This window comes from Diceros bicornis, chromosome 26 (assembly GCF_020826845.1).
Source record: "Diceros bicornis minor isolate mBicDic1 chromosome 26, mDicBic1.mat.cur, whole genome shotgun sequence".
Lineage (NCBI taxonomy): Eukaryota > Metazoa > Chordata > Mammalia > Perissodactyla > Rhinocerotidae > Diceros > Diceros bicornis.
Genome location: NC_080765.1, coordinates 10,445,513 through 11,547,695, shown reverse-complemented (window position 1 = coordinate 11,547,695; position 1,102,183 = coordinate 10,445,513). Strand labels below are relative to the sequence as shown.

The 1,102,183-nt window shown below is 41.5% G+C and overlaps 1 protein-coding gene across 3 annotated transcripts; it reads left to right on the top strand.

Annotated features, from left to right (window-relative positions):
* The first annotated feature begins 179,609 nt into the window (after positions 1 to 179,609).
* SDK1 (sidekick cell adhesion molecule 1) lies at positions 179,610 to 1,099,162 on the top strand. 3 transcript variants are annotated; one of them, XM_058569382.1, is made up of 45 exons: positions 179,610 to 180,087; positions 520,344 to 520,503; positions 533,627 to 533,733; positions 536,256 to 536,403; positions 716,364 to 716,497; positions 836,561 to 836,672; positions 837,395 to 837,585; positions 846,365 to 846,448; positions 850,160 to 850,354; positions 853,286 to 853,402; positions 854,584 to 854,751; positions 856,963 to 857,065; positions 859,261 to 859,437; positions 873,489 to 873,625; positions 886,952 to 887,099; positions 888,089 to 888,229; positions 893,326 to 893,507; positions 924,199 to 924,314; positions 925,944 to 926,136; positions 934,544 to 934,642; positions 941,398 to 941,589; positions 944,767 to 944,888; positions 971,398 to 971,507; positions 973,198 to 973,348; positions 973,945 to 974,182; positions 985,596 to 985,711; positions 987,240 to 987,429; positions 989,550 to 989,648; positions 1,002,707 to 1,002,901; positions 1,005,776 to 1,005,977; positions 1,014,177 to 1,014,280; positions 1,016,973 to 1,017,043; positions 1,024,431 to 1,024,566; positions 1,026,097 to 1,026,156; positions 1,028,375 to 1,028,476; positions 1,052,985 to 1,053,100; positions 1,055,263 to 1,055,449; positions 1,058,044 to 1,058,181; positions 1,065,013 to 1,065,174; positions 1,065,870 to 1,065,995; positions 1,076,727 to 1,076,891; positions 1,080,105 to 1,080,242; positions 1,083,197 to 1,083,317; positions 1,083,793 to 1,083,922; positions 1,096,676 to 1,099,162. In XM_058569382.1, exons 1-45 carry the CDS (start codon positions 179,844 to 179,846, stop codon positions 1,096,928 to 1,096,930), a joined length of 6,582 nt encoding a protein of 2,193 aa, XP_058425365.1. In that variant the 5' UTR covers positions 179,610 to 179,843; the 3' UTR covers positions 1,096,931 to 1,099,162. The 3 variants fall into 3 exon arrangements, with proteins under 3 accessions (XP_058425365.1, XP_058425366.1, XP_058425367.1); XM_058569383.1 differs by lacking the exon at positions 1,058,044 to 1,058,181; XM_058569384.1 differs by lacking the exons at positions 179,610 to 180,087; positions 520,344 to 520,503; positions 533,627 to 533,733; positions 536,256 to 536,403 and adding an exon at positions 669,807 to 669,952.
* The last annotated feature ends 3,021 nt before the right edge of the window (positions 1,099,163 to 1,102,183 follow it).

Genomic DNA, 1,102,183 nt, shown 5'->3' with positions numbered 1-1,102,183 from the left:
CCCCCCCGACACTTGCCTTTGAGAGGAGGGTGGAGCCAAGCAGAGCTTTGTGTGGCTTCTTTATTTATTTATTTTTTTATAATTTTATTTATTTATTTTTTCCCCCAAAGCCCCAGTAGATAGTTGTATGTCATAGTTGCATATCCTTCTAGTTGCTGTATGTGGGGCTCGGCCTCAGCATGGCCGGAGAAGTGGTGCGTTGGTGCACGCCCGGGATCTGAACCCGGGCTGCCAGCAGCGGAGCACGCACACTTAACCACTAATCCATGGGGCCGGCCCAAGTGTGTGGCTTCTTTACAGTTTCCAGAGTCTCCGATGAGTGTCAGACAAAAGGCGGTTTATAGATATAAAATACTGCTCTGATTTCAGTAAAGCTTGATGCCCAAAGTGATATAAATGACAGGAATCACAACAAAGAAAGAAAAATAGCATTGGAGCCTAGGTGACGGAGTCTACCCTTTCCACCTGAACTGCAGGCTCAGGGACAATGACAGACCCACCCTTCCACCAGGAGGACAGAGCTACGCAGAGCTGGGGACCAGGGGCACAGACTGGAAGAAATTAAGCCCATTCCCGTTAGGAATGAGGAGTTGAGGAGCATAAAGATCTCTGTGCTCCCCCGACGTGGGCCAACCTTTCTAACGCTCTTCCGGCTCCTCTTCCTCCCACCTCCAGGGGGCGCTCTTTCCTCCTGCCTTTGGAAGGGAGACCACTTCCCTTCAAGATGGACCCCTCCCAGCGCTGTCCAAAGCCAATCTCCCCTCCAAATCCCGCCCACCCGAAGGTTAGGGTTGCACCTGGTATTTAATGCACCTTCCTAGGTGCCAGCGCTGTGCGAGCCCTTTACATGGAATCTCAATTAGTCCTCACAATAACTTCGTGTCCTGGTTTCCGCCTCCCCAGAAGCTGATGCTGAGACAAGGATTTCTGTGCAAGTGGTTTATTCGGGAGGTGATCTCAGCAAACACTGGCTTTTTTCAGGGGCGAGGGGAAACGAGGCCAGGAAGGGAAGGCAGTGAACACAGGGTGCTTGGTGAGCAAGTCACCACCGGGGACAAGAGGAGCTCTGCCCCCTGGGGGCCCTGGGGACGACTTAGGATACATCAGGATGACCTCGCCTGGGGAGTGCGGGAGCTGCTCTTTATGTAACAGCTCTTTGAGCATCTGGAAAACGTCCCTTAGGCACAGAAATGCAGATACTGCTAAGAGAGCCAGTAGGTGCTCACTAAAATAGTCAGGTCCCAAGGGAGGATGCCGGCTGTTCTATCTCACGCTCCAAGCGAGTCGGTGCCCGTTTTGCAGGTCAGGAAACTGACGCTGACTGAAAGGTCAGTCATTAGCCCACAGCCACTGACTTGTAGTGGATCTGGAGACTCCCCCTGTCCCGTTGAGGCAGTCTCTCCCTCCCACTCCGTGCCCCGTGCCCAGCACCAAGAGGAACTCAGCACCTTATCCAGGAAAGAGCACAGATAACATCCATGATCAAACCGCCAGCACCAGGGCCCCAGGGCCTTTCCTCTTCCATCCTTGGCCTCCCACCAGGCCTAGCACATGCCTTTCCTGCCTGTCCTTGGAGGTCGAAGTGTGTGCTGAATTTGAACTGGCCCCCACTTGTAAGGTGACGATGGTGTGTGAAAGAGGAGAAGTCCACTACTGGAAAAGGAGATGGATATGTGGATAATGTCATGATACCTCCCAGGGGAATGAGCCTCGAAGCTCACTCTCCGCAGAGAGATTTTTAAAAGCACAGGTCCACAGTCAAAAGAAATTTAAATGAATTTTGTTCCTAAGTTGTGTTTCTCCAAACATGTTTTGTGGAGTCCAACTTAAAACCCTCCCACACACTTCCTAAAGCCCCTCCCTCCTCTCCCCAATCCCCAGCTGCTCCCAAGGCCCCTTGTGCCAAACTGACCCCCACTCCGCTCCCCCCCCCCCCCGACTCTTTCCTGGAGATTCAGTTCAATCACGAGATCAATGAGTCAATCAATTCATTCCCACATAAGGAAACCCCAGTAAAAGCTCTGGATACTGAAGCTCAGCTGAGCTTTTGGTTGGTAATCAGACATGTGTGTGGGGAGCAGGAAGCATCTGAGGACACGAAGCTTGCCTTTGGGGCCCTCCCAGTGCTCGCCCTGTGGATCTCTTCTTTTGGGCGGTCCTATTTGTATCCTTTGCAATAAAACAGTAATAGTAAGCATAGTGCTCTCCTGAGTTCTAGGAGTCATTCTAGTGAATTATCGAGGCTGAGGGAGGAGTGGGGGCCCTGAATCTGTAGCCAGATTGTCAGAAGTGCAGGTTGGCCTGGGGACTTCCGAGCTTGCGGCTGGTGTCTGAAGTGAGGACAATCTTAACCTGTGCAATGTGACCTAACTCTGGGTAGTTAGTGTCAGAACTGCATTGCAACATGTTCCTCCCTGTACAGTGGCTAAAATGATACAACATAGATGAGAACCCGTCATTTCTTTCTGGAGAAATCTCTATGGGGTGTGACTAATTCGTTACTCTGAGACCCATGTTTTCCCCTTAGAGTTTAGAGTTCTGCCCCTGTGTTTTGTTTTCTGTTTTTGACTAAAGGTGAGGATAAAGGTGGAAAATTATCATCTGGGGATTGAAAACCAGGCCACAATGAACTGGCAGCCCCACAGCCTAAGTCCTCTCTGTGTTTCCCTCTTAGGAGGAGATGGGATGTCAGGGTCAGAGGCCATCTTTGTGAAGAATCCCAGCCTCCCTCCACAGTTTGTGCTACTTAATGGCTCTGCATAAATATTTCCACAAGAGCCAGCAAATTAATGACTCATAAGACCTTTTAAAGTCTTGTAAGCAGCAAAGAAACTAAAAAGAAGACCCAATTTGTTTGGTTCGGAGTTATTGGTATCAAGCTGGGTTTGGTTTCTTTTGTTTACTCATTTGTTTCCAAAAATAGATTTTGGTAGGACAGACCATTAAGAACAAAAGATGCTCCAGTGTACTTGAAGCTGTTTGAGAAGCAGGTAAAAAGGCAATAAAATATAAAATTGTGGCTGAAGGTTTTTCTAATGTCAAGGACAACAGCAGTAGACAGAAGCACAAACTGTGGACTGCTGATCTTGGCCAGATCATGCCTCTCCATCCCAGTTTTCCAGGGCAAAATGTCGCCATCAGATAGATGTGAAAGAGAAATGCACTATTTGTGTTCGAGCCTGGAATTTGGAGTCCTTTGGGAATATTCATTTCAGTTATGCAACAAATATTTATTGAGTCTGAATTGTGCCTGATCCACCTGGAGCCACTTTTGCTAGGCGGTCTCTCTCAGAGGCTTCACATAGCTCCACAGCCCCCATACAGCAGGTCTGGGGACAGCTTGAGCACTTTGATGTCCCATAAACCTGGGCCGAAATCATCCATCTTCCACCCACCAGCTCTGTGATCTTGGGCAAACTCAGTTCTCTCATTTGTAAAAATGGGGATACTAGTAACTATTTGTAGGGGGTTAAATAGTATTGCCCCTCCCACATTCATGTCTACTGGAACCTCAGAATGTGGCCTTATTTGGAAGCAGGGTCTCTGCAGATGTAGTTAATTAAGGGTCTTGAGATGAGATCATCCTGGATTTAGGGGGGACCCATATCCCATGATGGGTGTCCTTATAAGAAGAGGAGAGGACACAGAGAGACACATCCTGGGGAGGGCTACGTGAAGATGGAGGCAGAGATTGGAGTGATGTATCTACAAACCAAGGAACACCAAGCATTGCAGGCAACTCCCGGGATCTAGGGGAGAGGGGCATGGAGCAGATTCTTCCTCAGAGCCTCCAGAAGGAACCATTCCTGCCAACACCTTGGTCTCGGACTTCTAAGCTCCAGAACCGTGAAAGAATATATTTCCGTTGTTTTAAGCCACCCAATTTGTGGTAATTTGTTATGGCAGCCCTAGGAAACCAAGACAGTACTCTAAAGAGAATTACGGCATAATGAATGAAAAGATGGATGCAAGTCTTTGATCGATGTAAACACACAACTAGTCCTAGTTCTTCCTTCCATTCTTGGCTGTTTTCATAGGGATCCTTGGAGCTATGGGTTAGTATTCAGCTACATCTATCAGCTTCCTGATTTATTCACCAAAAAGGTCTTAGGGTCGCTTCACCCTTTGCCCTAGTTTGGGTATTCACCGCTGAGTTTTTCACTTATTTTCATACGTGTAGCAGCCACTGCTGGTGCCCTGCCCACACGCCCTTTGCGTTCCTCATTTCTGTGCACAATGACTCACCGCCGGCTTGTAACTGCAGCAGCTACAGTTCTTTCTGAGAACGCCCTCTGGCTGCTGGCCCCTGCTTGGTTCTCACATGGGACAGAGTGGAGCCCCTAGGAATACCTTCCAACCAATGACTGATGAGAGTCAGCGAATACATTCTCCAGCTCCTCATCCCCTGGCTGGGACGGCTCTGAGGTGTGATCCACGGTCTCCCACCCTCCCCCAGCAGGACTGAGCCCCAGTTGTCCACAGGGGTGAGCTGCTTGGTGACACGCACAGTATTGGCTTTCTTCCTCTGTTGGTTTCCTGTGGCTTCCACAACAAATGACCACAAACTTGGTGGCTTGAAACAACAGACACTAGTCTCTCATAGTTCTGGAGGCTGGAAGTCGGAAATCAGCATCCCTGGGCTGAAATCAAATGTCAGTGGGGCCACGCTCCTCCCGGAGGCTCGAGGGGAGAATCTGTCCCTCGCCTCTTCCAGTTTCTGGTGGCTGTCGGCAATCCCGGCGTTCCTTTCCTTGGCTTATGGACAGACACATCATTCCCATCTCTGCCTCTGTCTCCACACGGCCTTCTCTTCTGTAGTCAGATCTCTCTCTGCCTCCCTCTCATAAGGATACCTGTGATCGTATTAAGGGCCCACCCAAATAATCCAGGACAATCCCCCTACCTCAAGATCCTTAACTCAACCACACCTGTAAAGTCCTTTTTTGCCGTGTAAGGTAACAGTCTTCAGGGATTAGGTTTCAGGGATTAGGACTCGGATATCTTTTCAGGGGGGCGGCATTGTTTGGCCAACCGCACTTCCCTTCCTCCATGCTTCCTGGCATCAGTTTCCCAGCAAACTAGTGACACTCACCTCCTTGTCTCAGGGTCTGCTTCTGGAGGGACCTCACTTCTGACAGTGTCATTTCATAGGGAATGAGATTCATTCTTTCAAGGAATCATTTACTAATTTTATTGTACTCACATTTCACTAGCAATTATACTTACATGAGTCTGAATAAGACTCTAAATTCTTTGAGGGTTGTTTATTAACTTGCTGCCGTAATTCCAAGGTGGAGGGAGTGATTGGCTTGAATAGGCTTTTGGATAACAATAATCCAAGAAAAAGCAATCAAGGAGAAGGCTAGTGGCGACTCTCACTGCCACTGGAAACATTTCTCAGCTTCCGTCTCTGTGGTTTATAATTTGACGTGTCTAGTGGGCCAGAGAGAGCCTCAAAGCTGTGGATCGTCACCTGCAGTGGGTTGTGGAGGGTGAGAAGGGAGAGAGGTGAGCTCTTCCCGGCAGGCCCTCTTGGGTAGGTAAGGGTGAGAACACCCCCAGTCCCCACGGCTCTGTGTCCTCTGCACCAACATGGAGATCACGACTCCGTGGTTGACGCTGTCAACTTTCGCTGGAGGGGTGGAAAGTGACTGTACTGTGTTTGGAGAGATTTGTGTTTGTTCAATCGATTTTTATTCATTCATTCGTTTATTCATTTTCTCTTCTGTTGAGCCAGTATCTATTGAGTGTCTGCTACATGCCAGGCAGTGGAAGCGCTCCTTTTGATCAGGAGGAGAGAGAGTCAGGAAAAGCTTTCCTGCAGGAGTGATATTTAAAGGGAGACTCCAAGAATGAGTAGGAGTGAGCTGGCTAGACAATAAGCAGGGACAAGTGTCTCCTGGCACAAGGAACAGTACATGAAATCCCCTGAAGCAGAGAAGAAAAGACCCAGGACCTCAAAGGGAAGACACACGTTAAGTTTTGAACACAATGACTGGAGATCTGAGTTGGAGAGTTAGGCAGGGGCCACTCTGGTGCCCTGTTGGGAAGTTTGCATTTATTCAAAACACAATGGAAAGATTAGCTGTCCACAGACGTGTGGTTTTATTTTTGGGCTCTCAATTCTGTTCCATTGATCTGTGTGTCTGTTTTTGTGCCAGTACCGTGCTGTTGTGATTATTATAGCTTTGTACTATAATTTGGATTCGGGAAGTGTGATACCTTTAACTTTGTTCTTTTTTCTCAGGATTGTTTTGGCTATTTGGGGTCTTTTGTTGTTCCATATACATTCTCGGATTCTTTGTTCTATTTCCGTGAAGAATGTCTTTGGGATTCTGATTGGGATTGCATTGAATCTGTAGATTGCTTAGGTAATATGGGCATTTTAACTATGTTTATTCTTCCAATCAACCCAAGTGCCCATCAGTGGATGAATGGATAAAGAAGATGTGGTATATATATATATGTACAATGGAATACTACTCAGCCATAAAACAAGACAAAATACTGCCATTTGTGACAACATGGATGGACCTTGAGGGTGTTAGGTTAAGCAAAATAAGTCAGACAGAGCAAGACAAATACCGTATGATTTCACTCATATGTGGAAGATAAACACATAGATAAGGAGAACCAATTAGTGGTTGCCAGAGGAGGAGGGAGTAGGGGTAGGGTGGAAGGGATAAGGAGGCACACATGTATGGTGACGGATAAAAACTAGACTATTGGTGGTGAACACAATGCAGTCTATACAGAAACTGAAATATAATAATGTACACCTGAAATTTGCACGATGTTATAAGCCAATATGACCTCAATACAAAAAAAACCCCACAATGGAAAGCAACCAAAGGGCTGGGGGAATGTCATGACTGGATAGATGTTTAAGAACATCGCTCATCCTGGCTACTGTGTGCAGAAAGCACCAGAAAAGGGTGTGTAAGGGAGCAGGGAGGCCAGGTTAGGCTGCTTGGACATCCAGGGGAGACAAAACGGTGGCTGGATACATGGCATTTTGGCTCTACACTCTGTTATGGGCTGAACTGTGTCCCCTGCAAATTCCAATGTTGAAGTTCCAACCCCCAGGACCTCAGAACGTGATTGTATTTGGAGATGGCATCTGTAAAGGGGTAATTAGGGTAAAATGAAGTCATATGGGTAGGCCTTGATCCAGTGTGACTGGTATCCTTACAAGAAGAGGAGATTAGGACACAGACATACGCAGAGGGAAGACCACGTGAAGACACAGGAAGAAGATGGCCATCTACAAGCCTGGGAGAGAGGCCTCAGACGAAACCAACCCTGCCGACACTTTGATCTCAGACTTCTTGCCTCCAGAATTGTGAGAAAATAAATTTCTGTTGTTTAAGCCACTAGATCTGTGGTACTTTGTTATGGCAGCCCCCACAAACTGATATACACTGTGAAAGCTAAAATTGGGCCAGCCCAAGTCCAGGCTCTCTCCCTTCCCCTTCTGCTTTCTGCAAACGCTTTGCCTTCTCTCTGTGGACAGTTGTCTCTCAGGTATAAGGCTATATTTCCCATGGACTTGCCTGCTCACCAGCAGACAAATGCCGTCCTCTGGAAAGCCTTTTGGCCTTCTCTCCTCTGCAGCCTGAACCCAGAATTCTCATGCACAGGCTATTTCTAGATAACTCACTCCAAAAATTCTGAACTGCCCTGTCTGCTACCCCAAGTCTCCTACACACTTACAGCAATTCCCCAACCAAATGAATGTCACTTCTGCATTATAGAGACAGACCAAATTAGCATTTAGCAGAGAAAGGGGCTTCTTTTTTTCTTTTGCAAATCATATAACTCTAAATTACCTTCAATTTCCTAAATGGAATTTGGCTTGAGATTCACTCTGGTATGGAGTAGTCTGTAATGAGATTATATTCTGTTTGGGGGAAAACATTCAAATGACCAAGATAATTAATTTTGCATAACAACCAACATATAGCAAGATCCAGAGCCCTAATTCAAAGCCTGCAACCTGCTGGGACCCCTGGGGGTGATCATGTTTCCTTTAAAATACAGCAACAAAGACAGTTCCAGGGGCCCGTGAAATGCAGAGGTTTTAAAGCTGGAAATGTCGGGTTCTTTCAGTTCCGGCCAGAATGCTCATATTTTCTCACGAGTTGTCATTTACTGTAGGAACTCTCCTGGCTTGGAGAAGATGAAAGAAATCCTCAGGCCCGAAGGAGCGTCCTGGAGGGGATTGCTGGGAGGAATCTTTTGAGAACTGTTCCCAAGTATTCAAAATGTTTGTTGCTGTCTCAAGTCTCAGCTTCTGGTAGGATGGAGTGTGTGTGTGTGTGTGTGTGTGTGTGTATGTACACCCGCACTCATCTTTTAAAGGAAAGAATAAGATCAAACTCTCTTTGGTTCTTTGAATCCTCATCGCCAGGTAGCTTTATTTGTATGATATTAGACTTGTCTGAACATCTGGGAAGGATCCCACTCAGCAGCAATTTTCTGGTTCTGATTCATTGTTAAAATCACCTCAGAAATACCCAGGACCTGGCAGGCTGCCCACGTCCATCCTTGTATCTCTTGGCTGCATCCAATTCTAACACCGTCTAGGAATATGTATTAGATTGGGAGCCAGAGAAACTACATTTTTGTTTGGGATCTGCTTCTAACTGCCTGCATGGTCTCAAAAATAAATTCCTCCTCAAATACATGTATGTGAATCTTCACTGCAGCACTATTCCCATAGCCAAGAGATAGGAACAACCAAATGTCCATCAATGGATGAGCAGATAAATTATGGTAAATCCGTACAATACAATACTGCTCAGCCATGAAAAGGAAGGAAGTACAGGAAACATGATGCTAAATGAAGGAAGCCAGACGCAAAAGTCTGATATTGTCTGATTCCTCTTATATAAAATCTTCAGAATAGGGAAATCCACAGAGGGTGGGTGCCAGGGGCTGGGGAGAGGAAGGAATGAGGAGGGATAGCTTAATGGGTACAGGGTTTCTTTTGGGGTGATAGAAATGTTTTGGAACTAGACAGAGGTGATGGTTGCACAACATTGTGAATGTACTAAATGTCAATGAATTGTTCACTTTAAAATGATTAATTTTATATTACGTGAATTTCAATTCTATTTAAAAAAGAAAAGTCCCTCCCATTCCTATCACCCACCAGATCTTAGGGTCTTCCTCTGGGAAAATTAGGGTGTTGGACCAGAAACAGAGATTTCAGACTTGCAGGCTGGAGACCAGATTTGGCCAGCTGATGATTAATTGGGCCTAAACAATGGCTTTTAACATTCTAAATCTGGAGCCAGCCCTGATGGCCTAGTGGTTAAATTTCGGTGCTCTCCACTTCGGCGGCCCAGGTTTGGTTCCCAGGCGCCGAACCATGCCACCCATCTGTCAAGTAGCCATGCTGTGGTGGTGGCTCACACAGAAGAACTAGAAGAACTTACAGCTAGAATATAACTATGTACTAGGGCTTTGGGGATGGGGAAAAAAGAGGATGATTGGCAACAGATGTTAGCTCAGGGCAAATCTTTCCCAGCAAAACAAAACAAAACAAAAATTCTAAATTTAATTTTCCTTTGTGGTAGTTAGTTTCCAAAGATGAGCCTCCTCCCCCAGGCAATGAACCATGCCTCCTGGTCTTCACGCCCTGTGTAGCCCCTCACACTCAATCTGGCCTGGCCCTGTGAGTGGCTCTGACCGATACATGCAGAAGTGACATTATGTAACTTCCAGTGCTGGATCTTAAGACGTCTGCAGCTTCTATGGAATGTTCCTCTTGGAACCCAGACGCCATGCCGTTAGAAAGCCCAAGCTACATGAGGGGCCACACAGAGCAGCCCCAGGCAGCAGGCAGCACCGACTGCCAGTTGTGCCAGTGAGCAGTCTTGACGGTCCAGCCCAGTCAGGCGTTCAGATGATACAGCCCTAGCTGACCCCACTTGGAGGTTTTGTATAAATATAGCTATAGCTATATAGATTATATACATATCTATATGTAACTGTATCTAAATCTGTATCTATCTAGATATAGATACATATGGATATAATTATATGCAGATCTCTATCATCTCTCTCTCTCTCTCTCTCTCTCTATCATCTGTCTGTCTGTCTGTCTATCTATCTACTGATTTATGAATTGACTCACACAATTGTGGAGGCTGGCAAGTCCAAAATCTGCAGGGCAGGCCAGCAGGCTTGAGTCCCAGGGAAGAGTTGATGTTGCAGCTCGAGTCCTAAGGCAGTCAACTGGCAGAATTCCTTCTTCCTTGGAGGATGGTCGGTCTTTTTTCTCTTATAGCCTTCAACTGATTGGATGTGGCCCACTCACATTATGGAGGATAATCTGCTTTATTTAAAGTCTACTGATTTAAATGTTAATCTCATTTAAAAATACCTTCACAGCAACATCTAGACTGATGTGTGACCACATATCTGGGTACCAGGACTAGCCAAGTTGACACATAAAATTAACCCCTGCGTGGGGTGATGACCCGACTGTGAGGGACTCCCATTTGCATGCAGGCTCCTGAACTACACTTCCATCCATGCTCCGCCCGGATCCCCTCGGATGCCTTATCTGTGTCTGGTCAGGTCTCTCTCAGCTCCAGGCTGCTGCTGCCTCCTACCGCCGCACCACCTCTTCATCAGAGGGCTGCCCTCAGGTGCTGGAGCTGCTGGGCCTGAGGCACAGAGAGCTGGAGCACCTGGTGGCCCCTGTTCCCCAGAGAGCACTTAGCCCATGGCTGAAGAGGACAGCAGTGGAAGCCCAGCCTCACCCTGGGTGAGGCAACCTGGGGGCCTGATTTACTCTCCAGCGCTCCCTACGGGGTCCGGCAGATGCCACCCTCCGTGGTGCTTCCCGCAACACCTCAGCCTTGCTGGGTTCCTTCACTTTCCCCTGCCTGCTCCCCACTCCTCCCTCACCAGTTTCTCCTGCGAGCTCTCGAACCCTCATCTTAGGATCTGCTTCTGGGAAACCCAACCTAACACAGATCCCCTGTGAAGAGAGGAGCAGGGCATGATGCAGACACATGCATTCATGGAAACAAGTATTTTCTGAGCGCCTACCCTGTGCCAAGCACTATTTCTAGGCACTGGAGACAGAGTAGAGAAACAAACAGGTGAACACCCCTCCACTCGTGGGGCTGACACCTTTGCATTTGGCCAGAACCAGGAGGTTTTTCTAGGCTAGAAGTAGAATGTCTGCGTCTGTTCTGATAGCGCTGGTCCCTACTTTGTTATGGCCAGTCCGGCCTTATCCCTAAGAGGCCTTGGTAGATACTGGAGAAGGCGATCCTCAGTTTCAGTGTGATTTGTGCATAGTATATCTCCCTGTTGCCGCTGGTTTCTTGCTTACAATCAGAAATGAAGTGCTCGTTACATGCAGCCGCCAGCGTGAGGGGAGTCTCATCCTTTACCAGCCGCAAACGCTGTGCTCCTCGTTCCACTCCGGAGGGCCGAATCTTGACCTCCCCGCTTGCCCATGACTCTCCTCTCCTCGTCACACCTTCTTCCTGTGGCCCTCACCCCAGTCCTGCCGTAAAGGATCAAACCACAAATAAATTCCCCGGGGTGAGCCATACCTTCCTCCCCACGATCAGAGGTCCTGCATGCCCCAGAGCACCATGCAGTGTGATCGCCGACTTTACAGACACACGTAAAGGTGCGTTGTTGTTTGGTGACCGATATGGAAATTCAATAAAAGGCAAGTTAATTAAAACAGAACAAGCTGTTGCCTGGGGCAGGAAAATGTAACTGCTTATTATGTGACTGAATGTTATGATACACAGGGAGTATAATGTTTTCTCTCTCTCCCTGTGTTCTTGGAGTCTGTTTGGCAAAGACAGAGTGTGAGTCTGCCGGCCGGGGATGGAGGGTTCCAGACTGGGATGTGCGTATGCACATGTATGTGGTTGGCCCCCGGGTATGGGGTTATGTTGGAAGGAAGCCCCACACACTGTGAGCTCCCTCCCGGGCAGGGTACGAATCCTGTCCTGTGCTTGCTTGTAACTCCAGAGCAAACGCAGTGCCTGGCACTTGCTAAGGATATCTGTTACTAATTGCCACAATAATGCAGTGAAACAGAACATCCCATTATGGGCTGATTTATGTCATCAATGTCCCCCCAAGTCACACCCAAATTCATATGTTGAAGTCGTAACCCTGGGACCTCAGAACATGACTGTGTTGGGAGATAGGGTCTTTAGAGAGGTAATTCAGGCAAAATGAGGTCACGTGGGTGGTCCCTGATCCAATATGACTGGTGTCCTTATAGGAGGAGATGAGGACACAGACACACACAGAGGAAAGACCATGGGAGGACACAGGGAGAAATCGGCAGTCTACAATCCAAGGAAAGAGGCCCCGAGAGAAACCAACCGTGCTGACAACTTGATCTTGGACTTCCGCCTCCAGGACTGTGAGAGAATAAATGTCTGTTGTCTAAACTGCCCTGTCTGTGGTACTTCGTGACGGTGGCCCCAGCAAACTGATACACACCTGACCTCTTGTTATTGCTCAGGGTCTGCAGGTGGGCCGGGTGGTTCTGCTGCTCCCAGCTGAGCTCACCTGCCTCAGGGGTTGGCTGTCAGCGGGTCCTCAGTGGCGTCAGCGGGTCCTCAGTGGCGTCAGCTGGGACCAGCGGCAACATGGCTGTGCTCCATGTGGTCCCTCATGCTCTAGCAGGGAGCCTGGGCTTGTTGTCATGGTGACGGGAGGGTTCAGAGACAGAGAGAGAAAGAACTAGAAACAAAGCACTAGTGCACGGCTCTCTTGAGGCCTAGGCCTCTTAACAGGCGCACCATCACTTCTGCTGCATCCCATTGGCCAAAGCGAATCACGTGACCAGCTTGGCTTCAAGGGGTGGGAAAATACACCCCACTTCTTGATGGGAGATGCTGCAGAGCGGAGAGGCAAAGGGCGTGGATTTCGGGAGGGGTGGAGAAATGGGGTCATTTTTGCCATCAACCTAGAGGATTACTAAACACTGTATTCTGAATGTAAAAATATGAACTTCAAGTCTGAGTAATTTGGAGGTGGTTAAGAGAGACGTTTAGGGGTCCCTGCCAAGTAGCGATCAATCAGAGATGAAGATGAGGTTCCCTGGCGTGAAATCCGAGGGAAAAATCGGAATCAATCACAAAATTTCTAGTGACATGGTGTTTAAGTTTTGTGATGTACCCTCGGAAGTCTACACATGTTAAGTGATAAAGCTGGTGGGAATCCCAAACCAGGATTCCTGGCCCCTGCTGAAATGTCTCTTCCTCATAAAGCCCTTGTCTGGGTCCCCAGCCTAAAGGGGGTCCCTGCTATGGTTTCTCAGGGACTCCTGGCTTCTTCTTGTAGCATCTCCTGCTCTCCTCACCATCACTGTGTGTAGCTCTGTGGGCCTCCCTGTTTGCTAGGCTGCAAACCGCCTGTGGGCAGGGACGTTGTCTGACCCGCTTTCCCAGCACGTGGCAAGCCCGCCCTAAAGATTTGCTGATCAACTGCTGCCCCCCACCCCCGGGCACAGGGTTCTCTTGCTTCCTGGGAAGAAACTGAGAATAACCTTGTTGAGAAAGCACAAAGTCCTTCCTTGGCAGCCCCATTGCTTTCAGGCAGCCTTGGAAATAAGCGGAGATTTATTTACAAGGAAATAAAAAGGTTTGCATTTCTAATAGGCTAGGAACCATTAAGTTGATGCCATCCCCAGCCTGCCTGCCAGGGATGTGAGAGAGACAGATGGTAAAACTGTGACCAGCTTTTGCAACTAAAACAAACTCCCCCCCCACACTAGGCCTGTCGTGGCACCAAGGAACTCACTCTCTGGGGGGTCCTAAAGCTAACAATGGTTTGGTTTATAGCTTTGTTCGAAACTGGCTTTGTCCAGCAAGATGTTTCTCAACAGCTCGGAAATATGTGAGTACATTCCTGGAACACTTGTAATTTAGTTCCAATTGCTACTTGCTGGTGGAACACTGCAAATGAAAATAAACAAGATTCATACTTATTTTCAAGCACGTTGCAATATGAGCAAAATTAACTTTGGTAAATAAGACCCTTCTGAAAAAGGATGGAGTTGGTAGAAACTGCTATGTACCCTGAAAACTAATTCTGAGGCTGAAAAGACCCAGTAATCGAGACAAGAATAGCAATTTTCGGGATGGTAATGTGGCAGGCAAATAGGGGCCGGGGCCGGGAGTGTGGGACTCGCTCAGGAGAAAGATACAATACAATGCAATTTATTTTTCTCTAGCATCTTTCACACGGAAGTTTAACAAAACGCTCCACAGCTAATTACTGACTCTGTATGCAAATATAGGTATATAGTGCACAATTCATCAAATGGATGGGATCAGAAGACATTGTAGGACCTTCACAGAGATGGGGAGCCCGTCAAAGCTCCATTCCGGCCAAGGAGAAGGTTGACGGCACCATTAACTGGGAGCTGAACAGCCACTGGAAGGAGGATGTCAGGGCCAGAAGGGTCTGGGTATTACTGGGAGGTTGACCGCAGACACGCCAAGATGCCTGGAGAGGACCAGGTATCAGGCCTCTAACGGACACAGGGGATTCATCAGAAGACAGGAAGAGATTCGAGTCCTTTGGGAATGTGTGGGACACTAGGGGAATTCCTCAAGTGGGAAGCGTTTCTATCGAAATTCTGATGTGGACAAGGTTTGTGGTGACAGTAGATGGAACACACACGTGTGTCCGGCTGAAGACGGAGAGGTGGATGGGTGTGGGTGTCTTGGGATGGGGGGGACCAGCAGTGGTGGCTCCACAGGGAGAGATGACCAAGGCAGGCCAGAGGGATGCAGCAGAGAGGCCCTCTGGAGGTGTCGAATGTCGGGGTTAGGAGACCCAGCTTCGTGGGAGGCAAGTCAAACCCAAACCCAAGTGAAACCCAAACCTGCTCCTCATGTTTTGGCCATCAGAAGAGGAGGAAGGTCGAAGGCTGACGATATGTGAAGGACCCATCTGGGGTGACATTGGTTGGATCCTGAAGTTACCAAGTTCTCAGCGAGGACAGCAAATGGAGTTTCACCGTTGATGAAGGACTTTGAGTCCTTGGGAGGCAGACAAATTGGGGTTCACAATGCGGGGACTTGTTGGAAAAGAGAATTACAAAGCTGTCCCAGGAACCCAGGTCCCTGATTCTACACCCAGCGTTCTCAGGATGGGAACACTTCCAGCTGTAGCCTGATACATGGATCTGAAATGAACTCACTGAAAACAAAAACAAAAATTAATGTCTAAAACCCCAATGTGTCCAGAGCATTCTGGAAATAATAGAGGAAATCAGTTAAATCAGTTGTTGGCATCTTATAGATCAAAAATTTAAAAAAACAAGAAAGGAAACAAACCAAAACAGAAACCCGATGAATTGACTGATATTTTCCCTTTGCGTCTTCTGTTTGGTGTTACTTTTTTAGACTCTGTCGTAGGCCCACGTAGTTCCAACTACTATTAAGTGTAGCGTTTTCATTTTAGAAAATGTCAAGTGGCTCAGAGATTCACAGACTCAGCCTACACGTCCCGTCTTCTCACCCGCAGACCAGCAGAGGGAGGATGCAGCTTCCTTCTCGGATGCTTCAAAGGCCCCCTTCTTTGAAATGGCTGAAAGATCGACACCCGAGAGAGTCAAGGTCAGACTTAGATACTATCCTTGGGGTAATGCTTTTCACCTTCGTAAGGAGAAGAATTATGACGCTCTTTCCCTTGTGTCCTCAGCAGATGGCCGGAGAAGAGAGAGAGAATATTTACTATTTTGTCCTTACAAAACACAGACAGAGCTGCTGACCATCTATTTGAAAAGCAGGGGCTTCTTATTTTGAGATGAGGTGTCCGGCCAGGAAAAGTGGACGATTTTATCTTACTTATTTAATTGTGACAGTGGAAACTTCTCCCAAGGAACTCAATGTCACGCCTGCAAAATGCCCAGGCAGGAAACAAGCCATTGTTACCTCGGGGGAGAATTGCTTTGGATGTGTTAACAAGGCAAAATAGTCAGGGGATTGGAAGTTAACTAGGAGCCATCAGCGTTAGTTCTTCCTTGGCTGAGCTTAGTCAGAAATGACAGCTTTGCTGGAGGCTACAAAGCGAGCATTCAGAGAGCTCCAGGAGTGGTCTTTCTTTTATATTTTGCTGAGCTGAAGAGTGTCATTTTTCATTTGGTGTTTTAGAAGCTCACGTCCTCTCGTTCTCATTAGCTGTGGCTGCCTCTCTCCCGAGAGAAGACGAGGCATCTTACGTTGCAACCATGGTGGGGCTCTTCCTACCTGGGGGGGAAGACCTGCATTCCACACCCAGGGAGAGGCAGCATTTGGCTGTTGGGGTGTTACCTAACGGGGCTGCAGGAGATACGGGTTCTACTCGGTGACCTGAGCATGCCCTAGTAGGCTGCTTTTCCTTCTCTGGAAGCGGAACTGGACCCTCAACCCTAATGAGATGGCCTTAAAGTCCACGAAGCCCCAAAGAAGAACCAGGAGCCATGTCCAGCTCTCGCCACCCCAGGTCGCCCCTGGGGTCATGAAGTCCTTTCTCTTTTCATCTTGAGGCATTGCTGCTCAGACCAGACCGTCTCTCCTCTGTGGAATTCTCTCGGCAGTTGCTGCCACTTCTCCTGCCCTGGCAGAACCACCCTGAAACAGGTATATACTTTTAGCTGCAGCGTTTTTCCAGAAAAAACTGGAAACCAGTTTCTACTCGGGAAACCAGCATCCCACCTACTGGCATTGATGGATGATCCTATCGGTAGGGGAAAGTGCTCTGGTCATGCACTGCTGATGTGTTAGGAAAGAATTTACTGCATAACATTTACTTTCCAGTGCAGGGCTGGGAACAGAAGGCCACGGGAGGCGAGGGGCGTTTCTTCTCCTTGGCAGGTGGCTCCTAGCTTGATCTGCCATTTAGGGCTCGGATGCCAAGAAAACACTTGGGGGCTCCAGAGGCATTTTTCCGGGTCCACAGCTATGGCTGGGGGCAGAGATAGCAGTGAAGTGGTCTGTCTGGGGCTGGCTTCCTCGTCACCCAGGCCCAGGAGTGGGGCCACTTCTTCCAAAGGGCTGGAGTTTTTGTCTTGGTGTGGCAACAACAAAGAAGGAAAGAAGCAGGGGAATTAGTGGATGCTGTCGGTGCAATTGAACTGCCAGAGGTTTCTGGCAGAGGCAGTGAGCCTCAGGGCCTGATTTGCCAAGGACCCCGTATCTCACCTGTTAGCCCTTTTAGTCCTCCAGCTCTGCAGAAAGAAGGGCGTAACTTCACCCCAGTTGGAGGCCCGGGAAAGCTCAATGGTTGCTGAGGGCGGATGTTAACCACCAACGACCCACTTCTCTGTTGCTCTTCAGACCCCCTCCCTGAACGCTCTCACTTCCACCTCTCACTTCCACGTGGGCGGCCCAGTATCCGAGGGAGACTTGCCAGAAGACCACAGGCTGGGTGGAATTCAAACTCCGGCAAGTTGCTTAGCCTCAGCTTCCCCCTCTGTACGATGGGAACCACAGCCTACCTCGCTGGATTGCTGCCAACACTAAAACAAGACAATGCACTGGGAGCTCAGGGCTGGCACACAGGAACCGTCAGCAGGGGCTGTCTGTGTTAGCGAAAGGTTTGGGGACCTGGAGGAAGCAGGAAGGATGTGAGTCGATGGAATGGGAAGGATTCCGAGGAAAGGAGGAGAAACCAGAGGGCACCTCCTTGGCAACTTGACCAGTTCAGGGCCATCTCCAGTCACTATACATGATCGGGACTCCATGTTGGTCACTCACCATGCAAATATTCTAAGGTCAATGTGTCACCCCCAATTCCTGTCCTCTTTCCTTCTGGCTCTTGATATGTTAGCCCAGGACGTATGTGGCTAGGAATGGAAACCTGTTGGAAAATGAATTCTGGGAGGCAGTCCAGGCAGACAGCCATGTTAGGGCCTTGCCGCCTCCATCAGGAGACCCGCCGGAGGTGGCCAGGTCAGGCCCAACTTGGGAAAGCGCATTCTTTTTCAGTCCGCCAGGGGGCCATTTACTAACTCCCTGAAACTGGTGAATTCTGTCCTCGCTTGGAAAAACGGCTCCCTTGTGTCTTCCAGGGCTCACCGCTGTTTATTAACCTGTTGAAGGGCCAATCTTTCACAGCTTTCAGAGACCAAAGCACAGCCACTCCTTGCTTTTCCTTTTTGTTTTTTTTAGACGATGAATGTGAATGCATCTCAGGTTTCCTGTGAAATCCTCCATTGTGGGGAGTTACTGATCAGTGGGCATATATAGTCATTAACTGATTCATTAATGTTATTATAATATTAATAGTATATATTAATAACATATTATTGATGAATTGATCTATACATTCAGTGAGGATTTATTGAGTACCTACTGTGTGCCAGGCCTGTGCTAGGCTCTGGGAAAACAACGCTGAAGAAAATCCAGACTTGGTCCCTATCCTCAAGGCACTTACAATCCAGTGGGAAGCTAGACAATAATCAAATAGTCACATAAATGAATGTGGACTTGCAAATTGTGTTCTTGGGAAGCCGCCCATTGCCCTGACAGCCTGTAGTAAGAGGATTTGACTCATCAAGGAGCTGGGGGTGCTTTTTGAGGCAGTGACCTTTGAAAGATGAGATGGAGTCAACACGTAGGTGAAAAAGGAGAAGAACGATCCGGGCCCAGGGGACAGCATTTGCAAAGGCCCTGTGGCTGGAGGGCATATTGCAGCATGAGGTCAGAGTAGAGAGGGATGTAGACACAACACACTGTGGGGCGGTGCAGGCAGGCAAGGGCCAAGCTGAGGAGTTTTACTCTTTATCCCAAAAGCGGTGGCAACCACTGAAGGATGTTAAGGGGTAATGTGGTCAGATTTGCCTTTTAGAACCATCACTCTGGCTACCTGGGGTGAGTTCAACAGTGCACAGTCCAGATCACCCTGCAGAAATAAAGGCTGTTCCTCCGGAAGCTGGGAGGGCTGCTGGCAGAAAGCCCTCAGCATCTAGCCCGTTCCCAGGAGAGCCAGCATCTGGTGCCTGATCAACTCCAGGACAACTCTGAGGGGTCATCCCAACTCCAGAATTCCCAGCGTAGTTGTCCCGGGCCATCCTTGAGGCCGATGGAAGCTCGATAGTGCCCCTGCCTAACCCCGCACTCCCTCCACCTTCCACAGAGGACATTCCTCACACTACCCCCAGATGGAGCTCCTGCATGGTCATCCTCCTCTCTGAGTCTGCTTTCTGGGGCACCCAACCTGCAACCTTACAGTGGGAGAAGACACCAGAGAGGGTGCAGGGTAGAGGAGGAGAACCAGTGAGGGGATAGGTTCCCTAAGTCAGGCCAGGGGATCTGGTGGTCTACACTGGGGTAAGGAGGGAAGAGAGGAAGGGACCTGTTATAGGTTGAATCGTGTCCCCCAAAAGATGTTGAGGTCCTAACCCCCAGTAGCTGTGGATGTGACCTTATTTGGAAATAGGGTCTTTGCAGATCATCAAGTTAAGATGAGGTCATTAGGATGGGCCCTAATCCGGTATGACTGTGTCCTTGTAAAAAGGGGAAATTTGGACACAGAGACTCACACGCAGGGAGAATACCATGTGAAGATGAAGGCAGAGAAGAGGGTGACTCATCTACAAGCCTGGGAACCCCAAAGATTGCCAGCAAACCTCAGAAGCTAGGGGAGGCCTGGAGCAGATCCTCCCTCACAGCCCCCGGCAAGAACCAACCCTGCTGCCACCTTAATCTCGGACCTGTAGCCTCCAGAACTGTGAGACAATAAACGTCTGTTTCTTAAGCCCCCAGTGAGCGGTCCTTTGTCACGGCAAGCCTAGCAAAGCAGAGATAGTCGATGAAAGACAGGGTGAGCTGTGTTCATCTCATCATTACTCAGCTCAAATGATGATCTCAAATGTTCAAAAAGAGGCCCAAACTTAAAATATTGGTAAGCGTGAAAAAAAAAAGTGATGCTTAAAAAAAATCTGTTGCTGCGAAAGGAAGCAGGGTAGGGTTCCCCGCCTCCACCAGGCTGAAGAAGCGAGGCCCCGTTACGTGGCTGCAGGTCTCGTTTCCTGCACCGCCTGTTGGGTTTCGTGCGTAGTTCTGTGCGCACGGCTCAGGAGTCTGCTGACCCTGGGCGTCAGGCCTCCTGCAGGAAGCCGGCGGGGGGAGCCCTGACTGAAACCTGCCAGGCTGCAGCAATGCCTGCCCGTATTTGCTCCCCGATTCCTGCCATAGACCCATAACCCAGAAGGCGGACGCCCCACCGTCCAGATCCCCCAGAGCAGGGAGGTAGGAGGCGGCCAGAATGTGCATTTGTTGATCTATTTCGGTAATCCTAATGTCGTGCGCCAAAGAGGGAGATTGTTGCAAATGAAACACGAGAAAATGAAAGCTTTATCAAGCCTAATGTCTAAGTAGATTTTTCAGACCCACCAACTCCATGACAGACCCTTGTGTGCGTGGGTGTAACTGTTATTAAAGGTACAATATCTCCTGTTGGAAGAATTCAGATTGCCACTAGAACATTCTGAAAAGGACTGAAAAAAAAGAAAAAAAAAAACCCCACAACCAGCTCTTATCTTTGGAACAGAATAAGATTAAGAAAAGATTAAAATAATCACCCAAATAATCGTAAAATAATCACAAATCCATACAACGTTATAAATATTAATATGAAAAAGACTTTATATTGGGAAATGCTATTATACAGTATAATGTTGATTTTATGAAAATCAATTCATTTAGCACTCATACATTTTTTACTTCTCTCTTTGGCTTTCACTGATGATTTAAGTGTTACAGTCCGGGTGGACATCTCCTACTTTGACCACTACTGCCTGGCACTGAGGCGTAGTGTGGGATTTTACCACCACAGTGATTTCTCCGATGAGGCCCTGTGATTTCCCACAGGTGAGAATCGGCTGTAGCTGAGGCAGGAGGAGCAGCTGAGCTGCAAGCTGGATGTTTTTAATTATAGCCGTGATTTGATTTACGTCACGCCCTTTAGAAAAGCAAAGGCATCAGACCCCAGACCAAAGGGGAAATCCCTAGTGTGCGGGGCTGGGAGCATAGAGCGGACCCCAACTTGCTGGTGCTCCTTCTGGGCAGGTAGAGTGTTGGTTCTGCTGTGTTTCTTATCTCCTTGAATCCTCCCAGCAACCCTGGCAGGGAGGTTTGTGATTATCTCCACTTTACAGATGAGGAGGCTGAGGCTCCAGCGAGTTAATAACTCGCCTGTGGGCTGGCAGGAGTTGGAAACCTGGGTCCACCTAGCTCCACGGCCCGGCTCCACGTGGACCAAGATGTCAGTTGCTACCCAGGACTGCTGCCCGAAGTTTCAGGGTATCATGGATCCCACGGACCCCCCTCAGCAAAGATGCACCAATCCTGACCAAAGTGCATTCAATGCATCATTTCGGGGACCAGAGATGGAGTCACAGGAGCACTTTTTGGAAAGCTTCATTCACTCTACAACTCAACCCGCTATTCCAATTTCCACGAGACGGGCAACGAGGTGAAGTTCTTTTTAAAAAATGTAGCAGCGAGACAGCACTGAGGGAGGAGGGGAAATCAAACACAAAGTTACATTTGGAACCAATTTCAGCTCACAGAGAAAGATCCGGAAGCCTTGCGGTGAGACCGTTACAGCAATCCAGTGTGAGTGCCAGGATGTAGCCGCAGGAACCATCACCCGTTTTTCTAATTTTCGAACTAAGAGCTGATCGGGCAACCTTGTTAGGGAACTAATATGGGATGAAAACGGGAGAAGTCGGTGTCAGGAGTAACACATGGGCTCCTTAGCGAGGGTCTACAGACAATCAAGCTGAATTAATTTCTAAGAGACCCCGTGACAGATTCTTGATTATGATCCCCAATTAGGGAAACCCCGGTTTCGTTTTTGTTTAATGTCAGGAAGTTAAGAGACTGCTGGACAGAACGCTTCAAAAGATGCGGAGGAGGAAGCCTTGCCTCGTTTGAAATATACCGGGACGGCTGCTGCAGACCCTCTCCTGCTTTCTCCAAAGAGGAAGCCGTGAAATCTGCGCCTCAGTCGATGCCCAAAGAGGGAAACTTGGCAATGACAAGACAGAGGGGTTCTACTCATCCCTGGAGCCCACAGAGGCGAAAACATAGAACAAACTTGTCCTGTGAAAAGGGGAAATGAAAGATTCAGTCTTGGACTAGATAAACGTGCCCGGGTGAAATGGGCCAGCAGAACCAGAAAGTGCAGGGAGAAATCTCCCGTTGGGCTTTTTCCAAATTGACAAACGTCTCCGGTTGATGGGACCCGGATGGCACTGTACATGGAGGGACGGGGAGGTGGCGTTCTCGAGGCCTGTTTAGTTCTCCTCTAGGTTGAAGGAAGGGGATGAGGTGGAAAAGCAGGGCTGGCCTGGAGGGATGCCCATGCGGTGGGGAAGGGGGAGAAATCCAGGTGCAGATGCAGGTGCTGGGAGACAGTCCACGTGCAGAACCCAGATTCCAAAAGGGAGAGGGACAAGGACAGGACTGGGTCGGGGAGACTGGCACAGGGCAAGGAGGCCAGGAGACACAGGTCAGGAAACCCGACTCAGGAGTACAGGCCATCACGCCAGGGAGTCTCACGGGAAGGGGCAACGTGCCAGCCAGCATACCAAGGCTCGGGGGCCCAAAGGCCTGGGAAGGGACAAGTGGGGTTCCTAACCCTGGAACTTGGGGGTCTGTGAAGTTAGGGGGCAGTCAACAAGACTCATTTCTGACATCAAGACCACCCTCAGGTTTGATAAGTCATCAGAAGGATTCGCAGAGCTCACTGAGCTGTGATACTCATGGTTATGGTTTATTACAGCAAAGGAGTCAGATTCAAGTCAGCCAAGTGAAGAGACGCAGGGGCAGAGTCCAGGAGGGTTCCCCACACAGAGCTTCCGGTTGTCGCCTCCCAGCAGAGGCGTGGACAGCACTGACACCTCCCGGCATCAATGTGTGACAACATGCGTGGAGTATTGCCAACCAGGGAAGCCCTGGAGCCTTGGTGTCCAGAGTTTTCATTGGGGCTCCATCATGTAGACGTGGTTGACTGCCTATGTGGCTGACCTTGGTCTCCAGCCCCTGTGGAGGCTGAGCTGATATCTTGTGACCCACAGCCTCCCCCCATGAAATCACATGTTTAGTCTATCTAGCATGGCCCAAAGTCCCCAGGTAAACAAAGACACTCCTATCAGGCAGGACCTTCCAAGGGCCCAGAGATCCCCTCTCAGGAGTTACCAGGATAGAGACGCAGGCTCAGGGCAAAGGACGGAGACTCAGAGCTTAGACATGGGGTACAGCGAGGGAACCAAGTCCCCCAGTAAGACTGCAGCTGGGGATCGGAGGTGAGGTGTCGGGTTCGACCTAGAACTGGCTCCAGGGTACCAGGCAAAGGCACCTGAATCCTTTCTCTTTCAGGTGAGGATGGATGTGCAGGAGCAAGTGGGCGGAAGGGAGAAGGGGTCCCAAAGCAGATACCTGGGAGGGAGGCAGATTGACCTGGGCCACAGTGCGGGCTGGGGATGCAGAGCAGGGCCCCACAGGCCCCCACGGAATGAGGAAATCCTTCCTCAAAGAGAAAGGACCATTTCCCAGAGAAGGGATACAATGTGCACAGGGGAGACCTACGTGGCCCCTTTGCTATCAGAGATATTTGGGGCAAGTATTGAAAATTCAGATTGCTTATAGCGCACCCCCCACCCAGGCCCAGGGAATTAGAACTTTGGGGCTGGACCCAAGAATCTGCATTTAAGAATCATGTAGTGTTAGCCTTAGCAGCAGGGTTTCAGGAATGTTGGCTACAGGCAATCTTGGCCACCGGGATGGGGGACTCAGCCTCCGTGTCAGCTGTGGTGGCTTCCGTCTCAGCTTCCTCGGCTGTGAGGGGGATTTTAATATATGCTCTGTAGGGCTGTTGTGGGGATTAAGTGAGACATCCAGTGGGCACTTAACACAATGCTTAACAATCCAGGGCGAAGATAAAAAGTTTTGAAACTAGAGAGAGGTGGTGGTTGCACAGCATTGGGATTGCACTAAACGCCACTGAACTGTACACTTGAAAAGGGATAATTGTATGTTATGTGAACTTCACCTTAATGGTAATAATAATAAATCATCCAGGGTGCAGAAGGCTCCTCCCTGGAGCTACCTTTCCAGATAAAGATCCGGGATCTTTTGGGTGCTTTGTGTCAAGAAAGCCTGGCTTCCCTGCCTCCCCCTTGCTCTGCACTCCTCCCCTTCCCTAATGTCTGGAGTTTGTAGGACTGACCTGAACTCTGAAGTCTGGCACCTCCCTTTAGGAAGAAAGAATGTTTATAAATTTATGAAATCGTTCCTAAGCAAGATATGCTAAAAGGTCACCTCATTCTCTTCTGTAAAGTTTGCAAGGTAAACAGAGCCCAAGCCTCTATATTGACAGCAGTCCTGGATCCCCCCGCCCACCCCCAACTTAGCACTTTCAGAGGACTTTTGTGAGGCCTATTAAGGCTGCCTGGGCAAACAGCTATGCCCAGCAAGGTCCAGTGGTATTACACCCCAAAAACGCGGAGAGGAACTCTCATGGGGAAGGCAGAACCTCTGCCCACGCGAGTTATAAAACGGGGTCAGAGTACCCCCTTCAGTTACTGGATCCGAAAAGCCTGAACGTCTCCACAGAGGCTGGACTGCAGGCTCAGTGTGGGGACCCCAGACCGGGCCTGGGACCCTCGAACACCGGAAGCTCCCCACCCAACCTCCAAGCAGGGGCAGAGGGAGGGGCAGCAAAAACCACGCTTGCTCTGGGCATTGCATTCAGCAGGGATGGAAAAATAGTGGGGAAGGTGGGGCCAGCCTCTTGGCCTTGTGGTTAATTTCCCATGCTCTGCTTTGGCCACCCGGGGTTCGTGGGTTCAACTCCCCGGCACAGACCAACGCACCACTCATCAAGCCATGCTGTGGAGGTGTCCCACGTATAAAACAGAGGAAGATGGGCAAGGATGTTAGCTCAGGGCCAATCTCCCTCACCAAAAAAAAAAAAAAAAAAAATGGGGAGAAGGGATTTTTAACCACTTTCAGTCTCTTGGAGTCTGTTTGCAGTGAAATAGTCAATGTGCAGCCTGGTCTAGACAGGGGATCACCTCCATTTGGGCAGATCACAGAATAAAGTCCAAATGTGGGGGTCCCCGAGAAAGACCTGATCAGGTCAGCAGATCCCCGTGTCAGAGGATGACCCCTCGGTGTACAAAGCCACTCCCACTCCACCTCAAAATGCCAGTCCCTTGAAAGATCAACCCTCCCTACTCCCCCAAAAGAGAAGCTGCCTGGAAAATAGTCTTCAAGTGTGTGGTGAAAAAAGAGAAAAAAAATGTATTTTTAGCCAAGGTGTTAAAGTTCTACAGAAGAGAAAAATGAACTTCTCTCTCTCCGGAAGAGATTCTTCTCCTCACAGGGCAGGCATTAATGACACATCTGAATGTGACAAGGTGGGTCTTTGGTTTCCCGAATCCAAAACCATCTCCTTACCAGAAGTGGTTTCTCCTGACTATTTTCAGGTTTCCCACCTGAAGCCCACCCCCTGCTCCACACCCAGCTCAGGGGGCACTCCAGGGTGGGGTCCCAGGCTGGAAAGAACTGGAAAACCGCCCAAGTCCCCCACAAGAGTGGAGGGGCCCAGGCAGATGGTGGGCTGATTACCCCGGGGGTCTTGGTTGCTGAGAACATCAGTCAGTATCCTTGCCTTTCAAAAGATCTCAGTAAGGAAGTAGGAGGAATGTTATTATTTCTGTTTAGCAGCGGGACGAATGAGGCACTTCGAAAAGCTCATGGATGGTTTAAACCCAGGATTCTCAGGCCCGGGGGGCCTTATAATCCGCAAACGCCTTCCAGCAGTCTTTGTGACAATCATAATTCGAAAATGCTTCATTTGTTTTTCATGTGAAATGATTTGCTTATACAATTAATACACATCTGAACATTGCTCTTTTGTGTCATTAAAACCAAAACATTCTTCTAGAAGAACATGGAAACGGCAGAGGATGAAGTGGGTGGGCTGTCAATTCCTTCGATGATGAAAAAGTCCCCTAAAAAAAGTTTGAGAACCACTGCCCTGGACCAGTGTTTCTCAAAGTAAGTGCTGTGTCTGTGTCCGCGGGGCAGCCTGTAGGCGAGTTAGCTTCTTATAGCCGTGCTCAGGACCCTGGAATTTTCTGTTGTAGCTCAGATCACAACTGTAATTGAATACATAGGTTGTAAGCATGCGTTTGATGTCTGGCTTCCCTGATAAATGCAAGATCTCTGAGGATAGGGGCTGTGTCCATTTCATTCATTGTCATCATCCTGGGATCCATCGTGGGGCCTGGCACAAAGTAGGTATAACATAAATATTTATGGGCTGGAAGATGTAGGTCAGTTTGGGACTGGATAATAAGCTTTCCTTTTTGAGATTCACAAGACAGCACTGGATCAGACACAGATAAAGAAGCATGGTGTGTATTTCCCCTTTTTGTTATTTTCGCTGCAGGAGTTCTCAGAACCTTAACGATGCTGATGCACTTTGTGACTCTCCCAGACGGGGCTATATTGTGCAGTGCTTCCCAATGTGCAGTGTTCCTCAGAGTCACTCGATTGTGTAACCCCCGTCTGTGATGCTTCTTAACATTAGGATGGACCAACATTCTAGGGGATGCACTTTGCACAAGACAATAGTCTGTAATGAGAAGGATGACAACTCAGTTCTGAGAAGGGGAACATGGATGAGCTGGTAGGAACGCCTGCAGAAAGCTGCCTAAATGACCCCTGAATCAAGTGAAGTCCAAGTCGGCCCCACGTTGGGCTGGCTGCCTGGAGGGGCGCCAGACCCATGGAACGTGTAGAAGACGCATTCAGATGTACCCTATTCGGAGGGCTCAGGAGTTGGGCTGTCTATCCACCAACTCCTGCTCTTCTTTGTTAAGGGTATGGTTGGGGACGATGCCTTAAGTCCTGGCACTCTGGCCTTCTGCATTGGCAACAAATGGTGACCAGAGCCAGTCCTTGGGATCAATGTGGTCCTGGCAGCTGGAAGTTGGAAGCCTGTGTGTACTGACGGGGAAGAACAAGGGGATATGAGTAGGGAAGCGATAGCATCTGCTGTGAGGGGCAAGAGTGCCCAACGCTCAGGGTCTGAAGGTGCAAAAGCCCTGAAGGAAAGAGCTCCATGTGTCCGAGAAGGTTAGCGTGGCGGGAACACTGAGAGGGGTGCAGAGAATGGCAGAGAGAAGGCAGTGGTATGCTGGTAAATATTTTCAGCCACTCAAAACAAAAACAAAAACCAACAACAAAGCCCCAGTTTGTAGTGTTTGCCAATTTCCATGGTGCAAATGTTCACATCGTGGCTGATTTCACGCTACCAAGGTGAACCCTGAATGCGCGTTGGAAAGAGGTGAGCGTGTTTGGCCCTCACAAGCTGGGACAAGCCGGCTCTAGTGCACGTTTAAGGAGTCAAGGTGTTTGGGAAGGAAGATGGAAAGCCATTAGAGGGGTTTTAGGCAGAAGACAGAAAATATGATCCAATTCATGTTTGTCAGTGAGCCGTGAGGCTAGAAAAATGAGAGGAGCTGGAGCATTTAGGAGTAGACCTAAGACCTCTCCACTTTAGAACTGTGGCAGTGGGCGCCCCACACACACCCCGGTTCTGCGAAGCACAGTTTCAGAGAGAAGAGATAGAAAGTCCATCGACAGATGTTCTCGTGCTGAGCCGAGACCCATTCTTCCATTTAGATAGCATTAAATGTCTTCTATAAATTAACAAAGCACGAGGGGCCACAAATGACAATTAACGCACCACATCACCACGGGGAACGTGCACTTTTCCCAGTGGTTCCCATTCGCCTGAGTAAGTTAGATCCTTAACACAGGCTTTCGTGACTTTTGTCAGGTTAAGTTAGACCTTTAATACTCCTTAAACATATTTTTCTGCAAGTAATAGAATCATGGCAGAGGAATGAAGCTATCTGTCACTAAACCCCAGCGTAGAAGGAGCAAGAGAGCAATAATGGGGGGTGCCTGGCTACCAGAATACCTGTGCAAATGAAAATTGATTTTCTTGAGAATTCCTCGCCTGGTGAAATAAATTAAATCTACACTTACTTCTATTTGTTTAAAAACCTCTTTGTTAAAATAAGTGCAGCAGTATATAGACATAATCTAATAAATGTGAGGAGGATAAATTATACCTAATAACATTCTGCACAGAGAATATACACAGAAGGAACCCACAGGAGGAAGCCTGGTGGAAGCTACTTAAGTGTTTGGGCTAATTCTTTTCGTAACAGTAAAACTGACAAACAGATATGTTTAGGCCTCTTCAAGCTTGTTTTATTTTTTCCAAATCAGTTTTATTATTATTTTAATTGGGAAAAAATAATCTACCAAGTTTCCACTTAGCATGAAGAAAAAAGTCTAACTAGGTCTTAAAATTTAATGCAGCTTGAATGGCACACCACTAGGAACAAACAATCTTTAACAAGAGGAAACTGTATTACCAGCCGTACATGAAAACACGTTAAATGAAACCCCATCTTCCACCCTGAGCACACCATCCTGCCTCTCAGATTTTCACTTTCCCTCCCAATAAGAAGGAAATTTAAAAAGCAACTAGTGTTTATTGAGTGTCTAGTAAGCACATAGCACTTGCTATTGAGTGCATCCTGGGGTGGTGCTGGGGTGGGTGCAGTGGATGGGTTTTGCTTTCTGGCTGCATTTATTGATACACTAGTGTCCTGTGACAGGGTATTGGTTGGTACACAGAAAAATGAAGTCATTGTCACTGTAGCTGTTCTAAGCCATTGGGAAATAAAGAACAACACATGAAGGGCAGCTAATTCCATGTTCAAATTTTTTTTCCTAGTGTAGGTGTTTATCACTATGAAGTTCCCTCTTATAACTGCTTTTGCTGAGTCCTATACCTTTTGATATGTTGTATTTCCATTTTCATTTGTCTCAAGATATTTTTTGATTTCTCTTTTGATTTCTTCTTTGATCCATTGGTTGTTCAGTAGCATGTTGTTTAATCTCTACATATTCATGAATTTTCCAGATTTCTTCTTGTAATTGATTTCTTTTGTGGTTGGAAAAGATGCTTGATATGATTTCAATCTTCTTTTTTTTTTTTTTTAATTGATGTTTTAATGGTTTCTAACACTGTGAAATTTTGGGTTGTACATTTTTGTTTGTCCATCACCATGTATATGACTCCCTTCACCCCTTGTGCCCACCCCCCACCCGCACTGCCCCTGGTAACCACAGTCCAGTTTTCTCTGTCCATGTGTTGGTTTATATTCCACATATGAGTGAGATCATACAGTGTTTGTCTTTCTCTTTCTGGCTTATTTCACTTAACATAATACGCTCCAGGCCCATTCATGTTGTTGCAAATGGGACGATTTTTGTCTTTTTTTAAGGCTGAGTAGTATTCCATTGTATATATATACCACATTTTCTTAATCCAATCGTCAGTCGAGGGACACTTAGGTTGCTTCCACTTCTTGGCTATGGTGAATAATGCTGCAATGAACATAGGGGTGCATAAGCCTCTTTGGATTGTTGATTTCAGGTTCGTTGGATAGATTCCCAGTAGTGGGATGGCTGGATCATAGGGCATCTCTATTTTTAATTCTTTGAGGAATCTCCATACCATTTCCCATAGAGGCTGCACCAATTTGCATTCCCACCAGCTGTGTATGAGGGTTCCTGTTTCTCCACATCCTCTCCAACATTTGTTGTTTTTTGTCTTGGTGATTATAGCCATTCTAACGGGCGTGAGGTGGTATCTTAGTGTTGTTTTGATTTGCATTTCCCTGATGATTAGTGATGTTGAGCATCTTTTCATGTGCCTATTGGCCATCTGTATATCTTCCTTGGAGAAGTGTCTCTTCATTTCCTCTGCCCATTTTTTGATAGGGTTGTTTGTTTTTTTATTGTTCAGTTGTGTGAGTTCTTTATATATTATGGAGATCAACCCCTTGTCAGATGTATGTTTTGCAAATATTCTCTCCCAGCTGGTTGGTTGTCTGTTCATCTTGATTCTGGTTTCATTTGTCTTATAAAAGCTCTTTAATCTGATAAAGTCCCACTTGTTTATTTTTTCTTTAGTTTCCCTAGTCTGGGTAGGCATGTCATCCGAAAAGATTCCTTTAAAACCAATGTCAAATAGTGTGTTGCCTATATTTTCTTCTATGAGTTTTATAGTTTCAGGTCTCACCTTCAGGTCTTTGATCCATTTTGAGTTAATTTTTGTGAATGGCGATAGCACATGGTCCACTTCCAATCTTTTGCATGTGGCTGTCCAGTTTTCCCAACACCATTTATTGAAGGGACTTTCCTTTCTCCATTGCATGTTCTTAGCACCTTTGTCGAAAATTAGTTGTCCGTATATGTGTGGTTTTATTTCTGGGCTTTCAATTCTGTTCCATTGATCTGTGTGTCTGTTTTTGTACCAGTACCATGCTGTTTTGATTACTATTGCTTTGTAGTATGTTTTGAAGTCAGGGATTGTGATGCCTCCTGCTTTGTTCTTTTTTCTTAGGATCTCTTTAGCTATTCGGGGTCTTTTGTTGCCCCATATAAATTTTAGTATTCTTTTTTCTATTTCTGTGAAGAATGTCATTGGGATTCTGATTGGGATTGCATTGAATCTGTAGATTGCTTTAGGTAATATAGACATTTTAACTATGTTTATTCTTCCAATCCACGTGCATGGGATATCTTTCCATTTCTTTATGTCATCATGGATTTCTTTCAATAATGTCTTGTAGTTCTCATTGTATAGGTCCTTCACCTCCTTGGTAAGATTTATTCCTAGGTATTTTATTCTTTTTGATGCAATTGTAAATGGTATTATCTTTTTGAGCTCTCTTTCTGTTAGTTCATTATTAGCATACAGAAATGCAACTGATTTTTGTAGATTGATTTTGTACCCTGCAACTTTGCTGTAGTTGTTGATTGTTTCTAATAGTTTTCCAACAGATTCTTTAGGGTTTTCTATGTATACCATCATGTCATCTGCAAATAGTGAGAGTTTCACTTCTTCATTACCTATTTGGATTCCTTTTATTCCTTTTTCTTGCCTAATTGCTCTGGCTAAAACCTCCAGTACTATGTTGAACAGGAGTGGTGAGAGTGGGCAGCCCTGCCTCGTTCCTGTTCTCAGAGGAATGGCTTTCAGTCTTTCCCTGTTGAGTATGATGTTGGCTGTGGGTTTGTCATATATGGCCTTTATTGTGTTGAGGTACTTTCCGTCTATTCCCATTTTATTGAGAGTTTTTATCATAAATTGATGTTGTATCTTGTCAAATGCCTTCTCTGCGTCTATTGAGATGATCATGTGGTTTTTATTCTTTGTTTTGTTGATGTGATGTATCACGTTGATTGATTTGCGGATGTTGAACCATCCCTGCGTCCCTGGTATAAATCCCACTTGATCATGGTGTATGATCTTTTTAATGTATTGTTGTATTTTGTGGTCGGAAAAGATGCTTGATATGATTTCAATCTTCTTAAATGTATTAAGAGTTGTTTTGGGGCCTAACATATGATCTATCCTAGAGAATGTTCCACATGTACTTGAGGAGAATGTGTATTCTGCTGCTGTTGGATGGAATGTTCTGTAATGTCTGTTAAGTCCATCTAGTCTAACATGTCATTTAAGTCCAATGCTTTCTTATTGATTTTCTGTTTGGATGACCTATCTATTGTTGAAAGTAGGATATTGAAGTCCCCCACTATTGTTGTATTGCTGTCTATTTCTCCCTTCAGATCTGTTAATATTTGCTTTATGTATTTAGGCGTTCTGATGTTAGGTGCATATGTGTTCAAATTTTTGACCAAATGCACCAAAGAGGGGGAGTTACGCTTGTTGGGTAGCCCTGTAATGCCAGGTGCTGAGCATATACCTCATTGAATCTTAAAATAACGCTGCTTCCATTTTAAAAATGAAGAAATTGAGGCTTAAAGCAGAAAATCGTGACCAGCAAGCATGATCCCAAAGACCGTGTTCCGTGTGACGTCCTCAGCTTGTTGTTGGAAAAGTCAGCGGGAGAAAGCCATGTGTGTTTCCTTTCTTCGGGTTTTCACGTTTTTTTTAAGAGATGATGAAACTGAACGGCTCAAATTCTGTTTTCAACTATGGGTGCTCACTTCCCAATCCCAATTTTTGACTGCTACTTTTCTAGATTCCTTCTGAGCTGTTAATACAAATGGGAAGTTTATGCACTATTGACTTGCAAGTCAAGCCACAGTCAGGCTGGTCAGCGGTAAATGTACTGCTGCATAGTAGCATCTGAGCAACTTGCAATTCTTGACTTTTTGGATCTGGAAGCTGACCAGGTGCCGTGTATAGCTAATGGCCTCCTGTAGGAGCCATGTGGCATTGATGCATCAGGTATCTTCCACCCTCTGAACCACTCCCCCACATGTCTCCTCTGGTTTCCTGTGTCTTCCCTGCTCCCAGGACTGACTGTGTTGATTCGGCTTTCCAAACCCTCACTGAGTGTCTACCACAGCCCAGGACTCAGCCACACAGCAGTGAAGGAGAGACAAGAAACTCACCACTGAGAGCTCACAGTTCAGAGGGGCTGGCTGATAAATACCATAGTGTGTGATGAGATGAGATGAATACTTCAGGACTGGAGGAAGTGACTTCTGCGCTGAGTCCTGAAAAGTGGCAGGGAGGTGACCTTGAGTTGTGAGGGAGTGTAAGGTGAGTAGCTGGGCAGAGGCACAGATTTGAGAAAGGGAGACATTTCTGGGTGTGCTGGAGTTGTTCTGTCATTCTGTGGAGCTGGAGGTGGAGGAGGAAGGGCATCAGAGCAACTGGGGAGACGTGTTGATAGGCCAGTCTCAGGGGCTTGGTTAGCCTTTAGCTGGGGGTGAAGTAGACTCCCTGAGAGTTTTGGGCAGTGGAGGGCCTTGGTTGGGTTTGCATTTTAGAAAGACATTAGAAAGGTGCCCTTTCAAAACAGGTGTCACCTATTAAGAAGCCACCCTGTGCCAGCACCTTGCAGGGGTGGGGCCCGGAGTGCTCAAGTTCAAAACCTGGGACTCATCATTCCTTCCTCTCTTTCTCTCAGCGCTGCAACCACAATTCAGTGAATTAGGAGTTCTGAGAGCTCCCCTCCAAAACACACCCCAATCCAAGTCTGCTTCTCTCCATCCCGTCCTTCCGCCCTTGTCCAAACCACAGGTCATCTCTCCCCTAAATTCCTGCAGCAGCCTCCTCCTGCCTACCTGCCTTCCGACTCCCCCATCATTTCCTCCACTGCAGCCTATGGACTTCCTAACATGCAAATCTGTCACATTGCTCCCTGTGCAAAACCCCACAATGACCTCCCGCTGCTCTCAGGACAAACCCCAAGCCCCTCTCCCGTCCCATGGGTCCCCTGTGCTCTGGCTTCTGCCCACCTCGCCATCCATGATTTCTTTCCCACTCCACCTGGCCCCTCCCATTCTGGCCATCCTGGATGCTTCCATTTCTCCAGTGGCCATGCTCTCCATGGCCTTCCTGTCTTTGCACATTCTTTCCTCTGCCTGGAACTCTCTGTCCCCCAGTCACCCTCCACATCACCCTCTTTCATCTGGCTAACTTCCATTTGTCCTCCGGTTTTCAGTGTAGATGAAGCTTCCTCTCTCAAGGCTTTCCTGAGCCCCACGTCCTGTCCAGGTGCCTGTGGCTGACACTGCTGCATCCTATTTTCCAAAGATGACCTCAACAGTAGCTCTTATTCCACCTGTGCCTCTGTGATCTTGCTACTCCGCCATCAAGATGAGGAGTCTAACTCCTTTCCACTTGAATTTGGGCAGGACTTAGTGACTGGCTCATAACCAATAGAATATGGCGGAAGTGATGCTGCATGACTCCAAGGCTAGGTCAGATGCTGCCATGTAGCTCCCACCTGGTTCTCTTAGAAAGCTCACTCTTTGGACGCTCATCTCAGTAGCTATCTCTTGGAACTCAGCTGCCATGTTGTGAGGAAGCCCAAGCCACATGGAGAGGCCAGCCTGCAAGACGTTCTAGCCCAGGGGCCAGACATGATGGAAGAAGCCTCCAGATGATTCTGACCTTCAGTCATTTGAGTCACCCCCAGTTGTCTTCCCAGTGGAGGCCCCAGACATCAGGGAGCAGAGACAGACCGTCTCTGCTGTGCCCTGTCCAAATTTCTGACCCAAGAATCTCTGAGCATGCAAAATGGTGGTGGTTTTATGTCTTTATGTTTGGGGTGGTTTGTTAACATAGCAATAGATAACTGGAACAATGGGCTACCAAATACCACTTCTCCATCCCCTCTTTCTTGCTAAAGAATTCTGGTTTTCTTTGGTGTGGCTATGTGCCCACCTAAATATTGGCTCTTACACCTGTCTTGCGGCTGGGGTGGCCAAGAGACACAGTCGAGGGTTCTGAGAAAGCTTTTTCTTTCCTGTTAAGAGAGCATAGAGAAGCTTGCACTCCTAGTCCCTCCCTTTTCTGCCTCAGATGAGAACATGATGGCTGGAGCTGCAGCAGTCATCTTGTGATCCTGAAGGAAAGGCCAAGAGATTTGCCAAGCTGTGGATTTTGACGTTGTTGAGCGCCTGAACCAGCAACTGCAGCCACCTACCTGGACATTCTTGTTAGGTGGGAAAAATAACTCCCTGTTGGTTTGAGTCTCTCTGGCCAGGATTTTGCTCCTTGCAGTGGATGCGTTCCTGACTGGTTCTGTGCTCCTCCTCTGTGTTTAGACTTGTCTGCCCTCAGAGCTCATGTCCCCATAAATGTAAGTTCTGTGAGGGTAGGGACCATGTCTGTCTCATTCACCATCAGATCACCAAGCCCTGAGTCTGGCATGTTGGAGGTGTTCAAATATTTGTTGAACGATGTCGAATAAATGAAGGACGTTGACGGATTTCCAGATGGTTAGAAGCAGAGTCTCAGAGACATTTCCAGCCTGACAGTTTTGTGGGGGAGGAAGGGCTGGGGCAGGGTCTCTGGCTGCCATCCCAGCATCTCTTGTTCCCAAGGTCGCGTGAAGCCTCACTTCTCTGCGTGGTTGGACTGGGGTAAGATGGAGGAAGCAGCCCTCACCAGACCTGTGTCGGAAGCTTCCTCACTGCGTTGCTTGCCTCTGGTGTTAACAAATGCTAATTTGCCATGAGGATCATTGGCCTTTCCGGCGCCCTTTACACTACTGTAATTTTGTGACTTCACTGAAAAAACCAACCTTGTAATTTTATTTCGCCTTACAGAAAAATCCTTGGAGGATATGTTCTAAGGCAGGGGGAAGTCCTGACAATTTTTTTGCTTGTGAGGCTTATCCTGATTCGCATACAGATTTAGGCCATGCATGTGAAAACATGTACTTATTTTAAAGCGGAATAAACAAGCTGTGGGTTTTTAGGGCTCTCTCGTCCCCACTGTATTTCTTTCTGAAACTCTTTGGTCACAAATGGTCAGCTACATAGCTGGCCACACACTCGCTTTTAGGCTGAGTGTCCTTTAGTGTAGTTTTGATTTCAAAACATCCAGCAAAAATCTGCTCTTTAATTTTCCTTTCACATGTGGAGAAATCCTTTGAAAATTCGGTCAAGCTGGTGGGAACCGTGTATCCCTCATGTCCAGGCTTCGCCAGCCCTGGGCTCTGATGCGCGCTGTGTAGGTGTTGCCTGTCCCTATTATCCAGGGGGACGAGCCATGACTGGACAGTGTCAACCATCGTGTGGGATGTCGCAGACCCCAGTGTGGTTTTCGGAGCTCATCTGCCTGGGTTTGGATTCCTTCTCTGCTCCTCACCAGCTTTGAGACCCTGGGCAATTTTCTTAACCTCTCTGTGCCTCGTTTTCCCCATCTGAAACATGGGATATGAATTGCGTCGAGGATGAGTTTTGCTAGTATATGAAAGGCACTGAGAGCAGAGCCTGACACACACGATGTGACAACAGTAAGTGGTGGATGTCATCACAACCCATCTGAACCGAGGGCTGTGTTTGGAGCAAGCCCAGCGAGGCAGGAGGTAGTCAGCGACATGAAATGTCACAAGTGTCTCGGGGCCTCAGTTTCTCCACTTGTAAAAGGAAGGAAACGATGGAGTAGTTTGTGAAATCCTTTGCAACCGTAGGTGAAACATGTAATGCAGAGTGTTATTCTAATTATAAGATGGCAATCTTCACAGAGTGAGGAGGCAGAGGCTGGCAGGGTACCCGCTGCCTAGATGCACCTAAGGAGTTTTTGTGGGTGTGTGAGGTTTCTAATGAAAATAGGATTCTCAAAGGCAAAATAAGCACCAGCCCTGGCCTCGCAAAAAAGATAACAACAAGATAGAGCATGGAATACAAGAGAGGAAACTCAAATAAAGTCGGCTAATAAATCCATCTAAAGCCCTTCCCCAAACGCTGAAGTTAAATTTCATCTCAGAATGGCTTGCAAAACAAGCATTTTAAGGTAAGGTGGCCCCCGAGAGCTACAGAATTTTTAAACGACAGGCAAATATTTCTGCTTGGTTGTTAGGAGGAATGACTTTTTGAACTCCATTCTTAGAACCAAACAACTTTGACCGGCTGTAAACAGATTCAAACTAATTATTTGCTTTTGCAAGGCCTCCATTTCATTTTCACGTGGTTCCAGAGTGGCAGGAGATGGCTCTGTGTGATAAAGGGCTATAAAAGAGGAAGCTGGTAGCTACGGAATTGAGCTGACGCATGAATGCACCAGGCCCCGAGCTGGTGTTGAACCTGTTCTGTCTGATGAGAGAGCCCTGGTAACAGGAGTGCTGGCTGATCCCCATCTGGAGAGGAACATTGGCTCCGGGAATGAACAGTGGGCGATTGTGAATAGAGGGCTGCAATTTTAATATAAAAACCCAAACTTGAAGTGGTTTGTGTAATCTGGGGATATCCACAAGAGTTGAAAACCACGCCATTTCTAAGTCAGCTCCTTTGGCCCTCAAGAGGCTGAGACGAGACCCTCTCCTCCAGTCCTCAGCCCAGATGGCAAACCCTGGGAGTGGGGGCCGCATGGTCTCCTTCCAGAGGGGAGGAAAGAGGTGCTTTTTGCCACACTCCAGAAACATAGGCTTCATCCTGGTGTCTCCCAATCAGCCATGTAATTCACACAATCATTTAAAGAAATCTGTTTGAATCAAACTTGACCTCTATCTCGCTTCAAACACAAAACTTAATTCAAGATGAATCATAGACCCAAACACAAAATCCAGAACCATAGAAGTTTCTAGAACAGGGATCAGCAGACTTTTCCTGTAAAGAGCCAGATATTATATATTTTAGGCTTTGTGGACCATCTAGTCTCTGACGCAACTACTCAACTCTGACTCTGGGGTGTGAAAACAGCCATAGACAGCACATGAATGAATGGATGTGGCTGTGTTCCAAAAAAACTTTACTAATGGATGAAATTTGAATCTCATGTATTTTTTGCATGTAACATATTATTATTCTGCTTTTGATTTTTTTCCACAGCCATTAAAAAATGTAAAATCATTCTTAGCTCATAAGCCGTACAAACACAGATGGCAGGCTGGATCTGGCCTGAGAGCTATAGTTTGCCAATTTCTGTTCTAAAAGGAAAGATAGGAGAAAATATTGTGACCTTGACCAAGATTTTCTGGTCAGAACACAAAGAGCACTAACCACAAAATTAAAAATTGGATAAATTGGACTTCATCAAAGGTTTCTACTCATCACAAGATGGTGTTAAGAGAATGCTCATCAAAATATATCATTAAGATAAGACACAGACTGGAAAAAATATGGGCAGGACATATATCTGACAAAGGATTTGTATCCAGAACATGTATAGAATGTCTACAAATTAACAATAAAGAGACAACAAACCAATTTAAAAACTGAACAAAAGACTTGATTAGGCCCCTCACAGAAGAAGATCTAAGAATGGCCAATGAATACATCAAAAGTTTTCAACATCTTTAGTCATCAAGGAAGTGCAAATTATAACCACAGTAGACAGAATGGCTGAAATAAAAAAGATTAACAGTACCAAATGTTGGCAAAGATGTGGGGAAAATGGAACTCTCAAATGTTGCTGATGATTCAGAATGTGAGGGGGAGAACAGCTTATTATAAAGTTAAACATGTACGTACCATATGACTCTGCAATTCTTCTTTGGTGTTTACCCGAGACAAATGAAAACATATGTTCATAAAATGATTTGTACAAGAATGTGTATGGCAGCCTTATTTGTAATAGCCCCAAACTGAAAACAGCCAGCTGTGCATCAGTAGGAGAATGGATAAATAGTGCGATATTTATGCAATGGAATACTACTCAGCAATAAAAAGGAACAAACTACTGATTCATGCAGCAACATGGATGATTCTTTTTTTTTTTTAACCAAAGACTATTCTTTTTTATTGAGGTCATAATAGTTTATAACATTGTGAAATTTCAGTTGTACATTATTATTTGTCAGTCACCATATATATGTGCCCCTTTACCCCTTATGCCCACCCCCAACCCCCTTCGCCTCTGGAATCTGTTCTCTTTGTCCATGTATTTGTTTATCTTCCACATATGAGTGAAATCAGATGGTATTTGTCTTTGTCTGGCTTATCTCGCTTAACATAATACCCTCCAGTTCCATCCATGTTGTTGCAAATGGGATGATTTTGTCCAAAGACTATTTTTTAGAGCTGTTTTAGGTTGACAATAAAATTGAAAGAAGGTACAGAGATTTCCCATATACCCTCCCCCCACACACATGCATAGCCTCCCCCACTATCAACGTCACTCACCAGAATTATACATTTTTTAACAAGGATGAACCTACAATGACACATCAAAATCACTTAAATTCCCTAGTTTAAATTAGGGTTTACTCTTGGTGGTGTGTATTCTGTTTGTTTGGACAAATGTATAATGACATGCATCCATCATTATGACGTCATACAGAGTACAGTCAGGTGCTGCGTATCGACGTTTTGGTCAACAATAGACCGCATACAGAATGGTGGTCCCATAAGATTAGTACCATATAGCCTAGGTGTGTAGTGGGCTCTACCATCTAAGTTTGCGTAAGTACACTCTATGATGTATGCACAATGACAAAATTGCCTAATGATGCATTTCTCAGAACATATCTCTGTCATTAAGTGACACATAACTGTATTTTCATTACCCTAAGAATCCTCTGTACTGTGCCTATTCATCTCTTGCCTCTTCCCTCCCACCCCGACCCCTGGCAACCACTCATCTTTTTATTGTCTCCATAGTTTTATCTTTTCCAAAATGTCAAATAACTGGAATCATATAGTGCATAGCCTTTTCAGATTGGCTTCTTTCATTGAGTAATATGCATTTAGGGTTCCTCCACGTCTTTTCATGGCTTGATAACTCGTTTCTTTTTTGGCGCTGAATAATATTCCACAGTCCGGATGGACCACAGTTTATTTATCCATTTACTTACTGAAGGACAACTTGGTTTGCTTCCAAGTTTTGGCAATAACGAGTAAAGCTGCTATAAACATCTATGTGCAGGTTGTTGTGAGGACATAAGTTTTCAACTATTTTGGGTAAATGCCAAGGAGCATGATTACTGGCTCATATGGTAAGAGTACGTTTAGTTTTTTAAGAAACCGCCAAACTGCCTTCCAAAGTGGCTGCACCATTTTGCATTCCCAGCAAGAACGTATGAGAGTTCCTGTTGCTCCACATCCTTGCCAGCATTTGATGTTGTCAGTGTTCTGGATTTGGGCCATTTTAATAGGTGTGTAGTGGTATTGGATGATTCTTAAAAACAATTATACTGAACAAAATAAGCAAGATGCAAAACAGTACATAATGTATAATCCCATTTACATGAAACCCAAGAACAAATGAAATAATCTATGATGTTGGAAATCAGAAAGTGGTTGCCTGGGTGTAGAGGAAGAGAATTGAACAGAAAGGAGAAAGAGGGAACTTTCTGGGCTAATGGTAATGTTCTAATCTTCACTGTCCAATATGGTGGCCACTAGCCCAATGAAATGTGACTCGAATTGTGGCTAGTCCAACCGAGGGAACGAATTTTTAATTTCATTTAATTTTAATTTAAAAACTGAAGCAGTACAAAATATTTTTCCCTTAAACACAACTTTATTGTTTTGGTAGGACATTATTTCTCATTAACTGTTAAAAAGTTGGCATTCGAATTGAGAGTTGCTATGAGTATGAAATATCCACCAAGTTTCAAAGACTTGTTACCAAAAAAAAGTTAAATTTCTTATTATAATTTTAATGTTAATTGTGTGTTGAAATGATAATGTTTTAAATGCCCTGGGCTAAAAATATGGTATTAAAATTAATTTCATTTGTTTCTTTTTACTTTTCCTAAGGTGGCTACTAGAAAACTTAAAATGACATGTGTGCTCTCACTGTATTGCTACTGGGCAGAGCTGGTCTATATCTTATTTTGGGTGGTGGTTACCTTAGCGTATGCAATTGTCAAAACTCATTGAACTGAATGCCTATGATCTGTGCATTTTATTGTGTGCTAATTATAGTTCAATTGAAGAATGACACCCACATGACCCCTGATTGACTAATTTATAGTATTAGAAATCAGGCAAATGGAGGGCCAGTGACTGGGAGGGAAAATGAGATTTCTGGGGAGCTGGAATGTTCTTTTTCTTGGTGTTGATGCTGATTATGTGGATGAGCTCAGTTTGTGAAAATTCATTGAACTTCAGATTTGAAGTTCAATATATAGTGAAGATATATTGATGACATATAGAGAATACATATATATATTTAATACAAAGCTAAAAAAAAACTTATTTGGCATTTTCTTGAGTCTTTCTTTAAAATTGAACTTGGCTTTATGGTATGTCCAAGGAGTTTGATCTTTTGAATTTAAAATGTAAATTTATGCAGAACAACGGGCTAATTAGTAAGGTGCTGCCCTGGGAGACTTGTGTTTTACAAGCAAGAAGGTTCCACAGCCCAGGACTGGTTTCCCTAAACTCCAACCTCTCCCAGGTGGAGGACTTGCCCTCTTTGAAAGAGCTGTGATTGTGGACCTGCGACCTGCTCAGCTTACTTCCCCCGAAGGCAGCCCACTGCACTGCCCTGCACCCAGCCTTCCATCAGAACTTGTCCTCGAAGAAAACTGGGCACCAATGGCTTAGGCTCAAGCAGAATTTTCAGGGGAAGCAAAACCTTTTGACCAAGAAGAGGCCATTCCGTCTGCTGCAGCCAGGCCAGGCGCCTAGTGACATGAGGGACATGGAGTCCCTGAATTGAAGATGATGGGGCTGAGTGACAATGTGGCAGAGGGTAGAAGTTAATCACCTAGATCTATGTGTCCTGACCAGAGTGACCACAACTCTGGGTTGGTTCAGGCAGGAAGGCCAGACACGTGCTGGGGCTTTCCACTGTGAGTGTGGAGGGACAGGAAGTCAGCAGCAAGCCAGCAGGGCAAGTGGACCTGGACCACAGGATGAGAGAGTGGCCAGCAGCACAAGGAGATGTGGTCAACCTCAGGTCCACTCCCGTCTTTGGGAGGGTCAGACCTGTGGATACGGTGTGGCAGCGGGTGGAGAGAATGATGGAGGAACAACTGACGAAATGATGGAGGTCAACATGAGCTTTGAACCTTGCAGACATGGGCCTGAGTACTGGCTCTGATGCTAGAAATGCAAACTTGTGCAATTTCTCTAAATCTCATTTTCCTCTCCTGGAAAAGGAGATAATAATAGTTGCTTTACAGGACTATTTGGAAGTTAAGTTAAATGGGGTAAGGTATGTGAAGTGCTCGGTAAAGGATACACTTGGTTCTGGGGGGTGATTCTAACCAGCGAGACCCCAGCTAGTGAGACATTGCATTTCTCCCTTGCTGTCTGTCTTGACATGAGTACAGCCATGTTTGGCCGCTCCATTGACCTACAGCCACCAGCACAAAAAGAAATACAAAGCTGCTTTCTGTGTGGTGGGAACTGGCCTTTTCCCGGGAACTCGCCTTTCTCCCATGGAGAAAGTTGCAAGTTGTAACATTTCAAGGCTCTTGGAGCGTCGTAGCCCGGAATGGACTGGCCATCTGTGCCGGGCTGAGACGATAACCAAAGAGAACAATGCACGTACACAACTACTGGGCTGGGACGTTAGCCAGGGGGCTCAGTGCACGTACGCCACTGATAACCATTTGTGCATGGAAACACTAAATGCTTGCTCTGCAAACTCTGTAATTGCTTACTCTGAAAATTACTGACGGTATAAAAACTGCTGGAAACTGAGCCCCGGAGAGAGTTCCACCCGTGGAAGGGACACCTTGCCCAGGACGTATGATCCTTGCCCAGCCGCGTCGATTGACAGGGCTCTCCCGGCAGTGGGGCGTGGATGTTGTGAGTAACTGATTTGATGTGAAGTAATTGATTTGATATGAAGTAATTGATTTGATGTGTTCTCTTTTCAGTTAACCTGGTGTTTCTCTTTCTGGTTGATTTGTGTCATTTCTCTTCAGCCGATGTGGGTGTTTTCCCTTTCCAGTCGGGCTGATGTTTTTTTTCCCTCTTAATATTTGACCTATTTGGATCTGTTTGCAGACTGTCACCTTTACTATCCTCTATATAATAAAATATACCTCTGGTCCATTTGTTTGGAGTGGAAAGTGTCTTTTACGTCTCCGATCGAATCCCCGAACCTCTCATAACACTGTCTTGGATCACTGGCTCTGGGGGAGGCCAGCCACATGTTGTGAGGATGCGTAAGCAGTCTGTGGAGAGGCCCACGTGGGAGGAACTGAGGCCTCCAGCCAACAGCCAGCACAAGCTTCCCAGCCACATGAGGGAGCCATCTTTAGAAGCAGAGTGTCCAGCCGCATTTGAGCCTTCAGATGAAGCAGCCCTGGCTGGTGTCTTGACTGCAACCTCAGGAGAGACCCTGAGCCAGGAGCACCCAGCTAAGCCACATCCAAATTCCTGACTCACAGAAACTGTGAGACAATAAATGTCTGTTATTTTAAGCCACAAATTCAGAGTTAATTTGTTTACACAGCAACAGGGAACTGATGAAGTCATTTTCCCTCAGTTGCACAGGGGATCTCTGGAGACAGTGTAGGTCACACCTCAGAGTGTCCCAACCTGTGAGAGCTGGAGAATGTATGTCCCCAAACCCATCAGTCATTGGCTAAGAGCTGCTGGGGTGGGGTGGGGACAAAAGTCCCCAGGCGCTGCCAGCTCTCCACGCAGGCAGAGAAGTGGGCTCCAGTGGCTGGAAGACAGTCTCCCACAGAGACCGAGGTGCTGGCTGTTGGGATCAAAAGTGTGATGAGGGCTCGTGTACACATCACGGTAAAGGGTTCTGAGGGAACATGAGTAGAGTCCCAACAACCTTGGCCCCAGAGGCAAATATGGCAGCTTTGTGGGTGTGGGGGTGGTGGTGGGAGGGTGCCCAGGGTTAGGACCTGGCTCTCACTAACTTGTGGGGATGTGGCAGCCAAGTATAGTGGGTAACAGCATGGATGTGGCTCAGGTAGGCTGGGTTTGAATCTGGGCGTGTAGAGCTCTCTAAGCCTAAAGTGCCTCATCTATAAAATGGGGCAACAGGGTTGTCCTGGTTCACAGCGTTGTTGTGAAAATTCAGTGCGATCTCTTGGGCTTATTAGCCCACAGTAAGCAATCGGGATGTTAGCTATTATTTGGTATTATTACTACTACTGCTACAAATAGGAACGGGAGGAGCCGGCATGAAGGTGTTGGTGCCATTGCTGGGCCAACAATCCGGAGCAGTGCCAGGGACACCTGTACCTTTAGAAAACAACACCTTCATCCAGTTCTTGGGGAGCTCACTGAAGTACAGGGACAAGACACAGCTTTGAGAGGCTCTCCTGTCCATCAGCCACACTGAAAGACTCCCACCCACCTCTCCTGGGGACAAGGCAGGGCCGGGGCTAGCAAATGAGGAATGGGAAAATGAAGGACAGCCTCCCCAGCCGGGGTTTCGTTACCACCCCGGCTACCATGGAAGCCTGCTTCGAAAGCCCTCTGGCCTTCAGGCCTCAGACGCGCCTCTGTATCTGATTATTCTTGCACTTCTTGGCTTAAATAGTCACTCCTCCGCCTGCTGATTTAGACGGGGTATGCAGGACTGTCTGCTGGGCACTGCTTCATAGCTTGGAGTGTGGCTTCACACTGAAATCTGCACCGTCGGGGAACCTAGAGCCAAGGCTGCCCATTTGCTCAGCTCCAGGGGGCACCACTGCCATTGCATCCTTCCCCGGTGGCCCTCCTAGCAGCATTAATTTCCAGAGTAGATGCATACGTTTCCAGGGCCCAGAGTCCCAGTCTGGCCTCGTAGAACTCTGGTGCTTGGGAACCGGAATGGACTTCGGAGCTCAGAAGTATCACGTTGCCTCGTATCATAGATTTGCGGCTTCCTTCATGTAACATCCTCTATTGATTTCTATTTAATCATCACTGCTGCCGCTCTTGGGCCCTCTCTCTGATGAATCCGAGCTGTCTGTCAAATGAGAGAGACAGGGCAGGAGAGAAGCATTATTATTCCAAAGCACAATCATTAGATTAATAGTAAGCTCCTGCAACACAATTAACATGGGGAGAATCAATGAATAACAGACATAAGGCTGTCTCCAGGTAAGATCAGCTGCTTCCGGGCCTGCGTCCTATTTATAGATCACACGTGTTCATTCTGCCCTCATATCCTTCTTCCCTGAGCTCTCCCAGGCGAGCTGATTATCATCTCTAAGGCTATGTGTCAGCAACACAAACCACCATCACCATCACTCTTTATCTTTGCCCCATCTTCTTCAACGTGCCCACCAGGAAAATTAGACAAAATTCTGTTGCTTCATGTCGGAGCAAAGACATTTTTCACAACTTCTCCAGAAGAAATTTTTATCTCACTACGATTGATCTTTTCCTGTAATTTGAGAAAATAGAAACTTTAAGTCTGTAAGTAGACAGCAAACTTGAGAAATAATTTCCCCAAATGGATTTCTCCTGTGCCCTTCTATCCACAAACATTTAGTTTTCCAAGCCATAGCTTGTCAGCGAGTGACTTTATTTTGATGGTTTTAATTTTTATCTTCTAGATTTATTAATCGGAATGAGTGGAGGAGGAGGGGAGAGGAGCCTTTCTCTGGAGGGTATTCCTTTCTCAATGTAAGGAGGTGACTCTTCAGTTCTATATTATAGACCGCGGAGCGAGGCTAAAGGTGGTGGTGGCAGGAATGTGGGCAGGGCAGTAGCTGACAGCTCTTTGAGAATCTAAGTGTGGTATGAAATGGAGAATGGACAAAGAAAGGAGATCAAAGGATAAAACATCCAGAGTCTAAGTGCAATATGACAGGTGGCCAACCTGGCAAGATTCCTTTTAGCATCACTTCTACCCCTGCATCCTGGATGACACCCTCTCCATTTAAAAGGAACTCTGTAATTCTCTCCCTGTTCACTGACTTCTCGTTCTGAACCACATACTTCACCCAGCAGCTCATCCTGCCCGCCATCTTGTTTTGAATTCTCTCAGCATCTCAGCTCATTGATCGTCCATGGATTATTTTTCTGTTTCTAGCCTCACCTTGCCCTTTAGATTTGATGCTTTGATAGGACTCTAGCTTTTGTATTGAGCTGTTATCGACTCAGATCAACTTTCCCCCTGGTTCAACCAAGCCACAGCACTCTCTTTCTCCTCAGTGCCACCCACCCATGCAACCAGGTGGGATTCTCTTGCCTTCCCGGACACCGTGAAGGGGACTTAGATGGAGAAACCCCAGGTAGACAGAGAAACCCCGGAATAGATTACTAACTCTGGGCCACCTTTGGCCCAGGCAGGCATCCTTTTTTCTAGGATATTATCTCTCTATTCTCATCCCTTGATAACTTCAAGTTTGCAAAGGTAGCACTTAGGAATCTCTACTGGCACTGTTTCTATTCAGATGGTTTGTGATCTGCCCTCCTTTCACATTTTTTTTAAGTTCCAGACCAGAACTATGGACTTTCCATTAATAGCCTATTAAAATGTATCTTTTGACGAAAACTGTACAGCTCATCACCAAACATGCCAAGTCAAGAAGACGCATAAAACTTGGGCACAAATCTCATAAATCTGTAGCTATTATAACTCCATTCTTCTTTCCCTTTAAGACTTTAAGATCAAAGCCCTTATAAAATTGGACACAATCTAAATGCTCAACAATAGGGGATGGGTAAAGGCATGCCCAATCCTACTAAACAATAACGGTGTTTGCAAAGACTATTTAGTGACTCGAGGAAGCGATGCTGAGTGAAAAAGGCGGGGTGAAGACATCTTCTGTGTAAACCCAATTCCACTCTGACCTGCAGCCTCGGCTGGGACACTGGCTTACAGGCCTGGGGCCACCTCTATCTTCATTCAAGTCCTGCTGGGCAGAGTGTCAGAAGTCAGGTGTGGGAGCGCAGCCTCAGGTGGATGGGCGCGGGGGCAGGGCCATTAGCAGGAAGTCAGCAGAGAGGGAGGCATCACCTGAGGAAGAGCTGCCGCTTCAGGCCAGGGCTTAAGGTGGAGAAAAGCCTGTCTGTGTGTGGGGGGTGGGGGGTGGGAGAGGGATCAGGAGCTGGGGTGGGGGAGGGGTGGGAGTCTACAGTCGCTGCACTGAGATCTAGCAATGGTAAATCTCTTTGGGTGATGGTGTTCCAGGCTTACCGTTATTCTTTAGTGCCTATCTTGATTTCTTAAAATGTGATTTATACTGAGCCACAGAAGAAATAGAATCATGCCATGCTTACAATTTATAAGGCTGATTTCATGTACAATTCAGTTTCACATTCTATCACGTCCCAAGCACGCGTGCATGCATGTGCACGTGCACACACACACACACACACTTACTCCCACAGAGATTTGGGGAGCCACCATTGGAACCTGAGGTGGGGTGTTGGTGCTGTCGTGAAGAAGACAGGGGCAGGCCATAGTCCCCTGGACCGAGGGTTATCAGGTTAAATTTGGATTTCAGATGAACAACAAAATTTTTTAGTATAAGTATTTTTATTTGCTCTATCTGGCAACTCTTCCTGGTCCCCTGATTTATGAGAAGAAAAGCTTAGATTAGGATTTACTACTTCTCTAGAGAGAGAGAGAGGAAGAGAGAGACAGGGAGAGAGTATGGCTCCCTCACCCATCTCTCCCCTGAGCTCAAAGACTGTCAGGACTGCCTTTCTCCAATCACAAAGTTTCTCCGCCAATTTGCTTTCCCATCTCTCCTGGATTTTTCCCTTTTTGAGAGAACTCACTCTCCCTGTCTTCCATTTTCCTGGAATTTACATATAATGAACCGCCTCACGGTCACCCTAGCAACGGGGTCGCTCACAGCAACTTTCTCAGACAGGCACACAGAGACCTTGCAGAACACTCCATTTTAGAAGCCGCTGGCATCGCTTCCTGCCCAACAGTTTTTAAACAACATTTAAACAAGATTTTGGAAACTAGTTTATCACACGTTAACTTCTCCTTTTTCATTGTGGGGGAAAAAGCCCACACACATTTTCCTTGTAAGAATAGGAGCTGCTATTCACTCTGCTCTGGGTCTTGGGTGACCTGGCATGGTGAGAAGTTTCCGGATCTTGTTGAACAGTCACACAAGCCTGGAGCTAAGGAGGACTGAGGGATTCTGGGAGTGATGATGTCCACACTTAGGAACGGAGAAGGCAAAGGCCCCCTTTGTTGTGTTCCTCTTACGTCTTGTACTTTGAAAGATTTTGTTTACTAAGTTGCATTTATTAAGAAATAATGAATTCATTTAAAAAATTATTATTATTAGTCAAAGACGTACAGCAGGGCGATGAGCACTTCCACTGATTCAGGGCTAGCCAATGCCTCCCGTGGAGTGGATACGGTTCCAGTGACGGCAAAGACGCTCTGTATTTGAATTAGCCTGAAAGCTGTCACCGTCTGTAAATGTACAGGTTCGTTCCATTAAGCTTTTGGAAATACAGAAGCGAGACACCAGTCTCCCTTACTGCCTGCATGAACACTGAGGGGAGCCAAACTTGGGATGGAAGATGTCAGCGATCCTAGAGCAGAGGGGCTCAGGAAGAAAGATGGAAATGCCAGGGTTATTTGGTGGGGGAGTGGGGACCTGAAACTTCCACCAATAAGCTTACTATTTCCGTAAAACAGAGTGATTATGTTCTAACAGTTGATGTCCAGCTGCCTGAGTTCCAATCTCAGCTCTGTCAACAATCTTATTAGTTGTGTGGCCCTGACCTCGCTGGGCCTCAGTTTTCTCATCTGTAAAATGGGACTTATAATAGTAACAACTTGCACCATTTAGGATGCAAGGAATGTCAAGTTCATCTCAAACTGACATGGTTCCTTGTTGGTTTCCATTTCTGGGCAGTGTCAGCTTCATCATGACATAATAATATGGCTACCACCCAGTCCTGGAGCTAGAAACGTCCTCATGGAGAGAAAGCAAGTGTCCCTTCTGGATCCCGTCACAGAAGAGTGAGGAGCCCTCATTAAAACTCCCCCCTGGGTTCATGGACTGATTTGGATGATGTGACCACACCTGGACCAATCCACGTCCAGGGGATGAGACTACATTGGTCAGACTGGGCTGAGGTACCTTTCCCTTCTCTGGAACAGAAGTGGAGTTAGCCCCAAAGAACACGCCTGAAGGAAGATCAGGGTACTCATGGGAGAGTCACGAGGGTTCAGGAAGATAATGCCTGCAAAGTGCCAGGTACACAGTGAGTGCTCAATAAATGTTAGCTATTTATTGGCTGCTATTGTTTTCCAATGAAATCTGGTTAACCAACAGTCTTACGAAAAAATTTATTCTACTGAGAATGTTTTTGTCCATTTCCCTTTATCATCATCATCATCATCATTGACGTCTCCTTGGCTGAGTGCCTCCTGCGTGCTGGCACTATCTCAGATGCTTTACACACTTGTATATCATCCCTGGAGCAGCTTGTGAGGTGGTATATCACTAGTGACTGACCTCAAATGCATTCTCCTCCTTGTTCCTTACTACGCAGAACCCTGATTTTATTTAGCATGTCAAGGCACTAAAATTTTTAAAACCTGCATTAATACAAACAAGCAACAAAGGGGAATAGGTGGTCTTTATATCAAGACAAAATTTGCCCAGAAGCCTCAGACAGACTTCCTCTCACATCTCATTGGCCAAAATGTGTCACGTGACCACTCCTAGCTGTAAGGGAGGCTGGTAACGTAAAGGGGCATTACCTATTTTGTTGTTTGTCTCTCTCATTTCACAGGACATATTACTTCTTATTCCAACTGTTTCACAGTTTTAGATGATCACACCTAAGAGGTGTGTGTGTTTGTTTTTTATTAATGCAGGTTGCTTCTTTCCCCTTCTTCCTGCCCATAACATGGACAGGAAGCTGTGGAAGAGTGACTGTCTTGCGATCATGTCATGAAGATGAAAGTCACCCACTAAGAATGATGGAGCACAAAGAAGGAGTTTAGGACATTGAGGATATCCTGGAACAATATACTAGCTCTGGGCTGCCTCCTTCAGCTATCTTGTTATATGTTGCGGTGGAGAGAAGAGCACCCTTTTTGCTGAAGCCACAGAAGTTGGATTTCTGCTACATACAAGTGAACACAACCCCTGATAGGCTATTGCTAGACATTATGACCCACTTTACAGATGAGGAAACCGAGGCCTAGAGAGGTGAAGCATTTGTCGCAAGTCTGGAATCCAAACAGGCTCCAAAACCAATGCTCCCAGCTTAGAAGGAAAGGAAATGCTGACACGTGTAATAATACGGTTGAACCTTGAGGACATTATGCTTAGTGAAATAAGCCAGTTACAAAAGGACGAATTCTGTATGATTCCATTCATATGAGGTCCTAGAGGAGTCAGATTCATAGAGATAGAAAGTAGATGGTCGGTGCCAGGGGCTGGGGGAGGAGGATGGGGAGTCAGTGTTTAATGGGGACAGAGTTTCAGTTTGGGAAGATGAAAAGAGGTCTGGAGATGGATGGTGGCGATGGTTGCATAACAATGTGAATGTGCTTAATGCCCCTAAACTGAATACTTAAAAAAGGTTAAAATGGCAAAGTTTATGCTATGTATATTTTATCACAATAGAAAAAATGCAATGTGGGAAATTTTACTGAAAAAAACAAAAACAAAAGTATGAGCATTTTGAGCCAGCCCTGATGGCCTAGTGGTTAAAGTTCCCTGCTGGGCTGCTTCGGCGGCCCAGGTTCAGTTCCCGGGCACAGAGCCACACCACTCGTCTGTCAGTAGCCATGCTGTGGTGGCGGCTCACATAGAAGAACCAGAAGAACTTACAACTATACACAACTAGGTACTGGGGCTTTGGCAGTGAAAAAGAAAGAAAAAAAGACAAAGATTGGCAACAGATATTAGCTTAGGGTGAATCTTCCCCTGCAAAAAAAAAAAAGTGTGTGCATCTTATGCTTCTTCCTGTAAGGGATTCCAAGCTCTCATTTCCATCTCTGGCCTCTCACCCTAGATTCTCTGGGTTCCAGTTGACATACAGGGTGATGGCTGAGTGTGGTTGAAGTGGCTTCTGCTCTCGGGGCTGACACTACGCTGCCTACAGCTAGGACTAGGGCCAGGCGTGACCCTCTCTGCTCGCAGCTCTCAAGATCAAGGCTGAATTTCTAGTGTCTCGGGAGGAAGAGCCACAGGCCTGAGTAGAGCCTCAGCAGTGGAGACAAGTGACAAGCTGAGAGGACCAGGGATAACATTTCTCCAGGAACGAAACATGTCCTGAGTGCATGCATTAACACTCAAGACTCCCCCAAAATAGTCAAAGTGTCACCAAGGTCCTGATTTGGGGAGAGGCTCTCCCTTTCCCGAAGTGAAAATGTCACTGCTCTGCTTCCTGAACAAAGCTCACAGCTCACAGCTCCCCTCCTGCAGGATCACTGAGGCATCTTAATTAGGTTAAAGGGTTTACACATCTTTCCTTTTCGACCTTCATTTGTCCTCTCTGTTGATATTTCAATGTGTGAGGGTTCAAGCTGTGAGTCACTCATTTCCTTTTGGGGGGGAGGTACTTACTGAAGGGTAAAAAAAGTCAACTTCACTCTCTGGTGTTTAAAGCAAATCCTTCAGCCTGAGGACAATAGGGAAAGAGACCAAGATTCATTTAGGAAAATGGTTCTCAGCCCCAGCTGCCCCTCAGGATACCTTGGGGAGCTTTGATGAATGCAAACGCCCCAGCCACAACCCAGACCAATTAAATGAGAACCTCTTGGGGTGGAACCCAGGCATCAGTATTTTTTAAAATTCCCCAGGTGATTCCAATGTGCAGGCAAATATGAAAACCTGGGCTTTGGAATCCTTGCTACTCAATGTGTGGTCTGTGGACCAGCAGCGATCACCTGGGACTAGCTAGAAAAACTATTCATGCCCCACACCAGACCTCCTGAATCGCCTGGATCACCCAATGCACAGCTGGTTCTCAGTTGGTGTGTGTGCACTTTAGAGTTTGGGAAGCATTAGACAGATCGTCGTTGGGAGGAATCTTGATGATTGCTGACAATTCCAAGCCTCCTGCCCTCAACTCTAGTTAATTGCTCTCCAAGGTCTCCCACCTTTAGGGAGACATGGACCAGTGATACTGGCCGTCCCAGGGGTGGTGTGGTGCCCGAGAGTCTACTCTAACTTCTTCACCATGACGTGACACAGAAGGGCTGATTGTATACAGAGCTTTGCAACCATCCTAGTCCCGAATGCTGTCTCTTGGGCCAGCTGATGCCAAGATAGTAAGGATTAGTAATAATAGTTACGTTTGTTGATAACCTACTACGTGACAGGCACTTGGCATATAGGGCCTCATTTAATCCTGCTGGCAAACATGTTAAGTCAATATTATTGTCCCTGATTTATAGATGAGGTAACAGAGGCTCAGAGAAGGAAGTCACCTGTTCAACAGGTTCAAGCAGCTGGTAAGCAGTGGGGGGTAAGTGGTTGGTTCCCCTTCACTCACTGTACTTAGAAGTCTTATGGTAGGAGGTGAGAATGAACAGGGAAGGGAAAATGGCAGAGGAAGCGAGGGGAAGATGAAGGAGGAGGAGAGTGCAGAGCAGTGGGCTTAGAGGAAGCAGAAAAGTGTGGGAGTTAGGACTTTTGGTTATTAGTGACAGAAACCTAACATACACCGATGTCATCACAAGAGGATTTTGTTGACTCATCTGAAAGGACCAGGAGTAGCTGGGCCTCAAGACAGTGTCTTTCTCTCCTTTTCCCCATCTCTCATCTCTACATTCCTCTGTGATGACTTCTTTCCCAGGCAGGCTTTCCCCCAGGGTGGGAAAAGGGTTCTCCAGCAGTGTCAGTCTTACACTTGATCTGCTTAGCGACCTACAGCAATATCTTCCCAGTAATTCTACTCAAACCCTAAGGATTGACAGTGGTTGGCCAGGCCCTGGTCAGCTGCTGTTCCCTGCAGGCAGGAGTGAGCAGTCCCATGGCCTGAGAGAGCTGGAGGAGCAGTTCTCCCAAGGAAAAGTGGAGTGCTGTGCCAAAAGTGGGGAGAAGCTTCAGGGCACACAGGAGTCATGCGTTGGACTGGATTTTCTGTGTCTGCCCCTCCAGATGGACTCTCCGCCCTTCTCTACCCTCCTCTCTGCCCCGAGACTGATTTGTAGGGGCAACATCACCAGGCCTCCCTTCTCTGGCTTTTCTTTTCTCTTCTTTTGTACAGCTTTATTAAGGTATAATTTGCATACCATAGAGTTCATCCATTGCAAGTGTACAATTCAACGATTCTCAGTAATTTTATCGCATTATGCAACCATCACCACAATCCCGTTTCAGAACATTTCCATGACCCGCTAAGATTCACTCTAGCCTATTTGCAGCAGCTCCTGGCAATATCTAGAATTTGCCTTTTCCGGACGTTTCATACAAATGGAATCATACACATACAAAAGACAGTCTTCTATCTCTGGCTTCTTTCCCTTAACATCATGTTTTTGATGTTCATCCATGTTGTAGCACGTGTCAGTATTTTGTTGCTTTTTATTCTGCATAGTATTCCTTTGTATAGATACACCACATTTGGTTTATCTCTTCACCAGTTGACGGACATTTAGGTTGTCTGTGGGTTTTGGCTATTATTAATAAAGCTGTTATGAACCTCTGTGTACAAGTCGGTGTGGACATGTGTTTTCAGTTCTCTTGGGTAGATTCCAAGGAGGGGAATTACTGGGTCATATGGGAAGTTTATGTTGAACTTTTTATGAAACTGTCCAACTGTTTTCCGAAGCTACTGTGTCATTCTACATGTCCACCAGCAATGAATGAGAATTCCAATTTCTCCACATCCTCACCTCTACTTGGTATTGTCTGATTTTTTAAAACTATAGCCATTTATTAGGTGTGTAGTGGTATCTCATTATGGTTTTAATTTGCATTTCCCTAACGACTAGTAATGCTGAGTGCCTTTTCATGTGCTTATTCGTATGTCATCTTTAGTGAAATGTCCATCAAGTCTTTTGCTTATTTTTAATTTGGTTAAATTGTCTTCTTATTGAGTTGCAAGAGTGTTTTGTATTTTCTGGATGCAAGTTCTTCATCAGATATGTGATTGGCAAATATTTTCTCCCAGACTGTGGCTTGTCTTTTCATTTTCTTAGTAGTGTCTTTTGAAGTGCAAAAGTTTTTAATTTTAATGATGTCCAATTTATGAGTTGTCTCATGCTTTTAGTGTCATGTCTAAGAATTCTTTGCCTAACCCGAAGTCTTGAAGATTTTCTCCTAGAAGGTTTATAATTGTAGTTCTTACATTTAGGTCTATGATTCATTTGAGTTCATTTTTATACATGGTATGAGCTAAGGGCCTAAGTTCATTTTTTTGTATACAAATATCCAGTTGTTACAACACCGTTTTTGAAAAGACTTTCCTTTCCCCTATTGAATTGTCTTGGCATCTTGGTCAAGAATCAACTGACCATAAATATAAGGGTTTATTTCAGGAGTCTCATTTCTGTTCCATTGGTCAATGTGCTGATCCTTACTCCAATATCACACCATCTTGACTATAATAGCTGTATAGTCAGTTTTGCAATTGGGTAGGATAAGTCCTCCAACTTTGTTTTTCCTTTCCAAAAATTGTTTTGTCAATTCTAGGTCTTTTGCATTTCCATATACATTTTAGGACCAGCTTGTCAGTTTCTTCAAAAAATCCTGCTGGGATTTTAATTGACATTGCCTTGAATCTATAGATCAATTTGGGGAGATTGACATCTTAACAATATTAAATCTTCCACTTCATGAACACGAAATATGTCTCCATTTATTTACATCTTCCTTAACTCTCCTCAGTAATGTTTGATAGTTTTCAGTGTACAAATCATACACATTTTTTGTTAAATTCATTCCAAACAGTTTTATTCTTTTTGATGTTATTGCAAAAGAACTTTACAAGAATTTTATTCTTAAATTGTCCATTACTAATATAGAAAAATACAATTTATTTTTGTATATTGATCTTTTATCCTGCAAACTTGCTAAATTTATTAGTTCTAGGAGGATTTTTTTTGTGAATTCCTTGCAATTTTCTACATATATGATGATGCTATCTGTGAATAAAAAGTTTGATTTCTTTCTTTCCAATTTGGGTGCCTTTAATTTTTTTTTTTTTTTTTTTTTGGCCTTATTTCACTGGCTAGAATCTTCAGTACAATGTCAACTAGAAGCGGTGAGAATGGATGTCTTGCCTCGTTTCCAGTCTTTGGGGAAAGCATTCAGTCTTTCGCCGTTAAGTATGATGTTAGCTGTGGATTTTTGTAAATGCCTTTCACCAGGTTGAGGAAATTCCCTTATATTCATAGTTTGTTGATGTTTTTTTCATGAACGGGTGCTGGATTTTGTCAATGGCTTTTTCTGTGTCTGTTAAGATGATTTGCCATCTGAGTGTGCCATCTGTTTCCTGCTAGGACCCTAACTGATAAAAAATGCTCACTGCACGGGCTGGCCAGGTGGTGCAGTGGTTAGGTTTGTTCGTTCCACTTTGGCAGCCTGGGGTTCGCTGGTTCGGATGCTGGGCTCAGACTTACTCACTGCCCATCAGGCCATGCTTAGGCGGCGTCCCACATAGAGGAACCAGGAGGATCTACAACTAGGATACACAACTATGTACTGGGGGCTTTGGAGAGAAAAAAGAAAAAAAACAGGAAGATTGGCAACAGATATTAGCTCAGGGTCAATCTTCCTAAAAAAAAAAAAAAAGCAAATTTACCTGTTACAGAAAAAAAGAAATGCTCAATGCAAAATAACGTGTGCAATAGAGTCGGGTTCCCTAGTCTCTGCTCAGTGAACTGTTGCACTGATTTTGTACCTCTTCTCCCAGCTTTTTGGCTTCAAGAGACTGGTTTTAAAATATGTCCACAAATTATTTGATACTCCTCCCTTCAAAGGTGAAGCCTAATTCCCCTCCCTTTGAGTGTGGACTGGACTTTGTGACTCATTCTGATGAACAGAATATGGCAGAAATGATGATGTGTGGTGTCTGAGACTAGGTCATAAAAGGGGTTGTGACTTCTGCTGCGTGCTCTCTCGGACCAGTAACTCTGGAGGGAGCCAGCCGCCATGTTGTGAGATCACTCAAGCAGCCCTACAGAGTGAGCTATTTTGGAAGGGGAGCCTCAAGCCTTCAGATGACCGAAGCCCCAGACAACACCTGACTGCAAACTCATGAGACACCCTGAGCCAGAACCGCCCAGCCAAGCTGCTCCCAAATTCATGACCCTTAGAAACTGCAAGATAATAAATGATTAATGTTTTAAGCCATGATGTGTTGGAGTGATTTGCTATACAGCAATTGAAAATACAAGAGACATTGCCACTTTCTCTCAGGATATGTTAAACTCTAAAAATGATGAAGATGGATCTGAAGGAACAAGGATTTCTGGACCTGGGGCTCATTTAGAAGTTAGGTCCCGTAAAGATTGGGAATTGCTCTAAGAAGGGCTTGGTGAGCAACATATGCGAAAACGTTTTGTAGGTGATAAATACTGCATAGATCTTTGTTCCTAGGGGCATCATTGTGGTATCCAAAACTATAATCAGTGTCATATTGTCTAACAGCCTTCTTTCCATTCCGATATATCAGGTCTCTGATAATTTGTGTTCTTCTAAGAAAGGAACGCAGGGTCATGACCTCCCAGGACTGACATGCTGACCAGGTCCCTGATGTTGACACATGAGGCCGCTCACATTTGGCTTCCATCCGTTGCTCTTTCTAGAATGCCAGCCAGGAGGGACCCTCGCACTCTGAACTCTGATCACCTGTGGGTGGGTGATTGGCTTTCTAATTAGACTTCTCTGCCCACCCCTTCTGTGGAAAGTTTCACCCAGGAGGAAAGATCTGAAGCAGTTGTGTCAAAGGTTATAGAAGCATTTATACAGTAAGCGAGGTCTTGCTTAACAATCAGCAAAAAAAAAGAAGAAGAAGGAAATATTTGCCTGAGGCTGCCATCCTGCACTGTACCGTTTGTATGAAGTGGAATATAAGTTTCTGTTTTCTGCAAAGAGGACAAGTTGCTGCTGATAAGCAGGAGGTCACCATCCATCTTCATTTGCATACAAATTAAATACTTTCTCATCTTTTTTCCAAGTGGGAGGAAAGATTGGTTTCTTGTTCTAAGAAGCAGAAAACCCTTTGCAAGTAGTCATGTCTATTTGTCAGAATGTTTTGGATGCAAGTGACAGAAACCCGACCCAACTCTAAGTAGCTTAAGCAAAACAAGTAACTTTCTTGTCTATCTAATCAAACCATAAAAGCAGGCAAGAATTTAGCTGAGGAAACGGGACTCAGATGCCATCTTCTATCTTATGTCCTCTTTTCTCTAAAGTAATTGCCTTCATTCTCTCCCTACAAGGCTAAACCCATGGCCAAATGGATATTCCCAAACCTGAACTCCCGCCTTGTATAGCCAGGTCTCTGCTTGATGGCATCGTTTGAATATCTGGCAGGGCTTTCAAACTAGGTAGGTTAAAACTCAGTTCACGATCTTGCTCCTGAAACTTGGTCCTCCTCCCCCAGTGTTTCTCTATCAGAGTAGATGGCACCACCCACTGTGCAGCCAGCTGCACAGGCCAGAACCTCAGTCAGCATCATCTCTGACCTCTCCCTCTCTCATACCCTCAGAGACAATCAGTAAACACCTTTCCAGCCCAGTCAGCTCTTTCTATCCCCCTTGCCACTCCCTAGGCAAACCCTTATTCCTTCAGTGTGGGTTCTGGTAACTGCCTTCTAATGGATCCATCTCCCATCTATTCCTGACTTCCTCTGACTTATTCTCCATATGGTTACCATAGAGATTCTTATGAAATACAGATCAAAACCTGTCAATCCTCTGCTGCACACCCTTAGCTCACTATTAGGATAAAACCCCAAATCCTTACCAGAGCATGATCCTACCCCTGCCTGTCTCCCCTTCCTCATCTGGAGCCATTTTCCTCTTTGCTCTCCAGACACTCTGCTCCTTCCCACCCCATGGCCTCTGCACACATTGTTTCCTCTGCCCAGGATGTTCCTTCCTCTTTCTTTACCTACTTAGTTCCCATTCACACTTCAGAGTTGGTGTGGGGGATTTAAAATGAGTCCACAAGTTCTTTGATGTTCCTCCTTCCAAAATGGAGCCTAATTCCCCTCCCTTTGAGAGTAGACTGGATTTAGTGAGTCACTTCTAATGAATAGAATATGACAGAAGTGGTGATGTGTGACTCCCGAGACTAGGTCATAAAGGGCAATGTGGCTTCCTCCTTGTTTTCTCTCTTGGATCGCCTGCTCTGGGAGAAGCTAACCACCATGTTGTGAGGACACTCAAGCAGCCCTCTGCTTGAGTCTAATTGGTGAGGAACTGAGGCCTCTGGCCAACAGCTGGTGAGTGAGTTTGGATATGGACTCTGATGCCCCAGTTGGGCCTTCAGATGATGCAGCCCCAGCCAACTCCTTGTCTGCAACCTCATGAGGGACTCAACCAGAACCACCCAGCTAAGCAATGCATGAATTCCTGACCCACAGAAACAAAGATACTAAATGTTTATTGTTTTGAGGCACTAAGCTTTGTGGTAATTTGTTATTCAGCAATAGACAACTAATATGATCATTTCCTACATTATTCTCTTTTATAGCACTGATGACATTTATACTTAAATAATTAACTATGGAATTCACTGTTTAGAAATGTCTATTGTGGTCTCTGCTGAGGCCTCAGAGTCCTGACCCAGGTAAGTGCTTATAGGACTGAACTTCACAGCACACACCCAGCTAGTGGTAGTTCAAGTCTGCTTGGAGGTAGAGGTATGCCAAGCAAAACAGATACTTGAAGCCCATCATTTTTAATACCCCTCTCCTTTATAAGACAAAATTATTTTTTATAATAGTCATGCAACAATCATTATTTTCTTGAATTATCCTTTAATTTAAAAACAAACAGCAACAGTTAAAAAATAAACTTTTATTTTAAAGATATTATTTGAATTCAATGAAGTATCTCTTGTACTAAAATTTACACATACGAAACAAAAATGTGGCACCTCTCGGTTCTCTTTCTGTTTCACTGTTTTAAATATTGAAAACTCCAAGTGGTCACAATAAATGGCACAATTGAAGTAACTCAAATTCTGATTCTTTTTTTTTCTCAAAGATGGGCTTTTTTTTTTCTTTTTGAGGCAGACTGGCCCTGAGCTAACATCTGTTGCCAGTCTTCCTCTTTTCCTCCCCAAAGCCCCAGTACATAGTTGTATATCCTAGTTGTAGGTTCTTCTAGTTCTTTTATGTGGGACACCACCTCAGCATGGCTTGATGAGCAGTGAGTAGGTCCACGCCCAGGAACCAAACCAGCAAACCCCAGGCTGCCAAAGCAGAATGCAGGAACTTCACCCCTACGCGACTTGGCTGGCCCCCAAATTCTGCTTCTTTGTCTTCACAACAACTGTACTCTCGTTTATTTTGAATCTGCTGCTCAAACATAGGAATATGTAATGCCACAGGGGTTGGAGACCTGAACTGCACCCCAAGTGAGCTCCAACAATTCCAATCCTTGGTGTACTTCCTCGTAAAACGAGCCCGTGCAGTGGAGTTCCTGAGGGTCAGGGACCAGCTGTATAACTGGGACTTCTCCATGTCACCCGTTACGTGGAATACAGTGGTCATTAGAGGACAAGTCAGATAAATGTGCCCGTCTGAAGCTACACCACTAAAGGAACCGCAGCAATTGTCTAGGTCTTAGACCAACGAAAGGATCTGGGGAGGAGACATGTTATCACTGGCATTGTGTAGAACTGCTGGTGTATGGTGTTAATAAAATGCAGATCAACTTTCAGTTGGTTTTATTATTGTTTTAAAATTCTCTACAGGTGATGCACTCCTTATTGTGGCCCATGGTTCCCACTCTTGGTATGCCACTCCTGGGAGGACCAAGGAATGAGTCATCCAGTTATGAGCTATGAGCAAGACACTGTGCTAGGCACATTTTTTGAATGAATAGGGCTGGCGTCAGCTGTCTAGTGATTTTGTGGCATTCTTGCAGACAGATTCTTTGAGGATCTTTGCTGTCCATGCTCCAAGAACAGGGCTCTGGGTGGTTGTCCCCCAAGATAACTCTGGGTCCTCCAGTTGTGGGTATTAGTCCATCCCTGTCTTCAGCTGCGGCTCTTTATGCAGCTCACACATGGCACCGATGGGCCTCGGGCACCACTCAGCAAAGACCCACCCTGAGTGAGCACAGGCTTGTGAAAGACACTTTGGATGTTGTCAAGTTATAGCTCTATTTCCTACAGAGTGTTTAAAACGCATTTAAATATTTCAAATCGTCTCTAAATTTTTTAGAATTCATAAATTTGGAACAGTAACAAGATCATAAAAGAGAAAGCCTGCTCCCGACCAATAGGAAACAGAACTGACTTATTTATATGTTTATCATTTATTTCCATTTCCCACCTGGATCATCCCTGGAGAGTTGATTTCTCATTTCCTGGAGAATCTAAAGACAGAAAGCAGAAGTTGGTGTTAAATAATCTTTACTCTACACCTGTTCCAACTATCTGCAAGACACTAGTCATTTGTCCTTATGCACAAACATCAATCCAGGGAACATGAAATCTTAACAATCAATAAATATTCCAACATCCACGCACACGGAGCATCTAATTCCAGCATCAACATACAGATAGGCATGAATAGACATCTGGATTTATGACAAAAGGCATCTCGTCTGGAAGCCCCTCCCAGGAAGGCCTGGGGGCTGGGCGTAAAATATTTGGGCTGATGCCTGCTTTCCTCTGCCCGTTTCTGCCAAGTTGGTCCTGTAATCCTGTTTAATTAATAATAAACATCGTAGGTTTTCTTTTTTTTCCCATTTAAATTATGTTTGAAATGAGATGGCTGGATGCTTCTTGTAAAAATGCCTTGAAAAATAAACCATGTCAGAAATGAGTGATTTGTTATCACTCAGGACGCTGGCAGGCAAAATCGCAGAAGAGGAGGGAATTGATGTTGCTTCCTGCAGGCATTTCTGCTGCGGGGCCAGTCCAGAATGCTTTCCTCCTGGGCCCCCGGCGTGAGGCAGCTTTTGTATGCGGTGGTCCCTTCTGTTGGTTCAGGCTTCCTCTCTCTCCTCTGCCCCAAACCCACCCAGGCCTTTGGAAGCCAGGTCTGCCATTATGCCACAGACCCAGGCAGGAGGTGGCAGGACCACTGGATCCTCCCCAACTTGCACGCCTGCCATTATCCGGTTGCCAAAGTCAACAGTCAGGAGAACAGAGCTTTCCTCGTCCAGAAGACTTTAAATGAGTTGCGTGACACTGCGAAATATTTGCAGTGTGGTGACCTTCCAGGTCAAGTTTCCTGAACAGATTCTGCGCAAATCACAGGGCAGCTCTGCTCTCAGTAACTTGCTCTGTTAGGAATATGAGCGATCATTTATTGAGCACTTACTGTGTGCTGTGCACTAATGAACGACCTCACTTAACCTTCACAATTGACGTGAACAGCATCCCCATTTTACAGGTGATTCAGCGCAGACACACAGCAAGCGGTAGGCCAAGGCAGGAAAGGAACCCACACAGTGTCTCCAGAGCCAGATTCCACCCTTTCAATGTACTATTGAGTATTAATAATAATAACTAACTTTTTCTGAGTACTATATGCCAAGCGATGTGCTAAGCCCTCTGCAAATCTTGCTTCCTTTGGTCTTCGCAGGACCTATAGAGTGAGAATTGTTGTCCACCTGTGACAGTTGGGGAAACTGAGGTTCAGAGAGTGAAGTTAGTTTTCTAAAGAAAGCCTTAGAGCCAACACGTGGACCTGGACCTTCCCTACTCCACAGCGCATTCTCAAAATACTAAAATGGTTCCTCTGCTTTATTGAAACGGCAGGTGGCATGGTGGGCACGGCAGTCCTGCTGGTCAGGTCTTTGGGGAGCCACCCTTTGGAACTGGTAGACTCTCCAGTTTCAGACTTCCTAAATCTGCTTCCTGCTCTGGTTTCTATTCTCTTGGCTGCGTTTTAGTGTGTCCAACACAGAGAGCCGAAGAACAGCCATATGAAAACAGTTGTGAGGTACTGTTCCCCACCCCCATCCATCAGATTGTTTAAAATAAGGAAGAAAAATCTGGCAATATCAAAGTCGGGGAGAATGTGGCGGAAAGTAACTCTCACGAACTGTTGCTCAAGTGCAAATTGATCCAGCCTTTCTGGGGAGCAACTGGCAGTATCCAGTAAGGTTGAAAATGCACGTACTCACAAGCCAGAAACTGCACATGTACATGTGGACCTGGAGGCATGAAAAGGATGCTCATTGCTTGTAAAAGAGAAATAGCCTAAATGTCCATCAACAGGGGAAGATGAATAAGGCAGGGTGTATTCATATGACAGACTTCCATAAGCAAGTGCAATCAACAATCTAACTGTATGTAGATCAACGTAGGTAATTATCAAAAATGTAATGTCGAGTGACAGAAAGCAAGTTATAGGAACCTTAAAGCAGCGCCAACAACAGTATTATAGATTGTTCATGGATTCGTGTATAGAAAGGCAACAGCACTTATGATGATGGCCTGAAGACCCGTGTTCAAGAGAGAGGAGGGAGGGAAGGCCCTGCCAGTGGGGCTGAGAGGGACTGAACTTGATCTGTGATGTTTTGTTCATTTTATATTTAAAAAAAAAAAAACCCAAGGGGCTGGCCCAGTGGCATAGTGGTTAAGTTGGCACGCTCTGCTTCGGTGGCCCAGGGTTCACAGATTCGGACCCTGGGCACAGACCCACGCACAGTTTATCAAGCTGTGCTGTGGCAGCATCCCACGTATAAAGTAGAGGAAGATGGGCACGGATGTTAGCCCAGGGCCAATCTTCCTCAGCAAAAAGAGGAGGATTAGCAATGGATGTTAGCTCAGGGCTAATCTTCCTCACCAGAAAAAAAAAAACCCAAAAGGCAGAAAACGTTGGCACTTGCCAATTTGGGGCACTGGGCACCCGGGAATTTGTTCTATTGCTCTCTGTGGTTTTCTATGTTTCAAATATTTCGAAAAAATAAAAACTGATGCAAAACTGCCTACTGAATTCATATGGCCCTCCTCTTCAATTAGTAGTGAATTATTTTGTAGTAGGTCTGGTGGCAGAAGGAGATTGAGTGCTCTCCCCAAATAAGCGAATTTCTTGCCGACACGCTTTCCCCGGCAGCAGTGGGCCCAGGAAGCAGAGAGCTGGCTGTCTTTGTGGTTGCACTTAGGAGACCTTTAAAAAAAATCTGGACATTGTAGACAATATTGATTCCCATATACGCAGAGGCACAAATAGGGATGAGAGGGTAAAATGCAAATCAATAAATAAATGCATTGCTTGTGTTCCTGACCTTAGATAATGTGTGCTGATTGAGGGCTTTGCCACTTGTTCTTAAAACCAGTGTTAAATATTAATTATTAGTCATATGGCTTGGTCCCAGGAGGGGCCACCATGCCCCTCTCTCAGGGCTTTCCAGGGGCTCCGGAAGCGTCCCCACCCCCGCTGCCACCTGGAAACGCAGGCAGATTTAGATTAGAAATCACCCCAATTCTTGCTCTCTCCACCAGCCTAACTGTGGACAGGACAATTATGGAAACAGAATTCATTGTTGCTGAGCTCATAATATTAGTGTGGATTTTAAAAAATCATTTCTTGGCTAGGAATTAAAAATAGCTCCTTCCCCCCCACCCCCCACCCATCTCTCTCTCTCTTGCCAGATTTAGAATCCGAGGAGCCTTGCTAGGTCACCTCCTAGTTAGTATTCCTGCAGCACCTCCTATTTGCAACAAGCTTGAGACTCATTTTCTTTTAAATACCAGTTCTTTGCAATATTCCTGTGAGGACATTCCGAGTTATTAGCTCAGTTTTAAATGCAAGGGGATGGAAGCAGAGAGGCAGGGACCTACCCAAGGGGCCTAAGGGACTGATTCAGAGATTCCACTGAAACTCTGGACCTTGCCCCAAAGTTTGAGCATTCAAGGAGACAGGAGTGTCAGCTCCTTCTCCTCATCAGCCCCCTTCCATGTATCCTCAGTGGGTTTTCTGCCACCTTAGAATTAAAGAAAAAAATTCAATAATGGCTTTGATGGCACCTTCTTTTATAAACATAAGAACTGAGGCCCCTGGAGGGTGCTCAGCCAGGAGCAGAACTCATGTGTCCCAATGCCCTGCCTGGGGTTCTTGCCACTCTGTCACCTGCCTTCCCCTCTGTACGGGTTGAATAGTGTCCCTCCAAAATTCACGTCCACCCAGAACCTCAGAATGTGATCTTATTTGGAAACAAGATCTTTGCAGATATAACCACTTGAGTTAAGATGAGGTCATACTGGATTAGGGTGGGCCCTAAACGTAATGACGAGCGTCCTTATAGAAAGGTCACGTGAACAAAGAAGGACGGCCACGTGAAGACAGAGGCAGAGACTGGAGTGATGCAGCCACAAGCCAAGGAATGCCAAGGGACACCAGGAGCCACCAGAAGCTGGGAGACGGAGGAAGGATCCTCCGCTGGAGCCTTCAGAGGGAGCACGGCCAGATTTCTGACTTCTAGCCTCCCGAACTGTGTGAGAATACATTTCTGTTGGTTTGTGGTATTGTGTCACAGCAGCCACAGGAAACTAACACACCCTCGGATCCAAATTACATCTCCTTCCATAAGCACCTGTGGTCTCTCAAGTGACACTTCTGTCCTTGGCTCTGGTTATGGCACAAGCCAGCAGTAATGATGTGGAGCAAGCCAGCATCATTCTTCCCAGTTAGAAAAGCATTTTTATAAAGCCCAGCACTTGGGGGCTTCCTGGCACCGAATCACTATTTTGAAAAATACAAATTCTAGTAAACAAATGATTCTCTCCAACCAGGGACCAGGGTTGGAATGCTTCCCAAAAATAAAGAGCAGTTTCTACTTTGGCTTTTTTCTTCCTTCCTTCCTTTCTTTCCTTCCGTTTTCATTTTCTGCTCCTCCTCCTCCACCTTCTCCTCTCACTTATATCAGAATACCAGCCCGCGTGAGTGGGAGTTATGTGATTCTGGAATCCAAGCTGGCCGGATTGGATACAGAGGAAGCCACCTAAGCACTTCTTTCAACTTCATACATATCCCCTAAAAAAAAATTGCTGAAATCCTACTGGTTTGAAATCATTAAGTAACAAAATCATCCTTAGTTGAAACTTCCTAAATGCTCAGTGAGAGCCTCCAGCTCCTCCCCGGGGCCCTGTTGCTTCGATGCTCTGAAAACTGGGCACGACCTGACGTCCCAGGGTCGCCTTTTGCACGAGAGCGCCTCCACCTCCCTGGGTTTTACTTTCAAGAAGTTCTTTCTAAACAAGTGCTTCTCGAACTTGAGCATCACACGGGTCACCTGTGAATCTTGAGAAATCGCAGTTTCTGATGCCACGGGTGTGGGACGCATTTCTAACAAGCTCCCAGGTCATGCCCGCGCTGCTGGTCTCCGGGCCACACTTTCTGTGGTCAGGGTTTCACTGTCACCTGTCGTCTCCGGCCCACAAATGACTTCCCGCCTCCCTGGCTCACCGCTATAAAGCCGACAGGTTGCTAACACCACCTTATGGCCTCAGAGCAAAGTACATATTGATGGCACGTGATGAAGTAAACATCAGCTTTGGGCACAGGGAGGTCAGGATCTTTTATTATTAAGGCTTTTTATTTCCCCTGCATCTAGGAGCTTCAGAACTGCATTAGTGGTGCAGAGGAACGTGTGTGTCAAAAGATTTCTTTGGTGCCCGCTCAGACCTTTTGATAAACAAGCATTTTCAATGTAAAAGGTCACCACCATAAAGAATTATATTATAATTCGAGATGATTTGAGCTGCCCCAAACCTTGAGGATCACACTGCCTTTGTTTGGAACGGCTGCTAAATGAATAGGTTGGTATTTTTCTTACAAGGAATGCTCATCCTGCTTAGCCAATCAGTGCTATTTGCTTTATTCCTATAAGAGCTTTACTTACACCTGTGATCTCACTGATGTTATTCTTTTTGCTTGCAGCATTACTACTAGGGTATGGTGGAAATCTTTATGTCCAAGGGTTGGGAGAATGCCATTAGAAGCAATCATACAACTCAGAAATTATAAGAGGAAATAACAATTACAATAGGGAAGAAATATCACACTAGTCTACACTAACGCACTTAACTGTCAAGCAGACATCTTTAAGATGATGAAGCACGCACCACGTGGGGGAAAAATATCTCTGCAATTGATTCTAAGCACTACCTCTCATGGAAAGGATCACATCCCGCTTTGTACTCATTTACTAAGAAAGTCGTTGTAAACTGGGGAGGAAGGATTCAGGCTATGGAAACCAGCGTGAGGTCAGTGGCCCCGGGTGCCAGTGTGTGGGTTCTAAAACAGGAGTCCCAGTTCATGTCCACAGTGGAGCAGAGAGTTGGGGAGCAATGGAGAGAGAAGGTGACAAAGAGATGCCCATTCGGCAAGGGCTGAGTATGGAATACCTCCAAGGTCAGAAATAAGAGCTAGCTCAAGAAGGAAAGAATGATAACGCTCATAGAGTGATTCCACTGGGTCCGGCCCTACATCCTGTGGGATAGCTTACATTGTACTTTAGAGCTGAGCAAACAGACTTAGACGATAAGGCATCTTCATGAGGTCATTCAGGCAGACTTCTTCTCTATGCACCTCTATTCACCATCTCACCCAGTTTTGGATTAAATGGATACTGCATTCTGAATAATTAAGGCAAAACTAGGTATCTCTAATGAATTTTATGTCACATAGAATTATTGTCAAGTTTTCCTTAATGCCATGTGTAGGTTGTCCAATAACCCTGATGCTAAAAATGTATTTTAAGGAGGAGGGAAGGGAGAAAGACAAGAAGGAAGGGCGGCATAGAAAGCTGGAGAGGAGGAGGGAGGGAGTTGGTGGCTGAGGTTGGCCTACATTGACGAGCATCCAGAGCAACACTTTTAAGCAAACTTCCATTCCAGACGCCTTTTTCTTACATGAAGGTCTTTACTCTCTGAACCCAAAATGTCCTTGAGGTTCTGTTCCAGGTAAATACCCCAACACCCACCCAACCTGCAAGTTAAACGGTGCTGGCCTCCTTCCGCCCACGGCCCACCCAACACAGGTGCATTTCTATCAGTCAACAAGTACTTGTGTAGCATCTCAAGTATCTCCAAACTTGGTCTCCCTCATTTTATCCCTGACTGCAATGGCTCCAAACTTGTTCATTGATTCAGTCGACAAAAACCCAGCCAGGCATTGATTCCCCTGCAATTCGCCCTCAGCAACACCGCAGATTCGGCTGAAACCAGCGCCAGCCCTGTTTCACCCTCCTTACCACTCCCTTTGCCTGCGGGGCACAGTCCAGACTGCCTAGCAGGTCCAGTTGGGATCTCCACACAAGGCCCTGCTTGTTCCAACAGGCTTTTCTCTTCTTTTTTTTTTGGTGAGGAAGATGGGCCCTGAGCTAACATCTGCCAATCCTCCTCTTTTTGCTGAGGAAGACTGGCCCTGGGCTAACATCCATGCCCATCTTCCTCCACTTTATATGGGATGCCGCCACAGCATGGCCTGCCAAGTGGTGCGTCGGTGCGCGCCCGGGATCCGAACCAGTGAACCCCGGGCCGCCGAAGCGGAGCACGCGCACTTAACCGCTTGTGCCACCAGGCCAGCCCCAAGCCTTTTCTCTTCTAACTCGCTGGACCCTGGACACACCCCAGCCTCAGCCTTGGTGCCTTCCTCTGCATCATGCTCTTCCTCTGCATATGCACCTGTCAGGCCTCTGCTCATCCCTCAAGATGTGCTTCCTACCTTCCTCCCCTGCCAGGCCTTCCACCTCTCTCTGATCTGCAGCTGTGGGGAGGCCGTGCCTCCTCCAGGCTCCCAGGGCTCCCAACATAGCTGCAATGACCCCGCTAGTGTAGCAGCACCAGGCCCCTCTGAGGGGCCATTCTAGCTCCAGAGGCCCCGCTGGGCCGGTTGAGGCTGCGGCTGAGGCTGAGGCTGTGTCACAGCTCGATTTCTCCCTCTGCCCACTCCTGCTTCCTCCCCTCCCCTGCACAGTGTTAGCCCCAAGAGCACTCCTCAGTAAATATCCTGCATGCTGAAGCCCAGTCTGCTGTCTCAGGGAACCTGACCTGGCCAGAGGCTGAGGTCACTGTCGCAGTTGTGGGGGGAGGAGCAGCAGGTGTGAGCTGGTGAAGGACGAGCGAACCATCCGAGAGCAGACTCCACATCAAACCTGAGGCACCCGTGCACAGTCTTCTCTGCCCCCAGGGAGACAGTGAGCCATCCTTTGAGGCTGTAGCTGGAGGGATGGGACGGGAAATGAGGAGGCGAGACTGTCTTTCCTGTGCTGGCAATTATGCAGCTCCTGCGAGCATGATTCTCTATCCTCTCGCCTTACTGATGTCAGGTGTGTCAGCCGTGTCCTCTATTGTCTGTGTTCTGACGCTTTCATGTCTGGGGACCTGTTGACCCTGCAGGGAGTGCCCCTCCCAGGGTTAGCTAATTCCTAGAGATAGCGAACAACTCCCCAGGAGCACTCCTTCCAAACGCAAACCAACCAACCCAGAGCCCACACCCCAGCCCCTCCTCCATGGGGCTGTCACACTCTGGGCCACTATCCCCCTGTCCTCATCACCCAGGGCTGGGCACCAGAAAACTGGGGACAGCCCCTCTGCCCCAGAGCCTGCTGGAATTATTCAAACTAGCCAATCTTAGGGCTGCTCTCCCTGCTCATCCTTGAGGGGTGAACAGATGTCTGACTGTGTCCATTAGACTAGGAAGCCAATGACACACATGGATCAGCTGTCCCAGGAAGGGACATGGCCTTGGGGGACGTATGTCCACAGAAGCAGTTCCTGAAGGGCTCACGGTTGAAGGCTGTGTGCCTGCAGCACCGCCAGCAGCTGGAGTGACAAGTTCCTCACTACAGGGGCATCCTGCTGGCACACGGTGCCCATCACAACCCCCGTCCCCCTCCTCACTCAAGTGACTCTTCAATCAGTAAATCACCATTATGAAAATGTTCCCTTGTTTATTTTATTTTGCTGTCTTATTTGCACTCCTCGTGTATCTTTAACATATTATTTTACCATTTGCTCTCCCTTAATTGCAGTAGAGAAGGAAAACCTTCCTGTTGGGTATGCACACACACACATACCCTAGAGTGAGAGCGTCAAGTGTTAAATAATTAGGTTATTGTGTTTTAAATGCCTGGGATGCAAAAATAACTTGGTGTATTGTTGTATGGGTATTGCAGAGAGTTCTAGTAATTTTCAGGGCTTGCTTGGGGTTTTTGACTTTGTGGGAATGGATTATGATACTTTTCCACTTAAAATAATGGAATACAGTCTTCCATTATCCAAAATGTTGCCCTATGACACATTTTAAGGAGTGGCTTAGATTGGTTTTCCACTTGGCAATCCAGCATGTAGAGCTTTAATTCATTCTTTTAAACTGCTGCATAATATTCTGTAATGTGGACATACCAAATTTAGTCAGCGACTCTCTATTGAAACCTAGTTTGTTTCCATTTCCCCCCAATAAAAACAATCGTATAACATCCTTGAGTTGCTTCCATTTTTTCCTCCACTACAAACCACGCTGTAGGAGTCATTCATTTTCCCTACCTCTAACACTGCTGCTATAAACATCCTTGTACACGTCTTTCACTCATTGTTGATCTTCCTCGTGTAGGATAGATTCCCAAAAGTGAGGTTGCTTACTCAAAGGACATACATTTTAAATTTTAATAGATATTGTAAGGTTAATTGCCGTAAAGTTTGCAGGAATTTGTGCTCCTTCAGAAGGCGAGTGAGGACCTGGTTGTTCATATTCTTGCCGGAACTGGAAGTTATTGCCCTTTTAATCAACTGCCCATCAAATGGATGAAAAATGGTATCTCATGATCAATTTAACTTGCGTTTCCTTGATGGTTTGTGAGGTTGGGCAACTTGGCCTAAGCTTGATAGGTAATTTTGATTTCCTTTGCCGTGAATTGGCTGGTTATATGTTTTTGGACTACTTTTCTCTAAAGTCTTGGTTTCCTTATCCTTAAAATGGGGGAACAGTGGTGTCTCTCTTGGAAGTCGTGAAGATTTATGGAGTCAATGCACATAAGGAGCTTTGCAAGGGACCACTAAATAGCGGACACCAAGCCCCGGGGGCTGTTTTGCTGTCCACACAGTGAGTTGGCCCTGGGAAGGAAAAAGGCCAGGTTAAGAGGTGCATATGACCATGTCATGGACCAGTTGAAGACAGGAGCCTGCAGCAGTGGGGCCTAGACTAGGAGTGGAAATTGTCAGGAGCTAAGCCTGGAGAACTAAAATGGGGAGCAACATTGGCAGAGGAGTTTTGGGGGTCAAGAAAAACGGGGCTGATCCTGAGCAGTAGCCAGGGGAATAATGTGCATGGAGCACCCACCATGTTCCAACTACTTTCCTCCACAACATCCCAAGGAGATGGAACCAATTGTTTACCCCCAGCCTGAGACCCAGAGGGGCTAAGTGATTTGCCCAAGGTCACACAGCATGTGAATGGCAGGGCAGAAACATGAACCCAAGACTGTCTGACCCCCAGCTCCTGAACTCTCCACTGTCCCATCTTAAGAGACCAAACTGACTGGTTTCCAAGCGACCCTGCCCTTAGGTGGAGGGACCCCCGACCACCTAGGTCACACGGTGAAGCCCAAACTGTTACCTTTTCTTGATATTTTTGCTAGAATTTTGGGAAGAAAATTGAAAGCTCCCAAAGTCATTGTGCAGCTTCTGCATTTCTATATCAAGCAGGAGATGCATTTGTTACCACACCAATTAGAGCAGAAATTAACTGAAATGCTGAGTTTTAGTAAAGAGCGATTCCGCTGCAGGTGTCAGTAATTAGCGAAGAATGAGTCACTTGATGTTTGTAGACACAGCCTTCTCAACTTTCTGTTCAAAAATAAACTGCGTGGGCATATTGTTCTGAATGGGTCCTGCTAATGCATGTGTCTATCTTGATGTTGTAATTCAGTATAAATATTTTAAATAAATCAATAACGTTGTCCTCCAGTGGCGGTACACAAATGAAATTTTCAAAAATGTAGGGAGAATAAAATATTTTTTCATGAGATAGGCAGAAACCTGCAAGACAGCCATACAGAAATTGCTGTTTTCTTGCTCTTTCTCTCCTTCTTTTTCTCCCTCTTTTTTTTTTTTTTTGGTTTCTTGGGGAATAAATAATTCACTTCTAATATCCTGTCCTGAGCAGGGACGGAGCAAACAAAATAAACAGAATGCCAGTGGCTATCTGCAGGCTTTGGAAACGGCATTAGAAATCCCACTTAAACTAGACACTCACTGGTTAGTCCAGAGTGCCGCTGCGCATCGGCAGCCTGCGTTCTGAGACGGGAGGAGTAGACATAGACACAGAGGCAGCTGTGCCTTAAACAGCAGAATCTCTTCCTTTATCAAGTCAGATTAGTTGGCCAACTACGAGATACGAGAGCATCTGTGTTTTCAGCAGGTGGGAACAGGATCCTGGAAATTATTTTCCCTCACGAATAGTAGTTGTGTGTATGTATTAGTGTGATGTGTGTACATGTGTGTGTACACGTGGTGTGCAATGTGCGTATATATTTGTAATGTGTGCATTTTAAGGCTTGGAATCAGTGTCCGCATCCATAGCCCAACAAGGCACCTCCCCTCACCGTGGGAAACTGAGTCCAGGTTTCTCACGATTGACTGGGAATGGTGCCTGGCCGTTCCTACCACCTGCCTGGGTTCTAGAACATTCTCTTCTTGTGGCTGCTCTGTCTGTGAATCATGCATCTGCACGTGGGCAGATCTTGGGTTGACCAGGTGGGATGCTGCAGCCTGTGGCAAGATGAGGGGACCCTTTCTTTCCCCAACCAGCCTGATGGCTCTTGTGCCAGAAGCTGTCTGTTCCAGGATTCAGGGGGAGTTGGTCCAAAGATCCCCTCTGACAATTCAGCATCCTTAAGGATAACTAGTACAATGGATTGAAACACATCAAACATGCTGAAATCCATGAAATCATGATACTTAAAAAAGAAAAAAAATGCCTCATTGACCACCTTTGGAGGATGCTAGGGTACCAACTCATTATTTTGAAAATTGATCAACAAAGGGGAAAAAATCAAGCACTTACCCTGGCTTTCCTCTAGCAACTATACCTCAGGCCAGGTGACCAAATGGTGGATGAGAGGAGGGTCCTCACTCCAGAAGTATTCCAGCTAATTAATGAAGAGGAATGTAGAATTCAAATATGACCACTTTGCAGCCTCAGATGAATTAATGGATCTAAGCAATGACCATCAAAGGCCAAAACATCCCTCCCAAAAGGGAACACAAACCAAGCGTTCTGTGCCCCAATGGAAGGACACACCACTAGGTCATAAAATATTCTTGCCTGAACCAAAACCTGAATCTCATCAAGCCTTTAGACCCAACTACCAATTTACAGAAAATGTGAAGGACAGAGGAACGTGTCACATGACACCATGGAGACACCGTCATCAAAATCTAGACTGTGGCAATCTCCTTGGGACCCAATTGCTTCATTAAATAACTCAACTAAATAATTATTTAACTAGATAATTGCAAAGAAAAGGATGGGTATAGATTAAAGGAGACATAAGAGACAGATCAACCAATCACACTGTATGGACCTTATCTAGGTCCCAATTCACATTTAAAAATAATAAAAGCAGAAACATCTATGAGACAATTAGAGAACTTGGATCATTGGCTGGATATTTGATGATATTAAGGAATTACTGTGAATATTTTTAGCTGTGATAATTTTTGTGCTTATGTTTTCCAAAGATGCATACTGAAACATTTACAGGTTAAATGACAGAATGCCTGGGATTTGCCTCAAAAGAATCTAGAGTTTGCTGGGAATGGGTAGAGGAAAAGTCGAAGCAGGATCTGCCTTGAGTTGAAACTCACTCAGCTCTCTGCGATGACGGAAGTGTTAGTTCTGTGCTGCCCAATAGGGCGACCACCAGCCATATGAGGTCACTGAGCACTTTAAATGGGGCTGCGACTGATTGGGTTTCAATTTTATAATTTTATTTATTTTTTTTTTACCCCCAAAGCCCCAGTAGATAGCCGTATGTCATAGCCACACATTCGTCTAGTTGCTGTATGTGGGACGCGGCCTCAGCATGGCCGGAGAAGCAGTCTGTCGGTGCGCGCCCGGGATCGGAACCCGGGCCGCCAGCAGCAGAGCGCGCGCACTTAACCGCTAAGCCACGGGGCCGGCCCTGGGTTTCAATTTTAAATGTCCATGCCTGTCCCAACACCTTAGTGTGAAGCTGACTGAACCTGAGGACCAGGAAATAATGAGGCTGGAGACCCGGGCTCTGGTCCTTACCACACTTCCCAGGCTGTGGGGCCTTTACCCCAAGCTCCTGTCACTACGCCTCGCCCATTCACCCGGGGAGTTGCCAGAGGGTCACAGGAGACAAGGTCAGTAAAGGCCCTTTGACAACTCCTATTTGGTGCCCAGGAGTCTCAGGATGTATGCATTCATTCATCTAACCCACAGTTGGAAAAGCAAAATGTTGGGTATGAAAGACCGGAGGGGAGCTGGGTGATTCATCTCCTTGTTGAAACCCTCCCAGGTTAAATCTCTTTTTCAGTGAATTTCCTGGGGAGAATTCAGGGCTGTATTCCAGCTAACAAATTCATTCCTTTGCTTTGACTCTGAACCAAATTCTAGGACTACATCAAAGCCAGCCTCCCAGGAGCTGCCTGGGAGCCGTCTGGGCCCCTTGCCCTCCAAGCCCTCCCCTGCTTCAGCTCTGCAGATGGTGCTGCTCCCCCACCTCCCCCAGGCAGACCCCCATGGTACCCCGCCCTGCCCATACTGTGCTCCCTGCAGCTGAGCCCAGCTGGGGTGGAAGTCACGCTCATTAAATCCATGCCTACTCAGTCCTGTGAAACGGTGGAAGTCCCCTGCCTCATTCTGTTGTCCAGAGGAGGGTGTGGGGGATTGAGATGGACAAGGCAGAGAGGCTGTGTCTCATGTCCTGAATTGATTCCCCTTTGGAAAGAAGAGAGTCAGAAGGAGGAGGAGATGAACTGGTGAGGGGTAAAAACGCCCCTAAACTAAACAGGACATCAAAACCTCAGCAAGCCCCTCTGGCTCACTCCCCCCAGTCAACAGTCAGGTCTGAGGAGCGTTCTTAATTCCCAGACTGCAGGAATTAAGAATTCTCATCTCCTTCCAAAATGAGGATGGTTCTCAGGGGGAAGGGCAGGGGAAGTAGCTAACCCTGTGGGGGCGAACCTGTGCCACTTATACTCGGTCAAGTTCTGTGCTGGAATTCTTTCATTTTTAAAAGAGAGAAAGCTCTGCATCCCATCATTCTGCTCTACCCTACAATGTTGTTAAATGAGAAAGAACTGGAACTCTGAAAGGAGCCGAATGTGCGTGGTGGTCACAGAACTTGGTCTGGAATGTTTGGGCCATGACCTGAGAACTAGTTCAGGTCTAGACAGGCTTCTAGAGAGGATTTAATTTCTAACTGGTCAACAGAGGTGAGGAAACTCACCCTGGGGTCAAAGGAATTCTGTGGGATCCCCTGAGGCAGAGAACTTATAAACATGTTGGAGGGATGGGGGGCCTCCCCCAAGAGTTTGGGGCATCTGGGTGAGGGCCTTTCCAGATTTTTCCTTCCCTCGCCCACAGGAAGCTGAGGTCATCCAAGGCATGGGTCCAGCTCTGACCGTCCTCTTGGGAGCTGCCAGTTGCGAGGGGCACTGTTGGGCATCCATATAGACATGATCGGGCAGGTCTCCGTGGCCGGCTGCCTGCTGGCTCTGCCCAGTGGCTGTGACAACAGCTCAGACAGGAGAGCCGCTCGGCTTAGAAACGCACCGTGAGCAGGCCACAGGGCCCGGAGAAGCAGATGATGGACACAGGGCTTCCCAGGACAGGTGCCAGAGGAAGTGGCTCCACCTCCCACTTGTAGAACTTTCCTGAAGCAGCTGGGGCTGCTGCTATTGCTGCTCCCCTCCCCATTTTTTAAATTTGTTTTGAGGTCCATTTCCAGAAAAATAAGACTGTTTGTGGCAACATTTCTCATTTCACAAAGTCTATTTTTTGAAGTTATCATTTTAAGCCACTGAACTGGACACTTAAAAATAACTAAAATGGTAAAGTTTATGCCACATGTATTGAGTTTTACTGCAATGAAATAGCCGTGGTGAAGTACAATTGCAGGTATTGCAAACTCTAATAATAAGAGAAAAGTCTCCAGGGGGCTGTGAGAATCAAATGGGTTCATCTATAAAGCCCCTAGAATAGTTCCTGGGACAGAGCGCTCCTCAGCGCGTGTTGGCTATTATTATCATCCTCATCATTATTGAAAGTATCGCGGGATCTGATTTGACTTCAGGCATCACAGTGCAGCCCCCCAGATGTATTTCTCATGGAGCCCAGCAGAGGGCGACAGCCCAAGCTCCTCACAGATTGGGGGAGGGGGGTGGTTCAGGGTGAAGGGAACGTCTCAACTTGTCTTGTGTTCTCAGCACTCTTGCTTGCTCTTCTGGGGGTCACCACCTCCTACCAGAGCTGTGGGGTACAGCCTTCATTTCACCCTGCAAGAAGCCCAGCTCAAAAAGCAGGTCTTTCTTTTCCACGTGCAAGGGAGGCTGTCTTAGTCCATTCGGGCTGCTATAATAAAACACCACAGACTGGGCGCCTTGTAAACAACAGATGCTTATTTCTCACGTTTCTGGAGGCTGGGAAGTCCAAGAACAAGGTGCCAACAGGTTTGGTGTCTGGTGAGGACTTGCTTGCTGGTTTGTAGACGGCGTCTTCCACTGTGTCCTTACACAGTGTAAGGGGCGAGGGAGCTCTCTGTGGTCCCTTTTATAAGGGCACTAATTCCATCATGAGGGCTCCACTCCATGACCCAGTCATCTCCCAAAGGTCCCACTTCCTAATACCATCACCTCAGGGATTAGGATCTTAACATATGAATTTTGAGGGTACAGAAACCTTCAGTCCATAACAGAGGCCGTCTCCATGATGGGGGTCTTCCTTCAGACTGGGTAGATCTGGAGATTTCTTCCCTTCCACTGTCCTTCAGGGTAGCCATTAGTGCAGCCCAGATTAGCACCTCAGAGAAGTGCTTCTCAAGCCATGATGTGCCTGCAGATCACCTTGGTAAAATGACTGGCTCAGTAGGTGTGGGTTTCTAGCAAGTTCCAGTTGATGCCAATACTGCTGGCTCTTGGATCACTTCTCAGGTAGCAAGTCCAAGACTCTTCGAATGCTGTTGGCAATGGCCCCAGGGAATGTTGTGTGGTGGGGAAGAGACCAAAAAAAGTGGGCTCTCACCCCAGACACTATCCACAGGGCCTGGTGTGGAACATTTCCAGCCTTGTCACAGCTACTGGTCAGTGGAGAAACTTCATTGGCCATGGGAGCTACAGAGCTCATTTTATGGTGAGAGGGGAGCTGTAACCAAGGAGGATGGTGTTTTGCTGTTGTGTGGTTCAGGAGCAGGCAGGACCAATTAGGAGCTCTCCTCAGATCCCCCTCAGCTTGAATTGCCTGGGGCATCAATAAAGCCCAAGGGAGTGCCTGGGGCCATAGAAATTTCCGGATACACCTCACAAAGACCTGTCTGCTTTCTCTTCTGCAGAATATTCTCTCCTAACAAGGAAGAAAAAAATGACTTGTCCTCCCTCCACCCAGCCCAAGAATCTAACTAGAACTTTCTTGGGCACACACACACACCCTGCTCCCAGGGGGCATACGGTGAGTTCTTATTTGCTGTGGGTAAAGGGAGAGGCCTGGAAGCATGAGTTTTCATGCCCAGGTCTGCGTGGGCCCCCAGTCATGTCTCTCTCAGCCTGCCATCCCTCCCTGGCCAGGAATAAATGGCAGATTACCGGGCAGGTGGTCACAATGGATGGGTGGTTTGACTCCCTGCTGTCTCCTGCGGGCTGACACTTCCTGCTCCTCTCAGCACACTCACTCCTCCAGCTCTTTTAAGAATTCTTGGAAATTCACTGAGACCAGAGTCCAGTCATGAGAGCATCAGGCCGCTGGCTCCTTCTGTCCCTGGCACAGGACTCCTGCTTCCCTAACACATGGGGGAGCTTGCCAGGAAAGCGGCCGTGGTACAGATATCCCACTCCAGCCCAGAGCCTGTTCCAGAACGAGGGGCTCAACTCCCCAGGGAGTTAGCGGAAATCAAAGGATTGCACACTCTCGTTATCTCATAACAAACAGATCAGGTTCATACTGTCACTGCTGCTTTATGTGCAGTCGTGTGTCATTATGTTTCGTGAACGCTGACATCCGTGGGTTTTTTTCTTCCACCGTATCTGTAACTTGACAGTATAATAGCAGTTCGGTACCAGAAGTCTCCTTAAATGTTTTGCATACTCTCTCCTTAGTATTGCCTCAAAGGATTTTAATAATTACTGTTTAACGGGAAATCCTTCCCTCTTCTAATCTCCTCCTGCAGAAAACTTGGCTGATGCGCCAGCATGCCTGGGGGTTGTCTGCTTCTCTGCAAGGCAGCCATCGACTGGTTCATTTATGACAGGAATGAACAGGGAGCCATCCGAAGAGACGGTCCACCTGATCTGAGTGGGCGGGAAGCGAGGGTGGGTGCCCGGCCATCAGAGGCCACCCCTCCTCCTGCCCTCCTCCAGCATCCTCTCTCTGGCTGGTGTCTGGAGCTCTGGCCCGAGCAGGATGGAGCTGGAGGTGACAGAGATAGCCCTGTGAGGTAGGAACTGACCATGGGGACCCCAAGAAGGCGAGTCAGGCCCCTCCCTTCTGGACCACCCTGAGCAATGCCAGGGCACCTGGGCTGGCATTCCCGGGCTCAGGACGCAAAAGAGAGTCCGAGAGGCCCCTCTGATCCTAACATCCTGAGGCCACAGCCAGAGGACCATCACTTTGGCCCCCCACTTTGTCCTGTCAGGATCCCACTGGCCACGGGGCCAGGAATGAGCAAGACAGCCAGGAGAATTGGAGAGAGGGGTTGGCCCCACCAGAAAGAACCCCCCGGAAACCTCGCTCATGGAGATTTATTCACACCACAGTGAGCACTGAAAACCCGCAAAACAACAGAGACAGACGAGGATGGTGGCACCTGCTCTAAGCTCTGGCCACGCCTAGTCTGCCTGGGACACTCCCGGGGGGTGGGGGTGGGGGCAGGAGCCCCCGCATGTAAGGCCTAGGATGCCCCTGGAGCAGCACAGCAGTTAGGAGACGGGCAATGATGTCAGATCTGGGTTGTAAATCCGGCTCCCACACTTGACAGCTGTGTGACCTTGCACGGACTTCAAAATCTCTCACAGCCACTGTTATGGGTTAACGTGTGTCCCCAACAAGACATGTTGAAGTCCTGACCCCAGTCCCTGTGGATGTGACATTATTTGGTGATAGGGTCTTCACAGAGGTAATCAAGTTAGGATGAGGTCATTAGGTGGGCCCTAATCCAGTATGCGTGTGTCCTCAGAAAAGAGGAAATTTGGACACGGAGACGTACATAGAGGGAAGATGATGTGAAGAGGCAGGAAGAGCCAGGTAAAGACTGGACTGATGCCGTGGAAAACTAAAGAACGTCTGGGGCTCCCAGAAGCTGGAAGAGGCAAGCGCGGGCTTCCCGACGGGTTTCAGAGGGAGCGCCGCCCTGCCCACGCCTTGATTGCAGACTTCTGGTCTCCAGAGCTGTGAGATAATAAACGTCTGCTGTTCTAAGCCACTTAGTTTGTGGGACTTGGTTACGGCGGCCACAGGAAATGCGTACCATGGATTCGTCACGGCGAAGGAGACGATAATACCAACACCGGGGTTGTTGCGGGGTTATGTGAAATCATCAAGAATGCTTAGCAAGCTGCTGGGCACTGGGGACAGGCTCAAACTGGCAGCTTCTATTCCCCAGAGGCCCAGGGGCCCTTTGCCCAACCTGCTGAATCTCAGCTTGAGCTTGGAGTTGCACTACTTCGGCTTAATTTCGTGGTATTTTGTTTTGCCGGGTGGGAGCGGGAGAAGGGCAGGGAACGGAGAGACTCTGAATGTAACTGTATGTAAAATTTAAAATGCACTTTAGACTGTTCAGCCAAGAGGCCTGGAAACTCAATCATACCGAGTCTCTGTCTCACACGCACACGCACACACACGTATGCATGCACACAGGATTGCCACGCTGGATAAGAACCTGGCTGTGGCTGCCAGCCGAAGCTCATGAGGAAAGGCAGAGGCAGGACAGGCGAGGGGCTCTGATTCCCCTCCCAGCTCTTATCAAAGACAAGAGAGTGGAGACAGAGTCCTCTGTAAAGGCACCATCCGCCCTTTTTTCTATCTCCTTTCTTGGGTCTCTCCTCTCCCTCACTTCCTCCACCTCCCCTTCCTAACAGAACCAACTCACAGAGATTCCTGGCTCCCGTGTACCTCCTGCAGCATACTAATTAAATGTTTCAAATGGTTCTTATCCATGGTTAAGTGAAGATAAAATTTTAATGATTTAATTAGCAAGCTCAAAGAAAAAAAATCATAATGAAGAAAGGCGTTTGCAACTGTCCTGGGCTGTCAGCGTTCCTTGTAACGCGGCATTCGAGTTGCAGGAGGCTGGGCCCTGGGCCCACGTTCTTGGCGGCACTGCCCCGAAGCACCACTTGTGCCCCAGAGAGGGAGGGCTGTCACCAGCCGAGCCAGCTCTCGTCTCTCGTCTGTGTCACAGGGGCCACTCCCCAGGGGTGCCGGGGAGCCGGTGCCCTGGAAAGGAGAGCCAATCGGTCTCATTGGGCCCATTACCTTGGAAATCAAGTGGAAGCACCTGATGCTATTTTCCAAGGGATACTCCAGAAACTGCTCCATTTTTCGCATGTCCTCACAACTCTTTTTTCCATTTTCCTTTTGTATGGCTCTCTTATTTTCAACGTGGGTGACTGATTTACTTCCAGCCACGTTAACGTTCAGAGTTTGTGAAAAGAAACTTCTCCTTGCGTTGGAGGAAATGGGGTTTGAATGGAAAAATTAATTGCCTTGTTGGAAGACTTTTGGTGTTTCTGTTCAGGAGGGTCCTGTCTTCCAAAGTGGAATTTTTTTTTTATGCAAAGAAGCTGGCAGCAAGAGCTTTCCTTGTGGAAGGATCGTTCTCCAGGAGACGCTACCCTGCCCTGCCCTGCCCACCCCAACTTCCACCAGCAGCATCCTTTATGCTCCCTTCCCACCTCCCATGCAGATTCCACAGATTCCCCAAAGGGCCTTGTAGTGTTCATTCAGCAGAAAACATCGTGTCCTGAAAAGCCAGTGGACAGCATCTCCCTGGCCGGCCCCTCCAGAGACAGCAGTGATATGCGTGCCCAGCTGCTTCCAGAATTGGCTCTGAAAGTGGAACCCCCGGTGCCCACTCCTGGCACCGACTAGACGTGGGGCCAGAGTGCGCTCCCGTCCTCGATCGAGTGGACAATGCCTACACACGTGGGGACTCCTGTCCCTCCCGCCCTAAGCTGCAGTCCCTGTGTCCCTATCATTTGTGTGATGGGAGCAGGGACCCCAGTGCTTACTGGAATTCCACTCATTTGGCACAGGTCTTCATACATAGGAGATTCTACTAAAAAGTGGAATGAATGTGTAACAGATACTTTCAGTGCATCCTCCTCTTTCCAACCCTCTCTCTTTCCCCTCTGGCCTCACGGTTTGTATTGATCGTATCTTTTATTGTCTGTGTTTCTGATGCTTTGATATGGGGCCTTGCTGACCCCGCAGGGACTGCCCCTCCAGAACTAGCCAATTCCTAGAGGTAGTAAACAACTCGCCTGTGAGCACTCCTTCCAAACGCAAACCACCCAACCCGGAGCCCACACCCCAACCCCCTCCTCCACGGGGCTCTCACACTCTGGACCAATATCTCCCTGCCCTGATCTCCCCAGGGCTGGGCACCAGAAAACTGGGGACAGCCCCTCTGCCCCAGAGCCCACTGGAATTATTCAAACAAGCAGATCCTAAGCCTGCTCACCCTACCTCACCCGTTCCTTCCTGCAGAAACCACAATGAAGGCTCCCGCCCACAGTACCCACCTCCCTCTGCCTCCCGACTGACCCTAGTGCTTCCCCACGTGGCCCTGTGTGGCCTGCAGCCTCCTGTTTCCACGATCTGTGAGTATAAAAACTTCTTCCTTCATAACAGTCATTTCCACGTCTGCGTGTCTTACCATACCTGATTCAAACAAATCCCAAGCACCCTTCAGGCACCACTGTGGTGCGCTGTACCTGACTTCCCGTGGCATGAGGACCCTCTCTGGTCCTGGAGCCCAAAATGCCTGAGAATTAATGGCCTCCTGGCCCCAATGGCCCTCAACCATTGACTCGCATATATACATACTTGTATGTTTGATATAATTTAGCTGGTATAGTGTATGTAATATAAATACAATATGTATATAAAAATATAATATAAATATATGTACAAATATTCCACCCACCTCCACCCCCAGCTGAGATTACTCTGAGGCACATGTTTTTCACTGACTCACCAAGTGCCCCAGCAGGATTCAGCCTCAGTTGCCCACAGTGGCAGCCAGCTTGTTAATGCATCTTTTTCTGGATGCTTTTCCTCTCCTGCCTCACTTCTCCACTCCCCAACTGGTGCTTCCTGGGACTATCTCCCAAATAAACTACCTGCCTAGTTTATTTGCATCCTAGTCTCAGGGTCTACTTGTAGGAAAACCCAAACTAAGACAGAACAATTGAATGAACGTGCATCATCCCATCGCCTTCCAATGGAAGCATGCCGCCCTGCTAGACTGGACCAGTCTGGTGCCTGAGTGATCCAGAGGCTCGCCAGTGTCCTCTTGTATCTTGTAATCTGATTCCAGAACCTAAAACCGAGTCATTCAGATTCTCTCTTTCTTTGAAATTCAAATGAAGATACAGGGAATTGATTTGCCATTTGGTGATGAGACCAGAAGGAACATGGAGAGGAGCTGAGTTGTGTTTGTGGTGGAGCTTTTACTGAGGCCTCTGGAGCTGTCGTGAATCCAGACCCCTTCTTAGCATCAGAGTCTGTGAAGCCCAGCCCTGAATAGCTGTCTTGGCATTTGCCTGAGAGCTACAAATATTCAGATCCGCTCTTCACCCTTCTTCCCTCTACTCTCAGCCCAGGAGGCTGATCAGTAGGGACAACATCAATGGACTACCCTGTCTCTGGCTTCCCATTGGGCTCAACCACTAAGGAGCCCCAGAAGGAGTTCAGAGGGACAGAAGAGGTCAAGGCCAGTGTGTAGATTTCCCCAGCTCCCTCCTTGTGGGGTCGGCTTGGGCCAGTGGTGTCCCTCAACTGAAGGTGGCTCTCTCTATATGTCTCTCTCCTCCCTGGTTCTTGTAATCAGCTCCTCCCTGCCCCTTTGGGCCTGGATGTGGGGGTGGTTCCAGTGTTACTAGCTCCAAGATACCTCATCTCCCCTGTGGTTTCCCAGCCTACTTTTCATCCTTTTGTCAACGGTCTTTCTTAAGTCCGTCTTGAATCATCTTAATTTGAGCGTGCCATCTTTGCTGTGAGGGTCCTGACAGAGACATCCCTTTTACTTGAGTTAGCCTGGGTGGGTTCCTTGCAACCAACTGTGTGAATTTGGGGTTCAACAGACAGACAACAAGAGTGTCTGAGTCTGCAAGCCCACACTTGAAAACAGCATTGGTGAAACTGGGGATCATCACCGGGGGTGTTGGTTCATTTGTGTATACTTTCCATCCCCACACAGTCCCATTCCTTTCCTTCAGAGAGGAGGACTGAGGGATGAGATATTCCTACCAAAAAGCCTTTTCCTCTCATTAATACGTTAATAAACGCTGTCAAATAGCAGCTGCGGTCCACGGAATTTGCTGTTGGCAGAGACTGCCTGCTGCCAGACAAGGTTGTGTCTGTTCCACAAAAGCCTGGCTGCCCCTGCCAGGAGATCTTGGCATCGGAGGTCGCCAAGGCCTGCTGTGGGACCTACCTACCCTGTCAACTGTGACAATGTCTCCTGTATGAATAATGTCTTCACAGAGCGTTTCTAAGTTCCTTCCTGCAAAGAAGGCAGCAGAGATTCTAGAGGGGAAGGTAAGCACCTGCCCAGTGCTACAAGGCAAGGAGAGATGGCGAGAGGAGGAAGGAAGGGCAGGAATGAAAGCCAAGTGCAGGATGAGGGCAGGACGAGTGGGATCCATGTGCAAGAGGTGCTGCGGACCTGAGAAAGATTCAAAGGAGATGGAAACATCGATACAAAGAAAATAGGTGGACTGAAGAATCAATGGTGGTGCTGAGGGGTCTTAGAGAATCAATATTAGCATACAGCACACAGAGAAGCGACTGGCGTGGGTGTTGTGGAAGGTGCAGATGAGCCAAAACATGTGGAAGGGGGAGGGCTGAGCAAGTCGTGGGAGGGGAATGTTTCAGTTAGCTATTGATATAGAATTGTTGCATAACAAAACCACCCCAGACTCAATGGCTTCAAACAGCAATTATTTATGTTCGTGGGTCTGAGGGTCAGCAGAGGGTTGGATGACCTAGTGTTGGCTCTTCCCCCTGAGACAATGGGCTAGCCAGGTATGTCCTGCTCATGACGATGGCAGAAGGATGAAAGGACAAATGCAGACGTGCAAGCGCTCTTGAAGCCCAGGCTGGAAACTGGCGCACCATCACGCCGTCCTCATTCTATGGGGCAAAGCAAGTCCATGGGGGAACCCACAGTCAGGGTGTAGGGAAACATTCCCCTCCCCTTAAGGGGAAGAACTGCAGAGACACGTGGCAAGGAACATGGACACAGTGAGGGGGAGGAACCGGACCAGTGATGGGCAAATGGCAGAGAGGTGGGCGTAAAATCAGACTTAGAGGTTCCTTACCAGAGCGTGGGTTTACCTGGTCAGCCCTGTCTCTCTGCTCCTTTCCTTCCTTGCTGGCTCTTTCTTTTTGTAGTCTCTGGATTGAAAATTCTTTGAGAGCAGGACTTCGTAATCTCTCCCTCCTGGCTGGTCTTCTGCACCGGCACCCCATGGCCAGTGGTTCAGGCTGTCTACAGATGGTTATTGTGAGTCTTCTAGTGCTGGGTCCTGTGGAATGAAAGGGCCATTCCTCATTCCTTCATTCATTCAATTCTTTAGACTTCTGTAAGTTTGTAAGTGATCAAAGGAAGGGATGAATGGAAGACAACTTTTAAATTATTTTACAATCTGAGCGGCCACTTTGAACTAATCTGATGGTAAACTTCTCTGTGTCTGAAGAAAATTCTGATTTCTAAACAAAATCTTGTTGCCTGTGGAAGTTAGGAAGCAAGGGAAATGAATCTAATTTCAAATTTAAACCTTTAGACTTTTCCAGAAGAGGATTTTAAAACTTCCTCAATTTGAGTGAACTCACATACTACTCTGAGACCCTCCACCTAAAATCTCCTGCCCCTAATGTGCATTGTTCCAGAAAGTGTAGTTTTTTCTTTAGCGCCCTCTCTGTAATGTCTCTGTGGCTTTGCAGCCGCATTCCAAGAATCAGAACGGCTCAAATCGGATGGCCCTCTAATCCCAGATGTCGCATGTCCAGAAGTCAGGGATTCATGGCAAAAACACTCTGTGCCCAGATCCACACTGCTACAGCACATTTGTACCAGAATCCTGATGTGCCCCCCAAAATGCACCCAAGTAACCCCCCACTGGCCACATGGCTCTGTTCAGTATAGGCTCACATTGACAGAGACAAACCATCAAATAACACTAATTTAAAATAATTCCAATATTGGGTCTTTTTTCTCTTAAAATATGAAAAGAAGTAAAATTATAGCCAATAACAGCCTTCTTTTTTAGAAACCCTAAAAAAAAATCAATAAACAAGAACTTTCATTTTCCTCTCTGGTCTGAAAAGGAGTCTCCTCTTTTCTCAAGTGTCAGGGGTCCTCCTGGAAGGGTGGTCCTCTGTCACTCTGCCTGCCTCACCCTCCCCATCTGCCCCTTCGAAATCCTGATGGGAAACTTCTGGCAAATAAAATTCCTCGCCTTGGTACCGTTATCTAGCACTGATTGTGGGCCCCGATTGTGTTTAGCGCTTGGGATTAACAGAGTGAACACCCAGCGGTCAATTCTGCTCAGGGATTTCCCTCTGGCCGTCTCAGGGAGGACGCAGTGTATTCAGGGGATGATACCCTGTTTTCTGAGCCGCATTTGGAAGATTTTCACGTGGCTTCTAGCCTCATGCCGCTCCCCAGTGGGAAATTGACTGGAAGAAGTCAGTCAATAAGTCAAGAATTGCGTACAACAGTTTGGTTTGCTCCACTTAAACTGACGTGTGCTGGGGAGCACACCCACCTCCTCCGACACAAAGGCAAGTCTTTAACTATCACTTAAACGGGGCAAAACACTTAGGATCCTCATCATGAGCGAAGATAATTGGATGGAGCAGATGGGGACATTTCCCAAAGCAGACGTCCTCAGTCCATTACACATTTCACCAATCGGACCCAGGGGTTCTCTATATCTCTGTCAGAGACCTAAGGAGGCCCTCGTTTATCCTGCTTTTCTCCTTTCAGAGTCACAGCCATCGGCTTTCTGGAGTAGCAAGCAGGGAACGGGTGAGGATTCCCAAGGATCCTGCTCCCTCCTTTTCCCTCGATGGGAAGGTACTGGCTGAGTGACACAGGCTCATCACCAGGACTACTGGCCCCAGAGAAACTCTGCCCCATTGACAGAAAATGGGAAGGGGCTAGCTGAGCTGCCGAGAGAGTCAGAGGCATCCTCTGTGTCCCCGGGGTCACCTGTCGCCTCCGGACCATGCATCTTGCTGACAGATCACAGTTAGGGATTCCACATAGGCTGAGTCTGCACTCTGGGCACTTCACCATTTCAGATTTGCTCACTTTAAGGCTCTGCTGAAGGGAAGAGGGAGGCTGAATATCGTCCTTCCTCTTGAGAGGCAGCGTTCAGATGCTGCAAGCTCTCCTTGGACAGGAGCACCCTTGCCTGAGTACGGGTGAGATGTATTCCACGGCCGCATCATGCAGACGGAGGTGACAAAGAAAGAGCCCCAGCTGGACCTTGGCCTCCAAACACTGGAGCTAAAATGCAAAGACAAAAGAAATTGAGTATTGACTTTTGAATGTGTAAAGGGCCTTTTCAAGTGTAATAACTGACTGTGATTTTTACTTTGCAGAACTTTAGCATTTAAGCTCAATTAAATGTGAGCCTACTGGGCCAGGCACTGGTGTTGGCAAAGTCTGCTCAAGCGGTACCCAAGTTTGGGAAATATGCAAGAACATCTTATAATAACACTCCCCATACTCCCCACTCCTCCCACCTCCCCAACCCCCTCCCCTGCCAATAAGCCAGCTTTGGAAGGCCTCTGATGAGGGACAGAGGACTTCAGGTGGCAGCAGTGGCTGATGAGGCGGTCAGTAGGGTTTGACGGGAGTCATCGACTTGCTGGGATTTCCACCATTGACTTGACTTGACTCTGCCAAAAAAAGTGCTTGGGGTCTCTCAGAGTGGCAAAGATGAAAACATGTGATAATACCTCTGTTGTGGGTTGAATTGTGTCCCCCTAAAAGGTAAGTTGAAGTTCTCATCCCTAATACGGGTGAATGTGACCTTATTGGAAATAGGGTCTTTGCAGACGTAATCAGGATACCATGAGGTCATACTGGATTCAAGTGGGCCCTAACCTGATGACTGGTGTCCTGATAGGACAAATGAAATTTGGACACACGACACAAAGGGTGAACTCCATGTGAAGACAGGGGCAGAGACTGAAGTGATGCGTCTACAAGCCAAGGGATACCAAGGATTGCCAGCAACCACCAGAAGCTAGAAAAGAGACATAGAAGAGATTCTCCCTCACAGCCTCCAGAAGGAATCAACCCTGCTGACACCTTGATTCTGGACTGTGGTCTCCAGAATTGTGAGAGAGTAAATTTCAGTTGTTTTAAGCCACAGCTTGTGGTCATTTGTTACGGCTGCCCCAGGAAACTGATACAACTTCTGTTTGGGGGATCATGGCTCTCACAAGCTGGGGGTCATGGCATAGATACAAGCTTTTTGGAAGGCGATTGTGTGAAACCTAACCAAACGCCAAATGCCCTGACCTTCTGACCCAGCTGTTCCTCTCCTAGGAATTTATCCTACAGATGTATTCACACAGGTGCCCGGAAGCATTTGTACAGCATACTCTTTCCAACATTGTAGAAATTAGCCAAAAATGTAAAACAATCTAAACCAATACGCATCTGCTGGAATAAATTATAGTACTCTCACTCTATGAAAAAGAATGTGCAAAAAGAAATGAAAAAAAATAAGTTCTCTCTGTGCTGATATGGAACAGTATCCAAGACACATTGTCAAGTGAACAAATCAAGATGCCAAAGAGAGTACGGTTCATTTTGAAATTAAAGGAATTATATATGCATGTGTCTAAAAAGTATACGAAAGCATAGTTACAGGTGTAGCTATCTCTTCTGGAAGGACATGCAAGCATTGGTAACAGTGTCTGCCTTTGGGCAGGAGGGATGGGCATTAGGACGGGGGGTGACTCACCTCTCCTGTACGCCCCTTTGCCCTGATGAAATCTTTACTCTCTGCAAGTGGTAGCTAGTTTTTAAAAACCTTTTCTTTTTTTAAATTCTTGTGCTCTCTAGTTGGTAATGTTATTCTCGGTTCATGAGCTGATTTTCAGTTTGCACAATTTGAAGATAAATTTGGTGATTGTTAAATGAAAAGGGAAAACCATTTCTTGCGAGTTGCTGGCTGCAGGAAGTAGGGGGTTTAGGGTGCTTTAGGGGGACATTCTGTGGTAAGGACACCACACAAGTCATCCACCTCACAAGACTGTCACTGTTTAGCTTGACAACTGCCCTCACAGCTCAACACACGCTCCAGACATGGCCTTGTGTTGGGTTACTCTGGATGCTATGACACCTCGCCTCACCTCACCCCAGCTTGGACACAGGGCGAGAAGTATTGGCTTCACCCTCGGAACCCCTCAGGACCCCACGGTGAGAAGGTGGCCATCTGCAAGCCAGGAAGAGAGGTCTCACCAGAAACCAGCCTGATAGCACCTTGATCTTGGACTTCCCGCCTCCAGAACTGTGAGAAATAAATGTCTGCTGTTTAAGCCGCCCCATCTGTGGTGTCTTGTTCTGGCGGCCCGACCTGACTAAGACATCCCCATCACCCTGACTGGAATGTCAGTTCCGTGAAGACAGGCATTGGATCTCCTGTTCTCTTCTGTATAACTAACTCGTACAAGGGTGCTCCATACATATTTGCTGAGTGCATGAGTGAATTTGGATCTGGCCCTCACAGAGAATGTAGAGAAGAGTCTTGGGGCTTCTTAATATGTCTGAGCACCACGGGGACAAGGAGTCAATATATCGGTTAGTGACAATTGTTGCTTTTGCCGCTCCTTCCTGAACAGTATTTGGGGTCTGGCCTGCAACCCCGCATCTGTCACAACGATTCTGTCTCCCTGCTTCCAACCTTTGGGCAGTCGCTGAGTCTCTGGCTAACAGATTTTCTAGCTCTGTGTCACCAGATGTAACCAGTTACTACCTTTTTAGCGCCTCAAAGGTGAAAACTGCCGAGAGCTGCCAGTTACAGAAGAGATGGGTGCCCATTCCCGTGTTCTCTTCCAACAGTCCCACCGCAGGCTCCAGTACTTCCAGATGCAAGCCCTGGGGACGCCGAGCTGCCCCTCTGAGCTGGGAACCCGCCACATGGTGTGAAGCCGAGATAGCAAAGACAGCGCAGATAACCCCCTGCCCGACTCCAATTGCACACCACCGTTTATTTTCTGTACCCGGTGCCAAAGCACGAGACACGTGCCATATGCCCGCTTATTTCCAAAGACTCTAGGATTCTAGACGCATCGGCGGTGTTCGCACACATAGGGAGGTGTGATCATCGCCGACACACGGAGTGCGCCTGTGTCTGTGTGCCAGGAGGCTGTGCGATCCTTCCTGGCCACCTCAAACACGCACATATGGTGTTGGAGGTGTCATAATTCTAGACACATAGCATATGTCCTTGGAGCAGACACAGCGCTAAATTAATTCTAAACGCTGGTAGTAAGTTTCTCGCCGAAATGCTCCCTCACTGTATAAATAGCCTCCGCGTTCTACATTTCCTGCAGCGGGCTCTGCAGAAGCCCAGATATGGGATTCTGCCTTTATTTTTATAGCGCTGAGCATTCTTCAAAATAGCTTCGTCTCCATAAAGGGAAATTGGCAAAAAATGATTAACTGCTCAGCAAAGGGATATTTGCTGTGTGTAACTTGGAGTCCTCTCCTCTTGTTTCAGCAGGAGGCACCTCAGCCCTCTGAAGGATGCTCTTCCAGATCTTCTAAGGAGGGACATCTTTCCTTCCTGGTTCTTTCCTTCTCTTCTCCAAGAGAGGCTGTGTCCCCACTGAAACCTGGAGTCTGGGATTCTTGGCCCAAGACCTACCTCCTGCTTCCTGCTGAGTTGAGGGTTTGCTCTGTATTTATACTGACCCTATAGGTAACATTGGGACCTCCTCTATGAACTTGAGGTGCACCAGATTTGGGACTAGAACAAACTAGAATCCTGGTCAGAGGATGCCAAAATGAGATAGAAAACAACTTTCTGGGTGTGTGGGTTTGGGGAGTGGGGAGGTGACGACAGAGAAGCAGGGCCTCCGAGTCTCAGCCTGAGTCCTGAACTGTGGCCCCTCCTCTCCCATGCCCTCCCCTCTCCTCCTCTCTCCTCTTCCCTCCCCTCTCCTCCTCTCTCCTCTTCCCTCCCCTCTCCTCCTCTCTCCTCTTCCCTCCCCTCTCCTCCTCTCTCCTCTTCTCTCCTCTCTCCTCTTCCCTCCCCTTTCCTCTTCTCCTCTCCTCTCCTCTCTTCCTCTCCCCTCCTCTCCTCTCCTCTTCTCCCCTCTCCCCACCTCCTGTTCCAGCCTCTGGGTTTCCTGCTCACCTTCCCCACAACAGGATCACCCAGGACCATGGCTGGTCTACGTGGTTACTTGATGGGTATTAGAAAAGTGTACCCCTCGGGGTGCACACAACTCTGTGGTGTGCAACCCTCACCTTAGCAAGTGGACCATGCCCTTTGCAAAGGAAAAGTCTCTCCTTCCTCTGAGCAGATGCAGCTTCCTGCATGAGCACGGAGCTCAGTGAATGGAGGACAGAATGGATTTCAGTTCCTGCTGCCTCTCTCAGCTGGGTGTTTTTGTACAGTGTGGGTTTCCAGCCACGTGGCAGCAAACCAGGAACACGGCTCTGACACATGGCTGAGGTGGCTGCAACCTTCGGATCTCTCGGGACAGCTGGCTCCAGGCTGAGGCTAGAGCTCCACTGGTGACACCAGGTAGGAAGAAATGGGGGGGTATGTGACTGACATTTGCACAGGGGGAGGCCTGGGGCTGCCCAGCTGAGGAGGCCTGCAGGTCTCCGAGAGAGAGTTTTGTTTTCAGGCTCCTCCAGGCCCCAGGCTGAGAAATTGGGGGCACTGGCCTCGCGTTGGTGGCTTCGGAGCTGCTGCAGTTTCCTCCGTGGCCGGGAAATGCACGCATCTGTGAAATGGGGTTGGACCTCTGAGGAGTAGGGGGGTGAGCAGAACCACCCCTCATACAATGAAACCCTTTTTTTCTGTAACACATCTCTTTTATGTATTGACTTTGAACCTCATGAGTGGCTTGCTTTTCTAAGAAATCACACAATACAGTAATACACTGTAAAATTTTTTTCAAACAGAACATAGAATAAAAAGTTCATGTTTCCTCTTATTCCTGTCTCTCCACTTTCTCTTTAAAGAGGAACCATTGTTGCTACATTTCTCTGTTCCTTTATAGTCTTTATCCTCTGCATTCGCATATGTATACACAAGCATGTGTAAGTTCAGATACAAGGTTTTACGTAAGTGCAATTAAACTATTTGCATTATTCTGTGACTTGTTTTTCACTGAACTTTTGTTTATTGTCTTGGAGGTTTTTCCATGTTTGCACACTTAGCTACAAAGCTCATTCTTTTTACAGCTGCATAGTTTTCCACAGTGTGACTGCATCATGATTTATTTAACCAAGTCCATTTGGAGGCAATTGGACTGTTTCCTGTTTTTGCTATTGCCATCACTGCAAATCAACATTTTTCTACTTACTCCTTTGTACGTTTGTGCAAGTGTTCCTATAAAACAGGGTGAATTGGCATCGTTAGGTTAAAGGGTATGTGCATTTAAATTCTTAGAGGCACTGTCCAATTGCCCTCCCTAAATGCTGTATGAATGGAGGCTTCCTCTGCTTGTGTACAAGAGCTCCTACACCACGGGCTCTCCGACATTACAATTAACAACCTTTTTACTCTTCATCAGTCTGATAGGCACAAATTATATCATTGCTATTACAGTTTGCATTTCCCTATTTAACTACTTAGGCTGAGCATATTTTCATATGTTTATTGGCCAACCAGATCTCGTCTATAAACATACCTTTTCATATCTGTATGAATTAGGGTGCTTTAGGGGGCAAGGAACAGAAAACCATGACTCAACTGGTTTTGGCAATAAGGGATTTATCTCCTTATAAAAAGAACGGCAGATGGAAGGGATGGAAGATGGCGCAGCTGCTGTGGAAAACAGTCTGGCGGTTCCTCAAAAAAATAAACATAGAATGACCATAAGATCCAACAATTCCACTTCTGGGTCTCTTGAGAGCAAGGACTCAAAGAGATATTTGCACACCCATGTTCACAGCAGCATTATTCACAATAGCCAAAAGGTGGAAACAAGCCAAATGTCCACTGATGGATGAATGGATAAACAAAATGTGGTCCATCCATACAATGGAATATTATTCAGCCTTAAAAAGGAAGGAGATTCTGGCACATGCTACAGCATGGATGAATAATTGAAGACATTATGTTAAAATGAAATGTCAGTCGCAAAAGGACAAATACTGGATGATTCCACTTATATGAGGTCCCTGGAATAGTCAAATTCACAGAGACAGAAAGTAGATTGTGGGTACAAAGGGCTGGGGGAGGGGGATGGGGAGTTAGTGTTTCATGGGGACAGAGTTTCAGTTTGGGAAGATGAAAAAGTTCTGGAGATGGATGGTGGGGATGGTTGCACAATGATGTGAAAGTACTTAAAAATGTTTACTATGGTAGATTTTATGTTACATGCATTTTACCACAATTAAAAATAATTTTTTTAAGTAAAAAAAAAGTGCAGACTAAAAGTAGCTCCAAGGTTGGTGAACTCAGGAGCCCTGGGATGTCAGGGAGGCCCTGGTTCTTTCATTTTGTTTTTCTGCTCTGCCATCCTTGGAAAACTCCTCATCTTTCGCCAGCCCCCCTCCAGATCTAAGGGGCTTCAGGCCTCACGTCTCGGCCACAACGACTGGAAGCAGGAAGGCGGCCTTTCCTTTCAGTGTCTCTTTCTAAGGTGGAGGAAAACCTTTCCTGGAAGCCCCCCTCCCTCCAGCTCCCACCCCATCCGGCAGATGAGACAAATGACATTATCTGCCCGTCACCCATCCTATCTGTGGGTCACGGGCGAGGACAATGGTCCCCTGTGACTGGCCATGATGCATCCAGACTCCAGGGCACTGGAGCGGGGCCCTGCCCCAAGCACGTGTCCTCGTGAACGTGGAGACCTGAGCAGACTGGGCTCCCTAGGACGGGGAAGCAGGAATGGCTGCCGCAGCAGGCAACCAATATCGCTCGCGACAACATTCGTCGTCCATTTTTCCACTGGGTTATTTGTCTTTTTCTTTTTGATTTGTAGGAGCTTTTTATATATTATCAAAAGTAACCGTTTTTCTGTGACAGGTGTTAACAATATTTTTTCTAATCTGTTGCTTTTCTTTGAGGGGAGTGTGTTTATGTAAGGCCAGAACTCAGCTGGAAGTATGACTTCTCTCTCCAAATCTTGACTTCTTTAATAATACAGATGCTTTTCTCTTGCTGAGAAACAAAATTGGAGGTAGCTGAGGGTGAGTGAGGTCATCGTTGTTGCCTCACAGCTTTAAAGGCAAAGATGTCTCCAATTAGAGGCAGCTGCTAAGCAGGGTCATTTGGGAGGCTGCAGGTAGCATGACACTCCCACGTCACCTGCTGACATAGGAGAAGAGGGAAGTGGCTGAGCCATTGCAGCCACACAAGGAGGGGCCGCACAGGAGAAGAAACTGCCCTGCCTGACACCCAAGTGCAGCTGAGATTGTGTTTCCACACGGAAGGCTTCCAACTAGAAGGTTCTGCTGATGGAGTTCACTAGAGGGTGAAGCTGACTCCTGGGGTGGTGGTCACAAAGATGCAGACACATCTCAAACCACAAGTGATTCCAGGAGCCACACAGGACTGGGGTTGGCATGATGGGCACAGAAAACGCCTTTGCAATGTGGGCAACACTGACTGTCCCCGCTCCTGGGGCTCCCAGCCTCTGCACACCCCAGGAGGTGGAGAGACGTACTTGATCAGTGCCTGGATAATGAAGGGGATGCTTTGACCTCTCACTGGTCTCACTCAGCTTGTTTAGGGAACAGGGGGGTGTTCTTTAATGGAGGTTCCCTCTGCAACCTCAGAACCCTCTCACCTGATCCATGTGGATGCAGAGGCTGGAGGGAACAACAGCTCCTGTGTATGCTGAGATTCCCAGTCTTCAGGTACTGTTCTCTGTGCTTTGCAGGTGTAACAATCCTATGAGGTTAGAACTACCATTGCCCCCATTGTACAGATGGGCAAACTGAGGCACGGTGAAGCCAAGTAACCACCAAGCAATGCCGCTGCTTTCTCCCCAAGCCCCAGCTCTCTCTTCCTATTTGTGGAAGGCAGAAGCCCCTTTGCCAAAACCTGAGTAGGGTCTTCAGCATCCTGGGCCCCTCTGCAGCTGGTGGCTTATCTTCCTTGCCAGTTCTGAAGCGAGGACTATCACCACTAAATTCTAAAATGGGCAGGTCACGAGAGAGGGTCTGCAGAAAGAAAAAGGAAGGGGTAGTGCTGTACCAAGGAGGACAGGTCCCCTCCAGAGGCCCAGGGGTGACACACGGACCTCCCCCCATAGATGCTCACAGGGCAAAGGTGATGCTGGGTTCTAGTGGGGAGTGGGGAGGGGGCAAGCCTGGAGGTGAGGGAACAAGCACATTAAACAAAGATGTGAGTCTTTGATTCCTTGTCCAGGGGTCACCTGTCCTGCTGTCACACTACCTCCTCTCACATTTGTCTATCAGCTCTCTAACCACAGACGTGTCGACGTATTACCTCAAAATTGTTCAATATACGAGGCTGGGGAGAAAGTGCTTCACCTGCACCCCACCAGCTACGCTTCTTTTCAGGCCATCCACAGATGCCCTGACGTTGTAGGCAGAACCACGGTGCGTGTGCGTACATGCAGAGATGTGCACTTTCTGCAGAAAGAATGCCCAGCTTTCACCAGCCTCTCACCAGCCCAGCTTTCTTATCCTCCAAGAGGTTAAGAACCACTGTTCTAGGCTAACGGCCATGTCTCAGATGGGCGATGGGTCAGGTGTGAGATGCCTTAATCTCAAGATCACAGGAGCCACAGGCTGGACCTGTGTAGGGTACCAGCAAGAGAATGAGCATTGGGTCAAAGTCACTCACTGAAATCCTGTGTGATTCCAGGCTAGTTTCCTACCCCCTCTGAATACTGCATCCCCATTTGTAAAAATGAGGCCCTCCTTGCAGATAGGGCGTGAGGAGTAAATGAAATTATGCACTTAAAGCCCCTGCCCAGGTCTCAACCACATATCCGTTCCCTCTCCTGCCACCAGGAAAGGCTCTCTTCTTTTCCAAGTCTCCTCCTGCAGCCTGTGCATCATCTCGTGTCTTTAGTTTTCTTCTTCCTTCCCAGGGCACCCCACCCACTGGTCAATATCACTGCTATTGACACTTGCAGCAGCAACAGAGAAGGAAGGGGTGAAGCCTTCACTAATTTTACAGTCTTTGAGCAGCCACAGTTAACATTTGGGGAGAAAGAATCTGGAATTATCAGCTCCTTCAGGTCTGTGCTTTCAAATATTCCTGACGCGTCTCTCCTCTGCTGACCACATCCTGGTCATGAATAGCTGAGAGCCTGGTGATGGACAAGTTGCTTAATGCAACCACTAAAAGCAAACATCTGGAGGAAACTATCTCACAGGCCCCAGACACACCCCACCCAAGGAGGATATTAACAAGAGAGGGTGGTAACAGACATGCATTTCCTCTTCAGCCACATCCCAGCCTAAACCAGCCATCCCCACATGGCTCCCATCTGCTTCTGGCCCATGGAAGTGAGAGCGAGTGAGCTCGAGGGGCCTCAGCCCATTAATCTCACTCATGGCCCTAATGCCGGAGCACATTTATGGCCCAATCAGTCCTTGTGCCTCGTCTCCTTGGAGTCTCTGCTTTGATAACATTCAGCTTCCATATTTTCTGGTGACAAACTAGGTCATATCTATGGCAAAGGGTACTCTGAAATTATAATGTGTCATAGTTATTAAACTAAACACATACTGACCTTAGATTGGTGATTTGTTCTTAATTCAGATGGGAGGATCAAGACCAGAAGTGAAGATAGTAAAATCCATCCTCAGGTTTCCCCGCCATACCCGCTATGCGTAAGTGGTGCTCTGTAACCAGTTCTGGCCAATGGGTAGTGAGCAGAGGTGGTACGTGCCACTTTCTGGGCAAGAGTAATTAAGAGCTGGCACGAGATGTTCCCGCTCTCTCTTACCTGTCACAGAATTGTGGAGGCCATGTGTTGAGGTGGTGTAGCCACATGGGAAAGCAGCCTGGATGACTGAGTCACTGAATAGAAGTGTTTTAAAATATAGTGTTTTAACAGAAAATTTGAAGTATGGTAAGGCCAGCATATGGGGAGACGACTGCCATTGAAAAGATAGTTTGTTCGTCACCAATCCCAAGAGAAGGGGCACGTGATGCCATGCAGGGCCACGTGGGAAGCACCAGGGTTGGTTGGGGGGCTGAGGGAGGGGGGAATTGTGGACAGGAGCCTTTATTGTGGTTTCCGTGGGAAGGCAGGCTTAAGGTTGGCTGGTTTGGATAATTCCAGGAGGTTCTGGGGCAGAGGGGCTGTCCCCAGTTTTCTGGAACCCAGCCCAGGGTGATGAGGGCCTGAGCATGATAGCCCCAGGGAGAAGGGGGTCAGGGTGTGGGCTCCGGGTTGGTTGGTTTGTGTTTGAAAAGTGTGTTCATGGACCAGTGGTTTGCCACCTCTAGGACTTGGCTAACCCTGGCAAGCACAGTCCCTGCAGGGTCAGCAGGGCCTCAGATGTAAAGCATCAGAACACAGACAATAGGGGACAGGGCTGATATAAAGACAACCACTCAGGAGGGCTGTGCAACTCACAGTGGACTTTGCGGGAGGGAAATTAACCTTTGTTATGTTAAGCCATGGAGATTTGGGGTTGGTTTCCCATGGCAGGGCACTACTGCGGGAACACAATAAGCGTGGCCACGTGGATGTAGAGCTGAGTCTCAGCACCAGTATGGCATCTGTGAAGTTCATTCACTTATTCATTCATTCGTGTATCAACCAATGGTTGTTGCACACCAGCTGTGTGTCAGGCCCAGTGCTGGGTGTGGACTCACAGAGGTCAAACACTAGCCCTGCCCTCAGGGAGCACTCAGTCATCTGAGAAAGTGAGACATGCCAGAGAATAGGCTGATAGAGGGTGAAGACTGCCATGCAGAGGTTGGGTCAACAGAGGAAGGGGTGATGACTCTGGTGGAGGAATCAGGGAGGGCTTCTCAGAGGAGGTGACATTTGAGTCGGGTCTTGATGGAGTTATGGAAGAGTTCCCCTGCAGAGATAGTGGGCATGGATGTTTTAGGTGGTCTAGGAAGAGCAGAGATAAAGGCATATCTGGGCTTTGCAAAGAGTTCAGTCAGGCAAAAAACCAAATACCCATTAAATAAATGGGCATAGGACCTGAATAGACATTTTTCCAAAGAAGACCTACAAGTGGCCAAGAGGTACATGAAAAGATGCTCAACATCACTAATCATCAGGGAAATGCAAATCAAAACCACAGTAAGATATCACTTCACACCTGTTAGAATGGCTATCATCAAAAAGACAAGAAATAACAAGCGTTGGCAAGGACATGGAGACAAGGGAACCCGTGTACTCTGCTGATGAGAATGTAAATTGGTGCCGCTACTATGGAGTATGGAGGTTACTCAAAAATTCAGAATAGAACTACCAAATAATCCAGCAATCCCACTTCTGGGTGCATATTCAAAAGGAAATGAAATCAGTATTGTGAGGACATACCTGCACAGCTCCCACGTTCACTGCAGCATTACTCACAATAGCCAAGAGGTGGAAACAACCTAAGTCTCCAGACAGATAAGCAGATGAAGAAAATGTGGACTATTATTCAGCCTTGAAAAAGAAGGAAATCCTGCCATTTGTGACAACATGGATAAACCTGGAGGACATTAAGCTAAGTGAAATGAGTCAGACACAGAAAGACAAATACTGTAGGATCTCACATATATGGAGAATCTAAAAAAGTTAAACTCATAGAACCAGAGAGCAGAACAGTGGTTACCACGGGAAATGGGGAGATGTTGGTCATAGGGCACAATCTTCCAGTTATAAGAAGAGTAAGTTCTGGGGATGTAATGTACAGCACAGTGACTACAGTTAACAATACTGTATCGTATACTTGAAAGTTGCTGAGAGAGCAGATCTTAAATGTTCTCACCACACATGCAAAACATGGTAACTATGTGAGGTGATGGATGTGTTAACCTGATTGTGGTAATCATTTCACAGTGTATACATATATTAAATCATTGTGTTGTACACCTTAATAAAATGCACTCTGTAGAACCTAAATATATGCAGGCTTTTCTTGTCATCATAAAATCTGGGGGAAAAAAGCGTTCAGTGGGGCTGGAAGAGAAACGCATGGGGAGTATGGTCAAAGACATGGCTGGAGGCCAGGGGGCTTGACATCTGAGAAAGCTCTGAGTGCAGTGACAGGGCCCTGGGCTTCCTGCTGCAGGCTACTGAGAGCCTGACAGCGGACAGATCAGGAGGTGACATGATGACATTGGCGCTCACAGCCCTTTCTTCTTGTGTCCCTCTTTCAGCGACCCCTCTATTAGATTTGCAGTGTTCATCCAGCCCCTCTTGTTACAGCAGGGGAAAAAATCCCTTAAGCTCCTCTGTTCTAAGGCAGGGATGATGAATACTCCCCTCCCTTCTAGCACCCATGGCAGACATCACTAATCAATCAACGATCTTTGCATCAGAGGCCATATTGAACCTCAAAGGCCTTCTCAACACAGTGCTTCAGGCAGCTACTCCTCATGGGTCCAGATTGGCATGCATGTCAAATTATGTGTCATTTCTATTTTAAGGGGTTAAGGACATAGTGTTCTCTTTCTAGAAGTATTTTTATTAACAAAAAAGACGAAGAGGAGAACCCGCAAGGGGAGGGCAAAGTTTAATCAAAGGAATGAATAGCTAATGGTGGAATTTTAGTCAGCAGAAGTTTTTGGGAAGAGAATGGAGATCTATGTGATCTCCTCAAATCAGACTTGCCTCACCCACTCAGAAGTTTATGCTGTGTGGGAAACCAAGGACGCTCTTTTCATTTTCTCATTTTCCCATTTTCCTGCCTCTGTTGTCACCAAAAATGTCTCTGTTGTTTATTTTCCAGGCCAAGGTAAACAGCACAGAGCAGACAGGAGATGTCTCCATGGTAAGCTCCTCCCACGTTGTCTCCCTTTGTGTCCCTCACAATGCCCACGACCATGCAGGCAAAGAATAGACGCCCAATAAATGTTTATTGATTGAATCTAAATGGCAATTTTATCCACCACCCTCAGGGAAGCCAAGTGGAAACGATATTCACCCCCATGTATTGCCGAAACGCATTAATTACCAAAAAACCAATGTTGTAGGACAGCCCAGATTGGCAAGATACGTGTTTTTCAAAAGCCACAAGAATCACAATTCACGCAGCCCCTTGGTCGCTCGGGGACTCGCACACTCGTTCATCGGCTTTCCCATGTTATCTCCGAGGGGACAGTAACACAGTCCTTTCCACTGCTCCGTGTCCTACTACTGGGCCCAGTGTGCAGAAAGTGCTCAATCAATGCTGGTGAATGAATGAAGGGACTCTTGCTAGCACAGCAAGATGCACAAGGTGGGATCTCTACCCTGCTCCCCAATCAGGCGGCAAGGCGTAGACACGTGCGGCTACAACGCATGGGAGAGGCCAAGCGCTGGGAGGGTTTTTCGTCCCCTGTCCGAGGTCACAGAGTGTCTGAGAGGCTGGCATGTAGGTGGGGGCGCTTGCAGAGGCAGAGGGGCCTCCCTGGAAGAGCAGGTGGGAGGAGTGGTAGGGGCATGAGGGGTTCACTTCCCAGCTCGGTGAACCTGATGCGCTGGTGGCACCTGCCTGGGGAGCTCAGGGTTTGTGGGGACAGAAACCACACCACTCCTCAGATTCTTGGGGCAGAGGGAGGAAGGGAAGCTGGAGGAAGAGGCAGAGAAGGGACAGTTGGACGAGGAGGAGGAGAATCAGAGACGAAGAGACTGCCAAGAATGAGAAGCTGGCACCTTCATCAGGGAGATGGAAACGAGACTTCAGGAATAAGAAGCTGGCACCTTCATGAGAAGCGCAGCAAGGAGGAGAGGTGGCCGCGGGATGTGGATGCCCAATGTGGACGTCACGGGCCTCTTCACCTGGAGGCCCCAACGCCACTTCCAGTCCCCGAGGCCAGAGCAGGGCCTTCCAGCACTGTCCAGTCTGCTCTCCCAGGCCTGCCTTTGCAGAGTTGTGTTTTGCACAGAAAAATTGCTAAATTTCCCCAGAAAGCAACCGACTGAAGAACCAAAGACTGGCTCCTGTTGACAACCTCTTTCTTGGGTTGCCAGGACCAGACCCCAGTCCCAGGGTCAAATATTCATGGTGTAATTAAATTAGAGGCTTCTGGCACCATCGCAAACCTATGCGAGCATGTGTGACCTCCACTCACCCTTTCTCTTGGCCCTGCGGAGATCAGGTCAGAGGCTCTGAATGTTTTCATTGACCCGGGGCGGGGAGCTGGATCGTGGAAACATTAACTCACAGAGACCGGCCCAGCTGCAGCTGACCTGACAGGCTGGGTGGCGGTGCTTCCTGGAGAATGGGGCTGTGGGGCAGAGAATGAGCGCAGGAACCCGCAGCGTGGAGACAAAGGGGCTGAGAAAGCGGGAAGCCTTGACACTGTGCATCTTGGATCCAAAGTCGCTGAATGCTTCCATCCTTTGTGCCGAGAGCAGGCAAGCAGCCTTTGCTGAGGGCCTGCTTCTCATTCTAACAACGTGGACAAGGAACTTGCTGGGGAGTGAGTCTGTCCTCCCAGCCACCCAACAGTGTCACAGGAAAGGTGACAGAGTCCCTGGAGGGGAGGACAACAGGCTCTCCTCCTGCTCTCCCTCCTCCACACACATGCACACCCCTCACCTACCTGATCCAGATGAGTCAAGGCTGAGGGGCTGCAGGGTGACCGGGGAGAGACTTGCAGGGGACACCTGGAGTTGAGTTTGGAGAACAAATCAGAAGGGAACTCATGTGCCAAGGCCTCGAGGTAAGAGAGAGCGGTGGGGCACTGTCTCATCTGAGTTCCCCAAAAGCAAACGCTGCACCAAAGATCCCAGCAGGAACGGTTTATTGGGAGGTGCAGGTAAGGGCGGGAAAGGGTGCAGGAATGGGAGGCAGCCCACAAAGGGTGCACTGTTAAGCCAGCTACCACGTGGGCAGCGGGAGAGGAACCTGCAGGAAAATTATGGGAATTGGTGCGAAGCACCTGCCTCAGATGATCCTGGGCACGGATGAGGGGCTGGGTGTTTGCCCCCTGGCGTGGGTGAAAAGGCTGCATTTGGGGGAGAGTGATTCCCAGGTAATTCTGGTCTGCCACTCTCCAGCAGCCCCAGGGCAGCTTTCTGGCAATGATGAGGCCTTCGGAAATCAGGCTGGTGCGCGTGAGACAGATGAGGGAGGTCCCAGAGAGCAACCCCGAAGGATTGCAAATGGCCCAGGGCAGGTGGGGAGTTGAGAGTGGGAAGATTTTGGTAGGAGGCTGGAGAGGCCAGCAGGGGCCAGACCATGGAGGCGTTGATGGCAGGTGAGGCTGCAGGGCTTTATCCCGTCCACCTGGGGAGCGGTGGAGGGAGGTAAATTTGCCTTTTACAAAGCTCATTTCAGGCTACAGTATAGAGAAGAGACTGGAGGGGGTGGGGAGGGCTTGCAGCTGCCTGGGAGATATTTGTAGCCAGTTCTCACCCCCAACCTCCACCCCACGTGCTGAGTTCTAAGTCTCCAGTTGTGAGCCTGGTGTGACCTCTGACCCCTCCCCTTGGGTGTCTCACAACAGCTCTGACATCCAGCTTCTGCCCCAAGGGAAGGTGAGAAGCATTTCTGAAAGCATGACCCTTATAGGTCATCCTTATAGGTTGTAAAATTGCATCCACGCTTCTTTGCAACATGATTTCGAGGCCTTTCCCATCAACAGGTAGAGTCCATTTCCCCACCCCCCGAACCTGGGACCTGCGTTGGCCCATAGAACGTGGTGGAAGTGACACTGCGCCATTTGTGAGCCTAGGCCCCCAGAAGTTTGGCACACTTCCACTGTCTCTTTTGGAACTCCATGGCCACCACATGAACAAGCCTGGGCTAACCTGCTGGATAACAAGAGCCACCACCACTTGTATTAGTTATCTCTTGCTGCATAACAAATTACCCCAAAACTAAGCAGCATAAAACAACACACGTTTATTATCTCAGTTTCTGTGGACCAGGAATCAAGGCTTGGCTTAGCTGGGTCCTCTGGCATGGAGTCTCCTCCAAGGCTGCACTCAAGGGGTCAACTGGGCCCGAGTCACCAAAGTTTACCTGCCGCCAAATCCATTTCCAGGCTCAATCAATAGTTATTGGTAGGATTCAGTTCTTGGGCTGTTGGCCAGAGGCAGGCCCCAGTTTCTGGCCATATAACTTTTGCATGGGGCACTTTGCAGCATGGCAGCTGGCTTTGTCAAACTGAGAAAGTGAGAGAGAGAGACAGAGAGAAGGAACTGTCCAGATGGAAGTCAGTCTTTTGTAACCTCGTCTCAGAAGTGACATCCCATCACTTTTGTGTGTTCTTTTTATTAGAAGTGAGTCATTAGGTCAAGCCCACACTCAACACTTGTTGAGAACTGCCTCCTCCGTGAAGCTCCCTTGGACCCTCCTGTCTTGGGGACCTCCCTTTGTCTGACTCCATAGCATTTGGTGCCTGTGCCACCACTTGGTGTTTATCATTTCCCTTCAGGAACATCTTATCGTGTGTTGGCATGGCTGGGCATCAACGCTGGTCTTGGTGGCTCCCTCTACTTCCTGCAAGATCTTCCTTAACAACCAATCCAGCTTCTCATTCCTTGTGGGAAACCTAGACCACAGTTCTGTGCATTGTTTCCAACTCTGTGTGCCCTGGCTCACCCAGAATCATGCCTTCCATTTTGCAGGAACTTCAGGAGTGACCTAACTTTGAGTCCACTCTACATATTACACAGGCGTGACTCTTAAAAGACTTTTTATTTTGAGATAATAGTAAATACACATATAGTTGTAAGAAGCAATTCAGAGGGATCTTGTTTACCCTTACCTACTTTCCCACCAATTTGCATAATTATATTACAGTATCACAACAGGAAATTAACATTGATAAGATCCACCAACGCTATTCAGATTTCACCAGTTTCACATGCACTCATTTGCATGCTTGTATATGTGTGTATTTCGTTCTATGCAATTTTACAACGTGTGGATTGTGTGGCCACTACCACCCACAGTCAACACACAATAGTTCCATCTAAAGGATCCCTCGTGCTGCCTTTTTATAGCCAGAACCATCTCTCTTCCCCCCCTTATCCCCCGGAAGCCCCTGGCAACTCTTAATCTGTTCTCCATCTCTAATTTTATCATTTCAAGAGAGTTATATAAATGGAATCATATGCTGTGTAATCTCTTGAAATCTGGCTTTTATCACTCAGTGTAATTCCCTTGAGATCCATCCAAGTTATTGTATGTATCAATAGTTGGTTCTTTTTTTTATTGCTGAGTAGTATTCCATGCTATGGACGGACTGCCATTTGTTTAATCATTCACCCTTTGAAGGACATTTGGGTTGTTTCCAATTTGGGGCTATTATGAATAAAGTTGCTGTGAACATTCATGGATAGATTTTAGCGTGAACATAAGTTTTAATTTCTCTGGGATAAATGCCCAGGAGCGCAATTGCCGGGTGGAATGATAAGCACTTGTTGAGTTTTATAAGAAACCGCCACCTCTTTTCCAGAGTGGTTATGCTACATTACGTCCCCACCAGCACTGTGTGAGTGACTCAGTTTCTCCACATCCTCACCAGCATTTGATGTTGTCACTATTGTTTATTGGAGCCATCTGATGGGCATGTAGTGATAGATCATTGTGGCTTTAATTTGCATTTCCCTACTGGCTGATGATGTGGAGCATCTTCTCGTGTTCTTATTTGCCTTCCGTGCATCCTCTTGGTGAAATGTTTGTTCATGCCTTCTGCCAATTTTCTAATTGTATTGTTTGTTTATTTACTGTGAATTTTGAGAGACCTTTATATATTATAGATATGAATCCTTTGTCAGATATGTGGTTTGCAATTATTTTCTCCCAGTCCGCAGCTTGTCTTTATCCTCTTAACAGGGTTTTTCACAGAGCAAAGTTTTTAATTTTGATGAGGTCCAATTAACCAATTTTTCCTTCTATAAAATGTGCTTTCAATAAACTCTGTCTAGCCCTAGGTACCAAAGATTTTCTCCTATGTTTTTTTCTCAAAGTTGTATAATTGTATTTTTACATTTAAGTTTATAATCCATTTAGAGGTAATTTTTGTATAAAGTGTGAGCTTAGATAGAGGTTCATTTTTTTTTTTTTGTGAGGAAGATCAGCCCTGAGCTAACATCCATGCCAATCCTCCTCTTTTTTTGCTGAGGAAGACTGGCCCTGAGCTAACATCAGTGCCCATCTTCCTCCACTTTATGTGGGACACGGCCTCAGCATGGCCTGACAACCAGTGCATCGGTGCGCGCCCGGGATCCGAACCTGGCCGCCAGCAGCAGAGCATACGCACTTAACTGCTACGCCGTGGGGGCGGCCCCTAGAGGTTCATTTTGTTGTGGTTTATGGGTGTCCAGCCGCTCCAGCACCATTTGTTCAGTAGGCTCTCTCCCCTCTGTTGAATTGCTTTTCCTCTTTTTTCAAAAATCACTTGGGCATTTGTGTAAGTCTATTTCTGAGTTCTCCATTCTGTCCCACTGATCTATGTGTCTATTCCCTCTTTCAAAACTATACTGGTTTGATTACTGTAACTATATAGTAAGCCTTAATATTGGATAGAGTAATTTCTTCCAATTTAATCTTTTTCAAGAACATTTTTAGCTGTTCTAGGTCCTGTGCTTTTCCATAAAAACTTTAGAATAAGCTTATCTATGAAAAATCTTGCTGGGATTTTTATCCCAGCTCTAAAAATCTTGCTGGGATTTTTATCCCAGTAATTGCTCTAAGCCCATAGACCAATTTGGGGAGAATTGGCATCTTTTACCATGTTGAATCTTCCCATCCAGATACATGGTATTTCTCTCCATTTATTTATGTCTTCTTCTATTTATTTTATCAGTATTTTGTAACTTTCAGGATACAGATCCTGTATGTGTTTTCTTAGATTTATACCCAAGTATTTTATTTTCTTTGGAGCAATTGTAAATACTTTTAATTTCACTTTCCGCATGTTCATTGTTAGTACGTTGAAACGTGACTGATTTTTGTGAGTTGATCTTATATCACGTGACCTTGCTGAACTCACTTATTAGTTCTAGGAGTTTTTTGTAGACACCTTCGTGTTTCCTACATAAATGATCATGCCATCTGAAAATAGTGACAGTTATATTTCTTCTCTTCCAAGCTGTACGTCTTTTATTTCCTTTTCTTGACTTATTGTGTTGGCTAGAACTTCCAGTACTGTGTTGAATACAGTGGGGAGAAAAGAAGACATCTCTTCCTTTGTTTCCAATTTTAGGAAGAAAGCATTTAGTATTTCACCATTAAATATGATGTTAGCTGAAGGTTTTTGGTAGATGTTTTTTATCAAGTTGAGGAAATCCCCCTCTATTCCTAGTTTTTGGAGAGTTTTTATAATGACTGGATATTGGATTTTTCCAAATGCTTTTTTTTGCATAAATTGATAAAATCATATTTTCTTCCTCAGCCTGTTAATATGGTAGATGACATTGATTTTTAAATATTGAACCAGCCTTGTATCCCTCGAATAAATCCCATTTGATCATGGTGTATAATTCTTTTTTATATATTACTGGACTCAATTAGATAAAATTTTTGTTGAGGATTTTTGCATCTAATTCATGAGAGATATTGGCTTGTATTTTTCTTTCTTTTCACTATCTTTTCCTGGTTTTGGTGTCAGGGTAATATTAGTCTCATAAAATGAGCTGGAAGTGTTGCTTTCTCTTCTGTTTTCTGGGAGAGGTTGTGTAAAATTATTGTTTGCTGTAGGGATTCTAATATACCTACACAATTTGTTACAGTCTACTGTTATTGATACTTTACCAATTGAATAAAGTGTAAAAACCTTACTACCACGTTAACCTTCTCATTTAAAAAATATATATATATAATTTTCTTAAGTGTATTGTCTACACATACTGAGCACCACATCAGTTGCTGCAATTTTTGCTTCAATTACCAAATATGATTTAAGATACTCATGAGAAGTATAGTCCATTATATTTGCCCCTATTTCTACACATTCCAAAGATTTTTTTTTCCTTCCTGAAGTTTCAAGCTTTCTTGAAACAAATGAAAAAGTAGAAATTCTCAGTAAAGAAATGTTATAAAAAAAACCTTCTGTTCAGATAACTTCTTTTACCCAATCTTTAAGGATATAGTTACCAATAATAAATTCTCTTAGTTGGTCTTCATCTGAGAATGTCTCTCTTTCCCCTTCATTTCTGAAGGATGTTTTCTCCAAATATAGAATACACAGTTGACAGTTCTTTTTACAGTACTTGAAAAATGCTGAGCTACTTCCTTCTGGCCGCCATAGTTTCAGATGAGAAATCTGCTATTATTCAAATTCATATTGCCATATAAGTAATGTGTTGTTTCTGAATGCTTTCAATAATTTTTTGTCTTATTTTGCAGAAGTGTAATTATTATGTGGATTTCTTTACATTTATCCTGGATTCACTCAGCTTTTTGAATCTATAGTTTATGTCTCTTCAAATTTGGGGAGTTTTCAGCCATTATTTCTTTGAATATTTTTTTAAGTCCCACTCTTTATTCTCTTTTTGGGACTCAGAATATACGAATGTTAGTTCTTGTCTCAAGGTCCCTGAGAATCTGGGTTTTTTTCCAGGTTATTTTCTCTCTATTATTCAGATTAAGAAAATTCTATTGATCTGTCCTGCAGTTTGCTTATTCTCTCCACTGTCTGTTGAGCCCATTCGGTGAGGTTTTTTCTTTTTCTCGACTTATTATGTTTTTAAGTTTTTAAATTTCTGGTTACTTTTTATAACTTCTATTTCTTTACTGAGAGTTTCTATTTTTAATTTGTTTCAAGAGACTTCATAATTGCTTGTTGAAGCATTTTTATGATGGCAGCTTTTAAATTCTCAATAATTCCAACCTTTGATTGATCTCTGTATTGGTTGATTGCCAATCGGCCAGTTGTTTGATTGCCTGTTGATTGTCTTTTTTCACCCCAGTTGAGATTTTCCTGGTTCTTGATATGAGGAGTGATTTTCTATCCTATCCTGGGCACTTTGGGTATTATACTAGGAGACTCTGGATCCTATTCAATTTTTCTTTTTGAGCAGGTGGTCTCCCTGTTGCCATGCAGCATGAAGGCTGGATGGGTTATATGTTCAGCTTCCCGCTGGGCCCCGCTGACACCATCCTGGCAGAAGTGGAGTGCTGACTCACGCTACCGCATTGCAGCTGGCTGGGTGACAGATAGCTCTCCCCTTGTCTCTGCTGACACCTTCCCAGTGAACTCAGAGAACCAACTCGCACCATCTCATTGTCTCTGAGCTCCCCTGCTCGGCTCCACTGACACAGGGACGGGAGAAGTGGAGAGCTGACTCCCACTGCTTTGTTGTTCCAGGGTGGGGGGCAGAAGCCTCACTGACACCAGGGGAGAGGACAGGGGAGCTCTTCTTAGGCTTCTTTGTTGTGTCGTGTCCAGGAATTTTTAGCCGTAAGAAGGAGGATCTTGGGGTGGATGGGGATATTCTCTCTTGTCCAGAGCTGTAAGTTCAGATATGGCATGACCTTTCTACTCTCTCTCTATCTGTAAAATGGGTATAATAACACCTACTCCACCTGCACTACAGAACTGTTTTGAGAGTTAACTATGGTGTTCGTGTATATGAAAGTACATTGGGAAATGTTATACTAGTAGAGACTTTTATTATAATGATTATTATTTCTGAAACTCGGGTCTGGCAAGATGTAGCTTGAGAAGAGACAAGATAAGTGATAGGGCCCCTCCATCTCCATCTATCAATTTAATGGTGGTGAAGATAAACTTGACAGCCAGATTCAGCCTCCTGTTGCCAATTCCCTGTTTCTTTTGAGTCTATGGCGACCATTCTCTTAACGAGCAATAACCCTGGAGAAAGCTAGAGGAAAAACGGAGATTAAGGTCATGGCAAGGAGCGAGCAGTAAAGTAGCTTTAAAGAGCCTAATAAACCAGGATAATTGAATGTAATAAGGATCGTGGCTGGGACAAGGAGGGTGCCTGCAGCACCATTTCCAGGAAAACAATCACAAAAGGGAAATAACACTGAACCTGGGAGAGGAGGAACAAGTCGTAAAGGGGACCCAGGGCAGATAGGGATAGCTGTTCGGAATGGTCAGTAGTGGCCCTGCCCTACTTAGGGGCACGGGACAGGACTACCAATTGGAGTGGCCCTAATATTACCAATTGGGGTGACTTGGGTTTCGTGTGTCATTCGCCCCCATTCCAGACAGGTAAAGAGTTCTGGACTTCCTGTGTTTGAATCTCAGCTCTGCCACCTTGTGTCTATGCGATCTTGGGTAAGCTCCTTAACCCCTCTGAACCTCAGTTTCACCTTCCATAAGATGAAGTTGGTAAATGTTCCAACACCACAGGGTTTTTTGAGGGTCGAAGGTAAGACAGAGTGTGGATCATCCAACTTGCCCATGGTAGGTGACTGATGGTAGTTCCCTTTCTGATTCCGGGCCCAGGAGTTTGACCTCAGTCTAGGCTGGGCTCCAGCTGTTAGAGGCACATCTTCAAGAGCTTATGCGTTCTGCCATTGTTTCGTCCATTTAGTGGTCTAGAGTTGGGAAGGGCAAACCAAGGTGACTGTGCTCTAGTCGCCTCTCCAAAATACTCTCCATTCTAGTCTCCTGCTTCCTCTTCCTGCCCTATCCCAGTGGATCTCCACTGAGCTCACAGTGTGTGGGGCTCTGAAGGCCCAGTCCTTGGGGCTGCCCCTGTGGAAGGGCATTCCTAGACCAGAGAGGGGATCTGGGGCAAACCAAGGCCAGTTCCATCTCCCACCCCCTGACATTTATCTAGTTGGCTCCTGTTAAATTTTCAGGAATTTTGTAAGCTGGTTGTTAAACACAGACATTATTAAAAATTAGATTATAAAAACTTAAAATTAAATAAATTATATTGAAAACAAGATAACAAATACTCAAAACTCAACACTTCCTAATTATTGTACCATTATCCCTATCTCTTGAGGTTATTGACGTCTGTTGTATCTGTAGGGTGGGCACACTGTATAGGGATGTGGTACTGTGATGTCATGTTGGTAGCTTGACCTTGGACATGGTGGGAGAATATACACCACAGGAATCAACAAACACTACAAATCAGAGTTTGATTTATTGTTTGGTTAACTGTCTAGATTTAAGACAGTCATAGAGAAAAGGTTAATAATGTAAATGAAACTTAAAAGTGTGTCATGTTGGAGCCGGCCCAGCGGCATAGTGGTTGGGTTCGTGCACCCCGCTTCAGCGGCACAGGGTTTGCAGGTTTGGATCACAGGTTCGGACCTACATGCCACTCATCGAGCCATGCTGTGGCAGCATCCCATATACGAAGTAGAGGAAGATTGGCACGGATGTTAGCTCAGGGACAATCTTCCTCACCAAAAAAAAAAAAGTGTGTCATGTTAAATTATAAATAGCACAAAGAATTAAAGAGATGTTTTTCCAGTATTTGGTAACTATGATCGAATTCACAAAGAAGTCACTCATCTCATTGACGAAAGAGGGAAGTTTGTCACACACCTTTATTGTGTTACTTTTGTCTTAACATAAATGAAAATATTAACCGCCATTCATGATGGAATTCCTCTCATAGAGCCAGTCATTAGACATTAACCAGCACAGCACCATTCCAAGTCTAGAATAGTACCTCACTGAGAGCGTGTTCAAGAAATACTTTCTGGGTGACTGAAATCAACGAAAACAAGCCACAAAGGACATGTGGGCCATCTCACCCATTTTGTCTTGGCTCAGTGGCCTTGCATGTGTTGGGTGCTGTCTCCCTACCCATCCCTGCTCTGTGCCCCTTTGCCCTCGTTCAGCTGTGCTCTGTCCCCGGGCTTCCCAAGTTGTAATGTGCACGTGAATGCCCTGGGGGTCTTGTTAACATGCAGATTATGACCCAACAGGTTTATGGTGGGACTGAGATTTGCATTTCTAACAAGCTCCCAGGCAACGTTGGTGCTGGTCGTGGACCATGCTTTGAGCAGCAGGGTTCTAACCACACCGACCTCCTTCTAACATGCCAGGGTCAGGGCAACCATGTGACCTTTGAACTTGCTGCATCTTTACCTGCAGTGCTAGTCCCCTGGTCTTCATGTGACTGGCTTCCATGTATCTTTCAGGTCTCTGCTCAAATGGGCCCCCCTCAAAAAGAAAGTCCTTCCCTGATTCCTCACTCTAACATAGCATCTCATCTCGGTTTTCTGCATAACATTAGCTGATACTCAATGCATTGTCAGCTCCCCTCACTAGGATGTAAGCTCACGGGAGCTCTCCTGCCCCCTGGTGACTTTATAATAGTAGGCGCTCAATTACTATCTGTTGAACGATAGTGGTGATGTCACTGATATCTAAGGTGGTCTGAGTCGGAGTGCGGGAAGTGAGGCTAGGGAAGGGGGTGGTGATGGGATGGGAATATTGACTGCTCAAGTGCGTGTAAATGAGCACTTTTTTTACATAATAGGCAGTAGAGCCCTCTATTGAATCATTTTGGTTCTTCCACAGTTGTGACCCACTACCCAGAGGGCAAGCCCCCACCCCCAACAGTTGCCCCCACTACTCCCCCCCCCACCCCCGGCAGGCTTTCCTGGGGTGTGTGGATGGAAGCATAATGGGACCCAGCTGAGGCTCTGAGTAACGGCTGGCAGGGTGCCAGCTGTCTTAATGGTTTCTTTAGAGTTTTGCATGGAGGCGGGGCATGGGGCTCAGAGTGTAAAACTCAGAGGCACATTCCGGCCAGCCTTGTGTTTCTCGATTGTGTTTTCTCTCTGGAACTAAGTTGGGCTGTGGATTGTGCTGCTCTCCACCGCTGACTCAGCCCAGAGATGCCTGGAGCTCTTTGGTTTTGGGGGGAAGATGAAGTCTCTGGAACGTCCTGAAGTTCCCATGTGACCTCTCCTAACATTAAGTCAACAGGTGGAGTGCCTTTTGTTGTTTTTATCCTTATGGAACCAATGTTTCAACTAGTATCAGCAGATACCATATGTTGAATAGCCCTACTGTGTGCAGGTATATGTTTCATTTCATTTAATCCCCTCAACAATCCTAGGGAACAGAATCTCATATGATCCCATTTTAGAGAAGAGACACTTGAAGCTCAGAGAAGGTAAGTCATTTGCCCAAGGTTAAACAGCAAGTGGGGTGAGTCATTACTCCAGGGGTCACAAACTCAGCTGCCTAGAGCAGAGGTCAGCAAACTTTGTCTGTTATGGGCCAAATCATGGATATTTTAGGTTTTGTGGGCCAGACAGTCTCTCTGCAGCTACTCAGCTCTGCCACTGAAGCGTGAAAGCAGCTATGGGCAATCTGTAAACAGATGAGCATGGCTGCATGCTAATAAAACTTTACTTAGGAAAACAGGTGTTGGGCCAGACTGGGCCCATGGGCGTAGTTTGCAGACCCCTCACGTTAAGAGGCCATTAGATAAAGTCAATGAATAAAACAGGCCATAAGCAAAAAAAAAAACCCCTGATATGCTCCCTTGTTCTAGCGTCTCTTCCTCCCGGTGTAGACAGAGGCATGAGGACACAGTGCAAGTGCATGATGTATGGCCACCAGCACTGCGCCCACGTCAGATAGTTGGGAGGAGGTGGGGCCCACGTGTCCCGTTGGTGAGCAGCAGCCAGTACTGAGCCACAGCCACCTGCTGCCCCACAAGCATGCAGCCAGTGTGGCTAGTTTTCAAGAGAAGCCACAGGTCTGGATTCGGGATGTGTGTATGTGTGTAATAACTCCTTTCTTTAATGTTGGCTCAAACTAGTAAAACAAAACCAAAAATCCTGTGCTGACCAAGTAGAAGATATCCAATGACTGGCCCTGGCCTACAGGCTGCCAGCTTACAACCTCTGCACTCTGAAAACCTCCCAAACAATGCTGCATTTATTAAGTAATAATTCATCTGTTTTCCCATATTTTATTTATCAAAGACCTCAGTAACTGTCAAGCAGAACTTCTTATCAGCAGAAGCTGACCAGCAGACAAGTGTTACCTCCCAGGCCAATTGTAAATCCTGGCGAACCAGGAAACCCTGACATTTTAATTAGCTGGAACATTCTTATCAGCAGTCAATCCTGAACATGCCATTTCACATTGTTTGTGAGCCCTTAATTGGGAATCTCTGATTTGGTCCCTCCAGAGCCACCTCATTCACACTGGCTCATCTTCGTTATTTTACTGTGGCGGTTGCCTTTATGTTCAACATACCACCAAAAGGAACAGAATAAGTGCTACCTCCTCAAAGTGCACGGACAGTGTAGCATCCTGAGTTGCTGAAACTGAAAAAAGAAAAACGGGGTTCTGTTTGCTGCAGCACCAGCAAAAAAAATACAGAAAAACTTTTTTTTTTTTTACACAGAACAAATAATTACTCCAGACCAAGCAAGGAGGTAGATGGAAGATTTCCTTTTCTTTGGGCTCGTGGTGAAACTGCAGAATTCAATGGTGGGGACTGGACTGTGCAAAGTCACTGTCAGCTATTCTAATGCACCAGGTAACCACAGAAAAGGATGAACCAACAAGTAACATCCTAGGAAAGTGGAGAAATGAACAAATTAGGCAATTGGGGTTGAGTTACATTCACTTCTGAAGAAGAGTCCATTTTTAGTTGATACGAGGCTTGTGGGTTTTCTTGAAGCCTGCTAGAGTGAAAATATCCATCATGGCGTGCCCCACCTACACCCCCTTTGAAGAGAAACTACTTCCCACCATCCTGTTGTCTAAGCAGCCGTGTTTTTCATCACGTGACTTCACCTGGCCCAGCAGAAGGGACCAGAGATGAAGACTTGACTGAGGCAGCCAATCCAGAGGGTGACCAGCAGCCTGCCATGTCGCATAAGGAGGTGACAGACCCAGTCAGGTTTCCTGTAACAGGAAACGCAGAGGGAAGTTGTCAGCTGCCGTGGGCTCCGCGCTGCAAGGCCACGGCAAGTGTGGGCTGTTGGCCGCCACGTTCAAGCTGAAGTTACGGAGCAGCTAAAACAGGAGGAGCCCGAGTCAGTGTGAAGCAGAAGGAGGGGACAAAGGAGCCATGCAGAAAAGGTGGAGATGCTCAAGGAGAGAAGGGAGGAGTAGCTGTTCATCTCCCAGAAGGCCCAGTGCTAACACGGCTCCTCCGTGGAGATTGGCGGGGGCGGGAGGGGTCCTCTGTTTCTTATGGATTGAGAAAGCCACCAGGAGCAGAGAAATATCCAAGCCTTCTAGAGAACCATAACTTTGGGGAGATCCCTGTCAAATAAAAAACAAATCCAGATTCAGTGAGGAAAGTCTTTATTCCAAGGGACTGTTGCAAACAGGAAGATGGGGCGGGGTACTATTGCAATGGGGGAACACGCTGACCATAGATCTGCAAGTGTGGCAAGGCTAGGCAAAGGGGTTTTTCTTTGATGGAGAGGAGTTTGAATGGGAGTGGGATGGAGATGATGGGACAGCAGATCAGAGAACGTCTTCCCCTGACGCCAACCTGTTCTCAGGAGGAGCTGTCTCCTGCTCCCCTAAAGGTGGGCCAAAGTTCAGCGATCTGCGGGAAGGAGAGAAGCGGAACCCAAGTTTGGTTAACAAGGATTTGTTCCAGTTGACCAGTGGGGACAAGCTGTCCCGCTACTCATTTATGAAGCAAAGGATGGGAATTTGGAGGGCCTGTGTCTGGCCTTGTCTCTGGTAAATAAGGCAGCAACACCCTTGAGTCTTATCTGAGTCACACAGGGACGGGTGTTTCTTTGCAGTAAGCCATTTCCAGAACACAAAAGGGTGAGGATTTCTTTTTTTTTTTTCAGTTTTATTGAGGTATAATTGACATATAGTACTGTATCAGTTTAAGTTGTACAGCATAATGACTTGACTTACATATATTGTGAAATGATTACCACAATAAGTTTAGTTAACATCCATCATCTCATATAGATACAAAAAAAAAAATTTTTTTTTCCTTGTGATGAGAACTCCTGTGAGTTCTGCTCTTAACAACTTGCACATATATCATACAGCTGTGTTAACTGTAGTCCTGCTGTTGTACATTACATCCCTAGTACTTATTTATGTTATAACTGGGCGTTTGTACATTTTGACCACCACCTTCATTCAATTTCCTCCCACCCCTGCCTCTGGTAATCACAAACCTGATCTCCTTTTCCATGAGTTTGGTTTTAAGGCTGGGGGGATTTCTTAACCATGCTGTTTTCCAGGAACACAGGGCTTAGGTGAAATTCAACATTTTCACCCCCAGGGGTCACCTAAAATACTCCCTGGCTTACGGATATTTTTAGGATACTACGACATTTGCCTGGAGCCATCTGATGAATCCTCTGGGCCTATCCCTTCTAGAACCTTCCCGTATACCTCCTCTCCCCAAACAAGCTGGTACCTCAAATTCTGAAAGGGTTTGGCAGCAGGAAGCAACGGCTGAGCAAAAAGGCTCCTCTCCGGCTCCCCTGGAGTTTGAGGGAGACCCCTCAGAAATCACTCATCTCTGACCCCATCTCAGGCCCTGTTGTAAGAAGGTTCCAGTGATACCCCAGACCTGCAGCCTCTACCCCTTTTCTAACCTCTCTCATCCCTAACCCCCAACCAGCTCTTTCCCAAACTGTAGACTCTGACCCCACCTAACCAGTTTCCGTTGCAAACCCCAAAAAGCTTCTTGATTGTCCAAATCTGCCTGTAAAAATATTGCCAGGAGCTGGGTTGCCACAGATGTGGAGAGTTCAAACCTATTTCCATATGACAATAAAAATAATATTTATTGTTATCATTATTATTATGAATACTATAACTACTAAAAGTCCCATAGACGTGATGATGTGCCAGGCACTGCTCGAAGCACATTACACATGTGAATTGATTCATCGGATCCCTGCAACAACCCTATGGAGGTAGGTAGTCTTACTATTTCCATTTTACAGATGAGGAAACTGAGGCTCAGAGAGGTTTCTTAGTGGCCCAAGGTTACAGAGCTGGGATTTTAACTCAGGCAGCCTGACTCTGGGCTGGGACTTTAGCCACCACACCCATAAATTGTTTCCCATAAATGATTATTTTCCACTTCTTGGCAGTTGGAGTGGGAGCGGGACACCTGTTGTGAAGTTAGTAACTGTTTTTGCTACAGCGGCAAGTGGGTAGGTCTGTTCCCTTAAACCAGCTGCTGCCAAAAGTGTCTGGTGACCCCAGTGCTCTGTTTCTAGAACAGAACTGGGAACAAAGGTGCTTTTCCTTTTAAGAGGTTCTCGGAGTTAAATGAGCTTCAGATTTCATTAAGATAGCTATTGTGTAAGAAAACTGGGTAGTCTGGCTGAACAGGTTTTGGTTTTGTTTTCTCGTTTTTGTTTTTTTGTTTTTTTTTTAAGAAGTACCTATTTTCAAATAAGATTAATATCAGTTTGGTTACCTGTTCTTTGCAGGCAATTCACCTCTCCCCTCAGCCTGGCTAGGAGGGGGTGTTACTGTGGCTTATGCCTGCAGCGCCCGTGATGTGGGGTTCACCCTGGAGATGAGCAGGGCCAGCATGAGAACAGTAATCATAACAGCAATGTCTACCCATTGATAACTGAGTCCTACTATGTGCTGGGCACTGGGTTAAGCCCTTGACATACATCACTTCTAATTCTTACTATAACCCTGGAGGTGTATTATGGTTAAAAGCCTGGGCATTGGAGTCACCCCGAAATTGGTTTAAATCTCCCCTCTCCCATTTAATAAGCTGTGTGACCTTCAGTAGGTTGCAGCCCCCTCTGTACGGTTTGGTTTCCTCATCTAAAAGTGGGTGTCCTAATAGTATCTGCCTAATAGGGCTCTTATGAGAATTAAGGAAATCATGCATATAAACAAATCACACATATAAAGTAATGACTAAATAAATATTATTTTTAAAACAGGCATAATTTTCTTCATTGTACCGAGAGGAAACTGAAGTTCAGAGAGGTGAAGAGCCCTGCCCCCAAATGGTAAGTGGTGGAGATGGAATTCGCAGATCTGGATCCAAGTTCTGGCGTAGAGTAAGCACTGAATACGTGGGAGATAGTATTAACGGTGATGGTAAGTATTATTATAAGTCGGTGGGTTGGGGTTGGGGAACCTGAGCTGACACCCCGTTGTGACTGACACCCAAGGGGGCCTCTGTGCGGGTCAGGCTCGTGGCTGACTGTGATAAGGACTGCTACTGAGGATAGGGCTCGTGAGATGATTATCAAAAACAATTTCCTCTCACACCTTGGCTTTGCTCTCTGTGTGCCAGTGAAGCAGAAGACAGGCTAACAGCTCACCTGAGCCCTCAGAATTCTTCTCAGTTCAGAGGTGACACTGCCACCACAGCCTGAGACTTACACACCCAGCCCACATACGCAGGGTTAGACATCAGGAATTTAAAAGATCTTGCAGAGATGTGGGACCACTTGTCTCGATGATAAGAATGATTACAGAGAGGCAGTGTGGTGCACTGGGTACAAGTATAGACTGGGAGAGTGAGTCCCTGTCCTGGGTTCAAAACCTACCTCCATCATTGCTAGCTATGCCACTTTGAGCAAGTTCCTTAACGTGTCTGAGCTTCGCTTTCCCCCTCCATAAATGGGGACAATAAAAGTATCTACCACACAGAGTTGGGGTGAGGATGGAATGAGACAACGTGTGTAAGGTGCCTGGCATGTCACAAAGCCCATGATAAAGTTTAGCCGTTATTCAGAAAGATGAGTCCCTCTTGGCTCCCAGGGAGGCTGGGGTCACGTTGTTCGGAGTGGAAAAGCTGATTCTAAGGCACTACATTCGTGCCGTCTTGTCTTCAAGCACCGTGTGGTGGCAACCTCCGCCCCACTCCTAAAAGAAGACCTGGCAGGTCCCACAGAAAACCAGTCACCTCAGCCACCACTGCCCTCGCCCTCCTCCCCTCTACCTGCTTCCGGGGCACACTTGACCCCTCTGTTCAGTGTGTCCAAGTTCTACTCTGTCCTGGGGAGAAAGCTGAGTTCTTAGTTCTGACATTGGCCTTTTCTCCCTTTTGTTTAAAAAAAAAAAAATGGTGAGAAATTTTCCCATCCTGCATTCCTGCACCGTCTCCTTTTTCTTTTCCTCAATTTCTTAGGAATGAAATCACCCAAGATATAAATAAAATGTTCTAAATAAAGCTCTGCTCGACTGCAGCACAAGACATATCCGCGTATGTATGTGACTGTCAGCCAAAATAAATTAACCTCCAATGGAAGTCATTTTCATGTAATTAATTATTCTTGTATCTGCTGAAAGAGACAGGTGCGCCACTGGCAGGCTCCGCCTGGACTGCTCAATGAACTTCTTAAGAAAGCTACACTTAAAACAGGCCAAACCACTGGTGCGCAGCTAGAGCTTTTGCTCTGATACTGTTCCTCGCCTCAGAATCTTTATTTCTCAATTACTGCAAACTGAAAACAAAAGACCTGACATCAAAGGCGTTTTGAAGCGCAGGAAGCTCATGATGTGCTAATTAAGCAGTGGGAATGCGGCCTCGTGTGTCAGCTGATGTTTTCCTCCTCCTGCTTAAGGAAGGGGTTTAGGTTGTCTGGGGTTTTACAACAAAATAACTTGTGATGTGGTAGGTCTGTTATTAGCAGGATTTCTCTCTGTGTCTGGAGGTCAAAGCCCTGGCAAGTTAAAATATCTGGACACGACGGGAAAACAGCAGGATGAATGAGAAGATGGCCAAGTGAATCTGCAACTTGTTGAATGAAATTGTCCAAATAAAGATTAGGGAGTTGGAGTCTCTAGTGGAGTGCCTTAGGGCTCTTTCCTTAGCTTTCCTCTGCAACCATGTGAGGCTGATCAAAGGGGACAAGCCATGAAGCTTGAGGAATAGCGACTATACTGAGCGACAGAATCAGACCAACCAACCCCAACAGACTGGAAATGATGGGCTGATCGAACAAGCTATTTTCCAAAATAAATGTAAATTCTTGCACTGGGGTTAAGAAAAACAAAAAACCTACACGGTACAAAGAATTAACTTAAAAGCAGCCTTATAATTTTAACTTTTCTGAGTTATTTGGTTTTAAATGTACCTCTTATTTATAAGTAACATATAACTGTATTTTAAATCCAACTTGATATTGAATAGGTGAGTTTAACCCAATCACGTTTATTGTGATTGCTGATATATTGGGATTTAATTCTGTCGTCTTATTTTGTATTTTTCTATTTGCCCTGTTTTCCCCCTTCCTTTCCTTTCTTCTGTGGATTGATAACCTTTCTTTACTGTCTTCTTTCTCTACTGTGTTGGAAATGATGGCTTATATTTCTGTTCTTCCTTTGTTACCTATAAATTTTTTTGATGCATATACTTTATATTTTTCTCAAAAACCTAAAGTTACACAGTGTCTCTATTTTTCCCTCAAACAAGAAACGGGCCTTGGCAAATTCAACCTCTTCCCTCCCATTTTCCGTGTTACCACTCTGTAGAAGTTCACATTTGTCTTTTGTAAACATAAAAATAGCTTTTCTTAAAGTCGATAGTTAATAAGATCTATCAACATATTTAATGATGTTTTTGCTTCCTGCTTTCCACTCCCTTCATCACAAGAGCGTACTTTTCTTTTTGATGAAGTACATCCTTGCGTAGCTTTCTTATGGGAGGTTGGGGGCCATCTGTGGAAATAAACTCCCTTCCTTTTTTTATGTGTGAAAATATCTTTATTTTGCCCTCACTCTTGAGTGATACCTTATCTGGGTAAATAATTCTAGATTGATGATTGTTCTTCTTCAGCAATTTTGTGTTTCCTGGCATCTGATATTGCTGATGAGATGCTAATTGTCTTTGCTTTGTGGGTAATCCACGTCTTCTCCCTGGCAGCTATGAATCTTTTTCTGTTTATCTTTAATACTTTGTAGTTTCACAAAATTAGTCTATGTGTGAATTTATTCGTGTTTATCATACTTAGCACAAGATGTGAAATTTCTTTTTTTTAAGATTTAAAATTACTTTTATTTTACATGCTTTTTATAAGAAACATTTTTATAAATAAGTTTTCAATGAATATTATAACATAGAAATATGTTACTAACTCTGTTACCTATAGCCGGTCATCATCATATATCTGAGAATTTCTTTTTTTTTTACATTTTATTTATTTTTTAGTGAGGTCACATTGGTTTATAACGTTATATAAATTTCTGGTGTACATAATTATATTTCAGTTTCTCTGTAGACCACATCATGTTCACCACCCAAAGACTAATTACCATCCCTCACCGTATACATGTGACCTATGACCCCATTTGCCCTCCTTCCTCCCACCTTACCTTGTAACCACCAATCTAATCTCTGTATCTGTGTATTTGTTTGTTGTTGTTATTGTTGTTTTTATCTTCCACATATGAGTAAAATCATATGGTATTTGACTTTCTCCATCTGACTTATTTTGCTTAGTGTAATACCCTCAAGGTCCATCCATGTTGTCGCAAATAGCAAGATTTCATCTTTTTTATGGCTTAGTAGTATTCCATTGTGAATATATACCACATTTTGTTTATTCATTCATCCACTGATGTGCACTTAGGTTGTTTCCAAGTCTTGGCTATTGTGAATAATGCTGCAATGAACATAGGGGTGCAAACACCTTTTTGCATTAGTGTTTTCACATTCTTAGAATAAATACCCAGAAGTGGAATAGCTGGATCATATGGTAGTTCTATTCTCAATTTTTTGAGGAATCTCCATAATGTTTTCCATAGTGTCTGTCACTAAAATTGTCTATGTGTGAATTTATTTGTATTTATCCTACCAGCACAAAATGTGAAATTTCTAATAAAGGATCCAACATCTTTCCACAAAAATAAACTTGAGCAAATAGAAAGACATTCCTTGTTCTTGCACAAGATGGCTGAACATCATGAAGATGTCAAATTATCCATAAAAATACCAAGTGTTTTTTTTCTGGAGCTACACAAGCTGATTTAAATGTTCAAATAGAAAGATAAACACGTAAAAATAGGGAAACCAGAAAAAGGGCAATAAAGGCTAACTACTCTTCCAGATATTAAAACATTATACAGCCTCTATAATTAAGAGTGTAGTACTAGCGCATAAGTAGAAAGAGCCGTAGAAAATCCAGAAATAGACCCAAGGACATAAGAAAATTTAGTATGTGATAAATGTGACATCTCAAATCACTAGGGGAAAACATAGACTTTTTAATAAATGGTTTTGTGATAGGTATTTGAATATAGATAACAATCAAATCCATTCCTCACACCATAAACTAGAATAAATTCAAAATGGATTAGAAATCTAATACAGAAAATGAAACCACACAAATGCGTTTAAAATTATGGATGAATTCCTTTACAGCCTGAGTGTGAAGAAATCCTTTCTAACTATGATGAAAAATCGAGATGCAATAAACAAAAAGACCAATAAATTTGATTGTATGAAAAATACACCTTTTTATCATTAAAAAAATCAACATAAGCAAAGTAAAACACAAATAACAAATGAAAAGTATAACCTATATTACAGATAAATATCCCTAATATATAAAAAGCTTTTTAAAAGGGACGGATGAGAGACCACAAACTTGACTGAAAAATAAGCAAAAGACGTAACCATATAGTTCACAAAAATCAATACACAAACAGCCCTTTTATACATGTGAAAAAATATTCAACTTTACCCTTAATAAGAGAAATAGAAGTTAAAACTACACTGAGGTACCACTCTTACCTTTCATTTTGGCAAAAATTCAAGACCTGAACAACACTCTCTTGGGGAAGATGCAGTGAGGTGCAGAGTGGCTAACCCCTCCAGAAGGGAATCTGGCAATATCCAGCCAAGTACGCAACATTTACCCTTTGACCCACCAATCTCGCTTCTAGGAATTCACCCTGAAGATACACCTCCACAGATATGAAACAACATATGAACAAGCCAATTATTGCAGCCTTGTTTCTAATAGCAAAATATTGGAAACATCCTAAATACCCATTCACAGGAGACTGATTGAATAAATGATACATCCGTGCAATAGATTACTATGTAGCTGAAAAAACAATGAAGAAGATCTTTAAGAACTGATAGAGTGATTTCCAGGATATATAGTTAAGTGAAAAAAGCAAATCGCAAAAGAGTATTATAATATGCTAAGTTTTGTATGTATGTGTGTGTATTTGATTTTTTTTTTGAAAAGGAACATAGGAAAGATAAACAGGAAATTAATGTAAGCAATTATCTGTGGGGTTTAGGAGACTGAAGTGGAAGTGATAGGAAAGGAGACTTCCCTGAGTACAACTTTTTATTGTTGAGTCAATATCTACCATATTTATAATTGTTTTCTATTTGTAGCCCTTGTTCTTTTTTTGTTTTGTTTGTTTCTTTCTTTGGTCTTTCTCTCTTTTTCTGCCTTCTCTGGTTTGAATTTTATATGGTTTAATTTTTTCCCTTTTGTTAGCATGTCAATTCTATTTCTTTTAAGAAAGTTTTTAGGGCCAGCCCCGGTGGCCTAGTGGTTAAGTTCGGCACACTCCACTACGGCAGCCTGGGTTCAGTTCCCAGGTATGGACCTACGCCACTCATCTGTCAGTGGCCATGCTGTGGCAGTGGCTCACATATACAAAGAGGAATATGGGCACAGGTGTTAGCTCAGGGCGAATCTTCCTCAGCAAAAATAACAATAATTTTTTAGTATTTTCAATATACATTTACAACTATTCCAAGTCCATTTTCAAATAACACTATACATGAGTAGTACAGATACCTTATAACAGAATATTCTTGATTTCTCCATCACATCCTTTATAACGTTGCTGTCATGCATTTCGTTTATCCGTTGGCTGCAATAACCCAATACATTGTTGCTATTATTATTTTGAACAGTTATTTATCTTATCAATTAAGAATAAGAAAAATAAAATATTATTTTATCTTCCTTTATTCTTTCTCTAATTCTGTTCTTTTCTTTATGTGGGTCTGAATTTCCGATCTACATCATTTTCCTTCTCTTTGAAGAACTTCTTTTAACATTTCTTTACAAGGCAGGTCTACTGGCAACAAATTCCTGAGTCTTTGTTTGCCTGAGAAAGTATTTCTTCTTAACTTTTGAAGGATAACTTTGCTGGACACAGATTTTTAGGTTGGAAGTCTTTTTAATCTTTCAATTAATATTTCATTAAATGTTCCATTCCACTCTCGCTTGCATGGTTTGTGAAGAGAACTCTGTAAGTAAGGTATTTTCTTCCTCTGATGTCTTTCAAGATTTTCTCTTTGTCTTTGGTTTTCTGCAGTTTGAATATGATATGCCCAGGTGTAGACTTTTTGGTATTTATCCTCCTTGATGTTCTCTGTGCTTCCTGTAACTGTAGTTTGGTGTCTCATTAATTTTGAAAAATTCGAGGTCATTATTATTTCAAATATTTCTTCTGTTCCTTTCTCTGTTTCTTCTCCTTCTGGAATTCTCATTACACATATGTTATACCTTTTGTATTGTTCTGCAGTTCTTGGGTATTCTGTTCCTTTTTTCCTCATTCTTCTTTCTGTTTGCATTTCAGTTTGAGAAGTTTCTACTGACATTTTTCAAGCTCACTGGTTCTTTCCTTGACCGTGTCCAGCAGTCTTGATTTCTGTCACACTGTTTTTGATTTCTAGCATTTCCTTTCAATTCATTATCAGCATTTCCATCTCTCTGCTTACATCACCTGTCTGTTAGTGCATGTTGTCCGCTTTTTCCATTAGATCCCTTAGCATAGTAATCATGGTTACTTTAAATCCCCAGCCTGATAATTTTAAATCTGTGTCATATCTGAGGCTGGTTCTGAAGCTTGTCTGTCTCTTCAGACTGTGTTTTTCCTTGCCTTTTAACATGCCTGTAACTGTTGAAAGTCAGACATGGCATGTCAGGTAATAGGAATTGATGCAAGCAGGCCTTTAGTATGGGGTTTTATGTGTGTCTGGCTAGGGGTTAGGCTGTGTTATTGTTTGCTGAAGCTTCAGGTGTCAGCAACTTCAATGTCCTCTGGTGTCCTTGTTTTTTTCTCCCTGTTGTCATTGAGTTTCCCTAGAAACTTCTTTTTAAATAGAGTCTGTGTCTTGCAGCTGTCTCAGTTGTAGTCCATTGTTACTGTGCTGGAGCCATGTTGACGTGGTGGTGAGGTACTGGGGAGGCGAGACATTCTATCATCTTATGATTAAATCTCAGGTGTTTTGTTTTTTGTTTGTTTGTTGTTTTTTTTTTTAACTGGATCTGAGTCCCTGGGCTGTGACCTTCAGAAGAATTTCTTAGCCTATTTTCCCTCCCTACATGAGATAGGGAGGCTAGAATGGGCTCCCTTTTACCCTACTTACCCTTCTCCTGGATTAGAGAAGGTTCTGGAAGTTTCTCTTGAGAGCAGTCCTTTGTTGCTGAGAACAGAATGTTCTGGGTGTATTTCAAAATGGTTACTTTTTGCTTCCTCCTGCCTGAAGTACGAGGGGATTTCTCTCCAATCTTCACTGGGAGAACCTGGTGAGTCCATTGGAGATACAACTTGTGAAAGTGTGGGGCTCCCCCATGACTGGGCCCCCAGGAGTTTTCACTCTCCAGCAGCTTCTGCTCCCCATAAGCTGTGATTCTCTGTATTCACTTATCTCCCCCGTTTCAAGGCAGCGGTTTTCCCCATGACCTCAGTTCTATGAAGGATCTAAGAAGAGTTGTTGATTTTCAGTTTGTTCAGCATTTTTCTTGGTGGGAGGATGGGAGCAGTGACTTCCAAGCTCTTTATGTGTTGGAGCTGAAACTGGACGCCTGTTTCCTGTTTTTAATTCCTGTTTTCTTTTTCCGGCTTCCTTGTGTTTTACTTCACCATTTTTTCCCTAATTCCATTTTGATTTATTTATACTGCTTTTGAATGAGTGCATCTCTTTCATAGATTTGTAAGTTGTTTCTTTAGGTATTATATATACAGAACATTTAACAGTCTGCTGGTGTCCATACTTTAGCAGATTGAGCAAAATGTACAAATTGAGCAAGTTCAACTATGATATGGATTTCTTTCAGTGTATCCTGTTTGGTTACTCAGCTTCTTGAACCTATAAATTTATGTCTTTTGCCAAAATTGGGAACTTTTCAGTGACTATTCCTTTGAAGACTTTTTCAGCCCCACCCACTTTCTCCTCTCCTTCTGGGACTCAGACAACATGAACGTTAGGTCTTTTGTCACAGATTCCTAAGGGTCTGTTCTTTTCTTTCTTGGTTTTTTGGTGAGGAAGATCAGCCCTGAGCTAACATCTGTTGCCAATCCTCCTCTTTTTGCTGAGGAAGATTGGCCCTGAGCTAACATCTCTTCCCACCTTCCTCTACTTTATATATGGGATGCTGCCACAGCATGGCTTGATGAGTGGTGAGTAGGTCTGCACCTGGGACCGGAACCTGTGAACCCTGGGCCGCCAAAGCAGAGCATGCAAACTTAACCACTACATCACCGGGCTGGCCTCAGCTCTGTTCATTTTCATTTATTCAATGTATTTTCTCTCTCTTCTTTAGATTGGGTAATTTCTATTGTTAAAACTTCTATTCAAGTTTGCTAATTCTTTCCTCTGCCCTCTCCATTCTGATGTTAAGCCCATCCATTGAGATTTTTATTTTGGTTGTTGTATTTTTCAGTTTTACAATTTTTATTTGATTTTTTTGTTTTCTATTTGTATGCTGAGACTTTCTATATTTTCATTCATTTCAAGTGTGTTCCTAGTGGCTCACTGAAGCATTTTATAATGAGTGCTTTAAAATCTTTGTCAGATAATTCTAACATCTGTGTCATCTCCATGTTGGCATCTGTCTTAGTTTGCTAGGGCTGCCATAACAAATTACCATGAACTGGGTGACTTAAAACAACAAAAATTTGTTCTCTTGTAGTTCTGGAAGCTAGAAGTCTGAAATTGAGGTGTCAGCAGGTGTGGTTCCTTCCAGAAACTCTGAGGGAGAAACTGTCCCATGCTTCTCACCTAACTTCTTGTGGCTGCCAGAAATCTTTGGCATTCCTTGGCTTGTAGATGCATCACTGTTGTAAGAGGTTCGATGGATTCGATTGGAGATGTAAAAAGGAACTTTCCAACCCAAATGAATGGGCTGAGCGCACACTTTATTATATAGGGTAGGGTAAAGGTGAAAGTTAGCAAATAGATATGGAGAATACAGGAAGTATCTATATCTAAGGAAACATCAGCCTGGGTACTTATAACATCCAAGTAAGTCAATAAAAGAGAAAACAACATCAGATCCATTGAAAAAGAGAAACATCAGACCAATCCAGAGAGAAACATCAGACCAGGTACTTAGAACATCCACGCCCTTACACCGGAGAGAGTCCCTTTAACTGACATGGCTAGGTGGGAGTGCCGATTGAAAGAGGTCCTGGGCAAGGGGCCCTCCCCACAGGGGGGACTCTCACCAGGCCCCAGTTTCCAGCAGCTTATATAGTATGAGTAATTTCCAGAGTAAACATTTGGTGATCTCATGTACAAATGGTTATCAGTTGTGTACATGCATTGAGCTCCTTGGTTATCACCCTAGCCCGGCACGGATGGCCAGTCCGTCCTGGGCTATGACGCCCAAAGAGTCATGTAATCTTACAAATTGCAACTATCTCTGTGGGAGAAGGGCCGGTTCCCACCACACAGAAAGCCGCTTTATATTTTCTTTGTGTGCTGGTGACTGTAGCTTCATGGACTGGCCAAACATGGCTGTACTTATGTCAAGACAATCACTCCAATCTCTGTCTCTGTCTTCACATTACCTTCTTCTCTGTCTATCTCTCTGTGTTCTCTCCTCTTCTTAAAAAGACACTTGTCATTGGATTTAGGGCCCACCCTAAATCCAGGATGATTTTTCATCTTGAGATCCTTAACTAATTACATCCACAAAGACCCTATTTCTAGATAAGATCACATTCTGAGGTTCCAGGTGAACATAATTTTGGGGGGATGCTATTCAACTCGCTACAGTGTCTGTTGATTCTCTTATTCAAGTTGAGATTTTTCTGGTTCTTGATATGACGAGTAGTATTTGATTGAAACTGGACATTTTGAGTATTACGTTATGAGATTCTGGATCTTATTTAAATCTTCTGTATTAGTAGGCCTTTTCTACACTTCTTCAGCTTATGAAGGGGATACTCCCTTGTTACTTCCAGGTATGGGGGGAAATGCAGGTTCCCCACTTGGCCTCCAACAACATCAGAGGGAGAGGTGTTCCTTATTACTGCTGGGTGGAGGGGTGGCTTCATTATCCTACCAGGCTGCCATTGATACCACCCTGGCTGGTAGGTGCATGAGTCTTTCTTACTCCTTTCCATATGGTATCCACTGTCACCACATGGAAGTAGCCTTGTTACCACTGAACCATGGTGAGCGTTCTGATTCTCCCCTTGGCTCTTCTGACACCACTCCAGCAGGGAGGTGGATGGACATGTCATCCTGCCAGGCATGGGTGGAAGTCCAGTCTCCCCACATGGTCTCCACTGACACTGTTGGATGGGGCCTCATTACCACTCAGCGAGGATGAAAGTTCTGGCTTTCACTTGGCCTTTGCTGGTGGGAGTGTGGGTGGGACACAGTGTTTTCTGTGGTGTTTGCCTGCAATATAGTGGTTATTGTCTAAATGTTTTCTGTCTTGCTAGGCTGCCCTTTCCTGGTCCTTTAGCTAGAGAGAGCAGGCCTTCCTTGGGGATTTTTCTTTTTAGTCTGTCTTTTTGGTGTTTCTAAGTCACTAGCTTTTCTAGTGTCCAATCTGAAATATAAGAGGTGAAAAGAAGACTCAGAGAACTCACTACTGTGTCATTTCTTGATTCTGAGGTCCCTAAGAGGTCTGCCTTCTTCTCTCTACCTCTCAGCATCTTGTTGCGTTTCTGTTATATATCATGTACAGGGTTTTTAGGGAAAAGTACATGAACTACATCCCTCTATATGTGGAAGTTCCTATTTCTAGGATTTTTAATTTTTAAAAATCTCACTTTTTTCTTTACTCTTGTCTGCTTCATTTTTGTTCATTATCTTGGTTGTGTTCTGTGGGTGGTGCACCCTCCTTTATCTTTGAGGATTACAATTATACTTATTTAAAGTCCTTTTCAGATTGCTCTAATATTTTCATTTCCTTGGGAATGATGAACTTGTTGATCGTTTCCTACAATATATGCTTTGGAATTTTAGTTTGAAAGCTCATCTCGAATAGAAGTTCTGTGTGAGTGTGTGAGTGTGTGTGTGTGTGTGAGTGTGTGTGTGTGTGAGTGTGTGTGTTTCCCAACCCTGGGATCACCCCTCTTACCAGATTTGCAGTGACCTCCATGTAGCCCACTGGGTTCCTCAGTAACAAGGACTTATATAGGTGGCTTGACTTCATGTCCCACAAGGACATTGACAAGGTGTGATTTGACACCAGGCCAGTTCTGTAGGTGCCTTTGCTCATTCCTGCCACCTCAGGCAATTGCTCTGGGCCACTCCTGCAATGTTTTAGCCTCCATTCTTGAATGGAAAAATCTGCCCCAGATGCTGCAGTCCTGGGATGTGTGGAGACTATCCTCTGTTCTCTCTACCTTGCAGGATTTAGCTCCCAAAGAATCTGCATGTTTTTCAAGGGCAATTAAGTCTTAAAACATATTTTTATACTTTATTCATTAATTCTATGATTTTGGAGATGGAAGGGGGTAGCATTGTGGGAACTCATGTTGCCATTTTTATGGGAAGTAACCTCCTCTTCCCGCCCATAGCTTTGAAAAAGGAGCTCAGTTTCAAGAGCGTGGATTGCCTTGGTGTTTCAGTTGCTATCTTAGTTAGCTTGTAGTCGGGTGTTTGCTTGATAACTGTGTTAAGTCTGGACAATGATAACAATTCTTTTGGAAGATTATTGACTGATACTTTAGATTGTTCAATCAAAAACCCTACATTGCAAAATTACATATTTCGGGCATGCGTTAACTTGGGTAACAAAAGGAGAGAGGCCACAGAGAATCTTTGAACATCGTTGAACTTCCTGCTCTGATGCACAACTATAGTATTTGTGTAAAATTACAAAGAAAGTAAGAGGATGTGATATTTTCTCTCTTAAGGGTGATTTTTTTTTTTTTAGCACAAACTCAGGCTGTAATCCCCGGAGCTGAGCAGGGTTTCTGTTACCTGCTCTTCCTCATTGCTGTTCACATTCAGGCCAGGGGATCCGCCAAAATACGTTTGGACAAAAAGCGCGATTTTGCCCACTCCCAATCCACTTTCTTTTCTGTCCCCCATCACCACTCCAATTTGGCCATAATTGTACCGTTCCCATAACAACAGCCAAATAACTGAATCTCTGTGGAGGGCTTATAGCAGGGTTGTCCACCAAGACGCTGGCAATGCTGTACAGACCCTGCATATCAGCATGTCACAAAAGAGACAGCTATCGGGGTGAACATTCTTGGCAGCTCTGAATCTAACTTGCAGCTGATTATCGCCACTGTGTTCTTGAACCGAGGCAGGGCACCCTGTATTTCTCCTACATTCCTCACATGCAACGCAGTCTTTGGATTGTCATTCCATCGGGGCCTGCCTGGGACAGTTAGAAATGCATGCGCAGTGAGAAACACACAACAAAAACTCCTTCTCTGCATATATTTCACCAAATTGCAGCAAAAGTCAAAGAGGAGCATTCCTGAGGTCTCAAGGCTGAGCTTCAGATTACATGGTAGCACACTGCCAAGATCAAAACACTTTTATGGGTATTTCTCTCTCTATGTATGTTTTTTCATTCTTGCTGAGCGACTGTGTGATTTCAGGGAGCAAACTGTTGATCAGGATACAAGCGCTGGCTGGAAGGGAAGCTTCGTTTGTTACGGCCTGCAAGGTATGCCAGGCTAAGTTAGCTGTGTCCCTGCCAACAGCTATTTTGATCTCTCAGTAATAAAGGAGACAGCCTCTGCAGGTAAACCTGGAGCTGAGTCCCATGCTCTATCTGAACGTAGGACTGGGACTTTGCAAAGTGACAGCCCCCATAGCCTCGCTGGTGTGCTGCCAACATGCCAATTGGCTTTGGTGAAAATCTAGGGGGTAGGGAGGGCGAGATAAGAGAACAGCAGGAGCCGGAAGTTGTGAATCCTGTTCGTCTACAAACACAGACTCTCAGGGTTTGGTTACAACCGCGATGTCCCATCTGGAGCTGCAGGTGTAAAAGCCACTGGAAGAAACTGCAAACAGAGCCCAGGGTCTCCCTCCTACAGAAAGAAATGGTGGGTAACTGCCTCTGGTGTCCCTGGGAGCCAGGGTGGGGTGGGGTGTGGGGGCACCTGACACCTGGCGCCAAGGTGGGCTCTGAGAGCTGCAGGCCTCAGGTTGGATCCCTCAGAAATGGGCTTTGAATGAGTCCCTTTGAATGAAAATTAAGTTTTTAACCTGTCCAGGAACAATGCCAACATTTTGCATTTGCAGGAACTACTGTCTAATTTTCTAAGCAATTTCTTGTGTTTTACTAATGACTCAATCGATCACACGTGCATCAAAATATGCTCTGAAGTTTGGCTATGTAAAGTGTGGATCACAGACCAGCAGCGTCGAGGTCACCTGGAGCTTATGAGAAATGCAGACCCAGTTGCAGACCCTCTGATCCTACCCCAGACGTCCTGAATCAGAATCCGCACTTTAGCAAGATGCCCAGGCGGTTCAGTGCCCATCAGTGGTTGGGAAGTGCTGTTCTGGGCTCATCCTTGGCAAGTCCTTTTTGGATTGCTCTTGTGTTTGCATTTCCATGGGAGGGATGAATTTATTCATCGTCTTTTATAAGATGTACTTTGGAATTTTAGTTTGAAAGCTCATTTTGAATAAATGTGTATGTGTGTGCATGTGTGTGCATGCATATGTGCATGCATGTGGGTGTGTATCTTTTTCCCTTGAGGCCCCAGTGAGCTCAATTGAGAACATGAGCTTCACAGTTGAATCTGCCTGAGTGTGGCCCCGACTCCAGAGCTGACCAGGTATGTGACCTCATCTCTTTGAACCTCAGTTTGCTCATCTCTTCAATGGCAATGATGATACCAACCTCACCCAGTTATGTTATGAGGATAAAAATAATGTACATAGAGCCCCTAGCCAGTGCCTGGCACATAGTGAGTGTTTAATAAGTTACCATATCATTATTATTGTCTTCACTTTGTACTGAGGTGGAGCAGGGTACAGCGAAGGGCACAAAGCTTAGGTGTAGAGCTTGGTGAATGTTTGCACATGTTTACACCTAGGTAACCACTGCCCTGATCAAGCTATAGAAGATTTCCAGCCCACCAGAAAGCTCTCTTACGTTATTGTTATTTATGAGAAATAAAAGATGCAATCTTCGCCCTCAGGAAGCTTTATAACCAATCTGGGACAAGAAATCTAAAGTATCTGAAATTATTAGTGAGCAATCATTAGCAAATATATGCTCAATACTATGTTTTGGGCCATTCAGGCAGCTATAACAAAACTATCTAGACTGGGCAGCTTAAACAACAAACATTTATTTCTCATATTTCTTGAGGCTGAGAAGTCCAAGATCAAGGTGCTGGCAGATTCCATGCCCAGTGAGGGCCTCTTCCTGTTTCATAGATGGCCATCTTCTTGCTGTGTCCTCACATGGTGGAAGGGGGAAGGGAGCTCTGTGGGGTCTCTTTTACAAGGGCACTAATCCCATTCATGAGGGCTCCACCCTCACGACCTAATCACCCCCCAAAGGCTTCTCCTCCTAACACCATGATATTGGAGGTTAGCGTTTCAATATATGAATTTTGTGGGGACATAAACATTCAGTTCATTGCAGCTGGGGTCTTATAATGCGGGAAATGGAGTTATGAGAAGATAGAACTCAGGAAGCTTTGAGGAAAGCTGTGTGGGGTGAGAAACTCTGAATTACTTACCTGTTGAGGTGAGGCAGAAATTCTTCCCCTTCTCAGATGAAGACCCCGAGTGTTAAGTTAGTAAAAAAGCTGAGATTAGATTTTTCATCTTCCAGAGTCCTTGTTCTCCACTTTTATTTGCTATCTGATTTAGGATTAGATGGTCATTAGGCATGGAGGATGGCTCGGAATTTCATGACTGCTATTCAAAAGTCCTTTTGGATCATCATGAATTTGAAAAGGAGTTTCACAAATGAGTTCAGGGAAGGCTTCCTGGAGGAGGTGACAGTGGACACACTTCTTAAAGGATGAGGAAGCAAAGGAGACATGGGAATAGAAAACAGTCCTGGTTCCTACAGAGCAGATCCATCATGCCCAATTCTGGTGGAAACCTTGATTTAGATCTCGATGTATTTATAAGCTATGGAATGCAATACATTTTGACAATTTGAAACCCTGGGTCACCCTTAGATGGGACTCGAGTATTGTGGGTTTAAGCCAAGAGCAATGTGTGCTGATGAGGTAACATGCTGAACTCTTTCAGCACGGCCAACTCCTGACAAAGAGATGACGGCTCAGCTGGTGGAACAGTTAGTCCAATTCACTCATACCCTTCTGGTACAACGTCGCTGTTCCTGAGTTGGGCCAGTCAAAGACATGCAAACTGTGAGAATAGGAACAACTGTCTGAAGTCAAGAGAGGAACTGCCCCTTCCTTCAAGCTTCTCAAAGCCAACCAAGACTGCTGGTCTATTGTCAAGATGCAGCCGGAGGAAATGGCAGCCAGTGTTTGATAAATAAACTGCCATGAATGCACACCTGTTCAGTTCAAGTCAACAAATACTTGATGAGGCTCTGCCATGTGGTGGGCAGTGTGTCAGGCGAGAATGTCACAGAGCCTGTCTCTGCTCTCACAGAGCCTACAAACTTTTTCAAAGTCCTTGCTGTAAGATGCTACCTTGCCAGTCATTCAATCACCCTCTGTTTCATTAACTCAAGTAGTTATTGAGCCCACCAGCTGTGTTCAGACACTGCACTGAGTTCTGAAACTAGAGTGTGCTGCCAAAGCACAGAGAAGCGGCGTGACTTGCTCAAGGGAAGAGTGAGATGTGAAGCCCAAAACTTCCAGAACTTTTTTTAAAGGGCCAAGATAGTAAATATTGTAGATTTTGTGACTACACAACTTGGTCATTGCAACATGAAAGCCACCATACACAATATATAAATGAATGAGCATGGCTGTGTTCCAATAAAACTTAATTGACAAAAATAGGCATCAGGCTGAATTTTGCCTCTGGCTATAGTTTGTGAACCTCTGTTCCAAAAATATCACACCCCAATACCTAGAATACACAGGTCAGAATCAGAGGGAACCATATAAGTCATCCAGTCTCGGTGGGAATTGTTTCTAAGACCTCTCTTATAAGTAGTTGGACCGCTTCTGCTCAGGCGTGGGGAGCATGTCCCTTATGAAGCATCCCATCTCATGTTTGGATTGTTATAGTAACTGGAAAGTCTTTACTGGGTACAAATTGGCTGGCTTACAACTTTCACCCACATGTCCTAATTCTACCCTTTGGAGCAACCTGGAAAAAAATTACCCCCTCTTGGAAATGAAAGAATGTCATCCTTTCTTCTGACAATCATTCTCCACACAATATGTCTTCCACCCAACAACCTCCAGGTGGCTGTCCCATAACTGTGCCACATTATTGGAGCCAACATAGATCCCACAATATATTTTTTCCAATGTTTTATTCTGAAAAATTTTAAACATACACTAACGTTGAAAGAACTTTACAATGAACATCAATATACCCACCACCTAGATTCTACCATTATCAGTCTACTACCCTTGCTTTATCATGTACCTATCCATGCTTCTATTCATCCACTAACTACCTTATATCTGACACACTTCAAAATAAATTGCAGCCATCAGTACACTTTCCATTTCTGCAATAAGCATAGCATTATCAAGAGTTCGGTATATGTTTACAGCTTTTTTTCTTTTGAGGTAAAATTTACGTACAATGAAATGCACAAATCTTAAATGCACATTGCCTGAGTTTTGAGAAATGCATACATCTGTGTAACCCAAACACCCATCAAAGTATAGAAAAATACCGTAAACCCAAAAAGTTCTCTTATGCCCTTCTCATCTAATCTTCACCCTATCCCTTCAGAGGCAACAACGGTACTTATTTTTTTCTGCCTGCTTCATAATTTCGTATAAATGGAATCATACAGTGTAAACTCTCAAGGCATCTTTCACTTAGCATAATACATTGACATTAATCCATGCTGTGACATATATCAGCATGGCATACATCAGTAATTCATTCCAGTTGATTGTTGAATAATATTCCAGTTGGAAATATTTTGATCACCATATCACACTGATAATTCATATGCACCTAGAAGCAAACTAAAAACAAGTAATGAAATAGTTGTCCTAATTCCAAACATATCACTGATTACATTTAATATATATAGTCTAGGGCCGGCCCCGTGGCTTAGCAGTTAAGTGTGTGCACTCCGCTGCTGGCGGCCCGGGTTCGGATCCCGGGCGCGCACCGACGCACCGCTTCTCCAGCCATGCTGAGGCCGTGTCCCACATACAACAACTAGAAGGATGTGCAGCTATGACATACAACTATCTACTGGGGCTTTGGGGGGGAAAATAAATAAATAAATAAAATCTTTAAAAATATATATATATATATATATATACAGTCTAATCACACTCTTTGAAAGACAGCAATTGTCAGAGCAGATTAACAACAACAAGAAAAACTGTAAAAACAAACAAAAAACATGTCTCAATTATATGCTTTCTACAAAATCTCACATCAAATACAATGATAAAAGTAAGTTGAAAGTAAAAGGATTTAAAAATATATACCATGTAAACAGGAAGCATAAGAAATCTGGGTGTTGGTGGGCTGGCCCGGTGGCATAGCAGTTAATTTCGCTGGCTCCACTTTGGTGGCCCAGGGTTCACCGGTTCGGATCCTGGGCGCAGACCTACTCACTGCTCATCAACACATGCTGAGGTTGGGCCGGTCCCGTGGCTTGGCGGTTAAGTGCGCGCGCTCTGCTGCTGGCAGCCTGGGTTCGGGTCCCGGGCGCGCACCGATGCACTGCTTCTCCAGCCATGCTGAGGCCGCGTCCCACATACAGCAACTAGAAGGATGTGCAGCTATGACATACAACTACCTGCTGGGGCTTTGGGGGAAAAATAAAAATAAATAAATAAAATTAAAATGGATGTATTTCTAAAAAAAAAAAAAAAAAGACATGCTGAGGTGGCGTCCCACATAGAAGAGCTACAACTCTACAGCTATGACACACAACTATGTACTGGGGCTTTGGGGAGAAAAAAGAAAAAGAGGAAGATCAGCAACAGATGTTAGTGCAGGGCCAATCTTCCTCAACAAAAAGAAAAGAAAAAAAAAAGAAATCTGGGTATTTGTATATGAATAAGAAATAAAATAGACTTCAGAGTAAAGAAAATTATCAAGGATCAATAGGGATATTATATAGGTAAAAAACTGAAATAAATACATATAAGTATAATGAAACAAAAAGTGTTCAGGATCTATATGTTGAAAACTACAAAAAAACTGATGAAAGAAAATAAAGAATCTCTAAATAAATGGAGAGTCATACCATGTTAACACTGAAGTAAAAATTACAATGCCATTTCCAATTGCTCAAAAAAATGAAATACTTAGGTTTAGATGTAACAAAAAGTTCAGGACTTGCATACTGCAAAATATGAAACATTAATGAAATATGTGAAAGAAGATGCAAACATATGGAGAGACATACTGTGTTCATGGATTGGAAGATTCACATAGTAAAGATGTTATTCTCCTCAAATGATGTATAAGTTTAATGCAATTCCTATCAAAATCTCAGCAAGTTGTGTGTGTGTGTGTGTGTGTGTGTGTGTGTGTATTTATAGCTAGAACTTCCCATAGTCTGTTTAGTAGCAGCGGTGAGAGTGAATATCCTTGCTTTGTTCTCTATCTTAGGGGAAAGGTATTCAGTCTTGCTCCAATAAGTATTATGCTAGCTCTGGGGGTTTTCTGCATATTTTCTTTATCAAGTTGACGTCATTACCCTCTATCCATCATTTTCTGATAGTTTTTAAAATCATGAATGGGTGTTGATTTTGTCACATACTTTTCCCACATCAGTTGATATGATCATGTGATTTTTCTTCTTTAGCCTGTTAATACAGTGGATTATAATGATTGGTTTTTGAATATTGAACCATCTTTGCATCCCTAGAATAAAACCATTTGGTCATGCTGTATAATTCTTTTTTATATATTGCTGAATTCTATTTTCTGATAGTTTCTTAAGGCTTTTGCATCTATATTTATGAGAGATATTGCTCTGTAGTTTTCTTTCTCTCTTTGTCTGATTTTGGTGCCAGGGTAATACTGGCTTCATAAAATGAATTGAGATGTTTTCCTTCCTCGTCTATTTTTTAGAAGAGATTTTGTAGAATTTGTGTTAAATCCTCTTTAAAGGTTTTGTACAACTCTCCAGTGAAATTCTCTGGACCTGGTGGTTTTGTTTTTGTGTTTTGTTTTTGAGAGCTTTTAAATTATAAATTCAATGTCCTTAATAGTTTTATGGCTATTCAAATTATTTATTTCACATTGGGTGAGTAGTGGTAATGTCTTCTTTTCAAGATATTGGTCCATTTCATCTAAGTGAACAAACTTATGTGTTTAGAGTCATGTGTATTATTTCTTTATTATCCTTTTGATGTCTGCAGAGTCTGCAGTGATATCTCATGTTTCATTCCTGATATTGAGGATTCATGTCTTCTCTCTTTTTCTTTGTCATTCTTTTTTTTTTCTTTTTCATGTTGTTTTTTTTTTAATGTCCTTGGTTTTATTTATTTATTTTTTTTTGTGAGGAAGATTAGCCCTGAGCTAACATCTGTTGCCAATCCTCCTCTTTTTGCTGAGGAAGCTGGCCTTGGGCTAACATCCATGCCCATCTTCCTCTACTTTATATGGGACGCTGCCAACAGCGTGGCTTGACAAGTGGTGTGTCAGTGCCCACCCAGGATCTGAACCCCAGGCCACCACAGTGGAGTGTGCACACTTAGCCACTACACCACTGGGCCAGCCCCTTCTTTGTCATTCTTGCTACAGGTGTGTCCATTTAATCAATCTCTTCCAATCTTTTCAAAGAAGTAGATTTCCGTTTCATTGATTTTTTTCTCTTGTTTTTATATTTTCAATTTCATTGACTTCTGCTCTTATCTTTATTATTTCCTTCCTTTTGCTTGCTTTGTGTTTATTTTGCTCTTCTTTTCCCAGGTTCTTGAGGTAGGATCTTAGATTATTGCCATTAGAATTTCCTCTTTCCTACAGTAAGCATTTAGTGCTATAAATTTCCCTCTCAGCACTGCTTTAGCTGTGCCCATCATTTTTTATTAATTACTAAATTTTGATATACTGTATTTTCATTTTCATCCAGGTCAATGTATTTTTTTTAATTTTCCTTGACACTTCCTCATTAAGCTATGAATTATTTAGAAGTGTGTTGTTCAGTTTCCAAATGTTTGGAGATTTTCCTATCTTTCTGTTATTGATTCTAATTTGATGCCATTGTGGTAAGAGGCACACTCTTCATAACTTCAATTTTTTAAACTGGTTGAGGTTTGTTTTATGACCCAGAATATTTTCTATTTTGGTGTATGTTCTGTCAGTTCTTGAAAAGAATATGTATTCTGCTGTTGTTGAGTGGAGTTTTCTATAATTGTTTATTAGAATGTGTTGGTTGATGGTGTTGTTGAGTTCTTCCATATCCTTGCTGATTTTTTGGCTAGTTATTCTACCAATTATTGAGAAAGGAGTGTTAAAGCCCCGACTATACTTGTGATTTGTGTATTTCTCCTTGTAGTTCTGTTACAGAAACTGTTCTGTTTCATGACTGTGGTGGTGGTTGCATAAATGTATACTTGTATTAAAATTCACACAGTTTTACATGGAAAAAATATTTACTGTATGTTAATTAAAACAGATTCAGTGGAGAAAGAATGACGTCTTGAATAAATAATGTGAGAGTACAAGGACCCCTGGATTTCCATACAGAAAAAGTAAAATTAAATTCACTTTTCATACCATACCGTAATACAAGTATTAGAGGAATTTAAAAACTAAATATGAAAAGTAGAACTTTAAAACATACAAAAGAAAGTATAGGAGGATATCCATACGGCCTCAAGATATGGAAGAATTTTTAGGGAAAAGACCACAAAAATCACATTTCATAGAAGAAAAGAATGATGAATTTGACTACTTTAAAATATAATCTTTCTATATGACAAAACACTGCAAATAAAATTATAGAAATAAACCATGGACAGTGAGGAGATATTTGTAACATGTTTAATAGACAAAACACCAATCTGAGAAGAGATGTTTGCAACATATATAACATAGAAAAAATTCGTTCTCAGTGTATATAAAGATATTCTATAAACTAGCGGAAAAAAGACAAATAATCCCATAGAAAAATGGATAAATAATTTCAGAAATTTAAGGAAGAAAACTACATCACCAATTAACACTTGAAAAGATGATCAATCTCACTAATAATCCAGGAAATGAAAATTCTAATATGATTAGATATTTCAGACCTTTCAGGTTGGTAAAAAAAAAAAATTTGAAAGAAGCCTAACAATATCAATCTTCGATGAAGGTGTAGAGAAACCAGGACTATCACACACAGCTGGTAGAAGTATAGATTGGTGCAATACAAAATAAAATTGAAAATAAATATAGTCAACAATTCTATATCCAGGTACATGCTCTAGAGAAACTCTAGTACCTGTGTCCGTGTTTATCCCAAAAGAGTTTGCTTAATGAAAACTTGGAAGTAACCAACATGACCATTAGTGCAAGAATAGATAAATAAATTGTAGTATATGCATATGGTGGAATATCAGATGCCGTTAAAAAAATAGATCCATGTGTATCAGAATGAATAGATCTCATAAAACAAATATTTCAGAATAATATAAAAAATACAATGCCATTTGTACAAAAATTTTAAAGTACACAAAACAATACCATACATTGTTTATAATTGCACATATATGTAGAAAAATATAAAATCAAGAATTTAATGGGGCTGGCCCCATGGCTTAGCGGTTAAGTGCGCGTGCTCCGCTGCTGGCGGCCCGGGTTCGGATCCTGGGCGCGCACCAACGCACCACTTCTCCGGCCATGCTGAGGCCGTGTCCCACGTACAGCAACTAGAAGAATGTGCAGCTATGACATACAACTATCTATGGGGGCTTTGGGGGAAAAAAAATAAATAAAATTATAAAAAAAAAAGAATTTAATGAATTTACACCAAATTTATGATGCTGGCTGCCTCCAGAGAGAGCAAGGAAATAATGGAACCAGTACAGGAGGTAAAGCTAACTTCATTTTCACTCATAATGCTTGATTTCTTTATTAAAAATTTGGAGAAAATGATAAAAATACAGCTAAGAATGGATTGCTGCTTAATCTTTGTAATCAACATGTGCACAAGAATTATAAAAACATTCAATCAGATTCTCTTATTTACTTGATAAAAATATTCTTTTTTCAAGAGTTGTTTTTCAGGGGCCGGCCCGGTGGTGCAACCGTTAACTGTGCGCGCTCTGCTTCGGAGGCCCAGGGTTCGCAGGTTCGGATCCCGGGCGCGCACCGCCACACCGCTTGTCAGGCCATGCTGTGGCGGCATCCCATATAAAGTGGAGGAACTTGGGCACCCATGTTAGCCAGGGCCAATCTTCCTCAGCAAAAAAGAGGATGGGCATCAGATGTTAGCTCAGGGCTAGTCCTCCTCACACACACAAAGAAAGAGTTGTTTTTCATAGTGCGTCACAATTTTAAATAAAATGTTTTGTGGTTAAATTAGTTGAGTATTAACATACAACCAGTCTTTCAATGGAGCTATTCATAGAGCAAGGAGACTGAGATAGGAGTCTATGATTGTTTCGAGCCTGAAATGCAGTTTATAACAGCCATTATTTTGTTCCAAGTTTAAACCCTCAAACCAATCTCACAACTTTAAAGAGGTAAGTGGGACACTTCATGGTGAGCATAATGCTTATTCCTTCCTTCATTCAAGAAATGTTTATTGAGCAGCTCCTCTGGGCCGCCACTCCCCAGGCTCTGGGGCCAGTGTTGGTGACATCCCTGCCCCTACGGAGTGCACTGTTTAGACTAGAGGATGCACACTGACCAAATAATCACACAAGCAACTGTGAAAGTGCATGCATGGCAAACAAAATAAAGAAGCTGCTCTGAGAGCCTAAAATGGGAGTGTTTGTCTTTCCTGAAGGGACACGAACTGAGAAGAGGAGTTACCTGTTCAAAGAGAGGAGGAAAGAACATTTTGGCTGGAGGGCCAGCATGTGGGTCAAGGAAATATTGCAAAAACAAAAAGCTAAAAGGGTTGGATTGGAACAACAGAAACAAAGGAGAACCTGATGTGAGATGAACTAGAGAGGTAGGCTGGGCCTTGGGCATCAGCATAAATAATTTGGTTTTCATCTTAAGAGTGCTGGGAAGCCATTGGCGAGTTATAAACAGGCTCTGTGACATGATTGGACTTTGAAATGATCACTCTGCAGTGAAACACATGGGCTGGAAGGAGTCAGGGTGGGTGTAGCTAGTATGGTCAGGAGGCTACTGAAGGTGAAACGGGGGTAGCTTGAACACATGTGGAGGTAGTGGTGGTGGTGATAGTGGTGATGGGATGATGGTGGTGATGGTAGGAGTGGTAATGGTGATGGTGGTGGTGGTGGTGGTGATGGTGATGACGGTAGAGATGGAGAGAAGTGGAAATCTGCACAGTATTTAGAAAATAAAATGGACAAGATTTAGCGATTCTTGGAAATCACTTAGAAATGGAGGATGAGAAACAAGGATAAATCAAATTTATTTTGTAAAAAGTCTAGTAATTACTTTAAGTTGCTCTTAGTTTAGTTGAACATGCATATTTGTTAACCTTCTTTCTACAGCACAGTTGAACAATATCCCTCAAACAGTAACACACAGTCTCCAAAGCAGCAACCACTTTGCATGTATTCTTGATTGCTGTGGTGGATTAACGATGGCTGCACATTCTTTGACAATCCTTTCATCAAGAGTGGGATCTATTTCCCTTGCCCTTTTTTTTCTGGGCTGGCCTATGACTGTTTTGATAAACAACTTATGGGAGAAGTGATGTGCATAACCTCCCTCCATAGCATCTTGACCCTGAACCCAAGGAGTCAAGACTCTGGTAATGGATGCTCCATCCGATGGCCTGGTCCCTGAGGGGTGCCATGATGCATTTTCTAGTCACTGAGGGTATTTAAATTACTCAATTTGAACCATCCTCCTCATGGAAGAGATTAAATCCCAACTAGCAGAAAGATGCATGAGAAGCAAGGGAGCAAAAATCTGTCAACAGGGCTGTTCCTCATAAAACCTCAGCTCACTGGAATGATGGTTCCTGAGTGACTGTTCAGACTGTGAAAGCATATGAAATTTTAGGAGTGTGCAAAATGAGGAAAATAAATTGATGGTTTCACGTGGTAACTCTTAAAAAATCTGTATGGTCCAATTATGTGATTTTTGTTAACATTTTCATTGTAAAAAGGTATTTCTTCCCAGGATAAAAGCTCATGGAAATGATGCCTTCCTAGGAGCATATGTGTAAACTTTACACACTGTGAAGTTTATATCCGATTAAAGCTTAAATGCATCACAACATCCTTTGGAATATTTTAAGACACTTCACCAATAGAGGCGGGAAGCTAAATGTGTCCAAACACATCCAAAATCAGCAGAGAAGGAGATAGGGGAAATTAATATGGCATTATGTCATTTTACAATAATTTCAAACAAAGCAGAATTTGGCTTTCAAAGGACATACTTTTTCATTTGGGGTAAAATAAGGTGCACTGTCCATTCAAAATACGTGCCCTGTTCGTATAAATTTAATGTATGAAGTACGATTTATCTCCAGGTTGTTGAAGGGAAAGCCATCATTTAAGGGGCACTGCTGTTCCCTGGGAAGGGAGCCTCCAAGACAGTTTTGATCCATTGATGAGCACTGTCTAATATGCTCCCCGAGGTACAGTTTCCCTAAATCTATTAGACTTTTACAGTCTTCCAGGATGTGCAGTCTGGAGATGCTCCATCACACGGTATTAACTTGACAACATAATGTACTGCTATCTTTTATTTTCATAGGAAGTACTAGGTTTGACCTTGAAACTCTTACCCACACTTTATAATCCTCAGCCCATCCTGGCAAAGAGGGGCCCCTAAGAAAAATACCCTGGCAAGATGTGAGTCCATAAAACCTTGGCTTGGAATGACTGAAATAGGAGAGATATTGGAGAGTGGAGGTCCTGGCAGCTCTGTCTGGATCCACAGGGGCAGAGGAAGTGGGGAATGGAGCAGTTATGAATAATATGAGCAGCTACAGTTTACTGAGCTCTCACCTTGTGCCAGGCACTGTGATTCACAGGATTATCCTATTGACTCCTCACGAGGCTGACATTATCCTTGTTTCATAGGTGAGGAAACTGAGGCTCAGAGAGGTTAAGTAACTTACTCAAAGTGACTCAGCGAGTAAGTGGCAGACCCTGGATTTAAACTCAGGTCTTTTTGACTCAAAAGCCAGAGGTCTTAAGCATAATGCTATAATGGTTCACGCTGAAATGAAAATCTCTGTTTTTGAGGAAAGTAAGTTGGCTTGGGCTGTGCTTGTCCGTTTGGTGCCTTTGGGTATCATCATTTGGCTCTTCCCTTCACTTGCCATAAGCCAATGGCTGAGCATTTCCTTCTTAGCTCCTTCTCTGGGGGCCGAGGTCAGTGTCCAGGTTTGATTTCCTGAAGACACCTACGTGTCTCCAGAGCAGGAAAGGAAAAGGGGCTGAAACAGTACTTCCATGCAAACCTGCTGGATGCTGAGCCCATTCAGGGGCCATCCTTTCTCTTTCCTGGACCAATGGGTCCATACTCAAACCCCAGTGGACACCTGAAAGTGCCTGACCTCTGCAGAGAATAGTGCCTTTGGATGGCTGTAGTGAGATCCCAGGGGCCAAATTAAAGGTGAACAGTCACCCAGCCAATGGTGGACGTGGACATTGGCTGGGAGGAGCTTTGCTCAGATCCATGGTGGGTGCTCCTAAATTTGCTTGTTTCTACAAGGCGTAAAAGCTTTTAATTATTGAAGAATGATTCTTGCATCTGGCCAATTTATCAGCCTCTGGCAAGAATAAAGAGTCAACCAGCTATGAATCCTACCTGATTACTAATAAGAACGACATAAAATGACACCAGTGCTGAGGAATGTTCTTGACTGGGCTCCAGCCAAGGCAGTCCTGGATTGGATGACCCCAGGTTAATATAGCTACTACTTTGCCCAGTAGCTCTAAGTGGATGCAGAAGGCAGATGCTCCCAAAAGACAGATGCTCACAGGGCATGGCAGGATTGGGAAGTAGGCAAAGATGGTTTCTGAAGGGTCCCCAAGTGGCCCCTCCCCATCCCAGGAGCATGCTCTCTCCCTCCAGGCAACCAGGGCACCCCTGAAGCCTTCTCTGTGGTTCACATGGGGGACCTGGAGCCCTAACGCTTGGGCTAAAATCACGTGATAAACAGCCCAATGTCCATCAAGGAATGAATGGACAAACTAATTGTGGTATATCCATACGATGGAAAATTATTCATCCATAAAATGAAGGGAGTTCTGATACACAATACAAGGTGGATGAACCTCAAAAACATTGTACTCAGTGAAAGATGCCAGACACAGAAGGCCACATATTGTATAATTCCATTTATAAGAGATGTGCAGAATAGGTAAATCCATAGAGACAGAAAGCAGATTGGTGGTTACCAGGGGCAGGGGTAAGGGCAATGAGGAGTGACTGCTTAATGGATATGGGGTTTCCTTTTGGGGTGATGAAAATGCTTCAGAACTTGATCAAGGTAGGAGATGCACAACGCTGGTAATGTAGTAAATGCCACTGAATTTTTCACTTTAAAATGGTTATTTTATGTTATGTGAGTTTCACTCCAATAAAAAAACAAAAGCAAAAACAAATCGATCATAACACCACATTAACAAGGACCTACTGGGGAATGACTTGCGACCCAGCAATGGCCAACGAGACACTTTGATTCAGGTCCAATGCTGGGCTGGGTTCTAGGAGAGCCGTTGCATTCCTGGTAGAAGTTCAGACAGCTGGCTCCATCTCAGCTCCCTATTTCTTCCTCCCTTGAACACTGATGCACTGTCTAGAGTCGCAAGAGCCATCTTGCAGTGATGGGGCTTCCAGCGTGACAGAAAGGCCAAGAGGACCACGGAGAGGCGGGCTTCGCCTCCGTGCAGCAGCTGCTGAATCAGTGCCAGTAACAACCTACCTCTTGTCTTTTTGTTATTGAGAAGAATCAATTCTTATTCATTTAAGCCACTCTAAAAAAATTAACAGAAGGAGTCATCTGTGGAGAGCTTCCTGTGGGGCCCTCAAGAAACTCACAATATGGTGGGAGATGGATCTATAAATGAATAATGGCCATATTGCATGGTAACCACAACGTATGAGCTATGATCAGGGACTCATGGTAGCCTAGAGAAGGGGTACCTGAACCTCTCACCCAGGTGAAGGGGTTGTTCAGTCAGGGAAGGCCTCCTCCCTGGGCCTGAGTGGGCCTTAGCGTTTGAGGAGGAGGAGTTACGGAAGAAGAAGTCTGCTTGGAGCGGGGAGGACTGCATGAGAAAAGACCTTATGTGGCCTATGAGGGAAACTTATCACCAGTTCAGTTTTGCTAGAGGGCAATGAGAATCCATTAAAGAAAAATAAAGTTAACATACATATTTGCAGTCTTCAGATCACCACCTCTTCAGACTGTCCTTTACCATGTTAACCTGTGCGAGGAGTGAGGAGGACCAGGATAGAAGGCCAGAGCTGACCACACTTCCCCACTTGAGGAAGGAGAGGAGGTGGATTGCAGAAGAGGAGAACAAGGGAGTGGCATTTAGGAATTAATGAAGGGAGGAAGGGAAATGAGATGAGCAGCTCCCGCAAGGACTGGGGCTTTGAGGTAAGAAATGTGGAAAGTGGGTTTTCAGCACATCTGTCTGCTTGTTAAGGCCTTCCATAAGAAATTGCGCGTAACGACTGATCAGAGTTCAGCGCTTTTCCGGGTTGGATTCTCTGTTAGTGGTACTGCTGTTGGAGTCTCAGCCCCCTTTAAGGTAGGAAAAAGAAGGCTGGTTTCCTGTGGGTTACACTGAGGTACAAGGTAGGAGATGGAGGAGACGAGGCAGATGGAAAGACGGAGGGTCTCACCATGCAGAGTCTCTGGGGTCTGGAAATTTACCTTGTAGGCAGAGGGGAACTTTTGGATCTCAGACAAATCATTTAGCCTCTCTAAAGCTCAGTTACTTCTTCTATAAAATGGAGATCCTAATGATATCTGCCCCATAGTTTGTTGTGGGTATTATGTAAATCCACACATGAGAACAGACCTAACAAATTTAATTAATTAAAGGGCAGAGAGTTGGCCCTTAATTAATGCTCATTGAATCTGGACCTTCCTTTACTGACCTGCCCCATGTCCTATTCATCCTGGGCCAACCATCTCTCTAGAGCTGATCCAAAATTTGCACCACAGCATCACAGTGACATGAGCAATATGATAACATCATGTTTCATAGCAGCCTTTACCCCTCGATGCAAAGGAAGGAGCAAGGTGGACATTTTCGTGGGGGGAGGAGAAATACACACATGGTTTTATTACAAGGCTCTGAGCCTTGAGCTGGCTCTTTATGTAGATCAAGACGAAGGGCCTGAAATGAGAAACAAAAGGCCCAAGGGAGGGGCCGGCTCTGTGGCTTAGTGGTTAAGTGCGCACGCTCCACTACTGGCGGCCCGGGTTCAGATCCCGGGCACGCACCGCTTCTCCGGCCATGCTGAGGCCACATCCCACATACAGCAACTAGAAGGATGTGCAACTATGACACGCAACTATCTACTGGGGCTTTGGGGGAAAAGAAAAGGAGGAGAATTGGCAATAGATGTTAGCTCAGAGCCGGTCTTCCTCAGCAAAAAGAGGAGGATTAGCATGGATGTTAGCTCAGGGCTGATCTTCCTCACACACAAAAAAAATAATAATAGTAATAATAAAAAAGGCCCAAGGGACATAGATTAAATAAGAGAAGAATGAACATGTATTGCATATTTAGTCTATGTGCCTCTGTGCAGTATCTCCCTTAAACTTCACAACAGTCCTATGATGTAGGTGCTTGTATTAGCTCCTCTTTATGGATAAAGAAGCAGCCCAGAGAGGTAAAGTGACTTGCCCAAGGTCACACAGCTAGGAAGCCACAGGACCAAGGCTTGAACCCAGACTGATTGCTGTCAATCTGAGCTCTTGAATAGAAAAACATGCCACCTCTCTCAGGACAGCCAGGAAGGCTCTTTGCAAATCCTGGTGGAGGAGTGAATATCCAAAAGTACAGTAAGCATGGTCATAAACTTACCTTGAAGGGCTAGATGATTAGATTCTATAGAGTTAGCATTAAAATAAAAGAAGTATTTATACGTTCATCCTCACCCTTATAACCCATTCTGGTCAAATAAATGAACTGTGCTCAGCTATGCAGAGAGGCAGGGAGCTGCCCCAAATCAGATGGCTCCATGCACATGCTGTTCCTCTTGGAGGATCCTTCCTGGAGGGGTTTCCTGTAGCCGAATGACCACTGCAAAGTACAAACAGGATTAAATGGAAAACATCTGTGTTTTGCAAGGCTGCACTAACTAAAGACAAACAAGCTGTGTAGATACCCAAATGCTCAGTGACTTGTGCTGTGGAGAGAGTTGGTGATTGTCTGGGCTGGGGGTTGATTAGAAGAGATGCAGATAATGCGCTGGCAGCCCTGCGCCTGAGTCCTCTGGGTGGCCCGGGGCACGAAGACATATGTATGATTCCACAACGTCAGAGCGCCTTGGAGACCATCCTATTTTTTTTTTTTTTTCGGTTAAAGTCAGTGAGTCGTTATTATACTTCCATGCTGGGATGGTCTTTGGAGTTGTAGAATAACTCTTAAATGTGTGCTACTGTTTTATTAATGCATCTCGGATCCCACACAGGGCTCTGAACTTCAAACAGAGCGAGCCAGGATTTGACCCTCAAAAGAGAAGAGGAGGCTCCATCAACATGCCCACATGCCTAAAGCAATTTGTTTGGTCCAAAAAAGTCTCATTTTGTGGGGGAAAGAAAACTCAATTACCAGCAAATGAAGCAACTCTCAGAACATATGGTTTTAGGTTTTGCCAAGATCCAACGCCAATTTATTGCTTTATTATTATTGTTGTTGTTAATCTTTACTTGAAAGATATGCAAAGCCACTCAGTAAGTCCCTTTCTTGAGGACACTGAAGCTGGAGAGTCTCTGAGAGGCAAAGCTGAATGGCAGACCACAGATCAGAGCAAAAACATTTTTGTCATATATCAACATTAAAGGGTGGACTGTAAAGGATGCTCCATAATGGCTTTCTTCCCCTCTAACAAAGAAATAGCACTCTCCTTTGTTTGGAAATGTACTTTGATGCCTCAAAAAATAATTTGCTCTTCTGAGTTTGATTTTGTTCTTTTCTGTTGGCAACTGTGTTCTGCCTGCATCTGAACCAATATTTGGAAGGGATGTTTTTCTGTGTTTATACTTCCATGTTTCAGAGAGGACGTCATGGCTGAAAGAGACACAGTTTGCAAAAAGTCCCATTCTCTGCAAGCCAAGGAAAACATGTTTTAAAAATCTTGCTAACACATTAGCTTTGGCATCTTTAAAACTCATTCTTCTCTTCTTTTTGTCCCTTTCCAACGTGGCTGTCAGTGAACTACGTGGTCTTGTGAGTGACCGGGGCAGAGATGTGCATTGTAGCCCCATCACCAACTGGCAGAGGCTGTCTGTTACAAGATTATCGCCCTCATCCAATCTAAAGGGGGTGGTGTGAGTGGGACAGAGTGCCATCTGTGTCTATAGAAACTGCCTGGCGTTGGGACTCGACATGCATGAGACCAGATATTCAATCAAGAATTGTTAGAATTGACCAGAAAGTGGAGAGACACAGCAGCCTCCCCGGGCATGGGGAGCTGGGTTTTAGGGCTGACGAACAGACTAAAGGATTTATGAATGACACTCTTACTTTGTTGACACACAGGTAACCCCATGTCCTCTAAATGGTGCAGGCCAGGCATCTTTTCCGAATGCTAATAGCGCCTTCTATTTTATAGATGGCCAAATCGAAGCACATTAGTGCTCTCAGGGGGGCAACTCTTTAAATGCCTCCTGTACAATGGGCCTCAAAGGCCCCTGCCTCCTTCCTAAATGGGCCTTATTGCAGATCCTACTACACTTCCTCACACTCAGGCATCAGCTGGCTCTGCTGCACTGTCCTCGCTGAGACCACAGAAGTAACTGCTGAATATTTTATTAGTCACTGTGCCTGTCCATGCGGTCTGCATCTGGATGTCATCTTTCTTGTTGTGATATCCTTTTCCTTTAAAGGAGCCACCGGTGATGATGAATCATAGTCCATTTAGAAACGAGGGCTCAACCAGGCTGCCATTTAAGCTGGAGAACATTCTCCTTTCTTGTGAACAGATCTTTGAAAGTTTGTGCAGCTTTGGTAAAAGGGAACACTTCAAGGATGGCTTTGCTTTCATGAAAGCTCCCTGTCTGCCCCCAACCCCCTTGCAGCTAACCCCAAGGAAGAAATTTCAAAAAGAAAATGTGAACCTAGAGGACTCTAAAGATCGCCTTTGCAAAAGGCACTAGCTTCTAAGAATACTACTTGTATCCTTTTCTTTTAGAACTTGGGTGAATTCATTTTATTCCTTCCACAAATATTTATTTAGTTCCTACTATGTCAGGCACTAGGCCAGGCACTGGGACTGAGCCCTGAATGAGAAGACACCTACCTTGCCTCAGAAAACAGAGAGCGCAGTGAGGGACACTACTTCACATGCTCAACACTGTTTATTGAGTGAATATTATGTGCCTGGCATTGTTCCAGAGACTGGGATACAAGGTGGTGAACAAAAGAAGCAAAAATCATTCTGGTGAGAGATGGATATTTTCCAAATAATCACACAATGTGTATAATGATTAAATGTTATAAGAATGATAAAGAAAAGTTTCTTCAAAAGGCCTTCCCTGGGATTTCTATACCCAGCTAAACTATCACTCAGCAATCAAGACAAAACAGATATTTTCAGATGCACAACAAATTCGAGAGTTTATTATCAGCAGATACTCAGTATCAGAGGGAAGTGAAAAAGAAGAAAGGCGTGAAAAATGAGAAACAGCACAAAAATTCGTGGAATACGTTGACAAATGCAATGAATTACTCTTTATTTTAAAATGCTATTTTAACAGAGAAAAAATTACAATTAATGAAAATAAGTGAGATAGAAAACCAAAATAAAGGAGAAAGGATTAAAAAAACCAAAAGCTGATTTTTTAATCAAACAGATAAAATAGACAAGCCTCTAGCAAAATTTAAAAGGGGATGGAAAAAGTGTAAAAACCAATGATAGGAATAGAAAGGGATAAAGAAACACAGATACAGTTGAGAAATTTTTTTAAAAATTAGGAGGATATAATGAATAACTTTATGCCTACAAATTTAAAAACTTAGATGAAATGAATCATTTGCTAGAAAAATACAGACTACCAAAATTGACTCAAGAAGGTTTAAAAAACATTAAATACACCAACAGCTATTAAAGAAATTGAATCAGCAATTAAAAGTACTCCCACAACCCACACCCCAAACCCTGTCCACCTAGACAAAAGGCCTGAATTTTGTTGTACTGGTGAGTTCTAACAAAACTTCAAAGAATAGAGAGCCCTCATCTTATAAAACTTATTACAGAGACTAGAAAAAGAAGGGAAGCCACTGAAATAATTTTATAAACTTAGTATAATCACAATGGCCAAACCAGATCCTCATGATGCCACAAAGGAGGTTCAAGCACCTTTGTTCTACCAGCCAGTGCCTGCTTACATCCTATAAACAGAGGTGTCACGTACCTTGTGCATAGAAAGAGTCAGGAAAAGAAAGGTGGGTTATCATTGGTTGTCTTTCACCTTAAAGCATGCGTCAGAAGACATTGTTTACTGCACAAAGACCTAGCTGTCTCACGCGAGATCATTTCAGAAGCTGGAATTACAAAGATGAAGTCTGCTAAACCCATTCTGGTCCATTTAAATGCAACTGCTAATAATATCACTTCATTAAAAACCAGAAACCTGGGACAAATGCTAAACCAAATGGGATGCCAGGACAACAGGTGAAAACCAGGACTGTCCTGAGCAAACCAGGAAATTTAGATCCCATACCAATAAGAGAGATCAGCAGTATTCTGGATATAAAATCAAAATGCAAACTCAATAGCATGCCTATAACAATAGAAACCAGTTAGAAAACATAGAAGAAAAATATAGTCACGTGTGGCAAAATGACGTTTCCGTCAACAATGGACCACATATACAACAGTTCTCCCATAAGATTAGTACCATAGCGCCCAGGTGTGTAGTAGGTTATACCATCTAGGTGTGTGTAAGTGCACTTTATGATGTTCGCACAATGACAAAATTGCCTAACAACGCATTTTTCAGAACGTATCCCCGTGGTTAAGCGATGCACTAGTGCACACGCAACGGCAACCAAAAATATTTACACCAACTGCAAATATATCAATTTTACAAAACTTTATGAAAAAAAGTTCAAAACATAACCAGAGAAAAATTTTTTAAAGCACAGATAAATCATATACAAGCTTGGGAATCCTCAATTATTAATTCTCCTCCAATTAATTTATGAATTGAATTCAGTCCCAACAGGAATTCTCAAGGAATTTCCCAAGCTTATTCAAAGTGTCATATGAAGGACAAAAGGCTAAGAATAGTCTATGACTTGTTGATGAAAGGAAACAGCTAGGAGGGGACTTGCCCTACTAGATATCAGAAGTTTTACAGAGCTTTGGGCTTTAAAATAGTGCAGTAATAGCACAGGGATAGACTGATAGGTCAACGGAACAGAACATGAAGAATAGGGACAAACCAACATAAATGGAAATGAATATACAAATTAGTGGATAAAGGATGTTGGACAATTAATAATCCATATAAAACATTAGTTTCCTGCCAATAATGAACACAAAAATAAAATTCTGATGGACTAAAGACTTTAAATATAAAAAAAATTAGAAAACTCTTAATAGAAAATATAGAAAAATATATTTACGGCCTTTGTGTAGGGAAGTATTTCTTAAACAAGAAGCAAAAAAGTACAGACTATAAAGGAAAACACGGACGGATAAATTTGACTACAATAAAATAAGGCTTATGTAAAACAAAAGACAAAGTAAAAATATAAGGCATAGGCAAGGAGAAGTAATAACTGATTAAGATATGGTTTCCAGAATATATGAAGAATTTCTCAAAGTTGGTAAGAAGAAAACCAAAAACTCAATAGAAAAATGGGCAAAGAAAACAATAAAGGAATTCATTAACAAGAATTCATTGACAAGGAAACCTGCATAGCAAATAAATATATGAAAAAGAAAAAAAAGTCAGGGGCCAGCCCAGTGGCATAGTGGTTAAATTTGTGCACTTCGCTTCCGTGGCCGGGGATTCGCAGGTTCGGATCCCAGACGCGGACATACGCATCGCTTATCAAGCCGTGCTGTGGCAGGCATCCCACGTATAAAGTAGAGGAAGATGGGCACGGATGTTAGCCCAGGGCCAATCTTCCTCAGCAAAAAGAGGAGGATTGGCAACAGATGTTGCCAGGGCTAGTCTTCCTCACCAAAAAAATAAAATAAAATACAAGGTCAATCTCACCAGGAATCAGGCAAATGCAAATTAAAACAACAATAAGATATTGTTTCACACCCATCAGGCAGGTAAAAATTTTAAAGTCTGACAATACTAACAACGGCAAGAATGAGGAGAAATACAAACTCATATATTCTGTGCAAGTATAAATTGTCACAAACTTTTGAAGAACAATTGGCAGTATCTTGTAAAAACAGAGATGTGCATACTCTACCTCCCTCCAGTTGTATTTCCCGATGTATGTCCGAAATGTTTTCACCAAATGTGTGGGTTTTTTCCTCATACCAACCAATTCTCCAACTCTCTGATACCAACTGGGTGTCCCACAATTCAATGCAATTCTGACACTACCTGGAGTTAGTGCAGACCCCAGGGTTAAGGGCTCAGTCCCACAAGACTGCCCCCACCCACTTCAGCTGGCAGTCACAAGTCCCAGGGGCCGCCTGTACTTCTGACCCACTGGTGAAACCCGAACTGATAACTTGGGGGTTCCCGTGACCATCTCCTCAGGTTCGATAATTCACCGGCATGACTCACAGAACTTAGGAAAGCACTTTACTTACAATTACCATTTATCATAAAGAATACAAGTCAGAAACAGCCAGATGCGAGATCCCTAGGGCAAGGTATGGGGGTGGTGGTGTGCAGAGCTTCCATGCCCTCTCTAGGTGTGCCACCCTTCTCAATGTGTGCCATCCACCTCAGTGTGTTCACCATCCTGGAAGCTCTGCAAATCCCGTTGTTTAGGATTTTTACAGAGGTTTCATTACATCAGCATGATTGATTAAATCATTGGCCACTGGTGATGGAACTCAATCTCCATCCCCTCTCCCCTCCCCAGAGGTCCGTATGCAGGACTGAAAGTTCCAACCCTCTAATCACATGGTTGGTTCCTCTGGCAACCAGCCCCCATCCTGAAGCTATTTAGGGGACCACCGTGAGTTATCTTATTAGCATAAACTCAGGGATGGTTGAAAAGGGCTTGTTAGGAATACCAAAAAATGCTCCTATCATCCATATCACTCAGGAAATTCCAAGGGTTTCAGAAGCTGTTTGTCAGGAACTGGGGACAAAGACCAAATAGATATTTCTTACTGTATCACAATGCCCTATCGAAACATCCACACAAGTGCACATTAAGAGAGGTCCAAGAGCATTCATTGCATTATTGCATATAATAACCCCCTAATTCTATCAGTTAGTAACGATAATATGATGTTCAGTTGCTAGTAATAGAGACATATCTATACAAGGGTTTATTCTCTCGCATTAAAAGAAAAGTTCAGCGCTGGGATAAAGGGTACATAAAGTCACCAGGGACCCAGTTCTCTTGTGTCTGCCTGCTCTGTCTGGCTTAGCAGGCAGCCTTCACCCTCAGCATCACCACATGGTTTATGATGGCTGCTGGAGCTCTGGCTATCAAATCCACATTCCAAGCAACAAGAAGAGGGAAAACGAGGAAGAGCAAAAGGGCATACCCCAGCTGTCCCTCTTTAAAGGATCCTTCTCTTAAGTCTTGTCCAGGAACCCCTGCTTATATTGTTGTGACCACAGTACAGACATGGCCACATCTGGGAGCAAGAAAGATGGGAAAAGATATCCTTTCAACTGGGCACGTTTTTGCTCTCAATAAATGTGGGATCTGTTACTAAGGAAGGGAGAAAGGGATTTGGGAAGCAACCAGCAGTCTTTGCCACTCAACTTAAACGTCTATCTTTAGGTGAATGGATAAATAAATTGCAGTATATTTTCTCAATGGAGTACTACACAGTGGTTAAAATGAAGGAAATGGAGCTACATGGATCCATATGGATAATCCTCAAAACAGAATATCTTGCCTGAAGAAGAATGTTGCAAAATGATTCAAAATATATGATACCATTTATATAATGTTTAAAAGCCTGCAAAACAATACAATGTATCTTTTATAGCTATAAAAATACTATGCTGGGAAGATACAAAAACATGAAGGAGAATGAAAAACACTAAATGCAGGATGGTGGTTACTTCTGGAGAGGGAGGGTGGGCAATGGGATCAGAAAGAGATACATCAAGGATTTCAATTCTACCTGTAATGCTTTATTTCTTTAAAAAGAAAAGATTTCAAGGACACAGCAAAATACTGTCTTGTTAAATTCTAAGTACGCAGCATTTAACCTAACCTACCATTCCCTATACATTTCTGTAAGTTTGACATTTTTCATAGTATATAAACTAGAAGCAGGGAGAGAGACAGAGAGAGGGAGAAAATATATAAAGGTGTAACTAATGAGGTGTAACTTACATATATGTAGTGAATTCACACATCTCAAGGGTACAGCTTGATAAATCTTTACAAAGTAAATACATCCGGAGCATGCTATAAGCCAGCGCTGAAGAAGCTTCTCTCTAGCCCCGTCTCAATGACAGCCCTCACAAAGAATAACCACCATTGTGACTTCTATCACCATAGATGAATTGTGTTTGTTTTTGACTTTTGTATGAAGGAATCATGCAGAAGCCTACAGTATATTCTCTTTAATGGCTGACTTCACTTTCTCAGCATTACTTCTACGAGGTTCATCCTAAGGGGCTGTTCTCTAAAATTCCTCGGTGCTGATCCAATCAGGAGGCAGGGGCTCTGCATTCAACGTAAGGAAGAACTTCATCCTTCAAGTCCTGAGCCCTGCAAAGCAGCGAGGAGGGAGATCTAAGTTTTGGGTGGTTTTCAAAATCCTTCTGTCCCTGTGTCTGTTTAAGGAGCTGGTATCTTGCTGACAGCTGTAGGTGGATTTGAAAATGTTCCCAAACTCCTTCTGCCCCTCAGTTTCCCGTTTCTCTCTTCTGATGTCTGCTTTAAATAAAGTAACAACCAAGAGTCAGGGACGGCGGGAGAGACTTGAGAGAGCCCTCCCGTCTCAACTCTCAGACAGCTTACCAGGAGTGTAAAAATGATTAAAGCTGCAAAGGGAGGTGTAGGTAGTGTTATTTTTAGACATATGTCCAAAGTTTGCCTCTCTTTGGCGTCCTATTCCAATCCTTCACTTGCTGCCAGCACTTTAAAATGTTAACTCCTTCAGGTCGTTTTCATCAAAAATGTTAACTTACAAAGCAAAAAGCCAAGGTTTGTTATTGTTAAGAGGCAGAGGCTACAGACGCATGCTGGTAGGTCTCGCAGCTGGGCTGGAAGGAGGCAGTGCTTCGAAGTTTCCTGATGTGGAATCTGTCTCCTGGGTGTTGAGTGTTGATGGGCTGTGTTCCATCTACCTGCTCCCTGGTGTGTGGGGGCTGCAAGGTGGGCCACTGTCCCCAGGCAGCCATCATGCCAGTCAAATGCTCCCACTGGCTGCTCATAGTTCACTGGAATCAAGCATTGAAATTAACGGACTGATGGAAGTCTCTGCTCAAAATTACAAAAATGACAGGGGTGTTGGTGTAAAACACACACACACACACGCACACAACGTGGAGCCTAGCCATATTCTACTCCTACTTTGAATGAACCATTTTTCACTTCCATATTATCACTTTGTTTTGTCTGCAGCAGTGAGGTTAATCAGAATTATATATCCTCTCAGTGGTTTTCCTGGAAAGATGGATTGCCAAAGATGACAGTCTGAATTTGACCACAGACCCATTGCCTACACGTTTATACTCCATTCCTAACATACCTAAAGAACCTATACCATAATGGTTTTGTTTTTGCATCAAACAAGAGTGTAAAACAAATTTTTCACTAATTATCCAGGTAAAACAGAATGTCTTGAAGCTCAGAAAACACTCCTGGTGAGAATGCAATTAATAGTCATGTCTGTGAATGGGAAATGCAGAATCATGATGTTGACTAGGAGAAAAAGGGCCATGTTTGTTGCCTTAGTGAAGCTGATTCACTATCCATACAAGGGAGATATTGAGCTTATTTCAACAAAGAAGCAAAAATGTGGTCAAGTTCATTCTCTGTTCAGTTTAACCCGAACTGGATGGTGTCTATTTGCTTGTGATTTCCCTTTGACTCAAGAAGAAAGAAAGAATCACGACTCTGGAGAAAGGAAGGATGGAAGATCAGCAAGGTGCTGATGAGATGCCAGCTGAATTATGGAGAGTCTGTCCAGAAAAGGGGGAGTTGGTGTACTTGAAGATTCAGCCAAGGAGAACAGTGGAAACCAATAAATTATTTTGGCTGCTGAGAATAAAAACCTGTTGGTGGAAAAGGCACAGAACAGAGTGACTGGGAAGGAAAGGAAGGGAGTGTTGAGTCAGATTTCGATTTGGTGCCAGCTCCTCGAAAGTTGTAAGAGACAGCTGGCATGGTGGCTGCTGCCCTAATCCTCCGTCTGCAGCTCCCTGGGGCCACACGACGCAGCCCAGCTTTTGTCTTCGCCAACTGGAGTTTGGAGAGAAAAGCTCCTTGTTAAAACTTGAGCCACTTGTACATGTATCAAATCTTGAATCTTCTACTATGTGCCCACACCTACCAGCGATTAGCAAACAACAAAATGCCATTAAAAGAAGAAAAAATACCCTTTAAGGATGCAGGTACCTTTGCATCTCTCTGAGCCAAAACCCACGGACTTCCAGTCTGGTCGAAATTGCTACTAATTAATACCTTTTCACTTCCCACTGAAAGAAAAACAATTTACAATTAAGTCAGGCAGCCTACGAATAATCACTCTAACACCTTCTATGTATGTTTTGAAACGTGCTCTCACATTTCATGATCCGTTTATTTTACAAGATGGGTAAACAGCAGACAATTATGGCAATAATATGGCTGAGGTGTTTGGTTTTTATCTCTTCGCGGTAAATTGTGGTTGTTCAAGCCTTCACAGTAATGGTTTCCATCCCTCTCTCAATTTCTTCCTATCACTTGACAATAAATATGAGTTTTTAAAAAAGAATGTTAGTTTATTATAATCATATCACCTATTCAAATAGCAGTATAATTAAAAAATTTCTTGGTAGGCATGACTCAGATTAATTACACTAACAAAGATATTCTATGGTACGTGCCTCTGAAAATATAATATTAAGTATATTAGCTCTGTTGTGTGTCATTTCTTCCTGCATAGGCAAAAAGTGCTATCTGGATAATTGAGCAAGCAATTTTGCTTTTGAAAGATGCTATCAAAGGACACGAGGATTTAATTTCAGATTTTTTATTAGAAGACAGTGCATTCCACGTGTAATTCTCAGCACGAGATCAGGGCTGGCGTGCTTCAGAGATTCATAAGCAGCTGGCACAAATATCAAAAATCAAAGGCAGGGCAATGAGAGAGTTGGACCACGGAGGGCTTCTTAGCATCTTAGACCTGTTCTTTTTATTGCCAGTTCCCTCGGAAATGTCCTTAGTCTACCTTTGCCAGAGACGTTCTCAGACTTAAAAAAGGGGAGCCTGGTAGGCTGTTTGTAGAGGTCCAAAAGGATTAAGATTTGAAGGTGACAGCCCTGTTGGGATAATCTCCCTCAAAACTTCCCAAACAGTTGAGGGTAATATCCTTATACCTTTTGCATATTGGCTTTCTCCTGGGGGTGGTCTCAAAGTGTTTTTGAAAAAAGTGTTTCAAGAAAATAGGCAATCTGTTAGTGTGATTTAAAGATTACTTCCCAAACTCTCACTTCTGTAGAGTGCAGCAGGAAACTGTGATAATGTCACAGTGAGCCTTCCTCCACAGTGACATGGGTGGCCTCCCATTAATTAGGTTAGGGAAACGCAGAACTACATTGCTATTTGGGAAGAGTAGAATGAAATACTCTTTTTTTTTTTTTCCTGCCTCCTGAATTTTGAATGCATTGAACATGGCCATCCTCTAAGACCCTCTGACATTTGAAAGTAAGAAATCTGGGGTTTAATTTTATTGTAAAGCCCTTCTCCCCAGTCCCCACACTGTCATGGCAGGTCCACAGAGAGAGCCACAACTCTAAATGGTCATTTTTATGACAATAATGAAAACCACGAAGCTCCGCCCATAGCACTCTAAATTTACAAAGTGGCTTTGCAAATATTAGCTCATTTTTTTGTGAACCCAAGATCCCTAGCACTTGGCAATGGTGGTGGGTGGGTGGGAGGCATGTTGAGTTTGCTTTATTTTTTTATTTAGTAATAGGAATTAAAGCAAAGGGAGAGCTAATCATTCCACTTTGTAGAACTCTCTCTGCCCATCTCTCCCTCTCCATGAACTCCGAATCTGTATTGAGCTCCACAGACCCTCATCACATTTTATTTGGGTGCTATTCTTTATGGCTAAATGTGCTTCCCATAGCAGTTCTGAAGGGTCCCTCAGAATGCCAGGAGGTGACACTTCCTGCTTCTCCGGGGGTCGCCCATTCTGAAATGTGATCTCGCTCCATCATTCTCCAATCGTTAGTGTTGATGGGGGAGCAGGTTTACACTGTGAAGCCAGCACAGCTGTTTTGTGACTCATGGGAATATCATATTTAGCATGTTTTCCCCAGTGAAATGTATTTATTTAGATGACACATAATACTGTTTAAAAGCCAAGACTGCTTTGCTCCTACATTCAGCCTTATGGAAGAAAATGGAGGAATAAAAAGGCAGAATGAGGTCATTTGGGAGAGCCAGCTGGTCAGAAAGTCCTCTCGGGCCATTCATGCAATGAGCTCACACTGGAAATCTAAACAACAGGGAAATCGACACTGGGTCCTGAACTGTGGGGCACAAGAAATAGGATGTGGCTTTGTAGCCAGCTCATCCTAAGCATTTGTGGTTCACAAATATTGCCACTGGGCCTGGGAGATCACTGATCACACACAACCATTCTGGAGAGAAAAACACAGTCATCTACCACTTGAGTTGATAGGGCATCTCGGGAAGTGATAGCAGCATTGTGGCTTTTATCCTCTCTGTGGGTTAGCCTCTGGAAGGTAACAAGCCCATTAGCACTTGAACAAGCCAGATGGCCCACTCAGCAGACAGCAGGCTTCCCCCTTAACAGGGTCCCCCAATTCAGCTGTTCCCAGGCTTGGCATTACTCTGCCTTACAGAGCTAGAGTTCAGAACATCCCCCAAATATAGAGAATTAGGGGGGAAATGTGCAAAATGAAGTTAACCTGTAAGTGATGGGCAAACATCCCATTTTTTTTAACGTTCTTCTCGGTGATGTCTGGAGCACAGTGACTTTGCGAAAGCACCATGCTGGAGGCAATCTCCAAGAGCTCCCATTTTATTAAGTGTATCACCTTGAACTTGTTCACATTCAATCTCTTCTCCCTCCTTCTTGCCCACCTGCGCAGTCTTAAGAGCTTCCTATTTCTCTGTCATCAATTTCCCATCCCTTGTCCTTTTATCTGCCAACGCTGAGCTTTCACTGCACTCCCCCCGCCTCTTCTAGCTCTTGTAAAAGAACGTTAAACAGAACTGGGGCTGGCACTGATCTTTCAGGAAGCTTGCTCTTTACACCTCCCTATGGAGAAAAGGCTCTTTGTCATTGGCATTTGTTCCTTGCTCTCTGTCACTCTCTGACTGTGTCCACACAGCCTCCATCCCAACTGGTCAGTGGCTCAATTATTTCAAAAGGCCTCTAGTGAATACAATTTCTTGAAGTCTGGAAAGTCTAAGTAGGTGTTTTTCAAACCATTTTGGGCCACCACTGGACACCAAGAAGGGTGTGAATGTATAGATCAAGACCAGAAAAGTTATTCAATCAACTGGTAGCTGACAATGAATAGCAGCAGGGAGCCCAGGGAATGGTGAAACATAGGAAACGGCCCTTTCCTGCCTGGGTCACCTTTCAGTCTTTACAGAATCGGCCTCAGGTACAGGCTATCAGGGAGCCCATCTTTCAGAGGTCACCTTCCACCTTCCCTTTTCAACCCACTCCCCATTCAGGGTCTTGATCTCCAGCTTCTGATTCCCTGCATAGTCAAAGCCAGGGAAACTTGTTCTTTGTTCTATCCTGGATGGCAAAGGAGATGGTCAAATTTTTCTGTGGGTGTAGTGATGATGATGGTCATGATGATGATGATGAAGAAGAAGAAGATGATAAGTGGTGATGAAGATGATAGTGGTGATGATGATGTTGGTAGTGGTGGTGATAATGATGATGAAGATCATGATGAAGAAGATGATGATTGTGATGATGGTGGTGGTGATAGTGATGATGATAATGAAGATGATGATGATGGTGATAATGAAGAAGATATGGTAGTGATGATAATGGTGATGGTGATAATGAAGATGATGATGTTAGTGGTGATGGTGGTGATGGTGGTGATGGTGATAATGATGATGAAGATGATAATGGTGATGATGATGGTGCTGGTGATGCTAGTGATGGTGATGACGATGATGATGCTGGTTATGACAGCAGCAGTTAAAAGTGCAAGGCACCATTCTTAGCATGTATTAGCTCATTCAATCTTCAGGACATCCTTATGAGCCAAGATTTACTATTATGATAAACTTCATTTTACAGATGAGGAAACTGAGGCACAGAGCCATTAAGTAACTTGCTTGAGGTGACATAGCCAGTAAAGGCAGAGCTGGACTTAGATGCAGATGATCTGGCTCCAGAGCTCATGCTCTCAGTCACTGTACTGAAGGTGAAGATGCTTCAGAATCTTTGGTGTGGTAAATCTAGAAGAAAATGAACTTGTATTACATTACACAGAACTACCATTAATTATGTTAAATGACCCCTCAGCAGTGAGGATGGGATGGGAGCTGAGAGGACAGAGAATCCCACCATGCCACACCATTTCTCAAAAGGAATCTTATGTAGAAAATAATTACAAGCAGAGCTGTTTGGGAAAAGCAGGTAAGGGGGCCTGGAGTCTTGTTTCCTGACCTCCTCAAAGACCCTCCAAAGTGGCCCTGAAGGTTCTGCCCCCAGAGACCCTAGGGTGCTGTAGAACTCAGCTGGAAAATCCTTTGGTTCCAGGTGTAGTGGATAATACTAGCCACCTTTTATTGCCTACCTGCTACCTGCCAGGTGATTTCTTTATGAGTTTTAGCCCTAAATACTGCCTTTGGAGTGAGGTGTGGTTATTCTCACTTTACAGGTGGGGAAACTGAGGCTCAGGCAAGCTTTGCAACCAGTCCAGGTTCTCCTAGTCTAAGTTGGTGGCAGAGCCGGGGTTGAGGTCAGGACCGCGCGATTCAGAAAACCTACTCTCTCCCGGATATATTGGCTGCTACTGTACATTACCTCATTGAATGAGAGCCATCAGTTTCCCTTTGTGCACACACCACTCACTCTCTTGGGCCTTGGAGGACTCCAGTACAGCCATCAGGTGTGATTTCTCTGGGAAACACCTGTGTGGCTGCTCTCACTCCTACACCCCACTCATTCCTTGCCCTGTAGGTTATTTTTAAGTCCACAGGCTTCTCTTCTTTATTCCAGTTGCCACCAGCTTGGTCCAGATGGAGGGTGAGAGCTGACTCATCTGTGCTGTCATTCTCCAGGCCCCACCGAGACTCTCTAATGGCCGGGGTCACATCTGTGAGCTGACATCCTCTCCAGCACAGGGGCCATTTGAGCTGACAAGTCCCACACTCCTGCCAACCAACCATCCCAATTTCATCCATGAGCTCCTGCAGTTTTCTCAGGTGGATGTCATCTGCTTGCAGTGATTTATCTGCACTTACTTCTTTCCAATCTGGCTTAGAACATCCTGGTATTGACCATGGTTTGATCTAGTACCTGTCTGCTGCAGAAGCCATTCTAATAGCCTCTGTAGACCAAGGCTAGAAGTCCATTCAATCTGTTAGTTGTTTTCTTTTTATCCTTTCTCCTGTAGAGAACATCTATTAGTCATACCATCCTTTTCAAGAGCGGAGTGAGCGATGGGGTTGGTGGTTTGCGCTCTCCTAGCAGGATGCTGACCTTGTCTGTGATCAGGGAGTTGTGTTGCTTAGTGACTGACAGTATCAGCCTCAGAGTCAGACCGATCCAGAGGCTGAAGCCTGGTTCCACTGCTTCCCATCTGGGGAACTTGTCTGGCCAGTAACGCTTTCTCCCCCTTTAGGGAACTGCTCACCCCACACTCCATCATGAAGATTGTGCTGGGGTCGCCAACACAATACACAGTCCCCTCGGACACAGTGATTGGTCCAGGGATGGATCAAGCAGAATCCTTCCCTGAAATTTTTCTAAATAGAGCCTGTGGGGGAGGCTGTTTTTACTTATGTAGACAATCCAGAGCTGCAAAGTTCCTTTCTCACATCTCCAATGGAGAAGATCTATTTCGAATAGGTACGAGTGATGCCAACAAGCACAGAGAATGAGAATCAAAAGACAGGGAGGAATTGGGAAATGGGGAGTGAGTAGGAGAGCTGTCCCCTACAGCTCAGTTTCTGTGGTCTCCAGAGCCAGCGACATCGCTTGCCTTTCCAGTTACATGAATCAATGAGTCCTTCTTTTCCCCTTGAGCTAGTATGTGTTGGGGTCTTGTGATTACAACCAACATGTCCAGATTAATCTATCCCCCAACTGAGTTTCCTACTGTGTCTTTAGAAGTCTTTCCTCTTTAGCGTCATTAAAAGGCCTCTTTTCATGTGATTGGTTTGGGAATCTATTGCAAAATACACAACAAAATCTTGGAGGCCCAACTGTGTCTGGCTATGCCTCAGAGGATTCTCTACTTCCACCTAGACAAGCTTTTTCTTTTTTCTTTTTCTTTCAGTGATCCAAACTATTTACAAAGTACTTTGTACCTTGTGCCTCATTAAGTGCTGTCAGCCACCTTTTGAGATAGGAATCTATTCATTCTGTCAACAGACCTACTATGTGCCAGGCACTGTTCTTGGCACTGGGAATACACTAGTGAATAAGACCAAGCTCCCATCTTCACGAACTTATATTCCAGTGGGAGAGATAAACTAGTGAGTGAATAAATACACAATATAATTTCAGGTGGCAATAAGTCCTATGACGAACAAATAGATCAAGTCAGACAGTCACTGGGGGAGTTGGGTGTTCCTAGGTGATCTAGGCAAGGTGTTCGTAGGTGAGCATAGAAGGCCCTTCTGAAGAGTTGACATTAAACCAGAGACCTGAATAACTCATGGAGTAAGCCAGTGGGAAGAGCATTCCAGGACTATGCTACAGCAAGTCCAAAGACCCTGAAGCAGTAATGAGATTGGCATAATCTAAGAAAGCAAGGCCGACTGGATGGTATGAAAGTGAGGGGTAAGTCTAGGCATCCAATAGCCCACACAGTACCTCTGTGTTACTTAGAAAAAGGCACCCTTTCTTGGTAGACTAATTACCACCAGGCATCATTGTGCAGGACACAACCTGGACAACTGTACCTGGCATTCATGAAGGAAATCTTAGGAGGAGATAAGGTCAGAGAGAGACAGGAATCAGACCATGTAGGACGGACATTGGATTTTACTCCCAAATTAGCACTGCCCAAGAGAAATATAACATGAGCCACATATGTAACTTAAAATTTTTTCAATAGCCAAATTTAAAAAGAAACAAGTGAAATTATTTTAATAATATACTTTATTTAACCAATCTATATAGAATGTAACATTTCAACATTCAATCAATATAAAAAATTAATGAGATATTTGTCACTTTTTATACTATTTTTCAAAATCTGTTATATATTTTATACTTATAGCACATCTCAACTCAGCTGAATTTTCATTGGGAACACTTAATCGGTATTTAGATTTCATAAGTTTACAGTGAAGTAGATTCACATACCCAGCTTGTCCCAGATATATTTAAAAGTTTTCTAATAACTGAATTGGGCATCAGTTTTTAAATTAAATTAAATTAAAAATTGATTTCCTCAGTTGCATGAGCCATATTTCAAGTGCTCAACAGCCACATGTCCAGGGCAGGTCTAAGTGTTCCGGGAACCGCTGTAGGGTTGAGAACAGGGAGTGACATGACTTTATTGGCCTTTAAGAAGGAAATTCCTGGAAGCTGTGTGGAGAGTGGACTTGTAAAGGGGCCAGACGGGAAGCTGGGAGACCAGTGCTAATAGTCCAGATAAGAGACAATGGTGCATTGCACGAGGGTGGTAAGGCTGGTGGTGAGAGGGGTCAGATTTAGGATATATTCCGAAGGTTAGGCTCACAGACGTTGCAGGGAGAAATGGAGAGTGACGCCAGCGCACAGGCAGACTTTCTGGGACACTAAGGAAGCTGAAGCCTCAAGACCCCTCACTTGTGTGGCTTCTCTCCAAGGCTTGGATTTTGTCAACGCCAAGGTGTGACATTTTGTCGACTTTTTTCAAATGTGTTAAGTTGCGGTGATTTTTCACTCATTCCAAATAAATATTCACTTTGTTCCTGATTTTATGAATAATCTTTTTTTTTAAGAGGGCTTTTTTGAAAAAGCTTCAAATTCCATAAAAACCTGGATCAGCCTCTGACCTAGGGTATTACTAGCCCATCTTGAAAATGTGAAAAATGAGACTTGAAGGGAAGGGGTAAAATGACTTGAGTAAAGCAAATCAATAAACTTTGTGTGTTTTTCTGTAATGAGGCACTTTTCATCTGCTAAGTTGTCTTAAGACCATGCTCTGGCTTTTATAGAGTTATTCATCCTTTTTAATGCCCCCTTCATGTTTTCCTAAAGCCCACTTTTGACCATACTATCCCTTGAAAGGGACAGGTAAGTAGGTAAGATAATTCTTGGGTGTGTGCTCTCCCCAATCTCCCCCAGACAATGAATTTGTTCTGTGACTAGGAAGTAGTGTAACCTGAGGGCTAAACCGTGGATTTGCCGTCAGATGCCTGGTGTTTGAGTCCTGACCATGGTGCTAACTCACTGAGTGACCCTGGGCAAATCACTGAGCCCCATCAGTAGAACATGGACAGTAGCACCTATTGCGCAGGTTGGTTATGAGGATTCAATGAGTACTGATTAATTGCTATTATTATTATTATTTTGTCTATTTTTGGGTACCTGTCCTCCATGACTTCCTGGTCCAGTCATTGCTCGTTAGTCAAGGCCAGTGTCCTAACCCACCTATAACAGAAAACAGTCAGTCAGCCCATCACTCCTTATAAAAACTTGATCTTTGCACCATCTTAACCAAGCAGTCAAACTTGGCATCACCAGCAGTGGGACAACTTGGCATTGTGTGCCCCCGATGTGATGCATTGAGAAGGCCACAGCACTCATGTCCTTGTCAAAGTGTTTAACCTGAACGAAATCATGAGAATCAATCCCAAATCCAGACGGTGGGGCATTCTAAAGGACAACTGGTCTGGACTCTTCCAAAAGTTTAATGTCATGAGAAATGAACAAGCAAAAAGAAGTGAGGGACGAGTCTAGACTCAAGGAGTCTGAAGAGACAGAACCACCATGTTCTGTAAGCTAACCCTGCTTGGGTCCTAGTGAAACCAAACGAAACAAAACGGCTACAAAGGCATTCGGGGAACAAATGAGGAAATGTATTAGATGACTGAATTAATGTTTATTCTTATAGGCGTGATGTTGGCGTCATAGCTATTATCAGTAAAACACAGACAGTAATACCTCCTGTACAGGGTGGTTGTGAGGATTAAATGAGAACTCCATGTGAAAAAAAAAAAAAAAAGGAGAATGTCCTTATTTTTAGGAGATATAGGGTGAAGTATTTAGGGGTGAAGTGATATGAATGGTTCAGCAAGGAGAGAGACAGAGAGAGACAGTGGGGTGAGAGAGAGAAGGAGGGAGGCAGAGGGAAAGAGAGAGAGAAGGGCAAACTGCTAACACTGGTAAATCTACAGAAAGGGGTATGTGTGTTCATTATACTATTCTTTCAACTTTTCTGTGTTTAAAATTAAAAAAAAAAAAGCCACTGACCTTCAAAGCCACTTGACCTTTACTTTCTGTTCAATAACATATTGGGCCTACCTGTGCAGCGTAATGAAAGGTTTCCATCAGCACCAGGACTAATCAGGCCACTCTGCTAACACCAGTTAACGCTTTTCTCTAATCTCCGTTGTCCCCACCCAGGGCCTGGCAGTGTGGTGGGGGGCAGAGTGTGGGAGTGACTGTAGCAAAGCCTTTTTATTACACGAGATGGAATTTCCACTCGCTGGGATTCCCTAGCATATCCTCTGTCAGGTAAGTCCAGGTGCCTTGTTGCTATTTACGTCATCTCTCTTCAAGCAGCTTTTCTCTGTCCGCCCACATGCCCCTCTCCTTCTTGCATAGTTTCTGGCCTAGAAGCCTATCCCATCAATTGTTCGCCTGCCACCAGGTCTCCAAGTTGCCAGCTATGTCAAGATCTCCGTTTGCTGCCAAGGATCCATATGAGCCATCTTATGATTTAGGCTCCTGGCATTGAGATATATAATTTGGCTTTGTTTATTTGACTCCTCTCTGCCTACCTAATGTCTCATTCAATGGGTCATCTTCTGTCTATTCCGTTTATTTTTTTAAGAAGGTTACAAGGCTTTCCTCCTGGCCTCTATAACCGAAGCGTCATCAATCTTTATCACTTGCTGGCTTACCCCATTTCATTTTAAGTTTGGAAAATCTAGTGAAATAAATGGTGGACCTTTTTAAACTCCTGTAATAGAACCTGTATTAGTTGAGCTGTGACAGCAGAAGATTCATTTGTATTACAGTTAATTGTTCCTCTGTGTGTCCTACTCCAAGCTATAAGTTCCTTGAGGACAGGGACTGTGTCTTGTTCTCTGGCCCTCAAATTGTGTCTGGTACATAGTAGGAATTCAACAAATGACTCTTGAATAAAAAAAAAATCCTTTTTGCTATAATCATAACCTCTCGTTAATTGGACAGGCATTCATAAGGAACAAACCATTTCCCCTTAGACATCAGAAGGTTAACAATTTGTAAAGATCTCCCTGGCCTTTTAAGTCTTCAAGGCCATTGTTATACACAAGAAGTGTTTGCAGGGGACTTTTCTGGGTTCAAGGCACAGGGAAGAAAGAGGAAGGATTCAGTGCAACATGTATTTTTTGACCTACTACTGGTCAAGTCCTCTTGCTTTCATTCAACAAACTTTATTATTTACTAGGAGCCAGCATTCCAGGAAAGATGTTGAGTACCAAGGATAAAAGGTGAAGGACAACTGATTGCTCTTAAGAAACTCCCAGATACACAACTGATAAACAGACAAAGTGGAGAAAAATAAGTGCCACGAGAAGAAAGGTGGAACATTACCCAGAGTCCCGTTTCTAGAATGATCTCAAAAGCTCTTGAGATAAGAAATCAGCAAAATGATAAAGACAACAGTATTCGTAGAGTTTGTTATAATCACAGAGCATTTTGACGAGATGTAGATCCTCATCACCGTTGAAACATGAAACATACTCCTCACTTCATAGAGGAGAAAACAAAGGCTCATGGAGGGAAAGTGACCTGGTCTGGATCTCAGAGCCAGGCAGCAGCCAAGCAAGGACCTCACCCACTGCTTTGCCCCATTGTATGGTCCTACCTCGGATGAATTGGTGTGAGCTGCTAGTTGCACAGTAGGCTCATCAATTGCTCTAAAATTCTGATTCAATTGGCCTGGGGTCACTCTGTTTCTGAAACTCCCTGGGTGGTATTAATGAGGACTGTTGTGTAGTAACCATATCTTTTTATTTTGTATTTTTGATATCTTGGGAGCTTGCTCATCCTGGAGGGACTGCCTTCCCAAGGTTAACCAATGCCTAGAGATAGTAAATAACTCCTCTGTGAGAGTGGCTTTGTGCAAACCAACCAACCAACCCAGAAGCCACACCCCAAAGCCCTCCTCCATGGGGATCTCACACTCTAGGCCAATATCCCTGTGCCCTGGTCTCCCCAGGGACAGCCATTATGCCCCAGGGCACATTGAAAGTATTCAAACTAGCCAATCCTAAGCCTGCTTCCCCTGCCTCACACATTCCTTTCGGAGAAAACCACAATGAAGGCCTTTGCCCACATTTCCCCTCACTCCCGCTGCCTGACTGACCCTGGTGCTTCCCCCACATGCCCCTCCCCCTGGGAAGTGTCCCCTCCTCTTGGGAACTGTAAGTAACAAACAATCTATCTTTTCAATGACAGGGGTCTCCTGATCTGTTAGCCTTGCCATACCTAAATAATAATAAAACCTATACCCTAAAACACAGTGATATGAGGAATGGAACCAATAAGGATTTGCAGCTCTGTAGAAAATTGGGATCACCCCCCTGAGAGGTCTCTTCTTCCTCTTCCCTTCAAACAGAGTGGCTTCCCTATTATGTAGTTTACATATGATCTTTTAAAACATCATTTTTTTGTGTGTGTGTGAGAAGATCAGCCCTGTGCTAACATCTGCCAATCCTCCTCTTTTTTTGCTGAGGAAGACTGGCCCTAGGCTAACATCCATGCCCATCTTCCTCCACTATACATGGGACGCCGCCACAGCATGGCCTGCCAAGCAATGCATCGGTGCACGCCCAGGATCCAAACCGGTGAACCCTGGAGCGCTGCAGCAGTGCGCACACCTAACTGCTTGTGCCACTGGGCTGGCCCCTAAAACATCATTTTGATCACGGCATTCTCTTGCTCAAAACACCATAACAACCCCCACAAAGCCCAAGTTCTTATCATGTCCTCTAAGGTCTGCTCCCCACGGACCTGCTGACCTCACCCCCCAGCTCACTCTCCTCCACCACACTGGCCTCTTTGCTGCTCCTGGAACCCTCTAGGCAGCCTCCCTCTTTAGACTGATTCCCTCTGGCCAGAATACTATCCCCCAGATAATCCCCAGGCTCAACTCCTCCCTCCCTCAGGTCTTTGCTGAAAGGTCACCTCCTCAGTGGGGATACTCTGCCTTCTGTGTTCTACCTTTTCTTTTTTCCAATCACCCTATTACCCTCAAATATTTGATATCATTTATTTATTGTGCTTATTGCTTTATCTCTCCTCTCCTCCCCTCTCGAACCTACTATGTGTCAGCTCCACAGACCAGGAACTTTGTTGGGTTCCTTGATATATTCCAAGGACACAGAAAAGTGCTTGGCACAGAGTAGGCATTAGAATTAACACTTGTTGAATGAACAAATTTCCACTTAAGATTTTGTTGAACAAAGGCTCCTCAATAAAGAAAAAAAAAAAAGAGTTTGCAAACAACTTGCCTGATCTCTTTGACCATCTTCATGTTGAGAATGCCCTGGACCTGCAGGGTGTCCATTGTGAGGGTAAAGGATGTTTGTAAAAATGTCAAGGGAGGGTCTTCTAGCAGGGACCCTGAGAACAGCCAACTGAATGTCACTTCTGCTCTGGGCATGATGGTGACTCACTTATAAATAGTATGATCATCGAACACCAAAGGAAATGAGCGTCTGGGAGAAAAGCATCATTATTTTGGAAAAGGAAATCATGCCCAATGACATCTCTATTAGGGAGTAAGACAGTACAAGAGGACACACATGGAAATACTATTTTATACTTTCAAAGAGTGCTTGACAAGCTTCTGCACCAAAATCTGTTTTTAAACCTTTAGTTAGCATTGTATAGGATGGGCAGTGTGTTTTTTTTTAATGGATAAGAAAATGGCTTGGGGATGGAGAGAAAAGAACTGTAATGAAGCAGCAACTATGGAAGGAACCGTATCAACTGCAGGGTCTTCGGCGAGGAGCGCTGGAAACCTCTCTTGTGATGTTTTTGCAAATGACCTGGAAGAAAACATACCCAGTGAAGCCAGTGACTCAGCACATGACCTTGGACCTTCCTGCGTGGTGGAATGTCATGCCAATGGAGACAAATGGCCGGAGGTCTTCAGGGCTGAGTGCGTGGGCAGGGAAGTGGCAAATGGGCTCCTCTGGGGCAAAACTCGGTAATGCATTCAGGGAAAAAAAACATGCAGCTGTCAGCCACGACCCAAGGAATGGGCCTAGGAGGCATCATACACTATTTCTGAAACACATCAGCCAAGATGCGAACAGAATACTGGATCTTACGAGGAAGGGCTTCAGGTCATTAAAGGGCAGTTCGTTATCCCACTGCTTTATGAAATGCCTTGTCTTCCACCAGTCTCTCCCCATGCCCTCCAACCCTATGCTGGAGTTTCCCTGCTCCCCTTTTGTAACTCCACACTTTTGAACGTTGTGTTGCCCTCTGCAGAGAGTACCACCATCCTGTGAGTTCCTAGTACCCTTTCAATCCCAACTCGAATGCTTTCTTCTCTGTGAGACCTCCCCCGACCACGGGCCCAGCCGTCACTGCTCAGAGTTATCTCGCCTCCTCTGTATTCATACAACTCTTTGCTCAGACCTTTGTTGAAAGCATGTTAAAATGGTCTGCTTAATATTTGTCTCTTGCACATCGAGCTCCTCAGAAGTGAGAAATGTGTCTTATACAGTTGGCGCTCAATAACTATTTATGGGATGCACAAATGGAGAGCAGACCTACTCTGTGTATCTCAAGACAGACACATGGAGATGCGAAAGGGCCCAAGTCAGCGATGGTGACCCTGGGGAGGGAGGAGCCAAAGTAGGGAGGCAGGTCTTTTTGGTGTGGAAAGATGATGGCTAAAGCAGACACAAGTCACATGTTGAGATCCTTGAAAGTATAGGGAAGGTGAACAGGGCCCTACTCCCCAAGTCAAAGAGTACTGGAAAGAAGAGGCAACCCTTGACATTTAAGAAAAACTCTAAAATATTTTTCTCAAAAAGAAAGCTGCCTTAAATCTTTCTGGGTATGAATCGTCATAGTTTTTTTTTTTTTTTTTTTTGGTAAGGAAGATTAGCCGAGCTAACATCTGTTCCCAATCCTCCTTTTTGCTGAGGAAGATTGACCCTGGGCTAACATCCATGCCCATCTTCCTCTACTTTATATGTGGGACGCCTGCCACAGCTGGCTTGATAAGTGGTGCGTAGGTCTGCGCCCAGGATCCAAACCTGTGAACCCCAGGCCACTGAAGTAGAGCCCAAAAACTTAACCACTATGCCACCAGGCTAGCCCCCGAAGCATGTTATTTTTTTTTAATCAACATTGTTTTGGCAAAATTTACATACAATTAAATACACCTATTGTGATGGCATCGTTCAATGAGTTTTGACAAATGTTTATACCCATGTAACCAATTTGATTTCTATCACTATAGATTAGTTTGCCTGTTCTAGAGCCTAGTACATACATTTGGTGTCCAGCTTCTTTCCCTCAGCATTGTGTTTCTGAGGTTCATCCCTGTTGTTGTGTGTATCAGTAGTTGCATCTTTTTCATTGCTGTATAGTATTTCATTGTGGGACCACAGTATATTTTATCCATTTATGTATTGAGGATTTTTGAGTTGCTTTCAGTTTGGATCTATTTTGAATAAAATTGCCATAAACATTCATGTACAAGTCTTTTCGTGGATAAGACACAGTGTTAATGAGAAAATAAAAGAGACAGAATCTCAGAGTTGGAAAGGAAAGTTGATAGGAATCCTAGCTCTTGCTGAATCCACCCCTCTACTTGCTGCTTTCCCTCCTCTACCACATCCCTGAAACCTGGCTGTTTGGTCTTCACTTGCCCCACCGACAGGGAACTCACTATCTCTCAAGGTTCCTATTCAGTGTGGAGAAAGCTCCAGTTGCTAGAAAGTTCTCCCTTAACTGAATTTCGACTGACCACTGGATAGGGCCCACCCACTGGTGCTGAAATGAAGTCAAATAACTTGTCCACACAGATATTTAAAAACAGCTACCAGAGTCACTTCAAGTCTTTCCCATCTTAGTCTACACATCCTTTGTTCTGTCAATCATTTCACTCGAGACTTGCCCTAGCTTATGGCTGTCCCTCTTAAGCTGTACCACCAAGAACCAAACACATTACTCCAGCTGTGGCCAGGCTGGCCCAGCATCGGCCAGCTCGTTCCTCTCACTGCACACGATGTTGACCCTGCTTTAGCCCGGGACCGCGTCCATGCATTGCTGACTCCCACAGAGCTCACAGGCAGCAAGGGAGCAGCCTCAAGACTTTTCTCACATGTGCTGCTATTAAACCATGTCCCCCCAACCCCATCCTGTGCTTCCCACAGTGGGTAGCAGATTTATGGCAATGGTACAGGCTTGAAAATACAAATAGCTTCGAAAATGATTCAGACAACTTCATGGCTGAGAATGGCTTGTTATGGCAAACTGGGATGTTCTGTTGCACATTTCTTGCTTTTCCAGCTGACATCAGGATAAATAACTATGTTGGATTAGATGGTTTTTGAGGCCCCTTCCAGCTCTCAAATTCTGTGATTCCTTGTCCTTCCTTCTAATGTTCTTTGGTGCCACTGTTGGCCCCCAAATGAAGCCAATGGGGCCAGGAGGCTGACTCAGTTGTAATGTTTTCTGAGAGGGGAAGAAGGTAGAGGAAAGAGAAAGCAGGGAGAGGTAGGCAGAAGCAGCATTACTAAAAATTCCAAACATCACTCAGTATGAGTTGGACAAAGGCTGTTCCCTCCTCATGTGGGAGGAGAGAGATGCTAGCACCACTTCCACATTAAAACATAACTTACTTTAGTTTACTCATTATTTATTATAAAGTGAAAATATTCATCTTAGAATTCTTAGAAGCTAAGAAAAATCTAACAAAAAAACCCCACCTATAATCCTATATAGGAATGACCACCATTAACATTTTGGTGCATTTTCTTCCAGTCCTTTTTAATGTTTGTTTATCTATCTTTAGATCCATCCATCCATCCCTCCATCCATCCATCCATCCAATATATATCCATGTCTTCCAAATTTTGTAAAAGAAAAATGGCATAAATTATTTTCCCCACTTAACACTACCTTGACCACTTTCCCATGTCATTAAATATTCTTTGAAAAGATAGATTTAATAATTTCATAGTATTCCATGACGTAGACAAATCATAATGTACAATAATTCCTGCTCTTAGATATTTGGGTTGCTTCTAATGTTTTCCTATTACAAACAATGCCAAGATAAGCATTCTTGTAGATGAATTTGCATTTTTGGTTAAAGATATACTTATTGGAATGTAATTTTGGGCCAAAGAATATGAACTTTCTTAAGACTTTTCATATATATGTATTCCCAAGTTACTTCGATAATCCCTATGTGACTCTGAAGTCATGCATCTCTTTCATCTAATAACTCTTCAGAATGATGGAGTAGATCAACTCTCAGTTTCACTTCCTAACTGAATATAGCACAAGAGTGAAAGGTGAAAGCTACACACAAAACCCCAAACTTCCCTCCAAGGATCCTAAGCCCCATAAGGGAGGGAAAAAAACCATGAGCAGTGAGAAAGAAAATTGGAGGTAACCTGCCACAACTGAAAAAAACCACATTGCAGAAGCAGAAATGCCAAGGAGCACAGGTGTACAAAGATGTCCCTTAAGCAAGTATGGCAGGTCCTGTACTATTAATGCACGGTAATTCTTGGGGATTGTGCCCACGCGGCTAAAGGTACCCAGTCACTCATTGTGTTGGTTTGCTAGGCTGCCATAACAAAGTACCACAGACTGGGCGGCTTAAACAACAGAACTTTATTTTCTCACAGTTCTGGAGGCTGGAATGCCAAGATCAAGGTGTTGGTAGGTTCCTTCTGATGCCTCTCTCCTTGGCTTCTAGATTGCTGTCCCTTTGCTGCCTCTTCACATGGTGGTCCCTCTGTGTGCCCACATCCCTGGTGTCTCTTTGTGAGTTCAAATTTCCACTTCTCATACAGACGCCAGTCAGATTGGATTAGGGCCCACCCTAATGACCTCATTGTAACTTGATTCCCTCTTTAAAAGGCTTATTTACAAATACAGTCATATTCTGAGGTAGCGGGTGTTAGGGCTTCAACTTATAAATTTTGGGGGCACACAATTTGGTCCATGCTACTACTAGAAGGAATGGTTTATGTGGCAGGCTTTGTATTTGTAATCTGATTTCATGGGCTTCTAAAGGCAGGACTCCTGGCCCCGCAAAGTACACTTCCTCCAAGTAGTTCCCTGAATCCTCAGGGAGTATCTGTGGTAGACTGTATTTTCCAAAATGGCTACAATATCTCCTATCTTGCTGCTCTCCTGCAATGTGAACTTGCCTCCCCCCAGTCAAGAGGTGGAGTCTAATTCCCCCTCCTTTTGAATCTGGGCGGGGCTTAGTGACTTGCTTTCAACTGATAGTGGAAGTTTGCTGCATGCCTTCCAAGGCTAGGTCAGAAAAGGTCATGCAGCTTCCAGACACTTGCTCTCAGATGCTCCCTCTCAGAACCCAGCCACCATGTTGTGAGGAAGCCCAAGCTACATGGTGAAGCCACATGTATGCAGTCTGGTTAAGAGTCCCAATCAAGCCCAGCCTGCAAGGAATCCCAACTCTGGTACCAAACGCTCAGTGAAGAAATTCCAGATGATTCCAGTCCCCAACCATTTCCCCACTGTACCCCAATTAAATTCCTGACCCTCAGAACCTGTGAGCAGAGTAAAGTGATTGTTTTACCCCACATTTTGGGGGGATGAAACAGAAGCCAAAAGAGGGTCTATGACTTATTCAAAGTGCTGGTGAATGATGGAGCTAGATTAAAATCCAGCCTTCCCCATTTTCAATCTAGAGCTCCTTCCACCGTTTATTCTTTCAACAAATGGTTATTGCCTATAGTGTACCATACACTATTCTGGGCACTGGGGAGACAGCGGTGACACTTGCATATAGCTTCAGAGTGCAGAATGAGGACCAGTGGATGGACATTGCAGAAAGGTTGATTACAATTCAGTGTAAGTGAGACATTGGTAGTAACCAGAGCTTTCTCCAAATGGAATGATCTTGAGAAATGACATAGAGGAGCTGAAAGCCTCAGGCAGATGATTGCACTTAATAAGTATTAAGATCAGTCCCAACTCTCTCTTCCAAATCTGACATTCCATCACTTCCATGCCTTTCTCCCAAAGGGATTTAAGAGCTTTCTTTTATTTAACTTAAAACTTCCTCTTTTAAACAAAATGCTCATCAAGACCCTTTCTAATAAGTTTTCCTGGTGCTGTCTGCACAATATTTATCCTGCCTACCCCAAAAGCAGGAGACAGCATTGGAAGACACAGGTTCAAATCCCGGCTCTAATCTCACTGGCTGGGTAGCCCTGGGCAAATGATTTAAATTTACGGAGCCTCAGTAAAGTAGAAAAACATACTTCTTATCACACAGGGATTGTTGAGGATTAAATAAAGTGCTTATGTGAAAACCAGGTGGAGAGATATCTACTGATTCTGTTCTACTGAATCTGCTAGTCTCTCCCTTTCTCCACAGCAAATATCTTAACACTTCTAAATTCTACTCTTAAAGGGTGCCAATTCCCCTCCTCTCTCCATCCCTAAAATAGCCAGGTCCCCTGTTGAAGACAGTGATAAAAGGAGAGAGAAGCAAAGATCAGCTGCACCTTCCTCGACTTTCCCTGACCACTCACAGCTGAGCTGTGCCCTCCACCCCTTCCCCATCCTCCCTTTACAATGGACTAGATAGCCCTCCACTGCGTGAGGCCAAACCTTCACTCACAATACGTTCCCAAGGGTCTTCAGGACCCTGAGCTATTGATTACCAATAATCAGTTGGTAATCTTGAGTCTCCCTTTCTACAGAGAAGAAAAGAAACTTCCCTCGAGCCCAAATCTTCTTCTTGCCACCTTCTGCCCTCACCCAAACCTCTTGAAAGTGTCACCTTCACCTCCCACTCAGTCCTCTACCACTTGGGGCTGGCTCAGGCTCCCACTGAAACGACTGTCACAGCTCTGGGAGGACATCCTTGTCACTAAATCCAGGGGTCACTTTTCAATCCTTAGCTTCACATCACTCTGTCATCTTTGCCATCGTAGATTCCTTGAAGTCATCTCTCCTCATCACTGGGACACCATCCTCTCCTCTTGCCTCTGCTCCCTCCTTCTCAGCTCTGCTCCCAAACACCTACATGTCTAATGATCGTATCCTGTGAGGACATCCCACAGACATCTCAAAGCTAACGGATTCAAAATTGAATCGGGTATCTCTCCCACCCCCATCCCTCCAATTCTATTCCTCCATCTGTGTTTGCTCTCTTAAGAAACAAAATGGCCATTCTTCCAGCTGCTCAAGCTGGAAACAGGTGTCATCCTCAACACCTCCTTTTCTTAACTATGGCTCCTACCTCCTAAATAGTTCCTCATCTGCCTCTTCTCTCCCACCCCAACTGTCTCTGTCATTTCCTATTGAAATTGCTGCAAGGGTCTCCTCGCAGATCTCCTGGCTTTCAATCCTGCCCAACTCTGATCCAGTCCAGGGCCTGAATACTGTTTCTAAAACCATATCTGATTATGTAACTCCCTGTTTAAAAACCTTCAGTAGGTCTCCATTGTTCTCATGCTCAAGTTCATACTCTGGGCTTCTGCATGTGGTGTTCCCTCTGCCTGGAACACACTTTCTTCTTCTCCCAGCTGTTGATTTGACTCCTGTTTATCCTTCAGGTCTCCATTTAGATGTTACTTCCCCTGGAAAACTTTCTCTGATTCCCCAAGGCTGGGAGATCCCTTCTCAGACGTTCCCTTAGGTGCTTTTTTCTAGCATACAATTACTGTAATTGTTTATTTACCTCTTGCCCAGCACCGGGACTGGCACAAATCAGGAATTTAATAAATACTTGTTGAAAAGTAAGAATGGAAGAAATTACTTTCCAATGGTTCTCAAATTTGAGCAAGCATCAGAGATTCTGATTGGAGTTTCTGATTCTGTAGTTTGGGGTGATGCCCCAGAATTTGCATTTCTAATCAGGTGATGCTGATGATGCTGGTCTGGGACCACGTTAAGAACTCCTACTTTATACAGTTTAAAGCAGTCTGAAAGGTGAGGGATAGTTGCTTTTAAAGAAGGCTCTTAGAGGTTTTTGGAAGGTTGGTAAATTTCTAGTACCTCTCTTCTTCATAGCTTCCCTAATAAGAGCATTTCATGCGAGTTTAGCTTCTGAAAAACTCAGGAAACTAGGTGAGCTCTAAGGTAACCAAAGCACACGCCCCATTAGGGATCAAAGGCAGCACCTGGCGGCTCGTTAATGGGTTGCCAGGCAACGGAACAAAGGTGAGGCTGAGGCCCAGATTAGCAGCTGGCAGGAATCTTAGAGCTACTGAGGCATCCAGAGGGTAGACTTCTCATCAGGAGAAGACCACAGAAACCAGGTGTATGGAATTCCCATGATCTTTGCCTTGATTTGTACGTGGACGGGCACAACATCCCCGTGCAGAGAAGTTCATGTTGTAACTGGGCCTCTAATAGGATTGGGGAATATTTTTCTCAGAAGAACCACTGAGAACCCACGAGGGACATTTCTTAATGAGTTATAGGTACAAAATGACTTAGGCTCATCACCACCAGTTTTTTAAAAATGAGCTCCATTGGTTTATCTTTTATTATAAAATACATATTCACATTTGAAAATTTAAAAGGTACAAAAAAGCATACTAATCCATGTCCCCTGAAGGAAATCTTATTCAAGTTTGCATCCATCCTTTCAGAAAAAAATCAGGTTAACATAAAAGGGATTATTCTATATATACTTGCTCAATTACTTTATAAGAACACAACTGAATATAGTGGACATTTTTTGCATCAATACTTCTCTACATTCTTTTAACAGTCATGTGGGATTTTATTGTGTAGATACAGCATATTGTACTTAACCTTTCTGGATGGGTATTTAGGTTACTTTCCATTTTTTGCTATTATTAGGAATGCTGTGGTGGACAACCTTACACAGACATCTTTGTGCATTTGTCAGGTGGAATGCCTAGATCAAAGACAATTTGTATTTAAAGTTTAGCTGCAGATTGCAAGTTTCTCTCTAGAAAGGCTGTTTAATTTATATTTCCACCAATAATATGTGTGCTCGTTACCAGATACCCACACCAACACTTGCCATTATCATTCCTTTAACATTTTTTTTTGTTTGTATGTGTGTGAGGAAGTTAGCCCTGAGCTAACATCCACTGCCAATCCTCCTCTTTTTCCTGAGGAAGATTGGCCCTGGGATAACATCCGTGCCCATCTTCCTCTACTTTATACGTGGGACGCTGCCACAGCATGGCTTGACAAGTGGTGCATAGGTCCACGACCAGGATCCAAACCTGCGAACCCTGGGCCACCAAAGTGGAGCGCGCAAACTTAACTGCTACACCACCGGGCCAGCCCCTAACATCTTTTTATAAGCCCTATTACTTTAATTTTTCCATTCTTGGATCAATTTCTTTGACTGGGGATTCTTCAAACTTTTATTTTCTCTTTATGTTTCTCCCAGACTTGCCTGTTCATGTTCATTGCCCAGCTTTCTGTAGGAATTGTTCATCTATTTTTCTTACTGACTTATAAAAGTTATTTATATAGAGAGAGATTAATATTTGCTCCAGTTCGTTGCTTGTTTCTCTTGACACTTTTTTTTCACAGTGACATAAGGAGGTTTTTGGTTCTTAATTCGTATACAGTTGAGTCTACTGATGTTCTAGGAACTTGCATATTTTCCTTTGAAAATAGAAAAAATAAAATTATAATTCTATCATTTTAAAAATCTTCCCTTTTATCTCATGGCCCATTAAGGGTAAAAGAAGAGAGAAGAGAAAAGAGAGAATGAAACAAAAGAGGAATGAAGACAGAGGAAGATAGAGAACACAAGAGAGAGCTGTATTCACTAGGTTTATTAAATCCCTAAAAGATATGGAGTGATTCTCAAATGTTAATTTATATATGAATCACTTGGAGATCTTGTTAAAATGTAGATTCTGATTCAGTAGGTCCGGGAGGGGCCTGAGATTCTGCATTTCTAACTAGTTCCCAGGGGAGACTGAGGGCCCCTGGACCACACCTGGAGTAAAGCTAGGCTTTACATTATGACAAGGGGACAACATTGGTGGTCTCGGTGATAGTATTAACGCCACTTAAATTATCATTTGTTTTGAAAACTCTTTTCTCTCTCTTTTTAATTAAGCAGGGAAAATCCTAACTTCTTGTTCTGGAAAGGAGGAGATAGCCACAGCTCATTTTTTAAAGAAAAATAAGCTACCTTTCATGGAGTAACATCCCTCTCCTCATGGCATTTTAGAATATGTGGCTAAAGATTTTTAAAAGCGAGTGTACTGGTACAAAATGTTCACTTCTTAAGACCTTCTCATTGGGCTGGATAAAATGAAATTGAGAGATTAATTGGCCCTTTTGGGCAGAATTATTCCAGCTCTGTACTGGCTATCTCCCCACCCCAGCATTATAAAGGAGTTTCTCTGTATTATTTTTGAGAAATAATAACTACAGTCTAAACACACCCACTAAGACAGTAACCTAATGGGTCATGTAAAAAGCAACACAGTCTGGTGGGGGGGAAAGAAGTCTTCAGCTAGGACTCAGGAGAGCTGGATTTCTGCTCTGGCTTTAACACGGCTACTTTGCATATATTAACTTCCCTGGCTTGGTTCCTTCAACTGTAAAATGAGACGATATTAGAGCCTCACTTACCCAGCATGATTCTGGAATAAAAAAATCCCCAGAGGGGTCTCCGGACCTTCTGGAGCAGCACGATGTCAATGCTCCTCGTACAACCTACAGAACGCTGGCTTGGCTTTCCAACTTCCAAGTGAGTTTCCACAAAGCTTTCTCTGAACTGCAAAATAAGTCACAATAAAAGAGGTTCTGGGCATTTTTTGAGTGTCCCAAAGTCAAGAAGTTGCTTGAGCCATATTCATACCCATGCTGTGAGGGCGTATGGGCATGGCTTGCTAATTGCAAGGAAAGTAATGGGCATATGTTTCTATTTGAAAGGAAACGGTTAAATGTGGACGGGACTCAACTGGTGGACAGCGCAAGGGTAGTTGGGGACAGTACTGCCAAGTTGGTATGGGGAAACGGAAACCAGCATTTGAGTGTGAATTATCTCACTCCCGGGAGACAACTCTGTGAGATGGGAATTATTCCTAACTTTTTACAGGAATTTACAGTCAGCAATTTACCCAGATTTCACAACCAGAAAGAGCAGAGCAGAGACCTCAAAACCCTCATCTGCTTCACTCGTAGCCCACCCCACCCATCTCTGAGCAAAGCAGAGGTGCTCAGAGATGAAGCCTCAGTTTCCCCATCTGTACTAGTGACAGCACATCTCACCCAGGTGAGGTGGGGGGGATTAGTGTGACCATGCCACTGCACAGGGCTGGCGCAGGGTAAGCGCTCAGTGCACAGCAGCTATTGCTTACTTTTTCCCCCAAGGCCCTGCTATAACCCTGCAAGGTAGAAGAGGCCCAGAGCAGCTGCAACAGAAAATATCAGAAGATAACCCCCACTCCCAGTCTCACCCACACGGCCTCAGGACTGCACGCCCCAAAGGGCTCTGCTGTGCTGTTCAGTCAGTGCACACTAGTGCTGGAGCCTTCTACATGTTCTTGGAGACCATGCCTCCTCTAGGTTGCATCTCTGGCCCTCCTGGCATGGTCTGGGAATTGGGTAGAGGGCAGGCCCTGAGGGCAGATCTAGTTCAGAATTCACCTCCTCCAATTGGCTGCTGTCCTTGGGTCTCAGCTTCCCTGTCTTTCCTTCACAGGGTCATTGTTAAGACTTAATAGAGGTGGGGCAGTGTACAGTAGGTGCTCTGGCAGCGGGAGCTGGCTCGCACTCTGGAACCTCAGCCACAGTGACCTGCTCTCCACTCTCCCGCCTGGATCATTCTTGGCTGGGGCAACAAACAGAACGATAACAGCAAACCTGCGCCCAGTGCTTCCCGGGGAGCCAGCACCGAGCGAGGCGCACGCCCTGTCCTGCTGCCATCACCACTTACATGATCTCACTCAATCTTACATGCCCCCAGGCTCTCCCGGACAACTGCCAACAGCATCAGACTGTGTGTCACCTTCCAGGCCTCCTCCCACAAAAATGCTGGCCTCCCAGACTCCAGAGCGTTTAGTTCACCCCATAAACTCTGCTAATGCTTACCACATGCTGCCTAGCTCGAGCATCCGCGCCCCACCCCCAGTCGCGAGCTCCCAGGACCTGCCTAGGAGACCCTCCCTCCTAGGGGACACTCCCCACTAGGACACCCTTCCCGCTAGGGGACCCTCACCCAGGGGACCCTTCCCCGAGACCCGCCCACCCCCCCGCGGGAAGCAGCCGGCGCTGTGGTCCCCTCAGGCCACACATGACCTTGGACGCCCTGCAAAGCCGGCGTGCACTCCTCTCTACAGGCAGCAGGTCTGCGTCCAGTAGAGCCTTTTGTTGCTAGGAAGTGAAAACCCGATGGAGAGTGTTTCTCGTTGGCAATAACGGTAACTTGGCGCATAACCACCCGAGCACGGAGCCTACGGGTGGCAGCAGGGCGGGCTGGGGGCACCAGGAAGGACAAGCCCACCTGCCCAGGCCCGCGTCCCGCCCGCCCGCCGGGCCGAGCCCGCCCCTCAGCCGCACGTGCGCCAGCCCACCTGCGCGCCCGCACCGACCGGGCCCGGGGAAGCCGGCGCCACCCCCGCCCGAGCCGCCCCGGGAGCGCGTGCCGAGACGGCGCCGGCCTGCAGTGCCCACCGCGCGTCCCTAGGGGGCGCAGCTGGCGCGGAAAGCCGCCGGAGCTGAGCGCGGGGCCCGGCGCGAATTTCCAGGCGGGCGGGCGCGGCGAGTTTGAAAACAGGCGAGGCGTAGAGGCGGGACGCGGGGGCCCGCGAGCCGCCTCCCCTCGACCAATCAGCGGCGGCGGCGGGCGCGGGCGGGCGGCGCGTGCGGCCGGGCTGTGAATGGGGCGCGGCGGCGGCGGAGGGCGAGCGCCGGCGCGCGGGCGGGCGCACTTTCTCCTCAGCGCTGGGCGGGGGCGGCGGCGGCGGCATCTCCTCAGCGCCCGCCGGACCCTTCGGAAGACGCGGCGCGCCCGGGCGCTCCGGCCGCGGGGGCGCTGGGGGCGGCGTGACGGGCATCTCCCCCGCTGACAACTTCTCTTCCACCCGCGCCCCTCGGCGCCAGCTGCCCGGGCCCCACACCTGGCCGCCCCGCGGGCGCTCGGCTGAGAGGCCACCGCCCGCCTGTCCCGCCCGCGGGGCCCGAGGCCGGGGGCGGCGGCTCCTTGGCATGGCCCTGGGCGCCCGGCTGGCGGCCGGCGGCGGCGCAGCGGGCCCGGGGCGGCCGCGGGGGTCTCTGCCCGGCCCCGAGCGGCGGCGGCGGCCCCGCGGAGCCCGCGCGGCGCCCGAGAGCCCCGGCGAGGACGCGGGCCGGCGCGGCGGGCGGCCGCCGACAAAGTTGAGCGCGGGCCGGCAGCGCGGATGGTGGGCGCTGCTGGCGCTCCAGCTGCACTTGCTCCGGGCGCTGGCACAAGGTAGGAGCGGGCGCGGGGCGGCCGGCCGGCGGGGACGCCGCCGACCTTCTTCCTCCCTCCGCGGGCCGGGCGGTGGGGCCCCCGGGCGGGACTGCGGCCGCGGGTCGGAGGGGGCGAGGGGTTGCCGCGCTGCGCCTTCTCGTTCCTGCGCGCGCGGGGCCGCTCCGGATGCACCCCGCTTGCTTTTCATTCTGTGAAGCGAAGCCGTGCAACCCCAAACCTGCTAAGTTGGGCGCCGGCGCTCCTTGGAGCGTTGCAGTGATCGAGATGGGTGGGTGTGTAGCTGACTCCCGTTCACATCAGCGCCAGGCTTCCCAGTACCAGGTGTCGGGCACCCGGCGCCGCCTGTTCCAGCCCTGTCCCCGGGGCCCGTCCTCCCCAGGCCCCGGAATCCCTCCGGCCCGCCGCCCGACCCCAGGTGGGTGCCAGACAGTGGAGAGACCAAAACTTTCGGCGCCCACAGCTTTTCCGCTCGGCTTTGTTTCCTGCCTCTTGAGAATACAGTGGAGGGTCTCTAAGTAGGTGCAGCCCATCTGGTGATTCCGAATGACCGCTTGAAAAGGGAGAGGGAAAATCGCATGAACCGAGCTTTCCCTCCTAAATCTGGATCCTTTAAAAAATCCTGGCGTGTACTCCAGGCTAGTTAGCATCCTTTTTCAGTGAAGTTTGCTTGTCTGAAAAGAAGAAAGATATGAGCAAACAACAACAACAACAAAATGCAGAAATAACTGTTAATATGTCCTTTTGGTGAGGTCTTGTGAGATGAGAGTAGCTGTGTTGCTGTTGGCAGTTGAGGCAGTTGGCGTTTGGGTTCCTTAGCTGTCTGGTGGAATACTACTAGCACGGTAAGGAGCTGAGATGGACGCAGTGTGGGAGCACTAAATTTAAATTAGCAGTGCTCAGTGTCCAGGGAAGATGATTTATGTGTAGCAACATAGTATTTAAATGTAATAACGTTTTAAAGGTATGAACTCAAAACTCGTATCTGATAGTGTGGCAGCTAACTCAATTCTTTTGTTAATGCTAACCTAAGGTTATCTGATTGTGGTCCTCCCCGCCCCCTCCCCCAGGCTTTCATAAATGCCTGCTTTCATGTTTTGCTACAGGAAAACAAATTGCCGTATTTCTGCTTAATTTAACTCCTCCATTACTTGGAAAATTTTCATTTCACTTATTTTGCTTCTTTTTGCTTAATGACTGGCTTTGGTAGGAAAGCATTTATTAAGTCATTTTGTAAAAAGGCATCTGTAGATTGCCAGAGAAGCCAGGTTCAAATGAAGAAATCTAAATCACTTAGGGATGACCTTTAAAATAGAAATGGTGTTTATTATTAAGTTTTCCTTTTTTTTTTAAACAGTGACTTGCACTTTGCAGTAAGCTGTGTACATTTATACCTTTGAAGATTTGTGCACAGGTTCAAATGGTGGGAAAAAATCTGCTGGCTTTGTTTTGAAGTATATTACACGGATTTCAAGTTTTTATCAGTTGCACTTTGAAGGCTGTATAACGTGTCACTTTAACATAAAGTTGATGAAAATACATTAATTTTTTGAAAAAACGTACTGAGACAGCAGTCAAACTTTGTTAGGGAGGAATATTTTATTCCTTCTCACCAGTAAAAACATTGGTACCTGTTTTACATTTATATGGTTTATGAAGTGTAAGGATCTTTTAGTGTAAAATTTCAAACAGGTTGTCACAAATTTTGAGTTCGTTGACAGGTTTCTGTTCTCTGTGAAATGTATAATATATCCATCATTTTTTATATCATATTGAAAATTCATACTACAGGGGAGATGTCACCATTTGACAAAAGCTCATGTATCTTGAAAATGAAAATTTTGGTGCTGCTATAGAGATTTCTGATGGGATGATGAGTTGGTCTTTTGAAGGGGGAATGTATTTTCTTGAATCTTATCAGATAAAATGTAAGTTCTAAATGGAATACTTACCACTAAGTTGGAACTAGTCATAAGTACTGTATTACTATGTAGCTAGGTGAAGCAATTCCTAATTTCTCTTTAAGTGTTTTCTTCTAGTGATGTTTCATGTGATTAGGCTTGGTCATGATATCTTGGGAGAAAATAAGTATAATATTGACCAGTAAAAGTTACATGTAGTTGCATAGTCTAAGAGCAGAGTACATAATTGAGCATTATGTGAAACACCAGGTTTAGTTCTTCCAAATGTAACTTTAATAGTCCTGGGGTTTCTTCTTTCTACATGGTAATGAGAATTTCTGAGGTATATACTCTGCTTATTGGTGTGTATTTGTTTGTGACTTTTCTAGATTCCTAAAGAGCCAAGTTTTTAATTCTGAAAGGCAGGTGGCAATGCATGCTTTCTTTATGTTGTCCACCAACGAGCCGGACCTGAGTGTTTTAGAAGGATACCTTCTGAGGCAAAGGATGTCAGGGTCACAAGTATCGTGTGTGTGAAGTCTGTGGTGCCCTAGCTTTACTGCTGGACCTTTGACAGGCTTATTGATTCTCATCACGTTCAGTACAGCCTCTTGTTAGGCGGAGAGGGGTACGAATGCTCTTCTCAGTTACTGCTTTGGGGTTTTTCATGGTTCTCAGTTTCTCCTTTGGAGTTATTTCCAGTCACTTAGAACGATGGTTCTCGAACTTTGTGTATCAGCATCACCTGGGGAATTTGGTAAACCTGTAGAGGGCCAGCTCCTTTTGTTCAGTGAGCCACGGCTTGCTTTCCAGGTGATCCTGATACACACCAGAGTTTGAGAATCACTAACTTAGAGTGCCTTATGTTTTTCCTCATTCTCCCCCCTGCTGACTTCCTGGAACCGTGTCTCTCGAACTTATTAGAGTCACTGGGGAGCATTAAACAATACTAAGGCCTGGATCTCATTCCCGGAATTTGTTTTAATTGACTTGAGGTTTGACCTGGTCAAAGGGAGATTTAGAAACTCCCCAAGTTTTCAGTCAGTTGTTCTGTTTATTCCTACTGACACTGTCGAGCTCCTACTTTGTGCTAGTCTGGGGTATGCATCAGCATCACCAGTGACATTTTATTTATTTTATTTTATTTTTTTGTGAGGAAGATCAGCCCTGAGCTAACATCCATGCCAATCCTCCTCTTTTTGCTGAGGAAGACTGGCCCTGGGCTAACATCTGTGCCTATCTTCCTCCACTTTATATGGGACGCCGCCACAGCATGGCCTGACAAGCAGTGCCTCGGTGCGCGCTCAGGATCCGAACCCGGGCCGCCAGCAGCGGAGCACGCGCACTTAACCGCTACACCACGGGGCCGGCCCCACCAGTGACATTTTAAAACACAGTCATCTGGGCTCCACCTCCCACCTGGAGGGTCTCTGGAGTGTGAATTTGTGCATTTAAGAAAAGTGATTCTTGTATCTTTGTGTTAATGGTTTTATCCTTGTGTTGGTCAATCCTGTAGTCTCGCCCATCTCTATCATCTTTAGCCTGACTCCCTGTGGTCTGGATTCCTACCTAGACCTCTGCCTGGATTATTTTTATCAGGCAAATTCCCTGATAAGGGATAGTCTACTAATTAGGCTTCTCTGCCAGTGGTTTGCTGGAGAAATCACAACACTGTTAATTGGGTTCACTACAAATTGAGCTTCCTTTTGGGCCCTTGTGGCTTCCCATTACCCCAGAAGTGCTTTGTTTCCCGCTTTCCTCTTACCGCTGGACCCCCTTCCCCTCAACTTTGTAATTTGAGTTTCAACTGGAACTTAACTTTCAGACTCCCTGCCCCCTTAAAGTCTTCATAGACAGTGCTACACTTAGTAAGTGTTCAGATAGTTACTGATTAAATTGGATTAGACCACAGCCTGTTTAGCAGATGGCAACTGGCCACTTGGTTGGTAACTGTCTTGTAAATCCAATAATAAGCAGTAATCACCATCTATGCAGTCTAATATCTAGCCACCTGGAGCTAACCTTTGTTGATCCCTTTTGTGTGCCAAGCACTAGGTGCTTTACAGGTGGGCTCATGTACTCTTCACAACAACCCCTGAGAGGTGGGTAGCATTTTTTACTCATTTTACCTGTGAGGAAACTGAGGCACTGAGATGTGAACTGATTTGCCTAAGGCCCCAGGACTGATAGTGATAGAGCCAGAATGGAAAGCAGGCTGCCTGATCCACGGTCTACGTTCGTAACCAGTGGCTAGAGGGTCTCCCATGTGGTCTGTAGCTTTGTGTGGGGAGGGAGAGCAATCTGATCAACACCAAAGGGAAGATGGCGGTGGATGTTTTCTAAATGCTGTATTGAGTTACGTGACCTCAAGTTTCAAGTTACCTTATTTACTGTTATGATTGTAAAACAAAATTACATTAAACAATTTGGAAAATAGAGAAAAGGAGTGCACACAATCCCCCTGCATATACCTAACCCTCTCCCATGATAAAATGACTGTTTCCATTTTGGTGTTTTTCTTTCCAAAGAAATTTTTTTTCGTAATGTAACTCTCAAATTCCAACTGAGAATGGGTGTGGCAGTCTGTTGGCAGATTCAAATACCCCAGAATTGACCCCTGGGAGTGTACCAACCATTTCTTTGAGAAACACTTGGAAAATTCTTTTATCTGCACTCAAATACATGCATTTAAGTCCTTTGAATGAAAATGAAGTGATAGGATTTGTAAGGGACAGATCTTTTATTTGTTAGTTTGCTTTAGCATATGTTTTATCTAACCACAGTTAAGTTTATCTACATACTGGGATTGTACCTAGCCAGGAAGTTTCCTGTGTTGCCCTTAAATATTGGAGTAAAATAAGGACACTGACAGGAGGGTAATTAAGTGGAATCAAATAAGATGATGTAGTTAAGTTCTACTTACCAGTTGCCTGTATGTTATTTCCATCCTAACAGTCCTTGCATTGTTTTTGTTGTGATTTGGGACCTTCCTTGAGGTGTCCCTGAGATCAGATACTGGTAATGTTGGTTGACATTAATGGTGTTCCATTAGAGAATGGAACACACACCCTGAGTGAAAAGGCAGAAATTAGATTTTGACTAGGTCATGGCTTAAATTTTTTTTAAGAAGTAAGAAAAGCAGTAGTTGTAAGAGTAGATCCGTTAAGTCCAAATCCCTGAAAGTTGAGTAAAGCTGAGGGTGGGGAATGAAAATCAGATTAGAAGACATACTATAAAGAGGAGTTAAAGTAGAATTATCTTTAAAAAAATAATAAACTTACATCAACACTTTTACTTTTTTATCTGGTTAAACACTTCTAGTAAGTGATGATATGTTTCTGCCTAATGTAACTGAGCATTTTAATTCGTATAGTCTCTTTTATTCTGATTAATTTGACTTCACCATTTCTATGAGACATTTGCTTAAACAAATTTCCCCCTAAATTTGTAAATGTCTTGTAATAAAAAGGAAATTATAAACATTTTTACCTATGATCCTGAGGGAGAATATATTTTGTCAACTGGGACTGCGAATATGGCACCTCCCATCATCCTTTTGTAATAGCAGATAGAAATTAGTCTTAAGTTTTTCAATGAAACCCTGAAAAGCGCAAGTTGGTCGTAGTTTGATAGATACCTATCTGCCAGTTATGGATCCCATACCTGAGACCTATTCTGGAGAAATATATTGTTATTAGTCTTACAGCTTCATTATATTGACACTATTTTTACTGTACTTGAATACAAAAATTAAAAATGATGTTATGGGAGCACTGCTTTAGGAAACACTTCTTATTTATATATTTGCTATTCTAGTATTTAGGTGGTCTGAACTCCTGACAGGCAGCTCGAAAGCCAGAGACTCATTGCCGTAGCCTGAGCTCAGTCCCCCTGCCCTCAGGGTCTCCTGTGGATATTATGGGAAAGAGAGAATATTTTTATAAAGCTTTCCTAGAAACAGGGATGTGGTGAATGGAAAAGGCTTGGACTAAGGGTCAGTAGACCTTGTTTTTATTTCATTCTGTAACTAACTTGCAATATGAGCAAGTCGGTTAGCTTCTCTGAATCTATTTTCTCACCTGTAAAAATTGAGGGTTAGACTAGATCTTCAAAATTATTCTGCTCTGATTCTCTGATCATCTGTGTGTTGTCATATTCTTTCTGCCCTTCACCAGACTCTGTAAGTATGTCTCCTGTCTGGGGATTCTATAACTCCATATGTCTTAGCTCTTAGAACCTAATTCTCTTCATTTTACTTTTGCCAGTGTATTTACAATGTTGAAGACAACTAAGATGCAATATAATATTCCTCCTTAGGTGCTGCCGTCTAACACATGATGTATTTACTCTAACCTGAACATGGTTCACGCTCAAAATTTTAGGTTCTGTAAAATGAATTAGTGCCATAATTTATCAGTGTAAGCCTGAAGTTTGGAAAAATAAATTTCCTTACAATGTGAGATATTCTTATTTATTTAAATGGCTAGAAGAAGAAAGGGCAAGACTAATTGACATCTACTGGAGATAATTAATGCAGTGAGAAATCAAAAAAGATGAAATAGTGGTGGATATGAGAATGTTTATATTTGCTGGACAGTGACCATCAGTAATTAAAGAGATTAGTAGATGTGTCTATTATGTTTCTGTGCTCAACCTAATGTTATGTTGGTTAATTGTCTTCATTAGGGACATCTGGTAAATCAGAAGGCCCTCAAAATTAACACAAGAATTATTTTTCACTTTAACAGGCTTATCTGGTACTCTGACATACAGACAATGTCTAGTGAAGATAACAGCTGTCAATTAAATAATCCAATTTTTTTGACAGCAGATATATCAGTCAAATCTATTAAGGTACTGATCTTTGGAGATTAGCTTGTTGAACATGGGCTAAGACAATAGTTTCTGCAGTGTTTTTGGCTTTGCTATTTTCATGTTTTTTTTAAACTGACGAGGCCAGCCTTTGGAGATATAGACTTAGGAGAATAGGCTAGACTCCTGGGCCCATATTATTACATAGACAAAATTAGCCTTTGGTGAATGTTTTGTTGCCTTTTCTCACTTTCAGAACTCGCCTCTCTGTTCTAAACATGATTCCTTATCATGACAGGTTTAGAAGCTCTTAAATATGTAAGCTTGATTTTACAAAGGTGAATGATCTTTCCAAGAAAAAAAATACAGGAAGGTAACCAAAGACTGACTATGGTGACTCAAAGAGGAGTATGGCTACTTGGGGAGTGCCAGTAGTTGCCTTTGTTAAGAATAGTTGGTGGTGGGAATTGTAGCAACCTAAGCAGGCTAGTTAGGAGAAATTTAGATTTGGGGTAAGGAGGGATTTTATAACTTATATCACATAGGTATAACCTGTTATCCTTGGTTAAAGATGATCATCTCCAGAGATGGTAGTGTCTGTGGGTTCTTCTCTTTGGTGTGATCCCTAATTTATTTTGTGTTCATGGTTTTCTCATGAAAGAAGGCCTATTTTCAAAGTGAAGGTCAGTTCTATCTTGAGTTCTCCCTAGGTGTTAAATGTGATACAAAAAGAATGGGAGATTGGTTTTTGTGGACCGAGCCTGTCTGTACAATGGGTGTTAGTGTTGATTTAATACATGAACCACCAGATGGCAACATAAAAAGTGTTTATATATGATATAATCTGTAGTTTCCACAGCTAATTATTTTTTTCCTTTCATGGTGCACTACTTTCAGTATACTTATGTAATATATAAAGTTCTTGGCTATAAGTGAGTTTATAGTACCTGACAATGCAAATCACAACCAGAAAATAGAATAGTGGTAAAGTGTTACTAGAAAAAGACATTTTATATGAACGCATGTCTAAGCTGTTCCCAGAGGGAGTGGGTTTCCAAGGATGCAACTTTATGATTTATATTATTGTATAGTCATGATTTTACTTCTAATTTTTTAATTCAGCATTTAGCTCTACAGTAAGCTGTGATGATTTGCAGAACATAAAAGAAAACATGGCTTTTACCCTACAACATTTTATGTAACACCTTAAAACGAGAGGAGATACATGAGTTTACAAACATTGAACATATATATATATATATATATATATATTTTTTTTTTTTTTTTTTTTCTGGCCAAGGGTATTTTTACTTTGTGTAGAATTTGTTTTATTTTTGCCCTGTAGGCATGCCCCCTTTTTCTAAGTGTTTTCTTGGCTCTTCTGAGGTTTTTTTTTTTCCTTAGCTAAGACTCTTGATTGCAAGCTAGAAACTCAATCTGAACTACTTTTAAGAAAAAAAGGATTTTATTGGAGGCATCCTGGGGTATCACAGTGTAACAAGAAGAATACCTTGAAACTTGGCAAATTTAGGATTCACCTCCACCACAGGAATAACTAGAGCCAAGTGTTCGAAACCTCTCAGGTACTGCCCTCATCTCAGTTTGCTTCTGTCCTGTGCTGGTGTCATTCTTGACTCACTGAAAATTGGCGTTCTCTTTGTGGCTGAAATCCAGCTGTCACCAGTCTTTACATTCCTATTGCTTCATGCCCTGAAATAAAGATCAACTTAAAGCTTTGGTCCTGAGTCTAAAATCTGTGAAATGATCAGATTTGTATTTTAAAAGCATGGTCTTGAGGAAAAAACATCGTGCTTGCAAAATTGAGAATGGGTTGTGAGAAACCAGAATGAATGACGGTGGACAAGTTAGGCTGTATCAGCAGTTGAGGTGAGATAATGTAGTAGCTTAGGTCAGAGTGATAGTGTTGGAGATGGACTGTGCATGGATGGGGTGGATGGAGTAGAGAGATTTAGGAGGCAAAAAAGTGGACAGGCTTTGGTAATAGGTTGGGTATGGAGGGTGAGAATATGTCAAGGGTGTTGTCCAGGTTTTTGGCTAACATGACTAGTTGATGAGGGCAGTCATTCCTTGATGTTAGGCTACCTCAGTTTGGGCAGTACGATCATGATTTTGGTTTTGAATGTATTAATGTGAGGTACCTTTGAGGCATCCAAGCAGAGCTGTTAAGAAGATGTTAGGATAGATGAGTTTTGCAATGAGAGGAGAAGTCTGGGATTTTGGTATAAATATTTGTGGAGACAGTATAGCCATATTGTTTAAGAGGATGGGCTTGGCATAAAATAAAACTGACTCAGCAACTTGCTAGCTGTGCTTTCGTGGGTTGGCTATTTAATCTTTAAGCATTATTTCTCATCCCTGAAGTATAATAATTGCACCTACTTCATATAGTTATTGTAGGGATTAATTGATATGATCATAGGTAAGATGTTTAGCACCTTATCAAGTCAATAGCATGCATCCAGTAAGTGTTAGGTGGTGGTATTTACACTTTCATGGACAGGAATCATGCCTTATTTATCTTTTCTCAAAGTAATTGGTATTAATGAGCCCCTGTAGGACAGAGTGGGGAGTGTGAACAGTTGACATGACTAGAGTATAGTAATGTTAATCTGGCTCTGACTTACTGGATAAATTGAAGGAGGAAGAAATTGGAGCGAATTAGAGAATGGTTGTGATAATATAGGAATAAGTATTTAAACTGGGGTGATACTCAGGTGGAAAAAATTGGAGTGGTCAGTGTTGCTGCAGAAAGGTGAATAAGATGAGGACCAAGAAAAGGCTACTGGATTTGTTGGTTAGGTGGGAAATGTTGATCTTTTTGAGTACAATTTCACTAGTGTTGTAGGAGTATAAAGCAGATTGATGTTGATTACTGAATGGGTAGTTAGAAAATGGAGCCACCAGGTATGTTCTCATACTGTTGAAATTCTCAGGAAGAGAACCGTGAAGGCATTTGAAGTGTGTAGTGACAAAGTGATCTTAAAATGCCTTGGGAATATTTATTTTTTCCAATTTGAAAACTGTTCTTTAGGCTGAAAAAAAATGGGGGCTGTTGTCATCTGGCAAAACGGTAAGTAATCATCACAATTCTCTGAAGTGATCATTTCACAGTTTCATATTTTGTGACTAATGGAGGCTTCTAGCAACATTGCAGCTGGGCGGGGGTGGAAGTCCTCTCTATCAGCTCTGGCAGCAAACACACAGAAAGGGTGGACAAAATTTAACAGGGACAAACAGAAGCATTCCTAGCTTGATAGACCAGGAAATCCCAGGAGCCAGAGTTGAAAAGAGATCTCAAAGCCAGGGCATAATCGGGATCTCAAAGCCTGAGGTGCCTTCAGATCTGCATGTAGCCCTCAAGGGTTTGGTCCTGAGGGTCTCATAAAGGAACAGGAGACATGGCCGTAGGTCTGCATAAAGAAGGAAGGTGGGTTCAGGTCTCCTGCATAAAACCTTGAGGAGTGTCCCATCTGTGAAAAGACTAGAAAAACCTTCCCCATTAGTGTGAGGAAGTGCAGAGAAATGTGCTGTCTTTCTGGGGTTTTGCGTAATTAGAAATAAAAAATAAATAGAAAGAATCATCTAAACCTGAAGGCTGTACTTCACATTGGGGATGGGTTAAAATTTAACATTTCTTACAGTGCAACTAACCCTCAAGCTGAGAAATTTGCACAAAATCTGGGCCAGAACTATAGAAACCAGTGGAGCTCTCAGAAGTAAATGTGAAACTGTCCTGCAGAGCAAATGAAAAACTTAAGATTCTTGTAGAAGAAATAACTCATGCTAAAGATGAACTTGCAATAAAAAATTGCCACCCAAGGAAATGAATCACTATGAAGAAGAGTCAGCAGATGTTGTAAATAGGAGAATTGGTAGTCCAGGAGGTGCTCCTGGGACATAGGACAGAGATAACTTGGTTAAAATTATTAGAGATAAAGGAGTAAGACTAGAATGAAAGAACATCACAGATTAGAAAAAGAACACACAGATTTGGAAAAGAACCAAATAGAACTTATAGAAATAAAATTATGGTCATTAAATAAAGGTAACCTCAATGGACAGGTTAAACAGGTGAGTAGATACAATTGAAGAGAAAACTTGATCTTTAAGGAGATCTGAGAAAATTGCTTGGAATATAGTATTGTGATATAAAGAGGTGTAAAATATGAGTGGTTAAAACTCATGAGCTTTAGTATGAGAAAGTCCAATATTACCTTCTGTGAGCTTCCAGAAAGAGAAATAGAGTGGGAGAGGCACTATCCAAAGATAGAATGGCTGAGAATTTTCCGTAGTAAATGCAAGGCCTGAGTTCTTAGGTCCAAGAAGCACAGTGAACCCTAAGCAGGGTAAATAAAAATAAATTCATACCTAGACACATTGTAGTGAAACACTAGAAAGAAGACAAAAGCAACTTAAGGAAAGTCACTGTCTAGACTGGCAGGCAAAATTTATTCACAGCAGATGACTGAATAACATCTTCCAAGTGCTGGGGAGATTGGTGGGAATCAACCACCAACCTGGAATTCTGTATCCATAAGAAGTAATATTCAAGAGTAAGAGTGAAATAAAGGCTTTGCAGATAAAGACCAAGTTGATCACTAATAGACGTTTGCTGAAGGAGCTACTAAAAGGTGTACCTCAAGAAGAAAGAAATTGAAACCAGAAGGAAGGAGTGAAATGCAAATAGCAAAGTGCTAAGTGATAGGAAGCAATGTGTCCCTCTAATTCTTTCTCCCCCCGCCCCCTTCTCTCTCTCCATATATATATGCCTTGTGGTTTGAGAAGAGTGAGCATTAGCAGTTTCTATTAATATTGTAGAGTGGACAGATTAAGAGTGAGGGAGCAGAGTTCATTCATTTTTTCAGTGCTCACTGAAAGCTTTCAGTGAGCATGGCACTGTATAAGGCAATAAAGGTACAGTAATAAATAAAACACAGTTCCTTCCCTTATGGAGCTTATTGGGACAGACACAGTGACAAATATAATGCAGTATAATTGGTCCTTAAGGGCCCTTGAAACCATACAGATGGTTCAGAACCTAGGAGATCAGCTTAAACAGGATCATAGCAGGGATACAAGTAGGCAGGCCATGTTCGAGTCTGGGGATTCAGATTAGCCCTTGGGAACACAAAGATGAAGGATTCAGATAGAAAGAAACTGAGCAACAGAAGTGAGGAATTCAATGTCTAGAGGATAACAGGATTCTTGTCAGATAGAAGGACCACAACATCAAGACCTTTGTGTTTAGCCAACACGTTCCAAATGACCTCCTTTACATTCCAAGTTGGGGTCTTAGCTGTGGAAAAATAGGACTTGGATCTTAGCTATCAGAGAGCTAGATTAAATGCACAAGGATAAACTACTTTTAACAACATTGAAGGAAAACGTACATATGGAGGAACATGGTTAAGATATGAAGAAGCTCAATGGATGAGAATTAATGGCAGATGAGAATGTAGACATTTGCAGTTTTGTGGCAACTTGATATGGTTGGCCTGTTGTTTTTAACCAACAACTCCTAGACTTTGAAAATTACTTAAATCTAGTATCATGGAGTATTATAGTTAGAAAGACAAAGGTCGTCAGCATACTTTGCTGTTCTCTGTGGAATCAAAGGTATGAAACGTAAGTTGTGGTATGCTTCTGTGTAGATGGATACTTGTAGCAATTTAAAATTTATAATTTAGCATTTTATTAGCTGCAAATACATCTTAAGAGGTTTTTTTTTTAAACCACAATTTCTTCAAAAGTTGCTCTTTCTTCTATAAACTGAATTTCATCATAGATACTATTGACAATAAAAATGTATATTTTTTTGTGAGGAAGATCAGCCGTGAGCTAACATCCATGCCAATCCTGCTCTTTTTGCTGAGGAAGACCGGCTCTGGGCTAACATCTGTGCCCATCTTCCCCCACTTTATATGGGACACCACCACTGCATGGCCTGACAAGTGGTGCATTGGTGCGCACCCGGGATCCGAACCCAGGCTGCCAGCAGTGGAGTGTGTGCACTTAACTGCTACGCGACACGGTGGCCCCCCTAAAAATATTTTTTAAAAACAAACAGCCAAACCTCATTTGCCCTGTGACTTCTCCCTAATCAACTGGTGAGAAACACTGATTCCTAACCTGCTCTGACTCCTATTTTAGGGAACAAGTTGGGTTGGTTGAAGTCCTCTGTCCCTATGTGTATTAGTCAACAGCAGACAACCCTGACCAAAATGATGAGAATCTGAATTTTTCTGGCATCATTTCTAGTGGCTGATGTAGCACATGAGAAAACTACTGTACTACGTTGGTATTAAAAAGGATGTAAAAGTTAATCTAATTGACAGGGAAGGATGTTCAGAATATATTAGGTAAAAAATGAGGTTGTAGCATGCTTTGTACAGTGTAATAGCTTGTCTTTATTGCGTGCTTCTCATACATTGGGCGCTGTGCTAAGGCCTTTCTATGCAGTATCTTATATCCTCGTGACAGCCCTATCTCATAGATGAGGAAATTGAGATACAGAGAGGTTAAGGTCACCCACTTAAGTGGTGGAACTGGGCTTTGAATGCAGTGCTGGCCGACTCCAGGGCACCTGTTCTTAGTCCTTGCTCTGTGCTGCCCTCTGTATTAGACATGAGCACATGTCTAATAGTTTTGCTGACATAGGGTCATTCATACGTATAGATAAATAGAAAAGAGTCTGGAAGGCAACACACCAACATATTGATAGCAGCTGTCTCTTGGTGAGTAGAAATATGGATGTTTTATTTTCTTTTACTTTTCTCTATTTTCAGATTTTCTAGAATGGGCTTATTGCTTTTGAAATAAGAAATAATATAAAATCTTATAGAAAAGTATATATTAAAATAATGGGGATATAATATTGTCAGAAATGGATAATATATTACTCAATTTTATAATATATGCAGCAAGTATGATTGAAGGAATAGACCAGCCTGCTAAAGTGCTTATCTCTGTGTTATGGGAAAATTTTCCTTTTATGGGAAATTTTTCTTTTTTTTCTGAATGTTCTAAGTTTAAAATAATAAGCATTTATAACTTTTTAAAAATTATGAAAGCAATTATTATTTACCATAATGTGGTATTAGTGGATTTTAGGAGGAATATGGTATTGAAGTAGTTCAGTGGTTCAGACTGAGGTTGCATTAATAGGGACCTGCGAGTTTGGCGTTTTTTCTATTTGAGGGAACTTAAATTATTGTTTTGGGCCTTATTTTGTTCATCTGTTTGAAAAAGGCATGCAGTATCTTAAATTACAGGCTCATTGTAAGAACAAAAACTCCTTTGAAAGATGGATTGATAAACATTTGTACCATCGATTTCTGGTTAATGCTGTTTAATCTTTGGTTTATGTTTCTGGTGTCAAATTCCCCCACTACTAACTCTGATATCAAATCAATTCAATGAATTCAAGTTTTTTATGGTATTACCTACAAAAAATTTGAAGCATGTAGTTGTAAATGAAAATTAGGAGTGATTTTAATTTTAAATATGTTTTACATTGAAGGTGGGAAGGGCTATCCTCTCTGGGTCCTTTCTGACTGGGCTACAAATTAAATTGACATGAGAGCGAATAGCAGGAGAAAATCAAAGTTTAATAACATGTATACGTGGGAGAAACCAGGGAAACAGAGTTTCTTGACAAATGGCAGAGGTTTTCACCTTAAATAGCATATTCAGATAGACAAAGGAGGATGTTGGGGGTGGGGGAGTCAGCTATGGGAGATGACCGGAAAGCACAGCAATCAAGAGTATGCAGATTTAAGTCTTCTCCTTCAGTACTCATAAGAGTTTCTAGAGATAAGGTCATCTCCCCCCCTTCCCAGTACAGAGAGGGAGATACCTTTACAAATGGAGATTTCCCTTACAAATGTAAATGTTTGACAAACAGAACTTTGATAAGAATGGGTGTAGCATGGATAGACCCTCCCAGTCTATCCATACCTAGAGTTAAATTCATTTAGGCATTTAGTGGGGGAGGTCAAATGTCCATCAGAGAAAGTAAGGTAAAGAGACATATTTTGAGGTGGCCAATTTTGATCTCCCATAACGTAAATTGTGTGAATTTATCAATAAATTTATATTAACTATAATATAAATGTAAATTAGAGAGTTATGTACAAATACCGTAGTGTAGTAGGCAGTAATTGGGGTGACACCTGGCTTACAAAAATGTACCATTTTTCTGAGTATGGCCCTGGTACATAGCAGGGGCCCCCAGTGGCCATTTCTCTGCTGTGTCATCTATTGACTTGTTTTCATACCTCTACAAATCCCTGCAGCCTCAGAGCTTCTCTGGTTCTTGCTCATCCTGAAGTTCAGACATTCAGCTTTTCTTCAAGTCTGTTTGTTTTTAGTACAGTCATGCACCACATAATGACATTTTTTCAGTCAGAAGTGGACTGCATATGTGACGGTAGTCCTGTAAGATTAATACCATATAGCCTAGCCATGTAGGAGGCTATACCATCTAGGTTTGTGTGAGTGTTGTAGAGGAGGAAGAAGTTTCCCTCTACCCTTCTAAGTTTTTCTCACTGGTTTAAGAATTAAATTGATGTGAGACAGATTAACAGAAAAACAAAAGTTTAACAACGTGTATACATGGGAGAAACCCGGGAAAACCAAGTAACTTGGTAAAATTGCCAAAAACCTCACCTTAAATACCATCCTCAGCTAAAGACAAAAGAAGATGTTGGGTGTGGGGAGAGTTGGGGACTTCAAAGGGAAGGACGGCAATTCACAGGTAGGTGAAAAGGAGCAAACATTTGCGAAACAAGTGTTTGGCCGCACAGAAACAGAAGAACACAGAGGGGAGCCCAACCATCAGGCTTTTCTAGGTTCCTTCCTATCTACCACCTAGTTCATGTTATGCTAAGGTGATAGCTCACTCCCTGAGACAGGTTTTTTAATCTGAATTCTTTTAGGCAGTTAAGGGGGGGTAATAAAAACTTTCTGAGTGTTCTAATCAACCTAAAATAATCCTCATGTTAAAGAGACACATTTTGGGGTGGCAGATTTTGTTCCCCTTCAGTATGTTCTATGATGTTCTCAGAATGAAATTGCCTAATGGTGTATTTCTTAGAGCATACCCCTGTCAAGTGACACATGACTGTATATCCCCCTTTTTGCTTAAGCTAGCCAGAGTTGCTTTTCTTTGAGCAAACGATAGTCAAATCTTTTAAAATGGAGGGACTTAATAAGCATAATCAATAATTTTGGATCATATTATAAATTTAAAATTATAGAAATTCTAAAAGTAAGTATTTTAAGGCAAGCAAGGGAACATATATTGGTTCTGAATGGGCATATTATTCATTGACTTACAGCAAATGAAATTGGTCCTCGTGTTTTGATTTGTTTTCATCTTTCCACTTGCCAGACTCATTGGGGAGTGAATTCCTTTTCCTAACTTGCTTTAGATGCTTCTGTGCCTTCATCTTCCTTCCCCATTTCTGCAGCTTGGGTTTGTTTGTAGCTGTGTTCCCCTGGGGCCTGCCAGGAGTGGGCTCGCCTCTTTCCATTCCTCTCGCTCTTGGTTTACTAATTTTGAGTGGCCTTTTTTCTTCCCTACCTTCACTAAGGATTCCTACTTGCAGTCTCTCCTCCCATGTGTGCAGGAATTGGTTTCTCCTTTCCGTATGTGGCTGCACGTTTGATCCATGTTTAGGATGTGGGCAGTGTTAATAGGTACTCTTTACAGGTGAAAACATCTAGAAAGGATGCTTGCTTAAAATAGATATGCCTCTGTTGTTCCTAAGCCTCTTTATTTTATTTAGCTTTGGTAACCAAGGAGGCTTAAGGCTTCATTATAAGATTTTAGTTTTTGCAATTATATTGTATTTTATTTATTATGTAGTGCTTATTTCTTATGAAAAATTAGTGGGTTAAAAAGTCATACCACACCAAAGTATATGTAGTGAAAAGTTTGGACTTTTCTGATCCTCAGTCCCTTGTTGCCCTCTGCTTGAGGCCATTACTGTTCCCAGTTTCTTAAGTATTCTTTCAGTGATATTTTATGCATATACAACCATATATATCTTTTCCCCCAGCCCTGGGGGTTTATACAAATCGTAGCATACTATAATTTGGAGACCGGCCTCAGCACATTTGTCTTTTTTCATCGTTTTGTATTAACACATATAGATATGTCATTTTTAAATACATGCATAGAAAATGTGTTTTTAAGCCATCAGCTATAATGTATTGGCTTATAACACGATAGTTTTATGAGTCTTAGAGGTGGGTTCAAATCCCGGCTCTGCCATTTATGAGTTGTGTGACCTTGGGCAAGTTACATAACCTGTCTGTGTTTCAGTTGCTCATTTATAAAATGAAGAGTTAATCTCTTCACAAGGTTTTTGTGAGGATTAGAAGAAATAATGTCTCTAAAGCATTTAGCACAGTGTCTTGCTTAGTAAATCATAGCTATTATTGTGCTCATTAATTTATCTGATCAAATGAATCCCTAATGTATTTCTCCTTCCTCAACTAGAAGAAAAGACGCAGAAGGCGTTACATGTTTCTTGACCTTTTAACTTACCTTGGTTGTCCTTTTCTTCCAAACCATTGTTTATATTCTCTCCCTCTTCCCTCCCAACCTTCTCCCCAACAAATAATATTATGTATTTCTTTTACTTTTTGAGGTGTCTTGTCTTGTTGATATGATAGGTCTGATAGGTCACTGACCTATCATATCATCCCTGGCATTGTATTATGTACCATTGTGTTTTAGTATAAAAACTCAACAGAGAAGGAATATTTCTGTTGATGATACTCGAGTCAATTTAATATCGGCAATCAGATTTATTCAAGTCACTAGACAGGATGATTCTTTTTGCGATTGGGATTTCAGCTGGGATGGAACTGAGATTTGGATACAGGTGGCAACTGGCAGAGAGTAATAAATGTGGGGCTGAGATGCCACAGAAGTGCTTCAGCAGTGTGGGCCTCTCTGGGGGGCAGTCCTAGGAGGCCAGTCCGTAGGGACTGGTCGTGAGGGGGAGTGACTGTGCAGGGAGTGGGGTACAACAACCTGTTATTCACTAAAAAGTGAACTATGGTAAGTCAGAAGCAGTGAGGCTTCACAGGGAATGGTATACAGGTTGTGGTGTGTTTTTTAAAAAATACAGCAGACCGTGGTGTGTATCAACTGGATGAGGTCCCTTACTGAGTTATTTTAATGTTCTGCTTCAGGGTACAAGTGCTCTAGCTGTAGGAACCCCTCATCCTTTCTCATGGAGGAGGCACAGGTCTCACTTGACAGGGCTCTGGCAGGCTGTCATGCGTGGAGGAGTCAGGGTTGGTGTGCCTAGAAATACTTGGGTGTAGGGCCTTCTAAGGTGGTTGAGTGCCTGTAAGTACATCTGAGGGCTTAGAGCTGGTGAGTTTAAGGTATTAATTCACATAAGTGTGATTCCATCTATACCCACGGGCTGGAGTGGCCTAAGCAAGCTGGCTTATGTTATATAGGTTTCTTTTATCACTCTTCAAGGGTATGTTTTCTGGCTTCTTGGCCTGATAGATTTTCACTACTTGGATGATACATATATGTAATGTTTGATAATCTTACTGTTTTTGTCCCTTTTGAGTTCCTATCATTGTATACGTGGTGATGAGGAAGGATCTGTTATCTACTCCCAAGGTGTCTAGTGATGGCCTGCATGTCTGTGGTCTGTTTATTGCCAACTCAAATAGTCTTTCTGCCAAAGGACTATAATCACTGAAAGAAATACACAGAAATGTAGCACTTGAAATACATTTGAAATGTTCTGTTCAACGATTGCACTTTTGTTGTCACTGTTTCTTTATATTAAAAATCTGATTTCCTCTTCCATTTGCCTAAATCTAACCCATTCTTAACAATCCCTTTTTTCATTTACTTTTCTGAAAATTTGAACATTTAAGGAGATTGATGGCTCGACTATGTACCAAGGCTTTCTGAGAAAGAGAGAGGATGAATTTCACTTTGCCTAATAGAATTGCCCAGAAGTGTTGGAGGGTATGGTGTAGCAGAATCATAATTCTTCTGCCCTTTTGAAACAGTCCTTCCAGATTCATTTCCTCTTCCCCCCATCCGAGTCTGATATGTGGGTTTAAGAAGCTCCAGATCATTCTGCTTCAAACACAATTTTCCCTCTCTTCCTCTGCTAACCCCATACATGCATATACACACTGAAAGACTTAGACATTTTAGAGACTTGATTCTGATTTCCAGACATGTTTACCCTCCTTTGCAGTTAAAGCTTTCTTCTATGTTTTACCTATCCCTTGTTCTTATTTTACACATAATACCTTGAATTCTACAAGTAGAATAAAAGTATATATTTTTATTAGACAGAATAAGAACTCATGTTCCTGTAAATTGCTGCTTGGCATTCAGAATTGTGTATTTCAGCGTCAGAGTTCCTTCTTTAAAAAACCGGCCTTGTTTAATATTGATTTTTTTTTCTCTTGGTTGATGTATGAAAACCCTAAAGATAGAGGTGTATTTTGACTAATTTTTGTTCTTTACAAATAAGTCATCAGAAGTCAAACTAAATCTCTGTCTTGTGCCAGGTTATGGTCTTTATAGGTTTTAGTCAAATATCTTATATATTTTAAGGAATTGGTCTATTTAAATAATAATAATTACACCCATTCCAGAATAGGTCCTCCTTGAAGTACAAAATTTGTTCAACTACACTTCTTTGTTAAGAAAGGAAATAAGACCTTTCATATATCTTTTGCTGCTTGTAGAATAAGATCTGACTTTATATAGTGTTAAGCTTTACGAAAGTTTAAAACAATTTTGATAGATTGCAGGAATTAGAGAAATTAGTACATTGGTACTGTCAGGAAAAGTGTGGCTTAAAAACATCAGCTAAGACTAAGCAGTCTTATTTTAAACCTTGTACTTGATAAAAATTGAATGTAGCCTGTAGACTCTGACAGAGGGGATCACAAAGCTCTTGAAGTTTCTGTATGTTTCTTTTGAGATTTACCTTTTGCTAACATAACATAGGATTTAGGGATACCTTTGCTATCCTAAAATTATAAGATATTTCAGGGCATGTCAACTGAAGGTTCTTGAACACTATTGTGTATTTATCATATGTGAAAAGAAAATTTCTTTTTTGAAACTCAAAAATCTGGAAAACATATCTGGAAGCAAGATGATACTATGGAATTTTTTGGTAGATTGCTTAGAAGCCTCAAAATAAAAAAGAATTAGAAAGTCATCTTTGATTTTCCTAGATCATTTAATCTGAGTTGATTTCTTCAGAGCAGTAAGGTTTCAGTACTAATGACGGGGTCCTGGGTGGTCAGCCTGTGAGCAGTGAGCTTTGGCCTGTTCTGCTGCCCCGGCCCTGGAGGCTCAGCCCAGAAGTGTGAATCTGAGTGTATCAGAACCTGTCATGCTAGTCTAAGAACTCAAAGTACTTACTTGGTTGATACTAAATCAGTATAATGATCAATTTACATGAATGACAAGCCATGCTTTTTCTATTAAAAAAAAAAAAAAGATACGATAAAGATCGTATGGTATCTGAAGAAGTTACTTTCCAAAGAAACACACTTCATATTTTCTCTTTTCATATTGTGACAAAAGAAAAGTTATTTTTTTATTGATGTTTTAATAGTTTTATAACATTGTGAAATTTTGGGTTGTACATTTTTGTTTGTCCATCACCATATATATGTCTCCCTTCACCCCTTGTGCCCACCCCCTACCTCCATTGCCCCTGGTAACCACAATACAGTTTTCTACGTCCATGTGTTGGTTTATAGTCCACATATGCGTGAGATCATACGGTGTTTGTCTTTCTCTTTCTGGCTTATTTCACTTAACATAATACCCTCCAGGCCCATCCATGTTGTTGCAAATGGGACGATTTTGTCTTTTTTTATGGCATATATATATATATATACCACATCTTCTTGATCCAGTCATCAGTCGAGGGACACTTAGGTTGCTTCCACTTCTTGGCTATAGTGAATAATGCTGCAATGAACATAGGGGTGCATAAGTCTCTTTGGATTGTTGATTTCAGGTTCATTGGATAGATTCCCAGTAGTGGGATAGCTGGATTATAGGGTATTTCTGTTTTTAATTGTTTGAGGAATCTCCATACCGTTTTCCATAGAAGCTGCACCAGTTTGCATTCCCACCAGCTGTGTATGAGGGTTCCTGTTTCTCCACATCCTCTCCAACATTTGTTGTTTTTTGTCTTGGTGACTATAGCCATTCTAACGGGCGTGAGGTGATATTTTAGTGTTGTTTTGATTTGCATTTCCCTGATGATTAGTGATGTTGAACATCTTTTTCATGTGCCTTTTGGCCATCTGTATATCTTCTTTGGAGAAGTGTCTGTTCATTTCCTTTGCCCATTTTTTGATCGGGTTGTTTGTTTTTTTGTTGTTCAGTTGTGTGAGTTCTTTATATATTATGGAGATTAACCCCTTGTCAGATATATGTTTTGCAAATATTTTCTCCCAGCTGGTGGGTTGTCTGTTCATCTTGATTCTGGTTTCATTTGTCTTATAAAAGCTCTTTAATCTGATAAAGTCCCACTTGCTTATTTTTTTCTTTAGTTTCCCTACCCTAGTCTGGGTAGGCATGTCATCTGAAAAGATTCCTTTATGACCAATGTCAAATAGTGTGTTGCCTATATTTTCTTGTATGAGTTTTATAGTTTCAGGTCTCACCTTCAGGTCTTTGATCCATTTTGAGTTAATTGTTGTGAATGGCGATAGCAGATGGTCCACTTCCATTCTTTTGCATGTGGCTGTCCAGTTTTCCCAACACCATTTATTGAAGAGACTTTCCTTTCTCCATTGTATGTTCTTAGCTCCTTTGTCGAAAATTAGCTGTCCGTATATGTGTGGTTTTATTTCTGGGCTTTCAATTCTGTTCCATTGATCTGTGTGTCTGTTTTTGTACCAGTACCATGCTGTTTTGATTACTATTGCTTTGTAGTATGTTTTGAAGTCAGGGATTGTGATGCCTCCAGCTTTGTTTTTTTATCTTAGGATTGCTTTAGCTATTCGGGGTCTTTTGTTGCCCCATATGAATTTTAGTATTTTTTTTTCTATTTCCATGAAGAATGTCATTGGGATTCTGATTGGGATTGCATTGAATCTGTAGATTGCTTTAGGTAATATAGACATTTTAACTATGTTTATTCTTCCAATCCATGTGCATGGGATGTCTTTCCATTTATTTATGTCATCATCGATTTCTTTCAATAATGTCTTGTAGTTTTCGTTGTATAGATCTTTCACCTCCTTGGTAAGATTTATTCCTAGATATTTTATTCTTTTTGATGCAATTGTAAATGGTATTATCTGTCTGCGCTCTCTTTCTGTTAGTTCATTATTAGCATACAGAAATGCAACTGATTTTTGTAGACTGATTTTGTACCCTGCAACTTTGCTGTAGTTGTTGATTGTTTCTAATAGGTTTCCAACGGATTCTTTAGGGTTTTCTATATATAATATCATGTCATCTGCAAATAGTGAGAGTTTCACTTCTTCGTTGCCTATTTGGATTCCTTTTATTCCTTTTTCTTGCCTAATTGCTCTGGCCAAAACCTCCAGTACTATGTTGAATAAGAGTGGTGAGAGTGGGCAGCCCTGCCTCGTTCCTATTCTCAGAGGAATGGCTTTCATTCTTTCCCTGTTGAGTATGATGTTGGCTGTGGGTTTGTCATAAATAGCCTTTATTTTGTTGAGGTACTTTCCTTCTATACCTGTTTTGTTGAGAGTTTTTATCATAAATGGATGTTGTATCTTGTCAAATGCCTTCTCTGCATCTATTGAGATGACCATGTGGTTTTTATTCTTTGTTTTGTTGATGTGGTATATCACATTGATTGATTTGCGGATGTTGAACCATCCCTGCGTCCCTGGTATAAATCCCACTTGATCAAGGTGTATGATCTTTTTAATGTATTGCTGTATTCGGTTTGCCAATATTTTGTTGAGGAATTTCCATCTGTGTTCATCAGCGATATTGGCCTGTAAATTTCATTCTTTATATTGTCTTTGTCTGGCTTTGGTATCAGGGTGATGTTGGTCTCGTAGAATGAGTTAGGAAGTGTTCCATCTTCCTCTATTTTTTGGAATAGCTTGAGAAGGATGGGTATTAAATCTTCTTTGAATGTTTGGTAAAATTCACTGGAGAAGCCATCTGGTCCTGGACTTTTATTTTTTGGGAGGTTTTTGATTATTATTTCAATCTCTTTACTTGTGATTGGTCTATTCAGATTCTCCATTTCTTCTTGGTTCAGCTTTGGGATGTTGTATGAGTCTAAGAATTTATCCATTTCTTTTAGATTGTCCAATTTGTTGGCCTATAAATTCTCATAGTATTCTCTTATCTTTTGTATTTCTGTGGTATCTGTTGTAATTTCTCCTCTTTCATTTCTAATTTTATTTACTTGAGCCTTTCTCTTTTTTTCTTAGTAAGTCTGGCGAAGGGTTTGTCAATTTTGTTTATCATCTCAAAGAACCAACTCTTTGTTTCATTAATCCTTTCTACTGTTTTTTTGGTCTTAATTTCATTTGTTTCTGCTCTGATTTTTATTATTTCTGTCCCTCTGCTGACTTTGGGGTTTGTTCTTCTTTTTCTAAGTGCAATTTAAGGTTGCTTATTGGCTTTTTCTTGCTTGTTAAGGTGGGCTTGTATTGCTATGAGTTCCCCTCTCAGGACCGCTTTTGCTACATCCCATATGATTTGGCATATTTTCATTTTCATTTGTTTCCAGATAGTTTTTGATTTCTCCTTTAATTTCATCAATGATCCATTGGTTGTTCAGTAGCATGTTGTTTAATCTCCACATTTTTGTCACTTTCCCAGTTTTTTTTCATGGTTGATTGCCAGTTTCATAGCATTATGGTCTGAAAAGATGCTTGTTATGATTTCAATCTTCTTAAATTTATTGAGGCTTGCTTTGTTTCCCAACATATGGTCTATCCTTGAGAATGTTCCATGTGCACTTGAGAAGAATGTGTAGTCAGCTGTTTTTGGATGGAGTGCTCTGTATATGTCTACTAGGTCCATCTTGTCCAGTTTTTTATTTAAGTCCACTATTTCTTTATTGACTTTTTTTCTGGATGATCTATCCATTGATGTAAGTGGGGTATTAAGATCCCCTACTATTATTGTGTTGTTGTTAATGTCTCCTTTTAGGTTTGTTAATAACTGCTTTATATACTTTGGTGCTCCTATGTTGGGTGCATATATATTTATAAGTGATATATCTTCTTGGTGGAGTGTCCCTTTTATCATTATATATTTCCCTTCTTTGTCTCTCTTAACCTGTTTTATCTTGAAGTCTACTTTGTCTGATATGAGTATGGCAACACCTGCTTTCTTTTGTTTGCCGTTAGCTTGGAGTATTGTCTTCCACCCTTTCACTCTGAGCCTGTGCTTGTCTTTAGAGCTGAGATGTGTTTCCTGGAGGCAGCATATTGTTGGGTCTTGCTTTTTAATCCATCCTGCCACTCTGTATCTTTTGATTGGAGAGTTCAATCCATTTACATTTAGGGTAATTATTGATATATGAGGGCTTAATGTTGCTGTTTTGTCACTTATTTTCTGGTTCTTTTGCATTTCCTTTGTTTCTTGTCCCATTTGTTTCGGGCTGCTAATTCATTTGGTTGTTCTGTCTTATGACTCTTCTAGTTTTCTCTTTGTTTATCATATGTGATTTTGTTTTGATTATTTGTTTAGTGGTTACCTTGAGGTTTGTATAAAAAATCTTGTGTATGAGATAGTCCATTATCTGATGGCCTCTTATTTCCTTATGCTAAGTCAATTCAATCACTTTCCTCTTCCTCTTCTAAGTCATTCTTGTTATACTGTATTCTATCTTGTGTTGTGGGTGTGTGTTTACAGTGATGAGGTTATATTTATTTTTGATGAATTCCTTCCTTTGATCTTTGATTTTGGTATTTAAGTGGTTGCTAACCTATTCCGGTAAAGATCTGCTTTTATCTGATTTTGTCTACCTGTTTTTCTTCTTGCTCCACGCTTTGTATTCCCTTTCTTTTCTTTTTTTCAGGCCTTAGGGCCTTCTTGAGTATTTCTTCTAGTGGGGGTCTCATGGCCATGAACTCCCTTAGCTTTTCTTTATCTGGGAAAGTTAATATTTCTCCATCATATTTGAAGGATATTTTTGCTGGATAGAGTATTCTTGGCTGAAAGTTTTTGTCTTTCAGTATTGTGAATATATCATTCCAGTCTCTCCTAGCCTGTAAAGTTTCTGTTGAGAAATCTGCTGAGAGCCTGATGGGAGTTCTTTTGTACGTTATTTTTTGTTTTTGTCTAGCTGCCCTTAATATTGTTTCTTTGTCATTGACTTTAGCCAGCTTTCCCACTACATGTTGTGGAGTGGGCCTTTGCCTGTTGACGTATTTAGGCGACCTATTGGCTTCACTTACTGGTATTTCCTGCTCCTTCCCCAGATTTGGGAAGTTCTCAGCTATTATTTCCTTGAATAGGCTCTCTGTTCCTCTTTCCCTCTCTTCTCCCTCAGGAATACCTGTAATTCTTATGTTACATTTCCTAATCGAGTCAGATATTTCTCAGAGACTTTCTTCATTTCTTTTTAGTCTTAGTTCTCTCTCCTTTTCCATCTGGAGCATATCTGTATTCCTATCCTCTATAATGCTAATTCTTTCCTCCATATTGTCAGCTCTGTTCTTTACAGATTCCAGATTCTCCTTTATCTCCTCCATTGTGTTCTTCATCTCCATCAGCACTGATTGGTTTTTCTTTATGATTTCAATGTCTTTTGTGAAGAAACTCCTAATCTCATTGAATTGTTTGTGTTATCTTGTATTTCATTGAGTTTTTTTATGATAGCTGTTTTGAAATCTCTGTTGTTTAGGTTATGGATTTCTGTGTCTTCATGGTTGGTTTCTGGGTGCTTGTCATTTTCCTTCTGGTCTGGTGATTTCATGTACCTTTGCATTGTGGTTCCTGTATTGGCTTTGTTTTTCCTCATCCTGGAAACATCTGGTTGCAGTTTCCACCCGCTGCCACCATGTGGGGGTTAAGGGCTGTGTAATCTGAGCCCCCTGCGCTCTGCCCCGGCTGCTTGCTGTAATCAGCTGGCCGCTTGGTCTGGTCTGGTCAGCTGAGCTGCAGTGTCTGGCATGCGGGGAGGGGGAGTGGGCTCTCTCTTTTGCCCGCTGGGTCCCTGGCTTGGGGGGCTTCTCGCTCGCCCTTCATTATCTGCTCTCAGGGGTGCTCAGATGTTGATGCTACCCCTGTAGCAGTTCTGAGTCCTCTGTGTGGGAGTTTCTCACTGGCTGAGAGAGCCGGAAGAGCTACGGTTTCCCCACAGAGGGCTGCCCCTCCCCCCTCTCTGGGAGCTGTGCGGACCGGGATCGCTGATCTGATGGGGAGGGAGAAGAGTTCTCCTTACCTCTCCTCACTTCCTCTGGGGGCCCAGCACGTTCCACTCTCAGATGTGCGGCAGTGTGGATCTTTCCGATCTTCCTTTTTCGCTGTCTAGGAGTCTGTTGTTGGTCTGTGACTGTTCCTTTTGTTGTATCTTATCAGGGGAAGAGTTTACAGGAAAGCTCACTCCACCATGATGCTGACATCACTCCAAGAAAAGTTATTTTTTTAAACCAAAGATTTAATAAAATGAATGTGGAGTTGTTATTTAAGACTACTTTGCAAACATATTTACAGGATTCAAAGGTCAAACTGTATAGAATGTATACAGAGAGGTCTTGCCCCTCAGCCTATTTGCCCCCTCCCCCATCACAGGGAACCATTTTTATTAGCTTCTTTCTTTTTAAATTTTTTTTTTTTCTGAGGAAGGTTTGCCCTGAGCTAACATCTGTGCCAATCTTCCTCTATTTTGTATGTGGGTCGCCACCACAGCGTGGCTGCTAATGAGTGGTGTAGGTCTGTCTGCACCTGGGAACTGAACCTGGGCCGCCTAAGTGGAGTGTGATGAGCTTAACCACTAGGCAACTGGGCAGGCCTCTAAAATGTTTTTAAAAATTGAGGTGAAATTCACAAAATGTAAAATAACCATTTTAAAGTGAACAATTCAGGCGCATTTAGTACATTCACAGTGTTGTGCAAACCTTATGTTTATCTATTTCTAAAACATTTTCGTCACTCCCGAAGGAAACCCTGTACCCATTCAGCAGTCACTCTCTATTTTCCCCTTCCCTCAGCCCCTGGCAACCAATAGTCTGCATTCTCTTTCTATGGATTTTCCTATTCTGGATATTTCATGTAAATGGAATCATACGATATGAGACCTTTTGTCTGGCTTATTACTCTTAATGTTTTCAAGGTTCATCCATATTGTCGCATGTATCAGTACTTCACTTCTTATTATGGCTAAATAATATTCCATTGTGTGTATGTGCCACAATTTGTTGATCCATTCTTCTGTTGGTGGACATTTGTGTTGTTTCCATCTTTTGGCTATTGTGAATAATGCAGCTATGAAGATGCGTGTACCTGTATTTGTGTACCTGCTTTCATTTCTTTTAGGTATTATATCTAGGAATGAAATTGTTGGGTCATATGATAATTCTGTGTTTAACTTTTTGAGTAACTGCCAAACTGTTTTCCACAGTGCCTGAACCATCTTACATTTCCACCAGCAATGTGTGAGAATTCCAATTTTTCCACATCCTTGCCAACTCTTGTTATTTTTCTTTTATTATCATCATCCTAGTCTTTGTGAAGTGGTATCTTATTGTGGTTTTGATTTGCATTTCCCTAATGATTGATGATGTTGAGCATCTTTTAATATGATTGTTGGGCATTTGTATATCTTTGAAGAAATGTCTCTTCAAGTCCTTTGTCCATCTTTAAATTACATTGTCTTTTTGTTGTTGAGTTGTGAGAATTCTTTATATATCCTGGATATTAAACCCTTATCAGTATACGATTTGTATGTTTTCTCCCATTCTGTTATTAGTTTCTTGCTTATTTCTCCCATGTTCTTTTTTGCCAATACAAGCAAATATACACACATGTTCTTATTTCCCCCAGTCATATATAAAAGGTAGCATATTACACAGAGTTTTCTGTAACTTGACTTTTTTTTTCAACTTAACAGTATAGTCTGGAAATCTCTCTGTATTAGTACATAGGGATTCCCCCCTCCCATGCATAGTACCTCACTGTATGGATATGGTACCATACCACCGTATATTAAGCCATATATCAAGTGTCCTCAGGTTACTAGGGTTCTTTCCAGTCTTTTACTATTCCAAGCAGTCCATACTGAATAATCTTACATGTGGGTAGTTGCACACTCGTGCTGTCACTGTGCAGTAGATTTCTAGAAGTGGGATTGTTGCAGCAAAGGCTCATAGTCTTAACTATGATATCTTTGAAAGCAGAAACTCACTTATTCTTACCTGAGTTTTTTCTTTAGTGCTCCCATTACATTTTATCCTTGCTTTATTCCTGTAAGTATTGCTATATAGTGTCAGAGTTGTGGCTCACCTGTAACAGTGGCTGCCCCTATTACGGGTACTCATGAGTGTTTTACAGGAGAGTGCTGTTATACCTCATATAAAGGGATCTGTTATCTTCAACTAAAAATCTAAACATTTAAGCAAATATCCACTTTGGATTTTGATTCTTTATCATAGAAAACATTGAGAAGGATTTGCGCTAAGCTGAGGAAAAGTGTCCCCCTTTCCTGCTACAAGCCACTCTCTTACCTACATTTGACTTTTTGATTATTATTTTCCTTTCTTTTATATAATGAGAGTAGTTGAAAAGATTGAGTAAAATATATGTAAAAGTCCACCCTTGTTGTTATCATTTCCCTTTATTCTCTTACCTTCTTATCTGTGCTTACATTCCTTTACCTCTTTGAGGGGTCAGCTCAGATGCATTCTCCTTCACACAATCTTTCTTAATTCACCTAAGCTTGAATAGTACCCCATCTCCAATAGCATTTCTTACGACTTCACTATAGTACTCAGAAGTTTCATCTAGTATAGTTATGTGCACGCAAACTCTCCTGTTGTACTAAATAGATTCCTTGAGACCAGAGATTGTCTTTCTCAGAGCCTTGAACTTCATGCTTAGAGAATTATAGCTGAGTATTTTGAGTGAATTAATGTGTAAAGTTTTATGTTGATTCCTCCTTTTCTTTCTTACCCCATCAATGTAAATGTTTCCCCAGGGTTTCATTTTTGGCCTTTTCTTCCTTGTAATCTCATCTACTCTTTGTCAGTAGTCATTCCTAAACAAATGACTTCATCTGTATCTCCTCGTTCCAGCCCCTGCTCTGAGCTTTGGGTCTGATTCATCCTACCAGAACCCCAAATACAGTATCCCCCAAGCCAAAGTTGTCATTGCATCATGTAGTGCCGTTATCTGGCCTATAGTAAGCATTTGCATTTTTGGAATAAGTGCATAAATGATTGAGTACATTTTTTCAATCCTTTTTCTGATTTACTTTTTTAAAGTAATGTTTTCTGATTTCCTTTTTTAAAGTAATGTTTTCTGATTTCCTTTTTTAAAGTAATGTTACTCAGACTCTGCTTCTAAAATTCTAACTGAATTTTCTGCCCATATTCTTGGTCAAGTCCATCCCCCACATAGCTTTCAAAACATAAACCTCACCACAGATCTCTGCTTACTTATAATGGCTCTTACTGCGGCATTCAGGGATCTTCATAATCTGAGCCTTGTTTTCCTCTGCAATGTAATCTCTTCTTGGTTTCACTTGGCACTCTCAGAATACTGAATTGCCAGTAGTTCCACTCAGTTGCTCCCTTCTCCCCAGCACACTGTGTTGTTTTTGCCTCCTTGCTTTTGTTTTGTAGGTCCCTTGAGCTCTGAATGCTGCCTCCTAATACCCCTCTCTCACCCTGCCTTTGGCCAAACTTCAGCTCGTTCGTTGAGTCTTAGCTCAGGCATCACTACCTCCTTGTAGCCTTTTCTGATTTCTGTGTCCTCCACACCAAAAATCATCTTGGTTCCCACAGTACAGTGCATCTCCCTGTCTTTGTACCTTCCTCGTGATAGTTTATTATATCAGTCTCTTTCACCAGTCTGAGAACTTCAAAAGATAGGATATTATTCATTGTTATATTCCTTGCACCTGGCACAGTGCCTGATATGTAATAGGAACCCAGTAAATGCTTGTTGATGAATGAATGAATACACTGTGTAATTATTTTTCCTTTATCACCATTTATGCCTGTGCTTATTGAATTTCCAGAGCTTGGTGTAAAAGATAGGAAGAAAATATATGTTTAACATTGGCCAGCATTTGGGTGGGCCAAGATATATCTGGAGATTGTAGAGAAAAATCCACTTCCAAGCTCATTCAGGCCATCGATCATGTTCAATTCCTTGCAGTTGTATGATCAAGGTCCCTGTTCCCTTGTTGGCTGTCAGCTAGGGCCACTCACTGCTTCTAGAGGCCACTTGCCTACCTTCTCTTGTGGCCCCTTCATCTTCACACCACCAATGACACATCAGATCCTTTTCATGGTTTGAAAATCTCTGACTACTTCTGCTTTTAAGGACTCCTGTGCCCAGGTCAGGCCCACTGGGATAATCGCCCTATCTGAAGGTCAAATGTGCCATATAACATAACATCACCGCAGGAGTGATCATCATAGTCACAGGTTCCAGAGACTGGGGCAGGATCTTTTTGAAGTTCTGCCTACTGCAGTGCTCATAGTTTAGTGACGTGTAGACTCCATTTCTTCAAGCCCTTTGGTCTCAAATTCCTGCCTATGTGACAAGGATTTTAATCAAGTGATGTATCTCATAATGTAGAAATAATCTTGAGAGAAATGAATTTAAATGGACTCTTGGTCCCCATAATGAGATCTAGTATGTATTGTTATAGAGAAACGTGATTAATGTTTCTCTCCTTTCTCACATTGCAGTTGTAGGTTCATATTGTCTTTCTTGTCATCTCCTGCTCCTCTTTTATCTTAACATTTGAAGTCACTGAGTAGATTGTTTTGATTGTAAGCAGAATGTTTTTTTAAAGTAAACTTTTAATTGAAACATACATAAAGGTACGCAAGTAAATATAGCACTTGATAAATTTTCACAAACAGAACATACACGTGTAGTTAATACCCAAATCAAAACCTTAGATTTACCAGTACCCCCAAAGCTTACCTATCCTGTAGCCCCTTTGAAAGCAGTGTTTTGTTTGCTTATTAACTTGATGAAGCTTTAGCCTATTTAATTCTTTTTTTTCCCTATTGCTTTTATCCTTTTAATTTAAGAAGCAGGTATAAAAAGATAATCCTTAAACTGTTTGGAGCATGCAATAAGAGTAGTTAGGAGATAGCTCTTGGAGATTTGTTTGCTGCAGAGGATGTAACCTAGTGATCAAAGGTGATGTGGGGCCTGATTCCTTATCTTCTCACTAATAGGAGATAAACTCCTGTTGTATAACTTTTAGTTATAAAAATGGGTTTTGCACTCAAAGCAATAGTAGACTCTTACTTTTGCTGTTAAAATAGAAACTTGAAACCTGTTCCTTAGGAAAGTCATCCTAATGAGGTCAATTTGAGGTGGTTGCTGGTTTTTATATTTTATTTTTAAGACCAGAGTATCTAATTTTTATCTTCTATAATTTTATTAAACCTGTGCCCAGAAAAAAGTAAAGGACAAGATTTCAGAATCTATATGTTTGAAAGTTCTTATGGTTGAACATTTGAAAGGAAGTCTTTTTTCTATGCTTAATTTTTCTGTTTTAACAGACAGCAAACTTTCCATGTTGAACTTTTCTTTTTTGACAGAACAAGCTTTAGGAAACTATATTCAAGCCCCATGTGTTGTGGTAGACTGTGCTAATGGAATACCTATTAGTTATCTGTCTCTAGAACTGCAATTATCATCACCATTATCAAAAGAATCCTAGACTCTCTGGGAGGGACAGCTTCTTAAATTTCTCTACTCAACCACTTTTTGGTGATGCTTGAGTCTCACAGGTCCATCTTAAAACAGATTCTGATGTGGTACTCTAATGTGGAAATTTGAGATCTTACAGCAATGGATCACATCATAAACATTGATATGCAAGGATTCATGATCTGAGCATTAATAGCCTGGTTTTTCTAATTACATATGTTATAGTAATCCAGCCTTTTATGTGTAACATCTTAACCTTTTTATGTAGCATCTTAACCTATTGCTCTGTATTTTTCTAACCTCATGGATTATTGCATACATTTATACGTGATATAAGTAATTTTACTTTTTGTTTTCGTTAATACTCAAAGAATACTAACTTTAAAAGGAGAAAAATATGGATATATTTTAAAATGAGAATTTAGGCATTGCAGTTAAAATTCTTTTTATTATAATCATGCGAAGAAGTTATTTTTATGTAGTCTTGATTCCCAGGGACCAAAATGATTTTAATTCTAGATGATAGAATATAAAAGTAACTATTTCTATCATGGAACTGTCTTAAGGGATTAAAGTGCCTATCAACAAAATAAACCAGCTTCTTGTGTAAAATTATTAATATTTCTAAATAATATACTTTATATATCTCTATAAAAGAGTACTAGAACAATTACTGAATAATGTCTTATATATTTTTTTAAACTACATAAATAGTCCTTTGACTCTTTGAATTTCTCTGACATTTTGCTCATCTAATTTTTCATGAGCAGGAAAATGTTATAGGTTGTTGTTATAATAAACGTGGTAGGCTTTTAGAAGCCATGGCTAGGTTGCATGAATCAAATATACTCCCTTTGAGAGACCTAGGAAAGACCATCTCACTTGGTTGTATCCATATGCACTCTCATGGGGAGAAAGAGCCAACCAAAGAAAAAGGTAGAATTGTACTTAGACATTTATATATGTGTGTGTGTGTGTGTATATATATATATATATATATATATATATATATAAAACTTGTAAAATATCTCTTAATGTAACTTTAATAAGGTGGTTAGTTTTTTCCCCCCAGTGGCTTAGGTTTTGTAAAAATGGTACTTGTTCATTAAAAATTGTAGAGTATAGGGGCCGGCCTGGTGGTGCAAGCAGTTAAGTGCACACGCTCCGCTGCAGCAGCCCAGGGTTCGCCGGTTTGGATCCCGGCACGCACCCACGCACCACTTGGCAAGCCATGCTGTGGCGGCATCCCATATAAAGTAGAGGAAGATGGGCATGGATGTTAGCCCAGGGCCAGTCTTCCTCAGCAAAAAAAGAGGAGGATTGGCAGATGTTAGCTCAGGGTCGATCTTCCTCACAAAAAATAAAAATAAAAATTAAGAAAAAAAATTGTAGAGTATAGGGGTTGGCCCAGTGGTGTAGTGGTTAAGTTCGTCCACTCCACTTTGGCGGTCCGGGATTTGTGGGTTCGGATCCTGGGCACCAACCTACACACTGCTCATCAAGCCATGCTGTGGCGGCACTGGAGCGGTGTCCCACATACAAAATAGAGGAAGATGGGCATAGATGTTAGGTCAGGACCAATCTTCCTCAGCAAAAAGAGGAAGATTGGCAACAGATGTTAGCTCATGGCCAATCTTCTTCACCAAAAAATAAAAAAATTGTAGAGTATAGAAAAGTATAAGGAAAGTAAAAATCAACAGAAATCTTCCTCCCCAGAGATAACTGCTGTTAACATCTGGACTGGTTTCCAGAGATCTCTCTGTGCCTATGTATGTATGTAAAAGTATACATAGCCAATGAAGTGGGATCAAATTTATGCTGTTTTGTAATCTTTCACTCAACAGTCTGTGTTAGTTTTCAAACCTAACATAGACATGCACCATTATTTTCAATGGATGTATACACTTCCACTGTGAGTCAGCTTTTCCTTAGCTCTCCTATTATTTGACATTGGAGTTGTTTTAGTTTTCCACTTTAAATCATGATGTGATGAATATGGTTAGGTGTGTACTTCTTTTTCTACTTGTCTGATAATCACCTAGTTAGGGTAATCTCCTTGGAGTAGGATTGCTGGGTCACTGAGTACATCCATTTGGTTCCCTATCACCAAGCTGCCCTTCAAAAGGTAGTATTAATTTACACTTCTGCTTTGTCAGTTTTTTAAAATTATTACAATGGAGTCGGCCCAGTGGCGCAGTGGTTAAGTTTGTGTGTGCGTTCCACGTCGGTGGCCCGGGGTTGGCTGGTTTGGATCCTGGGCGCGGACTGATGCACTGCTCATCAAGCCATGCTGAGGCAGCGTCCCACATAGAAGAGCTACAACTCTACAGCTATGATATACAACTATGTACTAGGGCTTTGGGGAGAAAAAAGAAAAAGAGGAAGATTGGCAACAGATGTTAGTACAGGGCCAAACTTCCTCAAAAAAACAATTGCTGCAAGAATATAAAGAAAATAAAATTATTACAAATCAGAAATTTGCAAACTGATAGCTTCTTTTTTCCTACTTTATTTTTCCTTCATTTATTTTTTATTGCTTTAACTTTTTATCATGAAAAATGTAAACATTGCAACGTTAGAGTATGCACCCATCACCCAGTTTCAGTAATTTCAATTCATGGCTAATTGTGTTTCTGCTACATCCCACCTGTTTCCCTTCCTCCCATTTATTATGAAGCAAGTTCCAGACGTTATTTAATCTGTATTAAATTATTACTTAATACCTCATTTTTATTTACATCTCTTCATTTATTACTGAGAATGAATATCCTTTTATATACATATTGGGTACAAAGTGGTTATACATTTTGTTACTGAATTAGTTGATTTTCTTTCTCTGGTTTTATACCAATTGCATTAAGATGATTTAACACTTAGGTTTAATAATATTGAGATGTTAGATATAAAGATAATGTTCAGTTCCAGGAAAGTAACCAGACTTTGTGCTGGTCAGATAACATCTGCGGCATTTGGTCCTGGGTGTGTGACATTTTGAGAAGGACATTGACAAATGAGCATGTCCGGAAGAGAATGACCCATTGTGGTGAAATTAGGGAATAGTGTCATACAGAGAATGGTTGAAGGAGTCAGATCTTTAGTTTGGAGAGGACAGAACTGAGGGACGAGAGTGATGAATGGTGACAACTATCTGAAGATGTGTCATGTGGAAGGGCTTCAGGGATAACAACAAGCTGCTAATTAAGCAGCAATCAATTATATCTCTGGCTCCTTATACTTAGCTTTTACTGATTTTGTTTATATATAGCTGATGAAAGCAAGTGATTAGTTATGTGATGGAAATGATGCTTTTGGATTTCCAGGAAAACCTGAGATGATCTTTGTCAGGTTTTACTCCACACACTCGTCTCTCCAAAAAAGGATTTAACTTTGAGATATAAAGTGATACAAGAAAATACTCTTCAGTAGAAAAAAATAATTTTCCAGCTAGAAGGCTGCCCAGTATAGGCCCAGAATCCCATATCTTTAGTTTCAAAATAAAGTTCTGAAAAGGTTTTACATAACTCATTTGGAGGCAAAACTTGACCTGAACAGATATGTCTTTATTTATCCCACTTGGTGTGACTATTCATACATTTCTTTGCAGAAATAGTAATGTTTGATTACGGTGTACTTTCCCATACCCCAGGGAGTGTTCTGTAACCTGTATTATTACCTGTCTAAAACCTAAAGAAGTCTGAATTCTGAAACACTTCTGGCCCAAAGGGTTTTTGTACCCTTGTACGAAATAATTGTTGTTTTTTCATACGTCAAATGATATAGTGTGTATTTTGATACCTGATCACTATGCATATGTAAAAAGAGGGTAATAGTTTCTCCCTGATTGTCCCTTTGAGGCAGTGAAAATTAGATTAATATGTAGAAAATATTCAGAATAGGACTGCCTAAAAATAACGTGTTACTAGTATGGTATTATTATTATGAACATGTTTAACTTTCCTTCTGAAAATGGGAAGAATATTGTTGAAATATATAGTTGAAATATTATAACTGTGCAACAGAGACGTCTTATAGAGGCAAATGACAGATGATATTTTAAAACGTTTCACTTCATCCAGTCTGATTAGTGCAGTATAGTGTTATTTTGAATTACTTGAAATGAAGTAATGTATCATAAAACAGAATCATGCCTATTTTAAGGTCTACGTTTATGAGCTCTTTGAATTTGCTTTTAGGCATATATATTGAAGTTGCTTGTAAACGATGATGATTTCATTTTAGATCATGCTAACATACTTCAAGTGATCTAGGTTGCTTGTATTGTATATTCTCTATTGTCAGAGAATAGAGAATATGTTCTCTATTGTCCACTGCTTTTTCACATACGTGTCTTGGAGATCGTTCTATAAGTGCATGTATAGATCTGCTTTCTTTTTAGTCATTGTGTAGTATTCTGTGTATACCATAACTCATAACCAGTCCTTGATGGACCTTTGGGTTGTTTCTTTTTTGTTTTGCTATTAAAAATGATCATGCAGTGAACATCTTTGTATGTGTAGTTTGACATATTTTTGCAAGAAAATCCAAAACGTGGATTCCTAGCATGGAAATGCTGGGTATGGACATCTAAACATATTGATAGTGCTGAATTACCCAAACAAGGTCTCATCAATGTATCTTTTTACTCACTGTGTTCATGAATGCCATTTATCCCTTTCCTTGCTGCTGCTAGGCGTTATTTAAATAGGTATGTTTTTAAATATAATGAAACCTTTTTCATTTAAATTCATATTTTGTTAAAGACAATTTAAATTAGAAAGAATAATTTATATATGTGTGAGCCATATCATTTTTCATTTTGCAGGCGGGTTGGTACTCATGTAGGCTCTCAGCTCCCATGCCTTTGAATGACCTTCATGAGGTACTCTTATGACTTTGGGGAGAAACAGATTCTTTCCCCTCGCCTAATTTTGATCTCTTTGGGAGGAAGCAAGCTCTTTGTCTATATACTTTCCAAATTAAACAGTTTTATTCAGATACAATTCACATACCATACAATTCACTCACTCAAAGTGCACCATTCAATAGCTTTTAGTATATTCAGAGTTGTACAACCAATTTTAGAACATTTTCATCACCCCTAAAAGAAGCCTCACATTCCTTAGCTATAATCCCTCTATGCCCTCTAGTTGTAGGGGGCTAATTAGCTTAACCCTAATCTAATTAATGTAATTACATTAGCCAGTAATCTACTTTCTGTTTCTCTAGGTTTGCCTATTCTGGACATTTCATGTAAATGAGTCATACAATGTGTGCTCCTTTTGCATCTGGCTTCTTTCTCTATAGCATCATGTTTTCAAGGTTCATGCACCTTGTAGCATGTATCGGTACTTCTATCATTTTTATGGCTGAGTAGTATTCCGTTGTATGACTATGCCTCATTTTATTTGTCCATTCATCAGTTGATGGACAAATATTTGAGTTGTTTTCACTTTTTGGTTATGAATAATGCTGCCATATACAACTTTTTGTGTGGACTTGTTTTCATTTCTCTTGGGTATATACCTAGAAGTGGAATTGCTGGGTGATATGGCAATTCCATGTTTAAGCATTTGAGGAACTGCCAGACTGTTTCCAAAGTGGCTGCTTCATTTTATATTCCTGTCAACGGTATATGAGGGTCCCAGTTTCTCCATGATTTGCCAGCACTTATTATTTTCCATTTCTAAGAAGAATTTATTATTGCCATCCTACTAGGTATAAAGTGGTATCTTGTGGTTTGACTTGCATTTCCTTGGTCACCAATAATTTTGAGCATCTTTTTCACACACACCCCCCCCCCCAGTGAGGAGGATTAGCCCTGAGCTAACATCCATTGCCAATCCTCCTCTTTTTGCTGTGGAAGATTGGCCCTGGGCTAACATCTATGCCCGTCTTGCTCTACTTTATATGTGGGACGTCTGCCACAGCATGGCTTGATGAGCAGTGTGTAGGTCTGGACCGAGGATCTGAACCTGTGAACCCTGGGCTGCCGAAGCAGAGCCTCACACTTAACCACTGTGCCACTGGGCTGGTCCCTGGAGCATCTTTTCATGTGCTTATTGGCCATTTGCGTATCTCTGGAGAAATATGTGTTCAGATCTTTTTCTCATTTTTAAATTAGTTGTGGTTTTATTTTTGAGTTATAATAGTTCTTTATGTATTATAGATACAAATGTCTTATCAGGTATATGATTTCCAAATATTTTCTCCTGTTCTAAGTTGTCTTTTCACTTTCTTGATGGTGTTTTTTGAAACACAAAATTTTTAGTTTTGATGATGCTTTATCTATTTATTTTTGTTGCTTGTGCTTTTGGTGTCATGTCTGAACATAAATTTTTAAATGATGAACTTGCTTGATGAAACACTTTTCCTTTGGATACTGGATCCATCAGATTGGGTATGGGCAACATGCTTTTTGTCTCAACCACTCATTTCTTGAAGATGATCTCAGGTGCAGCTTATTTTAGGGCAGCCCCCAACTAGTTGACTTTAGATATTTTACTTGGAAGTAAGTTTAAAGGTATTTTTGTAAAATTAATCTAGCTTTTATAATAAAATGTGACCTTGTAATGTAGTCTTGTATATTGTAAAAATTTGTTATTGCTAACTTTATAGGTACTAGAAAATTTAGTTTTGCAATTTAAGAATGTAGCTTTTGCATGCCTTATTTTTTTTTTTTTAGCATTAAGCTTCTTCTTTATGCTAAGACGGTGGTGATTAATTTATTGCAGGTTAAAAAACACTTTATCTAAACTATTACTATCTTAAAAGTTAATGTCTCTAAAATTTTTGAATGCCACTAATTGATAACTGAAATTTTCAGAGATTTAAACTGATTTATTTCTGGTTATCCACAGAAAGTTAAATTTTTTCTTTATTATTGTAGTTTTAAATATCCTCTTTTTTTTTCTGGATAATTAATGTACAGGGCATGGCTTGCTGATAAGTATGACTAGAGTTTTACAAATTAATCCTAGCAGGGTTCCTTCCATCCTTTAATGTCAGTGCTGTAAATTGTTCTCACATAATTACTGTTATTCTGGCATTATATCTTATTTAGATATAAATTCGTATTTTGTGGGTGAAAAGGGATATGGTTCAATAGGATTCAAGAACTTAAAAATTGTGCTCTTTCACATTTATAATAAGCAATAACTCTTAAAGTGAAGTCAGAGTAATTATAAAGGAATTATAATGGAATCTTGTTATCTATTTGGAAAAACAAATCTTATTGCCATTTATAATAAGTGAATGGCTTGCTATTTATTTTGGAAAGAATTATTATATTTTTAGGCCCTAGAAAGACTCTGCATTTCATAATTAAGGTTAGTAGAAGCTGGAACAGTTTCTAGGAATGTCATGATATGCTGTAGGGGACAGTAATACTATTAAAGGTTCTGACATTCATTTGGTAAGGTGTTTCTATTTCCAAATAACTTTTTCCCCCCCAGAAATAGATACAAGAAGTATTTTTGGTAAATCTGCCAAGTTTTTTGTGTGATTCTCATTGTATCATTGAAGATGCCTAAATAATAATAATATTTTAATTGGTAGTTACTCAGCTTACCACTTTGACGTTACCACTGATTAGAATTGAAGGCTAAGTTGAGCCTGAGGAATGGTTTCATTGTCCAGAAGAGGCTCTTACATTTCTCCTTGCCAGTATATCATAACCTTTTTTAAGGGCATTGCCAAGAAAGGAAGAGACTGCTACTTAAGGCAGTGTATTGGACTTGGGTATTCTCACAGGTACACTGTCTGTGAATGAGTTCAGATTTCTTGCTTAAGAAATTGGGAGCTAGGCTGCTTCCTATGGTTCTGTTGCTCTGGGAGTGCCTGATTCCTAATGAAGGGCAAAAGGCACAGAGCTGATGGGGCCAGTTATTGACAAGATTATGATGTTCAGAAACTGTGGAATATCTGGAATTTCTTATTTTTGGGGAGTCCACTGGCTTCTGGAGAGTACATATGCATGGTATATGAAGGAGCATTCTGCTTTCTGGTAAGATGTTCATTACATTTCATAATCATATGTTACCCTTTAATGAGGTCAGAGAAGTGTCTTTACTGCAAATATGGAATGCTTAGTTTTTCGTTCTGCTTTCCTTTAGTTGGCCTCCTCCAGGTCTGTGTCTTGCATTATCTTTGACTTCTGGTTAGTTGATGGTGACTTTCTTTCTTTCCGTACTCAGCCTGGGTTCCAGGGTCATCTCTGACTCTTATATCAGTACCCTGGACTTGCTGTGTCTGTGTTTTAACCTGTCCTGTTATGCATATTCCTAACCCAGCGTGAACTCTTCACCTCATCTGCTCTTGAGGCCACATTGCTCAGCACCTCGAGGTGAGTTAGAACAACTTTGAAGACTTGTGTTTGTATTGGTCAGGGTTCAGTTGTAGAGAACAGAATCTAATTCTTCCTACTTTAAACAGAAAGGAATTTATTACAGGGAATTAAATGTCTTGCTGAATTGTTAAGAGGGCTTAAAAACGTATTCTAGCCTAACCTGCCAGGAGCAACTCCCAAATCCACCCTGCAGAACTGGGCTGCCAAGGGAGCCAATGTTCCAACCCGATCAAGAAGCCGATGCTTAAGTGGATGCTGCTGCTCAGCTCCTGGCCCTAGAACGATGCTGCCTCGGCTGCCATCCACAAGAGTGTGATGGCTGTGTCACGTTGTTTCTCTCACCACTTAAGTCAGTTTCAGTCTTAACTCAGTTGGGTCATACAAATTCATGTTGTGTATGCTGTGTGTTTGTCATGTTCTGATTGGCAGAACTGAAGTCCAGTCCAGAACCCCAGTAGCAGGAGAACTGGGAAATGTGGTGTTGAGCTTTCCAGCCCCTGCATTTTGCTAGTAGAAGGCCGGAGTAGATTTGAGTGAGTCAGTCTACAGTATTCTCCACAAATGTATGGTTTCCAACTAGAGCTGTTTCTTAAAAATTGCCCTACTGTCCTTTCACTTGTCCTTGATAGGGTGATTCTTCTGTTCCTTAAAGAGGCAATTTCTACTCTGCTTCACTCTGACCTCTTTTACTCTTAGCAGATGACTGGAGCCTAAGCTTGAAAGAAAAAGAAGCTGTGATGTGAACTCGACTTAATTGTTCGTCTGTCCCTTTTAAATTACTGTAAGTAGCTGCAACACCACTGTATGGCATGTAGGAAAAAGGCAGGAGTCACCAAAGTCCCTAGGGACATAGAGATTTTTGGAATTGGGGTCCAGGAGGGGAGAAGGACAAGTATGAGGAGGGAAATAAAAACATTCTAGAGGCTCCAAAACAACGTCTCATGAGCATTTGACGCTGTCAGATTACTCTTCTCAAACCTTTCTTCCCCTAGAGTCCAGGACTCTTCTGTCTCACTGACTGAAATTTCATTTCCTTTGTGGAATCCTCTCCTGGCCTCAGGGCTCAGTCCTTTCTTCTCTCTTGACGGGTAATCTCCCTAATTTATCTCTAACCTCAACCTTCCCCAGAGGTCTAGCCTTATATTTTCAATGGCATACATTGATCTTCTCTTAGATATCCAATAGGCTTCTCAGATCTGTCTAAAACCAACTGTTTTTTTTTTTTCCTCCTCCAAATCTACCCTTCACCCAGTGTCCCCCATCTTCTTAAATGGAATTATAATTTACCTGGTAACTCAGGCCCAAAGCCTTGGAGTTATCCTTGATCTTTTCTCTTTCTCATTCCTTATGTTCAACCCATTAACAAATTCTGTTGGCTCTGCCTTCAACCTAAAATCTTGAAACTGACCGCTTGTGATCAACCTTATTGTTGCCATCCCAGGCCACCGATAGCACTAATAAGCCTTATAAATGGTTACCTTTACTTCACTCTTAACTTCTGTACCCAACTGCCAGAGTTAGTCTGATCATGCCTTTCCGCTGCTCACTTAGCATATAAATCCCATTGCACTTAGAATACAATTTAAAGTCCTTACTGTGGCCTAGAAGGCCTCCAGGTGTATGGTCCTGGCTATCTTTCTGACCTTACCTTCTGACCCCATCTGGCTCACTAAACTTCTTCCACACTGGCCTCCTAGTTCCCTATGTAATTTATTGGGATAGATACATAATGGTATGTCTCATTTTTTTCCTGTTCCCCACTGAAATATAAGCTTCATAAAGGCAGGAACTTTGATTTGCTCGCTGTTTTATGCTTTCTTTGCCTGACACATAGTAGGTGCTCAAATATTTGCTGAATGAAAGGTGGGGACAATGAAATTATTCTAAAGGTCTTGTCTTAGTGGAAGATTGAAGAATAAAGTGTCTTTGGGGGGGGTCAGTTTGTAAGAAATAGTAGTAAGAGAAAGTAAGCATTAAGGAAGGATACAAATATAGAACTTTTAAATTAATAAGACAAAAAATGGAGTAAATAGCAGCCTGACCAGGAGGAGTTAGGAAAGAGAAAGTGGAAACAGTATAGAATAGCAAAGTAAGATGAAAGGAATAAATGGGAGTGGGCCAGAGACTTGTTCTGCCAAGATGAAGCAATCCCATTCCTCCAAGCTCAAAACCCTGGAGAAAAGGCAACAAACAAGCTTAGGAAGACTCTGAAAGGTGCAAAGAAGGTGGCAAACAATCTAGGAACCTGTGGACTGAGAAATGACAAGGGGGTGAGTCCTTGGGTTTCCTTATTTTCTCCCATATGTCCCGGACAGGGTGCTGCAGAAGCCTTCAACCCTGAAGAGCCAACAGTGCAAGGAAAAAAAGCTCCAAGGAGAGTCTGTTCCCCCTAGCCAAACGACAGGGAAAGAGGATGGTCTAAGGAAAAACTTTGTGTCTGTACTTGCTGTGCTCCAGCCAAACACCAAGGAAACCCCTCCCCGACATACATTTTCAGCAGGGCTGAGCAGAGTGGACTTTCTACTCCCCTTACTCCCTACCCCCTTGAAAGCAGGCAGCATGCTCCAGTCCTCTGCGTGGAGGTTGGAGGGGGCAAATATTCCATTCCCTGCCTGGCAGAAGCAGGTGGCGCTTCAATTTTCCTACCAGGTGGTGTCCACAGAGCCAGCCAGCTGCAATGAGATTTAACCAGGTGGTGCAAGTAGGGGCTAATTACTGCTAGGCTTGATGTGCCCTTCTGCCCACGGCCCCCAGTAGTCTCCCAGGGAGGCACTGAGCCTTTACACCCACTGGCATCAAGAGGGTAGAATGGATGGAGGGAGGCAGGGCTTGTTGGCACTCTACTTTCTCCATTCCCTCTTCTGGTATAGTGGGGCTCATTAGGGTGTGGCAGCTTTGCAGCAATGAAGTAGTGTGATTTAGCCTTTGGGTTTTTTTTATCCCTGGTGGCAGCTTGGCCCAAAGGGAAGCTGATCTTATCACATGGAGGCAGCAGAAGTGGTGAGTTGGAGCCACACTTTTCCAAGAAAGGTGTCATTGAGCTGAACTTCCACTCCACCTGTCTGCAGCAAGACAGTGTGAGTCACGTCTCGCTTTTATCTGGGTGTTGGGTTGGGAGAGAGCCTAGTGGGTAGCTGAATATGTATACCCACCCATCCCTGGACTTATACCTTAACAGAAGATTAAATAGGATCCAGGGTTTCTTTCTTTCTTTTTTTTTTTGGTGAGGGAGATTATTGGCCCTGAGCTAATATCTGCTGCCATTCTTCCTCTATTTTTTTAATATATGGGATGCCTCCACAGCGTGGGTTGATGAGTGGTGTGTAGGTCCACGCCTGGAATCTGAACCCACAAACCTCAGGCCGCTGAAGTGGAGTGCACAAACTTAACCACTACGCCATTGGGCCAGCCCCAGGATCCAGGGCTTCTTAACAAAAATGTACCTGGATACAATTAAACAATCACTCATCATACCAAGAACCAGAAAAATCACAAATGAGAAAGAACAATCAACACACTGAGATTTACCTGACAAAGATTTGAAAGCAGCTATGATAAAAATGTTTTAAGAAGCGATTATAAATTCTCTTGCAACAAATAAAGTAGAAAATCCCAGCAAAGAAATAGAATTCATTAAAAAGAGAACCAAAAAGAAATCACAGAGCTGAACAAAAAAAAAGCTGAATGGATTCAGTAATAGAGTGGAGATGACAGAGGATAGAATCAGTGAACTTGAAGATAAATCAATAGAATTTACCCAATGTGAACAACAGAGAAAATAGACTGAAAAAATTATGGGTCTCACAGACCTGTGGGATGATGAGAAAAGAGTTAATATTCATGTCAACACAGTCCCAGAAGGAAAGGAGAAAGACCAAAAAAATATTCAAAGAAACAATATCTGAAAACTTTCTGAATTTGGTGAAAGACATAAACTTAGAGATTCAAGAAGTTAGTGAACCTCAAACAGGATCAACCTGAATAAGTCTATGCCAAGACACATCATAATTGAACTTCTGCAAACTAAAGACAGAGGAAAACTATTGAAAGTAGTCAGAGATAAATGATGAAATCTTCTATGATTACTCATAGAAGAAAGCTCCTCTCATTGGGATTGTTTGTCTCATCTAAAACCATGGAGGCCAGAAAGGAGTGACATAATATGTTTCAAGTACTGAAACAGAAGAACTATCAACCACAAATTCTATACGTAACCAAAAAAAAAAAAAAAAAAAAAAACCTTTCAGGAATGAAGGGGAAAAGAAACCTTTCTTAGATAAAACAAAAACTAAGAGAATATATTGCTAGCAAACATACCCTTAAAGATTAGGTGAAGGAGGGGCTGGCCCAGTGGTGTAGTGGTTAAGTTCATGCACTCCGCTTTGGTAGCTCGGGGTTCGCAGGTTTGGGTCCCGGGTGTAGACCTACACACCACTCATCAAGCTGTGCTGTGGCAGTATCAGACATACAAGATAGAGGAGGATGGGCACAGATGTTAGCTCAGGGCCAATCTTCCTCAGCAAAAAAAAAAAAACGGTACAGGAAATTCTCTAAATGGAAAATAAATAACAGAAGTAGTCTTGGAACTTAGAAAGGAAAGAACAACACTGGAATGGGTAAATATAATAGATAATCCTCCTGAGCTTCTTAAATCATATTTGATGGTTGAAGCAAAAATTATAATACGATGTGCTAAATGTACATAGAGGAAATATTTAAGACAATTATACTTAAAACGTGGGGAAGATAAAGAGACCTAGGTGAAAGTAAGTTTTCTATACTTGAAGTGATAAAATATTGATACCAATAGAGTATGATAAGTTAATATGTATATTGTAATCTGTAGAGCAACTACTAAAAAACTATATAAAGTGATATACTCAAAACACTGAATAAATCAAGATGGAATTCTAAAAATGTTTACATAGCCCACAGGAAGGTAAGAAAGGAGAAACAGAGAAAGAAGAAATAGGAAACAAACAGAAATAATTAAATGGCAGACTTAAGGCCTATCATATTTATGATTATCTTAAATGTAGGTAGTCTGAATATTATTAAAAGACAGAGATAGAGTGGATAAGAAAACACAATCCAAAATTCTACTGTTTACAAGAAACTCACTTCAGTACAGTGACATAGGTAGATTGAAAGTAAAAGATGGAAAAAGATATACCATAACATTAATTAAAAAAATAGGAGTGATCATATTAATATCAGAGTAAAGAAAATTACTACAGATGGAGACACATAATGATAAAAGGGTTGATCCATTAGGAAGACATGATGCTAAATGGGTACATACCAAGGAACAGAGCCTCAAAATACATGAAGCAAAAACTGATAGAGCTGAAAAGAGAAATCAAATTTAATAGATAGATACATTTATATATAGATTTATATATGTATAAATGAAAGTTGGAGTCTTTAACATCCCATTCTCGCTAGTTGATAGAACCACTAGAAAGGAAATCAGCAAGACAACGAGAAAATCTCCCGACACTCGAGATTAAACAATGCATTTGTAAATAATCCATGGATCAAAGAAAAATCTCAAAGGAAATTTTAAAAACAAGACTGAATGATAATACGGTATATTAAATTTGTGGGATGTAGCTTAAAGCAGTGCTGAGAGGGAAATTTACAGCAACTTGAAAAAAAGAAAGGTCTAAAAATCAATAAACTAAGCTCCTACTTCAAGAAGCTAGAAAAAGAGCAAAATAAACCAAAAGCAGGGAGAAGGATGGAAATAATAAAGAGCAGAAATAAGTGAAATTGAAAATAGGAAAACGAAAAAAAAAAATCAGTGAAAAAAGCTTGTTCTTTGAAAAGATCAATAAAATTGATAAACTTCTAGCAAGACTAACCAAGATAAAGAGGGAGAAGACAAATCATAATATATCAGGAATGAAACAGGATATCATTACAGATCTTATGGCTGTTAGAAAAAAAAAAAAAGATACTGCTACAAACAACTTTGCGCTCATAAATTCTGCAATGTAAAGGAGATGAATTACTTCTCCTTTAGACTAAAACTTACCAAAACTCAACCAAGATGAAGTAGACAACTTGAATAGTGGTATAGCTATTAAAGAAATTTAATTCTTCATTAAAAAGATGCTGAAAAAGAAATCTCCAGGCCCAGATGGATTCACTGGAGGAATCAAGCAACATCTAAAGAAGAATTAATACCAATTCTATGCACTCTCTTCCAGAAGATAGGAGAGAAGACTTACAAACTCATTTTATGATGCTAGTATTACCCTGACAGCAAAATCAAAGACATCACAAAAAAACTCTACAGCCCAACATCTCGCATGAATTTAGAGGCAATAATCTTCAACAAAGTATTAGCAAATTGAGTCCAATAATATATAAAAAAAAATATTTAACATGACCAAGTGGGATTTATTCCAGGCGTCTAAGGCCAGTTCAACATTTGAAAATCTATTGATGTAATCTACTATATCAATAGGCTAAAGAGGAAAAATCATATAATCTATCAATTGACCCAGAAAAAGCATTTGAAAAAACCCAACATTCATTTGTGATTAAAAACTCAGAAAAGTAAGAATAGAGAACTTCAACTAGATAAAAAGCATCTACCAAAAATCTCCAGTAAGACCATACTTAATAGTCAAAGATGGGAAATGCTTTCCCTCTAAGATTAGGAAGAAGGCCAGGATATGTGCTTCTACTATCACTGTTCAAAATAGTCCTGGAAGTTCTAGCTACTGCAATAAAGCAAGAAAAAGAATTAAAACTGTCCCTATTTGCAGATTACATCATCATTTACATAGAAAATCCTAAGGAATCTAGGAAAAAAAGATGCCTTGAATTAATAAGTGAACTCAACACAATTGCTGCTTACAAGATCAACACACACAAATCAATCCCATTTCTATTTAATAATGAGAAATATGTGAAACAAACTAAAAACAATACTATTTACAGTTTCTCCAAAAAACATGCAACATTTAGGTATAAACTTCAATATGTATAGGATCTGTGTACTGAAAATTACAAAATGCTGATGAAACAAAGAGGAGCTACATAAATGTTGACACATACTGTGTTCATATATTAGAAGTTTCAATATAGTAAATGTGTCACTTATCAAATTGACACATAGGTCTTATTCAATTCCTATAAAAATTTCAGCAAGGCTTTTTGTAGACATAGAGTTATTCAAAAATTTGTAGGCACAGGCCCCAGAATAGTTAAAACAATCTTGAAAAAAAAATAAAGTGTTTGGAATCACTCTATAGATATTTACACCTTCTCTGTACCTGTAGTAATCAGGATGATGTGGTATTGGCTGAGGGATAGACACATAGATCAATGGAATGGAATAGAGGACCAAGAAATTCACTCTCCCAATATGCCCAACTAATTTTTGGCAAAGGTGCAAAAGCAACTCAGTGTTGGGAAGATAGTCTTACCAGCAAATGGTGCTGGAGCAATTTGACATCCATAGATAAAACAATGAACCTTCATGTTAGCTTTATAACACACAAAATTAACTTAAAATAGATCACAGATTTAAATGCAAAACATAAATTCACAAAACTTTTAGGGGAAAAAATACGAGAAAAGTCATCAGGATCCAGGTCTAGGCAACAAGTTTTTAGCCTTGCCACCAAAAGCACAATCCACAAAAGAAAAAAATTAATGAATTGGAACCTATTAAATATAAAAACTTGTGCACTTGGGAAGACCATGTTAAGAGAATGAAAAGACAAGCTACAGACTGGTAGAAAGTATTTCTGACCAGTGTATCTGCCAAAAGACTAGTATCTGGTATATATAAAAAATTCTCAAATTTCAGTAGTTAAAGAAAAATCCAGTTAGAAAATGGGCAGAAGACATCAACAGATATTTCACTGAAGAGGATGTATAAATGGCAAATAAGCACAGAAAAAAACATTCGTTAGCCACTAGGGAAATGAAAATGAAAACCACAAGGAGAAACTACTGCTAAAGGCTAGAATAAAAAATAGTGACAACAGCAAATGCTGGTGAGGATGCAGAGAAATAGTATCATTTGTACATTGCTGGTGGGAATGTAAGATGGTATAGTTGCTCTAGAAAACAGTTTGGCAGTTTCTTATAAAACTAAATGTGCAACTACCATAGGACATGGAAGTTGCATTTCTGGATATTTATCCCAGAGAAACGAAAACAGTCATGTAAAATTCTGTATACTGATGTTCATAGAAGCTTTATTTGTAATATCCCCAAACTGGAAACAACCCACATGTCTTTAAGTGGGTGAATGATTAAACTATAGTGCATCTATGTCAGGACTACTTCTCACAATAAAAAGGAACAAAGTATTGATATGCACAATGTAGATGAGTCTCCACATTGATTAAAAAAGCTTGTTCCAAAAGGTTATATACTGTATGATTCTGTTTATATAATATTTGTAAAATGACAAAATTCTGGAAATGGAGAACTGGTTAGTGGTTTCTAGTGGTTAGAGCATGAGTGTGTGAATGATGTGGGTGTGGCTACAAAAAGGAACATGAGGGATCCTTGTGGTGATGGAAATGTTCTGTATCTTGACTGTATAATATCCTGGATGTGATATTGTACCTCAGTTACTCAAGGTGTTGCTATTGTAGGAAACTTGATCAAGAGTGAATGGGATCTCTTTGTATTATTTCTTACGACTGAACGCAAATCTACAATTATCTCATAGTAAAAAGTTTGAAAGGAGTCGCATCAGCATCATAGCAGAGTGTTATTCCCTTTCTCTCTCCCCTTCAAGTTACAATAAGTTGGACATCCATTGACCAACAGAAGATTCCCTATACAGTGCAACAGGGTGCCTAAGAGATCCATGCATCTACACATGTGAAGGTGGATGGACTGGACCCCTGGGAGGCAGTGGAACTAGGGGAGCAACCCCTTTTCTCTCGCCTGGCAGCAGTGATCCAGGGTGTGGATCCTCACGCCAGCACGCACCCCTGGGAGTGGATGCTGCAGGAGCAGAAACAACAGATGTGGCTTGATCCCTGCCCATCCCTTGGTGGACCCAGCATGCGTACCTATGAATAGAAACTGTGGGAGCCAAAACAGCAGGTGCCACTTGGTCCCTGTCCCTCCCCCAGTGGATCTGGTTCATGTGCCCCCCCCCCCCCCCAGCAGTGGCCAGGTCTTTCCAACAGTGGGGACAGTATACAAAACTCAGATTTTCCTTGCTGCGGTGGGGCACCCTGCCTTGAGTTTTCAAAACACACTGGCTAGTGCCAGAGACCAGAGGCTGCATGAGTGAGCAGCAAGAACAATCTCTCCCTGCTTAGCATCTGCTCCCCCCTGGTGGTGGCAGGAGGAACCTGTGACCAGAGGCTTCAGGAACCACAGCAGAACTGGTGACTCAGCCCCTAGTAGCAGCACCTCGGACGCTGATTCCACCAGCAGGAAGGGCTGCATACAAGTCCCTGGGCCCCTGGCAGCTACACCTGTAAACCCAGCACCCCTGGAAGTGGTGCATTCAGCACTGCCAGACAACCCAGGAGCAGCAGTGCAGGTGGTGCACAGGACAGCAGCATCTGAGCCCACAGAGAGCCAGTGGAGGAACATGAGGCCCAGGTGACTCTGGAAGCAGCAGAAGTTCTTGCAGCCTCATGACCATGGTGGTAACACCTGAGACTGTAGTAACATCGTAAGCAGCAAGGCACTGGCAACCTCAGAGGCACAGGCGGCACAGGAGGACACTGACAATGCCTCTAGTTGAGGCAGCGGAGGGAAGAAAGTGCAAGCTCTCAAATACAACCAGAAGCAGCTCAGAACCAAAGTAACCAAAGCTGTACCCAAATAAGAAAGGTGGTTACTACCACCAATGTGCTGGCAGTGGATCAGTTCATCAAGGTCTATGAAGAACTGCAGTAACACAACAGAACACAGAATGACAACACTCGAGAAACCGAACTGGAAGTAACAGAATATTACAATCTGACAGAGAATTCAAAATAGCTGTCATGAAGAAACTTAACGAGTTACAAGAAAACTCAAAATTCAATGAGCTCAGGAATAAAAATTAACGAACAGAAAGAGTACTTCACCAAAGAGATTGAAACTCTAAAAAAAACTAAAGAAATTCTGGAGATGAATAACATAAAAAAAAATGAAGTAGAAAGCATTAAAAATAGAGCAGAGCATATGGAAGAGAGAATTAGTGAGCTTGAAGATAGAAATTGAGAAATGATTCAGGTGTAGGAGGAGAGAGAACTAAGATTTTAAAAAAAGTGAAGAAATTCTAAGAGAAATATCTGACTCAATTAGGGAAAGTTATATAAGGATTATAGGTATCCCAGAAGAAGAGAAGGAGAAAGGAGCAGAGAGCTTCTTCAAAGAAGTAATAGCTAAGAACTTCCCAAACTTGGGGAAGGAACTGGAAATACAAGTACATGAAGCTAATAGAACTCCTGATTACCTCAATGCAAAAAGACCTCTCCAAGACCTATAATATTAAAACTGTCAAAAGTCAATGACAATGAAAGAATATTAAGGGCAGCCAGAGAGAAGAAAATAACCTACAAAGGAATCCCCATCATTCAGCAGATTTCTCAGCAGAAACTCTACAGGCTAGGAGAGCATGTGGAATGACACATTCAAAATACTGAAAGACAAAAACTATCAGCCATATCCTTCAGATATGACAGAGAAATAAAAGCTTTCTCAGACAGACAAAAGCTGAGGTAGTTCATTGACATTAGACCTGCTTTACAAGAAATGTTGAAAGGAGCCCTCCTACCTGAAACAAAAGGTAAAGGTTTACAAAGCTTTGAGCAAGGAGATAGAATCAGAAAACGGCAGCTCTATATCAGAATAGGTTAGTAAACACTTAACTATAACATAAAGGCTAAAGGGAAAGAAAGCATCAAAAATAACTATAGCCACTTCAATTTGGTCACAATGTAAAAAAGAATAATTTGTGACAATCGAAACTTAGAAGGGGAAGAGGAAAGGGACAGAACCTGCATAGGATAATGGAGATAAGAGGCTATCAGAAAAAGGACTATCTCATCTATGAAATCTTTTATGCAAACCTCATGATAACCACAAAACAAAAAACGCAGAGTCACAAATTATAAATGAAGAGAACTGAGAAAACAATCAGAAAAACACCAAACTGAAATGGCAGTCAGAAATACAAGGGAAAAGAAACTATGGAAATATAGGACAACCAGAAAACAAAAGAAAAAATGGCAGTATTTAAGCCCTCATATATCAACAATTGCTCTAAATGCAAATAGATTTAATTCACTGATCAAAAGACATGGGGCTGGATGGATTAAAAACCAACACCCAATGATATGCTACCTCCAGGAGACCAATCTCAGCTGTAAAGACAAACGTAGGCTCAGAGTGAAGGAATGGAAGATGATACTCCAAGCAAATGGCAACCAAAAGAAAGCAAGTACAGTAATACTTATATCAGACAAAACAGACTTCAAGACAAAAACGATAACAAGAGACAAAAACAGGCATTATATAATGATAAAAGGGACATTCCACCAAGAAGACATAACACTTACTAATATATACGCATCTAACATAGAAGCACCAAAGTATATAGAGCAACTATTAACAGACCTGAAGGGAGAACTTGACAGCAACACAATAATAGGACATGGCACCCCACTTATGTTAATGGATAGATCATCCAGACAGAAAATCAACAAGGAAACAGTGGCTTAAATGAAACATTAGACCAGATGGACTTAAATGTATAGAACATTCCATCTAAAAACAGCAGAATACACATTCTTCTCAAGAGCACGTGGAACATTCTCAAAGATAGACTATATATTGGGAAACAAAGCAAACCTCAATAAATTTAAGAAGATTGAAATCATATCAAGCATCTTTCCCGACCACAATGTTATGAAACTAGAAATCAGCTACAAGAAAAAAGCTGGAAAAGTCACAAATGTGAGGAGACTAAACAACATGCTATGGAGCAACTGTTGGATCAATGAAGAAATCGAAGGAGAAATAAAAAAAATACCAGGAGACTAATGAAAATGATGCAACATACCAAAACTTATGGGATGCAGCAAAAGTAGTACTGAGAGGGAAGTTACAGCAATACAGGTGTACTTGAAGAAACAAGAAGAGTCTCAATACCTAAAAGATTCAGACAGAGAAGAACAAACAAAGCCCAAAGTCAGTAGAAGGAATGACATAATAAAAGAGCAGAAATAAATGAAATACAGAGTGAAAAAACAATAGAAAGGATCAGTGAAACTAATAGCTTGTTCTTTGAGAAGATAAACAAAATTGACAAACCCTTCCCCAGACTCACTAAGGAAAGAAACACCAAATCAGAAACGAAAGAGGAGAAATTACAACAGATACCATAGAAATACAAAGAATTATAAGAGAATACTATGAAAAGCTATATGCCAACAAATTGGATAACCTACAAGAAATGCATAAATTCTTAGAGTCATACAACCTCCCAAAATTGAATCAAGAAGAAATAGAGAATCTGAATAAACCAATCAGAAGTAAAGAGATTGAAGGAGTAATCAAAAACTTCCCAAAAAACAAAAGTTGAGGACTAGACGGCTTCTCTGGTGAATTCTACCAAAGATTCAAAGAAGCTTTTAATACCTATCGTCCTCAAACTCTTCCAAAAAGTTGAAGAGGATGGGACACATCCTAACTCATTTTACGAGGCCAACGTTACCCTGATACCAAAACCAGACAAGGACAACACAAAAAAGAAAAATTACAGGCCAGTATTGCTGATGGACCTAGGTGCAAAAATCTTCAACAAAATATTAGCAAATCAAATACAACCATACGTTAAAAGGATCATAGACCAAGTGGGATTTATTCCAGGGATGCAGGGGTGGTTCAACATCTGCAAATCAATCATTGCGATACACCACATTAACAAAATGAAGACTTAAAAAAATCACATGATCATCTCAATAGATGCAAAGAAAGTATTTGACAAGATTCAACATCCATTTATGATAAAAACTCTCAATAAAATGGGTATAGAAGGAAAGTACTTCAACATAATAAAGGCTATATATGACAGACCTACAGCCAACATCATACTTAACAGGGAAAAACTGAAAGCCATCCCTCTGAGAACAGGAACAAGACAAGGATGCCCACTCTCACTACTCCTATTCAACATAGTACTGGAAGTTTTAGCCAGAGAAATTAGGCAAGAAAAAGAAATACAAATGATCCAAATTGGAAAGGAAAAAGTAAAACTGTCACTATTTGCAGATGACATGAATCTATATATAGAAAACCCTAAGGAATCCACCAGAAAACCAGTAGAAGTAATTAACAAATACAGGAAAGTTGCAGGGTACAAAATCGACATGCAAAAATCAGTTGCATTTCTATACACTAACAACGGACTAGCAGAAAGAGAAATCAAGAATACAATCCTATTTATAATTGCAACAAAAAGAATAATATACCTAGGAATAAATTTAACCAAGGAGATCATAGACCTATATACTAAAAACTATAAGACATTGAAAGAAACCAAAGACATAAAGAAATGGAAAGATATTCCATGTTCATGGATTGGAAGAATAAACATAGTTAAAATGTCCATATTTCCTAAAGCAATTTACAGATTCAGTGCAATCCCAATCAGAATCCCAATGATGTTCTTCATGGAAATAGAACAAAGAATCCTAAATTTTTTTTTTTTTTTTTTGGTGAGGAAGATCAGCCCTGAGCTAACATCTGTGCTAATCCTCCTCTTTTTTTTTTTTTTTTGCTGAGGAAGACCAGCTCTGAGCTAACATCTATTGCCAATCCTCCTCCTTTTTTTTCCCCCCCCAAAGCCTCAGTAGATAATTGTATGTCATAGTTGCACATCCTTCTAGTTGCTGTATGTGGGACACGGCCTCAGCATGGCCGGAGAAGCGGTGCTTTGGTGCATGCCCGGGATCCGAACCCGGGCCACCAGTAGTGGAGCGCGTGCACTTAACCGCTAAGCCACAGGGCTGGCCCTAGAATCCTAAAATTTTTTTTTTTTTTTTTATTGATATTTTAATGGTTTCTAACATTGTGAAATTTTGGGTTGTACATTTTTGTTTGTCCATCACCCCATATATGACTCCCTTCACCCCTTGTGCCCACCCCCCACCCCCACTTCCCGGGTAACCACAGTCCAGTTTTCTCTGTCCATGTGTTGGTTTATATTCCACATATGAGTGAGATCATACAGTGTTTGTCTTTCTCTTTCTGGCTTATTTCACTTAACATAATACGCTCCAGGCCCATCCATGTTGTTGCAAATGGGACGATTTTGTCTTTTTTTATGGCTGAGTAGTATTCCATTGTATATATATACCACATTTTCTTAATCCAATCGTCAGTCGAGGGACACTTAGGTTGCTTCCACTTCTTGGCTATGGTGAATAATGCTGCAATGAACATAGGGGTGCATAAGCCTCTTTGGATTGTTGATTTCAGGTTCGTTGGATAGATTCCCAGTAGTGGGATGGCTGGATCATAGGGCATCTCTATTTTTAATTCTTTGAGGAATCTCCATACCGTTTTCCATAGAGGCTGCACCAATTTGCATTCCCACCAGCTGTGTATGAGGGTTCGTGTTTCTCCACATCCTCTCCAACATTTGTTGTTTTTTGTCTTGGTGATTATAGCCATTCTAACGGGCGTGAGGTGGTATCTTAGTGTTGTTTTGATTTGCATTTCCCTGATGATTAGTGATGTTGAGCATCTTTTCATGTGCCTATTGGCCATCTGTATATCTTCCTTGGAGAAGTGTCTGTTCATTTCCTCTGCCCATTTTTTGATCGGGTTGTTTGTTTTTTTGTTGTTCAGTTGTGTGAGTTCTTTATATATTATGGAGATCAACCCCTTGTCAGATGTATGTTTTGCAAATATTCTCTCCCAGCTGGTTGGTTGTCTGTTCATCTTGATTCTGGTTTCATTTGTCTTATAAAAGCTCTTTAATCTGATAAAGTCCCACTTGTTTATTTTTTCTTTAGTTTCCCTAGTCTGGGTAGGTATGTCATCCGAAAAGATTCCTTTAAACCCAATGTCAAATAGTGTGTTGCCTATATTTTCTTGTATGAGTTTTATAGTTTCAGGTCTCACCTTCAGGTCTTTGATCCATTTTGAGTTAATTTTTGTGAATGGCGATAGCACATGGTCCACTTTCATTCTTTTGCATGTGGCTGTCCAGTTTTCCCAACACCATTTATTGAAGAGACTTTCCTTTCTCCATTGCATGTCCTTAGCACCTTTGTCGAAAATTAGCTGTCCGTATATGTGTGGTTTTATTTCTGGGCTTTCAATTCTGTTCCATTGATCTGTGTGTCTGTTTTTGTACCAGTACCATGCTGTTTTGATTACTATTGCTTTGTAGTATGTTTTGAAGTCAGGAATTGTGATGCCTCCTGCTTTGTTCTTTTTCTTTAGGTAGAATCCTAAAATTTTTATGGAACAACAAAAGACCCCGAGTAGCCAAAGCAATCCTGAGAAAAAACAAAGTTGGACGTATCACACTTCCTGAATTCAAAATACACTTCAAAGCTATAGTAATCAAAACAGTGCGGTACTGGCACAAAAAGAGATGCACAGACCAATGAAATAGAATTGAGAGCCCAGAAATAAAATCACACACATCTATGGATAGCTAATCTTTGACAAAGAAGCCAAGAACATACAATGGAGAAAGGAAAGTCTCTTCAATAAATGGTATTGGGAAAACTGGATAGCAACATGCAAAAGAATGAAGGTAGACCCTTATCTTACACCATACACAAAAATTAACTCAAAATGGATTAAAGACTTGAATGTAATACCTGAAACCGTAAAACTCCTAGAAGGAAACATAGGCAGTACACTCTTTGACGTTGGTCTTAGCAGTATCTTTTTCAATACCATGTGTACTCAGACGAGGGAAACAAAAGAAAAAAGCAAATGAGACTACATCAGAATAAAAAGCTTCTGCAGAGCAAAGGAAGCTATCAACAAAATGAAAAGATAACCTGCCAACTGGGAGAAAATATTTGCAAATCATATGTCTGACAAGGGGTTAATTTCCAAAATATAGAAAGAACTCATACACTCAACAACAACAAAAATGAACAACCTGATCAAAAAATGGGTAGGGGATATGAACAGTTTTCTGAAGAAGATATACAGATGGCCACCAGGCACATGAAAAGATGTTGAACATCACTAATTTTGAGGGAGGTGCAAATCAAAACTACAATGAGATATCACCTCACATCTGTCAGAATGGCTATAATTAACAAGATAAGAAATAATAAGTGTTAGGATGCGGAGAAGAGGGAACTGCTGATGGGAGTGCAAACTGGTGCAGCCACTATGGAAAACAATATGGAGATTTCTCAAAAAATAAAAAATAGAAATACCATATGATCCTGCTATTCTGCTACTGGATGTTTATCCAAAGACTATGAAATCAATGATTCAGAAAGTTATATGCACCCCTATGTTCATCACAGCATTATTCACAGTAGCCAAGGTGTGGAAACAGCCCAAGTGCCCATCAAGGGATGGATGGATCAAGAAGGTGGTGTATACATATAACAGTGGGATATTACTTAGCTATAAAAAAGACAAAATTGTGCCATTTGCAACAACATGAATGGACCTTGAGGGCATTACGCTAAGTGAAATAAGTCAGAGAAAGACAAACACCGTATGATTTCACTCATAAGTGGAAGATAAATACACAGGTAACGAGAAATAGATTGGTGGTTACTAGAGGGGAATAGGGTGGGGGATGGTGAAAGGGGTTAAGGGGCACATATGTATAGTGATGGATAAGAACTAGACTATTGATGGTAAACACAATGCAGTTTATACAGAAACTTAAATATAATAATGTACACCTGAAGTTTACACAATGTTGTAAGCCAGTATAACCTCAGTAAAATTTTAAAAGTTTTAAAAATGTGAATGGACTGAATTCTGTCAGAAGACAAGATTAGAAGTTGATTTAAAACATAGAATTGATTATAAGTAACATTTTAATCCAACTGTTAAAGAGAAGGCGAAAATAGGTGAGCAAAAAGATACCATACAAAGATAAAATGAAAACAGGAATGGCAATATTGATATCAGGTCAGTTGAAACCCACAGTTGAAAGCAGTAAACATTGTTACAGGAAACGTTATGTATTGGTAAAAGGCAGCATTTACGAAGAGGATATGATAGTCAAGATGTGTAGGCACCAAATGACATAGTCTCTAAACACATGAAAGAAGTAGAAATGCATGTAAATTTTAATTAAAAATTCAGGTTAAACAAAGCAATCGAATACAAAGCCTACAGAGCACTGTGAAAGCCATGTGCATGAGAAAATGTAGAATTAAATGTCTTCAGTATTAAAGAATACAAAGTGAAAAGTAAAAATCCAAAAACCTGCATATCCAACTTTAAAAAAAATTTTAAATTGTGGTAAAATACACATATCAAATGTACCATCTTAATTTTTCAGTGTATGGTTCAGTAGTGTTAAATACATTCACAATGTTGTACAACCAATTTCCAGAACTACTTTTATCTTGTAAAACAAACTCTATATCCATTAAATAACTCCCCGTTTCTCCCCTTCCCAGCCCCTGGCAACCAACCAAGTCTCTGTGAACTTGACTAGCTACCTCATTTAAATGGAATCATACATTATTTGTATGATATAATTATTGTATTTTTGTGACTGGCTTATTTCATTTAGCATAATGTCCTCAAGGTTCTTCCATGTGGTATCATGTGTCAGAATTTCCTTTTTAAGGGTGAATAATATTCTGTTGTATGGAATATATACATGGAATGTATATATCACATTTATCTATTCATCCATTGACAGACACTTGAGTTGTGGCTATTGTGAATAATGCTGCTAAGAACATGAGTGTACAAATATCTCTTCAAAATCCTGCTTTCAATTCTTTTCTAGGAAGAATTCCGGAAGTGGAATTGTTGAATCTTAAAAATCCTATTTTTAATTTTTTGAGGAATTACCATACTGTTTTCTATAGCGGCTGCACCATTTTATATTCCCACTGACAGTGCACAAGGGTTCCAATTTCTCCATGTGCTCACCAACACATATTTTCTGGGTTTTTTTTTTTTTGGATAGTAGCCATCTTCAAGAGTGTGAGGTGGTATCTCTCATTGTAATTTTGATTTGCCTTTCACTAATGGTTAATGATGTTGAACATCTTTCCTTGTGCTTATTGGCTCTTTGTATATCTTCTTTGAAGAAATGTCTGTTCAAGTCCTTTGCTACATATCCAATTTTAAGCAATTAGAACAACATGTTAACGTATAAACCAAAAGAAACATGAAAGAAGGAATTAATAAATTTAAAAGGTTAAATTGATGAAATAGAAAAGACAAAGTAGAAAAGATGGATAAATCTAAAACCCAGTTCTTTGGAAAGACTAACAATGGATATCTCCCTCATGACACAGATGAGGAGAAAAGAGTAAAGGTAGTCAGTGGAAACAGAAAAAAGATGCAACCACAGAAAAAGAAGCGAGTAAAACATTTAAAACACTACAACAAGTCTATGGTAACAAAATCATACATTAAGAATGATTTGAAAATTAAGAGGAATCATTTTCTGGCTAATTATAAATTATCATAATCACCCTAAAGGAAGTGGAAAACTTGAATACACCTGTTACTACAGACTTGATAAAAATGATTTTAAAGTGTATGTGGAAGAATAAATGCCTGAACGTGGCCAAGAACAGTGGTAAGAGAAGGGTGAAGGAAATTTGCCTTGTCGTATATAAAGCCATGTGCTTTAATCAGTATGGTATTAGTACTGGAATAGTACACAGGTCAGCAGAACAGAAGAGAAATTGAGATTCTAGCATCAATGAGAATTTAATATATCTCAAAGGTGGTAGTTAAGTCAGTGGGAAAGGGATGTTGATAAGTGACGTTACAACTGGCTATCCATCTGGAAGAAAATAAAATTAGACTTTAAAAAAAATATATATGTAAAATTATGTCTATAAAATAATAAAGCATATAAACAAATTTCAAATTGATTAAATACTTAAATGTAGAAGAGAAAACAGTTATATAAGATGATCTCGGAGACAAATGTATAAAATAGGAGCCAGAGATCTTTTTAAACCAGGATTGGAAACTCAGAACTTACAAAATAAAAGGGAGCACATTGGTGATATAAAGCCTAAACGTTTTCATTATAAAATATAAAAGAAACAAATGATAGGTTTGGAAAATTATTTTCAATTCAAACGATAAAGGAATAATATAAAACAACTCTTACAAATGTACATTAAGAAAACTGATAAAAAACGGGCACATATGATTAATCAAATAATAGAGGAGCAATTATAAATGGTCACAAGCATGGAAAATTGGTAAAATTCGCTAGTAGTCACTAGTAAGCAGAAAAATGCAAAATAAAGCGACAGTGAGGCCAGACAAAATTAAAAAGCTATCACATCGGTTGCTGGTGGGGATGTGGAGAAAAGGTAGCAACGTGCTTTGATAGAGCTTTTTGGGAAGGCAATGTAGGAAGAATTATTAAAATGTTCACACACACGTATCAATTAAACATCACATACATACACGCCCTTCGACTTCAGTTCCACTCTTGTGATTCTATCCCATGGGATGAACTGCCAACATATAACGCGATGAGAAGAGAATGTTTTACTGTGGCAGTGCTTGCAGAGACCATAGAAAACAAAGGTGATGACCATTAATAGAGGTATGGCTGCAGAAACTGATATGTCAAGACCACATATAGCCATGGAATAGAAGAAATAGAGCCATATCAGATGTCTTAGAGGAAATTTCTTGAAGTGTTGCATGTGAAAATCAAATTGCAAAAAGGTATGTGTACTCTGATTCTATTTTTGTAATACAAATAATTACAAAGCCTCTTCTATATGTGTATGTATATGATTATATGATGGAGAAAAATACAGAGAGATATGTATTAAGTTAGCAAGGGAGGGGAGAGAAGGAAGGAAAAGGGGAGACCACTAAAATCTCACAAAATGTTATGTGTGATATTACTGCATTTATAGACAATGTATAGAGTTCCTGTATATGATATATAAAATGTCTATAAAGTATATATGCATAATAATTTTTAAAAAGAGAGCCTGAAAACAGACCTACATGTGGATCCTTTTTTAGACCATAGCTGTTCTCTGGGGTATGGTAACCCCACACCTGCAGTGTTGGGCTCAGTCATGTTGCTCACACCCTTTCCTCTGACCAAACACAGTCTTTCATCTGCCAGGCGCCCAGCAGTTCATGTTAGCAACTTTTCTTTGTGATGCTTTCTGCGACGCCCCACGCAAGGTTATTCAGGCCCCTGTGCTCTTTTAACACTGTTGCTGTGACTCAGATACAGCTCTCTGTATTCTACTTTACGTGTTTGTCATTAGACCATTAGCACCCTGAGGGTATCTTATAAGCTCATGTTTATAATATTTACTTACACTAAAGCCTATCAACGAGAACTGGACGGTTGCAAACAAAAAAGGAATTGAAGATTTATGAGTAATAGATGCAATTATATTGGCTTCAGGATCCAATTTATTCTCTTTTATTGTATGATATCTGAGAATATTCTGATTTAAGTCGTGGCAGTTGTTAATAGCTTTTAAAAATAGTTTCTCTTGCTATTTCAACATGTGCTTTAGTTATACTGATACTTAAAAGAATTGTAGGAAGTTTATTTCCAAGCTGAATAAAGATGTGACAGCTGCTCTTGTTATTATCATAAATAGAAAAGAAAAAGACCCCCAAATTTGCAACAAACATTAAAACTACATTATGATCTCAGAATAGATGGATGTTGTGTCTTCATTTGTTGTTGCTGGGCTGAATATAATGGCATACTGAAAACACGTTTCAGTCAGATGTGCCTGAGCCCTATCTGGTGTGTAATTTAACTTGGCACCTGTGTGTTGCAGAAATATACTTAGTAGTATGGTTCTGTGAGAGTGAACATAAAAATTCAGTCAGATTCAGAAAATGATGAGTGGTGAGCCTTTGTAGTTAATGACATGATTACTGCAAGTCATACACACCCTTGTACAATAATATCAAGAGAAGCTTTGTTTCAAGGTCTACACAAGCACAAATTGACTACACAGGGTAGTGCTTGGGGGGAACTTCTATATGTAAAAATTTGGATAGTACCCTTGTGATTATGACTGTGCTTTATTACAGATTTTAAAATAAATATATTGCAAAAAGTTAAGTGTTTATGGAAGCCATAAAGTTTTGCTGCCGAACATTGGGGCTCCACGAAACACAGTGTGATCACTGCTACACTGTAGGACGTGGAAGGAATGTCACTGGGAACTGCATTTTGGGTTTTGAGGAGTTTATTTTTCAGATGATTTACTGGTTCTATAGGATATAATCTATTTCCTGGTTTCTTTAGGACCAGACTTGTTCCAGGTTAACAATATTTCCATAGTTTAAGTGTATTAACTTCAAAAGAACACATTGATCGAAAAAAGAGTTTGAAACAGAACATGTTAAGAAACAAATAAGAATAAAAAAAAGACTGAGTTAACCTTTTAATTCAACGTAAATGTATCATGTAAACAAACTGAAGTAGCTGTCATTTTTTAGGAGATCAGGTTTTCCTGAAAAGATGACATAAAACCCTACTTAGTGATATAAACACATTAGGTATATTTTACTTACTCCTACAACAAGAAGTATGATTTGCAGTGCATTTTTGTTAATTGCAAAAAACTAACACTGTTGGATAACATGAGCTTTCGTTTTTCCAGAAAATTCTTCTTGATCTGAAGATAGGAGTATGGTAACCTCACTTATCAGGACCTGTAACATGTTTGTAGAAACCCAGATTCCAGGATGAGTTTTTAAAAAGATCATTCAGCATCATCTGTTGACTCTGGCTATGCCTTTCCTTTCACTTTCTTATTTCAGTGTCTCCCCGGAGTATCTCCTCAGTAGTAAATGACCTTGTGCTATGAAATTTGAGATTTTTTTCACATTAAATAGCTTCTGGTAGTAATTTCTTTTTTTTGGCAGGGAATATTCGCCCTGAGCTAACATCTGTTGCCAGTCTTCCTCTTTTTTTGCCCCTCCCCAAAGCCCCAGTGCATGGTTATATATCCTAGTTGTAAGTCCTTCTAGTTCTATGTGAGCCACCACCACAGCATGGCAACTGACAGACAGGTGGTGTGGTTCCATGACCAGGACATGAACCTGGGCTGCTGGAGCGGTAAGAGTGCCAAACTTGAACACTAGGCCATCAGGGCTGGCTTAGTAATTTCTGATCTCTCTGTTGGGATGCACATCACCCTGTCTAGATGACGCAGCTTGGGCTGCTGTGATATCAGTGTTCAACCATTCTCAGCCTTTTGGAATTACACTGTCATCACATGCTATAGTTATTCGATTCTTGTTTTTTCTCTCTCTCTTAAGCATAACTAAAACAATTCTTTTAAGACAATCCCATTGTTAGATGTTTCTAGTGTTTGTACTCCTGGATAAACTCTATTTAGTTTGGGTCTAATTTTTAACATTTAGAGTCTCAATTTTTCTAAACTGCTACTTTGAATACCTCATGTTCTTCTGCTTAAAATCTTTCAGGGGATTCTTATTGTCTTCAGAATAAAATTCAAACTCTTAACTATACAGGACTGCTGCTCACCAAGTTGGTTGTGCCCCACATGTGCCTACCAGTAAGGAGGTGAATCCCACCAGTTTGTCTACTATCCAAGCTCTGGGGCTGCTGGTGGTGGTGGGGCACTTTTCCAGTTCACTCAGGTGTCACATGGGCTAGTGGAGCTCCAGTGAGCCTTTATAATGAGGCTGTTCACCTGGCTGTTGCTTTCTTAGCATCCATCTTATTCTCTCCACTTCTGCAAGCACCACAGACATACGATCCTGTCGTATGAAACTGCTTGAAGTTCTCCAAATGTACTGGGCTTTCTGATGCCTTTGTAGTAGTAATAATTAGAGCCAACATTTATTAAACATTTATGCCAGACACTTAAACATGCATTATCTTATTTAATCCTTACAGCAGGACCTGAAGTAGGTGCTGTTATTGCCTTCATTAAATACAACTAAAGAAGTGTTAAGTGATTTGTCTGGTATCACACAGCTATAAAGTGGTAGCCAGGATTTGAACCCAGGCTATGATGATTGGAACAATTAGTTTTTTCTTTATAATTGACATACAACAGCATTTGTTTCAGGTGTACAACATAATGATTTGACATGTATATATTGCAAAATGATCACAATAAGTCTAGTTAATATCCATCGCCACACAGTTATAATTTTTTTTCTTGTGATGAGAACTTTTAAGATCTACTTTCTTAGCGACTTTCAAATATACAGTGCAGTATTAACTGTAGTCACCATGGTGTATATTACATCCCCAGGACTTTATTTTATATATGGAAGACTTTGCCTTTTGATCACCTTTACCCGTTTCCCCACCCCCACTTCTGACAACCACCTGTCTGTTTTCATAGATGTTCTCATAGATGAGTGTGTGTTTTTTTTTTTTTTTTTTTTTGGTGTAGATTCCACATGTAAGTGAGATCATATGGTATTTGTCTTTGGCTTATTTCACTTAGCATAATGCCCTCAGTGTCTATCCATGTTGTCACAAATGGCAGAATTTCATTCTTGTTTATGGTTAAATAATATTCCAAAGTGTATATATATACCGTGGTTTCTTTATCCATTCATCTCCATGGACCCTTAGGTTCTTTTCATGTCTTGACTATTGTAAGTAATGCTGCAGTGAACATGGGGGTGCATATATCTTTTTGAGTTAGTGTTTTTGTTTTCTTTGGATAAATACCCAGAAGTGGAATTGCTGGATCACGTGGTAGCTCTATTTTAATTTTTGAGGAACATCCATACTGTTCTCCATAGTTATTGCACGAATTTACTTTCCACTGACAGGGCACAAGGGTTCCTTTTTCTCTGCATACTCACCAGCAGATTTCTTGTCTTCTTCATAATAGCCGTTCTAACAGGATGTGAGGTGATATCTCGTGTTTTGATTTGTGTTTCCCTGATTAGTGATGTTGAGCACCTTTTAATGTACCTGTTGGCCATATGTATGTTGTCCTTGGAAAAATGTGTTTGGGTCTTCTGCCCTTTCTTTAATTGGATTGTTTTTTTGCTACTGAGTTGCATGAGGTCTTTATATATTTTGGATATTAATCTTTTATCAGATACATGATTTACAGATATTTTCTCCCATTCTATAGTTTGCCTTTTCATTTATTTGATGGTCTCCTTTGCTGTGCAGAGGCTTTTTAGTTCGATATTGTCCCATTTGTTTATTTTTGCTTTTGTTGCCTTTACTTTTGGTGTCAAATCCAAAAAGTCATCGGCAAGACTGATGTCAAGGAGCTTACCACCTATGTTTTCTTCTAGGAGTTGTATGTTTCAGGTCTTATCTTCAAGTCTTTAATGTATTTTGAGTTGTTTTTTGTGTATGGCGTAAGATAGTGGTCCAGTTTCATTCTTTTGTGTGTGTCTGTCCGGTTTTCTCAACACTATATTTATTGAAGAGACTGTCTTTTCCCTATTGTATATTCTTGGCTCCTTGGTCGTAAATTAACTGACCATATAAGTGTGGGTTTATTTCTGGGCTCTCTGTTCTGTTGCATTGACTTATGTGTCTGTTTTTATGCCAGTGCCTTGCTATTTTGATTACTACTGCTTTGTAATATGGTTTGAAATCAGGAAGCGTGATGCTTCCAGCTTTGTTCCTCTTTTTCAAGATTGCTTTGGCTTTTTGGGGTCTTTTGTGGTTCTGTACAAATTTTAGGATTGTTTGTTCTATTTCTGTGAAAAATACCATTGAAATTTTGATAGGGATTGTATCAAATCTGTAGATTGCTTTGGGTAGTATGGACATTTTAACAATATTCTTTTAATCTATGAGCACGGAATATCTTTCCATTTATTTGTGTCTTAATTTCTTTCATCAATGTCTTATAGTTTTCAGTGTACAGGTTTTTCACCTCCTTGGTTAAATTTATTCCTAGGTATTTTATTCTTTTTGATACAGTTGTAAATGGAGTTGTTTTCTTAAGTTTTCTTCCTGATAGTTCGTTATTAGTGTATAGAAATGCAATAGATTTTTGTATATTGATTTTTGTATCCTGCAACTTGACTGAATTTGTTCATTAGTTCTAACAGTTTTTGGTGGATTCTTTAGAGTTTTCTATATATAACATCATGTCATCTGTAGGTAGAGGCAGTTTTACTTCTTCTTTTCTGATTTGGATGCCTGTTATTATTTTTTTTCTTGACTAATTGCTCTGGCTAAAATTTTCAATACCATGTTGAATAGAAGTGGTGAGAGTGGGCGTCCTTGTCTTATTCCTGATCTTAGAGGAAAAGCTTTCAGCTTTCACTACTGAGTATGATGTTAACTGTGGGCTTGTCATATATGCCTTTATTATGTTGTATATTTCCTTTATACCCACTTTGTTGAGGGGTTTTTATCATAAATGGATGTTGAATTTTGTCAGATGCTTTTTCTGCATCTATTGAGATATGATTTTTATACCACATTAACAAAATGAAAGATATCACATTGATTTGTAGATGTTGAACCATCCTTGCATCTCTGGAATAAATCCCACTTGATCATGGTGTATGATTCTTTTCATGTATTGTTAAATTTGGTTTATTATTATTTTGAACAGGATTTTTGCATCTATGTTTGTCAGGGATATTGGCCTGTAATTTTCTTTTCTTGTAGTGTCCTTGTCTGGTTTTGGTATCAGGGTAATGCTGGCCTTGTAAAATGTTTGAGAGTGGTCCCTCTTCTATTTGTTGGCGGAGTTTGAGAAGGATTGGCTTTAGTAAGTAGAATTCATCAGTGGAGCCATCTGGTCCTGGATTTTTGTTTGCGGGGAGATTTTGATTACTGAGCCAATTAGCTTTTAAAACCTTAATTGTTAGAATTTTTAAAATCACTATCTTTAAAATTTGTAAGTTTTTCTGCATTTCTAGAGGTAGGGCCTGAGGTCACCTTTGAGGATAAAAGGCTGTTTTGGGAAAATCACTTAAGTAAGCATTTCAGTTCCATAGAAGAATGCAAGATCTTATTCTGGAATGTAGAGCCAGACTGTTCTGCTGGGAAAATTTAAGGATTCTCCCCTTCCTGCCATTGGAAGAAGTGTTGTATTTCTAAATTGGTTTCTTTTAGAATGAAAAAAACCCCAGAAGTCTCTGTAGGTCTTGAGGGATGTCAGAGGCCTGGATTTCTAGAAGGTAAACCTGCTTAGAGGTGTGGTAAAAAGACTGGGCTTTCACGACTGGGTGGAATGTGGACCCTGAGCAATTGAGTATCCATGGCAGTACTCATGTCTTTCAATAGGGGTGGAAGAATTAAAAGCATGTGTAGTGTAAGGACAGCAACGTTATTGAATTAAGAGACTTTTATGAAAAAGGAACCTAGAAAAAGTGAACATTGGAAAAGAATAATTAAGCCCTACTAAGTGTGGCTAGTTATATCTTTATTGGAAATTAGATGCAGTACAAATTGTTAAAGGAGAGCATTGATAAAAACATCAGAATCAGTAAGAAAAGGAAAGCCAATGAGACCATATATGAAAAGAAGTTAGCAGTGAATCTGAGAGGAATCTTTGTCCTTTTTTACTAAAGAAATTGGAGAAAGTTTTACTTTGGACACCCAAGTCTGCAGTTAAATTCTTTACTTGCTGCTCCCTGAAAGACTGTGTGCTCTCACTTCTGTTCGTTTGCTCATGCTGTTGCCTCTTTCCTTGTGATCCTCCTACATCTAGATGTTAGCCTGTTATTTAAAGTTGTGCTTGTCCTTATAGACCCTGCTTAGATGGCACTTCCTCCAAGAGTTCCTCTCCAACTGCACAAACCAGAAATGATGTTTTTTGTTCTTGCTTTACTTATAGCAATTTTGTACTACTCTAACACTTGATAAAAATCTTCTAATATTCTGTAGTATATGGAGCAATAGCTTTATAGGTTAAAGAGCATTTTCAATTTGGCATTGCTCATGTTTATATTGCCTTGAGTATACAATATATACAGTGAGATTTAGATTTCTGGAGACTTGTAAGTTCTGATGTGCTTTCACCATGAGATAGTGAGGAGGAGGAATGTTCCTGGAAGACAGACTGATAGGTTAGAACTCTTGAGCGAGGAGGCTGCAAGCGAGAGTGGGAAGATAGTACCACTTGGAGACCTGGTGACTCTTTCTGAAACCACTGCTCTCACTCTTGTCTCTGCTAAAGGTACCTGATGAAGCAGGAGCAAAATAACTTTTTCTCTCATCTGCTCTCTGATAACTGCACTCAAGTATACACCATAGCCATTGGACCCAAATACTCTGTACAAGGTGGTTTTCTGTCCAGAAGACCTAGGTATTTCCAACCTCCTTAGTTTCATTTCTGACAAATTCTTGAGGGCCAGAGGCTAATCCACTGGAACACTATTTCCCTGTAGCTTACTTTTTAATTGTCTTCTGAATTTAGTTTATATTCCTAAATGGTTTTACAAGTTTTTTCTCCCCATGCCCTCAGAGGAAGTTATGTGTTTCTGAACCTCTTGGGTTCCTTTTTTAGTAAATTAAGAATTTAGTTCACTGAATGATACCCTTGTGGCCTGAAAGAGTTAATACAAGTTTTTTAAGTACCTTATTAATTTCCATGGAATAATTTATGAGTAGCTTAGTATCTAGCCAGTTATATACACACTATGGAATTTTTTTTTCCCTTTGGAAATTCGACTTGAGCCCCAGAAAACCAAATCTCAAATGGAGATTGAGCTTAAATCTAGGAATCCTGCTTCATAAATACTTAAACATGTATAATGTTTCCGTGAGAGATGTGGTATTATTGTAATAATAAAGATGAAGCAGGTTCAAATCTCAGCTCAGCCCTGTACCTCTGTGAGACCTTGGTAGATTAACCTCTACAGATTCTCATCTCTGAAGTGGGGATGATGCTTACATCAGAGACAGCATAGAACAGTGGTTAAACACTTAGGTTTTAGTCCATAACCCAGGTGCACTGACTGATTTCAATTCCTGGCTTCACTACTTGATAACTGTGTGACCTTATGCAAACTATTTAACCTCTCTGACTCAGCTTTTTTCACTTGTCAACTGAAATAATACTAGTACCTAATTCATAAAGTTGTTATGAAAAGTAATAACTCAGTAAATATGAGCTGCTATTTTTATTGTTATTCATTGTTATGACTTTTGTTGCAGACGGAATGAAGTGATACAAAGTGCCCAGTATTGTGTCTGGGACATAGTAGCAAACACTGAATTAGAGGGTAGCTTTTGCTGTTAGTATTATTAATTATAGAAGGTTCACCTGCAGAGTGTTCCAGTTTTAAGGTGCAGATGTAATAAGCTACTCATAAAACATTTTGACACTCTGCCCCTTGTTTCTCATGTTGTTAGGCTCTGTCCTCTCTCTGGAATGCACTCCCCATGGTTTTGTACATGTCACCATAGAGTTGATGTGGCTGGCTTGCTCTTCCTCCTCCTTTTTGACCCCTAGGCAGCAGTAACTTGAAGGTGAACTGTAGTTTTGGCATTTTCTTTGTTTCCGTTCTATAGCCTTGTGCCTCCGCTATGTTTGTTGCTTCCTTTCTCAGATTTACATTTCCTTCGGCTGCCCTGTGTTTGCAGTTTTAAAAAAATCATTGTGTTTGTAGGTGTATGACTTTGACGTTATGAGGACTGTGATAAAAGCAGGGTCTCACCCTTATTAGACTATGGCTCATTATCATTTAAGTGGAAAGTCATTTTTGGAGTCACTTATCTGAAAAAGGCTACCTTCTTGGACTGGAGAGTGGAACTCCTTACCCCCCACCCCCACCCTACCACTGGGGCATGAGGGGTGGTAGGAAGAACTCTGGGTTGTTATAGGATGAGACTGCTTGACTCTTGTACCTGAGTGTGACTGACCAAGATGTCCAGGAAGGAGCTGCCTCCGTGTTTGTCTAGGAGGGACCAGCTATGTGGAGGCAGATAGAGGCCTAAGAAGTGGGGAATATGGGCAAATAGCCTGTGAAGTTGTCCCTGCCTTTTGGGGCCAGAGTAGTACATGTATCTTAAGACAGCACCCTGTGTTGGTAGGTTTAAGGAGTTTACTCCTTTGGCATTGTTGGACTGTTGATAAAGTAGCAGCAGGAGGATGAAGTTCGACTTGGGGATTTTATATATCTCCCGTTTATGCTGTCTTTTTATGTAGCACAATGACGGAAGTTCATGCTGTTGATGGTATATGGGTGAGGTGCCCCAGTAACAGTGAGTTTGGCTTGGGAAGGGTAAACCATTTTGAGTCAATCAGTCTATAATGGATCAAAGGAGAAAGAGAGTGAGAGACCCCCAGCCCAGCAAATAACATCTAAAAGTATTAACAAGATGAATATACCAAAAAGGAAAAAGTGATCATTCAGCAATGGGCTCAAAAAAACCAAGAATTAGACAAAGAGTTTGTTAGTGCCTATGTGAACATTACCTATTGAAGAGGGTGGTCTCTTGGAGAGAGCATCCTAGGGCAAGCATATTCTCATGGTGGAAATGGATACAATGTGAAGCTCAAATCTCTGAAACTAGTAAATAAGTCCCTTTGTGTGATTCCAAATCTACTGAGCGCTCCTATGATATTACTTGTTCTCCAGTGTAGCTTACCTATGGGGACAGATTCTGGTGACCAGAAGAGTTCAATATTCAGTCATGGTGGCAGTTATCTATTTTCTTGTAAATTACTAATAATGATAATAGGTCATTTTGCTTTATGGAATTGGTTGCTTTTAAGTTTCTTTGGCCTGAGCTATTTTTCCTGAGTTCAGTCAGCTCTAGGACTGTAATAAGGTCCCTGGGCTACAAGACTGAGGATCTTATCCTGGAGCACTGGTCTGTGAGGCATTTGGCCACGGCCAGGTAGTGTTTTCCTAGTGATGTCCCAGCTTTTACTTCTATAGTCACCAAACATATTATGTCAATTTTGCTCCACTTTATAACGCTCAAGTTTATACCTGTTTGTTGTTCACTTCTCACAATTGATCTTGCGTATGGTAGTTTGCTCAAAACCTTAAAAAATTAGTGAGATAATTATAATAATCAGTTTTTCTTCCCATTAAAAGTGAAATAACACTGTTTTTGTTTCTAAGGAATTTGGCTTCAGGTAATTTTTATTTTGGGCTTGGTGTTAAAAGAGAATTATGATAGAGTAAATGTAATTAGTGACATCTGGTTGCTGCAAGGATCAATAATATTTGATATGTAGATATCTATTTTGTGATGATATACCTTAGTTTCATTGGATAAAACTAGAAGAATAAAAACAAATTTGAAAGCAGCTTGGTTACTGCCTAAACAGCAGTTATTTTGAGAGTCTATTGCCATCATTTTTAATGGGTAGCCTTGTACTTCCAAGGATTGGTTAATCTTAAAGACCAGATGGTGGTTGTATCAAAATTTCATAAAGATTTTATGTCCTGTGTTTTGCTATCAGCTAAAGGCATAAGAGTTTATTAACTAGGAAAGTTAAATATCACCCCATCCCAATGAGAAAACAAGCATATAAATAAAAATAAAAATTGATGAATCATTTTATTTACCTAATAATTTACTGTCATTATGCAAAAGGAACACAAGGGAGAAAATTAGAAAAAAGCAGATCTTAATACCACTGTCTTCTGTGAAGAGAAAAAACAGAAGAGGCAGGAAAAAGTGCAAAATAAAATAATTATAAATCCAAGTGTCAGTAATTACAATAAATGTAAATAGACTAGATAGAGTTAAAAGACAAAGATTGTCAGATTGGGTTTTTTTTTTTTTTTTTTTAACAAATCTAATGAGATGCTAGATTTACAAGAAGCATATCTAAAACATAAGAATACAGAAAGCAAAAGAATGGAAAGCTTTATTTCAGGCTCATTCTAATCAAAATAAAGCTGGTATAACTATATTGATATCAGAGAAAATAGACATTAAAGCAAAAGGCATTAGCAGAGATGAAGAGAATCACTACACAATAGTAAAAGTTTCAATTCACCAGATATAAGAACTTAGGTACCCAGTAGCATAGGTGCAAATTATATAACAAAAATATATAGAAACAAGGAAAATAGCCAAATTTACGATCCTGTGGGAAGTTAGCACACCTTTCTGAATAATTGATAGAACTAGCCGACAGAAAATTCAGAAGGAGATAGAATGATTTAAAGAACACAAATAATCGGGGCTGGCCCCATGGCGCAAGCGGTTAAGTGCGCACACTCCGCTGCGGCAGCCTGGGGTTTGCCGGTTCAGATCCCGGGTGTGCACCGATGCACTGCTTGGCAAGCCATGCTGTGGTGATGTCCCATATAAAGTGGAGGAAGATGGGCATGGATGTTAGCCCAGGGCCAGTCTTCCTCAGCAAAAAAAAAGGATTGGCAGACGTTAGCACAGGGCTGATCTCCTCACAAAAAAAAACACGAATAACAAATTTGACCTAATGGACATACATGGAACATTACATACATTTTCTGTATAACTCATTCTTTTGAAGCACATATAGAAAACTTGGCATTGATTCTAGGGCTGTAAAGCAAGTCTGAACACATTTCAAGTGATTGAAATCATGTCTAGTATGTTCCCTAATTGTGTTGGAATTATGCAAAGAATCAATAATCAAAAGATAACAGGAAAATCCCCATACATCTAAAAATTAAGAAATATACTTCCAAATATATTTTGTAGATTAATGAAGTTGCATAAAAGTACTGGAATGTAGAAAAATTGTCATTTCAACAACAATGATGACGATGACAAATCACTGTGTTGCTGAACCTAGTAACTAAACATTGTCAGCATTTGGGTGTATTTTTCTTAATGTCCAAATATTGGATACTTCTATATTCCAGACATCTCCAGTATTTTTGAAAATTCTCCTTTCCCTGTAGGCTAGGTGATCATCTAAGTTGGATTAAGAAAGTAAGTCGCTAGCTAAATGGGGAAAAGATCGTTCCTGCTGGGGGCTAGAGGGTGTGCAGTAACGAGGAAGTCTGTGGATTTACTGGAAACAGGAGATTTACATGCAGGGTTTAGTTCACTGGCTGTGGCTTCTGTTTTCCTTTACCTAGAGCTGGGAGGCCAGCTGAGTCCATAGTGTGACCTTGGGCCAGACACTTAAGGAACTTTGAGGCTCAGACAGGGTAAAGTAGATTATTTCTACTTCTGTATTTAAATGATGATAACAGAGGCACCTTTAGGCCCTCACAGATGCACAGGTTTGGGATCTAACTACCCCTTCCATTTCTGTGGAAAAGGAAGAAGAGACTTTTTAGATTACTACTAATCGTTGGTGATCTAAAGAAGCCTTTTTTTCTTTTTTCCTTTTCTCTCTTCTTTTTCCTTTTCAAAGGTCTGAGTAGCATGAAAAAATTCAGGCATTTACAGCTTCTTGTAAGGAAATGAGTTCTGGCCTATGTTGAAAGAGTAAGAATCTAAAGCAGAACAGACACCAGGTTGAAGAAATAATTTGTCATGTCATGGATGCAGGAACAAGCTATATATGGGAATAGCTTGTTGGAGTAGAGAAGGTCTGTCTTGAGGAAAAACAAGGCATAAAGGGTATGTTAAGTGTCAGGTAGGTATTGTGTTTTTCTGGTGCTCATGTCCCATTGGCTCGTTAATTTTCTGTTTTTTAAAAATTTTCCACAATATCCTAATTTACAGTTTCTTTTTCTGAGGGAGTTTCTCTGTTTTGTTTCCTGTTATTGTTAGCTTTTTTTTGAGTAGAGGCTGGATATGTAAGTGTTGTAAATGATGGCCTGGAAAAATTAAAGAAACACCAAGTAGATTGTATCCTTTTTTACTTTTCTTAAAGTGCCTGACTTAATCCTAGATAGCATCTTACAATTTTAATGAATATCTTTCGTTTTGGGGTTACTTTGAAAATTGGTGGCATTTAGAATAAAAGTTATATAGACTTAGCCCACATTTGGATTTATACTGAACATGACTTCCAATTTTTGAAATAACTAATGAAAAACTAATGAAAAAAATTAAAACACAAATGAACTGAGAGACAGTTGCATTTATACTATGTCTTGGAATTAATAAAAGAACCCATATTCTTGTTTCTACTCTTTGTAAAATTCAAAAAATAATGTGTGGCTCTTATTAGTAGTGCCCTGTCTATAGTTTCCTTAATGGTTTACCTAAGAATTGGCTGGAGTCCATTTCTGAATGCCCAGTGGGGCTGCCCACCACTCTAGACCTATTACAAATGATAACTTCCACTGTCATGAACAGAAACCATAACTAGATTAAGATACACAGACCATGCTATTCATAGTTGTAGGAACCATGTTTGTCATTGTTGGGTGAAGACCATTCACTGTGGATTCCATACAAAAAATCAATGGAAGAAGCATGTCCTGTGTGTCAGCCTCCATGCGGAATGCTTTCCATACATTACCTCGTGTGGTCGTTGTAATGATCCCATGAGGTTGGGGTTGGGAAACCAGATCACAGCAGGGTTGACCCACTTGCCCAAGTAACACATTTTGTGGTAGAACTGGGTTCTAAATCAACATTTTAGACCACTTTGCACTTCACCAAGATTCAGATTATTTAAGACAAAGAAACAAAAAAGAAAACTAGGGCTGTGGACAAGTCAGGACAATATGACTTCATTTTAGGCCTTACGTTTATGTCTGGAAAGTTCATTATAAGGAAAAGGTTTTTGAAATACTGTTTTTCATCGGTACTTATGATCATTTTAGAAGTTGCTTTTTTGGAGAAAATGTTTGTAAAAGCAAACATAAAAGTTACAGTCTTGGCAAATGAAATTTTCTTTTCTCATTTAGTGCTTTAACAGCTGAAGAAAATTAAGTCAAATTATCAATTTATATTAATGTATATCAGTCATATATTTATTAAATCACATACAGTTAATGACATTTCATTGGGAATTCATATTGACTTTATAAGTCTAGAGTAGGCTGTTTAAATGGCCCTGCTAGCTAAGGCATTAACCCTTGCCCTTATTAAAAATATATCCTGAAGGATAAGGACAAAATATTATTGACTATGCTATGCTTAAATATCTTAAACTGAAATAGAATGAAATAAAGGTAAACAAGGAAACTGTTGGGCTTTATAAGAAGCCTCACTGCTGTGTAACTATAGGTGCTTAAAATAATCCACCAGGCAACAATGTATGTGAAAGTGATTTACTTTCTTGTATCGATTGGGAGGCTCTAATTATATGATTATAAGTTTTAGTTACTCATTTTCTTTGATTAAATTGGGATGGGACCTTTCTGGCCAAATCTAGTCCTTTTTCAGTCATATTAAGTGATAATTCCATTGATGTGTTTTAAGATATGCAGCAAAGTGGCAAAAAAGTAAAGTAACTGAAGATTTCAGAATATTTCATATCTAAAAGTTGATTGTGAATATTCTTTGAAATTAGGGCCAAAAGTCTTTGTTAAACTTTGAGGAGTCATTCAATGTAGATAGTGGAGTTATCTTTTAAAATATAGACATGCGTTGGTGAAAATGTACTGTTGGCCACTTGTAAATTTAAATCCCAACACTTCCACTGTATTTCCAGTTAGGACAATTGTCTGCATCAGCTCTTAGATCTTCGCCATTCTGCTCAGTCCCCTGGTCCCTCTCTCCTCACAGGTGCCTTTCACAGAGGTAGTAGAAGCCATTAGTGGGAACACCTTCAGCTTCCTAGCCACCTGTCCACAAGTTTATTCATTTTAGGCACCCATCCTTACCATCTATATTTTAGGGACTTCTGGTCTTAATTTCAGAAAATATCCCCTAAATGTCCATCATCCACAAATTCATTATTCATTAAATCTGCCGTTTTATGCCTTCTGTATTTTTACCTTCACATGTTGGGAGGGCAGGGCATAGACCTTTGCAGCACATCCCCAGAGTCATCCTTCTAGAGTGAATTTGATCCAGTACTTGATTCCCTTTATGTCTGGTTCTGTAAAGTTAAAAAATCATACAACGCCAGCATTCCTGGCATTTCTCCATCTTGTCTGCCGCCTACCTCCTTATCGTGAGGACTGACTGTACGAGTAGGCCACCTCATAGCTCTTACAAGCTGTATTTCCTGACAGGTAACACTGTTGAAAAAGGGAGTTTCACAGCCTTATAGTGTATGAATTCCCATGTCAGCTTCATTAGCTTTCTCAAACTATTCTTAGTTTGTAAGAATCTTGCTAGGGATTCACATGAAATATATTTATAGTTCGTGAAAGTTGGGACAGCATTTGCCCTTCTTCAGTCATCCTATACCTCTTAAATTTTTTAGCCTATTTTTTTTGTGAAATATGGCACATATAAAAATACATAAAGCAGATGTACAGTTCAACCAACGTAAAATAAACACCTGTGTAATAACCCCCTAGATCAAGAAGTAGGACATTGCCAGCTCCCAGAAGCCCTTGCATTTGTTACCTCTCTTTAGAGATGGGAAAGTATTCCGTGAGCTTATCCACAAGTACCTACATTATAATTCATACAAGTTAGGAGGCTGCAGTTTGCTTAGAGTTTAAGATTCACTCCTTAATTATCTTTACCAATCTTTGGATTTAAGTTTTGTTTTTCCAATGTTTAGTTTTCTGTTTGTATTCTGAAGATTATTTTCTTTGACCAACAAAGTAGGTGTAGAGTTGTGCACTGTTTCTATAATTGTTACAATGTAGTGTAACTAAATGAAACTTTTCATTTTTTACAAACCTCATTTCATTCTGAGATTGTTTCCTGTTATTAATTTTAGAGATCCATGCCATTGTTTTATACACATGATGTCTTTCTGTCTTTGAACATTCCCTGTGAAAATCTGAGCTCGTCAGAAAAATACCTGCTGACCTTGTTAATCTCTTAAGTATCTCTTCCATTTCTTTCTTCTTGAAATCATGTGTTTGTAGTCAGAATTTAATCCTTTAGAGACTCTGGACACTCCTGTTGGAGTACATATTCATACTCACGGTCTTAGAGAATGTGACACATATTCATGGTCTTAGAGAATGTGACGTTTTATGTTTGTATCTTTTTCTGTTGCTTCACCTCTTTATCAGACTTTTTCCTCTTGTCCTGTTTTTTCCCTTGCCTCCATCTCTGTCCACCTCTCTCTCTCTCCTGCCTCTCTCTTTCTTCCTCCTATTTGAACATGATACAGAAACCAAAAAAAGCACAGAACCAAGTTTTTTTTTTTTTTTACTTTGTGAGGAAGATTAGCCCTGAGCTAACATCTATTTCCAATCCTCCTCTTTTTGCTGAGGAAGATTGGCCCTGGGCTAACTAACACCCATGCCCATCTTCCTCTACTTTATATGTGGGACACCTGCCACAGCATGGCTTGATAAGCAGTGTGTAGGTCCATGGCTGGGATCTGAACCTGCGAACCCTTCGCCACTGAAGCGGAGCGTTTGAACTTAACCACTATGCCACCAGGCCGGCCCCTGGAACCAAGTTTTTAAACTAATGGCACAGGTGCTCAGATTATCTAGATATCATATAGCTGTGATCTGAGGGACTGAAGAGAAAGGCAGATTTTACTGAGTAAAGAGTTAGGAACATATTTTAGGATGGTCTGATAGGTGCACATACTATTATGTGACTGCCGAGCCTATCTTCTGTGATGACAGTACCTTCTTGAAAACAAAAGATAAACTATGGACTTTCTCTGCTATTGGATTTGTTATTTGTGATTAAGCCTATCTTTTGTTCCTCACTCATGCTCTCTTAGTTATGCGCAGATGTATTTCTCAATTATATTTGCTTAAAAAACCTATATATTTAGTAACACTAAGAATGTAGCATAATAAAACTTGAAATCGTTAATGAAATCCACAGATTGATGTGTACGCTGTTTCCATTCATTTCTTTTTTTTTTTTTTTTAATTTTATTTATTTTTTCCCCCAAAGCCCCAGTAGATAGTTGTATGTCATAGTTGCACATCCTTCTAGTTGCTGTATGTGGGACACGGCCTCAGCATGGCCAGAGAAGCGGTGCGTTGGTGCGCGCCCAGGATCTGAACCCCGGGCCGCGAGCAGCGGAACGGGCGCACTTAACCGCTAAGCCACGGGGCCGGCCCTCCATTCCTTTCTTATGTTAGATAGAAGTGGTGATCTTTGACAATTTATTTCAATAGTAAGTTATTTTAATGAGGGAGGATATTTGGAACAATTAGCTAATCTAATCATTAAAATGTACTCTCAAGCTTACAGTATAAGTTAAGGTAGGACTCATAAAAAAGTTTTTCTATAAAAGCAATCCCAAAATAGAATTAAGTATTATCTGGAATTACTATGCAGCTCTGAGGATTGAAGGTTGTAGCAACTCTGAACATTAATATTGATTTTGAAAATTAAACGTATTTGCAGTCATTTTCTGGAGGACTTGATTTCTGAGACCTTTATATGTACTTGCACTACAGTAAATAAGAATGCATCCTAGATGGAACCAAAATGTGATGGGATTTAAGCATTTAATAAAAGCATTAAACATTTTAACTATTAAATTTCTCTTTTCAGTTACAAATAAGGATTAAGTAATGATTGTTATAGATAGGAGTATGGTACACTCATTTCTAAGGCGTGGTTTGGAACATTAGTGCAGCTTTTCCCCCAAAACATCTAAATTAGAGCCCTGGTTTTCAGACTGTTCCTCAGAATTCCAGGGGTTACAGGAATTTCCTCAGGCATCACTTTGCGGGTAAGGAGTGTATGTAGGGGTGTGTGGGTGGTAGACATGATTCCTCCCCACTTTCCATCCGGCTCTGCTTTTCTCTTTTATTTATTTGCCTTCGTTCAGTACAAAAATAAAATGTAAGATTTAATTTAAAGGTTGACTTTGGTGAAAATGAAAAGTTGAAAAATTAGTACAGCGAGCTGTGGCAACTATAGTTTTCTGTCTAGAATAGTTTTCCTCCTCCTTCCAGTTGCTTTCACAATCCCATCTTCATTCCACACTGTGTGCAGGCACGGGAGTGCAGCTCTCTGGTGGAAGCTGTCGTTTATGTGCCCTCCATGTTTCCCCATCATAGAACTTTATAGCATCACCTTGGAGAGACAGTGTTAGTTCAGGGGATGGGCATGTGATCAACCAGGTCAAGTGGAGGCCCATTGGTTACTTTTCTGCAGGAGTAGCAAGGAAAGACCGCCTTTTCTTTTTGGATTGCTATTTGTGTGTGGGCTGCCAGGAGGCCTTCTTCCTGGCTCTCTGGGAGAGCTCCTCTGAAGAATGCAGCACGTGGAGGGAGCAGAGCCAGGGGACGCCAGCCCTCATAGCACTCTAGGAATCTGGGTCCTGCAAAGGTAGAAGTCTTTCACTCCTGGGCTACTCACTTGTGTGGTATATTCTTTTTTTTGGTTAAGCTATGTGTTTTTTTTTTTTTTTTTCTGTTTAGAATTGAGAAATATGAACAATACCTTAGGGAAGATGGCAAATTAGGAACTATACTTCAGGCTGCTGTTATTAAAGGAATCACAGAGTCTAGGCTTTTAGTTTTTAATTTTTAAATTTATTATTATATTTTTGCTTGCTTGTGATGAGTGATTCTATAGCTGGCCAGGAATACATTCAAAGAAGACATTCTGGATACCTCCTCTAAAATGTCTATTCCCAGAACAGGATTACTCTGTGGTCCCTTATGGTGACATTCTACTCCATTCTACTCCAGAGGATTTTGGGTCTCCCTGTTTGGAATACTGTGAGAATACTAGAGCAGACACGCCAATTCCAGGGCAGTCCTTGCCCTCACTCTCAAGTTTTTGAACCTCACTTCAAGAGTTTAGCAATTTCGAGATAGTATCTTTAGGCTTCATGGGACTCTTTGGGGGATGCTACTATTTAGGGCATTCTGGAGGTCACTCTAGAAAGGAATAATGTTCAGTAATGAAGCCCAGGAGGTAGGAATTTGTACCGTAGCCATGACCCCTGGGGTCTTAGGGTGAATCAAGCAAGGCTCTTTGTTTGGCTGAATGAATCTTGAGGCATCTGCCTTGCCCCTAGAGTTTATTGTCTTCATTTATAGCAACAAACACTTTCACAAAGAAATTTTATAAGCAAAATATTACAGTGTTTTCTCCATTTTACTTCTGGTTCTATCATTCTGTTGTCATCTTTGCAAGCCACATAACATCAGGGGCAGGAGGGGGGATGTTCCTTCCCCTTTCATGGCCTTCAGCATTCATAGAATGGAGCACCCTTTAACATTTCAACTACTTGTGTGAGTTTGCTTCTTTTGTGTTAGAATGTAAACTTCAGGATGACAGGGGTCAAGTTTTGTTCACTGTGACATTCTTCACTAGTCGCGGTGAGTACCTGGCACAACAGGTGCTCAGTATACAATCTGTTGAATGAGTGAACGAAGCTTCTAAGGAATCTAAATTTCAGTGACTGATTTCCCTGGTTCTCTTCAGACTAGTGCAGAAAACAATGCGTACTGTAAAGCAATTAAACTTTATAGGAACACTATTATACAAGTGTGTAGCTCTGGGGTAGCCTACTCAAATGCCAGGCCTATAATGTTAGTGAATAAAGTGTGTGTGTGTGTGTGTGTGTGTGTGTGTGTGTGGTGGCGGGAGGGGGGCAATTAGGGTATGTCTAAAGACATTCAAATTGATGGAAACAGATTTTACTTTCAATTCTCTTTCAATATTAGGCCTCCTTAGGTTTACTGACATTCTTCATTCTTCTGCTGCTGAAGATTGCTGTTGAAACATATAAGCTTTTCTTTTCTATATGTTTTAAAACACGTCAAGAATATGTAACCAAGCTAGTGTTGGGTTGATTGTTTCAAGTTTTGTAACCCTGGCCCAATGCTGCATCCGTGGTCCCAACCACCTGGCCTGCCTGATCCTGGAGCAGTGGGAGAGAAGCTGTTTATTCTGTCGGAGCTTGGCTGCATTAGCAGCCCCCCTGTGCCAAAGGAAGGCAAGGCTGTACTCTGTTATGAAATTGTGAGCCCTCTGGGGCAGTGGGGGAGGAGTTCTAATTTGGGGAATTTCTCTATTGGAAATCATTCTGCCTATGTATCATAGGATATATTTAACAAGGAGTAACAGTTCAACACATTTGCATAGTAAGGCCTCCAGTTGCCGTTTATAGCATATGTGCTGAAACAAAATGGTGAGTTGACAATCATATCTGTCATCTTTCCACTTTGGTTGAATTTTAAAGTTACAGACTTATACTTTAAGAAATTTAATGATCAAAAGATAATCTTAAACATATACCAAATTCTTAAAAAATATATGATCAGTTGTCTCTGATACTGTAGTTGTTTCTATAATAAAATAATTTAAAAACCTTAATTAGTACTAATTTTCTAAACATTTGTGGTAAGAATATTTGTATTTCCCTTTAGTACTTCTGTGTTACTTTTTCTTTGATTCTGCTTTATGTCTCACCTATTGGTAAGTTCTCTTCTCGTTTTTTCGATTTCAGTTTTCTAGCCTTGTCTTTTCTCCATCTGCATGTGTCTCTTCCTTAGGTTATTTTCTTCTCTCCCATCTCCATTTCCTCATCTTTTCCTTTATCTCCTCTAATCCTTTGTCTGCCTTTGATTTACTCCATTTAAATCTACAATTTGACTCTCTCTCTTTTTATTATTTATAAGTGTCAGTAAGCAGTTTCACATAGGATAAGAGCAAGCTATGCTTCCTGATGAGCTACCCTGTGGCTGCCTCCTTTTTGGAACTGTTGGCTAGAATTCTCCTTTGGTCATGCAAGCTGCATAAGGCCTTTACTGCATATTTATTAGAGGAAAAAAAGTATAACATTATAATTGTTTCATGACCAGTATGGCTGGACAGCTTCCTAATCTCAAACACTTAAAAATAACTAGTGAATTTTTCGTGGTGATTATTTAAAATGCTATACTGATAATAGATACTGAAAGTAAGCCTTATGTACAACCTGGCATTTAAAAAAATCTAGTTTAAGTATTCTAGATCTATACCTTGGAGCAGATTAATTTTTCAATGGCAGTCCTCATTTTCTCTACATTGAGTTATGTCTTGGTACCACACTTTATTGAAAACCTCTCAGACCTAAAGGATTTCAAGTTTATTATTGTGAATTTAGAGCAGGATGGAAAGAAAAATAATTTTCCTGAGTGAAGGGACCTAGTTCTTATAATAGCATTTTGATCTGAGGACTATACTGTGATAAATAACACTTAGTGTAGAATCTGGATGAAATTAACTCTGAGAGAACCCTATATATCCCTGAGGCATTAAGTGGCCAATTATGGCTTTGTGTAATCTGTTTTCACACAGTGTAGTACACAAATGTGTGTGTGAGCTGAGTGTAATGCAACCTTCCTTTACCTTTTTTTGACTATCTTTCTGAAGACTCCCTCTGGAGAGGATTTATTGAACATGCGCTTGAATCTTCTCTCTTTGTCATCTTGGTAATCTTATTATTTTAGTAGCATTTTGATGATTGTGTTTGAACATAAATATTCAAAAAATTTATACAATACCAAATTCATAATTATTCTTGAAGTCACTATATCTAAAGAAATGCTATTTTTTCATATTTTTCTGACATGTTTGCAAGATCCGAGAATTATAAGAATATTAAGGTTTAAAAATGTTTTTTTTAAAGTATAGCGTAATTTTTTTCTTCTCAGACTTCTAAAGAAATACACGAGATTTAAAATTCATTAGTTTTTAGAAAATAAAAAATTTGCATTTGTGAGCTAACACTCTGCAGCATGAAATACTTTTGAAACATATAATTAAGGAACACAATATTTATTAAGAATTATATGAATATACAACTAGTTTTCTTCCTGGAAGACATTTTCATGTACCATCTGAAAAGTACTTTTGGGGATTATTTATAGTTCATACTTTTCTTTTACCGTGTTCCATGCTGGTTTTACTAGACTTCTAAGGAAAACTTGGATAATTTTGGGACATAAACAATCTCATTTCAGCATAGTTTAATCATTTAATACATTTTTATTTATTCATTTAAATTATTTTTATTTTGAGGTAAGTGTAAATTCACATGTCATTGTAAGAAATAGTACAAAGAGATCATCTGCCCCTTTTACTAAGTTTCCCCAATGGTAACATCTTACAAGTATAGAACAGTATCATATCCAGGATATTGACATTGATACAGTCAAGATACAGAACACTTCCATCACAAGGATCCCTCTTGTTACCCTTTTCTAGCCACACCCATTTTTCTCCTGCTGTCCTTAATCTGTTCTTCATGTCTATAGTTTTATCATTTCAAGAATTATATAAATTGGCTCATTCACTATGTAACCTTTGGAATTGTCGTTTTCACTCAGTGTAATTCTCTGGAGATTCATCCAGATTGCTATGTATATCAGTAGTTCATTTCTTTTTACTGGTGGATAGTAGTTCATGCTATCTATGTACCACAGTTTAACCATTCACCCATCAAGGATATCTGGGTTGTTTCCATGTTTTGGCTATTACAAATAAAGCTGCTATGAACATTTTGTTACCAATTTTTCTTCCCCTGATGAAAAGGGGACTAGAACCCACAATCAGCCCTTTCTGTTCGGTGTTGTGGATTTAAAATGAAGCTGAAGCTGAGCGTCCAACAGTACAGGCTTTTATTCAGTGGCCAAAGAATGGAGAATTGGGAACTATGTTCACAAATCACTTCTCAGCTCTTGGGGTGATTTGGCAGCTATTATAAGAGGTCAAGGTAAGGGGGGCAGGAATAGTCATAGTTATTCTAGGAACTGGGCAGGCTTTTCAAGAGAACAAGGGTGCCACCTCTTTTCTTTCCTTATTTGGTTATATCCTGCCGTTGCTATGGCAGTTGTAAACTGTCATGGTGCCAGTGGGTGTGTTATGTAGCATGGTAATATATTACAGTGAGCATATAAGGAGCTGTGGTGTCTATGTCAGGTCAAGTCAGACTGCCATGTTGCCTTCAACCAGTTTTGACTGGTTTTGACTACATGTCTTAGCCATTTCCTCCTTCCTCTCTTGTGGTTGGTTTCCTATAAGCCAAAGAGAACATGTTAGGCTTGTTTTGAGCAAGGCTGTGGTTAGTGTCTTCTGGGGTGGGTGGGCCAGGTTAAAATTTGTGTATAGGGTTTTTTTTGCAAATACAGATTTTCATTTTTCTGTGATAAATATCCAGGAGTGTAATTGCTGAGTTGTATGTAAGTTCGATATTTAATGTTTAAGAAACTTTCTGAAGTGGCTCTGCTGTTTTACATTGTCACCAGCAGTGTATGAATGATCCAGTTTCTCTATATCCTCATCAGTATTGGGTGTTGTCATTTACTTTTATTTTAGCCATTCTGATAGATGTGTAGTGATGTGATACTTCATTTTGATTTTAATTTAGATTTCCCTGATGTTGAACATCTTTTCATTTGCTTTTTTGTCATCTGTATATCCTCTTTGGGGAAATGTCTCTTGAAGTCTTTTGCCATTTTCTAATTGGATTATTTTGCAGTGTTGAGTTTTGAGAGTTCTTAATATATTTTAGATACTAGCCCTTTGTTGGGCATGTGGTTTACAAATATTTTCTCTCTGTAGACTCTTTTTATCCTCTTAACAGGATCTTTTGCAGAGCAAAAGCTTAATTTTGATCAAGTTGAATTAATCACTTTTCCTCTATGGATCATGCATCTGGTGTCAAGTCTAAGAACTTACTGCCTAGCTGCAGATTCTGAAGATTTTCTCTTATATTTCTTCCCTATAGAAGTTTTATAGTTTTATGTTTCATATTAAAGTTCATGATCCATTTAGAGTTAATTTTTGTACATGGTTAAGTTTCGTTTTTTTAACCTGTGGATTCCAGTTGTTTAAGCACCATTTGTTGAAAAGGCTATTTTTCCTCCATTGAATTGCTTTTGCGTCTTTGTCAAAAATCAGTTGGGCATATTTGTGAGCCTGTTTTTTGGGTTTTCTGTTCTGTTTCATTGATCTATGCATCTGTGTCTCAGACAATATCATATAGTCTTTGATTACTGTAGCAATATAATGTTTTAAACTCAGACTGATTATTCCCTTTTCTTTTTCAAAATTGTCATAGCTGTTCTAGTTTCTTTGCATTTCCATATAAACTTTAGCTTACTCTTATCTATATTTTCAAAAAACCTTGCTGGGATTTTGATAGGAATTGCATTAAATCTTTATATTAATTTTGGGAGAATTGACATCTTTAGTGTGTTGAGTCTTCCAATCCATGAACATGGTATGTCTCTCCATTTGTTTATATCTTTGATTTCTTTCATCACATTTTTTAGTTTTTGGTATACAAGGTCTGTACATGCTTTGTTAGCTTTATACCTGAGTATTTAATTTTCCTTGGAGCAATTGTAAATAGTATTGTACTTTTAATTTTAGTGTCCATGTATTCATTGGTAGCATATACAAGTTTTGTATATTTATGTTATATCCTGTGACCTTGCTGATAGAAGGCCACATCTGCTGCGTTGTAAATCTGATGCCAGTGGGCATAAAGAAGGCAGAAATGAACTGGAGTAATTCATGTATGAGTAGATTGTTTGCTAGAGAATGGTGGTAGTTGAAATGCCTCTTGATTTTAAGGACCTTGAGGACTTGAAATATATCATTCATCTTCAGTTTGGATATGTCACTTCACTTTTCATTTTGTACTCTTTCAAGACCTGGAGCCAGCCTTCTCTCCAAGAAGCCCTGATATTTTTTAGGGGAGAATGATATTTAGAAACCAGGATCTGGGTACTATTGCAACAGGAGGCCATTGCTTCAAAACTTGCTCAGTGGTCCAGGCTAGGAAATAAGAATACTTATGAGTTCACATTGACATTTTGAAGTCCAATTTAACAGCAGACATTTTTTCCCCCTTCTTTCACTTTATATTTCTTTTTTTGTATGTGTGTGAGGAAGATCAGCCCTGAGCTAACATCCGTGCCAGTCCTCCTCTTTTTGCTGAGGAAGACTGGCCCTGGGCTAACATCTGTGCGTATCTTCCTCCACTTTATCTGGGACGCTGCCACAGCATGGCCTGACAAGCGGTGCCTCGGTGCGTGCTCGAGATCTGAACCCAGGCCGCCAACAGCGGAGCGCATGCACTTAACCACTATTCCACGGGGCCGGCCCCTCACTTTCTATTTCTGTCCTTTTTCTCTTACACTGAAAATATTTGTTCCTTAATAACATTAACTTAGTTACTTATTTGCTTTAACCTACTCTATAAAATGTTTTAAAATTACAGTGTTAGTATTATTAAAAAGAAAACTACTGAATAAAGTTCAAGTTTTTTTGCAGGTGTTTTTTCAAGGGAGGAGTCTTGTCAATATATACTACCAAGGATGTACAGACAGAGAACTGAGTTTAAAAGTCTATTCAATTTTTTTGTGTAGGTATTTTACCAATTTGATATAAATATTAGTTTATTTCCATTTCTTTACATTCTGAGTTTTTATTTTTGATTTACTTCTCTCTCTCTCTCTATGTGTATATATCTATGTGTATGTATACATATGTACACAGATGTGTATGTATACATACATATGTACACAGATGTGTATGTATACATATGTACACAGATGTGTATGTATACATATATACATATGTACACAGATGTGTGTATATATACATGTAGATGTGTATATATAGATATATACACACATGCATATACATTTTTTGGTTCAAAAGTCAAAATTAAATAAAAAGTTATCTTTGGAGAAGTCTTACTTCCATCTCTAACCTCTTTACTCCTTCCTAGCATCTACGTATTTTATTTTTTGTTTTAAAAATAAGCAAATACATATTTATTGTTTTTCCTTTTTCTCATACAAAAAGTAGTATTCTGTATTCTGTTCTCCACGTTGCTTTTTTAATTTCACAATATATTCTGGAGATTACTCCATAATAGTACATAGAGATCTTCCTCACTCCTTTTTACAGCTGCATAAGTACTGGGTAATTTTGCATGTGTAATTTTATTAGATGTTGCAAAACTTCCCTTTATGGAGGTTTTATTTTGTATTTTTATCAACAGTGTTTGCGATTTTCAGTTTCTTCTTAACCTCGCCTAGAGAGTAGATTTTTGCCAGATAGGTAAGAAGTGATGTCTAAGTGTAGTTTTAATTTACATTTCTCTTATGGGTATAGTTGAGTATCTTTTAAACTGTTTAAGGGCTTTCTTTTCTGTCAGCTATTGGTTCATGTCTTTTTGCCTATTTGTCTGTCAGGTTTTTTGTACTTATTGTCTCAATTTTTAAAGAAAAAGGAAGATTATCTCTTTGGGAAATGAGTTGTGAATAATATATCCTAGTTTGCCATTTGTCTTATGATTTATTTTGCATGCACAAGTTTTAAAAAATGCATCTTTTTTTTAGTTGTAATTTCATGTGATCTAGATCTTTAATGCAGATGTTCTACATAGGGTAGAGAAGTTAGGAATTACTTTTCATGTCTGCGTTTTCCAGCTGCTCATCTTTTTGGGCTATATTTGAAAACAACTGTCACTAACAGTGCATTATTCCAGGTCCTACGTTGGTTAATTTTCTCACCATACACCAGAAAACCACAGAATGCCACTACTGGCTTTTTGTCTATCCTAAACTTGTCATTTGTAAAACAGTTGCCTAGTGATGTTAATTCTTTTTGTAGAACTGCATTCATGCCCTTTTTTCCCCTTTGTGTTTGTAATTAATTCCTATAGTTTGTGTTCCTTGGATCTCTGTCCTAGAAGGTCTACAGTCTTTTTATGTAAAAGGCCAGAAGTAAATATTTTAGGCTTTGCAGGCCGTATAATCTTTGTCACAATTACTCAGATTTGTTGTTGTGATATAAAAGCAGCCTTAGACAAAATGTAAATGAATGCACATGGCTGTCTTCCAGTAAAATTTTATTTGCAAAAACAGGCGAGAGGGGGAAGAGGGAGAAGAGTGGGCAGATTTGGCCCATGGGCCATAATCTGTTGACCTCTGGTCTCGACCATGATAATTTAACTCCCTTTAGACCTGTTTAACTGCCCATTTCCTTGCTGTCATTTTGACTAAGTTTAATATCAGTTCCCTTAACTGTAAAATCTGATTCTAGAGTCATGTACCTCTAAGGAATTCAGTATATTGTTTGGATGGCGTTGATTAGATTTTATTTACTTTATTTTTGGTAGAAACTATTATTACAGCACAAAATGAATATATAGGAAAATGTTTTCCTTAGAAAGTTAAAATAACTAGAACATGCTTAAATTCCTATTTATTGGATGCTGATGCTCCCGACAGTATTCCCTTTGAGGATAAACACTGCAGAAAGACCATTAAACGGTGATACCATCACATTGTCAGATCTCTCATCACTGTAGAAGTGATAATTCTAAGAGAAAATGATCTGCACCAGGAAGGCGTCCTATCACATTTTTGCAAGTATATCATTGACCTCAACTAAAAGTAAGCTTAATAGTAATGGCATCTGTGAGTGAAAAAATCTGGAACAAGTGAAATATGTAAAATCTAGTTAAATATTGTTGAGTCAGTTATATAAGGCCTGATCATTTCTAGATAGTACAGAGAGAAGCAAGTGTTCTCAAGCTTCTCCTTTCCTGAAAGTCGGAACCTTCTGTGTACCCGCTACTGACATCAAACATATTTGTCCTCCTGTTAGACTACTGTTTAAGTGAACATATAAAAATCGATTTTCCAGCTCACTTTTGTGGGAAACATTTATTCAGTTCCAAATTTTATCAGAGGGATTGCAAATCCACTGTCTCCTTACTGCTGTATTTCCATTCAGTTTTCATGGAATTGAAGAAGAGCAGTCAGTAAAGGGTAGAGGGGGTCAAGTGAAGTGGATAATTGGAGAATTAAAATCAGCGTGGAAGGGTTTGGATCATGGGATGGTAGAGTTGAAGGGGTGACCAGTGAGGACAGTAGCAGAGGTGACCGACTGGAAACTCCTAGGACTTATTCGAACCCAAATCGTGTGCCGTTTGGACCTTTCCATACCCATCTTTCCTTGTATTCATCATTTCCACTTCTAGAAGTGAAAAGCAGCCTGAATGATCTGGCATCTCCTCTATGTCTTCACACACTATTTTAAACCTCTTCTAGGTTGTTATGAGAACTGAATGAGACAATTAATGTAAAGCACTCAGAACAGTGCTTTACACATAGTAAGAGCTGAATAAAAGTTAGCTATTACACATAAAATTTGATTGCTATTAAATAATATAAATAATAAATTGCTATTAAATATAAAAAAATAAATATAAAATAATAAATTGCTATTAATCTTGTTTTCTCTTTTATATATAAGAGTCAAGAAGTCTGTGTAATTCTGTGAAATTGTGTTGTCCCAAACTTTTATACCTCATTGCATTGTGCTGCTTCTTGCTGCCTCATTTAATAATGTAAATAAAGTTTGATTGAAACACAGTGATGCTTATTTGTTTATGTATTGTCTGTTGCTGCTTTCACTTTACAATGGCAGAGTTGAATAGATGTGACAGAGATTGTGGCTTGCTAAAACCAAAAATATTTACTGAGTGTTATAGGAAAAGCTTGCCAACCCCTGATATACAGGGTCTTCTGATCCGGAGTGAAAGTAAATAAAAAGTACTCAATTATAGAACCGCTTTCTGAAACCAACATTTAGTCTTCATTTCTTTTACATCTCGTGTTGAAGCAAATGATGTTGTATAAAAGAGGATACCACAAAATAAGATGTTTCTTCAGGTTTTCATTTGTGTTGCTACCAAAGAGCTGATATTGAAGAACTGTAAATTAATAAAACATTACCCGTTGCAATAAACTATGTGAATTAATTTAAAGGTTTGGAGTTGTTCCTTTTCTTTCATAATAAAGGAAAAACTAAACCCATAAAACTTGTGGCACATTTCTTTTCACTTATTAAGAATAAAGGCTTATTCACATTTATGACATGTAGTAGTTTACTTTCATAAGAATGTGAGTATTTCAGGGTGGCACTGAGCCTCATTGGCTCACGGTCCCAACCTCAGAGCACATCACTCTAGGTGTGGTGTCAACGGTATCACCTTCACCCATGGGAGACAGCATGTTACTACCCAATGCAAAGAACTTTTAAAACCAATCTTCGTTCTAGAATATATCATTACCATTATCTAAATCATTTAGATTCAGAGCCAGAATAAATAGTATGAACATAGGCCTAAGATAAAATTTGAATTTAGACCTGATTTTAAATTGAAATATGTATATGACTTTAGAGAGTATGGTTTTGATAGTGTGATTGTTAATGTCTCAAAAGGGAATCTGCTTCATGAGTATGTGGGTTTTTGGAGCAGTCTCCTTACTGGCAGGGGAGCATCAGACAAGTGTTTTTCAGACAGCAAGGCAGATGGCTCTTTTTCTTCAGTACATGGTGTGCCAACCAAAAGAGACAGCTACACAAATGTTAACCCCTGAGGGAGTGAGAAAACAATTGCTGTCAGTTGTTCTTTATGAGGCTGTAGCTTGACTTCAGAATGATGTGGAAAAGTAATCTTGTCTTTTAAGAAAAGTATGCCTTAAATGCAATAATCTCAGTTCTCTCTAGAATAGTGGAAGATGATGTAATTACTTAAAGGAGACAAACTCTTAGGTCTGACATTTCTGGGATAATGGGGAAGCAGACTACTTGGTCCTGATAGACCGCTTCCGAATTCCCGTTAAAACATCCCTGAAGATGAGAAACACAGTCAATTGCACTATAAAGCAAATGCCGTGTGCCAAGATCTGGGTAGAAGCTTCCTAAATATGGTTGGTGGAATGGATTGAGACTAGTTTTGGGCTATATAGCACACGTTCTACTTCTAAACTAGAACAGGGCAAATGGCCCCACACAAAGTAGGACACAGTTTAAAAATTGATTTGCACAGCATGCCTAACTTCAGGAAGCACGTGGGTTATGCTGAGTGGCAAAAATTTGCCGTTTGCCAACTTGAGCCAGTCAAACCAGTGTCCTTAACCTGCCCCTTTCCCTCATCTCCACTCGTTCCTTTCTATTCACTTGCGTCTAAAAACCTTAGCTCCCGACATGCAACCCAGCAGCAGGAGATAGGGGGAGATGGGTGAGGGTGCGCTACACCCCGAATGCGTGTCACTTGAAGCTTTTTAAATAGGAAGAGCTGTGGGTGCCCGTGTTTTTCATGTATTATGTGTGGTGCATATGACAGCTGACAGGAGTACCTGACTATCAGAGCAGGTAGAGTTATACTCTGTCCACATGCTCACATTACAGGAATGTCGGTCACACATTACCAGTCGAGTTGAGAGTAGAACACACCTCTTATTTCCAAGTTGCAATCCAAGAGGGAGAACCTGCCAGCATTTAGTGGACATTGAGGAGACTAAGAACGTGTTACCCTGTCTGCACAAGAACATTAGATCTAAACAGAACTCTGCTTCTCAAAGGTAAGTACATAGAAGATGCTAAGCATGAGGCTTTTGAAAATGTTCTAGAATATAAGGGAAAAGAATGAGTTTGAAGATCTAGTGCTTCTCTCTGAAAATGATTACATGTAAGAAATTTAGTATAAATTTATAACAGGTTTAGTATAAATCTCCTGGTGTCTAAAAATTATGGCCTTGAGTAAAAAGGAAAACAGCCCTAAGGAGGAACAGGATGAAAGCAGAAATGTCAAAAAAGCTGGTTGAAATAAAACAATGCAAGAAATTGCAGTAAAACTTAAAATTTATATTAAGGCAATAAAAAGACTTGAAACTCCAAAAAATGGAAAAGTAGTATGGACAACAAACTTGAGAACGCTTCCATAATGCAGAGAAAAGGACAAAGGTATGTAAATATGAAAAGTAGATGGGAAGGACAGATGACAGGTCTTCAACCCAAGAGGTGTTCCAGAGCAGGAGACCAGAGTAGTAGTAAGGGAAATCGTGATGGAACTTTCCTGTGCCAGAGAAGAGTGTGAGTAAATATCAAAAGGGACCTCTGAGAACCAGCCAAAAGTAATGAGAAAAGGTTCCTACTTAGACCTATCCTGCCCATATGTTTGAATTTTAAAGACAAAACTAAGCCCAGGAGATAAAGCAGGTTTCCTACTAAGGAGCACAAATTAGGTTTGTCTCAGGTGCTTTATTAAATGTCAGAAGTCTGTGGGCCAGTAACTATATTCAGCTAAGTTGTTAATATACAATTTAATGATTGTTTTCGGATGTGAAACAACAGCGTTCATGTTCCATCCCTTAAAAAACTACTTAGGGCCGGCCCCGTGGCTTAGCGGTTAAGTGCGCCTGCTCTGCTACTGGCGGCCCAGGTTCCGACCCCAGGCGCGCACCCACGCACGGCTTCTCCGGCCATGCTGAGGCCGTGTCCCGCATACAGCAACTAGAAGGATGTGCAACTATGACATACAACTATCTACTGGAGCTTTGGGGGGGAGAAAAAGGAAGATTGGCAATAGGTGTTAGCTCAGGGCTGATCTTCCTCACACACACACACACAAAAAGCTACTTAGACATATATTTCATCCATGGAGGAGAACACTCTTGGATTTTAGCTTATTTCTCTGAAGGGAGAGCACAAGGTCATATGGCCTCCTGACCTTTTGGGAAGTTGGAATATGTTGGTGTGTCATGTCCTGTGATTGGTGGTTAATGGTACAGGCTCTCAGGCTAGTCCAGCTCAACTGACCAGGAAGTTGGGTAGTCCAGAGGAAAATGTAGCGCAAGTTACAGTTAGAGAATTCAAAATCCACCAGCCAAACAAAACCAAAAACAATCTGTATTTTCTTTGTAAAAGCTACATTTCAAATAAAATACACTTAGGGAAATTGGTAAATACAAACAAAGAGAATATAGGAGTTCTGCTGTTACTACAAGACAAAACATTAAAATGGGACAAAAGCAATGAAGATCAAAAGTATAAGCCATAATAAAATTAGTTTTTATGGGATAAATTACATCATAGTAAACATGTTAATTACTGGGAATGTGAAGAAAAGTGAAGAATAATGAGACGCTAATATGTTTCTTTTTGACAGATTGTTAACAGACAATAAGTAAGGGTGATGGTATGAATAATAATGAAGGGTGATCCAAGAGATACACACTGAGAGCTTTACCCTACAAATAGAGATGCCTTCTTTTCAGGGCCCCAAGGAATTTTTTTCTAGATCATGCTCTAGGGCCGGCCCGTGGCTTGGCGGTTGAGTGCGCGTGCTCTGCTGCTGGCGGCCCGGGCTCGGGTTCTGGGCGAGCTCCGATGCACTGCTTCTCCAGCCATGCTGAGGCCGCGTCCCACGTACAGCAGCTAGAAGAATGTGCAGCTATGATATACAACTATCTACTGGGGCTTTGGGGGGAAAAAAAAACATGATCTAAACCTACAACAAAGGATAATGTGAAATACTTTCTCTAACCACAGTGGAATTTCAAAAATATCATATGTGAAAGTTTAAAAACCAAAAGCCCCAGATTCACTTGCGTCTCCTCCCCCAGCCATCTCCTAAGTAACTCTCGATTGGTGAAAGAAAAAAGCAAAATTAAAATTGCAAAATTTCTAGAAAAAACTATGATGGAAAGTGCATATTAACACTGAATTGTGATCAAAGCGGTATGTAGAGGAAAATTTACTTAAAATACATTACTTAGCAAAAGGAAATAATCCAGCATTTCAGCTCAGATGTAAAAAAATGAAATGAAAAAAGTTATTAAAGATAAAAATATGCATTAGAAAACAGAACAATTGATAAGTTTATTTCTTTAGAGAAAAAGCTCCAATGTAGTATGTAAGGCTTTAGGTAGCCTAATTGAGAGACAGAAAACAGAATGTGAAAAATAAGAATGAAAAATGGAAGTTAAAATATTTTGTATAACTATATATTCATAAATTTGAAATCCAAATTAAATGGATACTTTTCTAGGAAAATATAAATTGCCCAAATTGACTTAAGTAAAGAGAGACAATAAGTATAAGCAATATTAATAGCAGAAACTGAGGGTTGTTAAAGAGCTAGCAACGTCCTCCCAACACACGCACGTCTGTACCCAGATAGTTTCATTGGTAAATTCTTTCGCTGATAATGCCTACACTACTTACATTGTTCCTAAACGTAGATGAGAAACTTTTTTTTTCACCTTTTACTATCCTGTTGGTTGTCTTTCTAGCATCCATTTTTCTTTGCCTTCTTCCTAAAAAGGTTCCTGATTTTTTCAGGAATCCATTCCATCCTTAGCTCCATGAGGTGGGCTGTGGTTAGTTTAAGAGCCAATTACCGGGAAGAAATCATCCCAGCACCATTTGTTGAAAAGACTATTCAATGGGAAAGAAATAGGCTTTTCATCATGTGGGATAATTGGATATCCACATGCAGAAAGATGACTCTGGAGCCCATACACAAAAATTAAAATGTATCACGGACCTAAACATAAGAGCTCAAAGGACAAAAGTCTTAGAGACCTAGGGTTAGGCAAATGCTTTCTTAGATAAAACATGAAAAGCACAAGAAATAAAAAAAAAAATGGTAAATTGAACCCATCGAAATTGAAAACTTTTGTGCTTCAAAACACACCCAGTTGCCTCCTACCACCATTTTGCAACTAGGAGGGGAGCCAATCTGAGGACAAATCTAATACCCTGAGGATGATGGAGCAGAGAGAGGGCAAGACTTTCTTGAGAACATCATTGGGCCCCCAAACTGAAGAACCCCAAAATTAGCTCTACCTCTGATTTGATCATTATTTGAGATGGTCAGTTTCCTTATTGTGAAAGATTCAGTTGGAGTTTTTGTTACTTGCAGCTGACTACATCCTTAGTGATACATTGGCAGAATTGCAAATGAATGGAGTTGATAGATTTTATTTCAAAATATGGAATTATCTAAATGCTAACATTCTAGAAATTTCCTTTTATCTTTTGGTTATATTCTCAATTTAAAAATATGATAACAAAACATAGGAAAAAGTAAACTGCAGGATTTTGATGATGAAATTTAAGTTTTAGAAACTGGAATCCCACAGTTAATTTAAAAAATAGCAAGTGGAATTTATTCTATTGCTCAGGATTAGGAATAATATAATTGAAATTATGAACAAAGCAATGGAGGAGAACCATATGGTTTCAATAGGTGTTAGGAAGTTAGTTGATAAAATTTCACATCTGTTTCCTGTTTCAAAAGGAAAACCCTTAGTAATAGGAATCAAAGGACTGAAGGGTGCTATCCATTTTAACATGGTCGAAGATGTGTTTCAAATTAATAATCATTTATTATAGTGAAACCCTACAAACATTTAAAAATAAAGTTATCAATGCCGTTAAAAGTATTTCTTTTTGAAAGGGTGACAATGTTGTTTGACACTGAAAAATAGTAAATGACAGAAAGGAGGAAGCCAAATTATTGTAATTTGAAGATATGGTTAGGAAAACAAAAAAAGTCAAATGACAGACTATTAGAAGCAATTTACTATGGTGCTCATTTCAAATGAAGTGTGCAAAATTCAGTAACTTTCTATTATACCAACAATAAACATTTAGAATCAACAAAGAAAACCCCATTCGTAATCGCAAACCCAAAAGTTTGAAATAAACTTGGTAAGTGTATATGATTAATGTGAATAAAATCATAAAACTTTTAAAAGGGACATAAAAAAGACTTGAAAAAAAGAAGTCGTACTTGGTTTTCCCATGAGAATAACCAACTTTCACATGAGAATAACCACTTTTCCCTTGGTCTATAAATTCAGTGTAATCCCACTCCAAATTGTAGTGGAATTTTTTTAACTTGATGTTCTGATACCCACAGTAAGTGGAATGATGGGAGTTTTTAGATTCATTGCTGTGTATTATTCATAGCTAGAGGCTGGATGATTGGGGGAGATGATCTGTCTGGTATCAGGACCCCGTGTTGCCTCAACTGGTTCACTCTTTAGGAGCAAGGTCACCTACTTAACTGGTCTTAAGTTCTCTACGTGGGATATGTTAACTCTCTGCAAGGTGTGGGGCTGTTTTTCTCCCAGTTGTGCCTAGAGGGACAGATTGTCATCAGCTACTGTGGTTACCCAAAAGATTTTTTTCTGCAATTGACATTCTTCTTTCATACTGCTTTGTCTTTCGAAGAGTTTGGCTCCCTTAGTTTAGCATCTTAGCTGATCACAGCGCTAGCAGCAGTGCTATCTAACTCTTCCTCTGAAAGCTGTCCAGGGGCCACCTGAGGCACTGTATGATCTTGCTCAGCCACCACCTTCTCAGGTCACCGCACTTTCCCTACGCTATAGCTTTACTGGCCTTTTTTCAGTGCTTTGAACAAGGCAAATTCTTCCCCACCACAGGCCCTTTACATGTGGTGTTCCCTCTGCCTAGACCAATTCCTAACCATCCTCCTCTCCCCCACTCCTCCCACACACCTAGTCAACTCAAATTCAGCCTTCAAGTCTCAGGTTAGGTAACACCTCTTCAGGGAGACTTCTCCTGACCTTTCAAAACTGGTTAGGCCCCTTGTTATGCTCACCACTTCAGATGGTGCTTTTCTTTCATAGTGCTTACCTGTAATCATAAGTTGATTTGATTTGATTTTATTATGGCCTGTTATTTCCATTAGATGACAGAGACTGTGACTGTTCATTATTGTATATCCAGCACCTAGATGGTAGTTGCCACATAGTGGACATTCAATACGTATTTGTTGGTGAATTAATAAATGTACAATAACTTAAAACAAGTGTTATCAGTAGCATAATGTAGCATGTTTAATGAAGCTACATAGGCATTTTCCTTACACAGCTTCTATCAGCAACCCTTAACACTTTATCACAGAGGCTAATCTGGTCTCTCATGTCTAATAAAGTTAATTTGAAGTTCATTTGCAAGAATAAATATTTGTGAGTTGTGAAGAAAATTTCAGAAAACAATGAGGGTGGACTTGCCTTTGCACATAATAAACTTAAGATAAAGCTATAATTATTAAATCATTGCAATACTGGCTCAAGACTATGAAAAAAGAAATAGTCTAGAAGTAAACTCAAGCATATATGAGGGTTCAGTATATGTCCAAGATATTTCATTTTAAATTAGTGGAAAAAAGATAGGTGGTAACCAGCCTCTAAGATGGTCCTCAATGGTCCTTGCCTCCTGGTATTGTCACCCGTTTGTAGACCCTTCTCACGTTGGATAGGGCACAGAACCTAAAGGATATTATGAAAATGATAGTATGTGACTTCTAAGATTAGGTTGTAAGAGATATTGTGACCTTAATCTTGTGCTCCCTTGGATCATTTGCTCTGGGGAAGCCAGCTACCATGTCTTGAGGACAGTCAAGCAATGCTATGGAGAGGTTCATGTGGAGAGGAACTAAGGCCTTAGTCAAAAGCCAGCATCAGTGTGCTAGCCATGTGATTGTGCCATCTTGGAAGTGGATCCTCCAGTTTCAGTCAAGCCTTCAGATCTCTGCAGCTCTGGGTGTCATCTTGCCTGCAACCTCACGAAGATCACCAAACCAGAACCACAGAGCTAAGCTGCTCCCAAATTCCTGATCTACAGAAACTATTGAGATAATGTTTATTGTTATTTTAAGCCATCAAGTATTGGGGTAATTTTTTATACAGCAGTAGGTAACTGATCAGGTGGATTGTTCAATAAATGGTTTTGGGACAACCAGCCAGTATTTTGGAAAAAATAAGTTGGATTCTTACTACTTGTATCAACAAAATTCCAGATGGATCAAAGATTTAAATGTAAAAATGGAACCATTAATGTATTTAGAAGAAAATAAAGCTGAATATTTTCATACTTTTGGAGTGGAAAAGGACTTCCTATTATGAATATGCAATCTTCAAACCATAAAGTAAAATTCAGAACTTCTTTATGACACCGAAGCCTTATAAGCAAGGGTGAAAGAGAAACCATGATTTAGGAAAACATGTTAGCAACCTGTATTACAAAAGGCAGCAGTGCTTAAAGAGAACTGTTGAAAATCAATAATAAAAAGACTCTTTCCATAGATGGGATCGCCAAGGACGTGAACAGGAAATTCACAAAGCATAAATATGGTTTAACGCATGAGCAGTAGTTATCCAAAAAATGTAATTAAGAACAATGATTGCATTTTACCTATCAGATTGGCAGAGGTTAAAAAGACTGATGAGGTTAAAAAGATTCCTGGATCTGCAGGAAGGTTAGATGTGGGTGGGAATGAAGATGTGTCTCACTTTTCTGGAGGGCAGTTTGGCGTGTCTCAAAATGTAAATACAAATGAGTACACACTGTGACTCAGCTGTTCTCCTTGTATAAATTTATCCTAAGGAACACACGCAAAGATGTATATTATTATGAAATCCAAAAACCGGATTCATTCTTTGGCCTAGTCACATTTCCGTCTGCCTTTTTCTCTATTTTCCACTTCTATTGCCTCTGTTTCCTTATTCAGAAATTCCTGTTGGACCCTCCTAGATCTATTCTCTGCTTCTCAACATTGTGCTCTTATTTTTCAAATTTTTGTTTCTTCTCTATGTTAGTAATTTCCTCAATTTTAACTTCTGTGTTGCCAACTCTCTCTTTTGCCATGTATATTCTAACATTCAATCCTGCTTCGAAAATTTTGTTTTTCCAATTACTTTTAACTTCCCCAAATACCTTATTGTTCCTGGTAAGTTCTTTCTTCCAGGAGTCAGTTCTGTAATGGGTATAATAGCTCTTGAATCACTATGAGGATACTGATTAGAATTTTTTTTTTTAACTTTTCTTCAGATTCCTTGATTATAGCTATTGCTTCCAGAGTTAGTTTTTGTGTGTATTCATCTTGCTTCTTCCTTCTCATGCTATTAGATTGTCTCCAAGGGCTGATGTTCCTTGGCGAACTGTTCATAGTTATGAATGAAGGACTAGGTTAATTAGTACTGGTAGCTGCCACAGGTTTCCTTTTCAGGTATATAGGTCCGTTTTCCCAGCTGTCTTTTCCTTGAATGAGAAAGGAATGAGAAAGGTTTACTGCAGCCTCCATATAGAGTGTGGAGCATGTTGCTTGGCAAGCTTCCCTGTTGGGTGCTGCCTGGGTGGGAAATGAGCAAGCAAAGAGGGTTAAGAAGGACTTTACTTTGTCATGGGGTGCTTCAGTGCCTTCTGTTCCGGAGGCAGAGCTATAACTTTTCTTTCTCCCCTTTTCCTCACCCCTCATCCCTGTCTTTTGCGGAGGTTCAGAGTTCCCTTTCTCCATTCTTCTCTCTGAAGCTGTAACATCCACACTCAGAGCTCTCCCCAGATAAACCATCTCCTTCGGGTTTCATTTTCATTGCCGCGCTGAGGGCAGGGGATTGTGTGGTGCTTACTAGTCCAGCTGTTCCAAACTCTACTTTTTAATCAACTTGTGCCAAGCCACTCTTGCTTGTCTGTATTTGTTGACTCTGAGCTGGAAACTTCTCTTGGATACTTTGAGAACTGCTCTCAGTCTTCTGTTTGGGGCCACAATTAACATTGCCCTGTCTTCCAGGAGTCCTTCATATTTTTGGTCCCATGTTTTTTCTGATTTCCAGGCATCCAATAAAATATTTGGTCTGCTGATGGCACCATTTTTTGTGTCCCAGGATTCTTTAATTTTACGTAAAAACAGTAGTCCTTTCTGTCAGTTCGTCAGACCTGGGGTGGGAGAGGAAGTAGACACTTGTGCTCAGATGGCCTGTTCCTTTTTTGTGAGTGTGTTATCTCCATGAATTTCTCTGAGTATATTCATTTTAAAGTTTTCTTCTGCTGACTGTATTAACTGTTTACTCGGGCTAGGAGTATGGTCATAACCCTGTCTTACACATGAGGAAACGCCGAAGGCACAGCTAGGATTCAGATCCAGGCTCTGACTGCAAAGCCCATCCTGATAACCCTTTCACAGTCTTTTCTGGGTGCTAGTTTGGTGCCTCCTTTTCATGCTATTTGTTTACCTCGGATGTTTGGTGTTTCTTGTATTTCTGTTCACATCTGTAGGTAAGGATCTGTGACTGAGTAAGTATTTCCTCAGCTCAAGTGAGAATCCCTCCTCACCTAGTGGTGAATGCAGGTTCAAATACAGGAGCTCGACTTCAGATGACTTTTCAGGGGAAGGGGCAGGGGCATGTTGTAGGGCAGGGTATTCACTTAGCTGGCCTGCTAAGGGAGGCAGCTCTGCTTAGCTTAGTTTGTCCCTTTGTGGGCTCAGCTATCTTCTCTGTTAGAAAGCTGCATTCATGCCTGCCCACCCCTTCCTGGGAGCAAACACCAGAGTCAAACAGTTGAAGAAGGGGGACTAACTCAGCTCTTCTACCCTCCAATTAATTACTTGGCCAATTGTCTGTGGCCAGCTCCCTCTCCTAGCCTGTGCTCCACTGATAATGGGATTATTCTGATCTTCTGCTGGGGAAACTTTTCAGCTGTCACAGATTCCTTGTATTTCTTTAAATTTGCCATCATTGTGTTCTCATCAGATTTAGATTTTTCCAGAAATTCACTCATCTGTTTCACAAATGTTTATTGTGGAGGACAGTGTGCTGGGTATTAGGAAATAATGGTAAAAAGAGAAACAGAGCCTATCATGATGGAGTTGACATATGGTGTTGTGGAGGAGACGGGCATTTAAACAAATAATTGACTCACAGACAGTACACGTTATGTGAGGAAAAGTTGCATTGTGCTGTGGGGGCATATGAAGGGGCTCACTTATTGGGGGAGAAATTGTCATGGAATTCTACTTGGAGTAAGTGACAATTGACCTGAGACATGAAGGAAGAGAAAGAACGACTAGGTGATGAAGAGTGAGGACAAGAGTGTTCCAGGCAGAGGGAACAGGACATGAAATGACCTTGTAGATGAAGGGGAACATGGTCTGCTGGTATCACTCCCCATGGATATTTACTATTGCTGTGGATTTATTTTCATTATACATTTCTTCTCCCATTTCATGGGGTTTGGGAGGGAGAAAAATTTAGATGAACTCTCTTGAACCAAACAGCCTCAAAGAATAATGACCTGGGAAAATTTTATGATATAATCAATAAATTAAAAAGCATAAAAAAACTTACATATCATATGTGCCATATATATATGTGTGTGTGTGTATTTATATATGTATGTGTATATATGAAGGCAATGTATCAATACCAAAAATGTTCTCCTTGGGAGGTGGGATGACATGATTTTTATCATCTTTTTTTATACTTATATTTGATTTTCAACTTTTTGGATTGCTTTTGTAATCAGAAAAAAATGTTCTTAAACTGATGTTTGTCTTATGGTTTGGCTGATAATGATATATTAAAAAATGCAGAGTTTGTTTATAGGTCAAGGGAGTATCAAATGCAATATTATAAAGACGTTAATATGTTCTTAATGGAAATAGCACACAGTCAGTAGCAAAACTGACCCAAGTGACAGAAGAAAATTACTTTATACTTAAGAATTCTTCTTAGTGTCTCATGACATAATTGTTTTAAAGCTGTTAAATGGTTCATAATAACCAGAGACTTTAAATCTTTGCATCCTACAAATAATGTTATGAGAGTTACAGAAAAACTGTGAGTTTTAGATACCTCGACATTGAAGTGTCTGCAGAATAGCATTTAGATATTCAGGCCTAGACTATGTTTTTGAGGAGTTGGCAATTTAATTTGGCCAACTTTGGTGTTGTATCAGTTGGGATTGTATTCAGCCAGAAGTAACATAAACCCAGACAAACAATTGCTTAAACAAGTAATTTAAAGAGAGCAAGGTTTAAATTTAATTTTAATTTTTTAATTTTAACTTTTTGAAGCTCAGGACATGTATGGTAGTTTTTTTTTTTTTATGAGGAAGATTGGCCCTGAGCTAACATCCGTTGCCAGTCTTCCTCTTTTTGCTTGAAGAAGATTGTCCCTGAGCTAACATCTGTGCCAGTCTTTCTCTATTTTGTATGTGGGATGCCGCCACGGCGTGGTTTGACGAGCAGCGTGTAGGTCACACTACGGATCTGAACCTGCGAACTCCGGGCCACCGAAGTGGAGCATGCAAACTTATCCACTACGCCACCGGGCTCGCCCCATGGTAGTTTTTTTTATATGCCATAAAGGAGCCAGCCTTTCTCTTCCTGATTACCATCCTTTTAGTATGGCTTTTGACTTTATGATAACAAGGTGGCTGCTGCACCGTTAGGAATTACATCTGTGATCCAGACAGGCAAAAGGAGGAAGGGTTTTCCAGTTAGATTTGTCCTTTTTTATCAGAAAAAATAGTATTATTCACAGAAATCTCACTCATTAGACTTCCATTTGCATGTCACTGGCCAGAACTGTGTCACAGAGCCGTCTTTAACTACAAGGAAACCTGAGAAATCAAGCTTTTGTTCTTTTTCTTTTAAACCAGAGCAGATTGCTCTTCAAAACAAAATCAGAGTTCTGTCAATAAAAGACAGGGTGGATATTATTAGTTAGGCGACTTGCTATGTCAGCTATAGGAGCTATTTGCTTAGAGATGGTAATTAAGTCAGGAATGTGATTAAGATTACTCAGAGGAAGTATACAGAGTAAGAAGAGAAGCAATGAAAGAACCCTAAGGAGATTTAGTGTTGAAGGGACACAGGAATAGTGTTCTCAAAGGGCACAGAGAAGGAGTGACCACGAGCGAGTGGTAGGAGATTGACCACCTGGCGGGTGTGGTGGTCTGCAAGCTGGGGGAGAGGGAGGAAGGTAGAGTTTACGTTGCCCTATGGGCAGGTGAGTCAAGTGCGCCAGCTACTGAGGCATGAACTTGAAATTTAGCAAAAACAAGCCATTGGTGATCTTGGAGACAGCATTTTCAATGGTGGCCGTGGGCTACAAAGTGAAGAGGGAGTAAAGTAGTAATAGAGTAAATGACTCTCAAAGATTAACTGATTCTAAGCAAAACGGAGAAGTAGGGGAAGGGAGAGGAGTGATTGGAGGGAGATGAGAGTTCAAGAGAAGTGATACATGGTTCAATGTCGAAGGTGTTTGAGAAGGGAGATTATAGAAGGATTGTATTCCCCAAGGGAGGTGGAAGTGTTGAGATCCAGAGCCCAGGGGGAAGGATAAGCTTTGAAGGAAGGAAAGACATGTGGACACGGAGGGACTGCTGTAGCTTGGTGGCAGGGATATGAGAGGTAACCTTCTGCTGGCTTCTGTCTTTGGGAAATGAGAAAAGACATCGTCTTCTGTGTTAGGAGAGAGATGGAAGACCTGGAGTCTGAAGAGGATGAGCAAGACCACTGATAAATGTAGGGAGTTTGGGAGAGAGTGAAATGTGGGTTATTGGGCTGCATTAGGAGCCCACTCAAAGCTAGAGAACCTGAATTGAATTAAGGTCAGCAGCACCAAAATGCGCAGTGCATTTTCTTGCATAGAAAGTATTTTAAAAAATTTTAGTTGACATTTTTGAATGATACCTACAAGTACTTTAGAGGTATAGAACCAGAAATTTGTACAAAAAGCAGTTAAAACATGTTTAAATTTTTTTGTCTCTAAAACAAGTAATTTATAATAATAATAACTAGCATTTATTGAGGACCTACTCTGTCCCAGACAAAAAGCTAAGCACCTTACTTGCATTATTTATGCGGTCTTCACAAGAAGAACCTATGAGGAAGGTATTATTATTGTCCCCATTTTAAAGATGACAAAACCTAGGCTCAGATCATTTAAATACCGTGTCCTAGATCACACGTCTAGTTAGTGGTAACACCAGGATTTGAACTGCATCTCTTTGACTTCAGAGTGGTGTTAGTAACTACTGTTGTGTGGATTGAACCATATAAAATTGCCCATTTTGTAGGTAGAAGAGATAAAAGATTGACAATTTTATGGTTCAACCTAATATAGTTAACAAATAATTGCCAAGATCGATGGACTGCTTTGTGCCAGGCGTTGCCCTAAGTGTTTTAATGCCATATTCTGTTGTAACATTTTGAAATATTTACAATCTTAATTATCCTGATTTTTAAAATCATCACATTACTGCTAATTTTTGAATAATGTACTTAGTTTATTTTACTTTAAATCAGGGCATTTTGGTAGTGATGTTGCCTTTTCCTGACTATACTGACAAATCATATCTTGGAGGGAGAACTGCTGGGAATATTGGCAAAAATATGGAAGAAAACAAACATTATAAATCTGGTTTCTCACGACATGAATAAAACATAAAAATGGGCTAAATTGGAATCATTGTAAGCCTGCTTATTTAACATTCATTTTTATTATCTTTCTCTCTATATATCTGTTATATATGTATAATCATTATAAGCCAAACTATACGATAAACATAAGTGTCTTTTAAGAACATTTTTTCTGATTATAAAAGGAATCCATTCTCGTAGAAAAGTTGAAAATCAAATATAGATAAATGATATATATGACTAAATATATTTATAAAATGAGATATATATATATATATTTGTATTCTCCACAACATCTGATTCAGTGAGTGGTAGTCACTCAAGAAATGTGGATTAGTTTTTAATTTAGTAAGTTTCTGTCTTATTATGTATTTGTTTACTCATGATCAATCTGATTTTCTTTCATGTATGAAGCTTGTTTTGGGTAAAGGGGAGGAATTTCTTCCCATCTTCTTACTTCATCTCCAACTTGTGAACACCTGCAGGTATCAGTCAATGATATTAATTAAAAGTAAATCACCCACTCTCTTATTTTACTGATAAAATATTAGTTCTTAAATTATATTCTTATATTTCAGTTAAAAACTCCCATTTAAAATTATGAACTTAGAAGTCAGATGATTTTTTTTTCCAGTTAAAAAGTCTTAATTAAAAGGATAAAAAGTTATGCCTGTGATAGTGTTTGGTTAATTAAAAGCTTATGGAGGATATTTGGCCATCTTTTTTTTTGGCCTCTGTATAATCAGACTGCATACATATTTGAAACACTTGAAAAGTGTCTAGCTAATTGTACTGTCTGTGTTGAGGATCTGATCTTAAACTGCATAGTCTTCATATTTTTGTGTAACTTAGTTCAGGTACAAAAATTCTTTAAAAAAGGTATAGACACTGATTTTTATTATTTCCCTTCTTCTACTGATTTTGGGCTTTGTTCGTTCTTCTTTTTCCTGTTCCTTTAGGTGCATTGTTAGATGGTTTATTTGAGATTTTTCTTGTTTGTTGAGATAGGCCTGTATCGCTATAAACTTCCCTCTTAGAACCGCTTTTGCTGTATCCCATAAATTCTGGCCTGTCGTATTTTCATTGGTCATTACCAGAGGGGAAGGGGGGAGGGAGGAGGGTGAAAGGGATAATTCGGTACATGTGTGTGGTGATGGGTTGTAATTAGTATTTTGGTGGTGAACCTGATGTAATCTATGCAGAAATAGAAGTACAATGATGTACACCTGAAATTTTTACAATGTTATAAACCAATGTTACTGCAATAAACAAAAAATTTAAAAAAAAAAACAAGGAAAAAAAAAAAGGTATAGACAATTAATTATGTGACTGAGAAAAATAATTTCCCCTAAGTTAATTGCACAAATTACTGTAGCCGTAAGAGGTTAATGGTTGTCAAACATCTTTGATGCATACAGCCTATTAAATGCCAGTATCATTTGAATAATTTAAATGACTAGTCCTTTCTGGACAAATGGTCTCATTCAAAGGACAAACAGTACACAGTGCCCTTTTTTATGTTTTAGAGAAACATTTTTTAAACTCTTAAGTTAGAGAACTTAAATAAGTCAATCTTAAGAGCCACAATAGATTCTTGTATTTCAAACTATAAGGTGTTAAAACAAGTTATATTTCAAAAGCTGTGATCATTTATAGAACTACTGAGTTATTACTTGAAGTTTATTAATAAATTAAATTTTTATATTTTATACAGACTTAGCTTAGCCCTTAAAGCATTAGATAGAATTAATGCACAATTATCACACATATACCTACACATACATGTTGTATAAACACACCTATATAAACAAATATACACATTTATAAGGATATATACACACATACAGTCATGTGTTGCTTAAGGACGGGGATATGTTCTGAAAAATGCATCATTAGACGATTTCGTCGTTGTGGAAACATCGTAAAGTGTACTTAAACACACCTAGATGGTATAGCCTACTACACACCTACGCTATGTGGTACTAATCTTATGGAACCACAATCCTGTATGTGGTCTGTCGTTGACCGAAACATTATGCAGCACATATAGATATATGCACACATATGGGGGGTGCACACATATTTAATTTATTCGCTACAATACCTGCAGTGCATAGCAGATAGTAGAATCAGAAAATATTTGTTGAATAAGTAGATGAGAAAATCTTACCAGTCCATGACATATTCCCAACTGCCTTCTTCAAGATGCAGAAAACCGCATCACCAGGCTTAACGAGGTGTGACATTCACAAATATGCAGGTGGATGTGACCATTCTAGGGACCCTTGAAACATTAAAGACAGACTAAACTATTTTCTGTACCATTTCAGTACTGTGTCAAAAGAAATGGTCTTGGATTTTGGGTCAGGACACCCAGGTTCAGGCCTAAATTCTACCATTTTCCACTCATGTGATCTTAGGAAAGTTGCGGATTTTCTCTGAGCCTCAGTTTTTCTCATCTATGAATGAAGATAATGCTTCCCTTGTAGGATTATTGGAATATAATGTAATATATGGAATGTATCAAAACTTAATTAGTTGGAAATAATGCTTTCCAATGATAAAAATTATAAAAAATAATGTTTATCAATCCAAATATGGGGTGAATCTCTATTAAAAAACAAATGTGATTAACCTAAATTTTCCATTCCATATATATGTTGGATAAGAAAATTCCTATTTTTTTTTTTCAGGGAAAAATTCACTCTGAGCTAACATCTATTGCCAGTCTTCCTCTTTTTTTTTTCCTCACCGAAGCCCCAGTGCATGGTTGTAAATCCTAGTTGTAAGTTGTTCCTATTTGTTATATTTTTGATGAAGACACTCATTCTTTTAAACTATGAACATAAAAATATGTATATTTTTCTTATTAATGGAAAATAATGAATGGACTTTTTCCATTCTTGTTTAAAAACTTTCAACCTTCCCCTAAAACTCCTGAAAACTAAAAATTCCTGAAGAGAATTTTCATGCTTTAGCCTCAGGCCCTTTGCACTTGTTGATCTCTCTGCCTGGAATGTTCTTCCAGATGTGGTGACTTTGCACCACTCTTTACTTCCCTGACCACATGAAAACTGTACGCATTTGTCTATCCCTTTACCCTGCCTTACTTTTTCTTCATAGTTCTTATTACTACCAGACATTTTATTACATATATTGTTTGTAAGGTGAAATGAAGATCACACGCCATGGGTATTAGTAAGGTATCACAATATTTTGTAATCCTAAATTTGAAGAAAATTTCTTTGGAGCAAATTTGTATTTGCTTGTATAGTTTTTCATACCCATTATTTCAGCACCTTAGAACTAATGAATCTGTTACTTAGTAGTGATACTTCCATAAAATTCTGTAGTAGAATTTTTATCAAAATACATGTGCTCTCTCTTCCTTCTCTGCAGGGATATCTCTTGCCCGACGTGAAGGAAGCTGTTGTAAAATGTTACAGATTTTTAGTGGCCAGTAATATTAATCAAATAAACAATGGGAAAATATTTCTCTTGACAGATTGAATAGGTAACAATAGGAAATAATGGAAACTTGTTTTAAAATTATACTGATAACTTTTAAAAAATATTTGAGGATAGAAACAAGACTCCTTTTCTGCATTAGTGTTTAGCCAAATTATAACATTGTGTAATGTAAGGTTAATGATATTTGAAGATGTGAAACGTTTGGTTTTGCATCCTATTTATTAGAAATGTGTTTTTTTGTTTGTTTTTTGTTTTTTTTCTTTTGTGATGCTTTTAATACCAGCAGACTGTAATTTTAGCTATCAGGAATTTCTTAACACTTTAGGTGAAAAAATTCTCTTTTTAAAAGAGTTAGTGTTAAGGTTAAGGTTTTGTCAGATGGAATATGATTTAGCTTTATATAGCTTTATGACATAGACTTTTGCAATAATTTTAGAACATACATTTCTTTATATATTTTGTTCAGGGTTAAAAGAGCCTTCTAGAAGGAGCATCTAGTTTTTCTTCCCATCCTTCATAGTGTTCAAATTCTTTTGTGTGTTCTGTGTTGACATGTATCTTCCTCCAGAAATGAACTCTCTTGACCGTCTATAAACATGTTTCTTCAGAAACTATGTCCAGTCCACCCAGTCACCATTTGCAAGGAAATGCTCCTTTACTAATGAAATTCAAGCTCAGACTTTCCAGTTTGATTTTTGTAGGCAGGGAGTGCGACAGGGCTGGCTGGCTTAGAGTCAGTCCCAGGGACTCAATTTCTTGTGGGCTTTCTGCTAATTACAGCTCTACCACCATGTTTATCTTTTGGGAGAGTGGGTACTGGTGCCTTTAACACTTTGACCCAAGAATAGATATCATGTGTCATAACTGAGACCGGGCTGTCATGTTTAAAGATATCTTTACTGAATACTACCAAGTAATGAAGGGAGAAAAACCCAGAGAGTACTATGAATCATGAATTTAGGCAATCTGACTTCAGGGCCATGGCATATTCATCTTCAGTTAGTTGGGACTGCTGCTTGCACATAAATGCCTTTTTGAATTTAAGAAGAGTTTCCCCAGTTGAGCATATGTTCCCTCTGGGCTGACAGATTATAAAGAGGTGTCCCCTCTAAGGCGCATGCCTCCTTTTCCAGGTGAACCGGCCACAGCCAACGTGCATAGTGCTAGGGCATGATTTCAGGCCCTCTCTCACGCTCCCAATCTGGGCGTCTTTGTGTAGGGTACATACATATGTTGTAGCCTTGCTTTGGGGTCACCTACCTAGGTTTTTCTAGCTATCCTTTTGCCTTCACAAGATATAGACCACCTTTATACACCGCACCTCCCCCATTGAGATTGCTCTTAGAAGTCCCTCTTCTCCTCAATGCAGATGTGGCTTGATTGTGTCCTCCCATCTCCCCTCAGGCGTTCACCGCCATGGTGCTTGTTTCACATCTGAAGCCCTGTCTCCTTTCTGGCAGTTCGCACCAGGAATGAGCTCATCCTTTTGCTAAGACGGTCTCTTATCCACATTAGAATAGAATCTGTCAACTTCCAATATCATGCAAGAGCTGCATATTGCCAGTTTTTATCCTATACCAGGTCTCCATATTTTGAAGATAGATGTTGGTTTTCATTTCATTTTTGTGTTTGCAAAAGTATCTTAGCTTGGGCTGCTGCAACAAAATACCGTAGACTGGGTGTCATAAACAACAAACATTTATTTCTCATAGTTCTGGAGGCTGGGAAGTCCAAGATCAAGGAGCTGTAAGATTCAATGTCTGATTAAGGCCATCGTCCTGGTTTGTGGACTGCCACCTTCTTGCTGTATCCTCACATGGTGGAGAGAGAGATCATCTCTTTTGTGTCTCTTCTTATAATGGCACTAATCCTGTTCATGAGGGTGCCACGGTCATATCCAGTTACGTCCCAAAGGCCTCACCTCCAAATACCACCATACTGGGGATTAGGGCTTCAACATATGAATTTTGGGGGGACGTAAACATTCAGTCCATAGCAAAAAGTATATTGCTTAATAAAATAATACTTGATGAAGTTTACACATTTTTACTACATGCCAGATGCCAGTCTGAGCATTTTGCATGTTATAATTCACTGAATCCTTACAATAACTGTGTGAAATAGCTAGTACTATAATTCCTTATTTTACAGATGAGAAGACTGTGCTGCATGGAAGATAGATAACTTGCCCAGGGTTGCCTGGCTATTAGAGGGGAGAACTGGATCCAAACCCAGGCTGTTGGGCTCCATAGCTCATGCTATAAACCACTACATTCATACAAATAAACATTGTCCTAATTTGATTCTATCTGTTTAGAAAGAAGGAACTCTGGGCTGGGAATCTGAAGACTGGAGTTGTCAGTTCTGGCTTTGTGACTAGACCACATTTGTGACTAGACCACGTTTGTGATCAGCTTGTCTGATCCTCAGTTATTTCAGCTATAAGACAAGGAGACCATACAATGTTCATTGTTAAATTCTCTTTTAATTCTGCATGATCTGGATGTGTGTATGTTCTTACACAGGCTCTGAGGTTCGGTGGTCTATTCTAAACCTATGGAGTCTCTCAAATGCTGTGTGATTGAAGTAAGAAGAAAGTCATTATTAAACTTCATTTAGAAAAGTTGTTGGAGTTTCTCAACTATTAAATATGAACTTTCTTTTTATAATACCCACCACACAGTCAGGTAATTGTTGAATGGTAGGGTATAGTTTGAAACATATAAGTTTTTTTAGACTCTAGTGGAAATGTTATTGAAAATTGTTCCTTGAAATTTTTAAAAATTAATGAAGAGAGAATTTTTTATAGTGTGCATGCTATACATATGTATGTATATATATCATAAATATTTGTAATATTTTATGGAATATAGTTTGAAATGAGATTTCATGTTAAAGGAATTTCTATCATATATTCATTTAACAAATATTTATTGAATACCTACTATGTGTCAGGCCCCATGCTTGATGCTGGAGTGGAGAGGTGATAAAGAGAAGGTAACTTGCCCAATGGAGTTTACATTCCAGTGGAGAGAGCAATTAACAAGCAAAGAAATGAGTGAATAAAACCCATAGAAAGTGTGATACCTCCTGGGGAAGAAATAGCAGCATGCTGTGACAGAGAATCACCACTGTGATAGAGATGGGGTCAACTCTTAGATAGGGCAGTTTGGGAGGGCCTCTCAGAGGAAGTGGCATTTCAACTAAAAGCCGACAGAAGGACAAGAGGGAGCCAACTCTGAGAGGAATGAGGGCAGAAGTAAGGGATGGGGGGAGAATAGCAGTCTAGGTGAGTGTGGAAGGTTGAATATTGGCCCCCAAAGATGTCCAAGTCCTAATCTCTGGAACCTGTGAATGCTGCCTTCAATAGCAAAAGAACCTGTGCCTGTGTGACTAAGTTGATCTTGAAATGAGGAGATTGTCCTGGATTATCTGGGTGGGCCCTAAATACACGTGTTGTTATAAGAGGGAGGCAGAAGGAGATTTGACTTCAGAAGAGAAGAAGGCAGAGTCAGAGAGAGAAGATGCTGCACCCCTAGTTTTGAAGATGGGTAAAGGGGCCATGAGCCAAGGAATGCAAAGAATGCAGATCTAGAAGCTGGAAAAGGTGAGGAAATGGATTCTCCCCTAGAGCCTCCAGAGGGAGTGCAGCTCTGCCGATACCTTGACTTGAGCCCCTTTACTTTGGACTTCTGGCCTCGGGGACTATGAGAGAATAAATTTCTGTTGTTTTAAGCCATAAGTTTGTGGTAATATGTTATAGCAGTAATAAAAAACGAGTACGGATTTTGGTACCTGGAAGTGGGGTGCTGCTGTAACATATACATAAAAATGTGGAAGTGACTTTGGAAATTGTCAGTAGAGAGAGGATTGAATTTTGAGGTGCATGATTGAAAAAACCTGGGTTGCCTTCAACAGACTGTTGGTAGAAATATGGATGTTCAAGGCTCTGCTGCTGAGGGCTCAGAAGGAAACGAGGACTTGTTACTGGAAATTGGGGAAAGGCAGATTCTTGTTAGATAGAGGCAGAAAGCTTAGCCAAATCATTTCTTGCAGTTTTATGGAAAGCAGAACATGTAAGCAATGAGCTTGAATATCTGGCTGAGGACATTTCCAAGCAAAGTGTTGAAGGTGCTGTGTGGTTTCTTCTTGCTGCTAATGGTAAAATATGAGATGAAATTTTACCGTGGAGTGTAGCTTCAGTGCATGCTTGAGAGTCCCTGCGTGCCCTTTCTTACAGCCTACACTACAGACCACACTTTGGATAGCAAGGTTGTATAGAACCATGTTTATTTATTTAGAATGTCAAACATATGTCATATGTACAAGAGTTTGAACTTGCTCAGCAGCCTTCAAAATGTTTACCACTGACAATGACTTTACTGATCTAATTACAATTATCTAAGCCAGTATATAAGGACTGTGCATTCTCTTATTATTTTAGGAACTTTATTTGGCATCTCTCCTGTACTGGGTTGAATATTATTCTCCCCAAATTCATGTTCACCTGGAACCTGTGAATGTGACCTTATTTGGAAATAGAGTCTTTGCAGATGTCATCAAGTTGAGATGAGGTCACGCAGGATTAGATGGGCCCTGATCCAATGACTGGTATCCTTATATGATGAGGGGAATTTGGACACCAGGGACACGCAGCGAGAATACCATGTGAAGACAGAAGCAGAGATAGAAGTTATGCTGCCACAAGCTAGGAATGCCAAGGATTGTCAGCAACCACCAGAAGCTAGGAGAGAGGCATGGAACAGATTCTCCTTTTGAGTCCCCCAAAAGGAACCAACCTGGGGCCGGCCCTGTGGCGTAGTGGTTAAGTGCGCGTGCTCCGCTGCTGGCGGCCCAGGTTCGGATCCTGGGCGCTCACTGAGGCACCGCTTGTCAGACCATGCTGTAGCGGCGTCCCTCATAATGTGGGGGAAGGTCGGCACGCATGTTAGCTCAGGGCCAGTCTTCCTCAGCAAAAAGAGGAGGATTGGCATAGATGTTAGCTCAGGGCTGATCTTCCTCACACACACAAAAAAAGGTACCAACCCTGCTTACATCTTGGTCTTGGAGTTCTGGTCTCCAGAACTGTGAGAGAATAAATTTTTGTCGTTTTAAGCCACCTACTTCATGGTATTTTGTTATGGAAACCCCAGGAAATGAATACATCTTCTAACAAGTAAAAAATTAGATAATGAACTCTGGAAAATTTATTTTTGAAAACCCAATAGAAAATGTCACTCTTCCACAGAGCCAATGTCTACTATGACTGTTTTCCAGATTTGGAGTTCTGGAAGGTTAAGTTAGCTACCGTAGCTCCTTGGTAATTCTTAAACTTTTTGCACCAGGCGAGATTTAGAATGAACCTTGAACATAGACTCAAACTTAATATCAAACTGAAAAGGGACAGGTAAGAACTAGATGGAAGGTTGCATAAAGTGGCGCCATGTCTTCTGCAATTTGATTCTTGTTTTGTAATTTTTGCCCTGGGCTGACCAGGGAAATAATAGATAGACTCTACAGAAGTCAACTCTTAAAAACGACTTTTCTATCATTCTTTTCCTCCTTCCTGTCAACCCCAAATGACCTTTGTTCCTTTGTACATGACTTAGAAATGTACTTTGAATGTAAGCAGTTGCTTATAACAATGCTAGAAATATAAGGATGCCTCATTTTGTGGAATAGGGTTGTCCCTGGAAATTTTGCTTTAAAGTACATTCAGAAGTGAAGTTATATTTTTTCCTTTTAGTTTTTCTATTGTAGAATAGAAGATTTCTTCCCACAAAGAAATAATTGTACCCAAAATGTGTTTAAAATATTTAAAAGTATGGGGCCGGCCCGGTGGCGCAAGCAGTTAAGTGTGCGCGCTCCACTGTGGGGGCCCGGGGTTCGCCGATTCAGATCCCGGGTGCGCACTGACGCACTGCTTGTTAAGCCATGTTGTGGCGGCATCCCATATAAAGCAGAGGAAGATGGGCACGGATGTTAGCCCAGGGCCAATCTTTCTCAGCAAAAAAGAGGAGGATTGGCATTGGATGTTAGCTCAGGGCTGGTCTTCCTCACACACACAAAAAAAATTTTAAAGTAGATATATGTATCTTACTAACAAACAATAGAAAAAAATTTTTAAAGAATATTTATCATGTATTCAGGATAGCAAAATATATATACTACCTAAGGTTAAATTAAAAAAAAAAACATGCAAAGCATTTGCAGAGACAGAAATAAATGCAATGATTTACCACATTCACAATGGAAGGTATCAATATTATAAAGATGCCAGTTGTTCCCACATTAATCCATAAATTCAGTTTCAATCAATAACTGAACACTTAACATTTTTCATCACAGACATTTTCAAACTTCACAAAAGTAAAGAAGATAGTATAATGAACCCCATGCTCCCATCATCCAACTTTGACAGTTATCAAAATTTTGGCAATCTTGTTATAGTTCCAAGGATTTGAGAGTAAGAGTGTTGTTTTATTTTCCTAGAGAATTTTTTTTTTTTTTTTGAGGAAGATCAGCCCTGAGCTAACATCCATGCCAATCCTCCTCTCTTTGCTGAGGAAGACCGGACCTGAGCTAACATCTGTTGCCAATCCTCCTCCTTTTTTTCTTCCTTTTTCTCCCCAAAGCCCCAGTAGATAGTTGTATGTCATAGTTGCACATCCTTCTAGTTGCTGTATGTGGGACGCCGCCTCAGCATGGCGGGACAAGTGGTGTGTCGGTGCGCGCCCGGGATCCGAACCCAGGCTGCCAGTAGTGGAGCGCAAGCATTTAACTGCTAAGCCAGGGGGCCGGCCCCCTTTCCTATGAATTTTAAAGCCAGACCAGAGGTCATCATGTCGTTTTACCTGTAATTACTTCAGCTTGCATCTCTAACTGATAAGTACTTATTTTTTTAAAAACATAATTGCTATTCCATTATCATACCTAAAGAAATGAATAGTAATTCCTTAATATCATCTGATTTTCCATTCATATTCAGATTTCTCAGATTGTCTCCAAAAATGGCTTTTTAGAGTTGGCTTATTTGAATCAGGCTACATATAAGGTCCTTACATTGTATTTGCTTGTTATGTCCCTTCAGGGCCTTCAGGCCTCTTTTATTGTATAATGGCCTTTCCTCTTTTTATTTCCTGCAGTTGATTTGTTGAGTGAGTGTGTGTGTGGTGTGTGTGTATGTGGTGTGTGGGTGCGCTCGCGCTTGCGCTGTAATGGTATGAAACTGATCTCTCTCGTAAACAGATATAAAAATTTATATCTGTTGGTAATTATTGCCCAGAACCATGATTTCCTCATGAAAAACAGTGCGTTTTTAATTTTATCATTCCTTATGCTTTTATTAGCTGGAATTCTTTGTAGAACTTACCCCTCATCAGCTATATAGTTACCTTGAAATAGTTTATACTAGAAGGGCAGGATAAATGCTTGATCTTTCCTTTGTCAATTTCAGAGTAATGAGCTGATGCCTACTTGGTTATCTACTGCTGCGTTAACAAGTTACCCCAAAACTCAAGGGGCGTAAGACAACAACTATTTTATTATACATCATGATTTGATAGGTCAGGAATTTTGGGGGGCTAGGCTGGCAATTCTGCTTTATATGGAAGAAGGTGTTTAACTGGGGGATGCACTGGTCCAGAGGGTCCAAGATGGCTTCACTCACATGCCTGGCACCTTGGAGGGGATAGTTAGAAGGGTGGGCTTGCCTGGGACCGTTCATTAGAGAGCCTGTACATATCCCCTCAGGCCTGGTAGTCCCAGGGCAGTTGGACTTTTTCCATAGCAGTTCAGAATTCCTGGAGAGAATGTTCCAAGATCCCAAGTGTAAGCTGCAAATCATTTTATGTCCTAGCCTTGAAGTCTCAGAATAACACTTCTATTGCATTCTATTGGTCAAGTCACTCACAAAGGCCAGTCTGTATTTAAGGAGAGGAGGAGGAAAGAATTTGCCACTATCTTTAATCTACCTTAATATCCTAGCAAATTCTACTGGTGACCAGTGATTTTTAAAAATTTAATATCATTATTGATTTACAAATTTTGACGTGTAGTCATGCACTGTATAACGATGTTTTGGCATATATGCCAGTGGTGTCATGAGATTAGTACCATATAATCTAGGTGTGTAATAGGCTATACCATCTAGATTTGTGTGAGTATACTCAATGATGTTTGCACAATGAGGAAATTGCCTAGTGATGCATTTCTCAGAGTGTACCCCTGTCATTAAGCAATGCATGACTGTATTTGAGGTGCTCAATCTATATCAGTCATTAGTTTTTGTTGATACACAAATTGTCACATCTTTGGCCAGTTGGAGCCCCTTTAAGTTGGATCTTGTGACCTTTTGACATAACTCCATTAGTTTTTTAAAAAAATTTTTTATTGTGATTAAAAAAATATATATATAACATAAAATTTGACATCTTAACCATTTTTAAGTGTACAATTCAGTGGCATTAATTCCATTCAAAATGTTGTGCAACTGTCACCATTATCTATTTCCAAAACATTTTTATCACTCCAAACAGAAACTCTGTAGCCATTAAGCAATAACTCCCCATTTCCTCCTCTTCTAGCCCTGGTAACCTCTAATCTACTTTCTGTCTCTATGAATTTGCTTATTCTAGATATTTTGTATAAGTGGAATCATACATTATTTGACCTTTTGTGACTGGCTTATTTCAGTTAGCATAAAGTTTTCAAGGTTCATCCACATTGTAGCATGTATCAGAATTTCATTCCTTTTTTGTTGAATAATACTCCATTGTATGTCTATACCACATTTTGTGTATCCATCCATCTGTTGATGTATGTTTGGGTTGTTTCCACCTTTCAACTATTGTGAATAATGCTGTGATGAATATTGGAGTATAAATATCTGAGTCCCTGTTTTTAATTCTTTTGAGTACACACCTAGGTGTGAAATTGCTCAGTCATATGGTAATTTTATTTTTAGCTTTATGAAGAACTGCTAAACTGTTGTCCACAGTGGATGCACCATTATACATTCCTTCTAGCAATGTATGAGGGTTCCAGTTTCTCCAAATCCTTGTCAGCACTTGTTCTTTTCTTTTCTTTCTTTTATTTTTTTAAACTGTAGACATTCTAGTATGTGTGAAATGGTATCTTATTGTGGTTTTGATTTGCAGTTCTCTGATGACTAATGATATTGAGTATCTTTTCATGTGCTTATCATCCATTTGCATATCTTTGGAGAAATGTCCTTTACCCATTTTTAAATTGGGTTGTTTGTCTTTTTGTTGTTGAGTTTAGGAGTTCTTTAGATATTCTGAATATTAAACCCTAATCAGATATATTATTTGCAAATATTTTCTTCCATTCTGTAGGTTTTTTCACTTTCTTGATAATATCCTTTGATGCACAAAAGTTTTTAATTTTGATTGTCTAATTTCTTTTTACTTTTGTTGTCATAGCTAAGAATCCATTGCCAAATCCAAGATCATGAGGATTTACCTCTATGTTTTTTATTAAGAGTTTTATGGTTTTAGCTCTTATATTTAGGCTGTTGATTCATTTAGAGTTAATTTTTGTATATTATGTGAGAGAGAGGTCTAACTTTATTCTTGTGCGTATGGAAATCCAGTTGTCCCAGCACCATTTGTTGAAGAGACATTTCTTTCCCCATTTAATGGACATGGCACCCTTGTCAAAACTCAATTGCCATAGATATATGGGTTTATTGCTAGACTCTCAATTCTATTTCATTGGTCTGTCTGTCTGTCCTCATGCCAGTACCATACTGCTTTGCTTGCTGTGGCTTTGTAGTAAGTTTTAAAATCAGGAGTGTGAGTCCTCCAACATTGTTCCTTTTCAAGATTGTTTTGGCTGTTTGGGGCCCCTTGCAATTCCTTATGAATTTGAGGATTGACTTTTCCATTTCTACAAAAAAAGCTCTTGACATTTCATAGTGGTTGCATTGAATTTGCAGATCACTTTGGGTAGTATTGACATTTGAACAATATTAAGTTTTTCTTCCATGAACACGAGGTGTCTTTCCTATTATTTAGGTCTCCTTTAATTTCCTTCAGCACTATTTTGTAGTTTTCAGTGTACAATTCTTTCACCTCATTGGTTAAACTTATTCCGAGGTATTTTATTCTTTTAGATGCTACTGTAAATGGAATTGCTTTCTTAATTTTATTTTCAGATTGTTTATTGCAGGTCTATAGAAATGCAACTGATTTTTGTGTGTTTATTTTGTACTCTGCAACTTTGCTGAATTTATTTATTAAGCCCTAGTACCCTTTTTATGGATTCTTTGGGATTTTCTAAATAGAGGATCATGTCATCTTTGAATAGAGATAGTTTTACTTCTTCCTTTCCAATTTGAATACCTTTTATTTCTTTTTCTTGTCTAAGTGCTCTGGCTTGAACTTCCAGTACAATGTTGAATAACTGTGATGAAGGTGGGCATCCTTGTCTTATTCCTGATCTTAAGGGGAAAGCTTTTAGTCTTTGACCATTGAGAATGATGTTAGCTGTGGGTTTTTTGTAAATGTCTTTTGTCGTTTTGAGGAAGTGCCCTTCTTTTCCTCATTTTTTTTAGTGTTTTTATCATGAAAGGATATTGGATTTTGTCAAATGCTTTTTCTTGTCAATTGTGATGATCATGTGGTGTTACATTGATCGATTTTCTCATGTTGAAGTACCCTTGCATTCCTGGGTAAATCCAGCTTGGTCGTGGTGTATAATTCTTAATATGCTGTTGGGTTCAGTTTGCTAATGTTTTTTGAGACCCCTGTAAGTTTTTGATAGTTTTGTTGTTTTCTAGAACAACAAGCTGTCTTAGTCTCACCTTGCACATTTCATAACCTAGCTCTGGAATCAGTCATTTCTGAAAATAGCCCTTGTTCCTTTTAGTGGAAACAGTATTTAGAAACCACAGTTTGGGTTATTGCTTTTTGGTGTTTACAGTGGTCAGAGCTAGGAAATACACACAAATACACACATACCTATCTCCGAAGTCATATACACACACACATATATATATTTGTAGTAATGTAATAATGAACATAGTATATATTTATTTTAAAGTGAAAAATTGATATGTTCAATTCAAATGAAAGATTACTAGGTCTTCTTTGATTTTATATGGGTATCCCTTTTCTCTAGCTGAAAGCCCAGCTTCCTTATGATGCAACTCATTTGATTTATCCTCTGATATATCTATAATAGTTTTAAAATAATAATACCAATATTTCACTTTACAAAAAGACTATAGAATGCTATTTAATATTTCTTTTCAGCTCTTCCCCTCCCACCCACCTTAGGCTGTATCCCTCTGGAGAGATGTGCAGTCAAAATTCAGTATTTTAAAGAAACGAAGGAATTATTTTTTTCTATGTGCTTATGCCACCAACCTGATATGCAGTTTAGTTCATTTTCTGTTTCAAAGTTTGCCTTTTCCTTCTGTTTATTTGTTTTTTTTACATCATGTAATATGATTACATGGTTTCAGTACCAACATTGTAAAACAAGATCTATCCAAAGAGATCAATCCATGTCCCCTTCCTACTTATATTAATTTTAGTTTCTCACCCTCTCCTTCTTTATTCCACCAAAGATACCTACTATACACAGCATACTGCCGTTTGCATTTTCACTTAACTGTAAGCGAAACAATATGTGAACAATATGGAAATCTCTCCATAGTAGTTTATAGAGATCATCCTTATTCCTTTTCTAACTGTACAGTACTAATCCAAGAGGTCTTCTTTACATATGATTTGGCAAACTCTTCCTAAAATTCACATAGTAAAAAGCCAGAAATAGCCAAGGCAACATAGAAAAAGAAGAGTGGTGGTGTACCTTACTAGTTATCAACATGTGTTATAAAGTTTTATTAATTGAAAGCATGTTTTTGGTATAGGGAGGGAAATAGATCAATGGAACAGGACAGAGAGCCAGAAAAACATCCATATACCTATGGGAACTGGATATGTGACAGGGATGGCATCACAATTCAGTGGGAGAAAGGGTGTACCATTTAATAAATGATGGTGAGATACTTGGCCATAGATATGAAAAAAGATAAAATTAGATCCCTACCTTACATCAGAGTCAAAAATATGTATCACATGGTAAAGACCTGAATATGAAAAGCACACTTCTGAGATTTCTAGAAGAAAATACAAAAGGATACTTTTTGACATCAGGGTAGAGAAAGATTTCTCAAGAAGCACAACTCATAAAGGAAAAGATAAATTTGTGTACACTGAAACGAAAACCTTGTATATGACCACAATGTAGGGTGAGTATTTTAAAGGCACACCACATACTAGACTTGCAACAAATGTAACTGATAGAAGATTTGTGTTTAAAATGGATGATAGAACCCTCATAAGTCTGTAAGCAAAAGACAAATGATTCAGAATCAAAATAGGCGGAGTATGACTAGATTATTTATGTAAGAAGAAACCCAAATGTCCAACATATGTGTAAAAAGTTCAGTCTTACTATAAAGGGTGCTATGCAGTTTGAAACAATATCCATCAGATAGCTTGAAGTGAAACGTCTGTCAAGACCAGATGTTGGTGTAGAAGATGTGGGCAAACAAGAACTTTGATAAATTACTGTGGCAAGTGTCTGCCGTAGAGGAACTGTTCGCTCGATTCATAGCAGTTTATACAGAAACGTTCATTGCAGCACAGTTTTAAGAGTGAAAAATGGGTAAACAATGAAATTATGCATCAGAAAAGAGTAGATAGATAAACTGCGGTTTATTCATACAACAGAATACTATACAGCAGTTAAAATGAATGGACTAGGTTTGCATCTAGCATCATGGTTTAAGTCTCAAACCAAGAGTTGAGAAGATGGGGATCCACAGAATCTTTGATACATTGCTGATAGAAGTGTAACTTGTTCTGTCAGTTTGGAAAACAGTTTGTTGTTATATCATGAAGTTGAAAATCCATATACTTTACAATTCAGCCCTTCTACTACTAGGTAGATATCTAAGAGAAACTCTTGCCATGTGTATCAGGCACATGTATGTGATGTTCATAACAGCATTGTTTATAATAGAAAATACCTTAGAAACAACCCAAATGCCCACTGAAAGGAAAGCAGATGAATAAACTGTATATTCATATAGCAGAATACTATACAGCAGTCATGCAACATGCAATGATATGGATTTATTTTAATTTTAAAATCTCCTTATTTATTTTTTTCCAAACACCTTTATTGAAGTATATTTTACATATCATAAAATGCACCCATTTCAAGTGTACAATTCAGTGATTTTTAGTAACTTTATTGAATGGTATAACCATCACCATAAATCTGCTTTAGAACATTTTCATCCATGCTCCTCTCTCCCAGTAAGATCCTTCCTGCCCATTTATAGTTAATTCCTGTCTCCGCACCCCACCATCTCCAAGCAACCACTAATCTACTTTCTGTCCATAAATTCAACATTTTATGTAAATGGAATCATACAATATATGGTTTCTTGTGTCTAACTTATTTCACCTTGAATAATGTTTTTGAGGTTCGTGCATGAGATAGCACATATCAGTAGTCTTTTCCTGTTTATTGCTAAATAGTCTGTTGTATGGATAAAACACATTGTCTCTCTATTCACCAGTTGATGCATATTTAGGTTGTTTCTAGTGTTGGGCTATTATGAATAGTGCTGCTTTAAATATTTTTGTGTGTGTGTGTGAGGAAGATCAGCCCTGAGCTAACATGCATGCCAATCCTCCTCTTTTTGCTGAGGAAGACTGGCTCTGCTTAACACCTGTGCCTATCTTCCTCCACTTTATATGGGACACAGCCACAGCATGGCCTGACAAGTGGTGCGTTGGTGCGCGCCTGTGATCCGAACTTGGGCCACCAGCAGTGCAGCGCGCGCACTTAACCGCTACGCCATGAAGCCGGCCCTGCTTTAAACATTTTTATGTGTTTGTATGGACATGTTTTCGTTTCCTTCTCTAGGAGTAGACTTGCTGGATCGTGTGGTAGTTTTATTTTTAAGTTTTTGAAAAACTTACAAATTATGTTCCAAATATTTTACATTTCCACTAGCAATTTATGAGGGTTCTGTTTTTCCTCATCCTTACCAACATTTGTTATTGTCTGCCTTATTTATTATAGTCATTCTAAAGAGTGTGAAGTGATATCTCATTGTGGTTTTAATTTGCGTTTTCCTAATTGTTAATGATGCTGAGCATCTTTTCATGCACTTATTAGCTATTCCTATATCTTATTTCGTGTAATGTCTGTTCGTATCTTTTGTCCATCTTTTGATTTGGTCATTTTTCTTATTATGATTGAGTTATAAGAGTTGTCTGTAAATTCTCCATGCAAGTTCTTTATCCACTATGTGCTTTGCAAGCATTGTCTTCCTACCTGTTGCTTGTCTTTTCATTTGCTTAATGGTGTCTTTGAAATGGAAATTTGAAAATTTTTAATGAGCTTCAGTTTATTACTTTTTTCTTTTATGAACCATGCTTTTGGTTTAAGAAATATTTGCCTAAACAAATTCTTGAAGATTTTTCTCCTATGTTTTCTTCTAAAAGTTTTAGAAGCTTACGTTAAAGTCTATGATATATTTTGAGTTAATTTTTATGTGTCGTGTGAGGAGAAGGTCTAAGATCATCTTTTTGTGTGTGGATATCCACTTGTCCCAGTTTCATTTGTTAACAGACTATACTTTCCCCAGTGAATTGCCTTGCCATATTTTAAAAAAATCAATGGACTATAAATATAAGGATTTATTTTTGGAGTTTCAATTTTGTTCTGTTGATCAGAGCCTATCCTTTATGCCAACATCATGCTACCTTGATCACTGTAGCTTTATAGTAAGTTTTACAATTGAGACTTGAAAGTCCTCCAAATTTGTTCTTTTTCCAAATTGTTTTGGCTATTCTAAATGTTTTGCATTTTCATTTAAATTTTAGGATCTGTTTGTCAATTTCTGTGAAAAAGCCAGCTGGAGTTTTGATAGGGATATTTGAATCCATAGATTAATTAGGGGAGAATTGCCATCTTAACAATATTGAGTCTTCCAATCCATGAACATTGAATGTTTTGCCATTTTTAAAAGATCTTCTTTAATTTACTTCAAAAAAGTTTTATAATTTTCAGAGTGCAAGTCTTGCAATTCTCATGTTAAATTTATTCCTGAGTACTTTATTCTTTTAATGTTATTTTGAATGGAATTATGCTCTTAAATTCATTTTCAGATTGTTTATTGCTCATATATAGAAATACAATTGATTTTTGTGTATTGATCTTGTATCTTCTATCCTGCAACACTGATGTACTTGTTTATTAGTTCTATGGTTTTTTGTGGATTCCTGAGGATTTTCTATATACAGGGTCATGCCATCTGCAAATAAAGACAGTTTTACTACTTCCTTTACAAACTGGATGCCTTTTATTTATTTTTCTTGCATGGATAGGACTTCTAGTACTCTGTTGAATAGAAGAGGTGAGAGAAGACATCCTTACCTTGTTCCTTACCTTAGGGGAGAAGAATTCAGTCTTTCATTATTATGTATGACACACACTATAGGTTTTTTGCAGATACTCTTTATCAGGTTGAGGAAATTACCATTTACTCCAAGTTTGTTAAGGATTTTTACCATGAATGGGTATTGGGTTTTTGTCAAATGCTTTTTCTGCACCTACTGAGATATTCATGTAGTTTTTGTTCTTTATTAATATGGTGTATTACATTAATTGATTTTCAGCTGTTAAACCAACCTTGCATTCTTGGGCTATTTCCCATGTGATCATGGTTTGTAATCATTTTTATAGGTTGTTGGATTTGGCTCACCAATATTTTGTTGAGGATTTTTGCATCTATATTTGTGAGGGATATTAGTTTGTAGTTTTCCTCTCTTGTGATGGTTTGTCTGGCTTTTGTGTCAGGGTGATAGTGGTCTCATAGAATGAGTTGTGAAGTGTTCTGTCTTCTATTTTCTGGAAGAATTTGTGGAGTATTGGTATTATTTTTTCTTTAAATATTTGATTAAATTCACCAGTGAAGCCTCTGGACCTTAGCTTTTTCTTTTTGGGAAGATTTTTAATTGTTCATTCAATATCTGTGCTTGTTACAGATCTATGCAGATTTTCTGTTTCTTCTTTGATCAGTTTTGGTAATTCATGACTTTTTAGGAATTTGTCCATTTCATCTCAGTTGTTGAATTTGTTGGTGTAAAATTGATTCCTTATAATCCTTTTAATTTCTGAGAGGGTCAGAGGTAGTCTCTCTTTCATTTTTCTCTTTTTTTCTTGCTAAGGGTTTGTCTACTTAAGAATTCATACTTTATGAATTTTGTTAATATTTTTAAAGAACATTCTTTTGGTTCTTTAAATTTGTTTTTAAAAATTCATTTTCTCTACTTTTTATGCTTTATATTACTTTAATTTATACTCTCACCTTTATTGTTTCCTTCCTTATAATTTCCTTCAATGTGTTTTCTATTTAACATTTTAAAGGTGAATGGTTAGCTTATTGATTTGAGATCTTTCTTCTTTACTAATATAGGCATTTAATGCTATAAAATTTCTCCTAAGTCTTGCCTTATTTGAATCACGTACATTTTGATTGTTGTCTTTTTATTTTTGTTGAGATCAGAATCCTTGCTAATTACCCTTGTAATATTTTTCTTTGACTTATAGGTTATTTAGAAATGTGTTGTTTAATTTCCAAATACTTGTGGATTTTCCAAATTTCCTTTTGTTGTTTATTTCTAATTTAACTCAAATGTGGTTGGTGAGCATACTTTGTGTAATTTCAGTCCTTTTAAATTTATTAATACTTTTTTTATGTCGTAGCATGTGGCTTATCTTGGAGAATGAAAGAGTGTCTTCTTCTGTTGTCGAGTGGAGTGTGCTATAGATGTTTATTAAGGTAAACTGGTTGGTAGTGTTATTCAAGTCTTTCATTTCCTTGTTGATCTGTCTACTTGCCCTATCCATTATTGAAAGTGAGTATTGCAGCATTCAACTATTATTATTGAATTGTCTATTTCTCTCTTCAATTTTGTCAGTTTTAGTTTCATGTGTTTGGGGGCTCTATTATTAGGTGCATAAATATTTATAATTGTTATCATTTCCTACTGAATTGACCATTTTATCATAAAATTTTCCTTTTTTTTCTAGTAATAATTTTTGTCTTAAAATCTATTTTGTCTGATATTACTATAGCTCTCTTTTGATTACTGTTTGCATGATTCATCTTTATCCATCCTTTTGTTTTCAACTTATTTGTGTCTTTGAATCTGTGAGTTTCTTTTAGAAAGCATATAGTTCAGTCATGTTTATTTTTTAAATCCATACTGTCCATCCCCGTCTTTTGATTTGAGTGTTTAACCCATTCACCTTTGATGTAATTACTGGTAAGGTAAGATATAAGTCTACCATTTTCTTATTTGTTTTCTACATGTCTTATGTCTTTTTGGTTTTCTCCATTGTTCCATTACTACCTTCTTTTGTGTAAGTGGATTTTTTTTCTAGTGTACCATTCTGTTTGTTTCTTTTACTATGTATATTTTTGAGTTATTTCTTTAGTTGTTACCCCAGGGATTACAATTAGCATCTTAATTTAAAACAGTCCATTTTGGATTAATCCTGACATAATTTCAATAGTACACAGAAATTTGCTCCAATGTAGCTCTAGTCCCTTCCCCTACCTTTATGCTATTTTTGTCTTACAAATTATCTTTATACATTATAAGCCCATTAACATAGTTTTATAATTGTTGCTTTATACAATTGCCTTTTAAGTCAAGGAGAAGAAAAGCATTACACCTCCTCATCCCCCAAAAATACAATTATATTCTCTTTTATATTTCCCTATGTAACTTTTTTTCCCTAGTGTTCTTTACTTCTTCATGTGCATTTAAGTTATCATTTAGTTTCAGATTGAAGGAATCCTTTAATATTTGTTGTAGAGCAGGTCTTCTAGTGATGAATTCTCTCAGTTTTTCTTTATCTGTGAAATTATTAATTTTAATTTTTGAAGGATAATTTTGCTGGATATATAATTCTTCGTTGATAGTCTTTTTCTTTTAGCACTTGGAATATATCATCTCACTGCCTTCTGGCCTCCATGGTTTTTAATGAGAAGTAGACTGTGAAATCTTATTGAGGATCTTTTGTAATAGATGAGTCTTTTTTTCTGTTGCTTTCAAGGTTCTCTCTCTCTCAGCAGTTTGACTGTAATGTAACAGTTTCTTGAGATGTAGATCTCTTTGAGTTATCTTCTTTGGAGTTCATTGAACTTCTGGATGTGTAATTTAATGTTTTTCATCAAACATGAGTTTTCGACCATCATATCTTTTCTGTTACAGTGTTTTTGAGTTCTTACATTTTCTTTTGATTCTTTCTTAGTTTCCATCTCTCTGCTTACATTTCCCATCTGTTCCTGCATGTTGTACACTTTTTCCATTAGAGCCCTTGATATATTAATCACAGTTATTTTAAATTTCTGGTCTGATAATTCCAAAATCGCTGCCATATATGAGTCTGGTTCTGATGCTTGCTTTGTCCCTTCAGACTATGTTTTCTTGCCTTTTAGTATGCCTTGTAATTTTTGTTGAAAGCTGGACCTGTGATACTGGGCAATAGGATCTGAGGTAAATAGGTCTTTAGTGTGAGGTTTTATGTTTATTGGCTTGGAGTTTGTTTTAATATTTGCTGTAACTGTAGGTATTAGAGCTTTAGTTTCCTCTAGTATCCTTGTTTCTTAGCAATATTTTCTCTCCTCATGTGAGACAGGGATGCTAGAGGGGCCTGAGTTGTGTAATTGCTCTTCTCATAGGTCAAATATAGTTTGAGTATAATAGTTTCCATTGAGGGCAGGGCTTTGTTATGGGAAACAGAATGCTCTGGGAATATTTCAAATTTAACTCAAATGTATGGTGTCATTTACAGAAAATAATATGCAGAAAATAAATGCAAAAAGCCATTAAAGAAGGGAAAGCTCCATGTGGCTTAGTGTCTTGCACTCAGTAGGATATGCAGGAGATTTGTGTGAGATCTAATTGAGATTCTTAGGAAAGGCTTTAATGAGGAATGAAGAATTGAACGATCAGACATAAAAGATGGTGAAGTTTGGTGATTCGGAGAGTAATGGGGAAGGTACTTCAATAGTTTTTATTGTGTCTTCCCAAGAAATTCACTTGGAAGCACAATATTCATTTCTGAAGAGGCAAAGACGAAGTTTTAGAAAAGAAATTTCTCCTAGATACTATTATAAAGTTTGAGTATTTCTATTATGATTTTATTACTTCCCATCTGTGGTAGATGTTTTATTGAAATTATTTGGATGTTATCATCAAGCTGTGACAATGATGCTTTAAAGGTCATACGCACAACAATTAAATTTTCCAAGTGAAATAAGAATATGCATTGTGAAAGGCAAATAATTTGAAGTAGTTCCCTCTTTTTTCTTATGGGCCAGTTTATGATGACATTTTGAGGTGTTTAAATAAATCACTGTTGTTTTTCTTCTTGATTGCAATTTTGTGTGGCTTAAAAATAGAAACCAATGTGTTTAAGTTTTAACATGATTGAGTCTATTAGTTAATATAAACTTTATTCTAAACTCAACAGTAGATTCTATTATAACTCTGTGGAAACCTATTATTAAAATTATTTTGCTCTTATGTTAATGTGATGGCTTCTGATTGATAGAGGTTTAATTATGCACACTTTGGTTTGTTATAAATTACACACACCAACATTTCTGTACCTCTGTTTGTCATTAACTTACTCATTAGGAGATCTCTATGATTCCTTTAGTCGAAAATTTTGTGATTTTATTTTATTTTACTTTTTTTCCCCATAAAAGTAATGAATGATTGTTCCTTTCAAATGTTTGGAAATTACTACTGGAAAAGTTTTAGTTATTATTACCCATCTCAGGTTATTTTAATATTGTGACTATTTGACAGCCTTTTCTGTGTGATTTGTGGTGCTGACTCACAAATGCCACTGAAAAACAGATGTTTTGGTTCTAATTTAAGGAGCAATTGTTTAGGTAGCAACATAATGACTTAGGCAAACAAAAATGTCTTTGCACCTATGAGGGAAATGAGAGATGATACCTAGCCATCTGGGTAAAGACTCTTTAAGAAGGATACAAGTATAGTAGGAAAGGGAGGCTCAACATCATTATCAGTTTTTTGATGTAAAAAAAACCAGAAAAAGCCCAATGGTTACTATCTATTAAAATAGTCTGTTATTGTTGTCTGTTTCCATACTGATGGCTCACTGTGTGCTCTTTCTGAGAGGGCGGGAGTACTATACATCTGTCTGGGTTCTAGAGTCGTATATTCCAAGTTGCATTCAAGTGATATGATATATACGTGTGTGTTTGTGTATATGTGTATATATCTATATTTACCCATCTGTCTATCTTAGGTAATAGAGAATTGATAGCATTATTATTAATGGAGTCTGTTGACTTTTCTTTGTTTAGCTAGACAATTTATTAGTTTGCCCTTAGGCTTGACATTATCTTGGAGAGCAAGAATACTCATTGGAAAAGGAGTTTGAAATGTTTAAAATTATTAAATATTTCTGAACTGGTTTTGAAACTTCTCTGGGCGGAAAGCCAGTTGATTCTTGTCAGTGTTTTTACATGACTGAGGTCAGTTATTGCAGAGCTTGAGCAACTTGCCGTCCTGGTAAAAGGTTCAATTCTGTCCAGTTGTACAATATAGAACCCTTTTAAATGCTCCTGTAATTGGCATTTTAATAAATGTGTTTTGATTGGACAAGAACGTAAAAGCTATTTTGGAGTATTTTCAAAGTCATGACGTTTAAAATAATTCAACTTGTTAATTTTGTGTTCTGTAATATATACAAGATTTAAGTTTCAATGTTTGTTTTAAGTCATTGAAAATATTCAAATGAGCCTTTTATATAAGGGAAATTTTCTATATATAGAAAGATTCTGGGCAAAAACAGTTGGGTTTAAAAATTGAACTAGTTACCAGAGGGCTTCGATTCTGATCATGGCCTGCCCACAAGCAACCTTTGTGACTTTGGCAAGTCTCAATTTTCTCATTGTGTGAGGATCTATTCCAAGACTGGTCTAGTCCAGCTTCCTCATTTGTAAAACTTTCCTTAGTCCTGGAATACTTTTCGAAAGAAATAAGCATGGCATGTTTGTAGCTCTACGAGTATTCTGCCATTACAGGAGTCTGAAGTGGCGGGTAATCAGTAGTAGAACTTAGACATGCCATGTCCAGAAAACCCAGAGCCTTATCTCTAGGCAAAAGCAGTGCAGATTTTACACTGTAAATGCACAAGTTGGAAACAAGTAGCCACTGGGCTGACCACTGGTTTTAATGTTTTTTCTGAAAATGTTATGTTGAAACACTTTTACAGGTGTATGCTCTCTCCGTTTTCCACAATCTATCCCCCTCCGCTCCCCTCCTCTCATCTCATACTGGACTGTTTTACCTGCCTTTTGCCTTTGAAAGCTTTTGAGTTTAGTGCATGCTGGGGTAATATGTAGACAGAGAAGGATTTTGAGAGGGGAGTGACATCACCAGATATGCTTATAAGAAAGCTCACTTTAGCAATACAGTGCAGGGTTGATAGAGCAGAGTCAAGAGTAGTGCTGGGTAATTAACCCAGTAAGGAAGTTAATACTAGTAATCTTGATTTTATTTCATTACTTTCTTCCTCAATATATTTTTGTGGTGTTTAATTTTCTAGACAAATTTGAGAACAAGTTAGTCAAGTGGTTAATCCAAGTGATTCTTTTTTGCACTCATTTAAAAACTGATGCATTGAAATATGAACTCAGTCAATTACCATCTCACTGAGCTTCTCTTGGCATAGAACTTGGAAGTGTGTATTACAGCAGACTCTTGGTTTAAAAAAAAAACATATAAACTTATCTATCTCTACATCTATATCTGTGGGAAAGCTTTTCAGATAGCCCAGACAATATAAATAAGCATAGATTTGTACTTAAGTAGCAAATGTGTTTCTCTCTCTCTCTCTGTGGAATTACTGCCTGTGTCTGAGGGAAACTTGCAGGATTATTTTTTCTTCCCCTACTGCACGGCCTTGGTATGTTATTGTCAAGATCAGATACTCTGGAGTCAGACAGACCTTGTTCAAATCTTGCCTCTCTTTCTTCAACTTTGGGCCGGTTCATTAATCTACCTGAGTTTTAGTTTCTTATTTTATAAATCATTTTGTAGATCAAATGAAACATCATACTAAAAGCATTTAGCTTTACCGTGCTGACTAGGGTACTAAACAAGGATAAAGCAATCTCCTAGTTTTTGGATGTGTTTCAGAAGAAAGGATATTTAAGGGAAAGTATTAATCTATGATCATTCATCAAAGACTTTTTGAGTGAGAAACCACACACAACATCTACATATAAACACACGCATATACATAGGGAGATTTATATGTGTGCATGTATACAAACATTGATATACACACAAAATGAATTTAGAAAGTTAATTGACAAAGGGAGGAAGAGTTTCCATTTTGTAAAATAAGCACAAACAGTACATTTGTAATTAAGAGTCCACTTTTATACTAAAACAGAAGAGCAAATTGATTTGAGTAAACTACAGAGTGGGTGAGGCACAGCGAATTGGTTGCGAACGTGATCAAGAATCCTGGAGGAAAGGGCAGACATTATCCTTTCACCCAAAATTACTCTGTCCATCCATAATGGGCGGGAAAAACAAAACAAAAAAACACACAATGAGCAGAGACAAGGAATACTGGTCTCACTAAGATGCTTGGGGTGAAAGAAGTCCTTACAAGGTGGCTTGTTTCCCCCTTAGTTCACAACCTACTCAGAACTTACTAGGTTTCCTGGAACTTCACATTAAAAACTTCGTACGTCACAGCAGGAATTTTCAAACAACATAATCTTTGCTGATAACCATTACCAAACGTTTGTTCTTTTAATGACTGATTGAAAACAAAGCTTCCGTGAGCCATCTTGCACAGTGCCAGGCTTCACAGATTTTGCATTCTGCTAAGTGGTGTTTTTTGTGACCAGTGCCATGAGTGACTGGTCTCAGCAACCTGCTTAAATATCTGCGATTAAAAGATATGAATGAAAGAACAAATAAGTGAAGGAAAAAATAAACACAGTGACACTATGCTTACATCCAGAAATATGCTTATCTCAGTGAGTGACATTGGGCAGCCAGCTCTCATTTAATAAGTTAGATTTATTTTCAGGAAACCAGCTTTATATGAGTGACATACATTATAATATGTTATTTACTGGGGCCTGCCTAGTGGTATAGTGGTTAAGTTGGCACCTTCTGCTTTGGTCGTCTGGGGTTCGACGGTTTGGATCTTGGGCGTGGACCTACTCACCGCTCATCAAGCCATGCAGAGGTGGCGTCCTACATAGAAGAGCTGCAACTCTACAACTATGTACTGGGGCTTTGGGGGGAAAAAAGAAAAAGAGGAAGATTGGTAACAGATGTTAGCACAGGGCCAATCTTCCTCAAAAAAAAAAAATTAAAAAAATATATGTTATTTACCTATATTATAAAATCCAAAACTGGGTACTATAAATTGAAGATTCTTCATTTAGCAAACATTTCTTGGGTACATATTATATGTCAGGCACTGCTCTAGGCGTTGGGTATATAAGGATAAATAAGAATTGGTCCTTCCCTTTAAGGAGTCTCCACTTTTGTGGCAGAGACAGACTTGTAAACAAATCCTTTAACTACTACTTATTGAGGGTCTGCCATGCTCCAGGCATGGTGCTAGGCTCTGGAGAAAGAGGCAGACAGTCCTGCTCTCAGCAGGCTACGAGACAGGTATAGGCAGGGGCCTGGGAAGCACTGACAGAACCTACAAAGAATCAGATGAAGGCCAGTGTCCTGTGATGACCTGGAGAATGCCATAGTTCACTCTCTTCTTTTGGCTCAAATAAATTCGCTTTATGACTAAAATGTTGCTTTTCTTCTATTTTATATTATTACTTAATAATTCTCAGTCTTTAATTATAGGCATTGGCTTTATTGGTGTTTTAAAAAAATTACACTCTGGTTATTATTTCTAAAGGAAGTTAAGAACAAATTCCATACAGCATGCCATTTGACAAATTACTGAAAAAATAATATTTAAATAATATATTTGAGTATCTCATTTATCTTGTTATTCAACGAGGTTTTAGCCAATTACTCTTTGCTTCCTGTATGTTGAATTGATCGTTCTTTTTAAGCACCTGTTTATATAAACTTATTGATTTGACCTGTACTTGAATTAAGTGTTTACATTTGATATGTTGGACAGTGTCATATAGATTGCTCTATTTATGAATTGTAAGTTGTTTTATTTTAATATACATTTTTAAATTCTGCTTTTAAAACTTTGCTTTTGCACACTCAACTATATTCACTAACGTTTGGTAATAATCATTATAGAATGGCAATGCCATTTATTTATCAAAGGCTTTGTAATATTTAGCATTTTCCAGTTTTGAAATAATTAAGAAATGTGGATGTACAGTTCCCATTGCATTTTAAAGACCTAGCTAGTTAATTAGCCTAAGTGGTTCTGTCAGCCCTATTGACAGTTGGAGGCACGTGGTGCTGGCTTGTCAGGCTGCTAAAATGAAACATATAAGAATGGCATTACCATGGTTAGCTTCTTTCCGTCCCCACCCTTGAGATGCGAGTTGGTTTTCTTTTCTGTGACATAAAAACAAAACCAGATAATATAAACTGACACTTCTGCTTCTGATTAACATGGGCTTTTTTGTTCAATTTGGGCTGATCTTCTTCCACTCCTTTGCTTCCTGAGATCTCACCAATCTTCATAGACTTTATCCCACCTTTTTCTTATGATGGCCTCTTGTAAGATTTTTTTGTGTTTTTGTTTTGGATGCCTTTGAGGCCATTTGAATCATGCTTCTGTTTACTCTGAGCACAGATTCTAATCTGATCACATATTTGCTCCTGCGTCTGTTGTCTGGTTGCCTGGAGTCAGGTGGTTTTGTTCTGCCTCTTCTCCCTCCATTGCCTTTCAGACATCCTTTATGGATGGGCCTTGAGGTGTTGTCGCTTCCTGTTTTCATTAAGCTTTATATAATTTACGGAATTATTCCACAAGCATACGTTTAGTATAGTTTGTTTGGCTCTAGAATCCAGCCCTCTGGCAGGAAAGGGGTGAAGGAAGTGGAAGTAGCAAAAGAAGAAGGACTACGGGTGGGAAGAAATCCGGACTGGAGCTGGACTGAAGACAGCAGCAGGAGAGGAGGACGTCGGGGATGACTGGAAGTTAAACCCTGGGTGGCTGGTACCGAGTGAAAGAAGTCGAGAGGAGAATCATGCTTTGTGTATAGGTGGGGTGGCGTGGAGGGGAATGGAATGTGGAGTTTGGTTTTTGACATTCTTCCGTTTATGTTGGTGAGACAGGATGTGGAAATCCCCTGAGTTTAAGTGGGTGAAGATGTATATGTTTTTTGGGGTATATGTTTGAGAGTCATAGCATAGAGGTATTCATAATAGCAGCCACTACTTATTGAATGCCTATTAGCTACTGTGAGGAGGGCTTTACGAACAAATGTGCTCTCTGTGCTTTAGTTTCCTCATCTTTAAAAAGGGTATGATAGTAGGATTCTTGTGAAGATTAAATGAGTTAATACGTATAAAGTGCTTAAAAGAATCTGGCACATAATAACTAATATTTAAGTGTTAGTTTCATCATCATCACAACTTAATCCAACATCCCTTTGGAAAGAGATTTTATTATGCACATTTTTTAGAAGGGGAAGCTGTGGCTCAAGGAACTCAACTATTCTGCCAGAGGTCACATAACTAGTAAGTGGCAGAGTCAGAATTTGAACCAGGTCAAACCATAATCCTAACTATACTTGTCTCTCTCCTTCCTTTGTGAAAATAAGCTCTTCAACAGTGGCTGCATGGTATAGAGGAAAGATGGAGGATGAAATACCTAATGCATGGAAAGTTGTTTTGCATATTAAATGGACAATGCCCTTTCAAAATACTGTAAGGAGAGCTTTTTAATAACAATTATCATTATAGGAGAGAAAATCTTACAGACAGGCAAGGATGAGGCTCAGCGTTTGAGAGCTGCTGGGGAAGTACAAAAGAGGAAAAGGGAGAAGATGAGCACAGGACAAGGCAAAGTTAGAGAGAGAACGAGAAAACAAGGGAAGATCATGTAGTTTTGCATTTAGGACAAGAGAACTTCGGAAAGTACCTGTGGTCGATGCCATCAAGTGCTGCATGGAGGTGAAGGAGGATGAGACCTGAGAAGAGGTGGTCCAAGTCACTCTTTGGTGTTAAAAGATTAAATTTATTTCCCTTTGGAGCTAAAAACGTTTGACAGTACATACAATTATAAGAAACAGAAACATATGATCCAATGATATAGATGAATCAGGAGATAAAATTTGGAGCTTAGATTTATGCTTTTGATTTCCCCCATTTTCCAATCGATGGAATCTTCTGGTAGCAAGCAGTGTCTGACACTTGTCAGCTTAATTAGAGATCCAGTTGCAAAACTCAGCTATCTCATGCAGCTGTGATGCTTCTCAGCCAATCTGAAATGCAGTAGATACACTGCCATGAAATGATGAACAATGTGCTAATGTTAACCTGGAAAAGCTCCCCTTTAATGCAGTGGTTTCTCTCATTCATACTAATTCTTCTCATTTTTCCTCTTTGTGTCTACTTTCTCCACAACTAAAAAATTGTGAGCTGACTTGGCTATAACTTGAGAGCAACAGACTCTCAACTCTGGAGTTGAACTTGTCTGATGTCTATAAAGGCTGAACAGGGGCTGGAACTTTGTTCACCGGGTATGAACCCATTGTCTAGGATAGGAGGGCCTTAATAAATGTACTTTAAATAGGGAATGAATGAACTCTCCATGGAGCTTCATATTGATAAAATTTATACATAATTTATCTGACATAATGTAATGAGGTACATAATTAGTATATTGTTTAAAAGTAGAAAACAGACCAAGTAAATTGCCATTAAGTATAATTTCTTTTCTATAATAAAATCAGACTTCTCTGCAGTTCGCATTGTCTGTGTGCATGTGTGGGTGGTGGGTGGGTGGATTATGGAGCCAAGCTCAGGACCTGGACAGGGCAGGAATTGTAGACCCCCAGACCTGTGACCCAGCCTGATTGAGCTGCCAGGGATTCCTTATTTGCAGATTTTCAGACACTCTTCATACAGTAAGACGACACACTATGAAAATCCATAATCTAGAAACTCACTTAACTTGTGATAGGATGACTTCTACCCCCGTTAGTAAGAGTTACATTTCATCTTACTAAAAGGTGAAGAATAGACATGAATTAGGATAGTCTAGGGGTGAAGTCTCCAATGAATCTGGAGTGGTGAGATTCCTGGTGTCCATAATATTGATGTAGCAAATATAATTTGAGAACTTACTGTATACAAGATATCTTGAGAATACGAAGATGTGTAAGGTTCAGTTTATATCCTGGGGAAGTTTATAGCTTAGAACTTTTTTTTTGAGATATGCTTTATATAATGTAAAATTCACCATTTTAAAGTGCACAGTTTAGTGATTTTTAGCATATTCACAAGGTTATGTAAACATTACTACTGCCTAATTGAGAATGCTTTCATTGCTTCAGAAAGAAATCCCATACTGATTAAAAATTACTGCCCATTTCCCCCTCCCCCAGCCCCTGGCAAGCACTAATCTACTTTCTGTCTTTATGAATTTGCCTATTCTGGATATTTCATATAAATGGAATCATACAATATGTGATATTTTGTGACTGGCTTTTTTCCGTTAGCATAGTATTTTCAAGGTTCATCAATGTAGTGGGTGTCAGTACTTTTTCCCTTTTTGCTGCTGAATAATATTCCACTGTATGCATATACCACATTTTATTTATTTACTCATCAGTTGATGGACATTTCTGTTGTTTATACTTTTTGGCTGTTATAAATAATACTGTGTGGACATTCGTGTACAAATTTTTATGTGAACATATGTTTTCATTTCTCTTGGTTATATATCTCTGAGTAGAATTGTTAGTTATATAGTAATCTATGTTTAACTTTTTTGAGGTTATGTAGAACTTTACTATTTAGGAAGTGCTTTATATTCTTTATATTATTTACTCATCCCAGTAACTGACAGAAAGGAAGCTGAAGATCTGAAAGATAAGACGGGCTAGAGAAAAACTTGCATGTGTTACAAAAATATATTTAAAATGAGGTTCATTGCATTGGTTAATATAGGGCAGAACTGAAACCTAAATATAGGTCAGTAAAGGTAAATAAAATGTGTGATATTCATACAGTAGAAGATTATATTGCAAGTGTGTGTGTGTGTATGTATAGCAGTTGTATATCTAGCATATATATATATATTAACAGGGATAGATTTAAAACCATAAAACAAATGGTGAGTGAAAAAATGAGTTGCAGAATGATACATACAGTATAATATCATTTATGTAAGTTAGGAAAACCATAAAGTAATACTATATATTGCAACCCATATGCAAAAGTATAAAAATGGATGTCAAGGACATTTGCCAGTCTATGTAGTGGTTGCTCTGCATCCCTACTCCTGAGCTTTAAAATCCCTGCCATTTCTCCTTACTATATATTTAATAAATTATTTCTATTACCAGACTGTCAATTTCTTTAGAACAGGGACCATTTTTCCTCACTGTTTTATGTCCATTGCCTAGCACAATGTGCCTAGCACATAAGTGTGAAAACATATTTTTGAATGGCTAAGCAAATGAATACTAGGACACTTAAATTATTTTGGGAACAAGATAGGGCAAGACTAAATAAATTAGCCACTCTCCCTTTCTGCTCGTTGTCTCCTCCATACCTTCACATTCTGCTACTGTTATATTATGAGGCTTGCAATTACAAGAGCAGTTCTGTGTGACATGACATGCTAATAAAGCAGATGGTGTGTGCAAATAAGCAGGATAAAAGATATCTTTGCTGCAAAAGTCATTGCTGTCTCCTTTAAAGTATGGAGTATTTTATGATATCTCAGTAGATTTTTATCTTCATTCTCAAGGTAATGATTATGGATCCTATAAATCTGTATGGCTTGGTTGTATCAAGTGTCAAATTACACAGCTTAGTCAGGTAGTTGTAGAAAGAAAGATATCTATGATCAGGTTTGGAAGTTAGTATTACTAAAATTTTTGCCTTTCAGGAAGATGTCGGTCTCACTTCTTTGTGTTTATATAGAGGAGGAAAACTCTGTTTTCACTTTGGGTCTCTCCTTTCTTTCTCTTTATTAACTTCTTCCCATGGGAAAAAGACTGGCAAATTGTAAAGTTCAAGCCTGACAATAATGTGAGTGAAGGTACTGTGTCTCCATGGAGCCTCTGTTGTGTCTCTCACTGTGTGCTTCATGGGTACTAAGGCTCTCTTCTGCCTGCCTGCTGCCTTCGGGCAATAAGTAGAATAGGAGAGGTCAGGTCCTGGCAGCCCCAGCCTGATATATACTGTTTCTGGTCCAACGTGTCGGTCTTCTCCTGGGTGGGAAGTCTTGCTCTGTGAACCTGGCCATCCTCAGGTCAGGAGGAGGGACATAGGAACCCTATTTTGACCTTAGGCCTAAACTACATCCTCCAACACAGTTTACCAGAAGCTATCTGGGGTGTTGTATGCTACCAGACCTCCACTAACGCTCATGTTTTAATCTCCATCTATCTGTCAGTTATTTGTGGTTCTGCTCAGTTGGTTAGAACCAAGAAAGGTGGTAGAAGTGAGCCATACCTTTCCTATGCTCTCCTTTTTACCTCCTGCTAATGATGATATTGCTGATTTTCACCATTCTTTACAATTGTTGAAACTTTTTTCTTTGTAATTATGTCTCACAGAAACTTCAGCCAGCATCTTGGCATTATAGGAATTTACTGAGCTTTTTAGAAGAAATTTGACCTATCTGAACCTATAAAGATAGTTAAAATCCTATGGGATTCTGACAGAGCACATTGTTGATAGTTGCTTTTATAGGTGTTGAAGCCTTTTGTCTTTACTCATGAAAGTACCCAAACGGTCTGTTTTCCTTTAAACAAATACCTACTCAGCATAGGAACATTTTACTTAAAAAAATATAGATATTATATTTAATTGAATCTAAGATGCCACAGATTAAAAAGATGCACTGTTATTTTGTCTCACTAAAAAACAATGCTGCCAATTAATTGTTAGATGCCATTGGTTATAAGATGCAGCCCCATTTCATAGATGTTAAAATATGAAGGAAAAAAGAAATATGGAATAAATGAGTTATAAATGAGTGACTGTCATTTGTATAATAATTCAGTAGAGGCAGGTTGGTGTAGTAAAAGAAACACTGAGTGGTGAGCTAGACATCTGAAGACTGAGGTTCTAGTTCTGGCTAAAGGATAAAATGTATATCATTTTCTTTAAAAATTATAGAACTAATAGTTTGGAACACCGTCTGGTCCCCGCCCACCCTTCCGGCATCTTCTCATGACACACTTTATCTTCTTTCTGCTCCAAGTAGTTGGACCTTCTTTTAGTTTCTCAAGCTCAACAAGCTTCTTTCAGCCCTGGGTCCTCTGCATATGCTGTTTTCTCTGCCTAAATCCCTTCTCGCTCCTTTCTGTGGCCAAGTCCTACTAACTCTTCAAGCTTACAGTTATATATATTCTTCTCTGACCCTCCAGGCAGGGTTTGATTGCGTTAGTTTGCTGAGGCAAATAAACCATGTATACGTATTCACTGCCTCTTGTATTGCTCTTTGGTAACATTTATCACAATAGTAATCAAATATTTACTTATGCAGTTATTTATTTGTTGCTTTTCTGCCTTTCATGACGATCTTGTTCATGCTGTATCCACAATGTCTAGTACAGTGGATGGCACATATTCATGCCTAATAGAGATTCGTTGAGTGACTAAAATAGCAGTGTCCAACAGTGACATATACTGCTGAGATTTGGCAAGTCAAAGTCTGAAAGTTGTCCGTTGGATTTGTCAAAGGAAGTCATTGGGTATTTTAGAAGGAATGGTTTTAGTAGAATGGTGGGGACAGAAGCGAGACTGCAAAATATGTTAAAATGAAAAGCAAGACTCAACTACTCACTGTAAGACATTGGAAAACTTGCAAATGATTTCTCTACTGATAGCACCTTTTCCTGAGTTTTACTAATTCAATAGAAACTGTCAGAATCCTCCAAATTACAAAGGATAAAAAATAAATCCCAAGGCATGATACTATGATTTCTTTTCTCAGTGGATGGTGAATAGAATGTAATACTCACTTTAGTGCAAATAATCACAGGCAGGCAGTTCAGAGCATTCTGCTCCAGAAAGAGCAAAGAGTAACCCAGATGTTTCTGATCCCTTCTGCTTATCACTGAGCCAAAAGTACAATCATTTTTTTTAATACCAGTGGCATCAAAAAATATGTACTGTTTCATCTCTGTGCTCAACGGGACTTGAAACAGAACCTTAAAAGACCAACTCTTCACATAAGCATGAAATAATTTGAAAATCCATATATAATGGAAGTGGCCTTGTGAAAACATTTCTTGTGAAGACCTTCCAGAGTGTGTTGTGGGAGGTTCTATGGGCAGATCCAAGGGCGGTGCTGTGCATGGTCTTGGTGTGTTCTACTTACGAAAAGTAGTAATAGTAATAAATACACATGACACTTTGGGCAAGTTACTTGTTCTAAGCCCTTTACATATATTAACTCATTTAATCCCCATGAAGATCCCGGGAGGAAGCTGCCCTTATTCTTTTTATACCAATCAGGAAACTGAAGCTTAGAGAGCTTGAATAACTTGCCCAGGGTGGCAGAAATGGCATTTGAACCCAGACTTTCTGCCTTCAAAATCCACGTTCTTACCTACTATAGTGTACCGCATCTCTGGGAGCACTTGATTATCAAGTCAGTACTTAGGAGTGGCTGCCATTCCCTCTTCTGCCTCCATCCTCCTGCCCATTTTCTCACCCGTGACACTGGAGCACCTGTTCCCTCTTCCCCTCTAGAATGAATGTCTAGAGAAATGTCAACCCAGAGGCTTCCACTCTCTCCCCATAAGGCAGCTCTGCAGGGAAGCTGCTGTTTTGGAACCCATAAGGCTCTCTGGACACCACCAATGGCTCTGTAGGGTTCTTTGGTAATAGGAGCTTCATGTGGATTCAGCAAATTTTGAATGCTGGTTAGGAATCCTAGTCATCCAACCCTTCCCAGTGTTGATCATATGGGAAAATATGTTCCTAGTTCTGACAACTGATTTACACATACACTTTTGGAACATAATTTGTTTTCAAGTTGATAACTACCTGTGTATGTATTAAGTACTGAAGTTCCCAGTGTTCAAGAAATGCACTACGCTATTAAAAGAGAATTAACAGCCTTCTCTAAAGAAGAAAAACTAAGCACACTGTGGCCTGATATTAATCCCTGCTTAGAAGTTCCACAATCAAAAGGGCAAAATGTGGAAAAGCAAAGATAAATAAATAAAATTAGAAAATATGCAGAGCCGTTAGAGATATACCAACGACTCAGAAGTAGGTAATAATGAGAAGTACATCCAGCTCCTGTGGTTGTAAGTGTGCCATCAAAGCATTGGGTTTTTGAAGTATTTCTGTGGCACTCAAACCTCTTTGTCAGTGGTGAGCTGGAGAGCCTTCGATAGTTATTGCAAATAAAAGAATGACCTAGAGTGAAAACAAAATAAAATGCTATTTTATATTCAATTTGATATCCTTTAAATTTAAAAGTGTTAGTAATAATATTATAGGAGGATTAACAGTATTGTCATATTAGCGTTAAAGTTTTCCCATTATTTTTTTGGCTTGGTGAATTTGAAAGTATTGTTTAACCTAAAAAATTTTAAAAGGTTAGATGAAATGGCATTTATTTTGCACAGTTTGATGGATTGCCAGCAGCAGGGAAGACTTTGCAGCTCAGATGGTTTCAACACCCTTCTGGTCTTCTTTTTGCATTTTTGCTTTCTCATTAATTTTTCTTGTAGAGTAGTAATCATTTTACTGTATGTAGAAAAGATGCTTAAGTAGTTAGGTATTGATGAACTTCTCCTGTGCATTTTATATATCTGCGTATCTGCTTTATCATAGCTCTTAATAGCCTTGCTAATCTTTTGGGGAAGGGTAAGGGGAGGTTTTACTTGATTTGGGGGTATACTTTGTCTTTTACAGAGCTTAGTATGTGGCTCAATAGTGAGTAGGATTATAATAAGTCATTTAAGAGAAACTGAATATTATCTCGTTATATTCGTTTTAACATAAAGAGAATCTTTATGGTAGAATTTGCCACATCTCAACAATTATTTTTTAAGCATAATACTTGGATTGTTTTATTGCATTGTTGCTTAAGTGGTAGTCCAAAGGAGAAAGAGGAAATTAAAGCCTTTTATCAATGATTTTTTTACAAGTTTCCTTCTCTGCACTCCCACCTCTAGTTATTTCAATGTTAAATTTCCTTTGTCACGAAATAATTATGTTCACAATTACCAGAGATTTTAAAACTGCATTTTCATATTTTTTGCTACTTTCTGATAGAAAACCTTTTGACTTAAATATTTAATGAATACTTTTAAAATTTCATATTATTGATATTAGTTTAGATGTGTAAAGTTTAATTAATTTTCAGTACTGAGCTATCATATGTAAACTGATTATATTGTGAAATGAAATCAATAGAGGATGGGTATTTTCTACATTGCATGAGTGTCCAAAACTAAAGAACACATCTAGGCAATGAAGTAGCTTTGTTAGTTCTTGGTTGGGACTATGTTCTTGTGGACTTGACAATGAGTGTTATACCAGAAGACATAACTCCCCTCCTCTAATTTAAAGATGACCTTTAGAGAACAGCAGGTTTATGAGAACCTGCTCTCAATCTCAAATAACAGAGCTGCTGCAGGGGCTGGGTCTTTCTTTCCTGATTTCTGGGTACTTGAGACTCTTGGAAAATGGGCAAAGTTCTTCTTAAGAGAAGCAATCAATTCAGTCAACTTAAGATCCCTGGAATGGTTGAGCCTCTCCTGTGGAATCTAAGTACTACTTCCTTACTTCCACAGAGCACCCGTAGTTTTTTAGGACTAGCCTGAATAAAAACTAGATAGCCTAGGCTTTTGTTTTGGTCCACATTGGATACTATAGGAATGACATTTAAGCTGAGACCTGATAATTAAGTTTTTAATGAAATTTGCAATATGCTAAATCTCTAAAATAACAAGAGACTGATATCAAAAAGGAATAATCTGAGTGTGGGAAAGAATTCTTGGAGATGTAAAGCGTAGTTGCCAAATGGGAGAATTAAAAGCAGACTGGATGGTGCTCAAAATCAAATAGTAAATCAGAAGACATAAGGCCTGATTACAACAACAGGCATTATTATATATATCTGTAATGAGATTTCTGAATTTCAAAATACAGAGAAACTTCTGCGTGTCTAATCAGAATAAAACATGTTACCTGCAAGTGGAAGAAAATCAGACAGACTTGAGAATTCTATACCCAGCCAAACTGCTGTTCCTTAGGTGGTTAAAGGATCAGTATTTGCAGACATGCTGTTGTTCTAACTATGAATCCTTTCAGAAAAAATTAAGAAAATATTCCAGGCAGTGGCAAAATCAAGGGTGAGAAATCCACACACTATAATAGAAAAGACCTGATGGCTTGCATGCAACCAATGGAATTTGAATTGAATCTAAGTAATTGTTAATAGGTTGTAAAGTGTTTTCACTGCACGAAAAATACTATAGAACATAACTAATTTTTATTTTCCTAATAACGCTGGAGTTCCTTTACACAAATCAAGTAAATTATTTTTTCCTGCAGCTCTGAGTTCACGTGCATTTCCAATTAATTGATTGGAAAATCTACTCTGGCAAAACCTGGGGGCCAGGGGATGAAAGGTGGGGGTAAAGTGGGATGTTTCGAGTGTGGGAGAGGAAATGATACAAATGTGATAGACTGCTGGTTCCAGGGAAAAATACCAGAAACAATTGATCTGAGTTTCAAACGTAATCATAAAAATAGGTAGTGTTTATTAAATATTGCAAGATCCTGTGCTAAGTGCTTTATTTATTTATTTATTTTGTGAGGAATATTAACCATGAGCTAACATCTGTTGCCAATCCTCCTCTTTTTGCTGAGGAAGATTGGCCCTGGGCTAACATCCATGCCCAGCTTCCTCTACTTTATATGGGACTCCACCACAGCATGGCTTGACAGGTGGTGTGTTGGTACGCGCCCGGGATCCAAACCCGCGAACCACGGGCCGACGAAGCAGAGCGCACAAGCTTAACCTCTGCGCCAGCGGGCTGGCCTCCTAAGTGCTTTATTTTTGTTACCTCATTTTACCTTGCGTATTACCAGGGATATTAATGGGCATGCCAATTTTATATACCTGCAAAAGTATAATAAGCATTTATTATTAATATTATAGGTACATTAATTTTAAAGTCATTTTTTTTTTACTATTTCTCTTTTACTTTTAAATTGAAAAGTCTAGGGAGTAATCCTAATCAATACAGAGTTGAAAGAAACTACTGTAGACCCAGCATGTAAAGAGAAAGGAATAAATTGGTTGATAAGAGCTATCATTCTTTCCCTAAGAAAATGTAAGGACAAACGATTCCAATAATTTACACTTTTTTTTATGGCCAATATAGTTGGCTTGGTTTATATCAGACAGTAGAGAAGAGTAAAATTTTTATCGAGGAACCAGGACCTGAGTTTTCTGTCCTTGGATGAGGAAAATATGTAGTTAATTTTCATGATTCCTGTCAAAAGAACAATGAACTTTTGAGCAGATTGGCTGAGCAAAGAGAGTACAGAGCAGGGCTAATTGAATCTTCAACAGGGAGAATTTCTTGAGATAAGCAGGTTTCTATGATTTCATAAGATGGATTTTTTGGGGGCAATGAGAGCATAAAAACAATAAATTCAAGAATGAGAAGTCAATCGATAAAAGACCTTAAATTGTGTTTTAATCATGAGTCAATTGCTTTTTATGCTTTTTTGCTTTTATTTCCCATACAGAGAATCCTAAATATAAAAGAAGTATATTTCTAGGTAGTATAGTATAGTAGGACTCAGTAATTTAAATTGAATTTAGTTTGGTTTTGATATCTCAATTGATTAGGAAAATTCCTTTTGGGCAACCAGAGACCAGAAGGTCAGACAGACACCATAACAATTCCTTTGCTATGAAAATTATAATTTAACCTTGTAAAATATTTCTAATGTTATATTCTTTGTAAATAACATGGAGAGTAAAAATAAATAAAACTATCAGTCTGGTTTTCTCCCTACACATTCTGAACAATAAATGAATGGTTCTTGGCAAATACGTATAAATTTAATTTTAGGAATGTTATAGTTCATTTTGAACAAAACTCTAAAAAGATGCATTATTTTATGCTCAAATGTGTGCTAACCAAGGTAGCTTGCTGTAGATTTATGGTATCTTTTTAGAATACCTATGTTTAGATAAATCTTTTCTCTGGAATCATGTCCTTAAACATTTAAGCCTAGTTATTTCTCAAGTATAAGGTGTTTATGAACTATATGTGGTATTTCAGGAAATCTTTTCATGCTGATGAAAACAGGAGACTTTAGCATTATTGTGAAAAGAGAGAAATGGGAAATCTGTGAGGATATGTCTCATTATGAATCTTACTTACTGCATCACATTTTAGTCCTTTTCTTTTTTGCTGACATTTGTTGAATGCCATGTGCTAGGTACAATCCTGAGCTGATATGCAGTTTAGTTTAGTTTTCTAAGAATTTTCCTTCAAAAACAAAATACATTTATATGTAGCACATTTTATTCTTAGACAAATAAAGCCTAAAATATTTAAGATGGACAGCAAAATATTTTTCATTTTTTGAAGTGGCCATGGCTAATTAAAGCCATTTCCAACTAAATCAAGTATTTATTAATTAATGTAGGCATGGCATCCCTATATGGAAAAAGTATTCAAACCGTGAGGTCTTTGTCTTTCTATTCTTGACAGCCGTAAAATTGTCAGCTTTTTTGCAAGTGATAGAAGAGTTGTAGGAACTACTAAACTAAAAAATTACCTTCTCTTTTTTCCCCAGAAGCTGCTGCTCAACAGCTGAGTGATCTCGGGGAGGCAGGCCTGTGTTATCCTCCTGTGGCAATGATTTACACTTTTACAGAGAGCAAATTTATGGCCTTTATCTCTTGAAGACTTTTATGAATGACTGGTATAAATCAAGAATTGAATGACTGTTTTTCCCTTTGAGCATAAATCTATGATTGGGAGATTGATTTCTGAGTAACTCTTTGGTAACCCATTTAAATTATCATCTTCTACCAATTTTCTGTATTTCGGCATAAACTGAATAACTCAAATATATCTTAATACCAGCGTGATAGATTTGTTTTTCTTCTGTTAGGTAGTTCTGGAATTCACCTAGACCCCTGATATAACTATTAACTCAGTTAACAGAGTTGAAAACAAATTTATATAAAACATTGACCAAAGCAACTATATCTACCTTTCAGGCGGGAGAGGGAAAATGAAATATATTATATGTTTAATTTTAAACTTATGATAGAATGTACCATTAGTTAGGGAAAATAAGTAGATAGAAAAAGTCATTTCTAGGACATTTGCAGACTAAAAACCTTTTATTGGAAGTCCTGGAAAAGTATAAAAACATGTGAGTCCAGGATCTTTTGAACGCAATTTCCTAAGAGGCTTTCCTTCAGGTAGACGTGACTTTCTAAAAACAAGGTGGGAGGAGACCTGTGGGCCCGTGTAAAATGGAAAGCTAGATGTCAGGTGGTTAAAAAATAATTTCATGAACACTGTTTTTCCCCTCACAAAAAATTTTAATCTATAAATGGCAACTTATAGGTGGAGGGGTTACAGAATGCATGAAATTATATTATTCTTCTCAGATAAATGGTTCTTTCTTTATTTTCCTCTTGTTCCATGCAATTTTGTGACTTAAGCAGTTAACAGTATGAAAGAAATGACTGGTTAGGAGATAAGCAGTTGATCCCTGATTTTTTTTTTTTTTTGATACTGAAATAGAGCCTTTATTTCCCAAAGCTCATGGAATAAGCTCTAGGGCAGAGTAGGTCCTCCTTGCCTAGGAGGGCACTGGGCCCTGCTTGGTGGGCAGCTCCAGGTCTTTCTCCTCACTGACTCTGAGGGGCTGAGGACTGGCAGATTCTCCAGGGCCAACTTCTTCCTCTTGCTTTCTCTTGGCTAGAGCAGAAACCTGCACCCCGAGCTTTGCCAGCTCGTCCTTCAGCCTCTGCCTCTTCTGCTGCAGCTGCTCATGTCGCTGGGCAGTGGCCTCCAGGAGCTGCTGGGCCTTCCTGTTCTCCTCCTCAAACAGATGTACTGCAGCTGCTTTTACTTTTACTTTTACAGAGAACTTTTACTACAGAGAAGGACAGTGCTGGTCACATAGTGGGTACTCAATAAGTATTTGCTGAAGGGCAGAAAGAAGGAAAGCAGCCTGTCAGGAAGGGACTACAGCATGAGAGGTGCAAAGCGATGGGGCCAGGGATGAAAAGAGGATGGCCCACTTGATGGGTGGGATGAGAATGGGTTCAGATTGTGACTCTGGAGTTGGGCAGCCTGGCCTCAGTGCCAGCAGCATCACTTATTAGCTGTGTGATCTTAGGCAAGTTACTCACCTTCTCTGTGCCTCTAAGTGACAGTAATAAGAGACCCTACCTCCTAAACTTGTTAGGAGGATTAATATGTAGATGTAAAGCCCTCAGGATCGTGCCTGGTACATGGCATTCCATGAACGTCAGCAAGCATTACCCTGGCTAGACATCAGCGCCATTTGCAACACCTGTCTCTAGTTAGTCACCACCTTTGGTCAATTCTACATTTAAGTATTTCTTAAAGATGGTTTCTCCATCCTGAGGGCCACAGCCTTAGTTTAGAGACTCCTAATCTCTCATATTAATTAACTCAACGGCTTCTTTTAGTAAAACTTTCCTAAAAGCCAAGCTGCGCAGATGACCAGTTGATTTTCTAAAATGCAAGTCATGTCCTGCCACTCTTCTTAAATCCCTTCACTGGTTCCCTGTCATCCTTAAGGAATTTGTAATTAATCTTCAGCATTAAAGGCATGTAAGGTTCTTCAAAATTTAGCCTTTGCTTGCCTTTCCAACCTCATCTCCCAAGAGGTACTTTATAAATATCATCTCATTTAATTCTTACTACAGACTTCCGAAGGATGTGCAGGCCGTCCTCACTCAGGACTGTAATGATGGTGCAAGCTGGACTGTGCAAGGTGATCTTAATAACTAATGGGAAAAATTACAGTAGTTCCAGGGTCTTTAAAATGTTTGGTAAAACATTAAAAACTCTCTTACTGTTGTTGCAAATGTGTAGGGGAATGAAAAATAGTAAAAGTAATATTGATTTAGTATACTGTAATGTAAAACATGGGAAACGTTGAGAATTAAAAACTTATCAAGAGCAATGTAAACAGTTTCTCCCTTCTTCATCTTGTTGTGTAACATATAATATGAAGTACCTTTTCTGTGCCTTAGTGAATTTTCATACTCCTTTCTGAGTTTGGATCAGCTTCCAACATTTTATCTTTTGTGCTTTCAATGTTATGAAATCTCTCCTGTAGTTCCTTTAATGTGAAGTTTTTTTCTGGCATCACTTCCTCTGGACATCTTCATCCTTTTGCTTGATAAATGAGTTGCCTTCCCTAAGTCCCTGTGGCTGCACACCCAGAGTCTGTCAAATAGTGGTGGTGTCAACATTCCCATGGTCAGCTGTTTCTTCTATAAAGCCCCTGTATGCTTGATTCAAATTCCACTTCCAGTTTTACCACTATTTGCTTCTTTGCTACACTTTCATCTTTGTTTTGGCCAGTATCCTCTTTAGATTACCTATTTTTGTAAGATGCCAAGTGGGTTTATCACTGGGAGACAAGGAGGCAACACAGCTACAGACTTTGCTGTCTGGTCATGAACTAACAGATGCACAGTGACCAATCACTGACAGGCTTTGAAAGAAGTAGTGTGATTGGTCATGGATCATGATACACATCTGTTTCTTGTGTAGTGATTTGAAGACTGAAGAGCTAGTGGTGAAGTTTGTCTTCTATGTAATCATTCATAGTTATATACCATAATAACTAACATCTGAACCTTGTTATTAGAGGAATGGTATTTAACTAAAATGTGGTAACTGAAATGTATGCATCTCAGAACTGTGCAAAGCAAGGACTGCCTGTTATAACCATTTCACAGACAAAAAAGCTGAGTCTTGGAAGGATTCAATAGTTGCCTAAGGTCACATAGTTAAAAAGTGTCAGAAACCCATTAACATAACTTTTTAAATGCCTCTGGCCTTTGATGTTACAAGGATGCACAACCTGTCTCTTGATGCTTCTGTCAAAGAAAATACTGATGGAGCCTGAATTACTAATAGATTATCTTCAAAAAAGTTGTTGGCACTTCTAATCAGGTCTAACTCTGTAGGGATTCTGTCTCTGCTTAACTGGGCTAACCATGTAATATTGCCAGGGCTTGCGTGAAAAATGAACTATTTTACAAAACTTCTGGAAGCTGGTGACATGCCTGACCTTATATGAATTTGTTTCTTGGAATGAATCAAGAGTCCTCAGCCTTCGAATGAAAGAGGGACCAACCCAGAAAAATCAAAAATCCCTGAGAAGGAAGGGAACATCCCAGCAGTCAAGTGAAGAAAAATGGGCTAGTTAGCAGTGAAGATACCTGGTTAGGATGGGAGATAAGCAGAGTGGGTAGGTATGTTAAGTGACCTGACCTTCAGCTTCTGGGATTCAGGGATAGCTTCAACATAGTCTCCACTCCATTCATCAGCCAGCTGGTAGTAGGAGTCCACATTAAGCAGTTAAATCGGAGTGAGTCTGATTCTGAGAGGAATCCAAAACTGAGGAGGTCCCATTTGGAGCATCTAAAATTGTTCGGGGTAAAAGAGAGCTGTGATGTGGAGATGGACTAAAAGGATTAATACTAAGCCCTGGTAGGATGAAAGTTGAGAAAAAATATGATTACAGGAAAAAAAAGATTGTATTATTTAGTGTCTCTAAAATGCCAAGCCTTATGCATGACTTTTACTTATTAATTGTGTAATTCTCATAAAAATCTTGTTAGCAGGTGCTACAGTTGTTATTTTAGAGATAAGGAAATTGAGACTTAGAAAAGTTAAGTAATTTTTCTAAGATCACAGATCTAGTAAGTGGTGAAGCTGAGATTTTCTTTTTATCCCGGACCCCTTTTAATATATCACATAGCCCTTAAATGAAAGATACCAGACTAAAACATTATTAAAAGAAAGTAAGATATTTAGGAAGTGTATCTCTCATCTTTGATCTTGACCTAAGCCTGTTGTACGGACCTCAGAGTGCAATTTTCTGTAGAAATAATGTTTGAAAACGTGATTTGGAACCCAGGCCATACTGCAAGAGCCTATTTTGTATGCTCATCTATATGTCTCTGTGTCTCTATATCTGTATCTATCTCTTTAGATATATCTTTCAGTACTATTTAAAGTGTGTGTAATTATTATATAAAATTGTACATTTTGAGTCCCAACTTGGGAATCCTGGAAATTTTGCTCCTTACCTGGAGGGCAGCCCTTCCTATCAGCTGCATTATTGATGAATAGGAGCACTGGTAGTTTGTTAAATGTTTACATCTGTACAGGAATGGCATCTGTCCTCATCTCTATGTGTTAATAAGAGAAACAGCCCTTTCAGTGAATCACTTCTCAGGTATTCTAAATTTGAGAATAAAAGGAAGTTACTTGATATACTCTGTGTTCCGTTTCTCTTAATAAATTGTTTTATTTATTTTTGGGGGGACTGTGTCTTAATCAGTAATTAAAGTTCTTTTGATAGCAAGTAACAGAAACAGACCCTAGCCTACTGAAAAGACACCAATTCTAAGACTACAGAGGTATTTCACATTCAGAATTGCCAGATCTCTCGAGGGACCAGGGACTGGAACTCTGTTAGATACTCAGAAACTTCTCTCTTTGCCTCTTCTCTGCCTCATCTCTGTCTCTATCTTTGCCTCTCTGGCTTTGAGGTCACTTGAAGCAAGCTTTTCTTTGCTTGTTGGCTTCATTCTTCTCTCTGCATTGACTGGCTTCCTCCGGACCTCTGAGCACATGATCCCACATGGTTGCCTCCCAGCTCATGGTTTTATATCTCCTCAACCTCAGTGATGAGCAGATTCTAACAAGAGTCTCTAAGACCTGATTCCAGAATCCCAAAAGACAGAATGACTTTGATTGGCCTACTCTGAGTTAGGTAGGTATCCATCACTAGTTAGTTACTTGTCACTAGTTAGGTATCCATCACTAGTTTGTTATCCATCACAGTTAGGTGTCAATCACTAGTGCAGTTGTCTGTGGCCTGGGGGTCCTGAGTCCTGCCCTCCCCACATGCTGCTGGGGTTCAGTCCTCTGTTGGAACTGGAACAGAGGGAGAATGGGAACTGCCTGCTGAGGTCCGTTACTCACTAGTTGCATTTAGCTTTTTTGCTTCTGGCTTTCTATCTTTTACTACTTTTAAACTAAGGAAACAATTATCACCACACATTCTGTGTTTTCAAATTAAAATTTCACATCCAGAATATTCCCAATAATAAAGGGCTCTCAAAGAACTGTGATACAGACAAGGACCAGGAGTAGGTTTACTCTGAAAACTATGGAAGGTATTTTAAAGCAAATTTATACATTTGACTTAACCAGAATCCTAATAGCCTGCTGATTCTTTAGATGAGTAATTGAAGACACAGACATTGGTATGGTCTATGAGTAAGACTATGCCTTTTAGTCACATTCTATGTTGCTTCATTGCAATGAAAAATATCAAACGTGAATGCCAAATCAATTTTTCAGTATTGTACTTGAAAAGGCAGTCCATGAAGTGGTGAATGGAAGAATCAAACTTTTATGGTAATCTTTTATTGTAATCTATTTTCAGTTCAGTCAGAGAAGCAGCATGGCCCAGTGGACTAAGGGGAGGATGGGGAATTTGGAGCTCTGAGATATAATCTATTTTGCAACTGACTAGCTTTGTGACCTTGAGAAAGCACATTAACCTCGTCTACTTCCTCATATGTCAAATGGGATCTACCTGATAGAAATATAGGTACCTTCTGATTTGAGCAAACTGAATAATAAGAAAGATTTTATACAAATCAAGGGCGATTCTTTTTTATATCAGCAGCCTGTGGTTTGTAAAAAGATTCTCCCTAGAATTCCTTTAAGACTCAACCTCTTCTCAGTCTTTTAAATTGTGATTAATTGAACAAAGTGAAGTTTCACCATACCAGTTTAAAAAAATTCACCCATTGGATAGAGTGATAAAAAAATTATTAGAATTGTGACAAGAACTCAGCAAATCCATGTGAAATACTTCAAAAACAGTGTTTTGCAGGCTGCAGTAAACAGTGTCCCCATACCTTAGATTTCAGGGTGAATTTCATCTAATATGAGAATGACATTAGTGCCAATTTTGCCATATTTTGCTATCTTGTTGACGTTGGCGTCATCATATTGATCTTGGCATTATGACACTGGTGCTGAGTAGACATTAACACTGGCACCTGGTCATCTTGCTCGGTCAGGAAAGACTGTAGGCAGTTTCAGTTTATCTGCTGCTATGAGAATTTTGATGTAGCGGTGTTGAAGGTTTGGTTTGTTCTATGGGAATCTTATGCCTACTTGTGAATTAATTCTCCAGAGGGCAAAATATCCTAAAAGCTAATATGTAAACAAGCTCAAAAGATTAAAGTAGTAGGAGGAAATAGTAGTTTGTCATATATTTATGTTGAATTTCCATAACAGTCTTAGTTATTTAAAAGTATATTACTGTAGGAAAGAAATATGTTTTGCTGAGTTTCACGTAGAGAAACTCTTGAAGCACAACGAGTGCTTAGAAACACAGACAGTACCCGAATCTTAATAAGAACCCAGATTTGTTGCCTTCCCAGTGTAGACTGCACCCTGAACTGTCATAGAAGGGTATTGGTTAATTGGGTTGTGAAACAGACTGATATCTACATTTGAGTTGCTTTTGAAGGAGTCTGTTTTCCTTCACAAATATGGTAACAAAATTTGCTAACCCCCCCAAAAAATTGTTTTTCTCCATCCAAAAGAGACTCTCCCAAACCAGTCTGAAGATGAATACTGGTGTGCCACCTTTTCCAGAAAGAATTTCATGGCTGAGCCTTACCGTTGTACGGATTCATAGCATGTTATTATTACTAACTAGTAAATATTCATTTACAGAAAATAGCGGCTAGAATCTTTAAGAGTTGTTTTATATTGGTGTTGAGATTTTTATCTGAGTTAAGCTAATTTTCCATTCATTTTAGAGGAGGGTTTTTCCAAAGTTTCATCTTGATTGCAAAAGATATCCCTAGAGATTCTAGTCAACATAACTCATGCTGACCAGTTGGTTCCAAATGTGACAGCACAGTATTCAGCAAGTCCAAGTGAAACCAGGTGGAGGGCAGAGAATATGCCTGCTTTTGCCTAAATTATCTGGTTAACTGCTTCAATCCTCAATTTCAACTGGCCTCAAATGAATGTTAAACCAGAGATAAATTTTGTAGCCTTTTGTAATACTACACAAGTTTTGCATTGCCATTACTGGTTTATAGTCACTTCAAAAGGTGTGTGCAAGTTGACGTTTGGTTTAGTCATTTCAATACTTGGGAGGAAGGGTAGATTGGATTACATTTCTGTTATTTCTTTGAGAAAGGAAAGGCAAATTCTCAGATTATTGTATGCAGTTAATAAGCTCCTCTCTCCCTCTTCCTCTCTATCCCATCTCATCTCCATCTGGATCTCCATCTGTTCTTTTTCTCTCTCCTTCCCTTATTTCCTCTCCCTCTTCTTTAGGTTTATATTAAATAGAAAAAAAAATTCCAGCACAATGACTGAGCGAATTGCAACATTAAAGACTGCTCGGCCAAGAAACTATTAATCTTTGTATGGCAGCCTTTAAGGACCAACCTCAAATACAAACATGTTAGAAATCTTTTTGCTGTTCTGGCTCAACTGACTCAGAAAATTTTTAAGAGCAATAGTCAGTGCTTAGTAGAAAAAAAAGATACTATTGTAAATCTGAGAAACTCTCATCTCTGACATGGCTCTTAAGTATCAAAAGCTTGACAGCCTTACAGATTACATGCATGCTGCAGTTGACTGCAAGAATTTGTGTTTTAAACACAATTTTACATTCAAGTTTTCTGTGAACTTAATGATTTATTAATAAGTTTAACTTTTGTTAAATAGGTTACTTTGCATATAACAATGCATTAAGGAAGTGTTAAGAATTGTTATCCACATATCTGATGATTTAAAGCAGTGTTCCTTTTAAACAATCAATTGAAGGTAGTTAATAAAGAAATAATAATAGAAAAGAAGCAAAAACCATACAGATCCATCTTATAATCTGTTTTTTGCTGGTAATTTTGGCTTATTTTGTGATGGTTTTTTTTCTTTCTCTTTGAAGACCTAGAGTTAGAAAATATGCATGCTGTGCTACTCACCTTACCAGGTCAAAGAGGCAGCATGATGGAGAGAAAATTAGGAAATCATCTTTTCAAAGACTCATTTAATGCAGATGAATATGTTAATTTGATTTTTCTTTCATCAGGGTTCTGTAAGAGAATTTCCACTTTGTTTTCCTTGATTTTGGTGTATGAGGTGGAATTTTTATTCAGGTCCTCTCTTTGTTAATTTTGTTGAGGTTGAGTGTCCTCGCTTTGCCACCTTGCATTTACCCTGAGGAAGTTTGCTTAGCCATGGTGCCACCCACTTCTCCTGAAGAAGATGGGGTGCCGTAACTACAGCTAATATTTATTGAAGATGACCTATGTTTCTTCATTTTAATCCTCACAACTCCATAAATACCATCTCCATTTCATAGATGGGGACAGCTCTGGCTCAAAGATGTTGAGTAGCTCATCCAAGGTCATTTTTCCAGTTAAGTGACCAGGCTGGGACTCCAGCCCAAGTCAACTGGACCCAACACGGATGGTCCTAACTACTTCTCTAGATTGCTTCCCCATAAGGTGTGAGATGTTGCCATTACCAACCAAACTTATCTGCTTTTGGAGTTCTGAGTTGCAACCCCTGCTGAGTAGTAGTGCTCGCAGCAGAGTAGATCAGAATCTTGGAGAGAACAGAGCACATCCTGGTGGAGCCTCTTATTGTGTCTATGTTGACTCCCAGCAAACTCAGACACAGGTTAGAATTGACCCATTTCATAGCAATGTTTATTTTATGTTCGCTTGTTTCACAGACAATTTTTCTGGAGGCAAGATGATAAGCTAAAATTCTAGATCAATTTTTGAAGACTTTTCCTAATTGTCAAGTCTCCATCTGGATCCCGCTAATAAGATACAAAGCTATATCCCAAAGAGTACAGTACCAAATTACGTAATTCTTATTCTGATCAGTTAATTGCAATCTATTCAACTTCAAATGAATTAAAGATTTCTGACTTATAGTCAGTTTATTTTTGCGATTCTTAATACTTGTACAAAAGTCTCTTTATGTAATTATTGACATAAATCCTTTCTTTTCCTCACTGTTTTTGTTATGGAAGATGAGAGAAAAGCAAACTATTATTAAGCAGGAAAACAGATTACATTAGAGATCTTTTCCAGTGTGATTTCCAAACCCATGTTTGATACATGACTTATTAAGAGGGCTACTATTTAAAGAGGAACTAAAAGGATAACTAATCTCTATATATTTTAAATGTCTCTCCCATCCACCCCCACCTTTGCCTGTCTTGTGTGGGTATCTTCTGACTTGTTCCCTGTTTGTTCTCCTCCCTCCCTGCCCTCCTCTCTGTCTGTGTTCACTCTCTGGGGACCTGATCCTTTTCATGGATTTATGGTGATTACTCCCAAATTTACATTTCCAGCCCTACTCCCTTCCCTACAATCACGTGTTAACCACAGGATTATATCATGGAACCAACAAAAGATTTTCTCTCCACTAAAAATATTTTAAAAGGCAGGACTGTTGCTCTTGACTAAATGTTAGTTTTGGAAATTAGGTCTAAATTACGTTTAAGGTTGTAAATGAGCTTAGTATCATATGGCTTGCATGATAAGTTATTTTAAAGGGTTTAGATCCATAATGGTTCCAAATAATTGTCATTTTATTTTTCATATAATATGGATTTTAATTGTAACACTAATGAGTACTGAGGGCACTTTTTACATTCACTTGTGTAAAGTGGTTTGATGAGTTGAGGTAAAATGACATTTGATGGATTTGATGGAAGTTTAGATCCAATTTGCATTTCAGTGGTATTTTATGGCTAACTTAAGAAAACATTTTAGGTAGGATTTCTTGGTAAATTAAAGGATTTAGGGAGATGATTATGAAATAATTGATTAAAAAGTGTGCAATATTAGTTTTCATTGAACTTAAGCTTGTATGGGTTCGATTTAAAACCTAATTCAATACATTTTAGATTTTACATTTCCCTGAACTTCCTTTGGAGTATTAATTTTGTCATACTTGTCATTCTAATCTAATGATGATTTAATGTTTGCAAACCTGAGTAAATTTGTATGCAAGGAGTTCTGCCGTGTTTTTAATCAATGAAGATTGAAATTTGGCAACCGAGATGATAAAAAATGAAAAATTTTAAATAGAAAATGAAAATAATGATTATACTTTAGAAAGTACTTTTACTAATGTTCTTGGCTATGAACCACGTAATATTTTCCCCTTTTTATCATGTAACACTTAGAAAGGTGATTGAACCTTAAAAAGAAGTAATTACTACTAAATTGTGAAGAATATTTAAATTAGAACAGAATCTTTGTGCTCACTTTCTTCTCTCTTTCCCTGAGACCTATGATCTAGAGCTGTAAATAAAAGCCAGAAAGATGCTAGACTACTTTTTAAAAACTCCTCTACCTTCCCCAGGAACCTGCGTAGACAATAGAATGTTCTCCAATGAAAGTATATCTTTACTTCATTATTTTTTATTGATACAAAATGTAGTACCTAGAATGTCTAATTGATTAGTCACACTAAAAAAAAATTCCTGGGTTACATATCTAAGGGGCAGCTGTCCTTCCTCCATCAATCCAGGAGAGCCCAGTCTGGTCTAACATTGCTTTTCTTTCCTAAAGATCTCATGACATTAAAAGATGATTAATAGAATCCTTAAAATCGGTACAGGACATTTAGTCCTTTACCTTTATTGCTCAGTGCCCTTCAGGGCTGAAAGGAGATATGTTAAGGCAAAAAATATGTCTGAGAACCTAACTGAGTGATAAGTAATAAATAACTCTTTTAAAAAAAATTTTCTACCATTGTTATTTCCCTAAATTGAGAGGTGGGTTTTGAGGTGGAATAAAAGATGAATGTGATTATTTTTAAGGCTGAAATTTGACTTTAAAAAAAAATGATTTAGCATAATATCACAAATGTTTTATAGTATATGAAAAGCAAAACTTTTTTTAATGATATGGAAATTTATGAAACCTATAATCCCCTATTAGATGTCAGCATTAGAAGTAGGTATGATTAAGGAGAACAAAAAATTATTCACACAGCTTTGTAGAAGCTTTGGCTGAATAGAAGCTTCATCTTTTGTAGTAGTGGAAATTATTAGTGAAGAAACTACATAGTTGACATCCCTTAAAGAGATAATTGGATGACAATGAGAATACCCTTTACACATGTGTGAGAGACTCGACGGCTTCTTTTACGTTATCTCGTTTGATCCTCAATCCTGAGACATTGTTTGGGCAGGTGGATTTATTCTACATTTTACAGATGAAGAAATGGACTTGGAATAATTAAGTTATCCAAGGTTACATGGTTAATATTTGCAACTAACTTTTCCTCTAGATCTTTTGAAACCCTCCTTTCCCCCGCAGTGCATTTAAGGTGCTGCATTGTCTCGTCTTTTGATTCTTTTGATTTTATGCATCATAGTTAACACTAAGCCAAAAATTTGCTACTAAGACCTATATGGCATTATTATTTCATATTCCCAATGAACATGACTTCTGCATAAAAGCATGTAACTAGGGTTATCATTTTATAGTTATGTCGTCTGTGTTCCAGCTTAATTTGACACCTTCATTTAAAGACACAGAAGATAGAATGTACCATGTATTCAAAATAATTTCTCTTTTTTCAGCCATAGCATCTTCTAGATCCTAAGGTTTCTGTGTGAGAGAGGCCTCCTAAATGTTCATGTTGCCTGTTGTTGCTAAGTGTTTCCATGCTGTCTATGCCGTCTGTACAATGTGGACAGCTGCAGAGACAATATCAGCCTCATGAAATGTCTATTGGGAAGGCCTCTAGCCTAAGTGTCAGTGCCACTGATGGCATGAAAGAGAGTTGGTTTAGTGTGGTGGTCAGGAGTCTGGCTCTGGAGCAGGCTATGTCTGGGTTCCACTCCTGGCCTGTCGCTTAGTTGGTGTGGGATCTCTCATCTTCATTGCCAGCCCTGATCTTTGATTCTTTATTTCCCTACTTAAATTCTTAAAGTTTCTCTCCATAGAATCTTCTTCTCTCACTTCAAACAACCCACGTATCCCCATCCTGAAAGGTTTATTCTTCACTAATTCCCTTATTGGCAGCAATCCTGTTTCTTCTTTCCATTAATTGTTGAGTGTTTTGGATGTGTAGTTCATGGCAGTTTTCAGTTGAGACTCCACTGGTTAGACACACCATAGTTAACCCATTTTTAAAAGATAAATAACCTTATATTTCCCTTGAGTGAATGTTCCATCCAAAATGTATGCCACTTTCTTGCTTAAAAGCTGATAAAGCTAATGTTTCTCAAGCATAATTATACACGAGGAGCATACGAGCTGTGGATCCAGCTATCCCGCTAGAGACCACTATTGTACTCCTTAGAAACCTGTGGAGACATAGTCAAGAGTAATATTAGATTGTTTTTAGATGTGGTCAACCTTTCCTAAGACTGACTCAGTGGACAGCAATTAGTTATATGCCAAGATAAATAAGCTAAATCCAAAATTCCATGTGTTAATACTCATACTGAATCTGTAAGGGAATGCTGCTGTGAGTCAGTGTTGTCAGGGATGTCCTGTGTTGGCTTAGTTAATACTTTTCAGTGGGGTAAAAAAATATATTTCTCCTTCTTTTCAATTTGTTTCTTAATGATCTGATACATTTTTGGACGAAATATCATAGTTTGCTTTATAGAACAGAAAAGATATTTTCGTTCATACTATTTAGTTTTATCATGATTTAAAGCCATTATCTTTGTGAGAGGAAGACAGTCAGAATGGCTAACAAAGCTCTAACTACACACTTGAAGACCTCCTTCCTTACCAGAGGGCCCTTCTGCTGTGCCATAAGCTTCTGAGGTGGATCAGAATGGGACATTAATTCAGTTAACTCCAAAACTAACCTGTACTGGACTATTTTTTTTAAAGTTACAGCTCTGTTGAGGTGTAATTGACATACAGTAAACTGAAAATCTTTAAAGTATACAATTTGATAAGTTTTGATATGTATGCCTCATGAAATCCTTACCCCAATCAAGATAGTGAACATAAATCCCTCTCCCCAAATTTCATTGAGAAGAGTTGTAATCCCTCTATCAGGATCTTTTGCACATGACCCCGTCATCAAAAAATCACTGATCTGCTTTTTGTCACTATAGATTAGTTTCCATTTTCTAGAGTTTTATATGAAATGAAGGCATGCAGTATGTCTTCTTTTTGTCTGGTCTGATTGTTTTGAGATTCATCCACGTTGGGTGTATCAATTGTTTATTGTTTATTTTTATTGCTGAGTAAGTTTTCCATTGTATTGACATACCACAATTTGTTTATCCATTCATCTATTGATGGAAATCTGGATTATTTCCAGGTTTGTGCTGTTACAAATAAAGCTGGTATGAACATTTGTGTATAAGCCTTTATCTGGACATATGTTTACTTTTCTCTTGGATAAAATAAGAATGGAGTGGTGAGGTCATATGGTAGGTATACTTTTTTAAGAAACTGTTTCCAAAGTGGTTATACCATGTTCTAGGACAGTTCTAGTTTCCTCAAATCCATGACAACACTCGGTACAGTTAGTCATTTTAATTTTAGCCATTCTATTAAGCATATAGAGGTATCTCATTATGGTTTTAATTTGCATTTCCCTAATGACTAAAGATGTTGAGCATGTTTTCGTGTGTTATTTGCCATCCATATATCTTCTTTGGTGACATATCTGTTCAAATCTTTTGTCCATTTTAAATTGGGTTGTTTTCTTTGTTGAATTTTGAGAGTGCTTTATGTATTTTTAAATCAAGTTTATCAGGTATATACTTTGCAGAGATTTTCTTCCAGTCTGTGACTTGCCTTTTCATTCTCTTAACAGTGTCTTTTGAGGAGCAGAAGTTTTTAGTTTTGATGAAGTCCAATTTTCCAATTTGTCTTTTATAGATTGTGCTTTTGCTATCATGTCTAAGAAATCTTTTTCTAACCCAAGATCACGAATATTTTTTCCTAAGTTTTTTCTAGAAGTTCTATAGTTTTAGGTTTTACATTTAGGCCTATGATCCATTTTGAATTAATTTTTGTATATGGTGTGAGGTATGGATCCAATTTTTTTTTTTTAATGGATATCTAGTTGTTCCAGCACCATTTGTTGAAAAGGCTCTCTTTTCTCCACTGAATTGCCTTTGCACTTCCTTGGAAATAGTTCATCCGTGTATGTGTGGATCTATTTTTGGACTCTCTATTTTGTTCCATTGATCTATTTTTCTCTCTTTGCACCAATACTACACTGTTTTGATTACAGTAGCTTTATAATAATTCATGAAGTCAGGTAGCATTAGCCCTCCAACTTTGTTCTTCTTTTTCAAAATTGTTTTGGCTTTATGAATTTTAGAACCAGCTTGCCAATTTCTACTAACAAGTCTGCTAGGATTTTGATTGGGATTACATTGAATTTATAGATCAGTTTGGGGAGAATTGACATCTTAACAATATTGAGTCTTGCAAACCATAAACAGGGTCTCTGGGTCTCTGAAATTTAAAACCATTATCTAGGTTTAAAATGTAAGCCACTTAGGATCTCTGATCAGGAAAGAAAGCAAAAGGGATATTTAGGGTGCCTCACCAATTAAGCAGGACACTAGGAATTGGTCTTTTTGCTTGATTTGCCTGACTGATTCTCCACAAAATTCTCATTTAATATGTGATGATGAAATATTAGGTACTTTACCCAAAATAGGAACCTTGAGCCCTCCACAACATGCTTGTCCCACAGATGCCAGTCAACCATAAATATGTATCCTTACCTAGTCTGCTGACACCACAGTAGATGGTGGGCACTTTGAGTGAGATTAGGATGGATTTAAGCCAGAAATCCAAGAATATTCAAATCCTCCTCTGATCAACTACTACTTCTTGGGAATTTTCTGCAGGAAAGGCAAAGGAACACATGTAATAAAGATTAAGCCATTATTAATAGGAGCAATGTAATTCTAGTTGTGAAGGACTGAGGTGAGGGTACCACAAGTATTTAGGCAGCCAGTCTTTTACAGAATATAGCCTTTCATGTTGGGGCTTCACATGTTTCTGAAAGAGTGTCAATTATAGTAATAAGGCTAAGCTTTGACTCAGGTAATGGGATTGTTTGTCATCACCATAGCTGATAGCCACAATCTTTAGTCATCATATGATGACAACAAATGATAATGTGACTGGGTCATTGCAGATTAACCGCCAATCCTTGAAGGACAAGTCAGAACATATTTGTCATTGAGAGTGGGCCTATACTGTCCTCTTACGTGGAGAATACATCTTTTCGAACGAGGGTAGTGTTGTGGTTGAGAGTGTCAAGTTAGCGTGCCTGGGTTCAAATTACCACTCTGCCTTTGCAAATTTGGGGACTCAATTTCTCTAAGTCTCTTTTCTTTAAGGATGTACAAAATCGTAATAGCAGCATGGAGAGAGTAAAATGTATACTTGGGTTTAGTGTACTTGGTACGTTTTGTATTTTTAGCATAATATATTTTTTTCTACTTTTTATCTTTTGTATGTTCTCGTTGCCACTGAATACCTGTGAAAATGTGAACTGTGTTCAGTGAACTGCTTTGGCTTTACTTTCTGTAAATTATTTGTTCTACTCACCCTGTCTAACCTCTTGTGTTCCCTCTTACTTTTTTGATCTTTTCTTTTCACCCCAGTCAGCCTTCTTTTTCACTTCAAAATTAATTTCTTCCAAGAAACCTGCCCTCACATACCACAGACTACTTATAGATTAGAGAGGGGGATGGGAAACATGATGACTTACAAAACAACACAAACAACCTATCCATATCCAACCTATAAAAATAAAAAGCCAAATGCTTTTTTCTACTCTGAAGTAAAGAGAAAAGTTTTAGGGTTATATCCTTAACATGTAATTTAGAGATTTCAAAATATTTTATGTCATATATAGCAATACTGAGAGTATTTAATAAGCATTGACAAAAAAATTTAACCATGTGGTAGATAGTATTCTGCCAATTAACTATATTATTTAGCTGTAGAATGAACTATGTCAGTCTGAGAGCTAACGGTACTTATTTGTGACAATTTTAGAATAGGAATAAGACAAAAATACTCAACAGAGATAATGGTAGCTTGAAAACTGTTTATGCCAAATATATTAAATTTTGAAATAGTTGAAGGCTAGAATCCAAATTCAGGAGTAATTAACTAAAATAGTTGACAGATGTCAGCCATGCTAATAAAATTTGTATACCCTGAATATTTTCCAGCTTGTAATTAACTGCACAGATGATGTGATCTGATTTTGTCACTAACTGCTTATTAATGAAGGAGATGATGACTAGTTGCAAAATCCATAGTGCTAGCAGAATACCAAGTTTAAATATTTCTCATACAGCTGGCATAAATAGGAGTCACACAAGCCTTGATACTGGTTTGATTTGTGCTTACTTTCTTCATCTGTGGTTGCCAAGGGGAAACTGAATTTGTTAAATTCAGCTGAGTGACCTTGAAGATAGTAAATCTGTTTTTATTTCGTGGTCAGCAAGCATAATGGCTTTTAGTTTTAGATTCTTTGTTATAAATTTATTGTCATCAGGCTAGTGATATCACCATTGGAAATTCAATAATAAAGTGCAAACAGACAGTTTCAGGTTCACTTAAAGCTAAGCAGAACACAATCTGCCAATATGACTTGAAGACTTGAATGAAGAATACTATTATCAGAAATGGTTTAATAACAAAAGAGCATTATTCATTATCATCATATAATGTGGCATTTATTTTAATGTAAAAAAGAAACACTATTCAGATGGCTGAGGAACTTCTAAGCATAAACAAGAGGTTATATCAGGCGTTTCTGACGTCAGAGTGTGTACTCACTAGTGATCATGAGCCGTCGCTCCTGGGTGCCATTCTTCTCTTCTATCAACCAGTGCTTATTGAGAGCTCACGATATGCTAGGCACTAAACTAAGTGCCGAGGATATAGTGGTGAGCCAAATCCTTCAGCATCTCTAAGGAGGGTGGTAGGCCAATAGTCATACTGACAATTCTAACTGTGGTGGGTGTTTTCAAGGGCAGGAACATTTTATTGTCATCGCTGCTGGAGGTCGGTAAAGCCTTCCTTGGGAATGTGCTGCTTAACCTGTGACCTGAAGTTGACTAAGTGAAAAGGAAGGGAAGAGTACAGGTAGAGGAACTGCTAGTGCAGAGTCCCTGTAGGGGAGAATACTCGCCACACTTGGTATTTGAGGCACTTAGAGAAGGTCGGTGAGGCTCGAGGCTGCTCTTAGAGAGAGCAGCAGGTCAGGTTACAGATGGTTCTGAGGAGTTAGGTCAGAGCCAGAGCATGCAGGGTCCAGAAAGCCAATTTCAGGAGATGTGTCTCTAAGCTGTAAGAGCAAAGAGAATCCACTGGAGGGCTTAAGGAAGGGAGGTAACATGATCAGATTTCAGTTTGGATGAAAATCTCTATGGCTGCAATTGGAAAATGGATTGAAATGAGCCAACATGGATGACAACTATAGAGCAGTTAGGAAGCAATTACAGTTGTTTTGGCAATAAGCATAGAAGCTTGACAAGAAGCAAAAAGATTCAAGAGATGCCATGTACAGCCTATCTACCCAAGCCAACTCTCTCTCTAATAGACTGCTATAGCTCTCTTAGCTCTTCAGACGTCTTTACCCTGCATTGCTATTGTCCTGTTTGCTTTTCCCCTGGAAAGGACAAGTTAGTTTAGTTCTGTCCTTATATATAAAATGGAGATGATTGATACTCCTGGGCCCAGGCCTCAGCTCTTTGCTTTCTTTCTTGGGGGGTCTGTCCAGTAGAGTGGTCTTACAGTATTTATGCTTGCCTGCCAGCTAGTTTTGCCTGTTTGACATCTCCGCTTGGTTATCTCCCAGACGTCTCTAACTTCACATGTCCTTAGTGTCATTTTGATTTTCCATTCTCCAAACTGATTGCTCTACCTCCTCCTCCCCTTATCTCTCTTATTCATTTTTGTATCCCTATGTTTAGGATAATACATATTTGTTGAAAGAGTGGGTTAATTCAAGATATAATTACAGTAGTGGGTAGTTCTAAGAAGAGGGGAGACTATTTCCTTACTCCATCCAAGAACAAGAAAACTCCATTTCTTTTGCAAGAAAACTGTAGTTTTTCAAAGTTATTTTGAAAGTGGGCCACCCAGAACTGGACACGCTCTTTTATTGTCCGCTGCTAGTTCTCCTTAGATGGTCTCACTTCTATGCTCCCCTCCCTAGCTAGCTATGCATGTTTCTACTCCACAGTCAATTGTTAGATTGCTATCCTTGATTAATATTTCATTTTTGTTAGGCCAATATCCAGCTTGATTGGAGGGAAATACCTTTATCTAAAGCAATAATCCCCATTTGCTCAGATGATTCATGCAGGGGAGGCTGGAACTTGGTAGTGCTGAGTGGTGATGGAAGTCCTTTGTCTTTTCTGATATCACCCCAGTGGGATAAGGGGAGTGGTACCTTGATAACAGCTGGACAAGAGTGGCAGTCTAGGCTGCCCACTTGGCTTTTGCTTATAGGGATGTGGTTTTGTTTTTTTCTGTGATGTTTGGCTGGAGTAGAGTGGTTGTTGTCTAAAAGTTATCTGTCTTAGGTTGTGCCCTTCCTAGTCCTTTGGTTAGAGAAAGTTTTTCGTGGATTTTTTGTCTGCTCCCATTGGTTTTCCTAGGTTGCCATCTTCTGCAGCACCTGATCTGGGATAAGACAAAAAGAGAACCCAGGGAACATACTGCTGTGTCATTCCTTGGGTCCTGAGGTCACTAGCCGCTCTGACTTCTCTCCACCTTTCAGAGTCTTTTAATGATTGTTTTATATAATGTCCAGAATTTTTAGCTGCCTGTAGCAGGAGGAATAGGGAGAAGTGTGTCTACTCCATCTTCGTTTGGAGCCAGAAATCAGAAAGCTCTCCTTAATGATTATATTTCTTTTAATAAAGTTAGCCCATTAAATTAAATCAGAATATACTCTTTTACTAGGAGAAAGTAATGTTCAGCCTGTTTAACTTATACTTGTTTTATGTATATTTGTATTTTGTTCTGTTTTTGGGATTTTTAAAAACTTTGGTATAAATCTTAAATTTTGCTAATAAACACAATATTAATTACTGTAATTCATTGTACACCTGTGATGTGCTTGACACATTATGTGCCATCTCTAAATCTCTCCCAGACCCCCATGTGTTAGGTTATATTACCTCCATTCTGTAGGTGAAGACTCTAAGACTCATGGAAGTAAATTATCTTAGCCAAGGTCACAAAATTAAGAAATGTTTGAGTTAGGGTATGAACCAAGGTTTGTCTAATTTTAAGAAATTTGCCCTTTATCTTTATGATACAATTGCAGAAAATTGGATGAAATCTTACAGTTGGCAAAATTTCCAGCATCTCTTCATGCACAACACAATTAAAATTACTCTATCAGTGCTTTATTTGACTTATATTTAAAGTAGGATCTAACAAGAGATAATGAGTAACAACAACTAACTTACTTTCAGGAATTTTTTCAAGTTAAATATTTTGGATCCATTCAGCTCTATTTATCAAGCCTCTGCTTTAAATTTCCTCTAGTAGACTCCTCACAATGTATTGTAAAATAGCATTTGTAGAACAAGTTAACAGTGATTTTAAGCAATACCTGTTTTCAAACAAGATTAAATTGTATTTGAATTCATTCCCTGAGAAACAACTAACATCAAATCAGTGGCATTGCATAGAGTCAAGTTAATATCCCAGGGTATTGTTTTAGCTACAAGTGTTTGTGGATGTTAAACTCTACCGTCAAGTGGGTTTGCTTATGAGATTATTGCTTTACCGTGAATTTATTCCCTTCAAACATTTTTCAGACTTGGCAGTTACATGGCTCATCTTTTTAGGCACCATGTAATCAATAGAACAGCTTTCAAGACAAAAGTTGGAAAAAAGAGAGAAGAATTCCATGAAGGGAAAGTTAATGAAGCAATGTGATATATGAATGAATCCGAATGTGCAGTGGGTTTTAGGTCCCTTTTTTGTGCAAGTGACAGGTTACAGAACTCTGAACTTGAAATCTTGTTAAAATTTTTGAGGTTGCAGGTAGAGTAAATCTCATTTAAAAAGTGTTCTCTACTCAACAGGTTTATAATTCAGTATTATTTGTGTCTGTTTTAATATATTAAATATTATACATTAAACTACATTAGAGGAGACAATTTTTTGTGTTTAATATTTTCTTTAATTACAAAAGTAAAATAACAATTGTAACAATTGAAGCAATTAATATAATATGAAGGAAAAGTTAATTATTTTTCCCCAGCCTCCTCCTTTGCATCCTCTCTCCTTCTCCCCAACCAATGTTAACATTGTAGGGTTTATCTTTCCATACCTTTCTCCATGCTCAAACAAGTTCAAACACACACATTCTTATATATACACATATACATTTCACGTATATTGGACTTTGTTAATAATATATGCTTCATAAATTGGATCATTCTCTATACATGTAAGTCTTCAAATTGCCTTTTTCCTCGCACTCTTCCAGGACAGTAAATATAAAAGTTATTTGTAATTAACTATAGTATATAGTATTGTTATTGTACCTGGTCCGTTTTTGTCCACCACCCAGAAAGCCAATCACTGAGACAATGAGATTGCAGAGAGAGGGTTTAATCACAAGGCAGCCAAGTGAGGAAGATGGGAGAACAAGTCTCTAATCTGCCTTCCTGAAAATAGGGAATTAGGGGTATTTATGGAGAAGGGGGCCAGGTGGTCTGAAATGATTGGAGCTGAGGGAGATGAGGTAATTGATGATCTGTGCAAGCGTAGTCGGGCTTCATGTCTCTTTGTAGGACACATGTTCACAGAATGGCATTGGGGTTCCAACCTCTTGCCGTCAAAAGGGCCCAGTTGATGGGTTGGTGGTCTCAATCCGGCCTGAAGTGGACAAGGGGTTCAGTTGCTGAAAAAAAATAGCTCAAACACCTATTACCATGGTAACCCAGCCTCCAGGGAGATGTCATCTATGGGAACCTAATGGGAGTCAGATAGCATATTGCCCAAACAGCACGGTTAACAATGAATAAGTTTATCATGCAGATTTAAATCCTTGCCTTCCATTTTGATAAGTTTCTAGGTAAGGCCATCCCCCCTTCTTCCTGGTGCAGGGAAGAAGATACCTTTACAAATGGAGATTTTCTTTACAAATGTAAATGTCTCCTATAAACCATAGCCAGAACTAAGAATGGGCTTAGCATGACCCACCCAGGTACCCGGAGGTGTCTATGGTAGTGGCCTTTTCTGGGGGCAGGCCTCCCATCCCAACTCCTTTGGTCAGTTAGTGGGGGTGGGGGTCAAAATGTCATTCAGGGAGAGACATATTCTGAGTTGGCAAATTCCAATCCCCCGTAGTTACTAGCTGCTTAATCATCAACGGCTGTTTGCTGGTTTCAGTATCTGAGTATGGATGTGTCAGTTTATTCAATCATTTCCTATTTGCGTAGTTTCTTGTGAGATTTTCTATTGCTTGTTGCTATACAAACAGTTGTTTGCTGTTATGAACAGTGAGGCGATAAACTCTTTGCTTATATATCTTTATTCTTATATAGTTTTGTTTCCAAAGGGTAGATTTCTGATAATGAGAATGTAAGGTCAAAGGGTATGTATACTTAATTTTGTGTAGATATTGCTAGATTTCTTTCCCAAATAGTTACTACAATTCATAGTCCTAAAAGTATCATATGAGATTGCTCATTTTCTCACATCCTTAACAGCACTAGGTGTTATTATTCTCTTTTTAATTTTTGCTAATTTGATGGGTGAAAAATGGTGTCTCCTTTTTTGCTTTAAGTGGCATTTCCTGATTATTGGTGAAGTTGAACATCTTTTCGTGTTTATTGGCCACTTCAATTTGGTCTTCTGTAAATTTCTTCTTTTTGTTATTTGCCTATTTTTCTGCTGAGTTGTCTTTTTTTTTTCAAGTGCTTTCTGTATCAGCGATATTAACTCTTTGATGATCATTTATTTTAGAAGTATTTTTTACCAATCTGTAAATTTTTGAAGTGGTTTGTGGTATTTTTTGCTGTAGAATAAATAAAAATGTTATCACAATTATCTATATGTATATTGTTGTGGGTTTCCTATCTTCTTTAGTTCTGCAAATACTCTCCTAAATTCTCTATTTTGAGTGTTACTGTCTTATTTTTTATATGGAAATCTTTAATTCTTCTGGAGTTTGCTTTTATGTATAGTGAGATAAAGGAGCCAAGCTTTGCCTTTTTCTTGATAGCTAGTCATTTATTATGCTAATGCCGTTTAGTAAATAAACCATTCTTTCCCCTCTGAATTTAAATGCCATCAGTGTTCTTTTAAAATATTTAAATGATTACATTTCTTCTCCAGCTTAACCCATTTTCAGTAAGGTAATGACTTTTTAAAAGCAGGATTTAGTAAATTGGAAAGGTTATTTCTCTGTGCTCAAATGTCAAATGCTACCTGATACTCTTTATTGTTGCTGACTAAAATTGCAAGCAGAAGAAGGATTATTGCTGTGAACAAATCCACTAATCAGGATGTAACTTAACAATTTTAAAAGCCTGGGTAAAAAATATTCAATGCTTCTACAGAAGCAGTAACATGTAAGCACTGTGAAGAAAATCATTTATTTAATATAAGAAAGAAATCTCACTTTTCTTTTCCCACATATACAGAGAAATCAGGTTCACAGAGGTCTTCCTCCTCCTTCATGGCGTAAGCTACAGGGGGTTGGCTCTCCAAGAAAGGCCATGTTACAGTCTGGGCTAGGGGCACCTCAAAGCTGTGCCTACAGAGGCAAACTACCTTTATTTTGGATTCATCCTTTAAGCATACCCTGCACAGAGAGATCAACTCCAGACATATCTTACTTTCATTCACTGTGGAAGTAAGTCCTTGGGCTTGGTGATACAGCATTATGCTTTCCAAAATCTTTTTGCTAAGGAATGTTGATTGGAATTATTCACCATCATACAAGTGATGAAGGAGTGGCAAAGGTAACTTCAGTATCTCTAACCAGGAGGTAGCTGGAAGAATTGTTTCAATTACAGATTTGAGAAGATTTTGTTATATATTGCATTATAGTAATGATACATCATCTTTGTAATTAGAACTAGGATCTTGGAGTACAAAGAACCCTTTACTGAACAGCTTAAATATCTAACTGTAAGGACATAAGTAAATAGAATATGCTGTATTCCTAGCGTGGAATAGTACGTAGCTATTAAATATTACTTTCTGATGAGTATTTATAGTAGGTAAAAGTTCTCACAATATTATGTTTCATGATAAAGCAGTATCTACAGTGGATATCCAGCATTTAAACTCAAAAGATACCAAGCAACAAAGAGACTTCTGTGACTAGTTTGTTCATTCATTCATCATTTGCCAGATGTGACTAGTTTGTTCATTCATTCATCCTTTACCAGACGTCTACTGAGTATCAGCTATGCTGTAGGCATTCTGTGGGGCTTTGGGGAAGAAAGATGAAGGGCATAGTCTTTTTTCTCCAATAGCTTACAAGCTAGTGGACAAGTAAGTTATATCATTGCAATACTGTGCTTTAACAATTACGTGAATGCTCAGGACGCTATGGAATGTAGAGGAAGCACACACAAATCAGACTGGGTGTGTGAGGTCGATAGGACTTCCTGGAGGTGGTGACATTAGAGTCAAGCTCAAAAGGAAGAAAAGAATTAGCCACGCAAAAAGAATGAGGATGATTGGAGGGAGGGAAGCTTTCAAATAGGAGTGGTTAGTAAATACAGACACTGAAGAATTAACTGAGTGTAACATTTGTGATAAAGTCCAAGTTATTGTTCTGTATAATGGATCATTAGTATGAGCATGTATGTGCATATGTGCATGTTTATCAATGTGAGGGGACAATTTGTAGAGTTAGGTCATGGCAAGCTCTTGAAAGGCCTCTTATCCAAAACTAAGGAGAGTGAGTTTTATCTTGGTGGAACATATTAAGCAGGAGGGTGATCTCTTCAGATCTGCGGTTTAGAAAGCTTTCTTTGGAGATATTGTGAAAGATGGATGAGGTGTTCTAAGTCCAGAGTCACGCAGACTGGTAGATGGTAGCATAATAGTCCAGGTGAGAAATGCAAAGTAGTGTAGTTAGAGATTTCAGGAAGTAACATTGCTAGCACTTGGAATATGAAGGAAGGAAAGAGTCTGGGATGACCCTAGATTTCTGGTTTGGAGCAGGTGGATATATGGGGGTTTGATCTGTGAAAACTAGGGGAGGAATGAGTTTGGCAATGGGAAGATATTGAATTCGGTTTTGGGCTTAAACATTTTGAGGCCTTTGGGGAGAAATGAAAATATTTATTGGGTAGCTGAATAGATGTGATCTTGGCACATGAGAGAGTTGAAGATTTAGATGTTATCAGCATATGAGTGGTTATTTTAATTACAGAAGCATATGAAATTGCATAGATGGAATAACACCATGAAAAGAGGAGAGGGCTGAAGATGGAGACCTGGGGGCCACAGCATTTTAGATGTAGGCAGAGGATCCTGAGAAGGTGACAGAGATGAAACAGCCAGAAAAGTGGGAAGAAAATAGGAAGAGAGCAGCTTTGTGGAAGCCAAAGGAGAAGAAAGTCTCCAAAGGAATCTGTAGTCACTGTGGTCAGATGGCACAGAGATTTCACATCAGCTCAGTCCTTAAAAGGCTTATGTTGGATTTGGCAACAAAGGGGTTATCAGTGGTGCAGACCTCAGCAAGTTTCTGAAGTGGCGCTGATAGATGGTACTTTACAGGGACGGAATAGAGAATGGGAGGCGAAGTGGAGACAAGTGTACTATTATTCTATTTCAGGGAGTTGGCTATTAAGAAAAATAGACAATACAGTAGCTAGACGGAGATGATGTAGGGCTGAGGGAGAGAGTGTGTGTGTGTGTGTGTGTAAGACGAACAAGACTTAAGCAATGTTCTAAGTTTACAGAATAGAAAGATAGTAACAATATAGGAGATGAGGGAGATAATTGATACAAGGTCCCTAAGGAGATGAGGGAGCATGGAGCTCTATAGAAAAATAGGGACCCAGAGTCTGGAGAGAGGGAGGAAAAGATTAGGATGTAAGGTGCTGGCAAGTTTGGGTCAGCAGCAGAATAGGTGGAGGGAATAAGGAGAAAAGCTGCATTTTCCTTTGTGAATTAAGGGATGCCTTCTCAGGAAAGAGGGAGAAGGGATGGAGAGTTAGGGGACTTTGGGGACACAGGGAAGGGAGCTGCCTAGCAAACACGCCTCTGCACATGATCACTGTCCTGGCCATGTATCAACATGGGATCGGAATAAAGTAGATTGAATTTAATTTCTGTTATCCTTCACTGCATAAGATGTTTTGAAACTGAGGATTTATGTTTAACGTAGGACTGAGTAATTTACCGAAATTTAAGCTAAAGTAAATACTTGATGAACAATGCACGTATAAAATTAAATAGTTTCGTCAGCCTCCAGGAGTCCTGCTCTACCTGGTCGCTTTTCATCTTGCTCTGCTTCAAAATATTAATGTTTTTTCTCTCAACTAACTACGAACATTTGAAAACTGACTGTGTACGGCCAATCAAACCAGTGCAGTAAGGGAGAGACTTGGAGAAGTACGTAAAGGTGTTGCTTTGGGCATTTGCCAAGAAAATGGGCTCCAAATGGGGGTGTTAACATAATCTGTCTCTGCTTCTGAGCTCTGACTATAACATTGATTTTTTTGTATGTAGAAAAAAAATTTGTTCTAAACTCATTAAAGTGAATAAACTTGCGTCTTAGAACCAGGAACAGAGACTAGATTTTTATTGAGTTAAATTATGTAAATTTGTCAAGGGTTATTAAAACTGACTCACATGAGTAAAAATAATTGTTATGGACAATTTGTGTCTTAACTGTTCAACATATTTGGGGCTTTTGTCATGTCAGCTTTCTTTAGAACAGGTAGAATTTCATCTGCACTCTTCAGAACAAGTGGTTACTTTCTTCAAGATTCTAGGGTGATGCTGATATCTCAAATTCTTAGATGCTGGCGATATATTGCCTTTGCTAAGCATCTGGTTTCTTTCTGCCACTGTCTGAAAGCAGATGATTGGTATTAGAAACCGACAGATTGGGAGTGATGTACCTACACATTAATAACATGGATTTATTAATTCATTTTGAATTATAGGGAAATTCTTACCATAAACATCCCTGGAATAAAGTTAACCTTGAGATTGTTGTATCAAAAATAAAAGGCCAGGAAGTTATTTTTAAAATGCATTGGTAACAAACCAAAACCTTTACTACTAAAATGTCATGTTAAAAAAACTCTTAATTTTGTGTACACTTGCTTCAGTACTAACAGATCATAATGCAGGCTTGCAAATATTTAAAAAAATGAAAATATTTGCCAACCTGCTATGTTATATTATATAAAACCTTCCCACAATATTGTCCTGTATATGATGACATTTGGAATTTACAGAGATATATGTAGCTTTGTGACTTCCCGTGAGACTTTCCCTTCCTTCGTTCACTACCCTCTTAGAAATTCCCATTTACTTTTTCCAAAAGTCCTGTAAGGTTTCTTGATGAATCAAAATCCTGTCGCTGCTCCTGCTGAAATATCCCTTTCTTCCCTCCTTCTTTTTGTTTTCTGGCTCTTTCTGTTTTTGTTTTTTCCCACCACAGAGCATATTCCATTGTGAAGCCCGTATCGATGTCAGTTACCTGATTCCACCTTATTCAACCATGAGAAAATTACACGTGACTATTGTTCTTGTTAATGCTACCACTCTGCCGTGCCAACATTGCTTCCTCAGCTCCATCCTGCCACCATGATAGAACTGACCCTGCATTCACATCCTGCCACTGGTGTCTGGAACGGTAGCAGAGATTAGACCCCCGTGTCTCCTATCCACTTCTTCTCAACTTGCTGAAGCCCCATACCAGTGCCTGCGTAGGACGAGTCCCTTGGCACTGGAGGAGTCCCCTTTCCTAATACTTAGAACAGTGGCTCTGAAACTTGACTGTGCGTGAGGGGCATCACTGGCGTATAAGGAATGCAGACCTCTGGTCCTCACAACCAGAGATCCTAATTCGGCTGCTGTAGTAGGTGGAAAAATGTCTCCTCCAAAAGATATCCAACATCAAATCCCCAGAACTTGTGATTGTTACCTAATTTGGAAAAAGGGCCTTTGCACATGTGATTAAATTCGGGATCTAGAGATGTGGAGATCATCCTTGATTAACTGAGTGGGTCCTAAATGCCATCACAAGTGTCCTTATAAGAAAGACACACAGAGGAGAAGACAGACAGAAGAGGAGGAGGCAGTGTGACCACGGAGGCAGAGATAGAGTGATGGAGCTACGTGTAAAGGAATGCTGACGGCTGCCAGAAGCTGGAAGAGGCAAGGCACAAATTATCCCTTAGAGCCTCCAGAGGGAGGGTAGCCCTGCCGACAGCTTGATTTCAGACTTCTGGCCTCTAGAAATCTAAAAGGATAAATTTCTGTTGTCTTAAGCACTCAGTTTTTGATGTTTTGTTATGGCAGCCACAGGCAACTGATATGGTAGCTTTGGGTGGAGCCCGGGAGTATGCATTTTTTGACAAGCACCTGGGTAATTCTGATGCAGGTGCTCACCTCACTACACTTGATAGGTGTTGGCTTAGAAGGAGGGGCTATTTGTGCTCTTTGCCCTGCAGCCAGTGTGAGATGACACCTAGCATCTCAGGTTGACATTTGGACAGTATTTTTTTTTTTTTTGTGAGGAAGATTAGCCCTGAGCTAACATTTGTTGCCAATCTTCCTCTTTTTGCTAAGGAGGATTGGCCCTGGGCTAACATCCGTGCCCATCTTTCTCTACTTTATATGAGATGCCGCCACAGCATGGCTTGTCAAGCGGTGCATCAGTCCGCACCCAGGATCGGAACCTGTGAACTTCGGGCCACTGAAGCGGAGCGGGCGAACTTAAGGGCTACACCACCAGGCTGGCCCCATGGATAGTATTTATTAATGGAGCTGAGAGACCCTGGTGTATTCTACAGTTCTCCTAGAACTGTAGTTCAGGTACATTTGGATTAACTGTGAGTCTGGATTAGTCTAGGTCTGTGAAGTAATCTTATTCACTACTCAGTTTTTCTACAAAGCATGGCCGTGAGATAGGAGGGGGAAGAAGTAGGGAAATTTTAGGAATTATAGGTTATATGGTTTTTTAATGTTGAGAACTTTGTCATTTTCATTAAAATGCTAACTTTTCATCATAATTTATTTCCTATTCATAGTAATTAACAACTGCTTTCTTATTTCTTATATAAACCTGAACCCAAGGTTGATTGGTTGTCCATGTATTTATACATGTCTTATTCTACAAAATTTTTGAGGCACTATGCAATAAGAATGAATAAATACAATATACATAGAAGAAAACCAAGTCCCAGGACAAAATTGATAAAGCCAGATCATAAAAATCAACTCAGTTTCTAGAATTTCATCTTTATCTTTCATTTTAATTTTACATTTTGTTTTTTTTTTCTGAATTTTCCCTTGTAAAAATAAACTTTATTTTTTAAATTTTTTATTGATGTCGTAATAGTTTATAACATTGTGAGATTCCAGTTGTACATTATTATTTGTCAGTCACCATATAAATGCACCCCTTCACACCTTGTGCCCACCCCCCAACTCCCTTCCCCCTGGTAACCACCAAACTGTTCTCTCTGTCTGTGTGTTAGTTTATATTCCACATACGAGAGAGGTCATATGGTGTTTGTCTTTCTTTGTCTGGCTTATTTCACTTATTATGCTACCCTCCAGGTCCATCCATCCAAGTTGTTGAAAACGGGACGATTTTGTCTTCTTTTATGGCTGAGTAGTATTCCATTGTGTGATACCACGTCGTCTTTATCCAGTCATCTGTTGATGGATACATGGGTTGCTTCCATGTCTTGGCTATAGTGAATAATGCTGCAATGAACATAGGGGTGCATAAGCCTCTTTGGATTGTTGATTTCAAGTTCTTTGGATAAATACCTAGAAGTGGGTTAGCTGGATCATAAGGTATTTCTATTTTTAATTTTTTTTGTGAGGAAGATCAGCCCTGTGCTAACATCTGCCAATCCTCCTCTTTTTTTTGCTGAGGAAAACTGGCCCTGGGCTAACATCCATGCTCATCTTCCTCCACTTTATATGAGATGCCGCCACAGCTTGGCCCGCCAAGTGGTGCGTCAGTGTGCACCTGGGATCTGAACCAGTGAACCCCGGGCCGCCGCAGTGGAGCGCGCTCACTCAACCGCTTGCGCCACCAGGCCGTCCCCTCTATTTTTAATTTTTTGAGGAATCTCCCTACTGGTTTCTATAGAGGGTGCTCCAGTTTGCATTCCCACTAGCAGTGAATGAGAGTTCCCTTTTCTCCACATCCTCTCCAACATTTGTTATTTTTTGTCTTGGTGATTATAGTCATTCTCACAGGTGTAAGGTGATATCTTAGTGTAGTTCTGATTTGCATTTCCCTGATGATTAGTGATGTTGAACATCTTTTCGTATGCCTATTGGCCATCTGTATATATTCCTTGGGAAAATGCCTGTTCATATCCTCTGCCCGTTTTTTGATTGGGTTATTTTGTTGTTGTTCAGATGCGTGACTTCTTTATATATTATGGAGATTAACCTCTTGTTGGATATATGGTTTGCAAATATTCTCTCCCAGCTGGTGGGTTGTCTATTCAAAATGACCTTTGTTTTTGTTAATAAATGTATTTAGATTTTTCCAAGTTTCTCTAGATTCATTTGTACTCATTTTTGTGAATGTGTATGTGTGCATTTAATTCTGTGCAGTTTTATCACAGATGTAGGTTTCTGTTTCCACAGTCAGCATACAGAATAGTTCTATTACTACAACGGTCTCTCATGTTGTGCTTTCATAACTGCACCTTCCTCAGTCCCTAATCCGTGGCAATGACAAATTTGTTTTCCATTCCTACAATTTGTCATTTCAAAAATTTAACAGTATGTAACCTTTTAGGATTTTTTTTTTCACTCAACATAATTCCCTTGGAAATCATCTAAGTTGTGTTTTTCAATAGTTCATTCCTTTTTATTGCTGAGGAGGGTTCCAAGACATCACTCTCCCATGGTTTGTTTAGCCATTTGCCCATTGGAGGACATCTGGGTTATTTCCAGTTTTTGGCTATTGCCAATAAGGCTACTGTTAACATTTATGTGCAGGTTTCTGTGTGAACATAACTTTTCGTTTCTCTGGGATAAATGCCCAAGTGTGCAATTGCTGGGTTGTATAGTAATTGCATATTTAATTTTATAAGAAACTGTCAAACTATTTTCCAGAATGGGTGTACCATTTTAGGATCCCACTGCAATTTATGAATGGCACAGTTTCTTTGCATCCTTGCCAGTGTTTGGTATGGTCATTATTTTTTAATTTAAACATTCTGATAGGTGATATCTCCTTGTGGTTTCACATTGCTCTAATGGCTATTGATATTGAATGTCTTTTGATGTCTCTTCATGTTGTTTGCTCATTTTATAATTCAATTTTTTGTAATTGAGTTTTGAGAGTTCTTTATATATTCTGATACTTGTTATTTGTTGGGTGACATGTGGGTTGCAAATATTTTCTCCCAGTTTGTAGCTTGTCTTTTCATCCTCTTAAAAGAGCAAAAGTTTTTAATTTTGATGAAGGCCAACTTATCAATTTTTGCTTTCTGGATTGTGCTTTTAGAGTCAGTTTAAGAACTGTTTACCGGCGCCAGCCCAGTGGGGTAGTAGTTGAGTTTGCGCACTCCGCTTCAGTGGCCTGGGGTTCCCAGGTTCTGATCCTTGGCATGGACCTTCACACTGCTCATCAAGCCGTGCTGTGGCGGCGTCCCATATACAAAATAGAGGAATTGGGCACAGATGTTAGCTCAGGGCTAATCTTCTTCAGCAAAAAGAGGAAGATTGGCAGTGGATGTTAGCTCAGGGCTGATATTCCTCACCAAAAATAAATAAATAAATAAAATTTAGAAAAATAAATAAAAGCATATGAGAGGTTTTTCAAAAAAAGAACTGTTTACCTACTATCAGTTTCCAAAGATTTTCTCCTATTTTTTTTCCTAAAAGTTTTAGAGTTTTAAGCTTTACACTTAAGGCTGTGATCTATTTTGAGTTAATTTTTTATATAAGATGTGAGACAGGTTGAGGTTCATTTTTTTTTAATCCATGGATGTCCCAGTGCTCTTGCTCTTTGTGTTGAAAAGGCTATTCTTTCATTAAATTGTTTTTGAACTTTTGTCAAAAATAAGTTGGGCATATTTGTGTGTTCTGGGTTCTGTATTCTGTTTCATTGATCTGTGTATCTGTTTCTCTGACAATACTGCACAGTCTTGATTAATGTAGTTATAGAGTAGACCTTAATATTGGATAGAGTGATTCCTTTTACTTTGTTCTCCTCTATCAAGAATTTTGGGGGCTGGCCCGGTGGTGCAAGTGGTTAAGTGTGCATGCTCCACTTCGGTGGCTCGGGGTTCGCCGGTTCGGATCCTGGGTGTGCACCGACGCACCACTTGTCGTCGCCATGGCACCAAAGCCATGCTGTGGCAGCATCCCATATAAAGTGGAGGAAGAAGGGCATGGATGTTAGCTCAGGGCCAACCTTCCTCAGCAAAAAAATAAAAGAGGAGGATTAGCACTGGATGTTAGCTCAGGGCTGATCTTCCTCATACACTAAAAAAGAATTTTGTAGTTATTCTAGGTTCTTTGCCTTTCCAAAACTTTTGAATAATCTTGTCTATGTCTACAATATTTATGTTTGTGCTGGGATTTTGATAGAAATCAAGTTAAAGTAATAGATCAGTTTGGGGGAAGGGCTGACATTCTTTAAGAAAATATTTGCTAGTCATGAATTCTTTTACTTTTCCTTTGTCTCGGAATGTTTTTATTTCCTCTTTGTTCCTCAAGGAAAATTTTGTTGATGTAGAAATTATAGTTGACAGTTCTTTTCTTTCAGTACTTCAGTACATCCTTCTGGCCTCCACAGTTTCTGCTGAGACGTCTGCTGTCATTTGAATTGTTATTCCTCTATAAGTAAGGTGTTGTTTCTATCTCATGAATTTCGAAATTTTTTTTTTCTTTGGTTTTCATTAACTTGTCTTGGTGTGGATTTTTTTAGGTTTATCTTTTTTGGGATTCAGTTACCTTCTTGAATCTGTAGGTTTATGTCTTTTGCTAAACTTGGGAAATATTTAGCCATTATTTCTTTAGGTATTCTTCCAGCCCCACTAGCTTTCTCTTCTTCTAGGACTCCAATGATACAAATTTTGGATCTTTTGTTATAGTACTCCAGGACCTGAGTCTCTGTCATTTTCTAAGTGTATTTTCTCTCTTTTGTTCTGATCAGTAAATTCTATTGTTCTATCTTCAAGTTCACCGATTCTATTCTGTTATCTACACTCTCCTATTGAGTGCTTCCAGCCAAGTTTCTTTTTTTATTTCTGTTATTGTATTTTTCAATTCTATAATTTTCGTTTGGTTTCTTTTTTTATAACTTCTACTTTATATTTTTGCTGACATTTTCTTTACGTTTTTCTTTCATTTGTTCCAAGAGAATTTGTAATTGTTTGTTGATGCATTTTTATGATGGCTACTTTAAAATTCTTTTCAGATAGGGCCGGCCCCGTGGCTTGGTGGTTAAGTGCACGCGCTCCGATGCTGGTGGCCCGGGTTCGGATCCCGGGTGCGCACCGAGGCACCACTTCTCCGTCCATCCTGAGGCCGAGTCCCACATACAGCAACTAGAAGGATGTGCAGCTATGACATACAACTATCTACTGGGGCTTTGGGGGGAAAAATAAATAAATAAAATCTTTAAAAAAAAAAAATTCTTGTCAGATAATTCTAACATATGTGTCATCTTAGTATTGGCATCAGTTGATAATCGTTTCTCATTCAAGTTGTGTTTTTCCTGGTTTTTGGTATGATGTGTGATTTTTAAATTGTGTCTTGGACATTTTGGCTATCATGTTAGGAGACTCTTGGTCTTAATTAAACCTTTTATTTTAGCCAACAGTCACCCTGTTTAGGTTCAGCCACTGAAATCCTAATCTACTTTCGTTAGTGGTTCCAATGACACCTTAGTTTTTAGAGCTTTTGTCTTCTGTTTTGGTCTCTTTTGTTCATCCGGTGCCTACAGGACTCATACTGATTCCTGCTGGTATCCTGAGGGTGCAGAAGGTGCTTCCCCAGTTTGGGCTGACTGGTGACTTTGGGGGAAGGAGTTTCAGACCAGGCAGGGAAGAGGAGCACTGCTTTTGGCTATTGTCAGTGAGATTCTCAGCTGAACCCTCTTTCTGATGCTGCCGTGCTCTCCTGGTGGCATCGCTGGGATTTCTGTTGATCAAGGGGAGGAATGAGCCTACCTTAGCTGCCTCCTTTGCTAGTTTAGAGGTTGGGAAACACCAGGCTTGGTTTGCTTTCATCTGTTAGGTGGGGATTCATGAGATGCCCTGCCATTTGTTGTTCCTCCAATCCTGGCATCCCTAACCAATTCACTTTCCTCTTTCCACCTTTCAGAGTTCTTGTGGGACAAGGATTTAACTCTTTTGACTGATTCTTGTGCCTTTCTCCAACCTATTCCCGCACGTACTATACACATTGTCTACCATCCCTTCATACTCCCAGTTTCACAACTTTTGGTTGAATCTGAAACATGGTGCTTACATTTCTGACTATTAATTATTGTTCATAGTTGGCCCACACAGTGTACTATGAGGATATTTCTTTTCTCCACAGAGTTCTGTTTTGCTTGGTTTTCTATATACCTATTACTAGTTTATCTCTAAACGCTATTAAAGTCAGCTTAATATGGCCAAACATATCAGCTGGCTTAGCATTTCCTTTTTTTTTTGTTTTTTTCTTTTTTTCCTGGAGATGTTCTTCTGAGAGCCAGGCTTCAATCGGAGCCGGTTGTTCTCTGGACCTTCTACATAGCTCCCACCTTGGAACTTCACGTCACCACCACTCTACCTGCTTCCTTCACTGATCTCCTTTATTGTCTCTTATTCCTTGGATTCCATGTCTCCTTTCTTATTTTACTTCTTGTTTGTTGGAACACACCCTCTGGGAGTTTCCTGAGAATGCATGTGTGAGAAGTACATTTTTAGACACTTTTGATCTTTGAAAATATCTTTGTTTTACTTTCACACTTGTCTTGGTGTGAAATTCTTGGTTGAAAGTCATTTTGCTTCAGAATTTTCAGTGTTGCCCATTGCCTTACAGCCTACAGTGATTGCCTGGGAAATCAAATGCATTCTGATTCTTGTATTTGACATATAAGAATATGAATACTTTTAGATACTTCTCTTTATCTTTGATATTTTGAAATTTTGCATTGATATGCCTTGGCCTGGATCTTGGTGGGCTCCTTTATTCTAGAAACTGATTTTCTTTCCCTGGGAAAATACCTAATATTATTTCTTTGGTAATGTCTTTCCTCTTGTGTCTCTCTTCTTACTTTATTACTCTGCTAGAAGATAAGCTCCAAAACTAGAGATATTCTTGTCTCTTTTGCTCATTGTTTTATCCCAGGTGCCTAGAACACTATCTTTACAGAGTAAGTACTCTATACAATAAATATTTGTTGAATGAATGACTAAATGAACTTCCTCTATTTGGCAATCTCCTGGATTTATCTTCTAATTATCTTTTCTCTTCTGTTGTACAACTGTCTTTCTTTTTTTTGAGGAAGATTGGCCCTGGGCTAACATCTGTGCTCATCTTCCTCTACTTTATGTGGGACGCCGCCACAGCATGGCCTGATAAGCGGTGCATAGATCTGTGCCTTGGATCCAAACCTGTGAACCCCAGGCCACTGAGGAGGAGCACATGAACTTAACCGTTATGCCACTGGGCGGGCCCCTACAACTCTCTTTCTTTTTGTTCTATACACAGAAGATTTCCTCACTTGCTCTTCCCAACTTTCCTATTATTTTGTCTGCTAATATATTATTATTTCCAAGAGCCCTCCCACCTTTTGTTTCTTGTAATATTTTTGGAAAGCACCTTTCTAGTCAGTGTCCTGACAGGAAACAGAAAAATCTACAGGTGAGCATTCTATCTGGAATTGGTTTTTATGGTATATGGTATGAGATAGAGGTCAAGATTTATTTTTTCCATATGTGTTTGTATTTGACATATCATTATTAATATGATCATCATGTCTCAAATGCCATGTCACATTTGTCATAAATCAAGTGACTATGTACTGTATATGTATATCTGTTTTGTTGTTCTCTTTTGTCTCTCCTTGCACTCTTTGCATACTATTTTAATTACTGTAGTTTTATAAATAGACTTTATATTTGGTAATAAAAGTTTCTAAATTTTGTTCTTCTTCAAGATTGTCTTGATTATTATTGACCTTTTTATCTTTCCATTTAAGTTTGTAGAACCAATGTGTCAAATCACCTGTGCACGCACACACACACACACGTGTAAAAAATACTCTGCTAAGATTTTGAATGGGATTGCATTAAATCTATAGATCAACTTCAGGACAAATGACATGTTTACAGTACTATATCTTTTAATCCATGAATTTTGTTTATTATTCCTTCTATTATAGTTTTTGTACTTTTTAGAACAATTTGCATGAGAATTTTGTCTATTTCCTGCAGTATCTTGTTCATTTAGTAGGAATTTTGTATTATATTTATAGTAAATTCTTACACCCATGTTTGCGTAAGTTGTGTTTTCAGTTACCATGCTTTTTTTATGCTTTATTCATGTTGAAATGTTTTGGTTCCAAATGATTTGAAACTCACAAATCTTTAATGTGTTTTGTTTTGTTTTGTTTTTTTAAACTTTATCTAAAGTTCACAGATAATCAGTACAGAGCTGGAGGTCGCCACTCCCCAGTGCCATCAAGAACCCAGGCTCTTCCTGTCTTTCTACTTCTCCTTCCTTAACGTGTTGATTTTTGTCCTATGCTTATCGCCTCATAGTTGAGGCATCATTTCTCTATTCCAGGCAGGAAGTAGGGAAAACAGCCAAGAGATGAAGGGAGATGCCTGCAGAATATATTTGTTCTCTCTTTTTAAAATCAGGAAAGCAAATGCTTCCCCAGGTCCCCACCCTGCAGACTGCTGCTTCCAGAACTGAGAACTGTTGTTAGCCAGAAGTCAGTTGCACAGACCCTCCAGACCACTCACTAATCAAGGGCAGTGGGCTCACTACAGATGGTTTAGCCCATTCATAACTCATATCCCTGGCCTGGGGTAAGGGCCTTCCCTCCTCTCTGCTGCTGTTTGAACTGTTGGGGTTCTTTTAGCAGAAAAAGAGGAGAGAGAAATATTTTTAGGTAAGAGAAGGTGTCTGTCACATTTATTGAGGTTTCTCGATACATAATTTGTTGTTGTTAATTTTCAGAAACTTGCCTGCTTCTTGGATAGCAAAGTGGTTTTAATTTTTAGTATTTTTGTTTTTTGTCCAACATTTTTAAAATTAAGTGATTTGGGGGTGTGTTTATTTTGAAGTCTGTTTTGTGTCTATTAATATATGGTGATATTTTAAGATGGTAAATGGCATTCCTATTTCCATAAACCATTGTTTCCTAAAGTGTTTCAGGCATAATGGCATTTATCTTTTTAATGGGAAAATGCTTTCTAAATTTTCCATTGCCAAATAATAGGATGGGGACAACTTCAGTGCACGTGGGTCCCGTATTATCACCTGCTTGCCACAGTTATATTTTGGGATGATTAAGTTATGACTTTCATAAGAATAGTCTGAGAACGAAGGAAATTGGTGAATTAAATCACTGTATTTGAGAATATTTAGCTAGTGATTATTAGTTTTTAGGAACTGTGCTTTAGATCTGAGTCAGTAAATATCTTTATTATAGGCTCTAGGTGTTTATGTCACTGAATAACTATGAAATTGTTTTATGTGTATCTTTTGTTATTTGATCACAATTCAGATTGTATAACTGATTTTTTTTCAGGGCTCAGAAAGAAGGAATTTGGAAATGTGCTTTTTAGGGAAGAACAGGAGCTCTGATAGTTAATAATATGTCAGCATATCCTAACAATTGATTTATACAAAATCTCATTCACACAATTTCCAGATTTAATGACCCGAATCTTGCCATGTTTTCCCCTTTGGGCCTATCTTTATTTTATAGGTTATATTATCTTGCCTAATGTCCCAATTTGAAAAGAATTAGAAATAGTTTCATATGTGTGGTGTCAAGTGGCTTTGTTTTAGTCATTGTGAGTCAGTCAGTTAAAAAGAACTTATTCAAGGGCCAAAAACAGCTCAATTGTTATAAATTGGAGAATGAATGAATCTGAAAGTTATTTAACTCACTTATAGAAACCAGTCCTGGTTGTCCATATTTCCTCATAGCTCTGTTCCTTATCATTTGGTATTTTTGAAATAAGAAGTCTTAGACTGGATTCTTGACTAAAGAGCAACCCTTTTATCTTTGACAGAGAAATGATTCTTTTTACATTCTAAATAATACATCAACATGCAAGAACAAGTCACAGCCAATTTGAGAAACATACAGGGCTAGCCCAGTGGCATAGTGGTTAAGATCGCGCGTTCCACCTGGGCGGCCCGGGGTTCACCGGTTCGGATCCTGGGTGCAGACCTGCTCACCACTCATCAAGTCATGCTGAGGTGGCATCCCACATAGAAGAACTAGAAAGACCTACAACTAGGATATACAACTATGTACTGGGGCTTTGGAGAGGAAAAAAAAGAAAAAGAAAAAGAGGAGGATTGGCAACAGATATTAGCTCAGGGCCAATCTTCGAAAAAAAAAAAAAGAAACATACATATCTGAAGGGGAAATTTCATAGGATATTATATACGTACAAAAGATTTAACTGGATTTTACACATTTTACATAGGATTTAACTGGCTTTTACACATTTTAATGTTTTTGATGTCGTGTAAAGTTTTCAATTTAAGGCTCACGCGTGGTGGTTGGTGTGTTGTACAACCAATTTGGAGAGCAGTCTAGTTAAGAAATGTGCAAACTCTATGACCCAGGGGTTGCCCTAAGCAGCCTTCCTGTTGTTGGATCTTGGCTTTTTCTAGCTTCTCTTGATTCTTGCCCATTTGAGGGCCCTTGTTTTCCTGTCATTGTGATAGTTCTGTGAGCAACATGATCTCCTTCCTATAAATTCCTTGTCTACTTGACATAGCTAAAGTAGATGCTGTTATTTAAAACCATCACCACGAGTGGTATAACAAGCATCAAGTTTTAGACATCATCCCTCTCTCCCTGAGAAGTCCTGTGATTCACTACCCAGAATGTCTTGTGCAAGAGTCAGAGTAGGGGAAAATGATGTGAAGAAAAAAACCAGAAGCGCCAGAGTACAGAGCAACAGCTGCTGTGGAGTGGCATGAGGGCTGAAGTTAAGTTTGAAAACCTGGGTTTGGATCTTCCTGGCACTTAGCAATTGTGTGACTTTGGTTGTCATTGAACTGTTCTGAGGTTTTCTTTTTGCCTCAAAACTCTTCCCCATCTTTCTTCCATTCCCATCTTTTCAACAGATGACTCACCTTATACTTGACAGAGAAACAAGCCATTAGATAGAAACTCCCTCAATACCCTACTTCCAAAAATGACTGAGCTACGTACATCTTCAGCATTTCCTCCTTTTGTTAAATATTTAAGGTCAATTATCTCCACTTGGGTTTTGAATTCCATCCTCTTCTGTCTCCCTAAGAAATGTGTACTGTCAGTTTATCTTTTTTCTTTCCTAAAAATTCAACTTGTTGCTCTTAACTAAATCAGTTCCATCAGTATTTAAACATGCTCAAGACTCTTCCATATTAAAAAAGAACCATGCCCTCCCCCAACACTACATCTACCTACTTATTGCCCTCTTTCTCTTCTCTTTCCATTTATAGCAAAACTTCTGGAATGAATTGTCTGTACTTGCTGCCTCAGCTCAGATCTTTCTAACTTGGTTTCTTTTTCCATCATTCTATCAAAATTGCTCTGGAAAAGGTGATCAGTGACCTCAGTGAAACCAGACCTAAAGGATATTCTTCAGTTCACTTGACTTCTCAGTAGCATTCTTCACTAATGATCTTTCAGTCCTACTCATAACAAGCCCACTCTCTTGGTTTTCCTCCTAAATGACCTCTGCTTTCTCTCTCAATCTCTTTTTTTTTTCAGGCTATCATTATCTCCTAGTCATCAAATGTTGGAATTCCCTAAAACTAGTCCTAGTTCTGTTCTGTTCTATTCTCAATCTATACTCTTTTCCTAAGCTATTTCATTCATGAATGTGGTTTGAATTGTCCTCTACATATGTTGTATATTAATGATTCAACAATTTATCTGAGGGGCCGGCCCCGTGGTGTAGCGGTCAAGTGCATGTGCTCCGCTGCTGGCGGCCTGGGTTCGGATCCCGGGCGTGCACCGATGCACAGCTTGTCAGGCCATGCTGTGGCGTCCCATATAAAGTGGAGGAAGATGGGCACAGATGTTAGCCCAGGGCCAGTCTTCCTCAGCAAAAAGAGGAGGATTGGCATGGATGTTAGCTCAGGGCTGATCTTCCTCTCACACACACACAAAAAATTATCTGATCTTTCATCCTCTCCATCCAACCGTTAACTTGACATTTACACTTGGATATTTCCAAGGCACCCCAGACTCAACAGGTACTAGACCTAACTCATGTACCCAGTCAAACACTCCATAATGTGAGTCATCCTTGATGCCTCATCCATATTATCCCCACATATCACTATTTTTCCTCCCAAACGTCTCTCTAATCTGTCCCTTTCTCTTTATTTCTACTGCCATTCTAATCCAAACTATCATCGTCTCTTTCTTAGATAACTGCAGTTTTCTAACTGATCTAGTCTCATCCATTCTAGTCTCCTTCCAGTCTGGTTGCTACTCAATTGCCAAAGGGATTTTTGAAAAACAAAAGTAATATCATGTTACCCCGCCTGCTTATCCTTCAGTGCCTTCCCATTGCTGTTAGAAGTAAGACCAAAATCCCTAATACGGACTGTGTGGTCTGGAGCGTACCTCTCTGCTCTCTCCCTTCCTTTCCTCTAATCTGTGAGTGAGTCCCTTGCTCCCTCCTGCTGTGGGGCTTTATACTTGTTTCTTACACTTCCTTCATCTAACTCTTCACCTGACTGTTTCATCCTTCAGATGTTAGCACAGGTATCATTTCCTCAGGGAGGTTGTCCCTGACTCCCACGGAGATTGGGTGAGGACTTGTAGGGTCTCCTTGTCCTTACTAGTCCTTTACACATGTATAACTTTACATTTAACTTTGTGATAATTTGATTAATGTCTCTTTCCCTGTGACAGCAAGGACTACTTTTTTTTTTCCCCGCCATTTTAACCCTGGTGCTGCAAAATGCTTATCATATAGTTGGGACTGACATATTCTTGAATGAATGAATGAATAAATGAATGAATAATGTCACATAGATTGGGGTTTGAGTCCTGGCACTTATCATTACTTGTTGTGTGACCTTGAGCAAGCTTTTACAGAAGTCAGTGTCTCTAAAAGCCTTTCTTCCTCATCTGTTAAATAGGTGTAATAATTGTACATAATATAATTGTATAAATGAAAAGTGCATAGTTTAATGTCAGCCCATGATAAGTGCCAATAAATCATCAGATGATCATGATTATTACTATGGGAGTGTTTGTAACTTCTGGTTTTCTAAAGTGAGTGAGTTTTCTATGCATATTTAAACTACTTTATCCTCAAGGAAAAAATGATGAGGACAGAGCTTAGGCCTTGTGATGGGACCTTCTGGTCTCATTCCAAGCCCCCTTCTCTGCTTCTCTCTCTAGTAATGATGGTCTTTCCATACATAGCTCTGTGTTAGTGTCTGCTTTTACTCTATAACAGGCTATATGAGGAGGATCTAATTTAATGGTGACTTTGGAACCTGCACTGCCTCTTTGACACATTCCAGGTTGTGAGCCCCATAGTTCTTTTATTCCACTCCAGGCATCCATAAGCTCAGGGCCATTTTCCCCACCTTTGGAGCTTTAGTACTCACAGGGTAAAATGTTCCTCTTACTGTTAATCTCTCTTTCTCAGATACCTTTAATCTAAAAATAATCAAATGCCTTTTAGTATGTTTTAACTATGACTTAACCAATTGTAAAAACCAATTAAAATATTTTATTTACTTATTTCTGAGTACTTTTACACTGACACATCTTTCTCTGAGTGAAACATAAATGCACATTTCAAGTATATAAAGCACTGTTTTGGGACAGAGAAACTTTTGTTTTCTTCTGTTAAAGCGACATATTAAAGTTAAAACTTGAAATGTCTTTTCATTCTGTCAATTATTCTTTTTTTTAGAAAAGCTGTGTTTTTTAAAGCCAACATTTATAAGGATAATAAATATTTGCTTAATACCTGATTCATAGTATGTTTTTAACATTCATGGTATGTGTATTTATGTGTATATTTATACATACATATAGAGTACCTTGGCTGAAATATATTTCAATTTTCTGACTTTCCTATTTCTCAGTTCAATTTTTTATAGAGGATTTTTACAAAATATGTCATGACTTTGTGTTGTATATTCCGTTAGTCCCTATCTGGAGAAAAATATACATTTATGTGATTTTTTTCCCTTTAGCATTTGACATTGAACTATAGTTTCCATTGAGTATTTAAAAAACCATATACTTTGTGTTGCTAAGGCTAACATTTTTGCTAACTAAAAGACACACTAGAGGAAGATTTCTGAAAGGGAAGGCACAAACTCTTACAGGAATCAAGAGTCAGAAAATTTGAATGTGGTGGAGCTAACTCTGTAAGTAAGGCTACAGCTAGAGAACTCTCCAAAGCAAACTGGAGTTATGCCTCCTCTTCAAAGTGATTGGTGGAATTCTAAGGACAAACCCTGTAGTGTACTTTTTGATTTGTGATATGGCCTGGCTTCTGGTGTGAAGCAGAGGCCCTCATGTCCAATTTGTCACTTGTGACAATTGATGGCATTCTCTAGAGGTTATCATAATTTTTTCCAACGTTTGTATAACACATGCAAATTCAACTATGAATAAAACTGTTTAAACCAAAAATGAAAATTGGGAGAAATAGATATATAAAATGTAGTGAGTAACCTCAGCATAATTTGAGATTTCAACAACTGAAGACTCAAACTGAGAAGAGGTATTTTTAGTAGAGATACTCTGCTGTCCTTGACTATCATTTTTTCCTATCACTTAATACCTATGGAAGCTTTCCTCCTTCTTTCAATGGCTTTACATCCCTCTAATTGCTGAGGTTCATGTAATGTTGAGTTCTTGGTGGGATCAAGTCCTCCATGTACTGTAAACACACATCCTGATTAAGGAGGATGGGAAAGGCCCACAAAGGGAGGTGGACCCGTATTCTCTTATCATTTGCTTATATGACCATTCAGGCACACAGCTTGGAAGATCTGAAAAGAGTGGTGAGCCAGCTTAGAGCACTGCATTGGTGTTTACTAAAGCATTTTACAGCCTACAATGGAGCATTTCAGGGAGTCAACACTGAGTTAGCCATTTGTCTAAAATCCCAACCAACCATAGGGACATGTTGAGGAGAATTTTATATTAACCACACCTGAGACATGTTCACATGGACCAAGTCCTTTCTGAATAAAAGGTGTTGTAGTAATTTTCCATCATTCTTTTTTCCTGGACTGATAGCAAAGCATAGACATGGATCCCTTTGAAAGCTACTTCAGGAAGTGGTGATTTTTTCTTCTCGAATAGACAGCTCTGTTAGAAGGTGAAGTTTTGTTACTGGTTATGCCTTCTACTGTGGAGACTGTTGGACACATTGGCAGTCATGACCCAGCATATTAAAACTCAGGGGAAACTAACTTTTGTTTAGTTCTCGGGATAGGGAGAGCCTTAGTGTCTTCAGGCAGATTCTTAGCTTCATATGCTAGTTCTGGGAGCTGTGTTCTGCAGGGTATGGAAGCAGTCATGGACCTCGCAATGAGATGTTCCCTCATGGATGCTGCTTCCCAAAACATGGATAGGAAGCACAGCAACATCAAATCCTGCTTTCTCCCTGATATTGGAGAAATGCTGGGTGCTCACTGGAGAACGAAGTGAACATTATTCTGTCACAGACAGGGTTCTTATCTAGTCTGTGTCCTAACCTCAAGAATCCAGTTGAGTTGTATCTTGTCAGTTGGATTATTGAGTTGGGGCTATGAGCTCAGTCTTGCACTGTTTCTGGCAGGTTTACTCATCTTCATCCAGTCTTATCTCAGAATGAGTATATCTGTTTTTTGAGCGGTGTTCCATAGGAACAGTTCATATGAAATTGCTTGTCATTCCTACTTATCACATAAAATAATAACTGGCTCCTTTCTATTGTAGCATTTGCTAAGAATGGCAGAAGTATCCAAATGATTATGATAATCTGTCAGGAGGATTACACAAAGTATTCCCCCACCCCACTTCTCCAAAACAGAATTGAATTGAACAACATAAAGGGAACTTTCATAACTGAGGATTTTGACTAATGGTTAACTGTGTGTTTAAATTGATGCAGAGTGACTGGAGGCACTGAGTTTTTAAAATTGGAAATATTTACAAACCATCCTTGGTAAACATTATGTACCATCCAATTTTTTTTTCAGTAGTATCTTCTCTCTAGTTCCTTTGATAAATATGCTTTAAAAATCTCTCTCTCTCTTTCTCTGTATAGCCAACTATGTAAAAACATATATGTAGTTAGTAACTAAGACTTTATTTATTTATTTTTTTTCCCCCAAAGCCCCAGTAGATAGTTGTATGTCATAGCTGCACATCCTTCTAGCTGCTGTATGTGGGACACGGCCTCAGCATGGTCGGAGAAGCGGTGCATCGGTGCGTGCCCGGGATCCGAACCCGGGCCGCCAGCCAAAGTGCGTGCACTTAACCGCTAAGCCACAGGGCCGGCCCAGTAACTAAGACTTTAAAGAAAGACACTAAAATATTGATAAATGAGGTTATACCTGGGTGGTAGAATTTGGGATACTTTTTACTTCTTTATTCTTTGATTTATGCTTCATGGAGAACATGCATTATTTTTAGTAAAATCCTAAAAATATTTTCTCTATTGTAAGCACATATTACTTTTACAACAGAAAAAATGTTTTTAAAATTTACCAGTAATTAAAAACACAGTAAAATTTGTATATTGAGCAACATTTGAATTGGAGCTAAATACCGTTTACATTCTATTACATTGTTGCCCACTGTACTTTTGGTATATGAAAAAAACTACAACCCAGTAAAACAACAATCTAATTGGTTTTTGGAGAAATGGGCTAGATGTTTCTTTAAAATTGGTATCTTGACTAAAATACAATGGAAATCATAGTCCATGTTTTGCAACTATCAAGGTTCCTTAAGAACAAAGTTTGTTAAAACCTTTAAAGATTTGTCTTATAAACAATTTCATTAGTGATTTCTTTCTACATTTTTTTGATATTTATAAATTGAGGTAAAATTAAAGATAAATTTAATTTTATGGTAAAAAGTTTTAAATTGGACAGTATTTAATTAAAACCTATTCTCCAAAGGAAAATTTAGCTTCTTTCCCTTAGCATTAGACTTTATTTATTAGCTTATGCTTGGAGAAATCTGAAAATGCATCACAAGTTTATTAGAGATCTTGGCTTTATATAATTTTTAGGTTTTCTGGCTTTCTAATTGTCACACATAGGTGAGATAGTCATTACCGTTATTGTATTTCTTTTATGAAGGTTTTAAGCAGTAGTTTGCTTCAGACATTTATAATATGATGTAATACATCCAAAAAATGAAGTTATTTCAATACTTTTGAATGAAAAGAAATCATAAAGAATTCATTCATTTGTTCAACTTGTGAAAAAATTCACATATATGTTCAACATTCCTTTATTCTTACTTCATGTGATATTCATGTTGTCCAAAAGAAGTATATATTTTTTTTACTACTAGTGAAATATGATTCTCTTGTGCCCAATGTGTTTTCTGAAAGGTTATAAACAGACATTGGTTTATATAATTTTGGGGGCTAACAGTTCACACAATTTGGGCTTTGCTCTAATTATGTGAGGTTATGAAATACTTAATAAAAATATGTTGTTAGGTTTAAAGATTGATTTTTCTAATCATGTGATTATGTACAGGCTGATTTTAAATTTGAAATTTTGTATCAATTAAGTGATTCCATCAGAAATTCTTTAATAGAAATTAAGACTTGTAGTAAATAGCATTAGGTTATGTATACTTCTTCAGTAATTTTAAATATTTATGGAGAGTTTGTCTACTTAATTGTGATTTAGTTTTCCAGTCAGGGCTCATTTCTAGGTTGGTTTTCCAAAGAAAGTTTTGTGTCTGTGCGAATGCCATACTTTTCCTGATCCATCGACCTTTCTGAAGACTTTGTATTCTCCATTTAATGCCTAATTATTTAAGGATTCTCTAAGCAGTTTGCTTGAAGTCTGTTTTTCCCTTTTAGGCATCGACAGCAAAACACATCTGCCTGAGCGAGGCCCCTTTGATCTTCAGAGGGCTTTATCTAAAGGGAGATTAAAAAGAAGTCTGTCAGGCATTTTCCCAAAAAAATTGAAAGTGCTTCCTAAGATTTCAGATCAGGTAAAGCTTCTTCTCAGAATTAAGACACAGGAAAATAACTATGCTGATCAATGGTTTAATCATTGGTTAGAGATTTCAGAGATTTGCTTGACTTGATATGAGAGAATATTTTTAATTTCACCTCAGGCACAGAATTCATGCAGTACTATTGATGGCCAGAAGCAACTTCTTTCCATTAATTTTACCGTATTTAACACTACTAGTGTCCATGCGGAAGAGACTAGTGAGATTCCATTTGTTCTCAGCCTTGTTAGGGCCTAGTGTCAGAGGAAGAATTTTCAACCAGTCTTTTCTGAATCTAGAGTTTAAAAATTTCAAAGATGCGTATGCCAACCACCCTCCTTCCCTACCTCCCTCCTTTTAAACAAATATATAGAGAGTGCTTATTTTGTGCCAGGCTCTGGGTTCGTACTGTTTACCAGGAGCAAACCTAACAGGTATAGGATCTGATATGCTATGGCTTCAGAGAGAGTCAAAGCACTATCCTCAAAACACTGTATACAACTATTTAAAGATCTTTTGAAGGGCCTCAGTTTTAGTAAAGAAGTGTGAACTCTCTAATCAAACTAAATTTAACTTCTTATTTACTATTAATTTAGCCTTTTGTAAAATTAGAGCTAAGAACAGCTAATGAACTGTTAATTCATAATATATGTCTGTAAAAAAGTCTGCTTTGAGGCTCCCATTCAGTCAGTAAGAAAACCTTGGGGAGAAAGGTATAGCTGGGTACAATGGAAACTTTCTATTGAATTTGGGGTGTGAAAGGAGAGGAAACGGGAAGAAAGTCTAACGAAGGGTTACAGTCTGATTTCTGAAATAAATGGTTGAAAGGACACAGAAAATAAGGAACTGACAGGAGAATCAAGCTTTCCAAATTCCTTTTCAGAAATTTCAGGCTTTTTATGAAATTTTGAGAAAATGGTTTAGCCTTATGTTCTTCCATTTTGAGCTGCTTGGAAGAAAATACCATATAAATGCAAATTTCTGCTATAATCATTTATTCACCTTGTATTATGTGCTTAAAGAGTTAGAGAATCCAGACGCTGTTTAATATACAAGGCATTGCCTATAAAATATTCCTTTATCACACAAATAGTACGCAGTATTTTATAAGCAACTACCTCTCTTTCCTCCTCCTTATTTATACCTCAAATTAGTCTCTGAGTTGACCAAAAAGACCCTGTCAGCATCTGGCAATTATTATATCTGTTTAAGGACTGTTGGTACATGGAATTAGAATTGCTATTAGTTGATAACATTTCGATGTCCTTCATTTCATTAATTAGTTTAGGAAAACTATTTGGATTTCATATACAAGTGCTTGCTAATTACTTGAGTCATAGAAGACTGAGAGAGGTCCAAGTGTCCTATTAATTCCTTTGAGTCTGAAAATTTTCTCATAATTGGTTTGGCAGGAAGAATAAGTGAGATTAGTTGCTAATGAAGAGATAAGTATGTAATTTTAGCATGATATAAAGCTGTGATTGTCAGTAAGTGGTATTAGGAATCTAGATTATTTTTATTAGACTGTGTTTCTTTCTGCAAAATCGTTATCATCCCCTGATATTGTAAATTGGGTTATTTCACACCATTTGGGTTATTTTTAATATGTGTTAACCCTCAAACTATAGGTACTTAAAACCTTGCTAATTAAGGAGTCATTAATAAAGTTAGCAATATGAGCAGTCAGTTTAGATTTTTCAGCTAATTCAGATGAAATTCAATTTTGTATATTTACACTGTGTTTTCAGTTTGGCTAAGATGTTTGAAGTAAGTCAAGAATAAGAAATGTTGTCAAGTTACTTACTTAGGCCAGCTTAGTTTGTTTTCAAGTGAAAGACTGATAACATTGTAGAGACACAGATAAAATACTACTTTTAGTAGCCAAGAACAAAATAAGCTTTGTATGCTTTTACTTTTTACAGTCCATTTTGCTTTCTGGTGTTTTTTATGTGTGAGGAAGATTAGCCCTAAGCTAACATCTGTTGCTAATCCTCCTCCTTTTTGCTGAGGAAGATTGGCCCTGGGCTAACATCTGTGCCCATCTTCCTCTACTTTGTATGTGGGACTCCATCTTCCTCTACTTTGTCTGTGGGACTCCTGCCACAGCATGGCTTGATAAGCGGTGCATAGGTCCGCACCCAGGATCTGAACCCGTGAACCCCAGGCTGCCGAAGTGGAGTGTGCAAACTTAACCACTGCGCCACTGGGCCAGCCCCGGCTTTCTGTTTTTGATGTAAAACTAGTCTGGTTATACTAGTTTGAAACACTCTCTGGGACTTTATTCGTTCAACTTCAATTGTGATATGAAGTTTCTCTGAAACAAATATTGAAGTATTTTGCATTTGATTTGAGGAAAAGGCTTATTTTCCTCTTAAAAAAGTCAAACTCTTCAAATTATTCATAACCACCATCACTTTTACTTGAAGCCTGCATTGTAGACTTGAGCATTTTTTCAGTTTTTCACTTTTATAATCTTTATCTCTCTCTTCTGTATTTTTGCTTATGTAAAAAAAGTAATGTTATTATGGTGTATGTGCGTGCTTTCTTATTGTTTATCTATGTCTGTTTCCCCACTGTATTTTGGGTTAGTGAATTCATACTCCCCTCCATTATTTTTTGTTGGCAAAAAGGATTGTAAATATTGTTTTACATCTTTTGTTTTTAGATATTCACAGAATTCCATTTTTACCCATAATGTTTTTATAATTTTGAAACACCTCTTGCTGGAGGCAGAGGGATGATAAAGAACAGTTTAGTTTCTACATTTTGTGCGAATTTTATTGAGCATCTGCCCAGTATGTTGCTAGGTACTGTGAAGGAATGAAAAAAAAAATTAGTAATTTTTCTTGCCTGAAGAGATTTACCATCTAATTAGAGAGACAAGGCTAATAAGTTAGAAAACAATACAAGATACAGATAATATGTCAGTGTATTTTAAAAGAACAAATATATGATTATTATTGTTATATCTTAGCAGAATAATTGTATCTGATAATGACTGTATTTAGTTAAAAATGGTTACTTCCCTATCACAAGGCCTTGAAATAAACAGGATACTACCGTTTGAATTAAAAAAAAAAAAAAAGAATCACTGTCTTATTGAAGTTTGTGGAGCACCACACAGCTTTCAAAATTTAGAACTTTAGCCTGAATTTACATTTGAAGAAACCGAGGCCAATGACTTGCCTGAGTTACACAGCTAGATAATAGTAGTGCCAGCACTGGAACACAGGGTGACAGTTGGCCATACGCATTTGAGTTGTTGGCAAAACTCCTAGAAGAAAGCTCTTGTAAGCATTGCTAATGTAATAAAATGAAAGGCCATTATATTTGACCCTTTCTCTCCCCCCTCCTCTTCTTTTTCCTCTTGCTACTCTTCTTTTTCCATCATCATCAACACCATCAGCGTCATTATCCCTTATACTTATATGGCTCCTTATGGTTTAAAAATCATTTTCCTGTTTACCAATTTACTTGAGCATCACAGCAGTCTTGTGAGGTAGGTCAAGATTGACTTATCTAAAGAAAACACACCTCCAGATCAGTGAAACAATTTGCTAAAGTACGTGAAGCAAGACCTCAAACTCGAATTTCCTACTCCAAGCCTTTCCCACTGCCTCTCAGAAAGCTGATTCCACCCCAATCCTTTCCCAAACCAGAGAATCAATTAGAAGAACATGTAGAAAATGACGAGGGAAATTGTGTTTAAATGTTTATTGTAATTACTTGGCTTGTACCTTTTAAAATATGTGCTAAATTTACTTCTTCAATATCCTTGCAGGTTTGTGTTGTATGCATTATTAGTAGTTATATAGCAGAAACAAAAATCTAGACTGGTTTGAAGAATAGCTTTGTGGAGTTTTTAAACTCTGAGGGACCACCCTTTTCTAGATGAGACTCTTGCATTAAGAGGGATGTTGGCAGTCCTAGATGATCTCTAAAAAAGCGTTTTGAATTATACTGTACAGTTCCATGGGTTTATTCATTACTACATTTTTTTCCCTTAGGTTCAGCTACTAATATGTCTTGAATTATTGCTTTTTTATCATTTTTATCTTTCTAGTTACCTTCATTCTACTTCTGGCTTCTTCTTCCTAAACATAGAGCCCTAGCTCCCAAAGTAAGGTGTTAATATGTATGATAATGTCCAGGGAGTATGATGATAGAAACTAGGTGATCATTTTAGACCATTGTATTGTCTTCACTTATTTTTCTTAGGCTATTTTTCCAAATTCGTTTATATTCTTAGCTACCACAGCAGTGAAGGGTAGTGGAAGGAATCTGGGCTTTCAAATTGGGAATAATTTCGGTTGAAAGATGCCTTCCACCATTTGCTAATTGTGTGGTTTTAGGCAAATGCCTTTGACATCTTTGGGCCTCGACTTTTTCACCTGTAAAATGAGGGTAGATGCCTGCCATGTGGGATCATGTGAGGGTCGTCTACCTGTCTACCTGACATCTCCATGGGATGTTTTAAAGACACCTCATGCTCATCGTGTCCAGTACCAGCCTTAGTCTATCCCTCCAACCCTGACTCCCACCCTTGACCTGATTCTCTTTCAGTGTTCTCTGATTTGGTTGATGGCAGCATCCTGCATCTAGTTACACTTTTCTCTCTTTTTCATACTTTATATCTAATCCATTACTGTTTTGCCATGTTTACCTCCTACATTTCTCTCTAACCTGTCTATTTTTCTCCACCTCTAATGACTCATATTAGTTCAAACTACTGCTATCTCTCACCTAGGTGACTGTAGTAACATCCTAACTGATTTCCCTGTGTTCACTCTGGTACCCTCCAGTCCATTCTGCAGACAGTAACCAGGGTGATATTTTAAAAACAAATTAAGCTTGCCATTCTTTTGCTTAAGACTTCAATTCCTTCCATTGTCTCTTCTGTAAAACATGGCCAATAGTCAGGTCCAACAAGGTCTGGTACCTGCACTGTCCCTCTTGCACTTTAGTTATCAGCTGCTTTCCATTGTCTTCAAGGCATGGCTTGTTCTCTCTGTCTGGAATTCCTCCCTCTCCGTCCTTTCTCTTTGCCACCCTCCCCAATCCTTGTCCCCTTTACTGCCCCTCCTGCTCTCCCTGGTTAACAACTACTCACACTTAGTCCTCTGGGGAGGCTTCCCGACTGCTGTGTCTCCTTGCAGATCTCTCAAACTGTGCAGGCTCCTTCGTGCAGCTCTTCCAGAATGGTGTTTCTTCCCTTCAGAGCACTTCTGTCTCTCACTCAGTGATGTGATCACTTGATTTGGCAGAAATAAGTGGGACATAGTAGATGCTTGACATACTAATTTTCTTCTCTCTCTATTTATTCTCCCTCCTTCCGTTTATTTTCCAACTGTGAAATTTATTTTAATTTTTAATGTTTTATAGGAAAGTAATTATTTCTCTGTTTGATTTTTAAAAGATTTACTTTTAGATATGACTTGTTTATGTTATGGCCAGTTTCTTTTTTTTTTCCTCCAGGTGAAAGTCCGTGGGAGAATTGGACTAAAAGTAGAGAAATTCACTTAAGTCAAGCTTGTATGATATATTCATTTTAAAGAATGAAGTATATTTGTACACAGTGGTCTTCGTGTACAAATCTATGATTTCATGATGGCTCTGCATTTTTTTAAAATCACTTGAGCTCTTCTGTGGCACTATGAGGTATTTCTTATTCATTGCCCTATGTGATTTCTGCTCAAAAACATTAATTAACTCAAACATTTTGACTTTCCTTTTAAAATTCCATCATAATTTAGTAGCTTTAATTTAGTTTTAAAGCTTGTTTATATATCCTACTTATTATCTTTTGTTAATTAAAACATCTTCTATTTGTCCTGGGAAAGGCTTTGTACATTTTAAAACCTATATTTTTAAAACCTATTTCAAAACAGTGTCTCTCACTTGTGGATTAGGTGACTAATTTCATTTATCTTCTGTCTCATTCATCAAAGGTTTTAGAGTGCTTTCTAAAATGTGTAATAATCATATGGAAGCTGTTTCTGTAATCTTATTTCTTTGATTGGCTTCCACTTTTATGGCTTTCTTTAATATCAGTGACCTGAACATTACACAAGATTCCGTGTTCCAAAGCAGGATGCCATTTATATGGAGACAATCTTATTCAGTTACCATTACCTGTCTTAGTAGCATCTAACACTACAAGGCTGTGTTTTCAAAATATGGTCAATGATGATTCCAATATTTCTTTTCTTTTAAGCAGACATTATTTATTTTTCCCTAGATTATTATACTGTTACTCTCATTGAAATCCATATTCCACTCTTCTGCCAAATGATTCAATTTAGTAAAATCCTCCAAGATTTTACTACCAGAAGTTTAGGGTCATAAAGGACTCTACCATTATTTTATTTCAGTATATATATGATATTTCTCCCTGTGCCATTGCCTTTTGATTTTGTTGATGGTGGATTTATTTTATATACTGAAATTTAGCATTTTTATATAGTTAAATTTTTTTAATTTTTCTTTTATTTATTTTTTATTTTTTTATTTTATTTTTTGTGAGGAAGATCAGCGCTGAGCTAACATCCATGCTGATCCTCCTCTTTTTGCTGAGGAAGACAGGCTCTGAGCTAACATCCATTGCCAATTCTCCTCCTTTTTTTTTCCCCAAAGCCCCCCAGTAGATAGCTGTACGTCATAGTTGGACATCCTTCTAGTTGCTGTATGTGGGACACGGCCTCAGCATGGCCCGAGAAGCGGTGCCTTGGTGCGCTGCCTGGGATCCGAACCCCGGGCCGCCAGCAGCTGAGCGTGCGCACTTAACCACCAAGCCACGGGGCCGGCCTATAGTTAAATTTTCGATCTCTTTGTAGTGAACTTTTCCAACCTCTAATTCTTTCTCCCACCCATTTTCGCATCTGCAATTTGGTTTGGCTGACCTCACACCCAGGCCCAAGGATTGACACTATTTGCTTAAATTTAAAGGCATAATCCCAAGCCTCTTGCTGTGATTGGAACCCAGGCCTAATCCAGCTAGTGCATGGCATTCTTTTTATTACAGTGACTATACAGAAGTGAGTGTATGCCTAGGACTTTTGGCGGTGGGTGGAGGAAGAAAAAGTCCTTTCTAGATGGTGAGGCACGCGGATGTAAGGACTGAGACTCTGTAGGTGTGATGGAAGCTACTGTGGATGAAGTTGGCACATGAAAGGAGTGGGCAGATTTGAGAGAATCGCAGAGAAACAGAACCAGAACTTTGATCAAAATGAGCCTGAAACATGACCTACCTCTGTATTTTGCAATTACATGAGCCACTCAATTACTTCCTTGTTTAAGCCAGTTGAGATAGATTTCCTATTAGCAACTGGAAATGTCCTAATGATTCACTTTTGCTTTATGCTTTTTATCTAATGTGTACAGTGAGAAGTTAGATGAAAATTTTACCTGTGTTTTCTTCTCATATTTGTGAAATATTTGTTCATTTAAAAAATGTTTTAATCCATATGCCGTGTATTTGGTTGTATGATATGAGTTAGAGGTCTACCTTTATTTTCAAACAATTTCCTATTACTTATTGAGTTGTATCCTTTCCCATTGATTTAAAACGTATGTCTTATGAAACTTTATCCTGCTTGTGGATTTTCTGTTTTGTTCCACTGATTTGTCTTTAAATCCCTATATCAGTAAAAAAATTTTCAAGTATTATCCTCTTGTAATACATTGTCATGTTTTTAGGGCAAATCTCTATTGTTATATTTCCCAAAATTTCTTGGCCATTACTTCTGTTGGCCATTTACTCTTCAGGATGAACTTGAGAATTATTTTATGTTTTACAGAATAACTTCTTGGAGTTTTGATTAGAATACTATTCATTTTGTAAACTAATATAGGAGTTTTGACATCTTTATATTATTACGTTTTCCTGTCTATTCCAGGAACATGGTAAATCTCTTTACATATCAAGTATTATTATTTTTTTTTGAGGAAGATCGGCCCTGAGCTAACATCTGCCAATCCTCCTCTTTTTGCTAAGGAGGATTGGCCCTGGGCTAACATCCATGCCCATCTTCCTCCACTTTATATGGGACGCCTGCCACAGCATGGCCTGACAAGCGGTGCGTTGGTGTGCGCCCGGGATCCGAATCAGCAAACCCCGGGCCTCCCCATCAGAGGCGCGCACTTAACTCCTTGCGCCACCGGGCTGGCCCCTATATCAAGTATTTTTAAATTCCTAATTTTTTGAGATAGATTTTCCACATTTCTTGTTAATGTACTTTTAGGCATTTTGTATTATTGCTGTTGTGAATGAGGTCTTCATTCATTTCCTTTGTATTTTAATTTGGAGAAAAAATTTAAAACCACACACAAATATGAGAATGTCATATTTACATATTCTCTTTAAATAAAATACAAGTACAGTTGAATATCCAATCACCATGAATTTTATGTGTCTTTGTCTGTTTTCATTTGTGTAGGCGCCTCTTTCTTCTTGATCAATGTGTCTAGGGATTTATCAATTTTATTAGATCTTTCAAGGAATCAAAGGTTTTGTTAAACATCTGTTGAATCTTTGTTAACTTATTTCTGCTCTTTTATTATTTCCTTCATTATACCTCATTTAGGTTTATTCTGTTGTTCCTTTCCTAATTCTTAAATTAGATGCTTGGGTCGTTAGTATTCAGCTTATCTTCTTTTATAATTTAAGCATTTAAATTTATAAAATTTTTTCTAGTCACTTTTGTTGCTTCTTGGTAGTTCTGATATGTGGTATTTTCATTATTATTGATGTGTAAGTATTTTAACATTTTAATTATGATTTCTTCTTTAATCAATGAATTATTTAGATATGTGTATTTAAATGAAAAATGTCTTATTGTCTTTGAAGTACTGATTTCTAACTTAATTGCATTATGGTCAGAGATTTTGAGGTTTATTAAGCTGACTGTTTAAAACTTGTTGAGACTTACTTTATGGCCCAGTATGTGGTCACTTTTCCTAAATGTTTCACATTTGCATAAGAATATCTATTCTCCAATTGTTGGATACAGGGTTCTAAATGTATCTATTAATCAACTTGTTAATTATATTGTACAAATCTTCATATATATAATGATTGTTTTTAGTCTGATTATGTAGCAATTACTGAGAGAGACGTGTTAAAATATTTCACTAAATGATATAGCTATAAATTTCTCCGCATTCTTTCAATTTTTTCTTTATAAATTTTGAGGCTGTGTTATTAGGTAGGCAGAATAATGTCCATCCTGGCACCCTCCAAAAAATGTCCACATCTTAATTCCCTGAATCTGTGAATACGTTAGCTTACCTAGCAAAGGGGAATTAAAGTAGCAGAAGGAATTAAGATTGCTAATCATGTGATCTTAAAATACGGAGATTATCCTGGATTATCCAGGTGGGTCCAGTGTAATCACAGGGGTCCTTGAATATGGCATAGGGAGGCAGGAGAAGAGGTCAGAGTGGTATGATATGGGAAATACTCCATCAGCTGTGCTGGCTTTGAAGATGGAAGGGGCCATGAGTCAAAGAATGCAGGCAGCCTTTAGAAGCTTGAAAAGGCAAGAACATGGATTCTTCCCTGGAACCTCCAGAAAGGATGCATCTCTGCCTACTGTGGCCCAGTGAGACTTGCGTCACGCTTCTGGTTATTATCTCCCTAGTATATCTTTTTATCCTTCCTTATCTTTCTACCTTTCAATACGCTTGTGTTTTGTGTCTCTTATAAGCATTATGTATGTGGATTTTGAACTTTTTACCTAGTTTGACAATATTTTTTGTTTGTTTGTTTGTTTTTCTTGTGAGGAGGGCTAGCCCTGAACTAACATCCAATGCCAATCCTCCCCTTTTTTCTTGAAGAATACTGGCCCTGGGCTAACATCCATGCCCATCTTCCTGTACTTTATATGGGACGGCACCACAGCATGGCTTAACAAGCGGTGTGTCTGTGCGCCCCCAGGGATCCGAATCTGCGAACCCCAGGCCGCCAAAGCAGAGCTCGTGCACTTAACCACTTGCGCCACCGGGCCAGCCTTGACAATATTTGTTTTTAATTGGAGACTCAGAACAATTTTAGTTATTATGATTACTGATATATTTGGAATTATTTTTACCATTATATTTCTACCATTTTATTTTGTCCCACTTTGACTTTTGAAAAATTTTCTCCTTTTCATATTTTCCTCCACTATTACTATTTGGATTTAATAAATTATATTTCTGTTGTTTTTGTACTTACTCTTAAAGGTTTAACAGCATATTTAAAGTCTAATGACTTCTCCCTAACAATCCAAGGACCTCTAAATGATTTTAATTCTGGTCATTTCTCTTCCACATTTTTATCTTCCAGTATATTTAGTTCTATTGTGTTTTTCTTTGTAAACCCCAAATACAATATCATTATTGTTGTTGTTTTATAAATAACAATATTTGTTTGGAATTAATCACTTTTACTATTTTCTTGGCTCAGCTTTTTCTCTTGCAACTCAGACCATCCTTCTGGGTTTATTTGCTTTCTTTCTCAAGTATATATCATTCAGAAGTTCCTTTTCACGTTTTTTTAGCTTTGTTTGCCTGAAAAATATTTCTATTCTGCATTGCATTTGAAAGATAGTTTAATTTGCTATAGAATTTTAGGCTAATAGTTATTTTTCTTTTAGTAATATGAAGATATTATTCTAGATTAACAGTTGTTTTCTTTCTGCATCATAAAATATCCTCTTGTCTTCTGGCTTCCAATATTGCTATTGAGAAGTTTCTTGTAAATTGAATTGCTGTTCCTAAGATGGTCTGTTTGTCTTTGGTGTTTTGTAGTTTCATGATAATGTGCCTAGGTGTGGATTCTTTGTAATTATCTTAATTGAATTGGGATTCATTATGCTTCCTGAATCTGAGGATTTATGTCTATCCTCAGCTCTGGAAGATTTTCAGTCATTGATTTCTTCCCTATATCATGTTCTCTGAAGATTCCTATTACAAGTATTTTAGTTCTCACTCTCTTCTCTGTGTCTCTTAACCTTTGTTTTTTAAATATTTTCTGACTTTTTGCTTTATGCTGCATTCTAGGTAATTTCTTCTTTTCTATCTCCTAGTTCACAAGTTCTCTTTTCAGCTGTGTCTAATTTGCTGTTTAAGTGATTCTATTTTTTTATTTTTAGGTGTATTCTTTACTTTGTAAAATATAGTTGGTCAAATTTTCATTGTCTCTTGGTCCTTACTTGTGACTTTGTCTGTTATTTTTCAAAACATATTTGATATCTTACTTTGTATTCTGTATCTGAACATTCTATATATCTTAAGTTTTTTTTTTGAGTCTGATGATCATGTTTGCTTTTTCTATTGACCCTCACTATGATGCTTTCTTTCCTTATATGTCATCATTTTTATTGTGAGATCATGTGTGTGGAGATATTAATTGTAAAAAATCTGTGAGGGCTATGTCAAGGGAGGCTTTTTCTAGAGACAGTTATGTTTTCTCTGTCATATGTTTGAAACAGCTACCAAGGTGGGACTACTTCAAATTATTTTCTCTATTTGGAGTGTTTTTGACCACACAGATAGGGTAAAGTTAAATTTCAATCACTCATTAAGGTCTGGTTGTGATTAGAATTCATAGACAGGGGCTGGCCCCATGGCATAGCAGTTAAGTGTGCGTGCTCCGCTGCTGGCAGCCCGGGTTCGGATCCCGGGTGCACACCGATGCACCGCTTGTCAGGCCATGCTGTGGCAGCATCCCATATAAAGTGGAGGAAGATAGGCACAGATGTTAGCCCAGGGCCAATCTTCCTCAGCAAAAAGAGGAGGATTGGCATGGATATTAGCTCAGGGCTGATCTTCCTCAAAAAAAAAAAAGAGTTATATATAAAAAAAAGAATTCATAGACTTTTTTTTGCACCTTTATCCTGAATCAAGACCAAAAAGACAAGTTTCTTTTCTGCCTGCTTTATGGAATTGACTTTTTTTTAACTTTATCTTTTCACAGAAAGTAGGAACCTTTAGTTGCTCTAGCTTTATTATAATTTCCCACCTTATATAGGCCCAAGGTCTTGTCTCTTGTTTTTTGTGCAATCATTAAAAATAGAGCTCTAGGTTCTAGGGCCACCAACGTAAGCCACTTGGGGTTTGTGCTCCATCTTCATGTTCCATATTTGTTTGCTCTATCCTTTAAAAAGGAGTTCCTTTACTTTTTTGCAAGCTGAATTATGCACATAAAAAGAATTTCAGATATTTTTCTTTGTGTATTTCATTTCAAAAAAAAGCTTTTGGGGGATCTAAATTAGTTTGTTGTTTTATTTTCTATTTTTTATAATGTATACATTTTTAGAATGTGAACATTTGTGAACAGTGTCCACTACTGCTTTATGAATGTATAGTTTTTAAAAAATATATAAATGATATAGTATATGTTTATTCCTAAATGCTGTTTTACTTATCATATTTTTTAGATTTATCCATTTAAATCCATATAGATATAGTATAGAACTTTTAACTGGTACATGAAATTCCATCTTATAAATAGTGGTTTGTTGTTATCAATTCCCTATCACTAAGCATTTAAATTGTTTTCACTTTTTTACTGTAACAAGCAAAAATATTCTCATGCATTTCTTTGTGCATATTTTGTAAAGTTTCTCTGAAGTATATAATTAAAAGTGGAATTAAAATCAGTTAAACAGATAAAGTGAGCCATTCTATAGTTCAACTGGTCTGGTCTCTTCAAGTCTGTCACGGAAAAAAAAATGTTGGAGACTACTTGAGATTAAAAGACACTTAAGAGTGAACTGATAACTGAATGTAGTGTGTTGCCCTTGGTTGGATCCTGATTTGAACAAACCAGCTATAAAAGTAATTTTTTTAGGCACTTGTAGAAATTTGATTATGGACTGAAGATAAGATGAAATTAAGGAATTATTGTTAATTTTGTTAGCTGTGACAATAGTGTGAATATGTAGGAAAATATCCTTATTTTTAAAAGATGCATGCTGGAGTATGCATGAGGCTATATCATGATGTGTATTATTTTACTCGAAAATAATTCAACAAAATATTGAAAAGATAAATATGACAAAATGTTAGTATTAAACCTTGATAGTGAATATATAGGTATTCATTAGACTTTTTTTGTACTTTGCTTTATATTTGAAACTTTCATAATAGTTAAAAAAAAAAAACAAATTATTTGCTCTTCATTCTGTAATAGGGGTTGACAAACTATTGTCTTAGGGCCATATCTGGCCCCATGCAGATTCTTGTAAATAAAGTTTTATGGGAACACATTCATTTATGTATTGTCTGTGGCTGCCTTTGTGCTACGTTGGCCGAGTTGAATAGTTTCAGCTGAGGCCATTTGGCCTGCACAGGCTAAAATATTTACTATCTGGCCTTTTACAGAAAAAAGTTTGTAGACCCCTGCTCTATATACTTACCCTGATTTATTTTTCTTTATAGCCCTTAACTCTTAATATATAATTATTTATTTATTGTTTGGCTCTGGTTACTAGAATATAAGCTTCGAAACAGACTTTGTGTTTTCATTAAAATAATACCAGGTACTTATAGGAGCTCAATAAATATTTGTTGAATATTGAATGAGTTAGCAACACATGGGAGTCTGGTTTTTCCACATTGTTGTTAGCACCTAATATTATAAGATTTATAAATTTTTCCAATAAAGTGGGTGAAATGGGTATTGCATTATTGTTTTCATTTGCATGTCTCTGGTTACTACTGGTGAGATTATGCATTTTTTCCTTTATTTATTGATTAAGTATATTTTGTCTTGTATGAATTGCTTGCTAATCCTTCACCTGGTTTTCTATTTGGCTGCTTTTGGTAATGCTTTGATTCCTGGGTTGAAGCTGTTTTCCTCCAGAGAGGATTTCTATTTGCTTTTGCCAGTTGCCTGGAGGTACAACTACCCAAAGGCTACATTTAAAACTGATTTGCTTGAGGTTGCTTTGGACTTCCTGGTAGTGCAGCCAGAATCTGGGCTGTAGACCTGTGTGAGGCCCCCTGGTGGTTATAAATTCCCAGGAAGAGCTTTCCCTTCTATCCAGTGAGTCAGACTTGTTTCTTTGCTTTTCTGCCCTCCACAGGTTTTTATTTCTCACTGTGATCGAAGGAGTTTGCAATTCCAACTTTACTCAGAGGTCTCTTTTGAACTTCCCACCCTATAGAGACCATAGACTTTATTGCCTCTCTCTGATGCCCCATGCAGTTATTAAGACAGAAGCTCCTGGCCACCAGAATTCAGAGAGATGGTGAAAACTCACTGCCCCTCTAGAGGCCAGCTTTCACTTTTTTCCCCTGCCAATTCCTTACTCTCTTGCCTCATCAGAAATACATTTCATCTAACATTTTAAATTGTTGTCAGTAGGTACGTAGTTTAGGGTATCTGATCTATTGTCATACTGTAAAATGAAACCTGTATCTTTTTGACATACCAATACTATACATTTTATTGCTCTAGCTTTACGATATGTCTGGTAGAATATGTCCTTTCACTTTACTATTGTGTGGCTTATCTTTTCTTATAGATCTTTTGACATTTTTTACATGCTTTAATTATTAATCTTTTCTTATATTACAAGTTCTCCCTGCCAAGTCTGTTGCTTTTTTTTGGTCACACAAAAATTTAAATTTTGATGTCATTAAATTCATTAAGTTTTTCTCTTATGTATGTGTTTTATGTTTTATGTCTTTTTATTTTATTTTTTACTTTATTTTTTTTGTGTGAGGAGATCAGCCCTGTGCTAACATCTGCCAATTCTCCTCTTTTTTTGCTGAGGAAGACTGGCCCTGGGCTAACATCCATGCCCATCTTCCTCCACTTTAAATGGGACGCCGCCACAGTATGGCCTGCCAAGTAGTGTGTTGGTGCGCGCCCGGGATCCCAACCGGCGAACCTGGGCTGCCGCAGCGGAGTGCACGCACTTAACCGCTTGCGCCACCGGGCCCGCCCCGAGTTTTATGTCTTTTTAAAGGAGTCCTTACCCAAGGTTATAAAATATTTTCCTGTACGACTTCTATTAATATTTATATAGTTTTGTTTTGAATTTATTGATCTTCTATTTGTCTAGAATATTTTTTTGTGACTGATATGAGGTAGGGCTTTAACTACTTATTTCCCCAAAAGGGTAGCTGATTTGATCAACTGATGCTTTATTGGTGTATCAGTCAGAGTACTGGCAGAAAACAGATTGTGCAAGCAAACAGGGATAATTTGAGAAGAGTTTAATAAAGGGACTTTCATAAAGGTGTGGCAGTTTAGGGAAACTGAAAGGAATTCTGCCATACCCTGGAGCAAGTAACAACTGCTTTTTCCACCACTAGGCCTTAAGGGATAAGGTCAGTGGAAGTGGAAAATGGATGTTGCGGGGGCTGAGTGGAGAGGGCCACCTGATAGGAGCTGTGACATTTTGTCGAGGGATGTAGTGAGTCTTGTGGCAACCCTATAGAAAGGGAGCAGTTGTGTGTGGGGGGCAGTCAGGGTTCAGGGGCAGGAATAAGTACCTTAACCTGATTCTTTACCCTCATTCCCCATTGGGTGAAGCCAACTGGAAGTCACAGGAGCCCACTAATGCAGTCCCAACAGGTCAGCCTCTTGGGCACAGAGCAGGGTGCAGAAGGGCGCATCTGGAGAGGTACATGGAAGAAATTCAGCATGTCTGTTGATTGGAAATTCTACCTATTTTACTTCTCCAACTCCATAAACTATATAGCACTGTACCAGGATAATGCGGTGGTTACTATGATCAGAAGTACTGGATTTGAATCCAGATTCTGCCATCCACTGGCTGTGGGATCATAAACAAGTTACTTAACCTCTCTGAGTCTTAGTTTTCTCAGCTGTAAAGTGGGAATAATAAAAATACCTATTTTAAAGGATTGTTGTGAGAATTAAATGAGATAATCTATGTAATAAACTTAGAACTATGCCTGGCATACATAATAAGTGCACGTAAATGTCAGCTATGATGATGGTGACGATGGCAACAATGCTGATGTTGATGATTTCATGGCTTTTTAATTCTCTTCTGATTATTGATTTCTTTCTGTATTAATAACACATCATTTAATTAATATAATGCTATATTGTTTTCATATTGTTTCATATAGCTCAAACTCTTTTCATTGTTCTTTTTAAAAATTTTCTTGTGTGTTTTTTATTTTATGTAAGTTTTAGGATTAGCTTGTCAAGTTCCTGAAAAATTATATGTGAATTTTTCTAGGGATAGGGATTACAGTTATCAATGAATTTGTTAAAAACTGACATTTTTTTTTAAAGTATTTTTTCTTTTTTAATTTAATTTATTTATTTATTTTCCCCCCAAAGCCCCAGTAGATAGTTGTATGTCATAGTTGCACATCCTTCTAGTTGCTGTATGTGGGACGTGGCCTCAGCATGGCCAGAGAAGCGGTGCGTCGGTGCCCGCCCGGGATCCGAACCGGGCTGCCAGCAGCGGAGCGCCCGCACTTAACCGCTAAGCCACGGGGCCGGCCCAAAAACTGACATCTTTACAATATTGAGTCGTACCATTCTTGAACAGAGTGTATCTCTTTATTTATTCAGGCTTTTTTTATGTCCTTTAGTAAAGTTTTATAGTTGTCTTCATAAAGATCTTGCACATTTCTTTTAGTTTTATACCCACTTTAACATTTATGTTGCTTTTTTCTATTAGATTCTTAAATTGGCTATTTTGGAGGTATAAGAAAGCTATTGATTTTTGTGTTGACCTTGTATGTGGTCCACTTGCCAAGATTTCTTATTATTTTTCTGTTGTTTGCCTCTGATTTTCTAGGTGAATAATCATATTGTTTGTGAATTATGATCTTATCTTTTCCTTTCCGATATTTATAATTCTAAATTTTTGTTTATCTTATTGCAATATCCAAATAAGTACAATGTGAAATTACTCTTCCTTTTAATGGATGCTTCTAATATTTTACCATTAAATGTAAAATTTTCTTTAAATTTCTAGTATATACCCTTTACCCAAGTTTGCTAAGCATTTTTGTTATGAATTGAAGTTGAACATTATCAAATGATATTTCAGCCTGTATTTGATAATCATGATTTTTTTCTCCTTTAATATGTTACTGCAGTAAATTCATTGGAAATATCTTTTTCTTTTCTTTTTTTTTTATCATTGAAATATATTTATATACCTTGGATAATTCATACATGGTCACAACACTTGGCTAACATTTACACTTTAAAATAAAACTTTATTTAAAAATGTTACATCTGTATTTATAAATGGTATTTTCATTTAAGTTTCTGTTCTCATACTTAGCCTGCTTATGAATCCAATTATGTTGGCCTCTTAAAATCGGTTAGGTAGATTTTTTAGATCTTTTTCTTTGTCCTAAGATGCTTTATATAACATGGGAATTATCTATGTCTTGAAGTTTGGAAAACTCTTCCAAAAATCATCTGAGCTTAGTTCTTTTTCTTTTTTTTTTTAGAGTTACATCATGATCTATCATTTTAGTTTTTTCTGTGATTATTTCGTCTGTTCATGTTTTCTTTTTATTCTTATGTAAGTTTTAGTACATTTTTCTTATATTTCGCCCATTCTGCCTAGATTTTAAAATTAATTAAGTAAAATGGGTAAAAATAAAAAATCTTTCAAATCTGAAGTTATGTTCACTTTTCCATTTCTAGTATGGTTTATTTGGACTTTCTCTCTTTTTTCTTAATCAGACTTGCCAAAACTGCCAGTTTTTGTTGATCATTTCAAAGTACCTGGGTTTCAAATGTCCTGGTATTTTTGTTTTGTTTCCTAATTCCTTTCTTCTTTTATCTTCAGTAATTTATTCTACTTTCCTCTTTAGATTTATTTGTGAGATTTTTTTTTTTCATTTTCTGAGTTAAAAACTGTTTACTTATTTTCAGTCTCTTGTGTTGTCTAATAAATGCATCATGCTATGATTTTCTTGTGACCCTGCTTTGGCTGTCTCCTGATCTTTATTCTGTAAGCTCTAATTCTTATTTATGTGTAAAGGAGATGGAAATTTAAAAGAAAAATTTTTTTCCTTTCTCCAAGAAAACATTTATAAGTAAGGTTTTAAAGTTCAATAGATAGATATAGAGATAGTGTTTTTTGTAGCCTTGTTTTAATTTAATCCCATTACATTCATTTAAAAATGTTTGTATGGCACCGCTTCTCTGGCCACGCTGGGGCTGTGTCCCACATACGGCGGCTGGAGGGATGTGCAGCTGTGACATGCAACTATCTAGTGGGGCTTTGGGGGAAAAATAAATAAATAAAATTATTAAAACAAAAAAATGTTTGTATGATTTCTGTTGTTTTTGAATTTGTGAATATATTCTTTGTCCTAGTCTTTGGTTCATAATTTTTATGAACATTCTACATGTGTTTGATTAGAATGTACATTATTCTCTGCCTCTCTTAACTGTACTGTCTTATTTTCTATCAATTTCTCCTTGTTTTTATCCTATATATATTAAAATTATTGTATTAAGTGCATGAAGGTTATATTTGCTTTGCAAATGTTGGATTAGAGATCTTTTTATGGTCTAGAACAGGAGTTGGCAATTTTTTCTTATAAAGGGCCAGATAATAAATATTTTAGGCTTTAGGAGCTAGATGGCTCTGTCACAACTACTCAGCTCTGCCATTGTAGTGTGAAAGCAGTCTTAGACAGTAAGTAAATGAGTGTGGCTGTGTTCCAATAAAACTTTATTTATAAAAACACGTGCAGGCCAGAATTGTCCCACTGGTGTTAGTTTGCCAACTCCTGGTCTAGCATAAGGATTGTGAGACTCTGAAATTTAGATATTATCTGTCTGTAATATTATCTGTGTCTTTTAACCTTGTTGGTAATAATTTGTTGAAAATTCGTACAACTTTACCAATTGTTTTGGTATTTCTGGTATTCTCCCTCTTGAATCAGCATGGAAAATCCTTATTTTTCCAAAACTTGATGCACGCTCAACAAGGACAGTATTGTGAAAATTGTTTTGGGGGGGGGGTGGGAAATCTCAGAAATGACAATGGTTTGTGGCTCTACCCAATAAAATCTTATTCCTTAGTGGTTAATTTCAAGGGCAAGGTGTTGATTAGGAAGAGGTCCTTAGGGGCATGATAATGAGAAAACAGTAAGGTATTCAGATTTAGTAGTGTTTCCTGAATGTAATGTTCTTTAAAATTTTTTTGGTATCTGTTTCTGAAGTTCCACATTTTGCTTACTTCCACTGTTACGTGTTGTGTTTTCTCTAATTGTTCTTTATTAGACTAGCTATAGGCTTATTTCCCGTGTCCCTGTCAAAGAAACTTTGCTCTTAGGTTAGTTTTCCAATTCAACTGTTTTCCAGATTAATCTATTTTTATCTTTTATCTTTCTTTATTTTGCTTATTGCTGTTTGCTTTCTGATATCTTTAATTGAATGATTAATTTGTTTTTTGCCTCCCGTGCCCGCAATTTTATGCTATATCTTTTCTTCTGATTACAAATCTGGCTATATTTCTTTTTTCTTTTCCTATCTTTTTCTTTCTTTTTTGGTATGTAATGTTCTTGCTGTCATTATTTTCTAAAGATTTGTAATTACTTCCTTTTGTTTGAGAAATGATTTAGTATTTGAGGAGAAATAAAAAATATTTTTCCCATGTTTAGCTATTTTTGTCGTGAATTTCAGTTTTTATTACATTATCTTCAGAGAACATGATCTCTATACTATATGTTCTTTTGAATTGAGGCTTAGTTTGTGTTATAGTGTATAATCAAGTTTTATAAGTGTTCGATGATCACAAAATGATTTTTGAAATTCATTACAGTGATCATCAGTCAGGATGCTTTCAGCTACAGGTGATGGAAGACTAACTGAAAATGGCTTAAGCAGGAAGGAAATTTATTATCTATATAATAAGAAGCTCTGAAGAAGGGTAATTTTAGGGATTGTTAACTGGGGGACTCAATAGCATCATCAGAAACCTGAGTTTCTTCCATTTTTTCAGTCTTCCCTTCTCAGCCTGATAGCTTGGGCTTGTCCTCTTAGGCTGGCACCCCTCATGGTTCCAGGATGGCTCTCACAGATAATGACCAGAGGCCATGTACATGTCCCCATTTTAGTGCCTCTGTGTGTGTGTGTGTTTGTGTGTGTATGTGTGGGTGGGGGCAGGGCGAGAGAGAGAGAGAGACAGAGACAGAGACAGAGACAGAGACAGAGACAGAGACAGAGACAGAGAGAGAGAGAGAGAGAGAGAGAGAGAGGCCTTCCCAGAAGCTTCCCATAGATCCAACAGTGCTTTCAATGACCAGAATTGTGTTACAGGCCCACTCCTAAAACAGTCATTGGGAAAGAGACCACCATGGGTAGTAAATGATAATAAGTAATAAGCAATAATGATTCACTGCTTGAGGGTGAATTGGGGTTGGGGATGCAGAAGGACCAATAGCCTCTATTGAAGAACGTAGACCCTGGACCAGAGTGATCGAAGTCAGGGTTCTAAGAGTAGCTTTAAAGGCTGGGTGGGGCAGGGGTTGCAGGGATGGTGATTGGGTGGGAAACCGATATTATTGTCCACACGGTGGAATGCTTTGTCAGCTATAACATTACACAAACAATCCACACACTTCATTTGGAATATTTATTCCTTCAGCTGTCACTTAACAAGCATCTTTTTGGCTATAAATAATTGAGTTTATCATGGAAAGTTTGATATGATTTTTGTCTTTAATAAATAATTACTGCCCCACTGAAAATGATTATTATAAAATTCTCTTTCTATTACTATAAGTATATCAGATACATATTTTTGCTGTTTTCTTTATAATTCAGAATCTTAGGATTTTGAGCAGACATTATGTCTTCTTTATTGTTCATCCAGCACTGAGCACTGGATTTCCAGAAACTAATTGTAAAAGGTGCATACCTGGAGATAGAGTGAAGTGTAACTCAAGATGTGATTAGCTCCCTAGTTTGTTTTTATTAAAATATTATTTTCTTCTGCATATTTGTAATCTGGGGAAAGCCTCCAATATGAAAAATAAAGTAGATTTATTTTAAGGCAACATATAAAAAATAATTGGTTTCGCAGCACTGTGTGAATACAGATGAGATGGTCCTATTAAAATTTGGTCACAAAGTATATATGGTAATGCAGCAAGATTCATGCCAACTAATTACTAGTTCAAGTTTATTGTAAAATGCTGAATTAATGGGAAGTTGTAGTGTCACTAAATGAGTCCTGTCATGAAGAAATGATATTGGCAATTACACATAAAATAGTCAAAGGCTAATACATTTTGATAACTAATTGTCTGGATGAGCTTTTTTACCCTCCTTGTGCTTACTGGTCGTTTGTTTATTTTCATTTTTGTTGAGAGAATACACAAAAATGATATATTATCATTTGCCTTCAAGCTGGAATAATTTCTCTTGATGTTTAGATGTAGGTACCAATTAAGTGAAAAGAAATCTGTCTTAAGTAAAATTATTACTACTAGTATAGTATATCTTATAACTGTTTAATCTTGTAACTGCTAGGTTCTTTACTTTGCATCCAGGTAATTTAATATGATTGATGGGTTATTAAATTCTTTTTGTAGAAAATAGGCATATTTTAAGTTAATAGTCCTTATCACTGATACCAATTAGCAGAAGAGAAATGAATTCCCAGGATTTATATTTCTTAGTAGCTCTTTCAGGATTGTTTGGTTACTCTTGGGGAAGGTGTATGAAATTTGGCCTAGATATCATATCTGGCATAGAATAAATTTATTCATTAATTCAACAAGTATTTATTGAGTGCCTATGATTGCCAGTCATTCCTGTGTTCTATACATCATTTTAAAGTATCCATTCCTTTTCTTCTGATTTTTCTTTAGAGACCTTATTTTGTGTTAAAAATTTATCATATAGAATGCTGTGACTTCCCATCACCTCCATTGAACTTTTTATCATGAATAGAATTCAGTGTGAACACGTGAATGAAGACCAAATGCTCAAACACTCAACTACTTGAAATGACTAGTGAATGGGGAAACACCGCCTGAGCCCACATCCCTGACTTGGGTGGTCTGTTCAGCCACCCAATCCCCATCGCCCTGGTCTTACAGCCTCAGGATATTGCAGGGAGCCCCCATTCCCACATTTCTGCAGTCTCCCAGATTCTCCCAAGGCAGAGAGCTTCCTTTAGGCCTTGATGAAGTGTATTCTCTCTCATTTCTTGGGGCATTCTTGGAACTCTAGGAGAAGACTAGGAGAGTAGTCAATTCTCCCTGTCCACTGCTCCCACAGGCAAATTTGCTTGTTTTTGGCATTCATTCCTGTGTAGCATTCATCCTGGGGCCCTAAATTGCAATGGTGAAATAGCCACCATCAACAGATTGATCACCTTCCCCGTGCCTTTGCTCTATGCACGTTTACTCTAAGCCTCACATTACCGTACTTTATAGATTACAGGAGAAAAAGAATAAGGATCTTCTTTGGATTGCCTGGTAGAAGTTTGAGCATATGCTCAAGGAACTTCATTTTGCTGGCGTATGCAGCCTTAAGTGAGCAGGATATCCAAGTCTCCCGGGTTGCTAAGGGGTTTACTTTGGCTTCCATTCCAATGTTTCCCATGTTGACAATGTACAATGAGACTGCAGCTAGGAAGGTCAGTATATCTTCATATCTTAATACCACAATGTGGAGTACTGCAAATAGATCCCTATACGGTGTCTTAGAAGACTGGAATTGCTGAGGAGCCTATCTTTGGCTTAGAGCAGCTGTTCCTTCTGGGTATTGGAATCACCTGGGGAGCTTTTAAGACCACTGATTCTTAGACTGCCTCCTCCAACCAATTAAATCAGAGCCTCTGGAGGTGGAACCCAGGCATCAGAATTTTGTAAAGTTTCCTGATGATTTCAATATGCAGCCAAGTATAAGAACCACTGGGTCAGAGCTTTGAACAATGCAGTTGTTGCTGTTTTATGGTAGATGTTACAGAAATATGTTGTTGAATTGCCTATAAAATGAATTAAAGATTAAAGCATTTCTTTTTTTTCCCCATTCATAAACCATTGTGTTAGCAGTCTTAACTTCTATAGAATTACCTAATTTTGCCTGATGAGATTTACTTAGAAAAAGAAATAAGCATACAGCTATATCTCTCCTGAAGTCTTTTTGCAGCTACTAATTAAGGCAGTACACACATTCTTAGCTGAGGTAGAACTTTAGATATTGTCTCTTTGCTCCACTGAAAGTAACCGGAGTGTTATGGCTTTTTAAATGAGCCGGAGCAATAAATCCAACGTTGTTTGCAAGCCAAATACTTTTTCTCATATGCCAACAATTATGTAATCAAAGTATAAAGTAGCCATTTAAAGATTTTTTACTCTTGAACAGAATTTAAATTTAAGAATTAGAAACAGTATTTAGCATAGGTAAAAGTGTCTTATTGACCACCATTTAGTTGATGCAGTGAATACAGGTGCTTTTATGAAACATAGGCATTTAAAATTCTCTATCCATATGGAACACATTACCTTTTGTTCCAATTTACACTGACTTCCTGTTGGTTTCTGGATACAACTCAAGGTGTTGATTTCATTTTCAAAGCCAGATGTGATTTGGACATTTGGCAGGATAAAACTTAAATATCCTCTAATAGATGCTTTTTAGGGACTTAAAACATGAGGAAACAGTAATAACTGCTTGTTTAAATCAAGAGCATTTCCAAAAGTCTTCTCTCTTCATCTTAAACTTTCTTCTTTGTTGAAATTGTTTGTTATGTATGAGGGTGGATTTGTGAGTTAAAGGGTAATGTTTTTCATTAAAAAGCTGGTGCCTGACAGATGTGTCTGTGAAATTGGGTGACCTTACCAAAGGAAAGTGTGGACAGCAGGCGTAGCAATGAGTAGTTCTTCATCACTGTTCTTCCTTCTCCCTAACACAGCAGACTTGATCTTGTTGTATCTCAACCATTCACATTTAACAAGTGCCCTGTTGCTTTCTGGTTGACTGATGTTCTGTTTGTTACGTAACATCCTGACACCCTATTAAGACTGTAATTATAAAACAAAGTCCCAACTCATTGACAATAATGGCAAACAGAAAGATGCAGCTGCTCAGCTTGCTCTTCTTGATTGAACGTAGAGCTTAATTCAGCCTTTAGTTGACTAATGACTAAACTTTTTATATTTAAAGATGAGCTGAGAAAACATTGAGGATTTGAGATTCAAATAATAAGTAGCTTATGCATGTACTGTGTTCCAAGAGAAGATTTAAATATGTGTGTATCTATGTACCTACCTACCTATTATCTATCTATCCATCCTTGACATTTCTTGAGAGCTAGAACTCTACCTGAGTTTTTAAAGTCCAGAGTTCAGTCCATTGAGTTATTGAATTCATCAGCTTTTAACGCTGCTTATAGATTTTGTTCTCAAAAAAGAAAATTAAAAGTATTACTTCTAGTGTAGTGTGCTCCTCTCACTACAGAGTATTGTTTCTTTTATTTCTAATATACGTATATTTACAAGGAAGTGCCCACACTGATAAAATAGTCATCATTAATCAAGAAATTTGATTTTCTTAGACTATTCTTTTATTTAACTAACTAAAGAAAAGGAGAAGTGTAGAAAGAATTTTATGAATCCTGTCTTCATGAGTCAGGGCTTTTGCAATGCTAGGACTTTTCAGTTTCAATTTCTCTCTTGCAAGGTTAAAGGAATTATTCTTATGTTAACTCACAAATACTGCATTTGATCATCCTTTCTCACTTATGACATAGCCTCTGTGACTTATGGAACATTGGATTTGCTATAGTAGGTCAGTCTGAATCTGTTTCTACATGGAGTGACCAGATTGAATTGGCACCAAAGTTCCCTTACAGATCCTCCATCCAGCCTTCAAGTTTGAATTGGAAATATCAATTCAAGCAGCTCACAAGTCATCAAATGTTTCAATGGTTTCATATAACCAGAGCAGGCAGAAGAATAAGTTCTGATATAGACTGTTCATTGAAAGAGTCCATTTCTGTATTATATTTAGGTGAGTTTTGAAAAGTTAGAAGATTTTTTAGTAAACTTACATCCCGTTTATTTAGAAGTCAAATAGCTTCCAAGAACCAAGGAGATAGCAGACAATCACCTCCCTCTCTCCCAACATTCAAAATAGCTATTATAAAGTCCTTTTTCTTATTGCATAGGGAAGACTTTTATGCTTTGTTATCTTGAATCAGTATTTTTACTTTATATTTGATTTTAACAAGCTTTGTTATATGTTATTCTATTATAGTGCAGATTAAAGAAAGATTAGAGGAGGTGATGAGTAGTGCTAGATGGAGCAATGAGAAATGGTTGGGGCATCATACCTGGAAGAGAGGAAGGGATTATGAAAGTATGGGGACATTTAGGGCGCCGGTAAATAACTCTGCGTCAATAACTTCTCAGGGTATCATAACATTATGTTAAAGTAAGAAAATTAGTGTTAGAAATTATAAATTTATGAAAAAGAGTTGTGTTTTATGTACTTTATTAAATAAGACAGAAAATATATTGGGAAACCACCAAGATTAGTAAAATTTTAACCTAATGTTCAAAGTGATAAGAGCAAACGTTTGTAAGGTTCACGTATTTGGATCATCTCATTCACTGATTATGCTGCATAATTCTGAGATTACTACACATACTTTATTTGGTAAACGTTTATCACATGCAAGAAGTGACCTGGGGACTTCTCCTTTCACCATGTGCCTGCTCCTTGGTCCCATGGTTTCATGTGTGTCTCCATCTCTCTGTCTGCAACCTAACCTCTCTCTTGAGTTCCAGACCATTATTTCTTATGGGTTAATGTTTAGTGCTGTCCTTCTCTCCTGTACAAACCTGAAACCTAATGTGGCTCAAACACATTTGTGCAAAAAGAGAGAGAATAATAGTAGTACATATGGGGAAACATCCCATAGGCCAGTGGGACAGAAAAACTCAACATCATCACAAGTGGACAACTTGGAGATCCATCCAGGAGTGCCTTTTGGGAATAGTTTTCTCCCTGTTGGAGCACATAAATTTTATCCTTCCCTGTTAAGTGTAGGAATTAACCTATACATTCTGGTGGTGAGGCAACCTTACTAACCTTGGTACTGTGACTGTCTGAGGATTGCACTGCCTATTAGAAGTTGGACTGATGCCGACGGATATCATCTTTTACCTATTCATAAATGATATTTTTAAATGAAGAACTTGCTCTGCTGTCTATACTTATAAACTCTTTGGGTGGGAAAAAGGAATTTCCCTAGATTTTAAATTTGTAATAAAGGCATTTAAAAAATTTCTTCTCTCTATCTCCCTAAAGTGCTACTACTCCAGAGTATTCCCTGTCTTGGTTAATGAGGGACACCACTATCTGTCTCTCAAGCTGAAAGCTTTAGAGTAATTTCAACACTTTTCTGAGTATCCACAGCCTGTTGATCACAAGGTTGTTACGATTTTCTCTGAACTGTCGTCTCAATGAGACCCCTCTCTCCTTTTCTCTTGCCTTAGTTCAAGCCTACAGCTGGAATATGTAACAGTTCTAACTGGTTTCCCTGTGTTTAGGCTCTCCACAACATTGACAAAATTATTCTCTTCAAAAACAAAAGTGATGACGTCATGCTTCCCACAAAGACCTCCATTAACTACTCTGTCCTCGTCATCTGGTTCCTGCATCCCTCTTCAACCTTAGCTCTTTCTTCTGCTACCTCCTCACATGCCCCACCAGTGAGTGACAGGGAGCTTTCCTTGGTCCCCTCGTGGGCTGTGTCCCACCCAGTTCTGTGCCTTTGCACATGTTGTTCTCATTGCCTGGATGCTTTCTTAAAACGCTGAAGCCGAGGAGAAGATTTGCGAACTGTGTCCTGGGTTAACATCTTATTCTGCCGTAGCTTTGTTTATGTACACTTCTCAAAATTGCAATTTATAAATTCTAGAAAAAATTTGTATGTAATTAGAACATATTTATCATTTTCTCAGTGGCCTGTCACTATAAAACCAAATAGGATCTTAACTGTAAAATATAGTTATTGAGAAACTTTTTGCAAGGAAGGGAGATGATATAACATACTGGTGAAGAGCTTGGACTCTGGAAGCACATGGTTTGGTCTTGAATTCTTGCTCTACCATTGAGTAAGTGGCTGCATGACTTTATCCTCTCTGTTAGCCCTGCCTCCTCATCACCAATGTGGGGGTAACGTGGTACCCACCTCACAGGGTTGCTGCAGGAGCAAATAAGTTAGCATATCTGAAGCTCAGAGGATAGTGTCTGGTGTGGAATCATGTGCTTTACAATTTAGCTGCTGTTGTTATTATTATTGTAATTATTATCATCAGTTTTGATCCCCTGGTTGTAGCTATGTTTGTAATTCCCACAGTTTATTTAAGGGATTTTGAATAAAACCCTTTCTATCTTCTTTCAAAATATATATATATGTTTTAAAGTTTCTATAACTTTTCAGGGTATCAAGCTCTATTTTTAACATTATATTTCAGCATTATAGAAAGAGGTTGTCTGTACCTACTTTATCTTGTTTGGCTTCCAAATTATAAAATATAGGGAAAATCATATTGTTTTTGCATTAACAAATGAGTTAATTAGAACAGGTTGCATGGTGAAGGTGAAAATTTAGAACAGTGAGGGTTCAGGTCAAGTATGATACATTGGTTTATGTTTAATAAATTTCAAAATAATGAATTTTCACATGTTGAATTTTCCTGTTTCATAAAGAATGTATTCTGAATATTTTGCTTCTCAATTCAGTTTCATTCATTACATTCTGAAAGCATAAAGAATGGGCCATTGGTTAATTCATTTAGTGTAGTGAAGGTATACAAATTCAAGCTAAATTTGGCTAATTTCTTCTACAGGCTGGAAGATAAAAATTCTTTACCTCCCACAGTTAGGTTAGTAGTATGTGACTGGACTCCTCTTCAGAGGTCACCTGATTTAATTGTGGTTGTGAAGCAGCCAAAAAATCTGAGTCACCATATTCATATTTCTGTCCCTTTACATTCTCAGCACAGAATAATTAAATAATTATTGTTGCAGGTCATATCATTTTTCCAATGAAAAATGTTCACAACAAATACGTAAGAGTTAAAATCATTCTTGATAGGAATGTTTATTAACGGACATGACAGTGCTTATTTCTAAGGCTTCATTTTAATCTATGACAACTAAAAAGAGAGACCTCGAAAAATGCTCCTGCAAGAGTGTTCCCCCTATGTAAGCACAATGGTCACTTTTATTTTTTAGTTGCTTTTGCCCTGAAGGTAGGCATCCCCAGTGCTAAAATTGTGAAATAGAAATGTACGCATGGCGACTGGTGCTTGTATATTTGTGTGAATAAATACGGTATTTGTGGGGAATGTCAAGCTACCTACTCTTTTTCACATTTTATTTTTTGTTTTTTGATAGATGATGTTTATCACTCTTTTTGTAGCTCTCTGCTATAGACATCATTGCACCTTTATTCTGAAAGTGCTGTAGCTTTCCAGTCATTGCTATTCTAGAGCGAGTTTCTGAAGCAGCAGGAGTGAGATGATTTTGCAAATTGCAATATAATACCATATATGATCTTGTCTCAACCTGCAGCACACATATCCTCACAGAAATAACATTTAATTATGGTAATATCCTTCCTGATATCAGGCACAGTATGGCGCCTGTTAAGATTATATTGTTTGTAGTAAGATGGAGTAAAAAGTGGTTTAAAGATGAAGGAATAAAATCAGATACCTTGATAAACCCTTTAGATGCTATTTAGGCTTTGGAGAGCTTTTGATTTCGTTTCCTCTCTTTACTCCCAAAATAAAAATGCACACAATAATTTGACAGACAAACACTGTCAAACACTGTAACCCCATCTAATCCCCTCACTGCACATCTTAATCCCTGATGGACTTCTCTCAGATATATGGGCTGTGAGGTTAGGGAGTTTCTAGATGTGACACTTTTTTCCAAAGTCTCCCAGTGACAGATGCAGTGACCTTATCATGCAGACAGCTCTATCCAGTTTGACAGTCCAGCCATCTGGCTTATATCGATCATAATTGATTTAAAGCAACCAGCCCTCTAAAATTTGATCTTTTAAAACCCTAAGGTTAAATTGGCCTACATTTAATTTGAAGTTTTAAACCTTTGTTCTTGAAACTTGTTTTGGACTAATTTGTAAAATTAAGACTAGTTTCTTGTCTGTGTGAGGTTTTGAGGTGAAAAAAGCTTGTGGCCTGCCTTGAAAAAAATCAACTTTTATGAAGAATAATTTATACTGTAAAGACTATATATGAATATGTACTCATAGTTTGAGTTTATGTCTCTTCTAAGGTTTTTAAGAGTTGAAAACTTAGGTGGACTTGAGTGTTAGGACTGGCTTCCTTATTTACCAGCTTTCTAGATTTGAGCTCATTACTTAACCTCTTTCAGTCTCTTGAGTCTTTAAAATGTGGTGATAATAGTATGCATCTTGTTGCATTTTTGGGAGAATTAAGTGAAATAATACATGTCAAGTGCTTAACATGCTGCCTACATGTTGTGTGTGAGAAATAAAGATTTATTTTACTACTGATTACTGTTACTAAATACCAGCTGCTGTTAATAGTCATTACTTCTTCCTTTCTTGAACCTTTTTCCTCTGCTCGTTTCTAAAACCTTCCTTTTGCCTGGTTCTTCTTCAATATCACTGACACAGTGGCTCAGTCTTTTACCTGCTTCTTCACTTATCTACCTATTCAGTATTGGAATTTCTTGGAATTTTACTTGTAGGCTTCATCTTGTTTTACTTTACATTCTCTGTAGATAATCTCATTCACAACCAAGACTTCAGCCCTCACTTGTATGCTGATGGCTTCTACATGGTTCTCTCCAACTCAGATGTCTCTTTTGGGCTCCTCTGAAAGGCACTTCTTATCCTGCTACATGGCAGATCAGGGAGCCCAGTGGCCATAAGGGCAGGTAAAGATCGATTGATTGATCTGGAGCCAACTCTTACTGGTTAATTGATAAGAATATGTGGAACTCCAAAGTTTAATTAAAATATTTTATACTTTCTGTTTTTTTAAAATCCAGTGTTGCATATCACACTATAATACAAATAATTTTTAGTCAGGTGTTCCCTTTCTACAACTCCTGGTAATGATGATGCCTCTGGAGTTATTTGTTTTGGAAAACCTGGTTTTCTGAATTGCTGCGATTGTACTCAGTGCAGCACTAAATGGTTTCTTTAAGATGGACATCTTTCCAAAGTTATTTTGTGCTTTGATTTAATTCAACAATTAACAGTCATATATGCAACACTAGCTTGCATAAATGCCTTGGCAAGCTACCTACTCTTTTTTGCATTTTTGTAGCCCCCTTCTACAAACATCATTACATCTTTATTATGAAAGTGCTGTAGCTTTCCAATTATTGTAGCTTTCTAGTCATTTTAATAAAGTAATGCTTTATTAAAGCATTTATTAGTTTATTAACCAATCATTCCTTAATGCCTTAGCCATTTTTTTTTGCTATTTTTGTTTTCATTTTTTAAATTGTGAGATGTATACTACATGAGGAAGAGTATAAAATGTGTGTTATGGTTTCAAGTATAGTAATAAAATGAACACCTAAGTACCCAACTTCCAGATTAAGAAAATAACATTATCAGTGTCTTACAAGCCCTCTGTATGCCCTTCCCCCATTGTTTCCCTCTCTCTCACCCCCGAAGGTAAACCCATAATGTTTCCTTGCTCTTCTTTACAGTTTAATCATCACATTGTTATTTTGCGTAAAACAATTTATTGTTGTTTTGAAAAACTGAGTAACTTATATACACCTAGCTGTGTAAGGGAAGGGCAATGTTGGCACTGCAGGTTCCCATAATTAGAGAGACTGGACTGAGTCTCTGGGTCATAGCTGGACTTCATTTTCCTTGGGAGTTTACAAAGCCCCTTCTGAGGAAGTTAGTGGGCAAGGTCATGAATGAGTCCTGGAAAACATAGGGCTTACCATAGTTAGAACAATTGGCAGGGCTGTTGTGCAGGTCTTGTGTTAGATGCCTGGCAGAAATATGGTAAGAGGGCATGAGTGCTTCTCTGTTTTCTGTTTCTAAGTTCATTATGCCCACCCCAGCTCTCCAGAGTAGACCAACATACCCACTGTAGAGTGAAAGGAGCATCCTCACTGGATAAATGCATCAAGGTGGTGTTGGGAGTTGGTCGGGTATAGAGTAGGAACTCCATTAACTTATGGTTAGGACAAGCCAAGTACAGATAAGAGTCTGGGTCAGGCTCACCTGGGCATTAAAAGATGGTAAAAATAAAAGGGGGGGATTTTTATGGTGACAGCCCTCAGCATGTCTATCTCTTGAGTCACATTGCTGAAATTTGGATCAATTCACTCTATATTTATTGCACAGCTCTGATCCTAGGATCATTCTTCACTGTGCTCTGAAGATTCCTTTGCTTCTTATCTGTGCTGGATCTCATTCTTTGTTTATCCCACATTTTCCTTTTTCTTAGAATACTTTCTTGTTTTGGTGGAACTCATCTTTTGAGATACATTTTTTGAGATCTTATACATCTAAAAATGTCTTTATTCTGCCCTCTTTTTTAGAATGACAGGATAGAGAATTCTTGGTTGGAAATCATTTTCATCAGGTCATCATTTTCATTAATTTGAAGGTATTTCTCCATTGTCTTCTTGTTTCCAGTGTTGCCATTCTGCTTCCTAATTCTTTGATGTGGTCTTGTGGTTCTTCTTTGGTTATTTGTAAGAACTTCTCTTTTCCTCAGTGTTTTGAAGATTCACAATGATATGCCTAAATGGAGATCAATTTTCTTCTATTTTACTGTGTGCTCAGTGGATCATTTTTAACCTAGAAACTGATTTCCTTCAGTTCTGAGATGTTTTCTAGAATAATTTCATTAATGATTTTCTCCCCTTCATTTTCTTCTCTCCTTTCTTTCTGGGATTCCTGTTATTTGGACCTTCTAGACTAGCCCTGTATTTCTTATCTTTTTTTTCATTTTGCATTTCTTTGAGTTTTTGCTTTACTTTCTGGGAGATTTCTTTAACCTCATTCTCCAACTCTTTTGTTTTTCCCTATCATGTTGTTAATTTTTGAGTTTCTCTTTTTGTTCTTTTCCTTTTCATAGCATCCTGTTCTTGTTTAATAGATGCAATATTTTTTTCATATCTCTGAGAAGTTTGATGATAGATTTTCTTTTGAAGTTTTCTCCTTCTCTGCACAGTATTTGTTTTCTCCAAGTTGCTTTTATTTTCTTTTTGGTTGTTTTGGTTTCTAACTTCTCTCTTCTCTGTTGAAGTCTTTCCTTAGATGACCGTTAATCCTAGATGTGTGCTTATAATGCAGAATGGTAGGCTAAAAAGTTGAAAGTGCTGAGCCTCTGGGTGGGAAATGTTAACTTGAGTTTCATTGCAGGGTGATCTGCTTGAGCTCTTTTTTGGGGTCACCTTTGATGTTAGTATCTTTAGAGAATTCCTCTTGGACTGATCAGATTCCCTAGAGAAGATTCCTTCAATTTCTTGCTTGGCTTTTAGCTGTTGTCACTTTTCCTTCCTTTCCTTTTCTCTATTTGCTGTATCCAATTTGCTACGGGCTAGAGAATCAGAGGGAAAGAAAAACCTGATTAGGATTGTTTGAAATTAGAACAGTTAGGTTCTGAGAGATAGCCTAAGGGATTGGCATGTGCATAAAATGCTTTAAATATGTGAGTTTTTTGGCATCTATTTTGGTGACCCAGAAACAATGTTTTTGTTTATTTTGTATTCTCAGGTATATTCTGGAAACATGATGTATTCATGTAACAGAATTCTATGTAGATGAAATATTAAAGCAAATTGTTCTAGAGTAATTTGTTTTTTCTTAGCCATTTCAGTTGATCTGGTACGTGTACTTTTCAAATTGATTATAAAGTGATTTTTTCCTTAATTTGTTCTCTAATATTCCTAGTTGCTGAAGTAAATACTACTGGTTCTTAATTCTCATAATCTTCCTTTTACTTTTTGTGGAAGTAGAGCAGTCGTTTGAACTATTTCCAGTCATTATAGACTATCTACAAGTTCTCAAAAGTGATGGGAGACTATGTTTGAGAAATGTTTCTTACTTTTGATGTTCTCCAAGGTTCATATCATGAGTTCTTGTTGATTTACAGACATTTAGAAATTTAAAGTATTTTACAACCATTTTAACATATCCTTATTCTTGCTTGTTGTTTTGCCCTCCCAGACCAGAGGTGTTTGTTCTTTATAACTTTATATGTTTTTTATAACAGTTGAATTTCTAGTGATAGATAAATCTTTAACAAAAATTCCGTTTATGCATAAGCTCACTGTCATTTGGTTACTATGATTAAACACGTTAATGTTATAATTAGAGTTTATTTAGTCACTGCCATTAAAACAAACATATGATATGAAAATTCAGCTGTACATAAGGATCATTAATTGGGGATTGCTTCTTTAGAGAATTTTAACATTCACTGTTTTAATAAAAGAATTTTTTGTAACAAAATGTTCCATAAGATTTATTTTTAATAGCACCTCTAGTACATTTAAAGCATCATTGCATATACTACAAAATTTGGATTCACATACATTTTCAGAACTACATGTCTTGCATAAGCATACAACTATATTTCTTGATAAATGGAAGGACCTTTTATTAGAAATCAGCTCCAGCTTCTGATTTTCTGAATGACCTTGAGCAAATTGTTTACTTGTTCTATAACACACTTTCCCTGGCCATAAAACTGAGATGAAGATGTTAACCATGATCCTACCAAATCATCACCATATTGTGAGGATTAATGAACTAATGTTTGTAAAATATTTTGTTCTTCTTAGAATTGGAATTACCTAAGTAGATGATATTATGATTAATATTGTGTGTTATGTTCAGCACAGTGGACTAGATAATGATGCCATTGTATCATCTAATGTTTTGGATTTCTTTTAATTAAAATTACATGGAGATAGTGGTAGGCTTGCTGCAATCTTGTCCTCCCTTGCAAATGGCAAGTGAATATTAACATGGAATATTTAAATTATACATAATTACAAGGTTCTTAAGAATTTATCAGCTCCAGGGAAAAAGAGGGAGTAAGACAATATTCATTAAGACTCAGAAATTCTAGCAATCGTATTTGGAAGAATTGGATTATATGGTTTATGGTATTCATAATATTTCAAAATATTCATTTTCAGCCAATGATGAGTAAGTCTTGTCAAACATGGTGTACAGCAGTGAACAATCCACAAATGAAATTAAAACAACAACTACATTTACAATAACATTAAAAAGAGTGACATACTTTAAAGAATAAAAATAAAGTGCAAGACTAGTACACTGAAAATTACAAAACATTGTTAAAAGGAATTAAAGAAGATATAAATAAATGGAAAGACATTACATGTTTATAGATTGGAATACTTAATATTGTTAAAATGGCATTATTCCCCAAATTGATATACAGATTAAATACAATTCATATCAAAATCCCAGCTGAATCTTTTGGTTGTTGTTGTAGAATTCAAGAAGCTAATACTAAAATCACACAGAAATACAAGGCATCCAGAATAGCCAAATAATATTGAAAGAGAAAATCAAAGTTGGAGAATTCACACTTCCCAGTTTCACATACTCCAAAGCTACAGTAATCAAGACAGTGTGGTATTGGCATAAAGACAGACATATAGATCAATAGCGTAGAATTGAAAGTCCAGAAATAAACCCTTACATTTATAGTTAAGTGATTTTTAACAAAAGTGCTAAGACAATTAAATGGAGAAAGGAATAGTCTTTTCAGCAAATTGTGCTGGGACAACTGGATATCCGTGTGAAAAGAATGTTTGGATCCCTGCCTCACACCTATTCAAAATTAACTCAAGTTTTTTGTAGCTAAAGCTGTAAAAACTCTTAGAAGAAAACATAGGAGTAAATCTTGAGACCTTGTGTTAGGTAACAGTTTCTTACATATTACACTAAAAGCACAAGCAATAAAAGGAAAACAATCTTTCATACATTGCTGGTGGGAATGTAAAATGGCGCAGCCACTTTGGAAAACAGCTTGGCAGTTCCTCAAAGTGTCAAAGATAGAATAGGACTCAGCAATTCCACTCCTAAACATGTACCTGAGAAAAATGAAACTATACATCCATTCAAAAATGTGTACACAAATGTTCCTAACACCATTATTCATAATAGCCACAAAGTAAAATCAATCTAATTGTCCATCAACTGATGAATTGGTAAATAAAATGTGGTATTTCCATATACTTGAATATTATTCAGCAATAAAAAGGAATGAAATCCTGATCATTGTGTAACATGGAAGAACTTTCAAAACATACTAAGTGAAAGAAGGTTGACACAAAGACCACATAATGTATGATTTCATGTATGTAAAAAGTCCAGAACAGGCAAATCTATATAGAGAGAAAGATTAGTAGTTTCCTAGGTCTGGGAGTGAGCTGGGGAATAGGGATTAACTGCTAATGGATATGGAGTTTCTTTTGGGGGTGATGAAATATTCTAATATTAGATTGTGACAGTGACACAGCTCAGTGAATATGCTAAAATCCATTAAATTGTATATTTTAAATAGGTAGATTTTATGGAATATGACATATCTCAATAAAACTGTTTAAAAACCCCCAGCTATTCTGTAGTTGTGAGTAAAATGATAAAAAAACAGAAGCTTTTGAACTGTGCGTAATGGATGCTTTTTGTTTTAGAGATGTATTTGGGGCTGCCATGGGTGATAGGGAAGCCAAGTGGCAGGGCTTCAGGTGCCCCCAGGCCTCCTTCCAATTCCTGACAAAGTCCCTCTTTTTTTATTCATTGTATAGGTTGTAGTTCCACATAAGATTTTGTTTGGAAAATGGATCGTATTAGTTTTAAAAATAAAATAATGGGAAGTAGATATTTAAAGCATGAACTAATATTATAAGGATTTAGTTTACCACAAAGTATATATAAATATATGTCTTAGTTTAGTTCTTTTACTGATGTTTATTGAGCACTTCTTATGTACTTTGCATAAGATAAATAAAAATAAACAAATAAATAAAATGTATAAAATTTCAAGTGGTGATACTGCTCTAGATGTTTTGTTCTTTTTCTATATGGTAAGTCCCTTTGACTGTTAGAATAATTTTCCTTAAATGTAGGTTGTGTGTGCTTGAAAACAAAGTAGAAATTCTCCTTTTTTCTTAACTTCCTTTGGATTGAGTATTTTTAAGTATAAGCTGTTATCTTCTCTTTTGCCTTATTAACTAAACCTCTTGAATTTGTACTCATTGCTCTAGGGTTTACAATACATATATTTGACTTATTATTGTCTATCTTTACATAATATTATATCCCTTCATGTAAAAGGTAATACATTAGAGCAGTATACTTTTATTTCCCTCTTTCTTCCCTTTGCACTATTATCATCACATATTTTTTATATATGTTATAAGCTCTATAATAATTTTTACTTTTGCTTTTAACCCTTCAATTGTCTTTGAAAGAAATTAAAAAAATATATTTATCCATGTTTACCATTTATAATGCTTTTTATTCCTTTTTGTGGATACAAGTTTTCATCTTATAATAACATTTTTCTTTTGCCTTAAGACCACTTTTTTTTTTTTTTTAGCTTTCCTTGCAGTTCAGGTCTTTTAAATGAAGTTTTTTTTTTTTTTGCTGGGAGAGAGTCACCCTGAGCTAACATCTGTTGCCAATTTTCCTTTGTTCTTCCCCTCCCCAAAGCCCCAGGACATAGTTGTATATTCTAGTTGTAAGTCCTTCTAGTTCTCCTATGTGAGCCACCACCACAGCATGGCTACTGACAGACAAGTGGTGTGGTTCCGTGCCAGGAACTGAACCCTGGCCACCGAAGTGGAGCACGCTGAACTTGAACCACTAGGCCATCTGGACTGGCTCATTCAGGTCTTTTGTAAACAAATTCTCTTGGATGAAAAGCAATTTGGTTCTGTTTTTAAAAGACATTTTCATTGGATAAAGAATTCCAAGGTGACAGTTTTATTTTTTTCAGAAAGATAAGAATGTTCTTCCATTGTCTTCTGACTTGCATTGTTTTTGATGAAAATTCAGTAATAACTCTTATCTGTTCCTCCTGTGTAATTTATCTTTTTTTTCCTCTGGCTGCTTTATAAGCATTTCAATTTGTCATTTTGTCATATTTTCATAATTTATTATGAAATTTGTCATAATTTCATTATGTCAATTTGTCATAATTTCATTATGATCTGCCTTGGTGTATTTTCTTGGGGTTTTTATTCTGTTTGGAGTTTATTGGCCTTTTGGATATATGGGTTTATATTTTTAACTCATTTGCCAAAATTTAATTATATCTTAAAATAACTTGCCTTCTTCCAGGACTCCAGTGACATGTTTAGTATATTGCTTGATAATTTCCCTGTTTACTGAGAGTCTGTTTATTTGTTTCATGCTTTTTTTCTCCCCATGCTTCAGTCAGTACAGTTTCTATTGCCCTGTCTTCAAATTCACTGGTCTTTTCTTCTCCTACGTTTATGTGCTTTTAAGCACATCCAATCACTTTTTCATTTCAGGTGTTGTATTTTTCAACTCTAGATGTTTCTTTTATTTTTTTTTTCCTCTATGTTTTCGTTTTATATTCATTATGTTTTTTGTTTTTTTAAAATCCTCAAACATATTTATGAGTTCATTTGAAGTCCTTGTCTGTTAATTCCATCATCTCTGTCATTGTTTCCTCTGTTTATGTGTTCCTGGTTAAGAGTTGCATTTTCCTTTAAAAAGTATTTAGTTTTATTCTGGCAGCAAGCTAAATTGCATGTGTATCAACTTGATCTCTTCAAGTCTGGGTTTTGCATTTTGTTTGGAGGGCAAACAGTGGTCTTTACTGTAGCATTTGTTTAGCCCAATTCTAGTGCATGGTCTTCTAGGGTCCCTACTGAATGCCCCAGGTGTTTAAGGAGGATCCAGTGGAATTCTGATGTCTTCTACTCTAGTGTGCACTCCAGTAGTTATTAGCTTACTTCTCTCCAGTAGATGTTCTGTTTTTTTGCCTTGTCTCTTGAAATCTGACTCTATGCAAGCGCATCTTAGTATTCAAAAAGTCAAGGAGACCTATGTGCAGATTTCTGGACTTCTTTCTCTGTAGAAGTCCTCATTTTCACAAACTCCTCTGATCTCTGTCTCCTTAGCTAACAAGACCATCATGCTCTGCTTGGGCTCTCACTCTCCACGCCATGGTCCAATAAATGCCTCTAGGCAGAAACCTAAGGTGACTGTAGGGCTCACCTCATTTGTTTCTTTTTTCTTAGGCATCATAGTTTAGTGACAGAAAACAATTCTTTCTAATATTTTGTTCAGTTTTCTGGTTGTTTACTCCAGAAAGTTTGGTTCAATGCTAGTTATTCCACAATGTCTGGAAATCCTTTATTTATTCTTATTATTTAATTTGCAATTTTTGTCTCCTTCATTAATGCAGAGACTTTCCCCTGTCTTTGCTGTATCATCACATCTAAACACATAGTAAGTGCTTAATAAATATTTGTTGAATGTTTTATTCAATGATGATCTTTTCTTTTCTCCTGTATGTTCAATTTCTCCTTCAGTGCTGACTTCCTCCAATTAGCATTTAAATATGTTTTAATCTCCCGTTGTTTTAACCAGCCATATCTGGACCGCTGTGACTTAATTCTTGACCTACTTCATTCTTGCTTTCACCAGTAGTTCCCTTGCAATAGCATTCATCAGGGTTATTCATGGCATCCTGTTGCTTAAGTCAGTGGATGTGTTTCTCTATTATTCTCACTCAATTTCTGGTGCTATTTGACACTGTTGACTCCTTGAAATTCTCTTTTCCCCTGTCTTTCTCAACATCATAAGTTCCTACTTTTCTTTTTTCCTTTCTGGCTATCTCTTTCTTGTCTGGTTTTCTTTTCTCTTACCAGGCATTAAATGTTGGTGATTCTACGAGTATTGTCTATGGTCTTTGTCTTTTCTAATTCTACACTCTTCCTTAGCAATCTCAGATACTTCTATAACTTGAATTACCATCCAGAAGCTGATATTTTCCAAATTTTTTTTTCATGGCCACGCTCTCTTCTGAGCTTCAAATTTGTGTAGACAACTGGCTGTTGACTTCCCTGCCTATCAGGCTCTCAAACTCAGTATACCCTAAATTGGACTAATCGTTACTCTTGCTTCTCTGACATTATCATTCTTGAGATTGCAACTTAGATATATAATTCCCAGAATCTTTTGCTAATTCTCTGAAGAGTTCTGTACTTTTTCTGTCTTAACACTTGGAGCCCTTGTATGGAAACTGCCTTGTACCGCATTGACCTTGCCCCAAACTTGTTTATTGCCCTCATTAGATTGTAAGTAAGTTCTTTGATGGCAGGAACTGTTTCTATCAGTAGGTACTCAGTAAGTATTTGTTAGATGAACAAATGAAGGAATGACTAAGATTTATAGGAAATGATTATTTCTTTTATTAAATATGGCATGTAGTTTATTCTTTTGCTCTTAAAGAATAAACACATCTAAAATGTTTTAGTAAGTGGAATGTTCTAATAATAGCTGTGGCAGTGATAGTGGTCACAGCAGGAGGGGAGCAGTGATGGGCTCAACATTTTACAGCAACCTAAGGAATGAAGTGTGTATGTGTCTGTGTTTCTGTGTGCACATGTATGTCTGTGTGTGTATGCCTATGAGATATGTGCACACACACATACACAATCCATCCTAAAGGAGCAATAAGAATATTAAGTAAGGTTAAGTTGTATGAGACAATGGAATTGTGCTCAATGACTTGACCCCCAAGGTACCAGCCCTGGCAGAGATGCTTGGGGAGGGATCCTCAGACTTTCCTAATTGTGCTATATTTCTCATATTAGTGATGTGAGCTTCTTGGGCTGACCCTGGAGCTAGAGCTGCTTGGGTTTCAATCCCAGCTCAGCCAAGATGTGACCTAAGGCAAGTTTCTTTGTCTTTTTGTGTTTCAGTTTCCTCACATGTAAAATGGGGAGGATGTAAAACTGGGTTGGTGATTTGTAAAGCATTTAAAGGGTGCCTGGGGCATAACAATTGCTATTTAAGGGTTTGTTAAATAAATTCTTACAACCACAGTGTTGGGGACCATTCTGTCATTTCCATTTTATAGATCCCAAACTGAGGCCTAATCAGCTGAGTGTTGCTAAGGGTTCCTCAAGCAGCAGAATGGCAGAGCTGGTCTGTCTGTCTCCAAGCCACTTTCCCTAGACCATGTCTGCCTCGTCACTCACCACGTAATGTTGTGGAGCAGGCTCACATAGCAGCTGCCAGACAGGCCTGTGTTCTCTACCATTGGCCCTGTATAGGATTTCTATAAGAAAAGCAACAAGACAGACAGAGAGAGCCCCCGAATACACCTAGAGAATGAGCATTTGGCATCTAAATTTTAGAGAAAAGAATGAGTTAGATCAGTGGTTCTCAACTCAGGTTGCACATGAGGATCAGGACCTCCAGTGGGTGGGGGCTCGTACTTTTCAAAACTCTCCAGATGGCTCTGAGGTACAGCCATGGTTGAGAAGAACCACTGATGTAGTGCTGGGCGGGGGCTCAGTTATTATCTTGTGCTTCCAGGTTTTTCGAGAGACAACCTTATCAAAAGTAGATCTCACAATGTTTTCACAGTGCTTTGCCCCAGGGATTTTTTTTTTTACTGCAACTTGAATTCAATTTTGCAAAATACTATGTGCTGCTCGTCACCGTGGTGAGGGAAGAGCAGTGTGCAAGGTGATGAGGAAGTCAGCATGTCTCAAGGAGTGTAAAATTTCTTAGGGAAGCAATGTCTGAATGCTCAAACTGTAATTGATTTGCACAGAAAATTCTGTTGCCGCCACAGATATTACCGATAATGTCCTGGCTGCTTGAAGTTTTTACTTTACCTGTGTTTGCTGGCCATGCAGTGTTTGGTTGGTTGTTTCTGTGACAGTATTTCAACTGGCTACTGATATTCTGGCTTTTGCTTTTAAAAAAAAACAAAACAATTAACATGGCAGTTGGAGGGTAAGTAAAGAATTGAAGCATAATGAGAGGCTAGCTTTGGAGAAGGAATGTCTTTATCTTTCAGACATTCTTTTTAGCTATTCCAGTGCATATTTTTCTCCACAATGAGGATAGTTTCCAGATGTACGATAATAATCACCTTTAGCAGTACAGACTTTAAGTGTCACTGGTGTTAAAAGAGAGAAGTGTAACATTTTAAATGTATTTTTAGCAGATTTCCCATGGTAGGCCTGTGTACCATGGTAAATGTACAACTTCTTTCCTTCATTTAACACATATTTTTCTAGCATATACTACATGCCTGGGAGACATCAGTGAACCAAACAGACAAAAATTCCAGCCTTATTGAGCTTTTATTTAGTGACAGTAATCAGAGGGGACAAAGAATAAATAATAAACGTAATGAATAAATTGTATAGTATGTTATAAAGTGATAAGTGCTATGAGGGAAGAAAAAGAGCAGGGGATCAGAGATAGGGTTGAGTGGCCTACAGTTTTAAACAGAATGGCTGAGGGATGCTTCATGGAGATGGTAACATTTGAGCAAAGACTTGAGAGAAGTGAGGGAGTGGGCAATGCAGTTCTTGAGAGAAGTGAGGGAGTGGGCAATGCAGTTATCTCAGGCAGGAGTGTTCTGGTGAGTGCAAATGCCAGAGGGGGGGCGGTTCAGCTGGTTCCCATGAGTAGCTGGGAGGCTGTGGGCTGGAGACAACAGTGGGCAGTAGAAGAAAAGTAAGCTAGAGACATAACAGGAGCTCGGCCATCAGTGCCTTTGTAAGGATTTGGGTTTTCACTTTGTATAAGATGGGAAGCCATCAGAAGAAGTGACAGGATCCAGCAGAAAAGAACTGCTCTGGCTGCTAGGTTGAAGAGTGCAGGGATGAGGGTAAAAGCAGGGGGCCTGGATGCGGGCTATTGCAGTGATCCAGACAAAGATGGGTTGGGCCAGGGTGGCAGGGATGTCCTTGAGGGTAGAAACAACGGGATTCCATGGTGGACGTGTGGTCTGAGAAAGAGGAGTCAAGGATGACCCCAGGTCATACTTGTTTCTATTGAAGCTCACCACAGGCTGCCTCTGTTAATTTAATAAGATGATTTAGAACTTTATATCTTCCTTGTTGGACATATAAAACATAATTTAGTATATTCTGAAAACTATACTGTATTTAGAGTATTCTTCTTATTTGCAGAGTAATAATATCCTTACCTATTTACATGTTCTGAGATTTCACTCTTGATTTCAGGACTAAAGATTTTCAATAAAGCTCTAGTTCAAAAATAACTTCAATTGTTTGAAGTTTAAATTATTTATAGTGCAATAAGTAGATTATTTAGGTCATTTTACTTATGTTAGTGCTTTACCTTAAAATTTTCCTGTTTAATGAACATTTAACAAATAAGTAAAATTTGCTAAGCAAATTGCCAGACTCTGTTAAATGGCTTGGCAAAATGTTTATTTGGCTGTTATTCCTGTCTTCTTAATGTTGTGGAATCCCCTCTAATCCAGTTTTTACCTGGTAATTGTGCTAAGTGGCAGTAGTTAGCAATTATTTTAAAAAAAAATTTTTATTATAAAAGTAAACTCATTATAGAAAATTAGTAAGCATAAAAAGTTTAAAGAAAAAATAAAAATAAAAAATCAACCATAATTTTACCTTTCTGCGGCAACTACTCTTAATGCTATTATTTCTTTCCAGTCTTTTTATTTCTATGCTTATTTGTATGAATAGTTGAGATTTGGGGTAAATATAATTTTGTGACCATTTTTCCCCCTAACTTGACATTACAATAAAAGCTTCTTTTCCTGTTTTGTTAAAAATGCATCATGTTGTTGTAAGAGCTGTGTAATGAGGTTTAACATTCACCTATTCTTAGAAATTTTGGTTATCTTCACCTTTTAAAAATTATAATTAGTATTGCCATTAAAATAATTGTGCATTGAAACCTTTCCTGTATTTTGGGTTACTTTTTTGGAGTACACTCCCAGAAGTTAAGTGACTAGTTTGGAGAGTAGAAGCATTTTTGAGGGTCTATATGTATTACGAGGTTGCTTTCCAATAATTATACTAATAAAAATAATAGTTAACATGACTGAGTTCTTACTCCGTGCCAGGCACCATTCTTAGTTCTTGTGATGTTTTAACTCGTTAAATCCACGCAGGGTTGTCAGGACCTATGACTCTCCTGCTTTACTGCTGGAGAAACTACAGCCCAGAAAGATGGTAAACGCGGAGCCAGGATTCAAACCTAGGTGGTCTGTCTCCTTCAGAGCCCCTGCTTTTGCATGCATTTAGCTGTGCTGCTTTGCATGGCATGAAAGCTCGGTAGCAGTTTGCAATCCTAGGTAGGTGCTGTTGTTCCCATTTTAAAAAATCTCACTAACTATAGCTGAGAAATGGTTTCTTGTTTTGGTTTACTTATCTTTGAATATTAATGAAAAGTAACCAACTATGTGTTAGCCATTTGTATTTCGTGTTTTGTGCATTCTCTTTCTATGTCCTTGAATTGTTAACTTGCTGTGAACTCTATTCATAAGGAAATTAATCTATCTATATTATGTCATATTTGTTACAAATATTTTGTCCAGGTTAGTGGTTTGCTTTTTAATTTTAAGTTGGCTTTGATAGCAAATTTTGAGTTTGTTTAAAAATATGGTCTGAGTAGATTAATTTGTTTCTTTTATGATTTCTTCTGTTGCTTTGAAATGTAGAAACATCATCCAGAAAGTTGATAAATATTTACAGCTACATTTTCTCTTAATTATGGGATTTGGTTTAGAATTGTGTTAACTTTATAAATCAATTTGGGAATAACTGACATTTAAAACATAGTCTTTCTATACACAGCAAATCTCTTTGTTCAAATCTTTGCCATTTTTAGTGTCTCTTAATGAAGACTTAAGACTCATGTGGCCAAAAGATAAAGTTACGGCAAACAATATAAAGAAAATATTAGTGTTTTAGAAATCAGAAGGAAAGAGCAGAAGGACAAGACAGGTTATCAGTGTGTCAGAGCAGATTTCTACACACTCACTGTCTAATGGAGTTTGTATGATTTTAGTCTAAATCCGAAATATGATTTTTTTTCTCGTGTGTGTGACTGTAAGAGGTTTATAGTCGACATTTCTACATTTCATAAATTGAATGTGTTGTATGATCTTCTGTTGTTCCTTGGGTATGTTTTTATGTGTTAATTTGTATTTTCTGTTAATGAAACCAGGAAAAATGTGTAGTTAAAACTCACAAATATATTCGTAGATAATTCATGTATCAGATTAGCTTTGGTAGCTTTCAGGAGAAAATTCATGTGGCTTAAACAAAGGAGAGGTTTATTTCTCTCTTGAGTTTAGAGAGGTAGGTAGTCCAGGGCTGGTGTGGCAACCTAACAATCATGAGGACTCAGGCTCTATGTGACGCACTGCTCTGTTGTCCATGGTGTGTCTCTTCATTGTCCTAGATGGACGCTCTTGTCCAACTGGCATGCATTTCAGCATGCAGGAAGGAGGAGAGGGGAGGAGAACAGAGCAAATGGCACGCGCTCAGCTTTCTTTTGAGGAGGTTTCGGAAGTTGCCTCACAGTGGTACCTACACTTCATCGCATCGGCCGGAACTCTCGGCCCATGGAACAAGGTGCAATGTTGTGTGCCAGCTAAAAATCAGAAGTTGTATCACTAAAGAGAAATGGGAGAATGGATATTGGGCTAGATAAGTAGCCATCTCTGTTCTACTTTATTTATATTTACCTCTAAATATATATACACAAAGCATTTATGTGTAGTAAGAGCAAAGGAAACATTTCTAATACTAATTAGAAAAATAATCCTTTAAGCCCTTTTCACCACAGAATACAAAGTTTTCGTGATGAGGCGTTATTGGGCTTGGAAGGTGCCTTTGACATATTGTTCTCTTGACATCACCCAGTATATTCTGAGGGTGGAGAAGGCGGGTGACAGAAGGAGGAGGCTAGACTTGGCCAGGAGGACACCAGACCTGGAGGTACAGTGACTCGCATTCTGCTGTGTTGTTGAACAACCTTGTGAAGGTGAGCACATCTTGGACTGAGAGCTGACTCTTAACCTCTTGGGACAAGCCTGAGAAGTAGTCCCATAGGAGGAAAGAGTGCTGAATGTTAGGAAAAGAAGAAAATTCATTCTTTTTTGTTGTGTCCAAATTGAATTCGGGAAGAGAGGTACCTCTAACTGGCAAGATTCTGGAGGGCAAAAATTGCATCCTTTTGAATTGCTTAGCACAGGTACATGTGCATAAATAATATGCATAAATAATGCCCTTAATGAATGTTTTTTATGGTAGTGATATGATAAAGGCAGGGCTAAAACTATGTATAACTCGTAATTTTAATTCTGCTTATAACTTCATGAATGATTTTGTTTAAGAACACATACTGTGCAGTTAAATGCTCAATAATTTACTCTCAGAGTTATATTTTTGATAAAATCATGTCCTCTGTAATCTAGAATGTACTATTAAAATACACAGACTTTTCTTGACCTCCAAGACTTAGAACTGAAAGGACAAGTAACTTTCTTGTTTTAGTATTTGGAAGTCATTTCAGAATTGCATAAGGGTTTAGCCAAAGAGAAATGTTGATGTAAATTTTGTTTTGTACATTTTGCACTGTTTTTCAACTCACTTGATTTTACAAATTACAAATTAACTTGAAATTACAAATACATTGTTAAGAAATCCCAGTAGTACAGTCTCAAAGATATAAATCACCTTATTCTGATCAATTTTTGAAGATTGAAACAAAACTAATGAAAAATACTCTTCACTATTTATAAGAGACTTAGCTGAAATTTTTCATTTTTCATCTTTGAAACTGTTTATGTAGTATAATTAAGGGCTTTCAGCATATGTAATTATTTACTAATTGTTATTTTATAATTCATCTGATGAGAACTAAAGTGTTAAGTCTTAACTGCATAAAGTTGAAAAAAGGTAATAAGAAAATTTTGGTACTCTCTTTTATTCTTATCCTTTCTTGTGTTTTGGTCCACTTTCAAAATAGGCATGGGTGTGTGTATAATACATAAGATACATATACAAACTATATATATATTTATATACCTATATAATATACATTATGTAATATAATTATGTAGATTATATGTATTATATATTTTGTATATACATGTACATACTATACATTATGGATTATACATATATCCTATGTTTATACATACATGCACCTATATATAATTTATCACATACAGATGTACATAACCCTTGAATGAAAGCTACCTATGTCACACCATTCTGCTGGATGATACTTATTTCATATTCTTTTAACAAAAACTAATTTTTATATTTTGAATTTATTTGCCACAGGCTAATAATTGAAAGTACAGTAAGAAATTTTTAAGTATTTTACTTAAAAAGGCTGTTTTATATTTTAAGAACTAATTAAAGAAATAATTTTCAAGCCTTAAAACATTCTCCTGATTTCTAAATGAAGTATTTTTAGAGCTTTCATGACCTCTTAAGGAATTCATTTTCTGGTATACTACTAACAATACTTTTGCAAAGTGTTCTAAAAATATATTAATTAGGGTGTAATAGACTTTTGAATGAATTATTATGGGTTTGTATAAACGATAATTTGGAAAAGTTCTTGGAAGTCTAGTGTGAAGAACTCTGGTAATTGTCTGACAATTAACAATTTGAAATATATCCAGTATTATACATTTTTACTTTAAAAGAAATTGATACAAATCATTCAAAGAAAAGCACTTTCTTAAGCATTTCTTTCTTAAGAATTCGTTAACTGTGATAGACTTTATTACCCATAATTTGGGGACTCGAAAAAGCACTCACCTAAAGAGCTATGAAGTGCCATGTTGGGTCAGATCAGCCTGCTAGTAGCTCTCTTATGTTGACAACCAGAGAATTTTTTTGGAGGGGGGAAGTATGTTTGCCTTTGATTATGTCGTCTCAGAGGATGAGGGTTATAAGGAAACAACCCTAATTTTTCTCTCTGACCTATATTGTATGCATCATTCATAAATGTATGAAAACCTTTATTGAGCCTACTTACATTTTTAGTCTGAACCATTTCGAGAAGGAACTTATTCCTAAGCTTTCTGAAAGAATAGCAGCAGTTGCTCTGATGGTCAGATAACTACATCTTTTATGTTTATAGGAGTGCCCATAATTCAAGCATGTCCATCATTATATAAAAACTTCAGTTATGCCTAGTTTACTGCTGGCATTACTGATAGATTAATGTTTTTAGTCTATCTTTATGTGGGTCCCTTATATCCTTTTAATTATTTTAGCTTATTTCTGTTTGATTTACTCCATTTCCTCTTGAGTTTTACCTGTGCAAATTCTATACAGCATGAGAGGTAGAAACGCATCATGGTTCCATAAAGGAGGAAGTCAAGTAATCTTCTGTGTTTCAGATACTCTTCCTGATGGTGCTCATCACTTTCACATGCTTTCTGCAGGAACTTACTGAGCCAGTTTCATTAGGAAATAGCCCGGGATGACTTAGGGAGCCACGAATGTGTCACCTTTCATGACTCATGGCTCAGAACCTGTCATCCCTGGAGTAGGTTATTTTCCTGAGTGTGTTACTACCTACAAGTTGTCCATGTTGATACCCACAACTCTTCTGATAAGGCTCTCAGCTTTTTTATGTTGCATGATCTATTAGCTTTGAATTTTACCACCACCCAATGCTTTCTCTTCCTAGCACATCTAGAGAATTCCTTGTGCGTTTCTTCTCCTAGGTCATCATTAACTAAGACCATTTTTCTAGCACCTGTCACTACAGTTGAAATTGCTCTTTCCAGAAAACAAATTCTTTGTTATTATGCTACCTTTAGCCAGTGACTAAGTATTTTTTCTTAGTCTAATGGTAATTCATTTTGTATTTTGGGCCTTTTCTCTTTTTGATGGAGAAGCCTACCAGGGGTATTTAAAGAGTCAAATTACGTTATAGTTTTAGGCCCTTTCTTGTCAAAACATAATTTATCTTTCAAAGTGTTTTAGTAAGATATTTGTGATATTTATGTTTATAGTATGTTTTTGCCTAGAAAATAGGCTGAGTTTATATATAGTATAACAAGTGTTGATATGAGACAGGAAAATACATTTCGTATAGGTGAATAATTTATTTTGTACTATCCTTCCTAGAAAAAAAAATAGTAATATCTATGAAAAATTCTTAAAGTGTGAGCTTTTCTACCCAATGATTATACTTCTTGGAATTTATTGTAGGAAATAATAATAACAACAACAATAATAGCTGATATCTCTTGCTTGTTATGTTTGGGGCACTGTTTTAAGCATTTTACATATATTAACTTATCTAACTCATAATGCTATGAGGTAGATACTGTTGTTATATCCATTTTTTAGATAAAAAATTGAGGTCAGCAGGTGAAGTAACTTGTCTAGTATCCCATAGCTAGTGAATGGTGAAGTCAGGATTTTATTTTGTGTCCATTACACCCAGAGATATGCATAAAAACATATGTAAAAGATTAAAAATTTTGAATCCACTTATATTTCCATAAATAGAGGTTATTATTAATTAAATATGAGGGGAATCATATAATAGAATTCTTTGAGGAGATTAAAAATTCAAGTTGTGGAGAATGCCTTCCATAATACTAAACCTTAAAAAATGTGATGCTATTTTTATAAAAAGGGTATTAATACACATATATTGGAACACAAATATTATATAAATAAACCAAGAAATCATCTAACAGAGTATTAATAGTAGTGATTACCTCTGAATGTTGGGATTATTGGTGATTTTATGTGTGCATGTATTTTTCTGTTTCCCAAGTTTTTTCCATTGAGCATGTTATTCTGCATTTGGAAAAAAGGTCATTTAAGATTTCTTTAATTATATTAAAAGTTATTACCTTTAATTATATTTTTGCCATTGTGCCAGTTAGGTAAGTAAAAATGCTAGATATCAAGTTACCAGAATCTTCTCTGGAGCCCTTCTTGCGGGGGTTACGTTCACATTCTACCCGTTTTTTGGCACAGTGATCTTGTAAATGACGTGGTGTTAGGATTTTGACCAACAAGTTCATAGTTTCACCCTCTGTTCCTCTAGAGCTTCTGGATAAATGCTGTCTGGTTCCATTGATTTATCTGCATCCAATTTGTCAGTTGAGTTAAGAACATCCTGTGCAGCTATCTGCTCTGTAGAACCCTTGGATGGTTATCTCGTTAGTATAGCATTGATAATAACAAAGTTATGTGTACAATCTCTCTGTAAGCTATTTAACTTTGCTGTGTTTTGTGGTGCAGACTGTCCCCCTAATCCTCCCAGAGAAAACTCACTGGCTCATAAGGGGATGTTTTGCCTGAATGTTTGGAAATTTTAGCATAAATTTCTCACTGTATTTCAAAAGCAGTTGAAGCAAATAGCCTTATCATATACTGTGGTGCTAATATATTTGAACCAATTACTTTAAAATTCGGTTTGGCTATGGGAATCTCTCCAAGTTTTCCTTAATAAAAACTGAAACATTAAGTCTACTCTTTACCTTTATCCCTGTTCAAATGGGCACGTTGATCCTTTATCTGTCCAAGCTACCAGCATTTAAAGAACCACTGTGTTTGACCTTGCACTGCCGTCTTTGTGAGCAGATTAGTTTCCTATTGCTACCATGATAAATTACCACAAATTTAGCACTTAAAATAACACTCATTTATTATTTCACAGTTCTGTACATCAGAATTCTGGGTACAATGTGGTCAACTGGTTCCTCTGCTTAGTCTCACAAGGCCAAAATCAAGCTGCCAACAGGGATGTGTTTCTGTCTGGAAGCTCTGAGGATCTAGCTCATTCAAGTTGTCTGAATTCAGTTCCTTGTGTTGTAGGAGTGAAACCCCTATTTCCTTGCTGGCTCTCAGCAAGGAGCTGATTTCTCCTCCTAGAGGCTACCCATATTCCTTCTCATGTTTTCCATATGGCTCTTTCCAGAAACAGCAGCTTGAGTCCCATTCAAGGGAATCTTCCACTTTCCTTCTGCTTTAAGAGCTCATGTGATTAGATTGGGTCCACCCAGATAATCCAGGATAATCTCCCCATTACATCTGCAAAGTCCCTTTTGCCTTGTAAAGTAACATATTCATAGATTCTAGAGATGAGGGTGTGGACATCTTTTGGGGGCTGCTCTGTTTACCACAGTGAGCCTGCTTGTTCTCATGCGTATAAACACATTCCTTCTGTGTGTTAACCATTATGTTATCCACAGTAGTGGACACCCAGAAAGCAAGGGCTATAGTCCTGACACGTTGAGTTGGTAAAAACTAATTGAGGAGTTGTGATGAACACCTTGTTGGTATTTTAGGATTTTAAAGGAAAATAAAAGCAGTGAAGATGGAAAATAAAGACAGCTTTATTGAGGAGGAAGCCACCTGAGTGGGCCCTTTAAAACTATTTTGGATTTTGATATTCTAAGGATTGAGGAGTTATAGAAGGCAGGAAGAATTTGATTAACTTGAACAAATATGGTGTAGGATTGGGCATGATGTATTTATGTGACAGAGAAGAGGCTGCATTGACTAGGTAGGAAGTAGTAGGAAATAATATGTGCAAATTGTAGAAGGGTTGGAGAGCCATGCAATGGAATTTAGGTATGATTTCCTAAAATGGGAAACCACTTAGTTTTGGAGCAAGAAAGTAATATACGGAAATGAGCGTTTCCTAAAGATTAGTTTGGCAGCAATAAGCAGGATGGACTGAAGGTGGAGACGGTGGAGTTAGACGGGTGAGCGGGTGCTGCTGTCATCAGGGCATGGGGCACAGGATCTGACCATCATCATCAAGCACCTTCTCACTTTGGTTGTCTTAAATATTGATGTCATAAGACTTTTTATGATTTTAAAGCATAAGTTTTAAGAGGTGACGTCATTAACTCCTTCATTAATGGTGCTGTTTTTTGCTTTTATCGTATACAGTAAATCTCTTTTTTTTTGAGGCCATGAGATCAGTAAGAATGATAAACTTTTCTCCTGTGTCAGACTTTTAGTGCTTCACATACTTTTCTGATAGCAGTCTTCAGAATGCATTCAGGATAGAAAGAATTGCTTTTTCTATTTGAATATGAAGAGCTGAAATTCAGAAATCTGAAGTTATTTTATCATGATCATTTAGCATGTCAGTGTCATAAGCAGGAGCAAAATTCTGGGCTTTAATTCTGATCCAGTGCCCTATCCCTGCAGCTATTCTTGTTAAGTTGAGAGAATCTTCAGACACAGCTTAAACTAAGCTGAATAATCTTCCTGCTAAATAAATATATGTATGTATTTACTAGTTTTTAAGGAGATAACTTATCTATGAGGCATACAATAAATACTTTGGAGCTCCTTGGATGCAGGAACTTGATCCTCTTGGTGCCTCAGTGTTTATTATTGGGCCTGGCTCGTAGAGGAGCCCTGAGATGTTTATTAAATCAGTGATTGATGATTGGATTCACCTCGGCTGACCTTTGAAAGGCTTCTTATTTCCTGTTCTCTTCCAAACGGCCAGAGGTCTGAGGGCCAGTTGACAACCCCTGGAGATCCTAACCCTGAATCACTGATGCATGGGGTTTCAGCTTTAAGGCTTACAGCATCCTTTGAAAAACGTGATCTTGTTTTAAAATAATTTCTATATTGATCCTTTTCGGGGGAGCGAGATTCACAAGTATTCACATCAGAGAGTGTGACTAACCTTTTCTAAGGAGATCTGATTAGTTTGTTAAATTCAAACTAGCATTTTAGACATGACTTCAGTAAATGTTACAGGCGCTTTTTGGCTCTAAAATTTCATTTCAAAGTAAGAGGTCCCTAAGGGCTAGTTTTACTTACTTAATTATACCGTACAGGACTTGGGTAATAGTTTTATAAAAACCCTCTTCAAGGCAAATTTGTAATTTAATACAAAGTGGTAAATTGGTATACCTTTAACATTTGTATCATGAGACAGGTGATGTAGATTGGGATTAAATGAAGGGAAAAAACTTTAGGTATCACATTTGAATTAGAAATGACAGTATTTGTATACTTTTGAGAAAACTTGAAGGAGCAAAATCTGAAAAACACTATACACAATTGACCTGAATGGCATAATTGTTAAAGAGCCACCAAATACTGTAAAAGCATTTGTGAATCATAAATGAAACAGCTTATTTTCTTATAGGTTAACAATTGCTAATGGCTTTTATATTTGGGGAACTGTGCTACGTACTGGATCCTAGAGATGCAGTCTGTGCTGTCTTGGGGCTTCTGATCTAGTGGGGAATGAGACATACACAGGCACAGGACATACATTTCCAAGGTAGCTTTCTATGGGCCCAGAGAGAGCATGCAGTAAGTACTCAGCACACAGTAGGTTATCGCTAAGTATTAGTGAATGAGAGTGACCTTTCTTTGAATCTTTTCTGCCTGGTGAATGGCTACTAATCTTTCAAAGTTTGGCTAAAACCTGTGAGAGTCCTATAGAGAGTCTGTTTTGACCCTTCAGCGCCTTTATCCCCGACAGTATGCGGTGTGTGCTTTTATCACAGCATTTACGACAACTCAATGGATATAGCACACCATAATGAGTGCAGATTGGGAAGCCTGGGGCACCCCGCCTCCCAGAGCAGGAGAAAAACTTGTAACTGTCAGAGATCAGAATTATCAAATATTAAGTAAGCTGTGCCAGTTGTTAACAACCAGTCAGACTTTTGATTTGCAGCAATGTGAAAACTCTTTTTCTTTTCATCAAGCTAGAATATAGAAACAAAGGAAAATTAGAAGCCTCTAGCTCAGGCGGAAGTCAGTTCTGCTTCAGGAACGATAACATATTTGCCTCCCCTGTCTTCCCTCCCACCCTCACCATGTTCTTTGCCTTAGCAGGTGCCCAATAAATGTTCAGGAAAGCATTCTAGTTCGAAGGAAACTTTTTATTGTGCTTGTTGGTATCACTTATTGGATTTCTAATATTTTTGTTTACTTTTTGCATTCTCTTGCAAATATCTACTTCCACTTCACTAGCTTTGTCTGATGATAGGCACGTGAGTTTCTGGAACAAAGTTCATTCACCTGCGTGACTGAAAGTTGTACCGTTGTCTATGTCTTCTTGTTTAGGAAACATGTACTCCTCCCTTTTGCCAATTGATGACCTCCAAATTTTCTGTCACCTATAGTTCACTTACCTATATAAGATGAATTCATTTATTTATTCATTTGTTCAATAGGTATTTATTGAACAACTATTATGAGCCAGGAAGTGTTGTAGGTATTGGCGATAAAACTGTTTTACAATTCAGACATCGTGCCTGCCCTTACATATACTATAGTCCAGTAGAGAAGACAGATAATTAAACCAATCATTACAGTGTAATGTGATGAGAACTGTCCTAGGGGACATATGGCAGACTGAGGGGGTTTAGGAAAAGACATTATAATGTTATAATAGAAACTCTTTGATATCAGAAAGCTCTGGGAAAAATGTTTAGTAGAATCTATTTGCCAAAGATAGGATTGTTGATCTCTAAGAAAACTCTTTAGAAAGTAGTCACTAGGAAGTAGTAAACCTATCAATGTCAGTTAAAAAAAAAACTTAAAATTTCCAAATTGCAATCTGTTATGGCATGTGTTGTCAAAAGAAAATTGAATAGACGTTTGACTTAAGAAAATAAAAGATGAAAAGGAAGTATTAATATTTTTCTGTATATTTAGAGGAAGAAATATTATCTGGTAGGTAATCAGTTAGATGCTTGTATTTTGGCCACTGAAAAGTCATACCTTATAGTAGTGCTTCTCAAGCTCTCTGTGGTGAAGGGCCAGTTTTTTCTTTTTTAAAAAGTTCTAATCCATTGCAGACTAGTTAATGGTCCTTCTGCATGCTCACATCACATGGAACCCAAACTAATAAACCTTGATCAAATTCATTGACATGTCACAGCCAAGTCAAATTGCCACAAAGTTTCTAAGTGCTTACTCTTAATTTCTGTTCTGACAGTGTGCAGACTGGCACCCATGCTAGCTCACTTTTGAGCAGCAATTCTACAGTGTAACTGGATGATTAATTTTGCTTATGTTCTTCCAGATAATTTCAATCTCTTTGTTCTAATATCATCATCACCAAGCCGTCTTGTGGTGGTTCATTTGGTTTTCTACTTAGTTTCATGGCAAAAAAATTACTATGAGTTTGGATCTGGGCCCCATTGTTGGCTAATGACTTGATGTCTATACAAACCTGTCTCCTTTGAGTCTGGGTTCTTGTGCCTGGCCCGTGATTCCATCACAGGGATTAAAATCCTGTAGTGCCTGGCCTGAGTCAGCATATCAGCTTTGTTGACAACATTGATTGATTCATTCATTCAGTAAATATTGCCTGAGAAGATGACATTTGAGCAAAGATTTGGAGCAAGGAAGGGAGTAAACTAAGTGGATATGTGAGGGAAGAACTTTCCAGAAAGAAGGACCAGAAAAAGTAATTGCTGTGAGATATAAGAGATGAGGTCAGGGGCACCAGATAGTGTAAGGCCTTCTAGAAGGACTTTGGCTTTTATTTGGAGTAAGTTGACAAACTATTGGAGAACTTTGAGTAGAGGTAGAAATTACAAGATCCTACTTACATTTTAACAAAATCACTCTGGTCGCTGTGTTGAGAACAGTATGGAGGGGCAAAGATGGAAGCAGGAAAAGCAATTAGGAGGAGATTTAAATGATCTAAGCAAAAGGTAATGAGATAATTGGACTAGGTGGTAGCAGTAGAGATGGCGGGAAGTGTAGGATTTTTGGATATATTTTAAAGGTTGTGCCAAAAGGATTTGCTGACAGATTGGATATGGAGTGTGCTGGCGCACGTGCATATGTGCCCATAAAAGAAAGGAAAAACAGATAATGGAGCCAAGGATGACCTCAACGTTTTCAACCTGAGAAATTGTGTTTTCGTCCGCTGAGATGGGGAACCTGAGAGCAGCACGTAGGAGGATGAAAGTCAGGAGCTTAGTTTTAGACATGTTCACTTAGATGTCTATTAAACGCCCCAGTGGAGTTGTCAGATAGGCAGTTGGATGTACAAATCTGGAGTTATGCTCAGGAGAGGTCCCGGTTAGAAATAAAAATGAGGGATCATCAGTGTAACAAAAGGCTTAAAAACAACAGGAAAGGATGAGATCACTAAGGGAGTAAGTGTAAACAGAAAAGAGAAGAGGTCTTTTGAAGCGAACACTGGACTGTCCAACATATTGAGATCTGGGTGATAAAGAGGAAACAGGCAAAGGAGACTGAGATGGCACAGGCAGAGCGGCAGGAGGAAACCAGAGAAGGGGGTGTCCTGGGAGCCCAGGGAAGAGAGGAGGTCACTGTGCCACCTGCTACTGCTGAGTCCAATGAGAGGGACTCTGATGCCTGAACACTGGGCTCAGCACCTGGGTGTTCTTGGCGACCTTAGAAGAATACTTTTGATGAAGTGATAGTGATGAAAACCTCATTGGAGTGGGCTCATGAGGCAATGGGAAGAAAGAAATTGGAGATTCCAAAGATGGAGTTTTTTGTAAAGAGGAGTAAAGGAAAGGAGTGGTAGCTGGAGGAAGGAGGGAGAGGCTTTTAAGGGAGGCCTTTAAATTTTAATGGGAGAATATTTGTAGGCTAAGGGGAGAAATCCCATGGAGAGGAAAAAGTTACTGAGAGAGAGAGAGAGGGTTGAATTGCTGGACTTATGTTCTTGATCTAGTGTACAAAGGCAGGTTTCGGCCTTAGGTGGTAACATGGCCAGTTTATCTATAGGAACAGGAGAGAATGCAGCCTTTATAGGAACGGAGACAGGTGGGAGGGTAGTGGGATGGAGGGTCCTGTACAGGGGCTCTTCTGATGGTATTAATTTTCTCAGAGAAGCAGGAGCCAGCTGAAAATGAGGAAAAGGGAGGAGATATGGGAAGAAAGGGGTATAAAGTAGTTACCTAGGGGAGTGGGAGAGAGAATGGACCTGACAGTGGGATTGCCCGGCAGCAAGAAAGGCCCTGGGAGGTTTGTGATCATGGATTTAAAGGGACCCAGTCAGTATGATTATGGGTCTTTTTCCAACACAGTCAGCTGCCTGGGAGTAGAAATGGAGTTCACGCATACAAGGGAATGGGTTACTTCTGTTAACAATGGTAGGCATCTCTCCATGGATTCATGTCACCAGGAGTGGGTTCTGGGCACAGTGGGTTATTTTCTGCCCCCCACCCTTTCTTTATCTAGCGAGTTTGTATTGGGTGGTTTGCTTGCTTGCACTTGGGGAAAAGCCTCTTCACTCTTAAGGTTGTTTAGACCTCATGTCTCCCTTTTCTTATCTACTGGGAGGTTGATGGCATGGTACATTCACTCCCCAAGTACAGTCTGTAAATGTCACTGTTTGCTAAGAGAGCAGAGTTAACTCAGTAGTGTCCTCAGCACCAACAACCTGGAAAATGTTTTTGTAGCTGTTATGTGTACAATATCCTTCTGATCTCAAAGCTTCTACCCTTGTATTGGGTTAGGATTAATTTCTGTCACCTCTTTTATCTCTCAGAGTCCCATTTCTGGCTTCTAGACAGGTGATATCAATATGGAAGCCATATTTAGAGTTGGTCTTCCAAATGGCTCCCTCCACAAACCCTGTTATTTCTTGTCTCATTTGCTTTGTAGAAGATTTCTTCTGCCTGGAATTCCCTAACTCCCTATTCTCTGACCAATGAAAAAACTATCACATGTAATGTAGTAACTTGTTCTATGTAATTTTGTCCACTTAAACAAAATTTAAATTTTACCAAGGACTTAAAATGGGGTTAGGGTGGAGATTAATGAGATAATATATCCCTGCTCTCAAATAATTTACATTTTGGCTTTTATGGGATTTGTTATTTATACTATCTAATTTTACATTGTAGGATTTACCTTGGATTGTTATTGTGATATTTATTTCACTGTAAACTGGCAATATTTTGCATATATTGGAGAAAATTTTTGAAGTCAATTTTTTTTCCTATGATTTGATATAACTTCCATTTAATAATCATTATATTAGATTGAAATTTTATCAGCCTCCTTTTTATATCATATGTTTTCCTGTATGTAGTAATGTGAATATATGTATTCCATATATATATGTTTATATGGAATTTTTTTTAAACAGTTTTATTTATTTATTTTTGTGAGGAAGATCAGCCCTGAGCTAACATCCATGCTAATCCTCCTCTTTTTGCTGAGGAAGACCGGCTCTGAGCTAACATCTATTGCCAATCGTCCTCCTTTTTTTTTTTTTCCCCAAAGACCCAGTAGATAGTTGCATGTCATAGTTGCACATCCTTCTAGTGGCTGTATGTGGGACATTGCCTCAGATGGCCGGAGAAGCGGTGCGTCGGTGCGCGCCTGGGATCCGAACCCGGGCGGCCAGTAGCGGAGCGCGTGCACTTAACCGCTAAGCCATGGGGCCGGCCCCTATATGGAATTATTTTCATTGCCTGCCAATAGTTATCTGGGGGAATTTTTATTTTTAGTTGTTATCCTTTCCTCTATCACTTTGCTTGGGAATGCAGGATGAAATGGTTACTTTCATTTCTCTTTTTCACCATCATGATTGTTTCCTGCAGTCCCATTTATTTTTGTCAAGTTTTCCTTCATGCCATCAATCTGTCTCATTTGTGTACTGGTTCTGTTTCTTTTTCTTTTTCATGGCTGCACAGAGCCATAGATGGTCTTTTATTTGCTTGATTTTCATTCTTGATGCATATACAAACCACTGGAGTATGCATTTTTGAATCCTGTATATGTCTTCCAGATTTTGCTTTGTATTATTATGAAGATATTTGTCATTTGGGCAATTCCAAAAGGCCTTTTCCTTGAGACTCTCTCTGCTTACTTTTTCTAATGTTCATACAGCAAGTTGTCAGTTAAATTGATATAAATCTATCTTTAGTTTCAGTGTTCTATAATTACATAAATTCTGTTATTAATGGCACATCTCTGGGTCGGTGGTCTGTTCTTGATGTTGCTAGTGGTCATTAACCCTGTTATTTTGCCATTTAAAGTGAATCCACATCTTCAGATGATTATATTTCTCTTTCATGAAAGTTTGTTATGCATACATTTGTGTTAATGTGTCAATTTAGTGAATATTTATTAAATGCCCACAATGTTATACACATAAGTAATGGGAATACCATGATTAATACGATGTCCCTGTAAGAATTACATTCTAGTGTGGGGGGCAGACAATAAACAAGTAAATACGACACATTATAGAGCTACAAATAGTGTTAAGTGCTATAAAGAAAACAAAGCAAGGTGTGAAGGTGGAGCTGAAGACATGAGGTTTGGTCAGGGAGGGCCTCTTGGGAGAGGTGACATTCAAGCAGAGACCTAATTGATATGGGAGGAATGGCAGTTTAGGGAAGGAAGCAGCATGTAGAGAGGCCCTGGGGCAAAACTAGCTTGGAGTGTCTGAGGGACTGCAAGAAGGTCCAGGGGGCTGATGGTAGTCAACTAGGGGGTGAGTGTTAGGAGGTGAGGTTGGAGAGGCAGCAGGGGTGATCCGAGGGCCTTATGGGGCATAGTAAAGAATTTGGATTTTATTTTAAGTGGAGGATTTGTCCTCCTTAATATGGAGGATTTTCAGTAGGGTAGGGCCGTGAGCTTGTTTCCATTTGTTAAAAAAAAAAAAAACAAGAACACTCACCTACATAGCCACAATATAACCATCTGAATTAGGAAATTAATGTTAATATAACACTGTCAGTCCTATCCATAGATCCTATTCACATTTCGCCAACTATCCTAATGACATCGCTGTTTACTTCTGCTCCAGTATCCATATGTTGCATTTAGTTGCTATGTTTCCGTCTCTTTTAGTCTTTACTATTTTCTTAGTCTTTTCCTGTCTTCATGACATTGACAGTTCTGAAGAGTTCAGGCCTTTCATTCTCCAGGATGTCCCTTAGCCTGAGTCTGTCCAGTGTTTCCTCATATCCAGCCTCGGGCGGGAATTTTGGCAGGAATACCACAGAATGGATACTGTTCTCTTCTCAGTACTTCTCATCAGGAGGCACATGATGTCAACATATCCCACCGCTGGTAATATTAGCCTTGATCACCTGATCACCAGTTATCCCTTTGTAGTTGATACATATTTTGTGGGGTGATACCCCAAGACTACACCAATATTCTGTTCCTTATCAATCCTCCCCCTTACCAACATTAGCATCCATTGATGACTCCCACCTGAATCAACCACCACTATGGTGGTTGCTGAACGGTGATTTTTAAACTCCATAGGAAGGAGGCAGGAGAGTTAGAACCAGAAAAGGAAATGTGACGATAGAAGCGGAGTCACAGAAATTGAAGATGCTATGCTGCTGGCTTTGAAGTTGGAGGAAGGGGCCATGAACCAGGGAATACAAGAGGCCCCTAGAAGCTGGAAAAAGCAAGGAAACAGGAGTGCAGCCCTGCTGACAACTTGATCTTAGCCCAGTGAAACCCATTTCAGACTTCTGACCTCCATAATTGAAAGATAATAATCTGTGTTGTTTTAAGTCATTGAGTTTGTGGTAATTTGTTACAGCAACACTAGGGAAATAATACAAATGGTTTAAGGCTGATTCTTCAAGTTTGCAGAAAGTTTTGAGTGAGGAAAAAGACCTGGAACCAGCCATGGCATACCATCTTCAGGGCAGTGGCGTATGGGGTGTGGGAAATAAATGTTGCAGTTCACAAGGGGACACTTTCAGGGGACAGCCTGGTTTCACTTAAAGAAAGAAGGTGATGGGGCTTTTCAGAGAAGAAATTGAGGGTGTAGGGACGTGGCAGATGGTGAATTCCAGAAGGCACAGTGGTAGGGTATGGAGGTCAGGGGAGGTAGAATTCGAATACATTTACCTCATGGAGAGAGTTATATGGGGTTAAGAATCTGCATAATTGTGGATAACCTAGGGTGCCTGAAGTTGTGGTTGAAGTTTAAAACAAAACAAAAAGAAACAAAAATTAAAGCATGATGGGTTGCTCCTGGGAAAGGTGGGTAATCAGTTCTCATTTTGACTCCTTTGTTGGGATTGATCTGTTAGGCAGTGCATGGTGAGGACCACAGAGTCATGGCCCAGGGTGAGCAGCAAGTCCTCCTCAAAATAAGTGCTTCGTCTGGTCTGACCTGGGATCTTCTCCTTACAGACCTGGAAGGTACCGTAGCAGTTATAGAGATGTGTGAAGATACTTTTCCAAAGCCACAGTGAAACAGCAGCAACTCTCATATCCCCACCGATTCAGGCACTCTGGTACACCACCAAGATAGAAAATAAAATTCACTTCTTTAACAATTTTCTTCATTTTTTCCCCTGAATTTAAAAGAAACAGTAGTTCATTATAGACATTATAGTAATATTTAATGAAGAAGAAAAAAATTATTCACTCAGCATTCCATTTTGGTATACTTCTTTCCTGTTTATTTGATGTAGTTGTACACAGTTGAAATCATGCTATATATACAATTCTATATCCTGCTTTTTAAACATAATATACCTCAGCCTTTTCTCTTTCTTTTTAACATTATAAGCAACTGTTTAATGTCAAAAAATAGTATTCCTTCGTATAATTGTCATAATTCAACATTGTATAGTTTCAGAGTTCTAAGTTTTCACTATTATGTGATGAACACCTTTGTGGATAAAATTCTATATTTAAGAGTATTCCTTGGGATAGAGTTCTAAAAATGTAATAACTAGATCAAAGAGTAAGAATTCTTGAGAAGTATTGTTAAATTATATCCCCAAAACCTAGCAGCAATTTACACTCACGATGGTGATATGTATGTAGGTACCCGTTATATCAGCTCAAAATGACAGTGAGTTTATTTGCATACATTTTAAAATGATACAGTAAACCATAGAGTCTTAGAAATGACTCATTTCAACTTGCCTAAGAGCAGGAATTAGATATTTCTGGTGCAAGAACATTTTCTGTGGTATCCCTTGTAGATATTCATCACCCTCCTGCTTAAACACTTCCAATGAAAGGTCATGGATTTTATGTTTTTCTCAGTGTCTAAATGCTTATTAAAATTTTAGTCCTTTCCAAATTACTAAAGGAAACTTATTAACCTATATGATAACTTATAGAAGACATCTAGTGATAACAAGTTCTTAGAAGGGCTGTAAGCCATGAGAGAAATAAGAAAACCAAGTCAGACAGAATAAAGAAGAGATGGATAGAATTTAAAGATTCACTCATTTTATAAAGAAAAAGTATATGGGTAGAATGAACAAATAGAGGGAAAATAGTATTCCTGTTGTTTATTTGTGATATTATTGACAGAGTAATACTTATTTTCAAATAGATAGGCATATAAGGTAAATCATCTATTTCAAAATTACCTTGACTATGAAATTAACATATGTGCATGAATGAGACGTAAAAATGTAAACTATGGTAGCTAAATTCATACATGGAATATCAGCATTCATTTACTTCTTGAGGAGTACTTGTGAGTCAATGAAATTACATCTATGAACAAATTTGTGTGTTAACATATTTTCTGAAAGAATTAATTGCTTGCCTTATTATTTCTCTATGTATAAAAACATAGGCAACTATCTGGAAGGTCAAATCTAAATATTATTAAAATTTATTTCTCCGTGAAAAATCCTCATTGTACAGTTGATCATTTCTGTTGAATTTTCATTGGTTTGGAAATGATATGGCGGGGTTTGGAATTATGCTGTTAGAATGTTCTACCAAAATAGCTCTGCTTCGTGTACCAGTGAATGAATCATTCATTTAAGAGTCTAACAAGATTTGACTAATGGGAACTCTACTCTGAATACTGGATCAAGTACTGACCCTTGAACCACATGGAGTTTTCAGTTAATATTAAATGTGGATCTTTTGATAAGTCTGCGTTTTCACTTGAATAATTCAGGGGCACGCACATTTTGGATTGATCTTAATCCGTGCCCTGTCTTAGTGCTTAGTGTAAGTTCTTTATTTACCCATAGTTTTGTATTGAAATGTTCATGATTATTTTAGTTAAGGGTAGTGATAAATGTGACAGAAATTTAGCCTTTATTTGAACAATGGGTATTTGGAAGGCTAAATTGATAATAAATTTAACTTTTACTTTCTTAAAATTCAAAAATCTGGATTTAAACTATCTGCAATTTGAGCAGTTAATTTGTCTTTTGGATTTTTTCACAGAGATCCAAATTTTCCTAGCCATATTCTGAGTCTAGTCAGAAGGGAATATAGGTTGGTTAGAACATATTTAGTGTATATAAGTAATTTAATTTGTGCCACTATCTAAGTATATCTCAGATAGTCAAATATAAATGATTTTAATATATTCATTATTTGGTATCAACTATACTATTTTCTCCCTCATTAGTGTAGATAATTAAATTAATTCCATTATTTACTTTTGTTGCTTCCACGCGGGTACTGATATTTGCAGAAGTGATACATGGGAGAGTTTATTCTTGAAGAAATGATTCTGGTTTACTACTTATGACGCTTATCTGAATAATATAAAGTGTTACATATTAATATTTTAAATATATAAGGAATTCATAGGAAATACTTTACAGTTCAGGTAAAATAAGCTGTCTAGAAATTAAGTAGGCTTTTGTTTTAAACTTGATTCATTTATTTGTACTAAAGTAGCACATTCAGTAACACCTCATTTATCTGGTCATTTTCCAGAATAAGACGGAATTTTCCAGGTAACTGATCGTAAATTAGTTTTCCAGGTAACTGAATCTTACACGTTCAAGGACTAAAATCTTTTAAATTTAACCATTTTTGATGGAAATCTTTATAAAATATATTATATCCTTTCTACCTTCTTACTTTCCTACATTTTCTTAATCAGAGGGTACTCAATGTAATTTAATCTTTTTTCTCATGACTCAGGACCACTATTTTTTAACATGAAGTAGTTGAGTGTTATGCCTATTTTAAAGGTTTTTCCTTCTTGGTCAGATTATTAATAAGCTGCCATTTCTTCTGCTGTTGTATCCACCTCAAATAACTTCTTTCTTCCTTAATGGTTTTGCTTTTTATTCTCCACGGCTGTGAAACCAAAGTTATTATTAGTGTTTATGGTAGATCAGAATCCAGGAGGATCAGAGTGAGGGCCCAAGGAAGGAAGTATGCTGCTGGAATGCTGTTCTTCTCAGTCAGCTGTGGCAGGCATTCACGTTTCCCCAGATCGCTTTTGGACTTGGAACTTTGTTCTGAAAGCTTGATTACTGAGAGGTCAGTGACTCATGATATGTTAGGTCTTACTTGGTACCTTCACCTTCCCTTGACAGGTGAGTAAACATAGCCCTAAGAGATTGGTCATTGCCCCAGTGTACACACAGTAAGTAGTGGCAGAACCCCAGGTTTAAGACCTCGTCTCTTATCTACAAGCCCAATGCTGTTCTACTGTAACTACAACCTTAATTCCAGGAATTATTATGAACATTGTCATCAGTCTTGATAAATAAAAAAGTCTCTCTTCTTTCCTGATGGGATTCTTGTTACTCACCCTCTTACATAGACTAGAAACAAGAGAATCATCCTAGACTTCTTTATGAGCACTCAATAAACAGAGAAAATATAGGGAGAAAGAGGGAGATGGAGATGGAGAGACTATGAAAAATATGGACATTTCAGGGGCAGAGAATGAGTACCAATGGGTAGAAAAATCATAATACTCAAATACAGATAGAAAATAATTGAACTATGCATATATAGATGTGAAAGAAAATGATTCAAGTGTTATAGCCAACCTAAACCATGTGATAAACGTAGAGTAAGATACAGTGAAAACCCTGAATGCATTGTGGTATATAACGTCGACTTCTGTCTTATCAATACTTGAAGATTAATGTCACTGCTGACCAGACTCTGATGAGAATTCCATTTCCAATATGGCGTAATACAAATAAAAAGTACAGACAGGGCTGCAGCATATGAGCTCTACTAAGTAAATTGAAAAGTTGAATGAGAAGACCTATTTGTGAAGGCTTAAGGAAATGGAATTAGTACTACTTGGAAAGGAAAGTTTAAGAGATGACTTATATGTGACTTAAATATATACATTTTATTATTCTGAGGATGATGCCTAAATAAATTCTATATATTCTTCAGATAGTAAGAGATGATGTTATAAGTAGTATTTTAAATTTAAATATTTTTATTTTTAGCAACCTAACACATGTACTATATAAAGCCAATTAGCACTGTTAAGTCCATAATGAAAAATAGCAATACCAAGTACTCTGTTTATCCCTAATTCATGTTCTGGGAATATTTTTTTAGGGAGGAGGGCCTTAGTTCTTTGATAGTTTCCTTGTCTCTTTTTGTCTTTTTTTTTTTTTTTAAATTTTATTTATTTATTTATTTTTCCCCCAAAGCCCCAGTAGATAGTTATATGTCATAGCTGCACATCCTTCTAGTTGCTGTATGTGGGACATGGCCTCAGCATGGCCTGAGAAGCGATGCGTCGGTGCGCGCCTGGGATCCGAACCCGGGCTGCCAGCAGCGGAGCGCGCGCACCTAACCGCTAAGCCACGGGGCCGGCCCTCTTTTTGTCTTTTATCTCTTTTTAGAGCTCTTGCTGGTTTCCTGTTGGACTTGCTGGGTTGATCCTCTGATTTTCATGTGTTTTTCTTTCATATTGTCCATCTCTTTGGCTTCCCCCCTTCACTGTTGCACAGTATTATTTTCTTAGCTATCTGAGGATATTCATTTTTTTTTCTTCTGCTCTCTTCATTGCCTCTGCTTCTTCTTGCGCCCTTTTTACATTTGTTTGTTTTGGTCTCTGTCCTTCATGTTGGAGGCTTTCCTCAGATGTCTGTTGGTCATAAACTCCTTGCACATGGATGGGACTCAAATGGTTTTTGGAAGGTGATCCATCTTATTTCAGTGGGGTTCTCCAGCTGTCAGTGTACATCGTTCTTTTCTTATATGTTAAGTTCTTCATATTTAACTAGCAAAACCAGAAAGCTATTTTAAAAAAGCATAAGAAAGACTTAAATTCTAAAGATATTAGATATTGCATTGAATTATCATGGAAGGTTATAACATCTGACAGCTTATTAACTATTTTGGCTTTTAAATATTAATGTTATCTGTATGCAATGCATTTGGCATGGGAGGTTTTGTTGGGAGAATTGGAAGCAGAGTCCTTGTCTTTTTTTGAGTGGGAAGGGTGTTGTTTTCAGGAGCAGTACAATTCTACTCCCCCAAAGTTCACCATAATTCAGGGGTTGAATTGGGTGTAGACTAACAAATTGCAACATATGCTACTACTTCTGGTAGAGTTGCTAGCCACTTATGTGGTTGAGGACTCCTTCTAAGTGATACTTCATTACTGTGATCCTTAATTATGATAAGATAATGGGCCATTTTCTTGATTCTTAAATACTTATTTGTTGAGAAATTATTTTATATAAATATAATTTGTGTTTTAAACCAGTGTAAAAAAATAGGCAGATATCACAAAGAAAGTTCAGTGTTTTCATAGAAAGAGCAATGATATTTTCTCGAAATTGTTTTAGTGATAGAGGCTAAGTGTCTTATAAAGTTAAAAAAAATGCATTTAGCCTTATGTTTTAAATTAATAAAATGCACCAATTTATTTCAGAACTATCAAAGCTAATAAAATAAAAAAGCTTGGACATTAATTTTCATTAGTATGATTGTGTTAATTGTTGGTATTTCTTTTATTACATTAAAACAAACTATGGTAGGCTATAAAGAGTCCCTTTGTTTATCTGTTGGTTTAATTTAAAAGTAAAATGTACATTATTCTAATTCTGTGCATTAGTGTTGAATGTTATGTTCGTAAATTTGTGACTCTTATTCTTAATTTTAACAACATTTGATTACCTTATACCCTATGGCTACAGCGTGGAAAAAACGCTGCCTGGGATCCAAGAGGACTGTTCTCCAGGTTGAGTTATCCTACTTATTTAGCTGTGTGACCTCACACAAGTTATTTAACCTCTCTGCTTTAAAGTTTTCTTGGCTGTAAAATGAGAGCCCTTGGTTTTCTTCTATTTGTAATATTCCCTTATTATACGACAAAATATGTCTATATAGGTCTTTTTAAAAAATTAGTGTATAATTAACTAACTAATACAAACGTTATATATACGTATATATGTATATATCATGGTGGAAAGTTAAGACATTATCAGAGTGGATAAAACGAAAAATGAAAGTCTGCCCCCACGCCCACTCAAAACAAAACAGATTAAAAGAAAACAAAAGTCTACAATGACAGAGCTAACAATTACTAACGGTTCCTGTATGTTCTTGAAGAAATTTTTCATGCATGTGTCAGTATACACACACATAAATCATAATTCAGGTACTATTTAGCACCTTACTTTTTTTCCCCTTACATCTTGGAAATGATTTTATGTAAACATATTCCTGAGCATATTTATTTCTAATCAATATCTGGTAGCTATAATTTATAAATTAATAAGGAATTTAATTAATTCTTTACCTTTTTTTCTTAAATCTTAATTTTCCCCCTGCATGTTTAAATTGTATTAGCAGAATAATTTTTAAAAATCTATGCATAGAAAAATGTCTGAAAGTAAATAAAGCAAATGTTAATAATGCTTGTTATTGGGTGGTAAAATTGAAGTGATTTTTTCCTTTCTTTATGCTTTTCTGTATATTTCATATTTTAACAATTAACATTTTATTGGGGAAAAATCCATTTTAATAAAAAGTACCATGCTATTACGAAGTAATTATCAATCAGTAGTTATTTAATTGAATTCTAAAACCATATTCTTTATTGGCTATTAAATCACGACTCATTAAAAATATTTCATTGTTATTTTTCCCAGTCTCTTTATTTTTTAATTGAAGTATAATTTACATATAATAAAATGCAGAGATTTTAACTATTCTCTTTGATGACTTTTTTACCCACTGCACTTAAAATATAAAATGTTCAAATAATCCCATAAAAGTCCCTCAAATCCTTTTTTTTTTAAATTTTTTATTATTTATTTATTTATTTTTCCCCCAAAGCCCCAGTAGATACTTGTATGTCATAGTTGCACATCCTTCCAGCTGCTGTATGTGGGACGCAGCCTCAGCATGGCCGGAGAAGCGGTGTGCGCCCCGGGTTCCGAACCCCGGGCCGCCAACAGCGGAGTGCGCGCACTTAACCGCCAGGCCTCGGGGCCGTCCCTCAAATCCCTTTTAAATCAACCCCTTCCCTCCACCCAGGCAACCCCTGATCTGGTATCTATCACATGGATTAGTTTTTTCTGTTTTGAGCTTCATGTGACTGGAATCCCATTCTGTGTACTTCTTGGCGTCTGACTCTTTCCTTATACAACATAGTAGTATTTATTTGTATCTTCATCACTATTTCAAAATACCTCTACTCTTCTTTTTCTTAATGTTTAAGTAACTGGCCCAAAGTTGCACAGCTAGGAAGTGCCAGAACCAGGGCTTGTCTCAGGTCTGTGTGGCCCCAGTGCTCTTTTCCTTGGCCCTCTACACGCAGCTTTCTCAGGGCTTGTGATCAGAAACAAGTCGGAAAGGAGGGTGGTGTGGGATTGTGAAGTACCTTGCATGTCAAGCTAAGGAATTTGTATTTTATTCCTTATAATGGGAGTTCTCTACTACAGTACCATGATACTTTGGGATTGTAAAGTATACAAACTGCTTTCGTTACCAAAAAAATTCCAGTTTTTCTTCAGCAAGTATTCATCAAGCTGCTGCTATAAATCAGACCGTGTTCTGTGCAGCTTGCTGACTCCAAGCCCTGGCTGTGGGTGATCTGACTGGACTATTGGGGAACTTGACTTTAGATGTTGGCATACTTAAGTGTTTCTCCTTTGAGCAGCACAGTTTCCCCAGAGAAGAGACTATTTGTCTCCTGCCCTAGAGGGTGACAGCCTGGCTGCCAGAGTTCAGGAAGTTGATGGGGCATATATGCATAAATTCAGGTAATCTGCCTGTTTTTAGGAAGGTATCTAGCCACGACTATCTCGGAGTCGCTGAGACCAGGTACCCTGTGTTGCCCTCTGCAGAGAATTAGCCTCCAGTGCTTGTCCAGAACAGCAGAGGGCAGGAACCTGGTTATGCATCATGGGGAAGGGCATCCAGATGTTTTTTAACCACCTTTCAAGTAATCTTCCTTATTTTGGATCCTCTTCGCTTCTGTCTGGGATAGCGCAAACCACCCGAAATCCTCTGGAGACTCTGCGTTGTAAGTCATACCTGCGTTAGTTTCCCAATTGCCAACTTTGCATTCAGGCTTCTTGCATCAGCTATGACCTTCCTCACTGCGGTAACATTTTCCAGCTGTCCACATTTGGTATGCTCTCCTGTGTCCCCTTTACCTCTAAAAGAAAATCCTTTTACTGTCATTTCAGTGAATTTTCAGAAGAGAATTAAAATAAATGCGTGCTTTCAATCTGCCATCTTTATCTGGGAAGTTTTTTTTTTTAAATCAGTCTAGCAATAGATCTCTTTTCACTAATTTTGTCTTTTTTTGTTTTGTTTTGTTTATGGCAGTAACATTGCTTTATAACATTGTATAAATTTCAGGTGTACATCATTATACTTCTATTTCTGCATAGATTACATCATGTTCACCACCCAAATACTAGTTACAACCCATCACCACACACATGTGCCGAATTATCCCTTTCGCCCTCCTCCCTCCCGCCTTCCCCTCTGGTAACCAGCAATCCAATCTCTGTCTCTATGTGTTTATTTATTGTTGTTGTTAACTACTATTTAATGAAGGAAATCATACAGTATTTGGCCTTCTCCATCTGACTTATTTCACTTTGCATAATACCCTCAAAGTCCATCTATGTTGTCACAAATGGCTGGATTTCATCGTTTCTTATGGCTGAGTAGTATTCCATTATGTATATACACCACATCTTCTTTATCCATTCGTCCCTTGATGGGCACTTAGGTTGCTTCCAAGTGTTGGCTATTGTGAATAACGCTGCAATGAACACAGGGGTGCATGTATCTTTACGCATCAGTGTTTTCAAGTTCTTTGGATAAATACCCAGCAGTGGAATAGCTGGATCATATGGTAGTTCTATCCTTGATTTTTTGAGGAATCTCCATACTGTTTTCCATAGTGGCTGCACCAGTTTGCACTCCCACCAGCAGTGTATGAGAGTTCCCTTCTCTCCACATCCTCTCCAACACATGTTGTTTCCTGTCTTGTTAATTATAGCCATTCTGATGGGCATCAGGTGATATCTCATTGTAGTTTTGATTTGCATTTCCCTGATAGTTAATGATTTTGAACATCTTTTCATATGTCTGTTGGCCATCTGTATATCTTCTTTGGAGAAATGTCTGTTCAGGTCTTTTGCCCATTTTTTAATTGGGTTGTTAGTTTTTTTGTTGTTGAGATGCATGAGTTCTTTATATATTTTGGAGATTAACCCCTTATCAGATGTATGGTTTGCAAATATCTTCTCCCAATTGTTAGGTTGTCTTTTTGTTTTGTTGATGGTTTCCTTTGCTGTGCAGAAGCTTTTTAGTTTGATGTAGTCCCATTTGTTTATTTTTTCTATTGTTTCTCTTGCCCGGTCAGACATGGTGCTTGAAAATATGTTGCTAAGACCGATGTCAAAGAGCGTACTACCTATGTTTTCTTCTAGAAGTTTCACAGTTTCAGGTCTTACATTCAAGTCTTTAATGCATTTGGAATTAATTTTTGTGTATGGTGTAAGGTAAGGGTCTACTTTCATTTTTTTGCATATGGCTATCCAGTTTTCCCAACACCGTTTGTTGAAGAGACTTTCTTTTCTCCATTGTGTGTTCTTGGCTCCTTTGTCAAAGATTAGCTGTCCATAGATGTGTGGGTTTATTTCTGGGCTTTCGATTCTATTCCATTGATCTGTGTGTCTGTTTTTGTGCCAGTACCATGCTATTTTGGTTACTATAGCTTTGTAGTATATTTTGAAATCAGGGAGTGTGATACCTACAGCTTTGTTCTTTTTTCTCAGGAATCCTTTAGCTATTCGGGGTCTTTCGTTGTTCCATATACATTTTAGGATTCTTTGTTTTATTTCTGTGAAAAATGTTGTTGGAACTTTGATAGGGATTGCATTGAATCTATAGGTTGCTTTAGGAAGTATGGACATCTTAACTATGTTAATTCTTCCAATCCAAGAGCACGAAATATCTTTCCATTTCTTTGTGTCTTCTTCAATTTCGTTCAGCAATGTTTTATAGTTTTCAGTGTACAGATCTTTCACCTCTTTGGTTAAGTTTATTCCTAGGTATTTTATTCTTTTTGTTGCAATTGTAAATGGGATTGTATTCTTAATTTCTGTTTCTGCTACTTCGTTGTTAGTGTATAGAAATGCAACTGATTTTTGTATGTTGATTTTGTATCCTGCAACTTGACCATATTTGTTTATTACTTCTAAAAGTTTTCTGGTGGATTCTTTAGGGTTTTCTATATATAAAATCATGTCATCTGCAAATAGTGACAGTTTCACTTCTTCCTTTCCAATTTGGATCCCTTTTATTTCTTTTTCTTGCCTGATTGCTCTGGCTAGGACTTCCAGTACTATGTTAAATAGGAGTGGTGACAGTGGGCATCCTTGTCTGGTTCCTGTTCTTAGAGGGATAGCTTTCAGTTTTTCACCATTGAGGATGATATTAGCTGTGGGTTTGTCATATATGGCCTTTATTATGTTGAGGTACTTTCCTTCTATACCCATTTTATTCAGAGTTGTTATCATAAATGGATGTTGTATCTTGTCAGATGTGTTCTCTGCATCTATTGAGATGATCATGTGATTTTTATTCTTCATTTTATTAATGTGGTGTATCATGTTGATTGCTTTGCGAATGTTGAACCATCCCTGCATACCTGGAAGAAATCCCACTTGATCATGGTATATAATCTTTTTAACGTATTGTTGTATGCGATTTGCTAGTATTTTGTTGAGGATTTTTGCATCGATGTTCATCAGTGATATTGGCCTGTAATTTTCTTTTTTTGTGTGTTCTCCTTGTCTGGTTTTGGTATCAGGGTAATGTCAGCTTCGTGGAATGAGTTAGGGAGCTTCCCCGCCTCCTCAATTTTTTGGAAGAGTTTGAGAAGGATAGGTATTAAGTCTTCTTTGAATGTTTGGTAGAATTCACCAGGGAAGCCGTCTGGTCCTGGACTTTTATTTTTGGGGAGGTTTTTGATTACTGTTTTGATCTCCTTACTGGTGATTGGTCTATTCAAATTCTCTACTTCTTCTTGATCCAGTTTTGGAAGGTTGTATGATTCTAAGAATTTGTCCATTTCTTCCAGATTGTCGAATTGGTTGGCATATAGCTTTTCATAGTATTCTCTTATAATCTTTTGTATTTCTGAGGTGTCTGTTGTAATTTCTCCTCTTTCATTTCTGATTTTACTTATTTGTGCCTTCTTTTTTTCTTGGTGAGTCTAGCTAAAGGGTTGTCAATTTTGTTGATCTTTTCAAAGAACCAGCTCTTGGTTTTATTAACTTTTTCTATTGTTTTTTTAGTCTCTATTTCATTTATTTCTACTCTGATTTTTATTATTTCCCTTCTTCTACTGATTTTGGGCTTTGTTTGTTCTTCTTTTTCCAGTTTCTTTAGGTGCATTGTTAGATTGTTTATTTGAGATTTTTCTTGTTTGTTCAGATAGGCCTGTATTGCTATAAACTGCCCTCTTAGAACTGCTTTTGCTGTATCCCATAAATTCTGGCATGTCGTATTTTCATTTTCATTTGTCGCCAGGTATTTTTTGATTTCTTCTTTGATTTCTTCGTTGACCCAGTCGTTGTTCAGTAGCATTTTGTTTAATCTCCACGTATTTGTGGCCTTTCTGATTTTCTTCCTATAGTTGATTTCCAGTTCCATACCGTTGTGGTCAGAAAAGATGCTTGGTATTATTTCAATCTTCTCAAATTTATGGAGACTCGTTTTGTGGCCTAATATGTGATCAATCCTGGAGAATGTTCCATGTGCATTTGAAAAGAACGTGTATTCTTCGGTTTTTGGATGGAATGCTCTGTATATATCTACTAGGTCCATCTGTTCTAGTGTGTCATTTAAGGCCAATGTTTCCTTATTGATCTTCTGTTTGGATGATCTATCCATTGGTGTAAGTGGAGTGTTAAAATCCCCTACTATTGTTGTGTTACTGTCTATTTCTCTTTTTATGTCTGTTAATAATTGCTTTATATATTTAGGTGCACCTACATTGGGTTCGTAGATATTTACAAGTGTCATATCCTCTTGTTGAATTGTTCCCTTGATCATTATGTAATGCCCTTCTTTGTCTCTTTTTACCGTTTTTGTTTTAAAGTCTATTTTGTCTGATATAAGTACTGCTACCCCACCTTTTTTTTCATTGCCATTTGCGTGGAGTATCTTTTTCCATCCCTTTACTTTCAGTTTGTGAGTGTCTTTAGGTCTGAAGTGTGACTCTTGTATGCAGCATATATATGGGTCTTGTTGTTTTATCCAATCAGCCACCCTATGCCTTTTAATTGGGGCATTTAGTCCATTGACGTTTAAAGTAGCTATTGATAAGTATGTACTTACTGCCGTTTTTTAACTTTTTTTTCTCAGTGTTTTAGTAGTCCTTCTCTGTTCCTTTCTCCTTCTATACAGAATTGATGGTCTCTTTAGTTTGACCTCTGTCTGAAAGCTCTACTCTTTAACTCCTCTCCTCCCTCCTTTTATGTTTTTGATATCATATCTAACCTCTTTTTTGTGCATTTGTATCCATTTCCCTCTTATCATGGAAATAGATAATTTTTCCTATTTGTGGCCTCTCTTTTCCCCTTAAATCAGTCCCTTTAACATTTCTTGTAGCACTGGTTTCTTGGTGACAAACTCTTTTAATTTTTGCTTGTCTGGGAAATTTTTGATCTCTCCTTCCATTTTGAATGATAATCTTGCTGGGTAGAGTATTCTTGGCTGTAAGTTTTTTCCTTTTAGCACTTTAAATATATCATGCCACTCTCTTCTAGCCTGTAAGGTTTCTGCTGAGAAGTCAGCTGATAGCCTTATGGGGTTTCCTTTGTATGTAACTTGTCTTTCTCTGGCAGCTTTTAGGATTCTCTCTTTATCTTTAATTCTAGACATTTTGATTATGCTGTGTCTTGGTGTGGGCCTCTTTGGGTTTATCTTGTTTGGGGCTCTCTGTGCTTCCTGTACCTGGATGTCTGCTTCCTTCCTTAGGTTAGAGAAGTTTTCATCTATTATTTCTTGAAATAGATTCTCTGCCCCTTTGTCTCGTTCTTCTCCTTCCAGGACACCTATAACACGGATCTTAGTGTGCTTGATGTTTTCCCAGAGGTCCCTTAGAGTGTCCTCACTCTTTTTAATCCTTTTCTCTTTTACCTGTTCAGCTTGGGTAATTTCCTCTAGTCTTTCATCCAGCTCGCAGATCTGTTCTTCTCTATCCTCTACTCTACTTTTGAGTCCCTCTAGCGAATTTTTCATTTCCAATATCGTATTCTTCATTTATGATTGGTTCTTTTCTGTATCTTCCATTTCTTTGTTGACATTCTCACTGAGTTCATCTATTCTTCTCCCCAGATCAGTGAGCATCCTTAACACTCTTAGTTTGAACTCTCTGTTGTGTAGGTTGCTCATTTCTGTTTCACTTAGTTCCTTTTCTGGGGTTTTGTCCTGTTCTCTTACTTGAAATGTATTCCTTTGCCTCCTCATTTTGCCTCTTTCCCTGTGCTTGTGTCTATGTATTAGGTAGGTCAGCTACGTCTCCTGCTCTTGGATAGGTGACCTTATACAAGTGATGCCTTAGGAGTCCTGCAGTGTGCTTCCCTCAGTTCTCAATGTTCCAGGGGTGACCCCTATGTGGGCTACGTGTGTCCTTCTGTTGTGGCCTGTTTGCTCTCCCTGTATGTGCCCAGGTAGGCCGAGTTATGCTCCTGGCCAGCTGTTGTAATGCTCTGTTGTTTGTAGTTGTTGTGGGCCCTCAGTCTCTTTATCAGGTGTGGGGAGCCCCAGCACAGTTGGCTGCAAGTTCTAATACCACATTTGTGTTGCAGTATTTCTTTTAAGTCAGTAGGCCCCCAGCGTGGCAGGTTGTTAGGCTCAGGGCCTTACAATTGCTATAAGCCTGTAGCCTTTAGGTCTCTTGTCAGCTCTCTGAGGATTGCAGCTGGGTGGGGCTGGCCTCAGGCACAGGAGCACCCAATTGTTTCAGGCTTTGGAAGGTGGGGCAAACCCCCTATGTGGGTCTTTGAGAAGCACAAGTCTTCTGCAGCTGACAAGCCCTGCCGCCCACAGGTCCACACACAAAGTCAACACAGTCCTGCCCCGTGGGTGCGCCCCGACCTCCCGACGTCAACCCACTCTCTCCACAGCGGGAGCCCCACACACTCCACCACTGCCCCACACTCTCCACCCACTCCTTGTGCTCGCCCTGCCCCACTGAAGTCGGCTCATTTGCCAGGCTGCAGAGAATCCAGTCACCAATCTATGCAGGCCCACAAGTTGCCTGAGGGCTAGTTGCTGGGTGGGGCCAATCTTTAGGGTGGGCTGCCCGCCCTGGCTGAGCTGGATTAAATCGGTGCTCTAGTGGGTGGGGCAGACCCCAGGCCAGCAGGCCCCAGGGAGAACTCCAATGGCGTCTGTGTCAGTACGCCCACACCAGGCCACAACAGTGGCCGCCGCCAATGTCCCTGTCCCTGGAGAGGTCTCACCTCTCACCGAGATGCACTCAGGGCCTATCAGGTGAGTCTCTTTTCACCAAAGCACTATACACCTTTCTTTCTGGTGATTTTATGATGCTTTCTGAAATGGGTGAGTTTGCGCACGGGCCCTTTAAGAGCCAGTTTTAGTTTCTTTTTGAACCAGGTTTTCTGGGGGTCTCCCCAATGTTTTAGTAGCAGGCAAAGTCAGATATTATGCCGCTGGTCTCGATTGTGCTGGGTCCACAAAATGCCCACAGCAGGGGCGCTCCCCGGCTCAGGGCCCCGCGCCTCCAGGGAGGCTCCGTACCTGTAGGCTGCTCCCCGGCGGCTGCGAATCTGGCGGCTTGTGAAGCTGGCATTTTTTCTCTCCAGAAGGGAGCCTCTGCCTCTTCTACCTCAATCAGGATCGTCCCTTGTTGCTGGAGTTCCTCTTCTCCAGTTTTCAGTTCTGTGTCAGGGGTAATTTTTCCATGAGTAGTTGTAAATTGGCTGTGTCCGCGGGAGGAGGTGAGTTCAGAGTCTGCCTACGCCGCCATCTTGACTCCTTCCCCTTAAATACCTAATTTTGTCTTTTAATTAATGTTTCCTTCCGTTAATTCTGAGGCAGGTTCAGAAATACTAATACTCCCTCATCTGGAAAGGAAGATGGTGTCGGATTGTGAAGTACCTTGGATGTCATGCTAAGGAATTTGTGTTTTAGTCCTTTTATGTGGGAATTGACTAAGTCCACATGGTCACCTTGTATGTGCCAACCCAGCTGCTTCCGTGCTAGGCTTAGGACACAGGAATTTAAGACACTCCTCACCTCAGAATGTCATGAACTTGGAGGGAAGGCAAAAAGGCCCATTCAGGCACAAATCAAGAGGAAATTGCTTTGGTGGCTGTATAATGTTTTAAGAACAAAAGAGGGAAAAAGAAAGAGACCCAAAGCACATTTCTGCTGCCAGCACAATTTTATGGTTATAGCCTCCAAGAGGTGGAAGGGATGTCCTCAAGAGGTGTTCTTGCTGGATTCCTTTTCCTGTTTCTGTCCTGTCGTCCAAAGTGGCATCATCTCCCTTCTGCCCTTTCAGCCCAGTTGTTAACTGGTGCGGCTCTGTTTATAAGAAATGGCTTTGGTTTTGTTGTTCATGTGTTGAATACTCCCTGCCACCATTAGGGAGACAAGAAGACTCAAGGGAGAGGTTTTCCAGCAGCTCCCTCTTCTTTGCTTGTGCCACCTAGTTCCCGGGTTGGTAACCCTTTTCTATCCACAAGTTAGGGCCTGTGGGGGAGGGAGTCGCTAGGGTATCCTATTACTTGTACTAACCAAGACGTTGAAGCATGGCTGTTGCGACCTTATCTTAGAGCTTTGTTTTTAGCAGTTCCTTCAAGGACCTGATATATGCGTGGTTTAAAACTTTATTTTAGTGAGAAAGTGAAAGAGGAGCTGTTGGGCCCTTGCCCTTGCCACCTGCAATGCCCAGAAGAGGACCTCTTGCAGGAATTTAGGCTCGACAAGCTGAGTTTGTGTTGGCTTCAGTGTCCATGTGAGATAGATCCCTGTGGTCTGGAGACTCTGAGCTGGGGCTCAGCAGAGACGGATGTACTTGCCTGGCTCAGTACCCTGGATTGGGGGCTCATTTAGAGCCAGGGCCACGTCTCATTTGTTTTGAACCCTGGGCAACTGGCATAATGCATGGCATGAATTAGGTGCTCAATAAACAATGATAGACTGACTGATTAAACGAGGCAGGTATGACCATGGTGATCATCCACACCAAGATGAGTCATGGGAATGAGTGGGAATTTACAAAGAATTATTGTGTACATCACCACGGCAGGGCTCATCAACTCAGTGCATACAGGGTCCAAATGAATGAAGAGCACCCACTGTAGGATGATAAACAGCTGAAGCTTGGCTCAGTGGCTGGCTAGAGATCACACGCCTTATCTAATGGGGGCAGTTGCTGCTCAGCTGCAGCCAGTAGACATGATGACAAAGCTCCTCATTTTTCAGATGTAAACAAAACTCCGGATGGTAACATGAAATATCTTGATTTTTAAATTTAAATTTGTAATACTTTGAAGAACAAATAAAACACACATATGAGTCAGATTTGGTCTGTAAGTCTTCATTGCGCTCTCTAGCAAACCAAACAATAAGAAGAGGGCTGGGAACCTTCATGTAATGGGCAGGTGGAAGAAAAAGAATCCTTCAACAAACTTGAGAGAGCAATTAAAGAGCTAGGGGAGAGCAGTAAACTTGAATCTAAAGAAGGGAAGACTTTTAAGAAACCTGGGCAAGGTTGATGGATATCTGCTATGATATATGCTATGGAGAAGTCAAGTAATTAGAGAACATAGTGAGTCATTCATGAATGCAGGGAGAATGCATATTAACATTATGCAGCTATTTTTGGTCTGGCATAAATATGATCCAGACTGTGACTTAGGTATCAATTGGACCAAATTTGTTTTTAAAGTTATTTCCTTAAAGCTTTGGCAAAAAAAAGGATCCAAGTTCATATAAATTAATTTGACATTTTGAAAACCATTATTCATTTATCTATAATATAATACTTTAAAGGAATATTTAAAATATTTCAAGGAACTTACATGAAACTGTCAAGAGAACCACTCTTTTTATATCTTCACCATGATAGGATGGGTCTTCATCTTGTCTGTCTGGGGAAAGTTATGACAGTAGATCCTATTACAGGAGGTTTTATGTTATTGGAGGGAAGCCCAGTTAAAATCTCAGTATTAATTTTCTGTAATGTTATCTGCCAAGGAACAGATTTCCAAAGTCTCTTGAACATTTGACACAATCATTTCCAATTGTTAAACTTGATCTATGTTTTTCAACTGACATATGCATTTTAAGTCAAAATTCAACAAAGATATCCTTGAGTATAACAAAGTATGTCCTATCTAAGGCATTGGACTAATAGAAGTTTTCATTTTTATTTGTTGGAAGTTTATAATTATAAATTACTCTAATGAGTGCTTTGTGTAAGTTAGAAATTGCCTAGTTGAATATTTTTGGTATTTTTCTCTTCCGCCCATGTACTAAGTTCCTTCCAGTTACCTCCATATGCTCAAAGCCATTCAGATTGATTTGTTATTATCATTATGCTAAAGGGAGTGTAATCTAAGCCACACACTATTGTGTGTACTTCCATGCCTCTGTGTCTTTTTTCTTGTGTTTGCCTCTGCCTAGAATGTTCCATCCATTCCTAATTTCTTTTCCTGCTAATCTTTCTCATGAACTCCTACTTATGCTTCACTCGTGGTTTAAAATGTCAATCCTTCTATAGCTATCCTTAACACCTCCTTACCATTATTTCTGTAACACTTTGTATGGATACAGCACTTATCAAAGAATATTTTTGGTATTTTTCTCTTCCACAAGACTGTGAGCTTCCTAAAGTCTGTGTCATTAATTTCTGTATCTAGGCATGTGTCTCACATGCGGGAGCTTTTCAACAAATGATTGTTGGCTTAGATTGAATCCATTCCTTAGGACAGATACCACTTCAGTGCATGACTCAGGCAAATAAACCCAAAGTGTTATTAACCATTTAGCTTAAAAGTATGATGAACTAAATGTCCTTTTATACTGTTATTATATAATTCAGACAAAAGAACAAAAAATAGGAATCTTTAAAAGAAGGACTAGATATATATGTAAACCTTTATAAACTCATTAATTCAAAAATCTAACACTATGTTATTTTAAGATATTTCACATTGATTTAAAAATTTAATTGTGGATAAGTAGTCAGTGATAAAGCCAAACTCTAGAATTCTCATTCAGAATGGTAGAGATTTCTCTAATAATCTGCGATAGATTTCTATTGTGTCATGGCCTGATACTACGTAGTTTAAATGTGCCACGTGTAAAATCATGATCCAGAAATCTAACACATGTGGAAGTCTCACATAAAACAACTTAGAACATTATTGTTCTCCCAACACTAATGTTGGAAAGGTGATCCAGTGTATCAAAAAGATCCTTTTCAACCTATACTTTGTAGAGATCACGAGCACGACACCCAGCATGGCCCTTGCTCCCCTGCAGAGCACTGGGTCTTTAAGAGAGAAGAACCCAGTGTATAGGGGCTGTCAAGGGAAATATCTTGGTATCAAGGGAAATATCCCAGCTCACACCTGGCATATAGTAGGTTAACATTTAATAAGCATTCATGCAATATTGCTTGATTAAAGTGGCATTGATATTGTGATCAATAAAAATATTAAAAATATTTAAAATGTTAAAATAAAAGATATTTTAATCTATAAAAACACCTTACAGTAGCTATTGGTGATGTGAAATTATCTCTCTTAGAAATTATGTGATAGGCTTAGTTTTATCCTTTGTTTACTAGAAGTACATTCAGAGAAGGCATGGAGCTCTAAAAGGGGCCTTTTTAAAGAGTAAATGGAGAAATGAGAAAAAAACATCAAAGACAAAGGAAGACTTCTAAGAAGGAAAGCAAAAATTGATTTGCCCTCGCTTTAGAAGCTTCCCTCAAAAGAGGACCAGAAAAAAGAAGAGACCAGACCTTGCTGAGGGAGGGCATCCATCCTTCATTCCCTCAGCTTCCTTGCCTCGTTCCCTGATGCCAAGATCCTCTTTTGGGGGAGATTAACCTTTGTGGTAAGTTTGCATTTGTTGTCGTTGCTCTCATCTCCATGCTGGGACAAGCTTAGACATCATTCCTATTTGTGTTTCAAAGTTTTCTGCCAAAATGTATTGAACTATGTCTCCAAGCTAACTGGGGTCATGCTTCATTTTTATTTTATTTATTTTAAGTCGACAAACTCATGTTTCTACCACTAGCAAGAAAAATTGAGATATCACCATAGGAACTGTCATTGTGATGGCATTTGTGGTAGGATTTGACCTTTTGAAGAAACAGATTCCATTCCCCTTGGCCTCCTTGTTCTACACTGTGTGTTTAATTTCTGTTTTAAGAATATGATCATTATCTGTTGTGATTGTGCGGGGAAAGCCACAAGGCCAGACTCCTCCCCTATAGAGGCAGCCATTCTTACTAAAGAGTTGAAGCTCTCAAGTCTGAAAGGAGCCCCGGGCAGACTGGATCCCAGGCAGGTCAGGTGCGAAGTGACTTCCTTTCTGGTAGTCTGCACTTGGCTAATAATATCCTTCCAGGAGGCACTTCTAATGGTGGGCCATCAAGGTGACACACAGCCACGTAAAGGCAGGTCTGGAAACGTATTAGATGGCTGTTTGTTTACTTCTGAAAAAAAGGTTTGGAATTGTTTTCAGTATGTTTCTCAGATTGTGTTATGCATGCTTATAGACACGGACAGGGATTATAAGGACTTCATCTTTATGATGCGTTTTAAATTCCATTGATGTTCATATGGTTTGAACTTCATTTTTGATTCTATACAAAAGGACCATAAGGATTATCTTTTCAGAGCATTTAATGAATATTTGTTGTTAGTGCCTTGGAGTCGATTCCGACTCCCAGTGACCCTGTAGACAGCAGAGCGGAACCTTGACCTGGTCTTTTTGTGCTATCCTCTCACCTTCTGGCGCTGTATCAAACAATGCTCTACTGCTGTTCACAGGGTTTTCATGTCCAGTTTTTTCAAAAGTGGGTGGCCAGGTCCTTCTTCCTAGTCCGTCTGAGTCTAGAAGTTCCACTGAAACCTGTCCACCATGGGTGACCCTGCTGATATTAGAAATCCCACTGGCATAGCTTTCAGCATCACAGCAACATGCAGCTGTCACAGTATGACAAGCGACAGATGGGGTGTAGTTTCCTGACCGGAAAGGACCCAGGCTCTGGTGGTGAGAGCGCCGAATCTTAACCACTAGACCACCAGGGCTGGTTTTAATGAATATTAGCTTCTAAATTACTTCAAAATATTCCTTTATTGGTTACCTGATAGTAAAAACACCAACAGCAATCTGAGTTTTATAAACTTTTTGTTTTTATCATTAAGATGAGCTTTATTTTTGAAAAAATGATCACTTCTTTACTCATAGATTGTTATCACTAGCTATCTATGCTACTGTTCAACTTGTTTAATTTCTTCCTCAACTGTAACAATTGTATAGTTTTTATATTTGAATTATTTTCCTCATAAATTATGTTATCCTTGGCTAAAGGCTTTTCTCTTTAGTAAATGCTTTTGACTATCTGGCCTTTATAGCATCAATTTCATTTTTAAATGCCTACGGAGACATGCTTGACTGCTTATAAATTTTCTAGTATAGTTCTGTAAGAATTCTTCACTTTCCAAGGACCATATGTATTTGTCTTGGTTCCCAACAGTTTATAACTGCCAGAATAATTTAAAAGACATTTTTCCTTTGCAACTTAATTTAGAATAGAGCTCCTTTTGTCAGCAAAGGGAGTGTAGGAAATGGTGTGGATCAAGCCGCATTCAGCCTTCAGCACCCTCAAAGGCAGTGTGGGCCATCCAGAGAACACTGCACTAGAAGTCTGATTTTTAAAATTTTGGTTTATTTCATGCTTAGGCTACACATCCCGTGTGGGTAGGCAGGGGGATTTCTGCTCCGTACAGTCACTCAGGGACCTAGGCTGATGGGAGGAGCCACCATCTCAGATACTGCTGGTACCTGTCAATAGGGGAAGGAAGCATGGTGGACTTATAGCGCACTGGCTCCTAATGCTTCTGCCTGGGAGTGAGGCCCGTGACTTCCGCTTGCATTTCATTGGCTAAAGCAAGGGGACATACCTAATTGAGTGGGCAGGGAAGTGCAGTCCTGCCACTGCCTGGGAGAATGGGAATATTAATATTGGTGGGCAGCAGGCTTGAAACCACACATTACAGAGGAGATCCTCCAACTAAAGCCAACTTTAGGGGAGAATTTTAACTGATAGATAACATCTTCACTTGAGACATTTCTGCGTTGTGCAGAATGAGAACAATAGTGATGTCAAAGCTGTTAGGGATGGGAAAAAGGCATTAGATGGAAAGCAGAGAAGTGTCATTGGATTGATGAAGGGGTTAGAAAAATAAACATTTCAGCAGAATTCCAAATGGCCTAGTGCTAATAATCAATTTTAGGCCAATATGCCATTGAAAATTTTGGGGAAAAGAAAAGATGAACGTAGAATTGATTCTAGCAAGATAGGATTGTGGGCTTCCTTATAGCTGTTCACTCCTAGAACTCTCAGTTACTCCTCATCCTTCAAGGCTTAATTCACATATTATTTATTTGCATATATTTTTTCTCACTCAATTATGAATTCCTCATGGACAAAGGGCCATTTTTGTATTCTATGTGCCTAGCACATAGTTTACAGGCACTACCTGATTATTGAATGAGTGACTTAGAACCAGCTGGCAGCCTTCTCCCATGGTGCCCAGGTGCCTGCAAACCCTTTGGCTGGTTCAGCATTTTCCAAGGCTGGGAGCCGGCACGGGGGATTGCTGCCAGTGGAGGCAGTTAAAGCAAGATGGCATTTCTGAGAATTCTTGCCTCTGATCTATTAATTTTGGTGGGCCAGTGCAAGTAGGAGGGATAAGAAAGTAGTATTTGGATATCTGAAAAGTTAAAATGAAAAAGTAAATTTGTACCTAGTACATAATTTTTGTTCTGTATGTTTTTGTTTCATTCTTTTGAATTACTCTACATTGAGTGTATTAGAATGAGGAATACCTAAATTAGCATAATCTAGTTATTTAAAGAGTTTAATGACCCATTGATATTCTTGTCTTCACATTTTTGTATTATTACAAAATTGCTAAACATAATTAGACAAATAATTTAACTTTTAATCCTTGTGATGTAGATTGGTGGTTCTCCAACTTGAGAGTGCATCAGAGTTACCTGGAAGCTTGCTAACACCCAGCTTGCAGGGCCCCACTCCCAGTTTCTGTTTCAGTCGGTCCGAAGTGGGGCCTGAGAATCTGCATTTCCAACATTTTCCCAGGAGATGATGAGACTGCTGCTCTGGGGACCACACTTTGACAAGCAATGATGTCAAGGAAAGGGCACTGAAAATGGAGTGAAAAAATATGAGTTTGAATCTCCATGATGCTGCTTAATAACCGTTGACTTTTTGTCAGTTACTCAACCCCTCTAGTCCTCTATTTCCTTCTTGTGGAAAATGAAGGTCATAATTGACCTCACAGAGGATCAGATGGGGTTGTATAATTGAGCCTTTTTTTAAAAAGGAAGGCTCTGTAAAAATATAGTTACAATATCCTATATATAGTGAAACATGAACGGTTATTTTGCATTCAGGTATATACAGGGCACTGTGCAAGGGAATGGAGGGTAGGACACAGAAGGAAAAAGAAAACAGCATAAGTGTAGCACCTGCCAAGCCAAATGCGTGAAAAGGATGTTAAGAATTCAGAGAAGGAAGGTTGTAGTGGGCCACTCTGTGGCCTTTACCCAAACTTTACTGCATAACGACCATCATTTCACCAGAAGACCCTGGTCCTTCTTTGTTGTATGTCTGTCTTATTGCAGAGGTTGTGTCCTGAAACCTAGAATCTGTAATGATAGTGCATTCTGAGTAGAGTTTATCCTTTCATGGACTCCATTTCAAGTTACCTACCTCTTAGAGTTTGGTGAAGTTGAGTCCAAAATTATTCATTTTACCAGCATATAAATCTCATCATCTCAATAAGTAGATAATATTATAAGTATAAACATCAAAAAGATATGTAAAGTCATTTTCTTAGTCTGTTCAGGCTGCTATAACAAAGTACCATAAACTGGGTGGTTTATAAAAAACTGACATTTATTTCTCACAGTTCTGGAGGCTAGAAGTCTAAGGTCAAGGCGCTGGCAGATTTGTCTGGTGAGGGCCTGCTTTCTGGTTCATAGATAGCCATCTTTTTGCTGTGACCTCACATGGTGGAAGGGCCAAAGGTGTTCTCTGACATCTCTTTTATAAGGGCACTAAACCTCCACCTCATGACCTCATCGCCTCCCAAAGCCCCCACCTCCTAATAATACTATCACATTAGGGATTAATTTTCAACAAATAAATTTGCGGGGGGCAGGGGGACACAAACATTCAGTCTATAGTAGGTTATCTACCCAAACTTTTGATTTAACCAAATGGGAGAGGCAGGGGTGGGGGGTCTCTGAAAATCCCAACTGAAAAATGCAGCTCATATGTAGTTGACCAGCTCTCGCATTTTTCCTTTAAGGTGTGAGACCTTGTCCATTCTTAGAGTTTTAGGTAATTTTTATTATAAGTTAACCCTAAGGTTTTAAAATTATACTTAATAGTAGGTTTAGAAATTAATATTGAATGCAAAATATTAACATTTTTACTCGAAGTGCTTTAATAGCCCAATATTTAAGATTAGATAAAAATTATAATTTTTCAGTAATAATATTTATTGATTTTCTTAGAAAATATGGATTAATTTTATAGGTCAGAGCGATTTATCTAGTAAATAAAAATTATTTTTGACAATAAAATTGAGATTTTAAACTTTTCTTGGGCAAAGACTATATCTGGGTAATAGATTGAGCTCTAGATGGTGAAGTGTAACTATATATACTAGCTACCATTATATTATATATAACTATATTATAATTATATAACATATATAACATAAATATAACTATATTTATATAGTTATATAACATATAATATATAGTTGCATAATACATACTACCATTATGATTAAAATAGCATGTTTATATGAAAGCTTTACTGTAATTGTAGTAGTTTTTTATTATGTATTTTTTCAACCAATGAATACTAATAGGCTAGTTACTACCATTTGGATTCTGTTTATGTTCTTGGCATTAAAAAGGGGATCCTCATACTTGAAAAAGATTGGGAATCACTGACCCAGTTTATGGTATTATCCCAGTCCTTCATCTTGACTGGCTCTTTGGATCACCTTGTAACATATGTGTCTTACATATTTCTTACCCTTTGGGCTAGAACTATAGCTTCTCTAAAGGAAGCAAGGATGGAAAACCAAGAATATTAACTAGTTTAAGATGTAAGCATACTTCACCACTCTCTTAAGACTCAGATACCACCTCAGCTTTAGAAGATGGCTTTTTGCTTCCTTGCTTTCCTCTCTGCCTGGCCACTTCCTTCTCAGAACCTTCTCTGTTCATGTCAACCCATGTATTCTTGTTGAAGAATGTCTTAGAAAGCATAACCAATTTCTCCCACCATAATCTTTCCTTTTATTCTTTTAAAGATAACTTTTATTGTTTTTAAAGTGCCAATGGAACAATAAATCTGAGAATTTCCCCCCACATTCTTGAAAAATTTTGGTGTGAGACAACTCCAAAGCATCTACTGTGTACTATATATTTCCCACAATTAAATCAGTGTAAACTAACATTGTAATAACTCAGTTGAATAGATTAGAGATCCAAGTATATATGAAGATCTGATATATGACACAGCTGGCAAAAATCAGTTCAGAAAAGATGGTTTATTTAATAAATGTTATTGATATAACTGGCCATACTTTGGGAAGAAAATAATTTTAGGCACTCTTCTCACACTATGTACAAAAATTAATTTCAGACACATTATCATTCTAAACAGTCTAAATATACAAGTTATAGAGGCAGGATTTGAGTCTAGGTCCATCTCACTCCAAAGTTATATGCTACATTTTAAATATTGATAGATGTTGTCATGTTACATTTCCTGAAGGAGAGAAATGTTTTCTGTTGCTCAACATTTGATTGTTTTCATTTTTTTTGTCATTATAAATAATGCTGTGATGAACATCCTTATGTCTAAATTGAAGAGTGGATGCATAATTATTTTTTTAGAACAAATTCCTATAAGTGGATCAAAAGATACTCACGTTTTTGTAGGCTTTTGAAACGAATTTCTAAATTGCTCTTTGGAAGGGTTGTGTCAATGTAATGATTTTGGTTCTTTTGTTGTATTCAATATCTTACTATTTTTCTGTTCAGGGTAGACCATCATTTGTTACAGAGAAGTATTGAACCCCCATCTTCTTTTTATATTGTCAAATTTGCTTCCTGTGAAATCTGGAGTTGATATTTTTTATCCTTTTTATCATCTATTGCAGATTAACATATTAATAAGCTCATGAAGAAAATCTCTTCTTTGACCCCAAATATCTCCTTCTCTAGCATTAGTCAGAGACCTCTGTTAAGGTCCAGTCACAAAAAACAACAACACTAGTGCTTTACTTTCCATGTTATCGATATTCCAATTGTGCAGGAGGCCAGAAGCTCCTCCTCCCTCACACTGTCCATGAATTACATCCCTGTAGAGCTTGCTGTTACATGATTTCCGTCCCTCTCCATTATCTAGTCAATTGAAGTGCAGTGTATTTCCACACTGTACAAAAAACATGTACTGTATCAGGACTGACTTCTATGTTTAGTTATCTTTCATGCATACGGTTCTTTTCGATAGAATCTAGAATTTACTGAATTAATTCCGAAGGCCATGAAATGTGATTTCTATGAGTTCTAGTCTTCCTGCGAGGATGCATTCTTTTTGTGGAAGCTACCACAGGGTTGATACGGTATTATTCATTTTTCTTCCACGTACTTTTTGTACCTTCATCTGTAACCAACAAGAGACAGAGTTGAAATAATGACATCTCGCCAATTATTTGATGTACATAGAATTCCTTGTGAGTTGCCATTTTACTTAAAAATTTCAAGTAATATATTGTGCTAAATATTATCCCTTGTGCTGAAGGAAAATAAAAGAAAATTCTTTTCAGAGCAGTGAGTTTTATGTCTTACAGGACTCAGTGTGAAATAGGATGGAGAGGTGTCATCAATCATAGTGCACACCAGACTGAATTTAGAGGCTTTGCATCCTGTGATCAGAGGTACCTGGTCTCCATGCAGTGGGAGTTCTGTTTTTGTTTTACTTTTTAGCACAGACTTAGACTGTTATACTATAAGAAAGGTAAAAATTATAGGAATTGTTTAAGTTGGCCCTGAACGATAACACTGTCGTTTCTGTAAACAGCTTTATTAATGCACATAAAGGCAGTACTTTTTACTATTGTCTTTCTATTTACTGCAAATTAATTAATATGTAAACAGAGATCTGAATCATGACTTACTTTTGTTTGCATAGGCCAATTCTTTCCTCAAGCCAAATTTAGCCAGAAAGGAAAAAAATCCTATTTTGATGCATGAAACACTAAAATAAAACAATGCAGCTTCATTTACAGTCTCCTTAAATATGCATCTAAAAATATATACTTAGGGGCCGGCCAGGTGGCACAAGCGGTTAAGTGCGTGTGCTCCGCTGCGGTGGCCTGGCGTTAGCCGGTTCGGATCCTGGGCATGCACCAATGCACTGCTTGTCAACCCATGCTGTGGTGGCGTCCCATTTAAAGTGGAGGAAGATGGGCATGGATGTTAGCCCAGGGCCAGTCTTCCTCAGCAAAAAGAGGAGGATTGGCAGATGTTAGCTCAGGGCCCATCTTACTCAAAAAAAAAAATAAATAAATAAAATAAAAATATATACTTAGATATATAATATAATATATATATATGGTTGATAAACATCAGCACAATTATCATAATGATGTTTGTAAAGTCAATGTGAATTTTTAGCTTTACATATAAATATATATACATACACATGCATACATATGTCTCAATATATTTATGTATATATGTATATCTAAACATATATGTATATCACAATATATGTGCATGTATATATTGAGATAACACAGATTACAGATGCTTTATTAAACAGGCTGCAAATTTTAGGTATCTTGTGAGGTTTAAATAAACCCACAATATTCAGTGCCTGGAATTGTTCTCACCTTTATATTTTGGTTACTTGCATTTTCTTCCCTTTTCTAATGTAGCCTTCAGATGAATTAATATACTCAAAATCAATGTACTATGACAGTGAAAATTATGGGTGTTGCACACGTGTGTGTGATATTATCACACTTTGTGTGATATTGATATTAAGTGATGGCTTAAGAAAGAAAGATTCTTGTGAGAACTCTCGTATTTCCTTCTATTTTCTTGTTTTGATAGTTCTGGGAAATGTTTTATTCTATTAAAGATTAGCTATTTATTGTTTTTTTGCAATATTGCTCTAGAGCCTAGTTGAAATGAACATATTAGCTTATTTTAAACCTTCATTTATCGTTCATGACTTTTAAAAGAAGTAAAGGTTAAAATAAGTTGTATAAGTGTTAGGTAAACTCAACCAGCTTTTAATAATTTTTTTAGCAGCGTAGGAGAAAGAACAACCTATTTAAGGACCTCACCTATTTTTAAATCATGCAAACTAAATTTTCTTTTTTGTTTAAAAATCTTTTTCCTTTTTTTCTTTTGTATTTTATTTGTTGTAACAGTTGTTTGCTGGGAGTAGATGTTTTCAGGAGTTACAGCTCGGCTGGGAAAAAAAAAAGCACATCTGTGTTATAATGCAATATTTATTAATATAGGTCATATTACTTTAATATATCAGTACCTGATGGGTATGTGAATTATTTAAAATGAGCATCTGTGTACTATTTTATGGTATTTGAAATAAAATGAATTTTTAATGTTCATATGTAATACAATCTGCCAAGATTATCCTTGTAAAAGTTTTCGAATCCAAATGGGGCATCAGCTGCAGTTTTTCTTCCTCACTTTGTAGGTCAAAGAAGCCTAAAGTTAGGCACAACTTCAGTGAGGTTTTCCTGCTTTCAGATGGGCTAATTATGTATATATTTATACACCATCATGTTAATAATTTTTGAGTCAGTTAAACTTTGAGCTCGCTTTCATGCCTCTTCAGTCCTTTTTTTCTGGAATTAAAACTATCCAAAAATAAAACCAGAAACATCAATTTAGCTGATCTTACTTTCCCCCCAAATTTTGTAGTTTTATATAACAGAAAACTTTTTAAAAGTTTTTTTAAAGAAAATTTTTCTTAAGGGAATTATTTAGACCTAGAAATTATGAATTATGTTATCAAGCTTTAAAACAGTCTTAATTTAATTGCGAAAGTTAAGTATGGATTTCATTCAGGTTTCAGTTCCATACAACTCCTAAATGTAAGATCTTATCCTTTCAGACCCTCTGGTGACTTGAAATCGAGGTTCCAGGCCCTCAGTAGTTGTTTGTTGAATGAATGCTCATGGAACCACTCCATTTTCCAGAGGCTGCTAGATTTTTACCTACCTCTTCTCCTGTCATATCTAGGCTGATATAGTCTAAAAGGGAGGCAGAGTTTGCTAATATGTTAGTTTGTGATACCTATTTTTTCCTTGGGAAGTAATTATTTTCATTTTGCTGGATCACATTTTTGAGAGCTCCTTTCTGTTGAGTTGATTCCAAGCAATATTTCTGAGCTGGACTGACCACAGAGGAGGATCTTAGCTTATTCACAGCTGTGAATCATATTAAGCTGTTTATCTTAGCTGTCATGCAATTTGCTAATTAGGTCATTCTAGGGGTTAAGGGAAATGAAAGACTTTGAAATAATCATTATAGTCTCAGAACAAAGCAGCAGCAGTTAAATGTTCTTGCCTGATCATTTTGTTCTGATCTCTCATAAACCTAGAAATGGAAGGTGAGTTTGGATCTTATTGTTGCATTCATCATCTTTCTCACTGTATCTGAAGACTGTGCAGAAGATATTTAAATAAGTACTTTAAGAAGTGATAAGGTATATATTTAGATTATACTTATTTTTAAAATATTTTTTATCATCAAACTAAAACCTGTTAATTGTAGAACATTTGGAAAATACAGAGAAATATAGAAGAAGAAAATTTAAAAGTACCCATAATCCTATCATCTAGAAGTATAATTATTTAACAGATTTCCTTCTGGCCTTTTCTATTCATATATTTTTTTCACAAAATGTAATTATTGCTTTATATCTTGTAACAATAGCTGACATTGAGTGCTTATTTCATAGAAGGCAGTGAGCTAAGAGCTTTACATGTGTTATCTATTTAATGTTCACCACAATCTATGAGACAGTTATTTCCTAGTGATGAGTCTGAGACTTAGAGAGATTTTACTCAATGTCAAAAAATTAGAAACTTGAAACTTCCAGTCTGGACAAGATGGCATAGACCTGTTTCTCTGTACTAAGTACAACTATAAACCCTAGAAATAATGTAAGAGGCAAAAAAGGAACTCTGAAAGGTGATAAGAAGCAGGCGACCTGTTTTGAGACCTCTGGACTGGAGGAACCATATAGTGGCAGAGCATATCACGTTCCCCAGCCAACAGAAGAGCCAGCCAGACCTGGCATTTCCTGACCCCTAAACTAGTAATAGAAGGCAGCTCAGGTGGGCCCCTTCCTTCCCTGAATCAAACAGGAGCAAGCCTGGCACCACCAGCAAGGGGGATAGTAGGAGCCCCTCCAGCAATCATTAGCTGGGGCATGCATTTTCCTTCTCTGCTGGGCCTGAGATACCCTTTCTCATTGAGAAACACTTGGGCATCTGGCAGCTCCTGCTACAGGAGTCTCGCCACAACAAATGGCCCAGCCAAGTAGTCCCTTTGTCCCCACCAACCTGAGACTCCCCTCCCCTGCCCAGAGACGTGAGGTGTCCAGGAGACACAGGTAAGGGGGATCCTGTCACAGTAAGCACCAGGTCAGAGAAGCCTCCAACCTGTGGACCTGAGCACTCCCCTATTTCCATTGAGAGACACCAGCAGGCAGACTTGAAGAAACCCCTTCCACTCTCTCAGGCAGCACCAGCAGGACCAGTGGGAGCCCCATTGGCACCAGATAAATATAGGAGAGCAAAAGAACACAACAATGGCTGTGAAAATTAGACTGTCATTGGAACCTCAGCCCACAAAAGTAGACCAGGACCTGCATGCTGAACCTAGACAGGAGGACAGCCTAGAGAGAAAATCAGCAAGGATATAGAAAGGCTTGACAACCCAAGCCACCAATAGGACCTAATTGGCATTTCTAGAATATGTCACCCAACAACGACAGAATAGTCTTCTCAAGAGTTCGTGGTACATCTGCTAAGATAGAGCACATCCTGGGCCTTAGAGCAGACCTCAGTGTGTTTAAAATAATTGAACTCATGCAGAATGTGTTCTCTGACCACAGGGGAGTAAAATGAGGAAGGAATAGCATAAAGACAACAGGAGAACCTACAGACAGATGAAAATGAGACAGCACAATTCCAAATAATACATGAGACAAAGAGAGCTTAAAGGAAATAAAAATACATCAGAACTGAATGGAAATGAAAACACTACGTATCAGAATATGTGAGATGCAGCTAACACAGTTCTGAGAGGGAAATTTATAGCACTAAATTTTACATTGAAAATGAGAGGGTCTCAAATCAATAATCTAAGATCCTACCTCAAGAAATTAGGAAAAAGGGGGCTCGCCCGGTAGTGTAGTGGTTAAGTGCGCACTCTGCTTTGGGGGCCCAGGGTTCGCAGTTCAGATCCTGGGTGCGCAGTGACGTGCCACTTGTCAAGCGGTGCTGTGGCAGCATCCCATATAAAGTAGAGGAAGATGGGCATGGATGTTAGCCCAGGGCCAATATTCCTCAGCAAAAAGAGGAGGATTGGCATTGGATGTTAGCTCAGAGCTAATCTTGCTCACAAAAAAAGAAAACCAGAAAGAAATTAGGAAAAGAAGAGGGGGAAAAGAGATAACCACAAAGAAAGCAGAAGGAAGGAAATAATAAAGAGGAGAGGTCAATGAAATTGAAAATAGGAAAAGAATATAGAAAGTCAATTAAGCAAAAATCTGGTTCTTTGAAAAAAAAAATTTGATAAACTTCTAGCAAGACTGAGAAAGAAAAGGAGAGAAGACACAAATTACTAATATCAGGAATGAAAAAGGGAAAACACTACAGATCCTGAAGCCATTAAAAAGAACAACAAGGAAAAACTTTATGCTTATATATTTGCCAACTAAGAAGAAATAGACCAATTTGTCAAAAACTACGAACTACCAAAGCTCAGTCAAGATAAAATAGATAATCTGAAGAGTTTTATAACTATTAAGGAAATTGATAGAGGGTAGTGACTGTGGTTACAAAAAGAAAATACTAGGGATCCTTGTGGTGATGGAAATCTTTAGTATGTTGGCTGTGGTGATGGACACAAACCTACACATGTGCTGAAATTGTGTAGAATTATACACACACACACACACACACACACACACACAAATGAGCACCAAACTGGAGAAATCTGAGTAAGAGCAGTAGATTATATCTATGATAAATCATGCTCCCAATATCCTACTATATAGTTTTGCAAAATGTTACTATTGCAGAAAACTGAATAAATGGTACTCAGAATCTCTCTCTATTATTTCTTACAACTGCATGTGAATCTACAATTATCTCAATACAATTTTCAATTTAAAAAAAAGTTAACAACTTCTTGCTTTAGGAGTTGGGCCCTGATAGTGTGATTCTAGAGCCTATCTTCTGAATGACACGTCTGTGCCACCACGTTATTCTGAGACATTGCATTACTAGTAGTTTTATGCAGTCACATGTGAATCATACTATGTGTAAATTTAAAAGCGTGTGTCCCCCGTGTCCTAGTGGTTAAGTTTGCTGTGCTCCGCTTTAGCAGCCCAGGTTCAGATCCTGGGCGCAGACCTACATCACTTGTCAGTGGCCATGCTGTGGCAGCGACCCACATACAAAATAGAGGAAGGTTGGCACAGATGTCAGCTCAGGGCAGATCTTCTTCAAGCAAAAAGAGGAAGAATGGCAACAGATGTTAGCTCGGGGCAAATCTTCCTCAGCAAAAAAAAAAAAAAAAAAAAGCATGTGTATATATGTGTGCATGCATATATATCTTTCCTTTATCTTTACCAGTAATGATCAATATTAGGTAATATAGTTGTGGGCTTTTTTTCCTGTTTCTGTCATGTAGTTTGAAAGTTCCATTAAGTATTGGCAGCTGTAGTCATCAAAGACTCTTTAGGTTCCAAGTAGCATAAACCTGACATAACCTATTAGGGAGAAACAATTGAAATTGCCAATATGGTTGCCAAATTAGACCACTTTTGATTTATAGAAATGGAAATTTCATATGGTTCAAAGAAATTGCTGGATCACAAAGGGTTTCTTGGAAGGATCTTGGAGGAAGTCATAGGATCACAGGAATTGTGGAGGGGACAAGAGAGCTCTGGGGGCCTACGAGGCCAGAACCCGGGATATACTCTGTTTCCATTTCTTATCTTTTCTTCTTCCTAAATTTTGGGTTCTACTGCAGATGAGCATTCTCCATACTGCCTGCAGTGGGATCATTGGCAGCTTCCAGGGTCTTATCCTAACAGTCCTCCAGTCAGAAGGAAAGGGAACCTTTTTTTTGAGGATTTGTTTGAAAAAATTCCAGGGCAGATTGAAATTAGCTTGGTTTTGGTCACATGCCTAACCGTTTTCCAGTCATTGGGGAAGGGGTGGTGATTGGCGCAGCCTGAGCAGCATGGACAGGGAGGCAGAGATTGTTGCTATAGGAAGGGGTGAGTGAGGGGAGGGTTTTCGAGGGGTGACCCAGACACGGCCATTAGAGTGACCACTGGGAGCCAGGAGCTGCTGTGTTCCATTTCTGTATTTATCGGGACAAGATATCCAAATGGGAGTTAAATCCTGAATATAAAAATAATTTTTAAAGTCTACTTAATTGCTATAGCTTTTGAGTTCAGTAGAATATTCCCATGTTAATGACAAACCAATCTATATTAGAGACTATCAAAGATATTTTAAAAGTAGCATTTAAACAAGGAATAATATTCGTATACTTTTAATATGCATTTTATTAGGCAAATATGTATTCCACTATAATTTCATATAAGCACTTTTTCCTGCTGTCCTTGAGGTCACATATCTAAGTCTGTTTGTTTGAAAGCAGTCTTTTGACTAATGGGCATTGGAAGCAATGGCTGAACGTTTTAAATTTTCCTGTTACATACAGGATGTATTTTTTTGAAAATTTAGGAATGAACATAGAAAGAAGCATGCCGTCTCCAACTGAAGGCATTTTCTTTGAAGTTTTTAGTCTGTAACTCAGATGCTGAACCTAACCTAACTGTGATATATAAATAATTATTTTTATTATTATTACAGAAATCAGATGCGCACTTGGAAATAGAATCCCAAACAGTACAGAATAATGACTCTTGCAAGGATTTGATAATTGAGTAATTTACTATTATGCAGTCTGACTTTATAGCTCATCAGCATAGGAAGCATTGATTTGAACAATGCAGTTGCCTCCTTTGTAAAATGATAGTGGACAGTATTGTTCACCCTGCTATCCAGCATGGCTTACGTGAAGACCCACATGAACCTCCTTGGGTCCATTTCCCGGAAAAATGTTTTCTCCACCAATGCATTTTTGTGTTTCTTTTGCCAGAAAATGAAAACATGCATGCTTTAAGTTTTTCTTTAGTGCTAGGACACTTAGGAGCCCAATTTAGTGCCCAGATGTAGTAATCAGCATCCTCAGATGTAATCATTCATTTGTACTCTGTTAAATAACAAAAATTCAACTGAGTAAATTTGGAGATCTAATTGGCTTTATTGAATGATTCATGAATTGGGCAGCATCTTATCTATCAAGTAGAAAGGAGCTCCACCGAGCTGCAGAAAAGGAGAAGTTTTTAAAGGCAGAGAGGAAGAGGAAAAAAGGAAATTATCAGCAAAGAATGCATTGTTTTAAGCAAAGTCACCCTCCTAAGGGGAACGGAAGGGATCTGTCTTTGGATGACCTCCTAGTGCTGATCAGGAAATTCCAGGTTGGCTGATGAAAGATCACATTCCTGGGGGGTTGAGACTGTAGTTAGGTTAGGCATTAAGTTTTGGTGCAGTTTAGCACAAGTGACTCCATTTTGGGCCTGTTGTCTCCTTTTTAACAACTCTTATTCATCCCTGTGTCTCACAACAGCTTTTACTGTATCTGTCTGAAGCCCTGTTGTAAAAGCAGTGTCAATTAAATTCTTCTGCATATCTGTTTACAATTTCTAAATTATTTTTGCCATCATAAATCTTTGAACCTCAAAATAACCCTGCAAAGTATAAATAGAGATGACACTGTGTTTTTTTCCTTTAAAAACCCACCTAAACAAAAATAAGCACAGATGAACTTCATATCGTCAACATAGATTGTAGACTTCACAAGGGCAGGGACTCTGTTGTGTTCACTGCTCGGTCCCTAGCTCCCAGTGTAGTGCTTGACACTCAATAAATGTTTCAAAATGATTGACGGTGAATAGACCTAAAAAGTACTGAGCTCCTCAGAACTTGGAAGAACACAGAAAAACTTGTATTGGCAGAAGAGAGAAATACACAGCCCCGGGAGACCAGAATGTAGCTCAAAGCAATGTGTCACAAGCACATTTGAAGTCTGGTGTTTTATCTTAAAAACTCATACAAATTTTGAATTCTATTTCATATTAGAAATGTTTGTTTTATCACAAAAGTTATTTTAAATGTTATCATAAAATAATATCAGGCTTCTGGAAAATGCACTGTGCGTATCCTGAATGCCCCTAACAAACATATCACTAGGGTACTTGTATTGCTTTTGAGAAATACAATGTCCAATTAATTATGTTTGATTTAAGTACTATCTATATGCTGATGACATCCAAATTTATGTCTTCCATCCTTACTTTACCCCTGAATTCATCGTCTTAGTTAAGGGAAGCTCTGTCTTTGTGGTTGATTGGGCAAAAAAGTTGTTGAGTCATCCTTGCCTTGTTTCTTTCTCTCACAGTTTACATACAGTCTGTTAGGAAATACTGTTGGCTCTACCTTGAGAATATATCCTGAATTTGATCTCTTTTAACCACCTCTACTACTGCTACCAGACTGGCACCATCATCTCTGTTAAATTAATTCAACCAGGTGGCCATTAAACTGAGGTGGCTCTAATGCCATGGCAGCCAATGCAGACAACCCAAAATCTAATTCTGTCAATGCCTTAAGGTTACAAAAACAAAATGCTAAGGACAACCAATCACTAACAGCCAGCTAGACTTTAAGCTGTAGCCAATCACTGATTTCCTTCTTAGCTTTTGCACTTTCTCTGTATAAGTCTTTGCCCTGGCTCCTGCTGGGCGAAGCACTCCTAATCACTTCCACTTTGGTGCTGCCTGATTAGAATCGACTTTTGCTCAAATAAACTCTTAAAATTTTTAATATGCCTGAGTTTATGTTTTAACATCTCTCACCTAGGTTTAAGTAGTAGCGTTGTAACTGGTCTCCCTGCATCTGCCCTGGCCCGCCACCCCTACCCCACCCCTCCCAGCCCAGTCTTCACATGGCAGCAGTGTGATCCTATAAACACACATGTCAGATCATGGTGGTACTCTGCACAGCACTCTCCAGTTGCTGCCCATCTAAGTAGAGTGAGGGCCCGAGTCCTCATTGGGCCCTGCAGGGCCCTGCACATCCTTCTGTGTGACCTCACCTCCTACTGCCCTCTCTTCCTTGCTTTCTGTTCCTCCCTGCAGGACCTCCAGCATGCATGCATCACTGCTTCTTCAGGGCTTTGCATTTGCTGTTCTCTTTGCTGGACCCGCTCCTCCCCTAGAGATCCAGATAGCCAGCTCCTGCACTTCATTTGTGTCTTTACTCAGAAGTCACGTTTGCAGTGAGGTCTTCCCCATTCATCCCATCTAAAATTTCATACCTACCACCAAACACATCCCCCTTTCCCACATTATTTTTTTTCTTGACATTTACCATATGTAACATATTATATGCTTTATGTGTTGAGGGTGTTTACTATTTCTTCCTCCCTCTGCCCTCCTTCACCCACAGAATACATCCCTAGACTATAAGCTTGATGAGGGTAGGATAGAACGGTACCTGTTACATAATAGGCATGCCAGGAAATCATCGTTTAATCCTGTTCTGTCTCCAGAGTTTTATTAGAATGCTCTCTTTTAACTCTCCTCACTTTTTTCTTAGGGTCAGATCCCTAACACTCACCCTCGAAGTCTAAAGCCTATTTCTTGTCTTTAGGATTTTAGGCCAACTTTGTGTCAGAAATACTTCTGAGCCACCCTCCTAATTGTCTGTGGCTGCTACTTTCTTCAGGCATCAGGGGCAGAGCTTCTAGTGGAGAATAGAAAGACACTACCTCCTTTTGGGTCATTTACTTATTCCCAGATAGGTATGCCAGGTGCATTTCTACATATTAGAAACTGTAAGCATGGTTGTGGTACTTGGAAGTCCCTGGGAGCATGAACGTTCTCATGACCACGGTGTTTCCTCTGGGCAGACTACTCCTAAAGAGACTTGCTATCATAGCAAGTGTTTGTCTTCATAAATGGTAGTTATTGGGCAGGCATAATGCCTGGCACATAGTTAGTGCTCAATAAATCATTTATGAATCAAGACTGGGCCCCTGAATTTGAATTTGATGACTTTGCCTAGTTTCTTCTTACACAGCTTACACATGGCCTTCACATTTTTACGTTTTGAAGCTACAGGAGATATTATCAGAGGCCAAGCTACAAAGAGCATATGTTTCCTTCCAGAATGCACTGTTTCTAATAAGTAAGCTAAATGAGTTTTTCTGAATATGGATTTAAACAAGATTCATTATAGAGCTGGCCTTGCGTTTGGAACGTTTTTGTAAGGAACTTGTAAGTTATGAATATTTCAGTTCCTTTTCAAAGTTTTCTGTTTAAATTCACATTTGCTTTCATTGTTAAAATAGATTGAGAAAGATTAATTTAACAAAAGTGCCAGTGAGGAAAAATACAGAGAAAATATGCAATCATAATAAATATTTTAGGTCTCTGCTTTTCAACAGCCCACAGCTATGTTTACATAGTTGATCTAGGACAGAATGCAATGCTATATTTCTACAGTGTGCTGCCTCAAAGCCAGCGTTCACCTGGGGAATATAACTTGGATGTTTGGGAAACTACATTGTGTCCTAGTGAAAAATGATTCCAAGTGCAAGGCAGATCCTATCTCTAAGGATTTCAGACTATATTGTACAGTTTCCAAAAATAACTTGTTATTATCAGCTTTGACCCCTACCTTTAAAATAATATTTTACATTTATTCCAGTAAAACATGCTCATTGTAGAAAAATACTTTGGCATATTCTTCTGCAGGTTTTAAATGCAAAACGTAGTATATAGACTTTTAGTCCCAGCCAAGATGGTAAACTATCATAGACTACTGACTTCCTACCCCCACAATAACTTTTGAGAAATTGTAAAAGCTGGAGGGAAATATGGGTGCTAAGAACTAACAATAAAAACACGAGGAACCCCTTGTGGAGACTGAAGCCTGCTTGAGCTTTTGTATAGGTGGAAAGTCGGTGGCTACACCCTCTTGGGGAGGCAGCCAGGGGTGTCATGAGAGTCTGGAGGAAAGCTTTTGTTTTTAGCTATTCTTTTTAATTGTGGTAGAATATACGTAACATAAAATTTATGATTTTAACCTTTTTTCAGTGTACAGTTCCGTGGTACTAAGTATATTCACACTAAGTTCTGCTTTCACCTTTCCTACTGCCTTGAATTTTATTTCCAGCCAAATCAATGCAAATGTCAGGGCATAATAAGTATCTTCGGCTATAGGAGCCTTATAAAACTTTCTGTATGAAGACCCACACTGAAATATGTTGGGAGGCAGTATTTAAATATGCAGGATAGCAAACACTGAGCAGCTCCAAGCGATAAGGGCAGGAAGGAGGATCAGATCCCCCAGGAGAGTTTATTGATGCTGTCACATAACAAAAAAACACACAATTTAGTAACAAGTTTTATGTCCTATATTTAAAGGAAAACAATCCACGGTTTGGGGGAGTGCAGTGCCTCACAAGTGATGGAGCACTGTCCGCAAGGGATTTGGGGCAAGAGGGAGTTTTATAGAATGTTAGAGGCAGCAACGAGGAAGCAGGGCAGGATTGGTTAGGAGGCTAGAAGGTTGGGGATTTCCTGGTAAGGCCAGCAGGGCCTGTTGTCTAGGCTAGGTGAGCTTGCTAAAGCTGAGTTGGAGGACTGTGATTGGTATATGTTAGGTTTCCTTGATAGCTGTTTCCTGTAAGTGCAATTAGAACTAGGTTTTCACCTGTGACATGGGCTGGGCCACTGGGTGGCCTCCATTTTGTGGGTCCCGATATAGGAATTGACTTTATCAGTGCCTTTAAAAAAAGATCAAGGACTGGGGGCCGGCCCGGTGGCGCAAGCGGTTAAGTGCGCGCGATCCGCTGCGGTGGCCCGGGGTTCGCTGGTTCGGATCCCGGGCGCGCACCGACGCACTGCTTGGTAAGCCATGCTGTGGCGGCGTCCCATATAAAGTGGAGGAAGATAGGCACCGATGTTAGCCCAGGGCCGTCTTCCTCAGCAAAAAAAGAGGAGGATTGGCGGATGTTAGCTCAGGGCTGATCTCCTCACAAAAAAAAAAAAAAAAAAAGATCAAGGACCAAAGAAAAGAGAAACCACAGGCAAAATAATCCAGGATTAAAATTCTAGACATTATCTGCCTCATCGGGTGGAGGGGAAACCAAAGGGACTTGACCAAGGGGTAAATAAACGTAAGACTGGATCTTAAAGGCAGCCAGTATACTTACAAAAAGCAGAAGGTGCAGGTTTTAAACTAGCAGAAGAAAACTTGATCTATCTAATCAAAAATAGGGAAGGGGAGTGGGATGGGGGAAGAAAACAAAAAGAAAATACATTAAATGGAAAATAAGAAAAAAGTGACCAGAATTTAGTGTGACCATAGTTACAATATATGTTACTGGGTTATCCATTAGAAAGAGAAATGCTCAGACTGGATGAGAAAACAAGATGCAAAAATGAGCTATCTACAAGAACCATGCTTCAAAAGAAATTCAGAGAAAGGTTTTAAAATAAAAGGATAGAAAAGAGATATACTACACAAATATGAGCCAAGAGAAAGTAATGGTAACTTGAAGGAAATATATTATAAGGGAGAAGGTGGGAGGTTATATACTGATAAAAGGAACATTAGAACAAGAAGGTGTAGTCAGCAAAATATAAGTATCTAAGAGTCAGCCCTGCTGGCCCAGTGGTTAAATTTCGGCGCTCACTGCTTTGATGGCCCAGGTTCGCTTCTCTGTTGTGGAACCACACCACCTGTCTGTCAGCTGCCATGCTGTGGCAGCTGCTCACATAGAAGAACCGGAACAACTTACAGTAGCATATACAACCATGTACTTGGGCTTTGAGGAGCAAAAAAAAACCAAAACAAAACATGGGGTATCTAAAAACACAGCCTAAAAATATACCAAGCAACAATTAACAGAACTGCAGAGAGAGAGAGAGAAAATCAACAATTGTATTTGGAGATTTTTAACACACTGCTTTGAGAAACGTAATCCTACAGTCAAAAAATAGGCAGACATGTAGAAGACCTAAACAACACAATAAGCTTGAGCTATAGAAATATGCCTAAAACTGCATACTCAACAGAGAGTGTGATTTTTTGAGGGGTTCCTATGGAATGGTTATAAAAACAAACCATGAATTATGCCATAAATAAAGCCTCGATAATTTCCCAAGAATGAAAGTGATACAAATTAGTTAACCTCAGTATAGTGCAATGTAATAAGAAATTATTAACAAAATGATAGCCTCCACCCAATTAAAAAAATCTCTTATGGTTACAAATTAAATAACATATTTCTAAATAGCCCTTGGGTTAAAAAGGAAATAAAAAATGAAATTATGATATGTTTGGAACTGAAAGATAATGAGAACATTAAATGTCAGAATTGTGGGATATAGTTTAAGCAGTGCCTAAAGGGATTTTATTGTCTTAAATGCATTTATGAGTAAACAAGAAGGGTTAGAGAATAAGTGAGCTGAGCATTCAACTCAAAAGTTGGTAAAAAAGAACAACAAAACAAAATCCAAGGAGATGAGAAGGAAGGAAGTAATAAAGATAAGCACCGAAAGCAATAAAACACAGAATAATAATAACACTAAATGATAGAGAAGGTTAAGAAAATCAAAAGCTGGTTCTTTGAAAGATAAATAAGCTAGACCTTTGACAGACTGAACAAGAAGAAAAAAAATAAAATATGAACGAAAAATGAGGAAAAATAGCTATAGACTAAAGATGTTTTCAAATGATGAAGGAATATTGAGACAAATATATACTGATAAATTTTGGGGGGGAAATTCAATAAAATGAATAAATTTTCAGAAAAAATATAAAATGTCAAAATTGTCACGAGAAGAAACAGAGACCATGATTAGACCAATATATGATTTGACCAATACATGGAAATAGTAGTCAAAGACCTTTTCTCCCAAAATGTCCAGGGAAAATTTTGTAGGTGATTTCTGGTAAACTTTTAAGAGACAATCATGTTTTATCTTTTGCAAGTTGTTCCAGAAAATAGAAGGTAGAGAGAATGATGCCAAGCTCATTTTATAAAACTACTGAAACCATTATCAGAAAATCTGTGAATGTAATACTGCACATTAAAAGAATGAAGGAATAAGTATAATTATCTCAAACAGTATAGCAAAAGCATTTGATAAAGTTCAACACCTATTTATGATTTTAAAAACACACACACATAACAAATTAGGAATGGAAGAGTATATACCAAAAACTATATCAAAGATTACACTTAATGGAGACATTTTAGATACATTCCCTCTAATATTGGGTACAAGACAAAGGCACTGCCGTCCCTCACAGTTTAGCGCGGGACACAACAAATCTTTCCAGGTTTTCAAGCGGAAAGAGATGTAGTTCAGTGGATCAGATGCTGAAAAGTTGTTGGAAGGGCTTGGTGGAGCAGGTTTGGGGCACATTTCAAGATCCTATCACTGGAGGTACAATCCGGAGGACAGGAAGTTGCTACTGCTCCTGCTGCCACTTTCATTACCGTTTGCTTTTTACCCCTACAGGCTGATTACTAGACACCAGACTCTGGCCCCACAAACTCATCTCTCCACCCTTGCTTCCCACCATCCCCTGGAGCAGGAAAACAGCCTCTACTTTACCTCTCTCTTCCAAATCTTCTGAGAGTGAACCTAGTTGGCAGATCCCAAGTTGCATCCAGAACCTTAGCTACAAAGGAGTCTCAGCAATGTAGTTTTTAGATTCAGACCTATCCAGATAGAGGGAGAGTGGAATGGAGTTTGAGAGATTCAATCAAAAGTATCCACCACATGTGCTCTCTCTCGGTTGCTGCCTAACATGGCTTTGGTGTCCTGATGAATGCTATCCAGGAAGAAAAAGAAATAAGAGGCATAAGTATTGGAAGGAATAGATAAAATTGTCATTATTTGTGGACAATATGGTTATCTTAACAGAATGTAATAAACTGATTATTAAAACTATTAAGTATGGTGACATTGCTGTATATATGATCAATCTGCAAGAATCAATATAATTTCTCTATACTAGTAATATCCAATTAAAAATGTAATAAAACATAAGATACCACTCATAATAGCAACAGAAACTATATAGTATCTATGAATTAATGAAGAATGCACACTCTTTAGAGAAAAATTTAAAACTCTAATAAAAGATGATTATGTGAATGAATAGAGAGACTTTTTCTTCTCTTGGATGTAGTATTAAGAAAGCATCATTTCTTCCCAAATTAACCTTTAAATTCAATTCAATCTCTTTCAAAATTTTAGTTGTATGTTTTTGAAGAGCTTGATAAACTTCAACAACAGCATAAGGCAATAGGGAAAAATTAACTAATTTGATTAAATTGTGGATTTCTGTGCAATAAAGGCATCCATAGACAGATGGACAGATGACAGAATGAGAGATGATGTATGCAGTGTCCAAAACTTGTAAGAGATTAACAGCAAATCAATGTCTGGAACTGCAAGAAACTTGCAAAACAATATGAAGAGGGGAGCAATCACGATAGAAAAATGAGAAAGAGATAGGAGCATACGTTTCACAAAAGAGTAAACCCAAAAGGCTAACCAGCAAATGAGGAAATCATCAAATTCGTTAGTTATCAGACAAATGAGAATTGAAGCAACAATGTGATAATCACTGTTAAACTAATAATAATTAGAAAGCTGAAAAATGCAAATACCAGTGGGGATGTATGAGTATAGGAATTCTCATACACTAATGGTGGGAATGTAGACTTCTGCGGCTATAATGGAGAACAGTCTGGAAGTTCTTAATGAAATTAGGAACACAAACTCTGTGGTCCAACATTTATTCTCCTGGGTGTATATCCCAAGGACATTGTCAATAATTGAATAAGGGATAGGGACAAGGTGTTCGTGGCAACATTTATTTCTAGATGCAGGAAGTTTGGGTGCCATTCTAGGAGAGCAGTTGGGTAGGATGTGGTAGCTACACACATGGAGTGATTAGAAGCAACTGCAGCTACTGTACACATAGAGCATTGTTAGATGTTACAGAATATTATAATGCGAGAAAAAGGAAGTAGCAGAATGAGATTAATAGCATAATACCATCATTCATTTGAATTAAAAGTATATGCACACAGAACAATATGCATTTTGTAAGAACACAGTCAAATAAAAAGATATTCACAAAACACATTAGAATCATTTTGGCAGGGGTTGTGGGATGAGTATGGGGAATGGGTTTTAAGAGGAAATCTGTATACGTATATCAATCCATATATGTAAACAAAAGTGGGGCCTTGCACAGGCCATTAATAAAATGCCATGGATTGAAGAGTATGATTAACTGAAGCCTCTGCCCCTGAGGTTAAAAGAAAAAAGAATTGGTGCATTTTCCCCTAATTTTTTTTTTACTACAGTATATATTTTATTTTGTGTTCTGTTTTTATACTTAACATCATATCTCATGTGGTTAAAATGCTTTGTAAGCATACATCTTTTGCTGGGTATATGATATTCCCTTTATGGATGTAGTATAATTTATGAAATCTGCCCCTTATTGTTAGGTATTTAGATTGTTTTAGGGTTTTTAAAAAGTAGTGTAATGAACTTCTTTGCATATATTTATTTGGTCACATTTTAGGTTATCTACTTAGAAAGAATAGTACTCTGCCATTTACCAACTGTGTGACCTCAGGAGAGATATTTATCCTTTGTGCCTCACTTTGTTCATGGGTTTTTGGGAGAATTAAATGGCTTAAACTTTTAACAGGATTAGAAGAGTGTCTGGCACATAGGAGATGTTTAGTAAATGATAGCTGTCGCTATAGCTTTAGAAACAGAAGCAGTGGGTTAATTGGTATGAACATTTTTTTTAAGATGCATCATTCATTTGTTCATTCAATAAACATGTATTGAGTGTGCACTATACGTCTTGGCATTTAGACAAAATAGACAAAAATCCTTGCTCCGGTGGAACTAAACTACCACAGAACTGCTACCACAGTAAACAAACAAAAAAAAAGTCAATAAAATATGTTATGTGGTAGCAAGTGTCACAGATAACAATAAAGCTGTGGTTAGTTTTAATGTACTCTGATTCAAATGTGCTCAGCATTTGAGTCATTTACTCACCTTTTCATTCCTTATGTTATCATTCCACAAGTATCAGTAAGAGATGATAAACCCTTGAGGTTTTCCTCTTATTCATCTTTGGTCCTAGTCAAGGTGGGGGTTAAAATGGCTGCCCATTTCCTAGCTATTTCATATTCTCCATGGTTCTCAAGAGAGTGATCATGGAGAGATTTGTTGTTTGAACCACTAATGATGATGTATGGATCAGTTCGTTTACTAAATTAATCTTTATTGGTCAACTACTTTAGACAACTCTGATATACCATTGCTAATTTCCTAGCTTTCTACCAGGTGAAGATGTTTCCCTTCTCAGTGCTCCCATAACTCTCTATACTTCTGTTACAGCAATAATCACCATTCCTCTTTATATGGTTGTATACATATATTTTTTGCCTCCTAGGTTTCAGATTCTTCTGGTCAGGGACTATGGGTGGTTCATCTTTGACTCCCTAAAATGGTTAACATTCAAAGAGTTTTTGTCGAATTGAATTTTGACCTACCCCCTTGGTATCCTTTGGGCTTCCTTCTGGTAAATATTCAGTGTCCCCCAAGGTTATTCATTACCATGTTCCAAAGGACCTCAGAAATGATTTGCACCAGCAGCTTATGGTAAAGAGCAGACCCCTGGCAGACAGAGCCTTTATCATTTATGACTCTACCTTTGGTGACATATGGATATGGCCTTTGGCAGGCTTCCTGATATGAAGTGATTTTTTTCTAAATTGACCTCATCTTGGAGTATCTGTGGTAGGTAATGTTGGTCACCAGATCCCTTTAAACACCATTCAAATTCCAATAAGTTTTGTTCCTACACAGGAGTATGTATCCATTTAAGTTGTTAATAAATATAAAATATTTTCCCAAAGGAATAATAGACAAATTGATTTAATATCTTTTTTTTACTATACAAATAAACATTTATTTTTAGTCTAACTTGTCTAATTTATTACCAAATATTTAGCATGGCATATGTTTTTTCTAGTAGCACATTATTGTTGGTGGTTCTTTGGATCTTAATTTTCTCATTTGAAAAATTAATGTTGGTATTTTTTGTATTTATTTACTCATTTAAAATTTATATCTTGCTTAGTTTTAAAATGCATTTAAAGTTGGCAAAAAGGATACAGAGAGTACAAAAACAAATACGTTAGTTAGAAGTGAGAAAAACAAGGACAAACCGAAGTAGGCCCGTGAGCTAGAACCTGCGGTGAGGCTCAAAGGTGCAGAGCCTAGGTCATTCACTGTGGCTATGCTTGATTTTAGCCATCTGCTACAGCAGCCAACAGGGAAAGGGAATCCTAGCCAGTTGCCTGGTTCCCAAGGCTCATCAGATAAAGCAAATTCTTTGTTTCAGAGAAGCACAGCTATTCATGATGCTAGGACAGAGGATTTTTATTGAGAAGTTTGTTGTGGAAGACACTATGGTTTAATGAGCAGTGTCTCCGTGGCATCCTTATACAGCCTTATAAAGAGTCCCAAAGGGCTGCCCAGGGCACTCTCCCTCCACATAGGCAGTGAGGTCGCCCTGACGTACAGCTAGAACGAGAAGGCTCTTTCACTTGCTGATCTCTGAGGCCTGGTAGTTCTCGGTGATCCACTGTTGGAGAGGCCAGGATGTCTGTGCACCCTGGAATTATTGGCCTCTGCTTTGCACTTATTGAAGAAAATTTTCACTCTGTCATAATGCATTACAAATTTGTTACTTTTGGAGGAAGAATTTGACCTTAAAGTTGTTAGGGTCTGTTTTTTGTGACATACGGTCAACACTTGGTTTACTATTTTTGTGGGAACTGTGTCCTCTGGTGTGTCTTATGTGTGATAAACCATTATCTTCCTTTGCTGCCACCTCCCTGAGGCTCAGAGTGTCTTTCTCCAACTTTGGCTTTAGGACCATCATTTTCTCCGTATTACTCTCTTTTCCTGACAATCCTAACTCACAGACAACAGCTCCATCATTTGAGAGAGGTGAGACAGAAACCATTGGCTCCTCATTCTCTGTGTAGCACCAGCACCCAGTTGGTTTGGGACAAGCCTTAGGCTGCTTCTTCCCTTTGTTTTCTGGTATCTCTTAACTAATGGTTCCCTTTCCTCAAACTATTCTCTGCCCCTCACTGGATGATGAGAATTTCCGTTTAATCCATTGCTCTTGAGAGAATCTCTCCAATTCTGTCTTATCTGGAGATAGTTCTTATTTTCTAATAATAGTTTTATTTATAACAACACGGTCATTAACTTATGTCACAGTCACAGATGGCAATGGCCTGGCCCTATCCCACAGCGTGGCATGCTGAGGCATGCGAGAGTGGGCGCGATTTACTGAGCCGATGAGTCCCTAAAGGCATTTCAAGCTTTGCTCCACGAAGTGCTTTATTTTAACACAAATTAATGTTCTTTATTTTGTTCAGTGATTTTTGTCAATACATAAATGCTTAGAATTCATTATAATCACAGTTCGCTTGCTTACTTTTCATGCATGCCTCTTTAATCTATGGTGATTTATGTGTTTACCATCTGTAGTATGAATTTCTCTGTCAGAATATGTAGTGAGATGTTTGTATTTATAGTACACACATTTGGTTTATGTCTTCCCAGGGAGATAATATTTTATATTTTTCTCAAATATATTTATTTAATGAAATTAGGGTCTTCCTATTGAAATGTTTATTTTTAAAATTCCAGTTAAGTATCCTATGCTATTTAATTTCATTTAGAGTTGAATTATTGAAGTTGATTATTTACTTAAATGTAATAGCTGGAATCTCTCTCTCCCTCTCCCTCCCCACCCCCCGTATATGTGTGTGTATGTATATATATATATAAACTTATTTTAGATAGTTTGTGTTACCAATCTGCAAGATCTTGGTTTTGATGTTATTGTAGGCTATCTTTGTTGTTAACAAAGTAGCTTTTTGTTTTAGAGTTTGTTATAGGGGAATTCATAAGGTCACATCTTTTAAAAATTATTAGCTCATCTAAAACCCTTTTTTTAATAATCAACTTTAAGAATTGTGAGGAGCTCACTGAATACAGCATTCTTGGTAATCAAAGAATAGGATCAAATTTTTAACTTGGACAAGCAGTTCTAGCATGAGTTTTGAGGAAGTGAAAGGTGACCTGTTTTCTTAATATTGAGTTAAATCTGCTATTTTGTAAGCTAATTGGTAAACCTCTGCCTAGCCCTTAAAAAGCCATGTCATTCTCTTTTTTCATCTTATTATTCCCTTCTGTTACCTAAGATACTCACTTGCTAGCTTATCAGAAAAATCTTTAAATCTAAATCTTTAAATCTTTAAAATCAACTTGTTGAACCTAAGTACATAGGATTAATTGGCTAACTACCAATGCCTTACCATCAAAGAAAGGGCACCTGACCCATTAAATTAGACTTTCAGATCAGCAAGAAGTGACTAATATTTTCTTATTCAATTCAACAAATATCTACCAGGTACTTACTATGTTCAAAATACTGTGTATGATAGGAGGGCTAAGTCAATAGTTCCTAATTTCAAGTAACCTACATTCTTGCTTTTTTCTATTACTTTGCTAGACTTTTAATTTGTTTAATTGTATTTCATGAATTTTTGTAAAGTAAGCTTTTTTTTTTTTTTTTGGTGAGGAAGATTAGCCCTGAGCTAACATCTGTTGCCAATCCTCCTCTTTTTGCTGATGAAGATTGGCCCTGTGCTAACATCTGTGCCCATCTTCCTCTACTTTACATGTAGGACGCCTGCCAGCACAGCTTGATAAGTGGTGTGTTGGTCCGTACCCGGGATCCGAACCTGCGAACCCTGGGCCACTTAAGTGGAGCTCGCAAACTTAACCACTATGCCACCAGGCCAGTCCCTAATGTAAGATATTTTAATTAATGATAATCCTAGGTAAAAATGCCTCATTGGAGAGGGCAAGGAGCCCATTTGGGATTAGGATCTTCTAGACCCTCAGGGCAGGAGTATGGAGATTGTATTCATGATGGGCACCAAGACCTCTGCTTGGTGCAGGCATCATGTCTGACTGGAGTGATTTCTACCTGTATATCCTATAAACTGCACAGACCACTGAATGACCATAGGGGAGACAGAATGTGCCAGAAGGAGCACAGATTACATGAGCCAAACATATAAAAGAGCCTAGTAAATTGCCCTGCAGTGTATGAACTCAATAAATGGTGGCTTCTATTGTTATTCCTTTTTTTTAATTCTGATGAATTTTCCTCTGTGAGGACGGACAGCCATTCATTAATGGCTCCTTATTGAGTGCCTTTTGTGTGATAGGCATGGTACTAGGAATAGAGGATTTAATTGTGGACTAGACAGACCTACTCATTACCCCCACAGAATGTTTAGTTCTGTGGGGGATTCAGACGAGTGCATAGGCTAACAGTGTACAAGTGTGATGGTGGTGAAATACAGGGTGCAATTGGAATGTATTCCCCTGAAGAAGGGGCACAGGGAGAATTCCTGCTGCAAGGTGTGTTTCATCTGAAGAGTAGGTGGTCGTTGGTGAGAGTAGGAGGTGAAGGGCGCAGTGTTGTGGCAGAGGCAGCACCTAGAAGTGAGGGAAAGTACAAAGCACCCCAGAACTCATGTGTACAGCCCAGGTCCAGGGCCAGGTGGATCCTGCTTGGGCAGTGCCTCTAGCTTGCTCTGAAGGAGTCTGGGCTTTATCCCAGAGCAGTGGGGGAGTGATAGATTAATTTTAAATATTGCCGGGATCTGACAAAATCTTAGAAAGATTTCTCTGGTCTCGTAGTGGAGAATGGGCTGGGTTGGTGGAGGAGTTGCTGCAGAACCAGTGGCAGAACTAGCACTGGGACTGGTCAAGGGACAGACATTGACCAGCTGTGACTGAGAGGGGCAGAAGAATGCAAATAACCCCACAGAGGCGGGGACAGTGGGCAAACTGGAGATCAGAAGGGGCTGAGCAGAGGGCCATTCCCTGTCGGGCCAGTCCTGGGGTTCAGTATACTCCTCAGCAACAGGAAATGGGGTAGATCTGTTTGCTGAGGGCCCAGGGAAGAATAGGCGGTGGGGAGCCAGTGTCACAGGGCAACAATAGATGCAGCTGTCCACTGGAGAACAGCAGTCTTCACATGTGTGCAGCAGGGAAGAAGTGCACGCCCAGCACCTGGTGAATGAGCACTTCCTCCAAAGCCAGCCTTTGAATAGAAGGAACAATAATCAAACGGTGCTCTCCCCAGGGGTGTGGGGTTATCATGGTTAGCTCAGGCCAAAGCTGAACTAAAAAATTGGAGGCTCTCTGGGAACCAGGCTGTCTCGTGGTTGCTGTGGCCAGGTCACATTGTGACTTCTGCTCTTCCTTTTCTAAGGCACCCGAGAACCCGTGAAGTCCCCTGCGGTTCTTTCCATTGTCCGCTCTCTTGTTCCAGTGCTTATTAAGAAAAAAAAGAAAAGAGAGAAAGAGAGAGAAGAAAGAAAATGAAAGGACAAGAAATATGAATGTGTGATTAGGCCAAACATAAACACTGTGTACTTATCTTCTTTTTTTCTTCTGACAGCTTCATCAATTCTACATGTGTTTGTTGAACACATACTACAGACAGGGCTGTAGGTGTCATTCTTTGCAGAGTTGATGTTTTCACTTTGGTTCTGAAGATAGGGCATGTGTTGCAGGATTCCTGATAGTTTACTTTGATGACGTGGATAGGCTTGGCTTCACAGTTGAGGGCTCGCCTGTCCTTCCAAAGCAGACTACATAGGCCCGCATTTGACGGTATGGGAGTTGCCTCTTCTGCTGTTGTTAACTGACTCCGGAACCCAGGTTTAAGGTAAGTTGTGGGGCCAGTGTTTTTAAGCTAAAAGAATACATTTATACATTTTCTGGAAGAGGCAGTTCTCATACCAGGTCAACTGGGGGACTATATATAGTCTGCTTTGAAAGGATAGCTGAGCCCTCAACTGTGAAGCCAAGCCTATCCACGTCATCAAAGTAAACTGTCAGGAATCCCGCAACACATGCCCTATCTTCGGCAACAAAGTGAAACACCAACTCTGCAAGCTAGAGGCACTGCCCAAGCAGGGCCCATCTGGCACCACCCCCCTTCCCCGGGCTGTACACACCAGTCCCCAGGGTGCTTTGTACTTTCCCTCACTTCTAGGTGGTCACACAGGATGCTGCCTCTGCCACAACACTGTGCTCTTCACCTCCTACTCTCACCAGCTCCTGCCTACCCTTCAGCTGAAACGCACCTTGCAACGTGAATTCTCCCTGTACCTCTTCCTCAGGGGAGCACATTCCAATTGCACCCTGTTTTTCACCACCATCACACTTATACTCTGTTAGTCTATGCACTCATCTGAATCCTCCACACAACTAAACATTCTTTGGGGACATCAGCCTCTTCTGCTATTGTTAACTGACTCCAGAACCTGGGTTTAAGGTAACCAGAGGGTCAGTGTTCTTGTTGCTAAGAATATGTGAACATGGGAAGGATTCCCGGCCTCCTTTCCGCATCCTGGGCCTTGTCAGTGCTGGGTGCAGGGTGCCTACCATTTGCAAAGCATGACCTCAATTCCCACTCCATACCACCCCTCTCTACACACACATTCTGTGCAGCTTAAGAAGCATATAAAGTGGTTGGTGCTACACTGTGCTGCCTGGCTTCGTGAACGTCAGAAGGAGAACGTTTCATTTAAACTTACGAAGCAAACCAACTGTTAAACCAAATAAAGGAACAAGTGATAAATGGTGAAAGAAAGTTGGAAATAAAGTACTGAAATGAGTAAGTTAGAGTTCTAGGATTAAGAAAAGAAGTAATTAATAGGCGGACAAATTAACAATGTGAAAGTCACTTTCTCTGAATTATAGAAAATATCTGAGTGTGAGCTGTCATGTTGGAACCGCTTGGTATCTCAAAGTGCAGGGGAGTAATTTTCTGAGTACTCCTTCCAGACCTACTGAAGTTGTTTGAATTATCACTGCTTTACACTCATGAGGAGCCCAAAGAATGCCTGTCTTCTCAGAAGACAGATCCTTAAGTTTGAATTGACATCTGTCTTAGTCAGCTCTGGCTGCCATAACAAAATACTATAGACTGGCTGCTTTAAACAACAGAAATTTATTACTCACAGTTCTGGAGGCTGGAAGTCCAAAATAAAGGTGCCCAGCCATTTGGTTCCTGGTGATGCTTCTCTTCCTGGCTTGTAGACAGCCACCTTTTTGCTGTGTCTTCACATGGTAGGGAAAGAGAGAGAAGGAGAGAGAATGCAAGCTCCCTGGTGTCTCTTCTTGTAAGAGCACTAATCCCATCATGAGGACCCCATGCTCATGACTTAATCTAATCCTAATTACCTCCCAAAGGCCTCCTCTCCAAATACCATCACATTGGGGGTTAACATATGAATTTTGGGGGGAGGCAGAAACATTCAGTCCATAACAACATCTCATTTGATACTTTTATTTAAGCTAAAAGAATACATTTATACATTTTCTGGAGGAAAAAAACCCCCACATTTGCTATAAATAGTGGTTTCAGCTGGCTTTTGATTTTTCAAGATCAAGAAAAGTAAATCTAGAGATAAACAATAAAATTCCATTAAGCAAGAGCTTCAAAGGGACCATATTAGTAAAGGCAATACATCTGTTTAGAGAAAGTTTTGGGGATCAACTTATTAATCACATTCAAGCCCATCAAGTTTTCTTTGTTCTTTTAAAGTTACGGGAATGGATTAAAAACAAGCTTCCCAGTCTATCATGTATCTTTGAAACCCAAAACACAATAGTATTTGTCTTGTTACGAACCAAGAGGCTGTAAATCTATTATTTATTTTTTATTAAAGGTGCAAGTTCCAGAGTGAGGCCCTTGAATAGCGAAGAGAAATAGGAGATGAAGCCTTTCATCTCTGCTCAGTTCTTCCCCATGTGACCCAGGTCGGCAGTGATTCAGTGCTTCTGCTACTCTTATGAACGTGTTTGTTTATCTGGACTGTGTTCAAAGGTAAAGAAAAAAGAAAGGGAAAAATGAGGAAAATCACAAATCTGACTTTACATTTCAGAACAGAGTTAAAATTATAATTAGAGAAAGCTACGTTATCCTTTCCAGCACTTGACACAATTTTCCATCAAACCAGTTGTGCTTTGGATCTCTTCTAGATCATTATACATAATGTAGAATGATAATGCTGTGCTATTCCGACTCCTCTTTTATGGCCATCGCCCCCACTAGGTCCCTTGGGGTCACTGTTGTTTACAGAGTTGACAGTGGCCTGCCCCAGGTGAAGCCATCTGAAATTACACCAGACACCTCAGTCTGACTGTGAACGAGCTGGGGGTATCTGAAGCAAGGTAAGCTGCACATTGCCTGGTTAGAGAACGCCTGGTGCCTTCCTCAGGGAACTGGTGAGCAAGTGCAGAAAGCATTGAGCAAAGAAGTGCTGGTGTGCAGCCGGAAGGCAGTGGGGACAGTTGGAGACCCCTGGTGCCTTACTCTGTTGGTCTTGTAGGGAACTGATCCAGTTCATGGATCCCATGCCCTCAGCTATCCAGCAAATAACTTCTTTACTTGAATATTTTGGTTGCACTATACTAAAGTTGCTAGTATCTTTAACTTGCTAGAAAAAAGCAAGTTGTAATGAAATCTACCATTTTTTTCCAGTGTAGGAGACATTCCTGTGTCAAATATGCACGGTCTTGTATGTGGCTGTGTTTTGCTTGTGTTAACCCCATGTGCACAAACTAAAAATAGTGTTTCTTATTGCCCTGGAAACTAGAGCTTCTGTGTGTTGTTCTTGATGCTTCCTTGATTGAGGTGGAAGGTGTATACTTTTAAATTACATACAGAGTCTGCAAAGCAGAAGTCTGCTGCTATTTGCTGGGACTGCCTTTGGGGAATAAATAGCATTTTAATTTTCTTAGTACCTGGTGGGCATCTGAGGAAGGTCTAGACTTTTGGTGTGTGTCTGTTGGCACTTCCACCACCATGGATGAACTTTCATCATCTTTCCTCAGTGCCTTTGCAGTCACCTCCTGACATGACTCCTGTGTTCAGTCCACTTTGCAGCAACAGGGCCACACCCAAATCCCCCTGGAGCCTGGCCATGCTGGAGAGTTTCACCAGCCTCTGAGCCCATTCTAAGTTAAATCCACGCTCTTCCATCTGGAACCCAGACCTCCTGCAGCACCAGACAGCCCCCCTTTGCATTTCCTTTCCTCACACTTCTCTACAAACCATCTCGTCCCAATGACAACAATAGTAATAACACACTTCAAGGTTGGTCCTATTATTTACGCCATTTTACAGACAAGGGAAAGGAAATGGGGAGAGAGGTGTCCAGCCCAAGGCCCCATGACCAGCAGGTCCTGGCGTCAGACTGACCTGGGCTGTCTGACTGCAGAGCTCTTAGCCAAGGTGCGCTGGAACCTCTCCAGTCACCTTGGACTTCATGGGCTCCTAGAGGTTTGCGTGCCCCAGGAGTGGGCTCTTTTGTGCTCGTCCTGACTCCCTCACTGTAGCTGCTCCTGTCTCAAGTATAACCTTCTGTGTAATAGGTCCTCAACAGAAGTTTCCCTCACTCCATGTAACGCCCATGGAACTCTTTCATTTTTCTGCTGTTTATTGAACACTGTCTGTATCAGACACTGTGCTAAGAGCTTTCCGTGTCTGCAAGTTAAATTAAAGTGAAATAAACTGATAATTCGTTCTTGCAGCAGCCCTTTGAGGAAAGCATTCTCTATTTTACAAATGAGAGACTGGCTTGCATTAAGTTATTGTTTGCTTATCTTGTCCCACAATCATATTATGAGCTTCTTGAGGGGAGAGACTATAATTTCCTCATTTCTTGTATTCTCAGGCAATCCCCGATATTCCATACACCAAAGATGCATGACATGAATGCCTTGATTGATTCAGTTTAAAGGAAATCTGAAGCTGTTAGAGAAACAATCAGAAGAAAGAGCTGAGAGAGGTGACAAAACAGCTCTTTTCTGATTCACTTTATAACGATGAGAGAGGTAGTGAGGTTTCTTTTTTTTTCCTTCTCCCCTTGCCTGGATTCTCCTTGACAAGAAATTTTCACATTGAAGTATATGGGGTAGCTATTCTGATTTAAAACTGATTTGACTTGAACTAAAGAAGCCTGACTTATGGCCTGTCAAACATACATTGTACATCTGCTTAACCATTAAAGTAAAGAATGCATTAAAAATTATCTCAAGTAAAAGAATGCACTCTTTGCAGATACGAATGCATACTTCCCCTCCTACAACCAGCATTGGTGATGCCGCCTGTATGTATGTATGTATGTATGTCTGTATCCGTACTCCTGAAGATAAGTTCCCTTTCCCGGACATCAGGGTCATGTTGACCTGCTAATCTGCAACTGAGTACCTCTTTGAAACTTTGATGAATCGGTATCCTGGGCATATAATGTATGTTCCTTGTTCTAAAATGGTATAAAACTGGACTGAAAATCATGCTTCTCCAGAACGCTTTCTTCCTTTGTGGAGACTGCCTTCCCAGGTTATAATCCTCAGCCTGGCTCAAGTATAGGTCACCTTATCTCTCTTATCTATAGAATGGTTATTGATTATTTTGCATTGACAACCTTATATGTTTTCCCCTGTAGTTTGCATTACTTTTCCCATAAAAAGAGGGCTTCATGAAAATAATATCAGTGCTAGTCTGAGAATCCAGGGACTTCAGTCCTAGTCCTTGTTCTCATTTTGCCAATAAAGGAAACAGAGTCCTCTTCACTCTCTCTAGGTAGGCCTTTAGTCTTCCATAGCCCTCCCTCACATTTTTCCAGTTTCTTATCTCCAATTAGCTCTATGCCTCTGGGTGGCAACGACTTTATTGTTAAGGACTTCTGGGGTGCATAGAGGAGAACTGCACATATAGGAGGATTGTGGCAGATAATAAAGGCATTGCATAGGTAATGGGTGTACATCTAGGAATGCACAAGCCTGAGGCCAACCATATTCCAAGGTGCTCCCTTCTGTTACTCAGGCCTACAGGAGGGTGGAGGCAGGGAGACCAAAAGCATTTCGATAAAGAAACTCAAATTGGAGACTGTGAACAAATTGGTGTAAACATTCTCCAAGCCTCTGGTTGTTTCTTACATTTAGGCCCTGGCTGTAGCCATGCAGGTCATATATCAGTACGACCTTGTTTACAGCTCTCAGACTAATGAGGATTATCATTTATGCCTGAGAGTATGTAAATTTGGCAGTTCTTGCTCTAAAATAACATTCTCTATCTTTCTGGTAGCAAACTGTTTTCTTAGTAAACAAATTTTCAGTTTATTATGTTACCATTTAGAAAGTTTCTTCTTCTGGTGCCAAATTGCTCTTAAAGGTGACTGATTCATAAAGAATATTTTATTTACCTTGAAATCAGATACTCTTTAGAACATATTAAAGCACAGGGACAGTCAGCAATCCATTGCAGGAAGTATGTGAGGAGATAACACACTGGAATCCACACCCGTGTTTATGTCTTTGAGAGGATGTTTTTATCGGGTTCATAGCACTTATTTCTCTATCATTCACTGAGTAGCTATTTACGTGCCAGACCCTCTGCTTGGGGGTCTCCTTGAGATACAAGAATGAATCGCATATAATCAGTCTCTGGCCTTTGAGCCTCTAAACTTTGAAAAGGGAAATAAAACAAGTACTAAAATAGAAGGCAAGAGTCCTAAGTGCCCTCTGAGAGGTGCGATGTACAGAGGATGGCCCAGGCAGGACCATATTCACTTGTGAGTCAGAGGAAACAGCACAGAGAAGACAGTATCTGTGACAGCACCTTTATTCAGCAGTAGATGGAAGGTGGCAGGCATTTCTGATGGAGGCAACTTATGAGCAGAGGAAAGTATGGGGGCCTGTGGAGCTGTGGGAAGTCTAGTGTGGTTGGAGTGAAGGTGACATGCCAGCAGTCAGGAAAGAAATAAGGCTGGAACCCCAGTTTGGGTTCAGATACCACCCCACCCCTCACCATCCCAGGAGGGAACCAAATGCCAATCTGAGGTAGTTGATGATGGAGAAGTTTCTAAAGTTTGTATAGCAAGCAAAGTAAATCAATTTGAATAATTTTCCAAAGTATGTTTTTAAAAACCTAGTTTGGGGTGTTGTGAGCAAAAAGAGTTCTGTGCTTAATTAAGTTTGGGAAATAAACAGATCTTTAATATAAGACTTCTTAAAGCCTTTAATATGCTTTGTGACTTTTTGGAGGGGATAGGTTGTGTCATTTCAGGTGTATTGCACCGTAGAACCTGAATGGGACACAAACCAGGTGCACCTTGTTGGATTCCCTCAACCTCTTCCTTCTTTCTCAGGTGTTGCCTGCCTGGCACTCCCTGCCTAGTTTAGCTTACAGCCCCAGCTCTGCCTGGCCTCTCACTCTGGGCTCTATTCTGATTCAGTTGACCCTCTACTTCTGGACTTCGATAACATACCACACCCACAGAGTTCCTGAGAGGCCACCAAGGGGCTGAGTGATACAACATGGATGTCCTGCCGGGGTTAGCTCCTCAAGAGGTGAATCTTGATCAATGGGAAGTGGGAGGGAGCTGGACCAGTGGATTTCTCATGCTTTCTCCTTTCATGGACTGCTCTGAGGTATGCTTTCTTCTGAGAACTTTTCAGAGAAGTCACAGGTGCCTGGACACGTCTGCCAAGTGAGCTGATGTGTCTTTGGGTCAGTGCCATTGAAACAGCTGGCATGACCCATTACTTCACATTTTTCCTTGCCTCGGGACTTCGTTTCTCTACATCCTTCTGCCATAGCTTGCACTTCCCAAATAAAATGTCAGCATTTAATCTTTGCCTCATGCTCTGCTTTCTGGAGGACCTGGGCAAAGGCAGAATCCTTTTTTCGTTGAGCATTTGAGACTGGTGTTTCACAGGGCTCTCTTTGGGAAGTGGCAATCTGATGGCTACATGGGCTGGATTCGGGCACTGAGCACTAAGGTGACCAGCTTCACAATAGTCCGGACAAGCAATAGGGCAGACAGAAGGAGAGGAAATACCCAGTAGCTGGGGATGAAGTGAATCAGAACTGGGAAGAGAGGAGCTAGAAGTAAAGATTTGGGGGGAGGTCTCTTAGAGACGATTGATAAAAGGATGGTAGTGTAGACTGCGTATGGTGGGAGGGTAAGTAGAAAAAGACATGTGATGGGAACATCTAGGTGTGGCAGGAGAGAGGAGGAGGAGCTCTTGGTAGGGAGAAGACTGAGCATAGAAGCAGGAGTGGAATGTGGAGCCACTGAGAACACTGAGGAACAAGTGTCCGGAAGAAAGGAGTGGGTCAAGGCCCCATGTTGGTTAAATACTCGGTCACTGGGGAGGAACAGAATGGTAGACTCACAGGTCTGTGTGGGTACAGTGGGTCCTGCCACGGTGGCACTCAGATTTGAAGTTTGGTAGAGAGGGGAGGAGGATGGTAGCTAGAAGGGACATCAGGGTTGAGGAAAGGGTAAGATAGATAAAATAAGGAAAAACCTAAGAGCAAAACAGATTATAGCCCCCTTTGCCTCTAAATATGTGGTATAATTTTTGTCAGTGGGGAAACAAATCTGTTTCTCTCTTCTTCCTTCAGAGACTTTGGCAAAGGGATTAGAGGGAAGACTGACATTTCAGGGCCTCTGCCATTGCTAAAGGAGAGAGTTTGTGGCTTTGTTTTAGCAGAAACAGGAATGAGCTGTTGGAAATGCAAATGTGGGCTCCAGAGCTGATGGGGTAGAAGAGAGCTAAATTGCTGTGCTAAATAAAGTGGAGGGATTGACTTTGTGGGGTGACACTGGCCTGAGAGAGGGGCCCAAGTAAAAGAGAGAAGCAGAGAGGTGTGCAGTCATTAGGGAGAGAGAGGGTGAGCGACTGCTCCACTGCCCTAACCTTCAGTGAGGTGAGCCACGCACAGAAACACTTTGGATGAGTGTCTTGGGCAAGAGGGAATGGAGAGAGCAAGAATTCAAGTCATACAAAAAAAAGGGCTAAGTTCTACTGGGTCAGCATGGACCAGCAGAATAACCCAGTCATGAGCCAGCAGCCGTGAGTGGGAGCAAGTATGCCCAGCTCTGTGACTGTGAGAACGGGTCTCTTAGGGATTAGCAGCAAATTGAAGAGGACTTTGGACTTCCCACAGTATGTGGCAAAGGACAACAGAAGCAATTTTGTTACAGTGTCCAAGGACAGAGTAACCTTAACTGTCTTCTGGATGTCTGGGGGATTTCTTAATGTTTGTGTAGGCAAGAGGAAAGCACTCAGTGGAGATGGAGACGCTGCCACTTCTGCAGAGAGGTGACATGTGCTGGGGAAGTTGTGACAGAGCCAATGCGATAAGGATTCCATAAGAGATTTTTTTTTAAAGCAATGAGCGTCCAAACAGGGTTAGCTGGCCTTAGCGAAGCAGTCAGCACAATTGTTAGCTGCAGTAGAAGGAGGAAGAGGAGGAGGAGGAAAGGACAGTGGGGCCCAGTGCAGAGGTTTGGGGATTAACGTGGAGGGCACGGACTAAGGTTCTGTCAGGGAGGAATTCTTGGGCATATGTGAAATCTTGTTGAAAAGGCTGGTTATGGATTTAGACACAATAGCTAAGTCCTAACACAAACTCTGCTTGTGGACCTAGCCAAGAGGGAAGAATTGAGAATGTAGCAGTCCAACTGATGCCAAAGACAGAGGTGAAGTATGGGAGAGGAGGAAGAAGATGACAAGGAATGGTGGTCAGAGGGGGTTTAGAGAGTTTGAGATTTTTCAGTATTTGCTGCTTATATTAGTCATGGCTCTCCAGAGAAACAGAATCAATAGGATATATATATCGGAGAGAAAGAGAGATTATAGGTATTGGCTCACTCGATTATGGAAGCTGAGAAGTACCACAGTCTGCCATCTGCAAACTGGAGACCCAGGAGAGCTGGTGGTATAGGTTGAAAGCCTGAGAGCCCGAAGGCCAAGGATGTAGATTCCAGTCTAGGTCTTAACGCCTGAGAACCGGGAGCACTGAGGACAGAAGATCGATGTCCCAGCTCAGGCAATCAGGTAGAGGAGGGCGAATCCAACCTTCTTTAGCCCTTTTGTTCTATTCAGGCCCTCAGTGGGTTGCGTGATCCCCACCCACAGTGAGACGGGCCGTCCTCAGTCCGTCCGACTAGCTACTTCAAAAGCTAGTCTCTTCCCAAAACACCTTTACAGACACACCCAGAAATAATGTTTAACCAGCTGTCTGGGCATCCTTTGGCCTAGTCAAGTTGACAAGTAAAATTAACCATCACAGAGTGACGTCAGCATCATGGCGGAGTGAGCTTTCCCGAGAATTCTTCCCCCACAAGATACAACAAAAGCAACAGCCACAGACCAACAACGGAATCCCAGACAGTGAAAACCTAGAGCGGAGGGATCCACACTGCCGCACATCTGAGAGCGGAACGTGCTGGGCCACCGGAGGAAGTGGGGAGAGGTAAGGAGAACTCCGCTCCCTCCCCATCAGATCAGCGATCCTGGTCCGCGCGGCTCCCAGAGAGGGGGGAGGGGCGGCCCTGGGCGGGAAACTGTAGCTCTTCGGGCTCTCTCAGCCAGTGGGAAACTCCCGCACAGAGGGCTCAGAGGAGCCACAGGGCTACCATCAACATCTGAGCACCCCAGAGAGCGGATAAAGAGGGGCAAACGAGAAGCCTCCCACGTCAGGGACCCAGAGGGCAAAAGAGAGAGCTCCCCCCTCCCCGCAACCCGGAGTCTGCAGCTCGACCAGACCTAGCGATCCGAGGCAGACCTGAACAAACTGGACTGGACCCGTGGATCGCAGTGGGGAAAACAAAACAAAACAAAACAAAACTGCGGATCGCAGCAGAAAAACTGGGGCAGAGCGCAGGGGGCATAGACTACACAGCCCTTTATCACCAGACAGTGGCGGCAGGTGGAAATTGCAACCAGAGACTTCCAGGATGAGGAAAATCAAAACCAACACAGGAACCACAATGCAAAAATATATGAAATCGCCAGACCAGAAGCAAAATGACAAGCACCCAGAAATCAACCCCGAAGACACAGAAATCCATAAACTAAATGACAGAGATTTCAAAATAGCTATCATAAAAACACTCAACGAAATACGAGACAACACAGACAAACAATTAAATGAGATTAGGAGTTTCTTCACAAAAGAGATTGAAATCATAAAGAAAAACCTATCAGGGCTGATGGAGATGAAGAACACAATGGAGGAGATAAAGGAGAATCTGGAATCTTTAAAGAACAGAGCTGACAATATGGAGGAAAGAATTAGTACTTTAGAGGATAGGAATACAGATACACTCCAGATGGAAGAAGAGAGAGAACTAAGACTAAAAAGAAATGAAGAAAGACTCCAAGAAATATCTGACTCTATTAGAAAATGTAACATAAGAATTATAGGTATTCCTGAGGGAGAGGAGAGGGAAAGAGGAACAGAGAGCCTATTCAAGGAAATAATAGCTGAAAATTTCCCAAATCTGGGGAAGGAGCAGGAAATACCAGTAAGCGAAGCCAACAGGACGCCTATATATATTAACAGACAAAGGCCTTCACCACGACACCTAGTGGTAAGGCTAGCCAGAGTCAACGACAAAGAAACAATATTAAGGGCAGCTAGACAAAAACAAAAAATAACGTACAAAGGAACTCCCATCAGGCTCTCAGCGGATTTCTCAACAGAAACTTTTCAGGCTAGAAGAGACTGGAATGATATATTCAAAATACTAAAAGACAAAAACTTTCAGCCAAGAATACTCTATCCAGCAAAAATATCCTTCAAATATGATGGAGAAATAGTAACTCTCCCAGATAAACAAAAGCTAAGGGAGTTCATGGCCACGAGACCCCCACTAGAAGAAATACTCAAGAAGGCCCTCAGGCCTGAAAAAAAGAAGAGAAAGGGAACACAAAGCTTGGAGTAAGGAGAAAAGTAGGTAGACAAAATCAGAGAAATAGTAGATCTTTACCGGAATAGGTTAGCAACCACTTAAATTCTAAACTCAAAGATCAAAGGAAGAAATTCACCAAAAATAAATTTAACCTCATCACTGTAAACACACAGCCACAACACAAGATAGAATAAGGTATAACAAGAGCAACTTAGAAGGGGAAGAGGAAAGTGACTGAATTGACTTAGTATAAGGAAATAGGAGGCTATCAGATAATGGACTATCTCATACACAAGATTTTTTGCCCAAACCTCAAGGTAACCACTAAACAAATAATCAAATGAAAACCACATATGATAAACAAAGAGAAAACTAGAAGAATCATAAGACAGAACAACCAAACTGAATTGGCAGTCCAAAACAAATGGGACAAGAAACAAAGGAAATGCAAAAGAACCAGAAAATAAGTGACAAAACAGCAACATTCAGCCCTCATATTTCAATAATTACCCTAAATGTAAATGGATTGAACTCTCCAATCAAAAGATACAGAGTGGCAGGATGGATTAAAAAGCAAGACCCAACAATATGCTGCCTTCAGGAAACACATCTTAGCACTAAAGACAAGCACAGGCTCAGAGTGAAAGGATGGAAGACAATACTCCAAGCTAATGGCAAACAAAAGAAAGCAGGTGTTGCCATACTCATATCAGACAAAGTAGACTTCAAGATAAAACAGGTTAAGAAAGACAAAGAAGGGAAATATATAATGATAAAAGGGACACTCCATCAAGAAGACATATCACTTATAAATATATATGCACCCAACATAGGAGCACCAATGTACATAAAACAACTATTAACAAACCTAAAAGGAGAAATCAACAACAACACAATAATAGTAGGGGATCTTAACACCCCACTTACAGCAATGGATAGATCATCCAGACAAAAAGTTAATAAAGAAATATTAGACTTAAATGAAAAACTGGACGAGATGGACCTAGTAGACATATACAGAGCACTCCACCCAAAAACAGCTGACTACACATTCTTCTCAAGCGCGCATGGAACATTCTCTAGGATAGACCATATGTTGGGAAACAAAGCAAGCCTCAATAAATTTAAGAAGATTGAAATCATAACAAGCATCTTTTCAGACCATAAGGCTATGAAACTGGAAATGAACCAGGAAAAAAAAACTGGGAAAGTGACAAAAATGTGGAGATTAAACAACATGCTACTGAACAACCAATGGATCATTGATGAAATTAAAGGAGAAATCAAAAACTATCTGGAAACAAACGAAAATGATAACATGCCATATCAAACCATATGGGATGCAGCAAAAGCGGTCCTGAGAGGGAAACTCATAGCGATACAAGCCCACCTTAACAAACAAGAAAAAGCCCTAATAGGCAACCTTAAATTACACCTAACAGAACCAGAAAAAGAAGAACAAACAAAGCCCAAAGCCAGCAGAAGGAGAGAAATAATAAAAATCAGAGCAGAAATAAATGATATTGAGACCAAAAAAACAGTAGAAAGGATTAATGAAACAAAGAGTTGGTTCTTCGAGAAGATAAACAAAATAGACAAACCCTTAGCCAGGCTAACTAAGAAAAAAAGAGAAAAGGCTCAAGTAAATAAAATTAGAAATGAAAGAGGAGAAATTACAACGGATACCATGGAAATACAGAGAATTATAAGAGAATACTATGAGAAATTATATGCCAACAAATTGGACAATCTAGAAGAAATGGATAAATTCTTAGACTTATACAACCTCCCAAAATTGAACCAAGAAGAAATGGAGAATCTGAATAGACCAATAACAAGTAAAGAGATTGAAATAGTAATCAAAAACCTCCCAAAAAATAAAAGTCCAGGACCAGATGGCTTCTCCAGTGAATTTTACCAAACATTCAAAGAAGATTTAATACCCATTCTCCTCAAACTATTCCAAAAAATAGAGGAAGATGGAACACTTCCTGAATCATTCTATGAGGCCAACATCACCCTGATACCAAAACCAGACAAAGACAATACAAAGAAAGAAAATTACAGGCCAATATCGCTGATGAACATTGATGCAAAAATCCTCAACAAAATATTGGCAAACCGAATACAACAATATATTAAAAAGATCATACACCATGATCAAGTGGGATTTATACCAGAGACGCAGGGATGGTTCAACATCCGCAAATCAATCAACGTGATACATCACATCAACAAAACAAAGAATAAAAACCACATGATCGTCTCAATAGACGCAGAGAAGGCATTTGACAAGATACAACATCCATTTATGATAAAAACTCTAAACAAAATGGGAATAGAAGGAAAGTACCTCAACATAATAAAGGCCATATACGACAAACCCACAGCTAACATCATACTCAACGGGGAAAGACTGAAAGCCATTCCTCTGAGAACAGGAACGAGGCAGGGCTGCCCACTCTCACCACTCCTGTTCAACATAGTACTGGAGGTTTTGGCCAGAGCAATTAGGCAAGAAAAAGGAATAAAAGGAATCCAAATAGGTAACGAAGAAGTGAAACTCTCACTATTTGCAGATGACATGATTGTATATATAGAAAACCCTAAAGAATCTGTTGGAAAACTGTTAGAAACAATCAACAACTACAGCAAAGTTGCAGGGTACAAAATCAATCTACAAAAATCAGTTGCATTTCTATATGCTAATAATGAACTAACAGAAAGAGAGCTCAAAAAGATAATACCATTTACAATTGCATCAAAAAGAATAAAATACCTAGGAATAAATCTTACCAAGGAGGTGAAGGACCTATACAATGAGAACTACAAGACATTATTGAGGGAAATCCACGATGTCATAAAGAAATGGAAAGATATCCCATGCACGTGGATTGGAAGAATAAACATAGTTAAAATGTCTATATTACCTAAAGCAATCTACAGATTCAATGCAATCCCAATCAGAATCCCAATGACATTCTTCACAGAAATAGAAAAAAGAATACTAAAATTTATATGGGGCAACAAAAGACCCCGAATAGCTAAAGAAATCCTAAAGAAAAAGAACAAAGCAGGAGGCATCACAATTCCTGACTTCAAAACATACTACAAAGCAATAGTAATCAAAACAGCATGGTACTGGTACAAAAACAGACACACAGATCAATGGAACAGAATTGAAAGCCCAGAAATAAAACCACACATATACGGACAGCTAATTTTCGACAAAGGTGCTAAGGACATGCAATGGAGAAAGGAAAGTCCCTTCAATAAATGGTGTTGGGAAAACTGGACAGCCACATGCAAAAGAATGAAAGTGGACCATGTGCTATCGCCATTCACAATTAACTCAAAATGGATCAAAGACCTGAAGGTGAGACCTGAAACTATAAAACTCATAGAAGAAAATATAGGCAACACACTATTTGACATTGGTCATAAAGGAATCTTTTCAGATGACATGCCTACCCAGACTAGGGAAACTAAAGAAAAAATAAACAAGTGGGACTTTATCGGATTAAAGAGCTTTTATAAGACAAATGAAACCAGAATCAAGATCAACAAACAACCAACCAGCTGGGAGAGAATATCTGCAAAACATACATCTGACAAGGGGTTGATCTCCATAATATATAAAGAACTCACACAATTGAACAACAAAAAAACAAACAACCCGATCAAAAAATGGGCAGAGGAAATGAAGAGACACTTCTCCAAGGAAGATATACAGATGGCCAATAGGCACATGAAAAGATGCTCAACATCACTAATCATCAGGGAAATGCAAATCAAAACAACACTAAGATACCACCTCACGCCCGTTAGAATGGCTATAATCACCAAGACAAAAAACAACAAATGTTGGAGAGGATGTGGAGAAACAGGAACCCTCATACACAGCTGGTGGGAATGCAAATTGGTGCAGCCTCTATGGAAAACGGTATGGAGATTCCTCAAAGAATTAAAAATAGAGATGCCCTATGATCCAGCCATCCCACTACTGGGAATCTATCCAACGCACCTGAAATCAACAATCCAAAGAGGCTTATGCACCCCTATGTTCATTGCAGCATTATTCACCATAGCCAAGAAGTGGAAGCAACCTAAGTGTCCCTCGACTGACGATTGGATTAAGAAAATGTGGTATATATATACAATGCAATACTACTCAGCCATAAAAAAAAGACAAAATCGTCCCATTTGCAACAACATGGATGGGCCTGGAGCGTATTATGTTAGGTGAAATAAGCCAGAAAGAGAAAGACAAACACTGTATGATCTCACTCATATGTGGAATATAAACCAACACATGGACAGAGAAAACTGGACTGTGGTTACCCGGGCAGTGGGGGTGGACACAAGGGGTGAAGGGAGTCATATATGGGGTGATGGACAAACAAAAATGTACAACCCAAAATTTCACAATGTTAGAAACCATTAAAACATCAATAAAAAAAAAAAATTAACCATCACACTACTCCATGTCCTTTCTTGGATCATTACCGAGCTTTCCTCGTGTGTACTTCAGAGCTCCCTATCCGAATCATCAGCTCCCCAGGGCAGGGACCTATCTTCTCCTTTGTGTTCTCTGTAGCTGACACAATGCTTTCCATGTACTAAATGTTCAATAAAAATGTGTTAGATGGTTCATTGATCCAATAAACTTATGTCTATGCCAATACAGAATTACTCTTGAAAAGCTGTGGGTAAAGCAATTCTTCGTAAATTGAATCTCATTTCAAACGTACCAGGGATGTTCAGTGTTTAAAGGAACCCCAGGTCAATCTTTTGGGAATCCAAGAGTTCTTCACTCTGTTATTCATATTATACAGATAAGGAAGCTGAGTTACAGAGAAATTAAGTGACTTGTTACAATCTGATTTGTCGGTCAAATATAAAGTTTGTTAAAGCAAAGTATACCTGTTATTTAGGTAGAGAGTGACTTGGTGAAAAGCCCAGCTATGGGGTTTATAACATTAGATCAATAACATCATATTTTCAGCAGTATTTATCTTTAGTCTGCAGATACTTAGTAGATTTGTTTAAATTAAAACATTATTTCAGTAATATAATAATGAGTAAAGCCTATACTGAACAGTTTTGCAGTTTATGGCAGGTTAAGAAATAAAAACAAAAATTGAAAGAATGTACAAACAGGAAAAGCTTCTAAGAAAATTCACTTATAAAAGACCCCTGGCTCAAAGTATTTAGTTTTCATTTTGTGACTTATGTGAGGATGATGAATGTGCTGGACAGGTGCCCAGTCCTGGGGTCCTGAGGGTATGTTCCTAGATTCATGGTTGAGGTGATGAAAATCTTTTCAGTCAGTGGCTTAATGTTAAGTGTGAGAAAGATGTTGAAAAAGATTTAGTAAAACATTTTGGACACTTCACTGATGGAATTATTCATTTTAAATTGATCAGGTTTTATCAACATCTATAGTGGGTTGATTTAGTTTCTTCTAGCTGTGTTCTAGAATAAAGTAATTTATTAGATGTGAGAAACTTGCGAAAAAAGCAAAGCTACTTTGGATCGCTGTTTTGGATGATCCAATAAAGAAATAAAAGAGTCAAAGTGTGCATTTGATTTGTTCTCCTTTCTCTTCGTAGTCATTTTCACATGGCTTCTCCTTGTCAAAAATGATTTTCAAGTTGTTATTTACTACAAAAGAAGCTTCCTTTTCATTTGGGAGTTTAATTTTCTTGACATGGAACAGTGAATCAGATGTGAGGGGCAGGAGTTAATTCGTATTGATATTAGCTCACAGCTGCTGTAAGATATCAACTCATTTAATTCTTGAAACTGTGCGAGGTAGAAATTACTACCCCATTTTACAGATATGGAAACTGAGATGCAGAGGGGTAAAGAAATTCGATCACACAGCCATGTGGTCCTTTATGACATTAGTGCGTGGACTCTTCCTGCTCATGGACACTGTCTCCATGGCCTGAATGTCTCCTTTCTGTTTTTACATATATTATCAGTGTTGGCTGCTGTGACCACTATTTTTTGAAGACAATGTGATATTACTTACATAATAATGTCTTGAATAACCATGCTATTTGAGCAATATGAATATTGATAAATGGAATCTTGATATTATCCATACTGTCATCACAGTCTCCACTTAACCAGGATTGTGTGCTTCTTGAGCTAGTTATATGGTGCCATATCAGGATATACACAAAAGTGATAGGGAGTGGAAAGTTTGTTTTCATGTTAGCATAGCTATAAATACGTTATAGGATAGAGAGTAAACTATGTGTGGGTTTATAAAGTTGAAAACTAAAATTGAAATGTATAGCTTGTAGCAGGTAGTTTCAGACTGTGCTCCCGACCTTTGGGGGTACCTGTTCAGTTTCTTCACCTGTTATGGGTCCTCCTGAGTAAAAGTTGAATTATAGTGGATTTGAAGTAGAAGTATATATAATCTTTCTTGAATTCTAGTTGGTTTGAAGAAATACCTTTAGACTTTTTACCTCCTTTCGTATTTCCATTTATTTTGCTTTTCTTTTGATTAAAGTGTGAATGAATAATGCCATAGACAAAACACAATAAAGAAGGCAGATTATGAATAAATTGGAAAATCAAACTCTGTGGAACAAAGATTTCTTATTTTTAAATTATATGACAAATTTAATGAAATAAACTATACCAAAAAGTGAATTGACAATTTAAAATATTCTGTTTAACTTCTAAAAAATGAATACTAATAAATTTGAAATCACTAAATCACAGTAATCTTTTGCTTTATGCAACAGAGTTCTATTAATTAAAATTGTAAGTCTAAACATATTTTTGGGGAAGATTGCTAGTTTCAAATAACTGTGTGTGGCACCCTTCAGTTCCTTTCAGTGGTTCTCAACCTTAGCAGAACATTGAAATCACAGGGGAGTTTGACAAATACTGATGCCTTGGCCTCCCTCCCACACATTCATGTGTAATTGGTCTGGGGTGCAGCCTGGATATCAGCATTTTTAAAAACTCCCTAGGATTGGGCCGGCCCCATGGCTTAGCAGTTAAGTGCGCGCGCTCCGCTGCTGGCGGCCCGGGTTCGGATCCTGGGTGCGCACGGACGTGCCGCTTCTCTGGCCATGCTGAGGCCGCGTCCCACATGCAGCAACTAGAGGGATGTGCAGCTATGACATACAACTATCTACTGGGGCTTTGGGGGAAAAAATAAATAAATGAATAAAAATTATAAAAAAAATAAATAAAAATAAAAACTCCCCAGGAGATTCTTTCTAATGTGCATCCAAAGTTAAGAACCACAGTTATATTATCCTCATTCTTTAATCATATTTGGTTATTTTTTTAAAGGTGGATCTCTGTATTCTAACATTTTGACTTTAGAATTGTACTATCCTGAGGAAGGCAGCTCGGATCAACTTATAGGCAATTCAGTGTTGACCTTTATCTTTAAAGTTTTTATGTTTTAGATGGCAGTTACTGTAAGGATTACCCTTTCCTTTGGCAGCATCATAATACTGAGTGCAGGACCCAAGTTTTTGAAACCTCCCAATAGACCCTTTTTAAACTGTCCTAAGCCTGCAGGGTATGGCAGGACCTAGCTGTTAATTCAGGACTCTCATCTGATTGACATGGAGGATCACTGGCCACCTAGGGGAGAACTTAACCATTATTAATTCCTTTCTGGATGTCCTTTATGTGTCTGCCCAGAGGCCCTGGCATTGGGTACGTTTTGAAAGTCATAAATTAAAGAAGTATTTTGCACTGGCTGCTCATAGTGACATTCAGAAAAAACAAATGACAGAAATGGGTGGGCTTCCTCCTTTGAAAGAACATGCACTGAGTGCCTTTTTGGTGTATTTCTTGGTAGAATTTGCAGTGGACCTGCTGTGCACTGATAGGTAGAAAAGGGTTAATGACCATGATGGAGCCACAGCTGCAAGAAGCTGTCTATAATCTTTGTACTCTTTTGTGTGTGTGTGTGTGCAAGCACGCACATATCAGAATGTGCAAAAATTGTTTTGTTTATATTTCAAACATGAAACTCATTTTTAAAATGTTTGCAAAATTTGTCCAAACCGAGGAAAACCTTTAAATTGGTGATTCTCAAACTTTTGTAGGCATGTCAGAATCAGATTTAGTAAGCCTAGGATGGGGTCTGACGTTTGAGAGGCACTGATTTAAATAAATTTCCCCAGAAAGCTACCTTCTTAGATACTCTGATAGAGATTACAAACAAGGCTATTGATGGTTCCATACAGAAACAAATGAATATATTTTTACCATTTGTGGAAATTATAGCTTTGAAACTGGGAAGGCCTGTGTATCACTATCTGCTCTATTTTGGGAAGTAATGGAGGAAGTATTTCAACCTGATTACTGCCTGTGGAGTGAGGAATTTCTTAGTGTTTGACTGACCACCTGCTGATACTTTATTTCCTTAGAGCTTCTCAAGTCATTATAAGAATCACCCAACAGTTTGAAATCAAAATGATGTCTTACTATAAAATGTCAGCTATCATAAAAAGATTACACGCCATTTTAAAATATAATTGCCATATCCCTCTACCCCCCCTTACATTCAAACATTTCAAAATAACAGAATCCTTGCAAAATGAGAAGGAGCATTCAAGGTTCAAGCCTTGCAAATTTGAGAAACTGCCTTCTATTTTAAGTCTTTTAATAGTCCAGATAATTATAACTCCACTTACTGCCCTTTTCTTTCTCTCTACCTCCTGGTCATTCTTATGACATTTTAATGATGCTGTTTGTGTGTTGCTGATGATGAATTCTGCCCGGTGAAGGTTATTTATTTATATTTCCCTGAGCTGGACTTTATCCTCTGTTTGCTTATCTTGGTGTTCTGTTTCCTTTCTGAACTGCTACCAGACATTCCTTTCCATGCCATGTGAAATGCACAGCAGGCTGATGGAGCTTGGAGACTCCTGCTGTGGCAGCTCTGTTTGGGTAAATGTCACTGCTTTAGACAAAGAAGAACTTGGCTAAATCGCAAGTCCAGAAACAGCTCAGATTGCCACATCTTAAACATTTTATCTGATAATTTGAAAGTATATGTTTGCTGTATGGTTTTGAAGCACTAACTCGTTTGGCACAGGGTTTTTAATGCATTGCCTATTAATATCCTTGGGGTGAAGGTGAAAAGTAGCCAAAGGGGATCGGTAATCTGGAGTCCGTGCCCTCCTGCCCACTTCCCCTCCACAGGCTTACAGGGAACTGGGGAATTGAGAATGTACCCAGGAAAAGAGAACTCATCTGTGAGAACATTGTTGATACACGTGCAAAGTAGTGTTGGAACTTAATGGGGTGCAGAAGAGATCTTGCCTCTGTTTTACTGTTGCGGAAAGCATTTGAGTTGATTCAGTATCTGTGACAACAAGCTAAGGTTTAGGTACTATTTTAGGAAGTCTTGTTCATCTTAAGGCTTATTTCTTGACATTAAGAACATATTTATGAAGTAATGCTCCTTTTCTCAAAACCTCAGGACTTTTGAAAGGGGTGTTGGCCTTCACTTATTTCTACTCAGCAGTAGCTGCCCCTGGGCCTCTTTTTCTAGTGTAGAGGAAACAGGGCAGTGTAGACCATTTCCCCGTGGGCCATCCCTCCCCTCCTTTGCCCCTCAGGTCTGGGAATGGCGTGTGCTCCAGATGGGCCACGATCATGGGGCAGTCGCCCCTTTCCTCGTATTTTGCTTTACTCAGGGACCTTGGTGGCTCCGAAAACACTCAGCTGTCTTTGTATAATTCTGCTCCTTCGGAACATGATTATTTTGAAGACCCCTTCTCATGATGTTTTTCCTTCCCATTCTCCAATTGCATGGCTCAGCCTCGCCTAAGGACCTGGTCCGAAAAAAGGTACCCCTGCTACTGAGGAAAGCCTTTTAGCTTTCGAGAATGTGTCTAAACTTAAGCCAACTGTCCTTCTATCCTTCTCTCGATGTCCTCTCTTGTCCTGTGTCCCCTCCAGTCTTCCTGCCCTTCCTCCTACTCACTGGTCACTGCTGACACCCACAGATGAAAGGGTAGCTCTTTCCAAGAGGGCATAGGGCATGGTGGGTAAGAGCATAAACTTTGCAGACAGGTCCCCCGTGCACAAATACTGGCTCTGACACTTCCCGCTGTATACCCTTGGGCAAATTCCTTGACCCCTCCGTGCCTCAGTTTCCTCATCTGTAAGAGTGAAAATCACAGTACTTACCATGCTTAGCACAGATAGCTATTATTTCCTAAATATACTATTTTAACAGCTTTGAGATATAATTTACAGCTGTAAAGTCTACCTGTTTAAATTCAAGGTTTTTAATATGTTTACAGTTGTGCAACCATCACCATACTCTAATTTTAGAACATCCCCAAATCCACCTTGTACCTACTGACAGTCTCTTATCATACCCTCCCCCTCCCTGCTCTGCTTCCCCATCCCCCAGGTAACCACTAGTCTCCTTTGTCTGTACAGATCTGTCTATTCTACACGTTCATATTAATGCAATCATACAACATATGGTCCTTTGTGACTAGCTGCTGTCACTTAGCATAATGTTTTCAAGGTTCATCCACATTGTAGTATGTATCATGTATTTAATTCCTTTTTATCGCTGAATAATATTCCATTGTATAGATATAAGACATGTTGTTTATCCATCTGTCACTTGATAGACATTTGTGTTGTTTCTACTTTTTGGCTGTTAGTGAATCATGCTGCTATGAACATTCGTGTACAGGCTTTTGTGTGGACATACACTTTCATTTCTCTTGGGCATATACCTAGGAGTGGAATTACTGGGTCATATGGTAACTGTGTGTTTAACATTTTGAGGAGATGCCAAACTGTTTCCACCTTATATTCCCACCAGCAATCTATGAGGGCTCCAATTTCTCCATGTCCTTCCCAACATTTGTTATTATTTGACTTTTTATAGCCATTCTAGTAGGTGGTTTGGGATGGGTTATCTCATTATGATTTTGATTTTCATTTTCCTAATTACAGATGATGTTGAACATTTTTCATGTGTTTATTACCCTAAATATACTATTGATGGTAATAAAAATTGCTTACTGTTTTAGAAATAATACAGATACAAGAAATATCAGTCCCTGCTTTTATAAAGTTTGTAACCATGATGAGAGTAAGGATAGTTTTCAAGTCAAGCTTACTTAAAGAATACCTGCATCTCATTAACAATAAGAAAATCTTAGTTCTAGATAAAGCTAAGTCATCATTAATGTTTAGAGTTTAATCATTTTCCTAATAGGTTTATGTGTAGAAAGATCGTTTCGTTTGGTTTCATCTCTACTACTTGCTTTTGTGTTTTAATTTTTAAAACTAGGTGTTTGGTAACCTGGGAAAATACCTTTGTTGCCACCACAGTGAGTGCCAATTTGTTCTCAATAACTCTGAGAAGATTGAAGTCAGATGCAGCCAATTTTCTACTGGTTATGGTTTTTTTTTCATCTTGACTGAATGATGTGAGTTTTTCAACTAGCTGCTTAAAATCACTTTCAACTGGTGGTTTTTCTATAGTGTTGGTGAGTTTATGTAATTTTGCTTGTAGGAAATTGTATATATTCATCTTTATACCTCAATTTACTCTATCCACTGAATATTCCCTGCACAGAATATATGGCTATGATACTGCTTTTCTAATAATGCTTATCTGTACATAGTCTTGGATAAGTGGCATATTTGTGTGTATATTTTCTGGTTTTTGAAACAGAAACACAAACCACTCCAAATGTTAGTATTTAATCATGCAGTTATAATTCTATTCATGTTTAGTTTGCCTTCTGAACCAGAGGGGCAGTGGGCAGAGTGGGTGGTCATAGAATTAGTTAGGTGACAGAGGTTTGACCTTGACTCTACCGCTTACTATCTATGTGATCTTGAACGAGTTGCCTAACCTCTTTCTGTCTCAATTTTTTCACCTGTATAATGGGCATTAAAAAAACATGGCCTATCAGATGGGGTTGCTGTGGGAATACCTGAGATATTATTTATTCAAACATTTCTTCCTTGGTATGCAGTCAGTGCTCAATAATGGTTAGATAGTAGTACTAGTAGTACAAATATGAGCTATAATCTTGTTGACTCTTCCATCTGATTGGGAGGTAAGATACACATGAAGAATTAAATGGTAAGAGGAGAATCGAAAGTTCGGTAACAAATAGGCAGTCTCATTAGCATAATAGTACAGGAGAGTATGTTTTAAAGTGCCAGTGACCACGAGTGTAGACAACAGTCTTTGCTTTACAGCAGTTTGAGGCAGTGACTGAGAAAGATGTGTCACCATTTCTGAGACAGTGGATAGATGTATGCCTTAAAGACTTTTTTTTTTAATTGATGTTTTAATAGTTTTTAACATTGTGAAATTTTGGATTGTACATTTTTGTTTGTCCATCACCATATATACGTCTCCCTTCACCCCTTGTGCCCACTCCCCACCCCCATTGCCCCTGGTAACCACAATAGCGTTTTCTCTGTCCACGTGTTGGTTTATATTCCACATATGAATGAGATCATCGAGTGTTTGTCTTTCTCCTTCTGGCTTACTTCACTTAACATAATACCCTCCAGGCCCATCCATGTTGTTGCAGATGGGACGATTTTGTCTTTTTTTTATGGCTGAGTAGTATTCCATTGTATATATATACCACATTTTCTTGATCCATTCGTCAGTCGAGGGACACTTAGGTTGCTTCCACTTCTTGGCTATGGTGAATAATGCTGCGATGAACGTAGGGGTGCATAAGCCTCTTTGGATTGTTGATTTCAGGTTCGTTGGATAGATTCCCAGTAGTGGGATGGCTGGATCATATGGCATCTCTATTTTTAATTCATTAAGGACTTTTAACTGAGGTAAAATTTATAAATAGTGAAATTCACAGATATTAAGTGTACAGTTCAATGAGATTTGACAAATGTATAGACTCACGCAACCACCGCCTCATTCTGGATATGGAACATTTCCGTCACTCCAGCAAATTCCCTCATGCCCATTCCAATCAATCTCCCTCCCTGTAGGAAACCATTTTTCTAATTTCTTTTCACATAGGTCAATTTTGCCATTGTTTGAATTTCATATGAAGGGCAATGATGTAATATGGATGGTTTTGTGTCTGGCTTCTTTCAGCCAGCATAACGTCTGTGAGATTCCTCCTTGGTGTTGAGTGATTCAGTTTGTTTGTTTTTATTGATGTGTTCCTCTGTTGTTTTCAGGTTAGGGTATTATAAATAATGCTACTGTGACTACTCATGTCAAATTATTTGTGTAGACGTATGGTTTCTTTTCTCTTGAAGAAATATCTAGGCCTGGAATTTCTGGGTCATTGGGTATGTGTTTGTTTAATTTTATAAGAAATCCCCAAACCTTTTCCTCAAGTGGTTGCACCATTTCTACTCTCTTACCAGTGGCGGAGGAGACTTGCAGTTGCAAACATATTTGCCTACCTTGAGTGTGTCTGTCTTTTCCAGTTTAGCCATTATAGTCCCTAATGTCAAATGATGTTAAGTACTTTCCTCTGTGCTTGTTAGCTATTTGTAGATCTTCCTTTGTGAAGTACATGTTCAAGCCTTTGCTCATTTTTTGTATATTTTCTTTTGTCTTATCATTGAGGAGTAGGCATTCTTTATATAATTGGATACAAGTCTTTTAAAGATATATATAATCAGAATATTTTCTCCCACTTCGTGGCTTTCAAATTCATTATTTTAACAGTGCATTTATCTTAAACTTTTTTCATTTTTAGCTAATTATAGATGCACATGCACTTATTAGAGATAATACAGAGAGATCCCGTGTACCTCTGTACCCTTTACTCAGTTTTTCTGAATGGTAGCATCTTGCAGAATTCTCATGCACTATTGCTACTAGGATACGGACATCAGCACAGTCACGATACAGAACATTTATGTCACCACAAGGATCCCTTGTGTTGTCCTTTCATTTCCACATCTGCCTCTTTCCCCCACCCCCGTCCTTAGCCCTTGCAACTGGGAATCTATTCTCCATTTCTATGATTCTGTTATTTCAAGAATGTTATATAAATAGAATCATACTGTATCTGACCTTTTGGGATTAGATATTTTTTCACTCAGCAAAATTCTCTGGAGATTCAGCCATGTTGTTGTGTGTATCACCACCTTGTTCCTCTTTATTACCGAGTGGTGCACCGTGGTGTGGATGTACCACGGTCTGTATAACCATTCACTTTTTGAAGGACATCTGAGTTGTATCCAGTTTTTGGCTGTTATGACTAAAGCTGCTGTTAACATCTTGTACAGGATTTTGTGTGAACATAAATAAGTCTTCATTTCTTTGGGATAAATGCTCAAGAGTACAATTGCTGGGTCGTATGGTAGTTATATGTTTATTTTTATCGGAAACTGCCAAACTGTTTTCCAGAGCTGTATTACTTTACACATCCACCAGCAATGTATGAGTGATCCAGGTTTTTTTTTAATATCATCAGCATTTGGTGTTGTCACTATTTTTTAAGTTAGCCATTCTGATAGGTGTGCACTGATAACTCGTTGTGGTTTTAATTTGCATTTCTCTAATCATTAATGGTGTTGAACATATTTTCATGTGCATATTTGCCATCTGTTGATCCTCTTTAGTGAAATGTCTTTCATATCTTTTGCCCATTTTCTGTTTGGATTGTTTGTTTTGTACTGTTGATTTTTGAGAGTTCTTTATATATTTTAGATACTAGTCTTTTTTCAGATACATGGTCTGGACATATTTTCTCCTAGTCTGCAGTTGTCTTTTTATCCTCTTCACAGGAGCTTTTGCAGAACAAAAGTTTTTAATTTTGATAGGTTCAGTTGATCATTTTTTTTTTTCTTTTATGCATTGTGCTTTTGGTGTCAGGTCTGAAACTCTTTGCCTGGCTCTAGATTCTAAAGACTTTCTGCTATTTTTTTTCCTAAAAGTTTTACACCTAAATCTATGATCCTTTTTGAGTTAATTTTTATATAAAGTATGAAGGTTAGGTAGAGGTTCATTTTTTTGTCTTCTGTGTGTTTTATTGCTCCAATACTATTTTTTTTTTTTGCTGAGAAAGACCAGCCCTGAGCTAACATCTATTGCCAATCCTCCTTTTTTTTTTTTCTCCCTTTTTCTCCCCAAAGCCCCAGTAGATAGTTGTATGTCATAGTTGCACAATCCCTCTAGTTACTGTATGTGGGACGCGGCCTCAACATGGCCTGACAAGCGGTGTGTTGGTGCACGCCTGGCATCTGAACCCGGGCCGCCGGAAGCGGAGCACATGCACTTAACCACTAAGCCACAGGGCCAGCCCCAGTACCATTTGTTTTAAAGGCTGTCCTTCCTCCATTGAATTTCTTTTTTCCTCTTGTCAAAAATCAGTTGGCTGTACTTGTCTTGGGCTTTTTCTAGGTTCTCTATTCTACTTTTATTTTTTTTTATCTAAAGTGTCTATTTCTCTGCCAATACCATACTGTTTTGATTATTGCAGCTATATAAAGTCTTGAAATCAGGAAGAGTGATTCCTCCCGTTTCATTCTTTTTCAAAATTGTTTTAGATATTCTAGTTCTTTTGCCTTTTCATATAAATTTTAGAATAATCTTACGTATATCTACAAAAAATCTTGCTGGTATTTTAACAGAAATTCTGTTACCCCTGTATGTCTATTTGCATAAGTTGACATCTTTACTATGTTGAGTGTTCCAAACTATGAACATGGTATGTCTATAAACTTTTATTTAGGTCTTCTTTGATTTCTGTAATCAGCATTTTATAATTTTCAGCATAAAAGTTACAAGATATTTTTTAAAATTTATACCTAAATATTTCATTGTATTTGGAGGGATTATAAATGGCATCGTGTGTTTAATTTTGCTTTCCACATGTTCATTGCTAGCTTATAGAAATGTGTTTGATTTTGTGTGTTGATCTGGTATCCTGCAGCCTTGTTCAACTCACTTATTAGTTCTAGGAGGGGTGTGTGTGTGTTTGCATATTTGTAACTTCTTTGAGATGTCCTACAGAGACAATCATGTCATCTACAAATAGGGACTAGTTTATTTCTTTCCTTCTAATATGTATGTCTTTTATTTATTTTTTTCTTCCTTATTTCAGTGGCTAGACCTTGAATAAGAGAGGTGAGAGCATTCATCCTTGACTGGTTACTAAGTTTGGGGGAAAAGCATTCAGTCTTTAACTGTGGGATGTGATGTTATTAGATGTAGGTTTTTGGTAGATGTTCTTTATAAAGTTAAGAAAGTTCCTCTCTATTCCCAGTTTGGTGAGAGTTGTTTTTATTTGTTTGTTTGTTTTTGTTTTTTAATTGTGAATGGGTGTTGGATTTTTTCAGATGCTTTTTCTGCCTTAATTGATAGACCATAAGATTTTTTTAAGCCTGTTGATATGGTAAATTATGCTGATTGCCTTTTCAAATTTTGAACCATCCTTGAATACCTGTAATACGTTCCACTTAATCCTGGCATATAGTTATTTTAATACATTACTGAATTTGATTTGCTAATATATTGTTAAAGATTTTTATGTCTAGGTTCAGTAGAGATATTGGTCTATAATTAACTTTTTTGTATTATCTTTGTCAAGATTTTATATCAGGGTAAATGAGGCTCAAAAAATGCGTTGGGGAATGTTTTTTCTCTTCTGTTTTCTGGACAAGATTATGTAAAATTGGTGTTACTGCTTTAAATGTTTGGTAGTCTTCTCCAGTGAAACCATCTGGGTCTGGATATTTTTCTTTCAGTAGCTTTTTAATTAGAAATTCTATTTCTTTAATTGGTTGTAGGACTATTCAGGCTGGTTCATTTTGGCTGAATTTTGTTAGATTATAGTTTCCCAGGAATTGGTTCATATCTTCTAAGTCAAATTAATGAGCTTAAACTTTCTCATTGTATTCGCTTTTTAGTGGTTGCAAGATCTGTAGTGATAGCCCCTATTTCATTGCTGGTATTGATGATTTGTATCTTCTCTTTTTATTTCTTTCAGTCTTGCTAGAGGTTTATCAGTTGTTTTTTTTCCTTGAAGAACCAGCTTTTTGATCCATTGATTTTCTCTATTGCTTCTCTCTTTTCAATTTCATTGATTCTACTTTTATTATTTTCTTCTTTCAGCTTGCTTTGAGTTTATTTTAATCCTCTTTTTCTTTATTTGAGGTAAGATGTTGGGTTATTGATTTGAGGCTTTTTCTCTTTTCTAATTTAAGTATTTAGTGCTATAAATTTTCCTCTCAGCACTGCTTTAGCTATGTCCCACATATTTTGATATATTATATTTTTACTTTCATTCAGTTCTATGTATTTTTTATTTCCTTTCAGGCTTTCTCTTTGACTCATGGATTGTTTAAAATATTGTTTACTTTCCAAGTGTTTGTAGATTTTCCTCTTGTTGTCTTTTTGTTATCAATTTCTATTTTGGTTCCATTATGGTCAGAAGATACCCTCTATATGAATTCAATTCTTTTAAATGTGTTGAGGTTTTTTGTATAGTCCAGGATGTGATCTGCCTTGAGGAATGGTCTATGAGCACTTGAAAAAAACCCAACATATATAAATTAGGTGTGGTGAGTACTGTACTTTTTTTTCTTCTTGGAATATTGACATTTGAAGGAATAGTTAAATTAATTCAAAGGGATATACTGTGGAATTTTAGGCATTGTGTCTGTCAGGAAGAACATACATAGGTCACTGCTTATAGGATGGTTTTGTATATTAAATACAGAATGTTTTATTTAAGGAAAAAATGTCCAAAAGGAAAAATGCCCATAGGCCTCAGCAGCTAAAAATCTCATCTACTTATTGCTCAGGCGTGTCAGACCTTCGTGTGTTTTACTTCTAGTAGTGTTCACATCCCCTTCTTGTTGGGAAGAAAACTAAAGTACAGTTTAATGGCTAAAAATTATGCAGTTAGATTATTGATACCATAATGTGTTTAGACAGCGCATTTTCCTATCTTGAATGATAGAAATGTCACCCAGTATTTAATTTGCCTTTTCTTTCCAGAGTCATTTTCACCAGGTCTGATTACATAGTTAAATTTTACATACCAACTGGGTATACGTGATGGGAAAATGAGAATTAAAATGTTTCAGGATAAAATTATTTCAGAGATTTTGCAAATCTTTATTTTAGGTAATAAAGATAATTTATATTTTTGGTTCTGTTATTTTTTAAATAATCTATTAGAGTATTTAAATTTTAACTTCTCACAAAATTAAATCATTTTAATAGCTATGTAATTTGTATGTTTCATATCTCTGGCAAAATTTTATTTTTTAAGTCAACTGAATTTTTTTCTATAGAACTGATAATTTGGAATTATCCAATTATTTAGTGTGAGGTGTTAATTTTGCAGGTTTGCATTTTGCATTTTCACACAAAAATAATGCGAATCATATATATTGCATTAACTTAACTACCTATTGAACATACTCGGCATCAAGCCCTTGTTCTTTTCCTCTAAACCTGCTCCTTTTCTCCCATTTCAGGAAATGGCAACTGCATCTTTCCGGTTTCTCTGAGTAGAAACCTTGACATTGTCATTGATTCTTCTTTTTCTCTCATACCCCACATCCTACATCTGTGAATACTTTTGGCTCTACCTGTACAATATATCTCAAGTCTGAGCACTTATTGCCACCTTCATCACAACCAGCGTGGACTAAGTTATCATCATCTCTCATCTGGATTAACAGCCTCCGGAGTGGTCTCCCAGCTTCTGCCCTTCCAGCCCAATCTCAACACTGATCCCTATGAACCAGTGAAAACCTAAAGTGCATATCGCTCTTTTGCTCAGAATTCTCCATTGGCTTCCAATGGCACATAAGGCAAAATCCAAAGGTCTTAAAATGCTCCTGAGCTTCCCTTCTTACCTTTTGAGACTCGTTTTCTCCTACAGTCCCCCTCACTCACTCTGTTTCACCCTCGTTGGCCTAGCATTCCTAGAACACACCAGGCTCACTTCCACATCGGGCCTTTGTACTTGCTTTTCCTACTGCCTGGAATGCCCTTTCCATTTCTAAGTGTGTCACTCCATTCCTTGGCTCATTCTGATCCTTACTCAATGTCACCTTCTCCGTGAAACCTTCCTTATCTTCCTCATGTAAAATTGGAGCCCCTTATCCCAAATTCTCTTTTCTTCTTCTCTCTCATATTTTTTATAGTGTCTATTGCTATCTTATATATAAAGGTGTTTTTCTTATTATTCCATGTATGTGTTCTTGAAAATTTCATGTTCTGTAAAATCATACACTAAAATAAATCACTTATAGGAAAAATAGTGTTGGGGCAGACCACCCAAAACTTATGGAACTTTGCAACCAGGACACTAATAAAGAATTATACTCCTAGTAACTTTCTTCACTGATTAGCTGTTTTGATAAAAAGGAAGAAGCCTTCTGTGCTTATTTATCTGCACTTGCAGCTTCTCTCAATAGTGTAATGTAGTGGGAAGTGAAGTGGTTTTTGAAGCCCCTAAACCAGCCCTTACTTGTGCTAAACCAAGAAAATTACTTCTTTAATTTTAGGGTTGTTTTGTTTGTTGTTATTATTATTGTTGCTAATTGTTTCCTTATAGTTGTAAGGCTTACTCTTTAATAATTGGTAAAGATTGTCTATGATCACATTATAACATTAGGATGTTGGGGAAAAATCATGTATAAATCAATACAGCTTTCATGTTATATCAATATCAGTTTCCTATTTATCAACCACGTGACATAACTTGGATAAAAGAAATAGGAGCTTTAGCAAAACAGACTTTCCTTATTTGTTTGTTTACTGTTTATCTCCCTGAACTAGAATATAAGCTACATGAAGGTGTGATTTTTATTCTGTTTTGTTTGTTTACATCTGTGTTCTCATCTCATACAAGTCCTTGTAGGCATTTAATACATGTTTGTTGAACAAAGGAATAAATAATCAAATCAAAATTTAGACTTCTCTGGAATTCTGAAATAATTGAAAATACAAACACACGTTCCTCTTTACATTGAACAACCTCTCTGGCTTAATAATTATTGACATTTAAGACTGTAACCTGACTTCTGTGTGTTATTTAGAAAGCCAAAAGGAGATGTGTTTTGAATGAAGTTCAAGATTCAACATTCTTTAGGAAGATGCAATTTCATTCTATGACAATATGTCTTAATAAAAGCTAATGTGTGTATTGTGTTTCTGTACCAGGGGCTATGCTAAGCACTTTGAACACATTAGCTAATTTAATCCTTGTGACAACTCTCTAGGGTGGCAGTTCTCAAAGTGTGGTCCAAGGACCTCTGGTGGTCCTTGAGACTGAGACTCTTTCAGGGGGTCCGAGAGGTCAAACACATTTCATAAAATACTAAGACTTCTTTGCTTTTTCCCTGTGTTGAGATTTTACTGACGATACATAAGCAATCATGATAAAACTCCTGGGCCTTGAGCAAGTGTATCACGGCAGTGGTGCCAAACCCTACTAGTTGGCATGGTATTCTTTCCCACTGCATACCTGCAATTAAAGAAAGAAATCTAATTCCCTTCAGAATATCCTTGATGAAGTAGTAGAAATCATTAATTTTACTAAATTTTGCCTCTAATACCTGCCTTTATAATATTCTATGTCGAAAATGCAAATTACGGAAAACACTTCTGCTGCATACTGAAGTTTGACAATTGTCTCCAGGACAAGTCCTTGTGAGATTGTTTGAGCTGAGAGCTGAATACAGTAGTTATTTTTTGCATGGTGCTCCATTTACTGGAAGTAGTGACTAACAGACAAACTATAGTAATTCAGACTTGGGTATTTGGCAGCATTTTCTTGTAAATGATCAAAATGATGTCGCATTAATGAAAACAATTGACAGTATTTGTTGCTAATAATAAAAATTGAGCTCTTATGTAAAAATTAGCCTTTTGGAAATCTTGAATGTGCCACCATGAAATTGACAGTTTCTCATTATTTATGGACTTTTCTGATGAGATAGGTAGCTATATTAACATGTGATATTTTTTATATTGTATCATGAAATATGTCAGTATTTGGAAGAGCTGCATAACTCAGTGAACCAACAAAGTTATGCGTGTTTAAAAGGTTCATTCAAAGTGTAAGATAGGCCAAAGGATTTTAATGTAAGAAAGCACTAAAATTTCATTGATAGAATTTCAGATTCCACTTTGCAGCTAAGCTTTATGAAACTACTACTTGTTCAGTTTTGGTGTGGTATCAAGAATATTTACAATGATCTGAAAAGGCTATTAAAATATCCCTCCCTTTTCCAACTACATGTCTGTAGGAGGCTGGATGTTTTCATATCCTTCAATTGAAACAACATAATTGCAGAAGATTAAATGTGAAAGCATATATGAGCGTTTGGATGTCTTTTATTAAGCCACACATTGAAGAAATTTGGGTAAAAAATGTAAAAATGCCACTCTTTTAAATAATTTTTTTTGTTTGGATAATACATTTATTTTTCATGAATATGTTTTTTGCAATAAATGTCATAACTTTAATGTTATTTTTAAATGAATTAACAAATATTTCAAAAGTTTTCAGTTTTACTTTCTAATATGATAAATATAGAAAGATATACTCACATAAATAAGAATTTTGGGGTTATCAATAATTTTTTTAAAAGTTGTAAAGAGGTCCTGAGACCAGAAAGTCTGAGAACCACTGCTCTAAAAGAAGTTGGTTTTATTATTTTGTTGATTGGGAAACCCAAGCGTAGGAGGTTGAGTTACCGGAGCTCACAAAGCTAGTAAGGGGAAGAGCTGGGATTTGAACCCCAGCAGGCTGGCTCCAGGGTCCTGGCTCTAAGCTGCCACGATGTACGAGTACTTCTCTTTGAGAAACCTTGATGGTTTGTAACTTGGCTACAATCAATAGACTTTATTTATTGGAACTTAGATAACCTTAGGAAGTTTTTTTCCCATGTAATTTTCTTGGTCTAAAATTAAATCTTCACCATTTAGGTATCTTTTTGTCAGTACATACGTGATGTAAACTCACCAGTAAACATCTAAGCAGGGAAAGGTAAATCACATCTGAGTTTCTTTTCTTGGACTTTTTGGCCTTTTATTTAATCTGAGTTGGATTTCAGGATTATTTGAAAGAATAATTGAAAGAAATCTTGTACCATATTCAAGAAAAATGTTGATTATTTCTGATAACTCTGCTCTTATTTTGGTTGGTCATATTTTTTCACTACTAACCATAGAAATGACAATTTAGTGCAATTCTACTTTGAAATAAAATACTGGAGAGCTGGAAGCTTATTTCAGTTTGGAGAAATAGGGTAATTGCTTTTATTCCTCTGCCTCTTCTTGTTATTAATTTATATGCTGAAATAGATTAGCACAGTGCAGGATCAAACCAGTACATAAATACAACCATTTATGTTTCTACCATCAGCTTCACTGTGGATTAATCTCACTGAAAGCTTGAATGGTGTCTTAGGGGAAAATATTGGAAGGGTAGGTTTACCCTGTGAGTTCCCTTAAATATGCTGTTAATTCGCATTGATTATAGAGAAAAGAGAGATAATCAGTTTGACTTCCCCCTGACTGAATGTATCGGCAAGCTTTTCACAGCACTGTTTAATGGAAATCTTAGGACCCCTCCTGCTTTCCCTGTTTTCACATGCACAGATCCAAATACTGAGAGAATACTGCAGATGAACTACTCTACGCAGAGAAAATCCCACACTTTCTAGTCAAACTTTTGAGTAAGAAATGATGACTTTACTGTGAGATCTAGGAATGTGCAATGCAAACTTTGATCTGCTTTCTCCCTTCTGATTATGGTGCCCTCCAGAGAACCATGAGACGGAGACTTGAAACAGGGGTGAATAGTCTGTCTTTTAGCTGCTCTACAGTGTGCTCAGGCGTCCTGGCCCCTGGCTCCCCAAGCTCTGTTCCTAACAAAGCTGAGCAGTCACTGACGCCCCCTCCAGGCCATTCCTCATCCTCAGAGGCCTCTCCAGGGCGTTCCTCCAGCTCTGCTCACCTCCACAGCAAGACCCAGCCACAGACAAAGTGGCTCATAAAAGTTCACTTCTTAGTTGGGATGGAGGAGTGCATTTATCTAAAAAAATTCTCATTTGTCATAAAGGAAGGAGTAGTTCTTTAACAAGCCTTCAAAAGCCTTTGAAAGCTACTGTGTGGCTGAAGCAGCACTAAGAGATGCCGTTTCTGTAAGAACTTGGAGCCTCAGCCCCTGTGAAGCCTGAGTCTGTCAGGTTGCCCTGGACTCCCTGGGCACTGTGCCCCTTCAGCTCCTTCCCTGGCTGATGTGTGGACACCTCAGCCACGGGAGGTCTGTGGCCATGAACCCCATCAAGGGTCCTCTCAGGCAATGGCTTCATGCCTCTGTCCTCTCACCTCCTGCTATAGCCCTTGGCTTGTTGACTAAGCCTCTCTCTCCCTGGACTGTGGCTCCTCAGGGTAGGGACCAGCTGTATCCCCAGTGCCTCACAGCCAGGGGACAATGAATGCTTGAGGAATGATGACATAACTGTAGAGCAGGGCAACCGTGTGCCTCAGTCTTGAGCCTCTTCTTCTGTGGGAAGCTCTGCACATACTGAGCAGGTGGTGAGGATCTTCTGGCTGTTGCTCAGAGATGCTGCAGTGTAGAGTAGTAACTTGACTTAAACTTCCAGTCTTGCCCCTTCAGAAATGCTTGAGATAGTGTAACAATATGAAAAACACCCTAGTCCTATGTTTTATAGTCATCATAGGTTAATTAGTTTTTTATTATATTTGAGATCCGATATATATATTTGTTCAATTATAGCTACCTTTCACCCTGAAATTTCTGGTACTCATTTATTTTTACAAGGCAGTAGTGGAAATATATAAAGTGACATACAGAGAAGTTGGCTAATTTTTTTTAGACTCACAGATTATGATGGTACATTCTACTATATTTTAAAGTCTATCACTGGAAAATATTTATAAATATTTCTGATAAGCTAGGAGAATGAAGCCTGAGAATTAGCTATGATGATAGAGCTGCCGCCGCCTCCTTCTCCTCCTTCTTCTTCATTTCAACTTTAACCACCAAAGGGTTTACATAGGTGGTCACAGAAAGTGCAGCTTTAATCAGCTTGTCCTAAAGCATTTAGAGGACTTTGTCTTAAGACAGTAATCTTATAAGATCATCTAACATTGTAGTGGGACCTTTCCATATTTACCTAGTTAACTATAGTAAAACATATCTAATCATATATCTAAATTTTACCTCAGAAATGCACTTGAAATGCACAACTGTTGTCTTTAAGAAGATTAATATTACTATTATGAAAAAAGCACAACATACTGTGAGATTAAATTCCTGGCTTCAATAGGTATACATAATGACCTGCCAGCAGCTGAAATTTGAATGACTGTATTTACCAGCAAAGGATCTTCTACCCATATTTTTCAGAATAGTTGTTCAGAAATGATACATTATGCCCTGTACTTTTGTTTCTCACTGGGATTTGAAAAATAAAACTTTCTGTTAGTGGTAAATTCATAAGCTTGGGGCATGAAAATGTTTGAATTTGACATAAAAGAAGTTTTCAAAGGAAGATTAGTGGTTTAAACCAAGAGATCAGTCGCCCTGGGAAATTCAGCTGTTGAAAAAGCAGAGTTCAGTAATAAAAGGTCCCACTCCAGCTGATTGCTCCCTTCATGCTGCGATTCCTCATCCTTCCCACTGGACTCTCACCTGATTGATAGTGCTGATTACGACAGCTCAATAATTTTCATTGTCGCTTTACCAGAACGTGGGGTTTGTCTCCTTTAGACCCCCTTGTTTATGGTATGGTTGATTCCTCTGCTAAGTGGGAGTTGGTTATTATTTCTTTATTCATTATCAGTTTAAAATGGAGGAGAAAAGTGGAAGTTACTGAAAAGATTATGATTATCCTAGCTGAAGCTCTCTCAGGGGCAGAGTCACAAGAGCAGCTTGTAGTTTGACTTTCTTGGGATCTAGTGGTTGATTCCTATCCATTCTGCTATGAAAGAGTTTCTGGTAATAGATTCTCCATTTTCTGTTGTGGAGCAGATCATTAAAACCCATGGCAAGTTCACCTTCTTCATGGCAGGAAAGCCTAGAACCACAGGACATGGTTCTGCTTCACAGCTTCTTATCCTCCAGCTTCCCCATGTAAATGATTTTTACTGTGGCAAATGGGTCATGGTTCCTTTCTAGATGAGCAGAAGATTATCTTCACATTGGACAGGTAAAGTTAAATCCATTTACATTATATCTGAAAACTTTAAAATTCCATTTAGGGAAGTGATTTCTACATCATAAAATTATGATGTTGTCTTGAGAGAACATTAAGTCTGTTCCTCTCCTTTGGATGGACTTAAATCTATATTATCCAGACAGATGAGACTCTCTCTTTCATAAATGATTTATGTTCTACTTAAAAGTATGTGAAAATGGGGGCCAGCCCGGTGGCGCAAGCGGTTAAGTGCGCACGTTCCGCTGCGGCGGCCCGGGGTTCGCCGGTTCGGATCCCGGGTGCGCACTGACGCACCGCTTGTTAAGCCATGCTGTGGCGGCGTCCCATATAAAGTAGAGGAAGATGGGCATGGATGTTAGCCCAGGGCCAGTCTTCCTCAGCAAAAAAGGGGAGGATTGGCATTGGATGTTAGCTCAGGGCTGGTCCTCCTCACAAAAAAAAAAAAAAAAAAAAAAGTATGTGAAAATGGAAATTTCACAGTTTTCCTTAGTAATTCATTCCAGGGTCTTATAATGTTCATTGTAAGAATACAGAAGCATACTTAATCTCTGCTCCTTTTTTCTGAGGAAGGGAAGATCTATTAGTTATTATTTGGTAAAGCACACATACATACACACACACACACACACACACACTCACCCCTCAAAGAGCATCAAGCAGACCATTAACTTTTCCCCAGGTCAGAGTTTGATAATCTTATCTCAGAAGTAATTCAATCATTTTTGTCTTTAGGGATCTTTTCAGACTTTTTTCTATTCCATTTAATGTATATAAAGATCACATGCTTTTGTAGGGGTCTGTGCAGACCTGAATACTAATCCTTCTGCCTCTCTTTCTCTCCCAAAAGCTTTTGTGTTTTGTTACCTTTATGCCTTCTTTTAATTTCATGATCTCCTGTGTATATTTCAGAGGTAAATAGTGCTGGGCTCGGAGAGATAACTATGTTATTCTGCACATTGGCTAATCTGTGTTAAAATACTTGTGGTGATAATTGTAACTTAGACGCTTACGATTCCAGAGCATTGACATATTTGCCCTCCCTTCTTCCTATAATAAATGTAAGCATCGGTGCTAACCATAATTTTACAGTCATTTGGATCACAAGATATTTGCTTTCCAGCTATATGAAACTATTCTTTATGAAGATTCCTTTTCCGATTAGATCACAGTATCCAGCGTAATTTATACATAGTATAGGCATGTTTACTAAACTATAAATTCTATGAAAAATTGAATTATGGTATCATTTACATTCAAAACCATTATATAACATATTAAATTGATGATGCTGTGTCAATTGTAAAATCAAATTTTTGAATGTCTATCTTCAAGCTTTTTCCTTTCGAAAAGATGTATTTTTTATGACTCATTCTTGTAGGACACTGGAACTATGAAATGGCATTTCTTTTTCTGTTGTTAAATATAGTGCAAATAGCAGGGCATTAATAAAGCCTGTACCTCAGTCAATCCCAAAGTATCAAAGCTATATCCGTTGCAATTCAGCTTTATTAGATTGCTTGGGTCGTGAGAATGGATGATTTTAGCGAAAGTACGTAGCAAAAAGGGAAATTGGACACATGGTTGACAATCAAAACCTAAGAATTTGCTTGAAATGTAGCTTAGAGTGCATGATGTGCAGCAGAAGCAGGGGGAACTCTTGGAATCAGACAAGGAGTGACTGTTGCTGCCTTTGAGTTACATATTTCAGTCACAGCACCTAACACTTTACTGTTTCTGTTCTGACATCAGACCTAGACTGTAACCTCTTACGAGACAGCAGCTGTGTCTTATTCTTGTTGTATTCCCAGTGCTGATTACAGAATCAATGGGTGTTTATTGAACAGCAAACTGTGCAAGTCAGAGACCTAAGAATCCCTCTTGACACCTCCCCCTCCCTCACCTCCATATTCAATCCATCACTAAATCTTTTTTGCCACCTAAATATTGTTTTAAAGCCACCCATTTTTCTCCCTCTCCACCACCACAATCAATTTTGTTACCTTGGCCCAGCCAACCATCCCCTGTTAGAGCATTTGCCTGGATCACTGCTGTGGCCTCCTAAATGTTCTACTCCCCTACTCTGGTCCCTCCTAATTCCTTCTCCACATTGCAGCCCTTTCAAAGTCTTTCTGCTGCCCTTTTATAATTCATAATGATAATACTGACAGTACTTTTGACCAAGGCCCATAAATAGAGTGGCCGTATAGTTTATCATTCACACAAGAACACTTTTGCATGTGAAGTGGGCACCATTGAAAATGACACACAGATGACCTAGGAACAAGGGTGTGTGCCTACCTTGCCTGCAGGCCCTGCACATCCTGGGCCTTGCTCACCCGGCTTCCATTCACTCTTTCTGCCCTTGCAAAACCGCTTGCTTTTCAGTCTTTTATACTTCCCAAGGTTACTCACCATGTTTGCTGCCCCCACAGGGCCTTTGCACATGGTGTTATCTAAGAATTTGACTCCTGCTGATCTTTTAGCCTTTAGCTCCTGGATGGCATCTCATTGACTATCTCATTGACTAGCTTATTATAGGCTCTTAGCACACTCACAGATGCAATTTAACATTGATTTATTTGAATGAATATGAGTAAGAGATTGGTAATATTGTTTTACCAGTACACCAGTAATGGAATACAAGTGATCAGCACAATGGCAAAGTAAACTCTCTATATTTAAATTCTCTATATGCAGTACAAAAGAAACCAGCTATATGTATGACAGTTTAATGTAAAAAATAGTCTCAATTTTAACACTTAATATGCTATTTGATGCTTCATTTGTTAAAAAATGCATAATTTAATTGAAAAGTCTAGTTTAGTAATTCCACAAATTTATCAAAAATTTGAAGTTAAGATATGGGTTCCTGAGAAGAAAGTTCCCTTATTTATAAACCTGTGACATTTAGTCATAATATATAGAATTGGTGGATTCTGGAACAGATTATCTAGGTTTTAAATCATGATTTTACACTTACTGTCTGAGTGACCTTGAGCAAGTTTACTTAGTTTCCCCGTGCCTCTCTTTATCTACCTGTAAAATGGTATAATAGTGGCATCTATTTTGTAGGGCTTTTGTGAGAATTAAGTAAGGTAATACATATAAAGCACTTAGAACAGTTTCCAGCACATTGTAAATACTCAATGAATACCAGCTATTGATGTTTTTTTTGTATCATTACTACTATATTCATTCAACAAATATTTATTCAGTTTCTGCTTTGTTCCTGGCATTATTCTAGGTGCTGGGAATTCAGAAGTGATCAAGATAGGGCATGGGAATGCACTGGGTGTAATCCATAAACACTTTAATTTCAAAATCTGAGGAGTATTGTGAATGAAATAAATGTTATGGTTTGTTAGGGCGTGTGTTGGTGGGGAGGAGCTTTGTTAATTTGAAGAGTCAGAATGAGTCAGCCTGCACAGAGCTGGGGAGGAGCATCCCAGGTGGGGAAAGAGCACGTGGAAAGGCCCCGAGGTAGGAAAGGGCTTAGCCTGGTTTAAGCGTTAAAAGGCCCAGTGTGGCTGGAGTGATGTGTGAGTAGAGAGGGTAGGAGCCTGAAAGATTGACAGGAAGGAGATTTTGCAGGTGTGCCATGGGATTTTATTGGAAAAATGAAAAGTCATTTAATTCTGTCTATTTTACTGATAAAGAAACAGAAACCCACGTGTCCTGATCAGGGTCATGTGGCTAATTAGCAATGGAGCTAGAACTAGAAGGTAAGTGTCCTGTGTTCATATATCTTTTTAAATTATTGAAGCATACATACAAAAATTGCGCAAATCATACATAGAATGATTTTCTATGAATTTTCACAAGTGCCCCCGTTTAACCATATCGAGAAGTAGATCTTGACCTGCTCTCCGTAAGGTGCCCTGTTACACCCCCACCCCCATCCCCACCCCCCAGAGGTAATGTTCATCCTGACCTCTAACACCAGAGATTAGTTTTGCCTGGTTTTGAACTTGAATATGAGGAAATTTCTCTTTTAGAACCTAAGTATATACCTTTGATTGTCACACCGAGAATATACTGTCTAGTTAAAACCAAGGCTTGTATGAGCAGAGATTGCCCAATATGCCCCTTTAATAAATAAGTATTAATCATAAATGGAAATAACTTGGATGAACTTGGCAGATGCTTTCAAATGGTGCTATCATTGAGCTTTCAGCCTTTTGAAATATTATCTAGGGTATCATGTTTCCAGGGGGTCAAGGATTATTTGCTACTTAATTAGGCCAAGTAGCCATCATTTCTACTTTGTAAACTTAGGTCGGTTTAAGTAAATGATTGATTAATTGGATGAATTCCATTTTCATGTGTACTTCATTCAGGTTTCTTTTTCTCCTTTTTTTCTCTCTCTTTTTTTTTCTGAATATATTTCAGATGACATTGTGCCGTATTTTAAAACAGAGCCAGGCCTACCGCAGATTCACCTGGAAGGGAACCGTCTTGTTCTCACTTGCCTTGCTGAAGGGAGCTGGCCTTTGGAATTCAAGTGGATGCGCAATGACAGTGAGCTCACCACCTACACCAGCGAATATAAGTAATTGATTGCTTGAAAATAAGCTTCTATTGCAGGTTGATGTGTTTAGAATATTTGCCTTATTGGCCATAATAGCACAAGGGGTGAAAATATTGGATTGAATTTCTAATGCGTTAAGGATTAAAGGAATAGATTTGAACACGTAATTAGAATGTGATTTACTATTCTGATATAGGTTGTATTTATACCTAGGAAGTCTATCATTATATTTGTAAAAGTAAGCCCATTAGTGAAACTACCAGACAAAAAAAAAACACAATGTAGTTACAGAGGAATGCAAATAACAGCTTTAGCGTGATAAATTTGCTGTCTTGTGACAACAGCTCCACCCACCAGTATTGTTCACATCTAATGAGCATAAATGTTTAAACAGAGGTCTTTAGCTGGTAGCTTCGGGAGCTCTGAGCAGTCAACAAAAACCTTTCCTAGCTAACTTTTAGAGCTGGGATGGGAAAAGATGGGACTATGAGAGGATGGACATGAATAGAGCATCTCCAGCAAAAACAGATGTTTATTGAACTCCTGCCATGTGCAAGGCATTGGAGTACAGGATTGGGCATGATGCTGGGGGACAGAGTACAAGGATTGAGATGGGGAAGGTGGAGTGCAGGTTACCTCTGAGGTGTGGCTTCACAGGAAGCAGCGGCACCAGCTTGTGAGCCTCAGTCTTTCCTTGCAGTGCTTGAGATCTTTCTGGGTTTGTATCTATTTAACCTCTGTTCTAGGTGGGGATTATTATACTAGATGCTGCAGTTCTACATAGGATGGAGAATTAGTGACTGCCTAAAACATTCAAGAGGCCCCCAAATCAGTGAAAATCAGCAATACCATGCTCTAATTTAAAGGAAATAAGAAAGAGAATTGGTTGTCTAGAGGTATTTTAAATACAGTAATGAGCCTCTCAACATGGGGCATAGCCCACCACTCACTCTCTTTACCTCAGAGCTGTAATATGGTCTCTGTGAACCACATTCAGCCTGCCCAGAGTGTGGTGTGTATGTATTTTAAAAATCAGGTAAAAAATATATGTGGCTATATGTGCAACATATTTCTTAATTGATTGCCAGCATTTAACAGTTATAAGATTTCATATAAGAACCCTCTTTCTGGCCCCTCTTGCCCAGTCAGAAGGCCTGGCCACCAGGGTCTGCAGCCTCACACAGAAGCAGGTGTGGACAGTGCTGCCCTGCAGAGAAGGCACATCCGCTTGGTTCTCAGCAGTCTCTGGTCTCTGTACCTTACGAAGCCACACTTGCTTTGCTTTGCTCACGTCCATTGTCTGCCTGCCCTTTGTACACATAAGAGTTTGTGATGTCCTCTTTCATTATTAGGCCTATACTGTCAAGTATCTGCTGTTGTGAGAGCAGTTTATCATAATAGTTAAGAGCATGTTGAAATCAAACAAACCTAGGTTTCAATCCCAGCTGACCACCAATTAGCATTAGGGTGTGACCTTGGGCAAGCCTCCTATTAGCCCCACTTTCAATATCTGCAAAATGGGGGTGATTATACCTCATTTGTGGTGGTGTGAGCATTAAAAGGCTCTAATGTATGTAAAAAAACATATTTTCTGGCCCTCAAGCAGTCTGTTAATAAATCTTAGGCAATATTATATATTATTGTATGTGACATTATGGGGCTTGGTTTGTTAGAAGGCGTATAAGAAAGCAAAAAAAAGTGAACTTAGAAATGAGAACCATATTTGAGTAATGGGCTTTGATGGCAGGTGACTTGAATTCAAATAATTCTATTCAGCTTAATATCTATGTGACTTTAGACAAGTTATCTAAGCAGTTTGGTCTTTCTTTTCTCACCTGTAAAATGGGTATAGTAAAACCCCACTCAAAAGGTTCCCATAAAAATTACATGACATAATGTTTTGTATGCCCCAGGAAGAAAGGAACAAGATTTCAAAAGAATCCAGATAGTTCTTCCTAATAAAAAGTAGTGATGTGGATGATTTGTAACGGTGGTCTTCAAACTGGGGTACGCAGCCATGGATAATGGCAAAAGAATTGTTTTCTAGATCTTCGGTTTCCGTATGCATGTTTTCTGAAATTGAGCTTCCTGAGAACATGCCTTTGTGTAGGCACCTGCCAATTCTCTTTTCCTACCCTCTTTGTGTTATTTCTCCCATTTCACAAAAGAAAGGCACACATCTCCCCATCTTGAGTCTTCCTGTGGAGCCATATCTTAGGAGAACAAGGCAAACACATAGTTCAAAATATTGGGCTTGAAGAAACCTCTTTTAAACAACCCACAGGAGAGCGTCTTGCCTTTCACACTTTATACATATTTGTTTTAAGGGCAAAGTATGACACTAGAAATGGAATATTCTGACCAATCTTGGAGTTTTCTTAATTCAGATGTGTTGTGTAGGTGGGTGGCAAGAGCTATACCAATTTTTTGTTAACAACCTCACCTTTTCCATTCCCCAGCTATCGTCAAAGAATATATTGTGCCTCAAGGCACGCTTAATGAGAGCAAAGCAGAGAGCATCTGCAAGAAATACCACAAGGGAGGGCACCTTGTTTTATCCAGGCAGCAAAATTACAGAAACACTCTGTTGCTTCTCCATTTACATACATTAGAATTAAAACATTCAGGATTTATCAGAAAGAAAAAACAAGTTGAGAAATATTCTTCTATGAAGCACACTCTGCCTGCATTTCGCTCTACTCAGAAATGAGAAGAGCTTAGTGAGGCCTTGGTTGCAGATTTCAAAGAGGAGGAGGTAAAAAGTTCTGTTTAATTCCATCAGATCAGTGTTCTATCTCGATATAGAAGGAACATGCGCTAGAGGAAAGGTAGTGCTTTATATTTTCTCAAACATTCATTCAGAAGACACTTTCATTAACTTGCAAAAAGAGATTATTTGATATTCTAAATCCATGTCCGTTTTTATTACTTTACTGTGTTTTGCTTGCTGCTCTGCATCAACCTCCTCTCTACTTATTTCTTCCTCGTACTCGTTAGATTTAAATTAACTGTATGCAAATATGTGGTCAATACCTTCTCTTCTTTTTGTTGTTAATTTCTATCAAATTCTCTTCATTTTAATAGTAAATAACTTTCCATTTAATGAAATATAGAGTAATTGAAAAAACAAAACAGTCACTTCCATCTCATTATGAGATACATTTCTTTTCTGTTTTTAGTGTTTAATAATTATTTTTCAAAGTGGGTGATACATTTATGTTGTTTTGATTAACTGTGTAATAATTGCAATGAACACGTAATCCAGAAGACATTTTTTAAAGCGCTTAAACTCTTTGGGTCAAGGGAAATTCTTTTTAAATTGCCATTTATATGTATATTTTTATTTCAGAGAAGTATGATGGGCAATCAATAAGTATCTTTCAGGCATAAAAATATGTTACATTAGAATGAAAATCTGTGGGGCAAATAGATTTAATGCTCAAGTTCAACGAGTAAAAAGAAAAATTAAAGTTCTATCCATTAAAGAGTTCATTTTTAAAAAATGGGTAACATGGATGTCAAAACTACTATGTTATTTAGATTCCACTGGATAGGTTCAAAACAGTGGTGTAACAGTTTTATTTTAAAATACCAAAACGTACACTAAGCCGTTATTATATATGCAACTATTTAAACTTATGATAAAACAATTTTGGTGTGAACTTAAAAATATGTGAGTAGGTGGAGCTCTCTTTGCATTGCTCTTTGCCCTGGCAAATTTACCTGTTAATTTGACACACCCTGGATAATCTACAAGAAGAAGAAGCATTGTTGGTTGTGTTGAAGCAAGATTGAGGGGGTAGCTCATTGTATATGGGCCATTAAAATAAGGTAGATGCTTCACTACCATCTTACTAGAAACTTGATAAGAAGAAATGGGTTATTCTGAAGCAAGAATGGTTTGGGGTAGGCGTGATAAATTACCTTCTATTCACTGAGGGCTTCGGACAACTGAGATGGGTTATCAAAGATCCATCGTATTTTGTCATCATTTTTTTCAAAATGTAAAACCTGTCTAAAAATCTCATGCTGTTTTTTCAAATTACTCTTTCATCTACTTCCTTCCAATAAGCATCTTCAGCTGTCATATGTTAACCTTCATGAGACCAATTTAAGTCTCAAATTGAAAAACCTGGATACTTTATGAAAATGGTAGCCATTTTCCACCTGAAATTGAGTCCCTATTCCTCCTTTGGTGTCAGTTATGAAATGCTAACCCTATAAAGAGCAAATATAAATTCACCTTTTCCAGCTTTGGCTAAAAATAGCATTTTTTTTTTTGCTGCTTGTGTTAAAAACTGCACAATGAATTTCAGTGAGTTTCTAATGTTATATTATTCATATTGATGCTTATATTCACGTTTAGGAGCAGGTAGCTACATTGGCAAAATGGTAGTAGTTCAATAGTTAAACCAAGTTTGCCTAGGTCTTATAGGCAGATTTGTATTTGTGTTATTCCAGAAAATATTTTTTCTAAGTTATTTTCTACTATGGGATAAAAAATTATTTTATAACTATATTCAAAGTATATATATCTAAGCCAAGAATTTCTTTTTTTTTTTTTTGTGAGGAGATCAGCCCTGAGCTAACATCTGCCAATCCTCCTCTTTTTTTGCTGAGGAAGACTGGCCCTGGGCTAACATCCATGCCCATCTTCCTCCACTGTATAGGGGACGCCACTACAGCATGGCTTGCCAAGCAGTGCGTTAGTGCGCGCCTGGGATCCGAACCGGCGCACCCCGGGCCGTCGCAGCGGAGCGCGCGCACTTAACCGCTTGCACCACCGAGCCAGCCCCGGCCAAGAATTTCTTAATGTTAGTCACAATACTTATTGTTATAACAGGAAGAATAATTGGATACTCTAAAGTGCTGGAACATCTTATAGTCTCTTATGAGACCTGTCTCTGTAGTTCAATTTCTGTGGCCGTAGCACAATAGAAATTTGATGGATATTTATTTTTTTTATTCCAGTAAAAAGAATAGGAATGGTTAAGGGAAAAGTTACTTTTTCTTATGTCTTATAAAAAGATGAAAAATTTCACAATATCAATAAAAATTATTAAATACCTGGGAATAACCTTTATAAGAAATGAATAGAACCAACATGAAGAAAAGTGGAAAACGTCACTGAGAGATATAAAAGAGAATCATAGATAGGAAATGTAAACAACCATAAAACTGGACAAAGTATTTGAAACAATTCTTTTTGTGGCATTGGACATAGGCAACTAAAAACAGTGATGCCCAAGAGACAGAAAACAAACAAGGTGAACCCTATGACTGCCCCAGCTTACTGGCTTCAGAGACTTTCCAGGCTATGGCATAGAGAGGGGGAACAAGCAAAACCCAGAGGACTTCTTGAGTTAAAGAGAGCTGAAAGTCAGAGAGATCAAGGCAGCTTGATTTCTCAGGGCAGAGTACTAGAGGGGAGAGAAAACTCTGGAAATCTGCAGAGGTTCTATTGTGAGTATTTAGCAGAATATTCATGTGAGCACATTCATGTGAAGGGACTACCCAAGGCCAGGGAAAGAGCTATGCAGGAAGTGGAGGCAATAGTTTACCATGCTCACACAGGGCTGGTAAGAACAGCCAAATTGAAAAATGTCATAATTCATGGGATTATTGGTTAAAGTATACAGAAGTGGGGAATTATTAACCCTGGACCAAATACAGCTCTGGTCCTGCCTAAGAAATCTTAAAAGCAAGACCAGAAAGGACCAAACTATTGTCAAGTATCTTTGCAGCATCGGAGAACAAAGCTCAAGAATATTTATAGGAACACAAAAATATTCAGCACGAAACCAGGTAAAGTTCACAATGTCTAGAATCTAATCAGAGATTATCACGCATGTAAAGAGGCAGGAAACCATGAGCCATAATGAGGAGAAAAGTCAATCAGTTGAAACCAAGCCAAAGCTGACAAAGATGTTAGAATTAGCAGAGAAAGACATCGAAATATAACTATATTCCATGTGATCGGAGTTAAGTATAGACATGAAAGATATTAAAACACAGAAATGAAACTTCTGAGGGTGAAACCTATAATGTCTGAGATGAAAAACACATTGGATGACACTATCAACAGATTAGACATTGCAGAAGAAAATATTAGTAAACTTAAAGATATAGCAATAAAACTATCCAAAATGAAAGGCAGAAAAAACAAAGGAATCAAACACAATGAAAAGAGCATTAGTGAGTTACAGGACAACTTCAAATGGCCTAATATATGTGTAATTGTAATCCCAAAGGAAGCAGGAGTGGAAAAATATTTGAAGAAATAATATTGAAGAATTCCACACTTGATGAAAGCTACAAACCCACCAATGCAGGAAGCTCAACAGATCCCAGTAGTGGAGTTACTAGCCAGTGCAATAAGGAGGACAAAAAGGAAAAGAAAAAGAAATAACAGGCATCTAGATTGTAAGAGAAGAAATAAAAATGTCTTCTTCTTTTTGGTGAGGAAGATTTGCTCTGAGCTAACATCTGTTGCCAATCTTCCTCTTTTTTTGCTTGAGGAAGATTAGCCCTGACCTAACATCTGTGCCAATCTTCCTCTATTTTGTATGTGGGTTGCTGCTACAGCGTGACTTGACAAGTGGTGTAGGTCCACGCCCGGGATCTGAACCCACGAACCTGGGTTGCCAAAGTGGAGCACGCTGGACTTAACCACTATGCCACAGGGCCAGCCCCCCAAATGTCTTTTTCTTGAAGATGACATGATTGTCTATGTAGAAAATGTGATATTATCTATAAAAAGCTGCTAAAACTAATAAGTGCATTTAGCAATGTTACAAGATACAAGATCAGTATACAAAAATCAATTATATTTCTGTATATTAGCAAAGAATAGTCAACAATTTGTATACAGTCATGCACCACATAATGATGTTTCGGTCAACAACGGATGATGTATACCACAGTGGTTCCATAAGATTAGTACCATATAGCCTAGGTGTGTAGTAGGCTATACCATCTAGGTTTGTGTATGTCCACTCTATAACGTTCATACAATGATGAAATCTCCCAACGATGCATTTCTCAGAACGTATCCCCTTTGTGAAGTGACAAATGACTGTATATACATATGTATATATAATTTAAAAAATAGCTTAAAAAAATCTTAGAGATAAATCTGATAAGGGAGTTGCAAGATTTTTACACTGAAAACTACAAAACATTATTTAGGGAAATAAAAGAAGACCTATATAAATGGACAGATATTTCACATTCATATGTCTGAAAACTCAATATTATTGACTTGTCAAATTTTCCCAAATTGATCCCTTGGCCATATCCTTTAGGCTTGAGACCCTGAGATAAAGCACCCAGTTTTCCTTCATCACTAAGTCATGGGCAAGATGCCTCTACATGCTTTTTATTTTGTATCTATTGCGCCTCCCTACTCACCGAGAAGAAAGGTCTATTTAACTGAGAACACTTTTCTTAGGTGAAATGTAACCAGTTGATTTCTCCATCAACCAACCAAACTGAGTGTGATTCCCATCCTCATCTTCCTGCGAAAGGCTTAGTTCCCCAAGTTGTCCAGCTTCAACTTTCCTAACCTTAGTTTCTAGTAATTCTTTTCTGCTGGTTAACTCTCCATTGGTCCTGTCCTCTATAAACTGCCCAGCGCACAACAACAACAACAACAGGTTATATTTTGGCTCAAATAAATTAGTCTTGCCCATTTTGCCTAAAATAAATAGAATCCCTTATAGTCCCAATCTGCTTAAGGCTCAGGATATCTTTCTTATTTCACAGTGCCAAAGACGTGAATGGTTGGGACAATGAATGTAAAGCTTTCAACTTAATTTTGGCCTTTCATGTATATCACACAGTTATGTTTAGGAGCCCTGGATTTAACAAAATGAATTTCTCATTTCCAAGGTATTAAGTGCTTTTGTCTATTGTTTATAAGGAAGGAGAAAATAAATTTGGCAGGTAAAAGTGGGTGGACTAATTTCATCTCATTCTAAGCGGAAGTAACCAACACTGACTTCTGAGGCTTATGTGGTATGAACCTGTGCTATCTTACTTGATTTTCATCTCTGATATTAACATGGCGTGCCTCCAGTCTTATATCCCTCCCACAAAGTTGTGTATTATTTGTATTTATTTCTAACTTTAGTTTGACTGTCTTTTCAACTGCATGTGGTCACAGCAGATATGATTGTTTCTGGAGATTTTCTGAAGTAGAATTAGCATTGAGCTTCCAAAGTTCTTATTGGAGATGATTTGGAGTTAGAAAATTAATTCCATTTCATTCATTTGTCTAGGAATCATTGTAGAATCTAAGTGAAGAACTTTAGCCAGAATGACCAAACAAGTCTGTAACATAATTATCAACAAATGCTTCCAAATGAGACAAGTGAAAGCTTTTTAATTTATGTTTCTAATTCACTTATGCTTATATTGTAATACTTAATAGCCTAAGTCCTCTTTCTATTGTGTCTTGGTATGGGTAATTTTGACTGTGTAGAAACTAATATTTCCCCTCATACTTTAACCGTTCATGTGTTGGACGTTTTTATGTCTATAGAGAACCAGGCAATATAAGGAATTAAGTAAACAGAGATGGAATAAAGGATTTTTAGCTCTAAAAAATCAGTGTCTTCTTTCCCAAAGATTTTCTGAAACTCCATTCTTACTGACTTGAGAGAGAATTTTCTCCTAACAACAGATTTGACAGACTAGTTCCAGTCATGAGTTCATGTTTCACTAAATGTGAATTTCTCCTTTTCTGCCCTTGATTTGATAATGGAAGGAAAGAATGAATGAAAAACGAATGATCCCAAAACATTGTTCATGTTAGAGAAAATCACATAAACCATAATCCCAGAAGAAGATTCTTGGAAACATTTCAACATTAACTTTTGAAACTCTGGATTGGCTTTTATAACTGAGTGAAGGTGAAGTTTAAATGTAGTTATTCATGGTATGTGGATTTCAGCATCCAGTTGATCCCTGAAGACTTACATTCCCCAGATTTATATTCCCAAACAACTGTGACAGATTCTGTAGATCCTTAGCTCATCCCCTGCAGGGACCTGTTTATTGCCCCTTTCAACTGAATATAAATTTTTAAATAAATAAAATACAGATTAATGAACTTTTGCAAATATAATGTTCCTATTGGCCAGCTTTCATCTTTACCATACTGTTGACTTGAACTTCACTCTGATTACTTTAACTCTTTTGAAAGGACTCAAAACATAACCCCCAGCTTGCTTAATGCCCAGGACCTACTAGAGAACTGGACACACCTTCAAAATTTTGTATCTGTCTCTTTCTTAACAAGTTTCAGTCCGGATTTTTCATTTCACTATTTTGCTTGAGGAAAAAGCCAACTATAGACTCATTCCACTTTTGATTATTGTTATTTTTTAAAATTTCATATAGGAAATTTATAAAAATAAAATTGAAAATGTAATTATTTATCATCTCATTTCCAAAAAAAGAATTTAAGTAGTTCCAAGAAGGATATAAATGGCTTACAGGGTTTTTTCTTAACCCTTTTTTTCATTTTAAAAATATGAATGGGCTTTGGGCCAAGATATGGAAGTTTATTGTAGAATTTGGTTGTTTATTTTTTGCAAAATAGATATTTTCGTACCAGCATAAAAAATTAAAGTTATGGGGAATAGTCTTATCTGGAGTGCCATAAAATGGATATAGACCCCCATTTAAAAGAAAAAGACCTTATATTTAATTTTAATGGTTGTGAAAATTCTTTCTTATGAATGGAATTGTGTCCCCTGATCTTAGAGGGAGAAAGACGGGTTTTCTCCTCTATACTGAAGATGTGGTTTCATTATTCTCACCCATGGTAGGCCTCTGTACACCTGTGGACTTAGTCATAGTATCTAACTGTTGTTGAGAAGAACTGCTCAACAGTAATTATTCTAAAGCCAGATAGTATTTTGTCAGACATTTTCTAAAATTTTGGTGGTTCACGTTCAGGAAAATTCCTTATAACAAGTTAATTTGTTCCAGTGTTTTGGGACTAATTATCACCTAATGATTCTTAGTGCTTTACCAGGAAGACATGGTTTTTGAAAAAGAGATGATTCAATGAGGCATTCTTTAGGTTTTTCTGTGACCATGGTGAGTACCTAGTAACTTCAGAAGTTTTTTCAGCCAACACTGTTTTGGCTAAGTTCTGTGTTATAGAAATTTGAGGAGTTCTAGGACAAGCCACAGAAACAAATTCTCTCTTGCTGAAATGAAAAAGTAAGTGTTGGACTTTTGGTTGCTCTTAGAATCACTAGGCAATCTGGAGATTGAGCAGCAACAGAGCAAGGTGAGCCCACCAGAGCCACATCACCTCAAGAGCCAGTCCTAAAAGGGTCCTGCTGCTAGTACCAGTGGACCCTGGATGACATTGCTTGAGCCACTGCCCTGATTGGCACTAGACACTTGCACTGCTCCCCTGGTCCAGGGCTCCACTGTACCCCACCACTACTGCTGTAAGACAAATTGTCCTTTAGCCCTATTCCTGTGCATCACCAGCCCCAGATCTAAAAACCCAGAGTACATGTGTCCAGCAGTCATGCAGTCTCATACCTGTTCCCTGTTAATGCAAGGAGGGGTCTGCCTCCATCAAGACTCATACAGTGGAGAGTTCTCCAAATACAGGAAATGGGTGCAGATCCTAGGCAGACAAAAAATGTCAAATGTCTCCTCCAGGCAGGGCTAATTAAGCAGTTGTGGGCTGAAATGGACCCAAAGCTGCTTCCTTGAGAAATTCTGGGGTTGTTCTTGTGGGCCATTCCAAGTGGCAGTTCAGAACTGAGGCATTCTCCTACTTAGCAGAAATGGGCATTTAAACCCTTGGGTTTGTTGTGGGTTTGTGTTTGATTTTCTTTAATTTGCTATTCCTTATGATTAACTAGCCCTGGAAAATGTTCTGTTAATCTAGTAGAATTCTGCCTTGATACAGTGAATACAAATATTCCCTGCTGTGTTCATTTGAAATAGGAGCAGGCATTTTCTATATTTTAGTGGCATATGGTGCTAAGATTTTATCATACTTTCTTATAAAGAGCCAGTAAACTTTCTCTGCTTAAAAATGTGTTTATAAACAATAGGCTTGCAATGAATATTCCCATCTGTTAGGTGAACATAATTTGTGTAGGAATTCCTGTAATAGGTGGAGCACTTTGCAACTTTTTTATGTATTTCTTCCCCTGGTGCGTTAGACTAAAGAGGTGGTACAAAACAGCATATGCCTAATATTCAACTTTGTATCTGTTTCTCCCTGTTGTTTGAAAGCGCTGCTATTTTTGTGCAATAGTACATAGAATTACTATAGAAATTTATAAGAATTTAACATCTATTTAGGATACTGCAAAAAGGGAAAAATGGAATGAATAGCAATTATATAAATCTGGTTATGTTGCAGTGATGAAACTGTCCTTGTAGTTTTTCAAATATGTACTCCAATAACTTGTGTTATTTCTTTTCCAAAAACTTTTATTGACTTTGTTTTAACCTAATCTCAAAACTCCTCCTTATTATAATCATAGTATATAATAATCAATGGTGCTTATTCTTCTAGCCTTGGTTTGTAATTTAAATAAGTGACATTGACTCTTTGTGTTCAGTTTGATATTAATCTGATTTTCTTTACTAATTAATTTTTTATTTGAGATGAACCATTCCTCAGAATAGAATAAAATTTTGAAGATTAAAACTCAGCAATATTGTTTTTCATAAAAGATTTTATTAATCTTGTCATACGATCTCAAGACAGTTATCAGAGGGAAAACATACTTTGATTAATATTTGCTTAATACTGAATTACCTGTATTGTCAAAATGATTTTCACTTAAAAATTATGCCTATTAGTGCCTTTTTCAGGTTGACTAATGGGACACACTTGAATAAAAAGATGAGCAATTAGTTGAATATAAGTGATTTCAAGGTACACTTAGGAACTGAGCAAAGAAAGCATACCATACACGGTACCTTTTACTTGATTTTTAAAAAAATTTCTCTCATTATACTTTGTAAGAGGAAGTATTTAAATTGAGGATAACTGTTACTGGAACGTCTTTTCTTTTAGAGGATAGCATCACTGCCTTTTCTCTTTTTTGTAAAATAGGCTACCATTCGATTGAGTTTTAGCTCTTTTTCTTTCTTGTGGTAGACACCTTCCCATGTGTGAAAAATATCCTGGACTCAAGCCTTATTCTTGATTTGTTTGTGAACATGGCCTAGAAATTAATTAATGTTCTCTCTTAGGCAGCATGAAAGATATGGGCTCCAGAGCCGTAAAACTCACTTCAGTGGTCCTTGGTTATATATCCTTGCTTGCTTACGGATTTCAAAGTATCCTAAGTTATATAACCAACAGTAAACCTAAAGCATAGCTTTTATGGAAACTGTATCCTCTAACTACTTTTTTTTCCCCTATAAAATTTTACTGAAGTTTTTAGAAAGGCATTGATTTGAAGGATGATTACTTACAGTCACAGGAATGGAAAATACAAATGAATGACCTTTCAGTCATCCAAAAAGTTTTTAAAGCTAATGTCAGGCCTTATGTGGAGAAGTAAAAAAGGGAAGTGTATAAATTGTGTTGGGAGATGTCTACAACGTGAGTGGAGAGAGGAGTTGTGTCACGATGTCACTGCTTCTTTGCCTTAATGACATTTCAGGAAGTATCTCATCCTGAGAGCCTTGTTTGAACTTTTATATAGAGTGACATGACACATTATGTTAAGACTGTTGCCATTTCTCGAAATAATTTTTAGAAATCCTGAGAGAATTATAATGTTTTTATTGAAAAGTCTAGTTTAAGAGTAATGACATTTAACTGTTTAACATTTCTCATTCATTCAGCCAGCTGTGAGTGATATCTACTGTGCACATGGCACTGTACTAGGCACCAGGGGTACAATGACGAACAAGACAGATCTAGAAGCTAGCTCCATGTGATGTTTACAGCCTAGTTGGGGAGATAGATATCAATTAAATAATCTCACAAATAAATTGCAGTTGCAGTAGGTTTGTTGGTCAGGGAAGGATTGTGTAGAGATTAGTTTACCAAAACTAAAATATTTGTTGAGCGCCTACTAGAAGAGATGTCAGGGCTGCTCTAGATATGGAACCATTAACACTTCTTCTTGGTATTTGGCAGGTATGTTATTCCGTCTTTACAGAGGCTCGATGCTGGGTTTTACCGCTGTGTGGTGCGAAACAGAAGGGGAGCGCTCTTGCAAAGAAGATCAGAAGTTCAAGTTGCATGTATGTGTACATTGAAAAGATCTCCAAATAATGAAAGCAAAGTATCTGTGGGGAATGCCAATCAAAATCACGTTTAAACATTGTAGAAGTTGAAATTCTGTCTTGAATTCTCTTTGGAATAGAATAATTGTTAAAACTGGTTGAGAGATAAGTAAATAGCCAATGTAGCTGGTCTGATCATCATGATGGGGCTAATGAGGCAAATACCACTTTTTTCAGTTCATCAGATTAAGGGGCCTATAAGGCACTTTTTGTAAAAGGGTAAAAAAAAAACGGGTTAAAAAAGATGCCTTCTGTTTTAAGAATTACTAGTTACTCTTAGCTTTTGTTATTTTCAGATTCAAATGTTATTTATTTGTTTGTTTATTTTTTTGGTGAGGAAGATCGGCCCTGAGCTAACATCTGCTGCCAATCTTTCCTCTTTTTCCTGAGGAAGATTAGCCCTGAGCTAACATCTGTGCCCACCTGCCTCTATTTTGTATATGGGATGCCGCCACAGCATGGCTTGATGAGCGGTGCGTAGGTCGGCGCCCGGCATCTGAACCCGGGAACCCTGGAATGCTGAAGCAGAGCATGTGAAATTAACCACTGTGCCGCTGGGCTGGCCCTCAAATGTTTTTTAAATAAGAAATTAAACCCAATTAAATAAAATTTCATCAATTTATAATCAGTTCTTTCCGATGATGATTTGCTTAGAAGTCCTTTAGCTGCACAAAAAATAGGATATAGACAGTCAATGTCCCAGATGGAAATGTTATAGTGATTTAATTAATTCTCTATTGGGCAGACCCATTTTGGGGAATGAAACTTTTAAAAGTAACTGAAGGAGTATCATAATGCAGGGAGCTTGGATTTTAGTGTAGTCTTTAGGAGGCATAGAAGAGGGAAGAGATCTATGCAAAGCATTTAATACTTTTCTAGTCTAAAATCTGTGAAGGGTAGGGTCCTTCTAAAATGGCCTGTGAGCTTTATTATATTTTGATTTTACTATCAAAATGTCTTTTCATTTAAAAGAAAGCAAAAAGTGTTAAGAAATTTTGAATTACATGTTAATATGTCATGATAGATCTTAGAGAGCTCTAAAGAGCTGTAAATTGGGCTGTGCTAACTAACAATGACAGCATTTTCTCATTTGTTCTTTTGACTTCCGTTAGGGCCTGTAGTTTTCAGTGTTACTATGTAAAATAAAATAATTTCTAGTTCTTCTACTACTCTTCTATAATTACGAGTGACTGAGTGAGGTGCTGATGCTACACGTTTGGTTATGTTTTTAATTACTAGACAGTCTTAAATTTTTCGGAATTGTGGTGGTGAAGTCACTCAGTTAAATCTGTCTGTAGAATAATTGAGAACTTTTATTCAATTGAATTAATGAAAACATAATAAATTAAAAGTTCACATCAATACTCAAAATATATTTGAATAAGTTAACAGCTTGGAATTTATTATAATATATTCGATTTTATAAAATTAGATTTTGGACTTTTTCTTGCTTAATTATGTATATCCTTTTTTCCATCCTTTATATCTAGTTCTTAGATTTTCTCTCATCTCTTTTCTCCTTCTCTTTAGTAACAAACTTCACTTTACTTTAAAATAACCGGGAATATTTTCCTAATTGGTTTCGTTAGTTTGTTTCATCTTTTTCCTAGAATATTAAATGCTGCTTGTGACATAGGAAATAGTTTCTTTTAAATCAAAAACCCATTGATAACAGATATCTTCTGTGGACTATTCAAAATTTATATACATTCAGACAAAAATATAGTATATATGTCGTATCTATGTTTTTACACATACATCTGTACCTAATCATAATGTGGAAATTTTTCAAAATTTCAAACTTTACTAATTTAAAAATTGACCACTTATACCCACATTCTAATGGCTGGGGTTTTTTCCTGTGGACCCATGTTTTTAAATGTTGGTAACTAGTAGAACAAAGACTGGAGCAAAACCTACCTGCCCCAAACTAAGTCAACAGTATGGGGTTTGGAAAACCCTCTAAAAATGAATCAATCATTAGAAAATATTTCTCCAAAAAGATCTGTTAGGAAGACAGTCAACCCAGAAATGAAGAGAAGGGGAATCTGAGCCAGGAAACAGCGATGCCTGGGTGTAACTAGCTGGAGAGATTTGGGAGCTGGGAGATGTCTACAAGCATCTTATTACAGTTTCTGTGAAAACCACTTCATGTGGCACTAGGATGCTTTTCAACAATTTATTTCAATATTAAAATCAGCTGCAAACATTTTACTGTATTGTTGCAGCAACACAAAGACGAAGAAGTTCTGCTGATTAATGCATTTCGTGGGCACTTTGGGGGCGCATGGCTTTACCAGATGCTTCACTTCACCACCAGATCTGCACTCATTAGCATTGCCACTCAGTCGCTCATCTTATTGCTTAATTATAGCGGCATCGGTGACTTTGCTATAAAATATAGTTATTTCCATCTTTGACCCTCCTCCCCTTCAAAAAAGAGTTTCCTAGAACTTCAAAGGTCTGGTTTTTCTCTGCAGATATGGGAAATTTCATGGATACAAACCAGAGGAAAACAGTTTCTCAAGGACATGCAGCAGTTCTCAACTTACTGCCCATCTCCAGCTGCCCCAGACCTCAAGTGACTTGGTTTAGAGAAGGGCACAAGATTATTCCAAGCAACAGAATGTAAGTTGCTCCAAAGTTAAAAGTTTAAAATATAGCCCGTTACACTTGCCGGCACCATGTATATATTAAGTGTACCAATTAAGCCTAGAAGAGAATAACCTAGGCTAGTCGTCCTAGACGAATCCTTAATAAACAGCGATTTTAAAAAAACTGGCTTGGAAATTTTTAACCAGTTTGAGAATGTAGTCATGTAATGTTATTCTTCAGTATGCTGCATGCCCTGTGTAAAGTACTCTTATTTACTCTTTAGGATCTGTGTTTCCCTTTTTGGAAGGTACTTTTTGAGATGTCATTGTCATCCCTGAGTTGTGTTTAGCTCCAAGTACTAATTTAGTGAGTGCTGGTATTTACTTACAGAGCTATGGGTTGTTCCCTTTTGTTACTGAGCCGTGTTTGATACTCCTGTCTCTGACGATAAAACAGTAATTACTGCTTATTTCTCTTTATCCTTTTATCCTACCATGACAGTTTTATTTCCCTTCATCTAATTAGTGGTTCGCCCATCTATTGCAGAATAGTTGCTTTGTGATTAGTTAAGCATTATTTCAAGGTGTTCTTGCCTATCCCACATTCAAGATATTTATCTGATGCCAATCAGATTTTCTTCATTTGGAGCTTAAAGTGATTAAAAAGGATATTTGGTATATTTTTCATAACTGGGCATTTTGCAATGTAATTTAAAGATGATATACCAAATATAAAGGTTTCAAGGATGAACATTTCTTAAAGAATCCTGAAAGGCTATAAGCTGGGGCTAAAGGTCAAATATGTATGCCGTCAGATGGTTGCACTGAGGTAAAAATTTATGGAAGAAAATGCTCTTGTTTTGTTTTGTTTTTTTGCCAAAAAAGGACGTGTGTAAGACAATTTGCTGAATAGGTTTATATGTAGCTGTGAAAGTAACTATGGGACATCAACGTGCTTTCTCCCCTTCCTGAGCATCCATGAAGTCTCTTCTCTAAGCCCAGTGTCACCGCTCTTCCAGCCAGGCTCTGAACCCTGCCTGAACCTAGACTATTGTTAAGCTTATTTAGCAACTGGTTCTATTTTGGTTATTGGAAACAGGAAAAATATTGAAAGATATAAAAGCCATATTTTAAAATTCTAGTAAAAGTACCAATTACCTTAGTAAATGGGATAACTGCTATCCTTTTTCTTTACTTTATTAAAAGTTGCTTAGGTATCCACCTTTATATTGATTCGAATTATAACAAATGCCTCTCGAGCTGGAGTGAAACAAAGAGGAGGGATCAATTTCTCATTCTCTTAGAAGGCTGTCAGGTTGAAAAAAGGCAGCTAAGATGGATTTTTGTAAAATATTCCGGAAGGTTCTAGAGATGAGCACAGTATAGCTGGGCAAAGTTGAGATGAATGCTGGGAAGAGTTGGTACTAGAGAGGGATGGGTAGAATGAAGTAAGCTTCCTCTCAAACACTGGAGCTTCTAATTAATGTGAGTGGTAGCACAATTCATGGTGGAAGGATTATTTTAACTCAGTAGCAAATAACTATATTCATTTGTTAACCTGTGTTCTAGCTATGTTCATGAGATATTTATTCGAAAAGTACAAAAGGATATAGAATGAACTAACAACTCTTAATTTTATAAACTTTTTTTTCACTTGCAAATTCTTGCTAAAGACTGTTTAATTCCTAGTGAGCTACTAAGGTAATGATGCTAGTAGGGCTTTAACTTAGTGTCATATCAAACAAATGGTCTGCTTACATCCGTGAAGCCATTGATAAATCTCCAATCAGCAGAATCATATACTGGTATACTTTTTTCTTTGAAGAGATGAGATGAGTCTGATTAAGGATATTTACACGTTTGCAAGGCCCTTTAGTTGCTTTTATTTTCCACCTCATCATCACCCCCCTGTTTATTAAGTACCTGCTGTGCAAAATATCATAAATTAGTACGTGTGTGGTTTTCTCCACAGTTTACACATCATTCAAAGGTATATTGCTTTCCACTTCTAAGGATGTTCAGCCTTGGATGGCATATGGAAGGGCTTTTCTGTGTTGTCCCCACCCAGATGCTTGGGAGACAAAAGTCAGATGGCATTAGATCTGTTCTGCACCACCAGAGGGGTCATTTAAAAACCAGCATTTGGCTCAAAGTGTTTCACACATATTGAAACAGGTCAAGCTTCTGCACCTGCTTTTAACCTGATTATCTGAGGTCAGTTCCCTAACACAGTGAGAGAGATGGACCTTTGTCATCGGGAGGAGGAACCCCATCTCACCATTCCCCTATTTTTTAACGTTAGCTAATGACCCTCAAAATGTGGACTTGAGGCTTACAATTAAGATTTTTTTTTTTCATTTTCAAGGGAAACAGTAAGTTTAATGTTTCCTAACTTGAAAAATTAGTTGAATAGTCTATTAATAATTTTAACAGCAGCTATTATTTATTGAGTACCTACTTTGAACATATCTCTCTAATCCTCACAATTGCCTTCTGAGGCCGGTGTAATTAACCCGATTTGGAGCTAGCTATCAGATCTGAAGATTAGAGATGTTAAACGACCCACCCACAGGCACACAGCTGACCAGTGGCAGAGCTAGGATTTAAACCCAGGTCTGCCTGCCTCTAAATCTCGTGCTCTCTTCTGCATCAGGTTAATTCTTTTCACTTTATTTTGCTGAACCTTCTTCTTGCTTATGATTTCTTTTTTCCATACACTGCTTTAGTCTTTTTTTCTCCTTTTTTAGAGCACAGGCTTTCAATTTGAAATACTAAGGTTAGCCTGGGTTGCCATGAGCCACAGGCATGCACAAACACACATGCACACATCAACACTGAGCATGCCTGTGTATGCATTATTTATCTGTTTCATGTTGTGTCCATTAGTCCCTAACTTCAGAAATTTTTGGCAAAGAGAAGGCAAATGTGACCTTCCAGTTAAGGCATGGACTTTATGAAATTCAGAGGTCTAGTGGGCGATGGGGATGGAAGTTATCTCCGTATAGGGATCAGCAGGTGCCTTAGCACAGGGTGGATAACAACAAGAGATATAGGGGTGATTACCACATGCAGAATCCGATGCCCTATCATGGGCAACCTCTTTGTTCTTGAACCACATACTTATTGAATAAGGAGGTTTAAATTGTGTTGGAAAAATAGCAGCAGAAATTCATCATCATTCCCAGAAAAGTAGCTGAAGCAAATGTCTTGGTGGTGGTGTTTGAGCCACTTCACATTCATATGAGAAAGGCTAAATGAAAATCTTACCAAGTTCTGACTGCAGTTTGGGCATTTTTTATTTTTTCCTTTATTCACCAAGTACTTGTTGAGGGCATACTATATGCTCAGTACTATTCCAGGCACTGAACAGACAGCAGTAAACAAAAGAAATCCCCTGTCCTCAGGGAGTCTACATCCAAGTGGAAGGAAGCAGACAGTGACCTGATGAATGTATGCTATACCAGCTGGTGATGAGTAGTGAGGAGAAGATAAAGCAGATGAGGAAGTAGGGAATGCGGGATGGGTAGATGGCGCTTTGAGACATGGAATCAGAGAAGACATCTCTGATAACAGGCTGAGCAGAGACCTGAATGAATCAAAGGAGCAAGGCGTGGGTGTATATTGTTGAGAACAGCGAGTGTGAAAGCCCTGAGGTGGGAGGCGTGCCTGGTGTTTGAGGAGTAGCAGGGAGGCCAATGGGGCTGGTGTGGAGTGAGAGAGAGGGCTGGAGATGAGGTCATTGAGGTACCTAGGACCAGATTCCTAGAACTGGCTTACTTAGCAACAGTGAGGACTTTGTCAGGTACTCTGGGGATCTGGGCAGAGCAGCAACACATTCTCACTTAGGATTCTTTGTTAAGAATTGTGTTAAGTATAGACTGTAAGATGGCAGAATCAGAAACTAGGAGGCCTGTGAGGGATGTGCTGCGTTCATTTAGGTGGCTCAGATCAGGGTGGTTTGGGTAGAGGTGGTGAGAACTGTCAGATACTGATGTATTTTGAAAGTAGAATCAATAGGATAGGAGACCCTGTTGGATTGGATGTGGGGTATGAGAAGGAGAGAAGCCATGGATAACTCTAAGAATTTTGGTCTGAGCAACTTATAGGATGAAGTCACCATTTCCTGAAGTGAGCAGATGATTTTGAGTGAAGCAAGTTTTGTGTGTATGTGTGTGGGGTTGGTGATGTCTAAAATTTGTTTTGGACGTGTTAAGTTTGAGATGCACAGTAGATGGCCAAGAGGATCCAGTCATTAGATAGTTGTATGTATCAGACTCAAGGTTAGCAAAGAGCTCTAGGTTAAACTTGGGGGTTGCTGGTGTATTAATGGTATTTAAAACTCTTTAAAGCTCTGTATGAAACATGTAAACCAGTAAGCGAAGCCCAGAGTTCCATCGTATCAGTTAAGATGCTCTTAGCTGCAAGTCACAGAGGATGACTCTGGCTAAGCAAAAAGAAAATGTATTGGATTATTTAGAGAATTATAGAACTGAACCAATAGAAGGAGAGGACAGGGTGGTAACAGGGCTACTCCTAAGGCACATGGAGCAGGGAGAAAATCAACACTTCAGTGGCCTCTCAAGGATGTCCGAGTCCTAATTTCTGGAACTTGTGAATATGTTAGGTAACATGGCAAAGGGGGATTAAGGTTGCAGAAGCAATACAGAACTAATAAGGTGCGAAGGTGGGACAGAAGGAAAAAGGCAAAGTCTAAGGATAGTGCAATTAAGTTAGTGTCTGTACCCATGACCAGCAATGCCAAACGCTGGCAGCTTTTTCTCTCAACATCTCACCTTTAGACTTTAGCTGGTGAGAGTCACGATTCTGTATCGTGTTTGTAGGTCCTTCTGTTCAAGTAGCCTTAATCTCCCCTGAGTATTAACCATCTAAAACATCTTTGTCTTTATAACTCTATCTGTCCTGGTGCTATGTATAGCAGACATGCAATACTGGAATGGCTGAATGAATGAATGAAGAAATGTGAGGAAAAGTCATGTAGTATCTGTAAACTTCCTCACCAAAAAGGAAAAATAAAAACATAACAAACCTCAGGAAAAAATGCTGTTGATGAAGGAGAAATATGTCTTGGAAAGGCAAACAATGTTTTGAAAGAATTGAGAATAAGTTATACTCAGAATTTTGATTAGGTGATTATAGGTTTTATTTATCTGAGGAGATGAGAAAAATGCATGTTTATTTTTCTGATTTACTGAATCCAAACAATTAGTTTGCTATCTTTGCATATCAAAGATGAGTATAGCCTTGTCTTATACATAGAGTCTAATTTGCTACTACAGTTGTTCTATGTTATTTCGGTTTAGATATATGTTTTTTGTCTCCTTTTATTTCTCAAAATATGAAATGTGGATGTTGATGGCATGCAATATTTCTCTTACCTCCAGGAGGTAATTTATGGCGGCACTTATCAGATTAGAACGCAAAAACTTGTTCTGTACAATGCCATTCTTTTGCTTAATTGCAGGTTCTTGTGCTCAAATTGCATCCTGTAGCCAACCTGACAGGAATGTGAAAGCACAAGTGTGCTTGTATGTGTTTTCCTGGGAATGTGAAGTTTATAGATTAAATATTTCAAATCTCCCATCAGCTTTGCGAGATGCCTTGCCAGGAATGATCTGAATTGTGAAGTATGGGCAGTAAACAGTGTCCCAGCTGACTTAGAAACAGTCTGACTTGTAATTGTCCATGCTTAAATACTTGAACATCCATTAACTTGTTACCATTTCATTTCAATTGCTTCAGGAAAGATTTGTTTAAATTAGCTCTTGTATTGGAAGTCACAACTTAATGCTTGAATGAAGGAGATCTGGTTGTAATAATGTTTTTATAGTTAGCTGAGCTTTCAAAATAATATACTTTTAAAAATTTTATATTTTAGGGCCGGCCCCGTGGCTTGGCGGTTAAGTGCTCGCGCTCTGCTGCTGGCGGCCCGGGTTCGGATCCCGGGCGTGCACCGACATACTGCCTCTCCGGCCATGCTGGGGCTGTGTCCCACATATAGCAACTAGAAGGATGCGCAGCTATGACATACAACTATTCACTGGGGCTTTGGGGGGGAAAATAAATAAATAAAAATCTTAAAAAAAAAAAAAAATTTTATATTTTACAAGCATTTTTTGCATGTTTATAGAGTATGTCTATACATGTGAATTGAGCCATATTGGTATAAGTAAAAAAGATTAGGAGATATGGGCTCCAGATTGGACTAGGAGATATGGGCTTCCACCATTAATTCTAACCTTGGGTAAATTACTTACTCTCCTTTACCTCCATTTTCTCATGTCAAAATTGAGGAAGATGTACTAAATGACCTCTAAAGTTCTTTCTGGTGTTAACATTCAGCGATGCTCGTGGAAGTGGTGTTCAGGGCCAGTGCTGCCTCTTCCTCCCTCTCTTTCTTCCTTCATGCATTCAGGAGATATTTACTGAGCACTTTTTTGTGCTGGGCACTGTTCTAGCTGCTGGAGACAGAAATTAGGCATCGAAGGTCCTACCATCAATGAGTTATGGTCCAGTGTGGAAACAGGTTAATAAACGGGATACTTTCAGAGGAGGATGAACACTATGAGGGCAGTGAACGGGGGGACAAGAGAGAACTGAGTGGGAGAGAGAGGGAAGTAGATGCTACTCTACACTGAATGGTCAAGGACAGCCTTTCTCTGCAGGTGACATTTTAAAAACCATTTTATTGAGCTTTAATTTACGTACAAAACAATGCACAGATTTTGAACGCACAGCTTGATGAATGTTAACAAATGTGTACACAGACATAACACCATCCCAATCGAGTTCTCTCACACAGTTAGTGCCCCTTCCCCCTACCCCACCCCTGCCCGTGGTTCTAATTTCTATTATCATAGGTTAGTTGGTCTGTTGTAGAATTTCTTATAAATAGAAGCATAGAATATGAAATCTTTTGTGTCTGCCTTCTTTCATTCAACATGATTTCTGTGATATTCTCAAGGTGATATTTAATAACAATAATTATTAATATTTTTTGAGTGCCACACACTGTTTTAAGTGTTTTCTCTGTAATGACAAATTTAATCCTCACAGCAGCCCCATGGGCTGTGCTGGTATTGTCCTTGCTTTACTGATAGGAGTGAAGGTGGAGAGAGACCAACAGCTGGTCAGTGTTAGAGCCGTTTAGTGCCTGAGCCCACACTTCCCGCTCTGTGCTGTACTGCTTCCTCAGAGTGATATCTGAAAGATGAGGAACCAGACATGCACAGATAAGAGGATGAATATTCTGGGTAGAGGGGTCAAATACATGCAAAAACAGGAAAGAGCTTGTTGTGTTTGCTAAACTGAAGGGGCTATGGTGTGGTTAGGGCATTGTGAAGAGGGGGCAGAGAGAGTGCTAAGAGAAGAGGCCTGAAAAGGAAATGGTACCCTGGAGGCACCAGAATCGGGAAATGAATGTGGATATTATTCCGTCTACAGTGGGAAGTCTTTGGAAGGGTTTGTGTTATTTTTGGAAAATATTTTTTGAAATGGTGGTAAAATATACATAACATAAAATTTACCATCTTAACTATTTTTACATATACAGTTCAGTGGCATTAAGTACATTCATATTGTTGTGCAACTATCACCGATCCATCTCCAGAACTCTTTCATCTTGTAAAACTGAAACTCTGTTCCCCATTAAACACTAACTCCCCCTCCCCACTCCCAGCCCCTGGCATCCACCATTCTACTTTCTGTCTCTATGAACTTGACTACTCCAGGTCCCTCATATAAGTAGAATCACACAGTATTTGTCCTTGTTTTCCAACTTTAATTAAACTTAGTTTTTTGAGTTAATTGTTGATTTACATATAGTTGTTAAGAAATAATACAGAGAGATCCCATGTACCCTTTAATCAGTTTCCCCAAATGATGAGATCTTGCAAAACTGTAGCACAATATCACAATCAGGATATTGAATTGATACAGTCAAAACACAGAACATTTCCGTCACCACCAGGATCCCTCATTTTACCTGTTATAGCCACAACCGGTTTCTTCTAGCCCTCACCTCCACCCTAAACCTGACAATCACTAATCTTTCTCATTTCTGTAATTTTCTCACTCTTTAGAGAATATTATATAAATGGAATCATGCAGTGTATAACCTTTTAGGAGCATAAGTCTCTGATTCATCCAGGTTGTTGCATGTATCAGTCTTGGTTCCTTTTTATTGTGTAGTATTTCATGATATGGACACGCCACAGTCTATGTAACAATTTACTTGTTGAAGGACATTTGGGTTGTATCCAGTTTTTTGCCATTATGAATAAAGCTGCTATAAATGTTTATGTGCAGGTTTTTGTGTGAACATAAGTCTTCATTTCTCTGGGATAAATGCCCAAGAGTGCAATGGCTAGGTTATACCGTGGGTACATATTTAGCTTTTTGAAGAAAATGCCAACTGTTTTCCAGAGTGACTGTGCCATTTTATGTTCCCACTAGCAATGTATGAGTGATCCAGTTTCTCTGCTTCCTCACTAGCATTTAGTGTTATCACTACTTTTTACTTTAGCCTTTCTGATAGGTATGTAATTATAATTCACTATGTTTTTAATTTGCATTTCTCTAATGGCTGATGATGTTGAACATCTTTTAACATGCTGATTTTAAAAAGAACCAAGTAGGAAAAAACTAAACTTCTTGAAATGAAAAATATAATCATTTATTGAAAAAGTTAATTGAATGGATGAAAGAGCAGACAATATGCAGCTAAAGTGAGAAATATTATTCTGGTAGATCTGAGGAAAATACTCAGAATAAAACACACAGATAAAAGACGGAAAATATGGAAGACAGACTAAGATATATAGAGGATAGAATAATCAGTAGATATTTAAGAAGAGTTCCAGAAGGAAAGAATGAGGGATAGATAATGTCCAAAGATATAATTGTTATGATATTTCCTAAAATGATGAATCCTCAGAGTCAAGAAGTAAAATAAGCTCCAGATAGGATAAATGAAAATAAATCCAAATCTAGATGTATTATAGTGTCACTTTAGAACTTCGAAGACAAAGAAGAAATTTTAAAAGCAACCATACATGTAATTCAGGTTGTTTCAGAGAAACAATTAGATCCTGGTTGCCTTAGTCAATAGCAATAATAAAGAAGATAATAATATAGAAATAATGGAATAATATCTTCAAAATGCCAAGGGATAATTGTCATCACAGAATTCCAATTTCCAGCTAAACTAATATCCAAAGTGAGGGAGACATGAGGATATTTTCAGACAAGACTGAGAATTTACATTTCTGAGAACTTTGCTGAAAGATCTGCTAAGAATGGGCTTGAAGAAAAATATGATACTGAATCGAGAAGGAAATAGAATCTTAGAAATGTTGGTCTTCATTTTATTCTAGTTAGGAAATGTTTAGTAATTGCAATTTTAATATATTTAAATAAAAGACGAGTAAGTGAAGATAGTAAGTTGAGATAACTCTTTGGGAATTTTTATTGAGAATGGCCACAGAGAAATGTTGATCGTTTAGAATGGGTACCTGAGGTCAATGGGGGTGGTTTTTTCTGAAGATGGGAAATACCAGAGAATATTTATATGCTAATGAGAATTCTCCACTAGAGAAGGAGACTGTGAAGATTCCACAGCGTGAGTCTACCTAGAGGAGCAAAATCCTGGAGAGGTAGGAGGCTAGGTGGCATGGGCACCCGCATAACTGCATGAGAATGAGGGCCCCAGCATTGGGTGGTCCGCAGGCTTCCTCGCTATATGTGGTGGCCCTTCAAGGGATAGCCTGTGATAGCGTCAAGGACAGCTTCCACTATAACAGAACAGAAGCCTAAGAGGGGTTTGGATGAAAGTTGTTTGGCAGACATGCTTTTGGAAAATTGAGGGCTTTCTTGTGGATTTTTATTTCCTCTATGAATATTGAGATGAGGTTATAAGTTTAGAGTGAAGTGTGGCACAAGAAGAAAAGTGAAGGTATTAGATAATCATCCAGGGAGTCAAAAGCAAATTGAGAAACATGCTAGGCTTATGGGCCCATTTGAGTACAAGTGCACATTGTGGTTTGTGGTGATGGATTTCTGCAGTAAAGTTGAGAGGTTCTGATGCAGTAGTAGAGAGGGCAGCTAACTGGGTTTAAAGAAGAGTGAAGTTTAGCCTGTCACTTGGGAGTGAGAAACAAGGATGTCAAGGGTGTTTTGCAAGGGGGTATGGCTCTTGGTTGTCTCTGAGTTGTATGAGGGAGGAAGTGATGGATGGTCAAATATGGTAGAGTCAGAAGACTGCAAGAGTCTACGAGATGGAAGAATATTTGGTAGAGGAATGAGAGGAAGTGGGTATACAGGGCACCTCAGATCCTGTCATCCTCATCTTGGCTACTCTATCCAGTCCCAGATATTGGGCTTCTCCTCCCATTTGAAAGTATCAGGTGATGCAATCCAGAAACATGGCTGAGTTAAATTCTTGTAGGGTGAGCTTTGACCCTTAGGGAATCAGAGAATGGGTGTATGCTAGTGATGGGGAGTGGACCTGCAGATAAATTTCTCACGCTCCCCCATTAGGACTGTTCAGTGATGCATAGCTTCAAGCAGCCTCTCTGAAGTCATCTTGTGGGTCAAGCACAGCTGCACAACTGCGGCCAGCAGGGTCACACCCTCCTTTGTCTGTGCTCTGTCCTCCTCTCCCTCCTTCCTGTGACTGCTCCCACCAGGAAGGGGTCAACATAGAAGCTGTTGCAGAAGCTCTGTTTCCCATGAAAACTGGGCTATGATGTGGGGTATTTGAGATCTAGACTTCGGAATGGAACTTTTATAGGGTTTCGCAAGGTTTAGGGAGTGACCATGAGAGTGGGGGCTGAGAAGGTGTGGAGGAAAATGTCAGCGGATGTAAGAGGCTTAAGACACTGAGGCCACTGTGTGAGAGTGGGCATCCACATGGATGGTAAGCCACCTGGGATGATGACAGGAGAAGGAGACAGAGGGAGATGGAGAGCCAGGAGTTTCTTTCTTTAGTAAATGGGGGAAGGAGGGTTTAATTAGAACTCCAGTAGGGGACACGTTGAGAATAAATGGTGGCGTAGCTCGGTCACATAGGCTTCAAAGGAGCTGGGATTTGGAAGGAGGAAGAAGAGAAATGACTTGACAGAGCCCACTGTCATGGCTTCGATGGGGCTTGCTCTGGGTAGACTAGGCACTGGGAAGGCCTCCTGGAACTGCTCCTTGGGTGTTTGGCTCCAACATCTGGCAGCTTGGAATCCTACTGCTGTAGACTGAATGTTTGTGTCCCCCCAAAATTCGTATGTTGAAACCTTTCCCTAGTGTAGTGGTACTGAAGGTGGGCCTTTGGAAGGTGCTTAGATCATGAGGGTGGAGCTCCATAATGGGATTAGTGCCCTTATAAAAGAGACCTCAGAGAGCTCTCTTGCCCTTTTCCCGCTATGTGAAGACACAGCAAGAAGGCACTGTCTATGAACCAGGAAGCGGGTTCTCACTAGACACAGAATTTGCCCACGCCTTGATCTTATACTTGTACTTTGTGAGAAATAAATGTTTTTTGTTTCTGAGTGACCTAGTCTATGGCATTTTGTGATAGCAGCCCAAATGGACTATGTCACCCACCCGGGAAGTATCTGTCCTGGGCAGGTCACATAAGCTCACAGTGCCTCAGCTTCCTTTAGAAGCCAGAGAATGAGCTGTTCCTCTTGGAGTTGTCCCAAGATTTAAAAGGAGATCATGAGGGAAGAGGAATTTACCAACTAATGTTTGAGGAAGTGAAAGACAGTACATGCTACATGTCACCCCCACCAAAATTATGTCCTGATGCTTAACTTAATGATGTCCCATGTAGATGTGGCTCTGTGCATGGCTGCATATGTAGATGTCTTCTGGAACTTAGAGCCAGCTGGGAGGGAGGGACCCAGGGGTAGAGAATGTGCTGGAGCCATGGAGCACAGCACCTCTGCCCTAGTATGCTGTAGTGCCTGTACATGCCCCAGTGGCTTTTCCAAGTGCTGCTTTCTAAAGCCTAGAAAGTTCTTTTTGTTGTCATTGTTCTAACCACATCCAGGAGGAGTCCCATTGTCTGAGCTGATATTATCCTGGGACAAATTAGTGTCCATAGAAGTAGGTAAGGAAAAGACTGGAAGTGTTCCATTGCTTCAATGACTAGTACACAGAACACTGACTAAGGCTCCACCTTACTGTGCTTTATACAGAACCTCACCGTGCATGGTGAGAGGCAGGCTAAGATGGTTGTGAGAATTCCGTATTTTCTTTTAGACTGTCAGGCAGTGTGACATTATTGGTTGAAGGGTTACCTTTAAACACTATTAGATCAGGTTGTGGGCTATAGCTAGCAGTAGGCAGATATTTAAGCATGAGGCCTGCATCATCACATGATGCAGACTGACTTAATGAAGGTCATTAAAACATCTTCTCTTTGGTAATGCTTGTTGGACATGTGTAGGCAGCTGACACTGTACCTACTGCTTTGGGATAAAGAGTACATCACAACTAGAGAACCATTCTGTGGAGACTGAATAGCGTAAGGGCAGGGGGTGGGGATCTTAGAATTACTTGGTTCCATTTGAGTTGGCAATGTAGTGTTGAACGACAAGAGTTTAATGTTCTATGTACCAATTTTTCATTTGAAAATAAAATACCACTTCATTTTACATGAGCAGATCTAGTGACAATAATGCATTTCTTTACAAATATTAGCTGATTATACATCTTAAGTCAGTTGCACATAATTGCATTGCACCAACTCTACATAATACTTTAATTAAAACTAGGATAATTAAAATACAGTTTTAATGAACAATAAATTCTGAAGTTGCCAAGCCTGGAATGTGTTACTTGAATCATACATTGATTTTTTTTAGCTCTTAAATCTGTATTCACATTATATTTTGAAATGTCAACAATCATGAGCAAGAGGCGTTTTTTAAATGCATATAATGGTGTGTACTCCTAAATAATATGTTTCTTTATGGCCATCATATATCTATCTATCTCCCTTGCATATAGTTGGTTGTTTGCTACTAACTTGAATCCCTTGAAGCAAGGAAAATAATTTTTTTTTATTTTTTTCCAGTTTTATTGAAATATAATTGACATATAACATTTTATTAATTTTAAGTGTACAACATACTGATTTGATATATGTATATATTACAAAATAATTACCACAATAAATTTAGTTAACGTCTATCACCTCACATACTTAGAAATTTTTTCTTGTGCTGAGAACTTTTAAGATCTACTTTCTTGGCAACTTTCAAATATACAATACAATATTATTAACTGTAGTCACCATGCTGTACATTACATCACCAGAACTTATTTGTCTCATAACTGGAGGTTTATACCTTTGACCACCTTCACCCATTTCCTCCACCTTCATCCCCTGCCTCTGGCAGCCACCAGTCTGTTCTCTGTTTATATGAATTCAGTTGTTTTAGAGTCCACATATAAGTGAGATCATACAGTACTTGTCTTTCTCTGTCTGACTTATTTCATGTAGCATAATGCTCTCAAGTTTTATCCATGTTGTCGCAAATGACAGGATTTCTTTCTTTTTATGGTTGAATAATATTCCAATATATATATTATTATATGTAATATAATAATCTCACATTTTCTTTATCCATTCATCTACTGATGAACACAGGTCATTTCTGTGTCTTGACTATTGTAAGTAATGCTGCAGTGAACGTGGGGGGTGCTATCTCTTTGAGAGAGTGATTCCGTTTCCTTCAGGGATATACCCAGAAGTGGAATTGCTGGATCATACAGTAGTTCTATTATTAATTTTTTGAGAAACCTCCAAAATGTTTTCCACAGTGGCTGTACCAATTTACATTCCCAACAATAGTACACAAGGATTCCCTTTTCTGCACATCCTTGCCAGCACTTGTGATCTCTTGTCTTATTGATGACAGGCATTCTAACAGGTGTGAGGTGATATCTCATTGTAGTTTTGATTTGCATTTCCCTGATGATTAGTGATGTTGAGCACCTTTTCATGTACCTGTTGGCCATCTATCTGAATGTCTTCTTTGGAAAAATGTCTATTCCTTCGCCCATTTTTTAATTGGATTATTTCTTTGTCTTTGAAGGCCCAGCAACTTAGCATAGTGCTTGGCCATACTAAGTAGTTAATGTTTATTGGATGAGTGGATAAGTATTTCTTGAGTGAATTAATAAATAATAGTATTTGGCTCATTCTGGGGAGGTGATGTGGGACAATGTACACTAGACTGAAACTCAGAAAATAGGGTCTCAGTCTCAGCTCTGTCACTTAGTAGCTATGTGACCTTGGGCAAGTCCTTTAACTATTCCCAACAAAGATGATACAATGGGATATCTCAAATGGAGATAATAGCAGCTACCCTATCAAGCTCTTGGAATTATTACAGAGAACATTTATTTGGTGGATAAAATTGTAGGTGTGAAAACATTTTCTAACCTGTAGAGTAAATGTAATGTAGTGGTATTATTTTTGTCATCCCCGCTTCTGCTCATTATGCCTTCTAATTTTATACATAAACATGCAGTAGTATTCGAAGTCAACTATTCCTCAGCTCATTTGGAACTATGGATTTTTTAGGTAGTTTTTGTAAGGATTGTTCAGTCTTTGGTCAGTGGCACCTTGTAGTACAGAATACAATGAGCTATGACGCTCCAGCCTCCCCTTCCTCTTCCTTTCTCCCCCAGTTATAATGTCCTCGGGAAATTCAAGCCAGTCTTAATACTGGCTGGGTAATTAGGGAGGCATTGCTACCTGTGCACCTAATGTACTGTTCATTACACAGTCGAATATAAGTGACTTTTATTAGCTTCTATTTTGGATTATCAATGTCAGTGTTACTCTCTCCCAAATACAGATCATTTAATTCATTCACTCATCTGTTCATTTAACAAGTTCATAATTGTACTCGCATCAGCCATGAAAAGTTACTCCTGAAGCACCAAATTCCCTATGAGGGAAATATACTTTGGACTCTGGCCAAGGGGACGCTGCTGGAGTTAATAAGTCAAGAAGACTTTGTGGTACTATTTCATTTGTAACCCAGATGTAGGGCGTCTTCTTTAAGGGCAGCCTCTGGTGATGCGCCAAGATGCATATCACCTTGTATATCCATGGAGAGCCAACAGTCACAGTGCAATTCAATTTATACACACACTTTGGGGATGCTATATCATGGCAAGCCTGGTCTCATCTGGTCCTATCCCAGTGACCATAGGCAGATATCTTGGATACCAAAGGGAAGTTCTGCACAAAGGAGGGTAAAAGAAACCTTAGGAAGGAAGGAATGTGCTTAGAGCTCAGAGAAAGTCACAGGATGTGTGTCCCTCTCCAAGGCATGCGTGCACTTTAGGAGGGTGTGAATCACTGGGGGCATGGGGAAGGTCAAAGAAGGTCAAACAGATGAGAGGTGGCCCGCTAAACTTGGTGGAAGGAAGACGCTGTTGCATTTGGCAGGCTGAGTCCACTTGGTGCCCTCTTTGTGGAAAGAGATGCAGCATTTCCGGGGAGTGCAGTACACCCTCAGAGTCCTGGAGATCATATTTATGAAAGTGGTCGAGGAACGTAAACTGTCTGCACATGAAAGCTCCTATAAAAATATGAAGTGTTTGAGGAGCAGGTTGGGCTTTGGGGAGCACACTGGATTTAAGCAAGAAGGACTGACTTTGAGAACCAGCTGTCTTCTTTAATCATTTTCTGATTCTAGGCAGGCCTAACTTAATGTTTGGGGGACTCAACTTTTTCATATGTAAAATGGGGTAAAACCAATCCTGTGCATGTCTGGTGAAAACGTTTGGCTAATTCGTTGGTTGGGGCTCTGATGTGGAGTGGAGGGAGCTGGCTGTCCTCAGGGGGATGAAGGTCCTAAGGGCAGGGTAAGTGATGTGCAGCCCCTGCAGATGCTGTGGAGGGCCATGCATTTCTCTTCTCTTTCTGCAAGACTGCTCTAAATCTTCATGGCATTCTAGTAAAGAAAGCAGAGGAAGTCTTATCACACCAATTTTGTGGGTGACTGCATGGGGGAAGAAAGTGGCCACGTGATATAAGGTCAAATGCTACATTAGTGACCGAGCCAAGGATGAAGTTCAGCACATGTATGATGTCTTTCTGGTTATTTTTGTGAATGTTTATGGCAGTGTTGATCTCAGCTTGCCCCTAAGGGCTGTGACGTGGCCAAAGGAGCCCTACATTGGGCATTTATCACCCTGTGCTTTGGCCCCATGATGCCACATGTAGCCGGGTATCCTAGGGCAAGTCTGTAACTTCTCTGAGGCTCCTTTTCTTCATCTGGAAAATACAGGTGATAATAAACCAGCCTGCCCACTTCACAGGACTTTCATTTTTGTGTGTGTGATAATCAAACACAGTGACAGACATAAGAGCCTTTTGTGAATTACAGTGTCGTATCTGTGTAATGTGGAATCATTTTCTCATGAAGGCTCATTCTTTGCTGTCATCATACCTAACCAAAGCCTAGTTAGATCTAATTGCTAGAGTTTTTGTATCCAAATGACACTTCCTGATGTCAAGGTCATCATTCATCCATTCAGTCTGTCAGTCAGTCAACACTGTGCCAGGCTCTGGGGATAAAAAGATCAATAAAAGGATTCTGGCTCTGAAGGGCTCACAGTGTCATCAATGGACTGCAGCCGTTTCATCGTAGTTCATCTTGTTAGTCTTTTTTGTTAATAACAGCTTTATGGAGATGTAATTCACCTATCACAAATTCTTTTTAAAGAATATACCTTTCTAAAGTGTATAATTCAGTGGTTTTGAGTATATTCACAGAGTTGTGCAACCGTCACCACTATGTAACAGGACATTTCCGTCACTCCAAAAGAAAACCTCATATTCGTTAGCAGTCACTTCCCATTCCCTCCTTCCCCCAGGCCCAGGCAACCATTCATCTGCTTTCTCTCTCTATGCATTTGTCTGTTCTGGACATTTCATATAAAAGGAATCATACACCATGTGGCGTTTTGATACCTTGTGTAGTCTTTCTTCAGTTGTTTTTTTTTTTCTTTTTTTTTCCTCTTGCCTTTTACTGATCTTCATTAAATATTTCATTGGGTCTCTTTTTTGTTAACTTTCCTGAGCTAAGTTCTACGTGAGTAAAGAAAAGACATTCCTTCATTCCTTTATCAGATATTTGTCAGATGCCTCTTTTGTGACAGATGCTCTGGCAGGTACTGATATGGTGTCACATGGGTCTCTGTTCTCACAGAATTTACAGTCTGGTAAGGGTAAACAGATGAAAAATGAGCAGACAACAAAGATATAAAGAAAATCGGGTGATTAGAGAAGCCCTATCCAAGGATATAATATTTAGACCAAAATTTGAAGAAAGAGATGTGAGGAAATGTGGCTGGATGTTTTGGGTACAGCCTTGGTAAAGAAACTGAAGCGAGAAGGAAGCTGATGTGGTCTAAGACCTGAAGGAAGCCAGCCAGACTACAGTGCCGTGTGATGGAGAGAGCAGCCCCATGTGAGGTCAGCAGGGCCCAGATCTTGCGGCCATGGGAAAGGGTTTGGATTTTACACTAAGTGCAGTGGAAAGTCATGGAGGATGCCGTGATCTGGTTTGCTTTAAGAAAATATGGCTGCTTTGTGAAGAATGGATAGTAAGGGGCAAAAGTGGAAGCAGAATCTTTAAGAAGCTTTTGCAAACATCCTGGCGGGAGGAGCTGGTAGCCTGGATTAAGATGGGAAAGAGGAAATGGAGAAAAGTAGACAAATTAAAGCTATAGGTTAAAAGAATCAATGGTGATGATGTGAATAAATAATAACAAAATAAGGATTTAAAAAAGTAGAATCAACAGGACTTAAGATGCAGTGGGTATAGAGTGGAGTCAGACTTCTTATTTCTGATTTGAATCCTTGGGTATATATTTACTGAAATAATGTAAGTAAATGATAATATTTACTATAATAATAACGACAACTGGATAAGAATGGGTCTGGGGCATGTTAGGTTTGAGAAGCTTGTGAAAAGTCTGGGTAGAGAGATCAACTAGACATTTGGATGTACGCAAGTCTGGAGCTCAAAAGAAAGATCTGGGTTGGAGATACAAAATTGGGAATCATCAGTATACAGGTAGTATTTAAAACCAGAGGAATGGATGAGCTCTTCTAGAGAGAGGGATTTTAGACAGAAAAGAAGAGGAGCAACCTCTGAGGAACTCCAACATTTAGCGAAGGGTAGAAAAATCAGATGTTCACAAAAAGACAGAAAGGGACAGCTAGAAAGGGAGGAGGCAACCAGGAGTGCTCGCTGTCATGGAATCACCAAAAAGAGAACTTTCTACCTGATTCCAGCCCATAAGTAGTCTGAGTCAGCTGGACTTGAATTCCAGTACACATAAAAGAAGAAGAGGAAGAGGAAGGAGGGATCAAAGCATAGGAGGAGAATGAGAAATGTGAGGGAAAAAAGGGACAAATGGAGAGAGAGAGATAGGGAAAGCCCATCATTTTATAGTTTTCATCAATCACCTTTTGGGTAAAACGTACCCATAATAGACTCAGCTCCACAGCCTGCTTGGGAAAAGGCCCAGTTTCCCTCTCTGCCATAGCCATAAATTAGAGGGCTCTCTGGACAAAACGTGTCGTGGACAGATTAGAAAGCTTAGGATCAAACAACCATAACAGCACTAGTTCATGCTTCACCCAGGATGATTTTTCTTCGTGTTTTAGTGGTTGGTCTTTATCATCACTGACGGAATTGCACTGTTTTACCTTGGAAGATTATAAATGGGAAGGAATCCTTAGTACTTATTTATCTTTGAGAGCATGAATCTTTCCTTCTTCAGTCTAGACGTGCCCATTCATTATTAGACAAGGTAACTTATTATATCCAAGAGATAAATTATGTCCTTTGGTTATATGTACAATGTATATACTTTATTTTTATAATCAGAGTCTATAGTTTAATGCATGAAGCAATTTGTGAGTTACCTATGCTGAGTAATTTTGTGTATTTAGAAATTACGTATGTGAAGTCTACCCATGTTCATGGTCATTTTATCACATCCCTTTCATTCAATAAAATCATTGGGAAACCATTACTGCCTACCCTGAAGATCTAAATTACCATTTACTGTGCTCTGGTGGGCTTAGTATTCTGTCTGAAACCTCTATCATGCCAAATACTTGAAACAACTCATTTTTCCTATCAATAATCTTATTAACATTTTCTTATTTTAAAACTGGGTATATACAGAGAAATCATAGTCTGGCTTGAAGCTGCTGTGTATGGGTTAATATTATTGAATTAAATTTTAGTTAAATTTAAGAATTTTGTCTATGGAAATGAATGTGAAACAGTATTTGTGTTAATTAAAGTTGGAAGAAAGGAGGAATTGGCAACCTGCCGTTGGCTTATCTCTGGTCCTTAGTTGTAAGTGGAATGTCTAGCTCTTTAGTGCCTGGCTTTCATATAACACACTCTATATGAATTTAAATAAATTGTAAATGCCCCAGATAAAATTTAGTCATTTCTTTGATCTAATGATGAAATAAGGAATTGTGGCAATCATAGAATTTTTGAAAAGCATCTAATGATTAAAATTTTTTAAAAATCCTGTTTCTAAATATTTAGTGGAAAATACTCTTGTCTTAGCATTTTTCTATTATCTTACTGTTCTTCTTAATATCGTTAGGAAAGATAATAAATACAACTTGCAAAGAAGCAATATAAAGTGATGGCTAAGAATGTGAACTCTGAAATCAGACTGCCTGAGTTCAAACCCTAGTTCTGCCATTTAATAGCTGTGTGGCTTTGGGCAAGTTACTCAACTTCTCTGTACCTCAGTTTCCTCTTCTGTAAAGCTAGTATAATAATGATACCTGCCTCATAGGATTGGAAGGGTCACCTGTGTAAGCACCTGTAAATTTAGAGGGCTTAGACTACTAACTGGATCATGTCAGAGCATCATAACTGTTAGTGGTTTTTATTGCTCTCATTATTATTGCTACTTATTTGAGTGTTTCAAATAGAAGAAGAGGTTATGGTTTTGTTTTTCTCTGGGTGTTAGTTCTCTTCAAGTAAACCTTGCAAAGCAAAATTGCATTTTGTATTTCTGATTACTTTCATCCCATCTGCAGGCGTGAAAATTGCTTCCTTAATCCTTTATGTGAACAAAAGTCCAAGGTCTCAATAGCGGTAGGTGAGATGGAACTAATGAAACAGTAGTGCAATAGATCCTGTGGGGCGAGTTGTAACTAAGTCGTGGAGGTTTTCAGGATATGATCAGCACATGTCACAATACTCTTCAAGAAGACATCTCTTTGGTTACTGGAAATAGGAAGCACCAGAACGTTTCACTGGTGAGACTTGGAGCCAGGGACACACTTTTTCCTTACACCTTAGTCCTAAAAAGAACAAACCGTCACTGCTGACAACTCTCTAGGATTCCATTTGTCAATTTCAAGACCCTGTTTAGCAAGATAGAGAAGGTGCTAGGAACCAGGCTGTCTTTCTTGAGGCCCCAGGAAAAGAAGGATGCTGACAAGGGCTGCTGTGGAGGGCCAGAAGCTCACAGGCTCAGAGTCAGAGCGAGGATTCATTCCTGAGAGCACAACAGCAATGTTTAGGTTTCTGTGTCCTCCAAAAGTGTCTCACAGGTGTAGAGTAATATATGCTCGCACACACATACACATCTCTACATATACATGCATATATAAAGATATGTGAATGTGTATATATGCACACCTGCATACACACTTGCATGGGTACGTATGTACACACCTAGGCATGCATGCATATGTAAATATATGTATATGCATGCATACGTGTATGTATGTAGGTGTGTATGCATATATATGATATATATATATATCACAGCTAGTACATATATTTGTTTTCATTTTGGACTTTAAAGGAATGCATAATTAGATTATTTTGTTTTAAATTAGTATTAATTAGTGTACTCAGACTGAATAAAGTTGAGTCAAGTGTTTCCAAATTTTTAAATCTACTGCAATGGTAAGAAGCTTTGACTCCTGTCCATATTTGAAGTGAGTAAAGTTATGAGTAAGATTTAGTGAGATTTGTCATGATAATAAAACATCCTAGATCAGAACCATGAACATCCATGTTTCTGTCTCCAAATAGGGTAATTTTAGGGGAATTATACAAAAACTGAAGCTTATTTCATGCATACTAGTTTTTCTTCTTTGAGTTCTTTACTAAATAAAATATTTAGGGAAGGTGAATTTATGCTTGTGACCTATCTCCTTGATTTGGGGCTTGTTCTCATGGTTTTGTTTGTTTGCACTCTGTGGAGTTGTCCTCTTAGAGCTTCATGCTGTAATTGAGGGATTTGTCCAACAAAACATTGGATGAGTTGAGAAAATAAGGATACCTTTAGAAGCTGTGCTAGCGAGAGAGTGTGTGTGCCTTCTAGGGTAACCAGCTCACTCCAGTCTGCCCAGGACTGGCCTGGTTTTAGCATTGAAAGTCCCCTAGGTCCCAGACACACCAGGATGGTTGGCCACACTACTTGTTGTTTATGGCTACTGTGGGTATAAAATTTGCCATATTATCATTACATATTTTCCCTACTAGTGTCAAAGGCTCTGCATCTATAAGGAAGCATGGAAAGTAGAAAAATAAATCTGGTATTAGCTAACTATCCTATAAATGCTAAGCAAGGCAGAAATGTTCCGTGAACAGAACTTAATTTATTTTCAAAGCATTTTTCTTAATAATATATCATTGTCACTATAGGAAGAACTTGTTATGCTTCCACAGTATGCCAGGCATAGTAAATTTGAGAAAAATTAGCTATAAGATATTCCCTGACCCCAACATCTCATCTTAGTCTCACAGAATGACTGGATCACCAGTCACACCTTTTTACAAGCATTCTAGTTTATTTCCTCCTTCGTTCTCCATCTGAACAACACTCAACGCTTGTCAAAACATACCTGTTGAAATCAGCTCAGTGAGCATTTCCCAGTTTGCCACAGGGAGACATTTTTCTTTCTTCTTGGTGGAATGCTTGACAAAAACACACATGCCTTGAAGGAGATATAAAATACAAGGCCAGTCAGAGGGTGCCAACAAGCTATGTCACTGGGATAGTCTTGGTCACAGCGATTGTTATAATGAGAAACACCAGGCCGTTAATAGCCCCCGCAGCTCAGGGCAACTCCAGCTAAGATGCAATTGTGTTGTGGAAAAGTATAATGAGAAAATCTAATATGTGTACTCTATTCTCGTATGCACATTTTATTCTGGTCATCTTAAAGCCTTTGCTGTCATGCTTATAAATTTGAAAAACAGAAATGGTATGTTCAGCTTTTGTATGCTGATATCTCTTTCTGGGGAAACTTTTTTTTTTGCTTACTTGTGGAAGTAGATGAAATCTGCAGGAGTTCTAACAACTTGGCATCTTGCTTGTGGTTCTCAGACAAAGGAACACTGCCTCCAAGAAACAGAAAATGTGACTTTCATATCTTCATATTTGAAAATAGCAATGATTTTAAGGGACAGTCATTTTCAGGAAGAATAGATATGACCCATATCAACAGCAGAATGATGTTCTGCTGAGTTCTTTTGACTCAGAGATCCTTGAGTTTACATGAAAGTAGAGAAATAAATTAATGACTTAGAACTCTAAGAAAGAATGGATTTTCTCTCTGACTGTTGTTTTTCTCAAACCCGTGAAAACTTGTGGATGGGTCCTCCATCTGTGAAGGAAGTTCCAGGTATGAATTCTCTGTGCTTTCTCAACACGTGACTGCATGCATGGAGACCCACTCTGTGCACCCAGAACATCTCTAGCCTCATCCCACCTTACAGTGATGCCTCGACCCCTTTTCACCACACTTTACAACTAATAGCCTCACCTATGGGAATGCTTCAAGCAAGTTCTGTGAGTTCTCTTTAACATAAGGGATAACTCATATGAATTCATATGACAATTAAAATAATGAGTAATACTGCTTTTATTCTGCTCCAATCTCCCTACCTTAAATCAAGCTAGGGTGGAATTCTTTGAGGATGGGACAGATCTTTGCTCACCCTTGCATCTCTTGCATACAACACAGAGCACCACAGAGCACTTGGTACTCAAGAAATATTTGCTGGTTGAATGAATGAATGAAGCTTTGTCTTGTGCCTGATATCCTTGAGTTCATCTTTCTTCCTTCCTCTCTCACTTCCTTCCTTCCTTTTCTTTCTTTTTATGTGGAGTGGGGGATGTAATGCTACAGCCAGAGGCAGGGAGAGGCAGTGTTTTAAGATTATTCTGGGGCTGGCCCCATGGCTTAGTGGTTAAGTGCGCGCGCTCCACTACTTGCTGGCCCGGGTGCGGAACCCTGGGCGCGCACTGAGGCACCGCTTCTCCTGCCATGCTGAGGCCGCGACTCACGTACAGCAACTAGAAGGATGTGCAACTATGACATACAACTATCTACTGGGGCTTTGGGGGAAAAAAAAGGAGGAGGATTGGCAATAGATGTTAGCTCAGAGCCGGTCTTCCTCAGCAAAAAGAGGAGGATTAGCATGGATGTTAGCTCAGGGCTGGTCTTCCTCACAAAAAAAGAAAAAAAAAAAAGATTATTCCAGACGTGGGGTGTGGTCCACGGGGAGGTGGCCCTCTCTTGACACTGACACGGTGGCAGTCTGTAGTCTGTTTGGTGCTCCCTTGGCCCGCCAGAGTCAGAAAAGTGGTAAATGGTTTATTCACGTTTGAAATATTGAGTGTTGTTTGTGTTGTTTTTTCTTCCTCCATTAACAGATTTGTATTGATTTTTAGTGATAAAGGTGGTTTCTCAGTTGGTTTCGTTAATGGAGGGGCAGAGAAACTTAGAACACTTTCTGCCGTCTTCCCGTGACTCGAATCCAGGTGGTCATGAAGTCCTCTTTCTCCACTGCCGCCACCTTCTCTCGGGCCATCAGCATATTCTACTTAGATTCTGGCAAAAACTCTGGACTGATCTCCAGGGCCCCAGCTTTTCCAGCTTTGTCCTTTGTCCACCCCCCCCAATCCAGTCTCTACCCTGGAGGTTAAACAGATCTTTCCACAGGTCACATATCATCCTCCCACCATCCCACCTTAAGTGGTTTCCCATTGTCTTCAGGATGAAGTCTGAGCCATGGTCCTCCTGGCCTGGCTGCTGCCTGCCTCTGGCCTCCTCTCCCTTACCCTTAGCAAGACAGCCACGTGGAGCACTTTGCAGTGCCCCTGCTGTTCCAGGCTCTCTTTTATCACAGGACCATTGCACATGCTGTTCCCCTACCTAGAATACCATTCCCCTGACTGGTTTTTACTTTTGGCTTCAGATTTCACCTTCCATATCACTTTCTCTGAGAATATTTACCAGGCCACTGTCCTCCTCCTAGCTGTCCACAGGTTCAGAGTGATTTCTGTGTGGTGCGATGTTACCTGTGCCTACCTCCGTTGTTGGTCCCGCCAGCTCTGTGATGTAACAACCTGTTGGTTGGTTTCTCTCTACATGTGAGCTCCTCCAGGACAGACACTATGTATTAGCCACTTGTGTATCCCCAGCCCCTACAAGAGCACCTGGTGCATAGGGGGGAATTGGTATTCGTTTGAATGAATTGGTTGATTTATGCCTAGTATTAATTTGCTTTTCATACTTATCTGTCTATTAAAGCACATTTGTGGAAATAAAAGAATCAAAGAGAGAGAGCATACTTTAACGATGTCAGTGGAAAGCTAAGCTGATTTACTCCTTTCCTGTGTCAGGTCTTGCAGGATGGAATGAGGGATAAGTGCTCACATTTGCTCTTATCTGCTGAGTCACTAGCAGTGTTGGCTGGGCAATCACATCACACTTTTTGAACTTGGAATTGAAGTGGGTTTTTAATTTACTTTTCTTTTTAAGGACTTGTGTTTTGTTAGTTTGGGTGCTCTTACAGTTTGGGAAATTGTATGGTAGGGATTTGTTTTCCCATTAAGTTCTCCTAGAAGAAAAATAAATGATAAAAGAAATAGAAATCCCAATGAATTATGACACAGGCAATTTCTTGTGCATATCTGTGTACCCTGCCAGGTTATTCTGACCTAACTGTAGGTAAATTCTCATTTCAGAAATATATATCCATGAAGTTTATAGAGTTGTTCAAATGTAATTTTATTATAACTATATTATTATCAAAAACACATCTTTGGTACTCTGCAGCTTCTACTGATTCCATTATTAAAATGATAACATCACGTATCTTTTTTATGTGAGTCGTGTGTAGAACAACATTTTGTCCTAGAATGATTTTTTTTCAAGCTAGTTTTTGGAAAATTGGGGCTAAATGATAAACTATAAACAGCTGGCTTACCAGGACTGGTAATTCTAGTTACCAGTGAAGAGGCAAATGGAAATATTGCTGATAGTGTAACAGGAACATACCCTGCATTAGCTTTTGGGGGTTTCATGTAAGTCAAAGAACTTGAAAGTTTAACAAGCTTCAGTTCAATCCATTACTCTCATTATTGCTTTCTTCAGTTAAGATATAAAGGCACATTGCGTTGAGATTTTAACAATCAACATGTGTAAAGGGTCACTTATCTGCTTTATTTTATACAAACGAATTTATCTTAGAAAAGCATCCCTGTAGAATTAAGTATGATACAGCAATATTAAGAGAAAAAAACATGTATTTCTTTCTATTGTAACTCCCATATCTTTGTTTTTCCTTCAACATTCATAAGTATTGATAAGTATTTTACAAAATACACCACTGTCACTTAAACTTGTTACTTTGAAATCTATCTTCTTTCCCAACCCAGCTATACTATTAACGTCCTTGTTTCAGCTAATGCCACCAGCGTTTTCCCAGTCCCAAAGATTTTAGACTTGATTCTTATTTCTTCAGTTTCTTACTCCACATTACATTAACCATCATCCTATATATTCTACTACTGGGTTGGGGGGAGCTTTAATTATGAAATATGCATAAATACAGAAAAGTGCATGAAACATCAATGTACAGAATAAAACATGATTGTAAGGCAAACACCCATGTAACCACCTCTTATCCTGACGTTGAACACAACCTGTAAACCTCCCTTGGACCCCTTTCCAAGCATCCCTCTATTCCTCCCCAGAAGACTTGACCTTTGTGGTAAATATGTAATACTTGCTTGGTTTTCTGTAGTTTTACTGCTTATGTCTTTTGCTTCTTTTTGGCTTTTATACAAAATGAATCGAACAGAACATATTCATTTGTGTCTTGCTTCTTTAATTGAACATTAAGTTTTTGAGATTCATCCATGTTGTTGTTTGTAACTGTATTTTGTTCATGTTCATTGCAGTATGTTTTTTCATTGTATGAATAAGCCACAATTTGTTGTTCTATGGTTAACAGTTGTTAATCTTCTTTGCACTTATGGCTACAATGAACAACCCTGCCATGAATACTCTTGTATATGCTTCCTGCTGCGTGGGGCCATTGGGTCATAGGGTATGCCTATCTTCAATAGATATTCCAAACTGTTTTCAAAGTGGTCGAACCAGTTTACATTCCCACCATCATCCTGGGAGTTAGCTCCAACTCTTCATCATTTTTAAATATTTGCCAATGTAGTGGGTGCATAGTCACACTTCACTATGACTTTAATTGGCATTTCCCTGATACTTAATGAGGTTAAGTAAGTTTTTATATGTTTATTTGTGAGTTGCATTTTCTCTCTTATGAAGTGCTTGTTTAAATCTTCACATCTTTTGCCCATTTTCTGTATTGGGTTATCTATCTTTTTCTTATTGATCTGTAGTTCTTTATAGATGCTGGGTACAAGTCCTTTGCTTGTTTTGTTTTCTTCATCTCTATGGCTTGCCTTTTCACTCCTTTTATGGTGTCTAGTGATGAGAAGAACTTATTTTTACTATAGTTATTTTCATCAATCTTCTCCTTTCTAGTTAATGTCTTTTTAGTCCCATTTAAGATATCTTTCCCTGTCCTTTGGCATGAGGATATTCTCTTATTTTCTGAAAGCCTTATGGTTTCACCTTTCACATTTGAGTCCCTAACCTATATGCTGTTGATTTATGTCTGTGGTGTGAAGGAAAATTCTTTTTTTTTTTTTTTGAGGGGGATCCAATTCTTTTTTTTTTTTTTTTTTTAATTTTTTGTTTATTGCAGTAACATTGGTTTATAACATTGTAAAAATTTCAGGTGTACATCATTGTACTTCTATTTCTGCATAGATTACATCATGTTCACCACCAAAATACTAATTACAACCCATCACCACACACATGTACCGAATTATCCCTTTCACCCTCCTCCCTCCCCCCTTCCCCTCTGGTAACCACCAATCCAATCTCTGTCCCTATGTGTTTGTTTATTGTTGTTATTATCTACTACTTAATGAAGGAAATCATACGGTATTTGACCTTCTCCCTCTGACTAATTTCACTTTGCATTATACCCTCAATGTCCATCCCTGTTGTCACAAATGGCTGGATTTCATCGTTTCTTATGGCTGAGTAGTATTCCATTGTGTATATATCAAAGTTCCAACAACATTTTTCACAGAAATAGAACAAAGAATCCTAAAATTTATATGGAACAACAAAAGACCCCGAATAGCTAAAGGAATCCTGAGAAAAAAGAACAAAGCTGGAGGTATCACACTCCCTGATTTCAAAATATACTACAAAGCTATAGTAACCAAAACAGCATGGTACTGGCACAAAAACAGACACACAGATCAATGGAATAGAATCGAAAGCCCAGAAATAAACCCACACATCTATGGACAGCTAATCTTTGACAAAAGAGCCAAGAACACACAATGGGGAAAAGAAAGTCTCTTCAACAAATGGTGTTGGGAAAACTGGATAGCCACATGCAAAAAAATGAAAGTAGACCCTTACCTTACACCATACACAAAAATTAACTCCAAATGGATTAAAGACTTGAATGTAAGACCTGAAACTATGAAACTTCTAGAAGAAAACATAGGCAGTATGCTCTTTGACATCGGTCTTAGCAACATCTTTTCAAACACCACATCTGACCGGGCAAGAGAAACAATAGAAAAAATAAACAAATGGGACTACATCAAACTAAAAAGCTTCTGCACAGCAAAGGAAACCGTCAACAAAACGAAAAGACAACCTAACAATTAGGAGAAGATATTTGCAAACCATACATCTGATAAGGGCTTAATCTCCAAAATATATAAAGAACTCATGCATCTCAACAACAAAAAAACTACCAACCCAATTGAAAAATGGGCAAAAGACCTGAACAGACATTTCTCCAAAGAAGATATACAGATGGCCAACAGACACATGAAAAGATGTTCAAAATCATTAACTATCAGGGAAATGCAAATCAAAACTACAATGAGATATCACCTGACGCCCGTCAGAATGGCTATAATTAACAAGACAGGAAACAACCTGTGTTGGAGAGGATGTGGAGAGAAGGGAACTCTCATACACTGCTGGTGGGAGTGCAAACTGGTGCAGCCACTATGGAAAACAGTATGGCGATTCCTCAAAAAAATCAAGGAAAATTCTTATATTCTTCCCTTTCTTTCCTCTATGTCCCTTCCTTTCCACACTCACCATCATTTTAGATTCTTATTGTCTTATGACTGGCTATTGTAATTACCTTCCTGCCTTCATCTTCCAGTTCATGTTCCATTTTACTTCACTAGGGAAATTTTCCTAGTATATCACTCTGGTCGTTGTGTATTGAATAAAAAAAGCCCACAATGTCACTTATTTCATACATGATTAAATTTGTCTATTTTTATGGTATTCAGAGCTCCTTAAAAACCTGTTGTTAGTTGCAGTTTCAGCAAGAAGAGATAACGTCTCATCAGGGAAGATCCTCTGACTCTTATGGCAAGTCATCACCACATCCAGAATCAGGTCCTCAGTTCTGCACATTTCAAACTGTTTTTTGTTTTTCTTTTTTTGTCTGAATTCTTGGAACTGATCCTACTCAGAGGACTGAGAGTGATGTAGGAGCCAAACACCCATTTACAATGAGGAATAGCACATTCCAATGACCATTATATTCGTATCTGTTCTGTAGGCTTCCCTCTTTCCAGTATCAGAGTATCTAGGAAGCCAAGTTGGTATAACAAAATTGCTTTCTGTGCAGACAAAAGGAGCTAGGCCATTTTAACAAATATTTATTCTGAGCCATAGTGAGGCTAGACACTTTGTCCTATCTTTACAGCAGTCTACGGGTTTTTTCTATGCATCCAGTTCAATGTCTTTTTCCCTCTTGGATGGAGTCAGAGGAACACAGACAAATATTTATTCTTTGAACTTCTTTTTTCCAGGTTCCATGCTGACCCCCCCGACCCCCCCCACCCCAATTAGTTATACTCCTTCATCAGGAAGAGCAGAGTACAATTGAGTCAACCTTTCCCACTGTAATTCTGAGAGTAGCGTTTTTTTTTTTCCAAGTTATGCTATGTCTCATTGTTTCTCCACCCCTTTCCCCCAACCACTCCTGCTCCCTCTCTCCACCCATAGATGGACATCTATTTTACTTGAGCCTCTCCTGCTTTTCTTTCTTTAATCCTACCACAAAAAGTCTTGTTCTTTAGGCAGAACAAGCCACTTGCTATTTTTAAAGCATATCTTATGGTTTCTCTCTTGTTTACTTTTGGTTAATTATGTCATTTATCTGACTGGGTTACCCTGTCCCTAGGTCCATTAAATCTATAACTTTGAAAAAAATCCTATTTGGTGACATAATGAACCTTTCCAGTTCATTCCTTCTTCTCCAGGAAATGTCTCACAATCACATTTCCTGCTGAATGGCAGAACCCTGTGTGAACCACATGATTCCTTTCTCTGGCCACAGCTGATTTCAGATCAGAGGTGACAGAGAAATTAATCCATTGGCTGATCATTGCCTAGTCAGAATCTCTAAAGAAAGCTGTAGTGAGAAATCCAGACACCATAAAACATGTAGAATTATTTCTTGGAAAAACCAAAGCCACGTATCGTCTGAAGTTATGGGGATACAGAGGAGCCACAATAAATAGAGGAAGCAGTTCTGCAAAGGGGGATATGGGACCGGTGCTAATAGGAAAATGGAAATGAAAGACATGAGGCCCAGGGAGAGAGAGAGACAGGAACACTGCCTCAGTCCCAGATGGCTTAGCAGCTCCTGTTTCAGAGCCAGTCCCTTTGAATGTGGCTGTGCTTCATTCCCAGATCTACGTCCTCATGCTGTGTACATGGTAACGAGGCCATCGTGAAAAGAAAGTCTTCCTCCAAACCTCTTCCTACCCTGAGTCTTTTCTACCCAGAAGTAGTATCTTTTTTCCTTTATTTTAAAAATTAAGGTACAAAATTCACCCTTTTTAGTGTACAGTTCATTGTATTTTCACAAACACATGCAATTCTTGATCTGCCACCACAATCAAGATATAAATACTTGCATCATCCCCAAAATTCCCTCATGCCCCTTTGTAGTCAACTCTTTGCCTGGCCACCAGTCCTTGGCAATCACTGACCTATTTTATGTCCCTATAGTTTTTTTTTGCGAGGAAGATCAGCCCTGAGCTAACATCCATGCCAATCCTCCTCTTTTTGCTGAGAAAGTCCAGCCCTGAGCTAACATCTATTGCCAATCCTCCTCCTTTTTTTCCCTTTTTCTCCCCAAGGCCCCAGTAGATAGTTGTATGTCATAGTTGCACCTTCCTCTAGTTGCTGTATGCGGGACGCTGCCTGAGCATGGCCGGACAAGCAGTGCCTCGGCACGTGCCCAGGATCTGAACCCGTGCCGCCAGTAGCAGAGCGCGCGCGCTTAACCGCTAAGACATGGGGCCGGCCCCTATGTCCCTCTAGTTTTGAATTTTTCAGCATATCATATAAGTGGAATCATACAGCATATAGCCTTTAAGTCTGGATTCTTTCACTTAGCATAATGCATTTGTGATTCATCCATGTTGTTGTGTGTATCAGTAATTTATTTCTTTTTACTCCTGAGTAGTATTTTATTGTGTGGATGTACCTTTTTTATTTTACTCCCCAATTGAAAGACATTTGGGATATTTTCAGTTTTGGCCAATTACAAATAAAGCTACTCTAAACATTCACAAATAGCTTTTGTGTAAACATAAGTCTTCTTTTCACTGAGTTAAATTTCTAGAGTGGACTTGCTGGGTCTTAAGTGTATGTTTAACTTTATAAAAAACTTTAGTTCTCAGCGGCAATAATCAGAAACCTAGTGTTCTATACCTAGGCAAACTGTCATTCAAGCAGTAAGGGGAAATAATGACCCTTTTAGACATGCAAGATGTTCTTATTGTCTATTGCTGCTAAATAAACCACCCTAAAATTTAGTAGCTTAAAACAAAACAACCACTTATTTCTACATGAATCTGCAATTTGGGCAGGAGTGGGAAGGCTAATCTTTGCTCTACATAGTGTCAGCTGGGGTTGCTTAACTAACAGCAGTAGGCTTCTCTTCCAAGATGACTCACTCTCATGGCTGCAAGTTGGTGTTGACTGTTCACTGGGAGTTCATCCAGGGTTAAGAGCCAAAGGCCTCAGTTCCTTTCCCCAAAAGCCTCTTCATGTGGCCTGGGCTGTTTCAGAGCATGATAGCTGAATTCCAAGGGTAAGCTTCCCAAGAGAAAGAGCCACGTGGAAACCATATTGCCTGTTATGACTAACCTTGGAAGTCATATAGTGTTGTTATTGCCATTATGTTATCAATTGAGATAGTCTTATAGGCCTGCCCACGTTCAAGAGAAGTGACTCCATCTCTTTTTGTGGGAGTGGCAAGGATCTGGAGGAGCATTTCATGAGGGAAATATTGTTGTGACCCATTTGGAAATTATAATCTGCCACATAAGGGCTCAAGAAGTTTACCACCCACCAAATCTCTTTGAAAGAATTACAAAAGGGCACATTCCAAGAAGAAAAAGAAATCTTGGAAAAGGTAGACTATAAGGAGTGATAAAATGGTAAACTGTATCGGTTAGTCTAATTGAATGTTGAATTTTTTTTAAGTAAAAAAATGTAGAACTAAAATCTCAAATTATAATAACATGGGGAAAGTAGTGTAGGAGCTGGAGAAAGTGAAAGCTTGTGAAAGTTCTCGCTTTGTTTAATGAAATGATATAGATATTGATTAATTATGGACCTTGTTACGAAATTCTTTAAGAGAATATTTGGAACATGAGCAGGCTTTACAGCATCTCGTCACCTCCTTTTCATGCATCAATTCGTGGCAGTCTGCTTCTGCTTCCACCAAAAGGAATAATTTTTCAGTTCTTATTCTACTTGAACTTACTGGTTTTGACCCTTTGGTTCACTTTCTCCTTCTTAAAACACTCTCTTCTTTTGGATTCATAACACCACACACTCCTGTTTATTTTTCCTGTCTCTCTGCTTCTTGGACCCCTTTGCCAGCTCATCTTCCTCTCCCTGTCCTTTAAATATTGGATTTCCTCAGTCTTTGGTTCTGGGACTTCTTTACCTCCCACCTTATTTCTCTCCTTAGGCAATCTCATCTAAGTCCATCAGTTTACACAGCAACTATAGTACTTGCAGATGACTCACAAATATATATCTCTAGCCCACGCCACTCCTCTGACCTTCGAACCTGTTTATTCAATGGTATATTCATGGGATTTTTTTCAAAGACACTTCATACTCACCGTATCCAAAACAGAACTCTTTTATCTTCATTGACCTTGTTTTCCTTCTCTCCTACCTCGCTCCACAAAAATCCTGGCTCTCCTCCAGCATTCCTTTCTTAGTAAAAATGACACCACTGTCCAACAGTTGCCCAAACCAGAACCAAGGACTTAACCTTGATACTTCTTTTTTCCACCACCACATCTAGTCAATCACCAGGTTCTCTTTATTGTACCGCCTAATATCCTACAAACCCACTCACATCTCTCTGTGTCCACCTCTGTCACCATCCCTGACCAAACTGCTGCTTCTCTCATAAATTTTTGTATTAGTGTTATAACTTGTTTCTCTATGTCCATTTTGGTTTTCTCAATCCGTTCTTCATGTTGTAGACAGAATGATTTATTAATGTGACCCCAATCATGCTACTCTGGCTTAAAATCCATTAGTATATTGGTCTAAATAACCAAATTCTTAATGTAACCTACAAGATCTATATAATACGGTCCCTTTCTTCCTCACTTGGCCTAATTTCTTGCCTTCATCTTTCTGTATCTGAAGTCCAGTCAAGCCACTTTGGTGTAATGGTCAGACTCTTAGTTTCTAGAGTCAGACTTCCTGAATTTGAGTCTTAGTTTTTTGCTTACTAGCTGTAATCTTGGACAAGTTCTTGATCCTCTGTAAGTATCAGTATTCTCATCTTTGAAATGGAATTATCAGTGTCTTCATCATAAGGTTGTTGTGTGAATTAAATGTGATGAAACATGTAAAGTGGTAGCATAGAGCCTGACATTTAATAGGCCCCCAATAGTTGTTAGATTATGTCCTTGAGTGAACTGTGTTCCTTCATGTCTCAGGGAATTCCCACTGGCACTTCCTTCTGCCCAGGACACTCCCCTCCCTTTACTGGTTAATACTGACTTATCCTTCTGCTCCAGGAGGACCTTCCATCCTGGTTGGCCCAAGACAGACTCAGTTCATGTCTATTGTAGACCAGTTAACGCCTATTAATTATTTTTAGGTGTTCCATTTACTACTGGTTTGTGCAATAAATTATATGATCACCCTTCATGCTCACTTAAAGATAACTTTTTCCAGGGTACTTTCCCTGATTCCATTGAGTCAGGTCCCCTATTATTTGTTCTCATAGTGCATCTGTATCTTTCTTTGGAGTAGCTATCACAATTATAATTAAAATGGGTCATTGTGTAACTAATTACTTGAGCTTTGTTTTTCCCATTAGGTTCTAAGCTCTCTGAGGATGAGGACAAGCTGTCTTGCCTCATCACTGATTCCCCAGCATCAGTCTTGTTTGGAGTTAGTGCTCACTAAATATTGTTAGAGAGTAGAAGAAACACTAAGCCAGGAATCGGATCTGTTCCATCCTGTTTCTGCCATTAAATATCAAGTCCTGTCCCCTCTCTGGGCCTCAGTCTCTTCACCTGTAAAATGAGAAAATTGGACTTGATGTTCTCTAAAGCTCCTTTTGACTACATTCTATGAGTCTAAGCACATCAAAGAAAACTCTTACCTATTTTCTAATATTTAGAATCATGAATTCTAAGAAATATATGCAATCAATTTAGATGCCCCCAAGGATAGAATACTATCTATTTATTGCCTAGTGAATGAAGCCCTGATTGTTATTATGGACTCCTAATGTGTAAACTGTGATGTTATCCTTTTTTCCTCAATATTTGTGAGAAAAATATGTAGTCTGTATGATTATATGATTATTGCTATACTTGTTAACAAGTTTAAGACTGAGCTAAAAGAAAAAAATCCAAGTTAAGATTATTTAAAATGAACTTGTCTTTCTCCAGTTAGTTAGCCAATCAGACATTTTTTTTGTTGCTGTTGTCATTGCAAAAATAATAATCCTTGAGGAGACAATGTCATGAAAAGTCTAAAGCATTTTCATTGCATTTTATAATGAAATTAAGTAGAAACTAACAGTGGGAAATGAAATCCGTAACTGCAATGGAAAATCTTGAAACCATTTTATGGGATTTTTTCCTTCTCATTTAATTGGGTCTCACAATATGTCTGTGAAATGGGAAAGGTTTTTGTTTGTTTGCTTGCTTGCTTGTTGTTTGTTTGTTTTTAATAATATAGGAAATTAGCTGAACCTAACTGCTCCCTTTCCAACTGATAAATGCATACACAACAGTTGCTTAGAGCTGAAAGCAGGAAGACCCTGGAAACTGAGAAATAGCTGCTCTGGAGTCATTTTGGTTTCTGGGAAGACTTAACAATGCTTTGGGATATAAAGTCTCCTGAGGTCTTCAAGAAATTTTCTTGGTAACTCTGAGGAATGGTGGGTCATGGTGCAGTGAGTGTTAGTCTAACTTGAAGGATTTTAGGATTGGGGGACAGAGAGAATTATAAAGAGGATGTCTATGACTGCTGGTGAGAATAGACACATCCCCCAAATGGCTTCCACCCCAGTTGTGTTTACCCAGTGCTGGGTTGTCATGATCACCTACCATCCATTATTGTATCATGGCAAGTAGCTCATCTACTGCACCCCACCCTCAAAACCTGGAAGTGTCTTTCTGTTTCTTGGCCTTATGAGATAGGCCAATATGAAAAACTAAATCTAAATCTAAAGTCCTTCTGCTGACAACTCTTGGGAAAAAAACTGAGGCATTGTCAAAAGAGATAGAACCTATAGATGAAGAAGAAGGATGAACTGGAAACCAATGCCTAGATAAGTCCAGAAGTAATCTCATTTATAGACTCTGGGATTGCCTCAATAGAAGAGATGATGTGAAGAAATGAGAAAAATTGAGAGCCAGTACTTTAAGTATTTATTTACTATCAGCAAGAGCTGCCTCAAAGCCAAAAAAAAAAAAAAAAGTTTATCCTCTAAAAATAAAAGAAAAAAACAAATGAAGAGGAAATCATTTGGAATCCTTATTTTCAGTATGCTCTCCTTTTCTAGCTGTTCATCAGCTCATATGAGAATCTTAAAACTCCTAATAATTTATAATCAAATATCTTAAAATGTCAAAAATACTGGCATATCACAGTCCTGCTGGCATGTTACCATATGAATTGATTCACATTCATTGTGAGATGCCTTGGGATAGTCTTATTCTTTTATTTTTGTCTCATGTTATTTTGAATGTTATGCTTTCCTAATGCATTAGGTAGTTTTGTCTTACTGTGGGAAGCCAAAATGTCTATCATAAACAGGGAGCTTCTCTTCAGGACTGCAATCCCTGCTATGTAGCGTATTTGGTTGCTGGCATAGTCACTTCATTATATGGTAGACAATAGTTTTCACACCAAAGGAGGAACACATAAATGTTGGTTTCATTTGAGAATTATATCAGAAAACTGAGTTCTAAGCACCTCTTGAATATTGATATCATTATTGATAAAATGATTATAAATCATTCTTAGAAGCAAGAACAAAGCAATTTTTATCTCATTAAAACTCAGAATAGAATTTTTATAGAGAATAAAGGATTACTTCAAGGAGCTTTTTAATAGGTGACAACAGGGAGACTTCTTTGATCATGGAGTTTTTAAGATTTGAAGTTTGGAAATCCATTAAGGCACAGAAGAGAAAATGAGGAAATATCTATGGATAGCACGGAATGATCATATGTTGATTGAAGGGCTATCAATGTGCATGTGTAAATGGTGAGTCAAGAGATATATAATCAAAAAGTAAGAGAGAGCCAGTGTCAGAAGTTGACTCGATGAAGGGATAGTGGGAAATTAGGCCAGATACATGAGATTCAAAGTTAAGGATGGAGGCAGTTAGGGAAGAAGGAGGTAGCGTGGACTGGACACAGCAGTGAGAAGCAAGTAGGACACATTCCAGCTCCAAGCCCAATGATAGAGGGGTGCGGGAAGTCTAGAGAGGGCTGCAAGGTCAAGAGTGCCAAAAGGGAAGAACTAGGGTTCAGGCTGAGCAAGATGAAGAAAGAAGCATTTGGAGAAGAGGTTCACCTTACAGGGGCTTTTGCTGAGATTCAGCAGTGAGTCCTGAAGGCACAATGAGAGTGGTTAAGGAGTTTTGGATTAATGAAGGATGCAGTGAAGCAGGAGATGTTCAAAGATGTCTGAGGATTTGAGTGCAGGAGATGAGGGATGAATTGAGATTCTGGCACTTTACCCATAAACAAGGATAGAGGCAGTGACATGCTGTTAAATGTTTAAAACTGGCTTTTGGCAAGAATTAAGTCCTAATTTGTAGCACTTGCCAATTTCTGTGGTGTAAATACTCCCACCAAAGCAAATTTCAGCTACCAACATGATATCATTCTAGACAGAGGTGGACTGAAAAGCACAAAATTGGCTCTTGTGAGCCAGTAGGAGCTGGTTTCAGCCCACACTGGATAAAGGCCGTACTTGGATTAATCCTGGTGGACAAAAGCAGATAACTGGGCAAAATTATGAGTGGTAGAGAGTAGGGAGTATTTGATATCCCTCTTGACCCCTGTAGATAGAGATACAATGACCTCAGTCTTCTTAGCTTGTGGGCCATATAAAAGCAGGCCTGGGCTGAAATTGGCCCATAGACCATAGTTTGCCAGTCATGGCTGTAGTCTTTATAATGCCTATGAAATGTCTCCAGTTGGAAATCTAATAGATACCTCAAATTCAATTGAATCTGATAAGGGATTGATATCCAGAATATATCTATAAAAAACTCCTACAACTTAACAATAAAAAGGAAAGTTCAAAAATGGCTAAAAGATTTGAATAGCTACTTCTCCAAAGAAGATATACAAATGGCCAAAAGTATATTAAAAGATGCTCAACATCATTGGTCTTTAGGGAAATGTAAATCAAAACCATAATGAGATATATCTACTTCACACACATTAGGATGGTTATTATAAAAAAATCAGAAAATAACAAATCTTGGTGAGACGTGGAGAAATTGGAGCCCTCATGCATTGCTGGTGAGTATGTAAAATGGTGCAGCCATTGTGGAAAACCATTTGGTGGTTCCTCAAAATGTTAAAACAGAATTACCATATGATCCAGTAGTATATACCCAAAAGAATAGAAAGCAGAGACTTGAACAGAGATTTGCACACTCATGTGCATTATTCACAATAGCCAAAAGGTGGAAACAACCCAAGTGTCCATCAGCAGATGAATAATGAACAAAATGTGGTTCATACACACAATGGAGTATTAGTCAACCATAAAAAGGAATTAAATTTGTAAAATGATACAACATGGATGAACCTTGAAAGCATGCTGAGTGAAAAGAGCCAAACACAAAAGGACAAGTTTGATATGATTCCACTAATTTCCGATGTCTAGAGCAGGCAAATTTATAGAGACAGAAAGTAAAATAGAAGTTACCAGGGGAGAGGGGGAGGAAGAAATGGGGAGTTATTGTTTAATGGGTACAGATTTCTGTTTTGGGTGATGAAATGTTCTGGAGGTAAATGGTGATGGTTGTGCCACTTTGTGAATATGCTCAATGCTATTAAATTGTACACTTAAAATGGTTAAAATCATAAATTTTATGTATATTTTACCACAGTTTTAAAGAAAGCAATTTAATAGAGGAAGGATAATCTTTTCAACATATGGTGCTGGAGAAATTGGACATCTATAAGCAAAAAAATGAACTTCAACCTAAACCTCACATCTTATCCAAAAAAAAAAAAAAAATAGAAAGTGTACCATAGGGGCCGGCCCCGTGGCTTAGCGGTTAAGTGCGCGTGCTCTGCTACTGGCGGCCCGGGTTCGGATCCCAGGCGCGCACTGACGCACCGCTTCTCTGGCCATGTTGAGGCTGCGTCCCACATACAGCAACTAGAAGGACGTACAACTATCTACGGGGCTTTGGGGAAACAAAAAAAAAGGAGGAGGACTGGCAATAGATGTTAGCTCAGAGCCGGTCTTCCTCAGCAAAAAGAGGAGGATTAGCATGGATGTTAGCTCAGGGCTGATCTTCCTCACAAATAAATAAATAAATAAATCAAACTGTTTTAAAAAAAAAAAAAAGAAAATGTACCATAGATTTAAATGTAAAATGTAAGTCTATAAAACTCTTTAGAAAAAACATAGGGGAAAATCTTCAGGACCTAGGAATTAGTGAAGATTTCTTGGACATGGCATCAAAAGCAAGATTCATGATAGAAAAAATCAATAAATTGGATTTCATTGAAACTGAAACCTTTTGCTCTGTAAAAGATGCTGTGAGGAGGATGAAAAGATAAGCTATAGACTGGGAGAAAATATTTGCAAACCGCATATCTTTCAAAGGACTTGTATCTGGAATGTATAAAGAATTCTCAAAATTCAGCAGTAAAGTAAATTCGATTAGAAAATGGGCAAAGGGGCCAGCCCCGTGGCTTAGCGGTTAGGTGCGCGTGCTCCGCTGCTGGAGGCCCGGGTTCAGATCCCGGGCGCACACTAACGCACTGCTTCTCTGGCCATGCTGAGGCCGCGTCCCACATACAGCAACTAGAAGGATGTACAGCTATGACATACAACTATGTAACGGGGCCTTGGGGGAAAAATAAATAAATAAATAAAATTATAAAAAAAAAAAAGAAAAGAAAATGGGCAAAGGAAATGAATAGACATTTCACCAAAGAGGATATACAGATGTCAAATAAGCATGAAAATATTTTAAACATCATTAGCCATTAGGAAAATGCAAATTCAAACCATAATGAGATTTCACTACACACCTATCAGAACAGCTAAAATAAAAAGCAGTGACAACACCAAATACTGTCAAGATCTGGAGAAATTGAATCACTTATGCATTGCTGGGGGGGGTGTAAAGTGTCACAGCCACTCTGAAAAACATACACTTATCACAGGACCCAGTGATTACACTTATTGGCACTTATTCCAGAGAAATGAAGACCTATGTTCATGCAAAAACATGCACACCAACATTAATAGCAGTTTTATTTGTAATAACCAAATTTTAGCACTTTATTTGTAATTTGTGAAAAATTAGAAACAACCCAGATGTTCTTCAGTGAGTAAATGATTAAACTGACTGTGGTACATCGATACCATGGAATACTACTCAGCAATAAAAAGGAATGAAGTATTATTACAGGCAACAACTTGAGTGGATCTCAAAGACATTATGCTGAGTGAAAAATATCCAATGTCAAAAGGTTATGTGCTGTATGATTTCATTTATATAACATTCTCAAAGTAACACAGTCATGGAGAGGAAGAAAAGATTGGTGGTTGCCAGGAGTTAGACATGCAGGAGGGTTTGAGAGGGCACAGGAGGGGAGAGTTATGGATGTGAATATACAGGAGTGGCACAAGAGACCTTTGTGGTGATGAGATGGTTCTGTATCTTGATTGTGATTGTGGTTACACAAATGATGTACACATGCTCAACTTGCATAAAACTATATGCACACACAAATGAGTACATGTAACACTTGTGCAATCTACATAAGGTATGAGGATTGTAGCAATGGCTGTACTGGTTTTGATATTATACTATAGTTATGTAAGATTTTACTTTTGGGGGAAATTGGGTGAAGGGTACATGAGTCCCTTCTGTACTGTATTTGCATTTTCCTATGAATCTATTCTTTTTTGTGTGTGTGTGAGGAAGATCAGCCCTGAGCTAACATCCGTTGCCAGTCCTCCTCTTTTTGCTGAGGAAGATTGGCCCTGGGCTAAGATCCATGCCCATCTTCCTCCACTTTATGTGGGACGCCACCACAGCATAGCTTGATAAGCAGTGCGTTGCTCTGCACCCGGGATCCGAACCTGTGAACCCTTGGGCTGCTGAAGCGGAGCGCGTGAATTTAACCGCTACGCCACCGGGCCTGCCCCTGAATCTTTTCTTATTTGAAATCTATGATTGGTTTTAAAACATAGTTGTGCAGATTAATAAATTATTATAAAGTAAGTAGTCACATGAGCAATGTCAAGAAATGGAACATTGCAGCCTCTGAGAAGCCCTTTCCCAGTCTAACTCCTTTTCTCCCCTCTAAAGGCAACAGTGGTCCTAACTTATAAGTACGTTAACCACTTTGTAATTCTTTATAATTTTACCACCTAAGTGTGCCCCCTAAGTGCTATAATTTAGTTTTTGGACTTTATAGAAATGAAATCTTACTGTATATATCCTTTTCTGTCTGACCTCTTTCACTCAACATTATTCTTAGGAAGTTCATACTTGTTCTAGAAAATAAACAGTAATTTTCCTTGCTGTTGAATAGTCTACTGTATGCACACACCAGTGTGTTTATCTATTCTAGTGTTAATAGTCTTTTGAGTTGTCTCCTAAAGACTATTATAAACAGTGCTGCTGTGACCATCCTTATACATGTCCCCTGGTATACTTGGCTACATGTTTCTGTTGAGTTTTTCCTAGGAATGGAATTGCTGGGTCATAAAGGCATGCCTTCAAATTTACAAGAAAATGCCTGTTTTTCAAAATGTTTTGCCTAATTGTCCAGTTTTTCTGTAACACTTAATGCCTTTTAACATATACTTATTTATAATGTTTATTGTATGTCTTCCATTATTAGAATATAGGCTCCCAAGATATTGTTTTGTTTTGTTTTTTTCTCTTTTGTATCTGCAATATATATAACAGAGCCTGGGACATAATAGGTACTCAGTGATTGTTTGTTGAATGAATAAATTGAATCCATGTGAGCTACATCCAAAAGAGAGCTTTCCCTTCACTGATTAAGCCTCCCTTCACTTGAATCAGGTTAAAACGAATAGAGATCCAGAATATTTTTTCTGAACCCCTTAGGACCAGATGTGTTTTGGAATTCAGAGTATTTTTGTTTTTCATATTTTGAAAAAATAATACAGTCCGTACACTGTATATTACCTAATACCACAAGTATGGACTCTGGGAGCATTGCATATTCAAATGTATTCATGTCTCTGCAGTGAAACTATGACAACACTAAATGAGATAAGAAAAGACTCTAAACAGGCATATATCAGTTAAAGTAATTGTTTGATGAGTAAAATTTTAAAGGATCTGCCCATCAGATTATCTCATGAAGATGATGATGCTAAAAATTATACATCAGAATTTATAAAAATGTTTTAACTTTTATTGCAACTCTGTGAGATGATAGGCAATGTAGATATGATGATAGCCACTTCACAGAGGAGATAAGTTAGGCACCAGAAAATAAGGATCTTACCCCAAGGTTTACTATACAGCAGAGCTGAAACTCAAACCTGGACTTCTGATTTTAATACCTCTTCAACAGTGCCACAGCTGCTTCTCATTGTTGAAAGTGGCAGTTTTTGTGATTCATAAATTAACATTTCCAGAAGGGAAAAAGCTTGTAAATGAAGCTGTCATAAATCATGCACACTTGTCCTGAGATTTGGAACAGAGCTAATGGCAGTGCTCCCACTGAGGCACATGTGTGCGCTAGGCTGTCCAGGTCAGCATTCATTTGTCTGCCGCAGTGAAGGCGCTGACCCTCCACGCACTGGGACATTCGCCTTCAGCATCGCTGACCTCCCCATTCTCTCTTTCCTTTGTTGAGAATTCTCTTTCCACATCAGATCCACAGTGCCACCCATTACACTCCAGCCTGGTCTCCTCTCTCAAAACAGAAGAGGATCTGAAATCAGCCATCTGGATTTATAAATTAAATAGCAAATCTTACTGGGAGTGATTTTCAGGGAGGTATTACCTGGGAAGGCATTTACATTGAGTCAATTGATTGAATGAATGAATGTAGATTACAGTCTTCTTATGGATTATGTTTATTGTATTTGTCTGTCTCCCCCAGTAGAAGGTAAGCTGCATCAGTACAAGGCTTTTTATTGTATTGTTTGCTAATGCTTTCCCAATACCTGTAACAGGACTCAGTACATACTCTGCTTATGTAACCAAATATTTGCTTAATATACAAATGATTATTTAGGCTGTTTAAGAGATATATGCCTTTGAGCTCTGTTAAAAAACAATTTCAGACAGGAGGAAGCAGATGGGGAGATTTTTGTGGGGAGTAGGTGGGTTTTGACATGCCCTATGAGAGCACTCATCATAGATTATTATCATTATTGTTTGTGTAATCTTCCATTAAGATTTAGTTATCTTCATGAGGATAGGAAATTCATCTGTGCCTGGCACATAATAGGCATTCAGAAAGTATTTATTGACTTCACGTGCTGCCAAGATGGAGTACCCCCATTGCTCCCAGGTCCTCCCCTTACTACTAGAATTCCCTAGACATGACACAGCAAAGAAGCAAAGGAAGTCTCTGAAAGGTGGAAACAAGAGGCAGTCTGCCTGGGGATTTTGGCACTTAAGGATCAAGGTTTTGGTGAGTTCCCAAGTGTCCTTACTGTCGCCTTTGTATCCTGGACAAGGAGCTGCAGAAACCTCTGATCTGAACCAGCAGCAGACACACATATACACAAGGCTCCGAGGAAGCTTCTTATTCATTTTAGCCAAAGGACAGGGAAATGAGTGGCCTACCAACAAAAACTCCTTTGGAAACACCTGTCCTACTCTAGCCAAACAGGATTAGAAAAAACATCCCCCCCCGACCAGCCCCTCCTCATGGGAAAGTTAATGTTCCATACCAACCCCTGGTCCAGTGAAATAGGCGGGTACTCTGATCTGCCCATTGGGGGGTGTTGGCAGGACTGAGCAGTCTTATTATTGTCCATCCTCTGTCCAGTGGAAACAGGTGGTGCTCTGATTCTCCCACCAGAGTACTGTCAGCAGGTTCTAGAACAGAGCTGAGCATCCTCCCAACTCAGCAGAAAAGAGACTTAAGGAGGTGGTGAGAGGTGAGGCTAGTTACCCTTAGGCTTCACCCCTCACACCTATTTCAGCTGGGCCCAGTGGGGAGGGGAGCTTCAGCCCCACCCTGTGGCAACACAGCAGTCAGCCTCCCCTCCCCTCTGGGCTGTGGGGCCCAGAGTGGAGCTGCTCTTCACTCCCGCTCAGAGGCAATGAAGTAATGGGAATCGGTGCCCCACTTTTGCCAGGGTAGTGTTGGAGAGTCCCAGTACAAACCTGCACATACACACCCAGCTGGCGCTTATGCTATACATCTACCATGGGTGTGCCTGCGAGAAAGAGAAGATTGCATAGGCTGCAAAGTCTTATTATACTATCCAAAATGTCTAGGATCTGATTGAAGGTGATGTATCACACTGAGAACCAGGAAAATCACAACTTAAAAGCCAATGAACAGACACTAATATAGAGATAAGTCAGGTGTTGGAATTATTTGAAAAAGATTTTAAAGCAGCCAGTCATAAAAGTATTCCAAGTCATTATGAATTATCTTAAAATAAATGAAAGAATAGAAAACCTCAGCAAAGAAGTAAAAATAATTAAAAAAAAGGACCAATTTGAATTTAAAGAACTGAAAAATACAGTAACCAGAATAAAAAACTCACTGGATGGGCTCAACAGCAGAGTAGAAATGACAGAGGATCGACTCAGTGAACTTGAGGACAGATCAAGAATTTACCCAATCAGAACAACAGAGAAAAAATAGACTGTGGGAAAAAAAAAAAAAAATGAACAGGCCCATAGGGACCTGTGGGACAATAACAAAAGTTAACATCCATATCATCAAGACTTAGAAGGAGAGGAGGATGAAGGTGAGGTTGAAAAATATTTGAAGAAATAATGTCTGAAAACATCCCAAATTGGACAAAAACCTTAAACCTACAGATTCAAGAAACAGAGCAAAACCCAAATTGGAAATACAAAGAAATTCACACCAAGATACATCATGATTAAACTTATGAACACGAAAGAAAAAGTCTTGAAAGAAGTCAGAGGGATATGACACATTACTTATAGGGGAACGTGAATTCTAAAGACAGCAGTCATCTGAAACCATGGGGGTAGAAAGAAGTGGCATAACATTTTTTTATATACTTTTTTTTATTGAGGTCATAATAGTTTATAACATTGTGAAATTTCAGCTGTACATTATTGTTTGTCAGTCACCATATATATGTGCCCCTTTACCCCTTATGCTCATCTCCCAACCCCCTCCCCCTCTGGTAACCACTAATCTGTTCTCTTTGTCCATGTAATTGTTTATCTTCCACATGTGAGTGAAATCATATGGTGTTTGTCTTTCTCTGTCTGGCTTATTTCGCTTAACATAACACCCTGAAGTTCCATCCATGTTGTTGCAAATGGGACAATTTTGTCTTTTTTAGGGCTGAGTAGTATTCCATTGTATATACATATATACCACGTCTTCTTTATCCATTCATCAGTCAATGGGCACTTGGGTTGCTTCCATCTCTTGGCTATTGGGAATAATGCTGCAATGACCAAGGGGTGTATAAGTCTTTTTGAATTGTAGATTTCAAGTTCTTTGGATAAATACCCAGTAGTGGAATAACTGGGTCATATGGTATTTTCTATTTTTAATTTTTTGAGAAATCTCCATACTGTTTTCCATGGTGGCTCTACCAGTTTGCATTCCCACCAGCAGTGTATGAGGGTTCCCTTTTCTCCACATCCTCACCAACATTTGTTGTTTTTTGTCTTGGTAACTATAGCCCTTCCAACAGGTGTAAGGTGATATCTCATTGTAGTTTTGATTTGCATTTCCCTGATAATTAGTGATGTTCAACATCTTTTCATGTGCCTATTGGCCATACATGTATCTTCTTTGGAAAGATGTCTGTTCATATCCTCTGCCCATTTTTTTATTGGGTTGTTTTTTTGTTGTTAAGTTGTATGAGTTCATTATATATTTTGGAGATTAACCCCATGTCAGATATATGATTTGCAAATATTTTCTCCCAGTTGATGGGTTCTCTTTTCATTTTGTTCATGGTTTCCTTTGCCTTGCAGAAGCTCTTTAGTATGATGAAGTCCCATTTGTTTATTTTTTCTTTTGTTTCCGTTGCCCGAGTAGACGTGGTATTCAAAAAGATCCTTCTAAGACTGATGTCGAAGAGAGTACTGCCTATATTTTCTTCTAGGAGTTTTATGGTTTCACACCTTACCTTCAAGTCTTTAATCCATTTTGAGTTAATTTTTGTGTATGGTGAAAGAAGGTGGTCTACTTTCATTCTTTTGCATGTGGCTGTCCAGTCTTCCCAACATCATTTATTGAAGAGACTTTCCTTTCTCCATTGTGTGCTCTTAGCTCTTTTGTTGAAGATTAGCTGTCCGTATATGTGTGGTATGATTTCTGGGCTTTCAGTTCTGTTGCATTGATCTGTGTGTCTGTTTTTGTACCAGTACTATGCTCTTTTGATTACTATAGCTTTGTAGTATATTTTGAAGTCTGGGATTGTGATGCCTCCAGCTTTGTTCTTTTTTCTCAAGTTTGCTTTAGGTATTCGGAGTCTTTTGTTGCCCCATATGAATTTTAGGATTCTTCGTTCTATTTCCATGAAGAATGTCATTGAGATTCTGATTGGGATTGCACTGAATCTGTAGATTGCTTTAGTTAGTATGGATATTTTAACTATGTTTATTCTTCCAATCCATGTGCATGGAATACCTTTCCATTTCTTTATGTCATCATCAGTTTCTTTCAATAATGTCTTATAGTTTTCATTGTGTAGGTCTTTCATCTCCTTGGTTAAATTTATTCCTTGATTTTTAATTCTTTTCATTGTGATTATAAATGGGCTTGTCTTCTTGAGTTCTCTTTCTGTTTTTTTGTTATTGGAGTATAGAAATGCAATTGATTTTTGTAAGTTGATTTTGTACCCTACAACTTTGCTGTAGTTGATGATTATTTCTAATAGTTTTCTGATGGTTTCTTTAGAGTTTTCTATATATAAAATCATATCATCTGCAAACAGCAAGAGTTTAACTTTCTCCTTGCCAATTTGGATAACTTTTATTTCTTTTTCTTGCCTAATTGCTCTGGCCGAAACCTCCAGTACTGTGTTGAATAAGAGTGGCAAGAGTGGGCACCCTTGTCTTCTTCCTGTGCTTAGAGGGATGGTCAGTTCTTCCCCACTGAGTATGCTGTTGGCTGTGGGTTTGTCATATATGGCCTTTATTATGTTGAGATACTTTCCTTCTATAACAACTTTATTGACAGTTTTTATCATAAATGGATGTTGGATCTTGTCACACCTCAGCTTCTATTGAGATGATCATTTGTTTTTTATTCTTCATTTTGTTAATGTGGTGTATCACATTGATTGATTTGTGGATTGAACCATTCCTGTGTCCCTGGTATAAATCCCACTTGATCATGGTGTATGATCCTTTTGATGTATTGCTCTATTCGGTTTGCCAATATTTTGTTGAGGATTTTTGCATGTGTGTTCATCAGCAATATTGGCCTGTACTTTTCCTTCTTTGTATTGTCCTTGTCTGGCTCTGGGATCAGGGTGATGTTGGCCTCATAAAATGTGTTAAGAAGTGTTCCGTCTTCAATTTTTTTTGAATAGTTTGAGGAGGATAGGTACTAAATCTTCTTTGAATGTTTGGTAGAATTCTCCAGAGAAGGCATCTGGTCCTGGACTTGTATTTTTTGGGAGGTTTTTGATTACTGTTTCAATCTCTTTACTTGTGATGGCTCTATTCAGATTCTCTATTTCTTCTTGGTTCAGTTTTGGGAGGTTGTGTGAGTCTAAGAATTTATCCATTTCTTGTAGGTTATACAGTTTGTTGGCATATAAGTTTTTCATAGTATTCTCTTATAATCCTTTGTATTTATGTGGTATCTATTGTAATTTCTCCTCTTTCGCTTCTAATTTTATTTGTTTGAGCCTTCTTTCTTTTTTTTTTAGTGAATCTGGATAAGAGTTTGTCACTTTTGTTTATCTTCTCTAAGAACCAGCTCTTAGTTTCATTGATCCTTTCTACTGTTTTTTGTGATTTCAATTTCATTTATTTCTACTCTAATTTTTATTATTTGCCTCCTTTTGCTGACTTTGGGCTTTGTTTGTTCTTCTTTTTCTAGTTCTGTTAGGTGTAGTTTAAGATTACTTATTTGAGATTTTGCTTGTTTGTTACTATGAATTGCCCTCTAAGGACCGCTTTTGCTCCATCACATATGAGTTGGTATGGTGTATTTTCATTTTCATTTGTCTCCAGATATTCTTTGATTTCTCCTTTAATATCTTCAATGAGCCATTGGTTGTTTAGTCTCCACATGTTTGTCACTTTCCCAACTTTTTTTGTTATAGTTGATTTCCAGTTTATAGCATTATGGTTGGAAAAGATGCTTGATATGATTTCAATCTTTTAAAATTTATTGAGACTTGCCTTGTTTCCCAACATATGGTCTATCTTTGAGAATATTCCATATGCACTTGAGAAGAATGTGTATTCTGCTGATTTTGGATGAAGTGTTCTGTATATATCTATTAAGTCTATCTGGTCTAGTTTTTTGTTTAGTTCCACTATTTCATTGTTGACTTTCTTTCTGATTGATCTATGCATTGATGACAGAGGGGTGTTAACGTCCCCTCCTATTATTGTTTTGCTGTTAATCTCTCCTTTTAAGTCAATTAATAGTTCCTTTATGTACTTTGGTGCTCCTGTGTTATGTCCAAATATATTTATATGTGTTATGTCCACTTGTTGGAGTATCCCTTTTATCATATACTGCCCCTCTTTTTCTCTCATTTTGTTTTCTTATCTTGAAGTCTACTTTGTCTGATATATGTATGACAACGCCTGCTTTCTTTTGTTTGCCATAAGCTTGGAGTATCGTCTTCCATCCCTTCGCTCTAAGCATGTGTTTGTCTTTAGAGCTGAGATGTGTTTCCTGGAGGCAGCAAATTGTTGGGTCTTGCTTTTTAATCCATCCAGCCACTCTGTGTCTTTTGATTGGGGAATTCAATCCATTTACATTTAGAGTGATTATTGATATATAGATTAATGCTGCCCTTTTTTTTTTTTTTTATGAGGAGGACTAGCCCTGAACTAACATCTGATGCCAATCCTCCCATTTTTTCTTGAGGAAGATTGGTTATGAGCTAACATCTTCCTCTACTTTATATGGGATGCCACCACAGCATGGCTTGACAAGCGGTGCATAGGTGCGCATCCGGGATCCGAACCTGTGAACCCCGGGCCGCCGAAGCGGAGCGTGCGCACTTAACTGCGCCACTGGGCTGGCCCCAAATGCTGCCATTTTATCACTTGTTTTCCAGTTGTTTAGTATTTCTCTTGTTTCTTGTCCCATGTATTTCGGACTGCCAATTCAGTTTGGTGGCTCTCTGTGATGGTTTTCTCATTATTTATCATTTGTGTCTCTGTACTGATTTTTTGTTTAGTCGTTACCATTAGGTTTGTATAAATGATCTCATAGATGAGAAAGTCCACTCTCTGATAGCTTCTTATTACCTTAGTTTAAACAGGTTTCATCCCTTGCCTCTTTCCCTTCCAAGTTGCTGTTGTCACAACTTATTCCGTTATGTGTTGTGAATTTGTGGTTGAAATGAAGTGATTTTATTATTGTTGATGTTTTCCACCCCTTTATCTTTAGAGTTATAATTAAGTGTTTGCTAATCTGTTCTGATAGAGAGTTGCAATTTTCTGATTTTGTCTATCTCCTTGCTCAAGGCTTTGTGAATGTTTTATTTATTTTTTTTTTCGGATATGTGGGCCTTCTTGATCAAATCTTGTAGGGGGGGTGTCTTGTGGCAATGAATTCCCTCAGCTTTGTTTATCTGGGAAAGTTTTTATTTCTCCATCGTATCTGAAGGACATTTTCACTGGATGTAGCATTCTTGGCTGAATGTTTTTGTCTTTCAGAATTTTGAATATATCATTCCACTCTCTCCTAGCCTGTAAGATTTCTGCTGAGAAATCTGCTGAAAGCCTGATAGGGTTCCCTTGTACATTATTTTATTCTACTTTGCTGCCCTTAATATTTTTTCTTTGTCATTGATTTTTGCCAGCTTTACTAATATATGCGTTGGAGAAGGTCTTTTTACATTGATGTAATTAGGAATTCTGTTGACTTCATTTACATGTTATTCTAGCTCTGTCTCCATGTTTGGAAAGTTCTCAGTTATTATTTCTTTGAACAAGCTCTCTGCTCCTTTCTCCCCCTCTTCTGCCTCTGGAATGCCTATAATCATTATGTTGCATTTCCTAATTGAGTTGGATATTTCTCGGAAAATTTCTTCATTTCTTTTTAGTCTTAGTTCTCTCTCCTCCTCCATCTGAAGCATTTCTATATTCCTATCCTCTAGATTGCTACTTCTATCCTCATAATATCAGCTTTGTTATTTAAGGACTCCACATTTTTCCTTATCTCATCCATTGTGTTTTTCATCTCCAACATTTCTGATTGGTTTTTCTTTACAGTTTGGATCTCTTTTGTGAAGAATTCTCTCTATTCGTTAATTTTGTTCCTGATTTCATTGAACTGTCTTTCTGAATTCTCTTGTAACTCATTGAATTTTTTTATGATGGATATTTTGAATTCTGTGTCATTTAGTTTGTAGTTTTCTGTGCCTTCAGGATTGACTTCTGGGTGTTTGTCTTTTTCCTTCTGGTCTGGAATGTCAATGTATTTCTTCACACCATTTGACGGAGTGGATTTGTGCTGTTGCGTAGTGATAGTATCTGGGCACAGGTTTCACCTGCCACCACTGGGTAGGGGGCAGGAGCTGTGTAATCTGAGCCTGCTGTGATCCCTTTCAGCTGTGCCTTTCCACGTCTGGGCCACTCCTTGGGATCGCAGTGGCCTTGTGTGGTCTCACACCAAATGGGAAAGCAATCAGGTGGAGGCTCAGGGCTGTTGCCGCCTGCTTCCATGGTCCCGCCGAGATGAGCTCCCTGCTTCGGTGCCACAGCATTACTATAGGCATTCGCAGCAGACGGGAGCTCATTTACCCTGATTTGCAGCAACACCACTGTCTGCTCCTAGGTCACACCAACCACTGTGCTTGGTGGGCGGGGCCTCCCCACTGGGTCCAAGCCAGAGCCGCACCCTGGGACTACGTTGAGACTGTGGAGTCTCCCAGTGGACGAGAGAGTGATCACACAGGGGCTCAGGGCTGCTGCTGCCTGCTCCCACAGTCCCACCAAGTTGCCCTCCGAACTTGCCCTCCGGGGCTGCAGCGGTACTATGGGCATTTGCGGCAGCCTGGAGCTTATTCACCCAGGCCACAGATATGCTGCTGTCTGCTCCTAGGTCTGCTCCTAGGTCACACCAGCTGTTGTGCTTGGTGGGCGGGCCCTTCCCACTGGGTCCGAGCCAGAGCCACTCCCTGGGACTTCAGTGGGATTGTGGGCTTGCCCATTGGACCAGAGCATGATCAGGCGGGGGCTCAAGGCTACTGCTGGCTGTTCCCACAGTCCCGCTGAGTTGTGCTTCCGACTTTGGGGCTGCAGCAGTACTATAGGCATTCGATGCAGCAGGGAGCTCGTTCACCTGGGCTCACAGCTCCACCAATGTCTGCTCCTAGGTTGCACCAGCCTTTCTGCTTGGTGGGCAGGGCTTCCCCACTGGGTCCAAGCCTGAGACACTCCCTGTGGACTGCGCAGCCCTGTAGACTCTCCCCCCAGATGGGGAAGCGAGCTCATAGGGGCTCACGGCTGCTGTCACCTGTTTCCGCAGTCATGCTGAGGTGTGCTTCCACCCTCGAGGCCACGGGGGTGCTGTGAGTGCTCCAGCTGGGAGAGCAATTGCATGTGTGTACTGGGCTGCCTGAGGGTCGGAGTGTGCTCACCTATCTCCACCACCTCACCGGGGGTAGTCCATCCACCTTCAGATGTATAGCTGCATGGGACTCTTAGGCATGATCATGTGCTGTGTGGGTATCCTCAACTGATCAATGAATGCCCATTTAGTTGTAGTTGAAAGGGGCGACAAAGGGAACAGTTCACTCTGCCATATGGCATAACATTTTTTAAGTACCAAAAGAAAAGGGTTGTGAACAGCAAATTTTGTATTTGGTGAAAACATCCTTCAGAATGAAAGGAAAAGCAAGACATACTCAGGCAATGGAAAACTAAGGAAATTTGTTACTAGCAAATTTATCTGTAAAGAATAGCCAAAGAGAGTTCTCTAAACAGAAAGAATATAACAGAAGAAAGCTTGGAACTTCAGAAAGGAAAGAACATAGGGATGCATAAAAATAGGGATAAATATGATAGACTATCCTACTTCTTTTGAGTTTCTTAAATCATATTTGATAGTTGAAGGAAAAATCATAACACCATCTGATATGGTGCTCAATATATGTAGAGGAAATACTTAAAACAATTACATTTAAAAAGTTAAGAGAGTAAAGGGACCTAAATGGATGTAAGGCTCCTAAACTTTATTCAGAGTGGTAAGTTATATATGTATACTGTAATGCCTACATCAACCACCAAGAAAACTACACAAAACGAAATACTGAAAAACACTAGAAATAATTCCCTAGGTATTCCTAAAAATATGTTTAAATAACCCATAGGAAGATAAGAAAAGAGAAACAGAGTAACAAGAACCAGAGGAAAGAAACAGAAAACAAATAATAAAATGACTAATTTAAGTCCTAACATGTCACTAATTATGTTAAATGCAAATGCAATTAAAAGACATAGATTTGTAGAGTGAATAATAAAAATATGATCCAATATGTACTGTCTACCAGAAAGTCATTTCATTGCAATGACATGAAAGGGCTGAAAGTAAAAGAAGAGAATGCCACATCGTGGAAACATTAATTTAAAAAAAAAAGCAGGGGTGTCTATATTAATATCAAACAAAGCAGTTATATTAAGTTCCAAGGGCTGCTGTAAGAAAGTTGCACAAACTGGATGACTTAACAGAAAGTTATTGTTTCATAGTCTGGAGGCTAGAAGCCTCAAATCAAGGTCTTGGCAAGTCCATGCTTTTCTGAGACCTGTAAGGGAATCTTTCCTTGCCTCTTCCTAACTTTTGGTGGTTTTCTCGCATTCTTTGGCATTCCTTGCCTTGCACATGCATAACTCCAATCTGCCTTCATCATCACGTGGTATTGTCCCTGTGTGTCTCTGTATTCATATGTCCATCTTCTTATAAGGACACTAGTCATATGGATTAGACTACCCTACTCCAATATGACCTCATCTTAGCTAATTACATCTTCAGTGACCCTGTTTCCAAATAAGGTCACATTCTGAAGTACTGGAGGGGGAGTTGTTAGGACGTCAACATATCATTTTTTGGCGGATGTGGGAGCACAAGCCAACCCATAACAGTAGTCTTCAGAGCAAAGAAAATTACTAGAGAAAAGAAAAGAGACAAGAGGAACATTACATAATGGTAAATGGTAAATCCACCAGAAACAAATAATCTACATACTTCTGTGTATGTACCAAACAACAGAACCTCAAAATACATGAAGCAAAAACTGATAGAGCTGAGAAGAGAAATACACCACCCACCATTATAGTTGTAGACTTAAACATTCCAATCTCAGGATTGATATGACTACTAGACAGAAAATCAGAAATGGGAAAGAGCAACTGAACAACACAATCAACCAATGGAAATTAATTAACATACATAGAACAATTCATTCACAAAGGAGTGAATGCACATTCTTTTCAAGTACACATGGAACATTCACAAAGATAAACATTATCCTGGGCCATAAAACAAACCTCAACAAATTAAAAGAATTGAAATCATACAGAAATCTTCTCTGAGCATAATAGGATCAAACTAAAAATCAATAACAGAAAGACACCAGGAAAATCTCCAAACTTGGAAATTAAACAACACTCTTCTAAATAATCCTTGGATCAAAAAAGAAAACTCAGAGGAAATTTTTTAAAAATACAGAGAAGTGAATTAAAATAAAAATACAACATATCCAAACTTTTGCGATGCAGCTAAAGCAGGGCTGAGAAGAAAATTTATAGCATAAAATGCTTACATTAGAAAAAAGGAAGAGTCTCAATCAATAAACTAAGCTCCCACCTCAAGAAACTAGGAAAAGAAGAGCAAAACAAATCCAAAGGAAACAGAAGAAAGGGACTAATAAAGATAAGAGCAGAAATTAAAGACAGAATAATGAGAAAAAAATCAATATTAAAAACAAGCTGGGGGGCTGGTCCGGTGGTGTAGTGGTTAAGTTCTTGCATTCTGCTTCGGTGGCCTGGGGTTCACCAGTTTGGATCCTGGGCGTGGACGTATGCACCACTCATCAAGCCATGCTGAGGCAACGTCCCATATGGAAGAGCTACAACTCTACAACCATGATACACAACTATGTGCTGGGGCTTCGGGGGAAAAAGAAAAAAAAGAGGAAGATTGGCAACACATGTTAGCGCAAGGCCAATTTTCCTCAAAAAAAAAAAAAAAGATTCACAAAACAATAGGCACTATTAAAAAAAAATAAGCTGGTTCTTTGAAAAGACCAGTAAAGTTGACGAACCTGTAGCAAGACTGACAATGAAGAGAAAAATACACAAATAAAGGAATAGTATGAACAAGTCTAAACATATACATTTGATCACTTAAATGAAATGGGCCTATTCTTCAAAAAGCAAAACCCACCAAAACTCGACCAAGATGAAATAAATAACCTGAATAGTTGAATAAGCATTAAGGAAATTGAATTTATAATTAAAAATTTCCTGAGAAAGGAAATTTCCATGCAATTTCCAGTGTCACTGCATTTGAAGTGAGTTTCACTGGAGAATTTAACCAAACTTTTAAGGAATTAACACCAATTTCACACAATCTCTTTCAAAGAAATAGAAGAGGAGGGAAGACATCCCAATTTATTTTATGAGGTAGTATTGCTTTGATACCAAAACCAGGTAAAGACAGTACAAAAAAAAGAAAACTATAGACCAATATCTCTCATATACTTAGTCACAAAAATCTTTAGCAAAATATAAGCAAATCGATTTCAGCAATGCATAAAAAGAATTACATATCATGACTAAGTAGGATTTACTCCATTTATCAAAGGCTGCTTGAACATTGAAAATCAATCCATGTAATCCATCATATCAACAGGTTAAAAGAAGAAAAATCATATGATGACATCAATTTATGCGGAAAAAACTTTTTAAAAATCTTTTTATTGATGTTCTAATAATTTATAACATTGTAAGATTCTAGTTGTACATTATTATTCATCAGTCACCATATAAATGTGCCTCTTCACTCCTTGTGCCCACCCCCCAAGTCCCTTCCCCCTGGTAACCACCAAACTGTTCTCTCTGTCCGTGTGTTGGTTTATATTCCACACATGAGAGAGGTCATACGGTGTTTGTCTTTCTCTCTCTGGCTTATTTCACTTGCCATAATGCCCTCTAGGGCCATCCATGTTGTTGCAAATAGGATGATTTTGTCTTTTTTATGGCTGAGTAGTATTCCATTTTATATATTTACTACATCTTCTTTATCCAATCATCTGTTGATGACCACTTGGGTTGCTTCCAAGTCTTGGCTGTAGTAAATAATGCTGCAATGAACATAGGGGTGCGTAAGCCTCTTTGCGTTGTTGATTTCAACTTCTTTGGATAAATACCCAGAAGTGGGATAGCTGGATCATAAGGTATGTCTATTTTTAATTTTTTGAGGAATCGCTGTACTGGTTTCCATAGAGGCTGTATCAGTTTGCATTCCCACCAGCAGTGAATGAGGGCTCCCTTTTCTCCACATCCTCTCCAACATTTGTTATTTTTTGTCTTAGTCATTATAGCCATTCTCATGGGTGTAAGGTCATATCTTAGTGTAGTTTTGATTTGCATTTCTCTGATGATTAGTGATGTTGAACATCTTTTCATTTGCCTATTGGCCATCTGTGTATCTTCCTTGGAAAAATCTGTTCATATCCTCTGTCCAATTTTTGATTGGGTTATTTGTTTTTTTGTTGTTCAGATGTGTGAGTTCTTTATATATTATGGAGACTAACCCCTTGTTGGATATATGGTTTGCAAATATTTTCTCCCAGCTGGTGCGTTGTCTTTTCATTTTGATCCTGGTTTCCTTTGCCTTGCAAAGCTCTTTAGTCTGATGAAGTCCCACTTGTTAATTTTTTCTTTTATTTCCCTTTTCCGTGTAGACATGGAATTTGAGAAGATTCCTTTATGACCAATGACAAATAGTGTACTGCCTACATTTTCTTCCAGAAGTTTTATAATAGGTTCAGGTTTCACCTTCAGGTCTTTTATCCGTTTTGAGTTAATTATTGTGTATGGCAAAAGAAGATGGTCTACTTTCCTTCTTTTGCAAGTGGCTGTCTGGTTTTCCCATCACCATTTATTGAAGAGACTTTCCTTCCTCCATTGTATGTTCTTTGCTCCTTTGTTGAAGATTATCTGCGCGTAGATATGAGGTTTTATTTCTGGGGTTTCAATTCTATTCCATTGATCTGTGTGTCTGTTTTTGTAGCAGTACCATGCTGTTTTGATTACTATTGCTTTGTAGTATATTTTGAAGTCAGGGATTGTGATGCCTCCAGCTTTGTTGTTTTTTCTTAGGATTGCTTTAGCTATTTGGGGTCTTTTGTTGCCCCATATGAATTTTAGGATTCTTTGTTCTATTTTTGTCAAGAATGTCATTGGGATTCTGATTGCGATTGCGTTGAATCTGTAGATTGCTTTAGGTAGTATGGATATTTTAACTATGTTTATTCTTCCAATCCATGTACATGGGATTTTTTTTTTGTGTATGAGGGCTTTCTTGATCAAATCATGTAGGGAGGGTCTTGTGGCAGTGAACTCCCTTAGCTTTTGTTTATCTGTGAAAGTTTTTATTTCTCCATCGTATCTGAAGGATATTTTCGCTAGATATAGTATTCTTGGCTGAAAGTTTTTGTCTTTCAAAATTTTGAATATATCGTTCCACTCTCTCCTAGCCTGTAAGATTTCTGCTGAAAAATCCACTGAAAGCCTGATAGGGCTTCCTTTATAGGTTATTCTCTTCTGCCTTGCTGCCCTTAATATTTTTCTTTATTGTTGTCTTTTGCCAGCTTTACTAATATATGCCTTGGAGGAGGTCTTTTTACATTGATGTAATTAGGAGTCTTCTTGGCTTCTTGTACATGTAATTCCAGCTCCGTCTCCAGGTTTGGGAAGTTCTCAGTTATTATTTCTTTGAACAAGCTCTCTGCTCCTTTTTCCCTCTCTTCTCCCTCTGCAATACCTATAATCCTTATTTTGCATTTCCTAATTGAGTCAGATATTTCTCGGAGAATTTCTTCATTTCTTTTTAGTCTAAGTTCTCTCTCCTCCTCCATCTGAAGCATTTCTGTGTTCCTATCCTCCACACTGCTAATTCTCTCCTCCATATTATCAACCCCTTTGTTTCAAGACTCCAGATTTTTCTTTACCTCATCCATTGTGTTTTTCATCTCTAACAATTCTGTTTGGTTTTTCTTTATAGTTTTGGTCTCTTTTGTGAAGAATTCCCTCTGTTCAGTAATTTGGTTCCTGATTTCATTGAACTGTCTTTCAGAATTCTCTTGGAGCTCATTGAGTTTTCTTCTGATGGCTATCTTGAATTCTTTGTCATTTAGATAGTAGATTTCCGTGCCTTTAGGACTGATTTCTGGGTATTTGTCTTTTTGCTTATGGTCTGGAGTATTAATATATTTCTTTATACCATTTGATGGAGTGGCTTTGTGCTGGCACATAGTGATAGTTTCTGGATGCTGGTTCCACCTGCTGCCACTTGGGGGGTCAGGAACTGTGTAGTCTGAACCCGCTGCTGCAATCCCTGTCAGGTGTGGCTGTCCGAGACTGGGTCACTCCTTGGTATCACACTGGCCCTGTAGGGTCTCCCACCTAATGGGGAAGTAGTCACGTGGGGGGCTCAGGTCTACTGCCACCTGCTGCCACAGACCAACAGAGCTGTGCTCCCTGCTTCCGAGCTACAGTGGTACTATGGGTGTTCATGGCAGCCAGGAGCTCGTTTGCCCGGATTGGGGTCTCAGCCACCCTCTGCTCCTAGGTCACACCAGCTGTTGTGCTTGGTGTGTGGGACTTCCCCTCCGGAACTGAGCCAAAGCCACTCCCTGGGACCAGGTGGGATTGTCAATTCTCCCACCCGGTGAGAGAGTGATCACACGGGGGCTCAGGGCTACTGCTGCCTGCTCTCACAGTCCCATCGAGACACATTTCCCCACTTTGGGGCCGCAGTAGTGCTATGAGTGTTCACGGCAGCCGGGAGCTCGTTCGCCTGAGTGGCAGGTCAGCCACCCTCTGCTCCTAGGTAGCACCGGCCTTTGTGCTAGGCGGTAGGGGCTTCACCACTGGATCCAAGGCTGTGCCACTCTCTGTGGGCTGCGTGGCCCTGAGGGCTCCCCCACTAGGCAGGGAAGTGATCACACAGGGGCCTCAGGGCTGCTGTCACCTGTTTCCACAGTCGCGCTGAGGCACGCTCCCACCCTTGGGGCCACAGCGGTGCTATGGTCGCTCCAGCCAGGAAAGTAGTTGCACACGTGCGCTGCGCTGCCTGGGGTCCAGAGGGTGCTCATCTATCTCCACCACCTCCTCGGGGCGGGTAGTCCATCCACCTTCAGATATACAGCTGCTTGGGTCTCTCAGGCATCCTGGTGTGCTGTGGGTATCCTCCGCTGATCAATGAATGTCCTTTTAGTTGTAGTTCGAAGGGGGAGAGACAGGGAACAGCTCACCCCGCTATGTTGCTGATGTCTCAGAAAAAACTTTTGATAAAATTCAACACCTATTCCTAGTAAAAACTCTCAGCAAACTAGGAATAGAGGGGAACTCTCTTGAATTGATCAAAAGCATCTGGAAAAAAAACCCCAAACCTGCTCCTATCACTCACATACATTGCTGGTGGAAATGTAAAATGGTACAGCCATTATGGAATAGTTTGGAAGTTTTTATAAATCTAAATATGCAATTACATACAGCCCATCAAATGCACTCTTGGGCTGTTTTATAAGATTTGAAGATTGGTTTGATGGCAGAACACAACACACTGACCATGGGATAGGTGAGAGGCGGAACTCTTTGTTACTTACAGCTCCAAAAGAGAAGGCTGGCCCCGCAGGGTCTGTCCCTAGTTGTCTGGTGCCTGGTCTCAGAGCAATTAGGGCTAGTGCAGAGTGGTCCTGGAGTATGAGAGCCCCATAAAGGAAGTGGTTGTGTGTGGACTTACTGGCTTCTCAAGAAAGGAGAACTGACTGGCTTCTAGCCAGGGCCTCAAAAATGTATTTTTAAATATAGTACTTTAAGACAGTATTTTTTAAAAAAACAATTTCATTTGCGCATTTTTTCCCACAGAAATGAAAAATTATGTTCACATAAAAATTAGTACATGAATATTCATAGCATTTTTATTTATAATCACCCCAAACTGAAAAAAACTCAGATGTCCCTGGACTGGATAATGGATAAACTGTGATACATCCATAAGTGGAATACTCCTCAGCAATAAAAAGGAAAGAACTATTGGTACATGTAGCAACTTGGATGAATCTTCAAGGAATTATGGTGAGGAAAAGATTCAATCCCAAAAGGTCGCATACTGTATGATTCCATTTATATAACATTATCGAAATGATAAAATTGTAGGAATGGAGAACAGATTAGAGGTTGCTAGGGGTCAGTGAAGTAGGGGAGGAGACAGAGGTAGGAGTGGCTATAAAAGAGCAACACAGGGGATCCTGGGGTGATGGAAATGCTCTGAATCTGGACTGCGTCGACGTCAGTGTCCTGGCTGTAACGTTGTCTTGTAGTTTTGCTTGCTGTCGCCACTGGGGGAACTGGATAAAGAATATATGGGATCTCTCTATTATTTCTTATGACTGCATGAGAATCTGCAGTCATCTCAAAATAAAAAGTTTAGTTTTTAAAAATATTTATTGAATGAATAAAGAAAGGAATGCCCATGGGACTGGGCCTGAAGATATGCATTGAACTCAATTTGTATGAAGTGACTTGTAGAGGGGTATCAGAAGGGACATGAGGGAGTTCTGCCTCTTCTACATGACTCTCTTTTCCCTTGGCGACAAAAAGGGGCTGGAGTCTTGCTTTCTATGGCTTCTTAAGGTGCATTGAAAAAAAGGAAAAATAGTAATTGAGGTTTCTAGTTTCAAATTGCTTTGAAAACTCTACAGAGACCACCCTCTTTTCTTTCTGTAGACTGGGCTAGGCACATGGATAATCAGAGTATAAAGCCCATAAGAGCTTAGAGTAAGGGAGTGAGAGGGGAGCTGGACACCTTCAAAGGTTGTTAGAAAAGGATTTACTCCAAAGATTAGGTGTCCAAAAGGAAACTACTCTGGAAACTATTTTTAACTGCACTCAGGGAAGCCTGTGTATTAAGAGCTTTAAGATAATCAATGCTCAGTGTGGTAATGATGCAGCCACTTCCTAAGTCTTTTCTGAGTGCTGTGTACACTAGGTTAATTGTATCATTACTATTTCAAAACAACTGAGGCTTTCTAAGTGTATCTTGGTTGGGAGTGTTACAAGCCTTTCCGAAGCCCTGGAGAGCAGTGCAGTACACAGGAGGCTGTGGTCAGTACAGCCAGGTGGTTTTGCAGATCAGACCTAAGTTCTTGTTCTGGCTCTACCACGTCCTGGTTGTATGACCTTCGGCAAGTCGATTAATCTTTTGGGCTTCAGTTCTTACATGTAGACTGAGAACTGAGCAATAATAGTTCTATCCATATTGAAGGAGTCTTGTGAAACATAAATGAGATACTTAATGTAAAGCTTCATACACGCTCCACAAATGCCAGCTTTGCTTCTGTTATTTTTATTACTAGAAGCAGGAGCAGTAGCGATGGTGCAAAGGAATCAAGAGACAAATTTCATCTCTGCTCCTAACTAGCAGTGTGATTTCTAGAAAGTCACTTACTCTCCAGGCCTTAGTTTCCTCATCTAGAATCTTAGTATGTCAGAGCAGAGAGTATGCAAAGTATCTTCCAGTTTTCACCTGCCAGGATTCTAAGGTGAACTTGTTGGAGGCAAAATGATAAAAATAACATGTGGCTGAAGGGCCAAGCTCTGGAGACTTCTAGGCCTAGATCTGAGCCCTGCCTCTATTCTGTGGTGTGTACGACTCATGGCTGACCCGAAGGCTTTCCTAACTGGACGATAATTTTGTTCAAGACAGAACTGTGTGCTTCCCACCCCTGTGCTGAGTCATGATTGCTCTAAGACAGGTCAGCAAACTACAGCCAGCCAGGGGCAAATCTGTGCCCCCTCCCTCTGCCTGTTTTATGTTTCTGTAAATAAGGTTTTATTGGAACATAGACACCTATTCATTTATGTATTGTCTATGGTTGTTTTCCAGCTATATGGGCAGAGTTGAGTAGTTATGACAGAGACCATATGGCCTGCAGACTCTAAACGTTTTACTATCTGCTCCTTTACAGAAAATGTTTCCCAACTGCTCCTCTAAGAAAATGAGGCTATTCCTATCCCTTGGTTTCCTAGCTTCCCTTGCAGCTATGAAAAGATGGAGGGGGCAGGATTCTTGACAGACATCACTGAGCTGCTGCACTAGTCCTGAACTCCCTATCTCTAGTCATGTTGTTGTAAGAGAAAATAAGCTCCTGCTTCTTAAAGTATTTTAAAATTGTTTGTTGTTGTTGCTTGTGATTCGAGGATTCCAACTTTCGTAACGTTTTACTATTTGTAAAACTTTGGACAAATTATTTAACTTCTTCAGCCCTCACATTTCTTATCTGTTTCTCACATCTAATAATATCGAGGATTAAATTAGATGATAAATATAAAGCTTTTGCTCAGTTCCTTCCATAAAGTAAGCAAATAATTGGAAGTTATTATTTTTGTTTCCTGACGAATCCATATATAATTTTAAATTACTATGAGTCTATGTCTACACAGGCATATATTTGCCAAATTATACATTTTGCAAAAATCATGTTTTATTTAGAAATGTTTTGATAGCCAGAACATGTGTTTCTGTTGCAAACAAAAATATTTCCAGTTTAGAAATACTTGTTTTGATCATCTGTGTGGAAATGAGTGTCTTGTGTTTGAGTTGTTAAGCCACAAAATGTATTTGCTAAGTGCTTTTGCAAATGTATTTGTCCATTTCTTAGAATATTGCCCTGGAGAAGCACCCAGTGGCATGGCACTTATGCTCTTAGGCAAGGTTTACAGTTTATAACTCAGAGCAGATATAACCTTTTGAAAAAATAGGGAATGGCAGCTGGGACAGACAGCTTGGTTACTGTCAATGCAATGGTTCACAGTTCTCCTCCTGACTCTAATATGATTCCCAGTGCTAGCTGGATGAACTTCCACATGGTGATTACCACTAATCCAGAATTAAATGACGTGTTATACTTATGTCTCAAGCATCATACAACATTGATTTTTTTTATTATAACTATAGTTTTTTTCCTTTGAGGGCCATGAGTAAATAGCATTTTTTTGCCAAAATTATAATAATTCACTTGAGGCTTATTTTTATTGTTCAGTGAGAGTGGCGAGGGTTTATCCTTTTATAATTCTCATATTGTTTCTCTTGAAACATGAAAAAGTAAGCCCGCTGGGTAGCCTGTCTTTTGCTGGCATTTAGGATAAAGAGAAACCCAATAAATCAAGCATCGGGCAGCCTTACCAATATTGAATTATGAGATCATAGTATAACTTTTACAGATAAATCACCAAGACAGCGTCACACAGTCGATCTTGTTTAGAAAGTAGGAAAGCAGTTCTTCTTTTTAAGATTCCACATTAGTTTTAACCCCCTATAACATTATACCAATATTTTTTCAAGTTGATTGTGCTCTCCGCTGCAAGGTCAAGATAAACTTTACATTAATAAAAACCATCTGACTTGTCTTTGGAGTTCCAAGAAAATTTAATTTAAAAGTAATACTTTGCATTTATATAACACCTTTCATAATGTGTAGTCTCAAAACACATCAGAAATAAAATACACTAATATGTTAGCCTGGATTTACAGGCAATTCACTGGGCTAATGTTCCCTTACAAGACTCTGTGACCCACCAGAAATACTCAAATATAGTGTGTTTGTCCTTGTGAGATTTTATTCTTCAAGGAAAATTATTTGGAAGAAAATTTCTTCAATTTATGATAGAAAAATACTTGTCTCTCATTTTCTTATCATTTAGCAGGAAGCTTGCCAATTTCTTTCAGACAATTATACTAATGTTTTATACCTAGAATTACTTTTCAACATGAATAAATTCAAATGTACATGAAAACCAATTAGAAATTTCTGAATTTCAGACTTGTGAGGGATAAAGAATGGCTCAAAATTTTCTTAAGTTTAATGATTCTCACAAAGCAGAGTAAAAATGCTGTAGAATAAGACACCCTTATGATGTGAAGAGATCAGGCTATTCCTTGAAGTGGGTGATGAATCACAGACTTAATTTTGTACTGGAATGGACAACTTCCCCGCCTCAGCTGTGGAAATCCACAGACAACAGTTTCATGGAACTACCAAGTGTTGGAAATGGCTCAGAAAGTAGGAACACCCTCTTCTCTTTTCAGGGACCTATGTAAGGAGGCAGTGATATTCACAATAACAAGTAGAAGATGAATGTTCTCTGGTGGTATGATATTTTTAAAAGAAATAGAAAGATTATTATGTGACATGATCCATGTGAACTGATCTTATTGATTTTCCTGTTGTGACCTTGGTCAGCCAACACCAACACAAACGTATATCCGTTACTGTTAGGTCTGGTTTCAGTTGTGCTTAGACTGCATTAAAGTCAGAGAAGAAAAAAGTAGGTGCTTGTGGTATTTGTTCTTGCCTTAATTAAGAAGTAAATCTTGGTTTATCTACTTATCCATTCATACAGCCTGTGTTCCGCATGTTTTATAAGCCAGGTAACATGCTAGGCACTGGGGTCATCCTTAAGAAGCTGACAGTTAGAGGGGCTCCTTGTCTGTCAGACTCACCATGATCTTGCTTTTCCCCCCTTCCTTCCTCCCTTTCTCTCTTCCTCTCTCCCTCCTCCCCCTCCTTCTTTCCTCCTTTCCTACCCTCTTCCCTCTTTTCCTTCCTTCCTCCCTCCCTCTTTTCCTTCCTTCCTCCCACTCTCCCTCCCTTCCTTTCTTTCTTTCATTTATTCATTCATTCATTCATCAATATTTATTAAGTTCCTACAATGTATCAGGCACTCAGAATATAGCTGTGAGCAAGACATATATGGTTCCTACTCTAATTTAACTTAAAACTGAGTGAGGAGACATACATTAAATAAATAATTGTAAAAATAATTTTTATTGTAATTATAATTCCTGTTTAGAGATCCCAAATAATTTCTGATTTCTATTTTTTCTTAAAAAATTCTTTATGATTCTAAAACTCTATAGAAACTTTAGGAAATACGGGAATATATCAAGAAAAAATAACCTAAGTAGCCCACCCACCCAAAATAACTGTTCTTAACATTTTGATATATTTCCTTCCTGTTATTTGTTTCTCTTTGTATGTATGTCTACATGTGCATCATATGTGCCCACATGTATGTGCATTTGGGATCAGACTATATATTCAGTTTTGCTATTTCCTTTAAATGATTATTAAATAGTAAGGATTCTTTATATTATTAAATACTCTTTAAAAACATATTTTAGGTTTGCTGAATAATTTTTATTTTAGTTATATACTATAAATTATTTAACTGTTTCTCTGTTTGGGCACATTTCAGTTATGTCCTCCAATTTTTGTGTTATTTTACCAGATGTGATGATGAAAGTGTAAATTCTTGTTGCGTTTCTGATTATTAGTCTAGCATATAATGTAGAATTGGAATTATTGATTCCAAGGATATAAATATTTTTGGAATGCAACATATAGTGCATCATATATGAAGCATTATAAAAATATTTATACCTTTTGACCCAATTTATATAATGTACAATATGAAGCATTCTCCTATTTTCTGGAATTATACCAATTTACACACCCAATTAAGCAGTTAACATATCCTTGGTACTATCAAGTATTTTGCATATTTCAAATATCTGTCAATTTTATGGACAAAAATTATATCCTGGTATTTTAATTTTATATTTCCAATGATATGTCATCCTGTTGTATTTCATGTGTTTGTGTGTAAGTTGCCAATTTTCTGTTATGATACTCTTTTTTATTAAATTTATGGATACATTCTAGATAAATAATATATAAAATTCTAGAAGACATACATTAATGTGACAATATATTATCGTATATAATAATCTAGAGATGTAATATATTATTTATGTACTTTAATAATTTATTATTTTTTACAAATAACAGAATGTCCCACACTAATTCATGATGCTACTTTATTTATGGATTATGCACCTATATATGTGCCAAAACTTATTTCTTCCTCTGTTTCTTTATGATCACATCTATTTCTCTTTTACTAATTCCCTTATTTTTGCATAAGAAAATGTCTTAATATTTATTATTGCAAGTCTGTCCAATTACTTAAATTTTTATGTCAGTGTTGCATCTTAATTTTTTAAATCAGTTTCAGAATCACAATGGACAGTTTAAAAAATTCCTTAAGGATTTTGGTTGAAGTTACACTAAAGGTGTAATTAAATTCGGGAATAACTGACATCTTTACAATATTGCATCTTCTCCAGAAATATTGTCTGTCTCTCAACTAATTCATATTTTATTTTATATCTTCCAGTGACATTTGGTAAGTTTTTTTTTTTCCAGAGGTGACACACTTTTTAATTTTGCTACATATTTTCTATTTTTTGTTATTATTGTGAATTTCTTTTCTGAGTGAAATTATGTTTCTCTCTTGGAGACCATCTTTAAGTAAATTGTTCAAGAGGTGACAGGATGGTCTATTTTCAAGTCCCTGGAATATCTGGGAATATCCTATTATATCCTCTAGATTCTGGCATTAGCCTATAGGTTTTATCAGCCTAATCTCTACTACCTCCTGCATATACCCAAGCTGGGCAGTGAACTGGACAAACACCTGGTTCCTGTGATGTCGCATCTTCTCTTTCCTGCACATTGTCTATGTCTTTCTCTTTCACTGCAGTGACCTCCCCATCCCATGTCTATGCTTGTCATCATTCTACTTACTCTCCACCACTCAGCTCCTGTGCTACCCGACTCCTTTGGTTGTCCCACCTGGATGTGATTACCGCTTCCTCCAGACCTTCATAGCGTTTTGTTTGTACCTTTCTTGGGAGTAGTTTTCATATTCTGTCGTTTATGATTTGTATGTATACCTCTCCTTCTCAAAAAGTATGACAGAGTGGCAAGCAAATTATGAAAGACTAAGCCCTGCAAGAGTGTGCAAGTCATTTAAATGTCTGTTTGCCTCAGTTCTCTTACTTATATAGGAATATTAACTTACGCCCTGCCTATCTCACAGGATTAGGAGGTCTGTGAGGGCAGGCTTGGCTTTCACATCAGTATTTCTGGGCAAGTTTAGTTTAACACAATGCGGTCATCCCATAGACACCCCCAATTAGACTGAATCAGTGGGTGGCCACTATTGGCAATGGAATAGCAGCTGAGTGCTAGTAGACTTTGCGGTATGCATAGAAGGAGGGCTGCCAGGTGGTCAAATTTGAAATTAAAACTAATTACCTGGGGATCTCTGGTTATCACTTATGTTGGTATGGAAAGTGTGTATATATATCGATGGGAATAGTTGCAAAGGGAAAAAATCTGAAATGGGCAAGTTCACGATTCAATAGATGCTCTAAAACACTCTCAGGAAAATAATACTCAGATCTTGGTGTGATTTGTGTCCTGGGAAACTTTAAAAAAATACAAATTTCCAGGCCACATCTCTTGAGATTCTGATAATATGGGTTGGGCCCAAGAACCTACATTTTTACAGACGTCTTTGGTAATTCATATCATCAGGGAAGTTTGTCAAACCAAATAACAGAGTACCAGAATGACAGGATTCTTTTTTTTTTTTTTTATTGAGGTCATAATAGTTTATAACTGTGAAATTTCAGTTGTACATTATTATTTGTCAGTCATCGTATATATGTGCCCCTTTACACCTTATGCCCACCCTCCAACCCCCTTCCCCTCTGGTAACCACTAATTTGTTCTCTTTGTCCATGTATTTGTTTATCTTCCACATATGAGTGAAATCATATGGTGTTTGTCTTTCTCTGTCTGGCTTATGTTGCTTAACATAATACCCTCAAGTTCCATTCATGTTGTTGCAAATGGGACGATTTTGTCTTTTTTAATGGCTGAGTAGTATTCCATTGTATGTATATACCACATCTTCTTTATCTATTCATTGGTTGATGGGCACTTGGGTTGCTTCCATCTCTTGGCTATTGTGAATAATGCTGCAATGAACATAGGGGTGTATAAGTCTCTTTCAATTGATGATTTCAAGTTCTTTGGATAAATACCCAGTAGTGGAATAGCTGGGTCGTATGGTATTTCTGTTTTTAATTTTTTAAGAAATCTCCATACTGTTTTCCATAGTGGCTGTACCAGTTTGCATTCCCACCAGCAGTGTATGAGGGTTCCCTTTTCTCCACATCCTCACCAACATTTGTTGTTTTTTGTCATGGTGATTATAGCCATTCTAACAGGTGTGAGGTGATATCTTAGTGCAGTTTTGATTTGCATTTCCCTAATGATTAGTGATGTTCAACATCTTTTCATGTGCCTGTTGGCCATCTGTATATCCTCTTTGGAAAAATATCTGTTCATATCCTCTGCCCATTTTTTGATCGGGTTGTTTGTTTTTTTGTTGTTGAGTTGTATGAGTTTGTTATATATTTTGGAGATCAACCCCATGTCAGATATATGATTTGCAAATATTTTCTCCCAGTTGGTGGGTTCTCTTTTCGTGTTGTTCATGGTTTCCTTTGCCTTGCAGAAGCTCTTTAGTCTGATGAAGTCCCATTCAGAACAACAGGATTCTTAATAGTGATATACAAGCCTTGCTGAAAATCATTCCTTCCATGAAACGAAAAGTTAACAAACATATGTGCAAACACACAAGCACATACCTTAGAATAATAGGCATTTCAGTACTCCTGTATTTCCCTGTGTGTCTTCTTATTGATCCACCAAACTCTGAAATATTTTTGGTATACAAATGCTTGCCCAAGAAAGCAGGCATAGAGGTGGCTCGTTGGGACCTATGTACATTAGAGACAAAGAGTTGTCATGTTATGCAACTTTTCTGTAGTGCTCTATAACTCACACTTTCTTGATTACTAAAAATATTTATCAGCACATAATCTTAGAGTTCTTCTAAGACAGCTCTCTTATAAGGCTGTGTGGTCTATGTTAGCTGCTTCACACTGCAAATTAAATAGGTATTTTCCTTCAAGAACTTGCATACTAAACATACTTGTGGGAGGACAGGAAATTGGTTTTGTCTTTATAATAGAATTTAATTATTCCTTTTCATGATTTTCAAAATTATACAAAACACATATTCATTGTAATATATTAGATAAATATAGAAGAGTACGAGTAAGAAGAAAAAAATCACCCATAACCGTATTTTCTATAGGCAGTTACAAGCATTTTGTCATGTTTCTACTTTCTTTTACATATGTTTTTCATATTGAGATCCTATTTGATAAACTATTTTGTAAACATTTTAAAACTAAAATTATATCATAGACATTTTAATTTATCAAAAACTGTAAAAAAACTCCTTTTAATGATGGTATAGTATTTTGTCATACTTAGATTTGAGGTACTATACTTAGATGTGAATATCCTTACAAAATCAGAAATATAAAACATGGAGGAATGCATTGCCGAGACACTGTGTTTCAACTAAATATGTTTAATTAATTGAGATTTATATCACATGTACATTTTCCTTGTAAAATGTATTTATTAACGTGTTATAAATTATAAATGCCTGTCAGGAAACAAAGAAGCAAATGTGAGCCAGTAGCCAGTATATGCGGTGAGGAACATTGAGGAAGACCAGCATTAACACTCAGAAGATGCCACTGAAATTGCTTTCTCCTGGTTCCGCAGTGACAGCCTGGTTATCAAAGCTAATGGACAATTTCCTATTTTTACAGTATTTTGCCTTTTGCAGCATTTGGAACTGTTATCACTTTCAGCTTCCTTGACACATCTCTTTTGCCTTCCTCGACACTATTCTTTCCTATTTCTTCCTTTGACTGTTCCTCCCAACTACTTTTTCTCCTTGTCACTAAAATGTTGGTATTCCTGTGCCTTTTCTAATGGACTCTCCTTTTTTTTTTTCATTCTAAATAATCTTCGTGGGTGATTTCTTTTTGCTCCCATGTTTTTAACTGCCTCTTAGGGGTGATAGCCCTGCAACTTACATTCTATGCTCCTCTCTCTGCCTAGGGACTCTCGTTTAACGCCTGCCATTCGTTGTGGTCCTGGTTCAAATCCACATTCTTCTGTATGACCTTGGCCATCCTTCTCTCCTCAGATCCCTTGGGTCACACAATCTCTGCTTCCATAAATTGCACCACACATGTATTTGCTGGACTGCCTCCTTAGGGGCATGTTGTACACACAGAGAGCACTGACAATGAGTGATGGGTGAATGATCAAATGACTGATTGCATCACTGACCAATGGTGATGAAAAATCCTCCCTCACCAATTCCTATATAACTCTCATTTTCTTTACCCAGGACTTGGTGATGGAGCTCTGAAATATGTAGTCCAACTTTCTCTTTTTCACAGAGTATACTTTTCTGTCTTCCTTTGCATCATCATCTATATTTAAGGTTGTTCAAAAAGCACCAATAATTAGATTTAATGTAATTATTGTCTAAATTTCTAACCCTTTGTAGGTGCTAACTTCTAAAACAACATTAGGAAAATTAATTAAAGAATGAAAGAAATAATATATTTAATTACTTTCTAATTTGTTGACTCTCTAATTATTGTATTAAATAGTATATTGAATTTAGAGACTAATATGTAATTATAAGAAGGTGATTCACTGTAAAGGAAGAGCATTTCATTGCTTCTGATTCCCTAGGGTGTCCAACACTAGTAGCTAGGAGACCTCTAATATTTACCATTGTAATTCCTTAAAGAAAACTTAAGTAACACAGTATGTGTGATAAATTCATTTTGTATATAGAATAGCAGTGCTGAGTGAAGCTTCAGTTTAGAAATCCTTTGAAGACCTTGAAAGGGACATATTCTCTCAGGTTCTTAAGTATAAGAATTGGAATATGAAAGAAATCTTTTACTTTCTAGATTTTCCTTCTCTAGCTGTCTGACCATCTTTTGTAATAAAACTAGATGGAGTGAATGAAGGGAATGTCAACCATTCCTTGCTAGGTTTTTTCTATTACCTTTGGAAAATAATGATAATGATTCTGTGCAGGGCTGTGGTTTTAAATTGCTTGTCTGCTAATTATAAGAAAAGCCAAGATATTGAAATTTGTGTAGTGCTAGTTACTCGTCCCTTTCTCTCCCACTGTAATTTACAGTGTGTCTTTAGGATGTCAGTTGCTGATTTGGAGCTTCTGCCTCTGCTTTTTTCTCAACAATTAGGTTTTATCTTCAACTAATGGAATTGAGTGATGTTTGGCTAACAATATGGAGAACTTCTCTTCCGCTGCTTCATTAAAAGTTGACATGAGACCTTAAAAAAAGTTTCCTGTTTTTTGTTCCTAAAGCTATGTGATATTAACATACTTTTAATTCTCCTTTTTTCTTAAATTATTGTCTTCTTACTCTTTGCCCTGTACAATTCTTTGACCATCTCCATCTCCAGGTCATTAACTTTTGCCCTAAGCAAAACAGAAGAGGTTTTGTTTTTACTTCTAAACTTGGTGTACAGTTCATAATTTATCCATTTCTTCTCCCCACTTTACTTTTGTAGTAGGTTTTTCTGTTGTTGTTGTTCCTCCAGCATTTCTTTGTGCTAATGATCCTTGAATCTTATTTTGCTGATCATCAGTCTGAGGAAGAGAAAGACAGACTATTAAAAGAATCTTCTCAACTCATGTTTCTGAAAAGATGTAGCAGATGTACTTTTCTCTATTCCTTCTGCTAAGTACAGCTAAAATCCATGAACATTATATAGGAAAAATGTAAGAAGACTCTGAAAGGGGGACAGGAGAAGGCAGACTGCATAGGGTCCTTGGGACTCAATGAATGAGCTTTCTATTTGCCTCACGTATCTTGGACTGGGTGCCAGAGAGGCTGAAAACCCTGATCCCAATGGGCACAGAGAAAAAAGAGCCTCTAAGACACTATTCTTTCTAGCCAAAGGACCACAAAAGGGACAGCCTAGCCAGACAGAAAAATTTTAGACAATAAACACTTTATTCCAGCTAAACACCACAGAGGGCCGGCCCCGTGGCTTGGTGGTTAAGTGAGCGCACTCCGATGCTGGCGGCCCGGGTTCGGATCCCGGGCGCGCACCGAGGCACCACTTCTCTGTCCATCCTGAGGCCGAGTCCCACATACAGCAACTAGAAGGATGTGCAGCTATGGCATACAACTATCTACTGGGGCTTTGGGGGGAAAAAAATAAATAAATAAAATCTTTAAAAAATAAATAAATAAATAAATAAAATAAATAAATAAACACCACAGAAAACACTGTGTTCCACAATTACAAACCCCACCAGCAAAGGCTGAATGGGGAGCCTAGACTTCCAAACTTGCCAGGCTGTAACGAGATGCTCCAGCCCCCTGCCCCTAACCAGAGTGGTGAAAAAGAAGGCTGAATGTGTACTCAAGACTTACGTCCCCTCTGGGGGCAATGAGCTTCCTCCCTGGTTTCAGGGGAGACCATCTGGGGAGCCTGGACTTCCACTCACACCTGGTGCTATCGAAGTCCCTTTCTCCCTCCCCACTGGGGTAATGTCAGAGAAGCCCTAGTCAAGAGTCAGGACTTTCACTTCCACCGGTAGTAACTAGGCTCCCTTCCCTGACAGTGTCAATGGCGGCTATGTAAAGAGCAGTGACAGACCTCCCTACACCCCTCATTGGGGAGGTTTCAGCAGAGGCCTAGTGGGGAACCTGAACTCTCACCGCAGCCCAGCAGTAATGAGAAACCCTCCAGCCCCCATTCCCGGGTGTCAGTAGAGGCCAAGTGGGAATCCTAGACTTCCACCCCCACCTGGCAGTAGTGAGTGGAAGTGCTGCCCTTCCTCCACCAGAGCAGTATCAGAAGAGGCCTGCTAAAGTAGAAGATTTAAGCAACATCCAGAATCTCATAGTACAATACTCAAAATGTCCATGCTTCAATTGAAAATCATTTGTCATAACAAAAACCAAGAATATCTCAACTTGAATGAAAAAAGACAGTCAACACACACCAATACCAACATAACTCAGATGTTAGAAACTGACCAACATTTTAAAACAACAGACATAAAAATGCTCCAATAAGCAGTTATGAACACACTGGAAATGAATGGGGGAAAAAAAAGAACATCTCACAAAAGAAATAGAAAGTCTCAGAAAAGAAATAGAAGGGATATAGCAGTACCAAATGGAAATTTTAGAACTGAAAAATACAATAGCTGAAATAAAAAAATGTCAGTGGATGGGCTCAACAGCATAATGGAGAAGATAGAGAAAAGAACCCATGAACTTGAGGATAAAACAATAGAAATTACTTAATCTGGACAACAGAGAGAATAGACTGAAAAAACAAAAGCAAAAACAAAACCAGAGCCTCAGAGACTTCTGGGACTACAATAAAAGATCTAACAATTGTGTCATCAGAATCCCAGAAAGAGAGAAGGAAGAGCATGAGGTTGAAAAAGTATTCAAAGAAATAATGGTTGACAAATTCTCAAATTTGACAAAACACATAAGCCTCAAGATGCTGAGTGAATCCCAAACAGCATAAATCCAAAGAAATGCACCTTAAGAAACATAATAGTCAAACTTCTGAAAATAAGGACAAAGAAAAAACTTAAAAGCAGCCAGACAGAATAGCACCTTACCTATAAGGGAAAGACATTTCAAGTGTCATCAGATTTCTCATCACAAGCCATGGAAACTACAAGAAGGTTTCAGAAAGTTTTTCAGGTACTGAAAGAAAAGAACTCTCAACCGCTGATTCTATATCTGGTAAAGCTATGTTTCAGGAATGAAGGGAAAGTTAAGATATTCTTAGATGAAGGAAAACTAAGAGTATGAGTTGCTATAATACCTACCCTTAAAGAATGGCTAAAGGAAGCACTCCAAAAACAAGAAACGATAAAAGAAAAAAAAAAGGGGGGGAATCTTGGAGCATCAAGAAGAAAGAAGAACAGTCAGAATAAAAATATGGATAAATAACTTTTCTTGTGAACTTTCTAACTTAAGTTTGATGGTTGAAGCAAAAAGTATAACATTGTAAAATGTAGTTTACAGTGAATGTAAAGGAAATATCTATAATAATCATATTATACATGGGGTAGGGTAAGGAATTTAAGGAGAGGTAAAGTTTCTATTCTTCACTCAAACTGGTAAAATGTTGACACTAGCACATCATGATAAGATATGTAGATAAAATGTAATGCCTAGAGCAACCACAAAAAGCTATGCAAAGAGATAAAGGTAACACTCAGGAAGGCAGAAAAAGAAATCAGAGAAATAATAATAAAAAAAAAAACAGAGAAAACGAAAAATAAAGGTAGACTTAAGCTCTCAAGTATCCATAATTACAGTAAGTATAAATGGTTTAAATACACCATTGAAAAGACAGAGATCAGTAGAACAGATAAAAAAAGTCATGACACAACTATATGCTTTCTGTAAGAAACTAACATCAAAATAATGATACAGCTACCTTGAAAGTAAAAGGATGTAAAAGATATGCCATGCAAACATAAATCAAAAGAATTCAGGACTCACTATATTAATATCAGATAAAACAGACTTCAGAGCACAGAAAGTTACTGGAGACAAAGAGGAACATAAGAAAAGGGTCAGTCTACCAGGAAGAGGTGGCAATCCTAAATACATATAAATAAAACAGTAGAGCTCCAAAATATGTGAAGTAAAAACTAACTTTTTGTGTGAAGTGTAAGGAGAAATATGCAAATCCACAATTATAATTGGGACTTAAACACCTCTCTCTTGATGTTTGATAGAATAACTAGGCAGCAAATCAGCAAGGAGTTGAAGAACTCAGCCACCCCAGCTACCAACAGCATCTAATTGACACTTATAGGTCACTTCACCCAACAACAGCAGAAGACCCTTTCTTTTCAGCACTCCTTGAACATATAACAAGGTAGACATTAAACTGGACCATAAAAGAAACCTTAACAAATTTAAAAGAAATCATACAGAGTGTGTTCTCTGACCACAATGGAGTCAAGTTAGACATTGATAACAGGAAAATGTCCAAACACTTGGAAACAACACATTTCTAAATATCCATGGGTCAAAGAAGTCTCAAAAGAAATTTAGAAAATACTTTCAATGATAATTAAAATAGAACATATTATAGTTTGTGGGACACAGCTAAAGCAGGCTGAGAGAGAAATTTATAGCACTAAATGCTTACATTAGAAAAGAAGAAAAGTTTCAAATCCGTCCAAGCTCCAACATTAAGACACTAGACAAACAAGAGCAAAGTAAACCCAAGGCAAGCAGAAAATAGGAAAATAAAGATAAGATGGAAAGCAATAAAATTGAAAACAGAAAAATAGAGAAAATCAATGAAAAATAAGCTAATTTTTTAAAAGATCAATAAAACAGACAAACCTCTAATAGGACTGACAAAGAAAAAAGAGAGAAGACACAAGTTACCACTGTCTGGAATGAAACAGAGGATATCACACAGATGGTGCAGACATCAAAAGAAAAACGAGCGAATACTATGAACAACTCTACACACAGACATTTGACAATTTAGATGAAATGAACTAACAAGCACAAACTACCACAACTCACCCAGTATGAAATACATAACTTGAAAAGTCCTATAACTAATATAGAAATTGACTTCATAATTTTAACCTTCCTAAAAAGAAATCTCCAGGCCCAGATAGTTTCACTGGAGAGTTGTACCAAACTTAAAGCGCACACACACACACACACACACACACACACACACACGCAATTGTGTCCAGTCTCTTCCAGACAATAGAAGAGGATGAAATATTTCTCAATTAATTTCATGAAGTCAGTATCACTTTGATACCAAAACCAGAGAAAAAGCACACACACACAAAAGAAAATTACAGAACAGTATCCCTAATAAATGTAAACAAGAAAGCTGTAACAAATTATTAGCAATAGAACTCAGCTATATATTAGAAAAGAATTATAAATCATGATCACATGGAATTTATTCCAGGTATGCAAGGCTGGTTCATTATACAGAAATCAGTTGATGCAATCAAACATACTGGCAGTCTAACGAAGAAGATTCATATGGTCATATCAATTGATGCAGAAAAATTACTTGACAAAATTCCACACCCATTCCTGATTAAAACTATCAATAAATTAGGAATAGACAGAACTTCCTCAACTTGATAAGTAGCATATGCAGAAAACCTACGGCTGACATCATATTTACTGGTGACACACTGAATGCTTCCCCCTAGGCCTGGTAACAAGGCAAGAATGTCCACTCTCTCTACTCTTCTTCAACGTAGTACTGGAATTTCTAAGCAGCTCATGAATGCAAAAAAGGCACTAAAAGGCATACAGATAGAAAAGGAAAAAAAATAACTTTTCCTATTCATAGTTGACATGATGTTCTACCTAGAAAATCCCGAGGAATTTAGTAAGAAAAACCTTCATAGAATAAATAAGTTTAGTAAGGTCACAGGATACCAGATCAGCATACAAATATCAACTGCATTTCTACATAGTAATGATGAACATATAGAAATTAAAATAAAAAATACAATACTTTTTACAATTGCTTTAAAAAAGTAATACTTAGGAGTAAATCTAACAAAACATGTTCAGAGCCTGCTGCTGAAAAATACAAAATACTGATGAGAGAAATCAAAGATCTAAGTATATGGGGAAACGTGCCATATTCATAGATTCAAAGAAGTCAGTTTTCCCAAAATTGATGTATAGGTTTAATGCAATTCCTATCAAAATCCTGGCAAGATTTTTTTGTAGCTATAGAAAAGATTATTAGATAAAGTGGGAGAAATCACTCTACCCAATTTGAATTCTTACTATATAGCTAAAGTAATAAAAACTCTGTGGTACTGGCATAAGGATAGACACATAGATCAGGGGAACAGCATAAGGAACCCAGAAATAGACCTACACAAGTGCAGCCATCTGATTTTTGACAAAGATACAAAAGCAATTCAGTGGAGGAAGAATAGTCTTTTCAACAAATGGTGCTGGAGCAGTTGAACATCCATAGGCAAAAAAATAAACCTTGACCTAAACCCTACTCCTTATACAAAAATTAACTCAAAATATGTTGGATTAAATGTTGAATTATAGAACTTTCAGAAGAAAACATAGGAGAAAATCGCTAGGGTTTAGGATTTGAGGAAGAGTTCTTAGATATGACACCAGAGGCATGGCCCACAAAAGAAAAAATCAATAAATTGGAATTCTTCAAATTTTAAAACTTTTGCTCTGCAAAAGAACCTGTTCAGGGAATGAAAAGACAAGCTATAGACTGTAATAAAATATTTGCAGGCCACGTATTTGAGAAGGCACTCATGCTAGAATACATAGAGAATTCTCAAAACTCTGCAATAAAAAAAATCTAATCATAAAATGGGCAAAAGACGTGAGGAGACATATCATGAAAGACGGGTGCAGATGGCAAATAAGCAAATGAAAAGATATTCAACCCTACTAGCTCTCAGAGAAATGCAGATTAAACCATGATGAGATATCACTAAGCAGTTATTAGAACAGCTAAAATAAACAGTGGTGACCATACCAAATGCCAGCAAGGATCTGGAGAAACTGGATTGTTCATACATTGCTGGTGGCAAGGTAAAATGGTCTAGCCACTCTGGAAAATAGTTTGTCAGTTTCTTAAAAAGCGAAATAATACACTGGTGATAAAACTTACTAGCAATTATACTCCTGAGCATTCAACCCAAAGAAAGGAAAACCTACGTTTGCACAAAATGTGCACCCAGATCTTCATAGAAGCTTTATTTGTAATGGCCAAAAATGGGAAATAGCCCATATGTTCTTATGGATGAATGATTAAGCAAAGTATGGTACATCCATACCATAGAATACTGCTCAGCATTATAAAGGAATGAGCCACTAACGATGCACCAACTTGGTATGGATCTCAGGGGAATTATCCTGAATGAAAAAAAAAGCCTATCTCAAAAGATCATATACTGTATGATTCTTTTTATGTAATATTCTTGAAATAACAAAATTATATGCTTGAAGAACCAATTAGTGGTTGTCAGGTTAGAGATGGTGAGGAGAAGGCAGTAGATGTGTCTATAGGGGTAGTGTGAGGGAGGTGTTTATGGTGATAGAGTAATTCTGTATATTGATTGTAGTGGTGGTGAAGCCAGCTACACGTGATGAAGTGGCACAGAGCTATACTCACCCACTCTACCAAGGTCCATTTCCTGGGTTTTCATTGTACTATATTTACTTAAGATGTGTCCACTAGGAGAATCTGGGGGAAGGGTACGTGGTTTTTCTCTGTACTATCTTTACAACTCCCTATGATCTATAATTATTTCAAAATAAAATGTTGTTTTGTTTTGTTTTGTTTTTTTAAAGGGAGCCTTCTCAGATGTCCTTTTGGTAATAATTGACCTATTTGAAAATACTTTAAAAATATTTGTCGTTGGCTTCCCAAGTGGGTTGCTTTAGTTGTTGTTTCGTTGTGGTCTAGTTTTGTTGTTTTTGTTTGCTTGCATCAACAAATGGTTTCCTGTTTTTTAAAGTAAAATGTTTGTCTTGAAACTGGGCTTTTGAAAAAGTTTTCTTAGCTACTTTGCAGGAAGAACTAAACTTCTAATATCAAAGGAGAACTTGGCTGCCCAGAATTTACAAAGGTTAGAAACTCCAAGCTCTCTGCCCTTGATGTTTGTCATCAAGGACCTCAGTGATGAACTCTGTCACAAGCTCAGGAGCAAAGCATGTGCCAGATGGCCCATGACTTAAATATTCTCTTTGGTTTTGTATTTTTTTATCATTTGGTAAATTAATTTTAAATTATTTGGTATGTTATTTGACTATAGAGAAAGAAAGTGATTTTATTAAAACTCTTTAAATATTTCTTATTTAACTTTTGATATTGCTTACAATGCCTTTTACATTTTAAATCCCTTCAGGACAGGTAGAGAGTTGATATTTCTCTCGTTTTTAAGTGACAGATTCTGTGATATGGATAGCCAGTAATATGCTGCCATTAATTGGTCTCTTGTTCCATGTGTATGCATTTTGTTTTCCCACCTGGGTTTCTTATAGGGGGTGAAATACCTCTGCATCCTTCAGAATGACCTGCTTGATGTGAGATTGTCACATACTGGGCACACAATTAATAACTTGTTTGCCCACTGGTTATTCAACTATTCCTTGCTTTTTTTTTTTTTTTTTATTGATGTTTTAATGGTTTCTAACATTTCTAACATTTCTAACATTTCTAACATTGTGAAATTTTGGGTTGTACATTTTTGTTTGTCCATCACCCCATATATGACTCCCTTCACCCCTTGTGCCCACCCCCCACCCCCACTGCCCGGGTAACCACAGTCCAGTTTTCTCTGTCCATGTGTTGGTTTATATTCCACATATGAGTGAGATCATACAGTGTTTGTCTTTCTCTTTCTGGCTTATTTCACTTAACATAATACGCTTCAGGCCCATCCATGTTGTTGCAAATGGGACGATTTTGTCTTTTTTTATGGCTGAGTAGTATTGCATTGTATATATATACCACATTTTCTTAATCCAATCGTCAGTCGAGGGACACTTAGGTTGCTTCCACTTCTTGGCTATGGCGAATAATGCTGCAATGAACATAGGGGTGCATAAGCCTCTTTGGATTGTTGATTTCAGGTGCGTTGGATAGATTCCCAGTAGTGGGATGGCTGGATCATAGGGCATCTCTATTTTTAATTCTTTGAGGAATCTCCATACCGTTTTCCATAGAGGCTGCACCAATTTGCATTCCCACCAGCTGTGTATGAGGGTTCCTGTTTCTCCACATCCTCTCCAACATTTGTTGTTTTTTGTCTTGGTGATTATAGCCATTCTAACGGGCGTGAGGTGGTATCTTAGTGTTGTTTTGATTTGCATTTCCCTGATGATTAGTGATGTTGAGCATCTTTTCATGTGCCTATTGGCCATCTGTATATCTTCCTTGGAGAAGTGTCTGTTCATTTCCTCTGCCCATTTTTTGATCGGGTTGTTTGTTTTTTTGTTGTTCAATTGTGTGAGTTCTTTATATATTATGGAGATCAACCCCTTGTCAGATGTATGTTTTGCAAATATTCTCTCCCAGCTGGTTGGTTGTTTGTTCATCTTGATTCTGGTTTCATTTGTCTTATAAAAGCTCTTTAATCTGATAAAGTCCCACTTGTTTATTTTTTCTTTAGTTTCCCTAGTCTGGGTAGGCATGTCATCCGAAAAGATTCCTTTAAAACCAATGTCAAATAGTGTGTTGCCTATATTTTCTTCTATGAGTTTTATAGTTTCAGGTTTCACCTTCAGGTCTTTGATCCATTTTTATTCCTTGCTTTTTAATGAGACCAGAAAAAAATCCATTACCCAAATCTGATTGTTTCTTATTAAAGTTCTTATGTTGGAATTGTTAAGGACAGAGATCTGATTGGAGTCGTTTCTAGTTTTATTACAAGAACAAGCTGTTTAGGGAAAATCTTTCTCTTCTGTCTCAGTGCTTCACAATGTACTTTTCTTAGTTAAACAGAGTCTGTATGTACTTATTGTTTTCTCTCAAAAGCTGAAACAGAACAGTGACATCAAAGACTGTGAGAGTTCTTGCACACCCTAATTTCACTGCAGCCATGTTATTACTTAAACTAAAGGGGTTCCCAGTTGACCAAGAAGGCAACAGAGAGGTGAATGGGTCAACAATCTTGGCAGCCAACCTCCATCTCCATTTTAGAAAACGTCCTAGGAAAGTTTGCACTGGCATTTGATTATTTCTATTTTCAAATTACCTTATACTATTCCATACTATATTGAATGCTGCATCATTAATAAATACCTGGTTGATATCTTTATTATTGTGGCTTCATGTAGTAATATAGAGATTTTTCTCTAAAATATAAAGTGCATTTGAAAGCTATTCTTTTACATTTGCATCAATTTCAAACTTTAAAATTAAATTTTATTTCCTAGGAACTCTCAGGAGGGGCTTTTGTGAATTCACGAACTATAATTTGATAGCAATTTGTATTATTGTTCAGAAGGTAGAATAGCTTTATATCCAAAAGTTAAAATTATGTAATTTAATAAAGTTGATATGCTTTCTCTTTTATCACAGGAAACAGTATGAGTTGACTTTTTTCAACAACATAAAATATTTCTAAATATTTTTGTAGATTTCCTTTTTTCATTAAAGTGAAAATAATCTCCATTAATTTAGGAGACTCTGCTATCCATCATCCTTGCTATTAAGGACTCATTTATTCTGTCAGTAAATATTTATTGAGTATTGGGCCTACACTTTAGGGATACATCAGAGATAGACAAATAAGGTCTCTAAACTCATAAAGTTTACATGGGAGAGACAGGCAGTTGACAAGTAAACAAATGAATAAACAAGATAATTATAGACAGCTACAAATTATATGAAGGAAATAAAGTGATTCATGTAATAGGGCTGGTGAGTTACTTTGGTAGGTGGTCAAGGAAGCCTCCTCTAAGAAGGTGACATTTGTGCTGAAGTGTAAGAATGAGCCAGCAAATACCTGGGGTTAGAGCATTTCAGGCTGTGGAGACAGCGAGCTCAAAGAGCCCGAAGCAGAAGAGCTGAGTGGATTGAAGAAGCAGGAAGAAAATGAGTGTGGTGGGAGTATGATAAGTCAGGGGAGGAGTCTAAGAGATAGGGGTGGAGACTTAGGCAGGGACCAAACCCTGCAGGGCCTTTTAGACCATTTATGTCATTTGGAATTTTATTCTGAGCACAATGGGACACCGTTCAACTCCTTTGAGCAGGGTGTGGCCGGATGTTTTGTGCATTTGGCTGCTGTGTGGAAGCATTGGCCAGGGAGAGGAGACCTGCCACAGCTGACCCGCGGGAAAGTTCTCTTGGGCTGTTGTCCTATGTCGGCAAGTTACTTAGTCTATCTAAAGCTCAGTTTCCTGGTTTGTAAAAGACGTTAATGATAGTATCTACATAATAAGGTTGTTGCCAGGATTCTGTAAGCAAATGTATGTGAAAGGCTTATGTTTGCAACAAAGTGCTCAGTAATATCATAACAATTATTGTAACCCATTATTGTTACAAAGGTGAATAAGACATTTTACTGCCTTCAGGACACACACATACACACACACACACACACACACACACACACGGCAGTGGCTGTATCAACAGACAAGTAGAGTACAGTAGCTACATTGTTAGATATATACACAGAGTATATGGACACAAAGGAAAGAAGTTTATTCTGGGGAAAAGGGTCAGAAAAGTCTACATAAAAGAGTTGAGTCTAAACGTGGCTAAATATATGCTGAATGGCCCTGTGATTTGGCCCAGGTGTCTCACAACATCACCCCCACGGACCTTCCGTAGTTCCATTGCATTCCCTCCTTTGGGTTAGAGCGTTGTTTCTCAAAAGCCCTTGTGAAGGTGCAGACCCACACACTCAACACCCAGAATACCAATTGTTTTGTTAGCTGTGAGCCTATCTTAAGAGGATAGTACCAACCAAGGAGATACCCGTGTGGCTGGGGGATGAAAGGATGCCAGGAGACAGGCTGGATCCCCTGGGATGGTGGCAGGAGTCCAAGTCTGGAGGAGCAGGAGATCTTGGACAGCCAGAGGGTACACGGAACCCCTCAGCAAGCCTGGAAAATGTGAGTGTACCCCGAGATAAACACCTACTTCAAGGCTGAGTCTGGCTGGTCAGCAAATCGGGTGATGGTGAAGACATTGTCTTCCTCTGTTAGGATAAGAAAGATAATGATTTTTTTACTTCAAAGCCTTGTAGAAACTGAGGCTCTGTGTAATGTACAATTGGGGTTGTTTGTCTCTCCATGCCCAGAGAAATCCAATTCCTCCGAAAAGAAAAAGAAGAGTTTCCAAAGAGTCTAAAGTAAGAAAGGATTGGAGGAGGGTGGGGATAGATGATTGCTACACATTTTCTCTTTGTTTCCCCTTAGGAATTCTTCATTCATTCTTTCATTATCTTAGATATCTCCTATTTCTTCCTTCCCAACACAGTCTTTTACCATTGAATTAGGCTTGGTCTGGACTTTAGTAGTTGTAACAGAAAGTACAAACAAGAATCTTTTCAAACACATGTCAATTCCATTAGCACCCATCAGTCATCAGATATCTTCAACAGCTTTCTGTCACAGTATTTGATCATTGATCATGGAATCTGAACTAGAGCTTTCCTCTGGAGAATACACTAGCTTTGAAAGCAAAACCACTCAATAATTTAATATTTAATTAATTATTGTATAATTTGCTTATGCTAAGATACTATAGTCACAACCTGTCGTTTGTTGACAAGTCCTATATCTAGTAACCATTGTGATTGAGAACAAAACTGAGAACCAGGAATTAGCAAAGCAGGCTTTACACAACCAAAATAAACCTCACATTAATTCATGACTGGGTTTAAAAGAGCGAGCTCCTCAGACCCTAATTCAAAGGCTGTTTCATCTCAGTCCACAAACACATTTGAGATATCAGATTAGAAACAGTGAGAGGCAGGTGTACAGACATCCACAAGGAGTGAGTCAGCAGCCTAACAGCAACGGAGGAGACAGAAGAATGCAAAATGTGGAGCCAAGAATCACAAAACGCAGCCATTTGAAGCCATGTCGTGAAGGTGTGAATAACCCTGCCCATATGGTACAGCAGAAATAGCTCTGGACTTTAGGTTCAAAAGGGCTTTAAAAACCCATGAACTACAGATAGCACAGGATCAGGAGGGAGAGGCCTCCATCACTCCCTCTGTGACCAGACAGTTGCATAAAATCCCTGAGCTTCAGTTTCCTCTTTGTAAAATATGAAGAATAATAATTATGGTTATTAGAATTAAATGAAATAATATTCGTGAAAAGGGCTTTGGCACTATAACAGTGCACTGTGATGTTAGTATTTTTTTACTCCTTTTTCTGCCTTTTGATTAGCTATTTAATTATTGACTAGGCATTCACCCTCCTTGAAACTCAGTTTCCTCCTAAATTGAGAATAATAATTGTATTTTATTTGCCCATTTCATACCAGTAAAATAATATTCTTAACATGTTTTGCATTCTGTTAAATCTTAAGTGGGTGATATTATCGTTACTACATTATAGAACCATATACAAATTGTGAACATGGTCCTGAAGCCTCAAGAAAAGGTTAAATGTCATTCAATACACTTTAAGAAGGAAGAAAACTACAGTAGAATTAATTTCAGAAAATTTTCTCTAAAAAGTGATTCTAAACAAGTTTTCATGCTTGAAGCATTGAGCATTAAATATCTGGGAAATTTGCTTTTGTAGGATATCTCATTTCCCAATTGTGCCAGAAGGAGTTATTTTGTGTATAATTCTAAAACATGGAGAGGTTCTAATTAAGTGCAAATTACAATGAAATTAACAAATGACACTAATTTTTAGACTTTAAAATGGGCATTGAGAGAGTGCAGTATGGACTTAGATTGATTATAATTCTAATCTTTTCAGTTGTGAATCAATATTGTGTAGCACTAAAATTCAATTAAATAAAAAATAAATGAAGAATCAAGTAGAGAGAACACTTATCTCTCAGTTGCTTCAACCTATCAAATGATGACTTAAAATCTGTTAAATGCTAAGATTATAATTGTCCTTATTGTTCACTATATATTCCGAAATGATTGCACATATAATTAGCATTGGTTAATGAGAGATATTAAAATACCCTATTCACACATATGCTAGATTGTCATAAATTGTCCAAATGTAATTGCAGACTTAAGGTTTTATTTCACTTTTTGCAGATGAACTTCAGACTATAAATGAGGTAATGTATGTAATTACTTACCAGAAGTTTTATTAAATTAAAAACTATTTGACCCAGCATTTTCTGATCCTTCCCCAGTGGCAAAAGGTAGACCAGGTAGGTGCTTCCCTCCCTGGGTGGCACCAGCTTAGACTGAGCAAGAAGCCCACCAGCATCTGATGGGTCAGAGAAGCTTCCTCAGTCTAAAAGGCCAGGCCTCCCTCAGCTTACACCCAGTGACACAGGGCAGCCTAGGGAAGTGCCTTCTGTCTCCATAGGCTCCATAGCAATAGCAGAGATGGAGCAGGAACCCCAGCAGACACTACAGAATGAACGAGACCAGAAAAGCTCTGGAAAATAAATTGTCATCAGAACTAAAGCCCACAAAAGTAAGCTAGATCCTATACAGAAAACCTATCAGGCAACTGCCTGCTAAATAAAAGATTCAAATAGGATCAGAAGTCTCAATGTAATATCCAAGGTGTCCAGGCTACAACTGAAAATCACTCACCATACCTAGAACCAGGAAGATCACAACTTGGATGGAAAACAATCAACTGAGGCCAAAATTGTAGTGAGTCAGATACTGGAACTACCTGACAAGGATTTTAAAGCAGCCACCATAAAAGTGCTTCAATAGCAAATTCATTCTTTTTAAACAAATGAATAGAAAAATATTAGAATATCTCAACAAAGAAGAAGAATTTTTTTTAAAAGAGGAATCAAGTGCAAATTAGTGAATTGAAACATACAATAACCAAAATAAGAAGCTAGGTGGTAGAGCTCAGTAGTAGAATGGAGATGACAAAGATAGAATCAGTGAATATGAGAACAGATCAATAGGATTTACTCAATCTGAACAACAAAGAAAAAATAGACTTAAAAAAAAAAAAACAAAAAACAGAGCCTCAGGGACCTGTGACACCATAACCAAAGATCTAATGTTCATGTCATTGAAATACCAGAAAGAGAAGAGAAAGAGAGTGGGGGTGAAAAAATATTCAAAGAAATAATGGCAGAAAAGTTCCCAGATAGGAAAAAACCCACAATCCTGGAGATTCAAGAAGCTAAATGAATCTCAAAAAAGATAAAGTCAAAGAAATCTATTCAAAGACACATCATACTTAAACTTATTGAAAGTAAAGAAAAATTAAAACTCTTCAAACCAAAAAAAAAAGAAACTACAATTTTCTCCAAACTCTGTAGTTTGGAACTACAGAAAGGAAAGAAGAACAAAGAAATGGATAAAATGAAAGTAAAGAAAATAGACTATCCTTCTCCACATGAGTTTCTTAAATTATATTTGAAATTTGAAGAAAAAAATTATAACACCATCTGAAGTGGTGCTCAATGTATGTAGAGGGAATATTTAAGATAATTATATTTAAAAAGTAGAGAAGGGAAAGGGATCTCAGTACTTCACTTGAAGTAGTAGAATGTTGACACAAGTAGACTGTGGTAAGTTATATATGTATATTGTAATAATTAGAGCCACTACTAAGAAAACTATACAGAATGAGATCTGAAAAACACTATAAATAAATCAAGATGGAATCCTAGAAACTGTTCAACTAACCCTCAGGAAGGCAATAAAAGAGAACAGAAGAACAAGAAACAGAGTCTAAACATAGCAATTAAAAGACATGTCTACATGGAAAATCCCAAGAAATTTACCAAGATCTCCTAGATTAATAAGTGATTTCAGTAAGATTGCAGGATACAAAATCAACACACGAAAATCAATCACATTTCTATAGAAGAACAACAAGCATGTAGAAACCTGAATTAAAAACACAATACTGCTTGCAATTGCTCCAAAGAAAATGAAATACTTAAGTATAAATCTGACAAAACATGTGCAGGAGCTACATGCTCAAAATTAGAAAATGCTGAGAAGTAAAAGAAATAAAAAAATACCTAAATAATTGGAGAGACTTACTTTGTTCATGGATTAAAAGCAACATAGTAAAGATGTCAATTCTCTGCCAACTGATCTAGTTGATTTAACACAATTGCTATTAAAAATCTTGCAATTTTTCATAGACATAGTCTCATTCTAAAATTTTCATGGTATGGCAAAGGACCTACAGCTAAAATAATTTTGAAAAATAAGAATAAAGTGGAAGGAATTACTCTATCCAATATTAAGGCTTACTATATGGCAACGGTAATCATGATGTTGTGGTATGGCACAAGAACAGATCAATGGGACAAAACAGACAACCCAGAAATAGACCCACACGAATGTGTCTAACTGATTTTTGACAAAGGTACAAAAGCAACTCAATGAAGGAAAGATGGATTTTACAGTATTTGTAGCAGGAACAATTGGACATCCATAGGCAAAAAAAACAAAAACAAACACAACTACCACCTTGACCTAAACTGCATACTTTGAGAAATTAATTTGAAATGTATCACTGATTTAAATGTAAAATATACAACTTTAAAACTGTTAGAAAAAATCATCAGAGAATATTTTTGAGATAACACTAGAAGAGTTCTTAAACTTGATGATTCCAAAATTGTGATCCATAAAAGAAAAAAAGTGATAAATTAGACCTCACTACAATTAAAAACTTTTACAAATGACCATGTTCAGTGTATGAAAGGACAGATTGCACACATCGAGAAAATATTTGCAAACCACATATCTGACAAAGGTCTAGAATATATCTAGAATATACTAGGGTATATAGAATATATAAATTATTCTTAGCACTTAACATTAAAAGAAAGAGTTCTTTTAGAAAATGTGCTAGAGACATGCACAGATATTTCACCAAAGAGGATATACAGATTGCAAACAAATATATGTACAGATATTCAACATCACTAGCAATTAGGGAAATGTAAATTAAAACCACAATGAGATAGCACTACAAAGCTATTAGAATGGCTAAAATAAAAAATGGTGATAGCACCAAATGCTGCTGAGGATGCAGAGAAACTGGATCCCTCATACATTGCTGGTGGGAATGTAAACTGGTACAGCCATTCTGGAAAATGACTGGGACTTTCTTCTAAAATTAAAAATGCACTTACTATATGACTCAGCAGTTACACTCTTGGGCATATCTTAGAGAAGTGAAAGCCATGTTCACGCAAAAACCTGCTCACAAATGTTCATAGCAGCTTTATTTCTAATAGCCCAAAACTGGCAACAACCCAAATGTCCTTCAATAGGTGAATGGTTAAAAAAACTGCTACTTCCATACCATGGAATACTGCTCAGGAACATAAAGCAATGGACTATTGATACATACAACAACTTGGAGGGATTTCTAGAGAATTATACCAAGTGAAAAGAGCCAATCTCAAACAGTCACATACTGTAGATTTCCCATTTATGTAACATTCTTGAAATCACAGTTATAGATATGGAGATGAGATTATCACTTACCTGGAGTTAGAGAATGTGGGTGTAGCTGGAGGGAGCTTTGTGGTAATGGAACAGTTTTGTATCTTGGTTGTGATGATAGTGACACAAAGCTACACGTGTGATAAAATTTCAAAGAAGTATATTTACACACACATAGATGAATGCATACCATACTGGTAAAATCTGAATAAGCTCTGTGGATTAAACCATGTTAGTTCCTGATTTTGAGATTGTACTATTGTTGTTCAGCAAGATGTCAGCATTGGGGGAGGCTGGGTGAAGGATGCACAGAGCTTCACCATACATTTCTTTGCAACTTTTTGTGAATCTATAATTATTTCAAAACCAAAGTTTTTTTTTTTAATTAATTAAAAATACAATTAGAATGTGCAAAAATCAAATAACGATAAGGCTTTCAAAGTATAAGCTTCTAAATTTTGGAAAGAGCGTCTTACAGTGATTTGCTAACACCTCTTTTGGTGTTCGCTTAGGATGCAAATGACCCTCTGATGTCTGTTCTGCTCTAACTAGACATCTGCCACCATGAGTGTCTGTCTAGAGGAAGACGGAATGAGATCAGAGAGTGTATTGTATTCTCTCTGAGGAAAGCTAAGAAGGCAAGAGGAGAAACGGACTATAAGAAAAGAGAATCCAGAGCTTGGAGCTAGTAGAAACGTATTCTGCTTTATTTTACTAAGACTCAGGAACAGGTTGCATAGTAACTTCATGAACTGTCTGCCATCCTTTAAACTCCCCCTTGTGTGTCACTTATCCGCTGATTCTCTCATAATTATTAGCAGTAAATCTTGCTAAGAGGATTTACGTGCAAAGAAGGCTCTGGCTTGGTAAACTTCATGAAAGAAGGAGAGGCCAGGAGACCACATCATGCCATAGCCATCATTAGAGAGACAAAAACCCCAAGAACAGAGAGAATAGCTGAGCTGAAGAAACGATCAAAGCAGTCTCTGTCCCCTGGGGAGTCAGCCCAGGGTAGAGAAGCAGATACACAGCTTTTACTCAGCAAAGGCCACCTGGCTTTCTGACTCACTGCAGGGGACGCCACCAGAGGGCGAGCACATAGGAGCAGCTGGCCCTGTACGTTGTATGATGTGCTCTTTCAGAATTGGGAACTCCTTACAGATGTGCCATGTACACTCCATAGCACACTACACAATTCTGGACATGCCAGAGGTGCTTATAAAGGGCCATGGTATGTTTAACAGCACCCCAAACTCCACGATGCCCAGACACATGCACTGTGAAAGCAAGTATCCCCCACCCCTGGTTCAGGTCCTCAGAGACAGGGATTGAGCTGTAGAAGGTCAGCACACACCCCTGCCCATTCTTCAGGCCATTGCCCAAGGCTGGAGCAGAGTGGGCTTCTGGCTTTCGGGGCGCACACTCATTCCTCTCCTGGCCTTTTCTGCTCCACTCTCAGGAAATATGTATTTCCCAAGGTGGACAGGAGAACCAGCCTGAGTACTTAGTATTTATAAACTCCTTTTATCTTGAAATTGCTTTACAAAACTTAAACTTCACATTACTCTTTGAGAGAAGAAAGAATGTTATATTCAATTTCACACTTGGGAAACAAACAGTCAGGTTAAGAAACTTTTGCAAGGCCAGATAGCATATCTGTGTTAGAAAAGAGTTTGTGACTATATAATTCTGTTCTCAGACCTTTCTCAAGTGTGTTCTAAAATGAAAAGCTTCCGTTCTCAAGATTTAGCTTTCTCTCTATCGAGTAATAAATTAAGAGCTCAAAATGAGATAGTAAATAAGTTAAACCAAATAAATAAATTGCCTTTGTGTACTGAGGTATAGACAAAAATTTGTATGATTACTATAGAAATCAGAGAGCATTTTCCTGAAATATTAGAATAACAATTTTTATATCTTAAATATAAGCTTTTCTAAAATGAAATATTTGTTGATAAAAGGAAACTTCTAAGGGTGACTAAAATGTCTTGATTTAAAAAATAGGGAAGTTGAATGAGGTTACTTCTTCAGTTTTCTTTATTCAAACATTAGTAACAAAATTAGAAAAATTGGTGAGAGAATTACATCTGTTTTGTTGACCTAATGATAATATAAATTTTCATTATAAAACCTGAATTTCCAACATGTGCTCTGTTCGTTATTGGTTTGAAGTATTGTGAGAAGACAATTCATGCATTAGAGAGTAAAACATGGCATATTAAGTAGTAGTAATTCAATTGCACCATCAGCTTATTACATCTGAGCAGAATTTATTTGTTGTGTGCTGAGAGGTGAGGTTAAGAGAAAACTTTTTATGCGATCGTATTTATACCTTCTGAAGGTCCTAAAAGTGCACTGTGCTAGACCAGGTTATGGTAACAAATAGACTGAAATACAAAGTTCAAATACAATAGAAGTGGTTTGCATTCACGGAAAAGGCCAGGTTAGGTGTTCCTGGTCCTTGGATTGCTATCTTCCTTGAGGTGATTTAGAGATACAGGCTCCCTCTATCCCATAGTTCCATCCACTGCTGCTCTGCATCTGGCGTTTGGAAGGGATAAAGAGCCAGAAGGAAGCACACCTACCTACCTAGTAAGAGCCTGGCCTGGTATTAGCACACATCATTCCTACTAGCATTCAGTCAAAGGGAACTTGTCGCATGGCCACACCTACTGCAGAGGGGGTTGGAAATATAGTTTCTGGCTGGGGAACCGCTTCCCAATTATAAATGTATATTTTAGAAACAAAAAATGGATTTTGGTGGACAGCCAGCCCAGCTGCCACAGAAGCTTTTTCCAGCTGCATGAGCTTTAGATTTTCCTCATTAGCCACCTTCTGTTTTTCTCTATATGGGCCTAGACAAGTACTTTAAAGAGAAAGATTGTTCTGGAGAGTTGAATCTATTTTCAGTTGATAAGGGAATTACTTTTTCTGATTAGAGTTTAGTTAAGGAAGAAAACTTGCTGGGGCTTTCTGAAAACTACAAGAAAATCTACCCTTCCTCTCACTAGAGAGGTGAAAAGAAACAAGGTTTAAAGAAGGGAGTCTTTTGGGCATCACTCCTAGGAATTTCACAAACTGGGATCCCAAGTGTGTGTGCCTGGACCTTGAACAACGAAGGAGCTGCCCCTCTTAAGGCGTCCTTATATGATGAAGGCCTGGGGAAAGTTGGAAGAAATGCCGTCTGTTAAATAACCTCTGGTCTTTTCTCTTTGAAATCAGAAGATGACTTAGGTTTTGACAAATTTCACATTTAAAAAAAAGTTTTCTAATCACAATGACAGAAGAAGCTGCAGTTAAGAATCCCCTTAAGGGCCAGCCCCGTGGCTTAGCGGTTAAGTGCGTGTGCTCCGCTACTGGCGGCCCAGGTTCAGATCCCGGGTGTGCACCGACCCACCGCTTCTCTAGCCATGCTGAGGCCGCGTCCCACTATACGGCAACTAGAAGGATGTGCAACTATGACATGCAACTATCTACTGCGGCTTTGGGGGGAAAAAAAGGAGGAGGATTGGCAATAGATGTTAGCTCAGAGCCGGTCTTCCTCAGCAAAAAGAGGAGGATTAGCATGGATGTTAGCCGAGGGCTGAACTTCCTCAAAAAAAAGACAGAATCCCCTTAAGAGGGCCGGTCTGGTGGCGTAGCGGTTAAGTTCATGCGCTTCGGCGGCTCGGGGTTGCCGGGTTAGGATCCCGGGTGTGGACTAACGCACAGCTTGTCAAGCCATGCTGTGGCGGCCTCCCATATGAGGTAGAGGAAGATGGGCATGGATATTAGCTCAGGGCTAATCTTCCTCACAAAAAAAAGACTCCCCTTAAGAGAACATTAATGCTATCAGTATATCAGTAGAATTACTGTTATTTCAAAAACTTTAGTCCATGCTTGCTACTCTTTTGCTCTCCACTTTTTCACATAAACCATAAATAGAGAGACAGGAGCCCCAAGAGCAGACAGGATAGCCGCACTGAAGAAATAATCAGAGCAATCTCTGTCCCTGGGGGCTCAGCCATACGTAGTCAAACTTCACAGTTGCCCAAAGCCAAGACCATTGGAGAGAAGAAAATTGCCAGTGCCAGTGTAAGGGTACTACCCTCTTCTCTATGAGCATGGTCATGAATGACATCTGATTTGAAACCACAATTTACTACTGTAATAAAGTTTCTAAAATTACTGCAGTCGGAATTCAATTGTATTGAACAGTCAATTGATTCTGTACTAAAACATGCTTACATCACAAAATAATGACTGGTTTGAGAAAAATAAGGTTGTGTTCAGGTGCCAATATCTCAGAGCAAGAGGGACACTATTAAAGTTCTTTAGGGGAAAATAAATTACTGATTTGCTAAGTATGCTTGAAGTCACATCAGCTTACATTTGCCTAACAGCATCCCAGTGAGATGGATAGAACAAGAATTACCACTTTATAGAGAAAGAGTTGGGATCCGAGAAGTCATTGCCTAAGAACCTAGTGCTAGAACCCAATTCATAAGAATCTTCATACTACTCCGAGTAAACGATGATGGCCACTGGATTGACAGAAACTTTCTTTTGTAAAGATTGGATTTAGAGATATGCTTACTAAAATCCATTAACTCTGATCAGCATTGAGAACAAAGTTAATGCTTTTGGATGTTAAGGTAGATGGTGTATGCAAACAATGTAATTGGAGGTAGTAACTCAACTATAGGCATTTCTTAGTTACAGGAAATTTTTTTTTTGTAGCCTTATGGCAAGTTTCGACATCCAACTGTCACCCCTCTAACATGTTTTCCTTTAAGGGAATAAATGAATTCTTTGTTTTGTATTTTGTTAGTAAGAGATTTTTAAAATATTTGTTTTTATCTGGTTTTATCCATTGCAATGCAGTTGTTTCTGATTTTATTCTTTGTCATTGAATCGTTTCCAAGATTATAAATCAAATTAAAAAAAATCTAAACCTTTGATGCTTCAAAAACTTTAAAATTTGGGTAGTGGGGAACATCGAATTCTGGGTTCTCTCATGTAGTCAGGAGCTGGGGGAAATCACATCTCACCACAGCAGAGGTTAGCACTGACCTCAGAGCCAGCAGACCTTGTGGGTTCCATGTTTTTTAGTAAATGTTCTACCATCTGGCCCAACTCACTCTTCCCTTTACTTGGCGCCTTGGTATTAACCACCTCTCCACTTTGTAGTCCGTAGGGGTATAAATCACACCAAAAGGTTTTTGCTCACCCACTTTGCTAGAGATATTGGAAAGAAACACCATTTATTACATGCTAATCAAACTGTAATTGCCTGTCTCTGTGATAAATAGATCATGAATAAGGTACGTGTCTGAAGTGACACTCTTGGGAATGTGCCTTTCAGTCATTACAGGCATGACATGCTTGTGACAAGAAAGCAAGTTTGTTGTTAGGGAGACGACAATGTTTGCCTCTATTGGAGGGAATTGATTTTTAAAATTTTCACTTGCGTGGTAAATAGGCATTGGAAAAAGTATCCCTCGCTGATTGTTTACATAGCAGATAGAGAAGCAAGTTACTTTTAGTTTAAAAAGCAACCTTGTTGCCATATTGATTTAATCAGAGTTCTGTTTGTTTGTGTCTGCTGATTTAATGTGTAATCAGAATCCCTAAATAGGAAATGGTTTCATTCCATTGCTCTGTATTCTGGAAAGAAAGTGTGATGTTGGATTTACCGTTGACGTTTGCCGTCAGGTTGTCACCACCAGGCACCAAAGCCTTCTGCATTATTTCTGTGCTCCTGTAAGGCTGGTTCTGCCCTACCCATCGTTTTCTTTTTGCCAGGGACATCAATTAAAAACAAATCATCAAGAATAAAACATATTAACTAAAGTCTATAATTGATTGGATTTCCTTAGTTTTCACTTAATGTCCCTTTTCTGTTGCAGGATCTCATCCAGGATACCACATTATACTTAGTCACCATATCTCCTTAGGCTCCTCCAATCTGTGACAGTTTCTCAGACTTTCCTTGTTTTTGATAACCTTGACAGTTTTAGGGTAGTGCTGGTCAGATATTTTGTAAAATGTCCTTCAATTTGGGTTTTTCCGATATTTTTCTCATGGTTAGACAGGGGTTAGGAGTTTTTGGGAGGAGGACCACAGAGGTAAATGCCATTCTTATCACATCATATCAAGAGTACACACTAGCAACGTGATCTATCACTGCTGAGGTTGACCTTGACCACCCGGGTGAGGGCTGTGTGTTAGGTTTCTCCACTGTAAAGTTAGTCTGTTTTCCCTTTCTATATGCTTCTACCTATTTCAGTTCTGCCTGTTCCACAAAGACTACCTCAGAATTCACCTCCTTCTAGATCTCTTCCCTTGCATCACCAATTTTGTGGATTATTAGACCATAGACTTATTATTTGAAACAAGCCTTATTGGGAACTGCATTAGGAAGGAAAGTGGGAAGTGCTCACCAACCCTTATGTGAGTGACCCACACTACAATTCCATAACATATCAAAATTATAGTCTTTTATTTTATGCATGGGTAAAACCTCAGAACTCCTCTAAGAATTGCTTGGGGTCAACAGTGGAGAAGGGTCTTGTGACACTGAGAGGAGGGGAAAGGAGGCACATAGTCATGGGTTAGCAAACTCCAATGGCTATTTCTAAGAATGCAAATATATATTAGAGAGGGAGCCAGTGTTTCCAGAAAAATATTCTGGAACTGTCACTTTGCTGGGATTTTAGGCTACCTTTGCCAACTGGCAAGATACAGGACATGTAGCTCTGACTGCCTTAAAGGTTGGCTTCCCTGGAATCCTTCTCCCCAGAATTTGAGCTTTTAATTATTCCTAGCCTGTAGTGTTCACTCTTATTTTATCTGAAAAATTTCCCCTATATTAACTTTCAGTCAGAGACCATATCTTTTATGTCTTCTATAACCTCCAAGCTTTAGCACAGAGCTGAGCTCTGAGCTCTCATGAATGTGTTCCTAACGCTCTCTCTTCTGCTTCTACCATGTGTCATATTGGATTATCATTAGTTGTACGTGTGTAGAAATCTGCCTGTGCCATAAAGGACTGAGAATTCTTCATCCCTAGCACCGTCCCTAGCACCATTCTAGTGCCCAGCACAAAACAGGCATCCTAAACAGAAACAACAAAAGTCCTTACAACTTATAAAAGAAATACAGTGTAAGACAACCACAAATTCCCATTGAAATGACTATATTCAAGAACGAATTTGTTAGTGTCAACAAGATACATAGAAAAATTTGTATTTAAAAATTATGAAGGAAGACAACTTGAGGGAGGATATAGGACGCCACTGGACCTTATGACTTTAGCCGTTGAGATTAGCTGCTGACAGCATGGGATCCCATTTGATAACTCAGTTTAACCATCTCTCAGCTGCACTGTCCTTGCCTGGATGGTGTTTGTACTTATTTTAACATGGCATCAAAGTATTTTGGGTATTAATGAAAGTTTGCATATAAGGTCCAATGAAACTAAGTGTCTTTATCTTAGTAAACCATTTACTATTTTGTTTTCAATTTAGAAGCAAAGGTAACATTTATATATGCAGGTGTGAAATTGTGCATTAGCTCAAAAGAAAATAGACTTTTGCAAAGGAACATACAGTTTAATGGCTGTTAATGTTGGAAGTGTTCACTCTAGTGCTGTCTTCAGATACTCATAGTAGCCTAGATTAGTGGTTCGGGGGTGGGGGGTGGATTTTTTTCCCTTAGGGGACACTTGACAATGTCTGGGGACATTTTTGCTTATCACAACTGGGTGGAGGGGTGCTACTGACATCTTGTGGGTGAAAGCCAGGGATGCTGCTAAACATCTGCCAATGCGTGAACAGCCTGCCACAGCCAAGAACTATCTGATCCAAAATGTCAACAGCGCCAAGGTTGAGAAACTTACATAATGGACTACGCTGCCTCTAGTTCTTGTCTAGAGCACCTTTCCTTAGGCCCTGAGACATGTTGTATATTTGGTTTGATCTGAAAGATGTTAGATAACTCCAGAGAATGTCTGTGACCCTAGATTGACCTAAGAACGAACCTTCTAGAATGTTCTAGAATGATTTCTAGAACAGTGGTTTCCACTCAGTCTATTTGAATATGAAGCCCTGTTTTAATGACCAAAACTTGCACGAATTCTCACATAATTGGTGACTTCTCATTATTCAATAACTGAGAAAATGCATAATAGTGCTAGCACACACATACACACACACAGTGGCAGTGGATTTAGTGAGATATTTAGAGTAATTTCTATTTTGTTAATCACGACATTTGAAAAACAACAGTACATGTATGTCTGTGTGAGACCCATTATTATTCAGTTTACAGATAGTGTTTGGGTGCACATGGATTTGATGGCTCCTGGAAAGAAATCTTTGCCCTCATAGGGGAAAATAGCCCACAGTGTAGGAACCCTTGTTAATGAGGATTCCTTTGAGACAGAGATGACCTGGAGAATGCTCACATCTAAAGCTTAGCAAATGATCAGTCTAGGAGAGAGGGAGAGATATCTTAATCCCACATACAGTGATTGCTTATTAAATGTCTGCTAATGATGGTGGGGGCTTTACCATAGTTTTCATGCCTTATCACCTGTCATTAAAGGACTCTGACAGCTGAGGCATCAGGCTGCTTTCTTTAACTGTAGTGAGAGCAGAAGCTCTGGAGTGAAGCCAGTGGATGGAACAGACTATTGCCAAGACTCTGAATCTTCTAGGACCATCTGTGTCCACTTTTTCAAAGAGCAGATTGTGAAATGACAGGAGGGTAGGCCATGGAGGGTAATAGAGATGTGAATGAGAAGATTCTGGGAAGGGAGAGAGAGGACTGGTGCCAGTGGGAAGAGGCCATCAGAAGAATAAGTGTCCTGGCAACAGGTCTGGGAGGATGAGGTGACAAATGGTCTTTTTCTCTGGGAAGGAAGCCAATGACATGTGAGAGTTGTGGTTTGGGTTCCAGATCTTAGATCATTTTTCCTTACTCACAAAATTAAGGTTCACATTCCTTCCAGGAAGCTAGCTAGAGCACAGATCAAGAGGCAGCCAATTGGAAGAGCCTCAGATGTAGTAAGAGGGTGGAGGGGAGGGAGAGGACCCCTAATCAGCTGTTTTAGCAGCTGTACCCCACCAAATTCTGGCCTTCAAGATTTTGCTTTGGCTCCCAAAGTAGAGGCCTTTTCATGACTCTGCCATCTGTCTTTGAGGCTTAAGGTCCCAGATGAACCTCAGGACAGCTTTTATTTTAATAATTTTGGTTCCTCAATTCATATTCTCTACTTTTCCATGGAGTAGTATATCATTAGCTATTGCTGTGTACCAAACCACCTCCAAACTTAGTGGTTTAAAGAATGTTATTTATTTATTATTATTTATTATTATTTATCATGAGTCTATGGCTCTCTGATCTGGCCTCACTTATGCATCCATGGTCACAGATAGCAGGATGACTGGGAGTGGCTGACCAAGGATGGCCTCAGATGGGAGATTCATCTATCCTCCACATGTTTCCCACATCCTTGCATAAGGCTCACATAGACATGTTTTCACAGCAGTGGGTCCAAGAGAAAAAGCAGAAATTCACAAGTGCTTTTCTAAGCTGCTGCTTGGATTACGTTTGCTACTGAACCACTGTGAAGCAAGTCACATGACCAAACCCTAAGTCAATGCGGGAGGACACTACTCCAGAAAGTGGGTACAGGGAGGCAAATATGGAGCCATTAACGCCATCACTGTACCAGAAGTGGTGAAATTGAAGCAAGCCAGTTGATAGCCACTAGTTGTCAGAATGATTCTTCTCCTGCCTATTCTTTTATGTTTGGTGATGTTGTTTTGGAGCTAAACTCGGTATATATTTTAATCTACTTTGTGGTTGAGATCCACCTCGGCAGGCGTCTTGACTAGTGTGTTAAGTAGATAATTTTTCTATCTCTTAGTCATTCTGTCACCCACATGATGATGATAGAAACCCCAGGAAAACAAACATTACTCTAATACGGCATGTTCCGATGAACGAAATAAGAGAAATTTATAGATTTAAGAAGCAGCAGAATGGAATCCCCATAGAGAAAACCCTCCTGGTAATTTTATTTTTAAGATGGAAAGAGTATTTGTTAGCAGTGACTACACAGTGCTCCAATTGGCTTTCTGTTTTTTAGGAGTAGGTGGTGCAGAGAATGAGGTAGGAAACTCCAGCCATTTCTGTGTTTTGTCAGGAGGTCAAGGGAAAACTGCTGATTTTCAAATTGTTATGATCAAATGAACATAGAAGTATTTATAAACATATATGAATAATAAGAATACATTTTTGCACTTTGTCAGGAGAGAGCTGCCATATTATTTGGAGCTTATTTAGATAGAATGAAGTGCAACTTTCTAAAATTCCAAGAAAAGACAAGGAAGATTTTTCTAAAACCCTTTACAATTCTTATTTACAGCATTTCCATCAGTCCTCTCTCAGTCTTAACTATTTATTCCTATTCACAATTTTCTTTTTTGTTCAGTGCTGATAATTATACTTTTGTATTCTTATTGGCAACACATTTCTCTGTTTTCTCCATGTAAAGCCTTCAGAGACTGGGAGGTGAACACTAATTAATCCTTGCAATGCATTTTCTTTATTTGTTTAACTGAGGCACTGAAATGTCTAGGAACACACTCAATGGAATGGAATTTAGGGCAGAAGGATTGTGAAATCTTCAATTCAGGATTCTGTCGCTGCTGCTATAGCATTATAAGCAGTACTCGTGAGGCAGGTCCAGGTTTAATGTCATGGGAATGTAGCTGTGGTGATTAGACTATATTTATGTGCTATTCAACTTTTCTTAAAGTGCCCATCTTTACTTGCAGTAGAGAATGAATTTATCTTGATTGGAAGTCATCCCGGAGTCTAGGCAGGCAACCCAGTTTCTAGCAGCTAATCTTAGGAGTTACAGGCTTATGTTTTGGTCATTTGTCTACACATTGGCAAGCGACACCATCCCTGGAGCTCTGTATATTTTTTTCCCCAATTAAATAAAACAGACATCAGGCACTTCAATGATATGCATAGAAGAGTTTGACAAGTTTCTTGAAAAGAAAGTGTTATATGACTATGAATGGCTACCTCTGTAATGTGTTAGATCTTTGAAGGATATTTTAATTTACCACTTTGTGTCTTTAAATAGGCCACAAATTCAGTTTCCAAGTAGATACTTCACCTGGAGAACTTCAACAGGTTGACATGAAAATAGCTACTACGTTGGGAAGCCTTCTAAATGTGTGCAGGGAGGTAGCTATTATAAATTATTTGCAGTATTTCATTCAGTAGAGACTGTCTTATGAGTTTTTTTTCATGACTGATATATAGAAACTACAAGTAATAGAAGTGCCCTCTTTGCTTTAAACGGATTCACTTGGTCTTCTCTCCAGAGCTGGAGGTCCTGGGTTTCCCTCGTGTGGTGGTCAGAGCGCTGAGCACCGAGTGCCTGCGGAGGTGTGGCGGGCATTCCTGGGTGCCTATAGCTCCTCCCTCTTTGTTAAGCATGTGGTTAATATCTGTGTCACCTCTAGCCCATGAGTTCCAAAAGCTACGTCTGTCTTCCTTGACTCTTGCTTCCTTAGCCCCTAGCACAGTGACTAGCAACAAAGTGATCAGAACATATTTATGAAATAAAGGGATGAATGAAAGAGCAGGTAGGGACTAGAAGCTGCTTCTCTTTGGTGTATTTCAAAGGCCTGTTGCTTCACAAGCCTTCTTTGGAGGAGATTTGGTGGCAGTTCCATTCCAGTTCTCACAACCTATTGTGACTGTTCTCAGGACAAATGGCTCTCAAATCTGAATGCACATCAGGATCACCTCAGACACTTGTTCTGGAATCCTGCCCTTGAGCTGCTGACTCAGGATTTCCAAAGAGTGGACCTCAAGAGTTTAATTTTGAAAAGGCTCCAACATGTTTCAGGTGTAACTACCCTGATAATCCATGTCGGGAACTATTGATGCAGACCCACCATAAGCCCTGGCTGTGCCCTTACTGAAAGCTTTCCTGTTGCCCTGGTTCCCAATAAGGTGAAGGCTCAGAACCCATTTCATCTTCTTCATGACGGGTAATTGGAATTAAGGAGCAATAGCTCTCTTCCCTTACCTGTAGTATCATGCTGATATTTAACTACAGTTGTTTTTAAATGTATTTGTATCATTAGACACTCAACTGCTTCTGGAGCAGAGGCCTAATAGTTGGTGCTCCGTAAGGAAGAGAGGGAGGGATAAATGAATTCTGTGACCTACTTAAAAATAAAATCAACATTGGCCTAACTAGATCAAATAGAATGTTAAGTTTGTCTTTACACAAATCAGCATGAGGAAATACATCTATTCAAATTAATAAAAGGTCATGAAATCTGTATTCAGACTTTGATTCACTTATAGATGATGTTAAAAATGATACTTGAATAGAAATACATTTAGAATTTGTCTGTAATGGAGCTGCTCCTTAAGTATTAATTCAGTAAGAGGGTTAAACATTTCAGGTGAAGATATTATCTGAGATTAGTTACCGTTTGCAGCTTAAATAATGTTTCCCTTTCCAAACTTGATCAAATGAAATAACCATTAATTAAACACTAGTTCTTTTCCAGTTGGAGGAAGTGAATGTAAATATCAAAGGCTGGAGGCCAAATTATTTTTGAGATGTATGAGACATTTGTTTTGAGTGTGGCTGATGTGCATCTAAGCTACTTCATCTTCTACTACATAGTTTTTGAATTGAACAGGCTCCTTAAAAACAAATTATAAATATCTTTAGAATCAGACTTCGTTTTTGGGCAATGTGTTTCATCCCTAGTAGTCTGTATTTTCCAAGTTTAGCATATAGCAAGCTCTTGGCAGAATTATGAAGTAAGCAATCTGTCTTTAGTGTCATGTGTCCTTCACTCTCCTTTATGTGTGCATGTTCATTAAGACTCTTGTAGTTGCAAGAAACTCATTCAAGCTAGTTTAAGCCCGGTGGAAAATTTATAGTTAGACTGTAGCGGTATCTTCGGAATCATAGGGCAGTCCCTTCCAGCTAAGACTCAGGAAGCACTTGGATTCAGGAACTGGAAAACCCTCTAGATTTTCTCTCTTTTCTCTTTGCACCTCTCTATACATTTGCTTCATTCATTTCTTTCACTGCATATCAACTTCTATTTCTTTTTCATTTATTTTTCTTTTTTTGAGGAAGATTAGCCCTGAGCTAACATCTGTTGCCAATCCTCTTCTTTTTAGCTGAGGAAGATTGGCCCTGGGCTAGCATCCATGCTCATCTTCCTCTACTTTATATAGGACACCACCACAGTATGGCTTGATAAGTAGTGTGTAGGTCTGTGCTAGGATCCGAACCTGCGAACCCTGAGCTGCCGAAGCGGAGCACGCACACTTAACCACTATGTCACTGGGCCAGCCCCTATTTTTCATTTTTAATTGTAGTAAAATATATAAAACATAAAATTTACCATCTTAACCATTTTTAAGTGTACAGTTCAGTAGTGTTAAGTATATTCACATTGTTGTACAACCAATTTCCAGAACTTTTTCATCTTGCAAAACTGAAACTCAACACCCGTTAAACAACTACCTGTTTCCTCCTCCCCTCAACCCCTAGCAACCACCATTCTACTTTCTGTTTCTTGAGTTTGACTACTCTAAGTACCTCATATAAGTGAAATCATTTAGTACTTGTCTTTTTGTGACTGGCTTATTTCACTTAGCATAATATTTTAAAGGTTTCCGTGTGGTATCGTGTCTCAGAATTTCCTTCCTTTTTAAGGATGAATAGTATCCCATTGTATGGATGGACCACATTTTGTTTATCCATTCGTCAGTTGATGGACACTTGGGTTGCTTCTACCTCTTGGCTATTGTGAATAATGCTGCTATGAACCTGGGTGTACAAATATTTCTTTGAGACCCTGCTTTCAATTCTTTTGGGTATATACCCAGAAATGGTATTGCTGGATCATATGGTCATTCTATTTTTTATTTTTGAGGAACCACTACACTGTTTTCCATAGCGGCCACACCATTTTACGTTCCTACCGATAGTGCACAAGGCTTCCAATTTCTCTACGTCATCATCAACACTTATTATTTTCTTTTTTTGATAACAGTTATTCTAATGGGTGTGAAGTGATCTCATTGTGGTTTTGATTTGCATTTCCCTAATGATTAGTGATGTTGACCATCTTTTCATATGCTTGTTGGCCATTTATATATCTTCTTTGGAGAAATGTCTGTTCAAGTCCTTTGCCCATTTTTAAGTTAGGTTATTTGATTTTTTGTTGTTGAGTTGTAAGACTTCTTTACATATTTCTGAATATTAAACCCTTATCAGATAGAGATTTGCTAATATTTTCTCCCATTCTGTTGGTTGACTTTTCACTCTGTTGATTGTGTTCTTTAGTACACAGAAGTTTTTAATTTTTATGTAGACCAATTTATCTGTTTTTACTCTTGTTGTCTGTGCTTCTGTGTCATATCCAAGAAATCATTTCTAAATCCAATTTCATGAGGCTTTTCTTCTACTTTTTCTAAGAATTTTATAGTTTTAAGTCTTTGATCCATTTTGAATTAATTTTTGTATATAGTATAAAGTAAGGGCCCAACTTTATTCTTTTGCATGTGGATATCCAGTTCTCCCAACACCGTTTGTTGAAAAGACTCTTTTCTCTATTGAATGGTCTTGGCACCCCTATCAAAAATCATTTGACCACATAGCCGAGGATTTATTTCAGGGCTGTTCTATTCCATTGGTCTATATGTCTGTCTTTGTGCCAGTACCACACTATTTTGATTGTTGTGGTTTTGTAATAAATTTTGAAATCAGGAAGTGTGAGACCTACAACTTTGTTCCTCCTTTTCAAGATTGTTTGGCTATTTAGGGTCCCTTGAGATTCCATATGAATTTTAGGATGGATTTTTCTATTTCTGCAAAAACAACATTGGGATTTTGATAGTGATTGCATTAAATCTATAGATCACTTTCGGTAGTGTTCACATCTTGAAAATATTAAGTGTTCGAATCCATGAACACAGAATGTCTTTCCGTTTATTTGTGTCTTCTTTAATTTCTTTCAGCAATGTTTTGTAGTTTTCAGTGTACAAGTCTTTCACCTCCTTGGTTAAATTTATCCTGAAATATTTTATTCTTATTTGATGCTATTTCAAATGGAATCATTTTCTTAATTTCCTCTTTGGATTGTTCATTGTTAGTGTTTAGAAATGCAACTGATTTTCATGTGTTGATTTTGTTTCCGGCAACTTGGCTGAATTTGTTTATTAGTTTTTATGGGTTTTTTTGTGTGGAATCTTTGGGGTTTTCTACTTATAAATTCATGTCTACAAACAAAGATAATTTTACTTCTTTTTTTATTTGGATGCCTTCTAGTTCTTTTTCTTGCCTGATTGCTCTGGCTAGGACTTCCAATGCTGTGTTGAATAGAAGTGACTATAGTGGGCATCCTTGTCTTGTTCCTGATCTTAGAGGAAAATCTTTCAGTTTATCACCATTAAGTATGATGTTAGCTGTGGGCTTTTCATATATGACCTTTATTATGTTGAGATAGTTTCCTTCTATTCCTACTTTTGTTGAGTGTTTTTATCATGAAAGAGTGTTGAATTTTGTCAAATGCTTTTTCTGCATCAATTGAGATGATCATGTGTTTTTTTTCCATCATTCTGTTAATGTATTATATTCATTGATTTTCATATGTTGCAACATCCTTGCAAAGGTAAGATTTTAAGGCCTTTTCAGGTATTTCATGGACATAGTCACAGCTCTGTACAGGTATGTGGATTTCTAAAATTCCTGGAAGATATCAGAGCTTTGCAAAACCCCCTACGGGAATCTCATTCCCCAGTTTTTCCTTTTAAGTTTTTTTGATTAGTCTCTTGATATCCCCAACTAGTATTGCTGCCTCAGACTACTAAAATATTGAACAGTTGTCACTGATTGTTTTCAACAAATGCCCTAGTTATAGCTTTTTTTCACACACAGTGAGCTCTGAGTCAGGTCAAATACAGTCATGCATTGCTTAACAATGAGGATATGTTCTGATAAAGACATCATTAGGCAATATTGTCATTGTGCAAACATCATGGAGTGTACTTACACAAACCTAGATGGTATAACCTACTACACACCTAGGCTATATGGTACTAATTTTCTGGGACCACTGTCATATATGTGGTCTGTCATTGACTGGAATGTCATTATGCAGTGCATGACTGTAAAGGCAAACACTAAGAATGGAGCTTTTCAAGGGAGCTTCTTGACAGACTAAATTGTAACAATTCTTTGTTTTAAACCACTTAGTGGCTTCAAGGTGACTTAGTTTTTATGGCTACTGTAGTTGAAAAGCTGTTGGTTTTCAAGGATTGTGTGGAACTGGGGAAAAGGATATGGGAATAGGCCAAATTAAACCTTGTTCTTAATAAGGCTCATCTGTTTTTCTTTAAGAAACACTCCTTGGATTATTGCAAGCCTTTGACTAATTTCCAGAGTTCTGAAAAAGTTGATGTCACAATTTTTGCCAGAGTTCTCATTTTTTTAGGGAGGAGTTGATTTTCAGAGGTTCTTACTCTGCCATTCCAGAGATGCTTCTCCTCCCAGGTAACTTCCTATGGTTCAATCAGGTGTGGGCACAGGGAAAGGTCACTTTGTATAGAAAAGCAGTCAGGAACCTAACCTCATGGTTAACATGCCTACTGCTGCCTTCTGGAACCTCATGGAGTAGAGGGTCTGTGGATTACAGAACACATTGGCCACATCTCATTGAACACCCCATGCTGCCACCATTCACATACACAATAAGTTGATGTTATAAATTGAAGTGCTAAGAAAAACGTGACGGAATTACTGGGACAGTCTTCCCCTCACCAGCCATGGGATTGGCTGCAGTGGTTTGAGTTTCTCCAGGCAGTCTTTGGAGCAACCGCAACTTTAGGAAGACACTGTCAGCCCACCTTCATCGCTGGAGCACTGAGCAGTAATCTGTAGCCCCTGTTGTCCCAGCTCCCTGGGACACTCTTTATCTTTATCCTGCTCTCCCCTGCAGTAGTCTGTGTGGGAGTTGTCCACCCCACAGACAGTACCATATGTGTGTGAAGCTTATTTTAGCTATCCTAATCAGGAAATGATTAAAACAATTGGTTTTTAAAACTACTATGTATTTTATCTGTGCTATTCTTGAATATTGGATTTGTATTAAATACTAGTTTGCCCTAATTAAGTTTAATATTACAGATTTGTGACTTTTGAACTCGGCATGCAGATTTATGTAAATCATATAAAGCTTTTAAGTTAGGAGCCCTAGCTTTTACATTTACAATGTAATTTATCCCTTGTCACCCTACCACTAACTCACCAAAGAAAGAAATGAACTCTTGCGAAGGGCATGCTTGATTATTTTAATTTTACTACCATACAAACTGATGAGCACATAGTAAATGACTTCCCACAGGTATAAATAGTTATTGACTGAGACAACCAACCAACGTCTAGTCTCTTGATTATAAGCCCAATACCCTGTCCATTCCCTTGAGCTGCAGTCTGTGTACCTGTGCTATAGTGCACATATACCTGTGCTGTATATTTAGTGATTTCAGAGTTAGTGCCTGAAATAGAAGGGACAGAGCACTAATTTGGGGGCAGTTTTAATTATATTTTCATATATCTGATTACATTAAATCCTCTTTTCTACCTTTTTTCCCTCATTCCTTTTCTTCTCTCTTCTTTCTCTCCTTTCCTCCTCAATCTCTTCTGTATCTGTCAAAGTTCATGACATAAAAGATCAATGCCCTTTTGGCCAGAGTTCACAGGGATTGATTAATGGGAAGAGATCCCTGGAGAAATATTCTAGAAGAAAATTTGTTGCAAAAAAAAACAAGAAAATGCCAGCAAACCGCAAATCGTATGTATTAAAATGAGACTGGTTTTCTACAAGATGACTCATCTTCATCAACATTAGTAAGCATATATTGAGCTTTGGTAGGACATGACTCCTGCTTATTGAAAGGCATACATTTGATTGTATAGGATTCTCCAGATCGGTGCACATGGTTTGTGTCATGCAAGGGTGCATTCAAGAAAGTGATAGGCTTTGAGTGCCTTGAATGGGAGAGGGGTACTTAAACTGACCAACAGATGGGAGAGGTATCAATATAGAGGTAAGGGCAACTCATGTGAGGGGTAGTTTCAGGGAGGTCCTTTTTTAAGTCTATGCCTGGAGGTAGCAGCAGATAAATTTGGAGTTGGGGAAAGTTTTCTGTTCTGGGTGAGGTTTGACTCAGCTTCCGTAGTGGGACACATCTGACTGATGGGGACTCCTTTCCGGACCATAAGTTGCAGGTCTTTGAACTCTAAACATTCAAACCTTTCTCCCTGCCACATTCCCCTCACCTCTTTTCTTGTGTGACCTTCTATTTACAGAGCTGGAATTATCAAAGCTATTAGAGTGGACCTTTTAATTTAATTTAATTAATGGAGAGAGGACCAGCAGCCCCAGAGAAGATGGGAGCCTTCTTAAAGCACACTCACAGCCTCCAGCCTTGTTTTATTTTACTAGAACAGATGTGTTGGGATACAAAATACCCTAATACCTCGAAATAACTTCAATTATGAACAATTATAATAGTTAAGATTTAAGGAGTTGTTGCTGTGCGCCAGAAACTGTGCTTGGGGCTTGATATATATTAGTCATTATAAGTAGATGGGGGGGGGGGATACATGACCATTGTATGTCATGTAAAGAGATAAAGACAGGAGCATGATAAGAAAAATTTCCTGCTTGGATATTATTGTATGAAGGTGTAATGCCTGGAACTATAGTAGCCGTAAGTTAGCAGCCATCTGTAGCCATGCGTGGATCATAGGAGATGTTTCCTAAAATGCTGACGTTGTTCAGCCACAGCACCAACACTGGAATCATTTCCTGCAGACTTATTATGTGTGATTAATTTAATTAAACAACTTTATTCATGTTACTTGCATCCAAAACCATCCCACTGCATATCTCAAGTCACTGCTGTCTCTCACCTTGTTTATTGCAATGGCCTCTTAATTTGTTCCTGCCTCAGGGTCCTTCTTATCTTTTTCTGCTTTAAGTGTTATTCCCAAGATATTTCCATGGCCTAGTCCCTCACTTTATTCAGTTGTTTTCTCAAATGTCATTTCCTGGGAAAGATCTTCCTTATCCCAAATATCCCCTTCCCATTTCTCTAGTTCTGCTGAACACTTACCTTATCCTACTTTGAATCTCCTAGAGCACTTTTCATTACCAGTCCTTCTATCTATTTATTTGTTTGTTTATTGTCTGTCTCTAGTGGCTACCCCATTAGAATGTAAGTCTCATTTGGGCATGGACTTCATCTGCCAGACATTTAATAGGCATACAATAAATCTGCTAAATGAATTAATAGTATAAATAAAATGAAGAATCTGCTTCTTTTTGGTGGTTCTGCTATTCTTTTCATGAAAGCTAAATCCCCTTGTATACTTCAACAGAAGTCAGTGACAAGGAAGTGGTAGTATTAGGTATCAAATTACATAAGCCTTCTTATTATGATTGTCTATTAGTTTTGTTATTGTCTTCAATGTGAAAAGATTATAAATCAGTGATCATACTCTTTGCCCTGAAGTTCCATGCCATTGCTAAATATAATCTTTGGGAGTTTTTTATCCAGTGTATAAGTGATAACAAATTAACTTAGGTTAAGATCCTATGGTATCTTGAAGTCTCTCAGCTCAGTTTCTCTATGTTTTCTTGTAATATTACTGTTGTCAATGCAAATAATCCATAACCAATCTATAAATCAAAATTGGGGTGAGTTTATTATGAGTCAGATCTGAGGACCATATAGCCCAGGAGAGTCTTTTCACAAAGGAATGGAGCACTCCAAACAAGTAGGGGTATACAGAGTGGTTATATACCATCAAAGAACATGTGTCACAAATGATTGGAATGTCCCTTTTACAGTATATTGCTTTGCTGGCACAGCATTTCACACAGCAGTTGATGAACAGAGCAGGTAGCAGGTCTGTGGTCTCAAGCTGGGTGGTCACAGCAGGTCAGCAATCAATCCCTAGCTTAGGAAGAGATGTTTATCTTTAAGGAAATGCCAATGTGGGGGAAGTTACTTTATCTTTAAAGTCATTGTTCTTGTCTTTGAGACATAGTAAATACTTAAAGCAGATATACAATGCATACTCAACAGCCATGTTAGCCCCTTTTGGGAAAACAAGGTCACGCTGAATTAGTTTTACACCAAATGGCTTCCTCATATAACCCAATATATCCTATTGCTTGTCATTTATTTATCACTCTTTAGGTACATAAATAATATATGTCTTAAACCAAAGTTATACTTATAGGTAAAATCTTAAAGCATTATTGTTAATGTCCAGAATAAGATGAAGGTACCTGCTTTTACCACTACCATTTATTTTGAAATTGAGACTCATAAGAAGTTGCAAAGATAATATATAGAGTCCTGTGAACCCTTCACCCAGCTTCTCCCAGTGGTGACATCTTGTATAACTGTAGTAAAATATCAAGACCAGGAAACTGACATTCATGCAATACTGTTAGCTAGACTACAAATTTGATTCAGTTTTCACCAGTTTTAACATGCCCTCATTTGTTTTAGAATTTCTAGCCAATATAATTATACATATAAGTAGTAGTAACACTATGGAAAAGAAAAGAAAGAAGAAAAAACATATCATTGTTTGCAAATGATTGTCTCTCCACAAAAGTAATTGACTGAAAACTATTAATTTGAGAGTTCCTATATTGTGGTGATTAAGAACATGTACTCCACAGCCTGGAGGTGTGGGTTTGGATCCCAGCTCCATCATGTACTAGCTATCAGTCTTTTGGCAAATTACTTAACCTCTCTGTGAAGGTTCTCCTCATCTGTACAGCAGGAATCGTAGTAGTAGCTATCTCGTATTAAAGAAAATAAGATATGTAAAGCATTTGGAATTATGCCCATCGTGCAGTAGGTTAAATTATATGAAATAGCTGTTTTTGTAGATCAAAATGGCGAGATATTGGCAATTTCGTATAGTTTGGCCTAAAGGTAACGTATAAATGTTTTCTCTTATTAGTATTATTATCACCAGTAAGAGAATTCAGTAAGGGTAACTAGTCAAAAAATAAATATTAAAAACATCAGAGGATATCAACTTCTAGCATCACCATATGAGGAGCTCCACTGACCCACTCCCCAGAGAAACAGATGAAAACTATTAAAAAACAAAACAACTTTTTAAAGCCTCTAGAAATGTCCCTAAGGGCAAGCAACAAATACAGAAATATCTATTTAAGAAAATCTATAAAAATTCTATAGGAAAGGTGAGAGTCTGTGGAATTTGAACCAAAACTGCTCCTTCCTCCTCCCTCCCAGCTTGGCAAGGTGGAGACTTTACTCCAGCCTCCTGCAGCCAAGCACACAGGGTTCTTTATGCCTCCATCTCCCCAGTGGAAGGCTTTTTTCCTGGGAGGAGCAGATCATCAGTGTTTGTCATCCTGCCTCAGCTACCCATTGCTGAGTCTCAGCCCCAGAGAGTGCAGTAGAGAGTGGAGGCTCCCTTCTTCCAGCCAGCCACTGCTTGTGGATGGGATGGATACTCTGCCTTGGGGTCAGCACATGAAGAATACTGGGATCCTGATCACTCTTGCCTTGACTCATGAAGCAGTGGTTCCATGCCAAGAGAGGCAAGCTCAGAAGACGTCGGGTTTCTACCCTGCCCCTCCACCCAGAGCTCAGCTCCTGGAGGGGGTGGATGGCGCATGACACTCAGAGACACTTGTCATTGTCCTCATCCCCAGCTCAAGAGCTCTGGCTCCGAGATTTTGTTTGAGGGGGAGTCCTTCAGATGTCAGAACAAGTATCAAACACTGGCCTCAAAAACCATTCCTTCAAAGGAGCCAGAATGTAGTTGAATTCGTTTGTAGAGCAATTTATGCCTCAGGGCATTATTGAAAACAATGGAGCAATCAGCTGGCAATTAGTAGAGTTTAACAGCTGGATGTGTTCAGGGAAAGAAAGGAAGAGAGCCCTACCAAAACCGCTGTGACTTAACATTCCAAGGGAGAAATACACTTTACTAAAATAATCCAGCCAGCCAATAAATAAGTAAACAAGAGTAAGCCCTACATTGGGGGGAACCAATACCCAGACTTGCTACAATATGTTTTCTAAAATGTCCAGTTTCCAAAAGAAAATTATGAGGCATGAAAAGAAATAGGAAAGTATGAGCCATACACTGGACAAAAAAAAAAAAAAGCTGCTTGTGAGAGTGACCAGATGTCAGATTTATCAGGAAAAGGCTCAGAGTAGCCATTATAAATATGTTCACAGAACTAATGGAAACCACGACTAAAGAAGTAAAGTAAGGTATGATGAAAATGTTGCATCAAATAGAGAATATCAATAAACAGATAGAACTGATAAACAAGAACCAAGTGGAAATTCTGAAGTTGAAAAGTACAATAATTGAAATAAAAAAACTTACTAGAGGGCCTCAGCACTATATTTGAACTGGCAGAAGAAAGAATAAGCAAACCTGAAAATCTGTCAGGGTTGTGCAAGCCAAAGAACAGAGAGAATAAAGAATGAGGAAAAATGAAGAAAGCTCAGAGAAATGTGGGATACCATTAAACACACCAACATATGCATAACAGGAATACCAGAAGGAGAGTGAGAGAGAGGAGCAGAAAAAATATTTGAAGAACTAATAGCTGAAAATATCCCAAATTTATTGAAAAACAATAACCTACCCATCCAGCATGCTCAATGAACTCCAAGTAGGATAAATGCAAAGAAATCCCTTATGTCTGTATAAACAGATATGTCATAGTAAAAATGTTAAACGTCAAAGAGAAGTAAAAAATCTTGAAAGCAGCAAGAAGGAAAAATGGCTTGTTACTTACCAGGGAGCCTCAATAAAATTAACAATTGACTTCTCAACAGAAACAATAGAAGCCAGAAAGCAGTGGGATAACAAATGCAAACTGCTCTGAGGAAAAAACTGTGAACCAAGTATCCTGTATCCCACAAAGTTATCTTTCAAAATTGAAGGTAAAGACTTGCCCAGATAAACAAAAATTGAGAAAATTTGTTGCTAGCAGATCCTCCTTATAAGAAACACTAAAGGAAATTCTTCAGAAAGCAAATGACTCTAGATGGTAATTTCAATTCACATGAAAAGTCAAAGAACACTGGTAAACATCCATCAGAGAATTAAGGTCACAAGGCAAACCTCAACCCCAAAAGCTGGAGAGACAGGTGAATACAGAAAATCACAGCTGAGATCAGTTACCTAAAACAGAAGCCACTGAGCCACTAATGGGTGGGAACACTTAAGTGGTAATTTTGATGAATAGCAAAGGTGGGTGAGTGTGGACTAGCTTGAGATTTAAAACGCCTGGAGGACCAGTCTTAGGGAGGCTCCCACACTTTTGTGGGTTTTAGCTCCTGGAATTCCACCAAGTTCTTCCTGTAAAGATGTGAGAAAAATTCCATCTTGTTCCAGGCAGAGAAGAGGAAAAGTGACCATTTTGAAATACACTCAGAGCATTCTCCATACAAAGGCCAGCTCTCCAAGGGAAACTAACTCATCTTATCTGACCTGGGAGCAGGGCAGTTGGCCAGCTCCTGCCCCCTGTAGCCTTCCTGTCATGTAAGGGAAGAAAAAAAATGGCCAAGATGTACTTCTAAAGGTCTCAGCCCAAGGACTCAGGCACACTGAAAACAGAGATTTATTCATAAGGTTATAGAACGCTTTCCCTCACAAACTCCTTACCACCACATCAACATGGCTCCAGTATAATAACAGTGGATGGCAACTGAGAGAGCTGTAAGACACAGACCCTATTTAAGAACGAGTCCTTAGGGAAACCCAAAGACAACAGGGGAGGAGGAAAAACCACGACAAGGGAACTGAAGTTTCTGGAATCTACAGCTACAGCAAACGTTAAACACAGCCCAGCTCCTAGCTAGACTAACATGAAACCTCATACTACATGCCTACATACATCAGTGTCTATTACCCCATACATCATGCCTGCTCTTCAAAAAAAATGACAAAGTGTGTTAAAAGCCAAGAAAAATCACAATCTGAAGAGTCAAATCAAACATCAGAACCAGACTCAGGCATGACACACATTTTGGAATTACAGATAGGAAATTTAAAATAACTATGATCGATATGTTAAGGGCTCTAATGTAAAAAAGACAATATGTAACAGCAGATGGCTAATGTAATCACAGAGATGGAAACTCTAAGAAAGAACCCAAGAGAATGCTAGAAAAAAAAATTATTAAAAAAAGGAGAATGTCTTTGATGGCTTAGTCTGGACATGGACAAGGAACGAATCAGTGAGCTTGAAGATATGTCAATAGAAACTTCCCCAACTGAAATGAAAGGAGAAAAAACAATGAAAAAAATGGAACAGAATATCCAAGAACTATAGAGCAGTTACAAAAGGTGTAACATATGCAACAATAAGAATATCAGAAGGAGAAGAAATATTTAAAGTAATAATTGCTGAGCATTCTCCAAAATTAATTACAAACACTGAACCACTTTTCCAGGAAACTCACGAAATACCAGTTAGGGTAAATTCCAAAGAATCTACTACTCATCAAATCATATTCAAACTGCAGAAAACCAAAGACAGGGAGAAAATCCTGAAAAAAGAAACAGAATGGGGAAAACATCTTGCTTAGCAAAGAATGAGAATAAGATATACATCAGACTTCTTGCTGGAAATCATACAAACAATGAGAGACTGGAGTGAAATATTTAAAACATTAAATGAAAAAAAACAGCAACCAGAATTATGTGTCCAATAAAAATAATCCTTCTAAAGTGAAGGAGAAATAAAGACTTTCTCAAGCAAAAACTGAAGAATTTGTTGCCAGTAGACTTGCCTTGCAAGAAATGTCAAAAGAAGCTCTTCAGAGAGAAGGAAAATGATATAGATCTGAAACTCTGATCTACATAAAGAAAGGAAGAACATTATAGAGGGAATAAATTAACATAAAGTATTTTTTGTATTCTTAATTTAAAAAATCAGTATCTTAGAATAGTTACTGTATAATTCCATTTTTATAAAGTTCAAAGTGTAGGCAAAACTAAATTATGGTGTCTAGAGATGAACACGTAGGTGGTAAATATATCAAGAAATGCATCAGTGTATTTGTGAGTAGTTCGTTTTGATGTGAAGAAAGGTGATGATTGCAAGGGACACCAGGTAGGAATGTTGCCGAGGTTCTATATTTTGATCTGGGTGATAGTTATATGTGTATTTATTTTTTGTTTCGTATAGTCTTTCATATGTGTGTCATTTCACAATTTAAAAAATTTTCCAGATAGCTTTTCCTATATAATTAGCAGTGACCATATAGAAAACATCGTGGAAAGAAATTCTCCAAACCATGTAATATTTGGAACAAATATAACAAGAAGTGTATAAGACCTCTCTGAGGCAAACTAAAACTTTACAAAGGAATATAAATAAAATCTTGACTATATGATCAGTTATACCTTCTTCCTGAATGGGAAAACTCAACATTGTGAGGATACTGTTTCTCTCTAAATTGATTTGTAGATTGATAATGCAATTTCAATCAAATTCCTGGACGATACATGTGGAACTTTGACAAAATAATACTCAAGTTCTAAAAGTGCTAAATAAATTAGAAATAGTAAGAAAAAAATCGAAAGCCAAATAAAGACTCTTGCCTTCAAAGCGACAAATGTGGAATGTCAAAGCAATGATCATAGAAATGACTTTTCAATAACTATTGAGACTGATAGCTAACTGTCTGGAAAATGACATTATGTATAAATTTGAGGGGTGGGGAGATCCAGGTATGCTAACAAACAGGGTATCAGAGAACTACAATTAGCAGGTAAATATATGGGAAAAATCATTCTCATTGGTAATTAAAATACATTTTAAAATATCAACAGCCATATATAGTTTTTACTCTCAGACATTTAGAAAATAATGATATAATAATAACTAATGCTTGTGTGTACGTTTAAGGGTGGAATAACATGTTTACTATGTTATTTTCTGGAGGGATACATGGCTATGTTTATTGAAGGCATTTAAAATTATGTAACTTTTGACAGTTATATTTTTAGGAACTTATTCTAAGAAGTCATCCACATCATGGATTTTGTTTGCTAAAACAAATTATTGATTCTTTTGTTTAGCAAATCCTATTGTGGGCCTTCTCTATGCAAGACATTATGCTAGGTGCTGGCAATACAGTCTTGATGAAAACAGGAAGGCAAACATTAAATAAATAATAGAGAAAAAGAAAATAATCACTGGTGTCAAAGAGGAAGAACTAGAGCTATGGACGCCTTTCCCTGGAGGATTTCGCCTAGCCTGGGTGTGGGTACCTGGTGTGGTGGGGGATGGCGATTGGGAAGTTTTCCCTGAGGAAGTGATAAAGGCTAAAACATGCAAGAGTAGTGAGAGTAGGGAGAAGAGGATGGAGGAGTGGCATGGGTGAGGCCGGCAGCAAGACAGGTCCACAGAAGCCAGAGGATGAAACAGAGCACACAGGCAAGGGGCTCAGGATGACTCTGGAAAGGCAGGAGAGGTCAGACTGCAGCAGACCTTTCAGACAATTTAAGGTTTAAACCAGGAAAGTGATACGAAAAATACTGGTGTCGAAGACAATGATACAATATTAAGTGATATGATCTTAATGATATACTATTAGTATATTTGTCATTATGATGTATATCATAATAACTATATATGATTATATTGTATATCATGATTATTTATCATATAATCATTAATATTGAGTGATATGATTTTAATGACACATAATGATACAATATTTAATGATATGATATGAAATAAAAGCAGGACACAAAAGAGCACATACAGTTTAATCTCAATTTTGAAAAAGAAAAATTGTATGTATACACATGCAAAAACTGAGAGAAACTACTCCAAATTGTTATTCCAGTAGTTTTCTGTGTGGTTGGGTGAAGGGTGCTTTTTATATTCTCCTTTATTTTCTAAATTCCCTAAAATGAATAGGTATTACTGTTTACTTAGAAAAATATGTATTATTTCAGAAAAATGGTTCAGTTTTATTTTGAAACATTGAAATGAATAGTCTGTATATGTTATTGTATGTATTACTGTATATATTATATATTATAATGGGCTTATGAAATTATACTGACAAATACCTGTTAAACGACATAGAGTCTGAGCTAATGTTGGTTTTGTCCCTTTGAGATCTTTCTCAGTGTACACTTTTCCATTAAATATCCTAAAGATTCGACATTTTTATTGAAATGTATTATTTAATCATGTGGATCTGGGAGAGAAACGGAAACTAGCTAGCCTTGGGCAATTGCTTTAGAAATTCTAATACATGTTCAGTTTCTTCATGCTTCATGTATTGAACCATTAAAATTCTGGTTTTGTTACCACAGGAAAATCGTAGGGTAAATTAAATCTCATCCCTGTTTTATTTGACTGGGAGCAAAAACAAATCTTAAAATTCAAAATCTTGTGCAACCATATATAATTACTATACATAAACTGAGAATCTTGGCTACTGTATGCTTTTATTTTCAGTATTATTCACAGCATCTCTATTGTCCAGGTGTATCTGATTCGTCATATCTAGACATTTTTTTTCTGTTCTATAGAAATTCGTTAACAATAGTGATATTCTGGTTTAGGATAAGTTTCAGTATAGCAGGGAACAAAGAAACAAATCATATGTAAATAGAAACATACTAGTAATGGGAATATTTTGACAGATCATATTCTCGTTCTTCCATGCCTCCAGAATTTAATCAGATGTTCTAATAGATGTATGCATTAAAGAAGGCTAAGGAGAGCACTACCTCTTCATCTGAAATGAGAAAAGAAAGCAACGTTCTGATTAATGACAGAGGTGGCTCTTCTGCTGCCCCAGCTTGCTCATAGGTACACCCTGGTAGGGGAAGAGAAAAATCACCTTGGATCCTTCTTTCTCTTGGAATGGACCAGGAGCAGTGGGATAAGGTTCCTCTTGGGCTTAATGGAGTTCCAGAGTGCCAATGTCCCGCGTCCCAGTGGCAGTTACATACCCTACAACTCCGAAGGCTGGAGCTGTCCTGGTGTAAAGTAGCAGCAGTAAAGATTAATTTGGAGCAAGTCAGTGCTATAAGAAGAAACAAAAATGAAAACAAAACCCCACCTCTCCCAGCTGTGTAAACCAAGGTAAATTGGTTTAATGAGTTCTTGTTAGCATCCAGGCATTTTTTATACTTTTTAATACAAAGCTCACGTAGGCTTTACAGACTATGGTAAGATATACGTGTTTAGGGACCAAGATGTGATTTATTTGTCTAGCACAAAATTGACCTAATTTATTGAATAAAATTGGCAAAAATGTTTTACTCTCAGAATATATGGTCATTTTGACTGCTTCAATTAGAAATCACTTAATAGTATCAGTTTATCATTGCCAAGGAGGACTGGAGATTTAATAAGATCTTACAGGCATTTCTAAAAGAAGGTGCTTAATTCAAGTAAAAAAGTGATTCAACGGACAACAAGGAATGTGAAAGAGGTGTTAATTGCATTGCAGAAGAGTGAAAAGTGAAGTAAACCATTTAATTTTGACATCTACTGTCATTGCCAAATCAAGTATAAAAGTATTTAAATATATAATTTCTATGTTATGCTGTCTGTAGGCAACTTCTAGTGAAATAAAAGATATTTGGTAGAGTGAAATGGGATAAAAGATTTCTATTTCTGTCATCTATTCACACCTTTCTCTTTTGCACCTTTTTCTGCTTAAATTGTGAGAAGATGCCTGAATATGTGGTGACAGCAGAGCAGAAGAGATGTATGTCAAGGCTGCCCTTCTTTGTATAATAATTTCATCTATCTACACGTGCAGAACCTTTCCCTTCTGTGGATTTACTTTTTCCTTCTAGAGTGGGCCTGCCACCCACAACAATGCCGTGAAGCTCCATGTTAAGGCTGCTGTCACAGAGGAAGTCTGGGGAACCCCCACTGTGTTGGTCCTCAGTGCTCCCTCTGGTCCCCGTGTGGCCACCAGCCTGAGGGCTTGCACTTCTGATATTACAGGACGTTTAGGCACTCACTAAGATGAAACTTAAATTTCAGCCAATGGTTTTCATGTACATTTCAGGCTTCTGAAGGTCTGATAGTTCTTCTCAAGGTATCAAATAAGAGGGCCATAAAACTAGGATGATGTCCTTCTTTACTTCCTGTCCCATAAACCTTGAAGTCAGCGCCTCCACTCATAATTCACTGCTGCTGCAGTCACTCACTCCAAGATGCTGCATGTAGCAAACAAAGCATGAGAGTAGGCCCAAGAGACGAGACACCGGCTACAAAGGAAGGAGAACTTGGGGGCCAGTGAGTGTGGTTACATTCCTGAAGGCCTGGATGCTGTTTAGTCCTCGTTCGTCGTCCAGTGTGAACTGTTTTCACAGGACTGAAGCTCTGTCAGTGATGATTCTCTGACAGCCACACAGACTTTCTCTTGAAAGATTCTTGTTCTCAATAGAAATTATTTACATTTCATTGACGGCAGTGCTGAGCTTTGTGGTCAGACGCGGCTCACCTGTGCTGGGAAGGGATCTGAGACAGGAGGTTTACCTACGGCGCCCCTGAAGGTGCCTTACCCAGTGACTGGCATACTGGGGCTCCAGACAGCCCACCTCGAAAGTTTTCTCTGAGGACCACTCTCTTCTGAAAGCCCTGGGAAAACTGTTTTCTACTTCCATTCCTTTTCCTGGTTCAGTTGTGAAATTTTTGTGGTTATATCTAATTTTAAAAAACATCACCGATGAAGGGCGAGAGACTAAAGAGAGTATTTCATGTGAGGCATATTTCGAATGAGCAGAGGATGAATTGAACTCTCCACCAACGGAAAAAGTGTTTCTTTTGCCTTCTATGATTTACATTTCAAAACAGCATTTTGGGAGAAAGTTAACTAATGAACACTTTCTAAGTCACTGCCTATATGATAGAACATGCATTGCAATTTTTGTTTTCATCTTGCCCAGCCTGATCGTGGAGCCTGAAATTGACTCTGTTAACTTGTCTTCCATAAGATTTTATTCACTGTTATTAAGAACTGCAATCTGTTTAATGAATTTATTAGATCAATTATTTTTATCTTAATGCATGTTTAGGACTTCAAAGACCTCTTTCTTTTGATTTTCTTTCATTTAAATAGTTTCCTGAACATCACAGTTTCAGTGCCTTCACTTTGATACGTAATTACTATTCTGCAAAAGCTCCCAATACTTTCAATGTCATCTAACCTTAAGATTTTAATAGAATTAAATGCAAACAGGATGAGAAAACAAGGGTCATTGGGAAACTTGATTTGTTATTGGGCTTTGGGAGAAGTTTTAAATTCTTGGTCAAAATATGATTCTATGTTTAAAAAATCAAAAATGTGCCAAGAGATGCCTTCACAGAGAACATTTATACAAATTGCTTTTTCAAGAGTTTGATTTTAGAATTCTAGCATGGATTTACATCATCTAGGACTATATGCGATAGTCTTTTCTTATCCTCTAATCCCCGATTCTTAAAATTATGAGTTCTTTTCTTTCTTTGCATCTTTATTATTGTGAATCATGAGACCCATCTTCCAAGGCAAGAACCTTGTTATTGGGAAACAATGTGTGAAAAATTCTGATTTTTTTACCTGTAAATAAGTAGTGAGTCTATTATCTTTACTCTCCCTTGGAAATTCCAACAATATTTCTTTTTTTTTTTTCTTTAAATTTTTCTTTTCCCCCTCAAAGCCCCAGTAGATAGTTGTACATCATAGTTGCACATCCTTCTAGTTGCTGTACGTGGGACGTGGCTTCAGCATGGCCGGAGAAGCAGCACATCAGTGCGCGCCCGGGATCCGAACCCGGGCCGCCAGTAGCGGAGTGTGTGCACTTAACTGCCAAGCCACGGGGCCGGCCCTCCAACAATATTTCTAATAAATTTATCATAAGTATATTGAATATTTTTTTCTATCTATTGTTATTATCTTAGCTTTAAATTCCAACTTTCCCTAATTGCTGTCTCCCCACCCTAAAAGATAAAGGATAGACAGCAGTGATGCTACTAGTTCTCCAATCAAATAAAAGGAGAGGCACTGAACTCCTAAGGAGTCTTTGAATTCTGTTGCTGTCAGATCTATAAGATGTCTGGGGTGATGATCAAAAATTGAGAGAACTTGTGGATGAGGGGACACTATTTGCAATATAGTAATTCATAAGCTAGATATCATAATTAGTTTATAGCTTACCATATCTGGAAATATTATAATTTTAATATTAATTCGTAGTAATTTCTTTACTATTTTTACAACCTGAATTTATGGAAATAAAAAAATCTAAACTATCATTTTGTGAATTTGACTTCTGAATTCCCCGGGAAACTTTAGATGTTCAAACCGTATTTCATTATCATAAAATATCATTATCAATAAAAAGCAAAAAAGGGGCTGGCCCAGTGGCATAGTTGTTAAGTTTATGCGCTCCACTTCAGTGGCCTGGGGTTCATGGATTTGGATCCTGGGCGCGGACGTACACACCGCTCTTCAAGCCATGCTGTGGTGGCGTCCTACATACAAAATAGGGGAAGATTAGCACAGATGTTAGCTCGGGGACAATCTTCCTCAAGCAAAAAGAGGAAGATTGACAATAGATGTTAGCTCAGGGCCAATCTTCCTCACCAAAAGAAAAAAAAAGGCAAAAAAGTCACCGTCAGTATTCAACAAAGAATGCAAATTTTCTAAACTACAGTTAGTGCCACTTAATGAACCTTTATAGCAAGAGAAGAGAAATGCAAGGCGGTAGCCTTTTCAAGAGAGAAGACAGGAATGAACCTGGCCAGGTTGTAGTCACGCCAAGGCAGGAAGGTTCTTGCAGGTTATTGCATTTGGCTCTTGACCCTCCCTCTTGAAAGCTGGGGCATTAAGGGTGAGCAGCCATTCCGCAGACCTGTTTATCACAGGGAGATTCTGAGGAGCCTGACTCTATGAAGTTTTTCTCGTCGATGAAATGCATGAGGTGCTGCTCCTAGGTTGGTGAAGTGGCTTTGTAGGCTGAATATGGCTGTGATTTGCAAATGATACATTTTGAAAGGCATTTTTCGAAGTAGCTAGAACTGGACCCTTCGGTAATTACTGTCCTTTTTTCCCTCTTCTTACTGAGTTTAATAAAATATGTTGGTGAGAATTCAGTATCACCTATAAAATAAAATTTTGACGGAAAGTAAAATGCAGGAAAAAAACTGAATTAATGATTTGATGGAAAATCTTTTTAAAAGGAACTTGATATTTCTAGGCATTCCTCTTGGCTTTCCATTCAAGACTTCTGCCCAAACTATAAACATAAATGACTAGGCCATATGGAAATTGGTTATAAAAGATGTTTTAAATTAGCTGGCCACTCCAAGAGTCTTGAATGTTATGCTGGCTAATGAAGCTGGCTCTTGGAGAGTTTTTATTCAACCAAACCGAAATTCTTTTTCTGAGAAATTCATATTACTTTTTAATATAATTGTCTTGATTCATACCCCAGGGATTTATTTAAGTTATAATTGAATATTGCATTTTTAGGAAGGTTTCTTAATTTATTGCTTCCTTCAGCAAATTTTCTTGGTGTTGTTCTGTCAGAATAATTTAATTTTACATCAGCTAATTTAGCCCATATTAATATTCCCCCTGAAATTCAGATAGCTTGGCAAGCTGTTATAGGTGGTGAGAAAGAAAATTCTTTTATAGGAAGAATTAAAATGTTAAATTATTGTGAAGCAAAATCATTTTATCAGTCCTTGGAGGCATTCCATTGCTAATTCCATTGTATCCTTCAAAGAGAAGTTAACTTTTACTAAAAAGCTAGTTTCTCCTTTGCTCAGTTCGTCCTCTCCCCGTGCATTCCCTAAAGCCCCTCATTCCTTCCTGTCTCCTCCTATCCCAGGAAGTTCCTCCAGGATTGCTGACTGTAATAACAGCACGACCTGGTTTCTAAGTAACAACAACAAAAAAATCCCTTGTCAGTGGTAACAATATGCAGTGAATAATTCAGACATGATGAAAGAAAGTCTCATTTGACAAGATTGTACCTGTTTCACCGAACAGCTAGTGTGCAAATAATGATGGCATTAGTTGGGGGAATACAAGTTCAAAAGGGTTTTGGTGATTTTGAAAGGGAATTGCAGCACAGGGAGACTTCAGCAGCTCCCTTTCTACTGTTCCTTTGTTATGCCCAGAGTTTTTTATGTTACTGATTACATAGCACTTGGGCAATGTTTTATCTAATTTCTGATAAGGCTTTGTGTTATAAAGTGGGTTTGCTTCTGTGGAAATAAACGAAGAGCAAAGGAGAACAAACAGAAGCTATTGATTCAGAGTCTGCTCTAGCAGGGGAGACTTGCTTTTGGCAGAGACTCAAAGGCGGGCCTGGGAGTGGGAAAGCTTTACAGTGAAAGAAGAGTAGTCTTCAGGTGGGCTCTGACGGGAGGCTGTTGGCCTGGGAAAGCTGGAGGCAGCTCACTAGAAGGGAGCATCCTATGTGGTTGGTTTGGGGAGTATGTTTGGTTGGTCCTTAGCTGGAATGAGTTTGTTGTATGTTGTTACATGCCATCAAGTTGGCTCCGACTCCTGGCGACCCTATGAATAAGTGATGTCCACAATGTCCTGTCCTCAGCAGCCCTACTCAGCTCCTGTAGACTCATGCCCATGGCTTCCTTTATGGAGTCAATCCATCTCATATTTGGTCTCTTCTTTTCCTGTTGCTTTCTACTTTTCCCAACATTATTGTCTTTTCCAAAGAATCCTGCCTTCTCATGATGTACCCAAAGTAGGATGCCTCAGTTTTTATCATTTTTGCCTCCAGCAATAGTTCAGGCTTAATTTGCTCTAGGACCCACTTTTTCATCTTTCTGGCAGTCCAGGATATCTGTAGAGCTCTCCTCCAGCACAGTATTTCAAATGAATCAATTTTTTTCCTGTCAGCCTTCTTCACTGTCCTGCTTTTGCACCTGTACATGGTAATTGGGAACACGAGGGTGTGGATAATCTTGGCCTTAGTCCCTAATGACACTTCCTTACACTTGAGGATCTTTCCTAATTCTTTCATTGGTGCCCTTCCAAGTCTCAATCTTCTCTTGAGTTTTTGGCTACAGTCTCATTTAAATTGATGACAACCAAGGTAAACAAAATCTTTAACAATTTTAGTGTCTTCATTGTCTACGTTAAAGCTGTGTAGTTCTTCTGTAGTCATGATTTTTGTCTTCTTAATGTTCAAATGTGGTCCTGCTTTGGCACTTTCGCTTTTGTCAGAAGTCATTTCAAGTCATTGCTGCTTTCTGCAGGTAAGATGGTGTCATCTGCGTATCTTAGATTGTTGATATGTCTTCTACCAATTTTCACTTTTCCTTAATATGAGTCTAGCCCAGTTTTTCATATGATATGTTCTGCGTACAGATTAAACAGATAGGGAGATAAAATGCACCCTTGTCAGACACCTTTGCCTGTAGGAAACCATTCTGTCTCTCCACATTCTGTGCTGACAGTGGCCTCTTGTCCACAATACAGATTACACATCAGGACAATCAAGTGCTAAGGCACACCCATTTCTTTCAGAGCAGCCCATAGCTTTTCATGATCCATGCAGTCAAAGGTTTTAAAAGGCCTTATTTATAAAATATGGACTAACCTTCTTCTGAAATTCTTTGGAGCATTCCAGTAGTCCATGAATAATTGCAATTAGATCTCATATGCCTCTCCCATTTTGAAATCCAGCTTGGACATCAGGCATTTCTTGCTCCGTAAAAGAAAAGCCTTTGTTGCAGCACCTTGAGCATCACTTTACTTGCGTGGAAGTTAGAGCAATGGTCCTGTAGTTGCTGCACTCCTTGGCCTCTCCTTTCCTGGGGATTGGGATATATATTGAGCGTTTCCAGTCTGTAGGCCATTGCTTTGTTTTCCATATTGGTTGGCATATTCTTGTTAGGATTTTGGCAGATTCAGTCTTCGTGGCTTGAAATAATTCTGTCAATATCCCATCTATCCCTTAGGTGACTTATTTCTTCCCAGTACTTTCAGGGCAGCTTTTACTTCACTTTCTAGAATTATGGGTTCTCTCTGATAGGAATCTTCCTCCAAGGCATCTGTCATCCTTTTTGTCTCTTCTGTGTAGATCTTCAATATAGTTTCCACCTTTCCTTTATTTTCTCCTGATCAGATGGTATGCTTCCTGTTAGTTGTTCAGCGTTCCTAGTCTAGGTTTAAATTTCCGTTTGATTCTTGAATCTTCTGGAAGAGACCTCTTGTGCTTGTTTTAGTTGTTCTCTTCTATCTTTGCATTGGCCATTATAGTGGTTCTTTTTATTTCTGTGTGACAGTTGCTGGAAAACTGTGCTCAGGATTCTAACCCTGCTTTTGTTACCTTTTACTTCTCACTTGTCCTTTGTAATTTTTAGTGTTTCCCCTGTCATCCATCTCGATGTTTCTTTTGTTTTTATTCAGGCATTGTCTTTTCACATTCTTCCCTAATAACATTTCTGGTTTCAGTCTGCAGTTCTTCTGGTTCTCTGTCAATTGAATATCTAGTTATATATCTAGGTATGTCTAGTCTCTCACTTGGTACTGAGAAATGTATCTAGCAATGTGTGAACTAAATATACTGAGTGGGCAATTTAAAATTAAGGATATTGGGATATACTTTAAATTTACTTTTTTTTTTTTTTGGTGAGGAAGATTGGCCCTGCGCTAACATCTGTTGCCAGTCTTCCTCTTTTTGCTGAGGAACATTAGCCCTGAGCTAACATCCACGCCCATCTTCCTCCACTTTGTATATGGGATGCCACCACATCATGGCCTGATGAGCAGTGTGTAGGTCCGCACCCGGGATCCGAACCTGCAAACCTCAGGCTGCCAAAGCGGAGTGCACAAACTTAACCACTACGCCACCAGGCTGGCCCCTAAATTTACTTTTGAATTTATATACAGTAAAATTCACTCTTTTTGAAGAACATTGAGTCTGGTAACCACCGCCATGATCAAGATACAGAATGTCACCTCCAGAAGTTCTCTTGTGCTGTCACTTTGTAGTCAACCTCTCCCCTCACCCCTGACCCCTAGCAACCTCTGGTCTGTTTTCTGGTGCTATAGTTTTGTCTTTTCCAGAATGTCATGTAAATGGATACATATAGTCTGGAGCTTTTTGAATCTGGTTTCTTTCACATAGCATAATGCATATGACACTCGTCCGTATTGTTGTATGTGTATCAATCGTTTAGTCCCTTTAAAAAAAAAAACCTAAACTTTGGACTTTATTTGTATTTCACTGGTTTTTCTCGTAATGTCCTTTTCCTGTTCCAGGATCCAATCCAGGATTCCACATTGCATTTAGTCGTCGTGTCTTCCTAGTCTCTTCCAAACTGTGATAGCTCCCTGGTCTTTCCTTATTTTTCATGACCTTGGCACTTTTGAAGAGTTCTGGTTAGGTGTTTTGTAGAATGTCTCTCCACTTGAGTTTATGTGATGTTTCCTCATGATTAAACTTGGGTTATGGATTTTGGGGAAAAATACCGCAGAGGTGAAATGCCCCTTTCATGACATTGTATCTGGGGGTACATGATATCAACATGACTTATTCCTGGTGAAGCAAACCTTGATTGCTTGGTGAAGGGGTCTTTGACAGGTTTCTCCATGGTACATTCCTATTTTTTTTCCTTACTCTGTTCCTGGAAGATTATTTTTCTCATATCAACCAAATATGTGATGATTTTCCACACCGCTTCTCCAATTCTCTGACACCAATTGGTGTCTAACAATTCAATTCACTTCTGACACCAACTCCCAGAGTAACCACAAGTTAAGAGCTCAGTCCCACAAGACTGTCCCTACTTCAGCCACCAGCTGCAAATGGGGTGCCCAGGCTACTCACATTTCTGTCCAACCTACTGCAAATTCAAGGGTTCTCATGACCACCTCCCTCCCTGCTCCCCAAGATTTGATAATTCACTAGAATGACTCACAGAGCCCAGGAAAGCACTTTACTTACTGTTATAAAGGATGCAACTCAGAACAGCCAAAGGGAAGAGATACACAAGGCAGAGTTTGGAGTGAAGGCCTGGAGGGAAGTCAAGGTGCTGATCTTCCAGGCCCTCTTCAGGCACACCATCTTCCCAGCACTTACATATGTTTGCCAATCCAGAAGCTCTTCAAACCCCCTTTTTAGGGGTTTTTATGGAAGTTTCATTATGTAGCCATGATTGATTAAATCATTGGACATTGGTGAACAACTCAGTCTCCAGTTCCTTTCCTTTCCCCAGAAGTTGGGGGAGCAGAGCTGAAAGTTCCAAGCTTCTGATCAAGACTTGGTCTTTTTGGCCACTGGCCCCCATCCTGAGGCTATATAGGAGCCTGCCAAGAGTTACCTCAACAAAAGATACCCCTTATCACTTAGGAAGTTCCAAGAGTTTTATGAGCTCTATGCTAAGAAGCCAGACAAAGACCAGATATGTATTTCCCATTATACCACAGTTCCTTAGAAGCAAGTCACTTAGGTCCAGCCCACACTCTGGAGGAGGAGAATTAAGCTTTGCTACTGGAGGGAAGTATATCAAATACTGTGTGGGCATATGTTAAAACCACCACAGTAATCAATAAATATTCTGGGGGAGATACTTTGAGGCTATGCAAATATATGTTTCTCCTTAAACTCTCTACCCCCAATTTTAGCATTCGTCAGTGGATCTTGCTGGCAGCAGTTATTATGGTGATGCTCTGTTGCCCTCATTCCTTCTACATTTATTATTTGTAATTCTTCTGTAACGAAGATCTGTCCCTTCTACCTATTTATTTATTTAGTCAATCATTTATCATATCATTATGGAGGCATGAATATTATTACTTGGGTTATAGTCTATTTTTAATTTGTAGAAAATTAACTTGGGAGTTAATTGGTCCAACTTTGGTCTTGGGAGATTTTTCAGGTTGGTCCTGTGTCTGTTTGATTTTTTCTTAGCACTTCCTATCTCTCTGGCACCAGACAGATGAGATGCTCCAGGCTCATTTTGTATACTACCTGCACAAGCCCCAGAATCAGCTATTTCTTTAAGGATCCCTGATTTGTTTTTTGGAAAATGGGATTAGAAACTAGGATCTGGGTGCTGGGTGTGCTTGTTGTTTCTGGATTGTCACTACTTCTAGGTTATCAGTGGACAGATCTGGGGAATGTAAACATGTATTCTAACCCATATATACACACAAGTCTATATTTTTTCTGTATTTATCTATCTGTATAAATTTTAAAATAACCATGAATTCATACAGGTATTTCTGACTCTAATCCAGGGCCATGAGTTCGTTCCACTTTTCTCCATTTCTTATTTGTAGTTTATTTCTCTGACAGTGAGAAACCTAACTCCATTATCTGCAATTTATTTACTTATTTAACCCTAGCATACATGTACACTAGTTTCAGAATTGCTAAGTCATTCCCCAGTGAGAAACAAATTTACCAACTAAACAATCTTTATGTATAGCCCCTTTATTCTTTAGCCTCACAATAACCAGGCAAAACACTGTTTTTCAAAGCTATTTAAGTCAGCTCCATTTCCCCGCGCCCTTCGGTGAGGTTATCTCATACATGTGTACTTCATTCATTAATTATTCATTTATCACAGTCTGCATCCCATCCTGGGATCTCTCAGTATCCTGGCTGATTCTTGTTTGTTTTTAGTCTGCAAACAGTAAACTTCACTCTTTGATGTACCTTTCTATGGGATTCACAGAAGCACAGAGTTGTATATCCATCACTACTGTACCATACAGAACAGCTCCATCACCCAAAAAACCCCTCGTGAGTTCCCTTTGTGGTCAGTCCTTCCCTCCGGCCCCAGCAACCACTGATCTGTTTCTAACCATACAGTTTTGCCTTTTTCAGTATGTCATATAAATGAGATCTTTGGGTCTTTTGCCTAGCAAAATGCATTTAAAATTTATTCATGCTGTTGTGTGAATCAACAGTTCATTCCTTTCAATGCTGAGTGGTATTCCATTGTCTGAATGTATCACAATTTGTTTATCCATTTGTCTGTTGAAGGATATTTTGGTTGTTGGAGTGATTACGAATAAAGCCGTTATAATCATTTGCCTGCACAATCTTTCCAGAACTTACATTTTCAGTTCAGCTGGGTAGATACCTAGGAGTGGGTCGGATGTTATATGTTTAATTTTTATGTAAGTGCAAAATGTATGTTTATCTAGAACCTGGAATGAACAGCACCTTTCCTTGGTGAGCTTTTTGATTGCCAAGTCGCATATAGCTTTTTAAAGTTGACTGATCTTCCCCCTCAATTTCTTTGAAAAATCCAGTAATTATTCTTTGGATCAAGCACATTTTTCTTTTGATCCATACTCATCGATCTATTTAGTTATTTGGTGGCAACTCATCTAAATAAATGAATTCATGGGCCATTTCATCTTTTCATGCCTTAAAAAAAATAGGCCTAATCATTGTACAGGGATCATGAAAAAAAAAGAGAAAGAGAGAAACAGGAGGAGGCAAAGGCAGAAAACATGTAGGATGCTGAGGATGAGTGGAAGGACGTGGGAAGACCCAGGAGTTTTGATGATACAGAATTGATTAGGGTGAAAATAGACAAGATCTGCAGTGGCTGAGTAACAGATGGAAATAGAAACATTAAATTATGAAATCATGCAGGACTGGAACACTGAGGCTGAATAATCTGAAAATTGATAACAAAAATCGTAAGAATAGTATTTAAGAACAAGTATGGGGCCGGCCCCGTGGCTTAGCGGTTAAGTGCGCACACTCTGCTACTGGCAGCCCGGGTTTGGATCCCAGGCACACACCAACACACCGCTTCTCAGGGCGTACTGAGGCCGCGTCCCACATACAGCAACTAGAAGGATGTGCAACTATGACATACAACTATCTAGTGGGTCTTTGGGGGAAGAAAAGGAGGATTGGCAATAGATGTTAGCTCAGAGCCGGTCTTCCTCAGCAAAAAGAGAAGGATTAGCACGGATGTTAGCTCAGGGCTGATCTTCCTCACACACACAAAAAAAAGAACAAGTATGAAGTTTTTGTCTGTGTTGAGATTTTTGAATAGCAGAATGTGGAGCTTTTCACTTCTAGCTCAGGGGTTTAAATACAGCCCTCAGCAGGCTAGCAGATATTGTTTCCATATGACAAGTCTTTAGCCATATTGACAAGTCTTTAGCTGCTATTTGAAATGCTTCTTTGTAGCAAACTTTAGTCACAAAATATCAGCAGATGACTGTGTACCTGCGTATATCTTTGTAGGCTTGTGTTGTTTTAACCACAACTTAGCCACATATTGTTTAAAGAGATTGAAGATATTTTTATTAATTGAATGGTTTAGGAATGAACATGTGATAGCCTTCTAATGCTATTTTGGGGAATACGTTTCTTTTTTATTTTTAATTTTTTGTTTATTGCAGTAACATTGGTTTATAACATTGTATAAATTTCAGGTGTACATCATCATACTTCTATTTCTGCATAGATTACATCATGTTCACCACCCAAATACTAATTACAACCCATCACCACACACATGTGCCGAATTATCCCTTTCGCCCTCCTCCCTCCCCCCTTCCCCTCTGGTAACCACCAATCCAATCTCTGTCCCTATGTGTTTGTTTATTGTTGTTATTATCTACCACTTAATGAAAGAAATCGTATGGTCTTTGATCTTCTCCCTCTGACTTATTTCACTTTGCATAATACCCTCAATGTCCATTCATGTTGTCACAAATGGCTGGATTTCATCGTTTCTTAAGGCTGAGTAGTGTTCCATTGTGTATATATACCACAGCTTCTTTATCCATTCGTCCCTTGATGGGCACTTAGGTTGCTTCCAAGTCTTGACTATTGTGAATAACACTGCAGTGAACACAAGGGTGCATGTATCTTTACACATTGGTGTTTTCAAGTTCTTTGGATAAATACTCAGCAGTGGAATAGCTGGATCATATGGTAGTTCTATCCTTGATTTTTTGAGGAATCTCCATACTGTTTTCCATAGTGGCTGCACCAGTTTGCACTCCCACCAGCAGTATATGAGAGAGTTCCCATCTCTCCACATCCTCTCCAACACAGGTTGTTTCCTGTCTTGTTAATTATAGCCATTCTGACGGGCGTGAGGTGATATCTCATTGTAGTTTTGATTTGCATTTCCCTGATAGTTAATGATTTTGAACATCTTTTCATGTGTCTGTTGGCCATCTGTATATCTTCTTTGGAGAAATGTCTGTTCAGGTCTTTTGCCCATTTTTTAATTGGGTTGTTAGTTTTTTTTGTTGTTGACATGCGTGAGTTCTTTATATATTTTGGAGATTAAGCCCTTATCAGATGTATGGTTTGCAAATATCTTCTCCCAATTGTTAGCTTGTTTTTTCATTTTGTTGATGGTTTCCTTTGCTGTGCAGGAGCTTTTTAGTTTGATGTAGTCCCATTTGTTTATTTTTTCTATTGTTTCTCTTGCCCAGTCAGACATGGTGCTTGAAAATATGTTGCTAAGACCGATGTCGAAGAGCGTACTGCCTATGTTTTCTTCTAGAAGTTTCATAGTTTCAGGTCTTACATTCAAGTCTTTAATCCATTTGGAGTTAATTTTTGTGTATGGTGTAAGTCTACTTTCATTTTTTTGCATGTGGCTGTCCAGTTTTCCCAACACCATTTGTTGAAGAGACTTTCTTTTCTCCATTGTATGTTCTTGGCTCCTTTGTCAAAGATTAGCTGTCCATAGATGTGTGGGTTTATTTCTGGGCTTTCGATTCTATTCCATTGATCTGTGTGTCTGTTTTTGTGCCAGTATCATGCTGTTTTGGTTACTATAGCTTTGTAGTATATTTTGAAATCAGGGAGTGTGATACCTCCAGCTTTGTTCTTTTTTCTCAGGATTCCTTTAGCTATTTGGGGTCTTTTGTTGTTCCATATACATTTTAGGATTCTTTGTTCTATTTCTGTGAAAAATGTTGTTGGAACTTTGATAGGGATTGCATTGAATCTATAGATTGCTTTAGGAAGTATGGACATCTTAACTATGTTAATTCTTCCAATCCAAGAGCACGGAATATCTTTCCATTTCTTTGTGTCTTCTTCAATTTCTTTCAGCAGTGTTTTATAGTTTTCGGTGTACAGCTCTTTCACCTCTTTGGTTAAGTTTATTCCTAGGTATTTTATTCTTTTTGTTGCAGTTGTAAATGGGATGGTATTCTTAATTTCTCTTTCTGCTACTTCATTGTTAGTGTATAGAAATGCAACTGATTTTTGTATGTTGATTTTGTATCCTGCAGCTTGACCATATTCGTTTATTACTTCTAAAAGTTTTCTGGTGGATTCTTTAGGGTTTTCTATATATAAAATCATGTCATCTGCAAGTAGTGAGAGTTTCACTTCTTCCTTTCCAATTTGGATCCCTTTTATTTCTTTTTCTTGCCTGATTGCGCTGGCTAGGACTTCCAGTACTATGTTAAATAGGAGTGGTGGGAGTGGGCATCCTTGTCTGGTTCCTGTTCTTAGAGGGATAGCTTTCAGTTTTTCACCATTGAGGATGATATTAGCTGTGGGTTTGTCATATATGGCCTTTATTATGTTGAGGTACTTTCCTTCTATACCCATTTTATTCAGAGTTTTTATCATAAATGGATGCTGTATCTTGTCAAATGCTTTCTCTGCATCTATTGAGATGATCATGTGATTTTTATTCTTCATTTTGTTAATGTGGTGTATCACATTTATTGATTTGCGAATGTTGAACCATCCCTGCATACCTGGAAGAAATCCCACTTGATCATGGTGTATAATCTTTTTAACGTATTGTTGTATGCGATTTGCTAGTATTTTGTTGAGGATTTTTGCATCGGTGTTCATCAGTGATATTGGCCTGTAATTTTCTTTTTTTGTGTTGTCCTTGTCTGGTTTTGGTATCAGGGTAATGTCAGCTTCGTAGAATGAGTTAGGGAGCTTCCCCCCCTCCTCAATTTTTTGGAAGAGTTTGAGAGGATAGGTATTAAGTCTTCTTTGAATGTTTGGTAGAATTCACCATGGAAGCCGTCTGGTCCTGGACTTTTATTTTTGGGGAGGTTTTTGATTACTGTTTCGATCTCCTTATTGGTGATTGGTCTATTCAAATTCTCTACTTCTTCTTGATCCAGTTTTGGAAGGTTGTATGATTCTAAGAATTTATCCATTTCTTCCAGATTGTCAAATTGGTTGGCATATAGCTTTTCATACTATTCCCTTATAATCTTTTGTATTTCTGAGGTGTCTGTTGTAATTTCTCCTCTTTCATTTCTGATTTTACTTATTTGTGCCTTCTCTCTTTTTTTCTTGGTGAGTCTAGCTAAAGGGTTGTCAATTTTGTTTATCTTTTCAAAGAATCAGCTCATGGTTTTATTAATTTTTTCTATTGTTTTTTTGGTCTCTATTTCATTTATTTCTGCTCTGATTTTTATTATTTCCCTTCTTCTACTGATTTTGGGCTTTGTTTGTTCTTCTTTTTCCAGTTCCTGTAGGTGCATTGTTAAATTGTTTATTTGAGACTTTTCTTGTTTGTTGAGATAGGCCTGTATTGCTATAAACGTCCCTCTTAGAACCACTTTTGCTGTATCCCATAAATTCTGGCATGTCGTATTTTCATTTTCATTTGTCTCCAGGTATTTTTTGATTTCTTCTTTGAATTCTTCATTGACCCAGTCGTTGTTCAGTAGCATTTTGTTTAATCTCCACGTATTTGTGGCTTTTCTGATTTTCTTCCTATAGTTGATTTCTAGTTTCGTACCGTTGTGGTCTGAAAAGATGCTTGGTATTATTTCAATCTTCTTACATTTATGGAGACTTGTTTTGTGGGCTAATATGTGATCTATCCTGGAGAATGTTCCATGTGCATTTGAAAAGAATGTGTATTCTTCGGTTTTTGGGTGGAATGCTCTGTATATATCTACTAGGTCCATCTGTTCTAGTGTGTCATTTAAGGCCAATGTTTCCTTATTGATCTTCTGTTTGGATGATCTATCCGTTGATGTAAGTGGAGTGTTAAAGTCCCCTACTATTATTGTGTTATTGTCTATTTCTGTTTTTATATCTGTTAATAATTGCTTTATATATTTAGGTGCACCTACATTGGGTGCGTAGATATTTACAAGTGTCATATCCTCTTGTTGGATTGTTCCCTCGATCACTATGTAATGCCCTTATTTGTCTCTTTTTACAGTTTTTGTTTTAAAGTCTATTTTGTCTGATATGAGTACTGCTACCTCAGCTTTCTTTTCATTGCCATTTGCATGGAGTATCTTTCTCCATCCCTTCACTTTCAGTTTGTGAGTGTCTTTAGGTCTGAAGTGTGTCTCTTGTATGCAGCATATATATGGGTCTTGTTTTTTTATCCAATCAGCCACCCTATGCCTTTTACTTGGAGCATTTAGTCCATTGACATTTAAAGTAGCTATTGATAAGTATGTACTTACTGCCATTTTTTAACTTTTTTTTTCTCAGTGTTTTAGTAGTCCTTCTCTGTTCCTTTCTTCTTCTATACAGAAGTGATGGTCTCTTTAGTTTGACCCCTGTCTGAAAGCTCTACTCTTCAACTCCCCTCCTCCCTCCTTTTATGTTTTTGATATCATATCTAACCTCTTTTTTATGCATTTGTATCCATTACCCTCTTATCATGGAAATAGATAATTTTTCCTATTTGTGGTCTTCTCTTTTCCCCTTAAATCAGTCCCTTTAACATTTCTTGTAGCACTGGTTTCTTGGTGACAAACTCCTTTAATTTTTGCTTGTCTGGGAAATTTTTGATCTCTCCTTCCATTTTGAATGATAACCTTGCTAGGTAGAGTATTCTTGGCTGTAAGTTTTTTCCTTTTAGCACCTTAAATATATCATGCCACTCTCTTCTAGCCTGTAAGGTTTCTGCTGAGAAGTCAGCTGATAGCCTTATGGGGTTTCCTTTGTATGTAACTTGACTTTCTCTTGCGGCTTTTAGGATTCTCTCTTTATCTTTAATTTTGGACATTTTGATTATGATGTGTCTTGGTGTGGGCCTCTTTGGGTTTATCTTGTTTGGGGCTCTCTGTGCTTCCTGTACCTGGATGTCTGTTTCCTTCCTTAGGTTAGGGAAGTTTTCATCTATTATTTCTTGAAACAGATTCTCTGCCCCTTTGTCTCGCTCTGCTCCTTCCGGGACACCTATAACACAGATGTTAGTGTGCTTGATGTTGTCCCAAAGGTCCCTTAGAGTGTCCTCACTCTTTTTAATTCTTTTCTCTTTTACCTGTTCAGCTTGGGTAATTTCCTCTAGTCTTTCGTCTAGCTCGCAGATCCGTTCTTCTGTATCCTCTACTCTGCTTTTGAGTCCGTGTAGTGAATTTCTCATTTCCAGTATTGTATTCTTCATTTCTGATTGGTTCTTTTTTATATCTTCCATTTCTTTGTTGACATTCTCACTGAGTTCATCTATTCTTCTCCCCAGATCAGTGAGCATCCTTAACACTCTTAGTTTGAACTCTCTGTCAGGTAGGTTGCTCATTTCTGTTTCACTTAGTTCCTTTTCTGGGGTTTTGTCCTGTTCCCTTACTTGGAATATATTCCTTTGCCTCCTCATTTTGCCTCTTTCCCTGTGCTTGTGTCTACGTATTAGGTAGATCAGCCACGTCTCCTGCTCTTGGATAGGTGACCTTATGTAAGTGATGCCTTAGGGGGCCTGTAGTGTGCTTCCCTCAGTTCTCAATGTTCCAGGGGTGACCCCTATGCGGGCTACGTGTGTCCTTCTGTTGTAGCCTGTTTCCTCTCCCTGTAGGCACCCAGGGAGGCCAAGTTATGCTCCTGGCCAGCTGTTGTAATGCTCAACTGCTTGTAGTTGTGGTGGGCCTTTCAGTCTCTTTATCAGGTGTGGGGAGCCCCAGCACAGTTAGCTGCAAGTTTTAATACCACATTTGTGTTGCAGTATTTCTTTTAAGTGAGTAGGCCCCCAGCGTGGCAGGTGGTTAGGCTCAGGGCCTTACAATTGCTATAAGCCTCCAGCCTTTAGGTCTCTTGTCAGCTCTCTGAGGATTGCAGCTGGGTGGGGCTGGCCTCAGGCATGGGAGCATCCAATTGTTTCAGGCTGTGGAAGGTGGGGCAAACCCCCTATGTGGGTCTTTGAGAAGCACAAGTCTTCTGCAGCTAACAAGCCCTGCCGCCCATAGCTCCACACACACAGTCAACAAAGTCCTGCCCTGTATGCGTGCCCCGACCCCCTGAAGTGGACCCAGTCTCTGCACAGCGGGAGCCCCACACACTCTACCACGGCCCCACACTATCCACCCATTCCTTGTGCATGCCCCGCCCCACCGAAGTTGGCTCAGTTGCCAGGCTGCAGAGAATCCAGTCACCAATCTATGCAGGCCCACAAGTTGCCCGAGGGCCTGCTGTTGGGTGGGGCCAGTCTCCAGGGTCGGCTGCCTGCCCTGGCTCAGCTGGACCAAATCAGTGCTCTAGTGGGTGGGGCAGACCCCAGGCCAGCAGGCCCCAGGGAGAACTCCAATGGCGTCTGTGTCAGCACGCTCACACCAGGCCACAACAATGGCCGCTGCCAATGTCCCAGTCCCTGGAGAGGTCTCACCTCTCACCGAGATGCACTCAGGGCCTGTTAGGTGAGTCTCTTTTCACCAAAGCACTGTGCACCTTTCTTTCTGGTGATTTTAGGTTGCTTTCTGAAATGGGTGAGTTTGTGTGTGGGCCCTTTAAGAGCGGGTTTTCATTTCTTTGGGAACCAGCTTTTCTGGGGGTACTCCCCAATGTTTTAGTAGCAGGCAAAGTCAGATATTATGCCACTCGTCTCGATTGTGCTGGGTCCACAAAATACCCACAGCAGGGGCGCTCCCCGGCTCAGGGCCCCACTCCTCTAGGGAGGGCTGCATACCTTTGGGCTGCTCCTGGGCGGCCGTGAGGCGCTGCGACCACACAAGCCGGCGTTTTTCCTCTCCAGAAGGGAGTTTCTGCCTCTTCTACCTCAATTAGGATTGTGCTTTGTTGCAGGAGTTCCTCTTATCCAGTTTTCAGTTCTATCTCAGGGGTAATTTTTCCATGAGTAGTTGTAAATTGGCTGTGTTCGCGGGAGGAGGTGAGTTCAGAGTCTGCCTATGCCGCCATCTTGACTTCGTCTCCTGGGGAATATATTTCTGATATTAAAATCTAAATGTTCCTAAAACAATCCTTTTTTCACCTTAGATCACGTGTTTTTAGCAGAGGTAGTACTGCTTCCTATGGGATGTATTGGAAGTTTGAAGGGGCATTTCTGGTGGTCCCAATGATGGCAATCATGGCCAGGTGGAGCCAGGCTAGACCACCTGCAATGCTCAGGATGGTCCTGCAGCATGAAGAATGGTTCTGCGTTCTCACTTGTCTTTCACATGTCCCTTGGATGTTACATAGGTTAAAAAAAGCAAACAGACCTATTCGTCATGATCTGATCCTAGTATTCCATTTTTAAAATAAACACATAGTATTTTTGCTGTGTTTTAACATACACTGAAATTTTCCACAAATGCAATTACTGAGTAAATTGAGGGAAAATTGTACTTTGTTTTGTTGGGAACTTTACCAAGAGCCATCCGCCATTTCAGCAATGCCCTTGTGGTATCTGCGCTGCTAGTACAACACACCTGTATCCATCTTCGTTTGTAGCTGTAGCATTCAAAAAGATAAAAGAGGGAATTTGAAATTCATTGTAATGGACTTAGAACAAAATGTTTTTTAATTAGTAGAGGAACATGAACCTTTATTAATAAAAGTTTTTTAAAATGTCATTTATTGTCATCCTCAATATTTTTTTACTTTTGTAATATAATTTATGAAATACATTGTAAAATTACATATTTAAATTATTGATTTTAGGTATTGCCTGCTGTTTTTTAGTCTTATTCTGATACTACCCCCAGTAGTCTACAACCTACCTGTGTTATAACCTCTCAGTTCTTTCCTTCTTAAGTATCAGAGCCCAGATCTATTCCTTGGCATGTGATGGGGATTCGAGATATGAGGTACATTTTCTGGGATCCTCTGTCTGTACCCTCTCCCGTGTCAGCGTAGCACATTATTTTGACACTGCACTTAAAAATAAGCCTCATTGGGCCGGCCCCGTGGCTTAGTGGTTAAGTACGTGCGCTCCGCTGCTGGCAGTCCGGGTTCGGATCCCGGGCGCGCACTGACGCACCGCTTCTCCGGCCATGCTGAGGCCACGTCCCACATACAGCAACTAGAAGGATGTGCAGCTATGACATACAACTATCTACTGTGGCTTTGGGGGGAAAAAAATAAATAAATAAAATCAAAAAAAAAAAATAAGCCTCATTATTCCTGAGAATGTCATATATTTCTTTTTCTTCACTTTAATAATGTGTAATTTGTCTTGGACCTTTATTTCAATAAATATTATTTCCTCTTTCTCTTATCATTTACAAATAAGACTAGTCTATTATTACTTAGCCTAACCTTAGTATTTTTAATTGTTTAATAGTAAATTTTTTATTGAGGTATAACTTACATATAGTAAATTACTCAAATCTTAAATTTACAACTCAATGACTTTTTTTCAACATTTTATTATGAACATTTTCAAACATAGAAAGAATTGTAAAGTGAATACCCTTATACCCACCACCTAGATTCTACAACTAACATTTTGCTGTATTTGCTTCATAGCCATCATCGCTCTATTTTTCCACCAGTCTGTCTTATTCTTTGATGCATTTCAAAGTTGCAGACATCAGTACACTCTACCACTAAACTTTTCACTATGCATATTACTAACTAGAGGTCAATATTTGTATACTTTTTTAAGGTAAAATTTGCATACAATGAAATGCATAAAGAGTAAATGTACCGTTTGATCTATTTTTACAAATGCATACATCTGTGTACAGCAAGCCCCATTGTGATGGAAAATCACTATCACCCTGAACAGCTCCCTCAGGCCTCTTCCCAGTCAAACCAGACCCAACCCCAGAGGAAAGCACCGTTCTGGAGTTTTTTCATCATAGATTAGTTTAGCCCTGGTCTGGGATTCATGGGTGACCCTGAAACCCTTGAAGGGGGACTGTGAGGTCAAAACTGTTTTTATAATATTGCTTAGACGCTGTTTGCCCTTTTCCATCTCATTCTCTTGCGAGAGTCCAGTGGGGTTTTCCAGTTCTATATTAATTCTTTACATTATAGTGTTATTGCCACCAGCTTCCATATTTCAGTGAAGATGATGACCTAAGGAAAGAATAAATACTTTAAAGCATGATATAAGGCAATATTCTCAATCCTACTGGACAAAATATCCCCCCTTTTTAGCAACAAATATTTAATCATGCCCTTTTACTCTCCTGCAATGAAATTCATAGATAAAATAACCAGCCTACACATATAATTTCAAAAAATCAATATAATGCCCTAGCTTTGATATAAAAGAGGAATAAAAGGAAGTAATTTATAATGAATATGTATTTTAATATGTAAATTGAATGCGGAAGCAGATATGAGAATCCGTCTCTCTTTTATTAAGCCAAACAATAAAGAGATATTCGAAAATGTAAAACAGTACCATTCTTTTAACTATTTTTTTTTTGTTTTGGGAACTATAATTATTTTTCATAAAATATGTTATATCCATTAATATGTTAGGTTTAATATTACCATTTTTAATGAATTAATGAATATTTTTAAGTGTCTCGGTTTAAAATTTAATGTGATATATAGAAATAAATCCAACGACATAAATCAAAGCTTTTTGAAGTTCTCAATAATTATAATTTTAAGACTGTACGAGGATACTGGGACCAAAAAATTTGAGAAGCACTGGTTTAGCCTGTACTAGAACTTCATATAAATGGAATCATACAGAATTTGTAATTTTTTTGTCTAAGGTTTATTTTACTCAACATAATTGTTTTTGAGACTCATGCATGTTATTTGGTTTGTCAGTGGTTTGTTCCTTTTTATCAATAAATAATATTCCATCATATAAATATATATCACAGTCAATGAAATGTACATATATATGCACCCATGGAAACACCATCCAGTCAGTATATAAAATATTTCCATCAATACTGCCCCTCCTAAAATTAACTGTTATTCTGATACCTACAAATCTCATATAAATGGAACATAAAGAATATACTCTTTTATGCCTGGCTTCTTTTGCATATTATGCCAGCTGTGATATGCCAACTGAGATCCAACTGTGTTGTTGTTGTGTGCAATAGTAGTCTGTTCTTTTTCTTCACTTCGACACTAGTTCTTGTTCTGGTGTCCACCTATACCTCTACTCTTTCATTTCCCTGTACTTTCACATGGAATGGCTTTTAACCTTCTTGTATTTCCATATCAAGACGTATTCATCATGAGAAAACACAAGCCTCTAACAACTTCATTATGCCTCCAGTGTAGTCAGGCTTAAGCATTTACATATTGAAACACATGGTCATTATAAATTGTTTTCTTTTATTTCTCCTTTATCTCGCTGTTAGGGTGTTAAACTGATTTTTTGAAATTTTATGTGAAGCCTGGTTATTTGATCTAAGAATTTCATTTCAGAAGAGTAAAGTGGGCATTTTATTATATATTTGTTAAAATGGGGGGGAACATTGGGTCCAAGAGGATTAATACTTCTTGGATCATGTTTTAAAGTATTTATTCTCTTCTTAGCTCATCATCTTTGCTGAAATACAGAACCAAGTAGCAACAATATTACAGTGCAAAGAATTAATCATTTGCTTCATAAGAACATGTTTTTAATAAGTGTATCATTTATTTAAAAATGACATTTTTCCAAGAGATGACATTTCTGCCCACTTGGCCAAGATTTGCAATGACAAATAGAAACATCATGTTTGAAGATTGGCATCTTGAATTATGTACAAAATTCTCATATTAATTTATAGAGGACATTATTCCTGTTGTATATGATTATATATATCTTGTCAGTGTCTGATTTGCATTGGTTAATATAAAATAAGCAAACTAGCTATCCATTTTTTTCTCAGTCTGAACATTTTCTAAATTCATGCCTCAGGAAGTTCTTTTATTCCAAGAAAATGATCCGGCTACCATGAATTGCAAAGCGTATTATCCTATTTTTTTGCCTTGGGAAATAAGCAGAATGGCAGGTACAAGTGAGGTCTCTGAAGTCAGACTGCCTTGATTTTTATCCTGGCTCTATCAGACAAGTCACTTCTCCACCTGCCTCAGTTTTCTCATCTATTAAATGGAGGTAATCATACTTACTTAATACTAGTAACTGTACGTACTTAATAGGGTTGTTGTAATAGTAACTGGAATAATATAATGTGAAACACTTAGAATAGTGCCTGAGTTTTAGTAAGTGGTCAGTAAAGAATAGCTTTAGGTTATTATCAGTTTTTATTAGAAATACTAATAAATGGTGAAATTAGGAATTGTGTTCCTCTGATGAATTTTTTGGAATTAGTTTTCTCGGTAGACAACAAATGTATATTGACCTATTATATGTAGACACTTAGGAATTAAGGATATGAATGAGTAATGATTCTTTCTTAGAGCGAGCCCATGGCATTGCCTCTACAATAATATACCCAAAGATGGTTGTATTTAAATGCCACAAAAGAGAAGTAACAATATCAGATGGTCCAAGACAAATTACACATTATTAAAGTGAAGAAAAAGAAATATATGACATTCTCAGGAATAATGAGGCTTATTTTTAAGTGCAATGTCAAAATAATGTGCTACGCTGACACGGGAGAGGGTACAGACAGAGGATCCCAGAAAATGTACCTCATATCTCGAATCCCCATCACATGCCAAGGAATAGATCTGGGCTCTGATACCTAAGAAGGAAAGAACTGAGAGGTTATAACACAGGTAGGTTGTAGACTACTGGGGGTAGTATCAGAATAAGGCTAAAAAACAGCAGGCAATACCTAAAATCAATAATTTAAATATGTAATTTTACAATGTATTTCATAAATCATATTACAAAAATAAAAAAATATTGAGGATCTGAACCAGGCAATCTGACTCCCCACTTTGTGTTCTTAATTATGATATGTAACCTCATAAAACAAAACAAGACAAGAAAACTAACTTTGGAATTATCTTGAAGGAAACAAAAAATGTGGCAAAACAAAGTTGTAGTTTCCCTCCTTCCAGGTCAATGATTGTCATAGAATGACTTCTTATCAAAGCAAGGAGGGAGGATTATTGAACACTTACTTTGAATCATTTACTGGTTTAAGTTATTTACATTACTTTCCCCTTTGTAATCCTCACAGCTCTAAAAGGTAGGGACTATTATTATCCCTCCTGTTCACACACATGGAAACCAGAAGTGCATTAATTTGTCTGGGGTCACACAGCAAGTAAGAGGCGAAAGCCTTGTGCCATCCCAGACTCTTGATTGCCATATTGATGGTCACTAATGTCCCATTTATTCTTTGGCTTGTTAGTTTAACAACCAGCTTTTTAATTGCATTTACTGTTCTCATTTAAGCATCTGTGAATGGAATAGGCAGCAAAAATTCCTCTCCTCTACCACCTAAGTTTCAACATAAAAGCTGTTGCTTTCAAGGATATGTAACAGCATAGATTTACCCTACATAAAGCAGAGGGTAAAGGCCCCTAAATTCAAGAAGAATATTGTAGTGGGTGAATACAGCAGATTTAGCATGCTGATGAAGTATTTCATTATCATCCTAAACCTTAAACTTTAAGGAAACTAAATAAAAATCAGTAATCTCAAAGAGAGTATTTCATTAAGTAGGCAAGTCTTTGTTACTAACTCCTCAGTAGCTCTTGGCCAGCAGCAGTTTCCGAGGCTATGTCTAGTAATTCTATTAGATCATGCAGGCGTGTGCCAAACATTTGCAATGTCTAGAGTTGCTTCTTGAAAACTCCAGTGCCACTGGATGTCTGGAGTGAATTAAATGCGTATTCTCACTTCCTGACAGAAGTTTTCACACTCTGCATTGCATGGAACGTAAGGCTCTAGGACACAGCTATTGGAGTACTGAAAAATGGACTAGAAGTAGTCACCAGTACTGCATTTTCTGAAACCTCTGTGCCCAAAGCTCTGAAGTCTGTTCTCCCTGTCTCACTCCACCTGCTCCATGACCCAAATTGTCATTTGTCTGGTTTTTCCAGTCGCTTTCCCTCCCCTTCCCTAAGATCCTATTTGGTAGACCCATTGTGGGAATACAGAACAAAAGGAAGCACTTTCTTACAGGACCGTAAGTTCCTAATGGGTTTGTTATGTCATGACCACCACGTGTATGTGTGCTGAGTGACATCTGTAAAATGGTTGCAATCATGCTGCTTTCTCTTGCTGCCTTATCTATGGTTTCCATTGAATTTTGAACAGTAGAGCTTTTTAAAATGAAACCTTTATTTTGAAATAATTGTAGAGTCACATGCACTTGTAAGAAATAATACAGAGAGAGCCCATGTACCCTCTACCCAATTTCCCACAATGGTGGTATCTTGCAAAACTGTACTTCATTATTACAACTAGGATATTGACAGTGATAGAAACCCACCAGTCTTCTTCAGATCTCCCCAGTTTTGCTTATACTCGTTATGTGTGTGTGCATGTATTTAGATCTTCGTAATTTTATCACGTGTAGGTTCATGTATCCCTACCACCGTCAACATACGGAATTGTTCCATCACCACAAGGGGCCCTCCTTACCCTTTTATAGCTACTCTCAGCAACCTTGACTCCACCTCATCTCCTGTGCCCCTAGCGACCACTAACCTGTTCTCCATTTCTATAATTGTGTCATTTCAAGAAGGTTATATAAATGGAATCATACAGTATGTAGCCTTTAGATATTGGTTTTGAGATTGGACCTCAGCATAATTCCCATGAGGTCCATCCAGGTTGTTGTGTGATTCAGTAGTTCATTCATTTTATTGCTAAGTAATATTCCATGGTGTGGATGTACCGTAGAATGTTAATCATTCACCCATTGAAGGACACCCGGGGTGTTTACAGTTTTTGGCTATAACTAATAAAGCCGGGATGAACATTTGTGTTCAGATTTTTGTGTGAACATAAACTTTAATTTTTCAGAGATAAATATCCAAGAGTGCAATTGCTGCATCATATGGTAACTGTATTTTTAGTTTTATAAGAAATTGCCAAAGTGCTTTCCAGAGAGCCTACACCATTTTACATTTCCATCAGCAATGTATGAGTGATTCAGTTTCACTGCATTCTCACCAGCATTTGGTCTTGTCACTATTTTTTATTTTAGCTGTCCTAATATGTATATAGTAGTATCTCATTGTGGTTTTAGTTTGCATTTCCCTGATGGCTAATGATGTTGAACACCTTTTCATGTGCTTATTTGCCATATATATGTTCCCTTCGTATATCTCTTTATATCATTTGCCCATTTCCAATTGAAGTTTTTGTTGTTGAGTTTTGAGAATTCTTTATAAATTCTAGGTACTAGTCCTTTGTTGGATATGTGGATTGCAAATATTTTCTCGCAGTTTGTATCTTGTCTTTTCATCCTCCTAACAGACTTTTTTGCAGATCAAAGGTTTTAAATTTTTGTGAGGTCTCATTTATCAATTTTTCCATTTATGGATCATGCTGTTGGAGTCAAGTCGAAGAACTCTTCACCAAGCCCTAGGTTCCAAATAATTTTTTGTATGTACTTTTCTAAAATTTTTGTAGTTTTACATTTTACATTTAAATCTGTGAATCATTTGAGTTAATTTTGTATAGACGTGAGGGTTAGGTTGAGGTTAATTTTCTTTTCCCTATTAAAGTCCAACTGTTAAAAACACTGTCCTTCCTCTATTCAATTACTTTTGTGCCTTTGTCAAAAATCAGCTGTTCATATTTCTATATTTCTGGGTTCTCCTTTCTGTTTCATTGCTCTATTTGTCTGTCAGGATACTGTCTCGATTACTGTAGCTATATAGTTAAGTCTTAACATAGAGTAGAGCGATTCCTCTTATTTTAATGTTTTTTTTCAAAATTGTTCTCGCTGTTCTAGTGCCTTTGCCTTTCTATATAAATTTTAGAATAATCTTGTCTATATTTACAAAAAATCTTGCTGGGATTTTGGTAGAAGTTGCACTAAACCTTAGAACTGTTTGGAAAGAACTGACATCTTTACTATGCTGAGTCTTCCAATCCATGAACACAGTACGTCTCTCCATCTATTTAGATCTTCTTTGATTTCTTTCATCAACATTTTGTAATTTTCAGCATACAGAGTCTGTGCATGTTAAGCTTATAGTTAAGTATTGCATTTTGTTTGGAGCAAATATAAATGGTATTGTGTTTTTAATTGTAGTTTTCGTATGTTGGTGGTTAGTACATGGAAATATAATTGATTTTTTTTTGCATGTGTTTATCTTGTATTCTGTGACTTTGCTCAACTCTTTTATTTGTTCCAGGAGGTTTTTCTTTGTAGATTCCTTGGGATTTTCTATGTAGACAATCATATCATCTGCAAATAGGGACAGTTTTACTTCTTCCTTTCCAATCTGTATGCCTTTTATTCCTTATTCTTTCCTTATTGTGGTGGTTAAACTTTAGGATCATATTGAATAAGAGGGATGTGGGAAGATATCTGTGCCTTATTCTCAACCTTAGGGATAAAACATTGTCTTTCATCCTTAGGTATGAAGTTATATGTAGGTTTGTTGGAGATGTTCTTTATCAAGTTGAGGTAATTTCATTCTATACTAACTCACTGTGAGTTTTTATCATGAATGTTGGGTTTTGTCAAATGTTTTTTCTGCATCAATTGATATGATTATATGGTTTTTCTTCTTTAGCCAGTTGATAGGATGGATTACATGGATTGATTTTCAAATGTTGAACCAGGCTTGCATACTTCATATAAATCCTTGTTGGTCATAGTGTATATAATTCTTTTTATGCATTGTTGGACTCAATTTGCTAATATTTTATTGAGGATTTTTACATCTAAGTTTATGAAAGAGATTTATCTGCAGTTTTCCCTTTTTGTGCCATCTTTGGTTTTGTTATCAGGGTAATACTTATCTCATAAAATTGGTTTGGAAGTATTTCCTTCTCTTCCATCTTCTTGATGAGATTACATAAAGTTGGTGTTAATTTTTCTTTAAATGTTTGATAAAATTCTCCAGTGAAACCACCTGGACAGTGAGCTTTCTTTTGAAAAAGTTTTTTGTTTTTCTTTTTTTTTTTTCACAAGTTTGATTTCTTTAATGGTATAGGACTATACAAGTTATCTCTTTCATCTTGGTTGAGTTTTCGTAGTTTCTGATTCAATGGATTGGTCTATTTCATTTGCATTGTCAAATTTATGACACTGACAATTTAATTTTCAGAATCCAAGTGATGCTATTTTGGTCTGCTTAGTTTATCTAGTGCCTCTGGGTCTCCCACTAGTCCTCTGGTGCTGTCTGAGGCACAGAGGGGTTTCCTCAGGCTGGACTGCCTGGTGCCTCGAGGTGGGAGAGGACATTCTCAGGCCTGAGGTGAAGGACAGAACTTCTGATACTGGGCTCTTGTTTTGACTGGATTCCTCTGCCCTTGTGGAGGGAGAGCACTTCCCAGCTTAGTGCCATCTGGCTGCCTAGGAAAGCCTCAGGCCTGGGGACAAAGAGGCTTCCCAGCCCGGGCACTTGTGGAGAGATCCCCCTTGCCACAGCTGCCAGCTGCCTGTATCTCTTCGTACGAAGGGATGGGGCCGGCCTTGTAGCTTAAGTGGTTAAGTGCGTGCGCTCCGCTACTGGCGGCCTGGGTTCAGACCCCAGGCGCGCCGACGCACCGCTTGTCCAGCCGTGTTGAGGTGGCGTCCCACATACAGCAACTAGACGGATGTGCAGCTATGACCTACAACTATCTACTGGGGCTTTGGGGGACAAAGGGGGAAAAAAAAAAGGAGGAGGATTGGCAATAGATGTTAGCTCAGGGCTGGTCTTCCTCAGCAAAAAGAGGAGGATTGGCATGGATGTTAGCTCAGGGCTGATCTTCCTCACAAAAAAAAAAAAAGAAGGGAGTGACAGGCTAGTGGGGAAAGAAAGCCCTTCTTCTGGCTGCTTATTCTTGTGGGCTCTTGACTGATGGACTTCCTTGCCTGTGATGTCACACTTACCTTCTGTTGCTAATGGGGCTTCTGTTCAGTTCATGGGAGAGATGAGCCTGCCTCGACTGCCTTCTGTTGCCATGTTAGAGGCTGGGAAACACCAGGCCTGGGTCACTTTCTTCTGTTGGTTGGGGGTGGTCATAAATACTCCACACTATCTTTCTCCAATTCTGGGGTCCCTAACCAGTTCGCCTTCCTGTTTACAATAAGCATTTATTTTTGCTCATGAGTCTCTGGGTCAGCTGGGTGCTTTTTCTGCTCTTGGATGGGCTCATGCATGCATTTGTGGTCAGCCGCAGGTCAAGAAGATGGCTCTGCTGATCCAGACTGGGCTCTCTCACACGTGTGGGGATTGACTGGCTGTGGGGTGATTCGAGTTGGGCTCAGTTTGGATAGCTGTCTCTTCTCCATGCAGTCTCTGACCCTTCAGCAGGCCAATCGGGGCTTGTCTATGTGGCAGCTGCAGTGTTCCAGGAGAGGGGAAGTGCACAAGGCCCCTTGGGCCTTGGCTTGGAACTGGTATGTCATCCCTTCAGCCAAAGCAGGTCATAGGACCAGCCCAGATACAAGGGGAGGGGAGATAGGTTCCATGTCCTGATGGGACGTACTCCACAGTCATTGCAAAGAGAGTAGATACAGGGAGGGTGAAGAATTGAAGCCATTCTTGTAATAAATTTACCTCGCCCTCCCTGTCACCCATACGTCTGATCGAGTTAGTCTCTTGGGTTCCGAATCCCTTTAACCTGCCTAGGGGTTGGTTACAGAGACTGACATCTATGGCATTTCTCTTTGCTTCATAGGATGGATTTGGTTTTTTAACAAATCCAGTTTAAGCCATCCATCATGGAAAGCAACAGGCTTTATCTTCTCAGAAATTCATATCTTTGCCAGATTATTTCTTGACATTTTTCTGCATTTTCCAAGTTTTCTAAAAAAAGTATGTATTGTTTTTATAATCTAAAAATAGTTATAAAATTTAGAGGTATTTTTCCAGGGTTTATGTTCTTCTTCTGAATTCTACTCTTTGTCTAGCCTTTTAAAATTAATTTGTAGTATTAGTATCGGATAACTCTGATCCTCAGAGTCTGATAAACCATAATGGGACTACTTCTAAATGAGATTGTTAAATTATCCAACTCATGCTTTCTTCTCTGAGGGAAACCTTTTGCCCCTGTGGTAAGTCCTTTCTGGAAGGTCCACCAGTCAAGGACTCATGAAGGCTGGGCAGTGCCCAGGTGCTGGTTGGTGGGAGGGTCAGCTCCTCGAGGAGCCCTGTCCATGATCTTCCACTCCTGTTCCTGGAGAAAATCGCCTACATGAATGTTCAGCTTCAGTTATTTTGGAATTACCTGGGTCATTGCTCTGCATGTGCTGGTTTTCAGTAAATACAGGTCAAATTAGAGGCTTAGAAATAGTTTGAGGTGTTTGTTTTTATGAGCTCCTCATAGTCTCTCCTCGCTGTTTTTGTCTTTTTAGGCCTTCTTGATTTCTGTGAAGTTGAACCGCGTGCAGTTGCCATTTTGCAGGTCAAAAGCAAGTGAATATTGGCAACTGATTATAGTTCAACCTAGTACTCTGCATCTCACCTGAAGCGGTTTGCGGCTTTGCTTGCGTTGCCTTCCCAACCCCCCTAGAAAGCTTTCTTTATTGTCTGCAGATCAGGCTTTTCCCCAGGCCTGACATTTTTCCATCCTTGACACATACACGTTTGTCCTGGTCATTCAGGCTGATGTTTTTAAGGTAGCTTTCAGCCTTCCATAACATTTTTATTCTTTAATTTTTTCCTGTTTAATTCTTATGCTTGGTCATTATTACCTCTTTAAATGAAATAATTATTTGATTGATGTCTTTGACTCTCCCTCTCCTACAGCTTAATTGCTTGTGACCACGATTTGCACTGCTTCACTAAGCCACTGAATCTTCTGGCAGTCCCTGTTTGCTGTCCTAGTAAGTGTAATGTGTTTCCCACCCTGTGTCATCACAGCATTCTTCATGCAGCACCTACTGCGTGTCAGGCTGAGTGCCCGGCCCTCAGGTCATGAATAGGATAGGAAGTCGCATATAGTGTGTGCTCACTGAGTGTTTGTTGAATGAATACGTGAGAGAGAGAGTGAGTGAGTGAATGAATGAGTAGTATTTGTCCTCAGGAGAGAGAAATGTGCAAGCAGACAGTTTCAATTCTGTGTGCAAAGGACAACAATAGATGTATGTGCTGGGTGCTTTGGGAACACTGAGGAGACATTTGTTTTTCATATGCACCGTACCACATTCTGCTTCCCAATTACATCCTGAAAAGATATTCTGTCAGGTTTATGTTTGGATAATTTAAGGCCTCTATTACTATCACCTGAACAAATTGTGCCAGTTTCTCAATCTCATTTGATGTTTCTAGCTCTGTATAATGAACCCGGTCAGGTCCATTGTGGTGTAACATTTTTCTGCTGTACCCTCTCCTCGCCTATCTCACGGAGTTGTTGTGAGGCTTGAATGGAAATGTGTGACTGTGTGTAAACCACTAAGCAAATGGCCTGGACTTTAAGCATGCAGTCACCGTGTACAATAGTTATTAGTCATTGCAAAATATATTAACAGCTCACAGTAAATGACCTGAGAAACAGGCGATATTTGCTGATTTTTTTTTTTTTTCCTGGCAGAATTAAAGCAGAGGCCTAAATCATATGCCAATAAGACGGTTTCCTGGACCAGGATGAATCTGGAAGGGACATATAACAGGAACTGACCTTGGTTTTGTTACAGAGACCTAAGAATGTCATACAGTAGTCTCGCATAACCCACCATATAGTGAAACTTCTCAAAATCTCCATGGTAACGTGCAGAGAACTGTATCACATAGAGCGGTGTATTCCTGCATGAACTTTGGTCCAGCAAGAGATCTGCATCCATTCCCCACACACCACTTGCTCATTTTCATCTCTGCTTTCCCAGTGCCTCAGACACCTGCTTCTTCTTTGCTAATTATGATGATATTTTTCTCTAAAATCTATTTCATAACCCACCCTTTCTGGTTTTACTCTCTTCCCCTTTGGCACCCACACAGGATAAGATAAGTGTGTCACTGTAGGGCTGCAAACTCTGTATTATGATAAAGACACTTGAGACATAAAAGGAATATTTTAACTGCAGACCTGAATGAAACACGTTTGACCTTCACGTGACTTTTGTCTCACCCTTTATATCCAGATGGGTCTGCACTAATTTGTCCTGTTAGTATGCTGCTTGATAGATATTCCTAAGCCTTTTTACAAATAGTCTAATGTTTGAATAAGACTTTAAGGCTGTCAAAGTGTTTACTCATGTAATCCAACTTGATCCTCACCCTGTGAGATAGTCAGGGCAGGTTAAGCACAGTTGTCATTTTACAGGTGAGGAAACATCCTCTGAGGTGGATCAGCAAATCCACGCTGGAGCTGGAACTGGAACCAAGGTCCCTGTCCTTGTGCTTATGCTCCCACAACAGACTTGTAAAGATCCCAAGACCTCTCTCTGCCACCTGTATCTGCTCATAGCTCCTGGTGTAATATTTAGCCTGAGACCAGAGTGGGCATTCCGAGAATTTCAGTTGACCACCAGCTTATAGCTTTTTATGCCATCCTACAAGGTGCATTTATATATTATTTTGCAATAATGATCTTAAGCTTAGGAACTTTGCCAAAAGTTATCCTTAAAGTATTGCTAAAAGTATATGGTGATTATGAAAGGAGATGTGGTCTCCCTGCCCCTCCCTCCCTTACTCTCAATTCTGAGCGGTAAAAGCACCAGCGTCCTGCCGAGAAGGGATCAGCAGGGGATGATGGATATTGTTATTTGGTGGCTGGCATTTCCTAACATGATTCTATTTTACCTAAGTAGCTTGAAGTCTTTCTTCATTATGCTCTCGTCTTCCTTTCAGGCAAAGGAAACATTTTTGTGTGTGCTCATAGAAATCAAATGGTGCCCTGAATTTTCCATGCCATTATGACCACCATCTTGGTACAACCAGTAGTGTACAAGATGAGAGCCTTTCTTCCTTTGAGCAAACTTTGTTTTCGCTATTAAGAAAGAAGGTTAATCTGAAGCCAAAATTTTCTGTACTAACGTTAGTACTTATTTTAATAGGATTTTCCTAAAGAAAATACATCAGCATGAAAAAGCAAGGTAATATTATATTTTAGAACAATCCCTCATGGCTTAGATTTTAAAAATAATGCCTTTGTTAACTGTTTTGGGTTTCAAAGAAGAAGCCTCCTTGAGAAACTCCATTTCCCATTGCATGGTTCTTTAACTATCTGGGTTAACGTTCATGTTCTTTATTTTTTTATAGCTGACAAATATAGTCAGAGAATATTTTTGTTTTATCTAACAGTTATTTCTACACATCTGAGCAGGCAGCTTGCATGCGTCTATATTTATGCATTGACAACATGAGGGTATATTTCGTATTTCATTATAGTCAAGTACATCCCATATGTTTTTAGTAGGTTGAAGTATATTTAGATCAAACATGAATCTAGCATGATCCATAAACTAAAATATATTTAATCTTAGCAGAATAGACTTGGCAGAATGGCTGACTTTAAACATAAACTTAAACAAAATGATGAGTTCATAATTATTTAATGTAAACTGAATAAGGTTGAAGGGCCCTGTGGGGTCGATTATTTCAAAGTGCTTCAGTGATTACACATTACAGACCGCCTTTCCAGTAAAACGCTATTCAGGTGGGAGGCTGGCTGGCAGCACCATAAAGTACCTAAATGGTTTCAGCCTAAAGAATCTGTTAGTTTTGTAGGTTTAACATCCTTGACACTTAATAGGATTTGAGATTCCATTGTAGCAGCAGCTTTTATTGCATGACACTTTAATTGAATGCCTTAGAGTAAAATGAAATTAACAAAGACAGTATTAAGTTGTGGATGTTCTTTTTTTATCATTTGGCCAAGAATTCTGCAGTTTCTTTTTTAATTATATTATTTTAAGTTGAATGATATAAAAATAAACACACTATCTTTAAGACTAGGTATACCATCTTGTTCAAGAAATCCTGAACAGAATGAGTGGGGAGATGAAGTTGGCCAAGCTGTCTCTCCTAAGCTTCAGAAAGCAATTCCATTAGGTCTAGCGTAGTGTAAAAATGGCCGGCAATAAATCCCCATTCCTGAGTGAGTAAGGGCCAGGCAGATCTGTCTTCTTTGTCGCAGCCATCAGAATTACAAATGATTCTAAAGACAGATGGGAGACACTGAACAGGAGTTGGTTTTTGTTCGTGAAGTCATGTTCTTTTTAGTGTGGCAAAAATAAGCGTCCCACACGTTTTACAGTCAAGGCCAAAGTTAGCTGAATCTGAGCTGAATTTAAGCATCCATGAGTGAAAAAAAGCTCTCATGTTTGGATGTTGATGATCTTGATATTGCATCTCTTTTCCTTAATGCCACCATTTAAAATAAAAGGAATCTTCTAACTGAATCAAAATTTGAAAAACAAATTTAAGAAGCTGAGGCCAGTCTGTTTAGAAAATGTGAAAACAGAAAAGAAAATGTAGGAAAACATTACAAATTAAATAATCATTTTATTAACAGACTATTGGTGTAAACTCTTCATAAAGTGTCTACTGGAGAGAAAGGGGGGAAGAAAACAGAATACATTTGGGAAATAGGCCATTGAATACAGGCATTTAATTTGAAAAATACAATTGCCCATGATTACAAGCGCCCTTCCAAACTCTTAAGTCTGAAGAGTGTAAGGAGAGAGAAGACAGTCTCTCAAAAATTTCCAAAAGCATTACAAATTCAGATGCTGCTGTCGACAGTTGTTGTATCTTCCGTTAGTCACATCAACAGCCTGTTAAAACAACGTGCACTTACATTATTACCCATGCAAAATCACGAAGTAAGTATTTCTTGAGTAAATACATTATTTGTTTCAGATGAACACGGTTTTAGTTGAGTTACTCACTCTTATTGGATCATGGATCGTGTCGTGTTTTGTTTTTCTTTCTTTGGGTTCTGTTTGTCTGTCTCTTGGTTCCTCTCTTTCTCTCTCTTTCACTCCTTTCTTCCCTCCTGATAGCAAACAGCATTTATATGCTACACAGAAGCATGTCCAGGCTGACTTACAGCACAATCCCCTCTTATAGCCGCCATTGTCATACATAATCAATAATTGGTATTGTCCGCTTGTTGCAGAGTTAGAGTTTTCTAGTGAGTATAACTCTAGAATAGAGGAATAGTGGTATTAATTGAAATAGACAACTTCTATGGTAGCCACCACTTTGCAGCCTTTCTTCTCTTTCCCACCTAAAAACATACCAGATCGTTTTGGGTTCAGGATCTTAAATTCTGGCCTAGTGACAATCGTATTTGTGAAACACAAAAGAAGGAGAGAGAGGATCTACTTTATGCCCTTATAAGCTTCTCCATATAAAAGAATGCAGATAAAAATGCAAGGGTTACCATTAGATATCTTCTGATCAGCAGAGCGATTTCTATGTCCTAGTGGATGGACTGAAGTCCAGTACTATCTGTTTGCCCTGATAACAGTGAATTTTATACAATTAATACTTTTTCTGATCTCTATCTCTCTGTTGTAATGAATGCCCTGCATTAGGGCTAGAGAGAGAGAAGAGGTATCTGTTCCTGAGCACTTTACAGTTTGCTCTTCTTTTAAAAAATTTTTTTGAACACACATAAGTAGTGCTACCCTACAACTAGTATCCCACAACTCCCCTTGGCTCCTCTTGCTCTCTTCCACCCCCACAAACACACTAATTCATACATAAGTAATATTACTGGAACTTCACATCACCGTACTTAAAAATAACACAGAAAGTAGAAGACATAGGATATAAACATTATTCTCTTCCTATGCTCAAACTGAATTGATCAACGTCATTTCCTTTACACTTCAGTGGTGGTTGACATAAACACTGCTTTTGTTTTCAGGTTGCAAATAAGAAATGTGACTTCTCTTGACAATATACTCATTATCATTAAAATTCTTTCATCCCAGCAAAGACTTATTATTGAGATCATTTTGTAAAAATTCCCATAAGGAAAACTTTTCTGCCGTAGAGTGTAGTCCTAATCTTCTTTCTTCTTTGGCCCACTTAATTTTAATTTTCTGGCATTGTTTGAATGCTAATTATAATTGACAAAATTACTTTTTCTAAATATATGCATCTAAATTCTGATTAACTCAGGAAAGCACAAAGAAAATATTTGTTTCATTTGCAGAAAGGCCAAGGTGGCAAAGCACAGCCACAAAGTAAGAATGATCACCCTGAAGATGGGCCTTGTGTTCTTCCTGCTGTTTAAGTGGGTTGATGATCATCTTCTGACCCTAGAGATGAACCTGTATAAAAAGAAGAAACAAATACCTCTAGACACTAGTTTTAAAACATTAGTTTTTCTAAGGCATTGGTTCAGAATCTCTTCTAGTTCCCTCACTTTCTGTGTCTCAGGAATTCCCAAAGTACCTTTTTATAAATAATAAGACTCATTCCTCTAGGTGATGATGTCTTTTTTTAGCTGGCTCCATCCACAGTTGTCCTTTCTATAATATTGGCCAGTTCACCGTAATACAGTTAACTCAGAGACGCACTCTTAAAACCCCTGTGAAGTTGACCTACTTGGCAGAAATGTAACACGTCTGCTCTCTCTGCTGTCCCTCAGACGTTTAGCAGCTTTGTGAAGTACTGCATGAAAGCGTTTCAAAGCACTAGAGGTCATTTCATTGGGGCCCTCCTACCTCAGGACCACTGGTGTTTTTGCTGCTATCAGTGTCAGAGGCAGATAGCACAGGAGCCGCTCTCAGTAGTCTGCAGAGACAGAGACTGAAGGTGAGCTAGGTGCTCATGGAGCCATCAGGAGGACTGCAGGGGCAGGCTCAGGACTGAGCTTGGGAATGGCTCCCAGGATAATGCCAAGGAATTGGCCTGCTCCGGGGACTGGGTCCCTGGTACAAGCAAGAAGTAGGCACTCTCAATGCTGTGCCACCAGTGCTGGCCCCAGCACCGCACTCCCTCTGCCGGGATGGGAAGCAAGAAACCACCTCTGAGACTGTTGGCTCCAGATGCCATCATCTGCAGCAACATACTCTGCCTCTTGACATCTCGGAAGTAAAGGACTTGGTCCTTGGAACCCCTTTGGTCACTGCTGCCCACACACCAGCCACCCTAATGTCTGTGTTTGTCAGGAGAAACAGCAGACACACGAACCCCTCATTTCCCCCCACCACCTGCAACAGTGCATGCAGTCTATGTGTGCAACCCCATATGGGAGTCTGCAAATGTGGTCTTGAGCTTTCTAGCACCTGCCAAGCAGCATGGTCTACCACAGGGGGATGGGATGGAGTTGAGCAAGCCACTCTGTGACATTGGCCACCCTATCTGCATTTGAATTGCAATTAACTCCGGTAGGTAAATATGTCATATTTTGTAATGCTTTCCATTTAGAATTCGGCATGCTGCACTATTCTAATGTTGTTATTCCTATGCTTTTAGGTCAATTGCATGGTGTATCAAACAGTGCTCTCCAAACACCCCTCAAAAAAGCACTGCTTTATAAGGACGTGGCATCTTCCAGTGCAAGATAAGGAGGTAGACCTCAGGCCTGAGTCTTTAGACTGCATCAATCCTGGTCAGTCCTGGATCAAGGCCTGGGGTCAGGGTGAGGTTTAGAGGTGGAACAGAACTGTTGCCAGGGCTTCCTTTCTGCTCTCTGAAGGTGGGATGTCACTGGTTGGCATAAGTACCACAGCTGACCAGCTCTTTTCTGAGGGAGCAGAGCTTGACTGTGCACTAGATGCGATAACACTGTTTTTTAGGGATAGATCCTGAAAGAATAAAATTGATTTACCCCAGGAAGGCTTAGTGACTGAGGAAATTAATTCTACTACTAGCTGCTTTTACTGCTTTACATATGTGTAATAAGTGTTCTTAGGTAATCCCTTTTAAAATTATTTTAATAGTACTTTGGTTGGGTTATTTTAGAAATGTTGGTGAGGCCATTTGTATATACTTTCTGAATTAAAAAGGAAAGTGATGATGCGTTGAAAAAATGTATCGTCTAATTTCTTACTAAACATGGAGTATTAATTTCACACTCTTATCTCTCCTCTTCCTCTTGAAACCCCATGACAATGACAGTAAGAGAATGAGAAAGTATAAACTACCAAGCAAGAAATAGGGGAGCCAACAGTGGGCTGGTGAGATAGCTCCAAAGACCTTTGGAAGATAGAAAGTATTAAGAGGAGCAGGAACTTGATTAGCAGAACTGGGACAATTACAGTCAAAGATCCTGCAGAGCAGTTTGCCCATACAGCCTGGAGAAGCTCAAGAACAGGTCCTGTGGAGGGTGGGGGTGAGGGGCAGGACCGAAGTGACAGGATTGGTACAAAGGTTATATGTAGCGTTGTCACCAACCAAGTCTGTGCTATTTCCCACCACCACCTGTCCGTACTCCCCAGGACCAAATATTTATTCAGGGGAGAGGCTGAACTAGAGAGAGACCCCACACTCAGGAATCCTGGGTGTAGCAGAGGGCGGGGTGAGAACAAGGAGATGAAGTGACAGTGTGCATGCTGAATGGTGGAACTGCCAGCCTATTTTCTGCCCTGTTCCCCCAAATACCAGCAACCAGATATTTACATTCATGGTGTAGAAGCCAGAGGAGTTGTCTCTGAAGAAGTTGAATGGACTCCAAGAAAAGACTCGCAGATGTTTAGATTTGTCAGTCAGGAAAACAGAAATCACACTAGGTATTTCAATAGAGGGGATTTAGCACAACATATGGAATTGATTTCATAGGTGTTGACAGGCTGAAGGCAAAGAGGAGGTGACCCAGGGCTGGTAACTGCAGGAGCAGCTGCCACCACTGGGGCTCCGGGGACACAAGGGAAGAGGCTGAGACTATGGGAACCCAGGAGCGGGGTCAGGTGGCCGAGGAGGAGGTGCCACCTGGCGGCTCTGGAAGGTTTAGAGGGGTACAGAGGACTTGCTTGCCCTGAGAGTGCAGAAGCCGGAGGCTGGAGCACAGCTGCTCCTGGAGCAAAGTCTGCTCTTAGGGCACACTGCCACGGCCAACAGCTGGCAAGGAGAAAGAATCCCTTCTCCTCCCCTCCTGCCTTCCAGTCTCTTAGTGGCTGCTCGTTGGCAGGACCGAAGGGAGAGCTAGCTGGCAAAGGAGTCTGAAACGGGTTTGCAGAGCCCCAGCCCCACATCACAGAGCCTGGTACTGAAGGGTGGGTTTGGAGCTGAGAGATCAAAGGTGCAAGGCCCACACAGAGGCCGATACCAGATGACAAGGCTAAAAGGCTTGAGAGTGATTGTCTGGGAGTAGGACTGGGCAGATGGGGAGGGGCGGCACAGAGGACAGCTGTGGTTTAGGGGAGAAATATAAGTATGAGGAAATTAGCTTGAGCTCTCACAGAGGTCAAAGGAGCTTTGACTCTGAGCCCCCCTGCTTGGATTTGAATCTCAACTCCACCACTCACTAGCTGTGTGACCTTAGACAAATTACTTAACCTTTCTGTGCCTCAGTTTCTAATAACAGTACCTGGCTCCCAGGTTGTTCAGAGGATTATTTAGTAGTTGTAAAGTTGAGCAGTGTCTAGCATATAGTAAACATTATGTAGGTGCTTGTTAAACAAAAACACCTGGCCTGTGGCTTGTACTGTTAAGGGCTGAGCTGGTGGGCAAAAGGTGAATGGGAGCATAATGTTGCTAGATCAATCCACCTAGTGGAACTACAGCTAGTTAAGTAGGAGTCTGGAAGCAGATTTGACCCTTGGTAACTGGTTTGAATGAATTAGATGTCACGGCTCCAGATATTATAAGGGAACTGTGGTAGAAACCATGCCATATGGACCAGGTCATGGTATAGAGGTGAGGAAACACTTAGTGGCAGCTTGTTGTTCTAAGGCTCCTCCAGGCCCATTGGTCATGAGCCCAAAGCAGCACAGTGTTCCAGATCCTACTAAGTAATGGGATAATGCTACTGATATATCAACTCTTGCCTGGTCTTCTTTTCTTCAAGACTCAGTCTGAGGCTGAGTGGGATGATGCCAGTACCCTCCCCTGCATGGGGAGGGAGATTGGAGAAGATGGGGGCTCACACCAATGGGAGCCCAGCTGCAGGAAGCCTCCAATTCCCCATCTATGAAAGGGGAACTGATTTTGAAATAGATCTTAATCAAGGGCCATCAGTCCAGGATGTGCTTTAGGGACGTAATTCAATTCTGGATCATTTGGTCAAATATGGAACAAAGCTTCCAGTTACCTGGCATTGCTTTGAAACTTGCATGGACCCTAAACTAGACCTCTTAGAACTGCTTGGCTCCAACCCCTCCTGGACCCTCACTTCCATACCCCTCATGGCCAGATCCTGACCTACAGTTGCCTGTGAGGGTGGGAGTCCTGCACCTCGTAACCACAGAGCACCTGAGTACTTGTCTGCATATAGTTTATCCCTTCGTTCTTGTTTTCCTCTTCTCTTCTTCAGTCGTTTCTAGTGAACATTGAAGAATTAATTTTTTAAAATTTTCCTTACCAAGATGTATGTTCTTGAAAGTATGCACTGTGTCTTATACTTCTTTATATTCACCGTTCCCCTGCCAAGCAGGCCCAGCAAAGAGCTGACTCTTGTTCGTTGATGAATAAATGAATTACACAAACCGGGCCCTTTAAGTTTTCACTTTATTTCCCACTGCCTAACTGAATGTCCTTCATCAGGGACCTGAATATCTCTTTCTTGTCTCTCTCATCCATGCATCCTTCCATCTAATCATGCATCCATCCATCCATCAAATCATCCATTTATCCATCCATCCATCCATCAATCATCAAACCATCCATCCATCCATCATCAAACCATCCATCCATCTACTGTCCATCCATCCATCCATCCATCCTTCCATCCATCCATCCATCCATCCATCCTTCCATCCATCCTTCCATCCATCCATCCATCCATCCATCCTTCCATCCATCCTTCCATCCATCCATCCTTCCATCCATCCTTCCATCCATCCATCCATCCATCCATCCATCCATCCATCTATCCATCCATCAATCCTGTTTTGTTCTCTGTACATCTTACTCTGAGCTTGTTTGCTTAACATCAGGGCCACTTGCTGGCTCCTGCTTAGGTTCTGATTCACTGTACCCTCTTCTAGCACACATTCCAGCCTACTTTTAACATAGAAAGCTTGATGAATGCATTTAGTTGTAACTTAAAAACAGAAATGTTAGCATTGTAATAACTCAAGCCTTTCATACGTGGGAAGGAAAATGATTCATTTCACAATAATACATAGAATTGTGTGGGAGATAATGGAAAAAACATCAAAGGACTCCAGAATCCTACAAATGGGACGATGATAAAATTAGTACCGCGAAGAATAATGCACTGTTATGAAAAATATCTACCCAAATGTCCTCAAAAAAAAGTTTTAGTAACATGTAAGGATTATAGGTTCAATATTTTGGTCTGTTTCTATAAAAGACAACACATTTCTAAATTTGAAGGCAACCTTCCACTATTATAAGATCCTATAAATGATTCATTTACTTAGCTTTAAATCTTGTCTTCCTGTACTCCTCTGAAAAGACAGGATCATTTTTAATACAGTAATCAGCTATACAATAAGATGTATTTTCGAAGGGATAGAAAAGCTGTGTGTCTGAAGATCCTCAGGCTCTACAAAGAAAAGCCTGCCCAGCAATTGACACGACTAACACTGAATATTTCCATGCACTGAATGATAGTCGCCTTTAGCTTATGAAAGGTTTCCTTGTGCTTTAGATAGTCTTCAGGTTTCTTTCTTAGTGCAAACTTTTAAGCAGACCCTTGAGCCTCTGCCCTTTACAGCTTTTGCATCCTTCTCATCTGTCGATTCTATAACTATTGTCAGCAACTAAGCAATCTTGTTTTTTCTTTAGGTTTGGGAGGCTATAAACTGCATCCTTTTTAAGGTTTCACTCCTCTGCCACTTACTGAGCTGTTGGAAGTGAGGTTTAAAGTATAAGTGGGCTGTCAGCATTCAGAACACTGATTCTTTAATGGCTGTGGAGTGTGGTTATTCTGGAATCACAGAAAGGGGATGGGCTGAGCCTGGGTGAGGGGTGGGGAGCAGCATTTTTACACAATTGCAGTCACCTTGGAAAATGTAGCTAGATATGCCTAAGCCTGATGAGGACCCCCTCCCTGTTAAGTCTTAAAAGGGATGTCTAGGAATAAGGTCCTCTCTGCCCTGCTCTCTGGAGAGTACTGAAATCCTCCATTTCTGAAACCTTCTTGCTCTGAGGGTGCCCTCTAACCCCTATGTGTGGGAGTGGGGTCCCTGGACTTAGCATGAGACAAATTTGTCTTATTTTTAATAAACATCATCTTCATAAAATTTCTCTATTATGTTCCTTGAGTTCATTTTACATCTTATAATATTACCTCCTTTAAAAAAACATATTATAAATTATTTCAGATATACAAAAGAATTTAAAGGAGAATGTCATGAATGCCTGCCTGTCCAGTGCACAGCTGATAGTGTAAAACTTTGCCCATGTGGTTGAAGGGCCTTCCTGCCTCTCCCATCCCTCTAGTCATAAACACTGTCCTGAATTTTGTATTTCATGTTCCCATTTTAGCTCTTTTTTTATTTTAAGATGATTTTATAAAATAAAAGAAAAGATTTTAATATACCAATTATACCTCACTGAGGGTAGAAGAATTTTTGAAAAAGAAAGAAAGAAAATAATGAAGGAGAGAAAATATGTAGCAAGAGACTAGCTTTAGGATGCCCCTACACTCTATATTTCAGAAGCTGGATCATCCTCTCTTCTCCATTTGACAGGCCCAGAAACCATCTGCTTTAGATCCTCTGTCTGTTGCCCTACATGAATTCTTAGACTCTAAATTTGTCCTTTAAGAAAAGATTAATGGGCTTATTATAAAAAATAATGATAGCTGTTGCCATTGTCGTTACTATTGCACTATTAAGTATGAACTCTGTGCCAGGCACTCTGCTGGAAGCTTTGCATCTGTTACCTCATTTATTTCCTGCGGCAGTCCTGCGGGGTATCATTATTCCTTTTCTTAGATGGGTGGTGGAGCCTTAGTTAGGTCAGGTAGCTTGTCCAAGGTTAGTGGCACAGCTAACTGACTCCAGAATCTGTCAACCACACCAAACCGTCCTAGTCCTGTAGATGGATTTATTAGTGGGTACCTGGCTATCTCAGTCTTGCATCCTCCTTCGATGGGACAACCTGCTGTGGCTATGATTTTTTTTCTGTACAGGAATGTTTGATATGGTGTCTTGTAAATTGATGCCACCCGGCATGCCAGGCCAAATGAGACTTGGCTCTCAGTGCACCCCTGGCGCCTGCTGTAGTGCTGCTGGAAGGGCCGACTCAAGTCTTACAGATCATTTTGTGAGTTTATGACAGAGAAGGGAATTCAAGGGCTGAGAAGCAAATATAAAGTGCACAGAACTCCTTCTGAAATGGGACCTGTGAGGAATGTTGGTGTCTGTAAAGGGCAAAAGGAAGAGGATTGGCTGCATTCGTGGAAGTTTTTCTTTTATCCCTCACTGTATCTGGTTGTTAAATGTCTGTCTTTCAGTTGGCGTTCTCTCTCTTCTCGTATTTATCTTGAAAAGTTAAATTACATTCAATTGAAAAGTGACACTGATATGCTATACCCCATCTTGTTAGACTGAGAGCTGAGACCTAGCTTAAAATGTGTCCTGTCTGAAGCATCAGCTCCAGAAAGTCCTTGGTGTTCTCCCCATATTATGCGGTTACAGGATAAAGGCACAAGAACGGGCATGTACCCATTTGTATTCTTCGAGTCAAGTATTAAAATCTATGAAATTGACTAATTATACTCAGAATAATATCAGTGAGGACAATAAATCCAACTTTAGCTCTCATAAAATGTGTTCCTGGGAAGGTAGTGATTCATGATCAGATGCACACACAGATATCACGAGAGGGCTGAGAAATAGAATTCATAACCTTTGGCTTTAAAAATCATTGACTGCTCTGTGTGCTCAACCGGCCTGCCCTGGAAACCAGTAAAATGGAGTTCTATACTTTTGTGCAGGCTTTCTCTTTTTTTGCCTCTCTTGATTTGCTTAGAAGCCTAAGTTTTGCTTCTTATGATGTGCTAGAAAGGGAGAAAAAAGTGATTAAAGGGATAGAAAATAGTTCTGTAAAATGAAAGGGAGAAGCGAGTTTGTATAGGGTCAGAGAGGGAAGACTAACGAGGTCTTTACGTATGAGTGAATTGGATGCTAAAGAGTGTATACCCAATGCCCACAGATGACCAGATAAAATGGAAGAGGCTTAAATCAAGAGGGAAAGGTCTCTTTGGCCGTGAAAAAGAATTTCTTAATCAAGAAGCTAATAGAACATAGAAGTGGGTCTCAGAGCTTGGCTTTGAAGCATTTTCCCGTTTGCGTGTTGGTGTCTTTCGCTGGAGGCAGAGCTCCTTAAAGACAGGCTGCACCTTGATGCCCCCTGTCCAGCTCCATCCGTCCTTGACTCCTCCCTCTTACAGGGGACTCCCAAGCCAGAACACTCCTGTCGGCCCCGCCCTCAGTAAATGTCCAGAATGCCTCTTACTGTCTCCTGGTGACCACTCAGTCCAAGCACTGGGGTTACTCTGTGCGCCCCTGGATTGGACAACAGCAGCAGTATTCATTGTTTTTATTTGCTTTTCTTTGGCTATTAATGATGCTGAGCATTTTTCAAATGTGCATTATTCATTTTTAACTTTCTAATGAATTTTATGTTTGTTTTATACATTTTTGCTAGTTTGCCTTTCAATTTTCTTGTGTTTTAGATAAACTGAAATTATAAACGTTATGTAAAGTTTATTAATCTCTTCTTTTGTTATTTATTACATAGTATTTAAATTTAGAAAGTAGATTTACATTCAGCAATTAGCATATACTTACCTAAATTTTATTTTGGTTTTATGATGTGTAATTCTTAAAATTTAGTCTCTTGAAACATATGTTCACACATATTATAATTTTAAATGTGCATAAATGGGATCACATACATCTTTTTAAAAGTTCAAATTTTCCCCTCTTTCCTTTTGTTCCCTTCCCCTCTTCTCCTTTTTCTCTCTTTTCATCCAACCTGTGTTAATAGCCTAACATGTATCTTTTCTTATTTTTTGTATAGTCATGTAGTCCCATGTAGACATGTGCATGCACACACACACACACACAGTTTTTGTTGCCATTGTTTGTGAAAATTGGACTACACTTTATATGCTTTTCTATGTCTAGCTTTTCGTAGTCAACAATACCTACAAACAAAATCCCTGAACTCAGCTTGTATAACTCTGATTCATTCTTTTAAATGGTTGTGTGATATCCCATGTTGTGTATATCATAACTTATGAAGTCTTTTTCCATAATTTCTTTTCCGTTGGAAAATCTCATTGGAATTTTATGTTTCTGTGTCACATGAGGTAAGGATCTAAATTTTTTTTCCTAAATGGCTAGCCAGTATTTCCCTGATGTTTTGTTGAATTGTCTATTCCCGTCCTGTTGATTTATAGCTCTTTCTTTATTACATATTAATCATATTTATATATATATATACCATGGTCCGTCTTGAGGCTCTCTATTCTGTACAGATGTCAACTTTTTGTTGTTTTTGTTCAATTTCATTTAAAAACACTTTTTATTTTGGAATAATTTTAGAATTATATGAGAGTTGTAAGAGAGTTGTGGTATTTGCTTCACCCAGCTTCCCCTGGTGTTATCTTACGTGACCGTGGTGCACTTATCAAAACTAAGAAATTAACGTTGGTATAGCACTATTAACTAAACTAGAGACTTGATTCGGATTTTCCCAATTTTTCTCCTAATGCCCTTTTTCTGTCCCAGGATGCAGTCCAGGATCCCACATTGCATTTAATCGTCACATCGTCTTAGTCTTCTCTAACCTACGACAGTTTCTCCATCTTTCCTTGTCTTTCATGGTCTTGACAGTCTTGAAGAGCACTGTTTAGTTGTTTTGTAAAATGTCTTGCAATTTGGGCTTGTCTGATGTTTTCTCATGATTAGGCCGGGGTTACAGAAAGAGGGGAAGAATCCTAGAGGGGTGAACTTCTCATCTCGTATCAGGGGCCCATGATGTGAACATCTCTTATTACTGGTGATGTTAGCCTTGATCACTTGGTTAAGGTAGTGTCAACAGGTCTGTCCACTGTAAAGTTACTGTTTTATTTTTCCATGTTCTATTTTTAGAAGCAAGTCACTTAGTCCAGCCCATATGCAAGAGGAGAGTAACTCAGCTCCACCTACTGGAGAGAAGAGTATCAAAGAATTTGTTGACATAAGTTAAAGCCACCACAAAAAATTAATAAATATTTTGGGTAGATGCTTTGAGGTTATACACATATCCTGTTTCTCCTTGAAGTTTTGCTGATTAATTTTAGTGATTCATCTGTGGATCTTGCCAGAAATCAACTATTTCCATGGATTTCTAATGGTGATTTTTCTGTTTTCCTCATTCCTTTCACATTTATTAATTCAAATTCTCCTCTTAAGGAAAATTGATCCTTTTTCCCTCAATCATCTATTATCCAAATCATTATTTATAATAGTATGGATTTAATGTCATGTGATAACTGGTAGGATAAGTCTGTCATCTTTATTCTTTTAAAAACAATTTAGACGTTTTATTACTTGATTTCATTCTTCTTATAGACTTCAAAAATATTTATTTTTCATTTTCAGAAAGTTCAATTGGCATTTTCTTTAGGATTTTGTTAAATTTTGCAACTAAATCTACAAAGAAATGATACCTGTATGATCCAATAGTTCTCTTATCTGGAGGTGTGGCATGCCTCTCCATTTTCTGAGTTATTCTCTTGAGACCTCTTCTGGCTTCTCCATGCTCAAAAATGAATGAATATGTTAGATACCATTTGCTCTAAAATGGAGAGATGTGGGCCCATAACTTCTCACTACCCTTGCTGAGTTTACGTGTTCTTCATAATGGCAAATTTGGAACTATCTGCTTTTGGTATCTATTTTAAAATTTACTTTACTGACTAAATTACTATAATATGGATGATTGGTTCATGTTTTCTTCTGGTTTATTCTGTACTTTTCTTTCTTCCTATTCCTTTCTTCCTTGTCTATAAGATGAAACAATATATCTTTCTCAGAGCTATGTAACTATTTAGGTTCCTGCACAGGTTTCAGTATAACCTTCAACTACATACAATAAAAACCAGACATTTCTTGGTTAGATTATAGCGAGGTGTGGCTTAGCACCCAATCCCCATCTTTTAGTTGAGCAGGCTTCAATAAGGCAGGCTTTCTCCTTTAGATCCTAGTGAACTGTGTTAGAAAGCTTCTAGTGTGTGTGTCTAATCTTATAAGGGAAGGTAGCAATTCTATTTTTTCTTTTTTAAAATCTTTTGTTCTATCAAACTTGGTATTTGAATACTGTGTATCTTTATTCCTATTATTCATGGATGAAAATTTCTGGCTGTGTTGATGTGCTCTTCACCATACTTCTAGTTATCTTTTCTTTTTTTAAAGCAAAGGGCTGTTTACTGTTCTGTCACATACCAGATGATTCATAAAGTATAGCAGTATTCAGAATTTTCATCTGTATCACTCATACACACACACACACTTTATCCTTGCATCAAAAGAGAAAAGTTCTTTGTACCCGTTGAGATATCTTATCGACCTGCAGAGGCATGTTAGAAGCCTGGGTAGACCAGCAGGCTGGCCTAGTTTGTTCTTAGTTCAGCAGATTTGTCCCTGTCACAATTCTTGGCTCTGGTTGAGCTAAGTGCCTTTAACTTTCCTTTTATATTGACCCCTTTGTTCCTCCTACCCTAACTGAAATGACCCAAACTCAGATATTTGCACAATGAAATGTAGTTTTTAGCAAATGCCTTTTATTTTATTAATTCATCCCAAGGCACAAACTAGCCATACCAAGCTGATAGTTTTTGAGCAAAGGAAGACACAGATGCAGATGATAAAATAAGAAATGTTACTATTTCATTTATGAGGCATTATTGTGTAATTAGCTATTTTATATAACAGTTTTTTTTTTTAATAGCCAAAAGTAATATTTTATCACCATAACCTTCTTTTTCTTTGTGGTAGCTTTAATGAAAATTTTTCTAATATGTCTCTACTTTTCTTTGGAGCATAATGCATATAATTTATTCTCTTTTCAATATCACTGCAAGGTTAAAATTAAAAGCATAAATTCCTGTTCCATGACCCTCACAGTCTACTGAATTCTTTAATCCCTTTTTTTTTCTTTTTAATTCACTAATTGGCCTCCGCTATGCATTTTGAGTTCTTATAGCTATATTTATATAATTTATTTACTCTCCTTGTAGACTATCAGTGTGCTGTTAATATCTCTGTCTCTTTCATCCTTCCTCCTCAGCCCTGATCATCAAGCTGGACCAAAGCAGTAAGAGGGAGCCTCAGAGTGGTAAACTATGGGGCCTTCCCATTGATGAGGACTCCTGAGCAATGTCTGGGAGGTTCCAGATGACATGGCTGCTCTCAGCTCATCTCCTTCCCTGCCTCCCTAGCTGTGTCTGCTCTCACCTCCTTGGCTTCTTTTGACATCCTGTAACACACCAAGCCTGTCTACCTCATGGCCTTTGCACTTGGCACTGTCTCTCTGGATCCTCTAACTCTGATTGCACTTTGCTCACTCTGTTTTATTATTCAGTTCTCAAACTCCAGCATTTATCTTTCCTACAAAACTCCAGCCAGAGCTCTCCACTGACCAGCTGGTGTGTTCTAGGAGGATAAAACAGCTTGTTGGTTTTAGTTTCCAAATGTTCTACCCCGTAGAATGAGTTGGAAGTGTTCCTTCTTATTCTTTTCTCTGGCATAGGTTTTTTTTTTTCCTTTTTCTTTTAACTTTTTGTTTTGAAATAATTATACATTCACTGAAAGTTGCAAAAATTATTCAGAGAGGTCCCATGTACCATTCACCAAATGCTGACATCTGACATAACTATAATGCAATATTAAAACCAGGAGATTGACATTGGTACAATGTGTGTGTATAGTTCTGTGTCATGTTATCACATGTGTAGATTTGTGTAACCACCACTGCTATCAAGACACAGAACTGCTCCATCCACAAAGATCTCCATCTTGCTTCCCCTTTATAGTCCCACCCACATCCCTCCCCTGTAACATCCCCACGGGCAACCACTAACGTGTTTTTCATCTCTATAATTTTGTCATTTCAAGAATGTTATATAAGTGGAATTATACAGTATGTGACCTTTTGAGATTGACTTTTTTCACCTAGCATAATGCCCTTGAGATACATCCAGGTTGCGTGTATCAATTGTTAGTTCCTTTTTATTGCTTATGTAGTTTAGTATTACATGGTGTGGCAGGAGAACAGTTTATTTAACTCTTCACCTATGGAGGAACATTTGGGTTGTTTTCAGGTTTTGGCAATTCTAAACAAAACTGCTGTCAACATTTGTGTACAGGTTTTTGTGTGGACTTAAATTTTCATTTCCCTGGGATAAATGTCCAGGAGTGAAATTGCTGGGTCAAATGGTAAGTGTATGTTTAGTTTTTTGGGAAACTTCCAAACAATTTTCCAAAGTGGCTATACCATTTTACATTCCCACTACAATGAATGAAAGACTCAGTTTCTCTGCATCACCATTTTTATTTTAGCTGTTTTAATAAGTATGTAGTAATAGTTCATCATGGTCTTAATTTGCATTTACTTAATGGCTAGTGATGTTGAACATCTTTTCATGTGCTTATTTGCCATCTGTACATCCTCTTTAGTGAAATGTCTCTTCATGTCCTTTGCCAGTTTTCTAATTGGATGGTTGGGAGTTTTTTACTGTTGGCTTTTGAGAATTCATTATGTATTCTAGATATGTGTCCTTTGTCAGATTTGTGGTTTGCAAATATTTTCTCCCAATCTGTAACATGTCTGTTCCTTTACAGGACTTTTCACAGAACAAAAGTTTTTAATTTTGATGAAGTCTAGTTTATTGATTTTTTTCATTTATGGGTTATGTTTTCGATGTTATGTCCAAGAACTCTGAACCAAGCCCTATGTCCCAAAGAATTCTCCTGTATTTTCTCCTAGAAATTTTATAGTTTTACATTTTATGTACAAATCTATGATCTATTATGAGTTAATTTTTGTATAAGGTGTGTGGGGGTTAGGTCAAGGTTAATTTTCCTTTTCCCTCTGAATGTCCAGTTGCTCCAACACCATTTGTTGAAAGATTTTCCTTCCTTCATTGAATTGCATTTTCACCTTTGTCAAAAATCAGTTGGCCAAACTCGTATGGGTTTATTTCTGGGTTCTCTATTCTGTTCTATTGATCTATGTGTCTTTTCATCTGCCAGTACCACACTGTTTTGATAACGGTGGTTACATAGTAAATCTTAACATTGGTTAGAGTGATTCTTCCTACTTTCTCCTTCTCTTTCAAAATTGTTATAGCCATTCTAATTTAATTGCCTTGCATGTTAATTTTAGAAAAATTTCCTACATCTATGAAAAAAATATTTCTGGACTTTTGATAGGAATCGTTAAATCTATAGACCTGTTTGGAGAACACTGACTTCTTTATTTTGTTGAGTTTTCCAATCCATGAACTCGGTATGTCTTTCCATTTATTTAGAGCTTTGGTTTCTTTCTTTGGTGTTTTTGTAGTTTTTCACATGAGTCCTGTACATATTTGCCCGATTTTCACCTTGAGTATTTCTGCTGAGTGATTGTAAATGGTATTGTATTTTTAATTTTGGTTTTCACATCTTTGTTGCTATATATAGAAATGTAGTTGGTTTTTGTATACTTATCTTGTATCCTGAAACTTTTGCTGAACTCACTTATTGGTTCTAAGAGTTACTGGTTTTTTGTTTTATGTAGATTTCTTGGTATTTTCTGTGTAGACTATGTCGTCTGCAAATAGAAACAGTTTATTTCTTCTTTTCTGATTTGTGCGCCTTCTTTTTGGTGCTCAAATTGTGCCCTTTTAGGGTATGAGAGCTTCTTCAGGTTGATTCCTGAGTCTTTTTGATATGATCTCATCTTTGATTGTTTCCTCCCTGTGTGATAAAAAATGTTCAAGGCTCATCTTGTACTTTTCCTGCCCCAGACCCATAATTAATACTTTCTCCAAAGGCACTGTTTCATTTTTGTGGAAATGGCATTTAGAGACCACAGTCTGGCATTAGGGATTGGAGCCAGCACTTTTAACCATTGTGATAGATGCCTGACCTTGCAATCCCCCATTGGACTATCCCGACTGATAGACCCCTCGATACTCTCTTATCTATCAGAAAATTCCCCAGTAAGTGTTCAAAAATTGTTTGTCAGATGACTAAGTGAATGAACAAATGAATGAAACACATTTTGTGCTAGTCTCTGCTTGGTGGCAAAGCAAAAAAATATAATACAGCCCATCCAAAAAAGGTATATTGTCAAAGCAATTGAAATTGCTACCAGTCTCTCAAAGAATCACAAAATTCAGAGGAACCGCACAAGTTCCCTTCACATGCTCTTTCCTCCTCCCAATGCCCTCCACACAGCCAGCCTGGCCTCTTTGCCCGGCCTCCACCTTCCTTCCTGGACCCATTCTAGACTTCATGTTTCCCTCCTCAGTGTGAATTCCCAAGGCCCTCCTTCTTCTCTGGATTCTGCTGCCACCCCAAACTGCTTGATAAGGCCCTACGGTAAAGGAAGAGAAAGATTACAAATGCTAATGATTGAAAATCTTCTCTTATTTTCATCACAAGTAAATGAATGAATGCCAATATTCTATCAGAGGAAGGTCTGAATCAGTCTTGCCATAAATTTCAATTTATCTGTGTGATTATGGGAAATACATTGTTGAATATTTACAATGCCAGGCCCTATGCTTAGCATATGTACATACTTTAAACTTATTTTTTTTAATACACACAACAACCCTGTGAGCTAGATAGAGATCTCTCATTTCAGAGATGAAGAAACTGGAGCCTCGAGAACTAAAGTTTTTCAGGAGTGTATTAATTTTCTATTGCTGCTGTAACAAATTACCACAAACAGTTACTTAAAACAACACAGATTTATGATCTTATAGTTCTGGAGGTCAGAAGTTCAAAATGGGTCTGACGGGGCTAAAATCAAGGTGTCAGCAGAGCGGTGATCCTCTGGAGGCTCCAGGGATGAATCTGCTTCCTTGCCTTTTCCAGCTTCTAGATGCACCTGCTTTCCTTGGCTTGCGGCCTCTTCCTTCATCTTCAAAGCCAGCAGAGTAGCACTTTCAGATCTCTCTCTGGCTCTGACTCTCCTGACTCCTTCTTTCACTTTTTTTTTGTGTGTGTGTGAAGAAGATTAGCCCTGAGCTAACATCTGTTGCCAGTCCTGCTCTTTTTGCTGAGGAAGAGTGGCCCTGGGCTAACATCTGTTCCCATTTTACTGTACTTTATATGCAGGGCGCCTGCCACAGCATGGCTTGGTAAGCGGTGGGTAGGTACACTCCCAAGATCCGAACTTGCAAACCCTGGGCCGCTGAAGCAGAGTGCGCAAATTTAACCACTATGCCACTGGGCCAGCCCCTCCTTCTTTCACTTTTAAGGACCCTTCTGATTACTTGGACCCACCCATATAATCCAAGATCCTCTCCCCATCTTGAGATCATTAACTTAATGGCCTCTGCAAAGTACCTTTGCTGTGTGAGGCAACATATTTATAGGTTCTGGGGATTAGGACGTGGCCATCTTTGGGGGCCATTATTCTGCTGACCCAAAGGAGGTTCCTACACTAAACATGTGGCTAGGAGCTGGGCAGCAGAGATTTATCTCGTTCACCTTTTCCTGCCTGTCCTCCCGGCAGAGGGTGGCTTCTCCTTCAGGGAATCTCAGAGGTCTTTACCTTTGGATAACTCTGCCAAAGGGCTGGCTGTGATCTTTTATTCTTTTCAAAACCTAGTGCCTGGTTCACTTTACTTTTTTGGGGCCAGGGTGCTAGTTAAATACTGCTTATGGCAAACCTAAGATGCCCCTTTAGAAATGTGGCCAAGGACCAAGAATGAATACATCACCACCTAACGAACAACAGTGTGGTTCTCTAAGAAGACAAATGGAGGCAATTATGTTTTATGTTATTGTGTTACATTTGTCATGGAAATGAACTGCATGATATTAACAATGGCAAGAAGTGGAGACAGTTGGGGAAAGTGGCTGTTACCATTTTTTCTATTTTTATCCATTTTTCTCGTTTTATTCTCATGTGGGGTGTCTGGGCACTGTGAGTGATATTGCCTAAATATACACACTGCCTGTATCTCACAGGTGTATTGTCAGGGTTAATGTTTTCAATATACTTAGAATTTCCCAAAATGGTCCTCTTTAAATTATTTATGGCTCTATTTTGGCATATCCCCATTCACCCAGGTGAATCTGAAGTTGCCTGCTTATTTTCTCATTTTAGACACATCCTGATGTCCAAAACAAAGGGTATTATAAAACTTTTCCTGGGAAAGTCCAAGGTTCATAGTTCTTGAGAAAACATATCCCCTGTCTCCAAAGTAAAAACTGTTTTCACTAATCTTCATGGCCGAGTCTCCTATTTCTGCCCCTTGTGGCAGCACCGATGACTGTGACCTAGTGGAGTAGAAAACTTCCACAACAGTAACCAAGAAGGCCTAGCTGTGGGGGTTCTACCAGAATAGGAAAGGGAACTCTTGTCTCCAGCTTCTATAGCTCAGAGGCACAGGGGCTTCCTGATGCAGATCTGGTGTACGGTGGAGCGGTTGTCCTCCTGGTTGATGTCGATGGGACTTCATGAAACCCAAATGGTCCTAGCACCACTCTTTCATTGCATCACCTGTCCTATCATCACTGCCTTATGCCAGGCACTGTCTTAGCCACTGAGGGGCCAGACGTGAGTCCTGGAGAAGAAAGGAGAAAGAGAGACAGAGAGAGGGAGAGAGACAGAGAGAGACAGAGAGGCAAACACCCAAGACGCAATCCTGTTGAATGCCACGATAAAGGTTTGCATCGAGTAGTTGCTGGCCTCTCGCCTCACCGGGTCTGGGGAGAAGGAAGGTGGCATAGATTAGGGTGAGGGGCCTTGAGGAGAGAATCCATTTGGGGCATGTGGGGTGGGACTAGGTTAGAGTCCTGATTCTTCCACTTCCTTTGGGAAAGTTATTTCACCTCTAATAGCCTCCTTTTCCTGTCTGTAAAATGGAGATGATAACAGCAGGTAACCATTTTTAAGTTATGGGCATAAGCCAGGTATTAGGCTAATCAGTTTTTATATATTATTTCATTTGTTTCTCATACCAACACTAAGAAATGGGTACTTTTATTATCTTCATCGGCAGATAGGGACTGAGGATTAGCCTAACAGTCAAGCAACTTGCTCAGTGCACACGGCCAGGGAGTGTCAGAGTAGGGACTCGCACGCACTTGTCTCTGGATCCAAATCCTGAGCCTTAACCACTGTTTGCTGTGAGGACCAGAGGAGATAATGTATGCAGAGCACTTAGCACCGTGCCAGGCCTGTAGAAAGTGCTCAGAAAAGGTTGGTTCTTACCGTTACTGTGAGGAGGGCAGAGCAGAAGTTTTGCAGAGGAGGAGAGTTGAAAGGGGGCTTCCTGCTCCTTCCCAGGACCTGCAAGCAGCCCCAGGTAGTGGGCTGAATAGGGGAGTGGCCAGAGGGTCAGGCCTCAGGGAGATGTGCCCAAAACAAACAGGTTCACTCCTGCTGAAAAGGAATGCAGAGAAACCCGTCAGAACTCTGAAAAGAATGCCAATGTCCGTCTCCCAACTATGACTAGTGGTTCAGCTGGATTCACTGATCAGCACCTTTGTAATGACTCCCAGCACAGGTGTAAACAACGCGCGGCCTCCTGGACCCCGGCCCAGCCTGAGAAGGGGGCGGCGCTTCTCCCTGGAAGATAGGTTTATTTCACAGTTAGCAAGGGATGTGGTAACCCTTCCTGAGAGTTTAGTTTAGGTGCCCTGGATTTTAAATAACTCCCAGCCTTGTTTATAAATTAGTTTCTCTCTATGGAACATTTTACCATTTCCCTTCATTTGCTTGCCAGAGCTATGCACATAACCACAGACGCTCGTGTGTCGCATGATAAAGCATTCTGCTTACAAATGCCATGCCTATTGTAGTAATTTCCAGAAAGAAAAATAGTTAAAAGAAAATTGGGTTTTCTTCTGGGTTTTTTTCGTCTTTATTGTTGGCAGAGTTTTGTCCTTGAGCATGGAGATGTCTCCCTGTAGTTGGGGAGCAGGCGTTTTCGAGGTACGTGGAAGGGGCCGGCCGTCACTGAAGATGAGCTGTCATACCTGAGGCTCTGTGACTCCTCCAGCTAGCACAGGTGCTCCTAGCTCTGCGGGCACAGCTTTGTCCCTCAATAATCAGAAAGAGTTTAACAAAGAGTAAAACCTCTTTGTAATAATTATGTTCCTTTAAAGAACTAAACTGTGACCGACTTGAAAGGTGGAGAGCGTTTACAAAAGCAATGTGTGCTGCTAGTGATTTTGCAATATTCCTCTGCTATTGTTTGCTCCTGAAGAAGAGCTCTCGCTTTTATGGAAGCTGCTCCTTGTGCTTGATCTTGCCATGAAGACATAATCCTACGCAAACGATATCACACGGAGCCAGGGTCAAGTGCTCTGCCTGAGGCCCCTTCTTCTGCAGAAGGGAAGAAAGCCTCTGAGTGCTTTATTCTAAAGAAAATAAGGTATGGAGAGAAACTGACTTGTCTGAAGCTTGAATCTTCAGCCCTAGGCTTTCCTGACACTACCCACTACATAGGAAGGGCTGGGTCAACCCCCCACCTCCCCGCCCTGCCTTGGGAGTGACTGAATGGTCACAGGGGCTGCAGGCGGACACTACACACCCTACACATCTTTCACCAGCCTCTCTTGTGTCCATCGGGTTGGCAGCTGCCCTGGTCTTGATATTCTTACTTTGGGGAAAAGTCTCTTACTTGGCCATGGCAATACTCAATTTTTGGCTGAATTATGTATTGTTTTTATTATATGTAAAATGAACTTTTTTCAGATTTGTCCACTCTTTTCAGAGGATCTCAGGGATAGAAGAACTTGTGGCTAGCCCACCTCCAGAGAGGCTTTTACTGGTGGTCATCTATTTTTTAGATGACTTTCTGTTGTCTTTTTTAACAGTTTCTAGTTTTAGTGGATTTTACACTCTGGGTAAGTTCCACTATTTAAGGACCTAAAGACCTAAAAATGCATATTCCACACATTTTGTTTGTCTTGTTTCTTGTTCTTTTTTAAAAATTTTGTTTGTTTTAGCAGAAAAAAATCTTGGCTGGAAATTTTTATGCATAAACTTCAGCTCTGTTTAAACCTTCATTCACTTCATTCTTTTGCATGTGACCACACCAGAAATTTGGCATGGCCATTTATCTGTGCCTTGTGTGGGAACAATTAATTAAAATAGCAAAAGGCCCCTGAATAAGTATTAGATGACTAAAATGCTTTTTAAAACTAGCTAGAAAATTTAAGAAACACTGCTATAAACAAATATATTTCTGCTGGGCAAAAATCCCTGATGAACTAAATCTTTCACTAGTTACATCAAGTTACCCTATAATTTCTGTATTTCTTTTCCATCCCTCTTATTATGCAGTATCTATCCTAGAGGAAAAGGATTGATGCTGTTTATGACACATCAACACATGTTGAGAAGAAGCCAGGGATTTTGCAGCATTAAAGTCTTGTAAAGTGGGTTTTGCTGTTTGTGTGTTAGCTGGGTGGAAGTATCTGAAAACGGGTTTTTCCTAGGCCTCTTTGCTAGATCATTACACTTTTGCTCCTGAGCTGACAGCTTTTAGGTAGTAGCACATCAGATCACGTTATGGCTTCAATCTGATAATTCAGTGGCCCGGCTGTGTTTGTTTGTACGGAAGTCTGTTAACTAAAACTCTAGACGGTATTTGAGATTTAGGCCCCAAGAGAGGAGTGGGCTACGTTTTTTATTATTTTATTTATTCATTCATTCATTCATTTATTCATTTATTTATTTTGCTGAGGAAAATTCGCCCTGAGCTAACATTGTGCCAATCTTCCTCTATTGTGTATGTGGGTTGCTGCCACAGCATGGCCGATGAGTGGTGTAGGTCTGTGCCTGGGATCCAAACCTGTGAACCCAGGCTGCTGAAGCAGAGCACACCAAACCTAACCACTAGGCCACGGGACTGGCTCAACATTTATTATTTTATTACTTGCCCTTCATATGCACCACACCTGAGGAACCAGATCCAGATTCAGCAAACACTGAATGAGTGACTTATGTGTCAGCTTCATTCACAGCACTACCTGATTTGCCCTTCATAAAGGTCCTTTTTATGTAAGTACTGTCATTCCTATTCACAGATGAAAAAACCAAGTAATGATCCTGAAGGAACAGAATCAGGGTCAGATCTGATTCCAGGCCCATTGCTCCATCCAGGTCACACTTGTTTGAACATTGTAAGGACCTCTCTGTGTTAATACAGAACATAGCAATAACTTCATCCTGGGTTTATCTATAGTGTTACCTCCTATCAACTGTTATCAGCTTGGTCTGTAGAAAGAGGAGGTGTCTTCTCTGTAGACCACTTTAGATTTTAACTTTAAGGCAGGCTGTATTCTACCTCAGGCTCCCAGGAGCTGGGTTTGGGGATGAGTGAACTCTGAGCTCCAGTCTCCTGTCTGCTTTTATTCAGAGACAGACAGTGTGCACCCGAGTCGGGTGTCCCTCTCTGCTTCTCTTTGTAGTCCACTGAAGTATCCTCTCTGCCACTGTTAGCCGTGCTGACCGGGACACACACCAAATGCCTGTGCACCTACAGAGCAGTCAGGGAAACCCCAGCCCAGGCCCACAGTTTGGGAGAAAGTTGGATGTGCTGCCCTTTTGGGGGAGGTGCTTCCTCGTAGGAGCCCTTGGCCAGAGCTTCAGGTGGAAGGCGACACACGCAGGTAGAAGGCTCAGTAGAAGAGAGGATGGTATTTCCTCCAAGGTCACCTCCAGAAGCAGTCCTCCCATTCCCAGACAATTGCATATGTTCTGGCTTAAAGAGCTGGGTCTGGCCTTCTAATGTGTCATCTGATCCATATTGCACTTTTTAAGAAGCTGTTACGAGGAAGGTAGATGTGGTCAGACTTGCATGTTTTGTGATGAGGCAGCTGCCTGTTTGGCTTATCTACTCCTCCTCTAAAATTCTACAAAATGCATAGACTAGTTTTACACATTTGGGACTTTATTCAGGTATCATTTTTCTTCTTATGCCTTTCGATATCTTCTTCCCTTGGAGTTAGCTCCTTGGGTTCAGTGACTGTATTTCCTGGTTACCTTTCCCAGACAGTGGTATACACATAGCATGTGCCCCATACATATTTATTAAATGGTTAAATTACTCCTCACCTTGCCTGGCTTCTGGCATGAAATTATAGTTGCAAGCTCAGAAAGGAATAGTCGGAGCAAATATGTGAATATAAATAGCTGAATGTTTCCTTCTTTTCATTCATTCAACACATACTTATTGACTACATACTGTTTATCAGGCTCTGTGCATCAGTACTGAGGGACAATTATGTATAAGGCAGAACATGTGTATATCTGAATATATTTCAAATCCAAACGATTTTAAGGGAGTTACCATTTTAGAAATTTCACCCTACAACTTACCTCCCTTTGTATCTATAATTAAGAGTTGACATTCTATATAGAAAATAATTAGATTGAAGGTTAATTTATATAAATTTAATTGTATGTTTCCATATACTTGCCATGTGAAGTTAATTATACCTGCCGTAGAAAAGCATCCTTGCCTGGGCTAAATTGAAATGTTTCGCAAGGCATGGAGCGCAACGGTCCCTGAGCTGGTGGAGGGCTTGAACGGCCCCTTCCTGTCTCTAGTATCTTCCCTCTCTGGTCGCCTTTGGTTTTTTTCCTCCCACAGAAGGATAGTGTCTCTATTACTGGACAACCATAGCTCTGAAATTTAATGGAAGCCTTTCTCCTCAGAGGCTGCATTCCTGTGTGCACTAGTGCTAACTTGCAATCCCATCTACCCAGTACTTCTTGTCATCTGTTCTGAGTATTCCTGTATTCTATTAATGAACATAACTCTACTCATCATTTCTATTGGTTTGAAATTCTGAGAAATAGGTTTCCCAAATTCTTCACTTGCTTTTAAAATGTTCTTCTTGTACCCAGAGCAAATGGTCAGCAGCAAGTGTGTACTTCTTGACTAAGTAAATATGCCATCCTGGTGCCTTAACATTTATTGAGTATCTAGAGACTCATTATTGCCAAATACTTGGAAGCAATTTTAGTTCTCGTAATTATACAAGTAAGAGAAGTTCATCAATTTTAAAGTTGTCTGCCTTGAACTTGCTATTAAACTGTGAGGCTTGAAATCCAGATTATACTCAGAACAGTAAGCCTTAGAACCAACCCATTAAAAAGTTGTGTAATTAAAATAGACACTATTTTAAATGTTTTTTTTATTATTTTTAAGGGCTTGAAAACTAATGTTCTGCATTTGTCTGCACTCTGATTTTTTTTAAATATACTTGAATGTCAGCTGAAACTAATGAAATGCTGCTTTAACATCTGAAATAGTAAAACCACAGAAACAGATTGTACTTTTATATTTTACGGGCAAAGTTCTTATACTGAACCCTTTACTGAATTTTTATCATAATGTATAAATCAATGTTTATATTACCAGCCTGGTTTGTGTTAAAAGTGTCAAAGATTGAAATACTTATTGATAACCAGTGACAGTTTATCTTTTCAAGAAAGCCAAAGGATGGGTTCTGTTGCAAGTTTTGAGGCACATCTTGGAAATGTTTTTGGATACCCCCTGGAACTCCTCCCTTTGGGCCCTCGACCACTCTTAAGGGAAAGTTATTAAAGTGTTTCCTATTACTTCTTATAGTTTATAAATATACCAAATCTGAGTTTATAAATATACCAATTCAGGTGTGTATTCCCTCCACTATGAGTCAAGCCTGGGGACACACATAGTTGCTGACTAAATAGTGAACATAGTTATTTTGTTCTGTTCCCATGGCAATTAAGAGGACATGGGCCCTTACTTTTCCTTCCTGTATTGAGCAACTACAAGGTGCGCACTGGGCTGTTTTCACCAACCATGAACCCGGCGCTTCTAGAATTAGTATGTCAGTGTCCCATCTCTGAAAGCAGATGTTCTGATGGGATGGAGAGTACATCGTCTCCTCAACATTGGCAATTGTGACAGGAAGCTCATCATAAATATCCCAGCTGGGTGGCCCCCCCAACCCCATACACCAAATGCATAAGCCCTTGGGTCTAGGCATCCACCTCCCAGGGGCATTTTCCCCCACGGATGTTTTTGATTGATGCTAATGTTCAAAGACCCCAGGTAGCTCCTCTGAGTTTTCCTCCTTTCCGAAATAGAGAAGTCTTATTTTGCCTGCTGCCTCAAGAAATCGTTGGGAGAATCAAGCGAAAAACCAAAAGGACTTAGAAACTTCCCTTTTGAAGTGGTCCTATTTTACTGAGCTGTGGCATTTCCTTCATTAGGAATCTCCACTAATAAGGACAACTGATAGATTTCTCTCTCGTGAAAACTCTCCCTGTGCCTATGGTCGGCAGCAAGTAACCCTTTAACTTGTTCTCCATGAATCCAGCTTTCTGGTTTCCTGAGCTGTGGTACATTTTACCCACATTGGACAAAGTTCTTTTAAGTTTTTTTCTTGTTTTCCTTGTTATTATCCCCTAGAATTAGAAGTTAGAGTTATAACATATCATTTTGAGGGGCCAGCCCAGTGGCTTAGTGATTAAGTTTGCACGCTCCGCTTCGGCAGCCCGGGGTTTGTGGTTCGGATCCTGGGCATGGACCTATGCACAGCTCATCAGGCCATGCTGTGGCCACATCCCATATAAAGTAGTAGAATATTGGCACAGATGTTAGCCCAAGGCTAATCTTCCTCAGGAAGAAGAAGAGGAGGACTGGCAACAGATGGGAGCTCAGGGCCGATCTTCCTCACCAAAAAAAGAAAGATATCATTTTGAAATATAGAATTAAAATGGGAAAGGCTAAGGAAATAATTTTATGTAAAACCATACATACATTTATTTTAATAAAGTTAAAATACAGGAAAATCTCTCTGGCTTAATACTATAATTTTCCTGTAAAGTCAATGTAAGTTTTAAATTAGTACTTTGGAATTATGTTATAATAAAGCCATGTAGTTCATATGATGGGCAAAGTATTAAACTTTGCCACCATAATTACTTAGCATGCCCTTGTGTTCATTCTGAAAATTGTTCTTCTGATAACAAAAGTGATACTTATTTATTGTGGAAAAATTGGAAAAATGTTTTAAAATACAGAAATCAAAAGAAAATCACTTGTAATATTTTGACTCAGAGCTAACCACTGTTAACATTTTATGTATACACATATATATAGAAACAGATATATAGGAATTTTTTTTTTCTTGGATAGAAATATTTTATTCCCAGGTGCAAATGCAGAAAACAGGTAACATAAGTTGTTTGCTAAAGTGAAAAATGTGAGCATGGATTATGTTTTCTATGCACAGAGGACATACACTTTTTAATTATTTTTACCCCAAACGGATGCTATTGCATATGCTGTTTTGAATCTGTATCAAGATGCATTTCACTTTTAGTAACAGAAACCCTAACTTACACAAGTTTAAACATGAATGAAGTACATTATCTCATGAAATAGGAAGTACAGAGATAGGAAGGAGTGCAGGGTGGTTCGCTGACTCGATCAGGTTATCAAGATCAAGGACCCAGGTACTTTCCATTCCTTCTGTCCTGCCACCAACATTATCAGCTTCATGCTAAGGTTGTTCCCCTCATGGCCATAAAATGGCCACCATGAACATCTGGGACAACATGATTTCTTGTTCACAAGTAGTGGAGGAAGAAAAGCCTGATCCCCAACGATGGAGTAGAAGTCCTGCCCTTTGGTCTGATGAGACTAACTTAGGTGTAGCTACCCAAGACCAGTGATAGTGACTAGGTACATGCCATAGGGATGGTTTCCTCTATTAATCACTGGCAAGAGGGACTGATTAGCATAGACTCATTGGGGCCAGTTCTCCAACCCACATTGCTACTATAAAATGGTGGAGATATGGAATAGATGTTGGAAGTCAACCTCAGCCTCAGTAACCTAACATGTTCACTGAATAGTTATGATCAAATATAAGGGCCGTATTGAAGGATCACTTAGCTTCCTTTCTCATCATTGCCTTCAGACTCTGGTCTAATTTGCTCTGATGCTGACAATTCTGTCTCTCTTCCTGCTTTTGTTTACACACTGCCTTCCCTCAGAGTTGCAAGGATGGCTACCAGCAACCCTGGGACAATGTATTTTCTGGCTGGCCTCCAGCAGGAGTGAGAAGATCCTTCCCCTGAGCATGATCCTTCCTTTTGGTCTGATTGGGCAACTTGTGTCCCATGGCAATTCCTCACTGTCTTGAAGGTGGCCGGGGTACTTTGACTGGTCTCTGATGACCAGGACGCAAACCCGGTGCTGGAAACGGAGCTGACTTGCTTTCTCACATGGCTGCCTGGGGAAGCCATGGGCACCACAGCAAGATTAGAGTCTCTTAGGAAAGAAGACTCAGAGAATGGATGCTTGGTACCCACTTCATTCTCTTTGAAAATTGTCCTTCTTCTTAAGCATTACAACAATTATCAGAATTTGAAATTAAGATGAATGTTTTAGATATTTTAATTTTTATTAAAAAGTCAGTTTCTTTTGTAGAAATTCTCTGTTCAGAAAGAGTTGGACAGGAAGAAAGAATAAAGTCTTCTGGGGAACTGATCTTCATTAATCTAATGTTCTCCAGAATTTGGGCATTTTTGTGGTGTCATTTTGGCAATAGATAAGTTTTTCTTGTTGAGTTTTGACTTAAACTGGTACAGAATAAAAACTAAAAGAAAAAATAGCTAAAGATATAAATTATAATAGATGAAACTTTAATATTTCTATTCATTATGTACTTTTTTATTTTCAATACCCTTGAAACAATGTCATAAATAATATAGGGAATTAATGGACATTTTTAGAGAATAATTCTGAGAAATAATAGGCATATTTGAAATTACTATGGCAAAAATCAGATGTTAAAGGAAAAAAGTAATGATATATTCAGTTTTTAAATTGTACTATTAAATGTGTAACGTCATGTGTAATAAATATTCATGTTTAATTTTAGATGCTAGTGTAACATATGCTAAGATAAAATGGAACAATTTCTATGGTTCTATAAAGGAATCTATAAAGGAGTCATAAATAATTATAGTAAAACTTTTTTGAAACATTTTTATGAGACTAGAAATTGAAAATTTCCTAATAGGAGAATTTTCTTAAATGAGAAATGAGGTAAGTTCGTCATAGAGACCTCAAACTGTAATATATCCTATGGGAACCCTGAATAAGCAGTAACTTCTTAAGATAATCTTATAAAATGTATAAAAATCAAGAGTTTTTGAAAAAGCTTTCAAAAGGTAGCAGGAAGAAAAGACTATTATACTAAAATTTCTCGTGAGAGGTTACTTACTCTGCATATTTTTTATGTTACTAGAATAGGGATCTTAGTTTACCTGAATCTGGAAAAACTGTGACTGTTTAAGATTTAAAAACGAACAAATATAACTATTCACTGTAGAGTAACAGTTGTGGGAAGTAACACAATTCACTCCATGGTCCCAGGATGTTTCTAGTGTTTGGGAAATAAGAGCGTAGACTAAATGACATTTTGGTGCTCAGAAGGTGTTTTACCCTCAAAGCCCAAGTGACCAGCCAAGGAAAAGTTTACTCACCTTTGTATTTTTAACAAATTCTACCTCCCCCACCTCCTTAACTAGTATAAAGAAAACAGAATTGCAGCATGAGCAAAGGATATGAGGGCACCCATTTTAATTAAAAGTTGCTAGAATCTATGATATTTGTGTCTTTATTCTTTTTTCTTCTTCTTCTTTTAAGTAAGTAATCCTGAGAAAGTCTGTGTATGGTATGGTTGGCAAGAGATCAGTCTACATGTGGGAAGATCTAGTCCTCCCTCTGGTATTTTTACCTTGCTGTGTTACCTTGGACAAACAACTTAACCTCTCTGATCCTCAGTTTTCTTATTTCTAAAGAGAGGGTGGGTGGGTCAAATATGAGTCAGAGATTCCTTTTTGCAGTAGAATTGGGGTATGTGAGACGCATTCAGTAATGATCAACCAGACTGTTGGCACCTCTAGGACGTGGGGAGATGGCACAGGTGAAGCATATGCAATCCTGGAGTTAGTGATTATGGGAGGATTGAGTTAAGGGCTCAGCACTATGCCCACTGGCAACTTTTCTTCTACTCATTAGTCTAGAAATAGATGTACAGAGGCTCTAATGAGGCTCCTGGGGAGCGGGAGAAAATCACAGTCAATTCCTTTGCCCAGGGTGGCTCCAGGCTTTGGTGGTCCAGCCCTCTATTTGAAAGGTTTGTGACCAGTGCATGATCAAATAGCCCTGCCTGAAAGAAAAAGGCCAGCTCCTCTAGAATTTGTTCTAACTTGTCTTGTTATGAATTCCCAGAAGAACCTTTGAGTTTTAACAAACCTGGATGTGTATGTTCCAAAATGTCATCTTCCTCACAACCAAGGGTTGGTACTGCCATGGAGCCCCAGGAATGCTGAGTCCTTCACTGTAGGAGTGTGTCAGTTGGACCTGAAAAGGCTCAGCCACTGCCATATTCCTAAACTTGCCTGTGTGTTTGTTTTTGTCCTTCCAGGTCTTTTTTTTTTTTTTTAACTCTAGACCTTCCTTTATAGTTGGCCTCATAAATTAATTTGTCTTAGAAATAAGAAGTTCCATAGAGTGGCTCTGACATTGTCCCTTCGTCTCTGACACAGCGCCATCACGCTGGAGAATCAACTGGTGATCCTCGCGGCAACAGCAAGTGATGCAGGGTCTTACTATGTGCAGGCCGTCAACGAGAGGAACGGAGAGAACAAGACGAGCCCACTCATTTATTTGAGCATCGCAGGTGAGTATTGAAATTCCAAATGATAGTTCTAAAAGCAATAAAATCTTGATTTAATTATTAACCACTGTCTCATGGGGCATTTTGCAATAAATCTTCTCTCTCTAGTATAGTGGTTATGGTTTACTATTGATCCAGTGTCAATAGTTGCTTTCTTCGAAGTGATAGGCAGAAAATGACAACTCTGAATGTAAGATCTCATTTGTTTTGAGGATTAAAAAAACAGTTTTGCTTTTGTACACTGTTAATATATATTGTTTTTAACAACAACAAAAAAATCTTCTGGTTTATGAGGGAATTGTATCCAGGAACCTTATTTGAGACAAGATTAAGCACAGGTTATGTTCTTTCTTTTTTTAAGAGAGAGGGTTTTGTTTTTGTTTTTGAGGAAGATTGGCCCTGAGTTAACATCTATTGCCAATCGTCCTCTTTTTCTTTTTTCTCCCCAAAGCCCCAGTACGTAGTTATATATCCTATTCATAGGTCTTGCTAGTTCTTGCATGTGGGACACCGCCTCAGCATGGCTTGATGAGCGGTGAGTAGATCCGCACCCAGGATCTGAACCGGTGAACCCCAGGCCGCGGAAGCAGAGTGCCCAAACTTAACTGCTATGCCAAAAGAACCCCATGTTCTTTTAATTTAATAATAAAATCCTTGAGAAAATATATATACTAAGTTGTGTTAAAATTAGCAGTATTTCTTAAGCATAATCAGCTGATCATTTTTTTCTACCTGATTTAACTAAAACCCTGAATCATGAAGAAAATACACACAAATCACAGTTATATGTTCAGTTTATTTAAGGACATTTGAGTTTGAGGAAACTTCATTTAAATGTTTGGCCTCTGAAAGAAGGTTCTAGAAATTCTACTAGCAAAAGTTGATTGCTGGAGAAAGGGAAAATGACCACAAGCAAGAACTCTGAACTAAAAGAGATTAAAATGTGCATCTGAGAGTGCATGCCACCAAATGTTTGCAGCATGAAGCTTCACGGTATAAAATGCGGTGATTATGCTGTTGAGAAAATACAGTTGGGAAATGGTCGTGGTAAATTTCAAAATGTTATGATCACGTCATACAAGAGTGAATTAAATGGATTTGTCTGTATAGTAGTAGATTTCGTCTTTTTAAAAAACATCTTGAAGGAGTAGAATGGCTTTCCCCATCAGGTAATTTGAAAAGTTTTGTTTCGTACATGTGGAATAGCACTACAATGTTTGCTTCTCATGGTCCTCGAGGGATCCAGTGCTTTAGGCCTAGTAGAATTTACTGGGTGAGTGTTTGTGGTGAACACTGGGGGAACGAAACTGTGGAGATTAGCTGAGTGTGCTTTCACATGCCCATCCCATGCCTGGCAAGTGCTCCTAAGTGGCCATCATGCTGCCATCAGCCCGTTAACCTAGGAGTTGAGTCCTGACCTCCAGACCAGAGACTGGGTGCAAGTTTGGCGACGAGCATGACCTTTTCCATCCTGTCCAGAGTTATGTCCGTTGATTAGGTGTGGGGTTCACAAAATCCAGTGCATGATGTACTGCTATTTAAAGGAGCCTCTGAATCAAGAATCATAGTAGAAATAAATGTAATTTATCGAAAATTTTTTTCAATATTGAGAATAAAGGATAGAAATTGTATTAGCAGGCAGATTGTAGTTGCTTTAATGATTTCTGAGTTTTACAATTAGAGCCATTTATTCTGTTTAGCAAATCTGATTTAGCACTCAATTGTAATATACATATCAGGATAATGATAGGTCAAATTGGTGGAATTTGGAGTCAGAAACAAGGAAATTAGCCTTAATTGGTTAGAAGAGGGTGGAAAAATTCCCCAAATATTCTGGTCAACATGATGCTAACATCACAAAGTTATGAAATGATCTGCCCCTAGTAGTTTCCTACATTTCTACTTTATAAAGGCCGGGAGAAAATAAAACTAGTACAGTGAACTTGCAAGTTGCCATACTAATGCAATGCCAGGGCATCAGATAATTGGAATATGTACATTTATTTTTCAATAATTTCAGTTTCTACTCCAACCGAGAAGTATATTGGAAGCAGCTCATAAATATGATGATTAACTGCCTTGCGTTTCTTTCCCCTGTATATTTTTATCTTTTCATTGGCACCAGGTGAAATGTGTAGAAGGTGAGATAGAAGGAGGTTGATGATATGGATGGACTGATTGTAAATCTTAGGAGAAAACCTGCATTCTATTCCCTCATATATTCTTTGCTTTTTATCGGGACCAGGTAAAACATGAGAAGTAAGGAGGTGGAAAAAGCGGCCTCATTTTAATTCTTAGGAGAACCTCACTGTTGACATATTGGATTTAGCTAAAAGTTAAATGACATCCAATTATGCATTTTCTCACTAAAAGTTCTGTTTTGAAAACCTCTGAAGATCAGAAGTCTTGATAAATCTGCAGAAAACCCCAGAACTGTGTTTCAGTTTTGCTCCTTTCTGGACTGTAGCTGTAAGCAGCAGAAACTTCAGGTCAGGGCCTCGCTGCCAGCACCTTGGGAGGCCATGAAATACCAGAGGATGCATCACCTCTTTTTATTTCTCATGGCATTGGATGTTCTCAAGACCTGTTCATGCTGGTAGTAAGATATAGTGTGCTCTGCAGACTTAGACATCTTTTTTTTCTGATGTAGGCTTTGTAAAAACACCAAGCAAAATAGATGAAAAATTTTAAAAACTTGCCAGCCAGCATTTCTAAGGAATCGAAAGATATTACAGCCAATTATCATTTAACAAGGATAAATTTTTCCTTGGCATTGGAAGAATAAAGTAGGGAACCTTAATGTAGTGGATATGATCAAGGTGGTAGGGTACTGGAAGTTAAATTCCTGGTGGGTTGTACTGCCATTAATTTAAAATTGGAGAGTGCCATGCGGCTCCACCTCTTGTTTCCCATCGTAATAATAAACCATTCCTCCTGCAGGGACAGCCTAGTGTCCAAGTGGAGTAGCACCCAGGGGCCAGCCTTGTCTTGAAACATCTAAATGACTGATGCTCAATCACCCAGCTAACGGGAGGAAATAATGTATTTTCCCAAACAACCGTATACTTGAGAGTTCAAAACCTCACCACCTTTTCAGTTGCTGAATATTTTGGCTATACTTGAAGCTTATGGGAAACAAAAGATAAAGAGGGTTTATTTAAAAATAAATAATTTTTTTAAAAAGCCTGACATTTGGAAGTGAAATGCAGTCCCACAATGACACCGCTTTCTGTTTTGTGCATGTTTAGGAGATGTCATTATTATCTCTCAACATTTCTTTCCCTTTTGTATGGTTAAGAAGATAAATTACAGCGTGTTCTGCACAGATATTTCCTGTCAGGAAGGAGAGGCCGTTTCTGAGCTATCCATTCTCCTGCTCCCAGTGAAAGCTGGCTGCCATCTCAGGGGTGGATTCACTTTGAAGTTTTAATGTGACGTGAAGCCAGCAGATGTTAAGGACATAGGTGGGACTGTTGAAGCATCCTGCATGAATTTTTCATAGCTGGCTCCCGCAGCTCAGGTGCACACCAGAAAAAGAATGGGCTGAACTCACCTGAGAGTAGACGTTTCTATTCTGAGGTCAAACCCAGGCAAGCTTTATAAACCTGTCAACCTGTTTTTGATTTTCACTTTGAAGATTTTACATTGAGTTAACTTTTGTAGATCAGATATTCTAAACTGAATTAATATGTGAATAAAAGTTTCTTCTTAAAAAAGAAGGATAGAGTATGGAGATGAGAAGAATTCTGTGCAGTGATTAATCAATCTTTGTTTAAGTGCCATTGTACGTACCTCAGACACATCATCAGTTCTCACCCAATATTCAGAATGTCCAGTGTAATGAGATTCTCTACTAGGGATGAAGCTTAGATTAAAAAAGAAATGACTGCCTCTCTCCTCTCTGTTTTTTTCACCTCTTTCATTTTAATGTCTCTTCAAACAACATTCACAGACAGGATATCATTTCCACTGATCCTCCTTCAGGCTGACAAACCCTTGCTTTTAATTCTGAAGACCACTTAACATTCTTTTGTCCTCTATAATGCTAATTTAACTGCAGACCTCATATGTGTTTAGTAGATGAAAGTGGGTTCCTGAGAATAATGTCCACGAACAGCCGTCCTAGAGGACTGCCCTGTAAAACATGGCTTTTATTGGCCAGATAAAATTCTATCTTATTTTTTGTGTGCCTTTAACATTAAGGAGGGGAGATGGAAGGCATAGCCTTTCAAATGTACTCTGACATGGCTTGGATTCCCAAAGCAATAGGTGTGGTTTGAAATATTACTAGAAACCAATCTGGAGACAGTGTCCACGTCACAAATGACCAATTTAGAATCCAGCTATAGCTTTACAGGATGTGTGGGATTTTACTGCCAGAATTTTGAGAAACATAAATAGGAAATGTACTGTATAGTAGAGTAATGAGTTTAATCATTTAGCATGTTTTGAACCTGCTAAGGTGGAGTGTGTAATGAAGCATGCTCCGGCCTCAGCATCCTGGAGCTGGTTATGGACAGAACTAAGTCCAGGCTGTGGTCTCTAAAGCTTTTTTATAGGCACTCATCAGTAAACAAGTCTTGAGCATTCACCCCTAATATATGCATACTTAGTTATTGATAAATTATCAGCATTAAACTATCATACAAAAGAGATAAAGGTGAAATAAACAGTATCTTAAGTATCTTGATAATCATGAAAGTTTCATTCTATCTTTGGTTCATGTCCCATGGCACAATATACACTTTGTGAGTAGAAATCTGTATTTCACTTGGTCTTCCTGATGATGTTTAGTTAGTTTTAATTCTTAGGACATCTGTTTACAGAGAGTTGTTTATCCTGGTAATGCGGCTGATGAAGAGCGCATACCGAAAACAGCATCAGTGCTGCTGTTTGCTGTCCTTCATCCGTGTTCGTCTCATGAGTAACTCAGACCTGTGCTTTCTTCCCAGAAATGCTTTTGTATCCACTTATCTACTCTATGAGAGTTAGTTTAGTTAAAACTAAATACACAAGTACACCCATCTGGGCAACCGTGAAACCACAGCCTGTTAGAAGGTTCTGGAAGCAAACATACATGAAGGCATCCTGTCCACCTCTTTGAAAATGAAAATTCTGAGATCTCCCCTTGAGATAACATGCATATGGTGTATGACATGGTGCCATCCCACTGATAGATCCAATCTGCATAATAAAGAGCATTCAAGATTGGTTTTCTTCTTATGGTTTCAGTTTAAAAACATAAATAAAAATGCCAGTTGTAGTATTTTGTGTCTGAACCTCCAATCTATGTATATATGGATTGGTGAATGAGGTTTAGAATAAGAGTACAACCAGAGATTCTCAACCAGACTTCAGTAAAAAAAAAAAAAAAGACCAAGAATAGTTAAAGAAATAATGAGGCCGTAATTCTCTCCCCACTCCCAAGACAAAACTGGGTTATTTCTGTTACCTACTCCTGCTCTCTCCCCGTCTCTTCTCGCCCCAAGCTGTCTTTCTTTTCCCCTTTGAGATTTCTTCCAGCCTACTTTCACCCTTGGTAACTCTTAGGGAATCAAGTCAAACTGTGAATTGTAATTTGCCCTCAACTTTTGAACAAATTTGGGATCACCCTCTATTCCCAATCTCCCAAAGCAGCAAACTTCAGATTGGTCTATGAGTACCTCTTGGGGTACACACAGATTTCCAAGGGAGTGAGCAGGCATATGTAATTCTCGGGGAGTCAATTGCCAGTGCTTTCATATGCCCTTTCTAAAATCAGACCTGTCCAGGGTGCCTAAGTTTCAGAGAGCTCTTCCCACGATTGCCCCTCTCTCACTGGGCACATGTTCCACTCATCCTGAATCTCTAATACAGGCATTATCTGCAAGTATAAACATCCAGGTGTCAAACAGGGAGAGAATTCTAAACATCAGTGTCAGAATTGAGAAAGCGAAGTACTCTAATAACTGAGAAATAAATCATTTTATAAATCAGGTGTTTTCAATTCCTTGCTGTCAGCAAAACAAGGTAGAACCCAAACGCGCTGTTGGCCCACATTTTCTTACAAATAAGTCTTGAGGATTGCTAACTGTGATAGAGTCCACTTGCTCTTAGGACCAGAAGACCTTCTAGCCCCTTTGCAGTTTGGGGGGCCATGTGACAAACTCTAATCAATGAAATGTGAGTGGAATGAAGGGTGTCACTTCCTAGCCAGGTGTTTAAGAGCCAGCAAGTCACCTTCATGCCCTCCCTTCCCCTGCGGGTCTAACTGTGGCCAGGCCACAGATAGAGATGGTGGAGCCTCAAGATGGAAGGTGCCCAGATACTTGAATTAGCACCTGGAAAGAGCAGCCCTGGAGAATCTCTCCAGCAGTGTGGGACTTTATATGAGTAGGAAATAAACCTTTGTGGCCTCAGCACTGAGATTTTAAGGTTTACTTATTATTGGGAAAAAAAGTAGTCTATCCTAACTAACAAATTACTATGTGACCTTTGGTATAACTCAGAAGGAGTTGAAAGAATTGAGAGATATCCCTAAAAGAAAATTCCTTCCATTCTCGTCTATGGAATGAACACAATTTTACAGGAGTTATATCTACAAAAAAGAAAAGTAGGGTTAGAATTAGAGTAAACCTCTGTCCATTTTGTGGAGAGATGCATTTGCAGTGATTTTTTTCTTTTACATGAAACATTCATCAAAGTTTGTTATACAATTGTTTTGATTAATAATAATTGTAACAATAACTCAATGCAAGAGAAAAAAATTGTTTTTTACCCTAGAGCCATCTGGTTGCTTAGAAAATTTAAATTTACGTACATAGTTAGTCAGAGGCTATGATCAATAAGATACTTTGAATCGTTAAATATAATAAATTTTTTAAATATAATGAATTAAATATAAAAATTCTGCAGGAAGTGCAGAATGGAAATACAAGTTGAGGAAGAAAAAAAGGAATGATGTAAAATTTCTGACTATTAAAAATTAGAGCTTGTTCATGTTTTGTTTTTTTTAACGTGTGATGATGTGTAGCAAATCCCTGGACCTACTCTATCAAATATTTAGATTCTTTTGGATACATTTAAAAGAGTGCTGCAGTAGCTTTATTTTATTAAAATACACTAGCATATTAAAAAACTCTAGAAATTAGATTCTTTGCAGTCCTTCAAATCTATGTTGAAAAACCTTAGATGTCAACTTAAACTGTAGAAGTGATACATAGTTTTACACAATTCTTTTAGGTGATGTAGGAGGAAAACTGTTCCAAGCTATATGCAGATTTGATGATAATTTATCAATAAGTGTACTGTTAAGTGATCCCCCAACGGCATAAGTAGAAGCAGGGCGCTGACATGCCTCAAGATCCAGGTAGGCAGCACATACGTTTTCCTTCTTAAATTCCACAATATCCCCATGAGTTAAGGATCAACCCCATTTCAAAGCCGAGGGCACTGAGGCCCTAAGAAGTTAGGTTATTGACAAAAATCGCAAGAATAGTAAATGGGGAGTTGGAGATTCAAGCCAAGGTTTATTTGATCCCTAAACCCCCTAGTTTCTCCTGTAAAAAGGGCACAACATATATCCTGGAGGCTGGGCATGCTCTTGGTGTCAACATGTGTCCAAGTGAGGGAAGCCTGAGGAGAAGGCAAAGCTCGTGGTGAAGAAGCAGCCCTCCCGTTGTACTGGCGATTCTGTTAAGAGCTCTTCCACGCTCAAACCTCAGAGGAGCTTGGTTTTGTTTTTAAAAGGGAGGCCTTCTGTTTTGATGCCAGAACCACTCCCAATAAATATTCAATCTGGATAAAACCAGTGTGCTGTCCTTGCAAATGCAGCTTGAAGGCTGGCACCCTTTTGCAACCAACTAAGGTATGTTGGGTGGACTGTGAGTTAGATCTCGCTTACCTGAATGCAGGTTTGCTTACGGATGTAGTGGGAGATTAGACTGGGGTCAGTGCTTACTAACAAAGCATCACAAAAATAAATTACAATTTATAATAGCTAAGTGGTATTGTTATTATCAATAATGCATTAGACACCACACAGGATATGAAGTAAGACATGGTCTGTCCTGGTAACATACACAGTTATCCTCCCTACTTCCCAGCTATTACTATTGATCTGTTGTGGTAGATTTTGCACAGGGAGTAAGCCACACCCAGGGAGTAAGGGGAACATGTGGGAGAGTTCATTAACCAAGCAGAGCTGACCAGTGGGATTCAGTAAATGAACCACAGTATTCATTTACTTCTCTCAATTATGGTATGATTATTTAAGGGCACAAATTATCATTCGGTAGTGATTTGCCTAATTAGATTTTTTACAAACTGCTCCACAAAGCTCAACTTTAATAATTTCTCCAAACCACCTCTCCTCACGCCCCCTTGTTAAGTGTACCAATTTAAATTATTATATTCAGGTATTTAAACACAGGAGTCTTTTAGTTGTGGCAGGTTTAGGGTTGGAACTAGAAGTAACACTAATAATTTTACCCATGACTCTGGGATCTTGTTTTTTAACCTTAGCCAACAGCCACCTGCCTGAATTCAGTTGACTGAGAACTTAAGATCATTTCACTGTAGGCTCATAATATGTAAACATAACATTTCAAAACTTATATTGAGAGTGACTCCATTATAACTTACTCATGCAGTGAGTATCTTCCTAGCTCAGATTGCATTGAATATTACATTCGTTGAAGTGCTTTGTCTGCTGTCCTTGTCTCTGTAATTGATAAGAAGAGATCAGAAATTTTTAGAGGGCACAAACAAGGGGGATAAAAAATTGAATTTTCCCTGCAGTAATTTTATAAACTCTAACACACATCCATTACACATCTTGTCTGGGGAAATAGTAAACAAATCATGGTTACCAGCTAAGATGAGACCCCAGAACTAGTTGTTAATTGTAAATATAGTTTTCTTAGAAAAACTAAATTTACCCAGTAGTTGAATGCAAATGTTGATTGTGATCAGTTCCCTGGTGTTCAGCTTTTAGTTCCTTTCTGGGCTAAATAATTCCACGTCTACCTTCCCAATATTTTTTCCTTTAATGAGTAAGTTCAATATTCTGAAGCTGCTAATTAAGAAACACCTGTTTAGTTTCTCTTCTCTCAGAATTTTTGAGCTTTTTAAACTCCAGACTGTCTGATTTTGTGGTCTTTATTGTCTTTTCTTATTTCATCCTTGAGGAAAATGAGAATATATGATTTCTGCTTTGAGTAGAACCAACCACTGTACTAATAACATGGTATTTGTGTTGAGAGTAGGCCTAACATGCCATATGTTAACTTTGATTTCCAGCTTTAAAGTAAGATGGGAAGACATGATTTGACCCAAAGTGTAATGAAAGCATATAATAGTAGTTGTCTTAGTCAGTTCAGGCTGCTATAACAAAATACCATAGACTGGGTGGCTTATAGACAAGAAACATTTATTTCTTATAGTTCTAGAGGCTGGAAGTCTAAGATCAGGCTGCCAGTATGGCTGGGTTCTGGTGAGAACTGGTCTTCTGGGTTGCAGACTTCTCACTGTATCCTCGCATAGCAGACAGGGGTCCCTTTTATAAGGGCACTAATCCTATTCATGAGCACTTCACCCTCATGTCCTAATTATCTCCCAAAGGCCCCACCTCCTAATAACATCACCTCTTAATACCATCACCACCTAATACCATCACATTGGGAGTTAGGATTTCAACATATGAATTTTGAGGGGACACAAAAATTCAGTCCATTGCAGTAGAAGAAACAATAGCCATTTATTGAATGTCTGCTCTGTGTCCAGTATATAAATTTTATACTTAATTAAACCCCATTTTTAAAAAATCCCTATGAGGTCAATATTATCCCCATTTTACAGATGAGGAAACAAACCAAGGGAATAAATAACATAAACAAGGCTATGCAGTTAATTATGTGGTTTACTTTCAAACCCAGGTCTGCCTCCTCCCGAAGAGATTTTCACCATTATACTTATTGAGATTATTTGTATTGTGGAATTATTTCCAATTCTTAAAATCGTGTTGAAAATTCTTAACCCGATTGCTGCTTGTGTGTCTGCAGCCCAATAATTTGTCACCTTCTGATAACAGTTCAGTTCTACCTTTACCACTTAGTCATAATGTTTTATTACTAATCGCTGTAAATGATGTTCTTTCTGCTCTTATAAAAGGCAATTACAGCAGGTAATTAAAATTGTAGATCTTTACAATGTGGCTGAGAATATTAAATCAAGCCTTAAGATAATCAGATAAAGTACCTGTTAAAGTGAAAGGCCACTTAGCTTCTCTGAAGACCATTGCCAAATCCAGAGGGCTGGACTCCCTTCTTTTCCAAGAACACTTTGTATCTGAGGTGTAAAAAAATGGAATTTATATGAGAAATCTATCTTAAGATGTAGACTCTTTCTGTACGTTCTAATTAGTGAGTTCTTAGCAATGGTCTCTGCCAGCGATTCTTTGTTATTTCAGGTAATTATTCTGCCTATACCTCTCATCTTTTATGATCTTTAGGAATATCTGCCTTGGCACAAAATCAGTTCCTACTCTCGGAGCCTGGTGTAGCTCTATATTTGGCAAAGCAGGTCATGAAAGGGTATAAGAAATGTGACTGCTGATTGTCAGTGTAACTTGCTATTTGCCCAGGAGTATCTGGTAAGTGTAGCTTTTTCAGGCGGATTCCAAAGACTATCATTTCACATAGTTTTATAGAATCATAAAAGTGTGAGCTGAGAATTCTCTGGTTTACCCTAGTTACAGACCTGAATGACCATCTGGGAAGTCTGCAAGCTGTAATATTTTTGTGATTTTCCTAGGGAGCAAGATACAGACACAAACCCAGAAGTGTAAAAACTCTAGTGAAACTCTTGAAAGAATGATGGTTTTTCCATTTTGGTCCCCAACTTGGACTTAGGAGTAGGAATTGGAGCTAGAGAAGAAATAAGTCGGTAGTGGTGACCTGTTCAGCTGGCCCCATGGGGTTCTTTGTTTGTTTTCGTGTTTTACTGAGAATGGCTTGGTTGAGCTGTATCCCGTCTGGTATTAAATGCCCTGCTCTCTGCGGCTCCCTTCACTTTCTGTGAAAGATTGTTGCACACGCTAATATATTTCCCCGTCAAGATGTCACTCTGTGGTTATATTAATTCAGACAGGGTTGAATTACACAGAGGTTTGCTCTCGTTTGGGAAGGTTTCCAGCACAAATGTGCTCCAGAATTCAAACTTCTCCCTTTCCATTCCTTAAGACTTTGGGAAGGCCCCTAATTAGTCAGAATGACTTACGTGTAGAAACCATATGCAGGAGTTGACCTGTGGTTCTTAGTTCATTTCAGAAAGTTTAAGAGGCTTCACACTTCTTTACCCTACTCAGGAAAACTTTCCCTGAATTGAGAAAATGGCCTTGGAAAAAATTATGCAAGAATGTTGCTGTCATAAAGAAATATAAAATGAATAGGCAGTATTTTGAACCTTTTATTTCTTTGTTCATTTTAGTTATAGCATTAAAAAATCATGAGAGTAAGCCTGTTCTTGATAAAAATAAAGGAAGCAGTGCTACTTACTTGAACCCTATACTGACATTAAGATTAAGATCATTTCCACCTCTTAAGTTTGTACCTGAAAGACTGCTATTAAGCCGTTATGCCCCCACTGGCCTCTGTTCTGATTGGTTGGTGCCCCTGCCATGTTGGCATGTTGGTCATTAAATATTTTGAATATCACCCCAGCCTGGAAGAGTACTCAGGGATGCATAAAAAGTAAACGTGTCATCATTATGAAAACAGCTTGCATACTTCCATGGTATTCTGGAGTCACTCCTCCACTGTTCCTGTACGTCTGCACAGAAGAAACAATTGGAAGTGCTGCCTTGTGATTTCTTTTGGCTTTTAGAGACCGTGTATCTCACTTTTATTCCAAAATGTACCATTTCCCCTTTTAAAATTACAGATTTTAGTTCTGGTATTTCATTCAGAAAACACTGAGCATCTAATATTTACCAGGCATTATGTTTGATGCTGAGGAAACTAAATGATTAAGACATATGGTTCTTGCCTTTCCTGAGCTGGCTTTTTGCTGAGGAGAGGGAGACCCATGAACCAATGACAAGAGTACAGTTGTTGAATGCCAGGTGAAATGGAGTTAGCTAGAAAATGTTGTGGAAGCACAGGCCAGGGAGCAATTAATTCTGCTTCTGAGGCTGGAAAAGCATTGCTAGCAGAACTCTTTAATCTTTTCTTTCATTTGTGGAGAGATGCACCACCAGCAAGATCATTAAGGAAAGATTTGGGGTAGAACAGTGCTTGCCAACTAAGGATCATTGCAACTACTGTCCTGTTGTCTGCTCCCCTTGTTTTCAATACTAGTGTCCCCTGGCAAGATTCTCCATTCCTACAACCTCATTCATTAAGGGTTAAGGGTTAGGGGTATTGTTTGTCTTCATCTCCCACCAAAATGTAAGTTCCCTGGGGGCAGGGATTTTTGTCTCTTGTTTCCCCAAGCAGCTAGAACAGTGCATGACAGCTTAAAGAGACTCAATAAATACTTGCTTAATGAATGAATGAAAGTCATTTCCTATGCATTCCTTTCAAAATGCATTGCTCTTTGTATTTCCATCTTCATTCTTCACCACTATGCAATGAACCATTATTTTTTACTCCCTGTTTTGATTTTCTCTCCATCATTGGCTTCTCAGGATACCTTCTTACTGGCTTTGTTCTTGTTCTTTCTCTAGCTGCATTTCTTTTGGTGTTTATAGCTCCTTTTTGTTCTCCTTACCCCAAAATGTAAGGTTTCCCCATTGGCCAGTCCGTTAGTGCAAAGTTTTGTCATGTTTTCCTGCTGTATTTTCCCTCCTTGGAGATCTCATTCATTCTTGTGACATTAAGTATCACCTTTGATCAAACATTATCTCCAAACATGAATGCCAGCGTGAGCATTTAGTCATTGTTAAATGGAAAGCTGGATGAAATGCTTTTAAGTCCACTATGACTCTAAAATTCTGATTATCTTCTAATTTCTTAACTTCTTTTGAAGGATGTAAATTATGTTAAAAATTTAATATGTTAACACCTTAAGGGGCAGTTGGGGCGAGTCTTCTATGAATAGAGTCTATCGATCCCAACTGACTCTGTTCGCGGAAGACTCACCCTAAACTGTTCAGAGAAAATTGAGAACAAGGGAGTGCTACAGAGGGATAAGTTTGGGAGGGTCGGGGTGGAGGGGGCCCAGGTGGGGACATGTGTGTGCACCTTGATAGCTGTTTCGCGCCGTAGCAATTCGCGCCATAAAATGTAACTGTCTGAATGTTTTGAATTAACCAATCATGTAAAACCGCGCCAACCTTTTCCCGCTTTATGCTCCCAAATCCTATAAAAGAACTTGCCCCCTAAGGCTCGGGGTCGACCCCTCTGTCTCCTGCGAGGGACACGAGTCGACCCGGAGCTCCGCTCAATAAACCTCTTGCGTTTGCATCAAGTTCGGTCTTCTGTGTCTGTGGGCCCGCGTCATCCCGAGACCTGGTGAGTTGGGATTTCCCTCCCCTTCCCCTTGGGAATCCAACACTTTGTCTGATTTAGTAAGGTGCCCTAAAATGGAAGGGTTGTCCCATGCAGCCCCTCAATTATTGACTGACCTTTGTCTGTTCAATGACTTCATTTGACCCATTGGTCTCTGGCTTCCCTCTTTGTCTCAATCTCACTCATACAGTTAATTATGCTGCTTCTGGTTACAGTGGATGAAGCTTGCCTAGTCTAACCTAGTACTTGGGACTTTGTGCCCTGAGAATGGGATCCACTGTGTTGTTGGACATTTTCACTTGGAAATTAAATTAGCCTGTCTCCTTATACTTCCTATCCCAAAGCAGATTGTTCTGCTAAATTCCCTAGAAAGTCATCTCACCTTCTTTTTATGTTTCTAGCTCTTAGCTATTCCTGAGGATTTAGCTTAAATCCCTGCTTCTTCCAGAATATTTATCCACTGTCCATCTGTCCATATGGTATGGGATGTCAGTTAGGGAATAGTAATTTTCCCACACATCCTGAGTTTCTACCACTTATATTTCTAATCTTTTGCCTGCTGTAAAAGATAGAGTTAGTAAAGATAAAGTTAAGATGCGCAAGATTTTATATTCAAGGAACACTGTTTCGAAAAGAGTTCACAATAGTTCTTATTTATGTGACTATTAGTATAGGCTTATATAGAGAAAATATGGAAAAATTTCAAGAGAAATTGGATTGGAAAATGGATTATGTTAGAAATAGAACAAGTCAGTAGAATTACAGCTTTCAAGCCATAGGCCTCATTATTCTCATGAGCAGGGCCCTTCTGTGGGCAAAACTGACTGAGCCATGTGAAATAATGCCAGTGCCCATGCTCTGCAAGCCCAGTATGTCAAACTGTAATTTAGAAAATGAGTTGCTTTACAAATGGACCATCAATATAAGTTCTTCATCTTCATTCAATATGTGATTTGTAAAAATTGATTTCCTTATAATTTATGTAGAAGTTATGTAGATAACTTGTATACATATACATAAAACAACTTACATGTATAAGTTAAAACTACTGTCTTAGTCAGCTTGGGCCGCCAAAACAAGATACCACACACTGGGTGGCTTAAACAATAGACATTTATTTTCTCACAGTTCTGGAGGCTGGAAGTCCAAGATCAAGGTGCCAGCAGGGTTGGTTTCTAGTGAGACCTCTCCTCCTGGCTTGCAAGGCCAGACCTTCTCTCTGTATCTTAACATGGCTTTTCCTCTGTGCACGTGGAGAAAGAGAGAGAGAGAGATCCCTAGTGTCTGTTCCTCTTCTTATAGAGACAGGGCCCCACCCTTATTACCTCATTTTACCTTAATTACCTCCTTAGAGGCCGCATCTCCAAATACAGTCATATTGGGGATTAGGGCTTCAACATTGGAATTTTAGGGTGACACAGTTCAGTCTATTACAACTACCTGTTCCTTACTTCTGTTGTGATTTCTTTCCTGAGGTATAATATTACTCTAGATCAGAAGTTGAGATTAGCCATCTGTGGGCTGCATTTGCTCCTTGACTGTGTTTCATTTAGCCCACACAATACCTTAAAAATACATGAGCCAATATTTAAAAGTTGCAAGAGGCATTTCCAGTTTTAAAAAATATCTGACGAAGGGCTGACCCAGTGGTATAGAGGTTAAGTTCACACACTCCACTTCAGCGGTCCAGGGTTCGCTATTTCGGATCCCCGGTGTGGACCTGCACACCACTTGTCAAGCCATGCTGTGGCGGTATCCCATATAAATTAGAAGAAGATGGGCACACCTGTTAGCCCAGGGCCAATCTTCCTCAACAAAAAGAGGAGGATTGGCAGCGGATGTTAACTCAGGGCTAGTCTTCCTCACAAAAAAAAAATCTGACAAATTGTCCACGCTGGGACCACTGTCCCTAGTTTGAACGGTCTGTTTTGTTGAACACATTTTCCTAAGGCAGAGGCTTCAGTTTTCCTGTGGAGTGCACTGTTCTTTGTTTTGTGAAAATATTCATTGTGGAATTTTAAATTATTGCAGATTTAAAACAACGTGAAGGGCAAGTATTTTAGAGGGAGAGATTAAGTCTCTTTGTTTTTTGGGTAAATTGGATATTTGTGTTAACAGACCGCCTCTTTGGAGAGGAATGTTTCTGAATCTTAGCCTGGTTCTTTCACATTAGCTACCTGCTCTGGAAGCATTTTAGTTGTGACCCATGACCAAGAGAAGTTTCTGTGATGATGGAAATGTTCTCTATTTGTACTGTACAATATGGTAACCATTAGGTCCACGGGGCCATTGAATACTTTAAGTGTAGCTAGTGTGATTGAGAACGTGGATTTTTAATTTTATTTAATTTTAATTAATTTCAATTTACTAGCCTTATGTGGCTAGAGCCTATCATATTGGACAGGACAGTTCTGTAAGAGTGCATAACATCTTATATACAAGAAGAACTCCTGTTGAAACTCTCCACATGACCCATCATTGATCTCTGCCTGCTCCTGGAATTATGTAGGAGTGGTAATAGTTTGTCATGACCAGCACGATTTGACTCCCAGGTCCACTTGAGAGTGCTTGTACAAATGAGCAGGTTGTATACCGAAGCTTTATTTACCAAAGGTCTGGGGCCGTGGAGCTGTTTGTGCAGGGAGACTTTCCCTTAGCAAATATAATTGGCAAGTCCCTCATTTGGGGCAGTTGCATTGCATACCTTCAGGGTCTGTAGTAGTCTATGTTAATGGTACCCCAAAGAAAGGGCCTGTGCGTAGCCTGCATGGGTTTACATGGCAATGCTGATTACTTCATTCCACATTACTAAATAGGATATCTTTTGTGCACCAAGCCTTGTGCTAGGCATTTAACAGTTAGGGAAGTCAAGGGTGAGATGGCCATGTAAATTTAAAAACCAGGTGATTCCAGATAAATATTGAAGACTTGGTGACACCGGACCCACGTCCTCCTCAAGACAATTAGCTCGAGCTGAGTAGATGCTGCTCACTTTCATGGTGCATCTGCTCATCTTGCCAATGTCCCAGCTCTCCCAGGCTGTATCCCTAGCAAGGAGACCAACCAGTTGCTGTTTATTATAATGTTTGCACTATTGTTTTTCTTATACTAGAGAAATCTTTTGCTATATCCAGTCTTTATCAAAAATAGAGAAATAGACAGGAAAAGTGGGGAGTATCTCACAGGCCCAGTGGAGTGATTTATGCTGCGTATCTGCTTGGTCCCCACAGGCATTAGTTTGGGCAAAGGCGCGTCAGCACTGCTCACCACCAACAGATGGGGTTAATCTAGATCAGGGGTCTTCAAATCAGGGTTCAGTCACTCCAGGGATCTTCAGTGATGGATGGTTTGATGGGAATCAGTTTCCACAACCCAGACTTATATATGTGCTCTTTCCCAGACTGATCACCTTGGGAAAGCGTCCACAGCGGAGGAGCAGATTCTTCTTTCTCACCTCCTCGTTCACAATTGCTTTTCTCCCACCTTACAAAAGAAAAGCATTCCTCCCACCAAGTCCTAATCTTTCCTGTGCATTGCTCTGGGCTGTCAAGCCCCCTACTTGCTAGACAAAGGATAATTTCAAATATTGGGGTCAATGCCGAGAAAGTGGATGACTTTAATAACTGGGTAAGAAATCCTCTTGCAAGTCAGGTGGCTTACAATTCTTAGCTTTCAACAAAATTGAAGGAGGACCTAATCAAGTTGTCAGCCAATAGATTATTAAAAATAAGGTTTGATGATAAATTACAATGTGGTTTTGGGCATAGCGATCAGAATGATATCAAAGAATTGACTGACGTTGTTATAACAAAACTCCTTCCATTCCCATCTACTTATTTTCTGAAACTGTTTTTTCAGTGCATACATTTATGAAAACGAAAAATAGAAATAAAATTGATGCTGAACCCTTTCTCATTTTAGCTAGAAGTAACATTCACCCATGAATATATGAACTAATTAAAAAAAGAACAGTCCCCTTCATCTCATTGAGATGCATTTCCAGTAAAATTTTACTTTTTTTATTTAATATTTGTCAAAATTTGTAATGATTTATATTGGTTTGATTATTAATTATTAATGATAATTATAATGGATAACCAACCCAGAATTTTTTTTTAAGATTTAGAGTTTTAGGATCACAGGAATTTGAAAAAAAATCAATGTAATATCTATCCTTTCTTGTGTAGAGAAGTGTGGTACAGTGATAAAAGACTTTCAAGCATAGTATATAACAGAAAATAAAATTCTGTGCATGGATTGGAGAAGAAAAAGCAATGATATAAAATTTTCAGGTATTAAGATGGAGATTTTTAAATGAATTATGGTAGGTATCAAGTCACTGGAATCTAGGTCCCTTTGGATACATTGAAAAGAGTGATCTAAAGTTTCATTTAAAATACACTAGAAATTAAATGTAAACATTTAAATGTAAACTTTAAATACATGAGGGGACATAGTTTTCAAAATTCTTTAATGGACTATATGGGCAAAAATATATATTCAGTGACAGGGGTAATGAGAGCTCTATGCTTAGTTTGGAAATGAAAGTTGAACCAGGGAGGGAAGTGGCAGGGGGAGAGACAAGAACTGCTGAAGAATGAATCCTGCCAAGGTGCCAGGACAGTGGGGAATACTGGAAGATCAAATTGACAGAGGGCAAACCACACAAAATTTGAAAAAGTGCTGGGCCAGTATATTTAACAATAATCATAGGAAAAGTAACAAAATAGAAGAGGAAGATTGGCCCTGAGCTAACATCTGTTGCCAATCCTCCTCTTTTTGCTTGAGGAAGATTAGCCCTGAGCCAACATCTGTGCCAATATTCCTCTATTTTGTATGTGGGACACTGCCACAGCATGGCTTAACGAGCGGTGTGTAAGTTCACTCCCAGGATCCGAACCCACAGACCCTGGTCTGTGGAGCACATGAACTTAACCACTATACCACCAGGCCAGCTCTGATCAGGACTTTTTTTAAAGCACCCAGGTGATTTTAATATATAGTCAGGGCTGCAAATTGTTGGGCTAAACTCAAAGTGTGGTCCTTGGACCAGTAATATTAGCATCATCTTGGAAGCTTGTTAGAAATGCAGATTTTTGAGCTCTGTCTCAGTCCTACTGAATCAAATTCTGCATCTTAACAAGATACTTAGGCAATTCATATGTACAGTAAAGCTTGAGAAAACTAAGATTTCCAACAAGCTCCCAGGCAATGCTGATGCTGCGGGTTGAATAGCAAAGTTCTAGAGTAATGCTGCTCAGAGGTTCTAGAGCAAAGCTGCTCAAAGTATGGTCTGGGGACCAGCATCACCTGGATGCTTGGTGAACATGCAAATTCTCAAGGACCCACCCCAGACTTACTGACCAGAACCTCTGGAAGTGAAGTCCAGGGACCTGTGTTTTAACAAGCTCTCCAGGTGATTCTGGTACTCACTACAATTTGAGGACTGTGCTAGAGAGAATCTACATGGACCTCAGATAGCTCTGAGCCTCAGGTTAATTCAGAGAGATGGCTATGAGTTTGTTAATCCCTGGAGGCCCAGCTTAATGAGATAGCTGCTGCTGAAACTTTCATCACAAGCTTCACTGTCTCCAAGCCCGTGGGCACCTGTTCTGCCATGGGCCCTGAATGTACGACCAGTTTTATGCAGGCATGATCTGATAGTGCCATGCTTCTTTCCTCGTGCCACACGCATATACAACTCTTAGGAACACTGCCCCTAGCCATTTATTGAGTGATTCAGAAGCCTGTCAGGTTTGAGGGGAAGAGGAGCCGGATCAAGAGAGGGGTGTCCAGTAGATCCAGGTGCAAACTTCCCCAGTGGCTCATGTCGTTTGACCCAGCAGATCTGATGGTGCCAGAGGCATCCTCGTTGGAGAGGGATGCTCTGTGTGTCTGTGGCAAACCCCAGGAGGAGAGTTGCAATTCGGGGCCCTAGAGTTCTGGAGCAAGCCTGTTCCTTCTGCAGCAGAGAACTGCTTATTATTTGAGAAGGACTGACGTCTTGTTCTAATGAGTTTCTGGCCCTCACTGTTACTGAGTACCAAGTGACCAGGCCCCAGAACTACCCATCATGAGCCAGGTATTGTGAGATTCTTCAGCTCATGAGGATGGTTGGGTGGAAATGATACGTTTAAGGCCAGGCCCAGGCAGATAAAAAAGGCAGTAAATTACATGAAAGGCGACCCCAGACTCCCATGTCACCCACCTCTTCAGCACTGACACTTCTCCCCCATCTCATGACCACAGCCTCAGTGGGAAGGGGTTCTTACAACCAGCTGACAAAGGAGTGAAAAACCCGGGACTGATTCACAAATGGGTCAGACCATATGTTGGCTGTAGCTAAAAATGTGGTTGCACGATACGCCCATCTAGGGGATGGCCCTAAAGACAGTGGTAAAGGGAAATGCTCCCGGTGAGCAGAGCTGCAGGCAGTCCTCTCACCGTTGCTCCCACTGACCTAGTTCTGGGGCTGTGCTTCCTGTTCCTAAACCTTAGGCCCTGCTGTCTTAGAGCTCCTACATCCTGAGAGACAATGCCTCTACCAAGGGCGACCAACAGACAAGGGGAGAGATGACTGTGCTGGCATGGGTAATTGATGCTGAAGACCACGAGGAGCCTGGACCGCTGCTACACCGTGGGGGCAGGGAGGAATCTCTCTGAAACCCAGGTGACTCGCTGGCGTGTCCCTGGTGCTTCCACACCTAACACTAATAGAGGGTGGGTGGTTCTAGCAACCGGAGCAAGTCAACTAAACACTTTGAGGAAGGTCTGGGTCACCCTGCCAGACCAGCCACGCAGACCAGAGGAAGTGCTGGCCAAGCGTAAGGGAACTGCACTCCTTTTTTTCCTCATTCTGCATCTCTGGAATTGCACTCCCTGACAACCGTTAATCCAGGCACGGGCAGGGCCATCTGAGTCTTATAGCAAAGAGAATGTGGTGTCACCACAGGTACAGCCAAGAAATTTACTATGATATTTGAGGGGGTCTAGCATAAACCAAACTTGTTTCTTTGGAGAAGGATTCTCAGAAGAACATATGTCAACCAAGGAGAGGAAGGTGGCCTGACCCACATTCCTGTTTGCTGAAGCTGCTTTGAGCACCTGCTTTAACTCCCTCCAGTTTGGACTTAGGAAACAATGGGTCCAATGAGCACCTTTTGGGTACTTTGCGACAGAGGAACTCCTGCAGCTCAGTGCAACCCCTGCCTTCTCTGAGCTCTTGACTTCTGGAAGGCTGGGCTTTAGCTGAGTTAACAGGCTTGCACGTTAATCCCTGGTATTAGCATGGAGCGTAATGCTAACCCAAAAGGGAAAACCAGAACCACTTTCCTCAACTTTTTGTCAACTTCTGTTTACTTCAGAATTCAGCACAGCATGGGCTCACATTGCTTTGTATTCTGGACCAAGTTGAATATCCTGGCTTCAGTTGTCTTTATGACTACAGATGGGATATGATTTATTAACTTTGTCTCTAGCTATTTTTAAATAAAGAGCTTTTATTGTGGAGAAGAAATTGTTAAAATCCTATCAGCTGCAAAATAGGACTTGGCTATTGCTTCTCTGAATTAACTAAAATCAACCTGTTTTCAATTGGTGATATTCCTTCATTAGCTTTAATTCATTTTTCAGCGCATCTGATTTTTTTTATTCGTAATGCTTTTGATGAAAATTAATTAGTTCTTTTAGAACTTAATATTATCACGGGCACTCAGACATTGTTATACAAAAGGGCCTTGTTATAAAGCTGGCCTCAGGACTCAGAGTGTGTGTCGGTTTCATAGAGAACTCACCTTATGATGAAGCTATGGGGCTGTTTGACTTTCTGGGTGCTGGGAATCTGGGCCTCAGTTTTCTCATCTGTAAAATGAGGAGCCTGAACCAAATGAACTCTAAACTTTTGTTTTATGAGCCCAACAAAGCTAAATAAACTTTTGTAGAATAGATGTGAAGACTATACATAAAGGTTTATGTAAATATTATACTGATTAAACATTTTCTTAGCCCAATATAGAATGCTAATCAAAATTCTAACTAGTAAAGGCCTAGGGAAAAGGCGAACTGCTCATACAGAGGGGTAGGAGATGGAAGGAGAGGAGTGGACTCAATCAGGTATCAGGTGTCCACCCCAAACTAATCACTGAGACCTAGGGGAGCCTCAGATGTGCTAACCAGGAGGGGCCTGGGATGTGCTAACCTGGGATGTCTCAGGGGACAATCAAGCTTGTTGTCTATACCTTTGGTGATCTTCTTCCCCAGATACTCAGCTTCCTGCAACTTAATCTCTTTTGCAACAGAGAACTGAGAAACCAAATTTCACTAAACCGAAGAAAAATCCACTTCCTTAACCGTAATTTCAACAACAAAGAATTTAGAGAGAGGGAGAAAATCACGTTCAAAAGTAGCGTTTAACTTATCGTGAACAGCAGCTCTACAGGGTGAGTCCCACACATGTAACATCATTGTTTGCCTAAGGCGTTGGAGACAAAAGTCAGACCTATTTACCTACCATGTTTCTGATTTGGTCTGATTAAACAAGAGGCTTAATTTTTATAAAATGTGCAATCCTGTATTCAAAATCCATTATGAGTAGAACCTCCTGAATTGATCCAGTCATGACTTACCAAATGTGTGTTTTTATTTTTTTTTCAAGAAAAGGGCTTTTAACATAATACTTTATTAGCTAGAATATATGTTTCAGCAGAACATCTGTTATCACACAAGCTACAGAGAATGAGCTATTTGGGCTTAATGGCCTGGCCAAGGGAGGCAAGGTGGGATGGCTCTCAGCGAAGCTTCAGAGAAGAGAGGTCTTGAGTGCCAGGGTGGGTCCAGAGTGATGACCCAGCAAGTTCTCATGGACATGCCCAGTCGAGGACAGCAGAGAGGGAGGGGAGCTGAGTTGGAAAGCAAAGCTACTTTAGGCAGGAAGGTAAAAACCTTATCGGAGGCTGTGAGTTGTTAGCCTAACCCAGCAAAAGAATGGAGGGCAGAGCAGGCTACAGAGCTGGTCAGATGGCCTGAAATTTGCATATGCTGGGCATGCTGGTGAGACTTGAAAACAGAGCACAAATGCCCTAAAAGAAACCAACTATTGGCTCAGTGTCCCTTAAGCAGTGGGCCCCCCTTCAGCATTTCAGATAGGATTCTCTCTACACATAATTTTTTTTTTTAACAAATGCAGCCTAGTCAATTAAAAAGAAATTCCATTTGCACTGAATATTTATTTAACATTGAACAGGTTGCTTGCTGTATGAGCCCCAAAATAATAAAAATAACATATTTGAGTGAATAGAGAAAATTACAGAATACATTTAGAAAATAACTGGATTATCAGTATAAACAGATTGAAATTGTGGTTTTTGGAATAAGTTCAGTAGAAATGATATTTTATTTGAGCTGCTCCCCTATATATAACTTTACAGAAATCCAATTTAATAATTTTAGACCATATTCCCAATTACTTAAAGAAGAGTGGTGGGTTTGTATTTCTTGATAACGCAGATGTACTTCTGTTTGAAGTAAATGAGAGTAACCTGCACATAGCAGGAGGAAAGAGAGCCCCAGAAATTTTATTACCTATAAGTTTGGGTTGCTGATAAAGGACACTCTTATTTTTATGAACCAAATAATAAAAGGGCTCATGGGGGACACACACCCAACCACATGTGTGTGCACATGCACACACAGGAAAAGGAAAATGTTAGGGCATGCCCCTGTTGGTATGCAGTTAATATACTGTTTAAAGGAATCTCAGTAAAGATTTCCCATAAATTATGTTTATTGCATAAAAATAAGTAGAGTATAAGGTGTGAATTCTAAATATGCTAAGGGAATTCTGCCCTCTGATTTTAAAAAGAGGAGGACGTTTGTTTAAGGAATTTGATTATCTACTGTTAGGTCATTTCTGAAGATAATATAGAGCATCATCTCCAATCATAGTTGATGTTTTAATGTGTACCAATCTCCCCAGTCCCCAGCTCGGCACACCGCATTCTCTACACGCCCCTGATTCTTGGAAAAAAAGGAAGCCAGCCACCACTCTATAAATTCCCTCCAAATCTATGTAAATTGACTCATTCTTACTTACCTCCCTCCTATTCCAGAAGGGTATTCCTGCTCCTGTCCAAGCCTGCAACTCCTCCACTTCCCTGAACCCGTCTCCTCCAGAGCTTGGCTCTGTTTTCTCCTTTCTCTGTCTTACCCTTCCTCCGGAAGTCTGTAGGCATACTCAGCACCTTTTCGAGACAATCGTGTCTTTACCCCTGCTTGCCATCAGACGACCCTCTGACTCCCTGCTCCTTGGCCTCCTCCCTCAGGGGCCGTCTGTAGTCTGCTGAAACTGGCTACTTCGTGTCTGGTCCTCCCGGAACTGTCACCAGCAGGCGAAAGGTGACCTTTCACCTCCACATCTCAGGGCTCTGTGCTGGCCATCTCCCTGTCCCTCGGGTCATGCTGGCTGCCTTCTTCGGCACCTCTACATTCCCAGGTTCTCTAGCTCTCTGGCAGCTCTTGCTCAGGACTTTTCTTAGATGCTTTCTTTTCTGCCCTCCCATTAAATGGTGTTTTCGTTGGGAGCTGCCCATGCCTCACAGCTCTGTTCAGTTAACGTCGATCACTTAGGCCTGGAGCCTCCAAGTCTTTTTATGGTTCTGAGCTCTGCTCCTGGATCTCACACGTACACACCACTGCCCAGATGTCCCGTGGACTCCTCAGACTCAGCATCTACATAATACAATTTCTAATTTCTTGCCCAGACCTATTGCTCTCTCATTATCAACGGAGTCATCCTAAAACTGGAAATCATAGGATCATCTTAAATTCTTCACCTAGTTCCATTAAGTTCCCAAATTCTGTCGATTCTATTTCTGAAATAATAGTAATTTTATTTAGCCTTCACTGAGACCTCTAACATGCTATGCTGAGGGAGATATTTACCAGAGGAGCCTGCAGGAATAGTACTAGTCAAGGCCACAAGACTAGTAAGTGGTAGAACGAGGATTTGAACCTGATGTGCAGTTGTCAAGCCCAAGCTTTCAGTCTCGGGCACACCTCTCATTTCACATTATCTCCTTGTTGCCTCTGTCGCCCTGTCCTTGTCTCTCACCAGGACGAGGACACTTCAGAGGCTTTTGCTGCTCTTCCTCCTGAAAGAACTTTTGGAAACTATTTACCTTCTTGTACATTTTTTAAAAGATATTAAAACTTTTTTGTAAGTGTAAACAGTTGCAAGGAATATTTATTGTAAATATTGACATTTAAAAATAAAACTGTTGCATCATTCTTCTGAATGGATCCACCGGAATATCTAAATACCATGGCGATTTGATATTGTCCTCTATTTCAAAAGTATGTGGAAACATCTTGTTTGACAATGGAGGTCACGCTGGTTCATTATTAAATTCTGCTCCCCACAACACACACAGAATTTTATCCTAATGTAATGCTTTTTTATGCTTCAGAAATTTTCATTGATCACCCAATCATACTTTCCTGCAGCATACATACATATATTCATCTGTACATATGCACATGTGGGTACACATACACACATGCAAACACATGCACTTGTATGCACACACACATATATAAATTACATTTGAAATCTGTTATTTATTTCCAGTGACAATCTACTCTATTAAAAAATTCCATATTGAGTTATTATTGTGATTTTTAGGACACAGGTAATGAGAATACCTTGAGTGTATTATGAATTTCATAAATAATTATTAAACATAAAAGAGACTGAAAGCTTGGGCTTGGTAGCTACACACCGGGTTCAAATCCTGGTTCCACCACTTACTAGTTTTGTGGCCTTGACTAGTACCATTTCTGCAGGCTCCTCTAGTAAATACCTCCCTCAGTGTAGCATGTTATAGGTCTTAGTTTACAGTAAATAAAATGACTATTATTTCAGAAATAGGATGAACAGAATTTGGGAACTTAATGGAACCATGTGAAAAATTTAAGATGATCCTATGGTTTACAGTTTTAGGAGGACTCAGTTGATAGAGAGCAATAGGTCTGGAAACACATCTCTTAATGGGATGGATTCAGGACATTTGTGTTTTGGTGCCCTGATGAAAGGAACTCAAACTGGTTCTCCATTTTGGTACCCAGAGGGTTTTTAGTCAATGTGATAAGTCATTAAGATTCAGCATATTGAGAGGTATGACTTTCTTTTTTAAAGTAGGAGAAGGGTGATGGTGGAAGGGAAGGTGTGAGGGGGAGCCTAGAGTTCAGAAGACTTCTTAGGCAGATAGTTTTAGGAAAGAGTACGTATGGAAGTTGTGTATCTGGAAATTAATTCCCTTAAAACTGCCCTTACTTAGAGCGTTCCTAAGGTACACCATACCAACGGCACAGGTACCCTGGTTAGAAGACCACCACTGGGGTCTACTGCAGTGGCCTCCCCTCCAGTCCCTGGCAGGTACCTGAACCACCACCACCACCACCCCAGGTGACTTTCAGAAATGACATTAGAGTTCTTTTTCTAGAACATGCCACTTTTCTTCATGAGAACTTGAAATCTTCACTCCTTGGCCTGGTATTTAAGGTTCTTCACACCTGTCCCAGCCTATGTTGAGAGTTTCAATTTTCCATCCCAACTTTCCCTGTCAACTTTTCCCTCCTCTCCCCAAATTAATGGACCTCTCCTCTGCTGCACCATCCTTTGAGCAAATCCCCTGGCCTGGAATGCCTTCACTCCCCTTATTTCTGCCTATACATCTTCAAGATGGCTCAAATGTCCCCTCCTTTCTGAAATCATATCCAGTGTCCCTGGGCTCATTTGGCCTCTGTCATAATGCTTATCACACAGAGTTCGGTGCACCTGCCTCGCCTGTCAAGGTTTGAGCTCCTCTCCAGACAGCACCTCCCTTTTGATCTTAGATCCTTGGGTCCAGCACAATGCCCAGTACAGAGCTTGGAATGGAATTGATAGTTTCAGATGCCAAGAAATTAAACTTCTTGGATATTTGTAGGAAAATTGACTTCTTAGTCTCTTTTAGAAAGATCATTTTTGAGGAAAATTTGTTTAAACAGTTTTATATTATATTCGTTGATTGAGACAGTAATTTTTGACTTCAGAGAATATCTGAGAAAATATTGTGAATTTGGAATATCTTTTGAACCTTATGCTGACTGATGAATTTTAGCCTAAAGCAGGATACAGAATTCATTTTGGCGGATGATTCTGACAGGGCAGCGCATTTTGATAACATATTGGAATGTTGCTGATAGCAGCTATTACCTATATTACAACACACAATCCTTTAGGTAGTGGGATCATTTGTTTCTTTTCTTTTCTTATTGTACTTATCTACATAACTTTCAAAAATCATAAATAAACTTCTTTTTGAAATGCTGTTCCAAAGCTCACATAGGGAGCATGTAATAGAAAAGCCAACAGACTTTTAATTATGAAGGCAGTGCTTGGTACCACGCTAACATATTAGCTTTACCAGAAAGAGAATGCGGAAGTTTGGAATAATAATACATATTTTCACAAGTTGAAATGACTGATAATCCTTTGGGTAGTGGGATCATTTGGAGGTGGAGTCGAGTTTCTTGGACGTGGTCTATCAAGTTAAAATATGGAAGGTGTATCCTTCTATATTTGTGTTCTTTTCTTCCACATCACTGTCCTATAACAAAAGCCAGTTAGGAGAGATGGTCCACTGCAGATTGAGGAGCGCCAGCCCTGGGGATGGCCACCTGCCCTGGAGTCTGGCCACGCCACTGGTGTGTGGCCCTGCGCAAGCGGCTGAGCCTTCCCCTCTGCTTCCAATTCCTCATCGGTCCTATAGAGGTAGCAATGACACCTACCTTGCAGGAACATTTTAAGTATTAAATGAATACATGTAAAGTGTGTATAACAGTACCTGACATGTAGTAAAGTGATACTTATTTTAATTATTATTGTTATTGAATTATTGTCTTATTTAAGTAAAATGGTGCTTATTTCATTATTATTGTCTATTTTAATTAGTTATTGTATATTATTGTTTTTTTAATTAATAAAGACACTTTTTAAAAATTTTCTCAAAATTGTCCAAGTTCTTGACCAAGTCAGATAGACCAACTAAAAAAAATCCCATGTGTGCATTATTAGTAACTCAAAATTATACACTACGTGTTGGAATTTTCACTTGTTGAAGTGAAAGTTATCATTTTATTAAAATGCATTTAAAGCTTGTTAAGAGCAGACGAAGATGCTATATACTATGGATAATAAGCTTTTAGGAGACAATGTCTTTCTTGAAGACATGATATAGTCTTTTTTTTTAATTGAATTATTTGGTGATATTAACATTTTTTTTTTTTTTTTTTTTTTTTTTTTTGTGAGGAGATCAGCCCTGAGCTAACATCCGCCAATCCTCCTCTTTTTTTTGCTGAGGAAGACGGCCCTGGGCTAACATCTGTGCCCATCTTCCTCCACTTTATATGGGACGCCGCCACAGCATGGCCTACCAAGCAGTGGTTGGTGCGCGCCCGGGATCCGAACCAGCGAACCCCGGGCCGCTGCAGCGGAGCGCGCCCACTTAACCGCTTGCGCCACCGGGCCGGCCCCTGTGATATTAACATTTTAATGAAGGAATTATCCTTTTTTCATATTTCTTAAGAAACTGATATTTAATTTCTACTTCATGTTAATGATGTTATAAGTATTTAACATATTTAAAAATCTCAGTTAAAATTAATTTATACTTCATATTTCTATAAAGATAGAAGCATAATATGCTTCTTTGTATTATGTGTTTATATTCTTGCTTTGTCACTAGTGTTCTCTTAATGGAGCTATATTTTGAAAATACTAATCCCAAGGAAATAGTAATTTAGATAAGTGATATCTTTGATGTGAAAACTTGCCAATCATACAGGTGTTGTGAGGATGTGTATTTCAAAAAAAGAGCCAGGTAAGATTCGCTGGCGTTAGGCAGCTTGGTGTATGTGATTTATGGGAAAGCCTCTGGATGATTACCCAGTCAGTCCTCCAATAAGCCTTCCTCATAGGTCACCATTGTGAACACAGAAGAAATGGCCTTTGGAAAAGGACTCCTCATTGAAGTTAAATGGCTAAATAGCTTCAGACACCCCCTGATGGAGGAAAAATAAGATTTAAAGTGTTGTTATTAAAGAATAAGATCTATAAATAAAGTAGTACATTCTCATACTCCTGACAGATTTGAAAATAAGGAAAAAATATGTTCCTAATAGGAACTATGTGTTTGAAGTATATTTTAAACTATTTAACGCTGCTGGTGCAGGGAGGGGTTGGTTGTCGCGTTGAAGTTGAGTTAATCTGGGTGAACAAAAAGAGAAGGAAGAGTTGCTTTGATTGGAGGTCTGCCTTTCGTCCACAACCAAGTTAGAGGACAGGCCCACTGCTAGTTCCCAGTTCCCTGTGACGATGAGCTATGTGCAACAGTATGGGGCAACTCTTGTTTTTGCTGAGGATTATTTAAGTCATTTTGAAATTTCGGTTACAAAAATGGTTCTGGCTAATATCTTGGGGAAGCATTAGCAAACTGACCAGCCCAGAGTGATGGATGGTATAAGGTCTTTGAAGGGCAACTCACGTGTTTGGAAGATATGGTTGCAGTGCTGTGGATACAGTGCTGTCATCAGCCTTCACAACTGGAAACACATCAGTTTTATGAGTCTGGCAAAAGGTGAGAGAGGTAACATTTGTTTAAAAAATTTCTTGCTTGAAATTTACTTTAAAACATGCTCCTTAAGAAAAGAAAAAACATAAGTTTCTTTAGTCTTTAAATACCGTGTACCTTTATCATAGAAATCACCTGCCTACAGAGTCTTTCTGACAGAATCAGCTCCTGTGAATGCAGAATGTTAACTTGTGGTTACACTAAATAGTTCTGTCTTCCTACATAGCAGCACAGATAGGGAGTGTTTGCCATTTGGATGAAGTCCAGTGTGTATATTGATTTTGCAGGTTGGAGTGATAGAAAGCAATCTATTGTTCAGACTAATCTTGGAAACAGTTTGAGGTCCTGAGTATAGACTCTGGAGTTTGTTTGTTCATTTATCCGTCAATTTTGGAGGGTATTTATTAAGTGTCATCTGTTAGCTATATAGCAATAGACATGACTGTCCTCAAGGGCCTCCCGGTCTAGTCTGTCATATGTTTTACAATTGTGGGGTTTTTTTATCAAGTGAATTTTTTTTTTTTTTGTGAGGAAGATCAGCCTTGAGCTAACATCCATGCCCATCTTCCTCCATCAAGTGAATTTTAATATCAAACACTCTGCTAGAAAATTTTTGTAATTAGACATTGTGTATGTGCATGTATATGTATGCATTACTTTTACTTAAAAAATAATGCTTTACAAATTTCTTAATTCGAGAATATGGAATAGGGATTATAACTCTGAGGAGTTATTTGAGAATCATATAGTAAATCTCACTTTCTTAGAAAACTTTTTGGAGCCAAATCTGATGTATAGTATGGTAGAGGAGGACGAGTTTTGGAATCTGACCTCGGTTCGGACCTCAACTCTGCTCCTTCCTAGTCTTGTAACTGTGGGAAGGTTACCTAAACTCCAAACCTCAGATGGCTCATCTGTAAAATGTGAATAAACATAACAATCCATACCTTACAGGGTATTTGTGCAAATTAAATCAGATCATATAAGTAGAGCTCCTAAAACACAATAGACACTCAGTAAATGTTAATTATTTCCCTTCTCATTTCCTTGACTTCATTCTCAGTACTTATTAGCAATGTCTGTTATTGACTGCTAAAGATGATCTGAGTATTGTAGGGTAACATAGTGACTGTATTGCAAAATTCCAAGAAGATCTTTCAATGAGAATAGAATGCAATTTAAGAAATATCTTGCTCATGAAATTTTAAAAAGTCATACAACTGCACTTGAGTGCCTATATTTATTAGAAAACATAAAGGTGACAATTTGGATTTATTATGCAATATTTTCTTCTGAAAACATAAGAAAAATATTTGAGGGGTTTCAGGTCAAATGGCAGACTAAGAATCTGCAGTAGCCTTTCCCTCTCATTCCAAATAATAGAAACAAGAACAAAGATAAATAGATAGATGAAAGATAGATAGACAGAAAGCACAGAAAAGAGGAAAAGGGATATGTTATGAGGAATTCCTGGAGAGAAAGAAGAGACAAGAGTGAATTGAAAGGAAACCTACAAAAGATGGGAGGAGAACTAGAGATGGGGGACAAATGAGAGCAAGAGGGGACCCAGGTGAAAACGCAGGATGATTAATTGGGCTCAAAAAGCTCCATCTACAGTGTTCTCCATATACTGTACTTCCTCATTCCTCCCCTGCTATGGCCACAGGTGTGTATGCCTGCAGCTGAGAGCTACAAGTATTGGGACTTGAGTCAGTAAACTAGGAGGAAAGGCAAGTACTCACCCCCAGAAGATTGTCTAGATAAGCGTCCTGATCAGCAGCACATTCACTTCCTCCTCTGTCTGCAGTGAACAGATATGGCAGATGTTCCAACATTGAATCTCAAATACAAAAATGAGCATGCCACCAAGAGCCACTAGACAGCTGGGAAACACCATGAAAGACAGACAGCAAACTCAACAAAGAATATTTATGTAAGGAAACATGGAAGAGAGCAGGTAGAAAAGAAGATACGTTTATTATCTTAGGAAAGATACAATGAAATTTTCATCAACGAGGAAACTGGAGATCCTGGCAAGTAAAGATTGACTGTTGAAATAAAAATAGACTGAAGAAAAAAGTGGACACGACTGGAGAACAAGCTTAGGAATTCTCTTAGAATGCATCACAAACAGATTGTGAGATACAACATAGGGAGGAAAAGTAATGGTTGTAGAAGATAGAGCCAGCAGTTATTCAATAACAGGAGTTTCATAATAAGGTAATTTGACATAGTGATATGCAAAGAAATCTTAGGGAATTTCCATAACTGTAGAAAGGCAAATTAAAGGGGTCACTGGGTGCCAATAAAAACAGAAACAAACAAAAACTTCCCAACACAGTATCCTAAAAAATCTCAGAAGGAAAAATAGAATACTTCTAGTCAAAGTTCTGAGGAAAAATAACTTTGAGTGTAGACCTCTATACTGTCCTTCAACTGTCAAAATAAATAAAGACATTTGCAGACATTCAAAGTCTCAGAAATTTGCCACTTACAGACTGTGAAAGAATTAATAAAGGATATACTCCAGAGATAGTAGAACTATATACAAATGAAGTAATAATCCGTACAGAATTTGCTGAACCTTACTGTTAAATCTAAATAATGTTTATAGTTGATACTATCAATTTTAGAACTAAAATTCTAAGAGCTGTCAACAATGACAGATATTATTGGTTTGGGGAGAAGAGAGAGATGAAGTGGGGGAGGAATAAAGAAAAAGTAAACTAATTTTTTTTATCTTGTTCAGGAGAAGGACATACAGGATATGACGAAAAAGTAAATTTAAGTAAATGTTAAAAATTTAAGGATAGCCACTAGAATAATAGAAAATGAATGCATAGCTTCCAAATCACTGTAGAAAAAAATAATGGAATGAATCAGATCAATCCAAGAAAGGACAGGAAAAGAGGATTAAAAAAGGGGGGGAGGAGAAAAACCATAAAAAACCAGAAACAACTAAGAATCATGGCAAAATAAATACGTAAAATAAGGTATCAGGGTTAGTCCAAACACATTAGTAATCTCAGTAAATGTGACTAATTTAAACCCACCTGTTATAAAAGAGCCTTTCAGATTGGGTTTTTAAAAAGCAGTTAAATTATATGCTATTTATAGGAAATATTTTCTCAAATAGTGTAAAAAGCTTGAAATAACAGATCTAAAGGCATATCAGACAAATGTTAACCATAATCAATTAGGCTTAGCAATATTAATTAGAATATATGAGATATTAGATAAATTAGAATTCAAGGCAAATGGTATTAAAAAGGACAAAGTGGGATATTTCATGCTGAAAAGAGAAGATCTACCAAGACACTGACAGTCATAATTAATAGGGCCATCCCTCAGCATCCGTGGGTGATTGGTTCCAGGACTCCCGAGGATACCAAAATCTGTGGATGCTCGTCTCTTAATTGACCTTCCGTAGCTGCCAATTCCACATCTGAGAATTCAACCAACCACAGATCGTAATCATAGCACATGATCCTCAGTTGGTTGAATCCCGGGATGCAGAACCCACAAATACAGAAAGTTGACTGTATACCATCACAAAGTAGGTTGGACCCCTAAAAATGTAAGGAAGGTTAAGAATTACACTATGAAAAAGTTCAGCTTCCATTCACTGTAAGAAGTATTCTTAGCCAACTTGGAATAGAAGAAAAACATTTTAGCTAAATAAAAGATGTCTAACAAAAATCTACTAAAAACAACTTAGTGGTATATTATGAGAAGCATTGAGTTTAAAGTCCGGGTCTGGGCAAGAATGCTTCCTATTACATTATACTGAGGACATGGTAAATGAAATCAGACCAGAAAGAGAGAGAGAGTGAGAAGTGAGGGAGGGAGGAAGAGAGGGAGGGAGACGGAGAAGGAAGGAGAGGGGGGAAGGCAGAAAAGAAAGAGTTATGGAAATTGGAAAGAGGCCAAAGTGTCATTATTTCAGGCAATATGATTGCTTACACAGAAAATCTAAGATAATCAATTGACTATTAGGGTGTATGAGAGAGTTTTGAAAGATGGCTAGATGCAAGATCAACATGGAAAAAGTTAACAGTTTTCCTGTTCATCAGGAATAACTATTTAGAAAAATATAATAGAAATGTTTAATTTTCTATAATAGAAATTAAAACATCTCATTCACTGTATAGCAAGCTAAACTTTTAAATATTTTGAATAAACCCAACAAGAAATACACAGGAATCTGTAGAACTTTATTGAGGAAGATTTTTTTTTGAAAGGAACAAATGGAGTGATATACTATGTTCATGAATGGAAAGACTCAATTATATGAAGATATCAATTCTCCTCAAATTAATCTATAAATTCAGTACAATCATGAAACTTATCAAGTTGATTTTAGAATTAGTATGGAAGCCTTCAATAAGGAAATGGCTTAATAAACCTTAGTATATCCATACTGTGGAATACAATGGACCAGTTAAGAGTAATGAGGTAGATTTGTACATATGAATATGGCTAGACCTCCAGAACATATATTTGTGTGGAAAAAAAGAAAGTTGCAGAACAATACGTGTAGTATGATATCATTTCATTAAAATCACAAAATAATACTATATACATTTTATTAGTAAATATGTATACACCTAAATGAATTGAAAAAGATCCAGAAAAAAATCACATTGAACTGTTAACCACGGCTTTCTCTGGAGAGGGAGCATGTAAAAAAATTTTCAAAGTGGCATTTCACCCACCTTTCAGAGTCTTCTTATGTTTCTTTGTATATAAAGCCCCAGGGTTTTTAGTTGTCCTTAGGGAAAAATACATCTACACCATCTTTCTGGATGTACAAGTCCTCACACAAGTTTTGCAAGGACTAAAAAAAGAGAGAAGAATTTTCCTATTAGGTCTCAAAGCATATCATAAAGACAAAGTAATAAATTTGTGATATTGGAGCAAGGATGAACAAATGTACTATTTTTGGTTATCTAGATTAACAGTTATCCCCCAAATTTAGTTGTTTAATACAACCTTTTTTTCCTCTGTTTTTTTTTGCTCACGATTTTGTGGGTCATGAATTGGGGAAGGGCTCAGCTGGGGATTCATCTCTGACCCACTGTGGTCAGCTGGGTGCTGGGTGAGAGGTCTTCCAAGGTTGCTTTTCCTCATGGCCTCTCATTATCCAAGGCCTTTACTTATGGTGGCTTCAGGGTGGTAACACACTCTTGTGTGGTGAAATCCACTCATCAGTTAGGTTACTTTGGACTTAGGTAACAGAAAATCTCAACTCAAACTGGTTTTTAACAGTATGATGATTATCACATGTAAAGTCCAAGGGCAGAGCAGTGCCCAGTGTGGCTCATGAGGTCATCAAGGCCCCAGATTCTGTCTATCTTTCTGCTCTACCATCCTCAGCTTGCTTGGTGTCAGCTTCATCCCAAATCTGATTTCCCTTATGTTGCAAGGTGACTGCTGATGACAGTTTGGGCTTTGTGCTTCCTCCTTACATTATTAAGAGAGAAAGTCACACCAGGAAAATTCCTTCCCTTTTGTTTTATTAGGCCAACTGCAATTACAGCCACCAGGGGAAAGCCATATGTTCCTGGGCTTAGAGTGAATTTCAGGGGTTGGATCAATATTGACGAGTTAACCACAGTGTCCATGACACCTCTCTCACTCACACTGTGCTTATCAAAATAAATTCCAAGTAGATCAAACACATAAATGTAAAATATAAAACTATTAAAACCTTAGAAAATATTGGTGTAGGGAAGACCTTTTTAAGAAACAAAAATTTAAAGCAATAAGAGAACTGATAAAATATTTTACTGAATCAAAATTTAAAACTCCTGTATAATAAAGGTCCCTATAAGCAAAGTTAAGAAACAACAGAAAGGGCCGGCCCCATGGCATATCGGTTAAGTGCGTGCACTCTGCTGCTGGCAGCCTGGGTTCAGATCCCTGGTGCGCACCAATGCACCGCTTGTCAGGCCATGCTGTGGCGGCATCCCACATAAAGTGGACGAAGATTGGCACAGATGTTAGCTCAAGGCCAGTCTTCCTCAGCAAAAAAGAGGAGGATTGGCATGGATGTTAGCTCAGGACGATCTTCCTCACACACACACAAAAAAAGAACCGACAGACTGGAAAAAAATATTTACAACATAGTTAATCTACAAAGGCTTAATATTCTAGAGGTAATCAATATAAAAAAAGAGAACTCCAGAATCCCTGACTTCAAAACATACTACAAAGCAATCAAAACAGCATGGTACTAGTACAAAAACAGACACACAGATCAATGGAACAGAATTGAAAGCCCAGAAATAAAGCCACACATATACAGACAGCTAATTTTTGACAAAGGAGCTAAGAACATACAATAGAGAAAGGAAAGTCTCTTCAATAAATGGTGTTGGGAAAAGTGGACAGCCACATGCAAAAGAATGAAAGTGGACCATCTGCTATCGCCATTCACAAAAATTAACTCAAAATGGATCAAAGACCTGAAAGTGAGACCTGAAACTATAAAACTCATAGAAGAAAATATAGGCAACACACTATTTGACATTGGTCATAAAGGAATCTTTTTGGATGACATGCCTACCCAGACTAGGGAAACTAAAGAAAAAAGAAGCAAGTGGGACTTTATCAGATTAAAGAGCTTCTACAGGACAAATGAAACCAGAATCAAGATGAACAGACAACCCACCAGCTGGGAGAAAATATTTGCAAAACATATATCTGACAAGGGGTTAATCTCCATAATATATAAAGAACTCACACAACTGAACAACAAAAAAATAAACAACCCGATCAAAAAATGGGCAGAGGAAATGAACAGACACTTCTCCAAAGAAGATATACAGATGGCCAATAGACACATGAAAAGATATTCAACGTCACTAATCATCAGGGAAATGCAAATCAAAACAACACTAAGATATCACCTCACACCTGTTAGAATGGCTATAGTCACCAAGACAAAAAACAACAAATGTTGGAGAGGATGTGGAGAAACAGGAACCCTCATACACAGCTGGTGGGAATACAAACTGGTGCAGCCTCTATGGAAAACGGTATGGAGATTCCTCAAAGAATTAAAAATAGAAATACCCTATGACCCAGCTATCCCACTACTGGGAATCTATCCAACAAACCTGAAATCAACAATCCAAAGAGGCTTATGCACCCCTATGTTCATTGCAGCGTTATTCACCATAGCCAAGAAGTGGAAGCAACCTAAGTGTCCCTCGACTGACGATTGGATCAAGAAGACGTGGTATATATATACAATGGAATACTACTCAGCCATAAAAAAAGACAAAATCGTCCCATTTGCAACAACATGGATGGGCCTGAAGGGTATTATGTTAAGTGAAATAAGCTAGAAAGAGAAAGACAAACAACGCATGATCTCACTCATATGTGGAAGATAAACCAACACATGGACAGAGAAAACTGTATTGTGGTTTCCAGGGGCAATGGGGGTGGGGGGTGGGCACAAGGGGTGAAGGGAGACATATATATGGTGATGGACAAACAAAAATGTACAACCAAAAATTTCACAATGTTATAAACTATTAAAACATCAGTTAAAAAAAAAACTGCACTAGATGTTGGGGAGACCCCAAGCAGCATTCCTGGCTATCTCAGACTCAAACATGTATTGGAGCCCTGATCCAGATGGGAGTCAAACGCTGACTGGCTGGGCTGCATTTCATAGCAGGCTCAAGAGACTAGGAGAAGAAGATAATTTACACAAATGAGACCCAAGAGAAAAAAAAAAAAGACAACTCAATGAAAAAAATGAGCAAAGCATGTAACAAGGCAGTTGACAGAAGATGAATACATATTGCCAGTAAATTTATGAGAAGATGGACAAGCTCACTCAATCTAGGCAATCCACACTGAAACAAAATATAAATTTTCACTCATCAAATTGCTGAGCATTTGAAAAGTTTGATAATATCCAATGTTGGGCAGGGTATATGATAATGGAAAATGCTATTAATTGATTTATAAATTAATACAGCCATTTTGGAGAGCAATTAGGTGATATCTATTGCAATGATAAATCCCCATCTCTACAACCCTTCAGTTCACTGCTCTGAGAAATAGTCGCAAATGATCACAGGAAGTACAAAGAAGGATGTTGGTGCTGGTGTCAACTGGAAATGGTCCAAATAAGGGATGGCTGAGCAACCCAGCATGCAAAATGTTGCATAAAGGTCAATGTAACACTATACATAAAGATCAAGAAAGAATATTGATCAAATGTCTCTTTCCACTAGCAACTTAAGTCATATGTATTTTTTGTTGTTGTTTAAACAAAATCCACTAGTCGTTTCCTTTGATGTCTTTGTGAAATTGGAGCATCTCCTGTAGGTTGTTGTGATGCTGCTTGCAGGAGGGTAGTAATCACCACGTAGGCATTTTTGGGTTTGGGGAGTGCTTGTGTGCTTCAAACTGAAGAGTTTTAATTGACCCCCTGCTGCTTGGGTGCCACCAAGAAGAAATGCAATGAGTAATTTGAACACAAATGAGAGAAAGCAAGACTCATTTCCATCCCATGGAGAACTTGAATGTGTTCACCAGAAGGGCTGTCTGTTAGCTTGGTGCTCATTCAAAACCTTATTTGGGGCTAACACTTCTTATAAAATGTCTTCATGCGCCTGAAGTAATTCACAGAGATTGATTTGTAAAACGTTCTGAATCAATTAAGACTTTAATCAGCAAAGTAGCAAACTTCACATGGCTTGTGGACTAATTTTACCATCTCCCATCAATGTGAACCTAAGCTGAAAAAAGAAAACAATTACGAGGATGCAATTATCTGTCCTGATTACTGAATTAGAAGAGTTTGTGTTTATCTAGCCCAACATAAAGGTGGATATCTTCTGTGGAAAACAGTCCCAGCAACTTTGGGGTGCAAGAGCCTCACTGTGGCTACAGGGCTCCTTTCGGCAGACCTATTAGGAGTGAGGTTGACTCAGCATGCAGGAGATGCTAGCTATCAGCTTTAAGTGACCCAGCATAAAAAAAAAAGCTCCTGGGTATTGTTGTTTTTTTTTTTTTAATTTTTTGTTTATTGCAGTAACATTGGTTTATAACATTGTAAAAATTTCAGGTGTACATCATTGTACTTCTATTTCTGCATAGATTACATCATGTTCACCACCAAAGTACTAATTACAACCCATCACCACACACATGTGCCGAATTATCCCTTTCACCCTCCTCCCTCCCCCCTTCCCCTCTGGTAACCACCAATCCAATCTCTGTCCCTATGTGTTTGTTTATTGTTGTTATTATCTACTACTTAATGAAGGAAATCATATGGTATTTGACCTTCTCCCTCTGACTTATTTCACTTTGCATTATACCCTCAATGTCCATCCATGATGTCACAAATGGCTGGATTTCATCGTTTCTTATGGCTGAGTAGTATTCCATTGTGTATATATACCACAGCTTCTTTATCCATTCGTCCCTTGATGGGCACTTAGGTTGCTTCCAAGTCTTGGCTATTTTGAATAACGCTGCGATGAACACATGGGTGCATGTACCTTTACAAATTGGTGTTTTCAAGTTCTTTGGATAAATACTGGGTATTGTTTTGTATCAACATTTTTGAGAGCAATTTTCCAAAAAGCTCCTTGCCTATGCAGTGGGAGTTTCCCGCACAAACATTTCATTTGAATTACTACATCTACAGATCTGTCTACTTACGCAATGATTAGGAAATTTGTTTCCTTTATTTAGACCAGCTCTCAGCCACAGTTGCCTATTAGAACCACATGGGGAGCTTTGGAAAGTCCCAGAACCCACCTAGACCGATTACATCAGGATGTCAGGGGAGGAAGCCAGGCACCAACACTTCAAAGCTCCGCAGGTAACGCCAGTCTGCAGCCGAGATGGAGAACCCCTGATTTAGACAGCATTTCCAGGCCAGTGCGGTCTCATTCTGTGTGGTTATGATATGGTGACCGCATCTTTTTGGAATAGAATGATTTTTGATAATTTGTGCTTTTTAGTAAAGGCTATGTGTTAAAAGTATAACTAAAGGTGACTTTTGTAACCTGGTCAGATTTTTTTTTTCATATTTCTAAATCAGAAAGATCCTTTTCTCAGATAATGCTTCCTAATTCTTGATTTGGAAAAGTTGGACATCCAAATTATTGGTTAGGCAGCGCTTGAATAATCAGTGACTTTCATTTAGTCTATTCTTTATATTTATCAGAAATGTCAGCCTTTTTGTGACAAAACTAGAGTTCAAGATACTGGTGGTTTATTTTAGGCATGTTCTCTGAGCTCTATATTCCAGAGTGAGAGGGTGGGCAGAGAAGGGCTGATGAGGACTTTCAGCCTGTTCTCCATCAGCCTGAGCCATTCACCTCTGTCTAATATTCTACTTGGCAAAATGATCCAACACCTTAGAAGGAATGCAGGAACTAGATATTGTTACTCATGGTTGTTTCTTGGGTGCCTTGCTCCTCATATAAATGGACTTACCAGACAATTTTTCTGAGAGGAGTTCTGGCACAAACTTTTCTCCACTTCTAGCATTTCCACTGATGGCTTAGTGCCCCTTGGAGATCGACACCCCGTTGCCTAGCAGGTCTTTTTTTAAAAATTCTGGTAAATTATGCATAACATAAATTTACCATTTTAACCATTTTTGAATGTGCAACTGAGTGGTGCTAAGTACATTCACATTGTTGTGCAGCTATCACCACTATCCATTTCTAGAATTTCTCTGTCTTCCCAAACTGGAACTTTGTCCCCATCATATAATAACTTCCCATGAACCCCTTTCCCCCCACTCCCTATAACTTCTGTTCCACTTTCTGTCTCTGTGAATTAGATTGCTTCAAGGACCTCATATATGTAGAATTATACAATATTTGTCCTTTTGTGTTAGGCTTCTTTCATTTAGCATGTCTTGAAGGTTCATCTATATTGTAGCATGTATCAGAATTCCTTCCTTTTTAAGGCTGAATAATATTCCATTGTATGGATATACCACATTTTGTTTATCCATTTGTCCACCAGTGGACACTGGGTTGCTTCCACCTTTGGCTATTATAAATAATGCTGCTATAAACATGGGTGAGCAAGTATCTGTTCAATCCCTGCTTTCAGTTCTTTGGGGTATAGACCAGGGAGTGGAATTGCCATATCATATGGTAGTTCCATGTTTAACTTTTGAGGAACCACCATACTGTCTTCCCCAATGGCTGCACCCTTTTACATTCTCACCAACAATGCCCAAGTGTTCCAGTTTCTCCACGTTTGCCAACACTTATTTTCTGTTTCATTTTTTTTATCACAATAGATATGCTAATGGGTATGAAATCATTGGCTGATTCATTTTAAATACAACTCTTTCTGGAACTGGCTCACCTCTAATATTTTTACACATGAAAAAGAGATTCTTTTTATGTAAAATTTGGGGAGGGCACTCCAATAGCTCTGTATAGAGATATGCAACAATTCTCCATTTTCAAACTCAAGCTCAACTAAACTTTCTGTGGTACCTGCAGCCTCCAAGGCCTGCCTCTTTTCCGGTTCTACAGTATAAATTGCCTCAGTCTTTAAGGATATCTTTTTAAACAGGCACTTAAGTTGTAACTTCCCATTAATTTTTTTGTTCCAAAAATTTGTTGTATCTCCTCTTCTATTTGCCTTGCACTTATAGGCCAATAACTTAAAAAAAATCTTTTACTGTTGTTTTAGTAGGGTTTTTGGAGGGAAAGAAAGTAAATATACAGTCAGCCTCTGCATCTGCAGGTTCTGCATCCGGGGATTCAACCAACCTGGGATCGTGTACTGTTTACAATCCACGGTTGGTTAAATCTGTGGATACGGAAGCCATTGATATGGAGGGCCCATTAAGGGACTTGAGCAGCAGCAGATTTTGGTATCTGCAGGGGTCCTGGAACCAGGGCATGACTGTATGATAACAATTGTTATGGTTTGAGGAGTTCAATAGACAGTACCCTCTCTTTCCTGCCTGAGTTCTCAACCTATTGAAGAGTAAGATAAAAGGTATGGCAGATAGGTTAAAATATTATCTTTATAACTAATAAAGCATATTTTAGAGATGTGGTTAAGATCTGCAGGAAAGTGGATTTTCTAACGCCAAAACCAGTTGAACTTAGCCACTCAGTCTTAAACAGCCCTGGACAACACATGTGCAGGTCCTGAGGAGCATGAAGGAGCCAAGAAGGTGTGCCTCTGGGGAGTCTGCCTAGGAAAGAGAAAGAGGGAAGAGCAAACTGAACATATCCTGTTTGTTTATTTATTTTTCCCAAATTCACTAATTAGCTGTCACACCTCTTTTCCCAGTGAGGGGAAGAATGAGGGGACAGAGAGAGAGAGAGATTGGGAGTCATCCTAGTGGACTTCTCTCTACAAAGAAGAAAACAGAAGTGGGCAAGAAGCACTTTCCCCAGTAGGAATCCTCCGTATTTAACAGATTCTCCTCCCTGCTACTTGAACTTGATCTGGCCACTGGCATCTTGGGGTTGCTAGCTTTGACCACGTTTTCCAGACATTGATGCAGCTTCCTGCTACTCAGACCTCTTCCCCTTGACCTCAGGCCCGTGTTTCCTTCCACAAGTTTTACTGACAGGAGTAGAAAGAGGGTTATGTCCTAGCTCCTGGTCTTGTGGAGTGAAGTACCGTCGGCCCTTCATATCCACAGGTTCCGTATCCGTGGATTCAACCTATCTCAGATCAAAAGGCCTACGATGGTTGCATCTGTACTGAACATGTACACACTTTTTTTCTTGTCATTATTCCCTAAACAATACAGTATGACAACTACTTATATAGCGTTTACATTGTATTAGGTGTTATAAGTAATCTGGAGATGACTTAAAGTAAACGGGAGGATGTGCATAGGTTATATGCAAATACTATGCCATTTTATACAAGGGACTTGAGCATCCTTGGATTTTGGTATCTTTGGGGGTCCTGGAAGCAATCTCCTGCAGATACCGAGGGATGACTGTCCAAGCAGACACGATTTTCAGGAAGCCATAACTGAGCCACTGTGAAATAAGCAGGAGAGAGAGAGGAGGTAAGAGAGTGGTGAGAACAGGGCTTGGGTAGACAGGGAGATTCTCCTGGAGAAATGAGGGTGGAATTAACTTAAAAGAGTGAGTCGACTAGACAAAGAGAGAATAGAGAAGGGCATTCCAGCCATCTCCCTTTGGAGAGATGTTGGAATGTAATAGAAATAAGACCACAGGCTCAGAATTTTTTTCGACATATGACATGATCATTTACGAAAAATCCTGTCTGCAGGAAAAAATGATAGAACAGCCACCAGCTAGAAGCCAGGTGACTATTCACCTCAGTTCTTAATACGTCAGTTTTTTTGGTTTTCTTCTGTAATAACCCATGTACAACCCAAGATCCCTATCACTAACATCTTTCCAGAAATTATTTTGGGATTCACAGGGAAGGGAAGCCCTTATAGTCATAAGTAAACAAACTTTAAATATGCATTTGAAAAACAAAGAGAACAATAGTAAACAAGGTGATATATACACCTGAAAGGAGACTGGATACGTATTTGAAAGGAAAGAGAACCACAGTACTGGATCAGAAGACAAAGACCATAGAACATTATGATTATAATTTGTTAGGTGATTTTTTTAAGATATTTTAGAATGTATGACAAAGTCCTTTTGATTATTGGAAGGCTGATTTCCCTCATCTAGAGCAGCCAAATCAGAGCCTTTCTTAGGTCTCAAACCACTTTGAAAGGATGATTTGTTCACGTATTCATTAATTCAGCAAGTATCGATTGAACCTCTCTCACTGCCTAGACCCGTTTCAGGCTCCGGGAATTCATTGGTGAGCAGGACGAAGGTGACCCTCCTCTACTGAGCTCCCATTCCAGAGGGGGAGGATGGATGACAAGCAAGTCAACAAGCACCTACCTGCGATCCTTCCAGAGAGTGATTTGTGCTTTGATGAGAGCGGGGCAGACAGGACAAGTCCAGAGGCCTTAGGAAGGAAGGAATGTGTTCGGTTCAGTTTGGAAAATAGGCCAGAGTAGCTGGACTGTAGCTACTGAGGGGAAATGTTGGATGAGATGATGACTGCTTGGACCGGCTCTCCAAAACAATACACACACACAACGTTACATACAATTCCAGGGAGGTTATGGACTTCCCTGCCCAGAATTCATGGACCACAGATTAATTCAGGAGAGAGACTGAGCTTTGATTTGGGGGCATACAGAAAGCTGGTTAGAGTGGAAGCATACCATTCCCTGTGCGTGGGAACAAAATGCTGTGTTTTAAGGGTGGTGACAGTGGAGAAGCAGTGTGAGAGAAAGGCTGAGGACTGACTGTGAAGGACTTGACTTTCAAGCTGAGGAGTTTGAACTTGATCCATTGGTGATGGGAGCTGGGTTGCCAAGAGAGCAAATGGCCCCAACTCCACAGCTCTCAGCTCAGTGGCCCCCAATGTGGTGGCATGGCTACGGGTTCCCTGAAGGGATTTAGGCTAGACGGATGCAGCCATTGCCTTCTTCCTCAAATTCCTGTTATTCTGGCAAATAACAATGGGCAGGCTAGACACTGGGGGAGTGTAGACATGGCTGGGGTATGTGGGCATGAGTTTTCATTCCGAGAGCCAATGGAAAAGTCATATTTTTCCAAGTGATGACATAAGAACTGAGGGAAATTAAGGTTCAACTAATCACAGAAAAAGCATGTTTGGTGATTTTATCATATTGGATTCAAATGAAATAAGAATTGACCTTGGTCAGTCAGTCTGTAGGAGATGAATTCAAACTGGTAGAAGAAAGAAAAGACCTTCAACACAAGAGGGGGAAAAAATGGACTCTTAATTGAAAGCATATTTTCCCCAAGCATGTTAAGAAATTAGAATTTGATTATTTTGATGTGAAGACGTATAGAAATGCAGCTCTTTTTGATTAAAACATTATTAAAAACTTAAAATACACTTTATGATCTCTAGGTTATTTTTCCAGCTTTGAGATAGTGGAGTTTTTAAATCAGAATTTTCTTTAGAAATAATAGTGTGTTTTATTTCTTAGCTATCATCCATTGGCTCTGCATGGTTTTCCGCTGCATTAGTGAGTTCGTTTCTTTCTTTCACGGAAGAGAGAAATATTTTCTGGCAGACCATTACTTATTCTTTATATCTTTCTAGAGGTGATCAGAGTCACAGATTACCTAAAACCTCTCATAAAAACCTTATTTCATAACTCAAGAATAATTTTGGTTTGAATGTTTAGCAGAATGTTAATCCTGGCATATTTGGCTGCCATGATGAAGGATTGCAGCTCTGTAGTGCGTAAGTTCAGAAGAAATGCTCAAAACTGATGAGTCATAGGTCAGCCTTGTAAATCGGAATGAAATATAATCAAGTAACCTGACGTTACCCATTAGGAACATTATCATTTATTGTCTATTAATGAACAATAAACAAACCTGTCACCAATCTTTGATTCTGAAAAATGTGCTGCCTGGTATATTCCGATGACTGGTATCATCTGAGTGGGGGATTTATCTCAGGGAAGCGCTAAGATTATTAAATACCATCAGACAGACTCTTGATATAATGAGATTAAAACTGTCTGTACAGAGGAACTAGACTTTATTAAAAAAGAAATAGGAAAAGAAAACCACCTTATCAAAGTTGGCTTTACAGAGTGGGTGAGGTCTGGTTAATAAATTTGCTATGTTTGTTGAAAACAATTTGCATTACTATTAGATAAAATAAAATACATGGAAGTCTTCACAACCAGATAACGTAATATGCTCTGCTACTATGGTCAAACCTTGTTCTTTTATCTTTACTTTTCTTCCGCAAGAATTTACCAGTATTTTAACACTGCATTCTATCATGATAAACAGTCTAGACCCTCATCCTAATTTCAGACATTAGCATGAATGTAAATCTACACTCTTGTGTTTTATATTTCATCAGAAACTAAGAGCACTTCTAAGGGTACATAAGTTACATGTACTGTAGTGTGTATTTTCTCCATGATAAAGGTTAGTGTGTAAATATTCTGTTAATCTGCACACGTAGGAATGTGTTCAAGAGCTGCTGTTTATAAAAAAAAGTTTGGCACCATTTCAGCCTTCAGAGTGAGAAGCATCTATATTGCTTGCTTTTGTTGCCTAATATTCTGAGATGAATAAATGATGTGTGCAGTATCATTACTCTGTATAAGAAAACGTAAATTACTATATTACATTGTTGAAAGGCAATAATACAAAAGGGAAATATGAAGTTGATTGTTATTCCTCATTTGAGAAAAACAAAGCTAATTCTGGTGATTCTGTGTGGGAGATTCTGCTTGGCTGCAGAGCATTGTCAATTGAAGATTTCTTTAAAAAAAAATAAGTGGAAACTAACAATGTGCATTTTGGCACAGCTGTATTTTTCATTTTTCTAAGATTTCAGTCAGGGGAGCAAAGCTCAGAGGGAAGTGGGGTGGCTAGAAGTCAGGTCAGCTACAAGCTTTCTGAAATCGCTGGCCTGTTGACCCAGTTCACTGCCTCCTCTTCTCGATAGCTCCTCCTCCTGCACACTCAGCACTCAGCTGCCACAGACCAGGTTTATTTTCCTTGCAAATAAGACAATATAGGCACACTGTTTTACCTCTGAAATTTAAGCTCTTGAGACCTGACTGGAGGAGGACATTGGCTCTCTCAGAGAATGTGGTATTGCTCAGCAAAAGGGAGGAGGGCTAACACGTGCAGTTAAATTAGAAACCAACATAACTCATTGCCTGCAACCTTTAACACATCGTTGTGGATTCCTTTTGTTCCCACAAGGTAGAAAAAGAAAATACTGTTTAAATCATTTTATTTGAAAGAAATGCCATCTGATATTTATTGTTCCCTGGGTATTACAACTTAAACGTCTCATGGATTTATTTTGGATCATCCATCTAAGTGTAAGGTAAAAGATTCTGTGTAAATGGAGTGCTGTCATTGTGTCATTAAAAGTAAAAATGATCAAAATAATAAAAGACGTTTAGAAATGGATTATTCTGTAATACAAAGCCTTTGTCAGCACTCAGAAAAGTTTATCTAAAGCTGTATAATACTCTGCTTTTAAGACTCCATAAAGATATTACAGTCTAGGGGCCAGAGTTCCCATGAGTTTTTGATATATTAAACTTAGCTCTCTCATTCTATAAATTTATTCTAATATATCAAGTAACTGCCACTGCTCATTATTTTTACAGCTCTTTGCCCCTTTTAAGCTGAGGCAGCTGACCTTCTGTGCCAGTTTCCCAGGGAAGATGATTACTTATCAGGAATAAAATATGTGCTCAATGAGGGTGTAACTGTTACATTGAACAAGTAGGACTTAGAAGGGTGGAATCATTTTTAAATAAATAGCTTTTATTCTTGTCTCTCACTGTCACTTCAGGACACTCTCCTTAGATTAGTCCTTCCCTGAGCCCTTGCGGGAAACCTCTAGCAGGTGCCATTTATCTTTTTTTTTTTAAGTAAACTTTTAATTTTAAATAATTTTAGATTTACAGAAGAGTTGCATAATTAATACGGAGAGTTGTGTATACACTTCATCCAGTTTTCCATAACATTAACATCTTACATAACTATAATACATTTATCAAAACGAAGAAATTAACATTCGTGCATTACCATTAACTAAAATACAGAGTTTATCCAAATTTCACCTGTTTTTCCACTGATGTCCTTTTTCTGTTGCAGTATTCATTCCAGGGTATCACGTCACATTTAGTTCTCATGTCTCCTTAGTCTCCTCAAATCTGTAGTAGTTTCTTTTTCTTTTCTTGTTTCTCATGACCTTGAAACTTGGGAAGAATACTGGTCAGGTATTTGTAGAGGTTGTTTGATTAGTATTGAATCAAACTCACTTATCAGTTCTAGGAGCTTTTCCATAGATTATTTGAGGGTTTTCTCATGGAGTCATTTCATCTGTGACTAGAGACAGTTTTATTTGTTCCTTTCCAATCTGTATTATTTCCTTCCCTTGCCCTATTTTATGGGTTAGGATTGAATAGGATGTTGAATAGGAGTGATGAGAGAAGACATCCTTTTCTTATTTCTAATCTTAAGGGAAAAGTTCTCAGTCTTTCACTATTAAGTATGATGTTAGCTGTATGTTTTTTGTGGATGTCCTATGTTAGATTAAGAAAGTTACCTTCTGTTTCTCATTCACTGAGAGTTTTTATCATGAATGGATGTTTAATTTTGTCAAATTCTTTTTCTGCATCTGTTGAGAAGATCATATGGTTTTTCTTATCTAGTCTGTTAATATGGTGAATTACATTGGTTTTTAAATGTTTAACCCACCTTCCAATCCTGGGATACACCCCACTTGGTAATAATGTATTATTCTTTTGTATACTTTTATATATTTCCGTATTCAATTTGCTAATATTTTTTGAGACTACTTACATCTATATTCATGAAGAGTATTCTTGTGTAGTTTTCTTTGCTTGTAATGTGTTTTTTTTTTTGTTTTGGTATTAGGGTAATGCTGGCTTCATAAAATGAATTGAGAAGTATTCTCTTCTCTTCTTTTTTCTGTTAGAGATTGTATAGAGTTGGCATGTTTGGAAGATTTCACCAGTGACACTATCTGGGTCTACAGTTTTGTCTGATTTTTTTTTTTTTTAATTTATTTATTTATTTTGCTGAGGAAGATTGTGCTGAGCTAACATCTGTTGCCAATCTTCCCCTTTTTTTTGCTTGAGGAAGATTGTCCCTGAGCTAACATCTGTGCCAGTCTTCCTCTACTTTGTATGTGGGACACCGCCACAGCATGGCTGGTGAGTGGAGTAGGTCTGCACCCGGGATCCAAACCCGAGAACCCGGGCCGCCAAAGCAGAGTGCGCAGAACTTTAACCACTGGGCCACAGGGGTGGGCCCTCATTTTGTTTTTAAAGGTTTCAACTACAAATACAGTTTTGTTAATAGGTAAAAGACTGTTCAGGTTACATTTTTCTTCTTGAGTCAGTTTTGGTAGTTTGTTTCTTTCAAGGAATTAGTCCATGTCATCTAAGTTATCAAATTTATGGGCATAGAATTGTTTGTGGTATTTCTTTATTATCTTTTTAACGTATACGGTATCAATAGTGATGTTCCCCCTCTCATTTCAATATTCGTAATTTGTGCCTTGTGTCTTTTGTCTCATTCAACCTGCCTAGTAGTTTATCACTTCTACTGATCTTTTCAAAAGTCAGCTTTTGGTTTCATTAATTTTATATCTCTTTTTAGTTCTAAAAACTTTTATCATGGCTGCTAGAGAGTTTATGATATACATTTTAAAATAATCTTAATCATACATTTTACTTTTACACATGCTATCAACATACAATATGTTGTTGCCGTCATAGCTTTAAACAGTAATCTTTTTGAGAACAGAAAAATAAGAAAAAATATTTAATTTACCTTTGCTTATTCCGTTGCTGATGCTCTCCACTTCTTTGTGTATATCCAAGTTTCTGACCTCTATCATATTCTGCTTGAAGAATTTGTTTTAGAGTAGGTCTGCTAGCAATCAATTCCCTAAGAGTTTTGTGTGTGTGTTTGTAAAAGTCTTTATTTCTCCTTCACTTTTGAAGGATCTTTTCACTGGGTGTAGAATTCTGTATTGACATATTTTTCTTTCAACATTTGATGTCATTCCATTGTCGTCTTCTTTGCATGGTTTTCTGACAAGAAATTTGTTATGTTTCTTATCTTACTCCTCTGTAGGTTAATGTGTCTTTTCTCCTCTGGTTTCCTTCAAGATTTGTTTCTTTGTCTTTAGTTTTCAGCAGTATGAGTATTATGCCTACATGTGAGATTTTTGTGGGGGGTTTTTAATGCTGCTTGATGTTCTCTGAGTTCCTTGAATCTGTGGTTTGGTGTCTGTCATTAATTTTGGAAAGTTCTTGGCCATTATTTCTTCAATCACTTCTTCTATTTCTTCCCTTTTTTTTCTGCTTGTAGAATTCCAATTACATGTGTGTTAGACTGTTTGATATTCTCCCACAATTCTTGCATGCTCTCTTCTGTTTTATTCACCCTTTTTTTCTCTTTGCATTTCAATTTGGGTGATTTCTGTTGATCTCTCTTCAATCGTCTTTTCTTTCAAATGTATTGATGGTCCCCTCAGAGGCATTCTTCATCCCAGTACTTTGTTTTTGATTTCTGTCATTTCCATTTCATTCCTTCTTATAGTTTCCATTTCTACGTGGAAATTACCTATCTGAACTTGTATGTTATCTGCCTTTGCCATTAGAGCATTTAAAATATTAACCATAGTTAATTTAAATTCCTTGTCTGATAGTTCCAACTATCAGTCTGAGTCTGTTTCTAATGATGGTTTTATCTCTTCATGGAGTGTTTTTCCTTGCTTTTTTTGTATGCCTTATCCTTTTTGTTGAAAGCCAGATATGTCATAGATGGCAGATATTGAGATAAATATTTTTTATACTTGGAGAAAAGCATGCCTTTTCTTCTGCTAGGCCTCTAGTATGAGGGTTTTGTGTTAGTCAGAGTTGGGGCTGAATTTAAAGTTGTTGTCACTATGGTAACCCTCATTCCACTAGAGGAAATTGTGTTGCAGATTCCTCTAGTGATGTGTTTATGGTATGGGATAATTTTCCAGAGAGTTTTTCTGCTCCCACTTGTCTTTGAGTCCCCCAGCTTGTCTTTGGGTCTTCTCTTTGCATTGCTTCCCCGAGGGAGTCTGTCTCTTGTGCTCCCCCACTGTATCACTCAGTGATTTTTATTCACTGCTTTTTAGCGTGGGGTGGGGTGTGGGGACAGAGGGCATTCTCTTATATTCTGATTAAGCCTCACTCTTACGCAGGTCCTGTGACCCTAGGGCTTGGGGGTGTGGCCCTTACAAGTGTTCCTTCTCCTCCTCCACATGTGATGCTGGTCTAGCATATATTCCTGTCTCCCTCCCAGGGGTAGAGCATCCCTCACCCTGCTTCCTTGCCCCCTACCCTACTGGGAATACCTAGTAGGATTCCACAGTGCCCTCACGCTACAGTTTCATTGCTCTTTCTCCTACATATTAAGGCTTTTGCTCCTTAGAGAACTTAGAGGAGATGGATATGGGCAGAATTTTCGTGGTGACTGCCATTCTCCTCTCCCAGCTGCAGGAGATTTCTACCAGTGCCTTAAGGCCATGGTTTTGTTGTTCTTTGCCCTACAGATTAAGGGTTTTGTTCTTTAGGGGATAGAAAAAACAGGTCTGGGTAGAGTTTCAGTAGTGGCTGTTGTTCCCCTACCTTAGCCAGCACCATAGAGGGGGAGCTTTCTTAGGATCTCCCCTATGAGCAGCTGGTAGGGGTCCTGGAGGAAAACCCTACACTAGGCCTTTAGTTTCTTTATGCCCGTGGCCCCTAGGACTGCACTCAGTAGCCCACACTTGGCCTTAGGTAATTTATTAAAACTTCTAGCTGAATCTTCTGATGGGCTTCAACCCCATTCAGTGGTGTCTGTTCCAGATAAGCAAATGCTCGGGTCCTGTTTTTTCCTGGAGGTACCTGTCTCTTTCTAGATTTTGGATTGTTTGTCCTGCAATCCCAGTTCTCTGACAGGTTCAAGAAAAGTCATTAGTTTGCACTTTTCCCAGGGTTTTTGCTTGTTGTAACAGTAGGAATGGTGTCTTTCCAGCTCTCTATATGTAGGAGCTGAAGCCAGAAGTTCACTGTAACCAATTTCTGCCATTTACCTTTCAAGTCACTCTCAGAAAAATAAACAGTCCTTCACTCCCTTTAATACCCCAGATAATCACCAGTTCAGAAATTAAACTGTTTGGTAAAACATAGAGGAAATGCTCCTGAAGTTAGTTGCCCCCCCTCCCCTTTTCAGGCTTGTGTTGAATGGGGTGTCTGCAGTGGGGAAGGGGATTGTGGCTGGCTTCTCCTCTGCTTCCCCACTTCTGTCTCTGCTCTCTCTCTCCCACCTAGTTGTGGGTTTTATTGAACACTCACAATGTGGAGATTTAGGGACAGAGGAAGGGAAGATTGGCTAGAGTTTGGGTGGGGGAAGAGATATAAAGAAAGGATGCAGGAACGTTCTTACTTGACTAGTACTTTCTTGAACTGGCATAGGTGTTTAAAGGTGATGTTCTCTTGTGAGAACCCTGGTGAATACTCCTGAGACCCATTCATGCTGGGGAGTCTTTACCTACAGATCCCTTAATATGGAAGAAGACAGGAACAGAGCCCTAATCAATCAGAATGAACCCACAATGAACCAGAATGGATGTCTGACTAATCAGAATGGCCACATGACCTATCAGAGAGCCCCTAACCCCTGGGCTGTCCTGGCCTGCAGCAGCTGGGCATCATCCCTTCTTCTCTACCATCCATTCACTGTGAAGTCAGCCTCTCTGAGCCTCGGTTTCCTCCATACACGGGGATAATAATCTCTATCTTGCAGAATTGTTATGAGGATTAACCAAGGTACAGTGGTTCCTTGCACATAGTAGGCCCTCAGCAGAAGGTAGCTGCTATTATGATGTTGCTAGATGTTAAATATCTTCAAGAGGGAAAGAGCACGCTCCTTCGCTACCTTGTACTTCAGTGTGCCTACCCTTGAACTTACATATTTTTGGGAGTTGGTTAATTAGAGATGTGAACTATATCTAATGGAGACATTTCTCTGGTTTCCAGCTAAAAATCTTCAGGTGATTTCTCTCTTTTTTATCTTGGTTATAAAAGTATAAAACAATGAGAGAATACAAAAAAAGTATGAAAAAGAAATGTAAAATCACCTGTAATCCTATCATATAGAGTTAACCACTGTCAACTTTTGAAGTATATCCTTCCACACTTTTTTCTGTGAAAATATACAAATGTGTACAAGAATGATATTATACTAAACATAATGTTTTATAACCTCCTTTTCACTTAATGCTGTATCACAAACATGTTTCCATGTGAGCAAATAACACCATCAAAGAATGCCATTATTATGGATTTTCCAAATTAAGTAAATGTGGAACAATGTTCATCGATGGACATTTACATTACTTCCAGTGAACTGCAGTGATTGCCTTACATGTATATCTTTTCATACATGCAGTTATTTTCTTAGAATGCATTCCTAAAAGTGGATTTGCTGGACACGGGGAATGCATATTTTAAATAAGGCAACACATTACCGAATTCATTTGGAAAAGGCTGTTCTAAGTTCTGCTCCTATTAAAGCATTTGTAATACCCATATCTCCACATTTAGGAGTTTTAAAATAAAATAAAATATTTCTAGATTCTTTGATAAGTAAGAACATTTTCTCCCTAAAATCGAATAGTATCTTTTTAAAATTTCTTCATATTAAAAGTTTTTTTAAAAAGTCAGTTATTTAAAAAATAAACAGAAGCTTTTAACTATATACCAAGTCTTTTTGTCATAGCAACTATTGAAACTGCATTTACCAGAATTGTAGTGGGATCTTAACGATCACCTTTGGTAACCATGTATCTTTACAAATGACACAGTGAGGTCTGAACTCACAGAGTTGAGAGAGGAAGAGCTTCGGAAATCCCATCTGTCGCTTTTCCTTTCACCCACCTTCCTATATTGTAATAGTCATTGTTTTTATTCCTAGAGGAAATATTATTTTTCTCCTAACTTCAGGGCTGCCATATGACATTTAAATTATTTTGATAGAAGTGTAACACACATACAGAAAAGTGTAAAAACCTCAGCTGAATGAATTATTACAAAGTAAACACACCTGTGTAATTGCCGCTCAGGTCAAGATCAAAAAACTATTTTTTTACTAACATTTTCTTATACAGATGATCATAATGAAAAATGTGAAGTTGTCCTGAAAATTCCTTGGACAACAACTTTTATATCAGACAGTCAATTTCTCTTTAGGGGATCGTACCCAACTGGACTCCTTCTATTCTTCTTCAGGGGCAATTAATTCTCAATATTCTGGGTATAGAAACTTGCCTAGTTTTTAGATTATCCACAGCACCAAAAAAGCTTTTAATATTCATACTCTTTGACAGTGAAACCAAACCAAGAAAATATAAGGGCAAAACATGGTGGCTTGAGAAGGTGTGTGATTGAGAGTACATACTGATCTAAAGCCAGACATGAATGGTTTGGCACAAGTCATTACTTGGCACTAACCTTGCAGTTACTAGATAAGGGTGGAGGTACAATAACAAATCGGGCATTTTGCATTAGGGAAGCTTGCAAGGATTTAGAAGTGCCTGGAAGATTATTTGGTGCAACAGCCGGCAACCAAGGCCAGGGGACTCAGCCACTTGCCCAGAGACACAGAACTCGGATGCAGAGGCCATAGCCCTCCTGACCCCTGGATGTCATGCCCTTTCCAAGGTACCAGGCTGTGCCTCAGAGTTTGGGCAGAGAAGAATCAAAGTCGGCCTCGCCTCCCAGCAGCCGGCAGCTGGCTTCCAGCTCTGTGCTCAGAGCCACTCCTCCAGCCTCTCTTAGCCATTCCCTGCATGTTCGGGATGGACACCTGGTTTAATCTTGTTGTTCAGTCAATAGCTTTTGCATTATCTTTCTTTTTTGTGGTTAATGTACCATTTTTCTTTTCTTTTTTCCCCTGCACAAACACCACCATGCCTGAAGTGCTTCCCCTGCTTGTGGAAAAGTTATAGCCTGGTCTGTAGCGGAACAGTGCTCTGATTAAAGTGATTAAAACTATATACAGCATGCATAATTAACCTTTGCACAGGCTGTCACAGCAAGCTGATGCATGGAGCTGATACTGTATCTGTCTGTGGCAGCCGGCGTATGCTACATGACCATTTTTTTTTCCTGCAGAATTTTAATCACTTGAGATAAAGAGCCAGGAGAGAGAGATCAAGGCTGTATTAATCCTCTCAATGGCTTTATAATTTCCCTTCTATTCTACTGCTGGTAATCAAGAAAAATAATGCTGCCTTAATCCTAGATGCCAAGGTCAATCATCTCTGTGCCCTTTGATAGTAGGGATGTTATTATGAAAAGATTTTTAATGAGCGTAATTCTCGCTGTACTCCGCAGGGACAAGAGTATGTTCCACGACTTCAGGGATGGTCAGGCGTGCCTCTGGCAAAAATGATTTTAAAACATTAAGTCTATTAGAAATAAATTCTTAACAGCTGATTGGGGCCAGACCTGCTCACGTAGCAATTAGAGACCAAGGAATTCAGGATTGAGCCGCAGCAGCCAGTCAACAGGTGAGGAGGGCCTTACCCTGTGATTAGCAGTTGGGCCATGAGGCCAGCTGCAGGCAGCCAGAGCAGCAGGAACACGGCCCTGCGCACACTCCAGCACCTCCCTAGAGTGCTGCCAAGATCAAAATACAAGTGCAGCGATGCTCAGATGCGTGGTGACATTTTAAAACAGTGCCCTGTTTTTTTTAAGAACATGCAGACAGGTGAAAAACAGAAATCCTTTCAGCTCAGAAGCACCTGAGCTAAATCCCAGATGGCTGCTTGCTGCTCCTTCTACCCACTCCCTCTTATTTGATTTTCCCCAAAACATGTTCCCTTGGTCGAGGTGACGGAGCTGACGTAGCCCTGCCAGGAAGACAAAACCAGGGGCTGAGAGCAAGCACCAGTGCTGAGGAGGCTTAAGCTCCTGCTGCGCTGCCAGCCGTGGTTCTGAACTACAGACCAGTGAAGCAAGATTGTGAGGAAATCTTCGTGCATCATGGGTCATTTATCCTGGTGAAAAAAGGCTGAAGGAGGCCTTGAGTGCAAACTTCAAATATACACAATGTGACTAGGATGATCAGAAAAAGATGGGTAACTAGCTGGCTCTTCACCCTTGAGAACAAAAGAAGAAAGAGAACCTCAACTCTGGAAGACAGGATTGCAGTATGATTGCATGGGAAAAAAAATTCTGAAGTGAGCCTGCACACCAGAATGGTTAATAGAAATAGTTTATTTATATGTCTTTAAAAATGTGTTAGGTTTAGCTTCTCTTGAGTGGTGCAGTTTCCCTTCGCATTAAGGGATGGTCCATGGAATCTTGGCACTCTGCTTCTGAGATGCTCCAGAATTAGCAGGCAGTGGTGGCAAGAGAAGACCGCCGGAGATGCCCTTCCACCCTGTGGTGGTGCAGGCACATTGACCTCAAGGTGCTTAGAGTGAAGGTCAAGGCCGGTGATAACCAAGAGACCCTCTTTGTCTTGCAGGCATCCTTCTCCAAGGGCTTCGATCTTTCTTCTCCCCTTTATAATCTGACCCCAAACACTGATTCTGTCCTCCTAGAATTTGTGCTTGGACTCAGTAAATACCTCTATTTCGATTCTACTCATTTAGAATTTATGATTATCTGACCTGTCCTGAGATGAAATTTACCCTTGCACTATCTGTGAGAAAAGTGTACATGGAGCCAATTTAGAGTGTAAATAGCATTGAAGGGGGCATATTCTGCCTACTTACACGAACAAACTATTTTTAAGGACTTAGATACCGCTGATGTCACTATTTACAAATGAACCTTCTTTTTTATTAAAGCAGTCTTGGCAGGGCCTCTCCTTGGAACCACTTTGTTAGCAGTTCATCTGAGCAGTTAAAACGAATGAAACTGAATTTTAAAAAAATATTCTATAATTTAGACTTTCTCTGCTTCCTCTGAGTTACTGCACTCTATTGATGCAGAAAACAATTTAGGCATGCATACCTAAGAGATTGTTCTGGCTTTTGTTCCCTTCAAATGTAATCTCAGTAGTGGAGCATTTCCCCCATTTCCATAGATCAGTACAAGCATTGGCTAGAAGGGCCACACAGATGTGATCCTCCTAAGAACCTGGAACACGGGAGCTGCTGCTCTGGGTTCCTGGCATGACTTAAGAAGCCCACAGGCTTTTCTACGGGCTTCTACAGCTCAGGGGGCCTGGGAAGGTGCCAAGAGGCCCCCCAAGGTTAAAGCAGATTTCCTGGGTGGCCAGTGGGTAGGGCTTCAAGAGTGTCCCAACACACACACACTTCATCCAGCATGCCCCTACTTTTCCCCGTTTTCTACGTTGAGTTTCCTCCTGAGATTTCTTTTGGAAAAGAAATGTTCTTTAAAATTTAAGAACTTGTACAACCCTCTTTATATAGTCCCTTGCTCTGTCTCAAAGGAATTTATAGAGGGCAGAGTTGGTCTCCTTGATAAGAGCCTTAAGGAAGGGGTGTATCTGAAAGAGGAAGTTCTTTGGGCGTCATTGTGAGTCTGTCTTCCATACATTAATCCAGAGGTGTGCGTGCGTGTGTGTGTTTGTGTGAAGCTCTTTGTCATTTGAGGCTGCCTCATTGCAAAAAGGAGTTCCAGAAATTCACCCTGAAGGGTGACCAGGGAACTAGGGCACATCACATGGGGCCAGGGGAAGACTTTGAGGACTCCAGATTATGAAGGCCTTTCATCTCATTCTAAGAAATGTAGACTTTATCAGAAGACAGAACCAGAAACCTAAGAATTATTCTCCAGATCTCTTTCCCATTGTATATCCAGTTAGTGATCACTCTCCTTCACAGGGGGTCTTGAATCTAGTCCCTCCTTTCCATTCCCTAGGTTCAGTCTTTATCACCATGTGATGTCGTCATGGTTCTACTGTCTCTAGCCTCTTCCTTTTGCTCAAGCCTCCACAGGGCCTGAAGAATTCTACTTTTGAAACAGATACAATCAAGTCACTAGCCTTAAAAATCATCTTTAGTTGTTTCCCGTTGCCAGAAGAGAAGGTCCCAACCTCTTCACAAAGTGTCCAAAGCTCTCAAAGCTCTTCACATGGTATTCAAATCTCTTCACAAGGTATGCAAAGCTCTACAGTCTGGTTCTAAGTGATTTCTTTGTTTACGACTTGTTGATAGCTGTCCATATTTCATATCCCACTAGATTGAGGCTTATCAAGGGGCTCTTGCATTTGAATTCCTTGTGCCTAACACATATAAGATGTTCAGTGTGTTTGAACTGAATCCACTGGAAATTTTACTTTGTTGTTGTTGCTCTATTTATTGACATTACAGATCTTCCTCGACTTACGATGGGGTTACGGCTCCATAAACCCATGGTAAGTTGAAAATATCATGTCGAAAATGTATTTAATACACCAACCTACCAAACATTATAGCTTAGCCTAGCCTCCCTTAAGCATGCTCAGAACACTTACATTAGCCTACAATTGGGCAAAATCATCTGACACAAAGCCTATTTTATAGTAAAGTGTTGAATATCTCATATAATCTATTGAATACTGTATTGAAAGTGAGAAAGAGAATGGTTGTCTGAGTACAGATGGTTGAAAGTGTATCGGTTGTTCACCCTCATGATTGCATGGCTGCCGCTGCCCAGTATCATGAGGGAGTATCATGCCCCATATCACCAGCCCGGGAAAAGATCAAAATTAGAAATACGGTTTTTACTGAGTACGTATTGCTTTTGCACCATCGTAAAGTCGAAAAATCCTAAGTGGAACCGTTGTAAGTCGGGATCAGTCTGTGCTACGTGCCAGGCATCTGACATTTGGGCATATGCTTCTTTTTAACTCCTTACAACAGCCTTAAGCAGTAGGAGTGGTTAACTCCATTTCTTAGATGAGGAAACTTAGTCTCCGGGAGATTCAGTGCCTTGCCTACCTTTATTTTCATTTAGCTTAACGTCCTTTCAATGAGCAATTTGTGAGCATCTATTGTGTGCAGGCCCAGCTAGGTGCTGGGAGCACAGCTGCTGGGGGCTGAGGGCAGTCCCTCCCTCAGGAGGTTCACAGGCTGGTGGTGGGGGACAGGCATCACCCTCAGAGGGCTGAGTCTTATGATAGGGGAAGCACAGAGCACACAGAGCTCATGAGAACATTCCCCACTTCATGTGAAACAAGCATGGTTGGTCTCCATAAATAAAATGCATCTATGATGTGGCTCCTTCAAACTTCCTGTCAACGCAAATAATCCATAATCAATCTATAAATCAAAATTGGGGTGAGTTTATTATGAGCCAAATTTGAGGACCATTTAGCCAGGGGCCTTCCTTCGCCAAGGAAGGAAGGGCACCAAAGAATTGGGTGTACACAGTGGTTATATACCGTCAAAGAGCATGTATCACATATGATTGCAATGTCCCTTTTACAATAGTCATGAGATTGCCGTGCCTGCACAGTGATTGATGGTCACAGCAGGTAGCAAGTCTGTTGTCTCAAGTTGGGTGGTCACAGGATGAGCACAGCAATCAAATCCTAGCCTATGGAGAAATGCTTATCCTTAAGGAAATGCCAATGTGGGGGAAGTTGCATCCTTATCTTAAGGTCATTTGTTCTTCTCTTTGGGATATAGTAAGTGCTTAAAGCAGATATACAATGCAAGTTCAAAGGCCACAGGCCCTTTTGGAAAAACAAGGTCAGGCTGAATTAGTTTTACACCAAATGGCTTCCTCATATGCGCCAATATATCCTATTGTTTGCCATTTATTTATCCCCGCTTCATGTGATGCAAACATGGTTGGTCTCCATAAATAAAATGCACCTATGGTGTGACTCCTTCAAACTTTCAAAGAAAAAGATGACCCCCCACCAAGGTAGGTCATTACAGATTGGTGATGGGGGCTTCTCTACTGAAGAGCAGGCATGGGTCTTGAGGCCTGGGACTAGGGTAGGTGAGAGCTTACCTCTCACTTCTTACTCCTTGCCGTTGGCTCTTGTCACTCCAAGTGGGAAAATTGGAAAGGGGATATGGCGGGAAGGAAGTTGTCTCCCTTGACCATCTGGTCCCCCAGGATTCTCTGGCATAGCCCCTGGGGGCTGCTCTGGTAGTGATGGGAGGGTGGGTCAGGTGTACCTGAGCCTGAACCTGCCCGCACATGAGGCTGCTGTAACTTGATTGGAATACTGGAATACGGTGTGTGTACAACACAGGGAATTTGGGTAGGGTGACCTGACATGCTGGGTTGTGACAGCCCATAATGACTGGTTTCCAGGGAGAGCTATAAATGAACTGGCAATTACTGGGGCTGGCTGCTTTGTGAATTAACATATGTAAACTGGCTGATGCCGTTGGACAGAGTTCCCTGAGTACAGTAACGGGGCTTGGGGTTGGAACTTATGCATGACACGCATTCCTCATATTTTGTAGAGAATGCAGTGCAGACCTCTGGTGATTGTCCTCTTCACGCTGGGTGTTTATTATACATAAGCTTTTTATGTAGGTGTCACTTATTAAGAACCTACAATGGCTGTATAGTATCAAATCAGCTCAGTCTAGTACCCCAGGCCACTCGTCCCTGGCTGCCACTCCCAGCCCTCACCCTTACCCGCTATGGATGGCACTGAGTGGCGTTTTTGTGTGCCTCTGTTTTCTCTCCTAAGTTGGTGAATGCTTTGGCATCTATTATCATATCTTTCAACAAACAAGATAGATGCTGCTAAATTATTTAGTTAATTCCTGGCCAACTTCATTTCCCATTATTGCACAATGCCAACTTTCATTAGTTGTATAGTTTCATTGAAGCCTTTCCTCTCTCTTATTTCCTCCTCGAGTTCATAATAAATAACAATGATAATAATAAATGCTAACATTTATTAAGCACTTTCTGGAGACAGGGCACAGAACTGTGCGTTTTGCATGTTGTTTTGTTTTGAATTCTCCCACTTACACCATCAGCTGAGTTCTGAGTTTTGGTTGTCCCAGGTGTCCCCTGAGACAAAGATTTCAGTGCAAGTGGTTTACTTAGGAGGCAATCCTAGGACAGGAGTGGCCTGTGACACAGGGAAGGGAAGGTAGAGGTTTGTTATCAGATACAGTGAGTACTGTGGATGACTGGAGCTTAATCCCTCTGGGGAACTATGGAGCCAGTGCAAAACATGTGCTGTGTGGTTACCCCAACCCATGGATGAGGGAAGGAGCCGAGGTGTTTATAGGACAACTCCCAGCAGTTATCCTTTGACAGCTGCGCATAAGGGAAGCTAATTCTCTGGCACAACTGGCCACTGTGGATGAAGGCAGAGCAGACTCCAGCCACCAGAGAAAGCTATCAGGCAACGAGATATAGATGCTGGCCATAGGAAGTTGGCCAGCGTGTACTACCATTGTAAAGCTGGAGAGGATATAGCATCTGCTGCCTTAGGCCATCGTGTTATTTTCATTTGACAGATAATAAAACTGAGTCGTAGTGGATTAAGTAACTTGTTCCAGGTAACGTTTGTAAGTCATTTATGTTCTTTCCTCTGTGGAAAATCTCCTTCTTTCCTGCCAATCCAAATATTTAATTTGCAATTCAGTTCAACAGTTGCTTAGTGAGCTTGGTACCTGCCTCTATCTGGGTTGTGTGTCTTTTCCACCTGACCCTGCCTCAAAAGTTGGCCCTCGAAGTGCCCAGCCTACTTGTTTCCGTGAAGGAGTCCGTGTCAGACTACTCTAAAGAGAAACCGATGAGGCTAGGTAAATATTTTTGTTGGAATGATGTATTTTTAATTGAAACTTTGAATAAATAGGCTAGGTTCTGCTGCTGTTATAAACAACCCCTTATTCTCAGTAGTTTAACACAACGTGGGCTTATTTCTCACCCGCACAGAGTCCACTGTGGGTCCATGTGGTTCCGGGATCCAGGCTGCTTGACCTTGTGGCTCCCCCATTCCGAGCTCCTCAGTAGCTGTGTCAGGTCACAAGAATGACTGGAGACTCCTGCTTGGGCACTAATTTCACTAATTCAGTCCTGAAATGATAATGCCATTTCCTTTTTCCATTTTGTGTCACATGGCCCCAACTAATTACAAGACTGGCTGAGAAGTGCGGTCTTCCTTATGCCCAGAAAGGGTGGGGGAGGGACTGCTGAGTGTCAGTGAACACCAGAAATGTCTTCCCCAGAAGGTAAGTAATAATAATTAAGTAATCATGATCAAGCCCTGCCTAGGGCATTTCCTGGGGATTTCTGAAAGGCTGGAAGAATTTTGCCTTGGGCTGGAAATGTCAGTTACTCATTAATTCCTCAGAAATGCACAGGGCCAAGGTTGCTATTGCTAAAGATATATTTGTTTGGTTATTTAACAAATCAAAAAAGCACATTGTCATTTTGCCCTGGTCCTGATGATTCTTTAAACGAATGAGTACTCTCCATTTTATACATCATATTAGTTACAACATCTTTTTTATTTCTATCCCTCTAAGTTATGGTTGGGAATAAATCTCATTGGCATGAAATATCATCATGGGGTAGTAGTCAACAGTTGTTCTCACAGCTGTTTTGAAACCTAAACACTAAAAAATGCGTTTTAATGTTTATTTTAATAATCTCTTTTCCCCCCTAGCAACTGATGTGAGATCTGCTGGTCTTGCATCCTGCAAATTTTCATTTACACTTGGTGTATTCTCTTTCTCTTCTCTGTTTTATAGAAAAAGTGACAATTATGTAGTTCTTGCCACCTTAACACTAAAGGCGTACAAATGCTTTCCAATTGGTATCTTTAAAAAAAAAAAATATGATTCAGCCAAAAGGAAACCAACAGATTTAGGAAGGCAGTGGATGTGTCCTACTTGAATGGTTGAAGTTCGACTTTCTTCTTTCATCAGTGAATAATAGACACCGTGCCTTCTACCTGACTCGCACAGATTCTATTTGATAAAGGAGGAAATCATACCTTTACAGCTGTTCCCAGGTTGTCCTCACTCGGCTATTTGTTATGAAAACTGTGAAAATAATTCCTTGTTCGGAGTGAGAATGACTAGTCACTTGATCTGATGCTGTTTTCGTAACATTGCCTCATGCCACAGTCTGGTCTCTGGCCTCTGGGATAGAATTGGCAATGGCTTCTACCGAGAGCAACGCAGGACAGGAACTGCACCCTACCTCTTGAGGGCTTACACTATTAATTGTCCTGATGTTGAATAGATTTACGAAGGCTTTTGAGGACCCAAAGAGAAAATGTATCCAATAAATCAATGGTGATGCATTAACAGACTGCTACTGTATTCTTTGTTCACAGAATGTAATTCTTTGAAAATGGCATTTTGTACAGTATATCATCACAAAACAATAGTAATATCACCAAAGTAAAAATGACTTTGATAAATTACACATGAATAGGATCTTAGAACTCTAGTGTAGATCTAATTTGGGGTTATCAGTATTTGTGGAGAGTAGATTTTACTTTTGCATTGTACAGAGGCACCAAAAATCTTGGGAGAAAGAATGCCCACATTGTGAGAAGCCAATGTTTTACGTAATAAGTTATTGGTGCAGAATTGGCAAGGTTTTCACATATTTTGACTTATTCTATTCTTATTCTATATGATAAGCTATGTTAACTTTAATTTTTTCATTTTACCTTAAAATGAATCTATAAGCACTTCTGAAAATTGCAAGAACTTTAAAAAGGAACTATGAAACTTCATTTTTTTTAAGTGGAGATATGGAAATAGTATAACTTTGTTGCTATTAATTTTTTTAATGTGATTTGTTGATACCACTTCAAGGATCCTGACAAAATCATCCATAGCGCTTGTTATCCTCTAGGACCTTGAGATTCAAAAAATCTACTAGCAGCTCTTAGCTCTGATAAGAATTGAGACTGAAAGTGATGTCTAATCAATGCCTCAAAGATCCAGCCAAATAATAGGATCCTTGAGAATATAACAGTATTTACTTGAAATCCTGCATACTTCTTAATACTAAGACAGATGCCTTATTCTAAAAGCACTCACGTTGGTGAAGATGGCAGTGAGACCCTGAAAGGAGGTCATTCTCTCTATCCTGGCGCCCTGGCATCCAGGAGTCAGGCATCTGCCTGGGCTCTCCCAGGACACTGGATGTAGCATGGGTGACACAAAGACAAAAGGAAGGTTGGGCTCTTTTATAGCAGCTGTAGCCACTTTAGAACTCACCTTGGTGGTGTCCAGAGGTGGCAAGTCTTACGGCAGTGCCAGGGACACCCTGGCCAGACTATTTCTACTAGAAGACGGTAACTGTGGATACTGTTTCAGAGATACCTGAACTCCTGTTGGTCTGTCTTCCAAGACTGGCTGGCCAACCTCTTATTAGTTTTGTGACCTCCTGAGAACCTTCCAGGAAACCTCCCACACTTCCTCCTTGCTTTTGAATAGTTAGCATGAGTTGGTTTCTATCTATCGTTTACAACCAAGAATCCCTGACTGACTGAGTAGTCAGTATTGCTTTGACATTTCCTAAGTGCTCAAACAGAAAGAGATGTCGGAGATGGTTTAATCCCTCATTTTAAGATGACTCCCAGACATATCCCTTGCTCAGAGTCCTACAGATAGTTGGGAGCTGAGCTGGGACTAGAATCCTGTTCTTTTGACTTGTGGAAGTTCTAGTCAGGAAGAAGAATCATTCTGTAGACTTGTACTGTCCCATATGGTAATCACTAGCCACATGGAGCTATTGAGCACTTGAAATGTGGCTCATGCAAGAAACGATAATGCTGTAAGTGTAAAATACCATCAGATTTTGAAAACTTAGTACCAAAAAAAGTAAACTATCTCATGTTTATGTTTTTTTGGTTGATCACATGTTGAAATGATAATATTTTAGATATATTGGGTAAGATTATATTTTTAAACTTGTTTTTACCTTTTTCTTTTTACTTTTTCAACGTGGCTACCAGAAAATTTAAAGTTACAAGTGTGACTTGGATTATATTTCTGTTGAACAAAGCTGCTGAATACAATCATGAGACAAAATGACACTTGAGTCTCTATGAGCAGCATCGGGTCTGTGGTTATTATGCTTGAATATTGTATTAGTCAGTTTTTGCTGTGGCAACAAATATTCCACAAATTTCAGAGGCTTACAACACCAAACATTTATTTCTCCCTATGAGCCTCCCAGTCAGCTGTGGCTCTGTTGGGCTTTGCCAAGCTTGTCTCATCTCTTCTTCATTTTTGGACCAGGCTCTGATAGAGCAGCAACTATCTGAGGCATGTTCTCCTCATTGTAGAAGCTCCAGAGGGTGAGCAGAAACACACAATACTTCTTAAAGCCTCTGCTGGAATTGGCGCACTGTCACTTCCTCTCATATTCCATTTTTCAAAGCAGGTCATTTGCCCAGGTCCAAAGTAAACATAGCAGAGATATATACCCTGCCTATTGGGAAAACACAGCTAGAGCAGAGAGATCAGGAATGATTGTGAACATATAATACGACTTGCCACACTCTGCCCTCTTGGTCATACTTATTCGCTCTCCTCCCATGTGAAAATACACTTCTCTCCTCTACAAGACAGCCTAAAAGTATCATCCATTTATGGCATCAGGCTCAAAGTTCAGGCAGTCAAGATCCACATCATGTCTAGGTACAGCTCCTCTTGACCTAGAGTTTCATAAACCAAAAAGGCAAGTTAATTGCTCCCCCACCCCCAATATTCAATGGTGGCATAAAGACAAGACAAGCTCAATAAAACTCTCATTTGGAAAGAGGAAGGGCAGGAGCCCCACAACAGTCCCTGTCAGTCCTAATGTCCTGCTGAGAAAATATTTGGAGGACCCTGAGGCTAGGAGTGAGGAATATTCCTGGATTAGGCCCCTGCTGTGCTCCCTGGGAGAACTGTTGTTGGCATGGCTCTAGATCGGCCCTCTGAAAGTATGCTCTTCTTTGATCCTCTCTGGCTACCACTGAGGAAGGCACTAAAAGATGTGCCCTCCTTGATGGATGAGCAGATTTCTTAACCTGTTTCCTACCCATAGAAAAGATGCAAGCCAAGGATCATTTTGGATCTCAAGTAGTCACAGTCTGTTTTAATTCAGGCTCAAAGCATGCTGAGCGCTTCATCTTGCCTAAAACCGTTGCGTTTGCTTGTAATTGATGTGATGCCAGTTAGCTCCGTGTGCGCATAGCACTCCCACAGTTGTTTCTGGTTCGGGTTCTTGTCTCTCTCGACTCAATTACAAGTGTTTTGAGTTTATCATGCTTCCAAGAGACCAAACTTTGGGTCTCTTTCCTCAGGCCTTTTTGCTCAAGAGAGATTCTATTGGAGGCCACATTAATATAGCTGGAGAGTTCAACAAAGGGGGTGCCCATGTGCTGGACTTTCCCAGGAGGCAGTGCCTTTATGGCCAACCTTGATTTGGTGAGAAATAGTTCCATTTTCAAATCCTGCAAGTCCTGGAATTTTTGGAATTTCTATATTCCCTTTCAGTTGTGTTTGCAAAGCAGTGAGGTTTTTTGTTTTTTTTTTTCAGGGGAGGAGTCATTTCTTTCCTGTATAGGATGTGGAGGCATTCTATAATGACCAATTTGCACTGGTAACATTCTGTTTTGAAAACAAGTTTAGTAGGTGCATTTTCTACCTTCTAACTTATCACAGGTGATATTTTTTTGCCGAATGTTTCACTATTGCATACCTTGGGTTGCCATTTTTCCAACTTCCTATAAGAGTTTTCTGGCTCCCTATCACCTAGACCCAAAACCAATGCCCCATATTTCAGATTTTTGTTATGGCAACCCCTACTTCTATGTACCAATTTCTGCATTAGTCAGCTTTTGCTACAGTAACTAACAACCCCCAAATCTCTGTGGCATCCAACAACCAATGTTTATTTTTCACTTAAGAATCCTGTAAGTCAGCTACAGCTCTGCTGAGCTTGGCTTTGCTCTCCATGTCTTCTCATGCCAAGACTGAAGCTGAATGAGCAGCCGCCATCTGGGCTGTACTCTTCTCTTGGTGGAGGGTGGGAGCTCCAGAGGGCAGGTGGAAACCCTCACTATCTCATAAAGCCTCTGCTGGGAACTGGGAAGCTGTCACCTTCTCCCACAAATTACATGGCAAGTCCAAAGTTAATGGGGTGGGATGTACCTTTCACCTTCTGGGAAGTCATGATAAGGGCAATAAGGGCAGGGTGGAGGCAAATAATTTTGAACAAGTAACGCAGTCTCTCACAGATGCAGTCTCCATAAAGAAACCCAGTAGTGAATCATCAAGAACAGCTGTGTTGCATTTTTTTAGAGGTAGAAGCATAGGCATCATATAAACTATGGGGCTGGAGGACATCCGACTTGGTCATCCAGCTGTGTATCCGGCTCAGTGAAGCAGAAAGAACCTTGTGGGGAGTTATGAAACCCGAGTTCTGGCCTCAGCCCAGCTACCACTTATATGTGTACCTCAGGCCAGCAACTTTTCTCTGTGGATCTCAAGTTCCTCTTAACTATTAACGAAGGGTTGGAGTAGATGTAATCTTGGGTTGCTTTCAAGGATGATGCTTTGATTCTCTGCTGAATGTCTTCATATGGCATGGAACATGCTACATTATTAGGAGCCTGGGCTGTAGTCAGAAGAGCATAGGTTTAGGAATCAGACTGATTTGAGTTGTAATTCCCTTCTGCCATTTACCAGATGCGGAATATGGGCCATCTTAAACTCTGGGTTTGTTTCCTTGTCTGCGAAATGAACATAATAGCACCTTACTCATAGAGTTGTTGTTAGGGTTATTATTTTATGCACTTCCTATTGTTAGAAAATTCTTTGTTATGTTGAGTCAAAATCTGCTGCCCTCACCAGTGAACTTTGGCCCAGTTCTACCAGGGACAGCAAAGCCATTCAGAGCACGGGTGCCAGGCTGCCTGGGTCTAAATCCAGCTCTGCCAACTCCTCGTCAGTGTGGCTGTGGGAAGGATGCTTAACGCCTCTGTGCCTTGATGTGCTTATCTGTAAGTGAGCTACTAATAATATCAGCTTCATGGTCTCATTGTGAGAATAAATAAGCTAATGCATGTAAAAGCTAGTTGCTGTTATTTCTATTACTGTTATTATTTCAAATGGCAGCTATTCAAGTACCTGAACCCAGTTTTCATGCCTTTTATGCCCTCCTGTATTTCTTCAGGCAAAACAGTCGCAGCTCCCTGAAGCATCCTGTAGATGTCAAGTTTTCTGCACTCCTCACCAGTCTCGCTCTCCTCTTGCGAATCTGCTTCAGCCACTCTGGTTAAGAGGCAAAGGAAGAGCGAGTGCATTCAGAGTTGGGGTTTGTTATCACAGGGACAGTCGCACTCTGGATGTCTTGAGCCAGCTCCACAGACACTCAGAATCTGCCCACAGCTCTCTCCTGCCTCCTTCTGGCTGGCTTGCTCAGCTCTGGGCCTTACCCTGCCCTCTCCGGAAGGTGGTGGCTTAATGATCCCAGTCACCTGCCCCAACCCTCACCTTATCTGGTCCTGGCTCCTGGGCTACCCATTACCACTTGAAATTTTTTGTCTAACTTTGATTTTCATGGACTAGTATTAAGGATTTACAGCTTTACTTTCAACAGACCTTCTAAAGCTAGTGTCATAAACCACTTATTGATTCTTTGCTTTAGGGTATATTTCTTATTTGCCAGCATTCTATTTTAATGATCTGGACTAGTTAACCTGCTAAGTGGATCCCCCGCACCCACCGCCACCAAAAGAGTTAAGTTAATCAAACAGGGAAAGAAAAATTAACAATTCCCTGCATTCTCTGGCCTTTTCAAGTGGAAAATTAAAGGCGAAATATGTTATTTTTCTGAAATTTATGAAATGGTCACTTATTTCTTCACTTATATTTAAAGTAGGGATTGATCCACTCAGAATTTTATCCTGATACATCAAATTAATTAAGACTTTAAAAAAAAATTACTGTCCTTTAGATGTCAAGCAAACGATCTTAGCATTCTGAATGAATATAGCGAATCCCCACAGTGTTTGTATAAACTCACCTTCCTTATAGCATAGTCTACTGTAGAAATACAGATTTATATGAGCAGGGGTATCAAGGGCAAATATTCTCTAAGCACCACCTGTGTCTTGCTGCTGAAGAAATGAAATCTTGACCTGCACCCTGTACCTCTCTTTCGGAACCTCTCTTAGCATGACTGCCAGTGCCATCCCGGCTGGTTTCACCACGGCCAGGCACTGCAGCGATGTTTAAGGTACGAGAATAAATTCTCTAGAAAACACGGGAAGTTTCTTAAACCAGGTCTCCAGAGATTTCCCATTCTAAATATAGCAAGGAGTGTTTTAAGTACTTAATGCTTGGAGCTTTTCATGCTTTCCATCATTGGGGTTGGACCCGTTTTAGAAAATATGTATCATAAATAATCTTCAGAACATTTTAATATACTGCTGATAGTATTAAAAGTCAAAGCTTTCATAAAATTTAATTTACTTCTCCCTGTAACTTAAATCGGGAGCAGTTTTAAAATGTGCATGGCCCCTGCTAAATTAATAGCTTCCCCTTAGCCTTCTGGGCTTGGGGGCCACATAACCTGCACCTGGAAGCTTGGTAACTCTATCTATGTGAAGCTATGTGTTCCATGTTGGTACTGAAACCACCTTACAGCCTTTGCAGAGCATTAGCGCTAGCCGCCCCCTCCACCCCCTACCCCCCAGGGTAGGGCAGAGTATAGCTTTCTTCTTACAAAGCCTTTATGAGATATCCAGGAAAAAACTCCCAAGATGGCCCTAGTTACTGAAAGGAATTTTGTGTCTTAGTCTGCAGCCTAGTAATACTCCAGGATCTCCATCAGAGCATCTTCCTGGACAGCTACCATGTCAGAGCATCAAATCCACTAAAAATAGGTGTGTTTCACTATACATGAAGTGTATATTGAAGCAAAAGCAAATGATGTTGTCTTTATTTCATACCTATCAATTATCAACATGTCTCTAATATATGTTTTGCTCATTTATTCCTCTAAGAATTTTTTGCTTTTACTTTGAATATGGTAAAAGTTTCTTTATAGGGTAAGAAGAATAGCACAAAATATCCAACAGGTATGGGGTAAATCATTGTAGTTGAAGAAAGAGATCATGATAAAAAGCAATTTAGGGGCTTGGTACCCATAGATTCAATTTCGTAATCACTACGAGAAGTTATTCGTGTGTTTAGTTATTGGACCATAATGATGATTAATCCCTCACTTTTGTATGTGATTTATGGTGTATTGGATATTTTCACCTGTGTAGCCAACACCGTAGGTTGGCTGACCCAAGGCGCAGTCTCTAGACACTTCCAACTAGACGTGGTCAGGTACCAAGGAGAATTTAGTGGAAGTCTGCTAAGGAGGAGTTCCAGGAAGGTTTTCTGTTTAGGATGAGAAGAGAAAGGCATGGCTAGCACCACTTTGTCATTCTCCTTTCTTCTTGCCTGGAGCATGGATAAGTAAAGCTAGAGAGAGTGCAAACATCTTGGGACTATGAAGCAGTGAGCATGATGACAAATGCCAGCATACTGGAGGACCCAGGCTGGCTCGAGCTCTCTCTCGCTCTTTCCCCTCTGCTATCCTTAATGTTCTTTGTTTTTAAAGTTGCTTAAAGTGGATTCTTAGATCACTGATTTGAGACCTTTCTTCTTTTCTAAGGTAAGTGTGTGATGCTATAAATATCTCTCTAAGTACTGATTAAAGTGCATCCCAAATTTTTGATATGTTGGGTTTTCATTTTCATTCATGACAAAATATTTTCTAATATCCTTTGTAATTTCTCCTTTGACCCATGGGTTATTTATAAATGTGTTGTTAAATTCCTACTGTTTGGAGATTTTCCAGATATCTTTCTCTTATTGATTTCTGATTTAATTCTGTTGTGGTCAGAGAACATACTTTGCATGATTTCAATCCTTTTAAATTTATTGAGATTTGTTTTATGGCCCAGAATATCTTGGCAAATGTTCTGTGTGCACTTAAAAAGAATTTATATTTTACTGTTGTTGGGTGGAGTGTTCTATAAATATCAATTAGGTCAAGTTGATTGTAATGTTGTTCAAATCTTCTATATCTTTACTGGTTCTCTAACTTTTCTTTTAAAGAAATTTTTTTAAATGAGAAACAGAAGTCTTATATTTACCATTTTTGGTATTCTTTATTCCCTTGTATACATCCAACTTTCTGTCTGGCATCCTTTTCTTTCTGCCTAAAGACACTGCTCTAACATTTCTGGTAGAGCTGGTCCCCTGGTGATAAAGTCTGTCTGAGCACAAACTCTTTCTGGCCTTGTTGGGCTCTTGGGGTTCCATTGCCTCCTCCCTCCCTCTCTCTCCACCTCTGGCCTTGGTAGTTTCCTTACACAGACCACGGATTCACAGATCAGCATTCAGCAGAAGACTGGAGGGGACTCCTTTGCAGATCTCTGGGGCTCTGTCTGTACACTTGCTCCTCTCTAGGGTTTTGCCCCACAAGCTTTAGCCTCCTTGGCTTCCCCAAACTCTGCACTCTGTCTTGTCAACCCAGGAGTGCACTGGGATCTGTTTAGATTTCCTCATCCTGGGCTGGAAACTCTTTCGAGGCAGTGAGTTGGGCACTCTTTGTTTTCTTTCCCTCAGGGATCACTGTCCTATGCTGCCCACCGTCTAATGTCTGAAAATCATTGTTGCATATGTTTTGTCTGGTTTTCTAGTTGTTTAAGGTGGGGGAATAAATCTGATTCCTCTTATTCCTTCATGGCTAAAAGCACAAGTCCTCTCCATCTACTTCTTAAATAAAAAATTTTTAATTGTAGTAAAATACACATAACATAAAATTTACCATCTTAGCCATTTTAAGGATATAGTTCAGTGGTATTAAGTACATTCACATTGTTGTGCAACTATCACCACCATCAATCTCGAGGACTTTTTCATCTTCCCAAACTGAAACTCTGAACCCATTAACACTAACTTCCCTTGCCCCCTCCCCCAGCCCCTGGCACCCACCATTCTATTTTCTGTCTCTATGAACTTGGCTACTCTAGGTCCCTCATATAAGTGGAAGCGTACAATACTGGTCCTTTGTCTGGCTCACTTCACTGAGCATAATGTCCTCAGGGTTCATTCATGTTGTAGTGTGTGTCATAATTCCCTTCCTTTTAAAGGCTAAATTTCCATTGTATGTGTATACCACATTCTGTTTATCCCCTCATTTGTCAATAGACAGTTGGGTTGCTTCCACCTTTTGGCTATTGTGAATAGTGCTGCTCTTCTCCATATACTTTTAATGTTCCACAAATTTGTTAAATTCTTCAAATATTGATGGCCATCTCACCATATTGTCCAGTTTGTTTTTACAGGTGTGAGTGGGTATATATTTTTATATGTAATTCTCATGGGAAGAAGAAGAGATAAATGGATCTAGTTAATTAGCCAACTTTGATCAAATTCCTTTTCCTTGCCATTTTCATTTTCTTTTCTTTCCATTTCCTCTTTCTTCCTTCTTTTTCTCTTTCTTTCTTTTTTCCTTGTTCTTTGCTTTTTTTCCCTTTCCTTTTCTGCTGTTCTTGGCCCACGCTTTCCCCTCTCTTCCTTCCATGTGTGAGTGCCGTGCTTACTACATGAAACACTGTGTGCACACAAAGACCAGTCAACATGGTTGACACGCTGACAGTATTCACATGTGGCAGTTCACATTCCAGGAGTGGAAAGAAACATGAACATCAATGACTGTAACGTGAGCCTAAATGGCCTCAATACAAAAAAAGAAGTACAGGTACAGTATTTCAATTATTCAGTGAGAGAGGTTGTTTTTGGCTTGGGACAATCCAGGAAGGCTTCATTGAAGAGCTGGCAGTTGACCTGAGCCCTAGGAGTTGAGTACTATCGGGCTTACCAATGGTGGTAAAGATTTCCTATGTTAAAAAAATGATGTGAGCAAAAGCATAGAGGTGGGAAAAATCTTTTGCCTTCTCATACAACGTTTCTGTCGTTATGTCATTCAGATCTCTTTTCCCAAGAATTCTTCTTAACTAACTTCTTAAATTTCAAAGTAATATATGGAAAATTATATATGAATGTGATAATTAAAAGTGGACAATGAACATTAAGCTATTTATTTTTCATGCACTTTGCCAATTTTTTTATTGCTTTTAGACATTGTGTATTACAAATATTTTGCAATTTTATCATTTGTCTTTTGCTTTTTACATCCTATTGTTCTTAAGAAAATAATTGCTCCTGAAACAAAAGAGCAGCCTCTCAGTAATTCTGACTAATGATAAGTCATCTGAATTAGTAAAAAGTTTGAATGACTAATTTAGAATTTTAGTTTTATTATGTTAAAGGCATTTTGTCACCCTTGGTTGTCAAACTAAGTCGTAGCAATTAGTGCTTTTTGGAAACGTGTTTTAATAAATAGATGGTGGTTTTATTTCAGTGAACATTTTTCATTTATAAGTACAAAGAAATTTATTCTCGACCAAGTCAACTGCATCTCTAACATCTTGTTTATGTTGTTGATTTGCTAAGAGGAAATTTTATCTTTAAATAAATGTAGATTTTTTTAGCCCAATCTCTAAATGAGTTATCATAAGTTCTGAATTAATGGTTTTCCAATTATATAGTAAGGTAAAACAGTCCATATATACCTCATTTTATTATTATATCAGTACAATCTAGGTTTCTTTTTGGTTTCAATTTTAATCATGAGAAATTTATTAAAATATCATATTTCCTGTAATCCTCCCAGATTTACTGGCAATGTCAAGTGGGACGGTGTGTGAGAACAGTCTTGGAAAGCAAAGACATTCACCCTCCTTGGTCTAGCATTGAGAGACCTCCAAACTAGCCTGATCTTTAGTATCTCACCCTCAGTTCCCCTACAGAGATATTCTGCTTTAAAACTTTCACAGGCTTGTTTCTGTGGCACAGCTGTTCATGCCCTCCTCTCTTTAAGGTTCTTTAATATCTCCTCATCACAGGTTAAAATCTGTGTAACAGCAGAGCTCTGAAGTCAAAAGACCTGTATGTAAATCCTGTGTCTACCATGTACTATGTAACTTACAGCGAACTACTCATTTTCTCTAAGCATCTGTTTCCGCGTCTGTAAAACAGGAGTAACCATGGCTCCCTTAGAGGATTGTTGGGGAGACTGAATGAGAATGCCAATCTCCTGGTCCAAAGTAAGCTCTCCAGAAACAGTGCCACTGCTTCTTCACTCTCGGGCCACCCCCCTCACAGGCCCCTCAGCGACCTCCTCCCCTCCTCGCTTCAGTCACATCAAGCCGCCTGCCCTTGTCCAAACGCCCGGCTCTATTGCATCTCTCTGTTTTTGCCACCCTGTTTCTCTCTGCCCTCAACACCCTTGTCCCCTGTCAAATGTCTTCAAGCAGGAGCGCAGACTGACACTCCTCCAGGGGACATTACCTGATCCCTGGTCTCCCTGCTTCCAGGCCTGGTGCACATCTCAGCTGCAGGAATTGTCACAGCAAATCACAGTTCTTTCCTCGGGTATTGGTTCTCTTGCTCACATTCTGCCTGACCATATAAACTGTAAACTATTTGAATGGATTCTTTTTAAAAATTTTTAACTGTGAAATATTTCAGACATGTAAAAAGCTGTAATTTGATACCAGTGTACCCCACCGACATTTAACAGATGTGAACATTTTAAAGAAATACAATTTTACAGAAAAACTAATCCTCCCATCCTCTTCTTCTCTCTTTGCTGAGTAAACCATTAACTTGAATTAGGAGTGACTCCTAATTTATGTTTTCCTATTTTGTTATATATTTTCATCCCCATAATTCTACAGAATATCATTTGTGTTTTTTTAATTTGCATAAATATTTCCATTTTATAGTGGTTACCCTCAAATATTTAACACGCATAATTGACTGAAGGAGTCTAAATTAGGCAACACTTTCTGAACATAGACTGTACCAACTTCAACACCAATAAAACTTCTCTTCTATATTTCATATCTTTGTGATCTGCTATATTGCTTCTATCTTGTTTTTAGTCCCCAAGTTAGTTATAATAATAATACAAAATTATTTTTCACAGTTAGTGCTTATTTAGATTTACCAACATGATTTACTCATCATTGCTTCTCACATCCCCCCTCCTTCTGTCTGTAATATCCTTCTTACGGAAGCACCTCCTTCAGAAGTCATTTCATATTGAAAGTCTGAAAATATATTTATTTCACCTCACTCCTTTGTTCTCCTGCTTTTATTTTGGAAAATTTCAACTTGCAGAAATGTGAGATGAACAAAATGTGTATCTTATACCCTTCACCTAGATTCACCTATTGTTAGCATTTTGCTTTCTTTCTTTCTCTTTCTCTCTCTCTGTCTCTGTCTCTGTCTCTATCTCATGCACACACACACACACACACACACACACACACTTTTTTAGACTGAAGCATTTGAGAATTTGTCATAGACATCCCACCCTAAATACCCCAGCATCTATCAACTAGGAATGAGAGCATTCTCCTCCATAACCACAGTAGAATTATCACTCTGTAAAATTTAGCATTGATTTAGCACTATTATCTAAGATATAGTCCATATCCAAATATCCCTAATTATAACAATAAAGAACTTCATTGTTTTTTTTTTCAATTCTGGCATCCAATTAAGGATTATTCACTGTATTAGTTCTCAGGTCCCCTTCATCTCCTCACCCTAAATCTAAGGGTTCCCCGGCCTGGTATTTGTCTTGACACTGACATTTTTGAAAAGTCCAGACCAGTTGTTTTGTAGAATGTTCTTCAGTCTTGAATTTATCTGATTTTTTCCTTTTTATTAGATTCAGGTTAAATGTCTTGGTGATATGATGCCCTGCTCAGCGCACCACATCAGAGGCCGCTTGATGTCAGTGTGTCTCGTTATTGATGATTTTTGGTTAAGTGATTATTTGGTTAAATGGAGGACAACAGATTTCTCCAAATGTAAAGGTGCACTTTTCCTTTGTAATTAGTTAAAAATCTGAGTGGTAATACTTTGTAACTATGTGACTATTCTGTTTACCAGTAGTCTTTACCCAGTGGTTTTAACATTCGTTGACAAGTCTTGCCTCAATCAAATATTACCATGGCAGTTGCATTCTAGTGATTTTCTTAAACTTCTACCATTCTCTATATGTTTATTAAGTTAGCATTCTTCCATAAAGAACTGCTTTTCCTTCACCATACCCTCACCATTTTTTTTTTATTTTTTAGAATGCACTCGTGTTATTTTTATTAATTCAATATATTATAATGTAATCCTTCAATTATTCATTTTGATGCTCCAGTTGTTCCAAATTTGGCTGGTGGGAGTCCATTCAAAGTGTCCCATGTATCTTTTCAACATGTTCTCATCTGAGTTTGAGCATTTCTCACTTTCTGGTACAACAAGATGTTCCAAGCTCACCTTGTATTTTTCCTGCCACAGCTCTGGAATCAGCCATTGTTCCAAGAAGCATGGTTCCTTTGAGTGGGGTGTGGTATTTAGAAACCAAAATTGGGGAGCTAGGTGTGCTCATTGCTACTGAGATATTATTGCTTCTAGGCTCTTTCAGTGGACAGAGCAAGGATAGGTATATACACATATACATATATATATTCGTATGTCTATATGTGTGTGTGTGTGTGTGAGTGTATTTTAAATCATGAGTTTATACTGGCACCTCTAAATTCCAATTCAATAATGATATCACAGGGTTCTTTTTCCCTTTGCCCCTTTCCATGTTTGTATCTCCCTTCTCCTACAATGAGAACAGTGATTCCCAACAACATTAATATATTTATTCATTTTCTCTTTCCTATAATTCACACTAAATTGTTTTGGAATTGCTATATTAATAGCACTATCTTCTACAAAGTCATTAAGTAAAATTCAAGATTTCTTCCTGGTTCTTTTTGTGATTAGAAGATATCCCATTGAGGGTCAGATACTGGTTTCCAAACTTGCTTGGACTAGTTCTTTTTTTTTCTTCTGTGTGTTATGTTATCTATTTGATGTACAGATGTATCTATTTGTTTCTATCTGAGTCAATTGTAGGAAAATTTTCCTGTCTCTATTGATTTAATGATATATTTTTGGCTATATAAATCATTAGCATAGTTCAAAAGTCAAAACAACATGAAAAGATACACTCAGAGAAGTCCACCCCCTTCCCTATCTATACATTATCTCCCATTCTCAACCATGCCCCATAAATAGCCATTTTCATAAGTTCCTGGTATATCCATTCTATGTTTCTTTTTGCAAAAATAAACATATACCACAGAATGGAAGAAAATATTTGCAAGTCATATATCTGGTAAGGTCTATTGTCCAGAATAAAGAATTCTTACAACTCAACAGCAAAAAGACAACCTAATTAAAAAATGGACAAAGGATTTTAATAGACAGTTCTCAAAGAAGAAAAACAAATGGCCAACAAGCACATGAGATAATGCTTAACATGGTTAGTCATTAGGAGTATGCCAATCAAACCACAAAGAGATACCTCTTCACACCTACTAGGATAACAATTATAATTTTAAAATAATGGAAAATAGCAAGTGTTGGCAAGACTGTGGAGAAATTGGAAGCCTCATACACTGCTTGGGGGAATGTACAGTGGTGCAACTGCTATGGAAACAATTACAGTTCCTCAAAAGTTAAACATAGAGTTCCCATATGACCCAGCAAATCCACTCCTTGGTATATATCCAAGAGAAATGAATACATATGTTCATCCAAAAACTAGTACATGAATGTTCTTAGTAGTTTTATTCATAATCACCAAAAGGTGGAAATAACCCAAAAGTCCATCAGCAGATGAATGGATAAACAAAATGTGGTATAACCATACAATGATATCTTCAGCCAGAGAAAGGAACAAAATACTGCTGCGTGCTACAACATGGATAAACATTGAAAATGTTATGCTACATGAAAGAAGGCAGATACAAAGGCCCACATACTATGTGATTCCATTGATATGAAATGTGCAGAATAGGGAAATCCATGAACACAGAAGGTAAATTAGTAGTTGCCAGGGGCTCAGGGGCAATGGGAACGACTGCTAGAAGGTACGGGGTTTCTTTTGGGGATGGTGAAATGTTCTGGAATTAGGTAAGGTTGATGGTTGCACAACCTTGTGAATATAATAAAAACTACTCAATTGTACACTTTAAAATGGTGACTTTTACGGTATATGAACTATATCTCAATGAATTTTAAGTATATGTTTTTTCTTATCTACTCATCAGCACTTTTTTTTTAATTAATATCCTGGAAATCAGTTCATAGAGATCTTCACCGTTCTTTTTTTACAGCTACTACATATTCATTGTACCATAGTTCATTCTGCCTTTCCTATAAAAGGACATTTAAAGTGATGTCAGTATTTTTCTAAGTGGTACCGCAGTGAATATTTGTGCATCTGTTTGTGTATCATTGGAAGTCATTCTACCCTCAATCTCGAGTGATCGTCTGGATGTGTATAAAGTTCCTGGCTGATAGTTCACTTTCTTTCAACCCCTTGACGCTATTATTCCATTTTCTTCTAGCCACTTTATTTTTCTGATAAGACATCTGCTGCCGGTTCAATTATTCTTTTGTATGTAATTTTTCTCTATAGTTGTTTTTAAGATTTTTCCCCTAGTCTTTGCTGTCTGCAGTTTCCCTAGGTAGTTTGTTTCCTCCTACCTATGAATCATGATGTCTCTTAAGTCTGAGGAAACATGTTTTTTGTTAATTCCAAAATTCTCAGCCTTATTTTTTCTGAATGTTGCTTTTCTTGCTCCTGTTGTAGTCTCTCTTTCCAGAACTCCTGTTTGAACATATTTTGGACCTTCTTATTTTACCTTACTTTCTCTTTATCTCTCTTTGCTACATTCTGGCAAATTTCTTTGATCTCTCTTCCGTTGAATTATTTTCACTTTAACTCTCTCTTATTTGATGTTTATCCTTACCTTTGAATTTTTAATTTGAATGAGTATATTTTTCATTTGTAGAAGTTCTATTTGCTACTTTATTTTTGGTGAGGAAGATTGTCCCTGAGCTAACATTCGTTAACATTCATTAACATTTGTTGCCGATCTTCCTCTTTTTGCTGAGGAAGATTAGCTCTGAGCTAACATCAGTGCCCATCTTCCTCTATTTTGTTTATGGGACGCCCCCACAGCATGGCTTGATGAGCAATGCATAGGTCCGTGCCCGGAATCCAAACCTGCGACCCCCAAGTCACCAAAGAGGAGCGCGTGAACTCAACCACTACACCACCAGGCCAGCCCCTCTATTTGCTACTTTTTAAGTCTACCTTTTCTTTTTTATAGCATTCTATTATTTCATTAGAATTTCAGGGAGTTTTTTTATGTTTAATCGTTTTAAACTTCCTTATTTTATAGTCTCTCCCAAATTATTCCATTGTCTCCGGGCCGGCCTGGTGACGCAAGGGGTTAAGTGCCCGTGCTCCGCTGCAGCGGCCCCGGGTTCGCTGGTCCTCCTTCATTAGTAATTAATTCTTATATTCGTGAATTATAGAAGCGACACTAGGGTATGGTTTACATCTGTGCCATTGGCCCTCTGGTTTCGTTGGTCTGGAGCTGGTTTAAATTAATTTTTCAGATTAAGGAGTCCTACAAAACACAGGTAGTATTTCTTTGTCCTTTTGATCTTTCTTATTTTTTGGCACATTCTAATTGTCTTCTTTTTTTTTCTGTCAAGCTTGGCTCTGAATTTTAAATCTCTTTCTTATATTTCACCTAGAATTTTATGTGCTTATAGCACAAATAGGGTCCATGATAGCGCATTCTGCCACATAGCTAAAATCAGAAATCTTTAAATAGATTCCTTTTTTTTAATTGTGGTAAAATATATATAACATAAAATTTGCCATTTTAACCATTTTTAAATGTACGATTTAGTGGCATTAATTACATTCACAATGTTGTGCACCCATCAACAATATCTATTTCCAAAACATTGTCATCACTCCAAACAGAAACTCTGTAGCCCTTAAGCAGTGACTCCCCATCCCTTTGCCCCTGCCAGCCCTGGTAACCTCTAATCTACCTTCTATCTCTATGAATGAGTATTTTTAGATATTTCATATAAGTGAAGTCATACAATAATTGTCATTTTGTGTCTGACTTATTTCACTTAGTATAGTGTTTTCAAGGTTCATCCACATTGTAGTATGTATCAGAACTTCATTCCATATTATAGCTGAATTTCATTGTTTGAATGTACCACAACTTGTATATCCACTCACCTGGTGATGTACATTTGGGTTGCTTCCAACTTTTGGGTATTGTGAATACTGCTGCAATGAATACTGCTGCAATGAACATTTGTGTACAAATATCTGTTTTAGTTTCTGTTTTCAATCCTTTCTGGTATATACTGGGAGTTGAATTGCTCCACCATATTGTAATTCTATGTTTATAAAATAGATTCTTAGCAAAATAAAATAAATCACAAAGATGTAGCACTCAAACAGCAGAGGTTACATCGACTTGCCTCTATTTTGGTTAACATAGGTAATATTCTGGGTTAAGACCGATACTCGTTAGCCCCGAAATTGCCCAGTTTTTGTTGTGTGTTGCTCGGCTGTCTACACCATATGTATCCAATGTGATTTTTGATGAAACTAAAATAATTTGATTGAATGAGTGCTTGTGTATGTATTGCTTATTTTTTTATTGTTATTTCGGGGTGGGTGTGTTTTGTTTTTTAGGGTTTGCAGTGATACTGAATCAGCACTATACTCATTCCTCCTTCAATATAGTATTCCCTGGCCTTTCTCATCACTTCTCCAACTGCTGCTTAGCTTTCCTTTACTTAACAAACATTTATGGAATGTCCACAATGTGCTAGATTCTGTGGCAGCAGTACAGTAAGACAGGGGTCCTAGTCAGTGAAACAGATACACAGAGGGAGAAAGAATTATCGTGCAGCATGGTGAGTGCTATAACAAAGGAATGCACAGAATGTTCACAGAACTGTATTCGTAACCTAGATGATGCCTGCTGTGTGTCTAATACATTTTGCACATTGGGCTGCAAAAATCAGACACTCATTGAGGTTCCAGCAAGTGATGGAAAACTCATTGCCCAAGTACACATGGAAATAAGGAAGGCAGGATTTGGGGGAAGATTGACCAATCCAGGTGAAGATCTGCTTAGTCTAGTTCCCCAGCACGAACCTCATGCCAAGGCGATGCTGGCAGATCCCTTCATAGACTGTGGGCCAGATACCCACCATGGTTGAGTCAACTGAGACCAGAATAGTAGGTCATATGGAAACAGCTTAGCAATTCATGTAGAATGACCCCTTAAAGGATGTGGTGGACATGTCAAGATATTCTAATGCTTAGTCCATCTGGCACAACCAGCCATTGATAATCTCTTCCTTTAAACACTCTAGCAACTAGACACCTCAAACTCTTATCACACCTGAGCTTATGTTGGTAACTGTCTTTTCCTTCAAATCACTTTTAATATATTTTTGACATCAAAGGGGGAAATTATGCTCTTTCATAAGAGAATACATTATAAATGTATTTTACCTATGTCTTTCCAGGTATCTAGAGCAGGAGTAAGGAAAAGGCAGCATTCTTTGGGGGATCCAGGAGGGAAAGAAATCATTTTTTGGATGCCTTGGAATAAAGAAGGAATAAGCCACATTTGAAAGATGTGTGTTGAAATCTCCTGCTTCCGTAGGTGTTCTTTCTACCAATGTAGGTAATATTGGAGTTCTAGGACGGTGTATTAGGAGATGAAAGTGAGGCCACATCTGGATGGTCTTTCTTTACTCAGGTGGACAGGGGGTGGGGGGTAGATTTGAAAGGCAGCCCCTTTGGTTGTGCCTCTTGGCACATTTTCCTCTTGATTTCCCTGAAGGTTATTTATTCCTGGAATTAGCTTTAAAAATACATAGGGGATTTCTTGGCATAGGTAATGGAAGGGTCCAGGGGCAGACCATCTTCAGACACAGCTAGACCCACATGCTTGACTTCATTAGACTGGGTTTCTTTCCATGTCTGGCTCTGCTATCCTCCAGTTTGGCTCCATTCTCAAGCAAGCTCTCAGGTGGTGACCAGATGACCAATAGTAACTCTGATCCTAAATTCTGCCTCAGCCATAGGGCAGATAGATGCCCCATCTACTCTGTGGCTGATGCTCTTTGCTAGTATGAGGAGCAGCTAGCTGGTGGAGCAGGGGTGGGGTGTGCCCATCCCAAGGAGCATCCTCGATCCTCCTGTTGTGGCCTCTGCTTAGGCCACCACCACCACTACCTAGTAGCACTAATTGACCTTTTATACTTTAGCGTGTCCCTAGCTCTCCCAGAGATGATAAGCTAGGGAAACATCTAGAGGGCAGGGACCATATGTGTGGTGGCTGGTACAGGGTCTTCCAAATATCAAGTGTGTATAGGTGGATTTGTTCTACAAGCACTATGCTATATGAGGTTGTATTGTTTCTAAGAATAAACAAATATGCATTTTCTAGGTACAAATGTTTTAAAATTTGTAAAAGAAGCTCAATGACTAAAGAATCCTCTTAATTCACGTGATCTATGGCTTTATGTTTTTGTATACCTCATTTTCTTAAAGTAAGGTACCTCTTAAGACATAAATTAGCCCCTTTTGAATAAAAGTTAAATGCAACAGTGTTGAAACACAGCCTTGAAAACATAAATGAGCAGTAGGGATCATTATGCATTTACACTCCCAGGGAAGTGAATATTTTATAGCAGAAAAAGTAGAGGCCAAGGGTAAGTTTCATTTAAAATGTATAAAAATAATAAAAGCACTCATGGATTGAAAGGTCATCTGAAAAGACTGTTAACTTTTTTTGGTGATGCTGATGTGAAATCATTGTGTTTCTTTGCAGAGAAAACAATGACACAGTGTATGACTGGCTCCCTGCCTTGTGCTGCATCAGCAGACAGTCGCATTATTTTTCATTGGAATGTGCAGTGCTCTGTACCTCTGTTCTCTCTCCAGCACATAGAACCACAGCAGAGAGAGAATCTGAGCATTTCAAAGAGAGATGAAACAAAAGCAGATTATTCTGCTGTGCTGCTGCATCACCGCAGCACAATACTCTGTTCAAAATTGTCTCTTGTGAGGCACATTTTTTAAACTGTGTTATGTCTATAAAGGCTCTCTGTGTTGGAGAATTTGCGTGTGTAGGGAAAATAGCTGCATGAATATTGCCTGAAGAGGCCAGATTCTTCTGGCCAGGGAATCTGTTTCCTTAGCATTCTGGAAGGTGCCTGAGCTTTCCAAGGTCACTAAAAAGTATTAATTGACTATACCATTCTGTTACATTGGTGCTACCATCCTGGTCTGAAGCCTTCACAGGCCTCTAGGAAGATCTGCCTTATACCCCAGCGGGATTTTTTCACGAACGTGCGATCTAGGCACATCCAGTTGGAAGATGTAGAAGTGAACATCTTTCCTTCCCAATTGCCCTGCAATCTCAGCCTGTAAGTAGTCCTCACTGTTAATTTTTGGAATGAAGGTCACCTGAAAGGCCAGTTCTTTGGCCCTTCTGCCTGAATAGCTGATAATTCTTCCTCTCACATCCATCATGATCAATTATCCAGAAAAATTAATTACTTGGATCGTTAAATCCCCAATTAGTCTAGATAATCAAACTCTATTGTATCCCATAAATGGGACACATGCTGTGGGGCTCAGTGGGCTTCCTCTCCAGTGCCCCATGGCTCCTCTCTCCTCAAGTTTAGGTGCCTGGCTCTCTTAGCTTTCTGCTCTCCTAACACTCTGGTTTTGTGGCACCTTTCTAAGATGGCGCTCTTGACTCTATACTAGCTCTAAATTTCGTGGAGACTAGAGTGATCCAGCTGGGGAATTTCTGTGGAGCCTCTCTTTTTTCACTGGGACAAAAGTTGAAATGACACATATACAAAGCACAGGTCAACTTGAATGTACATGCCCTTGCGCAGCCACCATGGCTGTGGGATTCTTTCCTCTGACTGTGGTAGAGCTGGATATCAAACCCATGCTTATCTGGTTGCCAAAGCCTGTACTCTTAATTAAGGACAGTAGTAGCAATAGAAATTAGGTGACCTACCCAAGGTCATGTAGCTGGTAAGTGGCCCAGGCCAGCCAGTTCTTTACTGGACCACTGTTTTGTCTCTAGTTCTATATCAGGCGTTGGGGGAGGGAGGTCATACAGGATATGAAAATGAGTAAATGAATCAGGATCAGGCCCTGCCCAGGAGGAGCTTAAGGGGAAATAGTACATTTCCCTCAATGGTATATTATGTTAGCAATCTAACACAGGGTGAAAACAAATGACCTGAAGGAGTTGGATGAAGAGCTCATCTGGCTATAGAGATATTTGAGATGTGCCTGGAAGGATGGGTAGAAGCAGAGATTTGGAGGTGGGAGAACATTCCAGGTAAGGATCCATGTGAGCCTTGTAGGTGGGGGTGAACAAGGCAAGTGGCCGCATTCAATTGGCACATAGGGCACGATGTAAGTCTGGAAGACAAGCCAGAGGACAGAGAAGTTTGAATGGAGTTGGAAGTCTATTCTATGACCTCATTGAAGGGTTTAAAGCCAAGGAGCTTTGTGATGACAGCTGTTTTAGGAAGACGAACCCAGTATGTGGAGGAGGAGCTGGAGGATCACCTTCTAAATTGTGTTTCTTAGGTCATAGGAAGTGGAGCTGCCTTTATTTCTTCCAGATTTCACTTTCATATGCTAATGCCATATTGTGAATTCTGAGAAGAGGGAGAGTTCCCCTATTTATTTGACCACAAAACCTCTTTTTCACAGTAACTGGTACATGGTAGGTCCTTCGTTTTTGTGCATGAACAAATAAGCAAGTACAACACCAGTGTTCCACAGAATGTGGTTTAAGAAACACTGCGTTCTAGTGATTCTAGAGAGGGGCTGAAGCAAGAGGAAAGGCCAGTGAGAATGCTTTGATAATTATCCAAGGAAGATGTAATGATTGCCCAAGCTAAGCTGCAATGGGCTGAAGATAGCAAAACCAGTCATTGAGCACTGACACCCCCCAAAGCACCTCGTCCCCCAGCAGGCTTGGTGGGGGACCCGCCTCTGGGATGTCCTGCCCCCCTGGGCCCTTTTCATGCTGGCTGTCCACTCATTAGTATCCTCAAGCAGAGATGAGCACAGGCCTCAAGCCATTTTGTGGAAGGAAGAGGAAGGGGAACCTAAAGGATTTGGCAGCTAGATGGATCAGAGGAAAACTTGACTTCTTTACTTACATTGACTTGTTGGAGAAATATTTCAGTCTTTTAAGCAAAAAGCCTTTGACTTTTCCACTGCACCATCCGTTCTCACTAGATGCAAGTTGTTTCTGCGTAAGGGCTCAGAAAAGCCACTGAAGGGAGAAGGCGAGCAAGAAATGGAATATGCTCTTCCGTTTTCTTCTTATTACTCCTCTCCCCTGCCCTCTCCTTTTAAAGTGAGAATCTGTGATCAAGAGGGAATTCATGACAGGGAAAAGGGAAAGATGAGGGAGAGGCTGTCCACAGGAAGAGGTTGCAGAAGTGGAGCCCTGAGGGCATCACAGGGAAACGCCTGCGTCCTGGTTCAGGTGAAGCCCTGTTCTCTAAATGGCTCCAAGTCTATGGCCTCCCCTGGGCCCCGGTCTTTCTCTCTCTCCTCCTCTGGCCTTTCTCTTCTGCCTTAGCTCCCTCCTCCCAAATCCTTTATCTCCTCTGGAATGTATCAATGCTATGGTAATGTCCTTCCCCTGCATTAATCTCTTGGGGCTGGCCTGGTGGTGTAGTGGTTAAGTTCGCCTGTTCCTGGTGGTGAGGTGGTTAAGTTTGGACGCTTTGCTTCGGAGGCCTGGGGTTTGCAGGTTTGGATCCCGGGCATGGACCTACATACCACCCATCAAGCCATGCTGTAGTGGTGTCCCACATACAAAACAGAGGAAGACTGGCACGGATGTTAGCTCAGGGCCAATCTTCCTCAACAACAACAACGAAAAAACAAAAAAAACTCTCAGCCCCTGGAAACCTCCTTGAGTAAGTTCGCCAATGACTTCTCTCTATTCATCTGTTCTTGTTACCTCCGGTACAGTAAAATAAGAAAACATATTTGGGGTAAGACAGACGCTGGCCTCTACCCATTTCTCTGTGATTTTCCTTCACATTTCTCCTTAGTCTTTTGTTTCACTAATCTCTGGATACACTCTTAGAATCATACAAGCCACAGTAAATAAGGCCTAGAGAGGTGACTGGCTTGCCCCAGATCACACATCTGGTTAGTGGCAGCGCTGGGACAGAGCCCAGTGTTTTTCCTACAGTACCACACTCCCTTCCTTGGCAACACCTGCTCTTTTAGAAGCTTCCTCCCTTCATTATAAAGATAGAAGAGTCTGCTCCAGATGTTGAAGAGAGGTAAGGAGCAATTCCAAAGGCCCAGTACTGAGGGTAGCTTCCCATTTTGCGTTTAGTGAAAGCCCATTTGCAGCTTTTCCTCCTGTTTGGTTTAAAGCCTGTGCATTACACAGTTCATTTGTGCCTTTATCATAATTAGGCGCAAGTCGCTGCTGCAATATGGTTGTCTGCGTTATTATTGTGTTTGCCTTTTCTTCATTCCTGCTCATCTTCTTATGCTATTTTGTCTTATTGGCTTCATGTCAAATCTTTTAAATGTTTATAATATTCTGCTTTCTGAGATTGGGCAAAGACTGCTGTCAAAAATTTGGGGAAAATGAAGACTGTATACATATAGAGAAACACATTGAAATCACAGCAAGGTTGTGGCAGAAATGAGAAAACATAAGATTAACGGCTTAGAGGGTTTTCATGCTCCTGGAACTCAGAAATGGTATGTTTGCAGTTGCAGCACAAACACGGTCTCATTGCTGTAGCTATTTTTACAAAGAACATTTAAATGACTAAGGCAGGGAAGTTCAAAGGCTTGTTCTTGCACATGCACAGTAATCTCTCCCAACCCTTATTTCAAAATGATTTTTTGCTTGAGGACAGAGTGTTGGGTATCTGTGACAACCACAGTGACATGGGCTGAGAAACAGCTCCAGCGCAGTTGCAGAGGAGCCATTACAGCCCACTGGGTAATTAAAAGCTAAATGGAATGTTGAGAAAATGTCCATACAATTTGATTGGTTAACTTACTTGCTTTTTGAGAATTTAAATGAGACCTTTGCAATCATTTAAACTTTTAAAAATAAATCATTTCAAAAGTCTCCAAAAGTGAGTATGTTTTGTGTGTCTAAGTGACGGGTGAGATTGAACTCATTTTCCGTGGGTGTTCGTAGCATGGATGCAGGTGTCACACTTGAACCATGTGCCATCCTCAGTCAAATTAGTAAGGCACATTTCTCTTAGAAGTCTCACAAATGCCAGTTACTCGCTTTTATGGGCCCTGCACCTGGGAGCTTTGAGGTAGCCCCTAGCAGCACAAGAGGTCAAGGATATTTTTCAAATAACAGAATCGGTATATGAACGATCCGATAGTGGCAATGGGTGGAGTGAGCCCAGTTTCTCCCCCATTCTCGTCATCTCTTTGGCAAAGCCAGGTGGTTGTGGCAATGGAGAAAGGATCCAGATGGGGCAAGGGAGTCTTTGAATTGGGGAGCACGGGAGAGCGTGTATTCTAGCCAAGCACCCTCTACAGCCAATTTCAAGTTGTTATGGAAATTGATAAAGTGCCCTCAGGAACTTAGTGATGAGTTACATTTCAACTCATTGACTATATGCACCTTCTATCCAGAATGCTCCGTCAAAAACCTGACTTGGCCAGGTACATTTTGGATAACTATGCATTTTGTAGATATTTAGATATTTCACTTTGTTCTTCTTTATTTTGCAGCCTACTGTTTGTTCATTTCTTTACCCTTTACCATCTCCACTAGTGGGAGGAGAGATTAAACTGAGAAGTCTATCTTGTTACTTCTTAGCGTTCTGGTAGAAAAAGGGATTATTTGTACTCCTGCTGCCCTTGTTTTCAAGTTGACTGCTCACGTATGTTATAGGCAAATCAGTGATTTAAAGCAATTCCTGGGGGGCCAGCCCCGTGGCTTAGAGGTTAAGTGCGTGCGCTCCGGTGCTGGCAGCCCAGGTTCAGATCCCGGGCGCGCACCGACGCACGGCTTCTCTGGCCATGCTGAGGCCGCGTCCCACATACAGCAACTAGAAGGATGTGCAGCTATGACATACAACTATCTACTGGGCTTTGGGGGAAAAAATAAATAAATAAAATTAAAGCAATTCCTAGGTAAGGTTTCACATGGCCTCAAATAATCTCTTAGAGACCAGCTCGGGGTTATTCATATTTTCCTGTTTTACATGCTTTGCCCATGTATGTGGGTATGTTTGTGCATTGTATTTCTAGGAAAAATATTGAGTGGCAGTTTCTTTACTGAATAATGAGGTATTAGAGAAATTTAGCAATTTTCCTTCCAAGTTTTATATACTTCATATTACCTTCCATCTGATGGAAGAAGAGAAGTTATAGATAATAGATAGGTAGGTGGTAGAGACATAGACAGATAGATGGATAATTAGATTTCAGCCTCCACAGCAGTTCCTGATTGAGGCTTGAGGCACAGATGTACACTTTCTGTACAAAGTTGTCACCATACCCAGGTGCCTGACAGCATTTCACCATTTGGATGACTCTTCTAGGCCCAAAGGCTCACAACCTAAGGCAAGTCTTCTCCACTTAAAAACACTACCGTCATCCCTTAACAAACTGACTACAGCATAACTGATTGTTTTCTAGCAAATGAAGTAGTATAAAAAATACAGACAAAGGTTCAATCTGTTGCATGGGCCACACATTTTCAAAATTCTTTTTAGGCTTATCATTTTGAATCTAATTGGCAATAAGTGAAATCAATCACTTGATAACATAAGTCTCTGATTTCTATCCATTGCCTTGTGGGCAAGTGTGTCTACTTTCACGTCACCGTTCATGATGCATTCAGCTAATATTTATTGAACTTCTGTTTTCTGTTGGGAGTTATGCATGACGGGAGGGTGACTCCAACATGAAGTGTCTGGCTGTGAGGGTTTCCCTCCCAGAGTCAATGGGAAGTATCCTTGTAGGCAGGGTACAAGAAAGCACCTGTCAGATTTCCCAAGGCAAGGGCTCAGAGTGCTTTGGGAGCTCAGAGGAGAGAGCCTCCCTGTGCTTAGGGGCATCACCGAGTTAGCGTTTGAACTGGGGAAGGGAAGAATGGTAATAAGGAAGGGGAAGAATGGTCAGGAAATCATGGCTTATGTTTGAGTCAAGCCAAACTCCTGCATCATGCTTAGAGGTACTTCTACACCACCAACTGTCAAATTAAAAACATCAGCCATGCCTTTTATTTCCAAAGCTCTGAAGGAGGAAAAACGAAGACATCCTTGACATAATTGTGATGTCTAACAGGTTTATCTCAATGTTGCTTTTGTGCTTCACACCTGCACGTGTATGTGTGCATAAACATCAGCATGCATGCACATACACGCGCGCGCACACACACACACACCCCTACCTCTTCCTGCAATCAGAGTTTATGGTCACCATTGGAAGATGAGAAGATTTAGGGCTCACAGATTCTGGTCAAACTCTCAGTAAAGCAGAAACAGCTTCTGTTATAATTCTAGTTTTCTGTTTCAGGGCTCAAGAAAGTCAACTTCATGGACCTCGTATGGAATTCATAGTTTTGTAGGAGTCGCCTTCTAGGCAGAAATAAAACAGCAACATTTCCTTTGACTGGGTCTCAGATCAGCTGCCCCAGATGTGCCTTCCCATCCCCAACTCAATGGAAGATCGGGGATCCCAAGAGTAGTATGAACTCATGTGTTGTCTCCCGTCTCCACAGCATGGTATCATGGATTACTCAGGAAGCATCTGTATGTCACTCAAGTCTGTCTGTAGGAAATGATATTGGATAAGTAGTTCTACGGAGAGCCTTCTTTTTTTAGCTGGCCCAATTTATTCCCTAATAATTTTCCACATACATGTTTTCTCACACTCTCTTTTTCTCATGAACACATCCATACCACTTCTGGTGTTATATTCTACTTCTTTTCAGATTGATCCATTGGCTTTGAATTATTCTTCTATCCATTATTATTACAACATTCAAGGCAATCATCATTAGCCCATTAACTCATAACTATTACTATCACTGCTAATATAATGACTATTAACTAAATATGAATAATTCATGCTATAACTAATATAATTACTATTATTAACTATATTCCATCTCACATAATCTGTCTTTGCTGCCTCATCTCCCTCAACTTCCTTTCACCTTCTCCTTGCCTTATGTTACTAACAGAACCAACCTAGTGTTCCTCACAGATCCTAAGAGCCAGGCTTCTCTCTCAGACCATAATGAACGTGTGTTAGTGCCCAATGAACAGTTGGTTCATCTGCAGAAGCAATACCTAGAGTGAATTGCTGGTTTTGCAGCCCCTGTGGGTGTGCCAGTATTGATTGCACTTGTCTTTAAATCAGATTTTGCCCTTGCTGATGCCATAGGGCCTGCCTAATGTTGCAGGTCAAGAATCAGAGATGGGTCACGTGCTCTGCCCTCCCTACCCATCCCATGAGAACAGATGGCACTTGGAGGGGAAGGAGAGGAGGGGTTAGAGGGACTAGAGTGGCTCTCTTCCTCTTCCTGGTAAACTGAAAGAGTTAGTAGAAAGTATCGATAATATCAAGGCATCGACCAAAACATCACCATGCATTTTATGCTCGGTAGAATCTATTTCTGAATGATTCTTAGAGTGCTTAAAGATTCTGATTATCAACTGACAGTATGTTGTTGTGCTCAGCCCTATGGGGTAGTTAGTGGCTGCTAACTTGAAGGAATCTATAGTCTTGTTGAGGACTATACAGTGTAATTTGTTAGGACCTGCTACGTGTCAGAGGCTGCACAAGACACGGCTGCACACACACCTCGTATCTCAGACAGACTTGGATGTCAGGGAGGTCGCAGTCCTCTGAGGGCAAGATGAGCAAAACAACAATTAGACATGTAATCAGTGCTCCTGACCACTAGAGTAAGTACATGGGGCTCTGAGGTCACAGAGGAGGGGCACTTAATTAGCCTGAGGCGGGTGCCAGTTCTGGGAAAGCTTTACAGAAGACATGACAACTAGCCAAACCTTTCAGGATGAAAAGGATGCAGTAAAGAGGACTAGGTGAAAGGGCAATGCAGGCAGAGGGAAGCCCATGCAGAGGTGGGAAAACATCCCAGGAATGACGATGACTTCATTATGGTTGGTGGCCAGTTTATGTTCAGGAAGTGATGGAATATGGGTCTGGGGCTCAATAGGGGAAGATCATGCTGTGCATACTGAGAATTTTGGACTTTATTCTGTGGGTCATGGTAATGCATTAAGGATTTTAGACCTAGGAGTGTTTTAGGAAGATCATTCTGGCTGCAGCATGTGAACCAGATGAAATATTATAAGGCCTTGAACTAAGAGAGTGGCGATGAGAGTAGACACTTGTAAGTTTGGGGAGATTGTAGAATCAACATATGTTAGTTTATGGGACTAAAGAGAGGGGAGTGTCTTCTGTGACTTTCATGTTTCTAGCCTGAGTGACTAGATGGGTGGTGATGGTGATGTTTCCAGGGGTCAGGATTATACAAAGAGCAGATTTATGTGGGAAGGGCAGGAAAAAAGACAAGAGAGTGAGTTCTGCTTTGATATATTGAGTTTTAGAGGCGAAGATGAAAATTTCCAGAAGGCAAATTGGCACTTAAGCTGCCAGCCTGGGGCTAGAGATGGAGTCATTACTTTAGGATGGTTTTTGATGACCTCAGATAAGATAGCCCAAGAATAGGATAGAAGAAGACCGTGTGAAGGGCTAACCAACATTAAATAGTGAAGAAAGAGGATAAATAGTAGTAGAAAGCAATAGATGGTAAGTGTCAAACAGTTATGACATAAAGCAGCTGCTCTGGAGTTACTTTATGAAAAGACAGAAAGGTCTCTTGATGTAGTGAAAGAAGGTTTTTGATAATAACTTGAATGCCTTCTCTGAGCCAGTCCCAAGCATTGTGGGCACAAAAATGAATAAGTACCATCCCTGTCCTCAGATGAAGGCCAGAATATAAACAGATAAATTATAGATCAACTTTCTGATTCCTGTGGTTGAGATATAAATAAAATGCTATGGGAACACAAAGTTTATTTCTCTTTCTTATTACAAGAGTAGTAAATGTTAATTGCAGTAAAATTAGAAAATATAGATAAGCAGAAAGAAGATATCCATAACTCACAATTCTACACCCAGACTCATGACTGTTAACATTTTCATGTGTGTTTTATGCAAACAAAAGATAAACTTTTTTAGCAAAATAGGATTATACCCTACATACTATTTTGTAGGTTTTATTACTTAATATTTTATTATTTATACATTAACTATTTATCTACTGTACCATTTTAAATAGCTGCCTAGTTTCCTTTTTTAAATGAACATCATAATTTATCAACCTAGCTCTCAATTGTTGGATATTTAGATTGTTTCCAGATTTTCACTGTTATAGACAGAATGGCAAATATCCTTGTAGCTACATCTATGTGAACATCAAAATTACTCCTCTACAATAAATTCCTAGCAGTGGAACTGTTATGTTAAATGGTGTTCTAGTCAAACTTTTTTAGTTACAAGAAATAGACACGGATACAAACTTGCTAGCTCCAGATAAAATAGGGGAAGGAGTTCACAGGAACAAAAGGAAATGAGGGGATCTCATGTAGCCCCAGAGTGAGAAACCAGAAATACAAACTCCCTGAATCTAAAACACGTCTCCAGCTACTCAGGAGCCACGTGGCCTCTTGTCTTTGCTCCTCTGTGCCTCTCTGCTCCTTCCTCTTCTTCACCAGCCTGTTCTGCTCACTTCTTTTGCCGCCAGACTCAATTTTATACCATGACCACTCAGCTTCAGTGGCTGGTAGTCATCTCTGTCTCTTAGTTAAGATCCTTGGGAAGGTAAGTCTGATTGGCAATTCCTACCAGTCATGAGTCCTGGCCACTTAACTTTGCGCAGCCATGGGTTTGGGGGCTGAGAGTGGTTCAGGTGGTCATGTACTGGTGAGAGCTGATTGTAGGCATCTCCTCCCAACTCACATTCAGTGACGTCATGTTTGTAGCTTGTATTCTGCCATGGTCAGGGTACTTGCACCAGGAAATTGGCAAATACTATGGATCAGGGCCGAGGGTTACATGTTTATCAGAAAACTATTGGGTGTCACGTGGAATAAAACTATCAGACTCCTTGAGAAGCAGGTATGGCCAATGATGGACATCTTTAGAATATTTATGATACAATTTAATTCCATTAAAACTCTGTAGATGTTATTTCATGCTATTCTAGCATTTAATGTTGTAGAGAAGAAATCTGGAGTTTTTTGGTTTTCATTTTTGTTTTCTTTTGGTTGGTACCTTGTTTTATTATCTGGACTCTTGTAAGTTTCATTTCTTTGTTCATGAAGCTCAAACGTTTTACTAGGACATGACCATAGTGGCTTTCTCTTTCTTGGTACTCAGTAAACCCTTCTTATTTGAAGATACAAATCTTCTTTTTTCATGTCAGGGGATTTTTTCCACATTGTTAATATGATTAATTTCTTTTTCCTCTGACTCTATTTTTACCTTCTGGAATTTCTATTGTGCTTATATTGGATCTCTTCGATCAATCCCTCATTTTTCTTATCTTGTCAACACAGCTCAATCTATTTTCTCTGAATTCTAGGAAGAACTCTCAATTCCAGCCAAATTCACTGATTTTATTTTATGCCCTGTCCAATCTGTTCTTCAGGGCTTCTACTGCATTTTTATCTTGGGCAATTGTATTCTCATCTAAAAGCAATCTTTCCTGATCTCAGATTATTCCATTTTCATATTTACAGTATGTTATTGACTCCTCTCAATGAGTTTTGTATTTGATTCAGATTTTCTGATTCATCTGAATCAATTTGATTCAGAAATTTCCTGAAGTGTTCTGTCTCATAAAAGGGATATTCCTTCATATTCTTTAAATTGATCCCTTTATTTTGGACTTTTTCGTTATGGGCTTTATTATTAGGATTACTTAACTTTTATTTTGCCACATTAATGAATGTGTAGACTATAGTGAGGTGACTATAGTTCAACCTAACTGGACGAAGGGAGTTTTATTAGAGGGCTAAAGGATTCTTTTCCACTTTTGTTTAAATAATCCAGGTATGCTAGGACTCTGCTCCTCTCTCACCCGTACTTAATTGTGCTCATGAAGTTCTCAAAGTGGGGTAACCGGATCAGCAGTGTCAGCATCACCTGAGAGCCTGTTAGAAATGCACGTTCTCAGACCTCCCCCTAGATATGCTGAGTCAGAAGCCCTGGGTGTCAGGCATAGAAATCTGTGCCTTAGCAAGCCCTCCAGTTGACTCTGATGCCCATCAAAGTTTGGGAACTACTCATTTACCCATCACTTAATTTCTGCGCATACAAGTGGACACCAAATGTAAGTCCACATCCAGCCCTTCATGCAACATCTGTGCACTTTCCTGAGGTATTCAGACTGGCCTCCATCAGCCAGCCCCGTGGCGTTCTGACCTTGGTGGCATTTGTGTGGTTCTAGAAGGGAGAGAGTTCCCTTTGACTTTTCTTTTGCAGATGGGGGATTCAGATCAGTAAGCCTTTGCCAGAGACAGATCTCATTCATACCGTCTTGCAAAAATTCTTTTGTGGATGGTAGTGATCCTGATTTTCAGTATTAATACAGTCATACGTCATTTACTGATGCGGGTACATTCTGTGAAATGTGTCGTTAGGTGATTTCATCATTGCATGAGCATCACAGAGTATACTTAAACCTAGATGGGATAGCCTGCTACACACCTAGGCCCTATGGTACTAATGTTATGGGACCACCGTTGTCTCTGCGGTCTGTTGTTGGCTGAAACATTATTATGTGGCACATGACTGTACAGTTATTTCTCTGTTTTTTTCCTCTGAAATTTCTACAGGCATTTAAGAAGTGCAAAGTAGGTGAGTTCAAATCACCTAGGGGCAGAAGTTTGATTTTTTTTTTTTTTTAAACGACAGCATTTAGGGTGATCCAAGGAGAATAACCACAGAGACTCACATGGTCGTGGCGAAGCTGTTGTAATCCTCCAGGGGGAGGTGAGCACGGCCTGCCTAAGGCAGTGAGTGATGTTGGGGGTGGGGAGAAGCTGGACTCTCAAGTATTTCTGAGGAACAATGGCTCAACTTGATGACCAGTGGAATGTAAGGAATATGGGAGGGAGGGGGTCAAGGATGGCTAAGTTATCCAGCATGGCTCCTGGACAATTTCTTGGAAGAGATTCAAATCGTATTTGGCTTGAGCAGAACAATGGCTCTAGATGTGGGAATGAAAGGAGGAGGCCATTCCTGACCAGTGGTGATGTAGCCGGGACATCAGCATGAGCATGAATTCTTGTGGCAACAGAGCTGCAGTCTCACCTGCTCGTGGTGCATCCCTAGCCGTCCTGGTCACATGCGCGTTCACTGTCAGACAGCAAATAGGATGAAGAACCGATGCCACCACGATTCCTTTTGGGTCTCTTATGTTCCAATTTGTTGCTAATGAAAACAGCGTTCAGGACATTTCTCCAGGTTCCCTGAGAGACAGCTAAGGAGAAGTCACACTTGTCCTCAGGCTCACGGTCCCTCCGCTATGTCGATTAGTTTGTAGTTTTCCCACAAGTCATCTCTCAGAGTTTTGGCATGTTAATTTTCAAGTTTACAAAGTGGCACTAAAGATAATACTGAATTTCTTCACCTGTTACCCTCCTTCTATCTGTTGTAATTCTTCCCATTCAAAATGTTTGCTTTCCTTGTTCTCTTCTATGTGTGTGTGAAGAAGTGAAGGGGCCAGTCTTCACAGTAAATAACCTACTTGTCTGGTCCTTCAAGTCTTGGATTCTCATTCCTAATTATGGCCATTGTATTTTCACCCCCCTGGTGATATGGGGACCTCAGCCAGAATCTCTCAAGTGCTCCACGACCTGCTAGAACCAGCCTCTTAATTTGACCCTTGACAATTGATTGTGTCAGCTCTCTATCCCTCTTTCTCCTGTCGGGGGAAGAGGGAGAATCTCCCTCTGCCCTTTTCCATAAGGTTCTTATGGCTGGCCAAATAATTAACAAGACAGGTTAGCAGGAGAAAATAATACCAAGTTTAATAACATGTATACATGGGAGAAAGCAGGGACACTGCGTTTCTCAACACAATAGTAGAAATTCTCGTCTTAAATACCATGTTCAGCCAATGACAAAGGAGGATTTTGGGGGTGGGGGGAGTCAGTTACAGGAGATTACCACTAAAGCACAGTAAACAAGAGTAAGGTTATTATGCAGATTTAAGGCCTCACCTTCCACATTGATAAGCCTCTAGAAATGAGGCCATCTCCCCCTCTTCCCAAAATAGAGAGAGAGATACCTTTACAAGTGGAGATTTCCCTCATAAATGTAAATGATTGTCTGGCAACTCCTCTCAGGGCCACCCAGAGAATGTGGCCAGAGAGACAGATCTTCTTGGTGCCTTTCCTATTGTAACCTCTATCCTACATTATCTTTACAGCCATCATGATAGAAGATCTGTTCCAGGCAGGAGCCACCATGTCAAATTCTTTAGGCAGTTAGTGAGAGAGGTCAAATGTCCCTCAGAGAAAACAATCAAGGTAAAGAGATATATTTCAGGGTGGCCAAATCTTGATCTCCCACACTCCTTATCCTGTCGTAGCTTAGAATCTGTCTGCTTATCCTGAGCATATAATAAAGCAAAACGGGACACCCGCTCTCTGAGGAGCGGAGACTGGTGAAGCAGAGTTCTAGCGCCCAAGGCTTTTTACCACAACCTAGTTTAGAATCAAAGCCCAGTTGCTCTCTTGCCGTGGGGAACTACTGGAACACTGAAGCAGGTAGAAATACAGAGCACATTATCTGGAAAGGACCTTTGATACTTTGAGAACTTTTTACCCTCTATTAACAGAACTGGCTTTAAAAAATAAGGAAAAGCAATGAGGAGAAACTGAGTGGATGACCCTGCCCTCTAAGTTTGCTCAGAGGAAAAACTGCATTAAGGTTCCTGTATAGAAATTGCGGTTAGTGATGCGTGCACAACACATTCTGTTGCTCAGATTGTTCTTGGCAAAAGCGATGGTGTTTATATCATTAGGAGAAACAATCACCATTAATCTCTAGTCGCCAAAGTAAACACTTCTAATCCGGAATAGAATGGAGATGAATGGATGTGGGGAGGATGCTTCACCAGCTGCATCATGTTCTCATGGACCTGTCTGCCATCCTGACAGGAGGCTCAGAAGGGCCGGCCCTGGGGTTCCTTACAGCAGGCAGGAAGCTTTGGGCACACAGATCCTTTCTTCTCTCTTCAGCTCAAGAAATGCTCAGGGAAAGTGTCATAAGACTTGTCATAATCTCGGAGGAAAAGACAATCTGAATATCTGCTGCAGGAAGGCTTTGCAGTGTGTTCTCAATCTGCTGAGAAAATACCCAACAGCTTTACCTAAAAGGTGAAAAAATAAACTCCAGTTAGTCTCCAAAGGGCTGGTCATTGCTCCACCTTTTTCTCATTGACAGAATGGAAGTTATCTTTCAGGAGTTGTTCTTAACAATCCTTTGTATTTCCACAAGTAGGTTTTTACAATAATAAGTTGTACAAAGTTTTTACCCCTTTTTGCACTCTAAAGTAAAGGAGAACAGATGAGGGTGTGGTCTGCTGAGACCAGCACCCATGAGGAGTATTTTGAGCTACTGCAGGAGGAGGGGATTAGTTCCCCTGGGCAGAGTCACAGCCATCTTTTCTCAGCTTCAAGTCCCCGAATAAACTCCCCTTTAAATACCAACTAACGGAGACTACAGGAGCATGTGTTATAGCGGAAAGAACGTTGGCTTTGGCGCCGAGCAGACATGTAGATGGTATTCCCTACCATGAGAGGCCTACCCTTGGCCTCCTCACTGGAACTCCCAGAGCCAGGAGAATGGGATCTACTGATGTTATTGTGAACAGTGAACCGGCAGGATATGTACACACACAGCATAATGCCCGGCAGATAGGAGGTGCTCTGGCAACATTAGGTTTGTCTCTGTCTTCTTTTCCCAAGTTTCTCTGGGCTTGGTTTCACGGAAATGTCATTAAGTTGTTTTGATTTCAGATACACCCCTTAAAGCACAGGCTGTCACATACAAGCCAGGGGTTTCTGAGAGGCAGTAAGGTGTGGTGGTTAAGAACACAGGCTCCAACTTCCTGCAGATCTGGGTTCACATCTGTCGCAACCACTTAGTAAGGAGGAAACCTAGGCCAAGTTGCTTGAGTCCTCCATGTATCATTTCCTTAAAACAGAACAATAATCCTTTTTCATTTAGCGGAGAGAGTTGGCAGAAGCCAAATTTCCAGCAGGACTCATGGTGACCTGAACGTAAATAAAGTTGGCCTCAATGGCCTGGTCACCCTTAGGGCTTATGTTGGGGACCCTCAGTACACAAAGTTGGCTCAATACTGAGCTTCAGGCCACAGATGAATCCCTGATCCATCCACCAGTGGGTTTCCATTGGCTCACGTTTTGCATGATGGGCAAGTAGAAGCTGACACTCTTTTCTCCCTTAGATTTTATAGTTTGGATTTGGGGGACTCAGAAATTGCATATGAGGTCTTATTGAACCAGGTCTGACTTCACATTATATGTAAAAAGTTATAAACATATTGGTATTTGATAATCCTTTTAAAAATATATGACATTACAAAGCAATCACATGACTTATTGAAATAGAATTTTTTTCATGCAGTAAATGTTGGGTTCTTTAGTTTCTATCCTGTTTTTAATTACATATTTTGGGACATTTGGTTAATTGAGTACCTACTGCATGCCAGATGCTGTGTTAGAAGCACCTTACAAGTGTTATTTTATTTAGTCCTTGCAATACCATAACCCCATTTCTCCCGTAGTACAAGGAAGCTTGGGGTAAACAGAAGCTTGCCAGGGTCAGAGAGCCAGTGAGCCACAAAGCCAGAACTCAGACTTCAAGGTCACTGGACTCCGATCCTGTACTCTTTCCATGACACCGTCATTTGGAGGGCACATGGTATGTCATCACTAAAGACCAAACTCAGATACCGGCTGTTGCAAGAAATAATTTGTCTGCCTCATCTTCTTCTATTTTGTCCACCTTGTCTGCCTGGACATACCTTAAGTCACTTTATAGAATTATGCTTGGCAGTAAAAACAATATCTTATAATTTCATAAATAGATTGGATTTTGAGGTATATTTCTTTGCAGGAATCTAAGTCATTTAATGTCTTCAGAGAGTGAAAACTGTGGTCGTGACTGAGGTTCTTACCTAAGTTAACAAATGATTGTTCCTCACCACAGAACTACAGGAATGACCCTTATAAATGAACACATTCTTTGTTTTTTCTTGATTGCTGACAGCAGCCACTGTGAATCCTGAGTAAAAGAGTATTTAGTGACAAAAGCCAGGCTAGTGTTGCAGCAGGGGAAAAAATTAGGAAATTGATGAATTATCTTTCTATTTGCACTTTCAGAAATAGGTTAATGGTTTCAGTGACTGGCACTGTCTTGATTAGGAAGCATTAATAGCAATTAATGATATAACTTCAAAAAACGTATAGGAAAATTAATAGAATTCTCAGCTAACATAAATTATAGTCATTATCTACTGTATCCAGAACCATCACGGCTGCCAAGTCAGTTGATTAAAGTGCAAGTGGATTTTTTGTTCTGAATTCTCTAGATAATTGAACAAATCTTTTCAGCATGAAATTCCCTATAGTGAGCTAATGTTATTTAGTTCAAAATGCCTCAATTCTACAACTTAATTAAAAACCTTTCACAAGTTCATTTTATTAATATAGGCACATTTTATATACATGTGCAAATATTATTTGATTATGATGATGGAAGGTTTTTAATAAAAAAAGAAACTGCTAAAATGTGGCAAAGAACAGTTCAGGTCAAGAAATATGAAATTGTATGACTGATTTTACATAGCTTTAATTCTACCCAGCAGTAGAAACAGAAAGCATTTTCTTTGGAAACAGCAATAATATAGAGATTAGCAAGAGCAAGAACAGCAATGGCAATGGCAATAACTGACATCGAGTACACTCTCACCTTGTACCTGGGACTGGGTGCCATACCTCACATGCAATCTCTTTAATCTTCACATTTACAGCATCTTTGAGGTAGGAGGTATTGCCCCCCTTTATGAAGGAGGAAACTAAGACTCAGATCTGGTCAGGAACGTGTCCAAGTTTGCACAACGAAGTGGGAAAGCTGAGATTTAGACACAGTGGGGTGACCCCCCAGTGTGCCCTCTCAGTCACTCAGCTGAACCACTGCATGGAGCTTGACTTCTTTTAAGAAGATAAAATTTGCCTCACTGGATCCCACTCTCTGCCCCGTCTGCTATTCTTTCTCAGTGTCACCGGGAGAGACATTAGATACAGCTATCCTTCCCGACACCAACTCTAGACATTCAGGAGTGCTCCTCAAAGGAGTCTACCTGCCTTAAAATTTTATTACGGGTTCAGAACCACTGCATTTATCTTCACTCTTGTTCAAACTATGATCGGGGCAAAGTTGACTCATGTTTGCCGTCTTATTTGTCCTTAATGTTGAGACGCCACCAAATTCCGTCACTCATTACTGAGACTTGATGAACCCGTCCCTATTGATCTTATATTACATAGGCTTCAGGATTGTAGGGACAGTGATTCTTTTGCCCAGCCTTAATCTGCCGGCTTGAACAGTACTGACCTTCATATACCAGGCACTCTCACCTCTGGTTGCCGTAATTGTTTTGTGTGTCTTTCTCAAATCTTCCTAGCTTGTTCTTTATTTTCTGGAGATACAGCAACCAAAAGAGCACTCCAGATTGTACCTTAACCTATAAAGAACATGTAATTCGGGCCTTTTTTTTCCCCAAGAACATTCTTGAAGGTTAATCTCAAGATTCTGTTGGGATTCTTAGACAAAGCAACAGAACCGTTCTTCTAAATTCCTTTGAAAAAATCGTGTATTGAAGTGTTACTGTATTCTGTGAGGGTTGCATGGATTTGGAACAAAGGATCAGAGCGATTGGAGAAGTTTTGGAGGCAGAGGAATTTGATCTGGCCCTTGAAGGATATTTGTGGAGCTAGATGGCGTATGCAGTCATCTCATAGGTGGGGAGGGGTGAGGAGGTTGAATGTGGACCAGGCACAGAGCTGGGAAGCAGCAGACCCCACAGACAAGGCAGTGAGAAAACCAGTATGACTAGAGCTGAGGAGGGATATTGGAGAGAAATGGAGAATAAAGTTGGATTATTTGGGTGGGGATGGATTAGAGGGATTCTTGGAAGCCAGTGAATCAGTCAGGATAGACAGGGGTATGTTGCAGTAAAGACAACCTGAAGATCTCAGTGGCTTAAACAACAAAGTTCATTTTTTAGTCACATTACATGTGCAGTGCAGGTCTTCCAGGGAAGAGGGGTCTGCTCACAGACCCTACTGTTGGATATGCCACTATTCTATGCTGTGGCCCTCTCCACTGGAGTCTTCAGGCTCACTGCGTGGGGCGCAGGGGATCTCACATGGGCACTTGAATGCATCTGCTTGGAAGTAACACAGGTCCCTTTCACTCACATTTCATGGGCCAAAACCAGTTACATGGCCACACCTAATTTGTAGGGGACAGGGAAAGATAATCCTCCCCTTGTGCCAGGAAGGAGAAGTGAACTCAAAATATTGGTGAGCCTTCATAATGTCTCCCACCCCAGGCAGAGGGGTTAGACTTGAATTGGCACATATTGGAGCAGTCAGAGTCTGCATATGAAGAGTGTGTGTTCCAGGAAGATTAGTCTGAGTTCAGCACTTGAAATGGCCACTCTGGCTGCAGAGTTTCTCAGCCGTCTCCTCTCTATGGGCTTTCATCTCGGCTACTTGTGCATGGCCATACCTTGGACCTCTTCTTTGGAATCAGGATGGGGTAGTAGTTAAGAGCACAAATTCTATCCATAAAGCCCTAGGTTTATATTCCCAGCTCTGTCATTTAGTAGCCCTATGACATTGGGCAGGTAATCTACCTTGTGAGTCTCAGTTTCCTTATCTGTCAAAATGAGAACAATAAAAAATATAAATCATAATTGATGCAAGGTGAGTAGCACATTGTCTGGCCCATTCTAAGCTGTTAATAAATGTGCTATAACTCTCATACTCTCTGAAAATGGTCCACCTTTAGGATCTTTAATTCTGTTCACAGTCTTCCTTCCCTTCTACCTTTCCTGCCCTTTGCCCTCTTTGCCTCATCAGTATCTAACTTATCACTAGTCACTCAATTCATTAGCTTTCTCCTAGCATCCTTTCCTTCCTACACACCATGGTGTCCACAATGTAATTATTTCCTTGTACATATCAGGCCTTTCTTGACCTTCCAGCATACCCAACTTGCCAAGGCTCAACTCATCTTCCATCTGCTCCCTCCTCTGCAGGGCTGAAGTTCCACCAGACTGGTGTTTTCTAGAGTCTCAGGACTTGTCAATGCTGCACAGAAATCCTTGGACTCATCCCGAGTTTCCTCTTGCCTCTTTCTTTTTCCCTGGTAGTTGTCCCAGACTTGCTTCTGTCCACCCCCAGCAGAACTACTTCCTGCTAAGTCATGTTCATGAAGACATAGTGTTTTATGTGTTTTCTTTTGTGTAATTGATAAACTGGTAAATATAATCCTGATGGAAGAATAAGATCACCTAGCACAGAAGTTCTCAAATGAAATGAGCATACACATCACCTAGGGAGCTTGTTAACATTTAGGTCCTGATTCAGTAGGTCTGGAGTGAGGCCCAAGACTCTACCCTTCTAGCCAGCTCCTGGGAGAGACCTGTACTGCTGGTCCCAGCTCCACTTTGAGGAGCAAGGAGTTGGTCAACATGTATTGAGTGTCTTGAATACTCACTATGTGCTGGAAAATCATGATCTTTTCCTTTGAGTGAGTGAGAGCTCTGCTACCAGAGCATGGCCAGCAGCACAGGCTTCACCTGGGAGCTGATTAGATATAGAATCTCAGCTCCACTCAGATCTGCTGATTTAGAATCTGCATTTGAACAGGATCCCCAGGTGATTTGTGTGCACTTGAAGGTTTGAGAAGCACAAACTTAGAAGATATAAATAAAAAGGTCTTAAGAACATTTATAAAACCATATGTAGTTTTTCCATGCTCTGGAAAATGAAAATACTGATGTCAAATTAAGCTAATTAGTGAGTGGGTTGAAATTAATTAAATGAAAAGTGTCTCCAAGGAAAATAAATTTTGTACTAGGTTCAGAAGAAGAAAATATGTTTATAAATGTATTAAGACTTGTGTTTTTATCATCATTTAGAACCTCTTATCCATAGCCATTTCTTAGAAAAGCCTGGTGTAAAAGAATAATGATTTCCACATCTGTCCTATGGAATATTTCTTTATGTAAATAACAGCAAATTTGCATGTATAGTCTTATTTCTTCCCCTTTTTCTACCCCAAAAGCAACACATTATATATACTGTTTAGTACTTTGCTTTTTTCACTTATCAGTATATCTTAGAGATCTCTTATATCAGTCTGTAAAAAGCTTCCTCATCATTTTTTTTTTTTTTAAAGATTTTATTTATTTTATTTTTTCCCCCCAAAGCCCCAGTAGATAGTTGTATGTCATAGCCGCACATCCTTCTAGTTGCTGTATGTGGGACTCGGCCTCAGGATGGACGGAGAAGTGGTGCCTCGATGCGCACCCGGGATCCGAACCCGGGCCACCAGCATTGCGGCGCGTGCACTTAACCACCAAGCCACAGGGCCGGCCCGCTTCCTCATCATTTTTTACAGCTGCATAGCATCCAACGGTGTGGATGGATCACATTAATGTTTTGCTTTACAAAAGGATATTTCGAAAGGTCTTTCCACAACAATAACCAAAACTTACATGTGGGAGGTCATACCTCCAGGAAATAATTACTAAATCTATGTTAGATTTCCATGTCTCTTCTAAAAACTGACTCCTTCAGGTAACCACCACATGTTCCAGTTGGGGTTATTTTAGGCTAATGTGTCTTTCCCAAACGGTACTTAATTTTCCAAATAAAGAAATATAGATAGCATTTATGATCTGAGAGACTTTGTAAGGACTCAACCAAAGGCAACTCTCTCTTTTGGGGGGAATAATTTTGGGGAAAATCCTTGATTTATATTCAGGCATACGGGGTCAGTTCTAAACTCCTTCAACTCCCCTCTACTTCCTTTGCTGAGATTCACCAAGCATTCGTGTGCTGATTGATCCAAGGCTGGTTACCAAGAGAGGGCCATCCTAGCTTCAGTCCCTTTCTCTCTCTCCCTCTGTGCAGATTTATAGGGCATTTAATGCTTATAGACAAGTTGTTCCGTGGATTGAACAGAGACTAAGTCAAATTTTTAAATAAATAGATGGCATCCTCTTATTGGAAGCTTTGGGAGAGGTTTGGTGGAAGTGCCTGTTGTTTAATGATTTGCCATAATTACTTTTGGATTTCCTACAAATTCTCTATAAATCTGTTATTCATGCTGCTTCACAGAAAGCTGAGCACCCACACTGCTTTAAAACTCAGAAGATTGCTGTGTGTGTGAAATGCACTCTGAGTGTTCATTTGTTTGAACTGATAGTTTGCACAGTCCATATTTGCTGACTAATCATTGACCTTCCACATTTTAAATAGGCCCACGCTGACCAGCTTCTTTCTTAATATATTTGAACAATCACGTGAATGGGGTTAGGACTTTATTGTTTATTCACCTGCCTTCTAGTCTATGTGAACCGACTTCCTATGTTTCCACCAGCCATACACTCCTCTCTCAACAACACTTGTAATAATCTATTTGTAAGTGCATATCTTAAGAGGGATCTTAGCTGTGTTTTTGTACACTTAATTCTTTGTATACAGAGCCTCTGCTTTATATACTTGCCCTCTCTCTGTCATCAACCTTAGATTTATTGTTGGTGTTGATTTTAAACCAAAATATAAATGAGATTGCATTGACATTTAAAAAAACCTTGCTTCATAGCAGATTGAGTAGAGAACCAGTTGGTTTAAATAGATAACCAGGGGTCATATCAGAAAATGTCTTGTTCTAGCTGAATACTCTACTCTGGTGCTGTGGGACTGACTTTATTTCTTTAAAGGAAGCTAGGACAGACAGGAAAAGAAATATTTTCTTCTCTTAAGATTTCCTGATTTGTTTGTACCTCTGTTGTGACACCCAAGGGTAATTCTGATATAGCAACTTTTAACAAAAAGAAAAGAGATAGGAAAACGGAAGGGGAAATTCCTCTTCCGTTATGAGTTCTCATTCTTCACTATCAAAGCATCCATGTGCCCTGGCTCCGTCTGTGGTCTTCTTTACTGTGCTCCTCATCAAAGACAATGACCCACTCAATTCCCAGAGATAGACAGGGGAGAGAGAGTGTGCACACATGAGTGGGAATGAGAGAGAGAGAAACCAAGCAAGAAGCTAAGACCCCCACTCTTCTCTTACCTATGTGCTCAGATTGGATGTGTGGCACTACTCTGCATCCAGATGTAGAGTGCTGAGCCTGATTACCCATGCTTCTCAGGGGTCAGTGCTCTCCACTCAGGATGAAAAATATCCAAAGAGACTGAGCCTGAACGTATGTGCCCTGGTGCATTGGGAGCAGTCAGTCCCGCCACGTTGGTAGAGAGTACAGCCATGCCAGGCCCACCTAGAGATGAGGTAAAGTCAAGTCCCCACTCCATCCTCCAGAGAGAAATGCTCCTTGATCCTAATGTCATAAAATGGAATGCTGTTCTATTCCTGGAATTATTTTTGGAATGAATGTGGTTGAAGGACTCAGTTATCTATCAAGTTGTTCACTTACTATGTATTGCTTTGGAACACGCTGGTTAGGATAGAAATCCTGCAAGATTTTCTGTCTCAGAGTTTGCCCTCTCTAAGAGGAAACAAATATGAGATTGATTATCTAAAAACACAGCCGAGGAAGATTTCATCAATATATTTGTATGAACATTTGCATTTAAGGTGGGAATACATAAGAAAAGAAAATGCCCCATGATTGATAAAATATTTCTTTAGTTCTGGGTATAACCACCTTTCAGCATTTCAGTTTTATGAAACACTAAATATGTAAATGAGAGGTTTTATTTGGTTTTGGAGTTCTAATTTGAGAAGCTCTGGTTTTATTTAAGATGTCAGCCTTTAAGATATGAACAAATAAAAAGAGGGTCATCTGTTGGTCCATGGGGTGCCCCTTCTGGTAAGGAACTGAAACCTTGAGAAATCCATTTCTCAAAAGATTGGCCCCTCAGCTCTTTGTGTTTTCACATGGCTGGGGGATGGTATAAAATATAAAGCTTTCAATTTTATGTTGTTCCAATCAAGCAAAGTCTTCAAAAAGTAACAGCTCTGGGAATGTTCACCAGCAGTATGGCTTCCCAAGCAGGCTTCTTTATAACTAGACTATGAATTTTGAGCTTCCGCCGCCATAATTTCTAGTCTATGAGTTGAACAGTGGTATCTGCAGCATAGCAAGGTAAAATAACTTCAATTTAGTCTGGTTTTCTGAAGATCTTTATTGTATTTTAAGCAGGAAGGAACAATTGTGATTTTCAAGATATATTCTGCTGAACAGCCTGTGACCCCTTTCCCTCTTATTTATCTCTTTTTTTCTTTTTTCTTTCTCTCGTGTGCACAAAGCATTTGTTAAGAAAATTTTCTGTTTTCTCCAGGGGCTCAGGATTGAATTTTTTTGTTCTTGGTTTTATGTATTAAAGACACTTGTCTAGTTACAGATTCTGTTTGTGAATCACATGCTATGTAAAGAACATCTGATTTTCAGCAGGATTTGAGCCTGGCAAATAGTCACAAACATATCCCAGGAGCAGAGCTAGACTAGTCTCCTAAAACTTGTATGTAAAACTCTTGGCTTGGGAAGTTTTAGGAACAGATGTTGATATCTGCTTAGAAAATGTAAAGTTAGATTCATTCAGTTTAGCAAGCATCTATTAGTCACTTACTGTTTTGCCAGAGGCTCTGAAGCATGGGGGGGGGGTTATGATTATCACATGCCTTCAAGGAGTTTGCAGTGGATAGGGCAGATATGCACATGTACAAGTGCCCTTGGCTGAAAGAGATAGGCTCTTGTCTTACTCCCCCAACCCCACCCCCAAACAGAGTATGTGAGCTCAACGAAGATGTGAGTGCAATAGTTTACTTAGAGGTGACCCATGGAAGTATGGGTAAAGGAGTGTGCAAAGGAGACAGAGAAGGGAAAGACGCCAATAGGGGGTGCATTAGTGAGCCCATCACCTCAGTGAGCACCTGGCCCCAGTCTGCCAGGAGACCTCAGGGAGACTGTATAGAAGCCATGTTAGTCTTGCTTCCCCAAGGGGGAGAAAGCTTGAGTATTTATTCATCAACTCCTAGACTTTATTGGTTGAGAACAACTTTCAGAAGCATAAATTTACAGGCATTCTGGCCTGTCTATCCACCTCACCCTTGTAGGCCAACCATACCCCTGGCCAGAGAATGACCTCAGGTAGGAACTGGCAGGCACTTGCAGAAAGCCCTGGGCTTATAAGTGAACAGTGAGTGACAGAGACTATGGGCAGGGCATGGGCAACACCTGCTGCAGAGTTGTATTAACAAAAGTGTGAAAAGTGCACTGCATCCCTTACACCATGTACACCATATCCATGCTCAGAATGGATCAGAGACCTCAACCTGAGACCTAGAACTGTGAAACTCTTAGAAGGAAACAGAGGGAGAAGCTTCATGACATTGGATTGGGCAATAATTTCTTGGATAAGATTCCAAAAGCACAGGCAACCAAAGAAAAAATGATAAATTAGACTTCATCAAAATTAAAAACTTTTGTGCATCAAAGGACACTATCAACACAGCGAAAAGGCAACCCACAGAATGAGAGAAGATATTTGCAAATCATATATCTGATAAGGGATTCATATCCAGAATATATAAAGAATTCCTAAAACTCAACCCACCCCCCTGAAAAAAACCAAACAACCTGATTTAAAAACTGGGCAAATGACTTGAATAGGCATTTCTCCAAAGATGATATATGAATGGTCAATATGCACATGAAAAGATCCTCTACTTTGCTAATCATTAGGGAAATGCAAATCAAATGAGATACCACTTCACATCCATCAGGATGGCTTTTGTTTTTAAAAAACCGAAACAAAAGAAAATAACAAGTATTGGTCAGGACGTGGAAAATTGGGATTCGTTTTGCATTGCCGGTAGGAATGTATAATGGTGCAACCACTGTGGAAAAAGTTATGATGGTTCCTCAAAAAATTAAACATAGAATTACCATGTGATTCAGCAATCCCACTTCTGGATATATGCCCAAAAGAATTGAAAGCAGAGACTTGAACAGACATTCATATACCCATGTTCATAACAGCATTATTCATAATAGCCGAAAGGTGGAAGTAACTTAAGTGTCCATCAATGGATGAGTGGATAAACAAAATGTAGTATGTCCATACAGTGGAATACTATTCAGCCTTAAAAAGGAATGAAATTCTGATATATGTTACAGCATGCATGAACCTTAAAGACATTATGCTAAATGAAATAAACTAGTGGGGCCAGCCCCATGGCTTAGCAGTTAAGTGCGCGCACTCTGCTACTGGCAGCCCGGGTTTGGATCCTGGGCGTGCACTGACACACTGCTTGTCTGGCCATGCTGAGGCGGCATCCCACATACAGCAACTAGAAGGATGTGCAGCTATGACATACAACTATCTACTGGGGCTTTGGGGAGAAAAAGGGAAAAAAAGGAGGAGGATTAGCAATAGATGTTAGCTCAGGGCCCGTCTTCCTCAGCAAAAAGAGGATTGGCACGGATGTTAGCTCACGGCTGATCTTCCTCACAAAAGATTAAAAAAAATAAACTAGTTACAAAAGGACAAATACTATATGATTCCATTTACATGAGGGACCTAGGTTAGTCAAATTCATAGAGACAGAAAATAGAATGGTGGTTGCCAGGGGCTGGTGAGAGAGAAATGAGGAGTTGTTTAATGGGGATAGAGTTTCAGTTTGGGAAGATGAAAAAGTCTGTGGATGGGTAGTAGTGATCATTGCACAACAGTGTAAATTAATGCCACAGGACTATGCACTTCAAAATGGTTAAAATGATAAATTTCATGGTATATATGTTTAACCACAATTTAAAAATGTACTGCAAGTACAAAGAGGGAGGATTACTTTAACTGAGGCCTGAGAAGCCTTCATGGAGGAGGTGACATGTTCCTCGGCTTCAGTGGATGAGTGGGATTCAGGAGGCAGCAGTGTGAGTGAGGGGAGGTAGGAATGGAGAAAGTTGTTATAAGAGGTGGCACTCAGGTCAGAGGAGGGCAGTTGGGATGTTCTGGAGAGTGCCATGTGGTCGGGTACAACTGAAACACAGGAATATGGAACTATGAGGGAGACCCTGTGAAGGACAAGACCCGGCTGCCTGGCCATGGTCACCTGGGGCCTGGTCTTGAATGGTGTGTCAAGGAAGCTGCCCATAGGGTGACCAAGGGCTCGAGAGCAGGACAGTTCTAGATGAGACTGCTCTCATGATCTGAAGATGTCACTGCTCAGTTCTATCACATTTGGCCCTGCAGAGTTCTCCTGTAGACCCAGGAAGGAGAGATTTGTCCCAAGACCTTCACGCTGTGTTCACTCAACAGATATTTACTGAGTACCCACTACAAGTCAGGCGCCGTTATAGGCCCTGGGAGTATGGCCAAAATAGAACAGAGGGAAATGCCTGTGCTCCTGGTCTTGCCTTCTTGTGGGGAGAGACAGACGTAAACAAAACTAACAAGCACAGCCAGTGGAGACTGGTCAGATGGAGTTTAGAGCCAGGGAAAAAGCACAGCTGGGAATGGAGTGAGCCTTGTCATGGACCCTCCAGCCAGCACAGGCAGAGATCACAGGTCATGTAGCTGTGTCCTCAAAATGATGGTTTCATGATCATTAAAAATAAATCAAATGTGGTTTTGATCCTCCTTTCCAGTTTGCTAAATGCAGTGGTGTTCTCCCTACAGATCTACCAACCTCTAAATATTTTGTGTCTCTCAGTTGAACTTTGAAAAGAACTTTTTACCATGGAGCTTCTCCAGCTTAAGGGAGGAGGAAAACCAAGGCTTCAAAGGCCCCTGCCAAGGAGTCCTGTTTCCCATTGTCCTTGCTAATAGCCCCACATGGGCATCAATTGGCCTAGTGGGCTTGGGCTCCTCGCCCAGATCTGCGTGTTTGGCAAAATTATTCAAGAGTGTTTCCTATTGAAGCTAAAAGTGATCTATTATTGTGCCTAGCTACATTCTCAATAATTTCAGAACGTCATTTGGAAAATTGACCTAATCTCGTGAAAAATACCCTCTTACCCCTCTAACCCACCCAAACTGCATATAGTCCCAGCTTTTCTATTGGTTATGGTTCTTCTACTATTAAGTGGTAGATTATGCATTTCTATGTTTACATAAAAAGCAGGTTATCAGCTGTTGCCTCTTGAATCAGATATTGGGATCACTCCCAGTGTCCAATCATGCAGTTCCTCAGTCCACACTCCTGTTTTATCGTTTACCAATTTGTGCTCACCCCAAAATAAATAAATAAGTAAGCCCACTAGAGAGCTGCCTTTTATCACCTTCATTTTTCTCTGCCCAGTAAAAAGCCGATGAAAATACATTCTTTGTTACAGTCCATTCATTTCCAAATGTGCAAGTTTTCGAATATGTTATAAATGAGAAGAAAAGAAACTGCTGGATTGTTTGTCAAACTGTCATATTATTTTATTTATCGTCTCTTGTCAATAGAAAAGTCCAGAAGTGTATTGAGATAAAAATGGAAGTACGTGTAAAGATAAAATTGTAAATGGGGTATACTGCTGTATTTCCTCCCATTTTTCTTCCCTTCCTACTGTTGGAAGTAAACAAGAATTGAGTCAGCTGGTGCACACTCATCTCAAGGGAAAAGCCAGAGCTTTTGCAGTTGGATTTGTCCACGCGAGCACACCCGCAGCCCTCACACCTCCTTCTCTCCCTCTCACTGTCCTTCAAGATTTGTGATGGAGTTCTGATTGATGAATGATAGACGATAGTGTTTAAAAGAATAGGAAAGTTTCCATAGACACCTCCACACACAACAGATTATTAACCCAGAAATTTATATGCCTGCTTCACTTGTTCAGGAGCTAGGTGAATAGAAATTAAAAAGTGAATTTGAGGACTAACAGTTTTCACAATATAGTGCGTCTTAAAATTACCCAAGTTCTGCCTCAAGAAACTGCCCCCTTGGAGTCCTGGGGAATGACCTGGTCGGCCTGCTGCCTACACACCTTTACAGGATTCGAAGTTATCAAGACGCCGGCTCCCCGTGATGGCAAGAGATCAGACACACCTGTTGCAATACTTTTGCAGGCAGGAAAGCATTTAATCCCTTTGCCAGAGCTTTTTAATAATGCAGAGAAAGATGACAGACTCCAAGTGGTTGCAAAAAGCAATTGATAAGTGGGAAAGCTATCTGGTTTTCTTTAAGTAAAATATCCCTATCCCCCAAAAGAGCACTACTGTACCTTGCTATGCATGGAAGGTCAAGAATCAGAAGACTGACCAATTAAATTGCACTTTTTATTGTCAGAAAGCAGCTTGAGAATGGCCAGAGCCAACATGTTTGCAGAAACTGAGCTATAGAACTGAACCAGAGTGACTCAAGTTCTACAATGTTCTAAGTGTGTTTTATAGAACAATGAAACCCTTCCTGGTGAAGGTCAGGATTTTTGTTTATATATAGCTTTGCATTCCTTAGCAATTGTCCTACAAGGTAAACTCAAAGATTCACCTTCAGAAACTGAGCAGAAGCAGACTTGATTTTATATATGGGAATTTCTGTCCACTTGGAAAAAATAATAGCCTCTCTTTCCTTAGCGTCATAACATCTTTCTATTCCTTCTTCTCTGACCACCTGGTCTCCTTGGTGGACTTCCTGTGCCTGCCCTTTAAAAGCCAATGCTGCCTGGGGTTTTGTCCAAGGACTGTCTTCTGTTCTCATTCTTCATGTTCTCACAGAGAGGTCTCATTATCTCGCAGAATGTCAATGACCACTCGTGCTGCTGACCAGCCAATGCCGCCTGGTCCTGCCTGCTTAGATACCCCACAGGCACCTCATATGAAATACGGGCTGCTTCTTAGGATCCTACTTCCCTTCTTCTCCATCCTAACACCCAAAGCACTGCCATCCACCCGAAGCACTCAAGCCAGACACCTGGAGAGTTTCTATGCACAAACCTAGCTGCCTGAGACTCCTCTGCTCCTCTCACCTCTCCCTCCCTTATGCCTCTCTTACCTGATCACAGCCTTCCTCCTCAAATCCTTCAATGACTCTCCATTCCTCACTGGATAAAGTCCAAACTCCATAGCATGACCACACCTACCTCTACAGCCTCACTTGTGGCCTCCCCCAGGCCTCAGTTTCCCCTCAGCCATCAAGAACTACTTTGCAGTTTTCCAAACAGGTCAAACTGATTTCCACCTCCTTTTTTTTCTGCTCCTGAAATGCCTTTCCTTCCCTCTTCGGCCTCATGAATATCTGTACATCTGGAGGACCTGGCTCAAGACTTTCCTAATCCTCCTGGAAGAATTAATCTCACCGCCACACACACCCACTGTGTCCTGCCGTATCCCTCCCTGCACCTCTCCCAGCCCCATAACAACCTGCGTGTACTTGTTCTGTTAACATGACTGTCTTCCTCTACTAAACCCAGACCACCTTGATGACACTGACCTTGTGCAGTTGAACTTTGTAACCCAGCACTAGTGCAGCGCCTGGCATAGTGCACTTGAAGTAAGAGGCAATTGTTATTGTGGTTGTTGTCCTATAGTGATAATCATCTGATAATAACAACCAACCGTGTTATATTTGGACAAGACTTAATTCTTCTTCCAACACTTACAGGCTAGGCAGTTTGCTTCGTACACAGATGAATAACACATATGTCCCTCCTTATTCCAAAAGGTGGACAGACCTACCCACAAATCATGATACAGCAGTGAGAGGAGAGCCAGGTGCCAAAGGAGCCAGGGTACCTGCAGTGCTGGCTCGAAGGGGATCTCTTCTGGTTCTATTCAGATAACCAGTTGCCTAAATTTTAAAGCATTTTTGTAACTGTTGTCTCATCTGGTCAACAAAACCAATAAATATTATTATTATTGGATGCTGAAAAAAGATTTTTTTTAAAAGCCATGTAACTTATTACTCAACACGGAGAACTTGCACAAGGTATTTTACTCCTTGGTTTGTTTTCAACCTTATCTTCTCTTTTGTTCCTACTGATTTTAGACCAGTTGTTTTGGGAGCAGGAAGATTTTGAGGTTTCGAATGATCCTGTAGACTCCATTAGCTGCTAGCTTCTTGATGGGATCCTGTTTTTATAAAAATAAAAACCCTGAAGATATAGACACACTAGGAATTGAAGAGCTGGAGATTCTTTTTAATCTTAGAATGTGTGACAGTTGTCACTCTACCATTTTTCCTGTAACAAAGTCCCCTCTCGTTGTATACATCTATTGTATGTGAGGAGAGCATATAGTTTGCTCATTTTGCACATTTACATGAAAGTTATGCAGGAGTTTTTTGTCTTGGGGCCAATGTGACTTAACATCTTTTGGTTGAGGGAAGCATCTGACCTCATTATTTTCTGGTATGGCATAGGGAAAAACTGGCATTGTGTAGGTAACGAGCCCATGACCTCATCCCTGTTTGAGCTGGATGCCGCAAAGACTTCCTGAGGCGTATTTGCCAGGAGCACTCAGCTCAAAATCAGGGCACTCAAGATAGTGGTTCTAAAGGAAAAAAACAAAATGTGAGATTTGCTTTCTCAGATGTTCTGGAAAATTCCACTTCTTTAGGGCATAGACTCATTTTTGAAAGAAAGAAGGCTGTATTTTTCAATGAGATGTCGAGATCTTTGTAACAAGAGAGAATGGGGAGAAATATGAGGAGGACATCACTGCAGAAGAGAAGGATGAGACCCTGGGACAGGATGCATAGCTATATACATATAGACATACGTACGTATAGTCTTGTTTTTAATGACCCTGTGAAATGGGTGTCGTTTTACAAATGAGGAAAGTAAGGCTCAAAGAAGTTAAGTAACTTGCTCCCAAACAACTGGGAGCCATGGTATTTCCCGGTTCATTGAATTCTAAACTCTTCTCTTCATAACTACACCTCCCAGCTGTTGGGCACATGGGAACCTTGTCTGGTTTAATTGGGGAAAGGGGGAGAAGCTTGGACTAGAAAGGACCAGGGTTTGGGTCAGAGGCTGGAGCAAGGGAGAGCCTGATTGAGTCTGCTTCCAGGGGCCTGGCCAGCACCCCGTCTCACCACGTCCACACGTCCAGGTTAGAACAAGTTGAGAAGAAAGAGCTGACAGTCAACACTAAGCATGTCAGCAGGGTCAACATTGCATGTTCTCAGGATGGTGTTATCCTCCTCACAGAGAAATTCAAGTAAATGAGAGAAACTTGGGAAGACGTGGTTATGGGGACAGGAGTGGGGGATGGGTGGGATGAGATCAGCTGCATTTTGAAGGGTGTTAGCAGCCAAGGCAAGTTCCGTACATGGCTTCAGTCCTCAGGAACAATTCTGGACTCCACCAGGGTAAGTGTGGAGCTCGCTCTAGAGAGGATCAGGAAGAGGGCATGCAGAGACTAAATGCTAAATGTCTTTGTATCTGTTGTATCTGGTGTGCCGTGCTAGGGCACAGGAGCCGTGTGGGGCATGATGTCCACCAGGCAGCCTGCATGAAAGGATGAGGGCCTCTGGACTTGCCCACTGTTGCCATGCTTGGAACCCTCTTGAGATGGTGCAGGGCAGAAACTGAGACCCCAGTAAGGGAGACTCTGTCTAGTTATCAGTCCACAGGGATGGGCAGCTTTCTTTTCCTTTTTTTCCCCCTAAACTATGAAGAGAGAATTGGTTTTTATTTCTGCCTATATTACTGACAAGGAGTATGACCTTGAACCAGTGGTTCTCAACTGGGGGTGATTTTGCTGCACAGTAGACATGTGGCAATGCCTAGAGACATTTTTTTTCATTACATTCCCCAGATATTATTTATCTTATAGCTGGAAGATTATCTCTTTTGACCACCTTCACCTATTTCCCCACCTCTGGCAACCACTGATCTGTTCTCTGTTTTTATGAGTTCTGTTTTTTTAGATTCCATATATGTGAGATCATATAGTATTTGTCTTTCTCTGACTTATCTCACTTAGCATAATGCCCTCAAGATCCATCCATGTTGTCACAAATGGAAGCATTTCCTTCTTTTTATGCTGAACAATATTCCATCCTATATGTATATATACAACACATCTTCTTTATCTATTCTTATGTTGATGGACACTTAGGTTGTTTCTGTGTCTTGGCTATTGTGAATATTGCTGCAATGAACATGAGGTACAGATATCTCTTCTAGATAGTGATTTCATTTCCTTTGGGTATATACCCAGAAGTGGGATTGCTGGATCATATGGTAATTCTGTTTTTAATTTTTAATTTTGTTGAGGAATGAGCAGCTTTCTTAAGAGATGGTGTTGTAGACAAGACAGGAGAATGAACTTTGGGAGAGGGAGGCAAAAGGCCAAGCATGGAGGAATACCCAGGGCTGACTGCTGAGCCTTGAGATTAAGAGGCTTCCCCTCAGGGGGCCAGCCCAGTGGCGGCCTAGTTGTTAAGTTCCTGTGCTCCACTTCAGCGGCCTGGGGTTTGCAGATTTGGATCCTGGGCACGGACCTACTCACCGCTCATGAAGCCATGCTGAGGCGGCGTCCCACGTAGAGCAAGTAGAAGGATATACAACTGTGACACTGTGTGAGATCAAAATTTGGCCGCCCCAAAATATATTCTCTTTACCTTGATTATTTTCTCTGACGGACATTTGACCTCCCCCACTAACTGCCTAAAGGAATTTAACTCTGGGTATGGACAGACTGGCAGGGTCCTCACTAAGCCCATTCCTATCAAAGTTCTGTTTATCAAACATGTACATTTGTAAAGGTATCTCCCTCTGTGTACTGGGAAGATGGGGGGATGACCTGATCTCTAGAAACTCTTATCAGGACAGGAGAGGACTTAAATCTACATATTCTTGATTACTATAATTTCTGTCTCTCTGGCCACATTCTCTATAGGTGGCCCTACAAAGAACTGTCTGACAAACATTTACATTTCCCTCTCCATGTGAGTTGTCTTCTTCCCCTCTGAAATCCCAAACCACTACACCCCCATAACATCCTCCGTTGTCTGCCTGAATGTGCTATTTAAGGTGAAAACCTTCGCCATTTGTCGAGAAACTCAGTTTCCCTGGTTTCTCCCATGTACACATGTTATTAAACTTGGTATTGTTTTCTCCTGCTAACCTGTCTTTTAATTATTTGGCCAGCCATAAGAACCTTAAGGGAAAGGCGGAGGAGGATTCTCCCTCTTCCCCACAACACACAGCTATCTACTGGTGCTTCGGAGAGAAAAAAGGAAAAAAGAAAGAAGAGTGGCAGCAGATGTTAGCTCAGGACCAACCTTCCTCAAAAAAAAAAAAAAAAAGAGGCATCCCTCCAACATTTAACACTTCGAAAACCAAATTACTGAATTGTCCCCCACAACCTTTGACTCCTCTGGTCTTTCTGTCTCAGAAATGGTGACTTACATCTTCTAGCTCCAGTACTGTAGTTGTCCCCATATCCAATCCATCAGCCAACTGTGTGCTTCTGCCTTTGAAAAATGTCCTGACTCTAGTTACCACCTGCACCACCCCAGTCTGAGCATCGCTGTGTCTTTCAGTCATCTGGCCGATTTCCCCATGTCCTCCTTCACCGTCTGCAGTCAATTCCCCCACAGTCTCCAAAGTTTAACTGTTAAAACAAGGTCATATCATATTACTCCTCTGCCCCAAACATTCCAGTGTCTTCCTGTTCTCATGTAGAATAAAGCCCAGAGTTCTCACCGTGGCCTATGGGGCTCTACCTGAACTTATCCCTCGCATCATCTCATGTCCCCCCGCTTTTCCCCATATCTCTCTATTCCAGCCTCACCAGCCTCCATGCAGCTCCTTCAACACACCCAGCTCTTCCCTCTGCCAAGAATGGTCTGTGTGCAGATAGCCATGAGCTGGTCTTACTTCCTCAGTGCCCTCAGGGTCTCAGTCCACCCCCTCCCACCAATCCTCGTGTTCTTAACTCTGAGTCTGTGTGACTTGCCATTTGTCGTGATGCTTGCTCTCCTACCTAAAGCACTGGGCTTGAGTGCAATGAAATGGGGTGTTTTCCACTTATCCTACTTTATCCGCAGTAATTCCACAGCTTAGCAGTTCAGGTGAACTTTGAACTTTTTTTTTTCTATTTGAGAGATTTGCTATTCTTTAAATGCACTTTTTAATTAAATGCAACCTGGACAATTTCTCCCTCCTCAGCCTCTTCAGTGATTTGGGGGTTCATGTGGGGAAATTGGCTATGATTAAGCTCTGTTTCCCTCTGCTTTGATTCTTTATTCCTGTAACTACAAAGAGGCCTCATCTGAAGCATTTGCCTTTCTGCTCTGAAGCTGCCTGGTGCCCATTTGTTGCTGACCTCAGCAGAAATCTTCTTGATTCAATGTCTTCACCTCCAACCACCTAAAACCAGCTGGGGAAATGTTCAGTTGAAAAAGCTACAGTAAAATCTCAATTAAGAAAATGCTTGGGGGAAGGAGTGTTCCAGTTAATTTAATGTTTGGTTAACTGAGCACAACCAAAGTTTTTATTAGGAGGAGACAGCATTATGGGAAAGAAAGATTATGAACTTTTGGTGAAGACATTCCCTTATTTAAATTCTTTCTCTACAATTTGAAGTCATGTGACTTTGGAACTCAATTTTCCCGTCTGTAAAAGGAGATGATAATAGCTATCTGACTGGCTGCTTGCTGGATTAAATGAGGTGACATTTGTAACTGTAAACATTCAGCACAATGTTTAAGGGCCAGGTGGGGGCTGGTAAAGTACAGTTCCCTTCTCTCTTCCTGTGCTGTTTTCGTTCTTCTTGGAAATAATTCTTAATACATTGGCATGTGGCATTTTAAAAATGTTTTGTTCATGTAGCACGTTGGAGAAGAGGGAAGTATTCCTGATGGATGTAGCAGTGGCTCATTATTGTAGAATATTTATGAAAAATTAACCAATCATTAAGTATTTGCTGAGTGCTTATTATATCTCAGATGCTATGGAATAGCAGAAATAAAGAGGCTGTTTTATTCTTTTAAAAATGCCTGGATATTATTCTTTGCATCTTTCTTCTAAAAATTGAATGTGGAAAAAAAATTGGTGGAAAAGTCAGCATGGCAGGTTAAAAATGCACATCCATTACCTCCTCTAGCTTAAAAAAAGAAGTCAACACCCACTAAAAAGCAGTAAAGGAATAAGAGCCTTGGGTCCACATGGCAAAAAGAAGGGAGAGGAAGTCGTTAGCGAATGAGAGATGAAGCAAGTATCTGGAAAGCAGCTCTCAGCTGGAGGAATAACGACCATTGAGGGAGGAGGCACTGCTTGGGGACACCTGGAGTGGACTTGGTCATGAGGGCTAGTTATGACATACAGCTAAAAACAGGGGGATTAATTAATAGTTTGTGTCTGAACAGTCTGCTTCCTACCCTACTGCCGTGCACAGAATACTCAGCAGCTAAAGTGAAGACAGATGGACAAATAGGCAAGGATTCCCCTCCACTGAGAATGAATGGCCCCGGGGAATAGACTTTTGCACTCTAAGTTTCAGGATCCCTTCAGAGTAACAGTGAGTTTCCCACCCAACTGAAGTGAAGTTGCCAAATGACAAGCCAAATGTTCATATTTTGCGGGGGGGAGGTAAGGGAGGATTGTTGCATTTCATTTTAAGCCTCTCTATACTGTGCTTTTTCATCCATGTATACATACAAGTTTGATTGTAATTTAAAAACAATTTTTTTTAAAAGAAGATAGTGTGCCAACATTGTGTACTATAATGAGCACTATCCTTGCTATTGGGAGATCTGGATTCTTGGCACTTACGTATTTTACGGAAAAGTTGTTACAGCAGTTTCAATAGAAAATGCACGGGCTTTGCAATCAGAAGACCTTGCTTTGATCTTGCTGTCGTAGTTTCCATAAGTCAAGGTCACCTTACCAGCGTCCTCATGTCTATGTTACAAATACTCTTTTTAGGAACTATTACATTTCATCTGTATCTCTTGCACCTACTTCTCCAACAAGTGTCATGTGTCGTTTATGCATCGCTAGAAAGAACAAAGGAGTCAGATCAGAAGGCTGGGGTTTGAGAACAGACTGACGTTTTCCAGCCCCTAATCGAGCTAGCCTCTCGACTTGTCCTGTTGACCCCATAGAGTGAGGGTATGTTGAAAGAGTGTACTGGTATGTGCTGAAAGTGTGATATAACGAAAAGTTACTGTTCCGTATGAACCACAGTTGAGGACTACTTTGTCTTCCTGTCAGTGTGGCTGGAGCCCATGATGGAGTGGCACATGCGGTGTTGCGTTCCACTTGTCCCTGAGGGGCCGTAAACTTGGCCTTGGTGCTCATCTGTCTCGAGCATGGTCTCCCGGGGTCAGCGTGCAGTGGAGGCTGACCAGCCAGGGGACTGTCCTCCCCGGGCAGTGACAAGTGCTGAGCACGGGTTTCCTCTTCTGCCACCGTGGCTGAGCGGTGATTAATGCCAAATTAGCACCTTGCTCAGTGACCTTTTCGCGTTCACTGCTGCTCTCCTTCACTTCACATAACTATTTGCAAATATTAGCTTCTCAGGTCATTTCTCCTCATCAGCAACTTTCACAGATGACAGGCAGGCTGTTAATCTGATTGGCATTCAGCTTCCGTCCTTTGCCCCATCGTGAAAGTGCCTGCACTCTGGCATCTCCTCAGAAATCTGATAATCAGCCCCACAATCTCTACCATTTTATACACAGAGAGTGTCAGAAGGAAGCTCTGCAGAGGAGCCCTGCAGGGTTGGCTTCAGAGGCAAAGAGTTTGGGAAAGGTGTAGGTGGCCTCTCAGCTTTCCAGGAGACTTAAGGATACGTGAAAATCAGCTTCACATCAATGTAATCGATCTATACGTTGAAAAAAATTAATTTATTGGCTTTGCCTGCATTAAGCATTATTTTTTTTCGAATTCACACGAACCTTTAATTCAAAAATCACACACTGCTTGGACAGTGAATGCCAGAACATAGAGCTGTGGGAAATTAGTTTTGATAAGAGGCCAGTCCTCTTTTTCCTATTGTTCTCTGTTGATGGCCCTGACTCCACTGCCAGCCCGGCAGGCTAGCAACTTTCATTTGCCAGAGTTCTCCTCAGCTGCTCGTCATGGTGGCAGGTCTCTGCTGCAGGAAGTATTTAGATGAAGCCTTTGGCATTCACAGTAATTTAAACTTATTTTTATTTCCAGTCTATGCCATCTCCACCTTTTATTGAAATTTCTGTTCTAGAAATGTTTGATCAGTCTTCATTTTCCCTAAATACACAGTCATAAAGTGTACTGTGGGTAGTTTAATTTTGATATTACATGTATTTTAGGGAAAAGTGGCAAAAATGTGTCATATTTTTTTCTCCCTTGTCACCAGAAATAGGAGCTAAATTATTTATGGTTTGAGACTCACAAAACAGAGATAGATTCAAGATATTTACTTTTCAGAAAAAAAGGGATTGAAAGTGTACTAACATAAGGGAACACTTTGTTAATTGAATGTGTTTGCTCTGGGGAGTCACCTTTGGGCCCAAATAAGAAAGCCTGCTGCTTTCTAATGACACATGTGCCTAGCAGAGTGCCTCACACATGGACTATTTGTGGAACTGAACAGACTTGAACATAGTAGGTAGACTAGGTAACTCAATAAGCAAGGTCTTAAGTCAATAAAAAAATGAAGTCAGCAAGCATTTTGGAGAATTGTCAACAGTTTAAAGCCCCCTATCCACACAAGATGCCAAGCGGCAGCAGAGGCTCTCAGCTCTCAGTCAGGACACACTCTCACTCTTACTAGCTGTGAATTCCATCAGAAGACTGGAATGCTTAACCCAGGCTCCCCCGGTCTGACCACACCGAAGGGCTTCTTATAAGGGATTGTGGTAGGGTTGTGAGATTCTGGGTGTCCTATCAGAGTGGCTTGACAAGATCTCTCATTTGTCATGTTCCAATCTTCATATCTTCCATACTTAGGAGAGTCATGGACTTTTGCTTTCTCTACCACAGGAGATGTTGGCACACCCGAAACCATGGCCCCCGTCATTGTGATTCCTCCAGGCAACAGAAGTGTGGTAGCTGGGTCCAGTGAGGTCACCTTGGAATGCATAGCCAATGCCAGGTATGCAGCTAGTCCTCCACATGGGGATACCAATCCATAATAACAATGTGAGATTACTCTTCAGGGGACAGACACCTTCTGTATGTAGTTTGCTCTTCTAGTGATGGCGGTCTTGTTTGTCCAGCAGGGCTGTGAGCACAACATGTATGGGAAGATAGAAACTGGATTCCCAAGCCTTGTATTGGAATATTTATATTGAATGTAATGTTTATATTGGAAATTGGTGCTTGTCAATTTAGCTATGGGTCATGGTGAAGGGCCTCCTCTGAGATTCTAGCTGAGGAGGAGAGGAGTTGAGGCCTTTGGGTGCAAAGGAAAGAGTTAATTCCTCTTTTCCTCTGTAGTCCTGGGTGTTCTCGGCCTAGTTAGTGATTGCTCCAGAATTGATTCCCATGATCACACCTCCCGTGTAGCCGTGTCCCCTAGTAGTATTTATTTTAAACATTCTTTTCCTGAGCAAATGGAATCATTAGCACTTATGGTCCATTGCTGCTGCAATTAGCTATCCTTGCTCAATAGCCCTTGAGCATAATGTATCCTTGATGCATGCTGTAAGGGAGTAGAGTTATATCTGGATCGATTTTTAAATGTCCATTGTCCAACCCGCCATGGTTCCTGGTAGAATTAGCTTTGTCGAGCTTGTGCTGAATGGGCCTGAAGTTATTATTATTGCCATGTACATGATTCACAATTATTGTCACTAACACCCTTCATTCTCACAGGCCTGTTGAAGAGCTGAGCGTGAACTGGAAGAGAAACGGGGTGAGAATCACCAGCGGGCTCCACAGTTTTGGGAGACACCTCACCATCAGCAACCCCACATCTTCGGACACTGGGATGTACGTCTGTGAAGCGACGCTGAGAGGGAGCACTTTTGAACCAGCCAGAGCAAAAGCCTTTCTTTCTATCACGGGTAATGCTCTAACTGGTAAATGGTGTTGTCAGCATCCTCAGGTAGCAGCCCCACACTGACGCTTCCATGGAAACCACACAGTAACACCGATATTTCACCGACTTTCTTTTTAACTCAGCAAATGGAGGTGAAGTTGAGTCTATCTTCCAAAGTCATCCTATTCTTCTTTTCCAAGAATATAAATCCATTAAATCCAAAGAGTTGATGTTCTGAATACTTCCAAGGAATGTTCTTCTGAATACTTCCATCGTAAAGCTTGGGAAATAGAGTAGTGAAGTCCTTGTCGAATGTATCACCTTCCTGTGCTGGCTTTTATGCCACTAAGCTTTCCTATAATTCTTATTTGGCTGTTATGATCAGTGTTAAGAGATTATTCTATTACTGTTATTTTTTGACCCAGAAGAAAGTTAGAAACTGTTGGATGTTACCTTTTGTTAAATTAAAAAGTGAGAACAGAGATGTTTCCTAGAACATGAGCCAAATGTCATTCCTAAACCAGGGACAATGAGGAGATAAAATTAGGCACATTCTCAAGTTGCTCTAAATGCTGGAAAATATCAGTGTTTAGGAAGTGTGTGTTGTACAGTGGCTAAGGGAATCTTCAATTTATTTTCAGATTATGATAAGATTACATTAAATCGTGAAGCAGAACCCTCTGTTTCTCTCATTTTTTCAGCTCTTATAATACTTTTGCTCATCTTAAGTGGCTGTGATCACTATCATAGTGACCTGTCTAGCAGAGTGGTGGCCACTGCAGATAAGATGGGCCTTTGAGGTCGACTCCAGGAAGGAGAATCTCCCCGTCTTCTCTCCTCTTTGGGAAGAAGGTGAATTGAGAACAGGAAAGATCAAATAAGCAGAGAGCCCTTGGAGAGCAAAAGCTCCTCTCATAACATATTTTGTAGTCTGCCCTTTTGCAAACTAAGAAAAAATATAAGCTTGTGTTTTCATAAGAAATTAGCAGGAGTATCAAGAAATACTGCATAAGAGGCAGTTTGCCTTGAGTACGTCACATTCCTTTAAATCATTAGGAAGTGGCTCTGTGGCCTGAAAATGACTCTGCCAGACACACGCCATGCAAACCTGTCAGCCCCTTTGAAAGCAGTGTCAGAACTTCAGAAGTGTCAGAGAGGCAGGCTCTGAGTCACAAATCACTGCTGATTCTGCACTAGGGATCTGAGCTGGTCCTCTGACTGCCTTTATCGTCGGGACTTGAGCTGTAGACGTGGACACCACCTCCCCGTTCCCTGCAAGGACTTCTTCATCAGGGTTGATCTATAGCTATGTGAGCACAGGCCACGTAGACTGAAGCAAAATGCAAATCTGTGACGTGTAAATCTCTAGGAGACAGGGCTATATTGTGTTAAAACATTTGAAGGTAATTTAAACAAGAGAAGAAATTTATCTCCCTGTAAACTAGAATGTTTGTTTCCATCATAATTCCTTTTAAAAATATTTAAATCTTTCATACGAACCTCTGTTTTGTCTTCAATCTGAATTCCAAAGCAGATTGTCTCTGTATCCTCTGGAGTCACCATCTCTCTGTGTTCTGCCTTTTAAGGGTGCAGGAACACACTCCACTCCTTCATGATGTTCATTTAAATCCCCTTTTATTCATAAGAATTCACTGTGACAGGTCGGATTTCGGTGGCGAGTCATCCAGGAAAAGCCCTGAAGAGCCTCTGTCAGTTCAGCGTGATTTGGGAGATTATAACCCAAACTCAGCGATCGTGGAGGGAGGGTCCTCAGGAAATGCTGTGGCCGGTTTCACGGGGCTGTCACTGGGGGAACTGTGAAAAGAGCTATCAATATGAACATGCAGATGAAAGAAAGCAGAAACAAATTGGCTTCCAATTACTTTTATTTCATACTGATGAAACAAGACAGACTGGTGGCGGCTGTTTACTCCACTTGTCAACTCCCCTGCCATATTGCTTAATTTCTGCAGTTTAAACAGGAACACAGGGTCTGACTGCAGGTGATGTCAGGCTTGCTGAAAGGCCTGTGTGACTGTCCACTGTGCAGGTGAAGCCGGCCTCTGTGTTCTCCTCCCCCTGACCTCTGCTTAGTTTTCTTCCACATTCTTCTCCCCCTGCCCCTCCACACCCTCCACCATAACCTCCCCACTTCCCCCACACCACACATCCCACACGGTGAGGCAGACACCTTGGCAGCCTTCTCCGGCCCTTGGAGCCAAGGTGCCCACTGCATGGAGCCAAGGTGTCCACTGTGTGGCAGGTTGGAAATGCTGGGATTAACCCTCCCAGGAAGAGCCCTCAACCAGCATCAGATGGAACTGGTGATAAATAGCCAAGCTCCCTCACCCCTTAAGGTGGGGACATAATTTCAGAGGTTGTGTTCTACACTGGGGTTCCAGAATTTTCCCAGTGGGCTTAAGCTCCAATCACTCGCAGTGGGCACTGCCTTGATAACATGGTGTTTTTCAGCTGACTCCTACTCTCCCAATGATGTTTCCATCACCTCCCAAATGAACCACTGCCAGTGAACCTTGTCTCAGGGTCTGCTTCTGAGGAGGCCAACCCAAGACTTTGACCATCGTCTTTGAGACTCTGAGCATCTGCTCTTGCCTGTGCTGGGATGACTGGCCTTTCCACCACTGGATCCCACTTCAGCTGGTTAGTGAGTCTGCATATCCCTCAAGACTCCTCTCAAATGTCACCGCTTGCTTCTGTGACTCTCTTGGACTTTTCACCAGAGAGAGGAGTGGTGCCCTCTCAGCCGTACTCCTGTAGCATGTGGACACACTGGTGGGTCAGCAAAGCACGATGTGTCACAGGAATGGCTTTGGAGACAGGACTGGGTTCAGAGTCTCACTGACCACTCTCTGGCTTCAACAAGTGTTATTGCCTCTGTCACATTTACCAACTATTAGTTACATGACACTCATTTTTCACATTTACTGTCTCTGAAATCAGGATGTGTCTCACAATCCATGGGAATACTTTTTCTTTCTTGGAGACTTTTCTTTCTCGCGGATAAATAAAACGACTATGCCTCTTACCAACAACTGCAGCATCTTGGATTCAGTGAGATTCAGTATTTATATCTTCCCGTCCAGACTGACAGATCACCATTTTCTCTGCACCACACACAAAGCGCTGCTGTTCACACGCTTGTCTTACTCCTGTGAATGTGCATATCCTGGCATGCTGGCTCTTGCACTCCCACTCAAAAATAGTTACTCAGTGACAGTAGCTATTGTAGAGAACTCTCTATATATCTCAAATCTATTCTGATGTTTTTATACACACATCATTCAGAAATTCCAATATCTTAACTATTATTAAAATAGAAAATTCCTTGTAACATCTCTCAGCTGATAGCAATACTACGATTGAGAAGTTATTCCGTAGCTGAACTCTAAGGTCTTTTACAGAGACGGAGCCCCTCTTAAATGTTTGTATCACAACTTAACATTCCTCCCTCTTTTCCCTCCCTTCCTTCCTCCATTTATTGCCAAAATATTTATTGAGTCTACATCTTAGACACTGTGCTAGATATAGAGGACAGTGGAGTGAAGAAGTAGTCATGGTCACATCAAGGATTCTCATATGGAAGACAATCCGTTTACAAAGCGTTTACAATTCAGCATAATAAGTGCTAAGATAGTGGTAAGGGGCACCTGACCCTCACATGCCAGATGCAGTGGGTAGAGGTTCTCATGGCATATGGCAGGCGAGGGGCTTCCACAAACAATTCAGGCCAGAGTAGAATCCTGCATGACCATAATCCTCTACTGATAGAGATTTACAGAGAACACCTGCCTTGTAACTCACTCACATTGGTTTAAGATAAACTTAAGATGTCTTTTTTAATAGTTTTCACGTATGACCTATATTAGAAGTACCCAAGTTAATTGTTGGTATCCTGTCACATCTATAGAACTTAACTATATGGTGGTTTATTACTGAATAAAGCTCAGAAAATAGAACTATGACAGAACTGTTTCTAAAATAAAAAGTAAATTTGTGTGAGGCAAACACCAAATGATGTTTGGGTCATTTGCTTCTGAATGCAGGATTGGCAATCCAGCCCTTAGTATCTCGGGATGGAGCAGGCATTCAATATTGAGAGAGCGGGGAGTGAGCTCTGCCATATACTGTCTGTTCTTCCAGGCTCCACCTCCATCTTCCACCTTCTCTGTTCATCCACCGATCGTTGATCAACTCATAGTATAGTATGTGCATGGCACTGAGCCGAAGTGCTGGCACAGGTAGAGGATGAAGGAGGATTGCAAAGATGCAAAGATGAATAAGACACACTTCATCCCTAAAGGAGTTTAAGGATTTTAGATCTTTGGTAATCCCCTTCATCTCCTCTTCCAGTAGATAGTTTTTAAGTGTCTTCTCTGAAATTTATACAAGGTGCTAAAAATACAGAGATGACTAAGACAACATTCTTCTCTAAAGAAACCTTCAGTGTGGTGGGGGAGACTGCCATATGGGCAAATCGCACAAATATGGATCATTGGTACAAAAGGATTATGAGAGTGGGGCAGACTCTGCCTGAGGAGGTCAGTGAGGCTTTGTAGAAGGAGGCACACTAGGACTCATCTTGAAGATTGAGGCAAAATTTGCCAACAAGATAAGTGGAGAAAGACATTCCATGCAGAGGAACTAGAACAAGTGTACTGCTTGTGTATTGCTGTTGTGAGAAACTACCACAACTTAACAGCTTAAAATAATACAGATGTGTTACCTCACAGTTCTGGGTGGGCTCAGCTGGTCTCTCTGTTCCAGGTCTCACAAGGCCGAAATCAAGGTTGTGACTGGGCTGGGTTCTTATCCAGAGACTCTGCTGGAGAATCCACATCCCAGCTCATTCAGGGGGTTGGCAGAATCTAGTATGTGTGGTTGTGGAACTGAGGCCTCTCTTTCCTTTCTGGCTGTTGGCTGGGGTCATTCTCAGGTTCTAAAGGCCACCCACATGCCCTTGCTTATGGCCACCTTCATCTTCACAACCAGCAGCAGCAGGCCAGTCCTTCTCATGCTGCAAATCTCTCTGAACTTTCCTCCTGCCTTATGTCTCCCACTTCCAATTGGAGAAAGTTCACTGCTTTTAAGGGCTCCTGTGGTGAGATTGGGCCCACCCAGCTAAACCAAGATAATCTTCCCATTTTAAAGTTGATAACCTTAATCACATCTGCAAAGTTCCTCTTGCCATGTAGCATAGCATATTCACAGGTCCCAGTGACTACGGGTAGAGATCTTTGGGGCCATTCTTACCACCACAATGGACAAGGGCACCAAGGTGTGGACGATGATGGCAAGTCAAGGGCACGTCATGGAACTTGCTGCTCCCTGAGATGGTCATTCAGGAGGGGGAGGGAAGACAGAACGGGGAGCATCTTTGGGTGTTGCGGCAAGCCCTACTCAGGGCAGGCCCACAACTCAGACTCAGGGTTTGGGGCAGAAGCCAGAGCCCAGCATCAGGGGCAGGAGAACATGAGGAATCCTTGGTATGCGTGGACAGTCTGCCGTGGTTGCCTCCATCTGGGCCAGAACTTGTGCTTTGTCACCCTAGCATTTTGGAGAGTGGGGGATTTGACAGAGGCTCTGGTTTTGGGGCTGCCTGGGAGGTATCCCGACCTCCAGTTCTGAGACTGGAGGACTGGAGGCTTGCGCTGAATGGGGGAGCTGTCCGTGGCCCCTGGGCAGATGTGGAGTATCGTCAGCATAGCTGGCCTTTTCCTAACACTCCAGTTTCACACGGGGGTTGAGAACATTTTCCTGATGTCTTCATATTGTTTCAAAAGAGGTGAGAGTGTTAGTTTCAATCTCCAGTTTTATTGACTGCAGTTGTGATAAATTTTTAGAAGTCTAGCGTGTGCCAATGTTGGCAGTGTACCCTTTCTGGAAAGAGTTGTTGCCGATTAGCTAAGACATGCACTTGCCCTTTGCAGATTAAGTGGTTGAAAAGTCTCATGCATGGGACGTCTAATTCACAATAGATTTTGCCCCACTATTCAACACACAGTCTTTTCAAGGTTGATATGCCTGATATTTTCCTCCACCTTTTTTTCATATAGCTGACTATGTGTAAAAATAGCTGGGGATTGAGAGGAAAATCTTCCGAGCACCTGTTGAGTTGGGTTAATATGAAGGGTCAGCAGTGAGAGCAATTGTAACATATGTAATGTAGGGAAAGTAATGAAATGACGGTCAGAAGCTGTGGGCGTTTCAGGGCCTTTGGCAGGTCCACACCTCCTCTGCTTGCCCAGGGACCTGGAAGACTCTCTGGAACAAGGCAAGAGCATCAATAGATGAGCAAACATGCTCTGCCCATGCCAGTCCCAACCTACCTAGTTTTCAGCTACTAAAACTTCCCTGGGTTTTGGCTCCAGAGGAGAGAGACAGCACTTGGCAGACATTGGCAGGCTGCCTTCCAGACGGTGCCCGAGGAGCCTGGCAGCTCTGCAGTAGGTGCCTTGGAGTATATGGAGCAGATAGGTTTGTGCCAAGCCCCATAGTAGCTGGCTGGGGTGGGAGATGGCAGTGCTCTGAGAGGAGGGGCCTTGGCCATGCCTGGAGGTCCCTAATGTGCCACCAGCCCCAGAGCCTTGCATTTGCTCAGCCCGAGCAGTTTTTGGTCACCGTGTGAAGAGTACCCCTTGTCTCTGACCCTGGACTAAGTCCCTCCTCCCTGGCACTTGGGGGAAGCTGGGGAGCATTGCAGAGTAGGAAAGGGCAGCACCGGGACATCAGGCCGTTGTGCCAGACAGTATCTGTCGTCACTACCTTGGGACTTGTCTGGTCCTGTAGATGTTGACCATTTATACGTGTGGACTTTTATCATCTAAGTGTAACCCTCTTGGATGAATCTCAAGGGAATTATACTGAGTGAAAAAAAGCCAATTCCAAAGGTTGCGTACTGTGTGATTTCCTTTATATAACTTTCTTGAAATGACAGAATGATAGAGATGGAGAACAGATGAGTGGTTGCCAGGGGTGAAGGAGGGGCCATTGGGGTGGGCATGGCTATGGGAGGGCAGCATGAAGGATCCTTGCAGTGATGAACCTGCTCTGCATCTTGATTGTGGTAGTGGTTATCAGTGATATCACACAAGTGATAACACTGCTTTGATCTAAATACGCACGCGCATGCGAGTGCACGTGCATGCACAGGAGTACAAGCACAACTGGAAAGAGGTCAATACTGAAGGCTGCTTGTTTCACTGTCAAAATCTTGGTTGTGATGTTGGTTGGACTACAGTTTTGTAAGATGTTACCACTGGGGGAAACTGAGTAAGGGACACCTGGGATCTTTTTCTATTATTTCTTATAGCTGCTTGGGACTCTAAGATTAACTCAAAATAAAATAAAATGTCTAATTTAAAAAGGAAAACCGATTAATCATAGACAAGTGTTGATGTTTTAACTTATTTTTTTCCTTTTCCCCTCACATGCCTTCCACCAGATCATGGTGGTGGATATGGACGTTAGCATTCACTGATGAATATGGGGCCTGCCCTGCACAGAAGGGCCTTGGCAGGATGCAGCTACTGTATGGTTAGCACAGAAATAATGCTGCTATCATGATTGTTGATGGAGATGTGGCTGAGTGTGAATACCTGAGTGTTCAATGAAGACCAGCTTGAAAAGGAGAGACATTAAATCTTTGCAGGATGTCTCTAGGCCTGGTCTATACACACACAAAACAAAGTAGAGCGTTCTTCCTCCACCTAGTGAATTTGCAGCCATCGCCTCAGCCAGGGTAGATAATTCAGGTGGACTGTTTCTGCTTGAGTGATCCAGGTAATTGCAGAATTGATACCTAACTTTGCCTCCATTGAGGAACCTTCAGCCCACTATCCTCAATCATTTCTTTGAAATGCTTAGTTTTCATTTCTCTTTTTCCTCTTTTAGGTTCCACCCTGTTTTAAAGATACAGTCAATAGAGGAGGCATGCCAAGCTATCTTATCCATGTTCTGTACAATTACAATGAAAATAAGCCACTATGGAAGACAGTGCCCAGAAATTAATTATCACACAGACAGTGAACACAACAGCCTTTTGTTATCATGATAATGGAATCACTACCACCTTAATACTCAATGAAGTTGGCTGTGCCACTGTTGAATTTCTGCTGAATAAACTGAGAAAAATATTGCACTTTACTCTCCAGGGGAATTCATTGTTTAATACAACCACTATTTTTTTGTTGAATAGGCAAGTGAAGTATCTAGAGATATGCAAGTGGTTGAGAGTTTCCTTTGCTACTAAAGATGGATGAGCAGCCCTTTTTCTTTTTCCTCTTAGCTGTTATTTTGCATTCCATTGAAGTATTAAATCTATATTTTGGAGAACTGCTAAGACTTTAAAAAATATGTTAATAGGCTGCATGGTTCCCTGATATAGGCCTGGTACCTGACTATGACACTTTATTTGACATGCTTCATGAATTGGTATTTAGTTTAGATACTTAAGCAAACTAGCCTATAAAATACTATGCTGTAAATATAAACCTTTATGAACCTCTTGGGATAGTCCTTCTAAAATGTGAATTAAGATATTCCATGATACAAGCCCATAAACTGAAAAGTAGCCATCGCTCTGAGTAGTAATTTGCTTTCTGAAACCTTAGACTATAAATCGCCTTTGGCCTCTGCTCTCTGAATTCTGAGTTTGTGCGTACGATGGTAACTAAGAAATTTTCAAAAATAATTTTTAAAAGAAGTTGAAACTCTTTTAGGTTATAAAGATCTGCTGAAATATACATCTCTTGCTTAGGGGCTATTTTGTTTTTTCTTATTTAAAGAGCCTCCATATTTTACTGCTGAACCTGAGAGTCGGATTTTGGTTGAAGTGGAAGAAACTGTGGACATCGTATGTCAAGCCATGGGTGAGTGTGGGGAGGCTGCTGGGTAAGCAGCCATGAGATGGAGGAACGGAAATGGCATTTTCCGGGGCAGATTCGTCATCGTTACAGGGACATGTTGAGTGTGGTTGTTAGAAACACAGCCTTTGGAGTAGAGTAGAACTCAGTTACTTAGCCTGTGACCTTGGGGAAGGTATTTGACCTTGCTGAGCTTTTGCCTCCTCACCTACAAAGCTGGGATAATAATACTCACACAAGAGAACAACAAGGAAACCTTAACCCCATCCAACACAAAAGAGGGAGACATAGTCTTGTCCTCTTGACTCCCTTCAAATGCTCTGATTCCACAAGAGCATGATGCCCCAAGACTTGGGGCAGGAAATTCATGCTCATCCATGGGGTGATTGGGACTGGTGACCTGTCCGCTCTGTAGGAAGAGAAATTGTGTTAAATTCTTTGAAATCTTCCTATTTTTCTGCCTTTTCAGCTTTGGGTCTACTTTGTTACTCGTCACTCCACCCCTCATCCCTGTCCCCATGCCTTGATTACTGGCTGTCCACTGTCACCATTTCTTGTCCATCAGCACAAGTAATTATACTAAACTCTCAACAGAGACAGGCTTTTTAAGACAATTTCATTAACAAAAGCTATGTTAGTGCTCTGGAAATTGTCAAGAAATGAAAAGGACCTTTTTTTATGTTAATATCTGTCCATCTTAAAGGGGAGTATTTTCTTCTAAGAGCCTGCAGGGCTCAGATTACTAACAATTTTGTAAATGTTCAAAACAGCTCCATAGGACAGATGTTATCATCTCACTGTACACATAAGAAAACAAAACCTTAGAAAGCAAGGTTAAGTAGCGTGTTCATGGCGCAGAGCCAGGAAGATGCAACGAGACACTTGTTGTGAAATCCTCGCCCTGTGTCTGGCATGTAGGAGTTGCTCATTAAATACTGGGCAAGTAACCCACCCAGGGTCACATGGTAATGGAGACAGGATCCAAACCCAAATCCATCCACTACCAAAGCAAGATCTTGGGCCAGGACACCTGGCTTCTCCCTGAGAGCTGAGGCCCTGGGACTTAGAACAAATACTATTCATCCGTAAGTACCTGCATGTCATTTTCCTTTCTGAAAAGGAGTGATGGTGTCGCTCTGAACAGTACTGATGGTCATTGTAGAGCTCAGCGTCTGGCCGTCAGTCCCTTCCTCTCTGTCCACTGCACTTTGTGCAACAACAACAAAAGATTTGCTGCTTTAGTAGTTCTGGTTCTCAGCCCCTGGTCAGCTCACAATGGCCACTGTTGACAGATCTGCTCTATTTCTGTTCTTCTCTGCTCCAGCTCCCCTAATGCAGCCTAGGGGAAGGCAAGAAAAGGGTGAGAGAAGAGTAATGGGAATTTTAAATGGAAATATTTTCCTTACTATGGTCGCATTGCTCTTTCTTATATAAACACTAGCTTTTTAAGGCCAACAACTCTGTGAAAGTGAAGCTATAAAATATTTAGAGTGCTTATATTTTAGAAACGAGAGTTTACAGTACTGTGAGGGATAAGATTTCTGTTTATGAAATTGCCCCCAAATAGATATACACCTAGTTCCCTATATACTAACAATTATTTTTCAATAAATGGCAATCTGAAGCTTTCCTCTTGACAAGAGAATGCTCTTTTTTGCATGATTTCTACAGGGTAAACTGCTTGTTAAGTATAGACTTATAAATACATATTGAACAAGTCTTTCAGCATTGCATTGCCATCATATGATTTACTGCTTTCTTTTAATTTTGACAATGAAACTAAAGCAGCATGCAAAGCGGTTATTCTTTATGAAAGCTACATCATGTAATTGCTATTATGAGATTTTGCATGAATTGGTTATGCTTTTACCTTGAGATGGATTTTTTAAAATTTCCTGATTTAATGAAAAGTGACAGGAAACATAATTAAAGCAAAGAACAGAATATGAGAATACATTATCTTGAAATATTCCACGACATTAACTTTATTTATTAAAGAAGACATCTTACAGCTTCATAGCACCTTAAATCAAGGAATTTGGGCGTGCTTCTCACCATGAATCACGTCAAGATGTGTTTTATTTAAATTTATTTTATATTTTTAGGAAAACAGGTACAGAAACATCTGATATCTAGAAATAAGTCTAGATATTTCTGTGCTTTTCCCATTTTCCCATGGGCCCACAATAAGCATACATAGCCCACCATAGTTCAGGACTTTGTTTTCTTGAGTGCTTTGGTCTAGTTCTATGTACAGCCTCTCTAGTCTACCCAGTTCATCCCTCTTGGGTGGCTTGACCTGTCTTGGCTTCGCGAAAGGTCAGGGAGAAGTCCCAAGGAGGAGACTTCCCCTATTGCTAGTCCCCCAAGCCACCCAGAGAAGCTGCCAAGAGAAGGAGCCCAGTATGTCCCCAGTCAGGGCTTGTCCCATGCAGCAAGGCCACCAGGGGGAACAGGGCATGCGTGCATCACTGCCTGGGTTATGTGTACTGACCACAGCCACGTGGGGGATGAGCAACAGAGGTCCTCATGCTCTCGGGCTGAGGACAGTCCCTTCATTTACAACCAAGGTTCTATCCCTGTGAGCTTGTGCTTTGTCCCCTGCATATATCCCTCCCAAACCCAACCTCAACCTTCTTCAGGGTGGGCTGGCTAGATCGTGCACAGCTCCAGAATCATTGACTTGAGGCCTGATTTTTTGCTCTCATATGATTAGGATGAGGAAGAGGCTCCTGGGAGTGGCAGCTGGGCATTTAACCTCAGTCTGACCCTCTTGTCCTCTTGGTCAAAGTCTTGGCCATGCTCTCAGCTCAGTTCACTCTTGGAGTACAAGAATGGAACCATCCTGCAGCTCCTCCTTGCCATCTGCTGTACTCGCATGTGTCTTAGGGACCAAGGCAACTTCTCCTACATCTACAACTTAATACCTCTTATGTCTCCTCGACCTTTAACCAAACGCATCTCGTGTGCTTGTTGCATAACCTAAAATCGCTCCTCCCATACAGTAGACTTGCACTTAGATATCCAACTCCTTAGATAGAGGCTGTTTAAAAGATGGCACTCATTTTTATTGCTGTTAGTTGTAATAATAAACAAGGATACTATCCATTGAGCACTCACCCTGTGCCAGGCTCTAAGAGTTTTATGTATATTGGCACAACTAATCTTCACAACAACCTTCTGAGGTTACGATGATCACTTCTTTTCCAAATAAGAGGAAACAGAGACAAGGATAGGTTAAGTGCTCTGCCCGAGATCGCATAGTCAGCGAGGGACCCACCTGGTGCTTGGCTGTGTCCTGTCTCCTTCCCTGGTGACCCTTCCCCGAGCCCTGAATGGTGGAATTGGGCACTGCAGAGCAGCAAAGACCGTCATCCTGATCCCTGTCTGTCTGGAAGTCAATTACAGCTGGAACCGCCTTCTCTCCAGACAAGAGCCCAAACCCATGCAGGCTCAGGGGAGCCCAGAAGGACCTGCAGCCCGGGCGTCGGGAGTTTGCTCCTGCTCTTCCTCTTACCGCTTCTCTGTGTCGATTTCTTCATATAAGATGAGAAAAAAACACCTTACGGGGTGGTTGTAAAGGACTAATAGATAAGAAAATGCCTATTGAAATATTGCCATTTTAGCCTTTGAAACATTTTGCCTAAGTCCTCTTATAAGGAATTCTTGAAGTTTAATTTTTTTTTAAAGTGCCCAATTATTCCCCCTCCTACACAGGGGTCCCTCTTCCCACCCTTCAGTGGTACAAGGATGCCATCTCCATCAGCAAGCTCCAGAATCCTCGATACAAAGTGCTCTCAAGTGGAGGCCTGCGCATCCAGAAGCTGCATCCAGAGGACTCTGGAATCTTCCAGTGCTTTGCCACTAATGAGGGAGGAGAGATCCAGACCTACACCTACCTGGACGTTACCAGTGAGTATTGCGCATCAGCAGAGCTAGACCCTCTGGACTGGGCTCTCAGGCTAGAGCTTCCCAACCTTTGCCCCATATGACACATTCAGAAAATGGTAGGTTCTGTTCAGCCCCCTGAGGTAAATGGACAGGGTGCAGTGGCGAGAGGTGACCAGCCGAGGAGGCACAACTTAACCCATTTGTGGTCCCCTCGGGAAGCTCCACCGAAGCCCATGAGCAGCGAATATACCCCTTTGCTCCCCCAATCCTTGGTGCCTTCCTATTCTTATGTAAGCTTCAATTTTTCCAGCACGTGAGCGCTCTTCTTTATTGAGAAGTAGAAAATAATTCCCCATTTTTTTGGACTGGAAAGACTGTTAAGTGAATAGCTCATTCCTAATCTTTTTCTTTTGATCTTTTTTCCATTTTTTATATTCATTTATATTCATTCTCTATTTTAGTTTTATTGAACAATGATAGTTCTTTTGTGAGTTTCTTTTATTATCCCATTAACAAAAATACTCTGGCACCCTGTCTTTGAAAAACAAAGTAAAGGTAAAGGTTTTCACTGTATCTGTGGGTTTTCTTTTTAATCTCCCATGGTTGTAACATTGTTCTTCTAAAATGAAGTAGAATTTAGTGATGATAGAATTATGCCTTTCACGTTGCCCTTTTGGAAGCAAATGCTGACATCCTCAGGGGTTGGAGCCGTTTGAGAAAGCAGATCAATGTCAGTGTGTATGGGGCCAATGGCTCTTGTCAGCCAAAACTTATGAAGAGACTGAGGAAATATTTAAAGATTCATGCATGTATTTTGGTAAAGTAGGAGTCACTTCCTTGAACCTTGCCCAGGGGTCAAATTTATCTTCCAGTTTGGAGCATAGGAAACCAGTGTTGCTTCAAGCAGTAGAAACAATATTGGGTACTTAGGCAGGAAACTGAGTTTTGATCAATTAGAATTATTCAAAGCCTATCTTGTAGTTGTGGGCCAGGATGTTCTGGGGCAGGGATTGGCAGACTTTTTCTGTAAAGGGCTAGATAGTAAATATTTTTGGCTTTGAGGGACATGGTTTCTGTCACAACTACTCACTTCTGCTGTAGTAGCATGAAAGCAGCACAGACAATACTAAGCAAATGGGTGTGGCTGTGTTCCAATAAAACTTTATTTACAAAAACAGGTGAGAGGCTGGTTTTGGCCCGTGGGTTGTAGTTTGCTGGCCCCTTCTCTAGTGAGAGACCCAGAGTACATCACCTAATTTCTCTCAGCTTTAGTTTTCTCGTCAAAATGGAGCCAGCCCAGTGCAGTTCACAGGGTTCTTAGGAGGATCAGTTTGGAAATTTAAATGAAAATGTTATTAAACTGGTTACCATGACAACTGGAGAGTGAACAAATAAATACATGATAATGATAATGCTATGTTATCTGTTTTGTAAGTACAGGGTTTTGCAAAATGGATTTTTTAAAATTAAAATACCTTTAATGAAAGGAAAATATAGTGTGTAAAGCAATTGATGTGTATTCATTCACTTAAGCATTTATTGAGCATCTGTGTCAGGCACTCTGGGTCCATCAGGCTTGGTGACAGAGCTGCAAGGAAGACAGGCAAGGTTCTCATGCTTCTGGGACAGGGGGTCATGGAGGAGGAGGAAGACAGCACAGGACAAGATAACTCAGCTAGAGCTGAGCGCCGTGAAGAACGTAGAACAGGAGAGCCTCAGAGTGACCAGGAAAGACTCCCTCAGAGGGTAGGCGGTCAGGGACGGTTTCTCTGGGGTGGCACTGGAGCTGAGATCTGAAGGGGGAGAGGAGCCTGTCGTGCAAAATCTTGGGGGACATGCGTGTCGTGGGGTGGGAGTGGGGCTGCAAGTGCCTTAGAGGGACAAGCTAGCCTAGGTGTGTGTGCAGGCAGAGAGGAGGCAGGAGAGGACAATGAGCAAGGGTGGAGGAGGAGATAGGTTGGAGGGATAACCAGTCCCCTTCAGGGGCTTTGAGCAGGGGAGTGGCAGGGTGTCATTTACAGTTCTCAAAGACCCCCCAAAGCCAAATGCACAATGGACTAAGAGGGAAAGAACAGAAGGCTTGAGACCAGTTAGGAGGCCACTGCATCACCCTGGTTGTAGCAACAGAGGTGGAAAGAAGTGATCAGGTCCAAGACGTGCTTTGGAGGTAGAATCAACAGGACTCACTGTGGTTCGTAGGGATTCCCACCAGGTAAAGGGAGAGGCGGGCAGCTGTGCCCACTTCTTCTCCTGGGGGCACCAGTCCAGGCACTTCAGGGGCCCTCACACAAGATCTGGAAGATGAGATCACTGTTGTTGAGGGCTTTCCGGTTTCATCATTATCAAAGTAGTACAACGTGAGAGGAACCCTCACTGAAGCCAGCCTGAGCCACTCCCGACTGATGGACGGTGGTGGGTGCCGGAGGCCCTTGCAGTCCCCTGTGAACAAGAAGAGCCCCCACCACTCGGGGTCCACAACACTTCCCAGAAATTCTTTACTGAAATCCTTGAAATCTAGTTATTTTAGCTTTTAGAACAGATCCTAGAAAGTGTGAAATTGTCATCTTTTGAATGATATTTAATATTCAAAAATTAGCTTTTTCTATTTTTTTTTTTTAATAATGAAAGCAGCTTGTTGGATTTATGTAAATCAGTGTCTCTCCTCTCATTAACATTCATCTACCGCAGTCCCTCCTGGGCTCCTGCACGTGCCCACTTGTGCATCTATTACGTCACGAGACTGTATTTCTCTTTTGGCTGTAAACAAGAATGGCAATTCTTGGGAGATGAATAACTGAAGGTTATAGTCACTCTTGAAAAGTTCTCATTTTTTATTGCTACAGTTATTTCTGTGATTAGTTCTATAAAAGTCCATATTGACTACTCCCCCAGGCTGGTTTGAGCATTTCTGAGGGACAACGCACTGAATATTTCACTAACTCCTCTGCTTAGATGTTGTGCCAGCATTCACTCAGCTTCCAGTGGACACCACAGTTACTGATGGGATGACAGCCATTCTGAGGTGTGAGGTGTCTGGGGCTCCCAAACCCGCCATCATGTGGAAGAGAGGTAGGTAGCTTGTGCCTGCCATAGCAGCATGGCCAACACAGAAAATGAGCCCATCGGGCCAAGGGTGGTTTTATTATTCTCACTCTCATTCATTCATGCAATAAAGATTAAATAGCCATTCACTGAGCACTTACCAGGTGCTAAATGCCAGAGGTACAAGGATGAGTAAGGAGGGCAAGATCCTATAAGCTTCGTGGAGCTTATCATCTAGAAAAGGAAAGAGACATTTAAAAAAACGTGTGAATGTTACTTCCCTCTGTCTAAGCCCTTCATAAGATGCCTTAGGCCTGTTGGGGCTCCTTAAAATACCAGGTATTGGATTTGGAGTAGCGCTGCCAGCACTAGGTTTCCCATTTGTGAAATGAAGGAGTTCTTCCCTGGGAATATTAAAAATTAAGAACAATATCCTTTTTTTTTTTTTTCAAGAAAGAAAAATGCTTCTAACACATCATTTACATCCTCCCCATTTGACATGTGTGACACTCATAATTCCAACTGTATTTTCAGTCCCTGTGATGAGTGGTGTCATGTCACAGTCTTTCTCTGTAGTCCCCACAGCCCCTTATACAGGTTAGGGCCACATGTCACTACATGAACATCCCACATAGTCCGTCCTTAATAAATCCATGCTGAATTGTGTTGATTCACATAGATTACCTGGTCATGCTTGGTGCACTGTATCTGGGTGAAACTTCAAAACTTCTATCTTTTTCATGCTACCAGGAAACCAGGTGTTGGCTTCTAAACTCTCAAAGCTGTAATCTGTGCACTCAGATTATAGCTTATACACATAAAGTTCTGGGAAATGGCAGATTAATAAATAGGAAGAGGTTTCCCTATTTTATATATTTTCTTTTTCTCTCTCCTGATTTAGAATGTAATAATAGCTTTATATAGAAATTTTTCAAATGCATACAGATATAAAGAAACGCAAAATCAATCACCTAAAGATAATAATCACATACGTGGGTCATAATTTCTTGAACCAAATCTCTCAATATTGAACAATTAGGATATTCTTGGTTTCCGTTATTCTAAATATTGACGGGTTATTTTAGTGCATAAAATTTCTACTTTATTCTGATTATTTCCTCAAGTTATTTTCTTGATTGTGGCTCTAAGCATGACTGTCTTTCAGGTGTTAAGGTTCTGACATTCCTGTTTTCTCTGCTGTTTCTCAGGAAACCACATTTTGGCCAGTGGCTCTGTGCGGATTCCCAGGTTCATGCTTCTTGAGTCTGGGGGTCTACAGATAACCCCTGTCTTCATCCAGGATGCTGGCAACTACACATGCTATGCAGCTAACACAGAAGGATCCCTGAATGCATCTGCAGCACTAACCGTGTGGAGTAAGGACCATGGTCCATGTGGAACCTTCTATTAATCATGGTTTAATCATCTGTCATCTGTGCTTAGGGGATGTCAGTATGCCCTTGGACTCTCTAATCAAAGGAGAATGATTATTTTTACAACTAATTTATAGAAATTGGTCGAGTAATTAATTTTTTTGTTTCTAAAAGCATAATTAGAAAATATATTCAAAGATTTAATAGGAACGTTTCAGGAGAGATAAAAGATTGACCTTTTAAAGTCAGTAGAGTAAGGATGTTATCCCAAACTAGCTGAAATAACAAAACTGATAGGTTGGTTCATTTTATGCACATTATTTAAGAAAACTGAATCAAGAATTAAAATCTTAGGAAAAGTATATTTTTTTCTATATTATCATTATAACCAAGTAAAACACTCCTAGTATATTAAATCTGAATGCTTCCTATAGACTAGGAGTGAACTGAAAGAACGATCTTTGTTGTTTCTCCAGCTTTTCTTTCTTTATATTCTATCTATATCACAGGTTCCTGAAATGCAGAATAAATTGTTTTCCAGAACATAAGGATTGGATTACTAAGTATTTATGGCCCCCCCCACCCCCTGTGTCTTCACTTGACAATGCACTTTTTCCTCTCCGCTTCATCGATATCTATACTGCTAAGAAATCATTGTTCAAAAACACAAAAACAGTGCTAACAGATTTTCTTTTTCTTTTTTTTTTCTGTGAGAAAGATCAGCCCTGAGCTGACATCCATGCCAATCCTCCTCTTTTTGCTGAGGAAGATTGGCCCTGGGCTAACATCTGTGCCCATCTTCCTCCACTTATATGGGACGCCGCTACAGCATGGCCTGACACGCGGTGTGTCGGTGCGCACCCGGGATCGAACCCGGGCCACCAGCAGCGGAGCGTGTGCACTTAACCGCTACACCATGGGGCCGGCCCCAACAGATTTTCATAAAGCTATCTATATGACAAGAGAAAATGTTAGCTTGCATGAGTGAATAATTTGTTAAAATACTATCCTTGAAGGAAAATTAAATTATTGTGCTTTATTTAATATCTGTTTAGCATTTTCTATGATATAGTTGGTGTCCACTTTGATAAATGACCCTTTTTAATTTATTAGGTGTTCTAAAAATACCATGAGTTTAAAAGAAATGAAGCCAAATTCCGCCAATATTGTCAAGTACTAGAAAAGAGGTTTTGTTCCATTTGGTGGTCGACTCCATCAACCACTTCTGATTCATTGTGTGTCCCTAAAAATTAACCAGATATTTAAAAGCTTGTGAAAAACTGATGTCTGCATCTCTATAGGTCACTCATTAGAAAATTTTTTGGATTTCCTAAGATTTGAAATCATAACCACACTAGAGTGATCGGTACAACGCTTGTGTGGCCTGCAGAGAGTTTCCCATCATCACTGACTTGATTCTGTACAACTGTGGGTGATGTCGGCCGCTCCCTTTCACAGACAAGAAAACTAAAGCTCAGAGATGTTTTTCCAGATGCCCTACTGGCAAGTGGTCAGGCTGGGCCTTGAACTTAGTCCTGTGACTCCCAAGTTTCAGGATGTTTGTGGTGCCAGAGCAGCATCCACCTCAGAGGTGTGCAGTGTGGGGACTGTCACCAGGGCCTTCACTGTGGCAGCTGTGCAGTGTAGGGTGGCCACAGGGCTGGACTGAGTCGCAGGCCTGCACTTAGCACCTGGCCCACTCCTTACCAGCTCCATGGTATCAGGCAAGTCCCTACATTTCCGAGCATCAGTTTTCACCCTGAGAACTGGGAGCAGTAATATTACAACCCTCACAAGACTGTGGTGAGGGTAAAATAAAACACCATAAAGGAAAACACTTTGCAAAGTCACGAAGTGCTATGCAGAGAGTAGAAATTACCAGAACGTTGATTATGTTGGGAAAGAGTCAAGATTTTTACCAAAGAGTATAGAACTTGATAAACATTTGCATATGATCTTTCATTCTCACTTTCTTCCGGAGGGTTTACAGGTTCAGGGATGACCCGAGAGGTGTGGGAAGATTTGACTTCCTTCACTGCAGTATGGAAAGGCTTGCTTTCAATTCCCTGAAGGTTTCTGAGTGCTTCCATTTACGTTTTGCCAAGATAAGAGAAAACTTGGAGGTTTTGATGTCCGATGACCAATTCATTACCCGTTGAGGGAGGAAACTCTCAAGCATGTAATTTTGTCTGAGTTATGACTTGTATTTTTCAGATCGAACGTCCATCGTTAACCCCCCAGAGGACCGCGTGGTGATTAAGGGGACCACGGCCACGCTGCACTGTGGAGCCACCCACGACCCCCGGATTTCCCTCCGGTCAGCTCCTTCAAACACAGTGTTTGGGGCTCATTAATATTGTGTGAGCTTAGGAAGTGAAGTTGAGATGAGAAGGGAGAATTTTAGAACTTTGGTTTCAGCCATAGATCCCTGATTATGGCATCTTACGGTCGTGGGCTCCATCATTAATCACACAAATCTCATTTTCCACTCCAGCCTTATGTATTATTTACAGTGAGCCATGTTCCACTTCATGACTTCAATACAGCTTTTCATGATTTTTCTGCCAAGGTTAATACACTATCTGTAAAACGTACTTGTCAGAGGCTGATACTTAATGAGAGAAAAATCCAGCAGGATCGAATAGGATTTTAGCAGTGTTTATGTGGGGGCTGTGCAGCACTCGAGAGGGGTTTTCTCTACTCCAGGGATGGTTTCATTGTGAAGTGGGGAGCGAGGCAGATGTGCACATGGAAGAAAGGCAACCACAGTTATCTGATTCATTTAGAGGAAAATGTATGTAAAGAAGGGAACTGGATGACTTAGAGATTCACTAAAGGAACTGTGATGTCCCGTCTTGGTTTGAATGCAGACTAGCAAGGTAATGATGAAAAATAAGACAGTCCAGGTAATTGCAGGGCAGCAAACACAGGTAACTGTCGGTGGTGAGCTTCTTCCCAAACAGCTGCCACTTTCAGAATAGTTTTTAATTTTGTGAATTAGCCTTGAAGATAAATCTAGAAAGAAAAATACCATCATCCTAGTATTTTCACTCTGGCCTTAGCCCAAAAGTCATGCAGTTAGCCAAATGGATAGAATCAAGATGCATTCCTTCTTTCTGGAACATTTCACTCTGAGCCAAGAGAGATGGCTGTCGATGCATACATTATTAACTGGATTTGGAGACTAAGCTGTTTCTTCAGTCTTCTTGGACAGGTGTTTGGCAAGTCATGAATTTCCATATCTCCACCTGGCTCTCTGAATTCCCCAGAGCTCAAAATCCAAGTTTGGTTTAATACAAGAATGTTGAATGCAAAACAAAAACTAACGAGTTAAAGATTACTGAGAGCATCCTTGGAGGCTGTCTGAGAGATAGCTATCGTGCCTGGAAAAGAATTCATTCATTGCTAAATGAGTTAGGAGTGTGATTTGAGAGAAGAATGAAGGGCAAATAAGGCTGCTTTTCTGCTGCTCTGAGAGCTCAGGAGGAGTCCCCTTGGATCTTGGTGGTTTTCTCGTAGCTTTTAGTGTGTGATTAAACAGACAAAATTGGAGCCTCCCTCCTGTGAAGGAATTAGATTGCTCCCTCTTGGGGCACCCCTGGTCCCAGGGTTTCTTTGCCCTGAGGAACACCAGCCCTAAGTGACAATCACGGCTAAATACCGCACCCCAAAGTGAGCAGTTGATTCATTTCCTTCTTGTGGAATCAGTCCTTTTCTGTCTCAGGGTAAGTTCAGATAAGTAGTTTGTAAATGTCTGGGCTCTGTGCATATTCAGTCTTTAAAGAACTTGGTGCATTTTGAAAATCCAAGCAAATTATTTTGGAGAGAAAAGCCAGCCAGCACTTTCATCCCACCCAGCAGTGAGGAGTGGCCCCTGCCCACTGACATCCGAGGGATCGACAGGCTCTTCATCGAGTCTACATTTGAGAAGAAAAATGTGCTAAAATTGTCATAAATAAAGAATTAAATGAGAAAGAAATGCAGTTTTAAGGATAATCTGCCAGAATGATTGGATTTTAAGAAAACATGTTTATGGGGTGTGATCTATTTTTTTTCAGAAGTTGGGTAATTCCGCTCTGGGGATTTTTTAAATTGTCATTGCCTCCTATCCAGGCAACATTCTTGTCCTTCAGGAACATTCCTGGGCAGGAATGTGAAGTATGGTTTTAGTAAGTGACAAGTATGATCATGACTCTACAGACTTTCTATCGCTAAACCCAAAGACCAGATGTTTCCAATTATCTTCATTGTCCTGCTTTTAACTTCAGCATCTATTTTTGTATTATGACCAAGATATCTGGTTGCTTTTATTTTTTTTTAGATATAATTCACATATCATAAAATTCCCCCTTTTAAAGAGCACAATTCAGTGGTTTTTAGTATATTCACAATGTCGTCAGTTGCTTGCTTTTTAACAGGGAAGGATCAGGGGTCAAGATCCTAACTCAGGACTCTTAGCTTGATCCTAACTCAAGATCTTTTCTAACTCGAGACTCTTGGCTTGGCCCACAGCTACGTCTGGAAGAAGGACAGCATGGTCATCACCCCATCTAGCAGTTCCAGAATTGTGGTGGAGAAGGACGGGTCCCTCCTCATTAGCCAGACGTGGTCGGGTGACATCGGAGACTACACCTGCGAAATTATCTCTGAAGGAGGGAATGACTCGAGAATGGCCCGGCTGGAAGTGATGTGAGTGTTGTGGCTGTTTAGTGTTAACTGTCTCATAATTATCTGTGTCGTTATAGTCAGTCCTCCCTCTTTCAAGTGACTGTCACTTAACATGTGTGACGGCCACATTAGGTCCCAAGCCAGCAGTCAGAGGCCGTTGCTTTATGCCTCACAGACATGTACACTTAAATAGGGATTTTTTTTTGTAACCTCAAAATTAAAATGTTTCAACCTTGGTTTAGATGGTTTGATTATTGGTTTTTGGTCCTCATTGATCGCTTTTTATCATATTTCCCCCACTGATGCCACATTGTAATAGGCTCTATTTTCCACACCACACATAAGTAGCAATAGTTCACTTTCCGTTTAATGCCCATCAGAACTTCCGATTGGTGAGAAATGTCAGGGTCAGCCCACTAAGCAAGACTATTCTGTGAAAGCCAACTAGTCTGCAAGTTTAACTTCGTGCAGCTGCCTCACCGTGGGTAAATGGACACTTTCCATTAAGTCTCTTGAAATCCTGAAAATAGCAAGCAGCTGCCCATTACTTCTAATCTGAGCCTTCCTGGGGGTCCAGAGGGTCCAGATGGGAAACCATCGATCCCCTCTATCTTTGTGCTCTCTTTTGCACAATTCCCTCTCTGTTTATGGGCAGGAAGTTGAAGAGCATGCTGACAAATTTTATTTTTCCAACATGTATTTATTTGCTTTTGAAAAATGGTGCCCTCCTGATATTCCCCAAGCACATATGTACAAAAGTAAAACCTGAAAGTGAAGAGGCAGAGCAGTGCCAGTGTCAGGGCAGCAGCCAGCTGCAGTGGCACAGGCTGCCATCCCCGGCTAACACGGGACGTGCTGGGCCATTAGAAAAGGCAATTTTGAGAGGTTTTTCTTACCGGACTCTGCTCACCTCAATCCAGGAAGGATTCTATAGACAATAATCATTCCCTAAAAATAGAATCTGAACACTTTGAATACAGGGCCATGTCTCATTTTTCTTTGAATCCCTAGACTCTGGTTGAGGGGATTAAAATGAAAAACATGCTTGCCGAGTGCCAAGCACATGCCTCCTGTGTTTGTTGCATGCACACGCACGTGAATGAATGAACAGACAAGCAGCTTCCTGCTAGCCCCTCTTTGTGGAATTTGACGGGTTAATGATGTGTAGCAGCGAGTCCAGAAAGGCCTGTTGTTGAACCTCCAGTACCTGAAAAAGCCCCGTTCTACCACCCAGTTGGTCCTTCTCCCAGGATGACCCCTTGTTCTCTGTAGAGGTTAGTCACTTGTTGGGAGCAAAGGTCACCCTATTTAGTCGTGAAACAACATGTGCCCTGTGGCCCTAGAGGATCAGCTAGAGGTCCTGGTGCTGCAGCCGTGAGGCTGCTGTACAGATAAGTGTGCCGGAAGTGCTAGGGCTCCACACCCCTGCCTTTAGCCATTGGACCCACTGACGCTGGGCTCTTTCTGCCCACCTGTACCCTCCCCAGTCCTCCATCCAGGGCAGCCTCCGTGGCTTGACTTGTGTCTTCGGCCATCTCCACCTGAGGGACCTGCTCATCCATCCTTTAGGATTCAGCTGCGGATCACTTCCTGTCATTGGGATGCCAGGATGTTTCCCACAGTGCTTCCCAGTACCTGCTTCCATCCTCCGTCATAGCGTTGATCACAGCGGGTGGAAGCACCCATTTTTGTGAGTCCTTCTCTACTGAAGTAAAAGCACCTGGATGGATGGCACAGCTTTCAATTTTGAGTGCCTGACAGTGTTTGATACACCATAGGCGCTCAATAAATATATGTTGGTTGGTTGAATGTATGAATAAATGTTTGTGTGTTACAGGCCATTGGCAATCCTCCTCCTGATTCTCCTCAAGCCCTTCATCTTCCGTTCAATGCTCACATGCCCTGGGCTTTTCCCCTGTGAGCAAACAGATGGGCTGAGACCACACTGTCGAGAGCCCACCGCCCAAACCCTTGCTCAGCTCTGGTCCTGTGTCTTTCTGTTGGATTCCCAAGGGGAAGGGGAGGGAAATCCCAACTCACCAGGTCTCGGGATGACGCGGGCCCACAGACACAGAAGACCGAACTTGATGCAAACGCAAGAGGTTTATTGAGCGGAGCTCCGGGTCGACTCGTGTCTCTCGCAGGAGACAGAGGGGTCGACCCCGAGCCTTAGGGGGCAAGTTCTTTTATAGGATTTGGGAGCATAAAGCGGGAAAAGGTTGGCGCGGTTTTACATGATTGGTTAATTCAAAACATTCAGACAGTTACATTTTATGGCGCGAATTGCTACGGCGCGAAACAGCTATCAAGGTGCACACACATGTCCCCATCTGGCCCCCCTCCACCCCGACCCTCCCAAACTTATCCCTCTGTAGCACTCCCTTGTTCTCAATTTTCTCTGAACAGTTTAGGGTGAGTCTTCCGCGAACAGAGTCAGTTGGGATCGATAGACTCTATTCATAGAAGACTCGCCCCAACTGCCCCTTAAGGTGTTAACATATTAAATTTTTAACATAATTTACATCCTTCATTCCCCACTTCTTCTTTTGTCCCTAGTTCTAATCTTAGAACTTAGTTTTCGGTGTCTGCTATTAGTGGCTCATTGCGTGGGAGAGCTTGGTAATGGCGTTGGAGCATCATAGCATGCACTGCATTGACTTTTTTTCTTATGAAAGCAGTAATTCTATTGAAAACACACGGTCCGAAAACCAAAAGTAGACAAAGAATCAGCAAGGGTCCTGCTAGGGAGGATAGTAAGGTCGTCATCCAGGGGGACTTAGTGAACCAGGATTCAAACCAGCTTTGTTGCGCCTCCCTGCTTTGCTGCCTCATGTCTAATCTTTTCTTTAATTTTTGCATTGAGTCTTGGACTACCCCTGTGTGATCTGCATAGAAACAGCAGTCTTCTTTAAGAGCTGCACAAAGCCCTCCCTCCCTTAAAAACAACAGATCTAATCCCCTTCTATTCTGGAGCACTACTTCAGACAGGGAGGTGAGGGACTCTTCTAGCTTAGAGATAGACTGCTCTAAAGTCCTGAGGTCTTCATCTATAGCATTGCTCAGGGCAGTTAATCCTCTCTCCCCTGCAACTAAGGCTGCAGTGCCGGTTCCTACGCCCGCGGCAACTCCCAGTCCCAGGAGCACAGCTAGGGTGAGGGATACTGGTTCTCTTTTCCTTAGTATAGATTTCTGATCAAACTCATCTTCGAAACTATTGGCAGTATGATAGTAAATTCTAGGCACTAACTGCACAAGCACGCAAAAATAGGGGTATGCCTTTAGTTTACCCTTGCGATGGGGGGAGTGGCATCCTCCGGCTTGTTTTGCCCCCCCCTCGTCGACCCATGAAATCCCAGTCGGGGGTTCCTATAGCCAGTTTACAAAGGTCAGGGTGTAAGTCTGGCCACCATGTCCAAGGGGAAGCAGTTTTTTGGATTGACCAGGTTATATCTCCTACCTGGGAGACGACTTGCCACGTGAGCAGTTGAGGAGCGTGGGGGTTAGGATTGGACGGTCTGTCTGCCGTCCCCACGACGCAAACGCAGCTTAAGAGGGTTATCAGTCTTTTCCACCTTCCAAAGATCTGCTGCATTCTGGGGTGCCTTCTTCACGTGTGTGGCGTGAACCCAAGAAGTTATACCGTCCACCTTGACTGCTGTGGGTGTAGTGAGGAGCACCACGTAGGGCCCCTTCCAACGTGGTTCTAGCGACCCCGTCCGATGTCGTCTCACAAGGACAGAGTCCCCAACCTGGAACTGGTGCGGTATGAGCAGATCACCAGGCTGGTAAGCCTCTTTTAGCTAGTTCCAGATGTCGCGCCTGACAGCCTCGAGTGCTTTCAAGCGGGCTGACAAAGGTATAGAAGGTACAATGTCAGGGTCATGTATCCCTATTTGTGCCAAAGGGGGAGGGGTTCCATAGAGGATCTCAAAGGGTGTAAGTTTTAAGGGTCCCTGTGGGGTGTTCCGGACGCGGAACAGGGCAAAGGGCAGGAGGGCTGTCCAGTCACTATCGCCGGTCTCCATAGACAATTTAGTTAGGGTCTCTTTAATTGTTCTATTCATCCTCTCTACCTGGCCTGAACTCTGGGGTCTATAAGCACAATGTAATTTCCAATTGATCCCCAGTTGACTGGCCAGTCCCTGACTTACCTGGGCAACGAATGCAGGACCGTTGTCAGATCCAATTACCTTTGGGATCCCGAATCTCGGGAGGATTTCTTCCAATATCTTCTTGGCTACTACAGAGGCAGTCTCTTTTCGGGTGGGGAAAGCCTCTACCCATCCCGAGAAGGTATCTACAAATACTAGAAGATATTTATTTCCATACCGGGCCGGTCTGATTTCAGTAAAGTCTATCCCCCAAAAGGCTCCTGGCCTATTTCCCCGGAGTCTGTGTCCCGTGCTGCATTTGGAAACTGCAGCGTTTGTGAGAGCGCAGGCTCTACAATTTTTATAAACTTCTTCAGCCGTTTTTTTCAAATCTGGTACCTGGTACGGGGAGGCCTGGATAATTTCAATTAGTTTCTGAGGGCTCAAGTGGGTTAGCCGGTGTAGATGTGATAGATATTCTCGCCCTTCTGCAACGGAAAGGACTTTCTCTTTTTTAGTTAGTTCCCCACCGGAGGCAGCTTTGCTGACCTTAGCTCCCTGGAGAGCCAGGACCATAGGTCCTAGTGCCGCCCGCTTGGCTAGGCGGTTCCCTTGAGCTATGGGGTCGGTGCCTTTCTGATGACCTGGGCCACAGTCTTATTTTCAGCTAACCTTAACGCCTGTGTCAGGGCGATAAGCTCAGCCTTTTGTGCAGAAGTCCCTTCCGGCAAGCGGCTTGCCCACAGAGTCTTTTTCCCGTCTACCACAGCCGCCCCAGCCATCCTCTTACCTTCTGCCATGAAGCTGCTGCCGTCGGTGTACCAATTAGGGGCTCCAGCCCATGGCTCATCTGGCAGATCGGGTCGGGTCCCCGTTTCTGATGCTAAGATGTCGCCGCATTGGTGAACAGGTACTTCATCATCTGCTTCGGGCAGTAGTGTGGCCGGGTTTAAGATGGCTGGTGGGGCGAAGGTAATTTTCTCAGTTAGGAGCAGACTTTGGTAGTGAGTCATCCGGGCGTTAGTCATCCATCGATCTGGAGGCTGTCTGATAATGCTCTCCAAGGCATGGGGGGCTACTATGGTTATCTGTTGGCCCAGAGTTAGCTTATCTGCATCTTTTACCAGCTGGGCAGTGGCGGCAATCGCCCTTAAGCAGGAAGGCCATCCACTGGCTACCGGATCCAGTTTTTTTGATAGATATGCGACTGGGCGCTTCCAGGGCCCAAGGGCTTGAGTTAGGACTCCCCGGGCGATTCCCTTTCTTTCATCTACATACAAGGTGAAGGGCTTGGTCAAATCTGGTAGGGCCAACGCGGGTGCCTCTAATAATGCCCGTTTTAGAGTCTCAAAAGCCTTCTGGTGCTCTAGAGTCCAGACAAAGTTCCCACTTTCCTTAGTCAATGGGTACAGTGGAGCAGCCAGGGTAGCAAACCCTGGGATCCACAACCGGCAGAAACCGGCCGTCCCCAGGAATTCCCTTACCTGGCGAGCGGAGGTTGGGGCCGGGATCTGAGTCACAGTCTTTTTCCGGGCGTCGGTTAACCACTTTTGGCCGTCTTTTAGTGTGTAGCCTAAGTAGACTACTTTCTCCTGGCACAATTGTGCCTTCTTCTTTGACGTCCGGTACCCCAACTCACCCAACTCGGCCAGGAGGCGCTTGGTTCCTTCCTCACAGTCTCCCGGGGTTTCCGCCGCCAACAGTAGATCATCTACATACTGTAAAAGAGTCACTTGAGGGTTTTTAACCCTATTGTCAGTCAAATCCCTGTGGAGGGCCTCATCGAACAGGGTGGGGGAGTTTTTAAACCCTTGAGGCAGTCTTGTCCAAGTCAGTTGTCCAGCGATCCCCATATCAGGGTCGCGCCACTCAAAAGCAAAAAGTAATTGGCTCTTTGGGTGCAGCCGCAGACAGAAGAATGCATCTTTCAGGTCCAGGACAGTATACCATTTCCGTGATGGGGGGAGGGAGCTGAGTAGGCTATATGGGTTTGGCACAGTAGGGTGTAAGTCCTGCACTCTCTTGTTCACTTCCCTCAAATCCTGGACCGGCCTATAATCAGCAGTTCCAGGCTTTTTTTACAGGCAGGAGAGGGGTGTTCCAAGGAGACCGGCAAGGAACCAGGCATTCTCTTGCCCAGTGTCCTCTCTCCTTACAATAGGCACATTGGTCCTTGTCTTAGGGCTGTCGTCTGCGCGAGCCTGGTCGTGGGGCGTTGCCCAGGTTCCCTGACTGCCTATGATCTGGCCCTGTCGCCTTTATCACTGCGGCCAGTATTTTGGTCAGTTTCTTCTCTTGTCTCCTATCTCTCTTATCTTCCCTCTCTTCAGCCTCCCTTCTCTCTCTCTCTCGCTTTTCCTCCTCACTCTCTCTTTTATGATACACCTTTTCAGCCTCCTTTACCACATCCTGCAAGTCGTAGTCCTGCAGCCCTTCTAGCCTTTGTAATCTCCTTTTTATATCTGGGGCAGACTGTCCAATAAAGGCCATAATGACAGAGGCCTTTTGCCCTTCCGAGGATGGGTCGAAGGGCGTATACCTGCGGTAAGCCTCCATCAATCGTTCTAGGAAAACGGAGGGAGGTTCAGTGGGCCCCTGCTGGATCTCTCTTACCTTAGCCAAATTGGTGGGCCGCCTTGCGGCCCCTCGGAGACCCGCCACTAGAGCCCGGCGATAAACGGACAGCGCCTCCCTACCTTCAGCCGTGTTATAGTCCCAATTGGGCCGGTTGTGCGGAAACCCTTCTTCCGCTTCCGCTATCGTTGCCGGCTGCCCGTTGGTGCCTCGGATATTCTTTCTTGCTTCCTGTGTGATTCTTTCTCTCTCCTCCGTGGTGAAGAGTGCCTGTAAGAGCTGTTGACAGTCATCCCAAGTGGGCTGATGGGAAAACATTAGGGACTCTATCAGGGCGGTTAATCCGGCGGGGTTTTCTGAAAAGGGGGGATGGTTATTTTTCCAGTTATACAGGTCTGAGGAAGAGAAAGGCCAGTACTGGAGGGGTGACAGCTGGTTGGGCCCCGCAGGAGCTCCATACTCTCTTAGCGGGAGCGCCACCGTGGTATCAGGCCCGTCCGGAGTGGCTCCGTGGCGGCTTCGGGTTCCAGCGGAGGGACCCGAGCCAGTCGCCCTCCGTCCTGATTGCGATCCTGGAGCAGGGGAGGGGTAAGGGGGAGGCGAGAAAGGGGGCCATTCGGGAGGAGGCTCAATCTCAGGGTAGACCCCGGGGGGGGGGGGGCGAAGGGGTCTCCGACTCCGCTGTTCGAGTTGATTTCGATTTTTGCCGTGTCTCCGCATCCTGCAGCGCCAGGACTCGGGGGCTTAGTTTTTCTGCTTTTACCCATGGCTTAACCCACGGGAGTGGGTTCTGCACCAGATCCTGCCACACTGTAATATATGGTCGTTGGTCAGGATGGGACCCCGGTCTCTCCTGGAAAACAATAGCCCTCACCGCGAGGATAATAGTTAGATTAAACGTCCCCTCAGGGGGCCAACCCACATTGAGGGAGGGCCACTCAGAGGTGCAAAAAGTCTGCCAGCGCCCTTTCTTTATTTCTACCAATAAGTCGTGCGCTCTCGCTCGCACTTCAGTCTAGTGGTCTAGGGTCAAGGAAAGGGGGGTCATCACAGTCTGTCCCATCCCGTCAAAGGAAGTCCACGTAACGAACAAAAACAGAACAATAAACACTAAAGACACACTAAAACACAGACAACCCTGCCCGGAAGGCGTCTCTACAAGCCAGCCGAAGGCGGCTTCAGACGGGAGGGGTTTCCGAGTCCTCCCCGGGAAAAGGTATCGCTCCTTTTCCCACCTGGAAGGGGGGTTGGTCAGGCTTTCCTGACTCCCCTTATCCCTTGGGGCGTCCCCCAGGGTTGCAGCCTGCAGTCCCTAGCACGTCTGCCACTGCAGCCGTTCGGTCCTCACGGCCCGAAGCGGCGGCTGCCCGATACTGAAACCAAAACAATAAAACAATACTTTGCGGCGCCGCACACACTCACACACTCAGTCACTCAGGCCTACCTCCAAGGGGTCTTCGGAGTCTGGGGTTACCGCGTGGATCCCGGACGAGCCCCCAAATGTTGGATTCCCAAGGGGAAGGGGAGGGAAATCCCAACTCACCAGGTCTCGGGATGACGCGGGCCCACAGACACAGAAGACCGAACTTGATGCAAACGCAAGAGGTTTATTGAGCGGAGCTCCGGGTCGACTCGTGTCTCTCGCAGGAGACAGAGGGGTCGACCCCGAGCCTTAGGGGGCAAGTTCTTTTATAGGATTTGGGAGCATAAAGCGGGAAAAGGTTGGCGCGGTTTTACATGATTGGTTAATTCAAAACATTCAGACAGTTACATTTTATGGCGCGAATTGCTACGGCGCGAAACAGCTATCAAGGTGCACACACATGTCCCCATCTGGCCCCCCTCCACCCCGACCCTCCCAAACTTATCCCTCTGTAGCACTCCCTTGTTCTCAATTTTCTCTGAACAGTTTAGGGTGAGTCTTCCGCGAACAGAGTCAGTTGGGATCGATAGACTCTATTCATAGAAGACTCGCCCCAACTGCCCCTTAAGGTGTTAACATATTAAATTTTTAACATAATTTACATCCTTCATTTCCTCCTCCCATCATACTGGGGGTCTTGTTTTTTTTTAATTTTGATAATATTGGAGTACATGACCAGCAAATCCACATAATCCACTGTGCTAGTCACATTTTTAAAACTACCTTAAAGAACTCTTAGATCATCCATCATTGGTATCAAATAAATACGTGTTAGCATTTCATAAAGACTCTGTCAGCAGAAGCCAAATTGCATACTTCCAATAAAGTACATTCTTTTTATTCTGCACAGTTTTTATGTTCCACTGATTTATAAATCTTCCCTATTATTTGCTTATTTGACTCCCTCTAAATGAAACACGTTTTTCGGCAAATGTTGCTGTATCAATAAAATAATAGGCTTTCTGTAATGGTAAAACACCTCATCTCTACATATAGAAATATTCGCAGATTTATGATTCAAACCAATTTAGGTAGAACTGGTTACAGAACTGATTTGGAAGACAGTTGTTCCTGGTGAATTGTTAGTGTCATAAACACTCCACTCTTCCGAATCTGAATGAATTGGGAAAGTTGTAGGTTATCTTGTGGTGTATCTTTAGATCCCAATAGGTCTTAACTCTACACCGTCAGTAATGACAACAGTAATGATAATAATCGTAACTCAACGGTTGCAGGGCGTTTTGTGCTCCTCAGAGAACTTTCAAATTGAGCTCAGTAACATTTCCATGATTTACTCAGATGACAAAAAAAGAAAAAGAAAAAAAAAATCTCATATTGCAGCAGTGACTGAGAGGTACTTAGAGCTAAATACTGTCCTTCAAAAGAGCATGAAAGCCTGCTGCCCCTGCCTCCCCGCTTGTGTTAAAAGCCACTTTGTTAAATATAGAGATTAGGAGCATGAAAGCGGGCTTTTCAAAAGCAGACCATCCTTTGGCTTGCTCTGGTATTTGTCTGCTCCGTGTTTAGCACTTCAATGCCTGCTTCTCTGGGTGAGCCTGGTGGGAGGCGTGTCCCCTCGCACCCAAGACAGTGCAGGGAGAAGTCACAGTCCTGCCAGGACTGGAGGCCCCTCCCATCTCTGACTGATTGCCTGACTTTGGGCAAGTTACCTCACTTCTCAGCCTTGGTGGTTTTCTCACCTGAAAACTGGGCCTGTTATCATTTACCTTAAAGGGTTGTTGTGAGGTTTGAATGAACCATTGTTTGTAAATCCTGGCCTGGAACCTAGCTTTGGGTGGATACTTGCTAATACTCAATAATGCTCTCTTTTACCCTACTTTATTTTTGACCACACTCTCTGACCTTCTGACACACTAGGTATGTCTCTTGGCTGCTGAGCCCCCAAGGCCTAGAACAGTGCCAGGTGCGTAGTAGGTGCCCAATGATCATCTGAGGAAGGCTCACTCCACTTACTAGGTTGAATTGGGTTTGCGTGTTTGGTACCACTGAGGAGGACTAATTTATGAGAGGTCTGCCTTCATCCCCTCCCCGAGAAGAGAGGCTTCTGCAATTCCAGATGGTCCCATGAGGTGTCTTGTAAGTGTACAACACACAGGTCATCGTTAGGCTGGTCATCAGTTGTGATAGTTGTGTCTTTCTTACTAGTTTGCTGGTGCCATGAGGGAAGGAGTGGTTCTGGGAGGATCTCATCCCCCAAAGCCTCTTGCTGTATTGAGCACATCAGAGGGACCAGGCTCCTGAGGCTTTATGTATTGATTAATTATTAATCGTTTAAAGACCCAGTTAGCTTGCATCTTTCCTTCAGAGATCAGAGACTAATTCTTAAGAGCCTAGAGTACAGCGAAAACCTAATTTACAGAGCCAACTTGAGACTCAGACCTTGAGGCAGCAGGAGAGGTTTCTTTCAATGAAAACTACTTCTGACAAAGCCATAATAAGGAGTGAACAATTTAATACCGTTTCTCAGGAGTTATCAGGCCCCCATCATCTTCATCCTTAGAGTGAAGTCAGAGAAGATAGGTTTGGCCAAGTCCTCATTGTGCCTTAAAGAGGCGATGTTTTTTATATAGAAAAAGACTTATCTGATCCTCCTCTGCCAGAGCAATTCCCCCTACAGCCACAATTTTACCAATTGCGTTCTCCTGAGTCTTTTTCAGAGTTGTTTTTCTCAAACACACCTCACTTAATCTCCTTCCCATACAGTCTGGGTTTTGTTGTTGTTGTTAATTTCTGATATTATTGTGGTATAATCTGCTTGATGGTGATTTCTTACCCCATTCTCTTTAAATTACGAAATGACTCAGCACTGGGCTTCATTTCCATTGTTCTCTCAGATCTCTTTCATTTGTCACCCTGTCTGCATGTCGCTGTGAGTCACTCTGCTGATCGTTTATCTCCTCTCAAAGTTGGCGGAGAAATGCCAAGACACAATCTATTCCTATTAGATAGGGTTCCCTGAAATTGATTCAGAATATATTAAAGCCCCATTTATCGGTTATTGATGGGTTAGTCAAGTATTTCACAGAGCTTAATTTTCCAGATAACCAAAACTTTTCATTTAAAGAAATACTTTATGTTTCCAATGTATATTAAAAGCTTCTTTGCATTGCAAAACAGATAGTATTGAACACAAGAGATATTATAGAGGAGATTTTCATATAGGGTAGAGGCTGGAACTAGGGAAAAATCTAAATTTCCTTCCGACTCTGAGTCCTGTGATATGTGTAAAAATCACATTTTGAATTGAGCCATCATCGTGGGTGTGCTATGAGCCAATGAAGTGGACTTTGTTGGGCAGCATGGATGAAGGCCTACTTCTAGATGCATCCTGGACAGTGATGTCCTTAGGCACCTCTGGGCTCGTAGGTCTTAGTTCCTGCACTAAATGTCTCAAGGCTTCTTTGCCTTTTAAGTTCCTAAGTCATTTTTTTTCAATCTTTTTTTAAAGTCCTTTTTTTTTTAATTCCTCTGTCTCAGGCTCTTGGCTACCATTTTTGCTGTTCAGCCTGCCGACTTCTAGAAGGCCCTATGGCCTTCTTTTTGGTTGCTTATGATCTGCTAGGAGTAGAGAAATCAGAAGCACTCTTACTAGAATCTACCTGAGTAAAAGTCAGCAAGCCCTAAGGGATGGACAGATGGACTGTGCAGAAGCATATTCCAAGGACTTTATGAACTAACATCTGAATGGGGGGATTTGCTCAAATGGCCTGGAACTCCGCCTAGCCCTGCCATCCTTCTAAGTTAACGTTTGTCATGTCAGAAAATCTTCTGTCTTTACAATGCAATTCTGACAGTGACTACCTGGAGTTAGCACAGACCCCACAGGTGAAGGGCACTGACTCCAATGAAACTGTCTTCACTTTAGGCACCAGCTGCAAGCTCTAGGGCTCCCAGGCCACCCGTGCTTCCGACCAGCTCACTAAAATTTAGGGCTTCCCACTACCCTGTCAGGTTCAATAATTCCCTAGAATGATTCACAGAACTCAGTGAAGTGCTCTACTTATGATTACAGTTTTATTATAAAGGATAAAAATCAGGACCAGACGAATGAAGCGATGCATAGGGAAAGGTCTGGGAGGGTCCAAACACAAAGTTTCTGTGTGCTCAGGATGCATCACTCTCCTGGCACTTACCAGTCTGATTACAACCAGGGAGCTCACCTGAGCTTGGTGTCCAGAATTTTTATTGAGGTTTCATTACGTAGACATGATTGATTGCATCATTGGCCACGTGATTGCATTCAATCTCTAGCCCCTCCCTTCTACTCTCAGGAGGTCAGAAGGTCGGGCTGATATCACCAGCTCAAAGCTCCAACCCTCTAATCACATGTTTGATCTTTCCTGCATGGACAGCCCCCCTCCTGGAACTATGTAGGGGTCCACCATGAGTGACCTCATCTGCATAAACTTCGGTGTGGTCTGAGGGACCCACCATGAATAGCAAAGACAGTCCTATCACTCAGGAAATTCTAAGGATTTAGAAGTTCCATCCCAGGACCCCACCTGGGACAAAGACTAAGCAAACTATTATACCACAGTCTTATTTGAATATATTTATCCAAGCTTATTCTTCGTTTGTCTTCAGGCGAGACTGTTTCAAGAACTTTAGTTTGGTTTCAGACCATGCCAACTTGGGTTAGAAAAAGATTAGGAGTAGGGGTTTGGGAGAAGTAGATTAGATATTTTTATCCTGGCATTTTCTTCATATTGATCTTGATTGGAAATGTAAGGGAGATTTGGTTATTGGAGAACTCAAAAAGAAATATGAGCTCCTTTTCTGATTTAAAACTTAATTCACAATTAAAGAGAAAACAAGACAACATTTCAGGCTCAAGTTCATTCTTTATTGTACTAATTTAAAGTCACAGTCCACATTAGAAATATTGGTTTATTAATGGTGTGCATGGGTTAGAGAAAGCTGTGTTTCTTAGGTAACTGCAAGCACGTAACAGTTTAATAAATTTCCAAGTGTAACAAGTACATTTTTAAATTAAAAATATCATGTATAATTATGAGTTTTGTGCTGAACTATGTGGGTCAGCAGTAATTGATGTTAAGAGAGATCACAAACTAGTTAGTGGGTGAAACAAGTCACACCCGCATCCCCTTCTCCTAGCGCTGACTTAGAAAGTTTATAGAAGGAAAAGCCGTCCCTAAACGCCGCAAAACAGAGTCCTGCTCCCACATTCATGAGGGGAAGGGTTAAATACAGCACTTGGGCAGCTTAGGATTGTAAGGTTGCAGACTCCTCGGTGGGAGAAACCATGCTGTTGGATTTTGAAGCTTCGTCGCCAGTAAATTCTAGTAAAGACGTTCTCAATTACTCACTTCTTTTTGGAATTTGCTTCAGTTGTGTTTACATTTTATAGCCTTGCTGATATGTTATTTACTGTTTCCCTAAGGTTTTAATTACTGTCTTCACCACACCTCCCTTCCAGTGCTTCTCCCAAATCCCCATTACCCGACAGAAGACAGAATGACGATCTAACCTCATGCTGTTGGTAATGAGGCAGCCACTTTGAGAAAACGGACGGGCCTTTGGCTGGTAGCTCCAAATGGCTAGTGTTGGAAACTTGCATGTTAAATCGTAGTTCCCAGGCCTTTTCTGGCTTATATGGCTTACTGCATTTCCATTAACAGCTTCTAGTTGTAAAGACAAATGTTGACCAGGTTTTCTCAATTAAATAATATACTGTGTAAAAATTGGCTCTCCCCACCCAATTTAAGTTACAGAGTCATTAGTGGTTTCATACCTACCAGAAGGATTAAACCAAATTATGTTTGGAAAACAAACAACATTGTGAATGGTATTTCTTCTTAGGGGGATAGTTAGTATTTGTGTTTGGGGCACATTTTATGTTCTTCATTTTCAAAACATTACACACCAGGACTGTGCAACGTAGGAACCAGGCTAACCATCAATCCTGATGTGTGTTTTTTTCTTTTTGTTCCTTTGTATCCAAGTGAACTGCCTCATTCGCCTCAGAACCTCCTGGCCAGCCTGAATTCTTCCCATAGTCACACCGTGATGCTCTCTTGGGTTCGCCCCTTTGATGGAAACAGCCCAGTTCTTTATTACATTGTGGAGCTGTCCGAAAACAGTAAGTAGCAAAGCCAAGTTGTCGCCATGGACAATAATCAGATTTCTCTTGTGTTCTTAAGTCCCTTAACCTTTACTTGTGGCTCAGACCCAAAACAATTAGTAGAATGTTATGATGCTTTACAGAGTTTCAAATGAAAAACACAGCTCTGATTTTAGGAAAGGTAAAAGGTGACATGGAGCCTGAGAGGGGGATGGATGAGAAGGAATAGTTGGAGGGCCTCCCCTGAGAGCCTGGATTTGGGGCAGAGGCCGCCAGGGTGGCCCTGCACACAGGGCTGCTCTGCAAGGGTACCTGGTTTAGCATCGTCCCCAGGGCAAACTTTGAAATAAGTTAACAAAGCCTCCACTTGGGGCTGATTTGAGAGTCAACAACAACCACAACAATAGTTAACATCCGGATGTTTTCTCTGGTGCAGACCATGCTGAGTATTCCGTGGGCCCTTTCTTTCCTCACCTTCCTCGACCTCTTAGCGGTGCTTAGCACCATCCTTCATCAGACATGTTCCTTCTTGGCTTTCCTCCAACCCCACTTGCCATTCTTCCCTCCTCTTCTCTGACTTCACCTGGTCACTCCTCTCTGCTCTCCTAGAATCTCTTCCAAGGAAATCCCATGCATCCCTGTGATTTCACGGGGTGTCTTTTCCTTGAAAAGATATCTTGATCTTTAACATTTTTATACAGACCTCCAGGATCCTATGTGGAGCCCAATTACTTGACATCTCTATCTGGTTGTCTCATAGACACCTTCAACTTCAATTCTTCAAACTGTGTCTTCGGACTTTTTTTTTAACTCTAACTCTGTTCTCAACTCATTACTGCAGCCATTCTAACCTCAATGTCAGCATCCTCAAGGACTTCTATGTTACTCAAGTCAGAAGCCCAGGAACAGCCCTCGGTTCCTTTTTCCCTCTCCCGACCCCATGCCCACATCCACCACATCAGCAGTCCTATCAGTTGTGTTTCAGGACATAGCTGGAATTTGCTCCCCTCTCTCCACCTTTCCAGACCACCATTACCTCTCACTAGGACAACTGCAACAGCCTCTAACTGGTCCCCTGCTTCAACTTTTGTTCTCTTCCAAACTGTTCTTACACAAGCAGAAATATTGATCTTCTTAAAATATAACTGGACCACATCCTCCCCTGTATAAACTCTGTAGGGCTTAGAACAAACCCAACCTCCTGGTCCCTGTGCAGCCTCACCCTACCCCAGGCCACTCTGCTCTTTGCTCGGCACGTGCCAACCACACCATTTCATGGTGGCTCCCTGATGGGCCAAACTTCCCACCTCAGAGCCTGCGCCCTGGCCTGGAATGCTCCCAGGTCTGGATTGTTATCCTTCATGATTACCCAGTACCTCCTCAAAGAAGCTCTCCAGCACACCAGCTCAATTTAACCTTTCACTACTTAAGCCTATACCATAATGTATAGTTCCCCTTGAGTATTTATTACTAGTCTAAATACATGTCTTTCTGCAAGACCATGAACCCCTGAAGGGCGGGCAGGGTCCATGTGTCAATGCTATTTGTACCTGTGATGGCCAACAGAGTGCCTGGTACATGGTGGATAACTCGTTAGGTGTTCACTTGCTGCATTTCACTGAGAAAGTGACTAAGAACATCGTTAGTCCCTCATTCGCCTCTGTCTCTCCTAATGGATCTATCTGGAGCTGGCTGAGATTCCCAGCTGTTTTTCCTTCAGAGCCTCTGATGTAGAAGAATCTAGAATATTCTACACTATTATTATTATTGCTCAAAGTATTATTATTACACAAAGAATCTAGAGTATATAAGATGGTTATCTCTGAGCTGATCTTGATTTCAACCATACAAAATAAGTCTGTGGCCTCTGCTGAAACGCTCCGTACTGCTATGGGTTGATTAGTTGCATGTCTTCCTGCCACAGCAGACAGGAAGACCAGACTGTCATCTGGGCCAATGATCTGGGTTGTATTTTTATTAGGAACCAGTGCCCTTAAGAAGCAGCTGAACATGCTGGCTAATTATGATCAGAAAGAACAGCTTTGCAGCAAGAACACTAAAATGGAAATTGTGTTTGGCCTACACTCAACACTGCGCAAGTGGACGATTCTAAATAACTCCATCCAGTAGTCCATTCATCCAGCTACTTGGGACACCCTCTGCAGCCAGCTCCTCCTGGCAGGCTAATTAGGATGCCATTCTCCTGGAAACCGTGGATCCTGCAGGGGCCAATCTGGCGTGGTTTGGTGGTGGAGGCAGGCACTTCATCACACCTGTCCTCATGGCATGCCAGCCATTACAAAAGGGCCTCTTCAGAGCTTTTAGGGAGCAGAACTCTGGAGGTGAACTGAGCCTTTTCCATGCATTAACTAGATTCAAAACCCTTTCTGGAGGGTAGGTTTGGCCCTCTGCAGGCATCCTATGGTTTGTCTCTCTGTGAAATTTGATAATTCTCTTGTCTCGATGCCTCTTTGGTAAGCCAGGGACTCAGAGGGGGCAGCCATCTCCTGAGGCCTGGTTCAAGGTGCAAGCCTGGCGGGCTGGGAGCACAGAGGGTCAGGTCAGGGGGTGGGCAAGGTTGCCTGGGGATGCCTGTGTTCAGAGAGTGCAGGATTCTTGATGGCTTGATAGTGAGGACCCAAAAACAGGCTGAGATTCTGTTGGATAGCAAAAGCATTTGGTCCACTCCCTAAAATGTCTGTTGAGTTTGATCAAGAATAGTCTTCCTTTGAGACTATTATGATGACAAGGGGGAAGACTGCCAGGAAAAAGTGTGAAAGACTTTGGAGTGGACAGGAAAATAGATCGCTGGGTGTCTCATCCAGCAGCCTTCAGGGTCATCTGATTCTATAAGGGCCTGCACTTTTCACTGTTTTTGCGCTATTTGACAACTCTTCAGACTGTAGAAAACTTAGAGTAATGCAAACAATTCTTGTGCATAGAAATACAAATAAATTGTGTCCTACTCATAAATGATTACTGCAATAATCGGTTGTTGCGTTGTAGATATTAATCAGTTTTGCATCTATTTGTAAATTGTAAAGGCTAGTTTAGCATTCCTGATTATTAATATGTCTGTGTTGTTTGAATTCTCTTTTGGTGCAGTTGTAAGATCTCTCTGGGTCTTTTGTTAATTAGCAAGGTAACCAAAATCTTTAGCACCATGGTCATTGTAATTTGGATGAAAGCCATGATTTCACATTTTTAGAATTTATCCTTTAACACTAGTGGATTGGCCTCATATAGAGTTAGAGATGCACACACTCATCTAATGCAACAGTTGCCACAAGTTCCCATGATAACCCTGATACCTGGGAGAGGCGATCCTTACATCTCAATCTAATTCTCAGACTGAGCCCTTGCGTGTTTTCCATGAGTTGGACTGAGGCATTTCACTGCTAAAATAAGATAATGGTGGTCTTTTACAGTTAGAAAAATTATCTCTTTTTTTCCCTTGACTTTTTTTAAACCTTAGTACGTGTCTCCGGATAAGTACTTGCAGGAAACAAGCACATTTACATAAAATGTTCAGGATATGTCATTCTCTTTAGTTCTACTATTAGTTTTTTAATAGATATGAGTGCTCATCATTATGGTTTTGCATTATACCTTAAAGTATTTAAATTTAATTAAAATATAAAATAACTGTAATTTTTTATTATTAAAGTTATGTATGCTCACTAATAAAATTTTAGAAATTACTTAAAGCACAAAGAGTAAAAATAATCACTACAATCCCTGTGTATTGAAAGCCAATCCTCCACCCATGTCCTTGGTCCCTCCTCCAGGACTTGGCTCCATCACTTAATCCCTCTCTGCCCTCTGTCTTCAAGCTGTCCCTCTCTCCTGGTCCTTCTGCCTCAAAGGAAGATTATCTCCACCTCCTATCTCTCATTCTTTCCATCTGATCTTCTCTACTGAAGCCATATCATCATTGCTCCAAAGGACAGATCCAGTGAACACGCCAGTCATCACCCTTCTGAACGTGTCTACATCCCATGGTCTTGATCACTCCTCCACTCAGAACTCTTTGTTCCCTTGGCTTGACTTCCGTCTCCCTCTTCATTCTTACCTCTTATTCTTTTATCTCTTGGACCACTTTCTCTGACTCATCTGGAGTCTTCATTTCCAATCCTGCCCCTAAAATGTTGGTATTCTTTGATTTTTCTTGCTCAGGCCACTGGTCTTCTCATCCTACATGCTTTCCATAGTGATCTCATGTGCACCTGTGGTTCACCTTCGTCCACATGCTGCAAGTCCCTGATACATATTTCCAATCTAGACCTCTCCCCTGAGCCTCAAATTCATGGACCAAATGGCTCTAGACATCTATACCTAGATGCCCATGAGTTCATCAAACTCAAACTGTCAAAATAGGACCCATCATCTTCCCCCCCAAAGTTGCCCCCTTTTCCAAGTTAGAATCACAGAAGTCATTCTTGACTCCTCACCATTCCCCATCTGCAACAAATTAATCAATAAATTCTATTGGTTTTATCTCATAAATTTCTTATCTAATTCATTGCCATTCTGCAACCCCTGTCCCTCATCACACTAATCCATCCATTTGGCTTCCTCAAATCCACCCTCCATCGAGCCACCAGTGGGAGCTCTCTAAAGTGCACATCTGACTAAGCGAACGCCCTCCCCTGCTCGAAGGCGCCCAGCGGGCTGGCAGTGAGCCTGGGGCTCGGGTTCCCCTGTATCACCTCTGGCTCCTCCAGAGTGTGCTTGTGCTTCAAACATAGCCTGGAGACTAGTCCCTAGCCTATCTTCTAACCAGAACACTAGCCCTAATTCCTTCCTATATAGAAATTCTCATTGCTTAAAGAACAGATTCTAGACTTATTAGCATGGTATATAGTGTTATTTATCACCTGACCGCCACTTAAAGAACAGATTCTAGACTTATTAGCATGGTATATAGTGTCATTTATCACCTGACCGCCGCCTGCCTCTCCAGATTTATCTCCAGCCACTCATTGCTTTGCTTTTCATGCTTCAGCAACAAGGCGTTGCCTGCAGTTCCCTGAGCACACCAGATATCCAGTGCCACTGCACCTCTGCTCAGCTGTCTGTGAATTCTCTCCTCATTCCTGCCCTTAGGTCTTTGGTCAGCTCCTTTGTAGCACCTCCTCTATGTGCTGTCCTCAGTCTCCTCCTCTAGGAAGCTCTGTCCTGAATCTCCTCCTCTGGGAGGCCCTGTTCCCTGTCTCCTCCCCAGGGGACACTGTCCCAGGTCTCCCTCTCTGGGAGGCGCTGTCTCCAGTCTCCTGCTCTGGCATTCCAGGCAGCAGTGATGAATTACCCAACAGGCAAACTAAGCTGTTAGGGCAACCCGCAAAGGCAGGACACCAACACTAATGAAAATATCTGGGAAGGAAACTCATTAACTTTTCCTACTCCAGGTTTGCAAAGATATTCCTCTATGTTTTCATTCACAAGATTTGTTTCAGAGTTTCTGCTCAGGTCTTAGAGTTGTTTTATTTTGTATTTCTTTGATTACTGGTGCTGTTGAACACATTTTTCCGAGTTGGCTGGCTTTTTGTACTTTCTCTGTGATGATCTGTCAACTTCCTTTCCCCTATTTTTCTTTCTATCAAGGCCTTAGGGTTTTTTCTGTCGTTTGTGACAAGTATTTTTTCAATTTGGTTTTTACCCTTAATTTTTGTGTATTGCTTTTTGACATCCAGAAATGTTTGATTTTTTATGTAGTTAAATCTATTGATATTTTACTTTATAATTTCTTTCATTACTTTTATGTTTGGATATTTCAACACTGTCAAGCATAAAATACATATTCTTATAAGTTTTCATTTTGTTTTTAAAGCTTTAATTTTTAATACATTAAAAATACATTGCATTTTAATACATTAATTTGTAATACATTAACTCTTTAGTACCTGGACTTTAGATGTAAGCGTTCTGACACATGACTTTTTATTTTTGCCAAATAACTAAATGACCACTTTCCAAATTTCCAAATGACCCCCATTTTCCCAATAACATTTATTGAATAATCTTTTATTTATGAATATTTCCTTTTTCATATATTAAAGAGAACTGTTTATATAAAAATCTGTTTGGGGTTTATTTGGATCCATTGATTGATCATCTGCTTTTCTGCCACTTTTATAATATTTTAATTGTTTTAGTTCCAAAATGTGTTTTAATAACTGATAAAGCAAGTCCCCTCGTCTTTTCAGAATTTTGTTAGTTCTTGTCACCTCCAGAAAAATAATTGGAATTATTTTGTTAGGTTTCAAAAATAGTCCCATTGACTTTTTAATGATATTAAACCTGTGATAAGTTTTACAAGAGCTGACTTCTTGGTAATTCTGTCTTTCCATTCAGAAAATAATATGCTCCTCCATTTCTTCAGCTCTTTTTTTATATTGTTTAGTGAAGTTTGCAGGTTTATACCTGTAGGTTCTATACTTTTTTATTAAAGTCGTCCTCAGATTTTGTCTTATTGTAACTGTGATTAGGATTTTCTTTCCATTTCATCTTCTAACTAATTATTTATTGTTGGACTATAGGAAAGCTACTGATGTTGAGGTATTTGTTCTCCACTTAGCCACTTGCCATATTCTCTTATTATTCTAATGATTTTTCAGTTGATCCCCTTAGTTTTCAAGGTAGACAATCATACCTTCTCCAAATAATAGAAATTTATTGTTTTCTTTTTGTTTTTTATATCTTACTGGGTTGGTCAGAATGATTTAAAAAAATAATTAGCAGAATAGTGTCTCTTGTTGTTGTTTATTCTCTGATCTAAGTGGAATGTCTACGAGGATTTTGCTGTTATGTATGATATTGATTTTTTTGTTGTTTATTGAGATATAATTTGCATATAATGAAATGCAAAGATCTCAAGTGAGTTTTGACAAATATATATACACCATGTAGCTCACACCTCAAACAAGATACAAACATTTTTAACATGTCAGAAAGCTCCCTTGTGTCTTTAGTCAGTCTTCTTCCTTCAAAGGCAAGCGCTTTTCCGACTTCCATCTCCATAGATTAGTTTTGCCTATTCTTGAACTTCGTGTAGATGAATATGGGAAATTCAGCTTAATTTGTGCCTGGGGTTAGACTCTTAGTGGCACCTGTCTTGAGTGTGGATCATCCTAAGAAACCAGAGCACCCACACTCAGTGTCTAGACAGACAGCCTGCTGTGGGGAAAGAGCGTCTCTGATGAGTGTGACGTTGCTGAGACCCTCGAAGGCGTGGATCCAAGAGAATATCTCCACTTCCAGATCATTTCTGTGACCAAGCCTTTCACTTCCTAGCTTTAATACTAATTATGACTACTAATAAGAAGTCAAAAAAACAAAGTTGCACTGATCTGGAGTTTCTACCAAGGTGGAAAGACCAGCCTGTAATCCTTGACTCAATCCCTCTGTGCCTTCTTTTCTCATATGAAAATGAGGATAATCATGTCTGCCTCAGGGTTATTGTGAAGGTTGAATATGTACATATAAAGCCATTACAGTGCCTAGGGCGTAGTGGGGGCTCTCATTGAACAAGTATTTATTGAGTTCCTACTGTATGTCGGACACTATTCTAGATGCTGACGATCTAACAGTGGATAAAATAGATTCTAAAGGAGTTTGTTTCCTGGGTGCCTATTTAAATGGGCAGCCATTATTATTATAACCTGATGCTTATATTTCAGGAGGCACAAAGTGCAGACTGTGGTAGCCCAAACAGCGGTGGAAGAAGTGAATTAGAAAAATAATAAATCTGCATCTTAATTCTGCCACTTAACTTCCTCCATTACCTGAGGAAGTTGTATTTTTTGTTTTTTGTGAGGAAGATTAGCCCTGAGCTAACATCTGTCACCAATCTTTCTTTTTTTGCTGAGGAAGACTGACCCTGGGGTAATATCCATGCCCATTTCCCTCCACTTTATGTGGGACGCCACCACAGCATGGCTTGACAAGCGGGGTGTCAGTGCGCGCCTGGGATCCGAACCCTGGGCCACTGCAGTGGAGCACGTGCACTTGACTGCTACGCTGCCAGGCCGGCCCCGAGAAGCTGTTGTTTTAGTGGGAGAATGTTCATTCTCATTCATATAAAAAATACAAGTAAAGCATCAGTGGGGTCACATTTTACATTTACCAAATGTACAATTTAAGAGAGTAATAATGCTCAATGCTGGCAATGTTGTGACAAAATAGTCACTTGCTAAAAACTTTTTATTATGAAAAGTTCTAAATATACACAAAGGTATGGAGTATTGATGTATTCAGTTTCAATAACCATTAACATTTCACCATATTTGTTTCATTGATTCCTCACTTTTTTTTTTGCTAGAGTATTTTAAAGAAAATCTCAGACATTGTTTTATTTCATCCTTAAGTGATTCAGTAAACAGCTCAGAAAAAGGACATCACACCTAACAAAACTAATGGTAATCCTTAGTATCATCTTATACTCAGTCCACGTTTAAATGTCCCTAATTATTTTGTAAAAAATGACTTTTCACAGCTGATTCATTTGAATCAGGATCCAAACAAGGTCCATCCGTGGTGTTGGTTGTTTTCTCTCCTATGTCTCGTCATTGTCAAGAGCCCCCACCTACCTTCCCCCGTCCTTGCCTGGTGCAGAAGCCAGAGCATTGTTCTATAGAATGTCCCAAGTCCTAGATTGCTTCCTCATGGTGTCATTTAACTGGTTGCTGCACCTTCTTTATTGCCCAGAGACTAAAATGAATTTGCATCGAGCTTTTGGTTGTGTGTTTCCTTGAATTGTGTATGTGTGAGTGTCAGTACTTCCTGAGTGTCGTGGGTACTTTCTGCTGCATCTCATGAGGAGACACTAGAGGCCCTGCTGCTCTGCTTCTAGTGATGTTCAATCCATCAACAAGTCCAGGAAGTGACAACTTGTAAGGATGGGGAGAGGTTATTTATACTTCCTGAGTCTTGGTGTCCTTGTCTGTAAGAGGAGAGATAAGATCTCCTCCCCAAGAGGATTCATGAGGTTACAGATGTGAAAGCGCTTCCAGACTGCAAACTGCTATACAGACATTAGGTATTCATCATAACAATGGTCCTTTTGACAATTAAGAAAATTTTCTTCGAAAAAGTATTTCCCTTCCTCAGGTACCTTTAATTGAGAAAATGGTAATGCCCTTTTTTATTGGAAAAAGCTTCTAGTACATTTGCGAAGATCGAAAACTGCCAGCTTTTTAACCAACAGACAGAGCGGAGGAGTGATTAACTCCTCCTGAGAGCAAGATTAGTGACGGCCGTCTGTATAGCAGAGGTTGTGTCACAGCCTGATTGGGAGAGACTCAAATTCCTTGTCTTTTAGATCAGAGGAGCAAGAGGCATCCCTGAAGGGGAGGAAAAAAGCTTTTGAAACTTTTATGGAATGGTTTGCTTTATCAGACGGCCATCTGTATAGCAGAGGTTGTGTCACAGCCTGATTGGGAGAGACTCAAATTCCTTGTCTTTTAGATCAGAGGAGCAAGAGGCATCCCTGAAGGGGAGGAAAAAAGCTTTTGAAACTTTTATGGAATGGTTTGCTTTATCAAAAGATTCTTCTACATTCCAGCCCCAAGACCAGCATCACATAGTACTCGTTTGTGAGGACTGAGAAAAGAATCTTTTAAAGGGATTTTGCTTATTGATTGTCAGGAACAGACTTGCTATTTAAATTTTAACAGTTCTCAGCAAGCTTGCAATTCTGAAGCTTGTGAATGAGCAAATCCTTCCCAAACCACTTTTTTTTTTTGGTACAAATCAGAGTGCCCATGAGATGGATCCGGTTCACTTGTATTAGTTTTCAGTTTAATCTCTCTTTCTGCCAGATCTTTTATCTTCTAGTAGGAGAGGAAAAAGAATAAATAAAGTATTCTCTAGATGCACCTGGAGGACTGAGCAAAGCCCCACGGTATCGGACAGATTAATAGGCCCTATTGTCAAATCAAACTGGGCAACGGATCCTACTATTCAGGTTACATGCTTTCAAGAGCTGTTTACACTCTGAGTGAACAAATGGTGAGAATCAGAGACTCCTAGGGTGGAGAGTCTGGGAGGGAGGGCACCTGGCACAGGCAAAGCAGCGTTCCAAGCGCCCTCTGCCCCTTCCTTGCTGCAATTAATCCCTTCAGTAGACTGGTTCCACCACTGTCCTTCTGACTGTCTGTGTCTAGAATTGCTGTCGTCACTCTGTACCTGACTGAACAGGTGAGCTTTTCGCTCACAGACCCTGAAATCTTCAGGAAGAAAGAGACAGAAGATCAGTTTTTTTGAGCACTGTCTCAGTCAGGGTCCCCACAGGAAACAGAGGGCACTCTTGAATTAGAATAATCAAGGAGGAAGTCTACAGAGGTGGGAGAGGAGGGAAACCATAGTAACCTGGGGCAGGGAGCAGCAGCAGAGCTGATATCACTCTTAGGGCACAGAGGCAAGGGGAGTCACAGAGCCCAGGAAGAGAGATTGTGTAGAGCTGCTCACAGGAGAAGAGCAGAAACCTTCGGATGAAGAATGCAGATAGTCTGGGGCAATCTCCCAGTGAGTAAGAAAGAGCCCACTCCTGCCTGGCAGGTCCTCCAGGGCACAGAGCAGGGTGGGGAATGTGGAGAGTGGATCTGGGGGGAAAACAGGAGCATCCAGCACAGGTGTCCACTGTGGGCCAGGCTTTGTGCTAGATGCATCAGTGCACATTCTCTTACTTCATACTCATGACAACCTTGGGAGTGAGGTGTTATTCTCCTATTTTTTTCACCACTTAAAAAAATATTTAATTGTAGTAAAATACACATAACATAAAATTTACCATCTTAACCATTTTTAAGTGTAAGTTCAGTAGTGTTAAGTACATTCACATTGTTGTGCAACCAATCTCCAGAACTCTTTTCATCTTGCAAAACTGAAACTCTGTCCTCATTAAACAATAACTCCTCATTCCTCCCTCCCCACAGCCCCTGGCAACCGCCATTCTACTCTCTGTCTCTATGAATTTGATTACTCCGGGAGCTTCGTATAAGTGGAATCATACAGTATTTGTCCTTTTGTGACTGGCTTATCTCACTTAGTGTAGTGTCCTCAAGATTCATCCATGTTGGAGTATGTGTCAGAATTTCCTTTTTTTTTTCAAGGCTGAATAATAGTCCATTGTTGGATGGACCACATTTTGTTTATCCATTCATCCATTGATGGACACTTGGGTTCCTTCCACCTTTTGGCCATTGTGAATAGTGCTGCTATGAACACAAGTGTACAAATATCTCTTTGAGACCCTGCTTTCAGTTCTTGGGGGTATGTATTTTGAAGTAGAATTGGTGGATTATATGGTAATTTAGAGGGACTGCCATACTGTTTTCTGTAGTGGCTACACCATTTTACATTCCCACCAACAGTGCACAAGGGTTCTAACTTCTTTACCTCCTCACAACACCTGTTATTTTCTGCTTTTTTCATGGTAGCCATCCCAGTGGGTGTGAGGTGGTATCTCGTGGTTTTGATTTATCTCCCCATTTTTACAGAGGAAGCTCAAACAGAATTGAAAACTGTTTCAGTGGAGGAGCCCACAGTCAACTTCGGTCTCTGTTTTTTCTATTACACATCATCTGTCTTCAGAATGAAAACTATATTTCCATTGAAGCTTGGCTTGGCATGGAGAGTTCCTGGTTCCCACCAACCAAGTCCAGTTACACTGATGCTAGGGAATCTCTTTCATCTTTATGTTGACAAATGGCTCTTTTCTGTAAGAGAGCCTGCTTAGGAAACCAGAAAACCATGAGCTGTTTGATGCTTCTAGAAAGGACTCAAACTCCCAAAGTGAAAAGAGAAATTGGTGTGAGTTTTTTCATAGTCAATTAGGAATGCACACGTTGCATTTTTAAGGAAACATAAAGAGAGAGGGATCTTCAACAACTGTAGATTACCTATGCCACTGAAAAACAAAAGCCAAGAACACTGAAATGCCCAGCTGGTGATGAGGACTGCATTCCCAGAAAGCTGTTTTTGGAAGCAGCTTTATTTGAAATAATTAAAAAGATTCAGCTTTTGTAGCCCAATTGGCATCGTGCTTCAGAGCAGCGTAACTTTTTGTTCAGGAATCCAGCTAACAAACTCTGACTTAGTCATGGACATCTCTGTGTGAAGGTCAACAGGAGTTGCCTTTGAGAGTCTCATTTCATTTTGGAGCAGTTTGTGGCTACTTCTTAGTGACCCGTAAGGAACTGGAGTTCATTTCTGATGAGCTCCCGAGCGCAGACCTGTGAATCCTCATGGTTAGGTCTTTAGGTTTTTGCAGAAGTGGCTGTGATTTTTGTGTGTGGAGTGTGCACGCAGCTGGCCTTGTTTGCAGTCTGAGCACAGCCCAATGCCATAGTGGAAACCATGCGTCACCTCTTTCTGACCGTCTCCAATGTGGGTGAAAGGGACTTTACCACTACTTCAGAGGAACAAGAAAGACAATTTGAATTCCACAAGAATCTTCTCCCCCCATGTTTTACTTCACTCATAACTTGAAAATGCAGCTCAGTCATCATAGCAATTCCAAATGGGAACTGACAGTGGGTGCTCAAAGTCAGTGCCAGGTCTTGTTCATTCCAGGGCATCACTCTGTGAAATGATCAGGCCAAAAAGCATGTTTAAACTCTGCAAAAAAAAAAAAATCACCCAAAGGTGTGGGAGCCCGGCAGAACTTCCTGAAGCCTTGCAGGCAAGAGCCCATCTGGCTGGCAGAGTCACTCTTCCACACCTGCTGGAAAGCTGGGTGGAAAGATATTCTAAACTAGCTGTGAATTTCATTACATCTCTCTCCAGCCAAAGCCACTCAGGGGTGTGGTGGTGAAATGGGCTGCCACGCAGATGGGTTGCAAAATACACAGCCCATCTGTCTTTATCATGCTCATTTCCTCTTTTATTAAAATGTTAATGAATATAGTTTTTATTTATCATTTGGTGACATGTGCAGCATCTTTTTCTGGGAGACAAATCTGCAATCTGCCTAACCGTGTGAGCTGAAAGAGAACTTTTTCCCGTTATATATTGAACACAGGAGTGAGGAATATTTTGGTTCCATTTAAACTGCCATATGCAGGTTGAACAAGAGATTCCTTTACTCGTGGACGGCAGCATGGGGGTAAGGGAGGCACACTGGACTTGGAGTAGGAAACCCGGGTTTAATGCCAGGCTCCCTGGTACTAGCCACGTGACATGAGCCTCAGTTTCCACATCTATTGAATGGGGATAACCACTCCATCTCCTGGAGCTGCCATGGTAAGCAAATGAGATAATTCACGGGAATGCATTTTGCATTCATTTAGTATTATTCAGACATGCGCTTGTATAGGTTTGAATTTGTTTTGCTCATTCTTTCAGACTCTCCATGGAAAGTGCATCTGTCAAACGTTGGCCCCGAGATGACAGGCGTCATCGTGAGTGGCCTGACTCCGGCTCGCACCTATCAATTCAGGGTGTGCGCCGTGAATCAAGTGGGCAAAGGCCAGTACAGTGCAGAGACAAGCAGGTGTGTGAATGTGCCTCCCTCGGTGTGGGGACAGTGTGGGGACGAGGAGCAGCTTGGGCCTGAAAGCAAAACTGAAGCCTCACATTGGGTGGGGGAAATTGATCAAAGTAATCAACCTCCATCCCTCAGTGATATTGGCAAAAACGTGAACGACTATAAGAAAGAGGGAAAACACAGTTTTATGTTGGGCTGGCTGGTTTTCCTTAATTGCTCTGAGGGAAGTTTCTTAGACTTCTTGGTGCTCTGGTTGTGCCCACATAAATTATTCCTGCAGCACAGCCCTCTGTATACATGAAATTAAGAATTTACAATGTTTTCATGCCCTTTATGCCCCCTGACTGCCAGCAGGATGGGAGCTGGTGCCACTGTCTTGACAAGTAAACAGCTAGCAGGGTGTTGTAGGGAAGCTGAATGAGCTCAGTGTGTGCATGGCAGCTGCGCATTCCCCAGTGGTCTTGCCGCTCACTCATCCCTGGGGAGGCTGCTTCTGAAGCTCTTTAAGATGTGACATGGGAATATGGCTTCATCAGACTTCATCGTGCACTCCCCAATTAACCTGAGCTTTGAATGGGCTTGAATTGTGAAATAGTTGAGCTCTAAGTGACTTTTTTCAAAATGTAGGAGTTTGCTATGAGAGCGGTTGAAAGAGCTGAAGAAAACCATTTGGAAGGAGTCTCAAACTACAGGCCTGTGAGCTGGCTCGCTCAGGCTTGTAATCTTTGTAAAGAGTGGAGGTACAGTGGGTTATCCAGACAGAAGAAGGTCACCTCCCGTGTCTTCCTTGTCACTTGCTTAACTGATTTTCTATTATGTTGATTTGTTGTAACTATTTCATGCGTGTCCTTTCAGTTTGATCAGCTGGGCGTTTTGCTTTTTTCGTAGTCACTGGATTTTGGTAAAAAGGCTCAAGATTCAGATAGAGAATGCAGATGAGGATCCTTTGTTTCTGGCGCTAATCTCTCTTTCCCCTCCCCCTCTTTTATTTTTAGGTTGATATTACCTGAAGAACCACCCAGTGCTCCCCCGAAAAATATAGTGGCCAGTGGGCGTACCAATCAGTCCATCATGGTCCAGTGGCAGCCGCCCCCAGAGACAGAGCACAATGGGGTGCTGCATGGCTATATCCTCAGGCAAGTTGCTTGTGATAGGCTGCTTTTAGACTGTCATCATAAAGAGTCAAGTGTCTATTTTGCTGAGGTGGCAAACTCAAATGTCTGTAGGAGCCCAATGGTAATCAAGACAGTCAGGCAAGCTGTAAGACTCTAGGGAGTAGAAGGGACTGTGGCAAACTGGAGTGCACAAGAAAACATGGGTAGCCTTGCCGAGACAGTGTGTGCATATTCAACCAGATATGTACACACAAGAAACTGACAGCAGGGGGCCAGCCATGTGGTCTAGCGGTTAAGTTCAGTGCACTCCGCTTGGGCAGCCCAGGGTTGGTTCCCAGGCGCGGACCTCTACCACTCATTGGTGGCCATGCTGAGGCAGCAACCCACATACAAAATAGAGGAAGATTAGCATGGATGTTAGCTCAGGGTGAATCTTCCTCAGCAAAAAACAAACGACATCAGGTGTTGCATGTTGGCAGGAGAATCGAAGGGGATATTATGGGTTAGGAGCAAGGTGTGCTATTCATTGTAAATCCTTTTATTCTATTTAAGCTTTTACCAGGGGCATGTATTATTAAATATAATTCTTAATTAGTAATAATGCAAATGATTTAATTATTAGCCAGTTTTTACCACACTAGAATGTCATTCAGTATTGCCAGTTTCTCTAGTGTTTCAAAGAAATTTAAAAATCTAGCTTTTTTTTTTTTTTGGTGAGGAAGATTGGCCCCTGAGCTAATATCTGTTGCCAATCTTCCTCTTTTTCCTGAGGAAGATTGGCTCTGAGCTAACATCTGTGCACATCCTCCTCTATTTTGTACGTGGGACACCACCACTGCAGGGCTTGATGAGCAGTGTGTCGGTCCCACCCGGGATTCAAATCTGCAGAGCACCAAAGCAGAGCACACGAACTCAACCACTATGCCACTCAACCACTATGCCACTTTTTACGTGCAATCTCACAATTTTTTAATGTTGGAAATGAAATCAATATATTTTGAAACACAGAGCAGGCCGCACACATGTCTGCAGGCCAGATGTGGCCCAAGAGTGGCCGGTTTGCTATCTCTGCCTTATAAGGGGTGGTTAGGCTGCTAATTTGTTGAGAGAACTATACCAGAACTTGGCTAGGTCTGAGAGAAGAAACCTCCTTTGCCAAAACTACTGCTAATTTTAAATATGCACTGAATGTGATCATTGCAGTGATTTATTGACACAAAGAAAAAGAAAAAAGTAAAGCAGTATTAAAGGATAATTATTAAATCTCTCCTAATAGATTGTACAGCTGTGGACATATTTATTAATCTGACATGTACTTTGACTCCCTTGCCAGCCTTATGGATTAAGAGGTCCACTATTACCTTCCTCTGAATGCCTAGTCCGTGCCCATTCTGAGAGTGTGATCAGGAAATACTGGATTAACAAAGATCTTAAGTGGATAAATGTAATTTCTTAGATAAATGTAAGAGATTATGAAAGAGTTGCTTCTTTGACTCCGTTACTTTGCATATGGAGGACAACTCATTCCTAGTGTATATTTATATAATCATCCATTCATCGTTTAATACATGTTTATCTATATGCATGTAATATTTGCCTGTCACAACCAATTCACTGCTATTCTCAAGTTTCCCTCAAGCATATGAATTATCCTCTAAACATAAGCCAGATCATTGTCTGCCTGAAGTGGCTTAAGTGCGGCTGTCCCTTGGGGTACACGAGGGCCGGAGGACTGGAGTCAGCACTCAGGGCCCCTTTGGTCGCTGTGCCGCCCCCATCTGTCCTTCCTCATTTCAAAGAAGGGTGAAGAGGAGACTGCGATCTGTCCCCTGCAGGCGAGGGGAGCCTGTAGCTCCAGCTCCTGTGGATGCTTCCCGACAATTCCCAGTTCCCCTCCTGAAAATAGCCTGGTGCTCCCACTGCTTGAAGGCTGAGGTTTTCTGTTGCATTCATGCCACTTGCTCCTTGCTTCAGCTGTAGCTCTTGTTCCGTGCTCATAACTAATGAAAATAATTGGCCTTGCCCTCTCCGACCATGCTTGTCATCCCAGCTGCCTCCGTCTTTTTTTCAGCACACGGAGGAAAAGTTTCCTGGGGCTCCAGCTGCCAAGTACGGACTTTAAAAGCCAGCCCACAGAACCAGGCTCAGGGCATGGAGTTTAATAATAAAATCTCTCTGATGTTATGAGGCCCCATCAGGGACTGCGTATTTCTCTATTTTGTGGGATTACTGCTGTTAAAAGGATTTTCCGTGATGGTGTCAGTAGAGTTGAGTGCTGGAAAAGAGGGCATCTGTATTTGTAGGGGCTTAAATCAAGAAAGCCCTAAAATGAGGGTGCACTACCCAAGGGCTGTGAATATCAAAGTTTTCAGAAATAAAGACCCATGCCAAAATGAATTTGCTTGGAAACATTTCCACATAATCCTCCAGTCCGCAAATCAGCTCTATTTGCAAGCATGTGTCCTCCGGGGCACGAGTCTCTGTGTCAGATCTGCAGCACAGGCCACAGAAGAACAAAACGGAAATAAATCACCGCCATGGCTCTGGCCGTAAGAAGTAGTTAGCATGAGTGCGCAATAATAAAATATTTATAATAATGGGCAGGGTGTTTCTCTGAGAGGAACACAGGGGTTATGTCCTTTAAAAACATTCTTCTGTTTATTTCCATATAAAAAATCATCTTGTTCTGCCTGAGACAGTCTCCTGGGCAACGTATCTTACCAGTCAGAGGACGATGCCCTGCACTTCATTATTAATTGTGACCTTCCCAGACATCCTGTGAATGTTACAAAAGCATCCTGAGCCACTGGTCAGAAGGGACCAACCGGCCTGCTGCGGCAGGGAGAGCAGCCTGTTCTCAAGAGGAATTCTGCAATTTGATTACACAATCGAATAAAGAAGGGCCTGGGAGAAGGCGTGTGGCTCATGCAGGCTTAGTTTCTTATAACTCAGAGTTGTCCCTTACCACACTTCCTAGAAGATCAGTGTTTTCAAAAGAGAAATGTTTAGGGTGTGGTTTACACTGTCCCATCTCTTTTGCATCCATTGATTTTCTTCTTGCAACAATCCTGTGAAATGCCATTGTGATTATGTCATTTTAGGAAGGTGAAAACCAAGGCTCAGAGAAGTTAAGAATTTGCTTGAGAGCAGCCAGCTCATAACTCTTCTTCCCAGCTGAAGTCTTCTGGAGCTGATTTCTTTGCTTCTCCCTGGAATGTATATCTTATAGTGATGGGTCCACACAAGTGAGCTCTCAAGCGATCATGCCCAGCATGTGCCATATTGGTTATAAGTGTTCCAGGCACTGTTCACATGTACCAGGACACTCTGGTGTCTGCTGTGGGTGTAGAGCCAATTTTCACCTTTTTCCAAATGGCTATCTAATTGTTTCAGTGCCATTTATTCTAAAAGTTCATGTTTTGTAGATGGGGAATTTAAGTGGAAATATCTGTCACATGGGTTATTCCATGCCAGGCCCTTCTCCCTGTTGTCCACTGCCTTGTAGACCATCACGTTATAGAAACCAACCTAACTACCGCTATGAACTGCGCCCACACTTGCTTGGTGCAGGTATTCAGTAAAGGAATGCCAATTCAGTGGGTGTCAGCAGTTGGTGGAAAATGAAGCAAAATGTGGTTGGATAGATTAACTTTCGTCTTTGCCCATCGCAGAATAGCACTGGCCGTCCCCAGCGCCTCCCGCCAGGCGAGCTGCAGGTCTGTCATGCTGCTGCTCCTTTCAGGCAAGAGGCAGGCAGAGGCCTTGGACCTTCTTGCTGTTCAAGGGCTGCTCTTCATCGTTTATTTTTCCTATCAAACAGGCCTCACCAAGGACAAGTGGTCTGGGGCAAGAGGGGATGAAAGGCTACTCTCAGAAAATCCTGATTTTCATGAAGAACCTTTTATTGCCATATCTTTGCTTCCTTGGTGCATTTTCAGCCGTCATTCTCGTTGGAGAGTTGTTTTCCATTTAAGGGCCTGAATTTCAGAGTTTCTTCTTTTTTCTGATGGCGACAGTCTTGCTGACATGCTGGCCCCCATGAATCTGGCTCAGGTCCTTCCCCTTTGTGTCCAGGCGCTCCGCTGCCCTGGGGACAGAGCAGGTAACTAACCAGACTCTGCAGACACAGAGTCACTCTGCATGAGGGAGGAGCCCGAAGACCCTGACCTGCCATAACCAGGGAACGGATGTCCTGCTGGCACTCTGGTTTTGCATCCTCCTCAATCTTTTCTCTCTTCTACTTGTCATACAAAGGTACATCTTCCCGAGGCAAGAAGCACTTCTTGGAGAGAAATTAGATGCTTTTGGAAGCTGCACAATGACTGAGGAAATTTACTCCCACTGTACATGCTCCTTGCTTTACCCAGGGGAACTGATTAACTTCTATCAACGGAAGCGTGGAAAAACATTTGCTACTCAAAATAATGCTATAAAAGTCCTTTGAGATTACAAATAGCAATTTCCTAATTTATACATTTTCTAAGTCCGGAGTTGTGTATGTCATTTTTAAAAAATAAATACAATTTTAAATTTCAGCCTTTTGTACACTAAGAGCATTCTACAAAGATCCCCTAAAAAGGCAGTTTGTCATACTGGACCAGTATTTTAGGAATGTGAGCACTTTTTAAAGCCACTCATTCTAGTTCTGGACCCTACTTGAACAAATCTAGAATTCCCAACTGGAAAGAGAGCTGGGAACTCAATCCACGGAGACCCAGAGGTGACACACTGCTTGCTTCTCTATTTCTCCCCACATTTCAGAGTCACAGGGGGAAAGTATTGCTCAGACTGATTTATGGTAACACCCCAATAGAAATCATGTCTGGAATTTTTGGTACTAAGTCACTGTAGTCCCTAGACAAGTTACACTTAAAAAGCTATAATTTTTCCTTAACCATAACATAGTTGAAATGTTAGTTCTGTTTTGCCCAGATCTTGTAATCACTGTGAGATTAGATTATACCTTTTCTAGGGGTTGAATTAGGAAGTAGTGTTGTCTGAGGCTGACCTCTCGGCTTTACTCCTGTTTATTGACTTCCATTTTCCTCTAACCATGCAGAATAACTGCAGGTAAACCCAATTTCTGGTTCGAGTCATTTCTCTACGGTCTGATGCAGGTACCGCCTGGCTGGCCTGCCTGGAGAGTACCAGCAGAGGAACATCACCAGCCCAGAGGTCAACTACTGCCTGGTGACAGAGCTGATTATCTGGACGCAGTATGAAATACAGGTGGCAGCTTACAACGGGGCTGGCCTGGGTGTCTTCAGCAGGGCAGTGACCGAGTACACCTTACAAGGAGGTAAGCTTGCTGCCCTGCAAGGTGGCAGTCATTGTTGGGGAGCAGGGTTTGCGAAGTTTGATTGGAGCATGTTAGAAATAAAAATACAGGATTCAATCCTCTAGGGAGCAGTTAGAAGGAAATTCATCATATATTCAATTTAATCTCCCCATCTATTCTGAAACTATAGCAGTACTATAGAAGGGAAACAGATAATATTCTAACTGGTTTTTTCTGCTTACTATGGACAGGAAGGATCTAAACACATTGTTTAACCAGTCCACTTATTCTTGAAACATTCTGTGGAACTGACTTTTTCTAAATGGAATCATGGTGTATTTTGTAATAAAGCTGGCCTGGAGTCCTACATGGTACTGCGAATGTGTTTCCAAGGGAATGATTATTTAGAATTTTGTTTTGAGTGATGTAATATGATTATTGGCAAATAAAAACTCGTCCCCACACCCACCCCCCAAACATGACCAAGCAGAATGTTATAAAGCCAGTGGCTCTTACATAGACGTGCTAAGACCCAACCCCGTCATTTTAAGGCTTTCTACAGCGTCTGATTCCTCCTCTGATTCCTGGAGGATCCGGGTCTCGGTCCAGGAAGAGCCGGGCATCGGAAACAGCCTCCAGGTCTGCATTTCACTGTTACCGTTCTCAGCAGTAAGGGACAGACCGTCTCTGGATGCAACCCCGTGTGCCGCGCAGCAGCCCCCGTCCTGCCCAGAGAAACAATTCCTACAAAATCCAAAACCCTTCCCCACTCAGCAGCTTCCCCCTCGCCTGCCTCACGGGTATGGTTTCATTTGCTTAGGCATTGTTATTGCCACCAGGCCTTGACCTTTCTCCAATGATAAGGGTTCTCACTGCCCACTTCTCTCCCAAACCATGCCTGAGACCTAATGTTCCTTGATATTACATGCTGTTATTATCATCCCTTATTGATTGGCTGTCTGTTGTCATCCCTAAGTCCATAAATCCTCCTTTATAAATTAAGTGCAGTCAGTCCCGCTTTCACAGTGACGAGCAGAGATGTTTAAAATGCAAGACAACCAGGAAGGACCTGCTCGTCGGCAAGTAATTCTTAATTACTCATTGGAAAATGAAAATAGCTGGAAACCTGGACAATTAATGTTTGCTTTAATTAGTCTATTTAATAAAATAACTATAAATTTGGAAACACTTTAAATGACGGATATTGCTGTTAATAATCCCCTATTACTGTTAATGGTGACGGCTTCATTTTATTGCCGGTGCGTTTGAGTTCTGTGCAGGGTAAAGGGAAGCGGGTCTCCACCTAACTGAGAAGGGCTTTGGAGCCTTTGAGTTTGGCTTTCATTCACTTGGCATCAGGGAGCCATTAAAGGTTTAGAGCTGTGAGTGACAGGCTCAAAATGCTGTATTAGGAAGATGAATCTGTCAGTGGGTGTGCAGCAAGGTGGCGGGGGGAGCTGAGAATGGCAGCAGCAACTCCAGAGACAAAGAGTGATAATTTGGCCCTGAAGTGATGAACTTCCCTGGCTCTGACGATGGCACTGAGAAAGGCGAGGGATGATATGTTTGGGCGGTGCTTTGTAGTTTTCAAAAGAGCTTGACATCTATTCCCTCTCTAGTGCCTCACAACAACCTAGCAAACCAGCGAGCACTCGCCCAGTGCGTCCTGTATGGTAGGACTGGGCTCGAAAACCATGGCGGGGGTGGGAGGAGCTAGCCCCTCCCTCAGGTTGCTCGCAGTTTATAGCATAGGACAGGGCAAGTTTTGTTTGCAACCATTTATGCATAAGGAAACTGAACGTTGGCTAGCTGGGATTTGGCTGGTCTGAAATCGCATGGCTAACAAACGGCAGAACCAGCACTAATACCTAGTCTTCAGAGTTAAGACCACAGTTTTCTGAGTGACGTCAGCAGCCTCTGATGTCAGTGGGACTTCAGAGGTGATTTCGGCCTGATTGGTGACAGCCTGCCTGCCCAGACTAGCAGGCCCGGGTGCAGGGCTCTGTGGAGATGGCAGCTGGCTGGGTGACTCCCGCCCCTGTATGACGCGATCTCAATTGAGAAACATACTGAGTGTGCTTCTGCTCGGGGGAAGGATTTGTTTTCCTCACATAGGTGAGAAGCTAACTTCCATTAGCTCTTTGTGAAAATATGGTTCACAATCTCACTCTCTTTTAACTATTTTTGAGCTAATGTTTCTGAATGATGCCGTGCGTGCGGCTATCCCATCAGCATCTCAGTTTTTGTAGTAGAGTCATCTTTCCTTTTTCTGGGTGTTGGAGGCCTGGCGTGGAGCCCAGAGCCCGGAGCCACCAGCAGGTCTCAGGGGCACCCAGCGGACGTCATCATAATTCACATCTTCGCTCACTACAGGGCATTTCTGCTTTGACGTCTTGAAGCCATCCTTGTACAGACTTGATGGCAGTGTTTCGTTCCCCTCCTAACCATTGGTGTGGGCTCAGGAAACAAGTGGCATTTTCCTTCTTTGAGGGCTGCAGCCATTTTCTCTACGCATGTTTTAGACTTCCTTTGTGTTCGGTGTGATGATGACTTCCCTGAGAAAATTACCCTGAACTTGCTGGAATTCAGTCATTTGGTCATTTCGTGCTCTGCTTCCAGACCCTGGTCCTAACCCTACACCCGTCCCTCAGTCACCGGACGTAGCTTCTTAGGTTTGTGACAGCCGCTCAGACTTCCCCAGGAAGCACCGCCCGCCCTGACCCTCCTTTGTTGGAGGGACTTGCCTGAGCCCCAGGACAAATCCAGAGGGAGACCCTTGTTGGCCATGGTGTTGGGACACTCCCTGGGGTTTGGCTGTGGCACTGACTCCAAGCCGGGCTCAGGTTCTTGGCAGGTGTCTGAAGGGGCACATAGCCGGCTGGCCCCTTGGCACAGGGTGCAGTCACACTGTGCTCATCTGTCCCTGCTCCTTGGGAGCCTCCAGGTCAGCTACCCCACAGCTGGACAAAAGGGAGCAAGCATGTTAATTCTGTCCTGGAACCAATGTTCCCACCCAAGGTAGCACAGAAATAGGAGAGGATTTGACAAGGTCAAGAAGAATGTGGGAGTGTGCGGGAGGACAGGCTGTACTAGCCTGGGTCAGGGGTAGATGAGTGAATACAGCAGATAAAAAGCTATCTGATTAGGAGGTGACACATTAGAAAGAAAAATGGCAACAGCGAGGGGCCATGAATAATTTAGGGAAACATGGAGACTGGGGCATTGTGAGAAGTCTTCACACACACACACACATCCCGTTCTGATATGTGACCCCTGGAAACGGCCCTTTCCTGGGAGTCCATCAAGGCCTGACTCTTAATATTTACTACTTATCTGCCTTCAAGATGCACATGAATCTTTCTGAGCCTCAATTTTTTCATTTGTAAAATTGTGACATTTTTATCTGCCATGACAACTTTCAGGGACGTTGTGAAGGGAAAACAAGACCATACAAGTGAAAAAGCTTTGGAAACATGGAGTTGTTATACAAATACCAGTGGTGTAGTTGTTGTTATCTCTATTCCTCCTCCTACTGTGACAGCCACCAGGTTCTCCTTGAATGTTTCTGTAGTGGCTATTGGACAGAGAGAAATTTGGGGTCACTCTCTGTGCTAATATAAAACCAAGAACACAGACATCCAAGAATTGATGTGAGCACCTACTGTGTGCTTGATGTTGTGCAATGAGCCATGGCACCGAGAGTGGAGAAGACGCCTGACACATTGTCAAACTTAGGGATTTGCAGCCTAGCCAGGGAAGCAAGACTAACATTTATGCAACAAGAGCAGGGACTAGAAAAAAAGCCAGACTCATTCATGTGTGGTCACTCCCATTAATTACAAGGTGGATGTTACTAACATGCTTTGAAGACTCTCCAGTCAAGATACTCAGAGGAATATGCCATTGACGTGAAGACCATCCCTGAAAAGGGGCTTTACTGGCATCTACATGGTGGGACAGCATCAGAGGAGGAAGTATGCTGCTGTCTGTGTTGGTTGAGAATGGAGTCCAGCTGCTAGAAACAGACCCAAAATGACAGTAGCTTAAATGAAATAAAGGGGTGTTTTTATCCTTCTCACACCCGAAGAGTGGGCAGTGAACCATACAGCCTTGCAGTGGCAGCTCCATGGTCCCCAGAGAATCAAGCTCCTTCTTTTTACTTTGCCATTTTCATAGTTAGAAGCTGGCTACTGCAATGCCAACTGTCACATCTACATTCTAGAAGGAGGAAGGCACAGGGGTGTGCCTGGTGGCTAAGTATGCAAGTACGCCTGCCTTTGAAGAACTTTCTTAGAAGTCCCATCTACTGCTGACTTCCCCTTACAGTTCATGGAATATCTCTTTGTCAGAGAGCCTGGAAATGTAGTCTTTCCGCTGGACACATTTCTGTCCATTGTTAAGGAAGGAAGGGGGAAAGGATAGTGAAGGGCAGCTAGCAGTTTCTGCCTCACTTTCTATGGTGACTCCTGCTGGGGAGTCAAACCTGGAGGATATACAATTTCTAGACATAAAGTGTGTGACAATCTGTCACGGCTTGCCGCATGCGGAGTGCCTCATGATCCTTCATAATCACCCCTGCTGGAATTACCAGAAACTGCAAACCCACAACTCCTCTGGGCCCTCCCCAGGGGGGCTGTCTGGGTCATACCTGAGCATGCTTCTTTGCTGCTGGGAACCCTCCCAGGGCACTTGAGGTGTCCCATGGCTCTTAGCGCTGCTTATTGAGAAAGCCTGAAGGACTGAGTCAGTCCTTGAAGCTGAAATGGAAATAATTTAAATGTCTGTATATTAAAGGGAAAAAGAATAACTCGTAAAATTAACTATCTGTCAGCCTAATTTGGAAAATTATTGGAATGTGTATAAACAATTCTGGAGTCTCTCAGGAGACCATGGGAAAAACAGGGCATGCGCAGCCTCGGGAAGAATAGAGCTTCGGTCCAACCAGCCTAATTGTTCCTTCTCCCTTCAGCCAAGTGGCAAGCTTGATCCATCAGGGGAAATGAGATGTAATTTGTCTTGACTTTAATAAGGCTCTTTGGATTTAGCTCCTCTTCAGAAGGTATGGGAATGCTGGGGAGAGCTGGTGCGGCTCCCACCACCATTAGGCCATTAGGCGGGCGTGTATTGTGTTCAACGGTCGTTCTGAAAGAGAACTTATAAATGATGCAGTGTTGGCCCCGGGTGAGGAGTGAAGGGCACACAGGCCGCTCTTGTTAGCACTGGCAGCAGAGATGGAGCAACAGGAAAGCTGTGTGCCTCAGGGAGACTGAGCATCCTCGGGCTCCTGGAGCACACGAGTTTGGTCTCAAATGTATTTTCTTCAAGGAAGCTCCTGAAGGAAGACAAGCAAGTATTCCTACCTCAAGTTCAGCATGATGTGATGTTGATCCCTGAAGTAATTTGAACTCACGATTCACCTGTCACATATCCCATTTTTCTGTTCAATCCAATTTGTTATTGAGATATGCTAAAAGTGTCTGGTTTGTCTACTTTGGTTCTTTACAAGTTCTCAGTGTGCACTAACACCTTGGACACACAGGGATTATGTAATATAAACTTCCCCCTTCCCTGCCTTTTCTTATTTCCCCCTCAGCCACCATCCCCCATTATCTTTCTGCCAATCCCATTTAATAGATTTTATTAGCAGTGCCTCCACGACTTTTTCTGCTCTAGGCATTTTTAGATGTGACATATTAACTTACAAATCAAGCAGCAGAACTCTAATACAGTTCCAGCCAAGTGAACTTTTCGGGGGTGAGAGGAAAGATTCCTTCTGTCACAGTAGCTGGGGCCTAAAATTCCAGCATCCGTGGAACCCACGCGTCAAATTTCCATTGTGATTACCCAAAATGAAATGGAAAATAACTTAAATTTACTCAAGAATTTGTTTCAAAATGTTTCCGGAAATCAATATGCTTTTGGTTTCAAGTGGAAAAAGCCATAGAGTGTAAGTTCTGCATAACTAAACACCCAGTATAATTACAGGCATTTTTCTTACTGCCAATGTCTACTTCAGCAACTTTCTAATCATTTAGTGCGGGACGGAAAGTACTGTAGTCATTTGAACAATCAGTAGTTCAAATTCGATGCAGATGCAGTGTTTGGTTCCCAAATTCAGTTTTTGTTAAAAATTGTTCAACTAATGGTGAAAGACACATGAGGAACTGATGTGACAATCAAGTTATCAGGTGAGCCTGCATGTGGAATCCTGTGCACTGTTAGAATATGAAATGTAATAGATGAGGGTTACATCCTAGAACAAGCCAGTGTACATTAGCGAACTTCTCCCATCCATTTCTTAACTGCGTCCATCAAGATGCAGACGTTGGTTTTTTAATAGCGGGTCTAAAGACAAATTATCCCATAAATCATCATTTTCGGCCACTAAGGTTTTAATTTTTTTCTGGTTTTATTTCTTTATCATTTCTCTTCTTGTAAAAGGTATTTTTGTGCTGTAATGATTTATTTTGGTTTCAGAACATTACCTTCTAATGAAAGGAAAATATTTCATATTTAAAGAGAAGTGGAGAAAACGTTTGGTTATCCACATTCCTAAAACATTAGTAAAAGCTCCTAAATGTTCACTTGGGCTTTGAAAGGTTTTCTCAAGTAAGGATTATAAATGAACACTCTGTTTACAAGCTCCATTCTTAACTCCTCTTGGGAAATTATCAATGTGGCATAAATAACATTGCACAAAAGATTTGTTTCTCAATCCTTAAGACTTTCTAGACCTCAGGCTGCGCCTACAGAATAACATAATGTTCCAAATTCTGCCAGCATCACCTAAAACACAAAGTAAGAACTGAGCACAATGATAAGGGATGTTCCATTAAGTGTGGGCTTAAATTGGTCTTTTAGAACTTTCAGGAAAGAAAAGAATAGAAAACTAGCATTTTAGGGGAAGCCACTCTATACCAGTTTCGTTGTCCTATGTTATGCACTTAAATTCATTATCTTACTTTGTTCAGCCCCCAACAGTTGTGAGAGATGGGTATCACTATCCCTATTTTACAGAGAAAAAATGGAAGCTCAGAGAGGTGCCTAACTTTCTCAAGGTCACATAGCTAGAGAATGCTGGAAAATGCTGGAATTTATGCTTTTCTTCTTCATTCTGCATCTATGAAACATGGACAAATTTAATTCCAGATTTTCAGTGCGGCTGTATGAGGAATAGAAAAGAAGTGAGATCTCGTCTTGCTTATGCTCTCATGGCAGGTGGGTTTGCAGTAGCTTGTGGACATTTATGACTACAACCCACCATAAGAAATCTATTTACATTGAAACCCAGTGTATACACATACACACACACATACACACACACAACCAAAACAGAAGGTTCATGGAACAATAGTTACCCTTCCAGCCTATGGTGTTCTTTGGTATTTTCTACTTGATTCCATTCTGTTTCATTCTCTCATTCTTTAACAAATGTTGGCTGTGACCACTAAATTGAGTTCCTGGTCCACTAATGCATTTGTGACCTGCAGCTTGAAAAACACTGAATTTGAGCAATACAGGGTGTTTGGTTTGGCTCGTCTTGCAGCCCTTTCAGAAGAGGCTCCCACTGGCCTGTGGAACACAGCAGAGTCAGGGTTGAAGAAGGATTCCCAAGAGAGATACTGCTGAAGCCAACAACACAAGACCAGAGTGGGGATGCGAGCAGGGGCGGCTGGCTGAGGCCCAGAGCTAAGATTTGGGGGCTGGAGGAGGGTTCCAGCACCTGTATCTGTGCAGATGACGTCGTGAGAAAGGAGTGTTCCCAGGATAAGACTTGCCCTTCAGCTGCCACCAGAAGACATAAGGAAAAATCAGACCAATCTTAAATTACTGTGACCTGAGCATTCTTTTGTGATGTACAGACTGGTCTTCCCTACAAGCCTGGGAACTCTTTGAGAGCAGGGGCTCTGTCCGATTTGTCTTATTTATATCTTATCCCTAAATCCAAGCACAATGCCTGACACGTACATAAAGCATAAATAGATATCTGACTAAAGACAGACGCTTATTGTTTCTATTTCAATTTCCCATGCTGCACCAATTTAATCTCCATATCCAGTGCGATGCCCTGCCTTCTCTCCTGACTCTTCCCCTTGTCTCCGAAGCTCTAAGGAAAGCCCAGGGCCTGCTTGCTTTGTCCTCACCTGGTGTACGTCGCTAGCCTAAAAACGAGTCCCAAATGCTTTCTCCTCAATGCCTGGCCAATCAATAAATGGGAAAAATAAGTTTAGAAAGGGACACGCAAAACTTTTTAAGTGTTAAAGTATTTTCTTTTGCGGGCCATTGAAAAAAGATACTCGAGCTTATTTGTCCAAAATTTGTCATCCTAATAATGTGTTAGAAATGTTAATGCAGTGGGAACATTCAGGTGTATCAAAACTGCAAGAACCGTAACCACACAAGAACCCAGCCGTGGCCTATAGCATCTGGAATTAGCGATAACACCCGACACACAAATTCTAATGTACATAGCCAGTAGCTCTGCCACATAATGCGCTCGCTTCTCCCCTATTTGAAAGTCATGTACATTTAATTTGATGGGATTACCTGGAGAAGTAGATGCCCATGAATCCCCACTAAGTTCTGGATGGACACTTCAGTCCCTAATATTTGAAATCATATACTTTAAGAATAATGAAAAACGGAGTGTGCAGTTGTGGCAAAGACATGAAGATCTATGTGCCCTTCCACAATGTGGAGATACTGCTGGGGGCAGCTGCTCAGCTAGCAGCTCCATTCCCAGTGAGTGGAATGTGAGCAGAAGGAAGGAGACTCTTTCCTAGGCAAGGTGAGCCATGAATGGTCACATGCAAGGCTTCCCACCAACCAGGAAAACTGACATTGCACTGAGGGTAATGAGAGATGAACTGTTGTTATGGTAAGACACTGAGATTTCACAGTTTATCTGTAACAGATAAGGTAGTGTTACTTTAATAGATGCAACTGGGCACATTAGAATATAGAAATTTTGTTGAACAATGCACTGTGATTTCCTTCTGTGCTAAATTCAGCTAATTTTATAGCATTATAGTGGGCTACTTAGGATCTTTAGGTTGGGTTTGCATTAATCTGATAGGAAGTAATAAGCAGGATGTAGAAGTCAATCATTTTCTGACCACAGAGGCCTAGACACCCGTGTCCACCTATTCCATGAGGCCCGATGAATTTCTCTGCTGGCACTTCATAGTGTCACTTTCTTCATTTTATCTGTCATGTTGTGAATCTGCAAAACCTCAGGTAGCTCCCTGGTCAGTGCAGAGATTTTTTTTTATTAACCGTTATTATAAACTGATCCTCCCATTTCTGTGGACTGCAGAGAAGATGAATTGTAATGATAGACTAGAATTCACTCAGGGGTGTGGCAAATAAGTTTTACAGAATAATATTGTTTGAGTTCTTGAATGAAATATCAAAAGTAAAAACAATCTGTGTCTCACTTTTCAGCTACAGAGAATAGTTCAGGAAAAGTACCTACCTGGCATAATGTCAAATTCTATGGGCTGTAAATAACAGTGGACATTCCTAGTAGAAAAAGTGGAGAAGGTAGAAAAGAAGCTTGTGGGGACAAGAGTGGGTTTTTTTGCCAACCAATTAATTAGGCTCCAGAGAGAATGAAAATAATAACCGAGGGAAGAATGCTGGGATGGAGAGAGAGGAGGAGGAAGGAAGGTAGGTAAGTAGGCGGATAAGAAGGAAGGAGGGAAAGGAGGAAGGAAATAAAGAGAAAATAAGCAGAAAAGAAACTCCAGAACAGTGGTTCTCAAAGTCTGGTCCCTGGACCAGAAGCATCAGCATCACTTGTTAGAAATGCACATTCTCGGGCCCTCCCCCCAACCCACTGATCAGAAACTCTGGGGGTAGGGCCTACCATTTGTGTTTGAACAAGCCCTCAGACGATTCTGATACATTTTTTAATTTGAGAACCACTCCTCTAGAGGTTGGTGGGTAGAAGCCTGTAACATCAAAGAGTCAAACCAATGAACGCTACTGTCCCATAATAGAGGAGGATTGTGCCCAGCAAGGATCAGTCCCACCTACTGGAGAAAAGCAACAGTGCCTGTGAACCACAGCACATGATATGTAGGATTACCACGCGTGCTGGGGGATTGTAGGGATAGTGGTGCCTCTCAGAAGAAACCTCAACTGTGTTGTTAGAAACTCTGATGGTCGGGTAGGAGGCTCAAGTCTTCCTTAAGATGAAGGTCATGACTTGGAAAAGAAAGGAAGATATGGGTAATGATCAACTGGTAACTCAAGAGGAGTGAGCTGTTTGGACCAAGTCAACCAATGAGAATACACGTATGTTTGGAGGAGAACAGGATTTCAGAACAGCTTCTTCTCCCTATTTATGTCTCCAGCATTTTGGAAGAAAGTGAGGCTAGGATGGCCACATTTCTTTCAGGTCAAGCAGCCTGATCATCTTTCAGTCGTCTTTTTCTTATGGTTTTGATCTGTTTCCCTATCGAGGTGAGTGGGATTTGTGTTGGAACGATGGGTTTATGATAAGGATGGCTTTCATCTCAGAAAGTGTAGAAAGAGCACATTCAGCTCTCTTGAACTCTCTTGAAAAATGAGAGATAGAGAGGAAACGCATAGATGAAGCTATAAAATACTCACTAGTGGGCAGGGCTGCAGGTTCTACTTCATGGGAAGAAGTGTAGAAATACGGCCCTATAATTCTTAGGAAGCAGTCACTAGCAGTCACCTTTGGTCACTCAGAATGAACCACATCCTACTAACCTCATTTCCTTTTTGGGGAGGGTTACTGAGGTGATAGGTCCAAATACCATATTCATTCTGTAGCTTGACTTTCACTCATTCATTCACTCACTAAATAAGCACCATTATGGCTAACATGGGGAAATACGGATTGAGTGATAAAATAATTAGATAAATTTCTAGGGCTCAGCTATGGCCAAAGACTGTAATTTACTTGATTGATCCCCACTTGGAGGGTGACTACAGTTGCAAAATCCATCATTCTTCTGGGCTTTTCTTGGTCAACACTTCTGTCAGTGACTGGGAGGGAATGGAGATGACATGCCTGTCAAATATGCAGGTGTCGCAGCTGAGAGGTGTAATTCATATAGTCTATCCCCGAATGAGAAATAAAAAACTGCTTTTTTAGACTGATGGTTGAAATCAAATTGAAACATAAAAGGGATAAGCCAAAATACTATATTTACATCCACACAACCAATCATGTGACAACAGGATGGGAGACATGACTTGCCAACAGTTACCATAAAAAGACTTGAGGGGTTTAGTGGAGCACAGATCCAAGGAGAGCTATGACCATAATCTTAATCTCTCTCTATAAATGACATGTTTCTAAATAAAGGCAGATCGTTATGCCACAGAATCCTGTTTTGGCTACATGCCACTTGGAGCATTGAGGCCAGCTCCAGGTGCCTCACCATGAGGATGGTGAGAAAATCAAGGCTCCACAGAGGAGGATAACTAGAACAGGAAGTGCTCTGTAAATCCTGTCGTATGGGAGACAGAGAAGAGAAACGGGGTGTTTATTTGGCCTGTAGTAGTAAAGCCTAGCTGGATATTTTTGTGATTTTCAAATAGTCTGGCAGCTATGTGTGTAAGGAACGGTTTACCCAGGAGACAGACGGGAATCGATGGGCAGAAAGTTGCAGAAGGAAAGGTTTTAGTTCAGCATAAGGAAAATCCCCTTTACAATGTATGGCAGAGGTGCTAATTGACTTAAGGAGCAGGAAAGTTGTGTCCAAGAAATTATGCCAGCGGTAGTTGAGCGGCCGCCTGTCCAGGGTGCTGTGGGCAGAACTCCTGCTGGACAGGATGGTGAACCACGTGACCTTGGAGGGCTCTTGCAACTCCTGCTTCTCCAGTCTGCAAACCCTATCTGGACATCATCAATAGGTTTGTTTGCATGACCCTTGCCTCTATGAAGCTTCATAGAAGAAGCATTCTTTACCAAAACTCTGGTTATCATAATTTCATGGAACAAAGCCATGGTGTTGGGTTGAGTATATGTATTTGAGTTTGCGTCCATGCCTTGGCACGTCTCAGATTGTAATACTCTTTCTACTGTGTTTCCACCTGGAAATTCCTACTTAAAAATTTGGCTCAGGAACTGTCTCCTCCATAGAGTTTTCCTTAAGGAAATTCGTGCTGACCTTCATTGTAGCACTTGTTACATAGAACTATAAGTGTCTGCTTCCCCTACTAGACCCTGAGCTCCATGAAGGTAGGAACCTTGAACCTAGATTCGTCACATATAAATAGAGAGAAAGGATCTGGTTTCATAGCAGTAGGCCCTTACGTATTATACATATACATGTATACACATACACATATACATGCACACACATATATGTATGTACATGTTTACCTACAGAGGCATACATATAAATGTGTGCACGTGCACACGTACATATATGTATACATGCATGTGTGCATATACATACACATATATACATGTACATATACTTACACGTTGATATGTGCCTATACGTACACATATAAAAGTGTGCATATACACATACATATATACATATACACGTGCCATTACCAGAGATAAAATTGGCTTCTCTGTGTGAAAATGAAAATCTGAAGCCAAAGTAAGAAGTCTTCCAGCAAATAATAATACTTGTAAATTGAACTAGTACATCTTACTATATCATCAGTTTGTGGTCTTACATCACAGTGTTTCTAGGGAGAAAAGAAGAATAAAAGTTTACTAGCTAATTGCAATATTGCTCATAGTAGGGAACAATAGATTGTATCAAAAAAAAGAGAGGACTTTGGGTCTATATACGCATATTAGTGTGTGTGTGTGTATATATGTGTATGTGTGTATATAAACATTAGAGCAAAAATACAAAGCTTCTAGCTACCAAAACATATGTCAAAAAAGACAGACAATAAAACAGACCACATGGTGAAGCAAACACGCACATACACATACACAGAGACATATCAATAAGCATATAGGGAATTATAACATGGATATATTTATAACATATGTATGTATGTGTATATACAAATGACAGAACTAAAGCCAAATTTATTGATTATATCAATAAATGTAATGGACTTAGCCTGTGAAAATAAAAAGATTTCCAGGGCCGGCCCCGTGGCTTAGCGGTTAAGTGCGTGCACTCCACTGCTGGCGGCCTGGGTTCGGATCCCGGGTGCGCAGCGACCCGCCACTTCTCTGGCCATGCTGAGGCCACGTCCCACATACAGCAACTAGAAGGATGTGCAGCTATGACATGCAACTATCTAGTGGGGCTTTGGGGGGAAAATTAATAAATAAAAAATTAAATTAAATTAAAAAAAATAAAAGATTTCCAGATTGGCTGAAAAGCAAAATCTAACACTATGCTGTAAACAAGAGATACCTAAAAGAAAGAAATTAATAAAGGTAAAAAGTAAAAGGATGGACAAAAGATGCACAGACAAATACGAAGAAAGCAGAGGTCGTGATCTTGATATCTGACCAACAGAACCTATATAAAAAAAACATTTACAAAGACAAAGGAGAGCATTTTCTAATGCTAAAAGCTACAAGTCACAGTGAAGAGACAACAACCATCATTTATGTACCTAGCAACATAGCAATATCCTTCATAAAGCAGAAACTATGGCAGATGCAAAGAAAAAGGAGAGACACTAGTGAAAGGAGACTTGAACGTGCCTCTCTCAACCCAAGACAGATGTAGACAGAGTAAAGTCAGTAAAAGTGCAGAATACCCAAGTAACCCAATAAATGAGGTTTAACTTATACACCAACTCTGAACCGTGCTAATAGACAATACACTTTCTTTATAAGTGCACAGAGAACATTTTTGAAGGTGGATCATGTCTTAGGCCACAAAAAAATCACAAACAATTCCAAAGAGTGTAAAGATTATGTCAAAGAAAAAAGGTTACAAACTAGTTTCACTTTATGAATATTGATGCAAAAGTGCTGAAAAATTATTAAACAAAATTCAACAGCACATGAAAAAATAGGAGATCATATCCAAGTAGGGTTTATTCCAAGAATGCAGTTTTGACATTTCCCAATATTCAACACCCCTCCATAGTAAAAATATATGATAAAATTTGAATTTATAGATATTTACTCAATATGGTGAACGATGTATGTACTTCAGCCCCCAAATCCATTTTCTCCGTTTACTTACTGGGGAAGCACTACAGGTGTTCCTGCTAAAGGAGGAGCCATGGGCTGCCCACATCTCCTCCACTCTTCGTGTTGCAGTGGGAGTGTTCACCAAAGAGAAAGACAAGAGAAAGCAATTAGAGTCATAAAGCCTGAAAAGGAAGTGATAAAACTATCTCTACTTGCAGATAATAAGATTAGATATGTAGAAACTCCAAAATAGCTAATGGAGAAACTATTATAAATAATAAGAGAATTTATCAAACTAGCAAGTTACAAAATCAGCATATAAAAACAGCAGACCTCATAAGCACAGACAAAAAACGCAGCTGGAAGTTGTAATCAAGATCCCGCTTACAATAGCAGAATAAAATTAGAATAGAATAGAAAAGGAATGGAAAAAAAGAAGAAGAAAGGAAGAAAAGAAAAGAAACCTGGGATAAACTTAACAAGAAATGGCCAAAACCTATGAAGAAAACTATAAATGTTCCAGAAAGTCATAAAAGTAGATGTAAACAAATGGATTGACATAGCATGTTGTTGAATAAGAAGACTTAATATCACGATGATGTTAGTGCTCCCTACCTTAATTTAGAAATGTCACATGGTCCCAATAAAAATAGTATCAGAATTTTTTTTTCTGGAGCTAGAAAAAATAATTTAAAAGGGTCATTCAGAAGAAAATGAGCAAGAATAGCCAGAAAAACCCTGAAAGAGAAAAAGCAATGAGGATGGAATAGTCCTTTAGGTATCAAAACATTGTAAAGCTCTATAATTTAAAAAGTGTACTATTGGTGCATGAGTGGAAGATAAATGGAATAGAATAGAAAATCCAGAAAGGGACCCAATTCCATATGAAAATTTAGTAAGAGTGACATCTCGGATGACTAAACAAAGATAGACTTTTTGATAAGTAGTACTGAAATAAGTGGATACCTATATGGAAAAAGACAAAATTGGATCCATTCCCTGCACCATATACAAGGATACCTTCCAAATGGATCAGAGATATCGATATTAAAAACATGAAACCTCAAAACTATTAGAAGAAAGCATTAGTGAATTCTTCTGTAACCCAGAAATGGGAAAAATTTCTCTGACTATGACTCAAAATCTAGATGCAATAAAAGCAAAGATTGATAAATTTGATTACATAAAATTTTTAAAAAGCTAAAATATTCTGTATGCAAAAAAATACAGTAAGCAAAGGGAGAAAAACATAAATGGGAAATATTTACAACTTACATCCCTAAAATAGAAACGAAAAAGACCAACAACCAAAAGAAAAAGGGCAAGAAATAAGAAAAGAGAATTAACAGAAATGAGAATAGCCCTTAACCTTAGGAAAAGATGCTCAATTTTGCCCATAATAAGAGAAATACAAAGTGAAGCTACACAGAGACACCATTTCTCACCTACCAGTTTGGTAAAAATTGGAAAATTTGACAATACTCTGTGATAAGGCTCGAAACAGGCACCTCCATTCCTTGCCACTGGAAAGGCAACACAATACCACTGCTAATTAATTCAATCAGCATACATTGGTGGAAGCTACAACTGGCGGGAGGCAGTTGATGAGGAATGGATGTACAGAGTCTCAATGTATCCCCTCACAAAATACATATGAATTACAAAGGAAAAAGAATGACTTTACTGAGGCGAAACCTGGCCGCAAGTGATTACAGTTAGCTTCACCAGTAATGGGACAAATCAAAATTGTGCACCATGGAGAAGATGCAGTGAAAGAACATAGCATCACTGTGTGCTGTGCCCTCCTAAGATGCACAGCCCAAGTCTCATCAAGAAGAAACACTAGACAAACTCAACTGAGGGACATACTACACAGTAAATTAGCTTGTAATATCCAAAAATGTCAAGGGCAGGAGAGTCAAGGAAAAACTGAGGAACTGTTCCAGATTGAAGAAGACTAAATAATAACTAAATGCAGCGTCTGATCTGGACTGGATCCTGTTGCTACAAAGGATGTTATAGGGGAAATAGGAGAATTCTAGATTAGGTGGCAATGGTGTATCTGTGGTGATGTCCTGGTTTTGATGGCTGTATTGTGGTTAGGTGGTGAAAGCCCATGTTTCTAGGATTTGTATACCACAATATTTGGGGGTGCTGGGCTTACGTTAATAGCTCACTCTCAAACAGTTTTGAAAAAAAGTCTTTATATAATTTCAGATTCTTTGTAAGTTTGAAATATTTTTAAATGAAAATTTTCTTTAGCATTTAAAAATGTTGCTAATTCTTTTTTGGTTTAAAACAAATAAAAACTAATAAAACTTCTAATGCCAAGAACTAGCTAAATTGTATACCCTCTGACACACCAACTCTGCTTGTAGGAGTTTATTCCAAAGATACACTTGCAAACCAATGAGAAGATGAAGAGACATATACAGGGCCATTCACTTTAGCACTGTTTGTGATTCCACTATTTGGAATCTACCAAAGTGCCCATCATTAAGGGACTGGTTGAATAAACTATGGGACATCCACACAATGGAGGATTATATTCCTGTACGAAAAAAAGAGGGATGTTTCTAGAACTAAATCTACTGGAAAAGGAGGGTGCAGAAATAGAAATGAAGCTTCTCATTGACTTCAAAACCAAGTAAATATATTTTATCTATTTATAAAACTAAATTTAAAAAATTTATAAAAGCCTAAAAAATTGAAGGCAAAATGAAACAAATGAACATAACTGTATATTGAGTTGATGGCATAACCAAATGGAAAGTAATGATTTCGAGTAATTTTAAAACATGATAATTTGACTGTACATCCCTAGGAGGATATAATCCAAGCACAAAACCAAAAACTGGAAAAAAAAGATCTAAAACTGTTTTCAATGGTCACAGTGGTGGTATTAATGTTGAGTTTGGCTTTTTGAGGCAATTGTATGAATATTGTGAGATAAAGCAATTAAGTATTATGTTGATATCATTGGGAACTGAAACTTTTGGCAAAGTTGAAACTCTAAATTTGAATTGGTAGTATGATGCTTTTATCTTTAAAAAAAAAAAAGCAATTTCTTGTAAAAATGCCTAGAAATAACCAACCCGGTAGCACTGAGCTTCCCAGTAACCACAAAAATACAGACTTTCTTGAGTGAATGGATGATTCCAGGTCAGGAGCAGTAATGTGTAAGATGAGTCCAGAAGATCTTGTCATTCCAAAAAGCAAAGACACCATCAAACAGTAGTGACAGCGTGTCAAAAAGACTCACATGCCAACTTGAAAAGGCTCCCACTAGTTAAAGATGGAAAAGTATGACAATCAATAATACTAATAATAACTGCAAAGGATTAAAATGCTTCAAACACATTTCAGTCCATTGATTCATAACAATATATATTTTTAAGAGCCTCAATGGTCATCTTTGGAAAATGGTAGGGAAGCTGTTAAATACTGAATTTTTGTAGAAGTTCCAATCAAAAATCTCAAGATTGCTGGTGAGAAACTTGACCTTGATTGGTGAACGTCACTTGTTCAGTATCTGGTTTTATTCTTGAGATGGCTCCATTCAGATTCCATCAAGACTTCTAACAATGTGGATGGGTCTAGAGGGTTTTATGCTAAGTGAAAGAAGTCAGACAGAGAAAGATAAATATCATATGATTTCACTTATATGTGGAATCTCAAAAACAAAACAAAATAGAATCAGACTCATAAATACAGGAAACAAACTGGTGATTACCAGAGAGGGGAGGATTTGGAGTGTGGGTGAAATAGGTAAAGAGGATTAAGAGGTACAGACTTCCAGTTATAAAATAAATAAGTCATGGGGATGTAATGTACAGCACAAGGAATATAGTCAATAATATTATAATAAATTTGTATAATGACAGATGATAGCTGGACTTATCGTGGTGATCATTTTAGAATAAAGATATATAAATATCGAATCACCATGATGTACACCTGAAGCTAATAGGATATTATATGTCAATTACACTTCCATAAAAAAACACTAGTCATTAGGGAAATGCAAATCAAAACCACGAGATACTTCTTCACACCCATTAGAAAGGCCATTATGAAAAAAAAAATAGGAAATAATAAGTGTTGGTGAGGACGTGGAGAAATCAGAACCCTCATGTATGGCTGGTGGAAATGTAAAATGGTGCATACTGGAAAACAATATGGCAGTTCCTCAAAAAAATGAAACAGAATTACCATATGGTCCAGCAATTCCACTTCTGGGTATATACCTAAAAGAATTGAAAGCAGGAACTCAAACAGATATTTGTACACCAGTTTTCATCGCAGCATTATTCACAATAGCCAGAAGGTGGAAACAACCCAAATGTCCATCAACAGATGAATAGAGAAACAAAATGTGGTGTATACATACAGTGGAATGTTATTCAGCCTTAAAAATGAATGAAATCCTGATACACGGTACAACATGGATGAAGCTTGAAAACATCACGCTAAGTGCTATAAGCCAGACACAAAAGGACAAATATTGTATGATCCCACTTACATGAGGTACCTACGATAGACAAATTCATAGAGACAGAAAGTAGAATAGAGGTTACCAGGTGCTGGGGGGAGGAAGGAATGGGGAGTTATTGTTTAATGACAGAGGTTTTGTCTGAGATGATGAAAAAGTTCTGGAAATGGATAGTGGTGATGGTTGTACAACATTGTGTATGTACTGAAGGCCACTGAATTGTATACTTAAAAACAGTAAATTTTATATTATGTGTATTTTACCACAATAAAATTATTTTTTAAAACATAAAAAAAAACATTTTTGATGGTAACCTCTTCAAATATTTGAAAGTTGCCACTGACAAGGAAATGTTTGCACAAGTAGGTGGTCACAAATGCCTGCGGATTATTTATTGCCTTTCCTCAGTTGAGAGAAACTCCTTTCTTGCCATTAACCAGAATGAAGATAATTCAGTCTCTTTAAATTGTACTTTAAGGGTGCAATGTCTGTTTAGGTTAACAGCTCTTCCTTTTATTTCTTTGACAAATGTAATGTTGAATGGTTTTTGTGATTATGAGAATGAATTTGGATTCTGACCAAATGTTTTTCATATCAAGTATTTCAAAATAATGGGCATTTTATTTCTATATATCTATACAGATGCTGCTGCCAGTCTTAATAATTTGTCTTTAGAGTTCAAACATTGACTCCTTTAGAATTATAAAATTGATTATATATCACTAGTGAACAATTTTTAACTCCATAATAAAGTTGAATTTTTGCTTTGAATCCATACACTTTACACGTGTATGTTAGTATACTGCCACAAGGTCTCGGGAGTTCTCTATTGTGTCCATTCAGGTGCTCAAAAATGTCAATTAGGTAAGCCACTTTGGTGCCAATAACTTATCCTTCAACAGATCTTTAAAATTAAACCCATTCACCAAAAATAACAGCAATGATAATAATAATGCTTTGTTCAGTTCACAGACTCCTGTGAAACTCTTCTTTTGGATAGCGCATAGAACTTCAATTTTAAGTTGAAACAGAAAATAGGAAAGTTCTCATTTTTGAATAATACTGTGAGAAGATAAATGGATGGCGCGTCAGATGACCCAGAGACAAACTTAGTCCAGACTGTTAAATCAAAAGAGTTTCTGTTGCAGACTGATGAGTACTGATGTTACTAACTGCGCCTGATGTGTAGCATTATCTTGAATCCCTCAGAAAAAATCCTTTTGTCAAAAGTGGTATTCTGATTCCGTTTCTTTCACAAAGCAAAAAAAAAAAAAAACCCATGGGACTGTAGTGTCTTGGGTTTTATTAGATTTACCACTCAGATAATGTCATTTAATGAGGAGTTCAGGTCTACAGGCCACCTCTTACAGAGGAGACTTACTCTGTAAATGAAACAATGGATTTCTTGAATCTCAGGCTTTTCTGATTGCATTTGCTATAAAGTCTTTTTACCTTTCTCTCAGCATTGGTATACAAAACTTATACATTTGTTCTATAGTACTTTATTTATTCCCAGGTATCCATTTAGCTGTGACCATTTCATCCGTAGTAGCTTGTTTGGTGTGTGGTATACTGTGGTGTCCCTGTCCAGATCAGTTCCTCTTGGTGACACACCCATCCGCAGTGCTGGCACCTGGCCTGCTGAGAGCTCACAGCTGTAGCCCTCTTGGAAACTGCCCACTGCCAAGAGGAACTGCCTCACCTAAGGGGACACCCCTCCCATGGATCAGCCTGTGACCAATGGCTGGCTGCTTTGGGCCTAGAAAAGCCCAGTCCTCTGGCTTTAGTTTAGGACAACTCAAAGGGACATGCCTGTTCTGGAGCTCCTGGTAGGATCAGCTGAGTCCTCACGGTCAGCCTCTCCTTCTGCCCAGTCCTGGCCTCCTCACTTCCTTATAGGTATGTCTGCTGAGACGCCCTAAAGCTTATACATGACACTCTTCATACCCAGAGTCTGTTTTTAGGGAACTCAATCTAAGACAGGTATGTTTTTTGCATCATAAATAATGTTCAAAGCATTTCTTTTGAAGGAATCAAACTAATGCTACGTACCAAGTGTGGTTACTAACGTCAGAACCCACCAATCGGCAGTGGAAGCTTTTCTGATTTCATAATCTTCTGGACTAAGTTTGTCTCTGGGTCATCTGACGTGTCATCCGTGCAGCTGCTAACAGTGTTCTTCAAAAGCAGAGCCTTTCCTATTTCCTGTGCTTCATTGGTCCCAGACACGTTGCTGACAGTTTCTGTGCAGCCTGGCAATAAGAGTGCTTCTGCAATCGCAGGAGAAGTTTTTGCTCTAGCTGTTACGTGCAGGGCATTGTAACTAGCTTCTTGTGCTCAATCTGATACAGTTGTAACCAAACTCACAAATACCCATCCTTCTTATTTTGTACCTGCAGATAATTTTCCCAGTTCTAATCTTTTTCTGTGTAAGATCGATGCTTTTGAGGAAGGGTGCTGGCATAATTTGCCTGGCATCATTGCTTCATCTGATTCCTTTTCCATCAAATACTAAATGTAGGCTGAAGAAGGAGAAGATTGTCAGAACACACAAATCTGAGTTATAGATCATCCTCGTTATATTCCCAGGGTAGAAAATTTTTTATGATTCTGACTTGGTGTACCTGATGACATCTCTTTACTCAAAAAGTTGTTCACTATGGTTGGAAAATAAATCTTTATAAATATAAATACGACTGATAATATTGACATAAATAATTTTAATAATGTTTATATATTTAAATATAAAATACATAAAGTGGACTGTAGGCCTAAATGACTTCAGAAATCAACTTTTCAAAAAGTTTTGGTTGCACACATTATAAGAATGTTTTCAAACAAATCGGGTTGAAAAATCCAAAAAATGAAGCATACAGTTAGCAATATTGACACATTTATTTTTATTTGATTAAAGAATTAAAATTCTGAAAAATTCATGACCTATAAATATTAATTGTGTAATCTCTGATCCAAAATACTTCAAAAAGTCAATTATTTGAAGCTGTAAAACCCTATAGTCCTCTTTAATGAGTTGGTTTAATTATGTATGTATAATTATGTATATATAATAAGTATGTTATTATTTTAAAACATTTTTTAATTTCTAAAAACAATGATAATTTTGAAATCCATCAATAATCAGATCTTGCTGAATTTACGTGACTATCCAGGAAGAAAGGAAGGGAAAGAGGGAGGAGAAAATTTTTTAAATAATTCATATTTTATTGGAAACACCTAATACCAGAAAATAATCATAAACATAATCAGACGTGTCCTCTACATATGACCAGGTGAAAATACTAGCACGTTCATTGGAAAAAAATACCCACACACACTGAACAATAACAACAACAAAAATTCAGTGATGATAAGCAACATGCAGCTAAAGTACAACTCTGCTTGATAAGACAGGCCAGTGGGGTGTCAGGGAAGCACCATGTGGCTTAGCCACCTGGAGACCTCTTTGCCACAGATACTATATTGAAGGTGCATGATAATGACTGGATTCAGAAAGTTTACAAAACAAGTCATATGCATAGTTTTATTTTTTAGATAGACTTTATTTTTGGAGCAGTTTTATGTTCACAGCAAAATCGAGCAGAGGGTACAGAGATTTCCTGTATAGCCTCAGCCCCCCATTATCAACATCCCCCACCAGATGGGACATTTGTTACCATTGATGAAGCTACACTGACACATCATTATCACCCCAAATCCACAGTTTACGTTAGGGTTCACTCTTGGTGTTGGACATTCTATGGGTTTGGACAAATGTATAATGACATGTATCCACCATCATAGCATCATACACAGTAGTTTCCGTGCCCTAAAAGTCCCCTGTGCTCTGCCTATTCATCCCTCCCTCCTCCCCCTGACAACAACTGATGTTTTTACTGTCTCCATAGTTGTGCCTTTTCCAGAATGTCATAGAGTTGGAATCATAAGGAATGTAGCCTTTTCAGATTGTCTCCGTTCGCTTAGGAATATGCAGTGGTTTTCAAATGGTTTGAACATTTGAAAACACATGGTTTTCAAATGTAATTTCAACAGTTGTAAATTTTTGAGTGGCTGTAGACAATGGTTTACCACTATGAAAAATTGACAGACGTGAGTACCTCCTGTCCCACATGTAACCTGGTGGGGCTACTCTGCCCAGTGATACCTCCTACTTGCCACTCCAAGAAATCCCATCTTCAGGGACAAGAAACAGCCACGGCCTTAGGTTGCAGATGTCTCCGTAAGGGATAAAGCTCCTGTGTCTAAAACTGCTCCTGTGCTCTACCTTTCAGCTGTCGTCATTAGGTGCCCGTGATTGCTGGGTGCTCCATGACACAGCGCCTTGTCCTTGGCTGTGAGAATCAAGACGGCGTCGAATGGGTTTAGGGTTTGTTGAATTGAAGACTGAGCACACACTCGGATCTGTGCTAAGGGAATTATCTAGTGAAAATGGATATTTTTTGAGCAATGAAAACTACAAAAGAGCATAACATCTGCCACATTACCAGGCCTCTTCAGGGACTGCAGTTAGGAGCAGGGAAAGAAGGGCACTTTAAATGCTAATTATCTGGGGAGAAAATGTCCCCAGAGGCCTTATTTGGAGCAGCAGGAGGCTACAGCTTCCCACTAAGATCTTGTGTGAAGACTGAAACCCAAGTCTGTGAACGCGTGTGCGTGGGCCTCCACTTTTCCGCACAGTAGTCGCATCTCGGAGATGCAGCACTCATCTTTTCTCAGAAGGGTAGGGTTACGTAATCCTCGATAATTAAGACCTTTCCCTCCAAACTACTCCTCTATTGGAAACACTGTCAAGAAGGATTTACTGGCTCTAGGTCTTTTTCTCACTTGAGGGAATTTTTAATTCCATTGTCCACAAATTTGTGAGTCACTTCTGATGACAATAATTAGGAAAAAGAGCAGCCGAAGGATCTGAAAATAGACGGGGGCTGAGAAGAATTGGCGGTTTTTTGAATAAAGCCTAGGGTGGGAGAGAGAAAGGAAGCCGAGACGTTAGAACCTCCGTCCTGTGACTTTGGGGATGAAGAGTGTGTGCAAAAGGGTCAGACTCTATGAGCTCTGAGGTGAGGATGGCGCAGGCAGGGCGATTCTTATGCCTCATGATTTTGTGCGATCCCAGGTGATGAGAGGGCGAGAGGAATTGCCTTCTTAAGTGTCTCAACCAGGGGAATCATTCCTGGTTTTTGTTGTTCTGAGGCTGCGGTGGGTCCTGGAGAGGCTCTGAGTTTAGAATGAAGAGCAGAACCAGGGAAGTGCACACCTCTCAAGGTGACAATGTTGCACTATTATGTTGTCCTTTTTCTCCTTCCTTCTCTTTCCCTTCTTTCTTTCAGTGGAGGCTACCCTGGTTATCCACGCAGCATAATCAACTTAGAGGTTTAAGACAACACTGTTAGATTATGTCTCATGATTTGTGGGCGGGAATTGGAGCAGAGCTTGGATGGCGGGTTCCTCGTGCCCCGTGGTGTCACTCAGTCAGTTGGCGGATGGGTTGGGCTGGTGGTTGGGGGACGGGGGTGGGAAGACGGATTCACTCACAAGTTGGTGCCTTGGCGGGAAAAGCTATACGCTGGGCTCCCCTGGGACTGCCGATTGGAGCATGGCTGCTCAGGGCTTCTAGGAAAGATGGTCCTAGAGATGAGTAGAAGCTTCTAGTTATTAAGGCCTGGGTTGTATTCCATTTGTGAAAGTAGTCCCAGAGCCTGCATTCAAGGAGCCCAAACACAGATACCACCTCTCCATGGGAAAAAGCATCAAAGAATTTGCAGCATTTTTTAAAAGTGAGATATATTGTGGTGTAATTACATAGAGTAAAATTCACCCTTTTGGTGTACATTTCTATAAGTTTTGACAAATATATACAGTCCACATCACTACCGTGATCAAGATATAGAATACTTCTATCACTCCCGAAATCCCCTCGTGCTGCCCCTTTGTACTCAAAGTTCTACCCCTTCTCCCAGCTCTTGGCAACCATTGATGTTTTCTCTCCTTTTATAGAATATTATATTAATGGAAAAATCCAGCATGTAGCCTTTTGAGTCTGGCCTCTTTCTCTTAGTATAATGCGTTTGAGATCCATCTGTGCTGTTGGTGAGGACAAGTGATTTGCTCCCCTTTACTGCTGTGTAGTATTCCATTCCACAGATGTACTGCAGTTTACCTGCTGAAGACATTTGTGATGTTTCCAGTCTCGAGTGATTATTAATAAAACTGCTATAAACATTGCATACGATTTTTATAGGAACTTAAGCTTTCACCTCTGTTGCATAAATACCTAGGAGCAGGATTGCTGGATTGTATGGCTAGTGCATAAGTAACCTCGTAAGAAGCTACCAAACTGTTTTTCCCAGTGGCTGCACCATTTTCCATTCCCATCTAAAAGTATGAGAGTTTCAGTTGCTTCACATCTGCACTAAAATTTGGTTGTTATTGCTTGTTTTATCTCAGCCTTTCTAATAGCTGTATGCTGGTATCACATCACGATCGTAATTTTCTTCATGACCAGTAATGTTAAGGATCTTTTCACGTGCTTATTTGCCATTGTTATATTTTCGTTGATGACCTATTTGATTCTTTTTGCCTATTTTTTGAGTGTTTGGTTTTCTTATTATTGAATTTTAAAAGTTCTTTATATGTTCTGAATAAAAGTCCTTTGTCAGATGTATGTCTTGCAAATATTTTCTCCCAGTCTGTGGCCTGTCTTTTCTTTTCTTAACAGGTGTCTTTTATAGACAGAAGTTTTCTATTTTGATGAAGTTGGATTTATCAATTTTTTTCTTTTATGAATGGTGCCATTGGTGTCATAACTAAGAAATCTTTGCCTAACCCAACATCACAACTATTTTTTCCTAGAAGTTTTATAATTACAGATTTATGTTTAAGCCTATGATCTCTATCTGTTTTGAGTTAGTTTTTGTATATGGTGTGAGGTATAGATCCAGATTTTTTTTTTTTTTTTTGCATGTTGATGTACATTTTTTCCAGCACCAATTGTTGAAAAGACTATCCTTTCTCCATAGAATTGCACTTGTGCTTTAATCAAAAACCAATTGGTATGTATGTGAGTAATTTCTGGACTCTGTTACATTGATCAATGTGTCCATCCTTTCTCCAATAACTCTCTGTTTTAATTACTATGGATTTATAGTTAGTTTTCATATCCTGTAGTGAAGGTTGTCCAGTTTTGTTCTTCTTTTTTCAAAATTGGTTTGGCTATTCTAATTCCTTTGCTTTTCCTTATAAATTTTAAAGTTAACCTTTCAATTTCTAAACCATTCTAGCTGCGAATTTGATTGGGATTGCACTCAACCTATACATTAGTTTGGGGAGAACTGACATCTTTATTATGTTGTCTTCTAATCCATTAATATGATATGACTCTCCATTTACTTAGGTCTTTCATTTCTTTCATCAGTGTTTTATAGTTTTCAGCGTACAGATCTTACGCGTGGTTTGTTAAATTTATATTTATTTCATGTTTTAATTGCTATTTTAATGGTACTGACTTTAAAATTTAAATTTCCATTTGTTCCTTGCTCATGTTGAGAAACATAATTGACTTTTGTTTTTTGATCTTGTATTCTGTGATCTTGCTAACCTCAGTTCTAAGAGCATTTAGTTTGTAGACTCAGGAATTTTCTACGTTGAATCATGTTGTCTGTGAATAGAAAGAGGTTTTTTTTTTTTTTTCCTTCTTTTCAATCTATATGCCTTTTATTTCTTTTCTTTTGCATTGCTGCACTGACTTGCCCTTCCAGAATAGCAATGGTGAGCAAGACACTTTTGCTTTGTTCCTGATCTTAGGGAGAAAGCAATTCAGTCTTTCATCTTAAGTAAGATGTTAGTTATAGGTGTTTTATAGATGCCCTTTAGTAAGTTTCTTTCAATTCCTACTTTGAGGGTTTTTTTTAAAATCACTATTGAATGTCGAGTTTTGTCAAATGCCTTTCCTAAATCTACTAAGATAATCACATGGGTTTTTTTTCCTCTATTCTGTTGATACGGTGAATTACCCTGATTGATATTGGAACGTTGAACCAGCCTTGCATTTGTAAGATAAACCCCACTTGATCAGGATAAATTACGATTTTTATATATTGCTGAATTTGATTTTCTAATATTTTATTGAGGATTTTTGCCTCTGTGTCCATGAGGAATATTGGTCGGTAGTTTTCTTTTCTCATAGTATCTTTTTCTGATTTTGGTGTAGGGTAATGCTTTAGAATTGCTTTTATTTCTTATTCAAATGCTTGGTAAATTCACCAGTGAACCTATGTGCTTAGAATTTTCTTTGTTGGAAGGTTTTAATTACATATTCAAATATTTAATAGCTATAGGACTACTCAGGTTATCTATTTCTTCTTGAGTAGATTTTGGAAGTGTGTTTCTTTTAAGGAGTTTGTCCATTTCATCTAAGTTGTTGAATTTATGAGCATAACAATGTTCAAAATATTATCTTATTCTTTTAATATCAGTAGGATTTGTAGAGATGCCCCCTAATATTGGTGATACTGGTAATTTATGATTTCTCCTTTATTCTTAATCAGTTTGGCTAGAGGATTGTTGATCTTTTAAAAGAACCAGCTTTTGATTTCATTTATTTTCTCTGTTATTTTTTTATTTTCATTTCACTGATTTCTGCTCCTTTTCTTTACTATTTCCTTCCATCTACTTGTTTTTGGTTTGATTTACTCTTATAGATTCTTAAGGTAAAAGCTTAGATTATAATATGAACATTTAAATGCTATAAATTTCCCTCTAACACTTCTGCATCCCAAAATTTCGATATATTGTGTTTTCATTTTCATTAAATTAAAAATGCTTTCTAATTTTCCATGTGACTTCCTCTTTGACTCATGGGTTATTTTGAAGTATATTGCTTAATTTCCAAATATTTAGGGATTTTCTACATACTTTTCTACAGATTTCGAGTTGAATTCTATTGGGGTCATAAAACATACATTTTGTGATTTCAATTATTTTTAACTTGTTTAGGTTTGTTATATGACTCAAATATGTCAGTTCCATGTACACTTGTAAAGAATGTGTAGTCTGCTGTTGTAGGGTAGATTTTTAAGTAAATATCATGTATGTCAAGCTATTTGATGGTGTTGTTCAGGTCTTGTATATCCTTACTGATTTTCTTTGTTTACTTTTATTTTGAGAAAGGAGTATTAAAGTCTCCAAATATAATAGTAGATTTGTCTATTTTTCCTTTCAATTTTATCTGTTTTGCCCCTTGCATTTTGAAGCTCTGTTGCATACACATTTAGGATTGCTGAGTCTCCTTGGTGACTAGACCACTTCATCATTATGTAATGTCCCTCTTTATCACTGGTTTTATTCCCTGGTAGGATGTCTACTTTGTTTGACATTAGTACGACTGCTCTAGATTTCTTTTAATTAGTATTTTCATGTATATATTTTTTCATTCTTTTTACTTTTAAGCTATTTATGTCTTCATATTTAAAGTGGGATTCTTTTGGATACCATACAGTTGGGTCTTGCTTTTTATCCAACTGACAATCTGTCTTTTATTGATATGTATAGACTGCTTACATTTAGTATAATTATTGATATGATGGGATTAAAATCTACCATCTGCTAATTGTTTTCTATTTGTTCCCTCTCTTAGTTTTTCCTTTTCTATTCTTTTTGGCTGCCTGCTTTTGGATTAATTAGGTATTTTTATTACCTAGTAAATAATTACATTATTTTTTCCACTCTTGCCTTATTTATATCTCTTTTTCAAACTTGTTTAGTGATTGCTCTGGAGTTTAAAATGTATATCATTAATTAATTACAATTTATCTTAATATATGCTACACCTTTTGTGCTATTGTGGCCATGTATTTTGTTCTCGCATATGTTATAAGCCCACAATAAGTTACTACTATTTTTGCTTTCAACAGCCAATTATTTTTGGGAGTGAGTCAAAATAATAAAAAAACACAATATATTTACCTTCAGTTTAACCATTTCTGGAAATCATCATTTCTTTGCATAGATTTAAAGTTTTGGTGTCTGTCTGATTCATATTTCTTTAACGTTTTTTATAGTTCAGGTCTGATAGTAACGAATTCTCTCAGTTTTTGTCTTTCTGAAAATGCCTTTATCTTGCCTTCATATGTAAAAGCTGTTTTCACAAGATAGGATTCTGGGACAGTAGTTTTTTCTACCAGTACTTAAAGATATCACTCCATTACCTTCTGGCTCACATAGTTTCTTATGAGAAGGCTACTGTAATTCTTGTCTTTGTATCTCTGTATGTATTGTATCTTTCTTGTGTATCTGCAGCATGCAAACATTCTGTACTCCCATGCTGGCCCACATTCAGCCTTCAGCAATTCATTAAGAATTTTAGCTGAATTTTCCTTACCCAGTTGTATGGTGTCTATTGTCTCTTTCTCTCCTGCTCTGTCATAGGTGAGCCAGCACTCACATCCTTACTCCTCAGAGAGGCCCATCTTTTCTTATATTTCAGATGGTTGCCCTGTGACCTCAGCTTTCTTATGGGCTCCAGAAATGTTATGATTTTATAGTTTATTCAGCTTTTTCTTGTTCTTAGGTGGATGTGATGTTCTTTCCAACTTTCTACATCCTAGACATAGCAATCCCTGTGGCCGTTTTTAATCCAAAAATTTTGGATGGATCCTGAGTGAGAAGTAGGACAGTTTTCTTGGTGACTTATGGAGGGAGGGACCAGGGAATATCACAGCCAGAGTCGAGAGTAAATGGGAAAAGAAACGATGATTTGGAAGAGTAGACTTGAGGGGCGTGGATAGCTTTATGTTGTTTTCATCTCTGCCTAATGAGATGAGCTTTAGAAAAAGAGAATAATGAAAGGTGTACAATTTTTAACAGGACTGTGCTCTGTCCCATGTGTTCTGTGCCAGGAGACTCTTGTCTTTGTTTCTTTACCTTGAGCTGAAGGATCCTTTGGGCTTCTGCGCCTTACTTTTGAAACAAGCTCCTAAGGAACCAGGACCTTCTTTTGCACCCTGCAGCAAGTTTTGTGGCATAGCCAGTGGGCTAGTCCCCTCTTTAGAGGCCACTTGGGTTATCATCTTTAAAAAGCTAGCCATGTCACATTACTGCCTTTTTCACAACCATTTGATTCCCCATTACCTACCATATGTATTATCAACCACTGCATTTGGCATATGAAGCCATCCCCAAAGTGACCTATCCACTTCCTCAGCCCCATACACCCATATCTAGCCATGCTGCCTATTTTCTCACCATTCACCAGGTTTTTCATAATACCATGCCTTTGCTCACTCCATTTTCCCAGATGAGAATGCCTTTCTCAAGGCCTTGCTCTCTTCAAAGGTTTACGCTTTCTTCCAGACCTAGTCCAAGTGTCTCCAGATCTAAAGCCTTCCATACTTTCCTAGGGGAGGGTTGGTTGCTCTGCCCTCTGTGTTTAGTGGTCCAAAGAGTGATGTGCCTGTTTCAATTCCATGAGTATCTCCCCTAGAATGTGACTTCTTTGAAGGCAGGCCATTTGGCAGGTATATAATTGGGTCCAATATAAACTATTCAATAAAAGAAAGAAAGAAACAATGGAAAATTTAAAAAATGGTGGCCTCTGTGACAAAGACAAATTGTCTCCAAATGAATACAGTCTCCAAATGAATAAATAACAATACATATGGGAGGGGGGTGATTTTTTTTTCATGTAAAAGGTAATTTGGCTTGAAACATAGTAGTGTACAATGGGGGAGGCAGACTTCTAGATGAAACCTTGTCTTGATCTCAAATATTGGGTAATTGAAAGAGAAATCAGAGAAAGCTTTCGTTTGCTATCCATCTTAGGATCCCTAGGAAAGGCTCACCTGTGGAATGAGATGATCCCGGTCCACTTTTCTGCCTATGCCTTAGAATTCTCCAACAGAAAATGAGAAATAGCCCAATTCTTTTTCTTTGTGATGCCACTATTAGCTTCCAGAAACATTCATCACAATTCTCTGTTCTCAGTGCTGTAATTGTGGTGAATCGTGAGTGGCAGCTAAGAGTTTCTTTTTCATCTCTTCTCCCTACTGTGCCTCCTGCCATTTGTTTTGCTGCTTCTGACTACTGCCTTGGAACAGTGCCTACTGCGCCCCCACAGAACGTGCAGACGGAAGCTGTGAATTCCACGACAATTCAGTTCCTGTGGAACCCTCCACCTCAGCAGTTTATCAATGGCATCAACCAGGGATACAAGGTACACGGCCTTGGTTTAGAGTCTCTGAGTGGCTATCATGCATGGTATGTCATGCTCTTGTGATCAACGAAGAGGCTGCTCATTTCTCATTTCATCAAGAACCCATTGCATCGAGTTACAGAGCATGTTGATCTTGGTGGGGTCACCAAGGTCTTATCATCAGCTATACTGGCTCAGAAACTCAAATTACTAGTTTTCAAGAGGATGGGTTCACACATAACAGAGCATTTTCTTATGAGAAAGGCCATTCATTTCAAAATTATCAGTGGGAGATCTATCTCAGTTGATTGGAATCAGCATTTATACAAACCACTTCTTCCTGGAGGGGAGTCCTCTCAGAACACAGACTTAGCACAAAGGGCACTGGCTGCAATTCAATGATATTTCTATTGAGTAGGGACATTTATTCCTCCTCTTTCTCTACTCTAGGGAAAGTTCTGTTTATAGAACTGAGACCAGTTGATTCAGGGTACCTACCTGAACTGAATTAGAGACACAGATTCCCACTATCCAACTTCCCTCCATCCTTAGTTACCAGAATATGTTACCTTCACAAATGTACTTGGATGAAATTTCCAAAAGTATAATTTACCTTACCTTTTCAGCTTTTCCTGGGAGCCCATCTTAATTTTACCTACAGCATATTTGCTAACCTTCTGCAATGACAGGTAAACTCAAGGAAGATCTTTGTAGAGAAGGGATTCTATCTAGTTTGCTTGAATACATGGTAATTTCGAATTCAGAGAGTTATTTCCTCAGACATACAGTTCATTTTTTTTCCATTTGGATTCAACTTACTGAAACACTTGTTTTTCACTAGAAAGGCATACGTAGCTAGAAATTTGCCCCATCTTTTCTTTTCCCCCAGAAAATTTTGCCTTCTTGACTCTCCTGTCAAGTCTTATTGGCAAGACTGGAGCGTTCATTCCATGGCTTGGTTGTTGGTTTGATGTATATCAATACACTTTGTGTCCTGCAGGAGGTCAACTTTAGACCTAATCAACCCTGGAAACGTTTGGTGTCAAAGGAATTAAAAGTCACACTCATACATAATGTTGTCCAAACATTAAAACTATATGTATATACTATATTTCCTTACAATTATAATCAATCTCCTAAAAATCCTTCTCAGAAAACTAGAGTGGTAGAAATTATAAATAATTAAGATTGTTCCTGTTGAATCAGGGGCTTCTTTTTGAGTCAGAGTAGGTGTCTATCTGGAAAAATATCTGTATTTATGTTTCATTGTACTGATCCAATTGAATAACAGATGGTGTTGTCTTTATTCTTTACTGTTAAAAAATACATATGTTCTATAATGTGTTCAAGTGAAGAGAAGGTGAAGGTTTTAGGAGTGTCTATTATTCCAGTATGAGTTAAAGTATATTTTACTTATATAGACATGTATAAAATATGTAAATATACATATTTGTATTCAGTAGTCTGTGAGATATCTTTTAAATTCAGTATTTTTCAGTGAGATTATAAAATGTAGGATTTATGAAGTTTCTTAGTTACAACTTTACTTTCTTTGAAGACATTGTAATTGTAAAATAAAACTCTGATGCAGACTTGAGAGTGAAGATATGCAATTAAAAAGGATCTCTTTTTCAACCTGTTCCATCCCAGCTTCTAGCATGGCCAGCTGATGTCCCTGAGGCCAGCACTGTAGTCACCATTGCTCCAGATTTCCATGGAGTCCACCATGGGTATATAACCAACTTGAAGAAGTTTACTGCTTACTTCACCTCGGTCCTGTGTTTCACCACTCCAGGGGACGGGCCTCCAAGTGCGCCTCAGCTCATATGGACTCATGAAGACAGTGAGTAATCCTTTGCCATGTGTCTTATCAACAGCCATAAGTCAGTTGTCAAAGAGGTTCGGGCCACTGTCATATCCAGCTCTGCATGAGAGCAGAGATGGTCATTAGGAAACCCCATATTCTCAGAGTGTTTGCATTCTGCATGCCCTGGGGAGACAAGTCATTGAGAAATATTAATAATGTGTGGCAGCAGGTGGTATGTGGAATATGGAAGGAAGCCTGGCTAGAGGAAGGAACTCTGAGGGCAAGAGAGAGTCTAGTTCCAGCTGTATGGTCAGACTTTGGTCTTGCTGAACTTCTTTTCACTCAGATTTCAACTTCTAATCCCTTTACTTTCTTCTTGAATCCTCCTAATGCCTCCCAGCCCGTGGTTCTCTGACCCTCCCCAGGGGCATTTCACCTGAGCACCTTTAAGCCCTTGACTTTCCATTATCTCCTTCTGGTCAATTCAAACCAGCTCCTTCTCTGCTCTCAGGCCAACTGGTGCTTCTGGAAAACATTATCTAAGGAAGCTATCCTGAGAAAATGATCGCAGGTGTGCACAAAGATTTATATATGAGGAGGTTCAGTACAATTATTAGTAATTGAAAAAAAAAAGAAAAACATTCAAATGTTCCAAAGAGGGAAAAATTATGGAATGACAATAAAGTAAATATTTTGTAGGTATTTAAAAATATTTTGAGAAAAAATGATCCTGATCTACTGTTAAGTGAAAAAAATAGTATACAAAACATATAGTTTTGGATCTCATATAGAGATCCAAATTTTAGAAAAATGCACTTGTATAAAGCTATATGAGCTGAGAAAAGATATTGAAGGAAATATGTCACAATTTTGACAGTTATTATTTCTATGTGGCATGATTATGGGTATTTTTTACATTTTTCTTTCTATTTTTCTGCATATTCTCATTTCTACAATGAGTAAGTACTCCCTTAATAAGGAGAATTAAAACTAATATAAGTTTTAAAAAAAAGTCACCAAGGGCTGCCACTTGTCTCTCCTCCACCTTCCTCCTCTCCCAGCTCAGCTGGACTCTGGATGTGCTCCAGCCTTCTGTGTTTATCTCTACTTGGTGCAGAGGCCACTGCTCTGCTCTGTCCTGCTCCCTGAGACTGTCAACTTCACGGCCTCTTAGCAGAAGACATTTATAGAGGCCAAGGCCATCCAAGATGAGCTTCCTCATTTTCCCCTTCCATCTCAGAGTTTCCCTTGTTCTCATTCTTGTTCATCTTCCCTCCTCCTTTAGAGAATGAAGTGTCAGACCTTTTCTCAACCCACAAATATACTCAGGTCTCCCTCACCTGACTGCGCTGCCCCATTGAGTCACCCAGTTAGCTCCTTATTTCCTTTTGGTATAATTGATTACTCTGACCTCTTAACCTCTGACGCTCCCTATAACCTTTAGCAGCCTGGCTTTCACTTCACCACCTACTGTAACCATCTGCTATTGACTTAAGGTTGTGTCAAATTAGTGACACAGGAAGAATAGAAATGAATTTCTTGACCCTCCGAGACCACTGACCTTCCTCCCATAGAAAAGATACAGTAAAAAGTAACTCTGCAACTATAAACTGATCCTGGAAGTTATTCCCATACACTACCTTTGATCTGCTCTCTGCTTTTTGTTTAACTGAAATTTCCGCTGAGATAATTATAGATTCACATGCAGTTGTAAGAAATAATACTGAGAGCCCATGTACACTTTGCCCAGTTTCCCCCAATGGTAACATTTGCAAAAGTATAGTATAATATCACAACCAGGATGTTTACACTGATACAACCTACTGATCCAATTTAGATTTCTCCAGTTTTATTTGTTCTCGTGTGTGTGTATTTAGTTCTATACAATTTGTCACATGTGTAGGTTTGTGTATCTACTACCACAATCAAGATACTGAATAGTTCCAACACCACGAAGATCCTTCTTTTATAGCCATACCCACTTCCCTCCCTTCTTCCTTTCTAATCTATATGCTGTTTATTTCTTTTTCTTGCCTTATTGCAGTGGCTAGAATTTCTAGTACTATGTTGGATAAGAGTGATGAGAGCAGGCATTCTTGCCTTGTTCTTGATCTTAGAGGGAAAGCATTCAGTCTTTTACTGATGAGTATGATATTTCCTATAGCTGTTCTTTATCAAGTTGAGGCAATTCCCCTCTGTTACTAACTTGCTGAGAGTTTTTATCATGAATAAATGTTGAATTTTTCAATTGCTTTTAATATCAATTCATATTAATTGATATGATTGATATGGGGGATTGATTTTCAAATGTTGAACCAACCTTGTATACTTGGAATAAATCCCACTTGGCCATGGTGTATAATTATTTTTTATGTTATTGGATTCAATCCGCTAATACTTTATGGAGGATGTATTGCATCTAAGTTCATGAGAGATTGTGCTGTGTAGTTTCACTTTCCTGCATTTTCTGTCTTTGTCTAGTTTTGGTATCAGGATAATACTGACCTCATAAAATAAGTTTGGAAGTGTTTCATCCTCTTCTATTTTCTGAAAGAGATTGTGTAAAATTTGGTGTTAATTCTTCTTTAAGTGTTTGGTAGAATTTTCCAGTGAAATCCTCTCAGTCTGGAGATTTCTTTTGGGGGAACTTTTTAATTATGAATTGAATTTATTTAATGGTTATAACACTATTGAGTTGTCTATTTCATCTTGGTTGAGTTTTGGTAGTTTGTGATTTTCAAAGAATCAATCCTATAAGTTGTTGAATTTGTGAATGTAAAGTTGTTGGTGGTACTCCCTTATCTTTTTAATGGCTGTGGGTTATTTAGTCGTATACCCTATTTCATTCCTGATATTTGCGATCTTTTTCTATTTTTTTTTTTTTTGGTCATTCGTCCTAAAGTTTTTTCAATTTTATTTATTTTTTTAAAGAACTAGCTTCCTATTTCATTGATCTTTCTCTATGGTTTTCCTATTTTCAATTTCATTGATTTCTGCTCTTATTATTTTCTTCCTTCTGCTTGCTTTGAGTTTATTTTGCTCTTCTTTTTGTAATTTCTTTGGGTAAGCACGTAGACTATTGATTTCAGGCCTGTCTTCATTTCTAATGCAAGCAATTAGTGCTCTCCATACTGCTTTAGCTGCATGCCACATTTTTTGATATTTTGTGTTTCATTTTCATTCAGTTCTATGTATTTTTATTTCCTTTGAAACTTCTTCTTTGACCCAAGGATTATTTAGTAGTCTGCTATTTAATTTCCACATGTTGGAGATTTTCCTGTTGTCTTTCTGCTATTCATTTCCAGCTTGATTACGTTATGGTCAAAGAACACACTTTGTATAATTTCAGTTCTTTTAAATTTATTAAGGTTTGTTTTAAGGCCCAGGATATAATCTATCTTGGTGAATGTTTTATGAGTACTTGAAAAAATAATGTGTGTTCTGCTGTGGAATCTGCTTTTCAATCATAAAGTTTGTATACCCCTTATCGGAGTTTAGGATTAAAGGAGAAAGTTGATCAAGTTTAGCCTTTTCCTTTTTTTAAAAAAAAATGGCTGTCTCATCAAGCTTGTACCTCTTGTGCCTATCATAATTACGGTAGATTGATTGATTCATTTGTCCATCTGTCCAACATACAAACACATATACATACGTACATTCACATGTTTATAGAATACCTATTATGTGGGAGATAGCCAGCTGGGTGTTGAAGGGATTGCAGAGATGAGTAAGCACAGCCTCTGCCTTTAGAGCTCCTGGCCTAATCAGATGTGAAGTGGACATGACTGAGGTCAGTGCCACTGAGGGAGGAGGTCTGTAGAAGCACCTGTGGCAGCCCAGTGAGGAGTGACAGAAAATACCTGAGGGAGGCAGGTAAGTCTTTTAGAGGAGGTGACAACTAAGCTCAACCTTGATAGATGAACTTGTCATGCAGAGAATAGATGAGGACATTCCAGGTAGAAGAAATAGGATCCATAAAGGCAAAGAGAATAGAAGAGTGTGTGAGAAAATATGAGGTGTTTAGCATGTCTGTAGTATAGTGTATGGGGGTGGGGGGTGGAAACCGATCCAGACGAATCTCAATGGCTAAGTTTAGGCCCTTGGACAATGACAGTCTAGGCACTGGGGAAGCACAGAACGATTCCCATTAGGGGTGTTATTTGAGTAGGTCTGTGGCTTCAAAAGCTCTGGGGATTTTTGTGATGAGGGACTGGAAATAAAGATGAAGGAATCTGGGAAGAAGCCCAGAAGTTATGAGAGCCTAGACCCAGGCAGTGGAGATAGCGCTAGGGGAGATTCTAGAGACATGTCACAGAGAATTGGGGGACTGATTAGATTTAGGAGATGGGTAGAAGGAATTCTCTAGAATGACTCAACACACTTTGGGCTGTGTAACTGGGTAGATGGTGATGCCAATAACCAAAATGTGGAATACAGACCTAGGGTTAGGACGTGAAGTCTAGTTGGGAGACACTTAGTGTGTGGTGCCTGTGGGACATCTTGGTAGATGGGGCCGATGGCAGCAGAGCATCTGAAGAAGTAGATTTGGGAGTCCTAGCGATTAGCGATTGTGATCTTATTTTCGAAGAAAAGGTTAGGGAATATAATTGAGTATGTGGTCTAACCACAGGTGGAAATGTTTGAAATCAGTTCTACCTCAGAATGTCTGAGGTATGAGGTTCTTAGCAGTTAAAGCCACTTAAGTAGATAAAGTCACTTTGGGAATTAGGTGGGCAAATTGTAGGGGGAGCTGAACAGAAAGAAGAAGCTCGCTGGGCTGTGGCACAGTCGTGTGCATGGCGGCTGGTTTGGGGAGGAGCTTAGTCTTTTGGGACTGAGAGTACAGAGTGAGGCAAGCAGAGGGCCCATGCTAGATCTCTGTAAGAGGAAAAGAAGTCTTGCGGGGATGAAGGGTACATTCTCCACTCATCTGTAGGAAAACACAGCCTCATTCCTTACGTTCATAGATGAGGTGGGAAGGGAGATCCCTGGTAACTAAGGGAGGTGGTAATGAATTCTAGGAGCATCCGTCAAGCATCTCCCTTATAGTTCTTCATTATTTGGATGTTTTCCTCTATTTCATTTACTGAAGGAAGAGGCAAGGGCAACACCTCAGCACAAACCGCAGCCAGGTCCAACTGGATATCAGATTTTACTTTTTAGCTTAGAGGCTATTTCTTAAAATAAAAAGTGGCAAAAGAAGAGAACGTCTTCAAATAAAAGAGAGAAGACTGCTGGTTGAATTCTTTACTAAAAAAGCCCCATTGCTGCCAGTTAAACCGACAGACAAAAACTCTGAGCAAACATCCCATAAAGCTTTGTAGTAAGGAAATAGAACGTTAGATGCAGTTAGACCCACCATTAGTAAGTAAAAAGAGAAACTGGAGATTTCTGTCTTGGGAATTGAGAAAACTGGGAGTGATGTCATCTTTTTAGAATTTTCTAATTGAACCACCGTTTTTTGATAGATGGGGAGCCCACTTATCCTATTTAGAAGGATAAAAGCATCTTTGTAAGTGTGGACTATCTCAGTGAAAGATTGATGGTTGGGTTGAAATCTGCTCTGGGGGTGTAGCCTTTAAGAGAGAAGTTTGGACCCTTAGGTGCTGGAGCAATAGTCTCCATTGCGCTCTAGCTGATGGCTCTGTAGTTAGTTCTGCATCCAGCCAGCCTTCTTTTCCAAAGCTCCAGTGAAATAAGAACCTATGCGACAGGGAGGGGGCGCAGCAAAGAGGACACAGAATATAAATTTTAAGCCTAGACATTGCCAGCTGGTTCCAGCAGAGTTAGAAGACAGCACATTTGGGCAGGAATCCAGGAAGCAGAAACACTGAGAATATAGAAGGAGCAAAAAGCTTTCTTTGCTGGTCTATTGATCGAAAAAAGAACAAGTCAGTTCAAAAATCTGTCAGAATGTCTTGCTGGAAACTCAAAATTGGAGGAGGATGAGATGGTCTTGACAGCCATTCTATTTCACCATCTTCCACAGGCAAAGAGTGAAATTTGTCAGTTTGAGCTTATCCATAAAAAGTCTTTTGAAAGTTTCATCCAGGTGACTGTATTTGCTGAGTAATTTAAAAAAATTACAAGTTGTGTTCAGGGGCTTTGTCCAAGTACCAATTGAGTGCTCGGTATTGAATTCACCTTAAAAATATGCTGTCTGTGCAAGCAAGGCCGACAGTAGCCAGAGTAGGGTGAGGCTTATCTGTGGGAATCCCCCCAACTTGGCTCTCTGGCAGGACAGCAAGCACCCATGACTTTATGCTCTCCCGTTTTAAGCTAAAAAATTGCATTTTATTATTATTTTATTTTGTTTTGTTTTGTTTGTGAGGAAGGTTAGCCCTGAGCTAACATTTGTTGCCAATCTTGCTCTTGTTGCTTGAGGAAGGTGGTCCCTAAGCTAACATCTGTGCCAGTCTTCCTCCACTTTGTATGTGGGACGCTGCCACAGCATGGCTTGACAAGTGGTGCGTAGGTCCACGCCCAGGATCTGAACCTGCGAACCCTGGGCCGCCAAAGCAGAGTGCGGGAACTCAATCACTACGCCACTGGGCTGGCCCCTGTATTTTGTCATTAGTAAAAACATCTCAGTGTGGCATTATTCAGAGGTTCACCAGGGGAGTCATGTGGCCCAGCACTTTCAGGAGGAATCTGGTGTTCCCTGCCTGGCATGGAGTGTATATTTAACTGATATGTGCAGAAACAAATCAAGTTCTTGTCTCCTCTTTGTCCTCCTTCTATTCCTCCTTTGTCTCCGACTCTGCCTTCGAACCTCCCTTTCTTCCTCCCTGACTTTGTCCCCTGCATATCTCCTGAATTGGGTACTGAGAGGGGTTGGCATGGGGGACATCATAGAGAGGCGAGCAGAGCGAGTCTGAGCACAGCAGCCGTCCTTTCTGGTGGAAATGACGGCCTCGGGTGTTTGCCAGGCGCCCGCACAGGGCCTGGCTTAGTAACCAGTGGAGCCCTGTCTCTCTTCCTTCCCCTCGCCCTATTCCCCATTCTGCCCTAAGACTCCAGCCTCCTCTAAAGCATTTCCTTTTCCGTCTGCTCCCCCCGCCCCACACAGAGCTGGGATGAACCAGCCACTTGTGGGAACATCACCCGGTCACCTCTTCCCACTCCAACCACCACACGGGGCAGCTGGCCCTGGTGGGACCTGTTGTAGGAGCACTAAGAGCTCTACCTAGGAGAGCTGGAGTATGAGGGGGGCTCAGAACCCCCTGGAGGCCCCTGCCGTCCCGCCCACGGTTGCCACCTTCTCTGTCCTGCTGTCTCACTGGGGCAAGCAGGAGATCAGGGCGCTGGACCGAACTCTGTGACTGTGCGTCCTCGGGCAGTTGCTTCACTCTCGTGGGCCTGGCCATGAATTCTCCCGCTCTGAAGTGGGAGAGAGATCAGAGTATGGGATCTGTAATGTCCCTCTGGCTCTGAGAACCCAGGATCTTGGGCCTATTTAACTCAGGCCCAAGACTGAGTTAACTCTGGCCTTTCAGGACTTTTCTCTTGAGTGCTTTTCAAAGCCACAATAGAAATGACTTTATATTTTGATGATATGATAACTGACAACTAATAATAATAATAATAATAATAGCTAACATCAGTCAGCATTTCTGTGGTGCCAGAGACCTGCTAACTGCTTTCCTGTTTTATTAAATTTTATTCTCACATTGACCGTGCAGAGTGAGTTATTTTTATTTTCCCCGTTTCACAGATGAGCAAACTAAGGCTTAGAGAGTTTAAGTAATTGCACAGCCAGCAAGCAGTGGAGCCAGGCTTCACACCTAACTCTGACTCCAGCAGCATTAAACCACAATTCTGCTACACCACCCCACTGTGTTAGGAGGAGGGCTATGATGCAAAGAACCTCCTGGGAAAACATGCATTTTTGCTGGAACTTTCTCACCACTGCCCTGCCCCTGTGGAGTCCCTGGGGAGAGTGAGTGGGGGTTTGCAGCCTGCAATTCTGGATCAGGTCAGCAGGCATCATCCTGGAGCTGGGTGTGGGCTGGCCCTGCTCTGGCTGCACAGGTCCTTATGGCCCCACACAAGCCAGACACATGGCTGCAAAGGCATGTCCAGGGACGCCAGGTGCAGGCAATTGCTCTTCAGGATCCAGCCAGCCTGATTGTTCTCATTAGCTCAGATCAAGGAGAAGAGAAGGAGTTGTGTATGAATCGGCTGCTGCCGGTCTCTTCAGTTCTCCGCGTGGCTGGGATGAAGCTGAGTAAAATAATTTATGTGACCATAGCCAGGATGCCTTTAACACCTCGAATTCCCTCATTTCTTCTGGGTTTTCACTGACATTTCCTGCAGGTTTCTGGCCTGCAGGCTCTGGCCCTGACTCACCACTTCCCTTCCATAGTTAGAACTTTCCCCACAAATCTGACCAAAAGAGAATCGGGCTATTGTGTTAACAAATGACTTTATTTTTAATTGCTAGAACCAGGAGCTGTGGGACATCTGAGTTTCACAGAGATTCTGGACACATCTCTCAAGGTCAGCTGGCAGGAGCCCCTGGAGAAAAATGGCATCATTACAGGTAAGCATCCCTGCCTTCCGAAGAAGAAAAGACAAGTCTGCCCCAGCACAAGAGGTGGGTCTGGCTTCAGACCAAATGCTGACAGAGTGGACATGTGCCTGCGGCCTTCTACAGGGCCACTGGCCATGTGGCAGAGAGAGAGAGCTCAGCCACCACACCCAGGACCCTGTCCCCGGAAGCCCTGCCTCAACCTCAGGGTTCAGAGATTTAGTCTCCTTGAGTTATCTTAACAAACCTCTAGAGTCCCTCTGATCAATGAGAACTCATCATTTTATGATGTATTCTCTCACATGCGTTTATCTCCCTCGATTCTCATAGCAACACGGGAAGGTAAATATGGGTATTATGACCGTTTTACAGATGCAGAAGCTGAGGCTCAGAGAGGTGAGGTGACCGTTCCTTCATTTGGCATATGTGCCCGGAACACCTACTGTGTGCGGGCACTCTGCTAACATGCTGAATGACCCGACGTTTCCACGTCGGCGTCTTGGCCTTGGTCCCACAGCAGCAAGGCCAGGACGAAGTCTGGGTCTCCTGACAATGAGTGCCATGCCCCTTACCCTCCCCACAGTGCCTCCTGGGAGAACCTAAGGACGAGGAGAGGCAGGCAAGAAGGGGAGAGCGGGCCTGCGTGGAAGCTCTCTGCGCAGGGCTAAGCACCGCCACCCCGGAACAGTCCAGCGCTCCTCTCATGGCTGCAGGTGTCTCCGGGAACAGCTCACCATTTGTAGCATTTTTAATGATTTTATTTTATGGAAGAGGTTTCTGAAAAACCTTTCAGGTTAAAACTTAATTTAAATCTTGGTTTGGAAAAAAAGATTCTAGGTTTGGTAACAGCAGCCCAGGCTTTGGCCTCAGGTGAAGTTGGGGAGGAAGCCATGTTCCACTATTTTAGTCACTCTGAAAGCCTCAGCTTACCTCTCAGACCCTCCGTTCTTCACCCTTGGGCATTGTAAGACCCCTCGTGGGGCTGTGGGGAGGATTCACTGAAGCAAGTGGTATGAAGTGGTCGGCTCAGAGCAGCTCGGCCACCAGTGGGCATCCCTTTCCCTTCAGTAAGCTTTACTTGAAATGCCAAGCCAGCCACTTAATACTCTTATAGCTCAGTCACCTGTTTACTGGACGTTATTCTATGGCAGGCATTCTGGGGGCATCTCATGTCATGTCAAGGGCTCTTACCTGGGTGTTTTTGCAATTGGACCCTAAGTGTCAGCAGGACCCAGCTCCTGAACAAGTCGTTTCCATCCTGCTAGTGAGTCTGTTAGGAGCCTGAGCTGTGTCATCCCTCAGTCGGTGTTACATTGTCCAGCCGCCCGCAGAAGCCTGTGTGATCCCCCCGTGCCCAATAGTCCATGAAGCATACTCATGCTAGCTGGTGTACCCGAGAAGCCGATCATGGAATGAGACCAGGAATGACATCTGTCCCTGCTCCCTGGCTGCAGGGTTCAGGGGCCCCTTCCTCCCCACTGCATGTCCTACAGCAGCAGCAATAGTGACCCTGGCACTTGCCACATGCAGGCACCCTTAGCATTGCAGGATCTTATTTAATTTCTGAACAATCACGTGAGACCTTCTTATAACCCCTGTCCGAGACCTTGGGCAGAAATATCCCACGGTCACACAGCCAGCAGGTGGCCGAGCCAACACAGGGATCTAGGTGTCCCTGTTCTCGCCTCTACATCATCAGTGTGCTGGAGCTGGGATTCAAACCATACTCCTAACCCCAACCCAGAGGTTCTGGATCTTGCTGGATTCACAGCTCTCTTGGGGTCTCTCGTAGACTGAAGAAATACCTAACAGTTCTCTTTATTAAGTAGTTAGGTGCAAAGAATTTAGTAAGTATTTATATCCTAGCAACTTAATAACCGTTTGAAAAAATTTTATTAATTGAAAGGAAAAATATTTGTATTTCCTTCTTAAATAACTAGTTAGTTCCTGATGGGACGTGTGCACCATTGGGCACTGCCCAGCTTCGCGAACATGGAATCAGAGTGGACCCCGCCACCGTAGTTTCCTGTTCCCCCTTGGTTTTCATGTAGTACTTGTTTCCGTATCTCAGCAACCACCAAAAACTCAGCTTTGCAAAGGCACAATGTATCTGACCGCAGGTGGCACGCTCTGATCCTGAAGTCGTGAGCGACTCAAGCTAGTAGTTCACACTGTATCCCACAGACACAAGTGAGAGGCGCCCAGCATCTTTTTTCCCCTGTGCTGTTTCTGGGGGCTCCCTCAGTGTCCCAGGTGCCCCAGCACACAGCCTGGGGACTATGTTCCTACGCTGAACTCCTCCTTTCTCTCCCATAACTCAGAAAACCTCCTGGTGCCAACCCCTCCCACTTCTTATCTACAAAATGCTCTCTAGTTATCTGAACTCAACGAGAACACCGTAGAGACTGGGGTGCTCAGATCATATCACGAAGGGCACCTTTGATCTGACACCGCCTCTGACTCTAACTTTCAAATAAAGCAAATTTATGGATCTGATTCTGCCCTCAAGAAGCTGATGTTTTGAAATCCCACTTTAAATAATGTTATAATTCCGGGAATGGGAAAAAGTCACTGTGGAAATCAGACGTTAAAACTCTGATCTGCTGTGCATTCTGAAGTCTTCTTAGTATAGGATTGCAAGTGCTGAATATGTAAAATAAAAAGATCTCCCTACTGCAGTTAAACAATTACACAAAGTCTGGGGCGGGGGAAGGGACGTTCTAGACAGCAGGCATCTAGTTTAGTTGAATGTTGCTCTCAGCCCCACAGAGGGAGGAACAAACAAACAAGTCAGGGCAGGGAAAATAAGACAAGGACACCAGAAGCTTAGCCGGCAGCTACCATTTTGAAGAACAGGTTTGCAGCCCAGCCCCTCGGGGACCAGTTCTGTGGCCTGAATGAGAGCTGTACTTACTGCTGATTTCAGAAGAGGAACCGCGTGGGCGAGAGGCAGATCAGTCACATCTGCCCGCCCGGCTTTTGCGATTCCATTGACCATGTTTCAGAAATTGGCTAGGACTCCGCGGTCGACAGTCTTGACACAGAGGACTTCCCTTCTTACAGATCTGCACATGGAGCCCCTGCCCAGTCCTTTCTAAACACACCGCACAGTTCGGTCCTGGTTTAAATCTTGAAGGAAACCCATGGGTCTAATCATTTCAGTGGAGTCAACATTTCAGGGCTAAGCGGTGGTTGCCAATACTTCCAATTTATGATCATCTGTTCTCACCAGCTAATAGGGCTTAATGAACTCATTTTCGTATTTTATTTAAACAGATACATGTAGTTACAAGCAACAGCCTATTGTTTATTGTGGAACTTGGACTTCGAAGCTCTGGCTTTCCGGAACCGGATTCAGCCAGCGGCCTGCCCGCGCTGATCCCAGGCCAGGAGCTTATTGTGTAGTTGCGACACCAAGGGGCTGGATCAGAGCTTCAGGCAGACGCTCTGCTTTTTCCTTTCCCAGCCACATTGTCCCCATCTCACTTTGTCTGGCCTGTGCCGTTGCCTTTCCCACCACACTATAAAATGTGCCTGCAGTCCCGGAAGCTGCGGTGAATGCCTGCAGCTCTCTGGTGAAGGCTGTGGAGGGAAAGGGCCTCCCTGGAGGTGAGACCGATGGCTCTTATTTCCTTGTTCTCACTGATCTCCCTCCAGTCACCTGCCCAGTGACCCCTGCCCTCAAAGAAGCTCTGCCTGGCACTGGATGCTCTGCCCTGACAGACAGGTCAGCACCCCACAAATCAACGTGGTTTCCAGTGGAGCGTGCCGGAGGCACCACGGTCTATTTCATGCTGAAGGTATTTTACCAAGTAGAGCAAAAGAAAAACCGCGTCTGTGGGCAAACCCGGCCTCCAATGGCCACTTTCAGGAAACGTCGATATGGCACCACCGTCCTTCTGGAGCCTCCCTGTTAATGCTGTCGGCTGCTGTTAAAGGCAGCTGCCGGGGCAGACGATGGCGTAGTGGTTTGGTCCTCTGCACAGGTCCACTTTATGGTCCAGACGCCCTGTGGAAAGCCATACTTTATCAGCCCTGGTGCACGGTGAGCACCCCCCATGCCTCCCTTTTAATTTGGGCCCAGAATGAGATGGAAGCTGAGCAACGGGCGGTCAGAGGCCTACCCAAGCAAATTGTCCATCGCCTTCTCATTGTGAATTTCAGCATCCTCCACTCTCCCTCCGTAAACTCTGATTTATGAGGGCCAGGATGCAGACAGACAGTTTGTGATTGGATGTACTGCTCTCTTGTAGAGAATTTACTTCAGATCAACAGAAAATTATTTCTGAAGCTCCTCGGGTCATTAGTCTCGGTTAGGCAGCCATTCTGAGCAGGTAGGACGCCTACTGAAGGTGCCCCGGCTCCTGGCTCCAGGCGGCTCTCTCCTCTCTCACACTGGAGCCAGATGCAACATTCACTGGCCAGAGCTACCATGCTCATCCCAAAAAGTTGTGCATAAATCAAAGGGCCTCTTTGCCCAGCACATGCCCTCAGCTCTGTCCATCTGTGTGCGGCGAGCATCGCATGTCGTCTTTTACTCTGCATCTGGGCCAGCTCTTTCTTCCTGCTGGTGTTTCCTTGGGCCTCACCTGAGTAGATGAGGCTCTGTAGTTGTCCATAACAGTTGTAGCATAGCAAATTATCAATTTTGATGCTAAGAAATCCTACCAATGCTGCCCTACTAAAGATGCCGAAATTGCTATGTTTGGGCTCCAGGTTGCCATGATGAACAAGATGCTGTGTTTTAGTAAATTTTAATGAAGAACAGCTTTTAAATAAATAAAATTATCTGATAGACAAGGTCGTAACATTAAACAAAGCCTTCTCTTCCTGTACGTCCAGAGAAGACCCTGAGTATCAAATTATTCAGAGATTTGTCAGGCATAACCTGCCATGGTCAGGGATGGTTTCAAGTTTACTCATGCGCATCAAGTCTTCAGAGAGAATGTGGTGTGGAAGGAGGCTCTGGCAGAGGCATGAGGAGCCTGGGAAAATCCTAGAAACCCTTGCCAGTTTCTAGCAAGTTCACAAACCTCTCTGTCCTTGGTTTTCTCCTTTGTAAAATGGGGGTAATGATGGCTCCGGCTTCAGAGGTTTGTTGTGAGGGTTCAGTGAATTCATGTACGCGAAGTGCTCAGAACACTGCAGGGACGTTGTAAATATTCTCCATGTATATGAAGTTATTAATACTCTTTGCCCAGAAGGGTTTTCTTTTTTTTTTAATTGTACAGTTAATTCCAAAATTCTGAATTAGCAAAAAGGAAAGGACTGATTGATTTTAGTGCATCGTGATGTTAGTGCTGGTCCACTGAGAATGAGGGAGGCTAGACATCAGGATGGGTCATGAGGAGGAGGAAGATTCTAAGGTCCAGAGTCAGGGGTGGGAGTGGGAGAAGGGCAGCAGTGAGTGGTCAGCCTGTGCCAGTCCCAGGGGGAAGAGAAAGAGACAAGGCCTGAGAGGCAGGCTGGATCCCTCAGACAAAGGGGGGTTCATTGGTCCTCATGGGCCTGGGCAGAGACCCAGAGACCAGGAACCAACCCCCAGCAGTTAGCAGCTAAGGTAATGTGGGAGTTGTGATGTGAGCTGAGGCCCCCAGTGATAGGGCCGCCTCTCGCTTGCCTTTGCTCCCTGGACATCCCGTCTGCACCGCCCCAGCCGGGGAGCCCCGGGGCCAGGCACAGAAGTTGCCAGCCGTATGAGGGCTGTGGGACAGCAGACAGACAGTGGCTTCTGACATTAATTTTTTTTTCCCCCAAAATAGAGTCCCAAGATGCTCTCCTCTAAATTCTTGTTTACCTGCAAGTGCAAGTTTCTAACTATATTTATTGCTTTCATCAGAATCAGAAGGAACTTTAAGACGCCTCCTAGTGCTGCAGCAGCCCCGAGTTTATTGACTGGAAAGAAGGAAGAGCCAGCATTTTCCCTTTGCCTTTGGGCCCAGGAGGTCTTTCCATCACTACATCCCCCTTTACAAGACACTCTTAAGCGTTCTCTAATCTCATCATCTCCCCTCTGAGGGGGCTGATTCAGGAGCTCGCTGGGTCTTTTTTCTCTGAGCCCCAAATCACGATGGAGTCCGAGGTGGAGTAAATTGTGATCATGAGGGCCCGATGGACTGAACAGAGTACAGGGGAAATCAGATTTCTCTAGGAAAACAGGAGGTGCAAAGAGGAGAGGCAGAGCTAGAAGCAAAACTCATGCGTTCGAGGTAAGAGAAACTTTTTAAAGCAGAGCACTTTGCACGATGAAAGTGTGTTCTGTCCGTCATTTCAGAAAGGAAAAAGTAGCAGTGTGTCCACAAATTAGTTGCAACCCAGGAGCGAGCTAGTGATTTAGGGTACTGTATAAGGAAAATATCAGCTTATAAAAAGGGAAATATTGATGAAACGCATCCATAATTTGACAAGGGAAGGTTAAATCAAGCCAGCAGGCTGGCAGTCATCATTCATCATTCTTCAGTGCACACACCAGGCACTGAGGTTACCAAAACATCAGCCAGGCCCTGTCCCCCTGCAGCTCCCTCTGTAATGAGGAAGACGGGCCCTGTGGACTGACAGGTGGTGCAGGAGAGATTTCTCCATGTGCACAGAGGAAGGAGGCCCGACTCTGGGTTTCATTTCGGTAGGGAAATGGCTTCTCATCAGACTTCTACAGATCTGGCGAGCTTTCTGTTATTGTTTCAAATCTGCAAAGATAACAGCATGGCACCCAGCCTCTGCCCTCTGCTCTCAGGAGACCCCGAATTAACTGTGTTATCGCTTTCTAGGCTATCAGATTTCCTGGGAGGTGTATGGTAAGAATGACTCACGGCTCACACACACTCTGAACAGCACAACGCATGAGTATAAAATCAAAGGATTGTCCTCTCTCACCACCTACACCATCGAGGTGGCTGCCATCACTGCAGTAGGGGCTGGCCTGGCGACATCATCCACCATTTCTTCTGGAGTGCCCCCAGGTCAGTAAAATCATGCTTCGGTCTCCCTGCTAATGTATTTCCTTAGGGATTTCTCACGCTCGGCATCACTGGGCATTTTTGTGCAGAAGCCGCTGGGGACCTTGAAAAGAGGGGTGTCAGCTTCCAGCTAAGATGGTCAGGTGGTAAGTGGATGATGACCCAATGTCAGTCTTGTTTTCCGGTGTCTTCTGAGCCTGGCTTAACATTTCTTCTGTCGGGGTGGGGTGAGGATTGGTGAGAATGCGCTTATGGAGAGGGGGGAGAGATCTGGATTCCACAAAGAGGGAGCTGGGACTGAGGTCCCACCCTCCAGGGAAACCACAAATCAAGGACTGCGCAGAAGGAAAATGCAAGCTTTATTTGAGAGAGAGAAATAGGAAATATTGATATTAAAATTAAGAATAGGAAGCATAAAACTTTATTCACTCAACAAAACAACGAAAATCTGGGTTAGATAAGAAAAAGCAGTAGACAAGGTGGGAAGGAGAAGTAAAGAGACGGAGAGAAAAATTTAAGTGAGCTCGAGGAGAGAGGATTGGTGCAAAGCAAACTGCTGTGATTGAATTTGCTCCTTGGTGTGGGCGTGGGTTATCCCTGCTCTCCTGTCCTTCTGAAATTCAGAGTATCTTCCCAAACATTCAGCACACTTGTGTCAGCTTTGGAAAACTGCTGTTCAACTTTTTCCCTCCAGTTTTAAAGTTTGTGTTTAAAATGAAAGTGCTTTTCCAAGGAATTCACAAATCCATGTGAATGTGAGAAAATATTGTGGGACTATCAGTTCAATTCAGTAATTAAAGCCATCAGTCTCTTGCTATTTAAAAGATGTCGATTTGCCTTATTTTGGTCTTTGAGAAGAGCCTGACAGTCTCATTCGTGAGGCGCTGAAAGATCCCGTTGAAACCAGCATGTATCCCCTATGGTACCCCCACATCCAGTTCAGTTTTCATAACCTGATTGTTTTCTTGGATGGGTAACACACATGATCGGAAGAGAACACAAAACAAATAAAATGCATGCAGTAAAAACGGAATCCCCTCGGAATAAACATGTTCACCCTTCCTTACCTCTCCTCACAGGGACTATGGTTAATGAGATACGCTGGTCCACTTTATATGTGGTGGCAGAGAAAGGGGACGAAGATGCTGCCTCTCCTCTGAGCACTGTGACCCCAGAGGGTACTTTCTAGAAGCCATTAGCTACCTGCCCTGCCAGCAGGGGAGCCTTGAGCCCAGCAGCGTCCCAAAGCAAATCTTTCTGTCCACCCATAGACAGTTGGCGTTGTCCTCTCCCTAAGGCAGTGGCTCTAACACTGTCACATGCTTCAGAGTCACTGGGGCTTCTTTAGAAACAGATTGCTGAGCCTGCTCCCGAGTGTCTAATTTGTGGGTCTGGGGTGATGTTGGAGAATTTGCCTCTAGAATAAGCTCTCAGGTGGTGCTGATGCGGCTGGGCGACGACCATACCTTGAGGCAATCTGGTATTTTTTTTATAGGCATTTACAAAATAAATATTCTTTTAAGAAAGAAGTCTTTGGCTTAGAGGAAGATTCCTTTAGTCTACATAAATAGCCAGTTCCCATAGCACATATTTAAAATATTGTTACTACTTTAATAACTAGTGAAGATGATGATGGCATGTTATTTATTTGTTAGAAATGGCTTACATACAGCCACTGAGGATAGCATTGGGAGCATGTCCATGTGTGTGAGCAGGTTCTTCCCTGTGATGGTTTGGACACTATCCACTGGGGCAGGGAAACGGGCTCACTGACCTCCAGAAGGCATCTGCCTGCAGCCTGACTGTGACGGGCAGGCCCTACACCAGAACTGCAAAGTGGAAACTGAGAGGGGTGATGGGCACAGCTGTACTGAATAAAGCTCTGACAACCAAGTGAAAGGAAGGATGGAGGTACTGTTGCTTCATTTACAGGTCAGGTCACCTGTAGCTGGAGATTGATCCTAAGACATCCTTGAGTGCTCTAAGTATTGGCAAGAAGCAAAATTATGTAGTGATGACCACTTGTGGGGCTGTATTCTGTTTGCTGTGCTTGAAGTTTATATCCATTAATGACTGAAGAACCATTTTAAGAATCCAGAGAGCTGAGAAATATAAAAGAAAGAGTCACTTGTCTTTTGATTGAAATATTTTCCACTTCAAATTCATTAAACTAGATGTGGAAAGGACCCTTGAGACCCTAGAGACCCTGCCTGTGCCAATACTGAATTGATCACCAAAGTGGTTTTATTGTCCCTGGGCAAGACCTGGTTTTAAATACCCCAAGTGATGACGAATTAGGAAATCTTGCCTCAGAAGCAGTGCAGTGTGAAAGCCTTTTCTGTTACTTGCATTGCATCTTTCTTTCCTTCATTTTATCCCATATCTTTCTCTAGAGTATTTTGCATTGCACAATAACATAAGAGCTTCATTTTGGATTCACAGTATTTAACTTCTGAGTGGGACAGGCTCTTTGGGGGAGAAGCCTACTAAAAGGCCTCTATTTGAGAAGTAGACTCAGGCCACAGGTAACCTCAGATGATGGGGCTCGTGCAGAACCCACCTTCTCCTCATGTTGATGCCAGAGCAACTGAACACAGGCAGAGTGGGAGAGTTCTGCACTTTCACCTGAATGTGGTTGTCTTAGAAACCAGACCCAAGAAGCCTAAGGCTCAGGACCTGCACACTTACCCATGTCATGCTGCCTAGATGCATGCGCACGTGCATTCTTCCATCCCCTCCCCATCCTGCTTTCCAAGGCATAATGGTCATTATCAAAGAGAAGATGGACACTCAGTTCTTTGTGTTCTTTTTGGAGCTTTGAAGAATTATATTCATTCATCCTTTCTCCATTCAACAAGTGTCTATTAATTTCCTGCTGTGTATGGAGATTAATAAGACATGATCTGACTTTCAGAGTTTATCATCTAGGAGGCGTCATCAATATGTCTCCCGATACCACTTCAGATGGCTTGGAGCCTAACGGGTGACCCTGTTAAAGTCAGAATCATGCTGAGGTCATGTTCCTGGGGAAGCCCTGCTTCTCACATTCATGGTTCTGAAAACAAATCCTATTTTGGTGTAAAGGCATTTTGAAATTGTTTACTTGCTGACATGTTTGATACATTTCCCAAGCTGTGACAGAATTTAAATCTCCACCTTTGCTCTCTCATTTATCTCTAGAACTTCCTGGTGCCCCGTCCAATCTGGTCATTTCCAACATCAGCCCTCGCTCAGCCACCCTTCAGTTCCGACCGGGCTATGACGGGAAGACGTCAATCTCCAGGTGGATCGTAGAGGGGCAGGTAAGTGTCTCATGAAAGCTGAGAGTTGGAGTTTCCAAAGAGTGATACTGGGACCTGCCAGTCCCAGTATCGTCAGTTGATTGATGCCTTTGCAGAATGATTAATTAATAACAGGAGCTGACTCAGGGGTGGTTTGGGAGGGGGTCATATTTGGAGGAGGAGAACCAGAGACTGGAGACAACTGGTATGCTGGGGACAGGATGTGGAAAGATCCAGGAAAACAAAGTATTAGGCTGGAGTCTTATTGGTTGATAGAAGAAGTGATAATAGGGGTTAAAATTCAAGTTGTGGTGCAAAATAGGTACCCAAAATTTGATAGCATGGTTGATTGAGATTTTTTTTTAATTCTTTACCATAATTAGCTACCAAACATACTAATAGGATTAATTGTTTGGTACAACTTATCTGTCACATGAATGAACAAATACACCTTCATTCACCAATCTTTATAGAACGTGCTTATTTCCAGGCACTATTCTAGGCATGAGGGATACAGCAGTAAACAAAAACTGACAAAGTTTCTGCTGTAAAGGAGAAAAGTTCTCTCTTGGGAGAAAGAACTTCAAGTTGCTGGAAAAGGAACATGCACATTACATTTGAGGACCATCAAGGAGGCCCGGATGGCTGGGGAAAGGGAGTGTGGGAGAGAGCCCCGGGGGCAGATCACACAGGATCCGAGAGGATAGGCCTTAGAAAGGACTCTGGATCTGATGAAAGTGTGACAGCAAGTCCTTGGAGGGCTTGTGAGTCAGAAACAGGGTTACACTGTCATTGGTGGATGCCACACAAGCCACAGTTCCGTGTTCTAATAAGAGAAGAGGAAAAAGATGAAGAGCCACATTATGGAAGCAGTAAAGTTTCAAAATAGTTATTGTCTGTAGTAAAATCCTAGTGATTTTCATGACTGTAGTTGTACTCTATTGTGAGACAATTCACTCTTGGAAATTGGCCGTAAATCAGGGAACAAATTCCATATACGCCTTTAAAACTTTCATTAAACAACTGCTCCTGGAAACCTATGCAGGATTCTGAAAGGGCGAAACAGCTAGCTGGGACTGATCAATCATTGGGGCTGGAACAATTATTTCCTTAGAAAAAATAACAGTATATCCCTACCTCATGTCACACTGAAAAAATAAATCTCCAGTAAATAAAAAACAAAATGATAAAAGTAAACTTTAAACCACACAGAAGAACGTGTAAGAGAAAAATTGTGATATCTTGTGAAATCCAATTCTAGCATCTCAGAGTCTGTCCAAAGTATCTGGGCAAGCACTCAGAGGAATTCAGAAGAATGGGATGTAGCCCTGAGTGGCACTAGATTACGTTATAGCTTAGCACCATGAATGCCCAGGAGGCGAGCTCTGCAGGCTTTTGATGGGTATTAGGCCAGTCTGTGCTGCAGTAACACAGAAATGCCAACATCTCTGCAGCTCACCCTTCTAAAGCTTGATTTTGTGCCTCCAGAGCCAGACTTGGGAGTGAACTACACAACTTCCGTCTATATTCCATTTACCAGAACTTAGTCACATGGTGCCCGCTTAACAAGGGACTCTAGGAAGTGTCTTTGAGTTTGCCCAAGAAGAGGAAATGAGGTGGTAAATACACAGGAGATGTGCTCTATGCCACTGTCCCACAACCTATGTCTTTATATTTTTCATATAAAAGATTTTAAACATACCAAAAGGAAAGAGAATAATATAATGAACTCCCACATACCCATTACCTAGATTCGTCTATTCTATTATCTAGACTCATCTAGACTCACTTTTCATTGTTGCTGAAGTGTTGTAAAGCATATCTCAGACGCCATGTCATTTTTATCCCAAATATTCAGCATACACCTCTAAAATGTATGTGCACACAACAATATGGATGATTTCACAAACAGAATGTTGAGCAAAAGAAGCTAGATTCATAATTTGAGTATACACCCTATGATTCCATTTATATAAAGTTCCAGAATGAGAAAGAATAAGCTTTGGTGTCAGAGTACTGGTTCCACTTGGGTCTTGTGGTTACCACTGGGGGAGAGAGTGACCAGAAGGCTCTGGAATGCCAGGGATGTTGTTTCTTGGTCTGGATCTGGGTTACTTACATGTGTTCATCTTGTGCATGTACTTATGTCTTGTATACTTGTCTGTATGTCTTCCTTCACTACAAACTTTACCATATTTACCTTAAAATGTGGATACTTTCTCTCATAATTATAAGGCCATATCACACCTGATAAAATTAATAAAAAATTTCTTAATATCATCTAAAAATCAGTCCATCTTCAAATTTCCCCACATTCTCCGAAAATGTCTTTTTACTATGGTTTTGATGAAAACAGAATCCACACAAAGTTCACACTATGTATTTGGTTGTCGTAGCTCTTAAATCATTAAAAACAATTTTTAAAAGCTGTATTAAGGAATAATTGGCATATAATAAACTTGATATTTTCAGAGTGTACGATTTGGTAAATTTCGACCTAGATATACATGTATGTGTACCTGTGAAACCCTCGCTACAATCAAGATAATGAGCAAACCCATCACCCCTACAAGCCTCCCTGTGCCCCTTGTAATTCCTCCCCAAACCACCCCCCCGTCTCCAGCAACCACTCATCTGCCTTCTGTCATAGATTAAGTCTCTTTTCATCTACAGCCCCATTCTGTTACCCATGTCATTGCCTTGGTGACAAATCCCAGTCACTTGCATGAATGTCCTGCACTGGAGATGTACGCTTTGCTTCCTATGGTGTCAGTTCCCTTGTGCCTCTGCCCCCATCTTTCCTGTAAACTGGAAGTTCATTCCAAAACCTTGATTAGATTCCATTTCCACTCTTTTGTTGCTGTTGAGAGTAGTTCCCAAGTGGTGCTGTGTACCTCATACTGCAGCACATCAGGACACACAATGTCCAACTGTCCCACTCGGGGATGCTCGGATGGATCACAGCATGATCCCTACGTGGTCACTTCCCCATCAGCTTCATATGTAATGGTCTCTATCTTTGCCTGAATTAAGTATTTTCTTGGTATATTTAAAATGACAATTCTTTATCAATCCTTCCTCATTTAGTGGCTGGAAGTCTGGAAAGAAGTACTTCCCCTCCTCCCTCAGGCAATTAAGTTACCTGGAACACAGGAAGACAGGATAAATGCTGAAATGCTGAGTCCTTTTTCCTTTAATTCCCAATTTCAGAGTAAGGAGTGAGTCCTCTAGTTACTCCCAATGTTAAGCAGATGTTTCTTTGTTTTTTTGCCCTGCTATCTCTTTTCCCCAGTATCTATATGAAAGCATAGGCTTTTGATATATGTAGTGCATTTCCATCACCTGCAGTCATTATTCTTTTTGAATTTAAAATTGACCCATCTTGGCCAGTGGGCAACCCTCCATGTTCTAGGTGTTTTGACACAAGGATACTAATCTTTTATGATTTTCTTGCTTTCTGATACAACAGAATCTCCTAGAATCATCTTTTTCGTTCCTGCCCCAAGCTCAAGCTGAAATTGAGTCATTCCTACCTGGTTTCGTTTAGTGTCAAATGGTATTTAAAGACCATAATCTGGGCACTAAGGATGGGGGAAGGGGTGCTCATTGCTACTGGCTGGTTGTTGCTTCTAGACCTTTCCAGCGGACAGAGAAAGGAAATACATGATTTTTGAAACATCATGAGTTCATACTGATATTTCCAATTCAAATTTAAGATTACTTAACTTTGAATTTATATTTAAATATATGTAAATTTTTTACATTAAAATTGTGTTTTATACAAATATTAACATAATCACTTATTTTCTTTCTCCTACTATTACAGAAAGAGTTTCTAAATCGTAATTTCAATGGTACTCCTAACAATAAGACTACTGAATGCAATTTAAGTATTTGTCCTTAGACTGTATTACTCTGTGGATGTACAGTCAAAATACGGAATTCTCAAGTCTTATAGTTCCTTTCTCTGTGTGGTTCTATCACCAACTTAACACAAAATTAGATTCATTCATTTCAGAGGTTTTGTTTTGTTCTTTTTCTTCAATTTTTAGTGATTGCTTTCTTTAAAAATCATTTTACTTTTTAAAAAATTGTTAAAACATTTTAAATTTAATTTATTTTTGAGCATATAACTCATTTGCATTTCTCAAAGTCAAAACTATTTTAAAACTTTTTTTAAAAAAGATGTATTCAGAGAAGTTCATGTTCATCTTCTCCCTTTACTCTGTTGCCTCTCCCCCCGAAAAGCCCCATGTTAGGTTTTTGGTTTATCCTTTCTTGTTTTTTGCCGCATAAGCAAATATACATATTTGTGTCCCCTCTTCTCACTCAGACCGTAGCTTGTGCACCTTGCTTTCTTCGATTAACAGCACATCCTGAAGATCACTGTGTGCAGTGTGTGGAGGTCTTCCTCACTCCTTTTCACAGTTGCATAGTCTTCTCTTGTGTGCATGTGCCAGGGCTCGTGTATTTTGCTGGTTCTCTGCTGATGCACATCTGGATGTGCATTGGTCTTCTATGGCTGCCATAACAAATGACCAAAACCTTAGTGACTTAAACAACACAAATGTATTATCCTATAGCTCACTCGGGCAGAAGTCCGACCTGGATTTCATAGGCTAAAATCAAGGTGTCAGCAGAGTTGTGTTCTTGTCTGGAGGCTCTAGAGGAAGATCTGTTTCCTTGCTCATTCAGGTTGTTGGCAGAATTCACTTCCTTGACGTTGTAGAACTGAGATGGCTGTTACCATCCCTAGCTTCTAGCGGCCACCACATTCCTTGGCCCGTGGCCCCTTCCTCCACCTTCAGAGCCAGAAATGGTGGGTCAGGTCTTTCTCAGGCTTCAACTTGCTCCTTCTTCCGTCTCATCTCTCTGACCCAGTCTTCTAGCTCCCTCTTCCACTTTTAAGGACTCATGTGGGTAGATTGGACCCACCCAGATCATACAGGATAATCTCCCTATTTCAGGCTCTTAACCTTAATCATATCTACAAAATCCCTTTTGCCAAGTAAGATAAATACTCACAGGTCCCATGGTTTAGGGTGTGCAAATCTCTGGGGGGTGAAGGGGGGTAGTCATTATTCTTCCTAAAGGTTGTTTTTAGTCTTTTGCATAATTGTTTCATATGTTTGCCGCTGAATCTTTGGGATACGTTCCTAGGAATGGGATTACTGGATCAAACAATGAATGTATCTGTGAATTTTCTAGACATTACCAAATCCCTCTGCTACAGGTTGTAATATTTTGCATTCCCATCAGCAATATATATAATTTTTTTGCCATGCCAAAAAGAAATTGAAGTCTAATTTATCAATTTCTTCTTGCAGGCTTTTGGCTTTTGAGTCATAGGTAGAAAGGTTTTCCTTGCTCTCAGGTTATAAAGGAATTCACCCAATTTTCTATTACCACTTTTATGGTTTTATTTTTGCATTTAGATCTCCATCCATTTGGAATTTGTCCTTATATATGGAGTGAGGTATGAATCCATTTTTATCATTTTGCAAAAAGCTATGTAATTGTCTCAAAGCCATTTATTAAAAATTCCATTTTTTCCTTCTAATTTGTAATATTAAATTCCCATATGCACTTGGGTCTATTTCTGAACTTTTTATTCTGTTCTATTAGTCTGGCTATTCGTGCTCTAATTCCACATTGTTTAATTATAGAAGCTTTAAAATGTGTTTTAGTACCTGGTAAGGTCTCCCCAACCCCCCACCAATACACACAAACATACTGCTTGACTTATTTAGGATTTTCCTAACCTTGTAGATATCTTATGATGTTGATGTCCTATGCTGTTGAGTCTTTCTACCTAGGAACATGATATACCTTTTCATTTGTTTAAATGTACTTTTGTCAGCTATTTTCTTCTTGGCAGAAGCCCTGGGCTCTGCTACCTTCATTCTGCTCTCAAAAAGGCAGGAAAAGTGAGGGGCAATCAGTGTGCCTCAAAAACTGTGATAGAAAGAGTATGGGCCTTGCGCCAGGAAGCCCTGGCTCCCCCATTTTCTTCCCCCTCTCTTACCTAGCTCTGTGATCCTGGACATAGTTCTTAACTTCTGAGAGAGCGTTAATTTCCTCATCTGTAAAATGGAGTCAATAGTACTCTCTGCAAGATTGTCATGAGGATTAATTAATGTATGTATATTTTTAATTACATTTTCTGACTTCGTTGCTGCGTATAGGATCATAATAGATTTTTGAATATTTTTCTTTACTCAATGAACCCTTATGTGTCCTGAGTACTTTTACAAACATTAGCTCATGTAATCCTCCTAAAGATTCTGGGAGGTAGCTGCTGTTACCCATTCTTACAGATGAGATGTAAGGGACTGAGTTACTCACCCAGGTCACAGCTAAGCCGTGGAGCCAGCTTCGAGCTCGAGCGGCCTGGCTCCAGGATCCACACCTGTTACCGTGACACTGTGCCATGCTCAGCCTAGGGTGACAGCGCTACAGCCAGAAACTGAGAAGTCCCTTGTTAGTCTGTTAATTCTATCTAATTTTCTATAAAGAAGTCCCATCGTCTGTTAATAGTAACAGTTTTCTTTCTTCCTTTGAGATCTTTATATCCTTTCTTTCTCTTTTTTGTTTCTTTTTATTTATTTATTCTGTAATCCTATTGGGAGGCTAGATTCTCCTGCATTATATTGAATTGCAGCAGTGATAGAAGAACAATCTTTGTTTTACTACTAACTGTAAAGAAATTCTTTTAAGATTTTATCATCAAGTATGATATTTATAACATTTATGGTAGATTTTGTTGTTGTTGTGTGCGTGTTGTTTTTTTTTTTTTTGTAGCTAGCCTGTATTTGGGGTAAGATAATTCCTTTCTAATCCTGGTTTGTTACAAGTTGGGTTTTGTTTTAGGATTTTAAAAAATCTTAAGTTCAATTTTATCAAACTGTTTTTTGCATCTATTGAGTTGTTCATGTTTTTTCTTCTTTTGTCTGTTGGTAAATGATTTATGTTGCTATTCTAATGTTCAACCCTTCCAGTGTTCCTGAGATAAATACAGTTTGACCATATTTATTTTGTTTGGTTTAGTTTGGGGTTAAGATTTTTATATCCATGTTCATAAGTTAACTTGGCCTTTTCTGGTTGTTGGTCTGGCTTTTAAGACCAATAGTTTATTTTCACACCCATTTTCATAAACAGAGATTTTATCGCACTCAAGGCAGACATGAGAGGCAGGGCTGCTGACGACCTGACCTCGTTGGCGCAGCCGGGAAACCTTGAGGGTATCTTCCTGCGGTGCTCAGCGTTTCTCAGTCCTGGCTGTACATTAGCAAGTGGGGAGATTTTAAAACACACTCACCCCCAGACCCCACCTCCGATCCATTAATCAGAATCTCCAGGTGTGGGCTCTGGGACATTGCCATTTTTGTATATAACTTCCTAGGTGACAGAGTGGATTAAAAAGCGACCATCTCTGCTGCATTGGTCCCACCCCAGGGGGCTTGTATGCTGGGTCTCAGAGTGAGACATGTCAGTGGATGGGCCTCTCCCCAGGTCTCCTCCCAGAAGCTTCAGTCCTCCAAGGAAAAATGATCTGGGCAGGCTCCGTGCCTTTCCCCAGTGATCACCCTCCCCGGAGTCTGTCTCAAGTGTCCAGGGCGGTGAATCTCATGGCACGGAACCTGTGATTGTCACAAACTCGCCATGTGTGGGGCTCCTGGGCTCCTGTGCTCACGGCCAGCTCAGTCAGCCTGTAGCCATTTGTTACAAGTTCTAGCTGGAGTTTGAGTTTTCCCTGAAGTTCGTTTTTACCTTTCACGTTGAAAGTATTTCAAAACTACAGAAAAATTGCAAGAATGCTGCAAAGAATTCTCCTTCACCCAGAGACCCCATCGAAGTTTTGTCAATTGTTCCAGTATGTCCTCGGTCACGTAAGGATCCAGTCCAGGACCACATGTTGCACCTGGTTGTCACGTCTCCCCAGTCTCCTTCCCCCTGGATTAGTTCCTTGGCCATTCCTTGACTTTCATGACCTTGACAATTTCAAAGATTACTGGCCACTCATTTCCTAGAATATCCCTCAATTTGGATTTGTAAGTGTTTTCACGATTAGACCCAGGTTATGCATTTTTGGTCGGAATGTCTCAGAAGTGATGCTGGGTTCTTCCCACTGCATCCTTTGGGTTTAATATGATATTGATATGTCCCATTATTGGTGGAGTTAATTTTGCTTACATGATTAAATGATGTCAGCCAGGTTTCTCCAATATCAACTTACTTTTCTCTCCTCACAATTAGTAAGTATTTTTGAGGAGGTACTTTGAGATTATGTGAAAATCTCATTCCCCTTTCCACTCACATTCACTAGTTTTGTCATCCACTGATATGTCATCCACTGAATTAATTAATACAATGATGGTACCAAATAGTGACCTTTCTAATTCAAAGCTTTCTTCTACATTTATTGATTGGATTTTAACTGTAAAAGAAAGCTTTCTCTTCTCATTTATTTGTTCATTTTTTGTTTATATCAGTGTGGACTCATGGATTCCTATGCAATTTAACAGATTATAATCCATTGCTATCATTTTTTTTTAAATTTTTTGTTTATTGCAGTAACATTGGTTTATAACATTGTATAAATTTCAGGTGTACATCATTATACTTCTATTTCTGCATAGATTACATCATGTTCACCACCCAAATACTAATTACAACCCATCACCACACACATGTGCCGAATTATCCCTTTCGCCCTCCTCCCTCCCCGCTTCCTCTCTGGTAACCACCAATCCAATCTCCGTCTCTTGTTTATTGTTGTTATTATCTACTACTTAAGGAAGGAAATCATACGGTCTTTGACCTTCTCCCTCTGACTTATTTCACTTTGAATAATACCCTCAATGTCCATCCATGTTGTCACAAATGGCTGGATTTGATCGTTTCTTATGGCTGAGTAGTATTCCATTGTGTGTATATACCACATCTTCTTCATCCATTCGTCCCTTAATGGGCACTTTGGTTGCTTCCAAGTCTTGGCTATTGTGAATAACACTGCAATGAACACAGGGGTGCATGTATCTTTACGCATTGGTGTTTTCAAGTTCTTTGGATAAATACCCAGCAGTGGAATAGCTGGATCATATGGTAGTTCTATCCTTGATTTTTTAAGGAATCTCCATACTGTTTTCCATAGTGGCTGCACCAGTTTGCACTCCCACCAGCAGTGTATGAGAGTTCCCTTCTCTCCACATCCTCTCCAACACATGTTGTTTCCTGTCTTGTTAATTATAGCCATTCTGACGGGCGTGAGGTGATATCTCATTGTAGTTTTGATTTGCATTTCCCTGATAGTTAATGATTTTGAACATCTTTTCATGTGTCTGTTGGCCATCTGTATATCTTTTTTGGAGAAATGTCTATTCAGGTCTTTTGCCCATTTTTTAATTGGGTTGTTAGTTTTTTTGTTGTTGAGATGCATGAGTTCTTTATATATTTTGGAGATTAACCCCTTATCAGATGTAAGGTATCACACTCCCTGATTTCAAAATATACTACAAAGCTATAGTAACCAAAACAGCATGGTACTCGCACAAAAACAGACACACAGATCAATGGAATAGAATCAAAAGCCCAGAAATAAACCCACACATCTACGGACAGCTAATCTTTGACAAAGGAGCCAAGAACATACAATGGAGAAAAGAAAGTCTCTTCAACGAATGGTGTTGGGAAAACTGGATAGCCATATGCAAAAAAAAAAAAAAAGAGAAAATAGACCCTTACCTTACACCATACACAAAAATTAACTCAAAATGGATTAAAGACTTGAATGTAAGACCTGAAACTATGAAACTTCTAGAAGAAAACATAGGCAGTACGCTCTTTGACATCGGTCTTAGCAACATCTTTTCAAGTATCATTATGTATTCTGATGCTCAGACTCACCTACTCTCCTATTTGGCCATTGGGAGGCCTTCCAGCTGGCTTCTGTGTTCTTTTCATATGTCCCCACTACTCTTTAAGCACTTCCTTACTTTCTGGCACAACAAGATGTTCCTGGCTCGTCTTATTATTTCCTCTTCTTTCCCTGCCATTTCTCCAAGGAACCTTGGGTCCTTTCAGTGGAGAGTGGTATTTAGAAACCAAGATCTGAGTCCCCGATGTGCTCATTGCTGCTGGGCTGTCACTGTTCCAGGCCCTCTCAGTGCACAGAACTGGGAGATACACATGCTTATACAACACATGTCTACATCTCGGTCTATTTCTGTATCCATCTGTGTGTACAGGAAACCATTAGTTCACACCAGCACCTCCAAATACAGTTCCCTACGGTCCATTTATTCAAGCTGCCCCCTTTCTGCATTTATACCAGCCCTTCTCTGGCTGCCAGCATCCTCAGTCTATTTATTTATTTGCTGAATCTCCCTGTATGTGGCCAGTCCTTCAAGCTGAGTGGGCTGCTTGGACACCTTCTTTGCACAGGTCCTGACTCGCCACTGGGCTCCTTTGCATCGTGCTCCAGAAAGGAAGGATGAAGGCTGCCCTAGAAATTTTAACATACAAACTTAACTTATCAAAGTCTAAAGTTAATCATTATCTCTATCTTGCTCCCAGTAGTACAGGTTTCTAAAATTCCTTAATTCCAATCAAATCATACTTGTTATGACCAGTACTTCAATTCCACCTTGTTTTCTATATCCCCAAAGTTTGTGATTATTATTAGCATCTTTTCTCACAGTCAGTGCTTTCTTAGATTTCATGGCCACTTGGCTGCAGCTCCACTTCCCATTTATGTTGGCCTCTAGATACATACGTACCTTGCTCCCTGAGCGCTCAGCTATGCATCTAAGAAGACATCTGTTTTACTCTGTCCAGCACTGCTCAGGCTTCGGGGGTAGGAGGCGTTTTAGGTTATCTAGTCTGCCATATTGCCAGAACTGGAAGTCCCTTAGAAATATTCTTTCTAAGATGTTTTAAAATTAACTCAGCAAGTCTAAAACTTCTAGTAGTGGCACAGATGGTTGAATTTTCAAAAGCCAAACAGGAGTTTTTTTCCCCTAAAGCTTTTTATCTGAATCATTTGTGTTTTGAGTGTTCCTGGAGAGTAAACATTCATCCATAAAAAGAAGCTTGATTCCAAACCCCAGAAGGTATAGGGATTATAGACTTTTCCTGGGCTCCTTGGGCATTAATAATGGTCAAGAGGAGCCTGGAAGATAAGTGTTTGGCGTTTAGTCACTTGGTGTGTTGAGAGCCCTGAGCTCGTTCTGTCACAGAGCTGGCATATCCTTCTCTAATGACTCCTTGTGGCACATGAAAAAGATGCCCCTCTCCTCAAACATCTGGATTGACTCCTTCAACTGACTGCTACCCTGGTTTATGTTATACTAATCCATTCTCTTTTGGTTGAACAAGTGGGTCTGGTTTTCAATCATATCCTGTTATGCGAAGAAAAATTTCATGATGATGTGGCAAAGGTTAGCATGAATATCCATTTTTTTGGCCAAACCACTCCTGCTTTTATTTTCAACCTGTTCCTACTAACCTTGAAGGCATATAGTAGCAGGGTATGCCTTTAAAAATGAATGAATGGGCATCTCTTTAAACGCCTTTGAAGACACTTCACTGCTAGGCCAGTGTTCAGTTTCCTACAAACTCAAGGCAGAATATACTTTGACCTACCCACATCATCTCCTAACTCTCCTATGGTCTCGACCAGGGAAAGAGCAGATCTGCTGCTCTTCTTCTCGCTCTTAGTACCTGGACTCTGACCACGAGGCCTTTCCATCCTGCCCCTCTCCTTGTGCCACCTTCCTGGCCTTCGCCACATTCCCTGGATCATGCTCTGACTCATCCCCCAGAAGAGGCTGTGGACAAGTTGCCCGAGGACACGTGGTGTGCAGGAGGAAACCGCCAATGACATAAAGACAAAGAGCGCCAGCTTTAGGGTCAGACAGATGGGCCTTGAATCCCAGCTCTGCTGCTTCCTAGCTGGGTGGCTTCAGGCAAGTCATCTCGCTCAGGTTCTTCAGCTGTGAAACAGGAGCAATAGTGCCTGTCTTTGTTATATTTCATTATATTTACTTATCGAAGGTGTACATGCTTCTGCTTTCTATAGGCATGAGGTACTTTACGAATTAAAACTCCCCTGAGGACCCTGCCCAGCCCCTCAGGGCAGTGGGTGGCTGTGTCCTGGGGCCTTTGTATTCACCCATCCCATGTTATGTCTTCCTCCATGAAGCCTTGCTTAGTTCATCCCAGCTACATCTCCAGGAATGTCTCGGTGGGTTCCCTAGTCCAGGCAGGCTCCAAATTTCCTAAACTCAGAATAGTGGGGCCCTTGAGACTGTAACTGATATAGGTGAAGCCTTCTGGAACATTCCACACCTAACTCCCTTTGAAAGGATGCAAGCCAAACCCAGGCTTTCTGTGCCATAGTGAGACTCCAGAGTTCCCTCATCCAGTTTCTCATCCAAGAGGTGGTTGTTGCCTCCTACTCTATGCCTGGCTGTGGGCTGGAATTCGGGGAGGGGTCAGACTCGGGAGGGAGATGGTTTAATAGGGGTTTTCTCAGGGTGCTGGCAGAATGCTGAGGAAGGAGGGATGGAATCTGTTCAGGTGGTTGTGGAGGACCCCATCTCAAGGTACCACAAACATTAACCCAGGGAAAGAACAGCTGGGCATCCTTCCAGGTGCAAGGATTTGACTCCTACCAAAACACTTAGTGGCAGTACAGTGTTTACTTTTCCTGCTTTTGATCCACTTCTCAACCGTATCTTCCTTGCAGAAAAGTTTCTTTCAAATTCCGACCATTTTTAAAGTGCATCAAGAAGGTTGTATTACTTCGAGTTATCTTCAGTGAATTATGGAATGAAAGATCCTAATCACCAGGGGAGCCCATTGAAAGGCCCTGTGATAAGCTGATGCTCAGATGTGGGTTAAAATTTTAAAAAGCAGCATTTATAGGTCTTTCTGGTTCAGTAATGCTTTGCCTTATTAGCAACCTTTGGCTATAGAGTGAGCAGAACATCCCTTCCCCCGTTTTTATGGCACCGCATAAAAGGGGAGAATGCAAATGTTATGTGTTCTCATTTGCCGCTCCTGTTTGCCTCTTGGACCCTCCGTAAACCCCTGCCGCTTGCCGCCGTTTGCTGCGCTCTAATAGCCAAAAATCACATCTAGTCTTCTCAAAACGCTGCTCTGAGCAGGGTTTTCCATAACGAAGATGCTGGTGGTAACACTTTAGGTACAGATAAAACTGTTTCCATTCCGAAAATGGAAAGAAAAAAAAAAAAGCCCACTTAGTGCTTGTTTGTGCATAATAGTAGCCATTTTCTTAAAAGGAGCTGTTTTAGAGAGTGTTATGAGCTAATAAAATAAAGCGCCAGTGTGTTGAGTGCTGGTCTCTCGGTAACTAAGGAGTAGTGGGCATGGAGCGCTCGGGGCGGGGAGCCCACAGGTGAGGCACTCACAGACGCCTGCGGTGGCCCTCGAGGCCCACGGCGATGGCAGTTGGAGTGACACATTCCTCGGAGGAGTCATCGGCACAGAGGCGAGTTCTATCTCTCCCAAGTGCATTTCCCACCCAGGGACCGGACCACGGCCGATGCGTGGAAGGCCAGGCTTTGTTTCGTTTCTGTTTGCTGATGTACTCATCTGTGAATACAGCTCACGGGATATGTGGGGCCTTCTGTCTCACTCACCTGCCCTTGACCCAAGGCCTCTCCCAATACATTTCTCCTAGTGGTGAGTTCTCAGGAAAATGTTGTCTTGGTAGATGAGTGGGTCTATTTTCTCTTGTCACAGTTGAAGCCCATACGACCCAGGCTTTCCCTCTGTGCCTAAGCTGCCCGGGGTTTTAAAGTCAAAGGTGTTGCCTGAGAATTCCAGGATGGGAGCTCTCTTCTGCTCCCTTCATTTGGATTTGCTTCCGTTCCGCGTCTTCATCTGCTCCCTGTGTGCCGAGCGCTTGTGTGTTCCAGTCCTGTGCTAAATTCTGGGGCCTCAGGGAGAAATCAAAAGCAGCCCCTGCCTCTAATGAGTAGGAAAGAGAGACTCACGGAAGAAACAAGGTGCCAAGACCTCATGGCAGATGTCACTGCTTTAGAGAGAGAAGCAAAATGCTGTGGGCCTCTGAGGAGGTTTTATTTATGAAGACCTTCCTTTTGAAAATAGGAGGTGTGTACATATGAAATAAACAGCTCTCCCAAAATGTTGCTCTAAATTGTCCGCTTTCCTGTGTATGTATTTTCAGTGAATTTTTTCTCTTTAGGAGTCCGTAAAAGTGTTAAAGAGCAAATTGGGAAATATTGAGGCTTCGAAATATCTAAGGTTCCTTGGAATAAGATACTTGGATCTCCAGCTTTGCCTTGGATCATTCCAGTGTTCCGTCCTGAACTGAGCCTGGCTGTTTGCAGGATGGGACCAGCTGGGACCTGCTAGGAAGTGTATGGCCACAGGCAAGGCCAGGGGAAGGACAGGCTGATTAGCAAAGCAGAGCACCAGAGTGGAACATTAGACGTGTTGGTGATGCACCATCCTCCAGGCAAGTGGCTGTTGTGGCGTAGGAGGGTCCATCAGCGCTGGCTGTTGGCATAGGGGTAAAGACCAGGGCCTGGGAGCCAGGCATACTGGGACGAGTAATGTGACCCCTCCTGGCCTCGGTTTCCTCATCACAACATTGGAAAAATAACGGTGCATTGAAAGCTCTAGCATGGGCCTCACACATAGTAAGCACTTAATAAATGGAAGCTCATAATAAAAATAATAAAGTCAAGGGGCCAGCCCCGTGGCGTAGCGGTTAAGTGTGTGTGCTCTGCTGCTGGCGGCCCGGGTTCGGATCCCGGGTGCGGATCCCGGGTGCACACTGATGCACCACTTGTCAGGCCATGCTGCGGCGGTGTCCTATATAAAGTAGAGGAAGATGGGCACACATGTTAGCCCAGGGCCAGTCTTCCTCAGCAAAAAGAGAAGGATTGGCGTGGATGTTAGCTCAGGGCTGATCTTCCTCACAAAAAAATAAAAATAAATAAATAAATAAAAATAATAATAAAGTCAAGGCAAATGTTTGGCCTCAAAGAAGGCTGCTTGAGATAGTATGGCTTCAGAGAAAAGACTGCATTCCTGGGAGAGAGAGGCCCGTGAAGATAACGCGGGGCTAAGCCCTGGAAGGTCAAGCAGGCCACCGGAGCAGGCCCAGACCGAGGGCCAGGACAGGTCAGCTCTGACGCTCGGGATGGGAGGTGCTGAAGTTCCCTTCTGGGTCTCTGTGGTCAGACAACCAATGGGGGACGAGTCCCCAGTGAGACGGGGGTGTCAGCTTGGGAGGAGGCCCCAGCTCCTGGGGCCAGAATCCAGCCTCACTCGGGCACCCAGAATATCAGCTGAGAGTCAGGCTACTGTACTTGAATTTATTCACACGGAACCAAAAAAATCCCACAGCTTGAAAAATGTCAAATCTGGCTATCCCTGGTGTCCTTTTCCTGGTAGTGAGTTTCCATCCTTTCAAAGCGTATCCTTTGTTGAGGCCAGCTCAGTGGCATGGTGGTTAAGTTCGCATGCTCTGCTTCAGCGGCCTGGTGTTCGCAGGTTCAGATCCCGGTCATGGACCTATGCACCACTTATCAAGCCATGCTGTGGGGGCATCCCACAGATAAAGTAGAGGAAGATGGGCACAGATGTTACCCCAGGGCTGATCTCCCTCAGCAAAAAAAAAAGCAAATCATGTCCTTTGTTTATTTAACTGCCCAACTGGTTACCTACTACCTCTGACGGTGGAAAGAAATGCTAGAGTGTTCTGTCTCCGGCAGGGTCATAAGCCAGATTTTTTTATCTCATCACTTCAAGATCTGGAGTTGGAGATTTCTAATCACTAATTATATCTCCTCCTTCCCTCATTATGGATGGATGTTAGGGCTATTCGCAGCCCTTTTGATAAGTTTCTGTCAGCATTTCAATTGTAATAAACCTTGACTACGTCAAATTTCTTTTTCATAATGGGAAAAGAAAGAGTGACATTATTTCTGAGTAGTCTGTCACGTATGCATAGGAGGGCTGTCACCGGCTCTAATGGCTCCTTCAGTAATGACTCGGTTATTTGGGTCAATTTGCCGAGACGGGCTTCATCTTTGTTCTGGGGTAAAGCCTTTGCCTAGGTGTTCAGACACTGCGGTGATAGGTGACAACGAAACACACACGCACATATTTCAAAATGTTTATTGTTGCTTGGTTGTCCGTAATAATACCTTTAAAATGACTCTCCTCTTTTCTTTCTCGACCAGCATAGGAAGTCTGTACGAGATGAATGGTTTGAAGTAGTCTTTCTGTTCTTTAGCCTATCAGATCCTTTTAGGTCCTATTATGGGATTTTTAAAAATGCCGCAGGAGAAGAAAATACTGCAGCATAAGTGACAACTCAAGTAGGACCGAGGGAAGCATTTTACTACCAGTGTAGTTTTCAAGAAACAGAGGTCAACGTATATATAAATCACATCTGTCGAACCAAATTAAATTTTACAGGAGTCCTATTTTCCTGTTCTTTTTGAGGGCCGCTCAAATTCTTTCATCTTAATTCTCTTGTTGGATTTTTAGATTTGCCTCTATGCTTCATTTTTCCGGTCATTAGGTTTTATACTTGTTTCATTCAGTCATCCATTCATCCAGCAAACATTTATGAAGCACCTACTGGTTTCTAGGTTTCAGGTCTCATGCTACATGCTAGATTATAGAGATGGAAAACTTTTAGTCCCCACCGCTGGAAACTCGCAAACTGGGGGGGAATGTCAGAGGGACAATTGAGATACACTCTGATTGATACCAATGAGACTTGTGAGAATTTGCTAAGAGAGTACAGAAAAGCAAATAAGTAACTGACTAGGGTAATCAAGGAAGGCTCCACCTAGGAGGTGAAGTTTAAGTTGGACCCTGAAGGGTGAACAGTATTTTGATGGGGAGGAGGACATTCCAAGCAGAGGGAATATCTAAATGAAAGGCTCAGAGTTAGGAAATTCCATGGCCCCTATTGTTTTAAAATGTAAACTTTATTTTTATTCAGGTCTGGCGAGGCCAACAGATTAAGAGATGATTCATTGAAAAGATAGTTTCTTTCTCACAGATCCCAAGGGACACGCAATGTCACCAGGGCCACATGGGGAGCACCAGAGTCAGTCAGGAGGCAGAGGGAGGGGGGAACTGTGGGCAGGAGCCTCTATTGTGGTTTCCATGGAAGGAACTTGAGAGGCAGGGTGAGCAGACTTAGGACTGGCTAGTTCGAGTAATTTCAGAGGGCTCTGGGGCAGAGGGGCTGTCCCCAGTTCTCTGGAACCCTGCCCTGGGTGATGAAGGCCTGAGTGTGAGGGCCTCATGGAGGAGAGGGTTGGGGCATGGGCTCTGGGTTGGCTGGTTTGCACATGAAAGGTGTGCTCATAGGCGAGTGGTTTGCCACCTCTAGGACTTGGCTAACTCTGGGAGGGGCAGTCCCTGCAGGGTCAGCAGGGCCCCGGATGTCAGGGCATCACATGCCAGAAATGTGGCTCACTCACCCATGGGGAAAGCTGAGCAGCTGCGTAGTCGGGTGTGTGCGAGCAGGACGTGATGGGAGACGAGACCAGGAGGGGAAGCTGGGCCCGGTGTGAAAGGCCTGGAATGCCTGGCTGAGGGGCTCATTTGTTTCTGTCTGAAAATGTCCTTGAGGAACTGCTTCTCCTGCTCTCCAAGCACAGAGCCATGTGCCAGTGGGTCCCGGGCATCTCACACACTTCATCCCGTCATCAGAGTCTCCTGATGACCCTTGGGGACAATCATTGTCCTCACTCTGAAGATGCTAAAGCTGAGGCGCCCAGCTGCACACAAGCAGTTGGCCAGCCAGTCTCAAGCCCCAGTGCCTTTCCGGACACTCAGACCCCCTCCTTGTCCTCACCAGTATCTCAGAATCTCAGAAAAGCACAAAATCCCATTGTGAGGCTCAGGGAGCTGCGGGCATTCCTGTTTGTCCTTGAGAGGGGTCGTATTCATGGGAGAGAAGGGACAGACTCAAATGCCGTCCCCCTCAACATCCGTGACAGATGCAGAGGAGGCCAACCTCGCTTTAGAGATGAGCAGGAGCTGGTGACTGGGAAGGAGGGGCTGAGACTGTCCCTGAGTCCCCTCCCCGTCTGGGAGCAGCGGTTGAGTGTAGGGCTCAGCGCTGGGCACAGTGGGCCCATGACTCAGGGAAGGCAGGCTCGGTACCCAGGGACTCCCCAGGCATGGACAGTCGTGGTCCATAGAGGGCCTCCGGGAGAAGCCTCTTCACGGGAGGCAGAGGACTTCATGGAAAAACTGCTTCCTAGAAAGATATTTCAGGGAGGATACATTTGGGGAATAAAGTGGGAAAAGCTAGGGAGCATGGGGGTGTAAGACAGGGAAGACTGGATAAGAGGAGGCCTCAGAGGAGTCTGGGCGGCCTGGAGTGCCGAGGAACGAGGCTGGGCATGGACGAGGAGGACCATTAAATGGAGCTTGGGTCAGAGGGACAAAGCCATGTGCTAGTTGAATTGGGTGACCTTCGAGTTCATCCACACATAATCTCTCACTTTATGGCTACAACTGAGGCCCAGAACATTCTGAGGCTTGTACTTTGGGGACATTATCATCATGTGCTGTGTAGGGTGCCTGACGGGAAGGGAGTCCCTTGTGGAGATACATGTCAGGGACGCTGTTAAACCTGTGGCTTTCTTTTTTTTTTTTTTTTTTTATAATTTTCTTTCTTTCTTTATTTTTTCCCCCCAAAGCCCCAGTAGATAGTTGTACATCATAGCTGCACATCCTTCTAGTTGCTCTATGTGGGACGCAGCCTCAGCATGGCCGGAGAAGCAGTGCGTCAGTGCGCACCCGGGATCCGAACCCAGGCCGCCAGCAGCAGAGCACATGCACTTCACCGCTAAGCCACGGGGCCGGCCCAAACCTGTGGCTTTCAAACTGCTCATCAGAGAAGTTGGCTCAGTAGGCCAGTGGCCACCACACGGACCCGATGACAAGCAACTGGGCAGCCCTGACCCTTTGGTGTGTTTTAGGGTAGAGAGGCTTGTATGAGAGATTGTATTCCTTTTTTTTAATTCACTGAGCTAGACTATCAGATAGTTCAAGCAACAGGTCAGGAGCTTCTACGCCAGGGTCCCATCATTGAAATCAAGCAAACAGAAGAGAGGCTAGGGGCTCCCACACTGGGCAGAGTGGGAGGGAAGTGGCAGGGGAAATGGCTTCTGTTCTCCAACCTTGATGACAGAGGACCATGGTGCTGTGGCCAGAAAAACGGCTGTCCAAGGGCGGTACGTATGGGAGAAAAAGAATGGGTTCTGCTGCCAGCCTGTGGGGTTTGAGGTGCTAGCTCAGAGATGTCCAGAATTTAGAAACACCCACCTGGCAGTCAGTAGGAATGAAGGCCACCCACAGGGCCTGAGACGTCCTTGTGGAGGAACACGAAACGCCAGAAGGAAGGAGACCATTGCTGAGGGGGAGAAAGGAGGAGGGCCAGGACAGACCTGGGAAGGAACTTCCTTTTGGGGCCGTTGAGGGCAAAGGAGGAACCAGAGAAGAGACAGCTAGAAAGCCAGAGGGGAACAAGAGGACCTGGTGTGAGAGGTGTCCAAAGAGCAGCGTTTAAGATGGAAGGAAAGTGATAGAAGACTCCAGCAGTCATTTCACAATCCTCCTGCTTCTGAAGATACTAAATAGTTAAAAAATACTATTTAGTTAAAGAATACTAAATAGTTAAAAAATACTATTTAAAGAATACTAAATAGTTAAAAAATACTATTTAGTTAAAGAATACTAAATAGTTAAAAAATAAGTAAACAAATAACCAACTGGCTAGCTGGGTGAGAGAGAGGGCTGGGAAAGTCCAGCTTCTGGCTGTTTCCAAGCATGAAACCTCCTCACCAGCTAAGACCAGCCCAGTGCTAGGCGGAATCCCCTTCACATCTCATTAGAGTTGCACACTGTCCCGACTCGTTTCTGGAATGGGCCCTGGGCCTTGCTCAGGCCTGACCACCTTCCTGGTTGTGCTGCAATTTGCCAGCAGCACGATGCAGAGATGCCCCATCTGTCCCCCTTCCTCTGCACCCTCCAGCTGTCTCACTGCAAGGCTTCATTTGGCTCGGGCGCCGGGGAAGGCTACTCAGAGCGAGAGGGACTCGGTAACTGGAAGTTGCTTGACGTGCAAGTTTTCCTGCTGACACCAGAGTTTCAGCCACGCAGGGTGCACTTGCTTGGCAGGTTTCCATGGAATGAATTCTTGGACTGTCTTTTTCCCTCTTCTTAGCTCTGGATGAAAGGAGAGCTGTTTCCTCCTGCCCTCCTCCTCCTCCTCTCCCCAAGCACAGCTGCAGCGTCATACACTCCCCTCTGTCTTCAGAGTTACCTTCTGGATGAGGTTAATGATCGTCCTCTGAGTCACCATTGATATCCTGGCCTCTGGGGTGCTGAGCTCGTCGCGGCCACCACGGCCTCCATGGGGGCGTTTGGAGGTCCTGCCCAGGCAGGCCAGTTTCCACCTGACTCCTCAGAGGCCCCGCTGACCTCAGAGGCTTTCCCAAGGCAGACAACTGGAGTTCTGATAGAAAAATCCACTTGGGGGCGGGGCCTGGGACGCCCATGTATTAAATGGGTGCATGTGTCCAAAGGAGCCCAGCCTCCTGGCCGGCTGGTGCCAAATGCAGGCCAGCTGTGGAGGCAGGAAGCTGCAGAGCTTCCCGGCGGAAGAGGCAGGGTGGCAGCTCCCGGGGCTTTAGCCGAGGGACAGCATGCTCCCTAACGGGTCCCAACGACCCCCCCTGCTGAGTGGTGTTTGACATGTGTGGTGTTTCTGCTTTTGTAATAAGTGTTGTAAAGTGCTGTTTGTTAGCTTTAAAAGAAGAAGAAGGAAAAAAAAAAACTGTCAAAATCCTTGCTTCCCCGTGGAGCTCTGATTTGTTTCATCTTTAGAGTTCTGCCCCACTGTGGCTAGCGCATCATTAGCGAACAGCCAGTTACTTCTAGAACACTCTGTGGTGATGGTCTTGAAATCTAACTAGGGAGCCGGAGGAGCCCAGCAAGTATTAAAGGACTTCTGTTCCTCACTAAAAAGAATCCTACTCTCTTTAAATCAAAATGAAGTCGAAATTTAAATTTATTATAGAAACTTAAGTTCCCCCCCCAGAGGTCTATAAGTAAAATTACATTTTCGGTACTAATTTGCTTTTGGAGCTCAGGGCAAGACAACTCATTTTTAATACTGATTCTGAAATCGTGCACATGTTCATTTGTGTATTCATTCATGTGTTAAACCAACGTTGGGCTCTGAGTTTGGGCTGGACCCTGGGGCAGCTGCTGGGGGAGATGCTGGAAGAGATGCTGGGAGTACAGGGATGAGTCAGACCCTGAACCTGCCTCCAAGGCGCTCCAACGTGGAGGGTTGGCCATGCAGATAAAAACAAGCATGGCAAGATCCTTCAGAAAGGAGACAGAGGGAGCATTGCATGCCCTTTTGGTGGAACATTCAAGCAGCAGTTGGCAAATTTTTTCTATAAAGGGCCAGATAGTAAATACTTGAGGCTTTCAGGCCAGGCGGTCTCTGCTGCAACTACACGGCTCTGCTGTGGGAGCATGAAAGTAGCCATTGGCAATACACCAACCAATGAGCATGGCTGTGTTCCAATAAAACTTTATTTACAAAAACAAGAGGTGGGCCAGATGTGCCCCATGGGCCGTAGTTTGCTGACTCCAGTACTAGGGCCTTGTTTAATAGGTCTGCCTAACACTCATCTGCCTTAAGGACTATAATTGTGTTTAACTTACTCTTTATGATTTGGCCCAGACCCTGTAGAGTTAGATGCAAATTTGTAGAAGATTTAAAGTTGCAGACCCAGAGATTACAGTCACATTGCTCTTATAACCAGTTTTATTTCTAACTTTGCGATCTTATCATAGGCTTCTTTCTTTCACTGACTCCACATACTCTGACTCTGGTATTCTCCTCTGAACCAGTTTTACCACCCTGCTGATTCCCTCATTAATGAGCAAAATAAATCTTTAACGCGCACTATATATTTGTATGAGAGTCATGTTTTTAAGTGGATACGTTGACAGGTATGATCAGCACTGTATCAGAGGTATGCAGATGCCATGAGAGCACAGAATTAGGACCTCATTTTCTGGCAGCCTGGCTGGGGGACGAGTCAGGGGTGATGGGAGTGTTCTTCGTGGAGTCTTCCCAAAGGCCCAGATGCTCTCCAGATTCTGAAGGAGTTTGCCAGCTGTGCAGGGAAGGAGCAGAAGGGGTAGGCACGTTTTAAAGAGAGGAATGAGTCTTTGTGAGGTACAGGTGTTTGAGACCATGTGATGCCCCAGGTAATAACAAACTGGAACTGCAGGGAGCAGTGGCAGCAGAGCCCAATGGAGCCATGCGGAGCCCACCTGGGTTTGCCAAGGATTTGGCACCCATTCAAATCCAGGTCTTTATAAAGGAGACGGAGCACAGGATGGGAGGGCAGGGAAGTGTGATCTTGGGTGTGCCAATCCATTTGTCCTAGCCCTGCAATTGTAGGTCACACTCAGCAAAACTAAAGCCCTATAGGCAGCCAGCAGTAACCTTCCTAGAGGGCAGCTTAGAGATCATCTATTTGAGAATGGCAACAGGCCCCAGAACTCTAAAAGGAAAGACCTCCCTCCTCAGAGACCCCAGTGCAGGGGTGTCGTTCTTCCCGGGAAGATGAAGTGGAATCATCATCCCACTGGCCTCCACATTCCCTGACAGGGGACCGTTTCCCAGGCTCTTTACTAACGGAGTTTTAGGCCCAGTGGTTCTCAGAAAAACCGTACTAGCTTGTTGCTTCTTGCTGCCTCATCCTCTCCTGCCCTCCCGAAGCCCATGGATGCCTCCTGAATGTCTCTCTCCTCCTGTGGCATTGGAGGTCTTGCCAGTTCTCCGAGCTTGGTCACGTGGATGGAACCGGCTTCAAAACCCAGTGCCGCTGACCACCACTGACCCTGCCGAGGCCATGTGGCCAAGAGCATGCTCTGGGTGGATGTCCATGGGGTCAGGAAAGCCAGCAGGCCTGGAGACGAGTGCTTCCAGGGCCGGCAAAGCAACTGGACAGACAGAATCGATACACGCCCGGCTTCAAAGCCAAGAGCCCCACCACCACCAGGACCCCGTTGTTTCTTAGCCTAGTTTATTTCTCTGCCCGGGAGCTCAACAAAGCAGCAGAGGTTGGAGGGGTGTCACTGGGGGCATGGAGAGAAAGAAGGAGAAAGCAGTGGCTTTGCAAAGTTACATGGGCTTCCATGGTTAGGCCTGGGAACCTGGATAATAAATGAACTCGCCGTGCATCTGTTCCCCTCACACAAGCGCCCCAGCACTAGCACAGCAGCGCCCGGGTGGTGGTGAGCAGACACCGCTGGTGCAGCGTCCGCCTCAGTCACTCAGTGCAGCGAGTGATCAGTGACAGCTGCCCTGCCCTGATGGCGAGCGCTTTCCGTAGCATTTCAACACGGGATTGAGTGATAAATAAAAGGTCTCGAATTGACTGCCCTAAAACTGAAGTCATTTCTTTTTCTTTTTTTCTTCCTTCCTTTTTTTTTTTCCTAAACTTAACTTGCAAGAAATAGCACAAGTGTTGGGTATAATACCCCAAGGATCCCTTTCACAAGAGGAGATCACCTGTCACTGCGGACTCTGAAACCGCTAAATCCTTGTGCTGGGCCCTCTGTTCAACAGGGGTCCCCTGGCGCCCAATACAATTCAACTGAATTAGTTAGCAGTTTGACTTTAAGGAATTCATAAATTTTGTTAACAGTTTATAGAATGGAACTAATAGAGCAGAGAAAATGTGGGGTTCAGTATTCCTTCCCCCATCATCTGGCTCCAGCCTGCCTGCCATCCCCATCTCTACTACCTCCCACCCCCCGCAAGCCGGGGACCCTGCCCAGGATCCTGCCCACAGGAGCCTGAGCATGTCCTGAATACAACCCTCCTGGCTGCTCTGCATGCTTTTCCTTCACCTGGAGGCACTAAAGGTGTCCTGGGCTGTGCTGAGCAGTGATAAACACTCGGAAAAAACGTCCTCTTTTCCGGCTTTGGCTTCCTCCCATGTGAAAGGGCTGGGAAAGCTTCTCCCAGCTCTGTGGTTTATCTGTCAGCTCATCATCCCTTGACCTCACAGATAAATACTGCGTGCCTCCTCTCCGCTAGACGCTAAGCAGGGCAGGGCTTCCGGGTGCACATTAGTGAGCTCTCCGAGGTTCTTAGGAAGCACAGTCATGCTGTGGGAGACGCACCTCTATTTGCCCAGCCGGGCTGGTGGCCCCAGGCCATGGGTCAGCACTGACCAGTCTTCTCCTCCTCGTCCTTGTCCACTTCACAGACGCAGTGGAGGGAGGCAGGTGGCAGCCGTGGGCCTCAGTGGCACTTGGTTCTTGGGAGAGCTCATCCAACCCAGTTAACCTAGACCCTTCCCTTCTTCATTACAGGTGTCCTGCACAGCCTTGATCCATGTCTTATTCTCTCACTCTTTCGTTTCTGCATTTCTGAAGTGAGGATCTGCGGGCTTCCATGGGGACCACAGTGCTGAGGACTGGAGGAGACTGTCCCCATTCCTTCAGCTGTGCAGACTGCATGGTGTCTTCCTGATTTCCCTGCCCCGTTCAGCTGCCTTGTTGCTTTGCTGACTCCCGGGCCACTCATTATTAACTCTGACCTCCGAATCTTTCTCCACCAAATGTTTGTGGCCAATCCTCCCACATTTTATTTCAATGGTTTTTTTTTTTTTTTCCAATTGAAGTGAAATTGACATAGCATAAAGTTAACCATTTTAAAGTGTACAATTCACAAGTTAGCCATTCACAATGTTATGCAACCACCACCTCTATCTAGTTCCAAAACATTTTCATCACCCCCAAAGGAAACACCACATCCATTAAGCAGTCACTCCCGTTCCCTCTTCCCCCAGCCCCTGGCAACCAGCAATCTGCATTCTGTTTCTATGGATTTACTTATTCTATATATTTTATAAAATGGAATCATTCATTATGTGGCCTTTTGGATCTGGCTTCTTTCACTTACAATGTTTCAAGGTTTATCCACAATGTAAGATGTATCAGTACTTCATTCCTTTTTGTGGCTGAATAGTATTCCATTGTGTGTATGAACCACAATTTGCTTATCCATTCACCTGTTGATGGACATTCGTGTTGCTTCCACCTTTGGGTGTTGTGAATAGGGCTGCTGTGACCATGTGTGCATGTATTTGTTAGAGTACCAGTTCTCAGTTCTTTTGGGTATTTCCCTGGGAGTGGAATTGCTGGATCATGAGGTAACTCTACATTTAACTTTTGAGGACCTGCCAAACTACTTTCATGTTTGTAATTCAGAGCATTTAGAGCTTTGTGTTTTGCATTTAGTTTTCTTTAGGAAGTGTGTTGCCCAGCATATGTTTGCTCAGTCTCCACTTCATCCTCTGTGTCTGTTTCTCCAGTTTACCAAAGTCGTTTTGAATTCTCACGCCATCCTCCAACAACCTGGCCACCTGCCAACTTTGTTTCTCTGCAAACTTAATGGGCACATTTCCTATGCTGTCATTTAAGTCATTTATGAAGCATTAAATGCACAGGGCCCTGGGCTGATCCACCTGGATACAGCTTCTTTGGCCTGACACTCTCTGTGCTCATGGCCTTCCCTCTGCACATGTCGCCTGGGTCCCCCGAGCCACACAGCCTGCACAAGTGCCAGAGTGTGACTGGGACAGGTATGCAGAAACCTGCAGAGTAGAACTCCTGGGGCTTTCCTGGCTGATAGGATGTCGCAGTGTCTCCGCCAGCTGTTCCCTTGCTGGGTCAGGCCCCATGGCACCAGCCAGGCAGGTGAGGGGTGTGGTCAGATGGGTGCGGGCAGAACTAGAAGCTACCCCGAGCAGTAACAGGAAATCACAAGACCTGTGACTTGGGGTCAGATCAGGGTGGTCTTAGGAGGGTTGGAGCCAAATGAAAATGCTAACTGAGCAGGCTGACTGGACTCAAAGTTCAGGGATGGGAATAAAATCAGCCGGAGACAGATCACTGGGCAGGACTAGAGTCTCGGGTGAGGCAGAAGCTGGGAGAGCTTGGAGGGCAGCCCACGGGAGCTTCTTGGTGGACTGGGAAAAGGCAAATCTCTATCTGGAGGGAATCAGCTCTGCCCTGAGGTGGTTCTTTTACCTCTGAAAAGGACTGCACCTGCCAATCTAGCCCCCAGGGCAGCAATCTGTCCTGTGCTCTCTGCATAACGACCTGCTTGTGTCACTGCCAGCAGTGGTGTCTTTGGTGTGTTCCGGGCAGAAAGGGGCAGAGTGGGAGTGGGAGAGACTGAGTCCTGACTGTGAGCTTTTGGTTAAATCCCACCCAGAGTTGATGGTGGGAATAGCAAGACCTGTATCTCCAATGCACAAGGGTGGGGGGCGGGGTGTGCAGGACTCAACTTACCCCCAGCCCACCACACACCAGGCAGCTGCACATGCCATGAATGGCGGCCTCCGCCCTGCAGCTCTTCCAGCCCATCCCAGGATCTCCCTTTCCACAGGTTGGAGCCATCGGCGATGAGGAGGAGTGGGTCAGCCTCTACGAGGAGGAGAATGAGCCTAACACCCAGACACTGGAGATCCCCAACCTCACACCCTACACTCATTACAGGTGAGAGCAGCAGGTGATAACCCCCCGCAGGAGGAAGTGTGGCATCTCCAGCGGGTGGCTTCAGTCTGCAGTAACAAAACCCAGTTATGTGCCTGTCAGTGAGAAGTTTCCAAGTGGCCATAACAGTAAATGGAACCTTTAGGAGCAAGATACACTGCTGAGTATTATTCTGATGGAGATTATATCCCCAATGCTAGATTAGCAATGTTCTTTCCATCAATACCAGCTGGCAAGACACCCGACAGAAATGTCTCACTATTATATTAGGCTTACTAACCGAGAGCCACGGGCAGCGGGAGATACCACGCTTTTCTGTACAAAACTCTACGACCTCTTGGGACAACGACATGCTATGTGTGAATGAAGCAGATGTCCTGGGGGCATCCTTCTGCTTCCCCCTTCCAGGCCCAGAGATGCTGGTCTCACTGATCAAGTACTTAACATGCCATTTAACCTTTTGCTTCTTGATCCTGAAACTTTTCCAGGCAGTAAATCTTTGGCCTTAACAAAGGGTAGAGTGATCAGGAGCTGTTAGAGATGTTATAACTTCCCGTAAGATCATTGAAGGAGATGAAATTTCCAGTTATCACCAGATGTTGAGTTTGATAATGTCATTGTTCTGCCAGGACGGATACATTTCATGAGGTCGGGGAATAAAAGACTAAGAATGACTAATTCAGGGAGTAAAAGGTGAAATTACATCTTTGTGAAGAACGTTTTTTCAGTACAATAACAAAGTTAGGGTTTAAAAATAAAACCTAATGAGAGATGCTGTATAGCTTCTATTCATTTTAACATCCTTCCTAGGATTAGAGCAGATGAATCAAGGTACCATACACTCATTTTTAAAGAAAAACATTTAGCATAAAATGAGCTGGGATTCAAGACTTACCATGTAAAATTAGCATAGGCTATATAATTATTTCAAAGATCAGAAACTGTTATTAGAGATCAGTGTCCCTGTTTTAAATTCATGTAAATTTAGGAAGCCTCTGAAATAAGTATCTGTGTGTGCTTAGGATATTTTTCTTGTATATAAGTTCAATTCAAATAATTGTACATATAAATCTAGAAGAACTAGAACTGAAAACATTGACATAGGCTTTAAAGAACATCTAATTCCACCCTCGTTTTATAGATAAGGAAATGGAGACTGGTGTGGTTTGCCGAAGGTCTCAGGTACCAATGGAGTTGAGTCCTAGGGTGTGGATTCTGGGGCCATTGCCCCTCTCCTGAACCAACAGAGAATGAGGTGTAGGGTGCCCTTGGTCATTAAAAAGACATTGGACTTTCAAAGCTGTCATTTGGTAGCGACATTCTGACACTCCAGTTCTGTTAAATAGCAGCTCGAACTCTACTCCCCTGATATTACCCTAAACTTGAATCAGCCAATGGCAACTGATGACACAGATTTCTGGCCATATAACTCATGCTCACTTGGGAATTTAAAATCATTGAGTTGCAATGAATTTACTAGTCTTTGGAGGTTCTTAGGGAAAAGGGCCATATATGTAATTTACATTTTTAATGAAGTCAGATGGAAAGAGGGCATCCTTGAGCAATGGTCTTTACGATGTGGGTAGACACATATCTGAGCCCCCCAAGCAACAGTTGTGGCATTTTTGTTTTTTCCACTTTTTCACATGACCTTGCGCTGCAGAATAACTCTCGTCAATGGTTTTACCTCCAGATTTCGAATGAGGCAGATGAACATTGTTGGGGCCAGCCCCTTCAGTCAGTCATCCCGGGTCATCCAGACGCTACAGGCCCCCCCTGATGTGGCTCCAACCAGCATCACCGTCCGAACTGCTAGTGAGACCAGCCTGCGGCTCCGCTGGGTGGTGAGTTGGGGGGTGAGACGGGGGGCTTCAGGGACAGTAGTCATGAGTATCCACGGCCTGCACATGAACCCAGAGCTGAGTCATTTCTTCATCATGCCTCCATCCCAGTCAAAACTAATCTCGTCATTAAACCAAAAATATTGCATTTCACAATTGATGTTAGATCTCAGACAGCCCAGCCTACCTTATTAATTAGTAGCATTACTCACTGGCCTCTTGGAACTGAGGAATGTTCTTTGGAGGAGGAAAGCCAGTGGTACTAAAGGCTGGACCTATAATTCCTTAAGCTAGGTCAGCATGGAACCAGTACTCAGTATTTGTAAGAGAACCAGCTTGATATTTAATCAGAACATTTCCCCACAAAATTCAGTCAAAACGTATTAAAAGAAGTTATGTCCAGCCAAAATTACTGACAGGATTTCATTTAATTGACAGAAGAAAAGTTCCAGGGAAAAATAGAGTAAAGGTTCTAAGAATATTTGCCCCCAAAAAAATCTTCCACAGAACTGGCCTCAAAAGCCAGGCCCATGCTTGAAGACCTTCCCAGGTGACAATTCTGAGATGTCAGCTCACCACGGACTGTCGTTTATTTTCAGCCCCTGCCCGACTCCCAGTACAACGGGAACCCCGAGTCGGTGGGCTACAGGATTAAGTACTGGCGCCCGGACCTCCAGTCTCCAGCTCTGACCCAAGTCATCAATGACCGGCTCGAGAGGGAATTCACCATTGAGGAGCTGGAGGAGTGGACGGAGTACGAGCTGCAGATGCAGGCGTTCAATGCCATTGGGGCTGGGCCCTGGAGTGAGGTGGTGCGGGGTCGGACACGGGAGTCAGGTGAGATGAAGGCTCTTCCAGCCCTGGAGACTCAGCCCCTCTCCACGTCCCCTAGAGATGGGACTTAGTGGCCCTGAATCTCACTGGCATCGCACTGGTTCGTCCCTCCTGTGCCTACGGTAGCATTTCCCTAACCCAGTAATCAGGTCAAGCCTCAACAGTAATTTAAGTAAAACTTGACTAGAGCCCCATGCCTCTAATTTGAAATTGGTGATGAATTCTACCAGGGGCTGGACTCACATTATCATTTTTTTAATTAGGGATAATTTTCACCACCAATGATGAAAAGCAAGAGTGTGTAGAGATTCCAAGGGAGATCTTTATGACACAAGGTGTTCAGGATTTCCTTTTGACAAAGTAGTGTGTGTGATATGTGAGGATAGTCTCACCTGCACTAACAAAGAGACCCTCTAAAGTCCTATCGCTTTAACACAAGAGAAGTTTACTTCTCCCTCATTGCAGTCTAAGATGGGTTGAGGCTCTCCTCCAGGAGGTGATTCAAGGACCCACGCTCTGCTATCCTTTAGGACTGATCGCCATCTGCATCCAGCTCCCTGAGGGAAAAGAAAAAGCAAAGATGGGCACATGTGCCTCTTAAAACCTGTCCCAAAACAGCATACAGCCCTCCACTCTTAGCCACAGGCTCAGGTTGAGACAGATATGTTGCCCTAATCTTCTAGGCCTTGTGGACTGACCAGCCAACAGTGGTTTGGGACCCTTCCGAGCCTGGTTTGAGTGTGTAGAAACACGAAGAGGAGAGTGCTGCTGACACTCTTTAAAGATGCACTGTGACACAGATCAGTTCTTCCAGATAGTCTGAAATCATGTGGTTTTCTCCTGAAAACGAAGCTCACCGCTCTTCTCCCAGTCTTCTGACGTTGTCACAGCGTGCGCTTGATATATCGAGGAGCTGTTAATTCTAGACTAGCTTAGGCTATTAGAAATAGTACTCAAAATACGTTCCTGACCTCTGCTCAGACTAGGGGTGAGGAGAAGGTAGAAAGTTTGAGACAGTGAACTGGGTCATTGGTCAGAGAAGACCAGGACTTCCCGACTCCCTCCCCCAGGAAGTCCTTGTCCCTTTCATTTATCCATGTCCAACGTTACTGTTCGTTCTCCCTCCCTTCCCTTCACCAGCATCTCCATTAAGTGAAAATACCACAGCTCTGTGGTCTTAGCCCCATCCTGACATAGCTGTGTTTCCTAGGACACTTCCTAAGCCCAGGGGAGTCCTCATTTTCTTGAGGCTCCACAGGGGCAGAATCAGAAAGGTGGCCCTGGAAGCCCATGTGCAACAGGAGGGAGTCGGGAGGTGGCCAGCAGCCTCCAGCAGCTGTTTCCACCAGAAAATGCCCTGGGGACTCCCCTGATCCCCAATCAGAACTCTCTGCTTCTGTCCATGTGCTAAGGCATTATATGAAGAAACAGTCTCCCTGTTGCTGTCATCATTTTAAATAACAGAGCTAATTAATTTTTTAAACATTGAAAACTGCCTTAGGAGGTACAGTTAGCATTCAGAGTGGCCTTGATGGGAAATACATAGAGGGATGCATTAGGAAGGCAATGGCAGTCCCTTGAAGAAAATATCTAGTGAAGCAAGCAGAAGGGCGGAGGACATGGTTGGCATGGGGCCTGCTGGCAGGGCTGAGGTGGCTTTGGAGGCAGTCATTGTCAGGACAATGGCACTGCAGAAGGCGGCAGGAACAGGCGTCTGGCAAGCCCCGTCCCTTCCAGCACTGGCCTGCCTGCTTCTCACCAGAGCCCTGTTGGGACCTCTAAAGCGGGACATGAAAAACTTGGAGACAGTGCCAAGGGGGGCATGAGAGTGCTGAGAAGCTGGGCAGTGAGGCTGGTGAGGACAGCTGGAGTGAAGAATGAATCAGCTTTGAGAAATAAGGGAAAGGTGAATTTAACCCTGGGTGGGCTGTCCTGGCCCCTTGGCCTCTCCTTCTGTTGCTCTTTCACGCAGTGCCAACTGGGTTGCTGTTTGTGCTGTAAGGGATCACATCTGTGTTGAAACGCCAATCCCTCAGCCTCCTGGAGGCCAGGCGTGTGGGGTGGGTCCGATCCCTGACAGTTATGCAGAGTGACAGGCAGCAGGCTCTCTACACCCCAGTCCATCAACCCAGTGTCACTTCTCTGTGTGTCGTGATGTGAAACTGTTTGGGAAGCACCAGACAGACGTTTCTCGTCTCATCGTTTTTGGCTCATTCCCCACTTCCCACCAATGACACCAAATAGGTCTGAATGTGACGTTGTTGTTATTAGGATGCACATGTAGGTCACTGGGACTGATCTACCTTGACTTTCATCCACTTTCAGTCACATACTCAAAGCCGGTGTTTCATCCAAGAGCAAAGGCTCTTAGGGAGATTTTGACTTGATTTCTTCCTAATCTTGTCTAGGGTGGGAGTTGGGGTACAAGAGGGGACAGAGGGAAGAACTCTTAAACAGCAGGACAAAGAAACAGAGAGTGTCAGGCGAGGAATGCTCTTAGTGAGCACAGACGGGCTGACAAGAGCCACTGGAGAGTTGCTGTCACGACACATCAAGCTTCTGAGAGGACCAGTGTCCAAAGAGAGGTTTGCCAGAGCACCAGGTCTGTGATGGATGTCTTCTCTGGTTTTCTCTCAGGCTGTAGATTTTATCATGTTAGAATTAAAAGACTGAGACACACTGATGCTCAGGTTGTGACTGTGCGACCACATGGATTTTTAGAAAGCCCTATTATCTTCAATATCTGAATCTTTGTGACAAAGCAGAGAACTCAGAAAATTCTAAGGGACAGTTCTAACTCCAATAACAGGCAGACCAATAAAATATTAAAAAACAAACAAAAACTTCTGCTATAACTAACTAGAAAATTATGGATAAAATATAATTTTTTGAAATTTTAAATTTATTGATGTGCTCATAAGAAAAACAGGGAAATTCCCAGATGTCAGAGGCGTTAAGAGAACAGCATACTAGAGCAGTAGGTGCCAAGCTGGTGCTGTGGCTGCCCTGGGGTGGGGGATGGAGGTGGATCTATCTGGTAGTTTCTGGACTTGGGATTTGATGCCCATGCAGGATCAGGAGATTCAGACTCCAGTCTATGTGAGGGGGAAGTGAGAATGGAGACCCCTGCAGAAAGTCCAGGCTCTTGAAGGTTGTACCCTCTTTGAAAGGGGAGACTAAAAATATCTGCCCAGGGAAGTTTGTCTGTGTCTACCTGTCTGCCTGGACTCTGAATGGGAAAAAAAAGTAACTCTGAGTCCTGTGCCTGAGTTGGGTTTGGGTTCTGAATTTACACTGTATGAATGGTCCAGAAACTCCCAGAAGAGAAATTAATGTAAAGCTTGGTTCCAGACACCAAAAACACAAGCAACAAAAGAAAAAAAAATAGATAAATTGGACTTCATCAAAATGAAAACTTTTGTGCTTCAAAGAATACTATAAAGAAAGTAAAAAAAAAAAAGCAATACCCAAAATGGTAGAAAATACTTGCAAATCATATATCTGATAAGGGACTGGTGTCCCGAATATATAAAGAGCTCTTAAAACTCCACAATAAGAAGACAACCCAATTAAAAACTGGACAAAGGATCTAAATAGACATTTCTCTAAAGACATGTAAATGGCCAACAAGCATGTGAAAGAATGCTTGACATCATTAGCCATCAGGGAAATGCAAATCAAAACCACAATAAGATAGCACTTCACACCCCTAAGATGACTAAAATAAAATTTAAAAACAAAATGGGCAGTAACAAGTGTTGGTGAGGATGTGGAGAAATAGGAATCCTTATGCATTGCTGGTGGGAATGTAGAATGGTGCAGCCACTCTGGAAAACAGTCTAGCAGTTCCTCAAAAGGTTAAACATACAGGTACCATATGACCCAGCAATTCCACTGCTAGATATATACCCAAGAAAATTGAAAACAAATGTCTACACAAAAATTTGTACATGAATGTTCATACCAGTATTATTTATAATAGCTGAAGCAGAACCAACCCAAGTGTCCATCAATTGATGAATGGATAAATAAAATGTAGTCCATCCATACAATGGAATATAATTAAGCAATAAAAAGGAATAAAATCCTGACACGTGCTACAACATAGATAAACCTTGAAAACAGTATGCTAAGTGAAAGAAGCCAGACACAGAAGACCACATACTGTATGATTCCATTTATATGAAATGTCCAGAATAGGTAAACCTATAGAGACAGAAAGTAGAGTCATGGTTGCCTAGGCCTGGGGAGGAGGGTTGAGAGGAATAGGGAATGATTGTAATAGGTACAGAGCTTCTTTTTGGGGTGATGAAATGTCTAAAGTTCACTATGATAATAATTGCACAACTCTGTGACTACACTGAAATCACTGGATTGTACACTTTCAATAGGTGACTAGTATGCTGTATTAATTATCTCTCAATAAAGCTGTTTTTTAAAAGAAGAAAAGCTCAGCCTTCCCTAGATTAATTTGGTGCAGATAAAATGTTATTAAAATAAGTAAAATTCAGAGATTGTACACTTTTCATGTAATTGGAAGGCCCTAAGAGTGTCCTCACTGACCAGAATATCTTCTTACCCCCGGGGGAAACAGTGACCAACTCCTCCTGAAATATTAAGTGTTATACCCCAAAAAAGGATTTTACTGTCTTCCAAAAACAAAATGAAAAGAAAAGACAAAAAAAAAAACAAGAAACCTGGTTCCAGGCCAGACTTTCTGGGCAGCCAATGAAGCAAACGTGGCTCCTCTCTGGAGAGATGTTGCTACAGCCAAATTATCTCAAATAACAATCAAGGCTTTTTAAAGATGAATGCACAATTGTCAAACACACAAGGAAATAATCTGCCACGAGTAAGAATGAGCATCTTAAAAAAAAGAAGGAAGGAAGAGAGAGGGCCCTGATTACTTTAAAATACATACTAGTCTGAAAAAGAATACATAATAAGTACATTTAAAATTATTAAAAACTTCCAGTTGTAAGATGAATAAGTTCTGAGTAATCTTATGTACAGCATAATGATTATGGTTAATAATACTGATTATATACTTGAAAGTTGCTAAGAGAGTAGATCTTAAATGTTCTCACCCCAAAAATATACAGTAATTATGTGACATGATGGCGGTGTTAGCTAATGCTATGGTGGTAATCATTTTGCATATAGAAGTGTATCAAATCATCACGTACACCTTAATCTTACGCTATGTATGTCAATTATATCTCAATAAAGCTGGAAATAAATATTAAAGTCTTAAATTATTAAAAGAAAGCATTAAAACTTTAAGATTAAGATACTGTTTTTTAAAGCAGTTTTCTTTTCTTTTTGGGAAAAGAAATAGGACACAGTCATAGAAAATAAAACACTATGATTGAGGTAAAAAGCAGTATAGACACTGCTAAAGAGAAAATTACCAAACTGAAAGCTAGATATGAGTAAATAATTCAAAATACAACACAAAGACATAGAGATTGAAAATATGATAGAGAGGTTAAAAGACATAAAGAATAGAATGAGAAGGTCCAACGTACATCTAATAAGACTCATAAGGGAAAGAGAGATGAAATGAGAGTGAAGAAACATATGGAGATAATGACTGAGAAATTCCAGAATTGATATAAGGCATTGTTTCTCAAACTGAAGAAGGATGAATCCTGATCAGAATAAAAAATAAATAAATCCACACCAAAATGCATTGTGCAGCAGCAGCAAAATACCACAGCCAAAGAGAAGATCCTAAAAACATTTGGAGTGAAGGCATCTTACCTACAAAGGCAAGATGATTTGAAGCTGACTTCTCAAGAACAATAGAGGCCAGAAGACAATGGAATAATAATCTCAAAGAGGCTGAAAGAAAATAACTGTCAACCTCAAATTTTATACCCAGCTGAATTACTCTTCAAGGATTCTGTTTGGAAAACAACAAACTAAATATTATGTAAAGATGAAGAAAATTTCATAAAAAATGAAAAATAATATTGTTTTAATAAGTTGTCAAAGAACCCTCTTAAAAAACAAAGTAAACCAATGGCAAAATTGCTGAGTTGAGACTACATTTTTGTAAAAATCTTTCCAGCTGCTGCAAAGCTATTTTTATAGTAGTCAAGAGCCTGCAGAGGATGTCACTCTGTGTGTAAACTCACTCCAGATGTTTTCTTCTAACCCTGTTCCCTATAGACAGTCTTGTATCATCTCCTTCACAATAACTCTGAAGAGACTTTCTTGAGCAATGTTGTTGTTTATTTTTGTAGGGATTGCTATCTTTTAATTAATATTGAGGTATAGATTTTGTATCTAAAAAAACAGCATAGTGTGTTTGTTTTTGTCTTGGTTGACAAAAACCAACACAAAGATATGTATGTATGGCTCGAGGAGAAGCACGTGTGGCCCTGCAGGACTACTGGATGCATTTCAGCATCGTCATGTTCATCATTCACTTGTTAACAAAGTTTTTGATCTAGAGGAAGAATTGTTCTTACAACTTAGGCTTTGCTTTGTCAGCTATCCCATTCTTTCTTCTTTTGAGGATTATGGCTTACAGAAAATCATTTTTTAGTTTTTTCTTAAAGGTATGTTCATTTAGAAATTTTGGTTCAACACTTATCTCCCTGAGAAGAAAAGAAGAGCTTTGGTTCAGCAGGTGTTTTCATCATAAATTGAATAATAGGGTTATTGACCTTCATTTCATGATGTGGATAATTCAGACTTCAGATTTTTTTGTGTGTGTGAGGAAGATCAGCCCTGAGCTAACATCCGTGCTAATCCTCCTCTTTTTGCTGAGGAAGACCGGCTCTGAGCTAACGTCTATTGCCAATCCTCCTCCTTTTTTTTTTCCCCCCAAAGCCCCAGTAGATAGTTGTATGTCATAGTTGCATATCCTTCTAGTTGCTGTATGTGGGACGCGGCCTCAGCATGGCCAGAGAAGCGGTGCGTCAGTGCATGCCCAGGATCCGAACCCGGGCTGCCAGTAGCGGAGCATGTGCACTTAACTGCTAAGCCACGGGGCCCAGCCCATGACTTCAGATATTTTTAATGCTAGAAGAGTGGGCTCCTCGGGACCCCTCTTGGGCTGATCTCTCCTCTAGGGGTACTGGTGCTCAAATGTTGGTCCCCTCCACCTGGCACATTCTCTGGCACCCCTCCAGTGTTTCTGGTCCTGTAGGGCTTTGGTACCTCCACCTCTGAATGGAGCTTCCAGTACCTTCTGCTATAGGAAGCTCCTTGCCTATGACCAGCAAGCCCCTCCCAGGTGTAGCAGTTCTGATGTCTTGCCTTCCCTGGTTCTGCTGAAGTTGGACACACACATTCCTCAGCGGAGAAATCCGCTCCCTCAGGAAACTGATCCTGCCGGGCACTGCTTGGCATTTTGAGGTGTGGGCGGAGAGTTGGGGGAGGTAGGAGAGCATGAAGGGATTTCCAGGGCCAGTGGTAGAGGAGAATAAAACTGCAGACTCATGTCTGGAGTAAAGCATCACCTCAGGGAAGATGACTGTACCTTGGTACTTAAAAATAGCATCGTATAAAGGTGTGCTGAAAACTAGTGTTGGAAGCATGGGCAGAACATTTTGAACAACTACTGTTTTGGAGTGTGATCCAACTGGTTTCATGACATCTTATGATTTATTGTGATATAAGGATAAATGAGGCCTTAAGAACCAAAAGAGACTGCATGAGGAGGAGCAGCCAACTGAGCAGTGAGAAATGCTGGAGAGGAAAGAGAACAAATGGAGAAGGAAAAATAAGTGCTTTAAACGGTCTTGCTTTTAATGAAAGTAGAATTTCTAAGACGGTCTCAAGACTTAAGATGTCAGGTTGGAAAAGGAGTTGAATCTACCTCAAAATAGATAATGGGTAAGATTTTTCTTTTTCAAATCTTAAAAACATAAATACTTGGTAACTAAATGGCAGATTTTATACTGGTGGAACTGGCATCAGCTGAAATTTTAACCCTGAACACTGCCATTTTCTCTGCCTTTCTCCTCGTTAGCGGCCCAGCCGTGTTGTAAGCGCCGTGTCTGAGTGGCTACAGTTTCCAGGTTGCCCTCCTTCTTCCGGGACGCAGATGGCCCTCCAGTAAATGGGTGCACATATTACACATGGCAGAAAATCAGCTAGTACCGGTAGATCTGTATGAGAATTGGGCACTCACTGTTTCAAAGTAAGTTACACGCAGGAAACAGTTAAGAGGAGGTGGATCAGTTGTGTGGCTATGACAGTGGCCTGTCTTTTTACAGACAGGAACAGAGGTTTTAGAACATAGCACTAATACATTCAGCATACAGTATGTTTGGTGTTCTCATCTTATTCTAGATAAAGTCAGAAAATAAAGTCAGGGAATTGTAGGCTTACATTTTCTTTCAATGATAGTGACTACTTTAATTCATGGTTGATTCAAGGCACCAGTTTATCACTCATTTTTTAGTGAAGTAAGCATATATGTAAGCAGTTTGCTGGTAACTGCCATGGTGGAATTTAAGACACCCCTTGGGGGCCCCGTGGGAGACACAGGGAACATGAATGAGTGCTGTGGAACCACCGCTGGAAGGCACTGGGGACACAGAGAGTGGCATGTGTGACAAGCATCCTTCCCTTTCAGGGAGGAAACTTAAAATTATAAATATTCTTTTTCTGTGACACTTAACTGCTCAAACAAATTATAATTATTTTGTTGAATGACTGAATAACTGGAAGAATGACTCTCAACTGACATATTTGGGAATAAAAACTGTATCTCCCAGGTGCAGGCTGACCAGCATTCTCTCTCTCCAGAAATACAAGGAGGGTGCCTATGCTTTGTAGTAACAGGCATGACCAGGTGTCTTTGCTGTTTTACGGGCACACTGGCTGACCTGCACGGCAGCCGATCTAATGCCTGTGTTCTGAAGAAGGTCAGCACAGTAAGGAGAGAACGGGAGAGGGAGAAGCCGCTGCCTCCTGGGCTGTCAAGGCAGGGAAGTCGCCTTTTCTTGGGGCTGGCAGCTGAGGTCTTTGCCCTTCAGCATGCCCTCCATGACTTCCCCCTCTGGGGGCGCTGACACCCCCACCCCAGGCTCAGTGTTTCCCCAGCATCTTGTCCTGTTAAGGCTGCGACTTCGTGTTCTGTCCCTCGCCTTTGTCCACAGAATCTCCTGGTGTGGTAGTGACCCGGTCAAGCTTACCAAATAACCTAACAGCACTTCTTCCACCACTCGCATCAATCCTGGCACTTTTTCTTAAAGACTGTATTAGTTTCCGAGAGCTGCTGTAACAAAGTACCCCAAGCTGAGTGGCTTAAAACAATAGAAATTTATTCTCTCCAAGTTCTGGAGGCCGGAAGTTCAAGACCAAGGTGTCAGCAGGGCTGTGCTCCCTCTGAAGGTGCTAGAGGAGGATCTGTTCCAGGCCTCTCTCCTGGTTTCTTGTGGTTCCTTGGCTTGTGGCAGCGTAACTCCAGTCTTCCCATGCCATTCTCCCTGCGTACGTGTCTGTCTCTTCATGTGGTGTTCTTCTTATAAGGACCCCAGTCATATTCAATTAGGGGCCCAGTGTCCTCCACTATGACCTCATCTGAACTAATTACATCTGCAACAACCCTATTTCCAAATAAGGTTACATTCTGAGGTATCAGGATTAAGTCTCCAACATATGATTTTTTGGGGAGACACAATTCAACCCATAACAAATACCAAATCACTTTGGTGTAGAAAATCTGTGGATCAAACGTCGGAGAGCAGTTTTACTGTGCAAACCCACATCACTTTCTGTAATTCAGACTAACTGACCAACAGCTACCTTCACAGTCTCTTTGCTACAAGGAGAAAGTACTTATGAATGGGTGAATGAATGGGTCTGTGGATGGAGGGTAGAGAAAGCCCCCTGCTTGGGTGTTCCTGTTTTGGAAGTGCATTCACACATCTCACAGTTCATAGAGTCCTGGTAGGCCTGCCAAGGAGAGAGGAGACTGCACTTCTGTGTGCCGGGCACTTCACGGCGTTCATCCATCCCACAGGGAGCGTGGTGAGAATACCACCGTTTCACTTTCTTCACAACACATAGCCATTGATCACCTGCTAATTGCAAAGCTGAGTGCTGGGCACCAGGATGGGGGAGAGAAGATGGGCTCAAGGACATTGGTGGGCTGGGCTTAACCATTTCACAGATGGGAAAACCAAGGCACAAAGGGATATAGCAGTTTTCCCAGGTCACACAGCTCAGGATTCTCTGAGTCTGGTCTTGCTCCAGAGCCTGTGAGCCTCTCACTTCCCTGTGTGAGCCTCAAGATCACCCAGCGTCAAGTGGCGATTTTGCCACTTAGTAGTAACCGAGGGCAGGTCACACGATCTCTCAGATCCTCCCTTGCCTCATCTGCAGGGTCGTCTTGACGGTGGAATGAGAAGGTGCCAAGTCCTATCACAGGTTACATACTCGTGAAAGGCGGTGAACTTGAAGTGTTTCACCTCCCTTTTGACTATAGTGGAGGGTGGTGTGATCTTCAGGCCACGGCTGCGGGCTGCCCTTTGCTCGGTGCCTGTTCATGAACAGTGCATCCCCCGACTTTGCTGGAGGACTCTCCAGATCCATCTTTTCCCATCATCTGAATGATGTTTAAATGAGTCCACAAAAAAATCATCAAAGCAACTTGAGATTATCTAGAATATAAAGTCCTTACTTTTAAAGTTTGTTGTCTTTATACACATTATATCTGAACCATTGCAAACATATCAAGACAAATTAGTTCAGTGACATAACGTAAACAGAAGAGAATGAAACCATTATCTTATGTGCACATGGGTCAAGAATCGCACAGCTTGCCGCCATAGGCCCATCTCATTGTAAAAAAAGTGTTCATTTAAATGGAATGTATGCAATTTCCTCCAGCCTTGGTTTCTCCATCTGTAGAACAGGGTAATAATACCTACCTCATTGGGTTATTGTGGGGATTAAATGCGGTTGTGTATCTGAAGACACTGAGCACAGGGATGTGCACATCATTGGCACGTGGTAAACCTTCCCTCCGCTTCGTGTGGACCACACATCACCTCCTCTCCAGCCCGCCTGCCCCCCTCACAAAATACCATGTTTAGAGGTGTCAGTGAACTGGAATCTGAAGGCGAGGACTTCCCATTTGAGATAAAAGTCTGCTGTTCCCACAAGTTAATATAAAATGAGACGGAGCACGTTCTCTCACTGGGCGGACTCAGGTAAAATTGAGCTCCTCAATACCCAGGATTTGTGGAATTTGTTGCTAATATTAAAGAGATTTACATTTCTGTTATACCCCTGCAGTTTAATCTGATCTCTACAAAGTACTCAGAACACATTGCTATTTCAAGGAGAACTTGATTATTTGGGTAAAAATTGGACCTTTATTGTAGGATCCTTTAGACTTTGGTGCCAATCTATTTAACTCATTTAAATCTGTTTAACTTGTTCTCTGCAGTTCCTTCAGCCGCCCCAGAAAACGTGTCAGCGGAGGCTGTCAGCTCGACCCAGATTTTACTGACGTGGGCTTCGGTACCCGAGCAAGACCAGAATGGGCTCATCCTGGGCTACAAGGTATGTGCTAAGGCGACCTTCCTTTGTTTGAGCTGTGACAATGCCATCTCATGTCACTCACCCAAACCAAGGAGCTTGTATTTTCTTCCAGATCTATACACTGACCTGTCTCATGGTTTTCCCATCAGTTGTCTCATCTAAGCCTCACTGCAGTCTGGGGACTAGGCATTGGTAGAACCTCTTAACAGAGGCCAACACAAGGCACAGATAGTAGCCAGCTACGTAAACTCTGAGCCTCTGTTTCCTCACTGGTAAATGGGACTAATAATGGTAGCAACCTCCGAGGGTTGATATGAGAATGAAGTGGGTTATTTTATAAAGTGTGCCTTGCTCGTGCTAAGTGCTAAGTGTTGTTAGATAAATGCATGCATGTCTGCCCATGTGTCATCACCACCCCATTCAGTCCTAGGCAGTGCCATCAACAGTAAGGGTCACATCCCAGCTTCTCCGGGAACCGTTTCTGAGTTTAGTCTTACGTGCATTTGCCCAGGCCCTTAAAAACCTACTTCTGTTTTTGTTCCATCACTCAGGGTGACAAGCCCGTCTCCCCCTTCTGCTCCTTAGCTCACCGCCCCCAAGCAGCAGAATGAATGGTCCTGGATCTGGCCAGCAAGCCTACGCTTGTCCCATGCGCTGCTGCACAGATTTCCAGCCTGTCTCCTCTGTACTTTCCACAATTTAGATCCCTATTCTGTTTTTCCCACCTGTTTTCATGGCTGCCTCTCCCTGGGCATTCTCATCGCTCCCTTCTGGCTCCATCAGACATCGTGATCCCATTAGACATGGCGATCCCACTAGACACAGCGATCCCATTGAGTGGGTTCAGTGAGCAAAACTCCACCACATACCTGGGTCCTGGAGAAAAATGCTTCCTGTGTTATTTCCAAAATCCTCCCTGATGACCCCCTTCTTTTACAGCCTTCAGAGTCACTAGTCTTAGGGACCAGTTCAGAGAGGGTGAGCTTCGAGTGGGGAATCAGGAAATAAGGAGGAGCAGGCGGGGAGTGGAGGAGAGCATCTCAGGATGGCTGTGTCTGCAGCGTGGGCAGCAGCAAATAGGCCAGGGGGCCTGCAGCCTTAGGTCAGGTGGAGAACAGCAGCTCTTCCCAGGCAGGAATCCAATTTCCCTATAAGCTGGGAAACAGAGTGAGCTGCTGGCTGCTTTGTGGGAAGCAGAATGTCTGTGTTCATACTTGAGTCCTCGTTTCAGTGGCTGTTTCTGGCGTGGCTGCCATTGGATGCCTCAGATCTTGCAAATTATGGCCAGGCAGCCAACTTGCCCAGCCATTGGCTGGGTCATGACTCCAGCTCCCCTTCTACTGTGGAGTACAATCACTTCCTCGCCATCCTTCCCCTAAATGCCAGCGTATATAAATTAGATCCCCAGGCCTTCCACACAGCTGTCCTGGGGGAGAGAACACAGTTGGCTTGTCCTTGCCTTGTGGTTGTGAGCCCCCCGTGCCCACTGAGGCCCCTTCCTAGCACGCTGCAACCCTCTGACCACTGCACTTGTGTGTTGATAATTCAGATTCTGTTCCGGGCCAAAGATCTGGATCCTGAGCCCAGAAGTCACGTCGTGCGAGGGAACCACACGCAGTCGGCGCTCCTGGCGGGGCTGCGGAAGTTCGTGCTATACGAGCTCCAGGTGCTGGCGTTCACCCGCATCGGGAATGGGGTGCCCAGCTCGCCCCTCATCCTCGAGCGGACCAAAGATGACGGTACGCCCACGGTTTGTGCCTTGCTGTCTCCCTGGTTTGCTTTAACACTCCAAACAGTTGGGATGGTTGTCATTTTTAACTTGATTTTGACATTACTTTTTTTTTCTTTTTTCGGTTGAGAAAAACAAAACAAAATTGTTTTTCAGTCAGTGAGAGTTTATATGGCCAATTTCAGCCTGGAGTGAATTTTTACAGCCTAATTATGAACCTATGCAGAATTTCCATCATAACTCTGCTGTAGGCAGTGCCATAAAGGCCGGGCGGGCTGGGGCCGTAAACTGTAAGGCCGCTGCTCTCGGTGGTGTCTGCACAAATCTGCTATAAGCACCCACCCCAACCTGTGCGCCCCGATTCTCTCTGTGCTGCCTGCTCTTGTCGTTTGCATAATAAGAGATAATTAGAAGTTCCCATATAGAGTGTGGGGTGTTCGGGGCTTCCAGGGAGCCCGGATCCTCGTGTTTCCAGGCCTCAATAAGAAGTGCGTCTTGGCAGCTTTGTTTCTATGGACGTCTAAATCATCAGTAAATATGGTCTGCCACTTCGCAGACGTCAAACACTTAAAGGTTAGCTCCTTTACATTTTCATTATTAGATAGACTATGACAAACATGTCAGGGGGAAAAGTACTGAGCTTCCGCCAAAAACCACCTCAGGGGTCAGAAGCGTCTGACAGAAAGGAAACAACCGTAGATTTTCTTAAGCATCTTTACTGACGTAACTAAATTAGCCCCCAAACGGACTCCAAGTGCTGAGTTGAAACTTTCTGTTTTACTCCAAGATAGCACCACGGCTGGGCCTCACCTCAGTGAGACGAAAGAGCCCGGCAAATTGTTTTGTTGGTCCTGCCCTGAACACAGAATCTCAGGGCGGATGGGTATCGGAGAGGGGAAATGTGACCTGAAGGTTGTTCCTTTGCAGAACTATATGAAGCTATAGTGTGTCCCAGGTTACACAAATGAACGTAAAAGGGGCGTTTTAGAAACTGTTCCTCAATTATAGTTGTGTCTTCCTAGAGTGTAGGTTGGCAAGTCACAGAATGATTTTTCCTCTTCTCTCTCGGTCCTAATGTGAACATGTTTTTCTTCCCCCTCATTTCAGTGTGATCCAAATGGTCAGCCTTGGGCATGGCACAGGGAACGGTGCCACGCAAGACTGACGTCAGAGTTTGCGTATTTTCAAATTGGTCCTGGCCTATGAGCCCCGTGGCCTCCTTCTTACATTTATTTTACTCAAACACAGGAGTCGTAACACATGTTTAAAATTTAAAATACTGTTCTCAGCTTAATAGCTAGAGGCAGAATTCAACATCCCTGGAATGACTGTAACACACATTTTATTTTTGCGTTGATTGTTCCATGCCCATTGCCTCTTGCCTGGGAATCAATCAGTTATTGAGTTCCAACAAGAAAATTCTGATACTGGCCACACACTTACTCACCTGTCCATTTAAGTAAATACATTTTGCGAGGGCTATGACCTTATTAGTCAATGGCGCCACAAGATGTATCTGCCTTTTTAATTATTGGTGCGCTGTACCACACGGAAGAATTATTATATGCATTTGTGAGCATCAACTCTTAATTTTCTAGGACAATGCAGGAGAGGAGTAGTGTGCGTAAGAGAAAAATCATTGATTATACACATTTTGTTTTGTCCCCTTATAACCTCTATGTAGAGTTGGGAGGGACCTTAGGCCATCTCATCTATCTAACACCTGCTTTGCAGATGTCAAGCCCAGGAAAGAAATCAGCTCAGATGGTGAAATCTTTACTCTCAACTTGGTGTACACTCTGCGATGCCATTTAGCGACTGGTCTGCCAGCTTCACGCGACTTACACTCACAGGACTCCCAGCAGAGTTTACGAGCACTGCTTTCAAAACTTGGAAAGCAGATGAGCTGAATTCAAAATAAGGTCTTTTCTCAAAGTGGTTAGGGAGCCACACAGACCCAGTTAGATTCCAAAAGGCATTTGCCCAAAACTTCGAGTGTTTCACCCGTGAACAGTGTCGTGCATGGTAGTGACTGTGCTGGCTAGCCCACAGAATCCTATGCAACCTTGTCATGTGCCTAGATAACATCGTAAGGTTACCTGGATCACGAGTTGATTTTTTTCCCTTCAGCCCCAGGCCCGCCGGTGAGGCTCGTGTTCCCGGAAGTGAGACTCACATCTGTGCGGATTGTGTGGCAGCCGCCGGAGGAGCCCAACGGCGTTATTCTGGGTAAGCAAGCGGCAGTGGTTCAAGAGTTCACAGTTCAGAGAGAAATAACAATTAGGTGGATTTCATCTCTTTTTATTAGATGTCTAAGAGGTTAAAAAAAAAATCCTGTCTACAGCAGCCTGGCGTTTTCTGAACTGAGAGATGGTGGACCCAAACCTCTGCTGTTTGTGAGCTGTGTGCTAACGTTTGCTTGCAGATAGAAATTTACATTTTGTTAACCCAGAATTTCTTTCATGTGTTCATGGTTCGCAGCAATACCATCTGTAATTGACCTTCCCTTCAGCTCAGAAATAAGTAGGCTATTTTGATGTGTATTTGGAAAACAACAGGCTAGTTTTTCACAGAAGATATAGACCTGGGCTCTGCTCCCAAGTTTCTAGAAACATCTTTCTTCTGCTACAGGGCTTTCACCTAATCCTTTTAAGAAGTTTCCGGAATGAATTGTATGCCTTAGGTCCCAGGGAAATTGTTTACTTTTCACTTTTCATTCAGAGGGGCAACTCTGATAACATTGATGAAAAGCCTTAATTTTTCCTAGTTCCCAGTTCCCCAAAGGCAGTAAATTAAAAAAAAAAAATCATCAGTTCCTTTGTGTGTTCACTCTTTCACCATGACAAACCAAGGGCCTTCTGCCAGGCATCATGTGCATAGAGGGGAGTAAGGAGTGAATGAGACATGCCCATCCTCGAGATGCTCACAGCACCATCCGGGAGAGACACAGTAATAATACAACTAGTTGGGTAATATGTTGGACATTTCCCGAAATGCCCTGCGGGCAGCTCCTCCTGGGCGAGGGGGGCCCGGTGGGTGGAAGGCTGCTTTCGGGCTGGATCTTGTGGATAAGTGGCTTCTGAAGCCTTGGCAGAAGGGAAGGGGGGTGTCCACTCAGCCTGAACAGAGTGCCTTTTACCTGTGGGAGCGTAGACAGACCCAAGACTGGACATGTAGCTGGGCCGGGCTGGGAACGGCTGGGAAGGCCCTACTCTGCCGGGGGAGGAAGTGGCCCATAGGCCCGGACTTTTAAAACTAGGCATTTTAAAGGCAAGGGCCCCTGGTATATTCTCCAGACCCAGGTCAGCACTCACATAAAGTATTTACTTAATCCTCACCCAGAGCAGACCCCCAAATGTGTTAGCTGGTGTCCTAGATGAGTTACCACAAGATTATAAATCTGAGCTTACAAATAGGTAGTGAAATTCACCACTTTTACTTGCTCTTGATGTTAGGATTCTAAGATTTGGTTTGAAAAAGGGTCCACTTCATTAAAAAAAAAAAACATTTTGAAAATCTGTGCTGAGGGAAGCAGGGAGTCACCCGAGGATTCTGAGCAGCAAAGTGACATGATCAGATTTGTCTTTTGGATGGTAACCGGGCAGCCATGAGAAGGGCCAGAGGAAAGGCAAATATTTATCAGGTACTTGCCTCGTTAAGATGGGGCCTGGGGCACTCCTGTGTCATCTCCACAGGAAGGCTGTGGCCCTCTTCCGTTTGACTCTTCCTTTCTGCGCTTCTTGGGGTTGCTAGATAGAAGTATTTTGCTTTGAGTACAGTATTTCTAAATTAGGAACTGCAGGTTCTTGCTGCTAAAATCACGACGAGCAGCCATAGAAGCCTCTGTGGACGTGGACATTTCAGATCCTGTCCAGCTTGGAGGGGATCGCAGGCACGTCTCAGGCCCTGCACTGTGAGCTCCACACCCCGGGGAGGGAAATAGCCTGCAAAAAGCAGATGGCCTCATGAGAGGGTTCCTGGAACACACACTCAGGCAGGGCCTGCCCTCACCACAGCCCCCAGGCTGCAGCCTTTTCTGGAACAAACAGGGCTAACATCTGATTACCTAGGGACGTCCCCAGCATTCTGTGAAACAGGAAACATTTTTAGAGCACAAATGTGAAATTACAACCTGTCGCTTACAGTCCCAGGAGTCTTCAAGCACCGTGTTCTCTGTGAAGAAGCAGAGCCTCCCCGGCTACTGAGGAGGGAGCCCCTGCCCTGCCCTGGGCCTTGCAGCCCTGGGCTCCAACCACCGCCTCTGTCAATGCTCTGGGCAGGTCCTGATTCTCTGGTGTCTCTGTGCTTTCACCGTAGCCATCCTGGGCTGATAAGAATCAGTTCTGACAGTAAGACTGTAGGGAGATGCGTAGGAGGAAAGTGCATTTCACATGTGTTTCTCTCTTGCCATGGACAGACCTGCACTCTGATTCTGAGGCCATGACTTTGAACTACTCATCCAAGGTCTTCCTTGCAGACATGGGGAGTTCTGGCCTCAACCAGCACTAGGAGGTTATACTTGCCTGGTCCTTTGCCAGGAAAGACCCCTTCCTAGGCCCCTCCTCTTCCTGCAAGAATCCCATGAGATGTCATCGCTACCTACGGCTCCCTCCACATACATCCCTACCTAGGTTAGGGACCTCCCCTCTGTGCTCCCCAAGCACCTGTGCCCACCATCATAGTGTGTGTCTCGCTGTCCAAATGAGACCAAAAGCTCATTTTAAAATCTTGTCACTTACTTTTAAGGGGGGGGTCTCTAACGTTTGTTTTTCTGATTATAAAAGCACCTATAAAATGATAATTCAGGCCACGGTGAAATACCATCTCACATTCATCAGATTTAGAACCATGGAGGGTTTGGTAATACCCAGTGGAGAGGAGGGTGTGGGGAAATAGCATTCTCACACTCTTGAGAGGAATGTGCGCTGGTATAGCCACTGTGGAGAACAGTCTGACATCATCTAGGAAAGGTGACACGTCGGACTCAATATCCCAGCAGTTCTCCACTTCTCGGTCTTAAACCCTAGAGAAATTCCTGCACACGGACACCAGCAGAAATGCACAAGGACATTCATTGCAGAATTGCTTTCAATAGCAGGGAAAAAAAGAACTGGAAAAAATCCAAATGTCCATCAATAAGGCAACGAAAAGGTAAATTGTGGGCTATTCACACAGCAGGAAACACTGGAACAATTAAAATAATGAATGAGATCTACACGTATCAACACGAATAAATCTCACAAATATCTGTTGAGTGAAAAAAAGCAAGTTGCAGTATGAGAATGTTTCTGTATATTTAAAAAATTCTACAGACATTACTCTCTATCACTTATGGGTGTAGTAGAAGTGTAAAAACATGGACAGGAATACACCCCAAACTGAGAACGGAGATTGCCTCTGTGCGTGTCTGTGTCCTAATCTCCTCCTCTTCTAAGGACACCAGTCCTATTGCATTAGGGCCGCCCACATGACCTCCTTGTACCTTACTTACCTCTTTAAAGACCCTGTTCCCAATACATTCACATTCTAAGGTCCTCGGGGTTGAGACTTCAACATATGAATTGGGGGGGACACAACTCAGCCATCACATGTCCTTTGACCATCTTCCTCTTGAGGATTCACCCTTTCCTTACTGATTATTAAGTGCTGTTTACGCGTTGGCAGCATCATACATACCAAGTGACGGAGCACCCTGACCATGAGGTCAGAGTCTAGGTTTCGTGCCATGACACGGGGTAAGGACATTTAGCTCCATAAATATTGACCAATATGATCATTAAGAATATTAACTGTCATATATGTTGTAAAAGTTTTCCCTTTTAATTTTGGTTATGGCGACTTTCACATACACATTACGTTTTCATGTCATCAACCTCTGTCCTCTTCGTTGTGGATCATGCAGTAGCTCCCATATGCCGACAGGCCTTTGTGGGCTGGGGTTTAAAGTGCCGCCAGGCTCCCGACAGGGCCACCGTGTTTCCTTCCGTTCTTCACCCTCCCCTCCCCACCCTGCATTTGGAGTGACGTAGCGTGAAATCCACATGGCAAGTACTCTCGGGGCACTGTGTCCACACAGGACATCATGGCAGGATTGTAGCATGTGGGGGTCAACTCGAAGATCAGCCATTCCAGGTTGCAGAGGGTAAGACGCAGAGAGAAGAGGCCGAACAGCCACATGGCCTCACCTCTCTCAGGATCTGACTCAACCAACTGTTTTCCAGAAGCATCCTCTGACAGCCCCAAGCAGCAGATTCATCTTCCCCCTGAGTCCCCAGGCAGTTATTTTCAGCGCAACTTACATGGCACAAATCACAGCAGCCTGCTTGTATTCTCTCCGTGTTTTAAACACTGCATCATGGACAGACCAAATGGCAGAGTGGGTAAGCCTGCAGACGCAGCAGCCACGCTGCCCGGGTTCTGTGCCTCAGTTTCCCCATCCATCAGAGAGGAATAACACTCTCACCTCCCCCGTAGGATTAGATGAGTTGTGCATGAGGAACTTAGAACAGTGCCTGCCACATAGGAAGTGCTCAATGAATGTCAGCTTGGATACCGTGGTTATCGGGGATATTTCATCATTTCTCTTGGACAGAGAAAGCTGGAGGCCCTTCAGGCTCCGGGGCTGGTTTCGGGCCTTCTGTATCACCTGAAGGCTGAGCCCAACACCAGTGTTTACTTCGTCTTCACCAATGGTGTGTTGCGTGGATTTGTTCTCCATCACCCTGGTTGCTGGAACAGAGGGTTCATACTGATGAGAGAGAGAGAAAAACCTAGAAAGGCAGTTTAGGGCCAGGTTACAGGATACTCCTAAGGGGTGTTGAGAAGTTTGGATTTTGATCCGTATCCCTGGGGGTCATTGTAAAATCACAGGAACCCAGGTAAGGAGAGGTTGGTATTTAAATATTCCAAGCCTTCCAACCACGGCAAAACAGATGCTAGATAAGACAGTGCTGTCTACCTCTAAGGCAGAAAACATCACATCTGAGCCTCTTTTGTTGTAATGGCATTTAGTTGTAATTGTAACAAATGTTGTCTGGGTAACCTGTCACCTGGATATTATTACAGCTAGCACACCAAATTGTAGATGCTGTAGCAGAGATGGGAAAACAATTTCTAAAGATTCAGATTGGTGTTCACAGGGGAGAAAGGAAAACATCCTTTTGCGCGACTCACTCTACATCTGCAGACCTTGAATCAATGTTCCCGCTCTGGCAGCGTGGCCTTCTGAGTACATAACCACCTCGGCAGCCCATGCTTTTGTAATCTATATCAAAACATGTTCTTGCATTTCCAAAAGAGATTAACAGCATGAGACACCGGCAGGCACCTAGAGGGAAAAACACTTGCTTATTTGCGTAAATATTTTACTGTGGAGAGCTTTTAGCATTTCTAGCCTTCCTTTGGGGGATATGGGGGGAGCCACCTGAGTCCCACGTCCCTCCCTCACTTGCCAACACTCCGCACTCCTGTAAATGCTGTTAAGTGAAAGAGATGTGTGTGCTCCTCAAACCCAGAGGGGCTGTCCGGGCCAGACGCGCCAGACCTTCCCCCACCTCACCTCCACCGGTTAGACGTCTTCCTGCCTCCCTAGGGCCTAACATTTACCTTTAGCTTATTACAAAAGGGTGTGCGAAAACACTGCTGAGGATTAGGAGCTCAACGACTAGAATCCATGTTTGCAAATGCATCATTTTCATCCACTGTTGCATTTGTCTGTTCCCAGCCCTCAAATGGATAAGCTGTAAAACCAACAAGCCACACAGCATCCGGGCTAGGTGGATGCTGGCCTCCCAGGGCGAATCAGCTGCTGTAGGTTCTCTGAACAATTAATGGGTGTTGGTGGGGGTGTTGTCATGCACACCCACCGACGGCGGCTACGAGGGGGTCAGCAGCACCATGCCCCACGCAGCCGTGGCTTCGGGAACCTGAGCATCAGGGCCTCAGTGACGTGTCACTGAGCAGGCAACTCGCAGACTGAAGCCCCTGTTTGCCCAGGAAGGACACAGTCCGTAAAAGTCTCGCGCAGACCTACGGTGTCTGTACCCAACTCTCCAGAATCGCTCTGGGCATCAGTCTATAGTCAACCCTCTGACAGAGGCAGCTGGGACTGCCCCCACCCCTCCCCCAAAGGCTTCCAGTCTTGAATCTCCTTTTTGCATCTCACATGGTGGATGGTTCTGGAACTTGTCTCATGTTGGCAGCACACACCCTTTTTCGATTCTGATTTTCCAGGCGCGCAGCGTTTCCTGCATCTTCTGGGCATGTTCAGAAACAGCTCAGGCCGCTCTTACTCCACAGTTTGAATCTTCACTTTGGATCAGTGTCACTCGTACTTGGCCTTACCCCTCCGAATGCCTGTATTATCATAATTCACCCATAACCTTAAAAATCGGGCTTCTCTTGGGCCGCATTTTATGCCTACTGTTGATGCCGCTTATCCCTTCTTTCCTAACACACAGCGCAGTCTTCTGACCTTGCATTGCTGAAATTCGACAGGCTAATGTTTCTGATCTTGCTGTAACCATAATTACGTAACTAGCCTTTTCCACTGAAACGCTCTTATCTCTCAACACTGTCCATCATTATTCTCTAAAAATGCAAGAACTAGCACTCAGCTGCTTGTTTTTGCCATTCATGTGCAGAAAAAGACTCTCTTCTATTGTCCATTGTGTCTAGGATGTTTTAAAAACATGTCAAGGTAAGATATAAGTATTAATCTTTGTGCTCAACAGACCACAGAATGGGGAACAGAGGATAGTATCCTTATTTCAGGGCAAATAATAGCAAAGTACAAATATGACTCACAGGCTGAAGGATTTTCTCTCAGTGGCTCGTTGTGGGAGCCAGATCAGAAAAAGAAAGAATAACCCAGATTTCCTGCAATTACACAAAAATGACACTGTGCTTTGCAGTTTACATACATTATCTCAGAGTCATCACCAAGGCTGTACAAGGTGGCTATGACCATCTCCTGTTACAGTGCCAAGAGCGACAGGTCAGAGGAATCCGGGATGCTTCTGCTGCAAATACCGCCTGTTCCACTTAGGCCTGGCAGCAGTGTAAGTGGCAGGTCCACACGATGGAATGTTATAGTCATTAAAACTCATGTTTCTGAACGAAAAAAATGCTTTCGATACGTGGTGAGAAGATAGCAGGATGAAACCCTGTATTTAGAGTAAAATCAGTTTTGTTTCAAATTCATACGCATAGAAAAATGATGACCAAGAAAAGTGCCTGAGACAGTAACAGTGACTGCCGGATGGTGAGGTCAGCTTGTCATCGATGCCGTGTGCGGTGTCCATTCATGGCGCCTAGCACTCGCCACCCCACAGCCCACCCTACAGCTTCCGAGGGGCCAGCCCCTGTGGCTGTGCCTGAGAGCTCCCTCTGCGATTGGGCAGGCATTTAGAGGAGCTGCCCCCCCCCCCAGCAGCCCTCACCCCAGGACTGCTGGAAGTTGGTGGGTCAACGCAGCGGCCCCCTCCACCCACCAGCTCCAGAGCTCCCAGTGGGATGGAGCATCTGGTGCCCAGAGGGGTCACTGCTTCATAGCTCACTTCTGTCACCTCCTTCCCTTCCCGTCCCACTTCTCGGCCCCTCTCTTCTGTTCCTGGGGTCGCTGTTCAGTTTGGGCTGTCTTGGAGCTGACCGACCCTCAGGACGGAGGCAGAAATACCAACAGAATGGAAAGTACCTCGTGTGGGGCAGAGCCCCCAGGCCCCTCTCCACATGCTTGTCTCTGCTTAGCTGGCTCAGTGCCCATCTCCTGGCCAGCCTGGCCAGCAGTGACTCATGGCAGGCCCATAGAACGTGACATTCAGAGTCTCCCTATCTTTGTGTCATTCACTGTCCTGGTGACATTTACCCTCCCTTGGTGTTCGGGCCTTTACAGACAGCTCTGGCGTGTGGCTTGGCTGAGGGCTGCTGTCCACTGAGGAGGGTTGGCCAGCCTGCTGCTCGCAGGGTGTCCATCCTCTTCTCAGCCTTCAAGCTGTGGCTCCAGGCCCTGCTGCAGGGCGCTTGGGCCCACCTTGCCTGACCTCCTTCCTGATGCAGGTACCCCGAAGCTCTTCAGATGGCCCCGATTTCTTTGGCCGCTTTCTGAGAGAACACGTCCGCTCCAGATGGAACCATCCATCGCCCACAGAGGTTCTGCTTCACCACTACACCTGGGTGGGAGCCCCGGCACCACGGTGTGCCTCTCGCAGTTTCTAAATGCTCTGCGATTTCTTCCACTCTTTCACAATCACCTTGAAAATATCCTGTTGAGCAGCCAAACTGTTTGCTGTTTTGTCTCCCTTTTCTTCAAATTGTCTGAATCCTATCATTTTAGAGCAGGAAGGAGCTACGGAAAACAGCAGGGCCTCCTGGGAAGAATTGGGACTCTAATGCCAACAGACCCCAGCTCTGTCCTCTGCTTATTGTGTGCCCCACCCCGCCCTGTTCTCAGGTGTAAAATGGAAACATTAATATGTGCCCCACGGACCTGTCTGAACATGACAGACCTATGAGCCTGAACTATAGAGGCGTTAATAAGTGGGGCCTGTTTTCATTATCCATAGCTAAAGGTGAGAAGCTGAGAGCCGTAATGGAGTTGAGAATCACCCAAGGTGAGAAAACACTAGGCTGGGTGGGAACCTAGGACCCTCGACATCCTACTATGTGGTCAAGGGCCTCTGAGAGAGGAAAAGGAGTGAGTGCAGAGCCATGTGAGGGAAGCCTACACAGGGTGAGGCGTGGGCAATGTCAAGGGTCACTCAGGGTTGTGCGCCAGGGGGGAAGACGGGAGGGAAGAGGTGGAGGCGCTGAGAGAAAGTAGACCCGAGCCAGCCAGGCAAGGAGAGATGGCTCTCAGGAGGCGACTAGTTCCCGTTTAATCCCCAAATTCTGTGATTACAAAGATGTGCCTTTGAACAAAATCTTGGTTTCATCGCAGGATTTTTAGCTCTAGGAACAGAATAATCTGAGCAGAGATGAAACACAATAAAGATGTAGCAATAAGGACAATATGTCTGTAATCATGTCCTGTTCCTGAAAGTGTGTGATTCCTCATGAATTCAGACATGTTAGGTGACAGGCGGTTGAATTAGTGAGGAGTCTTAACCACACACCTGACTCCAAAATATGAAGGAATGAATGAAGGGAACTAACGCTGGCTGGTGTCAGGACGCATGGAAAGTCTCACATTAATTACATGGCAGGGCCAGGCCTCTGGGGTTTGAGGATGCTTGAAGAGCGTATGATAATGATGCTGCTTTTTGTACTGGGCACAGACTGACTCTCCTCCAGCAGTCGGGTGGAGGTCAGGGTCATTACCAAGGCCTTGGCTGACCCTGGTCCTGCATGAGGCCTGCTTCAGCCTCTGCGTATGAACCATGTTCCCGGGCAGAGGGTGCTGCCATGGGAGAAAGGCCAGCTTCCACCCAAGCTTTGATCTCTCCTATGTGCCAAAAGTGCGCATCTACTGAGAGTGCACATCACTATTCACCCATAGGCCTACTCCAAGTCCCAATAATGTAGAAATAATAATACGACTCATAAAGCCAGAGGAAGATATATTGAGGAGGTCAGAGGTGATATGAGAACATTGGTTTATATAACCTTCATAGCAGTGGGGGTCAAAAGATGTGGTGCAGAATTAATAAATCAGATAACAGAGATATAAATGTATTTAAAAGTATAAAGGCACATACTCAGAGAAATACTAACAATAATATAACTAATCAAAGCTGTGTGACAGCAGAGGCAGAGGTAAGAAGAAGGGGAAGTGTGCTGATTCACCATCGTTCACAGTGAGGAGTCAATAGATGCTGTCCAGCGAATGAGAGGATTGAGTAAACTGCATAAATTGTCACTCTCAGGGTTAAGTACTAGAAGAACCAAAAACAGATGATAAACCTTCAAAGGATCAGAAGGGGAAAGAGACGTCTGACAAAGCAGATGCAACCACAGAGATATTAACAAGCAGAGTGAGGACAGGACAGGATGCATAATGTGCTACAGTGGGTATAAAAGAAGAGCGTGTCCCCGTAAACATTTTTATGTTTCCGTAGTGTTAGATTCTCGCCAGAAGGATACACAAGACAGAAACTAGCACCCTTGCCTGCCCAAGCAGAGGGGTCTGGGAGGCGTGCAGGCAGGGTGTACGAGACTATTTATCTGACACTTGTGTACTATTTTTGAGCCATGTGAATGTAATGCAATTCCAAAAGTAATAATAAAACATTTTAATGTAACATTTTAATGCCTTTAAAAACAAAAAAAAGGCAGCTTAAGCCTAGAAGTTTTCCAAGATGTATATTAATTCCATGACAAGAGACGCTGTTCCCAGCCAGAGGACAGCCGGCCAGCGACACTGGAGTTAGAGGAGTTCCCCTGGCCCCCAAGGAAGCAGGAGGTTGTTGGGTGACACATGCATAAAGGAGGAGCCACTGTCACGCGGTACCTGCTCTGTACCTGGCTCAGGGCAGAGCGCACACTATACTCAATGAATGAGACGAGGCCTGAGGAAGCTGGGGGTCCCTCCTAGAGTGAAGGATCCGTCCCCAGATCCTAAGGGGCCCAGTGGGAGCTTGATCTGCTTCTGTCTGCTCAAGTCCCTGTGCTGCCTATGGCTGGCGGAGCTGCCGGCCCTCAGGCATCTGCGGAGCCATCCCAGCATCATGCCTGGGTGAGGACCAGAGGCCCTCGGAAGGAAATCCTGTGGAGGCTGCATGTGGTCACGACAGAGAGACGGCCAGAACATCAGGCAGAGGGGCTACGGGGGGGCAGCATCATGTGGCTATAGAGGGTGGAGAACTGGCTCTGGTTATTATTTGGTAATAATATTACAACCCAGAGTGACCGTGCGTGAATGCTCTGCCTGGGCCCGGTCCTTACGGCCATCACCTCCTGCTGTTAGCCAGCAGCCCTCCCGTGACGCGTTTCTTGTTGTTCTCCCCTGTCAGAGTCTAACACACTGAGATCAGAGAGGCCACGTCACTTGTTCACAGTCACAGAGCAAAGACTTTGCAGAGCCTGGACTGCAGCCCAGTATGTGCACTGCTGAATCGTGTGCTTGTCAGGCCCGGCACACTGTTTTCTCTTGGGAAATAGGCTCCTATGTGGTGGGCATCCGGGGACACACTGTCCAGAGTAACCAGGATCTAGCAAGGGGGCTCTCCCTCTGCTGGAAGATTGGGGTGGATGTTTTCTCTTCATGGAAACAGTATGACTCGGTGGAAAGTGAAGGCTTTGGAGCCAGACAGACTCAGAGTCCTAGTCCTGGCTCTTCTGGTTACTTCCTTTGTGACCTCAAGCAGACTGCTTACCCTCTCTGAGCTTTACTGCTTCATGGCAGAGTGAGGATGCATACAGTACCTGGTGGGACCGTTGCAAGGGCTCAGAGGGGTAAGGGCTGTCGGGAGTTCAGCAGGAAGAGCTCCAGCGTGGTGGCTGCAGTGACTAGGTTGTCCTCATTTTCAGGATGCTAGATGTCCAGGGGTCTCAGAAGGGTCAGGCTAGGGTTCCCTTTGCACCTGAACTCCAGACTGCTACCCTGCGACTAGGCAAGGGAGAGAAAGGTGGGAGGGAAGGTCCAGAAGAAGAGCTGGCTGCACATCTCTGGGCTGCCTGTCAATGGTCGGTGAATGGGGAAGGGCAGGCATCTAGCAGGACACCCTGGCCAGAGGCCCAACGCTAACCGGGCCACATCCAGGAAGCCCGGGGATAGCTGGTCATCATGGTGGGGAGATGAGACCATCAGAGGCAGAGCAGCAGCTATGACAGCAAGTCAGGGGCCAGAGTTCAGGGTCCTACAGCCACCCGGGCCTACTAATGGCAGTCACTGTAGCCAGGGCAGGGTATGCAGTCCCCCAGTCTGTGTGTGATGATAGTGACAAGCAGTGGTTAGGGGCTTAATGCTAGCATTCACTCGACATCTGACCCCATGGAATTGTCCTCCTGGCCTCCCAGGTGGTGGGCGGGGAGAGGTTCCGTATATAGTTGGGCAGGTGACGATGTGCAGGAGCTGGGAAGATGCTGGTGAGCTCGGTCCCAAAGAACGTGGGAGAAGGAAGACAAGGAGCAGAGGCGTTTCCCCGGAGTCGGGAAGATGGAGGGTGGACAGGCAAGGTGTGTTGGATTACCAAGGCCCTGTCACCAAGGCTTCATCTCTGCAAGTGGCTGTCCCTCCTCCAGGAGGACAGCATTCAGCTCTGCTGGCCTGGCCCCCCACAAGTCCCTTGTTTAACTTGGTACATTTGGCTGTCATTAATGTTTGTGGATGTCACAGCACCCACCACTTCTGGTTTAAATCAGCAGAAACGCAGCAGCTGGACCACAGTTGTGTGTGAGCCTAAAAGGAGGCTTCACATGTTGTGTCCGAGCTGGGTCTCAGAGTTGGCACTGCCTCTTCAGAGCGGGCAGAGGGGGCCTTGGAGTGGCCTGGGTGGAGAGGTTTGATCAACCATAAACCCTTGATAATCAAGGAACTCTGAGCGACGTTCAGAGCAGCGGAGCCCTCCCTGAACTGAGTAATAAGCACCCTCCTGCCTCCTTGCCGGGAGAAGGATTATTTAAAGTGGAGCCCCCCGCTCAGAGCCACCACGATGGGGCATCCAGGGGGAGTGAGAACAGAGGAGGGGCAGGAGCGCGGGGCTGAGAGGAGGGAATGGGCGTGCGCCGTGCATCAGCGCCGTTCTGGAAGCTGGGGATCTGCAGGCAGGCAGGGAAGATGAGAGAGGAAGGACGAGTAACAGCAGTGAGAGCCAACTGGTGCTCCGCGGCCGTCACGCCCCCACAGGCCACGCTGTTGGAGAAGGGTGCCTTTTAAAGAACTTTCTGATGGGAGGCCCTGCCCTGGGCCCAGGCGAGGAGAAGAGCAAGATCCTGGACAGGGGTGGAGGAGGGACAGAGAAAGCGCTGAGCACTCGGCCGCACCCCGTCAGAAATACTTGCGGGTTCCTGTGGTGTGCTCTCTGCCTGCCAGTGGCCGCAGGGAAGAGGAGATTGTTTTCACATCTTGCTCCTGTAAAGGATGAAGAGGGGACAAGTGTAGTGGGGGGCCAGCACTCTGAGGCCCTCCGTTCATCACGGAGGTCGCGACTTTCCTCTCCACGGGCACCACGTCTGCCTCTCAGACTCCTGAGAGGTGCTGGCCGGGGAAGAAGGAAATAGCAAAGAAACAAGAAACAAACGGCTGTCTGGGTTCCCAGTGCAGGAGTGATTATGGGGTGGCGGGAAGCGGGGGATTGCCCCGTGTGACTGAAGGAATGCTGATGGAGCCGCCCTCTGTGCCCCACTCGCAGGGTACCAGATTGCCTACCGCCTGTCCAGCAGCAGCCCCAACACCTTCACCACGGTGGAGGTCGGCGCCACGGTGCGGCAGTTCACAGCCACTGAGCTGGCCCCGGAGTCGGCATACATCTTCAGGCTGTCCGCCAAGACGAGGCAGGGCTGGGGGGAGCCTCTGGAGGCCACCGTCATCACCACTGAGAAGAGAGGTGAGACCTGAGGCTGTGGTTCCCTGACACGGTCAGTAGGGGGAGGAGAGATGGGCTCAAATGGGAGCCGTGAACATGGAGGGCATGCAGCCTCCTCCGTCAGGCCAAGTGCTCTGCCCTGTGGGTGGCTGCGGGAACTGAGGGTTTATGAAGCACCCACTGAGCCATACCTGGAGCTGGGCATGTTACCATAGCGTGTCTACGTAGCCCAACGTTTACCACATGCCTCTGCTCTCAGAGAGTCATGATTGTCCAGGTTTAAAGATAGAGACGCGGTTCAGAGAGGTTGTGTAACTGGCCCAGGGTTGCACAGAGTCATCGTGTTTGAGGGCAAGCTCCCTTAAGGCAGACACCTGGTCTCTGATGCCACATCCCCAGTTGAGCAGACACTCAATAAAGATGTTTTCTACCTAGCCATCCTAGAAAGAAGTGTCTTTATGGACAGCCCTTCTGCTCCAAGCACTGAGTGAGTGCTAAATGAATATTATCTTGATTTATCCTAACCAAAGCCCAGGGAGGAACGTGTTGTGTGTGCCAATTCTACAGACGAGGAAGTTGAGGCCCAGACAGGTCTAGTCCTGTGCGCAGAACACACAGCTGTGGGGCTGAGATGTGGAGGCTCTCAGCAGACCCCATGGCCCACTCTCCCCGCAGAAGTCTGCTGTGGTCTCCTGGGCACATCCTCAGCCTCGCTCTGGAATCTGCTTCAGCAGGCTCCCTCCTCCAGGGCCATTGCTGTGGGGCCTCTTACATAAGCAGCTTTGGCTCCAACTCCAGGTTCTGAGGTCATGGCCAGACCCAGAGATCCTGGGGAAAATGACAACCTGAAGGAGCTTGCTGGCACAGCTGACGGGAACCGCTGGGAGCAGATGGCCTGTCCTACCTCCCTTCTGAGAGTCAGTACGTGCCCAGGCTCTGGAGCTGTGTGACCTTAGGCAAAGCCCTTCTCCTCTCTGGGCCGTGGCACCGACCTGTAGCATTTATGTGAAGCTCTCAGAGCAGGGAACCCCTGAGAATGTGTGCCACTTGCTGTCAGCATTGTCATCAGAGCTCCCCTGGGGGCAGAGCGGGCACAATCCATGAGCTCACTAAATGTGAGCTGGGCCATTGCTGCCTTTGTGACATTCTGTTACAAGATGGAGAGTAGACAATGTAAGGGAGCCATGAGTTGAACCCAGAGTGCTTGAAAAACAATTCGAAGGGCAGATCTTAAATCTAGAAAGTGAGAGGAAAAGGAGACTGACGTGTCCTGAGCGCTCACTACATTCTGATCATCTTTGAGGAACGTGGTCAGGCCACGTCGAGGGAGTGTCGAGGGAGCAGCCAGGGCCCTGCCTTCCTCCCAAAGGGGCCCAGAGCAGCTGGCCTTGGCCCTGGCCTTCCTGCTCAGAGTTGATGCAACCCCATAGGAACCTCCAGCACTTTCTAAAGTAGAGGGAAAGAGACGGGTTTGCCTTGACTTAAAAAGATCCGGGTTGGGGGCCGGCCCGGTGGTGTGCTGGTTGAGTGCGCATGCTCCGCTGCAGTGGCCCGGGGTTCGCAGGTTCGGATCCCGGGTGCGCACTGACGCACCACTTGTCAGGCCATGGTGTGGTGGTGTCCCATATAAAGTGGAGGAAGATGGGCACGGATGTTAGCCCAGGGCCAATCTTCTTCAGCAAAAAGAGGAGGATTGGCGTTGGATGTTACCTCAGGGCCGATCTTCCTCAGCAAAAAAGAGGAGGATTGGCATGGGATGTTAGCTCAGGGCTGATATTACTTACAAAAAAAAAAGAAAAAAAGATCTGGGTGGAAGTATTAACATGAGTGCCCTTTAGGAGGCATCCTGCTGCTAATGGGGATGGGGCCCACGCCCCCCCAGGCCCCCCATCCCACCCCATACACCCCCACTTCACTCTGCCTCCCAACCCTCTCCCCCATACCACCTGCACCACCTGCCCCGCCTGATTCTCGGGCCCATAGAGTTGAGGAGATTTCCACCAGGGCCCGCAGATCCTCAGTCCTTGTAGCTCGCAGAGAGGGAGCCTAGGAGAGCTTTGCCAATCGCCAATATGTCCAGGAGGGGGCCTTTGAAGCAGGAGAGGGGACTGGGGGCTATCGCTGGGGGCGAGGAGAAATCCTGTGGCCAAAGTGTGTGCTGAAAGAGAGGAGTGCTGAAGAAGTGAGGTGGAAGGACTCCTCACAGGCCCCACCACGGCGCCGGCAATCAATTGGTGCTTTATTACAAGCCACACATTTTAATCAGAATCAATAATCTTCATGATAAACAATTAAACAATGATTCCTCCCCCTATGGAGTTTCTCTACTGAAATCGATGGGGTGAGGAGATGCTGCGATGGCAAAAGAAGCCGGGCACTGGCCCGTGCATTCCCCATCCCCATGGCCGCAGGCCCAGAGTGGCCAGTGATGCCCGAGGCACTCGCCCAAGGAAGACTGAGCTCGATGCTGTAAAGTCTCAGGCTCAGGCTGACTTGCACGGAAAGGAAATCAGTGTCAAAGATGCACTGAGCCCAGAATCAGAAAGAAAGAGAGCAGGGACCTGGAGGTGCTCAGGAGAGCTAGGTGTCACTCAGAGATGCCTGCACTCGATGGCACGGTGGGTGGGGGAGCACGTGATGGTGCACCTCTGTCTGTCTGTCTGTCTCTGCTCTGAGGGTGGAGCATTCTGGGAGCAAGCAAGGGTCTCCAATCCGATCTAAGCTGAGGCCCATCCAAAGGCAGCTGTAAGAGAGCCCCACGTCCCGGTGAAACCAGATTCTCCGATCCATGCGGCAGCTCTCACGGGCACAGTGCACCACGGTCCATTTCACGGGGAGCCTTTCCTGGAAGAGCAGCCTCTCACGTGTCTCTGTTCTGTCCTCGTTTGGTTGCAGAGCGGCCAGCGCCCCCCAGAGAGCTCCTGGTGCCCCAGGCGGAAGTGACCGCTCGCAGCCTCCAGCTCCAGTGGGTCCCAGGCAGTGACGGGGCCTCCCCCATCCGGTACTTCACCGTGCAGGTGCGAGAGCTGCCCAGGGGAGAGTGGCAGACCTACTCCTCATCCATCAGCCATGAGGCCACAGCCTGTGAGGTCGAAAGGTACTGGAGAGTCAGGAGGACCCTCTCCCCGGGAACGGGGGCCCTGCTCCTTAGGGTGCCTGCCCCGGGCCTCCCCAGCTGGCTCCTGCCCACAGGGTAGGGAGTCTGTATGGTCCTCCACGGAGATGCACTACTGAGAGCTCATGTCTCTTCTTCTAATCGACATTCCCCATCCCAGGGACCCGGGATTTCTGCATCCTGGAGCCCACTTCCACAGGCCCACCCAGGCATCTTCCTCAGTCTGTCCTCCCAAGCATGCCTGGCACAACTGGTTTGTGCACCCGAGGTGATTGATGAGGCATAGATGATGGGGACAGTGAGCCTAGAAGTGTGGGCATCCCTGAGAGGCTGAGCTGGGGAGGGGAGAGGGATGGGGAAGGGGTGGGCCCAGCCACTGATGTCACAGGGCCTGGAGAGTCATCCCTTCTCTTTGTGCTCACTCTCCAAGCCAGCAAGGCAGATAGATTCCACCTCAGTGCTGTCATTTGTTAGTGATGGCTGATAGGGAAATGGGAGGGGTGAGCCCACAGAACAAGAGGAGAACCCACCATTTATTCGGTTGTTTAGGAAACCACTAGGCATGAGAGGGAGGGGAGTGCTGACAGTTGCAGCCAAGCTCTCTGCATGCACGACCTCCTTTGATCCTTTTGCAGTCCCACCCCTCCTTACCATGAGGAGACTGAGGCTGGGAGAGGTAAGTGAACTGCCAGGATCACACAGACCTAACAGGCTACATGGAGGGCCTGAGAAGTGACCTCAGGTCCTACATGCTCACTGCCGGCCCTGGGCTACCCTGCTCCGTCTACCCTATGGAAGCCCCCGGTCTGTTAGGTTGGCGGGCCTGCCTGGGGAGACTGGCATGGGCATCTTCACTGAACTTCTCATCTGGCTCTGATTTTAGTCACTTTCCGTTAAGTTCACACTCTGGGATGTGAGGAGGGGCTACTAAATAGTGAGTCCCACCGTTTCTGTGGGGTCTAGAACCCTCACCAACCTTATAGGAGGATAGAGAAGGCTGAGACCGTGGTTTCCCAGGCTGGCCAAGGTTCCTCTCATATTTCAGACTCAAGCACCATGTATTCAGCACCCGCCATACCACGCACCATGCTAGGAAATTTCGTACATTAGCTCATTGAATCCCCACGATAGCCCAGTGACGGGAAGACCATCGTCCCCATTCTGTGGATGAAAAACAAGGGTCAGAAGTCAGTAACTTGCCTGTAGCCCCCAGCCCAGCCAGCAAGGAGCGTGCATGGAACCTCCCATGGGTGTCCCGATCCTCCTCACTTGCAAGGCCACCCAGCTCAGCTCCTGCTCTCTGCTGAACCTGAGCAGAGGAAAAGAAGCAGACGGGGAGACTCCTGTGGCAGCCTCGATCTTCAGGGACCCCCAGAGGCACAGTTCAGGCTTTAGAATCAGGGGTCAGGCTTGGAGTGTGGCTCTGTCACTGTCTTCTAGATGTGACAACAGCAGGGTTTAAAGAGAAGAGGAACACCCCCTCCCTGATTTGAGGACCAAGCACATGAAGGACGTGAAGCGTGATGCACATGGTGGGATATGGTTAGCACTGGGGTATCATGCGAAGATTTTGGAGCCAGAACTACCCAGGCTCAGGTCTGCTTTCTGCCACTCGCGATTTGGGTGATCTTGGCAGCTGACTTGAGCGTTCTTGGACATCTCATCATCACTTGCCTTTTGGGTTGTTTTGTGATTTGGAGATTAAAAAGGCACCTCGCAGCACCAGGCCCTGGGGCAGTGGTGGCCACTGGTATAATATCATCATTGTCACCCTGCACTGCCCACTAAGGAGGCGCACCTGTGTGTTGAGTGCGTGTCCTAACTGGACGTCCATGAGCAGCACCAGGAGATCACACAGATCTTCCAGCATCCCTGCTTTGGCTCACAGACTTGGTGCCCCTGTTGGAGATGGCCTTCCGAGCAGGTTATAGGCCCAGAAGGAAGGTAGCTCATCAGCTTATAGCTACAGCTCTCTGGAACCCCTAATGATATACCTTTGCACAGTGACCCCTTCAGTCACATGATCCAAACAGCTCTCATCTCTGTCCCAAAATGGAGGATGAACGGTCCCCAAGCACGAGTATTATTTCCAGCAGGACCAGAGTCACTGCCTGGCCTCCTACTTGAAGGGGACGACATTTGTTCAGACATGTCTGTTGGCCAGTTGGAGTTTACAAAACCAGTTACAGTTACTACCACTGTAATTATGCTCCTCATGGTGGGAAAATGAGACTGGAATGGCATCGGTTTTGTGGTTCACCTCTGAGATGACCTGGTCAAGTAGCTTCCAGATGGTTAAAGCATTCTGTCCAGTCTTCATTACTGCCATTATTATCATTGCCATCACCATTACCATTATCATCTCAACATTATACAGCATCCTGTCATTTTCAAAACAATTTCCATATGTTGTTCCATGCAATATCCATAACAGCCCATGGAGACACAGACCAGACTTCCTATTATTCCTGTTTTGCAGGTGAGGAAGTTGAGACAGAGACATCTTAAGTAATGAGTATGCTGTGCCTCAGCCGCTCCAAATGAAGGAGAGAACCTTTTAGATTCTTTGTAGTTCTAACATTCCCTGGGCCTGTAGCTCAGAGCTTCATGGACACAAACTATCTCACAGCTAATTTATGAGAGTCTGCGATGTAGTGAAAAACAGTATGTTATCTTCCAAACACCAAGCCCTCGGCAATCCATCTACCCCTTAGTGGCCGTGTGGCCTTGGAAAAGTCCATCATGTAAGCTTGCTAAGCCTGAGATTTCTCATCTGTGAAAGATGGGGCTGGAGGAACGAGCCTGTTTTCCTTTCAGCTCTGTGAGTCCAAGACTTGCCTCAGTTACTGACAGCAGCGAACTGGCAGCCAACTAATAAGGCAATCCAAAACAGTCCAACTCGGTCCTCCCACGCTGCTGCCAGGGTTCCACTTACCCTCTGAATGACAGCCATAGAACCCAAGAGGCGGAGCTCTCAGCCCTTCAGAGGAAAGCACTCCTGCCGCAGAGGCCTTCTCCTGGAGCCCTAGAATTCTCCTGGCATGGCCCCAAGGGTTGGTGAGCGTGGCCAGGCATGCCCAGCTTACTCAATAAACCACACTCTAGTGCACTAGGTGCTTAGCTTAATTAGAACGTGCTCATGGATATAAATAATTTCACCCCTTTCTGTAACCATCTGAAAAGAAGAAGAAAAATAAAATCCAACTGCCTTTCCTGTCATGGAGCCTCCTGAAATCAAACAGAGCAACTGTGTGCTTGGGACTTCCTGTTGGAAAGGAGAGGTCCATGTTTCAGGACAGACAGTTTAATCTGGTATAGGAGAGACTGTTGTCAATTTCCTAATGGGCCAGAACTAGGACAAATGCTTCCTCTACCCATCAATAGAGAACGTGTCACGGGCAGAACCCCAGGAAACCAATATTTTCTACACTGCCGTGGTATAATCTCCTTTCCTGTCTCATAATCCTGACGGCTACATTTTCCTTTTTTTTTTTTTTGACTTTCTTTTTACATTTTACTTTGGCCAGTTGCATGAAATCTGCCAGTGGCCCAAAGTAATAAAGATTTAAACAAAAGTTTAAAACAGAAAGTTGAACCATCCACATCTAGTGGTTGTACTGACATCTAGTGAAGGTGGGTCTAGTGCACGAGGGGCAGGGTTGGGTTTGAGGGACATAGTTAGGCACCACTGCTGTCTGGTTGACGACTGCATCCCACGGAAATGCAGCAGGGCTGAAGAAGAGGAGGGCTTCAAGCCCAGAGCCACGTGGACCTTCTGGATGTCACTGGGATAGAGCAGTGCTGGTGTGAGCTCAGGTGATGTTGTGTATCCAGGAATGTGAGTCAGCTGTTCCTCTGAACCTCACTCTGTCACAGGGGCTATGGACCCAAACCCAAACCCCAAGGGCCCAAAGAGAGTTACCATGTAAAACAATCGGGATTCAATTACAGTCGAGATGCGGCCCTGTCTCCATTGGAGTCTTTCCTTTTTTCCTTCTGCGTAATCTTTAAAAATAATGCCCTATTAAAAATCGGGTAAATTTGGCCAAGGATAGCGTGCATGGGTTGGATATTCTTTGTTCTTTGTGATACAAATAATGAGTTCTTAATAAATATTTCCAGTACCTTAAAGATAAATAAATGAATACATAGAGGCCGCAGAGGATAGCTTCTACAGTGTTCAGGACTCACATATTTTACTATTATAATCAAAATGAATGAATGAACATATGGAGCTCCTTCTGTTTATGAGTCTGCATTTCACTCTGTGGGCGGCACACTGAACTGTGAGCCGTGACCTGCCCCCACCCCACCCCACGCCCTCTGGCTGTGGAGGTGAACCGTGGGGATGAGTGGAGGGTGACAGTCCAAGGCAGGACAAGCACAGACTTGCTTTCTAAATATGCCTGGTTCCTGCAAGAATTCCCATCACAAGTTTGGGCAGTGAGGGTCCTGTGTTATCTACATCTGTTCCTTCCCTGAGTTTTGGATGGTGAGAGTTTAGATAACGGGTGTTATCTCAAAAATTTACCTGAATCTATCCAGTTTCTGAGTTTGGATGGCAGAAAATTGGCAGGCGAGCCATGAGGAATGTGAGAAGGGCTGAGGGATGCTGCATGCAGCAGGGCTGGAGCTCCTGGGAGATGAGATCCTGTGGCCGGGCAGCCGGAGAGATGAGAAAGAAAAGGTCACATTTATTAAATGCCTACTGTGTGCCGAGAGCTCTCAGACTCCATGAGGCTCATAATTTACCTTTCACAATGGCCCTGGAAAGTGCGGGTGTTGTCGTCTCGGTTTTTATAGGTGAGTGAAGTGAGGCTCAGAGAAGCTAAATGACTTGCCCAGGTCAGGAGCGGCTGATTCCAAAGCAGAGGCTTGAGGAGGCCTGGAAGAGTGAACAGAGAGCAGAATGTGGGGAAATTAGAGGGGTCAAAGGAGAGTATTCCAGGATGGTTTGTCCTTTATTCATTTACCGAGTAGTCACCGGAGTCTGGCTCTGCGTAGAAGGGAGCAGGACAGGAGCAAGGGGCAGGTGAAGGCGAGGGTCAGGGTGGTAGACCAGTAGTCTAAAGAAGCAGTGCTGCTGAGAGATGAGGAGCATGCAAAGTAGGCTACTGAGCGGGAGACCAGGAGAGGGGACACCATCACCATTGTCACTTCTCATTGGTCATGAGCTGGCTGCTCCCTTCACTGCCTCTGAGTCACCCTTTGCCTGTTTTCAGGCACCCAGCGGGGCTTCCTGCCCATTGGGTGAGCTCCTACAGCTCCGATGCCTTAGTGCACCCTGAGACTCCTGGAGACAGCTCATCAATCCTGTGAAGGAAGGGGGCCCGGCCAACACGGGTCTAACACCGTCTACCTCAGACCTGGGCCATGTGATCTGTGTGCCCCGGGCTCCTCAAGACCCCAGAGGATGGGAAAGTGGTCTTCAAAGAGCTTGATGTTTGGCCTCAAATCCCGAAATTGTTAGAAAACTGTGAAGCACTAAATATAATGTAATAAATCACATGTACTAAATATATTCTAAATAATAAGATACTAAATAAATATAAGTGCTAAATAAATATAAGTACAGTGACAAGGGTCATTTCTGGGGCATCTACTATGTGCCAGATGGTTTGCTGATTTTTACGTGCGTCCTCTTATTCAACCTCCCGAGAAACATATGAGATAGATAACGTCCCCCCTTCATTCATTCCTTCATCGGGTGTCCACTGCCCACCTCTGGGGTCCATGCACTGTTCTTGGTGCCAGGGATATGCAACAAATGAGGCCACTTGGTCCCTGTCCTCAGGAGTCCTGAGTCTTGTGAAGAAGATAAATGGTCGTCAAGGAAACGAACCATTGATTGCAAACTGTGATGAAGGAGAGGAGGAAATGAACAGGGTGTAGAGGACAGGTATTTGCTTTAGCCGTTGAAGCTGACACCTACCAGGAAATAATAGTAGTAACAGCAGCTAACATCTAGTGAGCACTTGCCGTGGGCCAGATTGTCTTCTAAGCTCCTCCTGAGTTTATTCTAAACAACAGCCTCACGATGCAGGTGGTCCTGTCAGCCTGGAGAAGGGAACTGAGGCACAGTTACCTGCCCAAGGTAACCTGGCAGTCAGAGTCCATGTTCCTATCAACCACACTGTACTGCCTTCTAATTTGAGAAAGAGAGGAGCTGGCCAGGCTAATGTGGGAGCACAGGTGGGTGAGGCGGGAGGTCAAAGGAGAAAAAATGCAATTATCACCAAAATTAGATAAAATAACTCCCAGGAAGCTAGGAACAGATGGGAAGTTATTTGTTTGTTTTGACATAATAAAGGCTGTCTCCCCAAAACCTGTAGCCAAGATCAGTCTTCAGGGTGGAGCGTTAGAAGCCTGTCCAGCAAAGTTGCTTTGTCCCTACTCTTTCCAGCTGTGGAATCAGGGCACAGAGAGGCCGGAAGACTTGCCTCCAGTCCTGGCCTAGCAAGTAACAGGGTAAGCCCAGGTTCTGCAGGGCTTTGAAGGACGAGCATCCCTGGAGATGTTAGCTGATGGAGAACCACTGTCCTCTGCTCTGAAGCAGGAGGGCAGTATGAAAACAGAGAGGGGAAATTTTTCTGATCATGGTTTGCAAAAATGGTTATCAATTTTTTAAAAAGCAGAATCCTTTCTCTAAACAAAGTATTACCCCAAACCAACTTATAAAGCAGATGGAAGTGGGGCTGCTGTTGGTTGGTGCAGGGGTCTGGGGGCCCTGGGCTCCCAGAGGGTTTCTCAGAGTCTCAGGGGTTCCTCAGAGCTCAGTTGGGAAACCACTAGTTTCCAGGTTGGATTGGGAGGGAGGAGAGAGGGTTGGTTTTGAGGTGATTGATGAGGGCTTTGTTTGGACTGGTCGTTGAGGAAACTTAGAGATAGTTGGACTGGAAGGACAGGGGAGGTGGAATCTAGAATCACTCCAGTTGTTCTGGTCTGGGAAATAGAGAGCATGGTGGAGCTGCTGCTGGGAGGGGAGGGAGAGAATGCAGTTTCCTTATCTGCTCACTTTGAAATGACGTGAAGGATGGCTGGCCAGCCAGGTACTGAGCAAGAGTGAGCACTTGCAAGTGCAATTCAGGCGACTTGATGAAGATCTGAGCATTGTCTGCACAGAAGAGTTTGTGTAAAGTATTAGTCTTGGGTGTGTACAGTGCTTGGCTCATGAGACCCAAGAAATACAGAATTCTCTATGGGTGGATAGGAGGAAGGAAGAAGGGAGGGAGGGAGGAAGGACGGATGGATAGACGGATGGAAGTAAGCCTGAAGTGGTGGCACCAAGTCGTGCCTCAGGGGAGAATTAGTGCCCCTAAATCTCCACCAGTGGGCTGGGAAGGAGCAGCATTTTTCATATGGACAACTGACATTATCTTGGTCTTAGGTAAAGTGGCCGGCAAATATTACTTCAAGACAAGACCCTTATTTCAATCCCAGCCAAGCCACTTACCAGTCCTCTGGCAGTGGGCAGGGGACTTACTCTGACAGGGCCTCTGTTTTCTCATCCAGGACATGGGAATCATAGTGACTCTACGCTACAGAGCTGTTCTGTGGGCTGAATGTTGTAATGCCTGTCAAGTGCTTGGCACCGTGTCTGGCTCAGTAGATGGGGGGCTCTGCCTGTAGCTGGGGCAGGAGCAGACCTTGGAGCCAGGCTGGGGCTGGCCAGTGCAGACCCCCACAAAGGAGTGGTTGGGGGTGAGCGAGGAAGTGAGCTAGGCAGGCGCTCATTGTACGCTCTGGATCAGAGCGAGGGCTAAAGTAATTAGCTCCTCCTGAGAAATCCTCAGAGAGGGTTCCTCAGAGAGCAGCGATTTGCTACACAGGAGTATCTCTAATTACAGGAGACAGTGGTTCCTCCCTCAGGAGCCCTAAGCAGAATCTCTGTCCCCTGGTCCCCTGGCCAGGAAGTTCTGCCCTCCCCTCCCCTCTGGGAAAGTCCTCTCTCCCCAGGCAGGCCAGTAAGGCGGTGCTGGGCATTTGAGGGCTACTCCTCAGACAGTCCTGGGGACCGCTGAAGCCCCACTCACTGCTGCCAGGAGTGATTCCACCCTGACCCCAGGACATCCTCCTCCTCGCTGCAGGAGCTCTGGCCACAGAGAAGACCTTCCCCAGGAGCTCCGGGGGCAGTGCAGAGGGGAGGTCTCCCTGCAGTCACTGGTATCTTCCGTGTTTCAGGCTGAGGCCCTTCACCTCCTACAAGCTGCGCCTGAAAGCCACCAATGACATCGGGGATAGCGACTTCAGCGTGGAGACGGAGGCCGTAACCACACTGCAAGATGGTGAGCAACGGGGCCCAGGCTGGCCAACAGACATGGCCACTTCCAGCTGCTGCCTTTGGACCTGAAACATTGGCTCGCAGCGAGAGGCCCCACTTTCTTCTTGAGCCAGGAAGGGTCACCCAAGGGAGTGAGGGAAGCGTGGGTGAGCAGTGGGATTCAATTAGGAACAGACAGCCTGGAGCACTCCTGTACAGCCTGTGGCCGTAAATCAAGATTTCAAGGGCTTCCAAATGGAAGGAAGGTTCTTTGATTGGCTTCCAAACCCCTACAATCCATTAGCATCCCAGAAATTGAATAATTTATAGGGTCATTAAAAATAAATGTCACAGGGTAGCTGAGTTTTAAGAGGTTCCCCCCATTTTTCTCATTCACAAGCGAACCCAGTTTTGCCATTTGACAGAAGCACAGTTGAGAGATGGAAGTGAGGTCCCCTAAAAGCTCCCGTCGCCTTCCACCCCTCTGTCTACGCAGAGGACTTGGACCTGAAGCTCCATGGTGATTTCGTATGACAATTGGCCAGGCCTGGAGTGAACCGAGAGACAGCGTCATCACACACGCCCGCTGGTGACAGGCCAACTTTTAGGAAGGAAAAGGATTGCCATTGCGTAGCAGATGCCGCAGCTCAGACCCCGGGCTGCGAACCTGAGCACTTAGCTCACCCAGCAGCACTTTATAATAATTCCCCAAACCTACCCCAAAGCACTGTCTTTTCCATTTAATGCACCAGAGGAACCATTTTTAAACAAACTAATCTCTAGCCGGCTTGCCCCAGGACCTCTCATCTTCAGTTCTACACTTTTATCACCTCTGAGTTGAGCTTTTGCAAGACGAGGCTCGGGTGACCTTAAGGACCAGCAAAGGGGATCAGGGGGACCCTTCTAGCTACTCAGCAATGCTCAGAGATTGTTTTACTGCACACCCAGCGCTCCTAGCAGAGCAGAACCTGCCAGGGCTGTGTGTTCTTGATCAGGGGCCTTCCCACCTTGACAGGATGCCCAGGCCGTGCTCTTGAGGAGCCCCAGCCTGGACAGGCCGGGGAGGGAAGACAGGACCTGCCCCTTGAGAAACTAGGTTGTCTTTTTTGGCTCCTATTTTAATCTTACATCTAACAACTGAGGTAATATTTGTGACTAAGCACTAGTTCTTAGAAGAAAGAAACAAATACAGCAAGCTGATTTTTCTGGCGGGTCTCTGAGGAAATTATGTGCGAGCAGGACGCGTTGCCTCCTCCTGCCTTACATGGCTCAGGCAGAATGGGCCTTTTTTGAAAAAACATTCAAGAGCCTCTTCAGGCTTCCCAGAGGTCTTTCTTAATTCTTTGATATTCAAATCACTTCTTTTGATGCACCTATCCTGTTATCTTCCTTTCCTGAGATCTGCAATTTCTCTTTTAGTGGATTTGCATTGTGTTTGCATTGTATTGTCTCCAAGTCTGACCATCAGCTGAGGCTGGCAGGCAGGGACTGACTCCAGGGGCTGGGGAACCCTGTGTTGGGTGGTGGGGGGTCCTTTGAGTGTGTGGATGGTTTGCTAATAAACATCTTATTGTAGTGATTAGGACATTGAGGCCCCCGTAATTGCAATCAAGTGTGATCAGGAAAGCTGGACAGGGCTCTACCACTGACTTAAGATAGAACAGCAGGAGGCCAGAGGGCATGGGCTACAGAGCCATCCATAAGGCAGGATAGAGAGGACTCAGGTGTGGCTGGTACAGACCTGCCCCAGGTGCTGGGCCCGGAGGATGGGGAGGTCACAGAAGAGGGGACCCAGGGACCAAGTCTCGGATGGTGAGTGAAGGGGGCATGCCAGGCACACAGGAGGGGGCGGGGTGGGGAGAACATCCCAAATCCTTCCCTTCGATGACTATTTTTGAACATTTAATATGTCATGAGTCTCAGGATTCTACAGTGGAGGAACCATAAAAAGGTCCATTCAGTCGGCTAAGAGGGCCTCACAGATCCGATGGGGCAGGAGTAGGGGGCGGGGTTCAGAGAGGGTGGTTGGACCTGGCGGGTGCTGGAAGGATTTTAGTTTCCAGGGTGCAGGGCACGGCCATGGGCAGAGGTCAAACTGACCTTGTCCCTCCAGACCGCAGTGCAGAGCCACAGCCGATACGCAACACATGGCAGACATTACTTCCACCATCAGAAGTCGGCCTCCTTTTGTGACAGACACATCAGTGTTTAAAACCCAGACCACTATGGCCTGGCTTCATCATTTGTCCTGTTTAGAAGTCTCCTGACCTAAGTACCTCAAATAAACGATGCCCCTCCTCAAGGGGCAGGGACTCCTCAGGGACTACCCCTGAGGAGATCTGGGAACTGCGGGAATGCTCTGCAGGCAGGGGCACTCAGGCACCTCCATTGCCGTAAGTGGCTCCCAGCAGAGAGATCCAAACTTGTTTGTGTGTCTCAGTGTAGGTCTGTCTGTGGAGGATAAAGTCAGGGACATTATCTAGGGGTTACCCTCTTAGGATTCGGTCCCTTCTATCCTGGGCCCAGGCTGTGCAGGTGGGAGAAGGGTATCCACTGGGAAGAGACAGAGCTGGGGATGTTGGCTCGTCACTTCCCCAGCTCTCGGGACTGGCCTGGCCCTGCCTCCTCGCCGACACCGGGAGAGAGCTGGCCCCGGAACGGCAGCAAAGTACAAACAGAACCGACTAATCCATGCTTTCTTCCTCCTTGGATTTCAGTCCCGGGAGAGCCTCCGAGTTTTGTCTCAGTGACGCCGCACACCACTTCCTCTGTCCTGATCCAGTGGCAGGTAAGGGCCCAAGGAACCTCTCGGTGTCTGTAAATCCTGTGTGCTCATCCCCCGCTCATTCAGCATCTGCGGCAGCTGGACCAGACTGCAGACCAGCCCTGTGGCAGGTGTCTGAGGGCAGGACAAAGGCAGCACCCTGATCGGACTTCAGTCTGGGAGGGAAGGGGGTCGAAGTGCAGTTTCTAATACGGTGAAGACATGACTGTCAGGCACGTGCAGGATGAACTTGATCTCAACTCACTAGGGAGGGACCGGCAGGAGGGCAAACTGGCGCAAAGAGCATCAGAGGACCAGAATGTTCCCTGCGTTTGGTGAGGATGGCAGAGCAGGGCTTCTGTGGTACACGTGAGACGGGTTCGTATCCTTCAGGGCAGTGAAACTGTAAGCTTTTCTACAGAAATCATTTGCAACCGGACAAAATATCGGCAGGATTGCATGCGACCCACTAAGTCCAAGTCTTTAATCCTCAGTGAACAGTCAGTCAAACCAAGGCTCATGCTCCTAGATGATCAAATAATCCTTAGTGGCTGTTAACCAACACTCTGATATGACATTGAAAGGACACGCTGCTCTCTTGTTGCCTTATTTCCAGTTTGGGTATTTTTTGGCTTAACAATGAGGTGCATTGAGGACAAAAATAACAGAGGGGCAGAACTGCCAAGGAAGGCAGCCCAGCCGAGGGTGCTGGTGGGATCTGTGGGGAGGGGCTCAGCCAGGGCCTGGGGAGAGCCAGAGGGGACAGGCTCAGGAGCAGGGCTGGAGCTGGGCCAGGCAGGGTCAACAGATCAAGGGGCAGGAGTCAAGGGCAGTGATAAGCATAGTTGAACCTTCTGTCCATCAAGAGAAGTTCCTGAGGCCGGAATGGGGGCTGCTGTCCTGGGAATAAGGGAGGGCAGTGCCTAGAGCCAGGGCCGTTGGGTAGGGGAGGTGGAGGGCAGGCACTGGGGTCTATGCTCAGAGCCAGGAGAGGTGAAGTCTGCCTAGGAGTGGCTGCTGTGGGCTGGGTCGAGAGACTGGTCTGTGGACATGACAGTCTTCCTCAAGTTTGATGATAATTGTCTAGACTAATGCCAGCATCTCATCCAGACTCAGTGGAGGGAGCAGACAGTTTGGGAGGTCAGGAGACAAAGGGACCCAGGTGATGCTGGAAACCGAGAGGAGAACAATGGTCTGGACGTGACCTTGGAGAGCTGAGAGGGCCGTGCCTTGACCAGGTGCACTAGGCTGGCACAAGGGAGGGCTGGAAGGGTCCCTTTGGAAAGGAACAGGAATGCCAGGAAACCCAGGGCAGGCCCTCAGGGAACCTGTCCTAAATGGAACACTTCCACAGGGCCCTGAAAGGGGGATGAGTTCTGGGTGTGGGAGTGGCTTAGCCCTGCAGGCACCGGGACAGAGTATGCTGAAGACCCCTCTGGGCTGGGGCTGAGCCGAGTTACGAGGGCTCCCCAGCTACCACACCTTCTCAGGGGCCCGACTTCTCGGGGACTGTTTAGATGCCACCCTCCCCCCCCCCCCCCCCGAGAGTAGGCTTGAAGCTAACAGGAGCTGGAGGCGCTGGGAAGGAAATCGGAGTCAGGAGCCCAGTGGTGGAGTGTGGGAGGAACCAGCAGTGACAGTGCTTCCTCAACTGCAAAGCTGGGGACTACTACCCACTGAGGGTTTCTGCTGCCTCCGCTGATGTCATGACTCGGGGACATCACTAAGTGTTAGGTTGAATCATAAGAAATATGACCGTGTGTGAGGTACAAAAGTGGCCCTTTCATATGGTTCAACCCAACGTGACTTGACACTGCCCCTTAGACAAGGGTGGAGAGCAGGATTTTAATAAACTGAGTTTCTTTTAAGAGTGCATAACCTCCTTCAAGTATTGACAGAATAATCGTGGGCCACTTCTTCACCTCCTTCTGTTGCTAAGTGACAGCTTCTTGGAGGTGATGGGAACCTTTAAAGGTGATCGAAAGACATTTCCAAATGTCTTCCCTTGAAGCTGGAAATTCACCACCGTGGCATTCTGCAATTTCTGGCTTCACCAGAGTGTTGGGGACTGGATGCAAACCAAGAAAGTGTCAGCCAGGCTCCCATCCCCAGCCCCAGAGAAGCCATACCCCCTAAGCTTGTCTCGGAGCCTCAGAGTCCCCGTCAAGTGAAGAGGGCCTGGCTCTAGATCTGCAGGCCCCAGCTTGCCATTGGACGACAGTGAGCCCGAGAGGCCTCTCTGGCTCCAGGTTCCTCCTCTGTAAAAATAGCTGGTCAAAAGTGACCTCTCAGTGTCCACAGGTCTCTGATCCAAGGCCCATTAGGTCTCCACACCCCGGACTCCCATTAGGGTCTTTGGTGGAAGGTCGGAAACATTCGAAATGGAAATTCAAGGTCCCAAGCGCTTCTGTTTCCCACCCTCCACTAACATTATCAACTGAAAGAAGATTGGTCCTTTGCACTGTGCTAAATTCTACCAGAAAATTAGCATTTTCTTTGTAGATGTGGCATTTGGCCTCCCAGTAAGGAGGTAAGCTCCTGTTCTGTAAAGGCAGCACTCAGGGCTGCAACACATCATCGCCTCCACAAAAGTTGCTGTTGACGTGACACCAGCTGCGGTGGACATGCCGCCAGCTGTCCACCCCGGCCATCCTGCCTCCCGACCACCTGGGGCTCCGAGCCCCTCAGCTGCGGTTGGACAGCTCTGTGAAGTGGCGCATAGCTGCACCAAAGGAACTTGGCATGTGTGTCCATCAGCTGTCCTCCTTCCCAGCCCAATAGAACAAACTAATTGCAAGAAGCCCAGAGCAGGAGGTGGTCAATATGATGTATTGTAGAAATAAATGCCTGTCAACTGCCAGGCAATTGAAGTATAATAAAAATTATGTGTAATTTACTAAATCAGAGTGAGCAGAACAAAGAGACTATGTTTAAATATAGATTTGCATTCCAAATGAAATGTTTCACCTGTAAACCTTTTTTTTTTTAGTAATTTGTTTAAAAATGCAAACACCACCTGTAATTTCAAGGCTGCTGACCCGTTTAAAGTCTCCTCCATAGCAGTCTGTCAGGTTTGATTCTTCTTAGTAGGGTAATCAATCTTTACCTTTCATGGGGTCCAGTGCTGTTTGAAATCTAAAGATTTGAGCATGTATTCTAGACAGTACTGGTATTTTGTTCACACTGAGTGCAGCTCAGAATAGGCATTAACGTTTCTGAATTGGTCACAACGTTGAAGCTGGCTGTTGTGAAACTTCCAGTGGATCATGCAGTCTGTCACTCAAATGTGGTTCCCCTTGGGTGGCTGCAGATTTCTCTAAGTGGACTTTGAGGCTGTTTTCTAGAAAAGAAAACATCCTAGGCAGTAGATCACATCACGTTCAATGGACTCAGCAGAGGACAGACTCGATGTTGTCATAGGTGCCTTCCTAAGAGGAGTGTTGCAGCTGCCTGGGTCCTGCCACTTACCCCGTCATCTGCAGAGGACCAGCTCCAGTGTAGGGGGCTGAGCACCCGGAGATGAATGAGACGGAGTTGAGGCCTTGAAGAGCTTCTATTTAGTGCATTGAGCTCTACAAAGCATGAGTGGGAAGACAGTGGAGGGGGAGCGATAACCCCGCCAGAGGTGGCCAGAGGGGGGAAGTGACAACTGAATGTGTTCTGCAGGATGAATGGACCTCCCCTAGGTAAAAGGCAGGGAGACGAGCATCCGGCCACCATGCACAGCCAGAGCAAAGGCTCAGAGGTGTGACAGCCACTGGGATTCGATGCTGTACTTCAGGAGAAGGCGTGTTGGAGGCAGGTTCTCTGGGGCCTCCTATGCTCTGCTGACTTAATCCTGTTGGTGTCAGAGGAAATCCTTGTTCTACACTCCAGGAAATGGAAGTCCTGGGAATATAAAGGAGAAGCTCAGACACCCAGGGATGATGGCAGTTGGATTAGATTTAGACTTGAGTTCCAGCCCTACCGCTGCTCGTGACGAGACCTTGGGCACGGTGTTGAACCTCTGGAAGCCCCAGGTCCCCACCTGTACAGTAGGGAGAGGTCTTGTCTGGGAAAGCCCACTGCGCCGATCCCAGCCTGCCCTGTGCGGGCAGCCGGGTGGAGTGGGACTATCATGGGAGTCCTGCCTCCTCCCAGCCCCAAGCCCTTCCCTGCACTCAACACTGCTGCCTCCGGACACCCTGCCCTCGTACTCCCGGGTCGTCCCCAGCTCACTGTCCCCTTTCTGCCTGCTATTTTGGGTGATCAAGCCCAGGCTCACTCCTACCAGGTCATCTGCATCTTAACAGGGGACTTTTGAAAACTAAAAAGACACTCAGGATCCCCAAAGAGTCTACTAGTAGAATTTCTGGCGTGCAATAGGCAGAGTGCAGACATGTTCAGGAGGGGCTCCAGTCCCTTCAAGCATCTGCCCATACTGATAGCCACTCCAGGGTGAAATTAACCAACCATCCATGGGGGCGCCTCGGATGTCAGCAAATCCAGCTCACGCCACAATCACTGATTGAGCAACTGCTGTGTGCAAGGCCTGTCACAGGTGCTGAGGGGAAGATAGAAATGAACAAGACACAGACATGGCCTTGCCCTCCAATCAGTGCTGAATCAGAAACGTTAGGCATGGCGTGGTCAGGGCCAGGGCTGGGAGAACAGGTCTGTGCGTGCCAAGGGAACCTTCTGTTTAGAGTCGTCTGATACTGTAGGGACCATCTAGCCACACTGTTATGGATATGGGGTTGAGCGTGGGAGGCTGAGTGGCCAGCCCAAGCCCACAAAGCCAGGACTTGAATCTAGAGCCTGAGCTCAGCCCATCGCTTCTAGAACTTTCCATGTGTCACATGGAGCTGCCCTACTGATACCTCCCAGGACATCCAGTCATAGAGGTCTCTTGCACAAATGACAGATAGGCTTATTCCAAACTCTAGGACCAGAAATGTGGTTAAACCCAATGCAGCATCCCAAGCAGGCAGCCCTGGAATCTCCGTGGAGTCTGCCCTTTGTGAGGCCAGGACCAGCTGCAGCCTTTAGAGAGGCTGCCCCCTGGGCTGTGTGACCACTTGTCCCCTCCCCGGGCCTGGATGGTTCCTGATGGGGGGCGGTGCGAGGGGGTTGCTGGTGCAGCATCAGTGAGTCTGTTGCCACATGTGGACCCTGCCCGGTTGCCGGTGGCAGTTGTGCCTGTTTGGGGTGGGCCTCGGCCTCTTCTTACACCTCTGAAGCATCGTCTCTCTTTGGCTAGAAATATCTGTGAGCCCAGGATTGGTTGCCTCCCCACTTCCCTTCCATCTTCCAGCCCCAGGGTGTGTGGACACAGATGCTGGGGGAGGAGGTGCTTGCTGCCAGTGGCAGAACCACATCTGGTCCCCAGTGAGGACACTTTTATTTTCCTAAACTCCCAATTTCCTGCTTATTTGATATTTTTGGTGAGTGGAATCCAGTCCTCCCCCTGCCCCAGCCTCCCTTCTCCCCCAAAAGTACATTGCCCTCACTGTAATCCTATCAGGGCCTGTGTGTGTCTGCAGAGTCAGGCCCTGGGGACTCTGCAGTTTTCCTGCTGAGGTCCAAGTGTGTGCGGGCACCATGGGCATAATCTGGGCCTGTGAGGGAGGCTTTGAAGGTGACCTGGGGGTGAGATTGCTGGGCTGGTGCTTAAAGAGACCCACTGCAAGCTTTTAATCTGCCCACTCGCCTCTTCCTTCCCACCGATTCAAGTCACCTCGGATCCCAGGAAGGGAGGTATGAGATTTCTCCTCATCGCTGCCCAGACCCCTGCCACTCCCACCTGGCCTCTGCACAAGGACGAGGACGGTGCCCAGGGACTCTCAGCCAGGACGGCCTGGTTTCATCTGAGCAGACCAGGGCTCACTGGGTGCCCTCCCTGGGTGCAGTGCTGTGTAGAACCCTGGATGCGGGGACACGAATCTCCATCAGTAGCCCAGGAAAGGAAAAGCAAAAGCCCAGGATCTTGGAAGTCTCTGCCATCTCGCCTCAATTAACAGGAAGGATAAGCAGCCAGGCTGGCAGCTGAGCCCACGTGTGGCTCCCATGGCCTGTCTGCTGGAGTTCAGCTCCAGGTCACTGTGGGGGTCCACCCACATGAGGCACGATGGGGGACCTGGGCCCGTCTGAAATGCTGAGTCTTGGGGGTGGTGGGGGCAGGGGGCACAGCTGGCACAGACCCGGGGCCCAGAGAGGAAACTGACAGCCCAGGACGCGGGTGATGCACCCTCCCTGGGATGCTCCAGGTGTCTCCAATACTAAGGTTTTGTCCATCAAAACTGGTAGAAAAGAAAAGGACACAATTTAATAAAACAAAAAACACAGCCTCTCTCTCTTGCCCCCAGTCAGACGTCTGGGCTTCCCCACCAGTTCTCTCCTCCCTTTGCTGGTGGCTCTCAGCTTCCTGAGTGCCTGGCTCTCTGGTCGGGTTTGGGTTTCGTATTGTTCCCCTGAGAAGTGTGGGAAGCCCCGGGAACCTGTTGGGTGAGCTGGCAGAGGGCTCTCGCAGAGAAAGTGGTCCAGATCACTTTGGATTGTAAGTAGCAGGAGTTCAGATAGAACAGGATTTACCTGAATATCCAAATCCTTGTGGTCCTCGGGCTCAAGAAGTAAGAACTGAATCGTGAGAGTTTGGATAGCAAGGGTGTGCTAGTGTCCTGAGGCTGCCATGACAAGGTACCACACATTGGCTGGCTTAGAGCAACAGGAATTGATCCTATCACAGTTCTGAAGGCCAGAGTCCAAGATCACGGTGGCCAACTTTGGAGACTCGAGGGAAGGATTCTTCTTTGCCTCCTCCAGCTTCTGGTGGTTGCTGGGTTGTAGACACATCACTCCATCTTTGCCTCCATCTTCACATGAACTTCTGTGTACCTAAATTTCCCTCGTCTTATAAGAATCTGTGGATCTTTTTATTGTCTCGGTCCATGGGGATTTCAGCCTTAGGTCCGAGTTGAGGCAGAATGAGGGTGACCTGGCATGCAGAGAGCTCATTGAGGGGCCCCGTGAGACTGCCACAAGCCTCACTGGCCAGGGACTGAGGACAGGGTGGGGCCAGCCGGTGGACGATTCAGAGCCAGGCCACATCCACCATTCCCTTAAGAGTTCTGAGTTTGCCAGGATCAGGCAGCTTCCTCGCCCATCTGTGACCTGGGCCACAGTCGCCTGCCTCGGCCCTGGGGCTCATTTGAGTATCAAGCTGGACGTGGGATGAGACACCCGTGTCGCCACACAGGCCCCAGAAAACCTGGGCTCTGAGGGAATGCTCCACTGCCTGTTTTTTTTTTTTCTTGTAAACAACTGGGAACCATCTATTTGAATTAGTGACTTCCTCCTGCACAGTTGGCTAATTAAACTTGAAGAAGAGGTCACCAGGCCCCTCCAATGGGCTGACTGTGGTGATTTCTTTCAGCCTCCAAGGGACGAAAGCCTGAACGGCCTTCTTCAGGGGTACAGGATCTACTACCGGGAGCTGGAGTATGAGGCGGCCTCAGCCACAGAGTCCAAGACGCTCAAAAGCCCCTCAGCTTTACGGGCTGAGCTCACAGGTGAGACACTGTCCCCTCCATCCTGGCACAGGTACCAAACTAGGCCACCTGGGTCCCGGGTTGGCAGGGAGGTTCCCGGGTAATCATAGTGCATCTGCTCCATGCAAGGCCTGGTGGGAAATGCCATGGAGGGCCAGAGGAGATGCAGCTCGCCCTCCAGTGTGCACAGGACCAGGGTGGACCTGTCTCTGCAGCAGCCCAGGGTACACAGTGAAGTGGGAGTGAAGAAAAGGCTCCAACCTTTGGGGCTTTCCCCCAGTAGGGGGTCAGGGGAGGCTTCACGGAGAAGGAGCCATTGAGGTAGGCAGTAAGGATAAAAGGATTTCACCGAGGACGTGAAGGGAAAGGCATGACTTACAAGGGCCCAACAAAAACTAAATGATCAGGAGGCAGGACAAGGTGAGGGGCTCTAGGACCGGGCAGACAGGGTCAGCCAACCAGGAGCAGGTGAGTGCTTCCCTGCGAGACCTGTGGGGGCGCGGCTGGGAAGGCCACGGGCCTTGTATGCCACGATTTCATTAAGGGAGGAAAAGGAGCTGGGCCCTCCAGGGACACAGCGCTGCTGCCCTCAGTGGAGCACGTCTGGGGTGAGATGGAGGCCGGCGACCAGCTGCAGCCCGTGGCACTGATCTGGACAGGTCAAGGGCAGGCTCCGCCCATCGTCACAGCAGACAGCCCTCCACGTGGAGCCCGTGGCTTCCCTCATCCCTGAGCTGATCTGCTCAGCCTGCATTCCGCTAGGATCGCTGGCATGGGCTCTGAAAGTTGTTCCAGCAGCTGTCAGGGCAGCTTCTGGAACCTGCACGCCCACAGCAGGGGCCTTTGATGCTCCAGGTTGTCTCCATGAGGGTCACACGTGCAGACGGGCAGCGCCCTGTGCTCACACAGCGGCCCCCTCCCTTTCTGGGGGCACGGGGCTGAGCTTGACCCTGGCTATGCCAGGAGTGGTGTTGATGGAGGGCAAGGGCTCAGCTGTCTCCCACACTCTTAGCACGCCCCCAGGCATCCCTTACTTATGGCCAGACAATTAGCGTCTCCCTGGGCTTTGTAACAAAATCAAAATAACAAAATAAAAGGCCCCCGGGGTGCAGTTGGGTCCATATTCTATCTGGTCACAGGAGCTCTTCATTTGTGGTTTGCCCCTCCCCTTCAGACCAGGGCTCTTAGCTGAGCACAGGTAAGCTGACAACTGCATCTGCCACAGGGTATCTAGAAAAGTCGCTGCCCCAGGAGAAACCGATTTCTGTGTCTTTGCTACTGTTTCTTTGCGCTATGTCGTGCCAGATACTAATTTGATCCATTTAATTGGAGAGGTGAGCTCATGCCCCACCCCGTCGTGGGCCGGGATGCCTGGCTGTTTTATGAAGAAGCGTGGTAACCCCCAGTGAGCTGATGGAAGTGTTGTGGTGGCAGCGTGGGAGCTGAGTGGCTCCCGGGCGAGGCACCATTTCCTCCGTTTCTGCAGCACAGCATTTGCAATAACTGTTCCCTGCATGCTAACTGCCTTTCTGCTTTGCTTACCCCTAATAGCCCAAAGCAGCTTCAAGACCGTGAACAGCAGTTCCACATTAACGACGTATGAATTAACACGTAAGTGCACACCGCCTTCAGCAGGAAGCTACCGTGACCCGGGGAGCAGGTTGGAGCCAGAGCCAATTGGCCTCTCAATGGACCAAGTGAAAACCAGCTTGGATTAATGGCTCTAATTTCTGGAATTTCACCTCTCAAATGCTGCTTCTTGACTTGCCAAAACCATCAGGGAGACAGGAAAGGAAACTTCTAGAAACAGAGGCAGGGAAGGGGGATTTACTGACAGCTGGTCTTCAAGTTTGGGACAGAAAGTCAAAGTGGGCAAGATCTCATCTCTGGCTCCTTCGACTTTTTTTTAATCCTTTTTGTGTGTGTGGTAAAATATGCATAACATAAAATTTACCATTTTATTTACCATTAACTTAAAAACTTAACCATTTTTAAGTGCACAGTTCGGTGACATTAAGTATATTCACCTTGTTGTGCAACCACCACCACCATCCATCTCCAGAACTTTTTCATCATCCCAAACTGAAACTTTGTCCCCATTAAACACTAACTCCCCATCCCCCTCCCCCAGTCCCTGGCACCCACCCTTCTACTTTCTGTCTCTGTGAATCTGACTCCTATAGGGATTCATATAAGTGGAATCATACCAGATTTGTCCTTTTATGTCTGGCTCATTTCACTTTCAGGTTCATCCACACTATAGGATGTATCAGCATTTCCTTCCTTTTTAAGGCTAATATCCCATTGCCTGCTCCATGTTGTTTATCCCTCCATCCTCCCTTCGTCTTTAACTAAACCGTGTCACTTCCTCTTGGATTCCTGGCTGGGGGATGTGTTTTAAGGTCCAAGTGCAGGTCTAAGGGGGCCCACAGTGTGACTCACTTAAGTGCAGAGGACTTTGCTGGATTAGAAAGTGGATGAAGGAAGGAAGAGGAGGAGCTAGCCCTTTCTGAGGCCCTACTGTGTGCAGACACCCTTCCAGGGCTGGTCAGCGCCACCCCATTTCATCCCTGCCACCGCCCTGCGAGCAGCTGGCCCAGCCCTGGGGGCCGGGGCCTCTGTGCTCTCCTCTGCGCTGTGCTGCTTCCCTAAACATTGCTTCGTCCATCTGTCCTCTGCTCACTCACCCGCTTCCCCGTGCACCCGTCACTCATTCGCCCATTTCCTTGTCTCTCCCATCACACGCTCACTGAGTGCCCGCCCGGGCCAGGCACTCTCCCAAACGCAGCCTCATTGAGAAGCAGCTTAAAGAGTTTAGTGCAGACCGGGCTCTGGGGATGAGGGCTCCCTGGCTGGATCTCACTCTAGGCTTTTCAGTCCCGGGTTATGAAGACTGAGAGGGGAGACCCCAACCCAGCTTGTCCATGTCCACTCTGGTTTCTCAGTTGATTCCTTATAGCCCCTTCTCCTTCTGTGGACTCAGCATCCACACAAGCCCCTGGGTTGACACTAACAAGCCAGGCCGGGTGAGTCTCCGAAGCCATTTCCGGTGGGTTGTTTATAAGGCAGCATAGCTCCACTGTGCTGAGAACGGGAGAGGCTGGATCCCAACTCGGCCACATGGGCAGAACCTGTCGACATTTCTCTGCAGCGATGGAGGGAGGACCTGGGTCTGATTCGTTGAAGCTCTGCAGTTAGGAGGTGAGATTTGCAGGCCTGTCATGAGTCACCATTCACCCCATTCACACAGGTTATCAGACATGCACGTAGGGCCTCAGGAAAGCCAAGCTATAGAGGAAGCAATATTAACCAGTGGGAGAACCTTCCAGAATGTTTTGGTTTAAAGGTCAGCCACTCTCACCAAGTCAATTAGCACAGAGCTCCCACTCAGCTACCTGCCCTGTGTAACCCTATATACATGGCTTCACAGACTCTTTTCTCCCCAGGACACATTCATTAAAAACTCCAAGGCCTTTGGTTTGCCTATGTATATATATATTTTTAAATGCCAGAATATTACTCCACCTGTTCTTACTTTTAAGGGGAGATTCTGGACCAAAAGGCAAGCCCACGTCATGTCTTGTAACGTAGATTCTTTACCTTAGAATCTTGCTGCTGCCCCATCCCTGAATGCACCGGGATGAGGCTTTGGCTTCACCAAATGTGGCTGCTTCATCCCTCCCCGGGAGGAGGAGGATGGTGACACTGCTGGGAACAGAGGGTGGCAGCCCTTCAGACTGTGAACCTGTGAGGTGTAGTTCACAGAGGGGACTTTCTAAGGAGGGAGGTGGTCCTGGGCCAGCTGACCCGTGTCTCCATCGCCTTGCAGATCTGAAGAAGTACCGGCGCTACGAAGTGATCATGACGGCCTACAACATCATCGGCGAGAGCCCGGCCAGCGCACCCGTGGAGGTCTTTGTCGGCGAGGCTGGTAAGCTCTGAGCGTCCCTCCCCACACCTGAGGCCACGGCGCAAGACCTGGCCTGGCACGCTCAGGCGCCAAGCAGTGTCCACCCAAATTAAAGGTCATGTTGCTGGTGGGATGGGAAGTTTCTAGGTCACAGGCTCGGCCAACGGCTGGAATGTCCCCAAGGCTGGAGTGAGAGATCGTCTTGCCTTGAGAACCAGGGGGTTTCTTTAACATCTGGAGTCATCGTATTTATAGGACCTGTCCTAGGAGAGCAATGCTGTTGCGTCCCTGGGGACCTAGGTGTATGGGGACCTCGGCATCTGGAGGGGGATGTCTGTACTTTGTCACCCGCCGTCCCTGGCTGGGCCTCCCTCGCCAGTGGCCCCAGCACCTGGGTCAGCCTGACTACCTGGTAACAGCCCCTTCTTGGGTCTCAGAAGCCACATGGGTGGTTATTTCCACCCCTTTTAGATAGGATGTGGCCCCTGAGTTTGCTTCAAGGATCGTCCCTTCCATGGGGCTGACTCATAGGGAGACACCACGTCCTGTGTTGAGATCAGGTTGTGCCTGTGTCCTCCCCGGGCCCAGCATAGCTTTGGTATGCTGAGCACCACCTGCCCTCTGGCCGGAGGGGCCCTGCCCACAGCTCCTCCCCTTCCCCCTCAGCCTGGGGTTTCTGCTCAGATCTGCTGGGCAGGATGAGAAAGGTGGAGCTTCCAACCAGAAATGATTGGAATTCCCTAAGGACAGAGGCCCAGGCTAGCAGGGGGAAGGAAGTTTGGGTCCCTGGCCCTGTGCACAGGAACACATCAGGTGACCTTTTGTCATGTGGAGAGGTTATTATTATAAACCAATCAGCAGCACTGAGGGTCTAGCTCAGCAGGCTTTTTCTGGAGTGGTCAAGCAACATTTGCACACAAGCAGGGATGAGTGAAGTGAGACACCTGGAGCATAGGATACATTGGCCTCTCTTTACACAGAAATCTGTCCCAAGGGGTTACTTGGAGCAGGGGGTGGGGGCTGGGTGGTCCAGGAGGGGGTGGGTCTGGCCACAAAGAGCTGACTGAGGCAGAGGAGGGGATGCACTGTCTGTAAGAGTGGGTGCTCCGGCTGGCTTCTGGCACCTGGGATCTAGTTGGCCGCCAAGGGGGGGTGGTCATATCCGTGGGTTGAAGGGAGTGCACGGCGGGCAGCTGGGATCCGCAGTACCTGCATTGCCCACCGGTCAGCCTGCACTCCAGAAGGGGACCCAGCATCCAGGGGGATCTTGGGGGATGCTAGGCAGGGCCTTAGTCCCAGGGACCAGGGCAGACATCCAGAGAAGACGACTTGAGTCTGGGAAGGAGACCAGGTATGCACTGGGGAGCCTCGTCGGGTCAGCCAAGTGACAACGTGACGATGTCTGGGTTCCCAGCTCTAGTTCTGGGTTTGTTTGTTTGTTTTGTGGTAAAATACATATAACATGAAATTTACCACCCTAACCATTTTCAAGTGTGCAATTCGGCGGCATTGAGCCCATTCACGATGGTGTGCAGCCATCACCACCATCCGTATCCAGGACTTTTTCATCTTCCCAAGCAGAAACTCTGCACCCATTAAGCAGTCCCTTCCCTTTTCCCCCTCCTCCCCAGCCCCTGACAGCCTCTAATTTACTTTCTGACTCTATGAATTTGCCTATTCTAGATATCTCGTGGACGTGGAATCATACAGTATTTGTTCTTTTGTGGCTGGCTTCTCTCACTCAGCATCATGTCCTCAAGGTTCATGCATGTTGTAGCCAGTGTCTGCACTCCATTCCTTCTCATGGCTGAGTAGTATTCCATTGTATGCAGACACCACAGTTTGTTTATCTGTTCGTCCATTGAGGGACATGTGGGTTGTTTCCACCTCTAGGGTTTTGTGAGTGACCTGCTGTGAGCGTGGGTGCTGCAGGTCTTTTGCAGAGGTGCTGAGCTGACACAGCCCGGTGGGGAGGAGGCAGCTACAGAGACTGCAGCCAGGTGGGCCTGGCCCCGGACACAGGATGCTGGCTTCTCCTGCTCCCCCCGGGGCCTCTCCTCCCCTCCCCGCTCCACAAGGGGGTCCCTGCTCCAGCTCTTACCATGGAGGCCTGTCCTCCTGTCCTGCCTTCTTCCCGACACACCCACTCCCCCACGGTGATTCACTGCCACGAAGTGTCCCTGTCTCAGCCTCTGGGTCCTTTATAATCCCACAGACGGAAAAGGGGAGCCCTACCCAGCATGCCCAGGCTCCCATGGCTGGTCTGACCCCACACATGTGAGCTCTGAGCAGCTAGCCGTGTTGCTGACGGAGCCTGAAGGAGGTGCTAAGAACCAGGGCGAAGCTGGGGCACGTTCGGGTGCCCGGGAAGTGCTCTGCAGAGTCTCATGAAATTGGCTTCCATGCAAAGCACTGGAGCACTGTTCACCCTCTTATCCCCTGGTCAGTCCTGCTCATGATCCAGGAGCGGGCTCCAGAGGCTTCTCCTCGGGAAGCTCTCTCCTACCCCCTCACTCTAGGCAGAGTTCCAGGGTTCTTCCTCGGTGCCCGGATCCTTGGCCACTTTGTGAATACCTCTGCATTTTGTGATCAGATGGGCCTGTCCTATCTTTGTATGTCTCCTCCTCACCGGACCATGGCGTCTCATCTCGGAATGCTCCTTGTCCTGGGATTAGGACCCAAGGGGCCCCGAATGCCTTTGCTGTCCTGCAGATAGACGTTCTAGAACTCCGATGTGAGGCCTGCAGCAGTGGGCATCCTGGACACTGGCACACACCTGTAGATCAGGCTGAGATGAGAGCAGGTGGAATTCGTGTCTCAGAGCTGGTGGGAGGAAGTGGGAGGACAGAGCTAATCAGAAGATGCCTCATCCTGAAGGAAGGTGACAAGTGACAGAGACATCTGCCCCCATAACTGCAGTGGCCCCAGTAACCTTCCTACTGCAGACACACACACTTCTGTCCTGGGCTTGTTTCTCTATTTCATTTTCTTCCTGATGCTCCTGCGGCAGCCTCGGCAGGGGAACGTGAGGCGGCCCCAGCGAGGGTGCAGGAGCCCTCGGGAGGAGGGCAGGCGGGATGCTGGAATGCTGCCCCCTCAGTCTCAGTGGGCGGGCAGTGGTGACAGGAACCAGACCAAATATGCTAAATGCTAAGTGCCAGGCTCTTTGCAAGGGGATTCTCGTAAGGGCCACACACACGAAAAACCCCACACATGGCCCTACAACTCCGTTGGTGGGAGGGAGACAGGAATGGAAGGAAGTTCTATATTTGCTCCTCCCGCCATAATGTGGATTACAGCCTGTCAAAGAGATTCCAGTCGAGGACATACAAGCAGGAGACAGAGCGCAGAGGCAGAGGGGGCTGGAGGACCCTAGGAGGGGGTGTGCAGTGTGGCTTTGGGGATGGAGAAAGGGCGAGGAGGAGGGTTGCCTGGCCGAGACCTGCCTGCGATGTCCCATGGAAACGGGCACTGACCTGTGCTCTGGGACCTGAGATGCAGGACGTGGGAAGGATCAGGGGCCAAAGCTGTACGCGGTAAAATCAGAATGCTCTGATACTTGGGTGGAGAAGAAGATGGGAAGCAGGCTTCTCGGTGCGCACAGTAGCTGCTCTGGAGCCGCAGGTGAAAGAATCTCGGGTTTGCCGTAAGCAGCTGGGGCAGAGATTGCTGTGTTCACCCCAAACTGTCTCCTTTCCCCTGGCTCACGGCCAGACCACTTTCCCAGCGTCCATCCATTACAGTTGTGTGCGGTCACGTGACCGAGTGCGGCCAACGTTGTGTGAACAGAAAGGACCCCACCACTTCCCAGTGGAGGAGGTTAAGGGGCAGATTGAATTGAGGGGACCCCATGTCCTAAATGAGGCGGAGCCATGAGACACAGACCCCACGTGCCCACGGGGAAGGCCGTGCTGGCCAGAAGCACTGGGACTTGTCAGGAGCAAGAAGGAAACTTCCTTCATGCCGACCTGCAGCGCGGCCTGTGTTGATCTAACTGATACACTGAGGAAAGGCGGCAGGAAGTCGGAGCACAGAATCCACAAGGGCCTGAGACACGCAGCTGTCACCGGCATCCTCCATAGTTTGGAATGCCATCCTTGTGGTTTTATTTAACAGGTACACACATGGCAGCAAGGCCCCACAAGTCCTTTCTCGCTCCGGGCACCCAACCCATCCCAGCCCTCTTTCTCCATCCTCAGACACACACTCTCCACCCACGGGGTCCTCCCGTCTGACCCTGGGGCCTAGGGAGAGGGTTCCAGTCCAGCCTGTGTGGACGGTGTCTGGGATGGTGGCTCAGAAGAAGCTTCTATATTGTCATCCCAGCTATTACTGATGAAGAATGTGAGGCTCAGAGAAGACACGTCACTTCCCCAAGTCCACACTGCAGGCCGTCCACCTGGCCTCCCGCCCTCCACACCTGCAGATGGCCAGCCCTTCCATTGTGAACCCAGGGTCCTTCCCAAAGGCTCCTCTACTGGCTTCCTCCTCTGAGGCTTGGGGGCAGAGTCCTGTGACTGTTTCCACCATACCTCTCCTTGCTCTGGTTAGTTTGGGGTCCCAAGACAAAACGTGGGACCGGGAGGGGTCCCTGCATTCAGTCTCCTGCTCCTCCCTCCGTCAGATGAGGCATGGCTCTCCCATCCTGAAGACACACAAACATCACCATGTGTTGGGCCTGGCAGAGCCCGTCCCTGCAGTTGGGCTTCTCAGCTGTTGTTCAGCCTCAGTACGTTTCTCTGTCATCTGTGTTTACACGGCAGAGAATGTTCCAGAAGGAGGATGCCAGTGCTTCCAGCAGCGCTGCCATCCCAGTCTCTGCCTCTCACAGCCCAAGTATCCCCGTTGTAATGACTTCATTCTGACAGTAAGAGGTACTACTAACCAAACCTTCAGAAAATAAAATGAAATCGGGCCGATTTCTGTTTACTCGGCTGGATGCTTCATCGTATCACAAATTAGTCAGCGTGAAATGCTCAGACTTTTATGAAAACTGAGACTGAACTGTGGTTTTGTGAGGAGACTTGCAAGAATTGAATGTTGGCTCTGCCAGTTACCAGCTGTGTGACCATGGGCAAGTCGCTTGACCATTCTGAGCTTCAGCCTGAGGCATCACGGTATAGAAGGGAAAGCTGCGAGCTAGAAATGAGGAGACTCCAGTCCTCGTCCCAACTCTGCCCCTAACTGATCTGTCCTGCTTACAGGATGAATGTCCAGATGTGCTTGGACCAGGGTCAGCCTATTTGGTGAATGAATGATTGAGACCCTGGGTGACTTATTCGATTTGTCTGGCCTCATCTATAAAACAATGAGATCTCTGGCTCCCCTCTAGCCTGAATATATAATATCTAAATCTTTTTAACCTCAGAGAGAAAGGGTAATTTTCAGGAGATTTCTCATTGAGATTGATTTCTGAGCCCAGGCATTACAAATTGGTAAAAATAATATATCAGTAAGGACTCCAGTTTGCAGGAGATAGAAACCCAGCCCAAACAGGCTTAAGCTGAAAGAATTATTTATTAACTCATATAGCAGAAAAGTTGAAGAGCTTACATACAGCTTCAGGCATGGGTGGATCCTGCACCCTAACAAGCTGGTCTCATGCCCCCTCTTGGTTCTACTCTCTTCTCAGTTTGCTCCTGTCTTGGGCAAGCTCTTCATCAAGGTGGCCCTGTAGCTCCAGGCAACAGAAAGGGAGCTTCCCTTTTTTGACAATGCTTTCAGTGCAAATCCACTGGCTCTCTTAGGCTGTCTTTAGTCGCAGACCCATTGGCAAACCAGTTGCTGTGAACAACGGCCTGAAGTCCCCGAAGCCAGGGGATACTGTCAAGTCTGCCTGGACCACATGGACCAAATAGGAAGGAGGACCCCCAGGGGAGACCAGGATGCTGCTGCTGAAACAAGGGGAATGGGCATTTACGATAGATGTCTGCACGGCGCTAATGGCCGAGTCGGCCAAGTGGCCAGAGCTTTTTCTGGAGGAGGTGTAGAGACCGTGTCTGCTGTTCCAGTCATCCCCAGTGAAATCTCTGGGACCGGCTCTGTGTTCTCGGCGTTTTGGGTGCTATAGGCCTGTAAAGGAGCCCATATCCTGGCCTTGAAGACACTTACTACTCGAGGATGGGCCCCCACTTTCAGTATAAGCCTGCCCCCTGCCCTGGGATGCTGGCCAGCACATCAGCCCCTGTATTTCCATCAGCCCCTGTATCATGCCTGCGTTCCCAGACCTCCCAGGCTGCTCCCCTCGGCACATACACCATTCCACTCACACCACAATTCCACCTGGAATTCCTGCTCTTCCCTCCCATCCCTCGAAGACCCCCAGTCTTCCGTAGCCCAGCTTCAGGGCCAGCCCCTCAGAGGAGGGGCCGCCTTCTCCCTCGGCCCAGGCAGAACCGGTGTTCCTTCCTCTGTTCTGGAGCACATTGCACACACAGCTCTTTGCACCGCCCCTCTCTGGTCAGGTCTGCTCTGTGCTCCAAGGAGCAGAGACCCCTTCTCATTCACCCCAGGATCCTTAGGACTTCATACGAAGCCTGGAGCACAGCAAACACTCTGAAATGTTGTGGGGAACAAGGGAGGGAGGGAAGAGAGCACAGTTAGACAGGAGGAAGGAGGAAAGTAATGCAGTCCTGGTCAGAATCACAAATGACAGGGCTCACAGAGCTGTGTGAGGCAGCGCCCCAGAGGGTGGAGAACCGGGGCCCAGGGAGATGAGGGAGGATCTGCAGGGAGGCCTCCTGCACCAGCTCCTGTCTGCCCTGCAGCCCTGGCCCCTTCAAGGAGGATGGGCATCTGGGAATCCCGGGAGCTCTGAGACCGTGAGGGGTTCCAACAAAACGCAGCAAAGCAGACCTGACCAGCTCCAGACAGAGCCCGGGGCTTTCCATGGGGGCTCTTGTGGCACAGTGATCAAAAATGGACCCCGCCCTGATGCTTTGTGGGACCAACAAGGGTGCGGCACGTGTTGCCTGCTCTGAGGGTGGGGATCGTGGAAGCAGACACGAGCACCCCCCACCCTGCTGCCTGCCTCTTCAACCTGGAAAGGAGAATGACAACACCATCTCTCATGGAGCAGGCACCGCCCCATCAGCAGCTGCCCTGAGCCACTCGTCCCTTCACCCCTTCAGGACCCAGCAGCCCCCGGACGCCACTCTGACCCATCTATTGCAGGCGGTCACTGCTCGGGGCAAAGTCTTCGGTCCCTGGAATGCTGGGCTCTTACTGAGTCCTCTTATTCGGGGGGCAGGGGTGTTGCTAGAGTTCCTGTGGGTTGGAGTTGATTTCCTGAAGCTGAAGGGCCGGGGTCCCTCTGTCACAGGGTCATGGCGAGGATTCAGTGAGACTGAAGACACACAGAGTGCTGGCACGGCACCAGGCCCAGAGACGCACGGACAGTTGATAGCGGATTCCCTTCCCGTCCACCTGAACCTCAAGGGCAGGGCAAGGTGAGCAGTCTCCTGACCGCGTCCAGCCCTGCTTCCCCTCTGAGCCTCGGCCCAGTTTTAAAGGCAGAATGTCCAGATTCAAACCATTCCATCTGCAGAGCTGAGATGATCCTGGCAGGGGAGAGGAAACCCAGAGTGAACCCGAGGCAGGTCTGGCCAGATGGGTTGATGTTGGCCAGGAGCTGTTTGGGCCCAGAAATCAACCGCGTCAGCCGAGTGCTGGCCCTGGGCCTGAACCAACGGCCCAGACCCGTCTGATGTTCAGAGACTTCCCCTGGGGCCAGGAGACTGTGGGTCTGGGTTCTAGGAGGACGGGACACTCTGCGTAGCCCAGCAGAATCAGTGTGGATTCTGTGGCCCGGGTGTGCCAGTACATGGCTTTGTTGGGCCTCCAGCTATTACTGGACGTGCAGGAAGAGGGGAGGTGCTGGGGCCAACAGCTGTGGGCGCCCGGGGAAAAGGCAGGCCGCCATCACACGGCCTCATGCACCTGGGCCTCATGGGGAAGCGGTCTTGCTCCAGGGAGGAAACACAAGGTCAGTCTCATCCTTGACCTCTCTGCCATGAAGAGTCGCCGTCATAAAGATCCCAGCGTAGCGGCTTAGATTGAATACCAAGGTTGGACGGGTCGCCATTTCCAAGGGCTGGGCCCGTCTAGGCAGGGTGGGCTCACGAGCTCAGCCTCGTCCTCTCATTTACCCAAAACAGTCCTGTGGGGGAATGCCATCGGCCTGTGTGCATATGAGCAGCAGGCGCTCCCAGAGCGGTCCAGCCACCTAGCCCAGGACCCCCCTCTGGCCGATGTGGCCCTCACTGCACAGGCTTACGGCCTGACCACGATGTTTCTCTGCCAAAGTCCAAGAGCAAAGTCAAACACTGCCGAGATGGGAGCAGCCCCCTCCGGCCTCAGGAGCTGCCCTGTGTGGCAAAGAAAGAGAGTAGGGAGGGCAGGCTACATGGGGAGTGGGCCAGGGCCAGTCCTTGGGCAGTTTGCCTCTCTGGGCCTCTGTTTTCTCATCCGTAAAATGGGGATGCTCCCTAAGCCCAACACATGGTACCCTTCCCAGGCCCCTCCCTGTGCAGGGGGCAGGAGATGAAAAGTGAAGTCCCCACAGTGCCTGGGGGCCAGGTGGCTGCTCTGAGATGTGCACCTGGGCTGCTGGCAGCAGTTCACAAGGGGTCCAGTTGAGATTTTCAACCTTGTGTCCCACTTTGCAGCCACTTCAACTCTGAAAAGCCCAGCATTTGATTTCCCAGCCTGGCCACAGCCTCTGGATCCCCGCGGGCCTGCAGAGGGGCCTGGCACACAGTGAGCTCCGTGCAAAGCTGGGCTGGACTTTTCACCTCCAGTCCCCATCCCCGCCTGGTGGTCAGGGCAGCCAGACCTGCATGGCGACAACCAGAGGTTTTCAGCCCCGATGGGTGCCCCAACCCAGTGCCAGCCAGCCGCCCCGATGCCAGCTTTTCTCCTGGGTCTGGCTACTGTGTTTCCCCTCCTCCAGTGAGCACCTCCAGCACATCCCAGCTGAATACATGTGAACGTAACCGATGTGCTTGCAGCTTATTCGTGGAGCTCTGAGTGCAGCCACAGCTGCTCCAGCTTCCTGGAGAAAGACTGGAAGACCCCACCCCACCCACCCCAAGCCCTCAGACACTCTGAGTGTGTCTGTTCTCTCTGCCCCGCTAGTCCAGGAGGTGCCTCAGAATCTCCTCGGCTCCTGCAGGGGGCGTGGGGTGTGGCCCTTCCATGAGGAGGGCCGATGCACCTCCCAGCCTCCACTTCCGTGGGCTTCTCCAGCCTTGTCCTTTGCGTCGGGGTCTGGCAGCAGCAAATCTAGGCCAGGTCTGGCATTGCCGCTCCTGGCACCTGAAGCCTCCTCCTGGGACTGGAAGTAGCAGGGGTTCCAGGATTTCTGCGTAGGAGGGGCTTGGGAGTAGTAAACTGGTTCAGAGCGGGAGTTGGGATTCGTGGTTTTCACCCTGGTTATGTGTGCATGTGGCGCATTGTGTGTTTGTGCGCCAGAGACCATGGGAGAGAGCAAGCAGGGCTTGCTGCTACATGAGGAACGGGGGTCATGGCCAGGTGATGCCTCCCCTGGATGAGGCAGGTGGTCCTGAGGGGAGGGCAGCAGCTGGTCCCAGGTGGTGGAGAAACTGCACGAACAGCCTGTGAGGTTATTCCTCTTATTTTATGTCATCAAATCTGTAACTACGACCTTGTACTTCCACAGGACACTGGGTCCAGGTGACTTGCTATTATAAATAAAGCTACTGTGAACACCATTACAAATCTTTTACAAGTTCTCTGATGCTTTCCTTAGGATAAAATGCTAGAAGCTGAATTTCTGGTTCAAAGGACATAAACATTTTGCACTTCTGATAAACTCAAATTCATCGACACCCTGTGCAGCAGTGACCAGAGTTTGGGTCTCGTGACCTTTTCCTCTCTCCTCCCACTTTTAGATCTTTCCTCATTAGCTAGACCAAAATTATCTCATTATGTCTTAATATATGGGTTTCAAATTAGTGGTCTGTGATTAATGCCTTAATTAATGAGATTAATGAGAACAATCACAACTGTTCTCATGGGGTCTTAGTGTTTTTTTGAGTTGATTTCTAAGAACTCTTTATATATTAGGGGTATCACATTCAATCATATTTGTGGCAAATAGTGTCCTTTTCCCATTGTTGGTTGCTAATCAGATTGTGTTTAAGTTGTTGTGTGGTCAAACCTGCAGATTTGCTGCGTCTCTGCTTCCCATTCAGAAACCTGGCAAGTATTCACCTAGGTTGTCTTCTGAATTGTTATGGTTTCATTTTTTCCATTAAACTCTTTAATCCATCTGGAATTTATTTTGGTACCTGGTATAAATAGATTATTTGTTTCCAGAGAAGTTCCCACCTCCCAGTACCATCTCTTGATTGATTCTTTCTTTGTGACGGATCATAATCATGTTTTAAACTCTTAATAGAGTCAAGTCTGTCTGAGGCCTCTCCTTAGTTCCATCGCCATCTTTACTGACCCCTGGTACCGCCAAACTCTTTATTTATATCCGTTTATTATACATTTTCCATATTTAGTAGCGCTGGTCCTATTCTTTTTTGTTTTCCAAAATTTCTCAGCCACTATATGAACTTTACAGTCATTCTGGAAAATTCTCAAAAAAGCAAATTGTGCTGGGATTTTTATGGAAAGCATATTAAATTCTAAACTGACATAGAAATTCTTGATGTCTTCCTTCTTCCTACTTTCTCTCTGGGATCTGGCCTGTCTCTCCTCCTGCCTCTCCCACTGCAGTTGGTAGTTTTGTGGGTTCGGGTCCTGCACATTGCTTATCCGAGTCATTCCCCGCAGTGTCATTGCCGTGGTGCTCTGAGCCCAGGTGTCCCAGCACCCTGTCCCTGCTCTACCCGGGTGGATCAGAGCCGAGGCTGAGGGCCGCCTGGTTACTGAGGCACATTAAATATCAGTCCAGCAAAAAGAAGAACTTCATTGGTTCTCTAAGAAAGGCAGCCAGGACCTGCTCCTGCGTCCAGGGGAAGTGCCCGTGAGTTGAGGTCAGCAGCCGAGTGTCCAGACCTTTGGTCTTTGGCACTACAACTTTTTCCAAAAAGGGAAATCAGACATGCAAACTCAGTATTTACAATTATTCATTTGCTTTTAGTGGCATTTGGGTTGCTTTTGGTATATGTATTGCTTCAGAAGACAGAAAAGTACCTCGAAACTGTTGGTTTGCTGTTACTTAAAGAGCAAAAAACTTGTTGTAGAATGTGGTTTCTACCTTTCTTGTAAATACTCCAAGTTTTTAATTACTGTTGGTTGGAACGAGAAAAGAATCACACTCCTCCTCGCTGTGTTAGCTCCCCCTAGCGACAAAGGAAGCTGCTCCTAGAGCCTTACGTGAAATTCAAAGGATTCCGAGCCGCGCTGGTGTGAAAACCTGTGTGTGATGAAGAGTGAATGGCAGTTGCCTACAGAGTAATTGTGTGGTTATCCTGTGTCCATAGGGCTGCCGTGTCTCATTTGCGTCGTTCAGCAGGGTCTCCAGGTGATTGTTAACAGGACACAAGGTCGTGAAGCTATGGAAACCAGAGGCAGTTTCCTACTGTTCCAGTGGCCGCAGTTTCCCCTGGCGGCGCAGTCGGCAGCGCTGTGCGCAGGCAGAGGCGTGGAATTGCATCTAGGCTGTCACCATTGATTGACAGCCATCTGCTGACAACCTACTGTGTGCTAGGTGGGAATCGCTGTCTCGGAGTCTCAGATCAACAGCTGACGCGCAGAGATTATCACCGAGTCTGGAGGTGGCGGAAGGCTCCTTGGGCCCCTCCCACCCTCTGGGGCTCCGGCTCATGGTTTTGCTCCCTTAATGCACACACGCCCTGTGAGCCACTGCCAAGGAGTCAGCCTGGAGACCCTGCGAGGGGCCCTCCAGCATCTTGGTGCCTGAGCCCCAGCAGGTGGCGGGGCGCAGATATTGGTGAGCGCGTGGAGAATTTGCCCACCCGCTCGCCGTGGTGGGAGAATTACAAGATGTTGTTGAGGCCCTTTGCTGCTTCCTCCAGGCTCTCCCTGCAGCATCCGTTATCCCAGGATACCCTCTCCCTGAGGGTATGGGGAATGAGGCAGCAGAGCCAAGTATCCTGCTGATTTTAAAGCGTTCTGCAAGCACAGTGGGGGCTGGGGTGCTGGGCAGGTGGAGGGGGAGGGAAGGGCTGAGGCAGGAGTGACAGGAGCAGGTGCTCCCAGAACTCGGGGTGCTCCTGAGACTAAGCCAACTGTGCAGAGTTAGAGACGGCCCCTGGGAGAGGTGAAAGGGAAAGAGAATGGGCCTGACGTGGCCTCATTAATGCTGGGGCAGAGGGAGGGGCAAAGACCACCCCACAGGTGTGAGCTGAAACCCCCCCAGCAGGGATCCCTAGAAACCTCTAGTGTCACCATCTCCACCCTATCCTCCACTCTCCTACCAGAGCCATCCTTCCTAAACACATCTCGTCCTATCACTTTGTGTCAAGCCCTCCATGGATCCCCATTGTCTGTAGGGGAAAAAATATCTGATCCTGAGATGGGCCCATGGGCCCCTTCATCCCTGCACCATTCTGCCCTCCAGCATCATCTTTGGCCTGGCTCTGGACCCACCTGCCTTCTTCTGGCCACAGTGAGCATCATCCAGTACCCCAAATCTGGGCGTCCCTCCCATGTTCTGTGACTGCATATGCTGCCCCCTCACCTGGATTATTGCCTTTCCTAGCAGACACAGAAACCTAGCAAATGTTGGTAGATAAATGACGTCATTAATAACTTTATTTCCATCAATGTAGGAAGGCTATGGGGAATATTCTAATGCCTAATGCTTTATTTGGAAAGGATCCCAAACATCACACAATCCTGAGTCTAACTCCTTGGCCAGATTCGCTGGAGAATCCTCTGGTTTACCATATTGGCCTCCTCATTCGCTCAGCAGCTTGGTAGGCCCCTGAAGGCCCGGCCCTTGAGGACCACACACACTGGGTAGAGGGGAGGTGACTTTGCCTGGGACCAGTAAGGGGCTGAGGCTCTCCAGGGTCAAGCTTTACAGGGTGTGGGGCCTCCCGCGTGTTACAGAGGTCAGCATGGACTGGAGTCGGGGCTGGAGCTGAACTTTGCAGATTGAGTAGACACAGGATCATCCACAAGAGGAGGGAGGCATCGTCTCCACATGTGTGCCAGGTAGACCGGCCACGTGGAGTCCGGGTCTTCACACTGCCCTCTGGGTTGCTGGCAGCACGACACGGAGCAGCAGATTGGAAAGTGCGCTGCCCCAGGATCAGGGACCAACCCAGGCCTCTCCCCAAACCCCGGCCTTGCTCTTGCCTCTCCTTCCCAGACAAGCTCTCTCTGAAAGAACCTTCCTCCTTTTTCTTGTCTCTATGTTGTTTAACTTCTAGTTAGGGAATGTGAAGCGTGTACAGAAGTAGACCGGCAAGAATGCTCCTGTTCACCACCCAGTTCAGCCGCAGGGTGCCAACGGCCCCTCTTGCTTCACCTTCGCGTCCACCTACACTCCTCCTCCCTGCCATTTCAAAGCGGTTCTCCAACATCGTTTTTTTTTTTTTTGTGAGGAAGATCAGCCCGGAGCTAACATCCATGCCAATCCTCCTCTTTTTGCTGAGGAAGACCAGCCCTGAGCTAACATCTGTTGCCAATCCTCCTCCTTTTTTTCCTTTTTTCTCCCCAAAGCCCCAGTAGATAGTTGTATGTCATAGCTGCACATCCTTCTAGTTGCTGTACTTGGGACGTGGCCTCAGCATGGCCGGACAAGCGGTGCGTCGGTGCGTGCTCGGGATCCAAACCCGGGCCGCCAGCAGCAGAGCGCGCGCACTTAACCGCTAAGCCACGGGGCCGGCCCCAAACATCATATTTTTTTAACATCATATCATTTTATTCAAAAATATTTCAGCATGTATCCCTAAGAGAACTCTTTAAAAATATATATATAACCACAAAGTCATTATCACACCTAGGAAAATTAATAACAATTTCTTAATATAATCAAACATCCAGTCAGCAAATTCCAATGGAATTACCTACTCTTACTGTCTTCAGTTCTCTCCTCCACTGCGAGACTTGCCGGCTTCAGCCCTGTGTGCGGGTGGAACTGCCAGGCCCCTGAGCTCCTTGTAACAGAGTCCAGTGAGTACTGCCCAGCCCTGGTCTTGGCCTGACCTTTGACTCTGGCCAACTCCCAGCTTGGTTTCCACGTCACTGTCCCCCTGGCTCCCTGGTTCCACCTCTGCCCTGTCTTTGGTGCCCTTTACTCGGGATCCATCCTCAGCCCTTGGCTCTTTGCTCTCCACCAGGCTGGTCGCATCACTCCCACACGCTCAGTTGCCTTCTGGAGCCACAAGGTTCCTGCATCTCCTCCTCCATCTAGACCCACATGTCCAGTGTCTACCCAACATCTCTCCCAGGATGACCCACAGCTTCCTCAAACCCAGCTTGTCTACAGTGAGCTTTCAGGTAGAAGTTAAGAGCACTGACTCGGAGGCAGACTGCCCAGGCTTGGCTCCTGGTTCTGCCCCATGATCCTGGGCAAATTATTCAGCTTCCCTGGGTCTCAGTTTCCTGGTCGGTAGGGCTGTCCTGAGGATCAAATACATCAGAGAAGCCCTCAGGGCGGGGTCTGGTCTGGAGCCTGCTCCTCCGCCCGTGTGCCCTGGAGTGACGCCTCCATCCGTCCCCAGATCCCAGACAGACACCGGGTATCAGCCTTGGTTCCTCCTGGTCCTTGATTCCCACACCAGTCGGCTGATCTCCAGGACTTGCTGATTCCAATCCTTGACATCAAATCCACCGCCATCACTTTCTCCTGTGTCGTGTTCAGGCCGCCGTCTGCACCCTGTGCTCTTGCAGCAGCTCCCCGGGCTGGGTCCTCACACCCAGTCCACTCCGTGGCTACAGCCAGAGTCATCGTCTTCAGGTACAACTTGGTGTACTTGAAGTGTGTCACTCTCCTCTCGTGAAACCTTCCGGAGAAACCTCTGACCCCTGAAGCCATGCAGTCCCTCGTGTGCCGTGTCATCCCACTTCAGGGCTTGGCTCTTCCCTCTCCCTGGACTGCTGTCCCACCCCATCTGCTCTCCACCTAAGTCTTCTCTTCACCCTTCAAGTCCCCACACAGAGGCCACCTTTTCCAGGAAGCCCTCGGTGGCCCACACGCTCCCCGAGGCGTGGTGGAAGCTCCCCTGCATGCCCCCACAGCTGCCTGTGCTCAGCCCAGCGAGGAGCTAATCCTGGAGGGTTGAAATTGCCCGCTGACCTGCCTGCGTCCTGCACTAGATTGTGTGCCTGCCACTTGGGGACAGTGCCATCCCTGAGTGCCCCTGAGTGCCATCCCGGGGCACAGGCCTCCCTTGTCATTCAGTACCTCACTCAGATCGCAGCACCGATGTGTTCAAAGACCATCTAATAAATGGAGTGTTGACTCCAGCCGACAAGGGCTCCTTCCTCCCTCCCTGACATGCTTAGGACAAGGCCGGAGTCTCTGAGGCTCCGGAAGAGTCAGGCTCTAGAGCAGGACGGTCTGGGCGTGATTCCAGCCTTGATCCTGTCGGAGCGCGCTATTTAACTTTTCTTCTTGTGAAACAGGAATGGCAGTGAAGGCCTCTTGCTTGCCGTGAGGATGGCACAGTAGGTGCAGCCTCCACCTTCCCTCCTCCCTGCAGTCAGAGCACAACCCCCTCTGGGCAGCCGGCTGCCTCAGCCCCACTCAGCTTGTCCAGGATAGAGACTTGGTGCAGCTTTTCCCTTGTTAAGAGTTATATGAGAGGCCGGCCCAGTGGCATAGCGGTTAAGTTCACGTGCTCTGCTTCAGTGGCCCGGGGTTTGCAGGTTCGGATCCCGGGCACGGACCTACATACCGCATATCAAGCCATGCTGTGGCCGTGTCTCATATAAAGTAGAGGACGATGGGCACGGATGTTAGCTCAGGGCCAGTCTTCCTCAGCAAAAAGAGGAGGATTGGCAACAGATGTTAGCTCAGGGGTGATCTTCCTCACATACACCAAAAAAGAGTTTATATGAAAAACACCCCTGTAAAGAGGGAAAGGCTGCCGTGTGGTCAGGGCCAAGAGCCCACGTGCTCTGTGAGGCTGAGAGCCCCCTCCACAGCCTCCACAGCCTGGGGCTCACTTTCACTTAGACTAAAACTCTTACCTTGTGTCCTGCGGACCTAATTCCCCCAGCCTCATTGCGCATTGATTTTTTTGAACAATGTTCCTTTGACCCTTGAGGCTCCCTGGAGAGCACCCAGCAGTCCAGCGCAGTAGTCCCTGGCCTTTGGACGGGAAGGAGAGTGAGAACGGAGGGAGACCCCCACCCCATTGCATTTTCCTTTATCCTAGTCCACAGACTCGCACATCGGAGCGGGTGCGGGGCTTAAAGGTGACCTTCATTTTACAGGTGAGAGAAACTGAGGCACAAAAGCTTCTAGAGGGTGCTCCAGGCATGCTCAGTGGTCAGAGGTACCAGGACACACCAGTGGGACCCCCTCATCCAAACCAGCTATTTTTCTCATAGAAAATGAGGCCCTCCGCAATCAGAGTCAGAACGGAAAGGCACAGGGTTTCAAAATGTGAGCAGTCAGTGGGTTAAGCCAGTCTGTGCTCTGTTTCCAGCCTCACTTCCCCCGGGGCCTCTTGCGCCACGTCACCTGCCTCTTCAGACACTTCCTGGGGCTCCCCATTGCCTGCGAGATGTCATAGGGCCACACCTGCTGCCAGCAGCCCAAGCTCAGGCGCACACGTCTCCACTGGACCCTCACTGGGGTCCCGAGTGGCCAGAACCCTAGTGGCTGTTCTTGTTGCACCCCTGACAGTTCTGGGGTTAAATGATGGGGACAAGGTCCCAAGAGGATGGCCTGGGACATCCGGCCAGATGTCTTGAATCCTATCCCAGTGCTCATTATCCTGAGCCAAGCAGCTCAGCAGTGGAGGCCTGCCCTGTCCAGCCCTACTCCACGTCCTTCCTTTGTTGGCTTGGAGCGGGGTCTGCACACCAGGCCCACAGGCCAAATCCAGCCAGTGCCTGTTTTTATAAATAAAGTTTTATTGAGACATCCATTCATATACATGTTGTCTGTAGCTGCGACAGAGCCCTTAGGTCCCTCGAAGCTTGGGATGCTGTCTGCCCCTTTACAGAAAGCTTCCCAATTCCTGTCCTGGAGAAGCAGCTTCAGCCTTAGAGTTACGCAGACCCACGTTCAAATCCAGCCCACTCTGGGGCAAGCAACTTATCCCCTCTAAGCCTCCATTTTCTAAGGTGTAAAATGAGAATAAAATATTCTTCCTGTAGCTTGAGTTTTGCAAATACAGACTGCATAGGATGCAGTGGATTAATTAGGGACGGCGAATCACATTATGCAGACCACCGTGGTTACAATACAATCACGGGCAGTCAGGACCTGGATCTTGCTGTGATGGGAAACTCACTGTATAGGCAAGGAGGGAAAAAAACAAACAACAGTTGCAAGCAGCATAGCTGGTTTGTTTGAGTGGCTTTCAACTTTGCTTATCATAACAGTGGGGGGTAACGGTGACTGAGCCAAGAAGCATGTGTGAGCAGCCTGCTGCTGATGGTGTTGGTGACGGTGGGAAAACAAAGATCATTACTGTGTGAAATCACATGCTAACCTTTATCGTGGAAATATCTCTAAGAAAAATATGTTTGCTATTGTGAGTCTGAAACTCTCTGGCCTCCACCTCCTTTCCTATTGAAACAACTGTTTTTAAACCACAATTTTTAAAACCGTGCAGCGTCTTAGGAGTACAGCTGCCGTGTTATAGCAGATCAGATGAACCCCTACGTCCCAGGCCGAGGAAGGCAGAGTGTCCACTGCCACACTTTTGCTGCCCTTAGTCCCTTCACCCGGAGCATCCCTCCTTTCTCTCCACATATAAACATGCTCCATCAGAACTCAGAGCCCTGTTAACTCATCCCTGCCCTTGTTCTGGAGGCACCTGTAATCAAAACCACTCAAAACTCTTGCACTGTTCCAGAATTCTATAATTCTTGTCAATACATCATCAGTAAAAAAGCGAGGAGCTTATCTTAAATTTCCTCTGCATACTCATGGTGCCAAGCCCTGAGCTGGGTCTGGGCTCTGTATAAACACATATTGACCATGACAGTGGGTTGTTGCTTGAACATCTGCACCATGAAATCCAGCGTTTATGACAGGGGGCTGCAGCAAATTCAAGCCAGTCTCTGAGAGCCCAGAACATGCAGAGCCTAGGTTTAGGTTGGGTACCTCTCCTGGAGGAGCTTGTGCTCCTCGGGATGTATTGGTTATCTATTGCTACATAACAAATTATCCCAACATAGCTGCTTAAAACAACACATTTACCACCTCACAGTGTCTGGGTCAGGAATCTGGGCACAGCTTAGCTGGGTCCTCTGCTTTGGGTCTCCTGGTGTCAGCCAGGGCTGCGGTGTCATCTGAAGGCTTGACCAGGGAAGGATCCATTTCTCAGCTCACTTGTTTGGTTGTTGGCAGGACTCAGTTTCATGGGCTGTTGGCCAGAGGCCTCAGTGCCTCAGGAGCCATTGGCCAGAGGCCTCCCTGCGTTCCTTGGTGAGCCTCTCCATAGAACATCTGACTACACAGCAGCTGGCTTCATTAGAGTGAGCTAGTGAGATGGCATGAGAGAATGCCAGCAGGAGGGGGCGCTAGCGAGAGAGAAGTCTTGGTCCCTGTAACCTACTCACAGTGCTGCCACCCTGTTGTGCCTGCCATATTCTACACATCAGAAGCAAGTCACATGGGCAGCCCCCATTCAGAAGAGGGGATTGCACAAGGGTATGAGGACCAGGAGGGGGGTCATTGGAGCCATCTCCAGGATCCATGATGCCTACGTCCACGCCTGTGAGAGGCAGTGCCCAAGCCTCACCTTTGCTGCTCTTAGTTCATAAGGGAACTGCAGGGGAGACAGACATTTAAACGTGTCGGCACACAGTGACATGCTTACTTACAGTCTCTGCAGGGGACATAGCCCAAATAGGACCAGTGCCCTACCCACCTCACTGGGCGAGTCACTGGACAGTGAGGTCCTGCTTCAGGGGAATGAGCTTGGAGCAAGACACCTGTGTTCAACTCGCCTTGTAGAGCCCCTGCCCTTTGCCGTGCTGTGCTCTCGCATTACTTATTTCATTCTATCTCTAAAACCTTTTAAGTCTGGTATTTTCTCCTATTTTACAAACAATGAAACTGAGGCTCAGAGAGATTGAACAGTGTCCCAAGTCCCACATGCTGAGCTCAGATCTTAAAAATCACCATTTAGGGCTCTTTCCATGACCTCCCCTCTACAAATTCTATAGCCTGGAGTACCTAGCATTGATTTTTTTGAAAACAGGTTTTGGGACCAGTTTCCTGATTTTCCTCGTTAAGCTTCCTTGGAGTTGTTTTCTGTTCTGGCTCAGCAATGAGGCAATGAGAGGAAAGACTGAGGGAGTTGGAGCTTGAGGAAAGGACGGCAGCGGGAGGGAGACGAGGCTGGTCTGAGGAGACTGCTCCCGGAATCCAGGAAATGTGGGCTAGAAGTCCTTGCCCTCCCCAGGGACTTCTGCTAGGAGGGAGGCTCCGCTCGGAGCCAGGCTGCCTGGGCTTGAGTAGGAGTCCAAGTCACACACTTGCTAAGTGTGGAACATTGGGCAATTTATTTAATCTCTCTAGGCCTTAGTCTTCCCATCTGTGTAATGGGAACCTCCTGGGGTTATGAGGATAAAGTGAGCCCCAGTGAAGGGCTTGGAAGAGTTCCCTGGTTACCTGGCATAAAGAAAGCCCCCTCGATATCATCATCAGCGCTGTCGTCCACATCCCACTGATGGATCGCTACGATTCTAGTCCCTGGCAAACTAGATCTTACCACCAAAAGTCTGGAAGTTTCTGGAGAGATGGGGGGTTTAGGTTGAGAAAAAGGCGATCTGTGTCCCTCGTGTTTGTTACAGATTTATCAAATATGAGCTTCTCACTTTGAATTGTCTGTTGTAGGCTTTGTTAAAAATTACTTTATAATGTCAACCGAAATGCTCCTTTACAGACGTGGAGTTCCAGAGGGCCGGCTAACGGCTGCCTAGCCCGTCTGGATGCCCCGGGCCTTGGACGTCCTGTTTGGTGAGGGCGGTGATTCACACGCCTGTCTTCTGGGGGACTGTGCGCCTCCAGGCTCGGCGTCTTTGTGTTTCTGGGCTCTGCTCGCCTTCAGAGAGTCTGCTCTTTCCTCATCTCTTGCACTGAGTCGCTGCTCTGTTTCCAGTTTTCACTTGTCCCCCTCTGAGTTGAAGCTCTGTGATCTGTTTAAACTTCCTTTTTGTATCAAGAAGCCCCCAGAGGCTAAGTAATTACCCAGACCTGGAGTCTGTCTCCGGGTTCCCCTGCTTAGGAGAACAGATGTGTTGGCAAAGTCAGCTGAGAAGGTAAATTACATTAGAGAATTCTATTTCCTATTTACTTTGACAAGAAGTCAGAAAGAGCATTTGACCAGAGAAATGTTGATGCAATTAAATCGAACCAATGAATGTATAATTTTTAAAAAATCATATAAAGAAATATTTATTTCATTACATTAAAACATTAACAATGATCTTCAGGTTATCAGTTAAAAACTTGCTCTACCCAAATAATAAATCACTGGGTTACAAACATGAAAATAGAAATCTAGCATGGTCCAGTCTGGCTCTAGGACCAGCAGGTGCCCGGCATGGCCGGGGGTGGCTCTGGCTCCAGGATGACCATCTGTCTGACGAGACCCCACAGACTCCCTGCTTTCTCCCCTCACCTATTATATTGCTCCTTCCATTCTCACCTCCTACAGTGTCCTTGCTTCCATGGCTCATTGTCACATGTTAAATCCCCCCCCCATTATCTAAGAGCCAGCCACATGTCCTGTTTTCCAGGAAAGACCCATGTCCTCCAGCCAGAAATGACCTCTCCTGGCCCTTTGAACCTGTCCTCACATCCCACCTTGTACTATGATGATTGTGATTTCTCTCCCTTGTTAAACTATCTTTTACATCTTTGTGTTCACCCACCCCTCAGCCCTGAGCCTAGGGCCTGGTTGATACTCAGGAAAATTTCAGGGAAGTTATGCTATGGCAACAAGTGACCCCCGAATCTCAGTGGCATAAACACCAACAGTATATTTATCTCTCATGTTCCCTGTCCTTCAAGGTCATCTATGTCTTTCCTGTTGTCTTCTTTCCAAGACACAGACTGAGGGATCAGCCCCCGTGTGACACCTGCTGCTGTTGTGTTAGTGGGAAAAGGGGAGGTAGTGGCCCACAGAACCCTCTTGAAGCTTCTGCTGGGAAGTGTCCTGTGTCATTTCTGCCCACATGTCACTACTGCTCACCTGTCATCGGCCAAACTAGAGCCAGAGGGGGAGACAGTAGCTCTCCCTCAGGAGGAGACTGTCCACAGGTCAGATGGGCAGCCCTCCCATGGGAAGGCAGTGGATATTTTGAATGAGTGAGTGAAGGACTGAATGAATAAACAGTCGTTCTCGCTGCAGAATTAACAGTTCCTAGGGCACAGAAAATTTTCTCATGCTCTCTCAAGCCTCTACTCATTTACCAAATATCTTTATTGTCATCTTTTCCTTTTCTTTCTGCAGTTTGAGCACAGTGGTGCCTGTCCAGCTACCTTACCTTGTAGCAAAGTTTCTAAAACGCTGATGTGAGAGGGGCTGCAGCTCAGGACTGCAATGCAGGGCCCTGATCACGAGCCCAGGTTCACCTGGGGTCTGGTGGGACATGGAGTCAGGAGGCCATGAGCCAGCACTCTCCACTCAGCAGCAAGTTAAGACTGAGTCAGGGATAGCCATTGTGTTCCTATGGCTGCTTGCTGATCCAGCTGATGCTTGATGGCCACGTCAGGGGCAGCGAGCTGCCCAGGGGGTTGAGTGAGGTGGACAAAGCGATGCCCTTACTGCTCTGTGGGGCTTGCCCACCAGCATTCAGCACCCAATTTTGCAGAGCCTCCCTAAGCAATTGGCCTGAATTCCAGAAGATTCCAGAAATCTCTGGAGTTCCACTACTGCTGTCAGGTGCAGGGTGCCTCTAGAAGTCCCAGAAGTTTCTCTGTTACTGCTTTGGCAGGCTCTCTCTCTCTGGCAGGGTGGCAGGAGCCACCTCACCGAGGACTATGGATAACTGCTGTGTGCCAGCCTTGTCGGCCTTGACTTGAGATGCCCAGAGAGAATCTCTGCTTTGCGCCTTACCCTTTGCATCCCATCTTCAGTGCTGTTTGTAAGCAATCCATCTATCAGCACATGCCAGCGATTGCTGGGCTAAAACGCTTTTTAAAAATAATTTCATGCACTTACAAAAAGCATTCTGAGCTGATGTTTGTGTTCACCATACACCACCAATGCTAAGGTGGAAGAACAAAAAGACAATGACTCAGCAGATGCTCCATCAGTTTCCAAACTGAACATTTATTGTGAATAAGAATCACATTCGGGGTTGTAAAGAGCAGTGCCTTCCAGAAAGTCAAGCTCTCCTGTCAGGGTGGAGACCCAGAAGCTTTCAGGAGCTAAAAAAAATAAGTCTCGAAACTGATGTGCTTTGCTCTGTGTTGCCATATATTTCTCTCTTCCCTGCATGTGTCATCGTCAAAAAAGTCTTTGTTACCTGCAGTTGTTTTATGGCACAAAAGCACCGTGCTGCAGGATGGCTGGTAGGTACATCGAAGCATCTCAGCTGGAGGACAGCAGAGCATATGGCTCAGCTGCCCAGGTCGGGACGAGGGGGCTCTGCCCACGTGTCAACCCATAGTGAAGAGGCACGTGGGCCCCTGAACTCGGGGGGCCTCCTGGAGCTCGTGGATGCTCCAGTTCCTGTGGACGTCCGCGTCCAGAGCGTGTTTCTCTTACACCAGAGCTGTGTGGTCCCTGGGCTCGGCCGTGTCTTTGAAAAGGAAACCTTGGGGGTGGCTGGGGGGACCCCACCCAGATGGTTCTAACCGACTACCAGGGTAATGGCCGTGCTCGATTTTGCCTTTCACATTTTAATTGTACAACAGTAATTTTGCGATAGAGTTGCCGATGGCAAACATGCAAAAGACATTAACTTTATTTATGTTTTGGATTATTAATGTGGCTGTTAAAATTCCTCCAGTTAGTTTTGATTGAATTGTTTTTTTGTGTGATTCTGTTGTTTAATGGAGCGGTAAATAAGAATTTCTGATAATGAGGCCGAGCATCTGTCACAACAACCTGGTGTGGGTTATTAACATTTCCATTAACGGCAGGGTGGGCAGCGATAATATGGGAACCACACAGTTAGAACAAAATAAATAGTTGGTGTCAGGCTGAGTGGGTGTTAATTACTATTTTATTCTACATTGGGGGGAGGGCGCAGAAAGTGGGGAAGGGTGACTCTCGAAGGTCATTCTCCCCCGAGAAGGCCTCTCCAGAGAGCCAGTGTGCTGGGCTGTCTCCCTCGGACAGTGACTGTTTTATCGTTTCCATTTATGGCCTATCAGTAGACGAGTGAAAAGGCAGCGCCTGCGCCCACAGGTGGAGGCTGCAGGGGGTGAGGAGAGCCTGGCCGCGCTCTGCCCCCCCCGCACCAGGCCCCCGGGACAGCTCCATGTTGCTCCCCGAGTCCAGTTCAGCACAGATTTCAATGGGGCATGCCCAGGTGGGAAGAGGGAGTAACTCCCAGGAGGCAGAGAACAGACCGTCCTGCGAGAATGCCCTGAATGGAGAAATGTTCTAAAACGTACACGTGTTCTCTGTGTTGTTCCCAACTTCCCAATGGCTGTCTGATGAGGCGACGGCCAGCACGTCCTCATCAGTCATCTTTGGCCTTTGCTTGCACAGTGTGGCCCTGCTGACACCAACACAGCACCTGAGGGTCTTCCTCAGGTGGGAGGGAAGGAGTAGGAATGGAGGGTGATCAGAATTTGCAGCCATAAGAAGCCTCACAGAGGAACGGGGAGTGATGAAACCTTGTTTCCGTCCCTCTTGGAGGGGCAGCCCTGTATCTGCAGACTAACTCCGTCCAGATCAGGGCTTCCTGCCCCGGGACTCATGAACCTGTGATGGGAACACAGACGCCTTTATTTGCTCCAAGCTCCACCTGAAACTTAGTATCTCCCTCAGTTATGAATGTGGTCACAAGCCGCCACAGGGTCAGCAGAACCTGTCGCCCAGCGACAGAGCCCGCCAATGTCCCCTTTGGCATCACGGCTGTTCCTGACACCTCAGATACCTCCTGCACCCTTCACCACGTGGACATCCCTGCAGTCATTAGACCAGCTCCTAAGCCTGGCTCCATGTCTCAATCACAAAGCACGGAGATGCTATAGCAAACCTTTGTTCTCAAACACTCTGCTCACAGTGTCTCAAAATCATTGGTTTTCTTTGTAATTCTCCAGATCTGATTTTATGCATTTAGAAACATGGTTCTGGGGTGGGTTTATAGTGTTCGCTCGCATAAAAGCTGACAGTCCAGGGCAGAGGCTCTCAGGCAGCCCGTCCCGGCATGAGGAGCCCTGCACATGTGAACAGCCGTCTCAGCTTCTCCTGTGCTGTTCTCTCCCCAGCCCCGGCCGTGGCCCCGCAGAACGTCCAGGTGAACCCGCTCACGGCCAGCCAGCTGGAGGTCACGTGGGACCCGCCGCCGCCCGAGAGCCAGAACGGGAACATCCAGGGCTACAAGGCAATGCTCTCTCGCATGGTTTGGCTCTTTCTTCCAGGTCACTTGCATGCCGCGATGAGCGACCTGAATCCCCAGAGTTCCTGAGGGCTTCGGCTGGAATCCTGGCCCCCGCTCCACAGTTGCTGCCCCCGCCTCACTTTGTCCTGCCCAATTCCCGTTGGCAGATAGATAGCCGACCGTCAGCCCAGAGAGCTGTGGGCGGTATTGAGCAGCTGGAGCAGGCTTAGCCCGACCTTGCCTCTCGGCCTGGGGGAAACGGGCCTGGTTCTCTCTGTGGCTGGTTTGTGCCCAGGAGCCCCTTCCTCCACAGTGGCCTGCCCAGGGAACCCTTTCTCCTCCTGTACCCACTCCGGCAGTCTCCAGGACCTTTGCTGACAACAAAACAGAGCGCACTAAAGAGAACAGGTTCTCCATCCCAGCTCTGCCCTTGGGTCTCTATTGAACACTGGCGTGAGTCCCTTGACTCAATAGGTCTAGGGTGGGGCCCAAGAATTTGTATTTTAACAACTTGCCCCAGGGTAGGGGGGGTGTGGTTCCTAGGAACCCCACTTTGAGAACCACCACACTAAAATATTACGATTCCACATTAGCTAAATGTTCCAGAGATGAGATGAAAGAAAGATAGCAGTCCATACCAGTAAGAGTATCAGAGGATGAATAATTACACAGAGTTGGTTTATCCAGGGGGCAGGAAGCTACTTGTAGCATTCCAGCTCTAAGACCATGCCTGCAGAGAGACTCAGAAGCCTGTGAGCTCAGCTAAAACCATCCCAAAGAAAACAGCCCACTGCTGTTCCTTGAAAATCCCCCCATCCTTCTCCAGAATGGATTTCCTTGTCTGGTCTGTTGGAGCCCAAGATGCTGTGGGCTAGCCTGCCCTGATGACTATTGGACCAATTAAATGTCCATTTAAAAATGATTTTTTTAGGTGTTTTATGAAAATGAATACCTTCCTCCTTGGCAGGGCTGTTAAAGTGATTAATGAGGTAATGGAAAGTCCCCTGAGCTTGGAGGCAAGGCACTATTTATGTATGTTCAAAATATGTTTTCCAATTTCCTAAATGATAAAGACATTGAACTTGGATATTGATCTCAAGTTATAAGGCCTGTTCGAGCAGACGATCTTATTTGGTCAGTTCAGAGAGCAGAAGCTGGACTGCATCTTGCCTGTGGAAATGTGATGCTCCCCCGTCAGGGCCTGCTCCAGCATGTGCCGGACGCATGAGTGTGTGCAGCAGGAAGGCTGGCCCCGGGGGCTTTCTGGGGCTCCTCGCAGCCCTTGTGCTGTTGTTGCACGTGGGCAGCTGCTCTGATGGCCTGGCTTGGTTTAGGCCCACAGAGCCATGGTGGATCCGTGGATTGGTTTGCCTTTGGGCAGCCTGGCTGGCACTGGCTGGGGCAGCGCTCTTGGCCCACTGTCCAGGGAAGCAATTCTGGCAATCTCTTCAAACCTTCCTGCTCAGGTGTCAAGTTCACCCACGAGCACATGGAAGGTAGATGAGAGGAAATGCAATGCAGGAGAAACATGGGGCCTTCCCAACAGTGCTGAGCCCAACGTGGTTCTTCTCCACGTTATTTTTGGTTGTTTTAACATCTAAAGTATTGTTGGAAGACTTCAACATCAGCCTTGAACAAAATGTGGGAGCACAGGGTAGCAACTCGAGGGCTGCTCTATCCACAGCTTGGAGTGGGAGGTAGACGTGGCTGGTCTCCTGTCTCTCCAGAAGACTTGGGGAAAGGGGTGGAGGCCATGAGTAAAGGCGCCAACATAGCCAGCTCTATGAGAAAAAGCACTCTACTGCTAACTGAAGGAAAGCATCCCTTCCATCCTCAGACTCCCATCTTGAAGAGTGTTTTGTTCAGTCAGGCGGTGCTCAAGCTTTAGAAGAACAACTCAAATGCTAATCATCAGCTCCCCAAACAACATTAGCCCATAAGATCTCCCTCTGCCCTGTCACTGACCTCACTACCCCCTGACTCCGCAGGGGAAGCTTCTCCTCCATCTTTCCACCCAGAGTATAGCTCTACCCAAGAAGGCACTGAGGCCCACGCTCACAGTCTCATCTTGCACACAGTGGCCTCCTGTCCCAGCAGGCTTAGAAGCAGAAGGGGTGCCATCCCTTCCCTGTGGCCAGCCTCCAACCTCTTGCTCTTCCCAACAGGTTTACTACTGGGAGGCAGACAGCCAGAATGAAACGGAGAAAATGAAGGTGCTGTTCCTGCCAGAGACTGTGGTGAAGCTGAAGAACCTGACCAGCCACACCAAATACCTGGTCAGCATATCGGCCTTCAACGCTGCTGGAGACGGGCCCAAAAGTGACCCCAGGCAGGGGCGCACCCATCAGGCCGGTAGGAGAACAGTGTTTCCTTTTTGCACACCTTTTGAGAGCAACAGCCCGTTGCTTTCTGGAGTTGTTCCCTGACCCTCCAGGCAGAAGAATCACCCTTTCTCTCTGTTCCCACAGCTCTTGCTCTACGTGTCCTGTAACACGCATCCCATGTAGCTGGGGTTAACTTAAAAAGCAAATTCGCCAGTTATTTTACCCTCAAAACGGGTTTATTAAGGAATAGCCCAAAGAATTGCAATTCAGGATGTGCATGCTATGGTGAACCATAGGCAACTTGGGAGAACAAAGGAAGGGAGCAGCTTTTATAGAGAAGGGGTGGAGTAGGGAGGGGCTGTTCTAAAGGAAAGCCCATTGGAGGAAAATAGCAGTTCAGGGCGGCAATAGCTTATTATTGGCTGAGCTGCAGCGTTTCTCATTGGCTGGGCTGTTGCTGGCTGGGGAGAGAAATCTTCCTTCAGTGGTCAAGTAATTGTACTTCCTGCCCCGAGACGCAAGCCTGTGTCTCTTCCTGTTTGGAGTGCAGTCATGTGTCACTTAACAATGGGGACACTTTTTGAGAAAAGCGTTGTTAGGTGATCTCATCATTGTGTGAATATCAGAGTGTACTTACACAAACCTAGATGGTACAGCCTACTACACACACAGGCTATATGGTACTAATCTTAGGGGACCACTGTTGTCTATGCAGTCTGTCCTTGACCCAAACATCATTATGTGGCACATGACTGTAATTGACGATGTATGATGGGGCATGAGAGCTCCCCCTACAGGCCTTCTTGACTCTAATTTAGTTGAGGTTTTTCTTATTCGTTTCATACTGGGAATGTCTGGAGAGGCAGGAATTTCTGGGTTTGGTTCATTTGGTTTCCTCAGTGCTTGGCTTTGGCCTGGTGCATGGTGGTACTCAGTAATTGTTACACAGATATGAGCAACGCATGTTTTTCTCCAGAGCCCTCCAGGATAGTGGAGGGGAAGAAGGGCTTTGCATCTATACCTCAGCCTCGTTCATAACCAACAGGATTTGTTCAAGTTCTCTCAGGGAACTTCTCATCAGTGTCTCTATACTAGTGTGTCCAGATCCCCGGGGGCAGGGGAGTGGAGAGTGAGTTCCTTGTATGTTGAGCCCGGGCCACAATATTGGGCATTCTCCTGTGTTTCAGGGCCACAGACCACCCTGGAAACATCTCACCAGCCATCTCTCAGACACACGCCCCAGGCCAGGTCCAGCAGCATGGCGGAGGCTGTGCTGCCAGTTGTCCACTGCCTGTGGCCTCATCTCCAAATGCAGTGTATGTTTAGAGCAGATCAGCCACTCTTCCCATGCATCTCAGAGTTTTCTAGTGGCCTGGAGAACATTATGAAGCTGATCAGGAAAGAATCAGCTGAAAGAAATGGCGGCTTGTTGGCCTTGGGGCCCGGGGAGCTCTGAGGCACTTTGTAAGATCTAGAAAGTTGAAGGCCAGGAAAGTGAGGTTAGGGAGCCCATGGGGGAAAGACCTGCCTCACTCGGGGCTCCCACAGGACTCCCTGACATTCTGTGGGTTCAGCCAACTAACACCCTACCTAGATAATTCATTTCCTGGGGACAGGGGCTCTGAGCATCATGCTTCCCATGAGATGACCAGGACCAGATTGCAAGGATTGCTTCCTTTGGGCCTCATCCAGCAGCTCAAGAGAGGCCGTTTGAAGACTCTGAGCTGGAAGGACATGGGCAGATCAGTGAGGCAGAGAGTAGGGGTGGGGGCCACATCAGGGCACTGCGGGCCTGGCAGGTCATGGGGACAAAGGGCCTCCAGGGACTGTAGGAGGGCAGAAAGGGGGACGAGTGGGTGCCGATCCAGTGGGCATTTCTGAGCACCGAGGAGAACCAGGGTAGAGCGGAGTTGGTCCCCATCCAGGCCATCAGGTAGAGGCAGCTCTGGGGCCAGCACCTACCCCACACCCTCACACGGAGCCCAGACTGAAGGGGAGCTGTGAGCAGGGTGGGCATAGCTCCCTGGCCACACACCTGGCCGTCTGCTTCTGCTGGTAACTTCTTCCAGCTCAGGATGGCCCTTAGCTCCTGCCTCTCTCCAGACAAGAGGGACACTGAAATGGCAGAGTGCCCTGTGAGATTTCAAATGAGGGCTGGGGGTCGTCCTCTGAGACCTCCAGGCCTGTGGAAGAGGAGAGGAGAGGTGGGCAGAGCCTTCAGCCATTGCAGAGCCCCGTCTCTCCCCAGAAGAGCAGGATAAGAGCTTCTGGAATCCTCTAGCAGTTGCTAGAAAATGGAGCTTTCTGCATTTCATTTTCAGTCTCCATCTAGTATTCATTTTTATGCCTTTGTCATTGCGTCTCTCAGGCTCCTTTGTGTTTAAACACCATCATTTTCTCTGCTCTTCTCGGGAGGGTCTGAGTTTCTGATTGATCCTAGGAAGTTTGGAGATGATCAATAAATCTTCTTTTCATCACATGGCATTTAGACGTTTTTGAAAATAACATCTAATAACCTCGGTATTCTGTGTGGAGGCAGAGCCGTGTATGTAGATGATCTATAAAGGAGCAAGGTGCAAGATCTATAAAGGGTGCAAGTCCCTTTATGTTCTGTTCTTCCAGCTCCTGGGACCCCCAGCTTTCTGGCGTTCTCCGAAATCACCTCCACCACACTTAACGTTTCCTGGGGTGAGCCAGTGGCAGCCAACGGCATCCTGCAGGGCTATCGAGTGGTATACGAGCCCTTAGCACCTGTGCAAGGTAAGGCCAGAGGGGAGCAGGGGCGGGCCGGCCTCACGGGTGCACAGCGCTCCACAGTGCACAGAGCGAGGCCGCGGGTCCTCCTCTGCAGGCGAGGAGCCTTGTGGAAGAGGCCTAGTGAACAAAGGCTGAGCCGGGACCAGAACCTCTGGGTCCTGGGTTCCAGCTCAGCGCTCTCTCTACGGGCCTGTGTGTGTTCACCCCCCAACCTGGTCTCTTTAATCCCAAAACCTTTCTTTCCTGTTCCTCCTGAGACTCCAGCCCTCCTGGGCACCCATGGAGACCACCGTGAATGCCACTTGTTGGAACCACATGGGGCCGTGCTGGCCGATAAGACACCATCGGCATCCCGGGAGAGGTGCAGACGGCCCAGTGTGCTCAGATATTTCTCTGGTGCTACCCTTCATTCATTCACTCAACAAGCATTTATTAAGCACCTGCTGCATGCCAAGTACTGTTTTGGATGCTGGAATCTTCAGATCCACGAACGCAAGGATCTTAACTGACGTGTTTATCAAGATCCTTGCTGTCCTGAATCCAGTGAGTTTGTATTTCAGTGAGGAGAGAGGTGACACACACATAATTAAACGAACAAAAATCTGATACTGATCAGGGCTGTGAAGAAAGAGAGTGGTGTAATAACATGATAGTGTTGGGCAAAGGAAGGACTTGAGTGACAGGAAGGACCCAGGCTCCCACAACCCAAGGGAAGACCTTCCTACAGAAGGCTCAGTAACACAAAGGCCCCCGGGGGCCAGGGGCCCGGTGTCTCCCGTGGCCAGAGCTTAGTGAGTGAGGAGGCTGGTAGCACAAGACGCCTTCATGCTGCCAGCAGGGCCAAGTCACACGGGGCCACAGTGGCTGTGAATGAGAAGATCTGGTTTATGCAAGACCAGGATCCCTCTGGCTAAATCCCAAAGTCTAAATGCCCTGGGATGAAAAGATGTATTGATCACCTCCAAACTTCCTAGGACCAATCAGAAACACTGACCCTCCAAGAAGAGCAGAAGAAATGTTTAAACACAGAGGAGCTTGAGAGAAGCAACGACAAAGACATAAAAATGAATAATAGTTGGAAACAGAAAGTGAAATGCAGAGCTTTTGGGGAGAATGGGTTGCGGGCCTGGTGCAGGGGCTTGGGCATACAGAGGCCAGTGGGGGCTGTTGTGGTTTATGGAAAGGGAGCTCAGAGTAGGGGTGATGGGGGAGAGGGCGAGAAGTGGACAGATTAGGGGCACATTTTGGAGGTGGAGCCAAGGGAACATGGCTCGACTGGATGGGAAGACGAGAGAAGTGAGTGGCATTGCTCTGTCATTCATGTGGCAGCTACTCATGTCTGTCTGTATTAAAATGTTACCCAGCTCCTGTTTTGTATTAATTTCTTACATATCTGTCTCTCCTCTCTACTCCACTACTGGTGTGTTCCCTGACTGTTCCCTTGGCCTTTCCTTCCCTGCCACTGTGTCCCCGGCATGGTGGTGCCAGAGAAGAGAGACAAGCCCAGGGCAGTTTCCCCTGGAAATATACACAGACAGATGGTAAAATTTATAGATTATTTAATATTGAGGAGGAAAAAATATAACCAACACTTCAAGTAATATCGGCTCCCCATTTAAAGCCGTGATAAAAATTTCCTTTGAAAATAAGTACACTCAAATAAAACAGGGAGCTGATTTGAAGAGGAAAATTTAAGCAGTAGATTTTATTTCATCGAATCTAAGATGCCATTGACTGTAAGATTCATTGTTATTTTATGAAGTGCTAAGAAAGAAAAAAGGATTCCAATAAGCTATGGCCCAGGATTTTTGTATCATCCATTCCGAGCTGCATCCCAAATCAGAGAAGTGGAAATGTGAGGGGAAAAAAGTGCGTCTCAGTCAATCGATGAACTTTAGTAAAAAACAGTAGAGGTGAAATGTGGATACGGTTTGTAAAAGAGGGCCTGGGACCAGCGTTGATTTAGTGTGGCCACGCTGGACTGTGTTCTTTTCGGAACCGAGCACCTGTCTGGGCACCAGGTGGCCTGGGAACCTTCCATTCTGCTCACCATTATTCCCTGCACACACACGCACACACACACACACAAACACACACACACATTAGTTCCATGAGCCCATGTCCCTAACAGCTTTTCAAGGATATTAACCAACTAGTGCCATTCAAATGAGAAAGGACTGCCAAAACTCATGATTCTGATTGGCCTACGGGGTCCTTCCTCATCACAGTCAATGAGTTTCCCACACTTCCTCAAATAAGTGACTTATTCTGTTGACCAGTACTTCTGTGTTAATGGGTTTGCAGAATCTCTCTGGAAACTCCATAGCGTGCACCTCTGGGCCTGTCTCCTGGGCTGGCTCTCTTAGTCTTGTAAATAAGTACTCGCTGTCCAGGCAGGACCATCGCTGTGATCATCACCCAGTCGGATGCCACAGTGGGGCCTGGACGTTGCTTCCTGATGTCCTCCTCTCTGCACGGTCACTCTCCTAGAATTGCTGCTGGGTTGCTGTGAGAACCCCCAGAGAGGGAACCCTGCACATCTGCTGTCTCTTGTGTCACGCAGCATTCTGTGCTCCCTATAAACCAATCCCACCAGGTCCACAACAATGCAGGTAACATTTATGGAGCACTCACTATAGACCAGGCACATCCTCAGCACTGACATGTTCTCTCCAAATCCTCACAACAGCCCTATGCTGCAGGGGCCGCTTTTATTCTCATTCCGCAAAGAAATCAGGCTAGGAGCCCTTAAGATGTTTGCCCAGAGCCTACAGTTCGGAAGGTTGGAGAAGGGTGGGATTTGAACCCAGACAGTCTGGTTTGAGAACCAAGGTCTAAACTGCTACGTGTTGGGGAGAAACTGTCTGGAGCGCTTGTGTTTCTGAAGGTAAACGTGATGGTGAACGTCACAGGGATGGAGCATGAGGGACAGTCATTAAAGCGGGTCACATTCCCGGGAATGGGGCTTGTCATTCTCCCACGTGACAGCGGATGGAGTCACTTTGGTCACAACCATTTTCTCCTCTTCACAAGTAATAAGACAGTTTGTCACCAGCATAGTCTCTTCCGTCTGTCGGGAAGGGCTGGCTCTTTCAGCCTGGATTTTCCTGGCTTTTGTGATGAGCGTGATGTGCTCTAAAAGGGGAGTGGGAGGAGGAAACGCTTCGGTTCTGCGGCTTGCTCCTTTACTCAGCAGGTGAGAGAATGACCAGAATCTCAGCGTGAACGGCTTCATCAGCTCTCCCTGGGCCCTCAAGAAGAGAAAACCATCCAGACTCCCCCAATTGTTTTTGTTTGTTTGTTTGTTTTTTGGTGAGGAAGATTGTGCCTGAGCTAACATCCGTTGCCCATCTTCCTGTATTTTGTATGTGGGTCACTGCCACAGCATGGCTTGATGAGTGTTGTAGGTCTGGGCCCAGGATCTGAACCCACAAACCCCGGGGCACTGAAGCAGAACGCAATGAACTTAACCACTATGCCACCGGGCCGGCCCCCAGACCCCCAAATTTTGACCACATTGGTGGCTTGGGCACATCCCAGACTTCCTGATTCCTGCTCATCTGTCAAGTGGTGGCCCGGGGCTTGAGCTGCTCCAGAGGGCTGATGACGGGAAGCATCCAGCCCCCGCCCAGAGGCGTGGCAGCACTGCCTCAAAGCACCAGACCCTCACGAAGACTAAGGGGCCCCCACTGGGTTCTCCACCTCCAACCGCAGACCCCATCCCCCCAACAGCTCTGTCCCTGCTCCAGCTAGGGGTGAGGCTGCCACAGGCTTCACACCTTCTCCTGGCCTCTCTGGCAACCAGCAGACAACCTGTTCCTGGGAGCAGAACTCACCAACCCTGTGCCCGAGTGCCTCCCCAATTGACCGTGTACCCTTCTGAGGTGGCTTTGCTGACCACTGACGCTGGCGTCTCTTCTCAGGATCCCGCCGTGTGCCTGCCTGGACTGATGACATCTCCCAGCACCACTGGCTTAGCCAGACACTAGACAATAGGGCTGACCCCTTCCAGCTAGCCATGCCCTACAGCCACACAGGCCAGAAGAGGAACATAGACCAACAGGGGGTGGAAAATCAGAGCAGGAGTTGCTTGCCCTGTGGCCCCTCTCCACCCTTGGGCACTTGGGTGCATTTTGACCTCCTGGGGCAGGCAAAGGGGTAAGGAGAACTTTCAGTTGAATATGAGACCGTGCTATTGGATAACTGGAAAGGACCAAGTGCTGTGGGATGGAGTTGCAGTTAAGGACAGAGTGTTTGAACAGAGGGCAGTGACTGGGAAGATAGTACACAGCTTCCTGTACCTCGCAAGGTCCAGTTGCACAGCCTCCCCACCGGCTCATCCAGCCCTCGCTGTCCCATCTCCCCCCAGCGGCCCCTCGTTCCACCTCTCACCCGGAGAGCTGTTCAATTGTTTATCTCCTCCCCTTCAGGCGGCTGGCCAACCAGATCAGTGTGCAGGCCTTCTGAGTGTGGGGTCTCCTGGAGAAGCCTGACCCTCACCCCCTCACTGTTGGATCGGGGGTCTCCAACAGGGAACCATGAAAGCAGTAATACTTTCATATGCCTCATGGAATCCATGCATTTCCCAGACATCTGATTGCAAATGTAGTGAACACATCAGGCGTCTTTATTTGGGGCTACAATTATATGAACTCTCCATGGTAATGCTGGTTTGGTAATGTGAACATTGCCAAAGATACGGTATATATGTTTATGTACATATGTACGTGTGTGTGGCAAAGAGAGTAAAAAATATATTTTTGTAAGTTGGAAAACAATCATGTCACCTGAGAGTGACTCTCCTGGCCTTTTCATGCCTCCTCCAGGACTGGGCAGTGGGTAGAAATCTGCAGGTCCCGGCCAAGTGTTTATCAGCCCCAGCCCAGGGAGTAGAGAGCACAGCATTTATCCAGTGCCAGTGGACCTGTGGTCACTCCCTCGGGAAAACAGTCCCGGCTCAGCCCGTGTGCTGAGGTGGGGCCCACGCTCGTCCCTGACCTGACCAGTCTGCCGGTCACTATGGGGAGCACCAAACACTCCCTAGAGCACCGAACCGCATGGAGCATTGAGACATGTTCTTGGGAATCTGATTTTATGGCACAGTTATTTTTATGTTTTTTTAAAATGTTGTAAGTGGCAGTATTTTATGTGATTGCACCCTGAGGCTTTGTAATACGGGGCATGGTTTAAAAACTGACTAGATAAATAAGATCCTGACATAGTTGAGATGGAGGAAGGCCAGCCTAGTTCTACCTCCTAGTGGGACAGAATTCAAAAAATCTGTACGTGGGTTTGTTTTTGCTCTGGGGAGAAAGAAGGAATTTTTTAACCAAAAAAGGGGCTGCTATCCAGAATGACTATATCCAACAGGACCCAGTCCATTTGCTGCTGATGGTCATTGTGTGTGCAAATTGTCATCCCTGAAGCCCCTTTCTCAGGCGATGCAAAGAGAGGGTCTGGCTCTCTGGGCAGAAATGGCCCTGTTTCTCTACAGAAAAGCTCAAATTTGGAGGTCACTCAAAAGCAGTCAAAATCACTCTGAAATAATGTGAAAGAGAATAATTTAGCTGAATAAATGTTTTATAAAAGGCATAATATGAAAACTGTGAATCAACTAGAAGGTATTTTGGAGACCTATAGGATAGAGAAATTTGCTTCAATGACTTTGAAAGATGGGTCCAATTTGTTGGGCTCTCCGGAGGTCAAGGCTACTCTAGGATTAAAGGTGCTGATAGCACCATACCACCCACTCTGAGGGCAGGCCAACCAATGGGTGCTGTCCTGGGAAGCCTGTTGGTTCTCTGTACATGGGAGGCAGTGGGGATGGACAGCTGGACCCAGGACGGCCGGCGCCATGTACCAGGTACAGCTCTTGTAAATGAGTTCTGCTGACTAAGAAGTCTTGGAAATGCCCCATCCTTACATCCGCCTCCAAGAGATACCTGATAGAAATGAAGACATTGAAAACTCTGAGAAATCCTGCATTCGCGAGTTTATGGAACTTTTTTTTTTTAAATGCATCATCTTCAAACTTACTTAACAAGAGAGGCCCATTTTTCCTTCCAGGAAAGTCTACGTTTGTGTAGTTTTCAGTACATATCTTCCTCCCAAAAGGTTAAATCTCTATTTTCTAATTATGCTTAATGCACTCAGCAACGCTTTGGCTTTGTTTACATATTTATGAGTGACACTTGGCTCTGTGTCATCATCGTTCTCTGAATCGAGGCATTGATATTTATGACGACAAATTTTTCTTCATCCTCGCTTCAGGGTCCACAGATGAAATTGTCAAGAGTTGCTTGAGGCCTTTAGGCCACAGGTTGGCCAACCCAGTCAGGCTGGAGACCCCTCATGGGGGAAGCCCACCTTGTAACTAACGTGAAGGTCTCCCTGTGTCTTGTTCCATGTTCTCCTCCTCCTGTGACTCAGTCAGGAAGCTCGAGGTCACCTGTGCAAGTTCAGAGCTAAGTGGGGAAGGGATCTTTTCCAGAATATCCTCAGGGAGCCCTGACCTGGAGACAGGGGGACCTCAGCCCCCCCACAGTGCCTGTTGGCTGGTGTTTCTCTTCCTCCTAAGGTGATTAGTGAGACAGTGGGCTGCCTCCCCCGTCGTGCTCTCTCCTTTGTCAGCACCCACTTATCAACCTGAAACTCTAATTACACTTATCTGTGCTGAAAATTGGCTATTATCACCACTTAAACTCCTCCTAATTATAAGAAATACTTCCTTCACAGAGTGGGGGTGGTTCTCCTAGTTATGGCAGCGGGATAGACAGCGCTCAGTTGCTTGTCTAAACCGAGCCTGCTTCTTGCCGTTGCTCTTGATGGTTCTAGGAGTGAGTAAGGTGGTGACGGTGGACGTGAAAGGGAACTGGCAGCGCTGGCTAAAGGTGCGGGATCTCACAAAAGGAGTGACCTATTTCTTCCGTGTACAAGCGCGGACCATCACCTACGGGCCCGAGCTACAAGCGAATGTCACGGCCGGGCCAGCTGAGGGTAAGTGGACTTCGGCTGTCAGACAGCTCTGGTCAGTGGCGGCTGCAGCCTTCCCCTCGTGCTCTGTCACGTTAGCGGTTTGTCTACACTCTCCCTAAAGCAGTGCTGGCCGCGTCGGAGCTGGCCTAACCTTAGGGATATTTTGACATTGTGGATGTCTTCAAATCATGTACGAACATGGACTTCTACAGGTGGACTTGTTAAATATAGATTGAGCAAATTCTTAGGTGTTAAGCATATAAAGTTTTTATTTGTTTATGGAAAAAATTAAGAGAAAACAAGTGAATTCAATTTTTGAAATATTTGAAAATCAATATTTGAAATAGTGAAATTAAGGATATTTAAAAGTTTTCACATCATGGAGAGGAGCCATGTAGCTCCCATTTAACAAATGATTTTGGCCTTCATGCAAATACTTGTTAAGGCGAGGGTGGCCGAATCAAGTTTTACGGAGGGCCCATGCTGTGCCGGGCACGGCACTGGGCACTTTGCCCGTGTCATCTCTTTCCATCTTCTGGGCAGCCCCATGAGGCCAGTGTCAGCTTTCTCATTTTTAAGATGAGAAAACTGTGACTGGGCAAGGCTAAGCCACCTGCCTGCAGAACTAGAAACCTAGAAAGAGCCAGCCCCACCCTGCAGGATGAGGAATCCGCTGAGGGCCCAAATCTACCCTCTCTTTTCTGCTTATCCCACAGGTTCCCCGGGTTCCCCTAGACATGTCTCGGTCACCAAATCCGCCTCTGAACTGACCCTGCAGTGGACGGAGGGAGATGCCGGCAAGACGCCGACCACGGGCTACGTCATAGAGGCCAGGCCCTCAGGTAAGGGTGGTGGCCCTCTGGGCAGAATCAGGCGCTGCCCAACAGTGGTGTCTCCGCGGAGTGAAGCCACGTTCCTGTCAGAGCCCGTTGGTCTCCTTCTCTCTCAGCCTCTCCCTAATACGCTGAGACAGAGAGGGCAGTTTATTTTGGGGTTCATTCCTCACTCTCCTCTCAGGGTTCATAGTCATGATGGGGCTGGCAACCCTGCAGGCATCAGATTCGTGCTGTTTTAGCCACATTACACTCACTTAGGCTAATTGTCATTCTCAGAAATGTGCACATGAGAACTTAGGGACATGTAAAGACATTGTCAACTCCTCAGTAAGATCCAAGAGTGTTTTCAGGGACATTCATCTCAGGGTTCTGGATGTTTGCAACCTAGATAGAAAGAGTCATGCTCATCTCCGATCATTATGATTATTCCTTTTAATAGTGAAACCGATACAGCATCTGCTTCATCGTTGAGGCTTCTGAAAATGAGGTCTAAGATCCATTCTTGACCCTATCTGCCCTGAGGGGGTTTCCCCCCTTCCTTCCATTTAACTTTAATAACTAAAGATGGAGAATATTGGAAAATGAGTTTCTGATGGCTTGAGTGGATATTACTGCATAGAGCTAGCGGGTACCCCAAATGCAGAGAGCACTGAGCGTGTTCACTGTGACCTTCAGACAGCTGCATGGTTAATCAGGAATATCTGAGCGTGAAAATACACCATGTGCCAGAGATGTGTTCAGAAAGCGAATTGCCACACCCTGCCCAGCTGATGGACCACTGTGCTAAGAATCATTTTAGCCGAATATTTAAAGAAGCTGTTAGACCAAGAGGAAAAATCCCCAAAGTTACATACATCACTGTGTCAGAGACATCCCCTCCTCCCTCACCAAATTGCTTTTGAAAGATTACTGGTTATAAGTAAGTGCCTTCTAGAAATTTCTAAGGGGAAACCTAGTACATAAGACCAAAAAAATTTCTATTTAAGGGTCACATGAAAAATTCTTTGGCTCAAGAACTCACACATTCAGCTTGCCAGCCTGAGGGATTCTGATAGTTTCTGCTGAGTAAGGCATTCAGCCTGTTCTGGAAATAGAGGGTCCCAGATCAGTGACGGGCCAGGGCTAGGCAGCGGCCTCTGTGGTCACTCAGATACCCCCATACCCCTGAAAGCAGATGGCCCCTAGAATAGCCAACCAGCTCTGTGCTGATGATGTTTGAGTCCAGAGCACTTGCAGAGATGGACAAGAGCTTGGAAGCGAAGGCCCTCACGAGATCTGGGCCCAAACTGGGGCTGTGGAGCTGCAGTGGCCTGAAGGAAACAACTCAACCAGTTTTCTCCCCAAACCAAGGGAGGGCATTTATTACAAAGGTTACTTTGCCACTCTTCAGGCCCACCAAGGGGCCCATGATAGAATTCAGGAGATCCATGAACTTCGATGGGAAAAAATACCCGTTTGTTTTCACTAGCCTCTCACTGAAATTGAGCATTTCCTTCACTTATAAATGTAGGTGGGTTAGTTTGCTAGTACTGCTGTAACCAAGTGCCATGGGCTGGGCGGCTTAAATAACAGAAATTTGTGGTGTCATGGTTTGGGAGGCTGGAAGTCCAGGACTGAGGTATTGGCGGGACTGGTTCCTTCTGAGGAACCCGTGAGGGAGAGTCTGCTGCAGGCCTCTCCCCTCACTTCTGGTATGTTCCTGGAAATCCTTGGCCCTTGGCTTGTAGAAGCAGCATCATCCTGATCTCTGCCTTCCTGTTCCCATGACCTTCTCTGTGTGTCTGTGTGGTCCAAATTTCCCCTTTTTATGAGGACACCAGTCTTATTGGACTAGGGCCCACCCTGATGACCCCATCTTAACTAATTACATCTGCAATGACACTGTTTCCAAATCAGGTCACGTTTTGAGATATTGGGGATTAGGCCTTGAACATAGGAATTTTGAGGGGACACAATTCAACCCATAGCAGTAGGTAAGAAACCACATAGGTAATGGCAGTCCTTGTGAAATTGTCAGCAGTAGAAATCACAGCTACTTTCATACCACGTTCCAGCTCTGGCAGACATTTCACAAGATCGTTTACACACGTCATTACATAGACACCACAATCCTGTGTAGACTCCTGCTAGACCTTGCTATCCAAAGTTGCCCTGGGAAAAGGTGGTCACCTAAATCCAACTCTCTCCACCACATCTTCCAAAGAACCATGTAGCTGAGCAAGTGGTGCAAAGAAAACCCCACATGATCCACACCTTCAGCATAACTAGGAGGCAGACATTACTATGAACTTCCATTACCTCTAGGTAATTATAAGCGTTACCAATATAACTTTTCAATTTTCAATTTTATTTTATCCATCTAAAGCCATTCTGAGACAGTGTCCTTCAGAGTCAACAGGTTACGAAACGGGTCCACAGCACCAAGAAAAGATTAAGAAGCCTTTGCATTAGAGACTGACACATACAGGAGACTCTTGCCAAGCCATTTCCTTCTACCTGAAGGATAGAAGGAAATGGATAGATCTAGTCTCCCTGACTAGAGAGTTAAAAATCCCAGTAGAGGGGCTGGCCCGGTGGCATAGTGGTTAAGTACTTGTGCTCTGCTTCGGCGGCCCGGGGTTCACAGGTTCAGATCCCGGAGGCAGACCTACACACCACTCGTCAAGCCATGCTGTGGTGGCATCCCACATACAAAATGGAGGAAGATGGGCACAGATGTTAGCTCAGAGCAAGTCTTCCTCACACACAAAAAAAATCCCAATAGAATGTGGGGCTATGTGGGGGCCCCCAGAGGGATCCTTGGTGAGGGAAATGCTCTGTATCTGGACTGTGTCCATATCACGGTGTGAGGTTGTGCTGTAGTTTTGCAAGATGATGCCATTGGAGGACACTGGATAAAGGACACATGGGTCCTGTAGTATTTTCTACAACTGCATAGGAATCTACAATTATCACAAAATAAAAAGTTGAGCTTAAAATTTTTAAAAATCACATGGTGGTCTCCTCACCCTGTTCAGTCAAGTGCACCAACATATCTTAGAAACAAGCGTTCTCATGTCAGAGATCAGCCTGTGGGGAATGTAACATTTCACCAGCCAGACACCAGAGCATGGGCTGAGAATCTCAACACTAGCGAGCACATTTCGGCACTTTCCGAGAAATGACAAGGTATTGATTCCCAGGCTTACCTGGGGAGCCATTTAATTTCTCCTCAGGTTGTCATGTGCTCATCCAAGAAGGAAACAGGATGCCTATGGTTAGAAGTGCAGCTTCGGGGAGTCTGCAAGGTGGTGTGAATAAGAACTAATTTGGATGTGGGCTTGGGTCTCACACTGAGCCCCACAGCTAGAGGGCCTTGCCCAAACAGAAGCCTTCTGAATTCAGCTGGAGGTCTGAACTCAGCAGGGTTGGGACCAGAATGTGGAAAGTGACCCACAGGGGACGAAGACACTACAACAAACTGACCTGGAAGACGCTGTCTTTTCCAATTAGTGCTAAAGATTCTGCACTTCCGTTTTGTTATTCAACGTTCAAAAGCAGGTTGCCAATGATTTCCCTTTCGGATTGTTGGCTGAACCAAAGCAGGCTGCTGGACTCGCTGTCTTGCCGTTGAAAGTTGAGAAAGACGCCCCCTCCCTCTGTGACCGAGGCCCGCAGCACTCAAATGAAACGCTTTTGTGGGTTGTCAATATTTAAGCACCTTGCCGGTACCTCGGGGCTTTGGATCTCAGCTGTCATCTATTACAGGCCTCATTACACAAGACATTAAATGCTGCATCATCTCATTTTCCCCACCAAAGCTCCCTGGCAAGACTTTCTCCAGGCAGAGGAGTGGTTTTCTGGAAGGAGCTTGGTATGTATATATGGGCCCTGTTTTTCATTACAAGGGGGCCACCCAGCCACACTAGGATCCCTCATAGCTGGGTGTCTGGGAAGACTGAGCCACTGTGTTGAGTGGCCCCTGGGGCCCCAGGCTGTCTGCTCGGCCTGGTGTCTTCCCATGCGGCCAAATGTCTGTCTTGCTCCTGGGGGGCAAGAAGCTCCTTGATGGCTGGTGCCGAGAGGGTGGCCAGCAGGCCGGGCAGCCCAGGCAGATGGCAGTCAGATTCACGCTCTCCTGTATCCTCATTTTAACCCCTGCAAATTCTGCTGAATAGCCCCATTGCTGCCCTAATGTGGAGACACGGAACTGAACAACAGCTAATGAAATTAGCCTCGGGCTAGAACACAGACTCCCTCGTTCCTGGAGAAGGGTGGTCAGTGAGTGCGGGCCCAAGGACGTCGCGTTCGACTCCACGGGACAGCCTTGCCAAAGACGCATCTCTCTGGTTGTGCGTACATTTCCTCGGAAGCAGTGTTGCGAAGCTCCCTGGAAGGCAGTGGAAACTATGCAGTGGGCATATGCAGATGATTTATTTACACAAATTATCCCGAGGCATTTTACTGTGTAGATGACGAAACCTAATTTACATATTTACACAATAGACTGGAATGGCACTAAAGGAACTATAAATATATTTTTCTCTCCAAAGCAGCCATGAAATGCATATTTAGGATGTACCCAAGGCGGGCAGACGTTGTCTTGCTTTTTTTACAAATAGTGTCTTGAGCCCAGAGATGCGAGCTGGTTCACTGGAGGCCAGGCCCCCCCGTCTCTGATTGGGATGCTCCCTGTCTGGTTTTACTCTCCTGGGAGCCTCCCAATTTCCTCCCCATTCATTTGGTTCATTTTCAGTCTTTGGCCATGGGATTTTTCAATTGAACGAAGAAGAAAATCAGTATTTTTCTGAAGGTTTAAAATCCGTGGAAGTTCCCATGTCAGCAAATTCAGCAAGAGAGCTATAACTGCAGTTCTGACCCGAGCCGCTGGCCTTTTCTTCACTCCTCGTCTGTCTCATAACCACATTTGTTGACAGCCTGTCAGCCTTTGTATCCCCTGTCTTTCTGGGGTTGGTCTCCATCACAGGCCGTCCTTTGCATTTAGACATTTGTCTCGTTTTGTCTCCTGTCTTAAAAAAAGATCAGAGAAAAGGTAATTTTTTATTGTCAGATATATTTAGCCTCGTGGTTAAGCCCCACCTGTTTCAGTTAAATTTCTAACCCACACTGACCATTTATACAAAGAGAAATGGCAGTGTTTAAGAAATAAACAACTGACAGGCTTCCATTTGCTCGGAGCCGCAGGCTGACAGTCACGTTGTTGGTTGTGTGAGTTAGTGGAACCAGAAATCTCAGGCCGTGAATGACAGTTTCATTTAGCATGGAGACCCTGTTTAATTGTCCATGAAATCAAACTTCTGTATTGGCGTGGCGTCTGCCCTGGTACCTGCAGCACTCCGCTCAGTTCGGGACGTTTGAGGGATAAATTGAGCGACGAACCCTTGAATGTGCCTAAGCTGGGCTCCATCTCAATTCAGAAGAAAGGTGTTCACATTTCCAGGTTTATTAGGACATTGTCTAGGAACAGATGTGCCTCCTCCCGTCGGGGCAGGGGAGATGTTGGCGCTGAACGATAACAGCTGATTCATTCTGTTCACTAGAAACAAGTAAGGTCTGGGGTACCAAAACCTGTTAGACTGGAGATTTCTGTCTTCGGGGATCTTCCCTTTTGGCCACTTCCCTTTTTTTAGTTGACAAATAATGCAATGAAGGCAGCAAAGACAAAGAGTTTAAGTTCTTTAAAGAAAAACCAACCAGTGGGGGAGCCCTTCTTGTGCCTGTGGATCCTCACTCACCTCTCCTCCCGAAGCTGACAGGGTTTTAGGTGTGTGATCAGAGTGTGATTTATTGAGGAATATTTGCATTATTTCTCAGTGGTTTCCCTGCCTTCTTGCCTTGAGGTAGCATTTTCCCCGACAGTGTTTCCGTAACAACAAGAGTCCAGGAAGGTGTTCTCTCAGGTGTCCAAGAAGGGGGATAGGCCCAGCAGATACGTGTGATTTGGCCTCACTCCACCGCCATGGACCCCGTCCCACAGCAGCCTGAAGGTCGACATTACCCCCCAGGAGGTTTAAAGCCTTGGACCCAGCAGGGGACACAGTGCCAGGCATCAGCCATCCAGGGATGTGGCTTTGGAAGGCATCGCAGCAGTTCTCTTCCGGCCAGTCATGTGTTTTCCCTGGGGGGTAACATAGGTGCTCCCTAAGTGGGGAAGGAAAGCCCATCTGCGGTCTCCAGAGCATCCTGGCAGAGATGAGCTCACCTGGGGTCGAGAGCTGGCTGAATCGGATCCCCAGAATTGCCTTTTAAAAAATACAAGGGCTGCTCTCCTGTCAAGTGTTGATTGAGATGGAAATCCATGCACTGGGGATTATCCTGGTGCATGGAAAATCAGTTGCACAAATCTCATTATGGCTAATAGTTTTGTAATGTTATTTTTCCCTCTAATTTGTAGAGATACTTTTCTCCATCATTGATTTATTGAGATATTTAGCAGCATAATACAAATGAGAAAAACAATCCACAGTGGAGAAACAGAGTGGACGCTTTCACAGCTGCCAGGTTTTTCTTACCCACTCATGATCATGGTGTAAATATTAGTGTGGATAAATCGCCCAGTGAATTATAAGTGGAGTCTAAAATGCTGAATATGCTAATTTTGGAAAGGAAGAATTAAGCAGAATAAAAATGTGAACATTCTCTTCTGTTAATTCAGAAGAAAATTCTGTTGGTATGACTCCCCCTGCCAACATTTTTCAATGTAAATGGATTGCTAAATAAATCGTTCTGTGTTGAGATTCTGTATCAATATTTTAAAATGCTTTTATGAAAAATGCACACAATTCCTAGAGCTATGACAGAGTGCTTAAAATAAAATGTAGCCTTTAGGTGACAGTAGAGGAAGGGGAAATAACTTTTTTTCTTCTGCAGGAGGAAAGCATTACAGAACCATTAATGCAGAACACATTCAGAGAACCTACTCAGAACGGTCTGAGAATACCTTTGACACTCTCAGTCTCTAAATTTCAGTGGTGTTAAGCAACATCCAGTTTTAAAGAGTCTGTGTTTCTTTTCCTTTAGCCTCTTTTACAGCATAAAATTGTCTATCTTTTTAGAGGAAAAACACTGCACAACTCATTCAGCATTTAAAGCCCTTAGAGCAGTGACTTGCTCATAGTAAGTGTGAAATAAAATGGTGGTGGTTAATATTTCCTGAAAGCCTGCTTGTGCTAAGCCCTGCAAGAGGCTATGGGATACAAAGATGTGTGGATGGATGGATGGATGGATGGATGGATGGATGGATGGATGCAAGGAAGTGTGAGTGGGTGGGTAGGTGGAAGAATGGATGGATGGAAGGATGGATGGATGGAAGGAAGGAAGTGTGGGTGGGTGGGTGGGTGGATGGATGGAAGGATGGAAGGAAGGAAGTGTGGGTGGGTGGATGGATGGATGGGTGGGTGGGTAAGTGTATTGATGGATGGATGCGTGGATGGATGGATGGATGGATGGATGCGTGGATGGATGGATGAGTGGATGGATGGATGGGTGGATGGGTGGATGGATGAGTGGGTGGATGGAAGAAAGGAAGTGTGGATGGGTAGAAGAATGGATGAGTGGAAGGATGGATGGATGGAAGGATAGATAGATCATGTTGTCAGATATTTATTGAACTCTTGAAAACTTTGAGGGCCCAGTGGTGCAGACAGACAGGTAAATGTGAAGAAGTGCTCTAGAAGCCGATTGGCAGAAGCAACCATCTCGTCCTGGAGTGTAGGAGTGGGGTCAACATTGGCCTCAAAAGAGGAATCTGATAGGGTGAAAGGACCTTGTTGATTTTCCTCCATCCCCTGCCCATAGACTATAAATAGCTCATCAAGAACAGAAATCTCATCTGATTCCCTGAGGGGTGGAACAGGGCCTGACCAAAGCCTGAGCACTTCAGTATCTGTGGAACGAATGCCTGGATGAACAAGGGACGGGGGAGGTCTGGGCTCCCAAGGCAGAGGGAGCAGCCTATGCAGAGAAAATGTGGGCTCTCTGTGCCCATTATTCGCTGATTGTTCTTATGCAAAACCACAATATAAATCACAAACAACAGTCATTCCATGTGCAAACCTCAATATTTTAGGAGGGGGATAAAAGGCTTAAACTATGGATTGCCATTCTGACATTATTGGTGGTAATGGGTATGTTGGTGAAAAATGAGTTTAAACATGAATATTTAGAAATAAGTAAACATTGTACTACTTTTCTGCTTGTACAGAGATTTGTACCTTGAAAATCTCATTCCCATCTATTCCTTCGTTAGCCTGCGACTATAAGGACTTAATTGGTACAAACTCTAAATCCTATGCAAATATAGACTTATACACTAGCAATTTTCTTTCTGTTTACCGTTGGGCTAATCCACTTGAGCATAGCTGGGGTTTCGAGGTGTGTGATGAGGTTGGTTTCCAGGTAATCCTTAGCTCCCCAGAAAGCTGTCAGCACATGTGCGTGCATATTTGATGTGCTCTGCCTCTCCAGATCTGCTCTTTTTTTTTTTTTTTTTTGTGAGGAGATCAGCCCTGAGCTAACATCCGCCAATCCTCCTCCTTTTTTGCTGAGGAAGACGGCCCTGGGCTAACATCCGTGCCCATCCTCCTCCACTTTATATGGGACGCCGCCACAGCATGGCTTACCAAGCAGTGCGTCGGTGCGCGCCCGGGATCCGAACCAGCGAACCCCGGGCCGCCGCAGCGGAGCGCGCGCACCCAACCGCTTGCGCCACCGGGCCGGCCCCCAGATCTGCTCTTTTTAAAAGATCGCATACCTGTGCCTATAAAAGAATTTATAATTCTTGAAGGATCACGGCTTCGAATGAACATTTTGGACTCTGAGCCCACTTCTTACCAAACCACCTCCTTAGACATTGGATTTATATTTTATTTTACAAACTCATGGAGTGTGGTGCTTACTATGTGTGAGGCATTGTTCTCATCACTTTATAAATATTAACTTGTTTAATCCTTGAAGTAAACCTATGATGTGGATGCCTTTGTTGTCACCATTCTACAGATGAGGCGCAGAGATGTTAAGTACTCTGCCTGAGGTCACACAGCTAACGTGTGGTGGAAACAGCCTTTGCACAAGGCTATCTAGCTCCAGACTCTGACCTTTTAGCCATGATGCTATGCTGTCTGAGTTTTTTGATGAAAGATATCCCTGATCACATTTCCTTTGCCCTGTTGGTAGATGCCTCAGAACCAAATCCGTTTGCTTCTTCCATTCTCTCTACATCCCAATTTTCTGGCTTTAATCTCAATTTTAATAATGTTTTCCTATATGTCAGGGTTTCAATAAACTTGATATATATGCTTTATTGTGTAAAATATACACAATGTAAAATTTACCACTTAACCATTTTTAAGTGTACATTTCAGGGGCATTAAGTACATTCACATTGTACAACAATCATCACCATCCATCTCCAGAACTTGTTCATCTTCCCAAACTGAAACTCTGTCCTCATTAAACGCTAACTCCCCATCTCCCTCCCCCAGCCCTTGGAAACACCCATTCTGCTTTCTGTCTTTATGAACTTGAGTACTCCAGTGACCTCATATAAGTGGAATCATACAGTAATTTGTGTGTGTGTGACTGGCTTATTTTACTGAGCACAATGTCCTCAAGGTTCATCCATGTTGGAGCATGTGTCACAATTCCCTTCCTTTTTAAGGCTGGGTAATATTCCATTGTATGGATGGTCCACATCTTGTTTATCCATTCATCTGTCGATGGACACTTGGGCTGCCTCCACCTTTTGGTTATTGTGACTAGTGCTCTATCAACAGGAGTGTGCAAACATCTGTTCAAAGTTCAATACATTTTTTAATTTACATTTGTGTTTGTTGTCCCTGGACACAGATTAAAAAACTAACTGGTCTTAGGACAGGTTTGTTGCTGCAGCCCCTCCAAAGGATGCTCAAACTCGAGGGCGGCACTTTGTGCGTTTGGTTGGGGAGGTTAAGGCAGAATCCCCGGGTGGGGAGCCAGGCGCTGCAGGGTTGTCCCGGAGCACATGCAGATCCCACGACTCCCAGCACCTCCAGGCCAGCTGCCGCCCAGCGCCTTTCCTGCAGATGCGAGCATACGTGTTGTAGGTTATTTAAAGTTGTGCTGGGAGCACTGCAGCTACTGCTCTGGGCTCTGTGGGGAAGGCAACAGCATCACAGCAGAGCTGGCAGCTGGTTGGTAAACGAAGCTGTTGTTTAAAGTTTTTGCTCTGGCCTGCCGGCTGGGTTGTCGTTTCCAGTTAGAATGCAGGTGGGACGAAGACCTCAGAATGGTGGCTGGCGTGCACAGGGACCAGCTGGTGACCGGTGGGTGGCGGGTGGCGTTGTTAGTGCATCAGGGAGCAGGATCATAGGGTTAGTGACGGGTGCACACAGCAGGCAGGGACAGCAGCCAGCCAGAAGGGAGCCAGAAATCCTAAACCAAAGATGAGATCCAGTCCCAAACCAGAGGCGAGGGCCTGGAATCCCATGGGAGTGTGATAGGAGCAAGGAGAATGTTCAGGAAAATGCCACTGCCAGGCTTGCAGCCTTAGCAGAGTCTGTTCGTTAGGGAAAGGACTCGCCTCTCTCCCACTCCCCCAACCTTGTGCAACTCACCCCAGGCTCTGACGCTTCTTCACAGGCCCTGGGTGAGGGGAGCTGCCAGCTGACTGCGGGGCCATTGCGCGTCCGAGCGCAGGGGGCTTGGTTTGGGGGATGCGCAGCCCTAACCTCTACTCCCGCTCACTCGCTCCTCTTGCAGATGAAGGCCTATGGGACATGTTTGTGAAGGACATTCCCCGGAGCGCCACATCCTACACCGTCAGCCTGGATAGGCTCAGGCAAGGAGTGACTTACGAGTTCCGGGTGGTGGCCGTGAACCAGGTGGGCTATGGGGAGCCCAGCAGACCCTCCACAGCCATATCAGGTAGGGACCCCTTCCCGGAAATCTTGGGGTGAAGCTGTTTCTTCTGAGGGAAGTGAGGATGACATAGAACCATCGTGAAAAGAAAGAGGACAGCCCCTGCTTCTCTCAGACTCTCCAACAGTCGGAGGCCTGCCCAGGGGACAGGTGCTGGGAGAATGGTGTGCTCCCTGGACATCCTCCAGGCCCGGAGCCACGATAGCAACAGCATCAGCAGCAAGGCCTCCCACAGGCTCCATGTTTGAGAAGACTTTCCTTACCACACTGTGCCCAAGCAATTCTGAATTTGTGTCTTCCTTTCTCCTTAATCAGAGACATATGCAGGACTCAGAGCAGTCAGCTTGAGCCGAGCAGTGTTCCCCCCGGGGTGAAGGCACTCCCGAGCCTGGTGGAGCCCCGAGACCCTCCTGTTAGCTGGTGCACCCTTACCGTGGAGCCATGTGCGATTTTTGAAATGCAAGAATTGCCCCCAGCAGCCATGGGGAGTGTGTTAGCGCTTGACAAAGTAGTGTCTGATCAGGGCTTCCCTGAGAGACGACTGTCGCCTGTAGATGAGATTGGAGGTGGAGGCGTCTGTCCTCACCAGCGACGATGTGTAAAGAGGTGTAACAGATGGGGGAGAAAGTGACCACCTGGGAATCAGGAAGGGCTTCTTGGAGGAGGGAGCGTGGGCCTGGGTCTTGAAGGGTGCACAGGGACGTGGCCACAGGGGAAGGGAGATCCTGGACAAGCAGAGGGAGCAGCAGAGACAAAGTCCTGGTCAAGATGAGGCCAGTGGGACGAGCAGGTGGTCGCGTGGCCCAGACTCTCTCCTGGGGACGCCGGGTGCCTGTGAGAAGCGGTCTCCACCCTGGCTGCACCTTAGGATCACTCAGAAAACACCCACTCTGGGCCCACCCCAGGACAGTGATTACATAGCCTGGGCCAGGGGTCTGGGCATTATTATTTTTCAACTTCGCAGTGATTCTTCTGTGCAGCCACAGTTGCAAGCCAGGGCTCTAGAGGAGTTTAAGTGAGGGGTGGGCTGCAGGATGACAGCCTGAAGGTGTTTGGGAAAAGGGAGCTGGCAGCAGAGAGCAGGACAGAGAGAAGTCTAGGAGCCTGCAGGCAGAGTCTGGGCCAGAAACCAGGAGAGGCTGCCTTACAAGCAAGAAAAACACGTTTCACTTCCCGTGCATTTAGATTTGTTTAAGCTCCTGACTGCTCTTGTTTAAACTGAAAACGTCCTTCATCTCTGCTTTCCCACGAGTTTGCGGCGAGCTCGAGCCCCGAACCTCCTGGCTGAGGATGCACGTGAATTCCAGGCTCACTCAGTGAGACGTGCTTCGAGAAAGAGACGCAGGGCACCACTCGCTTATTTAATAATATTTAGAAAAAATCAAAATGTTCTCATTTCCTTCATTTTTATTATAACAATTTTAAACATTCCCCAAAGTAGAGAGAATAGAATAAGGAACCCCTGGCACCTATCACCCCAGTTCAGCAATTCAGGATTTGCCTCACTTGGTTCATCCGTGAGAAATCGACGTAAAGCAATTCCAAGTGCACAGACCTTTTAATTCCACACTCATGTGGCCGGTGGCAAAGGCTGCTTCCTGCACAAGAACACGCTCCCGCACTTCCCGTTCCTGGGGCCTTGTGGCTTGAACGTTTCTCTGAAACCCGCCGCGTCCCCATGCTGGTCTCGGCTGCCAGCCGGACTGCGATCAGCTTCTCTCACCCTTCAGAGAAGCCAACAGGCCTCACCCACTGGCTCTGCCTCGGGACCCGGCTGTGCAGATCTGGGGGGGTCCTGCCCTGGGGGGAGAAATCCTGCAGGACAGCGAGGCCCTTCTTTCCCAGGCCTACTCTGGGCCACTTCCCGGTGCTCAGGTTGAGATTTGTTGCCTTGTTGGATGGAGTACTTAATGTACAGCCTGAAAACCAGTGCTGTCATCTCCTAAGAAACCCTGTGGTGTTACATCATCCAAAGCAAACCCCCCACCTTATTCCTAGCGTGCACGCCTTCATCCATCCAGTGAGGTATGTAACATGAGGCAGATGCGTTGTTGGTGGCTTTTGGCAGCTGGGAGGCAGACCTTGGGTTTCCCCTGTGACAGACTTCCTTCCTGCTCCATCCTGGGCATCCGATGCCTCGGAACCAGCTCCTCTGCAGGGGCACGTGGAAGGCACTGAGTGGGACCCCAAGGCCATCCGGCACCTACCAAAAGCAGTTCCCATTTTTCAGTTCTTAGTAACCAGAATAAAACATGAGGAAGAAGAGTATCCTTCTTCAAAGCAACTTTTAAATGAAACCTTTTATATTCATTTCTCAAAAAACACATCTAAAGATGGGGCCCGTTGTTCTGCTCAGTTTCACTGGAGGCATGAAATAAATAAAACACAGCCCCAGCCTTTGGGAGGGCCCTGATCTAGTGAGGAGGCCAACAGGTGGACAGGCAAACACATGCAGTGAGTGCATGAAACGAGAGGTTTCTGTGCAGGTGTGGACAGGATGACACAGTGCTCGGCATGAGTGGGAGACAGGGCATGGGGCCCCAGGGGCTCAGGCTGTACCCCGTAGCTAGCAGGGAGCCACTGAAGGCTTCCAGGAAGGGACGGCTTGTCTCCTTCTGAGAAAGAGCTCTCCGGTGGCAACGTAAAGAATGGATTTGAGCAAGACAGGAAGAGGGGAAACAGTTGGGAAGTGATTGCAGTGCCGGGCAAGAGGTGGCGAGGGCCCCAGGCGGTGGCAGTGGTGACAGAGAGGGCGAGGGTACTCGGGGGCTGTCTGGGAGGGAAGCCTCAGCGCTCAGAGAGGAGGAAGTCCAGGCGCTTTTGTTCCTTCCTCCCTTTAACCCAGACAACATTTGTAAGCAGGTGAAATTAGGAGAATGTGAGTAAGCGTGAGGGGCAGTTTTGATGGACAAGGTCAGGGCCAGCTCCAGGGTAGGGAAGGCTCCGGGGCGGGGGGCAGTGTGGGGACAGAGGAGCCCTGAGCCTGATTCCCACAGAGAAGGTGGGAAACTGCTACCACTTGATTCCCAAACCCGAGCCTTGTCTCGGGGAAACTGGTCCATCAGCCCGCGACAACCCAGACCAGGCGGTGGTTCCGTCTTCCCTGTGACTCGGGGTTGTCCCTCATATCTTCCATCCCCCACCCACTCCGCTCAGCGGCAGAGGACTGAATCTGGAGTTTCTATCAGACATCACTGTGTACTCGTGTCTGCCCTGCAGCTCAAGTGGAAACCCCGTTCTACGAGGAGTGGTGGTTCCTCCTGGTGATGGCGCTCTCCAGCCTGATCATCATCCTGCTGGTGGTGTTCGTCCTGGTCCTGCATGGACAGAACAAGAAATACAAGAACTGCACCACAGGTGGGGCATCTGACTTTATTTCCCCAAAAGTGCCCTGCCCACCCGTGAGCTAAGGTTTATATGTTTTTTCCTCTCCCGGATCAGCCATGCCAGCATCCACACTTCCGTTTCATTTGCCTGTAGGAGATAAAGTAGATGCAACGCACTTCCCTTCTGGAGGCAGCGAGGTCGAGCAAAACAAGAGTTGACCTTGGTGCCTGGATTCTGGCCCTGGCTCTGCCCTCACATAAGCCATGTGTCTTGGATATGTCATTTGGTCATTTGGCCTCTCTGAGCCTCAGTTTCCTCACCTGCACTGTTGCTCAAATGCAATAGTATTTTTGAATCTGATTAGAAAGTATGAAGCATTAAACAGATGAAATATCGTACTGTTCAGTGTCATGAGAACAGTGAACTGGGTGCATCTCAGAAATGTCAGTGTGGCTCATGGAATATTACAGAAACGTGTCTCTGGTACAGCCTTTCTCATCGATTGAGTTTGTATCTGGCCTTACCCACCGCGTTCCAGCTCTGAGCCTCTGAGGGCCGGTCACTCATGTATGCTCAGCATCATGTATGCCTTGCCTGGCATACAGTAGGTGCTCAGTACGTGTTTGTTGCTGAATGAGTCGCCATCATTAGAGAAATGGACAAATGGACATGGGGCAAAGCCTGTCACAAAAGAGCACGTTCAGTATAACTCCATTTACAGGAAGGTCAGGAGTGGATGTTTCTGGAAGGCAGAATAGTGGTTGTCTCTTGGTGGAGAGAAGGTATGTGAGGGAACCTTTCAGGGTGCTGAAAAGGCTCTATACCTCTCTGCCGATGCTGGTTATACATGTAAGGAGGAAACATTACTCCAGAGGCTTGGTTAGTACACTTTGTACATTTTATTATCCTCAATTTTTAAAAACTCATAATTACCATTGAGACCACTTCTTTGCATAACCAGAACACGGCTGAGCTCTGGACTGTGGTCTGTTTTAGCCCACACACAGTCCACACAGCATCTGCCGCAGCGGTAGCCGGGCCCAAGAACGTGAATGGTTCTCGGGATGGCCGCGCCGGCGGGACAGGACCTGCCTGTGCCCAGCCCCGTCCCTGGAGCTTCTCCCGTCAGCTCCTCTGTCTTTCTGTTGTAGAAAGGCCGATCCCTGATGAGGTTTCCCTTTAGAGGAGCCGGCCATGGTAGCCCTCAAGGCCGAGGAGGCCGAGGAGCGGATCCCCCAACCCCAGCCACCAGCGCCACCCGTCACTGTGCCGAAAGGTTCACAAAACCAGGCACCTGAAGCACTTCCTCATTTGCTGTGGTAATGTTAAGCGAGTCATCCCTCCAAGAAAGGATTTATTTTTTTCTGTATAAATTCACTCTAACAAGTGTTCATAAATCAGGTTTTATTCCTATGAGATTTTACAATGTATGAATGGCATGTCATTTGACTGAGTTAATGCTGTTACAGAATCCCGTGTCTGCCGCATAGAAAAATCTCCCCGCTTTTCACTCTCCTTCTCCATCTGGAAAACAGACCTGAGAAGTCAGAGGTGACCTGCAGCTTCTGATACTTGGCCTCACCTTGGAGTATTAATTTAGCACCATAATTGAAGCCTAGAAAAAAGAATACTTTCTACCAGAGCGTCTACCTTCCCGCCCAGGAGATATGCAGAACCTCCACCTTTGCTACTTCAGCCTCCTTCTGCCCCCTGCTTGTGTTCCCGTGTGCTCCCGTCCTCACCAGATTGCCTTTCTGATACTGGTTTTCACCTGCTCACCTCCCGTCCGTCCAAATCCTTCCTCGCCAGCAGCTTCAGCTTTCATCCTCCCCCCTGTGTCCTGTTGGCTTGTTCTGTCGCACACAAGTAGAGCATTAAGGCGTGTTGAGGGGCGCTAGGTTCCCAGCAGAGAGGGCCCCTTGGGGGTTAGAAATGGCCGAGGAATTTAACAGGCGTATGTCAGCCCCTGGTGTGTGCTCACGCACTGTCCTGGCGGCTGGGACAGTGGGAGCATAACACGTGAAGTCCGGGCCTCAGAGAGCTTAGAGTCTAGTGGGGGAATAGAAGGTAGACAATCAGAAACAAGCACATACCTGAAAAGTATATAAAAACACACAGAGGTGGTGATGAGCACCAGGGGGAAGCATTATGCAGGGTGAAGACCGTACGGAACGCTGGGAGAAAAGGAGGTGGGACAAGGGGTGGTTGCCCTTCCAGAAGGTCTGAAAAGTTCTCTCTGCCTCCTGACATGTGAGCTGTGACCTGAAGGAAGGGAGTGAGTAAGCCAGGAGGATATCTGGGGGAAGGCGCTTCCAGGGGCAGACCGGCCCCAGCACAGGGACCACTGTAAGGCCTTTGGCTTACACGCCGGATACCATGGGAGGCCATCGGAAACTCGGTCCTTTGGTTTCTTGTAGCTTGACTGTTATTCATTTGATCTGCTAAGATATTAGAATATGTTTTGATATGTATTTGTAAATTTACTTTTTTTAGAGTGGCTTTTAGTATATTGACAGATACGTGCAACAGTCAATTTTAGAACATTTTCATCACCTCAAAAAGAAACCCTGTCCCCTTTGCTATCACCCCCAGTAAATTTACTTTCTACGTACTGTTTTGTCATATGATTGTGAGTTTTTCATTTTGAAATTTATTAAATATTTAATTTCTCCAATTTTTAAAAAGTTTATGCATTTTGAGTACTTTTTCATAAAATACTGATAAGAATACTGGTATTTTGGTGTCAGGCAAAGTAAACACCAAAATGCTGATACTGTCATTTTGGGACAGCATTGTAACTAATAAACGGCATTTCTCCCCAATGTGACTCTAACGCCTTGCAAGCTGCAGCAGGTCCGGCCCGGCCCTGGGCTCTGCGTTCACGGGAACTCAGTGAGCACCTGTGGTGGACCAGCTCTGGCTCAGCATGGCTGCAGAGGGCACCTACTGAACTGTCGGTGCTCGTTTTCCTGGTCCGGCTTTAGGTAAGAGCCTCTCCAACATGGAGGAGTCAGTGACCCTGGATAATGGAGGATTTGCTGCCTTGGAGCTCAATAGCCGCCACCTCAATGTCAAGAACACCTTCTCGAAGAAGAACGGGACCAGGTAGGGATGCAACCCCCATGGGCGGCATCTGCCCAAGGGACCTGGGCCAACCAGGGCCGGGGTGCTGGCCGAAGACATTCCCCACGCCCACTGGTACCCCCGAATCCCAATAGGGGCAGCGTTGAATCTAGGAGGGCAGGCATGGCAGGGGGGGAGGGATATTTTACATTCGTTTCTAGAGATATGAAAAGAGGGCAGATCTCAGGTGTGTTGGGAAGTGGTCTGGGGAGACCCCCGTGCCAGCTGACCCAGCGCCTTGGATTAGGGGATGCCTGCTTCACCTGGGTGTCAGATTAAGCTGCAGTGGACTTGTAATGTTTTGCATCAGTTGCCAAAATGGTGTCAGAGGCAGTGGATTTCCGCTCATTAATATATGAACGAGACCAGAGGGCGGGTCAGGAGGCCTCCACGGCAGGTAGCTTTTGCCCAGAGCTGCCCTGAACCAGGGTAACTTGCAGCATCATCCTCATCCCAGGTCCCCGCCGCGGCCGAGCCCTGGTGGGCTGCACTACTCAGACGAGGACATTTGCAACAAGTACAACGGTGCCGTGCTGACTGAGAGCGTGAACCTCAAGGAGAAGTCGGTGGACGCCTCAGAATCCGAGGTCAGTGCCTGAGACCACCATTCCCCACTTCTGTAGGGAGCCCTCTGCTTTCTTGAGGTGCCAGATACTTGTCTTGTCTCATCTGAGTCTCACAAGAACCGCACAAGGCAGGCAGAGCCAGTGACAAACGACCCCATTTCACAGATGAGGAAAGTATGAGCAGAGCCCAAGTTCAGACCCACAGCCCCCATGGGCCGTCAGCCCCTCACACACAGCCTCGAGCAGAACAGATGCTTCAGGCCTGCTTCACGGGGAAGCAGATTCTGCCTCTCAGCAAATCCGCTTCTTAAATCCCAGGGAGCTAGGGTGAGAAAGAGATGAGCTGGCATCCTCTGGGAGAGGCATGCTGCGGACAAGGGTCGATGTGACTGCACGCCCAGCAGGTCTTGCATCTGCCGCTGGGCGCTTTCCCATGCTCTGTCTCCTTTAGTCCTGGAGGTGACATCAGTGGTGCAGGGCCAGCTCTGCGATCAATAACTTTCCCAAAGTGGACTTCCAATCTGGAAACCATTCTCTTTCTGTTTTGTTTTCAGAAATAAACCTAGTGTTTCTGGAGGTAACCTTAGAACTTGGTGGCCCCTAGACCCCAGTTGGAGAGTCGGAGGGCCTGAGCCTGCAAGACTGATAGGAATGGGGACACCCTCCCCCTACCCCCTGGCATTTCCTTCCCCTCCCACCAGCCTCACCCGTTCTTGCTTCCTGGTCTGAGGAGGGCGATTTAACCACGGCAGCTCTGGGTCAGTTAACAGGGTCTGGTGAGCTCCCACTTGAGACGTGTCCCTGTCCTCACTGAGCAGTTGGACGAAGGAGATCTTGCCCCCTAGAGAGTGTCGGCTTCCAGCCGTGACCCCCGGGACCGTGGGCCTGCACGTCTCAGGCCTCCTTTGTGTCTGGGCGTCCAGTTACGGAGCTGAGCACGTTCCGTGCGCGAGGCTCAGTGAGGAAGCAGGCCAGGGAGGACGCTGTCCAGGGAGATGGCCGTGGGGACTCCGAGCAGGGGCTCAGCTTCCCCTCCCCTTGCCCCACCAGCGCGCCGTCTCAATAGCTTACATTCACAGGCAAACCGGCTGAAGCAGCAATCAAAGAGGTGGTTCCCTCTCAGTGCTAAACTTTCTTATTTGAGACATGCCAAGTCTGGAGAGGGACAAAAATCAGCAAGCCATTTGCTGGACACGTAGGCCTGCCCACCTCTTGGCATTCATACTCTAAATCAATATTTAATCTAAAATAAGTCTCACCTCCATTTTGACCTGAATTCAGGCCTTATTGAACCCCAGGTATCCATAAAATGGCTTCTTTTAGATTGCGGTTTGTATATGAACTCCTAGGGAGACAGGACAGCAGCTGGGGTCAGTGTGACACTGGCTCCACTCTGCTTGGCACTGTCTGTTTACAAAGGACGCTGGGCTCCTCATCTGGCCCATAGGCTTGGGCGTGATGAAAACAGCAGCAGCACTGCAGCTGTTGGGAAAGGGACATTTGTCTGCAATCGAGGGGCTGTCAAGTGAAATCCTGCAAAAACTGACCTGCTCTCTTGTGATAAGGGAACAGCAGCCTCGTTTGTGCTGCTTGCACCAAAAGCAGCCAGAACGTGGGAAGGAGCAGGACTGCCTTCCTGCAGGGCCTTTCTGGGTCAGCAGTTAGAGACACGATCGCACAGCACCTGCTAGTGTCTGACCTTCATTCCTTGACCTGCAGCCTTTAGTGTATACAGGCATCATGGATGATATTCATAGCGATCGTGCATCAGCTCTGCAGGTTGAGCTAGTAACAGTTCAGTGTGTGCCAAGCACTAACTGAGCACCTACTGTGGGCCAGGCATACTCCTTTAATGGTCACACCAGCCCTGCGAGGTAGGGTGATTCTCACCATCATTCCGAGGACAAGGCTGAGTCTGAGGTCATCTCCAGAGCTTAGCTGAGCTCTGCCCCCTCCACCGCCTCCTCCAGCCCAATGCCAGGGAGTCAGTGGCCATCCCCAGAGCAGCCAGAATTGGATTCATTCTCGAAATGGGTTAATGGAAAGCATTCAGTCTGTTTCTCCTCTCACACACTCAGGGTGTTTTGAGATTTCAATTCAGCTGATTTTTATGGAGGATTATGAAATGCATGCAGGTTCTGAGCTAGGCGTATACATACATGCATACATGCACACATACATGTATACCTCATTACAAGCACATCCATACACACAGAAGTGGAGGAGGGAGGGGATGGCGCACGGAGGGAAGAAGAGAGGAGGGCAGAGGTAGGAGGCGAGAGGGACACGGAATCCACACTAAATCCTGCAAGGAGGTTGTTATGATCCTCATATAATAGATCAGAGAGCCTAGGCTTACCGAGGGTTTTGAATGCCTTCCCCAGACACCACAACTAGGTGGACTTGAGAGGCAGACCTGCAGTGCAGGACTGAGTTGTCATAGCACAGGGACATGTGGCTAAGCGAGTGAGGAGCCCCTGTGCCAGGAGGAAGGGGATCCTTTTGTAATTCCCACAGATGCCCCTCGTGGTACCTGGGTCCTCTATCTGCTCCTGAGTTCCTGGGTAGGTAGAGTGAGGCCTGTCTTTTTTCCAGAGATCTTTGCTTTTATAACCTTGCTAGGTCCCAACTTTGAACCTTATGAATTTGCGAGATTTGCAGGCACTAAATATTCATAGAATCCAAACAGAGGGAGTTGGGGGACTTTCATCCTCTTGGAAAAGCCAGCTCAGATGGGAAAGTTTACTTTGAGCCAGGTTTTTTAAACAGCTGGATTGAGGTATAATTCATGTTAGCACACAATTCACCCATTTGGCATATTGGTTATTTAGGAGTCTGTTTTTTAATTTCCTCCTATTTGTGAATTTCCCAAATTTTCTTCTGTTATTGATTTTTAATTTTATTCCACTGTGGTCAGAGAACATACTTTGTATATTTTCAATCCTTTTAAATTTATTGAGTCTTGTTTTATGGCCTAGCATATGGTGTATGCTGGAAGAATATTCCGTATCCACGTGAAAAGAATGTGTTATTCTGCTGTTCTTGTGTGGAGTGTTCTGTTGGTGTCTCTTAGGTCTAGCTGATTTATAGTGTTGTTTAAGTCTTCTATATTTTTTATCTTCTGCCATCTGTTAATGTATTGAAGTCTCCAAATATTATTGTTGAATTATCTATTTTTCTCTTCAATTCTGTCAGTTTTAATGTCATGTATTTTGGGAATCTCTTTTTAGGTGCATATATGTTTATAAGTGTTATATATTCTTGATGTATAGACCCTTTTATCAATATAACATATCTCTCTTTGTCTCTAGTAACAGTTTTTGTCTTAAAGTCTATTTTGTCTGATATTAGTATAGTTACTCCAATTCTCTTTTGGTTACTGTATACGTGGTATATCATTTCCAACCTTTTCTTTCAATCCATTTGAAACTTTGAATCTAAAATGTGTGTCTTGTAGACAGCGTATAGTTGGATCTTGTTGTTTTATTCATTCTGTCAATCTCTACCTTTTGACAGGGTTGTTTAATCTGTTCACATTTAATGTAATTACTGCTAAGGTAGAATTTACATCTGCTGTTTTGATATTTGCCTTCTATATGTCTCATATCTTTATTTCTCTATTTTTCCATTACCGTCTTCTTTTTTGTTAAGTGGATATTTTCTGTGTACCATCTTAATCTCCATGTTTTTTCTTTTACTATATTCTTTTCAGTTATTTTTGTTAGTGATTGCTCTAGTATCAGTATTACTTCAGATTTATACTAAATTTCAGTGTCACATAGAAACTTTATTACTGTATATCTCTATTGCCTCCTCCCCTTTTTGTGCTATTGTTATACATATTATGTCTCTATATGTTACAAATTCAAGAATAGAGTTTTCTAGTTGTTACTTTACAGAATTGAAAGTCTTTTAAAGAAGTTGAAAGAAGAAAGGAGAGCTAGTATATATTTAAAGTTTATGACTTCAACCTTCTTATTTACTATTTCTAGTCCTCTTCATTTCTTCCTAGGGATTCAAGTTACTATTTTCTTCCTACTGCTTCCTTTATGCTGTTATTGTTAAAATGTTACATTTCTATGTGACAAGCCCAACAGTACAATTATGTACATATTGTTTTATGCAATTGCTTTTTAAATCAGATAAGAGAAGAAAGGAGAAGAAATATGCAATTATACTTTTTATAATTACCTATGTAATTGCCTTTGATGGTACTTTTTGTTTTTTCATGTCGATTTGAATTACTATCTGGTGTCACTTGCTTTCAACCTGGCAATCTTCCTTTAGTATTTCTTGTAAAGAAGGTCTGCTAGCAATGTGTTTTTCTGTTTTTGTTTATCTCAGAATGTCTTTATTTCACCTTCATTTTTTTTGTGTGTGTATGAGGAAGATCAGCCCTGAGGTAACATCCGTGCTAATCCTCCTCTTTTTGCTGAGGAAGACCGGCTCTGAGCTAACATCCATAGCCAATCCTCCTACTATTTTTCCCGAAAGCCCCCCAGTAGATAGTTGTACATCATAGTTGCACATCCTTCTAGTTGCTGTATGTGGGATGCGGCCTCAGCATGGCCAGAGAAGTGGTGCGTCGGCGCGCACCCGGGATCTGAACCTGGGCCGCCAGTAGCAGAGCGCGTGCACTTAACCGCTAAGCCACGGGGCCGGCCCTCACCTTCATTTTTGAAAGTTGTTCTGCTGAATATAAGATTCTTGGTTGTCAGTTTTCTTTCAGCACTTCGTGTTACCCCATTGCCTTCTGTCCTCCATTTTTTCTGATTAGAAATCAACTGGTAATATCATTTGAGTTCCCTTGTACGTTATAAGTCATTTTTCTCCTGCTGGTTTCAAAAGTTTCATTTTGTCCTTGTCTTTTAAATTTTTGACTATGATGTGTCTGGGTGTGGATTTTATTCCATTTATCTTACTTTTAGTTTGTTGCTCTTGTTGGGTGTGTAGATTTTTTTATCAAATATGGGAAGTTTGAAGTCATTATTACTTCCAATTTTTTTCTGCTTCTTTCTTTCTCTTCTTATCCTGGGATTCTCATTACACATACGTTGGTGCACTCAGTGCTGCTTCACATTTATCAGGTGCTCTGGAGTTTTTTTCATTCTTTTCTCTCTGGTTTTCAGACTGCATGATCTCTATCAATCTATCTTCAAGTGCACTGATTCTTTCCTCTGCCAGCTCAAATCTACTGTTGAGCCCCTCTAGTTAATTTTTCATTTCGATTATTGTATTTTGCAACTCCAGAATTCCATATTTGGCTCTTTTAAAATCATTTCTATATCTTTATTGATATTCTCTACTTGATGTGATATCGTCATCATACTTCCCTTTAATTCTTTAAACATAGTTTCCTTTAGTCCTTTGAACATATTATAATAGCTGCTTTTGAAGTCTTTGTCTGCTAACATTTGGGGCTCCTCAGAGGCTACCTGCTTTTTTCTCTGTTTATGGGTCACACTTTTCTGTTTTTTTGAAAATAAGTCATTTTAGATGATATATTGTAACAGCTCTGAATACTGATATCCACCTACCTGCTCCCATTGAGGATTGTTGTTTGCTTAATTATTTGTTTATTAACAAATATAGTGTTAACTGGCTGGACTAGTCCATGATGCTCTTTGCCTTCACAATGTGTACACTCTGATGTCCCTCCTCAGAGGTGGGTCTTGGGCACGCATGCAGTCTTCCTGATGACAAGGTGATTGCTGTTTTAGCCAGGCTCTCTTTGTCTCTTTTTCTCATCTCCCCATTAATTTTCTGGATGGTTTACCACTATTGGTATCACACCCAGCTGTTAACCTCCACTATGTGCTAGCTCTGTTATTTTTGAGGATGCTCTGGGGTACAAATTCCTCCATAGTTTGATCCAGTTAAATCCCAGCCCTTTCACAGTGGCAGGATGTTGTCCATCTTTGTATTTTGCTCTGACCCCAAGAGGGCTCCCCTTAGCTGACTCTTTCCCTGGTTCTCTCTGTTAAACTTCTGACTGGTTCATTTCTTCACTTGTGGCTATCAGGGAACTACCAGCTTCTTCATAATTTCTCACCCCTAAGGTCTTCATTGTTTTCAACAACGCCCTTAGGCATGCTCTGTTCCAAAGAAAGCCATTCCCCTTAGACAGAGATGAGGAGCTCTCTATTCTTATGGACTGTCTCTCCCTCCTGTCAGGACCTCTGTGTCACAGCACCAAAGCTAGGGGTGGGGACAGCAGCCCTCTTCTCCCATGGTGACACACCTGCCTTACAAGTGGGGCGCTGGGCCAAGATGGTAGCCCCTGGTCTTCTGGGCCTGCCCCACCCCAGTGTGGAACTTCTTCCCTACAATCGAGCTGGGGTGGGGGCAATTGAGGCTCAGTATTCTCAGCTTGCCACACCTGGTGTAGACTGTGCAGCCTACAAGTTATGACTGGATAAGGGAAGGGAGCCAAGTTCTCTTACCATACCTGCCTGCAGCATGGAGCTGGGGGCGTGCAGTGGATGAGAGATGCCGGCAGCTTCCTCCCCTAGGTCACACCAAATTCCCAGACTAGGAGCTGGAAGGAGAGGGAGCCCTGTCTTCTTGGCCACATCTGCCCAAAGGGGAGCTTCTGTGACACTGAGCTGGGGGATGGGGGGAGCAGGTCATAGGTCAAATGCCATAGACTCGCTGTTCTTAGTGAAATTTAGATTTTCTGGAATAAATCTGTCTCCATTTGCTATATTTTTTTGGCACCATTGCCAGAGACTTTAAATGGTTGTTTATAAAATAATTTTCCCCAGTTAAATCATTGTTCCACTGGAGAGAACTGCTGGCTCCTCACACGGCCATTCTGGAAGTATCTTTTGCCTTCATCATTGATGATCCTGATATTCAGAGGGGACTGGTGAGAAACACGGGCTAAGTTCTGACGTTTGCTTTCCTAATGTAGCGTTGACTTCTGGCCTAGTCCCTTAGCCCCAAATTCACAGAAGTAGAGTCAAGTTACAGGACCGTAGATAAAACCCTTAAAGAGAGAGGCCAGGGTCTCAGGGAGAGCAGACCTGGGGTGGTCAGCAGAACACACCCAGAAGCTGTAACGCTCATTTCAAATAGGACTGTCTAAGAGGTGACTTGGGTCTGGACTTTGATTTAAGATGTTTATTGTCCCTACTGGAGGCTGCTTCTGGATTGAAATACATTGTACTCCGAGATGTTAGGGAGGCAGAATAGAGTACGCCTTGTGCCCTGGGTTCTCTCAGTGGTTTGACCCAGTGTGGAGGCAGGAGTGAGGAGGGCGACACCGTGACTGGGGCAGTGTCCCCTCCCTCCCCCCTGCCCAGCCTCTTCCCCAGAGCCCAGGGGAGCGAGGACTCAGGAACATTGGAGGTCTCTGCTGGAAGAGCTCTTCTGCGAAGCTAATATTTCCCTAAGGAAATAGTGATGTTGTCTTTTTCTCCCCAGAGTGCTTTTTCCCCACCATTTTCAGAAATATTGCTAAAGTGAAAATTCTGAGAATCAGTTTACAGCTGCACAAGAACCTGCCTGCTCGGAGCTGCCCTGAATTAGGCCGCCAGCCTCACACGACACACGCTGTGGCTCTTTATGTTTCTCTGGTTAGAAATAAGAGGGTTTCTCACTACTTTATCACACGTCCGCTTACAAATTACATCAGGACTGTTGTTCAAGTCACATTTTAAAAACTGTTTTCAAAATCCAAAGAAACAGTTTTCAAAATCTCTCCTGCTCCAACCCATTTAGACCAACCCCCTCGTACCTAATTAATTCCCTAATAATATTTGGGTCTTTCATCTTGCCAACATAATACCAAAAGTGCTGAGATTATCTCTGTTAGCTGCTTGACAGGCATCGGTGCACCTTTCGAAACTCTCGCAGTCAGTCTGCCACCACATCCAATCACACGCTGTCCTTCCACGGTTTCCTGGGAAACCAACACACATCGCTACCTCATATCACACAGAAAACTTAAAAAAAAAGGACCCCGCAGCATTTCCTTATTGTCAATAATTCTAATGCATTAAAATACATCCCCACTAAAACATAATAATGTCATATAAACAATAAACAGAGCAGACCTTAGGAGGAAGAATGGCATTTAAATTCAGGGTTTTCTCGTGGGGACAGTGGCAAGGTCTGAGCAGGAGGCCCCGCTTATGTGTCGTGTGACCCTGGGTGAGTTCACATTTCTCCATAAGTGAAGAGCAAGAAGCAAAAGGAGCCGCTCTTAGTCTCCTCTCTGTTCCTTCTGCATGGCGGTTCTATTCTCTCATGGTGGCTTTTGGAACCACTTGGCTGGACCTGTGGCCCTGGCCACTCCAGGCTCACAGCCGCCCAGGTTTGCCCCCGCATGAAGAACTCTGCTTTTCCAATGCAGTGTGGAAAATCCCAGGGCAAGTTCTGAGAGGCTCAGCTTAAGTCACGCCCACCCACTAACCAATCACTGTTTTCTGAGGGACAAGCCATTCAGCCCATGTGACAGGGAAAGGCAGAGAAGAGTCACTTCCTGAAGGTCATTCAGGAAGGTCAAAGCCCAGACATGAACCCTGGGACATCGCTGTGAGCTAGAAAGCCACTCCTGACTGTGTCTCCAGCGAGGACCTCTTCTTAGCACCCACATTTGTCACAGACTAGTCTCTCCACACTACAGGACTTTTAGATCTTTGGTTGAGAAAATACATAATGATATATAGCTACTAAAAGTCTCCAATGAAACTATTTTTTATTAATCACATAAACACACATATGGGTGTGGTACATTTGATGCATTCATCCTCCGGGGCGGGCTGGACTTGCTCTTAGAAATGCTGACTCCTGCAAGAACTCAGGGGTCCCTTCCGGACTGCCCTTAGGTCCCGCCCGGGCCCTGTGAACCCGGCTTCTCTACAGCCTGAGTGGCTGTAGGAGAAGGGGTGGGCAATGGTAGAAAGAGGGGAGAGAAGTGTCCGAAAGGTCACCACCTGGGTGCTGGACAGATTTGCCAAGACAGAACTGTTAGCAGGAGTGACCACTGCCTGTGGTGATTTCTCCACCACTCAGAGACTTGATGTAAGACCCACCGTATAAAGTGTTTCTCTAACCTTTTATAAAACTGTGGTTGAAGGTGTCCCCGACGTATTGCTAGAAAGGCTTTACTTCTGCCACCTTTGGCTGCGATACCGGTGCTGGGTCTGGCCCCACTCTCTCCCTGGTCAATATGACCTTGAGAAGGTCATTTTCTTCTGTGGGTCTTGGGTCTTTCTACACAAAGTGAGGAGATTGAATCCATTTGCTACTTCTCACATTTTCCACACAAGTATTCTTTGTGGTTGGGACAGTGAAGGGGGAGGACCCAGGGCACCAGGGGATATGATTTGAAGAGAGTGGAAATCCTGAATCCTATATTCAGTCTTGAGATAATCAATGAACCCAGACCCCAGTTTGTGAAACCGGGAACCATATTGCTGTCGTCCCTTCCTGAGTGTTCTGCAAATTTCTCATGAGAAAGGGAATGCCTTCGATGTATTTTGACATGGGCTCTTTTCCCCTAAACTTCAGGAAATTCAGAACCAAAATCAGTGTCTGAAGAAGCCCAACTCAGGGACAGGTGACATAGATTCCTTCAGCTCCTTCCGATGACTGTGGCTCTCATTTCTCCCATCTTAGTGCACTCAGAGCTTTGCCTTGTCAGCCCCCTCAAGGCCTCCAGAAAACAGATGAAGAATAGGTCTTAAACAGCAGCCACAAATACAGGGGCCAGATCTCTTATCTGAAACCCTTGAGGCCAGATATAGTTAAGAATTAAGCATTTTTTCAGGTTTGGGAATATATCGTATATTATGTAACACCTCCAGCAGGGTCAGGGCAGCAATCTATGATCGCATACTTAGTATTTCTGCAGCAAAACCTAAAAATAAATTAACGCTAAACAGCTTCACATCAGTTCAGCTCAGGGTGAACTGCCGAATTAGCTCAGTGCAGGTCAGGCTTTGGCACCAAATGAGTTGCAAAACCAGCTTTTGATTTTCAGAGCATTGTGGGGTTTGGAATTCCCAATAGGGGGTCATGGACCTGATCAGCTGATGTGAAGGAGGCGCCGGGAGCTGGGGACCAGTTCCCCATCAGCTGAGGCCGCAGAAGCCTCGGGGGCTGCAAGGCTCAGACGTGGGCTCCCACCCTGCCCGGGAGACCTGGGCAGCTTGCGGTCTCTCTGAGCTTCTTTCTTCATCCAGAAAATAAGAATAACCACACCAAAAAAAAAAAAAAAAAAGAAGAATGACAACACCCACCTCCCAGGATCACTGTGCAGTTACAGAGACGGTGCAGGGGCTTAATCTGTGTATACTAAGCGTCCACTGACAAGAAGCCGCTCTTGCCTCTAACGTCATCATCATTGTCGTCCAGTGATGGAGGAGCTGAATGTTCTCCACATTTGGGACATGTCAGGAGGGCACATTTTTCAGCCCTGCATGTATATGAGCTCTGACTCAGTGAAAAGCAGAGGAACCACAGATGTGTACAGCTGCCGCCAGTTTATTGTGCCGTAATACAAACAGTTTACATTGAACATCCTGAGAAGTCCTGAATCTGTGACTTACTGTCACTGTCATGTAAATATTCCAGTTAGAGCCAGATTTTCAGTCTGCATCCGAAAAATCCCAGGAGTCTCCAGCTCCACCCTACATACACCAGGGATTTCTGCAGGGCCCAAGGCCACCACTCTTATAGGTTTACAGGACACAATGCTGGCTCCCAGATGGAGGACGGTGTCAGTCCAGGGATCAGAGTTTCCTGCGCAGGTGGTGACGTGGGTCATTCCCTCTCCAGCAGATGAGGGAGAATGGCTCCAGGCACAGCGCTCAGAGCACCCAGGGACCCTCTGTTTTCATGAGTCTCTGTAGGGACTCCACCTCCACGTAACATGATGGCAAGCAGCAACCTTCCCTTCTTCCCCTGCCCCCACCCCAGCCTGGCTGCTGATCAGAATCCTCCCAGAGCTTCTAAGAAATACACATTCCTGGGCCCCGCCCCAGACGCAGTGGATCAGGAGAGCAGGAGCCATGGCCCGGGAATCTGTGCTCCTCCAAAACTTCCCTGGTGATTCTGAGAGGGCATTTTGGGGCCACTCACTGCTTTATACCATCCGGGCCTCCTGACACCCTCTGGGGAGAGAGAAAACGGCAGGTGTGGCTCACCCCTTGAGAGCTCAGGCACTGGAGCCCAGAGAGGAGGTGTGCCCTGCTGGGCCGGGCGGCTGCAGTGTGAGGGACCAAGCCAGACGCCAGCCCAGTGTCCGGTCAGCGTTCTTTCAGCCCTGGCAGGGTGCCCTGAAATGGGAGAGGCTTTACCCAGCTACAGTTTCCGCTTCCCTCCTTGAATTTGAAAGGCTGGCTGGCCACTGTGTCTATAGACCCATCCTTGGCATATCGAAGGTGGCCTCTGCAAGGTCCCCAACAGGCCAGGGAGGAGCCCCCTGTGTTTTCAGGGTCTGTGGAGCATCTCAGTGTCGGTCCTCGCAGCAGAGCCTGGGCCAGCCTGCGGGCTCCATCCCCACCAGGTGGCAGGGAGTGCTGAGGGCTCAGGAAGCTCCCAGGATCCAGGTGAGGGTCCCAGGGTCACCCAGCACGACTGGGACGGGGACATCAGGGGCCCTCCACCCTCTTGGGAAAACACTCATTTCAGCCTCCACTGTCTCCTTTAGCAGTTCTTCCAACGACTTAAAATCAACTCCAAAGACCGTAAAATACATGAGATAGAGTTTTGCTTTAAGAAAATGAACATAGAAACTGTATGGACTGAATGTTCTTAGTGGAAACTGCTCATTTATTTTATAAAAAGAAAGGGGAGGAAAACCCTCAGAGGGGCTGATCTTCACACATCCACGAGCCACCCAGCTGCTCCCGCTAGCTTGTCTGCAGCCTCGTGCTGAGGGGTCGGGCCCTTCAGCTCCCAGAGAGGGAGGGGCCCTGGATGCATAGACATCATGCCACATTCAGGGCCTCATTTCTTGGTGACCTCCCACAGAGGGCTGCACGGATGTGTGGAAATGTGTGTCCCATGGAGGAGACACCCCCTCCTCAGCTCCACATGTGCTCAGATAGGTTCCCACTGGTCTGTGGCAGCCTGCTTTGTGGTCTCAGACAGGTTCTAGACCCTGGACCTTCCACACTCCCACTGCTCTTCTGTGTTCTATGCTGTGAGGACACACCGAGCGTCTTCTTGAGGCCGTGTAGACCTCTCCTGGTGTGGGGGTGCTGTGTAGACCTCTCCTAGGGCAGAAGTGCAGTGTAGACCCATCCTGGGGTGGGGGATGCCCTGTAGACCATTCCTGGGGTGGGAGTGCAGTGTAGACCCTCCTGGGACCAGCTCAGGCACACTGAGGGGTTGGGGAGTGGAGAATTAGGAGCAGGAGACACAGCACGTTGTCCTGGCTGGACACAGCAGAGATGCTGAGCTCTCATGGGGCTGGCCGGGGGAGGCCTAGGGAGGTCTGTGGGCACCGTGTGTGGGTGGGATGACTTGGGGGCTGAGGGTGGGACGAAGGGGAAGAGGGCAGGAGACAGTTGACAGGCACAAGCCCAGGGTGGGTGACTAACGCTGGTCCCAAATGGCCGCCCTCTCCTATGGTCACCCTTTCCCTGTGGTTGCCCTCCCCTGTGGCCACTCTCTCCCCATGTCACACCCCTCCCCCCGCGCGTGTGACCACTGCCCCGTGCCCCCTTCCCATGCCCCCCCAGTGCCCCCTGCTGTCCCTGCCCCGCCCTCCCCCCCGCCGGCTCATGCGTCCCTCGCTCATCCTGGGCCGCTCTCCCCCAGGGCACCGACTCCGAGTCCGAGGACGCGCCCCCCCAGCACTCCTTCGTCAACCACTACATGAGCGACCCCACCTACTACAACTCGTGGAAGCGCCGGGCGCCGGGCGGGCGCGCGGCCCCGCACAGGTACGAGGCGGTGGCGGGGGCCGAGGCGGGCCCGCACCTGCACACGGTGGTCACCACGCAGAGCGCCGTGTTCGCGCCCGCCGGCCACGGCGCCCGGACTCCGCTCACCGGCTTCTCCTCCTTCGTGTAGCGCCGGCCCGCCCCGCTCCGGAGTCTATTTTTAAGACAATCAACTCCAATAACTGAGCTCCAGTTTTTGTTTAAAAGAATTCTGATACGTGATGATTTTACCTACTTGTGAACACTAGATTTAAATTAGAAAGGTTTTTTTAATGGCTTTTTGTAACATCGCTGCAGGAAGCGGGTTTCTTTGTTTTTCTTTTCTTTTTACGAGAAGGTGTATTTCACTGGTGCAATGGCGTGGCACCCCGGGGCCTCTGAAGACCTGAGACCTCCCCAGTGCCAGGTTTCTCCGTCCTAACGTCCAACTAGGAAGGCTGGAGGGGGAGGAAGAGCTGGGGGTCAAGGGAGACCCCCACCTGCCTCCAGGCGGCTCCTTCCTCTTCTCTACCTCCTCTGCCTGCGGAGCCCCAGCGGCTCACCTGACTCTCCCTCTGTGACATCTCCGGGCTGTGGCTCTCTCCTGGGGTGTGACAAGCGGACGTCTGATCTGGGCTCAGGGCTCTCTCCCCAACTGCCTCCATCTCTGCAAGGTCCCCACTGTGCGTTTCTAGGCGGGGAATCAGCTTTAAGGCTCCTGGCAATGGGGCAAGAGATTCTAAGTGGTGTCTCTGACCTGGTGACGGCTCAGAGCTGCATTCTGTCATTCCAGTGGTGAAATATTCGGGGCTTTCTTCCTCTTTTCTTTCTTTACACCTGATAGTCCAGGAGCAGGAAACCACCCCCACGGCTGGACGCCACCAGCACAGCCCTCAGCAAGCTAGCTCCTTCCTGTGAACACAGCCCACGGCCACCGCTAGCCCCGAGGAAGCAAGCCAGCGGTTTCAGAATTGCTTGTTGTGTAAGAGGTGTGCATTGTTAACCAGAGTATTTTTTAAACCTTTTTATCATTTTTTAAAATATGTCACATGAAATGAATGAGTCTCTGCTGTCTCCAGGTGCCTTTTTATTAATCGTTTAGTTTTGTACATGGGAAAGACGAGAGCGCCAGTGTCTCCAAATAAAGTGAACCGGCTCCAAGGAAATGGGGGCTGCCTGGCCTTGGGCTCACAGCCCTCCGTGCCCGCGCACAGTGCGTCCTCCAGCCCGGCCTCTGGAGGCACCCTTGCTCCCCCCCGCTGCCCACCGCCTTGCCCGCCAGTGCTGCTGCTGTCCCGTCCCCCCATCCGAGGCCAGCTTTTAGCCTTAACAGGTTTTCTGAAAACGTTTTTTCTTCCTTTACTATTGTTTTGTTTTAGTTTTTTAGCTAAATGAGAATGGCATGAACTACTTTGAAAATCTTAGATTCTAAGCCGTAGCTGTCCCTCCAGCCCATCACATTATTTTAGCAACAGGTGGCTGAGGTGTGGGTGATCAGTCCCCCAGCCCAGAGCCGGGTCCATCTGTAACCCGAGTGCTGCTGGTGCCAGCCTGTGTGTGTCCGGGAGGGCCCCACGTCCCCGCCCGCCAGCAGGAATGTGGCACATTAGAGAACAGCCACTCTGTCTGTGGACACCCCCAACGCACAGGGGAGCAGGGCGGTGCTCTCCTCGCCGGGGACCTGCCGGTGCTCTGAGGTGGGAAGTGGCTGGGCCCAGCGCCTGGCCGGTCTCGTGCCTCCTGTGGAACCTGTGGTCTCTGCTCCACTCTCCTTTCTACACCTCCGTGAGGCAGAGGGCATGTCTTCACCCCCAGCTGTCAGAGTTGCTGGCTGTGGCCCCAGGAGACCAAGGAGAGTTTTGCGTTGGGTGAAAAGCCCCTTTTCAGTTTTTCCAAAAGTAGAGGGTGTGTGTGGAAAATTTCCTCTCTGTCTCTCTCCTCCTCCCTCCCTCCCTCCCCTCCTTCCTTCTCTCCTTCCTTTTCTGCTTCCTTCCTTCTTTTTCTGAGTGGAGGGGGAAATACTCTAAACCAAAAATCCTAGACACTCTGCCCAAAGCTGCTTGTGTGTGAGCCTCGCTTCCCACAGTTCACAGGACCCACCGCGGGGCTCAGAGCCCACCTCCCTCCCCTCGGCCCCAAGACCCAAAGTGGATGGGAATCCGTGAGGCTGCAACATGAATTTCCTGGAAGAGAAGGGATAGGTGGAGAACGTGGACAACACTGCCTTCTGTGCACTTCGCTCTCTAAGCCATACAGACTTTGCTGTAAATAACGAGGAAAGTGTTGAAACGTCTTGGGATGAGGACGATTTGGGTTGAGGTGTGGTTTTTGCTTTTAGGTTTTTGTGACAACAACATGACACTCTTTTTTCAGGCTCACTGTATTCCTGTATTCTCTCTACTTTTAGTAAACTTTTTTGGTATGGGATTGTCTGTCCGAGGCTGCACTGGCCCCGTGGCTGCTGGAGGACTGGTGGCGTCTGCGCTCCCCTCTCACTGGGGGGCTCTGGCCCACGAGAGACACCCGCACCAAAGGAACAGAGTGGGTGTTTCTGGTTAGAGTTCAGCCTCCTTCCCAATATGGGCGTTGAGAAGCGTCACTTCCTAGCCTCTCGTCTTTAGGGAAGGAAAAAAATCACACAACAGGAAAATAGATACTGGATTTTAATCGCAGTTCTGAAAAAAGGACAAGCAATGTCTCTTTAACCAGGGCCACCTTCTGCGGTGGTGCCATTCAGGTGCCTCGTGGTGGGCAGTTGCTGAGTCCCCCATGGAAGCCCTCAGATGTGCTTGAAGAGTGCCGTGGCAGGCAGTGGCAGATGAGCTGCCCTTTCCTTGTGAGGAGGACACAGCGAAGCAGCCAGGAGGGGCCGTGGTCTCTGTCTGAGCTGCAGGGGTGGGTTTGCACGGGGCTCCCCTCTCCACCAGGGAACCAGGGCACAGTGTCCAGACAGGTGAGCAGCGGGGCAGGGCTGTGGGCAGTGCCTGTGCCCAGCGGGCGGTAAGCACATCAACTTGACCCCCTTTACCTCGTCCCTCTGAATAAGGCGCAAACAGAGGCCTCTCCTACCCCAGCCTTCCGTTCTGCTTCTCTCACTGCCATGCTGTTAAGGAGCACTCCATTAAATGTGGTAGCAGAGAAAGACGCGATGTGGGGTAATGTGGGGATCCTTCCCCCCTGCCAGCGATGGAAGAGACTGCAAGTGGATGGCCCTCTGCCACGTAGAGCTTCCACCCTCCCGGAGGATGATGCCCCCTCTGGAAACTTCTTTTGATGCTGTGCTTGGACCTGATCACCACTGGACTGCAGCATGGTGTTTGCATAATGGTTCGTAGCATGGTTTTCAGTTTTTTGGAATTCTTCACACACAGTGTAGTTATTCTCCCAGTGAGCAATCAATCCGCGTATCCAAACGTGCCTCTCTTTAATTCCACATCCCTGTAGCTTGGTTCTGGTCCGAGAGGTGGAACAAAGCAAAAATCCGTGAACCGGGCTAGTCTGCCAGGGCATGCCACCTCTCTCAGCGTCTCCTCTGGTCTGTCGAGAGCCTAGGTCAGTCCTGAAGCTTTCCCCACAATGTTGTCTGGAATTGGGCAGAAAACCAGATCTCATTAAAAAGAAAAAAAAAACCCCAACTTGTAGGAAGACAGAGAGGTGCTATGGGTACGATTTCTAATAAAAACATCCTTTTGTTCCTTATGCGCTTGTGATTTTCTTCAAGTATTGATGAAATGACTCATGACTTCTGGGCTGTAAAGATGAAACACTGAAACTGAACCCTGGGGCTGTTCCAGACCCCGCTCCTGTTGACGTGCCAGCAGGCACTGGCGTGCAGGACAGGGGAGTTGAGGTCAGAGGGATTCAGACTCTCCCAGGGGAAGCATGCCCCGGGCAGCACCCTGGCTGCGTAGCCAGGTGGCCTGAGACAGGCATCATGGAGCCTACGCCCTGAGTGGACTACAGGCATTCTCAGTGCCAGCACCAGCCCCCCACCACCTGGCCATACGCCCACAGACTTCACAGGTGCTCAGAGTGGAGACTGCTCATTACCAAACTTAGGTTGGGGGAACGCGGGGCCCTGAGCAAGACTGCCTTCCTCCTAAGGAATCTCCCTCCCCCTGGGGGCCTTCGCAGGCTCAGGGAGCACTCTGAGTGTGGGGAAATGAATGAGGCCATTCCCTCCCTTTCCAGTTAGACATGTGTGTCAAGGGCGTGTGGCCGCAGTGCCAGAGTCCACCAGGAGGGGCGCAGCTTCGCCCTCATCCTCAGGTCCTGCCAGCCTCAGATGGTGGTTCTCAACCATGGTGCTTAAAATCTCCGTGCCCAGGCCACACCCAGACCAACAAAGACAGAATCTCTGGGGCTCGAGCCCAAGCAGCCAATTTTTTTTTTGTTTTTGAAAGCTCCCCAAGTGATTCCCAGGCGTGGCCAAGGACGGGGTGTTGGGAAGAGGCAGCGGCTGCCAGCTGCAGGGAGGAGGGGGCCGGGTCCAAGGAGAAGGGGGCCTGTCATTCCAACTCTGCCCTTTTGCTCCAGAAGTAATCACTGCCATTGATGGGCCAGAGGTAAGAGCGTTTTCATTTTTCTCTCTTTTCCCCAACGTTTTCCCTCACCATCCCACCCCCCAAAATAAAAAATTAAAATCTGCACATTTTCCACTATCTCTAATATTTTAGAAATTGCAGCTGCCGTGTAAAAAGATAGTTGACGTTTATGGAACACATACCCTGTGCCGGGCGGTGTTCTGTGTTCTTTTCATTGGTGAATCCACGGGACTCAGGACTCCTCCAGGACCGGATGAGGCAGGCACAGTCAGGGGCCCCATTTTGTAGATGAGGAAATGTGCCCAGAGAGGGGAAGCTCTTTGCTCACTGTAGGCAGCCGGCAAGGGGCAGGTCCAGGGTCCAAACCTAGGCAGCTGGGGGCTGCAGAGCTGGGTCCCCAACCACAGCCCTGCACTGCCTCCAAGACGCCGTCTGCTCTCACCTCAGCTTACATCAGACCCATGGACCATTAGTCTTGGAGAAGAGCTGGGCACAGTCACGGCACCTACACATCAACGTACAGAAGATTTCATTGTCCCCACATCGTCTCCTATATTAATAAAGAGAAAACGCATGAGTTAACTTGGCCTTTGTTATGCAAAACCTTGCCATTGTTACCATTGTTGTTATTATTATTGAAAAGTTAATGGAAAAATTTTCGAAATGCAACTATTTATCACAGGAGAAAGAAATCTCCATCATCTTGGATGACAGATAGATAAACCCCCCAAGAAGGGAAGACGACTGAGATGGGAATGCCGGCTGCACGCAGCTGAGTGGAGAGCGTGGAGCCCTGCTGTGGCCTCCAGGGCTCTGTGTGGTCTTGACTCTGTGGACAGGAAGGGGAGGAGCAGGAGAGG

Bases quoted from the DNA above. Each gene is read 5' to 3' on its own strand.
- SDK1 (XM_058569382.1), top strand. From the start codon at position 179,844: ATGGCCCTGGGCGCCCGGCTGGCGGCCGGCGGCGGCGCAGCGGGCCCG. The intron at 1,014,281-1,016,972 runs GTGAGCAACGGG...CTTGGATTTCAG, and splicing joins CGTAACCACACTGCAAGATG to TCCCGGGAGAGCCTCCGAGT. The intron at 1,055,450-1,058,043 runs GTAGGAGAACAG...CTGTTCTTCCAG, and splicing joins GGGGCGCACCCATCAGGCCG to CTCCTGGGACCCCCAGCTTT.